Raw genomic sequence first — 1153433 nt, forward strand, 5'->3', positions numbered from 1 at the left:
TTCTCTCAATTGAGCTGACTAAAATGATGACCCATTATTCCTTCCTCTGCACATCAGGTATCCCTTACCCTGGCTTGTCTCTTATAACACTCATTGCCATTATAATATGTATATCTTATATATATTATAATATATTCGGTGGGCCAAAAGGTTTGTTCGTTTTTTTTCGCATAAGATGGCTCTAGTAACACTTAGCTGTCTTTAAGTTCATTCAAAACAATTTTGTTAGATTGTATGTTACAGCTGTCAGATCAGCATGCATTAAAAAAAAAGACATCAAAATTGGTGCATTTTTGTGTAGCCATTTTAATATTGAAGATGGAAGAAAAAAGCAACATTTTTGGCATATTATGCTTTATTACTTCAAGAAAGGTAAAAACGCAACTGAAATGCACAAAATGATTTGTGCAGTGTATGGAGAAGGTGCTGTGACTGATCGAACGTGTCAAAAGTGGTTTGCAAAGTTTTGTTCTGGAGATTTCTCGCTGGACGATGCTCCACGGTTGGGTAGACAAGTTAAAGTTAATAGTGATCACATCTAAACTGTCATTGGGAACAATCAATGTTATACCATGAGGGAGATAGCCAACATACTCAAACTATCCAAGTCAAGCACTGAAAATCATTTGCACCATCTTGGTTATATGAATTGCTTTGATGTTTGTGTTCCACATAGGTTAAGCGAAAAAGACCTTCTTGACCATATTTCCATATGCGATTCTCTACTGAAATGTAATGAAAACATTCTGTTTTTAAAACAAATAGTGACAGGCGATGAAAAGTGGATACTGTACAGCAGTGTAGAATGGAGGGACGAGATCATGGGGCAAGTGAAATGAACCACCACCAACCACACCAGAGACCAAGGCCGGTCTTCATCCAAAGAAGGTGATGTTGTGTATATAATGACATTGGAAGGGAGTCCTTTATTATGAGCTCCTTCCAGAAAACCAAACAATTAATTCCAACAAGTACTGCTCCCAATTAAACCAACTGAAAGTGTAACTTGATGAAAAGTGTCCAGAATTAGTCAACAGAAAATGCATAATCTTCCATCAGGATAAGGCAAGACCGCATATTTCCTTGATGACCAGGCAAAAACTGTTACAGCTTGGCTGGGAAGTTCTGATTCATCTGCCATATTCACCAGACATTGCACCTTCCGATTTCCACTTATTTCAGTCTTTACAAAATTCTCTTAATAGAAAAAAATTTAATTCCCTGGAAGACTCTAAAAGGCACCTGGAACAGTTCTTTGCTCAAAAAGATAAAAAGTTTTGGGAAGATGGAATTATGAAGTTGCCTGAAAAATGGCAGAGGTAGTGGAACAAAAGGCTGAATACAGTGTTCAATAAAGTTCTTGGAGAAAGTGATAAATGTGTCTTTTATTTTTGCTTAAAAAACCAAAGGCACTTTTTGGCCCACCCAATATATGTATTTCTTCTGTTGATTTTTTGTCTGTCTCCCATACTAGATTATAAGCTCTAAAATGATAGGGATTTTTATCTGTGGGTTCCTGCCCCTTAGAACACTGTCTAGAACATAGATTATATTATATAGTCAGTTAGTGAGGGCCTGGGTCTTGAGCACAGCTCTAACTTTAAGGCATTTGCTCTTCACTGTATAACTTCCCCATGACTTATATCATTCAACTATATGATTTTGGTGAAATTCTGATCTCTTATATGTAAAGCCACTGAATATTTACTACTAAAGATAATAGTATTAACATTTAAGAACCTTCCAAACTGCTATGAATAAAATAACTCTTAGAAATTAAAGTCAGTGTTATCTTAACACTAAAGTAAATTAAGGAATACATTAGGTTATAGTGACTTTTCCCTCTATTCTACACTTGGCAATTATACCTGGTAAACTATATCGATTCTAGAATCACATATATCAAATGTCACCAACCCCATGACCATTCCTGATTTTGTGAAAGCTAGTTAATATCACTTTTGTTTTCCCTCAAAAATTGTTTTTCCCAATTGAAATGATTTTAGTTCATCATTTTATATGTGTCTCCCCTGATAGATATGTATTCATGTTGAACACAGATTCTAGTGTAGTTTCTCAATAAATGTCCAATGACTGGATGACTGGAAGAGTGAAGCTGGAGTTGGAGACTGTTGAAAACATGCTTCGAACTAGCTTTCCAGCATTATCACTATGTGTTTTTGACCTGGATTCCTTTGGTTGCATATGACAGAAGACAAATTCAAAGTGGTTTTATCCAAAAGATAATTGTAGATCATATAGATGAAAAGTTCCAGAGATTTTTAAAAAATCCAAAGTACAGGCACTTAATAGATCCAAATGGTAAAATATTCTCTGCTATGCAACTGGAGACACATGATTCAAGAAAGCTCTGGCACAAATATGGTATTTAAAGGCACTGATCAAAATAAAGCTATTTGGGTAGAGCCCTGGGGCTCGGATATGTATTGAGAGATAGAGTGAAGGAGGAAGATTCAGCCAAAGGAGACTGAGAAGGAGTGGTCCATAAAGTAGCAGGAGACCACACAATTGTTGAAGCAGAAGCAGAAATGGTCATCAACTTGAATCCAGCCCCTGCTTTAGAGCTTTTGACCCTTCACTCTCACAGGTGGCACATGCTCTGACAGGAACCTAATACACAGCCCCACAGAGTAAACCAATCAGTAGCACTGAGACCTTAACTAAGAAGAGTATGGGGAATGTATACTGCATGGCAGTACAGTTACAGTTCATGCCTGAACCTGAAGTAGGGTCAGTCTCAGACAACGCACATGAACTAAGAATGAAGAAAGAAGATCTCACGTGGTTTCTTTTTTCATATCCTCTATTTCATCTCTCAATATTTAAACCTCACCCACATGTCAAAACTCACATCAACTGTTCTATCATAAAAACATACTCAGTTCCTTTAGCTGAAGTATTCTCCCCTTCCACTTAAGTCTCAGAACAATATACCAGTATTTCTCATGGAATGTAACACTTTCAAACCACAAATTATAGTAAATATGTTTTCTTTTCTGCCCTCCAGTAAGTATATAGAGGATAAAGACTTCTGTGGCTCTCCCACATAACCTAATTGAATGAATACCTCATAAATTATTGAATTAAAGATAAATTGATCATCAATCTCTATCTGAAGTGCTTTGTCTCATTTTTCCCATTAATGTTGATAGTTTGGAAAATGAAAAATGTTAGTAACTCTGACATAAGCACAATAAAATACCTAACCCATAAATGTGCTTTCTTCCTGAAAAATGGAACTTTTTGTGCCATCAGCAAAATAAATGCAATGATATCAAAGAAGTATTGTATAGGAGATAAGAAATCTTCACTAGCTTATATTATTTATTTGACATCTGGGCATCCTAATGCCAGTGTGGTGATGCACGTGGTGATATCAATCAGTATTCACTTTTATAAATGATAATGTACATTAATGTAACTGTATTTCCCTCTCAATCTTTTCAAGTTATGGTCAGCATGGATAGTTGATATATTTGGCACCTTTAACAACTAGGATTATGTACTTTCAGACTTGATAAGTTTTGATAAGGATAAGTATTACATTAAAATATTTTAATCAAATACTATTTTATTTTAAAATAATGATAGACAAATATTTGTAATCACACATGCAATCGCTGATTTTAGAAAAGAGCTCATTAAAAACAAATCTCAGTGGTTTAATGATTAGCAATAGATGTGATTTTATAAAACTGTAATAAATCCAGGCATGTATATTGATTTAATATCTGAGAGTTATCCCTTCTATTTTCTCATGATTACGTGCTTTTTTCTTCAGAATCTGAATCAAAGATAATTAGAGAGCAGATGATAATTTATTAATAACATACAAATGGGGATCAGGGCAGAGCAGTGCCAGAAAGACTAGGGGCATAGCAACAACTAATTGCCCACTGTGGGAAATAAATCGTCCTAGGAAACTGAACCCAAGAGGGTTACTGGCTCAATTGCTCAACATTATTGAACATCCCACCTGCGACTTCTCACAGATCAAACATGTAAACATCACTGCAACTCTCAGGAAGTTATATTGAGGCAAACATTTGGAAGGAAAAACTCTATTTATGGTACTAGAAGCAAGTTAATGTCATTGTTTTGCAAAGAAGAAAATTATTTTAGCAAAGAATCTGGAGACTTTCAGATTTTAAGTACTGTGAAACACAGGACAGGTCAAAAGCCTAAGCACAAGAGCTGAATACACTTTTTATTTGAAGCTCCATTTGCCTGAAGCTCCATTTCTTTTAGAATGTGATCCCCACCTGAAAGAGAGAGCATGTTGGCATGCCAGTAGATGCTGGGCTCTGGCGGGAAACTCTGCTAGTTTCTGGGAACCTTACCATGTCTCTCAGAGCCCACAATAGCACAGGCTTTCATAGGAGCCTGATAGCCAGCTCTACAGAGAAAATCAGTAGCACTGCCCTATGCCAAAACGTGGACCATCTATTCAACAAAAAATCAGTCAATTTCCTGAGGCATGTCTAGGAATGTAATTATTGCTGAGAAATGAAGCAAATGAACAATAAAATGTTCCAAATGATTTTAAACACCAGGTAAAAGCCACATTTTTCAAGACCTGTGCTCTTTTTTTTAAACTTGCGTGAACGTGGAAAGAAATAAATGTCTCTAATGGATTAGCAACTCGGACTCAAACAGCTGAACTCTTTATTATACCATGTGGAAGTATTGACTTGAGATCTGTCTGATGGCTGTGATAGCTATAGTGCTACAAAACATACTATATCCCAATTATCTTGCTTACCAAATTCTTTTACTATCTCTCACCCATTGCTTCTTTCTTCTTTCTTACTCCCCTGACTTTCTAATCTCACAGAAAAATGACATATTTTCTGTATCAGATCTTTGGCACACATTTGCCGTCAATAGTCTACAGGCATTGTCCACTCTCTTGAGCCATCAGTATTGCGGGTAATGATGTTAGTGAGTTTTAATTATTATTTTATGTTTAATTATATGTTTTTAATTGTTATCTATAAAGACTTATCATCCTGTTCTTGTGGTCTGGCACTGGTTTGCTTATCTCCTTGACGGTCATGAGTTCTCTTGATTCAGGGTCAATTGAAAGGCAAGACAGAAGCTTGGGAGCTTATCGTAGGTGCTTTTGTTTTTGTTTTTGCTTCCTCTCCACACTACCACTTTCATCCTGAGTAGCAAAATATCATCAAGTTGGCAAGTTGAGACCTCTGTGTGGTGATTAGTGGAGGAAACCTTCTTTGTTTCTTAGGTTTTCTTAGGCCCTTCTTAGACCAACTGCATAACTCCTCTTCAGGGTCCCTCCAGACTAAATATTCCATAGGATTCAAATATTCTCATGTATCTCACAAACACTGCTTCTCCACCTCCAAGAGCCCTCCATGCTTCTGATATTGAGAAATCCTAGTGCTGCTTTCACATTCCTATGCCTATTTCATTTGATTTTCCTGAAGCAAATTTCATAGACATTGGTTTGAACTGATTCTATTCATTGATGATGTACACATTTGCCAACATTTAAAAAAAACTCTACCGGGCTTCCCTGGTGGCACAGTGGTTGAGAGTCCGCCTGCCGATGCATGGGACACGGGTTCGTGCCCCGGTCATGGAAGATCCCACATGCCGCGGAGCAGCTGGGCCCGTGAGCCATGGCCGCTGAGCCTGCGCGTCCGGAGCCTGTGCTCTGCAACGGGAAAGGCCACAACAGTGAGAGGCCCGCGTACCAAAAAAAAAAAAAAAAAAAAATGTAAGAATATAAGATTAAGTGAAATATTTTCTATGTTATTATTAATTTTTCCTAGATATACTGGAATTTACCACCAATCCTCACTGATGAAGTTGTTTGTGAGATCTCCATATGTGCCAGCAACACAGTGCTACATTTTAAGGATACTAAGTTCAGCATAAGTATTTAATCAGTAGATACTAAATTTGTAGAATTATTCTGATTTTCTTTATTTGTTACAAGTAAAATTATCAGGAAAATGTCAATCTATAGGTCCAATCCTCCTCAAAAAACTTTAAGATGAAATTTAGCTACCCAAATGACTAACTTCTATCTCATCATGCCAAAGGTGATGTAAAATCTGTTATCATCAAATCAGCATGAATTCAATATTTACATGATAAGTGATATTGAGCATTGTTTATATACACAGTTTCATGAGACAAATATATGATGAATCAGAATTCTATATTAGCATGACTTTGTATGTTTTCTAATACATAAGGACCTCTTGATTTATTTTGATGTTGATATCTGACTCTCTCTGACCTCCTGTTATTCTAGCTGTTTCAAATGTACAAATGTACTCTTCTAGATTCACCTCTTCTCTAGTCATTTGGAATGTAAAGGGACAGGACAAACTGGGCCTTTCCTGGAGTCCTAAAGATTTGTAATTAATCATTCCAAACCTGTGCTAGTGTGTACTGTCACTCACCAGCCCCAAAAGGGAAATAGCTATTTTGAATTCCAAGTTGATGTCTATTTTACCACCCAGTATCTTTCTACCCAAGCCCTGAGTCTTCTAAATCTTCATGCAGGAAATGGAAATAGGACGTCCTTCTGTACATCTCAAATATCTGGTTGGAGCCGATGCAGTTTGGCCTATTGGTTCTTATCATTTCCCCAAAGCCAGGGTGACTGAATCCTGCTCTTGCATCTCCAACTCTTTGAAACCCCCCTCACTCTAAGAGGACTCTTAAATAACCTAGCTTGGAAGTCTACTGGGGGTCATCTCAGTACAATATGTCCTAAAGTGAAACTCACTCTCAATCCTGCTTCTATCTTTCCACACACTGCATTTTGTCTCCTTAGACCTCAAATATTCAACTTGCTGAACTATTTCAGCTATATCCTAAAATATCTCCAGAGATTACATTAATGGCCATTTCCTTAGATGAACATCCTGATTTTTTGACTTTATCAAGACCTCTTGCTGTCTGCCTTTCCTATACATTTCAGTTGATTTTTTACATTGAATATTACATAGTTGGCACGGTTACAGTTATTGTCCTAATTTCTTACTAGCTGCTATTTCATTTATGTATGCATATTTAAATTTTATGATAAAAATTATATAGAACATTCAAGACAAAATGTAGAAAAAAAATTAGTCATAAATATCTACCAGAGGTAATCAATATTAATATTTTGCCATATATATTTAAAATATTTTATATATATATTTGAGTTCAACTAATATAGTTTTGTTTTCTGTTTTTCTTTGATTAACATTATAATACAAAAATTTCCTCCGTAATTGGAAATATTTTAAAAGCAAAAATTTATTGCTTCTTTGATATCTAACCTTTCCCGTATGCTTTTCCTTTTGTTTTGTTCATTTGTTTTCTTTTATTGTGTTGGTTTAGGGGAAGGGGGTTGTTATTTTTTATCTCTAATGTTCTTAGAACACATTTGTATAATTCAAAGTAAGGGTCAATGAATATGAATATTTTAAAGGCTGTTGATACATATTGACAAATGGCCCTCCTAAATCATAGTACCAATTACTATACCCCCCAACAGTGAATGAAATTGCCTGGTGGTTCACAAACTAGTCAATCTCTGCTAATTTAATAGGAAAAAAATAGTTCTGTGTTTTTAATTGAATTTCTTTATATTTTTGAGATTTAATAGGATCATTAATATATTTGCAATGAGTATATAGTCATTAGCTATTTTATTACCTATTTTGTAAATTAGGTGTACATACTCTTTACCCATTTATGCTAGTGGGATCTTAGCTTTTCATATAGTGAAAATATATCATTAGAAGTAGCAAGATTTTTTTGCTTTTCAATAATATTTATTTTACATGGGATACAAAAAATGTTAATTTTATGGGGTTGGGGTTCTAAATTGATATTTTCTATAGATTTATGTAAGTACCAGCACTGTTTATCACCCTCTCCTGATACTGTTATAGGTCTCTACATGTAGCATATACTAAATAAGTGTCTATGTAGGAATTCTTTTATCTATACTGCCTGTGGGCTATCAAAGCTATTCTTCTAGCTGATGCCAGGATCATATTAGTTTAAGTATTATAATTTAACCATATTTTTCAATGTTTGTTCAGGCAAATTCATATTGGGAAATCACATATGGTCACAATTATAAATATTTGACATAAGTACTTTTGCGTGTATATATACACACACACATATACATGTATACACCATTGCATGCATATAAAGCAATTTTAATCATAATTAACCACTGTTATGTTACATATTGAATATGTGCATAATGTATTAAAATAGTTAACATTTATCACCCTTGTATTTAATTTTAAACACAACTACCATAATATATGATTTTGGTACTCCTGACCAATACTAATAGAAAACAAAATATATTTACATGGAATTTGAATAGTTCGATATGAAAATGAACCTTTAGCTTTCTTTTAAATCATTCTCATAATTAATTCAATTCTCATAATTTGCTTATCACAAAATATACACATTCCTTCTGTTTTAATAATTTCAGTGTACTTCCCCAGTTACTTTAATTTTTTGTGAGTTATGTAATTAAATTAAAACATTAGTCCTGGTTTCTCTACCTTATAAGTTTAATGCTGATAGATGTGATTCAACTTTGGAAAAATATTTAACAGCCACAATGGAGGGAGCTAAATAAATCAGAACTTAAATATTTGGCTTATTTCTTTGAATAATCTCTTCCCTTTTTTTGACCCACTCATATTTTTAATTAATATTACACTTTCATTAAGACAAAGGAATGTGTGAAACAAATGTTACTATCAGAACTGTGTGTAAATATTCTATTTTTTTTTAAGCTGGCAAAATTAGCATCACTTTTTTTGCAACTTTATTTTCTCCTGCTTTTTCCTTTTTACTCCTCTCAAAATAAATTAAAACCTAAAATAGATAAGGATAGATAAGCACAATCAAGTTAGTCGTATGCTCCTCTAGAAGAAGCATTGCAGATAGACTGATTCAGCTGTGAAATGACTGGGAAGGAGAAGTTCAGAGGAAGGAGCTTGTAGTCACTTTCGGCTTCTAGAAATGGAGGAAATTGATGTTTGCTCAGTGGAGGTGTCATTACTGCAGGAGAAACACATAATTCAGTACTTTGTATATTAACACTATTATTGTGCCAGAACAGAACAAAGATAGTGGTTGACTGCAAAAATGAATCTATGTAATTTCCCTTTATTGAACTAGTAAAGGTGATCTCTTCTGTGGAAATAAACAAAAAGACACCCAAATTAAAACAAGCAAAGGATATTTATTAAGAGCTTGCTATAGCAAGGGAATCAGCCACCATCACCTGAATTTGGCAGAGACCCAAAGGCAGGCAGAGGAGTGTAAAAACTTTATAATGAAAAAAAGGAAGGCTTCAGGTATGCCCTGATTGGAGGTTATTGGCCTGGGGTAGTTGGAGGTGAGCTAACCAGAAGTGGGGCATCCTATGTGATTGATTAGGCTTCCTCTAGTTGGTCCTAAGTTGGAAGTATAGACAAAAATTAGGGAAACTGGCATTTATTGATAAAGTTCTGACCATTTGAGACATACTACAGAGGTTGTAGTTTGCCTTCCTGGACTGGTTGCTGCAGACTTGGAGTCAGAGTTCTATTTTTCTACTTGGTCTGATCATTGCCCATTTGTATATTCATACTCTCACTTCATACATTTCAGTAAATAGTAGTGCAAGGCTTTTTTTTTAAAATAGATCTTTATTGGAGTATAATTGCTTCACAATATTGTGTTAGTTTCTGGTGCACAGCAAAGCGAATCAGCCATATGCATACATGTGTCCCCATATCCCCTCCCTCTTGAACATCCCTCCCATCCTCTCTATCCCACCACTCCAGGTCACCGCAAAGCACCGAGCTGATCTCCCTGTGCTATGCTGCTGCTTCCCACCAGCCAACTATTTTACATTTGGTAGTGTATATATGTCGATGCTACTCTCACTTCGGCCCAGCTTCACCCTCCCACCCCATGTCCTCAAGTCCATTTCCTATGTCTACCTCTTTATTCCTGCCCTGCAACTAGGATCATCAGTACCAATTTTTTTTTCTTTTTAAGATTCCATATATATGCATTAGCATGTGATATTTGTTTTTCTCTTTCTGACTTACTTCACTCTGTATGACAAAATCTAGGTCCATCCACCTCACTACAAATAACTCAATTTCATTTCTTTTTATGGCTAATATTCCATTGTATATATGTGCCACATCTTCTTTATCCGTTCATCTGTCGATGGACATTTAGGTGGGTTCCATGTCCTGACTATTGTAAATAGTGCTGCAATGAATATTATGGTACATGTCTCTTTTTGAATTCTGGTTTTCTCAGGGTATATGCCCAGTAGTGGGATGGCTGGGTCATATGGTAGCTCTATTTTTAGTTTTTTAAGGAACCTTCATTCTGTTTTCCGGAGTGGTTGTATCAATTTACATTCCCACCAACAGGGCAGGAGGGTTCCCTTTTCACCACACCCTCTCCAGCATTTATTGTTTGTAGATTTTTTGATAATGACCATTCTGACCAGCATGAGCTGATACCTCATTTTAGTTTTGATTTGCATTTTTCTAATAATTAGTGATGTTGAACATCTTTTCATGTGCCTCTTGGCCATCTGTATGTCTTCCTTGGTGAAATGTCTATTTAGGTCTTCCACCCATTTTTTAACTGGATTGTTTGGTTTTTTTTGATATTGAGCTCCATGAGGCAGAAAAGCCTCGAGAAAACTGAGCTTTGCTTTCACATAACTTTAAGTCTGTGGTCCAGTAGCTCAGAAGGGCAAAATGAGGACACTGAATAAAGAATAGTTTTACAGTTTTGTTATTTTATTTGAGATATTATGACTCCTAAAGAATCCAGGTAGCTAGTATTAAAATATAGAAGTACAAAAATCTGTCATTAATCATAGAACTTGCAACTGAAAGAAACCTGTAAAGTTAAATGTTATATGGGGGAAAAAATTGTGATTTAAAAAGATAGAGGATAGGATGAAATTTACAGTTACTTAACAAACCAATCTTCCTTTGTAGATAATGTAAATTAACACTGTAAACAAATTGCAGGAGAATTATTTAAAGTACTTACCAGAGAACAAATTGTTTTAAAGCACCTTCTGGCACTTTAGAAGTTTTTATTAACATGCAGACCATTAATATGCTAACTACAAACCTTTTCCTTTGTATTCATTAAGTAAACTCCCCTAAGACTATTATAAGACACATCATTCAATACAAGTGTTTATTGAGTACCTATAGGATCAGTTGTTGTCAACATGGACAAAATCAACTAACAGCTTTTGAAAAATAATAATGCTTGTGTCCCACAGGCAAGGTGTTCTAATTTTATTGTTCTGGGCTGAGGCCTGGGCATTGTGGGTTTTTTTGTTCTTTTTCCAAAACTCCCCAGTTGACTCTAGTCTGTAGCCAGGTTTAGAATCATTATATAATGTGAGTAGAAAGCATTTTTTATATATAATTTCTTATTCTTAAAACATAGCACATCAATTCTTAGTAAATGTTTGCAGATAATGAGAATGATTGTGTTTACTGTAGCAAAAAAGCTTATAAAAGGTGGTTAGTATTTGGTGAAATTAATTTTGCGTTCCCAAATATATACTGGCATAAGTAAACTGAATCTAACATGTTCAATAACGTTTGCTAGTTGTATCAGTCCTTTTACCTGTGGCATTCATGAAAGAAGAGCTTGTTTTTTAATGATCTCTCTGGCCCATTAGAATGATTAAAAGAAGTACAGTGAATCATCGTTAAAGTATAGCTTGGGGAATAAACCAACTGAAGAGTAGTCTAAGATAACTTGCCACAAGTTTTCTTTCTGCTTTTGAAGCCGAATCTGGCCTCTGTACCCCAACACAGAATTAAAACTCAGAGAAAGAGTTTTGGGTGAAGTAGAAAAGAATAGCTTTATTGCTTTGCCAGGCAAAGGGGGCCACAGCAGGCTAATGCCCTCAAAACTGTGTGTCCTGACCTGGAGTGGGTAGTGAGGAGTTTTACATTAATGGTTCCAAGAGGGTGTGGTCAGCTGGTGGACATTCTTTGGATTGGTTGGTGGTGAGGTAAGTGGGAGCTGTGGGAGCTAGCATCATCATCCTTCAGGTTCCAACTGGTCTGGGAGCTACATGCTTGTGGGCAGCGTACAGTTAACTTCTCCCACCTGGCGGGGGCTTCAGTATCTGCAAAACAGCTCGAAGATATTGTTATATATATCCCTTGAGGGGGAACCAGGACTTTGCTCCAAGCTTGCACTACTGTTTCTTGACTGTTCCTCACTTGTCGCCGCATACCCTCCCCTTCCCTAATTAGCATCTATCAATATCTGAACCTGCCCATTGGAACTCAGGGAAGGCCATGGAGGCTGAATAAAGCCTATTTCATATAATGAAGAAATGGGGAACACAGAAAGGCTTTTGTGCCCAGGACCCCCACAGGGTCCTGGTCAGTATCACTTTCATGTAGTTTGATATTCTTAGATCTTAATAGTTTTCTTCAGAGTAAGTTGAAGTGAATTTGTTTGTTTGTGTATTTTTGTGACTTTGTCCTTAAGAAAAAGGGATGACTGCACATAGAACACTTAGATTTGTAGAATCTGGGGGTTAGTTTTTATTTTAGAAATCTGTGAATATGTATGATTTATTTAGTTTACCTCAGTCACTTATATGATCTAATCTCTATTTTATACATGCATTTGAATAATGTAGTAGAATTTGGATCATTGAGTATTTTTACAGCACACACGTTTTAATACTTTAAAACAAAATGAGGTATATTTTGCTACAATAAGAGCTAGACTCAGATAAAGGCGATTTAGTTGTATGTAATTTATTGTGAATAAATTTATCAGACTTTTTAAAGCTGGTAACTAGCTATTAGTGAAGGAAGAAAGAAGTGTTCATAACAAGGTTCCCCATGCAAATGTATTTAAATTTTCAACAGAGGGAAGGGGGAGCTGAGCATGGGGGAGAGGTAGAAATGAAAGGAGCTGGAAGACATGGAAGAAGAAGTTGTGCTTCCAGTACACTACAGTGCAGTAACTGGTGCCCACATCTTACCTCCACAACTTGTTATGAGTGCCACCTTGCGAAAGCAGTTCCCTGTCTCCGAGTCCCAGGATTCTTACTTTTAGGATGAATATCACAATAGGACTATTCAGGCTTGAAACAGGTAATAGAAGGAGAAAGCAAGTGTGTTAGAAAGGCAAAGTCCTGTTGTGTGTTTCTCCTTTACTTTCACACTGCTACCACAATCACGAGACTTCTGATACTAGATGTCTGGGGTTATATTTTCCACACAAAGCAATTCCCTGTGAAATCACGTGGGTGTCCTGTAATTCGGTCTGACACTAAATAGAGTTAGCACAGACCCTACAGGTTAAGGGTTCAGCCCCAGACTGTCCCTTACTTCAGGTGCAAGTCACAACTAATAGGTCCCCAGGTTACCACAGCTTCTCTCTGACTTGGCTACAGATCAAAGGTTCCCATGATCCCCCTCCTTGGATTTGATTATTTGCTAAAACAGCTCACAGAACTCTGGGAAACACCTACTTACAACTACCAGTTGATTATATAATAAAATATTTGATAAAGGTTACAGATAGACAGACAGATGGAGGACCAGGTCTATATGGGTCCCAAGTACAGGAGCTTCTATCCTGTGGAGTTGAGGTGTGCCACCCTTCCAGTACATGGATGTATTTTAGGGATTTTTATGGAGGCTTCATCATGTAGGCATAACGAATCATTAACTCCATTTCCAGCCCTTCTCCCCTCTCTGGAGAATGAGAGGTAAGGCTGAAAATTCCAAGTTTCTAATCATGACTTGGACTTTCTGGCAACCAACCCACCAAGGATCACCTAATTAGAACAAAAGACACTCCTATCACACAGGAAATTGCAAGAGATTTTGGAGATTTGTGTCAGGATCCAGAGTCAAAGACCAAATATTAGAACAAGAGATGCTCCTAGTTCTTCTGGAACTTAGGAAATTACAAGCATTTTAGGAGCTCCGCGTCAGGAACTGTAAGTTAGAACAAAAGATTCTCATGGTACCCCTATTTAACAAGAGTTTTAGGAGTTCTGTGTCAGGAGCTGGGAGCAGAGACCAATATATATATTTCTTATTATTTCACATCAAGATATGAGTATGCCAGGATTGGAACTTGATTAGGTAAGACTAAGATCCATTGATATTTCAAAACTCACCTACCAGGGACTAGTGCTCAGATAGGACAGTTTTTGATAAGTGGCCCTAGAGGGTAATAGGGAGACAGCTATAATCATTGGTGAGGGTAAGAAGCTCTTTATAGGAAGGAAGCAGACAACTGGAAAAGATTTTAAAATTACTGTGTATAACTATATCCTATTCCAATTTGCCTAGACTACGACTTGGGAATACTGATTGGATTGCACAGATAAATTTATGCATGTCTTGTAGATGGGGATTCCCCTCAGAGTTACTCAAAAACACACGAAAACAAAAACAAAAATGAAAACAAACCTCTTTCCAGCCATTTTACATTACCTCCTCTTGGAGGGTGGAATAATTTTGTGCCTTTTTGTCAGAAGTATGGGGACTGAGGCGTATCTCCTTCCTAGTTTTTGCAAAAGATATTTTCAGTTTTAGCCTAGCTTCATCAGGAAATCAGTAATAAATCTAAGAAGAATAAGAATAAAGACACAGATGCAAAAGGTATCGCATTATGAGATATTTTAACAAATGTATAAAACAACACTGTCAATGCTAATTACCACTGAACAATAACCTAAGCTTCTTTTGTTGTAAATATTTGTTACATGTTTAAATTATTTTTAGCATGTTAAAACTGATACAGTGTAAATGATAGTATATTGTGATCAGCAACATAATTGGAATTATTTGAATTCTTTGTTTTTCTTAAAATTACAAAGTGGAATAACCACAAAAAATTTTGAAATCAGGGAAATTAAAATTGTCTCATAAAAATGCAAATTCATGAAACACTCCAACACAGTAGCTCTTAAAGATTTTATATACTTTTTGCATTCATTTTGTTTCTCTGCACAGTAATTTTTGCCTAAAGTTTAAAAAATTTAATATTATACCATATTAATTTCGTTGCATCATAGACTCCACAAATAGATTTTATTAACTGCTGGTCATTGGTTCTTTTAAAATCTGTAGCCAGACTCGTGCATATTATCTACACCTCACTTTTTGCCATAAGTCCATGTTATTATAATAATACCAGTTACAAAAAACTTTTTAGGGGGCTTCCCTGGTGGCACAGTGGTTGAGAGTCTGCCTGCTAATGCAGGGGACACGGGTTCGAACCCTGGTCTGGGAAGATCCCACATGCCGTGGAGCAACTAGGCCCGTGAGCCACAACTACTGAGCCTGCGTGTCTGGAGCCTGTGCTCCACAACAAGAGAGGCCGCGATAGTGAGAGACCCACACACCGCGATGAAGAGTGGCCCCCGCTCGCTGCAACTAGAGAAAGCCCTCACACAGAAATGAAGACCCAACACAGCAAAAATTAATTAATTAATTAATTAATAAACTCTTACCCCCAACATCTTCAGAGAAAAAAAAAAAAAAAACTTTTTAAGTGCAGACTGTGAGCCCAGGACAGTGCAGAAAGCTTTACATTTATAATCAAACTCATTCTTCAAAGCAATCCTATGTAATATAGTTTCTACTATTTATCTCATTTACATAATAACAAGTTTACCAAAAGCTATGCATTTAGTAGTAGATACATCCAGGACTGCTCTTAATTTGACTACCATGATCTTAACTGTTTTGCTACCCAGTGGTGTCAAAAGGTAAGGACATTTTTATCACTCTTAATAAGTTTTGGAGGATTGTTTTCTAAAGTACCAGTGGTACTTCTCACTGTGACCTTTGAGGGCACAAACTACAGTCTTTTCTCCAGCACTAAGTACCACCAATTTTGTTGTTGTCATTGTTTTATTTAAAATGGGTAAATTATGCAACCTTTTCATTTTCTTCTTTTTTTTAACCAGTAAACTGAAAATACTTTCTATTTAATTAAAATACTTCTTTTTCAGAATTACTCTTTCTGCCCCTCTCATTTATCTTTTGGGATCTTAGTGTTTTTCTTATCCACTTGTATGATCTCTGTTTAAGAATTTAAGTCATCATTTATCCACAGCCTGTAGTCTTACTTCTCTGATCTATTATCTTTGAGAATTTCTTCCCTAGAGTTATAATCACCTTTCTTGGGTAGAAGGGAGGTTATCTTACTTACATTGACACACTTGGTACATATATTGATCAATTCTGTGTAAGGCCTGGCTAAAGTAATTTCATTTGAATCTTCTTTGGATCTGGAAAGATTCCGTTATCATATTTTAATCTTCAGAAGGACAAATCAAAATATCTCTTAAAACAAAGGTCTACAGTTTTGATATTAAGTCCAGAAGGGCTAACCTAATTTAAACTTTGATAATAACGATCTTGTTATAGCTGCATGCAGTCACTTACAGGCTTCCAGGTGCTAAAATCTTATGGGAATGCAGATGGACTTTGTTGAACTATAGCTCACATAAATTAGATTGGCTGCTATTTCTAGCACATTTTGGTTTCTATTTCTAAATTATCTCTGAGACTTGTAAGCATTTTCAACCTGTACTTTGAGTATTTATTGATTAAGGAAAGAACATGTTCTTTATACCATCTGGTGTCTAAGTGTTATTGTGACAGCATCCTTGGAGTTAATTTAAAAGGAGTAATTTGGGGGATTACTATTCCACTTCAGACATTCACAGAAAAGGAGCTTCAGTTTTAATTTTCTCAATGACATATTAATGAACAGTATGCTCTGATCACTAAACTTCAAGAAAATGTATTTTGTGGAAATGATTTTTTTAACTTACATTGGCCATCTGTATTTATATGAATTGGTCTGAAGGTAATTAGATATTTAGTTGTGTTATAAATGGAAATACTTAGTATGGTAATATTATATGGATCATGAAAAAATAAATTTCTCTGAAATAATGAGAATCTATTCTATCACTTTGATTATGGTATTACTAAGAATAATAGCTACCGCTTTTCTCCCAGGCACATCAGTGCCAGACACTGATCTAAGTGAATACATATATTCTCTCACTTTATTTTCACAAAACCTATGAGATAGAATCCATTATTATCCCTATTTTATGGCTGTCAACTGAAACACAAGGAAGTTAACTAAGTTACCCAGGGTATTTATTTATGCCATCTTAAAACAAGTCAAAGAAAGCATCAGTACCAAATCTAAAGCAATGACTCAGAAAAAGTAGGAGTGTTTGATTTTATAAGATTTCAGATTTTTTGACTAAACTTTTTAAAAACTATAAATTTGAAATCTAATGATAGGTAAGGTGAGTTAAATTCTTCAGGACTAAAATTTGTAGATTTGGTGTTATAGTGAATTGTATGTGTGTGTGTATGTGCGTGTATATGTACTAATTTGTAAGACAAAAGCCTTATTATATTTTTTCAAATAAAAAGGACTGAATAAAATGTTATTATTTTTGGAATCATTAGTGTATTTTTTGAGTCTTAGAACACTGATCAAGCATTAAACAAATCCTTATAGGTAATGGCCAATCACAGTGCAGTTCTTGCTTTCCTATGCACAATTCTACATGCGTTTATAAGCTGTGCACACTCAACTAGAAGGATGTTTGCACTTTATTAGGAGATGACATCATCTTTTTTTAACTGCTGAAAAACAGTTGTATACATTTGTCAACAATCTATTATCATTTATTTATTATTTATTGAGTTGGAACTGTGCTATTCAAAATTAACACATCTATGCAAACTTTCCATATTAATAGCTATCAGTAAATTGAGATAATTGTGCCATTAGGTAATACCAATTACAGTGAAACTACTTATGTGTCATTAATTATGTTTAAGCTGTGATGGAAAAAAAGGTCAAGGAATCATCCTCATCTCACAAAACTAATAGTCTAAAAAAAGAGGAGGGCAAACTTTCTTTAAAGTGCCAGATAGTAAATGTTTTAGGCTTTTCGGGCTACACATTCTCTGTTACAACTACCTAAGTCTGCCACAACAGCACAAAAGACTCCATAAGTGATAAATAACGAGTGTGGCCATGTTCCAATAGCACTGTACTTACAAAAATAAGTGGTATGCTAGATTTGGCCAATGGGCCATAGTTTACCAACCCCAAATCTGAGTGCTGATACAAACAGAAGCGGTAGAAAAGTTAACATATCTAAGATATTAGTAATTAAGGCATTAATGAAATAAATGTAATTATAAGGAAATATATCAAGATTTGCCAAAGGTTTTTACAGATGCTTTATCTACTCTTATAAGTATTTTAACAATTTGATATACTGTAACTTTGACTTTCAATATCTCTACAGTGAAAATAATTATTTGGCATAGTCTTTAAAATACAAATAGTCTATCTGGAAATAAATGTCACAGTTGCCATTTTAGTGACAGCCAAATTCTCAGATACTTAGTAGTGGAAAAATTAAAGCATTGTCAATACTCCAAAGAAAATATATGGAACATTGCCTATCTTTCCTTGAAAAAGATCCATTGGAATTTAATTTGGAAATACTTGTCTACCTTCATTAGCATTCCCAAATATATTGGATGTTTATATTGTATTTTCTTCTCCTTATTTGATATAAAATAGACTAGGTACATTTTTTAGTAATTAAAGTTCAAAATAGACAGAGTTTAGATAAAAGTCTTGGCCTGCTGGTGTGTGGTACTGTTACTGAGCTCATCCCACAGTTCTCCTGAAATCACTCTAAGTGCAATTTATAAACTATACTGGAAAGTGAATGCATTGAAGCACTAAATAATTTCTATGTTATATTCTGCCATTAGTTTACTTGGTTTCTAGCAATAAAGTACATTATATTAAACAATTTACTTGGTATTTTCTGGATTTTTTACTATGAATATGTGGAAAATTTAAAAGAATATTGAATCTTGCAGTATCCAGAAAAGTGCATGTATTATATATAGGTTGTTTTTTAAAAAATATAACAATAGCTCTGCAAATATATTATGGAGATGCATTTTTAAAATCAGAAAATTTAAAGTTAAATTGGCAGCTTTCCACAAATGATTGGAGAAGTCATGTAAGCATAACATTTTCAATAGTCTGTGATAAATGATGCCACTGCTATAAGAAATCAGTGGGTCAAATGAGTAAGGCATTATTCTCCATCCTAAATTTTTAAGTTCTATGCAAAACATTTATTTACAGTGCTATTTAGAACGTCTTCTGAGTGAAATTTTGCAGGACTTTCTGAGGAAATATTCAAATGCTTACATTTTTATTTGTATGTCTGTTTTAATTGGATAATCAAATACATTGGCTCATTATATTTCCTACCAAATAAGCTTTTTAAGTAAAATAAAAATAACTATTTAATACAGCTCTGTATTTCTTAAACCCATAAAATACTTCTTAATTTGAAAAGCATTGTGGGAAAATTAATTGTGTGCATTTAGGAGTTTTTGCTTTTGAAAAGCAAAGCAGACACCTGTCTAAATTCGTAGTGTCTTTATAGCTATATCGAGGGAGTGGGATCTCTTCCTTATCTTGGGCTCTCTTGTTTGCTTTTCAGTTGCTGCGATTGTGGCTGTGGAAGGGCTTCTTCCCTGTGCGCTGTTGCCCATCCAAGCCTAATATGGTTAGTGTTCCCCTCCTGCTTTCACTCCTATGTGCTGTCCCACCTATATGTATTATCGTCAGCATTCCTTTTTTTTTTCATTTGTGTACATTTTAATAGTTAGTATTCAAGTTACGCTTTAACAGAAGAGTAGACTGAAACTGAGTCCCAAAAAAGAATCTTAAGTGATTTCACAATGGATACTTTCAAATAAAATATGCATATAGCATATCACCCCTAAGTCATGCATTCATACTTCTCTTCCAAGGCTTTTACTGTGGTCCTGATTTAAAGCAGGAAGTTGTAAGATCGTAACATCTGTTTTACATTTAACATGTCACTGTTTTTGTTGTTCCATCAAGAGTGAAACCATATCATACGTGGAAGTAGAATGCCACTTCTGTCAAAGTGAAGTCACCTTTTCTGTCTCCCAGACCCATGGAATGACCATAACCTAAGTAGGATCTTCTGTTTTCATAATCATTGTGGATATATGTGGCATTGGAGAACAGAACCACAGTTAATTTTAAATGGTTTACTTAATAGTTTTAAGCTTGAGTTACTTCAGATATTAGAAGTGATATTCCTAAGTTGATACCAATTAAGTAAAAAATATGCACATTTTTGGGATCAGTGTCCAAATGGGATAGTCTTAATTATTTACAAATGCAAATCCTAAATATATCTGGGTTATAGCTATGAAACTATAGACTAGAACATAAGACCAAAGAACACTCTTCACAGATTTAGAGGAACTCTCCTACACAGTAGTGAGCTACCTTGTAAAAAAATGAAATATTCCAGATAATTTCTGTCTAGATTAAGGAGTCTAAATCCCTCTACTACTATATTGAGCTGTTATTCGTAGTCAAAATTTGCCAAGAAAAGAGATGAAATGCATTTTAGAGAATTATAGGGCTGCCTTGGGTCATTTAAAATTGTTACTTATGTTCTCTAGGTGTAAATTAATTTTTGTTGATTCAAAAAACTGTGGTGTGAATGAGAGTGCATGCATGCATAGATGTGAGAAGTGATGGAATTGATACCAATGATCTTCTGAGAACAAGAGAGCGTAAACAAACACAGATTAATAAGATTTGTTGATCTTCTTACTCAATCTTTTGAAATTTTTATATTTGAAAATTTTTTTAAGTTAATATGAAAGTACAGATTTGTTCCGAATTATTTACCTTAGGAAATTCTTGTATGAGCCTAGGGCTTCAGTGACAGACTAAAAACAAAAACAAAACAGCCCTGAGACCTGGCAAAGGCTGAAGTATAATATAAATGGCTTGAAACTGTGACTTTATTTTTTTACTGCTCCATAGAAAAACTTAAAAATGGTCACTGAATTGCTCATTCTACTTGACTCTCAAATTTGGTTATTATAAGAGATAAATCACTGAAGCAGAATAAGCAGAATTTACATCTTGAAAGAAAAGAAAAATGACATCCAGACATACCTTGAACTAAACCTCAAAGATATGGGTGTATGAACATTTATAAAGCCGTGACTTAGAAAGTATTGATGAAAACTAACTTTAGCTGGATCTAAATTGCTTGATTTTTTTTAAAAAATGGTATCTCTTTCTACTGTGTAGTTGACTTCAGGGAGTTTATGAAGTGAAGAAATAAAAGAAAAGGGGAAAAGAGGGAAGGTGGAACATTTTCTTCACAAATCATACACCAGGAAACCTAAGAAAACAATTTTTTTTCTAACACCTTTCTTCAAATAATGTCAGCAATTATTCAATGAGTGTGTTTGTGTGTGTGCATGTGTATTTGTGTGTGTGTGTGTGTGTATACACAATAAACAAATTATTGAGCCACAAATGTGCTTAGGTACCCAATAAAATGTTAACAATTTGTGTGCAAAGATTTATGGAAAAGCCAGAATTTTTTAATGCATTCTTAGTAAAACAAAACAAAATAAAGCAAAAGAAACAAACTTTAATTGAGCTTACATAAATTAGACAGCAAGAAAGTTGTTCAAAATTATTAGTTGGGAAGAATGGAAGCTAAATATGTTTTTATTGCTCTGCTTTCTCAACTTCCATTTTACAATTTCTAGTCAATATGAGGTTTCAGTTAAAGATACTATTTGCTTATATTAAAGCATTGGGGAGAAAAAAAAAAAACTTAGGTAGTGGAAATTAAGGGCTGAGAATTTTCCTACTATAATCAGTAAAATACTAAGAAATCTTGACCTAAAATCTTGTCACCTAATTTTGTATGTATAATCATATCAGCATTTGTCAATTACCACATAAATAATTTCTAAGGAACATTCTCTGATCATTTGTGAACAGACATATTTAAAATTACAGAGCAGAGGTTAGATAGACATTTTGAGATTTTGGAATATCATAGTTTTTCATTTCTTGAAAGACCACTCATGAATATGTGTGATTGGTTTTGACCTTAATATAATGCAACACATATACATTAAAATTGCCCATTGTAAATATACTGGCTTTTAGAAGTACCTTAATATACCTTGTGGAAATCTCAGGGTCCGAAAAATATAATTTCAAAACCATTGATTTAGATCCTTTGTTCTGCAATTCAACTACATTAAATCTTCTGCAGGGCTATGGAATTCTGAGTTTTACTCTCAAAGTTCCTGCCAGAAAACCATACTCCATTATTTTTCAAATGCCTGGTGTGCTATTTATAAGATGAAATTGGTAATTACATGTTGTTATCTTTGATCTCAAATTATTTTTCATCACTCTAGTTGACTACTTTGTTGCGAAATCTTTACACATATGCATAATGTTAATTTTAAAAATATTCTTCCTGCTTTGATGGAAGTCTACCCAGTGATGGAAGATATTTCTGTAATATGTCTTAATGAAACCCAGATGCCTAGATTTTAGGCACCCTATCCCCAAGACGGCCTACATTTTTAGCAGGGGTATTTTTTTATCTGTGATCTTTGACTTCATACCATCACAGCTGGCTTGAGACTCTAGTCATTTTTTCATTCCTCCCACCCTCACCCCATCCATTTTTACAAGCATCCAGTGTTGAATTGATTGTCTTCAATGTAAATAAGATATAAATACGTGCAATTTCTAAAATGACATTACTATTTACCCCTTGATATTCATTTTTGTTTGTGCTTACAGGAACCAATATATATTTATAACATAATGTTTATTATAAGTTCTTCTGAAATTTCCCATAGTCCCAAAGTAGCTTTTCCTTGCATTTCTTAAATTCAAACATATGTTAGATTATTCCTTCATTCATCAGTTGTCAAGCTTTCCAGTGTTTTTATATCCCTCACTACTTCTTCTGAGGGATTCATGTGGCAAGTAAAGTGGAGTTCACTATTCTGAAAACAGAGATGTTAAATTCTTATTTTGTTCATTTACCTACTCTGTGATTTTTAGAAAATCAACCTCGTTTTTTTAGAAATTATTATTATTTATTTTAAATACTATTTAAAATCGGAAGCACAAGGGAAAAACCCTAACTTCTCTCATAATTCAGAGAATAAAACAAAAACAAAACATATTTCTCTGAACAAAATGATTGTGGATTACATTGAAACATTAATTATTACCTTAATTTTTCACGAACTAACTGAAAGTTAATTCATTAACTGAAAGTTTCTTGAAATTTGAAGTAAGCAAAGTTTTATTTTTACATACTTAACAGATTATTTCACTCAGTTTCAACAGATTTCTGTCGGGGAGGTATGTGGAAGTGCTATTCCATTTTATATAGAGTTAGGAAAAAGACATAGAGAATAAAATCATCCTTATAATTCTAGACCGCCATTTAAAGTGCTGTTGGCAGGCAGATATGAGGCTTGCCCACAATATAGAGAGATAATATATTAAATTCCAACTGAGGGCTTGCTATAAACTGCTCCCAAATCCTTTTTTGTAATACCTGTGGAACCTCAGACCATAGGAGATATTAAGTGGGACTACTCTAATTGAGAAATCCAATGGTCACATCCATGAACTATTTTAAAAATTAGTAGGAAATTACCTACTCTCACATTAGAACAAAATTTGTTGAAAACAGGGAGACACAATACTTACATGTCATACTTTATGAAATGTGTTTTTATATCAAAATTCTAAGGTAATTAAATTTTAACTCAATAATGAAGAGTCTATAATTCATCTTTGAGTTTTCTGAAGTATTCCAAATTATTCAAGTCTTTCTCTTATTGCTAATTCTAAAAGGATTTGAAGAGGTTATTAATGAAAAACTTTACAAATTCATATGTACTACATTATTTTGGAAGTATTATTTCTAAGGGGTTTTTTTCTTTGTCTTTTATAATATAGAAATTAAAAATGATATATAAGGCATAAAATAAGAAATAAGCTAGCTTCTCACATTGCCATTAATCATAGGGTGGTTAGTGTCCTTGGAAGAATGTGAGATGGGAACACAGCGAGCTGTGCCCTCATTTTGTGTGGTATAATCATCACTCCATTCCCCTATCCAAGGAAGGCATGTTTTCAAAAACATGTACATTTTCTTTGAGAAGTATGTCTGAGAATTTTCAGTAAATAATAATAAATCAGTTGCATTTTTTGTGTAACTTACACCTCTCTGTAAGGAACTCAAAATCCAGTACCCTAGTATACAAATGCTAGCAAGACAGCCTATATATACAATGTCCCATTTTTCTGCATTTGCACTCACATTCTTATTGAAGAATGTGGTCCTGTAAAATAAAACAATCTATTTTCAGTATTTATTAGATATTTTAATAAGCTAATCTTCATATGCTTCTTTATTTTATGGGGGCTGAGTTAACTGAGGTTTTATTCAAACTATTTACAGTTGTAGAGACTCTTGAAGTGAAAAGGTCAAACTATTTCCCAAAAAAACTGTAACTTATTTTTTTCAAGATTCCAGCATAAAATTCTTAAACACAACATTATGCAGTGGTTGAGGTCGTTATGTCAGAACAAGAGAGTGTGCATATATGGAGAAATGTGTTTTTAAAAGAGGCTACAATACAAGGAACTTTTCTTTTCCATAAGCAACACATATTGACTCTAATGTTTGCTCCAGCATTGCCTTTTGAATATTTTTGCTTTAAAGTATGGTAAAGCATCTCTTAATCCATCTGGATAATAGAGGAACAGTTATAGGCTTGTCCATTTCTGAGCCAGGCACTGCATATGCTCACTCTTTCAAAGACATCAAAATGCAAAAACATGCCTTCTTTCACCATTCCCCCTTCCCCACCTTATTTAGAATTAAGGGGAAAGAAGTGTTTATTCAGTGTTTATTTCCATAGGCTAAAGCAATGGAAAAATCAGATTTTGTGGAGGTTATTGTGGAGTAAGGATCTACAATCTCCTTTTGCTCTTTCATTCACTCTTCTTTTCTCATTGTCCATAATGGTGTCATTTAGTAAAGTTCTGATTCTGTGCTTCACTTGGTACTCTGGAGGGCTTGACATTCATACCACTAATTTATTATCAAATCTTTAATTTACATCCAAGAACTACATTACTCATTGGCACATCCATCCATTCATAAAGATTATTGTTTACTATTTCATGTCTTACAGAAATTTCAAATATTCAAATTTAGATGTTGTGGCTTGGGCCAAGTTTTTAAGATCTGCATTAATATTATCAAGGCTGTGTTATTTAAATCCTTAGGATAGAAATGGGGGGAAATAGATTGATTTCTAAATTACCCATGGAGTCACTTATATAGGAAGCATCACTCTCATACCTTTTAATAAACATTCATTTATGAAGATGAATTATGCTTACACTTAATATGATTTCTCATGCCCACCTCTACTACTAAAAAATAAAATAACATTGTTTTCTAGAAGAAAATAAGTATAAATGGCTAGAAGATGATTCCTCTACTTGCACTACAGTTGTTTTTAGTAAAATGATATCAAAGTTCATTAAAATTGTGACTGAAGCAAAATGAAGAAACTGTTTCTTTTCCGTTTGAAAAAAAAATCGGTTCTAGAAGATAGGAGTTGTAATTGATGTACAGAATGGCATATTTATTGACTCTAGTGTATGCTGAGTTAAAATGTTGCATCTGGACAAGGTACAGAAGATGATACTGAATGAACAGGCTCCCTGCCATGCTTTGTTAGAAAGGCTGAACCACTGCTTGAGTGCCAGTCTCTGCCAGCTGCACTTCTACTTGCTGTATCTTGTTGAGGTTTGTTTTAATGTTGCTTTGGGGTGTTCCAGAACTTAATTTTTTATGTTAATGTGACATGCAGCTGTATTATGTTATAGAAGTCTTGAGATGCCTGTAGTCAAAAATAACTCCTTCTTATTGCCCTCTTGACTCTCACCCTAGGTATTAAAATGTTAACAACTCCTCACCATGGTATTCCCAAATCATTTTTTAGATGAGATCCAAAGTTTTATTTCCATTTTCATATGAGGCATTTGCATGCAATTTAAATATCCATGAAGCTTATTTAATGATAAAGACTATTTGAGGATATAAGTTTCAAAGCTTGATTTTTTTTTTGAAGGTAGGAGAGTTAAAGTTGGAATGGATGTTTGTTTTCTAATGTAAACTGCAAGAACTTGTATACTTTTGAGGTATCTTTAGAATTCCTCTAACAAAGTTTTTTGTCAGTATTATTTAAATAACATAAATCTCAGGATGATTTCACACAATTGTATTTAGAACATTGGTTAAAAAAAAATAAACAGTATCAATAACTTCTCTCTAGAGGCACATACATTCAAGATTGAAAGAATAATGTAATATCTAAAAAATATGAACAATGTATTAAAATATCTTAAATGTCAGCTTGAATAGACCAACTATTATTTCAGGATGATATCATGTGATCATTTTTTTCTCTCCATTTCACTGTGGTGAGGTGATTCAAGATGTCTTAAGGGCTCTTAAGTGACAAATGCATCTACATGTTATGAATAAAATTTGAAAAGCCACCAGTTCCTCATTGTGTAATTTTCCTCACCCAAGAACACTATATGTATTAAGTATATTACTTCAAGTTTACTTAAATTTTCCTAGCTGTACTTTACTAATAAACTGCCAGTTCTTTAACACGATAAAATTAAGATAATTGCATTTTTTTCAAAAATGGCACAAGGAAAGGTTTTGTTATCTATGTTGTATAATATATGTAATTATACACTAAGAAAGATAGAGAATAAAATAGGTTTCATTTTATATCAAAATATACACATATTTAAGAAACATTTTAGAATATAAAACCAAGGAACAGTCCTTAGTGCATGTCAATTGGCCACTTCATTTATATCATATAGTAGTTTTCAGTCAACTTTGTAATGAAAATATTTTGTCAATCTGACACTTTGGCTGTATTTTCTTTATGCAGAAGTAAATGAAATTTTGTTTTTAATAAACTCAATTTTGTTATAAGAGCTTGTGAATAATAAATTCACTTCCTTAGAGTTTCACTAAAAGTAATTTAAATATTTTTATTTTGGTCAGCTGTTTTAATGTTATATGGTTATTCACATACCTTAGTATTCATCAGCGTATTCTCTCTCCAAACACTTGTCCTTATGTAGACTCAACCAGAATATCATCCACTCATTCATTTATTCATTCATCAATGTGACGAATATTTTGGGGGCCAACTCTGAGCCAGGTGCCAGGTCACTTCAGAAATTTATAGATGAATGGGAGTTGCTGCCATTTAAGAAACTAACAACAATAGCAAGAGAGCCAAAAAACATTCTCAAATGACTATGTTGCATTGTAGAATGGCAGTCACACCATGAGAGGGATACAGAAAGCTACTGAGTTCAGAGGGGGCAAGATTGCATTAATCCAGGGTATTAGGGGGAAAAAATGTGAAGAAGGCAACACTTGAACTGGACTTTGATAATTGGAAATTGTTAAGAAGAGCATCCTAAGTGCAGGAACCAGTATATAGGAACATACGGAAGCACGGAGAAATATCTCAGAGATGATGTGGGAAATGTGCATTGGGGCTACGTTTAGGAATCTTTACCTTATTATTTTATTGAAGACTTTGCAGAAGAGAGCTAACACAATAGAAAAGTACCTTACTTATGGCAATTTGGCTACAGCCATGTCTAGTATAGTTTAGGAAAGCAGTTATAGAATGCAGGGGCATCAGTTCAGAGGCACTGATAGTAACCCAAATGAAAAACAGCAAGACCTTAATTGAAGAAGAGGTAGAGCTAGTGAAATGGAAGAGGTGGATCATAAGACTTTTATGTTATATAATGCTTGGGATTTGGCAACTAATTTGTTGTGAGGTACACGAGAACAGGGCTTTGACCTTAAGGTACCAAAGCCATGAAAATGTTATTAAGAGGAAAAGAAGGCAGCAGATCAAGATTGAAAGTCAAGAAAAAGATACTCTTTTCTTTTTCAGATCTATTGAGTTTGAATGCCAGTGGAATATTCCTAGAAAATTAATCCACAGGGAATAACAGTATAACTCTCAAAAGAATAAAACCAGAGGGATAGATGTATTCATTAAATTGATGGAAATGGATAGATTGACAGGAGACCAGTGGAGACACTAAAGACTCCAAAACAAGAGAAATAAATAAAACAGAATAATGAAGTAAGGCGCTGAAAGGAGGAGACTTTTGAATCAGAGACATATTTGGGAGAGTTCATCCTGAGAAAAAGCAGGGGCCTCTGAGGTGGCAAAAAAAAACAGTAAAAGAAAAAGGGAACAGAGAAATGTCTGGTGTATGGTATATGGTGAAGTCATGTTTAAAAATAGGTTTGGAGAGCTTCAGACTTCTCAGTGAAATCTGGGCAAGAGTGAGGGATACTAGCTGGGGAAATACGATTCATACAAAAGAGTATTGGTGTTATTTCATATTGCTGGTGTGAAAATCACTTAAGGTTGCAATCATTTCAACTGTGTTGCTTGCTTCTGGGCTGGATGTGATTCACCACTTGGAGATGTGACTAATCATAGCTTACTCTGTTCCAGGCGGTGTGGTTACAGCAAAGCAAAACAAGATCCAGAAGAGGAAAAGATGCATTTTCATAATGGGCACAGTAAGCAAACTGTAAAAAAAAATCAAGATAAAACAAAGTAGGGGACACTTTATTGTTATTTTGGCTTCTTTTCAGGCTAGAGATTTGTAATAACTGACCAAAAATATTGGGATAAAAAGTGTAAAGTGTAAGTGTTTTGTTACATTCCTCTAAAGTGTATGGGCTTGTGGTGTTGCCTGCTGACCCTAGGCAACAGCTGGATGGCTTTTTCAATTCTTTAAAGCATACTTTCATTACAATCATTAAAATAAAAACTTTTTGCTTAATATAAAAAGCTATTATATTTCAAACCAAATTTCCAGGCCAGTTCTAATTCCTAGCAACAGTCAGTAGAAATATGTCATTAAATAACACCACCAGATTAAATGAATAAATTTCTTCTTCTTTTTCTAACATTTTGGTAGGAATTTCCCTGAGGACATCCTGTAGCAGCAACCTTGGTTCAAATGACTTGAAAAAGACTACACTTTTAAGAAATGCAGAAAATCAAGTTTTAATAATGAGCTTTAAAAATCTGCCTAAATGGGAAGAATAAAGAATATAAAGTAAAAATTTCTCTTTATCCCTTAATCTTACTCCGTTCCCTAAAAGTAATCTTATGAAGTATATCCTCCCAGACCTCTTTTTATACATTTATAAAATACACACACTCAGTTATCTTTCTTAACATAAATAGGATCATACTACAATGTTCTATAATATATTGTTCCAGTTCTCTCTATTAAAAACAATAGTTCAATAAATGTTTGTATACTCATGTGTATATTTATATATAACAGATACCTAGAAACAAAATTGCTGAGTTAAAAAGCAATGCAGGGGCTTCCCTGGTGGCTCAGTGGTTGAGAATCCGCCTGCCAATGCAGGGGACGCAGGTTCGGGCCCTGGTCCGGGAGGATCCCACATGCCGCGGAGCAACTGGGCCTGTGTGCCACAACTACTGAACCTGCGCTCTGGAGCCAACGAGCCACAACTACCGAGCCCACGTGCCACAATTACTGAGGCCCGTGCGCCTGGAGCCCGTGCTCCGCAGCAGGAGAGGCCGCCGTAGTGAGAAGCCTGCGCACAGCAACGAAGAGTAGCCCTCACTCGCCGCAACTAGAGAAAGCCTGCTCAGCAACGAAGACCCAACACAGCCAAAAATAAATAAAATTAATTTTTTTAAAAAAAGAGCAATGCATTTAAAATTTGATAGATATTATCAAAACTACCTCAGAAGAGGCTTTATGAACAGTATAGGAGAATGCCCATTTGCTTAAACTTTCACCAATAGATATTATGTATATTTTTATGTTTGTCAATTTGATGAGCAAAAACAGTGGTACAAGTGAGGTTGAGTATACACTTCCTGGCCAGTTATATTTCTTAGTGAGTGAATTACCTATCCATTTCCCTTGCCTATTTTTCTGCTTGCAGCTTCCTCATTTTGATCATAAGAGTAGCCACAATATATTGAGCACTTGGATAAGTGCCAGCCACTGCCCTTGGTGCTTTAAAATAATTTTTTTCTTGAAACAACCCATTTTACAGGTGAGAAATATAAAAACCATGGAGAGGAAATTCAAACACTGGTCTTTTTTACTGGTCTCTTCTACTCTAAAGGCTGTATTTTCTCCACTATATCACTATACCAAAAAGCCTCATTTTACTGAAACAGAAACCCCAAAGGGAAGAAACCTACCCAAACATTCACAGTCTCGTAGCTAGGAAGCCCACCTCAATCCAGATCACTGGTGGGCTTTTTTCTGGTCTTCCCAGAAAACTAAGTTGAAAACTGCCAAAAGGCTGTTCAAGCAAACATATTAGACTCCGTGGCCTGTTATCTGTGTCCTTCAAGATAAAGAACCCACAGAACAAGGGTGGAAGATAAATAAAATAGAAACACCAAGAAACATGGAGACTTTAGCCCCATTCCAACCATATCACAGTCAAAGCAGAGAGCTGATGACCCTACAAGTCAGTCCTGGTATGGGTTTCAGTCACTTCCCATGACAAAATGTTTTTTAAAACTCTGAAGCTAGACGAACTATTAATCACAAGCATGAGTAGCAGGTAGTTTGAGGTTCTGCTCTTTATAAAATCAAGATGTTTATTTTATAATCCTTTTATCAAATACCCCAGAATGAAAAGTGTTCCTAAGACTTTTGCCTTTTTTTTCTCAGATGTGATTAACGTAATGAGAACTACTATAGGAAATATGATTTTCTGATATTATTGTTCATACTGATTATAAACTTCTAAAGAAAAAGACGATGGGACAAATTAAGTCTAAGAAATTTACAAAATCCCTTCCTTCAAAATCATTAACTAAATGTCTATCTAAGGAATTGATAACAGTTTTAAACTGGGTACATGGAGATGCATTAAACCATTCTTTGTACCTTTGTGTAACTAAAATTTTCCAATAATAAAAAATTTAAAAACAAATCTGCCTAAATGGGTTCTAATTTTATTATTATTTTAATATGTTCATTTTTTAATAAATAGTACAGTGTGAGTTGATTTGCCAAGTAAATGACAAAAAGAAGATTTTTTTGTTTTTGTCAGTCTGCCATGACCATGAAAGTCAAAATCATGAAAGCCATAATTCATGCTGCAAAGCATTTTTGAGTCCATTTTCACAGTACTATCTTATTTAATGTTATTTATCATCAAAAAATACTGTGAGGGTAATATCGGTAGCCTTTAAAATGTGATGAAACTGAGGCTCATAGAGCATAAGAGACTTTCATAATGTCCTGCAGCAACAGTAGAGTGAATTTCTCTTTTCTTCTTGACTTCTTTGTCAGTCTTATAGGACTAAAGCACCAGAAAAGTTATTTTAAATTATTTTTGTAAAACCTAAACTAATCATCCGTGATGAGATTTTAAGGAAAGCATAAGAAAACAAACCAACAACTAAACCAGTAGTATTTCATTGTCCAGTTTAGTAAACAAAAGTGTCTTAGTTTGCCTCAGAGCCTGACTCCTGAACATTAGTGTTGAAAGATGTCCTTATTCAAATACGTCATCACATATGCACTTCTTCTTGTGCCTGCCAACAATCCAGATTTCTAAAATTATAAAAATGAGAGCTGTACAAATGACTCCTATAATTCAGGAGAGGGTCTGTCCTTGCAGCTCTGTCACTTCTAGGAATTGGGGATTTAAGCCATAGTTGTACATTAATAACGTTTATAATTTCACTCATCCATCACAAGCACTTCGATTGTAATGCCTATTTATTTTTACAGTTAAACTGCCAGGAGTAAGAACTTATATTGATCCACACACCTATGAGGATCCCAATCAAGCTGTCCATGAATTCGCCAAGGAGATAGAAGCTTCATGCATCACCATTGAAAGAGTTATTGGAGCGGGTAAGACGGTGTGTTTAACTCGGACTTTTAACTTGTGTTTATATTATAACATGTAATATATCAATGTCCTGATCTAACTCAGAATGTTTTTAATCTTTTGTAATTGACTTGCTTTCAAGGCTGTATATAATTGACCATATTTTAATATTACCTTCTGCCTAGCTCATACTTAAACCAACAAATGTTTGGTTTATGAAAAAAAACAAACCAGCAAAAATGTATATTCAAACATAGTGTTTTTCACCATCTACTGTTTATTATATTTCATATATAATATATATAATTTTTAATACCCAAAAGTATTTACAAAATTCAAGCACCCAATTATTCTACTTATGAATCATCTCTTCCTTAAGACTGTTTCCTTTTTGTCCTGCTATGGCCCTTTTCTTTTTTCTTTTCTCATTAGTGTCACTGCTAGAGTAGAAAGCAAGGAAGAAGGAAGTGATTTTCAGTCAGTTGCTTTTAATTTCTTTCTAATGTTTCCATTAAGGTTTCTGTAGGTGAGAGAGATGAAACTAATAGCCCCCAATGTGTCTTACGATCACCTGTAAATGATTTTTCCCAATGCACCATTAATTTAACATAGATAAGGAAGTTGGACTCCCTTTCAACTCTGTTTTATCTAAAGCTTACTATTCTAAGAGAACGTTAGACTACTGTTAGAGTAGGGATTTGTAATGAGTTTCTGTGTTTTCTATATCTTTATCACAAGGTGAATTTGGTGAAGTTTGTAGCGGACGTTTGAAACTTCCAGGAAAAAGAGAATTACCTGTGGCAATTAAAACCCTTAAAGTAGGCTATACTGAAAAGCAACGCAGAGATTTCCTGGGTGAAGCAAGTATCATGGGGCAGTTTGACCATCCTAACATCATTCACTTAGAAGGTGTTGTGACCAAAAGTAAGTACAATGGCAAATTATGCATGTGTGTGTGATCATAAATATCTGAATTTCTTCTATTAGATTATTATTAATTTCAGGCTAGAGAGAAAACTGGCCATAATGTGCTTAACAATTGCCCTAATATTAATAGTATTTGTCCTATATTTTAGTAGATTCTTGTCAAAGCTGATCTTCAGTGAACCCGAATTTCTATTTATTATTTGAAATATTTGTGTTAACTCACTTACTATGAATTCAGCACCAGAGAAAATGTATCCAGATAAAAGGAGCAGTAAAAGTATCAATTTTTTTTTCCTCTTGGCTCTTTCACTTTTTATCCTAATGAAATATTAACTTCAAAGTTTTGATTGAGGCATTGAAGTTTAGCATTTAATAGGATTACTGTAACCATAGATGCCCACCACCTTTTAAGTGGTTTTTTTTTATAGCCAGATGTATTTCTTTTATTGATTTTTTTCATTGAGATATTTTAATAGTTCTAAGGAAAGCAATTGCCTCAGAAGACTGGGAAAGTTCCTTGAGACTAATTATTTTGTTAAAGCAAATCCTGTTTTTACTCAGATATGTCTGGAATTTCACATCTCTCAGATTCTTGTTAGTGTCTTGTAAATGTGGTTATGTGTTGAGCTTCCCAATATAAGGATTTCAAATAATTCTTCAGTCACTCAATAAAGTATTTATGTGACACATAACTGAGGCCTTTATTTTCTTTTAATCCATTTTTTCTTTGCCATTCCTATGTATCTTTTTCCTTCCTTTATACCTCATACACTTCATACCACTTTGTAAAATCGTCTGAAACATTTGGCAAGGAACATGCTTTAGACTTTTTTCAAGCACTGGTTCAACTTCCATTTGCTGTTAGTCAAGTTTTAAGTTATATATTGCCAAATATGCATAGCAGCAATGTATGTTCAATAAATGTTCTCAACTGATGAAGTAATTTAAATTTATTGGATATCCATTTATGCCATTTAGCTTTTAAATATGGAAAACAAAACAAAAACAACAACAATAAAAACTTTTTCCCAATAAAGAGGAACAAAAGAAACAACAACCAAAAAAATTACTGGTTTATAACCAGTTAATTCCCAAATCATGATTCATTCACAGTACGTCACAGATGAGAACACAGAAGAAAAATACCTTAGCTAAAATTATCATGTTGATGATTGGCAAAACTTTTGAATCAGCCTGTATTGCTGGGAGATTGTTTTTCTCCATGTCTCAAAGAGATACACATCTCCAGTAAGAATGCCCATAGGGGAATGTAGCATAGGAATAAAATTACCTGCAGCCCTGTGGGTTTCTTCAAACTTGGATGTGTTACTTTTCATGTACCTCTTAGCCATCTGTATGTCTTCTTTGGTGAAATGTCTTTTTAGGTCCTCTGCCCATATGTATGTATATGGCTGATTCACTTTGTTGTACAACAGAAACCAACACAGTACTGTGAAGCAATTATACTCCAATAAAGATCTATTAAGGAAAAAAAAAACAAAAACAAAAAAATTGATGTGTTTCTTTCCCCCAGTTGAGTACATGCCTAAAAATAGGTAAGAGGCAGGGACACAACGCAGGTGAGAGACAAAGAAAATATATATTTTTTTGAAGGAATAAAATAAATTAAAATATTTTACAAAATCATGCCCTATGATGAATGGGGAGGAATATTTTAAGTGAGAATATGATGTGAGGGAGATGGTCACAGGTACAATAAAATGAAATCAGAATTTGAACGGGACTATACTCTATCTGAGGGGAAGGACTTTGAAAGGACATTAGTGATAGCATGTGCTGGGCTAGATACTATGGGAACAAGAATTATAACAGTGATTGAGTAAAATTATTTCCTATGCCAGAAAGGTATTATCTAATATAAAACATACTTCTTAATGATAGTCATAGTAATAATAGGATGCAAAATATTTGATATATTTCATGTCTTCTTTTCATCCATAATATGACTGCTAAGTTTCACTTCCTCAAATAAACTAGGACCATGAGTTCCTCTTACCCAGGGTATATGTAAAACTAATGCCTATATGTAGACAGCCAATCCATCCTGTAATGAGTTAAGCTGTAATGTGTAGAAGAGTGCCAGATCACTATTATGATCATGGAAAACAGTACTGCATAATGGTCAAGAACATGGGCTATGGCTCTAGCCACCAATTTTCATTTTGCTTCTGCCATAAACTACTATGTGACTTTGCACAAGTTGGTTATACATTCAGAACCTTAGTTTCCTCGCTAATGACATGGGGTAAGAATGCCTCAGTGATGTGAAGGTGACATGAATTAATACAGGTAAAGTTTAAATGGGCATGACACAGAGTAGGTAATTAATAAACACATGGTTATTACTTTCCCATTTATTTCTCTTCCTGTGCTCTGAACTCCTCTATATCCATTTCATTCCTAATCCATTTTAATTGATATGTTGCCCTGCCTACATTGCCTCTTCCTCTGAAACTTAACTACCTTTTCAATCCCTTCAAAATCTTATTCAAATTCTATCACCTCCATGAAATAATTCCTCATCACTTAGCCCTGAAATAATTGCTCCTTCTTTCGAACACTGTACCTGTATAAGGATTTTTGCAACTGTCAGTAATGTTCCCTCCTTTGTCCAAAACTCTTATTCAAATTTTCATTTAATTTTGACTCCTCTGCATATATTTTTAGCTCCCTAGCTAAAAAAGTCTGCTCCATGAAGAAAAAAAAAGTCTGCTCCTTGAAGAAACAGATTATGTCCTAAATATTTATGTAAACCCATTACACTTAAACCTAAAACCAATCTATGGTCACTTTAGTTAAGCACTCTGAGCCTCAATGTCACAAAAAAGAAAAAAATCATACCTGCCTTATAAAAATTTTATGCAGATTAAATTAAGATATATTTGTGTGTGTGTGAACAAAATTGCAGGTAGTTATAGTAGTATTTAGTTTAATCTGTTTAGGTGAATTCATCAAATATCATCAGATATTAGGAGACAAGATCCCAAAATTATTAGAGCCAGTAGTCACCTACTTTTATAGATCTCTAATTTATTACGGAATTTGTTTTATGTGAATGGGTCCTGACTGAGCAATATAAGACAACTAAACTTCTCATAGTAAAACAACTAAATTTGTCATAGACCATTTTATATGCACTTGAGACCTTTATTTTAAGAAGCAAATGCCATCATCAGCAAATGATCATATTTAAATTCTGTAAAGTCTAGTCTAAAAAACAGGGCTGTGCTTGAAAATACAGACTTTAAATTTCCAATCTTCTAATCAAATATTCTGTTTGATGTTGCTGCGGTGAAGTTACACATACAGGTAAAGCAAAATGTAAATATTTAAAATACTTCTTTGTCTTATTCTTTTTTCTGTTTGAATTGAAACTGTATTTCCCCTTAATAAATGTAGCTCTTGATGTTCAACTTAGGAAGTCTTCAACTTGTTTTTAATTTACCATGTTGCAATTCACTTTATTTGTGTCCTTAATTTCATGTTATCTGATCTGATGCTAATTTATTCAGCAGTTATTCTCAACCTGCAGCACACAGATAATGAGACATAAGTGCAAATCTTGTGATTGTTTTGATTGAAGCTGAGGTGGGGAGTCTGAAGTAGCACTCCTCTGGGTGGTGCCATCACGAACCTTCTTCCTTCCTCTATCACTGCCTTTCCTGACAGAAATATGGGGCCTCATTCAAATTCCTTCTGTGATTTGTGGTTAAACAGGAGACATCATAAATAAATATATATTCTAGAGAGACTTATGACAAATGACGTAAGAAACCCACAGGTCCTGGCTTAATTGATTCATTCACAATGCATGATGCTTTAATGTAACATACATAGAGCCAGTTTTACAATTCAAATAGATTCAGGAATAAAATTTAGAAGTGGAAAATTATAATTTTTCCACTGCAGCAGCCTTAGTTCTTTAAGATTTATTTTTTCCACCCATGGAAATATTATAAAAATTGACCAAAGGAATATTTCTATTGAAATATTTATAGTTATATAAATATTTATATAATATAATTATGTAATATATTTTATACAATGTAGTTATATAAATATAAATATTTCTATTGAAATATTTATAGTTATATAATATTTCTATTGAAATATGTATATTTCTATTTAAATATTCATACTTATATTTCTTAATCTAGGATAATATTCAAATAAACTTAGTTCTCCTGTAAAATTAATAAATTTAAACAAAATATTAGAGAAAAATTAAAGAAATGTCTCCCTGTTTTTCTTTCCATGTTTGAGGAAATAACACATTCAATGGCAATTGATTATTTAAATTGTCAGATAATTCTGACTTATATAAATTTGTACTTATTTTTCAAATATAGTATTTCATTCTATCCTGTAAAAGTCCATTTTATTTTACAGGCCCTTATTATATATGACCCAGGGCTATTCCAACAATCTTCAGACTAGTCTTTCCATTGTGGTATTTTCCAATGGATATTAGTCCATTCCATACATTTTACTAAATCAATTTCCTCTCTTGCTTTATCACCAGGAGCAAACAAATCAAGCAAAATACATATACTTTGATACTGAACTTGATATAATTTGGCCATATCTCCATATTACACTATTTCCTTTCCAGAAAACTCTACCTAGTTCTTGTTCTGCCCTTGGAGATACTTCATTCTGCCCTAGCATGTCCTCTCCACTTTCCTCAGTTCTACTTGACCTTCAAGTTTAATTCAAATGTGACCTTCTCCATAAGATCAGTGTCATTTCTCTTCATTTTTCCTTCCATCCTCAGTGTCTGCCTGGCATAGAGTAGGCCACTCAATAATGTTGAATAGCTGAATAAAGGAAAGCATCCCAGTTTTACATTTGTTTTATTTTGCTCACCTGTGTGTTCCTAGATCTGTGCTCAGCATGTGTAGCATTTCATGTATTTGTTGAATGAATGAATTCTCAGCCAGAGACAATCTTACAAACTCTAGCTGCATTTCTCTGCACTTTGTCATATTGTCCATTGTATCATAGTTATCTCTCAACATGTTCTGTCCTTACTACACCATGAACTTCTTGAAATTGATATATGTTTACAGCACCCCTAGTATCTGTCACAGGGCCAGACACATTAGGGAATTTCAAAACTTTTTTAAAAGACATGAATGATAGTAAATGAATCAATGACTAAATTACAGTTATCTAAACAGTTAAAATGAGTTAGAGTGATATACAATTTATATTTTAATTTAAGCAACTTTGTTCTGTAAAACTATGGGTGTTTTAGGAAAAATAATTAAAATGCATATGAAGAAAATTGCATGAGGATCTTTTCACAGGATCTTACATATAAATATAAGTTATAACTACTACTAATAATTAATATTACTTTAAGTATGTGCTAAGTTAATGTTCTTTATATATTATCTTCTTTAATCTGCACAATAATGCTATCCTGTAGACACTAGTATTTGTTCTCATTTTACAGATAGGAAAAATTAACCTTAAGGAGGTTAAATACCTTATCCAATATCATAAAACTAGCATAGGATAATACCAGATTTAAAAGCAGTTCTGCATGACTCCAAAACCCAAGCTCTTACAGTGTACATTACTAACCTCATTTTTATTATTTGGTATACACTTGACAAGAAACATTTATTTATTCAAAAGGTATTAATTGATCACCTAATACATGTCTATTCCTATTAATCAGTGGGATACAGCAGAGATTAAACAGACTGATTTCCTGCCTTTATGGAGCTTACCTTTGGGTAGGGGAGAAAAACTAATTGAGCAAATACATTTATAATATATTAAATGAAAAAAGTAAAGCTAAGTTAGGAGATTATGGATTGTTTCTATTGAGGGTTGGTGGTTTCTGTTTTATTTAGAGAAAGGCCTCTCTGATAAGGCTTGAATAAGTGAAGGTGTGAGCCTTACAGATATCTGGGGGCAGGCAGTGTGTTGTAGAAAGAAGAACCTGCAAGACTCGAATGGAACTTGCATAGAATGTTCAAGAAATGAATGAGAGGAGTCTGGTAAGAGCTTAACTTGAAGATTTAATAGGAGAATAGACAGTATGTGAACACTTTGGTCCCTGCAAAGACTGCCTCTTATTCTGAGCCTTGGAGCCAAGATGTGATAGAATCTTATTTCTACATTAACAGGATCAGTCAGGATGCTGTGTTGAATAAAGATGGTAGAAGCCAGTGTTGAAATGGGGAGACAGGGAGGAGACTACTGTCATTATGTCATTATGGGTTAGATCAGGGTAGTAATCTAACAAGATGGTGAGTAGTAGTTGAATTCTATAGATATTTTGAAGGCAATCACAGTAAGTCTTCTTGTGGATTAGATGTGGAATATGAGAAAAAGAGAAGTCAATGATAATTATAAATTATTTGTCCTGAGTACCTTGAAGAAAGGAATTGTCAGTTATGGGGAAAATTCCAGGAGGAGCAAGATTGTGGTTGGTAATCAGTAGTTCCGTTTTGGACACATTACTTTTGAGAGGCTTATAAGCACCCAATTGCAGATGTTGTGTATAAGATTGGCTTCTGAGAAGTATAAATGAAAATGTTTGCAGTATGAATATGCTTGAATTTTATATCTTCCCTTTCACAAAAGGAAACAATTCTATGAGCCATTATCAGTGATAAACCATGATGGAAATAAACAAATTTAACACGGCAGTAGAAATGGAAGCCAATTCATTAATTTGATACTAGTTTTTCATTATTAGGGCATAGAGAAAGGTATAATAAATAAACATAAGATATTTATTAGATATTTACAAGGGCTTTTTCTGATAAAATCTAACTTCTACTCACCTGAAAGATATATATCTATAGAAACAGAGATTTACTGGCTCAAAGATTGATTATTAGTAAATTAAACCTTGTGTTTTTAAAGTCATTTTCATTACTAATAAAACAAAGCTGTCACATTGTTAATTCTTAGATTGCTTAGCTCCTCTGCAAAGTCGATCACTGCTGACTCCACAAGTAATTATCCACCTTTGCTAATGTCAGAGCAATTCTAATTTATTTTTAATTTGAGAAATGAGCAGCTAATGAGAAAGTTTATATCAATATAAACAATCTGAAATAAAAGAGGATATTATGGAAAATTTGGAATTTCTATTTAATAGAAACATTTGGTGTTTCCATTTCAGGTAAGGTATAGAGGCTTTTGATTTTATAGTCTTTCCTAAAATTAAAATTACATAATTTTAAAAGTAGTTTTCCCTAAAGTGTTAACCAATAAATAAGGGTCATAATGGAATTAAAATATCTGAGTACCTTTCTAAGTTCTGATTGCCCCATACTTCATCCTCCCTTCACATTCCCCTGCTTGATAAGCATTATCTATTCCTACTACAAGCACAGGGTCTCATTTTCTGGGTGACCATTAACCATTAATAATTGAATCATGATATTTCTTATTCCAAGCTTCCCTTGGAGTAAAAATAAAAGTAATTTCAAACAGCTACAAGTGTTAATGTACTAAATGGAATACAACCCAAATAGAATGGCGTAGTGAAGTAAAACTATAGATATATAAGTATAAGCACAGGCTTACTTTTAATTATTTACAAATCTTGTAAAATGTTTGTAAGAGAAACCAGTGACAGTTGTTTTCCAGTGAATTGTGATGTTTCTAAATCAAATGCTCCCTTATACCCTTAAGTGGTACCACATGTTTTTTGATGCACTCATGGTTTCAGAAAAGCAGGTAGTACCAATGCAAATAAAATAATAAGCCCAGATTTAGTTGCAACTCTTGTGATGTAGCCTAGTTCAGTGTTTCTCAAAATACAACGTGCCTCTGAGGATATTGCTAAAATGCAGAATCTGTTTTAATAGATTGGATTGGGCACTGAGATTTTGCATTTCCAGCAAGCTCTCAGGTGATAGCTATGCCACTTGTCAAGGGCCATGCTCTGAAAAGCAAGGACTAAATCAACACTCCCCAAAGTTTGTCTCACCTAACTTTGAGACAGCTTGTGAAAAAAAGACTGCTTTACCAGAAGTGGCGTGTTCTCTTCTCTCTTGGATTTTGTTGGACATTAGCACCAAAAAAATCACTTACTAAGGAAGCAAATGCAGTTTTGTTTTACTGTGGTAAGAAAAACCCACATATCATGATATCTACCCTATTAAATTTTTAGGTGTAGATACAGTTTTTTTTAATTGTAAGCACAATGTTGCATGGCTGATCTCTAGAAACTTTTTGTCTTGCATAACTAAAACTTTATACCTATTGAACAGTAATTCCTTCTTTCCCCCTCCCCCTGCCACTGGCAGCCACCATTCTACTTTCTGTTTCTATGGGTTTGACTACTTTAGATACTTCATATAAGTGGAATCCAAGACCTATCCACTTCACTATCGAACACTTCAAAACGCTTGGAGCATATATAAGTAATGATCATACATAAAAACATATTATTTATTGAAAGCAACTGAAACCCTACCAGATCTGCCATTAATGCATGAATAGTTTGGTATGGCATAGTCATGATTATCAAACTTATATTATCACAAAAGACTAAATATTTGTGAGATTTTAAAGTTAAATTTAAAATTTAAAATAAATATTTGGAAATTATAGGCATCATAGTATGGAGGGAAGGAAAACAACTTTTATAGTCAGGTGGACATGAATTTGATTCCCAACTTTGTTTCTTATACGATTTGCACTAATCAACTCAGGTAATATATTGAATCATTTTAAGCCTCACTTTTCTTTCTCTGAAAAGAGTCTTTTGTAATATCACTGTTATAGAATTTTGATTACAATTAAAAATAACATCATGCCTTGTAAGTGGGCACTCAGTATATCAATAAACTGTAGTTCTTTTATGATTATCAATACCAAATGATGAAATATAAGGTTGGTGAATTCCACAAATAATGTGTTTCTATTACTACTTAGACTCTGCCTGAACTGGGTCCTCAGTAAATATTATGAAGTAATGTAAAAAGTCTACTCTGTGATTAAAATCATGTTTTGACATGCTTTATGAGCTCTTTTTATATTGATTTTTGATAATATGCTTTCAAAATTATTGGCAGATTTACTCTTTGTCTGTACTTCAAGCTGGATAATGGAAAATGATTTATACCATTTTATTGAATTTACAATGGTTAGAGTAAAGCCACATTAATTAATGCTATGTCATTTTTGCAGGCTAGCAGGAACTGAGACAAAACATATGCCAAACTAAATATAATTATCATTAAAATGGCTTAAGCATGAGAAATAATCAAATGAGTCCTGAATTGTCTTATTCTTGTCAACAAAAGAAGATCATGCTTGTTTGCAAACATGCATTTTAATTGCTTTTCCCCCATTTTCTGAAATAAAAGAGGTGTTTTAGGTCCCTATCATATTTTTCAAAACCTACACTATCATAAATAATGAATCTGACTTTTAAAGCTAAGTGATGAATACTAAAAAAAATATCTTATAGGAGGAATACCAGGTGCAGATCTCCCTAAAAAGCAATTACTTTTTCTTTCCAAATATATATTATTCAATATCAATAAAGTTTCTGATCAGTCATTCTCTTTAGAGTATGAATTCTTTCGTCTAAGCTCAGTGAATCTGGGTTGAATTTAAGGAACAAATTTACCCAAGAAAGAGGTATTTTTACATAGAGATTTTATCCAACTCCTGCTCAGGAGACCTTGGGTGAGGAGTAGTAAATATTTAACACTAACCCATAGCTGTAAGAAGAGGGTCTAAAAAATTAGAGGATAGACAGAGAGAAGAGAAAGAAACTGAGAAAAAGTTTTCTGTTCTCTAGAAAAAGAGAATAGAAGGAAACTGAAGGTTTTGAAGTAGTAATATAGGAGAAGTGCTGTAATAATAAAAGGCTTGGGGTAGAGTAGATAATTGTAGACATTGATTAGGCCTTCACTTTGATGGACAAGGCATCTGCTCATGTGGTAGGAGCTGAGAGGTACCAATGAGGGAAAGCTAAGACTATATTCTCTGGATATCTGCTGGAATTCAGTTCTTCCAATTCCAATTAAACTATGACAACTCCCTCAACGGATTTCTGTAAGTGAGAGTCAGATCTACACAGGACATATTCCTAGAAACACAGGCTGATTCTAGAAAATGTAGCCCTTTTCCTAATTTGATCAGGGCTGGTGTTCAGCAAATACATATTTTTTGGCTCTATTAGCTGTAAATTTATTGAAATAGTCCCATGCTATTTGATAAAAAGCTGAAGCCAGGGTTACCCTTTTATATGCCTACTCAGCTTCATCTCTGGGTACTTCTGAATTCCTGAAATCAGGCAGATGAAGAGGTGATGTCTGGTACACCAGGACGTTCTGATATTCCAGCATTACGGTTGGTTGAACTTCAGACATGTAGGTCCCTGTGCCAAAGCACAAAATATCAAATATTTTGGCTGTCACCCTTGGGGAAGCATATTAATTCTGGACTTTTGAAGGAAAAGGGGCTTCAACATTAATAAAAGCCGGAAATAGGCTCTAGGATGTAAGAATGGGACCAAAAGGGCCTAAAGCAAAATTTTGTCTATTTAGAGTTTGTCTGAGGACCATTAAAATGGGTGTGGCATCATTAAAATGAAGTTAAATTGGAAGCATATCTCAATTCATGAACTTAGATTACAGCCATAGTAAGGAGAAAATGCAGTTATAATCCTTTTTTCTGTTATGTTGTCTTGGCCATTTACAAATACAACGAGTCATTCGTTTTTTTCTAACTAAGGTATTGTATTTCCAGTCAGTTTTAAAAATCAACATTCCCCAACTCATCTCCTGTCACTTCCTGAATTACAAAGCAAAATTCAGCCCTCTAGCCATGTTTGAACTTGATGAACTCTTTCATGACAAGATACCTTGGCCCATGCTTCCTCTTCTTCCTGAAATATGTCACCATTTATTACACCAGTGACCCTTTCAATCTTCCAAATTCAAATCAAATGACATCTCCAATGTATATTCTCTACACATGGGATGTTTTACCTAACGTAGGCATAGTACAAATATATGACAAATGAATTTTTTAGACAACCTTTTTAAATAACTTTTACAAACTTTAAAGAGGAGGAGAAATGCATTTGCCTTTGTAGCATTACTTGTCACATTTCATTCAAAGAATAATGCTTCTAAACTATTTTAAAAGAAGATAATTGTCTGAGTGAGAAATTAGACTGACCTACCTTATTATACTGAATAGTGAGTTTTAAGTGATTTTGGAATGAAAACTCCTTTTTCTTTCTAGTTATTTCTTTTTCATGCAATTGTCTAACTTTCTATATCTCTGTTTACGTTTCAGACTAATGTTGTATGAATAAATATAAAAGTTCTAACTCTATGACCTGAATGAATCACTTCTCAAGTAAAATACAGATACCCTTCTGGAGAATGCCATTAAGTTAATTACAGTGCATTTCATAATTGAATAGGCCCTGTTTCCCTTTATAATATAAAAAGTTAATTAATAGATATACAAGATAGAATTTTACTATCATAAGGTATTTTTTTACTTACCTAAAAATAGTTTAAATTAACACTAAAATTGTATGTAGTATACTTTTATCAAAGAGTAAAGGGGCATGTTTTAAAATAGTGAGGTTAGCGTGGAGTGATAAAACTAACAACCATGTTTTAGATATTTTTTCATATAGCAAAGGTTTTTTTTTTTTTTTTTTTTTTTTTTTTTTTTTTGCGGTACGCGGGCCCTTCACTGTTGTGGCCTCTCCCGTTGCGGAGCACAGGCTCCGGACGTGCAGGCTCAGCGGCCATGGCTCAAGGGCCCAGCCACTCCGCGGCATGTGGGATCTTCCCGGACCGGGGGACGAACCCGTGTCCCCTGCATCGGCAGGTGGACTCTCAACCACTGCGCCACCAGGGAAGCCCTATAGCAAAGATTTTTGATCTTATATTTTTCATCTTATATCACAGACATATTACACACTAACTGCCATAATTTTATGAGGGATAAAATATGATCTATTCTCTTAGTCGAATTATATCTAGCAATGAAACCCCACAGATACAAAGTTGATAAAGTTTATAAAATAATAATACATAGCAAATTCTAAGTGACAGGCACTATTTTAAGTGACCTGGGTAACAATATGACTTGGTGGATACTCACAGTAACTCTATGAGGCAGGTGCCATTAATATCTCCGTTTTACAGATGAGAAAAATGAGATACAGAGATAAGAATTGATTTGCCCAAGATCACTTGATAATAAGTGATTGATCTGGGATACAAAGCCAAGCAGTGTAGCTCCAGAGTCTGTCTAGCTACAGTTTTATATCAGACATGAAAAGAGGAGGACCTCATCCATCAGAATGATGATTGCAAGAGAAGTTTCCAGACAGCAAGAGGAATCAGAACAGGGTTTTGAAGAATGAAAAAATTGGGGTTGGTAAAGATCATAAGTATGTGGCAGAGAGGGAAAAGAGAGGTAGCCATAAGTAAATGAATTATAAGAACATAGAAATAAAGTTTGGAAAATACAACATATATTCCAGGGATCATAAACAGGGTAGTTAGACTGGATAGGAGTTTTTATTTAGAACTGTGAGGAAGATGAATATGTTTTCAGTGCTTTGCTGGATATTATTATTTGGCACTTTATATCATTACCTCTATTAAAATAAAATTCATCCTTAAACTCATTTTCTACATAAATTGATTTTGGTATTGAAAATTATGGGTTTTTGAATCTTAAATGTCAATCTTTATCATTCTTGTGAAACTTTCTTCTCACTGACCCAATTTAGTATATACTAAGATATCATCATGTCATAAATTTACTTGCTACTCAAAAAGGACTATTTTTTTTTTTTTTTTTTTGCGGTACGCAGGCCTCTCACTGCTGTGGCCTCTCCCGTTGCGGAGCACAGGCTCTGGACGCAGAGGCCCAGCGGCCGTGGCTCACGGGCCCAGCCGCTCCGCGGCGTGTGGGATCCTCCCGGACCAGGGCACGAACCCATGTCCCCTGCATCGGCAGGCGGACTCTCAACCACTGCGCCACCAGGGAAGCCCAAAAAGGACTATTTTTTTAACAGATGTATATAATTTGGACAACAATAAAAACTTCCAAGTAAACTTTTCCTAGATAAGAGTACAAAATCTAAAAGCAACAGTTTATACCACTGTGTTCTTTTCAGGTAAACCAGTGATGATAGTGACAGAGTATATGGAAAATGGCTCTTTAGATACATTTTTAAAGGTAAGATATGAGACAAAATGTAACTATTCAAAGTGTTATTCATATATTGACCATGATGTTGAAGTTGAAATCCAGCTACTTTAAAGCTAAATTTTAAACAGAAATATCTGGAGTCAGGATAATTATACTACAAAAATTAACTTTGGTTTGAAAATTATCCACTTCAGAAAATATATACAAATCCAAATTATGTGTCTCTACAGTTTTATTTAAGTGTATGTTAATGTGCCCCCCCCAAAAAAAATAAAAGAAGGAAGGAAGGAAGGAGGAAAGGGAGGAAGGAAAGGAGAAAAAGAAGCTTTTATAGGTACTTAACTCTGAAGTAAGTCATACAGAGAAAGACAAATATATGATATCGCTTATACGTGGAATCTAAAAAAATGGTACAATTGAACTTATTCACAAAACAGAAATAGAGTCACAGATGTAGAAAACAAACTTACGGTTACCAGGGGAGGAAATGGGGGGAGGGGACATAAGTTGGGAGATTGTGATTGACATATACACACTACACTACTATGTATAAAATAGATAACTAATAAGGACCTACTGTATAGCACAGGGAACTTTACTCAATACTCTGTAATGGTCTATATGGGAAAAGAATCTAAAAAAAAGTCAATATATGTATATGTGTAACTGATTCACTTTGCCATACAGCAAAAACTAAAACAACATTGTAAATCAACTATACTTCAACAAAAATTTTAAAAAGAACAAAAAAAAAGTACTTAACTCTCTCAAAGTATATCAGGCAGAATAAGGAAAATGTCTAAAAAGTCCATGAAAATCATCTATATTAATGAAAGAGTCAAATAGACTCATAACTCATCTGAGGGCCAGTCACTACTTGTACCAGCAGAGTCATTATGTGATAACAGACAGTAGCCAATGTTGTCAGATCTTCTGGATTTTAGGAAAAGATTGTATTTTTAAATATGCAAGTCTTCAAATTTTAAACATTGGCAATTCATTTTATTGATAAATAGCATGTGCTAGACAATGTAACATGTTTGCAGGCCTGATTAAACCTGTAGTCTGGCAGCTTTTCACTTTCAATATAGCAACTATTGCTATTGATTAAAAGTAATGGGACAGTGGCATTAATGACGATTATAAGAAGGGCCTGTGCATTGAATATGACAGGGGTCCACTGACAAGGCAAACTTCCCTTTCAATCTCCAGCCTCTACCAGATTCTGCTGCCAAATTTCTAATACATATATTTAAGTTCTTCAGTCTCTTAAGGTCACATCATTCCTTTATTTCAAAATAAGCATCAGTTGAGCCTTATTCTGTGTGTCTGCACCAAGTCCAGTGCCCTTGACAAAGACAGCAAGCTTCCAAGAAATGCTAACATTCTCCTGGTCATTGTTCAGTCCCTCCCTCCCCCATCTGCTATTGCAGATTCTCCCTTACTTCCTCTGGCCACTTCTTCCTTACCCCAATATGCCTAACCAGCCAGCTTCTTTTAAGTCACTTCAGAAATGTGCAGTGTTAACCCAAGGCAGGCACTAGGTTGAAGTGATGAAAACACTCCTCTGATGACTGAGAATAAAGGATTACAATGCAGAAAAGAGCAACTATAAGTGAGATTTTGGTCAAGGGCTTTCAAAGCCTTTATCTGCTTTGACCAAGCAGAGGACTGTTACGCATTATCAAGTTAACTATCTATTGCTTAACTTTTCCCATTCTCCTTCAGATAGAAATTGCATATGAATTTGGTAGTAGTATATATTAATTTGGGGATTGAAGGAAGATCCTTTCATATTTTCCCTTAGTGATTGGGGTTGTAGGACTAATATTTCTGTATAATCTTTATAGAAAAATGACGGGCAGTTCACTGTGATCCAGCTGGTTGGTATGCTGAGAGGCATCGCTGCAGGAATGAAGTACCTTTCTGACATGGGCTACGTGCATAGAGACCTTGCTGCCAGAAACATCTTAATAAATAGTAACCTTGTGTGCAAAGTGTCTGACTTTGGGCTTTCCAGGGTACTGGAAGATGATCCTGAGGCAGCCTACACCACTAGGGTAAGAGCTAACAGAATGAATTTCTGAAATACTAGACTAGAGACTTTTAATATTTAAAGATTTGAAAGGAAATAGAAAAAAAAAGAAAAAAGAAATTCCTCCAATATAGGAAAAAAGAGAGAGAAAAAGGGGAAGGTGGATTAAAAAAATCCAGATAACTCTCCTTGTTAGATATCAGAAAATTCAAATATTAAATTCAGATAAGCCAAGTATTCACTTTATGAGTCTTAGTAGTTCATTTTTTCCTTGCAGATACTGAAAATAAAAAGTTTGAGTTCATAGTGGATACAACTCATAAAATCATATAGAGTATTAAACGTAAAAGAAAAAAAGAGAGAATCTCCTGCATTAAAAGCAATAAATATATTATATATACATATATTAACATTACTGGTGGTATTTTAATGCCTAATTTCTTTTATACTATGTAAATTGTTAAGCTCACATATATGGAAAATTGGTCACTAATTCACATTGTCATAATTAGCATAAATCAACACCCTTTTCTAGCAAAGTAATTGCTTCCTGAATTGCTGTTGTATAATTGACAGTTTTTTCTGTGGAAAACTGTGGGAATTGATGCAACAGAATTTTCTGGACAGTCTATGTATTGCACTTCTTGAATTTTAATCCCTTTTAATAAACTACATTTGTTTAATTCTAAATCTTCTGAAGGGCATCAAGATATCCTCAATGTTTAAACTTCTTATGAAGACAGGAATTTATCATTATATCTTTTTCACTATACAATGTGGCTAACTTTTGTTTCAATACAGAATACTTTTGTCATCTCTTATTCTTATGATAGATGTTACACATTTTCTTATTTAATTCAACGTTTTAAAATTACTTCTACTCATAATCTAACAATAAACTATAGATTATAAGGCTGTTTTTTTTTCATTGTTGCATTGTGACTTATGGATAGCTAAGGATTATACTATGCTGAAGATCATGAGTGACTTATCTAAGCAAACAAAGCCTTCAAATTATCAGCTTAATAAATCAATAAATTAATTGGTGGAATACGCCTTTCCTTCTAGACCTAATTATTATTGTCATTATTTGAGTTAAATGAAACCTCAATTAGGAATTCTCCTGGGATTAGAGTTACATTTAATAAACTTGGCCTAAACAAGATTGAGGTTATAGAAAAACCCATTCCCAGCATGACTGGTTGGTGTCTCAGTTAAATGCATAAAGTAAATTTGTCAAGGTCTGTGTGAATGTGTCATGCTGGTGGAGAGGGAGGGGGAGAGGAGCCAGAGATCCTGAGACCCTCAAGACTTACTCCTGGGAAATGGGGTGTGGCAGCACTTTGTGGAAAATCCATATATTGAGAGAGGAGCCAATAAGGGAACTTCAGATAATATTGATGTCCAATATGATGGTCAGAGGACCAGGAGAAAATTTCTAGGCTGAAGTTTAAAGTAATCGACAAATTACAATTTCAAGAGGAATTGTAATAATTATAGATGATCCCAGTGCCACATAGTCAGGCCTAATAATGTGATCTTGCCTATGAATAATTAATTAACAAAAGTTATGTTTCAGGAAAGTCTTCTCAATGTGCTGCTACCATATTTCTAAGGAGCAAATAATTCAAACTTAGTTTCAATAATTAAAATTAATATCAACTCAGAACAATTTTAAGCATTACATGAAATTGTTATTTCTTCATATATCCTGAAACTTTGGTTCATAAAGAAAGTTTGTCCCATTTTTTCTAGTATGTGAATTAATTTTCTTTTCTTCCTACAAAACAGGAGGGCATATATTAGTCTTTTTACAGGAAAATATTCAAGACACTCACTTCTCTCTTTTAAAATATATTTGCTTATAGATGAAATGTTTGGTTGCATTGATTTTTCTTCTTTTAAAAATGAGGAGAAAAAAGTTTACCCTGAAAGGGGTGGGATATAAAAATGTTATCTTGTAAACTAGAAGAAAACTTACCAAATCATTGTTTTTATCATGTAAAAACCCCAAACTTGATAATGTTGTAAGTCTTCCCCCGTAATCTAATTTTAATAATTTTTAATTTGGTTGAATCTCATTTAGATACTTACCTTTTTGGTTAAAAAAAACCCAAAAAACAGTTTGACCAAACACACACAAAAATATGACAATGGGAAATAAGAGAAATCAAGGTCTAAAAGAAATTGCACGGTGTCAGGAGAAAGTCTAACTAAGTTTTTAACATATCTGATTTTCATGCTTGTCTTATTAACATTTAAACTTCTCATGGTTACATTCAGCAATCAAGACTTTCTATTTACAGTCCTATATTAAAGGAAAAAAGAACCTTGGGAATTTGAGTTCTTTACTTTCTGTTAGAAAGTCATGAAAGTTACCTTATTGATTTGCCTGACTGCCTGCTTTCCCCACTTAAAGCTGCCATCCTGATACTGTAATTGAGATGTGGGTCCTGTATGTGTTCCAGTAGTCAAACAGAATTTAAACTAGAAAGCTTCCAGCCAGCCAATTAGTAGTCAGCCTACAAGTGCTTATGGGCTGAGATATGTGAAAAGAGACTGTATGCTGTCAAACAGATTCACTTAAAAATGCTACATCTCTTTCTAAATCTTTTCAGTGAGGAAGCAGTATCCCTAGATACATTTGAAGTATGTGGGAATTTTTTTCTTCTTTTTCAATTGTAGGGAGGCAAAATTCCAATCAGATGGACTGCCCCAGAAGCTATAGCTTTCCGAAAGTTTACCTCTGCCAGTGATGTCTGGAGCTATGGGATTGTGATGTGGGAGGTTGTGTCTTATGGAGAGAGACCCTACTGGGAGATGACCAACCAAGATGTAAGTATGGAACTACTCCCCCTAAAGTTTGAATTGAAACAGTTCTCTGAGTCGGGAGACTATGTGTGTGTGTGTGTGTGTGTGTGTGTGTGTGTGTGTGTGTGTGTGTGTGTGTGTATGTATATAATACATATTTCTGAAAATGACAGTTGCTTAAAAAAGTGAAATACTCTTTGCTTAACCTCTGATCTGTTTTGTTGTTATTAAAATCCTTTATGCAGAAGCTCAAAATAAGTTAGTACAAAGGAAAGCAAGTTACTGTTAAATAAAATCTTGCCAGACAGTCCTAGCAGTACTGTAGTGCTGTGTCACTCATTTTATGTCAGTATCATTTTCAAAAATGAAGAAAGAGCCATCAAAGAATGAATACTGACAGACAAGTTTTTATGACATGCACTTGATAAAGGGAGCTAAAACTCCAAACCAAAAGGATGAATGACATTGCTTTAATAGTGGATGCTCTTAGAGGATAAAAAGAAATAATCTGTTTCTTTACATTAAAAAAAAGTAGGAAGAGTAATATTGTCTATTTAATTTGGGATAAAAACAGATTTTTTTCCCACATGGAGAAATAATTCAGGCTTAGAATAATAGAATCCTGGAATTAAAGAAACCATGCAAGAATCTTCTATTCAAGTTCAGAATGATGCCTGACTACATGGCCTTTGGTGTTTGACTTTTTAATTTTCCATTGTTACTATTCGATATAGCCCTTTCTATTTTGGATTGCATTGAAATTTGATATTTTTTCTTCAAATAATTATAAAAGCTATCTTTTATTGAGCCCTTATTATATGCCATACTTTGTTTTAAATGATTTACCAACTAATAGCTCATTACTTCCTTATATAAACACCAGTATAATGAACAGTCTTAACTAAATACCATGCTGATTTAAAAGATTTATTTTTTTCTCCAATTATTTATTTCATCCATGCTCTGTAAAATCTCCTGCTCCTATGCCTTCAGGGATTATTAGACAGGTGCTTTAGCTCTCCAGCTGCATTTTGGTGAATCAACAGTACCATGCCAGTAATTGACTCACTTTCAGATATAAAAATCCAAGTCCAATCTAAATCAGAGTCAATCTTATATCCATTTCAAAGTGTTTTCCACAACTGCAGGGCCAACCTGACCCTAAGTAGCAAGATTGGTAAGGAAGAATTGTCAGATTCTTGCTTTCCTCTCTGCAAGGTCCTTAAAGAGGAGGATGTACTCCAACTGAGATGTCCCAGAGTTCCTTGCGCTTGCCGCGTGCTCCCCACTTCACAGTCTCTAATGGTACCTTACACATGTCTGCTTCACCTGAGGAAAGCACAACCTTGTTTGATGTTCTACCAGTTTTCCCTCTTTTAGATATTATTGCAGGCTGCCCCAGCCACCCTGTCTTCTTCAGATTTCCCCAGATGAGAAGCCAGGGTCACCCTGTGGCTTTCCCAAGAAATATTTCACAGCATTCTTTTCGGATAGCAATAGTAAATTAGACTGATGGATTCCCGTCTCTCAACAAGCATACTGCAAGGCAGTGAGTCTCCCTTTCTTTTAGTCATATAAATTGCTACAACTAGTTTTCTTTTGCCCTGTTCGCTTGACCTAGTAAAGGGATACTGACCTCTGTTTCTCTCAATTTGAGAGAACGTAGTATCTATTGTCTTCAACCTTATGACTTTAGGGGCAGGACTATGGCCAAAGTATTGAACTCTTGTCACACATTTAACAACCCATCAGAGAGACATTATTTCTGTCTGGCTGTTAATAACCTGAAACTTAAGAGATTAAATGATTTTCTTAATGCCACAAAAACAATAAAAGTTATACCAGAAATTTCAATCTGGTTCTCCAAAATTTTAATACCTAACCACTACACTGTTTCCAATTGAATCAATGTTTACATCCTCCCTTTCATTTCCAACCAGTGAGCCTAGATCAACCTTCTAATTGAATGTAAAATATTCAATTCAATATATAATGATTATTATGAATTAATCTAGCCTAGACAAAGATGAGACCTATTTGCTACTTGCTACTCTCCAGATAAATGCCGAATGCTAACTTGAGATGTATGGTTTGGCTTCTAACTTCTCTCAAGGCTCATTTCAATGCCATTTTTCCCTTTAGTTTTTGTGAAAGTATTTTATTCTGTAATGCCAGCAAGCCTGCTCCCTTCACTCAAGGAAAACATTTACCCCTTATTTGCCTAGTGTTATAGCTCCTTCTCACTTGAGATATTTTGAATTCTAATTCCATCAGTAGGAATTATTAGTCTTTCCCAACTATGTATATAATATGTGTAGGATTATTACTCACATTATAGGAAATTATGCCTGATATAGCTGTATCTGTCACAAATAAAATGATAGATCAAAGTAGAACGTAATGCTAGATGAATGCTCGTAAGTGTTTCTACTGATCTGGACTGTGCTTACTCATGCTCCTGGGGATTGACTGATCTATACTGGTAAACCTTGGCTCTGCTCCACACAGCCCTCATCTTCTTTCAGAGACCAGCAGGCTAGCCTAGATATGAGCTCATTTTCCCCATGGCTGAAGGGTGAGAATAAGCCCAGCCTGCAACATTCCATTGTCCAATCCCATAATCAGAGGATCAGTCCACTCACACTGCTCATTGTGAATGGACAATATAAAGTTATATGGAAAAGGACATAGAAACAAAGAGGTGTGAAGGATTCGGAACAGATATTTTTCCTGATTTCAGCCATTTGAGAGCCTTGATACTTTTTTCAGATAACTTTATTTCAAACTATTTAGAAAAATACAAGGAAGTGCTAATATTTTTAGGACATAATAAAAATAAAAACTAATATTTTGGCATTGGCTGGGTTTTCCAAGAATCTAAATGAGGTTTACAGAAAAATGTTTTACAGTTAAAGATCTTTCTAAAATGTCTGCCTTTAATAGAAGGTCCAATACATGCTTTGCATTTTCTCAGCAAGTTTACTAGCATTAGTGGCATTTAGTTTCTAGATATGGCATTAAGTTTGGTATGCCTCAATTTCCATCAAAATTTGTATCTAAGAAACATGACAGATCTACTGTATTTGAAAATCATGATCACTGAATATTTCTTTTGAAAAAAGATTCTCAGAAATCAAAATAGAAGTACTGATTTGGCAGTTTTGAATAATGTATCCCATCATCTCTACATTCCAGATACTGATTCTAAAAAGGCTTTGCCACCATGAAAATGTTACATTACCAAGACATGCAGAATAATCTAAATCTCTCAGAGGAGACCTTCCACTGTGTCAGGGGGATAGAATGCTGCGGTAGGTTTTTTTTTGGTTTAGGATTGCCTCTGTTATCACAGAGAAAAGCCATAACAACACATAATAAAAATAAACTAAAATGATTAAGATGATTTTAGGTACATATCAGACCATGAACTCTGATTCAAGCTTGGGAAGCTAAGATAACATCCTGTAGTCAGTAGAAGCTTCTTTATTTACAGCAAACATTTTAAATCTCAACATTTTTCAGAACTTAAAATAAAAAACAAAATAAGAAGAGATGTCATTGTATTGCATTTTTATATTTAGTGACAATGTCTTTCTCTTGTATTTATTCAGAAATGTATGAATACATAGTGTATACTAAGCACATAAATTACAAAATGTTTTAAAAACTCAAAATGTTTTAAGTAATCTGTTTTTAAAATTTTTTTTAGGCATTCAGGTTTCTAGTACCATTTCTGTCAGCCTAAATCTTACTTTTAAGGCAGCAAAAACTTTGACTCCAGAAGGATGTGAACTCACTTTGTGCTGAGTTTGCCTTTCTCTTGGTCTTCTAAGGATAATGCTGTCCTTGGATGCAAGTAATTAGTTTAGGGACTGGTAGGTAACCTCATGGAAATTCTTACCCCTTTGGAAAAAATGAGACATAAAGAAATATCAATACTGCAGTCTAAAATTCCTATACCTTGTTGTTTAAAAACAACTAAAACACAAATCTGAAATTGAAAGAATAGAATCATCTTTGATTCTATAACTCTCAGTCAGTTTCAATGATTATAAAGGGAATGGACTTGAACAGATTTCCAAGATCTCTTTAATCTCTGGAATTCTATTGATCTAAGATTGATATACAAAGAAAAAGACATACTCAGTACATTTTAAATAGCTATTGGAGACAGAAAAAAAAAATCCTAGGAAGAAAATTGGTCTATCTGGAACTATTTCTATGGCATTTGAGATAATTTCCAGGAATATATTATTAAACTCTAGTCACTTTGGGGGAAGCTTCATATCTCATAGTAACTAAAGGACTCATCTGTGAAATTTTGAGTAAACACCAAGCAACACAGGCACTCACACTCTATATAGAACCTAATTCATCAAAACACACAGCTAATGCTCAAAGGTTCCCTATAAATTTCCTGGCACTCACTTCTTCAGCCTACACTTTCACACCTCCTGTTATAAAGAATGCACTATCTTCCAAAATAGCTCATTTTAATTCTGGGTATTAATTTTTTTCTTATGGTGCAAGAAATCTGATTCCATACCTGTCCCAAATTATTTTCTTGGGAGGCAATTATTTCTCATTTCAATAGTGTAACTCAGCACCAGGATAGAAAGACCGCATATCTGCATGCCAGAGAGACTTAAATGTGAATCTTTCCATTGCCACTTGTTACTTATGTGAACGTGGGCAATAGTTAACCTTCTGGAATGTCACCTATTTCAACTGTAAAATGTGTATATGATTTCTATTTTGCAAATATGTGTTAAATATGAATGTAGATAATATACATACAATTTGCATCTTAGTACCTATGATACCAGTAAGCCTGGGCTAGTCTAGATCCTTCAAGAAGCCTATGCCATGAGGAAATTACATACACATTAGTATTATTAAAGGGAATTGCTTGTGAGGACAAACATGAAGGGATGAGAGGAAGCTGGGAGAGATGTCAGACTGTGATACAAATCTGACCCCAGGTAGAGTAGAGGTCAAAGGAAAGATGATTGGAGGCAAGCATCTGATCAGGCTGAAGTGCACTTCTAAGAGAGGTTGCCAAGGCCGCCAAGGAGTCCTCAAGCCAGCATTGCCTGTTATAGGAGTCTCATAGGAATGTGCCTATCTTATCACTACCATATTCTGTAATTGACTGGGAGTAACCTATGTAAAACATGGCCTTGGTGTAAATGTGATGATGGATTTTAGAGGTTTTAGGGTTAAGGACTGTAGATCAATTTCCATCCCTGTAGGTGAAGATATGAGAGACAGATTCTCGAGGTTGCTATGCTCCACCCCTTTTGCAACACAGAGCAACTTTTCCACACAGGTTCAGGAAGCATCTGTTCCATGGTTCTGTGGGGTTTTCTTTCTGAAGGGAAATTCAGCAGAGGCAGGTTATGGACTGAAATGCAGCCTCTGTAGCTTCAGCTGATCTCAGGACCTCATCTAGTCCTTAGCCTCTCCCTCCTCCACTATCCATTCTGACTTCCCATCACCAATAACTTGGCAGATCATCGTGGCTTAACTGGTAGACGGAATCAATCCTTTACTCTTGGGGGTCGGCATTTTCTGGCCATAGCTGTTATAAAGGGGTAACAAGAGAGCCCCTTAGAGTATTACCTGGAGTCCACACAAATTTCTCCCCACCCCAACTATGTGAAAACAGCTCAAATGCCTCCTGCTGTTCAGTATCAATAACCTTGGCCATCACGGTGACTCACATTCTCTTGTGCTTGTACCTGGGCACAAGTAGTCCAAAGTGCCTGGTTACAGCTATAACCATTTGTCGCCTGGCAAGAGTTACTGGGAATGAAGCACAATATAAAAGTTTCTGAGTTAATTGATTTAATACATAAATTGCATCCTGAATAATGACACCTACTCCTATCAAAATGTTGCCTCCATGTTGGTGCTTCAGCTGTGCCTTTAAAATGCCTTCCAGCATTCTGTGAGGCTAGTCACTTCTGGATGATGAACTATGTGTAGTGGTTGCTGGAACCAGCACATATCAGCTGGTGAATTTTCAGAACATTTCTCCCTGAATGAGATTATGTTGGTAGCTTGCAGTTGACATGGAACAAGTATTTATATCAAATAAATGAGAAAATGTTATAAATCTGTTTTCCCTGCAAGAAGAGCCAGTTGTTAAATATTTAGGAGCACATCACTAAGTATGTGATTAGCTCACACATCCTTCACTATGAGGTGGATATTCTAGTTAGGGTATATGCTCGGCGGGAGTCCATGTTTGTGAATCAAACATTCCAACCTTATAATGCTAGCTGAGGCTCTGTGGGTAAAAGCAAACCAGAATGGGTATATGTATCTGAAAGATGAGCCCATGACCCTTGCATGATGGAAAGGGCCCAATAGAGTCACCACCCACTGAAGAGTGCCTTATTAGGTGCTCAGTGTTGGGTTTTATGTATTGGAAGGAAAGGCAGCATTCTTTAAATTGTGTTCAGACTATTGATTTACATGTCAATGCCAAGAAAATGCATAGCTTATGATAATATTTCAGATATAGAAATCTGAAATGATGCCAGATTGTCTGTAAAAATTCTGGTTGTCTTTTAATTTTTTTTCTCTTTTCTTTCGTTCATCTCATCCACCTCAATTAACTAAGGTAATCGTAATAACAAAGTCAATTGAGATTATGACTCATTGGCCATACATTATAAATTGTATGGTAAAATGAACAGCCTAAATAGCACTTTGGCAGATTTTCAGCATTTCACAAACCACCAGAGTACTAATGCCATTCATTTCTCCCCCAAGCTATGAAAGGAACAATAGGTAAAAATGAAAAAAAAAAAAAAATCACTTCAAAATGTCTAAATATAAAATCTAAAATTATAGCTCTAAATCTATTTTAAATATAAATTCTAAACATTAATTTAGAATTAAATTCAATGACCTAATTACTGGGCCAAGTTCTAAGTTAACTTAGAGACAGATTATTATTATATTTATATATAAAAATTTAGCTGAAAATAAAGTTAATGTATTCTGGAAATAATTTCTCAGATCAAATAACTTACTAATTCCTTTAAAACTAAGGAATTGGTTTAATTCATTCATTTCATAATCACATATAAGACTAGCTGCTCAATGAAGGAAAGACAATATTTTTTTTAAATAGGTGCTAAAGAAAAAAAATAGACATAATTGGTATCAACTTTGGGGAAAAGCACATTATAAAATATATCATGTTTTAAGTAAATAAGAAGGACTGTTTTCACTGCATAGTTAAATATTTCATGATATAAAATATACTAAAACATTTAATTTTGGTACATATATGTTATTAAGGTAATACCACCGTCCTTATCCACAATGGGAAGTCTTATAATAAGCAAATTAATAAATAAATGAGCTTCCATTAATATATGAGTGTAAATGGTACTTTTAATTTTTACTATTCATTTATTTGATCACTAGTGATAATTTCTCAAAATCGATTTAGCATTTTTTTCTTTTGTAAATTTTTTTTTTTTTTTTGCGGTATGCGGGCCTCTCACTGTTGTGGCCTCTCCCTCTGTGGAGCACAGGCTTCGGAAGCGCAGGCTCAGCAGCCATGGGTCATGGGTCCAGCTGCTCCGCGGCATGTGGGATCTTCCCGAACCGGGGCATGAACCCGTGTCCCCTGCATCGGCAGGCGGACTCTCAACCACCAGGGAAGCGCCACCAGGGAAGCCCTTTTGTAAATTTTTGATTAGTACCTATTTCTTATTTATTTGTTGTTTTATTTTATTGTTTTATTATTTTATTTCTCAATATGCATGAGATTTTAATGCATTAGATATGTTAACCATGTGTTATAGTTTTTGTAATATTTTCTACGGACACTATCACATAGTTATTGCCTTTTTTTTAAACATCTTTATTGGAGTATAATTGCATAACAATGGTGTGTTAGTTTCTGCTTTATAGCAAAGTGAATCAGTTATACATATACATATGTTCCCATATCTCTTCCCTCTTGCATCTCCCTCCCTCCCACCCTCCCTATCCCACCCCTCTAGGTGGTCACAAAGCACCAAGCTGACCTCCCTGTGCTATGCAGCTGCTTCCCACTAGCTATCTATTTTACGTTTGGTAGTGTATATACGTCCATGCCACTCTCTCACTTTGTCACAGCTTACCCTACCCCCCTCCCGATATCCCTTCCCCCCTCTCAATATCCTCAAGTCCATTCTCTAGTAGGTCTGTGTCTTTATTCCCGTCTTGCCCCTAGGTTGCTCATGACCTTTTTTTTTTTTTTTCTTAGATTCCATATATATGTGTTAGCATATGGTATTTGTTTCTCTCTTTCTGACTTACTTCACTCTGTATGACAGACTCTAGGTCCATCCACCTCACTACAAATAACTCAATTTGATTTCTTTTTATGGCTGAGTAATATTCCATTGTATATATGTGCCACATCTTCTTTATCCATTCATCTTTTGATTGACACTTAGGTTGCTTCCATGTCCTGGCTATTGTAAATAGAGCTGCAATGAACATTTTGGTACATGACTCTTACTGAATTATGGTTTTTTCAGAGTATATGCCCAGTAGTGGGATTGCTGGGTCGTATGGTAGTTCTATTTTTAGTTTTTTAAGGAACCTCCATACTGTTCTCCATAGTGGCTGAACCAATTCACATTCCCACCAGCAGTGCAAGAGTGTTCCCTTTTCTCCACACCCTCTCCAGCATTTATTGTTTCTAGATTTTTTGATGATGGCCATTCTGACTGGTGTGAGATGATACCTCATTGTAGTTTTGATTTGCATTTCTCTAATGATTAATGATGTTGAGCATTCTTTCATGTGGTTGTTGGCAATCTGTATGTCTCCTTTGGAGAATTGTCTATATAGGTCTTCTACCCATTTTTGGATTGGGTTGTTTGCTTTTTTTGATATTGAGCTGCATGAGCTGCTTGTAAATTTTAGAGATTAATCCCTTGTCAGTTGCTTCATTTGCAAATATTTTCTGCCATTCTGAGGTTTGTCTTTTGGTCTTCTTTATGGTTTCTTTTGCTGTGCAAAAGCTTTTAAGTTTAATTAGGTCCCATTTGTTTATTTTTGTTTTTATTTCCATTTCTCTAGGAGGTGGGTCAAAAAGGATCTTGCTGTGATTGATGTCATAGAGTGTTCTGCTATGTTTTCCTCTAAGACTTTGATAGTGTTGGGCCTTAGATTTAGGTCTTTAATCCATTTTGAGTTTATTTTTGTGTATGGTGTTAGGGAATGTTCTAATTTCACTCTTTTACATGTAGCTGTCCAGTTTTCCCAGCACCACTTATTGAAGAGGCTATCTTTTCTCTACTGTATATTCTTGCCTCCTTTATCAAAGATAAGGTGACCATATGTGCGTGGGTTATCTCTGGGCTTTCTATCCTGTTCCATTGATCTATATTTCTGTTTGTGTGCCAGTACCATACTGTCTTGATTACTGTAGCTTTGCAGTATAATCTGAAGTCTGGGAGCCTGATTCGTCCAGCTCTGTTTTTTATTTTTTTCTCATGATTGCTTTGGCTATTCACGGTCTTTTGTGTTTCCATACAAATTGTAAAATGTTTTGTTCTAGTTCTGTGAAAAATGCCAGTGGTAGTTTCATAGGGATTGCATTGAATCTCTAGATTGCTTTGGGTAGTAGAGTCATTTTCACAATGTTGATTCTTCCAATCCAAGAATGTGGTACATCTCTCCATCTATTTGTATCACCTTTAATTTCCTTCATCAGTGTCTTATAATTTTCTGCATACAGACCTTTTGTCTCCTTAGATAGGTTTATTCCTAGATATTTTATTCTTTTTGTTGCAGTGGTAAATGGGAGTGTTTTCTTAATTTCAATTTCAGATTTTTCATCATTAGTGTATAGGAATGCCAGAGATTTCTGTGCATTAATTTTGTATCCTGCTACTTTACCAAATTCATTGATTAGCTCTAGTAGTTTTCTGGTGGCATCTTTAGGATTCTCTATATATAGTATCATGTCATCTACAAACAGTGACAGCTTTACTTCTTCTTTTCCAATTTGAATTCCAGTTATTTATTTTTCTTCTCTGATTGCTGTGGCTAAAACTTCCAAAACTATGTTGAATAATAGTGGTGAGAGTGGGCAACCTTGTCTTGTTCCTGATCTTAGTGGAAACAGGTTCAGCTTTTCACCATTGAGAACGATGTTTGCTGTGGGTTTGTCATGTATGACCTTTATTATGTTGAGGAAAGTTCCCTCTATGCCTTTTAACTTTTGAGGGGCATGGACATATATATACACTACCAAATGTAAAATAGAGAGCTAGTGGGAAGCAGCCACATAGCACAGGGAGATCAGCTCAGTGCTTTGTGACCACCTAGAGGGGTGGGATAGGGAGGGTGGGAGGGAGATGCAAGACGGAGGAGATATGGGGATATATGTATATGTATAGCTGATTCACTTTGTTATAAAGCAGAAACTAACACACCATTGTAAAGCAATTATATCCCAAGAAAGATGTTCAGAAAATAAAATTAAATAATAATAATAAAGATGTATTGTTTTTGAGTCAACTAAAGTGGTAGATGACTCCCAGGTATTTTGCTCATAGTTATTCAGTTATTTATCTGACCATTTATTTTTAGAGACTTTGAGTACTTTTTATTTCTCTGCCCAAATTTAACTATTGGTGCTTCTCAGGAACCTTTATTTCATGCCTTCCCGGGGAGATATAAACTACACCCTACTTCAAGCTGTGACCAAGCGTTGATGACCCTCACATTTATTATCAGCTCAAATATCTCCTGTACTGCAGACAGATTCCTGTAGATTGCCATCTGTGGTTCCCTACTCACCTCAAATAAAACAAGCCCCAAATTATACCTGTCAGCATTTCCCACCCCCATGAATGTGCTAACCGAAAATTAATCACAACAACCATCCGATGTGAAAGACTTGAACTTGTTTTCTCTCAAATACTTTCTCTACTCTCACCTCTACCCTTATGTTATAAATGTCTCTGAAATCTCTCCATCTGCCACTACTTTTGTTCAGATATCATTTCCTTTATCATTGAGAGACTGGTTTCTCTACAATCTTTCAAAATTATCTTGGTAACAATTCTATTCTAATCATCATATTTTTTCCATTTGTCACATCAAATCTAAAGTGCTTGTTGAAAAATATAATTAAGTTTAATCATTAAGAAATTATTCAAATAGGATTTTGAGAAATATGCTCATTATTATTGGTTTGGGTTATTTAAATGTTAAAATTTTAATAATTGAATAAAAGTTGTATTATTATGTTCAGTAGCATAGACAGAACTCTTCTGGAATTAGACATTTTGATGGCAGCAGCAACATTAAGAATGTTTTTGATAAAACAATCTCACAATTAGACTGATACTCATATGTGTGGCTGCATTTAAAATCAATGATCTTTGTAATGCCTGCACTACTAAACAGTCATTCCAAATTCCTGACAGAAATCAGTAGATGATAATAAACAGCCAGACCTTGACATTATTAAATGATACATAAGACATTTATGCTAATTTAGCCTTTGACTTATCCATCATTTGCCATCCAAAAGTCTCTTTAGAAGTAAAATTGCAGTTCTATTACTTTAAAAAATGTTGTTCTACACATAATTTTTCATTAAAAAGACATTAACTTTTCAGAGAGGCCACTAGAAAAGTTAATCTCCATTTGATTCCAGAATGTGAGGATAAATAAAAGATGAACTGTTTATTTTTATGTCAATTAATTTTACAAATCACCCTACACCAAAATTTTAGGTAAAGATGATTACCATTTATTTTCTTTACCATATGTGAGGAAAGCCTATCTTTTTTTATATTGTGCAATAGCATATTTTTTCTTTGTTGTATTTTGCAGCAAATGGAATAATCAAGGTTGTTAGAGACAGTTATGCTGCTTGTTACTGCAAGAGTAAGAGTAAGAAAGGATGCAAACTGAACAGTAGGAAATTTCTCAAGCTATTCTGTACTAAATTTGTGGCTTTGGGGGACTGGTTCTGTTTCACTTTACACAGGTGATTAAAGCTGTAGAGGAAGGCTACCGTCTGCCAAGCCCCATGGACTGTCCTGCTGCTCTCTACCAATTAATGCTGGATTGCTGGCAGAAAGACCGAAATAGCAGGCCCAAGTTTGATGAAATCGTCAACATGTTGGACAAGCTGATCCGTAACCCAAGTAGCTTGAAGACGCTGGTCAATGCATCAAGCAGGTACAAGGCCAGTCTGGAGAGGTTTTTCTGAATATTGCTAATTCAGATTGATGCCACAAATATCAAGTTAATGAAATTATTTGTGTACACATGCTAGCCTATGAACCTATATTACACTAATTTATTTGAATATGGTTTTTGCATAATGTTATTCTTTTATAATGAGTGAAATATAAATGATTAAATTATACTTTAAAACACCTGTACCTAATCTAATAGTCTAACCTACCAGTTTCAGATAAATGTTAACTATAGCCAGATTCAGGTAGCATTTTAAAAAATCCCCAAATATGTATATTTTCAGGTGCTTTGGACCCCACATAGGTTTGGATGGGGGAAAATAAGACTATAAGATGATGGGTAAAAGCCAATTAAGCACTGGTATGATTTTAAACAGGAGATATATAACAACAATTACTCTTTGATTTCCTTAGAATAGATTTCACCACCTGTCATATTTTATGAATATCAACAACTCCTTTTCCTTATCCAGTTGAGTACAGATATTTGGATAATCATTTACTGTGCAGTATGAACAGGACTTAAAAATAATAAATGAGTAATCTTGTGGAAAAAATTTGTGTGAACAAATGAGCATTTTTTAAACTTTTCTGAATGCATGTGAATGCATTTAAACAATGTTACATTATATAAAGCATTCTTACCTCTTTTGCCTGAAAAATTACAAAATTATCCTCTCAAAAATTAAATCAGTTTGATTCTGTACTAGAAAATTTACCCAATTGTTATTTTCACTATATATAAGACAGTTGTCTATCTCCACAAGAAAAGGTATCCTGCTGGTAACTGAATTGGCTGCCCATAGTATGAACTAAATGAGAAACAATTTGTTGATAAAGTTACATAAGTTCTATGATTCTGGTATAACATTTGTTTACTAGACAAAAAGTCATTTTTTAATATAAATGAGGAATGAATCTTCAAACTCTGTTCAGGCATCATTAACTTTCTATGGTAGCAACTGGAGAATGCATCTTAGAGATCATTCCTTATGTTGTTCCCAAAATAAGTGCATTTAAATTGTTTATTGTCATCTAAAATATTGTGTTTCTCTCATCTACTTGTCTGAGTTATGTTAAGTTGTCACAAATGGATATAAGGAAAGGAAATCATAAAAATATATTTTTATGTTCTAAATTGTATTAATTTATATCAGCATCATCATTATAGCTTGAGAGCAGCTTTAAAATCTCCAAAGAACTTTCATACTTCCTTGTATGTATTATGTAGAATTCAGCTTGCTAGGTTTCATTTAAATAGATTTAGCTTAAGACTATACAGTTGGTCCTCTGTATGTGCAGATGTGGAGAGCCGACTGTACTACACCATTTTATATAAGGGACTTGAGCATCCATAGTTTTGGGTATCCATGGGGTGGAGGGCGGGGTCCTGGAACCAATCCCCTGCAGATACTGGGGGAGGACTGTATCTCTCACTACCCCATCTTTATTCAGTCATCTACAAATCCTGGTTCTAGAAGGTGTTAGTTCCTGATTCACTGTCTCTTTCTCTCTATCCCAACCCATGTCACAAAACTAGGTGATTTGAGTAACCATGTAGATGATATTCAAATATCTCTCAATACTTGAAATTTTCCCCTTCAATGATTTTGGTCTCTAGCCCACCTTGAACTCTTTTTCATAGTCATATTCTAGACTTTGCTATTACCAAAAATTGCAAATCTTCTATAATCTCAACTTCGAGATTCTATACTCCATTCTATCTTCAACAAATCTTTGACTGTACTGTTTAATGGCTACAAATTACTACCAAATGTCCACTTATTCATCCAATAAATATTCATGTGTCTACTCTGTGTCATGCTGTGGGCTAGGTGCTGATTATACAACATTGAGCAACACACAGTTGAGGGAGAGAGAGATAAACAAAATAAAAACATTGTGAAAGTGAGAGTAGAATTTAGCAGAATAACTATGAGCTAGAGTGCTTGTGCAGGTAAGACATGATGATGTCTTGAACTAAGGTGGTGACAAATTAAATAGAAATGGTCAGATTTGCAATATATTGGAAGTCGAATGGATAGTACACACAATTATAGATTGTGAGGGGACTGAAAACGAGGAAGGTGCAGACTATTGTATCATAGAGTATAAAGACGAGAACTTCAGGAAGAATTGGATGTGGAGAAGATGAGTAGTGTGGCTTTGGACATGTTGTGATCAGAACCCCAGGAACTAATGGAGACATGAAGTAAGCATATGAATATATGAGAGATTTAGGCAGGAGATGAAAATCGGAGAAAAATAGATGCTATGAAAGTGGGTAAAACTGCCTAAAGTAGAATAAAGTTATAGCCTGAGTAGACAAGATATAGAGCCATGTCCTGGCTACCTCCAAATTTTAAAGTCAGACAAAGAAGCAAGCAAAGGAGATTGAAGAGACACATACAGTGTTATGGTAGCCACAAAAGAGAGAACAATGATTCAAAAAAGGTTGAGGTAAGGTAATATTTCAAGAGGGAGGTGGTAGTGGTGATTGTTGAATGTTTCTGAAAGGTCAGTCCTCTTACATATTGGAAAATCTTCACAGATTTTGATAAAATCGAGGTCATTGCTCACCTTAACCAGAGCAATTTTTATAGAATTGGTGTGGAAGAAACTACACTGAAGTAGGTTGAAGTGTAAATGGGATGTGAGAAAGTACAGAGAACATGAGTAGTAAGAAAGGTATTTGTCCTATATCTTATGGTTGAAATGTACTTAAGTAAACTCCCACTGATGGACATTTAAATTGCTTTTGATGTTTACTTTCATTAGCAAAAATGTGCACATGTACTTTTTGCCATTTTTCCTGATTATTTCCTTAGGATACCTTTCTAGAAATCATCATCTTCCTCATCATCATTATCATATCATATATTATTGGCCAAAGTGTATAAATTTAGTATAGTTAAGAGCATCACATGGTTTGATTAATTCTATTCAGTTTTCTTATGTATTGGGGGTTACATTTTGCTTTCCAGTTCCACTACTGGAATTAACCAGTAATTAGGTGAATTAACAAGCACCCCTGTATATGTAAGAGCATAATATAAAGGATAACTAACTTCTGGTCTCCTGGGAAAGTAGCTTAAATGAGCATGAGTTTCTCTAGTGAAGTCTAGAAGCAATTGGCTTTACACAAATTATCCTGCATATCTCTATTCGGTAGCATTTTCTATATTATTTTTACAAACAAAACAGCTTTAGGAAGTAAATACATCTAAATTACTACACGGAATTTTTAGCTAATGTACATATCAAGCCATTATAAGTCATCATTAACTATCAATAGAAAAAATCTGAGCAGATTGTTTTGTGTTCTGTATTTTGAATTACTTTCTTCCTTGTTAGCATTTGTATATTTTTCTATTATAAATATACTTATAGACTCAAAGATCCATTGATTATGAGCTAATATTACAATATAATTTGTTACAAAAGAGTTTAAATGTTACTTTTAATATTTGTGTTTTATGTGTTTTAGAGTACCTAATTTGTTAGCAGAACATGGCTCACTGGGGTCTGGGGCCTACAGATCAGTAGGTGAATGGCTAGAAGCAATCAAAATGGGCCGATATACAGAGATTTTCATGGAAAATGGATACAGTTCAATGGACGCTGTGGCTCAGGTGACCTTGGAGTGAGTAATTTTTCTGATAATTTTTACATAATTGCTGGGGCGAGAAAAATTGTTCAGAAACCAATCTGGATGAGGTCAAGGGAAATCAGTTAACCTTTGTCCATGTATGGCAGCTTTCAAAGAAGCCTCTTCATTTTTAGCCTGTATTGTTAACAACTGCATGGTTAATGCTACTTGTGGCCAGTATCTTTGCTTCTTTACTTCAAACAAATAACATTTGCATATTTGAATAATTGGAATAACATCTCCTTGGCAAAATACTGGTACTTTGTGTTGTGGAAAAGATGTTTTCTTGACAGTTTTTATACTGATACCTATGTTATATGAATGTAAATACAAAACAAAACAAACTGTAAGCACAATTGGTGTGGCTAGCCCTAAATAACAACAAAACATACTCTTAAATTTTGGCTCTGATGAATACCCAGGTAACATCACCTTAAGCAAAGCTTCCCAGGCAGGAATCTTGTTTACTCTCTAAGTGGTGCATATTATATTCTTGCAATCCAAGGATATATTAGATCCTGCCTCTGATTTGTTATTTGGTACAATCTCAGTGGAACCAATTGTGCCCTTTTCTGTTTGCACGTTTAAGATAAAGTTTATCAAATCTTATTAAATAAAAATCACTAGAGTTAAATATTGAATTCTTGTAAGTTGTTTGTATCTTATTATATACTCTGTATGTGTAATTACTTTAACCTAATATTTGTTATTTGTGAAAATTAACTGTTGTTATGGTGGTTACATCTAGATTACATTAACACGAATGATGTTTTAACCTGTGAATAAAATGATAACTTAGTTCAAATTACCTACAAATTCAAAGGTTAAAATATTGTTGTAAGGTTTAAAACATGGTAGAACCTTCTAAAGCACTAAACCACAGACCTCCTTCCATTACTTCACATAATATGAACACTGAATGCTTGGCTCTCACCATTTCTATTCTGGCATTCTCTGGTTCATTGAATTCACTGCCCATCCACAAAAAGGTAACAGGGTACCATCATTTATCACCAATTAATGTCATATTCTCTCAGCATTTCTCTTCTCCATAACTATAGCTAAAAGGACCTAAAATCACCACTCAGCTGGCTATCTTAATTTATTGAATCTCATTTTCACCATCACCACTAAATCATATATATTTGATGACACATATACTTTGCCCATTATTTCTTTGGACACTCAAAAAACTCATCTGTGCTATACTTAAAATAATAAATGGAAAATTTTACTGATAATTTAAAACTATTTTTACATGACTGCTCTTTAATTTTTCTGTAAAAATGGTCATTTTAATTTATTAAAGTCATTTGTCATTTTATATTAAAATGATACTGTAGGTATTTCTTCTACCCGATGTCAGATTACTTGTAAATATATAATAAAACTATTTGCATTAAATGATGTCTCTTTTTTTATTAAAATAGCACATATACATGTATATATTTATATCCACTACTTTTTTTGTTTCTCCCTTCAGAGAATAGTTATAATCACCAGTAATGGCTTTTGCATTAACTACCTCTGTTTTACTTTCTTTGGGGCCCCCAAATACTGTAAATATGTTGAGTGTTTTAGAATTATGGTTTCACTTTTTCTTATTTCTTTTAATTCCTTTCTCTTTACTTTCCTATTTTTCCTTCTATCTCTAAACTCTCTCATTTTGTATGTTTTCTTTCAAGCCCTAATAGCTTCTTCTATCATCTTATGATGGTCTGCAACTCATTTCTCTTTTGCAGTATTTTTGTCTGGTCAGTTCTTCTCTACTTGGTTCAATTTCTTCTCTCTTTGTTACTTTGGTAGCTTGTTGCCTCCTGTTATATTGCCTCCTGTCAGATATTTTATGTTTTAATTTATTTACTCTGACCAGAAGAGTAAGGTGAAATTAAGAGACTTACCAACATCTTCCTGTTCAGAGAATGTTGGTCACCATGTGTCAATTGCTTGGGACCATAATAACACATTCCTTACTAGGAACTGAGCCAGCCAACCTTAACCTCAGTGAAGCTGATTTATTGGAGAGTCCAACACCTTTTAAATACATGTCATCTTGTTTACTGTGGGGTTTTTTGTTTGTTTTTTTAAAATATTTGAATTGGAGGACTGATTTTTTTTTAATAAATTTATTTATTTTTTATTTAGTTATTTTTGGCCAAGTTGGGTCTTCATTGCTGCGCGTGGGCTTCCTCTAGTTGCGGCGAGCAGGGGCTACTCTTCATTGTGGTGTGCGGGCTTCTCATTGCGGTGGCTTCTCTTGTTGCGGAGCATGGGCTCTAGGCACAAGGGCTTCAGTAGTTGTGGCACACGGGCTCAGTAGTTGTGGCTTGAGGGCTCTAGAGTGCAGGCTTAGTAGTTGTGGCACATGGGCTTAGTTGCTCCGTGGCATGTGGGATCTTCCAAGACCAGGGATTGAACCCATGTCTCCTGCATTGGCAGGTGGATTCTTAACCACTGCACCACCAGGGAAGTCCTGTTTATTGTGTTTTTGAGCATATTTTTTTCCTATTAGTAAGAACATATTTATCAAAATATTATGTTAAATAACTCACAAAAGAGTGGGTAATCAGTTACTTGTTTGGTCAGAAATATAAGAAACAAAATTATCTATGCATTTTGCTAGCCTTTCACCAAAAAAAGTCAGTCATTATTAAAGACTATGGCAAAGGAACTGGGATATCAGTAAAGACAAACTCTTAACTACTTAATGATTTATATATACATAGTCTTTGCCTATATCTAAACAATAATTTTATGTAGCCTGTATAATACTATAATAAAATAAAATATTGGGCTTCCCTGGTGGCGCAGTGGTTGAGAGTCCTCCTGCCGATGCAGGGGACACAGGTTCGTGCCCTGGTCCGGGAAGATCCCACATGCCGCGGAGCAGCTGGGCCTGTGAGCCATGGCCGCTGAGCCTGCGCGTCCAGAGCCTGTGCTCTGCAGCGGGAGAGGCCACAACAGTGAGAGGCCCGCGTACAGCAAAAAAAATAAAATAAAATAAAATAAAAATAAAATATTAGTGTCAGTATTATTGCCAGAGTATAATAGAAACTGAGAAATGGAAGAAATATTCATACCTGTAATAAATGCTTAGAAAAAAAATAAAATTAATTAATATAAAGCAAAAGATCAAACTGCCATATACCTACATAAGAAAAATGTGCTATAATTTGTGCCATTAAATTTGTTCTCATGGTGGGTTTAGAATAAGGAAGAGTAAACAATTACAGTTTTTCAGAACCACATACTTTGGTGAAAATTTCCTTCATAAAGGTTTAATTTTATTTATGTTTTTTGTTTTTTGTTTTTGCCAGCACATACACATATGGCTTGATGTGGAATAGAAATGAAATATTTCAAGATCTTAGAGTTAAAATGTGTTCAATGAAAGTGGCTTTCAACCTTAGATGTTTCTGTCTGCTGATCACTGTGCCTAAACTTTGCTGTTCTGTGAACAGTACTCATATTAGAACAATTGTTGTAGCAGTAATGATGCAATCTGTACTATGGTGTTTAAGTGCAGTGAGTTATGGTCGATAGGGGGAATTGTGAGCTTGAGGTGAGTTGCAAAATGAATCCAAAGATTTGAATTAAGGACAGTATTACAGCTGTTTTTTAAACTTGTCAGACCAGTACTGTCAACTTTTGATTATTCAGAAAATGAGCAAAGTCCAATGAACTTAAATACTATATCAATTGTGTGTAAGCTGAAGAGATTCCTATTAGTATCATTTATTAAAATAGGGTCTTAAAATATTAAAATATTTTAAAGGAAAGTGTCACAAATCTAGAGCCAAAATTTGTGCACACTAATTCAAATAAATTTAACTTATCATTATGCATAATTTATTATATGCCTAAAATACACATAGGAGTGCTTACTATCCTCTGTGCTCTACATAAGTAAGCTAAAATGTCTAGTGTAACCCTCACAAGGTCTCAACCGTTGAAAAACATAACCAGGTCATGGTTAAGTTCTCTCTTGCCAAATATATATGTATATTTATCTTGTACAGTACATATATAATGATTATCAGGATTCTTTTAAGCGAACCAAAGAAGTCCAAACATACAACTGCATAATAAAACTATGACAAAAAGAATAAGCACTGAAATTTAGTGAATATTCATTAAACTCTCTTCTCCCTTCTCCTATCCAGCCAGTGTTGGTGGGGCTAAGTACCAATGATATGGCTAAAAGGTGTGTAAAGCAGAAGGGAGAAGAATGTAAGGGAATGTTTCCTCTACAAGTGGATGAACTACATCCTGAATAATCAAGAGCTGGCTCCAATATCAACTAAACACCTCTCGTTATTCTCCATTTTTCATTCTGCCATTTTAGCACCATAATATCAGTGTTTTCCATTATTTAATATTATGGAATAACATTTGAAAAAAAGATTGGAATGTCATCACAACAATGGCAATTCATTATATTTGCAGCGTTTCTAAAACTAACCATGCTTTGTTGACAAAATCCAAATCATTTTTTATGTAACAACACTATTCTCATCATGTTTAGATTCATAGGCCTATGCTGAAATATAGTTTATCATCATTAGAATTGGCTTTGGGTATTACTTAAGATTACACGTGGTCATGATAAAAATTAGTATAATATTTGTAAAGGGGACACACCTAAAACTTTGCCTTGCTACAAAAATTCCTATATAGAAAAATGAAGTAGTAAAATACATCTTAAACCATTTTCAAGTTAGTTTTTCAAAAATCATTGCAAATAGAGCAGCACCTTCATCATGAAATGTAAAATACTTCAGTTTTTATCAAATTTCTCTCACATTATTACTGTTAAATTGACCACTTAATATGTACTTTAAGGAGTAAAATGGAAATTGTTGGAAATCACAAAAGTGTGAGACAAAACTACATAAAAGAAAATAATGTACTTATCAATATTGGAATAAAGTTACTTAGCCTTTATTAGAAACGTTTTTCTAATACCTTTTTAATTCTCATTTGTAGTATTATTAGAAAAATAATAAATGGAATTTTTAAAGAAACTACTTTCCTGCTGAGAACAAGTTTAACTGCATTAATAATCTTATTTCTGCCCACTTTTTAACTGTAAATCACATTGTATAAAGGTAAATGTATATTGCATGCATTATAAATGCTACTTTCTAAATCTCTGCACATTAATTTGACAGCTTTTGAAATGACAGATCAGATTTTAAAAACAACAGCATTCCATTAAAGACATAATTTATGGCAGTATGTAAAACTCAATGCTGTGTTCTCATAATTCCGTTTATCCCATGGAAGGAGGGGTAGAGGTGGGAGGTGAGATGGAGGGAGAGAGAGGAAGGAGAGAGAGAATTTCAGTGGTCTGACCTTCCGTATGAATCTTAGGGGATAATCAGATCATAAGATGATCCTAAATAAAATTTTATGCTTGGGAAAATTCAAACAAATTTAATTTAAAATCTAGATATATGAAACATTCTGAAGAAGGACAGGTTTTATTTGCCTGTAAACACAAACTCTATAACTGTATTAATCCAATACAATTCCTTAAAACATTCATTCTTTAGCATGATATAGATGCCACAAAAAATTTAAATTCCCAAAGCACTGAACCAGAGTCTTTCTTGTGGTTATTTGCAGAGAATGAGGTTATACTTACATATAATATAATAACAGGTTAAGACAGTGGAAACAAAAATAAGTCAAACTAGTGATTTCATGAGTTAGACAAAACAACCAAGAGTTGGAATATGGAATACATACACGCATACACCCTTGCCCCCCGCCATAGATACACACTTCAAATTAAGGTTTTGGTATTGTATATGCAAAGTCCACCCTGTTTGAGCAGGAAAACCTGTAAAATTTTTTCAGGTCTTTCAGAATTAACTGTAATAGCTATTTTCAAAGCCTCATTCCTATTAATTGTGTTGGCCATATGAATTGTGCAGTTTAAGTATGTATATATTAAATCAGTACTTTCAAATCTGAATTTGTCAGAATCACCTGTAGGTTTATAAAGCATGTGATAAAACATATGTTTTAAACTTTATTTCAAGTACTAATTATTTACATTCTCTATAGAGGTCGATTGCTTTCAGTTTAAGAAATTTTAGACTCTTTTCTCCTGACTTAGGTCCAAAGTTTGGTAGTGAGCACCCATGAATTCTCCTGTCTTCACAATTCATGATGCATAAATTACATGTGGAAACATGAGTATTAGTTATACAGCCCATAACTGTAGTTGCCATGAAGTATACTTCTATAGATTGTTTCCATAGCTTCAGTCAAAGAAGTAAGTGTTTGGTTTCCTTTATTAGATATCTTCTTTCTTTTAGAATTTTGGATATTTGATGTTATATATACAGAGTTCTCATTTTACAGGTGAATAAATAATTACATGTAATTTAAAGTTCTTTGCTCAAAATTATATCTCAGAGAAATGAGAAATTAAGAGTATGGACTTTGGTGTCAGATTCCTGGTTTTAGTCCCGGTTCTGCTAAGACTGGCTGTGTTATCTAGCCAAGTGATTGCTTTTTTCTTTTTTTTTTAGCTATTTGTCATTTGCTAAAACTCTCATAAGAAATCAAGAAAACATAAATAGAAAAAGACACCTAAGATATTATTTAGATAAATAATTATTTCCAATAGTAATACACATGGAGGTTAAGTACCCTTTTATTCAATTTGTATCCTCTGATAATTAAGAGATTTCTTTGATCTTCCAAAACTATTCAATTTTACATATAATAATTCTAGTGTCATTGTGTCCAATTCTAAAGAATTCTAAGACAATCTGAAATTGATGCACTTACTGAATGCAAAAATATTCTACTTTTAGCATAATGTGTTAAATAGAGTAATTATCTAAAAAAATCTAACATACCAAACATCCCTTGTCATTTAAAAATCTTGAATTGTTAATGCTCATTTTTTATAATTAATGTTATTATTTACCAAATGTACCTGAATTATTATATTTGCCAAATGCATATTTTGGGAAAATAGAATTCCTGAATATCCTATGAAATAACATTTAAAAACCATGAGCACTGGCCTTGAGCTCCAAAATATGCTAGTAGTTTAGGAATCTAAACATTTGTAGTTTTCTTTTGAATAATAAGCTTGTTTAAAAGAAACAGTATGAAAGCATCTTGGTTAAAAAGACTGCTTGATAGCATGTAATCTTCAGAATGCTCTAAATGCCAATAGAGCCTAGATGTATTTGATAAAGGAAGAAAGCTCCTCTACTTTGGGTTCCAAGTAAAAAATAAAATATTTGTGTTATAAGAGCAATGTAGTGCTGATTATCCCCTAAAGATATCTGTTATAGAAGATGATTGTGCTGACTGAGTCATTTGAAAAGTTTGGTCTTCAACTGCTTAGCTATGAAATTTTTTAAAGTATATTTTATGCTCACTTCTTTTAGCAAAAAAAAAAGTGCTTGTTCATATTATAGGTCCATATTTTCAAAACCGTTCAATGAAATTGTACCCATTAATTTAAATATTTATTGGTAAGCATGTGCAAATTTGTTTTTTCACTGTTCTGTGCCACCAAAATAATCATGTCCAAAAAGGGTGGCAAATGTATAATATATCACTCCTTGTTGTAAATATATCTTTGGCTGCAAACAGATTTTCAGGTACAATTTTAGAGCCTGCTTTTGAAAACTGGACCCTGTATGTCTAAATTGGGACTGTAATCTAATTAGTTTCTGCAAAATGTTTGCCTCTTTGCCAGCGTGAAATATTGAGGTGTGCTACAAATTGAATCAATACATACATCCAATGTGTGCTTTCTTCATGCAGGGATTTGAGACGGCTTGGAGTGACTCTTGTTGGTCACCAGAAGAAGATTATGAACAGCCTTCAAGAAATGAAGGTGCAGCTGGTCAACAGGATGGTGCCATTGTAACTTCAGTTAATTGTCACTTCGTCAAGTGAATGATTCTGCACTTTGTAAACAAGCCCTGAGATTTATTTTAACAAAAAAGGGGGTAAAAGGGAAAACTCAGTGATTTCTAAACCTTAAGAAAGCGTTTGTTTCAGCCACAGAATTTGTGATCAGTGTTTTACTAAAATCTCTTTATCTTCCTCTCAATATCTTCATTTTTCATGAAGCAAATATAACCTGCATGGAATTAGAACATGAGGTTAAACATTATCTTATATTACAACAAAATCCTTCTCACTACTTCTACAAAATTTTATACATGAAATATATAGCTATATATAGCACCTTTTTTTTTTTTTTTTTTTTTTTTTTTTGCGTTATGCGGGCCTCTCTCACTGTTGTGGCCTCTCCCGTTGCGGAGCAAAGGCTCCGGACGCGCAGGCTCAGCGGCCATGGCTCAGGGGCCCAGCCGCTCCGCGGCATGTGGGATCTTCCCGGACCAGGGCACGAACCCGTGTCCCCCGCATCGGCAAGCGGACTCTCAACCACTGTGCCACCAGGGAAGCCCCTATAGCACCTTTATAGAAAGAAGGCAGCCCTTTTCAAAATTTCCAAGAATCTGTTTGAAAGGAAAAGTTTTATAGCCATTTGTGGGCTAACAAAAGCTGCAGTTTACTGAAGTTTACTTCAAACTTCAAGTCTTAATTGTCTACATAAGTGTATTGAAGAGCAATATGGTTAGATAATTTCTAAATAGATATCTTCTTTTGTAATTTTAAATGCTGTTACACAGCGTTAAGTTATAGAAACTAGTGTATAAACATGTTGCTTGATCAAGGACAAGTACAATACAGGGTGTATATTTATTTTTCTGTGTTATAAAATTTACTTATAGTTGTTCTTCTAGAAACTACTAGGTAATAAATGTGAATATACTGTATAATTTGCTATATACCCAGGAATCAATTTAAGTTGGAGCTCTGTGTGTGTGTGGCTTGCACATGTGTGTATTACCATTCTGCTTGCATTGTTAATAGTGTTTTAATTTTAGCAACATTCAGGAACAAGTGTTCCAGAGTGTATTAGGAATCGGAGAAATAGGGAAGCTTAAAACAAAATTTAACCCAAGCTTGTGTCTTTTTTCCTCTCATGTGTCTAAAATCTACTAAATCTCTTTATTCACCAACAGGAAATGTCTAAAAGACTAAATCCCCTTTGGCGTTTTAAAAATACTTTGTGATATCTGTGATAATGCAGTTCTTCTAGCCATTAATCTTGCACCCCTGTAAGAAATTTCACCTTTCTGAGTCCCAGAAAATATCTTGTCAAGCAAAGTTGACACCGAAGGGCACGTTTTCAGCAGGATGTAGAAGGATTTAACTGTGCAGACTTCTGTTAATGTTGTTAAATCCAGCACATAGCACCAAGCATTACCCCTAAGTGTTAATCCTTGGTAACCATTTCCCTTGTGGCTCAGCTCTAAGAAATTTTGATACTAAAGCAGCAATGGAATGATGACAAATACATATGTATATATTTTTCCCTTTAGAATTTTCTCTATGGCAAGACTTGACAGTTTTATTTGTTGATGGCAGTTTATTCATTTGGTAATTTCATCTTGTATTCAATTACACTGAACTGAATTTATTTTGATGAGCCAATCTGAAGTGTTATTTAACTGGCCTTATTAAGAAATATATGTCCTATGTACATTCTATATACCACACTTGGTGAAGACTGACATTTGAACCGTTATTAGAACTTGAACAAAACTGAGCTCCTTGGTGAAATAACCAAGTTTTTTTGTATTATTACACTTTATAAATCATGAATGACATGTGATTATTCAAAGAGCACAGCATTTAAGCAAAATACAGCCTACTTCTGGTTATCAGTGGCAATAGTTATACTGGAGTAGCTTGGATTAGTGACATCCATAGAGAATATACCAGCATTATATTGTTGGTACCCCCTCTCTCTTTCCCAAGTGCCTGTTTCAGTCAAATGTTAGCATATACAAGAATAAACTTTGACGACATACCTTCTTTCTACCCTGTCCACCTTTTACTTAAGTATCTCTTTGCTAAAGAATATAGGGAAAAAGGGAAGTTTTAAGCAATTTCAAATGATATATTGAGTCCTGTCCAATTAGGGCTATAATTCTTTACTGGGTCTGTACTGTACCATGGGTCCACACAAACTATGCTTAAGTATACTCTATAGTAGTGAAATTTCCAGAGAAAATAGAGAGAGATGGACTTAACTTTATCTTGATAAAATCACAAGTAAGGAGGCATCACCATTATGAAAGATGCATTTGTTTGTTTCAGAAAACAAAAAAGTAACTAAACTAATTCCTTTTGTACAAAATAATTGGAGATTGTGTTGCATTTATTGAATTTAGTAAAACCAACCAAATATAAGTGATAAAGTAACAACTGAGAAACTTCAAAGTAAGAATAAATTTATTGATTTAAAAGAGAAATGACCATAAATTTTAGAGTTGATGGACTAGCCACAATTACTTATACATAACAAATATACTTAAATTGTTTTCCAGCTTTATGTGTTCAAAGATGATTCGGAGGTCAGGACGGAATATATCTAAGTGATTGGAATTTGAAGTTACAATGCAGATTTTCTCTTTTTCACAAAAGAACATTATAAATTAATTTCGATCAAATTTATTTCCTTCCTTTGCAACCTTAATGTATATTTTGTAAAGTAAATTGAGATGAAAGTTAAAAAAACACATAGCTTTCATCCATATCTCACTTTGGTTGAGACTTTCTAAGGAATGTCAATATGATTTTAGAAGATGCACTCCCGCCCCCCCAAAAAAAAAGAAGAAAGAATTCCTTTCAAAAATATTTGTTCACTACTCGATATATCACCAATTGGGAAGTGCCAATCTCATCTATAAATGTGAGAAGTGGAACAAGGAGAGAGGCAGCTTTTGTGAAATGCAACAAGGCAGTAACCCAGGGCAAGGTTTGACAAATCTTGATTGTGTGATTTCTTATCCTTTTGGTTCATATCGTCACCTACCAGACAACAAAAAAAAAATATAGATTCAATAATTTTAGTACATAAGATAGATTTGTCAAATTAAACATAATGTTATTTTAACTATCAGTAACAATACCTTTAAAGCATAAGTCTTTCTCAGTGTTTAACTTTGAAAAAGAGGTAAAAGCAGGGAGTAATTCTCAACTTACTGATATCTGTCGAAGTCACTCAATTCTACTTTTATCAATCATAATTTGTTTTCTAATCTTGCCATTTGCTCACATGTAAAAATGACATAATCAGTTCTTCTTGGCTGTTGAAATGTATGAATTGTATGTAAAAATGTAAAAATTTTGATTTTCCCATTTAAAAAAAATGAATGTGCATGGTCTTTTATTTCTTGTATTATAATCACCAAGTCAGTGTTCTAAAATTGTAGGATTACTATAAAAATTATATTCCAATATTCTACCTAAACTTAAATGTGGTCAGCATTATTAGTTTCAGAGTTGCCAAAACAATGCAAAACATCCTTAATTCAGTTTGTAAGAGTTTTAACCAGTGTGCAATGGTGAAGAAATAGTTTCCTATCTCAAGTTTAAAATGGAAAATTAATATCAGTTGAGCACTTAATGTGTTTGCATGTCTGCTATTTAATCTCCATGTGAAAGTTAAAGATTTTTTTAACACCATTCTTTCTCCCATTTAAAGTGGGTTCTCAAAAGCACAAGCAGAGATATTTACCTGTGGAAGACATTTGTTGGCTGTAATTGTACATTAGATGGCAAATGCCATTTGAGTCAGATGTTAGAAATTTACTAGATGTATGATGTTGCATAGTAGAATAAGATCCTTTTCTCATTTTGTCCTTTCTAAAAATAAAGAAAAAAGAAAGATAAGTATGATAGTAAACTGTCTTTGCTTATGTCCTGACAGATGTTTAACCTCAAAATAAAAAGTAGGTACAATAAAATGATGATGATGATAATGAATAAACAATCAAAGTGCTAGTTTTATTTGAAATTAATAACTAGAATAAGTCAGCATTTTTTCAACTCTGTAGCACAGCTGGTTACATTGAATATTTTTCTCTATTATGCTGTTAATTATATAGTAACGTATCAAAGAAGAAATAGATAAGAACTTTCTTTTCATTTCTTGTTGATTTATGAAGAAGTCTTTTTACACATAAATGATTGAATGTTCTTATTCAGAATGACCACATAATTATTGCTTAGGAAAAGACACCAGTTCTTAAAGAGTCTATTTATAATAATCAGAATCAAACGTTATTTGTTTCTTCTAAATGTAAATGAAAAAAAAATTGAAGGTGGCAAAAAATGTGATATTTATTCAAGCTGGGCTATCTTAACAGTAGAAGTTTCAGTGGTCAACATGTTTGTGCATCTTTAGATGCTAATAGTTTTACAATTTATTATTTAAAAGTGTAAAAATTTACATTTATAATAGTCTGAGAATAAAACTTAGACTCAGTCATTTGTTAATATGTTTATTAGAATGTTTTAGTTTCAGGCAAGTCAGAAGCAGCTGTATAGCATTATCCTATGTTAGGCATTGGGATAGCTCAAGTCCCTGCCTCAACATTAATTCAAGGAAGAATTAGCATTTCTGTATTTTTTCTCCGTTTGAAGCTCTATGTGCATTTGGTTTGTGTACATGTTTTTGTAGTGTAAGATATGAAATTTTATATTTTTTCAGAAAATAAAAAAACACTTGAATACAGTTAATTCCGATTGTCATGCTTAACCCTCCCCCAAAAGACTTTAAACTTACAGTCTTTGTATAATTTCAGTTCCTTCTGCTAAACATGTTGGAATTTCTTATGCTAAATATTTAAAGTGCAATCAGCATCTCTTTTCCTCAAAGACATATTCACGAATCTTTGCATTCAAATGTTTTTTGCAACTAGAGTTTGACACTGAGATTGTTGGACATGAGCATAACTATGTGAAACCTAATTAGAAGTTTAATCGTGACAGTGTTATACAACATTACTTGAAAGAAAAAAAACCAAACAAACAGAAAACTGTGTGTTCCGTCTGCAAAAAGAGACTTTCTGATGACGTTCTTATCAACAAGCATCTGCTTGTGGCAGAGTGTGGAGGAGTGCATTCTTACAGGAAGGGATGTCATTAAGTACAAACACTCCCTCTTCTTCTCTGTGTATTGTATCATATTGGTCTCCTTTTGTAAAAAGCATAACAAACAATCTGCTGTATTTGAGGAAATGAATCATATTTGTATTTTGTTTGCACTTAATTCATAAAAGTGACATCACCATGCCTCTGGAAATTATCCATAACCCCTTTGTCTATGCAGAAAATCACTATTACAAGGGAAATCATATGCTATTTGCTTTACTCTCATGTAAAGACTATGAGTTCTTTCTCAGCAAGTAGACAATTCTTACTCTTGCTTTGCTACAGAGGTAAAGATCCTGTGATAAAAGGAATTTTCCCCCAATCCCATAGGCACTTTTGACCAGGTAGGAGTGATGGGGTGGTGGTGAAAAAGTTAATTAACATTTAATAAGAACGCACTATTTTGTATTAGAATTTTTACACTTACCTTTGAGATATATTTTATTGTCTCTGCTTTACTCATAAGGAAACAATGACTCAAAGCTGTCAAGAAATTGCCCAAAGTCTGACTTATTTTCAAAAGTAGGATGAAACCCACATTTATTTGAGACCAAACCCATGTATTTTCTACCACACTATTCTGATTCCACCCCGTGCTATCTAGGTAATGGATTAATTTAAGCCAACCTGTTAATTTAATTGATGCAGGAACTAATGGTTAGTGAAAAAAAATGATGTGCACACTTTTCCAAAGCAAAGTGTAAACCTTGGGTGGGAACCAGGATCTGACTGATTACATTTCTAACATATTCAGTTTTCAGAATAAGCAGACTTTGGGAATCAAAAAAAGTTTTTCTTATTTGTGATTCTTCCACTGAGTAGCAGCACAATCTAATTCAGAGTATTTTTCTAGCATATGTCATAGTTTTCTCACTTACAAGCTTAGGAAATTGTAATAAATATATATTACTTAATTCCATCCATGATAGCTGAAATTCCTCTATGAAACTTTGAAGTCTACAGGTGATTTACTACCAAATTATTATTACCAAAAGTAAAATAAGTTGATGTTTCTGAAAATCCACAGTAGCCATTCAAATTAAGCAGAGTTCTATATAAAATTTCAAATGTATTTTACTTGAATTCAGCAGCTAAAAACTAGCAAATTGGAATGAAGTTGGCAAAAATGCTGAAATATAGATGAATTTTTTCACAGCAAGAGTTATTCTTAAATCATCCATTTAATTTTTTAATAGTTGGTTATGAAAAATACAAATCTGTTGGGATTATTAATTTCAGTTTGAAGTTTCTTAATGATCCTAAATTTCCAGAAAGTAAAAATCTTCATTCAATCCTCACAACAGTTGAGACATTTATTCTGTTTTTCTTTTGAACAAAGATAGAAATGGAGCCTATGCAAGGTTAAGTGATTTTCATCCAGATCACATAGCTCATTCATATATCCCTTCTCTCTTTTAAAGTTAACCCTACTGCCCCTGAGTTCCAGATTACACTCTCCTACATGCTTTGGAATCTGTTCCATCCATTGCTCTTGAATATCCTCAGCTGTCAGTCTCCCTGGCCCCATTACTCCTCCTCTACACCGTGTGACGGAGTACAGAGCACTATGGTTGTCTGGAGCCAACATTTCATATCCTGATCTGTCACTTAACAATTGCATGAACTCAGACAAGCCATTTAACCTCCCTGCCTTCAGGTACCTCATCTATTAAGTGAGGAAATAACATGACTGTTATAATAACCTAAGGATATCGACATAGAGTGAAAGTAGTGTCCACCACATAATAATTCTTCAGTAAATATTATGTATCTTTATATATCCTACTTTGCCATCTCTTCACTATCAAAACATGTAAGAGAATTACCTCGATTTTCTTATCTCTTCCTCTCTTTAATTTCACTGCAATCATTCCTTTCATTCTGTATTTGTTTTAACATAATATTATCAAAACTTTCAAATAAAAATTGATAAAATTTTAATAAATTCACTTGTACATGTAAGCCAGCTTCAGCAATTATCTACTCAATACCAATCTTGTTTTGTACATAACTCCACTATCTCGTCTCCTAGATTGAAGAAAAGGCCCAGATATTCTATCATTTCATAAATAAATATTTCAGAGTGCATCTCCAAAATGGAGGGATTATTTTAAAAATATAATCATAATACCATTACCCTACCTAAAATTTAATAAACTTTAAAAATATTTTTAAATATCCAATCAGTATTCCCCTGTTTTATCATACCTTTTTTTACAGTTCCCTTAAATCAATATCCAAATATTCCCTTTATTTCCTGTAAATTGGCAGTCAGATTCAGGTTTGATTTTTTAAAGAATACATCATAGGTAGTTTTGTGTACTTCCATCAGTACACAAAGTCAAACTATCTTTCTGCTATGTTAACGGCAATTGACCATTGCCAAGTAATTATTTGTTAATAATTTCAAGATGGTGATTTTCATCATTCTTTGTTCATGCTATACTACTTTTATAAAGACTAATTTCCCTTCATTAACTCTAGTTTTTCTGAGATAGAGTTTATATAGATAAAGCAGAACAGTGTATTGGTGTTATTTTGTTTTGTTTTATTTAAAAGTGATCAAATGTTCAAATGACCCCCCTGTGGCCCTTGGGCCTGATGGCATATTTTACTTATCTTTTTTCTTCAGTCTCTCTATTCTCATCTTGACTAATGTCTTAACAACATTAAGAAGGCCCTTTTGATGTTATGTCCACCTTAAATATCCCCCCTTTCTTGGCATCCAAGAGCTCAATTTTTCTTGCTTTGCCTACATTTCTAGCCATTTATTTTCAATCCTTTCCACTATACTTTATTATTCTGCCTTCCTTTCAAATACTGAAATTGTGGGTACTCTTCCCATCCCATGCTATATGCTTTCCCTTGGAAGTTGTATCAACTCACAAGTCTTCAATATTAACGTATATTGGAATAGCATTCCATACTGAATCTCAAGCACCAATCTTTCTCCCAAAATATAACTCCATGTGTATAAATTTTTACTAAAGCTCTCCAACTGGCTGTAATGTATGCATTTTAAAATCAGCATATCCCAAACTGACTTCCTTACCTTCAACACAACTTATATCTTATTCCATACTCCCAGTAGAAGATACTACTTTATATATAGTTAAAAAAGGAGAGATCTAAAATTTATATTTTAAATTTTCTCTACCCTCAGCTCCATCTAAAACTTATAAAATTTTATTAGTTTCATATTGAAAATGTTTCTCAGATGTATCACCAGCAAATGTAGAAAAAATAAGAAAAAGTCAAAGATAACTCTAAGTAGGAAACATAGCCTAGAAAATTAAATATATCACCCGGAACCAAAGAGACCCTCTTCCTTGATACTTTAACTTATGCATTTTTATGATGGGGATTTAATAGGAATCTTACACGATTGAGCAAACAGTTATAAACATTATACAGCACATTTTATCCAAAATTTTATAAAATAGTGTAACTTTGGATCATGAAAGAAAAAATTAGAAACATCAGATTGGCCCTTTGTACAAATAAATAGACATACCCCTTAGAGAAGGTATTCTGAACCATGTCAGCAAACAAATTGACTTGGATTATGCTAAAAAATATATTTTAAAGAAAATAAAAATTTATACCTTCAAATGAAACGATAAGCCTTGAAGGGTTTCCACTCTGATTTAAGGATAAAGTAAAATGATTTACTGTATCTTCCTTGGAGTAGTAACAGCTCTAACCATATCAGGTATGGAGGTCAGACCAAACAACAAAGTTTTTCAATCATCCTTTTTTTTCCTACAAATATGTGAAATACAATTATAATGAGTATTAATTTCAAACCAAGTATTTCAGAAATGTGCAGCCTAAATGTGTTTTCAGGGCAGGTATATTGCAGACTTCTGAGTCCTTCGCTTTGTTAATTCTGAAGAAGGGGCAAGAAATTATGATCTAACTTTTGTGGTGAAGCACAGGTCGTTCTCAAGATTTGTGGAATGTTCCCCATGTTTATTCATGAACCGTGCCTTCATGTTCTGTCAAAGCACATGGTCCTGATTGTCCATAATATAGAAAAATAGTTTCCAACAAATAAATGGTCCTTGTCCTTCATGAAAAAAAAAAAAGTGGTCCAAAGGTCAAAGTCAAATAGGTTTTGAAAACTTTGCTTGTATTATCCTCTATTAGAGCTTCACAAAACATTCTAGAAATACAAAGCCTCAACTAAATTTAGTTCAATGATTCCCCAAATGTGTGACCATGGAACACTTTTAGCTGGTAGGGATTATTACTACTACCACATGGTAATTCTACTGCATGACCACTTATCAAGTTAACCGTAAGAATGCTATTATTTTCTCAACCTATGTTACTGTGGGGATTCAATGACAAGACAATATCCACTCTGGGATGTATCTGTATCAGTGCATTGTATCTGAATAATGATCCATCCATACTTTTCCTGGAGACCAATGCAATAGCACAATTATGATGCAGCTGCATGGAGTCGGGTGGGTCCTAAGACATAAAAATGAATTACCCAAATTCACTCTCTTTGAAATATGTATTATATTTCATTATTTTCTGTTACTTAAGATATGGCCCTAAATTAAGAGGTTACAGAATAAAACGTTAAAACAAAAATTATTACCCTGGTGAATATGTCATTTGATATTAAAAGTTATAGAACTCTTCAAATATTCTTAGCCAAGGAAGGCAGCAGACTGGGGGAACAGATATTTTCTGAGAAAAAAGAAATGTGTAACAAGCAGCTGTTGACGGTGTGGGCATCTTATTAGAAACGAGTGCATCAGCACAATGCATCAACCCTGAGGGACTGAGGAAAAAAGGCTGGGACCTGGAAATAAGACTGAAAATCAAGAAAACATTCCACACACGTGTGTGCACGTGCACACACGCACACACGCATTTTGCTAAACTTTAAATTAAGAATGTTATGTGTCATGTGAAAAAAAGAGAGAAGTATAAAACTAGAAGTACATATATATAGTACTCAGAAAAGTAGAGAATAAATGAAATAAAGGAAATACATATGGTAATTTTACGTAGATATTTCTGAAGAAATGACCTAGAACCAAAGGTCTTAAAATAAGTGTTATTAACCTTTTTAACATTACTTAATGCCTATGGACGATAGCCTTGGGGAACTGGGGAAAATTGCAAACTTGGAATTTTGGAAGGAAAGGACTCACGATCTTCATTAAATTCTTGAAGGGCTACCTACCATAAAATATTTAAAATCATGACTTAAAGTAATGATTGAATGTCTCTAGTCGATGACATCTTATATTTGCAAGCAAACAATTTGTAATAGGACATTCCTACTATTTTCACTTATTTTTCCAGAGGTTAAGTCTTAGGGAGTATTTCTGAGATATTACTTTTAGGAGATTAACTTCTCATATCTCATAGCCAGAGGATAAAATATATTGATGATAATAGCTTCATAACATAGTGGAATCTAGAGATAATACCATATGATTTCTATTTTTTATGAACTAAATAGAAAACTATTCTAACCACCTCACAAATTCTACTATGTAAGTAAAACAATGGTATTATCATAGAGAAGAGCTTTAAAAAAATAGTAAGGAGTCATCTAACTATGAAAGAAATTATATAGAGGTGAAATCTAATAGGTTTGCTTTCACAATAGGATTTTTAGCACAATTTATTGTCTTAAACCTAAACTCAAATCTTATCCTCAGCTGCTGGCATCATATGCCTGTATTACTGTAGTGGCTATCATTCACATGGTTTTTACCTTAAATAACATTCCTATTATTGGACTAGTATTGATATTTTGGCTGATCAGATGAGCTTTAATGGTCTATATAGATCCCTTTTCTAAAGCTCATTTATTCATCTTCTCATTCATTTAAGCACTTTTATGTTAATTGATCAAGATCCAGACCGTGGGCTCTGGGATCCTATAGAATAGTGCAAAATCTGGCTTTGTCACTTACTAGCTGTGTGACCTTGGGAAAGTTAGTGTATATATCTATGCCTCAGCCTCTTCATCTGCAATAAATATGGACAATACTTACCTCATACTATCGATGTTCTTTTCACAGAGATCTGCAAATAACGGTCTACCTCGAGATCATTGTATGTGCTGTTTCCTATACCAGGAACACTCCTTCCCCAGAACTTTGTATGCCTCATTATTCTTATTCTTAAGGTCTCTGACTAAATGTCTGTTGGGTTACTCAGCTTGTCTAAAAGTATCACACCATGCCCGACTTTTCTCAAAGAACCTTGCAAATATATATTGATTTTTGAAACATATTGCTTATTTCATTGCTTGTTTATTATTTTTCTTTTCCTCTGGAATATAAGCTCGATAAAAGTAGAAATCAAGTCTTTTTTGCTGACTGCTGTATCCCTATCACCCAGCATAGTTCTTGGAACAACATAGGCACAGCATCTGAGTCATTAACCCTTCCTCTAGAAGGTTGCCCCAAAGCATGGTCAAGATGTATTTCTTTCTTACCAACTTTTGAGGCAAAGTGATCCCTTATATTAGTATACATGATGTGGTCCACTGAATGTTAGGTTTTCTGCAATAGCTTCCATAATCTTTCCCTATAATGAAGAGCAAAAAATAAAAGAAAAGGGCTTTCTTTCAATGACCTTTCCAAGAAAATGGAATTATTTGTGGAATCTTTTGGGAGACTAAAACAGAAAAATAGGGAGAGGAGGTAAGTGGTAATTGTCTCAAATTATTGCTATTGAGGTTATTGTTATTTTTACTGTGATTTCCAGGATAAGATCCATGACCTCACGAAGCTACAAATTATCAGGTGAGACATACCAGTAAAGAAATTAAGTAACAGTAAAGCATCATGTGCATATGGGGTTTTAGGAACAAGAAAGAAGGAATATTCAATCTCTGATGGCTAAGGAAAGGCCTCTTCATGGAGTTTACATGCTAGAGGTGTATTTTCCAACAGGGTGTCCCCAGCCAAACGTGGCTATTTAATTTTAAATTTGAATTAATTAAAATTAAATAATTTTTCAATCTCACTAGCCATATTTCCAGTGCTCACATGTGACTAGTAATCATCCTAAGAGACATTGCAGATATGGAACATGCCCATCATCGCAGAAAGTTCTATTCAACAACACTGATCTGACAGTCTCACGTGTTATTCTGTAGTGGGGGCAGGGGGATGCCTTAGAGAAGGCAAGTATAGAAAGTCAAGAAAACCAAATACGATAGAGATATAGTAAGTGAAGTAGATGAGAAATGCTTAAACCATGGACATAGTGGTGGTGGGGGGTGCTAATAAAAAGGAAGGAATTCATTTTTTAAGAAAAGTAAAGAGGTACAATCAGTAGGACACATAGATGGATTGATGTCATTTATTTAGGAAAAGAGAAGAATGAGTCCAAAATTTCTGTCAGGGGTGGCTGAGTGGCTGCTTCCCAGGATTAGAACGAATATAGAATGCTTATCCTGTGGATGAGGGTGAGCTTCAACAAATCTAGCCAAGTTCTTTTCCTGGATATTTCCCTGACCAAAAACAGAGATCAAGTTTTCACTTCTTGTCTGTAGGCCCCTGGATCTCAGTTCTGGTCTCAGTAACTATTCAAATATAAAAATACTCATGTCCACGCAAATAAGCGTTGGCATGCCATGCAGTGCAGTTACAATCTATATCTGGAAAAGAACCATTTCCCTGAAAAAGAGCAACACAATTTTTATTGACAAAGAGCTGACTCAAAAAGACATGGACATCAATCTACATTATCAAATGAAAACTGGGCTTAGAAGTTTAAAACTCCATGCTTACCTCAAAGATTTCAACCCACATTTGGTTTGTTTTCTGTGTACCTCTAGAATTAAAGGGATAATTCTTGAGACTTTCCCAGAACACCAGAATAAAGGAGAGGAAAAAAAATATGTTCAAAAAAGGGTGGGGGGATGGAGGGGTTATGATCTCCACTTTTTTTTTTTTTTTTTTTTTTCGGTACGGGGACCTCTCACTGTTGTGGTCTCTCCCATCGTGGAGCACGGGCTCCGGATGCGCAGGCTCAGCGGCCATGGCTCATGGGCCCAGCCGCTCCGCGGCATGTGGGATCTTCCCGGACCGGGGCACGAACCCGTGTCCCCTGCATCGGCAGGCGGACTCTCAACCACTGCGCCACCAGGGAAGCCCCTCCACTTTTTAAAAGACAGGAAATCACAGCTTTGAAATTACACTTTCATTTCCCCAGCTTCTAGAAGTCCCATCAATGTCTTGGGAGTTTCATTTAAGACCCTACAATCCACATAATCAAATTACTAGGAGTTATTGCTAAAGCACTGGAGAATGATTGAAGGGTATAGTAATGGTACTAGTGGCTCATCCCCCCCCCCCCATCTTAATATACATTCCCTGAAAGGAGTGCCTGAGGCAATGTCTTGGGTAAATGAGATTCATTTGGGAGATGGCTCTGGAAAACAAGAGTAAGGAAAGGGAAAGGAGGAAAAGCCAAAATGATAACGCTGTAGAAACCAAGGACTCCATTTCCACCAGGATCTCTGGAAGCTTCAACAATGCTTCTTAAAAATAAGCCTCTAGAAGAAAGGCTGTCCATTTGTCCACAATGATTGAAAGCCACCTTCAGGTAATTCATCATCCACTAGCTTTCACGCTGCACTTGTGTTCAGGCTTTGTGAGTTCCTGCAGCAGAAAAGTAGAGCTATTCAACACGCAATCCAGGTAGGTGTTTTTACCACAAATCAGTACTCTTTACTTCAGCTGTAGATAAAATCAGAGTCAGACCAAGGAATGTGACCCAGGACACCATGAGTGTTTGTTGCAGCCCAACTTTTACACTACTTAGATCTACTCAAGCTTCATATTAATTCTACTCCTCAAGACAGAGCCAGCCTCACTGGCCTGTGACCAGTGCAGTCCCTTAAAGTCCATGCTCAGCCTTGGCACTTGAAGTTTAATGCTTTGCAGTTGCCGTCTTAAAATTCTTTAAAATGCTATCTTTAATCTTTTGTAAGTGAAATCTGATGGAAAAACAAAGCGTGTGTGTGTGGGCAGGTGGGTTAATGGAGGAGGAGGGTATTGGATCCTCAGCTCCTGCACTCCCCCAACTCTCAGTATTTCCCTGGGGAGGATGCCAGGCTCCCTGCTCCCCTTCCACTAGCACCACAGCTGCCTAGCTTCCCAGACCCACTCTGGCCATAGACCACTCCTGCCAGCCCTTCCTTTCCCATAGCAACCAGGTCACATCATTGGGGGGTGGGGTGGGGGGAGGCCTACATTCTACATCTCCATTTGACCCCCCATAGAAGCCTGGGCACAGATGCAGGGAGGGTTGGTATTGGGATGCCTGACCCACAGAGTCTTGGAGTTGATCATGACAATTGCAGTCCTGGTCCCAGCCTGCAGCATCATGGCAGGCGACTAGTCAGGAACAAGCCTCTAGCCCACTTGGAACCTAGATACCTAGTGCTTCCCAAAGTGGAGGCTGCAATCTCTTGAGGGTCACCCATTCATCATGGGCTGGGGCTGTGAGCACTTGGAAAAGGGAAGTTGACGCCCCACCCACTTTCTCCACCTGCCCTGCATAGTGTGTTGGTCCTGCCGCTGACAGAAGGGCCAGCTTGACAACCTAAAGGCCACTCTTGTGCACATGATGAGTTGAAGGGACACCATGGGCACCTATGAAGATCTACACACTCCCTGGGGGGGATCTCCTTCCTGGAGGGAATATGACATTTAATAACAAATTGAAAACACTCTGACTGGTCAAGAAAGAGACTAGAAGGAAGAAAGGAAACAGTTTTTTAAACAATATTTTAGTATCTTTAACAGCATTTTTTTTTTCTGCTTTTTGAACAAGGAGTTTTACATTTTCATTTTGCATTGGGCCCCACAAGTCATGTAGCCAGCCCTGTTACTGGGAAGCAACAAACCATAATCTCTTAAAAAGGATAAAATACATATAATACAGAAGAAACAAGCTGCTGCAACTACACCTGAAGCCATAAAGGATACCCGTTATCACCCTCCTCCACCACCCACTCTCCAACAACATCGCAGCCAGTGAAGTCCGCTTACCTGACTAGGGAACCCACTGTCAACCCTGAGTGGTCTGAGCCCTTGATTGCCTTGGTCTTTTCACACTCTAGTCACTGCAATTGCCTATTCAAAAGACAGAAGCCTGGGGAAAATCCCTAGTGACTTCTTCAAGTTTGACATATTTTTCTTTGTCCCTATTATGTAAGGACAATCCTAGCTCCGCATGATAATGAGGGTCAGTTATGTCTGTCAGTGTAACAATTCATTTGTCTGTGGGTTCAGTTATCAAAGCTCAGATTCAGTAGAGTACGCATTTCCTTCCAGTCACAAACCAGCAGGTTCCATACAGCAGAGCCGAAGAAGAAACAAACAGAAAATGTAAATTCTCTAAGTTGGTCACTGTATTAGTTTGCTAGGGCTGCCTTACAAAGTGCCATAGACTGGGTGACTTAAGCAATAGAAATTTATGTTTTCATGATTCTGGAGGCTAGAGGTCCAAGATCAAGGTGTCTGCAGGGGTGGTTTCTTCTCCTCCGTTTGTCTTCACATAGTCATCCTCCAGTGTGTGTCCTAATCTCCTCTTCTCATAAGGACATCAGTTCATATTGGATTTGGCCCACCCTAATGACCTCATTTTAACTTAATTACCTCTTTAAAGACCTTATCTCAGAATACAGTCACATTCTAAGATACTCAGGGTTAGGACTTTGACATATGAATCTGGGGGTGGAAGAAATGGTAACAACTCAGCCCATAACAGTCACTGAGTCTGATGATAAACCTTACTTTCAACCTTTGGTCTCTGGACCCTGATATTCTAGCTGTTATTGATAAAGCAGCATGAATTAGTTCTTGAATTATCATAAATATTGCATCCTAGAACATAGCACCATAACTTTGTAGTGTTTTGTTTCCCACCTGATGCCTTAGGTGAGGGCATTCCAGGGCTCTATGGGGCTGACTACTTCAGAGTGATGGGTATATGGTGGGATCAGTGGGTCCATGACCATACACTCACAGTCACAAATTCTTCACTATAAAATGCATCCTTGGTTTCAGGTTCTGTGATGTGGCATTCAGTGTGAGGAAGTCTGGCCTACACCCCTAATGGTTCTGGCAGAGACACTATAATCAGGGTAGATGAAGCCATATCCGGTATAGTTGTGAAAGGGGAAAATGTGTCTGAAGGAATTAGTTTGTTAGCAAGTGGTTGGTCTGATATCAAGCACTGACTGCCAGGAAAGCAGTAGCTCAGTTGGCCTTGTAAAGGGGCCAGTGTTGTTGGACCCTGTCACCATGACTACTCCACTCATGAAGCCATTATATGAGCATGGGAGAAGCCACAGATAGGGCTAGCCAAACTCTAACAGGTTCATCCTCATATGCACCAGGATTTTGAGTGTCTCTTCTGCACTGAATGCTCTGTGGTGGGTATTAGTGTAAAAGAGAAAATTCTCTCAGCACGTGTTCATCCTCATATACCCCAAAATCAGCATGTCACTTCTTTAGATATCCTTGCCTCTGACTTTCCAATTTGCCCTTCCAGACCCCTAAGCTGACCTACCAAGGTATTCGCCACTACCTATACTCTATGTATATTGTTATACAGGCCAATTCTCCCTCTTTCCAAGTATACAGGCAAGTTTACTTCTCAAAATATAGTAGTGGTACAGCTATAGTCAATAGAGTTGTAGTCCAATTTTAGCTAACACCAACACAACAAGCTAAACAATTTGTGAAACAGACCCCCAGTTCTCCTCAGTCACCAACTAGTTATGGGGATCAAACTCCTTGAGTCTTAAGCATGAGCTGAAATAAACACATTAGTGTACCCCAAGTGGGCTAACATGGGGGACGGTGCCACCACTTCAAGAAACTGACAGGTCTTCTGGATATGCTGGTACTTGATCCAAGATGTACTTTTTCTATTGTATGATGGATTGCTGCTACACCCGCTGGACCTAATGAATTAGCAGAACCGATAACACCAGGAAGCTCTATTAAGTCATGAAGTCACTTATCATCAGTCTCTACTACTGCCCAAGAGTATACCACACCAATCAAATGCTAGAATGACTGTATAACTCAGTGTTTCCACTTTGCCTGTACCTTACCCCAAATCAGCTCAGATGAGTATCTAATTAACTGTGGTGCTGCAACAGGCCATTTACCACAAGCAATGGGATCTGTGTTACATTCCAGTGATGAGAGACTGTAATGGTTACATTGGTCAGATAATTGAAAGGACTGACTAAACTCCACAGAGCATACTCATGTAAGGCTTTAATGAAGCTGAAAGATTTTGTATTGAACAGTAGAAATAAAATGCAGGTAAGCATATGGGACCCAAGAAACTTCTAGGCACAGCTCTCCAAAATCCTTTTCAGTCACACAATTTGTGACTTTAACTCTGGACTGTAATCTTTAACTCTGGACTGTGAACTACCAAGACATATATAAGGAGTCTTGGTTTCAGGAGACCTAGGGCAAACCTTTCCAGGAGGGTCTTTTATGTCCCACTGGACATGTATACAAGCCAGCTGATAACTGGTTTCACCAGGTGTAAGCCATTAATCCACACATCCCTAAATAACATAAAAAAGGTGGCTGCTGGGGGAGTTTCTAACATTAAATAGGTAATTATAAACTAGGTAGCCTCTCTCCTCCTTATCTTAGCCTAGAGTCAGTATCAGACTTCCAGACATCCCCATAGATAAGTCAGAAAAGCAGTTCAGCTTTAAGATAACTTTATCTTACAGTGACCTAGTTCCAGAGTCTCATTCTGAAAGGTTGCTGACTAGGAGTGATCTGGTTTTAGCTTCTTAGGTTGTGGGGTTTTCTCTGAAGCACAGTCTGGGTCAAAGTCATGGTTGCAGGTCATTTATTTATGAGACTCTTAGAAATCAGGGGCCGGTGAGCAGGGAAAGTAAGACAGGAAAAGGGGACTAAACATCAGGGTGGGTGCATTATTCAGGTTTAACCTGCAGTCACGGAGAAGTGTCAAAAATTGTCTGTTTGAGGCATGAGATGTTGGGGCACCTGTTTAGTAACTCACATCCATTCTTGTTGAGGGTTTCCTCTGGGGATGTTAACTTCTTTATTCTCTCAGGCTGCACCAGTGTGCAAATAGAGCAGTCCATTATGGCTCTGAAGAAGGCCATGGCCTTAGTGATGGTCCTGTGTAGAAATCTTCCAGGAATTTTGAGAGCTTGTTGTAGAACACAGCCATCATTAAAAAATAAATTCCATAAATTTATAATTAATTTATAAGAAAAATGAAATAATTAATACTCAAAATCCATCTTGTACTAATTATTTTCTATTATCTACCCTCTTGTGATTATTTGTCTATTATCTGTATGGTGGAATACTAATATAATGGAGGACTACTGCATATCTCTTCCCAGAAATGCATTCAGTACCTCATGCTGAATCCTGAAATTGTCCATGGTGAGAATATTTACACCAGGGAAATCAGCAAATGCTACAAATCAGGGCATGATTCCTGCCCTCTCCTCTGTCCCATCTAGCACCAGCTGCTTATTAAACAATTACTAGCCCCCCTCCATTGCAGAAGAATGAAGAGAAACTGCTAGAGACCATCAGAATAAGATGGAATTGTCCAACCCATGTGGTTGAAATAAGAGATCAGTCCAGGATATGTGACATTCGTCGTCAAAATAATCTGCAATTCTCGCCAGTCTCCCAGACTTTATTCCCAAGTGGTAGCGAAGTAGAGAAGTTAGCCTCGTCTCTAATCTTCAATATGTACCCCAAGTCACCCTACATAAATATTATCAGAAGTGGACATATTTAATTTCGTGATTTTGAAAGTGGAGAATTACGGGGATGAAAGGCAAGGAATGAAGAGGCCATGTTTTAGTTAAGCCAACATTCGACACCATTCAAGTCAGGACAATAAAAAAAACTTGAGTAAGAAGAAAATGAGACAGGGTAAAAATCTTCCAAGTTTGTTCAAAAGTTAAAGAGTAGTGGCTGAAAAAATTGTTGAATAATGAATATTATATTTGAATCATGCATTCATAAAACAGGAGGGATTTAACACTCAAAGGGTAGAATAATGATCAGTAATACACCCTCGAAGGAACCTTCCCAGCTTAGAGTTCTCATGGTAAGACTGTCACTATCCATGCCCTACCTGACATCATACCCAACCTCATCTGCTCTCTCTCTCTCTCTCTCATGTACACATACCAACAACAACACTCTCAAAACTATTTAATAAAGAATAATAACAATTCATATTTAAGTGTTTGCTCTGTGTTAGGAAAACTTTTATGTGTTTTGTGTATATTATCTTTCTAAACCCTCACAGTAATCTGACAATTTATATCATTCTTATATTACAGGTGAAAAACTGAAGCACAAAGAATTTAAGTAACTAGGAAACAACACACATTAACTGGTAAAACCACAAAACTGTTCTCTGAAACTTTTTTCTTCATCTTCTTAATCTAATTGAAATATGCTGTTACTTCAAGGCATGGCTTACCTTGCAGCCCTATAAAATGGTAGATAATTTTACCCCCACAGGACCTGTAAACAGAGAGACATCTTCTTTGCTTCTCATAGCTCTTCCAGACCATTGCTTTCCCCCATCTTTAAACTAAAATCTCAATCTGTTTGAAGCTGATGCCAACAGAGCATACTGTCTACTCCCTTTCTTAGTTGCGGTCCTGTGCAAGCCTTCCTGTCAGTCCTTCTCATTCCTTGACAATGGTAATATAATACCCTTACTCCTTACTACACGTTTGGTGATTTCAAACCAGGAATCGGTAGCACAGAGTATTTTTGTTCAAATTATTTTAAAAAAATCTCTTCTCTGTGTATGAATTTCAATAGAGGCACTCCCTTCAGGCAGATCACTTTAAAAAGGAGTTTCTTCCTTCAGCCTGAGACCAGCCTCTGTCCAGAGCCCAGGGTTGGAAATAGAGCCTGGACTAGAGTTAAGCCTGCCAACCCCTTGGTACAAGATTGTCCCAAGCAAATAATTTCCCAATTCCGTTTTCCTTTAAATTTTTTATTTTCATAATTGTCAATAACTTTCCCTCCACCTTACCTCTACCACCAGCTCCCAGACTCATACCATTACTCCTATTATGTATAATAGTATAGCCTCCAGAATGTTACTAAAATCAGCCCCTTCTCTGACCACCATCTCTAATATTTCCAGCTCACTTACTCTACCCATTGTCACAACTTTTCAACTTCCAATTCTTTAATGGTCCCATTTTCACTTCCAATCACCATCTCAAAATTTCCTTTTCCAACTTAGATGCCATAATCCATCACTATAATCATGTAATCACATTTATAGACATCCTTAAATAGTGTGCCCCAACTCCCTCTGTCTTCCTCAATGGACAAAACTGCAACCCACTTAATTTTACTACGTGTCTCCTAATTAATTGCCTGTAGAACATGAGTAGGGAAAAGTAAGCCACTGTTGATGGAATCACTTTACATTTAGTATCACAAAGTTCAATTCTATGGGTGCATAGCATTGCTTAGCAATCTTATTGCATTTGTCCAGTTGATTCACTCTATTTCCCTTAACTATTTAAGAACTTTTTTTCCCCAGAAATAGCTCCTGTCTCTACATCATCAATGCCATCACTCTATTATGTCATTTTCATAAGGCTACAAACATGCAGTAATATTCTCCATAAATGACCACTTATCCCTCAACTCTCTCCAGTTACTGCTCCATTTCTCTATATCTTTATGTAGCAAAAAAATTTTAAAGTGGTTTTCTACAATAACTGATCCATTTCCCCAACTCACACGCTCTCTTTCACCCACTCTAATTATGCTGATTCTGCCAAGTTCATTAATAGTATTTAGTGACCTCCATATTGAAAAATGCAATGGTCGATTTTAGTCCTATTATTCAACCTCAGAGATATCAAAATTTTCTTCCTGAAACACTATTCCCTTAGCCTCTAGAGCAGACTCATAGTCCTTGAAGTACCCAGGGTTTCTTTTGTACTCTTCTTTATCCACACCCAATCTACCCTTAATCCATACCCTCGTTCATAACTGTAAATAATTTCTATATCACCAATGTCACTATCTCCAAAACCCTTGCCTTCAGAACTACACTCTTAGTTACAGACATATGTGCTCAACTGTCTTCCTGATATCTCCATTCAGATGTCTAAAGGGCATCATAATTTTGGAAGGTTTAACACAAAACTTTTCATCCATGTGCTCCAAAGCCTGCTTCTCTTCTCTCTTCTTGCTCCACATTCAAAATGCATTCCAAATTTGACCATTTCTCGTCACCTCCATTTCTCTTGCATAAGATACAGATACCACCTAACTGATATTCTTGCTTCTGTTCTTATTTCCCTAAGTAAAATCTTAAAATGATCATAATTGTCTTTTAAAAAATTAAATTGTATCATGGTAGCCTGCTGCTCAAACTCTACGATAGTTCCTTGTTCCAAAATCCAACTTTTAAACAAGTGTGACAGAACTCTAATTAGAGTGTACTTTAAATGATTCTCTGAGTGTATTTAAATGATTCTCTGATTCTGTCTCCTAAATTTGTGTGTGTGTTTTGCTTTTTATCTCCTTCACTTAATCCTAATCACAATGATCTGGTCTTACTGCAGTGTCTCAAGTATCCCTAGTTCATTTCATGGCTTTCTGTTCTCTCTGTTTGGACTACTCTCCCCCATAGATATTTCCAGGATTCTCCTTCTTCCTCAGGTTTCTGCTCAAATATTCCCTCCCCACACTCCACATGACTATTTATTTTTACCCTACTTTATTTACCATCACAGAATTCATTACTACTTGAATTCATGTATGTATGTATTTTTGTGCCTACTGTCTGTTTCAACTACTAGAATGTAAACTCTCTCAGGAATAAGATTGTATCTGCTTTGCTTATTGTTATTATCTCGATATTTAGATAAATACCTGGCACACAAGTGTTCAACGAGAGAAAAATTGATTAATAAGACATCATTTGGGAAGGAGAAGGATGGTTTAGGTAGTCTTGAACTATACACAAAGAGGAAACATTGAATTTTTATTAAAGAATAAGGGGGGCAATTTGGTAAGAGGAATGATAGTATTTACCAAATTTGCCAAACTGTACTGTAATCATGTACTTATATATCTACCTATCTGGCTGAATTGTAATGTCCAGAGGGCACCAAATGATATTTGTGCTTAACATTGCATCTCAATTACAGAACACCGTGCTTAAAGGAAAAACCAGCTGCTCTGTAAAAACTTGTTGAATGAATGGTTTAATATAAGGCCCTGGACTCAACCAGTTTAGGTGGTAAGTATAGTCATTAGGATAAATCCAGGGAAAGAAGTCATTATAGTTTACACAGTAGTCTCCTTTAGAGCATTTATTTTGTCTGAGAAAAATAAATGCTTCTGGAGAAATGAACTTCTTGTTTGGGGAAAATTATGTCATTTCCCATAAACTATCACTATAATGATGATAAAATTATTTACAAGTCCATCATAGAACTAAGAAAAAACAGAATGAGGTGGTGGGTGTAAGGAACTTTGCCTTAATCTGATAAATGTTATCAACATACTTTTTAAATGCTCTTAGAGTAACAGAAGGGATAATGGACAAAAGGCTAAAGTCTGTTTCAGAAACATCCACTGATGAATTGAGATAAATACTCTCTCCTTTACTCAATACTTCAAGTACATGATTAGCACAGCAATAAAAATTGATCTGTGTTGTTTTGGATGTTTATGTCTGTGAGCAAATGAAACAGACTTTTCCTATTAGAAATAAGGGTTTCCAGAAATTCAGTAGGAAGTTTGAAATTAAGAGTGCATTCACATGTCCACTATTAGGAAGAAAGAGAATGGGGAGAAGAAAAAAGAGACAAGATATTTACAGGATACAAAGACCTGAAACAGCTCTATTTTTCTGGCCTCCATCTACTGGAATAATTGTGTCTCCAACTCTCTAATGCTCCTCTAGACCTGACTAAAATCCAGAGAAATCTGTCATTTTGGCAGTCAGTGAATAGTCAAATGAAGCAACACCTTGTAATAATTCATTCTGTAGATCCCTGGGTTTGCAACAGAATACTTAACACTCACATAGCTTTTTCATTTTCTTTTCCTCTAGGTGTTAACTATTTGTAGCCTCTCTTCTATTTCTCTTTCCCTTCACCTCTCTGCTCTGCATCTTGTCTCTTTTTCTCTCCCTCTTTCCCTCTTTTGTCTTCTTTTTCTCTTGTACAAGAATGCTGTTCCATGCCACGTAATTATTAACAGGTAATATTGACTGGAAAAGGGTTTATTTAACCCTTTTCCATGATGTTTGTGGTTTCTTCTTCGTGTTGTTAAAAACAAATAACCATAAAATTACATTGGGTTAAATAATAGTGGTTATTTTCATCCATGTGCTCCAAAGCCTGCTTCTCTTCTCTCTTCTTGCTCCACATTCAAAATGCATGGGTTAAATAATAGTATTTGTAAAAATCGGAAAAAAACTAAAAGCATTATTCAAATTGCAATTGCTTAAATATTGAAGCTAGCATACTTGAAGCACAGACAATTGTCTGATAAAGTCTGTGTACTATACTATATTTTTCTTGGTTTTCTATCTGGTCACTTTTTATAGTAGTTCAGAACTGTTAATAGTTTGAATGTGTTCAGTATTACATGGTTAATATTTTATCAGAAAGTTATTGCCTTTGCCTTGAAATTGTTTTATTATTTGAAAGTTGTTGTCTTTTTATATTACTTTGGAAAATTTGCTATGCTGAAAGCGTACTTCATCTAGGAAACACTTTTTAATAATAAACTAGCCTCTGGCTTTTAGAGTAACAGCCAGTGGAAAATAATTGCTTATATGAAGTTTGTTAAACCTGACTTTGCTAGGCTAGAACTATTCCTTTATTGATAGATGACTTGACCTTAATAATACAAACCCAAGAACATAGTGTTTTTCATCATTCTGTAGTTTTATAAAGAAAGAAATATTTTTGGAAAAAAATGCTATTTGTAGTAAAAGGTAATAACAATTTAAGTGATGCCTTTATATTTTGGCTTTTTTTTTTTTTTTTTTTTTTTTTGCGGTACGCGGGCCTCTCACTGTTGTGGCCTCTACCGTTGCGGAGCAACAGGCTCCGGTCGCGCAGGCTCAGCGGCCATGGCTCACGGGCCCAGCCGCTCCGTGGCATGTGGGATCTTCCCGGACCGGGATACCTTTATATTTTAAGAAATAAAAGTAGTCTTAAGTTTTACATTTTTTTACAGAATATAATTCTAGTCAATTTTATATTGCCATAACATACCAAGGGCCCAAAATGAAAAGAAAAATTTGTGAACTCCTTACATCTACCTCTTCCCACACACAGAGTTTATTTTATAACATTTATAAAATAAATGTTATAATATGAATCTGGAATGGAAATGTTGCTATAATGAAGAACTTCCTTATAATTATGTTTTCAGAATAGACAGTTCTTGTTTCTGCCTGTGATACATGGAAGAAACCAAGATGTTGGGTGATAATAACATGAAAGGCAAGTCAGAGAAATTAAGCTAGGATGCAATATAAAGAGCAGAGAAAAGGCAAAGGATTTAGCACTAGGAAACTTCTCTGCATGGCTCAATGACAAATAGTTATCTCTTCCTTGTAGCATATGAAGTTCAACTTTTGTGTGTAAAATTGAATAAACTTTATAGGACTTTGGACATTTAAACTATAATCCAGTGACTATTTCCTTTCCCATGTTAGGGAACATTTCCACTAAGATCAGAGCAGAAATAAATGAAATAGAAATGAAGAAAGCAAAAGCAAAGATCAATAAAACTAAAAGCTGGTTCTCTGAGAGATAAACAAAATTGATAAACCCTTAGACAGACTCATCAAGAAAAAAAGGGAGAGGATGCAAATCAATAAAATAAATGAAAAAGGAAAAATCACAACTGACACCACAGAAATACAAAGGACTATAATAGACGACTACAAACAACTATATGCTAATAAAATGGACAAACACGAAGAAATGGACAAATTCTTAGAAAGGTATAATTTTCCAAGACTGAACCAGGAAGAATTAGAAAATATAAACAGACATATCACAAGCAATGAAATTGAAACTATAATTAAAAATCTTCCAACAAACAAAAGTCCAGGACCAGATGGCTTCACAGGTGAATTCTATCAAACATTTAGATAAGAGCTAACACCAATCCTTCTCAAACTCTTCCAAAAAATTGCAGAGGGAGGAACACTCCCAAATTAATTCTACAAAGCCACCATCACCCTGATAACAAAACCAGGAAAAGATATCACAAAAAAAGAAAACTACAGGCCAATATCACTGATGAACATAGATGCAAAAATCCTCAACAAAATATTTGTAAACAGAATCTAACAATGTATTAAAGTGATCATACACCATGATCAAGTGGGATTTATCCCAGAGATGCAAGGATTCTTCAATATATGCAAATCAATCAATGTGATACACCATATAACAAATTAAGGAAAAAACCCATATGATCATCTCCATAGATGCAGAAAAATCTTTTGACAAAATGCAACACCCATTTATGATAAAAACTCTCCATAAAATGGATATAGAGGGAACCTATCTCAACATAATAAAGAACATATATGACAAACCCACAGCAAACATCATACTCAATGGTGAAAAACTGAAAGCATTTCCATTAAGATCAGGAAAAAGATAAGGATGTCCACTCTCACCACTGTTATTCAACATAGTTTTGGAAGTCCTAGCCATGGCAATCAGAGAAGAAAAAGAAATAAAAGAAATCCAAATTGGAAAAGAAGAAGTAAAACTGTCACTGTTTGCAGATGACATGATACTATACATAGAGAATCCTAAAGATGCCACCAGAAAACTACTAGAACTAATCAATGAATCTGGTAAGGTTGCAGGATAGAAAATTAATGCACAGAAATCTCTGGCATGCCTATACACTAACAACGAATCATCAGAAAGAGAAATTAATAAAACGATCCCATTTACCATTGCAACAAAAAGAATAAAATACCTAGGAATAAACCTACCTAAGGAGGAAACGGAGCTGGAAGAATCAGGCTCCCTGACTTCAAACTATACTACAAAGCTACAGTAATCAAGACAGTATGGTGCTGACACAAAAACAGAAATATAGATAAATCTTACAGGATAGAAAGCCCATAGATAAACCCATGCACATATACTCACCTAATATATGACAAAGGAGGCAAGAACATAAAATGGAGAAAAGACAGCCTCTTCAATAAGTGGTGTTGGGAAAACTGGACAGCTACATGTAAAAGAATGAAATTAGAATACTACCTAACACCATACACCAAAAAAACCCTCCAAATTAATTAAAGACCTAAATGTAAGACCAGACACTATAAATCTCTTAGTGGAAAACATGGAAAAAACACTCTTTGACATAAACCACAGCAAGATCTTTTTTGACCCACCTCCTAGAGTAATGAAAATAAAAACAAAAATAAACAAATGGGACCTAATTAAACTTAAAAGCTTTTGCACAGTGAAGGAAACCATGGGATAAATGGGAGAAAATATTTGCAAATGAATCAATGGATAAAGAATTAATCTCTAAAATATACAAACAGCTCATGGGGCTCAATTTTGAAAAACCAAACAATCCAGTTAAAAAATGGGTGGAAGACCTAAATAGACATTTCACCAAAGAAGACATAAAGATGGCCAAGAGGCACATGAAAAGCTGCTCAACATCACTAATTATTACAGAAATGCAAATCAAAACTACAATGAGGTATCTCCCCACACCAGTCAGAATGGTCATTATCAAAAAGTCTAGAAACAATAAATGCTGGAAAGGGTGTGGTGTAAAGGGAACCCTCTTGCACTGCTGGTGGGAAAGTAAATTGATACAACTACTATGAAAAACAGTATGGATATTCCTTAAAAAACTAAAAATAGAATTACCATATGACCCAGCAATCCCACTACTAGGCATATACCCTGAGAAAACCATAATTCAGAAAGAGACATGTACACAATGTTCATTGCAGCACTATTTACAATAGCCAGGACATGGAAGCAACCTAAGTGTCCATCAACAGATGAATGGATAAAGAAGATGTGGCACATATATACAATGGAGTATTATTCAGCCATAAAAAGAAACGAAATTGAGTTATTTGTAGTTAGGTGGATGGACCTACAGTCTGTCATACAGAGTGAAGTAAGTCAGAAAGAGAAAAACAAATACCATATGCTAACACATGTATATGGAATCTAAAAAAAAAAGGGTACTGATGAACCTAGTGACAGGGCAGGAATAAAGATATAGACATAGAGAATGGACCTGAGGACACGGGGTGGGGAGGGAGAAGCTGGGGTGAAGTGAGAGTAGCATGGACATATATACACTACCAAATGTAAAATAGATAGCTAGTGGGAAGCAGCAGCATAGCACAGGGAGATCAGCTTGGTGCTTTGCAATGACCTAGAGGGGTGGGATAGGGAGGGTGGGAGTGAGGCTCAAGAAGGAGGGGATATGGGCATATATGTATGAATATGGCTGATTCACTTTGTTGTACAACAAAAACTAACACAGTATTGTGAAGCAATTATACTCCAATAAAGATGTATTTAAAAAAATTAAAAATAAATAAACTATAATCAATTACTATTGCTTGTAGTTACATCTATTTATAATTTTTTTGTTTCAGCTGGAAACAGAAATGAGTTTCATGTAGGGGTATTTGGAGAGGTTTCTTCCAGACAGCCAAATATTTATATTATTCTAATTCTAATTATAAAAACTTTGTAAGGAAGTGACATTATTATTGTAAGTTTTAGACTTACTGATATAAACTAAGATATGCTTAAGATGGTTATACTATAGACAGTCCTTTTTTATTAATTCTGCCCTTTAAATCACTAAAGAGTAATAATAGTAAAAATAAAATGTATTATGGTGACTATTATGTGCTTATATGAAGCACTTATATTAAATTTCATAACAGCTGTTTGAATCAGTTACTTTTGTATGTGTGAAGAAAAGCACAGAGAAGTTAAACAATTTGCCCAAGATCACATAGTGTTGGGGCCTGTATTTGAATCTCATTGGTCTGTTTCCCAAACCTATCCTTTTACCCACTGCTTATAAGGTCCAATTCTGCTTGCTCTTAGTTTACTTTTCATCCCCAAATTAGTTTATTTTCTTAAATAGAGACTTGTTTTTTCTTCCTATAACATCTCCCTCTACTTGGTTCAGTTTCCCAAAAAAACCAAATGACTATACAAATGAACTGGAGCAGGAGTGAGACACTCTCACAGCTGCTGTCTCTTGTATCTTCCCATTTATTTTCCTTGTGATTTTTTTCTATTTTTAGAAACCATTTTGTGCATTTTAATTATATCACATGGAATTAAATAGTTCTTCAAAACCTTCATAGATGTTATGAAGATATGAAATAATTACTCAGTTCTATATACTGTCTTAATGGTGGAAAAAAAAAAACTTCCCCAATAGCAAAGTTTAGATTATTAGTCATAGACCATAATTATACTCATCCCTAAGAAGTTAACATTATTCATATTTTTAAGATCTTTAAGGTGGTTAAATTCAAAGAAGGAAAACATTAAAAATTTGAAGAAGTAAAATTTAGTCTTGTCCCCTATCTTCAATGATTCAGGAACAAATATATATATTTTAATTGATCAAATAGCAAACAGTTCCAGTAGACCCCAGGCATAGATTGTAAGAATTTAACAATTCTTGGTACACACAGCTGTCTGTCCAAGCAACCAAATAGAGAAAAAAATATATATATAAAACTAAAAATATGCATAATATTTGGGGAGAGGTGGTCTTTCACTTCAGTGCCACACCTTTCCGGTGGACTTGCATGTTTGTCTGGCCCTTCAATCTCTTAAACTCATGGGAAACTTCCAAGCAGAAAAGAAATAAAACCACATTATAGGATGTTTTTCCAGATATGACTTCCAGTGCATTAGAGGGATAAAGTTTTGGTTGTGATTTAGGGAATTGTGTCACTTTGCAATAATGTTGAAAGAGGGAAAAATTGTTAAACATTTCAGTAAAATTATGACAATTTTATTTTTCAATAAAGACTGCCATCTTTTTCATATTTTATAAATAAAATGTATTCACAAAGGAAAGTTGACCATTTATTCTTATAATGGGATGTTCAATTTATTTCACATGGCTAAATTATCAAAGAAACCAAGATCTAAAAAGGGAAACCTACCTTTTCTCTTGGATAGCTGAAAAAAAAATTTTTTTTTCTTTCAAGCACACCACTAGGGAAAGAACAGCAACTGAATAAAGTATTTTCTCGGGAGTAATTCATTTATGAGGATCTCAGAAGCACACCAGTTTTAGTTAAGTTTTAAATATGGCTCTGTTTTAAATTTTTATTATTTTGTTTTTTGTTTGTTTATTTTTTTCAAAGATAATTAAAATACCATACGCTACTGGTAGAAAACACCAAAAGTTTAGGTCAGATTTAACATAAGTTATGTTTATTTTGGCCCAATATTATAAAGCTCTCACTACTTATAATAGTAACTCTAACATCTGTCAAATAAGTTGTTTCACCTCTTACAATATGATATACTTACTTTGTCATGTAATGGAATAACATATATCCAACTCAAATATAGCACAGTTACCTAATGACATAATTATAATTTAGCATGCATCATTTATTAATTTCAACTTTCTTACATTCAACTGCCAGTAGTAAGATGTAGAGATGTTGTATTCGCATGATATACCAGGAATACACCAGAATAGACCTCACTAACAGGGACCAGCAGAGACTTCCTTTCCTTAAATCCAAAGGCTATTATATTTTTAGTCATCAGTTTATTGATTGTTTAGCACTATTACCACATTGGAATACTTCCTCTCTCTTGAAAGAGTATCTTTCATGTGATGTTGGTTTTCTCCTACTTTTTTCAGTTATTTTCCTGACTCTTTACAGGTTCATTGTCTTCTATCTAGCTAAGAATTTTTGAAATTTCTTAAATCTATTCTAGATCCCAGTAATCTCAATGTATGGTGTGCAAACAGCAGCAGCAGCAGCAACTTAGAACTCATTAGATAAATAAATTCTGGGGTCCCATCCCAGACATGCTGAATGACAAGCTCAGAGTGGAGGCCAGAAATCTGTATTTTAACAAGTGATCCAAATTATTCTAACACGCACTAAAGTTGAGAACTACTCTTCTGCATTGTCGTCTCTCCTCCGTATTCTCATCTCAAATCTTCTCACATAAAGCCATGTTCTTTCATTTAAAGTAGGAGTCAACAAATTTTTTCTGTAAAAGATGAGATATTATCTTTTATGCTTTGTGGATCACACCATCTCAGTATCAACTGGTCAACTCTGTGTCCACAATATGTAAATGAATGCATATAGCTGTGTTGCAATATAACTTTAGCTACACTGAAATTTGAATTTCATATTATTTCATGTGGCATGAAATACGATTCTTCTTTGGTTTTTTCAACCATTTTAAAAAAAGTAGAACCGTACTTAGTTTGTCGGATACACGAAGGAGACAAGAGGTTTTCCAAATTTCGCACAGAGGCCACAGTTTGTCCATTTCTGCTGTAGAGCCTTCATATGTATGACGGTTAATTTCATGTGTCCACTTGGCCATGTGGTACCCATTTGTTTGGTCAAGCACAAATGTAGATGCTGCCGTGAAGATATTTTTTAGATGCGATTAACATTTAAATCAATAGACTTTAAGTAAAGCCTCCATGTGTGAGTGTGAGTGGGTCTCATTCAATCAGCTGAAGGCCATAAGAGAAAAGATTCTCTAAAGAGGAAGAAATTCTGCCTCTAGACTGCCTTTGGACTCTAGACTGCAACACTGACTCCTTCTGGAATTTTCAGTCTACCCTATTAATTTCAGACTTGATAGCCCCCACAAGTGCATGAACCAATTCCATAAATTCTAATCTACCTATTATCTATCATCTATCTATCTATCCTCTTAGTTTTGTTTCTCCAGAGAACGTTGACTAAAATGCTACTCAGATGTGATTTGTGGACTAGCAGCAACAGCATCATCAAAAAGCTTGATAAAAATGAAGAATCTTGGGCTCTACTTAGGTCCCACTGACACTGAATTTACATGTTAATGAATTTCATGGTGATTTGTGTGTACATTGCAATTTCAAAAAAGCTGCATTTGAGTACTCTTCTGAGTTTAAAAGTATACATTTATTAGTGTGATCTTTTTTTTTTTTTTTTTCACGGTACGCGGGCCTCTCACTGTTGTGGCCTCTCCCGTTGCGGAGCAAAGGCTCAGGACGCGCAGGCTCAGCAGCCATGGCCCAGGGGCCCAGCCGCTCCGCGGCATGTGGGATCTTCCCGGACCGGGTCACGAACCCGTCCCCCGCATCGGCAGGCGGACTCTCAACCACTGCGCCACCAGGGAAGCCCCTGTTCGTGTGATCTTATTAGGTTAATAGCTAGCTTTCCTACTAGGTTCTTATTCCATGAGCATAGAATCCAAATTACATGACTATCCTAGTTGTACCTTAGTAACAACACGGTATTATATCTTAGGCTTGTACTCTGTTGTATCCTACATCAGGGGTCCCCAGCCTGGTCTGAGGCCTGGTAGGAACGGGGCTGCACAGCAGGAGGTGAGCAGCAGGCTAGCAAGCGAAGCTTCATCTGCTGCTCCCATCGCTCGCGTTCCCGCCTGAACAATCTCCCCACCATCACCCGCCCCCATAGAAAAATTTTCTGCCACGAAACCGGTCCCTGGTGCCAGAAAGTTTGGGGACTGCTATCTTAGATGACAAGCCTAGTTTGGGGCCCAAATTTATTGAACTCCCCAGCCCTGAAAACTAAATGCAAACATGAAGAAAATCACAATTAATATTAGGTAGTACAGCATGTAGGATCAATTTAAATCCCTATAATTTTTATTTTACCATAACTAATATTTCACATTCCATAAGTATGCTTCCTATAAGAAGTTTTTACTTACATAGGAATGAGTAGATTATTAAAATGACCAAAAATAGGATGTTAACAAAACTATCATTCAGAGGAAGCATACATATTTTGCAATTCATATTTACAAATAACACACAGGTTGTAGTACCATTTTTGTTTGATTGTTAATCTAAGGTCAAAAGATATTAACCACAGGAAATTTCTTTGTTTGTCTCCGTATACCAATCTCTCCAAAATATTCTGTAGAAGTAGATATTAGTCCTGTAGTTTTGGTTCATCACAGCTCGTTGCTATAACTCTTATTTTTGTTTGTTTTTAATAACAAAGAGCAGATTTGTCAGATTTTCTTTGATGTATTAACCATGATGATCTTATGATCTGTTCTTATTTAATGGAGAAGTTACTTTGGGCTTTCAGGGGCCCCAGTAAAACAATGCATGCATTTGGGTCAATAGTTAATGTTCTTTCTATAGTCTTCCCTGTACCCTCAGATTTCTTTTCAGAATTGATAGAGCAAGACAAAAATATGTTATTTCTTCTTAACATTGTACAACCTCATATAACAATTTAATAAGATATCCAGAAACATACGATTTCCGGGCAGTTTCTGGATAATATGGCCTAATGTCATCATGTATGTTTTAAAAATTGGGCTTTTCAATCAAACTCATAGTTACAACTCAGGAATGATACAGTAAAAATGCTCTGGTACTTTGGCTATTATGTTAAGATTTTCAATCATAGATAAAACATAAAGAAGTGATATAATTTTAAAAATATATATATTTTTAGTTAGATTAGCCCACATTCCTGTAATTGCTATCATCCTTTTGTCTCACAATACCAAAAAGAGAAAACTCAATCAAAAGGAATATTCTCTGGAGGGTAATCCATAATAAAACCTATTTTTCTGTTTCTATATTAAAGGAAAATAAAAAACAACATAGCCACAGAAGATGAGATATTCAAGTCTACTTACCAGAATACAGTAATAGAATAAACACGGAAACAAGATTAAAAAAGCTTTTAAAACTATACTCATTTTTCTTCATTATTTTTTAATGTAATCCCAAGGAATATACTTAGTTTTCACAATGGTGAATTTCTGAAACTAAGGAAATTAGAATTCTCTTCTTGATAACGGGTAGATGTATGCTCTTTTCAGCAAAATGAGTCAGACTGTGTTGCAATTTCTCCAGCTACCACACCAACTTTGAAGGACAGGTGGGTGGCTCAATGATTTCCTCTATTCGTTTTTCATCCTGTGTGTGTCTTGTCTGTTTTCCTTTTTGTTTTTCTTTGGTTTTTGTCTCTATGGCATTGTCATTTTTATTAAGTGGTGCTATGTAAAAAGATATACTTTTAAAAACCTACTCTAAGATGTAATACTCATTTGAAGCAAGTATAGAAAAGGATTTTCAAATAAATGTAAAAGATATAAAGGACTAAGGATTAAGTATTTGGGGAAGTAGAAATCTGACAATGCATACACTTGAAGGAAAAGAAACTTGTTGCTCCATTCACATTGCTAAGTTTATACAAAAGAAGAAGGAAATATATATTCCAAAGGCCTTGCTCTTACTTAACAAACTAGGGAAAAATGTGTAATAGTAAAAAGAAGAGTTAATTCCCCCAGGGACACCCCTCAAGGAATGGAGGGAGGGATCTAGTGAATAGGTGCCCCAGCCTCCATGCAGCATCTACCCACTGAACCTCACCCTTCTGTTCCCTTGGACTCTTCCAGCAATAAGCTAAGACATTGCTAGCATCATCTCTTAAACTTTGTTCTTGGTATTACTCTTGTTGATGGATAAAATTAATTAATTTAATTAATTAATTAATTAATGGATAAAATAAATTAATTTTTGTTTTTGTTGACTATACATATCTTCTCTACAATATTTTTTACTTCAAATCCTTACAAAAATACAGACTTCAATTCTTATTTTTATCTATCTCTAACATGACTTCTTTTTCTGACACATCCTGAGAGATCAAAAAAAGCCCTAGAAACAAACTCTTACAATAAACGAACAATGTGAATACTACATACCTTACTGAAGCCTAAATCTTAAATGTTTAAGCTAGTTATAAACATGATTTTCAAATAAACCTGATTAGTTAATGATCCATTTGTAGATTCTATTTTGAATGTCTTCAAATTTCTGCCTGGCAAGTAAGGGGCAGTCACATATATGCATCCCACATCCTCTCACAACTGTGGGCTCTTACAGGACTGTCACAAGGCCAGTAAAAGATGACCTCAGCAATGTAACAGCAAGGACACTTCAAAATCTTACCAAAGAATTGGTCTTAGAACACTTGAATTGGGGTATATAAGAAGGCATATCACAAGTGCTTTGATAAAATAACTCCAGTGAAGTATCTATACATTTACAGAGAAACACTTTTTGTTTGTTTGTTTTTGTTTGTTTGTTATACCTCAGTACAGCAAATCAGTCCTTGAGTGCAAACCACGAATCCTGCCTCAAGTGATTTTTTTTTTAAACTGTGAATCTCAGAAGCCTCCAAGTGATAAATACTTTGTAAAACAAAAACAAAGACAACTTTATCATTCACTGTTAATAGCCTTGCCAAGTTGTTTTTGTTTATTTAGTTGAGCTTTTAATATCTTTTTTTCATTTCCCCTATGTATAAAATAAGAGATGTTGGTTACTAAGGTTCTTACCAGCTAGAAAATATAAAGTTCTGTAATTTGTGTAGAATACAGAGCAGTAGATTTTACATCTGTATTATGCATGTTTAATTTATCACATATTTAGGGTAAACTCATTCTTACTCAAAGTGTAATATCTATTTTTTTTCTAAAAATCTCTTCATTCTTTAAGCATATGTTTATGGAACATATTGGAAACTACATGATAAGATGATGGAGGTAAGATAGCATTAGTGAAATTCTATACTACCCATAGACCTTTAGTAAGAAAGAGTAGAAACTTCTTTCATTTATTATACTGTGAATTATAATTTACCGGGCAGTATATTTTTCTTTGAATAAACTACCATACAGAGGTTTTATCTTTCTTTAGAGGATCGTAAAAAGCCTCCCTCAATTTTCTGTGAATTTTTTTTTTTTTTTCCTGACAGTACTTGAATTCAGCTCTCATGGCCTGGAACATGCACTATTATAAAAGCTTCTTAACCAAAATATTTGCCTTTAATCTCTTCTATTTCCAATGCCTTTCATTCAGCCACTGAATAAATCCTTAAACATTGTTCTCATGGTGTCAAAAATTTAACAATCCTTCATTACCTACAAATAAATTCCTAATCAAGAAATATCATTCAAGACCCTTGCCATTTGACTCTAGGTTACCATTCTTTCCTCCTTCTTCACACTTCTAATACATGTTTTTAGCTATTTAGTCATGCTCGACAGCCTTTCCATTTTGCATGTATTTCCACCTGTCTGTAGTGTTTCCTTTGCTTGTGAGTATCACCTTCTCATTTCTAAAACTGAAGTAATAAGGCCTCAATCTCATTGGATGACCTTACCTCATACTGCAGAGAGAAAATAGATGTAATTGTTTAAGGACTAACCCCTATCATATTTACCAATCTATACTTTCTTTATTACATTTGGGTCATTAAATATGGTATTCAGGTTCCTATACAAATCCAACCCCTTTCCATACACTGGAGCCCATTCTTTTTTATTTTCTCAAGGTCTTTGCATCAAAGTTATTCCCCTTGTCTGAATCATAATTTTCTCCCTCCCTACTGCATCATTATATCAGCGTGAAAAATGTGACCCATTTCTGGCACACAGGTTGCAAAGCTCTGCATCTAGTCTGGTTTATGATGCTAAGCTTCCTCAATCATATATTAAATTTTCTCAACACAGTAGTTTATATCAATGAAGCACATGATGATTCCTGCTCATTGAAAACAAAACTAAAGACACACATAGCATATTTTAAAATTGGAGAGGTTTATTATCACACAGAATAAGTGAAAAATTATGTGGCATAGTAAACTACAAAATGCTGGCATATAATTAAAAGGTAAATGTTGATATAGAATTTTCTGATCATAAGAAGAGTAGATGTAGTGTTTGATGGGTAGTGTGGAAAAATGAGATCCTTGCAATTTGCCAAGTTGACTTTCCTATGTACCTTGTTTAAGAACTATTTTACTTAATAATTTAATGATTTTCTTAGTAAAATAATTTTCTTCACTTGAGTGAAATTCTCATGTGAACTTGAAAATTTACAAGGAGGAAATAATGTATAGTGAATTTTCATCCAGGCCTCCATGTTCTAAATACCTGGACAACAAACCATGTCTAAGGATAAGAGGTCAATCTTTATGTCAACAAATGATAAAGGTAAAAGCATGACTCACATATAAATACAAAACAACCACCTGTCAAAGATCTTATTTTACTCAATAATTCATAAGGAAACAGTAAGATACTAAAACTGGTTCATTAGATTTCTAAGAATAGACATGTATATAGGCAATCGGGAATACTAAAATAAATTTGCTAATCTATGCAAAACTGCTCAATATCAAAAGGAAATTAAAAGGTGATATTTGGGATTATCTCTACCACCCTGGTGGGTTGAGCTGGACATCAATTGCATCTCCACCAGACACAATTAATTATCAACTTTGTGAACAGGAATGACTTGCATCACCATGAGCCTTCCAAGTTAACTTCCATCTGTACAGAGTTGTATAACAGACCAGTAAAGACAGTGAAAAGCGTACATCCCCATAGAACCAGATTGCCCCCAAATGTCCACTAGCAACACCTTGCATTCCACAGAGAAGACACCCAGTAATCATTTACTCATTTCAAAGTCTTTCACATTTTTTTCTGTTACAAATATGTTCCACAAAGGGGGCAGCCTATAGAGACTTAACTACGGAAGATGACAAAAACAAGTCTGATGTTTCCTGGTCTTTAATGCCCAAGTAGACATACAGTTATCAAAATAAGACATCTGATCTACACTAAATTTGCTATAAACAGAAGCAGACTTCTGGACTGGAACTTTCTTTGATGATCCTTCCTTCTACTTCTGTTTATATACGTGCTAACAGAAATATATATTACTAATTGAAGTTATAATTCAAATATAACTAAAAAAATCTCAATTTTAGTGGTCAGTGTTACTAATTTTTAATGTAAAATAAACATCAATACTACATTTCTTAGGGAAACATTATTTAAGAATATATAGAAAAATCCATGATCACTTGTCATCATATTTATTTTGATATCCTCAAGTTTTGAAAACACTAATTCGCACAAACTGTCAGTACAGACAATAAGATCTAACTTTACTTAGAAATCAGAGTTTTATTTAGTTATTTTATTTCTTTTCTGATCAGAATCCAATGAGATAAATCTGAAAAAGTCATATAATAAAAAAAGCGAAAGATTTATTTCAGTTTTTCAAAAATTATATCATTCATTGGTAACATTCAAGTAGTTCCCAACTGAGAATTCTATATTATTTTCCATGGATTTTCCTTTCAAGTCAAAGAGAAATCTCTCATTCTACTTCCCTTTTTGCCTTTTCCAGTAATGTGAACCCTTTCATTGGGCATTAACCTCCCTGAAACCATTAAGCCCTTTGCATTAATTCACAGTGAAAAAGTCTAGATGGTTCACTGTTGAAAAGGTCCATATCTGTCTTGTATTGTTTTTCCATCAGGATTATTAATACTATAAGAAAATTGCTCACAAAGGCATTCTCCTCCTTACTGCATTTTAATAAGCTGCTTATGCAAAGCAGGTGTCTGCAATTGTTGTGTTGCTAAGAGGGATACACACATGAATCCAAGGGATAACAGATGAATCTGCTTCAGCTGAGTCATTTACATGTCTCTATAAAATATGTATGACCAAATTTACATATTAATGTAAATAGCAATAGTTAGATGTTCCTTTTGGCTCATCTTGAGAGATAATAGGAAGAAAGATACTAGGGATTTAGAAAGATTATCCTGAAATTCTCATTAAAGCTATACAATACAGGTGCGAAAGTAAAATGCATGCAGATTAAAAAAAATATTCTAAGCACTTTGAACTCTAAAACCACTCAGAATTTCTCTCAGGAGCATACATTTAATGTGTTTGAATTTTAGGTCATCACTTTGCAAAAAGTTCAGGCACAAATTACTTGAAAATTCTGAGATTTACATAAAATTGGTAGCACTGTTAGATGTTATTCTATGGGATTCAGGCTATGGGTTTTTTCTTTATATTGTACAGGATATTTACTATGCTCTTAGCCTGAGAGATACCAAAAATTCTCTCCAGAATTGGAGAAAAGTGAGTATAAACAGGAATTGGACCTTTTAACTTGGGTGTACAGAGAGCAATATACTCTTACTCAGTACTTTCTGCTAAAGCTTGTGAGAAATGCAGAATCTCTGACTCTTCCCCAGACCTAAAGAATCATGATTTGCATTTAACAAGATGCCCAGGTGATCCACATGCATATTAAAGTTTGAGAATCACTGCTTTAAATAGATTCACGCCTTCCGCCTTGCGTGACTTCAACCCGTCCTTCACGAAATGAGTTCTCAATGCTGAGAAACTGCAACATTATCACAGTCTAATATGAAAAAATTCTCAAACAAAAAATAATTGAAAACTATAGCTCAATACTGTGACCATATTGATTTGACTAAAAGATACACTAGATGATCTTTCTGTTTGACTATGTATAATTGTTTCCACTATGTCTTTAAAATAAAATCCAACCCCTGGTATACAAGACCTATAATGACCTGGGCACAGCCCAAACATGTCACAATCACATATAAATTTTGTTCTGTAGACATAGTAAATGCTTGCAATTTTTTGAACTCCTACTGTCTTTCTTGCCTCGGCATTGTTCACATACACGTTCTTCTGGCTGGAATGCAATATCCACCTCTGCCCCTCTTTCTCCATCTGATGAACCTTCTATCAAGTGTATGCACTGTGAATCCCTAACTTCAAACTCTCTTTACTATACATTTCATTTATATTTCTATGTGATTCCCCTTTGAAACTCCAATATACATATTAATATACATGTGTATGTTCAAATCTGATTCACACTGTAGACATAAAGACAGGAGAGTTATTCCATTTATCTTTATATCCCTATGCCGTTGACACAGTAGACTTTAATATGTGAAAGAATGCATGAAAGAATAAAAGAGTATTCCAAATGACTTCCAGTTTTTTATATTCATGTTTAGTCTTAGCATGGCATGACAATTAGAAGTTCATGTATAGTATATACCCCATTGATACAGGATCTGAATAGTACCTTGAAAGAATAAACTATCTCTGCTTTCCCACTCTTAGAGCCTTAAAAAACATAAGAAAGAGAAAAAAAGATGCATCTGGTTTATATCACACATCTCGTATCTGTACAAGAATTTGGAAGTCTATCATGATAGAATATCTAGTACTACCCGAATGCTGGTTTCTCTGTTATTCACAAAATACCTATTACCTTCATAAGCAATACAGTTATCAAAAGGAAAACCCAAGTCTACTTCCTGAAAAATGTAAAAGAATGCATGGTTAAAATCCTTTGAAGGAGTCTTTCAACCTTGGTATTATATCATTCTATAATGAAATTTAAATAAGCAAGTTGCTTTGCATAAACATAAAATAAATACAGAGAGAATAAAAAAGACTAATGCTAACAGCACAAACTCATTTATTTCTATAATATCCTAGAGATATTTTGGAACATCTGAATAGATATAATTTTCAGTAGTTCATGACAAATTACCTTATTGCAATTGTCTATATCTAGTTATATTATTATTGGTTCAATGTAGAACCCGTATGTATAATTTAGAATGCGAGATGAACCAATGGGATTTCTACTGTTTCTTGGAACACTTAAGTCTTCTCTTCAGCACATATATTCATTTTATATCTACAATGCCTTCTATTTCCTTTAACAGGCTCACCAAGTTTTTTATTTACTCCTTGTCTGGTGTATTTGTTATCTATTGATTGCATACAAGCAATTATGAGAACTCTATGAACAATAAATTGTTTTAGCACAAGGATAATAATGGGATAAGCAAAGGAAAGTGGGTTGGATCTGGAGTATACATTTTACATACTATAGATTTTACATACACATAGTAAAAGTGAGAACAGAACCTGGAGAAGGAGACTGATAGCAGATGACAATATAGAGAATTAATATTCCATGCAGGTCTGACTTTCACACGCATCCCTCCCCAACTAAGGGGATGAAGCTTGATGGAATCTGGCTTATCTGTCTCTATAGATCTAATACTAAGCATGGTTCTAAGTCGTGAATCTGAGGATTACTTTTCTTCTGCAGTTCTGACAAAGTAACAGCTGTTATTTTCAACCATTGCTTTTCCTATTTACTCTATTTCTTCTAAGTTTGGTATTCAATGAATCCCAGAACTTCTCAAGCTGTTTTTCATCTCTCAGTTTTTTTTCTTAAAAATTTTCAAGTGGGATAATTTAATTGTGGTAACATTTATTCTTAAATAGGATAATTCTTCAGATTGATCTTCCAGTGGCCTCATTTGTTCTTTGTGTGCAGTATTTTTCTTTTCCTAGGTCTAAAAATAGCAACATGTATTTGTTGTAGTCTCTTCTTGCTTCCCCCACCCCTTGAATGCAAGTCCCTTCATTATCTCTGAGACTCCCACACATTCTTATTTTGAAGCTATTACCTGATTTCTCTATTAATCATTTCCTTGAGTTACATTTTTCTCTTTGTTAATTTTTTTGTGTTCATTTTTTGAGGTCTGTTTTTTCCCAGTTGTGGATCACGCCCTGCATCACAATTATCCCATCTTCTCCTTGGACTGTGTTTGTAAGCCTTCCAGGTCTGGTTACATTGGCTCCTGAGCTGCAACAACAGTAGCAACTTATCTAGTTTGGGGCAGTTTGGGGGTAATTGCTGAGATTTTCAGCGGTAGTAAGCATTGCAGTTTCTTGTCTGCTTCTTTTTCGAAACCTGATTTTGATTCACAGACAGTCCCCTTTCTTGTCTTGAGTTCTGTTTTGAATTAAATTACATGTTAGTAAAACCCCTCGATGTTTTCCATGGGCTTTCTTGGGAATGCTCGGTGCTGTATCTTTAAACTACAAGTACAGTTTCAAGCACACAGTTTTTTAGACTTTATCGTAAAACTAGAAGTATGTAGCATTTTAGTTTGGCCTTGAAAAATAGACGTGTGTTTCCTATTCTAGGATGGAGTGGGGAGGGGCAAAATTCAGTCAGAGGATCTTCCTTTAGCAATGCATGGAAGTTCGAAGCACAAAATATGTTCAGATAATGATGTTAAAATATCTTATATATATACGTATTATATATATGTATATATGATTTATATATACATATATATATATGTGTGTATATGTATATACACATATATAAAATGATTTAAATGTTAATCTCAGCCAAAAAACACCTTTCACAGAAACATCCAGACTAATATTTGACCAAATAAAAATATCTGGGCATTGTGGCCAGCCAAATTGACACATAAAATTAACTGTAACAAATCTACCCTTGATCAGTTTTGTTTATTTATACTTTGTCCTAGAAAGAAGCTGTAGTTCTGCAGCTGTCCACTTTCAGATGGTACTGGCGTACAATGCAGAGCCATTTGTAAACCTGATATGAGTCTTTTTTTCCTTTATCAACCGAGCATAACGAACTCCTCGCAAGGCCATAGGTGTGGGCTGGGAGAGAGAAGGTTGTGTTGCAGGAGTGGAGACCATGGGTTATTAGACCTCTTCTTCATGTAATTTTCTTGTACCCTCAAGTCCTCTTAGGCTGGATATCATATATACCACTTGTATTTGATGATAGAGTGCTGCTCTACATAGCACTTCATAGTTCACCAACTTCATAGTTTGGTGAGGCAGATAATACCCAGTTCATGATGGACAGCTCAGATCACATGGTAACTTGGTGGCCTATGATTAAGTGTTCAGTCTCTACTAAGGCCCAGTAGCTGGCCAAAGTTGCTTCTCAACAGGACAGTAGCTATCCAGGATGGCAGGGCTTTGCTCCAAAATCCTAAGGGCCTGCACTGTGCTTCACCTAGAGAGCATCAGTGAACAGCATCCCTATCACTAACATTTCAAGAACCATTAGATCTATTTCATTATAATGGCCCAAATGGCAGAGCAGCTTGCACAGCAGCCTGGAAACTCAGGAAAGAGTTGAAGTTCAAGTCCAAATGCACCAGCTGGCAAGAATTTCTTTGCTGACCTGTCTTTGTTCCATTAAGTCCTTCAAATAATAGGATGAGACCTACCTACATTATGGAGGATAATCTGCTTTATTCAAAGTCCAGTGATATAAATGGATTACTTAATTACTTAAATTCTGAAGTAATCAGAATTGTTCTTTAATAGGATAATTACAGTGATGATCAGTAGAATAGATAAGAACATGGAGATTTTGAAGGCAAGGGCATTCTTGAAATACTTAAAGAATAAGTTAATAGGTTCTAGAGTAGTATTAAAAATCAGGATACAGAACAGAAAGGCTTTATCCAAAAGTAATTACAATAAATTTGGTAAGGTCATTATGTATCAAAATATTTAATAAACATTTGGAATTAAGAAACTCTAACAGCAAGGTGGACCAAGAATCAAAATGCAAGCTGATTAATCATTCATACAGAAGTCAGAATTGAATCTATATTTATTTATTATTTATTTTTTTTGTGATACGCAGGCCTCTCACTGTTGTAGCCTCTCCCGTTGTGGAGCACAGGCTCCGGACGCGCAGGCTCAGCGGCCCTGGCTCACGGGCCTAGCCGCTCTGCGGCAATGTGGGATCTTCCCGGACCGGGGCACGAACCCTTGTCCCCTGCATCAGCAGGCGGACTCTCAACCACCGTGCCACCAGGGAAGCCCTATATTTATTTTTAAAATCCTTGAATAGCATAGATGTTCTTTTAACAAAATATTTAATTTTCATTAGCTTAACATAACAAAGGGATGCTTGAAGTTACAATTATTTTAAAATTGTTAAACTTGAGACTCACATTGGGAGAAATTTGTACTTTGATGTCTATAAAGAAAGTAATCCAAAACAGTCCTGAAGACAATTAGAAAGTTGGTATTGGGTGTGATTAATAATTAGATTTAATGATTAGATTAATGATTAGATTTAGGTTAATATTGCCAACTTCTAAGTAGATTTAGAGGACTCCATTTTCTACAGTGAATATTGCATAATTTAGTTTAATCTAAAGCTGTTGTACTTCTATGCTTTGATGCATCAATAAATCTTATTTATATAGGAAAAATATTAAGTTCAATAATCATAAAAGCCAGTGGCTCATTATATGCAGCTGTTGCATCATCTCAACAGTCTGTTCAACTATCTTGTAACCTTAAGATTGTAAAGGGCTTCAAGAGGTCATATTGTCCATCACCCTACCTCAGCTGTGCTGTACATACTGTAACAGTATTAGAAATTTAAGATGACCTCCTTTATACCTGACCGACCAACCTCTTAATGTTTTTTTAACACACTGACTCCTATTTTCAATTGATGTTTAATTTATATTATATTCACTACTTTTCAATTTTTCTCTCTTATTGGTTTAGGAAACTTTTAAAAAATCTTCACAAACACAGCTATTTTATTATGTTAAAAGTTTTAATGTTTTGATTTCCAACTGTCATCAGCAAAGTTTTAATATATTTCACAGACAAAAAAAAAATCACTCTGGTGTCTTTTGTTTGCTTCTTTTTACAAAGGATGTCACCAATTTCTTCTGTTTTGTCAATTTTTGCAAAATGTGATTTAATGTTACCTTGTAAGGTAAAACTGCTGTTTCTTATATTAATGTACTTAAAGTACAAATAAAAAAGAAAATAAGATGACTTACTTTTAGTTTTTCAACAGTAGAGGTGATGGATCTAAAGTCCAATTACATTGTTTTCCCTTTCTAAACACAACTCCTTGACTGATGTGCTTCCCTGGATTGTAAAAAATTGTTATTCTTCTTTTTTTTTTTTTGACTAGAATTTATTTATTTATTTAATTAATTTTTTTTAAGTTTTCTTAAATGTCTTATCATAAGGCTTAATAGAGCAAGTGAGAGTACCTTGACATTGATAAATGCAGTTTAAAAGGAAAAAAAAAAAAAGAAGAGTCAAAATAAAAAAAAAGATAAAAGTAGCTGCTGGTGCCAGAGAAAACAAAGCTGGTTTGGTGATGTGCGTGCTGTGCAAAATCTTTTTGAAGCCATGCCATCTTTTCCATAACTAGTTTTTCTGGAGAATTAAAATCCCGTTATCTTCTAAACGGCCTTAAGGTTAAAATAATGGGGGAGGGAAAATGAATTAAAAAACTGCCAGTATGAGAACTGGAGTTTAAAGGCTGAGAGAAAAAAATTAAGAACATATTAATTTTCTACATAAAAATAATACATGTGTTAACGAATTTTTCATGTCAGAGGAATGTTTTCTTACAAATACTTGCATTGACCCTTAAAATAGTTCTAAAGTAATCTTTTCCTGAGAAGAGGTACTGCCACTTAATGAGAGGGATAAACTTCAAGGGTTTGAGCAACAGCAAACTTGTGATATTTCATGTATTGAGATAATGTTTGAAATTTCTTCTTTAACAAAACTATTTTAATTATTTTTGTCAATGTACATAGATTTTTAAAAATTATATACTAGGGCTTCCCTGGTGGCACAGTGGTTGAGAGTCCGCCTGCCGATACAGGGGACACGGGTTCGTGCCCCGGTCCAGGAAGACCCCGCGTGCCATGGAGTGGCTGGGCCCGTAAGCCATGGCCGCTGAGCCTGCGCGTCCGGAGCCTGTGCTCCGCAATGGGAGAGGCCACAGCAGTGAGAGGCCCGCGTACGGCAAAAAAAAAAAAAAAATTATATACTAAAGAAAGCTTCATAAGAGCAAGAGTCATGCTGTGACCCATTTCTCTGCACATTCTGCTCCTCATAGGCAAATATTTAAATCTTTCTGATGTTTCTTTTGCTATTTCAGTTCCTAATTATTGCACTCCACTGTTATTTTTGTCTTGCCAATTGTAGAGTTTTCTATTTAACAGTTACAATGGATGAGAATGTACCTCTTATATAGCCCACCCCTATACTCTTTTACCCTTTCTCATCCTTCTGATATAATTATAACACAATTTAATTTAAACCAGCAATTAGGGTTTTCTTATTATCTGTAAAAAATTTTCACTGAAGAACTAAGTACTGTACTATATATAATTAAATTTATTTTCTTATATATCTGTATTTTCTAGAAATTAGTGGTTGTTTTATTTTCTTCAAATGTTCAATCATCCATATTTTTGCATTCCTGTAATTTTTTCCACATGCTCCCTCAGATACATATGTTTTTCAAAAGGTAAACTCTATCAGCTAATCTGTCCATTTCCATTTTGTGCCCCTTGCAATCCCCGTCCCTCCTGCTCCATTCAGCCTGGCTGCTCTCTGTGTTTGCTGCACTTCCATCATCTTAGGACCTCCCTTTGCCATTTTCCCCTGTTGGTTCTTCTGTTTCATACTCTGTTTTTCTCTTAACTGGTTTACTCCTTTATTCCCAGAAGTACTTTTGCTACAAGGTTAAGGAAGAATATGTGTGAAATAATTGTTTTGAGTCTTGGACAGTCTAAAAAAGGTTTTATTCTATGTTCACATTTGATTGCCAATCCATATGTATGTATCAGACTTTATCGTGCCTAATTCAAAAGAGTTTTTCTCATTTGTATAATGAAGAAATCAGAAATATAAGTATTATGTGATTCCAATTAAATTACATGAATATTATTGAACAGAACTATATGGTTTTCTTATTTCATACGTTCTTCAGCATTATTCATATAAAATCAGTAATTTCTCTTTCTGGGAAAATGTTCCTGCTTCTTTTTTTTAAAATTAATTAATTAATTATTTTATTTATTTATTTTTGGCTGCATTGGGTCTTCATTGCTGCGCTCTGGCTTTCTCTAGTTGTGGTGAGTGGGGGCTACTCTTTGTTGCAGTGTGTGGCCTTCTCACTGCGGTGGCTTCTCTTGTTGTGGAGCATGGGCTCTAGGCGCATGGACTTCAGTTGTTGCGACATGTGGGCTCATTAGCTGTGGCTTGTGGGCTCTAGAGCGCAGGCTCAGTAGTTGTGGTGCACGAGCTTAGCTGCTCCATGGCATGTGGGATCTTCCCGGACCAGGGCTCAAACCTGTGTCCCCTGCATTGGCAGGCGGATTCTTAACCACTACGCCGCCAGGGAAGCCCCAATCTCCCTGCTTCTTGATACAGTTCCTTTTAAAATTTACATTTAGTAAGAAATTTTTTCAAAAAAAATTTATTATTCAATTTAAAATAATACTTATTATTTAAAAATCTGTTGTCCTTAGACCACAGCATTTACCTCTCTTATATAAGAGGAAATGTCTTATCTGTTTTTTCTGTGTAAATCATTAAAACCTTGATATAGATACAATAAAATATTATGGATGGTTCCTTCAATTATCTTTTATTTAATGAAGAAAATTTTGATGACTGTCATAAATATTCTTAGAAACAAAAACTCAATAACTTCTCAGTAGATACTGGAACAATATTTCTCAAGAAAATGTTCTGTCACAACAAATACAGAATATATTTGTGAAAATATATGGGTTGGAGCTACCTATGCCCAATCAGTACACATATACAAATCTTGGGAATGGAAGATGAGAAAAAGGACGATTGGAGTGGTAAAAGAGATTCCTTGCACTGGGGAGCAAATAGTGGAGAAGCTAAAGTACATAAATTTACTGCAGTTGATTTACAGACAGATTAGCATATTCCCCTTGGCTTTAGAGAGTAGTGTCTGAAAATACAAGGCTACATTGTTTTGACAAGAAAGACCTCTTGAATTTTGAGTATAAGCTAAAGTAATAAATACAAGAAAAAATTCACTCTGTGGAAGTAATGGTCCACACATTCATTTGTACTTCAAAACTTAGTTAATTTAACTAGTATTTCATAAAAATTAAAATTTCACTCAAACAATAATACCTATCACTATAAAAAATACTGAGAAGGAAATAACTGGGGAAAATTTGCCATACATATGACAAATAAACATTATTTTTTTAAAGTCCTGTAAAGCTACATCGTACATATGTAAAGATACTTGCAATAATCAGTAATAATAAAAAACAACAACAGGCCAGTTAAATAAAGAGATACCATTTCTCCTGATTGACACTTTAACCCACTTTAATTGGTGAGGGTATGTGGAAATAATCACTATCATATCCTATTGACCTTTTTAGAAGGCAATACACATAAAAATTAAAAATGTGCATACACTTTGACCTAGCAATTTCACCTCTGGTGATTTATGCAAAGAAAAATAATTGGAAATGTACAAATATATATAAAAATATTTTTCACAGTATTATTTATGATGTCAAAATAGCAATATCAACTAAAATGTCAATTGGAAAGGGTTTGGTTAAATAAATTATGATACCTCAACATAATATAAAGCTGGTTAACCACTATAAGGGCAATGACAATTCTTTATTAACCTATGAAATATTCACCACATAATGTTAACTTAAAACAACAAAATTATAAAATATTTTGGAAAGTCGAGCACATTTTGGGGGGCAGGGGAAAGGGTAGCCCATACTCATACCTATATAAGAAGTAATTCTGGGAAATTATGTAACAAATTATTAAAAGTAATTATTTTGGGGTGGTTAGTATGTAGGCAACTTTAACTTAAAAAATGTTTTCTGTTTTTTTAATGTGAAAATGTTACATTTTCATCAGAAAAAAGTAATTTTTAAAACACACACATAAACACACGAATGTCCAAATGTAAGAGTGCTTGGAATGAACTGAATCTGTGCATATTTGTTCTGCTTCTTTGACTAGTTGAAAGAAAAAGAAAACTTTAAATGTTTAAAGCATCTATTTAAAAAACTCATACTGGTTATTAATATTACATTATCAATTTTAAAGGTAGTTCACTCTACCAAGCCATCAGTAATAAGATGTCCTAAGGCATTTTTTTTTCTCAGTAACACAAGGCATGGTCTGTAAATAGTAACGAAATTCCAATGTGTTAATATTTAATCCATTCAAATACAAAATTAAATAGATTAATAATATAATTTTTCTATGAGTGACTCAAAATTAATATAAATTAGATTTTTAAATGTTGTTTTAAAGCAGAAAGTGATTTAAAATTAATTGGAATTAGAAAGTTCTAAAGAATGACTTTATGAGCTCTATTTTGTAAATTAACTTCTATTGATGTAATTGACAAATATGAAATTTAAGCCTTGCACAATAACAAAAATGTCTATGCTCTCCTACACATAAACTTAGCAGCAAAATGTCAAATTTCAAATTTATATTAGATTTATTGAGCTTTCAGAATTTTTCAGCTCCACTGAGTAATATTTCATTAAACTATTTGCCAAGCATCTTTGGTGCTGTTTCTTAAAATATTATTTTTAAAAGTGAATAGAGTTTAATTGAACAAAGAATAACATTTTAAAATTTAAGCAATAGCAAGAAGTGGGAAAACTTAACCATCACAAATGCTGTTCTTTACTGTTCCCACAAAGCCTCTGAGTCGTTCTAATTAGTAAATACATGTGCTTCCAAGTATGCATTTTTAATAACACATGAGTGCCAGAGGTCAGCCATTATTTACATAAAAATGGGAACTGAGATGGCAATGCAAAATCAGATGTTAATACAAAGGCAAAATGTTAATGAGAGGCTCCTAGAACAAGAGACATTATCCTAGTACATTGAGTTCTTTTGATTATTCATTCTGTACATTTGTAAGTAGACTTAAATCACAATTAAAATAAAAAGTTATCAAGTACTTGAAACATCTGGGAGCAGTGATGCTCAAGCCTTGCCAATCTTTACCAATGGAAAGATGAAGTTAGAGGACCCACTGAGCACGAAGCCTGTGATCTAGAAGTCACTGAAAATGGATGGGTCATAGACATGTGATGCCAAGTCACATTACTGAGTTAAAGGATCTAAATATGTCAGGAATAAGTTGGTAGCATACAATAAAGAGTTCAGTAAATATACAAACTGAAAATTTCACGTGATTTTTTATTAAGTAGCAGTTTTAATAAAATTAACATTCTCTTAGAACTTCAATTTTAACAATGTCCTGGCAATTTTACTGTTACAGAATATTGTTTTATTTTTTTCTGGCTAAGGCTCTAGATATGGGAAATATACATATATACATAAAAATATGCATATATAAAATTTTAGTAAGTGGAGCTTAGCCACTTTTTAAATGAAAAATCTTTTTCTTCTCTAAGTCACTGTGATGATATCTTCTTTGACAATTATTTTATAACTCCAACCCCTCCAAAAAAGATCATGATCTAATTCAGTTATATTTCATAACTTAAAGTGATTATACAGAAGTTTCATTAACATAGACCTCAATTATTCAGGTAATTATATGCTTCAAATTTATTAAAATCTTGTTTTTCTTGAATAGCAATTCTATGATCAAAGTGGTAGGTCTAACAAATAGTTATTAATGTGTGAGTATATTTATGGTATTATTATTATTAAAAAAAACAACAACAAGCCCCAAATGGATTCACCTGTGCTAAGCCCCACATCAGTAATCCAAGACTTATACCAAACCTAATTTCAGTTCCAGCCTCTCACAGCAATGTGACCTTTAACCAGTCAATCTGGAATTACCTGGTCAGCACTAGTGAGGTTATCTGCCTGACTGACCACTGCCTTTCCCCAAAGGAAAGTGACCTTGCCTGAAACAATGCACTCTTTGCTAGAATAACTTTCTTGCCCTGCCTCCTTCTGCCTATGAAAGTATTCCATTTTGTATAGCTCCTCAGACTACTATTTGCTAGATGGGAATCTGCCCAACTCATGAATTGTTGAATAAAGCCAAATATATGTTTACATTTTACTCATTGAAGTTTGTTCTTTAACATTATTATTAGGATTTCCCTTCAGTCCTTGAAGATATGAACTCCTGACTTGTCATTTTCTCAGCATGTTTTGAGCAGTAACTGTGGGTCAGACCATCTCTTAAGAGAATCACATATCTCATTTATGCCTCCATAGCAATACCAATTGTTTGACAATATTAGTTTTTCCATTTCACAGATGAGAGTTCAGAAACTTAGAGAGCTTGTCTAAGGCTTTAGCAACAGAGTTTGGACTTAAATGCAGAGAATCCACTTAGAGCTATTAATGTTTCAGATTACTAATGTTTTAATTTTAAAATGCAGTTTTTGAAATTACATTTTAAAATAATTTTCAATTCAGAATTTTTCCCTTACTAGTATTGGCCCTCTCATATTTGAGAATTAATGTGATCGTATTATATTTTCTTATATATCTGTTAGGCTTGTTATAGTGAATATAAGGTAGATTTGGATTCTGGCTCTATCATTAACTGCCTGTGTAAGCATGGCAGGTTACATAATTTCTTTTTGCATCAGTTTCTTCAGTTAGAAAAGGAGAATGATAGCATTACACACTTCATAGGGCTTTATATCAGATATCAACAAATTAATTCATATGATGTACATGGAACACAGCCCAGCTCACAAAAAAATGCTGGGTCCAAATTTTCTTTTTATTATTAAGTTGTTCTTTGTTAAGTATTAAATGCAATTTTGCATTTGTAATTTATCAAAAATTTTATGAAGCTAAATATGTGTAAAGTATTATCTAAAGCATAACAAATTGAAGAGTGGGCAAGAGACCTCCATATGCTTCTTCAAGAGTTTTCTATCTCTGTTCTCCCTCAACTCCAATATTCACAGCTACCCCATCACAGTTTACCAAGGAGACCATTATGACTAATTTAATCTTATGCTTTACCTTCTTCATGAAGGCCACACAAAGTCTCAGGACTCCTGGGTCATCCCTCACAACCTGGACTCTCATCCAGTTAGAGGTCTGTGCTTCCCGTAACCTGACCCCACCTCCCATCTCTTCAGATTCACTCTCCAGATTTCTCCACTCAGTTCTGTACCCCGGAGTGCTGACCAGCATGGGCTACAATCAACATTTTTCTTGTACTTTGGCTTCTGATTGGATCCAGCCAATGGCAATCACAGAATATCAGAGAGAAATGGAAGAATGAGTCATATATATTTCCCTCAGGCTCCCTCCCTGTGGGGTCTCTATGGGTTGGCATTTTCTAGACCAAAGGTCTTAGCTTCTGTCAAGTGGTCTCTTCATGAAATTCTCTCTCATTCTCTGGGTCCCTCGTCTTGTCCCTTCAGGGTTGGGGGAAGAAAGAGTATCCGCTGTCATTCTCCCTTATAGTCCCTTATGTCACTTTCTTCTGCTTTCTCCTACAGCCTGATCTCAGTAAAATCCCTATACCCTCATCTTCTGAAATATTCCTTCTGAATTATCTTACATCAACTAAAAGTAGGTTCTCCTTTGAGGATGCTGCTACCTCATAAAGTAGTGGCTAGTTTACTCTCTCAGACATATATTATAGCAGGCTTGGTATTTACTGTCACTCCATCCTAAAAATTTCAGTTTTAATGTTATGCTGTAGAAATAAACCACTTTATACTCCACGTTGTTGCTGTGTTATCTACAATGTTCCCCCTCCATCATGTTTTCTTAGTTTATTATCTCTCTTACTCATAGATTTTTCCTCCGCAATCTGCAATACATCTTCCCCCATTCTCACATTTAATAAACAGAATTAACTCCACTCACACCTCCACCTTAGCCAGCCAACCTGCATTTTTACTCATTTCCTATGCCTTTTTTCTTGTTATTATAAATCAGTGATGCTCATCATCAACATACAGTCTCCTAAAGATTTATGGGTTTATTTTCATTTATGAAATGCTTGCGGGTGAGGGTAATACTACCTTCTAGATGGCAGAGACAAGTAATCCTACAAAAACTGCAACAAATGTGATAGTAATACCCTCAAAAAAGTGTTTCTAATATGTCTTACAACTTTTAAATGTCTTGCCATGCATTCGTGTAGGTAAATATCTGTTTATAATTACCTGTGTCTAAAACATAATTCTACTTGGAAAGTAAGCATAATGAAAAATTTACCTGTCTTTAATGCACACTGAATTTATAGTGAATTTCATTAAGCGTATATTCTTGAGGGAAGATTTTATTTTAATTTGCTCAGAAATTTACCAATAGCTGCTCGCCATTTTTGAAAATAAGTCAGCCAAATAACATAGCTCCTTATATTTGAGATAATTGGATCTAAACATAATACACGTGTCAGTCCATATCTGTACTTGTTATATTAACATAGATTCTCCTTGATGGTGCAGTCACTTAACTATTTCATCAGGTTTCCCAGTGTAATTATGTTTTAGAAATTAAGCTAAGGAATTATTATTTTGTCATAAATTATTTTATTTCTCATTTTGATTGCAATTAGGACATAATGTTGATATTTTTGAAATTAAATGCAAAGACATTACCTTTTTTAGAAATATAATTTCTGCATAATAAAGGGCAAGTTACCAAATATTTGATACAGACAGTGGTAGTGGGCCTGATGGCATTGAGAACCATCATATACACAGGTCATGCTCCTTTCAAAGCCCAAACTTGCAAAATGAATTTCATGCCCCTTTTCCTTTTCAAAAAAAGTACTTCAACAATTGGCTTTGGCTCTCTCTCTTGAACCTTTTATTTCAAAATTGGCTGGATCATTCTCCAAAGCATAAAAATGTGTTACAGAATCTCCCATAAAAAATGAAAGTTTTCCTTGAGCATGTCTGGCTGTTACTGTTGTTGAACCCAAGTTCATGCGCCCAATGCACAGTGAGGCCACACAAACAAAAACATCAGTTTGGAGCAAAGAAAGGTTTATTGCAAGGACCAAGCAAGAAGTGGCTTGTGCTCAAGCCAAGCCAGAACTCCTCAATGGCTTTCAGGGAAGAGTTTTAAAAGGCAAATTTGGGGTGTGGCGGGTGGGGGGGTGGGCGCTGCAGGGTGTGTGACTTCCTTCTAACTGGTTGGTGGTGAGGTAACAGGGTGGTGTTTCAGGAATCTCAATGAGCAGACCTCTGGTTCTGAGAAGTCTGGGGTCCAGGGCTTGTGCTCAGCCTAAATTTATCATCCTCCACCTGCGTAGGGACCTTCATGACCTTAGAAGAACTCAGAGATGTGTATCAGATTGTTATGCATATGCCTTAAAGAGGAACCAAGATGCTGGTTCAACTCTGTAATACTGTTTCTTGACTGTTCCTCCTTTCTTTCTGCATTGCCTCACTCCCCTAATTAGTAACTCTCTGAATCTGCCCTTTGGAACTCAGAAAAGGTCTAGGAGGCTGAAGTCTTTTTCCTACGAACAAGAAACAGGGGACACAGAAAGGCTTTTGTACTGGGAGGGCCCCACAGGGTCCTGCTCTATTTTAACACCCTCATTTCTTTGCTACTTCTCAATCTTGAGGGGAACAGGTAATGGACAAGAAAGGGAATAACGTTAAGCATAAACTCGTCAGAGGAACTTAATTTTAGGGGGACTTGGTTTCGTTATCACTTTTCTCTGTTCTACTTTACAATGAAACCTCAAGATAGTTTTACATTCACTTAATTCACTATTTCTTAATTATTTTGTCTTTTTCCCTCTTGAACCCAGTTCATATGGGCATTTCTGCCCCTCCCATGCCAAAATATCTCTTGTTAAGAACAGCCCCTCCTCACTGCTAAATCCAGGGTTTCTGTTTTTAGTTTTCTTTTTACTGGCCTATCAGAAATTTTAACTCAATTATTTAATTGTGTGGGTTTTGCTTTTTGTTTTGTTATTTGAAGCTCTCCCTGTTGTAGTGCCCTAGGGATCATTCCTCAGACTTCTTGCCTTCCCCTAGGAATTTCATCCAATCTCATAATCTTAATTGTGATCTATATGCAGATGATTCTGAATTTATTCCTTCAGCCTGGACCTTTGCCTTTACCTGAAGACTTGTTCTCCAACCAATTATTAGATATCTACACTTGAAGTCTAATAGGCGCCTTAAATATAAATAGTTCAAGTCAGAATTTTTAATTCATCCCCTAAATCTGTTCCTCATACACTCTTCTTCATCTCAGTTAATTGCAAGTCACTCTTCCCATTCAGGACAAGCACTTGGGGTCATCAGTTACCCCTTTCTCTCACTCCCCATATTCACTCCATTGGTATTTTCTATTGATAGAACTAATAGAAATCTTTGAAATCTATGTTCAAAATATACCCAGACTCCAACCACTTTTTACTACCTATGGCATTCTTCCTTAGAGTTAGCTTCACTTAATTAAAAGATTCCTAACTGGTCTTTCTCTTCCCAGCCTTGTCCCCTTTTGTTTATTTTTCACCTAACATACAGATTGGTCTTTTCAGAATGTTGTTCAGATCATGTAATTCCCTATCCTTCCAATCTCAGTGAGAGTAAATTTCGAGGTTATTACAAGAACTTGCATGAATTGGCCCTCTGCTCACTTCCGACAACCATCTATATCCACTGCCTTCTCACTCATCCTTGCTCTAGCCCTGCTGTCTCCTCATTGAACCCCCCTGATCTCCTCAAGCATGATCTTGCCTCAGGGCATTTGTACTTCGTCTTCTCTCTGCTTAGTAGGTCACCTCCCTTGTATTCACAGGAAATGTTCTCTAGGGTTTGGAGTATGTCACTTTTTATTAAAATTAATTTTGATTGGAGTATAGTTGCTTTACAATGTTGTGCTAGTTTCTACTGTACAGCAAAGTGAATCAGCTATACATATATCCCCTCTTTTTTTGGATTTCCTTCCCGTTTAGGTCACCACAGATAAATGAATCATTCCTCAACCACTCTAGATAGAATAGCCACCTTCCCTTTCCCAGCCACCCCTCTAGTCCTCTAATTTGGCTTTTTGTTTGTCCTTGTAGTCATTTGACCATTTCTGTATTTACTTCTTTATTTGTTCATTAGCCCTTTCATCCTTTAGAATGAAATCTCCATTTGGGTGAGGGGATACTGTATAGTCAGGCCACTCAAAATGGTTGTTCTCTTGCTCTCTGTACATCCCCTGCTCTACCAGGGCCTGCTTCACCTACACCCTATTCACGTGACTGACCTTCCTATGTACTTGCCCCAGGCCCCAGCTAATGATTGTTCTAGCTTTAGATCAGAACTCTCTACTATGCTTATTAAAGGGGCTGTGGAGGTTATGCCCCTCTGCTGGTTTCCCTGGTAAATGATGAGCCAACCCGATGTCAACTCCCCCTATAACTGCTAATCTCCCTCTTCCTTCCCCCCGCCCCCCCGGAGCAAAGACTGCCGCCTTGTCCTGCCCACTGTCTGCTGCACACAGTGGGGTGTCACCGCAGGACCTTGCTTCAGACATGTAAGATCTCCCCCCATCCATTAAACTATTTATGTCTCTGTTGCTGACTCCAGGCTCTTTCTTCAGGCTTGAGGCTGTGCAAGTACACGTCTTGCAGGTCTGTGGGATGCAGCTCAGCAGGGTACCCTGACATGATAGTTTCAACAAATACTTGTCAAATGAAAAGAATAACTGACCTAACCTAATAATTAAAAAAAATTTTTTTAATCTTCATGTGTTTAAAGTTCATCTTTATTTAAACCTGTTAATTAGCCACCATATCTTCTTTGCTTTCTAATTCTTACACTGATAACAAATGGATTTTTTTTTTGAGAAAGACCTGTGAAATCAAAGTCTGAATTAAGAACATTTTAGCAAAAATTTCTTTAAGATTTTCTCAGGCTTCCAATTTTCTGATATATGGTAATATCAGGCTTGCCTACACAGAAAATCAGTACTCACCTAGATTCTGAAGTTCATTCCAGACAAGCAGAGGATGAGGGAAATGCCAAGGGCTACTAGAATAGATCCCTTATGGCCTCAGGCTGTAGGATGAAGGGTTTGGTGTTCAACAGTAGAGTGTCTGCTAAAATTGATTATTTTTTGACATGTTCCCTGCTTACAGAAGTAACTGAAATAACTCCATAAATTGCTAATAAGTGGATTCAAGGAGCTTTGGAAATACAATGAACACATGGAAGAATGATCATGATAATTATATACAATGTCTATTATACTACCTTGGAGGCATTTTAAAGCCTGAAAACTTGAAATGAATTTCTAACACCTACTTACCTATGACTGTGGGCAAGTTATTTATAATTCCTGAGCTTTTATTTCCTGATTTGCATAATAGAAATAGTAACAAACCTACCTCACTTGGTTGTTATGAGGAATAAATGATTTAATATATATAAAGTGCTTAGAACAATGCCTATGTAGGGGAGGAAAAAGTTTCTTTCAACTCTCTTAAGGGTCCCTGGCAGGGTCTGAAAATTAAACTGACAAAGACAATAACAGGAGAAAAGAATACAAATTTTATTGAGTTTTTACATGTACAAATTTTATTGAGTTTTTACATGTACATTCTCACAAGAGAATGAAGACCCTAGGAAGTGACTAGAGTAGGCTTTTATACCTTCGAGACAAAGAAACAATAAATTTGTGAAGAACTGACAAGTCAATGGGGTTTGGGCTAAGGGTAGTGGGATTAGGGCTAGGTAGTCCTTATCTGCCTCAAGTAGGAAGATAAGGGTTAATTTAACAAGATTTGTTTGCAGATTCCTCTGGTGCCATCTCTGGATGACAAGAGATGTCTCCAGTAAAAGGAAAATTTATTTCGTGATTTTAGGCAGAAAGTGGGGAGCTTTCTGTGTATTTACTCCTTGATTGCCTTCAGCTCAAAATGATTTTTACAGCAAAAAGTCATAGTTTGGTGGGACATATTCTGGTTTCCTTCCCCTGGTATATAATAAGTGAGCAATATGAATTAACTTTGTTTCTTTTCATTATTCTAACCTGGAATTCTTCAAGTTATCTTAAATTCATCTTTAGTATTTTGAAAGATTAAAAATGAATTTTTTAAAAGTTTTTGTCTAAAGATTTTCCTTTTAAATTTAAGGGAAATAAAATCTTCAAGATTTAAATATATTTGAATCTAGTATTTTATTTCTGGAACTACTTTATATGCTGGAGTTCTCTAAATATTTAGATTTTGTGAAAGACCTTTTTTTTCCCCTAGAAATTAAAAAAAAAATGTGTCATTCAGAGAATTAACACCCCCTTAAAAAATGTGGTTCTCAATGAAATAATCAAAGATCAAGCTTCCAGGCAGGCTATTGCTTTCATTCCTGTGCTGGTACCCACTGTAGTTCGCTTTCAAAATTATAAGTACATCACTAGACAGATTGCTTCACTGTTATTATTTGAGTAATCCCATCCCAAGAGATGGGTCTAACATTCACACTGTCTGATGAATGAAAGCTCTAAGACGTGAAAGGGGCAGGCTTAGATGGAACCTGACAGTAAATGCTGTTCCTGTCAGTCAGACCCAAGCAGCCAGTGAGGCTTTGGCGATTTTGATATAATTAAGCTTCATACTTAGCATAAGAGATGGATTTAATCAGCTATATGATTCACATTATATGTCAAATGATCAAGAGTTGACACATGGCACGTGAATGTCTCTTCTCATTCTGAAGGTTATCGTTTCTATGGCATAAAATAACAAAAAAAGATAATTTGTAAAGAATGTCCTCCCTTTATCTTCTCCTATCTTTTTTAAAGTCTCCTTGTTTTCAAGCTAAATATCACTACATGTTCTCACACAAGTGACTTCTAGCTGTGAAAATTTCCCATAAGAGTTAAATAACAAATTGACACTAGTTTGGGTAAAGGTTTCCTAATTAGCTGATCAAGGCTGTCAGGCCATGAGAGGAAGCAAACCACCATGATATTCTTAACACTTAACACATTCCTCCCTCATCATCTTCCACTCCTCCCCGCTAATTCTATCTGATTAGTTCAGAGGGCTTGAAATCAGTTTAGCTTTTGTAAGGACGCTTTTGTAAGTTGCAGTCTTTCTTTCCTAAATATGTTTGTTGTCAGCAAGCCAAAAGTACACTTAGAATCTTCTGTAAGCTTCATCTGAGGAGGATCGAGGTTTATAATAAGAAGGCTATTTGCATATAAATTATGCCTAGAATGTATGGAGAAGTGGAGTCTGATAAATGCTACTATTTGGAAAGAAAATAGAGGACAATCTCTGATATAAAACCGTTTTTAAAAGTTCTGTGGAATTGGATGGTTTGTATGCCTTGTGGCACAACCAGCTACAAGTTCAGGGGGAAATTTTTGGCAATCTGCAATGCTCCCAGCCAAGAGCTTTTATGACATTTAATTGGAGAGCAACATTCTGTGGGGATGTATACAAAGGAATCTGTGTGATATCAGAAAGTAAAGTTCTCTGCCTATTCTAATACTAGAAAAAGTTAAAACATTGTGGTGCTAGTTATGTATATCTGAAACCTTACATACAATTAAAAATAGCAAAACTAGTAGAGCACGAACATAGCAAATATTCTATTCTCTTACTACAACTATTCCTTCACAAATATTCGATTCATTACTGTACCGACTCGGCAAAACAGTGATATTCACAGGCACAGAAGTTTTCTGACTATAAATTTGGCTTTAAATGATCAGCAGTAATTTACTTCCAAGGTCATATTTGAAATGAACTATACATTTAATATCTTTAAATTATTTCAATGAAAAATTTTAATTGAAAAGAGAAAAACTTCCACCATGCACTGAGAGATGAACACACCTAGATATACCATCACTAATCTGTATGTCCCAGATGTATGGGACACTATCCATGATGAATTTGAGCCATCCTTCCAACACTCCTGTCCTCAGGCTACAAACTGTGAGAAACCTATGATTGACTACCGCATGATGCAGCTGTATAACAAGAGGGCCAGTTGAGTAATTTGTTTCTAAGAAAAAAAAAAAAAAGAATAACAACCTTCAGGGCATAAAGACACCTTGCTAATGAGATAACACCTTGGCTAAATTAAAGACCTTACCTAGCCTGAAGTCATTTAGATTTGTTCTTTGCTCATTTCTCTTTGTTCCCTCCTCCCTCTTCTCTCCAATCTGTTGGTGACATTCATGTATTTAAACTCCACTGTGATGGTTATATTATATATGATAGCATAATGGTGAGACTTCATGTGAGATGTATGGGATGCAAAGCACTGAAAGTTATTAAGCTACAGAGATTTAGGTTTTGTCTTAATATAAAAGAAAACTTTTGCAAACAGATATCTGCTTAGAAGGCTATTTTCTGAGGGACCAATTCTTCTAGGGAATATCTTTCATTACACCCCTGCAACCTCACTGACTCCAAAACAGACACCATGTATGTTTCTCACTCCTCACTTTAGTGCATGAGAACTGGATATGGTAGTCTGCCAGTGTGACCCAAAAACTGAGTGCAATTTTAGGACTATAAATTTAATCAGGTTCGGTCAACAGGAGAGAATACCATTCGGATAGTTTTAGGATTCACTTCTAAAAGAGGATCTGTTTTTTCAATTGCATTAGGGAATGTGGACTTCATGGATTTCACACCATTTCTTCTTTCCCTTGAGGAGTTATTATTCTAAGAACACGAGAGTCTGAGAGGATAAAAATAGTTCACAAATTAGTGAGTTATAACAAATAGCACATGCTGTTTTTAACTTTACTAAACCCTCAAATTTCCTTAGTATAATTTAAGTCTCTTAAAGGCACCTGTCCTCTGTTCAAGTCTTTTCTCAATTGTACCTCACTTAAATGCAATACAGCAACTGTTTATTAAGTACATATTGTGCCCAAAACTCTGAGCTAGATACTCAAGATGATAAAAGGTAAGAAAAATGTTAAGAAATTTCCTTTAGGCGAATCTATTTGTGATGGCATATAAGGCCTTTAATTATCTCATTCTTGATTAATTTCGGAATTACTTTTCACCTACCAAACTCTATCCTGAATTTACTTAAAACAAAACAAGAAAACAGAGCTAAATTCCTTTAAATAACCAACCTGCACTTCACCTTTTTTCTGGATTAACTAAGGTTCTTCATTCCCTCTGTAAATCATACTGATAGATCTCCACTATTATTTCAACTCTTCCTAGTACAAACCAACACGTCTCCTATCTAGTGAGTTTGATCCTTGCCAGAAGTATATTTGTTTCCAAATCTTTTTATGTAGTTATGGATGTTATTGCTTTTATGGTTTGATTAACTATTGAGTAAACCAATGAAACATGCAGAGGAAAAACCCATTATTTCCATGAAAACTAAATTGAATGTTTTAGAAAAGATGTAATGAAACTGAGTTAATAAATTAAGTGAAATGGATAACTATAAAATACAGGGGAAAATCTGAGCCTATATTGCTTTACAAATGTCCTTACATTCCACCTCCATTTTTTTTTTTTTTTTTTGCTGTATGCAGGCCTCTCACTGTTGTGGCCTCTCCCGTTGTGGAGCACAGGCACCGGACGTGCAGGCTCAGAGGCCATGGCTCACAGGCCCAGCCGCTCCGCGGCATGTGGGATCTTCCCGGACTGGGGCACGAACCCGTGTCCCCTGCATCGGCAGGCAGACTCTCAACCACTATGCCACCAGGGAAGCCCCATTCCACTTCCATTTTAAAGAAAAAGAAAATTGGAGAGTGCAGATCATGAATTTTGGGTATGATTTTATATAAAAAAAATTACATGGAATTCTAGTTCATGGTCCCCATACTCTAGGAAAGTCTAGAATAAATCTATTTGCATATATTTGAAGTTCGAAAGCCAAATCCAGCCTCTGTAATCTGACACTGAATTAAATCTCGGAGACAGAGTTTTGGGTGAAGTATAAAAGAATAGCTTTATTGCTTTGCCAGGCAAAGGGGGCCACAGTAGGCTAATGCCCTCAAAACTGTGTTTCCCAACTTGGAGAGGGTAGTGAGAAGTTTTATAGTAATGGTCCAAAGAGGGTGTGATCAGCTTGTGGACATTCTTCTGATTGGTTGGTGGTGAGGTAATTAGGAGTCAGCATCATCAACCTTCAGGTTCCAACTGGTCAGGGGGCTACATGGTTGTGGGCAGCAGAGCTTCATTAACAGTTAACTTCTCCCACCTGGTGGGGGTTTCATTATCTGCAAAACAGCTCAAAGATATTGTTGTGTGTATCCCTTGATGGGGAACAAGGAACCTGCCCCAAGGCTGCACTACTGTTTCTCTTGACAGTTTGTTTCTCCCTGGTCTTGCATCCCCTCCCTTCCCTAATTAACAACCGCTTGAATCTGCCCGTTGGAACTCCGGGAAGGTCATGGAGGCTGAATGAAGCCTATTTCTTATAACCAAGAAACGGGAGACACAGAAAGGATTTGTGCCCAGGAGCCCCACAGAGCTCTGCTAGGTATCAGTTCCACACATGTTTAATGTGTTATTAATGTATAATTAAGTTTAATTAATGCACGTTTACAATTTCTCACTATAATGGATTGTTTGAAGTAACTAACCAACAAGAATCTCAATAGCTTAGGGTAAAGAATGCCCCATGCTCTCATATCTTGATGTCTTTATTCATCAAGACTGTTGTCTGTTCTGTTGGCAGTCAAACTTCCTCTTTTCCTGCCACTTAAATTACTACTTGCCCATTCTTCTTCCTCTTTCCTATTTATGATTGGCTAATTCATACATGTTTTTTGCTACCCATCTAAGACATATGATATATATGTTAACTTGTTAACAGTGTATGTATGTGTTTGTATATCCCATGCACAGAAAATACTACTCAGGCATTTTTCTTTTTATTTAAAATTAAATTTTATTCTATTAATTCAAATTATTAAGCTCAAAACTCTATTTTTCTTAAATGTTTATAAATATTACTCTTCTGTTTATAAAACTAGCACACTTTAACCATTACTTTAAGTGGCTTTTTGATTAATACCCATTCTAACATGCAAACTTAGACACATTTGCTAAAATTTTACACTGCATTTATATATTTAATACGTTTGTTTTTCTTATTAAGTACTCCAATAGATCTTCTCAAGTACTTAAATAATACTTGTGAATCTGATAAATTAAACTTATAAATATCTTTACTACTAAGTTCATTTAAGTGTTCCGGTAAAGTTTATAACCTGAGCAAAATTTTAACTTATAATAATTATACATATTATAGTATCATAAAGTACTTTAGGAAGAACTGTTACTCAGTGAAGCCAAGTTCTCTGAAACATTATACATGTGAATAATACTAAATATGCACAGAATATTCCTTAACATAAAAGCAGTTTTTATGTATTCAATTTATTTTATTATTTCTACACCAAATTCTAAATCTTCCTGTGGGTAAAATATACTAACCCACCAAGGAAAAACTATGTCACCCTGTGTCAGGCAGTGTAACACCCCTCCCCCAGATGTCCACACCCCAGTCTCTGGAAACTATAAATATTTATCTTATGTGGCAAAAGTGATTTTGTAGATTGATTAAGATATGGACCTGGAGATGAAGAGGACTTACTGGATTTTCTGCTTTAGACCAGTCTAATCACACACATCCTTAAAAGAAAGAAACTTTCCTGGTCTGGCTAGAGGGAGATGTGACAATGGAAGAAAGGCAGAAAGTTGCGACATAAGAAGGATTCAATTCACTCTTGCTGACTCTGAGGATAGTGGATGGGAGACAGGAGCCAAAGAATGTGGGTGGTCTCTAGGAGATGGCAATGTACCTCAGCTGACAACCACTCTGGAAATCGCAAGAAACAGAATTCTGCCAACAAGCTAAATGAGCAAGGAAGCTGATTCTCCTTCAAAGTCTCCAGAAAGAAACAAAGCCCTCTTAATACTTTGACTTGAGCTTGGTGAGACCTGTGTGAGGGTTCTAACCTACAGAGTTATAAGATAATAAATGTGTACTGGTTAAGCCATTAAGTTTGTGATAATATGTTTCACAAGCAACATAAAACTAAGACAAGTGCCAAGAAAATTCTGAAGATGGTATCTCAGAGTATTTGCATATTTGTCAGAAATTTAAACCAGTTTGTGAAAACTGAAGCAACAATTACCTGGTACAGTTTTCCCACATCCAAACTGCTGTGTTGAACCCTCGTCTACCATGTTTACAACAAGAGGAGACTTCCAGTCCAAAAAGACTAGTTTTGTAGTAAATACCCCCATAATTCAAGTTGCAGTCTACCTAACACTCAAACTTCCTATAGCTATACTTCCTGATTGGATTCAACTAATGTATTTTTTATTTACTTAATAAATAATGTATGTATTATTCTAGTTTATGATGAATTATTTTTAATATTCTTCTCATAATTTTTATATACTTTTAAATGACAGCTGATGTGATTCTATATCTCTCCAGAAGTTCTGGTGTCACAATTTTCAAAATGATTGTAATGACGGTCAGGAAGCCTTCCCTGATTTACACCTTCCCTCTACTCCCCCCACCCCACATGTGTATATACATCCGTGCTAGTGTTCCTCGTATGTAATTCTAGAGCAAGAACCCTATTCTATACTTCTGCCATAATAGTTGTCACCCTATATGGAATTTAACAAAATGTATCTGTATCCTGTACAATAAAGTAAACTTATTGAAAATGAAATAATATACATACATAATATAGGACTAAACTTAATTAGATTAAAATTAATCAAAATGAAATAACAGATGTAATTTGTATTTTATGAAAAAAGGAAACATGTTTATCTTAAAAAAACAAAGCAAAACAAAAAAGATTGAAAACGGATTATAATCACTGTTCTGTTAATTATTTTTTAATGAGGTATAATACCTATACAATTAAATTCATCTTTTTTTGGTTGTCGTACAGTAGCAAGAACAATGAAGTGTTTGAAGTCTGAAGTTTTATTCTGCTTGCAAACTGACAAGTTAGGCTGCCACAGTTACATGTGTGCTGGCAGAAGAGACTCTGGGATCAGAAGCAATAGACTTTATTACTCATAACAGTAGCATTTGCTCCAGTTTTCTGAGCTACAGACCCCAGGCCACAATATAAACAGGGCTTGATGATACCCACACATGCAGGGAGATACATTACAGGGTAGAACCGCATGATCTAGGAAACCCGAATATTTTATAGTGGGAGCAAGCCTTCTCCAAAGGGAGACTATTTCTTTATTATCCTGGATGGTAAATAAACCGGCCCTGTATTCTGGAGAGAAATAAGGCTTCTAAGACTATTTGTTCTATAAATACTCTTGAAAAGATTGTCAGGAAAAAGACAGTGCCTCTGCTTGTGAGATGTTCAGAGACATGAGAAACCCACAGAGAATTGTCTCCCACCAATATCTACTTCTTGTTTCTACGTCATCTTGGCTTCTAGTGAATTTTCCCATGTGTACAACATTTTCTGGCCACTCTGATGAATCTGAGAAACTGAGACTGGCACCAAATTTGTTCAATTTCTCCTGTCAGTATTTAGTTAAGACTATTATCAACAAGATTCCAAGCAGTGTAATTAGGCCAGCTAGCAATATGGACCTTAACCTCGTGCTCAAGAGTCCTGGCTCCAATCTGGAGAATGAACCCATAAGCCAAACCATCAGTGTCTATCTTAGAAAGAAAAGTGGTTTTCTCCTTAGGTTTATGAATTGAACTTTCCTCTTAGCAGAAAGCATTACTCTAGGTGCAGCAGACTGTATTAGCAAGTGTATATACACTGCTTTGGTTCCTAGGGAGGAACTTAGAACAAGTCTATCATTCATAACAACCCTGGCCAGTGACTTGGGGATGACCTGACTGCCTCCAAAGGCCAGAGCTGTGTCATCGATCACATTGACCAAAGTCAGGTACAAATTTCATATGATCTTTTCTAATTAAATGACTCCCTTCCTTGGGATAACTGTCTAAAAAACACAAAATTAATGAGCCATTTATCCCCCTGGGAAGCTTTCTTGAATGAATTAGTTTTCCATGGCTCCTGTAACAAATTACCACAAATTTGGCTACTGGAAATACCAGAAATTTATTCTTTAACACTTCTGGAGGCCAGAAGTCCAAAATCAATGTGTTGGCAAGGCAGCACTCCCTCTACAGGCTCTAGGGAAAATCTGTTCCTTGCCTCTTCCAGGTTTTACTTTGCTTGTGGCTAAATCATTATAATCTCTGCCTCTGTGGTCACGTTGCTTTCAACTCTTCTGTCTGTCAAGTGTCCATCTGCCTTTCTCTTATAAGGACACTTGTCACTGGATTTAAGGCCCACCTTGTAATCCAGGGTAAACTCATCGTCCAAAGATTCTTAACTAAATTGCATCTACAAAGACCATTTTTTCCCCAAATAAAGTAACATTCACAGGTTCTGAGGATTAAGATGTGAATATACATCTTGAAGTCCACCAATCTGCTAAATACAAGTAACCAGGCATAGTTTCATTTTTGAGATTTCTTTACAGTCATTTGAGAACCGCACGATTGACTGTGGTATTGCCTTAAACAATTGAAAGTCTCCCCTAACCACCACCAAGATACAATCACCATGTTTCTCAGAGGCAAGTTAACTCCTGGCTTTCCTCAAGAAGTGCAGTTCCAGGAATGTATGTGATACCCCTAGAGGGAAATTGTTGACAACTGCTGGTGATCTGCAGATCTGACCTACATCACTCAGGGAGTGCAAGTTGATGGCACCTTCAACATGGCCTCTAGCTGGCTGGTAAGCCTTAGGGTTCCCAATTCAGTTAGGATAATTACATTCAGTGCATGCTTATGGAAAAACTGCCTAAGGCTGTCAATACACCCCGTCTTGTTGTCCAGTCACTGACTGGATGGTATTTGTTCATCCATGGAATGACTAACAGCTATAGGAATGGGAGCAGGGCAGACACCCAGAGGTCCTGGCAGATATTTTTCATGGAAGATACAGGAAATGGCACCATTCTCTGCTGAGTCTAACAGATGTCTAGGCCCTACGAAATACTCCAAGGTGGAGGATGCTTCCATTACCTAGTTTCTTTCGGCAAATAATCAACACTAACCATTTTTACTCACAGTCCTTCTGCCCACAAATGTATGAAGTTTTCATTCAGACTGACAATCTATTTTCCAGGTCTCTGGACACCAACTAGGTGTCTTACAATTTGATTCATTTCTGACACTAACTTCCTGGAGTAAGCATCAGATCCCACAGATTCAGGGTTCAGTCCCACAAGACTGCCCCAACTGCATACACCAGATGCAAGTTCCCAACTTCTAGGACTTCTGACTGACCAGCTACAAATTTAAGGGATTTCCATACCCTGCCCCCAAGGTTTGATAATATGCTAAAATGGCTCACAGAATTTAGGAAAAGCACGTCACTTAAATCTACTGGTTTATTATAAAGAATATTATAAAGGATACAGATGAACAGCCAGATGAAGAGGTACATAGGGTGAAGTCCAGAGGGTCCTGAGCACAGGAGCTTCTGTCCTGTGGAGTTAGGGCATGCCACTCTCCTGGCATGTGGACGCATTCATCAATCCAAAAGCTCTTCCAACCTTACCATTTAGGTGCTTTTATGAATATTTCAACACATAGGCATGATTGATTATTAATTTAATCTCCCTTTTTCCTTCTCAAAGGTTGGGGAGAGTGGAACTAAAACTTTCAGGCTTCTAATCAAAGCTTAGTCTTTCTGGTGACCAGTCCCTATCCTGAATTTATCTAGGTTCCCACCAAGAGTCACCTCATTAGAACAAAAGAGGCTCCTATCACCCTGGAAATTCCAAGGGATTTAGGAGCTCTGTGTCAGAAACAAAAGATGCTGCTATCACCCCTATCACTCAGGAAATTACAAGGGTTTTAGGAGCTCGTTGTCAGGACCCAGAGACAAAGATCAAATATATATTTCTTATTAGGCCATCATCAGTCACAAGGATTTGTAGTTCAGAACGTTCTTTAGTGTTGTGGGACCAACACTACTAAGAGCTACTACAAAGGTAGTAGCTCTTCTCTACATGTAGCGATCCCCCAGTTGGGAGAACATCCACTGGAATGTGCAAGATGGGGAAATCTATGCATATAACTACTCAGCAATTCCTAATATACATTCAGATATAAAGAAAGTAATAGTAGTACATTAAACTGGTCCAAAAGGCTGTCCTCACAAGGTCGCCTATCTTTCTTGTCCCATTGTGATTTCTGTGTGTGGTAGGTAGAATAATAGCTTCCCAAAGAGGTTCATGTCCTAGACCTTGAAATCTGTGAATATGTTATGTTACATGGCAGAGTAGGAATTAAGGTAGCAGATGGAATTAGCTGCCATCTAATGGAATGGTATGCATCAGCTGACCTTAAAATAGGGAGAACATCATGGATTATCTGGGTAGGCCCAAGGTAACCACAAGGATTGATAAATGTGGACGAGGGAGGCGTAAGAGTCAGTGTCAAAGTGATGTGGTATGAGAAATATTCTACTAACTGCTGCTGGCTTTGGAGATGGAAGAGGACTACAAGCCAAGAAATGCAGGCAGCATCTAAAATCTGGAAAATGTAAGAAAGTAAATTCTTGCCTAAAGCCTCCAGAAATTAATTTCATCTTGCCAACACCTTGCTTTTCACCCATTTGAAACCCAATTCAGACTCCTGACCTCCAGAACTGTAAGATAATAAATATGTTTTTAAGGCACTAACTTTGTTGTGATTTGTTACAGCAGCAATAGGAAATTAATACATTGCCTAAATCCCATTGGTTTAACTCAAGAGCACTTTATCCTAAATGACAAGATAGCAATGTGACTTGGAGATCTCTATTCAAAAAGCCATAAAAGATTAACAATAGAAATTTTCATTTTAGAAAACTTTCTATCAAAAGTTTAATTATTAATATTTTATAATATCAATTTTATAATTAATTAATTATAAAATTAATTAATCAATTAAAAGAATATTATTAATTTTATAATTAATTGTATTAATTATTTTGTCAAATGTTATTTTCACCATTTATGAGCCAGGAACTGTGGTAAGCAATGGGAATTAAAAAAATATATATTCTGGAGAATCTTTGCCTTCAAGGAACTTAGAGTTTACCATGATCAATTTTGATCAAATACTCCATTTTTTTTAACATCTTTATTGGGGTATAATTGCTTTACATTGTTGTGTTAGTTTCTGCTATATAACAAAGTGAATCAGCTATACGTATACATATATCCCCGTATCCCCTCCCTCTTACATCTCCCTCCCACCCTCCCTATTCCACCCCTCTAGGTGGTCACAAAGCACTGAGCTAATCTCCCTGTGCTATGTGGCTGCTTCCCACTAGCCATCTATTTTACAGTTGGTAGTGTATATATGTCAATGCCACTCTCACTTCGTCCCAGCTTACCCTTCCCCCACCCTGTGTCCTCAAGTCCATTCTCTACGTCTATATCTTTCTTCCTGTCCTGCCCCTAGGTTCTTCAGAACCTTTTTTTTTTTTAGATTCCATATATATGTGTTAGCATATGTTATCTGTTTTTCTCTTTCTGACTTACTTCACTCTGTATAGCAAATTCTAGGTCCATCCACCTCACTACAAATAACTCAATTTCATTTCTTTTTATGGTTGCAAATACTCCATTTTTATATCAATCTGCTCTTTCTGACTTCTACACTCGTCCACTTTCATTTGTAGAACAGTTTTAGAATTATTAATTAATGGACTGATTAAGAATCCTTTTTTAAAGATTTTCTCAATATTTACTTCATCTTGATTAATTTGTCTCCAAATCAGATGTGTTATTATTAATATTTAAAGCAAAATTCCAAGTTTAAATGAAAGCAATAGAGTCTATGTAAAGATAATTAGAATGTATCCTTTATAGTTTATTTCAACTTTTCTAAGCCATTTTCCTTATGATCCCCTTTGATCATCCTAACAAAAATAAATAGAAGAGCCATTACATAATTCTCATATAATCTCTAAAAATTAGATCACAGTAACTGAACAGAATCAGATACAAATATAAGAATTGTGCCTATCTACCAAATGTTTTCATCATCACATGAACACATTCCTTATATTAGCACTTCTTATGCAATAATGTTCATGCAATTCACCAGAGGATCTTGAGAAAATGAAGATTCTGATTTAGTAGGCCTGGAGTCGGGCCTGAGGTACTGTCTCCAACAGCCTGGTGATGTTGATACTGCCCATCCCTGGACCACACTTTGAGAAGCAAGGTTCCATATCAAATTCCATTTCCTGTACATGGCTTTCAGCTGAAGTCACATTTTGTCCCTATTTTTCATCATTTTGGAATTCATAGGGAAACCAATATTACAATTTGTTTTACCTTTTCTCCACGGTACATATATTATGTCAGAAATGAAGCAGCAGTTCCTAATGCAGCTATTCTGTATCAGAACCTATTCAGCTGGTGGCAAATCTTACCTCTAAAAATTTATAATCAGGTATAATTATTGATAAGTGAAATATATTGGAAAAGATGAGACTAGAAAATGCTTCATCTTCTCAGTCCTTCCTCTGCCTTCTTGAATACCCACTCTCATGTTTATACTTTAAAACCTAGTTCATGAACTGTTTACATTTTAAAATAGAGTCTAGTCATTGCCTATTCAAAAAGGCTATAGACCTCTTTTCAGCCTAGAAAGGTCACCATAGTGTTTTGCTTGTTTGTTTGTTTTTTCAATTTCTGTATTAATGGAGACAGAATAAGATAAGATCTTATAATAATAAGATATTTTTAATCTGGTTGGAAATAAAATAAGTCAAACCAATGTAAAGTAGTGTTTAGATTTCTAGAGCCATTTTTGGATAGTACTGAATATTAAGTTTGTATACTTTGTGTCATGGACTAAACTGTGTCCCTCCAAAATTTGTATGTTGAATCCCTAAGCACCAACGTGATGGTATTTGGAGATAAGACATTTATGGAGGTAATTAGGATTAAAAAAGTTATAAGGGTGGGTCCTTAATCTGATAGAACTGATGTCCTTATAAGAAGAGGAAGAGATTTGAGAGATCTCTCTCTACGTGCCCAGAGAGGATGCAAGAGACATGGTGTCGTCTGCCACCTGAGGAGAGAAGTTCACCAGAAACCGACCAGATCATGCTGACTCCCTGAGCTTAGATTTCCAGCCTCTAGAACTATGAGAAAATAAATTTCTGTTGTTTAAACCATTGAGTTTGTGATATTTTGTGTGGCAGCCTGAAAAGACTAATACGTTTTTCAATTAATGTATACTTATTTTCATAATTAGAAGCAGGTTTGTCACTGCAGCCAGAATTCCTAAGATCAAGTCTTGCTTTTATACTTAGATGTTGTATCTTGAGCAAGTGACTTAGCTTTTCTGTGCCTCCATTTCCTCATCTATAAAATGAGAATAATTATAGCACCTACTTCAAAGAGTTATGGTAAAGATTAAAGAATACACGATGGCTAAAGACCTTGGAAAAAGTCCAAGGAAATAGAATAATTAGTCATGATGACAATGGTGGTGGTAGTTAAATAGACTTGCTGGAGAATGACAAGCTCTAAAAAATTAATATAAGGCAGTTTAATAATGTTCCTAATAAAATGTTATGGCCATATCTCAGAATATAAAATAATTAAAATGGTAAATGTTTGTGTTTGGGGCAGAGTCGCTAGCAGTCTGCTTCATTTCCAAAATCTCAGTAGCCCTCAACATTCTCCAGCAAGAACGACTGTTGACAATCTTTAATGTATAGTTAATACGCAGAATACATCTGCCGTTTAAACAGCTGCTCCATATTTTGAGAGGATCTCAGGAGCTATAGAAGTGTAGCATCAAATGAACATGATTTAGGTTAGTAGAATAATTTCACATAATTATTGTCATTAAAAATTTGGCACACAAACTTTCTGATATCTTTTTCTCTGAACTTATGTGTTTTGAGAACCACCATCCTGTTTCTGGCATATGTTAAGGTACCAGTGACCTTATGATCATGCCAGCATTGCTCTTGGCTCTTAAACCTCTGCAGCATTCCAAGCTTACAAACTGCAGAAGACAAATAACGAAAATGACATTTCACCAATCTGACCCATTTCTTCGAAATAGACCGTGAAAGTCATCTGTGGGTTTATCAGAAGAAACAGTTCCCTGAACTCTTTCTCTCTTGAGCCACAGGCTGACATTTCTTTGCTTTTGGAAAAGACTGAAGTCAAACAACAGTGTTGTTTAACTGAAAAGAAAAAAAGAAACCTTCCTGGGTGCCACCCCCCAGCCCACATACTATACAAACAAAGAAAGGAACAATGTCATGTTTTTCCAAATGATAAAATAATTAGAAAATAAACTTTCATAAATGTAGGTGATATATCATTTTGGTTCAGAATATCAGATTTTGTGTGATGTAAGTAAAATAAATAAATAAATAAAAACAAATGAATAAATAGAAAATGGACTGATACTCTAACCATTAAAAAAAACAGACTGGAATGGTTTGATTTTTCAAGAATCTGGAAGCACACATACACAAATGAAAAACAATGACACCGACCAACAGAAAGTGTTCTTTTTATACTACTCTACGTAAATTAGAGGAAATAGTATGTTAGTGACCACAAGAGATTAGCTCTTCTGACAGTTTCTTACTTTTCTTCCAATGAAAGATATATTTACCAAAAGGAAATTAAAACCTTATTGATTTTTTTGAAATGCAATACGTTTCAAGGTTGACATTTAAACAAAGACCCAAGGTTTAATAATGTTCTTAAACCAAAATGTCGTTCTTTTGCAGAGACAAAATGCTTTAATATTGGAATAAAAAGGCCTTCTATAACTGAATGTACTTACTGAAAAATATTTCTACTAGTGGATTAGAAAGAAAGATACTTTAGGGTTTCAAATTATCATTATCTTAATTAATTTATTTTATTTTTATCTTTCTAGCAGTGAATATCACATGTCATTGACTTCATTTGGAACACCAAGAAGAAGTTATCTCAAGTATTGTAATATCAATAAAGTCTCACATTAAATATTTACATACTTAAGTACTAAGTTTTGACCAAAGTAAATGACATTCTTTTCAGGTTTGGTCTTCTCAGTGACCTGTGGCCAAGACTGATATCAGAGGAGGAATTCAAGTCCTGAATTGATCATGAACTTTACAAAATACATCATTTTGTTTAAAATAACAATTACTTTTGTTTGCTTGCTTAGCCAATTTATCAGTGAAAAATATGAATGAGACAGATTAGAAAACCAAAAGATACAGAGAATATTCTATTTATTAGCTTGAATAGTGTTTCTTATATATGTTCATATATATGTGTGTGTGTGTACATATAGACATATGTACACACACAATGAAAAATATTTGTGAGCCATTTCAAATTGGACTGAATATATATCCTCCTAACAGATATTTATTGAGTGCCTGTTACGTGTCAAGTACTATCCTAGGTGCTGGAAATGTGGCAGCGAGCAAAACATATAACACGGTTTGCCCCATGGCACTTACACTCCAGCAGGGAGAAGCAGAGAGTGGTTGAGTGATAAGTGTGCTGCAGTCAGAAGGCCTGGGATTTGGAATCAGACTTCTTCAGAAATAAAATGTTCTCAGTATGGTCCTTGGGACGCTGGGTGACTTTGGACAAGTTATTTAATCCCTTAAAGTCACAAATTTTATCTTTAGAATTAGGATAAGCTGATTGTTTTAAGAGACTTTTGGCCAATATTAGGGAAGTCGTCTTTTAATTTGTCAAGGTTTCTACTAAAAAATTCAGTTTTTTTTTGCCAACTGTAACTCTGAGACATCAGAAAGCTAAGAGGCAGATCCGTCAGAGGCAACAATTTTTACCAAGATGTTTTCTTTTCCCCCTACCAAAGCTAACATGGGATAATAAATACAACAACTGACCCTTGTTTGCTTGTCTTCTAATGATGAAGTCTTTTTCCTTGACAGTTTTGATTACTGACCCTAGATTCCAGACCCTATGTTTGAGGAGGGGTAGACAAAGAGGTTGTGTTTCCATGGACACAATCTGGACACACTGTTTCTCCCCCTTGAGATAACCTCCCTCCCTCCTTTATGTCTAGGATGATTGACTGCGATGACATCTAATTACAACTTTTCCATTCTCATTTGCATCACTAAGGGACTGGCTTCTCTATTCACCATCAGAGATATCACAATGTGGCAGGCATGAAAGAATTTCTCATGACATAATGTGGGAAACAAAGACAAAGGAACGTTGTGTGCTTTCATTCCATTTCCTTGCTATAACTAACTTAAATTGCCTCATGGGAATGGAATGGCTTAAGCCTGGTTCTATCAAGCTTTCTTTGTGACAATTTACCAATTCCAATTTGTAGATGACAAAGCATTGTCACATGGAAAAGGCCTGAAATCCCCCAAACTGCTAGAGGCAGGGTTGTTCAAAGAATCCTGGCTATATCTATATCAATATCTCTATCTCTAGTCACACACACACACACATAAACACACACACATATATATATATGTTCATATATATGCAAATATACATAGATGATAGATAGATAGATGGACTCCAGGTTTGGAATGTGTATTCATGAGAAGGTAGGTGTATTAGGTTTGTCCAGAGAAATGGAACTAATAAGATGTGTGTATATTTAGAAATATATTTATTATAAGGAATTGACTCATGTGATTATGGAGGCGACTAGTCCAAACTCTGCAGGCTGAAGACTCAGGAGAGCTGATGTTCCAGCTCCAGGTCAAAGGGCAGAAGCTTGGAGACCTAGAAGACCTGTAGTGCAGATGAAGTCTGAAAGCAATCTGCCGGAGAATTCCATCTTGCTCATGAAATGTGACTTTTAGATACCCAGGGCAAAGGAGAGCCTATGACTCAAAGAGCCATATTAAGTTTAGCATAATTTTCCCATCACCATGATCACCTTTGCACCATCAGAATTTATGAATACATGTGTAGATTGTTCTATTTTGTTCTTTTAAAATTTTCAGTGAAAAAGTTGCCCTCCCTTGAATATTGCATATGAAATAACAAATACTAAAAGAGATGGAGGAAGCTTAAATGCATATTACTAAGTGAAAGAAGCCAACATGCAAAGGCTACATACTGTATGATTCCAATTATATGACATTCTAGAAAAGGCAAAAATATGGCAACAGTAAAAAGATCAGTGGTTGCCAGGGTTGGGGTGAGGGGGTGGGAGGGACAAATAGATGAAACACAGAGGAGTTGAGGGCAGTAAAAATAGTCAGTATGATACTATAATGATAAATATGTGTCATTATATATTTGTACAGACCCATAGACTGTATGACACTGAGTGAACCCTAATGTAAACTATGACTCTGAGTGCTAATGATGTGTCAGCATAGGTTCATCAGTTGTAACCTATGTACCTCTCTGTTGGGAGATGTTTATAATGGGGGAAGCTATGCATATGTCAGGCCATGGGGGTCTATGGAAAATCTCTGTACCTTCCTCTTAATTTTGCTGTGAACATAAAACTGCTCCAAAAAATTGAAATTAAAAAAATCTTTTTAAAGCCACAATCATTCTCATAAACTTTCAGACTAATGGACCCCTTCCGGTTTTTCATGTCATATATCTGGTATTATTTCTGAGTACACTCAGGTATCCTTTATCCAAAATTTCCAAGTCAGAACAAAATTCTGAATCCACCAATTTAAATGGTATTCAGTAAATGGAATAAGAAATAGAAGTTATATTCTAATGATATTTAATATTTAAAATTAAATTATTTCAGAAATATTATAATTCACTCCATGATAACAGGCATTGTATTTTTGCCAAAGTCATTGTGCAGTTCTCTGACTTAACACGAGATATGGAGTATAGTCCTTTTTAGTAGTTAACACTATTGGTAACATACCAGGAAAGATGTCAAGTCTGAAGAGGCAACATTATTTACTACCTTTGGAAACTATGTAAGTAAACATTCACTGTACTTTTCCATTTTAAAATTTAGGAGTTTTTTGGGCACATAATAAGCACTCAATTACCATTTGCCAAATTATTTACCTCTAGCTCTTCCTGGACTTGCTAGTTGGCAGGGTTTAGGATGAGGAGGGTAAGAACAAAGCACTGAAATTTATTTCATTCTTTTATATGAAAATGGGTTGAAGTACTTTTGCTTTGTCACATCTTTCTTACAAAAGTGTATAATATCTTGGATACTGTGATAGAATCACTTCACTGTCAATACTAATAGAAAAGAAGAAACAAGAGCATGAGGGAACAAAGATTATGTTCAAGTTATATAGTGGCTGGTGGGCAACACATAACGTTTTAAAGTGAAATAAAGTTCCTGTGTTAGAAAATTCAGTAATTCATATACTATGTTTATTATTGATTTATAATTAGTTTAAAAGCTAAATATAAATTCAAACATTTTAAAATGTGTTCTGTCAGGGGAATTTTTTTTTTTTTTTTTTTTGCGGTACGCGGGCCTCTCACTGTTGTGGCCTCTCCCATTGTGGAGCACAGGCTCCAGATGCGCGGGCTCAGCGACCACGGCTCACGGGCCCAGCCGCTCCGCGGCATGTGGGATCTTCCCGGACCGGGGCACGAACCTGTGTCCCCTGCATCGGCAGGAGGACTCTCAACCACTGCGCCACCAGGGAAGCCCAAGGGAATTTTTTAGAACTGTTTTTCTTTTATATTCCCAGATATCGAAGTGTTTACAAATACGTAGTTTCTAATTAACTAACCAAAATGACATTTATGGGTGAAACTAAAGAAAATCGTTGCTAAAAGAAAAAAGTCTTAGTAAACATTTAGTTCAAAGCCTTCCTTGTCTTACCTAATTATTCACAGATTTCAATGCACTGAAGATCTTTCTTAATTTCATTATTACTTCCTAAAGTTCATGTAATGCAGACATTACAAATATTCTACATGTAAAAACATAGATTAATCAAAAACTGTTTAAAAGGCTTCTTCACAATTATTTGAAATTATTAATATAAAGAATTTTTCTTGAGAAACCCTTCATTCCTTTACCTATATAATTTCAACTAGTTGTAAAGATATCAAAAAAGATAGCTTCATATCCTTTTGATTGCAATCGATGGAGAAAATAAGATTTAGGATTTAAAACCCTCTTTTATGAGCTACATAAAGCATTCCTTCTGGGCATATGTCACAAAATAAGTTGTCAGCCAACTTACAAAGTCACCATAAATTCACACTATCCATTTCCTATGAATTATATTTTTATAAGTGGTATTCATGCCATATGCACGTTGAATTTTCTGTATACAAACCAAATTATTTTATTCACAAGCCAACGAGTGAAGATCATTCCAAACCATAATTTCATACATAAACAGGTTTGCTACAATCCAGAAGTTAATCACACTCTAATGAATTCATTAGGTAACCAACATATTTGTGATAAAACTCCAATCTGTTAGGCACATAAAATTGTCTGGAATTGGATTTTGTTGTTGTTAGAACCATATGGTAATTTTTTTTTTTTTCCCAAAAGCACATTTGGAAGACCACTTACTGTGAATTTTCATTTGATAATTTGATTTAAAAAAATTATTTCCAAATATTTGACTGTCCATTCCAAACAATTACAATTAAAGAATACCTGAACAAAATTAATTAAGTTGTTGTCAAATGTTGTTAGTAGTAAATACATTAGAAACATATAAGAACAGTTTGCAAATAATATTTACTAGGAACAATTTATACATAGAGTATTTTACTAATCACTGAGAGGATATGTAAATGTAAAAAATAATTACCTCCAAAAATTCCATTTAGGTGCTTTCACCAAGGTAGAGAGATGAGAAACTGAAGATAAAGTTAAGTGGAAAAATGACAAAGCCACATGTAATTAAGTAATCAAATGCATAATAAAGAAAATAAATCCTATAGGATCATTACGGTGACTGATGGATTTTGATAAAGGATGTTACAGAAAGTGATAATTTAGATTGTCTTTGAGAAAATGTATTGCTTTATTATAGATAATGGAGGAAGAAAGAGTCCCCAAACCTGGAGAACATATTCTTTTTTGTTAGGAGTAAGGACTAAGAGATGAGAAGAAAGGTTAGGCTACAGAAGTAGGTTTGGCTTGGGAAAAGCAGTTATTGTTGTCTTCTTAGAGTCAGGTCTGATTTTGGAAAACTTTAGAAGTGGGCTGAAAGTGTCAGGTATTAAATAATAGATAAAATTGAAATATCAAAAGTTTAAAAATAGAAAGCAAACTTTTTGTTTTTAATTTTAAGAATCTTGTAGCAGTGTATATATGCATTAGGCAACCATGGGAAGACTCTAATTTAAGACAGTAAAAGTTCTAAAACAGAAGAAAACTGGTATTTTAAAAAGAAATATTTAAGGCTAGATATAGGTTACATATAGTTCATTGTTAAATTAAAATAAATATGAACAAATAGATATAAAAATAGAAATACACAAGGGTGATGTATTGGATACAATATTTGAAGAAACAGGTGGGTAACAGTAATCCAACTGAGTGATTAAAATTGTTTGAAAATACTGGAGTTATATTGTTTAGTAGAAAAAACCCATTATGGATGGTATAAGATAGGGGTGACTTAGGGAAGAGGAGGGTAATGAGTTCAGTTACAGAGCTATTCCAGTTTCAGGAGCTGGAGAGAGTTTATTTACCTGACCACTAAAAGGCCACAAGAGCTGTAATTTTAATGAGGCATAATGAGTATTCGCACTAGTGATAAGCATAACAACCCTGTGCATGACCTCCACCTTCTTTTGATATGAATGGACTCACTTCATTAATTCTTTTGAGATACTGAGGATGCTATTCATGTATATATTTATATATTAAATTATCACCCCCAAAAGATTTAATGAGTTGCATTATTAAATGTACAAATGTATAAATCAAAGTAGATACAGATAGAAAAATGAAGGGTAGTAAAACAAATTATACTGGTAAAGGGGCTAACATAAACTATGTACACTTTTAAAGTGTACATACCACTTTAAAATTTTAAAAAATATTTTAGGGCTTCCCTGGTGGCGCAGTGGTTGAGAGTCCGCCTGCCGATGCAGGGGACACGGGTTCGTGCCCCGGTCCGGGAAGATCCCACATGCCGCGGAGCGGCTGGGCCCGTGAGCCATGGCCGCTGAGCCTGCGCGTCCGGAGCCTGTTGCTCCGCAACGGGAGAGGCCACAACAGTGAGAGGCCTGTGTACCACCAAAAAAAAAAAAAAAAAAAAATTAAAATTCAAGTATAGTTGATTTTCAATGTTTCAGGTGTACAGCTAAGTGATTCAGTTGTCTTGTGATAACCTATAATGGAAAATAACCTGAAAAAGAATATATATATTGAATATAGTTCCCTGTGCCATACAGTAAGTCCTTGTTGTTTATATATTTTCTATACAGTAGTGTGTATCAGTTAATCCCAAATTCCTAATTTATCCTATTTGTTTCAGTATTTCTATTGATTCAGATCCAACAGGAAAACAGAAACCACACCAGGTATTTCAACAAAAGATATTTAATATAGAGAATTTGTTATAAAGCAGTTGGAAGGTTGTCTGAGCAAAAAAGAGCACAGAAATAACCCAGAGATAATAACTGCAAAAAAGCAGGACTGGGAGAACAAAAGGAAGAGGTTAGATTGTCAGATCAAGAATCTCTGAGCAAGGGCACCGATGATCTAGAACTTACACAAAATGTAATTTGTGTGTGAATGGTCCTACTAAGAAAGAATGATGAGACTCTTTCCAAAAGTGTCAAAAGAAGCTGAGGAGAAACACCTGCAGCTGTTGGAAGAAACAGCTACCGCTGGGCAATACTATCAGGGATAGCAAGCAAAGAGTTGGAAGTACATCCTTCTCCTCATTCCAACTTCTATTACCTTCTATTTGGAGTTGAGAGAAAATTGTCAAATAACCAGTAAATTCTTTCGGCTACTCATCTTTGGAGTACATCGTCCTATAAATATGTTCTGACAAATACAAACAATATGCTTCCACCTAACAAAATGTAATTCTCCTTGGTACAAATTGTCTCTCTCACCCTCTCCCCAGAAAGGGTAGATGTAAATTCCCAAGGATCATGATTTTCATCTCTTGGTCCCAGTCACAGTATCCGTATTCTTCCTCTTCTTGTTTAGTCACAATCCCACCTGAATATTATACAACCTAAAGGCTCAATGTAAAATTAACTAACAATCCTTATATAAATTTGTAAGGGAAAATGCAGGAAGGAAAGAAAAAGTATTGGAGTTGAGAAACTAGATAAAATAATTGGTACAACATTATTTTTGGATAAATGCTGATTTGAAATAGAGTCTTAAAAGATCATGACTGAAACACTGAATGACTGACTGAAGGTGAGTAAGAAAGTTATATACCAAAAGTAAGGACTTGTGTTCTATTTTTGATAATAATTTCTAATTTAATTTTCAATTTGATGAAAAGTTTTCACTGCTGTAAAATAAAGACAAAATTTACTATCTGAATTCCCATGCTGGTAATATGTTTCTTACCAATTCATATTTTCCATTGCAGAAACTTGCAGGAGATATGTGTAATCTTCCACCATGACATGATATGTTTTTGATGAATAGTACTTTGTTTTTGTATATTAGAATAAAGTTTTTAGAAGTTCCCTAAAAGATATACTTTTTTTCCACTCACCATTTAATTTACTATGAAGATGTTTCCAAATTCCCTGTTATTTTTATTTAACATTCTACATAAATGAGCCATTTGTCATAGTCTCTAATAATATATTTAGGAAGTATTCATATACACTCAAGAGCATGAATATAATAATGATAAAACAGAAAACTAAAGATCAAAATATATAGACTAAAATCATGATAATTTCTCTGTTTTAATTTTATGGACTTCTGACTAACATAATGATATAAGAAATTATTAATAACCACTGTTATTTGCTTACTTAATCTATTACTAGTGAGTTATGCTGCACAGTAATATAAATATCCCACTTTTATGTTCCTTTTAGCTTTTATTCTCTCTGGGAGATAAATAGCAAAAAAAAAATTCTTTCACACTTTTGAACTCAGTTTAATTTCAAACCATACATACAACCATGAAGTCTTCAATCCTAAGAAGTGATGATCACAGAGGGAGCTCATCCTTTCATCCCAGAGTTGAAGAATATTTTGCTTTGTGCAATTCTCCTGGATACATTGTGACAGATCTTCAATTTCCATTTATTTTCTAATCAAAAAGAGTCATCTCCTTGGCACTGGTACTGGTCTGAGTAGCTCAGGAGGAAGAAACATAATCAGCAGAAGCAAAGTGTATGATATTTAAAATATCATCCTCTCTACCTTGTTTTGAAAAATTAAAATGAAGTTAATGTATTTATCTATTAGCAGATTCAAGGCCATGTATATAAAAAAAAGTTCAGGGTTTCCCTGGTGGCGCAGTGGTTGGGAGTCCGCCTGCCGATGCAGGGGACACTGGTTCGCGCCCCGGTCGGGGAAGATCCCACATGCCGCGGAGCGGGTGGGCCCGTGGGCCATGGCTACTGAGCCAGCGCGTTGGAGCCTGTGCTCCACAATGGGAGAGGCCACAACAGTCAGAGGCCCGCGTACCACACACACACAAAAAAGTTCAGTGGCTAGCCACGTGGATGTTTGGGTGTTTTGACACTTTTCAGTTGCTGCTAGCAACATTCGTGAGCAAGACTGGTAGGCCACTGTCGTAGACTGGATGTAAAGGGAAAAGGAGAAGAAACAGAAAGTGAGAAGAAGAAATAAATTGTGGATAGAAGGTAAAAAGAAGAAATAGAGAAGTAAAGAAAAATGTTCATCTAGTGTAAAGTAACTTATTCTAAATTCAAGATGTCAGATATAGTTCATGTTTGTGATTGTCCCATATCTCAGAATATTTTATCTTTTTTTTTCTTTTTCATATTGTAAGACTTCAATGTGGAAGGATATTGGTGTTGGAAACCACTTTTATCCATGTTTATCTTCCCATTTTCATCTTTTCTAGCGATGACAATACCATTTATTGTTCTGTTCCTAGCTACAAAGCAAATTATAGGAATTTTTTCATATAATCTTCATGACACTATGTAATATAATAGTTACCATTATAACCTACATTTTAGGTAATGGAGGGCTAATGAAGTTAAGTCACTAAACCAACATCGGATCTGTCTTTAGCCCCTAGTGTCCCTGTGAATTAGAAAATGTGTCCTCTCTAAGCAGTCACTGGTCTTTCCATGGCCTATGGGTTAGTAACTAGAGCTTTGGTTGGTTTTCATCATGACTTGTTCCCTCAACCAGAGACCATGGTATAATGGACACCTTGCACAACTCTGTGTGGTTTCCCTGCCAAGTTTACATAACCTATTGTTGGTAGAACTGAGATTCAATTACTCCAAAGCATGTGTTTGTTGATAGTACACTCTTCAGACTCTCAGCTACACTCTTTAGACTCTCAACTAACTCTTGTCAGTACTTCAGACCTCAGGTGAGTTGTCTCTCCTTCCTCCAGATTCCTTCTCTAAGTGCCCCCCTCTGAATTGGGAACCACTCCCATGAGCTTCCATCACATCTTATAGATATTTCTGACATGAAGTTATTACAGTGACTGTGACTGTGAACTTGTATATATTCCTCAGTGATCTATAAGCATTTCTATAGTAGGGACTATCTCAGAACCCAGCACCCAGAGACTGTCAGTTACTAACATTTCAATAAATATATGTTGCATGAATAAAGGGAGTTCCATTACTCATGGAAATCTGGTAAATGTATGTCAGGAGCTCTCAGAGCCAGAATCTGAATCTGAAACCTGAATCTGAACGTGTTGAATAATATGAAAAAATAAAGGACATACCAAAGGACAATGGCTTCTACCAGTCTATCCAGTTGAATGTACATTGGGGAACTGACATAGGAGCTTGAGTGGCCTAGGAACCAGTATTGGAAGCATTAAGCTCTCTCATCTTTTTCACTGTCAGCATCTTTAGATCGTTCTCTCATGCTCTGTTTCAACTTGTTTGCATTCTAAGTTTCTTTGAAATAAGGTGATATGTTATCACATAAATGAGGCCAAAATACATACTGACTTCGGTATATAAAAACCTTAGTCTGAAAACAACTCAAAATACCCTCTGGCCCACATCTATTTAGCTCTTTGGTATGACATTTAAAAGAAAGATAAGAAAATGGAGTGTCAATTTTTTTAAGTTACTGCTCAGTTGACATTTCTAAATAGCACAGGATTATAACAATATTAGCTATAACCTGACTAATCATCTTACATTTGACCTCAGTTTGTGAGCATATTAGTAATAACATATGATCAAATCCTATTACTTTATCAGAGTTTTAAAATACCACTCAATAATATCTCCATGAGAAATTAAATGTTCCATACCAATGTTTACATATGCTATGAAAAAAGTATAAATGATTTGGCCTGTCGTTTCAAAAGTCAACCAATTACATGTTAAGTGGCTAAAATGCGTGGAAATATGAGCCATGAGTTATTTTGTTTGGAATATTTAAATATCTTTGATTCTTTGTCTATGTGTGCATTAGCCAAAAAGTTTATAAAGTCCATCAAAATTTCCAATATCTCCTTGGTATTTTACTCTCAGAAATATTTATAATTTAGTGGTGTGCTTCCCATATAATTAGAAAGACATCTAAAGTCTGGGTGGAATTACACAGAATTAGAGCTATCACCAACCCAGAAAAAATTGTGTTATATTCCAGTTTTTAAGTCTTTACCTTTTTTTTTTTTTCCGGAAACCAACTGAACTTGTATTGACACCAACTACACGACTCTTCTTAGTAGCCTTATGGGAATGGATAAAGTGGCTTGACCCAAGATAACACTGATTAGGCTTAGCAATGTTACTTTTAAATAAAACCAACCCAATTTTCCCCAAGGTGGCTTAGATTTCATAATGGGTCACAAACTAATACTAAAAATAAAACATTTAAAAATTTGATCTAAGCCCCTTCTATCCTCCCACACTTGAAAGGGACCTTATGAACAGCAATTTCCCAATCCTAGCATCACTAGCTTACAAACCTTAGGGTTAAAAACTCCCTCCTCATTTACCCAATGTTCAATTTCCATCACTTTCAATATACACTAGTGTAAATACCATGACTATTTTGCATGAAGTTAAGTATTCTACAGATCAGGGTCACGGGATTGAACCAGGAGCTCCCACCTTTTATGGGAACTTCAGTGGTACCATCGAGGTCAAGGCAATTTAATTTAGGTTAACCAGGATTTGTTTCAATTTGTAAGAGAAACATCTTGCAACAGGTTTATTTAATTCTCTTAAAAAATGGTGGCATTCCTTTACTTTCTGCCTTTTGGCAGCAGCAGTTACATATATGGAGTAGCAAATTAAGTCTAAAAATGTGGGCCCTAGTCAACTTTATTTTTTGGCATTATGATCATGATAAAGGATCACGACATCCTTCACATTTCCAAGGAAAACCCAATTTAAAGTTTGTCCTTGCCAAACTCCATAAAACAGCCACTTTAGAGTAAACCAGCAGAGCATTGCATCACCCCAATAAAGCTGTAGGTTTCATCACATGCACCAACAAATCTACATGGCTAGTTTCTGAGCTCCTCTTTTACAGAATTTTACACCTATTGTTACCAGATAGCATTTTAAACACGGACATATCAACTGCCTAATAAAGCAAAAAACAAAGGCATTTTTCCCTTATTAGAAACAAGACACACCATCACTTAAAATCTTCAAACATTATTGGACTTTAACTTTCAGAATTTGACAATGCATTCAATGAAGCAATCTGCAGACAACTAGTTTTAACAGATTAAAAAACACTTTTAAGCAGACGTGGATGTCCTAAACTGTTTATTAGGTAAGAATTTTACAAACATTACTTATATTAGCGGTAGCGGTGGACCTGGAGAGTATTGCACCTTCTCCAGGCTGCGCGGCGAGAACCACCGATCGTGTGGTGGAACTTGTGGCCCTTGCCAAGGCCGCGGCTCTTCCTGCCTGCAGACGTCAGCCCCCGCATCTCCCTGTGCTTGTGGACTGGCTTGGTGATCCACTGGGTGTCAGGGTTTCTTCTGATAGCTTTATGGAAGGGATCAATGAGGATAACCTCAAAAAATTTGTACGTAGAATCTTCACCCACCCAGTAAGAATTCAGGATCCTCAGGGTCCCACAGTGGCGCCCCGCTCGCTCCTCGGCAACAGACTTAAGGCTCCGGCCAATCTTGAGCTGGTTGACGCCATGGTGGACGGGCTTGCCGTAGGTGGCGCCCTTCGGGACCGGGCGTTTGCGGCCACCGCGGCGCACGCGAACCCGATATATCACATAACCTTTCTTGGTCTTGTAGCCCAGCCTGCGCGCCTTGTCGGGCCGGGTGGGGCGCTGAGCCCGGTGCAGCGCCGAGAGCTGGCGGTACTGCCAGCAGCGCACCCTGAGCAGAAAGCGCATCACGTCCGACTGCTTCTTCCTCCACAGCTCCTGGATGTACTTGTAAGCGCCCATCCCGGCTCACCTGATGGCTGCCGCCAAACGGAAAGGCAAGTCTTTACCTTTTAACCGGCTTCTTCTCAACAATGTATGAGTAAACGGGTTTAATAGGTAGTCTGTTGTTGTTTTATTATACTTATGAGACTTAGGGAATAAACTGTGCACCTCTAGAATTACAAAAAAGTATGAATAATAATTGTTCAATAATTAGCAAAGATCAAACTAACAGCATAAAAAACGGTAGCAGACTATACAAATTTCATACAGCGCATACACTGTCCTAATGCTTACCACGTGCTAGGGACTGTTTGAGTGTTTTACACACTTTAAAATAATTTAATTAACATATTAACCCTAAAAAGTAACTTCTATTATTATTCATATTTTACATATGGGAAAACTGAGCCACAAAAAGGGTAAGTAAATTGCCTAAGGTCACACAAAAAGTGGTAGTCTGAATTCACACTCAGATAGCCTGGCTGCAAAATCCATGTTCTTAAATTCTATGCTACCTGCCTAGCATTGAACAAAAACAAGATAATACAATTAGAAGAGGAATGTTCAGAAATAAAAGGAAAAAGACGATAATATGCATCTGAGCAATCACCTACGCTTTGAAACAAAAAGATAAGCATTGATGAATATATGTGGTCAATTTCATATGACTGAAGTCAATTCAAGGGCATGATGTCTCTGTAGGGGGCTGCAGTTTCAGACTAACCTGGAATGTAGATCAGGTTTACCGGGTGTATATTTACATGAGATACTGAGTTGCTTTCTGTGAAGAGAGAGGCAGCCTGCCTTAATATGGAGCAGTTAAGAGCACAGAGCTGGAGCCAGCATGCCTGGGTTTGAAGCTTGAATCTTTCTTTTATTAGTTGTGTTACCTTGAACAAGTTAACCTTTCTCTGCTGCGGTTTTCTCATCTGTGAAATGTGGCTAATAAGAGTACCTGATTCTTAGATTTGGAATAAGAATTAAATAGGTTAATGTTATAAAGTATTTAGGATAGTGTTTGGCACAAATTGTTTTATTAATGTTTTAAGTAAAGATGAATTTGGTGGGCTTAAACTTGACTCCATAAGAGTGTTAGGCTTGGAGAGAAGAAATGCTATGTGGTTTTTAGTGCTATGTGGTTTGTCACTCGAATCCTTCACCAGCCCACCTCATGAACTTATGTGTAGTTACTAGGAAGAAGAAAGTAATCTGTAATTTAAATCTACAGCAGTGGTTTTACCAAAAATTTGGTAGAATTGGGGTGAGGGGTAAAAGTACCTTTACCAAAGTATTAAAGAAAAGATAAATAATCATTAGCTTCTGGCTTCAATGTACCAGATATGTGCCTAGTACACTGAGGTGTGGAACACCGTGGAAGGGCATACATGAACTTAGCTGAAGTGTTGGTGGTACTGAGAGAGAGATGGCAACACACCATTAGTAGCAGCAGCAGCAGTGGTGCCCAGAGGTGGACAGTGCAGCATGAAACAACAATGGCTCTTCCCTGCAACAGTGAGGGTGGTCAGAGGGTCAGGGCAAGTATTAAGGCTGTAGTGTAAGTACCACTTGGAAAAAGTTGGACTTCGCCGGCCTCTTGTAAGAAATTTAGTAGAGAAATCCCAAAACACTCGGGCACTAACTCTACTGTATATACTTAGGAAGATAATGAGTAAACACAAATTAAAAACAGGGTTCGTCCTTTTATGTAGCTTTCAGCTGCACAGGTATGTGGATATCTGGCTTTGTGATATTTTCACCTAAGATCATCATCACAGTACTCATTCCCATCAGGTTTGTGTAAACATTAACCATATCCCTTTTTAAGTTTAGTATTAAAAATCATTTTCTTATTTTAGATACTGACATATTAAAGGCTTCATTTTGTAGTTCAGTTTATCTGATTTTGTAGAATCTATTTCAATGTATTCCTTAGCATTTAAGTAGGAAAACATTTGAAGAGAGTAGTGTTGCAAAAAAAAGTAAATGTCTTAAGAATATGAACTAGTCTTTTTAAACACAAAGGGAAGAAATAAGGAAGTGAAAAAGGGCAAAATGGACGAAATGTGAGCCTCTTTCCAAAGACTTTAGAAGGCGAAAACAAATGGTTAACAAAAAGTTCACAAAATAATCATTAAGTGTTATTTGAAAAGCTACTCTTTGATCCTTGGATCCTGTTCGTAAAAGCTACTACACTGTGATAAATATTCTTTATGTGTCTTTACGTGTAAACATTCTTTGTGTGTCTGCTTGCTTAACACCTTTTCTCATATATTAAGATTGATAGTTTGATGACACTCATAGTCTCAACTAAAATGATAGTGGATCTTTTCTAGGTTGGAGAGAATTCCTTGTTTTATGATTTCTGGGAATTTTAAATGACCTGTTTGGCTGATATATTAGTATTCATTCATCATTTAAAATATGTTTCACTTTATATTTTTTTTTCCTGATGACCAGTGAATTTGAAAAGTAAAGAAAATTTAACAAAATAATGAAACAAAACAGAAACATTATCCAGGATTCCACAGGCAAAAATATTTTCTACTTTGACATTTCCCTCCAGCTTATAAGTTTTAAGATGACAAATAATAGTACAGGTCTCTCATTTAAAAACAAATAAAATATGATGAAGACAGTTGGTATTCAGGTGCTATAATTCGAGACCCAGAGGCCAGCCGTGATAGCTGCATGTTTGAATCCTGGGTCATAAATGTAACAGAGATATGTATTAAGCAAACTGAAATTATTCAGCAACCAGAAGGCTGGCAGGTCGGGATGGTTGGGGGCTGGTGGTTCGAGAGCTATTCCTCCTGCTGGTTTATCATCTACACTTCAGTGATCTTTATGGAAATGACCAATAAGCCAGATTCGTACAAATAAGTCCACTGAGGTAGTTCTTAATACCCATTCTTATCAAATTGAATCACCATGGAACTAATCTTCTGCAAATTATTTCAGAGAGATGACATTTTATGTGCACATTAAAGCTTCCTGGAAAGGGTCCATCAATCTGGAGAGGGGCACAGATGATTCCTGTCAGGTTTTAACTTGGTATTTATTAAGCTAAGTCTGTGTATATCCTTTAATGCTGAGTGAAACATGGCCATCCTTAACTGACTCAAGGTAGAGGTAGTAGGAGAAAACAAAGCAGCTAGGAGAGATGAGAAAATACAATTGTACTTTAAAAAAAGTTAGAATACATAAGTGTATTTAATAACAGTTTGTCAGCATTTTGACTTCAGATAAATGTGGAGATGACACTGATTCAACAGGGTTTTAAAAATGCAGCTGTCAGTACTGACTTTTGCTTTGTAACTATTTACTTCAATTAATTACACTTTCTAAATGCCAGTGGAAAAAAATAATTATTGCGTGAACACAATAAGACATGACAGTAGAGAAGTAGAACCTCTCTAGGTATGTCTGAACATACAACAAACAATAAATTTATCTAACATAATTTTTTGAGATTTAAATAACACATCTTTGTGGCTATACTATGTGAAAAGTATTACCTTGGGCAGTGTAGGGAGACACATAGATATATAAGACATAGATATTTTATTCAGCACCAGAAGTTCAGAGGGGAGTATATAGTGGGGGTAATACTGGGTAGCAAGACCAGAGGTAGAGACACCATTTAGGATGTTATTACACACAATCAGATCAATGTAATTTATTCAGTACAACTTTATAGATTATATCCTATATATGTTCTATCTCTTTTCCTTTCTGAATCTCCAAAACAATCCTGAGATGTGTTCATTATTACCATTAAACCTGCTATTCAGGAAGATACTGAGGTTCACAAAAGATGCATACTTCTAGCTATATGAAGTTTCACTTGGACTCAAATGTGTTATAACTTCAGGGCCAAGGTTCTTATTAACATCCTACACTGTTTCCCGTGTAAAACTATGTGCCTAGAATACTTAAGAATTGTCCATTTTAAATAGTAAACATATTCAAAGGATCCCTTTTTGGGTGATGAGATGGAAAAATTTCCCACTTTATGTTATACTTCATATTATATAGTAAATGCATTAATTCTCTGAACTTAATGTTTATATTAACATACCCAGACTATCACTTTCGTGTATCTAATTTTCATCTCCACTTCTCTACTATTTCAGAATCACTAAGTTAACTAGGATCTCTGTATCATTAAATTCTAAGGATATTTCTCATGCCTTATTATATTCTAACTCTGAACCACACTGACTACATTCACCAACTTACCTTCTTTCTGCAATATTCGCTTTAAAAAAAAATGTATGTATTTTTCGCTGTGTTGGGTCTTAGTTGCAGCACATGGGATCTTCCATTGGGGCACAAGGGCTTAATTGCCCTGCAGCATGTGGGATTGTAGTTCCCCAACCAGGGATCGAACCCACGTCCCCTGCATTGGAAGGTGGATTCTTAACCACTGAACCACCAGGGAAGTCCATGCAATACTCTCTTATCCTGGTTTTCTTCCACCTCTTAGATCATGTCCATTCATCTCTTTTTTCCAGTTTGTCTCTTCTCAATGTCTGAGTTCCTCAAGTGAGTCCTACACCGTGTTCCCCTATACTTCCTCTCTTGGGAATCTAATCATTATTCACAGCTTTAATTATCAACTATATACAGATAACATCCAAATTTATTTATTTACTTTAATTTTTATTGGAGTATGGTTGTTTTACAATGTTGTGTTAGTCTCCACTGCACAAGAAAATGAATCTGCCATATACATATAGCTATCCCCTCCCTTTTGGACTTCCCTCCCATTTAGGTTACCACAGTGCATTAGGCAGAGTCCCCTGTGCTATACAGTATGTTCCCATCAGTTGTCCATTTTATATATAGTATCAATAATATATATGTGTCAATCCCAGTCTCCCAATTCCTCCCACCCCACCCCTTTCCCCCTTGGTATCCATAGATTTGTTCTCTACATCCGTGTCTCTATTTCTGCTTTGCAAATAAGATCATCTATACCATTTTTCCAGATTCCACATACATGCTTTTCTTTTTCTGACTTACTTAACTCTGTATGACAGTCTCTAGGTCCATCCACATCTCTACAAATGACCGAATTTCATTCCTTTTTATGGCTGCGTAATATTCCATTGTGTATATATATATATATATATATATATATATATATATATATATGTACCCACATCTTCTTTATCCATTCTTCTGTTGATGGACATTTAGCTTGCTTCCATGTCCTGGCTATTGTACATAATGCTTCTGTGAACATTGGGATGCATGTGTTTTTTTGAATTATGGTTTTCTCTGGGTATATGCCCAGTAGTGGGACTGTTGGGTCATATGGTAGTTCTATTTTTAGTTTTTTAAAGAACCTCCATACTGTTCTCCATAGTGGCTGTATCAATTTACATTCCCACCAACAGTGTATGAAGGTTCCCTTTTCTCCACACCCTCTCCAGTATTTATAACTTCCAAATTTAAATCTCCATCAAGACCTCACCTCTTGACACCATACCTGTATATCTGCCTAACTCTCTGATAGTTCCACTTGGATATTTGAAAGATACCTCAAGTTAACTTCTTCCAAGATTAAACTCATCATCTTCCCCCATTACCTCCCAATCATTCTAGCTCAGAGTTTTCTATTTCAGAGATTAGCACCACCATCCAGTTAATCGTAAAAACTAGAAACCTAGAAGTCATCTCTCACCCCATCCCATGTTTCTCTTATTCATTCCATCTCCAAATCTTCTCTTTTTACCCACTAAATATGTTTTAAATCTTTTTCTATTTCTCCATATCCATCATAACCACATAGCTCATACCTGGATGGCTGCAGGAGTTTTCTTACTTGTTCATAACTTTGACTTGCTCAACCACCTCCCTCCAATATGGCCTCTGGAATGTATCTTTCTCAGAAGAAAATATGATTGATTTGTTTATGTCACACCTTGAGTTCCTGATTAACGCGTTTGATGACTTTCTACTTGCTCTTATGACAGAAAACCAAAATCCTTAACACAGCGTGCAGGCCACTTCATGGTGAGCCCCTCACCCACCTTTCTCTCCACTGTCTCCAACTTCCATTTTGGTCACAATGGACTGCTTCACTTTCTCATATGCACCATGATGCTTCCTACTACAGAGCAGGGACACTTTCTTCCCTCATGGATTACTCTTCCTTTTCTTTGTCTTGTTCCTCCTAGTCATCCTTAAGATCTCAACTTATTTGTCAGTTCTTCAAGGAAGACATCACCAAGTTTTTTAGCCTTATGGTTTAACGAAACCAGCTACTTTTCTATGGTTGTGCAATTTATGGTTGAATTTTTATGTTTGTTTAATATTAATGTCTCTATTTTCCTACTAGTATATCCATAAAAACAGATACCCTATTTGTTTAGTGTTTTGCTCACCATTATATCACTAAGGCCTAACATAGTTCCTATCCAATTATACGTATCCAACAGATTTTTTTTTCCCAATGAATGAATAAATGAATGGAGAATACATACAATCACATGTGAGAAATTTCAGGGTACTAACTTATGTACTGTATAGTCTCCATTTTACAAAAATTAACATATATGTTTGTACCAACTTGATTTAGGTTCTGATTTGGTAGTTTATGCCTAGAGTTAATTTCTGTACTCTATTTACTTACACCAGGTAGACCCTTGTTCTAGATTCTCATATTTTTTCCTTTGACTAGTAATAGTTAATATCAACTGATGGTGAAAAACATGGATACTTTTCTTGTGTAAGAGTATTCAACTGCATTTGGTTTTTCACTTCAACCAGGTTATTTAGAAAATGGCGATGATTAAGGAAGTAGTTTCATAATAAAGAGGCTGACTTGTTTTATGAATTTGGATATGGTACACAAACATGTCTAGATTAATATTTCCATATTAATTTTTTTATAACTGTACAGGGACAAAATTAAGCTTCTCATGATATTTAACATAAATAATTATTTCAGAGCCCTTTATTAACTCAGTTTCTAAGAAAAGGAAGTTGAAATAAAGGATAAATGACAGCAGTTGAGCATATATTGTACTCATAAACACAAAGAGATAGGTAATAAATAGATACATAGTCTAAAAGATATTTAAGAAAAGAGATAGAAACCATATTACATTTCAGAAATTCTTAGTCTCCAGTTATCTAACTACCTCACTACCTTCTCTCTAGAGACAAAAGCCATGTGCTTGCTAAAAAATTAATTGCTTTTTAAGAGTAATAGATCTATTATCCATACTTAGTAAAAAACTTTTTCTTGTAATAGCCAAATACACACATCATTAGAACTGCAATCATTTTTTCAGATTTTTCTCACTCTTTTATGTTTGAAAATAATTTAATTATTCTTGTTTTGGTTATGACATTACTTCAAAGTACACAAAAAGTGCTCCACACATGATACTTCTGACAGAAAATTGTATGTTTGTTTTTCTTTATTAAAAAAATATTCAAGACCCTGTAGAGAATTAACAGACATTGCATCTACCTAAACTAATGCTATGTATCAGGCAAATAAGTCTTGTGTGAGAAATTGCTTTCCTGTATTCACAGATACTCTCCTTTTTAAGCCATTTTACCTAGTCAAATATTTTATTAATATCTTCAAACATAGTTCAAACTTTTTATGGAATTCTCACATTGCTACCCTCAACATGGGTTTAATGATTCTGGCAAAGTAATTCCCAAACAAATAGATGGCCTAGCATTTGTTTCATGGACAGCTGAAAAATGATAGCCTGCAGAAGGCCATCTGGAAAAAGTACAGGTAAGAATATTTGACTTTACAGAAAACACCTTAGTTTAATATCTCATCTGGAGAATCTTTATACCGAGTTCATTAACAAAGGCAACATTGCCAAAGTATTTTTGAGCTTTCGTAGTTTAAACAGTTCACAACTTCCATACAAATTTTTTTACATGAATTTTTTTTAAAGCAGCATTAAAAAATATATTTAACTCTGGCTAATTTATTAGAATAAGTAAATTGAGACAACAGTAAAAATTGAAAAACAAAAGCTCTTCTCTTTGTATTAATTAACTACTATACAAAAATAGAAACTTACAGTAAAATGATTGCATACAACACAAGTAAATGAGCACATGAAATATGAATTTTATTCTTGGATGCCCTTATTCTGATCCCATTAAAGTCAATTTTAATCTAAGCCCCATGCATCTTAAAAGGAATTTGGCTGAAACATTTTGTTCTGTTTGTTTAGATTTTAATAAAGGGAAACTAGTTTTCCTAATTATAAATTATTATTTCAACACATTTTTAAACAACTGATGTTTAGCATGATTGTGGCTCCTATGAGTTACAATATTAATTCTTACTAAATAAAAAGAATATAAACTTGACTGTTGGCATTATTTTCATACACTTTTTTTTTTTTTTTTTTTGCGATACGCGCGCGGGCCTCTCATCGTTGTGGCCTCTCCTGTTGTGGAGCACAGGCTCCGGCCGCGCAGGCTCAGCGGCCATGGCTCACGGGCCCAGCCGCTCCGCGGCACGTGGGATATTCCCGGACCGGGGCACGAACCCGTGTCCCTTGCATCGGCAGGTGGACTCTCAACCACTGCGCCACCAAGGGAGCCCTATACACTCTTGAGAATATAAGTTAACAGGGAAAAAGGACCAGTGCTTTGTGCTTATGATGCAACTATTTAGAACTGGAAGGAAATGTCATCAATCTCATTCTGTAGAGGTTGTCCTTACATCTTTCAAGAGGAATATTAATAACCCTGTTTTTGCTTCCAGACTATAAGTAATGATTGACCAGTTAACAACTTTGCTTTCTGATCACAACTATATAGATAATTTAAAAATAAATGTGAAATATTTAAAACTAAATGATTTTTTTGGTCCTTATTTTTGATGTTTTTATCTTGTATTTGACATTTGTTGGAAATTAAAATTTGCTTGGTCTTTGGTATTTGTCACTTTCCAATGATGTTGTTTTATGCGTGTATGTGCATGTGCCTCAGTTTTCACTTGACCCTTATTTTACACTTCTATATTAATGTAATTTTAGATTTATTTTATAATTATTTACAATTTTAATATTTTATAAAACAATACAGTACATAGCATTATAGAATATATTTTAATATAATAATACAAAATCTATCTATGAGGAACATTAAGTTATTTACATGTATCATTTCATTTAATCAAAGAAAGGAATTCACCAGGTAAGTTTTTGCAGATAAAACCTGAAGTTCTAAGAATTTTTTCCTTTTTTTCCCCCCTACATGTAAACAGTAAACGTTGGAGCTAGGATTCAAGCATAGGCCATTATACTTATGTAAATATTTTAATTAAACTTCACAAAAGAGTTCCATTTCCTGTCATACTTTAAAATAGTTAAGAATGCAATGGTAAGTGAATGTCAAGTTGATTGTAAATCTTAACCAGCATATGAGATGGAAAAAGATTTATTTCAATTTTTTCTTGATTTCTACATCTAATTAAGAGAGGCTTTACACACACAGAGATACACAATGTGCATATTCAAATTGGATTTGGGAAGTCCTAGTGTATCCATAAGATCCACAATGCGAATAAGCATTTTAAAGGGTTCTTAGGAGGCAGTTCTCCATGGGATATTGCTTGTCTGAATGTTCTGAAGGAGGAGGCACAGGATGTCTTTTAATCTGGATTATCTTTTCAAGTATATTTGTATAGTGAACAGCCTTGGAAGATAGGAGCAAAAAAGAATGCTGGGGCTTCCCTGCTGGCGCAGTGGTTGAGAGTCCGCCTGCTGATGCAGGGGACACGGGTTCGTCCCGGCTGGGCCCGTGAGCCATGGCCGCTGAGCCTGCGCGTCCGGAGCCTGTGCTCTGCAACGGGAGAGGCCACAACAGTGAGAGGCCCGTGTACCACAAAAAAAAAAAAAAAAAAAAAAGAGAAGAATGCTCACGGCCCAGTATAATAAATTTGAGTTTCCTAAACTCACGGTTCCTCTGTTGTAACGCAACCCACTGCATGTGCTGGCTTTCTCTGGACCCATTCGCATTGCCTGTATGGGACATGTTCATGCTGCCTGCCGCGCCATAAGTAATAAAGTCATTTGCCTCTGACCCAGGGATCTTATGACTTCTGCTAGCATCCATGAAAGTGTAGCAAGCTAACTTGTTACCTTGCAAGTAAGGTAAAAGCTCAAACCTTCACAGTTCTTGAAAATGTTCTGAGAAGTTCTTCAGTCAGTAATGATTAAATTATTTAAACAAGCATTTCCAGATATCTTCATCCATGAAACATTTGTAACCTGCAACATTTAACCTGTAATATCCCACAAACTCATTTTACAATGAACATTGAGATATCCCCATCTAACACAGTTAAATAGCATGGTTTTTGTCTGAGTGATCGTCCAAAATGCAATTTGGTTTGATAAAGTACTCAGATAAAATGTATTATGATTTCTGTGGTTTTTACTAAATTCAGGTTTTCCATTATCATATGGTATAAGGTATCTTTCAGTATATGTCTCATCCACAGTTGATGATTTCAGTTTAGCTAACCATTTATCATATATTCTCATTTTCCCCATTTCTGATTATTGGCAGTGTTGTTATGCAAATATAGACTCTGATATATATATATATACACATATATACATATATGTGACTATATATATACACATATATACATATATATGTGTATATATATACATGGGGAGAGAGAGGAAAGGAAGGTGAAATAACAGGTAACAAAAAGTTTCCTGAAGTTAACTTGAAGAAAGCAGGGAAATGACTTAAAAGAAAATGTTACTACTTGATATTTAAAGTACTGAACTCAGGATTGGGATTTTCACAATTAAGGAATGTTTTTCATTGAAAAATACAATGAATTTTGTTTATGATATATTACTAAGCATTGTGATTTTTATTAGAGATCCTATTCAATTCATGAATGCCAATAATATTCTAAGCTTATAAGCTGAATATATAATGAAAAGACATGACAAGAATCAGTAATAAAGTGTTTTGCCACCAACCTCTGTTCATTACATTTCCTTAATTACTACTGTGAAACTGTTCCTAACACTTCAGGTAAATACTAGTTTTGTTAGGTGAAATAAAGCAAAAAGCAGGAAGTTGGCAGGAACTCTAAAAATTAGGTGCTTCTCTGAAAATGTGACAGTGGTGAAGCTATGAGAACTATGTGAAAAAATGTAATCATTTTGGTTTTGAAATTGCCTGTCACTCACTACTCTTGTGCCTTATTAGCAAAACTTTGGTGCATGTCTTACTTTTAATGTCCCAAGATACTATAGTCCTCTTTTATAACATTTTAAAACCACAAATTAAAAAGAAATACATTGACAATTTTTTTTGTAAAGAAAAGTTTTTTCAATTTTTTATTTTATTTAAAAAGGTTTTTGTTCTCAGATGGTTTATAAACATAAGCATTGCCCTTGTTCCCCAAGTCCAATCTTCATTTCACAAATTCTCGTTTCCAGAGATCCTCCCCAGGCCACTTAATCTCCACCACCAGTGTCCAGTGGGAACTGGACACTCCAAATTTGGAACACAAGTCAACTAACAGCACTCAAGTTTGACTGTGTTCTTCATTTCATGGGCTTTTGTGAGCAGACTTTTCTTAAAATGTTTTCTTAAATATATTTGCATGGTTGAAAACTTTCAAACTAAAGAAAGTAGCAAAGACTCAAAAATTGCATATCAGCCTACCACTCATAGATAATGACTTAATATTTGGTATGAATACACAAGCAAATAAATAGGAAAATAATGAAATGGTTTTATTTTGTTTATTTTTGTTTTAATGCCTATATTTTAACTTCATGTATTGTCAGCATTTTGCCAATTCATTAGATATCCCTCAAATTTTTAATATTTGATTATATGAGCCCTTCATGAGTTGGACATCTCTTTACCTGTAAGCTTTTTTTGCAGAGGCTTTGTACTCCATATAAGCCTTTTTTTTTTTTTTTTTTTGTAGGACACAGCTCCCGGAAACTTCCTCAGTTAGCATGTGAACAGACATGAGGAATAACTGGAGACTGCTCATTTTAGAAATCTTGACTCTTCACTTTTAAAATGTTTATTCAACAAACCTCTTTGTTTACTTACAGAGAGATGAGGACTCTTTTATTTCCTTTTTTTCTGGTTTCCATTTGATGAAATTTCATGTCACATCTCTTGATCTCCTTCATTTTTGCTCATCATAGGATCTTTTAGATATTTATGCTTGATATTAGCCATTCCACAGCTTGCATATGGTTTATTAGTTAATTTCTGTTTCACTATCATCTAGCAAGCACTGAGTATCATAGAAATTTTATATCTTTTTATTGCTGAGTGCAAAATACCATACTGCTTTTTAATTTGCACGGCTTTGAATGATATTGGATATTGTTAATCTGTTTATTGGCATTTATATTTATTGTATGTGGATAGGCTATTAATGTCTTACATGCATTTGAGAGAAACTGTACTTATTTACTAGATATGTAAAAACTTACATATGTAAAAACTTAGATATCAATGCAGTTAAATCTACATCTGCTATATTTATTGCAAAGATTGTTTTCAGTTTGTCATTTTTTTCTGACAGTTTATAAATCTTTATGCCATCACATATATCAAATATATGCAAATATATCAAAAATATCAGATATTCTTTAGAAATTCTCTCATTAATTTATATTTAGAAAATGTTCTAAACTATACTTAGTTAGATAAAGAGAGAGAAAATTTCAGGTACAGAGAATTAAGTTTAATACTCGGAGTTCTTGACAATATAGCAGCATTATACAATATGGCTTTATGAATATATTCCCAGTTTTTTCCATTTTTCAGTTCCACTTAGGGAATCATTCTAATTTTTTAAATGTATATTCTTTTTTATTTCTATGTGTTTTTGTGAAATATATATATAATTATATATAGTTTATATAACTTACATTCTTTAGCTTGCATCTAACATATTTACTTATCTATTTCCCCAAGAGGGTCACCCAGATTGCCTTCAAAACCCCACTAACTCAAACAGTGTGTGTGAACATCATTAAATTTGTCTCTACGGATTTGTGCAGGAATTTCCTTGGCATATATAACCAGGACAAGGACATCTGAAACAAAGAGTACGTGTTTATCTAATTTGACTAAATATTGCTGGATTACTCCCTAGAATGAGAATATATCAATCATCACTTACACCTTTAGTGTATGAAGATTCCTGAATGCCCACTTATCTGCCTATACTTATGTTATTAGATGTTTTATTTTTGCCAAATTTCTGGGAGGAAAGTTATATCCCATTGCTGCTTCTGTTTGCATTTCTCTAATTTTAATGAGTTTGACCATCTTATTTGCCTTTTGGTTGTCCCTCTCTGTGGATTTCTGTTCATATTTTTGCCCATTAGTTCTTTGAGGTTCTTCTTGTCCAGCTCCATGTTGTGTGAATTTTCAGAAGTTCCTTTAACTGCTCTGTTAGTTACAAACATTGAGAATATCTTATCTAATTTGTCTTCTTTTTGTTTGTATTTTGTAATCTTTATTAAACATTAAGATTCTTAATTTTGTTGTGGTTTTATTCACCAATTTTCTGCTTTATAATTTTTGATTTGGAGTTTATCCATATATTTCATTGCCTAGTTCACTAGGAGTATATTTCTTAAATAGGAAATGAACTTTACCAGAAGTTTTTATATATATATTTATTGATGTAATAATCTGTTTTTTCTGTTTGGTCTATTGACTTAGACCATGTATGTACAACATGTTGAGTGATCTTTGTGTTTCTGAGATAAGGTATTTGATCATGAAATATTACTTTTAAATACACCGTTGTGATTTTTAAGCTAATATTTATCTCCAAGTGATACAAATTTATAATTTTCTTGAGTTTTCTTTATCTAGCTTTCAAATACAACAGTAATTTTATGAAATGAGTGGAGAAATTTATTTTATTTCTAGTAAGGATTTTAATTTTCTTAATTACTTAAATTTCTTTATTGAATTAAATTATGGTAATCTTGCAAATAAATATTTAATCCTCCTGAAATTTATTTTGCAATATAGTAAGATGGTTTTTTGTTCAGATAGCCAAACATTACATCAGTATTTTTGAAGGAATGTGTGATTTTCCATTCATTACTGACTCCTTTTTTATGATATGTTGAAATCTTAAATATACTAGAAACTATTTCAGGTCTATGTAAATTGTTCCATTGATCTTTCTGTTGATTTTTGTGCCAGTATTGCAGTGATTTTCAAAAACATTGTATGGATATTATATTTTAAATTTCTTTGCATATCTAAAATATTTTCAATTGTTTTTGAAATTATAGAATAAAACAGCTATAATAAACATGTTTTTCTGCACAATTGTTATTATCAAAATTACTTAGAAATTATTTCACTGGCTTCAGGCATATAGTGATAAGAATTTTGAGTCTTGTTTTTACTAAACTTAAGAATGATTATATAATGTTCCATAAAAAATAATCCTTTCAGTTATCCTAGTTAAATTTCCAGAAGCATTTTATTTTTTTCAGTTGACAATACTGTCCTTTGAAAATTCTCTTTACTTGGCCTGTGTGACACCACAATCTCCTGGTTTTTCTCTTGCTTCATAGATGACTTTCCAACTTCTTCTAGGTCTGTTTTTAGATCTTTCTTTCTGTCTGCATTCATTCAAAATTTCATTATTCCTCTAAAGGGCTCAATCCTTGGCCTTTCTTTCTTTCTTTTTTTTTTTTTGCCATACGTGGGCCTCTCACTGTTGTGGCCTCTTCCGTTGTAGAGCACAGGCTCGGACGCGCAGGCTCAGCGGCCATGGCTCACGGGCCCAGCCACTCCGCGTCATGTGGGATCTTCCCGGACTGGGGCACGAACCCGTGTCCCCTACGTCGGCAGGCGGACTCTCAACCACTGCGCCACCAGGGAAGCCCCTTGGCCTTTCTTATTCTTACATTACACTGTCTCTTTGAGTGATCCTATCTAGTCCCATAACATCAATATGACTATTATTTAGAAATGTATAGCACCAGTTTAGAACTCTCTTTTGATTTCCAAGAATCTGACTTAACATACCTTGATGTCTCACAGGAAACTCAAAATTTTGTCTAAAACTGATTTCATAATTTCTCCCTAACCTCAGAACAACAGGACACAAGAGTGCTCCTCCTTTTCCAGGGATATCTGTCTCAGTCCAGTATCAAAACCACCTAATAGTTCATCCCAGAATGTCATTAATGTCTTCAATGATATTTCCCTTTCCTTTAAGTACCATCACTCAATAGCCCTTCAAATACCAAATATTTTAACTCTCTCTTGAAACATTTAATATGCCCTTATTCTTCAATGTTTAATTTTAATACTTCAGAATTGTTGCCATCTTTTTTTGCCTGAGCTACTGTAGTAACTCTCCTAGGAGGTTTTTCCACACTGCTTGTCTCACTACTGTTCACACTTCTAGGGGAATATACTGAGAATATAGATATAGTTGTTTTACTCCAATGCTCAAAACTCTGTTCTGTAGTTTTTTGTGTGTTCATATGAGTGTTTTTTTAAATGTCCATTTGAAGATGTTTATCATGACATTCTTTGCCAATAGACAGATTATATAAACTTCCCTTGACTGTTCTTATAGAATGTTCATTAAATATTCTAATTTTTCAGACTTGTAGATGGAGAACAGGGTGCAGTATACACTAAGATCCCTAGATTATAGTAATTATACCTCCTGTGCAGTTCAGCTGGAGTGAAAAGTTTATCTACACTTTTCCCTGCCTAATCCTCTTAGCTTCAGGAACCTTGAGTACTGTGGGCAATTTAGAAAAATAAGATGTAGTTTGAAGATTTTGAATTTGCAAAGTACTGTAAGAATAATTTATAGTAATGAGTTTAAAAGTTGAAGGCAACTTTTTATTGCCTTCTCAGCACCTGCAAAGTGTTTTGTACCAGTGAATTTTTGCGAAAATGCAGTGTGGTACATTTTAAACTTTGACTAAAGAATACTTGAACTTCTTAAAAAAAAGAAAAAGCAAACAAAAAACCCGAACTGACAAACAAACAAAATCCAAGCTCTTACTGATAGAGTTCATGAACAAAAAAAAAATAAGTAAAACTACCAGCATATACTAATACTCCTACAAGCATTCTGTTTATTTATGCCCTTGAAAGTAGTTTACTTCTAAGGTTTGAATCTCAAACCACTACCCTCCTTAGTTTCTGCCTCAAAGGAAGCTGGTAGAGTTGTGCATGTGTGTGTTTTTGTTGATGATTTTATTTTTTGTCTTGTCAGCAGATAGCACTCATATAGAGAAGGTAGGCTGAGCAGGTTCTAGTTTTTTAGCTGTTACAGAAAAATTAGTAACCAATAGAAAAATAATTATAAATGCTCAATAAACATGAAAAAAATTCTCACTCATCCTTAGATAAACATTTAAAACATATAGCATTATTTTTCTACCTAATATCTTGGAAAATATTTCAGAAGTTTGTCTTTTGGCAAAGGTATATGAAAAAATAACTTTCGGATATTCTGTGAACTTGTAAGTCCTTGTCAACTGTCTAGGAGGGAAATATGTAATCATTTATCAAAATGTTAAATGTACTTTTTAATATATACAAGAAATTTCACTTCTATTATTTATACTTAAGATATATTAATACAAGTGTGCAAACACACATGTGTATGATGTCTTCATAAAGTCTTTTGTTATTAAACTATGAAATAATTATATTTTGGAAGCTACATTGAGTAAAATGCAACTATTGCTTTATAGAACTATCAACATTTAAAATCCAACACACTGAGTGTATATAAATTACATCTGAACTGTTCATTCGAAATTTTCATATAGGACTGTGCACAGCTGTTATGCCTGAAGGTCAATGGAGAGAATTTATACATCCTTTTCCACAGTCCGGTCTTTCTCATCATAGCAGCTGTCAGAAATCAGCCTAGCTACTAGACAGCTACTGCTGTTAAAATTTTAAGGACTGTCAGAGACACTGGTTATCATGTGACCTTCTTCTATCAACTCTTTAACAAGGTGTCATGATGCCTTCAGCGCTTCCATTGCAAATACTATTAAGAGGCAATAAATATTATCTAGATTTCATAAAATTCATGAAAATGGCATTATTATCTGATAAAAAAATCAGTCATAAGAAATTTCAATGCAACATCTAGCAGTAATGCTGATAAAGGTATGAAAATCACTAAGGTGAACTTGAATAGAAAATAACCTCAGAAGTTCCCAAAAAAGATTTTTGAGAATGTCAGGAGGCAGGGGCATGGACTTTGGGAATTTAATGAATCTCTCGTGTTGCTTTAAATCTGCCCTGTCAATGGGAGTCTGGTCTGGATTTATATTCTGCAGAGAGAAGCAGTAATCACAAATTTTGCTCACTTTCTAAGAGGCAGGATAATGCTTGGCTACACTATACTTTTAATCATCACAAGGACCCGGATACGATTCATTTCAACATTGGTTGAGATGGAATTTTTTTTTTTTAATCCATTTTGCTTTTTTTGAAGTTGTCAAATTGTTAGTTTATTGTCATTTACCCTAAGGACAGAACTGATGTTTATGCTTCCTATAAATATATACTTCTTGAAGAGACATTTTCGTGCAAGAAAGTAGGAGTGTGTGTGCATGTGTGTGTGTGTGTTTCTTTTGAAATCTATAAAACTTGATTTGGAATATAGTAAGGGCAAAAATATTCATCTTATACAACTTGGTATGCACTAACCCTGTCTATATACATGACATACATGATACAGACTTTCAGGTTTATTTATATATATATATATATATATATATATATATATATATATATATATATATATATTTTTTTTTTTTTTTTTTTGCGTTACACGGGCCTCTCACTGTTGTGGCCTTTCCCATTGCGGAGCACAGGCTCCGGACGTGCAGGCTCAGTGGCCATGGCTCACGGGCCTAGCCGCTCCACGGCATGTGGGATCTTCCTGGCTGGGGCACGAACCCGTGTCCCCTGCATCAGCAGGCGGACTCTCAACCACTGCGCCATCAGGGAAGCCCTATTTTTTAATATTTTTGAATAAATGGATAAATCTTAATTGTTTTTCATGTTGATTTTTTTGATGGTGTCCTCTTCAATGATGTGAGGTTCTTTCTCTCTCTCACTATGCTATGCAGTCACCCCTCAGTTTCTGAGGGGGATTGGTTCCTGGACCCACCACAGATACCAAAATCTGTAGATGCTGAAGTCCCATGGTCAGCCCTCCATATCCTGGGATTCCATATCTGCAAGTTCAGCCAACTTGGGGCATAAACATAGTACAGGATCTGAAGTTTGTTCAGTCTGTGGAATCAGAACCCTCAGATACAGATGGCAGACTGTATATTTATTGAAAAAAATCCCCTTGTAAGTGGACCTGCACAGTTCAAACCCATATTCTTGATGTATTGCATTTATTTCATCATTTACTCAATAAGCATTTATTACTGAACTAGGTTATAAGGGTAATACAAAAAGAAGTAAATCTCTGACTTAAGATACTCATTGTTCATAAACTGATTTATTTGACCTGTTCATTGGCTATTCATGCCCTCTTACTACCCCTGAGAACCAGTTCTTTTAAATTCCAGTATTTTACCATTTCAAGCTATGGCTTCAAATGAGAACAATAGTTGTTTCAAATGTGTTTGGATACCAACCAATATCTGAAGATGAGATTTTGCCCCACTTTCAGAGAACACCATAATTTTTGAAAGATCTTTTAAACATAATCCATCCATATATATGCACATTTGTAATACTTTTTACTACATAACTATTGAAACATTCTACATATCTATGAAACTACTTGGAAAACATCTTAGCCAGCTTGGAAGGAAATAAATCTACACAATCACCGAGAAAGTGAGAGAGGCTGTAAAATGAAACATATGTTCCGTTTTAGAAAGACTTCTGTTCTCAGAAGGACTTTGTAGAAATATGTCAGAAGAACTTGGTTGAAATAAAATTGTACTTCCTGAAAGGCATGTGTATTACTGAATCAACCATTCATTGCAGAAGTGTCAGTTAAAGGTGGAAGTGACTGTGTGCTTTTTACTCTGAATATAAAAGATGTTCAGTTTAGAATTCTAGAGAAAATACTGATTTATGTAAATCTTTAGTTGGAGGAAAAAAATCCAAGGAACATCGAATTATCAATATTTTTCATTGTTGTTGTGGTTCATCAGAATATATTCATTTAAAATCGCACAAAACAGAGAAGATATAAATATCCACAAATTTGGTAAGATGTCACATATCATGGGAGAAAATGGTTCCTTATGGTTGCAGGATGACTTAAGAAGTTAAATCAAAGGATAAATTTTAAATAGCTTTACTAACTCAATGAAACAAATTAATCACAATTCTACTTACAATATTGATAAGAAAAATACCTTAATCTAGAAGTAGTCAAATGTGTAAAACAATGCACAATATTTCTATGAATTGGGCCTCAACCATTATGCAACAAACATTCGTTTGGATTAGAAAGATGGAAAATGGGAGGTGCAGTTAAAATCAAGTTTTGGAACAATAGAATAAAACTGTGGCTCTTGAAATCACCAATATAACTTTCACCAAAATAATTGTTATTGTAGTTTAAATATAAGATTAAAAATTAGATATTTGTTATTAATGCATGAAACAAGCGAGTCATATGGTATAAGCTACAGCAAACTAAAAAGCCCAGGGGGAAAGAGATCACTCATCATTAAAAGACAAGAAAAGGGTAGTCTTCTGTTTATAGTGGATGCTGACTCAGAAATCAGGAAAGAGGTTATTTTCATTTTGTCTCTTGATATATTTCAGGCTGCTCCCTGATATACATGCAAGCCTTTATATACACAAAAAAGAACTCAATTTCTTTATTCAGTCAACTGAATGACAAACAGCTGAATGGAAAACCTCTCTGGACTCTGGGAATTACTAATAGCAACTTGTTGACATACAAGAGAAAGCCAGCAGAAAGATAATTTATACTTTAAAGCAATGTTCCCCAAACCCTATTCCATGAAACAGTTCCAGAAACAAAGTTCTGTGAGATTAATGGATGTCACATGAGAAAGAAGTATTCCATTTGGGAAAAAAACACATTTCATATTTCTCCTGTTGGAGATTTCAGCAGTGTATTGGCATATTAGAAACTGAACTATCTTGCTATAGAGTAATCTATTTAACTTTAACTTAGCATATTTTTCACAAGTTCTTTTGTAAAATATCCAATGAAAAGTCATTTTAGAAAGACTACCCAAGACTTGGAAAAGAATCTGCTACATTTTCTGGCTTCCAAAAAGGATTCATAGAAGATACTGCTACATTTGTTTACATAGTATGTTAGCTGTCTTCACTTTTGAAACATTTTGATTATTTTTTGGCTGTTATTATTTTTGTTACCCTTTTAAGGGTGTCTCCTTTGATAGTTCTCCATTGTTTCCCTTACTGAGCTCAGATGGATTTCCCTAGTATTCTGCATCATCCTTGAAACTTTCTCTCATGTGCCCTGTACCAGCTTTTGCTTCCTATATTCAGAGAGCAGGGACAGAAAGATGCCATGATGCCAAAGGAAAAAATCACATAAGACTAAGACCAGTAGCTGCTTTCAAATAAGACAAACCTACAAAAGATGTGGCTGAATTTACACTGATATACCATGTAAAACAGAAAAACAACAACAGGAAAGAACAGTTTAAAAAGAAGGCAAAGTTAGGATTCCTCGGAAATTGGTACAATCTATGACTATTAAATAGATTGGGATTAGAAACACCTGATTTGAGAGCACATTAGTTATAAAGGTATACCATGCTCGTCACCATTTTGTCATAAGTAGAGCTACCAAATGTTTTATATTAAAAGCCTATCTTGGGCTTCCCTGGTGGCGTAGTGGTTGAGAGTCTGCCTGCTGATGCAAGGGACACGGGTTCGTGCCCCGGTCTAGGAAGATCCCACATGCCACGGAGAGGCTGGGCCCGTGAGCCATGGCTGCTGAGCCTGCGCGTCCGGAGCCTGTTGCTCCGCAACGGGAGAGGCCACAACAGTGAGAGGTCCGTGTACCACAAAAATAATAAACAAATAAAATAAAATAAAATAAAAGCCTATCATATCATGCACCCAAATAAATTCCTGATGTTTCCTGATTTAAATTTAGAAAGAAACAAGCCATTAACAATAAATATAAACAAAACTAACTTAAAATCAATAACTGGGGATTTTGCTTAGATTCTTAACTTTTCACAAAAGAATGTCTATTTTATTATACATTTACATAACATTTATATAGCTTTGTTTGCAACTTCAACCTCCACCTAAAAATGTTAGCAATTGAGGTCTTTTTTAAAGAGAATGAAGTATTTTCTCTCAAGTTCCTATCAAAAGCCCAGCTGAGAAAGAAATTTAGGAAAATTTTCTGAAAGATGTGCAATCTTTACACTCTTTGCACTATTCTTGAATAAAGCCTGATAATTAGAAAGCCAAATGTTATCAGGTATGATATTTTAGCTTTACAAAAAATACCTTTGGCATGTTGCATTTTTATATTATGTTCTTGGCTGTCATCAAAAATATTATAAGATGAATCATATAAAATATTTCATCTTTTTTGCTAAAAAAGTTTGAATGATTGATTTGGTTATGCATTGTAGTATTACTCAAGAAATGGAAGAATTAAAGAATTTCTTTTAGACTTTGGTGCTTGAAAAGTTTTGCCTTTCCCAAAAAACTGCAGTTTTCCTCCTTTCTGAAAATGTAACCATGGAATACACACATATACGTGTGTGTGTGTGTATTTTTTAATGATAAAAGTTTTGATTTATTGTGAATACATCATGAGTGTAAACTTGTCTGCACCTAATAGCACAGATTCAAAATATGAAGGCAAAAATTATCCAGAAAGGTAAGTTCCTTATAAGGAGGAAATTAAGAACACCTGTTCATTAAAAAAACACAATAATGATAATGAAAAACAAAGCAACCAACTAGGGGAAGAAAATTTGCAGTACATCTAACTGACAAAGGATAATTAACAGGTACATATCAAAAAATTCACACAGAACTCTTAAAAATCCTTAAGAAAAAGACAAATCACCAATAGAAAACTGAACAAAAATCGGGGACAGGCATTTCACAGAAGAGAAATCAAGAATGTCCAAAACACATGAAAAGATGCTCCATTTAACAGTTTGACAAAAATTAAAAAGGGAACAGACTATATTTTAATCTTTTTTCCCCACTTTGGCTTCAAAATTGGGAAGCAACAATTTTAACTATTCGTATTTTTAGTCTACTTGTCTACTTAGTTGAGTTCTCCTTCCCAGTTTTCATTACTCCTTATATCATCTTTTGTCTTGATTATTTTTGTTTCTTTTCCTTGCAGCAATTATCCTGATCTCTTTCAAAACAAGAAATGCAGAATAGCAATGCAGATTTCTCATAAAGTGAAAAGTTTCAAAATCCCAAAGGATAATATTTTATTTACTGTTTGATGGAAAATAACCTCCAACCTGAATTAGATCTGCAAAGATAAAGGTTATTATTATCTAGGCTTAACTCTTTTTGAACCCCTAGGAATCTCTCAAATTTTATTATAATTGCTTGACTCTTGAAAATGTATATTTCACATCTATTTTAGCCTTTCCCTGGCTCTAATTCCCAGCTCCTATTTTCTTTTCCTTTTTTTTTTCAACTTTCCGAGGTATTATAAATTTTGTTAAACTTAGTTCTGTATTTACGCTATTTTGGGGCTTGGTGATTTAATTCCTGCTATAGCTCCTCAGGGTATACTTTACCTTTTTCCCCTTAGAAACCGTAGACTCTTCTAGGTCTAAAGCCTGTGTCATAAAAAATACGTGCCAAGGGCTTCCCTGGTGGCGCAGTGGTTGAGAGTCCGCCTGCCGATGCAGGGGACACGGGTTCGTGCCCCGGTCCGGGAAGATCCCACATGCCGCGGAGCGGCTGTGCCCGTGAGCCATGGCCGCTGAGCCTGCGCGTCCGCAACGGGAGAGGCCACAACAGTGAGAGGCCCGCATACCGCAAACAACAACAACAGCAACAACAACAACAACAAAATATGTGCCAGATATTTAGTGATATTTCTTTATTAGTAAAATAGATAAATGTCTTCAGCTTGTGGTTTCAGTGTTCACTTCAATTAGGCTACAGTCATTGCTTAAGAATCCTGACTTGAGTTGTGTAAAGTTATACTAATTAAGTAGTTTTACTTTTCCCCTTCTCTTTGTTTGAAGAACACTTTTCATAGATCTTTTCTTTCTTCCTTCCCATCACTGAGGTGTGAATTCAAATATAATTCTCTTTGACAGGTCTTCTGCCCTCAGCCTAGCTCATATCAGTTCTCTGAATGACCAGCTCCCCAGTAACCCTCTACCATGTCTTATTTAATCTTCTTGATAGTAATTTTAAATAATATTTCTTATATATTTATTTGCTTGCATATTTGCTTTCTGTTTCTGCCATTTGAATATAAGCCCTATGAGAACAGGGATTCTATTGTACTTCTCTAATCCCTAGTACCTAAAATAGTGCCTGGTACATAATTGGGGTTTAAAGAACTAACCTATATCCTCATTTTCGATATAATAAAAATTTGAATTTTTTATAATGTATGAATTTGGTACAATAGTTGTGTTCCCTTAAATAAGAAAAGCTCACTGGTGTCATTGATTTAAAACTCATAGACATAAGCTGAATTCTTTCTGAGAATTGTCACTTAATAGGAGATTATTATCCAAACAGTTTCCTTCACACCATCCATATTTCTCTATACAAATTTAGGTTAGCAGTACATATTCTTAGGAAAGAAAAAATATTGCATTCTTTCCTTATCAAGATACACTAAAAACACTGAGACAAGCAAAATTACATTATCATGCCAATAAATATAATACAGATTAACTTTCCACATTATTTTTTTTAAATTAAATAGACAAATTCCAAAAGCTGAATCACAACTCTCTTTGTGGTTAACCTAGACCATTGTGGATTAGATAATAGTGGCAGATATGATTTTAGTTCCATCTAAATTTGATCGTTGTTTAAAATGCCTATTCTGTTGTTAGCTTAATGCCTAGGGAGAAGGACGAGAAAATGCTGGCTAGAACTGATGACAGGGATAAAGGAAGAAAATAACACAGAAAGACTCAAGGGGAAAAAAATCTGGCCACCATTCAGTAATATGGCCTTAAAATGTGTACAGCCTGCTTATCACATGGTCTCTTCAGTAATGGAAAGAATCAAATCTTCAGTACAAAAAATATATGAAAGTATTAAAAACCATTATCTTTATATACAAATTATATACTATTGTAGGAATAAAACAATTTCATAATTTCCTGAGCCACTAATACACCTATAAATAGCAGCTTTAAGGGAAGCTTAGTGTTCCCAACAAAAGTTGTATGTGGTAATGGAATTTAGGATTTTTCCTTCCAGATAATCAGTTTTTCCACAACTTGCCCTGTGTTTGATGAGTGACAATGCTAACTATGACAAATTTCTCCCTTTGGTAGTGTATGGGTTGCACGTTTGTAAATGCCTAGGCTTGCCAAAAATGTTTTCTTACTAATCTATTTATTTTCCTTTTGAAAGTCATCAAGGCAATAGATCAGGTTTTTGAAGGGTACTATGGAAGCAAGAAGAGGTAGAATTCTGTCCGAAGTTGGCTAAAGGGAAATCACCTGAAATTGCAAGGCAGTGGTTATTAACTAAATTTCTAAGAATTTCTGTTTTGTTAGCATTTCTAACTCAGACCTTCAAGTCTGGAGCAGCAAAAATAGGAGATGAAAAGCAATTACTTTGTGGCACTCAGGACTAATTAATATAGTCTTTGCTTTTTTTAAGGATTTTTAGTACTTTAATGAAGATTTCTTTTTCCTGTTGAGGCTCTTGACCTGCTGATCTGGGTGACTGGGAGATATGGGCTAGAGGAAAAGCACACAGCAGCCTGGTCAGTGCTTGCTCTCTTCTCAAATTGCAGTAACAAGGGAGCTGCTGTAGTTGTGGTTCCGAAGGTTTTGCCTGCCTGGTCCCATTCCTGGTACCTGGTACCCACTCCTCTGCAGTGTCTTTGGTGCATGGAATCCAGCACAGAGAGACAAATTTACTGAGATTTCCTTTGTGGCCTAATATGTAGAAGATCTTTATAAATGTACTCTAAGGATTTGAAAAGAGAGTCTGGTTTCTGATTTCAGTATAAAGGTTTTGATTACATTATCTACCTAGCTATCTATCATCTATCTATATATATGGGTATGTATGTATATACACAATTTATTTATTAATTATACCTAGCTATTCATTATGCTATTTTTATCTTATATTTTACTTTTATTGTACACTTGCTCTGTCTTGTACAAAGAGTCTTCTACTACTAATCTGTTTCTCTTTCTGCTACTTCTACTTTCTTATATTTCCATGGTGGGAAGGAGAAGGACAGTAATAATTTTAGGAAAGTTCTGGCCAGGAAAGGTCTCACTGAGAAGATGCCCTTTGAGTAAAGGCCTGAAGGAAGGGAGGGAGGGAGCCGCATGGGACCTGGAGTGAGAACATCCTAGGCAGAGAATGCTCAAAAGGCAAAAAGCCTGAGGCAATTAGGGATATGAAACAGAATGAGTGAGGGAAGGAGAGGCAGAAGATGGAGTCAGAGCTGGGAACTGGGGCAGGGTGGTGGAGAGGGGTAGTGACATCCAGCAGAGCCTTATTTTTAGAATGAGTTGTAAATAGGGAAATGTAGCAAAAGTCCACAAGTTGCTGAGAGCCTGATAACCTGCCCTGTAACTCCTCTCTGCACTGCAGTGTTTATCCAAGTTGAATGCATATAATGGTCATTCAACAAACACTTGTTTGAGAATTAATTGAATGAATGTGCTTGAACTAAAGGGCATAGAGACCACGTGAGTCCCATCTTCTGTTACCATAACTATAGTTACCACCTATGGACTATAATCTGTTTCCAGTTCCTCTTCTCCCAAACATTCTTACATGCACTCTGTATTAGCTTCCTGGGGCTGCCATAACGAAGTACCATAAATTGGGTGGCCCACCCCTGGAAATTTGTTATCTCACGGTTCTAGCGGCTAGCAGTCCAAAATCAAGGTGTAGCAGAACTGGTTCTTTCTGAGGGCAGTGAGGGAGCATTTGTTCCATGCTTCCTCCTAGCTTCTGGTATCCTCACGTGTTCCTTGACCTGTAGACGGCATTCTCCCCTTGACTTCACATCATCTTCCCTCTATGCGTGTCTATCTCTGTGTCCACATTTCCCCTTTTCATAAGAACATAGTCATATTGTATAAGGGTCCAGCCTAGTGACCTCATCTTAATTTGATCATCTGCAAAGACTCTATTTCCAAACAAAATCACATTCATAGACCCTGAGGGTTAGAATATCAACATCTTTTAGGAGGACACATTTCAACCCATTCCAATCAAGATATTGTCTGCATCTCTGCATTAAAACTGTTACGGACAAGGTTACTGATGGCCCTATGTAGCTAATTCTAGTGTGGTTCTCAGTTCTCTTCTAAATTGACCTGTTAGCAGCATTTGATGAAGTTGATCCCATTCTATTCTGTGAAACACTTTCTTCACTTTGCCTCCATGATGGCATACTCTCCTGGTTTTCCTACTATATCTTTGCTCACTCATTTTAGAACTTTAGCTAGTTTCTCCTCTTTCTCCTGATGTTTTAATGTAGGAAGAATCTAAAGCTCAATTCTTGGTCCTTGTTTCTCTCTGCACACACTGCCTTAGCGAAATCATCCACGCCTCTGGCTTTAAATACCATCAATAAACAAACAGCGTGCACATTCTTAATCTAACTCATCCTTCCCTTTCATATACCCACTTGTATTTGCAAATGCCTACTTACCATCTTTGCAGTCATGTCTAATTAAAATTTTAAACTCAACGTATCAAAAATTTAATTTCTGCACTTCCTCTGAGCCATTGCCCATCTCACTGCCTTTTTCATCTCAGCTAATGACAACTCTATTCTTCTATTTTTTTAGTTAAAAAAAAAGGAGACTCTTTGACACCTTCTTTCTTCCATACTCCAAATCCAGTCTCACACCGTATCTTGCTGTCTACCTTCAAAACATTACTAGAATCTGACTACTCTCTCCATCCCCACTTCTAGAGCCCTGTACCAAGTTACCATTATCTTTCTGGGATTACTGTTATCATCCTCTCACTGGCCACATGGATGAAATCCTTGTATCCTATAGTCTATTCTGAACACAACAGTCATAGTGAATTTTTTAAAGTGACATGCTAAGTTAGATCACGTCATTTCACAGCTCAATACCCCGTGATTGACCTTCATTTCATTCAAATAAAGTGCCAAAGTACATAAAGTGCCTCCAAGGCCCAGTGTGATCTTCACCTTCCTTTCTCAACAATTTTATTTTCTAATTCTCTCGTCTGGCTTATTCTTTGTTGCCACACTGTCCTCCTCGATACACTTAATATGTGCTGAGAATACTCCTCCTTTGGGACACTTATATTGGCTTTTTATTCTGCCTAGAATGTTTTTTTCCCCCACATATCTATAAGAAATCACTTCCTCACTGATTTAAGTCATTACTCAAATATTACTTTCCCAATAAATCTAATTCCTATCTTCCTATTTAAAATTGCACTTTTGCTTTTTATTCTGCTTTACTTTTTTTTGTTGTTGTTTGTCCATTGTATTTCTTAACTAGTACCATTTATGTTATTTTCTCATTTGTGTTTTTTTTTTAATCACATCTCCTCTCTCATGTAAGCTCCATGAAGAGGAGTATCTTTTCTGTTTTACTGATATATCCCAACTGATTAGAACAATCCAGCAACAGTCACATAGAAGTGGCTTAATAGATTGAGTTAATAACCTATTAATTGATCTATAAAGAAGTGGCTGCATAAAGGTAATAACACATTCTGAGGTCAAGAGAATTCAAATTAAAAAAAAAAATTAAGAATATGTTTATATGTCATAACAGTATTTTTGACACCCAGATCAATTGGATAGATCAATCAGTTAATGACAATTCTCTAACTTAAAGATGTGTTAAAAATATACACAAGATAGACAAGCATTTTTCAATGAGTGGTCATATTTTTTTTCTTTTCACTTTAATTACCCATTAAATAACAATTGAATTCCTACTATGCACATAAACAAAAGATTATTTTTTTGTCTGAAGCCTAAGTGTATATAGTAGAAAAAAAGGGAAGATTTCTGACACTAATTTCCTTTCTCTAAAAGAAATAATCTATCAGCAATCTATGTTTATCGGAAAAAAAAAAGTCTAGCATTTTATTTTACTTGTTACTCCTGATCATCTCAGCATATGGACAAAATAGGAAAAATAACCCTTTATCTCAGGGCATCAGTAATATTTCAGAAAAGATTAAGTGCCAAAAAAGTCAGGAATAAAAGCTAAGGCAAATGAAGCAATAAGACTCAGACTTTAGCAGAAATATGTTAGAAGAAGGGAAAATTGGGACAATAAGGTTTTCAAATTATGAAGTCCCAGAAAAAGTAAAGCACTCCAAGGCAAGAGAATAAACTACTGCAGGCCAGCTCATTCTCTCAACTCTAGGGAAATGCAGTGTAAGTAGGTCTGATGAGTAGGTATTCCCCTGAACTTACAAGGGATAAGAATGTGGCCCTATGTCTTTAATTCACACAAAATATATTTTTTATAAGGGAAAGAGCTTTAAGAGGTGCTGTGCCTGAGAGAGCTGGAAATGTGTACTGTATTAAGATAGATTAGAGAAATTGCTCTATTCCAGTGTCCTGGCATAGAGCCAGGGGGAGGAGTCTAGGCTGAGGTTAACATTTAGAGATTCTTCTGAGGTTTGCTTGATTTCTCCTCAGTTCCTAGAAAGCCAAGTTATATAATATGAGGGCCAGGGTTACTGAAAAATTCTTTGAAAAATCCTTTGAGGCCAGAAGGCATAATTTTACACACAGCAGCCCTGGCTATCATAATAAAAACAAAACCTGACCTATGAGTACACAATCATTTCACCAACAAATTTTCTGAATTATCTAAGAAGTTGCTGGTTCTTCTCTCCCTGCATTCCTAACCCATGAATTACATGAGTAAATTCTTATTTCAGTGGAAACATCACTATCATCTTCTTTGTCATTTTAATCAATAACATCTACATTTATTAATTTCATACTGTAAAATATATTGCTCTATTCCAATGATCAAGAAGTATGCTTTTTATTAAAATGACACTGAAAATTAAACCAATAAATGTTATCTTAATCAAATTTTAGCTTCAGCCATTAACTATTTTGTATACTATGTTATTTCAGGAATTTAAGTAAAGGTATTTATATACAAACAAATATGATTAAATATATTCTACAAGTAACTGACTTTAGCTAAAATTTTAAAACGTTTACAAGAATGTGTATTTTTCTTCATTAATCAACCAACCTAATAAGCAACAGCAAAATAATTGATTTAAAAAATTTTTCCAACTTGTTTTGGCATTTTTGAAAGATATGATTAAAATTATTTCTTAGATATGTGCTTAATATAAAGTTAGGTATTAAAAATGATACATTTAAGAAGCCATACTCAAAATCCATTGCTAAATTTAACTGTGGAATTATCATTCATTGATTCTATGATGCATTTTTTTTTTTTTTTCGGTACGCGGGCCTCTCACTGTTGTGGCTTCTCCCGTTGAGGAGCACAGGCTCCGGACGCGCAGGCTCAGCGGCCATGGCTCACTGGCCCAGCACGAACCCGTGTCCCCTGCATCGGCAGGCGGACTCCCAACCACTGCGCCACCAGGGAAGCCCTTTTGAGATATTTTAAATCAATATTTTAACCAATTTTTCTACAATGCAATATTTCTATTACATGAAGCTTAATTAAAACTGAGCTTTAATATAATTGACCAATTGCTTATCTATACAACCTAAATAACCATAAAATTAAACAAATGCTGCTCAAGTTTATAAAATGACTGTTGGGATATCAAGTTTGATATAATTTGGAATCAGATCAAAATTTGCAAAAAAAAAAATTGCTTCCAATTTTTGAATAGGATTTTGGAATCCTATTAGGATAGGAATTCTTCCAATACCTAATGATTAGGTATTCAAAATCCAATGTATACAGGGCAGAGTTGTTAACTACATGAGTCATATCACTTGTTTATTAAGGTTTATATTCTGAAACACTAAATCTTACATTAAAATTAAGTATTAAAGTTCAAATAGCTTTAGATTTAAAAAAAAGCTTCTCCACCTAATAGAGGAGCTACTAATTTCTGAGTATTTTGTACCTTGTTATCTTACCTGAAGTGTGTAAATAAAAATGTGCCTACCTCTTAGTGTTTGGGGAAATAATGTTTGGAAAGTGCTTAGCACACTGTGTCTGGCATAGCAATCACTATGGCAGAGAACAAGTTATGTGAGCACCATCTCTTGATTTTTCTCTTCCTGAGCCACAGGAAAAGCATATTTCTCAAGCTCTTTTGCACTTAGGTGAAAGGAACTAAATTTATCCAAGGAAAAGAAGTGTTACTTCCAGGCTGAGGAATTAAAGAGCTAATGTTCTTGCTCTACCGTCAGCCTCTCTTCTGCTGTGGTGACCATAAAGGCTCTTTGGTGAGACAGCAGAGTCACAGGAAGGAAGAAGCCAGGATCCCCAAGTCACTGCTTGAAGGGAGCTGACTTGAAGAGGGGCCAGACCAGCACAATTGTGTGAGAAACAAAATAACAGTTACTTGTTGAGTTACTGAGAATCTGACTAATGCACTCAATAAATGATAGCCAGAAATGGTAAGCAATCACAATGTTAGTAAAACTGCTTGCGTGTGCATGTGAGTGTGTGTAATTAAATTATGTTAATATTTAATAGAAAAATTCTGTTTTGTGGTCAGATGTAAGTAATAAGGGTAGAGTTTGTTAAGAATTTACACACTGCCCTTTCTCAGGTGGAGTAAATAGATTCAGCTACTGAGATAATGATTTAAAGTACATTTTCCTCACAAAACTGTCCAAATTGGAGTTACCACTGATTTTTCTTAATTGACTTTACTTCTAAAATGAAAAAATTTGAATAAAATTCATAGTATGTACTGGTTGAATTTATGAAAATAGTTGAATTTATGAAAATAAATCACTGACAGCCAAGCCTATATAGACAATATTATTGCCTTTGTGAGAAAAAAATGTTAATCAAAGTAGTCAAATGACTTTATTTATTTATTTATTTTAAAAGCTCTTCCAGCTCTGATATATATATTTTAAATTTATTTACTTTTATTTTATTTTTGGCTGCATTGGGTCTTCGTTGCTGCACGCGGGCTTTTCTCTGGTTGCGGCGAGCGGGGGCTACTTTTCCTTGCGGTGCGCAGTCTTCTCATTGTAGTGGCTTCTCCTGTTGGGAGCACGGGCTCTAAGTGCGCAGGCTTTAGTAGTTATGGCACAGGGGCTCAGTAGTTGTGGCTCGCGGGCTCTAGAGCACAGGCTCAGTAGTTGTGGCACACGGGCTTAGCTGCTCCGTTGCATGTGGGCCCTTCTCGGATCAGGGCTCGAACCCATGTCTCCTGCATTGGCAGGTGGATTCTTAACCACTGTACCACTGGGGAAGCCCAAAGTAGTCAAATGACTTTAAACCTATACACATGGCCAATATCCATGACAATGTTGGTGGTTAAATTTTCATATAGATAAGCACAGCAGTCCTCCATACTGAAGGCTTTGTATAACTAAGTCAATTAAAAAATATTTTCTTAAATTACAAAGGTATTGTACTGCTTGTACCCCTCCCCCAATCTACTATCATTCACAATCTTTGAGAGACCCAGATTCATGGTCCCTCAAGCCCTCTGGGAGTCCATGATTGGTGGCACTATCCTTTATGGAACTACTACACTTACTCCTATTGCTATTCAATCTGTTCTGTCAAGTCAGTTGGTGAATGCAATTTTGGACACATGAAACTTATTATCTGTACCTATATCTGCCTTTTCATCTCCTCTATGTTTTGAAAAGTCATAAAAAGTCTTTCCACTTCATTACATGAGCTTCTTCAACCAAGTTAAGGATAAAATTTGTATACACGTAAATTGCTTACCTACTGTTAATGACTATAATACTAGATTTTACATATTGGGTGAACTATTTGAAAAATCTCAGACCAGTAACCTATTTCTACAGATAATTTCAGTTTTAGAAGATCTACTGGCTTCCTTTACTAGAATTAAATTCATCTTTTAATGGAGTAAATTAAGATTTTCCTTTAAAAGTAAGAGGAGTAATTATCTGTTCCTTGGTTTAATGCAACCCTTTTAGCAGGATTGTGCTGAGTGCTCTGTATTATTAAAGAGTGAGATAGCAAATCAAGAAAGAGATTTTTTTATTACATTGTCAAAACACGTGAGTGATGGATGGCAATGTCTCTTTTCCAAATTGAATTACTCTTTTGTTTAGCACCAAATAATTAAAATTTACATAAGAAGACACACATAAAGCAACTATTATGAAATCAAGTAAATGAGAAAGGGTGAAGAGTAATTCATTTACTACTATTATGGCATGCAAAGTAGAAGGCTGAATGGAACATATTTAAGAAAAAGTAAAAACTGAAGCCTGAATTCTCCAACTGTATATCTCCAGCTTTAATCCCTCCCCTGAAAGCAAGCCTCTTAGAATGAACTGCCTGCCCACTCTCCACAAATGGTATCGGCATTCACTCAGACCAAAAATTTGGGAAATCTTCTCCTACTGTTTTTTTTGCTTTCTGCTTCTCATCCAATGCATCCATAAATCCTGTTAGGCCGACTGTCAAATTCTATTCTGAGTCTGACCACCTCTTACCATTGGTAACGTTGCTATCAGTGACAGGCAGAACAACGGACTACCAAAGATGCCCATGTCCTAACCCTGGAATCTGTGAATACGTTAGGTTACGTGGCAAAGAATAATTAAAGTTGTGGATAGAATTAAGATTGCTAATCAGTAGATCTTGATAGGGGAGTTTATTCTGGATTATCTAGGTGGGCTCACTGTAATCACAAGGGTCCTTATACATGAAAGAGGGAGGCAGGGGAGGGAGAACCAAGAAAGATGGCAATATGAGAAAGACATTGCTGGCTTTGAAGATGGAGGCAAGGGCCATGAGCCCAGAAATGTGGGTGGCCTATAGAAACTGGAAAAGGTATGGAACAGATTTTTCTTCAGAACCTGCAGGAAGAATGTATTCTATTAACACCTTGATTTTAGCCCAGTGATACCTATTTCAGAATTCTGCCCTCAAAAACTGTGTGATAATAAATTTCTACTGCTTCAAGCTGCTCAATTTGCAGTAATTTTTTTATAGCAGCAATAAGATGCTAATATATCATCTGACTTAAACAATTATCTTCACTATTGCAGTACTCTACTAACTAGTCTCCATGATCCTATTCTCATCTCTCTAAGATTCTGTTCTCTACAAACAAAATTGGTGATTGTTTTAAAATGGAAATTCTCTTCTTTACTCACTTACACAAACCCTTCAATGACTTTATATAACAATCAGAAAATAAACTCGAGAATCTCATCCTGACCCACAAGACCTTACACTACCTGGTTCTAATCAGCCTCTCTGACTCATTGCCTATCTCTCTTCATTTCATCCATTCCAATCTTCTGCCAGAATCTAAAGCATTTCAAACTCACTTCTGAATCATAATTTTTGCTTTTGTGGAACCCCCTGCCTGAAACCCTCAGGCCCCAAAACTCTGCACAGCTGGATCCTTCTTATTTTCTTGTTTCTGTTTCTGATCAAATATCACCTTCTCAGTAAAACCTCTGGCTACCCAATCTAAGTTAATCCTCTTTTCTTCAGTCATCATGTTTCATTTTTTCATAGGCCTTATCTCATAATCACCTAGTTCATTTTGTGCTTTTATATTAACTTGTTTATTCCCACAACTCACACACTAAAATAATGTAAACACCACGAGGGGAAAAAAATCTGTACTTCATTATTATAACAATGGTACTTAGAATAGCATCTGACACATTATAAAAGCTGCATATATATCTGTTGAATGAATGAATAAAAATAGTGAAGTCAATTAAGACTTTTAAGTATTAAGGTCACACACAATTAAACATTAATACTTATTTCTTCTCAGTTGATTAACTTCATTAATTCTCCTACTCTGAAGATGCATATTGTCACGTTCCACATCAGGGTAGAAAGCTGAAAGCATTTCCTCTAAGATCAGAAACCAGACAAGGACCCAGTCTTGCCACTTTTATCCAACACAGTATTGGAATTCCTAAGCACAGATTTCAGACAAGAAAAGGAAATAAAAGCCATCTAAATTGGAAAGGAAAAAGTAAAACTGTCACTGTTTGCAGAGGACATATATGACATATAGAAATTCTTAAAGATGCCACCAAAAACTATTAGAATTAAAACATGGATTCAGTAAAATTGCAGGGTACAAAATTAATATACAGAAATATGATACATTTCTACACTAACAACAAGCTATAACAAAGAAAAGTACAAAAAACAATCCCATTCACAATGGCATCAAAAAGAATAAAATATCTAGAAATAAATCTTAACTAAGAAGATAAAATACCTATACTTGGGAAACTATGAGAAACTGTTGAAAGAATCTGAAGGCAATACAAACAAATGGAAAGATATTGTGCTCATGGATTGGAAGAATTGATATTGTTAAAAGGACCATACTATCCAAGGCAATCTACAGATTCAATGCAATCCCTACCAAAATACCAATGACATTTCTCACAGAACTAGAAAAATAATTCTAAAATTTGTATGGAAATTCAAAAGACCCTGAATAGCCAAAACAATCTTGAGAAAGAAGAACAAAACTAGAGGTATCATGCTCTCTGATTTCAAACTATACTGCAAAATCACAGTCATCAAAATAGTACGGTATTAGCACAAAAATAGACACATAGATCCTTGAAACAGAGTAGAGAGCTCAGAAATGAACACATACTTATACGGTCAATTAATCTATGACAAAGGAGGCAAAAATAAACAATGAGGAAAAGAGAGCCTCTTCAATAAATGGTGGTGAGAAAACTGAACAGCTACATGCAAAAGAATGAACTGGACTACTTTCTCACATGATACAAAAATAAAAAACAAAAACAAAAAGCAAAAAAAACCCTTCAAAATGGATTAAAGACTTAAATGGAAGACGTGAAACTCCCAGAAGGAAATGTAGGCAGTAATCTCTTTGACACTGGTCTTAGCAGTATTTTTTTGGATCTGTCTCCTAAACCAAGGACAACAAAAGCAAAAATAAACAAATGGGACTACATCAAACTAAAAAGATTTTGCACAACAAAATAAATTATCGACAAAATAAAAAGGCTGTCTACTGAATGGGAGAGGATATTTCTGAATGGTATATCTGGTAAGGGGTTAGTATCAAAAATACAGAAAGAACTTATAAAACTCAATATAAAAAAATAAACAACCCAATTAAAAAATAAGCAGAGAACCTAAATAGATATTTTTCCAAAGAACACATATAGATGGCCAACAAATGCCTAAAAACATGCTCAACATCACTAATCATCAGGGAAAATACTAATCAAAACCCCAATGAGGGGCTTCCCTGGTGGTGCAGTGGTTGAGAGTCTGCCTGCTGATGCAGGGGACACGGGTTTGTGCCCTGGTCCGGGAAGATCCCGCATGCTGCGGAGCGGCTGGGCTGGTGAGCCATGGCCGCTGAGCCTGCGCGTCCGGAGCCTGTGCTCCGCAACCGGAGAGGCCACAACGGTGAGAGGCCCACGTACCGCAAAAAAAAAAAGACAAAACCCCAATGAGATATCATCTTACACCTGTCAAAATGTCTATTACCAAAAAGACAACAAATAACAAGTATTGGAGAGGATGTGGAGAAAATGGAACCCTTGTTCCCTGTTGGTGGGCATGTAAATTGGTGTAGTCACTATGGAAAATAGTATGGAATTTCCTCAAAAAATTAAAAATAGAACTATCATACCACCTCAATTCCACCTCTGAGTATTTTTCCAAGGAAAACAAAAACACTAATATTATAAGATATATGCACTCCTATGTTCATTTTGGCATTATTCACAATTTTCAAGATACGGAAGCAACCTAAGTGCCCATTGCCGGATGAATGGATAAAGAAACTGTGGTGTGTATATACAATATATAATGTAATATTAGTCATAAAAAAGAATGAAATCTTGCCATTTGTGACAACATGGATGGATCAAGAGGGTGTTATGCTAAGTGAAATAAGTCATACAAAGAAAGACAGATACCGTATGGTTTCACTTATATGTGGAATCTATAAAACAAAACAAATGAACAAACATAACAAAACAGAAACAGAGACATAGACACAGAGAACAAGGAGGTGGCTGCCGGTGGTGGCGGTGGGGGCAGGGATAGGTACAAACCTTCAGTTACAAAATAACTGTCACAGGGATGAAATATACTGCCTGGGAAATGCAGTAAATAAGAACAAAATATCACTGTATGGTGACAAATGATAACTAGACTTATCATGGTGATCATTTTGTAATATTTAGAAATATCAAATCACTATGTTGTGCACCAGGGACTAATATAATGTTGTAGATCAATTATACTTCAAAAAACAGACAAACACAGAAACTTATAGAAAAAAAGATCAGATTTGTGGCTATAGGACATGGGTGTGTGGGATGGGGAAACGAACGAAGGCAGTCAAAAGGTATAAACTTCCAGTTATAAGATAAATGAGCACTTGGGATGTAATGTAAACCATGATTAATATAATTAGCACTTCTGTATGTTATGTAAAAAAAAGGGTTGAGAGTAAATCCTGAACTCTCATCACAAGAAAAAATTATTGTTTTCCTTTTATTTTGTATCTATATGAGTTGATGAATGTTCACTAAATTTAAATGGCAATCATTTCATGATGTATGTAAGTGAAATCATTAGGCTGTACACCTTAAACTAATTCAGTGTTGTATGTCAATCATCTCTCATTTAAACTGGAGGAAAATAAATCTGTACCTATAAAATAAGATAAAAGAATAAAAGGACAAAAATATAAAAATGAGAAATGATGGAAATGCAAACTATGAATATAAAAACCTTCAGACCTATGAAATGCTTCTCTAGGAATTAGGGAAATGAAATTCAAAGACTCAATGCAAAATTTCACTTAAATTGATAAAATTATAAAAGATGAATCATATCTATTGCTGTTGAAGTTGTGGTACACTAGTCCAAGTTTGAAATGCTACAATTTGTAAAATAAAATAATTAAAATTTCATTCAAAAGCCACTTTTGACATTATATCCCCCCCTAAAAAACGTGCAGTGTGTGTGTGTGTGTGTTTGTGTGTGTGTGTGTATGTGTGATAGTTTGTTGTGGGAAAACAACTGAGAAAAACAATCCCTGGAAAACTATAAATAAGAGAATGACGGAGTAAATCCTAGCCCTTACACAGAGCACATACATAGGAGGAAGTACTTTGTAGCTGTTTAAAAATTATTTAGACGTATTTGCATTGGTTTGGAAGAAAATTCATGATATAATGTTAAGAAAAAAGATACATAGATTGCCACATAATAAATATGAATAAATAGTTAGAAAAACAGATAGATTACTAGATAAACATGGTCTCATTTTTCTTCAAAATACAGAAAAAACGTGTCTTTTTATTGTTTTTAAACATCTTTAATGGTATGAAGAAAAGTATGTAAAGATTTCACACATCATTTTTCTGGGGTAGAGACTGAAGGAGAAAGGAAATATTTTAAAAATGAGATATATCTCTAGAGTTATAGATATATCTCTATGGTTTTGGCTTGAATAAAAGGAATTCTAGTGTTTCCTTCCCTTTTATTCCTCCTTTTAAATAAGGAACGTTAATCATCACTCTTCCACCATTTTGCATGGTGTGTGTGTGTGTGTGTGTGTGTGTGTGTGTGTGTGTGAAGTGTGTGGGCAAATAACTTATCTTTTGTGTTTATAGGTCAGTGGATCAAAAGGAGCCACACGCAAACATGGCACAAAATTCATTACCCAGAGAACTTGGCTCTGAGCTGGAGAGACAGGACAGGAAGGTAGGTTATTTCTCTTGAGCAATTTCAGAGTATTTTCTATGTGTGAAAAGAAAGAAGCAAAGGGATATCTAATGCCTAGAATTGTGAAAAGTAGCAGAGAATATTAACAAATATCCATTTTCCAGATTGTTCTTCATTAGGTTTTATTGAGGAATTCTATAAGAAAAAAATTAAGATATAGTATTTGTAAAAATGTTGGTAAGAAATTTGAGTGAAGTTTTCATCTTTTTATGGGGCCCGCAAAAGACTTTTTCTTGTGCTATCAAATTTCTACATCAGATATGAACTAACAAGCCTTTATTCTACACAATCTATGATACTTGATAATGATGTAGTCAAATTTTGAATGAGGTTTATACTTGTGCAGAGTTTTCTCTTTTCAGGTCTTAAAATCTGTTTCATTTTAATATTTAATCTTGTTTTTACTTAACACTGTTTTTAAATTTTATATGTTACCAATGGTATTACATGATTAGAACAAGTGAACCCAAGTTCTTTTTGTAATAATGGGAAGTAGGCAAAAATAGACATACATAAAAGCCAATATTTTTGTGACCTGTGATTACATAAATGCATAAAATGTTGGGACATTGTCCAAAGGATACAATGCCATTTATTAAAAGAAACACTAGGAAAGCACTGGTCTGAGAGAAAAAAAATATTCTCTGTATGAAATTATTAGAATTTAACAGTAAAATCTTTGTTTACTTTTACAATCACTTACTATTCTTTTTGAAAGGAGAATGGGCATTTAAAAATCCTCAAGGAGGAAAAAGATGTTTAGCATATTTTACATCTTGTTACTATATGTAACAAGTCTTAATTCCATGAAAACCTTGAAGAATTGATGTTTATTTTCTAATAAGATCAATGAATTATATACAATGGATCTGATATTCAAAAGACAAAAAAGTAAATAGTATATATTGAAAAAATTGTATGATTTTTGGTAATATTATATTTTAAAAGTGATTTTGCTGTATTTCTTAGTTCCACTGAGATACTGTGTATATGTGTAAGTAATTACTGTAGGAGGAAAAGACTGAAAAGCATTTAAGATAGTTTACAACCTTTAAAATATCTATTCTCGGGCTTCCCTGGTGGCGCAGTGGTTGAGAGTCCGCCTGCCGATGCAGGGGACACGGGTTTGTGCCCTGGTCCGGGAAGATCCCACATGCCGCGGAGCAGCTGGGCCCGTGAGCCATGGCCGCTGAGCCTGCGCGTCCGGAGCCTGTGCTCCACAATGGGAAAGGCCACAACAGTGAGAGTCCCCGCATACCGCAAAAAAAAAACAAAAACAAAACGGTAAAATATCTATTCTCTTGTAAATTTAAATTTCATTAGATATATAGATTTATTAAATTTAAGTTCTAAAATCATACAATTGTTCATTGATATATTTGTATGTAGTATTTCAAAGCATGTTTTCATACCTTTTATGTAACAGGTAGTTTATTTGTTGAGTGACAAATGGCATTGGGTCTGGCATAAGGTGTCATTTTGAAAATTTATGTTTCCAAACAATTGGCAATATTCTTATTAAGCTGAATCGACTGTTCAGAAGAACCTACCTTATTAGTAATATATCACAATGGTGCCTTTGCACCAAAGATCTATTACATGAGTACCACAGCAGTGTGACAGTTCTAATGATGGATGGGAAAATTCATCATGAACGTTAAGTTTTGTTGTATTCCTCAGAGTTGTTCACTTGCTGAAAAAGAATGAGACTTAGAAAACAAAGTGGCTTCAGCTCCATAGGAAGAATCTGTTAGTCATTAAGAAGTCTATAGTACATTTATTTCTCTGAAGAGGAAGCTAAAGCAGAAGTTATGAAAACTGTTCAATGAAGCAGTGTCACTTCCCCAAAGGACTGTACAACTGACTTGAGGATTGAAGTATATCTATTAAGTATAAGAAATTTTGGTCAATATGCAACATCTTTAACACATACTTATTTATGCAGAACACTCTAAATGGTAGTATTTGAAGAAAAAAGATACAAAAAACCTGAAAAGCATTCAGTCTAATTAAGGTTGTGTTTATTTAAATTATAAAAATTAACCATGTGTGAAAAATCCTGTTTTAAGAGCTTATCCAAATACTACCCCTTCTAATTTTCTGGAATCAAAATTAGTACTAATACTTAGAAGAGACCAGGAAGACAATAATTCTGATCCATGTGTGGCTTTATGGGAAAATGTTCAGTACACTGACTTTGTTCCAGGGACGTGAATGGCCTCATGTGAGTAATCTATTAGCTTCTAAGAAAATCTAATGTCCTGTAAAATCCCTAGTGAAAAAACAAGCACGTCCTATGTTTCTGTAGGTTTCCTACTTTTGCATAGGACAGTACACATTTCGATTATACTTTTGTATCAAATATCTATGATTGAAGTTTGGCTTGGGAAGTGCATGAAGATGGTGGTGAGGGAAGATGCCAAGTTAGCATCTCCCCACAACTAGGTCGCCTGCTGGCCGCTGGTTGGGGACCCTGACGCCCAAGGAGATGGGAGGAACCACCAAGTGAACCTGTAGGACGTGGGGGGACTGAGGGGGGAGGAGAAGTGGAGTCCAGACAAGATCGGCGTCCCTAAGGCTGGGGAGATCAGGAGAGGCAGGCGGGAGGGACCCTCTGGGAAGAGCGGGAGAGGAGCAGAGGGCAATTGCCCACCTCTTGGGTCTGGGGAGCCTGCTGAGATGCCAGGCCTATCCCCTGCCCTCCAAAGCAACTCCCCAAGCCGTATGGGTCCTTGGGGGCATAAGAGGCAGGCCAGGGAGAGCAGGTGAGGCAGGTAGGAGGAGACATCTGGGAGGAGCAGAGGGCATTTGCCCCACCCACTCAGGCCTGGTGAGCCTGCTGAGCTCCCAGGCCAGTCCCAGCCCTAAGGAGGAGGGCCAAGGGGAGAACAGGAGAGGCAGGTGGGAGGGGACCTCCAGGAGTAGCAGGAGAGGAAAGGAGGGTGCTTACCCCCACTCGAGCCCAGGAAGCCTTCTGAGCTCCCAGGTGAGGTTCCCCCACCTTCTGAGACCAGAGTGGGGCATGCCTGGGTCCCTTCTGTTCCTTGAGCCTAAGCCCCACCCACCCACAGCCCCCAGGGCCTTTTCCAGCCCTGTGGGTCCTGAGCATTGGCCCCATCCACTGCCAAAACCTCACCTTGCTTAGGCCCCACCTTCCACAGCCAAGGCTTTCCCCCCAATTTTTTTTCTTCTTTCTCTCTTTTTTTTCTTTTCCCTTCTCCTCTTTTTTACTATTGTGGTACTGATGTACCTTCCCAGTTGTTAATTCATCTATATTTTTATTTTTATATTCTTTCTAACATATCTGTTAGTTTCCAAGTCTAATTTTATTTTTTAATTTGTTGTTGTTCTCCGTTTTTTTTGTGGTTTTTTTTTGCCGCCCCATGTGGCTTGTGGGATCTTGGTTCATGAGATGGGGGTCAGGCCAAAGCTCCTGAGGTGGGAGCTCTGAGGCCAAACCACTGGACGAAGAGAGAACCTCAGACCCCAGGGAATATTCATTGGAGCGAGGTCTCATGGAAGTCCTCATCTCAGCACCAAGACCCAGCTCTACCCAACAGCCTACAAACTCCAGTGTTGGAAGCCTTGAGCCAAACAACAAGCAAGACAGGAACACAATCCCACTCATTAAAAAAAAAAAAAAAAAAAAAGAGACGGCAAAAAAATGTGTCACAGATGAAGGAGCAAGGTAAAAACTTACAAGACCAAATACATGAAGAGGAAATAGGCAATCTACCTGAAAAAGAATTCAGAGTAATGATAGTAAAGATGATCCAGAATCTCGAAAATAGAATTGAGGCATGGATTGAGAAAATACAAGAAATGTTTAACAAATACCTAGAAGAACTAAAGAAGAAATAAACAGAGAGATAAACAGAACAATAACTGAAATGAAAAATACACTAGAAGGAATCACAACAGAATAACTGAGGCAGAAGAACGAATAAGTGAGCTGGAATGCAAAATGGTGGAAATAACTGCTGAGGAGCAGAATAAAGGAAAAAGAATAAAAGAACTGAAGACAATCTCAGAGACCACTAGGACAACACTAAATGCACCAACATTCAAACTATAGGGGTCCCAGAAGAAGAGGAGAGAAAGAAAGGGTCAGAGAAAATATTTGAAGAGTTTATAGTCAAAAAATTCCCTAACATGGGAAAGGAAATAGTCACCCAAATCCAGGAAGCACAGAGAGTCCCATACAGGATAAAGCCTAGGAAAAACACAAGACACATATTAATCAAACCAACAAAAATTAAATTCAAAGAAAGAATATTAAGAGCAGCAAGAGAAAAACAACAAATAACATACAAAGGAGTCCCCATAAGGTTATCAGCTGATTTTTCAGCAGAAACTCTGCAGGCCAGAAGGGAGTGGCAGGATATACTTAAAGTGATGAAAGAGAAAAACCTACAACCAAGATTACTCTACCCAGCAAGGATCTCAGATTCGACAGAGAAATCAAAAGCTTTTCAAACAAACAAAAGCTAAGAGAATTGAACACCACCAAACCAGCTTTACAACAAATGCTAAAGAAACTTCTCTAGGCAGGAAACACAAGAGAAGAAAAAGACCCACAAAAACAAACACAAAACAATTTTTAAAATGGCAATAGGAACATACATATCAATAACCTTGAATGTAAATGGTTTAAATACCCCAACCAAAAGACACAGACTGGCTGAATGGATACAAACACAAGGGCCATATATATGCTGTCTACAAGAGAACCACATCAGAGCTAGGGACACATACAAACTGAAAGTAAAGGGATGGAAAAAGATATTCCATGCACATGGAAATAAAAAAAAAAAAGCTGGAGTAGCAATACTCGTATAAGATAAAATATATTACAATAAAGACTGTTACAAGAGATAAGGAGGGACATTACATAATGATCAAAGGATCAATCCAAGAAGATATAACAATTATAAATGTTTATGCACCCAACATAGGAGTACCTCAATACATAAGGCAAATGTTAATAGCCATAAAAGGGGAAATCGACAGTAACACAGTAATAGTAGGGGACTTTAACACCCCACTTTCACCAATGGACAGATCATCCAACATGAAAATAAATAAGGAAACACAAGCTTTAAATGATACATTAAACAAGATGGACTTAATTGATATTTATAGGACATTCCACCCAAAAGTGGCAGAATAGAAAGCCCAGAAATAAACCCATGCACATATGGTAACCTTATCTTTGATAAAGGAGGCAAGAGTATACGATGGAGAAGGGACAGCCTCTTCAATAAGTGGAGCTGAGAAAACTGGACAGCTACATGTAAAAGAATGAAATTAGAACACTCCCTAAGACCATAAACAAAAATAAACTCAAAATGGATTAACCTAAATGTAAGGACAGACACTATAAAACTCTTAGAGGAAAACTTAGGCAGAACACTCTATGACATAAATCACAGCAAGATCCTTTTTGGCCCATGTCCTAGAGAAATAGAAATAAAAACAAAAATAAACAAATGGGACCTAATGAAACTTAAAAGCTTTTGCACAGCAAAGGAAACCATAACTAAGATGAAAAGACAACCCACAGAATGGGAGAAAATATTTGCAAATGAAGCCACTGACAAAGGATTAATCTCCAAAATATACAAGAAACTCATGCAGCTCAATATCAAAAAAAAAAAAAAACCAATCCAAAAATGGGAAGATCTAAATAGACATTTCTCCAAAGAAGGTATACAGATTGCCAACAAACACATGAAAGAATGCTTAACATCACTAATCATTAGAGAAATGCAAATCAAAACTACAATGAGGTATCACCTCACACCAGTCAGAATGGCCATCATCAAAAAAATCTACAAACAATAAATGCTGGAGAGGGTGTGGAGAAAAGGGAACCCTCTTGCACTGTTGGTGGGAATGTAAATTGATACAGCCACTATGGAGAACAGTATGAAGCTTCCTATGAAGCAATCCCACTACTGGCCATATACCCTGAGAAAACCATAATTCAAAAAGAGTCATGTACCCCAATGTTCATTGCAGCTCTATTTACAATAGCCAGGACATGGAAGCAACCTAAGTGTCCATCGACAGATGAATGGATAAAGAAGGCGTGACACATATACACAATAGAATATTATTCAGCCATAAAAAGAAATGAAATTGAGTTATTGTAGTGAGGTGGATGGACCTAGAGTCCGTCATACAGAGTGAAGTAAGTCAGAAAGAGAAAAACAAATAACGTGTGCTAACACATATACATGGAAACTAAAAAAAAAAAGGTTCTGAAGAACTTAGGGGCAGGAAAGGAATAAAGACACAGACATAGAGAATGGACTTGAGGACAGGGGAGGGGGAAGGGTAAGTTGTGAAGAAGTGAGACAGTGTCATGGACATATACACACTACCAGATGTAAAATAGATAGCTAGTGGGAAGCATCCACATAGCACAGGGAGATTAGTTCAGTGCTTCGTGTCCACCTAGCGGGGTGGGTTAGGCAGGGTGGGAGGGAGATGCAGAGGGAGGAGATATTGGGATATAGGTATATGTATAGCTGATTCACTTTGTTATACAGCAGAAACTAACACAGCACTGTAAAGCAATTATACTCCAATAAAGATTTAATTTTAAAAAAAGTAAAAGAAAATAATAAATTCTGAAAAAAAAAAAAAGTGGCAGAATACACTTTCTTCTCAAGTGCACACAGAACAGTCTCCAGGATAGATCACATCTCACATCTTGGGTCACAAATCAAGCCTCAGAAAATTTAAGAAAATTGAAATCATATCAAGCATCTATTCTGACCACAGCGCTTTGAGATTGGAAATCAATTACAGGAAAAAAAACTGTAAAAAACAGAAATACATGGAAGCTAAACAGTGTGCTACTAAATAACCAAGAGATCACTAAAGAAATCAAAGAAGATATAAAAAAAAATACATAGAAACAAATGGCAATGAAAACATGATGACCTAAAACGTATTGGATGCAGCAAAAGTGGTTCTATGAGGCAGGTATATAGCAATTCAATCTCACCTGAAGAAACAAGAAAAATCTCAAATGAACAATCTAACCCTACACTTAAAACCACTAGAGAAAGAAGAACAAAGGAAACCCAAAGTCAGTAGAAGGAAAGAAATTGTAAAGATCAGAACAGAAATAAATGAAATAGAAACAAAGAAAACAATAGTAAAGATCAATAAAATTAAAATCTGGTTCTTTAAGAAGATAAACAAAATTGATAAACCCTTAGCCAGACTCATCAAGAAAAAAAGGGAGAGAATACAAATCAATAAAATTAGAAACGAAAAAGGAGAAATCACAACTGATACTGCAGAAATAGAAATGATTATAAAATATTACAAACAACTATATGCCAATAAAATGGACAACCACAAAGAAATGGACAAATTCTTGGAAAGGTACAATTTTCCAAGACCGAACCAGGAAGTATTAGAAAATATAAACAGACCTATCACAAATAATGAAATTGAAACTGTAATTAAAAATCTTCCAGCAAACAAAAGTCCAGGACCAGATGTCTTCACAGGCGAATTCTTTGAAACATCTAGAGAACAGCTCACAGTAGCTGACAGCGATCCTTCTCAAACTCTTCCAAAAAATTGCAGAGGGAAAATACTCCCAAATTCATTCTACAAAGCCACCATCACCCTGATAGCAAACCAGAAAAAGATATCACAACAAAAGAAAATTATAGACCAATATCACTGATGAACATAGATACAAAAATCCTCAACAAAACACTAGCAAACAGAATCCAACAGCACATTAAAAGGGTCATACTCCATGATCAAGTGGGATTTATCTCAGGGATGCAAGGATTCTTCAATATACGCAAATCAATCAATGTGATACACCACATTAACAAATTAAGGAATAAAAACCATATGATCATCTCAATAGCTGAAGAAAAAGCTTTTGAAAAAATTGAACACCCATTTAGGATAAAAACTCTCCAGAAAATGGGCATAGAGGGAACCTACCTCAACATAACAAAGGCCATATATGACAAACCCACAGCAAGCATCATACACAATGGTGAAAAACTGAGAGCATTTCCACTAAGATTGGGAACAAAGCAAGGATATCCACTCTTGCCAATCTTATTCAACATAGTTTTGGAAGTCCTAGCCATGGCAATCAGAGAAGAAAAAGAAAAGGAATTCAAATTGGAAAAGAAGAAGTAAAACTGTCACTGTTTGCAGATGACATAATACTATACATAGAGAATCCTAAAGATGCCACCAGAAAACTACTAGAAATAATCAATGAATTTGGTAAGGTGGCAGGATACAAAATTAATGCACAGAAATCTCTGGCATTCCTATACACCAACAATGAAAAATCAGAAAGAGAAATTAAAGAAACACTCCCATTTACCATTGCAACAAAAAGAATAAAATACCTAGGAATAAACCTACATAAGGAGGCAAAAGACTTGTACTCAGAAAACTATAAAACACTGATGAAAGAAATTAAAGATGACATAAACAGATGGAGAAATATACCATGTTCTTGAATTGGAAGAATCAACATTGCGAAAATGACTATACTACCCAGAGCAATCTACAGATTCAATGCAACCCCTATCAATCTACCAATGGCATTCTTCACAGAATTAGAACAAGAAATTTCACAATTTGTATGGAAACACAAAAGACCCTGAATAGCCAAAGCAATCTTGAGAAAGAAAAATGGAGCTGGAGGAATCAGCCTCCCTGACTTCAAACTATACTACAAAGCTACAGTAATCAAGACAGTATCGTACTGGCACAAAAACAGAAATATAGATCAATGGAACAGGATAGAAAGACCAGAGATAAACCAACGCACCTATGGGCACCTAATTTATGACAAAGGAGGCAAGAACATACAATGGAGAAAAGACAGCATCTTCAATAAGTGGTGCTGGGACTTCCGGGAAGATGGAGGAAGAGTAAGACGCGGAGATCACCTTCCTCTCCACAGATACACCAGAAGTACATCTACGCGTGGAACAACCCCTACGGAGCACCTACTGAACGCTGGCAGAAGACCTCAGACCTCCCAAAAGGCAAGGAACCCCCCACGTACCTGGTTAGGGCAAAAGAAAAAACTAAACAGAGACAAAAGGATAGGGACGGGTCCTGCACCAGCGGGAGAGAGCTGTGAAGGAGGAAAAGTGTCCACACACTAGGAAGCCCCTTCGCGGGTGGAGACTTCGGGAGGCGGAGTGGGGGAGCTTGGGAGCCGCGGAGGAGAACACAGCAACAGGGGTGCGGAGGGCAAAGCGGACAGATTCCAGCGCAGAGGATCGGGCCGACCGGCACTCACCAGCCGAGAGGCTTGTCTGCTCGCCCGCCGGGGCGGGCGGGACTGGGAGCTGAGGCTCCGGCTTTTGTCGGAGCGCCGGGAGAGGACTGAGGTTGGCGGCGTGAACACAGCCTGCAGGGCGTTGGTGCGCCGCGGCTGGCCGGGAGAGAGTCCGGGGAGGGGTCTGGACCTGCCGAAGAGGCAAGAGACTTTTACGTCCCTCTTTGTTTCCTGGTGCACGAGGAGAGGGGATTAAGAGCGCTGCTTGAGAGGGCTCCAGGGACGGGCGCAAGCCGCGGCTAAGATTGCGGAGCCCAGAGACGGACATGGGACGCTGAGGCTGCTGCTGCCACCGCCAGGAGGCCTGTGTGCGAGCACAGGTCACTAGCCACACGCCCTTCCGGGGAGCCTGTGCAGCCCGCCACTGCCAGGGTCCCGGGATCCAGGGACGGCTCCCCCGGGAGAGCGCACGGCGCCCTCAGGCTGCAGCGTCACGCCGGCCTCTGCCGCTGCAGGCCCGCCCCGCACTCCGTGACCCTCCCTACCCCCCGGCCTGGGTGAGCCAGAGCCTCCGAATCAGCGGCTCCTTTAACCCCGTCCTGTCTGAGCAAAGAACAGACGCCCTCCGGCGACCTACACTCACAGGCGGGGCCAAATCCAAAGCTGAGCCCCTGGGAACTGTCAGAACAAAGAAGAGAAAGGGAAATCTCTCCCAGCAGCCTCAGAAGCATCGGATTAAAGCTCCACAATCAACTTGATATACCCTGCATCTGTGGAATACCTGAATAGACAACGAATCATCCCAAATTAAGGAGCCCTGTGGATGAAAGGCTCTTGGTGCTGCAGCCAGGAGTCAGTGCTGTGCCTCTGAGGTGGGAGAGCCAACTTCAGGACACTGGTCCACAAGAGGCCTCCCAGCTGCACATAATATCAAACAGCAAAAATCTCCGAGAGATCTCCATCTCAACGCCAGCACCCAGCTTCACTCAACGACCAGCAAGCTACAGTGCTGGACATCCTATGCCAAACAACTAGCAAGACAGGAACACAACCCCACCCATTAGCAGAGAGGCTGCCCAAAATCATAGTAAGTCTACAGACACCCCAAAACACACCACCAGACGTGGACCTGCCCACCAGAAAGACAAGATCCAGCCTCATCCACCAGAACACAGGCACTAGTACCCTCCACCAGGAAGCCTACACAACCCACTGAACCAACCTTAGCCACTGGGGACAGACACAAAAAACAACAGGAACTACGAACCTTCAGCCTGCAAAAAAGGAGACCCCAAACACAGTAAGATAAGCAAAATGAAAAGACAGAAAAACACACAGCAGATGAAGGAGCAAGATAAAAACCCACCAGACCTAACAAATGAAGAGGAAATAGGCAGTCTACCTGAAAAAGAATTCAGAATAATGATAGTAAGGTTGATCCGAAATCTTGGAGATAGAATGGACAATAGAATGGACAAATTGCAAGAATCAGTTAACAAGGACCTAGAAGAACTAAAGATGAAACAAGCAACGATGAACAACACAATAAATGAAATTAAAAGTACTCTAGATGGGATCAATAGCAGAATAACTGAGGCAGAAGAACGGATAAGTGACCTGGAAGATAAAATAGTGGAAATAACTACTGCAGAGCAGAAAAAAGAAAAAAGAATGAAAAGAACTGAGGACAGTCTCAGAGACCTCTGGGACAACATTAAACGCACCAACATTCGAATTATAGGGGTTCCAGAAGAAGAAGAGAAAAAGAAAGGGACTGAGAAAATATTTGAAGAGATTATAGTTGAAAACTTCCCTAATATAGGAAAAGAAATAGTTAATCAAGTCCAGGAAGCACAGAGAGTCCCATACAGGATAAATCCAAGGAGAAATACGCCAAGACACATATTAATCAAACTGTCAAACATTAAATACAAAGAAAACATATTAAAAGCAGCAAGGGAAAAACAACAAATAACACACAAGGGAATCCCCATAAGGTTAACAGCTGATCTTTCAGCAGAAACTCTGCAAGCCAGAAGGGAGTGGCAGGACATATTGAAAGTGTTGAAGGAGAAAAACCTGCAACCAAGATTACTTTACCCAGCAAGGATCTCATTCAGATTTGATGGAGAAATTAAAACCTTTACAGACAAGCAAAAGCTGAGAGAGTTCAGCACCACCAAACCAGCTCTACAACAACTGCTAAAGGAACTTCTCTAGGCAAGAAACACAAAAGAAGGAAAGGACCTACAATAATGAACCCAAAACAATTAAGAAAATGGGAATAGGAACACACATATCGATAATTACCTTAAATATAAATGGACTAAATGCTCCCACCAAAAGACACAGATTGGCTGAATGGATACAAAAACAAGACCCATATATTTGCTGTCTACAAGAGACCCACTTCAGACCTAGAGACACATACAGACTGAAAGTAAGGGGATGGAAAAAGGTATTTCATGCAAATGGAAACCAAAAGAAAGCTGGAGTAGCAATTCTCATATCAGACAAAATAGACTTTAAAACAAAGACTATTAGAAGAGACAAAGAAGGACACTACATAATGATCAAGGGATCGATCCAAGAGGAAGATATAACAATTGTAAATATTTATGCACCCAACTTAGGTGCACCTCAATACATAAGGCAAATACTGACAACCATAAAAGGGGAAATCGACAGTAACACATTCATAGTAGGGGACTTTAACACCCCACTTTCACCAATGGACAGATCATCCAAAATGAAAATAAATAAGGAAACACAAGCTTTAAATGATACATTAAACAAGATGGACTTAATTGACATTTATAGGACATTCCATCCAAAAACAACAGAATACACATTTTTCTCAAGTGCTCATGGAACATTCTCCAGGATAGATCATATCTTGGGTCACAAGTCAAGCCTTGGGAAATTTACGAAAATTGAAATTGTTTCAAGTATCTTTTCCGACAACAACACTATGAGACTAGCTAACAATTATGGGAAAAGATCTGTAAAGAATACAAACACATGGAGACTAAACAATACACTACTTAATAACAAAGTGATCACTGAAGAAATCAAAGAGGAAATCAAAAAATACCTAGAAACAAATGACAATGGAGACACGATGACCCAAAATCTATGGGATGCAGCAAAAGCAGTTCTAAGAGGTAAGTTTATAGCAATACAATCCTACCTTAAGAAACAGGAAACATCTCGAACAACCTAACCTTGCACTTAAAGCAATTAGAGAAAGAAGAACAAAAAAACCCCAAAGCTAGCAGAAGGAAAGAAATCATAAAAATCAGATCAGAAATAAATGAAAAAGAAATGAAGGAAACAATAGCAAAGATCAATAAAACTAAAAGCTGGTTCTTTGAGAAGATAAACAAAATAGATAAACCACTAGCCAGACTCATCAAGAAAAAAAGGGAGAAGACTCAAATCAATAGAATTAGAAATGAAAAAGGAGAGGTAACAACTGACACTGCAGAAATAAAAGAGATCATGAGAGATTACTACAAGCAACTCTATGCCAATAAAATGGACAATCTGGAAGAAATGGACAAATTCTTGGAAATGCACAACCTGCCAAGACTGAATCAGGAAGAAATAGAAAATATGAACAGACCAATCACAAGCACTGAAATTGAAACTGTGATTAAAAATCTTCCAACAAAGAAAAGCCCAGGACCAGATGGCTTCACAGGCGAATTCTATCAAACATTTAGAGAAGAGCTAACACCTATCCTTCTCAAACTCTTCCAAAATATAGCAGAGGGAGGAACACTCCCAAACTCCTTCTACGAGGCCACCATCACCTTGATACCAAAACCAGACAAGGATGTCACAAAGAAAGAAAACTACAGGCCAATATCACTGATGAACATAGATGCAAAAATCCTCAACAAAATACTAGCAAACAGAATCCAACAGCACATTAAAAGGATCATACACCATGATCAAGTGGGGTTTATTCCAGGAATGCAAGGATTCTTCAATATACGCAAATCTATCAATGTGATAAACCATATTAACAAACTGAAGGAGAAAAACCATATGATCATCTCAATAGATGCAGAGAAAGCTTTTGACAAAATTCAACACCCATTTATGATAAAAACCCTGCAGAAAGTAGGCATAGAGGGAACTTTCCTCAACATAATAAAGGCCATATATGACAAGCCCACAGCAAACATCATCCTCAATGGTGAAAAACTGAAAGCATTTCCACTAAGATCAGGAACAAGACAAGGTTGCCCACTCTCACCACTCTTATTCAACATAGTTTTGGAAGTTTTAGCCACAGCAATCAGAGAAGAAAAGGAAATAAAAGGAATCCAAATCGGAAAAGAAGAAGTAAAGCTGTCACTGTTTGTAGATGACATGATACTATACATAGAGAACCCTAAAGATGCTACCAGAAAACTACTAGAGCTAATCAATGAATTTGGTAAAGTGGCAGGATACAAAATTAATGCACAGAAATCTCTGGCATTCCTATATACTAATGATGAAAAATCTGAAAGTGAAATCAAGAAAACACTCCCATTTACCATTGCAACAAAAAGAATAAAATATCTAGGAATAAACCTACCTAAGGAGACAAAAGATCTGTATGCAGAAAATTATAAGACACTGATGAAAGAAATTAAAGACGATACAAATAGATGGAGAGATATACCATGTTCTTGGATTGGAAGAATCAACATTGTGAAAATGACTCTACTACCGAAAGCAATCTATAGATTCAATGCAATCCCTATCAAACTACCACTGGCATTTTTCACAGAACTAGAACAAAAAATTTTGCAATTTGTATGGAAACACAAAAGACCCCGAATAGCCAAAGCAATTTTGAGAACGAAAGAAGGAACTGGAGGAATCAGGCTCCCAGACTTCAGACTATACTACAAAGCTACAGTTATCAAGACGGTATGGTACTGGCACAAAAACAGAAAGATAGATCAATGGAACAGGATAGAAAGCCCAGAGATAAACCCACGCACATATGGTCACCTTATCTTTGACAAAGGAGGCAGAAATGTACAGTGGAGAAAGGACAGCCTATTCAATAAGTGGTGCTGGGAAAACTGGACAGCTACATGTAAAGGTATGAAATTAGATCACTCCCTAACACCATACACAAAAATAAGCTCAAAATGGATTAAAGACCTAAATGTAAGGCCAGAAACTATCAAACTCTTAGAGGAAAACATAGGCAGAACACTCTATGACATAAATCACAGCAAGGTCCTTTTTGACCCACCTCCTAGAGAAATGGAAATAAAAACAAGAGTAAACAAATGGGACCTAATGAAACTTAAAAGCTTTTGCGCAGCAAAGGAAACCATAAAGAAGACCAAAAGACAACCCTCAGAATGGGAGAAAATATTTGTAAATGAAGCAACTGACAAAGGATTGATCTCCAAAATTTATAAGCAGCTCATGCAGCTTAATAACAAAAAAACAAACAACCCAATCCAAAAATGGGCAGAAGACCTAAATAGACATTTCTCCAAAGAAGATATACAGAGTGCCAACAAACACATGAAAGAATGCTCAACATCACTAATCATGAGAGAAATGCAAATCAAAACTACAATGAGATATCATCTCACACCAGTCAGAATGGCCATCATCAAAAAATCTAGAAACAATAAATGCTGGAGAGGGTGTGGAGAAAAGGGAACCCTCTTACACTGTTGGTGGGAATGTAAATTGATACAGCCACTGTGGAGAACAGTATGGAGGTTCCTTAAAAAGCTACAAATAGAACTACCATATGACCCAGCAATCCCACTACTGGGCATATACCCTGAGAAAACCATAATTCAAAAAGAGTCATGTACCAAAATGTTCATTGCAGCTCTATTTACAATAGCCCGGAGATGGAAACAACCTAAGTGTCCATCATCGGATGAATGGATAAAGAAGATGTGGCACATATATACAATGGAATATTACTCAGCCATAAAAAGAGACGAAATTGAGCTATTTGTAATGAGGTGGATAGACCTAGAGTCTGTCATACAGAGTGAAGTAAGTCAGAAAGCGAGAGACAAATACCGTATGCTAACACATATATATGGAATTAAAAAAAAAATGTCATAAAAAACCTAGGGGTGAAACAGGAATAAAGACACAGACTTACTAGAGAATGGACTTGAGGTTATGGGGAGGGGGAAGGGTAAACGGTGACAAAGCGATAAAGAGGCATGGACATATATACACTACCAAACGTAAGGTAAATAGCTAGTGGGAAGCAGCCGCATAGCACAGGGAGATCAGCTCGGTGCTTTGTGACCGCCTGGAGGGGTGGGATAGGGAGGGTGGGAGGGAGGGAGACGCAAGCGGGAAGAGATATGGGAATATATGTATGTATATAACTGATTCATTTTGTTGTGAAGCTGAAGCTAACATACCATTGTAAAGCAATTATACTCCAATAAAGATGTTAAAAAAAAAAAATAAGTGGTGCTGGGAAAACCAGACAGCTACAAGTAAAGGAATGAAATTAGAACACTCCCGAAGACCATACACAAAATAAACTCAAAATGGATTAAAACCTAAATGTAAGGCCAGACATTATAAAACTCTTAGAGGAAGACATAGGCAGAACACTCTATGACATAAATCACAGCAAGATCCTTTTTGACCCACGTCCTAGAAAAATAGAAATAAAAACAAAAATAAACAAACGGGACCAAATGGAACTTAAAACCTTTTGCACAGCAAAGGAAACCATAAACAAGACGAAAAGACAACCCTCAGAATGGGAGAAAATATTTGCAAATGAAGCAATGGACAAAGAATTAATACCCAAAATATACAAGCAGCTCATGCAGCTCAATATCAAAAAAACAAACAACCCAGTTAAAAAGTGGGCAGAAGACCTAAACAGACGTTTCACCAAGGAAGGCATACAGATGGCCAAGAGGCACATTAAAAGATGCTCAACATGACTAATTATTAGAGAAATGCAAATCAAAACTACCATGAGGTATCACCTCATGCAGGTCAGAATGGCCATTATCAAAACATCTTGAAACAATAAATGCTGGAAAGGGTGTGGTGAAAAGGGAACCCTCCTGTACTGTTGGTGGGAATGTAAATTGATACAGCCACTATGGAGAACAGCAATGGAGGGTCCTTAAAAAACTAAAAATAGAACTACCACATGACCTAGCAATCCCACTACTGGGCATATACCCTGAGAAAACCATAATTCAAAAAGAGTCATGTACCACAATGTTCATTGCAGCACTATTTACAACAGCCAGGATGTGGAACCAACCTAAATGTCCATCGACAGATGAATGGATAAAGAAGATGTGGTACATATACACAATGGAATATTACTCAGGTATAAAAAGAAATGAAATTGAGTTATTTGTAGTGAGGTGGATGGATGCAGAGTCTGTCATACAGAGTGAAGTAAGTCAGAAAGAGCAAAACAAATACTGTATGCTAACACACATATATGGAATCTAAAAAAAAAAAAAGGTACTGATGAACCTAGTGGCAGGGCAGGAATAAAGATGTAGACATAGAGAATGGACTTGAGGACACTGGGTGGGAGGGGCAAGCTGGGGTGAAATGAGATTAGTATCGACATACATACACTACCAAATGTAAAATAGATAGCTATTTGGAAGCAGCAGCATAGCACAGGGAGATCAGCTTGGTGCTTTGCGACGACCTAGAAGGGTGGGATAGGGAGGGTGGGAGGGACGCTAAAGAGAGGGAGGATATGGGGAGACATATGTATGCATATCGCTGATTCACTTTGTTGTACAACAGAAACTGACACAGTATTGTGAAGCAATTATATTCCAATAAAGATCTATTTAAAAGTCTATGATTAAATTTAGATTATATCCATAAAATCAGGCAGAAGGAAAATAGTATTAAACAATAAAATTGTGACTATATTATTTTACAAGAAAAATTTGATCACATCACTTTTCTACTTAAATTCTTTCAGAATTTCCCCATAACTTTGACAACAAAGCTCTCTTAGCTCATCTAGCAAGACTGTCTGCATGATCTTCCCATCTGCTTAACTTGTATGGTCTCATCTCAAACACTCTAGCCCTGATGGGCTCCACCTGAGCACACTGGCTTTCTTTTAGTTTCATGTCTCTTCCTTCTACTGGGCCTATGTGTACACCAATTTTTCTGTCTGGAAAGTCCTTACTTACTGTTAGACATACAAAAAAGAAACAACAATAGAGAATATAACCAATAATCATGTTTACATCACTCAACATAAGAAATAACACATTGCCAATAGAGTAGAATCCCTGCACTCCAATCATATTTACTTCATCTACTTCCTCTCCCATTCTCAACCCCTGATAACCAGTGTTGTGATTTGAAGGTTTATCAATTCCACACATTTAACAAATAGTTTGTATTACATATATATGTATTCTTAAGCAATAAATCACTGTTTTACATGCTTTAAAACTCTATGTAGGGCTTCCCTGGTGGCACAGTGGTTGAGAGTCCTCCTGCCGATGCAGGGGACACGGGTTCGTGCCCCAGTCCGGGAGGATCCCACATGCCGCGGAGCGGCTGGGCCCGTGAGCCATGGCCGCTGAGCCTGTGCGTCCGGAAAACTCTATGTAAATGGGATCATGGTAGATACCATTGAATATCATGGTATATATTCACATGCAGTTTACTCTTTTACATCCAATATTACTTGAGACACGCAGGCTCAGCGGCCATGGCTCACGGGCCCAGCCGGCCCGCGGCATGTGGGATCTTCCCGGACCGGGGCACGAACCCGTGTCCCCTGCATCGGCAGGAGGACTCTCAACCACTGCGCCATCAGGGGAGCCCTAGTTTATCCCTTTTTATTTTTGTTTGATATCTAACGTAGGAATACAATGTCATTTGCTTATCCATTCTTCTAAAGATTACATTTAGGGTTTTAAATTTCCTTCTTTCTTTCCATCCTTCCTCCCTCCCTCCTCCTCTCCCTTCTTTCCACTACCCTTTCTTTTCTTGAGTGATAAAACAAATGTTGATATGAACAAGTTAGTTATTTCTCTTGTGTACATATATGTGGTTGGGTAGCATTCATTGTATGCGCATCTTCAGTTTTTCTAGGAATTATCATATTGCTGACTAAAATGATTGTACTAGTTCATATTTCTCTAGCAGAATAAGAGATGTCATTTCTCTGCATCTTTGTCATCACTTACTGGGAAATTCTATCTTACTAAGTTTTTAGTTGCATTTTGATAGTAGAAAATTTGAGCTCATTTTATGTTTATTACTCTCTTCTATGAATTGTCCAATTTAATATTTTGTTTGTTAGTCTATTGGGTTTACCTTTTCTCCTTAATTTTTGAAAATATATTATGGGAAATATCGCCTAACCTAAGATTATATTTTAGCTTTCTGATGTCTTTTTATGAATATAAACTGTTATAAATTATAATGTAATCAGATTTATCAATTTTTTCTTTAAAGTCTGTGTTTTTTACTCCTTATTTAAGAAATCTCCAGTTTTATGAAGAGAGTATATTTTCTTCCTAAATTTAAAATTAAAACTAAAGTTTTTAAAAATATATGATGTCACGTATGGATTCATTTTTTTCCCCATAAAGATGATTGTGCAGGAAGCATTTAATATCTAGTCTACCTTTTCACACTGATCTGTAATGCTCCCTGTATCATACTTTATTTCCTTATAAGTATAGGCTTTTTTCTGTGTTCTTTATTTAGTTCTGTTCTAATTACCTCTTCATTGGTTAATACCATATCTTTAATTATTATACTTTGATATCTGATGGGGCAAGCTTCTTCAACTTATTCCTATTTTTTTCAAAATTAACATGGCTCCTCTTCTACTTTGTTTTCCAAGTAAAATATAGAAGCAGCTTGTCAAACCCCATGAATAATACTGACAGAGTTTTTATTGGAATTGCAAATACTTAACCTAATTAACACCTAATCATCTTTCAGATGTCATTTATATAGATTCTTCCACTTGAAAATGATCCACTATTTTTCTACCAGTATTATATCCCCTTATGTTATCTCACTAAAATATACCTCTGCTTTGTTGTACTTACTATGGTTACATTTTTATATTTGTCTCTGAAGTTATTTGTCCATGTCTTCTCCCCATTAATGATAATAGTAGTAGTAGTAATAATAATAATCATAGTAAAATAACTACAAGAATAACATAACTACTCATACTTAGTCAACAAACATAAACACACAAACTGAGGTAAATCCTGAAGTGAAACAGTATCCTGTAATGATTTAAGTTATTAACCTACAGACAGATTATTTAGGGCAGACCTATACCTCCCAAAGAAAATCTTAGAAGCACAAGTTAATAAATAGTGTAACTGCCTAGTCACCTGCCATTTTTATTTTGGTAAATATAAATCTACCAATCAAAATAAGTCAAATTAAAAAGCAATAATGTTCCATTATATCTTTATGCTGTTTTAATTATTAAGAGAACATCTATTATATATCTATTTATCCATCTATCTGTCTAGTGTCTATATTTTAAATATGAAAGTACACATTAATTTGGTAAAGTATGTGAGCATGTTCCAAAGGAAGTTTTTGCCCAAGCAATTGAAACTAAGGGTTGAATAATCTTTTACTCTATAGAGCAGCTGTTACTTTGTTTACTGCTATAAAACCTAAATAATAGTGAAAAGAGGATGGGAGTCTCCACAGTTTAATTTCCAAGATAGGGCTTTTCACTTTTACTCTTTTTTTTTTTTTTTTTTTTTTGGTACGCGGGCCTGTCACTGTTGCGGCCTCTCCCGTTGCGGAGCACAGGCTCCGGACGCGCAGGCTCAGCGGCCATGGCTCACGGGCCCAGCCACTCCGTGGCATATGGGATCTTCCCAGACCGGGGCATGAAACCGTGTCCCCTGCATCGGCAGGCGGACTCTCAACCACTGCGCCACCAGGGAAGCCCCACTTTTACTCATTTTACACAGTTTTGTTTGCCTTAAACTCTGTGTCCTTGTCTTTTGATCTAATCAGATCTTTATCTTTATGAAAAGCAGAACAAAGGCCTATAGCTAGAAATGACCATTAATATTTTCCCACACACTCTTCCCTAAGGGAAACATACTTTTCCCATTTGCTAGTTTTTCATATTTGTCACCAAAAAGGATCTTTAAAAAGTGGCATCAGGGCTTCCCTGGTGGTGCAGTGGTTGAGAGTCTGCCTGCCGATGCAGGGGACACGGGTTCGTGCCCCGGTCCGGGAAGATCCCACATGCCGCGGAGCGGCTAGGCCCGTGAGCCATGGCCGTTGAGCCTGCACGTCTGGAGCCTGTGCTCCGCAACGGGAGAGGCCACAACAGTGAGAGGCCCGCATACCGCAAAAAAAAAAAAAAGTGGCATCAGCTTGAATGGCTGAAAACATTGTGCTCACTAGTCACTTCTTTTTGGACAACTTTGCCTTAAACGGCAAAATGAATATTAAAACAATTTAAAGAACACATTAATATATAATAAAATGCAATAGAGATGGAGATTTTTTAAGATGCAAAAACTCACATAGAGCTGCCAAACCTAGTTACACTAAAAACAAGTGAGAAAAATGTAGACTGCCTCCTGAGCTTTCAAAAGCCATCAGACACTCAATATGTAGTAATGACTGAACATATTCATTGTACTTAAAGCCTATATTAAAAGAAGTGTCTAGAGAAATTTGAATTAAAGAAGATTATGTGAAATTTGCCTAAGTACAGAATGCACATCTATTTTGAATTTTCTTGCTTTTATTTAAGACAAGTGGCAGATAATTTCACAGCTGTCAGTTAATGCACATAATGAATGTCTTATAAAAGGATGAAAGCATGAAGTTGTATTCATGTTCCCCAAGTATGTAAAATAAATTCAAAAGGATGTCAAGATCTGGTATGAAATGGAAAACGCAAGAACACTTTTGTTTAGCAGTGTGTGGAGACAGGGTTGGGGAATACTAACCCTTTGCCTCCCTACAAATTAAATCAATAGGAGAGTAGGTCTAAAACTAACTGCTTTAACTCTTAGATTTTTACATCAGTTTCTAAGGACTTTATTATGTGGCACTTTTATCTGACATGGGGCCAACATTAATTAATTGCTTTGACACTTCGTCTTTTAAATTTAATACTGAATCCTGGCATTCTTCAGCTTTTAGAATCTGTGGGCATTTTTTCTCTAGACAAGATGGATAAGGACATCCTTTAACTATAGAAAAAGAAGTACAATGAAATTAATAAAAAAGAACTGCATAGTGTTGATGTCAGATAGCTTTAACAAATCTAAATCTCATTCATCTAATCTTTTATAATTCCATAAAATTGTACCAGAGTTACTTCTTGATTTCTGAAAATGAAATGCTTAGATATTATTCTTTAATACTTTTATGATAATAATTGCATTGATTTTAAAAAAAGAATCAGTGAATAAAACTTATGAAATTTGTGATATTAGACTTACTTTAACTTACTTAAAATGCCACCATAAAATTTGTATATTTTGGACATAGCACATAATCACCTACTCAAAACATAGGTTAATATTGTGTTTGCAGACAGAATGATATCTCACTTGCTTATTCATTTTGGTGCTTCTTTATGGCTTGCTTCTATGCACTTCTCTGAAAATCAGTATGTTTTTGCAGTCTTAAACTTCGCCTTTTGTCTCGTGTTATGATCCAGTCTACTGAAGGAATGAAACTATCAGTTTAGGCCAGCATCACTTATATAACAAAATCACACAAGCATCTATCCTTGAGTCAGAACAGAAACAGCATATTTGTGTCAGTTCCCTAAACCCTAATTCCTACAAGATGATGCAAAGAGGTCCAGATGACACCAGCATATACAGAATATTGCATTATAGGAGATGAATCCTAAACTTACAGAACCTGAATCTTTTAAACAGTTAGCATTCTTTCTCTTTGCTCCAGAGGTAGACACTATCTCTACCTTCTGAGACTATAAGCTAAGTTTCCCTTTGCTCTGCAAAAAGATACTATCTTTCATCTTCCAAGACAGTTCACTTTACTAACACCCTTGAAAAGTTAAACCAGAACAATGATAGTCAGGTCCTATGCTTGCAAAACATGCAGGAATCTGAGAGACACCTGGAGAATTGTCTTCCAACAGTATCGAGTTATTATAAAGTAACACTGAATAAGATAGTCTGTTATTGGCAGAAGAATAGCTAAATAAACCAAGAGAGAATCAAGAAACAAACCTATACATATAGTTACTTTACAGATATGCCACTGCAATGGCTGTGTACTCAGGAGAGAGAGCCTTTTCAATAAACTGCTTTGTGTTAATTAGATATCCATATGGGAAAATATGTATTCTTTTACACACACATACATCCACACATATTGACTTCCATTTTACACTGTACACATAAAAGCAATGCAAGATGGATTGTAGATTTAGATATGAAAGCTGTAAATAAAAACACTTCTAGGAGATAACAGAGAAGAATACTTTCATGAGTAGATTTTTAAATATCACTGAAGAAAGACAGATTTGGAAGGTGATGGTAGCTCATTTCCTTCCCCCTTTGGTTGTTTGACAGATACTTGGCTCAGTAGATCCAAGTTAACTCAAAGGCAGAAGAGTTTGATATTAGTCAATGGGTTTCATATTATCACCCTTTATAACAAAGTCACTTCCCAAACCAAGAAGGTTCTACTCTTATATAGTCCCATGTATTTTACCTTCTCCCCTGTTCCTATAAGTAGAGCATTACTGAGGCAGTCTTCCTCTCTCCTCAAATGTTGGCCAGTGTGCATGTAGTCCATTTATGCCCAGTGGAGTCTGTGAGATAGGATAACAAGAGATTCTGGACACTCTATTCCTTCTCTGCGTCTAAGATTTTCCCAGTAAGGTCCCTCTCATCTGTACCTTTATGATACTATGGTTTTATGTCTACGCTCTTTTTTTAGGACAGCTGTTAGTCCTTAAGGGACATACTCCACTCTGCCTATGAAATTTTGGAAAAAACTTAACTGGCTTAGTCTTGGTGGATACTATTTCTTTCTAATTGTGAGGACAGGTCGCCCTCTGCTAGCCCTGAGTGAGTGGGCTGGCTGTTAGGTCAGCTTAGCCCTCCCTCCTTTAAATGACTGCTGAGAGGTCTGTTCCAAACCCCAAAAGAGTCATCTTGCCAGGGTAGGTATCAAGTAGCCACCTAGTCTGTTAGCCCAGTACCCTGCAAGCCTCACATATGTTTAATTCATTTGTTGAGGTCTTTTAAAAACGCAAGTTTAGGCAGCAGAATGGTCTCCCAATGACAAAAACAAACAAACAAAAACCCTGGAAGCCTTCATGCCTCATTCACATGTCGTGTGCTGTATGCCAAGAGCTGGAGCTGAGCTGGGGGCTGAAGTCTTCACAAGAAATAAAGTGGCCACAGCGTTCAATAGTTTGGATAAGATGATTCAACTCCAAAGAAACACTGCGAACATCAGACATATCTGTGTTTTGGCTCCTGTTGCCCTGACTGACTGTCTCATATCTAGTAATGGCAGTTGCCTGGCAAGCAGGAACTTGATATGCTGATTCTAAAATTCATATAGAAGAACAAAGGGCCAATAACAGTCAAGACATATCTGAGGAAGGGTAAAGGTATGTGGACTGCAGAGAAAATGAGCAGATGTGAGGTATCACTATGAAATCCACTTCCATCTCACTACGTTATGCAAGAGTCAGGCTGTCCAGGCTTAGATGCAGGTGGAGATCGCTGACCAGCTTGAGGTCAGTCCACACCTGCCCCTCATCTACCCAAGTAATGAGGACCACCTGGTTAATCTGATACACTCTCCAGGACATACCGATTTTGCCTCTGAAGTATAAACTGGTTGCATTTGTGATGGGTACATAACTGTGGTAAATGTGATGGAAGCAGTCTGTCTGCAGATATAAGAAGTTCTGTGACAAGTCTGGATCAAAAATATTCATCTAGGTTTAGTGATTAGTGAATGAGATTACTTGATAGTGGAACTGAAATTCACTCCACAAGAGGCTTATTCTCATCTTACGCATCTTTTAGAAGAGATTAACGCACTCACAGGAGCTCTTTTACTTCTAATGTCCCAGAAGGAGAGCAGAGAGAGAGATTAAATTGCAAGTGAATCCAAATTCTGAACAAGGAAGGCAAGAATATTACTGAAGCACTGGCTTAGAGGATATGGATACTTTTTAATGTTACTTTTCCCAGATTAAAGAAATATGGTTACCAGTGCATTGGATGGGTGAGACTTTGGAATTGAGCTCCTTGACAAAATCTAGTCAAAAGATTAGCATCAAAAAGGAAGTTTTTTTTGAAAACCTGTGAGAAGATTATTAGATGACTATAAAGAATAAGAAAATTAGGAGGATAGATCAGGCAAAAGGAATGAAATTTTTTATTTATAAAGTTGATCCTGGAAAATATATGTAGTTTATATGATGCTGTCTTGAAAAAGAACAAAGAAAAAATTAATAAAATAGTAAGTTCTTTAGGATAAAATATTGGAGCCCAGAAGGCAACTCATTTAGATACTAATGTTCAGAACAATGCCATTTACTGTCAGTGGCCACCATATCCCAAACTGTTCTTGCTATAGTGTGTCAGAAACATTATAGCTTGCTTAATATTATAGCCAAGAGAGTGGAGAAATTAATGGGCACAAGAGGACAAATGTTTGATTCTCTTCCACAAGAAACCCAGGCACTGAAATCAGCTTTTATGAGATGTAGAAGGGAAGACAATACTCCAGTTATAATCTTTGTTTCCAACATATTTCCAGTTGGCACTGGGGTTTTCCCTCACAAGCCATGATCTCTCACTCAAGAAGAAATCTGACATGAGGATGTGAGACAAAGGCACATGGAGAAGCTGGCAGCAGTTCAGGGGCAGGTGTCTTTCTAGCCCACCCCAAATGGGAGTGCCCATGAAACAAATCCAAAGAGAGAAGAGTCAAGAGGTGATGGGCAAAAGATGGAGATTATGACGTCTAAACCTGTGTTTTAGGAGGGAAACAATCAAGTATGTTGTATTTCATACGGCTTGAAGAGGAAATAAAAGAAAGATGGCCCAAGGACTGTCAGCTTGAACTTTTGCAACAGGTACCATTAGGTTTCTCAGTTCCAGCAGATGTCCTTCCCCAAGTCCTCACATGCCATTTTGTATTCTTAAGAACACAGATCTTCTGATTAGAATGGAACTAGGAACTGGAAAATCTAGAGGGGCTATCTCTAAGAATAGGAGGCCTACAAGACTTTGTGGTGATTTCTGCAATACTGTGTAGCTTGCCATCCTGCCTACCATTTATTCCACTCAACTTTGTAGCCACCCTTATTGTCAGGGTTGCCATTGAATAAAGACCCCCCAAGTGAAATGCCCCACCTCATCAAAGAAATGAAGCTGTTAAACCAAATGACCCCTTGGAATTTAATTCAGGAAATTGAGCTGAGGGCACATTTTAGTTACAACCAGAGAAATCCACATTCAACAATGCCTGATGACTTAAAAGAAAAAATTGTAAAGATTCAAAATCAGTGTACCTGAACCCATTATTCTATTCAGAAAAACAATCATAAAACCTTCAAAAGTTGATATGGTAAATGAATAAATAGTCAATCAACAAAAAATTACAGTCATACACAGAACAAAAGAAAGCAAAATCCATGAAGGAATCCAGGTTGACTCATGTGCTAATCACCAAAACAACTTTCAATAAATTTGTCATGCTCAGTGTGAAGAAGTCAGTCAGATTCTGGAAGAAAATAGTGATCTGGTTTGTTCTGTGGAGGAACTGACATCCTCAGTGAATCAGGGCAGAAATATTAATGATCCACCAGAAGATCTAAGAGGGAATTGTGAATTCAAGGGAAAACTAGAGCAACATCTAACAGGGAGAAAATGGAGGAACACTGTTGGCCAAATCTGGTTGTTTGTCCCAAGAAAATTTGGGTCCAACCTATTAGTCCATAATAATGAAGCTTTTCAGAACTTGATAATGACCAGGCCCAACTGATCAAGTTTCCAAATAAGGCAGTAAATACTGAGATTTGGACAACAGCATTGTGAGTATCTTCCAATCGCAGCCCCCTCTGGGCCCATCCTCTCATGGATGCCCTCTCATGGGCATCTGTTTTGTCTTAGAATACGAGCCTTAAGTAACTTCGAGCAACAAGGAGCAAGTGATAAGCAGAATCAAGAGCCAAGTGGTCTATTAAAGGAGAAACAGGGGGAAGATGAAACCTAATCTGGTCAAGATGAAAACCGAGATGGCTGCTCTGAGCCTTTTGAGAAGGGGACTGCTCAGAAAGGAGAAGTGTTACTGCCTGATTGCTGTGGACTCTTCTCAGGACAGCTAACTGCCACCATGAGAGAAGTGTGTGGAGATGTGCTACAAGTGAAACCTCAGTGCCTGCTGGCAGTTATGCACATATGTGGCATCATGCCCAGAGGTAATGCTCTTGGCTTAGTAAGTCTATACTGTCCTGTCAAAGAGAAAAGTTTAAGTGTTTCAAGAAAAAGAAAAGATTAGGCAGACATATTTATCGTTAAGCCTCTGCTGCCCACGGCCAAAAGCTTTCTTCATGGATGAAATCAGGAAGAAGCCAACTCACAACTGGTATTCAGCCATTGGGAAATCATTCCAGCAACCTGTCCTGGGTGCCAACCACTGAGGAAAAGTACTTGCACTTTGGGGAAAAGGCTGATTCAGAGAACCAAACATGGAAGTACATGAACATAGTGATAAAGTAGAAAGGTTTTTGTCTGGAAAAGATTGTGGAGCACATGGAAAAAGCAAAGAACCCTCAGCCAAAATAAGTAACTGATATCTGCAATACTGACTCATGGGCCAAACCTAGTCTCCACTGGTAGATATTCTACTTGGACTCTTATTGTAGACCATCAGGGGTTAACCAAAAGATGCTACAGTTGTTCCCACAATGCTTGACATCACAACAGTGACTGAACAGAGTGCTTCTATTTCCGACTTTTTTCTACATATCACCCTGGATATGGATAATGCTTTCCTGGACATGGCTGACACTCCAGGAAGAACAAAAGAATCTACTTGGCTTTACTTGGAAGATAAAGAACACCATTTCAGGTGAGTAATACATCTATAACAAAAATAGGGTAACACTATGCATTCAAAAGAAAAGATGAAAGTCAAAAAGACTGATAATACTACTTATTGACCAGCATATTGAATGACTAGAACTCTGTATAGAGTACAACCTTGCCAGATGTACAGAAAGGAAAGGACAAAGATATCCAGCTGTAGGTAGCTAACTGTGGTAGGCAGAATTCTAAGGAAGCTGTATGACTCCCCTCCCTCTGTATAATTCCCTTGCATTGAATGTAACCAGGACCTGTGAATATGATTCAGACCTGTGATAAAATTATGTCATAAGGTAAAGGGATTTTGCAGCTGTAAGTAAGGTGCCAAATCATTTGCATTTGAGGTAATCAAAAGGGAGACTGTCCTGTGTGGGCCTGACTTCATTAGTGAAAAGATATGAAAGAGATACTAGGACCTTTCTGAAGAGAGAGTCTCCCATTGGCTTTGAAGAAATAGGCTTCTATGTGTTCTATAGCTGCAAGGAGATGAAACCTGCCAACAACTATATCAGCTTGGAAGAGAACCCCCAGCCTCAGAAGGAAACCCAGCTCCAGCCTACATCTTGATTGCAACCTTGTGAGACTCTGAACAGTGGACCAAGATGAGCCATCCCCAGACGTCTGGGAGATGATAAATATTTGTCTTAAGGAGCTAAATTTGTAATTTATTGTACAGCATACAAATCTAGTACAATAACTAAAGTTTGATGTGCTCACAACAATAGCACGCTCTATAAGTTAAGTAATATTATTATTTCCATTTTATTAACAAAGAAACTTGAATCATAAAGAGGTCAGGTCCTATGCTAGTATGTGGTGGAGCTGAGATTGTTAACGTGTTATATTGCCACTCCTCTACTATACAACAAGTTTTCATATTCTAAATAGTTAAAATTTGTTATTTGATGCTATAAAGAAGGAAGAAAAGAAACATTATCTTCTTTTCTATGCTGAGAAATAGAAAATCTGGAATTAAAGCCAAATGATGTGCAGCACTATTAGGATAGGGAAATCTGCAAGAATGAAAGAGGACAATTTTCATCTTATTTTTCTGCTCTTTCTCTACCTCATCTAAAAAATAGTGAATCAATTCATTAATGTTATTAGCATATACTGGATCTGCATTTCCATACGTCTGCAGTTCTTTTACCAGTATAAATTCTAAGCAACTTGTGAAGATGAGGTCCGAAAAAAAGAGTTTACCAAGCTAAAGACTAAAATTTGGTAAATATAAATAAATAAGGAACAATATATCCAATTTAATCAATAATGCTGTTATGTATTATTTATTTTATAAGAGCTAACAATTCATTAGCTAAAATATTTATCATCTTTATAAAAGCAATGCTCTGTGAAAATATTGTGCCAATATTAGATACTCATATGATACTCATATATGATACTCATATATGATACTCATATATGATACTCATATATGATACTCATACATACTCATATGATCAAATGAAATGTCATTTATTGACAAGTAATAATGGCTTCATTAAACTATATTTGTTTCATGGAAACAAGATGAGTTCAGAAGAAAATCAATTTGTAAACATTATCCAACTTAATGAGTTCAATATGCACCTGTATCACACGCATAATTTAGAAAATAAATCCATTTCAAAACCAATTATAGATATACCTTGCTCATTGAAGGTAATCAAGAATGAGAAAATCACAATTTAAAATGGGAGGGGATTCCTAAAGAGTTAGAAGTAAATTATTATAATAATAGAGATTTCCCTCCAAATTATGTCAAATTATAAGATTTCTGATAATTATACATGAAAAATTCTATGGGTTGAGAATACCTTGGGAAAGTTACATGGAAAAAATCCACCATATGATATATTCTCAAGGCTAATAGTAGTCAATACCTTTAAATTTAGTCACACATATTGGGGGGGTCAGAGTAACCCCAATTATTTTTCCCGGACAAATGGGTATAAGATGTTCTCCAAATGCAAAAGCCTTTGAAAATGCTGTGAGCTTGAGTTATAATTTGAAACACTCACTTTGCTCTTTGAAGGAATATCTGGATTAAATAGACATTTTAAAAATAGATGAAGAAGACAAAAACATTGTGAAGAGTGTTTAGTTTTCATAAGCAATATCTATAGGAAAGTTGGATGATGTTCAAAGAATGGACCAATTTAATATTACTTATTGTTCTCCTGAAAATTTATATTAAATTCAAATATGTTTTAAAATACTGAAGGAAGAGGTTTTGAGTTATATAAGTACTTCCAAATAAGTACTTCTTTTTATTTTGAGCTTTATTCTAGCATGAATTTCAGCCTATTCACCTTGCATTTTAAGAGATGATACCTTTGATATCAAATCAACAATCAAAGGTTGAAATTTATTTGCTAATCATGAATTGGCCTATACACATTTGTTCGTTTAGTTATTCTTTTGATTCAGCTGAGAAGCCTGGGGTTTTCTTTGTTTGTTGAAGATACATAAATCTTAAGCACTGTCTACATGCTATCTGAATAGAGATGCTCTCCTATCCCTCACCCCAGCTACTAACTTTGCGTTCCAGTCTCTTCACTATTTCAACTTCCGAGGTCTTGAGGAATAATGTAGAACTTATTGCCATAATACCTCTCTGAAAGTCACCTGGAGTATTCAATTTTGCATCACTCGGAAATTTCTGAAATATTTTCTTTAGTTCTGTTTCCCTCTCAATGCTTTCAACCTTGGCTTACACTATACCCTCAATCCTTTCTTCTGTTACTGATATGTGTTTTTACATACACTGAATCTCTGTGTCTGTAGTCCAATCCTGATTCCATGCTACTCCCCATCCTTTTGTAATTCTAGCAAAAATAGTCTCTAATGAGTAACTTACATGTAGTCAAATATTGGAATTTTTAATGAAATATTTATATTTTACCAAAGGAATATTAAACAGTTGAATATAACCCCAATTTTTATTTGAATAGATCATGACAGGTAGAACTTTTTTTATGTAACTCTACCCTTAATGGTCTTTTACATCAAAATCTAAACTCTAAGCTCTCAGCTTTATAGAGCTTGGTATTAGTTTTTTTCATTCATCTATTTAATCCTATTTCTTGGTTTTCCCCATTGTAATCTCTTTGTCTCTTTTTGGAACTTGCTTTTGCTACATTCAGCATGGATGACAGACACTGTGCTTCATACGTGACCCCTAGTTAGGAAGGAATTCCTTTTATTCTATGAAGTATACAGATTCTACCTGCTATGCTAAGTTCAGCTCAGCTTTTACATAGCCTACAAATTCAAAATGTATTGTTCCAGTCAAGAATAATCTTCAAATATCTTGAGCTAGTAACTGTTGCTACACTACTAACAAAATCAATTATTTTCTAATATTTTGGCATCATTAGTTTCACATATCTTAACCAAAATAATAGAACTTCTAAGTTCTAGAAACATGTTTTGCCTCTTTTTTTCTTCCTCAATAACATAGTACTGTGATAACTCATGGTAAAATACACACAATAATAATCCTATTAGGTAAGATTACATATATTTTAAAACAAAATACTAAGCAAAATTCCTAGCATGTAAGTGCCAACTAAATATTAGCTAAAAATAGTTCATTCATTCTTGTTCTTGGCTTGATATTGCTAAAACTACTCAGAAAGATACTCATAATTTGGTCACTTTGAAGGTTTAATTTCATACATAAAACTACTTAGGAGTGGATTTTTGCAAGGATGAATATAATATATTCCTGCTATATAGACAATGTAAAGTAATTTTGTCTGAGTTAAAGTTACACAATGCAAGGTGAGAAAGAAGACTTCATTAACAGCTGTACATTTATTTCTATAACAGTGCTTGGGTCACTTGACCAGCGCTAACAATCATATTATTTTAACTGTGAATATATAATACACACAGTCTTTAAAATATTTTAAGATCTGATACAGAAAAACATTATAAATCCTAACTATGGCTCTTGAAAATGCTAACCAAATTGTCTCCCTTATGATTATATTTTTATTCTGTTTTTAACCCTGAAGAGTCCAACATGATTTCTAAGCCATGGTGGTAGTGGTGGTAATGGGTGTGTCTGTGTGTGCCTGTGAATGTTGTATACACTGAGACTATCTCTTCTTACTCATCTGACATGAATAAAAGCAAACAATCCCATAGTCATGGATATCTCCCTACACTGGTTTGTTGCCAGTTGACCCATTATGGGTCATAGTATCTGGCTAAAGAGTTAAAACATCATGAATTTTATCAAGAAAAATATTCTATACTTCTATAAGGGTAAAGTGTCTCACCTTTCTCAAGCCACCAACAGCAATCTATTGGTCTGTAATGAATCATACTGTCAAGTCCGACAAGATGAAGAGAATCTTGTTACTTCTAGGTAGCCCTGGTCTGTTTCCGTGATTTGGACCTGATTTGAATATTTAACTTCCTTTTGGAAAAATCATTATGAAATTACCAGAAGCCTTTTCAATTGTACTAAGGCTAACAAAATAATGATATTTATTCAAGGAAAGAACTAGATAAATGAATGTGATATAAATAGTCTGGTCAAAATAACATTGTGGTCCAGTACCAGTACCTTTAAAGCATCTGGCGTTATTTGATGTGTAAGAAACAGTTCACCAGACAAGCTGGGCCTGCTTTATTTATGAGACTGTTCTTGTGGAACACTTTTTATGTAAAATGGCATCATTGATTTAATAATAAAAACACTGTTGGAAGAGATGTAACAATATACCATTTCCTCTCTAACAGAATAACAAACATTAGGATTTCCAAGACAAAATTATTAGATCAATGCTTTCCATCTGGTGGAAGGTCAAGGAAAATGGCAATGATGTAATGTTACCAAATAGCTAAATTTTGTTAAGATTTATTCAGCTTTAGATGAGATAAGGTTTCTTTAAGTATCTTGCTAAAGGAGGTAAGGAAAGGCCTAGATTTTGCAATTATTTCAAACCTCCCCTTAAAGTCCTTTCAAGGAAATTCTAAGGAGCATTTAGAGAAATACTCTCTTTATCACCAAAGTCTTTTAAAAAAATGAGATTTTTCTTATTATATTATATGGGACCAAATTTGCAGAAATATTCAATAGCATTATCATTTAAATTTACTGTAGCTATTTTGTCCTTTACAATTTGACATGTGCATGTTTTGATTATTCCACTAAAATAATTAAAGAATATGTTAAAAATGAAGATTCTATAACCACGCTGACTGAGGTCTGAATAGACATTTTTCCAAAGAAGACATACAGATGGCCAACAGACACATGAAAAGATGCTCTTCATCGTTAATCATCAGGAAAATGCAAATCAAAACCACAATGAGATATCACCTCACACCTGTTAGGATGGCTTTAAAGGCAAGAAATACCAAGTGTTGTGAGTATGTGGAGAAAAGAAAACACTTATGTACTGTTGGTGGGAATGTAAATTGGTGCAGCCACTATGGGAGACAATAAGGAGCTTTCTCAAGAATTTAAGAATAGAACTATGATATGATCCAGGAATTCCCCCTGTAAATACCCAGGGTATTTACCTGAAGAAAATGAATGCAGTAATTTGAAAAGATATCTGTACCACCGTGTTAACTGCAGCATTATTTACAATAGGCAAGATGTGGAAACAACCTATGTGTCTATTGCTGCATAAATGAATAAACAAGTTGTGATACACCCACCCCCCACACACACATATACATACAATGGAATATTATTCAGCCATAAGAAAGAATGAAATCTTGCCATATGTGACAATATGAATGGACCTCGAGGGCCTTATGCTAAGTGAAATAAGCTAGAAAGAGAAAGACAAATGCCATATGATCCCTCTCATAAATAAATAAATAAATAAATAAATAAATAAACGAGCACATAGATACAGCGAACAGATTGGTGGTTGTCAGAGGTGGGGGAGTGAGGTGGTAAGATAAATGGGTGAACTGTTTTTGTTTTCATTTCTTAGTTCAATTTATTTAATTGAATAAAATTCAATTTATTTAACTGAATAAAATTCAAGTTATTTAATTGAATTTTTAAAAAAGTAAATGTAATAAATAAATAAAGTGGTTTCTCCTTTTCCCAGGATTCTCCCTCATATATAGCAGAAGTGGCTTTACCAACAAGGAAAGGAGGAAGGCTAGAAAGAACCTTGAGGTACTGGATTGAAATTAGAAATACTGGTATAAACTCATGCCATATATATACATGTGTGTGTCAGTATGTGTGTATACAGTTATAGAAATTGTTACAGATGTATGTATGCATGAATGTCTGTTTATACATGCATAATTATGTATATGTGTATGTATATCTATGTGCACACACACTGTATGTGTGTGTGTGTGTATGCACAGATATACATACACATTTTTCTGACCACTGGGGTGTCATTTCTGGAAACATCTAGAGCCATTTTAGATTAAAATAACGATAACTACAACAAAAACAAGAGCATCACTTTGTGAGAAGACAAATAAATAGCAAGTGATATGAAAGTACTTTTTAATGGGTAAAATATGTATTTCTTCCACTTGGCATCTAACATAAAACATATCTTAGCGGGCTTCCCTGGTGGTGCAGTGATTGAGAGTCCGCCTGCCAATGCAGGGGACATGGTTTCGAGCCCCAGTCCGGGAAGATCCCACATGCCGTGGAGTGGCTGGGCCCGTGAGCCATGGCCGCTGAGCCTGTGCGTCCGGAGCCTGTGCTCCGCAACGGGAGAGGCCGCAACAGGGAGAGGCCCGCGTACCGCAAAAAACCAAAACAAAACGTATGTTAGCTTTGGGTAACATTTATCCTACGAATCAACTGCTATTATTTTAAATTATGTGTTATTTCAAACATTTAATTATTTAAGCCCTGTTTTCCAAATTTTTTGTTTTTTGTTGTCACATCTAGGAAACAATTCTTTTGTCAATGAAAAATAGCAGTAGCAGCTTGCAAGTCATAATGCAAAAGAATAGAATTTCTGAAACACTCAATTGCCAGAAAAAAATCCTTTGACATATTTGTATTTTCTTTGCCATCTATCAACAACACTTCAATGAATAAAGACACAAAACTTTATTATCTACTTAGAAAAATTACTTGTTTACAGAAAGCCTGTAATTGGATCCTAAATATATTAGTGCCTGAGAGTCTTTTGAAGCAATTTTCATGATGCAGGAAGATAGTCTCGTAATTTGAAACTTCAATTTTGTTTGAGGATTTCAAATGTGCCAAATGTCATATAAAACCATAGACATTGTTGAATTATGGCCAATTTGTTGCCTTACCTTGGGATTTCAAATGCCATTTTTCTTTTAAGTAGGAATAATAAGAGGGAGATCCGTTTGACCTGAACCAACGCACCATTTTAAACAGCACATGCTGTCATCTTGCATGCAAAGTCTTCCTTAGGTGGAAAACTGAAATCACACATTGTATGGAATTTATTGAAGGGAGATCTAAAACACAGTTGTTTATCAGGGTTTCTAGTTATGAGGTTCTTTGAAGTCTTGAGGACAGCAGTTTGTTTCCAGTGAATTCGAGGGTGAAAATGGTGGGTCATATCTCACTGGTATTTCTTTTCTTTCAGAGGAACCATTATATAAAGATTAGAAACAGATTTCTCTGCAAGAGTCAAAGTTGAAACTGAAATAATACAGATGCTTCTTATGGATAGGATGAATCTTTGAGTATTTCAGGAAGACAGTAGTTTGTTCTACAATTCTGGATATACTAAAATATATCTATATGAAGACTTTGGATAAAAGGTGATATTTTTATTAAAAATTATGTTTTAATAATATGGAAGATACTATGTGTTGGTACACCCAAGAGCCATGCTCTCATGCTCCGTCTTTGATGGAAGACTTTCTTCCAAAACTCTAGGATCTACTGATTTTTTGCCTCTGTTGCTATGAGCAACATGGAACTACTTATAATCCACAGTAGGTTCTAGGTAATAAGACTAGTACTTTGACATGGGAATGCATTGATTAATAAAATGAGTGCAGCAAGTGCTGTGCCACAAATGAGGTGACTAATAATAATTTAATTCTTACCCAATGATCAGTTGCTTTTCTCAAGACCATAAATAGTTGGCAGAATTTTAATTGAAGCTATATTATGTTGAATTACATTCATACACTTAATTTTTGTTACATATCCAGAATATATGAAGTTCCACCTCTGTCAAAAGCTGTAGTAATCATAATTTCTATCTCATTCTTCACATTTTCCCTTACAAGAATCTAGAGAATTGCTTTGAAGTTTTCTTAATATTTGATAAAGAAATTAATTGATGAAGATAAACTATTTTTCTTCCTTTTGTTCTACGTTTTATTTCTACATTTGATCAAAATGCATTAAGGACTTCCCTGGTGGCACAGTGCTTAAGAATCTCCCTGCCAATTCAGGGCACAAGCGTTTGATCCCTGGTCTGGGAAGATCCCACATGCCACAGAGCAATTAAGCCCATGTGCCACAACTACTGAGCCTGCACTCTAGAGCCCGAAAGCCACAACTACTGAGGCCATGTGCCACAACTACTGAAGCCCGCACACCTAGAGCCCGTTCTCCGCAACCACAAAGAGAAGCCTGCACTCTGCAACATAGAGTAGTCCCTGCTCGCTGCAACTAGAGAAAGCCCGGGCACAGTAACAAAGACCCAACGCAGCCCAAAATAAATTAATTAATTAAAAAAAAAGAAAAATTTAAAAAATGCCTTAGATTTTTGCATTTGTTGAGTCACAGGAATATTATACCTAGTTCTTACTATTTTCATTTTTATATCTCAAGTGAATATGCATTTAATTAATAATATTGATGTTTTATAAGTCAATTACTTTATAGTAGTGAGAAGGGGAAAATAAAAGGAATGTAATGCATAGGGCCAATTCAAGTGGGCCAATCCAATATATGAAAATTATATTAGGTTGTCCAATATCTTCATTCAAAATTATTTTACTGAGATGAAATCAAGGCAGATAAGTGCCATGGTAATAAGAGTTCATACATTCCTATGTTTGAAAAGTACTTTACAACATCCTTAATTCTTGCAACTATGTATGGTAGTATCCTCCTTTTACAGATGAAAAAGTTGAAGCTCAGAGTTTTATTAAATTTAACTGGAGTAAAACAGTTAATTAGTGCCTGGGCCTGTTACCCCTCCCTGTCTGACTCCAAAGCAGGTGTTCTTTTAATGGCAACATGGTTCTTCTTTCAAATACAAGCATTGACTAGGAGAAGCAGAAAAACTAGGGAGTGTGGAAGTTTCTAGTGCTGAAAACATCTGGAGGAGAGAGAAAGCACTTGCTTTTGATTTTGTTTTTATGATGTCAAAAAGGGCCTCTGAGACAATTTTAGGAAAGTAAGTTACAGGGTTTTGCTTGTTTGCATTTCTTGTAAAACACCATCATATAAAACACACATATTAATATGTGCATGTAGATACACATGCACACACGTTATTCTCCTAATTTGGAATAATCACCTTTCATACTTTTTATAACTTCATAAATTTGGCAAAACTCTTCAGAATTCCAGGTGTGAGGTTTACAATGTGGTATGGAAAACTCTATTGTAAGGATGAAAATAAAAATATTAATCACTATTTTATATATATATATATATATATATATATATATATATATATATTTTTTTTTTTTGGCCGTGCCGTGTGGCATGTGGGATCTTAGTTCCCAGACCAGGTATTGAACCCGCATCCCCTGCATTGGAAGTGTGGAGTCTTAACCACTTGACTACCAGGGAAGTCCTGACTATTATTATATTTTTCTAACTACAAACCATACCTGGGCCTTTTTATATGCTGTTTCCTCTAATGAACTTTCATTTCTCTTCAATCACAGACCTTCAGCTAACAAACAAAAAAGTACCCCACACTTTACCATATATCAGAGTGATTTAAAATACATTTCATCTTATCTGTCATCCCTACTGTATTTAAAGTTTCTTAAGAGTAGGGATTATTTCTCCAGTACCTAATATGATCCCTAACCATAGTGTTTAAAGCATATTAGCTGAGTATTGAATAACTCATATTAATTAATTAAACTTTTGACTGAAAACTAGCATCTATGTATTTATTGCCGCTGATTTTTAAGTAGTCATAAATATATTGTTTGGAAGCAACACAAACAAAATGAAATGAGAAAACATAATTTTGTGAGCAGGAATAATGTTGGTTCACAAAGGTGCTTCTGGGTGAAATCTGAAACTGGCTTCTGTACATGGTAGGCAATGAGAGACCAAAGAAAGAGACAGACCACTCCAGATTGGGAGGTGGCAGGTTTAATAAGCAAGAGAATTTACACATAAGGCTTGTCTTGGGCATCCACAAGACAAGTAGATCTCTACATTTGCATGCCAGAATATTAAAAGTTTATATAGAGGCCTTAACTGGGTCCAGTCGTATATACCGTCATGACAGTCTCAGTAGCACATCACTAACTCAAGGCTGTGTCCTTGAGGCAAGTATTAGTGTGGGGAAGACAAGTGGAATACACATTCCAAGGACAGAGGAGGGGATGAAGAGCCTATGTATGATTGCTGGGGTCTAGCTCATGGGTCAACAAGCAGTCGTACCCTCTCCATGACCTCCTCCAATAAATAACAACAAAAAATAATTCGGTGATTATCAGAAAAGTAAAATGCTCATTTTAACCTAACCCACAAAAGTGTCATCAAAGTCAAGATTGAACCTACCCTATGAGATTGAGAAATATCTTCAAAACAACTCACTCAAAAATAATTAAATACAATGAAATTGACTACTGGATGCATAACATCAAAAATAACCTCTTTCAAATATCTTATTTAAAAATAGTCAGGCCAGTTGATAGTATAATAAAAACCTGTTAGTATCAATAAATATCCTTATTTATTCAGAGAAACAATATCTATGAAAGTTATATTTTAATTCATATTTTGGGTTAGTGTTTTATTAGTTCCTCCAGCTTGAACTACTGCATAGACTGTTCTTAGCATTTTTACTCTAAATTGACCTGACTCTTGTCTCCATCTCTACCACTCACAAAATTATAAAAATATAATTATTCAAGAGCTTAATCTAAGCAGGAATTTTTCTGGAAAATATTTCTGATATCAGAGAGCATCTCAGTAATTCTCAGTAATGTGTGTTAATAATTCAATAGTTTGAAAAAACAGACTAAGCTCTTGCTTTCCCCCATTCTCTTTTGTACTTTAAACTTGCTTGATCTTTTTTTTTTTAACATTTATATGTTCCTATGACTCAGTTGACTTCATCCTCTTCTTCCAATAGTTTCTACTAATGCAACATGAAACTGTCTACAGCTAATGGATAAATGATAAAGATTAGGATGCAAGGAAGGGAACGGTAGCTAATATTATGAGGGAAAGCAAGAGTAGAAGTCAGATTCTCATTTCTATGGAAATAAAGTGTTGGAAGAGGTTTTCCTCCCTGCTGTTTCAGGATGAATGTTGGATCCGTGGTAGTAATGCAGCAAAGGTCTGTTAAGAGACTCCGGGATTTTGACTGGTGCCTTCTTTATGCTTAGCCGCACAGCTGGTGCAGTGCATTTTCAACCGTAATAACTAATAACATTCCCGGTGGAAACATTCAACTGCAGTAAAACAGACAGAAATCTATTATAAATGTGAGTGCAATGTCAATGTTTACAGAAGGAGGTCAAATAACAGAATTCTATTTGGTAAATGTCAGTACTGTGTGAGTAGAAAGCATTCACAATATTTGCATTCTTATTAGAATGATACATGCAAAATCCATAAATATTTCATGGACTTATTTTTTTTAACTTCCATTTTTCCTCTCTAACCAGAAATTACTTTTCTTGCCATTTCTCTGAGTCTCAAAGTTTCCTATGTTGCTTATGTGGTTTACAGCATTTGAGGTCATATGGTGAGCCACTGGCCTTGTATAACATTCAGATCAACTAACTTATTGTGACATACTGGATACTTACATTCAAATGTGAATCCCAGAATTGAAATCTTTTTCTGCCCAAAGGCATATGCCCAAAGGCATATGCAGATCTCAACTTGTTCACCTTAAATTAACCTTTTATGTCTTCTACTGACTCATTCATTTTCTATAGATGTCAGCATAGTGACATGAATCAGATCGACCACACATGATCTCAACTGTTGTTTTTTTTTTTTGTAACACAGGCAAAACCCACAAAAAACATTTGATTTATAATGAGGGATACATAAACACTTAGAACTATATTTTTTAAAATGTATACAAGTGATTTTTTTTGGTACCAATATTAAGAACCTGAAAGAGCCAGTGGAATATTACACTATTACTAATTTGGTAATCAACTTAGTCATTGCGTTCTGTGAAAAGAATCAAATATTGTCCTTTTACAGATCATAGAAATGGAATTAACCCTTCACTGGAGTATTCATGCTATTACTACTCCTTATATAAGTAGCTTATAGTATTTAGTCGGAGGGGGGAGTGTAGGGATCATAGAGTCTTTTGTTCTCTAGATGTTAGTTTATAAAGGAAAAAAAAGGTATGATCGTAGAAATAAGTTGTCTGAAATTTTAGAAAATTAAATTTAAGGAAACAAATGCTTATTCCAGATGTGCTACACTATTTTCATTTGATTCCATGTGAGGAATATGTTGCAGCTTTCACTAAAGAACACTTTTAGACATATATTTTGTAACTCTCGTTTCCCAGTCTGGGACTTTAAGGAGACTTCACCAGTCAACATGATTTTAGAGATTTTTCTAATGAATCTTGTTGAAAATTATTAACCCTGCTACCTCTATTTCAAGATGTCCTTCTCAATTAAAGAAATGACCTGTCAGAACAGCGATGTACTAGCCTGGGGAATTCATTTTGGTAATTAGAGTGAAGCAAAAATGATAGAAAATATTCATTGAGAAGAAAAAGGGAGATACAGAAGGCTACAGAAAGACTTGTGGATGGTAATAATCTACATGACGTATACTCAAACATAAATAGTGATGCCAGGTTAGCCTGATAGGATTTGAATCAACATGACTAAAGGCCAATTCCCCAGGATTTGCTGAAAGACCACAAAGCAAAACTCAAGCAAAAGATCTCTCCATGGATACATAGGTAGAAAGTTAGTTACATACTTGATCTGCTTTGAAGGCATCAGAAAGGGACTCTGAGGTATCCCTATGGGTGTGAGGCATTATCTAGAATTTTACCATTTGACACATACTCCTTTTTTTTTTTTTTGCGGTACGCGGGCCTCTCACTGTTGTGGCCTCTCCCGTTGCGGAGCACAGGCTCCGGACGCGCAGGCTCAGCGGCCATGGCTCACGGGCCCAGCCGCTCCGCGGCATGTGGGATCTTCCCGGACCGGGGCACAAACCCGCGTCCCCTGCATCGGCAGGAGGACTCTCAACCACTGTGCCACCAGGGAAGCCCACTCTTTTTTTTTTTTTTAACATCTTTATTGGAGTATAATTGCTTTATAATGGTGTGTTACTTTCTGCTTTATAACAAAGTGAATCAGTTATACATATACACATGTCCCCATAGCTCTTCCTTCTTGTGTCTCCCTCCCTCCTACCCTCCCTAACCCACCCCTAAAGGTGGTCACAAAGCAGCGAGCTGATCTCCCTGTGCTATGCGGCTGCTTCCCACTAGCTCCCTATTCTACATTTGGTAGTGTATATATGTCCATGCCATTCTCTCATTTTGTCCCAGCCTACCCTTCCCCCTCCCCTTATCCTCAAGTCCACCCTCTAGTAGGTCTGTGTCTTTATTCCCGTCGTGCCCCTAGGTTCTTCATGACCATTTTTTTGTTGTTGTTTTTAGATTCCATATATATGTGTTAGTATACGGTATTTGTTTTTCTCTTTCTGACTTACTTCACTCTGTATGACAGACTCTAGGTCCATCAACCTCACTACAAATAACTCAATTTCGGTTCTTGTTATGGCTGAGTAATATTCCATTGTATACATGTGCCACATCTTCTTTATCCATTCATCTGTCGATGGACACTTAGGTTGCTTCAATGTTCTGGCTATTGTAAATAGAGCTGCAATGAACATTTTGGTACATGACTCTTTTTGAATTATGGTTTTCTCAGGGTATATGCCCAGTAGTGGGATTGCTGGGTCGTATGGTAGTTCTATTTTTAGTTTTTGAAGGAACCTCCATACTGTTCTCCATAGTGGCTGTATCAATTTACATTCCCACCAACAGTGCAGGAGGATTCCCTTTTCTCCACACCCTCTACAGCATTTATTGTTTGTAGATTTTTTTTTTCTTTTTTTGCGGTACGCGGGCCTCCCACTGCTGCGGCCTCTCCCGCCGCAGAGCACAGGCTCCGGACGCGCAGGCCCAGCGGCCGTGGCTCACGGTCCCAGCCGCTCCACGGCACGTGGGATCCTCCCGGACTGGGGCATGAACCCACATCCCCCACATCGGCAGGCGGACTCTCAAACACTGAGCCACCAGGGAAGCCCTGTTTGTAGATTTTTTGAGGATGGCCATTCTGACCGGTGTGAGATGATATCTCATTGTAGTTTTGATTTGCATTTCTCTAATGATTAATGATGTTTAGCATTCTTTCACGTGTTTGTTGGCAATCTGTATATCTTCTTTGGAGAAATGTCTGTATAGGTCTTCTGCCCATTTTTGCATTGGGTTGTTTGCTCTTTTCGATATTGAGCTGCATGGGCTGCTTGTAAATTTTGGAGATTACTCCTTTATCAGTTGCTTCATTTGCAAATATTTTCTCCCATTCTGAGGGTTGTCTTTTGGTCTTGTTTATGGTTTCCTTTGCTGTGCAAAAGCTTTTAAGTTCCATTAGGTCCCATTTGTTTATTCTTGTTTTTATTTCCATTACTCTAGGAGGTGGGTCAAAACGGATGTTGCTATGATTTATGTCATAGAGTGTTTTGACTATGTTTCCCTCTAAGACTTTGATAGTGTTGGGCCTTAGATTTAGGTCTTTAATCCACTTTGAGTTTATTTTTGTGTATGGTGTTAGGAAGTGTTCTAATTTCATTCATTTACTTGTAGCTGTCCAGTTTTCCCAGCACCACTTATTGAAGAGGCTGTCTTTTCTCCATTGTATATCCTTGCCTCCTTTATCAAAGATAAGGTGACCATATGTGCGTGGGTTTAACTCTGGGCTTTTTATGCTCTTCCATTGATCTATATTTCTGTTTTTGTGCCAGTACCATACTGTCTTGATTACTGTTGCTTTGTAGTATAGTCTGAAGTCAGGGAGCCTGATTCCTCCAGCTCCACTTTTTGTTCTCAAGATTGCTTTGGCTCTTCGGGGTCTTTTGTTTTTCCATACAAATTGTGAAATTTTTTGTTCTACTTCTGAGAAAAATGCAATTGGTAGTTTGATAGGGATTGCATTGAGTCTGTAGACTGTTTTGGGTAGTATACTCATTTTCACAATGTTGATTCTTCCAATCCAAGAACATGGTATATGTCTCCATCTATTTGTATCATCTTTAATTTCTTTCATCATTGTCATATAATTTTCTGAGTACAGGTCTTTTGTCTCCTTAGGTAGGTTTATTCTTAGGTATTTTATTCTATTTGTTGCAATGGTAAATGGGAGTGTTTTCTTAATTTCACTTTCAGATATTTCATCATTAGTGTATAGGAATGCAAGAGATTTCTGTGCATTAATTTTGTATCCTGCTACTTTACCAAATTCACTGATTAGCTCTAGTAGTTTTCTGGTACCATCTTTAGGATTCTCTATGTATAGTATGTCATCTGGAAACAGTGACGGTTTTACTTCTTCTTTTCCCATTTGCATTCCTTTTATTTCCTTTTCTTCTCTGATTGCTCTGGCTAAAACTTCCAAAACTATGTTGAATAATAGTGGTGAGACTGGGTTACCTTGTCTTGTTCCTGATCTTAGTAGAAATGGTTTCAGTTTTTCACCATTGAGGACAATGTTGGCTGTGGGTTTGTCATATATGGACTTTATTATGTTGAGAAAAGTTCCCTCTATGCCTACTTTCTGCAGGATTTTTATCATAAATCGGTGTTGAATTTTGTCAAAAGCTTTCTCTGCATCTATTGAGATGATCATATGGTTTTTCTCCTTCAATTTGTTAATATGGTTTATCACATTGATTGATTTGCATATATTGAAGAATCCTTGCATTCCTGGAATAAACCCCACTTGATCATGGTGTATGATCCTTTTAATGTGCTGTTGGATTCTGTTTGCTAGTATTTTGTTGAGGAGTTTTCCATCCGTGTTCATCAGTGATATTGGCCTGTAGTTTTCTTTCTTTGTGACATCCTTGTCTGGTTTTGGTATCAAGGTGATGGTGGCCTCATAGAATGAGTTTGGGAGTGTTCCTCCCTCTGCTATATTTTGGAAGAGTTTGAGAAGGATAGGTGTTAGCTCTTCTCTAAATGTTTGATAGAATTTGCCCGTGAAGCCATCTGGTCCTGGGCTTTTGTTTGTTGGAAGATTTTAAATCACAGTTTCAATTTCAGTGCTTGTGATTGGTCTGTTCATATTTTCTATTTCTTCCTGATTCAGTCTTGGCAGGCTGTGCATTTCTAAGAATTTGTCCATTTCTTCCAGGTTGTCCATTTTATTGGTATATAGGTGCTTGTAGTAATTTCTCATGATCCTTTGTATTTCTGCAGTGTCAGTTGTTACTTCTCCTTTTTGATTTCTAATTCTGTTGATTTGAGTCTTCTCCCTTTTTTTCTTGATGATTCCACAGAAATGGTTTATCAATTTTGTTTATCATCTCAAAGAACCAGCTTTTAGTTATATTGATCTTTGCTATCGTTTCCTTCATTTCTTTTTCATTTATTTCTGATCTGATCTTTATGATTTCTTTCCTTCTGCTAACTTTGCGGGTTTTTTGTTCTTCTTCTCCACTTGCTTTAGGTGTAAGGTTAGCTTGTTTATTTGAGATGTTTCTTGTTTCTTAAGGTAGGATTGTACTGCTATAAACTTCCCTCTTAGAACTGCTTTTGCTGCATCCCACAGGTTTTGGGTTGTCGTATTTTCATTGTCATTTGTTTCTAGGTATTTTTTGATTTCCTCAGTGATCTCTTGGTTATTAAGTAGTGTATTGTTTAGCCTCCATGTGTTTGTATTTTTTACATATTTTTTCCTGTAATTGATATCTAGTCTCAAAGTGTTGTGGTCAGAAAAGATACTTAATATGATTTCAATTTTCTTAAATTTACCAAGGCTTGATTTGTGACCCAAGATATGATCTAACTGGAGAATGTTCCATAAGCCCTTGAGAAGAATGTGTATTCTGTTGTTTTTGGATGGAATGTCCTATAAATATCAATTAAGTCCATCTTGTTTAATGTATCATTTAAAGCTTGTGTTTCCTTATTTATTTTCATTTTGGATGATCTGTCCATTGGTGAAAGTGGGGTGTTAAAGTCCCCTACTATGATTGTGTTACTGTCAATGTCTCCTTTTATGGCTGTTAGTATTTGCCTTATGTATTGAAGTGCTCCTATGTTGGGTGCATAAATATTTACAGTTGTTATGTCTTCTTGGATTGATCCCTTGATCATTATGTAGTGTCCTTCTTTGTCTCTCGTAATAATCTTTATTTTAAAGTCTATGTTGTCTGATATGAGAATTGCTACTCCAGCTTTCTTTTGACTTCTGTTTGCATGGAATATCTTTTTCCATCCCTCACTTTCAGTCTGTATGTAACCCTAGTTCTGAGGTGGGTCTCTTGTAGATAGCATATATATGGGTCTTGTTTTTGTATCAATTCAGCCAGTCTATGTCTTTTGTTTGGAGCATTTAATCCATTTACCTTTAAGGTAATTATCGATAGGTATGTTCCTATTAACATTTCGTTGCTCCCAAAGAGCACCTCCTCAATTTGGGATGATTCATTGTCTAGTCAGGTATTCCACAGATGCAGGGTACATCAAGTTGATTGTGGAGATTTAATCTACTGCTCCCGAGGCTGCTGGGAGAAATTTCCATTTCTCTTCTTTGTTCGCGCAGCTCCCGGGTTCAGCTTTGGATTTGGACCCACCTCTGCGTGTAGTTGGCCTGAGGGTGTCTGTTGTTCGCTCAGACAGGAGGGGGCTAAAGTAGCAGCTGATTCGGGGGCTCTGGCTCACTCAGGCCTGGGTGAGGGAGGGGGTACGCATGTAGGGCGAGCCTGCGGAGGCAGAGGCCAGCATCACGTTGCCCCAGCCTGAGGCGCTCTGTGCGTTCTCCCAGGGAAGTTGTCCCTGGATCATGGGACTCTGGCAGTGGCGGGCTGCACAAGCTCCTGGGAGGGGCGGTGTGGATAGTGACCTGTGCTCACACACAGGCTTCTTGGTGGTGGCAGCAGCAGCCTTAGCATCTCTTGCCCGTCTCTGGGGTCCACGCTGATAGCCGCAGCTCGTGCCCGTCTCTGGAGCTCCTTTAGGTGGTGCTCTGAATCCCCTCTCCTCGTGCACCAGGAAACAAAGAGGGCAAAAAAAGTCTCTAGTCTCTTCGGCAGCTCCAGACTTTTTCCCGGACTCCCTCCCAGCTAGCTGTAGTGCACTAGCTCCCTTCAGGCTGTGTTCACGCCGCCAACCCCAGTCCTCTCCCTGGGATCCGACCTCCGAAGCCCGAGCCTCAGCTCCCAGCCCCTACCTGTCCCGGCGGGTGAGCAGACAAGCCTCTCGGGCTGGTGGCTGCTGGTCGGCACCGATCCTCCATGCGTGAATCTCTCCGCTTTGCCCTCCGCACCCGTTGCTGCGCTCTCCTCCGCGGGCCCGAATCTCCCCCCTCCACCACCCACAGTCTCCACACGTGAAGGGGCTTCCTAGTGTGTGGAAACCTTTCTTCCTTCACAGCTCCCTCCCACTGGTGCATGTCCCGTCCCTATTCTTTTGTCTCTGTTTTTTCTTTTTTCTTTTGCCCTACCCAGGTACGTGGGGAGTTTCTTGCCTTTTGGGAGGTCTGAGGTCTTCTGCCAGCGTTCAGTAGGTATTCTGTAGGAGCAGTTCCACGTGTAGATGTATTTCTGATGTATCTGTGGGGTGGAAGGTGATCTCCATGTCTTACTCTTCCGCCATCTTGAAGCTCCTCTGACACATACTCTATATTATCCACTTTGTAGTGGAATTTCTTGGAAAGTGTAACACTGGTTTCAGACTAAAGGTACACATTGATTATAAGATATACCCTAATTTCAGAAACATTAAAATATTTAAAAATCACAATATTGAAAATATACAATATTTATTGAATGTTAACGAAAATTAAATTTCAAATGTTTGTTGGAAATTCATATATTAGATAAAAACCATTCACAATTGTAGTGGTTGCTGAAGTGAAGTACTTCAATTTCCTCTTCAGGATTAAGACACTCATATTTCTAGCCATTAAGAGAATCATAACTCTCAGCTTAGTCCCTGAAAGCCATCCCCAGCTTCAGAGATCTCTGTGGGCTTGGCTGAGATCTTTGTTGCAACTGCATTAGAGTTCATCTTCTTCTGCCCAATCCTGCTTCACTCAAAGGTATTCTTGATACACTCCCCGCCAAATGTCCAGTATGTAAATCTCCAAGAATCTCAGAATCTATTGCTTGATGTCAACACACCATTATAAATAATAATTAGTAACAATTTGATACTATAGGTTAAACATGTCTCACATTAATGAAAGAGCTGAACACCTGAAAAGAAATGAAAATGAAAAACTCCAAGAATGGTGGATGACTGCAATAGCTAGAGACTCAAGTTGTGATGGTCATGTACTTTTAACTAGTTACTTTGTTAATCAGTGGGAAAATAGTGTCTCAGTATTTCACTACAAGTGTTCTTTTAAAGGAGAGAAGTCTTAACAGAGGGCTCTGATATGTTTTTGGATTATTAGACTGTGAGAAACTCTCCCAGTGTATCTAGAACTTTGAAATTTGTTCTAACTTAAGTAATAATGAGAAAGAAATAAAACTGGATTAGCTATATGAGCCCAGAGACAACTCACCTTTCTCCATAACAATGAGGAAACTATCCCTGGCACTTAAATCCTAGAGAATTGAGCTTAAGCACTCTTAAGCACTTAAAATATCTAATATTAAAGATATTCATGTTTCTGTCTTATCTCCCTAATAGTCTTGTAAGTAAAAATAGAATAGGAACCAGAAGTTAAATATTTTTAAAAATTTCCACAACCTCAAAATTATGTTGCAATCAGAAGATACTTAGGACATATTTGGACAAAGTGATCCTCACTTTCTAATAAAATTGATCTGTTTCATTTAATTAATTAATGCATATTATATTGTTATATTCAACATATTAAGATTAAATGAGCTTAAATTCTAAAATTATATATCAATTCAATTCCTCACACTGATATTTACTAGTGATGTGACCTTCAGATTCAATTCTGTATCTCTCAAACATAGTCACATAAGTGTTAAATTAAGTAACATATTTAAAGTGTCTGGAATACTGCCTGACACAATAGTTACTCACAAAATATTAAATTACTTTCCTCTGCATTCTTCAAGGTTACTATAAATACTCTATTTAATAATATAAAGTACCTGCTACAAATATAATAGATCTTTAGTAAATGACAATCTCTTCTTATTGTTATAATTATTAAAAAGTAAGCTTCTATTTTAGTTAAATCTTATATCATTATAAAAGAGTGACCTCAGAGGATCGATTGATATTTCATGAAAGGATGTTATATTGTTGTTAATTTGGTCATTTTCAGCAAGTTGGCTAGAACTAAAGGGGAAAGCTTACCAAATGATTTTACCTAACCAACCAATCAAAAATATTTCTTGGTGGTGTACTAGATATGGAGTTATTGAGATAAGCAATTTTTTCTACTCACATTATTTGTCTTTTGTGAAAGTCAGTGTGATAGAGAATTGTAGGTGTCAAAGTTTAGACATCTTAATATGATTGTTAAAAGTACACTCTTGCAATGCTATAGAATTAAGTATCCTCATCTCAAGATCTTTGAAGAGAATTTCAGAATATTTTTATTCAATACTAAGAGTAGATATGACACGGGGAAGTTCTTTAGGAGTTAGATATTATTGTTATCCAACTCAAAATATTTTAAGTGATATTTTTAAATTTTTCTAGAAAACCATTATTTTTTTACCCAAAAAGCTTTTTCTAAGTCATTTCAGATTTGACTTAGGATGAAGATTCAGGAATTGCTTGTTGAGTGTGATTTTTAAGAAACTAATATTGGCTACTTTATATTATTTTGCTTTAGGAATTCTTGGTCTGTATCAACAATTTTCTCTTAAAAGGACTTACTTCTTAGAGGTTTATGAAAAAATATATCTTTTTCTGAGAGAGTTTGTTTATTTTTGGAAAGTACATTTTTATTTTGAGATAGCCTCAAATCTAGATAAAAGAAAAATTTTAAGAACTATACAAAAAACTCCGTTTCCTTTACTCACATATATGTAACTTGAATATATATCTACATATATACTTTGCATATATCCATATGGTTAAATGTTTATGCATATATCAATATATACATATACACATGACTGACCAACATGTAAGTATATATTTATTTTTCCCTGTTTCAAAAAATACACTAATATTATTGAAAAGAATTTTTCAAAATTTTTATTGCATGCTATTTTTACTTTATATAATCATACATATAAAGTTCAATACTTATAAAGTTCAATTCCAATACATTTTCCCTGTCAGTATTTCTTTCCTGTCCATTATTATTATTCATTTTATGTCATGGTTATTACTGAAAATAATTTTGCCATATAGAGAAGTAAGGTGTTAAAAAAATAATCTGCTCCAGGTGTCAAATATGCTAAGAACACTACTTATGGTAATTCCAGTAGGGCCAAAGAGGAGATTCAGGTTTCCAATCAAAGACAAAAGTGGTTCATGCTCATGAAAGTAAAATCAGTGACCTCATTTTCATTTCAGGAATTATAAGAATGAAAAGAAAATAATGTTGATTGTATTTATATTTCCTAGAGTCCACTTGGAAGAAAAGAAAATTAATTCTAAGTCATCAAAGGCCCTTTCAAACTAACTAAAATTGTATAGACAAGGACATGCATTTTATTAGATTAAGACATCTGATGTGTTATAAGAGAAAATTAAGTAGAACAAAGAATATGAACAAGTATGGTTAGAGGTAAATAGCAATAATATATCTCTATACATATTTTTCAAAATTTCAGTGTTATTTTCACTACACAACTTTATTTAACCATTTCAATTACCCTATACAAAAATAGGTCAGGGCAAATATTTGGGGCAGAGACCACATTTAATGGGTTGAGGAATAAACAGACTTTGATGAAGAGAAAAGAAAGAAAGACAGTAACTCAAACGCTGATCATACTAACATGTGATTAATCCTAATTAAAAAGCATAGTGGCATTGAGAGTTTGAACTACAGATTTGCATTTGGATGTGGTGTGCAAGTCTCCCTCAGGACTCAGAGACCTTATTACCCTCACTGCTGGAAATGTTGCTGAAAGATAGCATCGGTTGTTAACTCTCTTCACAACTATCTTGGCTGACAAAAGCCACGTCACCTAATGTCATCTCCTTTCCAAGGAGGCCTGCATCAAATGAATGGTCAACTAAGGATATAAAGACCTCACTGCAACTGAGGACAAATCTGAAGGATAATCCTAGAGTCAGAGCTCCCTGCAGGATCAGCTGAAGTCTTTGTTGAGACAGTATCACAGCTCAGCTTCTCCCTCTTTTCAATTATATTCCTTTCTTTCTTTTACATAGCTTGTGATTCCTCTTTGCTAATTTCTATATCAGAGTTTGTTTATAGTGGATTCTAATCTACAACAGGTGATTCTGGAAGCGACCCAAGTGAGTACAAACTTAGATGGAATTTTGAAGCTGGATCATCTGCCACCCAGATGGCTGTAAAATATTAATAAACAGAAACCTCAATTAAATAGAGTTGGGAGACCAGAAGGGAGAGCTCTCACACCCTGTGAGGATAGCAGAGCCCAACAAGAAGAAAGACTCCTCTTCTTTCCTGGCAATGAAAAGCCAGGGCCTCTTTGTTTATTACAGCCCTCCCAACTTCCTCTTCCCTTTCCTTTTCCTTGGGGGACTTGGACTTGCATGTGGCTCACCATGGTTGCACACCCCAAACTGCAATTCTCTGTTGATACCAAATAGACCCATCTTTGCTGGAGAAATATATGACAGTCTATTTGTTTTAGGTCAACAAGGCAATAAAAACTCCAGTGCTGTTTATAAGTGGACTATAACTGACAACTAGCACAAATCTTCAGCTCAACTGTTAGATCTTTTATTAGTGGCAAATTGAGATGAGCTACCAGTAAAAAGGTATACACTATCTGGCATGATGCATCAAGAGTTTGGAGAATATGGAGGAAAGAGTAAATATAAAGATAGTGGAATTGGACTGCTGTTGCTAACTCAATTGATATTTTGGAGTAGAATAACTAAAGGTTGGGGGTCATGAATTGGTAAGTAAATGCTAAGTAAGAAGTTCAGAAGGCTTCCTTAGTAGTATAGAAAGAGGTCTTCATTTTATAATGCAGAACGTCATGTACAACTGTAGACAAGGTCCAGGACTTAAGCATAAAGGTATCAAAGCCCCAAAGAATTTGGCAGATCCATTATACTAAGATAAGGGCCCAGGTGGAAAAGAATGTGGTCCTGCCAAATTGGATAGGGACATCTGGGTTGATGCACCCCAAAATTTTGAATCCTCAAGTCCCCTTGAATCCTTTGAGTATACAGAAATGGCCCAACCTTCCCTCTTTAGCACTCTTGCCTTCCCCAAATTGTTGAAGATGACCCAGAGGCCTCTCCTCTCTAACACAACATCAAGTCCTCTGAAAATTCACTTTTGGCCACAAAGACAATACCTAGAATTAAGTAGCAGTATAATGTGACTGTGGATGTGCTGAGTTTGAAAAGAAAAGAGGTAACTATAGTCCAAAGGACAGCATATAGTTTGCCTATACTGGCCGAAACTGAGAAAACATACATGGGGCTGTATGGAGCAAGGGTGATGATAGAACATAGGTTGGATAGGAGAAAGTCTATCAAATTGGGATATATATATATATATATATATATACATATAAAATTCTGGTAAGGATCTGAAAGTTGGTGCAAACATACTGCTAAGATGGCCACTAGAAGCATGCAAAAAGATATGGTTCATTCTAATTGAGATAGTAGTGCCCAAATCACCAAAGCAGATAGTAGAAAAAGGCATTAAAAGGATCAGAGAACCAGAGTAGATATACTAAATAAGTCTGGAAAACCCACCAGAGCTTACATGATACAACACTTGCCAGGACATTTAGTAATGTACCATCATCATTACTAAATTAAATGGTGACTCTTTCCATTTGGACATAGCTGACAGTAGGAGCTGTCATTATAGAGCTAGACTGCATAAGACTTGGTGATACTGTCTAGTTATCAGACGCCAGGATACAATTACCGTAAATGAGTGGCAAAGACATGGTGGCTGGCAGTCTAGGTGGGGGGTACTGACCCACAGAGAGTTATAGAGATGGCTAATAAAATATGGTATAAATAAAATATGGTATATCTAGGGGCAAAATGGATGGGAAGCCAACAAGGCTATTGCTATATCTGTACATTTAAAAGAAAAAAAGAATGGCTGATCAAGAGGCTAAGAGCAGTCCACCAATTTTAAAAAGTATGATCCCTGTTATTGTGAATGGCAAAATTTCATTCTTTTTTATGGCTGAGCAGTATTCCATTGTATACATATACCACATCTTCTTTATCCATTCATTTGTCAATAGACACTTAGGTTGCTTCCATACCTTGGCTATTGTAAACAATGCTGCTATGAACACTGGGGTGCACACAGAGGGTATTATTCTTAGTGAAATAATTCAGACAGAGAAAGACAAATATTGTATGATATCACTTATACGTGGAATCTAACAAATTAAACAAACTAGTGAATATAACCAAAAGAAACAGACTCAGAGATAAAGAGAAAAAACTAGTAGTTACTAGTGGGGATAGGATGGAGTAGGGGATTAAGAGGTACAAACTATTATGTATAAAATAAATAAGCTGCAACTATATATTATACAACACAGGGAATATAGCCAATAATAACTATAAATGGAGTATAACCTCTAAAAATTGTGAACCACTATGTTGCACACCTGAAACTTATAAAATATTATATATCAACTACACTTTAACATAAAAAGTAATATAATTAATTAATTAAACATTTTTTGAAAATGTGATCCAGTTTCTGGACCTATGCTAATGGACTTCAAACACATTAACTGAAGGAGAATCTAGGTCTCCTAATGGAAGGTGCAACATCTAATGGAAGGTGATAATGTATTCACTAGTCCTTCCTGAAATGGTCCCATAGCCATTTATTTGGGTAACCATACACTAGGAAAGGGAATACCCTCATATTTTAGGGATTTTGGACACAAGATTTCAATTAACATTGATATCTGAGGACTGGGTCCCCTCTTAGAGTGGAGGTTCATAGGGATAAGATAATTAAACAGAGTCCTGACCCAGGTCTAGTTCACAGTGGGACAATGGACTCACTCTGTTCTTTCTTGTTCCTCAAGTACAAAATTGGAACAGATCTATTTGGGAGTCAGTATAACCTTTACATTGGTTTCCTGGCTTATGAAGGAAAGTCAACTGTACTCAGAAAAGGCTCCTGGAAGCCTCTGAAATAGCCTCTACCCAGGCCAAGATAGTAAATCACAATATTGCATTCCAAGGGGAATGGTAGCATTTACTGCCACCTTTGAAAACCTAAAGAATGGGGACTTCCCTGGTGGTGCAGTGGTTAAGAATCCGCCTGCCAGTGCAGGGGACATGGGTTCGATCCCTGGTCCAGGAAGATCCCACATGCCGCGGAACAACTAAGCCCATGTGCCACAACTACTGAGCTCACGCACCACAACTACTGAAGCCTGCGTGCCTAGAGCCCATCATGCTCTGCAACAAGAGAAGCCACCACAATGAGAAGCCCGCATACTGCAATGAAGAGTAGCCCCCACTTGCCGCAACTAGGGAAAGCCCGCATGCAGCAACAAAGACCCAACACAGCCAAAAGAAAGAAAGAAAGAAAGAAAAAATGAAGAAAAAAAAAAAAAACCTAAAGAACGCAGAAGTGGTGGTTCTCACTATTTGATTCAGCAGTCTGGCACCTATAAAAACAAGATGGATTTTGGAAGATGACATTGACCTTCAACAACCTCATCCAATTGTATCTGTTGTAACAGATATTGGCTCTTTGCCAGGGTAGATTCACTCTTTGATACATGGGATGAGGCCATTGTGTGTATGTGTGTGTATATGTGTGTGTTTTCCTACCAGAAAAAAAGGATCAGAGACTGTTTGTTCTCACTTGGGTGTATCACGATTGTTATCTTTCCCATCCTCTGTAATAATAGAGTCCAATGAGACTTGCACAGTCTAGACATCCTACAGAACATCACACTGATCCACTCTATCAATGGCCTCATGCTAATTGGACAATATGAGAAATTAGTGTGTAGTTCATTAGAGGTCTTAATAAGACACATGTGGTCCAGAGGGCGGGTGATAGACTGCAGGAGTATTCAGGGGCCTGATATATCTGAAAAATTCTTAGGGGTTCAGTGATCTGGAACACTTTGGGATATCCCTGACAAAGTACCCTAACTACACACACACACACAAACACACACACACACACACACACACACACAAAGGAAGCTCACCACAGAATACATCTCTTCAGACTCTGAGAGTACCATATTTCATGCCTGGAAATACTGCCTGAACCACAAACTGGGTGACACAAAAGGCTTCCAGTTTTGAGGGGGCCCATAACAAGAAAGTGCTTAGCAGCAGGTCTGGGCTGTTATGTAAGTAACTCTTGTGGTACTATGAGTACCAATGATGGGAAAAACACCATGTGGAGTTTAAGGCCAGTCCTGATGGGTGAATCACAAGGACAAACCCTAGGGTTCTGGAGGAAGACTATGCCCCTTTCATTGAAGAATTTTATTCCTTTGGAAAAAACAGCACTTGATGTACTATTGGGCTCTTATGGATGTGCAGAGACCGGCTGTGAGGTAACACATGCCCATGAGACTTGAGGCTATAACTGACCACCTAATGCTGATTTATTTTAGATCCAACAGGTCATAAAGTCAAGAGGCTCTACAGTCATCTGTCTTAAAATGAAAGGATTGAGCATGGGCAGGGCTAGAGGGCACAGCAAGTTTCATGAGCAGGTAGCTCAGATTCCCATATTATTTACTACTTTTGCACCAGCACTTCTCCCTCAGTAAGCACCTATGGCTAGATAACAGAAAAAGGAGAAGCCCAAGCTTAGTTTACAAATGGATCAGTTCAGTATGTGAATGCAAACTATAAATGAATGGTTGGCTGCACCACAGCCCCAGTCATGCCTGACCCTCAAAGACGGTGGCAGGATACAAGTCTCCCTAAACTGTAGAGTTCTGGACAGTTATTTGGTCATCCATTTTGTGAGGAAAGAGAAGTGGACAAAATTAGAATATAAATGGACTCATGAAAAGTGAAAAAATGGTCTGACTACCTGGTCATGGGGCCTGTGTGAAAATGACTGGTACATCAGCAGTCTGGAGAAGAAGCATGTAGATACACATATGGAAGTGGGAACCGTATGTGAACATCTTTGTATTGCACCACCACCAAAGAGCATCTGCCATGGGAAATAGATTAAACAACCAGGTAGTCAGAATTACTCAGACATTTGATTCCACCCAGCTTCTGTCACGGGGCGTTATACCATCACTAAAAGTAAAATACCTGTATCCAAGAATCCAGGGGTGGCAACAAAAGTGAACCCTGATCATTTGAGTCTTAAAACAGTAGATGTGATGGCATGGATGGAGATTATGCATAGGCCAAACAGCATGGGCTCCACTTATCAAGGCTAATATGGCTACTGCTGTTGCCAACATCCAACCTGCCAGAAATAGAGACCAATGCCAAGTCCCTGATATAGCAACATCCCTTGAGAACACAAACAGCTACTTGATGGCAAGTTGGATCCCTTGCTTCTCAACAGTAGTAGCAAGGTTCTGACAGGGATATACATATATTCTAGGTATAGTTTTGCTGTTTCTGCTCACAAAACGCAACCAACACCATAATCCAAGGAGTTATAGAGTTTTTGACCCACTTGCACAGGAGCCCACATAACATCGTGTTAGACCAAGTGACTAACAAAGCAAAGGGTGAACAGGAATGGGTATAAGATCATGGGATCCACTGGGCAGATTGTACATACATATTGTATGACTCAGAAGTTGCTGTCCTGATAGAATGATGGAGAAGCCTGTTGAAGGCACAGATGCATGGCCCACTCACAGGCAGGACCTCGTGAGCCTGCAGCACCAATCTCTGAGACTCAGTGTGTATGATAAGCAGGGAAAAAAAGTATTTCTAACAGGTAAAATAACTGGATCTAAGAATACAGGGCCAAAATCAGGAATTAACCATGAAAATCTGTGCTGTGTGGCTCTAGAGGCACTGGTTCCCAAAAGAGGACACAGGGAAAGTTTCACTAACTATAGGCTTCAGATTCCTCATGTCAAGGAGCCAGCAGACAAGAAAAGAAGTCGCCCACTAAGCTGGGGTAATTGACTCTAATCAACAGAAGCAGATAGCACTGCCATTACATAATGGGTTCTATTTTGGTTGCTCTCTTGAACAAGTTTGACACTAAATGTTAATAAAAATGCAGCAGCAACAGCCTAAAAAGAGCGTAATGACCAGAGGCTCAGACCTCTCACTGATGGAAGACTTGTCTTCTGCCACCAGGCAAACCTCTAAAATCATAAGAAGTGCTGAGAGTGAGGGGAGCCTTGAATGTAAAGAAAAGGAGGAAACAATGAATATCAGTGGTCCCAAGACCAGTGGCAGCAGCAGAGCTATAGTTCATCCCATTAACTTTCTCTTATCAGTTTCCTCAAGGGAAAGAGGCCACCCGGAATCCTCCTGGAGGAGCTGCTCCCAGAACCTTTGTAAAAATGTGTATCCCAGGGGTCAAGAGCTGGGCTTCAGTGAATGCTAGGATTTGCCTCCCACCCCGATTCCCAATTCTTGATGAAGGCATATTCCCAGCTGCTGTGAATGGTGCCAGCAGACAGTCCCCCTTCACATTGCCTTGGCAGAGGAGAGCCACATTGCTAAAAATCATTCCCCCTTTTCAGAAAAGCCCATGTTCAATGACTATTTGGCTCAGGATAAAAAGGTCCCACCTCTTAGTTTAATTAGGAAAAGCTCTGAAGGACCATACCAGCTTCAGACCCTCTGGATTATTTGAAACCTTCTTTGAAATTGCATTGCAGCTCAACTTCAACCCTTGCCTTGTCCTGCTTCTTTCTTTTTTCTTCTTCCTCGGCTGTTGATCCTAAGAGCACTCCCCAATAAATCTTTTGTACACTAATCTTTGTCTGACTTGATTTCTGGGGAACAAACCTATGACAAATAGTAAAATGTTCAAATTCTTTTCAAAATCTTATGTAGTGAATGTAAACTATCATTATTACGGAATGAACTAGTTTATTATATTAAATAAAATTAAGAAGTTTTATGACCCTTGATTTGCATAATTTTAAAATACCATTATAAAACTATTTTTGCTATGTGTTATTCTTATAAGTTCCAGCTCAAATGAGTATTTAAATCACTATCATCTTGTAATTATCATTATCATTATTAAACTTTCAATTATAAGGGGGAAAAAGGCATCTGATTTTTTTCTCTTTAGCCTAAAGACTCAATTTCTTGTCTGTTCTATTAATACACTCTAAGAATTTACAGCAGCGATTCTCTGTAAAAATTGCAGTTTAAGCCCTCATAATAATGTCAAGATTTCAACTGGGAACATTTTGGAAGCTGACCTTGCAGGTGGCTCTGTGAAGAAAACAGCAGCAATAAACACAAATCCAGAAAGACCTGGGGTTTTCAATTTTATAAACATTTGGAATTTAACAAAGGTTTGATATTTTTGCTGTCATTGTTTGTTTATTTTAGTTTTTTTAACAAAAAAGTTTTTCCACATTTGAAAGGTATACTTTCAACTTGAAAGAAAAATGTGGGAGTAAATTAAAAGAAAGAAAGAAAAAGACAAATAATCATCTGAGATTGTCAAATTTAATTTGGATAAATCATGTACTTGCTTATGATATGATGTTTATTTTGATAATCATATTGACATATTTGATTGATTATACAATACGCTTTGTTTGATCATAATGTGAATTGTAATTTTACAGCTTCTGGTGTTAATTATCAAAAAGCCTTGGGCTGTTGACTTTACTCTATGATGTATTGAATTGATTTGATTCACTCAATTGTACCCTGGATGTCTTTGATCCTTTGTGGCTATTTCTCTTGGTAGCGATAAAACAGAACTACTCTAAAAATCTCTGAAGTCCTATAATTAATACTTATCAGTTTTGCTCATAGGATCTGTGACAAAGTGTAAAGGGCATCCTGGGAAATAGAGAAAATTAATCTCAATGCTGCCATCAGAGAGAAAAGAGTAATTTCATAAGGAGAAGGTGTAACAAGGTTCACGATAAGGAAAACACAGAGAGATGAATACAGCTCCTTTTAGATGAACTTTATCTTAAAATTACATCTTAACTAACACCCTCAATACTATATTGGGACATCTTTCTCTTAACCTGACCGTCTCGTGCTTTAGGAGCTGATTATTATTCACTTTGAAGTTTTCTGTCATCTCAACTTAAATTTTCCAAAACAACTAAGTTATCTCAGACTCCTACCCAGATCAAAAAATACTTTCACCCGCATCTTGCTTACTTTCTCAGTTACTCCTGTACCAAATTATCATCGTATAATATTAAGTTTCCTCAGTTCTTATATACAAAACAGTATTGAAGTATTATATACTTTTATTCTTTCCATATTTCATAAATTCATTGTACCTAATAACACAACAGCTATTTATCATCTAACACAAGTATTATTGCAAGGACTGTTTAACTGGTCTTTTTATTCAAATATTTTACTTCACTCAATCCTTCCAGTATATCCACTTAGATTAATTATTCTTAAACAACAACAAAATTAGTTTAGTCAAATTTTCATTAAAAACTAACTTCCATTGGCACAACATTGTAAAGCGACTATAACAAAAAAGTAACTTCCTGAATATTCATAATCTAAACTGATTAAATGTGGTCTAAATTTATCTTTTCATTTTTATGTCATAATTCTATATATTTACTTTTAGGAGGAATTTAGTTTTTGCTAATATTAAAATTGTTTTGAGTTTCACAGTTCACAATCTTTTTTACATAGTATTTACTCACTTTTCAAGTTAGCTGTATAAACTAGGGATCATCAACCACTACTTGCCAACTTCATATACTGAGCACAGACGTCAAACCACTTGCTCAAGTTGATCCAATTTGCCGAACAAGGATAAGAACATAGTTTTCTGACACCATTGTTCTCTCCCTCTTTTAAAAAAAAACACTGCCTTTCCATTCCATCTACTTAACTTCTTAATAAACTTTATTCTTTCTTATATGCCTTCTTTGGTTCACACTTTCCCCCTTACTGATAATTCATTTTCAATTAATATAAATGCTATACTTTACGATGTAGATCAAATTGAATGTCTAACATAAGGCTTTCCTGAAAGTCAAAAGGATGATCTCTCCCTTCTTGGACTGCCTTCAGTATTTATAATTTTAAAATCCACTGAGTTGTATTTTTAGTTCATTCATTAATTTAAAAGTTAAATAATAAATTTTGTCAGGCATTGTGTTTAGCATCAAAGAATAAAATGTGTTTTTTCCTATAAATGCTTAAAGCTACATTCCAACTGGTATTCATTATTTTTACCCTGAATTTTTATTCTATTACTATAACTATATCTTACAACTCAGTTAGATTTTAGATTCCTTGAGGTCAGGGGCTACCATGTCCTTAACATCTGGTATTCAATAAAGTTTTGGGTTTTGTTTTTTTTTTTTTTTGCGGTACGCGGGCCTCTCACTATTGTGGCCTCTCCCATTGAGGAGCACAGGCTCCGGACGCGCAGGCTCAGCGGCCATGGCTCACGGGCCCAGCCGCTCCGCGGCATGTGGGATCTTCCCAGACCGGGGCACGAACCTGCGTCCCCTACATCGGCAGGCGGACTCTCAACCACTGCGCCACCAGGGAAGCCCTCAATAAAGTTTTACACACTTAATATTACGTTTGATAAAAGTGATTAATGTTACTGAAAATAGTATATCTGGATTCAAGGAGTCATTTTTATTCTTACATAAGTAAGAAAATACATATTCATGAAAGTAGAATTGTTGACTGGTTTAACGGCAAGGTGTAGTTGTAGGAATTCAAAGTCTTCTCACAAACTTGTTGCTCATAACCACTTTGGTAGATAAGCAGAGAGGGCAACACTACCTTCACTTTTGAATGTGGAAAATGAGACTCACAGAATTTAAGAAATCAGCCTGGAGCCACTTAGATATAAAACAACTCAATCTGCATTATAATCAAAGTTTGACACATGAATGTGACTCCTCCCATCAGCAAAATTGCTGGTGGATACAGACCCACACTTAATGCCTACCTAACTGCTAGACATTGATCTAAGTTGTTTATGTTTTAACTCACTTATTTCAGTAACCCTATGAGCTTGATATTTTATTTTCCTCACTTTTCAAATAAATAAATTGAAAAACAGAGTAAAAGTATCCTGTTCAAGGTATCACACTGCTAAGTAGCAGAGATCAAGGAGTCAAACTCAGGAAGTCTCACCTCAGCATACATGTTCTTTACCACTATGCAAATCTGCCTCTTTTAATTATCACACTAAATGCAAAAAGAAATGAGAGATGATAAATAGTGCAGCTTGCTAAAGCCACAGATTTAAAGTATGTTAGAGAAAATGCATTGTTAGATGACAGATTTTTAAAAATTTAAGCAAGTTAAGTCTAAACTTCATCCTTTTTTTCCTTGGATATAGAGTCTCATAAAGAACAAACATGATAGACAGAGCCCTGTTGGTATTTGTGGAAGGCATCAGGGAATTTCAGGGCAAGCAAATGAAAGGTCCTGTGGAGGGAGAAGTTAAGTGGTCTTAAAGGGAAGCAGAAGTCAGTGTAGCTGGAACAGGGTGAGTGAGGGGAGAATACAGGGTATAAGATGAGAGGGTGAACAGGACTCAGATCTCTTAAGGTCTTTTACACCATTATGAGGATCTTGGTTTTTATTTTTAATGTGTGAAAAAGTCATAGAAGGCTTTTAAAAGAAATAAATAATAAAAATATGACTTACTTTTTAGCAGGAAAAATATGACTTCACTTTTAGATACTTTGTTAAAAATAGACTGAAGGACAAGGGCAGAAGTGGTAAGATCAGTTAAGAGGATACAATATTCAGTAATCCAGATAAGAGAAGATTGTAACCTAGATTGGGATACTAGCAATAGAGGTGATAGGGTATATACAACAGAATTTAGTGAAGTGCTTTATGTGATATAAGAGACAAAGAAAAGAATCAAGAGTGGCTCCACATTCTTTTGGTTTGGGCAGTTTTGAAGAAAAATTTGCCATTAACTAAAATGTGAAAGACTAAAGCAGGAGAAGGATTGAGGGACAGAGATCAAAAGCTCAAGTCTGTCTGTGTGTATTAAATGTGAAATGTCTATTACACATTTATATGGGACTCTCTCTGAGTTTAGGAGAAAGGTCTACCATAGACATGTCAATATTGGAGTTGATGGCCTATAGATAGTATATGATAGAGCAAATAAGGATAAAAATTTCAGTGCTTCAAGGTTGGGAAAAAGAGGAAGAATCATCAAAAGACAAAATAGAAAGAGGAGTCATTGAGGTATTATGGTGTCAATACTGTACTGTGTTTTAAAAGTCAAATGAATCCAAGAACATGGTATATCTCCATCTGTTTGTGTCATCTTTGATTTCTTTCATCAGTATTTTATAGTTTTCTGAGTACAGGTCTTTTGCCTCCTTAGGTAGGTTTATTCCTCAGTATATTATTATTTTTGTTGCAATGGTGAATGGGATTGTTTCCTTAATTTCTCTTTCTGATTTTTCATTGTAGTGTATAGGAATACAAGAGATTTCTGTGTATTAATTTTGTATCCTGCAACTTTACCAAATTCACTGATTAGTTCTAGTAGTTTTCTGTTGGCAACTTTAGGATTTTCTATGTATAGTATCATGTCATCTGCAAACAGTGACAGTTTTAATTTTCTTTTCCAATTTGGATTCCTTTAATTACTTTTTCTTCTCTGATTGCCATGGTTTGGACTTCCAAAACTATGTTGAATAATAGTGGCGAGAGTGAACATCCTTGTCCTCTTCCTGGTTTTAGAAGAAATGCTTTCAGTTTTTCATCATTGAGAATGATCTTTGCTGTGGGTTTGTCATGTATGGCCTTTATAACGTATGTTGAGGTAGGTTCCCTCTATGCCCACTTTCTGGGGAGTTTTTATCATAAATAGGTGTTGAATTTTGTCAAAAGTGTTTCCTTCATCTATTGAGATGATCATATGGTTTTTATTCTTCAGTTTGCTAATATGGTGTATCACATTGGTTGATTTGCATGTATTGAAGAATCCTTGAGATAAACCTATGGTCACGTAATCTATGACAAAGGAGGCAAGAATACACATGGAGAAAAGACAGTCTCTTCAATAAGTGGTGCTGAGAAAACTAAACAGCTACATGTAAAAGAATGAAATTAGAACACTCCCTAACACCATACACAAAAATAAACTCAAAATAGATTAAAGACCGAAATGTAAAGCCAGATACTATAAAACTCTTACAGGAAAACATAGGCAGAACACTCTTTGACATGAATCTCAGCAAGATTTTTTTGACCAACCTCCTATAGTAATGAAAATAAAAGCAAATGGGACCTAATTAAACTTAAAAGCTTTTGCACAGCCAAGGAAACCATAAACAAGACAAAAAGACAAGCCCAGAATGGGAGAAAATATTTGCAAACGAAGTAACTGACAAGGGATTAATCTCCAAAATATACAAACAGCTCATGTAGCTCAATATCAAGAAAACAAACAACCCAATCAAAAAATGAGCAGATGGGCTTCCCTGGTGGCGCAGTGGTTGAGAGTCCGCCTGCCGATGCAGGGGACACGGGTTCGTGCCCCCGTCCGGGAAGATCCCACATGCCGCGGAGCGGCTGGGCCCGTGAGCCATGGCCGCGGAGCCTACGCGTCCGGAGCCTGTGCTCCGCAACGGGAGAGGCCACAACAGTGAGAGGCCCGCGTACCACAAAAAAAAAAAAAAAAAAAAAAAAAATGAGCAGAAGACCTAAATAGACATTTCTCCAAAAAAGACATGCAGATGTCCAAGAGGCACATGAAAAGATGGTGAACATCACTCAGTATTAGAAAACTGTAAATCAAAACTAGAGTGAGGTATCACCTCACACAAAAAAATCTACAAACAATAAATGCTGGAGAGGGTGTAGAGAGACGGGAACCCTCCTACACTGTTGGTGGGAATTTAAACTGATATAGCCACTTTGGAGACCAGTATGGAGGTTCCTTAAAAATCTAAAAATAGAACTACCATATGACCCAGCAATCCCACTCCTAGGCATATACCCAGAGAAAACCATAATTCCAAAAGATACATGCACCCCAGTGTTCATTGCAGCACTATTTATAATAGCCAGGACATGGAAGCAACCTAAATGTCCATCAACAGAAGAATGGATAGAGAAGTTGTGATACATACATACAATGGAATATAACTCAGCCATAAGAAGGAACGAAATCGTGTCATTTGCAGAGACATGGATGGATCTAGACACTGTCATACAGAGTGAAGTAAGTCAGAAAGAGAAAAACAAATATCGTATATTAATGTATATATGTGGAATCTAGAAAAATGGTACAGATGAAACTATTTGCAAAGTAGGAATAGAGACACAGACGTAAAGAACAAATGTATGGACACCAAGGGGGGAAGGGGGTGGGATGAATTGGGAGATTGGGATTGACATATGCACACTACTATATATAAAGTAGATAACTAAGGAGAACCTACTGTATAGCTCAGGGAACTCTACTCAGTGCTCTGTGGTGACCCAAATGAGAAAGAAATCCAAAAAGGGGGTGTATATATATATATATATATATATATATGTATAGCTGATACACTTTGCTGTACAGTATAAACTAACACAACATTGTAAAGCAACTATGCTTCAATAAAAATTTAAAAACATAAAAAAAGTCAAATGAAGAAAAATTTGTGAAAGATGAAGTAGTGACCGACTATATCAAATGCTGCTAATAGGTGAAATAAAGTGAGATCTGAAAATTGGCCATTAGACCTAGGAAGGTGACTACAAAAAGAGTTATGGTTAAATTTCTGAGGAATGATGGGTTTGAAGCTCCAGTGGAAGTGTGTTCAATACAGAATGGGAAGGGAAACATTGGATACAGTAGAAAATGAAAATTTGTTTCAGGAGCTTTGATATAAAGGAAAGAAAATAAATATAACAGTAGCTCAAGTGGAAATGGGGTCTGTAGGTGTCTAGCTATGGGCTTCAATCTCTATCACAAAGTTTCTTGCACAGATTTTATTAACCTTAGGACTGAAAAAGTCAAGAATAAATCTAACATGTAACACTGAAGGTTAATGTCATGTGTCAATTTGACTGGGCTAAGGGTTGCCCAGCCAGATGGTAAAATATTTCTGGGTGTGTCTATGAGAATATCTCCAGAAGATAGTAACATTTGAATTAGTAGACTGAGTAAAAAAAATTGCCCTCATCAATAGGGGTGGGCATTATCCAATCCATTGAGGGTCTGAATAGAACAAAAATGTGGTATATCCATCTTCTGCCCTCAGACATCTTTGCTCCTGGTTCTTGGGTTGTCAGACTCAGACCAGGACTTATACCTTGTGCTCCCCAATTCTTGGGCCTTTGGACTTAGCCTTACACTATCAGCCTTAATGGTTCTCAGGTGTTCCGAATTGGCCCGAATAGCTGATTCTCCAACTGGCCGATGGCAGATTCTAGGACTTCTCATCCTCCATAATCTTGTGAATCAATTTGTAAAATCAATCAACCAATCCATCAATCAGTCTCCTATGGGTTCTATTTTTCTGGAGAACCCTGGCTAATACAATAACTAAACTTGGGAGAGGATGCTACAGGGAGAAAAGTCAGGAAGTGTGGAGCTAGAATTCTTTGTTTCCATTAACAAATATTCTACCTTCTGCAGTAATGTTAGATGTGTTATGCGAATACTTGGTACAAAGGAGACCTGTTAATATGAAAAGACACATTCTGTACCAAAAGTAAACAAACATACTGTATTAAGAATAGTTCCTGTCAGAACCATGGCTTTACCAGCAGAAATGGCTGATATTCAGAAATGAAAACAATCTCATTAGGCTAAGGCAGACAATCAAGAGAGTCAGTAAAAAAAAATACACAGAAATCTTAGTGGTTAAATATCTGAACTGAGAGGCCAAACTGTAGACAACACTCTAGAGGGTAATATTTCTGTGGACAAGCTATGAATGATGGGGTGAATAACTATGAAGACTAGAACTTAAGGGTTGAAGTCTTATTTCAAAACTCAAAAAAACAAGGCAGGACCTGAATCCCAATACTTAAGGAAGATCCTGGCTAACAGAACCAGACAAGAAAGGAAAGAAACAAGGGAAAGATGAACCAGATGGTAGAGTCTGAACTATTCTTGTAGGAGTTCTACTGTTTCTCTTCCTGTGCGACACATGGGAAGGTTAACGGCAGAAAGCACTGTCATATATTTCACTCTTCTAAGAACAGTATTACCTTTGTAGAGCAACAGCTCTCCTCATTTGCTCCATTGGGACTCTCTGTCTCTGTCTCTCTCTCCTCCCTCTGGAGGTCAGAGCAGTGGCTGTGTGCTATCATCTTGGCATCCTTTGAAATCGTTAGCAAGCTTTAAACAAAGTAAGCTCTAAATGAACAGTTTTTAAAACATTTTTTAACATAATCCTCACACATACATAATATATACATCTAATGAATTCAGTGTCATTATAACTTCTAATTTCATAAAGCTCTCAACGATTATGTTGAGCATGACAACTATGACGAAAGAGTCTATACTTATTATGGAAGTTCCCACTGAAGTCAGAAACTTTTATTTCCCCCCACCCCACAGCTTTGTTCCCTCGATGCATTATCTAGTTCATTTACTAATTATCACCAGCAGTGTCCATGTTCCCTCCATACAGCACTTTCTTCATTTTATACTCATCACCAACAGCAATGCCACATACTCAGCATAGCACAAAGATTCAGAAGTGTCTCAAGAAGTGAAATCTTTACCCTCAAAACTCTCCCCAGTCCCAAGGTTCAGAGATGAAATTCCAAATATTTTTACACTAAATTTTTACAGATTAGATCAAGAAAATTTTATGCTAAAGTAATAGTTTAGGCAGAGAGATGGTAAAGTGTGGTAGTCAGGATAATACCCTCCACAAAAATGTCTATGTCCTAATCCCCAGAACCTGTGAATGTGTTAAGTTAGATGGCAAGGGGAAAAAGTGTTGCAGAGAGAATTAAGGTTGCTAATCCACTGAATTTAAGGAAATTATCCTGGATTACCTTGGTGGGCCCAATGTTACATCAGGTCCTTAAAAATGAAAGAGGGAGTCAGAAGAGAAGGTCAGAGTGATATGATGTCAGAAGGACTTGACCTGCTGTTGCCAACCTTGGAGCTAAAGAAAGAGGACCACAGCCAAGGAATGCGTGTGGCTTCTAGAATCTGAAAACTGTGATCAGTCAATTATCCCATGGAGCTTCCAGAAAAGAATTTATATACACCCAGGCTTAAACTTTGATTTTAGTCCAGTGAGACCCGTTTTGAACTTCTGAACCATAAAATTGTAAAATAATGTTATTTTAAATAATCAAAGGAATTATTTAATAATTTTAAATAATATTTAATCATTTTAAATGGCTATATTTACAGTAATTTGTGTCAGCAGCAATAGTAAACTAACACAAAAGGGAAAAAAGAGAACTAAAACTCAACTGAATACACAATACATGCTAAAATATTGTACAAAAATGTTTTCTAAACACTGAGCAAGCCATGGTACATGTACTACATGGATTACGGAGTTTATCATTACCTGAGTTTAGGAGGTATAAAGATTGGAGACAAATTATGCCTCCAATATGTGAAATCCTATGATAAGGGCAAGAGAGAGTCAAGAACAGAATAACATAGCAAGGAAGATGGAGCCAGAATTTTGAAAATGCCAGTCTCGAGTGTGAGGGGAAGAAAGGAGCTAGGAAAATAGACTACGACTGGAAAATGTAAGAACAAGCTGTTTCAAGTGTCATAGGCACAAATAGGAAAAATGTCTGCAAAAAGACGGCGTGGCCAACCATGCCAAGTGCTTCTGAATCAGAAGAGTACTGGGAAGTGGGAGGTCATTTTTGACCCTTAGTCCAGAAGTTGTAGTAAATTACTTACAATGGCAATGGTGGCTGGTGCAGAAGGGGTGAGGAAAGGGGTTGTGGATTGAAAAGACAAGAGGACAAGATAGCACTGAAGTGAAAATGTTTATATAAAATATTTATTTATGTTTTCTTTGTTAAATGCTTCTTAGTAAGATTTCATAAAATGGCTAAGGGGCAAAAGTCTCATCCTCAAGAATTTCCACCTGCAATTATGTTGTGTAATTTGTAAATAGTGCAATGAGATACTGCTTACAACAATTAATGTAACAGCTAAGGGAAGGCACTTAAATGTTGGCAAATTGAGTAACCAAGGGAATTTTTAGGATGAATAGACTTTCCAAAAGTTCCATGATATAAACCTGCTCTTGTAATGTATCCAATTTATAAGTCATATCTAAAACAAAGGGCTTCATAGAAATACAGGTAAGGACACTTTTCTTTGAGAACCATATCTTGACCAGTGGTCTGTGAACACTGACAAAACAAATCTGTGAGCCATCACGTTGATGTGCATACAAGGGCCAAGTTTGTCCAGATGTCTAAAATGGCACAGATGGGCAGGCGAGGCATTTGGCTGTGGTTTTCTTCTAAACATAAGAGAAAGTAGTATTCAAAGCGAACTTTTGAAGACAGTAGCCTTCCAATTGGGGAAAAGTACCAAGCTGGCTGACTGTCACAGCTCTAAATGCCATCAGCACCCTGCTGCTCTGCTACTTGGCATCTGGAGAGAGGTGCAGCCCCTATGCACACAGCAGAGCTACAGCCAGGAACAGCTGTCAAAACCTACAGCAGCTCACTGACTAGGTTCCATGACCTAGTTAAGGACTTGGACAATATTTGACAATATTTTCCTCTTACACTTTGTAAAAGTTGGTGTGCTTTTTATACGTAAGATGTCAGATATGGAAGGTTAACTTCCATGGCACACAGCACCACAGGAGAAACAGAAAGAAAGAGAGAGAGAGAGAGAGGTATTTGCATTGAGTATTCTGCATGAATTTCTATCTCATTCAGCTAGGAAGACAGAACAAATCACTGGAAGATAAAGAGATGTAAACATTTCCAAACTTTGAAGTCATGGTCAGAGTGAGTGTGTGTGTGTGTGTGTGTGTGTGTGTGTGTGTGTGTCTGTTTGTGGTGTGTTACCTTTTTACTCCTAAAATCATTTTTGTGCTAATGGAAATACACAATATTTTAGCACTCTTTAACAATCTTAAGTCATTTAATTTAAGGAAGCAAAATATACTAAGTGTATAAATGTATTTTCTCTTGCTATTTGCCAAGATGTTTGCCTTAAGTAAAAGAAGCTTTATTTAGAAAACGCAGTACATTTGTAAATTAGACTTTTAAATTTTCTCTTCTTTTTTTTTTTGTATTTATAGCTCCTAAAGAACTCTCACTCAGTTTTCTTTTTTTTTTCCAGCTTATTAGAAGATGGAAAATAAAAACTGGATATGAAGAAATATCAGCATACTAGTAAAATAAACATAGTTACAATGTTCTCAAATTTTAGTGTCCTTCATCACAAGTAGATATTAAAGCACTTATTTCCTGAAATGTACCTTGAAGAGAAAGGAAAAGGATTGTTAAGGACAACTTCTGTCAGATCTTTGTCTAATCAGGTCCATGTTTTGTTTTGTTTTGTTTTTCTGTACTTTGAGAATTACCAGGTTCTGCTTCTTCAAGCATTTCATGTTTATCACAGTCACTTATTATTGAAAACCAAATCTTACCCCAGAAAATGACACACACTTCCTTGCTTTCATATTAGATAATTAGAAAAATTTTAAATTATGCAATTTTGATTTGGTGTATTTCCAACTGTGTGCCCCTATCAGATGCTACAGAGAATAAGGAATGTGGAACAGGCAGGAAACACAGAGAGGAAGGAGCTTCATACGGCAAAGAATGTGTTATTATGTTCCCAGAGAATTGGGGCCTTTGAGAAATTGTACTGTTGAATGGAATAAACCCCTGCAGATGTCCTGTTTTCTTCAATATCTGAGTTTTTCTTTCCGTTAAATATAGGTGTCTTTCTTATTTTGTGGTTAGGAAATGTTGTCCTTTGTCAATAACACTTTTCAATATTGTTGAAAGAGGATTTGCATATGTGTGAATTTAAGAGTATGCAGGAATTTTTGTTTTTTTACATTGTGGACAACTGTATATTAAACATCACTCTGAGAAATTATTTGGGGAAGTAAAAGCCAGGTAACAATGGAATTTTAGCTTTATCTAAATTATTTTATCTGTGTATTTAATTATGCTATTTAGTTACTTATTCAAACCCACTTTAGTACAGCAAGATTTCAAAGTTCTATTTTAATTAGTCTAGAATATAAAATGTATACTTATGATGACCTCTTATACACTTAAAATAAACCAACAGCCAAATAAAATTAGAGGAAGCAAAACTAAAACATCTTTATAGCGCCAATATTTTCTCCAGTTTTTCACTATTTTAGGAAGGTCATATATACCACAGAATGGGATTTATATAAATTACCCATATTAGATGATTATCGTGTTTTATAAGGTAGTAACATACTAATTAAAGCTATTATTTTGCACTAATTCTTTAAAACTTACTCTGTCATCTAGTAGAACTACTGTATGATCTCAATTTCTCACTTCTGGATATTCATCTAAAATAATTGAAACCAAGATCTCAAAGAGATATTAGCTCCAATGTTCATTGCAGAGCTGTTCACAATAACCAAGACGTGGAAGCAACCTAAATGACCATCAACAGATAAATGCTTAAAGAAAATGCCGCATATACATACAATGGAGTATTATTCAATCTTATAAAAAGAGGACGTTCTGCCGAATGTGACAATGTGGATGAACCTTGAGGATACTATGCTAAGTGAAATAAGCCAGTCACAAAAAAATACATACTGCATGATTCTACTTATATGAGGTATCTAAAATAGTCAAATTCATACAATCAAATCTGACAGGAGAGGGAAATGTCAAGCTTCTAAAAAACAGGAATAAAGTTTTAGTTAAGCAAGATGAATAGTCTCTAAAGATCCGCTGTACAACATTGTACCTATATTCAACAATAATGTATTGCATATTTAAATATTTTTTAAGAGGGTAGATCTAATATTGTGTTCTTACAACAATAAACTCAAATTTAAATAAATAAATAGGGACTCTTGTAGGGTAACAAAAATTGTGGTGTTCAAACAGTTATATGAGAAGGAGGTTTTTGGTTTTTTTTTTGATTTTTGCTTTGCTTTATGAAAACTTTGCATGGTGTTTTCCAACTTATTACCGTGTAACAATTGATTTTGTTCATTTACATAATCCAGTCCCCAACTTTTACATAAAGTTGTCAACCCAAATATTCAAACTTTAATTTCTGGAACATGTATAATCAATTCGGAATTCTGGATAATACATGTAATCATGAAATGTATTAATTAATTAGGAAAATTTTTTTACATATCTCTAAATTGTTTATTTACAGTTCCATTGAATCTGAAAGCAATTGGATTAGAATTCCAAGCTCTTTCAAGTCACTGAAATTCAAAGAAATCCACAACTAATCCAAAGTACCATAAACATTTTATGCTAAGTAAAGGCAACTGTCTTCTTGCACAAGCTCGCTTTTTTTTTTTTTTGCGGTACACGGGCCTCTCAGTGCCGTGGCCTCTCCGGTTGCGGCGCACGGGCTCCGGACACGCAAGCTCAGCGGCCATGGCTCACGGGCACAGCCGCTCCGCGTCATACGGGATCCTCCCGGACCGGGGCACAAGCCCGCGTCCCCCGCATCGGCAGGCGGACTCCCAACCACTGCGCCACCAGGGAAGCTCGCACAAGTTCTTATTTTTCCCAATTTTACACAGCAGTTCACAGAGAAACAAAGAGCTGACCTAATGAAGAAACAGATGGAGCACTTACTGCCTCTTTACCTTATGTGATACACCAAGGAAATAACAGCTGAGATCAGTACTAAAGGGGCATTAAAACATCAATAAAAATAAAAATATGCAATAGGTATAATTCTCTATTTACTGGTCTGGACCTTACTTACTTGAATAACACAGGTGATGGCGACAATATCTTGGTTTTCCATCCAATAAGAGAGTACACAAAAAGAAAGAGAGGTTGTAGTAGAAAACAGTTGTAGTATTGTTTAATGCTGTACTGAGCCAGACCCAGGAAGCTATACGGAAAACAGACAAACAAGCAACTGATCTAACACAATAAATCAATTTAAGGCTTTGCTTGGTAGTGCAAAATAAACAAGTCCCTATCAGGGATTACTAACCTCCTACCTTACAGGAAGCATTCAAAAACAATTACAGACAGACTAACATAACCCATTTTAAGGTTTAGTTAACATTTCTACTTTGGTTTCACACTATTTTTCTTCCCTTATATTTAGATATAAGCTAGGAAAAAAATAGTAAGATTTTTTCAAGTTTGCTATTAATTTATGACATGAGAATATTTTCCCAATTTTACTCTTGCTTACTTGATGAACTTATTAGTATCCTCATTGTGTGGGAGTTTTACCCTTTTGGAAGGGGTATTTGGCTTTTCAAATCTCTAAAGGCACTAATTCTGAATGTTTATTGAAGGATTTTTCATCTTTAAAGACATATTCAAAAGAATTTTACATTAAAAATAATTTTTATAAAGCCCTTCAGTCATCTGGGGCCTCTCTGACTCTGAGATTTGCATAACACCTGACCAAAAATTTATTGTCTTTTTAAAAAATGTTCTATAGAAGAAAATAAAGAACCTAATAAGAAGATTGGACATTAAAGGATTCTTATCTGGAGAAATTTTATCCTCTTGGAGAAAGAACTACGAAAAATACATTTGAGTGTCCTCAGCTGGCCATCCCATCACGCTACACACCCAACCACACCCATGGGACTTTTAATCTCTCAAGATTAAGAATTCATGGAAAACAAAAGGTGACACACATATGAGGAATCCTCCTTCATGAAAGTAAGCAAAACAACAAACAAAGAACTAAGAGGAAAACAGACAAAGTAAGGCGTGATAAAGTTAATTCATATATCCAGACCCACAAAATGGAGGCTGCCCAAGTGGCCCATCCCATGTCACAAATCAAACCTAAATCAGCCTCCACTTATGAGAAACACCTGAAAAGGATGCCTAACATACACCAATCACAGGCCTCCAACTCAGCTTTAGCCATCTTACCTTACCCTAGAAAATAGAACCCCACTAGCCCTGTCAGGAAAACCCCAACCTCCTGGCCAATCATGCCCTGTTTCCAGATGCCTCTCCTAACATTCCATAAAACTCACTCTTGCCCAAAATCCCTCGGGAAGAGTGTACCACTGCTTGTGAGGCACTGTACTCCCCCCATCCATGGATTGTTTTCCCTTGAATAAAGGAGATCACACTAGTTACTAAATTGTTTTAATTTTGTCATTTGACAGTTTGGGCAGGCCAGATAGGACCTGAAGACAGCTGCTGAAGATTCCTGGGATGGCTTTGAGAGGTTGCTTCTGGAGACATTGGGTCCTTTTATAAGGAGTTATAGACTGAGACAGGGAGTGTCCATAGAAAGCACTGTCTCCAAATTTCTGTCCCCCATAAATAAGATGTACCTTAATTGAGTAAATTTTAGATTGTAGGCAAATACCATATTGTGAGTGGTATAGTTTTAAAAATAAAGTTTAAAATTTTAAGAGGAGTAGAAATGACCTGAAATATATATCGGCCTTTATAATTTATGATATATCAGAAGAAGATCTTAGTAATTTCAACCTTTTTTTCACTTCTAAAATGCTTATGTTAACCTTTTATTTTCTGTCACATCTAATGGAATATTTCAATCTGTGTACAATGTTTTACTTGTCAGCAAGTCTGTGAAAATGAAACAACACAGAGAGTGACCTCTAGCTTCTATAAGCTGAGTTACACGTTATAGTCACAAAACCCAAAAATATCGGACTAGTCTAGAATAAGAGAGGATCAGTAATAAATCCGAACTTTACAATATTTACAGACATTTTACAAGTGCATTTTTAATCTGAAGTTTTGATTTACTTGATATCATAAGACATTCTTTTTACTCCCCCTTGAGGATAATTTTCAAAAACTCTGTGCCCTTGCAGCATATTTTGGACTATTGCTTTAAAAAATAATGTCTTTGAAGACTGTAACTGTGTCTTTGGTTTGCTTCCCACGCAATGGTTTGATTATATTGAATTGTTTGTTGAGAACTTTCATGATTGATATTCATGAGGAAATTTATCCTTTGATCTTCAAAAGCTACCCAATATAGCTCATTCTATGCGAAACTGAATCTTTTCATGGTATTATGGCTCCTTTGTTGCTACCTGACATTATGCAACATTTACTAATTTGATATTAACAAAGATTACTAAAGTAATACTACATATGTAGCAAGCTGACACAAAAAAACTCACTGGGAGATTAAAATGTGTGCAAATGGATTATATACATATATATATAATTAGCACTATATTAAACTACATTTAATTACAATTTTTTTAGTAATAGTCATTAGAGTGCAGTTTTAGTCATTATTATTCATCTTTCATTAAAAAGTTCCTGAGTTCCTAACATAGTACAAGTTGTAGGCTAGGTATTCAATAAATACTATTTGGAAATATAGAAAAGGAAATAGTGATTTATGGTTCAAAACACCATGCCTCAGTAACTTATATACTTAACAAATATTTAAGGAACTCCTTTTACCTTTTATTTTGATGTAATTTTAGACTTGCAAAAAAGTTGCAAAACTAGTACAAAGTTCTTGTATACCCTTCAACCAGCTTTCTATACTGTAATCATCTTACATTATCATAGCACATAACTGAGAAATTAACACTGGTATAATATTGTTAACTAAGCTATTGACTTTATTCAGATTTTATGAGTTTTCCCACTATTATACATAGTTTTTCTTGTTCCAGGATCCAAGCCATGATCCCACATTGCATGTAGTTCTTATGTCTCCTTAGTCTCCTCTAATCTGTGAAAACTCCTTAGTCATTCCTTGTTTTTCATGACCTTGACATTTTGAAAATCAGTTATTTTACAGAATGCCTCTCAGTTTGGGTTTGTTTATGGTTTTTCGTGATTAGATTAGGTAATGCATTTTTGCAAGGGTACCACGAAAGTGATGTGCCGTTCTCAGTTTATCCTATCATGGTGTGCATGACATCTATACACCATATTACTTGTCATGTTACTCCTGATCACTTGGTTAAGGTAATAGTTCAGGTTTCTCCATTGTATGAGGAGTTTTTATACCATTGTTCTAGTCCTCAACTAGCTCATTGTATGATAGAAGAGGAAGAAAACATAAATATAATACATTATGAATTTGCTAGAGATATGGTTATTGTTAAAGCACATAACTGGAAAACCTAACAATATATTAGAATTAGTGAACATTTCCTGGAGGGTGTGATGTATAATCTGAGATTTGAAGACAGAGTAGGAATTAGCCAAGTGAAGGAGGGACAGAGAAAGAAAGGAAAATATGTCCCAGTCATAGGAAGTATAAAGCCACAGATACACTGGAGAACTATAGTCAGTTAAAAATGCCTAAAATATAAATTACTTATTGGTAAATCTAGGCCATTAGGTTGAAGAGGGTGTCAGGAGTCAAATCCTGAGTGTATTATATGCTCTTCTGAGAATCTGGACAATATCCTATTGTCTTCTCATTTTCAGCAAAACAAAATCTAAATTTTTTAAGCAGTCTATTCAATTCCTTGAACAATATTATCTCAAGGTTCTTTTCCAGCCTTGTCCTCTGTTAAACACCACCATGCATGTTGTGGGTTCCAGTGTTTATGGCACTCAAATCTACCACATCCTTTAGAACTCTGTGTTGTTACTCTGTCCTGTGATATTACTCTTTTCTGCCTGGTAAAACTACTTATTTAATAAAGTCCAGAACAAATATCAACTTCTCTATGATAACACTCCTTCTTTGGAATACATTATTATGTTTCTATCACACTGGTATTAGAACACTCATCACGGTATGAGTTTTGCATATATTTATGTTGACCCAACAGAATATGAGCAATCTGAGTGTAGGAATAACACACATATATTTTTCTATTCCCATTTTCTATTTCCATGTGTGGCTTGTGGTCAGAGTCCAATAAGTAACTGGTGAGTGAATTAATAAAAATTAAACAAAAACAAGTACTCAGTTTAATGGAAAGCTCCAACTGAGCCAGTTATTTTTAGTCATTATTGTAAGAGTTAATAAAATAATTCGGTTCAAGAGCATTATTCATTACTGTGGATAGAAACAGCATAGAGAGAGAAATTAATGTGACTTCTAATTTCCTGTCATAAATATTCAGTGACATTTGGTGAGATTGCAAATGCTTTCTAGTTTCCTTCATAGTTTAAACATTAAAATCAATGTTTATAATTATAATAAAATAAATATGCAGTAAGTTATTACTGAGGTTGTTACATAGTTAAAGCCAAGGAAGTGGAAAACCATTTTTATAGACTTCCTTAATTTTTTCTGTACTTTAACACAATAATCATCGTTAAAATTTAGGATTTAAACTCTTTTCAATTGATGAATGAGGTAATTTATCTCATATCAAACCCAAGAAGGAACAAATCTTACTTGGAGAATATAATATAAATCTGTACAATTGATCTAATTAGAGGTTTCAGTGAAGTGTTTATTTTGGGCAGTTTCTGGAAATTTCCCCTCAAATTAAAGAAACACGTTAGCTCAATTTGTCTCTGAAGTCTCCCAAATTTTTTACAGAACTGAATTTGAATTAATGTCAATGAGTTTCTTATGCAGCCTTATCTTATCCCATATGGACAGATATGAAATCAGAGACAGAAAAAAACTGAATGATTTGTTCAGAGTTACTACAAAGTCAATGTTGCTTCTTTCATAAAATATGATTCCTGTGCTGTACATAGAAGTGGCAAGATGAGAAATCTGTAATATATTGAGAAAATTATTAGAACTATAACCTTGCTTTTACTAAATTGATTTAATAGCATGTCTTAAAATTTTTTCTTTGTTTTGGTTATTCTTACAGGGAAAGTTAGAGTAGTGATAATGATACTGAAAGACTCAGGGCCAAGGAAAAAATGTTGTAGTGTTATCATTGCTTATATTAGGATAACTAGTGTGTAAGGAAAGTAAATGATGATGGAAAGCATATGACAGACAAGATAGACATAAAAGATTCATTACACCATCAAATAATTATGTCATCATTTCCAGTGGTACAAACAAAACATTCTCAGACTGGCAGAATCAAAAAAAGGTTAATGGAATATGACAATTATCACAGAGCAAATATACCAGAAAATGAAAGTAAAGTAATGTCAAGTAAAACATGAAATCCTGGACAGAAACTATGTAAAAAAACAGCAGAAGTTACTGAGTTTTCATCATCTTGGAGTTCTTAAACGGTAGATGAATGTTGTGTGTACTTACCTTCTAGAACAAGCAAAATTCCATCCTTATGTCACTGGTCCAACAACAAAGCCATGGTAACCAAGTTCTAAATAATGAAAAAGAAAACAAAATAGAAAAGATAAGTTATGGTATATCTTTAGGGAAAAAAATAAAACCTGATTTGAAGACACAATGTGAAACGAAAAAGGAGCAGACTTGCCAAGGTTATGAATCCTTCTAGATTGTATATTTTGATAGGCATAAACAAAGTGCTTTATGATAGGTTTGACTGCTCTTACAGAGAAAGTGTTCAAGAAGCACAACTAAAGAAAAGAAAGAGGAAATAATTCAAACTTTTGAAAAGAGAATTTAGCTGCAGAAGAGAACAGTTTTACAGTGCCTTCCCACAGAAAGTATAACTGCATGAGAATTTTCTATGAGGCATACTTGAATGGCAACCAGCCAGGAAGGGAAAACATAATGATGGTGATGGATATAGATGATTCTAGATATTAAATTGCAGGTAAAGGAGAGTATAAAGTTTCCCCCATGCTTGATTCCTTTAAAATATGATAATTTCTATCAAAGAATTTATTTTAGACTACCTTGATAACCATTTTCATACAGCATGCAACTTTGATGAAAGAGGCCACATAGTGACTATTTCTTAGACAGATTATTCCAAACTGTGTCAAAGAACCACAGAACATTAACAAAATTCAAACTATCTTTGTGCTTAAGACTATTTTATTTCTATTTTAATTTTATCTAATTCTATTTTAATTTTAAAGCGCTCCACCATAAGGCCTGAAATTAGACTAAAGATGTCAAAATATAAACCGAATATTGCATTATTTCTTTTTCATATAGTAGAAATAGGGCATGTGTATGGAAAAAGAAGTACATTAATATAAGATTTTCAGATTAACACATGAATAATGAGGTATTTTAAAGCATAATTATGTCAGTTTGATGTGACAGGTTTCTAAGAGCTAGTTTCCTGCCATCACTGACTATTTCCATCTTTTAGTGGAAAAGTTATAATATGGATAATTTCAAATATGCCTAATTTTCAATTAAAATGACTTTTTTGGCAAGTTATGTATTTTAATCTGTTGCCACATTTTTTCCTGTTGGTATTTTCCTCAGTTGGCCTCTACCTTTTGTTTATATATTTTTCTTTTTTCCCTGTACTCAGATTCACAGCCATGATACTTGTGAAAGTATCCTTATAGCAAATTGTGAAAATAGAAAACAAAAGCAGAATAGGAAGTATTGTTGACAACGAGAGTTAACATTTATTGAATGCTTCATATATGCCAAGAGTTTGACAATTCTATCTGTTTCAAACTTCACTACAGTAATTTGAGATACCAGTTTTCTTTCTATATTTACAGGTTAAAAAAACAGGCTTAGAAAGGTTAAGTGGCTTTCCCAAGCAAAATCCACTAACAAGTGATGAGGCTAGGATTCAGCTGTGGTCCATCTGACTCCAGGGACTGAGTTCTTAACCACAGCACAGCAGAGAGAAAATAGATCTGAGGAGGTTTTGGTCATTTTCAAGGCTTATATTTTGGAATGTGAAACTGGATAAAAACTTCACATATACTCAGTATGTTTGGCCTCCCACAAAAAGAAACTCAAATGCAGATTTTCTGCATTTGCAAAATATTATTTAAGTTGAAGATTATCTTCAAAATACTCCTTACGAGTGCCAAGCTAATTCATCAAATATTTCTTAGGAGTTAAGTAAGTTTAAATAAACTGCTTCAACCTGCAGACTAAAGTTCTGCCTAATTTCAGGATAGTTCTAAATCTTCAGTGGCCTCTATAAACAATGGTAATTTAACTACCACCCTGCCTCCCCTTTCTCAGCAGATGTTCTAATAACCTTTGGAAGTGAAAATGAATACTAATGTACCTGGAAATAATTGTATTATTTTGAAGTATGTCAAAACAGCTTCTTTGACTATCCTTTGGCAAACTCCCTCAAGCCAAATCTGCATTCTGGTATCAATCTTTGCATAAAATCACATGCTTAAGTCCTATGTGCACACCTCCAGAGATATTTGTATTGAGCCTATCTCTGCTTAAAAAATTTAAAAAAATTGTTTTATGCTAAATTAACTTTAGGGATCTATCAACTGGTCTGGGAAGGCCTTCCCTGTAATTTGGAAATCATGCCTATAAAGCCAGTCTAGGCACCCGGAATTCTCCAGATTTCCCAAAGAGAGAGACTAAGTGTGATGAGCATTTTTGCATGTGTGTGGGGAGTTGGACTGGTGGGAACTAACGGAGGAGTAATAAATGAGGAGAGAGAGAGACAGATCACAATATATGATTTTCATTCTCATTTCTATTTTAAAGGGGAACCTTTCTAGATGTAGATCTCCAAGAAGGCATTAAATCGCAGATTTCCTGGGTCCCAGAAATACACCCTAACATATTTGGGAGAGTTGCTACAGATTCATCTCACACATTGTTATAAGGCCAAATACACTGTAGCTAAAAACTTAATTGATGTTTATAAAGGAAAAAAATCTTCAAATAATTTAAGAAAATATCAATTGTATTAAAATTATATATAAAAAATTAGATTAAAAATATCACTTTTAGAAATTGTGATGATATCAATGTTACTCAGCGTTCCATCTTGGATCTGTTTTCGGTTTTGTTTTCCCCTACAGATACTCTACCTGTTGAGTGACTCACACATGTAGTTCAAACTATCAATATTCTCCAAAATATCTGATACTATGCAGTTAGCCCAAACCAGTATCAAAATATTCAGATCCATATATTCTCATGCATACTAAAGATCTCCACTTAAGTAATCTGCTCTTACCTTAATATCATATGTAGAATCTGAACTCCTCATCTTCCTTTAGTTTTTTCCAAATTTTTATAAATTCAATATCAGTCCTACACCCTAAGTATGTAGACCAAGAAACTTTTCATAGATGTCTACAAATTATTCTATGTCTTGCAGCTGCCATGAATATGTGTGATCATTCTTCTTGGGTGATGCCTACAAAGCTATCTGGAGAGTCACAGTTGCCCCTGCCCACCATGAAATTGGCAGTATAATTATTACAATGCTTTCTCCAGTGCTACCAAATATTTCAGTCCTCCTGACATAAATGGTACTGGTGAGGTGTGGTGAGATAGGGCTTCTTCTCCCAACCCTGTGTCTCACTGGGCTACCAGAGTCTGTAAAATATCTCTTCTTGTGCTTAAGGCTTATAGATTCTCCTGGGTTCTTTACCTATACTCTTTCTCCAGGAGGCTCAAAACTATTCCAAGTGGCAATGTTCTGGGCAAAAGTCATTTTATTCTCCTCTAAACTCTGAATCCTTATCACTTAGCGCCTTCCTCTGTAAAGCTCCTCCCAGTTTTCCCACTCACTTAATCTTTGTGTATATGAATGGAAACAAACACCCAGTGGAGGTTGCAGAGGGGGAAAAGAACAAATTAAGAAGTGTTTCTCTTTATGCTTATCATATTACCAATCTTCATAAATGTCACCACCATCATCCCAGATATTTAGAGGGTAAATTGGTAATCATCCTAGATTCCTCTTTTCAAAATGTTGGCATTTCAGTCACTCATTAAATCTACAAAATCAACCTATTAAAAGTCCATCCCTTCTTTCTCAGGACTTAATTTCTTACTTAGATTACCCTTATTAGCTTTTAAGAGATTCCATATGTTTAACCTTTTTGTGTCCACCTGGAATCCATCATGCCACACTCTGAAAAATGATCTTTATTAATATACACGTTGGATCATGTTTTTACGCTCTACCAAATTTCCCTCAATTGCTTCCTATTGTTTTCAGGGGTATCAACTCCTCCTATTTTAACAAGATACTGTTTAACAGTTATGCAAGTCAGGGTCTGGCAAAGTAAAGGTGACAAGGTAATATAATCACAAGCTCCAGTGAACACTGAACGGCATGCCTTGAAGTTTCTAAAGACAAAGGTCTTTAAAAATATGGTGCATTATGGGAAAAGGTCACAGGTTTTCTTGGTGTAGTCAGCATGCTCTCCTGGCTGACACTAGAGGTCACTTGGTTAATTTCCAGAAGTTTGTGACTTGCAAGACATGCATTATTTCTACAGTCATTGCCACCACTCCAGCTTATAATGCATCAACATCAGTTTACCACCGTATGAGAACTAATTACAACAGAAACTCAGCTACGACCTTTGCATTTTTCCTGCAGCATCAGCATTAGTTGGAAGGACTTCTTAGTGTAGTGCAGGTTTGCTTTGTTAGTTACTAAAGTTTTACCTCATTTGACTCTATAATTGAAGAATACTTGACATTCACTTTTACACCTTTCATGTAAATGATTTTGTCAGGATCCCCTTGGGATTCCCTTTCTTTTTGAAGCGTGTACCTCTCACCACCTCCTCTGTATATCTTCCATGGTTTGGAACATACTCATTGTTCTCACTGTTTATATAAGCTCACTATCAGATTTACTCATGTATATATACTTATATCTTTAACTTAAAAATAAGGATAGGAGAAACCTTCAAGATGGTGGAGGAGTAAGACGTGGAGATCACCTTCTTCTCCCAAAATACATCAGAAATACATCTACATGTGGAACAACTCCTACAGAACACCTACTGAACGCGAGCAGAAGACCTCAGACTTCCCCAAAGGCAAGAAACTCCCCACATACCTGGGTAGGGCAAAAGAAAAAAGAGAAAACAGAGACAAAAGGATAGGGACGAGACCTGCACCAGTGGGAGGGAGCTGTGAAGGAGGAAAAGTTTCCAGACAATAGGAAGCCCCTTCACTGGTGGAGATGGGGGGTGGCGGCGGGGGGGGAAGTTTCAGAGCCATGGAGGAGAGCACAGCAATGGGGGTGCAGAGGGCAAAGTGGAGAGATTCCAGCACAGTGGATCTGTGCCGACCAGCACTCAACAGCCCGTGAGGCTTGTTTGCTCACCTGCCAGGGTGGGTGGGGGCTGGAAGCTGAGGCTCGGGCTTCGGAGGTCAGATCCCAGGGAGAGGACTGGTGTTGGCTGCATGAACACAGCCTGAAGGGGGTTAGTGTGCCACAGCTAGCGGGAGGGAGTCCGGGAAAAAGCCTGAACCTGCCTAAGAGGCAAGAGACTATTGTTTTAGGGTGCATGAGGAGAGGGGATTCAGAGCACTGCCTAAAGGAGCTCCAGAAATGGGCACGAGCCTCAGCTATCAGCACAGAACCCAGAGACGGGCATGAAACGCTAAGGTTGCATACAAGCACAGGTCACTAACCACACCTCCGCTCCCGGAAGCCTGTGCAGGCTGCCACTACCAGGGTCCCGTGATCCAGGGACAACTTCCCCGGGAGAACACATGGTGCGCCTCAGGCTGGTGCAACATCATGTTGGCCTCTGCTGCCACAGCCTTGCCCCGCATTCCGTACCCCTCCCTCCCCCAAGCCTGAGTGAGCCAGAGCCCCCTAATCAGCTGCTATTTTAACCCTGTCCCATTGTGGCAGGGAACAGATGCCCTCAGGAGACCTACACTCAGAGGTGGGACCAAATCCAAAAGCTCAACCCCAGGAGCTGTGCGAACAAAAAAGAGAAAGGAAAATTTCTCCCAGCAGCCTCAGGAGCAGCGGATTAAATCTCCACAATCAACTTGATGTACCCTGCATCTGTGGAATACCTGAATAGATAACAAAGCATCCCCAAAATGGTGGTGGACTTTGGGAGAAACTGTAGACTTGGGATTTGCTTTCTGTATCTAATTTGTTTCTGGTTTTATGCTTATCTTAGTTTAGTATTTAGAGTTTATTATCATTGGTAAATTTGTTTATTGATTTGGTTGCTCTCTTCCTTATTATATATATATATATATATTTGTTTTTTCCTTTTCCTCTTTTTGAGAGTGTGTATGTGTATGCTTCTTTGTGTGATTATGTCAGTATAGCTTTGCATTTACCATTTGTCCTAGGTATCTGTCTGTCCATTTTTTTTTTTTTTTTAGTATAGTTTTTAGCAGTTGTTATCATTGGTGGATTTGTTTTTCGGTTTGGTTGCTCTCTTCTTTCTTTTGTTCTTTCTTTCTTTTTTTATTACTTTTTAAATTTTTATTTTTAATAATATTTATTTTTTATTTTAATAACTTTATTTTATCTTATTTCATGTATTTTCTCTCTTTCTTTCTTTCCTTTTTTTTTCTCCATTTTCTTCTGAGCCTTGTGGCTGACAGGGTCTTGGTGCTCTGGCCAGGTGTCAGCCCTGAGCCTCTGAGGTGGGAGAGCTGAATTCAGCACACTGGTCCACCAGAAACCTCACGGCTCGATGTAATATCAAACGGTGAAAGCTCTCCCAAAGATCTCCATCTCAACGCTAAGACCCAGCTCCACTCAATGACCAGCAAGCTACAGTGCTGGACACCCTATGCCAATCAACTAGCAAGACAGGAACACAACCCTACCCATTAGCAGAGAGGCTGCCTAAAATCATAATAAGGTCAAGACACCCCGAAGCACACAACCGGATATGGTCCTGCCCAACAAAAAGACAAGATCCAGCCTCATCCACCAGAACACAGGTACCAGTCCCCTCCACCAGGAAGCCTACACAGCCCACTGAACCAACCTTAGCCACTGGGGGCAGACACCAAAAACAACGGGAAATACGAACCTGCAGACTGTGTGAAAAGGAGACCCCAAACACAGTAAGTTAAGCAAAATGAGAAGACAGAGGAACACACAGCAGATGAAGGAGCAAGGTAAAAACTCACCAGACCAAAAATTGAAGAGGAAATAGGCAGTCTACCTGAAAAAGAATTCAGAGTAATGATAGTAAAGATGATCCAAAATCTTGGAAATAGAATGGAGAAAATAAAGAAATGTTTAACAAGGACCTAGAACTAAAGAGCAAACAAAAAATGATGAACAACACAAAAAATGAAATTAAAAATTCTCTAGAAGGAATCAATAGCAGAATAACTGAGGCCGAAGAATGGATAAGTGACTTGGAAGATAAAATAGTCGAAATAACTACCACAGAGCAGAATAAAGAAAAAAGAATGAAAAGAATTGGGGAGAGTCTCAGAGACCTCTGGGACAACATTAAATGCACCAACATTCGAATTATAGGGGTCCCAGAAGAAGAAGAGAGAAAGAAAGGAACTGAGAAAATATTTGAAGAGATTATAGTTGAAAACTTCCCTAATATGGGAAAGGAAATAGTCAATCAAGTCCAGGAAGCACAGAGAGTCCCATACAGGATAAATCCAAGGAGAAACACGCCAAGACACATATTAATCAAACTATCAAAAATTAAACACAAAGAAAAAATATTAAAAGCAGCAAGGGAAAAGCAACAAATAATGTACAAAGGAATCCTCATAAGGTTAACAGCTGATCTTTCAGCAGAAACACTGTAAGCCAGAAGGGAGTCACGGGACATATTTAAAGTGATGAAAGGAAAAACTTACAACCAACATTACCCAGCAAGGATCTCTTACCCAGCAAGGATCTCATTCAGATTTGAGGGAGAAATGGGAATCTTAACAGACAAGCAAAAGCTAAGAGAATTCAGCACCACTAAACCCACTTTACAATAGATGCTAAAGGAACTTATCTAGGCAAGAAACACAAGAGAAGGAAAAGACCTACAATAACAAACCCAAAACAATTAAGAAAATGGTAATAGGAACATACATATCGATAACTACCTTAAATGTAAATGGATTAAAGGCTTCAACCAAAAGGCATAGACTGGCTGAATGGATACAGAAACAACACTCATAAATATGCTGTCTATGAGAGACCCACTTCAGACCTAGGGACACATACAGACTGAAAGTGAGGGGATGAAAAAAGATATTCCATGCAAATGGAAATCAAAAGAAAGCTGGAGTAGCAATTCTCATATCAGACAAAATAGACTTTCAAATAAAGACTATTATAAGAGACAAAGAAGGACACTACATAATGATCAAGGGACCAATCCAAGAAGAAGATATAACAATTGTAAATATTTATGCACCCAACATAGGAGCACCTCAATACATAAGGCAAATGTTAACAGCTATAAAAGGGGAAATTGACAGTAACACAATCATAGTAGGGGACTTTCACACCCCACTTTCACCAATAGGCTGACCATCCAAAAAGGAAAATTAATAAGGAAACACAAGCTTTAAATAATACATTAAACAATATGGACTTAATTGATATTTATAGGACATTCCATCCAAAAACCACAGAATACACTTCTTCTCAAGTTCTCATGGAACATTCTCCAGGATAGATCATATCTTGGGTCACAAATCAAGCTTTGGTAAATTTAAGAAAATTGAAATCATACCAAGAATCTTTTCCGACCACAACGCTATGAGACTAGATATAATTACAGGAAAAATCTGAAAAAAATACAAACACATGGAGGCTAAACAGTACACTACTTAATAATCAAGAGATCACTGAAGAAATCAAAGCGGAAATCAAAAAATACCTAGAAACAAATGACAATGAATACACAACAACTCAAAAGCTATGGGATGCAGCAAAGGCAGTTCTATAAGAGGGAAGTTTATAGCAATACAATCCTACCTCAAGAAATAAAAAACATCTCAAATAAACAACCTAAACGGACTTGAGGATATGGGGAGGGGGAAGGGTGAGCTGTGACAGGGCGAGAGAGAGTCATGGACATATGCACACTAACAAATGTAGTAAGGTAGATAGCTAGTGGGAAGCAGCCGCATGGCACAGGGATATTGTCTCGGTGCTTTGTGACAGCCTGGAGGGGTGGGATAGGGAGGGTGGGAGGGAGGGAGACACAAGAGAGAAGACATATGGGAACATATGTATATGTATAACTGATTCACTTTGTTATAAAGCAGAAACTAACACACCATTGTAAAGCAATTATACCCCAACAAAGATGTTAAAAAAAAAAAAAAACCTAACCTTACACATAAAGCAATTAGAGAAAGAAGGACAAAAATCTCCCAAAGTTAGCAGAAGGAAAGAAATCATAAAAATCAGACCAGAAATAAATGAAAAAGAAATGAAGGAAATGATAGCAAAGATCAATACAAGCTGGTCCTTTGAGAAGATAAACAAAATTGATAAACTATTAGCCAAACTCATCAAGAAAAAAAAGAATCAAATCAGTAGAATTAGAAATGAAAAAGGAGAAGTAACAACTGACACTACAGAAATACAAAAGATCATGAGAGATTACTACAAGCAACTCTATGCCAATAAAATGGACAACCTGGAAGAAATGGACAAATCCTTAGAAAAGCACAACATTCCACGACTGAAACAGGAAGAAAGAGAAAATATGAAGAGACCAATCACAAGCACTGAAACTGAAACTGTGATTTAAAATCTTCCAACAAACAAAAGCCCAGGACCAGATGGCTTCACAGGCAAATTCTATCAAACATTTAGAGAAGAGCTAACACCTATCTTTCTCAAACTCTTCCAAAATATAGCAGAGGGAGGAACACTCCTAAACTCATTCTACGAGGCCACCATCAGCCTGACACCAAAACCAGACAAAGATGTCACAAAAAAAAGAAAACTGTAGGCCAATATCACTGATGAACATAAATGTAAAAATCCTGAACAAAATACTAGCAAACAGAATCCAACAGCACATTAAAACGATCATACACAACGATCAAGTGGTGTTTATCCCAGGAATTCAAGGATTCTTCAATATATGCAAGTCAATCAATGTGATAAACCATATTAACAAACTGAAGGAGAAAACCCATATGATCATCTCAGTAGATGCAGAAAAAGCTTTCGACAAAATTCAACACCAATTTATGAAAAAAACCCTCCAGAAAGTAGGCATAGAGGGAACTTACCTCAACATAATAAAGGCCATGTATGACAAACCCACAGCCAACCTCATTCTCAATGGTGAAAAACTGAAACCATTGATAAGGAAAAAGACAAGGTAACCCAGTCTCACCACTATTATTCAACATAGTTTTGGAAGTTTTAGCCAGAGCAATCAGAGAAGAAAAGGAAATAAAAGGAATGCAAATGGGAAAAGAAGAAATAAAACCATCACTGTTTGCAGATGACATGATACTATACATAGAGAATCCTAAAGATGCTACCAGAAAACTACTAGAGCTAATCAATGAATTTGGTAAAGTAGCAGGATACAAAATTAATGCACAGAAATCTCTGGCATTCCTATACATTAATGACGAAAACACTGAAAGAGAAATCAAGGAAACACTCCCATTTACCATTGCAACACAAAGAATAGGGCTTCCCTGGTGGCGCAGTGCTTGAGAGTCCACCTGCCGATGCAGGGGACACGGGTTCGTGCCCTGGTTCGGGAAGATCCCACATGCCGTGGAGCAGCTAGGCCCGTGAGCCATGGCCGCTGAGCCTGCGCGTCCAGAGCCTGTGCTCTGCTATGGGAGAGGCCACAACAGTGAGAGGCCTGCATAACGCAAGAAAAAAAAAAGAATAAAATAACTGGGAATAAACCTACCTAGGGAGATAAAAGACCTGTATGCAGAAAACTATAAGACACTGATGAAAGAAATTAAAGATGATACAAACAGATGGAGAGATATACCATGTTCTTGGATTGGAAGAATCAATATTGTGAAAATGACTCTACTACACAAATCAATCTACAGATTCAATGCAATCCCTATTGAACTACCAGTGGCATTTTTCACAGAACTAGAACAAAAAATTTCATAATTTGTATGGAAACACAAAAGACCCCAAAAAGTCAAAGCAATCTTGAGAAAGATAAACAGAGCTGTAGGAATCAGGCTCCTGGACTTCAGACTATACTACAAAGCTACAGTAATCAAGACAGTATAGTACTGGCACAAAAACAGAAATATAGATCAATGGAACAGGATAGAAAGCCCAGAGATAAACCCATTTATATATGGTTACCTTATTTTTGATAAAGGAGGTAAGAATATACAATGGAGAAAAGACAGCCTCTTCAATAAGTGGTGCTGGGAGAACTGGACAGCTATATGTAAAAGAATTAAATTAGAATACTCCCTAAGACCATACACCAAAATAAACTCAAATGGATTAAAGACCTACATGTAAGTCCAGACGCTATAAAACTCTTAGAGGGAAACATAGGCAGAACATTCTATGACATAAATCACAGCAAGATCCTTTTTGACTCACCTCGTAGAGTAATGGAAGTAAAAGTAAAAATAAACAACTGGGACCTAATGAAACTTCAAAGCTTTTGCACAGCAAAGGAAACCATACAAAAGACGAAAAGACAACCCCAGAATCTGAGAAAATAGTTGCAAATGAAGCAACTGACAAAGGATTAATCTCCAAAATATACAAGCAGCTCATGCAGCTCAATATTAAAAAAACAAAAAACCCAATCCAAAAATGGGCAAAAGACCTAAATAGACATTTTTCCAAAGAAGATATACAGATTGCCAACAAGCATATGAACGGATGCTCAACATCACTAATCATTGGAGAAATGCAACTCAAAACTACAATGAGGTATTACCTCACACCAGTCAGAATGGCCATCATCAAAAAATCTACAAAGAATAAATGCTGGGAGTGTATGGAGAAAAGGGAATCCTCTTGCACTGTTGGTGGGAATGTAACTTGGTAAAATCACTATGGAAAACTGTTGGTGGGAATGTAAATTGATACAACCACTATGGAAAACAGTATGAAGTTTCCTAAAAACTAAAACTAGAACTACCATATGACCCAGCAATCCCACTACTGGGCATATACCCTGAGAAAACCATAATTCCAAAAGAGTCATGTAGGGGCTTCCCTGGTGGCGCAGTGGTTGAGAGTCTGCCTGCCAATGCAGGGGACACGGGTTCGTGCCCCTGTCCAGGAAGATCCCACATGCCGCAGAGTGGCTAGGCCCATGAGCCATGGCTGCTGAGCCTGCGCGTTGGGAGCCTGTGCTCCACAACGGGAGAGGCCACAACAGTGAGAGGCCTGCATACTGCAAAAAACAAAAGAAAACAAAACAAAAAAAAACCTTATAACTGATGCAAGATCTGGACATTTAAGCCATATACATATGTTAGGAGTAAGAGTAGGTCTGGAATTGTGTGTCGATGGTACTTTATCCAAATTCTTTTTATTTATCACCTTTACCTCTCTTTGGTATCCCTCTCCCACTTAGCTCTTAAGGGAGCTATGTATGATTAATATGAGGCAACTAACTCATCACTAAGCTAGACCCTGATAAACCCAAATGCATAAAATGCGTAAAGATTCACAGGAGCACCTGGTTTAGGTGACTGATAGAACAATATCCCTCTGCTTATCTTCCAATCCAAGTCTTTTTATCATGCTTTATATGGCTCCATGGTATAAAAAATATCTATCAATAGTCATCACACATACACACACATATAAAGAGCTGGAAAAATTACCATTGTCAAGTATTTGAGTTTGTTTATTTCTCCAAAGGCTAAAAATATGGAATTAGAAGAGAGAAAACCACATATAGATAAATGAACCTTTTAAAGAAGGTCCGCCCTACCCATTAGCAATCATGGTCTAATCAATGACCTCTGAACATAAACAATTCTATTAGTCATTTCTCTTCCCTGGAGAATGGTTGAGAAAGATAAAGAGGTATCTAAAACTTTCTTCCACTATAATATGAAACAGTTATATAACACAATATAGAGTCTTTAATAAAATATACACATTTTTAAAAGCTGCCACAAATTAGGGAGGGTAGTTTCAGTGGCAGAAGGTATAGAACATGAATATGAGGTCACTTTAATTCTTGCTTTAATTTAGCTTTTGAACAATATCCAAAGTAAGTTTTAACTAGGGACAATTTTTATCCACTGTTTATCTCTAAGTATTGTATCTGACTTTCCTCTTAAACACTCTGAGATTTAGATCTTTTCTCCATTTTATAGATAAAGATATTGAGCTAGGGCAAGATTAGGTGACTTATCTAGAGATCAGAGTTGCTCTCTGACTTAGAAAAAAGAGAGTAGATAAGTGTAATCAGTACTTAATATACTGATTGGCTCCACAGTATTGAAAATTAAGTGAGTAAAATCTGTATACTCCCAGGAGTTATGGTCTTGGACTGCTAAAAGATTGGGAGTGTCAGAAGGATTTAGTAAGACAGAAGACTGTTAATGGATATTGTTATTTAGATGAGAATCCAAAGCTCTCTTTAATCATTTTAAGGTTATATAAATCATTGCAACATGTAATTTTCTTAATTGATTTATGTAAACTTCTATATGCAGCTTCTTTATATAATTTATGTACATTTATATTTGCTTCATTCATACAAACAACCAGAGTCTTAGAAAACCAGGAAGAAAAAAATTCACATTTTCTTTGCATAGTGTTGGGAAGGATTGATTTGAGAGTGAAATTAATTTGAAGCATTTTATACTTTTCTGACCCAGTGGTGAATTTGAGGATGATGGTGTTCAAAATTTCTGCTTCTCCCTCCTACTTATTTTTGTTATCAAATCTGGTCTCAGAAAAGAAGTAATGAATTTTTTGAGAACAGAAGAATATTGGGCTGGCAAATGAGTCTATGTATTTACAATGAAGAAGGAAACATTAAAAGGGAAAATGGAACTCAGATCAGGACAAGAGAAAAAGCATGAGAAATGTATGTTTGTCTCTGTCATTATATATTTGCAAAACATTATATATAAGTTTAGACAGCAATGTCTGTAAGATTTCTCTGGGATCTTTAATTGGTCATGGCTACTTCACTAATGAAGCTAGGGAAATTAGTAATGCAGTATTTTTGTGACCTCAAAAAGAAATTTTTTCTTTTCATTTCTTCATTTCCTATACTGGATAAGCTTATGGCAGCTTATCAACCAAATATTATATTGTACATTTAAATCAGGGCCTCTTTCTTAACAATATATCAAATAATGCCTGTGCCCTTGGTGGCCTAGAGTGTGAGAATGTCACCGCTTTCTATTTATAAGGGATCATTTGAAATCTTTTTCACACTGCTAATTACAAGTATGGTGAACTTGTAGCCATGGTTTTTCCTCAGATGCATAACAAGTAGTTGATGAGCCACCTCTGTTTTCTTTGAGGTCATGGATCACTGAGAAATGAATTTAGTAGGAAAATTACCATTTAGTCAACAAACTTACTTGGTAAAAGTTATTTCGAGTTTCATGGTCTGATGTAGGAGTAAACACAAAAAACTGTTCTCTATGAAGTGGGTCAGCCACTGACCACAGTTTTTTGACAGGTCATAATTTTATATGAATAATATTGGAAATAAAAACTGTTATTACATATTCAATATATAATGATTGGTATTTTGAAACCACAAAATGACTAATGTTTCCCATGTCCAATATCTTGTAGTCCACTCTTATGAAGCAAAGTAGGATATTTAAATACATGGTACTAGTATTTCAGTTACCCACTAACCATTTGTAGAGAGACAATTTAATAGAGGATATTTGTCAATAATATGAAGCCAAAGAATTTGACAGACTAAATTGTTTTAATTAATTGATTAATTAACTTTACCCTTTTCAGCCAGGCTGATTTAATTATGTAGACATAACCATAAGTCATTATGGAAACCAGAAAAATTCACAATGTTTGGGGTGAGGGGAGAGATAGCACATATAATAATTAAATGATTTTCCAAAGACACAAATTTTGTAATAAAAAAATATTTTGTAACAAAAAAATATCTAATGCCAACAGCAAATAGTTGCTGTTGGCATTAGATCCTAAGAGCTTACAGCTGACTCCTTCTCTGAAGACTGGCTCTTGCCTGAATGTTGACTGGGAGTCAGGTTGTCAGGTAAGTTGCATAACCTCAGACACATTCTGCCAGCAATGACTGACTCGCAGGGCTAAAGCAAGCAAGACCCCATTGCCTCAAGGGACCAACTCTGTGGTGCAATTCATGCTCTAGATCTCCCTGACGGATTGGGCCACAGCTACAGTCTCTGAGACACATCTTTATCTTGTTCCCTTTCTCTTGAGAATATACCCTCAATAAGCCATGTGCAACAAATTTACATTCCAGGGTTTGCCTCTAGGGAACCCAATTTGAAACAATGGGTTTAATCAGTTATTACTGCAAATAAGAATACAATTTGTTTAAAGTGTCTGGTTCTGAATGCATATAATGTTTCTTTCTCAAGAAGAGTAGTGAATCTTAAAATAGTGAGTTTGGGTCTACATACAAAACTGGCTTGTCTGTTTTCTCTGGACTGGTTGTTACTAACTCAGCAGTATGATACACTTATTTTGTGTTTTGACATTGTTTTAATTTTTCCATTGAGCAAAAACTACTGAGCATGGGGGGGGCTATTTAATGTTTGTTTCTAATGACATCATTATGGAAGCCAAAAACCAAGGGGTAAACCATTTTAGAAGTATCTGGCACACATTCTGTATTCCTAGTAAGTATTGAAATAACATCCTTTATAAAATTATGATAATATTATCAAAAATAGATTTTTCTCTGTGTCTTATTAGTCACAAATATTTCTCTTGAAAGCCAGAAGTCTGTGAACCATAATATATAGAGTATCTTATGGTTATAAAGAAATTACATCTACAATATCCTTGACAGTTCTTCATACATCTTCTGTTTGAAATTTCCAGTAATATGTAAAGGATCTTCCTACTACTCTATTATGAGTTTTACGGTTAAGAATATAGGTTTGGCTGATTTGATACCCTTTAACATATGAGACCTTAACCAAGTTAATTATGTGTGCCTCATTTTTTAAATCTTCAGAAGGGGGAAAATAATAATACCTATGTTAGGCTGAAAAATGTGCTCCCAAAATATCTAAATCTTAATCCTCAGAAGCTATAAATGTTACCCTATATGGCAAAAGGGACTTTGCAGATATGATTAAATTGATAATAAGATAAAATAAGTAAGGATCTTGGGATGGGGAGATTATTCTCCCTGTGAGCCCTAAATATAAATATGGTTGTCCACATAAAAGGGAGACAGAGGGAATTTTGGCTACAGAAGATGAGATGGTAATTTATGGCCGACGCAGAGATTACATTAACGCACGTTGAAGAAGGAAGGGGCCACATGCCAAAGACTAACGGCAGCCATAGAAACCAAATGTGAAAAAGTGGGCTAACCTCTCACAGCCTCCACTAGCAAATAGCCCTGCCAACAATCTGATTTTAACCCAGTGAAACTGATTTTGCCTGGATTTCTGACTTCCAGACTGTAAGAGAATAAAGTTGTGGTAATTTGTTACAATGGCAACAGGATACTAATATAGTACCACTTACTTTTAAGTTAGACTTAAATAATACAGAGCACATATAGGCTGAAAGCTACGGCTATGATAATAAGTACTCACTAAGTGTTACAACGAAACATTTACACTTCATCCTGTATGACAGAATTTTGGATATGTGGTGTCCTGTGTGCTCCCTCTGAGCACCTAGCCCATCAAGACAGGACCCTCTGCCACCACTGATGCAACAGAGCACCTGCACAATAAAATAATAACTCAAATGAAATTGAAATGCTGAGCTACCAGTATTTCAAGAAAATTATAGAGATGTATTTATTATTTATATCTATAAACATAGGCATAACATCAGAAAAAAGAAAAGCACAATACAAGATTACATTAAAAACTGCACAGTGGCTAGCACCATTATCTAGAACTCATGTAAACCCTTTATTCTGATCATTTAAGTCTCAGGTAAAGCATGCTTTTACTCAGCCAGGGTCAATAGAGTTGCATTTATCAAATAAATAAATAAGCAAATAAATTTGTATATTTATAAATAAATCAATAAAAATGTATACTAACTTTCAAAGAAGTGAATGCTATTGATGTTGATTGTCAAACTGGATAAAAATCATGTATTTTTAATCTTTATTAATACCTTTTCCCTGTTGAACAAAAGAAACAAATTAACAAAAGACAATTATATAAAAATAGTGGAGGACTTCCGGGAAGATGGCGGAAGAGTAAGACGCGGAGATCACCTTCCTCTCCACAGATACACCAGAAGTACATCTATGCGTGGAACAACTCCTACGGAGCACCTACTGAACGCTGGCAGAAGACCTCAGACCTCCCAAAAGGCAAGGAACCCCCCACGTACCTGGTTAGGGCAAAAGAAAAAACTAAACAGAGACAAAAGGATAGGGACGGGTCCTGCACCAGCGGGAGAGAGCTGTGAAGGAGGAAAAGTGTCCACACACTAGGAAGCCCCTTCGCGGGTGGAGACTTCGGGAGGCGGAGTGGGGGAGCTTGGGAGCCGCGGAGGAGAACACAGCAACAGGGGTGCGGAGGGCAAAGCGGACAGATTCCAGCGCAGAGGATCGGGCCGACCGGCACTCACCAGCCGAGAGGCTTGTCTGCTCGCCCGCCGGGGCGGGCGGGACTGGGAGCTGAGGCTCCGGCTTTTGTCGGAGCGCCGGGAGAGGACTGAGGTTGGCGGCGTGAACACAGCCTGCAGGGCGTTGGTGCGCCGCGGCTGGCCGGGAGAGAGTCCGGGGAGGGGTCTGGACCTGCCGAAGAGGCAAGAGACTTTTACGTCCCTCTTTGTTTCCTGGTGCACGAGGAGAGGGGATTAAGAGCGCTGCTTGAGAGGGCTCCAGGGACGGGCGCGAGCCGCGGCTAAGATTGCGGAGCCCAGAGACGGACATGGGACGCTGAGGCCGCTGCTGCCACCGCCAGGAGGCCTGTGTGCGAGCACAGGTCACTAGCCACACGCCCTTCCGGGGAGCCTGTGCAGCCCGCCACTGCCAGGGTCCCGGGATCCAGGGACGGCTCCCCCGGGAGAGCGCACGGCGCCCTCAGGCTGCAGCGTCACGCCGGCCTCTGCCGCTGCAGGCCCGCCCCGCACTCCGTGACCCTCCCTACCCCCCCGGCCTGGGTGAGCCAGAGCCTCCGAATCAGCGGCTCCTTTAACCCCGTCCTGTCTGAGCAAAGAACAGACGCCCTCCGGCGACCTACACGCACAGGCGGGGCCAAATCCAAAGCTGAGCCCCTGGGAACTGTCAGAACAAAGAAGAGAAAGGGAAATCTCTCCCAGCAGCCTCAGAAGCATCGGATTAAAGCTCCACAATCAACTTGATATACCCTGCATCTGTGGAATACCTGAATAGACAACGAATCATCCCAAATTAAGGAGCCCTGTGGATGAAAGGCTCTTGGTGCTGCAGCCAGGAGTCAGTGCTGTGCCTCTGAGGTGGGAGAGCCAACTTCAGGACACTGGTCCACAAGAGGCCTCCCAGCTGCACATAATATCAAACAGCAAAAATCTCCGAGAGATCTCCATCTCAACGCCAGCACCCAGCTTCACTCAACGACCAGCAAGCTACAGTGCTGGACATCCTATGCCAAACAACTAGCAAGACAGGAACACAACCCCACCCATTAGCAGAGAGGCTGCCCAAAATCATAGTAAGTCTACAGACACCCCAAAACACACCACCAGACGTGGACCTGCCCACCAGAAAGACAAGATCCAGCCTCATCCACCAGAACACAGGCACTAGTACCCTCCACCAGGAAGCCTACACAACCCACTGAACCAACCTTAGCCACTGGGGACAGACACAAAAAACAACAGGAACTACGAACCTTCAGCCTGCAAAAAAGGAGACCCCAAACACAGTAAGATAAGCAAAATGAAAAGACAGAAAAACACACAGCAGATGAAGGAGCAAGATAAAAACCCACCAGACCTAACAAATGAAGAGGAAATAGGCAGTCTACCTGAAAAAGAATTCAGAATAATGATAGTAAGGTTGATCCGAAATCTTGGAGATAGAATGGACAATAGAATGGACAAATTGCAAGAATCAGTTAACAAGGACCTAGAAGAACTAAAGATGAAACAAGCAACGATGAACAACACAATAAATGAAATTAAAAGTACTCTAGATGGGATCAATAGCAGAATAACTGAGGCAGAAGAACGGATAAGTGACCTGGAAGATAAAATAGTGGAAATAACTACTGCAGAGCAGAAAAAAGAAAAAAGAATGAAAAGAACTGAGGACAGTCTCAGAGACCTCTGGGACAACATTAAACGCACCAACATTCGAATTATAGGGGTTCCAGAAGAAGAAGAGAAAAAGAAAGGGACTGAGAAAATATTTGAAGAGATTATAGTTGAAAACTTCCCTAATATGGGAAAAGAAATAGTTAATCAAGTCCAGGAAGCACAGAGAGTCCCATACAGGATAAATCCAAGGAGAAATACGCCAAGACACATATTAATCAAACTGTCAAACATTAAATACAAAGAAAACATATTAAAAGCAGCAAGGGAAAAACAACAAATAACACACAAGGGAATCCCCATAAGGTTAACAGCTGATCTTTCAGCAGAAACTCTGCAAGCCAGAAGGGAGTGGCAGGACATATTGAAAGTGTTGAAGGAGAAAAACCTGCAACCAAGATTACTTTACCCAGCAAGGATCTCATTCAGATTTGATGGAGAAATTAAAACCTTTACAGACAAGCAAAAGCTGAGAGAGTTCAGCACCACCAAACCAGCTCTACAACAACTGCTAAAGGAACTTCTCTAGGCAAGAAACACAAAAGAAGGAAAGGACCTACAATAATGAACCCAAAACAATTAAGAAAATGGGAATAGGAACACACATATCGATAATTACCTTAAATGTAAATGGACTAAATGCTCCCACCAAAAGACACAGATTGGCTGAATGGATACAAAAACAAGACCCATATATTTGCTGTCTACAAGAGACCCACTTCAGACCTAGAGACACATACAGACTGAAAGTAAGGGGATGGAAAAAGGTATTTCATGCAAATGGAAACCAAAAGAAAGCTGGAGTAGCAATTCTCATATCAGACAAAATAGACTTTAAAACAAAGACTATTAGAAGAGACAAAGAAGGACACTACATAATGATCAAGGGATCGATCCAAGAGGAAGATATAACAATTGTAAATATTTATGCACCCAACTTAGGTGCACCTCAATACATAAGGCAAATACTGACAACCATAAAAGGGAAAATCGACAGTAACACATTCATAGTAGGGGACTTTAACACCCCACTTTCACCAATGGACAGATCATCCAAAATGAAAATAAATAAGGAAACACAAGCTTTAAATGATACATTAAACGAGATGGAGTTAATTGATATTTATAGGACATTCCATCCAAAAACAACAGAATACACATTTTTCTCAAGTGCTCATGGAACATTCTCCAGGATAGATCATATCTTGGGTCACAAATCAAGCCTTGGTAAATTTAAGAAAATTGAAATTGTATCAAGTATCTTTTCTGACCACAACGCCATGAGACTAGATATCAATTACAGGAAAAGATCTGTAAAAAATACAAACACATGGAGGCTAAACAATACACTACTTAATAATGAAGTGACCACTGAAGAAATCAAAGAGGAAATCAAAAAATACCTAGAAACAAACGACAATGGAGACACAACGACCCAAAACCTGTGGGATGCAGCAAAAGCAGTTCTAAGGGGGAAGTTTATAGCAATACAAGCCCACCTTAAGAAGCAGGAAACATCTCGAATAAACAACCTAACCTTGCACCTCAAGCAATTAGAGAAAGAAGAACAAAAAAACCCCAAAGCTAGCAGAAGGAAAGAAATCATAAAAATCAGATCAGAAATAAATGAAAAAGAAATGAAGGAAACAATAGCAAAGATCAATAAAACTAAAAGCTGGTTCTTTGAGAAGATAAACAAAATAGATAAACCACTAGCCAGACTCATCAAGAAAAAAAGGGAGAAGACTCAAATCAATAGAATTAGAAATGAAAAAGGAGAGGTAACAACTGACACTGCAGAGATAAAAGAGATCATGAGAGATTACTACAAGCAACTCTATGCCAATAAAATGGACAATCTGGAAGAAATGGACAAATTCTTGGAAATGCACAACCTGCCAAGACTGAATCAGGAAGAAATAGAAAATATGAACAGACTAATCACAAGCACTGAAATTGAAACTGTGATTAAAAATCTTCCAACAAAGAAAAGCCCAGGACCAGATGGCTTCACAGGCGAATTCTATCAAACATTTAGAGAAGAGCTAACACCTATCCTTCTCAAACTCTTCCAAAATATAGCAGAGGGAGGAACACTCCCAAACTCCTTCTACGAGGCCACCATCACCTTGATACCAAAACCAGACAAGGATGTCACAAAGAAAGAAAACTACAGGCCAATATCACTGATGAACATAGATGCAAAAATCCTCAACAAAATACTAGCAAACAGAATCCAACAGCACATTAAAAGGATCATACACCATGATCAAGTGGGGTTTATTCCAGGAATGCAAGGATTCTTCAATATACGCAAATCTATCAATGTGATAAACCATATTAACAAACTGAAGGAGAAAAACCATATGATCATCTCAATAGATGCAGAGAAAGCTTTTGACAAAATTCAACACCCATTTATGATAAAAACCCTGCAGAAAGTAGGCATAGAGGGAACTTTCCTCAACATAATAAAGGCCATATATGACAAGCCCACAGCAAACATCATCCTCAATGGTGAAAAACTGAAAGCATTTCCACTAAGATCAGGAACAAGACAAGGTTGCCCACTCTCACCACTCTTATTCAACATAGTTTTGGAAGTTTTAGCCACAGCAATCAGAGAAGAAAAGGAAATAAAAGGAATCCAAATCGGAAAAGAAGAAGTAAAGCTGTCACTGTTTGCAGATGACATGATCCTATACATAGAGAACCCTAAAGATGCTACCAGAAAACTACTAGAGCTAATCAATGAATTTGGTAAAGTGGCAGGATACAAAATTAATGCACAGAAATCTCTGGCATTCCTATATACTAATGATGAAAAATCTGAAAGTGAAATCAAGAAAACACTCCCATTTACCATTGCAACAAAAAGAATAAAATATCTAGGAATAAACCTACCTAAGGAGACAAAAGATCTGTATGCAGAAAATTATAAGACACTGATGAAAGAAATTAAAGACGATACAAATAGATGGAGAGATATACCATGTTCTTGGATTGGAAGAATCAACATTGTGAAAATGACTCTACTACCGAAAGCAATCTATAGATTCAATGCAATCCCTATCAAACTACCACTGGCATTTTTCACAGAACTAGAACAAAAAATTTTGCAATTTGTATGGAAACACAAAAGACCCCGAATAGCCAAAGCAATTTTGAGAACGAAAGAAGGAACTGGAGGAATCAGGCTCCCAGACTTCAGACTATACTACAAAGCTACAGTTATCAAGACGGTATGGTACTGGCACAAAAACAGAAAGATAGATCAATGGAACAGGATAGAAAGCCCAGAGATAAACCCACGCACATATGGTCACCTTATCTTTGACAAAGGAGGCAGAAATGTACAGTGGAGAAAGGACAGCCTATTCAATAAGTGGTGCTGGGAAAACTGGACAGCTACATGTAAAGGTATGAAATTAGATCACTCCCTAACACCATACACAAAAATAAGCTCAAAATGGATTAAAGACCTAAATGTAAGGCCAGAAACTATCAAACTCTTAGAGGAAAACATAGGCAGAACACTCTATGACATAAATCACAGCAAGGTCCTTTTTGACCCACCTCCTAGAGAAATGGAAATAAAAACAAGAGTAAACAAATGGGACCTAATGAAACTTAAAAGCTTTTGCGCAGCAAAGGAAACCATAAAGAAGACCAAAAGACAACCCTCAGAATGGGAGAAAATATTTGTAAATGAAGCAACTGACAAAGGATTGATCTCCAAAATTTATAAGCAGCTCATGCAGCTTAATAACAAAAAAACAAACAACCCAATCCAAAAATGGGCAGAAGACCTAAATAGACATTTCTCCAAAGAAGATATACAGAGTGCCAACAAACACATGAAAGAATGCTCAACATCACTAATCATGAGAGAAATGCAAATCAAAACTACAATGAGATATCATCTCACACCAGTCAGAATGGCCATCATCAAAAAATCTAGAAACAATAAATGCTGGAGAGGGTGTGGAGAAAAGGGAACCCTCTTACACTGTTGGTGGGAATGTAAATTGATACAGCCACTGTGGAGAACAGTATGGAGGTTCCTTAAAAAGCTACAAATAGAACTACCATATGACCCAGCAATCCCACTACTGGGCATATACCCTGAGAAAACCATAATTCAAAAAGAGTCATGTACCAAAATGTTCATTGCAGCTCTATTTACAATAGCCCGGAGATGGAAACAACCTAAGTGTCCATCATCGGATGAATGGATAAAGAAGATGTGGCACATATATACAATGGAATATTACTCAGCCATAAAAAGAGACGAAATTGAGCTATTTGTAATGAGGTGGATAGACCTAGAGTCTGTCATACAGAGTGAAGTAAGTCAGAAAGCGAGAGACAAATACCGTATGCTAACACATATATATGGAATTTAAAAAAAAATGTCATGAAAAACCTAGGGGTGAAACAGGAATAAAGACACAGACTTACTAGAGAATGGACTTGAGGTTATGGGGACGGGGAAGGGTAAACGGTGACAAAGCGATAAAGAGGCATGGACATATATACACTACCAAACGTAAGGTAAATAGCTAGTGGGAAGCAGCCGCATAGCACAGGGAGATCAGCTCGGTGCTTTGTGACCGCCTGGAGGGGTGGGATAGGGAGGGTGGGAGGGAGGGAGATGCAAGCGGGAAGAGATATGGGAATATATGTATGTATATAACTGATTCATTTTGTTGTGAAGCTGAAGCTAACATACCATTGTAAAGCAATTATACTCCAATAAAGATGTTAAAAAAAAATAGTGTTTTTTGATATAGGTAAAATAAGCCAAGTGTCAAATCTGCCCCCTTTGTTTTGTCTAAGATACACTATGTCATTTCCCTGAAGAATGAGCCAAACTGAATTAACCCACTTCTATAGTTCTTCTTCTATTTGGCAATATCACACCTACAGATTCAGTGGATAGCAAGATATGATGACATGCATAAGAGTTTAAAATCTTATAATTTGTAGTAACAAAATGGTTTTGTAACCTACACTTTCGCAATGGAAGTTTAAGTTCACAAATTACAAAATATTCTAAGTATCTAGAGAGAGAAAATATATGTGAGGGACAAAGGGAAGAAGCAGAAATCGACATTTGCTACCTAAAATTAATTCTGTGATTTTGTGAGCTTTTAACCCCTCCAAAAATGAAAAATCATACACTAAAACTGGGAAATATTATTGCTTTCAATTTTAAATATACATCAGTATACATACTCTCCAGGGAAATGGAATTAGGAAATGTCGTCACAAGCAAGCTACATATGAACACTCCATTTCTACTCAACAAATAAATGAAGATAATTTGCATTTTCTGTCAATCTATCTCAGTGTGTAGCTGGGCCTGTCTCAGCAGTGGCAATCATGTGAGGAGGACCATTTAGATGCAACATTTACTTTGGCACAGGTTTGGATCCACTCTCAGGTTTTCCTCCAGATGGACTATCTCCATGTGCACGTAGGTCTGCCTCTTATTTCAACTACTGAAATTAGGGACGACCTTTGCAACAGCACTTGGGCAATGAGAGCCAGCAGGAGTAGAAGTGGGTATCAGCAAGCCCTGTTCCCTCTACTTGCTTCCTAGCGCCTGGATACTTTGCAAAGAACCTGCTTTACTTTGCAACCAAGTCTGATAAACGCAGCTTCAGAATAAACTATGTCTGTTTGCCCTTAGCTGTTTTATCAGCACAGGTCCTCTTTTGTTAAGAATTCCTGGTGAACTGTCGGAGGATATGTGCAGATTGTTAAGAGGCATCAAATAACCAGATGAGTTTCCTGAAGTGCAATATCTCAAGAGATTAAAGTGAATGTTTTCATTTTAGACTTTTCAAAGAAATCCTTAGGAGGAAAATGAAAGTATCCTTGGATTTGGGGTACTAGACTGGCCCCTCAGTGCATCAATCCCTGAAAAGAAGATACAAAATCTAACATACTAAGACTGTTGTCCAGAAGTGTAAGATAAACAAGTAACAATGAAAATAATACTATAAAACAATTCATGGTTAGATAATAAGCAATTGCTACAGAAAATGTTGCTCTACGTTTGAGAATATGAGCAATTAGTTTGGAGTAGCATCTATGGTAGGCAGAATGATGGCCACCCAAAAATGTCCAAGTCTTAATCCTAAACCTGTAAATATGTTATGTTGTCTGGCAAAGGAGAATTAAGGTTACTAAACAGATAACTGTAAAATAAGGAGATTACCCTGGATTATCCAAGTGGATGTAATATATTCATAAGGATCATTTAAAGTGAGATTTTAGAATTAGAGGGAGATAAGAAGACTGCTGGTTTTGAAGAAGGAGAGAGGGGCCACAACAAGGACGTAGGCAGCTCAAGGAACTAGAAAGGGCAAGACAATGAATTCTCCCCTAGACCTTCCAGAGGGAACACAACCCGATGGACACCTTTTTTTTTCAGTCCATTGAGACGCATTTCAGACTTCTGACCTTCAAAACAGTAAGATATTAAATTTGTGTTGTTTAAGCCACTAAGTTTATAGTAATTTGTTACAGCAGGAGTGAAAAACTAACACATGCTCCTAGAGTAAACACACAGTAAAGGAGTATAAGTGTCCAGTGTATATTTGGTTGCAATCAGAATTTTAGCTGATTGTAGGTTTTGTGTAGGGGTGTCCTGAGAAGAAAGGTGTGAACGTTTAGGATGGATTCCTTTGAAAGTGAAGCTGAGAAATTTAGATGTCTCTCAAGTGGTAAGGGGAAGTAGAATGAGCTATCAAGATATTCTACTTATACTATACTCTGTGGACATGTTTTATTGCAGGCCTACTCGCATTCATACGCTTTCTTTTTCTCTTAGTGCAATCCATCCAATTTTGCCTGGTCCCTTGTGCTCCAACATTCTGAGTCAATTTTTATTTCTTTCCCTGGTCTTCCATGGAAAATACTTCATTTTGCCCATCTAGAGGATGTTGGGAAAGAAGATTTTTAAAAAACAAGTCTATATGCACTAACTATTACATGTATGTGACCATAACCCAACATTTTGTAATCATATACAGGTAATAATTATTAAAGCATGTGGATTTTTTTTTAAAGCCTAGTTCTTTCTCTACATCCTCTAGATTTTATATGGGAAAAAAAGGGACTATGTAGATTATAATAGAGGATCTTTGAGTATATTTCAGGCCAAAAACAAGTGTTTCACTAAGCTTTGCCTAAATTACCCAAAATGTGTATAGAGAACACAAAATTTTCATGTTTACAATTAATATCTATTGTAGCAATTTATAAGATACAAAATGTTTCTATATTTACTATCTCATTTAATCCTCAAGGCAACCTGAGAAATTATATATTGCTATGACCATGTCCATAGACAGGGCAAGTTTCATAGTGCCACAAGGGACCTGAACAGGATTCAAATCCTGTTCCTTAATCCTTCACTCTCATAAGCTGTTTTACAGTAATATCCCAGGAACTATTTATTTCTTAGAGACTGGAAGTGGAGATATAAAATAGGTCCTGAGTATACTATCTATGGGATAAAGTTTGTAGCTAAGAATCATGGATGAACAAGTGGTAGAGAGGTAGACTATTTTGGCCCTGGAGATTTATCTGCCCCTTCTTGTTTTCTACTTCCCTTTCCAAGTGGCAGTCTGCCACTTTGGAACTCTCCCAGAACTGGTGTGTGTGTGTGTGTGTGTGTGTGTGTGTGTGTTTGTGTTGGTATGGACATGCTCACACATGTGAGCCCAGCTGGAGCAAGGAAGAGATGAATATTCCAAATGGGATAAAGGCTATTCCTATGGACTCCAGATTGGTCACACTTCAGAATACATTCATCTCCTACTGGGGTACTTGATGAAGTGCCAGGAGTTTGTAAAGGATTGGAATAAAAACAGTATATTTTCTTGGAGAGATATTTTTATTCAAATACTTGATGTAAAATAGTTAACTTACCTGGCAACTTATACATTTTTCCATATTGAAATACCTTGTAGACTATAATCCAAACATTCCTGTGATTTACTTAAATGACAACATTTTTTTTTTCCTATCACAGTATGGACTGTAATTTCCATGAAGGCAGGGTCATGTTTGTCTGTTCATGGTTGTAGCTTCCTTAGCACAGCATTTGGCACTCAAGAAATACCTTTGGGTGAAAGATGAAAGGTCTATTCCAAAAGTCACAATGGGATTCCAGTCCAGTGTCTCTCCTACCCCTGCTGCTTCTGCTCTCTGCTCTCTTCCTCCAGAGAGTGGCTCACTGCACTGGAGGCTGGGAAAGTGCTGAATCTGCTCTCTCAGGTAGTTTCTGACACCATGGGCAGGACTTGCAAAAGGGCTGATGGTGACAGTCAAGTTACGGGGTGTCAGATGGAGGCTGGGAGCAGAGTGGCAACCCCCAAGTGCCCACTCTGGTGTCCCGAGGGAACTATTTCCCCAGTCTGGTCTCCCCTCTGCTGGACCGTGCAAGGATGCTGAAGACTGGGTACCACCTAGCTGTGAGATAGCTAGGAGCGGGTGAGATCTATTAACAGCATTTTAGAGCCAGGGAGCCGCAGTGCTACTTTGAAAGAGGCATTTGTGCTCTCCCTCAGGGCTGCAGAACATCGTTACAATCAAATCTTGGGTATGTCGCTGCGCAAGGTCTGACTTCCCCACCCCCCCTGCTGCTCCATGGCAGAGCGTGGGCTCTCCCACCCCACACAAGCCCCTGGCATCCTGGGCATTTGCTCAGCCTTTTCCAGCCTTGACCAGACAGTAGTTTCTTGTGACTTCCATAGATCCTGGCAAGAAGCCCCAGGGCTCTGGGCAAGAATGGATCTGTAGGTTCCAGGAAAGTAGTTTCTGTGTCTTCTTAGCAGAGCTAAGGTGGCATTTCTGTACCTCAGGGATCAGCCTGCAGAGAAGTAAGCCCTCTGGGAGCTAAAAACATGAACATTTTTAAAACTTGCCACTCACAATGGGTTATTTCACTTAATATCTTCAAACCATCCAGGGATCAAGTTTACTATTCCACAGATCATAGGTTTTTTCTATGTAAAAATTCACAAATTTACTTGTATTTTATACTTCATGATGTATTTTAATTACAGTATTATTATTTTATTACAGTATTGTATTTATATTCAGTACTCAAAATTAAATGAGGCAATACGTGTGAAGAACTTAGTATAATGGTTGGTACCGATGCTCAAAAACTAATATCTATTATTACTACTATTGTTGAGATATTTTATGAGACAGACAATAATACCCTCATGCTACATGTTACAGTTATATAGAAAAGAGGTGATGATTGCATTAAATCAATGATTTACCTTTTTTTTTCATAATTGTACATACATTGTAAAAAACAATGCCCATAGTAGTTGTTCAGTAAATGAACAACTTTTGAAAAATAATTTTTGGGTGAATCATGATTTTACATAATATGCATATAATACAGTAAGTTGCAAGTCAGAGAACATTTCTAGCTAAAATAAATTTTGAGCCTATTTCTCTGTCTCCTATGGAATACAGTAAGGTAATTTTTGCCTTGAGAAGTTAAGTTCACTTTAAATTATCTCAAATAATAGACTCACAGTCAGCTTTTTTTAAAGACAAGGTTCAAGAATCAGTCACTGTGGTGTCTATGTTTGGGCTTGGGTGAGCAATCTTATAATTCTATAAAACTGTAAAACAATTTTATGTTCATATGCTTTTTTCTGTGAAGAGTCTACACAGTTTTCATCAGACCATCAGCGAGAACCTGACCAAAAATATATATTTAGGAGGTAGTATTGCACTTGATTGGGGCAATGAAGCCCATAACCACCTTACAGGGAATTGAAATCTCTGGATATTAGATTTGGAGAGAAAAGAGGAAGAAAGGAAGGAAGAAAGGAAGGAAGGGAGGGAGGGAGGGAGGAAGGGAGGGAGGAAGGGAGGGAGGGAGGAAGAATTTAGATTAACATTGTGATAGAATGAGAAAAATAATTTTCCAAATAATAATTACTTACTCTATTATGAAATCATTTATTGATCTAGCATTTTGTAAGACTTCTTGTTTTAAAATCCCTTCAGTGAAAAGTATGTGAAACTCTAGCTCCAACAGTATCTCTAATATGCTTTAAGCCTGAAAATGTTGCAACTTAGAGTTAACCACTTTTTAATTTATGTGCTTAATATAGTTATAGCTTAGCATGCAGTATTATGATGACATAACCTGATCTAACTTAGGTGAGATATATGAGAGAACATTTTCTTCTGATTCAAGTACCAAAGACTAATTTCATGGAGTAGGAAGCACAGAGGAGTTTAAATAATCAGGACTTGGAAATGAATACATAATAGGAAAAATCACATCATCAGTACATAAATATTGTTCACACACAAGAAGTTAAAATTATACTCCACACAAAAGGAAAACTGAACTAGTGGATTTTTTATGTACTAGAATAAAGAAGCATTATTATTCAAATACTACTGTAAAAAGTAGTTTGTGTACAACTTCTGCTTTTAGTCTAATGAGTCTTTTTTCCCCTTTTCTTCATACTAATTTTTTGCCTTTTTACTGTGAAAATCATATTCTGAAAGTCTTGAATTTCACACTTCTGACTTGTTTGGGGAGTAAAGTAGGCTATAAATCACTGCTATGCAAAACAATTTTTCTTAATTTAATTTTTTCCTTCTTAGAACCCATTTGTAATTAGATTAGTGGACTGTTGTGGTCTGGAATAAGTACATGACTATACTGCTTAGCCTAAATTGTCTTGACAACAAATTTGTAGAACTAAGACACAGTTAAATTGGGTTTATTCGAACACCAGATGCTTGAATCTTGGAATATCAACTACACTCCAGTCATTTCCTAAGCCATTTGAGTATGATCACAAAAATTTCATCATCATTTCCCCAAAAAGAGGTGGCTTAAGCTGTGTGGTAGACCTGTGCCTTATACATTTTCCCACTTGAGTCTCTGAGATATGGATGCTCTCTTCTGGCTGCTCTTGGAAATAACATTCCGATTCTGCAACATGACACTTAGTAGTCAGAGCCTCAGAACAGCATGTAACCATTGACCTCTAAGGCTCTCACTGAAATCACAGAACTGAAAGAGAATTCTATGTCTGCTTAAACATATGAACTTGAAAACAGTTATTGAATAGCGTTTCTATTTATGGTTCTTTTGGGAGTGCCATCAACTTAATTATGTATGATCTCAACAGACGTCTGCACTAAAATGTTGCCGTCTCTAATACTTTTTTAGAAAGTTCATGTAAAGGAAACTTACATGAATATGTTCCTGAATCCATGAATATGTTGATTTTCTAACTCAGGGAAGGTGGAAATTTAAAACCTTACCACTTTATTTTGAGATTTTCTGATATGGTACATATAATAAAATCTTATTAATATCAACTTAAGTATTTCCTATACTGTGACAATTAAATCACATAGTAGCCTAATATTAAACGCAGCACCATGAATGAAATAAATTTTTAAAGATATGATATGTAACAAAGTAGTGGTATAAAAATCTGACCAAGAAAATATTTAATCCCTTTAAAGGGATTAAATATTTTTAATATTTAATTTAATCCGTTTAAAGAAAGGTACTAATATCAAGTTCTCTAAAACCACCCGTTTTCATAAAGTTTACCTAAATGATTTATATTTTATACTAATTATAGATTATGCCTATCTTTTCAATAAAATGAGTCTCATGGAGTCCAACATAAAAACATTCTGTAGTTACTTTAGTCACTTAAACTATTGTTTTCAAACAATTGCACAGTTAAGGCTGGCAATTTCCTTAAAAGTTTTATTTAATGAATAGTAAACTAAATCCATCCTTAAATAAAATACTTAAATATTTACAAAATTTAAGGTTATGTTTAAGTCACCATTTATGATTGTTGGGTCTACTGGATTTAAGTGTTAATGTTAATAATATCTGCATGGGAGTTTTAACTAGATAATAGTTTTAAAACAACATAATTGTTTAGAAAAATATATAGAGAAAAGAATTAACTACATATACTTTCTTACATAATTATTCTATTTAATATATGTCTTATTAAAATATATTATTAAAATGAGTTCAGAGAATATACATTTATACCTGTTATATCCTTATCATTACCACTATCAATATTTAATTAGGAGATTATTTAATTTCTTAATTGGAAGTCATCGGGGGAATGGTCCGGGTTTAGTTTTTCTGACATCCTATAATACATCATATTTCATAGTGAAATATATTAACAAATGTTGTTCCTTTCTGGTATCTAGGCTGTGATACAGATTTCGATCTCTCTAAAAATTACTAAAAATAAAATTATCTTTAATATGTTTTTCCTTAGCTAATCATACTTAATTCTGATTCTAATGGTTATTACACAATCTGTGTAAAAAATAAAAATACTACTAAAGTTATATTTTCTTCAAAAGGATGTGTTGAAAGTTTCTGCAAGTGAATGTCTTCTATAAAACGCTTTCTGAGGTAACTTGAGAAAGACTTTATGTTTCCTCTCTCTGGCTGTGACTGGGAAAAAGACACTTGTGCTGACTGTTGCCTAAATATTAATCTTTTCTATTGTCTCCACCCCTATCCTCCTATTACTCAAAAATATTTCTATGCTGCTTTTGTTTTCTGCTACAACCTATAACCCCATTGTTAAACATGCATTTGGTAATAGCAACCCTTGTTAAAGGTTTTTCTTTTCTTTTAGCGTTGTGACCTGAATATGATGCTGTAGGTCTTCTTGAAAATAACTTCACTAATTTCTATTTTTTTTCCTGAAAGTAAAAATTGATACTATATTATGATTCTAGAAAAATGATGCTATATGCTTTTAGGCAAATAAGCACATTGGCAAAATAAAACATAACAAAAACTGGAATTCTTTTTTTAACTTTTTCAGATTAAATATTTCAGAGTATATGCTTTCAAATCAGGAAATATCATCATTGTTCATACTCACTAAAAGGAATATAAAGAATGGGAAACATGATAATGGCTTGGATTGAAAGTAAAAAAGAAACAGTAATACAGAATTGAGGTTTTCTGAATAATTACAATTGAAATTCATTATGTAGGATGTGTATCAGGAAGAAATCAACTAGGTTTTCTGACTCACTAAGTTTGTTTAATGAAAATAGGGAGAATAAATTTGGGGGAAAAGATCAAGAATTGTTTTTCCCTCATTACATATGCCCATCAACATGGCCTAAAAATATTTATCTTCCACACAGGTAGCAAAACTAATCTCCCATAGTTTGATGGAATTTTTATCTCATTGCTTTTTCTTAATTGGCAGTGAAGCACTGAAAATGTAGAATTGAACACTAGTACAATGCTGTCCTTTAATGAAGTTTTTGTCCTTTTTCTCTGATATTGTTTTTCTGAACCAAAGTTTCTCATGAAAAATTAATAACTATAGCACTGGCATTGATTTTATTTCTTATCAATAGCATAAACTTTCTAATTCAATATATACAAGTACTTTCATTGCTCTCCATATCCAAAATGGTCATTTAATTACTTTTCCCACGTTCTTTAAGATAATGATGTTGCTTTAAACTAACTTTACACACTACTATCAAAAATGTAGCTGTAGGTCTTCCTAGGTGGCGCAGTGGTTGAGAGTCCGCCTGCTGATGCAGGGGACACGGGTTCGTGCCCCGGTCGGGAAGGTCCCACATGCTGCGGAGCGGCTGGGCCCGTGAGCCATGGCCGCTGAGCCTGCGCGTCTGGAGGCTGTGCTCCGCAACGGGAGAGGCCACAACAGTGAGAGGCCCACATACCACAAAAAAAATATATATATATAGATGTAAAAAACAACATATGGTTTTCTTGTTCCATAAAGTTATCAAGAACTAAATTTTTTTTTCTTCTCCTTTTGTATTTTTTTTAACATCTTTATTGGAGTATAATTGCTTTACAATGGTGTGTTAGTTTCTGCTTTATAACAAAGTGAATCAGCTGTACATACACACATATCCCCATATCTACTCCTTCTTGCGTCTCCCTCCCACCCTCCCTATCCCACCCCTCTAGGTGGTCACAAAGCACCCAGCTGATCTCCCTGTGCAATGCAGCTGCTTCCCACTACCTATTTATTTTAAATTTCGTAGTGTATATAAGTCCATGTCGCTCTCTCACTTCGTCCCAACTTACCCTTCCCCCTTCCCGTGTCCTCAAGTCCATTCTCTACGTCTCCGTCTTTATGGTCACCTTATTTTTGATAAAGGAGGCAAAATATACAATGGAGAAAAGACAGCCTCTTCCATAAGTGGTGCTGGGAAAACTGGACAGCTACATGTAAAACAATGAAATTAGAACACTCCCTACACCATACACAAAAATAAACTCAAAATGGATTAAAGACCTAAATGTAAGGCCAGAAACTATCAAACTCTTAGAGGAAAACACAGGCAGAACATGCTATGACATAAATCACAGCAAGATCCTTTTTGACCCACCTCCTAGAAAAATGGAAATAAAAACAAAAATAAACAAATGGGACCTAATGAAACTTCAAAGCTTTTGCGCAGCAAAGGAAACCATAAACAAGACCAAAAGACAACCCTCAGAATGGGAGAAAATATTTGCAAATTAAGCAACTGACAAAGGATTAATCTCCAAAATTTACAAGCAGCTCATGCAGCTCAATATCAAAAAGCAAACAAACCAATCCAAAAATGGGCAGAAGACCTAAACAGACATTTCTCCAAAGAAGGTATACAGATAGCCAACAAACACATGAAAGAATGCTTAACATCACTAATCATTAGAGAAATTCAAATCAAAACTACAATGAGGTATCACCTCACACCAGTCAGAATGGCTATCATCAAAAAATCTACAAACAATAAATGCTGGAGAGGGTGTGGAGAAAAGGGAACACTCTTGCACTGTTGGTGGGAATGTAAATTGATACAGACACTATGGAGAACAGTATGGAGGTTCCTTAAAAAACTAAAAATAGAACTACCATATGACCCAGCAACCCCACTACTGGGCATATACCCTGAGTAAACCATAATTCAAAAGGGTCATGTACCACAATGTTCATTGCAGCTCTATTTACAGTAGCCAGGACATGGAAGCAACCTAAGTGTCCATCAACAGATGAATGGATAAAGAAGATGTGGCACATATATACAATGGGATATTACTCAGCCATAAAAAGAAACGAAACTGAGTTATTTGTAGTGAGGTGGATGGACCTAGATTCTGTCATACAGAGTGAAGTAAGTCAGAAAGAGAAAAACAAATACCATATGCTAACACATATATATGGAATCTAAGAAAAAAAAACTGGTTACAGAGAACCTAGGGGCAGGACAGGAATAAAGACACAGACGTAGAGAATGGACTCTTTTTTTTTTTAACTAGTGACACTTAATCTTCATTTATAATCAAGGAGTTACACTTTGACTCTTAAAAATATGTCAGAACAAGCAAAACAAAACATGCAACAGATTTAAAGCAAAACTGAAGAGTGATAAACCAAAACGTGCCTTGCCAAAGAAGATGCCATCCATAACAATTAAGTTACAATATCCAAATATCCTTAGTAAACTCCCATACATCCATAATGTCTTTATCTCTACTTGTTCCTACCTTTCCTTTCTAACCATTCTTATGTTCCAGAGTAGGATATTTATGTATTTTGTTATGATCCATGGTCATTGAGTTGATTATTCTCCTCAACTCCAAGTAAAAACAGAATCTATTTCCTTGATGTTTCTATAATGATCGTCCACCCTAGGCTTCTGATTTTTATTTTACAAGTCTACAACATTGAACATATTTCTTATTTGTGACCTCTTCCCCTCCTCACTTACTTATTTTTCCGCTGCATATTTATGTTGGGGGAAAAGTACAGGGTGTGGGCGAGGTGGATGAGGTGTTGAAAATTGAATTAAGAAGAACACAACCCTTTATTATGTTAAAGTTGTATCTAAACTATAACTCAACATATTTATTTCATATTTATTTATTTTTAATATACTTTTCTTTGAATTGTAATTCTCCTTCTAAATCTGATATTTATAATGGCCTAAAATATGATCACTATATATTTTAGACTATGTTCTACTTTTTGTGTTTTTTCTACAATATTTCTCTAGATGGTCAAGATAAGTATTTTTTTAAAAATGTCATCTGCAAATGTTTAAAAGATATTATATGTTAATAAAGAAGTATCTTGAAAAATAGCTGTTCCAGTCAGAATTCTTTTGGTTGTAAGTAAAAGAAATCCAAATAAACTAACTGCGGCAGAAAATGGCATTTATTGGAAAGATCCTGTGGTGATTCACAGAATTAACAGAAGATAGGCAGGAATTATCGACTACTGTCAAGTTTCTCCACCCCTCTGCAACCTTTCTCTTCTGTTCTCTGCTTGGCTAAATCCTTTCATATTGCAGTTGAAATTTCTCTGTCTCTCTCTCCAAACTCTAATATACCGCATTCCAGGGAAGGTCTGTGATTGGCCTGGATTGAGCCATGAGTCTATCTATAAATTATTTTTTCTGACCATAGGCATGGATAATATATTTGACCAGGTCTGGGATATTGGTTCAACCCTATAACTAGATTGTCTGAGCATCATGACTGGAAGTCCTTCAGAAAAATATTATTTGAGTGGAGGAGAAACAATTTTTTCAAAGAAAGGAGGAGTATCAGTTACCATTAAAAAGAGAAAATAATTATGGAAGGATAAAACCAAATTAGGGCAATCTTAATATCTTATTTGTTCACACTTTATGAACTTTTTTTTTCAGTAGGCAATAACTGATTAGGGCAGGAAATGAGATTTAGAAAAAGAAGAAAGCAAATAAGAAAATGACTGACAAAATTGTTCTTATTTTCTTATGCATTCATTAGGTTGGAGATTACTCTGTGAAGATACACAATAAAGTTGCTTCTCTATAGACATCTTATTGCCTACAGCACATATGACTTCAAACATATTCTGCTTCCACTTACTCTTGCCTATCCCCATTTCCACTTAATGATGAATCTTTTGAATATCATGAACTCTCGAGCATGACTGCAGTCACTTTGTGAAAACTATTACAAATCACAAGTGTTGGTGAGATACACTTTAGATATTTCTGTAGATTGGCTGCCCATATTGAATTCTATTTGAGACTTATATTGGTTGAATCCTATACATCAAAATTATGCTTGGAAAATAAAACAAACAAAGCAAACAAAAACCCTTCCATTTACTGATTTTTTTTATGACTCTAGTGATCCTTATTTAAAAGACTATAGTTCAAAAAAGAAGTATCTATTGGTGACATCAATTTATAAATGTCTTCATTATAAGTGATTTTTCCTGTTTATAACAAGCAAAAGTACATGGACAACTCCGAAATTAAAATTTAAAATCAGACCACTAGCTTGATTTGGCTCAGTATAGATTCTGATAAATCATCACTTTCAACATAGTGTGCTTTTGTAAGACCATAAGAAACAGAATCCATTAAGTTCCCTGATCATATATACATGACATTTCTTATTTTAGTAAAGTTAGATTTCTCTTCAAGATATTGACATGATATTTAATAAATCTTGGATTGTCTGCATCATTCAAGCATCAAATCAAGCTCATTTTGTCCTCTTTGTACAATTTATGAAGTTTAATATTCACTAAGAATTTGTTTAGCCTCAATATATCTAGCATGGGAAAAAAAGCAAAATAATTTGCCAATGTGTATGAAAACAATTTCTCATTTATTTATTAATTTTTCACAAATATGCATGAGGGGTAGTATTTGTAGTAATGCTACACTGCCACCTTGTGGAGTGACTGGATGAAAACCAGTTAATTAAACATCCCTGGCCAGATGCCAACCCTAGGGATCAAACAATTCTCTCAAAGATTTAGCTAAGAGATGTTACATAGGTAATTTATAACTACATAAATGGGTACATTGTGGCAACAGATTATATCATGTATAAATAAATTATTTCAAAGAATTAGTCAAATACAACCTATTTCATTACAGAGAGATTTCATTAAAATTATTATATTCTGTGAACTACGTTTTACTTGGAGAACAGAATATATCAGAATTCAAGTCCCACATCCACTATTAGTAGCTGTTTATATTAATCTCCTTCAACCTCAGTTTTCCAACCACTAAAACAAAGTTATGCTTTGTTTTCTAAAAACCATCAACACTATCATTCATTGTGTGTATAATCCCACATTTATAACTTTTGTCATATATATATATACATTCTGTGAAGCATCCTTTGAAATTTTTTTGAGTACAAACTACTTTCCAGGCAATGTGCTTTATGCTTAGAAATTAGTGATGTTAAAAATATCCAACATATTATCTCTGTTTATAATGTCTACTGTTTAGTAAAAAGTTAATCAACTTTAATCACAGAAAAAAAAATTAATCACAGTAAAAGATCCGTAATTGGGAAAATAATTCCCTAAGTTAAAAGTATGAATTATATATGTTTCAAAATCCAATTGTATTACTTTCTACTAAAAACCATAAAAGACAGTTATGTAAAGTATTAGTAGATAATTTATTTTAATAAATTTTATAAGTATTTTTGTTTTCATAAAAACTTTCAAAAACATTTGAAATTATATAACCATTCTGAATAAAAGAAAACATAATTAGCTTTATAAAATTCAAATTTCAACAATCAAATTTTTATTACAATAAAAATATGCCTCTAGGTTTGTTTAGGAAAGGCAAATAATGAACTAAATTTAGACCCTAAATTCTGAATTATTCAAGTATAATTAATATAATATTTATATAGAATTAATAAAATATTTTTTATGCTTTTGGAAGTGGAACATATTCTAAAATATATGATTATATTTTTAGCCTATTTATAAAATCAAATTTGGAAGAATCACTAAAGTTTTTCTAATTAAATCTTAATAGAGTTGCCTCAATAATATTATAATATCATAAATTAATGATTGCCTTTTATGTGTGTGTGCGTGTGTGAATTTGTGAGTCTATGTGTGTATACAATGTGTGTTTGCTATACACAGGGTATTTCAAAATACTATTAGCTCAAATTTCTACCCCTTTTATGCTAGCTACTGAGGTCCTTTGGCGTTCATTTTTATTTATCTACTGAATAATTGCACAATATCATGATGGCACATATGTGGCAGACATGCCATCACTCCTCTTTCCTACCCTCCTGGTTGACATCAATAATTAATCATGATATTTCTCCTTGCTAATTATCACATGCCTTTTCACTTCTCCTCCTCCCAACTGAGTATAAGACAGCCTCTAGCAATTGATCAGAAAGGGCATACAAATTAAAACCCATTGGCTAACTCTAGTAATTGTGTTCAATATTGACAGGTCAATTTCATTAGTTTATCCCACTTATATTTATTGCATGGATACTATATATTAAAGAATTATTCTTGTCTACATGTGTTATTTACCTTGTCTCGATGTGTTATTGTCTCTATGGATTATTTATCTGCATGTAAAGAATGTCATCATTTTACCAAATGAAACCTAATTGAGGAAAAGAAAATGTGAAAAAAATACGAAAGGGGGAATATTAAACCAAAAAAGCATAGAGATGATTCCAAATTCTAGATTTATGGAGTGCTTGGGGAAAAATCTCATTTACTTAATAATTTATGGAAATATTTGAATAAAGTGAAACATAAATATATACATATATCCAACTGTTTTGATCATTCATGATTTTTTAACAGACAAATGTTTCACTGTTGCCTAACTAGCCAGGAGCATATGCGTCAGTGTATTCCTTCAGTTAACCATGCATTTGCACGATTGAAAAAATAGTTACTGGTCTTCCCTGATGGCGCAGTGGTTGAGAGTCTGCCTGACGATGCAGGGGACGCGGGTTCCTGCTCCGGTCCGGGAAGATCCCACCTGCTGCGGAGTGGCTGGGCCCCTGAGCCATGGCCGCTGAGCCTGTGCGTCTGGAGCCTGTGCTCCGCAACAGAAGAGGCCGCGGCAGTGAGTAGCCCGCGTACCGCAAAAAAAAAAAAAAAAAGTTACTAAGTATCATCTATGGACTATGCAAAGTGTTAGATCATAGATGTATAATGGTGCGCAAGATAAATATAGCCCCTGCTCTTATGGAGATTAAAGTTCAGAGTCCGCCTGCCGATGCAGGGGATGCGGGTTCATGCCTCGGTCTGGGAAGATCCCACATGCCGCAGAGCGGCTGGGCCTGTGAGCCATGGCTGCTGAGCCTGTGTGTCCGGAGCCTGTCCTCCGCAACGGGAGAGGCCACAACAGTGACAGGCCCGTGTACCGCAAAAAAAAAAAAAAAAAAAAAAAAAAAAAAAAACCATATAAGGGCAGTGATAGGGTAAATACAGGATAGATAACATGGTAAACACAGTAGGACTTACTCTAGCCTGGAAGGACAAAGAAATCATCCTAGAAGAAATGGTCAATAATTTGTGCCTGAAGGATGCCTAAGAGTTATCTTGGCTAAGAAGAGAAATGGGAAAATATTGTAAGTAAAGCTATCAGCATATACAAAGTCCTTAAGGCCAAGAAGAATTAGATAGAATCAAAAATTAAAAGGTAAATATTGCTGGAGATTAAAGTGGAGAGGTGAAGTGACAAGAGATGAGTCTGGAGACATGGGCAAGAAACAATCAAAAAGAGTCTTGCCCTCATGCATTGTTGGTGGGAATGTAAATTGATACAGCCACTATGGAGAACAGTATGGAGGTTCCTTCAAAAACTAAAAATAGAACAACCATAGGACCCAACAATCCCACTACTGGGCATATACCCAGAGAAAACCATAATTCAAAAAGACACATGCACGCCAATGTTCATTGCAGCACTATTTACAGCAGCCAGGACATGGAAGCAACCTAAATGTCCATCAACAGAAGAATGGATAAAGAAGATGTGGGTACATATATACAATGGAATATTACTCAGCCATAAAAAGGAATGAAATTGGGTCATTTGTAGAGACATGGATGGACCTAGAGACTGTCATACAGAGTGAAGTTAAGTCAGAAAGAGAAAAACAAATATCATATATTAATGCATATATGTGGAATCTGAAAAAAACTGGTATAGACAATCATATTTATAAAGCAGAAATAGAGACACAGACGTAGAGAACAAACATATGGATACTGGAGGAGGGTTGAATTGGGAGATTGGGATTGACATATATACACTATTGATACTAAGTATAAAATAGATAACTAATGAGAACCTACTGTATAGCACAGGGAACTCTACTCAGTGCTCTGTGGTGACCTAAATTAGAAGGAAATCCAGAAAAGGGGATATATGTATACATATAGCTGATTCACTTTGCTGTACAGTATAAACTACCACAATATTGTAAAGCAAATTTACTCCAATAAAAAAAAATGAGTCTTGCAAGTTACAGTAAAGAGTTTGAACATTATTCCCAAGGGCTTGAAGGCATTGAAAGGTAAACAATAAGTGATGTGATTCATTCTTCATTTTGGAGGAGTCACTCTCTCTAATTAGTAATTATACTGAATAGATGGAACCTGGAAGGAGGCAAAACAAGTAGAGAGATGGCAGAAAATTCAGGCAGGAGATGATGGTGGCCTAGACTCAGATAATCACGGTGGATATAGAGAATAGTAGCTGGTTCTTTGTACAGGTAGTAGTGCAGTTAGCAGAATTAGATATTGTGAGAGGAGCAGGTTTGTGCAGTTAGTTGGGAAAAGGAAAAGAGCATGAATTAGTTCAACTTTAGATGTGCTGAGTGTGTGATATATCCAATAAGTATAACAGGTTGGCAATTGGAAATACAAAATACATCTATGCTCTGTCTCTCTGTCTCTGTTTCTGTCTCTGTCTCTTTCTGTATCTATGTCTCTGCCTCTGTCCCTCTGTCTCTGTTTCCCTCTTTCTCTCTCTATATATATATTTGTGTGTGCTTTGTTTTTGTAATATATGTATATGCTTAAGAATCATCATATAGATAATAAATTAAGTTATATGAGTGGCTACAATTGCCAAAGTGTGGGTATGAAAAAGGCCTAATAAAGAGTGTTAAAATATAGTGCCAAAGAGACAAGAGAAAAACAAAAAAGTAAAGTATAATAGAAGACTCTATCCCCAAAAAATCTGAGAGAGAGGAAGAAAAAGAGACATTTAAATGTATGTTAAATGGAAGTTGAGATAAACAGCTAGAACAGCTAGAAATATTCATATGTATATATCCATACTTAGTAGCCCACAAACAAAAAGTAAAATTATCATTCAACAATATTGCTTTTTAAAGTAACAAGTATAAAATAAGTCCAGGCAATTGAGTATTTGGTGAAATTAAAATATGCATATATTCAATACTCATGTGTAACACTAATTCATTCAAATTCTTGTCCTTGCAGAGACTGGATCATGATAACTGAGCATTGAATTCACTATATATTGGAGAAAATCTGAAATGCTATAGTTTTTCTCTTTTAACAATATCACTGAATATCTTCTGATTAGGATGAGGATATATTAATGTTAAGAATCTATCATCAAGCATTTGCCTAAAATAAATATGTAATATTAGGTTTTGAAAATAAGTTGACTTAAAAGTATAGAAAAAAAGATCTATGAATGTTTCTGAACAACAATAGCATGTAAGATTGCTTCAGTTTAACTAGAAAATGCAATAGAACAAAAATATATGGAAATATAAGGGTACCTAAACTTTTTTTCTTTATGATTCATATCTTGATTTGAGCATAGAGATAAGATTTAACCCTATCATGAACAATATTATATCAACCAAGAAAGTAATCTCATAGCATCTCATAGTTGCTTCCCTTACATTTTTTGTCAATCAAAACCCTAATTAATGTACCTCAGTGTTCTCATTCCCAAAGCAGATCTTATGTCTACCTGAGAGCTTTAGTATCATGAGAAAAATCCTATACTCCGGTTTTGTCACCACACTGAGATCTATACTCATTATCACTTCATCCACTGCCATCCAACTCTGTCAGTGCTGTGAAATCTACTGATTTTTTATTCTTGAAACTTTTGGTGAATTCCAGATTTTCTGGTCTGATGCCAAGGAAATATGCCAGATGGAAGAAGGCTGGGAAGAAAACATGATCATTGATGTAGAAGTTGCTGTGTAATATCCCAAATACACTTTTAATCTCTAGACCAAATGGGCATTTTTGAAATCAGTGTAGAGACTGACTCACCCACAGCTTTGCTACTACTGTCAGTATTTACACCACCAACCAACAGTGTCAAAGGCAATATATACATTCAACCACATCCAACAGCAATAATAAAATTAGCTGGAAGCAGGTTAACATAAAATCCCACATTTTTGTTAATATTGACTTATCCTGAAAGTGAAAGATTTCATTTTTTAAAGTGTCATAAGTGTAAATTGGGATATTTTTGAGAGTAAAAAGCATAACAGTTTTTCCAAAGAAAAACATATTTTTTTCTCCCAGAGGCATATTTAAAAATGGTAGAGATAATGAACAGATGTATAAAGTGTCATCATTTCATGATGTGCATTCACTCATTTAAATTAGTGACTTACAGATGTATATTTAAGCATCTATTCAATAAATATGTTAAGCAATGGGTGGGGGAACTATCATTTTCCTCATTCTAGGTATTGCCTCAACATTCGCATTGAGAGTTAATTCACTGTGAAAGTTAAATATAAGAGAATAAAAGAAAACCTATGTTCATTAAATTACATCAAAAGCCAGCTTTCTGATTCCAACTCTTTTCGAATTTCACTGGTTATGAAGATTACTTTTCTCTAAATTTCTTCTTAAAGAAATAAAACATTTAAAATACAGTTGGAGCCCCCTGCATTTCTGCCAATACTATTCTACAGTATTTTACACCAAGGAAACCATTATCTAAAATTCTTTGCTTCTTACTTTCATACAAGATTTTATTTTATTATAAATATATAAATCCATAAACTATATAAAGGTTTTATTTTCATCTTTTAATATTTATCTACAGTAATTTGTAGTTTTATATAAATCCATCTGTATTTTATATACACATATATATATCCATCTATAAATTCTTATTCTTGTATGACAGCATAAGTTTTATTTATTTTTAACACATTCATATTAACGTATGTAATTCTGGTTCACTTTAAAAAGTTATAAAACTTCATGATGTGCTTCTCTTTTGGGTGGACATTTGGGAAGTTTCCACTATGCTGCTATCACAAGAACTGCTTCATTCAACAGTCATTTACATGACTCCCTTGCACATATGGATGAGATTTTTCCAAGGTTTATACCCACTATGCGTGAAATTGCTAGAGTATTGAACATATGCATGTTAAACTTTACTATGTTTTGACACGTTTCTCTCAAAAGCACCAATCTGCATTCCAACCTGCAGTCTGTAAGAGTTTTCAGTGGGTGGAAAATTAATGAGTCAACTTACACATGAGTTTAAATTCCTCAGAATTTTTTTTTGAGTCAGTTATAGTAATTTATAATTTTCAAAGTTATTTTATTTATTACAGAAAAACTTATTCACTTGATTTCAATAACTGTCATATATGTACTTATGTCCTGACTTTTTTTGTTCACTATTTTCAGTTTAATATAGCAAACATGTTTTTCTATGGTTGTTCTTATAGCTCACTTAATAATGCATGATGCTAAAATGGTTTAAGTCTTTGTTTTAATTGTGCAACGTTTCAAACCTAAAGGGAAGTACAGAAAATGAAAAAAAATCCTCTATAATTTAAATTGATAAATATTACGCTTAAATAAAAAGAACACATTTTATAAAGAAGAAATTATTTTCATATTTCCTTCATGTCATTTTTAAGGGAATAAAAGGTTACTCATGGAGTTGATACCCTGTTATACTCTTCCTTAATTGTGCATATCTTTTTCACTCAACATTACTCTTTTGAGATCAATCTGTATTGAAAGTACAAATCCTGCTTATTAATTTTAACTGTCCAATATTATTCCCTTGTGTGACTATATTAGCATTTTCTTATCCATTTCTTTACTGATGGGCTATGTGCAGCTCCTCAGGGTGCATAGCCCTGAATGTGCCCATATTCACCCTGCAATGACAGTGGTTTTAGCAGGGCTCTGTAATAGTCTCTTTCCCTGACCACATCCAGCTATTAAGCTTCACTAATTGTTGGCTGATTGCATTATTGTTTTTAATAATATCCTGGGGCATAAATTGTTCCACCGACTAACCCAATCAAATTCAAGTTCTTTAAAAAGGATAGTTTCCTTGGATAATGTTTGAGATTTGTTCTGCTCCCAGAAGGCATCCTTCCACCTGTCCCTGTTTTTCTGGCCAACTGTTCTGTCTATATTTCTCTAATGAATCTGCCAATCTCATCCCAGTTGCCTTTCACCACCATCTCCACTGTTTCTGAGAGTACTCTTAGTGTTGAACTTCACACTCAGCTGCAAATGAAGTCATTTCTTAAAAGGGAGATTTGGAGCTCTCTGTTGTATGCCTGCTTCTCACCAGGGCAAAATCTCTGAGCAATGGCTCTGATGTTGGGGGCAGGGACAATGGTGAACTTCTTTCTAAATGACACCCTTGATTTAGTAGTTGAGAACTTGGTAGAGAGGGGCAGCAGCTCAACGTCTACTTGGCTTGCCTTTCTTTTTGTAAAACATTCTACCCCATGAGCTGGGGAAAGATGATCTGGGCCTCAGTATTCAGAAGCATTGCACCCCATGAGTGGTGTTTGGGTGAAAGGGAGCCCTCACTTCTTGTTCATTCTCACTTGGAACTTAGTTTCAGAAACAGGGAGCAGGGGGCAGGAAAAAATATGCTCACATCCTGTTCCTCCCAGGATGATAATCCTCCAAATCAGAGTAGGGGGAAAAGGAGTCTTGTGTTCTTGACTTCTACAACCCGAGTGGAGTTTCCATATCACTGAGTTGGAGTGGGGAGGAACAGAGTAGGTCTTGGTTCAAAGACCATAGACTCTTGATTTTATTAAATGATCTTATTAGGTTTTATTAAACAAATATTTCTTCATTTGCTGTATTCTCTTAGGACTATTTTCAGAGACTTTAAATGTGTATGTTTAAAAATAAATTTCACCAGTTTTGCTGGAGGGGCACAGGTCTGCAGAGTTCCTCATGCTGTCATCCTGGAAGTGAAACTTCTGCCTTATTAGCTTTTAGGTAGAATCCCACAGGTCTGATATATAGTGTTTTAGTTGTTGTTTACTTATACATATATTTATAATTGCCACATTATTCATTCCTTTCCCCAAAAACCATTTAAAAGTCTATGTTTTGTTTTAATGTATTATTTAATGGGTACGAGTTTTATAGAGTTATTTGTCATCCTCTACCATAGCAGTTTCCTAATTAGCTCCTCACTTATTTGGGGACCATTTATGTTATTTTATTTTCCCCTTTCATCTCAGATTCAAGAGCATATTTCTTCCTTACCATAAGCACTCATGTTAATAAATTTGATATATGTCTTTTACTATGAACTCATCCTTATAAAACCTATATGTGACATTGAATGCATGAGTTTTTAATTTTTTAAATTGTATCATGTTATAAAATTCACTTTGTTTCCTGACTTTTTCACTTAACCTATGTTTTAATATCTGCCTATTGTGCTCTATGCAAACTAGCTTTTTTCTTTCTAAGCTAATATTCCCAAGTACACATGTAACAAATGTTACTAGCTATTCTCTTAGAGATGAACTTCCAATTTCCCTCCAACTCTCTTTTACTAGAAATATCACCATAATGAACACCATGCAAGTTCAGACTGCAGCACATATGTGGGGAATAATGAAGCCCTTGATTTCTTCAAAATTACTTTTCATCTGAAATCCTAGGGATGAGATAAAAAGTTATATTTTATGGCAAGACAAGAAAACTTTAAACATGAAAAAAAAATTTCTCTGCCCTTGGCCCCCTTTCTCCCCTCTACTGTGCATTGTGTATCTGCATTGTGCATCAACCAAACCTTCCCCATTGGCAGAAATACCTGCTCAACCATAAAGAGTACCATTCTCCTAGCACATACAAAACAAATTCTTAAAAGATAACATTCCTTCTTGGTCTTGTAAGGGGTCACAATGACTCACCACTTTGTACTTACAGATCTGCATTATGCAAACTATCTACAGCATTTAATGTACAGCCCTCTGTCTCAAAAACCTATATAACTGTGCTTTGATTTCTAATGGACGGAACGTTCTCAGAGCTTTGTGAGGGGTTGTTCCCATATAATAATCTTCATTTGGCTCGAATAAAATTCTCCGTTTCTTTCTTAGATCCACTGATTAATTTTTCATTGACACTGGTCACACGGCAAACTTCTTTATACTTGGTCCAGGCTGATGGGAAGAAGTGTTCTTTGTTCTGGATCCTGAGTTAGGGGAGCACTAGATTGTTTGGTTTTTATGGTGCACCTTACATTGGCTTAATAACAAGTTTCATGCCTTACAGTGAGCATTGGAAATCCAGATTCCTACTCCTAGATCCTGTTTTGACCTGAATCCTTCATAGGTGACCACAAAGTCACCTTGTCTTAAAGCTCTCGCTTTATTTGGTCTCTTAATTTGGTACTTGAGGCTATTCATTTCTTTTGAATTAGGCTTCTTCTTTAACTGTTATGATTTATCTAGCATTTCTATTTGTCTTAATGGGATAAGAGCACTTGTCCATCACCTGTATTTGCCATGTTGCTAAAAATTCTCCAAGCATTGCTTTCCGAAGTTTAATACATTTATATAGTTGGTAGTTGAGAATTTTGACTAATGAGAACATATGGTACTGCCAGTATAATGATGGTATGCTATTTAGAATAAAGTCAATTATCAATCAAAATAATCATTATTCTGCACTTAGAAGTGCAGTGCAGTTCTATGCACTGCACGGCCCAGAACACAATGCATAATGTGCCTCCTGGAGGTGTAAAATGTGGCAACATGGTAGACAATGAAAAGAAATATTGGTAAAGCAGAAATACTCATAAAAAGTAAACATTTTATAAAATCAAATTTTCCGTGATCAGGTGGATAAGAATAAGTCAGAGCAACTATTGTATTGTAGCTTGGAGGAAAAATGAGACATTTATTTTAAATCAGTATTACCTTTATTCTTGATTTCTATTTCTTATTTTCTTCCCTTCAACCAAAATTAGGATGTCAACCATCATTTCAGAAAGAAAAAAAGTTCACAATGTATGCAATGTATCCTAATAGGTTCATTGTTGGTCTTATGATGTGTTTATTAAAGTACAATTGTTGGCAGACCATTTGGGGAATGAGACTGTGGAGGAAGTGGGTAAATTTGAAAGATTGCTGCATTGTTCTATAGCAATTTTCTGAAACTGTTTTGACAGGAATATCATTTTAATAGTTTTATTATTATTTTTTGGCCGTAATTGCTATTAGCAAGCAGAGGTATAGCAGAAATAGAGGAAAACTAAAACTAAATATAGGAGTAACATAATCTTTTAGGGCTCTCTCTGGATTTGCTGAGGGTGGGGAAAGAAAACTAAGGATGATTTTTATGTCTATGAGAGTGTTTAGATATTCATTGTAATATTTCATTTGATTGAAGAATAAAACTCTTAAGTGTTCATTTTGATTTGTAGAATTTTTAAAAATGAAATTAAGAACATGTACCTTTAAAGTTTTTAAAGTATAGTTGGGTACTATGGATAATGAAATTAGGTTTTATTACTTCATATAGTAATCTTTGGAGGCAACTGAAAATGAAATCCTGGATATGATTATCTGCAACGTGACTATCATAAAGAACAGTTTTACTTCCTATGGAAAATGGCAAAAATTCACTTTCTAACTTAAATATATATAAATACTATGGCACTAGAATTTGTATTCCCTCAAAAGAAAGAAATACCACAAATGCAAGAGTTATGTGTGTAGTCAGGCATTTCTTTATGCCAAAATATCATGAAAGAATATATTATATTATAGGAACATTTATTCTTTTCTCTCTTCCTAAATCTTAATTTAAAAAAATTTACACAAGTGTCCCTACTAAAGATGATCATAAATCTATCTCTAAGTAGATTTAGGCTACACATTTATTTTATAAAAAAATAAATATCTATAATAAAAAGAATCCAAAAATCAGTTAATATATAATCCTGAGAAATTGATAATATCACAGAATGAGGTCTAATATTATTGGGTTGGTTTCAATTTCCACCAAAAGACATAAGAAAATTCACTTTTTAAATTTTGACCACATTTTTCCTAAATTAGTCTCCCTCAATTTCTCTTTCTCTCTCTCTCTCTCTCTCTCTCTCTCTCTCTCTCTCTGTTACCCTAGAGTCATAAACTCTCTGCCAGCAATTAATTGCCCTTAATGTGAAAGTGAGTGGGTAATTGGTGATCACCTGTAACTAAAGCTAAGCTACAAACATGGTATTTTATTTAGAGAAAAGAAAAAGAAATAGAAGCACTGTAGATGTCATCACAGTTGTCCTTCCCTTTGCTTATGAGTGATTTTTGATGGAGTATGGGGTCACAACATAATTAGTTGGCTTTTCTACCATGTGAGCCTCTGTAATATGTGATTTGGAGGCAGGACTGTGGGGAGAAAGCGTAAAATATTTTGATATGAAAGCCAGTTTCATCCATCTGTGAGAGAAACAGATGATTTATGAGGCTTGTCTCCCTATAATTAAAAACAATATACAGACCTTCTGCTGTTTCAGAAGACACGATGATGGGCTAACTCATAGGACTGTGGGGATGTATTGAGTTAAGGTAAGTAAAGCAACTAGTGAGGTGCCTAGCACATATTAAGTAGGTAATGTAAGTTTATAAGAACAATTATAGATGTTGTATTGCTGTTGTTTTGTTTTCACTGTTTCAATGATTTTTTTCTTTTGACTTTTGCTTCAGTCCACCACTACTTCTTGGTTATTAACTCTAAGACTTGAGCTGGCCTAGTCTTCAGCCAAGGACTTAACCATCCAACCAAGCCACTGACCACATCCCGTGAGTTGCTATACAATCAAACCTCAGGCTATTTCTTGTTCCAGGTAAAATAAACAACAAGATGCATTGCTCAAAGTTCTGTCCACTGGAAGGATTCCTCTCCACCACTGTCCTTCCTGTAAGGAGTGAGGTCCATGGGCATTTGGGCCATTTCCTCATAGTTTACTCCTGCTACTTTCCCTTCTTCTCCTTGCCTGCATCTATGGCTTTATTGGGGAATTTTCTATAATCAGTTGACTAAGAGAGAGAAAACAGGCCTAGTTTACAGATGGTTCTGCACAGTATACAGGCACCACCTAAAAGTGGACAGCCACAGCACTACTACTCCTCTATGAGATATCCATGATGGTCAGAAATCTTCCCAGTAAACTGATTTGTTTCTTCAGGGTCTGCTGGAGGCTAACCATGCATATACCCCTTCCACTTGATGATGGAGTGCTACTGTGCATAATCTTATAGCTTGGTGGGTCAGAAGACATCCAGTTCATAGTGGACAGCTCAGGTTGCATGGTAACTTGGTGGCCCACAGCTCTGGAAAAGAGAGTAGCTATCTGCAGAGGATGCAGGGCTTTCCTCCAAAATCCTAAGGGTCCATGCTGTGATTCACATATAAGAGCCTGCCAAAGGCTAAAAACTACATCTCTCTGCCACTGACACCTCAGATACCATTGGATCTGATGAATAGTATGGCCAAAGTGGTGGAGCCCCTTGTACAGCACACTGGGTCTGTTGCTGAGCCTTCTCTTGTTCTAGGCCACACCGAAAACTAGCAGCTTTTTGAGTCCCTTGATACCAAGAGTAGCACTACCAAATGAGGAACATATTGCCTCCAAATCCCAAAAGAGACCCTTAAGTGCTGTGCCTCTCTTTTGGCTGTAAGAAGGACCAGATGCAACAATTTATACTTCACCTTCGAAGGGATATCTCAACACGCCCCCCACCACTGAAACCCTGGAGATTTCACTGAGGTGGAAAGGCCCCTGGATTTTTGTCAGATTTATTTTCCATCCTCTGATACACTAATGCCTTACAAATAAGTCTAGGGTAGTTGTTACTGCTTGCTCACTAGGTTCAATCAGCATAATGTCATCAATGTGGTGTAATGGATCAGTGTGATGTACTGTGGAAGGGAAAGGCAGTTAAGATTCCTGCAGACTAGATTATGACATAGGGCTGGAGATTTGATATATCCCTAAAGTACGTCTGTGAAATTGTGTTTCTACTCTTGCCATCTGAAAGCAAATTGCTTCCGGTGGTTTTACTGACAAAATCAAGATAAAAGCATTTGCCAGATAAACTGCTGCATATCAGGTACCAGGGTATGTGTTAATTTTCTCAAACAGTGAAACTTCATCTGGTATAGCACCTGCAATTAGAGTCACAACATAGTTACCTTACAATAACCCACTGTCACTTCCAAGCTCTATTTGCTGCACAGGCCAAATAGGTGAGTTGAATGGGGATGAGGTGGGAAACAGTGCTCTACATCCTTTAAGCACTTTATTTCTGTAATCCCTCCAGGAATGCAGCATTGTTTTTGGTTTACTATTTTCCTAGGTATAGACAGTTCTAGTGGCTTCTATTTGAACTTTTCTACCATAATAGCCCTCACTCCACAGGTCAGGAAATCAATGTGGGGATTCTGCCAGTTGCTGAGTATGTCTATACCCCCAAGCTATAACACTGACTCCAGAATCTTTGTTTAATGGGCCAATATCAATGGTTTCAACTGGATCCAACTTCATTCCTTCCATCATTATCCCATACTCCTATTTTCCATTCCCATACAAATCCTCCAGATTTCTGTCTATGTAAATTGGATAACCCATGCAGTTCTATTGGCATGTAGAGTACTTCTTCATGTTTCACAGATTTATCTCACTTCTCAGGGCTTGCTGGGACTTAAGTCTAGTTATAGGTCTAGAAGCAAAGAGAAGTGTTGGAGATGGGTTCTGAGGAGAATCATCAGGGTCTTGTAAGGAAATTACTTCAGGGGTAGCCATCACAATTTCCTCAAGCAAAGTGGGGTTAACTTTCTCGGATGAGGGTGGGAGGACAACTACTGTTAAAAAGATTCATCAGAATTTAGGGTTCAGTATCTCCAGCTTCATCAGAATCTTCCCATATGTCCAATTTACAGAATCCAATTCTTTTCCAATCAGGTCCTCACTTTAACAGTAGACATCCTGCAAGGTTGGTAATTCAATTTGTACCGCAATTCAGGCATTTGATGTTTGAGACTCTAGATTGGGGTTTTAGCAATCTCAACTCTGCAACTACAGGAGATAAAGACTTTTTTCAGAGAAGACATAGAAAATTTTAGGTCATTTATGTGATGCTTGAGTAGGGCCTTGAGCTCATCTTTTGCTATATTCATTTTGTTAAGCGCAATTAGGAGCAAGTAGCCAACTTCATTATATTTGTTGGTTTCACAAAAATGTTCTAAGTGAAAAAATATATGGTCACCCATAACCTTGATTCTTATAAGTACTTGATTAGCAATATCCAAAGGTGATATTTTGCCTATCTCTATTCCACATCACACCATGAACCATCCATGCTCTCTTTACTACTGGAAATTGTCATCAGTGCCTTTAAAACTGATTAGCAAACCAATTAAACAAAACCCAGAACCAACTTAGAAAACACATTCTTAAGATTCTGTTTCTCTAGAACCACTTTAAGTAGCAAAATCTGTTCCCCGAAAAAATGCACACATGTGTATGTGTGTGTGTGCGTGTGTGTGTATAAAATTAATGTACCCTTTCAGTACTGCCCATTTCTGTGTCCCCAGGCGTATTTTGCCCTCATGTTCTCCTCCTCCCTGTTATGAAACTCAGTATGAGGTCCTTTTCAAACATATATGGTTTAAAGGGTTGCTATATACCTATTTAGGGTGAGTTTATCTAAAGCAATGCATCTCTACGATTCAGAATTCTATCATGTGAGAACAGACTTGAGGACACAGAGGGGAAGGAGGGGCTGGGATATAGTGAAAGAGTAGCATTGACATACATACACCACCAAATGTAAAATGGGTGGCTGGTGGGAATCTGCTGCACAGCATGGGGAGATCAGCTCGGTGCTCTGTGACTACCTAGAGGGGTGGGATAGGGAGGGTGTGAGGGAGGCTCAAGAGGGAGGGAAAACGGCGATATATGCGTGCATATAGCAGATTCACTTCGTTGTACGACAGAAACTAACACAACATTGTGAAGCAATTATGCTCCTATAAAGATGTATTAAAAACAAAAGAATTCTATCATGGTTTCTGAAGATTAGGCATATGGACATTCCCAGAGCAACACTCTAATGCCAAGAGAGTGGCTGTCCATTCTGCTTAAAGGGAAAATGAATACTATGCATTTTAGAACTGGAAATAAAATTAGAACTAAGTAAGTTCCAAGTAAACTTTGTAAATGAGAATTTACCACGTATTTACATTGTTGTTCTGGATCAAATGTAAACCTCTAATAAAAAACGTTTCGTGGAAGATGTGTGGCCGGGGGCTGAATTGTAAGTGGATGAACATAATTTTCTTTACTCATGCTGAACTGGGCCTATATATCAACTGATGTGACATTGTAAAATATCAGCTTAATTTGGGATAAAAGAGCAAATTCAACCTTATTGTTGATGCCTGGGGGATTAATGATTCTACATTTTCATCTTGATTCACTTATTCTGAACTTAAATTGTGAGACTCAATTACTAGAGATAAATCCCATCTAGTCTCATTGCATAATTGGTTTTTGTAGAGTCCATTATCCTAATAATTATACCCTAATTGGCATAAAAATGAAATATTCTGATAAGGAACATCAGGAAATAATAACAGTAATTAATAGTAATTAAATTCCACATAGCCATCATAGAGCACAGAGGTTGGAGGTGATTTTAAAAATAAATTTATCCAGGACTTAAGCGAAAATTACAAACACTTAATATGCATTTTGTTTGTTAATTTAGCTATACAAACAAAAATACATTAAAATTCACAACAGAGTATTTTCCCCATACTTGAAATAATTCTGAGTGAATTCAATGACTATAGTTAAGCTAGAAAGTTTGCGTTTTTGCTCATTCATTTAATCCTACACGTTTACCCTATGTCAGGCATTGAGTTGAATCCTGAGGAAGAAACAATGTATAAAGACACATCGTGAACCTTACAGATTATAAAATTTCATCAGAAACTCAGGTTATAAGATGAGGTCTCCTGATAGGGTATCTGTATATACACTCTGTTGTGGCCTCAGCTGGTGGTAATTGTGGGGATGGGGATTGATCTTTTACATGTGCTATTGTTTCCAAGTGGAGAGACAACAATAAAGATGGCATTCATGTCTCCTTTTCCTCCCTTACTGTTTACTGAATCCCTTGGGAAAAAGGCGTGTTATCTGATTAATTTACAGAGAAAAAAATTGAGTTTGCATGGCCAAATCTCTTTTCTTTTCCTTTAAGAATGTTCCTGCCTGCACAGGGCATATTCAGTTCTGTTCCTTCATGCTGCAAATTTTACATGAGAGAAATTCAACACCTATGGGGAGGGACTTTTAGTTGCCAGGCATTTTCCATGAGTGGGTGGGCATAAGACTATATAATTCTGTGGTTCACTTTTAGGAGGCCAATTAAGCTATATACCTAAGCCATGTTCACCAACAGCCCTGGTGTTTGATCTACATCAGTGTTTTATTTACTTATTTCTATATAACAAACAAATTTAGTGGCTTAAAACAAATTTATTTTTTCTCGTAATTCTGTGGATTCACTGGGCTTAGTTTGATACTTCTGCTGCTGCATATGATTTAGATGAGGTCATTCATGTAAGCTGCATTCAAGGCAAGTCACGTTACCAAGTCTGAGGTCAATGTGGGAGGGGATCGTACTTGGATGTGAATACTCAGATGTGTTCACTGGGGACTAACATGTAACAGTCTACCACAATCTACTTGACCCTTTTGTGTACCTCTCAATAGGTTCTGAACTTGGGTGAGGAAGAGGGTTACCATTTATTAGAGTCCTGAAACACCTTTATTCTTTCCATACTTCTTTCTTTCATTGATGCTATTTTTCCCATAAATGTTCTCTATTTTCAGAAATTTTTTCTTGCAATTCTGTTATTTGAACTTCATTTACTGTGTCCCTGCTATGCCTGTTCCTAATTTCAATGCATTTCACATATTTCAGTAGTTAGCCAAGTCCCTCTGGCATAAGCAAATTATATCCAAATCATATATAATTGCTTATTTTTTATTTCCATGGTGGCTATTCTTTTCACAATAAACAAAAGTTATATCTCATTAAAAGGTCATTTTTTTTCACCAAGTATTTATGATCATTTCTTCTTTATGATTTCTATAGTTTTCATACTTTAATCCTGCTAATACCATCTTGTGATTATCTGTGAGAGATTTAACAAAATGCTTCATACTTTTGTTCAAGTGTAATCTATCAGGTTCCACTTTAATGACATCTATCTGTCATCCTGCTTTTCCTCAGAGTCACTTATAAGCACATATCCAATATCATATATTAACGCATATATGTGGAACCTAGAAAAATGGTACAGATGAACCGGTTTGCAGGGCAGAAATAGAGACACAGATGTAGAGAACAAACGTTTGGACACCAAGGGGGGAAAGCAGGGGGTGGGTGGTGGTGGTGTGATGAATTGGGAGATTGGAATTGACATATATACACTAATATGTATAAAATAGGTAACTAATAAGGACCTGCTGTATTTAAAAAAATAAAATAAAATCCTAAAAAATATTTGGGTGTCACACAATTTATTGTTCAAACTGCGGTACTTTTGAGAATGAAAGAGGCACTCTTAATAATCACACTAGGAACACAGGATTAAATCAGACCATCCCAGGCAAACTAGGGTGTATGGGAATCCTGATTATAAGGTGATTTACTAGCTATTTTCTATCTCAAATAACTTGCTCAGGTCAGCAGTTAAGGCTTGTGAAATGATTCTAAGTATTGCTTTTATATGACACAGTTTAAATGAGGTGTTAATTAAAGAAAAACTGAAAAGAAAGAGAGATGAGCCTGTGGTATTTTAAACTAAGGATGAGGGAGCGGGTAGTCCTCTCTCACCAGTGACAAAGGTACTATTCTAGGTGTCAAGCCTGGACTTTAGACTTGACCTTGTTTCACATTCACCTCGACAACTTATCACAGTGTCCTGAAACAATTGGATTTGAAGCTAATATAAGTTTATTCTTCCTGACTAGCTCACTAATAGCATATTTCATTCCACTAACTTTCAGATTGGTATAAAATTAGACAAATCATACCTGACAATGCAGTTAGGATCTATATGAATTAGCGTATCTGTATCTGTCAATTCTCTCTACGCTGGTATTTCTGTTGCCTTCTGAAATATTACTTTATGCAACTTGACAGAATTTTCTGGTCAGTTTATTATCTTTACATTATATTTACACATTATGTGCAAAATAATTACATTTACATATTTTCTGTACAAAACTTTGCTATGTGTCCATGAGTTGAGAATTTTATATTCCATACTTTTGTGAGATAATGGTATGGATTCCGTATCCAAGAGTCAACAAAAAACCCATCCTTGCCATGTTTTCTCCTCAGTGGGGCTCCTTGATTTTAACACATGCAGTAATCTTTTGATTCTATTTCCAGAAATTTTATTTCAAAAGTTATTGGATGGAATCCAAAAACTAGATATTTTAACAATGTCTCGGATAGTGATAGTCTTGATGTAGATGGTCTATGTTTTTTGAAATGGCTCTGCAACAGAAATTAAGAGAGAAGAGGGCATACAGGTAAGCCTCCTATGAGTTCTTCCATTATCAGTTCCTAAATAGAATTTCTTCATATCCCAAGCAAGGAAGCTTAACATTCAAGCCCTCAATAAATGTTTACCAAAAACTCTTCTGGATGGTAAGGATGAAACAGTTCAAAAGGAGACAGATTATTTTCCTCCAAGCAATTTAGTGGGATGGACAGCTTAGGCAAGATGATGGATTACAACAGGGCATACATAATGGTATGGAAGCACATAGAAATATTCGCAACCCAGAAAGAAATTCAGGGACATCTTCTCAGAGCAAGTGTCTAAACTGAGAACCAGAGATTAGTAAGATTTAATTAGATGAAAGGAAAAGAAAGAGAGGAAAATGGTCCTGCAGTCTAAATAGTTTAGGGAACAGGATAATTATGCATCCTGCAGCGCTATCTGTGGGGGCCGGAGGAAAAAGGAGGTATGATGGTGAGAGATACTACTGGTTTGGGCTTAGATTCAGTCATACTTCTTCAATAACTTGTATTGTTAACTTTTATTTACTCTAATAAAAATCAATATTAAATATCTCCTTTTATTTCATGTTTACTTTGTTTCCAAATGATTTCTGGTGCATTTCTAATACTTAGATTACTAAAATACTTAACATATGTCTTTTTTGTAACTTTTTCGTTTTAAGTACCTCTATTTTTAAAATAGTGGTACTTTTAATTTATCAAGCAAAGTGTCTAAGTTCAAAGAAAATATCCTATGCCTGTTTTTGCCAATAGCTGGTTTTATTACAAGCATGCTGCTTCTAATTGCATGGATTCCTCTTTGCTGTTTTTTTCTTTCTTTTTTTTTTTTTTGTTATAGTTTCAGGTCTTACATTTAAGTCTTTAATCCATTTTGACTGTATTTTTGTATATGGTGTGGGAAAGTAGTCCAGTTTGATTCTTTTTTTTTTAACATCTTTATTGGAGTATAATTGCTTTACAGTGGTGTGTTAAGTTTCTGCTTTATAACAAAGTGAATCAGTTATACATATGTTCCCATATCTCTTCCCTCTTGCGTCTCCCTCCCTCGCACCCTCCCTATCCCACTCCTCTAGGTGGTCATAAACCACCAAGCTGATCTCCCTGTGCTATGAGGCTGCTTCCCACTAGCTGTTTTTCTTATTAAGGATAAACTCACCTGATGAGTTCAATACCTCAGCAGCTTTAAAGTAATCATTAATTTAATGTCACTCACTCTTCATTTATTAGTGGTCCTAATTTCTCATCAACCCTGAACTATTTGGAGAAGCTGACCTATATACAGTTTGATTCCAGTTGCAAGTATTAATTAATCAAGCTCCCTGACTGCCCTTATGTTTCCCTGAGAGTTTTAATATTGAAACAATCTTTACTGGGATTTTTTTATTCCTTCACCTACAGGACTATCTTCTTAGGTCAGTAAAATTTGGGAAGAGACCTTTAGAAAAGTGATGTACAAATCATATCAAAATATAAGCATAAGCATTTCAAGCTGCTTAATATTTATTTAAATCAAATTTTATTTTAATTTCTGACTAAAGATTTCAAGCCATTTGGAGATGTATACTAGAAGCAGTTCCTAACTGGTGTATATATAAAATGTGATCCTCATCACATTTTTTTTGTAGGTTTTTAAAATCGAAGTATAGTTCATATACAATATTATATAATATCACATTTTTTAAAAATTAAATATTACTACCTCTTAGAAAAGTGTTTTTAAATGTGTGGTCTGTAGACCACCTACATTACTTAGGGTACTGGCTTAACTGATACCTACTGAATTTGAATCTTAGAGGTAAGCCATCAATATTTTTAAAAAATTGCTAGATGATTTTTCTCCATATCAAAGCTTAAGAACAGCTATCCTACAAGGATTTAGCTGGTAGGATATTTGAAAAGTTTCTTTTTCTTTTTTTTTTCACAATTCAACATTACAGCTATACTCTCTCAGACAGCTATGAATATGGTTAATATATACTACATATTGAACCAGTTTTTTTTATAGGAACATGCAAATATAGTTGTGGATTCTTATTACTCTAAAGTGTTGTTACATTGCGACTTTTCTACTATAGGACATAAATTGAGCATCTACAGTCACACATATGGATGTCAAATAGATACAAATTAATTAGGTGGGGCTGGTATTAGGTATAAAGTTTTGAGACATATTGGTTTGGAAATTGATTTCTGATATTATTATCCAGTTAACTGAACTAAAGAAAACCTACTGTACTCTTGTGTTGAAAATTACCCCTTTTTAAATTTAATGTTAGGGCATCACACTGTGATGTACTAGGAATGTTTTAACAACTGGCTCTGTAAAAAAAGCCCTAATTTTTAGTTTGCTCATATTTTGTAAATAATCCTACAATGACAGATTTCAAGCTACGAATGTGACACCACTTTACAAAGAATTCAGAAGAGATACACAGTTGCATACATTTTATAGTACCAAAATCATACAAATATAATAGATGTAATTAACTTAAAGAACATAGATAATAGTAAAATGTAGTAATATAATTAAGAAATTATGACTTTTGATACTTCATTAACTTTGTTTTCACTATAATTTATTTTCTTGGCAGTTTACATAATTTAACACTGAAAAATGACTGAATTTAACAGCTAGATGGCAAAATTCCTGAAAATTTAAAATTGGCTCTCACAAGTTGATGGTAGATCCAGAGCACAGATGGCACAATAGATTTGTATTCTTTTTGATATAGAAAAAGTAAACAGCACAGTGTGTGTGTATAAAGGTTTGTGCTTGTCTATGTTTGTGTGTTCCATACATGGTTCTCTTTTCCACTTGTAAATATTTTATGTAATCCAGGTCTCAACTGGACTCACTTTCCCTTTGGTGCACACTCATGGCATATGGTAGAAAACTCAGCACCCTGCCAACAGCCAGAGAACCCTAGTTACATCTACCTCTGACTCTGCATTCCTGCTTCTGCCAATGTCACTGTCTTTATGTTTTTTAATAGGTTGTCCCTTTTCTCTAAGACATTTCTACTAGGCTATGCCTAAAACTTTTAATCTTTAAAGTGCCACTGGATCTTGGATCAAGACAAGTCTGTGTGTGTGTGTGTGTGTGTGTGTGTGTGTGTGTGTGTGTGTGTGTGTGTGTGTGTGTGTGTGTGTGTTAGGTCAGGAAGAAAAATCATAACTCCAGTTTGAGGGAGCAGAGAGAGTACATAGGTTTGAAGCAATATTAAGCACAAATACCTTACATTCTGATCCCTCTCTTGAGTTAGTGACGCTCTGATATGTTTATACCACTCAATGCAAAAATCTTTTCACCCTGACAGATTAGTTTGGTGAAAACTTGAGTGTCTAAGTACTATTTGCCAATTTAGTCAAGTTTCTATGCTTAAAGTAAAAGTAACTGTAAATGAAACCTGGAGTAATGTATTATCATATAAGACTGTATATCTTTTACCAAGTGAAATGTCTTCTGCTGTACATTTGTATAAAATAAAAGCTTATTTGACTTAAATGTTCTATATCTATTATCCAGGTGAATTCTTGCTGGGTTTTGAATACTAGATATAGATTTAAACACGATTAATACATTTCCTATTTTCATAGCCTATAAGACAGTAGGTGTTCAGGCAATACCACCTTTGGTCAAAACAAAATTTTAATTTCTAAAGATCCTTTGGAAGTTTTACACTCTACTAAGCAAGTCATGTTATGAACTAGTATTTTACTGATTGGGTTTTACAAAATTTTACTATCTATCTTGGCAGTGGCACATGTCTATTATTTTTGATAACTCTTACCTTTCCTAAGAGCTTTCAACCCAGAACTGGAGTACATACCATTCATTTTTCACCCTAGTTTAACACACTGAATATTTTGAACCTTGCTTGAGGCTGTCAGGAAAACTAAGGGCACATTGGGAATCTCTGCTGAGATTCAGCTAACAGTGTTCTTCTTTCTTTCTCTTTTTTTTCTTATAAAGTATTTAAATAAAACTCAAGATAAGTGTTTGAAGTTAAGTACTATCTTCTCAGCAAAGAAGCAGTCCAGTAGCTTTGATAGTGTAACATTTAAGAACCTTTGAGTGTTTATATGACAATGTTGAGATTTAGACTTGAAATCTACTTGCAGAAACACCGCTTAATATACATTTCATAGGTTTGTTAAGACAAAAGGAAGGATGTTTGTTATTTATGTGAATCTGAAGAATTGCCTTGAGATGAACAAATTATCTTAACCATATTTTACACAGGAGATTTTCAAGGTCATTATGGAAACTGGTATTGGATCACTCAGAATTTTAGTTTTATAACAAAACTTAAAAGACAAGATAAAGACCTTCATTTAATAAGGAATTCAACCACAGATGACCTAGGTAACAAATTTAGAACAATTGGAATTAGAGAACAGTTCATAGATGAAAAAGCACCTATTCTACAATCCAAGTATGCATATTGATGTGATTATTGAAGTTGAAAGATAGTAATGATTATTACTATCAGTGTCTCTATTATGGAAATTAAGGGATGAAATTAGAAGAGTTAAAAGAAACTATTTTCTCATAACATTTCTTTGGTGCCTAGAATTTTTTTTTCAGGAATAAATATTGTAACTGGAAAAATAATTGTATTTTCTTGACTACATGTGAAAAAATAAAAATATATAAAGAACATCTGAGGAATAGTCAGGTGAAGAAGAAGGTACTTGGTAAACGAGAAAAAGGAAAAATTAAACAGAGAAGCAGATAGTTTTAGGTCTTTTTCCATTGAGTCATATACAAAAGATGAAGTTACTGAGCACAGACCTTCAGATTTTCTTATTTATATTTGGCTACTTCCATTGATTCTAAGTTTTCTCCTTCAGATATTTGTTGACTTAAAGCCCACAATGCAAGTTGTGTTTGACAGTCTGACATAAAAAGATTTTACAAACACATACATGATTTTTTTTAAAAAAAATGTAAATTGTGAATGAAGTGTCTACTTTAATTCACCATCATAGTCTAAGCCTTAAATCTCATGGTTGATTACAATTAAACCTTTATTACTTAAGCATGACTATCTATATTCAAGCACTAGGGAATCAAGCCTCCTGCCAAAGTCTGTCTAAATGCTGCCTTCTAACCAAATTAGAGGACAGGACCATGCCAACTTTCCCAGCCATCATCCTATCATTACCCTCCCCAAGCCTTTGTTGCTATCCAGTCTCCTTCTCATTCTGGTAATTTGATGTCTTATGGTTTTGATTATTAGATAATAATACTTGGCTTCTAAATTTCTTCAGCTTCCTCAGAGTTGTCAGGTAAGACTGATACTTTTAAAAATTGTTTCAAGAATGTGTGTATGAAATATGTCTACTCAGGAAAGCTTAAAGAACATTTTAAACATTCTCACTGCAAACCAACATATTTGCTCATGTTCTCTTAATAAACACAGCTTTCAACAATTTTAACAATTTGACATCATTATTTCATGTAGTAATCAGAATTTTTCCAAAGTACAATTCATAAAATTTTGCTCTAGGTGTTCACTGACAAAGCTTCCAATGAATGAGAATATTTTAAACACTTGCAAAACCCTAAAGGGCTTTATTATTACATTAAATCTGTTTAAATCATTTTAAGTCACAATTTAATTAGGAAATAAATATTAAAATTGCTGCTAGAAGTAAAATAGCCAGGGATCAACAAATCCATTAAAAATATGGAAGTATAATATTTACAGAACAGATGGTTTCCACCTAACCTTTTCAAGCATTAGAAACTTTGCCATAATGGTTCTGTGAGAAATTAAAATAGAGTTGAACACTTCAGAGATGTCCTATGTGAAAAAAATATAATAACAATAGCTTCTTGGCTCAGATTTATTGGATATTTAACTACTTAATCTGTTATTACTTTTTTTTAGAGCAATTGCATGGCTGGAGGAATAGAAATCTTATGTGGATTTGCACTCTATTTTCTTGTTTTCTTTAAAGTTCTTCATACAAAGTAGTTGTCACAGCATGAATCACTTCTAATAATATTTGGCAATTTGAGAAAATTGCTGACCATTCAGTAGCTGTTTCTGTATCAGCAGGAATTTTTGTGGCCTTTCAATTAAAAAGAATCATTCTAATAGTTATATTTTGATACTTTTCTTACTCATTTTAAAATGGGATTATAGTGTTCTTACAGTTAATAGTAATGGTTTCTGTTAAAATACCTGTTATCTATAAAAGGTGAGTGGTTAAAATACCTATCTGCTAATTGCTTTTTCTGCAATATTATTGGCAGGAATTTAAATAAGGGATATAACAAAATTTGAACTCATTTGGGACAAATGTTTAGAAAATTCTAGAGCAGGATTAATACAAGTAGTAACAAAAATATATTTGCACTTTCTTACAAATATGATTTGGGGAGTGGCAGTCCAAACTCTGCACATTCACTTTTTATAATAATACTTTTTCTGTTTATTAAAAAAAACTCTCATTTTTTTATTCTACAATCTCTTCAGATTGAAGGTAAATTCAACCATTGAAAAATACACTTTAAGAAAGTGTTTAAATGACTATCGCTCCCATTCAATTACCATGATAGCACCAGAAATACAATGGGAATTTTTGCAAAGGAAAAAAAAAAGTTAGAGCCTTGTTCCTAAATTCAGCCATTTGTTTTATATCTATGATGTTTATGTATCTGCACATATCCTGTAATGTATTTATTTATTTTTTAATTGTATTATATTAGGTCTTGTCAAGAGCTGAGACAGAGAGAGAGAAGTGGAGATTGAGAGAGAGGGAGAGGGGGAGAGAGAGAGACAGAGGGAGGAAATGCAGGAGCAAGCTTAGCTGGCAGATGGTCAATTAGAGCAACAAGCCAACTAAAAGCAAGAGTCAAGCCTTTATTCATTTGCTGCAATCCTGTAACCAAGATACCAGAAGGAAGGTGCCAAGATCCCCAATGTTCGAATGGCAGATAATAGGGCTGGAGTGTTAGCTCACTGCGGAGGAGACCAGAATAAAAGAATCCTGATGTTTTAAGGACCCAGGGACCAGGAACAGGGAGTGGAAGAAAAATCACTTTAAAATACTCAGTAGTGGAGAATGTTGCCTTTGTAGACTTTACATAAGGATGTCTTCCCAGAGGCCTTGACTGAGGGACCCCAAGAAGTGGGCCTTAAATGGAGGCATCTAGGTTAGGAATGCCAATGGCATTAAGAGTATGGCTGGCGGTGGGGGGGGGGGGGAGGGGGTGTAACTGAGTCTTTGGCTGCAATTCTCTTCAGAGACTGCATTACTGGCTGTATACCACATTTGGTGTAGGGAGGGCAGCTTTCTCCTGAGAGGCCTGCCAGGTAGAGCCTTTGTAATTGACCATGGTAATTTCATGGACGATAGCACATAGGATTTTGGCTTGCAGCCTGATTCCTCTGATTTTATTTAAACAAAGGGAAATTTTGTAACTACCATAAATGAAAAACCATGTCACTTGCCATAATTAATTAGGACAAATACATAACTAATAAATTTTTTTGTTCAGGTTTTTGTGTACTATTTAAGAAACATTTGTTAAACATAAGGTCATAAATATTTTTTTCTTATATTTTCCTTTAGGCTTTTAAAAAAAGTTTCAGCTATTATATTCAGGTCTATGATCTATTTTGGGTAATATTTTGTATGGTGTGAAGAATCCATTCTTTCAAATGGATTTCCAATTGTTCCAGGAGAAAACTGTTGAGAAAACTATGTCTTCCCCATTGAATTACTTTGGTACTTTTCTTAAAAACCAATTGATCATATATGAGTGGATCTATTTCTGGACCTCCTATTTGGTTCTATATGTCTGCATGATCTAATTGTATATCCTTATTGGCTTGTCTACTGTGGTATTATTGTGAGCCTTGTAATCTGTCATTCAAATTGTTCTACTACTCAAAATATCTTTTGCTATTAGATATCACTTTAGAATGAGCTTGTTCATCTCTACAACTTAAGGTTGGTGGGATTTTTATTGAGTTTGCTTTGAATCTATAGATCAGTTTGAGAAGAACTGCCATCTTAATAATATTGAATTTCTCTGATCCATGAACATAGTATACTTCTCCATTTGTTTGTCTTCTTTAGACTTTGGTTAGCTAGTTTGAAGACTGATGACCATTAATAACATTGCTTCTTTGAGAAAATATGTTACAGACCAAAAAATTGAACAAGTGAAAACCTTACATATATTTGGATAGAATTAGCTTCTAGGGGTCTAATAGCTCTAATTTTATTTAGCCAAATATCGCAAATGGCATTATGAGTTATTGTGAGAATATTCATTATAATCAATAACTGATCTTAAGTTTTTCATTCAGAAAATAAGAATTTGGCTTTATAAATAAAAAGTTTAAAACATTTTAATATTTAAGGGGAAAGATGAGAATTATCAATTTTAAAAAATGACACGAGAACTGCAAAGAGCACGTTGAAAGCTCATTTTACTGATCATGAAGCCTTAAAGTGCCTGCCTGTTATTTTCAAGGAGGAAAAGTTTGAAATCACAAGGAAGCAGAATGTGATGATTGTCCCATGCCAAACCTATTTCAATTTTATTTTTTTGCCATAGAACATCATAATTACAAATTTTATGTTTTGACCATGGATTATTTTATGGCCAAAATGGCATTTCTCTAAAAGTATCCATGATAAACTTATTTGGGAAAAAGTGAGTATTATGAGAAAACAGATTTGGAATGTACTCCTTTGAGTAAAGGAAGTAGATAAAGCATTTTAATTTCATTAACAGATGCTTCCTTATTTTATTTTTTAAAATTTCACGTGTGTGTGTGACCAAACTTGTTTCACTCAGTAAGATAAGGACGTTGAATCAATAACAATTGTCATCCTAAGAACAGTTAATGATGTTCCATGTTTGTAGTGCCAAGTCGCTACACATCAAGGAGCCCTGTATGTGGTACCAACTGAAAAGGAGAGATTATCTGTTATGCCTATGCACTATCATAGTAACATTACCCAGAAAAGTGGGCAACTATGCCGCTTGGGGTGAATTTGGACCAGTAACAAGTAAGGGGGTGGGAGGGAGCCAACTGATTATTTCCTCTTCCTTCTGCCAGCAATAAACTTTATGGTTTCTTAGAAGACAATGATCGAACAAGCAATTGCATTTGATAAGAATCCATGGCCAGCTCATTAACATACTTCCTTCTATTTTTTTCTCCTCTTTCCTTGCCTCACATCCCTTTTACCCTTTTTCCTACTTCTCTGGTATTGCGCTGCAAAGAAATATCCACAGGTAAGCCTTTGAATCGGGCTCTCATTTATAGGGAACTGAGGCTAAGACAAATGGCAAAAGTTAAAATACATTTAAAATTTCAACTTACACTTTTCACTGGATTTTACTTTCTGGTATTTGATATTTGGAAATTGCTTTTCTTGAAAGTTTCCATAATATAGACTACGACTAGCTCAAACTTGGGTTTAGATTTCTTCAAATTTTTGTCTGTCCCACATGGACCTGAAAACAATATTCACAGTCCCTCTTCCTAATTCTTAATAGGAAAAAAATATGTGTATATATATATATATATATATATATAGACACACAATATGCAGGAAGGAAAATCTTTAAAGTCACTTGGATCAGTTTATCCACAGTTAAAACAAAATGATGGTTTTATAAGCTCCAACGCCATTCACAAGATCTTTTTCCTTAGGGTTCTCTTAGCCAGAGCTAGTCTTTTTTTTTTTTTTCCTTCGGTACGCGGGCCTCTCACTGCTGTGGCCTCTCCCGTTGCGGAGCACAGGCTCCGGATGCGCAGGCTCAGTGGCCATGGCTCACTGGCCCAGCCGCTTTGCGGCATGTGGGATCTTCCCAGACCAGGGCACGAACCCATGTCCCCTGCATCAGTAGGCGGACTCTCAGCAACTGCGCCACCAGGGAAGCCCCAGAGCTAGTCTTTAACTTTTTGGTTTCTTAATGCTTATGTTGTCCTTACATATTTTCCTCATAAAACTTTTTTCTGTATATCTAAGGTAAATTTTTTTCAGCAAAAAGCAATTTATTTCTTTTGTTTTGCTATGTTTCTGTAATACGATTTACATTTGTTTGGCCTGATCAAAATAAATTTCTCTTCTTTTTGTCTTTCAGTCTTTTTCTTTCTTCTCTCTGTTTCTTCCTCTCTCTCCTCCTTTTATACTTAATAACATCTTTTCTTTGTTAAGAACATTAAAGTAATAGTAAAAGGACATTTTGACATATAACAGTATCAGGAAATTTTTAATATTTTCCGTTATTTTCTTTTAATGAGTTTTTCTATGTAACAAAACAGAAAAATTAGAACACACTCAAAAATCTAATGAAAAGTGTATTCTGCTTGTCTACTTCAAAGAAACTAGAAGACAAAAACATTTTAATTCAAATTACAAACCATGTTATCCTTTATTATACTCATTTCCAATTGAAAAAATGTTTTTCTACTTTCACAGAATATGTTTTTTAAAATTTGAACTTTTAAATGTAGAAATAATATAAATGCTAATACTAGTATAAAAATTTCCTATCCTTTTTATATTCCTAGTCAGATCTGGTCCAATTTATATGTGAAATCTTGCAAATAATTCTATTCAGTAACACTTTATACCATGTTTAAAAGCTGAATTTCTAAATCGTTTGGTTGAAACTTTGAGCTGAATATAATAAAACTTCTGTATATACCAGTGATATAACCATATATCTCTGAAAATATAACACTATTATCCAATCCTGCAAATTTTATTACTTTGTGCCTATTTATTTTATTTTACCAGTTTAAAATAGATATCTGTGTATTCGATATTTTGTACCCTGTGCTTGTTTAAACTAATAAACTTCACAAACTTCATAACCAAATGAAATGGGCTTTCTAGCATTAGATCATTAACCAGATTGCAACAAAAATTAAACAAAACACTAAATGAGGTCCATAAATTGGACTACATTACCATTAAGCACTTATGAGGTTCCCTGGGTGAGTTTTAATCTCCTCAAATTCACCACCTACAACAAAGTGTATTTCAGTTATTTAGTGCTGTATAACAAACCTCCCTAGGACTTAGTGGCTTAAGACAAATATATATATATATTTTTTTTTTTCTCCAATTTGCAATTTATTAAGGGATTGGCAGTAAAAATTCATTTCTGCTCTACTCAGTATCAGCTCGGCAGCTCAAACACTGGGAGATGGAATCATCTGAAAGATTTTTCACTTCACTGTCATATTTAGCAGTTGATGTTGGCTATCAGCTGAGACTTCAACCGGTGGGGTGCGAGGGGAGGGGTCAGTCCTAATGCCTGAAAGTGCCCTCTCATGTGGGATTTCCCAGAACATGCTGGCTATCTTCCAAGAACAAACAATGGAGAGAAAGAGAGACAGAGACACAGGGAGATAGAGACAGATATTGAGAGAAAGAGAAACCGTGAGCAAAGTAGAACTCATATTGCCTTTTATGATTTTGACTCTTGAAATCACACAGAATCATTTAGATAATGTGTTATTAATGAAGGCAGTCATGTCTCAGTGAAGGTCAAGAGAGGAAAGGGAATATAACAGACTCCAGCTTTTTATGGTAAGCGGGCCTCTCACTGTTGTGGCCTCTCCCGTTGCGGAGCACAGGCTCCGGATGCGCAGGCTCAGCGGCCATGGCTCACGGGCCCAGCCGCTCCGCGGCATGTGGGATCTTTCCGGACCGGGGCACGAACCTGTGTCCCCTGCGTCGGCAGGCGGACTCTCAACCACTGCGCCACCAGGGAAGCCCCAGACTCCAGCTTTTGACGGTAAATGACAACTTTCTGGAAGTCCATATGAGATGGTAGATATTGTTGTAACCATTTTTGAAAAAAATCAATCTATCACACATAGCAAGCAGGATAGAAAAAAGAAAATGACCAAAAACACACCTCTATAGCAAAACTAAATGATAAAGTGTCCTGACTATGAACAGGGATATTTACTAACACCGGGGGAAAAATCCCTGTCGTTTTGCTAAGTGTGTGAGAGGAAGCAGAGGGTAGGCAGAGTTCTGATGAGCCTGAGAGCTGGAGAACCAAAAAATCAAGTTTCCCAAGGTACTAAGTCACAAACTGAAGCATTCTCCAATTGCCCACACCCCCCAAAAAAAATTCCATAAAATCTGAAAATGGGTTGCAGTTTTTCAGGCTGCGATTGCATGAGTGCAAGAAAACTGCAGAAATGGCATATGCAAGAAAACTATTGAAATGGTCCTCTGAACATTCAAAAATTAAATAACTGAAGCTTTCTTCTAAGACAAAGTCCTGCTCTGAGGAAGATCGCTGAATAGAATTTATATTTAACTACATAGAAACACGAGACAAAGGAAGGAAAATGTCCAGAAAATAGTGGGAAAGGGAAGCAGTAAAAGAGAGTATAGAATGTAAAAGGGCATATTTTTGGACACGGATTACATTAACAACAGCAATGGGAGTCCAAGAGTCACTAAACAAGGAAAGCTAGCCTAACTTACTCATATTGCTTGAGAATATATTTTTAAAGAAAATCTTGAATAATAGAGTTGGCTAAAAAAATGTATATTTTAAACTTTGTAAGAGGAGGGCTGGCATCAAAAACAGTTTAAAGTTGTAAGCATTTTAGAGGCCTATTTACAAAGGAAATAGTAATCATCACAACTTTTCTTATCTACTGATTAAAACTTTTATTATATAATAATTAGGAGCTTAGATTACTAATTACCTGAAAGATACATTTTTACATTTCTTTAATTAAGACTCATAATCAGTTCAAATCACTAACCTCACCAATTAGATAAATGCTTTTCATTTTCCTATTCAGAGAACCTAATTTTAACAGACTTATTTTTACATAACCTTGTATATATATTAAACCTTGTCACCTGAAATTTATCTTTACAAGATTAATACCTGACATAGCTATGGTTGTCCAATATATGGAATAAATATTACTAAGGATTTTGACCATTTTTGTTTAGTTTCATGTAGCTTAAAATACCTTAGTTTTAGATTAAAAATGTTTTTATGATTCTCTCTCCAACTGCTCCTTCCATTAATAGGAAAGACAAGATGTTTATTGAAATGTCATAATTTCCCAAGTAAAACAACTGACAATTGTTTACATTTACTCACTCCAATGTTTAGGGAAATTAATTTTAACCTTTGATAACCACTTTATCCAGCAAGAAGATGTCAATTCTTATTTAAAAGAGCTTAAACTTTTCTATCTTTACTGGCAAGTGGAAAGTTTAATTGATTTAGAATAATTCATAGAGATGTGTTTGTTTACTATGGGTAAAAAAAGCAAAAGACATTTTTACATTCTCAAATCTGTAACTTCATTATCAATAAGATCCTATGGATAGAAGGTCAATTGGAAGAGAGGTTAGCAATTAGAGGTCAATTAGAAGTTAGCAATGTCAGAAGGCTTCTAGGTTGTACCCGAGTTGGGGACATTTTTTGAAAGAGACAGGAAGAAATGAGCCATAATTGAAATATGGTCATGTAGATAGTGCTCTTCCAATATTTTCCTTTGGGTTTTCTTGCCACATGTTCATATTTCAAATGAAAGAAGTAGTTGCATCTAATAAATATACTAAAGTGATCAATATTTGATTTATATGTAAGGTACTCTCCTCTGTTATTTTGCGGACATAATCTTTCAAGCTATATTAAGTGAAAAAGAAGTTTCATGGCCAGATGGATTATGGGAAATGCTGAGTTAACAGATATTTGCTCTGGCCTTTATAGGCATGAGTGTTAATAGACTTGAAAATCAATTGGTTACTGTCACTCTTACTTTAATTATATATAGACATGCATTTCTCTTTTCTCTCCTCCCTTTCCCAGTTCCTTTAAAGATAACACTGAAGTCCTACTCTTCACTTTCCAAAGAATTACACTGTGACTCTTTTGTATCTCTCTCATCTCTTTTTAGGGAAATACTGTGGAAAATATGTGGTTCTACAAGGCGTGAATGTAAGGACTGAAAGTCTTTTCTTTTGGGATGAGAGGATTGTTCCCACAGGGGCAAAAAAAAAAAAAAAAAAAAAAGTTTTCTTTGTTTGTTTTCTTTTTAATGCACAGGGTAGGTCATTCCTGGAAGAAATTTCTGATATTTCATTTAGGCACAACACTTTAGGCTTAATTTTTCACTTTGGATAAATTATGTCAGTTTTATACCATAAAAACAAAATGATGTGGCTCCTCTGGTACCGATCGTATGATGACTTGGTTTCCAGTTTATACAGGTCATTAATTTCCCACTTGGTATAGTGTACATATGAGCTCCAATGCATTTTCATTTTAGCATAAAGAAAACATATTGCCCCTGAAATAATCTATCCTGTCATATGCTTACATCTACCAAGTTATGCCCTTAGCACATTGAGTTAGTGCAGTAAGGACATATTTTAAAAATGTAAGACTAGGTTCTATTTTCAAAGTTATCTAGTTTGACAGAACAGGTCAAAACATGCAAAACAACAGGGAATCCAATAAGAAATATAAATATTGTGCTTGGGCAAGAGCGAAAAAGAAGCCTGAGTGCTCCAGGATGCTGGAAAGCTTCACATTGGTTCCCTCTCTCCAACCCTCACCGCCTCGACATCAAGGTTTTCCCCAGAGACCCTCAGGATGACTTTCACATGCCCTACAGTCTTCTTTCCATTAATCCTCACAAGAATACTGGACCATCTGCTTGGTCATTCCTCACCAGCTAGGCTCTCAGCTCCACCAGACTCTAATATGTTCAATCTAACCCCATCTCCCACTCATACCTAAGTCCAAAAAACCTTCCACTCTGTCTTATGGAACTCATGATTTGACATAAATAAAATTTCCCATACATATGACTTCCTTCGAAACATTCCCTTCCACTTCTACTTTTTTATCTAATTGAAATCTGCTTCTTTCTTAGAGACATTAATTTCTCTTTGATCCTTTCAAATATGGCTGCTGTTCCACATCCTTCATATCTCTGAGCCTGGAGATGATGTGATAGCCTACAATATGCATCATTGGTGCTTCTAGAAAGTTTTCCCTCTCTTGTCCATAAAAATGCCAGCCTTAAAGTACACGCCATGAGATTATATTTTCCATGATTGCTCTTTATAGCAACACCCAGAGGCTCCCAAAGGCACTTTGTCTCTGTCTTTGACTATTTCAAAACCTAGTGTACTCTCACTGCCTCCAAAGATATTCTTGTCGTAATTATTAATAATTTCAATTTTCATAGACTATTGCCTTGTCATTAAAAATAACTGCACTTTCTTTGTAATCTCATTTGCAAGCATTTCATTCTTCAAACACCCCAGCTATTTTCCTACCTCTCTCCTTGGATTTCAACTCCAACTTTTCTTTGACTCTACTGGGACCTTCTTTCTATTGACCTAACATTTTAATGTCCTTCATTCCCTCGGGTTCACATTTGTGCTTACTTGGCTTAAATTCCATGACCCATTAGTATAATTGCTTCCCTGCACATAACTTTATCTTTATTTCCTCTCTCCACTCATACTTACCAGACAAAACTCAAACTGGCCAAAACCATTTGTATGGTTTTCTCTTGAACTCTAAAATGAAATGTTACCAGAGAAAAACTCACAATGATGGCAACTCTTCTCACTTTAATCATAATTGGTATTAAGTAGAATGTTAGTACTGCCTAACCATTTGGCCCCATTTCCCTAGTTGTTAAATTTCCTTCTTTTTGCATGACTCTTTCACATTTTCCTCTTACCACGTTTTCAACAGAGCATCTATCATTTACTCCGCTGATGATGTTGATTCTTATTTCTTCTAGAAAATAGAAACTGCTAAAATAAAAAAAGAAAGCATCCATAAACTCATACTAAAACTACCATGCTGCCTGTCTCCGAATCCACATACTTCAGTTTTACTATAATGGATAGACAGTCCTTGTTCCTGTATAAAATCAGTCTTTTACTCCTGCCCTGCATTCTATCTCATTTCCCCTCCACAAGGATATTGTACCATCAACTGTCTCTTTTGTCCCTGACTTGTATTTTTCCCCTTTACTGGATCATTCCCCAGGAGCATATAAATAGTCTTCAATATCTCCTATTTTAAAAAGGAAAAGAATAAACTTCCTAACTCTATTGCTCCATTTATTATCTTTATAGAAAATTCCTTAAATTCTTGTCTCTACTCACAATGCCCCACAGGAAATGACTCTAATCTTATTGCCTTCAATTTCTAAGTCAATACTATCTTAGCTCAAGAAAGAGCCATATCCCAACAAAATTGCTGCAATAACCTCCTGATTGATTCCTGGGATCCAGCCCTCTCTATATAGGCTGCTGCACAAAACTGCTAAGGTGATCCTCCCAAAATATACGTGTAAGCATATCATTCCTCTGCTAAATCCACTTTACTCAGAGCAAAATCCAAATCCTTATGTGGCCCTACAATGATGTAAACTCCATCACCTTTCCCTAGTCCTTCTCTGTTCTTGTTCTTATTATTTTTCCTTGCTTTCTCTTCTCAAGCTATTTTGGCCTCCAGTTTTAGGGCTTCTTTGCCTGAAACACTTCCTCTAGATTTCCAGATTTCCACATGATTATTCCCACACTTCTTTCAGGTCTCTGCTCAGATGTTATCTACCTGTTGGGTAATAGACATGATGTTGCAAACTTATTACAAGTTCTACTCCAGAGTGAGTTGTACTTAAGTAAGGGTTTCAGTTTATTACACTTTTCAATCTATAGTCTCTGATTAAAATAAAAGTTTGCATGAATATATTTTTCTGGACTGATTATTCAATTAGTGTGTAAATTATACTATATTGATAATTCTCACAAAATACAGTTTTAAGTGATTAAAATGATGGAACATATTAATGTTTAATCAAATGTAAAGCAAAACCAGGATATATATTAAAATACTATAAATAATTATGAAAATAGGGAACATTTTTAATGTGAAAGAATCTAAAACACCTTTTTTTTTTTGGTCCAAATCCCTGGAAAGATAATTCAAGAACAACAGCTATGTTGAATAATTTTTCTATTACAGTCTATCTTATAAGGACCTATAGAAGGCAGTGCCCTTCACCAAACTAACCTCTCTTGTTTTATTATTCTCGTGAAATGGCCTGTCCTTAACCTCAAATATTCAGGCTGTGAAGTTTAGTTATCTTTAAATGCTAACATCCTGGGAATAATTTTACATAAAATCTGCCATAACAAGAGATTCAATAAATTAACTTACAGCCATATACTTTGCCCTTTGAAGGTCCTATTGAATATATAAAGTCAACCTTCTCAAAATGTTTGTTCCAGTTTTAACATGAGTTGGGATTTGATTTGGTTTGTATTTTGAGAGAAAGCTCATAACTTTGGGGATTGATTTTTAAAATTCCCCTGAAGGTTGGCTTGCTTATTTTTCTTAAGATGAGTTGTTTTTAAAAATTTTTATTATTAATGAACTCACTTTATCGTCTTATAACAACAGTTTTTTATGTCAGAGAATATATAATTTCTTTCTTTATTCCCAAGGCTAGCGATAGGGTAAGTGCTAATTAAACCTTAAATGAATAGAAATTATCTATTTCTAAGAAAATGGATTTTCTGCATGCTTTTCAATTTTGCATTTGTTTGATTTGCTATGGGAGATCTATGTAATTTGTTTATGTAATTTATGTATATGCAGATTTATGTAATATTTTCATGTGCAACAATTATATAACATTCAACTACAATATATATTCACTTTTTAGCTGGGAAGCTAAGTGATATAATTAAATAACTTGGAAATGTATATATTTCAAATCCTTACTGTACCTGGCCTTGATTTTCTCATTGAAAAAATAGAATGGAAAAGATTGTTTTAAAGTTCTTTTCCAATTTCAATATTTCATTACCTCAAAGCACTGAATATCTGAAAAATTATCCAGTTAAATAGGGTTCCATTCTGGTGCATTAAAAGATACCCTATTTCTCTCTCTCTGTCTGTCTCTCTCTCTGTTTCTCTCTGTCTGTCTCTCTCTCTGTTTCTCTCTGTCTGTCTCTTCCTCTCTTTCTCTTTCCTTACAGTAATAGAATAGGCCAATTCAATCCCCGTTCTAATATTTACTTGTAGTGTGTTCTTGGGTAAGTAATTAAATCTCTCTGTAGCCCATTCTTTTTATCTTTAGAGTGAAGATGCTTATAGTATCCATTTTACGGCACTATTGTAAAAATTAAATTATGCAACACTTTAAAGTACATAGTACAGTACTTGTCACAATGTAAGCAACCCATAAATTTTAGCTGTATTATTAAATGCATCATAATCCTTCACCTTCTACTCTATCATTACTTTTCATTCTTTTGTTTATTCAAAAAATTTTATTGAATTGCTCTTAATTCATTTATTCATGTAACAGAAACATTGAATTGCTCTTAATTCATTTATTCATTCAAAAAAGTAATCCCTATTATGCTCTAGGAACCTGGGAGAAGGTGAAATAAGACAAAATGCTCAGCATTATGGAGATTACATTTTGTTGAGGAGGATCAACAATAAACATAAAACATGAATAAATTATGTAGTACATAGATAGAAATTATAGGTGAATGGGAAAAGGAGAATGAAGAGCAGGATAAAAGGAATCTAAATTCAGGGAGGATGGAATGCAATTTTAAAAGAGTGGTCAGAACAAGACTGAGTGACAAGGTGATATGTGAGCAAAGCTTAAAGGAGATAAGAAGTAGGAATCCACATAGGCCTATCATATATTTACCCATAATTTTGGAATGGATATTTTATTTTGGTAAAAGTCACTTTCAAAGTACAATTACACTAACAATGTGTTCAGTGTGAGGATCACTTCCTCCAAGAAGAATTCTATGACCTCCTTGAGCATGTTGGAATCCTTCCTATGTGCTTCATAGGGCATACTGGATTTATTTTGATTCTCATTGTAATTATTTTAATTAAAAAACTTATGATTGATTAGAAAATATTATTTACTAATTAGTAATTAACTGACTTAGTTGATACCTGGGCTTAAACTGCTGACCCCAAATAGTGATAGATAAACATTCAATCAAAACAAGTTGATTTGTGGTTAGTGTTTGGACTCCTTTGTATATCATCTACTGTGCGATATTTATATAATATTGTAGGTAAACTATTTTAAATGAAGAGAAAATTCCATTAAACCTCATGATTCACTCAATAATTTATTTGTTAATCTGCTCATTCTTCCTTTTAAATTATTTTCCATTATATATTTGAGTATCCCCTGTGTTCTCTAAGGGTTGTGGATACAATGGGGAGCTGGTTTCTGAGCAAATCCTATATTCCTCCCACATTCAAAGAGGAAGGCTTTCATCCACTTTCCAAAGGCTAATCCTGCAAACCTTTTCAAACTTAGTTATTGAAGGAACATAATTATCAGTGTAGGAGTTCAGGGTAACATATTTGATACTCTATTATCTATAGAATGTAGTATGAGGCAGATGAAAGAAAACAGCTTGACAAGTAATGTAAACAATATGAAGTCAGGAGAGAGGTCTTATTGACTTGTTCACATCTCTATGCAGTTCTGCAACTTGTATGTCCACGACTGCCCAAAGTGAACAAATGTCAAGTTCGTCTTGCCTGTGACATGAACATAATGAATTACATTTGTCTTAAAGGACCATAAAACACCAGACCTCGAGTTAGGAATATAAATGTAAATAACCTCATGCTATTTTTCCTGCAGACATCTAAATAGCATGAAAACATCTTTGTAAATTCAGTCTCTCTGATAAAGGGTTAAAGATTGAGCCCTTAACAAATTAGCCATTTGCAATGGACTAATTGCCTTCTTTTTATCTTATTTTGATATTTGTATTATAGAGTTACATATTTTCCTGTAGCTTAAAATGGCACATAACTTATTTCTTAATCTTTTTAAACCAATAAAAACGATTAAATATTCATTATAGATAAATTTTCTAATTGACTTTAATTGGTAAATCAAAGTTAAATTTTCCTGACTAAATGCAATAAAATAATGTCTTCCACAGTGAAAAAGATTAATAAATTAATAATGTTTTTGAAGTGTATTATTAAATGAGTTCCATATCAATCAAAAAGTATGTAACCCAATACATTTCTAACTGCATAGATATTTTTATGACTAAAATGAATCATAAAAGTATTTATAATAATTGAAAGGAAAATATATTTTCACAGAATGAAAAGATAATGATTATTGTGATAATTTCGTGATTTTTCTTTTCTCATTTTCCCAAATTTTTCATAATGCTATGAAAGCAGAGTGGAGAAAGCATACATTTTGCACATCAGAGAGACCTGTGTTTAAAAATCAACTCTGAAGGTTATTAAATGGATAACAGTTGGCAAGTTATTTAACCTCTTAGAGACTCAATTTTTTAATCTGTAAAATGGGAGTTAAGAACACCCACCTCATAAGGCTGTTATGAAGATGAATGACATTGAAAATTACCTCTGCTTAATTTAGTACATACAACAGAATGGTGACTTAGTTAACAATATGTTAAGAATTTATAAATAAAATTTAAATCACTTTTAGTTCAAACTTACTTTAAAGAACATCTCTAAGACTAATAGTCAAGTACCATAGCTGTCTTGAAAAATTTACTCTTTACAATAACTGTGAGCTATGTATTATTATTTAACCTCGTTTTATAGATAAGAAAAGTAAGTCTTTTAAGGGTCAAGCAACATGCCAATGGTAATCAACTAATAAGTGTCCAAAACTGACCTTTGAATCCCAGTCTCTCAGACATATTTACTCATGCTCTTTTAACAACATTTTACTAAACTACACAGTAACAACATTATTAGAAAAGGATTTAACAGTAGCAGAGCTCATGGTAGCAGAACAAGAGGTCCTCAAATCTGTATAAATCTGCTGACTCCTTTGCCTCCATGATAACATTTCTTATCTACGTGATTAATACTGGTTGTACTGGTATTCGTAGATAAATTTTCCAGCTTGTATATTTCCAGGTGTGGTCTTTAGGCTTGGTTAGTGTCAAGATGGTCAGTGGTCCCTAAGACACTGGTAGCTACCAGGTTGATTCACCATACTTCCATAGTTTCAGTTAGTAAAGAAACAATGAACTCAAATGCATTTAGACAGTTCATTACTCAAAGCACAGCAAGCACATAAGCTTCATATTTGTAACTGTTCCTCTCCTCCACTAAGTCTCAGGGGGGCAATTCAGAGGTGGTCCAGTTGTGTCTGTGCATATGGTCTGTTTCATGGCTGAAGATTTCTAAGATTAGAAAATCTCCAATCTTATAAAAGGATTGCCAGCAAACCTGTCTTCCTCGCTTCCCAAGACAGACATTTTTTATAACCCAGGAATATAAGCAAGGAAGGTAGGGAGACATTCCCTACCTTCAAGATACTGGTTAGAAAACGTATATACCCTCTACCTCAGAAAAAGACTCTATCTCTAGCCTCCAAGGCTATTTGCTGTGCAAGCATCCTTGTCCATGACAAAAGCCATCACAAGACATGAAAAAATGCCATGGAGAATTGCCCTTACAACAGTTAGGCATAGTAGGTATTCTTGTCCAATTTGCTTCAGCTTGGTTCTTGACAGTGATTTAGGCCATTTGAGAATCTGCTATACTCTGCACTGAACCCCTGGTCTAGATAATTTTCCAAGACTCTGTCAAAGATTTACTTCATTCCTTGCTACATGGACCCCATGGCAAGCCCATTAACTCAACTCAAAGACCCTTCTTGGGGCCTGAGAAAGTGAAATTCTAGCTCTCTCCCTGCCCCAATCATGCTGTATTTCTTTGCTGAATTTGGCATGGACATTGCCCCAGGTTGGGGTAGGAGCAGCTTGTGAGGAAATATCCTTGTAGAATCTACATGGATATAACAGCAAAAATACCGTATTTCCAGGTTACCCTTAACCTACCTAACACATCTTCCTCTCATAAAGCTGAAGGTCAGAACCTAAGTGAACCCCATGCCTCTGTCCCCAGTTACTATCTCTGAAATGTACTAGGAACAGAAGGGTCAAGCTTTGTGTTTCAACTTTCAGTCAACTCCACATGCCAAAAGCATAGGATGTATCTGTCTATCCATCTATTTACCTATCTATCTATCTATCATATGTCTGTCTGTCCATTCGTTTGTCCATCCATCCATCCATTCATGCATCTACCTGCTCATCTATCTATCTATCTATTACAAATGCTATTATTTGAGTTCTCCTGCCCTGACTTTTGTTGTTTAAAAGAACTCAGAAAACCTCTGCTCTCTCTTGGTTGCTACAAAACCTATCTTTCAACCATGTTGCTTCATAGCAAAATATTTTATAGAATGTCAGAAAGTGATATTAATATTTTTTTCACTTTTATACTTCTATGGTGATGATCTAAATGCCTCATCATCTCAACCTCAGCCCCAAATCTTGCTTTGACTAGGAAAAATGATACATTCAGGAAAATGAAAATGAGAAATTATGTCAATGTAGCTCTAAATATTATCCTGCTTGCAAATAATTATTTATTACATCTTAGTTTTCCAGGATTAAATTCAGGACCACCATAGTTGGTTAACCGTTCCAGCTAAAACTGATTAGTTTTCTCCATTTTAACAGTCACAGGTCTGTAGCTGTCCCAGCTGTTGTTTTCCAGAGAATAATTTTATTATTCCTCAGAACTAAGGGTGGTGCTATACATGTTGGCACTGTTGTTTTCACAGGGAAAAATTAGATGCAGTTCTGGAAGGAATAACTTCTAGACAGAAGGCTAACAGGAAGACAATCCTTTTGAGAACATTATGGTTCCCTTCTATGACTTCTACCTATTCCCAGTTCCTAGAGCTATAAACATGAAAAACAATGGTAAAATTCTAAAAGCTACATTCTAAATGTTTCCCACATTTAACCATTTAACTCTTTTGTTATATATTGATATGACCATGCTGTTTAATTGTTAACATTATATATTTTAGTACACATTTTGAAAATGAATCAGTTTGGCCACTGAATCACTCATTTATTTTCAGCTGCCTAACATTCATTATTCTCCTCCCAGATGCTCAATTTTATATCCATTTTTATCTTCTGTATTCATTTTCAATATAATGAATACAGGCAATAGTAATTTCAGACAATTAGCATCTCTTAGCAGCTTCAAACAAATCACCCCCACTGCAGTTTACATGCTGCCATTGATTTTTATTTTCAAATATTCAGAAGAGATTCTTGAATATCCATACATCTTTGTTTTAACTTTGGCCAAAAAAATTTGGCAAAATATAGGCAAGAACTCTCGTCTAGAAATTAGGAGGTTTGATTTTTCCTCTGGTCTGACAATGACTAAATATGAAGCCTTGAGAAAGAAACAAGTTCCATGAAACTCTGTTTTTTCATCCCTAAAGTGAAGAGGTTGAAATATACACTCCTAAGATCCTTTTCCATTCTATAATTCCATGATTCTACTTATTATAATTACTTGTCCAAATAAAATTATAATTTAAGTAAAAGTATAATTGTGAATGAAGGCTTAAATGAACCTAAGTGTAATTCATTGGTCCATTAATTTGTTCAATATTTAATATGTCACATGTTAAATGCAGATATTCTTCCTGAGTATAGAGTAGAATGAGTGACACATAGTACTCGTCATGACAGGAGGAAGAGGATGAGAGAAAGAGAAAAGCCAATGATGACTCAGAATTTTTTGCCTGAGCAAATTGGTGATGATAATGCCAATTCCTGAAATGTTGAAGACTGGAGGATGTGCAGAGTTGCAGGGAGGAAACCGAGTCTCCTCTTTTATGTTTTATGTTTGAGAAGCCAGTTATGTATGAAGGTGAACATGTAGAATTAGCAGTTGGATTTAAAAGTTTGAAGGTCTGAGAACCCATCGGGACCAGTAATATAAATTTGGGATTATTCAGCATGTCAATGATATATAAAGTCATGAGACTTTAATTAAACCACCTGGAGAATTAAAATTGACAGAGAAAAGAAAAAAAATTTCATTATCCTGTAAGACAGCACTGAATGTGTTATAAAATTGTAAAAATAATGTATTTTAGGGGAAAATTGATTTGTTTGTACACTAGAGTCTGAATTGAAAACTAATTTTATTTCATTTATCTCTCTTATTGCTAGGTCTTATGACATAGAATGAGAACTATTTCAAGGAGCTGGAAACAAAATTAGAAAAAGGAAAATAAGCATTACTGCAGAACAGATGATAAGGAATGCAAAGGAAGATATATATAGGACAAGTCTCATCTTTTATTTACCTACTCATTTACATTTAAGTATATTTATATTTCAAGTACTTTGTTTCTTTCATATCATTGTTTCTTTTATTATTTTCTTTTTGCCAATAACTCATGAAATATTTCTATATGACAATAAGCAGTGTTTAGGATATTTTTTCTCTTTTTCTCAATTAAGAGGGATGAAAAGAGTTATGGGGAAATGAATTATGTTTCACAGTAGAAGTTAGAAATATCATCTAACTTGTTGAGTCGGATGGAATACATGCTTCTATATCTGCACTACTAAACTGTAGAGTAGGAAGAAAAGTAACAGAAGTTAAGTTGCAGGTAACGTCTAGATATGCATACATCTTCACTGAAAAAAGCCACATTTTCCTACTGGTAACTGGGACCTGTGACTATGGGGGCTTAGTGTGAGTACGTCTAGAGCATGATAGACTTGCAGAATTTTTACAACTAATAATACATTTATACACCTAAGGTATTAGTAAATGTTTGGTGCTGAAGTTCAAGTCATCAATTATGCTGGAGCATTGTCCTTTTCCTAATAGATATTTTTATATCCTAAAATATTTTATTATACCTTAAAAATGACACAGAAGCATATGTAGAGATTCTCAATCTTTAACAACCAGAAAATGTAAATTAAGACTAAAAATCACTTTATAACTATTAGACTAGCAAAAGTTGAAAGCTGGGTATTGCCAGGCACTGCCTGCAACATGCGTTGGTCTTGGGAATGTAAATTGATAGAGTCATTTTCGAGGAGGAGCAATGCCTCAGCAATTCTCCTCCTAAATATTTTAAATAAATTATTTCAGAGATCCACACAGAGATATAGGCATGCGTGCTCACTTCAGCTTTGCTCAGGGGATCAGTGAGTTGGATGTAATGTGGGTGTTCATCGCTGAGAGAGGAAATAGGTAAAAATATGGTGGCTGCAATTGGTAGATAAAACAGTTAGAAGCAACAAACTAGATGTTCACAAAGCAATAAGCATAGCTCTTAAAGTATATTATTTAGTAGAAAAAAAGGAAAAAAGTAAGACACAATAAGTAAATCACAGTACAATTTACTTAGAAATACATTTACATAAACATCTTGTAAACCACACAAAATGCATATTAAACACAATTGTGTGGTTGCTTATTGTTGGGGAGGGGGATGGAGGGAGAAGAGAGAGGATACTTGAATAGAGACAAGATAATAATCTCACATAAACTATATTAAAGACACTTTTTTTGTCATAAATACATACAAGCTTTTTAAACTCATGGGACTTAATGAAGTTCTCTAGGGAAGAGTGTGAGATAAAAGAGAGGAAGAGTCCACCCATGTAACTCTGTAACATTACAAATATTTAGATGGAGGACAGAGAATATGCATGACATGGAACAATCAGTAATACCTAATACTTAAATAGTCCTTACTGATTAGAACAGTTGGGGTTCTTAAACAGCAGACTAAACCACAATGCTGAGCAGTGGCAGAAAGGACTACAGATCTCAATGAATCCCAAGGAGAAATCACTTTTAAAGGAGCTCAAGTGCCCTGAGGCTTTGAATGAAATGAAAAGCTGAGCCCAAAGTCACTCAATATCCTCTGCGGACTATCACAGCCTAACAGAGCCTCAACGATACTACTATCGTTGACTCCTAGTTATCAAAGAAAGATAAAATTATGTTCAGTAAACTTTCTAATTTATGTTTTAAAGTGTTCTATCAAAAACAAAGGAGGTTGACCTTCAAAATAGACTGGGGTCTTAAAGTATCCAGAATACAACACTCTCTACTGAAATCATGTTGGATAATGAAGGTGTCATAATGAATAATTATAGATTGCAATGATATGCTATGGCTAGAACATGACTTCTATACGCATGGTGTAGGTTTCTTCAATGTTCATAAATCATCATTCAAGGTAATCTTCATAGAAGCCAGAAAAAAATGAAAAGATATTAGAAAAGTTATTCAACATGAAATAGGATAGAATGAACCCATACATTTATAAAAAAATGCACAGCGACGCAGGGGAAATAGTTAACTAATCTTAACCTGAATAAGGATGCATGAAGAGGTGAGTTTCTAATTTGTTTAGCAAATGGTTTTGTTACGTTTAATTTTAGGTTGTATTGATAAAAGGAGTGTGATGCTTTTAAAAGAAAGGTCATGACATAAATGCAAACTTAGCAGTATTAAAAAAAAGAAGGTAGAGCTGATTAATTGTAGGCTTCGGCTAGAGAAAGATACAAATTAAAAAATTAATGAGTGAATGAATAATCTGATTGAGGAGAAGGATGGGTTATCTATAGAAAATGTGTGGAACCAGAATCCATGGCAATGAGTACTAATTTTGATTCTTATTAACAGAAAACACGTTACGAAAAGTCATAGTTGCTTTTGGGTCAGAATTTATATAAGATAAGAATTAAAAGATGCACTGACTCTGAAGTTAAATTGCTTGGCTTTGAATCACAGCTCTGCAACACATTGGAAATGTAACATTGTTGATTTACTTAACCTTTCATGCTTCCATTTCCTTTTCTGTGAATTCAGAATATTAGCACTTATTTTTTCCGGTTGTTGTGAATACTGAAATATCTATTGTGTGTGAAGCACATAGAGCAATACCTGGTATGTAACTATTACTATAAAAGCAAAAACGTAAAAGTAAGTCAGATGATGAACAATTACTGCTGTTCTCAACTTTTTTTTTTTCTTAACATCTTTTTTGGAGTAAAATTGATTTACAATGGTGTGTTAGTTTCTGCTTTATAACAAAGTGAATCAGCTGTACATATGCATATATCCCCATATCTCCTAACTCTTCTGTCTTCCTCCCACCCTCATTACCCCACCCCTCTAGATGGTCACAAAGCACTTAGCTGATCTCCCTGTGCTATGCGGCTGCTTCACACTTTCTATTTTACATTTGGTAGTGTGTATGTGTCCATGCCACTCTCACTTTGCCCCAGCTTACCCTTCCCCCTCCCCTGTCCTCAAGTCCATTCTCTATGTCTGCATCTTTATTCCTATCCTGCCCCTAAGTTCTTCAGAAAATTTTTCTTTTTTTTTTTTTAGATTCCATATATATGTGTGAGCAAACAGTATTTGTTTTTCTCTTTCTGACTTACTTCACTCTGTAAGACAGACTCTAGGTCCATCCACCTCACTACAAATAACTCAATTTTGTTTCTTTTTATGGCTGAGTAATATTCCATTGTAGATATGTGCCACATCTTTAACCATTCATCTGTCGATGGACACTTAGGTGGCTTCCATGTACTGGCTATGGTAAACAGAGCTGCAATGAACATAGTGGAACATGACAATTTTTGAATTCTGGTTTTCTCAGGGTATATGCCCAGTACTGGAGTTGCTGGGTCATATGGTAGTTCTATTTGTAGTTTTTTAAGGAACCTGCATAGTATTCTCCATAATGGTTGTATTAATTTACATTCATACCAACAGTGCAAGAGGATTCCCTTTTACCCTCTCCAGCATTTATTGTTTGCAGATTTTTTGATGATAGCCATTCTGACTGGTGTGAGGTGATACCTCATTGTAGCTTTGATTTGATTTTTCTAATGATTAGTGATGTTGAGCATCCTTTCATGAGCTTGTTGGCAATCTGTATATCTTTTTGGAGAAACGTCTATTTAGATCTTCAGGCCATTTTTGGATTGGGTTGTTTGTTTTTTGACATTGAGCTGATGAGCTGCTTGTATATTTTGGAGATTAATCCTTTGTCAGTTGCTTCATTTGCAAATATTTTCTCCCATTCTGAGAGTTGTCTTTTCATCTTGTTTAGGGTTTCCTTGGCTGTGCAAAAGCTTATAAGTTTCATTAGGTCCCATTTGTTTATTTTTGTTTTTATTTCCATTTCTCTAGGAGATGAGTCAAAAAGGATCTGGTTATGATTTATGTCATAGAGTGTTCTGCCTATGTTTTCATCTAAGAGTTTTACAGTGTCTAGGTTTACATTTAGGTCTTTAATCCATTTGAGTTTATTTTTGTGTATGGTGTTAGGGAGTTCTAATTTCATTCTTTTACATAGAGCTGTCCAGTTTTCCCAGCACCACTTACGGAAGAGGCTGTCTTTTCTCCATTGTATATTCTTGCCTCCTTTATCAAAAATAAGGTGACCATATGTTCGTGGGTTTATCTCTGGGCTATCTATCCTTTATCAAAAATACGGTAATCATATCTGCGTGGGTTTATCTCTGGGCTATCTATCCTGTTCCATTGATCTATATTTCTGTTTTTGTGCCAGTACAATACTATCTTGATTACTGTAGCTTTGTAGTATAGTCTAAAGTCCAGGAGCCTGATTCCTCCAGCTGCGTTTTTCTTTCACAAAATTGCTTTGGCTACTGGGGGTCTCTTGTTTTTCCATACAAGTTGTGCAATTTTTTGTTCTAGTTCTGTGAAAAATGCCATTGGTAGTTTGATAGGGATTGCAGTGAATCTTTAGAATGCTTTGGGTAGTACAGTCATTTTCACAATGTTGATTCTTCCAATCCAAGAACATGGTCTATATCTCCATCTGTGTGTATCATATTTAATTTCTTCATCAGTGTCTTATAGTTTTCTGCATATAGGTCTTTTGTCTCCTAAGGTAGGTTTATTCCTAGGTATTTTATTCTTTGTGTTGCAAAGGTAAATGGGAGTGTTTTCTTAATTTCTCTTTCAGATTTTTCATCATTAGTGTATAGGAATGCAAAAGATTTCTGTGCATTAATTTTGTATACTGTTACTTTTCCAAATTCATTGAATAGCTCTGGTAGTTTTCTGGTAGCATCTTTAGGATTCTCTATGTATAGTATGTCATCTGAAAACAGAGACAGCTTTACGTCTTCTTTTCCGATTAGGATTCCTTTTATTTCTTTTTCTTCTCTGATTGCTATGGCTAAAACTTCCAAAACTATGTTGAATAATAGTGGTGAGAGTGGGTAACCTTGTCGTGTTCCTGATCTTAGTGGAAATGGTTTCAGCTTTTACCATTGAGAAGGATGTTAGCTGTGAGCTTGTCATATATGGCCTTTATTATGTTTAGGTAAGTTCCCTCTATGCCTACTTTCTGGAAAGTTTTTATCATAAATTGGTGTTGAATTTTGTCAAAAGCTTTTTCTGCATATATTGAGATGATCATATGTCTTTTTCCTTCAATTTGTTCATATGGTTTATCACATTGATTGATTTGTATACATTGGAGAATCCTTGCATTCCTGGGATAAACCCCACTTGGTCATCGTGTATGATCCTTTTAATGTGCTGTTGGGTCTGTTTGCTAGTATTTTGTTGATGATTTTTACATCTATGTTCAACAGTGATATTGGCCTGTAGTTTTCTTTTTTGTGACATCTTTATGTGGTTTTGATATCAGGGTGATGGTGGCCTCATAGAATGAGTTTGGGAGTGTTCCTCCCTCTGCTATATTTTGGAAGAGTTTGAGGTATTAGCTCTTCTCTAAAGGTTTGATAGAATTCACCTGTGAAGCCATCACCTGTGAATATATATATATATATATATATATATATATATATATAAACTTAATTATAACCCTACGGCAGCATAATTTGAAAAATCAAGAGGATTCTGAAAAATTAGGCAGGTTATAAAGGGGAAAAATCAACAGCCAAAAGAAGTAGCTCCAGAACAGACAGATGAAATAAAAACTGCATAATCAGAAGTAAATTGCACAATTCAAGGCAAACTATAAGCAGGGGTATATAATGCCAGAAATAATATTTTGAAATCAGGTCCCAGATATTGGGCATTGCCAAATCCCTTCTGCCAATGATCAAACTGGTCTTGGAGACCATGACTAGGCTGACCCTGCTGGTGTAGCTTGAGTTTCTCTAAAGATGGAAAGAGAATAAATGATAGAAAATTCGAAAACAATAGTTGGTTTTCATAACAATGGTTGTGCCATTCCTTATTTTTACATAGAATGGTAATGTCATCAAATAAATCATATTATAAATGCCAGACTTGAAAATACTTCTTATGTTCATCCCAACAAAACAGAATTCTCAAGAGATTTCATTGTTGTGTTTTAAGTAGCTGTAAATATACTAATAAAAGAAGACACCTAGCATGACTCTCAAGAGACCAGAAAAAGAGTCTTAATTTCAGTTGTTACCCATCTGTGTTTTAATGGGAAATTACTGCTTCTATGATGAAACCATCAGTCACAAGTTCAAAAACTGTAACTTAGGTGTTAGAAATTTTTAAAACTTCCTCTATTTAACTGTTATGAAACAATGAGAAATTACATGTTTTAAAGACATAACTAATGAGTTTGGAGAAAGACCTAAGCTAAAATCTAGCTCAAAACTAAACCTGACCAAGTCATTTAAATTCATCGCAATTTTCATTTTTGCAAATGAAGATGAATCAAACATGTTCTGCCTTCTACAGAGTTGTGAGAGTCAAACCAAGGAGTGCAAAGATAAAATGTATAAACTATAGAATGCCCTTTAGATGCAAGTTATTATCAAATACCATGGTACCTGATCTCAGTCTTATACTAGGGTAATCTATCATTATTTATATGCCTGAATAATCAATGTTTTCTATTGGCCAGTGGACTTTATGGCTCTCCTAGAATAGGGTGATTTCAAAAGAATACAACATTTTAAAATTGTGATATCCAATAATTAGACTATATATGAACACGTTTGTAAACACATATGTAAAAGAACTATCACATTTATTTATATAATTTTAAAAAGATTCATTGTGTACTCCTTATGTCACATTGCATAATCAACCCTGCAGTCTAATTCATCCCAGAGTGCCAGGAATATATCACTATTATTGGGTAAAATATACACAGTATAATTTATCACCCACCAGGATATTTCTGACAGTGAAAGATGGTATTAAAAATAATTACAATAACATTTTAAAAATATTTATTTTAATTATCAATGATTACTTATTATTCTAGTGTACTTATATAAGTTCTATCCAAAGTATTTTCAAAATATATATTCTTTTAAAAATTGTAATGTCATAATCTGTATATTTATTAAAAAGCAAAATTTATAGTATTTCTTCGTATATATTTTCTGATCATCCAAAAAGATATGCAAAATAATTATTCTTGGCAAAAAGTAATGTATTTTAATCATTTTCTTAGCCATAGATGTCTCTAATAGTATGTCACAGTTATTTTTCTGAAAAATATTTTTGTTCAAATATGGTCTATTATTCTTAGTCTCTATATTACAGTAGTCTATTACATGGTCTGCTTATTCCTTTATAAAATTGGCAGCCATATTCCTCAAACTTTCATTTTATGGCTAATTGATTCTTCTCTGTAGATCATAATATTTTCATCAATAAATATTATCTATATAGAAACTGACATACTTGGTAAACTCTGGGAAGATTCTACTAAGTGGAGGTTATCTAAAGTCTCATATTTTCCATGTTAAAAATATCTAAATATCTCAGCTTTAACATTTTTATGTATAGTATAGTTTTGCCTCTGAACATAGTCTGCTGCATGACAATGATTTCATGTGCATTATATGTACATTCTCTGCCATATTTTATTACTTATTCAAATTGGATTCCAGAAAGTTTGTATATTTCCAGAAGCAATGAACATGAAGGAATCTTTTTCTCATATCCAAAATTTACCTCTAAATGAGGGAAATTTTCTTATTTTTGTTTCATCAATTAGACATGTGCAAAAAATAGAACCTTATTTTAAAATGTTTGTGTTTTCTTTTTTTAAATCACCTGGTGAGAATCAAACTGCCTATTTGTATTTTTATGAGTTATAAAATTAAGAGTTTCACCACCAGATGTGGACCTGTCCACGAGAAAGACAAGATCCAGCCTCATCCACCAGAACACAGGCACTAGTCCCCTCCACCAGGAAGCCTACACAACCCACTGAACCAACCTTAGCCACTGGGGACAGACACCAAAAACAACGGGAACTATGAGCCTGCAGCCTGCAAAAAGGAGACCCCAAACACAGTAAGATAAGCAAAATGAAAAGACAGAAAAACACACAGCAAATGAAGAAGCAAGATAAAAACACACCAGACCTAACAAATGAAGAGGAAATAGGCAGTCTACCTGAAAAAGAATTCAGAATAATGATAGTAAAGATGATCCAAAATCTTGGAAATAGAATAGACAAAATGCAAGAAACATTTAACAAGGAACTAGAAGAACTACAGATGAAACAAACAACGATGAACAGAATAAATTAAATTAAAAATACTCTAGATGGAATCAATAGCAGAATAACTGAGGCAGAAGAACGGATAAGTGACCTGGAAGATAAAATAGTGGAAATAACTACTGCAGAGCAGAATAAAGAAAAAGAATGAAAAGAACTGAGGACAGTCTCAGAGACCTCTGGGACAACATTAAATGCACCAACATTCGAATTATAGGGGTTCCAGAAGAAGAAGAGAAAAAGAAAGGCACTGAGAAGATATCTGAAGGATTATAGTTGAAAACTTCCCTAATATGGGAAAGGAAATAGTTAATCAAGTCCAGGAAGCACAGAGAGTCCCATACAGGATAAATCCAAGGAGAAATATGCCAAGTCACATATTAATCAAACTGTCAAAAATGAAATACAAAGAAAACATATTAAAAGCAGCAAGGGAAAAATAACACACAAGGGAATCCCCATAAGGATAACAGCTGATCTTTCAGCAGAAACTCTGCAAGCCAGAAGGGACTGGCAGGACATATTTAAAGTGATGAAGGAGAAAAACCTGCAACCAAGATTTACTCTACCCAGCAAGGATCTCATTCAGATTTGATGGAGAAATTAAAACCATTACAGACAAGCAAAAGCTGAGAGAGTTCAGCACCACCAAACAAGCTTTACAACAACTGCTAAAGGAACTTCTCTAGGCAAGAAGCACAAGAGAAGGAAAAGACCTACAATAACGAATCCAAAACAATTAAGAAAATGGGAATAGGAACATACATATCGATAATCACCTTAAATGTAAATGGACTAAATGCTCCCACCAAAAGATCCAGATGGGCTGAGTGGATACAAAATCAAGACCCATATATTAGCTGCCTACAAGAGACCCACGTCAGACCTAGAGACACATATAGACTGAAAGTAAGAGGGATGGAAAAAGATATTTCATGCAAATGGAAACCAAAAGAAAGCTGGAGTATCAATTCTCATATGAGACAAAATAGACTTTAAAATAAAGACTATTAGAGGAGACAAAGAAGGACACTACATAATGATCAAGGGATCGATCCAAGAAGAAGATATAACAATTGTAAATATTTATGCACCCAACACAGGAGCACCTCAATACATAAGGCAAATACTAACAGCCATTTGGGGAAAATGGGAAATCGACAGTAACACATTCATAGTAGGGGACTTTAACACCCCACTTTCACCAATGGACATATCATCCAAAATGAAAATAAATAAGGAAACACAAGCTTTAAATGATACATTAAACAAGATGGACTTAATTGACATTTATAGGACATTCCATCCAAAAACAACAGAATACACATTTTTCTCAAGTGCTCAAAGAACATTCTCCAGGATAGATCATATCTTGGGTCACAAGTCAAGCCTTGGGAAATTTACGAAAATTGAAATTGTTTCAAGTATCTTTTCCGACAACAACGCTATGAGACTAGCTAATAATTATGGGAAAAGATCTGTAAAGAATACAAACACATGGAGACTAAACAATACACTACTTAATAACAAAGTGATCACTGAAGAAATCAAAGAGGAAATCAAAAAATACCTAGAAACAAATGACAATGGAGACACGATGACCCAAAATCTATGGGATGCAGCAAAAGCAGTTCTAAGAGGTAAGTTTATAGCAATACAATCCTACCTTAAGAAACAGGAAACATCTTGAACAACCTAACCTTGCACTTAAAGCAATTAGAGAAAGAAGAACAAAAAAACCCCAAAGTTAGCAGAAGGAAAGAAATCATAAAAATCAGATCAGAAATAAATGAAAAAGAAATGAAAGAAACGATAGCAAAGATCAATAAAACTAAAAGCTGGTTCTTTGAAAAGATAAACAAAATTGATAAACCACTGGCCAGACTCATCAAGAAAAAAAGGGAGAAGACTCAAATCAATAGAATTAGAAATGAAAAAGGAGAAGTAACAACTGACACTGCAGAAATACAAAAGATCATGAGAGATTACTACAAGCAACTCTACGCCAATAAAATGGACAACCTGGAAGAAATGGACACATTCTTAGAAATGCACAACCTGCCAAGACTGAATCAGGAAGAAATAGAAAATATGAACAGACCAATCACAAGCACTGAAATTGAAACTGTGATTAAAAATCTTCCAACAAACTAAAGCCCAGGACCAGATGGCTTCACAGGCGAATTCTATCAAACATTTAGAGAAGAGCTAACACCTATCCTTCTCAAACTCTTCCAAAATATAGCAGAGGGAGGAACACTCCTAAACTCATTCTATGAGGCCACCATCACCTTGATACCAAAACCAGACAATGATGTCACAATATAAGAAAACTACAGGCCAATATCACTGATGAACATAGATGCAAAAATCCTCAACAAAATACTAGCAAACAGAATCCAACAGCACATTAAAAGGATCATACACCATGATCAAGTGGGGTTTATTCCAGGAATGCAAGGATTCTTCAATATATGCAAATCAATCAATGTGATAAACCATATTAACAAATTGAAGGAGAAAAACCGTATGATCATCTCAATAGATGCAGAGAAAGCTTTTGACAAAATTCAACACCCATTTATGATAAAAACCCTGCAGAAAGTAGGCATAGAGGGAACTTTCCTCAACATAATAAAGGCCATATATGACAAACCCACAGCCAACATTGTCCTCAATGGTGAAAAACTGAAAGCATTTCCACTAAGATCAGGAACAAGACAAGGTTGCCCACTCTCACCACTCTTATTCAACATAGTTTTAGAAGTTTTAGCCACATCAATCAGGGAAGCAAAAGAAATAAAAGGAATCCAAATCGGAAAAGAAGTAAAGTTGTCACTGTTTGCAGATGACATGATACTATACATAGAGAATCCTAAAGATGCTACCAGAAAACTACTAGAGCTAATCAATTAATTTGGTAAAGTAGCAGGATACAAAATTAATGCACAGAAATCTCTGGCATTCCTATACACTAATGATGAAAAATCTGAAAGTGAAATCAAGAAAACACTCCCATTTACCATTGCAACAAAAAGAATAAAATATCTAGGAATAAACCTACCTAAGGAGACAGAAGACCTGTATGCAGAAAATTATAAGACACTGATGAAAGAAATTAAAGATGATACAAATAGATGGAGAGATATACCATGTTCTTGGATTGGAAGAATCAACATTGTGAAAATGAGTATACTACCCAAAACAGTCTACAGATTCAATGCAATCCCTATCAAACTACCACTGGCATTTTTCACAGAACTAGAACAAAAAATTTCACAATTTGTATGGAAACACAAAAGACCCCGAAGAGCCAAAGCAATCTTGAGAAAAATGGAGCTGGAGGAATCAGGCTCCCTGACTTCAGACTATACTACAAAGTTACAGTAATCAAGACTGTATGGTACTGGCACAAAAACAGAAAGACAGATCAATGAAACAGGATAGAAAGCCCAGAGATAAACCCACGCACATATGGTCACCTTATTTTTGATAAAGGAGGCAGGAATGTAAAGTGGAGAAAGGACAGCCTCTTCAATAAGTGGTGCTGGGAAAACTGGACAGGTACATGTAAAGGTATAAGAGTAGATCACTCCCTAACACCATACACAAAAATAAGCTCAAAATGGATTAAATACCGAAATGTAAGTCCAGAAACTATCAAACTCTTAGAGGAAAACATAGCCAGAACACTCTATGACATAAATCACAGCAAGATCCTTTTTGATCCACCTCCTAGAGAAATGGAAATAAAAACAAAAATAAACAAATGAGACCTAATGAAACTTCAAAGCTTTTGCACAGCAAAAGAAACCATAAACAAGATGAAAAGACAACCCTCAGAATGGGGGAAAATATTTGCAAATAAAGCAACTGACAAAGGATTAATGTCCAAACTTTACAAGCAGCTCATGCCACTCAATAACAAAAAAACAAACAACCCAATCCAAAAATGGGCAGATGACCTAAATAGACATTTCTCCAAAGAAGATATACAGACTGCCAACAAACACATGAAAGAATGCTCAACTTCATTAATCATTAGAGAAATGCAAATAAAAACTACAATGACATATCATCTCACTCCAGTCAGAATGGCATCATCAAAAAATCTAGAAACAACAAATGCTGGATAGGGTGTGGAGAAAAGGGAACACTGTTGCACTGTTGGTGGGAATGTAAATTGATACAGCCACTGTGGAGAACAGTATGGAGGTTCCTTAAAAAACTAAAAATAGAACTACCATATGACCCAGCAATCCCACTAGTTGGCATATACCCTGAGAAAACCATAATTCAAAAAGAGTCATGTACCAAATAGTTCACTGCAGCTCTATATACAATAGCCCAGAGATGGAAACAACCTAAGTGTCCATCATCAGATGAATGGATTAAGAAGATGTGGCACATATATACAATAGAATATTACTCAGCCATAAAAAGAAATGAAATTGAGCTATTTATAATGAGGTGGACAGACCTAGAGTCTGTCATACAGAGTGAAGTAAGTCAGAAAGAGAAAGACAAATACCGTATGCTAACACATGTATATAGAATTTAAGAAAAAAGAAATGTCATGAAGAACCTAGGGGTAAGACAGGAATAAAGACACAGACCTACTAGAGAATGGACTTGAGGATATGGGGAGGGGGAAGGGTAAGCTGTGACAAAGTGCAAGAGAGGCATGGACATATATACATTGCCAAACATGAGGCAGATAGCTAGTGGGAAGCAGCTGCATAGCACAGGGAGATCAGCTCGGTGCTTTGTGACCACCTAGAGGGGTGGGATAGGGAGGGTGGGAGGGAGGGAGACGCAAGAGGGAAGAGATATGGGAACATATGTATATGTGTAACTGATTCACTTTGTTATAAAGCAGAAACTAACATACCATTGTTAAGCAATTATACTCCAATAAAGATGTAAAAAAAAACCAAAAAAACCCACAAGCAAATATGTCAACACTGGCTAATTCTGGGTTGCAGGAATATGGGTGATCATTAGTTTTTTTTTTAATAGATTCAAAAAATATATTTGATAACTTTTGATCATTACTTTTTCATTTGTATTTTCTGAAAATTCAAATTTAAAATAGTAGAGGGGTGGGATAGGGAGGGTGGGAGGGGGATGCAAGAGGGAGGAGATACGGTGATGTATGTATATGTATACCTGATTCACTTTGTTATAAAGCAGAAACTAACACACCATTGTAAAGCAATTATACTCCAATAAAGATGTTAAAAAAAAAGTCAAAAAAAATTAAGAGTTTAATACCAATAATGATGTTTCACATACTATTACTAGCAGTAATAATAGATTATTTGAGAATTACATGAGACAATTCAGATTATTAGCACAGTTCCTGTCCCATTGCAAGAGCACAACACTTAAGCTGCAAATTCTCAATAAGTTTTCTGCTTTGTTTCTTTTTCCCGTTTTCATTCAGTATGTTTATTCTTTTTCATTACCTTATGAATTCTTTATATATGTTAAAGTCACCAATCCTTGTTACGTATTTCACATATTTTCCAGTTTATCATTTCCTTTTAACTTCATACATTGTATTACTTGGGTATTTAGGAGCTGGTATGACCTAATTCATACTTTATTTAGCTACTAGGTAAATCCACATTTTTCCAGACATAATACTGAGTGGAGAGTTTAAACATTAGACATTGAAAGTAGGAAAAGATAAAATAAATCCAATAGTCACACAAGAAATTTCACAGCTAATTCTATGTTGTAGTAGGTAATACACAAGCAAACAAATCTAAAAATAAAAGCTCCTTTTCAACTTTGATTCAAGTAAAAACTTAAAAATTGACTGCTCTAAGATTTGGCATGGTTTTAATAAGAGACTTGCCTTGAATTCAGGTTCACGTGTGGAAAAGCAGAATTATTCACAGAAACTAATCTCATGTTTCTTTTATCTAAAGGCAAATCCCAAATCAATTCTGCTCTAAAAAAAACTGATTTGGGATCAGAACTACATAAAAATGCTGAATCAACATTCAAGATAACAAACTGTATTGAAGACATTCTTAATGCCTACTGACAGATACTAGATGAAGATAACATGATTGATCCTAGTTCTTGTTCTAATAATTATTCATTGATTCATTCATGTCCAAATGATTTCCAAGGAAAAAACCCTTCCCTTCCTTCCTTCTGTATTTAAATTATCTCCACTGTCCTAAAGTTCAAATTTTCTAAAATTTCCAGTTTTATTTATTTATTTGAAATAAATTTATTTTAAATAAATAAAATTATTTATTTATTTATTTTTGGTTGTGTTGGGTCTTCATTGCTGCACATGGGCTTTCTCTAGTTGCGGCGAGCGGGGCTACTGTTTGTTGTGGTGTGCAGGCTTCTCACTGCAGTGGCTTCTCTTGTTGTGGAGCATGGGCTCTAGGTGCACGGGCTTCATAGTTGTGGCATGCAGGCTCAGTAGTTGTGGCTTGTGGGCTCTAGATTGCAGGCTCAGTGGTTGTGGTTCATGGGCTTCATTGCTCCTCGGCATGTGAGATCTTCCCGGACCAGAGATCAAACCCATGTCCCCTGCCTTGGCAGGTGGATTCTTAACCACTGTACCACCAGGGAAGTCCCAGCATTTTAAAATACGTCTACAAACTATTTGACACTCCTCCCTGCCAAAGATGGAAACTAATGTCCCATGCCTTTTGAATGTAGGCCAGATTTAGTGACTCTCTTCTAATGAACAGAATGTGACAGGAAGTGACAGTATGCAACTTCAGAGGCTATATCATTAAAGGCAATGCCACAGCACACAATGTATAAAGATGCATTTTGTGACATCAATAACTGAAACAGGTGGTAACGAAGAAGTAAAGGAGCAGAGTTTTTGAAGTTGTTATAGAGTATTATAAGCTGTTATAGAGTATTATAACTTTAGGATGTTAAATGTAATTCCCATGGTAACCACAGCGAAAATAGTTATAGAACATACACAAAAGGAAATGAAAAAGTAATGAAAATGTTTCACTACAAAATATAAACTAAAAACAATGACAGTCATGAGGGAAATGAGGGTCAAAAAAACTATAAGGCATATAACCCCAATGTTCATTGCAGCACTATTTACAATAGCCAGGTCATGGAAGCAACCTAAATGCCCATCGAATGGATAAAGAAGATGTGGTACATATATATAATGGAATATTACTCAGCCATAAAAAGAACAAAATTGGGTCATTTGTAGAGACGTGGATAGATCTAGAGATTGTCATACAGAGTGAAGTAAGTCAGAAAGAGAAAAAACAATATCATATATTAACGCATATATGTGGAACACAGAAAAATGGTACAGATGAACCAGTTTGCAGGGCAGAAATAGGGACACAGATGTAGAGAACAAACATATGGACACCAAGGCGGGAAAGTGACAGGGGGTGGGTGGTGGTGGTGGGATGAATTGGGAAATTGGGATTGACATATATACACTAATATGTATAAAATGGATAACTAATAAGAACTGCTGTATAAGAAAATAAGATAAAATTCAAAAAACTATAAGGCATATAGAATACAAACGGTAAAATGAGGAAGTAAGTCCTCCTTTCTCAGTAATTACATACAAATGGATTAAACTCTACAATCAAAAGACAGATTGGCAGAATGGATTTAAAACATGATCTATTTGGGAATTCCCTGGTGGTCCAGTGGTTAGGACTCCATGCTTTTACTGCCAACAGCCTAGGTTCAATCCCTAGTCAGGGAACTAAGATACCACGAGCTGCACGGTGTGGCTGAAGTTTTCACTGTTTGAAGTCACTTCTTTGGGTTAAGGCACTGTCTCCAGAAGGCCATGTTAAATGCATGTTACCAGGACTTGGGGCGGCAGCGACTCTTCAGTCTCTCGACTAAGATCTAAAATTTCCAGTTTTAATACATTAAGAACAATTCCTAAAAAGCTAAAAGTACTGAGAAATTTGGTGGTTTACTTATCTGAATAACTCCCTGGGAAATAAGCAAATTAAAAATTATTAATATTCGGGAATGTTATTTTGAAGATATTCCCTGGAGGATTTTGTATGTGAATATGAAAATTTTTGTTTCAAATTTGAAAGATTAATATAGTTTTATGTCTGTTTTTAAATTTCTTCTTTCTCTCCCTTAAAGCTACCCTTTCATTTCTGGTTTCACTGTTACCACAACTTCATAACTTCAAATATATATTTAATCACCTTGCAAAAATGTTCTTGTTTTCACCATATCACTCATAGTGCCATATAGAACCTTTATTTCAACAGGACTACGATCTTTGACCTTACCAGTAAGAGTTAAAAATGTGCTGAAAACCTTGACCTGCATCCTCATCCTATGAGTTTATTAAGAAAACTTTCCTCCCTTCACCAGCGCTATTGTAGTTGAACAGTAACTTTCTGCATAACCCTTCTACCCATGATTCATACACCCTCTTGACAATCAAGTTCGCTGGCCATAACCAATCTAAACATGGCCTTATCTGACTTTATCTTCTTTAGTGTAAAAGAAGCCATTTTGTTTTTTTGTAAGTTTAGTCTTGTCTGGCTCAACACTTGTACTGGAAAGAATATATCCCATGATTCCTTCCACTGACTTACTCCACTCCAAAGAATGAATTGTCTGATTAAGATTCAGAAAAATCTCTGTCTCTCTCTTCTTTCTCTCCCATCTTGCTCTTTCTCTGCCTTGTTCTCTTTCCATATGAAAAATTGGTGGTTCTACTTTGTTACTTCTAGAAGATATTGACCTTGCATTCTGGCCCCTTCTAGAGGTAAATATGGAAGCCCATTTTTCTCTCTGTTTCCAGTAAGGGACTTTAAGGATGGAAGATAATGATTCTAAATTGAGTGTATCATCCCTGCAGATGCAAAATCTCCTTTGGTTGGATTGCCCAGAGTTCAATAATTTAATCATTTATGGAGATTATAAGAATACTTGACTATGGCCTATATCTAACCCACAATTTCCAATCTAGTCTTATTGGTATTAATTTATTAGTATTAATACCAATACTTGGATATCCTTCTCTTTGACGCCACTGTTTGATTTCTCAGTTGAGTCTGAACTTAGATGAGACATTAGGGGTGTGGGAAATTATTACTAGTAAACCCGAACACAGGAATATAAACCCAATAAAATAGGTTTGTAGCCCTGACAGCCATGTTAGCATATTTTCTTCACCTTACCCACAGCTGAATGACCAGAGTTAAATATTTTGACTCATAAATGGATTTATCAGATTCTATTTCTTCAGCATTAAATTTTATACTGAGATATTCACTATCTCCATGTATCTTAGAAACTATGAAGTGACCAATATTTGGCCTGCTCTGTAAGAGGAAGGATATAAAATGTATTAAGAGAATAAAAATAAACCAAATCAGAGCAGAGATAACATATTGAAAGAACTACCATGGCTTGGTTTCAAGGTTTAGTTTGAGCTGAATGTATAACTTTGGATTCCTTGCATCTATATAATACTTAAGTTATGTTTAGGTGTCTTAAAACAAATAATTTATTATAGAAATAATTCTGCCTGTAGCAGATACTAATACCTAGTTAACCCAATACAATTTGCCAAGCTCTTTATTCCTTGTTTGCCTCCACTATGGGAAAAGTTAAATATTTACCTCCCCAGATTTTCTGGGAGTTAAGCATTGTAGAAATCTAAGTCTACTTAGTGCTCCTATGAAAGTTTTGTTTTCTTCATAATAATGACTGAGTAAACTGGTACCAAACACTCCCTACAACTGGGCTGAATATCTCCTAGAACTTATTTTCCCAAGGGAAATTACTCATTAATAACTAGCTACCCCAGGACAAAGGGGAATATTGGGTCAGATAATATGGATCCTTATATAATATGCTATACTTAGAAACTTTGATTTCAAGGTCACTTTTATAAGGTAGAGTTTGTCTCACAGGGCTCAATTATACTGATTCAAAAGATGAAATTGTAATTTGACACTACCATTATGAAAACAGTGGTTCTAGGGAGTATAAAGGTTTCAGGAGTAGAGCTGAAATTACTGTCACTGGGAACAGTGTTTAATTAGTTTTAGATATCTTCTCTACTTAAGACTGATATATTAACTTGCTGGAGCTTTATTTTTCATTACCAAAGTCCCAGGCTGATTAACTTGTTCTGTGATCTGTGTAATCAATTGTTTATCGTGCATTGAACCAACAGCTGCAGAACACAGTTGGAAATAACCCAGGAGTAAAGGAAGACATGATTTCAGGAATAGAAAAACAAAATGTAAGGAATCAAGCCAACTGAAATATAACTTATGCAGAGATGAGTTTAAAGGTGTCTCTTGTGTGCTACTTCTTATGTGTTAACAAGAATTAGTCACAGCACTTAGGTCTTAAAGTAAAAATACTGACATAATGTAGGAAGTAAATTATCTGTCAGCATAACTGAAAAGTTTGGGCTCCTATTTTTACACTGAAAAGTTTAATTATGTTGCCAGAAAAACTTACGGTGTTCTTCAGAGGTTTTTTTATTATTGGTGTTCTAGTTATATACAACTATTGGACTGAAGTCCTTTTATTATTTTCATATATAAAATATAATAAACCACTTTATTTACTTTTTGATACATTATTAAGATACATTATTATTTTGATACATTATTATTATTATTAAGATACATTATTTAAAATAGATTTCTAATTTATTTACACTCTCAATTAAATTGTTATTTATTTTAATGACAAATTATGTTAGTAAATGGTTAGTGTGAGCTGTAAACAGTGCATTCCATAGCAATGAATATTCATTTGTTATTTATTTTAATTTAATTAGTTAATATTTAACACTGAGGTAAATTAGGTTTTTACAAAAATATTTTACTATTTAATTTCAAAACTATCAACTTTCAAAAAGAAAACAGCAGGAAATGATAAGATAGAGCAATATAATTTTTAATTCAAATTTTAAATGATTTTCATTTTGCTTTCATTTTGTTTATTTTTTCAGTAATTTGCCTTGTTTCCTTTCACAGGATTTGAATCTTATAAAAAATTTTTGCACATCACACTCCACCTCAGCATCTGCTTCTGGAGAACCCAATTTGTGACAGTATCCTACATGTAAATCAGATAAAATTCATTTTATAGCATTTTCTTCTAAACAGTATTTATCTTATTAATTTAGGAGATTTCATTTTTCTTTCTTGATATAATTTTAATGACTTAGAGAAAATATAGTTTCTCTATAGAAAATGATTGATCTTATTAGTTTTAGCAGCTTCATTTAAGAAAATTAATAACACATCTTCCTAAACACCTCATTGACTGTCTCCACTATATCAATTCATTTTCTCAGAAAAAGTTAAGGAATGAGATCAGAATGTGGATATGTTGCAATAGGCGGAGCTATGGAACAAAAGTGAGAAAAAATGTGCTTTCAAATTTTTCTGAATTTGCTTTACTATTATTTTTATATCTATCTATCATCTATCTATCTATCTATCTATCTATCTATCTATCTATCTATCATCTATCTTTGTTGGGGAAGGAAGATAGTATTAGAATCTTTTTAAAAGAAAAATATTAGAGAAACATTTATATTTTCTCTTTAACAATTTCAAGGTCAGTTTTATTTAGGAATTTTTTGTTTTGGCCGTGTCACAGGGCTTGGGGAATCTTAGTTACCTGACCAGGGACTGAACCTGGGCCCTCGGCAGTGAAAGTGTGGAGTCTTAACCACTGGACCACCAGGGAATTCCTTATTCAGGATTTTTAAATTGCCCAAGTTATTGTTACTTTAAAGCATGTACAAATTATCCACACTATTGAGAAGTGAGTATCAATTACATATATTTCATTGTAGATAATATGTTAAGCTTCAGAATGTAATTCTATTTTTTCTTTGAAAAATGTTAGAGGTAAAAATGACCAGAAAATATTGATATATTCATTAATTCACACACTCTTTAGATATTTATCCAGGTCCACTGCATGAAAGATAATCTGCTACACAAGGCAAATGCAAAGATAATTAACAAATTATGCCCTTTAAAGGCCTTACAACTTACTGAGGGAGATAAACATACAATTATGTAACTACAGTATGGTGTAATAATCCCTGATAAAGGAACTGTGATGAAGAAAATCATATGTACTTGAAGGAACAACTAAATCTAACTTGGATGAGTTGAGGAGGGGGTGGAAAGACAACACAACACACACACATGCACACACAGACAAACACTCCTTCCAACTTCCAATACTACAATTCTGTATTACATTCCATTTTTGGTTTAGTCATATTTATATGCAAAATGAACATTTAATAAATCTTATGAATATGTAAAAACTAATTCAAACAACAGGTACATAGCATATTCTGTTTTTACCTTTTACAATGTTTTCTTTTTTATGAAGTTATTTGATGCTTTTCTTTTTGCTTTCTTATTTTTCCACCTACTTATCACTATTTCTCACCCAAATGCTCTTCATAGGATCATTTCATGTGGCTCTTTGCCACAGCCCACCCCACTTCCAACCCCCTGAAATTTTTAATCATCTTACTTCAATCTGCATTGGAGTTTCTAGGCTTACTATCCATTTTCATCCTCAGACTTCCTTCATCATCATCGTTGAAATTCCTATCTGTATTCTTTGGGGAGGTTTTAAGATATATTCATTAATCCTACTATTCTAAACATTTAAGGAATCCTGACTATGAATTCTTTTCACTCATTTTCTTGACTGAGTGATTTATATTTTTATTTTGGGGAAAAATTCTTGTGATATTTATTTAATTATGATCCTCCATCTTTTTCTTATGTTCTTAATTTCTGGGTATCTTATTGAATTGAATCAGTAGATTTTATGTGCTATTTTACAATATTTTTCCTTTTTGTTCTGCCTTTTGAACAATTTCATAAACTTTATCTTCTGATTCTTCTACTGATTTTTAAATTACAGTAATAATGTTTTTATTTTTAAAATATATTTATTTTCTGAATATTTCTTGTATCATTGCATCCAAGTATTTTTTCTCAGCTGATATATCTCCACCTATCTCTGAGTAGTTTTCAAAGACTTTTTTTTCTGATTCCTTTGATTCCCTCTGTTTATATTCAGTTCAGTTTTTCTTTTTTATTGTTTTGGTTTTGGTGCCTTGTGTGAAACTTTCCCCTAATGTCTGATGATCTGGAAACATTCATTCAGATTTAAGATAAACATCTTTTTTTTTTTCAGATTTTTCTTTAATTTATTGAGCACTCTTTTAAAATTTTTTCCATTTTAAGCTTCAATACTTTTTCAATCATCTTGTATAAAATACATGGGTGCCAAAATATGAAATACATTAATATCTTTGTAAAATACTTAAATGTTTAAAAAAACACATAGTAATAATGCTGATTTTTAAAAGTATAATGTGCAAACCAGAGATTTTCATATTTTTTAAAAAATTAAAATTATTGCTACCAAAGGGAAGCATACATATCTCAGCTCAATCAAGAAAATGACTGATTTCCCAGTGTGTCCTATGCTTTAGACTCTAATTAACTGAGTCCACAGAACATTCATACATAAGATTAACTTAAGTAAAACTTAACAGGTATGTTAAGTGGCCAGGATATCTATCTGCCTAGAGTCATGTACCAAAATGTTAATTGCAGCTCTATTTACAATAGCCAGGATATGGAAGCAACCTAAGTGTCCATCATCGGATGAATGGATAAAGAAGATGTGGCACATATATACAATGGAATATTACTCAGCCATAAAAAGAAACAAAATTGAGTTATTTGTATTGAGGTGGATGGACCTAGAGTCTGTCATACAGAGTGAAGTAAGTCAGAAAGAGAAAGACAAATACCATATGCTAACACATATATATGGAATCTAAGGAAAAAAATGTAATGAAGAACCTAGGGGAAAGACAGGAATAAAGACACAGACCTACTGGAGAATGGACTTGAGGATATCGGGAGGGGGAAGGGTGAGCTGTGACAAAGCGAGAGAGTGGCATGGACATATATACACTACCAAATGTAAAATAGACAGCTAGTGGGAAGCAGCCGCATAGCACAGGGAGATCAGCTCGGTGCTTTGTGACCACCTAGAGGGGTGGGATAGGGAGGGTGGGAGGGAGGGAGACGTAAGAGGGAAGAGATATGGGAACATATGTATAGGTATAACTGATTCACTTTGTTATAAAGCAGAAACTAAAAAAAAAAAAAAAAAAAAAAACTGGATTAATAAAGGGTAATATATATGACAATCTTCTGCACTGATTTTTTCTGTACATATTTGATCTCAGGAAAATGAGCATGTCCCAAAGTCACAGAAATAGTGCATGAGTAATTCTTAAAAAGCTGCTGTAGGCATTCCAGTCATTTTTTTCTTCAGAACAATAAGTCTTCAGTATACTACTTTAAGAAAAAGTATACTTTTGCATGCATTCTCATTTGACCCTTCAGCCTCTAAATGATGTTGACTAGCTTTGCTATAGATCTTTGCATTTGAAATAAAATTTAAAGAAGAGACTACCAAAGTCAGCTAGCTGGGACTAGAAGAACCCAGGGAATATGACCACCACCTATATTGCTTTCAGGTCTCACACTGCCTTCATCCTTCCTCTACTTCTCTTTTTGTCTTTAATGTCCTTATTCAGAATCTAGAATCTAGGCAGTAAGATAAACTTCTTTGAAACTGGTCAGAAGCCCATGGGGATAGGTTGGGCTTCTGAACTTTGTGATTTCCTGACGGAGGATGTGACTTGCCAAGTCACTGAGAAAATCCTATAAAAGGAAGAGGCCTGCAATCTATTGACTTTCTGTACTAAAGGGATGTCTGTGGAGGAAAGAAAAGAAGGCAAGTGACCCAGTCTAATCTCTTTGTCAATCTTAATTCTGAGTAAACAAACTAATGATATTTGTGAGGAGCAAGAGAACTTCACTATGAAATGTCCTTAGCAAGATGTCCCTAGCTAGAGATTATCTATAGTAAATAACAGAGAGTCTATGAATCATTGGTCTCTGGAGGATGCCACATGCATTACATATTTAAGGCAAAATATAGAGATTTGTGATCATTTAAATATTCCCTCTGTATGGGTGAACCTGTGAATCTCACAGAGCAATCTTATCTATTCTGGACCTGAGTGTCATGGACTAAATGGGAAGAACTTGGGATGTTACTCTTGATATCCCAGACAACTCACTGCCTTGTCTGAGCTTTTTTATTGGTTGTATCATTCAAATTATTCAGTAAAATCTTTGATTTGTATGAGTCTAATTTGACAATCTGAGCTTCTGTATTAGCTCACCTGACTTCTAACATTTTGAGAGCTAAGCATGTAAGAAAGCTGGAATTATTTCTTTTTAGTCTGTAGTCTTCTGCTTAATCCAACTTCTTTTTTCATTATGACACCTGTTCTCCTGTTCCTTATGTATGTTGTGTTTGATACCCTGTGTTTGGAGATACTTTGGTTCAATTTTTCCCCCAGAAATTAATTTCTTTTTTCTTTCTTGAAGAGAAGTGCCCTGTCATCTGAATGGGTAAGGGAGAGGACAGAGAACTGTCCAACTTAACTTTATAAATAGTTTCTGTAACCTCCCCATTTCAGCTCCACCATTGTCTTGACTCTTATGGAGTTACCTGGGGTCTGCAATGTCTGAAAGTTTTTAGCTACTTCAGTTCATTTTTTTTTTTTTTTGGTTAACATCCCAATATGTAGGCATCTTTTTTTTCAGTTACTTTTAAACCATCACTTTTCTATTTTTCAAAATTGTGCTGCAAACTGTTTTCTGCTTTTTCCCTTTCTCTTTGTGCATGATTATGCAGTTTAATCATGTACTCTCATTTTTGTAGGGTTTATCTCCATATTCATTACAAATACCTAACTTCAGGAATGGCCTCAGACTGGCACCTGGGAAATGAGTTCTGATCCATTAGAATATTATATCTGAGAAGAACATTTTTGTATGTTTGACATTTTGGGCCAAGTGGCACAACTCTGATTAAATAGTTTATTCTTAGAATGTGATATATGAGGTATGCATATCTTTGCTCTGGGGGTCTGAAATCTGAATAGCTGAAATTTTAACGCAGGTATTTCAGCCTTCCTGTCAGATATGCAATAAAATTCCTGGACACGAAGGCTTGGGTGGGCTAATCTGACTGGCCAGACTTCATATGTGTTGTCACATGTCACTGCTGGGACAATTAGCCATATCCATGTAACTCCACTGGAAGAGGACACGTGGAAGTGTGTGCCTTGCTTCTCCTGGACTTTGTCCCATATACCTTCAGGCTTTGCTAATTTTAGAGAATGTTCTGGGTTAATGGTAATGTTCTATACCTCGATAGTGTTGGTTGCATAGACATATTTATTTGTCAAAACTTATCAAATGGTATGCTTAATATTTATGAATTTCATTATATGTAAACTTTACCTAGAAATAATTTTAAAGAAATAGTAAAACCTAGTTAATGACATGTATACTGAAGTTTTCAGGGTAGCCTGTGTGGATGTCTGTACTTATTTTAAAATGTCGCAAAAAGAAACATAGAATGGATGGACATTGGGATAGAAAAGTGGATAGATACTCATATAAAGCAAGTCTAGTAAAATGTTAATGCTTGACTCTAGATGACGAGTATATGAGTGTTCAGTGTAAAATCTCTTCAAATTTTATGTTTAAAATTTTCGTAATAAAATATTTGAAAAATCACAACTGGAACATTACAACAAAATCTCCATTTTTACTGTGATTTTGAAGGTGAAATATTGATCTCAATAAAGTTTCCTCAAGAAAGCTTTCTGAAAATTTTGTTTTCCCTATTGGCCTCTTACTTATCTTAAAAATGTCATGAGAAAAGTCATCTTCTACTGTTCCCACTACTTTGGTTTTAGAACTGTCACTACAAATTGCTACATATTTGCTAGTCTTAAAGCAACAGTCTATTTTAGAATCTTGGGGTAGATTATAATAGCATAAAATGTCAACAGGATCCATTAGTTAATAATAAAAAGAACTTGTTGCCTGTACAATTGTGAACTCAATAAAGAAAATGAACTAGAAAGAATGAAATAAAAAGTTCTATTAGGCTTATAATCTATAATGTTCTCATTGTTCAGAAATAATCTACTGGAATCTGGTTATAGTTCATGATTATGCCCTTATATTGTCTCTATTCATTCTTTTAAGTTTTTTAAAAAACTTCTTTAAATATATTAATTTTCATCACATTTTAATCTTTCTCTGCTTCATCCAAGCAACAAGATGAATGGCTAAATGAGCTGGAACATTTTAGGCATATTCTCATACACTCTCTTATAGATCATCCTAACATGCACATTGCCCTGCCTGCTCCCCGTGTCCTCAAGTACATTCTCTACATCTGAATCTTTATTCCTGTCCTGCCCCTAGGTTCTTCAGAACCATTTTTTTTTTAGATTCCATATATATGTGTAAGCATATGGTATTTCTTTTTCTCTTTCAGACTTACTTCACCCTGTATGACATACACTAGGTCCATCCACCTCAATACAAATAACTCAATTTCGTTTCTCTTTATGGCTGAGTAATATTCCATTGTATATATGTGCCACATCTTCTTTATCCATTCATCTGTCGATGGACATTTAATTAGCCTCCATGTCCTGACTATTGTAAATAGTGCTGCAATGAACATTGTGGTACATGACTCTTTTTGAATTATGCTTTTCTCAGGGTATATGCCCAGGAGTGGGATTGCTGGGTCGTACAGTAGTTCTATTTTTAGTTTTTTAAGGAACCTCCATACTGTTCTCCACAGTGGCTGTATCAACTTACATTCCCACCAACAGTGAAAGAGGAGTCCCTTTTCTCCACACCTTCTCCAGCATTTATTGTTTGTAGATTTTTTGATGATGGCCATTCTGACTGGTGTGAGGTGATACCTCATGTGGTTTTGATTTGCATTTCTCTAATGATTAGTGATGTTGAGCATCCTTTCATATGTTTATTAGCGATCTGTATATCTTCTTTGGAGAAATGTCTACTTAGGTCTTTGGGCAATTTTTGGATTGGGTTGTTTGTTTTTTTGATATTGAGCTGATGAGCTGCTTATATATTTTGGAGATTAATCCTTTGTCAGTTGCTTCATTTGCAAGTATTTTCTCCCATTCTGAGGGTTGTCTTTTCGTCGTTTATGGTTTCCTTTGCTGTGTAAAAGGTTCTAAGTTTCATTAGGCCCCACTTGTTAATTTTTCTTTTTATTTCCATTACTGTAGGAGGTTGGTCAAAAACGATCTTCCTGTGATTTATGTCATAGAGTGTTCTGCCTATGTTTTCCTCTAAGAGTTTGATAGTTTCTGGCCTTACATTTAGATCTTTAATCCATTTTGAGTTTATTTCTGTGCATGGTGTCAGGGAGTGTTCTAATTTCATTCTTTTACATGTAGCTGTCCAGTTTTCCCAGCACCACTTATTGAAGAGGCTGTCTTTTCTCCATTGTATATTCTTGCCTCCTTTATCAAAAATAAGGTGACCATATGTGCATGGGTTTATCTCTGGGCTACGTGTCCTGTTCCATTGATTTATATTTCTGTCTTTGTGCCAGTATAATACTGTCATGATTACTGTAGCTCTGTAGTATAGTCTGAAGCCTGGGAGAATGATTCCTCCACCTGTGTTTTTCGTTCTCAAGATTGCTTTGGCTACTGGGGGTCTTTTGTGTTTCCATACAAATTGTGAAATTTTTTGTTCTACTTCTGTGAAAAATTACATTGGTAGTTTGATAAGGATTGCATTGAATGTGTAGACTGATTTGGGTAGTACAGTCATTTTCAAAATGCTGATTCTCCCAATCCAAGAACTTGGTATGTCTCTCCATCTATTTGTATCTTCTTTAATTTCTTTCATCAGTATCTTATAATTTTCTGCATACAGCTCTTTTGTCTCCTTAGGTAGGTTTATTCCTAGGTATTTTATTCTTTTTGCTGCAATGGTAAATGGGAGTGTTTCCTTACTTTCTCTTTCAGATTCTTCATCATTAGTGTACAGGAATGCAAGAGATTTCTGTACATTAATTTTGTATCCTGTGACTTTCCCAAATTCATTGATTAACTCTAGTAATTTTCTGGTAGCATCTTTAGGATTCCCTATGTATAGTATCATCTCATCTGCAAACAGTGACATCTTTACTTCTTCTTTTCCGATTTGGATACCTTTTATTTCTTTTGCTTCCCTGATTGCTGTGGCTAAAACTTCCAAAACTATGTTGATTAACAGTGGTGAGAATGGCAACCTTGTCTTGTTCCTGATCTTAGTGGAAATGGTTTCAATTTTTCACCATTGAGAACGATGTGGGCTGTAGGTTTGTCATATATGGCCTTTATTATGTTGAGGTGAGTTCCCTCTATGCCTACTTTCTGCAGGGTTTTTATCATAAATGGGTGTTGAATTTTGTCAAAAGCTTTTTCTGCATCTATTGAGCTGATCATATGGTTTTTATCCTTCAATTTTTAATATGGCATATCACGTTGATTGATTTGCATATAATGAAGAATCCTTGCATTCCTGGTATAAACCCCAATTGATCATGGTGTATGATCCTTTTAATGTGCTGCTGGATTCTGTTTGCTAGTATTTTCTTGAGGATTTTTGTATCTATCTTCATCAGTGATATTGGCCTAAAGTTTTCTTTTTTTGTGACATCTTTGTGTGGTTTTGGTATCAGGGAGATGTTAGCCTTGTAGAATGAGTTGGGGAGTGTGCCTCCCTCTGCTCTATTTTGGAAGACTTTGCAAAGGATAGGTGTTAGCTCTTCTCTAAATGTTTGATAGATTTCACCTGTGAATCTATCTTTTTTGGGCTTTTGTTTGTTGGAAGATTTTTAATCACAGTTTCAATTTCAGTGCTTGTGATTGGTCTGTTTATATTTTCTATTTCTTCCTGTTTCAGTCTTGGAAGTTTGTGCTTTTCTAAGAATTTGTCCATTTCTTCCAGGGTGTCTATTTTATTGGCATATAGTTGCTTGTAGTAATCTCTCATGATCCTTTTTATTTCTGCAGTGTCAGCTGTTCCTTCTCCTTTCTCATTTCTAATTCTTTTTATTTGAGTCTTCTCCCTTTTTTTCTTGATGAGTCTGGCTAATGATTTATCAATTTTGTTTATCTTCTCAAAGAACCAGCTTTTAGTTTTATTGATCTTTGTTATCGTTTCCTTCATTTCTTGTTCATTTATTTCTGATCTGATCTTTATGATTTCTTCCCGTCTGCTATCTTTGGGGTTTTTTTGTTGTTCTTCTTCTTCTTTCTCTAATTGCTTTAGGTGTAATGTTAGGTTTTTTATTTGAGATGTTTCTTGTTTCTTGAGGTAGGACTGTATTGCTGTAAACTTCCCTCTTAGAACTGCTTTTGCTGCCATAGTGTTTTCAATCTCATTTGTTTCTAGGTATTTTTTGATGTCTACAGTGATCTCTTGGTTATTTAGTAGCATATTGTTTGCCTCCATGTGTTTGTATTTTTTACAGTTTTTTCCCTGTAATTGATATCTAGTCTAGTAACGTTGTGATTGGAAAAGATACTTGATACAATTTCAATTTTCTTAAATTTACCAAGGCTTGATTTATGGCCCAAGATATGATCTATCCTGGAGAATGTTCCATGAGCACTTGAGAAGAAAGTGTATTCTGTTGTTTTTGGATGGAATGTCCTATAAATATCAATTAAGTCCATCTTGTTTCATGTGTCATTTAAAGCTTGTGTTTCCTTATTTTTTTTCATTTTGGTTGATCTGTCCATTTGTGAAAGTGGGGTGTTAAAGTCCTCTACAATGATTGTTTTACTCTCGACTTCCCCTTTTATGGTTGTTAGCATTTGCCTTTTGTATTGAGGTGCTCCTATGTTGGGTGCATAAATATTTACAATTGTTATACCTTCTTCTTGTATTGTCCCTTTGATCATGATGTGGTATCCTTTTTTGTGTCTTGTAATGCATTTATTTTAAAGTCTATTTTGTCTGATATGAGAATTGCTAGCCCAGCTTTCTTTTGATTTCCATTTGCATAGAATATCTTTTTCCATACCTTTACTTTCAGTCTGTATGTGTCCCTAGGTCTGAAGTGGGTCTCCTGTAGACAGCATATATACCAGTCTTGTTTTTGTATCCATTAAGTCAGTCTATGTCTTTTGGTTGGAGCATTTAATCCATTTACATTTAAGGTAGTTATTGATATGTATGTTCCTATTACCATTTTCTTTTTGTTTTGTGTTTGTTATTGTAGGTCTTTTCCTTCTCTTGTGTTTCCTGCCTAGAGAAGTTCATTTAGCATTTGCTGTAAAGCTGGTTTGGTGGTGCTGAATTCTCTTAGCTCTTGCTTGTGTGTAACGGTTTTAAATTCTTAACAAGATCCTTGCTGGGTATAGTAATCTTGGTTTTAGGTTTTTCCCTTTCATCACTTTAAATTTGTTCTGCCACTCCCTTCTGGCTTGCAGAGTTTCTGCTCTAAGGTCAGCCATTAACCTTATGGTGATTCCCATGTATGTTATTTGTTGCTTTTCCCCTGTTGCTTTTAATATTTTTCTTTGTATTTAATTTTTGATATTTTGATTAATATTCATCTTGGTTTGTTTCTCCTTGGGTTTATCCTGTGTGGAACTGTCTGTGCTTCCTGGACTTGACTATTTCTTTTCCCATTTTAGGGAAGTTTTCAACTATAATCTTTTCAAATATTTTCTCAGTCCCTTCCTTTTTCTCTTCTTCTTCTGGGACCCGTATAATTTAAATGTTGGTGCATTTACTGTTGTCCCAGAGGTCTCTGACAGTGTCCTCAATTCTTTTCAGTCTTTTTTCTTTATTTTTCTCTGTGGTAGTTATTTCCACTATTTTATCTTCCAGGTCAGTTATCCATTCTTCTGCCTCAGTTATTCTGCTATTGATTTCTTCTAGAGATTTTAAAATTTCATTTATTGTGTTGTTCACCATTGTTTGTTTGCTCTTTAATTCTTCTTCTAGGTCCCTGTTAAACGTTTCTTGTATTTTCTGCATTCTATTTCCAAGATTTTGGATCATCTTTACTCTCATTAATCTGAATTCTTTTTTAGTAGACTGCCTATTTCCTCTTAATTTGTTTGCTTTGGTGGGGTTGTACCTTGCTCCTTCATCTGCTGTGTGTTTCTCTGTCTTCTCATTTTGCTTAACTTACTGTGTTTGGGGTCTGCTTTTCGCAGGCTGCAGGTTTGTATTTTCCATTGTTTTGGGCGTCTGTCCCCAGTGGCTAAGGTTGGTTCAGTGGGTTGTGTAGGCTTCCTGATGAAGGGGACTAGTGCCTGTGTTCTGGTGGATGAGGCTGGATCTTGTCTTTCTGGTGGGCAGGACTGAGTCCGGTGGTGTGTTTTGGGGTGCCTGTGAACTTGGTATGATTTTAGGCAGCCTCTCTGCTAATGTGTGGGTTTGTATTCCTTTCTTGCTCGTTGTTTGTCATGCGGTGTCCAGCACTGGATCTTGCTGGTCGTTGAGTGGAGCTGGGTCTTAGCGTGAGGCGGAGATCTCTGGGAGAGCTCTCACCAGTTGATATTACGTGAGGCTGTGGTGTCTAGTGATCCAATGTCCTGAACTCTGATCTAGTCTCTCTCACCTGTGAGGCTCAGGCCTGACACCTGTCCAGAGCACCAAGACCCTGTCAGCAACACAGCTCAGAAGAAAAAGAAGAAAAAGAAGAAAGAAAAATAAAATTAAATAAAATTATTAAAATAAAAAAATTTAAAAAGTAAAAAGAAGAGAGTAACCAATCCAATAAATAAATCCACCAATGATAACAAGCACTAAAAGCTAAACTAAGATAAACATATAGGGCTTCCCTGGTGGTGCAGTGGTTCAGAATTCACCTGCCAATGCAGGGGACACAGGTTCGAGCCCTGGTCTGGGAAGATCCCATATGCCGTGGAGCAGCGAAGCCTGTGAACCACAACTACTGAGCCTGTGCTCTAGAGCCCACAAGCCACAATTGCTGAGCCCGGGTGCCACAATAACTGAGCCCATGGGCCACAACTACTGAGCCTGCGCTCTAGAGCCCGCGATCCACAACTACTGAGCCTGTGTGCCGCAACTACTGAAGCCTGCATGCCTAGAGCCCGTGCTCCACAACAAGAGAATCCACCGCAATGAGAAGCCTGTGCACCGCGATGAAGAGCAGCCCCCGCTCACCTCAACTAGAGAAAGCCCGTGCATAGCAACGAAGACCCAACATAGCCAAAAATAAATAAATAAATTTATTAAAAAACGATAACAAGAAAAAAAACCCATACATATCTGAAACTACTCTGCTGCATACAGCAATCCCCAATCTACAGTTGTTCCCAAAGTCCACCGCTGAAATTTTGGGGTGATTCTTTTTCTATTCAGGTATTCCACAGATGCAGGGTACATGAAGTTGACTGTGGAGATTTAATCCACTGCTCCTGAGGCTCCACTGAGAAATTTCCCTTTCTCTTCTTTGTTCACACAGCTCCTGGGGTTCAGCTTTGGATATGGCCCTGCCTCTGCATGTAGATTGCCCTGTAGTGTCTGTTCTTCACCCAGATAGGAGGGGATTAAAGGAGCCACTGATTAGGGGGCTGTGGCTCACTCAGGCAGGGTAGATGGAGTGGTACAGAATGCGGGGTGAGCCTGCAGAGGCAGAGGTCAGCATGATGTTGCAACAGCCTGAGGCGTGCCATGTGTTCTCCTGGAGAAATTGTCCCTGGTTCATGGGACCCTAGCAGTGGTGGGCTGCACAGGCTCCCAGGGAAGTGTGGATATTGACCCGTGGTTGCACACAGGATTCTCAGTGGCTGCAGCAGCAACCTTAGCATTTCATGACCATCTCTGGTGTCAGCGCTGAATGCTGTGGCTCTGAAGCTCATTTAGGCGGTGCTCTGAATCTTCTCTCCTCACACATGCTTTTGGGAAGTCTGAGGTCTTCTGCCAGTGTTCAGTAGGTGCTCTGTAGTAGTTGTTCCAGATGTAGATGTATTTTTGATGTATTTGTGGGGAGGAAGGTGATCTCCACATCTTACTCCTCCACCATCTTGAAGGTCCTCCTGTGGGTTGTTTTTTTTATATTCATTTCTCCCATATTAAATCATGAGCGGCCAGAAACCAGAAGCCATAACTTCTTCATCTCTATCTCTCTAAAACCCAACACACAGCCTGATTTACATAACATACTTGTTTAAAAAAAATAAGTGTATCACTGTGATGTTAATGGCCAAATGGATTTTTAAAAATTAAACACCCATTTTTTTCAAATCAGATGCTTATACAGTCAAGCCTCATTTCTCACAGATTTATTTGTAACCATAAAATTAATGCTCAAGGTGTTTTTGCAGTAATTCTCAAAGACTTGAGAAAATTTTGAGTCACTAGATGTGCATGTTCCCAGCTGAGGTCAAACAAGGCCACTCTTTGTCTTCTTGTTTCAGCTGTCACACAGGAATGACGAGAGGATGGAGATGGTAGGGGACAGGACAGAGTAGTTCAAGTTGCTCAATCTCTAGGGCAAGTTGGAACTCTGGTATGTGTTAGTCGGTGACCTCAGGCAAGTCACTGAACACTTTGAACCTCATTTTCTCCTTTGTAAAATAAATTTTAAAAAAGAGCCTAGGCATCCAAACTGGAAAGGAAAGAATAAAGTTATATCTGCTTGCAGACGACATGATCTTATATGTAGAAAACACTGAAGATTGCACTGTTAGAAGTAATAAACTAATTCAGCAAAGTTACAGAAAACAAATACAAAAGTCAGTTGCATTTCTTTACACCAACAACAAACATCACAAAAAGGAAATTAAGAAAAATAATCCAATTTATAATACCATCCAAAGGTTGTTTAGGAATAAACAACCAACGAGGCAAAAGACATGCACATGAAAAACTACAAAACGTTGCTGAGAGAAATTAAAGAAAATGAAAATAAATATTTAGTGTTTATGGATTGGAAGACTTACTATCATTAATAAGATGTCAATACTACCCAAAGCAATTTAGAGACTCAATGCAATCCTTATCAAAATACCAACATTTTTGTAGAAATAGAAAAACCCACCCTATAATTCACATGGAATCCCAGGGAACCCCTGAAAGCCAAAACAGTCTGTAAAAAGAACAAAGTTGGACCTCTCACACATCCTGATTTCAAACTTATTGCAAAGCTATAGTAATCAAACGGTGTGGTACTGGCATAAAGACAGACATATAGACTGGTGGAAAAGAATAGAGAGCCAGAAATAGACCTTCACATATATGGCCAAATGATTTTTAACAAGGGTGCCAAGACCATTTAATGGAAAAGGACAGTCTTTTCAATAAATGGTGTTGGGAGAACTCGATATCCAAATGCAAACGAATGACATTGGATCTTTATGTTACATCATATAGAAAAATTAACTCATTTGGATCAAAGTCCTAAATGTAGGAGTTAAAATTATAAAACTCTTAGAGGAAAACAAAGGCGAAAATTTTATGACATTGGATTTGGCGATGATTTCTTGGCTATGACACCAAAAAGCACAGGCAACAAAAGAAAACACAGATAAACTGACTTCACCAAAATTAAATTTGTTTTGTGCCCCAGAGGACACTATCAACAAAGTGAAAGAGTAACCCACCAAATGGAAGAAAAAATTTTCAAATCATATATATGATAAGGGATTAATATCTAGAATATATAAAGAACTCCTACAACTGAATAATAAGAGCAGCATAAAACCAAGCAACCTGATTTAAAAATGAGCAAAGGACTTAAAGAGACATTTCTCCAAAGAAGATATACAGAGGGCCAATAAGGACATGAAAGGATACTCTCAGTGTGACTAATCATCAGGGACATGAGGAAAATGCAAATCAAAACCATAATGGGATATCAATTCACACCCATTAGGATACCTATTGTTAAAAAAAAGAAATCAGTGTTGGTAAGAATGTGGAGAAATTGGAACCCCTGTGTACTGCTGCTGGGGACATAAAATGGTGCAGCCATTATGGATAATGGTATGGCAGCTTCTCAAAGAAATAAATGTAGAATTAGCAACTATTTCACTTCTGGGTATATACCCAAAAGAATCAAAAGTAGTGGCTGAAACATGTATTGTGCACCCATAGCACAGCATTATTCACCACAGCCCTATAGCAGCATTATTCACAATAGCCAAAAGGTGGAAGTGATCTAGTTGTTCATTCACAGATGTAGGGATAAGCAATATGTGGTATATACATAAAATGGAACAGTACTCAGCCTTCAAAAGGAAAAAAATTCTGACACATGCTACAGTATAGATGAAATTTGAAGATATTTTACTAAGTGAAATAAGCTAGTTACAACAGGACAAATATTGTATGACTCCATTTATATATGAATACCTAGAATAGTCAGATTCACAGAGAAAGTGGAGTGGTGGTTTTCAGAGACTGGAGAAAGAGAATTCAGAGTTAGTTTAATGGATATGGAGGTTCAGGTTGCGAAGATGTAAAAAGTTCTGGAGGTGAATGGTGGTGATGGTTGTAGGGAAATGTGAATGTACTTGATGCCACTGAACCGTATGCTTAAAAATGGTTAAAATGGTAAAATTTATGTTATGTACATTTTACCACAATAAAACAAAATAAATGGGAAGAACATAGACAAATCTCCAGTGGAGAATAATTCTACATAATTAATATAGAAACCTGCTATCATTAGAGTCTACCCAATAAGTGCGAGCTATACATGACTTTCTTCCAAAAGGTACAGTATGTAAGAGAGGGAAAAATAATAACTTTACAATGGAGAAACCTGACAAATACCACCTCGGCCAGGTGATCAAGGTCAATGTCAACAGTGATGTAATATTGATAGCATGTACTCTGGATGTGATGTAACAAGAATGGCAAATTTCCTTTGTGGTCTTTCTTCTAAAAATCCATAACAAGGTAAACTATGAGAAAATCATTAGACATAGCCCAAGTGAGATATGTTCTACAAAATCCTTGACCAGTACTCTTCAAAACTTTGAATATCATCAAAAACAAGTCTGACTAACTGTCACAGTCAAGAGGAACCTTAGCTATGTGACATGGCAACTAAGTGCACAGTGGTACCCTCGATGGGATCCTTAAACAGACAAAAGATAGTAGGTAAAAAATTAAAGAAACATGAATAAAGTATGGACTCTAGTTAATAATAATGTATTAGTATTGGTTCATTAATTGTAACAAATACACCTACTAATATAATAATGTGTTAAAAGGGGAAACTTGGTGTGGGGTACATTTGAACTCTTTATTCCAACTTTGCAATTTTTCTATAAATCTAAAACTGGTCTAAGATAAAATATTTATTTAAAAAAAGAGTGAGAAAATGAGTAGAAAACCACAGACTATGAAAAAATACAATATTTATCTAATAGGAATTTTATTTATCATATATAAAATTCTTATAATTCAACAATAAAATGCAAACACTTTAAACTGAGGAAAAGTTATATTCTTAGGTTATTTTCAGGGGAACTGTTTCAATTGACTTTTTTTCCTGGATGAATATTTTACTGGGGAGATCAAAGTAAATAGTTACTCTCTGTCCTCTAACAAACATCCTAACATATTAAGCAGAATTCACATTTAACCAGGGATACTGAGAGTGGTATCATACTGGAACATACAGTGAAATTCTTCTCTATGAAACGATGTTGCTTTGCATTGTAGGTTATATTTGAGTGGATGAATAGAGGGAGAAATAAAGGGTGAAGCCATAACTCATGAGGCTTAGCTAAGAATTTAAATTTCATAGTCTGCCTGACTTGGGCAAGTCAACTGCATAATCTGTAAATAGCCAGTATTAAGGCATTTGTCAGTATTTTTTATCAATTAAACTTTTTCTTAAATCAAATTAAAGAGCATGGTTCTTAACTACTCAAACTCAGAGACTATATTATTTATACAAATGTGTTATATTTTCTTTCTTACTCCACTTTGGGAAGACATTTATGAGTTTCACTAATCAGTATTCTCTTTTGTTCTGTTTACGGTTTGTATGATGAGTGGGAATAGGTAGTAAAGCTCTGGGTTGACACAGGACACAAATATGGTCTAGAATTTCCCCTAAATGAACATGTCAGGATAAAAAAAAGATATGATTTGAAGGTTGTGGACATAATGCTTTGTTTCATATAATAAATTTTTATATTTTAAGTTCTCAGTAGGAGCCTCTTCATTTAAAAGTTAAATTGAGGGCTTCCCTGGTGGCGCAGTGGTTGAGAGTCCGTCTGCCGATGCAGGGGATACGGGGTCGTGCCCTGGTCCGGGAAGATCCCACATGCCGCGGAGCGGCTGGGCCCGTGAGCCATGGCCGCTGAGCCTGTGCGTCTGGAGCCTGTGCTCCGCAATGGGAGAGGCCACAACAGTGAGAGGCCCGCGTACCATAAAAAAAAAAAAAAAGTTAAATTGAATGAACCAGATACTGTATTTGTTGCTTACTCAAAAATTAGCCATTCAATTAATAAGAAATGTTGGCAAGGGTTAAGGATCAAGGACACTGCATTATTCATTCATGTATTTCCTGCCACAGTACGTTACCCCGTATCTATCTATGTCTTACAAATAAGAATTGGGAAACTTGCAACACACTGAATACCAATTTGTCTTAGCTGTGTGGAAAGGTATTACATGCACATGCATTAAAATCACAGCACATTAGACTTGGGACTTTATAGGTCATTTAGTCCAATTTTATCATTTTTTAAATGGTTTGGTGTGGGCATGGGAGTTGCTGTGCAGAACTGAGAAAGGCTAGGTTAAACATCTTCTCAAAATTCACAGGCATACTTGGTTTCAGAACTAGAGCTAGAATCCAGGCATCTTTAATTTCAATATAACACACTCTACACTTCATTAGGCTGATAATTTGAAAAATGTGATAATTAATGTTATATCAACTTTATATGAAAATGTATGAACTCTGGTAAAAAATAAAATTTAAATAACCTGTACATATATTTTAAACATTTAAAAACTATTATAGATTATGTTAAATATAATTTGCCATTTTATATGTTAGTGCAATAGGAAACCCTAGTCTAATATCATAAGGCCTAAACTCTTTAACATTCTGCATTTCAGGAGATTTACGTTCTTTTCCTTTCCATTATTCTTATATCCCTAATATAAGTATTTTTTTCCTAAAAATAATTAATTTGGAAAATATGTGATTCAATTTTGCATATTGAATGTGTATAGTCTTAGTCTTCCTAAAGGTGAAAGATACATACATTCTGACAGTTTTTTATGTGAACTATTTTTTAATGAATTCTAAATATTTGGCAAAATAAAAAAGGATAGAATATAGGGCAATAATTTATTTGGGACTGGCTAAAATATCATCCCAAAGTTTTTCTGTCCCTCTACTTCTAAATCTTCTCTTATCAATAGGCATAAATAATCTAAAAGGTAATTTTAAATAAAATAAATAAAAGCTAACTTTAAATAAAGCTGAATATTAGAATAAGCTTAACATGGTAAAGAGAAGGCTATATACACTATATAGCATTGCCACTGGCCTGGGTTACTGAACAATTCACTGGTCCTCATTTTCTTTAATCTTGTGGAACAACAGGGACAAATAACATATCTTTGCAACAGTTGTGCCTGCTTCATAAATTCCATGTTTATGATTCGTTTTTATTATGAAAAATGTCAGGTCTTGTAGTTTACTTCACTGATTTTATATCATACAATCTGAAATTTAAAAAAATGACAGCAATAATAATTAAAATAAGATACAGAGTTCACTGAAAAACTGGCATAAAATAAAGAACTAGCTATTACTTAAATGACTGTAGACTAAAAATCAAGTATTTAGGACACTACAATTTAATTAAAGACTATTGAAAGAATCATTCACTAATTGCTCTTCAAGGTAAGTAATAGCTTTTCTTTGTTTATCTTTAGAACCAGTTCTTCAAAACTCTAGCTGAAATGTTGTTTAAGGGTACAAATTTACAACCAGTAGACATATAATTCCTGGAGATCTAATACACAGTGTAGTGAATATAAACAACAATATTGAATTATAATTATCAAACTTGTTAAGAAAATAGATTCCACTACAAAAAAGAAGTGAAAATTATGTGAAGTGATAGTTACTAATTATGCCCACAATGGCAGTCATATTAAAATATATATTAAATCAACATGTTGTATACAAATTTACAAAATGTTACATGTCAAAAAAATAAAATATGTATTGATGGAAAAAAGAGGTAGCAGAGGTTCTGAAATAAAATTTGACTTTCAGGAAAAAATAAGAAATAAATTTTATCAGATGTCCTATATTAGGGTCAAATAATGAACATCTGAGCAAAGTTTAAGAGTCTGGTTGATTAGTGATTATTGATCAGTGAACCAAGTGGGTTAGAGAATTTTTTTTTAACCATAACCCACATACTTGTTTTTGTACACCATTGAAGTGTAGAGGGTCAATACACAGGCTTCTGTTTCTAGCAATGTGGCTGACTCAATGTCCTGAATCACCTTTGAAATATATAGCTGAGCTGACAGGAAAATAAGTAAAATTCCTATTGGTAAAATGAGAGAGAGTTGAGAATCAGAGCAATGAGAGATGAGCTGACATTACAGTAGTTCTGGGTGGTTCTGTTGTCTTCCAGTCTCAGTAATCATAATCTTTTAGTTTTATTGTCCAGACATGGAAATGAAGAATGAGACATAGGGCCACATGAAGTGAGGGAGTTAGATTATGTCCTCCACATAATACCAGGGACTATGATAGGCTGTGATCTCAGTGAAAAGGTGGCACATACACAAAAATCAATCTTACAAACAGAAAGCTTATGTCTACTTTTTTTTCAAAATGTTGTAATTTACATTTCTACTTCATTTTATTGTCACTTTTCTTGAAAGCACTTACTGAAAATATATTCATTTATTTGCAGATTTCTGCCAAAATATACTAGCTCACTCAGTTCCAATATACTTTGATAAGAGAATTGTAAGAGTGCATACAAAACAGAGTTCGTTTGAGAAACGTAAGACTAAATATAAGTTTGCAAGCCATTTTTGTATATTTATGACATTTTTCATATAATAATTATACATGGAGAATAGCAATTCAGAATGTCTTTGTAGTCAGTGGTGGGAACGATCTTGTTTTACATATGACGAAAATAAACCATACTTTTGATTGAAAGAATTGCTATTGTACATAATGCATCTGGAGCTTTTCACTTAGAAGTCAGATGTTTCATTCATGAGTATCACAGTCAGTGAATGTTAAAAGAAGGCAATGATTTTAGATTGGTAAGGCTGTACTAGCATCCTATTTTGTAAGGCATCTGTAATAGCTCTATAATTACAAGTGAATTACATGTTCCTACAAATTACTTGATAATTATACTTGATATTACCAAGTAATTCAAAGATTAGTTACTATGTAACTAACAATTTTGAGATCTCATTGCAACATTTCTCTTTCCTTATTTTAAGGGTTTGCTGATACCCTAAATAGTGGACACTCAGAGTATATTTCTAATTATGTTTAGGTTATTTGCTACATAAATTTGTTAGAAAAAAGCAAATATTTCTCAGAAAGAACAAATAAATTTGAAGGGATAGATGGTCATTTGTCTTCATACTTAATTTGTATTAATGATATATTTCAGCATTACATTTCCTTTAATCTAAATGGTTCTGTGGGACAAGCCAGAGTTTCTGATAAAAATGACTTTAAACCAAATTAATTTATTAGGTAAATTAATGTATAGTAAGTTGATATAATCAAATATTACACTGTGTCCAAGAACTTACATCTTTATGTAGATTGACAGCAAATCTTAAGGCTCAAATGGTTTGTCAATTAGGTTACACCAAAGACTCAATAACATTTATTGGCATAAAGAAATTATGATTTTGGAAACAATATAGCTAATATAAATGTAACTATAGAGCAACTAAAATGTATTTGAATATTTGTGAGTTTTACCAGCAACCAAGGAAGAAAAAGAATATTTGTTTGATATCCTATGTCTAATTGTCAATTAATATTTTATATTGGGATTATGAGATGCATAGATGTTTGCTTGCAAGGAGACAACGCAATGAGAAAAGAGCAGAGTTCTGGCACTACACCTTCTTTCATAGATGGAACAAGAATCACTTATTTCAGTTAATAACTAGAGGGATTCATCCAGATAGGCGTAGCTCTGATGAAACTGAGGTATTAAGCCCCTCAAATAAAAAATCAGGGCCTCTTGTTCAAAATTAAGATTCTCAAGACAGTAACAGCTGAACACTAAACCAAACATGAGGTCTTTCCGAGCAGAAGCTGCATACCCATGTAGTTGACCCTGGTATCAAGGTCCAGAATATTTGCTTTCTTGGCTATCATTGGGCAGGGCACAACAAAACAGAATCCAGAATGGGTGGCACTTAGAAGTCCAAGCTAGTAAGTGAAATTACAAAATCTTTTATAATCTTTAGAATGAAGAAGATAAAATTTGAAATGATTAACTAGGTAGAAAATAATAAAACAATTTCACCCTAAAATGATTGGGACAATTTAAAAATTTCATTTTTGAAAGCAATTTAACCATATATGCTTTATTATTAAAAAAACAAAAACACTGAACACAAATGATATAGATATTAATCTCAAGAAATCAAAGACTAAACTATACACTGAAATATTATGATGTATTATAGCTTAATTGAATAACTATTTCAACTAATAAAGCATTATAAGAATCAATACGTATTGATTCTTACAGAATTGAGCTCAAAAAAATGAAGATTAGGAAATTCAGGGACTTTGTTTTGGTTTTGACTTCACAGATAAATAGTGATGCAGAGGGGAAATTGACATTGGACTGTATTATTTTGGATTACAAAGTAAGTGTACTAAAAATAAGTAAAGCTTGGTGCACAATAGGGATGGGGATAGAGACCAATTGTCTTGTGTTCTGCACAATTGTATATTTGGTCAGACTAACGTGAAGAAAATGGAGAGAGGCAAGAAGAGAAAATACAAGGTTATCTGACAGAAGATGTTTGAGGAACCAGAATTATTCTGTTAACTGTGTGGGCATCAGCCTTTCCATATGAAGACAAACAGTTCATTGGTGGAAAGATAAAGAACACAGACACAAGGTAATAAGTTCAATTTTGCCATGATCCTACCTGGGATTTTAATGTATAATTATCTCAATTTATTTAGCATTAAATATTGAAGAACTCTACTTTGAGTAAATATGCTATAGTGGCTACAAAAATACAATAAACAGAGCTCTAGTGCAAATATTTAACTTAAGGAATATGAGAATGAGATTCAGTATAAAAGATGCTTATGAATAACAAATTAAGAACTGATGTGGCAAACTATAAAACAGTATACAACTCTGTATGTGTTTAAAGGAAGCAAAGGAAGAAGAAAAGAATACATTCATTTTTGAGTGAGTCAAAGAAAGTCATTTTGGGAAAATACTCAGTTTTCCTACAAAATAAGAGGAGATTCACAGATCTAGATATGCTATTTCATGAAAGAGTGATTCAAATACATAGAAAGCCATATCTTCTTCTTGGAGAGGAAGTCCTCACAATTTAATAATGTTTTTTGATCTATAATTCAATTTAATCTGTGCATTCAATGAAACTGTAATCAAAATACCAACAGGGTTTTGGAAGTAAGCAATGGGAAGAGAGGACATTTAGTAAAAGTTAAAAATTTTCACTTGAAAAATTAAATTTAACAGCATAAACAGAAAATGTCAAAAACAAAGAAAAATATGGGAAATATTAGAATGTATTTAAGCAATAATAATTAATCCAGTAATGTAGTAAGTTTAGAGAGGGTGATCAAAAAAAGGTAGAATACATCCACAGAGAAATTTAGCTCATAATGAAGTTTTGAAGTTAGTGCAGTAATAGATTACTCAATAAATTGTGCTGGTGTATCCACCTATCAATATTTTCAAAAGAACATATTTTTCATCTCACTACTTATATTAAAATATATTTCAATTTAATCAAGATTTAAACATTAGAAATAATATAATAGCTCTGAGCAAAAGCCAAAGAAAGTTATAGACAAGTACTTTATATTATCATGAGATGGAGTAGTTACGGAAGGAAAAATAGGTAAAAGACCATAAACAAAGTTAAAGTAATTCAATACTCTCTCATTACCCATAACGAAGAGCTCTTAGAGTTAGGACTAATTTCATTAATATACAGTGAACTTTATACATAAATAAGAAATAGCCTAAAATGTAACGGAAAAATTTGAAATAAGGACATGAACATATGGTTCACAGCAAAAGAAATATTCAAGGATAACAACCATAAAGAAAGATTCCCAACTTCCTCCATAAGGAAATGCAAATTAAATCAAAGCTTCATTTTCTTACCCTATTAGATTATCAAGCGGTAAAGATTTCGATGACTGCCAGTATTGGGAGGTTGTGTACACACAGGTACTCTTATGCACTGTTTTGACAATGTATAGTGACTCTACCTGTTCAGAAGACAATTTGCTGAGCTTCCCTGGTGGCGCAGTGGTTAGGAATCTGCCTGCCAATGAAGGGGACACAGGTTCGAGCCCTGGTCCAAGAAGATCCCACAGGCTGCGAAGCAACTGGGCCGGTGCACCACAATTACTGAGCCCGTGTGCCACAACTACTGAAGCTGGCGCGCCTAGAGCCCTTGCTCCGCAACGAGAAGCCACTGCAATGAGAAGCCAGCACACCACAACAAAAAGTAGCCCCTGCTCGCCACAACTAGAGAAAAGCCCATGCACAGCAACAAAGACCTAATGTAGCCAAAAATAAAATACATTAAATAAAATAAATTAATTTTTAAAAATTAAGAAAAAAAGACAATTTGTTGCTACCCATTCAGTTTAAAATGTATATACCAACAGTTTTCTGCCTAGGATTTTAATATAGGGAATTACGTATGTTCACAAAAATGTCTCTACAAAGATCTTGGCTGATCATAGTTTATAATAAACACTAGAAATATTGAGATGTTCATCAATTAGGGAGTAAATTATTTCATACAAATTTTTAAAAATGCATCAGAAATAAATTATGAAAACCATATATTAAATAAAAATATCAAATTGTATAATGTTACTAAAGTACTTTCCTACTTTTATAAATACATCTATATATACATATAATATAAAAATATGAGTATATATTCCTATATATATATGGAAATATTATGAAAGGATATGCCAGCAAGTCATCAATGATTATTACTATATAGTACTCTTGAATGAGTTGAGACTTACATCTTTCTGTGCATTGTTTTCCTCTGCTCCATATATTTTTATCATGAGCCTATATTGACTTCATAATAATAATAGTAATGGTATTGTAATAATTATTTATTATTGAATGAAAACTAATTAATGCTACTTGAAGGATTTGGCAAGGCTTAAATTGTTGTGGAGTCAATATTAGAAGGAGTTAGACTTTGAATTCAAAGAGGATTCCAAGTTTTTAAACCTGAATGTGTTTAAACCTGAATGATTGTAATAATAGAGCCACTTTGCAGAGACTAGAAAATGAAAGCTATCTATCATATACTGAGAAAAGATTTTCATTCCCCTTTTACGTATGGGATTTGACATAGCATTAAAAATACAGGTCTACCATCACCCTGATACCAAAACCAGACAAAAATATTACAAAAAAAAGAAAAGTACAGACCAATATCACTGGTGAATATAAACGCAAAAATCCTCAACAAACTACTAGCAAACAGAATCCAAAAACACATTAAAAGGATCATACACCATGATCAAGTGGGATTTATCCCAGGGATGCAAGGATTCTTCAATATACACAAATCAATCAATGTGATACACCATATTAACAAATTGAAGAATAAAAACCATATGATCATCTCAACAGATGCAGAAAAAGCATCTGACAAAATTCAACACCCATTTATGATAAAAACTCTCCAGAAAGTGGGCATACAGGGAACCTACCTCAACATAATAAAGGCCATATATGACAAACCTGCAGCAAACCTCATTCTAAATGGTGAAAAACTGAAACCATTTCCACTAAGATCAGGAACAAGACAAGGATGCCCACTCTCGCCACTATTACTCAACATAGTTTTGGAAGTCCTAGCCACGGCAATCAGAGAAGAAAAAAGAAATACAAATTGGAAAAGGAGAATTAAAACTGTCACTGTTTGCAGATGACATGATACTATACATAGAGAATCCTAAAGATGCCACCAGAAAACTACTAGAGCTGATCAATGAATTTGGTAAAGTTGCAGGACACAAAATTAATGCACAGAAATCTTTTGCATCCTATACACTAACAATGAAAGATCAGAAAGAGAAATTAGGGAAACAATCACATTCACCATTGAAATAAAGAATAAAATACTTAGGAATAAACCTACCTAAGGAGGTAAGAGACCTGTACACAGGAAACTATAAGACACTGATGAAAGAAATCAAAGATGACACAAACAGATGGAGAGATATACCATGTTCTTGGATTGGAAGAATCAATATTGTGAAAATGATTATACTACCCAAAGCAAGCTACAGATTCAGTGCAATCCCTTTCAAACTACCAATGGCATTTTTTTTACAAAACTAGAAAAAAAATCTTAAAATTTGTATGGAGACACAAAAGACCCCGAATATCCAAAGCAGTCTTGAGGGAAAAAAACGGAGCTGGAGGAATCAGAGTCCCTGACTTCAGACTATACTACAAAGCTACAGTAATCAAGACAATATGGTACTGGCACAAAAACAGAAATATAGATCAATGGAACAGGATAGAAAGCCCAGAGATAAACCCATGCACCTATGGTCAACTCATCCATGACAAAGGAGGCAAGGATATACAAGGAGAAAAGACAGTCTCTTCAATAAGTGATGCTGGGAACACTGGACAGCTACATGTAAAATAATGAAATTAGAACACTCCCTAACACCATACACAAAAATAAACTCAAAATGGATTAGAGACCTAAATGTAAGACCGGACACTATAAAACTCTTAAAGGAAAACATAGGAAGAACACTCTTTGACATAAATCACAGCAAGATCTTTTTTGATCCACCTCCTAGAGCAATGGAAACAAAAATAAACAAATGAAACCTAATGAAACTTCAAAGCTTTTTCAAAGGAAAGGAAACTATAAACAAGACAAAAGATAACCCTCAGAATGGAAGAAAATATTTGCAAATGAATCAACAGACAAAAGATTAATCTCCAAAATATAAAAACAGCTCATGCAGCTCAATATTAAAAAAACAAACAACCCAATAAAAAAATGGGCAGAAGACCTAAACAGTAATTTCTCCAAAGATACAGATGGCCAAGAAGCACATGAAAAGCTGCTCAACATCACTAATTATTAGAGAAATGCAAATCAGAACTACAATGAGGTATCACCTCACACCAGTTAAAATGGGCATCATAAGAAAATCTACGAACAACAAATGCTGGAGAGTGTGTAGAGAAAAGGGAACCCTCTTGCACTGTTGGTGGGAATATAACTTGATACAGCCACTATGGAGAACAGTATGGAGGTTCCTTAAAAAACTAAAAATAGAATTACCATATGACCCACCAATCCCACTACTGGGCATATACCCAGAGAACATCCTGTTTCAAAAAGACACATGCACCCCAATGTTCACTGCAGCACTATTTGCAATAGCCAGGTCATGGAAGCAACCTAAATGCCCATCGACAGACAAATGGATAAAGAAGATGTGGTACATATATACAATGGAATATTACTCAGCCATAAAGAGGAACATAATTGGATCATTTGTAGAGACGTGGATGGATCTAGAGATTGCCATACAGAGTGAAGTAAGTCAGAAAGAGAAAAATCAATATCGTATATGAACGCATATATGTGGAACCTAGAAAAATGGTACAGATGAACCAGTTTGCAGGGCAGAAATAGAGACACAGATGTAGAGAAAAAACATATGGACACCAAGGCAGGAAAGTGGCAGGGGGTGGGTGGTGGTGGTGGGATGAATTGGGAGATTGGGATTGACATATATACAGTAATATGTATAAAATGGATAATAAGAACCTGCTGTATAAAAAAATAATTAAATAAAATTCATAAAAAATAAGTAAAAATTAAAAAAAATACACATCTATGGGGGTGGCGCATGTGGAAAAATAAATGCAGGTCAGTTGCTAGCAGCTGGAAATACTGGTGTATGTCTCAACTTGATTTTGGATTAAAGCCTATTCAGTTAAGTGAAATTTTGGAAAAATTGGAAAAATGTAAGGGAAGAAATAACATTAAGACGTATCTCATTCATTGTGGTATATTATATATTTTGCAAGTCTTAAAAACAAATAAATTATGTTATAATTTGGGGTTTCTTCAAATTCCATCACAAATATGGAAAGAAAAGAGGAAGATGAGAGGATTGGAGGAATAAAGTTTGAAATAATCAGTTCTGATATCTAGTCACAATAAGGAAGAAATTAATGCATGGTGGTGTTATTAGGCTAGAATAAAATGTTTCACGAATTACTGGTATCACAGAATAGTTTCAGGAACTGGAGGAAGAGTGGAATCTGTAGTTCAACATGGATCCTTAGGGTTTAATGTTTTAACGAGGAAACTCTCAAGAAATGGTCAGGTCAATTTTATGCCTTATCTAGCGTTTGTATAGAACACACTCAACATATAAAAGAATCCTGGTTTGAATAAGCAATGAAACATGACATTTACAAATAACAATAATCTAAACTATAGTCAAATAGAATAGGCATATCTATAGATATATGGAAATTGATACCCTGTTTTTAAATATTCATATCTAAAATTATTTTTCTTGTGTTTATACTTATTTTCTTTTACCCTCACCGGAAATCCATGTTTTGGGAAAGGGTTTGAAGAAGAAAATTAAGATTGCCTCTGAAAGTAATAGAAAGCATTCACAAGTCAGTACTAGCCAGAGGCTGGAGAGTCTCTAGCTAAAATTAAATTACTTGTTAGAAAAATGTAAGGCAAAAGGCAGTGTTTCAACAAAAATGTATACTTATGCTACAGGCTATTTGCACATGAAGTCACATGTGAATGAACCCCATCGGATGAAGTGGTGTTTCAGTTATCTATTGCTACATTTTAAAAACTACTACCAAACCTAAAATATTTGGTATTTATTTTAGACTGGAAGGTAGAAAGGGCCCAAGCGTAGCAAAGACATTGTCATTGGAAGCTTCAAAGACAGTTAGGAAAGTATTGAAACCTGAGAAAAAGTGACACATTATAAAGTGGCAGGATATTTGGCAATACTGATGCCTCTGGGCAATTCAAAAATATACCTAATGAACTTGTGGATGTGGCTAAGAAGATTTCCAGGGAGAATGTAAAAAGTGCCAAATGCCTCTTTTAACTGTGTATGATAAAACTGGGGAGGAGAGAAATGTATTGAAGAGGAAACTGTCCAATTTCAAGGAAAATTTAAGAAATGTATTGAAGAGAAAAATTTAGAGCAAATATTTCTACCTAGGACTTGCTTGACTGCAAAAGAAGTTCTCTAGCCTGCAAAATGTTCTTAAAGTTAAAAAGTCCCTGCTTCAGGGCAGGGCTTCCCTGGTGGCGCAGTGGTTGAGAGTCTGCCTGCCGATGCAGGGGACACGGGTTCGTGCCCCAGTCCGGGAAGATCCCACATGCCGCAGAGCGGCTGGGCCCGTGAGCCATGGCCGCTGGGCCTGCGAGTCCGGAACCTGTGCTCCACAACAGGAGAGGCCACAACAGTGAGAGGCCCGCGTACAGCAAAAAAAAAAAAAAAAAAAAAAAAAGTGCTTCAGGGCAACACTGGGGCTAAGAAAAAGCTCAGAAAGTAGAGCAGACAGTGAAAGAGTACCAACCCTTGGGAGAGAAACTGGGTCTTTTCTACATCCAATTCATGCTCTTTATTAAGCAGAGAGATTTGGTGACATATGCCTGGCTCTCTCTCAGACATACTTTGAAGCAGTGACTGCTACATGTTTTTCATATTCCTCTTTTTGAACTACTACTATTATCACAGTGTTACCACCATGACTACTATTTCTATTACTATATAACAATTCCCTTCCTTGTGAATCTTTGTCTTTTTAGATTCAGCAACCCAATTCTCTTAAACTAAACACACATATAAACCAGTTCGTTGCCCAGGTATTTTAGACAACTGATCATCACAATTTTTTTGGAAATGTGGTTCACTTGGTAGGTCTTTGTGACTCTCAGACAGCATTTGGTCATTAAGAAAAATGATTAGTGAATTGATTTTGAGAAAATGCAGTTATATTGTTTGGATAGAATGGATTAACGTGTGGTGTAAATACAATACTGTACTCAAAATATCTGAATGTTGTCTCTTGAATAGTGAATACCCACTTCTTTATATTCATTTATGACAAAATTAAATTGACATCATGCACACTTCAAAGTAACAATACAATCTCTGGTGGAGAGCTTAAATGGTGAAATTTTCTTTCCTGGACACTTCTAGATGGTTGAGTTTTTCCTAGAAACATCATGTTGACATACCGTTTATACTTAAGGAGAATTTTGATATAGTTACAAAGCTATAAATTAAGCAGACTTTCCATAGTTCAAAAGGAAGACGGTGAACAAAATAAGGACCCTGAGAAAAAACTAATTACATTATAAATCCTTAGTCTTGGGGCATGTTATAATGGAAATAAAAGTTTCTAGAGGCTTGGAAGAGAGCCTTCAAAATTGATAATTTTACTGCAGTAATACTGTCATTTAAAAGTACATAAATTGGTGAGTTATCTTTTAAGCTTAATTTGTTCTCTTTGATTTCCAATCTATATAAATTGTACAACTACTTATGTAAATACAGTATGCCAAATAAAATTCATTGCCAAAATCCAAAAACATTGTTCAGACACGTCAGGCTACCACATTATAATGCAGTGGTTCTTTCAAGGAAAAATACATCAAAAAATTTTTTTCTATCCTGAAAACAATACAGCTTTATAATTGTGTGTGCTGTCCAATCATTTTCATCTACATTTTTGCAATAGGAATTTCAGAGGATTTTAGGGAATTTGTGTTCATTTTTGAAACTAGATTTTTTTCTTACAGCAAATTTTAGAGCAACTTTACAGGGAGAAGACTGTTGTCAAAATAAATTTTTCTTGAAGTATACCAAATATAGCAATTTCAAAATAGCAAATTGCTATATCTTCAATAGTAATACTTACGATGATTTGCAAAGACTTCTAGTGTTATATTAAGCATCTTTATTGTGAAACTCTAGTCTTCAAATAGTTTCACCTGTTTCTCCTCTGTGCTTATGTAAAAATTATTGAAACACTTTCTAAAACATTAAAAATGACTCATAGACATTCAGCTACTGTCAAGAGGAGGAATATATACAGCCAGGAACCATCATCTAACATCCTTCTAAAGACTTGTCAAATCTGTATGTAACGGAGAGATCATTTCTGCATTATAGGCATGAAAATGGTTATAATTAACTTCTCAAGCCCAACTGCATGGTGAGAAAGATAATTATAAAAGAATTCAAACCAATCTAAGCTTAATTATTCTGCACAGGGATGGGGTGGGGGCATTTCCAATAACCTCCTGTTGTGCTACTGGAACCAAAGCAAGCTTGATTAGTACAGATTACGTCATGTCCTTCTTTGTCCAAATAGTCATATTTACTTCAAAGTAAAATTCAAGTGGTAACCTCTGTCAACTTATTGAAGTATTTTAGAGAATTTAGTTTAAAGGTATTTGAAAGAGGAGGGCGGGTTACAGATTAGGTTGAGGTTGTACACCTTGGAGAAAATACTCTTAGACAAGGATTCAAATCTGATTTGACAACAATGGTAACAAATTAAAACGTGCCACTGTTTTTGACAAGTTTGATACTAAAAGGCCCCTTTTACTTGATTTGTGCCACTGTAGTCTTTAGTGTGAAGAGGAGTACTGCAATTTCTATTAAGAGAGCAACTATACAAATGCTATTATTATTGTTATTAACCTGAGCATCAGTGTATTTCTGATCTTTATGATTTTAATTTACATATTTTTAAAACTTAGTAAAAAATTATTTTCTTACTCATTTTATATCAAGAGAGAAGGATAGAATACCACTGCTATTGTACTTAAGTATACAAATAATTACAACGATAGATGAAGCACACAGTATGAAATGATAGGTGCTGAAGAGAAAGTTATTAAAGGACTAATTCATATTTTATGAGTGATTCCTATGAAATGCCCTGTACGGACCATCTCAGAGGCATTGCTATATGCTTTTTATAAACATATTTTTTCTTTCTGTTCTGTCATCTAAAAATGATTTACAAACTTATAATAAAATACACCCAAACACATAAAAATAAAGGTTAAAAAAATACACCATGTAGAGGAGACTGCTGGCATTATATCTACAGATAAGCTAAACCTATTTACTACAAAAGAATCTCAAGCTCTGAGCTCCTGAAGTCTGGGAAAATACAAAATAAATAACATAAACCTCATTGACTAATAGATATGAGTTGCAAAACATTTGTTATACATAATTTTGAGAAGAAATTTGTTTATGTAATATTAAGTAACCTGCCTTATACCAACTTTTGTTTAAAGAGTAAGAGCATGAAAATTAATCATTATTTTATTTAACAATTGTTCTATATGCAATAGAATATCTATGAGAATATGATGTTATGTAAGCTAATATATAGCCTTAATACATTTTTTTCTATTTTATACATGCACTCAGTTGTTTTAAAATTTCCAATTCCATTTATATATGTATATATTTTATATATATATACATATATATATTTAGTTCAGTTGCTGTTTTTTCTTTTAGTACTGGTGATAGAAAGTTACATTGAAAGTAAACTATGTGATAGGCTGAAAATATTTTGAGGAAAATGAGAGAATCAGTTATCTCATGATTGTATAGAATATGAACTATGTGGAGTTTAAATGATAACGCTTAATTGATTTGAATTAAGCCATTCTGACTTATTTTTCAAGTGTACATTTATGAAAGGTTAGTTTCTATAAATAGTAGGTACACGTGGCAAAATTATGGGATTAGCTGTTTAGAATTATTTTAAGGGCTACTAAATAAGTGATTATTCTTGGTTATTTTTTCTCCTTCTTAAATTTTTTTCTCTCACTTCAATGGGTACTTCAAAATTATGTGGTCCTAAAATATCTTAATAAATGTTCTAGAAAAATAAACCCTAGAAGCAGAATTTCTAGTGTTAGCTCTGAAAAGGCTAATGGCAGCAGTGACCATTTCTTTGTAACAAATATCTCATGATGGCTTATCATCTCATGATAATAATATTTTGGCTGAAGAACAAAACAAAACAGGATCTCCAAATTGGGTAGACTCAAGATACAGGAAGAAATAAAACATATGTTTCAAACACCATTTCAGTAGCAAAAGGAGAATCCAATACTTTAGTTTTACCTCAAAATTTCTACAAATTATCAACTAGTGATGATATACCTTCCTAAATTCACACACTGCCAATCACCTCACAGGCACTTCTTTGGAATCTCTAAATAACTCTGATGTTCAGGAACAGAACTATTATCAATTTTGTAGATACTCTCACGTAAAGAATCCTGGAGTTATAAGGCAGTTTATAAATATTTAGTCCAAACTACCTCCTATTATTAGATTCCTTCTGCCAACTCTGCTAAATTGCATGCTTCCACAAAAGAATTAGCTGTACTTTTTTAGGGAAATGCAAAATGTCTTCAACATAGCAAATCCAAACAATATTTTATAAATATAATTGTGGTTCCTAATAGTCTTACAAAGCAGCAGCACAGTGACAAAATTGAGAAGTGTGACTGTGTGTATATGTGTATGTTAGAGTGCATGTGTGCACATGTATCTGTGTTTTATTAATATTGATCAAGTTGATGGCAAGGCCCATTTTAAGTCTCTCTTCTGATAGAATCACTCCTGTTTTTACACTGTAGTAAGATATTTTTGCTTTATAATTAGAATTCAATTAAATGGTATACTTATTGCCTGATTTGGTTTAGGTAGTTTTCTGTAAGTGTGAATTCTTCCTGCTGGCTATTAAATTAATCTGCCACAATAAACAACAAGGATATGTTATATAGCACAGAGAATTACAGCTATTATCTTGTAATAACTTTTAATGGACTATAATCTGTAAAACTACTGAATCACTCTGCTGTACACCTGAAGCTAATATAATATGGTAAATCAACTATACTGCAATAAAAAAATTCTGCCATGTAGTTAATAAATAGTTCCAGAGTTTGATTATTGTGCTAGGCATTTTTCTGTTTGCCTGCCTCATTGGGTACTGACTCATGCAAACTAGGTTTTCCCATCCTCCTGTCAATGAACCAAGCTTCCGTCATTGAGAGGCACTGGCAAGAGATTGGGGTGCACAGGGGTCAGGAAGAAAGCAGATCAGTTCTGCCCCTTTCTCTCTCTGCATTAGTAGCATCTTGAGCAGTGGCCCTTTCTCATCCATAGTCCCAGCTCCCCCTAGCAGATTCCCTGTGCTTCTGCTGAGTGGCCACAGATCCTGGGCTCAGGTCACTTTGTCTCCTCCCTTTGTCCTTCCATCCCTCAGAGTGGTTGCTGCTTCCTGTGTTTGCTAATCTCTGGATTGCCTCACTAGCCACTGTTTGCACTTCTAGCATTTCTAGGCATATTGGCACTTAAATCCCCTGCTTACATGCCTTTCATTGAATTACTTAGTATTTTTTCAGTTTCCTTGCTAGACAATGACTTAAACCAGTACTATATTTTTTGATGATGGACCAAGTTAGTTACAATCTAGGGGAACAAATGCATTACATTAATATTATTTATTCCAACAAGTTATACAAAACAAAGAAAAAGGGATTAATGAGAATAATAAAAAACTGACAATAATACCTCTAGACATAACGTTAGGGTTACTGTTGCGGAACAGAAAAACCTGAACTGATAAAGCCACAGTTTCCCTCAATCACAACTTGAAGACTGAGTAAAAAATTCTACAACAAAAATTTAGTTAGTAACTACTTTTTAACATGTAAACACATATTTTACATATAAATAGTAAAATGCAATCCAAAATACCAAATTCGGTTCTGCTAGAATTTCCTGGAATTCCTCAGAGAAAAATGTCCAATAATACCTATTCATTTGTAAATATTCATAAACTTAAGTTACGCAGGTAATATTACATTGAATAAGGAAATGTGATGTTCCTCCAGCTTTTTCTACCGCTGACACAGAATGTCATATTTCTTTCTGCTGTAAATCTCTAGAACATTTTTCTTTATTATTAAGCACAACTTCCTGCAAATAACAGATTCTGGCATTTTCATTTTATGCTCTATTAAACAGCAATTTTTAAAAAATGAAACAAGTAATATTTCTTTTTAAGGCATTTTATCCTTGACTCTATTTTCTTTTGGAGTATTTTTTTTTACCTTTGTGGCAAGAGAAAGTAAGACAAAATATTTTCTTTTCCTATACTTGTGTTGCCTAGAAGTGTTTCATATTTAAACTTTATTTTTTCACCTTGGACAATCTGACAAGGACAAATGGTTCATGTATCAGGAAATTCCCCAAACTGCTAGGTGAGGCTCTCACGCTTTGTGTACATAGTGTCTTACAGAGGTGACTATAATAACTGTAATACATCATTTGGAAATGGGGCTGCAGAAACAGGGTGAAACAACGTCCCAGGAACAAAGTTTATTTATTTCTGCTGTTGTGATAGAAGCTGCTAGAAGCATTTTTCTAATGGTCCTAATGAGTCTCTGAAGACCTTGCTTCCTGTCTTATTTCTTACAGTACCTAATAATAGAATTCAGTATTTGTGTAGCAATAGAGCTAGATAAATAGCTTCAAAAGCATTCAACAAACCACGTCGATTCTTTTCCCCTGAATGGACTGCAGGAGGGTTTAAGCTTGTATTCTATGGTTATCTTTAATATCCTCAGGAAGCACTCAGAGTTGATATAAAATATACGTAACATATGCTAAAATTGCGATTCATATTCTTTGGGTCCTAAAGGTACAGTACTTCCTAGCCATGTCCAGAATCATTCAACTATATTTTAATCCTATACTCTGCTGTTTATTTAGTACACTGACTACAATGACCTCTGAATACCAAATACAAAAACTGCTTGAGAGAAGAATTTTGTCTATTACAAGAGTATTAACAATATTCCTGGCAATTTTATAATTTTGCAATTGTGTACAGTACTTTATCTGCACAGTAATTTTCATAATTTTGTCTTTAGCTGGAAATTTTATTTGATGATTTCTTAAAGTTAGGAATAGAAGAACCTTGGATTTAAATATGATTGGGACAATACAAGCAGTGAATCTGGGAAAGATTTTAAGCTGGACCCTATCAACATGGCAACTGGATGTGTGATCAGGAATCCTAGCCAGTCATTTATCACCACAGGTCTGAAACTAGGACATTCCATCTGAGGAGGGATCAGATCCTTAGAAAAATCTGCTTAAATCTTAAAATTTATATAAACTTAATTTGGACCAGAGAGAAAAACTCAATGAAGCTTTATTGGGATAATAAACAACTAAAATGGTTATATATTTACATTGAATAATTAGTTTATTTCTTTGTATATAGAAAAAATATATATATTTATATAAACCTAATGGCTCAGTGAGTTTCTCAAGCCTCTTGGCATTTCATACTATGTCTTTTTTTTTTTACTTTTGAAAGCACACATCACTAGTCATACCTCCTCCTTCCTTTGCTTCTTTGCTCATCCAATTGTTAGCGTCTTCCCATCCTTTTCTTGTCTTTCTCTTATAAATAATCTTCTATATGGTTCATTTTCTATTAAAGGGAGCATAAAAATTACTATTCAAACTTATCAGTGATATTATAAAGACAAATTTTCCAGTGTCCACTGAATTCCTCAATACATCAAATAAAGCATTTGAGTCCCTACACCATAAAAAAGAAACACTGCATACAAGAGGGAGTGTTTTTATTTTTCCCTCTTATCGACAATAGTGGATATATATTTTACCTTTTAATTAGATGAAATAAATTCACTCATTTCTATGCATATACTACAGGTTTTAGTTTCTATTTGACGTTATATATTAAGTGAGATAGTTATTTTCAAAGTAACAAAAGCAAAATTGAAATTCTGCTAAAACCAAGAATGAAAAATGAAGATTTCCCTCACAAAAATTTGAAACTAGGAGAGTATCGACTCTTAACTACATATGTAATAGCTTATTTTAAAACCTGTTCTAGCAATGAACTAAAGATGTCTAATTTGACCCCTAACTAAAGTCAATAAAATTTATAAAAATACATATGAAACAGAAGACTCTGTGTTGAACAAGAAAACACAGTATGGATAGACATTAAAAAGAAACAAAGATGGTCTTATCTCTGAGTTAATTACATGACTGGATCAAGTCTTTTTTTTTTGAATTTTATTTATTTTTTTATACAGCAGATTCTTATTAGTTATCCATTTTATACATATTAGTGTATATATGTCAGTCCTAATATCCCAATTCATCACACCACCATCCCCAGCCCCCCACCACTTTCTCCCCTTGGTGTCCATACATTTGTTCTCTACATCTGTCTCTATTTCTGCCCTGCAAACTGGTTCATTGGCACCATTTTTCTAGGTTCCACATATATCCGTTAATATATGATATTGGTTTTTCTCTTTCTGATTTACTTCACTCTGTATGACAGTCTCTAGATCCATATATATCTCAACAAATGACCCAATTTCATTCCTTTTTATGGCTAATATTCCATTGTATATATATACCACCTCTTCTTTATCCATTCATCTGTCGATGGGTATTTAGGTTGCTTCCACGACCTGGCTATTGTAAATAGTGCTGCAATGAATATTGGGGTGCATGTGTCTTTTTGAAACAGGGTGTTCTCTGGGTATACGCCCAGTAGTGGGATTGCTGGGTCATATGGTAATTCTATTTTTAGTTTTTAGGAACCTCCATGCTGTTCTCCATAGTGGCTGTATCAATTTACATTCTCACCAACAGTCCAAGAGGGTTCCCTTTTCTCCACACTTTCTCCAGCATTTGTTGTTTGTAGATTTTCTGATGAAGCCCATTCTAACTGATGTGAGGTGATACCTCATTGTAGTTTTGATTTCCGTTTGTCTAATAATTAGTGATGTTGAGTAGCTTTTCATGTGCTTCTTGGCCATTGGTATGTCTTCTTTGGAAAAATGACTATGTAGGTCTTCTGACCATTTTTTTATTGGGTTGTTTTTTTTTTAATATTGAGCTGCATGAGCTGTTTATATATTTTGGAGTTTAATCTTTTGTCCATTGATTCATTTGCAAATATTTTCTCCCATTCTGAGGGTTGTCTTATCGTCTTCTTTGTAGTTTCCTTTGCTTTGAAAAAGCTTTTAAGTTTCATTAGGTCCCATTTGTTTATTTTTGTTTTTATTTCCATTACTCTAGGAGGTTGGTCAAAAAGGAGCTTGCTTTGATTTATGTCAAAGAGCGCTCTTCCTATGTTTTCCTCTAAGAGTTTTATAGTGTCTGGTTTTACATTTAGGTCTCTAATCCATTTTGAGTCTATTTTTGTGTATGGTGTTAGGGAGTGTTCTAATTTCATTCTTTTAAATGTAGCTGTCCAGTTTTCCCAGTACCACTTATTGAAGAGACTGTCTTTTCTCCACTGTATATCCTTCTCCTTTGTCATAGATTAGTTGACCATAGGTGTGTTGGTTTATCTCTGGGCTTTCTATCCTGTTCCATTGATCTATATTTCTGTTTTTGTGCCAGTACCATATTGTCTTGATTACTGTAGCTTTGTAGTATACTCTGAAGTCAGGGAGTCTGAATCCTACAGCTCCGTTTTTTCCCCTCAAGTCTGCTTTGGTTATTTGGGGTCTTTTGTGTCTCCATGCAAATTTTAAGATTTTTCATTCTAGTTCTGTAAAAAAATGCCATTGGTATTTTGATAGGGATTGCATTGAATCTGTAGATTGCTTTGGATAGAATAGCATTTTCACAATATTGATTCTTCCAATCCAAGAACATGGTATATCTCTCCATCTGTTTGTACCATCTTTAATTTCTCTCATCAGTGTCTTATAGTTTTCTACATACAGGTCTTTTGTCCCCCTAGGTAGGTTTATTCCTAGGTATTTTTTGTTGTTGTTGCAATGGTAAATGGGAGTGTTTCCTTAATTTCTCTTTCAGAGTTTTCATCATTAGTGTATAGGAATGCAAGAAATTTCTGTGCATTAATTTTGTATCCTGCAACTTTACCAAATTAATTGATCAGCTCTAGTAGTTTTTTGGTGGCATCTTTAGGATTCTCTATGCATAGTATTATGTCATCTGCAAACAGTGACAGTTTTACTTCTTTTCCAATTTGTATTTCTTTTATTTCTTTCTCTTGTCTGATCACCGTGGCTAGGACTTCCGAAACCATGTTGAATAATAGAGGTGAGAGTGGACATCCTTGTCTCATTCCTGATCTTAGAGGAAATGCTATCAGTTTTTCACCATTGAGAATGATTTTTGCTGAGGGTTTGTTGCATATGGTCCTTACGATGTTGAGGTAGGTTCCCTCTATGCCCACTCTCTGGAGAGTTTTTATCATAAATGGTTGTTGAGTTTTGTCAAAAGTTTTTCTGCATCTATTGAGATGATCATATGGTTTTTCTTCTACAATTTGTTAATATCGTGTATCACATTGATTAATTTGTGTATACTGAAGAATCATTGCATCCCTAGGATAAATCCCACTTGATCATAGTGTAGGATCCTTTTAATGTGTTGTTAGATTCTGTTTGCTAGTGATTTGTTGAGGATTTTTGCACTTATATTCATCAGTGATATTGGTCTGTAATTTTCTTTTTTTGTAGTTTCTTTGTCTGGTTTTGGTATCAGGGAGATGGTGGCCTCATAGAATGAGTCTGGAAGTGTTCCTTCCTCTGCAATTTTTTGGAAGAGTTTGAGAAGGATGGGTGTTAGCTCTTCTCTAAAGATTTGATAGAATTCACCTGTGAAGCCGTCTGGTCCTCGATTTTTGTTTGTGGGAAGATATTTAATCACAGTTTCCACTTCATTACTTGTGATTGGTCTGTTCATATTTTCTATTTCTTCAGACTTGGAAGGTTATACCTTTGTAAGAAGTTGTCCATTTCTTCCAGGTTGTCCATTTTATTGGCATAGAGTTGCTTATAGTAGTCTCTTATAATGCTTTGTATTTCTGTGGTATCTCTTGTAACTTCTCCTTTGTCATTTCTAATTTTATTGATTTGAGTCCTCTCCCTCTTTTCCTTGATGAGTCTGGCTAATGGTTTATCAATTTCATTTATCTTCTCAAAGAACCAGCTTTTAGTTTTATTGATCTTTGCTATTGTTTCCTTTGTTTCTAATTCATTTTTTTCTGCTCTGATCTTTATGATTTCTTTCTTTCTACTAACTTTGGGTTTTGTTTGTTCTTCTCTAGTTCCTTTAGGTGTAAGGTTAGATTGTTTGAGATTTTTCTTGTTTCTTGATGTAGGCTTGTATTGCTATAAACTTCCCTCTTAGAATTGCTTTTGCTGCATCTCATAGGTTTTGGACTGTCATGTTTTCATTGTCATTTGCCTCTATGAATTTTTTGATTTCGTCTTTGAATTCTTCAGTGATCTCTTGGTTATTTAGTAGTGTATTGTTTAGCCTCCACGTGCTTGTTTTTTTTATGTTTTTTTCCCTGTAATTGATTTCTAATCTCATAGCATTGTGATCAGAAAAGATGCTTGATATGATTTCAATTTTCTTAAATTTTTCGAGGCTTGATTTGTGACCCAAGATGTGATCTATGCTGGAGAATGTTCCGTATGCACTTGAGAGGAAAGTGTAATCTGCTGTTTTTGGATGGAATGTCCTATAAATATCAATTAAATCTATCTGGTCTACTGTGTCATTTAAAGCTTTTGTTTCCTTATTCATTTTCTGTTTGGATGATCTGTCTATTGGTGTAAGTGATGTGTTAAAGTCCCCCACTATTATTGTGCTACTTTCGATTTCCTCTTTTATAGCTGTTAGCAGTTGCCTTATATATTTAGGTGTTCCTTTGTTGGGTACATATATATTTATAATTGTTATATCTTCTTCTTGGATTGATCTCTTGATCATTATGTAGTGTCCTTCCTTGTCTCTTGTAACATTCTTATTCTAAAGTCTATTTTATCTGATATGTGTATTGCTACTCCAGATTTCTTTTGATATCCATTTGCATGGAATATCTTTTTCCATCCATCACTTTCAGTCTGTATGTGTTCCTACATCCGAAGTGGGTGTCTGGTAGACAGCATATATATGGGTCTTTTTTTTGTATCCCTCAGTTAGCCTGTGTCTTTTGGTTGGAGGATTTCATCCATTCATGTTTAAGGTAATTATTGATATGTATGTTAATACTACCATTTCTTGATTGTTATGGGTTTGTTTTTGTAGGTCCTTTTCTTCTCTTGTGTTGTCCACTTAGAGAAGTTTCTTTAGCATTTGTTGTAGAGGTGGTTTGGTGGTGCTAAATCCTCTTAGCTTTTGCTTGTCTGTAAAGCTTTTGATTTCTATGTCAAATCTGACTGAGATCCTTGCTGGGTAGAGTAATCTTTGTTGTAGTTTCTTATCTTTCATCACTTTAAATATATTATGACACTCCCTTCTGGCTTGTAGAGTTTCTGCTGAGAAATCAGCTGTTAACCTTATAGGAGTTCCCTTGTATGTTATTTGTCGTTTTTCCCTTGTTGCTTTCAATATGTTTTCTTTGTCTTTAATTTGTGTCAATTTGATTACTATGTGCCTCTGTGTGTTTCTTCTTAGGTTTCCTGCCTGGGACTCTCTGTGCTTTCTGGCCTTGGGTGGCTATTTCCTTTCCCATGTTAGGGAAGTTTTCAACTATAATCTCTTCAAATATTTTCTTGGGTCCTTTCTCTCTCTTCTCCTTCTGGGACCCCTATAATGTGAATGTTGTTGCGTTTAATGTTGTCCCAGAGAGCTCTTAGGCTCTCTTCATTTCTTTTCATTCTGTTTTCTTTATTCTGCAGCAGTGAATTCCACCATTCTGTCTTCCAGTTCACTTATCTGTTCTTCTGCCTCAGTTATTCTGCTATTGATTCCTTCTAATGTATTTTTCATTTCAGTTATTGTATTGTTCATCTCTGTTTGTTTGTTCTTTAATTCTTCTAGGTGTTTGTTCTTTAATTCTTCTAGGTCTTTGTTAAACATGTCTTGCATCTTCTCTATCTTTGCCTCCGTTCTTTTTCTGAGGTCCTGAATCATCTTCACTATCATTATTCTGAATTCTTTTTCTGGAAGGTTGCCTATCTCCACTTCATTTAGTTGTTTTTCTGTGGTTTTATCTTGTTCCTTCATCTGGTACATAGTCCTCTGCCTTTTCATTTTGTCTATCTTCTGTTCATGTGGTTTTTGTTCCACAGGCTTCAGGATTATAGTACTTCTTGCTTCTGCTGTCTGCCCTCTGGTGGATGAGGCTATCTAAGAGGCTTGTGTCCATTTTCTGATGGGAGGGACTGGTGGTGGGTAGAGCTGGGTGTTGCTCTGGTGGGCATAGCTCAGTAAAACTTTAATCTGCTTGTCTGCTGATGGGTGTGGCTGAGTTCCCTCCCTGTTGGTTGTTTGGCCTGAGGCAAACCAACATTGGAGCCTACCTGGCTCTTTGGTGGGGCTAATGGCGGACTCTGGGAGGGCTCACACCAAGGAATACTTCCCAGAACTTCTGCTGCCAGTGTCCTTGTCCCTGCAGTGAGCCACAGCTGCCCCCTGCCTCTGCAGGAGACCCTCCAGCACTAGCAGGTAGGTCTGCTTCAGTCTCCTATGGGGTCACTGCTCCTTCTCCTGGGTCCTGATGCGCACATTACTATGTGTGTGCACTCTGAGAGTGGAGTCTCTGTTTCCCCCAGTCCTGTCGAAGTCCTGCAATTACATCTCACTAGCCTTCAAAGTCTGATTCTCTAAGAATTCCTCCTCCCATTGCCAGACCCCAGGGTTGGGAAGCCGGACGTGGGGCTCAGAACCTTCACTCCAGTGGATGGACTTCTGTGGTAAAACTGTTCTCCAGTTTGTGAGTCAGCCACCCAGCAGTTATGGGATTTAATTTTATTGTGATTGTGCCCCTCCTACCATCTCACTGTGGTTTCTCCTTTGTCTTTCTCCTTTGTCTTTGGAGTATCTTTTTTGATGAGTTCCAGTGTCTTCCTGTCGATGACTGTTCAGCAGTTAGTTGTGATTCCGGTGCTATCGCAAGAGGGAGTGAGTGCACGTTCTTCTACTCTGCCATCTTGAACCAATCTCCTTGGATCTAGTCTTTTTTTTTTAATTAATTTATTTATTTTTGGCTGCGCGAGTTCCTCACTGCTATGCGAGGTCGCGGCGAGTGGGGGCTAGTCTTCGTTGTGGTGCGCAGGCTTCTCTTGTCGTGCAGCACAGGCTCTAGGTGCGCTGGCCTCAGTAGTTGTGGCACACGGGCTCAATAGTTGTGGCACTAGGGCTTAGTTGCTCCTTGGCATGTGGGATCTTCCTGGACCAGGGCTTGAACCCATGTCCCCTGCATTGGCAGGTGGACTCTCAACCACTGCACCACCACGGAGGTCCCTGGATCTAGTCTTAAAGAGTCAAAATGACATCTCACTGAATTTGAAAATAAAAAGATATAAGAAAAGTGTTTACCTGCAGAAGATTTAGAAAGTTAAGTTATTGATAATTACCCTTGAATTTTCTCCTTGTATACATAATTTGAGAATATAAATTACATATGAAGTTTTTCAAATTTCTTCAAAATTTTACCTATCATTGGAATATATTGAAACTCTCTAAGCTGAATTCCCATGAGCAGTCTGATTATAATAGTGCACTTCTGTTGCTTTATTTTGGTGAGCAGGACCATTTATTTTACTTAACATGGGTGAGTAATTTACTCTCATGCTCTATATTATTATAAATAAGTTCATGTTGCAAAAATAATGATGATTATTATTTTTATTGCCTATGACGATGTGAGTAGTGTATAACTTGCTCATAACTCTTTCATTTAGAATCAGTGCCATATAAAATATACATAAGGATAATTCATTATTAAAGTTTAAAATATTCTATTTTCCAAACCCCAGAAATTTATCAGATCTGCTAATAAAGCCGCAATAATAGCAACAATGTTTTCCTTCTACTGTAATTCTTTTATAATAATAATGCTTTATTTTTATTATCATCATTTATAAATAGAGACCAAGTATTTTCCCCTCAATCACAAACCTAAATGATATGGTACATGACTGACTACTTCATCAGTTTATAATTCAAAATCAGATGTGCTCCATTTAAATAACACAATGAGAAATAAAATACTTATAAAAAATCATGTTCTAATATATTTTAAATGAATAAATTAAAATAGCAGGTTCACACTTACAGAACAAGTGAACATTATGATGGAGGTGAAAAATTGAGTCCAAAAACAGATTTCACTATCAGGATTTCAAGAAGTTGATAATCTGAATGGAAGTGATATATTTATAGGTCATGGAAAATATTTTGACAGAATTTTACTTTTAATATACTTTTAAAGCTGACTAATAAAATACACATATAATGCAAGCAGTCACATTTTTGAGGATTTTTTAAAAAGTCTTTACTTGCCTCTTTTAGGACAAGAATTATTCATGAATTAATGAATAGCTGCATTTTGCTTCACTATTAGCTAAGACCACATCCTTCTCTATAAATGAGAATAAAACCATCCACGGAGTTCTTTGTAGGATGGTAGCCAAGAAATTTGTTGTATTGAATGCAGAAGGAAAAGGAATTGTTTAGGGTGACCCAAGGGTGTATAACTAGGCGTAATGGCATGAAATGAAATAAAAAGAAAATTTAGGCTGATCTTCAGATCGATGTCTAAGTTTATTAGGATACACGACTCTCTCCCAAGGGAAATGGTTAAAGCCTCATTATTTCAGTCTCTTAAAGTTAACCAGGCAGAATACTCCAGGACATAATGTAAAAAATAATCCTGTATTGTCAGAATCTGATGGAAGAGATGATCTAACAAGTCTTTTCCATCATTAATTTCCATGGTCATGAACTAGTTATTATGGCTGCAATTAGCACTGTTTAAAGGAAAGTGCAATTTCAATACTGCAACTAGCTTCCCTGGAGCTAAAAATCCTGGACCTAATTCAAAGTAAAAACAAGAGGAGGAGGACTGGAGCCAAACCAAACTACAATAAATATACTTAGAAGTGACAAAAGAAGGAAATTCTGATATTGTCAGTGCTACTATACATGGCTGTTTAGCTCTTTGTTTTTCTTTCTTTCTTTTTTTTTATAAAGGAAACTTTGGTGGCAGTGCCAGTATTATTCTTTTTCATTCATGAATCATCTTGATTCACTGATTTATTTTCAAGTTTGGGGATGATAAGTGGAGAATATAAGGCTTGACTCTCTAGTTAGCCACTTGAAATTTGTCCAGGTCTTCATTCTCTTCATTTGTATGTTATTTTATCAAACGATTCCTAAAAGACTCAAAATGCACAAATGAATTCTCAGTGAGTCTGAAAAATTAAACTGCCCAGAGTAATGGAGCACAGGATTTCTAAATCAGCCCACACCCTTAGTAGCTATCCATGTGATAATTTTTTTTAATTATTTAATTTTTCTTCAGCTATTTGTGAATTATTTTTATTCTCTTTTTTATCATGCAAAAATGGGAGAAGTGAAAAGAAGCAGCTCCAGATTATTGACTCTAATTCTGAAAAATAATTTTCAAAAGAAGAATAATATTTGACTATCATATGTTCTAAAAGTAAATATTTCAGAAAGGCAAAATGAACACTGAATTGCAAAGGAGTTTCTCAAGGAAAAGAGAACCATTTTCATAACTATGATCATAGAATTCTATCGAATGCTTGTGGAAAGGCAGAAAAAGCACTTAGCTGCTTATATTTTTAGTAAAAAAGAACAAACTGCCTTCATTTTCCCCCTAATTCTTCAAACAAAATGATTCTTATGTTTTTGAACTCCACAGTTATTACCAAGCCACAGTCTCTGCCCTCAAAAAGTACATAGTTTAACGGGCAGGAGGAGATAAAAACATGCACTGAATATAGCACCAATTATAAGCAACTAGTTTAATAAATACAACTATATGTGACAGAAAGATTAATTTGCCTGACTGGTTCAAGGATAGAGCCACGGTTTGCTAATCTGTGACTGTGTGTGTGTGTGTGTGTGTGTGTGTGTGTGTGTGTGTGTGTGTGTGTGTGTGTGTGTGTGTGTGTGTGTGTGTGTATTGTGAATATATGAAAAGGCATTTCTACAAGTTGGGGCAGAATGAACGATTACATGGAAAAAAATGAAGTATATAATGTGTTTGGGGAATAACAGTTGTATGTTGCCAAAGAGAGGAGTTTAGAAATGAGTGGTAAGAAAAAGGTAGAAACAACAGAACAAGGATTCTGAATATTATGGATTTCATTCACTGGCAATAGAGAACCATTAAAACGTGTGTTTTTCATTTGTTTATTTAGCTGGAGACTACCATTGTCAAATATACATACTGCAAAGATTACTTTGATGAAGAGAATGGTAAGAAAAGGTTGCTGAAATCATGGAGATCAGTTAAAAGGCTAATGCAACACTGCAAAGACAAGGGTGGGTGTTTTTCTTTTCTCCAAATTTCTTCAAATTGAATTTGGCCTCTGCAGACCCATCAACAAAACTAAAAAATATTGCCAGATCTTAGATAATTATGAGTCTTTCTGTTATAATTCAGGGGAGATCAAATGTAATTAAGCTGAAAGAGATAAAAGAAAGTTTATCCATGTCACTTATGGGGAGACCAACAGCACAATAACCTTGGCAGAATTACATACAACATCAACAATGTGTAGTATTTCGAAAGGCTATCAAATGGAAGCAGAAATCACCCTGTAATCTAAGGTACTAAGTACAAAAATTTGCCTAAGGAATTTCAGCTGCCTTTGTGAACTTAACAGGGCAAGAATGGGATCTAGTGCATTTGCTCAACTAATATTAAACTAGAAAACTTGAGAGGCAAAGCTTGGAAGACCACAGGGGGGCACTTTTACTGAAAGCAACATCATTCATTATGAAAAAGGAGCACCTCAAAAATACTTCTGAAGGAAGAAAAATGTATTTTTCTATGATCACTTTGAGAGACTTCTTTTTTCAGTCATATTTTGTCTGATGGCAGGCATATGAGCTTAGCAACATGAACATTCATGTGGCTATGGGCATCTTTAATGGAACATTCTTTTAATCATTTTTGAAACCACCTCTATCACTGAGTACTACCTCGGTATGAACTTTTTGTTTTTAGCAGTTGCTATATACATTGATGATTTATTTTAAACTTTTCAACTCACCTTTATCACAAACACTGGGACTTTCCCAAAGCCTATTACTACAGAGTGAACCTTACTACAGGGGTTGCTTAAACATCATCAGTGAAGGTATTTTCACCCATCAGATGTTTCTACAGCAATTGCTTCTGCAATTATTATCAAGCAAGCTCCAGGATGCTTAATGCCACAAATTGTTTATGTAGCCTCTTTGTGTATCCCAAAGAGAATATATACACTTTCCTAAAAGCTTTCTAGAATCTACTGGCACCTCATCCACCTCAGATGACCTTAAATCCCAAGGTCATCAGAGAACACTGAAGAGAATAAATACAAAAACTGTTACAAATTTCTCAACACCTACATACATATGAACTTCCCTTCACTTACATTCATTTTTCTCTCCTTTGTTCCACTTTCATTAGAAGAGATGTTCTATGTGCATGTGGAAGCTGTTAAATTTCACAAGGTACCCAGAGCTAAAAATGAGTAGAAAGCAGGGCACCTTCAAGGACAAGCACTTCCAAATCATGGGGCAAAACTGGCACACTCTTTGTGTCTCACCTAATACTGTTCCCCAGTCATCTCTCTTGACTTGTGAAACTTAATGACATGAGAGACAACTGAATTTAGGACAAGATTATTAAATATTGCACTGGATAAAGATATTTCTTTAAAAATTATATATATATACATATATATAATGTTTCTATTTGAAATGGACTTGTTGAACTCGAAAAACGCATTATGATGTCTTTTTTTTCCTTGTAATCCTAGGCTTTTAGAGAAAAATAAGATCTTCCAAGAAATGCAAGTCATAATCATCTCTGTTTTCATTAACTTACATTCACATGTCTAGGGAACCTGATTACTAAAGGATTGTGCTGATACCAGCCTTACTCTGCAAAGCAGGAATTGGGTTTTTTTGCTCATTTTATAGATGAGTAAAATGATCACTAGGTATTAACTAACTATTCAAAGGTGACAAATTTGTCTGTCTGAATTCATGAAAATTTGTAGCAAACATTTTCAAAAACTATCTTTTTGTTGTTGTTGTTGTTGTTGTTGTTGTTTTGCGGTACACGGGCCTCTCACTGTTGTGGCCTCTCCTGCTGCGGAGCACAGGCTCCGGACGCGCAGGCTCAGTGGCAATGGCTCACGGGCCCAGCCGCTCCACGACATGTGGGATCCTCCCGGACCGGGGCACGAACCTGTGTCCCCTGCATCGGCAGGTGGACTCTCAACCACTGTGCCACCAGGGAAGCCCTATCTTTTTTTAAGATGTATTTTGTATGTTTGTTTTATGTTATGTGCTTTTCAAGTGTTTACTTCTCTTGTGAAGTAGGTATGATTATTCTGTTTTTGCAGATAAGAAAACTAAGGTTGAGTCTGATTAATCCTGGTAATGAAGTGTAAGTCCAAGAAAGCCCTTAGCAGACCACCATCACTGGCCTGGCTAACGTCACCATAAAGCAGTGCTGCAGGCATGACAGCAGGTCTTAGACATCATCTCAGTGACTGAGCAGGGAGGAAGGGACCCAGCTGTCACTCACCACTGAATCTCCCTCAATTCTGGAAAATCGAGCCTGGAACCAGTGGCAGAGGTGAAGTGCAGAGGAATCAGCAGTTCAGTGACCTCATTCATGACATTTTCCAGTAGTATCTACTGTAAAAAGTACTTCATGTATAATCAAATAAATGACACTGTGAAAGTTATTTTTGTGCAGAAGACTGCCATAAAGAAGGTAAATCAGGAAGCAACTTGGTGGTATAGAAGTGGAGAAACTAAGTAGTTTGATGTTATTGAAGGGAATTAGGTACAACAGCAGCTGTTACAGTAAGTCCCCTACATAAGAACAAGCTCCATTGCGAGAGCGAATTCTTAAGTCTAATTTGTTTGTAAGTCCAACAAAGTTAGCCTAGGTACCCAACTAACACAATCGGCTATATAGTACTGTACTGTAATAGGTTTATAATACTTTTCACACAAATAATACATAAAAAACAAACACAAAAAATAAACATTTTTAATCTTACAGTACAGTACCTTGAAAAGTACAGCTGTACAGTACAACAGCTGGCATACAGGGGCTGGCATAGAGTGAACAGGCAAGAAGAGTTACTGACAGGAGGAGGGAGAGGAGGTGGGAGATGGTAGAGCTGAAGAAGCCTTAGCAATAGGAAACGGACGGCAAGCTGCCCGCGATAATGTATGCCAGACATGTGAACTGACTGCGTGATTGGACATACGAACACATGTTCACATCTTTGAAAGTTCGCAACTTGAATGTTCATATGTAGGGGACTTACCGTATAGATGGTGTTCCAGTTCAAGGCATTAACTATGTAGCAGATCATGACCATCATAGGTGTTAACCACACCAAATTACCAACACCACCACCAACATAATGAGAATGGGAAAAAGGTGAATTCAAAGACTGGCCCCTGGAAAGCAACCCAATAACGCCATCCTTACTGCAAACAGTGGTGATTGTCACCTTGCTAGATGTGAAGACACTATGACCCTCAATTATGATATACTAAGCCTCCCTGGGCAGTGATGGAGGGTGCTGACAACCATGTCATGGTTAAGGTAAAGGAAGTAGACCAGTTAGACACTAGGGTCGCAGATTAATGCTCTGCAGAGGGCCTCTTTACCAATGACAGCCTAAAGAGGGCATCAATAAAGAGAATGAGTAAAATGGAGAAAATGAAACCCAGGAAAAACAGCCACCTCAATTTTGGTACTGCTACATCGTCAATTACCTGCCCAGACATCCAGAAAACTATAAATTACAAGATGACGCAAAGAAGAAATGTAGCACATTAATCATCTGAAAAAATTCTTAGCCCAGAAAACCCTAAACTTAGCCAAGAAAACCTTAAATTCTTGCTACTCAAACTGTGATCCAGGGACAAGTGTCATCAACAACTCCTAGGATTTTGTTAGTGATGCAGAAAACTCAGGCCCCACTTCAGACCTACTAAATCAGAATCTGCAATTTAACAAGATCCCTAGGTGAGCATGTATACACGTCAGGCTTAAGAAGCACTGCCTTAATTCACAAGAGGGCAAAAAGTTATTAGCATCAGATCCACCAGATGAGCAAAATACTTCTGCTCTGAGGCTGTGCAAGGGATTATTGATTAGACGCTGCCTTAGCAACTTTAACCTCATCCAGTTTTATCATTCAACTGGAAGTAACTGACATAAAATTACAGCAATAAGATTTGAGCTAAAGGAGATGGAAAGAGCTCAGATGTTAGAAAAATATTTAGAAGTATAAATTTCTAAAGACTACTATCTTTGAAACCTTTCAGTTGATTCAATAAATCTCAAAATAAAAAGTAAAATAATGATAATATATATGGCAAAAATAAGAAAATTAATATCACTTGCCTTCTAAAGAAAAAAGTATATGAAAATAAGTAATCCTTTTGTTATTCTTGGCAACCAAATTTTCCACGTAGGAGACAGACTCTACAGATATAAGATTTAAGATACTAGGTTAAAAAAAAACAGAACCTCAAAACCCCATGAACTTCTAAATTTGAATTGGAACTATTGTTATGAACTCATGATGCATATCTTTAAAATGTAATATTCCTTAAATATAACAAATAAATGCAATGTATGATTCTAATATGGATCCTAGATTGGAAAGTAATTGCTATGCAGGATTGCTAATTAGTTCAAATTAGAATAATTGAGCTAGCAAATGTCAAATATAGGATATATTTTAGAGAATACTATTTTATCATTATTTTAAATTTGATATTTCTAATATGGTTATCTATGATAATGTTCTTATTCCTAAGAGACATATGGTGAATCTAGGAAATGTACAGGATAAGTTGCTGTATGTGAAAGCAAAGATGCTATCAAACACAGCTGGAGTTGCATCATAAACTCCCTTGAAAAGGTTCCCACAAGGTCAAAGGTGGAAAAATACGAGTATTGATAAGAATAACCACTGCAATATATTAAAACATAATATAGCTAATTCTATGAGTTTGTAAAGATACAAAAATATATATTTTTAAATTCCCAGTCTTCGCTTTAGGAAGATATCTAGAATTAACTTGTTGTTTAAAAACTGGTAAATGAAAGGAAATAACCAGACATTTATCCTGACAACGACATCAGAGACAGCCAACAAATTATTGAGGACATGTTTCTCTCTATGGAAATATTGCAGCTAAAAAACACAGAAAAAAACATAGAAAAATACCATTTTTCAAACTCCTAATGAAATCCTGAATTTAGGCAATGGTAATGAATGGCCACTGGCATCATATAAACGAAGACAACTAGCTAATTTCTACCTCCTGATGGAAGTACACAATCCACCTATGAAGCATTCTTGCCAAAAATATCTAACCTGAATCTAGTTCCAGTTCCAAGAAAGAAAGGAAGGAAGGGAGGAAGGGAGGGACGAAGGGAGGGAGGGAAGGAGGGAGAGAGGAAGGAAGGAAGGAAGGAATGGAAAATAAAGAAAAGGCAGGGAAAGGAAAGAGACAGAAAGGGAAGGAGGGAGAAGATGAACAAAAGAATGGAAATGAAAAATTTTTAAGTACTTGCTGTGTGCTCGTTGACTAGATAACTAGAACTGTCTGCATTACCTACATAGCAGAAGTTCTGTTATTGTATTTATATAATAATGTCTCTTTCTGATAATATTTTTTCTTATGTCTAGATTTTTTTAAGGCACCTTTAGATTTCACTTTCTCATATACAGTCAAGTTGAACAAGTTGCAATTTTTGAGAACTACATTTTAAAGTTGCAATTTAATTTTTAAAATGATTTTCAAGTGTCAAAAAGTAAGCACCTGTAAATTAAGGACTTAAATAGCAACAACAGCAATACCAACGCTAAAATCAATAGTGGGACTATAAGAAGGATAACGTTTGAGAATTTAGTCATTGAACTGAATGAGGAAACATGAGCTAGGCCTTCAGAAATAACAGATGTTATAAAGAAGTTGAGAGGGAATTTTAGAATTAATATCAAAAACAGGTCAAGCTTGGATGTTCAATAGAGACAAAATATAGCCCATATAAAATATTTGATCAGAATTTTATATAGAGAAAAGTGACAAATGATAATTCTCTACTTTCATGAATTTTCACAAATGTAACCAGCACCCAGCTTAAGAAAATAAGCAGCACCCTAGAAGCCCTTTTCCTGGGACTGATGAAAGTAAGAACCAAAAATGGAAAATCAGCATGATGCTGTTACCTTTAGTACAGGATAAAAAGAAGAGAGAAGGAAAGGAGGTAAAGACGGAAGGAAGGAAGGAAGGAAGGAAGGGAGGGAGGGAGGGAGGGAGGCATGGAACACCTGGGGGAAAACACCACCTTCCTATCCACCCTAAGGTCTTGAAAAATTTCATTTCTCAGGGAGTGGAGGGAGGATTTGGACTGGATGTTTCCACCTCTACCCAAGGTTCTCTGCAGATTAAGTACCAGCAGAGATGCAGTTGGACAAACACACAAAGCAGATCCATTCAGACTTGCCTCATCCAGATGGAGCTGGAAAAGATGCAGATGGAGCCGAGTCACAAGAGGGCTTGAGTGGAACTGGAGCGAGCGTCCAGCACTAGTGCCAGGTGTCGGCATCTCGAGCCTGACCACAAGGAGCTCTTGACACGCATTCAGCAGCTTCAGGAACAGGAGGCCGAGGTGGACGAGAAGATGAAAGAGCAGCTGGAGCGCAACAGATTGCGTAAGCAGAGCCTGGACGCAGCCAGCGAGAACCCGCGGGAGAAGGAGGGCCTGGCAGAAGCCAGTGAAACCATCAGTCCTTTAAAGGGGAAGATCTCGGAATGGCAGTCGAGTGCAGAGCTAGGAGGTGCAGCTGAAGTTCCTAGAGTCTGAGAAGCAGAAGCTGAAGGTGCGTGCAGCTGGCCTTGCAGCACACACGGGCAAAAAAAAAAAAAAAAGGGCCGGAAGCTATTCAGAAAATTTAGGAATTCCAGGCCGGCCAAGAAGTGAGAGCAGACCAGGAGCATAAGATTAAGGATTTGGAGGGGCTTCCCTGGTGGCGCAGTGGTTGAGCGTCCGCCTGCCGATGCGGAGGTTCGTGCGGGTGCGTGCCTCGGTCCGGGAAGATCCCACATGCCGCGGAGCAGCTGGGCCTGTGAGCCATGGCCGCTGAGCCTGCGCGTCCAGAGCCTGTGCTCCGCAACGGGAGAGGCCACAACAGTGAGAGGCCCGCGTACAGCAAAAAAAAAAAAAAAAAAAAAAAGATTAAGGATTTGGAGCATCAATTATTCCTGCTGCGATGCTGAAGAACAGGAAGTCTGAGCGGTGCCGCTGCGCAAGATGGCGGGAGCTAAACGAACTGAGGGAAGAGAAGCCTCCCCGCCGGAGAAGTGAGAGAACAACAAACAGGCTGCTCAGAGAAAAACCGGATGGGCTGCAGCGAAGGCTGGGACGTCAGGAGATGCAGGAAAATCTGCTGAATCTGGAGCGAGAGAAGGCGAGGCTGCTGGCGAAGCTGCAGAGCTGGGCGAGACTGGACCAGGCCCTGGACTTGAACATTAGGACCCGGGAGACAGTTCCATGTTCTTTGTTGGGTCTCAGCAGAGAGAGCTTGCCCTGAAAGACAGGAGCAGCTCCATCACCAGCAGCGTCCCGAGCTGGAGAAGGTCAGGCAGCTGTTCGAGGAGGAGGTCCGCCAAGTCAGCAGTCAGCTGCTGGAGGAGAGGAAGAAGCGGGAGACTCCGGAGGCGTGGCCCAGAGACCGGAACTCGTCATGCTGCTGAAGAAGGTGAGGAAGACGAGGCCCAGAGAGCGACTTGGCCGGAGCCCTTAGCAAGTAAGGGGCAGCCTCCCGCCTTCGTTCCTTACCCAGACCCTGTTCAGCCTCCCTCCCGGGTGCACTTCTGTCCCTCAGAATCCCTGCCTTTGCCTTTGAGCATCTCCCTTCCACCTTCCCACCTGTACTTGGGCGGTACCTTGAAAGGAGCAGCTCCGTTGCTACCCGCTTCCGGCCGCCATCGAGTGGATGCTTCGGAACATCAAAAGTGCTTCCTGCGAGACAGTGGATACAGGTCTGTCCATTTATGATGCTATGACTTAAAATTAGGAACTTGGAAAATGGTGTTAATTGCCTTTCTCCCCCGAACAATTAAAAGAATTGCGGCTTTCAGGGGCTTTAGGGCGGGAAGGTGAGCAGTGGTGGGAGCAGGTGCCCAGGCTTGGAACAGGGCTCTGCCCTAGCATTAGACGGGGCTTGGAGACACCTCTCTTCCTTCTTCAGGTCTTTGTCACCTGTGCTTGCTGCTGGGTGGGTTTAGGTGACTCAGGCAGCTCCTGATTTTCTTTGTCCCTCAGATGCCCTCTAAGCTAGGTTCCTTCTCCTCCACTTGTTCAGAAGGCTCGCATACCCTGTCTTCCGGAGCACACCTCAATCCTTTCCTCAATCCTCGTCCTGTCACTCCTCCACCACAGGCACAAGGCTAGGCTGCACCGGCCACACTGAGCTGTTGTAGGCTCGTTACAGCCGTTTTCTCCAGACTTGCTTGATTGTGCACCCCTTCGTAAAAAAAATGTGCAGTATGCACACCAATATGTGCATGTTCATTTTTAAAGCATGCGTTTGATCCACGGTCCATAATTAAATATTAAATAATTAAATATTGAATACATTTATTTTGAAAATTTTTTACAAATAAAATTACACAAAGTTTTTAAAATGCTTTTCTTTTTTTAATTGAAGTGTAATTGACATATAGCATATTAGGTTCAGCCGTAAATGTAAATGATTCTATATTTGTATATGTTTTGAAATGATACCAGAGTAAGTCTAGTTAACGTCAGTCACCATACATAGCTACAGTTTTTTTCCTCATGATGAGAACTTTTAAGATTTCTTCTCTTAGCAACATTCAAATATACAATACAGTAGTATTAACTGTAATCATCATGCTGTACCTACATTCCCAGTGGCTTATTTATTTTTTAACTGGACGCTCATACCTTTTGACTACCTTCACCCACTTTGCCAGCCCCCAGCCCCTGCCCCTGGCAACCACCAGTCTGTTTTCTGTATCCATGAGTTTGTTTTTCTGGATTGTTTTTCAGATTCCAAATATAAGACAGACTATACAGTATTTGTCTTTCTCTGTGTAACTTATTTCACTTGGCATAATGCCCTTGAGGTCCATCCATGTTGTCACAAATAGCAAGATTTCCTACTTTTTTATTGCTGAATAATATTTTGTATATAATATTTAATTATATATGTTATATATATCACATATTCTTTATCCATTCATTGTTGGACACAGGTTGTTTCCATGTCTTGGCTATTGTAAATAATGTTGCATTGAACATGGGGGTGTATGTATCTTTGAGTTAGTGTTTTTATTTTCTTTGGACAAATACCCAGAAGTGGAATTGCTGGATCGTATGGTAGTTCTTTTTTTTAAGTTTTTGAGGAACCTCCATACTGTTTTCCATAGTGGTAGCACTAATTTACATTCCCACCAACAGTGTACAACTGTTCCTTTTTCTGCACATCCTTGCCAAAACTTTTTATTTCTTGTCTTTTTAATAATAGCCATTCTGACATGTGTGAGGTTAAATCTCACTGTGGTTTTGATTTGCATATACCTGATGATTAGTGATATTGAACATCGTTTCATGTACCTGTTGGCCATCTGTGTGTCTTTTTTGGGAAAATGTCTATTCGGAATCTCTGCCCATTTTTAAAATCAGATTTGTGTGTATGTGTGTGTGTGTGTGTGTGTGTGTGTGTGTGTTGCTATTGAGCTATGATGCCTTCTTTATATATTTTGGATATTAGTACCTTATCAGATCTGTGATTTGCAAATATTTCCTACCATTCTGTAGGGTGCCTTTTCGTTTTGTTGGAGGCTTCCTTTACTGTGTAACAGCTTTTTAAATTGATGTAGTCCCACTTTTTTACTTTTACTTTTGTTGCCATTGCTTTTGGTGTCAAATTCAAAAAAATATATATCTCCAAGGCTAATATCAAGGAGCTTACTGCCACCTATATTTTCTGCTAGGAGTTTTATAGTTTCAGGTCCTACATTCAAGTCTTTAATCCATTTTGAGTTAATTCTTATGTGTGGCGAAAGATAGTAGTACAGTTTCACTGTCATCTGCAAATAGTGACAGTTTCAATTCTTCCTTTCAAAATTTGTATGTCTTTTGTTTCTTTTCCTTGTTTAATTGCACTGGCTAGGACTGCCAGTACTATATTGGACAGAGTGGTACAAGTGAGCATCCTTGTCTTGTTCCTGATCGTAGAGGGAAAGCTTTCAGGTTTTCACCATTGAGGATGGCATTAACAGTGGGTTTGTCATATATGGCCTTTATTACACTACGGTACATTTCCTCTACACCCACTTTGTTATGAGTTTTTATCATAAATGGATGTTGAATTTCATCGAGTACCTTTTCTGCTATTATTGAGATGATTGTATTATTTTTTATCATTCATTTTGTTAATGTAGCATATTACATTGATCAATTTGCTGTTGTTGAACCATACTTGCATCCTTGGAATAAATTCCAATTGATCACAGTGTATGATTCTTTTAATGCATTGTTGAATTCAGTTTGTTAATATTTTCCTGAGGATTTTTGCATCTATATTTATCAGTGACATTGGCCTCTAATTTTCTTTTCTTGTAGTATCCTTGTCTGGTTTTGGTATTAGGGTAATGCTGGCTTTGTGAAGTGAGTTTGGAAGTATTCTCTCCTCGTCTGTTTTTTGGAAGAGTTTGAGATGGATTGGTATTAATTCTTTGAATGTTTGGTAGAATTCACCTGGCCCTGGACTTTTGTTTGCTGGGAGATTTTTGGATTACTGATTCAATTTCCTTACTAGTAATCAGTCTGTTCAGATTTTCTTTCTTCATAATCCTGTCTTGATAGGTTATATGTTCTAGGAATTTATCTATTACTTCTAGGTTGTTAGTGTGCCAAAGATTTAAAACTGCTAGAAGAAAGCACATCCCTCAGGAAAAAAAAAATCACATTAAATCACGTTCTGAGCAAATATACACCTTATTCTGGCTCAAGGAGAATGAAACACATAGTAGAGTCTTTTTTTCAGAGTTAGCTCCAAAAGTTAACTCCTCCTCCTTAGCTAAGGAGTGTCAACAAAGAACAACAAATTTGGTGCCAGTTATATAAGACATACTGGGAGACTAAAATCTAAAGTGTAATAGCATATTCCTATTCAGTCTTAAATAGGATTGTGCTTCTACAGGAGACTCCATAAACAAATAATGCTATAATTTACCTGATACTTATGTTGATTCAGCTTCAGATATGAACTGCTAAAAATCCAAAACAAGTATCAAAATGTTTCAGCATGTCAGACTCAGCAGTCAACACAACTTTGATGTTTCTACATTTTATCTTATCTGCTTTGTAAATACATCAGTCAACTTATGAGTTCTAAATCCTAGTATTAAGAGTCTACTGCTACTTGACAGCCAGCTATATTTCTAAAACAACCTTTTCCCTAGTATTTCTAAACTTCCATTGATCAAAACACCCAAGCATATTCCTCAGTAAAAGCAGACATCTGTTAATTCAAGTATACTTCACAAATGCTGAATTGTTAAAAGCTCCTTTACAATTCAGGAAGGCAACTGTGATTTAATAAGTAATAAACCACACAGAATTTTTTTTTTCAGGGAAAGCATGTAAAAAATAGGCGGGTGAATAAACTGGCAAGATTTTTTCATTTACTTAAGTGATAACCTTGATATAAGCTAAAAATATACCCTGCGAAATTGATCTAAACTGAGGAAATGTCATTGTATAACTGTGGTTATGAATCACCTTCGCATGACGTAATATGACAAAGATTGTGTGTACCTGAAAATCTGCTTAACACAATGAGAAGGGAGATTAAGCTTCTCTATCTATTTGAAAGCTATTTTCTCAGAAGTCTATATATTGGAAAATTTTTTTCTTTTATAAAATGCATTTATAATTTTCAGTAAGAAGAAACCATTCAAAACTCTTATTACAATGGGGAATTTTTAACTCCCCAATTTTATGCTACCTTTTATTAGGCTAAAAATTAACTTTATATATCTTTTAAGTAGCCCTTTTAAAGCTGAAAATATCTTTCAAAAATCTACACAATACAGCTTAAGCCTGTATAATAGTCCACTATGCCTAAAAATTACATAATAAAGTTCCTTGATAATAGATTCCATCATAATTAATGGTGCCAGAGTACTCTCAAGAAAATAAAACTAGATTTTACCAGTTTGATTTCTCTTTATTAACAAATTGATAAACAAATATTTATATTTTTTTAGATAAATTCATGGCTATTTTCTTTTTAATATATATTTTTAAAATGACACACTGGAAACAATATGCATCTTATTACTTTACAACGTACAATAACTTCTACTTCTGGCTATATAACGGCATAACTGCAATCTTTTATACTATATTTTACAAAGTTAAAATTGGCCTTCATTACAGATCATTTAAGAAGCACATTTCTATTCTACTGGAGTCCAGATTAGAAGCAAGTTCAAATAGATTCTGCCCTGTTCCCTTCTTCAGGGGCTAAGCTTCCGCTTTATGTACTATTATACAAAAGCATGTCAAAGTCCTCTCAACCCCTATTCTATTGGCTTTGAGGATTAATTAAATTATTAATACACTAAAATAAAATCTCTAGACACAACAAGGCATTCATTGCTCCAAACTGAACAATCAGTTGGTAGTTCGCTGGGTGCTAGTAACAAAATATGCGTATTGGCCCTGAGTTTGTTTCCACACGGATTCATGGTATTTTGACCTGTCCAGCCACACCTAATCTCTCACCCATCTTGTTTGCCACAGTTAAAGGGCTCAGTTTTCTCCCTCCAGTTCCATAGAACCTGAATTTCCAAGGCACTGTTGTCCCTTCTCCTTTTATGTAACTTCCTCAAACAATTATCAAATTTCTGCTTCTGAAAAACTCTTCTTAAAAAAACATGCATTTGACGGGCTTTCATGGTGGCCCAGTGGTTGGGAGTCCGCCTGCTGATGCAGGGGACATGGGTTCGTGCCCCGGTCTGGGAAGATCCCACATGCCGCGGAGCGGCTGGGCCCGTGAGCCATGGCTGCAGAGCCTGCGCGTCCGGAGCCTGTGCTCCGCAATGGGAGAGGCCACAGCAGTGAGAGGCCTGCGTACCGCAAAAAAAAAAACAAAAAAAAAAACCAACCCAAAACTCTATTCTTATTTTATATATTTTGAACTGAAATTAAGAAAGAAGCAAGGGCAGAACACAGGTGGTGATACAGCCAGTAATCAAACTCAGTTCTGTCCAATTTTAAACTTCTTTACAGTAGACTCAATTTTTTTGATCAGTCCATTTCACTTAACACCACAATAATGGAATACATGAGTAATTAACATTTTCATACCTTTCATTTATTCTTTTCTGGTTAGCAGCTAACCGGGATAATTGGAAGTTGTAGGTGACATGAAAGAATCTACTCCATAGAAAGCAATCTGCGTTAGTTACAAGACTAAGACTAAGGTTGAAGAAACACCCTAAATAAATGAAATATATAAATAAATAAAAATATTATCTAACCTACTCAGACAGAAAAGCCTGTAGGGCTTCAAGTTTAAAAATAAGATTAGTCTGCAAATGATATTCACATAAATTGCAAAATAAGATAGGGGTTAGGATATGAGACAACATTACAAACATTTGTTTTTCTAGTATATTAGAATAAAATGAACTTTAAAACAATATAAATCAGTTAGCATCTTAAGATGTCAATTTTTTTCCTATTTTCCAACATTTTACTATTATTTTTTCTTTGCAGAGAGAACTGTATTGGATGGAAAGAATAAAATTTCATTCCACGTACTTTACCTTGGCCAAATACAAATGACTTAGAATGGTGTTTATCTTATTAATCTAAATAGCATTAGGGAGGGGAGAGAAATGAACAGAAGTACAATTCTGATTTCTGAGTCTGCAAATGGAAATACTTATCAAAGACTATAGTCTAACCGTATGATCCACTGAATAGAAATAAGGGAACAATGTGCGTGATTTGTTAACTAGGTGTTTCCTATGAAATGTAATTGTCTGCTACATCAAACAAATAGAAGTATGCTGATTTATTCACTTAGTTTCATCTGAGAAATGCCCTAATTCTTTTTATAATTTATTTTATGTTTATGATGCTAGTATATATTCTGAAGAAAGAAAAAAGAAAAAGAAACATGAGCTATTTTCTACAAATGATTTTAAAATTCTATTTTGGACTTAAAAAATTTATTTATAATAAAGCTAATTCCAGTAAGGAACTGTTAAAGTGTTTCTAGTGGTATATTCATTCTCAACCACATGACAAACACTTTTTAATACAACATGATATTTTAGGGTCAGGTATAAATAAAAGTTAAGCAATGCTATTTACTTTGTGTTATGCTTCCAAATTGCTCTCTGTCGGGGACAACATGTTATAACGAGCCCTCTGTAGTTCTTTTTTTTTTTTTTTTTCTGGTACGTGGGCCTCTCACCGCTGTGGCCTCTCCCGCCGCGGAGCACAGGCTCCGGACGCGCAGGCTCAGCGGCCATGGCCCACGGGCCCAGCCGCCCCGCGGCACGTGGGATCCTTCCGGACCGGGGCACGAAGCTGCGTCCCCTGCATCGGCAGGGGGACTCCCAACCGCTGCGCCACCAGGGAAGCCCCCCTCTATAGTTCTTGACTACGGTAAACTCTGCAGGCAGGAAGCACACTGATCCGGTCACTACTGTATCAAGGGAATAGATTCATCATTAAATTTACATGTTTATGTATAAAGAAATTATTCTACTAGTTAAATAGATGATTCTAAAAGACAACAAACCAAATGCCAACTTACAAAAAAATAAAACAAGCTCTGAGCTAAAATCAGGACATTTGATCTCTTATTTTGTCTTACAAGTTTTGTTTATCTAAATACTTGCTTAGGCTTTTTTACGTTTGCTTCTTCTCCAAGTGCTAAGCAAGACTCTTTTTTACAAGTCTCCATTCACTGGTCATCACTTTGCAAAATTACTTTACACTGTGACATAGTTATGAGTTAATTGGTTTGTAAACTCTGCTTTAATTCTTTGATCACTTGCTTACTGCTCTGCTTTTGTCTTCACTGTCGATCAGAGATCAACCTTAACTTTTCCCAGGTTATAATTCAAAGCTGTCTTGTTGGATGTCAAGTCAACCATATATCAGATTTCAAAATTAATACTGTACACTCTATCATATGATTCTGTGTCTTCCTCTTTTGTCTGAAATGTATTCCCTATTTCCATTTATTACATGGCACCTTATTTATTAAAAGTGCCAGATAGTATGTTATCTTAATGAATTAAATTCATTTATTTTAAAAAGGCAGTTGTAGACAGCAGTATTCAAATAATTTTATAGGAGTTTCTTTAGGGGACTATTGTGTGTAGAACATTCATAGAAGGAGATGGGGAGAAGACTAGGGGCATCAGAGTAGGGGCAATGAAATCTTGATAAGGGAAGCAGATTTGAACCAATCTAACTAACTTCAGTTCCTTCACAGCTGGTCTATGACTAGATCTGGATATGCAATTAAGGTGTTGGGTGTGTGTATGTATGTATGTGTGTGTGTGTGTGTGTGTGTGTGTGTGTGTATGTATGTATGTGTGTGTTTGCAGGGGATAGTGAGTACATAAATCAATCTTTCTTCTCACCTATCAGAAAAAAACTTAACAGGTAGCCAAAAAGAAGAAAATGATAAGTATATTGCATTTTAGTTTTATGTCTCTTGTAATTAAAATTGACAAACAAAAATATATACCTTCTCTTATTTATGGGTTAAGATTTAATTCTCTGAGGCCAGGAATGGCAGAGATAAACATCTATACTTATGTGTAGTTTGTAAGACTTTTATTTGAAGCAGGCTAAAAATAAAAACAATATTTAAAAAGGAATTTCTATGGAAAAATCTCTGATGTACAAGAATTCCAAATAATTTATGTAGATATCTCACTCTGAAGGGACATCCTTCCGAAGACTACAGTATGGAAAGAGGTGGGGGAATTAACATTACAGTAGAAAAATCAGACAAACACTACCTCAGCCAGGCAATCAAGGTCAACTTCAACATCAAAAAGTCACATTGATAGTATGTATTCTTGATATGATGTAATAAGAATGGCAGTTTTCCTATTGGTCTTCCTCATTAAAATCCATAACCAGTTTAATTGTGAGAAAACCACCAGACAAATCCCAATAATGGGATATTCTGGAAAATACTTGACCCAGTACTCTGAAAAACTCTTAAGGTCATCAAAAACAAGAAAAGTTTGTGAAATTGTCACAGTCAAGTGAGTCGTAGCTTTGAGACATGATAACTAAATGCAGTGTGGTATCCTGGATGGGATCTTGTGGCATAAAAATGATATTAGGTAAATCTTAGAAAATCTGAATAAATCATGGACTTTAGTTAATAATAACGTATCAATATTGGTCCTTTAATTATAAGAAATGTACCATACTACCGTGTTAATTATAGGGAAAAATGGATGTGGATAATTATTTCTATAAATCTAAAGCTATTCTAAATTAAATAGTTTATTTCTAAAAAGCAATATCATAGTCAAATGATAAATTACATATACATATTTATTAATTTCATTCATTAAAACCAATAAATAGATATCACTCTGAGTTATATACATGAAAATATTTTTCAGTGATTGTCCTTATTGATATCATTCAAATATTTATCAAATCTCTATATATGTATATTTATATCATATTTTCTCAAATATTTCACCATAAGTTTGATGTCAATGTATACAAACCAAAAAAGGTCAGGTGAGATTGTGTATAGGAGGTTACCAAAGTATAGTTTTGTTCCCACCCTGCCCACCTCCATTTTCTTATTTTGAGGGGAAAGACACACAGACATCAAATCAATTGAGTGTGATGCAGTGAATATTAATTGACATCTACTAAATATCAAGTGTTTATGAATACTGCAATGAAAATAATGCAGTCTTCCCTCAAGGTGCTTACAGTTTAAAAATGACAAGAAACAATCACACCACATGGTGTGATTCTACCATGATGGGAGTAAATAAAGGGTAATTATGGGAAGACACACCAGGCCAGCTAACCAGTTCTGGGGTTGGGGGGCGTGGTTGTCTAGAATAATACTGACATCCAAAAATTATGTTGGAATTAGCCAGACAAACTGGTTGAAAATTATTTAGGCAAAGAAAACAACACATGTAAATTCCAGGAATAAAAGCAGGGCTTATTCAGGAACTGTAAATAGTTCACTGTCTCCAACATAGAGAATGCATAAGAGATATGGTGATGTTGGGGAAAGAGATCATACAGAAGGGATCTTTTAACATTTGTTGAAGAACCTATTTTACCTTCATGGCAATGAAGAACAAGTGGAGAATTGTACCTTCCTTTTGCCTTTCTTCCTTCCTTCTTTATTCAATCATCAAAGACTTTTCATCAAGAGAGTAACATGAGAGAATTTCCTTAAAAATGAATAAACCACACACCTATTACAGTGGCCAAAATCCAAAACACTGACAACACCAAATTCTGGTGAGGATGTAGAGCAACAGGAACCCACAGTAGTTAATGGTAGGAATGCAAAATGGTATAACCACTTTGGAGACAGTTTAGCAGTTTCTTATAAAACTAAACATACTACTACTATAATGATCCAGCAATTGTGTTCCTTGGTATTTACCCAAAGAAGCTGAAAACCTAGGTCTACACAAAAAACCTGCACATGAATGTTTATAGAAGCATTATTCATAATTGCTAAAACTTGGAAGCAACAAAGGTGTCCTTCAGTAGGTGAATGCATAAAGAAACTGTAGTACATCAGTGCAATGGAATATTATTCAGTGCTAAAAAGAAATGAACTTTCAAGGCATGAAAAGACATGGAAGAAACAAATGCATATTTCTAAGTAAAAGAAGTCATTCTGAAAAGGCTATATACTTACTGTATGATTCCAACTAGATGACCTTCTGGAAAAGGCAAAACTATGGAAACGACAAAATGATCAATGGTTGCCAGGATGTTAGAAGGTAGAGAAGAAGAGAGGAATGACTAGGAGGATAACAGGGGATTTTTAGAGCAGAGAAAATACTCTGTATGGTACTCTAATGATGGATCCATGTTATTTTACGTTTGTCCAAACCCATAGAATATACAATCCCAAGAGTGAACTGCAATGTAAACTATGGACTCTGGGTGATAATGAGGTGTCAATGTAGATTCACTGATGGTAACAAATATACCGCTATGATGGGGCATGTCAATAAGGAAGGAAACTATGCCTGTGTGGGGGCAGGCAGTATATGGGAAATAAAGTCTACTAAAACAAAACAAAGCAAACAAGAAAACAGCACCAAGCCTGACCCCCAGTTATATATCTCCTGGAATATAAGGGAAATCTCTATACCTTCCTCTCAACTTTTCTGTGAACCTAAAACTTCTCTAAAAAATAAAGTCTTAAATAAGTAAATCTGGCTTTATTGTGGAGAGTAGACTTAGAGGGTAGAAAGACTGAAGAGAGTATGGATAAAGAACAATTAATGGATTAATTCAATTAATGTTTTAATTAATCATGGCCTGAATGGAGGGAACAGCTAGCCATGAGTTGAAGTCAGGGGAAAATAGGGTCAAAAGATCTGAAAAGATTTGCATAGATTTAGTGAGTCACTGGCTCCCTCAATGTTTTATCCTCACACCAGGAATCAAAGTCTTGACATAATTTACAAAATCTTTAGTTCACCTTGTCCTTGCTAATATATCAGGTTCATCTAATATGTTCTCTATCACTATGGTCATCCATCAATACTAATTGCCTTTCTGTTCTGTGAACGTGCCCAGAAATGTATATATGTACATTGGTTCTTTCTTCTTTCTGGAATAGACCCTGTTCCTTTATCTTTGCATGGCTGACTTCACCTGACAATGATCTTTTCATCTTAGATTATCATTTCCTCAGAGAGACCTTTCCTCAGTGATTCCTCACCCACCCTCCATTCACACCTGTCACAGTACTCTTACTTTCTTCTTTGGAATTATGACAGTCTGAAATTATTTTGCTCATCGATTTACATGTCTATGAGTTCTTTACTTTACTAGAATGTAAGTTTCATGAGGACAGAAATATTTTATGTATCATATAGTGTCTGGGAGGTACTCAATAAGTGTTTGGTGATGGATGTATGAATCAATGCAGAAGATTTAGCCAGAGAAAGAGGAGGCAAGAATGACTCTTAGATTTGGCTTTAGCAACTATTTGAATAGTTAAGCAATTCAGTTAAACTATAGAGGTGGATGAGTGAGTTTGTGGGAGAGAAAGATGAATTCAATTTGAGATGTTTTCAGCTTAAGGTATTTATAGGACAACAGAGAATAGATGTCCATTTGACATTGTAGATTTTCCTGGTTCACAGCAAAAGATTTAGGTTGGGGATACATTTGAATAAGAACAGAAAAATCATAATTGTCCATCAAAATTCAAGTTTGATTGCACTGAAATATTATATTAAATAAAGTTTCTATCTGCTAAGAATGGGATTTGAGTTTGCATCCCAGAAACTAATAGTCAAAACAAGAAAAATATTAGTGATCTAAGGGCCACATTAAATTTTTATTTGATATTATCAAAACAAGTTTTTAAAAAAATTTTCATCTAATTCCTAATTCCTTTATCTTCCCCCTTTTACTGTTATAAAAACTGAGTGAAATAGTAAGCCCATAGCCCCTCAAGGTCCTGCCTATGATATGACATTATACATATATATATGTGGAAAGAGGTGGGGGCGGGGAGAGAAGGCATGCTATCCATTTTTGAGAGGGAAATCTAGTAATTGTGCCTTGGAATATTTACCCTTTGGCAGTTGAGCTCATATGGTGATAAATATTTTCCCTGATGTGTGGAAGGCCCACGACATGAAAAGAAGAGTGAAGACTAGTAGGGTAAGAAAAAGTAGAGTGCTATGAGCATTTTTAGTAATTGTACTTGTATTTTAATCATGTGACCCAACTCTTTAAATGTAATATAATATGGGTAGAATACAACACCACTAAATAAGGCGTAGCAGAAGACTGATATTTACAGATATCACCAAGACACCAGGAAACCTATGACCTCACAACAGCTCTGCAAGGTATTGTTAGCCTATATTAGAGATAACGAGATTGAATTTCATCAAGATTAACTTCACAAAGCTAGCAAATGGCTGATTTGTGATTTGAAAGAAGATATATCTGATTTCATAGACTATGTTCTTAGCACCATACCATGCTGCCTCCCTTGTCAAACTTACTTCCCCTGCGTTAACTTTTCTTTTTTTCTTTTTTTTGCGGTACGCGGGCCTCTCACTGTTGTGGCCTCTCCTGTTGCGGAGCACAGGCTCCGGACGCGCAGGCTCAGTGGCCATGGCTCACGGGCCCAGCCCCTCCACGGCATGCGGGATCTTCCCGGACCGGGGCACGAACCCGTGTCCCCTGCATCGGCAGGTGGGCTCTCTACCACTGCACCACCAGGGAAGCCCCCTGCGTTAACTTTTAAGTCCATCCAACATATTTATTGACTGCTTACTATGTGCTAGGCACTGTGTTAGAGCTTGGGAGACATAAATTAACTAAATAGACAAATATTTTTCATCTCGTGGTTCTTATACGTTAATGATGAGCAAAGTCAATGAGAATAATTAATACATAAATTAGGTAGATTATTATAAGGTGATGATTGCTATAAAGCAACAGATTTAGGTAAGGGGAATATGGATGCTGGGATAGGGGCAGGAGTTGTAATTTTAAATAAAAATGTCAGAATAGACCTCACTGAGAAAAGTGACATTTGAGCAGCAACTTGATGGGAATAAACGAATAGCAATGAGGATATCTGGGAGAAAGGTGTTCCTGGCAGAAAGAATACTTAAGTGCATATGCCCTGTAAAAATCAAAGTCCTAGCAGAGAATACATAGTTCATTCAAAATGGGTAACTGGAGAAGAGCTTAATAAAGGGACTATTTACAAGTGTGTGGACATTGTGTAGGGAAGCCACAAGGAAAAGCATAATATCCTAGGGCTAGTGACACAATGAGGGGATGAGAGAGCAGTTAAGGTAAGACAAAAAAAGCAATGTAGAAAGATCACAGCCTCACAGGAGCTCCAATAGCCTTTGCTTGAGGAACTCAGTCCACTTGCACTGAGCCCACTGGGAAGGAGCCAGGGTTAAAACATGTGGACCTCTACCCTCTTTCCCCCTGATCCTGTCTTGATGATCCCCATTGGCTGAACAGAGAAAGGTGGAGAAACATGAAGAGAGGATCTAGATAGGCAAACCAAGTTCTCCAGCCCAGGTCTTAAGGTCAAACACATGCCTGTCTTTTCCAGCAGGCGTAAGCAATTTGAGCAAACTGAGTGAGAGGGAGAGTGGTAGGAAAAGAGTGTGAAATGTAGTAGATGGGAGGCACAACAATCAAGGAAAGAGTGAGTTTTAATTTCGATTGAAATTTCAGTTTGAAATTACATGGGTACATATAGCTATTGATGATGAAATTCCCAAACATCTTTACTAATTTTATACTTTACATGAAAAGTGTATTTCTCATTTGAAGAATTTGCAGAATTTAGTAGCTCTTTGAATGGAAAGAAAGCCAGAAATTCTCTAAAAAGAAAAATAACTAATTTAACATTAAAAATCAGTATTGCACTGTGTTTAAGACTCTGGGCCCCTGTCACAAGCCAGCTTATACTGAAATCTGTAGTTTCTATTTTCAGAGTATGTGATTTACAGTGTTGACCTAAAACAGACTACCAGTTTTTTCTCCAGTAAAAATAGGTTTATTTGTGATCAGCAGATCATTACAATTTGGGGTCTGCAACCAAGACAAGCCACATGCAAGTCCCCAGCAAAAATGGTGAGAAGAACTCTTTTTATAGAGGGAACAGGAAGTTGGGAGGGCTCTAGTAAAGAGTCCGTGGCTTTTCATAGGCTAAGTCCTTGCCAGGAAAGAAGAGTCTTTCTTCTTCCTGTTGGGCTCTGCTGTAGCCACAGTGCATGAGAACTCCCCATTCTGGCCTCCTGACTGTATTTAATTGAAGTTTCTGTTTATTCATTTTTTTACATTATTTGCTGTAACCTTTCTAAGCTGTAATTTTATCATCTAAAATTTAAGAATAATAATAAAACAGTTTTACAATGTTGCTATAATGATTGAATGAGTTAATATAAATATAAAGCAGTTATTATAATCCCTAGCACATTCCTAGAAGTCTAAAGACAATATTAGTTTGTAAGCTAAAATATATTTCTTAATCTTCCTCCAGAGCTTCACATAGTACCTTTCAGAAATTTAAGAATAACTCAAGGAAAGGAGATATCCACCCATGCTATACCTAGTAGTGTATGATGAGCTCCAATATAGAGTAGATAGCCACTTTTATCTACCAGACATTTTTCTAAATATTTTACAACACTGCTGAAGTGCAAGAACAGCTAGAATGAAGGAAAAAACATTGTGAGTAGATAGTAGTTTCATCCAATCTACAGGGCAATTAAAACAATTCAAATGTAAGCAAGTTCACATTAGCATGTGCCTTTAGGAACTTCTGAGTTTTGTCCCAAATCCTGGCCTGTAATGTGGGATTTCCTCTATTCAAGTAAAAAGTTACAAAGTGTGTCACATGAAGTGTTGGAAACTCCATATACATGGGGCTGCTCCTTTAACTGGGGATTGTCTCTCTGTGTTATTGTTTTGTCAATTGAGAACCTAAGTGCCTTTGAAGTATTCCCTTCTGACCACTCATTTTGACATAGAGCTGCCAGGCATCATCCATCGCAATAAGTGACAGTCCTAAGATTAAACTATCATTTCCTTATGAAGACTGTGAAGGTACTTTTACTTATAATTAGTATGCATGCTTTGACGAACCAGACATTTGCAGCACTCTTTCAAATAAAAAGACTAATTAACTATAAATGAATATTTATAAGGCAATCTAGTGCCTGAATTTGACTATACATATAGAAAGATGATTCCAAAAAGAAAAACAATAAACTAGGGTTAGCTGTCTTTCTGGGGTTAAAAAAAAAAAAAAGTTTAAATAAGATCTGATCTGTTTTTTCTTTCCTGGTTTGAAGTATTTTATTTTGGGCTTTTAAATCTTTATTTAGGAAATGCTCTTTTGACTAACACAGATTTTTCTATGTAGACAGGTGGTTGCACTGGCTGACTATTTGTCTCAATTAAAAAGCATTGTCCTGAGTGGTATGCTGAATATATTCCATATGTAAAAGGAAGATGTATTTGAATTTTATCCAGCCCTAAGGTAGATAGATAGGTAGGTAGACAGATAGACAGATGGACAGATAAAACCTAGTATCATTTAGAAGGTACCTCCAAAACCAGATGGAACCTTGAACATGGTATAGTAGAACCTAAGGAAATGCATAATAGCTCCATTAATGTTGGACTACAGAACAACTTTACATAGTCTACCTTTTCTTTGTTATTTTATACAGATATACAGTATCAATATTACAAAATCTAATAACACCTTTTCAGTCTCAATATGTAATACCATAATCACCCTATTTACTGCAGCAATTGGCTCCCTACTACAAGTCCCCCTAGAACCTTCTTGCTCCTTATACTACTTCTTAGTTTTTCCCAAACACTGTTGAGTTCTAATATAATATTTAATTTGCCATTTATATATATATAGCATAAACCATACAAGTCAACATAGGTAAGCTAGCTTGGACATTGAGTAAAAATCCATCATAGAAATCTGCATACCCTTTAGGATTCTTCTAGACTATGAGTTATTTTTAGTATTTTCCCAGCATTTTCCTCCCTCTGTCCAGGAACCACTGATCTCCTCCCTTCAACCCCAACCTCTGGGCTTCATTGTACAGTGTTGGTAATCAAATGTAATAATAGTAATACAGCACGGCACTAATAGTTACTAAGAATACATTCCAAAACCTTTATCATCCTCTTCTTGGAACTTTTTTCATTTCCATCATGACCACCACCAAGAAGTTTTCTTTTGTAAAGCATGTTTTACATAATGGTAGTGCACAACAATGATGGCAGAGATACAATGAGGATGGTTTCCTCTAGGCATTGAAGTCTTGAAAGCAGAAAAGACACCAGTTTTTGCTTACCATTTTACTTCTTTCATATCACATACTGCTTGCGTATGGTATGTAGAGTGAAGGTATTCTGGGAAATTTATTTGGCTCTGTACATTAGCTAGGTGACTGGTTCAAGTAGTCACCTCTGCAGTATTGTTACAGCAGGCAGATAGCTAGATATGAGCAGAGAGGAGGGGGTGGGACATGGGCCAGGTGGCAGGAAATCACACATCTTGTAAACAGGGGGGTCCATGGGCAAAGAAAAGCAGCAACCTTCAGACTGACAGGAAACCACACATTTTGGGGTGATGAGGGTCCTGGAGACAGGCAAAGAAAAGTGGGGAAAAACATGAATCTCCTGCATCTGAATGTAACCTGTTGCTCATTATGCTTTCGTTACAATAAAATTAGCCTTGCAGATAAGAAGTACCCACCGTGCACTAATGCCATGACACTTCAGATAAAAGCTAAATAAGGACAAAAATCCCTCCTCCCCTCAGAAAGGTGGAGCTGGGATGAAAATCAGGAAATACGACCCCCAAACTCCTCCTTCCCCAATGAATATTCTGCCCCTTCATTTGTATGCCCCTCATAACCGGCTTGCCAGAGAAACCCTGGATAGCTACTCACCTGTCTGCCCTCTGCTTAAATAAATGCTCACTTTACTTTCTTGATCTCCCTGTCTCATCTCTGAGTTCTTTCTGCAAGAGATAAGAAACTTGCCACCCCGGGAACAGTATTACCAGTGTAAAAAATCACTCCATGCTCTTTCAGGACTTCAGTGGATAATCCAGGTCATAAATAGCAAATCCTCAAAACCACAGACCTACTTCAATTGACATATGCAATATATTTATATATGTTAATGTGTAAATTTTAATTGCCAGCTTTATCTAGAGACATGCCCAAGTCCTAGAATGGACTGAAAGAAGCTATCAAGAAAAAAGAAAAAGGAAAAGAAACAAACAGCAATAAACACTCCAGATTTCTCTTTCCAAACCCAGCTATACTGAAAAGAGGAATTCAACTCCAACTAAACATGAACATGATGAGTTCAAGCAACTGCCTCCAACAGGATATTCAATCCTTTTACAGACACACCTTGGGGGGAATCCAACGCATCTTTAATTAATTTAATTAGACACAATTTTGTCAATTAACGTGATAAAATGGAGCTACCTATGGGCTGCCTGCTTATGTGCTCAAGAGCCCTGCTGCCTGGCTCCTGCCTTTTCAAAAACCAGCTGCTAATTATTTGCCAGATTTATAGGCAGTGCTTTTGCTAAGGGTGGTGTATTTGTTGAAACTATAACATGTTTTCAGCTGACTTTCAGCAATCTAGAATTTCCTGTCCAGTTGTATCTGTTGTATGTTGTAACCTCTGTATGCCTTCATTTTCGCATGCTCATGAGAACTGTTGGACTTGGTATATCATGTAGGTAACAGAAGAACTAATAAATACCAGTCCTACCATGTTAGAAATGGTTTCACTGCCAACATAAACACAGACACACACACAGTTCCTGCTGCACCTGCCACGTCATTTGATATCACTGTGAGTAAAAACTTTGCTGTGAGTTTACTATTTTGTTTCATATACCTGATGTGTTATATTTGAAGCTCAAATATTTAACCAGTGACAGAAACAACAACACCTAGTTTTTTTTGTACAAATTACTGACCAGGCAGGATGAAGAGGATCAATAGAAAGGAATCAAATATTTTTGGTAATAAAGGCACACATTTAGCCATCATATTTTTGCCATTAACAACTACCTAAATTTCCATTTAATGGCTTTAGGCAAGAGATGGCAAAGATCAATAAGACTGACCTAATGATAAAAACCAAAATATAAACGTTTCAAAACAAAGCATTTTTCTCTCAGAGACGCTATATTTATTAGTTGGATTTCTATGAATGTTAGAACACTATGAGAAGAGGAGAGTAATACCAATCCAACTCAAGCTATATGTGTAGAAAATTAAGGTATAATTATATATAAACATATATATCTAATTTTAGTGTTTCTAATATTTGTATATATTTATAATCATCCTCAAATAGTACTCAAAATCCTTGGAATAGATGGAGTACATATTATATCCAATTCACAATAACTCTCATAATATGTTAATGTTAAATTACAAAATGGGGAGTTGAGGGACTTCTCTCGTTGCTCAGTGGTTAAGAACCCACCTGCCAATGAAGGGGACACGGGTTCAATCCCTGGTTCGGGAAGATCCCACATGCTGCAGAACAGCTAAGCCCGTGTGCCACAGCTACTGAGCCTGTGCTCTAGAGCCCATGAGCCACAACTATTGAGCCCACATGCCACAACTGCTGAAGCCCGTGCACCTAGAGCTGGCACTCCACAACAAAAGAAGCCACCACAATGAGAAGCCGGCACATTCGCAACGAAGAGTAGCCCCTGCTCGCTGCAACTAGAGAAAGCCTGCGCACAGCAATGAAGACCCAACGCAACCAAAAATAAATAAATAAAATTGATTTTTTACAAAAAAAATTGGGGAGTTGAGAATGATAAAGAATATGATATTTCAAAATTCCTAGAAACACAATCAAAATTCCATGACACCTTTCTAAAATACCAGGTGACATCAATTGATTAACCTGCCTTTGATGTTATAATTTTATTAGATATATTTATATAGTTTATTATATGTATTTTATATAAATAAATATATTATATCATTACATTTACACACATACACATGCACATGTAATCCTTTCAAGTGGTAGGAGAACATAACTCTTTTTAACACTGGTGATTGAATCATGATAACTTCATGAAGAAAAGAACACCCGATTCAAGTAGAAATAGTACTTAAGAGTGTTTTAGAAGAGTAATTTTATGATAAAGATAAAGATATTGAGGCATGATGAACAGGGGATATGATGGAAACGCAGGAGGCAAGGAGGAAAACAAAGGAGGCAAGGAAAAGACCGACTTCGACAGCTGTTACACCAGATGCTTTAAACAAAAGTGATTGAGATTGGGAGAACTAGAGAACAGCTTTTCAATAAAATTATGCAAAATGGGTAAATTGGACCAAAAGCTTTTACGTTGGCAAAAATAAATTCCTTCAATTACTTTTAAGACTAAAAGGCTAATATATAGGAGATCCCAAAGCTGGATAACACATGAAAACTAACAAAAAAGAATGCAGAAAACGTGACTCCGAAATGTGATTATATGAAAAAGAACTATGAATTCATCACTTTTATCAATTATTGTTGATTCTTAGACATGATTTATAAACTTATAAGTGTATAAAAAATCACAGAGAATCATTTAAGTAAATAAAAGAAACAATGAATGATAAAAATTACTGAACCTAATGTAAAAGATCATTTAAATGCATACTTAAAGATCTTGCCAACCAATAATGAAGAGATCATGACATCCATACTAAATATATTTATACATAGTGCTGTCCATCATAAAGTTAAAGAATTCTATGACTATAAACAACAAATCCAAAACCTCAATTATACCACAACCAAGAAAATTATAGTGAACTGATAAGAAGTCCCACTAAAGTTAGTGTATTTTACAAAGACTATTGCTTCCTATTTTATTTTAATTGTTTCATTTGAAATAAAAGTGTTAAAGCAAGTCATTGCTTTAACTAAAAGAAACCACTAGCCTTTTTCTTAATTTTACTTACCAAATGGCTAGAGGCAGTAAAGAAATAGTACTATTTTTCCCAGTTATTATTTTTTAGAACTGTGAAATATAAAGACCTATCTGAGCCTTTTCCATTTCTTCCCTTATCTTAATCCTCAGATCTACAAAGTTTAGAACACAAGTTTTCAAACTTTATTCTGTAGTGTGGTGCTATTAAAAGTGTAATTTCTTTAATCCTATCTATTATTCATCAGGTCTGGGGTAGGTCCCAGGAACCTGAGTTTTTAAAAATCTCTCAGGAAATTGTATGCATGTTTTCTACAGACATTTTCATTGTTGTTGTTAAACAATGGTTTGGACCACACTGCATCCATCTGAAGGCTCAGTTTTCCTTAGGATCTAGGCCTTTGAAGAAGGCATCTACTCTTCCATGCTATTCTTTAAAAATTAAAGAATATTACTTCACTATCAAGATGATTTCTATATTATACTGCCAAGCATACTGTTCTAAAATATGACACCTACTCAAGTGCCTTGATGCATGAGGAAGCTTTTCATCTAGATGTTGCTAAATGAATACCTAATGTTATACTTAACACTAATGGGACCATTACTTTACAAAATTTTATAATTATACAAGTAATGAATGTTATGGTAACTATTTTTTTAAAAAAGAAAACTATGTATTGAAAAAAGACTCCAAGCTATATTCCCCCTACTAGGCCTTTTGTCTTATAATAACCACTATATGAATGTGATTAGGATTTCTGTACTGAAAATTACTTTTTCACTTAAAAACGTATTTTGGATATATAGCTATACCATTGTAATTAATTATACCTCATTCTCTTTAATACTTTATGCCACTCAATTTTATGGTTATAATATTAATTCTTTCATCTTCCCCATTTTGAGGTTATTTATGCTATCTCTTATGATTTTTCTCTGTAAATACACAATGTTGCAAACCATGTAACTTCCATATATCTTTGTTAATTCATAAATATGTTTCTAGGATGTATTCTAAAAATTGAAATTGCACCAAACATATTCTTTTGATAGAAATGACCAAATCATTCTATCAAAAAAAATCCTATAATTTGTGAGCATTTTTCCCCCCATATATTCTGAACTGAATATTATGGCCATTTCTGTCTTTGCTTTTGCCCACTTCATAGGTGAAAAACTTTTATTCATATGGTATCTTTTATTACTTACATTTGTATTTCTCCAGTTATGAAACTTGTACTGTATGCTATAAGACTATGGTTATAGTTATGTTAATAGTTTAAATTATGGTTTAGTTAAATTATTTTTAGATCTGTTCATATACACTTTTCAAAATTTTGATATTATTTTCTTGTGAGTTTTAAGTATTCTTTACATCAGGGCATTCAGTTTTTAGTGTATTTTGTAAAGAGTTATCAGAAGGTTAAGTACTAAGGCGCTATGAGCATGAAATTCTTAGTTTCTTCAAACATGGAGGAGAAAAGGGCTAAATTTGGGGAGGGAGGTTTATAAAAAGGAAAGTGAAGAGTTAAATGACCATGTCACAAATTTGTCTTGAACTAATGTATCCAGAAGGGAAACATTTCCCCAAATTCTCCTTTAATAAAAAGGAGCAGCATTCTGATTTCAGTCTTTCCAGTGAAAGGCAAGTCAACACACCTAAGGTCTTTGGGAGTCGAGGCTGGCTCTGTGTGCTCCTAAATATCCAGTTGGAATTGTGTGGGAAATTTCAATCCCAGATAGCTCAGACTACTACCTAGGAGTAGGTATTATTTTTTCTGGGTTTTGCGGGGGGGTTTTTGCCAGTGATTTTTGATTTTTGTAATCATGCCACTATTACTTTGTTATTCTCTGCTAGCATTATTAGTTGACATTTAATATCATTGCATTTGAAATCTGTTACTTTATGGTTAATTAGAATTAATAATAGTAGTAGTAACTCTTACAAGTATGTGTTAGGTGTTCTAGGTACTTTATGTTTCAATTTCTTTCAGTTTCACAGTAAACCTTTGTGGTGGTGCAGGAGCTGGTGATTTATGCACAATCTTTTGTTACATACTTCTGATGAAGTAGTCTGATCCATTCCTGGGCCAAGAATTTAGAATTATTCTCAGACTTTCACAATTAAATGCTATCCTTGATTAACTTGCACGTAGTTTTTAAATATTATAGATCTCACTGTGAAATAGTCTGGAGATACCGGACATTTAGACTCTATGAGATATCCGTCTCGCCAACTCTAACTTAAGGCGTCTTTACATAAGAAAGGTAGTCTAATATACAAGTAAACCACAGGGAATTCATACCTTAGCAGAGACTAACATACATGATAGTGGAAGTGCGTTCCACTGTTTTTTTCTGGCAATATTTCCTCTAGTCAATCTTAGTCATGTGCAGGAGTCTTTGTAAGCCACTGAAACGTTTCTACGTTTATAGACCCCAACTTTTAATCCTTAGATGATTTGAATGTCTTAGGTTGTCTACTCAAAGTATGACACCTAAAAAGCAAATGACCAGACAACAAGCTGGCTGGCTGCTGTTGGATGTTGATCCTTAATGGAGAAAGACAGTAGGTGGGTGAGGACTCTGATTTCATGGAATTCTCAGGTGCTGGCAAAAGACTGTGTTTGCTCATGAAGAATCTTGTGTTCTCTTGAACATACTGGTCCTGTTTGGTCTTTTCTTTATCTCCCTCCTAAAGTCAATGGGACCAGAGTGGAAAACTGCTGCTGATGAAGTGTGCATACAAATCTTTAGTCCAATGCTTAGGTGCATATCTTTTAAATTTTAATGATCAAGATCTTCTTTCCCTTTTTCTTGCTTCATGTTTGTCTTTTTTCCCACAGAGCAGTGAATAATTAATGTCTGGCTATTTAGACTGGGATATTGGGTTGAGAAATCTTTAGTACCCAAGTGAAGGTATTTAATGAATACAAGGACAGAGGATATTATTGTGGTTACTATTTTGAAATATATTTCCATCACAAACATAATGCAAAAGATAAAGTTTTTAATGAAGTTACAGCCAAATGTTCATAGGAAGGAGTAAGAAGACAAGGAAAGGTTTGCATATAGGGTGACAGTCAAACATAAACGGTATAGGGCAAAAGGTCCTCGTATATTTATAGTAGAAGTGAAAATTAGTACAACATTTTTGGCGTGATACTTAGCAAGATCAGAGGTAAAGTATTTTTCATTTCAGGTGCATTTATATTGTACTTAGCTGAGATTCTTCCCAGAATTGTTTTTTTGTTTATTGTTGTCTTCATAGCTATCACAAAATTATTTTTCTCACCCAGTCTTCATGAGACTGATACTATAATAGATAGGAGATTTTTTTGTTAGTTTTTTAAAAGCTTGTTAGTAATGAGTTTCTAAATCTACTCAACTGTGATCAGAGACTAAATCCTGTGTTATTTTCATCTATTATAGTATAAATATAAAACATGTGTAATGTTTTATAGGCATTAAAAAAGATACATTAATTTTAGGATGTAAACTTCTATCTAACCTTTAGGTATCTATAACTAAATATTGATTTATATACATACAAACACAATTTGATTATATTATTTACATTATCCAAATATTCTGTAGTTGAATTTTCATCTAGTTACCTGTCATTGACTTATAGTGATATGACAACAGCTCTAAGTAAAATCAAGTTTTGATATGATCTACATTGATTGACTTGAATATATTGACATGTAATTTTACATGTAAGGATTTATATAAATTTGTTTTTGTTAAATTACTTTGTTATATAATCAACTAATTTTTATTTTGAAATCTATCATGCTTGAGATTAGTAATGACTCCATTTTTATTTGTATTTGCATAGTATATTTTGCTCATCCTCTATGAAATACAGATGTAGATGTGTTATTATGAGCCTCATATCATTAGGTTTTATTTATTACATTAAACGAAAGTATTTTCTTTTTATTAGGAGAAGGTCAAATCATTTATATTTGTCAGAAAATGTGGTTTATGTCTTCATTGACTTATTTAAAAAAAATGTTTTCATATCTTAATGTTTCATTGATATTTTTCTTCTTTTTTCCTGAATTAAATTCTTAAAAGACTGAACCTAAACTTTGTTTTGGGGCCAGTGCTTTAAGAAAATTTTTCTGTGACACTCTAACCTATGTCTTAGAAATTGTATTATCTGGTTCAAAATGGGGAAGTTCTCAGTATCATGCTCAGTATCATGCTCATGTTCTCAAGGTAGAAAATATAAAATCTGATAAATCTATTTAATTTTAGAAAAATATAGACGCAGATGCCAAAAGTTCATGTCTTATTCCTTCTTAATAACTTGTTAGTTTAAGAAATGACCTTTCCTCTGCTTAGAATTTCTCTCTTGACCCAGTAATTCTCAACCAGGGAAATTTTTACTTCCCCGAGAGTGTTTGTCAGTATCTGGAGACATTTTTACTTGTCAGGACTGGTGAAAGGGTGCTCCTGGCATTTAGTGGATGGAGGCCAGGGATGCTGGTAAACATTCTACATTGCACAGAACAACAAGGAATTATTTGGTCAAAATATCAATCATGCTGAAATTGAGAATCCTTGCATTAACTTAAAATTTAATCTCTAAGCTTGGAAATATTCTGTTATTAAAGAGGTATTTTCACATCAGAAACTTATGATCCTCATAAGCAGTTGTCTGCTATACATATACGTCTTCCTAGAAAAATTAGTGAGATAAGAGGTAAACTGAAAAATTAAAAATTGCCACAGTTCTTTCCCTCTGTTATGGGCTGAATTGTATACCCCCAAAATTCATATATTTCAGTCCTAAGTCCCAGTACCTCACAATGTGACTATATTGGGAGAAAAGCCCTTTAAACAGGTAATTAAGATAAAATGAGGTCATATGGGCAGACCCTAATCTAATATAATGGGTGTCCTTATAAGAGGAAATTAGGACACAGACAGACACAGAGGTAAAACCATGTGAAGACAGTGGAAGAAGATGGCCATCTATTAACCAAGGAAAGAGGGCATTAGAAGAAACCAGCCCTGCTGACACCTTGATCTTAGATTTCTAGACTCCAGAAGGCTGAGGAAATAAATTTCTGTTGTTTCAGGCACCCAGTCTGTTATGACAGCTCTAGCAAACTCATACACCCTCCCTGTAACCAGATCCCCTTGCCATGTAACTTTGAGTGCCATCCCATGACTTGCTTTGGCTAATGCCATATTAATAAGCATGATATAAGCAGAGACTTGAGAAGGACTGGTGCATGAGGCTGGTGCTTGCTTGCTTCTCTTGGAAACCCTGTGACCATCTTCATGTGAATAACCCTGGGCGCATGACTCAGCAACACTCCCCTACCATCCACCAGTCCATTTCCCCAGCCGACAATCATCCCACAACCAGAAATGGAGCCATTTTGATGAGCAGAGTATTGCTCAGTGGAGCACAGTTCAAATTACTAACCCACAGAATCTTGACTTAAATCTTGATTTGGGTGGTTTGCAGCCAAAGCTAATTGCCAGGTAATCAATAAAAATGTACAAGGTAAGAGTCAGTTTTCTTAGATTTTAGGGGTTTTTCCTGCAACAAAAGTTAGATACCTTTTTTAGTACTCTAATCAGGAAAAGTCTACCAGTTACTATTGCCATTAGTGGGACTGGACATTTTTCTTAATCCTTTATTGTAAATCAGATAATTTTCTTGAGACTACAGGATTCAGCAAATGTAGGCCAGTAGCCAAAAGCCATTAGACTGTGGATACTATCAAGAGAAAAAAATAGGATGCCTTCAGTACTTAGATAAGTGCTAAGCTAAACTCAAAAGACTGATTATAACAAAAGTTTTGGGAGTATATTTTTGATATCATTTATTACATTGCACTGTTTGACACAGGGTAGTATATTGCACCTATAAATCAGTTGTAGCAAATTATTTAATGATGCATTAACTGTAGAATTTCACATATATTACTGTTCTTTAGCCAATGTTGACTGCTTTTTCAATAGCTAATCCATCCCTGAAGTACTGGGGCACACATAGTCATCCATCATTGCAGGATGCATAGTTTGAACTGCAGTTTTCTTATATTCTTTTATTTTATATAAAAGTAGCCCTATCAATAGTAGGTCAGATACTAAATGAGAATTGCTACTAAAGATACACTTACATGTGTAGGCAAAATGTGTGTCCTTAATCCTTTTTAAAACTCATATCTTGTTTATTTTCTATTGACTTTTTCTTTCTTCTTCCACTGCTCTCTCTCCAGTGTACCTTATAGGTAAAAAATTAGGCAAAATAAAACTGGGAAATAAGTTTTTAAAAAATGACTTGAAAAAATTACTTTAAACATCATTGTAAGAGATATTTACATAGGAATAATTAAAATAACTTGGAAAAAAACAATATTAATGTGTTTCATAGAAAATTTTGCATCATTAGTTCTGTTGTTTGCATTAATTTAATAAACCAAATAAATCCCGTATAGGTCCCAGGTAAACAGGGAGGACTGAACACATTTATCCCTACTCCCTCCTGAAATTGAACTAAAATGATAGTAATTAAATATGAAAGTTACTAATCCACAAGGAACCTTCAAAATTAAATCTGGGATTAGAGTTTTAATTTTGAAAGACTCAGTATATGGATAGCTTTCCTTCGAATGTTCACCCCCAAACCCTGGAGTTATCTTTAACTTCTCTTTCCCTCAATGTCCACATAAAATTCATCAGCAAATCTTTTTAGCTCAAGTTTAAATTATATCTGACTTCTCACCGTACCCATCATGATCCAAAGCACTATTATTTTTCACCTAGCTTTTTACAGTAGCTTTCTTGCTGGCTTCCATTCTCCCACCCTTATTCCTTCCCATAAATCACCAGTGAATCAAAAATGAAAGTCAGTGAGGTATCACACCAGTCAGAATGGGCATCATCAAAAACTCTACAAACAAGAAATGCTGGAGAGGGTGTGGAGAAAACGGAACCCTCCTACACTGTTGCTGGGAATGTAAACTGGTATAGCCACTATGGAGATCAGTATGGAGGTTCTTTAAAAAGCTAAAAATAGAGCTAGCATATGATCCAGCAATCCCACTCCTGGGCATGTATCTGGAGAAGATCATAATTCGAAAAGATACATACACCCCAGTGTTTATTGCAGCACTATTTACAATAGCCAAGACATTGGAGCAACCTGAATGTCCATTGACAGAGGAATGGATAAAGAAGATGTGGTACAATGGAATATTACTCAGCCATAAAAAAGAATGAAATAATGCCATTTACAGCAACATGGATGGACCTAGAGATTGTCATACTGAGTGAAGTAAGTCAGACAGAGAAAGACAAATATCATATATCACTTATATGTGGAATCTAAAAAAAGGGTACAAATGAATTTATCTACAAAAAAGGAATAGTTACAGATGTAGAAAACAAACTTATGGTTACCAGGGAGTATGGGGAGGAGGGATGAATTGGAAGATTGGGATCGACATATACACACTACTATATATAAAATAGATAACTAATAAGGACCTACTGTATAGCACAGGGAACTCTATTCAGTACTCTGTAATGGTCTATATGGGAAAAGAATGTAAAAGAGTGAATATATGTATAACTGATTCACTTTGCTGTATACCTGAAACTAACACAACATTGTAAATCATCTATACTCCAATAAAATTTTGTTTTAAAGTCAGATTATTAAAACCATCTACTTAAAACTCTCCAATGTGAAGAAATTCTACTGGACAAAGAAATACTCATGTTGAGGCCCCTTATGATCTAGCCCTCTGCTCTCTGAATTTCTACCTCTTTCCTCTAGCTTACTCTACTCCAGTTCCTAGAACACACTAAGTAAGTCCAGTTCCTAGAACACACGAAGGCCCTGCTGCTGTAGATCTTTGAATGTACTCTTCTCTCCCCCTGAAACATTCCTCTATCAGAACGGTTCACTCTTCATTTTTTTTCAGGTTTCTCCTAATTATTCCCATATCATCAATACCTTCCGTTCACCCAACATGAAATAGCAACCCCTTAACCACTCTGATTCCTTAACTCTTAGTCTGCAGTATTTTTCTCCATAGCATTTATCAACATCTGACCTCTATGCCTAATTATTTATTTTTGTCTATCTTTCCATATTAGAATTTAACCTCCATGAATACAGGGACTTTTTCTGTTTCTGTAGCTACATTTCTCTATACCCAGCATATAGAATAATGCCTAGTATTTAAAAGTAAGGGTGCATATAAGTTTGTGGAATGATAAAATAAATGATTACTTTGGAATACCTCATACCTGAGAGGTTCTCTACCACCAAGATCTTTTCATTTTGGAAATCTTTACTTTGACCTATTTCCTATTTCTGTCTGTTCTATTTTCTGAATTACTCCCTTCAAGCTTAAAACTTCTGCCTGCTCTTATATCTCAACATTCTCAATACATCAGTGGACAAACCCTATTTTTCTATCATTTTTTCTCATCTCTTTGATATAGATACCAAGAAAAGACCCCACAGTTAGCCTTCTTAAAGGTGTTGTCATCAATAAATTAGTACTACATTTCCACATTAACTTCTATCAGGGCCTCTCAATAATGATCAGACATGAGAAATCACTACTATGTGTTTTCTCTGCAGTTTGACAATAGTACAAAATTTCACAAAACTGTACTCTTTGGATGTACTATGCATTTTCCTTTCTATATATCCATGTTCAAAATGATATTAGCTCTTTCAGGCCACGTGAATAATAATGTTTGGTAAAGAAAGCACATGCTATTTTTTAAAACACTGAACAATTCACTACCAAAAAATAACAAACTATGTTTCTTTCACCTGCTTATTTTAAAAATAGGTTCAGTTTAACAGATCTTGCTGTCTACTTGGTACCCAGTAATGGATCAAAAGTCTTTTTAAGGAATGGCAATATAGTATAATGTGCTTCAATTAATATATTAATTCCCAAAGACATTCCTATTGTACTAAAGACGTTAATTTATGGAGAAGTACCTGATGTTGGTGCCTAAGTTTCACCTAAGTAAATAATGATACGTAAGTTCATGATCTTGAAGACAAGTTTAAAAAACAAACAAGAAGGTATATAATACAGATCACTGAAAGTAAAGCAGTGGGTGTTTTCAAACACTTCAGTGAAGAACTTGAGAGGGGAGGGAAAAAAACAGCTATACTCTATGGATTAGAACCAATCAAATCTTCACTGTTGCTTGACATAATATACCATTGGTTCTCTTCTAATCTCAACTATTTCTGCATATTGAATGATCATCACAAATTGTAGCTTTAATCCTATCACTGACATGATGGAAAATCTAATTGTCACACTATAGAAATAAGAAACATCTCAAACATGAGAAGTCTTAAAAACAAGTGAACATTGATGCTTCTTATATTATAAATTGTGGTTTCCAGTCAGTAAATTCTAGCCTGTTCTGGTCACTTTTTTACTAGTTTTAGAAATGGACTTCATCATGTTCACTAATGTATCTGGAACTGCCAGTTTCTCTGGGATCAAGGTCCTGTCTACCTTCTTTCAGTGTGCCATGAACTTTACTTCCTATTATTAGGCCTTTGTCACATCTTGCCAAACCTACTCAGAGCCAAATATATGCTTACATTGTCTTCTCATCATTACTTGATTCAATACCTTCCTAACCATTGATTGGCTCCCTGGCTTCCTGGTGTTGTCATATCTTCAGGGCCCTTCCATTCCTGGACATACCAGTCTGTAGCCAATCCTGTCTCATGTCTTCTTGACTTTCTTTTGTAATACTTTATCTGAGTGTCGTCTTTAAACTTATTTCTCATTCTCCTATTTTTGTCTTCTTTTTCTCTCAGATGTGACCTCTTACCTCTTACATATACCCTTTCACCTAATATCAGGTTTTTATGATTTCTTTTCTTTAGAAAATTACTTTCTTTTCTCTCTCTCCCTGTCCTTTACTTCCTCTGTCCCCATAAACACAACCACACCCACTACTTCCCTAAACTAAAATGAAAATAATCTCTCTGAATTTAACTACTTACTGAATTATCTTGTGTTTATGTAATTTCCAAACTTCTTGAAAGGACAGTCTACAGACCTGATTTCTTTCTTCTCAAATATTAATCCAGTCAGTCCTTAATACCTCATAAAAGGCGATTTTCATCATCCCATTCCATATTTCAACAAATGCTCCTCTCAAAGTAATCCTTATTGTTTCCAGATTATTGATAACCATTCTTTAGTTCTTATCTTTTTCTGTAGTATTTAAATTACCTAATCATTACTGACCCACCATAAAAATAAACACTCCCAAATAATTACTTAATCATTCTCTCTGTTTATAGTATTAAACTTTGTCTTTTTATAACCTCTAAACTCTCAAAAATAAGATATTAATTGGACTTTTCAACAAGTATTATGAGTATTTTCCTGTACTCACTTATATACCATCAAATTTACCTGAGTATCTCTGTACTTTCTTACATTTGCTTGTTCCACTTGTTTTTACTGAAAGGCTTTCCCAATAGCTCATGTTTAATCTCAATCTCTCAAACCTGTACATTCTTCAAAACCTAGCTCTTATATCACTTCCTCTATAAAACTATTCCTAGTTTATTCCTTATTGATATAATCATTTTCCACAAGTTCTCATCACATCTCATCTTTTGGAGGTATTTATTAAACTGTCTGTTCTTAAGGTTTCAAACATTTTTTTGAAAAACAGTTGTTGAGGATCTCATGTCCTTCTTAATGAGGCCAATCCTACCCACCCATTTAAACATTGCAACTTTTCCATACTGACAATCCCCATTATTTTCTATTTTCATAGCACTCATCAACTTCTAATATACCATGCATTTATGTATTTATTATGCTTATTGTATACACTTTCTTTTGTGCACTATGATGGAAGCTTTATGAATACAGGAGTTTTTGTTTAATTTGTTCACTAATATATTCCCAGTATCTAAAATTATGCCTAGTACCAAGTAGACATTCAACAAAAATTTGTTGAATAAGTGAACATCAACACTAGTCCATGTACAGTGGGTACTGCAGTAAACAATACAGACACAACTCATGGGATTACTATTTAGGGAGGGCAATAGATATTAAACACAAAATTAACCTAGGATTAGAGCTCTTGAAAAGGAAAATAATAACCTAGTTACATAAGTGACATTTAATCTAAGATCTGGAAGATTTATATATGTTTTTCTGCAATGAACTGTCCAGATGAAAACATAGCCTGTCTAAAATAGTTGCTCTAAAATAGTTCGTGCAGCTTAAGTGGTATAAGATGTACACCAAGTGGTTGGAAAGGGAAGCGCAAGTTATATTATACAAGATTTTAACCTAAAAGCATTGAGCAGTCATTACAAAGAACTACAATGATCATACTTACATTGTTTAAAATATAACCTTGGCTGTTTCTATTAGAAATGGATTGGAGGGAAATAAGAGTTGATCAGAAAAAAAAAAACTGCGAAGTAGCTTATTATTACAGTTTATGTGGGTGTGGCAGGGAATGGTGACTTGGATTTAGATGGTAGCATTAGAACATGGAGACAAATGAAAGACAGTAACTTTTCACATATATGATTTTCACAAAGGACATTACAAATGGCTTAAGGGCAAGAACAAAAGTTCATACACTTTGTTGCTGGCACCTTCATACTGAGGAAATGACATTAGGTTTGGATTCAGATAAACCAGAATTTGTAGTTCACTTTCATCCTTTTTAAATGATGTCATTTTATGAGGTAGTCAATTTCCTAAGCCTCAGTTTCTCCTCCTATATATTGGAAACAATCTCATTACTTATGGAGCTTTGGTAAAGGCTAAATATGATTGTGCATGCAAATCCCATAACAGAAATCCCTCAATAAATATGCTCCCTTAAGGGACTGTACAGTTATTTGAGTGCTTTTTTTACACTTATATTTACTCAAAAAATTATAAATATTGGTCCCAGATAATTTGGGGGGAATTCTGATTTCCTTTTCAAAAATACAAGTGAAAAAACCTTTTAAATTATGTTAGAAATAATTTAGATAATCGCAAATGGTTACAGCCATTCAAAACCACCAATTGTAATAATAAGATATATAAAATAAATGAGTTCTCTGATATTTATGTATGCTTTAAATATGATACTTTTTAATTTGGAGATCACCACTCTTCCCACGGTTTACTGAGATTTGTCTTCTAATTTTCATTTTGATATATCGTTTTGGTTCCAAACAGAACAGGTAATCACTTAAGGACGTACATATAAAATTTATAAAATGGGATTCATAACATGGCTTTACTAGCAATTTACTAGCAGTTTTAAAATAAATATTATTTTCTGCTGGCATCTCCTTCATATATCTTCCAGGTGTATACATGCTTTACATATCCAATAATTTAATAATCCTTTTTTAAATTTTATAAATGAGAAAACTGCACCCCAAGGTAATTAATTGGTGTGCTCAATATTACATAGTTACTTTGATGTCAAAATTTATTTAGTCTTTTATTTCTAAGTTAGTACGTCTTTTGGGTATACCAACAACTTCTAATAAGTTATTTCTTTTCTCACATATAACCTCTTCTACTAACATTACACTCCTGACAATCCAAAAAGATTCAGTGAAAACAAAAAGCGAGAGAAAGCAAGAAAGAAATGGAAGGAAATAGGAAGTGAAAGTGGGGCAGGGATTAGGGAAAATTCTTTCCTAGAGTCTTGGGAGAGAGCATGACCCTGCGGACACTTTGATTTTGAACTTCCAGCTTCTAGAACAATAAGACAATACATTTCTTTTATTTTAAGGCATACAGTCGGTGGTAGTTTGTTACAACAGCCCTAAGAAACTAATATGGCTGTAATCATCATCTTCTGAACAGTTTTATTTTTGAGGATGACTGCTAAGGGTCCCCCTCATAGAGTGATGTTTTTTGAACTGCTTCCTAAAGCTCCCATAGGGAATACTACTTGCATGTCAGATTTCAGGAATCTCAGTTGTTCCAAAGATCAGTTGATCTTTTTCACCAGAATATAACGAAAAGATAATTTGTTCAAGGACATGTAGATTAGGAGGTTTCAAAACTCATTATTACAGCTGATGTGAGCTGTGGATCTTTGCTGGGTCTGCAGATTTACAGTGAAACATCTGGCTTTGGAAAAGAAGAAAGAAGTGCCTCAACTAATTACCAGGATCAAGAAATACTGTCTCAGTGATCAAGTAGGCCATAGTAAGATGAAAAAAACACTTGTTAAAATATTAAATTATTAAGTCATTGACTGTTGTTCTTTAATACAGGCACAATCAATCATTTATAATGATTATCTTTACTATAAAATGTAGACTTAAATATGTTGAGCCATCACAGAAACTTTAAGCAGCACATGTGAATGAGTAATACAAAACCAAAGTACTGAAAAATGTCTTCTTTGGTTATCCGCATGGAAACATTCAAGTTTTGATTTAACCTCATTTGATTGTAGTATGGCCCATAAAAATATGGGCCAAGCTTTTAAATGGCACCTATTTAAAATGAAATACCAATGAAACACCGGAAAATGAATCTCAGGGGAAGACAACTTAATAAGACTATAAATTTCTCAATATAAATTTAAATGAAATGCCTTACGAGATTGTGAAGGATTGCTGGTTAGCCCCCGGCTATCAGGGAAATTGTGGAAAGGTCCCATGAGACACAAGAGCTTCTGAGAAAGAAAGGTTTTCTGTAAAGGGGGGATGTTAGGTTGGGAAATTAATCTCAACTGGAAAACCTAAAAGGGTCGAATTTAATGGGTTTTTGATAACCCTTATGTATATGTGTGGTATAACCTAGCTTTGAGGAACATTCTCTTTGTGTAATAGTCTTTGATATAATTTACAGCTGCCACTCATTGTTTGAGTTGTAAGTGGTATATTTTCTTAGCCACCCCAGAACTGATGTGCTGTGTGTCAAATCAGAAAATGTTTCATTTCATATAAAAAGAAAATGCTTTCATCAAAAACTGTTTCTTTCCAGAGAAATACTTGCAACACACATTTTTGACATACATTTTGGGGAAAAATTTCTTTTTTATTATCACAGAAAGTCACTTCAGGCTGTGCTGAGGTACTGATTAATGCTTGTCTGGGTGATACTGAAGGTACTCATGTTACACTGTGCTCTCTAGACAGGCATTAATCACTTCCAACACACCATGTTATTCTGCTCCCAGGTTGGAAGCACTTTTAAAAAAATGCTTCAAACATGGGGCAGGAAACATGGTAAGGAAAAAAAAATATGAATGGGAAGTTGAAAGGACTATTATCCTCATTACCCAGTTTCTATTACCTAATTATTTAAATTACTGCTGAATTAGAAGACTGCTAAGCCAACAGAAAAGGAAGAAAATCTTTTTCAATCTTTTGTCTTCAAGTGTTAATAAAGGTAAAAATAAAATTGAAGTCAAGATTAATATAACTTTGCTACAACTTTGTAGGAAAAGTAAGGCTTATTGTTACAGTTGTCCTTGATCAATAATTTGTAGGGAGGATTTTATAAGCCTTTGGTCTCCATCTATTTGATCTGAATAAATTGCTTGATGATGAACTTAGACATTGATTAAAGTATGGCAGTCTTTGACCATACTCCCTGTTTAGTGCTGGCTGGCTGAAAAACCAGAGGGACTCAGGCATAATTTTCAGGCATTTCTCCTTTGCACTCCCTTGAATCAGCTGTTAAACTTCCTTCTTTGCACACTGTCAAAATGACTAATTATGATATCAGTAAAGAGTACATGGCAAATAATAACCAGCACTGACAGAATGTCTCGTCTGTTCCAGACATGAAAATAAGCATCTTACAAGTATCAACTTACTAAATTTTTCAGAATAATCCTGAAGTGTATTCTAATATTATCTTTATTTTGCAGAATTTTTATAAATTAAGGTATATAGAAATTAGATAAATTTTGCAGAAACACTAGGTAACAAGTGAAAGAGCCAGAATTTATACCCAGTTATATTTGATTACTTTCACTACAATCTTAGCCACTACTCTAAGATACTTTACTGATAGCACCTTGAGTGTTTTAGGTTCTTCATAGAAAGAACAAAGAACCATAGCTATGAGCTTTATAAATCTATAAATAACAAAATTAAATGACTGATTAAAGATGCTGGGATGACAGGAAAGTTTTTCATATGCATACTATTTCAGTTATTAGGGCCATAAATTCTTTTTAAGAGAAAAATAATTCTTAATAGGAAACAAGAAGCATTGGCATGTAAAAGGTGATTTCAACTAGGTTGCCTACAAATATGTCCCTTAATCAAATCTATGTTTCAAATATTATTCCTTAAATATCCTACAATAAAATGTAGTAAAGATTGCATGTTATTACCAAATAAATAGATAAGTAAACAAAAGGTTGTGTACAGAAGGTAACAGGATGAACTTGTTGATTATAGTTATCATTCATCTTTATTGTTTTCATAACTCAATATTACAAAGGATATTTTTCTTAAGTGGTAGAACATCATGTGGTTTGGTCATGTCCAGGCTTACACTAAAGAACATTTGTAAAGTATGAGAGAGAAAGAGGAAAATAGAGAGCAAGAGAGGTACATGCTTACCTTTATCCAAAAGAATAGTAAAAATATTGTAATAACACAATCACTACTTTCATAACTTATTCTATATTAAATATATTTCAGTTATTTCTAGTTTACCTTGAAGTTGATCTGTCATGAAGAAAGTTTTAGTTTACAGTAATTATATTGCCACAAATATATATTATATGTAATGATGACACATTATATATGTAATAATTATATATATATATATATGTATGTGTATATGATGGTAGGTACTTTTCAGTGGAACATAGCAAGGGGTTATGGGCAGTGGATATGATTCTCTCCTTTTTGAGGAGATAAGACCTGCCTGCAGAGAATTTAAATGCAATAATAACAGTGAATAAAGGTTACTCTGTTTTTCATTATTACCATATGTCAATTCTAAATAATGCTAATGACAAATTTTTCTTGATATGCTACTTTTTTCCTTGCTATTCCACTATAAAAATTTATGAACAACAAATAAGTTAATACTAGCCTATTTAGGACATTGTCTAATTGAGAAAATGTCATAATTCACATGGTGATTTTATGTTTGCTCATTCTTATATTTTCAAAAATTGTTTACTATATACCTGTAAATACAGGCCCTAGGAATTCACAGATGAACATGGTATCACTTCCTTCCCAAAGGAGCCCAGCATCAGGAATGCTGGAGAGAGACCTTTAAATATACAAATGAAATAAAACTAATATCATTAATTCTGTATATTAAACTTCCATGTGTTCACATCATAAAAACTCATCAAGTACACTATAATGTGTACTCTTTATATGTATTTTAAACTTCAATAAAAAGTTGGTTGAAAAGCTAAGAAGTTTAATTGAATATGTATGGAATATGTATCATGTTAACTTCATTAGCTGTAAAATTTTTATTCATAAGTTTTCAATTATTACATTTTTAAATTAAAAACTTTATTTTTAGGGCAGTTTAGGTCCATAACAAAACTGAGCAGAAATTACAGAGTTCCCTTATGCTCCCTGTCTCTATACAAGCACAACCTCCTCCACTATGGGTGCCCTGCATTAGAGTGGTACATTTGTTAAAACTGATAAACCTACTGTGACTCATCGTTATCACTCAAAGTTCCTAATTTGCATTAGGGTTCACTTTGGTATAGAATATTCTATGGGTTTGGACAAATGTATAATGACATGTATCCATCATTATTATGTCATACAGCATATTTTCACTGCCCTAAAAATCCAGTGTGTTCTGCCCATTTACTCCTCCCTCCCCCTTTAGCCCTGGCAACCACTGATCTATATATTTACTATCTACATAGTTTTGTCTTTTCCAGAATGTCATCTAGTTGGAACCATATATATGTCTTTTCACCCTGGATTCTTCCACTTAGTAATATGAATTTAAGTTTCCTCCATGTCTTTTCATGGCTTGATAGTTCAACTCTTTTTAGCACTGAATAATATTCCATTGTATAGATATACCACCATTTATTTATGCATTCACCTACTGAAGGACATCTCAGTTGCTTCCAAGGTATGGCAATTATGAATTAAGCTGCTATAAACATCCATGTGTGGATTTTGTTTGGATGTAAGATTTCAACTCCTTTGGGTAAATACCAAGGAGTACAAGAGCTTATATGATATGATAAGAGTATGTCTTGTTTTATAAGGAAGATTATATATATAATTTTTAAATTTGAAAGTCAGGTTTCTTGATTCAAAGGAATTCCTAGAATACATGATAATTGTCATAACAAGCCATAGCCATTAGATGAGTTACTTTGGGCTAAATTTAAAATCCAAAGTAAGAATAACTATTTCATAATATTCTAAAAGAAAAATTGCAAACCAAAATACAGATACATTTTCATATAGATGACATCAAGTAGATTGAGGCCTTCAAAATAATGGTACCCATTTCATTTTTTTCTCCTTCTCTAAATTTTAGAAAGAAATAAATTCCAGAAAATTAGGGCTGGTTAATCATACAATGGTTAATATCTTTAATATCTAACATAATCTAACATGACATATATATATATATATATGTGTATCTCAGAAATGCTGTTTTGATAGTGCATTGTGCATGAAGTTTCAGTAAGTCACTTTGGAAATTTACCACTTCTTAAAGTTTTGGCTTAATTGCATAGAAAAACATTACCTACTCTAAGTAAAGTAATGTAAAGTAAAAGTAAAGTAATGTAAATTAAAAGCAAAGAAATACTGAACTTGGTAGAACGTTATAGAAACAAGGACGTTTATTGAGCAATAATTAAATATCTAATAAATTATAAATATAATATTGGTGTGCAGTAGAATTTCATAAAACTGATGTTCTTTATAAGGGGGATTTATACTAGAAAAAGAGGAAAACTGAATCTATGCTAAAACTAATTTTTTTATCAATTTATCACTCTACATTTTTCTGCTTTTGAATTTCATTTTAAATTGAGTTCACCCCTGTTGGTTTAAAAGAGAAAAACTGTGACTATCCTAAAACTTCTCAAGAGTTTTAAGCGAAGTACCAAGTATATTATATATATATATGTGTGTGTATATATATACATATATATATATATATATATATATAAAATACTGTTCTTGTTTAAGGCCAATTTGCATTCAAAAAATAAAAGGAAAAGAAAAGAAATAAAACTTTGGAAGAATGAGTAGCATTTTACAGTGGTAACTGGGGTTCCTGGGCCCAGAGATTAATATATAGCAACTGTTGGCATAGCCCAGGAATGTCTTTCTAACAACCTGCCAGGTGCTGCTGGTTTTGCTGGTCTGGAAACCCTGCCCCTACTTGCTACTCACCCACTGTCTAGTCTGTACAGCAGCAACCTCAACTTCCCCAGAGAGACTGTTAGAAATGCAGAAGCCCAGACCTACTGAATCTGATTTTAACAAGACTCCCAGATGATGTATATGTACATTATGGTTTGAGAAGCAATACCCAGAGCATAAGAATATGGAAATTTTCTTCAGGAAGGTGGCAAATATGAACACTGTATAACAAAATTAACTCTAGAGACCTACCATACTCTTATACGCTCTAAAATTTTGTGTACATTAACATGAAACAGGAGGTAAAAGGAAATTGGAATGATTCACTTTATGTGACACTTCATGAAATACAAACATATAGATAAAAAGATCATGGGAATTATTAAAAGTACTGAATACAGATAGGATTACTATACAGCAGCTGAATAGTATTGATTATTGGATTATATGAACTATTGAGATCATGATTTATTTATATGCTATCTTCATTTCTAATTTGAAAAATTGTAATCTTAGTTTGAATGCTACTAAGAATCAATATTATGTACACTTAGCAATAGAAAAATAATCTCTTAGAGAAATAACCCTATAGGGCCCAAATGCAGCTGAAGGATGAGCCTCGTGTTTACTAAATGTCAGGAAAATCTAGGATAACCTCTCGCACTGTCATTCAGTGTAAAGCATGCCTTTTTCTGTTTCTTTCTTTCCCCATGATTCTTACTCTTCTAATGGGGTCATTTCTAACTTGACAATTCAGGTGCTTCATCTCTGCAGAGCATATTTTCTAATGTGTCACCAAAGTGGTAATTTATCTCTCCTTGTCCCTTATCACTGGGTATGAAACATTTAATAATTGACACTTTACACAGTCTGTATTAAATCTCTTTGTCAGCAGTCTTTCATTTACTGGGCTCCACACAATCATAGCTCTCAGTCCCTATGGTTTGAAAAGAAGCAAATATTTATTGTCTTGAGAAACATCACCTTCTTCAATAGTGGAAGTGTCAAATAGTCATCATGTTTGTTCTCTAGTGAGTTTCAAATAACTTGAGAAAAGGACAATAGCTGCAAAAATTCAGATCCTGCATTTCTGGAAATTACAATCAGTATGGAAAAGGAAAGTACTGTGACTAGTGTGAAAACATTTCTTTAGGAAGAGTTAGAAAAGTCAAAGCACTCTCTTTTTTATGGTCTTGAGCAAGGCTTTATCTTTGAACCTATTTCTCATCTATAAAAATGAACAGATTGTACCAGATGAGCATTAACTCACATTCTAGCTTTAACATTACCTAATTCTATGTGAATGACTCATGTTGCCTCTTGGAGAATAAAAACGTTATGAAAACTGTTTTATAAATTATATATCAGCATTTAAAACTAAATGTGAATATTGAATGCCTCTTACTTTATTTACCCTGAAGGAATGAGTACAGTGATGGGATTTGAAACATTATGTGCCGTAATGGCATAGGAATATCTGAGCCAGTGGAATTTTCAATGTCCTTTTAATTCCACCACAGTAGTAACCACACACACACACACACACACACACACACACACACACACACACACAGTTTCTGCCATAATTTCTTGATGGGCAGATCATATTAACGCAAAAAATGATTGGCTAAAATCTAGAAATATGACTAATTAGTCATGTGGAGGAAAAAAAGAGATGAAGGATACTTCAGGATACAAAAAAGAAATTGGATGGAGGTTCATGCCTCCCACCTAGACAGTTGTGTTCACGTGCGGAAGCGAGAGAGTAAAACCCGTCATTATAAACACTATTAAAAAAAATCCCAAAGCATGTCAGTGTTAAGTTAAACTTGTTTTAATCCACAGTTTTTAATATTATATTGAACCTGCCATAGATCATGGTCCCTGAAACATATTATTCATTAAAAACTGATATATTCCAGTTGCTGCATAAGAAAACACCATTAAATAATTTACCTAAGTAAAATTAGAAATAAAAAGTAAGCATTGCTAAAGATTAGGAAACACTCCTTTTATAAGTATACTTGTAATAAACCTTTGGTTATATTTATATTTGATCTGTCAAAACTATGTTTCTTCTTATAAGTAAAAGATGACTATATAGTTAGATGTTAAAAAAACAAAAACAAAAAACTGCATTTCCTCTCAGTACATAGTACATTCTGGCACAATTGCCACTGAATCAACTTAGAATATCACCTGAGTTTTCTCTGATATTTCTTTAAGGTGCAAAAATTTATTTTTTCTATATATTCTTTCTGATAAATTTGCCTTTTAAGAAGCAAATTAAAATTGTATTTGTGACCTTAAGTTAGTGTGAAAACTGTCATCTGAAATAGGCCTAAGATACGATTATCTCATTTAATCTGAGTTCACCAGTTTGATAACAATTCTGGCCTAAAGCGGAGAAACTGAGAGACTTTATGCAAAACAATAGGTTATTATTACTATTAATGTAAAAACAATTTTATATTATTTTCTGACTGAGAATTTTCCTATTCAGCTTTATAACTGTGCCATTGTAGTGGAAACTGATACATAATGTGGTGAATATTTCCTAAAGGCTTATTTGTGATGATATAAAATCTGTGATTCATTGGCTGAAAGCAACATAAAATTAGGTATTAGTGGTCTACTGGGAATTTTTCTGCTGCTGAGTACTATTATGCTATGTTTTTCATATCCTGGCCCCTGAAAAAATTTAAAAGATACACAAGTCATATTTTTTGGTTATTTTTTGTTCTTGTTTGTTACATTTTTGTAATATGTAAGATTTGGTTTATATTTTACAGTGGATCAGAGATCATTTTAAACTGGTCAGCCATGATTCAACAGAGAGTTATATTAATTTTTAGAACTACAAAAACTCCTTTTGCATTTATTTTCTAGTAAGATAAATGAGACAATGAAGAAGAAAAAACATTCTTTTCTATTGAAATTAATGTTTATTTTTCATTATATAATAGTGAATATTCATTGTAGAAATGTAAAAAAATAAAAGAAAGCAGGAAAAATAAAATTAAAATAGCCCACAACTCTGAGACCCACAAATAATGGGTAAGTCCTAATTTTTTTGGTAATTGTTTTCATTTTAAGTATTTTTAATCAAGCAAGTAATATATAAGTAAATGTTCCATAAAAGAAATTCAAATATTATTACAGAAAGTATTTAAATCCCCACAAAATAAAAGAAAGAACACATTCTGAAAACCAGTTCTGTTAAAAGCTTACTTTTCTTCTCAAATATATTCCTGTATTTTAATATGTGAACCATAGAAATAAATGTATGACTCATTAAAGAGATATCTTTGATTGTGATATAAGCAAATTCATCAAATTTCCCTCTGTGATTTTGTTCGTTGTGTCTTCTTTAATAAATTCTTTCTTAGTCCAACATGAAAAGTTATTCTTCTTCATTTTTTTTCCCAGTTCACAATTCTTCATGGTTAGGTCTTTAACACATCTGGAGTTTATATTTTTGTATGAACTAAGTTAGGGTTTCAATTTATATTTTTATCCATATATTGGGCTGGCAAAAGTGTTCATTTAGGTTTTTTGTAAGATTATCAGAAAAACACGAACGAACTTTTTGGCCAATGCAATACTACTAATACTATGCCAGTTTTTACAAAACTATTTTAAAAATCCTTAATTTCCAACTGATCTTTTAACATTTCTTTCAAATAACAGTTACTGCATATGTATAAATCTTTCTGTTACACCAGTTTAGTTTATTCCACTTTCACTAGTAGCACACCATTTTTATTATCATGAATTAAAGTGTTTTCTTAATATATCTGTACAGGAGCATTCCTTGAAATGTGAATATCATTTCATAAAATTTCCAAGATATTTGTGAATCATTTTTCTCTCAATATATACATTTTAGAATCAGTTTGTACAATTTCAAAAATAAAATCTAGCTTGGGTTTTGATTTGAATTGCAGAAGTGATATAGATTAATTTGAGGAATGTTGACATGTTTATAATATGTAGTTGTTTCTTCTGCAAACATGGAATCCCTATTTATTTGGAACTTCTTTTATATATAAACATGTTTGAAAACTATCTGTGGTAGGCTAAATAGTGACCTCCAAGATGTTCACATTCTAACCTCTGGAATCTGTGAATGCTATGTGGATGGGAAAATTATTCTAGATTATCTGGGTGGGCCCTAAAAGTATTCACAAATGTTCTTAAGAAAGAAAAGCAGAGGAATATTTGACACAGAAGAGAAGGCAGTGTGACTGTGGAGGCAGAAATTAGGAATAAAGCTTCACAAGTCAAGGAATGCCAGCAGTCACCTGAAGCTGGAATAGTCAAGGAATGTATCATCCTCTAAAACGTCCTTTTTTTTTTTTCTTTTTCTTTTTGGCTGTGTTGCGTCTTCATTGCTGTGCGCGGACTTTCTCTAGTAGCTCCGAGGCATATGGGATCTTCCCGGACCAGGGCTCAAACCTGTGTCCCCTGCATTGGGGAAGGAGCAGCATCTTGCTGACGCCTTGATTTCCACTCAGTGAAACTGACTTTGGACTTCTGACCTCTCCAAAAGTAGGAGAATAAATGTGTGTTCTTTTAAGTCACCAAGTTTTTAGTAATTTGTTATAATAGCCAGTGTTATATGGCTTTTGGTTAGGTTCATGCCTAGGTCCATTATAGCTTTTTTTTTTTTTTTGGCAGTTGCAGATGATATAGATTTTCTGTTATATTTTCAATTAGCTTTTTTATGCTGATAAAAGCATCCTTGATTCATATATCTTGATCTCGTATCCATCAGAAATATTAATGATCTTATTGATCTCCAAGGCTTTCTATGTAAATGATCATTTTATGGGGTTTTCTGATCTCATCCATTTCTTACATATCTCTTTGCTTTTTCATTTGTTTGCATTGGTCAGGCTTTTTATGTTTAATAATCGTAGTGATTCTGATCTTCCTTGCCTTCTCAATATCAAAGGGAATACTTGTATCTCTTAAATATTCTATTTGACCTGGATTTATTTATTTATTTTTTTAACATCTTTATTGGAGTATAATTGCTTTACAATGGTGTGTTAGTTTCTGCTTTATAACAAAGTGAATCAGTTATACATATACATATGTTCCCATATCTCTTCCCTCTTGTGTCTCCCTTCCTCCCACCCTCCCTATCCCACCCCCTAGGTGGTCACAAAGCACCAAGCTGATCTCCCTGTGCTATGCGGCTGCTTCCCACTAGCTATCTATTTTACATTTGGTAGTGTATATATGTTGGCCTGGATTTATTTTTATATGAATTTTTTGACGTTAAGGAACTTGCTTTCTGTGGTGGTTTGTACATGTTAACTTTATTAGGCTGGAACTATGTTTCCCAGAATGCATTTTTTTCTGTATAGCTCCAAGTTAAAATTCTCTGAAGGAGAAATTTGCTCAGAAGTTGGAAGTAATAAGTGAAGCAGTAGCTATTACTCTGTGAAAATCAGTGCCGTTAGGTATAGAGACAGGGATGCAGAAGTGATGGTAGTTTTCAGACTGTTCTCACTTTATCTGCTTCACTTTCAACTCTCCTTTCTGATTGCTGACCACATAAACCAATTGCAGTCCAAGGTTTACTACCTGATTCTTGGTGGTGTATCTACATGTCAGCTTCCCATGGGCCAAGCTATGAATCTTCTATTCCTTTATGTGGGTGTACTTTACAGAGATTCTGGATTTACTGTGTTAGCTCAACTGGCTGGAAAAGGTTCTAACAGGTTGACTGTTTGTTGACTGAAACCAGGACATGAAGATGACCTACGTTAAGTTCTATTGACATGACAGAAATTCTTGGTTCCTGTAGTGGAAGATATACAAAGGCAAAGAAAGATTGAAAGCTGCTGTGGATTTATTATGTAAGATTTGCTTATCCTCTTGTTAATTATATCCTGTAGGAAGTTTCATAGAACGATCTCTTAACAAAGGCTTTGAGAAATATATTGGAAATGAAAGAATGACATCCTTTAAAGCCCTGTAATGACTGTTCTCTGCAGATTAAGAATAACAGTGAGAAATGCTGCTATTGAATGGCAAGGGCCAAGCGGTGCCATTTACACACTAGTGACAAGGTACATGTGATTACCATATAGAGGTCACAGAGATCGTTTGCTTTTGGTAGTTGATCTCGATGTCCCTGGACTGCAGTAGGTGGGCAACCTACTAAAATTTCATTGATTTGTACAAGTAGAAGAGCTCAGGGCAGTTGCACAGAAGTCTGATTTGAATCACAACAGAATCACTACTTAAACAATCCTCAGAATTGAGCCAGTTTATAGATGCATTGCCTCTTAAATTAAGAAGAGGACATGTCCTTCTGAGGAAGAATCTTGATACACTGGCAAATTTTAAATCTTTCTTCTAGCTTTCCCTAAAACGACTTGACTTATACACTTTCTATGCTGTGAGAAAAACACCCCAAAACTGAGTGGCTCATAACAAAAACCTTTTATCACTTCTTAGGTATCTGAAATAAGTCAGTTGGCCAGTTCTCCTGGTCTCAGTTTTGATCAACTGACCTGTGTTACTGAAAATTGTGGGTCTGGGAGCTGGCCAGTCTAAAAGGCCACAGCCAGGACAACTCACTTCTACTCATGTGTTCTTTCATCTCTAGCATGCTAGATTGAGCTTTTTCTTATGGTAATGGTAGGTTCTCAAGAGAAAACTAGCCCAGGCATATTCTCTTATTAAAGGCAGAGGATCAAGACAGAAGTAGAAAAGCTCAGCACTCTTCAAAGCCTTTCTATGCATCAAATCTGCTAACATTCTACTCATGGAAGATAGTCACAGATACCCATAACCAAAGTCAGAGGGGAGTGAGATCACGTATTTTCAGGGAAAGCATAGATAAAGGGAGATCATTAACTGAGGCCATTAATGATATCAATTTACCACGTATATCTAGTTTTGTGATATATGTTCTTATTCACAAAGAGGTGATGAAATGTATCAGATGCATTAAAGGTCAAAGTTAAAAGGTAGTATAATGAACAGCAATATTTGCAACATACAAAATCAACAAAGGATTGCTATTGCAAATGTATAAGAAGTGTTTAATAAATGTAGAGAATACCCAATGCAAAAATGAGCAAGTAAAAAATAATAAATTAATACAGCATAAACCAAAATATCAAATAAGCATAGGAAGATGTGTTAAGCTTCACTGTTAATGAATATGAAAAAAACTAAAACAATGAGATACAATTCTATACATATATTAGCAAAAGCAAAAAGCTAAGTCTGATAATAATTATTGGTAAGGCTGTGGAGCGGCAGCAAGCTTCAAGCTCTATTGGTGGAAGTACATGTTAGTACAGACATTCTGGACAGAATGTAAAAGATATGTAGGAAAATGCTTTTGTACACACATGACTAGAACCCAGAAATTCCACAGTCCCACTTCTATGTATATACACCAGGGAAGATCTCTTACAGGCACATGGAGATTTGTATATGGATGTTTATCATTGTATTTTTATTATGGCAAATATTTGTAGACAAAACAAATTCCCATAAATGAAGGATAAGAAATAACATATGGCATATTTAGAATTTAGGAGGAATGAGATACATTCACATATAAAACAAATATATATATATAATGTATATAAAACAAAAATGAACACATCTTAAATCTGTATCTTTCAGCATTTGCATGAGGAAAATGAGTAAACAGAGTAGTGTATGTGTGTGTGTGTGTGTGTGTAAATAAACTACATAAAAGTGGATGCCTTTTGGAGGGAAAATGAATGGGATATGGACTTAGCATTAATATTAAAATGTAGTTAGACAAATATGTAGATGCATATGTGCATGTGCACACACACACACATGAGTGGCCAAGAATGGTTGAAGTAAGATAGTGTGCCAAAAATTCCAGGTTATCATCCATCCTAGGTTGTGTATCCAGTTTCAAAGAAACAGTGCTTGTGGTAGACAGCCTCCAGGATGGTCTCCAATGAGCCTTACCCCTTGTTATTCATGCACTTGTATGTTCTCCCTTTTTACTGAATTAACCTGACATACGTTACCAATAGGATACTGTGGTATTCACAGATATTATGTGGCATCTGAGACTAAGTAATTTGTTACACATTAATTTTTGTTATGACCACATCCTATGTCCAGGTACAGAAAACTGTACTAGCTATTGCTGTGTAATAAATTATCTCAAAACTTAGTAGCTTAAAACAACCATAAACATTTACTATCTTACAGTTTCTGTGGACCATAAATTTGGGAGTAGCATAGGTGGATGATTCTCACTTGGGGTGTGCCATGAAATTACAGTCAAGATGTAAGCTAAGGCTGCAGTCACGTGAAGGCTTGACTAGGACTGGAGGATCATTTTCCATGATGACTCATTCAATTTGTGTCAAGTTAGTGCTGGCTGCTAGCACAAAGCCTCAGTTCATTATCAAGAGAGAACAAGTCACAAGTCTTAGTGTCTTTTATGACTTAACCTCAGAAAGTCACACACCATTTCCTCAGTTTCCTATAGGCTACAAAGGTCACCACTATTTAATTTGGTAGGGAAGTACAGAAAGGCATCACTAACAGGACATGAAGCACATTGGGGACCTTGTATGCATGGATCTATTTCTGGATTCTTTATTCTATTCTATTGGTCCACTACTCTACTTGCACTAATGCATTACTATTTTAATGAACGTGAACTAAAAATATGCATTTCTATCTGGTAGGACAAATATTCTCTCATTTCTTTTGTAATGTGCATTTATTTTTCCTTATGGGTTTTAAAACCTAAAATAATTTTCCATAAAAAACTCACATTGGGGTTTTGATCAGGATTTCATTGACAAATAGATTAATTTATGGAAAATAAACATCTTTGCAGTATTGACCTTTCCCATTCGTGAACATTTATGTTTCTTTTTTTTCTTATTAGTTATCTGTTTTATACACATCAGTGTATACATGTCAATCCTAATCAATCCCCCAGTTCAATCCACTGCCACCCCCCCCAACCCCCACGCTTTCCCTCTTGGTGTCCATACGTTTGTCCCCTGCATCTGTGTCTCTATTTCTGCCTTGCAAACCAGTTCAACTGTACCATTTTTCTAGATTCCACATATATACGTTAAGATACGATATTGGTTTTTCTCTTTCTGACTTACTTCACTCTGTATGACAGTCTCTAGGTACATCCACATCTCTACAAAGGACCCAATTTAATTCCTTTTTATGGCTGAGTAATATTCCATTGTATATATATACCACATCTTCTTTATCCATTCGTCTGTCAATGGGCATTTAGGTTGCTTCTGTGACATGTCTATTGTAAATAGTGCTGCAATGAACATTGGGGTACATGTGTCTTTTTGAATTATGGTTTTCTATGGATATATGCCCAGTAGTGGGATTGGTGGGTCATATGGAAATTCTATTTTTAGTTTTTTAAGGAACCTCCATACTGTTTTTCATAGTGGCTGTATCAATTTACATTCCTACCAACAGTGCAAGAGGGTTTCCTTTTCTCCACACCCTCTCCAGTATTTGTTGTTTGTAGATTTTCAGATGATACCCAGTCTAGCTGGTGTGAGGTGATACCTCATTGTAGTTTTGATTTGCATTTCTCTAATAAGTAGTGATATTGAGCAGCTTTTCAAGTGCCTCTTGGCCATCTGCATATATTCTTTGGAGAAATGTCTATTTGTGTTTCCTACCCATTTTTTGATTGGATTGTTTGTTTTTTTTACTATTGAGCTGCATGAGCTGTTTATATATTTTGGAGATTAATGCTTTGTCCATTGATTCATTTGCAAATATTTTCTCCCATTCTGAGGACTGTCTTTTAATCTTATTTATAGTTTCCTTTGTTGTGCAAAAGCTTTTAAGTTTCACTAGGTCCCATTCATTTATTTTTGTTTTTATTTCCATTACTCTAGGAGGTGGGTCAAAAAAGATCTTGCTGTGATTTATGTCAAAGAGTGTTCTTCCTATGTTTTCCTCTAAGAGGTTTATAGTGTCCAGTCTTACATTTAGGTCTCTAATCCATTTTGAGTTTATATTTGTGTATGGTGTTTGGGAGTGTTCGAATTTCATTCTTTTACATAAAGATGTCCAGTTTTCCCAGACCACTTATTGAAGAGACTCTCTTTTCTCCATTGTATATCCTTGCCTCCTTTGTCATAGATTAGTTGACCATAGGTGTGTCGGTTTATCTCTGGGCTTTCTATCCTGTTCCATTGATCTATATTTCTGTGTTTGTGCCAGTACCATATTGTCTGGATTACTGTAGCTGTGTAGTGTAGTCTGAAGTGAAGGAGTCTGATTCCTCCAGCTTTGTTTTTTTCCCCCAAGATTGCTTTTTCTATTCGGGGTCTTTTGTGTCTCCATACAAATTTTCAGATTTTTTGATCTAGTTCTATAAAAAATGCCATTGGTAATTTGATAGGGATTGCATTGAATCTGTAGATTACTTTGGGTAGTATAGTCATTTTTGCAATATTGATTCTTCCAATACACAAACATGGTATATCTCTCCATATGTGTGTGTCATCTTTGATTTCTTTCATCAGTGTCTTATAGTTTTCTGAGTACAGGTCTTTTACCTCCTTAGGTAGGTTTATTCCTTGGTATTTTATTCTTTTTGTTGCAATGGTTAATCTTTTATTTTTAGTGTATAGGAATGCAAGAGATTTCTGTGCATTAATTCTGTATCCTGCAACTTTACAAAATTCATTGATTAGCTCTAGTAGTTTTCTGGTGGCATCTTTAGGATTATCTATGTGTAGGATCATGTAATCTGCAAACAGTGACAGTTTTACTTCTTTTCCAATCTGTATTACTTTTATTTCTTTTTCTTCTCTGATTGCCATGGCTAGGACTTCAAACTATGTTGAATAGTAGTGTCAAGAGTGGATATCCCTGTCTTGTTCCTGATCTTAGAGGAACTGCTTTCAGTTTTTCACCATTGAGAATGATGTTTGCTGTGGGTTTGTCATATATGGTCTTCATTATGTTGAAGTAGGTTCCCTCTGTACCCACTTTCTGGAGAGTTTTTTATTGTAAATGGGTATTGAATTTTGTCAAAAGCTTTTTCTGCATCTATTGAGATGATCATATGTTTTTTTTCTTCAATTTGTTAATATGGTGTATCACATTGATTGCTTTGCATATATTGAAGAATCCTTGCATCCCTCGGATAAATCCCACTTGATCATGGTGTACGATCCTTTTAATGTGTTGTTGGATTCTGTTTACTAGTATTTTGTTGAGGATTTTTGCATCTATATTCATCAGTGATATTGGTCTGTAATTTTTTTTTTTGTAGTATCTTTGTCTGGTTTTGGCATCAGGGTGATGGTACCCTCAAAGAATGAGTTTAGGAGTGTCCCTTCCTCTGCAAATTTTTGGAAGAGTTTGAGAAGGATGGGTGTTAGCTCTTCTCTAAATGTTTGATAGAATTCACCTGTGAAGCCATCTGGTCCTGGACTTTTGTTTGTTGGAAGATATTTAATCACAGTTTCCATTTAATTACTTGTGATTGGTCTGTTCATATTTTCTACTTCTTCCTGGTTCAGGCTTGGAAATTTATACCTTTCCAAGAATTTTTTCCATTTCTTCCATGTTGTCCATTTTATTGGCATAGAGCTGCTTATAGTAGTCTCTTATAATGCTTTGTATTTCTGCGATGTCTGTTGTAACTTCTCTTTTTTCATTTCTAATTTTATTTGAGTCCTCTCCGTCTTTTTCGTGACGAGTCTGGCTAATGGTTTATCAATTTTTTTAGTCTTCTCAAGGAACCAGCTTTTAGTTTTATTGATCTTTGCTATTGTTTTCTTTGTTTCTGTGTCATTTGTTTCTGCTCTGATCTTTATGATTTCTTTCCTTCCACTAACTTTGGATTTTGTTTGTTCTTTCTCTTGTTCCTTTAGGTGTAAGGTCAGATGGTTTATTTGAAATTTTTCATATTTCTTGAGGTAGGATTCTATTGCTATAAACTTCCCTTTTAGAACTAATTTTGCTGCATCCCATAGGTTTTTGTTGTCACGTGTCTCCAGGTATTTTTGATTTCTTCAGTGATCTCTTGGTTATTTATTAATGTATTGTTTAGGCCCCATGCGTTTGTGTTTTTTCCTTTATTTTTCCTGTAATTGATTTCTAATCTCATAGTGTGTGGTCAGAAAAGATGCTTGATATCATTTCAATTTTCTTAAATTTACCAAGGCTTGATATTTGACCCAAGATGTGATCTCTCCTAGAGAATGTTCCACGTGCACTTGAGAAGAAAGTGTAATCTTCTGTCTTCTGATGGAATGTCCTATAAATATCAATGAAATCTATCTGGTGTATTATGTCATTTTAAGCTTGTGTTTCCTTATTAATTTTATGTCTGGATGATCTGTCCATTGGTGTGAGATGTTAAAGTCCCCCACTATTATTGTGTTACTGTGAATTTCCTCTTTTATAGCTGTTAGCATTTGCCTTATGTATTGAGGTGCTCCTATGTTGGGTGCATATATATTTATAATTGTTATATCTTCTTCTTGGATTGATCCCTTGATCATTATGTAGTGCCCTTCCTTGTCTCTTGTAACATTCTTTATTTTAAAGTCATTTTATCTGATATGAGTGTTGCTATTCCAGCTTTCTTTTGATTTCCATTTGCATGAAATATCTTTTTCCATCCCCTCAGTTTTAATCTGTATGTGCCCCTAGGTCTGAAGTGTGTCTCTTGTAGACAGCATATACATGGTTCTTGTTTTTGTATCCGTTCCGCCAGTCTGTGTCTTTTGGTTGGGGCATTTAATCCATTTATGTTCAAGGTTATTATCGATATGTATGTCCCTCTTACCATTTTCTTAATTGTTTTGGGTTTGTTTTTGTGGGTCTTTTTCTTCTCTTGTGTTTCCCGCCTAGAGAAGTTTTTTAAGCATTTCTTGTAAAGCTGGTTTGGTGGTGCTGAATTCTCTTAGCTTTTGCTTGTCTGAAAAACTTTTGATTTCTCCATCAAATCTGCATAAGATCCTTGCTGGGTAGAGTAATCTTGGTTGTAGGTTCTTCCCTTTCATCACTTTAAGTATATCATAACACTCCCTCCTGGCTTGTAGAATTTCTGCTGAGAAATCAGCTGTTAACCTTATGGGAGTTCCCTTTTATATTATTTGTCATTTTTCCCTTGTTGCTTTCAATATTTTTTCTTTGTCTTTAATTATTGTTAATTTGATTACTATATGTCTCAGCATGTTTCTCCTTGGATTTATCCTGTATGTGACTCTCTGTGCTTCCTGGACTTGGGTGCTATTTCCATTCCCATGGTAGGGGAGTTTTTGACTATAATCTGTTCAAATATTTTCTCAGGTCCTTTTTCTCTTCTCCTTCTGGGAACCCTGTAATGTGAATGTTGGTGTGTTTAATGTTGTCCCAGAGGTCTCTTAGTCTTTCTTCATTTCTTTTCATTCTGTTTTCTTTATTCTGTTCCATGGCAGTGAATTCCACCATACTGTCTTCCAGCTCAATTATCTGTTCTTCTTCCTCAGTTATTCTGCTATTGATTCCTACTAGTGTAGTTTTCATTTCAGTTATTGTATTGGTCATCCTGTTTATTTGTTCTTTAATTCTTCTAGGTGTTTGTTCTTTAATTCTGCTAGGTCTTTGTTAAACATATCTTGCATCTTCTCGATCTTTGCCTCCATTCTTTTTCCAAGGTCATGGATCATCTTCACTATCATTATTCTGAATTCTTTTTCTGGAAGGTGGCCTATCTCCACTTCATTTAGTTGTTTTTCTGGGGTTTTATCTTGTTCCTTCATCTGGTACATAGTTCTCTGCCTTTTCATTTTGTCTATCTTCTGCAAAAGTGGTTATCGTTCCACAGGCTGCAGGATTATAGTTCTTCTTGCTTTTGCTGTCTGTCCTCTGGTGGATGAGGCTATCTGAGAGGCTTCTGCAAGCTTCCTGATGGGAGGGACTGGTGGTGGGTAGAGCTGGGTGTTGCTCTGGTGGGCATAGCTCAGTAAAACTTTAATCTGCTTGTCTGCTGATGGGTGTGGATTAGATCCCTCCCTGTTGATTGTTTGGCCTGAGGAGATCCAGCACTGGAACCTTTGAGCTCTTTTGTGGGGCTAATGGTGGACTCTGGGAGGGCTCTCGCCAAGAAGTACTTTCCAGACTTCTGCTGCCAGTGTCCTTGTCCCTGTGGTGAGCCACAGCCACCCCCCACCCCTACAGAAGACCCTCCAACACTAGCAGGTCTGGTTCAGTCTCCTATGGGGTCACTGCTCCTTTTCCCTGGGTCCTGATGTGCACACTACTTTGCGTGTGCCCTCCAAGAGTGGAGTCTCTGTTTCCCCCAGTCCTGTTGAAGTCCTGCCATCAAATCCCACTAGCCTTCAAAGTCAGATTCTCAGAATTCCTCCTCCCATTGTTAGATCCCCAGGTTGGGAAGCCTGACATGGGGCTCAGAACCTTCACTCCAGTGGGTGGACTTCTGTGGTATAATTGTTCTCCTGTTTGTGAGTCACCCACCTAGTGGTTATGGGATTTAATTTTATTGTTATTGCACCCCTCCTACCATCTCATTGCAGCTTCTCCTCTGTCTTTTGGTGAGTTCCAGTGTCTTCCTGTCGGTGATTGTTCAGCAGTTAGTTGTGATTCTGGTGCTCTCGCAAGAGGGAGTAAGTGCATGTTCTTCTACTCTGCCATCTTGAACCAATGTTCCCTGTATGTTTCTTTCATTTCAACTCCTTTCTTTTTAAAATTTTTTTCCACCGTTTATTGAGATATAACACTATATTAGTTTCAGTTGCACAACATAATGATTCTATATATGTATATATTACAAAATGAGCCCCACAATAAGTCTAATTGACATCCATAACCACAGATAGTTTCAAAACTTTTTTCTTGTAATGAGAACTTTTAAGATTTACTATCTTAGCAGCTTTCAAATATGCAATACAGTGTTATTAACATCATCATCATGCTGTACATTGCATCCTCAATACTTATTTTATAACTGGAAGTTTGTACCTGTTTCAATTATTTTAATATTTTTGACTAAAATTTATTTTTTTCTTACCAAAATCTCACATATTTCTTGTTATGGTTATTTTTACATACCTTATCAATTTGTTGCAATTGTGAGGAGGACAATTTTATGAAAATTTTAATAAATTTTTATCATTGCAAAAGAAAAGTTCTTTTTTCAATATTGTATCTCATATACATCCATATTTTGGAACTCTCTAATTTTTTCTAATAGTAAATTGATGCCATTTCTCTTATTTCCTTTTGATCTATACATCTAAAAATAAGCCAGTTTCTTACCTTTCATAAAGACTTCTAAATTTACTTGTAGTATGCAATGGCCTGTGGAGATAGAGCTAGAAATAGTCTATGTGAATAAACTGCCACAGAGAATTGTCAAACATAAAAGACATAATCAGAGAGACAATTATTTACCATAAGTTTCTTTATCCCCTGTTTCTCTTTCTTTTTTAAGATCTTATTTTAACAGGGGAGTGGCCAAGTATTTGATTTAGGATACATGTTTTCAGTGTTTTATCTTTGGAAAGCTGATGTATTGGTCAATAAACCTTTAAAATAAAGTATTTATTATATATTTTTCCAAATTAGGAATGTATATAATTTATAGGAAAAACAAATAATCAAAGTTGTCTATTACTTTGACTAAATCTTCAATACAAATTTCTATGTCAACCCATTTGGGAAAAATTGATAATAAATTCAGAAATTATAATTTATAAACTGAAAATTTCTATAAACAGATCCCCCTAGAGAGCTGTGCCTTAAGAACTGATGTTTGTATGCTTTCAAACTTTTGGATATAAGCTGAAAAAAAAAATCCGTTGAATTAGACCAACATAAGATCATGACAAATTAATTCTTTGATTCCATTCAGTGTTGATCCAGCTTCTTGAATGGGTTTTTCATTCAAACCAGGTGATTTTCACTGGTTAAGATGGCTTTTCACTGGTTTAGCCAGATTTTGCCTCCCTTTTTCTCTCATGACATACAGTTGGCATATTTTAGATAGACATATGGTGCACAGCTGTGCAGTTCATTTTCAGAAGCTGGCATACCTCTTCTTTTCATTTCCTTTGACTCACTCCTAGAACTCTTAATGTGAATGCTGTTTCTTCCTTAAAAATGATGAAAGGAGAAAAGGCATTTTCTCATAAATTTAATATGTAGCTAATAAGTATACAATAAAATTTCCTGCAAATAAAGTTTTCAGATCAGAAATACTGATTTTTCTCAATACAAGGAAACCTGAGAAATTTCTTGACATAAAGATGAAAGTAAAAGACCAAGAACTTGGTAGTCAGGGAAGTTTGGAAACAAAACAATCAGTATAGCTGAGAGAAGCAGCACTCCAAGTTGTGGATGAATGAATAGCTTGAGAAACCGATAAAATCTTTCCTTGTGCCAACTTGGCTTGTTTCCACAGTGTTAATGTATGTGAAACATTATGTCATTTCTGCTTAGTGGCTTTCTCTAGGGCAGCATTAGTTCTAGCTTGCCAATTGGAATAGGCCACAGATGTGAGATTTCAGATGTTCCAGAATAAAATAAATTATTCCAGAAGAAAATTAATTGAATTTAGATTTGTAAACCATAGGGAAAAAATTGTATATTTTCAAAGTCCCAGTGCTCAAAGAATCTTTAAGTCTTCTTTTAATACCTGTTATTCAAAGAAATTAATAATTTGTTTGCATTAGGAGGGTCTTGCTGGGTAACATGTAGAGTTTGAGAGGGAGAGAAAGAGAGAGAGAAATTTCTTCGTATCACTTTGCTTACTTGGGTAACTAGACATTGTATTTTCATGCCTCAAAGTAGGGATGCCTCAGAATAAATGCAGAAATGCAGAACAGAGCTAAATATTGGCCTTGTATTTCAAATTCTTGAAGCTGAAAGCAGAAAACACACATTACATGTTTTGAGTATCTATAATTACCACATTTGAGGCTTTTAAAATAATTTCCCCAGAGGATATAGAGAATATGCAATCAGTGGCTAAATAGTGCTCCATTCAAAGACTAGTAAAAATTCCCTGGACTTGTGGAAGGAGGGAGCAAAGGGAAAGCAATAATTGTTTCAACTGTGTCTTCTGCAGTAGAATACCAGAGAGATTTCAGGATTTGAGAATAGGGAAAGACTTATCCAGTATATGTGTATAGTTCTCCTAATACTTAGAGGGGAGAGCAGAAGAAACATCTACAGGGCTGTAAAGGGAGAGGTCACATTGACCATCACAGTTCATGTATAGCCTAACAGTGGGAAACCACAGTAGACATATCCATTGAGCAGACTAAAGGGGAGTGGTCAATGTTTATCTCTGTGCCTAAGTGAGACTTAGTAATTCTCAAATAGAGCCAAACCTGGAAAAGAGGAGAAAGAAAAATGCAGCTGTGACTACATACACTGACAGTTAAAATACAGATAGGTGAGTGGGCAGGACCAGATAGGATGGTATAAGACTCAGAGGATACCAGCATAGACAGGTGACCAGATAACCCCCAAACACAAGAACACTATATAAACATCTTGGCATTCACTCTAACTTTAGAAAAAAGAAGAAACTTGAATTTACTGAGATTTTCATAGTGCAGAATTGGATTCCAAAGTTGAATCTATGTTCAGCCACAAGATAAAAATCACAGTTCTTACACAGCTACTTTGTGGGTGAAATATATGCCTTTTCCCATAGAGTTTTGGTGTTTGATTGAGTGCTTTCTCTACCAATGTATTAATTTATCCTCATTACAACTTAAGATAATATTTAGATCACTGAGTTAAACTGTAGGCAATCATGTTTTCAGAAAATTGAATGATTTGGTTGTCAAAAGATAGATGTGTGTTCTTTGCTTGCTTTATCTATAAATGATCAGTCTTTTCAAATGCTGTTAACTAATATTTTTAAAGGTACTTATTTCTTTTCTTACCTTCTTGTAAAGATCCAGAAGGATAAGAGGGTGAGGGGCATTTGTTAAAAACTCAAAGTCTTACATACAAAATCCTACATATATTTATTTATCTTTTCATTCATTAATTCATTTAGCAAAATTTATAGATTTCTATATTTTAGGCAATGCAGGAAGAGTAATGGATAAGGCAGACATCGTCCTTGCCATCTCAGAACTTGTAATTTAAGGCGCAAACCCAGAAATCATAAATGTTAGTAATTAAATCAGACAATTATAGAATATGTTTAGTTATATGAAGACCTGAGAGAAGGGGGTATGAGAAGAACATACGAAATGGAGGATTACCTCTTGCCAAAAGATAAACACTGAGTTGAGACTAAAGGATGAGAAGCCTGACTAGAGAAGGTCTGGTAGGTCTCAAAGCTTGTACAATTCTGGGAACTCTGTTTTTGAAAAAGGATACTAAATTACAATAAAATTAGGTTCAGGTGGCCAGTGCAATTGCAAGGTCTATGTCTCATTAATTTCAAGCAATTTGATGTATGGTAGGCAGGGGTTATATCATGCAGTTTTTTGGTTAGGTGCACAATCTAGATTTCTCTTTTCTATCCTTTTTCTTTTCTCTCTCTTTTTTTTTTTTTTTGTTAACTCTATGCTATAAAGTCCCTGGAGATCCCTCAAAGACCAGGCAAAATGAGAAAGCCCTAGAATGAAGTTCAGAAAAACTGTAATTTTTGTTCTATTCCTCCCTCTAATTGTATAACCTTAGGCAGTTTATTTCACCTCTTTGTTTTGATTTTTTTCTCATGCTGAGGAGTTAAGAACAATTATTTAAACCTTAAGCATATGATAAATCTGTTTTTTTAAGTAGAAAATGGAAAAAACTGACATTTATTGCTCAGCAAGAAAACTTCCTATCAAAAAGAACAGTAAACATCAAAAATATGGAAGATGAACTTGTCACTCCATGATCTTCATCTGTGTATTTGTTGCCTTCAAAAATGTTTAATCTTTATACTTCTCTGCATTTATTTTTAAATAAATGGTAACAATGTCAATTTTTACTATACTACAGAAAAAGAGGTATATAATTAGCTCTCTTAGTTTTACAGTTTAGAAAAGTCATTGTCATTCAATCTTTCATTGAAAGGATGGACAGGTTCTGAGTTCTATACAGGTTTCTAAGGCACTAGGAATGGACCAGTTAAGAGTCTAGTGACAAGAAGGTGCACAAACATTATCACAATACTGACTACCAATGATGTGCATTTCTGCCATTCTGAGTCACTTTAATTTTTATTTTAATTTTTTTCTGATTAAAAAAAGGAATGCCTATGCCTGATTTTAAAATTCAAATATGGAAATGATTAACTTAGAATCTCTCCACAGAGATAATCACTGTTACCAGTTTATTATACATGCTTTCAAACACATACATATACTTTTGTGTGTGTCCAAAAATTGGATTATAACTTCTATAACTGGATACTTTCCACTTAAAATTATATTTGGGTAACTTACACAATGTTATATGTCAATTATATCTCTGAGAAAAAATATATCTGGGAGAATGATAAAACACATATCGTAAAATGATGACATTTAGAGAAGCTGGTGAAAGGTATATTGGAAATATTTGTACTAACTTTTAAACTTATCTGTTGAGTTAAACTATTTCAAAATAAAGAAAAATATATATGGGTCTTCTTTCCTCAAATATATATTTATATCAAAAATTCAGTGGGAAATCACCAAAGAGATCAGTTGCATAGCTGGCTACAAAATAGGATAAAAATATATGAGAATTTAAGTTTAGTATGAGGTCATGGGAGTTAAACTAGTGAGAGATGATGGTGGCCTGGTCTGCAATGGCAACGGTGAAGTGCAAAAGAGGATGGCCCCATGACATGTGGAGATAGCAGCGACAGGAGTTGCTAGCAGGTCAAATGCGAGAAATAGAAGCAAGTGAAGAATCAAGAAAGACTTCTAGGAGTGGTGGCTTTTACCAAAGTGGAAAGATAAAGGGAGGAATAGTTTTGAGAGTTTATTTTGGAATCTATTGAACATCCAAGTTGGCAGCTACATCAAAAAGTTAGGAGCGTGATGTTTGGGGAGGAAAAGGATTGTGTTGTTATCCATGGGAGGAGGCCAGTGTTATCCAGAAAGGTTAGCATATTTCAAAAGGTACACAGAAAGGGGTTTATATTTTGTCTACCCAGTACCTTTTAAAGATTAATCACTTTGCTAAGACTATAGCAGTTGGTTTGTGGAGACATAACTTTCTTTTCTTGTTATGTGGGGCAATGTCTTCATCAGTGTCATCAGTAAGAGATGGTGCCATATGCACTCAACTGGCAAGAGCTACATATGTGATTTTAACATTGATCAACATGTACTTTATGAACTCCCAAAGAGAAGGGAAGAAGCTATTTCTTACTGACACATCATTGACTCATTGTAGGTCCTCAACAATTATTTGATGTGCTCTTAGAGATCACAGTGTAGGAATCCTTTCAGTGAATGTTTCTTCATATTTACTACCATGTCAGATACTAGTATTGAAAAACCGTTGCCTAGTGGGGGAAGCATACAAGTAAACAGACAATATAATAAATGTAATAAAGGGCATAAAATGTTATTATGATTAAACACTTAGGAGAAGATCCAAGCAGAGTAGGAGGTTAGGCAAGACTGATCTGGAGAAGAGAATGCCTCTGTTGAGTCTAGAGAATAGGTGGTAATTAGGAAAACAGAAAAAAAAAAAAAGTGGTTCTGCTTGGTCACTTACAGTGGCAGCACTCCCCTACTCTATCTCTGGAAATTTCGGATTGAGGCAAGAACTTACATTATGCTGAGGCTAAAAAAAAAAAAAAAAAATTCCATTTGATATTTATCCATAATTGCATTTCTGCTTTGTGCAGCTCTATTGTGTCTACTTCCTTTCATGTGACAGGACTTCAGGTTCTCTCTTTCAAAGGCTATTGCCCCAGTTTCTTTAACTATTTTTCAATAATATACTTTCAGAACATTCACCATCCTAATCACCATCAGCTGGTAACACTAACTTTCTAAAATGTTCTTAAAATATTATATGTAGAATTGAACACACCATTCAAGCTGTATTTAAAACACCAGGGAGAATTATGGCAGAACTATTTTGTTTTTAGAGTATTGAAAACAACCATTTTAGAAGCTTTAAAGTGGTAGTTTTCACATAATCCATAATTTGGGCAATCAGACACATTTGTGTTTTATCAAAGGTTTCCATAGTTAAGCAGTATGTGAAACACACTTAGAAGGCAGATTTATTACTCAATAGATTTTATGGTTCCTTTGTAACCATTAGTGTGTATTGTGTGAATGTGTGTTTTAGCAAACTGCATGACTACGGTGAAAACGACATAGACCGTTATCAAGGTCTTCATGAGATTTCTTGAGAACCTAATTATATGTACCTAAAAACTAGGGACCGCAACGCAGCAAAAGGAGATCTGGACACACATATGTCCTTTAAATAACTTAATATTATGACCCCCAATCTAATTGGCCTTCAAAATATATTTTACATTCAAAACAATGATTCTTAAAAGAAGGTGGAGAGGACAGGTGTAACAGAATCCACTTTGAGCAGAGGAGAGAGATAAAACAATCATTTGTGAGACTTTTTCAAGCACCTCACTTACCTAAATCCTGAGATTTTGGCCATGGTTGAAATTTGAAAATTTGATGGGGAATAGCATGTGTAACATTTAAAAGACTTTTTCTGACAAGTTGCTGATTATTTTTTAATGAAAAAATGAGAAACAAACCTCAATTAAACACATCAATTTTGTGCCTCTCCCACCAAATTTTTCTGGCAAAGGTGTTTTTGTTCTTTTATTGGGTTTTGTTTTGTTTTAATTTACATGTGTACTCTGCATAGAAGAGGCTGTAGCAATCATTAAATACAGGAGAAATGTAGAAGGCTCTTGAATGAGTATAAAATCAGAACTCTTTCATGTGCCTGTTAAGAATGGCTGCCCAATATTTTTCATGTATACTGAGACTTTTCTGTCTACTGAACAACCCAAAGGGGTATCCTTGGAAAATTAGCATTTGAAGGTGATGTGAGGAACTTTGTAGTGATGTAAAGGAGAACTTACCTTACAAACAACTCTACTTATTCTCACCTGACCCTGTTTCAGTTAGAGACCATGTCAGTTAGAAGGGCTTTTTAGATAAGGACATGCATATGCATAGTCTTGTAGCAGCCTCCTGCCAATGAGGAAGAAAGGAAAGGAATCTTGTTTCCACGCCTCCCCCACACATAAAACAACAACAACAACAAAAATTGAGGATGTGAGCTATTACCTAATGTGATGGGTTTTATATTTGGTGATATATATTACTATTTCAGTTTTGTTTCTAAATGAATGGGAAAGGGCTATAATTACTTAGTAAACGGCCATATTTGAAACCTCATACAATAAATGAATAATATCAGCATATTTTATCTTTTCCAGATACTTAAAATAATTTTTCTCAAAAAATTTTACAACACCCACAGGCAAATCACAGCTAGATAAATTCCTATTAAGTTGTTCTAAAAACCCCTCCTTTATACACATTTAGCATCATTGAGGAACTTAATTCCAGGCTAGAAAGTATGTACTTTCTCCAAAGGAACACTCACTTTGGATAGGAAAACTCTCTAGGAATGAAGCACATTTAGATATTAAATTTTATTCTTGTAATAGTGAGTCCCATTTAAACATTTTTAATTTTTTTAAAAGATCTTTTTTTTTTTCCTTCCCTTGAGTCTGCTCCATAAAACTTTTGGAGGAAAATAATGTAATTTTTTTGTTAGAAAAAAATGATTACTTTTTCTTAGTATTTCTTAAAAATACTCAGCATTTTTAGGAAACATTGTGAAACACTTTGAAATGGGCAAATGAGATTACTGGTTACAATCTAGCAACCAGACAGCAACCAGTAATCTAGGATTATCTGATTCTATAGATATATATATGTTTGATTGTATTCTACTGGGATATTTTGGAACTCTGTAAGCTACTGAATCTCCTTATCATGATTTCAATTTTTTGGAAAATTTTACTTTATCAGCATGCAAATAAAAATGTTTAGCAATGTAAAATCTCTGTTGTACCCAATAAGGGTACACATTTTCTACTAAAATTATTGATAAGTAACGTGAGTAAAATTCAGGTTTCTGGCTGTGAGGGTAAATGTGCATTTTCTATACCATGATGAATATATTACCACTCATCCCTATGAATAGTTCAGGGGATAATGGAGTCATTATAATCACTATCAATTATATTTCAAAAAAAAAAGTAATAAAGGTGACTATATAAACAGAGAATATCTTGTATGATTTGCATTTTACTGGTGTGATTTAATTCTTTTCATACATATGATGAATTATTTACATAATAATTGGAATTGTCTTTGGCATAAAATTGATGACTAAAGAGCTGAAAGAGACTTGAAAGAAAGCATGAAAGAAAGGCAAAGTGTCATGGGGAATCAAAGTGAAGTTGTAAATTGAGTACTTGTAAAAGCTTCTTTTCTGAATAATGATTCTTTAAATGTTATAAATGCTCTTCCATACAATTTGGATAGGTATTCAGAGGGTTACAATTCTGTCTAGGCGCCCGTCTAGGTTTTTTTTTTTTTTGCCGTACGCGGGCCTCTCACTGTTGTGGCCTCTCCCGTTGCGGAGCACAGGCTCTGGGCCTGCCGCTCCGCGGCATGTGGGATCTTCCCGGACCGGGGCACGAACCCGTGTCCCCTGCATCGGCAGGCGGACTCTCAACCGCTGCGCCACCAGGGAAGTCCCCGTTCTAGGTATTTTTGTAATTACCACACATTTATATCTTCATCTGCTAAAGATAAAACTCTACCATATGGAATGACAATTTTTCTTTTTTTTTCAAAATAATGTGGCTCTTTAGATCACTCTTTTACATCAAATTTTTCATACCGTAAAACTAAAATCTTCCTCCATCAAAGCTAAGGTCTTCTCTTTTATAGACCTATATCTCATGCTCCCACAATCTTTTCCTCAAAGAACCCTTCAGGGCTCTTTCACTGAGATTTTCCCCATTGTTCTACCACATCAGGGCGATGCAGGTTATAGAGAAGATGTTTTTCTCCCCTCATTAGCATGAAGGCCTGAAAACGTTTCTGTGTAATTTAAAATTACTTCTTTGATCTTTTTTTTTCATATTAAGTAAATACCCACTGCAACCCTAAAGATTATGGAACAGGGTAAAGAAATCTCTATTTCTTTTATTTTTATGACACATTTTTACCAATAAAATGGCATTACTGTGACATTCTAAACAGTGAAGGAAAACAACCAAAATGAGTCTTTCATTCATAACTTTTCTTAAAGAAGTGTGACTCACAGTGTGTTCAATAGACCCAGCATATCAGTATCACCTGGGGGTGTTAGATATACAAACTCTTGTGCCAACCCTAGACCTATTGAGTCAGAATGTCTGGAAGCGGGCTCAGGAATCTGGATTTTTATCAGGCCCTCCAGTTATGCATTACAGCATCACATTAAAATTTGAGAAGCACTGCTTTAAAGCATCTGAGGATCTTGTTAAAATGCAAATTGCAATTTAGTAAATCTGAGGCTAAGCCAGAGATTCTGTGTCTCTTAAGTAGTTCCTGGGTGATTGGTCTGTGGACCACAATTCGAATAGCAGGTCTTATAGAACCCCAGTGAACATCTGAAATTAATCTGATCTTGGACACTGCCTTTAATTTGCTTATTTGTTTGCTATGTGTTTATTTTGATGTTAAAATCAAGAAAAATCTAGAAAACACAGTGTTTATTTTGATATGAAGACCCAGAAAACTGTGAGAAACATGGAAAATTATTGAAAACCTGCAGTTGTAAGAATTTTCTTAAAATATAAAACCTATATTGAGGAGAAATGTAATATGTAACTTTATCAATAAAAACATGAGGAGTGTTGTCAAAAAATAACTAAAATGTGTATTTTACGAAGTATAGTAAATTACAACCCTATATCAAAAGCAAAATCCCCGTTTTGATGTATATGCATTGGCTACTGTTGCCACCTGACATATCAAATTGCCTACAATGATGCTAGCATGCAACTGTTGATTTATCACCACTGTCAGCAGCATATAACACTCAATCTCCAATGAGCTGGCACTACTCTAACCTTTCCTGTTGGTAATTTAGGCTTTCTTCCTTCCTTTCTATTTTGTTAATTCAAACCATGCCTAGATGGGTTGTCATAGCATGTATTTGCCCTCCACTGTCACATAATAGTTCTAGCTCATCCAAACAGCTTACATCTCTTTCAGGATTCTCAGCTCCCACTTGTATGATATACTGATGACCTTAGTTTCATTGGTATTCTGTAAATGTCAGAGATATGCTTGCCTCAGCTGCCTGGGCCCTGGTGAGCAGGTGGAAAAATGACCAGTTGAAAATGAGTTGTTAAGACCACTACAGTGAAAAGATTGATGCAATTAATTTTTCATTACACACAGTGTCTGCAGATTCTAATCAGTGTGGATTGTTCCTCCTTTGAGGCACAAATAAAATGCAAATGGCTTTGGAATGAAAGGGAGCATTCTTTATGGTATAGACTTTCCAAAGCTGTAAAATGGCTCAGAACTAATCTGTGGCGTTAAAAATATTTTATGAATTAGGCCCTGGCAGGCTAATATAAGTCCGTTCTGGGAAATCCAAGTTGTAGCAACAGCAGGAAGCAGCTTGAGAGGTAGATTTCAAGGGCACAAACAACAAATGGGATTAAGCCTTGAGGTAAACTTGACTGAAAAGGGAGAAGGTTGCGGCAGGGAATTTTTATTTACAAAACTAATTATGTCAATTAATATGGTACCAATAATCTAAAATCAATCATTATATGTATAGACTTATTTTCATAATCCATGCAAATAACTTGCAAAAACAGGATTATGTATTTAGAGTTTTCTTTAGTCTCATGACGATTTTTTTTTTCCTTTGTTATGTCATCTACTACAATTTAGTGAAGTGGATATTGGCAGCCATACATCTTGAATTATCACGGACAATCCAAATTTAAAATTGTGAATATGCTTATAATACCATATATTCCATTTTCTCTTAAGGTCACTTTAATTATGAAACCAATGGCTGATAATCTTTTATTGTTCATTGTTAGTTGTTATTGGTTATTGTTATCATTTACTGTTAGTGACTATTCAACTGTTTTCACTTGTTTCAGTAAACGATACTACCTTTAAGTTATATATTGATGCTATCTAGACAAGATATTTTCTTTTATTTGGTTTAAAATTGCTAAGAAAAATGTAGAGATATAATTTAAAAGTTAATCTTGAAAATATATCATTAGCATGGATAACAGAGGAGGATGCTCTGTCGTCCTTCGGTGCTGTGTCACACATGTTCTGGAATTGAAGACATGTTCCTTTTTACGGATATTGTTCAGTGCATACAAGTAAACTATTTGCATGCTTTTTTCTAAGATATGTAAGGAGGAATTAAAATATGCGTATAGTGAAGCTATCTTTCAAAGTGTGGTCTAAATTGGAGATCATATTTTTATATGAGTTCTAAAAAGCTTTTTACAACATTATTTCGTGACATGATTTAGGAACAAAGAGTTGGAATTGCCACTTTTCACATCAAAATACTTCCCAACATAAGAAACAGAAAATCTTCCTTATACATTTCTTTAACAGAAAAGATACTATTTATGATCATGCTTCACAATGTTTTCTTACAAAATTGACTTACCTTAGGAGATAGCAAATGTACTGATAATTTTAAAGGTTCAACTCCAGAAGGAATATATATTTTTAAAAATTATTACTGGATATGTACATTTTAAACCTGTCTCAATTCTCTCTTTAACGTTGATTTAACCAAAGACAAATCTTTATAAGTGCATTCAATGTGTGTGATACAAAGAGCAGAAATCTGTCATCTCTATGGTTCTCACCAGAACTTTATTCTAGGCCTTACCAGTTTTGCCTAAACACTCCCCTAAAATTTCCAAATAGATAATGCTTTCTTTTCTTTTCCATTTTTATTCAATTCTCACTTCCTTTATTTGCTCAAGTGAGCAAAGCAAAACAAACTGAGGATCAGATTACAATAATTAAAAATCAGTTGCAAACCTCTCTTCTCTATTTAATATTAAAAATATCTGTGGTAGACACGAGGACAGGTAGAATTTGTGAGGACCTCCTGTCTACATCACGTTACCTTTCCTAACCACCTCCTTATCCTTCAAACACTAAAAGAATGTGCATCAGTAAAATTTCATCCAGTTTCTGAAATTTTATGTTGCCATTGTAAAATCTGAAAATTTATTCATTACATTTATGACCACTCTACTATATTCCAAACACCATGCCAGGACTCTGTAAGTAAGGAAACATAATATTCCTGTGAGTGAATTCACATTCTCTCTAGAAAGATGGGTATCTATCCAAATAATTATAGGATATATGTTATAAAAATAGAAATATACAAAGTGTTATGGACACTTAAAGGAGGAAATTTCATCTCCCTGTAGTAGATTCTATTCAAGCAGAAGCTGAGAAAATGAGTAGGTTGAAAAAAGAATTCAGGTTAAAAAATGAGATTTTGGATAGAGACTATTGATTGAGCCAAGGCTCATGTGACCTTAAAATGCTATCATCTAGGAAATAAACTCCAGTAGTACTAATGGGTTTGGATGTAAAAAGTAGGTAAGAAATGGCAGGCAATGAGATTAGAAAGGCCAAATTGTAAAGTATCTATATTGTCCTGCTAATAATGCCTTTATGACTTTTTGGTAGGCAAGATGTAAAATCTCTATTACCTCCAAAAACATTCGGGTAATCTGCAAGCACAAAGTGGACTCAGTGAAGACTGACAAACTGGAGACTGTATACCACAACTTGCAGTCATTCAAATTTGGAAGTTTATTAAAATAAGGTTTTGAATGTGATGCTGACAGATCTCTACTTCTCAGGGTAGATGGAAAATGGGTTTCCAACGATTTCCAACTCAGGATGGATAAAAATGTCTTGATTTAAATTTGATAATTATGAGTGCCTTAAGAAATGTACCTAACTTTGGTAGGTAATGATGACCTATGAAAAGTTGTAAACAGGGAAATAGTGTGACCTCATTTGTGCTTAAAGTGAAACAAATGAAGAATGAATGAATGAATGAAAGAAGCTGTATCATCTCGTTTGTGATCTGAAGAATTGTTTGGAGAAAGAATAAAACAGAGATAGGAATTCTAAATAATATTTAGAAATAAAATTGCAACAAAAAATGAAACTATATAGGGCTATTAGTGAGGTTGAAATGAATATTTTTAGGAATCATATTTTTCCTACTATTGGTAAGACTTGATTAAAGACTGATTGAAGGGTGAGGTACTCAGCTTTGGCATGCTAATAAAACTAAATTTTAATTCCCATCCTTTAGTTTAGGAAACTGAGAAAAAGAGAGGTTAAATACTTTTTTCAAGGTAACACATCTGATAAGAAGTAAAGCCAAGAATGGACCCAGGAAATCTGGCTTCAGGGTCTTAGATTGTAAAAACTGTATTTAGTGAATCTCAAGCAGTAACATAGGTCAGTTCCCAAGGAATAAATAATTGTTTAAGTTATGCTAAGCGTGAGGTAACAGTGAAACTTCTGGGGGAAGATGTCCAGTTAGCACTTAAAAGAACTCTTAAGAACAGTTAAGACTTTTCAATCTAGATGTCAAATGTATGGAAATAAATGTTGTGTGTGTGTGTGTGTGTGTGTGTGTGTGAGAGAGAGAGAGAGAGAGAGAGAGAGAGAGAGAGAGAGAGAGAGAAAGAGAGAGAGAGAGACAGAGGATGGCTGAACATATTAAGAAAAACCAATCTTCATGAAATAGGTAGAGAATAAAGATCAAGTGAAAGAGAATGACTAAGACTAAAATGAAAATTAGAAGAATCAAAAAGAAAGAAAATCCATTGCACAAGTTGACAGGAAAGAGATTCAACAAAGATGATATCAAACTTGTTAAGCTAAAGTGTTCTTAAGAAAGAGAACTTTGAATCTGGAAATATAAAGGTCTTTGATAGTAATAGAGATTCAGCAAATTCATGAATGTATGTGGTAGGCTGGATTCTAAGATGTCCTCCCAAATTAATGACTCTCATGGTTAGGTTATGTTATATGGTAGAGATAATTTTTAAAAATAGATAATTTTAAAAAATAGATATTATCTCTGTTAGGTTAATAGATATTAACCTAATCATCTGAGCCCTTTAAAAAGCAGAGATTTTTCTCCAGCTGGTTGCAGAAGGAAAGTCAAAGTGTTTCAAAGCACAAAAAGGATTCAGTTCTCTGTTATGTTATTATTGGATTTGAAGATGGAGCGTATGCTAGCCACTTCTAAGAGATGAGAGTGGTCCCCAGCTTCAGGGGACTTCAGTCATGTAGCCACAAAGAACTGTATCCTTCCAACAATATGAATAAGTTGGAATTGGACTCTTCCTTAGTCAAGACTGGAGATGAGAACACAACTGGCTAACACCTTGATTTCAGCTGTGTAAGATACTGAGCAGAGAACCCAGTCATGTCATGCTAGACTTCTGACCCACAGAAATGTGACCTAATAAGTGGATGTTAGTTTAAGCCACTAAATTTGTAGTAATTTGTTGTAAAACAATAGAAAACTAATACAATATGGAAACCAGACTACTTTGGAAAAGAAGTGATGCAAAACTAAATGAAATGTCACATATAGATAGCCATGCTTTCATTCTTATTATACCTCATTCAAAAATCCTTTAGTTTCCTAAGGTAAGCTTGAATCTCTATAAACTTCCCTCTTAGAACTGCTTTTGCTGTGTGCCATAGAAAAGTCGCAAATAAATGGCCTAACATTACACTTAAAGCACTAGAGAAAGAAAAACAAAACCCAAAGTTAGTAGAAGGAAAGAAATCATAAAGATCAGAGCAGAAATAAATGAAATAGAGACTAAAACAAAAAATGGAAAAGATCAATGAAACTAAAAGCTGGTTCTAGGAAAAGATAAACAAAATTGATAAGCCTTTAACCAGACTCATCAAGAAAAAAACAGAGGGGCCCAAGTCAATAAAATCAGAAATAAAGAAGAGGTTACAACTGACACCACAAAAATACAAAGGCCATAAGAGAATACTACTATGAAAAACTGTATGCCAATAAAATGGACAACCTAAAAAAGTGGACAGATTTTTAGAGGTACAATCGCCTATGACTGAACCAGGAAGAAATAGAAAATGTGGACAGACCAACTACCAATAATGAAATGGAATCAGTAATAAAAATCTCCCAACAAACAGACGTCTAGGACCAGGTGAATTCTACCAAACATTTAGAGAAGAGTTAACACCTATCCTTCTTAAACTCTTCCAAAAAATTGCAGAGGAAGGAACACTTTTGAACTCATTCTATGAGGCCAGCATCACCCTGGTATGAAAACCAGAAAAAGATATCACACAAAAAAGAAAATTACAAGTTAGTATCACTGATGAACATAGATGCAAAAATCCTCAACAAAATATTAGCAAACCAAATCCAACAATATATTTAAAGGATCATATACCATGATCGAGTGGAATTTTTCCCAGGGGTGCAAGGATTTTTCAATATCCAAAAATCAATCAATGTGATACACCACATTAACAAATTGAATAATGAAATCATGTGATCATTTCAATAGATGTAGAAAAAGCTTTTGACCAAAGTCAACATCCATTTATGTACAATATTATATGTTACAAGTGTACAATATAGTGATTCACAGTTTTTGAAGTTACACGCCATTTATAGTTATTATAAAATTTTGGCTGTATTCCTCGTGTTGTAAAGTATTAGCTCAAGGAGAAAAGTAAACACTATAAGTGTAATCTATTAACAAAGACCTTGTTCATATATTTTAGAATAAATAATGGTAGTATTGAATCATCATATTTATATGCCTTTGGGTACATTTAAAAGAGATATGCCAAATTTCTATCGAGTGTCAATATATACAATATGCTAAACAGGATAACCTTTGCAATTAGAGGCACAGTTTACTGTGGAGCTAATGAAGCTTAAGTTCAGGACCCTTCATTTGCACAGGCTTTATCTAAGCCTGAGAAAGGCTCTAACAATGTGTTTATAAGGCCACATGTTCCTATTAAATTTTCAAAACCAAGTTATTTTAACTGTAATCAGTTAAGATCTCTGTTGCATTCCAATTCGACTTACCCTCCATCATATTCCTTCTGTATATGTTTTTAAAGTGGCCTTGGGAATTTTGTGATCCAAAGGGGAAATTGAGTTTGCAATACATTTAGTTTGGTGAGAAAAATTTATACAGTTCAAACTCACTTGGTGTAGGGCTATTATTGCTAGCTGTTCTAGTGTAAAAATGGCTTCTGTACCATTCTATATTCTTCCCACTCACTGTGACAGCCTATCATTATCATCACAAGGCCAGAGGTCATGTTGTGATATCAGCATGTCCACCGGCATCCAGCACTTGAAATATGTGAATAATGGAGGAGAAACAAGATTTGAGAAGAGCCAGAGCTGGTTTGAGGACAATTTTCCCAGTAATTATATGTATACAATTGCTAGTAGAAGATTCTTATTAATACGTACTTTAAACAGAAATTCCCTCCTCTCAGAAATACACTTGATAATGCATTTTTTGACAATTAGAAAATACACTATACCATCTCTAGTTTTTTGCCTGGGTATGGCACAAAACAGAAATTTTAGAATTTTAAGGTGCATGGATAAAACCTGTACATGGGATAAAACCTGTGCATTACTACAAATAGTAAGTATATATCTTTGTAAAGTCACATGCATTATATATCCCAACCAAAATAATGGGAAATAAATTCCAACCAACTATATTAAAAGAGAGACGGTTGTCTTTCTTTTCTTTGTAGAAAGTATGACAAAATCATTATCATATGAAGACATGATCAAAAACTATGTTGCCAACAACACTGGAATCAAAAAGTATTATAGATGACTATCAGGCAATAAATTAATAAAAATATGTTGTTTTTCTGGATATTTTGGTGTTTATGTTACTTGTCAGTTTTTAAATGTGTAATTTGTTGTGATTTCTTTCTCATTCTATGTAAATATTTTTCACATCTAGTTTTGCATTCATGATTTTGTATTGTTTTCCTTAAAGAGAGTTCACAAAATTGTATAAATTTCGTGCCGCGCAAAATGGAATCCACTTCAATTTGCGAGTATTTAAACTTAAAGAAAAATATAAATATATATATGTGTGTGTGTGTATATACTACATATCTACTTGCACAGTAGTTTTGGAAAATAATTTTGAAGCATATGGAAGTAAAACTAATTTTAGGCTATTGCTATGAGATAAACATGTATGTCAGTGAGTGGTAACAGCTTCCCAATGCCTCTTTAATTCCTCTAGCAAGCAAGCCTACAGTTTCATTATTGACGTAGCCAGGGTGGAGGGAAGACTGTACCAGTCCACAAAGACCCACAGCCTTAGGTAATGTGCTTGGCATGTCATTGGTTTGGCAGGAGTGACATCAGCACACGATGGTCTGTGTTCTACCCTACCATCTCTATGAAGACTACTGTACCACAGTTAGATAGCTCCCCAGTCCACTTCATCTGCAACAGTGTCCCTACATAATAGCCGATGCTTTATAAAAAAATCTGAAACTGAAGATTGACTATTCTAATCTGATTTTTCACTACTATTATTTTAAAGATAATTAATTGATATTACCCATGACTATTTTACTCTTTGGTCATCTATAAAAGTTTATAATATGAAAAACTAAATCATATTTTATTCAGATTATACTTTGAAAGAACATTTACACTAATTAAAGTATACACCAGTTAAAAAATTCAGATGAATATGGAAATTATGCAGTTTTAAAAAATCAGTAAAATTACAGTAGTTATATTAAGATGAAACAGACTCTTGAAATTAACATGAAATTATCTCATCTTAAACTGCAAGTAATATATGACATATAGTAGAAGGGGAATTTTTAAGAGGAGAAAAGCTGAGAGGTTCATAAGTAAATCATAGTAGTAGTCAGGAACCATATCATTCTTAATGGTGTGAAAATGGGGAAGTGAGATAGCCACACATCCTGGGGACTATGGAGTCACACAGTGTAAGGGTGTCTTAGCTGAGCCAATGAAATTTTCTGTCCCGCATCACTACATGATACTCTAATTTGAGACCAATTCAGAAAACTTTTGAGAGCATTAGACCTTTGATCTCAAAATTTCCACCCTTCTTCTTTGCTTTGAACTAGTTTGGCCTTTAGTGACTGTTTTACCCACAGATTTTCAATTTTATATTTTTCATTTTTGTGTTTTTAAAATTGATATTTATTGTTAATGACTCTTTCCAAAGCTTTGGTAGAATGATGCCTGCAGTGTCTGAAATGTGGCTTTAGACAAATGAATAAACAAACAAATGCTGTATTCTAACAAACCCTCACATATTCTAATCAATTCCCTTTCAAAAGTGGGAATTTTTAGCCACTAATAAATGCCTTTAGAACTACTGATTTCTTTATTAGCATTCATACAAAAACATTTTCAAATGATCTCTGACCATGATAACAATGAAAGTTCTGCTGCAATGAATATTAATGGCATTTATTTTGAGCATCAGGCATTAATAGCTCAGAAGAAATACTTTTCTATTTGACACTTTTTGTAACTATTTTTGATAAAGAACTAGAAAGCAGATTTCAATGGCAATCCTACACCAACCCTTAGGGTTTGACAAAATGACCTAATAAGTGTTATGAAACCTCTATTCCTATTACTGATTGATTTTCTTCATGTAAAGTTATTACTATCCTATTTTCCTTGCTTTATTTGCTTTATCTCTTTTGAGAACTAACAGGTATGTTAGAAAGAAATGAAAGCAATCAGACATCAAAATTATATTCTTTGTTATTCATCATGACTAAAGAATTCACAGTGTTCTAAATCCACCACCAATACTCTAACACTTGAAGAGATTTAATTATAAGGTTTTGCATATCAAATGTATGTATGCATATGAATATATATCAGATTTGAGTCAACTGAATGCATTGTAGTGCTCATGCTGGCATATGATACCTAAGCTAACAGTTAATCAGGAAAGAAAAATGACATGTAGATAAAATATATTTTGGGTCTTTATGCTTTCCAAATTTTCTAACAGGGAAACTATGAGATACTCATTATGAGACTGTAATTGGGGTTCTGAGCAAATACTCTAACTCTTCTCCTTGTTAGCTAGGTGACATTAAACATATGTTTAACATATAGTTAAGCATTTTAAGCTCAGTTTCCTCATTTGTATAATATGAAAAAAATAATGTAAAAATTCCTGGTGTATTAGAGTCAATTACATTATATATATTCACAATTATATATGTATACAATTATATATATACACATACACAATGTTATGTACACATATGTATATATTATACCTATAAATAAAATAAAACAAAGTTATACACACATATATATACACAGTTACATACCGGCACATACTTTTACAACAGACCCTTACCACCCACTGCTAAATAATATATATGCTTTCTTTATAAATTCTGCCCATATATTATACTTTGGAATAATAAGAAGAATAACTACTGTGGAAATTCTTATTTAAAATCTCAAGAAAAATATCTATAACAACATTGGATTGTAACTGTCAGAGTTTGATCCATTGGAGGAGTCTATTGAAAATCCTAAGCCTGTTCGTTCTTCTGTTGCTTGGAGGAGGTGCTAGAGAATCTTAGTGTTTGACCTACATGGTTGATGCTTCCTCCTCATGAATTTCCCTAAAGCAAAAGTAATAGCCTTAACCACCCACTACTTAAATTAGAATACACTAAAAGGATACATATTCAATCTAAAACATGATCCTACAATCCTGTAAGGTGGGCTAGGGCCCCAGCTGTAGGAACAGAAGATTGCATCCGGGTCCGCCACAGCAACTCCTTCTTCCTGCCATCATTGCACACTCCTGTTTCCAAAGTGCACTTGTGGGCTTCCCTGGTGGCGCAGTGGTTGAGAGTCCGCCTGCCGATGTAGGGGACACAGGTTCGTGCCCCGGTCCAGGAGGATCCCACATACCGCGGAACGGCTGGGCCCGTGAGCCATGGCCGCTGAGCCTGCGCGTCCGGAGCCTGTGCTCCGCAACCGGAGAGGCCACAACGGTGAGAGACCTGCGTAACGCAAAAAAAAAAAAAAAGTGCACCTGTGGGAAGGAATTCTGGGAAGGCCACCTATCTACCTTTTGTCTCTTACTTTACAGCTCTTTCATACAATCTTTTTTTTTTTTTTTTTTTTTTTGCGGTACGCGGGCCTCTCACCGTTGTCGCCTCTCCTGCTGCGGAGCACAGGCTCTGGACGCGCAGGCTCAGCGTCCATGGCTCACGGGCCCAGCCGCTCCGCGGCATGTGGGATCTTCCCGGACCGGGGCATGAACCTGCGTCCCCTACATCGGCAGGTGGACTCTCAACCACTGCGTCACCAGGGAAGCCTTACAATCTTTTTTTATTTATGCAAGCCAGATATCCTTTTTGGAGGCCTGCTGTAAACTTGGCAATGTGCTCAGGTACAGGAATTAAAAGTTCTTACTCTCATGGATTACATTGGATCATGAGAGAGAACAAATCAATCATGAACAGGTAGATGAATAAAACTCTGTGACAGAAACTAATTAAAGCCTGAGACAGAAAAAAATGGAGGGAAGAGAGCTGCTGAGACAGATGTGGGTGGGGGCAATCAGATATTTTGGATCTTTCATTTTTTTCTGAAGAACTGAAAGCTTTCAACTCAAAGAGGCTTAGTCACTCACTCATTGTTCTGTTCAAGCATGAGACAGAATTGTTTTACCATGTGGTAATAGGTGGGGAGAGGGGTATCTCCCCAGCTATTGATTGGGCTTTAGGGAAAGCCTGAGATGGTCTCCAGCTACAGCCTCTTGAACTGATGAGAACAAATGACACGGTGGGTAAGAGGGAGTCTAGTCAAAAATACAAAGCTTAGGCAGTTGTCCTCAGTGTTGGTTGCATATTAGAATCACCTGAAGTTTTTTTTTTTAATCCCAGAACATAGTACAGGAACATTATACAAGGACCTCTTGGGATGGAACCTAGGATTTTTTAAAAGCTCCTCAGATATTGAATGGAGACAAAACTGAGAACCATTGGATGAGGGAACAATTCTCTTAAATATTACTATTTTTTTGTTAAGGAATCTGCCTAATATTGGTGGCTTTCCCACCACCCATTACAAAAAGTCTCCCCTTAACCAGATAGAAGGTAGGTTGGACCTCAGGCCTTAATAATGTTAAATGACAAATCATGTAAGACCGTGTGTGTATGTGTGTTTGTACATCCCTAAAACTTTAGTGACACTTTGTAATTTAATTAATATATTTGAAATAGACCAAAGCTCTTTTTTTCCACCAAACTGTTTCAAGAGGTGGCTGTAGTGTGGTGATGGTTGTTTATTGGTAAATATAAAGGAGGCTTATTACTTCCAAAACTTTTGGGCAAAAATTATCTCCTTTGGAGAAGTACTGAAGATGCTTTAATGTTTAATTCCTCCTGAACTATATTCAGAATTGAACACAATGTTTCCTAAGTCTGTTATATCGACAACGTATTTGGTTTTTATTAAAAGTACTAAAATATTTTTAAGAAAATGTATTTACTGCATTTTCTTAGACTGTAAATGGCATATTTTGCAAGTGTCCAAGCAAAATGTGAAGAACAGTCATTGAAGAGGAATGCCCCTCTGATGCCCTAGGCAAAGGGAAGAGGTCAGGGCTGATTGCTGTTCGTTCTTATTTCCTCTGACACATGCTAGTTTAGTCATTACATTACAGCTTATGAATGGCTTCAATTTTATTTGTCGGTTACAATTACCCTTTATTGCTTTGGGAAGAGGACAATATCAAATGAATTTGGCAAATGTCAGATTTTTGCTATTATGACCAGAACTCCCTTTAAAGTTTATGCTTTTTTTTCAATTTTTTGATTCAGGTATATGTTCTAAATCAGAGAATTCTAATCACTGATGATTTGAAGTATGATATTATATATTTACAAATATTGCGCTAAGGGCCTACAGTTATTCTGAATACTAATTCAATGGATTAGGCATGTTTTGAATTGCAGTTCCACGGTTTCAGTTATTTTTAGAAGACTGTAAGTCCTTATTTTCATACAATATTGCCTTATAGGTGAGTGATAGTGGTATCAGAACATCTCTCTTTCTGAATATTCATGAAGCATTTTTTACTTTCCCTGGCAAGAAGAAAAAAGGGAAATATATTATTGAGGAAGAGACCTCATTGAAACTGAGGTGTCCTGATTCAGAAACAGTCTTCAATGACAAAGAACTTGCTGTTCTCTTCAGTAACAAAAGCAAAACTCCACTGAAGACCTCTAGACAAAGAAACAGGGTATAGAAAAGACGAGACTAGGTCAGTGAGGGTTGTTTGCTACTTCATTTTTTTTTTTAAGATTTTTTGATGTGGACCATTTTTAAAGTCTTTTTATTGAATTTGTTACAATATTGCTTCTGTTTTATGTTTTGTTTTTTTTCGGCCCGGAGACATGTGGGATCTTAGCTCCCCAACCAGGGATTGAACCCACGCATCCTGCATTAGAAAGTGAAGTCTTAACCACTGGATCGCCAGGGAAGTCCCTTGGTACTTCATGTTTAAGAAGCAACTTAGAGTTCTTGAAAAACTATTTTAGATATTTGGTCTTTGAATAACACAGACTTGGGTCTAAATTCATGCTCCAGCACTAATGAGATATGTAAACTTTGACAAATTATTCAAGTTCTCAGTCTTTGTTCCCTCATTTGAACAATGGAGATAATAGCATCAAATTTTCAGGGTTGTTTTGAGGTTCCGACAGAGACCTGACGTATAGTTAAGACAAGGCAAATGTATGTTCCCTTACCTGCATGCTTTTTAGTCCTTTGACTGTTGGTAAGAATAATAGCTGAGAGACATTGCAGTAGTTTCCTTGCCCTGCATCTCAGCTGTCAGTGAGGCAAAGCTATATAAATCTATGGTCATTAGCATTTATTTCTGGTTCTGTGAATCCATAGAGTATCTTAGAATTGCTTTAACTACCTGCCTGATGAACCGTATCCCTATATCCCTTCTGTTCACTTTATTTTCTCTGCCTCCTTAGCCTTAAGCAGTAAGAGAAATGGGGAGAACAGAAAAGCAAAATTTCTATTTTATGAAGAGGGGTCCATCCTACCCACTTTATGCTCAGATTCACCATTCTCTAGCCTCACAGGGACTGAGGGATTGAGACTCTGTTCAGTTTTGACTTTGGGAAAATTTAGAGGACAGAACTTATGAGTAAAGCAAAGCCATATACTAAAAAGATAGCAAAGCATTCTTCTCCATAAGGTAGTTAACATTTTGAAAACGATTTATTTGACGGCACTATTGTATATAATCATAAACCAAGTCAAACAAGATGAGCATATGCACATTGTTGAACTGAGTGGGGAAATGGCTTTTCCAGCAGCAACACACCTGTGTAACAACATCATTTCTGGGTAAATAGCTCTTTTATTGCTAATTAGAATTGAGTTTGAGATACTGTTTTGAAGCTCCAGTTAAGAAGCCCAGCTATTTGCACATCCCTGACTGAAGAATCACGTTCCTAGAGCTGGAAAGGTCATTCTCTCATCGTGTTTTGTTAATATCACACCTGCTGAAGAAAAGGAGAGCCCCTGAAACTATGGCCTTAATCCTCAGCAAATATGGGTGTTGGATATCACAGTGAGGGAGTCCCAGCACGCAGTCCCTTTACTCAACTTTTTCATAAAGAGAAATTCATTTCTTAGCGTGCTAACTGTAGACTTTGAGAAAGCCTGGGGGCTCGTATTATAGATTATAACATAATTTGCTCCACTCTGCTTACTACGTACAATTCTTGGGATGTGTTTTTGCATCAAGAAGAAAGCTGTTATTAAGCTCTCATTTTACCTTTGATCTAAAGTCCTGAGTCCTATGTCCTTTAAGGATTTGAGTAAGAAGTTTAAGAAGCAGTGTAAAAAATAATAATAATAAGATAAACCAACGGACTTTTAAATGCTATTGATTTGAAATCAGTTGGCATTTAAATCTACTCCACAGAGAAACACTATCCTTATCAAAGCAATGCTAGAATAGAGCTGAATCAGGTGCAGCATGAATTAACTCCTGCACTTTATGATCTTTTTCACAGTGTGAAAAGGACATATCAACATTAAAGGAAAGAATGGGGAAAAAAAGTAAAGGAAACATCTCCAAGTATAGATATTCAAGCTTTTCGTTTTACACATAAAACAACCAAGGTAATCAGTGAATACATTGGTTTCCATAGATTATACTGCTTGGTTAATAAGTAATAGACCTGGGATGAGATTCACATCTCCTATTTTATTTGCAATAGAGTTTCATACACTGGGCTATCCAAATTTAAAAACAACAGAGGAATAAACATTTTCTCTTGGTATAGATCTTGGTAAATATTTTCAGCCAAGCACTTGAGCAGAATAAAGAGCAAAACCAATCATGTAGTAAATTAGTGGAAAAAGAAAATGTGTGGGTTTCTCCTAAAGAGAGAAGAGGATAATTTACCCGAACTAATAGAATCCATGTATAATTTGAGATTCTCTGCTTTTTCTTCACAAAATTCCACAAGTATAGTATTCTTTGAAAAATAGTTGTACTTGGAAAAGCATTATTTAGTTAATCAAGACACCGTTACTGCTAAAATTGGATGTTATGATTACTAATGTATCATGGTTGATCCCCATTTATTTCCTTTTATCTACATTATTCTGCAGCAAAACAGCTTTAAATAGTTGTGGTTATAAAAATGGTAGGTCATAAATTGTAACTTCAACACAATCTCTAAAATTTGAATTTTAATAGTGTCATGTTGATATAAGGAAAACAAAAATATTAAAATTTTCCTATGGGAAGGCTACCCTCCTGTGGCTTGAGTTGGTACTACAACTGTTTACCTTTTTTCAGGTCTGGATCCTTACAATGGGAATTGGAATAGGTAGACTTGAGAGCTAAAAATTACCTTAACAATATTCTTATAAATTCTACTAATCTAGTAAAGTAGTATTATTTTTAAGGTATCGAACCAGAGTCCTGGATATTCAGTAACATTTGATTACTAATATTGACTACTTTGAGATTTTTAGCCTTAAGAAATGAAACACTAGCTAATTAATATTTAAAGTTGTCCATCATGTTCACTACCATATTATTAATTAATTATTAATTTTAAAGCTATAAACTTATTTCACAATAAACTAAAATTCATGCCTCACACTAGCAGCCTCACAACCACCAAAAATACTCAATGTTAATAATTAGTTATTCCAGCTATTAAGTGTTCAAAATGTCACAAGTTAAATTATAGATTTATGCTGTGTGAAAATATTACATAAAGTCAGTCGTTTATCTGTTCAAGTCCAGTGATACTTAAGAATATTTTTCAAACAAGGATTAGTTTCTTCCCGCTAAGTGGAGGATAAGTAGTTAGGGAATTTCTCAGTACCAACTTAAAGCTTGTTACAAATTTGAAATTTTGAGATTGCTTAGAAGCGCTCATTTGTCTGAAGTCAATTCTCACATTGATGGAAGAAAAAATACAGTGATCTTGCAGTCTGTTCGTACCCAAACTCTAGCCACAGTGGTGCCATGGCTTCCTGAGGTTTCCCTGCTTCTCATGAGGACAATACCTTCATGCCTTTACACTGTGTAGTAAATTAACAGTAAAATAGTAAAGTCAGGATGAAAGGTACATAGGAATGCCTTTGAATGCTAAAGGATGCTCTAAAATTTTATCTTTATTCTTACTTATGTGGTAGCTTAGATTATTGTTTGGAAATAGTCGCACCATTCCCTCATGTCCATAGGAGGAGTATACTTACTCGATCGTGGACATTGATCTTAAAACTGTGAGTGACTTGGAACCACTGGATGTCACCACACATAATGGGGCATGAGCCTGAATTGTGCTTGTGAGCGTTTGTTTACTCACTTGCTCCTCAGTCGTGATCATCATAAGAACATGCTTAGTTAGCCTCACCTGCTGGTCCCAGGAGGGCGAGAGGCGTGTGGAGCACAGCCTACCTATCCTAACTAAGCCCAGCCTAGATCCTTTGACTCCCAACTGTCACAGATTTCTGATTTAGGTAAAAGCTTATTATTGTATGCTGCTGAGATTTTGTGGCTTTTTTGTTGCACTGCATACTGTGGTCAAATTTAATAGAGACAACTTTATTTCTCCATATGGAAAATATCTGATTTATAGTCATATAGAGACAGTACCTACATAATTGTTTCATCCATTTTCTTCATCTGCATGAAACTCACTCTTTTGATCCTTGGAATCAAATAAATGTCACCTTCTCAGAGGACAGTTTCTAACTACTCTGTCTAGACTCTCTCTCACCAAATAACTATTGTTTAATCAACTTGTTTATTTTCTTCATAACAATATTATTTTAAATTTCAATGTTCTTATTAATTAATTTATTTTCAAGCCCCAAGCAAATATAAATTTTATGAAGGTAAAATCCTATCTTTTTGTTCCCTGCTATGTCTCCAGTTTCTACCTCATGTAATTCTCTCATTAAATACTTTTGGATGAACAAATGAATGATTCATTCAGTCCATTAATACATCAATCAGTTTCATTACCTGATCTGGTAGACTCCCACTTCAAACATCACTTAAAAAATAAGTCATCATTAGTTTTAATTATCTCCATAACTGTTCTTTCATTTCACCTGTGTGTCAACTGTAAAGGAGCCGGTAGTTGAGGTGATAACGAATTATTCTCATGCTCTGACTTGGGTATATATATATATATATATATATATATATATATATATATATACACACACACACACACACATGTGTATATATATACATATATACTCATATATATTCATATAACTATAATATTATAAAATATTATACATATTCATATATATCTGGTTTCTTCTTCTCGTTATATTAAACAAATAAGATGAGAACTCTCCTTAACATTGATGTCAAGCCTACATCCTTAAAATCAGAAATCCAAAACTATTCCCTTGCCATTTTCTGTGTGTAAGTTGGGTCACATGTAGTAATTATATTATTTAAAAAAAATTTTTAGGCAAACAATTTTCAAATTGATACGTAAGTTTTATGAATCCAGGAACAGAAAATATTTAGTGAAGTAAAATGAGTACAGCACCCCTCCCTGGATGTACTCCAGCCCCTCGGGCATACCTGGCCACCACCCACGTGAAATTAGAAATGAAAAAGGAAGGAAGGGAGAAAGGAGTAAAGCGTAGAGATAAAAACAGAGGAAGAGAAAAAGGAGAGAAATAAGGGAAGAGAAGGGAGGCAGGAAGCAATGTGCCATGGATTTTGGTAAATTCTTTCTGTTACATTTTAGGTCCTAACCCAAATCTTGCTAAGAAGAGGATATATAACATGAGTCAGGCCTTGAAAGATGGGTAGAATATTGATAAGCTGATAGGAATGGGAAGGTGTATATGTAAGTAAACAGAAGATGTATTTGGGAGATGATTAATGAGCCACCTTGAATGGAAAGGCAGGATCACATCTCTCCTTATCAGAATACCCAAATGTGATCCACAGGAAGCCTTGAAAATATGTATTGATGCTAGTTACAGGCTGAACAGAGTCCTCCCCAGAATTCATATGTTGAAGTCCTAACCCCCAGGACCTAAGAATGTGACTATATTTTGAGATAAGGCCTTTAAAGACGTAATTGAATAAAACCATTTGGGTGATCTCTAGTCCAGTATGACTTATAAGAAGAAACAGAGGGGAGACCATGTGGAGACAGCAGGGAAAGATGACCAACTACCAGCCAAGGAGAGAGGCCTCAGAAGAAACTAACCTGCTGATACCCTAATATTAGACTCCAGAATTGTGTGGAAATACATTTTTGTTGTTTAAGCCACTCACTCCTATTTTCCTACTCCCCACACGACTCTCCATTTATTACTCAGCACCAAGTGTTTTGCTTATTGTTTTTGTTGTTATTGTTTCTAAATCAAAGAACAGATCATGTCACCCCCCTGCCTATGTCCATCTGGTGACTCTCTTGACAAACAGAATAAAATCCAAACATCTTACCTTGAGTGCTAAGACCCTGCTGAACTGGCCCTTAGTATTTTTCCTCACCTCATCCACTTTATATTCCATCCAACACATTCTGGACATATTGAATTTTTCCCCCTTGTTTTTCACAATACTAAATGTCTTTTATTTATCCTTAAGGGCAGTGTACTAAATTTGTATTTGTTGCTTTTCCTCCCAGGTTTTTATAGGCACTTTTTCATCATTAAATTCTCAGTGTTAAGTGCCAGCCATATTGTCAGAGAATTCTTGTTTAAGTTAAAAAGAAATCTGTCTCTATTCTTCTGGTTGCTATCCACCATGCTATGCTATTTTAGTTTCTTCACGTTTACTTATTTTTGGGGATATCCTCTTTGAAGACAGGGATTGTAACTGTTTCATTTTGTGATTTGTTATCAGTGGCTAGAGCTGTGCTACCCAAATTTGTAACCAAATGAAGCTACTGAGCACTTAAAAATGTGTTTACTACCCATTAGAATGTGCTGTTAGTGTAAAATACACACCAAATTTTGAATGTTTTATATAAAAGCATCTCAAATTTGTTAATAATTTTATATTGAATCAGATGTTAAAATGAAAACATTATGGACATATTTATTTAAATAAAATATATTAATACACTTATTTTTACCTGCTTCATTTTACTTGACCATGGCTAGCAAAAAGTTAAAATTATATATGTGGCTTGTAATTGTGGCTCACAAATCTATTTTTTTAAATTACTTTATTGAAATATTATTGACATACAAAATGCTATATAAAATTAATGTATAGAACTTAATGAGCTTGGAGATAAGTGTGCATCCATGAAACCATCACCAGAATCTATGCTGTAAATGTATCCATTATCTTCAAAAGTTTCCTTCCACTCCCTTTTTGTATTATTATTATTGTGTGTGTGATAAGAATACAACATAATACCTACCCTCTTAGCAAATGTTTAAGTATTCAATACAGTATTATTAACTATAGGCACTATACAGTAGATCTCCAGGATTTATTCATCTTGTAAAACTAAAACGTTGTATCCTTTGACTAATACCTCCCCATTTTCCTTCCCTCTAGGCCCTGGCAACATCATTCTACTCTCTGCTTCCGTAAGCCTGACTATTTTAGATTCTTCATATAAGTGGTAGCATGTAATATTTGTCCTTCTGTGTCTCTCTTATTTCACTTGGCATAATATCTTCCAGGTTCACCCATGTTGTCACAAGACTGAATAATATTCAATTGAATATATATACCACATTTTCATTATCCATTCATCTGAAGACAGACATTTCAGTTGCTTCCATCTCTTGGCTATTGTAAATAATGCTGCAATGAACATGAGATTGCAGGTATCTCTTTGAGATCTTGATTTAATTTCCTATGAACATATACCCAGAAGTAAGATTGCTGGATCACACGGAAGCTGTATTTTTAATTTTCAGAGGAATCTCTGTAATGTTTTCCACTGTGGCTGCACCAAGTTACAGTCCCACTCATAGTGTCCAATGTTTTTCTTTTTTTCTCCATATCCTCACCAACACTGATCTTTTGGTTTTTTGATAATAGCCACCCTAAATGGTTTGAGGTGATATCTCATTGTAGTTTTAATGTGCATTTCCCTGATGATTAGTGACGTTGAGCATCTTTTTATATACCTGTTGGCCATTTGTGTGTCTTCTTTGGACAAATGTCTGTTAAGTTCCTTGTCCATTTTTTAATGGGTTTGTTATTATTATTTTTTTTTGCTATTGTATGGTAGCAGTTCCTTATGTATATATTGCATACTAACCCTTCCTCAGATATGGTTTGCAAATATTTTCTCCAGTTCCATAGGTTGCCTTTTTATTTTGTTGACAGTTTCCACTGCTGTGAAAAAAGCTTTTGAGTTTGATGTAGTCCCACTTACCTATTTTTGCTTGTGTTGCCTGTGCTTTTGGTATCATATCTAAGAAGTCATTAGAAAGATCAATGTTAAGAAGCTATTTCTCTATGTTTTCCTCTAGGAGTTTTATGCTTTCAGGAATTATGTTAAATTTTTTTTTTCAACTGGGTTTATTTTTTCCAATAAAGGTCCAGTTTCATTGTTTTGCATGTGCCTATCCAGTTTTCTCAAAAACATTTACAGAACAGAGTATCCTTTCCTCATTGTGTACTTTTGGGGAATATTCAAAGATTAGTTGAGCATATATGCATGGGTTTATATCTGGTCTGTCTGTTTTGTTCCATTGTTCTATACATCTATTTTCATTCTAGTACCATACTGCTTTGATTGCTGTAGCTTTATAATACAGTAAGTCCCCCTGCATATGAACCTTCAAGTTGCAAACGTTCAAAGATGCAAGCATGCCCCTGTATGCCAGCTGTTGTGCTGTACTACTGCGCTTTTCAAGGTACTGTACTGTAAGATTAAAAATGTTTTCTTTATTTTTTGTGTTTGTTTGTTTTTAATGTATTATTTGTGTGAAAATTACTATAAACCTATTACAGTTCAGTACTATATAGCTGACTGTGTTAGTTGGGTACCTAGGCTAACTTTGTTGGACTTATGAACAAATTGGACTTATGAACGTGCTCTTGCAATGCAACTCATTTGTATGTAGGGGACTTACTGTATATTATGAAGTTAGGAAATGTGATGCCACCAGCATTGTTCTTCTTTCTCAAGAGTGCTTTGGCTATGTGGGGTCTTTGGGGTTTCATGTGAATTTTAGGATTTTTTTTTTATTCTGTAAAAAAAATTCCAGTGAAATTTTGATTGGCATTACATTGAATCTGTAGATCATTTTTGGTAGTATGGGTATTTTATCAATACTAATTCTTTCAATCCATGAACATGGAATCTCTTCCCATTTATTTGTTTATAATTTAATTTCTTTTATCAGTGTTTTATAGTTTTCAGTGTAGAAGTCTTTCACCTCTTTAGATAAATTTATTCATAAATATGTTATTCTTTTTGATGCAATTATAAATGGGATAGTTTTCCTAAATTCTTTTCAAATAATTTATTGTTGGTATATAGAAATGCAACTGATTTTTGTATGTTGATTTTGTATCCTGCAACTTTACTTAATTAGTTTTTTAGTACTAACAGTTTTTTCATTTGTTTGTTTTTTTGTTTTTTGTCAAACCTTTAGGGTTTTCTATGTATAAGATTATCTCATCTGTAAACAGAGACAATTTTACTTCTTTTCCAATTGGTATACCTTTTATCCATTTCTCTTGCCTAAGTTCTCTGGCTAGGACTTCCAGTACTTTGCTGAATAGAAGTGGCAAGAAAGAATGGGCATCTTTGACTTACAGATATTAGATTAAAAGTTTTCATTTTTGTTTTCAATGAGTATCATGTGAGGTATGGGCTTTTTATATACGGCCTTTACTGAGTTGAAATAACCTTTTTTTTTTTTTTAGTAATATGCAGGGTTTTACTTTTTTTTTGAATTTTATTATACAGCATGTTCTTATTAGTTATCCATTTTATACATATTAGTGTATATATGTAAGTCCCAATCTCCCAATTCATCACACCACCACCCACCCGCCCCCACCACTTTCCCCGCTTGGTGTCCATACGTTTGTTCTCTACATCTGTGTCTCTATTTCTGCCTTGCAAACCGGTTCATCTGTACCATTTTTCTAGGTTCCACATATATGCATTAATATATGATATTTGTAGAGACCTGGGTGGATCTAGAGACTGTCATACAGAGTGAAGTAAGCCAGAAAGAGTAACCTCCTTTTATACCTAATTTGTTGAGTTTGTATTATGAAGGGTGTTGAATATTGTCAAACATTTATTTCTTCTGCATTTTTTGAGATGATCATGTTATTTTTATCCTTCATTATGACAAAATGGTGTGTCACATTCATTGATTTGCATATGTTTAACCACTTTTGCATTCCAGAGGTAACTTCCACTTGGTCATGGTGTATGATCCTTTTAATGCACTGGTTTTTTTTTATAAATTTATTTTATTTATTTATTTTTGTCTGTGCTGAGTCTTCGTTGCTGCACGTGGGCTTTCTCTAGTTACAGCGAGTGGGGGCTACTCTTCATTGCAGTGCGCAGGCTTCTAACTGTGGTGGCTTCTCACTGTGGTGGCTTCTCTTGTTGCAGAGCATGGGCTTTAGGCACACGGGCTTCAGCAGTTGTGGCTCATGGACTCTAAAGCACAGGCTCAGTAGTTGTGGCGCACGGGCTTAGTTGCTCCGCGGCATGTGGGATCTTCCCGGACCAGGGCTCTAACCCATGTCCCCTGCATTGACAGGTGGATTCTTAACCACTGCGCTACCAGGGAAGCCCTTAATGCACTGTTGAATTTAGTTTGCTAATATTTCATTAAGGATTTGCATCTATATTTATCAGAAATAGTGGCCTGTAGTTTTCTTTCCTGGAGGTGTCTATATTAGGCTTTGTTATTAGGATGATGCCAGCCTCATAAAATGAGTGTGGAAGTGTTCCTTCTTCTACTATTTTTGGAAGAGTTTAAGAAGTATTGATAGTAATTCTTTAAATGTTTGGTAGAATTCATTTGTGGATTCGTTTGGTCCTGGACTTTTCTGGGTTGGGAGGTTTTTGATTGCAGATTCAATCTCCTTACTCATTATTGGTCTATTCAGCACTTCTATTTCTGTTTGATTCAGTTCTGGTAAGTTGTATTTTCTAGGAATGTCTCAATTTCTTCTAGGTTGTCTAATTTGTTGTCATACAATTGTTCATAATATAGTAAGTCCCCTACATGCGAAAGAGTTCCATTCCAAGAGCGCGTTCATAATTCCAACAAAATTAGCCTAGGTACCCAACTAACACAATTGGCTATATAGTACTGTAGTGTAATAGGTTTATAATACTTTTCACACAAATAATACATAGAAAACAAACACAAAAAATAAACATTTTTAATCTTACAGTACACCACTTTAAAAAGTACAGTGGTACACTACAACAGCTGGCATACAGGGGCTAGCATCAAGTGAAGAGGCAAGAAGAGTTACTGACTGGAGGAAAGAGAGGAGGTGGGAGATGGTAGAGCCAAGGATTGTCAGCAATAGGAGACGGAGGGCAAGCTGCAATTTCACTTACGCCTGATGTTGATGGCACAGGTTCTGGTTCCTTGCTGAATTCAATTCTGTCTACCCTCTGGAAAAAATGACAGTGATGTCTGGCTATGTTTTTAAGGGCTATTGGTTTCTCTTATAAACTAAGAGAGGCTTCAGCTTCATATTGCCGGAAGCATTGCCACCAAACAATAGAGTTAGCCTATCCTTTGCTGCTTTATAGCCTGGCATCAACTTTTCCTCCTTACTGATGTAACTTTGGTCTGGCATCCTCTTCTAGTACAGTCCTGTCTCATCCACATTAAAAACCTGCTCAGGTAAATATGCGCCTTTATCAATAATTTCTCAAAGCGTTTCAGGAAGTTCCCGGGCAGCTACCATATCTGCACGTGCGCAGATGCGCCCTCTGATTCTTCACCGTGTTTCTTCTTCAAGTCTTCATAAAGGCTTTTAGCTTTCTCTTGAATCAGCATTAAGCTGAGCGGGACTTGACGCTGACGTTGATCCTGCATCCACACACTGAGAAGTTTCTCCATCTCCTCCATCATTTTTCCACGCTTCTTCAATATTAATGTCGGCACAGCAGACTTCATGTGTTCCATGATCTTGTTCTTGTTCTATAGAATCATGTCAGTGGTTGAATGATTCATGTTATAAAACAAGTGACGTCTACCATCTTTTTGCCTCGCCTCACTCTTAATTATTTTCACTTTTTTTTCCATCGTTGTCGCTTGGTACTTCTTAGTAGTACCAGCTATATCACCACTGCTTTTAGGCTTGCTTCCAGACACCCTGGGCTTGAAATAAAGATACTGTACTCTATACAGTACTATACAGTAAAGTAGATAGAAGCATAACCACTTGTAGAGTACGCACGCACGTGACAATGTATACCAGACACATGAACTAATTTACGTGATTGGACATGCAAATGCATGTTCACATCTTTGAAAGTCTGAAACTTGAATCTTCGTATGTAGGGGGCCTACTGTAGTCTCTTAAGGTTTTTTTTTTTTTAATTTCTGTGGCATCATTTGCAATGTTTTCTCTTTGTTTCTGATTTTGTCTTCTTTCTTTTTCCATTGATTAGTCTACCTAAAGATTTGTCACCTTTCCTTATCTTTTCAAAAAAATCTTTTTTTTTTTTTTTTGCCACACCGCGTGGCACATGGGATCTTAGTTCCCCGATCAGGGATTGAACCCCTACTCCCTGCAGTTAAGAAACCACTGGACTGCCAGAGAAGTCACCCTGCTGTAATCTTTATTATTACCTTCCATCTGGTAGTTTTGAGCTTAGTTTGTTCTTTTCATAGTTTCTTGAGGTGTAAATTTAGGTTGTTTATTTGAGATCTTTCTTCTTTTTTGGGTGTAGGTGCTTTCACATTATGTTTCTACCACATAGCTGTGATCTCATACAGTAGCTGGGATATAAACAGTTTTAAAGAAACAGTCATTGTTTGATAAGAGCATTCTAGTTAAGGCCAATAATTGCTCTAAAAGTTTTACATTTTATTTTCACAAGTTTTTCATGAAGGTACTTTTTATAACTCTACAAATGAGGAAACAGAGGAGAGCAGATTACTTAGTATGTGGAGTTCGAATAATTGCTTGAGGAAAAAATGAAAATAATAGCTGGAGATATATGCAACACATTTTAATAGTGATAATCTCTAGCTAGGTAATTAGTGATTTTTTTAATGTGTACTTTTTGGCATTTTCCCATGTTTTCTGCAAAGAGCATATACTTTTTAATGTTATATATGTGTACATGTATATATGAAACAAAGCAATAACTAAGTAAACTAAGTAATATTAGGAGCATGAAGACAATGGCTTAAGAAAAAAAAACAATATTATGCCCATAAAATTGAAGGATATTCTACAAACTAATCTCCTTTATTCTAGTCTCCATATTTTTAATCAATGCTAATAATAATAATTAGTATTTATCCTACCCTTATTATATACATGTTAAAATTTTAACTCTTCCCTGAAGGCACGCTTCTTCCTTCTTGCTTTTTAATCCTGTTATATTTCTCAAATACTTAACTTATATTAGTTCCTTAGAGTTAATACTGATTAGGTTTTTCTTCCCTCACTTTAAATGAGAAGGCTAAGACCTTCTTTAAAAAAATAAATGAAAACATCCCTGGAGTTTGCAATTACACGGAGCAGCTTTAATTGCTTTTCTTTTCTCTCTTTTTTAGAGTAAGTATGTGTGGTTTGTTCCCTAAGACACTCTATAGCTTGATAGAATTATTCCTGCTTTGAAAGAAAAAGAATCCTCTTAGCAATAAATGCAAAGATTATCATCAGATAAGGGCCATCAGGTGGCATGACAGAGAAGGCATTTAACAACTCTTTTGCCATATGATGAAATTATCCTTTAAGAGTTTCTTCTTGTATTGGACTTTCATCAAAGCTGAGAGTATATCAATCTCAATTTTTAAAAAAATTCTTTGTTTGTATTACCTTGGTGTTTCACCTTTTCAAAGTCAGTTCAGACAGAGTTCTCTCTGCTGCCTTCCATAAATGTACACATGTTTATGCATGTGTAAATTAGACCTTCTTTTGCATTTTCATGCACTTGTGAAGTAAAATATATATTAAATAAGAAATAGCATTAGTGAGATTATTAATGACTGGCTTTGAGGTCCCATTCTTTCCTCCTTTGCTTTCTTCTTTCCTATTAATAAATACACACACATTCATTGCCATATATATACATTAATATATACAAACATATTCGTATTTTTATATATACATATATGTGTAGAAAACTTTTCTTGAAGTAAAAACTTTCATAAATGGCGTTATTTAAAAAGTAAATATAATCTTAGCAAAAGCAATTTGTTTCTACCTAAGTCCTCCCAGTATCAATCATCCTTTTTTTCTTTACTGAGTAAAAGAATGACCTGCTGCAGCTTGCAACACATCAGTTTCCTGAGATGAAACTTATTAGAATAATAATATGATGAATTTTACCATTTCCGTATGTCCAATCAGTCTGTTCATTGTCTGAGAGCTCACCCGATGACTAAAGATGTCAGTTGTTTCTCCCCAGGTTTTTCCAGTAGCCTGTGCTTTAATCCAGCTGCTGCTTTGCATTTGAAAACTAAATCAGCCTCAATATTTCATAGTCTTTTTGATCTTGGGTTTTATGATAATGAGACTTTGGTTAAAGAAACCTCTATTCATAGAATTTGAACAGATTTTAGCACCTGTTAGCAGGTGTAAAAAAAAGTGCATCATTTAAATTCTCCTATTCTTTTGAATTTGCTTATCTATAACTAAAACCATTTTGTCCATGAAAAGTGCTCTAGAAAAAGAAGGCAATTCTTATGCATTTTTATTTCTATTTTATTATTGTATATTCCTTGAATTGTTAGATTCTTTTCTATAAATCTCAATCTTTCCATCTCTAAAATGGGGAAGGAGGATAGGAGAATTAGTTTTGTTGAGTCATCTAATGGACATTTCTATAGTAGCATAAAGACTTACAAATCTGTTTATAATACCAGTGTCACTATTGCAGTGAAAATAACAAAATTTGGAGTCCAAGGAGCAATGTGCAAGCCGAGTTCAGGACTTAGTTACCAGGGGACACAGGGCATTGTATTTTTGAGGTTCTTGTTTTATAGCTAGCGTTCTATATGTCAATGTAAGTAACTTGTTTTTAAAAGTTGTTCAGCTAGAAAAATCCATGGTATGTTATTATTAATTATGAAAGAGTCCCCAAATAAAACTTTAATGAAATTATTATAGGAAAATCAAGGACCTTATTTTGATTTTCTTCTTTAACATTAAGTGAAGAGTTCTTCACTAGAATTGCAATTGCAAAAGCATAATCATTTAAATATATTCAATACATATTCCATTAATGAAGTAGTAAAAATTTTTTTGATCAAGGCATATTTATAGCATTTCATAATTCTTTGTTTTCTGACAAATCATTGGAATGATCATGGTATGTGAATCATTAGTAGAGAAATCTGAGTATTGTTTTCTATTAAAAAAGGAAAATAGAAAGATCTCTATTTGTTAGAATACTTAAAAAATGGAAGTAGGAGAATAAGATTTGGTCAGGGAGCAAAAAGCTGACAGTAAAATGTAAATAGATATTGTCTGGGGCTGGGGTGGATGGAGAAATAAGGTGTGCCAGGAATAGAAAGTGATGGATACATATTTTCTTTCCTTCCTTTTTTTCTTTTTTTTTTTTTAATGTTTAACTTACTGGCAACTTTGCAACAAATGCCCACTTCACAAGTACGTCTAAAGATGCATAGCTATGTTTTTGAAAAATGTACTGATTTAAGAAATAATGTTCAAACTGGAAGTCTATCTGCATCTGTATCACAACATTTAACTTGGCTGAACCCACCCTCCTATTTGACATGTAATATCTCACTTTATTTGCACAATATGCTCCCACTTCATGCTTTCTTTCAGAGTTCTCTCTCAGGCTTCTTTACCAGTTCTTTAGGGCCCAGTTCCCAGCTTTTTTTTTCTCATTTTACACATTCTCTGAAAGATAATGCAGTCATTCACAGAGCTTAGTTGTTATTACTTAGGAACAGCCCCAATTTTGCATACTACTTGGGCTTTAATTGTTTATATTTAAGTCTTTGTGGCTGGTTTCAGAACAAATTTGAAAACAATCTGTCACAAAATAGGGGGAAAAACATATTTCTGAATAGATTTAAATCTTAGGACAAGAATTATACTTAAGACATTTGAGAATGGTTGAAGCAACAGTGGATGTTATGGAGAAGAATAGATTTCCAGAGAAATGACAGGAACCTTCAAACATTTTAAGGCAGTAATTCTAAGAGAGAAAGAAGAAGCATATATTTCCCTTAGGTGCTTTTAAAATCTGAAAATGAGAGAAGTATTTTCAAACTGATAATTTTTTAAATCATATTACTTATTGTGAAATTTAAGATATTAACAAAATGACTCAGAAGATTTTTGTTGTTGTTGCTGTTCATTGAAATTGGCCATAAATTTAGTTTGAGATACCTGCCATATATTATTGGAAGAAGAACTTGAATTTTCTACATGTCGTAAAAGTCTCTACCTAAAACCTTTGTTTGGAATCTACAGTGAGACAAAAATTTTATAAGCAAAAGGATAAATTGTCTAACAGTCTATGTAAAGAGTGAAATTTTTTATTAGATACGTATATATACTCCACCATTGAAGGTATTCCACCATATACCAACCATAAATTATGTAATTTTTTCTATCCAAGTGGTTAAGAGAGAAGAAATTAACCTACATTGATGTCGTATAGGAAGAAGGCAGTCTACGACACAGGCGCTAGTGGACTGATTTTGTCCTCACTGTTCATAATTCAATCTTCCAAGACAAATAATAGGAAGGTATATTTTAGAAGAGATATTAGTGTTATAAATGTAGAGTCTTTGTAACATAGAGAAAACATGATTACAGGACTAAGGATTTGATCTGTCATTATTAAAACCCCCATAGAGGATACTTCTTATGCTTTTTCCATTAAATTTTAAGTGCCTCTTTAAAGCTAGATTTTGTGTTTGGCATGTAAACAATGACAGAAAAGCAAAATATAGACCCTGCCCTCCAAGAGTTTACCAAGAAATTGGGTAGGGGGTAAGATGAATTAAAAACTTACAATGCAAAGAAACAGTCTTACTTCCTTAAATGTATTTAAATGCAGCATAAATGATGAAAGGTGTTTTTCATATGTACTCTTTAACGGAAACACACACACGCAAATTCTAACTGTAGTTGTATATGTGTGTATAGGGATGTGTGTGTGTGTGTGTGTGTGTGTGTGTGTGTGTGTAGGGAGGATCATAATGTATATACAGTTAGAATCTTAATATAAAATTGTGTTGGGTTAAGAGTTTTACAGTAGCTATAGTTTTACTTCACCTTAAATTGGAAAAATTCCCTGTCCCTAATGAAAATTCGGATGACAGTTAAACTCTAGTAACCCTGTTTGTCCTGAGAGTTTTATTTTGCTGCAAACTTACAATTAGGGTACATATTGCGAAACTGCAAGAAGATGCAAAAATATTTATGTATATGAATAGAAGAATATATTAAAAACAGGATTAAAAAATATGCATAATGAATTAGTTCCATGGCATCGAGTTTCAGAATACGTTTAAGTCAAAGGCTAGTGATAAATTTTGGAGTACTTATTATTGCAGGTTTCCCTATTCTTTGAGTATATGAAGAATTCAAAATATTAATTCACATTAGATGTTACATTTACATTTTAAGGTAATTTATTTTTAATAATGTTTACAAGTTTCAAAATTAATTTTCAAAATCTAGTGTAATAAATTAAGAAATTGGTACAAATAGTTGTAGGTGTTTTTTATATAGAAATCTTCTTGTAAACTGCATTAGGTTCATCTGAGAGTAACCAACAACCAAGATAACTGTGAATTAATATACATGTTTAATTTTTCTATTATATAAAAGTCCAAGAGCCTTTATTAAGGACCAATTACAAAATCAAAAGGAAGGAAACACTTTTACAAATTTACCTAGGCAAAAACTGTGGTAAATCTAGAGGAGAGATTCTAACAGTGCCAGACCAGAAAATGATGAACATAATTTTGTGATAACTCAGGTTAAATTACAGGTCTGTGTGACATTCTAGATATTCTAGATGCAATGAGCTAGCTGAAGCAGCTGACTAAAGCTTAAATCCTACCATAAATGAGACAAAATTAAATTGTGATGCCAGAAAGCCCTTGAGAAAATGCAGAGCAAGGAATTCAAAACCATAAAAAGAAGACAATGTTGAGTGGATTTATCATATCACCATCTTAATCATCATCTAAATATTTTCCCAGGGGCCTGAAGTCACTCCTTTCATCAAGATATTAAGAGAAACGTTAACAAAATGAGAGCAAGAATTTTTTAAAAGTAACTATAATGACTTTTCTCTGTAGAGCAGGGATGAAGGTAGAAGATGCTGAATGAACTGATGGTGGGGCAGATAGTAGCAGCACTAACTATTCAGGGGAAATGTCATGCTTTTCTATAATAAGAAGAAATTTGGAGGAGTAATTAATAATATTAAATGGATCCATGAGCTAATTGATTACAGGGTCGCCAGGACCAATAAAAAAGGAAAGCCAATTAATTCTATTTGAGCTGAATAAACAACTACAATTATAATTTAAAATATAAGTCTGGGAAGTATGACATTAGCAAGATGGCAGACTAAGAAGCTCTAAGCCCCCCTTCCTCCATGGAAACAACTAGAGTCTGACTTTAATAGTTTTATAAGAGTTCTAGAAGTTAGTCAAAGATCTACAGAAACCAAAGAAATGCCCCATGAAGAAAAAGCCTCCTTCATAATGGTAATAAATTTTGTGGTGTTTATACTTGCCCTTTTTCCTCCCTCTCCCCAGCATGGCATGGTTTGGGGGAATCAGTGACCCAGTTCTCAGTACCCTTCCTAAGACCAGAGAGATCAGCATGGATGGAATTTGCAATGTTGTAACCTGTTTGGTTGTTGCCTGTGTGATTTGTTTCTATGTCGCCTAACTCAAGAATTCAGATATTCAAAAGTGGCATAGTTAGATCTCAGGCTAAGAGAAACTGTGGTAAGCAGCTGGCATTGCAAGGGGAATATAGACCCGTAGATGTTTAGGCCAAGAGATTACTAACTGAAGAATACAACAGCTGGATCCCTAAGCAAAAGTGCCATTAAGGCTCTTAAGGAAATTAAGGCATTTAACAGCAACTGTGTATATGGAGGAATCAGGTTAAAAAAAAGCACATGGGGCTTCCCTGGTGGCACAGTGGTTGAGAGTCCGCCTGCCGATGCAGGGGACACGGGTTCGTGCCCCGGTCCGGGAAGATCCCACATGCCGCGGAGGGCTGGGCCCGTGAGCCATGGCTGCTGAGCCTGTGCGTCCGGAGCCTGTGCTCCGCAACGGGAGAGGTGACAACAGTGAGAGGCCCGCGTACCACACACACACAAAAAAAGCACATGTAGAAGCCCAGGGAAGAGTCATGCCCAGAAATGCCTGAGAAAACCTTAAGCCTTCACTTATATGAGGTACTAGGGTAGTCAAATTCATAGAGACAGAAAGTAGAATTGTGGCTAATAGAGACTTGGGGAAGGAAGTGATGTCGAGTTACTGTTTAATGAGTATGGATTTCAGTTTGGGAAGATGAAAAAAGTTCTGGAGGAGGATGGTGGTAATGGTGGTACAACAGTGTGAATGTACTTAATGCCATTGAACTGTACACTTAACAATGGATAAATAAAATGGTAAATCTTATGTTATGTATATTTTACCACAATGAAAAGTCTACCTCTGTTGAAAATAGCCCTCCCTTGAGCCTTTGTAGTCATTGCAGTCATACCATTCCAAAATCTGGATTACTTGCAGACTCAGAGTTTCTGCAATAAAGGTTAGTACATATAGCTTGAAAAATAACTATATAATAAAATCATAAATGTGGGCCACAGATATTTCATCTAGTCACCTCTAAAGGGTCATCTGTCAGGTAGCTCATAGGTTATTGCACACTACCTGTAATCTAAAACTAATGCTGGTGCTTTGAATCCAGACCACCACTGTAGTCCACTTACTGGTCAAAATGGATACTCACTAAGTTTAGGTGATGAGTGGGTTTTTACCCAAGCCTGTAGTACAATAGAACTACAGATCCACAGACCTATGTTGTTTTTATTTCCCCAGTTTCTTCATATATAGTTAGAATAATTATACTCAGCAAATGGGGGAATTTCTACTTTGTGCCCTGTTATTTGGAGTGAGGGTTGTATAGTAAGAATATTAGAAAGCTTCGGATCTCACTCATTTATAAAAATAGTAAGCCAAATGCAAAACTACATCCCTTGTGATTTTGCAGAGATTATTGCCATACTCAAAAATTTTAAAATACAGGGATGGGGATTCCCATTACACTCTCATTTAACTTACCTTTTCAGTAAGACAGGTGGGTCTTGGAAGAAGATAGTGGGTTAGTGTACATTACACCAGGTGGTGTCTTCCACTGCGGCTGTTGTTCCAGATGTGATCTCTTTACCAGAGTAAATCAATACAGCCCCTGGTACTTGTTATTCAGCCCTTGTAACTTTTGGTAACATTTGTGTGATAGATCATTACAATAATGGCTCCTAAGAAATCACCCCTCTCATATCCATTACTTTTTTAAATCCCTTCATTTGTTAACTCTGGTCTTTACCATTGTGCCTTGCTTAGGCTAATGGGATAGTAGCAAAAATGACTCAAGAGGCTTGACAAATGCTTGTGCATTAGGGTTTGCCCTCTCTTGCTTGTTGCTTTTGAAAACTAGTTATAATGCAAAGAAGCTTTAGCTAGTTTACTGGAGACATGTGGCCCAGAGAAAGGCCAGCATCAATTTCCATACATGGCCATAAAACTGAACAAAATTATATGAGATAATGATTTTCAGAAATTGGAAAAAAAGGTAGAGCAGGGCTGTGATCCCAGAAAGGATGGAATTAAACAAGGTGAGCCCTCTATGATCTCACGACTTTCTAATTTCATGTATGGAGCAAAGGTACCTCCTCAGACTGCAAAGCAGGGACAAAGTTTCCAAAGCAAGGTTGGTCTTGTGTTTCTCTAAGGAGAGAAGACAGAGATTCAAGTTCATCTAGAACAAAGCAGTTAGAATGGTAGGGCAGAGTACCAGGGAGAACATGACTATCAGGAAAAGAGTTCAAGACATTTTCATAGGAGTTTCTTTGATTTGATTTTTTAATGAATTTTAATCTAAGCAAGTGTAGGGTACAATTTCGTGAAACCAGATACAGAATTTTCAAGGAAAGAACAGGAAGCCTTGACTTCACTCAAGGCTCAGGAAGTAGCAAGTAGAACAATTATTGAAGCTCATACTGGGCTGGTGATAGTTTATGTTTATACAAGTGAGAGTGGAAAGACCAAATAATACATGAGCAGAAGCTTCTGAATTATATCAACTTAGTAGTAAGATTTACTTACCTCTTGACTAAAATCTACTCTGGCCCTGTTCTAACAAATTAGAAAAATAATCTTAGAAATGATTAAACTAAATTCAGGAAATTTATCTGAACATAAGAACAAAATCAAACATGATTTAAAGGACTCTATCAAAATTGAACAACTGACAGTTTAAAATCGGCAAAGTGCAACCTAAAATAAGGGAAAAAAAAGAGACAACAACCAAGCAAATAACAGGGAAATCCATAACCAAAAAAAAAACACAAAACATTATTTAATTTAAATCAACACAGTGATGAAAAGAGATGATGAAAAGACAGGGATATTATATGCTTAAACTTTTCAAGAAGTCAGAGGAATCACATGACTGATGAAGATAAAAAAATGGAAGATATATAAAAGACAAAAATAGAATTTATAGAGATTAAAAATAAAACATTTTAAATTACAAGTACACTGGAATTAATACAGAGCACAGACCACAGAAGAAAACATCATAGAAATTAAAGACATAGAAACTATGTAAAGTCAAATATAGAGAGACAAATAAATGAAAAAAAAAAAAACAGAACAACTGTGAAACAATGTTATTCAGACTAGCATACATGCAACCAAAATCCCAGAAGAGGAAAGTATGAGAGATAAAAAATATATTTGAAGAAATTATAGCCAAATATTTTTAAAAACCTTATAAAAAATTTAAACCCACAGATCCAAGAAGCTCAATAAAACAAAGCAGAATAAATATAAAAAAAAACACACCAAAGTATATAATAATCAAATCCTAAATACAAGGTAAGGAGAAAATTTCAAACACAGCAAAATTTCACTAAGCATTAAGAACTCAAGACAAGATCAAAGATAAGAATGACTGTGAAATTTATATCAGAAATTATATAAGCCAGAGGACAAAAGAAAGATATATCTTTCATTTATTGAAATAAAATAATCTAGAATTCCTTAACCAGAAAAAAACATTTTTCAATATTGAATGTGAAATAAGGACATTTTCAGACAAATGGCAGCTGAAAGAATCAATCATCAGCAAAATGATACTATAAGAAATGTGAAAGAAAGTACTTCAGGCAGAAGAAAAATGACACCATATGTTAAATTAAATCTACATGAATGAATGAAGAGTACTGATAATGGAAAATATGTTGATATATTTTTCCTAGTTTTTTACACTTAAAATAATAAATGACCAAATGTAAAAGCAATGTATCATGAGGTCTATAATGTATATGGATGTGACATATATGACAACAATAGCACAAAGGATAGAAGGGGATATAAAAGTGTTCCAGTGTAAGAGTCTTTCACTGTACATGAAGTAATATAATATTATTTGAAAATAGATTTTAGTAAGTTAAATATATTATAAAACCTAGAAATACCTTTAAAAAAACTTTAAATATGTAAATAATAAACCAATAGTGAAGATAAAATCATTCAAAAAATTCAATAAAAGACCAGAAGAGGAAAAAAAACCCACAAAGAACAGGTGGGAATGATAGAAACCAAACAGAAGGATAGTAGATTAAAACTGTAAACTTATGGATTATTACATTAAATATTAATTTTCTAAACTTTACAATTAAAGGCACAGATTTTGAGATTGTAAGATACAAATCAAGACACAACTATAGACTGTCTACAAGAAAGCAGCTTAGAAATATATGAATACAGATAGATTAAAAGTAAATGTTAGTTTCAACTTCTAGTTAAGATGGCGTTACAGGAAATGGATCTCCCTTTCCTCATAAAACATGTAAAATGCAATATGGAACAAATGAAATAATGAAACTCAAAAAATTGGACAGCAGGAGAATGTCCCTAAATGATGAGAAACAATAAAGGTAGGCTATATGATTGCCAGCTTACTTCCTGGAGAATGTTTCTAAGTCATGATCCAGAGAGGAGACACCCAGGCAAAGACCATTAGTCTTTCTGACTTGAGGAGGTGGGGCTGGAATTCTGGGGAAGACAAAATGTCAAGAGTTCACAGAACAGAGTATCAGAAAGGACAGAGCTACAAAAGCAAGAACTCCAGAGGTCTGTGGATGGTTCCCTTTGGACATTTAGTTGACTATTGATAACCACACGTATGTGAGGAAGTGATCCAATGCTGAGAAAAGAACTATCTGACAGGATTATAGGGAATATTGCTTGGAGCTCCTATAGGGTCAAGAGTAGTGTCTCTTTTCAACAGCCCAGAGTAGAAAAACTCATAATTCAGGGAGTATCATTTAGGTTACTAAGTAGGATCTTGCCTTAGTTAATGGGAAAAAATTAACCCTAGACTAAATGTATCTCTGGATCTACCTACTAAAGATTAAATAATACACTAAGATATCAAACTGTTAATAAGTAACTTTCTATGTCCCACAACACTGGTATATTTTTCAGTTCAAAATTTTCCATTTGATTCTTCTGTGTATCTTTCATTTACTTGCTGAGATTTTCAACTTTTTCATTTGTTTCAAGAGTGTTTTAATTGTTTGTTGAAGCATTTTTATCTTGGCTGCTTTAAATTTTTTGTCGAGTAATTCTATCATCTTTATTATCTTGGTGTTGTCATTTATTGATTGTCTTTTTTCATTCAGTTTGAGGTATTCCTGGTTCTTGGTATGCTGAATGATTTTATATTGAAACCTGGATTTTTGTATTATGAGATTCTGGATCTTTTAAAATTTTCATATTTTAGCTGGGTTTTATTTTTTTATTTTTTTGGTTACTGCTCTGTCAGGGGAAAGGTGATGCCACCTCACTACTACCAGGTATAGATAAGTCTCAATTCACCACTAGGTAGGTCACCACCTACACCTGAAGGGGTAGCGGAGCTTTTCCTTATTCCTAAGCAGGGGTGGGAATACTGGCTTCCCATGCTGTCTTCACTGACAATGCAGTGGGGATGATCATTTTACTGCTGGGCTGTGGTTAAAGTCCTGCCTTTTTCCACTAAGCCTCCTCTGACACCTCCTCAGTATAGGAAAGAGCACTTGTTACTGCTGGGTGGAGGTGGTGGAATTGCATGCAAGCTATATATTCTTCACTGACACTGGGGGAGGGGAATGCCTTGTCACTAGCCAGAGTGACAAGGGATAAATGTTTCATCTCTTTAGAACTAGTTTTGTCTGAAATAGAGTGGGTGCAGTCTAAAAGATTTATATCTATTAGGCTGGTTCTGGTCCATTACTAGAGAGTATCACCTTTTTTCATCTCTGTTTTTGTCTGTGCCTATTACATTTCTAGGTATCCAGCTTCTTCAACTCTAAATCTAGGAATGAGAAGCAAAACAGAATCCCAAGTAACTCACACCCATGTAATTTCTCTGGTCTTCCTTCTTCATTCCAGCTTTCATAGTCTTTTGTTTATTTTATATATTATGTTCATAGTTTTTATTTGTGCTTCGTGGAAGCAATAAGGAAACGTACATCTACTCTGTCTTCCCAGAAGCGGCAGTTTATGTGTTTTCTTTTAATATTGTTTGTGATTGATAAAATAATATTAGTATACATAAACATTTGATCACATGTCCTCAGAGCCTGTTTCTTAATCCACAATAAATTTTAGAGTAGCTGTTTTGTAATATTTTAAACTCAGATCTGGTGAATCATACCTATAGGGTGATTTAAAGCTGTGAGTATAACAAGGGGTAGATATGGAATTCTCCCTAAGAATTCAGTGATATTTGCAATGAAACTGTGATTTGTGGCATTAAATCTGCTTGATCTATATATTTTTAACAGCTTTAGATTTAATCTATCAAGTAGAATTAATTAAAAGAGATAATTTAGAAATAGTTTTGAAACTGAAAGTATTGTGGGAGAAAGGAGTAGATTAAGTAAACCTTGTTTGAGGTGAAATACTGCCTCCACTTTTCCTAGCTCTGTGAAGTGAAAATAATTATTAAAACTTTCAATTCCATTTCTTCATCTCTAAAAGAACAAAGATGTTTTCCATGATTACCTCACTGTGTTGTTTTATCCCTAAATTTTAAGGTTTATAAAAATCATTACTCATCAATACAAATCATTGTAATATTCCCTATTCAAACCACGTATTTCTGAGACCACATTGGTCTAAGTTGAGTCACTGATATTTTTCAGAAAGAAAAAAAATAAAATCAATATAATTGAAATTTAAGAATACCAAATATACCTAATAATAATAATAAAATAAATTTAGAGATTCATAAAGCTCAATAAAGAGTAATCAGGATAAAAACAAAGAAATCCAAGACTACACACTTAATTAAGAAATAACTGCAACACGATTTGAGGAGTGAAGCATGCAGATATATATATATAGATATATACACTCTGAGTGGGCTGAGTCTCCTGCAGAAATCAATTTAAAACTCTGTAGAAAATACCCAGACAACTAAACAACAACATAAAGAATCTACTCAAATGCTCTGGAGCATAAACAAAGCCAGGTAGATTTTGAGGGTCAGCTGCCAAGTAGAAGAGAAGACTATTGACATGGGTGAACTTTCTGTTGTTATGACTTTTAGCCAGAGGAAGGCCACACATAGCTCTGTATAGTATATTTACAACTTGAGTAGAAAGAAAACTCATATTTATGGTGTGAAGACCTAGAGGACAGAGTTTAGTACAATCATAGCCACAGTAAAATGCAGAGTGAATTTCTGTGGGAAGCAAGCAAAAGAGGAGGTGTCCATATTCTATGTATAAATTGTCCAAAATCTGGTTGATACTTGAAGCACCGCATGCCTGGTGTAGACTACAAGCAACCAAACTATAGATGAAGACACTGAAATCATCTTTCAACTTCTGTCCAAGTCACAGAGTTTGAATTTTGAGTCTATCCAAGTCAATATCTTGTTAAACACACTAATGTCCTTAAAAAGAATATAACAGAATCATTATTATCCACAGTATTATTTTCACAATGTCCAAATATAAACCAAAATTACACTACATCTGAGGAACCAGGGAAATGTGATTTATTCTCAAAAATAAAAGACAGTCAACAGAGATGATCTCCGATATGACCAGATAGTGATATCACCAGAGAAGGGCTTTAAAGTCAACATAATAATATACTCATTAATATGAAGCAAAATATATCTGTAATAAGTGAAAAGATATCAGCAGAGAGTTAGAAAAAATAAAAAGCAGCCATATAGCACAGGGAGATCAGCTCGGTGCTTTGTGACCACCTAGAAGGGTGGGAGAGGGAGGGTGGGAGGGAGAGGCAAGAGGGAGGAGATATGGGACTATATATATATATATATATATATAGCTGATTCACTTTGCTATAAAGCAGAAACTAACACACCATTGTAAAGCAATTATACTCTAATAAAGATGTTAAAAAAATAAAATAATAAAACATTTTAAAATGGAAAAAAAATAAATGCTTTGTTCTTTAAAAAAAAAAGACAAATGAAAACTATCCCAATGAAAAATATATAATATCCAGAATAAAATTTTACTGATTGGTCTTAACAACAAAATGGTGATTACAGAGGAAAGAATCAGCATAATTGAAAATGATCAACATGAATTATCCAATATAAAAAACAGAGATAAAAAAACTGAAAAATACCAATACTGGTTCAGGGACCTCCAAGACAATACCAAAATGTATAAGATATTTCTTATTTCAGTCCCTGAAGGGGAACAGGAAATATTTGAAAAAATATTGGATAAAAGTTTTCCTAATATAGTAAAAAATATAAATGTAGAGTTCCAAAAAAACTCAGCAAATATAAGACATAAGAAAACCATACTTACAAATACTGTAGACAAATTATTGCACACCAAAAATAAGAAAAATCCTGAAAGAAACCGGACTAACATGACATGTTATACAGGGAAGCATGCGACTTTTCAACAAAATCTATGGATGACAGAAGGCAGTGGAATGACGTCTTCAGAATGCTGAGAGAAAAATAATTCTGTCAACTCAGAAATACTATATTCTTCAAAAAAATCCTCTAAGAATAAAAACCGAAGTGAACAGGTATTTTTCCAAAGGGGAAATGCAGATGACCAGTGGGTACATGAAAAGATGCTCAACATCACTAATTGTTAGGGAAATGCAAATCAAAACCACAATGAGATAGCACCTCACACATGTCAGAATGGCTATTATCAAAAATAACATAAATGACGAATGTTGGTGAGGATCTGAGGAAAAGGGAACCCTTGTACACTGTTGGTGGGAATTTAAATTGGTACTGTCACTGTGAAAAACCATATGGAGGTTTCTTAAAAAACTAAAAATAGAACTACCGTATGACCCAGCAATTCCACTCCTGGATATATATCCACCCCAAAAAAAAACAAACAAAAATACTAATTTGAAAAGATACATGCACCTCAGTATTCATAGCAGCATTATTTACAATTGCCAAGATATGGAAGCAACCTAAGTACACATCAACAGATGAATGGATAAAGAAGAAGTGGTATACAACTCAGCCATAAAAAAGAATGAAATTTTGCCATTTGTAGCAACATGGATGGACTTGGATTGCATTATTCTAAGTGAAATAAATCAGACAGAGAAAGACAAATACTGTATGATATCACTTATATGTGGAATCTTACAAATACAACAAACATGAATATAACCAAAAAGAAGCAGACTCACAGATATAGAGAACAAACTATTGGTTACCAGTGGGGAGGGGGAAGGGGCATTATAGCGTTGGGTGAGTGGGAGGTACAAACTATTGGGTGTAAGGTACGCCACAAGGGTGTATTGTACAACACAGGGAACATAGCCAATATTTTGTAATAACGGTAAATGGAGTATAATCTTTTAAAATTGTATAAAAAATAAAAGTGCAATAAAGACATTATCAGACAAAATTTATTGCTATCAGTATGTAATATAAGAAATGCTAAAAAATGTTGTCTAAAAGGAAATGACACAAGGATTTTCAGGAAGGAATGAAAAGGGGTCTTTTTCATTAATGTAAAAGACTGTGTTTCCTTATTGTCTTTAAAGTACACATGGTTTAAAGTAACATTATAACATTATCTTGCAAAGATTATTATACATATTAGGATTATATCATCAAGGCTGGGATAATTTCCCACATGGTTCAATGTTTCTACATTTTACATAAAGCAGTACAATATTAAACATAAGTATAATATTGTGAGAATATGTGCAAAATAATTATAGTAATAATTTCTATTTGTTTTGAGTTAGATAATTATATATATATAAGTAATCAAAGAGAATGAGATTAGAACAAATTAATGATACACCTTCACGTGTTGGTGGTAGAAATGGCAAACTGTTTGAGAAAGGTTTTCAAGAGGAATACCCACAAAATGAAATACTTTTATGGACAAAACTGCCAAGATGACAGACCACATAAGATTGTGCAGAAAAACTGTAAAATTCCTGGATCCCGGTGTACCAACTGTAAAGATATCAGGACATTTCATCAAAGAAAACAAACCAATGAGGAAAGCCTACTTCAAGGATATCATACAAAGTAACAATATATAGAAACCTAGTTCATGCACATTCTCTTCTCAACCCTAAAGATCCATGTAAATTGAATTCCTTGAAACATTTTATGATCTGCCCACTTTCTCTAGCTTTGCTCAGCTAGGATCATATCAATTATAACTTTGTGATGAATATATGAATAATATAATTAGTATAAATCTTTGTGGTAAATAAAACTATAGAAAAAAAGATATAAGGATGCTTCCAATAATCACAGAATAGATACATATAAATATATGTGGGATATATATATGTGTGTGTATACATATAATTGCACATAGTTACATGTATATTATTATATGTTACATTATGTAAAATAGTTACACAGTTATATGTACTATTATATATACTATAGTAAATGTAAGCTGTGTGTAACATATAATATTTATACTTAGTAGTTGAGTCTGGTGAGGCAAAGAACATTACAACCACATCACATTCACATTTAAATAAGGCCAATGTTGCAGATGCTAAGGTTAGGAGGGCACACCAATCAACCAGCTGCTGTGTTTTACTCTAATTTCCATTGCTGTTGCTCTTTTATAAGGAGTCCACATGCTGTAAGAAAGAAATAGATGATTTCAAATCTACTAATTATTATCATGATGTTATTAATTTAGACCAAGATAATAATAAGATCGTGTCTGTGAAGAAAGACTTCATTATGGAATTAATTGCTTTGATTAGGGTCAACACAGGAGAAAAGATTTACATACCATTTAAGAAACAATTACTTTGATGGCTATTCAGGAGCCAAAGACATGCAAATTTAAAGAAAGCATTTTACAATTTCCCTTTTACATTCAGATGCTAAGTTCTCTGATAAACCCCACTTGTTCTACAGAAAATTAAAATCACTGAATTGAAGAAGATCTGGGTAATGATGTATTATTGATGTATTCTGTAAATGTTCAGATTATTCTTGGCTTCAATTTTGAATTTATTTCATAGAAACAAAAAAAATAGCATTACAAAGTCAATTTTAATCTTAGTGTTGATGTTGTGGTTGTTTTCCCCTAATAGATATCCATAGAAGTAAATTATAGTTATCTTTATGAATTTACTGTTACTCTTTTTATTCTCATAGTTCTTGACTCTAAGACACATATGGAATGAGGAACTTTGTGTTTAACACCTGCTTCCAATTTATTGACTAAAAATGCAACTTAATTCTTTTGTTTTGCTGTTACTCAGTATTTTTTATTGCATTTTCCCCTATGATGAGTGTTTAAACTCAATTTGAGAGGAAGCATGTCTCAGATATATATCTCTTATATAAAAATATATTCTTCATGAGAAATAAAAAAATTACCAATAGATTTGGTATGTATAAGTAATCTAATTTTGTTTTCCCTTTTTTCATTCTCATGTATTCTCTTGGTTGCTTTTCACTGTAATGTCCCTTTCAATTAAATGACCAGAACTATACTCAGGGTCAGATTTGACCATTAAAATTTAGAGTCATGAGGCTATAAATATCAAGATGTGTGACTCTTATTGAATATTAAGAAAACTAAAAATAGGTTTCTGATTCTAAAACACCTGCTTTATATTGGAAAATGACTATTAACCAAATAATCAAATGTTCCTTTAAAGGCATACATATACAAGCAATATTTCCCTTTTACATTCTTTATTTATTAGGCTCTTACATCAGCAAAACACCTTACTTTGGGAATAAAAGGAAAAGGGTAAAAAAACAACAATAATAACAATGGAAGTCAGATCCATCTTTGACGTTTTAATTGACAACAACAAAAGAACATCTAGAAGATAGTGTTCCTGATTTTTCTTTCCTATAATCTTTTCATGGCCACATGAGACTCTGTAATTATAAGGTTATGGGTAAATTCTCATCAAAATTTCCTTATTCAGTATCCATAAAACCTTAAGTAAAAGTATCATTAAACCAAAAGTACATGTATAAGGGATTTATCTTTCATTCTAAAGATTTTTAGAGCAGTTTTAGGTACATAGAAAAATAGAAAGGAATTACAGAAATTTGCTATATACCTTCTTGCTCCCCAGCATGCATAATCTCTCCCATTATCAATATCCTCCACCAGCAATGGTATATTTGTTGCAATTGATGGACCTGCATGGACACATCATAATCATCCAAAGTCTATAGTTTACATTAGGGTGCACTCTTGATGTTATACATTGTATGGGTTTGGATAAATACATAAATGACATGCATGCATCATTATATTATCTTACAGAGTATTTTCACTGCTCTAAAAATACTCTGTGCCTTTGTGTTCATTTCTCACCTATCTCCCCAACCTCTAGTTACCATTGAACATTTTACTGTCTCCATAATTTTGCTTTTTCTTGAATGTCATAGAGTTGGAATCATACAACATGTAGCTTTTTCATATTGTCATCTTTCTTTTAGTAATATGCAATTAAATTTCCTCCATTTATTTTCATGGCTTGATAGCACATTCTCTTTAGTGCTGTATAGTATTCCACTGTCTGGATGCACTACATTTTACCTATCTATTCGGAGGAATATTTTAAACTAAGATTTAAAAAAAAAAAAAAAAACAACGAATAGTGACATAGTAAGATGAAATCTGAGCTGCACTCAGAAAGGTTTCCCTCAGTCACATTTCAATACCAGAACTGATGAATTGGAATCTAAGCTAAGGGTAATCTTTTGGGCACACAAAGTGACTCAGTCTGCACTCCCTAGGAATCTAGGAGCTTCAAAATGAGCTTCAAACATGATAGAAGAGAAGGCTAGAAAATCCAGGGGTTATAATGCTTAATGACTCCCATCTAAGCAAATTATACCTGGAGAAATACACATCTTGTTCAATACATAAGCATTGCTACACATTGATTAGTTAAATATAAGAAATATAAACTTAAATATGAAATTTCCAATCCTACCTGAACAAAAAAGGCAACTGTGTGTACAAGTGAGCCAAAGCAACCAACAGTAGATATCGACTCCAGAGACTGTATGTATTATCCATCTGATTCAGAATATAATATTATAGAGATTATACACTGAATAATAAAGAAATTATTTAAAAATTACAAAAGTGAGCAGGCAGATTTTAAAATCAATTAAATAGTACTTTTAGAAATAAAAATAATTTTTGACATTAATTCAGTGCTGTTAGTATTAAAAAAATTTTAATTGTGTTAAAGAGAATATTAGAAATCATTGATGGGAAGATAGCAAATTAGAAAAAAAAATACCTAAAGATGTTATACACTAAGCATCAAGGGGTTGGAAAATAGGAAAGTGATATAAAGGAATATGGAAAATAAAATTTTAAAAACCCCTAGGTCTTTCACATATTTCTAATTAAATTCCCTGAAGAGAGAGAGGTAGTTCTGTGAATTGTGCCAAAATTATGAAAGATAAAACTGTATAAACATGGAGAGCACAAAGAATGCTGAATAAAATATAATCTAACATGTCAACAACAAATCACATAGTAGTAGTATTTTAGAGCACCAAAGTCAAAGAGATTATCTTAATAGTAATAGAATAGAAAGTGCACATAATTTAAGGAAACCCAACAATTAGTTGAAAACTGGAAGACATTGGAATAATATCCTTAAAATACTAAGAGAAAATAAATGCTAACCTTGAATTGTGTATCCTGGAAAATTATCTTTCAAGAGTGATGAAATATAGAAATATATTAAGATTAAAACAGAGAAATAAGCAAACAAAGTCTGAAAAATTTGTCTAAAGAGGCACTATTGCAGGAACTTATGAAGATGTATTTCAGCCATAGGTGTTGAGGTGCCAGTAAGGGTATTAGTTATGAAAATTATAAATGTATAAGCAAATCAAAACATTAATTGGCTGAATAAAGTAACAACGACAACCACAGCAACAGACACAACTATAATAATGCCAATTTTGGGGTAAAATTTCAAAACGACAATAGTGAATTTCAGAAGCAAGTAATTTTGGGAGAAAGAGAAATGGAGTTAAAATATTATAAGTTCTTAATGGTATTTACAAGGAATGTATGATCACAGTTACAAGGAAACTCTCCCCCCCTCCAATGAATAATGCCTCCTTCTATCCACAGTTATGTATAATTTCCTCCTATATTGACTTGGGGCATGACCATTTGCCTTACTTTGCCTAATGTTTAAACAGAATATTGAAAAGCACTTATGCATTAGGGTTGTCTTCTTCTATTGCTTGGGACTCTTCTGCCATCAGGAAAGAAGCTTGGGCTAGCCTACTGGAAGAGGAGACTTCTCTAGTAAAAACAAACCACCTTAGCTGGGGTAACCCAGGAACCGGTCCCTGGACAATTGGCCAGATGACCGAATTTCCATGTAAGACCCCAGAGCAGAGCAGCTCAAATTGCTAAACTATATGATACTGAGAAATTAAAATCAGTATTGTTTTAAGCTACTAAATTTGGAGATAGTTTTTTGGTTTTGGTTTTGTTTTTTTGCGGTACACGGGTCTCTCACTGCTGTGGCCTCTCCCATTGCGGAGCACAGGCTCCGGACGTGCAGGCTCAGCGGCCATGGCTCACGGGCCCAGCCGCTCCGCGGCATGCGGGATCCTCCCGGACCGGGGCACGAACCCGCGTCCCCTGCATCGGCAGGTGGACTCTCAACCACTGCGCCACCAGGGAAGCCCTGGAGATAGTTTTTATGCAACAAATAGAAATGAATTTAGGCTTTGTAAAGTTATATGCATGGTAAGTTATTTTTTAAAAAATCCCTGAAAGAATATACAATTTCCAAAACAGTAGAGAGGGAGAAAATGGGGGAGGCTTAGTTATTTTGCAGAAGTGTGACAAAGATAAAGTCAGTGAAAACAAAAAAAAAATTATGTTGAGAGAATTAAGTCCAACATTTCTGTTCCTACAAGAAATATAAAGACCAAACTGCCCTATTACAAGATGGGTTTTCAGATGGATTAAAATAAAGACTTACCTAAATCAAGAAGACTTTCATAGTGTGAAAGTACAAGTTTGAGGAAAAAAACAATCAAAAGAAAGTAAGCATAGCTCAACTTCCTCTTCCACAATGATTCTTTTTCTTTTCAAGTACAAAAACTCCAGTTTCTCAAAGTTATGACATTATCAAAGGAAATATAGTGTGGCTTATAGTGCTGACACTGTGCATGACCTTGTGCTTGTAATTTGTGCCAAGTTTAATAGATAATTTTAAAAAGTCTAGTTTGCTTATCTTGGATATTTAAATTTTAACACAGTTACTGACACATATTAAGCCTGTAAATATATGCTAGTAAATAAACTTAGCCCATATCTGGTTCTAACTACAGTTTTTATTTTATATGTTCAAATGGACAGCATTTATACTTGTATTTTATCTACACACCACCACTGCCAACAACAGAAATATAAAAACAAACTTAAGAATATTTATAAAGTTTCCTTTTCTATTAATTCCTACAGAGTTACCTAGCATCTTTATGTCTTAATAATTACTACCAACATCAATTCACCTGGATTAGAACAGACTGAGGTCTCTGTCTCTTTTGTTGCTCTCCTCCCATTGGATAGTATATTTCCAAAATGTTAACCAAATCATATTATTACCTGACTAAAACTCCCAAGATATCTTCCCATAGAATTTGAGTGGAATCTAAATTCCTTAGCAGGATGGTTAGGATGATAATGTTGGCACCATTGCAATGGACAGCAACGGGGATCTGTTACTTAATTCTGCTGTTGCTACTTTGCTCAACAGCACCATTTCTGGGAGTCACTAATTGACAATTTGCCACCATGACTTATCATGACTTAATTAGTTCTGTGTTCTTTTTGCATTACTTGCTTTATATTTTAAGTTCTAGGTGGAAATTTTAATTTGCTATATATAGATAATGTAGCCATGCCCTAGATGTCTGGGTGTGGAGAGAGCAATTATCTGCTCCCTTGAGGTTCATAGTGAGAGGAAGGGACATGTCTCTCTTCATTGAAACGACATAAAAGCTACAGGTTCTACTTAAATTATCTCCTTTCATTGACAAGCTTTCTTATATACCCTTCTTCTTATGCTTATACTTAAAAAATAGTTTTGCCAAACAAAATGCAGTTATCACTCATAAAACCAAATATAAACTGAATTCCTCCCCTAAATCATATATATTACAAGATCCAACTTGCTACACAAGATTTCTTGATTAAAATCTTTCTTTTCTAGGATTACTTTTTAATCTTTTGGACTAAATTTCACAGGTCATTGGCAACGATACATTGAGTGTGTGTGTGTGTGTGTGTGTGTGTGTGTGAAAAGGGAATGAGCATAAAGAGAATTAAGATAATATATACAGAGATATATATGACACAGAAATATTTAGAATATTGGTAGATGTTAGGGTCCTCATTTCTGGAACTGGCTTCTGGCCATGGCTAGTAGTTATGATTTTCCTTTTCCACTGACCATTCTTTGCATCCTTGCTTTAGATTTAAATGTTCTGGGTGGAGCTTCTAAATACCTTTTAGTCAATGTTTCAGCTATTCTGAATTCTGTGTTTGTTACAGTAATTCTATTCTTACCTCACAGTAATTCTATTCTTACCTCACAGTAATTCTATTCTTACCTCCTAAGGAATCTTGAACTCTTACTGGTACTTCCTATTTATGGTGGAAGTAGTACTCCATTAATTTCATTGCTAGACATGGGTTGTCCTTGCTTTAATTCACACACCTCTTGTTCCTATTTTCATAGAAGCAACAATATTTCCACTAATTATTTAGGATAAATCACCTCACACTATAAATTCTCTTTTTACTGGTTTGGTTAATGGAATGCCAAGCCAAAAATGACAGGGTAATACTTTTACCCACATATTTACCCACATATTACCCCATACTAATGTTTCAAAATTCTGTTTCCAATTGAATGGAACCTTGAAGGAAGTACTGTTTTCTTAAGAAATAAAATGTCTAAATCAGTGGAGTCTAGGCTTATGGAGAAAGGAAGAAATAATAAAAGTGAATCATTAAATGGAATTTTAAGATATTCCATTTCAATGTTAATTCCTTAGATCACAGTTGCTTTGATGAAGTGTACAGAAAGCTTCATTTTACACTCTAGTATTATTATTGTATGCAAGGTCTTCCTCTTGTGTCTGTGGGAGCATCATAGCCTTGTCTAATGTAGACTCAAATCTAGCTTCTATTTGTCTTAACATGCCTTGATGTTGTTGTTATTATACAGTTTATGTGAAGATTCTCAAGTAGGCTGTCAATCTTTTTCAGCTCAAGGGATCCCATGGTATCTGAAGTTCAAATCATTGTTACTCTCAAACTAGCCAGACAGCCTTTGATGTTAGCCATGCCCAGTTTGTATCAAATTGCAATTGACCCTTGAACAACAAAGGTTTGAACATTGTGGATCCACTTATACCTGGATTTTTTCAAGAGCAAATACAGTAGTACACGACCTGCAGTTGATGGAACCTGCAGATGCAGAACCATGGGTTATGAAGGGCCTAGTATGAGACTTAAGTATCCATGGATTTGGGTATATGTGGGGCTTCTGGAACCAGTCCTCTGTGGAGACTGAGGGATGACTAAGTTTCGCTACTTAGTCTCTGACACTCTGGGATGAGATGTAATGTTGTGTGACAAATGCAGATTCTTGATTCAGACAACATGGATTTAAATTCTACCTTCACTCTTTAATTGCTCTGACCTTGAGCAAGTTCCTTAATCTCTCTTTGATTTATTTTCCTTATCTATTAAATGGGAACTGTTTGGAGGGAATGCTGATGTAATAAGTAAACCTAAAATTTATTTTTTTATATGTGTACTGTGAAACTTGAAAGTTATAGCCTCCACAAAGAAATCAATGTAACATAATGGCTGACAAAGGTTTGATATATGCAAATCATATAGGAATATGGGAGAGTTATAGGAATGGAGGGTCAGATATGGAAATAAAATATAGGTATATGAAGTGCAAGTTAAAATATGTAAGCTATGTTATAAGTTTTATATTTAGAGGGAAAAGATACAATGTGTCAAAAGTTAATGGAGTTCAACTGTGCGGTTTTTAGAATGTTGAGTACAGCAGTGCAATGTTGTGTGATAATATAAAGTATATACATGAAGGTTTGGGCAAACACATATTCAATGGATAAGTAATAGCAAGAGAAGTAGTAATTATATGAAGCTGGATAAGAAGTAAAATAGGTACATGGGTCACCAGAGAATGTTCTTGGAAGATTTAGAGAATCTTCACATGCTGAAAATTCCTTGGGAAGTCAAAGCAACGATCTCACCCACAGGAATGTGAGTCTTATGGACTGGCCACATTTAGCCACAAGTCTAAAGTCATAAGTGGGCTGGATACAGAGATTCATATCAAATACATTGGACTGGTTGAAAGAAGTATGGAAAACACTTATTCGTTTGTCAGGCTGCCAAAATAATGGTTACACTAGGAAAATTAGCAATGAGGTATTAGGCATGAATACTAGCTTTAGAAGGTTTCAATATATCACTACTAATATGGTCTTTGACCTCTGTTGTATTGTATGACTATATTTTATTGCCTGATTGTCTGTTGTTTCATGATGTATTGTCTTTAGTGTATTGTGTAATTGTATTCTCCAGAGCCCCAAGTCAATCATTGTGAAGACCTTAGTAGGATGAAATGTTGAATATAAAGAACATTTAACAGTAAATTAAAAATCTATGAAAATGAGCATTTAAACTAAAAAGACATTCCTAAAAAGAACATAAATGGTTAATGAACTCATAATAGCACAATCATTCCAAATAAATACAAATTAAATAATAATGAGATGCTTGTGTTAATCTATCAAATAACAAATGCCATTTTTACTACTTAGGAAGAGTAGAAATGGTGGGATTTTGAGGCAGAAGCAGGCTAATCATTTTGAATTCAATTATATCCAGTAGAAATGGAGTACCCATTAAACTAATTGGCAGAGAAAAATCAATACTTTTTTTCCTCTTAAACTTTAGCTTTAAACAAATACTAAAAAGAGGATAAATTTCTTTAAAACACCACAGACAAAAATTATTGGCTTTACAAAGGGGTTTTCAAAATCCTAGGCAGCTCCATGTGAGATTCATGAGATTTTAGATGCTTTTACCCCCTCCCCATCCCCCAACATACATGCCTTTTAACTCTCAGAATTTAACATAGTGTCTGCCACACACTAGGCACCAAATAAGTATTTACTGAATAAATAAATTAGTGATTTAAGTCAGTTACCTCCCTTTTGATTAGAATTTGAAAAAAATTAATGCAAAGTGTTTGCCTTAAAAGTTTCCCTCAGGAATCAGATGCAAATGTTTATTTGTATATAATATTTAAGATAAAAATTAATGTTTTATATATAAGGGTAAATTAGAAATTAATATTTTATATATAGGAATAAGATTTAATATTCATATTTCGTATTTCATATTATAAATAATATAAAATACTATAACATAAAATAAAATAATGTAAACTAAAATTTTAATATTATACATAGAGGATACAAATAGAAACATATCTTCCTAAAAACAACAAAGTACAAACCTTAAATGTAATCTAGACTATGACATATACTGTGAAAATATTTGTTACTAGTTTATTTCTTGGATTGCAAAAGGTAACATTTTAATTCATTAAATAAATATCTGTTGAGAATATGCCCAGTGCCAAATACTCTACTAGACATTGGGTCTATATTGTGCACCAAACAACTCTTCCCACTTACCCCTTCCCATTCAAAGGTTAAGAGAGTGCTGGCAGATAGGTGTTGATATTTCTCTTGGGTACATACCTAGGATTGGAATTTCCTATGTCTAATGGTAACTCAGTAGTTTGTGGAACTGATAGACAGTTTTCCAAAGTGGCTGCATCATTTTACATTCCCACAGCATTGTATGAGGATTCCAATTTCTCCATATCCTCCTCTCTAATACTTATTATCAGACTTTTTGATTCTAGCCGTCCCAGTGGTTGTGAAGTGTTACCTCCTTGTGGTTTTGATTTACATTTCCTTGATGGCTAATGACATGGATTCTCTTTCTATGTGCTTATTAGCCATTTATATATCATTCTTGGATGAGAAAGAATATTTAGATGCTTTCCCCATCTTAAAAATTAGGCTATTTTTCCTTTGATGATTGAGTTTTATATATTCTAGATACAAGCCTCTTATCAGATACATGATTTGTAAATATTTTCTCCCATTCTGGGGTTGTCTTTGCACTTTATAAAAATAGTCTTTGCACTTTTTGCTGGGGTTCTTTGAAGCATAAAAAATTTTACTTTACACGAAATTTAACTTAGCTATTTGTTTCTTTTTTCTTTTCTTTTTCATGCTTTTGTGTCACATTTAAGAATCTTTTGCCAACTCTGAGGTCATGAGGATTTACACCTATGTCTTTTTCTAAGAGTTTTATAATTTTAGTTCTCACAGTTAAGTCTTTGATTCATTATGAGTTAATTTTTGTATGTGACATAACGGTCCAACTTCATTCTTTTGCATGTGGCTATTTATTTAGTTATCCTAGCACCTTCTGTTGGAAAGACTATTCTTTCACTCATTGAATGGTCTTGGAACCCCTGTCAAAACTCGGTTGACTATAGGTATATGGTTTTATTTCTGGACTTTCAATTCTGTGCCATTGATTAATAAGTATATCCTTGTGCCAGGGCCACAAACTCTTGATTACTATTGCTTTGTAGTAAGTTTTGAAATTAGGAAGTGTGTGTCCTACTGTATCATTCTTTTTCAGGATTGCTTTGGCTATTCAATATCCCCTGCAATTTCATATGAATTTTATTTATTTTTAAATATCTTTATTGGTGTATAATTGCTCTACAATGTTGTGTTAGTTTATGCTGTATAGCAAACTGAATCAGCTATACGTATACATATATTCCCATATCCCCTCCCTCTTGCATCTCCCTCCCACCCACCCTATCCCACCCCTCTAGGCAGCCACAAAGCACTGAGCTGATCTCCCTGTGCTCTGCGGCTGCTTCCCACTAGCTATCTAATTTACATTTGGTAGTTTATATATGTCCATGCCACTTTCTCACTTCATCCCAGTTTACCCTTCCCCCTCCCCATGTCCTCAAGTCCATTCTCTGTGTCTGCATCTTTATTCCTGTCCTGTCCATAGGTTCATCAGAACCATTTTTTTTTTTGCACAGAACCATTTTTTTTAGATTGATATATATGTGTTAGCATGTGGTATTTGTTTTTCTCTTTATGACTTACTTCACTGTGCATGACAGCCTCTAGGTCCATCCACCTCACTACAAATAACTCAGTTTCATTTCTTTTTATGGCTGAGTAATATTCCATTGTATATATGTGCCACATCTTCTTTAGCCTTTCATCTGTTGATGGACACTTAGGTTGCTTCCATGTCCTAGCTATTGTAAATAGAGCTGCAATGAACATTGTGGTACATGACTCTTTTTGAATTATGGTTTTCTCAGGGTATATGCCCAGTAGTGGGATTGATGGGTCATATGGTAGTTACATTTTTAGTTTCTTAAGGAACCTCCATACTGTTCTCCATAGTGGCTGCATCAATTTACATTCTCACCAACAGTGCAAGAGAATTCCCTTTTCTCCACAGCTTCTCCAGCATTTATTGTTTGCTGATTTTTTGATGATGGCCATTCTGACCGGTGTGAGGTGATATCTCATTGTAGTTTTGATTTGCATTTCTCTGACGATTAGTGATGTTGACCAGGCTTTCATGTGTTTGTTGGCAATCTGTATATCTTCTTTGGAGAAATGTCTACTTAGGTCTTTCACCCATTTTTGGATTGGATTGTTTGTTTTTTTTGATATTGAGCTGCATGAGCTGCTTGTATATTTTGGAGATTAATCCTTTGTCAGGATTTGCAAATATTTTCTCCCATTCTGAGGGTTGTCTTTTCATTTTGTATATGGTTTCCTTTGCTGTGCAAAAGCTTTTAAGTTTCATTAGGTCCCATTTGTTTATTTTGTTTTTACTTCCATTTCTCTAGGAGGTGAGTCAAAATAAGGAAACACTCCCATTTACCATTGCAACAAAATGAATAAAATACCTAGGAATAAACCTACCTAAGGAGACAAAAGACCTATATGCAGAAAACCATAAGACACTGATGAAATAAATTAAAGATGATACAAACAGATGGAGAGATATACCATGTCCTTGGATTGGAAGAATCAACATTGTGAAAATGACTATTCTACCCAAAGCAATCTTCAGATTCAGTGCAATCCCTATCAAACTACCAATGGCATTTTTCAAAGAACTAGAAAATTTTACAATTTGTATGGAAACACAAAAGACCCTGAGTAGCCTAAGCAATCTTGAGAAAGAAAAATGGAGCTGGAGGAATCAGGCTCCCTGACTTCAGACTATACTACAAAGCTACAATAATCAAGACAGTATGGCACTGGCACAAAAAACAGAAATATAGATCAGTGGAACAGGAGAGAAAGCCCAGAGATAAACCCACGCACATATGGTCACCTTATCTTTGATAAAGGAGGCAAGAGTATACAATGGAGAAAAGACAGCCCTTCAACAAGTTGTGCTGGGAAAACTGGACAGCTACATGTAAAACAATGAAATTAGAACACTTCTTAACACCATACACAAAAATAATCTCAAAATGGATTAAATACTTAACTGTAAGGCTAGACACTATAAAACTCTTAGAGGAAAACATAGGCAGAACACTCTATGTCATAAGAATTTTAGAATCAGCTTGTCCATTTCAGTGGAGAAGTTAACTGGGATTCTGATGATATTGCTTTCAATCTAGAGTTCAGTTTGGGGATTATGGCCATCTTCACAATGTTAAATCTTCTCATTCATGAACATGACGTGGTTTTCTATTTATTTAGAACTTATTTATTTTTTTTCAAAAATGTTTTATAGTTTTCACATTAAAAGTTTTGCACTTTTTTGTTAAATTTATCCCTAAGTATTTAATTCTTTTTGATGCTATTGTGAATATGTTTTCTTAATTTCATTTTTAGATTATTAATTTCAAGTGTATAAAAATACAATTGCTTTTTGTGTAGAGATCTTGTAAGCTGCAATCTTGCTGAACTTATTAGTTCTTATAGTTTTTTAGTTGATTTCTTAGGATTTTTTTAATGTATATAAAATCATGTCATCTGCTAATATTGCTAATTTTACTTCATCCTTCCCAATCTGGATATCCTTTCTTTCTTCCTCTCTTTCTCCCTCCTTTCTTTCCTTCATTCCTTCCTTCCTCTCTTCCTTCTTTTTTTTTTTTTTCTCTCTCTCTCTCTCTTTAATTCCCCTGCTTAGAACCACTAGTACAATGTTGATAGAAGTGGTGAGAGTAGACATCCTTGTCTGGTTCCTGATCTTTGGAGAAAGTGTTCAGTTTTTCACTATTGAGTACGATGATAGCTGTGGGGCGTACATAGATGTTCTTTATCAGGTTCATGATGTTCATTTCTATTCCTAGTTTTTTGAGGGTTTTCATTATGAAAGTATGTTCCAAGCATTTACTTTTAGGATCCTCCAAGGGACCTCTTATACTGGTCTTTCTGCTGCTCCTGTGGCTGTCATTCTGGCTTCTTTCTAGACAAATGTCAAGAGTCTAGTGAGGCTATTCCATGGTATTGGTGGCTTGGCATCCATTTTCTTTGGCCAAATGGCCTACAGGGGCCTTAAACTAACACTAAGCCCCTCACGCAAGTGCATGCCCTAGGTAACAGTGCACAGAGTCACAAGCAAATGTAAGTTCCTGTTATGACTTTCAAACAGACTTTGTGATCAACAGTCTTTCCTGCTTCCTAATGCCTTTTCCTTGTGTGCCTTTTAGATAAGACCCCTGTGGACCTTAACAAAATCATGCTTTTATGGTTTGAATTGCCCAATCCAGTGTTTGCCACAAAACCCCAAAGCACTCTGCCTGCAGACTCTAATAAAGGTGTGTGCCCCAAGTCTTGTCTCTCTCTCTGTCTGCACTCTGCCTTGACCTCCCCATGTGGCCCCTAGGCCTGCAGTGTACTTCCTCCAGGACCTGTGAATGATACATTTCTCAATTTCAGTTTCCTTTGTGGTCTACTGTTGAACCTCGGCTCAGTATCTGGTATCCTGTACTCCACTTAACAAGTGTTAATTTAACAGTTACAACACCAAGGCTCTTCTGCTCTCTCAGGTACTTATAGACACATTGAAACAGCTTGCAATATCTCTACTGAGTTGAGGATCTCTAATTACACAAGCCTCAATCTTCACAGTACCAAGACAGCTTGCATTCTGTTGTGAAGTGAGAAGAGAGATGTCTACTCATTTTGGGGTTATATTGTTATAGGGAGCCTACAGAACTTAGTGAGACAGCTCCTTTAGTTAACTCAAATCTTTTCTCTTTCCTCTAAGATATATCCTGCTACTGGGTCAAGTATCAGATACTTTGCTATCGGAAACTATTACTTTCCTTTGATTATCAGGCTTTTTAGCCACCCACACTAAAACATCACTTCATCAGATCATATTAAGATAAATTTTCTCTAAATAAGCTGCATCCCAAAACCTCATTTCATTTTGACTTGATAATCCAATGCCACACTTTTGCTCTCAGCCTTATCATCATGCCATATATTATTGTCTTGATATAAATAATATTTATGGTTCTAGGGTTTTGTTTTTCTTTATTTGTGCTCCCCAATCTAAATCACTGAATATAATTGGATAGTTGTGATGATATAAACCTCTCTGCTTCTTGCAGTCAACAGACTGCATTAATATTGCAAAGCTTACATTATTTTCCTGTTTAAAAGCATTTATACCTAATACCTATAAGATATTATTCAAACTAAGGATATACACTACTAAAATCAGATAGAGTACTTCAAAGCAGGCGACTGACAAAGATGGCATCTACTGGTAGTCAAAAGTCCAGCCTACGGTTTAGTAAACAAAGTAAGATGGGAGGGCTGTACATGAATGCAATCTCATCCACTCTCCTTGTTATGTGCCTACTTCCCTATAAGAATGCTATATGTTATGTATCCAGCAGAAGGACCAATTCTAGATCAAGCCCCTTGTCTATAAGGTGCCCAGGGCTTCTAGTGTGTGTAGTGAGAGAAGGGTAACAGAGAGGGGTGTGGGTCGATTGGGAATAGAGGATCAGGAGAAAGAGAAAAAATGGGGTTCAAAACAGACTTTCTTCCAAAGGGATTAGCTAATTGGAAAAGACAGAATGTTGAACTTGTAGATGAAGGACACTTAGCTGAGCTACCATGGGGAAGACTGAAATATCAGACTGTCTCAGGCAAGTAGGAAGGACCCCCGAGTCTGATGACCTAATTTAATTAATCTCGTAGAAGAGGAGAGAGTGTGTGGTATCAGGGAAAAAACACACATAATACATTTCTCCACTCCTTTCTACTTTGGTAACAAAGTATCTAAAGATGAAGTGTTTTACTAGAATCTGTATTTTTGATTAATAGACATTATAATTTTATGTTCTCTAATAGAGAACAGTTATTATCTAGGAATTGGGTCTTTATTTTATTCTACCCATATGAATATCACAATAAATTTTAAAAAGATTATATTAATGAAGAAGTTAACATCTTTCAATTTTATTAGGTTATTCAAGGGCTTATACATATAAAACTATGTTTTATCTAGAATCCTATTGAATTTTAGAGTTCTTAATCATTGTCCCTGTTATAAATACTTTAAAATAAGATCCAACTATTATGTCTGTTTCTCCTTCCTGGCTGTTAATTCTACATGGAAGGATTATTTTAAAACACACTAAAATTCCATAGGCTAGAAGCATGCTACTTGTTTCATGGGGTTGATATATAACTTTCTTTTAAGATGAGAAAAAAGGAGGTGAACAAGCAAGACAGTTCTCTGCTTGAATGCTACTATACAACAGCAGAGATTTTTTTTTTAATCATTCAATTTAGATTTGTCTTCTGTAGCTTGAAGAAGAAAAATGACCAGCAGTTCCCATAAAAACATTTCCAGGTGGTTATTGGTTATCAGGTACAATTACACCTTCACAGTTAGGTATGTCTCAACTTGCTGAGGAATTGGAAAGTGACGCAAAGAACAAATCAGGAGGCATTTATCATAAATGATAATTAGAATAGAAAATTATTGTTATATAGAAGATTATTATATAGATGTTATAGATTAAACTTATTCATGTCCACTTAAGACACAACAAGGAAACCGTATCTTAAAGCCAACTGGATAAATGAAAAAGCATACTTGGAAAATTCCATATGGTGCTCAATTAAAATGATACATTCTGGGGCTTCCCTGGTGGCACAGTGGTTGTCCCCATGCAGGGGACACGGGTTCGTGCCCTGGTCCGGGGGGATCCCACATGCCGCAGAGCGGTTGGGCCCATGGGCTATGGCCGCTGAGCCTGCGCGTCCGGAGCCTGTGCTCTGCAATGGGAGAGGCCACAGCAGTGAGAGGCTCACGTACCACAAAAAAAAAAAAGATACATTCAAAAATAAAGATTTTAAAATAGTTATTCTCATATCCTGATAGGTGGCACAGAGGACATTGAACTAAAGTTTATTTGCCACAAATTCTGAGAGGCAGATTAATATGTACAAGCCAATCTAGCAATTTTTCATTATAATAAAAGAGCTTGGTAGTGTCACTTACCAGATAAGCTTAGAAAAGAAGGTCATTTGCCATGTAACACGAGGCATTTCCTATATTCTAAGTTACTTCATAGTTGCATTCAAATATGATAACAGGATTTTAAAAAGTAAGTTTATCCTCCACTGTTAAAATCAAATTAAGACAGAGAGAAAATATTTTAAAAATTAAGTGAAGCAAAAATTTCTAAGAACTAAGGAAAAAACATGTTTATCATTAATATTTCTCTTACTAGGTTCAGTGTATTTTTTTTTATATGTTACATTAATACTAGAGAAACTGGTTTCCAGTACATTTTATTTCCTTGGACAGATGTATGAAAATATACTTTTTAGCACTGTGCATTCAGATCACTATATACCACAGAATCCTACATGGAGCTATAAATTGGCTTTCTCTGATAATCACTAACACTCTGCTTTGTGAAATCATGCTTGTAAGGAAAAAGATAAGCAGCAGTAAGTCTCTTCAGTTCTTGATTGTGCAATTTCCAGTGCTGCATATAGCTGTAGTTTGAATCTAAAAAACTCAAGAGATGAATGGATACTATACTTATGTTGTCCACTTTGTGTGTCAGATGATTTAATTGAACATAAGGTTGAGTTGGCATAAGTGTAAAATCTTGAGAAAATTATTTTAAGACTATAAAGAAAGGTGCATAACAATGATGAAAATAGTTTTCAAATTGTATTAAATAAATGGATGGCTTCTTAATGGCTGAAGAGAAGTGATAATGAGAAATTAGGTAAAATAAGCATATTTATTTTCATTAAACTGTTGTCACAAGTTTTCATTTAGTAATATAGGGGAAATATGAACAAAGATATGATCAAAGATTCATGTACTTGGATAGACTGTGTAGTTTTTTGTGTTATATCAAAAATTTAGAACCAACCAGAAGTTTAATGATAGAGCAATTGTAAATGATAAATATAAATTGACATAATATGCCATTAGTAGTCATTACATCACTTGTTTGATGAATCTTTACCAACATGAGGAAATGGTACTGATAATTATAGAGAACTGATAAAAATCAAGATTAAACATGTACATACTAACAAGAATTTTATGTTATATACATATATGAAAATAAAATACTACAGAAAAAGAGATCATCATAATAATATTTTTCTTTAAATAGTGGGATTTTTTGCATTTTGTTGTACTTTCCAAATTATCTACAGTGGGACATAGCATGTTTTATAATTGGACAAGAAAAATGATCAAAACTTTTCCAAAATTTTGATACAGTGACATCTATGAGAAATAGCTAATTTTATGTGATTAAAATTAGAAAGTAAGCAGAATAAATCCCATTCCACCTTTTCCATAGCAACGTGTTATTATATGTGGATAAAATTAATTTGAACAGAAATGTATTTTTTCTTTTTTTTTTTTTTGCGGTACACGGGCCTCCCCCTGCTGCGGCCTCTCCCGTTGCAGAGCACAGGCTCCGGACGCACAGGCTCAGCAGCCATGGCTCACGGGCCCAGCCGCTCCGCGGCACGTGGGATCTTCCCGGACCGGGGCACGAACCCGCGTCCCCTGCATCGGCAGGCGGACTCCCAACCACTGCGCCACCAGGGAAGCCCGTGAACAGAAATGTATTTATCTTTCATTCAAAGTAAAGGCCATAAGAAAATTCCTAAATAGTGTAAAATTATTAATGAAATTATTTTATCCTACCATTGCATAAAATTAATTCTCATGTTATATTTATTTTTAAGAATTCGTTTATTTGTGTTTATTTATTTTTAAGAATTGACATGTCCCTAAATTCCTAAGATCATCTTTGCCGTTTTAAATTTTGAAAATGTGGTCTCTGGGTAAAGGGTAACTTCCCATTATTTCTCTATTTGTCTTTTAAGAGTTCAGTTGCTAAATTCCTAGGATTTATACTCAATTCAGATAGAAATTAGGTTTAAAGACAAGAAGCCAATGTTATCTTAAGTGAAAAGATTTAGCAAAGATGGAGTTATGTATTTATACCAGCATGGGTTGGCTTTTTCTGGGCACACTAACTTTTTCTTAATTAAAACCTACCTAGAGGGCTTCCCTGGTGGCGCAGTGGTTGAGAGTCCGCCTGCCGATGCAGGGGACACAGGTTCGTGCCCCGGTCCGGGAAGATCCCACATGCCGCGGAGCGGCTGGTCCCGTGAGCCATGGCCGCTGAGCCTGCGCGTCCGGAGCCTGTGCTCCGCAACGGGAGAGGCCACAACAGTGAGAGGCCCGCATACCGCAAAAAAAAAAAAAAAAAAAAAACCTACCTAGATATACATTTCAGAAGAAAAGAAACACAGCTAATAATTGCAGTTGCTTCACTGAGACATAATGCCACAGATACTTAGTACTAAAAATATTTCTGTACAGTATTCAATAGTAGAACTAGACAAGGCTAATCAATTACTTTGATTATAACAATACATAGAAACAGCAGTCTAATACCAAGGAAATAAAAACCAATAAACTGATTAATAGAGAAATCTTCTATCAGGATTTTGAAGCACTTCTGTCAGGCTTTCTGCTCTAATCGTCTCTTGATGAACCTAACATGTTTAATGACTGTGAAATTGTATTTCTATTGAGACAATGCACATCTGGAATAACAGCATGCAATTCAGCTGCTTCCTGAGTACCACACCATTGAGCACAAGACTTCAAATAGAGTCCTCACAGTGAAAATGAAGTTTATTCTTTGACATGCTAATGCCTGTCTTGGCTGGGTCTCATTTTAGACTTGCCAGTGCAGCAGACAACTTCAAAGTGTCAAGGGGTTACTTTAAAGTTACTGTAGCATTTGCTTATTTTGAGGAACACACACTCTTACACGGTTTGGACCTTCTCTGTCTCACTTTCACCTTATCATCTTTAATTAGTGCAAAACCCATGAGTACCAGCCTGTGATATCAAATGGAAATGCCTGTTTGATGATCCAAATGCCTTAAGAGGCAAACGGAGGAGCAGCTGTTTTGTTTAAAATCAAGGAAAACAGAAGTTAGCATGGAAGAAAAGTGTGTGAAAACTTAATCATCCCCAAATGTTAAATGGCCTTGTAATAGTTATAAGATATGAAAGGTAGTAACTGGAAATGTTTTGTACTGAGGGTTCTTGCTCTACAAAGATCCCTCCCTTCTTAGCTCTGGTACTGGGGGCTTAGTTCAGATATGCAAATTACCCCTTGAGCTAGTATTTGGCACTGTCAGACTAAGGAATGTTCTGTGAGTGCAATTTCCCAGTTTGAGCTTGAGTTCCCCCCCATGGAGGAAAAACTCTGAAGCCTGGAAGAGTGAAACTATGATAGTTTGAAAGTTTGAAGTTCTATGCCATTAAATGAGAGTTGATTCTCATAAAATTTGTCATGTCTTACACCCATGCTAATTACATTAAAAATATAATAAGGTATTGGTGTTCATTAGCCTTTAAAAAATTGCTAGAAATATATAGAATACAAAGTTGAGTTTTGGACTGGATTATATTCCCAGACATAAGGAAAAATAATTTTAATACTTGTTTTGTTTAGCCATAGGATCTGTAAAATAAGATTTTTTATCAAAACCACCATAGTATGAATAGAAATATGTATATTGACCAAAGTATTATCAACTGGTACAGACAGACAACAAGGTTTTTATTTGTATCATGCACCTTGTCTGGAGAACCATATCAAAGTAAGGTAAAACTGATGGAAGTGAGAAATTTAACAAAGTTGTTCCAGTTTTTAGATGGCTAGAGCTCTGGACTTATGACTGTTATTTATACCATGCTATATTAATTTGACTAATCATAGTTTTCATGCTTAGTTTATAGGATTAGATAACATAATACTTCATGCTATTTATATGTTAAATTGAATTGACTCAACAGCTGAGAGAAATGGTACTACAGTTGAAAATTTCTCTTCTGGCAGGAGCCTTACCTCCAATATAGCCCTCAATGTTGTTGTAGCTGTTTCTCCCCTCCTTGGGCCCCAGAGAGTAGACATTTCTAATATTATCTCATACCCTCTTAGAAACAGAATGTCAAGTAGTGCACTGATTCTGAATAGACTCTATAGATTTTTGTGTGCTTAAAGCAAGGGCTATTAGTTTTAGTGCACTTGAGTAAAACGTTTAAACATAATTATCGGCATGATTTTGTGACGAAGCACATAACAAGCAGTGCAGTAATCTTGATAAGGCACCAGATACATCAGTGTCGATGTTTTCCTCTGAGCTTGATACAAGGGCAATGCAAGAGCTTCTACAGAGAATGCAGTCCATTAAACAGTGATGACCTAATTCATATTCAGGTCAGTAATTGGCTCAAGATGCAATGACTTTTCATAGACTCATACAATTTTCGATCTAAAAGAGCTAAGAAGACATTATGTACATGCTTCTTATTTTACTGAAGCTTGGGCTAAAATGAGTTAAAAACAAAAAGGAAAATGTGCATGATGTGGTAATGAGAATCTTAGAAATTTAGAACTGAAGGGAATTTTTTATGTCTCTTATCCAAGTCCCCCATTTTACAGTTGTGGTAAAACAAAGCTCAGAAGGATAAATGGTATGCTTATGCTCACATTTTAAGTTATAGAACTGAAATTACACCTTATGTGTTCCTACAGAAGTCTTTAAGCCATTAATGTCACAGACTCAGAAATTAGATTGTCATGACTCAATTTCTGGATCTCCTAATAATTATATCTGTGATTTTCAAAATGTTAATTAAGGTGTGTGTGCCTTCATTTTCTTACTTATGAAATGGGAATAAAAATGGAGCATATATTTTATTATATATATCTATATCCTCATTTGTCCTGAGGATTAAATGAGCCGATACATGTTAAGTACCTAATTCAGTGATTAGCACATGCTCAGTGTCCTTTTGTGTGTGTGTGTGTGTATGTCTGTGTGTGTGTGTGTGTGTGTATATATGTGTACGTATGGAGAAGATCGTTGGGAAATATCTTACAGATGTGCTACTTGCTTCCTAAATAATTCAGCTTTGGCAAACTGTGGTCCATAGGCCAAATCTGGCCCATCAGCTGTATTCGTAAATAGTTTTATTGGAATGAAGCCGTTTTTATACATTTATGTATTGTTCGTGCCTGCTTTCATGTTAGAGCAGCAGACTTGAATAGTTGTACATAGACCTGCAAAACTACAAATATTTACTATCAGGCCATTTGCAGAAAAGATTGAAGACCCATTCCTTAGAACAGGGGTATTCTCTTACACAACAACCCTACCCTCATCATAGCAAAGGAATTTAACATTCATATAATATTGACTAATATGTAGTCCACTTTCAAATTACTCCAATTGTTTGCAGTGTATTCTTCCACCTATTTTCCCACGCTCTTTCAAACCCCTTTCTTTCAAATGCTAGTAGTCAGTGCTCTGATTCAAAAGGTTCACACCAGTATTTAGTCACTTAGAATGGGCCTTCCTTTGATATGGAGTGATTTTGTCACATCTAGGGATCTGCTACTTTATTTTCTTTCCACACAATCCCCAACTGACACTCCACTCTTGAGGGGCTTTACTTTTATGAAGCTGAAGTTTGTAGTTTCTTCCATTTATGTTATTAGCAAGGGTTCTGCTAATCTGTGATAGGAGATATGGATTAAAGATGTTGACATTAACTTATGGAAAATTCAAAGACTTCCCTTCTCTTTATTTACCTTATTTTCTTTCCTGTTTTTCCCTGTAATGTGGTTGCCTTATATTCCTGGAGAGTGGCCATTTTCCTTAATGTATTTTGCTTATTGTCTTGAATTCAGCTATCATGTTCTTCTTACTTTAAAACATTTTAGTATATCTTATTATAAGTAGAAGTTGCATTTGTATATGTGCTTGTGTGTATTATTTGTATATCTATTAATATTTCCCAGGTTTTTACAGAGAGGAAAATCATTGATTAATGTAGATTCAGAAGGAACCTTAGAGTTTAACTTTAAGTTTCATATATAATGGCTCCCTAAAAGGGAAAATGTTCTCAGCTCCAATAACAGCTCTCCATTTTTTTAATATACAATTTGATAATAAATTCTAATGTTCTCATCCAGGTTCCAGAAAGGTTTCATTAAGGAAAATTACCAACAGAAGAATGGTTCTTCCATGCAATCTCATTTCAGGTTTTCCCTATGCTACACACAAACACAAAACTGAGAATATTAATAGGGCCAGAGTATTAAAAGGAAAATATCTCAGTCCATCTACTTGTGAGAAATTAACTCCTTTATCCAATGCTGATTTATCCCAAGCAGCCTGGAAATCCCAAGTGACTGTCTCACAATTACTCTATAAACATGTCTTCCTAGCTGGCCACTGCCTCATACTATGTTTTTAATTTTCTCCACCGGTTACCTTGGTGATGTCTCCAGTTGCTTTATACCTAAAAAATGGCATCTATGTTGCTGATGCTAGGCAAAGATACTGCTATGTCCTAAAATATCAATTTTGCTATCAGTACCTCCTAATATCAAGATTTAGAGCTCTTGCAGCCTTTAAAATAAATATTATCCAGAAGGTTATGATGGTTTGACTTTTGATTTTTCAACTTTACAATGGTGCAAAAGTGATACTCATTCAGTAGAAGCCATACTTGGAATTTGAATTATGGTCTTTTCCCAGGCTAGAGATGTACAGTGATACTCTCTCGTGATGCTGGGCAGTGGCAGTGAGCTGCAGGTACCAGTTAGCCATGTGGTGTGAATGATGGATATGCTTGCAACTATTCTGTACCAAACAACCTTTCTGGTTTTCACTTACAGTACAGTATTTGATAAAGTATATGAGATATTCAATACTTTATTATAAAATAGGCTTTGTGTTAGATAATTTTGCCTAACTATAAACTAATGTAAGTGTTCTGAGCACATTTATGGAAGGCTAAGCTAGGCTATGATTTTTGGTAGCTCAGGTGTGTTAAATGCATTTTTGACTTAATGATATTTTCAATTTAGGATGGGTTTATGGTCATAATCCCATCATAAGTCAAAGAGGATCTGTAATCATTCTTGTCAGTTTGCTGATATCAGTTCTATAGTCCTTTCAATAGAAATAGTCATATAAGAGGTCTTTTAATTTTATTTTGTTTTTCTTTTACACTCTCTATGCCCTTGATCTTGGATACAAGTTCATGGATATGTGATTGTTCATTTAAAGGTATTATTTAGTTAAACATAATATTCTTTCACTAACTACTGAATAGTGTCGTTTTAACATAACGCATTCTTCTATGAGATATGAGAGAGAAAAAAGGGAAAAGTTTCTATATTCACAAAGGTGTCTGTTATCCAGGATATTCAATATTAAATATGTAATTTAATTAAAATATGAGTAAAGTTGCAATAGTGAAACCACAGGATAATACTATAATACAGGCATACCTCAGAGATATTGCAAGCATATTTCTAGACCTCTGTGCAGTAAAGTGAATCACAAAAATTTTTTGGCTTCCCAGTGCATATAAAAGTTATGTTTATACCATACTGTGGTTCATTAAGTGTGCAATAGTCTTATGTCTAAAAAAGCAGTCTACATACATTAATTAAAAAAATACTTTATTGCTAAAAAATGTTAACTATTATCTGAGCCTTCATTGGCCATAATTTTTTGCAATAGTAACTTCAAAGATTACTGATCTCAGATAACTGTAACAAATATAATAATAATGAAAGTTTGAAATATTGCAAGAATTACCAAAACATGACACAGACACACTAAGTGAGCAAATGCTATTGGAAAAATTGTGTGAATAGACTTGCTTGATGCAGTGTTACCACAAACCTTCAATTTGCAAAAAGCAGTATCTTCAAAGCACAATAAAACAAGATATGCCTATATATAGGTAGGAGGCTAAACCCTTGTAGAGGTCATCAAGGTCTTTTGGGGAAGTGATATTTAAGAATTTGAGATGTGGAAGAAGGATGAGATTTAGGCAGGTCAAAAGAGTACAGTGCGAAAAGTGTGTTTCAGAAAGAAGAAACAGCTCTGGTGAGAGCAGTTTGAGAAAATGGAAGATATACAGGATTACTCAAGGCTGTCCAATTTAGAATGGTGTAGAGAAATGGTGTAGAGGCAGAAATGATTGCAGGGTCAAATTCTGAAAGATCCAGTAAGCTGCATTAAGGAATTTATATTTTCCCTTAAATGAAATAAACTGCTAAATGGTTTGGGTTTGTCAATGACATGATCTGATTTATGTTTAACAGTAAATTGCTCTGGCAGAGAGAGAGAGAAAGAGAAAGCTGCCATTTGCAACAACAGGGATGAACCCTAAGGGCATTATATTAAATGAGATAAGTCAGACAGAGGAAGACAAATACTGTATGATATCACTTATATATATATAATTTTAAAAAACAACGTGTAAAAGCAGAGAGTGGAATGGTAATTACCAAGGGCTAGGGGGTGGGGGAATTGGAAAGATGTTAAGGATACAAATTTGCAATGAATAGATAAATAAGTTCTGGAGATCTAATACATAACATAGTGATTATACTCAACAGTACTGTATTACAAACTTCAAACTTCTCAACACACAAAAATGATAATTATGTGACATGATAAAGATGTTAGCTAACGCTAACATGGTAATTATATTGCAATATATAAATGTGTCAAACCAACACATACCACACCTGAAACTTACACAATATCATATGTCAATTATATCCAATAAAAGTTAGAATAAAACATTAAAAAATTAAAAATAGATAAATATATAAATAGCTCTGGGTTTACGGTAAAGAACAGACTGTAGAGGAAAACGTGTGGCAGCAGGAATGCTAATCAGCAGTTGTTTCTGCTTCTGTGTGAGAGGTGAGCATGGCTTGGAACAGAGGTATTGTGAGGGTCACAGAACTGGATTAAAAAGACATTAAGGAGGTAGAACCAGTAATGTTAAATGATTAAATATTTTCAAACAGGAAGATAAAGCAATAATGTATGACTTTTTAGCATTTTGGTTGGGAAAGTAGGTTGGATTTTGTTTCCATGTAATGTGATGGTCCTGGAGGGATAAGTCACAGGTTTTGGAGTGGACTAAAGATACAGCATGAGTGAGAGTGATACCACAGAAGTAGGATGTCTAGAATGAGAAGAAAAGATTACCTAAGTTAGAGCTCTTAAATTGACTGAAAAAACGATGTACAGAACAGAGAAGTTTTCAAAACAAAAAGAGAATGAGGACCCAGAGAGGTGGAATAAAAATGAGGGGATTACTTGGTCATGAAAACCATGTGCACATAATGAGGGAAAAGGGGGAAAATATGATGCTTCACATAGGTAAAGCAATTTAAAATGGAAGAGAATTAAGGAAACAGAAGTGGGTTTCCAAGCATAGTTCGTTCACGGCATAGCTGAGATAAATGGGGATTCTAAATGTAATGTGGACTCAATCTATATTTGTTTCTCTAAAAACATTTTGGTAAAGTAGAAAGCCTAGTGGACTGGTGTAAGCCATGAGGTTGAAAAACAGGCATATAGCAAATAGAAGGGCTTTAAGTATTATAGGCCTGGGTTCAAATCTGAGAATTGCTGTTCATTAGATTGTTTCCTTGGGCAAATTACCTGACTCTCTAAACCTCATTTTCTTATGACTACTACATCACATTCAATTCCATGAGCATTACATTACATCCTGATTCAGAATGATGAGCACTTGGTAACTGTTTTCTGCTTTTATATTTTCTAAATATAAATATTTAAAATATAAGCCTGGGGTCCATGTTATTTAAACCTTGCATGGTCTCACATTTCAAGAATACTATTCAGCAAAATGAATTTTAAAAGAATTTTAATACTTTCACCCACCTTGTAAATTATCCTATAAAACCCACAGTAATACATTTAAAAAGTATTTTTAATACTTTATTTTCTCATCAATATTCTTTCACCCTCCATCTGCTTTGGAACATCTCATATTTTATGCTGAAACATCCAAATTATTCCTGACAGCCCTGATTAGCAAGGCAGTTTCTCCACAGAAATGCATTACCTGCCTCACTTACTATAATAATGGTTTATTTCTTGCTTACTCTATAGCTTTGCCCCATGTGTGTTTCCATTCTAGGGCTCAGGCTAAGGTGCAGTCTTAAATTGGAGCACGTTGTTCTTTTGGCAAAATTAAAGAGCAACAGCATTGCTGGAAACGTGTAAGTGTGGTTAAACCCTGCTTAGAACTTATACTCACATGTTATTGGCCAAAAACAAGGCACATGGCTAAATCTGACAGTGGGGTGAGAAGAATGCTCCTCCCTTTGAAAACATTATAAATCACAAGGAAATGGGTAGACATGCATAATCATCTTACAGAGAAGTAAATAGTTGAGAACCATTACATAATCAACCATAATAGGCAACAAAAGTTTAAAAATAAAGTTTGATAAGTGTTTTAGTCATCATTCTCTTCAATCTTCAGATAATGACCCAACTCAGGCAAACAGAAGTAAAATTATCTTATGGAGGAGAGATGTAAAATGGGAAGGGAAGAACTCACATGTTAATAAATCTTGATCCTGATACATTATTATTACCAATATAAGAGCAACAAGTGAGCAATCTAGGAATTTTTTTAAAAAAGAAAGTCTACATTTGAAATTTTAGAAGGTGTAAAATTTCCAGGTAGTAAGAATGTCTGAGATAAAAACATGCAAATAGGTGGCTAAAATGGGATGTAGAAGATTACTAGGGTTGAGGAGGTGAAGAAATCCCGAGGCTAAATTTTTGAATGAATGTGTAAAATGCTGGCAGGGTACAGAGTAGAGAGGAAGACTATGACCCAGATGCCAAAGCTTTAATTGACTGAAGGGACTGATACATGGCAGTGACAAGGAGAAATGGAGGCTGGTACATAAGGATCACAGATTTAACTGATAATGGAGAAAGAAATATTTGGAAATATTATCGGCCAGCGATATATCATCCCTGAATGTTTAATGTCTTCCAAATTTGGATGAGGTGGTTAAAATTAGCAGAAAGTGTGGCTTAAGATTTTGGTGAGCAGGCTGCTATAAGTTCCTACTATACTCTGGTCTAGGTATACTCTAAAAAGATTCAGAACTAACGGTCTTTTTTAATACTCGTTGTTCCCCCAGATGGAATTAAAATGCTGATTTGTAATTCATCTCAAAGTGGCAGAATGGAGTCATTACCCCAAATGGGAGTGGCTTTCAAATTGGAAGATCTGAATTTGAGCATCCCTTCTCCATGTCATGTAATCTAAGAACTAAATGATTTCTTATTCTTTCCAGGTCTAAAATTCTTATGCCCTTAGCATCAAGCCCATACTTAATTTTTAGTGCTTTGCATCTTTGATTAACTTCCTTTGCAAAGTTCTTGCATTTTCTAAGTACTTTTGGCTATGGATTTTCAATTGATTGAGACCCTGTTGTGGTTTCTTATCTACTCATGATGGATGAGTATTTTCAGTTCCATTTAAGTCACTTTTTATCTTCCAAAGTAAGGGAAAAAAAGGCCATTAAGTTTCTGCTGTTCTAAATTTGAAACACCTTATGATTAGTTTACTGTAAGCTTTATGCAGTTATAGTCAGCCTTTAGCAATCAAACTTCATTGTTTCACAAAATAATAATGATAGAGTTTGAATCTGAACCACATTGAAATAGAATTCATTAAGACATCTATCATTAAAACACAACAAATTTTTGAATTTTAATTTATTAACATTTAATATCTTCTAGGAATCACTGAACTTTTACGTCGTGAAAACTTCATACCATAAATTTGTAGTAATAAAATCTTTCTTCTCAAGAGGAAAAAGTATTGCCATATGTCAGTGAAAAAAAAGAAGAAAGATCTTTTGAGAAGAAAAAGTTAAAATACAGTATTAATTAAAGTAAAAATAATTTAAAGAAATTTGAATGACATTGAATTTGATTTCTCTATTCTGCAGTGCAATGTAGAATAATATAAGGTTTTGGAAAAAAATCTGCCAGATCCAAGTAGAATGAAAAAAACTAACAGAAATGTATTTATTATTTAAAATTTATCAACATTTACATGTATATTATGCCATATTGATTTTAGGGAAAAAATTGAAGGAGTGTTTGTCTCTATTGCATGATAAAGGATATTAATACCAATGGGAAAATAAGCACACTTCCATATGGAAGGAATACAGTAGAGAAAATTTTCTCTTAGGACTTTGTGTAATAATTATATGAATGTATAACCTTGAATTCACATGTACAAATGAGGATATAGGAACACAGTTACTTTGCAAAATATAACATTAAGCAATGTGCCAAGCCTAATGGGAAACCTGTTTAAGGTAATCATCAGACTTATGTGACTAAAAGGTTTTTTTCCTGACCCAATGTCAGTTCTATGTTTCATGACCTATCACCATGCTGTACGGATTAGAGCACTAATCAAAATTAAAGCTGAAGATAGATTTTTTTTTTAAATCAAGGTTTCATATTTGTAGAGTTACCTTTAGAGTTTTTAAATTCATTGCTCTTATTTGAAAAATATTTTGACAGGCTTTGTTTTTTATTTCTTATCATTAAAAAACTAAGGCTCTCTTCACTGGCATTAAAAAACCATTAAAATAATTTTTGAGGTGATGATCTGGATTACTGTATCTTACATAGCTCTATATTAGCTGAAATAACTTCAACTCATGTATTTTTAAAAAGTTGAAACATGATTTTCATGGTATTTTTTGATAGATGTTTTATACAAATCCATTTTTTTTTATTCTTTATTTCCAGTTTTTCAGGCTTTCTTTTACACCAGTAAACAATGGGAAACTGTCCCACTGATTGGCAAAGAATGCACACTGATGAATACCACTATGCCATACATTATGCAAAAGCCAAGCTGCCTGAAATATCCCTGTAATATGTTATTGTTCTCTTTGACAAAGAAGTAAAACTAATGGTGAATGCTGGTTGATTTTCACAATATTTAGCAAGGTCTGGACTTTTTTTTTTTTAACTGTTTCTGATTTTAGATTTTCTTTATTACCACATAAATTGTATTTTAAATTTCACCCTATTTTATAGAATAACCAAGTAAATAGTTTTAATTTGTCTTAAGATTATATTTTACCTACTACTGTCAGTATGGTGGCCAATAGTATGTAATCTTTGGGACTTTGTGGTCCTTAAAATCTGTACATTTGCCCTCTGTGTCCTATGTATGATACAGTTCTTTAAAATATATGGGCTTAATTCTAAAGTTTCATGCATGTGCTTATTTGATAATTATATAACATTGAAGTAGGTAATTCCTATTTATGCTAAAACAATTTTTTAAATGTCTGCATTTCTTAAATACCCCATGAAAAGAAATTCTATGAAATGACCCATGTCACCCCCAAATACTTTTGGAAAAATCTGGCTAAATAAAGTTAAATATTTTATTTGTTGAAGGACTTCACATTTGCTTTTATTTTTCACAGAATGCTGCTTGGGACCCTGCAGGATTGTTGTTTTATAAAACACATTCAGAGAAGTGTTCCTTTATCCTCTTCTTGTTATTGATAATGCTTGTACTTCTGGATTCCTTTTATAAATGAATATTATTACTGTAATTCAGGTTTCAATAGAGATCTCTCAGTGTCTAGTAATGGCAAAAGGAAAAAATTACACTATAAAACTAACACTAATCAAAACTTTCTTCCTTTAATTTTTATCTCTGAAGCATAATATGCTGATTTGTTAGTCCATTCCTTACAATAGCCACATATAGCTAAGCCTATGTTTTCTTCCAGATAAAAAGCTGATTTCAGTGCTTGTGATGTCAAGGAAGTCCTAAATATTATTAACAATATTTGAAAGTCATTATGTTTAAAAAGAGCATTCTTTAGTATTTTAAATGCCAGGACCTAACTATAGAATGATACAAATTTAAATTTAGGATTTAACATGAATGTCATGATCCTAAAAATGAATGGAAGCAAAAGGTCAAAATTAAGAAAAAAGGACATCAGTTAAACTTTTCACAACCTAGATCGTCATTTGTTTTAGCTGGAAGAAATGTAGTGGTAATTTGGTTAAAATAACACCAACAACAGATGCGTCAAGGCAAATTTTCTAAATACTTTTCAAGTTAAAGGAAAGGATAAATATTTATGTTGACTTCACTAAGAGAAAAAAAAAATCTAGGTAAAGGGAGTGAATACAGTTTTAGAATCAAATTCTTTATGAACCCAGAGACAAACCACACTTCTATTTATGCTTTGTTCTCTTGGCAGGTTGTTCTTAAATAAGACAATAATAGAAAGATATTTGTCTTTGAGTAAATTGAAAATAAAACAGATGTTAAGAATTAATCTGTAGATCTTCCTCGTTTTGATACTTCACATATTTACAATTAATGTACTGATTACTTTGCCCTGGATTTGAGGTAGTTGTATTTTTCTATAAACAATCATAAACTAAAGCTAAAAGTAGCTCCTGATAAAATTTAGTAAGTGATTTTTACTTTTCTTTTACTTTTTAAAGATTTCCTACACATTAAGAGAAAAACTTATAATTCTATAAAATAGTTGTCAGATTTGCTTCTGGAATGTGATAGTAATAGAAGTCATGTCAAGTGAAGCAAACTTACTAGTAGATTTATCCTAATGATTGCATATTAAAATTTAAATTTTCACATACAATGAAACATAGGGCTGTCATCCATTTGTTTCTAGTAGGGTGCATTATTTTTTGTATCAGATATATAATTTGTTTTTGTGGTAAACTTAGAGTAGGCTTGTCTCAAAATATCTGGGAACTTACTCAACATTTTTCTCTTATTTCAATGCTTTGAATAACTTACTGAACGACTCTGGCTAATTGGAACTTCATACATGGTTTGTCTTAGAAAATTCAGCAGCTCTCATAATCATTTACTTTTTTTATATACAGAAGTGATAGAGAGGCATAGCTAGATGCTTAATGAAGAATATCTCAGAAACCAAACTATGCCTGATGCACTAAAGAATAGGATTCTTTAGGAAGGTCAACGTGAAGGAAACTGATGTTTCTTAAGCACTGCCAAGATCATCATGTAAGAACTATGTGCTGCATACCTTCATATATGTTGTGTCATACACTAACTCATTAGGCTCAATTACTGAACTTCACGTTTTGAAGGTAAAAAAGTGATTTAGCTCAGAGAAATCAGGTAATTTTCCAAGGCTGGTTATTAATGATAAGAATTCCAATCTAGGCCTTCCCGACTCCAATCTTCTGCTCATTCTAATACGACAAATGTATTCACTTACTTCCCTGTCACTTTGTTACTCACTGTTATTACAGAATACTTCTGTAGTCCCTGAGGCTTGTTCTGACAGTGCTATCATTTTTAAACTGCCTAGCTTGGGTGTGTTTTAAATCTCAAACTTTTTATTAGCTTCAGAAGATTTCTGGCATTTATTTTATATCAAATTCCTAGCAGAACAGGGTTCCGTCTCTGCATAATGCAGAATTACAGAAATACTCTGACCAGACAGGCTACATGAAAACAAAGAACAAGATTATAGGTGCCTTGAAAATGGCAACATTCAGAAACTCCACACCTGAGTTTAAGACACTAAGCTAGCTGTTCTTCAGAGAACAATGGTACTAACTTTTGAGAGACCATTTGCATGCCAACATCTAGAGAAAACACTAGATGCATTTCAAGTATCAATTTCAAACTTTGGAATTGTATAGTATTTTCAAAAAGAAAAAATCAATTCCCCATAACTTAAAATAAAAGGCTAAGCCTATGTAGAAGAGGAAAAAATTGTTTTCCTCTAACCCTCCTTGGTTCTCCATCTGGGGACCTACAAATTATACTGACAAAAGACAGATTAACAATAGAAAAACAGAGTTTATTAACATATGCTTATTAATATATGCAGGGGAAACTCAATGATGAGTAACTCAGAAAGGTGCTTGGAATTTAGATTTACATGGCATTTTAACAAAGAACAATGCAACCTGTAATGAAGTGAAAAGGCAAAGAAAAAGCAGATTAAGCTTTTAAGGCTGGAAACAGGGAAGGTAAATACATGGGGAAAACTAATGGAAGATAAGAGTTGCTTTAGTAAGGTTTGTTATGTACATTCCTCTCAGTGCCATCTCTAAGCTGATAAGAGTCTCCTCCTTTTAGGCAAATGGGGGAAAGGCAGAGAGTGGTTTTTTTTTTGTTGTTGTTGTTGTTGTGTATGTGTGTCTGCCGTTTCTTTATAGTTTTTAGTTCAAAATAATCCTTATGTCAAAGTGGCTTATTTTGGGGAGGTGTATTCTCATGCCCTATACACTTGTGTAATTTGTTCACAAAACAAAACAAAAATTATTAATGAGTCAGTAACTTAACTCTTTGATTGAGTTTGTTAATTGCTTTTAGGAAGAAATCCTATGGCATATATGATAAAAATGGCAAATCGTTCATATTTGCAAATATCTTTCTTCACAGTTTAGGTTATATATATACATTTTATTATCATTTACTTCAGTATATGGTCGGTCATGGTAAAATAAATAAATAAAATATTAATATTTTAACAATAAAGGCATATCATCACCACGTAACAATGACAACAACATGAAAAATGAATCATCGTGGCTATTTTTATTTAACTACATAACAGCAGACTACCAGCACAAACATGGATCAATGAATTTTGTTGTTGCTAGGAATATATTAATGCCTGTGGAGTGCATAGCGTAGCACCTGACATACAGACAGTGCTCAATAAAAATGAGCTATCATTATTAGGAAAGTACAAGAGTTTAATTAATATAAAACTTTCCTCAGACCTTCCAATGTGCAATGTGTGTGTGCAAGCAACACATGCAAATGTTGTGAGCTCTATTAACAATGAGGCAGTGTCTGGCTCATTTAGGAATTCACTCCAAGCACTAACCAACTGAAACCTGTAGCTCACAGCTAATGAATTCCATATGTTTTAGTGCAAAGTTGTTCACAGCCTCTGTCTTTAATCAACTCTACTATGTTGCTCTGAATGACTTGATAATGGTACTCCTTGATGTCTCTGAACCTGCTCTCCACTTTGTCCTCTGTTCTAGCCATACTGTCCATGCTCTCCATGGGAAATATTTTTCAGACATTTATTTGTAAAGTTTAAATGCTTGCTAAAAATATATTAAAGCAAGATCTCAAAAAAGGAGGTTACTTAACATTTACAGTCTACATTGATGACTAACCTCCCCTGAGAACAGAGAATTTAACAGGAGTGATACCAATATTGTTATTTATATAAATCTACTTAACAATACTTAATGAATCTATTATTACTTTATTATTAGTTTTATAACTGTTAGTTTATCCTCAGCAAATTCCTATGAGAAATATATGATATACATTACTCATACCTTATTTTATAAGGGACAGAAACACAGGTAAATTAAACTACTTAGAATTATGGGATTTTAGAAGTAAAAGAGAACTGATTAATCATCTAGGATAGGTTAAAAATTCTGGATACTCTTTAGAATCAGGAAGAGTTTTTAAAATCACTGATGATGATGACTGGGTCCTGGACCAGGAGTTCTGATTTACTTTATTTTATGTATGTTCATGGCTCTGTTTTTAATTTTAAGAATCCTGAGAAATTCTAACTATATACAGGAATGAGAATCACTAATCTATCTCAAAACTTTCACTCTAAAGACAAGGGAATCAAAATACAAACTGTGCTTTTATATGGCTTCATAACTGTCTTATTTAGAGACAGAACTAGGCCTGGAAACTAGGGCCCTGATTCCTACTCCAGGGTTCTTTCCACTAATCAACAAGTGGCCATGATCCTCACAGCAAACACTTAGCATAGTGGTTAATCTATTTCAGGCAATTTTCTAAGTGCTTTAGATATATTAACTCATTTAATTCTCACACTAACCCTTTGAAGTAGGTATATATAAATTACTTCTCATTTTATAGATGAGGATGATGAGAACAAGTAATTAAAGAGTAATTAGAGTATTTAAACTTCCCAAGGTTACTTGGCTAGCACTTTGTAGAGCTGTGATTTAAATCTAAACCATCTGGCTCCAGAGTATTTTAACTGTTATTCTTCATCATTTTTTATAGCATGTTCTAATCTGATTTATGTTTTATTGTCATACAAAATGTCACATAATAAGTCATTCAAAATACCACTTAGTACATCATAAATAGATAATTTAACCAGAAATTGTGACCATTATTTAGTATAGTTCATGAAACACTGTTTACTAGACTCTTTTAAACAGGTGGCTTACTATTATTCAAATCCATAGCTATAATACAGGTGTTAATCCGCAAAATGCTGATTTAAAATATTTTAGTATTCATATTCACTGATTTAAAATAGTATTCATACATTTACCATATATTTTAATTATATTCTATCTGATATTCTATTTTATCTATTCTATTCTATATGATTCTATTCTGTCTGATAGCTGTCTAGCCAATCGACTACACATCTTCTGGTCAGGGGAATTATGAGCTCAGAGTCGGCTACATTAAAAATTACTCTTAAGAATGTGATTTTATACAGTAAATGATCAAAAATTCTTCCTATATATACTGAATTATCAGTAAAATTGCTTAGATCAGCAAAAACTTTGTTTAATCAATGGGGTATAATCCATTGTCAATCAAAGGTGATTAGTTTAGGAGCCCTGCCTACGGCTACCCAGCCAGACAGCAGAGAAAGCTTAACTAGCCACACTTGCTGCACAGCACCTAACAAGACACACCTTTGCAGCTGGGTGCTTTCTAGCACACTGAGTGGCCTTTAAAAACACTGACCAAACTACCAGAGGGTTTCTGTAGGCATGCGCTCCGTTTGCGATGTTTGTGTTTGGCTGAAGGCTTCCCTAAAATAATTTGGTCTGGAGAGATTTGAGAAGATGGCGGAAGAGTAAGACGCAGAGATCACCTTCCTCCCCAGAGATACATCAGAAATACATCTACACGTGGAACTGCTCCTATACAACTCCCACTGAATGCTGGCAGAAGACCTCAGACCTCCCAAAAGGACAGGCTCTTGGTGCTCCAGCCAGGTGTCAGGGCTGTGCCACTGAGGTGGGAGGGCCAAGTTCAGGACACTGGTCCACAAGAGAACTCCCAGCTCCACATAATATCAAACGGTGAAAATCTCCCAGAGATCTCCATCTCAACACCAAGACCCAGCTTCACTCAACGACCAGCAAGCTACAGTGCTGGACACCCCATGCCAAACAACTAGCAAGACAGGAACACAGCCCCATCCATTAGCAGAGAGGCTGCCTAAAATCATAATAAGGCCACAGACACCCCAAAACACACCACCAGATGTGGACCTGCCCACCAGAAAGACAAGATCCAGCCTCATCCACCAGAACACAGGCACTAGCCCCCTCCACCAGGAAACCTACACAACCCACTGAACCAACCTTAGCCACTGGGGACAGATACCAAAAACAATGGGAACTATGAACCTGCAGCCTGCTAAAAGGAGACCCTAAACACAGTAAAATAAGCAAAATGAAAAGACAGAAAAACACACAGCAGAAGAAGGAGCAAGGTAAAAACCCACCAGACCTAACAAATGAAGAGGAAATCGGCAGTCTACCTGAAAAAGAATTCAGAATAATGATATTACAGATGATCCAAAATCTTGGAAATAGAATAGACAAAATGCAAGAAACATTTAACAAGGACCTAGAAGAACAAAAGAGGAAACAAGCAATGATGAACAACACAATAAATGAAATTAAAAATACTCTAGAAGGGATCAATAGCAGAATAACTGAGGCAGAAGAATGGATGAGTGACCTGGTAGACAAAATAGTGGAAATAACTACTGCAGAGCAGAATAAAGAAAAAAGAATGAAAAGAACTGAGGACAGTCTCAGAGACGTCTGAGACAACATTAAACGCACCAACATTCGAATTATAGGGGTTCTAGAAGAAGAAGAGAAAAAGAAAGGGACTGAGAAAATATTTGAAGAGATTATAGTTGAAACCTTCCCTAATGTGGGAGAGGAAATAGTTAATCAAGTCCAGGAAGCACAGAGAGTTCCATACAGGATAAATCCAAGGAGAAACACGCCAAGACACATATTAATCAAACTATCAAAAATTAAATACAAAGCACAAATATTAAAAGCAGCAAGGGAAAAACAACAAATAACACACAAGAGAATTCCCATAAGGTTAACAGCTGATCTTTCAGCAGAAACTCTGCAAGCCAGAAGGGACTGGCAGGATATATTTAAAGTGATGACGGAGAAAAACCTACAACCAAGATTACTGTACCCAGCAAGGATCTCATTGAGATTTGATGGAGAAATTAAAACCTTTACAAACAAACAAAAGCTGAGAGAGTTTAGCACCACCAAACCAGCTTTAGAACAGATGCTAAAGGAACTTCTCTAGGCAAGAAACACAAGAGAAGGAAAAGACCTACAATAACAAACCCAAAACAATTAAGAAAATGGGAATAGGAATATACATATCGTTAATTACCTTAAATGTAAATGGATTAAATGCTCCCACCAAAAGACACGGATGGGCTGAATGGATAGAAAAACAAGACCCATATATATGCTGTCTACAAGAGACCCACTTCAGACCTAGGGACACATACAGACTGAAAGTTGGGGAATGGAAAAAGATATTCCATGCAAATGGAAATCAGAAGAAAGCTGGAGTAGCAATTCTCATATCAGACAAAATGGACTTTAAAATAAAGACTATTACAAGAGACAAAGAAGGACACTACATAATGATCAGGGGATCAATCCAAGAAGAAGACATAACAATTGTAAATATTCATGCACCCAACAGAGGAGCACCTCAATACATAAGGCAAAAACTAACAGCCATAAAAGGGGAAATTGAAGTAACACAATCATAGTAGGGGACTTTAACACCCCACTTTCACCAATGGACAGATCATCCAAAATGAAAATAAATAAGGAAACAAAAGCTTTAAATGATACATTAAACAAGATGGACTTAATGGATATTTATAGGACATTCCATCCAAAAACAACAGAATACACATTTTTCTCAAGTGCTCAAAGAACATTCTCCAGGATAGATCATATCTTGGGTCACAAATCAAGCCTTGGTAAATTTAAGAAAATTGAAATCGTATCAAGTATCCTTTCCGACCACAACGCTATGAGACTAGATATCAATTACAGGAAAAGATCTGTAAAAAATACAAACACATGGAGGCTAAACAATACACTACTTAATAACGAAGTGATAACTGAAGAAATCATAGAGGAAATTAAAAAATACCTAGGAACAAATGACAATGGAGACATGATGACCCAAAACCTATGGGATGCAGCAAAAGCAGTTCTAAGAGGGAATTTTATAGCAATACAATCCTACCTTAAGAAACAGGAAACATTTCAAACAAACAACCTAACCTTGTACCTAAAGCAATTAGAGAAAGAAGAACAAAAAAAAAAAAACCCAAAGTTAGTAGAAGGAGAGAAATCATAAAGCTCAGAGCAGAAATAAATGAAAAAGAAATGAAGGAAACATTAGCTAAGATCAGTAAAACTAAAAGCAGGTTCTTTGAGAAGATAAACAAAATTGATAAACCATTAGCCAGACTCAACAAGAAAAAAGGGAGAAGACTCAAATCAATAGAATTAGAAATGAAAAGGAGAAGTAACAACTGACACTGCAGAAATACAAAGGATCATGAGAGATTACTTCTAGTGACACTATGCCAATAAAATGGACAACCTGGAAGAAACAGATAAATTCGTAGAAATGCACAACCTGCTGAGACTGAACCGGGAAGAAATAGAAAATATGAACAGACCAATCACAAGCACTGAAATTGAAACTGTGATAAAACTCTTCCAACAAACAAAAGCCCAGGACTAGATGGCTTCACAGGCAAATTCTATCAAACATTTAGAGAAGAGCTAACACCTATCCTTCTCAAACTCTTCCAAAATATAGCAGAGGGAGGAATAATCCCAAACTCATTCTACGAGGCCACCATCACCTTGATACCAAAACCAGACAATGATGTCACAATATAAGAAAACTACAGGCCAATATCACTGATGAACATAGATGCAAAAATCCTCAACAAAATACTAGCAAACAGAATCCAACAGCACGTTAAAAGGATCATACACCATGATCAAGTGGGGTTTATTCCAGGAATGCAAGGATTCTTCAATATATGCAAATTAATCAACGTGATAAACCATATTAACAAATTGAAGGAGAAAAACCGTATGATCATCTCAATAGATTCAGAGAAAGCTTTCGACAAAATTCAACACCCATTTATGATAAAAACCCTGCAGAAAATAGGCATAGAGGGAACTTTCCTCAACACATTAAGGCCATATATGACAGACCCACAGCCAACATCGTTCTCAATCGTAAAAACTTGAAACCATTTCCACTAAGATCAGGAACAAGGCAAGGTTGCCCACTCTCACCACTCTTATTCAACATAGTTTTGGAAGTTTTAGCCACAGCAATCAGAGAAGAAAAAGAAATAAAAGGAATCCAAATCGGAAAAGAAGAAGTAAAGCTGTCACTGTTTGCAGATTACATGATACTATACATAGAGAATCCTAAAGACTCTACCAGAAAACTACTAGAGCTAATCAATGAATTTGGTAAATTCACAGGATACAAAATTAATGCACACAGTTCTCTGGCATTCTTATACACTAATGATGAAAAATGTGAAAGTGAAATTAAGAAAACACTCCCATTTACCATTGCAACAAAAAGAATAAAATATCTAGGAATAAACCTACCTAAGGAGACAAAAGACCTGTATGCAGAAAATTATAAGACACTGATGAAAGAAATTAAAGATGATACAAATAGATGGAGAGATATACCATGTTCTTGGATTGGAATAATCAACATTGTGAAAATGACTCTACTACCCAAAGCAATCTACAGATTCAGTGCAATCCCTATGAAACTACCACTGGCATTTTTCACAGAACTAGAACAAAAAATTTCACAATTCGTATGGAAACACAAAAGACCCTGAATAGCCACAGCAATCTTTAGAACGAAAAATGGAGCTGGAGGAATCAGGCTCCCTGACTTCAGACTATACTACAAAGCTACAGTTATCAAGACGGTATGGTACTGGCACAAAAACAGAAAGATAGATCAATGGAACAGTAGAGAAAGCCCAGAGATAAACCCATGCACATATGAGCACCTTATCTTTGATAAAGGAGGCAAGAATATACAGTGGAGAAAAGACAGCCTCTTATAAGTGGTGCTGGGAAAACTGGACAGGTACATGTAAAAGTATGAAATTAGAACACTCCCTAACATCATGCGCAAAAATAAATTCAAAATGGATTAAGCACCTAAATGTAAGGCCAGACACTATAAAACTCTTAGAGGAAAACATAGGCAGAACACTCTATGACATAAATCACAGCAATATCCTTTTTGACCTACCTCCTAGAGAAATGGAAATAAAAACAAAAATAAACAAATGAGACCTAATGAAACTTCAAAGCTTTTGCACAGCAAAGGAAACCATAAACAAGACCAAAAGACAACCCTCAGAATGGGAGAAAATATTTTCAAATGAAGCAACTGACAAAGGATTAATCTCCAAAATTTACAAGCAGCTCAATAACAAAAAAAACAAACAACCCAATCCAAAAATGGGCAGAAGACTTAAATATACATGTCTCCAAAGAAGGTATACAGATTGCCAACAAACACATGAAAGAATGCTCAACATCATTAATCATTAGAGAAATGCAAATCAAAACTACAATGAGATATCATCTCATACCAGTCAGAATGACCATCCTCAAAATATCTACAAACAATAAATGCTGGAGGGGGTGTGGAGAAAAGGGAACACTCTTGCACTGTTGGTGGGAATGTAAATTGATACAGCCACTATGTAGAACAGTATGGAGGTTCCTTAAAAAACTACAAATAGAACTACCATAAAACCCAGCAATCCCACTACTGGTCATATACCTTGATAAAACCGTAATTCAAAGAGTCATGTACCAAAATGTTCATTGCAGCTCTATTTACAATAGCCTGGAGATGGAAGCAACCTAAGTGTCCATCAACAGATTCATGGATAAAGATTTGGCACATATATACAATGGAATATTACTCAGCTATAAAAAGAAACGAAACTGAGTTATTTGTAGTGAGGTGGATGGACCTAGAGTCTGTCATACAGAGTGAAGTAAGTCAGAAAGAGAAAAACAAATACCGTATGCTAACACATATATATGGAATCTAAAAAAAAAAAAAAGGTCATGAAGAACTACAGGTAAGACGGGAATAAAGACACAGACCTACTAGAGAATGGACTTGAGGATATGGGGAGGGGGAAGGGTAAGCTGTGACAAAGTGAGAGAGTGGCATGGACATATATACACTACCAAACGTAAAATAGATAGCTACTGCGAAGTAGCCACATAGCACAGGGAGATCAGCTAGGTGGTTTGTGACCACCTAGAGTGTTGGGATAGGGAGGGTGGGAGGGAGGGAGACGCAAGAGGGAAGAGATATGGGAACATATGTATATGTATAACTGATTCACTTTGTTATAAAGCAGAAACCAACACACCATTGTAAAGCAATTATACGCCAATAAAGATGTTAAAAAAAAAGTGATTAGTTTAATGATAGAGCTAGTGAAGAAATGGGATATCAAGAGCAGAAAGTTACTCTAGGAAGATGATTTTATAAAATATCCTGCCTAAAGAAATTATGTAATATTGATATTTATGAAGGATTTCAAATTTTATATGTGACAAAGGAGGAAGTGAATATGAGATTGTCTCATTTACCTGATAAGAAATTTCTTAGTATATGTTCCTTTGCTATGTTAAAATGGACTGATTTCAGATTATCTTTAGTAGTACATATTTGTCCTATCAGCAGGTAACAGGAAACTAGAAAAGTCAGAGTTTTGACATGTAATTAAAAATTGAGAAAATGGATATTTTATAATGGATAATTTAAATATGCAGTTAATATTTTAATTCATAATCTGGAGGTATCATTAATTGGTACTGATATATTTTTAAGTTGAAACTATTAAAGACAATGACTATTTTAAAAATTCTTTCTCTTATATCCTAGAATGCCATAACCACATAGATTATAGATAGATAAATAGATAGATAATTTCCTGGAAATAGAGCATTAAACTATCTTTGAATAAAAGCTATTTATTATATTTACAGAAAAGTTAATAATATAATTTTGCAATTTTAGTTCTATTTGTTAGTGATGTTTAACTGTAAGTTTTTTAAGATTTTAATGACTTTTTTGGGGACTTAACCTACGTTCCCTTATCCTGGGCCATGGTAATTATCCTCTGGGAAAACAAAGTGAAAAAAATGCTGATCAAATGCCAGTTCTAATTGTTGGGGTGTGCATTTACCATGTAATTTTTCTAATTTATCATGAAGATGCAAATGGACTTCAGAATTGATTTTATTTTTGATTAAGTCCTTTATGCAAATTATTATGCAAATTGGTGCCCCTGAGTTCAAGGCAATTTTCCAATACAGTACCACTGAAACAGGCAAGAGAAGCATAGCATATTGAAGCCAGTCTACAGAAGCATTATGTATATGGTCATTGGCAGTTATCTGGTAGGTTTGTCTTATGCATAGAGCCAATCAGAAATTTAAAGACCAAAAACAACAGTAAAATAGAGACTAAGATTATTAACCAGGTAATCTAAGTTGAGTAAAAACACAGTTATTTTTGGAAATGTATTTTTAGTCTTTATTTTCCAAATTTGACTTGGTTGATGATTTGATTGATTAAGCATGCTAGATAACTTGTCCATCTATATTAATTTGAAGAATATATATTACATATATGAAGAATACATATCAGAATAATTTTATAGGAATCAGTTTACTATTTTTAATTTTAGCAGCTGAAAATAATTTGAAATTGTGAACAGACAGGTTCTTAGTAGTTTCTCTAAATCATCTTAATTCTTTAAGTGAGATAATCTGGTGAGATAAGGGTACAATTGAAAATAAGGAAAATAGAAAGAGTTGTGACAATCACCTGAAATAATTTATGTTAAAGTGCTTTGTAAACTTAAAGCAATAAACCTCTTAGTTTTGACAGAGATCATCTTATTTTCAAGCTTTACTGAGCCGCCGCCTCATTCTGGTGTAACAATAAAAAAGAAGGCAATTTAGAAATACAAATTTTCCTTTTTAGATATTTCTTTAACTTGTATATTTGTTAATCTGAATTGATATTCTCTGTTATCTCTTCTGAATTGTTAGAAGATCCCATATCAAGTCAATCATTCAATATTTTTAATAATACCCTCTGTACTAGTTACATCATGGGAGTATTCTAAAATCCTACACAACACAGTTAATTTGCACTCACTAATCTTTCATAGTAACTATTCAAGAAATGTTTAGTGTCACAAATTCAGGTAAAGTAGAAAGGTTTTGCAGTTTCAAAATATTTGAGACACAATGGTCTTTATTTTGATCCTATATTTAAAATACTGTTTAAAAATTTTTTATATGTATACTCCAAACTTAGGCTATGAATAAGGTCTAACAAAATTGCTGTTATTAAAAATATAACAGCACAGGGACTTCCCTGGCTGTTCAGTGGTTAAGACTTTGCCCCTCAATGCAGGGGTGGAGGTTTGATCCCTGGTTGGGGAGCTAAGATTCCCACATGACTTGCGGCCAAAAAACCAAAACATAAAACAGAAGCAATATTGTAGCAAATTCAATAAAGACTTAAAAAATGGCCCACATCAAAAAAAATCTTTAAAAAAATATATAACAACACATAACCCAAGTTTAAAATCATATTTCTCCTCCTCAAGGTTTTTGTCTATTAAAAATACATTTTATTTAAAAATACTCTCAAAATATATATTTAGCAGAATTCAAACATTCCATATAGACACTTAAGATATCATTTTTTGTCTTTATGCTATCCAGCTCATTCCCAAACAGCTTTTACTCCTAGATCATGTAATATAATCAAGTTCATATAATAAAGTCTATTGATGCTCAGTAAACTTTTAATGAATCTATAAACAGTTTGTGAACAAAATCTGATATGAATTATTTGATCTAATGTATTGATTGGATTCCCAAGTAAGAAAGGTTAAAAAAAAAATCTATCTAAATGAAATATACACAGGCTGTTGTAACCCTACACTTCTCTCCAACTATGCTTAAAATATAAATTTAACATTAAAAAGTGATGGAAAAGCTGGTTAAAATTTAGTTTCAGGTAGCCACAGAATTCTCTCTATTGGATTTTTGAGACTCTAAGTGTTCTAACTTCGTTTTAAAAACCACACTCTGCCCGAACTTGGGCAAGAACATAGGCAATGATTTCCTGTCTTTAGTACATAGTAATTTAAGTAAGTAAGTTAAGCAAGTTGAAAATGTATTTATTATGTTCCTTCTGTAAATATTGTGACTTTGTCACTTTTTGTCAAACCTAGAAATGTATATTTAGGTTATTTCCATCACTATGAACATGCTTATGTTATTTTGTGGGCTTGATTTCTTGGTTGCTCTGAGCATTTCTGGTTTCAGTAAAATAGTTGGATTAGAAATCAGACTGTGCTCTGCTAAAAAAAAAAAGTGCAAATTGAAAAAGTGGAATCAAATTTGAGGGTTATTTTCAATCCTTAGTTTGCCATTTGAGATTTTGCAAATTCACTATGTCCATCACCAAGGTTATCATCTTTCTCGTAAAAGTCACACCTCTTTTGTTTTCTCTGTCTTATATTCACCTAAACCAAAAAACTGGAGTTCATTCTACACTGCACTCTGTTCCTGTCTTCTCACATCTGGTCAATTAAAAAAATATTTTAACTTCTTAAATACATCTGAACTTCAAAATGTGTTCTCCATTTCCACTAAAAGATACTCCAGTTTTCTGAAGTGAGACTTGGGTAGTCTCTCTCCCAAGGTTACCTTATTTTCCCACAAATCTCCCCCAACTTTAGTCATCCCGACCTACCCCAGTGTTAGTGACCCCCTCACTCCTTTCCCAGTCCACTGGTCTTACACACTAACACACACACAGTGACACACTATGTACATATACTGTTCAATCCCTCGAATGTTCCAGGTTTTCTCACGCCTCTGTGCTTAAGTGATTTTTCCTAACTCCTTTGGCAAATTCTGGAAGATTTGAAGTTTTCATCAAGTACTATGTTCCTATGGAAGCTTTTATAATCACTTTAGGCTAGATTATGAGCATCTCTCTTCTTTGGAGGCAGCAGAGAACAATGCTAATCTAGATGACACACTTAAGAGGAGGAGAAGAGGGACATTTAGAGGAATCCTGCCTGGTGAATTTTTTGTTGTTTCCTTCCTTGTTTTTAACTACATGACAACATCAGTCTGAAAATGTGAAAAGGTGAGAGTGAAATACAGGCTTTAGGTGAAAGGGGCTATTTTAGAATGGGTACTATGGAAATTATATAAGAGAGTTGAGTTGGCGTTAAGTAAAATGATTTGTGAGTGACACTGAGTGCTTAATAGTGGTTGGAAATGATAATGATGAGTTTGTTTTCAGAAGTCAGAGTTAAACACCTTTACCTGAAGCCACCTGTCAGTCTGGGAGTGGTAAAAGGGGAAACTGATTAAGAATTAACGAGGTAAGAATTAGAAGGTCAAAAATCAGTGAGAATTTGAGGATGATTAAAATAGTATCATAAAAATGAATTATAAGGAATCTAGGCTGATTTAGGTGGCAAAGACAACATGTAAAAATAGACCCCAGAAAGCTCAAGGCTTGGCAATTTCAAGAAGTAGCACAAGCAATTCAATAAAAATACCAATGGCAAAGTAACTTTCTGAATTTCTAACAAGTGTGTCACATATATATTTAGTAGTATAATAACCCTGATTAATGTTTTGGGACAAACATAATAGATGCATTCTTAAACGTATCTATACTTTTTCCCTCTGCAACCAGCAAAATACCTATCAATTTACATTGCTCTTCCAAAGTTACAGAGATTAAGATAATAAATAATTGAAAGGATTTATTAAGCCTTCACCTGGTACTATAAAAGCCTTCATCTGCTCCTATAAAGTTTGTTAAATAAAGTATTTATTTTAAATACAGAATTCTATGCATTTTAAAAACATGTATTTGATGCCTAAATTAGCATTACACTGTGGCTCCATAGTCATGCAAAGTCTCATAAAATGAGACTTTATATAATATTTCATTAATAATAATAGATACTTTCAAAACAAGGTGAATAAAATTATTTAATATAGAGTAGTAAAATTCATGTCTTTTGCTAGTATAATTTAACAAAAGAACTTGGGAGAATGCCTCCTTGCATTTTTAATTAATACGATTTAAGAAAATTAAAGGAAAGATTTTGAAATTCTAGGATCATCCCTGTAGGCAAAAAATAAGCCATTTAAAAATTATCAGATGCAAAATTAATTGATTTAAATTCAATGGATTGAGATATTTCTAATCTAGCTTTTTAAAATGCAAGTGAACTTAAACTAGCAATGGACTTTCAAAAATACATTAAATACCTTGTAAATTTAAGACAAATTTTTTTCTGCTAATGGTGTGCTTTTCCCTTGAGACTGCATTATCTTTGTTACTTACAAGAGTTCTTTCTGTACTACATCAACAATAAAAATTCAAAGCAGCAAACATTTATACAAATCATAATGAGCATATTTTAACTACATGAAAGTACCTCTGATTTCACTGATAAATTTATAGTGGCAGTATGAGCTAAATTTCTAAAATAAAAATGACTGAATTGTTTGTTTAGAAAACAGGATCCAGTTGCTTAAATTTTACCATTTTGTTCAACATGAGTGAAATAAATTGTTTGAAGATTAATTTATAAAATAGATGCTCTGGGTTACTTAAGAAGCCTTAACTCTTTTAGCAGATTGTTGTCTAGATAACTGCGGAAATAAATGAATATTTTCATTTATATCCTGTCTTTGTTTTAGTGATTTTAGAATTTATATATCTGAGTAACTACATTTCCTCATTTATTTTTGTTCATGAGTATATTATTTTTCCAAATTAATCTTCAATATACACTACAATAAAGATCATAAATTATATTTTGTCTAACAATGTATTTTTTTAAAGACTTTATTTTTCAGGAGCAGTTTCAGATTCATAGCCAAATTGAGAGGACGTTACAAAGATTTCCCATTTACTCTCTGCCCTCACACATGCCTCGCCTCCCCCATTATCAACATCACTTACCAGAGTTTTTTTTTTTTACCAAGGATGAGCCTACATTGACACATCATAGTCATCCAAAGTCCATAGTTTACCTTAGGGTTCACTCTTGGTGTTGTACATTCTTTGGATTTGGACAAATGTATAATGACATATCGTAATTAAAATATCATACAGAGTATCTTTACTGCCTTAAAATCTTCCATGGTCTGCCTATCCACCTCTCTCTTCACCTGCACCCTTATCAGTGACTGATCTTTTCATTGTCACCATTTCCAGAATGTCATAGATTTGGAATCATTCAGTTTGTAGCCTTTCAAATTGGCTTCTTTCACTTAGTAATATGCATTTGATTTCTCCATATCTTTCCATGCATTGATAGCTCATTTCTTTTTAGTTCTGTATAATATTGTCTTGATACACCACAGTTTATCAGTTCATGTACTAGAAGACATTTTGGTTGCTTCCAAGTTTCAGCAATTATGAATAAAGCTACTGTAAACATCCATGTGCAGGCTTTTGAGTGGACCTAAGTTTTCAGCTCCTTTGGGTGAATGCCAAGTAGCACGATTGCTGAATCATATGGTAATACTTTGTTTAGTTTTGTAAGAAATCACCAAACTGTCTTTCAAAGTATCTGTACCATTTGAATTCCCACCAGCAATGGATGAGAAATCCTGTTGGTCCATATCCTTACTAACATTTGGAGTTGGTGGTTTCAAATAGGCAGAACCAAAGCAACATTTTATAAGAATGTATATTTAGGTGGCTGAAGGAAATGATTACCAAAAAGGCAGCAATGATTATTTCTGTCAGGTAAAGTGGGTTTTGATATCTGTCAGGGACAGTGGAAAAAATCTGGAGTTCTGATAATATTTTATATTGTAACCCAAGAAGTTGTTACATAAGTGTAACAACTTTACACTCATGTAAAGTGTAATATAAGTTAACCTGCATATTTGTTTTATTTCCTTTTTTGTATGCCTATTCATTGACACAATTAAAAGTGTTAAAAAACAAAAGAAATAGAGTGACTTAGAAATTGGGAAAGTACAATTCCCATAAAAGTAACATAGACATGTGGTGGAATCAAAATAACTTTCACTGATCATAACCAGTGCAGTAATTCTGTTAGGGTGTCAACTCTGGATATAAAATTATTAGGTAAAACAATATTGCATTTAGTTCTTTTATAACCTATTTTTCTTGATCAAAGACTTTTGAATGTCAAAGAATTTATGGTGGGTAATTTAATTTAATTAGATTTTAATCATAAAAGTACAGTCAGCATTTAAGTGATATATCATATTAAAATTTATTAAATAAACTTCTAAAAATGGAAATTTAAAATATGCAAATTAAATAGTTCAAATTAATTTTAACCACTGTTTTTCTGTTTGCCAAAAAAAAGAAAGGAAAAAGGAAGTAATAAATGGTGACAGATTACCAAGAGAAAATAATTATAAAATATTTATTAACTTTATTTTTCATTTGGTTAAAGAATAAGCCGCTAAACTTAATTTGACCTAGAAACTAAATATATAAACATATAATAGTCCCAGCAGCCCTAATTAGTTGGAGAAACTGAACTTTTACCATATAACCTTCAAATCATCCCTTTGAATTTACTCTTTGCTTCTAAATCTCACTGTTTTCCCAAGTGTTTCATGTGTCTCATTTCATATTGTTAATGAAACAACTCAATCAACAAGCCAGGTTTGTGCGTGAGCAGATTTAGGCTGAGGTGTAATTAAAAGCCAAGCACTGCCCTATACATTTTTATTTTCATTTTTAAAAGTGAAACATTTCATCACCTTCTAATGATCCATTCAAAACTTGCCTTTTAACTTGATCATATTTTCTCTACACTTAATTCTCCTCTGAAAAGATAGATCTGCAGGAAAACAGTGTTAATCTGATATATTCACCTTTCTTGTTTTATAATATAACAAGTATTATAATAATGTGTAGCTATAATAATAGCCTTTTGTAATTATGTCATTACGTTTTTTTTCTCTTATTGTGTTTCTACACATTTCTCTGTTTAGATTTACTCAAAATATTAAGATGCACGTATACATACATACAGGTACACACACACAAAAGTTTACAAATGCATGAAGACATGGAGGGGTACAGCATATTCAGAATTAGAAAGAAGTTAGGGTTAATCAGAAAACCTTAAGCAGCTCTAAATATTGGAAACATACACCAGTCCTCAGCCACACAATTCAAAAATAAAATATATAATACTAAACTGAAATAATGTATAAGGAAGTCAAGTGTTATTGTTTTTCTCTAGAACACAAGAATGTTTTCTAGAGGTACCCAATATGAAAAATTTTTCAACAGAAATTCTGCTTCCCCTGCTTTGATAGAGAGAAAGAGAGAGAGAGAACTAAAATAATTATCTCAATAAACTCAACACTTCAATACCCAAACAATCTTGCTATTGAAACACTACCTCAATCACCTTCACAACTGCCAGTGAGGTTAACTCTGAAAGAAGTGTTTGCATTTCATAGTACATGGGAAGCCTCAAATATCATGACTTTTAATAGTATGACTGTACTAAATCATTTGAAATTTACGCCTCAAATTATTCATATACCATTTCAGGGTAGGACCCACCAGCTGCTGTGTCACTCAACAAAGACCATCAAGAGTAGTAGTGCTAAGAGACAGATCAGGGGACTAGAATCTCATCCAAAGGTACAGAGTGCAGCAATAGTGGAACTGTTTGAAAGGAAACAATTAATGGCAGAGCAGATGGGTTTAGAGGTGCAACTTAAGACCCCTCTGGGGTTTGCAACAAATACTCTTTTTATGGTGAAATATGTACAGATAAATATATATGTTTTGGAGGACAAGATTTGATCCTTTGAAAAAATGGGAAAACAAAATTAGGATAGTGATATTAATGAAATCTTGTTTGCCCTAAGTGCTTATAAGGTCTTTTGATGCCCAGGTTATACTAAGATGGTTAAAAAAGTGAATCAAGATAACATATATCTAACAATAAATTATTTCTTAAGTGAGTAAACACTGTTTGGGTCCTGGAAATCATAGCTATATATAATAGTTTTGAAATTTAATAGTGCAAAGAGTTGCTACCCTATTCACACATATATACACACACATAGGTACATAAAGCAAAATAGTTCTTTTTAGCCCTGTCTCTGAAGTTGTGGAATACATTTTATAACATGAGCCAATGTAGGACTGTAAATATAAGTAATACTTTTTTTTTTTTTTTTTTTTTTTTTGCGGTACGCGGGCCTCTCACTGTTGTGGCCTCTCTCGTTGCAAAGCACAGCCTCCGGACGCACAGGCCCAGCGGCCATGGCTCACAGGCCCAGACGCTCCGCGGCATGTGGGATCTTCCCGGACCGGGACACGAACCTGCGACCCCTGCATTGGCAGGCAGATTCTTAACCACTGCGCCACCAGGGAAACCCCTATAAGTAATACTTTTAAGTAAATTCAGAATGTATTTTATTGTTGCAATTTATATTATTGACAAGAGCTGAAACATGATCTATTAATTGCTATATATGCAAAAATTTTAAATATTTCTAACCTTAAATGAGAATCAAAGGGAAAGTGTGGTTTGTTACTTGTTAAGCAATAAGAGCCAGATGGTTGGGACTAAACATTTACTTTTGGGTGTTCAATGTGATATCAAGGAATAGGAAAGCAAAAGGCCATGTCTCACAAAGAAAAAGCAAGGTTGAGTATATCCACAGAAGAGTAAGATTGGCCTAATTAAAGACCTCTTATTACACATTTGTACTGAGTAGTACATTAAAATATTCAGGATTAAATCAGCCCCCGAGTTGGGGAAACACACACACACACACACACACACACACACACACACACACACACACCAAACTTGAAAACAGAAATGGGCAGAAACAGTGCAGGTAACCAAGAATAAATTTCTCTCAAGAAGTGGTTTAGCTCAGCCCTTTGGAATCTTCTCTAACTCACCACTAAAGACATTATTTATTTCAAAGTATGATGTTAGTAGGATACTTATGTAGACAAGACACTGCCTAAATTTGTGTTTTGATATCTTTGGACCCATCTTTATCTGGTATTTTGTGAAAGGCAATCATCTGTGACACCCTTTAGTTTACTGCTTTCATGTAGAAATGCTAAATATGTATATTGTCTGAACAAGCTTGGTACTGGGAGTCATTATCTAGTTCAATATATAATTTTCCTGTACAATTTCAATTTGCTAAAAACTAATTTAGGACTAAATAAATATTTAGGCATTCAGGAAAATAATTTTCACACAAATGAGCTTCTGTTATTCATTATTTTGGCTTTGTCACTCATACAAAAGTCATTGACTCCTACCTTCCTGAGTCTCATTGCCATCCAGAGACCATCTTCAAATACCCAGTCTCCTTTCCCTCAATGAAATGCAAAAAAAAGAGTACAAATTTAAGATTCATTCTTTATCTTTCTAAGTTAGTTTGTTATGTATATCCAAAGGAATAAATTGTGCTTAGTAGAGTTTTCAAATGAATGAAATTTTAGTTTGTGAAGAATTTTCTATATTTAAAGAGAAAATATAATTTATTAGTTATAATCTGCATCACACCCAAGGTTGTTATTAGACAAAAGATGTTTTATAAAGTGTTATCATCTTCATAAAAGCCATTCCCAACTTGAACGGCATGGTGAGAACTGGTGTGATGAAACACAAAAAGAGGATGTATTTTTTTCCCCCTGTGGAATTGATGGAGAGGCAGGTAAACCCAGATTTCAAAAATCTGGAAGGTGTGAAGGCTGGAGACAGGAAGCAGATTTATGTGTGTGGGGAGGAACCCATGTAATAGATACTGTGGTGTGCCTCAGTTCGCTGCCTTAGGCACTGTTTTCCTCAGCTGCCAAGAGGTTTGGCTGCTGAGTTTTTTGTGGGTTACTGCTTCCCACTGAAAAGAGCTCCTTCACTTAAGGCTGTGCCTTTCTTTGCGATAACCTAACCAGGAGTATAAAATCTCTTTCTCCTTGCTTCAGTTCAGGAAAGTCTACAGCGACATCCCAGTTCAAGTAGGATGTTGGATCAGCTGAGCCCTTTGTTGGAGCTGAATTGCAGTTCAAAATTTCTCTTTTTGCCCAGTTTTTTTCTTTTTTAGAAAACACTCCCTAGTATATTTCCTGAAAAATAGTCTGTGTCTCAGAGTCAGTTTCCCAGGATTCTAACCTAGGATAGCCCAGAAGAACATAAGAGAACAATTCATCCCAGAGTAGCCTAGGGAAAAGTTAGGTTTGAAATGACTTATCGGTTTGGGTCTTAACATAAATTATTTTGGCTACAAACCTATCCCCACTTACCTAGCAAAACCATTAATAAAATAACACTTTTTGAGTAAACTTCTTTACATTGCAAAATGTTGATAATTGCTGATTCCAGTATTATCTGGGAAGAGAAACTTGATTTCCAAAAGATGATAGTCATATAGGGTTTCATACTTTTCACAAAACAGCCTATTGCCAATACCAGCGTTAGAATTAGCCAATGGTTTGGATGAAGCATATGGTTAAATCATCTCTTAAATATATTTGAAAAAGATATTTAATCATCCATTTATTAACATGATTCAGTGACAATTAGGAGAAAGGAAATGAAGAAGTATTGGGCTTCTGACAGTTTACAATCTAGGAAGAGAGAGAAGATTTTTGCACAAATCTAACAAGACAGAAAATTGGCAAATGTTACGAAACATACAAATACACAACAATGGAGTCAGAGAAAACAATGATCACTTCCTGCTTGGAGGATCAAAGGGGATCTTATGGTTTCATAAAAGTAGTAGTAGAGAAGGTTGGAGGGAGAGAGATGTCTAATTGAATGCTTTGATCAAACTTTCCATATTAATTTGAAATTAACTAGCAAAAATATGATAGGAGAAAGAGCTGCTATGGAAGGAAAAATGATTGTTATTAAATTTGTCATAGGAGCTGACATTGAAAATGACATTTAGAGTTGAGACAGCAAAGAATGCACTACTATCCTGGTATGGGGAGACCCACTAAGGCAGCTGCTAGAAACCCAAACAAAATAGTATCTTCTTAATTTCTGAAGTTGTCATCCTCTCCCCCCCTTTTTTTGACTGTGTTATTAGAAACTTGTGTCCCAGGCACCCACTAAAGAGTGTGTAGTCATTGGTGGTAAGGGAAGCAATTGCTGATGCTCCTCTCTGGTATGGCTAGGAGCTGTGGAGAAGGAGGCAGAGTATCAATTTGTCATCAAGACTTCCAAAATTTAGGCACTCCCTGTTCCTATGTTCCTATACACTAGATCCTAAAAGGGTGGAGAAGACCATTTGTCTACATCAGCATGAGTTAAGGGGTCTTAAGCATGATCTTAGAACTGATTTTTTTTTCATTGTTCAATTTTTCTCTTCTATACATGCCTCCCCAAATATACTTTGTTTCTAAATTTATTTAAAAGTGAAATTATCATCATTTACATGAAATGTATCCTATTTATGCTTAATTACCATTGCCATGTAATAAATATAACCTGTGTCAGATTATAATTGCTATACATTCTGCTTAATTTCAATATTATAATCTATTAATGAACTTTCATTTTTATGTAATTCCTTGTTTATTTATTAAAGTAATTTGTGCATACACATATATACCATATACTTGCATTCTAAATTAAGAGAAAATACAGAAATTTAATTTACAGTACATTAGTACAAAAACTATGATAATTGATAAAACATTTCAAAAAATTGTACACATCATAATTCACACATTAAAAATTTTAGGACTGAATTAGAACTTACATATTCTGTTCTCTTTAATGGCTTCTAAGACCCTGACACAGGAATCCATTCAAAATAAGAATGGAAGCAACCATTATGAAACTAAGAACAGTAGTAGTTTAATAGCTCACAATAATGTCTCTTTGGAACAAGGCAATTAACTGCTGCATCCAATGAAAACAGCCATGGGAATTTAGGTAGGTAAAGTGTAATTAACTAAATTAGAAGTAATGAAAATTCTACACTTAAACTGTAGCAAGATTGTATAGAGACTTGATATGCTATAGTGGTTTGTGGTCCATTTGAACTCCTCCATACAATTAAAAGACATTTCCTCTAAAAAGATCAAGGGATTTTGATCAGGGAAAATTGCTGCTGCTTGCCAGCTCTTTCCTAATGAACTTTAAAATGCCTATATTGTACATTTGCCAATTGGCCCCATTTTGTCTGCAGGCAGGTGGTTAATGCCATGCTTTTGTCACTGCTATCTGGATGACAACAATGATGCAGTGGAAAATCTCAGTGTCCTTCTGATCAAGTCTCAGATCCAAACTCTTTATATCTTAGTAAATATCAAACATGTCCAATGAAATGACATTCAAGATCTAGTTAGACAGTGATAGACATGATATTAAATTAATTAAATTCATAAGATTTAGTAAAATAAACTTTTATTATCTAGCTAATAATTGAAGTTAACAATTGCAAAATAATTACCTTTAAATTATGGCCATTATATTTATTTTTAAATGAAAACTATAATAAAAATGCATCTATTTATGCAAATGTTATTTTATAAAAGGTGGACTCAAAAATTACCCTATATTTATTGGGTTTTTATTGAGAATAATTTCACTTAATTTTTTAGTCCATCACCTTGTCAAAAATATAGGTCATGAAATCATTATAGGCAGAGGTATTTCAGCCATCCCATCATCCTCAACGTTAAGTAACCCACAACGCTATTAAAAACATGTATTAGAAACTAAATTTGAATGAAATTAATATCGCCTGGATTTTGAGCTGTCTTCTCAAATTTCTTCTGTACATTGCAATCATACTAACACATCCAACCAGAGTGTATTCTTATGGAGGCTGTTTGTAGATAAACGGCACAAAAGGCCATGAGATTATAATTTAAGGAATTACATTAGTTCTGTTTCTTTCTTAACTAAAATAATTAATAGATTTTTTTTGCTCAAAATATGTGAAACATAAAAGGAAATAAAAGAAAAAAAAACTAATATATTATTGTTTTATCTATAAAATATATTTTTATTTTCATTTAAAGGATATTTTATTTATTGCCCATGCAGCAAATCTCCATTATACTTCAACTGTGTCAGAAATTATAACTTCAAAATATCACCTGTGCTTATGTACAGGTGATAAAAATCCTCTTCAAGAAAAACATTGACTGCTCCCAATTGTTTATTTATCTGAAAATATATTTTTGCTGGTGGTGTTGTTGTTAAAGTGGTCATTGTTTATCTCTTCCCAACTGGATGTTAAATTCTGAGATAAGAAACGTTGTTTTATGTTTTGTTGTATTGTCTTAGAGTTTTAACAGTGTTTGGAAAGTAACATTTGGCATTCAATAAACATTAATTAAAGAAAAAAGAGTGCTCACCTTATCATTCAAAATTGTATTCTAACTTCTTAAAGATTACATGATCAATTCATATTTCACTTCATAATTATATTTTAGTGTTGTATTTCTCTTGAATATATTAATATTGTAATCATTATTCTAAAATCTTAATTTTGTTACATTAATAGAAACATTAATGGGAGCAATCATACAATTAGTCAAGTTGTATATTTTTGCTAAAAGATTACTAACAGAAAGGACAAAATATTAATCAAAATTTTAAATTTGGAATAAATTCAGTTTCAAAGATAGCTTTCACAGAATTATTTTAAAGCCCTTATTTTTTAACAAAAATAATATTTAAAATCACATATCTGTTAGTAAGAATTTGTTAGATTAAGTTAGATACAAACTTTCAGAGAAAGAGAACTTATTTTTACCTAAAAGGACTGAGTAATAGATGTTAATAGACACCTCATTTTCAATATTGAAAGGTAAGAAAGAATACACAAATATTTATAAAATCTGAGGAAAACCAAATGTGACCCTAGATTTTTGTATCTGGTTAAATTCATGAGAGAAAACAACATTTTTCAACAAGAAAAGTTTTCACAAAATGTTGCCCATAACGTTTTCTCAAAAGGATAAATGTATTTACCCATTGAAGTACCAAACTCCAATAAAAAAAAAAATTGTTTTAGTTCTAAATAAATGTTAATTTATGTGTACACCTAAAACTATGTATGTGTGTGTATTTTCTGAATGCAAAAGCACTGTATCAATGTAATACCAAAATGAGTGAGAAGTAGAAAGTTGTCAGCCTCTTTGGGCCTACTAAATGCTGAGAAATTCATAAGCGACAGAAACCCAAGCACTACAGGATCGACATTTATTATTTCCCTCCACAACTTATTCTCTGGCACATAAATTCCAGCTGCTATCGCACTGCGTAAAGTGTTGAAAAGCACATTGGTGCTTCCCAAAGTACATTTCCCTTCATTGTGCTTTTAGAACCTTGAAACTTTCACCTGGAAAATTAAAGACAAGAGAAAGATCTTTCAAATTTACTTGGGTTTATCCCCACAAACTCAAATATATTCCACACATTCTGCAATTCAATAGAAAGCCCTAATTTTGATCTGGTCCATTCTACTTTCCACCCCTTGTTATTCTGTAAATTCAAGATTTGTTCCATAAAATATCCTGCATGTGTTGCAGTTTTATTTCTTCACTATTCTAGACCTGTTTTGCAATTTTCTGCCTCCTTTTTATGTAGTGAAAAAAAAGCAAGAAAATAGTAAGTTTCTGTCAAAATGAGTTTATGCTGCAATTATAATTAACTACTCATGATGCTCAAAATATGAGCTACTGCCATAGTTAATGTTTTGTTTTTGAAATGGTTGAGTAAAGACTAGAATATTTAAGTCTTTTATGAGTCAAAGCTTTGAAAATTTAATATAATTAAATAGGCAAGTACCTAACAAACGTTTCTTTTTGGTTTCAAATATAATCAAGTAAACATAACTTAAATCCTAAAATAATGACAATCATTTACATTGACAATAGACAAACTGTGTAAGACATAAATATGAAATGCACATAAAACTTCTATAAAATTAAGGAAAGAGTTGCTGGTTAAAAGAAATATTTTGGAAAATATTCATCTTTGTAAAAATCACTGGAATAATTCTGTTTTCAATATTTATAGAAAAATTTAGAGGTGCAGAGATGGGTATAAAGGTTTCAATTTTAAGTAATTTTTGTAAGGATATTATACTCTTGTGTCAGATCTTTAAAACACATTGCCAACCTCTAATGTTTTCTAGCATATTATTCTGCACATAGTAGATTCTCAATAAATATTTGTTAACATGTACTTTTAAAATATGAAACTATTAATTTAAAATTTGAAAATAGATAAAGAATGCTAGGGTTTTCTATACTATCACTTTGTTGGGGTGACATATTGAGAAATTAGTATGGTCATTTTTACAAATAAAAATTATTGGCATAAAAAAACATGTAACTCTTTATAATGTGTATAATGTAGGTACATATATTTATATCTAAAATCCCCATCACTTAAATTATTCATACCTGTGAACATTCAGAAATTGGAGCCCTGGTGCATCATTTAGAAAACGAATGACTCTTCTTTGATATTTTTAACATAACTTTAAGATTAATTTTTTTTACATGTGTTGAAATAAATTGTTCTTATTCAGCACACGTTATTAATATGAGTTTTAAGGTTAAAACATCGCTCTAGTTCTTTTGGAATAAAATAATCATTTATATTAGTTGGCCTTTTATTCTAAAAGCAGTAGACTTAACTGTAGAAAGTGGATTTTATAAAGTTTGTAGATTATTAAAAACCTGCTGAGTTGATCACTCTGAAAGTGATCATGAAGCAATCATCTTAAATGTAAATCCAGCAGGGGTTATGGTAATTTCCAAGGATGACACATTAATAAAAACGATGCAATTTGCATCATAAACTAATGTAAAATGTTGCATACTTGTGTATTTACTATTTTACTGCTGTGCATATTTTAAATATCTACTGTATATTAAAAATTAAAGGAAAACTTTTTTGAGTGTTTTATTCAAGATTACACAATATCTAAAAAATGAAAGGTGAGGAAGGAACAATGAAAATGTCAGATTTGGGATTTTATAAAAAAAATTAAAACTACAGAAGTGATATTTAGCTGGGCAATCCACAGAGTGGATTGGAAGATGGATGGAGATGGGATTGATTCAACATAATACAGTATTTGAAGCATGAGCAGATATGGGAGTTGTCAGAAAGAACTGGCATGGAAAGAATACCTATTGGTATGGAATGAAGAATCAACAGGACTTTGGGTAACTTAAAAATGAGAAATAAACTTGAGATGATTTCTGAGGTTTAATATGACAGAGTCTGTGATAATGGTGATGTAAATTATGGACAGGGTCATTAACAGCAGGATTTCTGTTAAATGGTGAAATGGTGGTTTTGTTTTAGACATTAATAGGCTATTCAAGTGTGAGCTTAAATATTTTACAAAGGCATAAACAATGTTTGGTTGCTTTTGTTATTGTAGTATAGGGAGTAAAAAATTCATTTTGGAGCTCTAAAAACCAGATATGGAAAAATAATCCTATAGAAATGTAGAATACTAAATCATAATGGCTTAGATTTTTAAGTGGCTGTAGAAAGGATTTACTTGAGGTCTTTCATTTAACAGAAAGATGAAGGATCAGAGAGTTTAAGTGATGCTTCTCAAATCTACACACAGAGACATTTAGAGAACTGGTACTGCAATCGAAATCGAGTGTACTTTAAGTTCAGAGCTGTTGCCTCACTACCATGCTGCCTTCCAATTAATGTCAGTGCAGCGCCTCTGGTTGTATTTGATTCAGTCTTATGTGAATTAGATTTTAGAAAGAATATGACAATAGTTATGGATAACATTTTATCTTACAGGTGCTTTGTGATTTATCATAAAGCATTGAATTAGACATTTGGTAGAGCTTAAAAAATAGACATTTTAAACTGAGTTATCAAGTTTGAGAGCAATAGATAAATGAATCTCTAGCTATATAAACGTATCTATTTTAATAATTTGAGAATAAAAACAATTTGATTTAGTAAATATGCTTTGGTTACAAATTTTTCTATCTAATAGCCCACTTTTCACTATTCTACCAGTTATTTTTGTAACTTGAGGGCAAGGCTGAAACTATCAGTTTTTAGTATAATTATGAACTAGAGTAGTTATAGCATCATGTTTTTCAAAAATTGGTATGGCATAAATACATACCTTGGTGGGAAAACAAAAATATAGTTCAAGTAGAAAATATTTTCTTATTTATCAAGATGGTCAGTGTATATCTATTAGTATCAATTCCTAATTAAGCTATCATTTCTGGAAACTGTAGGCATATGGTAAAAATAAACAGAAATGTTTTTATTCCAAGGTAGATAAGACTTAGCCAAAACATGTTCAATGCTCCATCCAGTATGGTAAAAAAAAGTAATAGTACAGTAACTGCCAGTTTCCAATATGCCATGTTATCATTTGGTTATTCAGTTATAGAAGATAAACATCTTCCAGAAATCTATATGGCATAGTGCTTATAGGTAACAAAACTGTGTTGTATACTTAAAGTTTGCTAAGAAGGTAGAAGTGCTTACCACACACACATAATAAATATATTTGTGACGACCTAGAGGGGTGGGATAGGGAGGGTGGGAGGGAGGCTCATGAGAGAGGGGATATAGGGATATATGCATACATATAGCTGATTCACTTTGTTGTACAACAGAAACTAACACAGTATTGTGAAGTAATTATTCTCCAATAAAGATCTATTAAAAATAATAATAATAAAGAGGGTGGGAGACAACTATAGGAAGTGAAGGATATGTTTATGGCCTTGATAGTGGTGATGTTCTTACGGTATATATTTATCCCCAAACTCATCAAGTTGTATACATAGATAAGTACAGATTTTTACATTAATTTGAAATTCTAGCACAGGCAAATAGATACCTCTTGTGGGAGATGTAGGACTGGGAATTACTGGGAAGGGGTATGAGGGAACTTTCTGGAGTGACTGTGCTCTTCTATATATTTATAGGATTTCAACTTACACAGTTCTTACATTGGTCAAAACTCAAGTATTGATAAATTTAAGATTTGTGGATTTTATTTACTTTTATTTTCTCTCCCCCCAAAAATAAACATAACAAACTCTAGTTTCTAGATAGGCATGCCAAAGTATTTAGGGGTTGTATGTTAAGGTCTGTAACCTATCTTGAATCACAATAAAAATTTAAGATTGGCTGATAGATGGCTATAGGGACTGATTGGTGGATAAATATGTTTTGAAGCCAATACTGTAAAATACTAATTGTAGAATCTGTATGGTGACTATGTGGGAGTTAACTGCGTAGTTTTTCCCAATTTTCTAAATGTTTGAAACATTTTATTTAAAAAATGTTCTAATAAACCTCATACTAAGATGAGACTATATAGTCACTGGGATGTCCAAAATTAAAAATATGGACAATCTGTGGGGCAATTTGAATTCTCACAGACTGCTTATGAGAACGTAAGTTGATATTACAACTTTGGAAGACTTACAATTCCTAACAAAGTTGAACATATGCAATATGCTGTGGATATAGGAATTTCACCTCTAGGTGAACACACACTAATTCTCAAAAGTAATTAAAAACTTGTTCATAGCAGCATTATTCATAATAGCTCCAAACTTGAAACAACCTAAATTTCCAGAGTGGGTACATATCTTTTAGTTTCTTCATTTAACACACTGATTTACACCAATGGAATGGAATGGACTATAGCTATACAAAAGTCAAGATAAATCACACATGTTAACATAATGTTAACTAGAAAGAGCCAAATATAAAAACTTAATCAAATGTATGATTCCATTCATATGAAATTTCAAAACAGGCAAAACAAATCTATGGCTTTAGAAATCAATAGTGATTACTTTTAGGGAGGAGTGGAGGAGTGAAGGTATAATTGGATAAAGCATGAAACATGCTTGTGAGGTATATTTTTATTTCTTGACATTAGCAGTGGTTACACAGGTGTGTTTATTTTATGATAATTCCTCGAGATGAATTATTTTTTATGTGTGATTTTGCATATGTTATCAATATATTTCAGTTAGTGATACTAAACCATATTTAGGATTTTATCCAACAACCAAATGGAAAACTATACTTCTAAGCCCAGAATTACACAATACGTTATCTATTTTACATGAATATGTCTAGCAGAACAAGAGTACACAAAGTTCTTCCCTTAATATTTAGCAGCAATCTGGACATATATGTGAATTAGGACAATTTGGTAATAAAACAGACAACAAAATAGAGGCTTAATTTTTTTTTTTTTCTCAAAAACTCTAAGATTGACTGGATGTAATGGAAAAAGAGAAAGGAACTCAAAAGTGTTGCTTGGAGTAAAAAACGGTCAACAGTAATGGAAAGATAAGTGCAGATAAATAGTAAAGAACTGATTAAAAGACAATCTGAGAAGGCTCTATAATAACAACACACTGGAATCTACAAGACTAGACAAATAATTAAGATAGAATAAAGGAATAAATTGAAGGAATGGTAATCACACCAGCAGTGGGATCGTCCCAGGGAAACAATGCAGTAAATTTTGCCACAAAGGGACATGGAAATACAATCATCTTTGCTGAAAATTCTTGAAGCTGATAGAAAATGCATCATTTGAGTATATTCTGGAAGTTTACATCAAGAGTTACGGCTATGTTATGACAATAATAATAGCTATGTGTCATTTGTTAAGGTTGTCCTGAAAGGTAGGTCCTATTACTTCCATATTATGGCTGTGGAAACTAAGGCTTAGAGAATTTAAGTAACACACCAAAAGTGAGGAAGCCACTATTTCTACATGCGTCTATCTGTCACCAGCAACTGTGCTGTGTGCTTTCACTTGTTCTTACATTCTATCAAAATTTGAAAGCAAAGTATGTTTTTATGTTTTTGTTCCATATAGCATTTTACTGTGGTTGCTGGAATTGTAAAACTAAATTGTGAAAAATAGATCCAGGAAATCACTCTCTTCTACCAGCTTACATTGGAGAGGAAAGGATAAGGAGCAGCCTTCTTTTGTATCACCTCCTTATGAAAAAACAAATCAGCAAAAAATAAATTGGGGCAAGGAAGAATCATTGCATTTAAGCTGCCTGCCTGCGGCTTAATATATTTATGTCAAATTCATCTACTTTTCTGATTATTTTCTATATTTAGACCTGACTCCCATGGTTAGTGTTTTAAGGTATTTTCTCTATTTGGAGACTCAAGGTTTTGTTTGTTTTCTTTTATGAATAATAGACATTATTAACATTAATGTTACACTACTGCCATCTTGTGAGTGCTCACGATTTCTACTATTTCTTGGAAAGGGCTTTTGCCAAATTACATAAGCAGGTAGTTTTATTGTAGAGATTGACAAATTACTTTTGATGATATATTACAAGTTGCAGTTGAATAGTACTTTACAACCAAAAGTCATGCTTAACTAGAAAGGGCTTTAAATAATTTCAGTATGAATTTCACAGGGAATCACTCTTAGCTACTTACCTTAGCTACAAAATTTTACTCATTTGTATATATAAATATATAAAATATAAATTAGCCTAAATTAATATACATTAGATAAGACTTCTATGTGGTTAGTCAAAATTTTGAAGGGTAAACCTTAAAAAAGGGAATCAAATAATAATTGTCTATTTTTTCTTAGCAACCTTGTAAGTAGCTAGTTGGCTACAATGAAGAGCTTTTGATCAATGGTAATATAAAACTATTTATTGATGGATACTGTGAGCGTTTTAGGTACTCTGAAGTGTGAGTCTTTGTTAATCAGTCGTGAAATTTCATTTTATTTGCAGATAATTTTTTTTAAAGTTTGAAGTCATAGTTATTAAGGAAAAATAATCGAGCAATCTACACTTGCCGCCAAAGCTATACTTTCTCTTGAAATATTTGAACTGAATTGAATTAACAACATCTATCCTTTCAGATCTCTGAATTACCCAGTGATATATATCAATATTTTAATATATTCCCAATTTAAATGGATGACATATTTTCTAATCTTCTGTTATGTTTCACAAAGAACAACATGCTTTAAGAAAAGTATGTTAACATAGGTAGAATAAACTTTCCTAGAACAGATAACATTAAATGAATAAAAGGTGTGGAATTATATGCTGGCATTATTTGACAAGACAATCGAGATAATTCAGAAATCTAAATTTTTATTTTATCAATATTTGGTAAAAGTCCCAAATGATTGATTGGAATCAATGGATGTTTGCCTGTCATTAAGCTCATGATCTCAAACTTACACTAACAAATCCTCAGTTATTTATCAATAACTCTACAAATTATTTCCCAATTTTGAAAATCAATTTTATTTGCACATCAGTTTTTACCGAATAATTTTGTTTGTCTCAAATACTTGTCTCCTTTTAAGGGATCTTCGTACATAAATAAATAAAACTAAGGTCTTTAGAATAAGTTGAGTACACTTTGTGGTTAACCTATATAAAAATGTTGCTCTTTAGAGAAATAACGAAATCAATTTCATCTATTTAGTCAAGATGGTGAGAGATCGTTTAGGCTTGCAGGAAGGAAGAAAGAATAAAGAAAAAATAAGCAAGAAGAAATGAGAACAGAAGGAGGAAGGGAGGAGAGAGAAAGAAAGAAAAGATAAGAAAACTTGTTTTAAAACCTTTAACACAGAGAAACCCATTTGCTATTTTGCAGCTTACATTTAGATTGCACTTATTTATAATTCTCTCATTAATTTTCAAAAATTGAGAAATAAACTAGAGCTAAAACACATTTTTGTCTCATAAAGAAAATGATTTTTTTTTCAGAAGAACATCTACAGGAATAGAATCAGAGTGAAAAATGTGTTTCCAGGGTAAATTAGTATTGAATCAAATAACTTTAGAGTTAAAAGCAAAGCCAAATCGATGGTTGGCTATTTTAAATAAGTGATTTAGAGCAAGAGTGAACATAAGACTTAAGCTGCTACTACCACTGTAGAAATTAAGAAAATTAAATGCCATATAGTTTCTTCTATCAAAGAGTGCACCAATTTATATTGATATCAAAGAGTGATTATCAATGTTACGCTTAAGTACAGATTTACTAGAATGCATCTTTTCTCTATGTAGGTTGTTTTCTTGTGTTCAATTAGCTAAAATTTCCTTCAGTTTTCTTTCATTTTTCATTAGGTTATGAATAATAATGAGTGTAGATTTCTGACTCTCTTGTTGAACTATCTTATAATGCAGAGCTCCTAGAAAGAGGTTAATACATAAATTTAAATACAGTTTCAAATGCTTTTTTTTTTACATCACACAGAAATGTACAAGATTGGTTAACTTGTAATTGTTAATAAAAAAATAGCATGAAAACACTGGAGTTTCACCTTGAAACACCCAATAAACAAACAACACTTGAAAAAAAAAACACATCACCACATATGACTAGTGCTTAATAAAATTTATTTGCTAATTAAGGTAGAAAAACTTCACTTTTCCGTTTATAGATAGCAGATGGATGTGTTTGAATCTGTGTATCTCATCAATTATTTCCATTATATTTCAAATAAATCCCTTTTCAGTTAACATTAGCTAAAATTGAGTTTTGTCGTTTTCAACTGTAGGTTAGGTACCTGATCATTAAATATTTTTACTTATAGAGCAAATATTCTTGACTTTTACATATTTTTCTAATATACTATTAACATTAATAGATTATTTGTAAGACAGCCATATAATCAAATAGCTTTTTGATAGAGTCAACCTAACCTAATCACTGCTCCCCAATTTCCTACTGGTTTATTTTTACTAATTTAAACAATTTCCAAGGAATCCCATTTACCTGTGGAAATAACTCCATGTAAATAGCCACTTTCTCTAGCCATTGGATCTGTTTCTCACTATATGGAAACCTCCCAAGTTGGTGATTTGACCTCTAAAATTACACTGAGGGATCAAGAAAATATATGGAAAGGGATAATCTTATATAAGATGGAGTTTCACTTTCATTAGAGCCTTTGAAACTATCTGAAAACATTTGAATTAGGCAAAAGTTCTTCTTATAGTAAATTACAGAAACTGTTACTTTCCTATGATTGAGCAGGCCAATGAGTTTTAACTATGCTCTGCTGCTTGATAACTTCTTCAAATGAAGTTTTATCTTATTTTTGCAAAGGGCTTGAAATTACTTCTAGTGATATATGAGGCTCATCAGTTTCTGTTTAAAACTCTCTAATATTTAAGCCTGTGATAGGCATCAGTGCACTGAACATACTACAGAGATTCACAATCTCATTTACATGCTGATTGAACCTGGACTGGCATTTGTGATAATGATCCAAAGACCTTTAAACTCTTTACAAAACTCCCTAATAAAAGACTGGCACTTGTTTGTTTGGAAGGCTGTACTTTATGTTCTTTTAATTATTGCTGTACATTATTGTTTTCTAAATCACTTGAGGGCATATATATTGGACATGTCATGGTTCTTTATCAAAAGCTGAAAGAAAAAATGGCTATTATCATTGTTACTTAAACATTGTAGATACGGATCTGTAATATAATTTACTACCGCCATTACTGTAATATTTTTTTCACTTTTTCCTTTTAATTGACATCATTATTACCAATGTTGAAGAAGATATTAAAGTAAGTCACCTCTAATACTAGTACTCAATCATAGCTTTTCATCTTTTTGCAAGTTGCTTTCTAAGCTTTGTATTTAACATTTGTATTTATAGTTATGACACATTTTCTAATTCAGTATTTTTATACATAAAATCATATCATAAACATTTTCATTATTTCTACATAGCATTTTAAATTCCCTTTTAAATGGTTGCATAATGTACTATTAGAGTGCTTGCTATAATTTACTAAAGCAATCTTTTGGTTTTTTCTTTATTTTGATTACAAAAATTTAAGAGGGTGTGGAGAAAAGGGAACCCTCATGCATTGTTAGTGAAAATATAAATTGATACAGCCACTATGGAGACCAGTATGGAGAGTCCTTAAAAAACTAAAAATAGAACTACTATACGACTCAGCAATTCCACTACTGGGCATATACCCAGAGAAAACCATAATTCAAAAAGACGCATGCACCCCAATGTTCATTACAGCACTATTTACAATAGCCAGGACATGGAAGCAAACTAAATGTCCATCAGCAAAGGAATGGATAAAGAAGATGTGGTACATATATACAATGGAATATTACTCAGCCATAAAAAGGAATGAAATTGGTTCATTTGTAGAGACATGGATGGACCTAGAGACTGTCATACAGAGTGAAGTAAGTCAGAAAGAGGAAAACAAATATTGTATATTAATGCATATATGTGGAATCTGAAAAAACTTGGTATAGACAATCTTATTTATAAAGCAGAAATAGAGACACAGACACAGAGAACAAACATATGGATACCAAGGGGGAAGGGTGGGTGGGATGAACTGGGAGATTGGGATTGACATATATACACTATTGATAGTATGTATAAAATAGATAACTAATGAGAACCTACTATATAGAACAAGGAACTCTACTCAGTGCTCTGTGGTGACCTAAATGAGAAGGAAATCCAAAAAAGGGTGTATATGTATACATATAGCTGATTCACTTTGCTGTACAATATAAACTAACACAATATTTTAAAGCAACTATACTCCAATAAAAAAAATAGAGGGCATTTAAGTGGGGGGGAGAACTTTTTACACACTCTGTACCATTTGAATTTTTAATATTTCTTGAAAATTATATACAGACCCTGTAACTATTTAAATCTCTTCCAAAACAGGTTATAAATTCTTTGTGTCACCTTTATATTTGGTATACTGTGGGGAAATATCACAGTGGTCATGAAGCTAATTGCTTAAAATAGCAATACATAAAAATAGTTCTTTATGCCTAATGCACCCTGACTTCTGAAAGATTTTCTATAATATGATCTAAGTACTAATTACCTAGATCAATAAAGATGTTAGGCTTGCTTTTTTGGGTACAATTAGTGCAGCGGTGATAAAAAGCTAGAGAAAATAGCAAAATTATGTTTCCAATATAGGCAAATTAAGTGATTAAATATAAGCCTTAATTAGAGCATCAATATAGTGTTACTGCTCAGGTCTCACCACATAAATAGAAAACCGAGACAGAATTGTCAGACCATCTGGATCATATTACTAACACTTTTTTACCTATAGCACTTCATTTGAATTTATATCTTTAGGGAGTAAGTAAGATCCTCATTAAAAGATAAAATATGCATCTAGCAGAAAGAGTACTATAATGCATAATAGAAAATTAAGACACTCTCTGTTTAACCCAAAGTTAATAATTCACTGCTAAGGATTTTGGAGACATCATATGCTGCTATAAGAACACTCTACTAGGCACTTGAAGGTCAACCCCAACTAGTAAAAGCGTTGCCACAAATGCTGCAACCAGAACATGTGTTATCAAATACTTTAAATTCTGTTTCTGTCTGAACACTGAATGTTCCTAGTTAAATCCTGCAACTTTTTTTTTTAATTTTTTATTTTTTAACATCTTTATTGGAGTATAATTGCTTTACAGTGGTGTGTTAGTTTCTGCTTTATAACAAAGTGAGTCAGCTATACATATACCTATATCCCCATATCTCCTCCCTCTTGCATCTCCCTCCCACCTTCCTTATCCCACCCCTCCCTGTGCTATGCAGCTGCTTCTCACTAGCTATCTATTTTACATTCGGTAGCATGTAAGTCCATGCCACTGTCTCACTTCGTCCCAGCTTACCTCTCCCCCTCCCCATGTCCTCAAGTCCATTCTTTACATCTGCATCTTTATTCCTGCAACTCTTGAATGCACCACATTCTTGGGAATTGACACTGTTATTAGGAGCCTACGCATTATGGTTCTAATGAATTTTTGACGAACTGAAACATCCTACATTATTATATCCTCCCTTCTCATCTTGATGTCTATTTTTGTTTATTGTTAACACAGCTACTCAAGGTTTCTCTTAATTAGTGTTTGCATGGAACAGTTTTTCACCCTTTTACTTTTAACGTAGCTGGGTCTTTTTTTTAAATTTATTTGTCTAATTTATTTATTTTTGGCTGCATTGGGTCTTCGTTGCTTCGTGTGGGCTTTCTCTAGTTGCAACGAGCAGGAGTTGCAGTGCATGGGCTTCTCATTGTGGTGGCTTCTGTTGTTGTGGAGCATGGGCTCTAGGGGCTCAGGCTTCAGTAGTTGTGACTCACAGGCTCTAGAGTGCAGGCTCAGTAGTTGTGGCGCTCGGGCCTAGTTGCTCTGCGACATGTGGGATCTTCCCAGACCAGGGCTCGAACCCATGTCCCCTGCACTGGCATGCAGATTCTTAACCACTGCGCCACCAGGGAAGCCCCCTATCTGGGTCTTTATATTGAAACTAATGTCACACAGGACACCAGCTTATCAAAACAGACATTGGTCTTAGTCCTGGAGTAGGGTCCTACTGTTGAAACAAGCCCAATGCAAGACAAGTAAAATAGGGAAGCAGGAACCTTTGGAATTTTTTACTGATATTATCAGGAAGGAGAGGGTAGGAGAGGAAAAATTCTTCTATTCCTCTTCTTAAAAAAAAGATTTGAGTTTCTAGTATCTTAATATGGGGTTCTGTATGTGCATTATCACAGAAAAAATATTAGTTTTTCTTTAAACTGCTTTTTTTACATAAAATTTTATAAATCCATCTTTTTATAAAAAATCCAATTCATCAATCTCTGAGTTTAATTGGAGTTTTTTTGTTTCATTTACCCTTAGTATAATACATGGTTGTGTTTGTCTGTCGTTTTGCTATATGTTTTTTTATTTATCTAGTCTGTTTTTGTTCCTTTTTCTTTTTCCTATTGAATCAGTCAGGCATTATCTGTTATTCCATTTTTCTTCTTTTACATTAAATGCACTTAATTTTTTTAGTTATTTATATTTTTTGTACATTTTTGTTTTTTGATCATTTTATGGATTAGAATTTGCATACTTAATTTGTCACAGTCTACTTTGACTTAATATCATACTTCTTCCTCTATAACATGAGAATTTAAAACAATATTTTTCCATTTATGCTATCCTTCTCCTTTATTCCTGATTGTCATCCACTTTACTTCTTCATATTTTATAATATGACAATTCATTGTTATCATTTTCCTTTAGTCAATTTTCTTATAAATAAATATTTAAAATAAAAGAAAATTTATATTTACTCACATATTTCCCACTTATGGTGTTTTTTTTATTCCTTTGTGTAGTTCCAAGTGTCTGTTTATATTCTTCACTTCTCTTCAGCTTGAAAATTTTTCATTAGCATTTTTGATAGTGTAAATCTTCCACTGATGAATTTTATTAGCTTTTTATTTAGTTAAAATGTATTTTACCATTATTTTTCAAAGAGACTTACTGGATTCAAATTGCAGATTGAAAGTTAATTTTTTCTTTTCTTCAGCATTTCTGAGTTGTGAATAAGTTCAATATCCTCTACTCTGTCATATCTAAATCTTTGATACAGATTTCAAGAATTATTTCCTAAGTGATCTCCCTGAATGTTCTCTGTGACGTTTTCAGTACATACAAACCCCTCTAAGAAGTGGAATATTTCAAAATGCAGATCCAGGGCTTCCCTGGTGGCGCAGTGGTTGAGAGTCCGCCTGCCGATGCAGGGGACACGGGTTCGTGCCCTGGTCCGGGAAGATCCCACATGCCGCGGAGCGGCTGGGCCGGTGAACCATGGCCGCTGAGCCTGCGCGTCCAGAGCCTGTGCTCCACAGCGGGAGAGGCCACAGCAGTGAGAGGCCCGCGTACCACAAAAAAAAAAAAAAAAAAAAAAATGCAGATCCAAACATTTCATTCTCATATTTAGGCTCATTTAGTAGCGTACTATGACCTTCAATATAAAATTCAAATGCTTTAGTTTATAACTCCACCTTTTGAAGAAAGTTGGAAGTAGAGAAAGGGAGAATGATCATGTGCTACTTAGGGAAGGACTCACAATTGAGTAATTGCTATAGACTGAATGTGTTCTCTGAAAACTCACATGTTAAATCCGAATGCCCAATGTGTTTGGAGGTAGGGTCTTTGGGAGGTGATTAGGTCGTGAGAGTGGAGTCCTCAGGAATGGGATTAATGCCCTTATAAGAGAGACTACAGAGAGCTCTTTTGCCCCTTCCACCATGTGAGGACACATTGAGAAACAGCTGTAATGAATCAGGAAGCAGACTTTGACTAGATGCCAAATCAGCCAGTGCCTTTGATCTTGGACTTCCCAGCCTCAAGAACCATGAGAAGTAAATGTTTGTTGTATACAAGCCACCCAGTCTATTCTGTTATAGCAACCCAAATGACTAAAGCAATAATAGAACTAATGTTATAGCTGTAGTGCAGGATGACACAAAAAAGGTGGGAAAAAAACTGAGAATAGGGATATAATTACTGAATGAAGCTTCTGTGAAGAAAGAAGCATGGCTCAAAATATTAGTTGTAAGCAGGTCAAAGGGAATGGCTGAGAATTTGGAGGAAGACTCAAATCCCATAGCTTCTTAACTCCATACTCCTTTTACTCACTGTTCAGGCCCTTCGTTTTGTCCCCATTTGAAAACTTGGCTTCCCTGACTCAGCTCTTTTCCCCAGTCCTATTCATTGAAACATTCCCTAGGCAAAATTAGGAAGTTCACTCTGACTTGGACTTTAGGAAATGCCTGTTCCTACAATGTCAAGAAGGAAAGATCGGAGGAGGAGAAATTTCTTTTTCTTTATCAATAGAAGGACAAGAGTTTCTCACATCTCAATGTGGGATTCTGTATCATAGTAGAAGTAATGTTAGATTTCTAACCTGCTCCTTCATATAGGAAACAGCAGTAAAATTTTCAAACAAAATTCAGCATAATATATAGTAGAGCTTATCATTTGTACACACTTAAAGATTATAAGATATTTTCACTGTAATAATATCTTAAGTTTTAAGGACATTTTATGTGTGTATAGTAAGTAATATATAAATATATATTTCTGATTCATTTACATATACAAAATATATATAAAATACATATATTACTATTATATATAACTATATACACACTGGCAAATGTCTTTATATACATGTATAAAAATATAAATTTTTGTATATATTCACACACACACACATATATTCTGCATATCAGATTCTGTATTAGTTTCTTATTTCCTGTTACAATAAATTACCACAAACATGGTATCCTAAAACAACACAAATTTATTACCTTACAGATGTGGAGGTCAGTATTCTAAAATGGGTCAGCAGTGCTGTACCCTTTCTACACTCTCTGTAGAGAATCTATTTACTTCCTTTTCTAGCTTCTGAAGGCTACCTGTATTCCTTTGCTTGTGGCCTCACATCACTCTGACTTCGAGTTCCCTTGTCGCATCTTATACTCTGATCCTCCTGTTTTCTTCCCTTAATGACACTTGTGAATACATTAGGCCCAGCCAGATAATTCAGAATAATCTCCGCATCTCAAGACCATCAATGTATTGGGTTGGCCAAAAAGTTCATTAAATTTTAAGTAAAAATAAAAGCCACATGTTTCATTTTCATAAAGAACTTTATTGAAGAACGTGTTCACTAACCAAATGGCCAACCCAATAATAACATTTTCAAAGTCTCTTTTGCTACATAAGGTATCCTTAGGGTTCAAGAATTAGGATGTGGACTTTTTGAGGGAAGTGCACTTTTTGCCTACCACAGATTCAAGAAGATAGAAAGATAATATTATAAGTTTTATACTTGCAGGTATGTTTGAAATGCTTTGTAGTTGCTTTTCTGTAATCCACTTGAGTTATTAATCATTAAGCCAAACGCTTATATAGATCGATGTTTTTAGGAATTTAAATATAAGAGCAATCTTCAAATATATATTACTCTGTTAATAAAGTCTATTTTGCTTTTTCTAGATGACTACCTAATTGAATGTTTATTTTCAAAATTCATTATGTTAATATTGATAAGACCCATCGAATATACTATTTCATTACCTGAAATGACTCACTTTCTTTTAGGTCGTTGGTAAAGCCTCATTGCACAGTAATAGGAATTTAATGGCAGAACTCCTCAATTAAACCTCCAGGATCCCAGGAATATTCTTATCTTAATTTTCAAATGTTATTATCTGCATGTGTGCTGATTGGCTCAAAATTATTTTAAAGGTGAAAAGATGCTCATTATGAAGCCACAGGTTAAGAGGATAGCCATCAACCTGTTACTAAAATAATTTGAAGTAAGTGATTTTTCATCCATGTGAATTACCTTTAATGATGTCATATACCAAAGTAGTTTGGTCTTCAGGTCTCTATCAGAAAATTGCTTTCTTCCTGAAATGATTTTTTTTTTACTTTCTATGACTTTGTCCTTTATATTTTGCAAAGGTTAGGCCACTCTTTGGCTCATTAATGCTATTTCACATATTTAGCCCCAGAGCACCTTCTTCCCTGTATTTGTATTTGACTGACTCAGTCTCAGATATGAACATAATTCCCCAATAAGCTGAAAATCAAATTCTGGGCATCTTAGTTGAACACTTCAAATCTGGAAATATGGACAAAAACACAATAAAAGACAAGGATTGAACATCTCTTAAAAAGAAGAAATAAAATGTCAGAGATGATATAATGTCTTATCAGAAACACATTTTCAGGATCAAAATTCTTCCAAATGCAATGTTTTTCTTTCACCAGAAGTGTACAAGCATAAATTTCATGTTCAAATATTATATAGGTGTTTGGAAAGAAGACAATGATATTCTAAGGTTTTATGGATCTGACTTATTATGATTCATAAAGAAAACATGTAGTAAGCATGCCCAAATGATATGTCATTAGAACTTAGAATATTTGACTGTGACTAAACAGCCTCTATTATGCTACAGACTAATATTTGGTTATATAAATGGCATTGAATGATCCTTTTACCAGATTGTGAATTCCTTGAAGGCAGGAAGAATTTCTTTAACTTTTGTATCTCCAGTGTACAAGTGCCTAGTATATATTCAATAATTTAAAATATTAAATGAATAAATAAATAAAATTTATGAAATCTTAATGTTATAACAGGAAAAGAGAAATGTATATAATACAATTTAGAAAATAATACAATGAGTAATTATATTTTCTGATTCTTAAAGAAATTTTGTCTTCTAAAGCATATATTTATTTTTCTATTTCTGGAAGGGCTAACTCAGGCCATGGTTTCTCTCCATTTTAGTTATAAACATTTCTCTGGAACATGTGTTTCCAACCCTGGGTTTGCACCAGGGGATGCTCATTGCAGGGACTCAAATTCAGCAGGTATGTGACTGACCCCACACATATCAGTTATTATAATGTTTCATGGGTGATTCTGGTGAGGAGATTTAAAACAGCTGTTCTAGACTTAAGTAGCAGTAGTTTCCAAAACCTCTGTCCTACAAACTGAAAATGAATCATTTTTACTAGATCCAAGTTATTTGCGAGAGGTCTTTACCTATATTAAGGAGCCACATCCATAAATGAGTAGGCGCTACAGCAATGTATTTTTTTATGAATCGTTGGCTGAACTCTATTTCTTGCTCAGACCTTTTTCAATCAAATTACCTTTGAAATTCAAATTATTGAAAAGCTGCTGTTTTCTATTAACCATGATACCAATAGAAGATTGTGCTGGAGAAAAGAATAATGCACGAGGTCTGCCAGAATCCATAATTTCTCATCACTTGCACAAACATTATTAATTTGAATATTTAATTTGAACCAAGTGTTATATTCATCCCTAGTATCACACCAAAGAAAATTATTCATACACAGAATTTCATATACAAAATCTGTAGTGACAATGTTTCTTTATTCTACATCCTCTTAGACTATATTAAATGTTAGTGAATTCCTATAAAGCACACTAGTGAACAGATTTATGAGAATGCTGGGAGCTATAGGAAGGTTCATGTCTATGTAAGAGATCAAGGAGAACAAGGAGTGAGAAAGAAGTTGTCATTGATTCAAAACAACACATGGAAAAGTTGGTTTTCAGTGAGTGTTAACATATTAGGAGGGATTACTCTCGGAAGTAATTAAAAGCAGAACATTCTCTCACTTCCTTCTCATCCTAGTCACTGTTTATCACTCTCTTAACATAATTGATCTGGAAATCCCCCTATTTTAGCATGAATTTCCTTGTTTGATTAGAAGCATTATGTCTGCTTCCCCTTTCTTCTTCCCACAACTGTTCAATCTCGTGTACCACCAGGTAGCAACCAGAAAATAGTAAAATCCTCAGGAAGCACAAACCTAGATGCTACTTAATAGCTAAACATTTATGATGGCTCTTTTTCTTTTTATTTGTACTTTTGATTTTTTCAAGAACTGGATTTACTTTCATTAAATCTTTATTCTGGTCAAGGTGGCAGAGTAGGAGGATTCTGGGCTCACCTCCCCTCATGAATACACTGAAAACTACAACTACATATAAAATGACTCTTGCTGAAATACACCTGGGGACTAGGAGAACACCTCTACTACAAAGGAGGCTGTGAAAAAAGAGCCACATGAAGTCAGGTAAGAAGGGAGGAGAAAAAATCTAGTCAGGACCTGCATCATTGACAAGGGACATAGAAGAAGAGGGGGATATCACAGCCCTGGGGATCCTCCCTGGGGAACAAGGGGTTCCAGCCACATATTAGGCACCTAAGCCCTGAGGTCCCAACAGTGGGGAAATAAGCCCCCTTAGCTGGTTGAAAAACCAGGGGTGCTTACCAGAGAACTGTAAGAAACTAAGACTCTGCTCTTAAAGAACATTCACAGATTTGCTTACTTCCAGTCATAGCACTGAGGCAGTAGATTGAAAATTACCTAGGGCTCTGGCCAGCTTGCCAGGACCATAGCAGCACACCCCAAGTCCACACTGGTCACCTGTGCCAGCAGTGGTCTTAAATGACAAAATAGACCAGTTGGACTTAATAGATATCTATAGGATATTTCATCCAAAACCAGCAGAACACACATTGTTTTCAAGTGCACAAGGAATGTTCTCTGGGATAGATCACATGCTAGGCCACAAAACAAGTCTGAACAGGGCTTCCCTGGTGGCACAGTGGTTGAGAGTCCGCCTGCTGATGCAGGGGACATGGGGTCATGCCCCGGTCCAGGAAGATCCCACATGCCGCAGAGCAGCTAGGCCCACGAACCATGGCCGCTGAGCCTGTGCATCCGGAGCCTGTGCTCTGCAATTGGAGAGGCCACAACAGTGAGAGGCCCACGTACCGCAAAAAAAAAAAAAAAAGTCTGAACAAATTTAAGAAGATAGAAATTATATCAAACATTTTTTCTGATCACAGCAGCATGAAACTAGAAATCAATTACAGGAAGAAAAATGGAAAAACACTAAAATGTGGAGACTAAACAGCATGCTACTAAAAAGCCAATGAATCAATAAGGAAATCAAAGAGGAAATCAGAAAATACCTCAGGACAAATGAAAATAAAATTAAAACTTTCCAAAATTTATGGGACACAGCAAAAGTAGTTCTAAGAGGGAAGTTTAGAGCGATAAAGACCTATATCAAAAGAAACAAAAATCTCAAATAAACCACCTAACCTACCATCTAAAGGAATTAGAAAAAGAAGAACAAAGCTCAAAGTCAATAGAAGGAATAAAACAATAAAGACCAGAGAGGAACTAAAATAGAGACCCAAACAACAGTAGAAAAGATCAATAAAACCAAGAGCTGGTTCTTTGAAGAGATAAACAAAATCGATAAGCCTTTAGCCACTCCTTAAGGAAAAAGAGAGAACACAAATAAAATAAGAAATGAAAGAAGAGAAATTGCAACTGATATCACAGAATTACAAATAACCATAAGAGAATACTATGAACAGTTATATGTCAAAAAATTAGACAGCTTAAAAGAAATGGATAAATTCCTAGAAACATACAATCTTCCAAGACTGAATCAGAAAGAAATAGACAATCTGAAAAGACTGATTCAGTACTAGTTACTGAAATTCAATCAGTAATCAAAAACTCCCGACAGAGAAGAGTCCAGGACCAGATGGCTTCTTAGGGGAATTCTACCAAACTCTTCTTTATATAGAAGAGTTAATACCTATCCTTCTCAAACTATTCCAAAAAAATGAAAAGAAGGGAACACTCCTAAATGCACTCTATGACATCACATTACTATGACATCACATTACCCTGATAACAAAACCAAATGTACTAAACAAACAAACAAACAAACCATAAAATTACAGGCCAGTATCAATGATGAATATAGATGTAAAATCATCCCAAAATATTATCAAACCAAATTCAACAACATATAAAAAGGATTGTACAGCATGATCAAGTGGGATTCATTCCAGGGATGCAAGGATGGCTCAGTGTCAGCAAATTAATCAATGTGATATACCACATTGACCAAACTAAGGATAAAAATCGCATGATTATCTCAATAGACGCAGAAAAAGCATTTGATAAAATTGAACACAATTGTAATTCCACCACAGCCTTTGTTTGTGAAAGCCCTCTCTGGAACACTCTCATGTTACATATGAATGAAAGTCATGATCATTTCTTAAATCCCTAAAATGAAACAGGGTTTTAAAAAGCTGACACTTTATATTTCTTGTCTCTACCTATCATTGCAGTACTAAACCAAACCATTTTTTTTCTTTGACATGATTCTTTTCTTTACTTTTTTTTTCATTGCTTACAGCCACCCTGTATTTCAACGTTTATTACTTTACAATTGTATTATTCTAACAAATTTCTAAATAAGTTCTCTGTTCCTGGGTTAGTCCTCTCTACATCATACTCTATACTTGTATTTGTCTCTTAGTTCTTCTTTAAACATTGTGATATCTACTCCTATTCTTCATTGATTAAAAGTTGAACATTTATATATTGTGTGCCTAGGACTATGCTGGATCCTAATAATTGTGCAGATAACTTGACATGCCCAGTGCCTTCATTCAAGGAGCCTATATTTTCAAATAGAAGCCAGATAATTAAACAAATAATCACAATAAAACATAATGCCTATTTTGAAAGAGAAAGAGTCTTCAAAATATTCTCACCATATACCATCTAAATGACTACTCCACTGAAATTCAGAAGCATTTCTTATATGGTTATATCATAAATATATGGATCCAGCATTCAGTTAGTTTGATTCTCTCATGGTACTGCAAATAATGTGTTTGATCCTGTCTTTTTGCCTTCTCATTTGTTACTGCACTCACTTGGAATGTACTCTTGACTGTGGTCCACTTTTCTGAAGACAAATCCTTCCCATTCTTTACCATTCCTTTCATTATTATTCTATTTCTCCAAATTCTTATTGCACTTATAGCCAGTACTATGCAACTTAAAACTCAAAATAATAGTGCTTTATATATTTTAAAAATTATTAGATAAATTAATTTCTATGATGCCATTGTCTTCATTCACATCAACAAATATATGCATATTGCATATTTTCTATATTTTAAAATACAAATAAAAACATTCTACAATATTTGGTTTCTCAGTTGCTTCTTGGTCTTCTAACTCTGTAACATAGTACCTATTTATTATAATATATAAATATTTCATGAAATCTCTCTCTTAACACCTGCTCTTTAATGAGTTTACTCGACCACATGTCAACCTAGGGTGTCCTGACATATCTATTTCTTAATAACTTTTCAGTACATGTCCCAAAGACTGTTTACTAACTAACTAAATATATATATATATATATATATATATATATATATATATATATATACACACTAACAGTAATTATTCCTACTAAAAGTAATTATTTCTGGGATGTTTATGCTGTTTTGTATTTCTAATAACATTATTGATTTCTGTAAAAAACTAAAAACAAAATGTTAAGTCAAATTTCCTAAGGTTAAAATGGAAACTTCAAGTTATCACAGGAAGCATTCAGCTGAAAGAACTATTACCACTTGTTGAAGCTGATGTGCATTAAGCACTGACTCACTATTGAACCAGATAAACTATAAATCAAACTATAAATTATAAATCAAATCCCTCACAATAACAGAAATTTCCTAGGTATTTGATCCAGTCCATATCAGCAAGCCTAATAATTGTGCCTAGATATTACACAAAAGTCTTTTCTCAGATGACTCCCCACATTTTCCAGACTATATGGCCACTGTAGTTACGTCTTAACATTTATTAGCTGTCACTTCATGAATAGTAGTACCTAAAAAGAACATATTTTCCATTTGGGAAAGATCTTCATTCTGTAAAACTTACCTAACATAAAAATCTGCCATTTGGACATTCATTAAAAATTAAATTCATAATCTGCACACATCCTGAAATATCCTTTTTAAAATAAAGAGTGTAATTTATAGTTATTTATCTATTAAGCTACCACTTTTTTCTATTGGTTACTGATCTTCTCCTATTTATCTAAGAATAATTTTCCAAAATTTTGCTTTTTGATATTTTGTCCAGTCATATTTAGCTGTGTCTTAGACTTTGAGTGGTAACTACCTTGTAATGAATTATTTCTTTACACGCTCATCCAAAAATACCCTTAGTACTATAATAATGTAAAATTACAATTGATGCTTTCTACCATTTTCTGTAGCACTCTGCTTCCATAGCTTGCCTTACCTCTCTATTTTAATTTTTTTTCTTTTTCTTCTCAGAATTACTTTGAACTCAGTCATACCTAATAGAGTTGCCTGAGCACCCATCTATTTGTAATAGGTTTAATATACTTTCTCACTTCAGGGTAGTATCTTTCTCTATTTAACATTTCAATTCATATAGAAGAAAATAATTTTCTAAAAATATATAATACCTCATGTTGTTTAAAAAATTAATTCACTAAAATTCATCAGCTATCTTTATAAGCAGTGAGTAGTAAAGTGCGTTCTGTAGTTAAAAATATTTCCAGTCACTCTGTCAGCATGACAGTTGTCTACTGCTGAGCTTGCCACCTGCTATGCTATAGCACACAGTGGCTGATGAGTTACGAGGATGCCTTGTCTCAGCAAGAGGGCAGACTGCAGTGTGCTGATTATTGCCTTCCAAAATTCAGGTCTACTTTGAACGTCAGAATGTTATTTTATTTGAAATAAGGCCTTTGTATTATTATATTATATTCATTAATATAAGGATCAAGATAATATTCTGATTTAGTATGGGTCCTAAATGCAATGAAAATGTCATTATAGGAGACAGAAAAGGACTGACAGAGACACAGAGAAACACTGCAAAAAAGGCACCGTGAAATTGGAGGCAGAGATTGTAGTGATGCATCTGCAAGCTGAAGAACCCCAAGGATTGCCAGAAGCTAGAAGAAAAGCATGGGCCAGTTTCTCTCTTAGATCTGTCAGAAGGTGCCAACCCTGAGGACACTTTGATTTCAGACTTCTGGCCTCCTGAATTGTGATAGAATTAATTTTTCATGTTTTAAGACATTCTGTTTGTGGTAATTCATTATAGAAGCTCTAAGAAACTAACACAGATGCCTAGTGAAGTTTATGGACACAACTTCAACATAAAAGAAAACAGTATCATTGTGGATTCTCTTTAGTAACATCAAGTAGTGTTAAGTATAGAGAAAAAGCAACGGATGTAATATCAATAATAGTAACAAATATTTGTTAGTACCCTAGTGAAGGAATTTATTTTTCCTCTAAATCCTCACATGTTCAGAGCCTAGAGGTAGGTAGATATTGCTCCCCATTGCTTTTCCAAAGTGTTTTTCCCTCCATCTTTGTATCATCACACTTTATCATCTGCAATGTCTCATTATTACTGTCTTCTACACATATTTTAGTCTTATACCATATTTCCAGATAATTCTAGCAATTTTTCCCTTTTTTCTTTCTACATTCACATCCTTCAACACTTTTGGTGGCTTTAGCGTCTACATTGGGTGGTCAAGCACTCCTTTCTAATTATATTTTCTTAACCTTATCACAGTCATCCTCTTCTATGGTCATATTCTTGATGGTCATGTCATTGCCAATACAATAACACTATAAAATTCTCACTTTCAGATACCTTAATCTCCTGTGTAGCTCATATATAATAGTACTATTATTCTAGTATTTCTTTGATTTTATTAAGACCTTGACCACACTGATTCATCACTTTATTCTTTCATGAAGCATGCACTCCTATGCCTTTACATTACTACTTCATTGGACTTAGCTACAAGTAATTTTTTTTAACATCTTTATTGGAGTATAATTGCTTTACATTGTTGTGTTAGTTTCTGCTGTATAACAAAGTGAATCACCTATACGTATACATATATCGCCATATCCCCTCCCTCTACGTCTCCCTCTCACCCTCCCTATCCCACCCCTCTAGGTGGTCAGAAAGCACTGAGCTGATCTCCCTGTGCTATGTGGCTGCTTCCCACTAGCTATCTATTTTATATCTGGAAGTGTATATATGTCAATGTCACTCACCGTATGCTACAGCTAATTTAATGGCAAATCATTATTTTCACTCTCTTTATTCTTTATGTGCACAGCTTTGTTGTACGTGATTTCTTCTCTTAAGTATGCATTTTTTAACTTATCCAACTAACCTCCAATATATCATACAATAACTTGAGGAATAGGCTTAAGTTATTATCTCATGATAATCCCTACATCATGTCCACAGGTTGACTTTTCATGTTCCAAACAGCTATTAGTTAGAAAAACATGCTATCCCTTTTCTATATACCAATTATATGATGGTAGAAGAGGATAAAGGTAACAACAATAAATATTGTCATTCATAAGATAAAAATAGGTGGAAAAGAGCAGTCAGTAATCCACAGCATATATGAAATTATGCTATTCCTTGGCTCTGCTACCTGGAGACTAAGGGGGGGGTGGGTGTCCTTTCTTTTTACTTGGTGACTTCTAAATGGGGAATGGAAAATAGAGCCCTTCCCTATTTTTTTGCAGCCTAGTAGCTTTTTTTTTTTTTTTTTTTTTTTGCGGTACGCGGGCTTCCCACTGCCGCGGCCTCTCCCGCTGCTGAGCACAGGCTCCGGACGCGCAGGCTCAGCGGCCCCGGCTCAGAGGCCCAGCCGATCCGCGGCACGTAGGATCCCCCCGGACCGGGGCACGAACCCGTGTCCCCTGCATCGGCAGTCGGACTCTCAACCACTGCGCCACCAGGGAAGCCCCCTAGTAGCTTTTTATATAGTTTCCTGTCTATAGAAATTTGGAGATCAAAATATTTTTATATTTCCATCTTAGTTTCTTATGTTCCAAGCTAGAGGTGATTTGCCAATACCAGTGTCTCAAACAAATTGTGGACATTCTGTTTATTTGTAGTCGATTATATGAATAAACAGTTTCATCCACAATTCATAAGAAACAGGGCTCTTTCTCTGTACCTAACTATAGTACCTTGAGTGAACCCGGCCTCTATGGGATCATGACCTTAGCTTTCAGGAGCCCTTAATTTGCAGTTAAAGGATTTAATAGACATCATTTTGATCTTTTAAGAATTCTTCTAAAAGGGTTAGCTCAGTCTTTACTGTAAAGCCTTTTGCTGCAGAACCTTGCATTTGGCCTTTTTTCTAAGTCTGTGTTGTAATGGCCACACCTTTGATTGGGTGAAGAACATCTTCTTTTCAACAATGCGATTTCTGAACTCTATATTCTCTCTAAATTCTGCTGACACAGTGGCATCATATCTTCTAGTATTTTATCAGATATAGTCAGCAACCAAGTCAACTTTCAAATGATCTGTGATATATTTCTCCCTCCAGCACTAAAAGTTTTTAGATATATTTTCTTTTCTTCCAAGTTAAGGTAGGTTACAGTCTTACCAAATCTTTTGCCACCACTTAACACAGGACCACATTTTCCAAATTTCTATAACCTGCTACTGGTTCTTAATGTCAATATCACATAGTTTTTTTTTAAATAAATTTATTTATTTTATTTATTTATTTTTGGCTGTGTTGGGTCTTCCTTGCTGCACTTGGGCTTTCTCTAGTTGCAGCGAGTGGGGGCTACTCTTCATTGTGGTGCGTGGGCTTCTCATTGCAGGGGCTTCTCATGTGCGGAGCATGGGCTCTAGGTGGGCAGGCTTCAGTAGTTGTGGCACGTGGGCTCAGGAGTTGTGGCACAGGGCTTAGGAGTTGTGGCTTGCAGGCTTTAGAGCACAGGCTTAGTAGTTGTGGCACATGGGCTTAGTTGCTCCGTGGCATGTGGGATTTTGCCAGACCAGGGATGGAACCCATGTCCCCTGAATTGGCAGGTGGATTCTTAACCACTGCACCACTAGGGAAGTCCCAATATCACATAGTTTTTGTTTGTTTGTTTTTGTTTTGTTTTTTTGCAGTACACGGGCCTCTCACTGTTGTGGCCTCTCCCGTTGCGTAGCACAGGCCCCGGACGCGCAGGCTCAGCGGCCATGGCTCACGGGCCCAGCCGCTCCGCGGCATGTGGGATCTTCCCGGACCGGGGCACGAACCCGTGTCCCCTGCATCGGCAGGCGGACTCTCAACCACTGCGCCACCAGGGAAGCCCCACATAGTTTTGGTACTTAGTACATTTATAACAACTTCTGCATAACCAGATATATTGGCAATATTGCTGGGTAATGAACCACTCAGAAACCTAGACGTATTCAATGACAAGCACACATTTCTTTTTAATGTCTTTCTCATTTAGCTGCTTAAAACAGCAATGATTTGTTATTTCTTATGATTCTGTGGATTTCCTGAGGTGTTTCTCATCTACTTTTGTTAGAACTCAAATATGTTATTGTATAGAGTAGATGCTGGGCTCCGTAGGAACAGCTAGGATACTGGGCCTCTCATTTATCCTGGAGTTCTTCACAATGTGACAAATTTAAGGTAGCATTCCATGAGGGCAAAAGAGGAAGCTTCAAGATTCCTTAGAGCTTAGTTTTATCACTTCTACCTTGGTTTATTGCTCAAAGAAAGTAAAAATGACAGCCCAAATTTAAGAGAAAGAAAAACCTGCATATTAAGCAAGAAAGGGGCAAAGCAACATATCAAAGGAAGATGGAAGGACCTGATCTCCCTATTTTTCAAAACGATTTATTAAAATTATCCTTGTCCCGTTGCATTTCCATTATCTTAGCAATTTCAAAACACACACATATACCATATGTGTGTGTGTGTATACATATATATATATATATATATATATACACATATATATATGCATGCATGGTGGTGCTGTTAGGTTTGTTGGCATTACATTGAAACAATCAATTGGTGGATAATTAACTCATTTAAATATTAATTGTTTAATTCATGGACATTATATATCTTCTCATATATTTAGGTCATTTTATTTTATTTATTTATTTATTTTTAACATCTTCATTGGAGTATAATTGCTTTACAATGGTATGTTAGTTTCTGCTTTATAACAAAGTGAATTAGCTATACATACACATATATCCCATGTCTCCTCCCTCTAGTGTCTCCCTCCCACGCTCCCTATCCCACCCCTCTAGGTGGTCACAAAGCACCGAGCTGTTCTCCCTGTGCTATGCGGCTGCTTCCCACTAGCTATCTATTTTACACTTGGTAATATATATAAGTCCATGCCACTCTCTCACTTCATCCCAGCTTACACCTTCCCCTCCCCGTGTCCTCATGAACATTCTCTATGTCTGCGACTTTATTCCTGTCCTGCCTCTAGGTTCATCAGAAACTTTTTTTTTTTTTTAGATTCCATATATATGTGTTAGCATATGGTATCTGTTTTTCTCTTTCTGACTTACTTCACTCTGTATGATAGACTCTAAGTTCATCCACCTCACTACAAATAACTCAATTTCCTTTCTTTTTATAGCTTGCATATATGTGCCATTGTATATATGTGCCACATCTTCTTTACCCATTCATCTGTCGATGGACACTTAGGTTGCTTCCATGTCCTGGCTATTGTAAGTAGAGCTGCAATGAACATTGTGGTACATGACTCTTTTTGAATTATGGTTTTCTCTGGGTGTATGCCTAGTAGTTGGATTGCTGCATCATATGGTAGTTCTATTTTTAGTTTTTTAAGGAACCTCCATACTGTTCTCCATAGTGGCTGTATGAATTTATATTCCCACCAAAAGTGCAAGGGGGTTCCCTTTTCTCCACATCCTCTCCATCATTTATTGTCTGTAGATTTTTTTGATGATGGCCATTCTGACTGGTGTGAGGTGATAACTCGTTGTGGTTTCTATTTGCATTTCTCTAATGATTAGTGATGTTGAGCATCCTTTCATGTGTTTGTTGGCAATTTGTATATCTTCTTTGGAGAAATGTCTCTTTAGGTCTTCTGCCCATTTTTGGATTGGGTGGTTTGTTGTTTTTATATTGAGAAGCATGAGCTGCTTGTAAATTTTGGAGATTAATCCTTTGTCAGTTGCTTCATTTGCAAATATTTTCTCCCATTCTGAGGGTTGTCTTTTCGTCTTGTTTATGGTTTCCTTTGCTGTGCAAAAGCTTTTAAGTTTCATTAGGTCCCATTTGTTTATTTTTTGTTTTTATTTCCATTTCTCTAGGAGGTGGGTCAAAAAGGAACTTGCTATGATTTATGTCATAGAGTGTTCTGCCTATGTTTTCCTGTAAGAATTTTATAGTGTCTGGCCTTACGTTTAGGTCTTTAATCCAATTTGAGTTTATTTTTGTGTATGGTGTTAGGGAGTGTTCTAATTTCATTCTTTTACATGTACCTGTCCAGTTTTCCCAGCACCACTTATTGAAGAGGTGTCTTTTCTCCATTGTATATTCTTGCCTCCTTTATCAAAGATAAGGTGACCCATCTGCTGCACGGATTTATCTCGGGGCACTCTATCCTGTTCCATTGATCTTTATTTCTGTTTTTGTGTCAGTATCATACTGTCTTGATTACTGTAGCTTTGTAGTATAGTCTGAAGTCCAGGAGCCTGATTCCTCCAGGTCCGTTTTTCTTTCTCAATATTGCTTTGGCTATTTGGAGTCTAGTTTCTATACAAATTGTGAAACTTTTTGTTCTAGCTCTGTGAAAAATGGCATTGGTAGTTTGATAGGGATTGCATTGAATCTGTAGATTGCTTTGGATAGTATAGTCATTTTCACAATGTTGATTCTTCCAATCCAAGAAGATGGTATATCTCTCCATACGTTTGTATCATCTTTGATATCTTTCATCAGTGTCCTATAGTTTTCTGCATACAGGTCTTTTGTCTGCTTAGGTAGGTTTATTTCTAGGTATTTTATTCTTTTTGTTGCAATGGTAAATGCGACTGTTTCCTTAATTTCTCTTTCAGATTTTTCATCATTAGTGTATAGCAATGCAAGAGACGTCTGTGCATTAATTTTGTATCCTGGTACTTTACCAAATTCATTGATTAGCTCGAGTAGTTTTCTGGTAGAATCTTTAGGATTCTCTATGTATAGTACCATGTCATCTGAAAGCAATGACAGTTTTACTTCTTCTTTTCTGGTTTGGATTACTTTTATTTCTTTTTCTTCTCTGATTGCTCTGGCTAAAACTTCTAAAACTATGTTGAATAAAGTGGTGAGAGTGGGCAACCTTGCCTTGTTCCTGATATTAGTGGAAATGGTTTCAGTTTTTCACCATTGAGAACGATGTTGGCTGTGGGTTTGTCATATATGACCTTTATTATGTTGAGGTCAGTTCCCTCTATGCCTACTTTCTGCAGGGTTTTTATCATAAATTGGTGTTGAATTTTGTTGAAATCTTTTTCTGCATCTCTTGAGATGATCATATGGTTTTTCTCCTTCAGTTTGTTAATGTGGTTTATCACATTGATTGATTTGCGTATATTGAAGAATCGTTGCATTCTTGGGATAAATCCCACCTGATCATGGTGTATGATCCTTTTAATGTGCTGTTGGATTCTGTTTGCCAATATTTTGTTGAGGGTATTTCCATGTATGTTCATCAGTAATATTAGCCTGTAGTTCTCTTTCTTTGTGACATCTTTGTCTGGTTTTGGTATCAGGGTGATGGTGGTCTCGTAGAATGAGTTTGACAGTGTTCCTCCCTGTGCTGTATTTTGGAAAAGTTTGAGAAGGTCTTGTAGAATGAGTTTGACAGTGTTCCTCCCTGTGCTATATTTTGGAAAAGTTTGATGGCCTGTGAAGCCATCTGGTCCTGGGCTTCTGTTTGTTCTAGATTTTTAATCACAGTTTCAACTTCAGTGCTTGTGATTGTTCTGTTTATATTTTCTATTTCTTCCTGATTCAGTCTCGGAATGGTGTGCTTTTCTAAGAATTTGTCCATTTCTTCCAGGTTGTCCATTTTATTGGCATATAGTTGCTTGTAGTAATCTCTCCTGATCCTTTGTATTTCTGTAGTGTCAGTCGTTACTTCTCCTTTTCATTTCTAATTCTATTGATTTGAGTCTTCTCCCTTTTTTTCTTGATGAGTCTGGCTAATAGTTTATCAATTTGTTTATTAGGTCATTTTAAAATAGTGGCCAGACATATATACAATGGAATATTACTCAGCCATAAAAAGAAACGAAATTGAGCTATTTGTAATGAGGTGGATAGACCTAGAGTCTGTCATACAGAGTGAAGTAAGTCAGAAAGAAAAAGACAAATACCATATGCTAACACATATATATGGAATTTAAGAAAAAAAATGTCATGAAGAACCTAGGGGTAAGACAGGAATAAAGACGCAGACCTACTGGGGAACAGACTTGAGGATATGGGGAGAGGGAAGGGTGAGCTGTGACAGGGCGAGAGAGAGTCATGGACATATATACACTAACAAACGTAGTAAGGTAGATAGCTAGTGGGAAGCAGCCGCATGGCACAGGGATATTGTCTTGGTGCTGTGTGACAGCCTGGAGGGGTGGGATAGGGAGGGTGGGAGGGAGGGAGACACAAGAGGGAAGACATATGGGAACATATGTATATGTATAACTGATTCACTTTGTTATAAAGCAGAAACTAACACACCATTGTAAAGCAATTATACCCCAATAAAGATGTTAAAAAAAATAAAAAATTAAAATAAAATAAAATAAAATAGTGGCCAGGAAGCAGCAAATTTAATTTTTGTTTTTTGAAACTTTCTTTTTTCAGAATATTTTCTGTCCACAGTTGGTTGCATCTGTGGTTTCAGAACCTGAGGGTATGGAGGGCTGGCTCTACTTTTAAACAGCAACAGATATGTGGCACTATCTATCTCATAGCAGAAATCTGAGAGTCAAGGGGTGAAAGGAAGAGTCGATCTTCTCATCATTATACCTAATAACTACCCACAGAATTTTTGCTTTCTGTCCTCAAAGCTTTGAGTTTTTCCTCATTGTTGCAGCTTGGATCCCAAGGGAAGAATGCTTCCATCAGGGACCACAAATAAAATTCCACTGAACTGGTAGGCGAACCTGCCAGAATGTCATTTTGTACTTCTGTTACAGTGAATCAACAAGCAAAGAATGAGGTTACTATATTCACTGGAATATTTGATTCTAATTAGCAAGGGGAAGTCTGTTTGCTACTATTAATAGGGTCAGGAAGGATGATGTTTTAATTTCAAGGGATTTTTCTGGGTTCCCATTCATTAATCCATTTCTAATAGTGTAAGTTAAGAGAAAGTTATAGCAGGCAAGAATAGACAGGGCTATGGAGAACTCAGAGACTTCGATAACAAAATTTTGGGTCTCCCCCCTGACGGAGAAAGGGTACAAATTTAGTTCTTGCCTGAAAACAAAGGAAACAGAATGGGCTATGAAAGAAGGGAGTTATAAATGACAATTACAGTCTTATTAATTTACAACAATAAATTCTATAACGGTAATCTGTACTTTTGTAGCAGACTGCTTTTTGGAATACACAGTTATATCAGTAGCCTCTAATGACCCACACAAACTAGTATTCACACCTTTTGATTAGTTTCCTTCACATTGACTCTGGGTTTGGCTCTGTGATATCTTTTGGTCAAATGAGACTTATCCAGCGGGTGCAAGCAAAACCTCAATTAATGCTTTGAATTGGGCAGCATTCTTCTCTTGAAAAGCTTTCTTTTTTTCTTGGTATCTGCAAATTCCCTGAAAAATCTTATTTAATTTTGTGTTTTCATTTTTATCTATATGCAGAGTACATTTACATCCAAGATCCAACATCTAACCAAGATCTCTTTCTTGAGTGCTAGATATATATTTAGCTTCCTGTTAGAAACAGTTTTGACTCATTAAAACTAAACTCTTTTGTTTTTTTGATCATAGTCATCCTAACAGGTGTGAGGTGATATATCACTGTGGTTTTGATTTGAATTTTCCTAACTTTTTGTAATGTTGAGCACGTTTTCATATAATCTGTTGGCTATTTGTATGTTTTCTTTGGAAAAACGTCTATTCATGTCCTTTACCCAGTTTTTAATTGGGTTGTTTACTTTTTTGCTATTGAGTTGTATGAGTTTCTTAAATATTTTGGATAAAGCTTCTTATCAGATGTTTTGTTTACAAATACTTTCTCCCAGTCTACATGTAGGTTGGTTTTTCATTTAGTTGCTTGATTCCTTTGTTGTGCAGAATCTTTTTTGTATGATGTAGTCTTTCTTGTTTGTTTTTGATTTTGTTGCCTAAACTTTTGGTATTGTATTCAAAAAAATCATTGCCAAGGTCATTATGCTAAGTGAAATAAACCAGACACAAAAAGGGAAAAACAGCCTGTATGATCTCACTTATATGTGAAATCTAAAAAGCTGAATACATAGAAGCAGAGAATAGAATCTATAACCAGGGTTGGGGAGGTAGGGAAAATGGGGAGATGTTTGTCAGAGGGTACAAAGTTGCAGTTTTATGGGATGAATAAGTCTAGAGATCTAATTACAGCATGGTGAGTATAGTTAATAATATTGTACAGAATACTGCAAATTTTTTAAGTGAGTAGATTTCAGGTGCTCTCATCACATACAAAAGAAATGGTAACCATATGAGGAGATGGTATGTTAATTAGCTTGACTATGTGTATGTCAAATAACCATTTCACTATTATATGTATTAATATACATATCTTAATCATCTTAACATATAATATATAATATTTATTAAAAATTTAAATTAAAAAAACCCTTTTTATCTACTTCTAAAACCTATTCTTCTATGTTTCTATCTTAAAATATCCATCTGATCAAGACAGAAATATAGTAATTTTTCTTACTTTTACCATTTATCTCAACAAATTACCTTCAAATATTTTCAATTTTTTTCTTCTGGGAAAAGAGTGATCACAACAGAATTATTTCAACAGTCTCATAGCTGATATTTTCTCTTGATTTTTAATTTTGGTCCCTATCCGACATATTCTCTAATATAGTCAAATCAAATCTCCTATTGTGCAAATCTGTTATCCTAGAAAAAAACAGGAAACAAATAGCACTGCCAGAATTTTCGAGGAAAGTGTGGACAGGAAAAAAAATGACTAAAGAAAAGACCAGGAAATATTTGAGATTTCTAGTAACACTAAGCAAGATATAATCTGAAGTATCTATTTTTCTTGTTTTGTTTTCTTGTGCATATAAGCTAAGCAGTTCATGAAAATATCAGTTTCTCATATAGAGGATATTTTAAACAATTGTTACACTCTAAATTTAGATAACATTGCTTTAAGATTATTTACTTTTTCTCAAATCAATGCCTCCCTAATTTTTAATAAAAGTGGCTATAATAGTTATTTTCCACAGGTTGTTTTTAAATTTCTTTTTAACAAATGAAACTATGTCTATATAGCCTATATATAAAGGTCAATTTTTAAGTGTTATTTATAGTGTTTGAATGATGTGTATAGAATATCCTCTCATGTAATAAACTAAATTGTGTAATTTCTTAAGGTTTTAGTTTTGACTTGAAAGATTTTAAAATAGAACTTAGCTGTACTCTACCAGCCAAAGATGTAGTAATAGAATTATTTAATTAAGCAAAATATTATGGAGTCCACAAATCTCAGTAAGGGTTAGATTTTCAGTAAAGAGGCATTTTTATCCCAAGGAGAATGTGGTTGCATGTTTTACAACATTCACAAATGGATCTAAAATAGAATGAACAATATCATAGTAATTAAACCAGATGTAATTCCTTATCTTATTAAAAATCATAATATTAAGAAAAATATGTATGAATAAACTTGTTAGTGAAATCTGATTATGCATAAAACAGTAAGAAATATATATCATTGAAATATGTTTTATACATTTGAAATAAGTTTATTTCAGTGTTGTTGAGGATCTTAACAAAATGGGATATTCTTATTGTTTAAAGAAATAATTTGTGTTGTTGAATCATATACATTGTAGGCGTGTTTTGTTACTATTTGTTTGCCTAACTTAATTGTTCTGATGAAAATCGTCTATATTGTAAAATATCTCATGCATTCATTCTGTTTCATTTAAAAACTTAATGCAAGAGTAATGATGATAGAGAGTTGATAAACTAGCTTTACAAGTGGGCCATAATTCAAGTCTGATGTAGATGCTCTATAGTTAGACCTTTTTGGCTCTATCACTTAATATCATTTAATATCTATTTGGCTTATTACTTAAACCTTCTGTGCTGTAGTTTCCTCATCTGAAAAATAAGATTGATGCTGTCTATTTCAAAGATCTGTAATGAGGATGAATACACTCATATACAATGCACTTCTTAGAACACTGCCTTGAGCAGTATTTATTAAGTGTCAATTCTCATTATTGGGTTTGGTCAATATATGATGTGGGTTGATTGTTGATTTACAGATATTTCCACAGGAAAAGATAAATCCTGTGCAGTTTTTTCATTTTAAACTGAGCTTGGAAATAGGTTTAATCTTTTTAGATACAGCCCTAAGAAATATATCTTATTCCAGCTCTGGTTATCCTGACATATTGCAAATTGTTACAGACTAATGAACACTAGTTCAAAAGCTTTGAGTTATTTGTAGTTAAACTGTTTTTTAAACAAGTGTTATTATTATTTTAGAGAAAAATTTTCCCTGAAAAGTTTTCAGCATTTGAAAAGCTATTATATTATATTATTATACTATTATATTAATTGTCCTTATATTTCTATGGGGAAAATAGGGGAAAGTCACTATTTTGATTTAGAAAATAATGTTTTTAAAAAGGTCTGGAATTTTAGTTACTTTGTCCACAGTCATTCTATTTAGGACAATTATTAAAATAATTTCTCAGATTTTATTAAATATAATAACAAAATAAACAATAAGAATTCTAGTCTATACAACTTTAAATATACTAAGAAATTCAACATACACTATTAATAGATATCTAAATATATATAGGACTTTTTTTTTTCAAATTCTGGTATTTTAGTTGTGGTCTGAATATTTGTGTCCCCGCAAAGTGTGTATGTTGAAATCCTAACCTTTAAAAATTATGATATAAGGAGGTGGGGTTTGGGGGAGGTACTTAAGTCATAAAGGTAGAGCCCTCATGAATGGAATTAGTGCCTTATAAAAGAGACTATACAAAGATCCCTAGCAGCTCACACTATCTGAGGACACAGCAGAAATAAACCCATCTATGAATCAGGAAGCCATCCCCTGAATCTGCTGGTGCCATAATCTTGGATTTCCTAGTCTCCAGAACTATGAGAAAGAAATGTCCACTGTTTACAAGGTACTGTGTCTGCTGTGGTATTTTGTTATAGCAGCCCAAATGGACTAAGACATTTCTGAACATCATGACACATTTGAATCTGCAAGAGTAGGCTCTTTAAGAGTGACCCTTTAAGAAAAGAGTAGACTCTTTTAGGAGTGACTCATTTTTCAGGCTTATGAGTTATAACTCAAGGTTTTTGTGTGGCCAAATAGAGGAACCAAATATCCTTTATTTAGGGAGTAATCTCAACTTTGTACAAGGAGAAGAAGGGAATTTTACCAGACCCTGAACTAGATGGTTTGCATGTATTATGTAATTTAATCTTCATAACAACTCTTCAAGATTAATATTATCAACATTATGATAAATTAAAAAAAACAGAAGTTCAGTAGTCAAGTAACTTTTCTCAGGACATTCAGTTAGAAAGTACAAAAATATGTCCACTGCTCCGTGAATTTCTATATGTTTCATAATTTATTTCCTTTAAATACAGTTCACTTCACACACATGTATTTAATTTACATATTTGTCATAGTGTACTCTATTTAAATTTTCAGTGAGGCTTGTTTTTTTTTAACTCACTTGAGGAATAATTATTAAAATGGAAATGTCTCCCTTGTGAAGCAGCACACATTAAATCCACTAAATATGGTTTAATTATTACCCTCATATCAAATAGTAGCGCTCTGAAAATATGAGATGCAGGTAAATCAACGCTGCTTCATGGGGAGAGTTACTATAAAGTTGTCTATTGACAGTATGTTTCTAATAAGCAGAAATGATTCATAGCATGAGGTTTTGGGCAGTTAGAATATCAAATACGTGGAATAAGAGTAGTACTGAGGGAGCAGGTACAACAGAAATGTATGGAAATAAGTTATCTCAGATGGTAATTTATTACATTTACATAAATTAACTTATCCAGTGAATTAAATATTTATATATATATGTACCATTTTAAATATAAATTTAAATAAAAGGTAGAAATATTTTGTATTGAATAGAGTTCAAATAGATTCAACAGCAAAAACAGACCTTAACTAACTTCAGTAAAGAATTACTTTTCCGACTGGGTAGAAAGAAAGAAAACCCTACCTTTGTCCACCAGAGGGTGATATTGTAACACTATAACATTTCAAATGAGCCTGGCATCAGAAAAAATCCTCAACAGATTAAATGTCTCAAATAATTTTATTTTCTTTCTGAAAATTAGAGAAGGGAATAATTTTAACTCCATGTAATTTATACACTTTCCCTAAATCATAACTTTTGTAAATGTCCCCCCATAATATTATTGATTAAATTAAAAAAATTAGAAATCAGCAAACATGTACAGATGTACACACGCACACACAAAAAGACTTACTGTATTGTGGGGACTGTTTCTAGATGTACTAAATCACCCTCTCAGGAAAAATAGTTGAAATGCCAGATAAAATATAAAAATCTTAAATATATTGCAGTGTTAATATCGTAGCGAGTATTTTACTTTGCCCAAAAATTAAAAGGAAGAAATTCAAAGATAAGACAATATAAAATTTCCCTTAACTCTGATATTCAAGCTCTGGAGGTCCTAATTTTCACATTGCTAATTTGTTGAGAGTTTTTATCATAAATAGGTGATAAATTTTGTCAAAATTTTCCTATGTGTCAGTGTGTCTATTGAATGATTAAATAGTTTTGTTCTATTAACATGGTGTTTTGTATTAATTCATTTTCAAATACCAAACCAATACTGCATTACTAGAAACAAATCCTTCTTGGTCATGGTGTATGATACTTTTTTATATACTTCTCAATTCAGTTTGCTATTATTTTGTGAATATCTTTTTGTCTATGTCCATGAGGTTATATTTTGTAGTTTCCTTTCTATATGATATCTACCCACATATTATGGTAGTACAAAAGACCACTGAGTCAGTGACAAAGAATATATTACCATGGCATAACAGACATCATGTGGTCTATGTGTGCATCAGTCCTCATTGCCCCTTAAGGCTTTTTTTAAAATTAATTTTATTGGGGGTATAGTTGATTTACAATGTGGTATTAGTTTCTACTGTATAGCAAAGTGAATCAGCTATATGTATATCTATATCCCCTCTTTTTTGGATTTCCTTCCCATTTAGGTCACCATGGAGCATTGAGCAGAGTTCCCTGAGCTATAGAGTAGGTTCTCATTAGTTATCTATTTATTTTATACATAGTATCAATAGTGTATATCTGCCAATCCCAATCTCCCAGTTCATCCCACCCCACATCCCATATGAACAAATGTGTCCATACATTTGTTCTCTACGTTTGTGTCTCTGTTTCTGCTTTGCAAATAAGATCATCTATACCATTTTTCTAGATTCCACATATATGCATTAATATACCATATTTGTTTTTATCTTTCTGACTTCACTCTGTATAACAGTCTCTATGTCCATCCAAGTCTCTACAAGTGACTCAATTTCATTCCTTTTTATGGCTGAGTAATATTCCATCAAATATATGTACCACATCTTCTTTATCCATACCTCTGTTGATGGACATTTATGTTGCTTCCGTGTCCTGACTATTGTAAACAGTGCTGCAGTGAACACTGAGGTGCATGTGACTTTTTGAATTATGGTTTCCTCTGGGTATATGCCCAGGAGTGGAATTGCTGGGTCATATGGTAGATCTATTTTTAGTTTTTTTAAGGAACCTCCATACTGTTCTCCATAGTGGCTGTATCAATTTACATCCCTACCAACAGTGCAAGAGGTTCTCTTTTCTCCACACCCTCTCCAGCATTTATTGTTTGCAGATTTTTTTGATGATGGCCATTCTGACTAGTGTGAGGTGATGTCATTGTAGTTTCCATTTGCATTTCTCTAATAATTAATGATGTTGAGCATTGTCTCATGTGCTTGTTGGCCAACTGTATGTCTTCTTTGGAGAAATGTCTGTTTAAGTCTTCCACTCATTTTTTGATTGGGTTGTTTCTTTTTTTGATATTGAACTGCATGAGCTGTTTGTATATTTTGGAGATTAATCCTTTGTCTGTTGTTTCATTTACAAATATTTTCTCTCATTCTGAGGGCTGTCTTTTCATCCTGGTTATGGATTCCTTTGCTGTGCAAAAGCCTTTAAGTTTCATTAGGTCCCATTTGTTTATTTTTGGTTTTATTTTCATTACTTTAAGAGGTGGGTCAAAAAAGATCTTGCTGTTATTTATGTCAAAGAGTGTTCTGCCTATGTTTTCCTCTAAGAGTTTTATACTGTCTGGCCTTACATTCAGGTCTTTAATCCATTTTGAGCCACAGCAGTCCAAGAATAAAAGAAATAAAAGAAATCCAAATTGGAAAAGAAGTAAAACTGTCACTGTTTGCACATGACATGATACTATACATAGAAAATCCTAAAGACTCTACCAGAAAACTACTACAGCTAATCAATGAATTTGCAGGATACAAAATTAATACGCAGAAATATCTTGCATTCCTATACACTAACAACAAAAGACCAGAAAGAGAAATCAAGGAAATAATCCCATTTACCATTGCAACAAAAAGAATAAAATACCTAGGAATAAACCTACCTAAGGAGGCAAAAGCCCTGTATGCAAAAAACTATAAGATACTGATGAAAGAAATCAAAGATTATACAAACAGATGGAGAGATATACCATGTTCTTGGATTGGAAGAATCAGTATTGTCAAAATGACTATATTACCCAAAGCAATCTACAGATTCAATGCAATCCCTATCAAATTACCAATGGCATTTTTCACAGAACTAGAACAAAAAATTTCACAATTTGTATGGAAACACAAAAGACCCCGAATAGCCAAAGCAATCTTGAGAAAGAAAAAACGGAGCTGGAGGAATCAGGCTCTGGGACTTCAAACGATACTACAAAGCTACAGTATTCAAGACAGTATGGTACTAACACAAAAACAGAAATATAGATCAATGGAACAGGATAGAGTGCCCCAAGACCCACACACCTATGATCATGTAATATATGACAAAGGAGGCAAGAATATACAATGGAGAAAAGTCAGCTTCTCCAATCATTGGTGCTGGGAAAACTGCACAGCTACATGTAAAAGAATGAAATTAGAACACTCCCTAACACCATACACAAAAATAAGCCCCTTAAGTCTTGTGGAGACAAGGAAGAGCCAGATTCAGATGGATGGATGCCATGTGCATGATGGGCTTATGTTACACCTGAGGTACCCCAAGCTTAGGAAATATCCCATCTTATAAGAGGTTTCTAGCAAAGCTGCCCAATCTCTTCTCAGAGGCAGATATTGTCTGTATTATCCAGAACAGCACAAAATTTGCCCTCTGTGCCAGAAGCTGAAAGTATCTCTATCTCCCAAGGATATTTGCCATGCAAACTTTCTTGGAACGATTGTGTAGGACAAAAGCTCATATAAGACATGCAGAAAATCCATAAAGAATTGTCTCCACTTAGCAAAAATAAATGAGTGGGACTACATAAAATGAAAAATCTTCTGCACTAAGGTTGTCTCATTCCCCATGTCTCCTTATTAAACTTCTGGCTTATTTTTTGGTCTATGGCTTGCCCCAGGCTTTATCAAGACATCAGACAAGCAGTGATGTTGGCCTTCTCTCATTATTTCCCACTGAATTTTCTATTGTTTTTTGCAATGACTCTGCCCATAGAACTTTCAGCATAATCTTCCAAATTAAAATAGCTCCCTTCCACTGTGTTTAAACTTAGGTATTTAGACTATTCACATTTAATTGTACTTTTGATAGTGTTAGTGTGCTAGGAAGAATTCTAAGATGGCCCCAAAATTCCTTTACCTGTTGTACAGGACATGTAGTTGTTAATGTGAGAGTATTTGTTAATATAATGGCATTTCACTATTAATATTAGATTATGTTTTATGGTACCTTTTACTTTAGAAGAGGGATATTTTCCTGTATGATCCTGATCTAATCACTTGTGCCCAAGAAATGAACTGGGTTATTTCTGAAGAGAAGAAATGAACATGAGGGAGATTCTCCATTGCTGGCTTTGAGGGTGGAGGGAGCCACATGGCAAAGATCTCTAGGAGCTGGCACTGACACCAAGTCAACAACTGTCAAGAAACTGAATTCTACCAACTATAAGCTACCATAGGAATCCAAATATAATGATAACACAGCCTTGGTCAATGACATGATTTCAGCAATGTGAGACCCTGAGTAGATAACACAATCAAACCTTGACTAGAATTTTGACCTAAAGAGACTATAAGAAATTAAGTCATTATTGGCTTAAACTGCTAAATTTATGGTAATTTATTATCCTGGATTAGAAAACATGCACATTTAATTTAAATCTATCATCTTGTTCTTTATTTTCTATTTTCTCATATACTGTTTCCTTTTTTCCCATTTTTCTGTCTTCTTTTGAATTAGTTTATAATTATATTTCATCTCACATTTTGGCCTTTTCTATAAATGTTTATTTTGTTATTTTATTATTAGTTTAGGGAATATAGCACATATCTATGACATCATATTTTTCCTTCAAGTTATACCACTTCCTTATTAAATGACACCTAGAGTAATATGCTTCCTTTTATCACCTCTTTGTACTATTTGTCATATATTTAATTTTTACTACCTTAGTTGAAGCTTCCATCATTTATCAGATAGACTATCATGAGAGTGCCTTAGCTTTTTTTTTTTTTACTTTAAGCCTCAAGCCATTGTTGTTTATTCTCTGCAAAGTCATCATAGTCAACTTTCTAAGATCATTCATCCTTGCTATGTCTCTAATATTTTTAAATGCTTCAGTTGAATAGCATGCAAGCTACTTATCAAGTTAGACAAAAGTCTTTATGGTCTAAACAACACCTTTTCTCCAGTTTCATCTTCCATCACTAACAAGGTTTATTTTGTATGTAGTTCCTTTTTCCATGCTATTCTCTCATTCTAGAACTGCTCTCCCTCAATGCATATCTTCCTGGCCTGCAATTCTTTAAGCTTGGATTTTTGATTGCAGAGAGCAAACAACATATGATTCTCACCAAACAAAAGGGGAAAAACCACATAATAATAACCTTAGAAAATCCATTCTTCCTTTGAAGTTAATCTCTCAGTACATTAGCTATAGCCTTAATATAATTGATCAAAATTAGACATTCTACTACATCATCAACAAGAAAATCTAACTAAAGAGCAGAATAGGAGTAACATAAAAAGCCAACTCTCAAGACCTACAACTTACTGCACCTGAAAAAAACACCATAAGTCAGGAGAATTCAAGTGAGAATAAAATTGGATAAGAATGGAAAACAAGAGTATGAAATGAATAGGAAATGCTTGGGAAAAACATATTTGAAAATAAGTGAAATGGGGTGAAATAGCATTCCTAAAAGGAAACCAAAGACCTAGAGGTTAAAAGTCAGGTACATTTTGAAATTATACATTGTTGTAAAGAAAAGATAATAGCTCTAAAATTAGAGTCCTTAATTTGGTTGTTTCCATAGAATGCAGAATAATTTTTCTGAACTCTTCTAGTGCATCTCTTTGTTTCACTAACCAGCCAGTTTCACTTCTTTGACATGAAACTGCTGTTTACAAAAGTCTAGAAGTTATTGACTTAATTTATAACAATCCAGAACTATTATTGTAGTTAGGTTTGTTTTTCTACATTTAAGATCTGTGTATTAAGAGTTGAGGGATAAATAAAAGAAGTTCTTTATTTTCAGGAACCTTATAACCTGTCCTAGATCAATGATTTTCTTCCCCTTAACAGAAAGCTTGTGAAATGTGTGCAGGCTATACTCCACATATATCTTGTGGGATGTTATCAAAACAGAATTGTTTCTGTCTTCCAGTTTCCCTTACTTACCAAAGGATTCTTTACATATGTCACTGTTGTTTTTGCTTATATTTAAGTAGTAGTTGTAAGTTCACTTGAATTAAAACCACAATGTCAGATCTGTAATCACCGGGCTCAGTTCTATGGAATAATCAATACCCTAAACATTATTTATTTAGAGCAAAATCTTCTTCCTTTCCCAGCTCCATTGGGGCTGTTTGACACTTGGCTTAGCCTACCTCATCTTGCAATGAATGGCCCTTCAAGCCACCAAAGGAAAGATAAAAGGAACATGGGTACATAAATTTATTTGATATGCTTTAATCTAAGGTAGTTTCATATTCTCTGTCTGGCTTGCTAGTTGTTTTATAAAAAGCTATCATGGGGAGGGGGAAGGGTAAGCTGTGACAAAGTAAGAGAGCGGCATGGACATATATACACTACCAAACGTAAAATAGATAGCTAGTGGGAAGCAGCCGCATAGCACAGGGAGATCAGCTAGGTTTTGTGACCACCTAGAGGGGTGGGGTAGGGAGGGTGGGAGCGAGGGAGACACAAGAGGAAAGAGATATGGGAACATATGTATGTGTATAACTGATTCACTTTGTTATAAAGCAGAAACTAACACCCCATTGTAAAGCAATTATACTCCAATAAAGAAGTTAAAAAAAAAAAGAAAGAAAGTTGTACAATGAGCAGAAAAAAAAAAAAGCTATCATTAGTCTCTTGTGGATGAGTGTATTCTGTTCTTCCTTGCTGGGCCTACCTGATGATGAATCTTGTCACAAGGAAAGTACCTCTCCTTCAGCTGGCTACCCCAATTTCCAACTAGTCATTTGATTTTCCAGCAGTTCACCCCACACAGTCTTTGTATTGGGGTTTCTACCCACTTCGGCAAGAGTCTTCTTGGGTGGAAGCTTTTAAGATGAATTCAGGTTGACTTTTCTAACCCAGGCTCTACCTCTGACCTTAAAATTTTCACTACTCTGATCTGTTGCCATGAGTCAATATTAAAGCCTCTCATCAATAGATTGCTCAGGCTTACATACACCCCTCAGTACAGCAAATGCGTGTAAATGCTCTCCAAGCAACTCACAATAAGTTTCCTTCATAAAAAATTACAACTCTCTTAAATGATTCCTCAACACCACTCTCAAAGTAAGTACCACTTGTTTACTTATTTACTTTTCACTTTATACTTTCTTCCATAATAATCTTACAAACATGATAAATATGTTAAGGTTACAAGAGGAAATGGAAGGTAATAAGATATGTACATACCTAGAGTCATCTTTACCTTTAGACTTGTTTTAAGATATTCTTAAAATGAATCGAAGCCTTATTTATCTTTGGGTTCCCAATGGCGCCTAACAATGTGACTTTCATGTTTCTTTCAACAAAATTATTGAGGAATAAATGAAATTCTTTAGCTATATCTTAAATAATTTATTTTGTGAGACAATCATGTCTATGTCATCACTTAATTTCTATGACATAGTAAAGAAATTATCTTATTTATTTGCTACTTAAAATATCCCACTATTAACTGATGGGGGTTTCAAAATTGACAAAGCAAAATTAAAGGTTTCGAATATTTCTGATATCCAAACAGATATGTAATAATGATTAAGGACAATATATTTATGCCAAATATTTATAAATGCAGCTATTTACTCACTATGGACTTGTCAAGTTACTTAAATTTCTAAGCAATTCTCAGCATTAATTCTCCACTGTAATGTGTAAATAATGTTAATGCCTCCATCATAGTATTTTTTGCCATAATTTAGTGAAATGAACACATAAAATAGTTATTACAATATTCGTTGCATTGTAAGTGCTCAGAACATATTAGCTAGTATTATTAATACTAATCCATTTATTCACAAGATGTTTGCAAATGTGAAGATGATTGGTACAGCAATCTTACTCTATTTCCTTATTATCAGTATAATATTGATTGGGTTACTTTCTGTTTCTGGAATGAAAACTGCAACTCAAATTTGTTTACGTCAAGAAAAAAGAATCTATTGTCTCACACAACAGCATAGGGATCTGTTTAGCTTCAAGTGCATTCTAGATCTCAAATCATATCACCAGGACTAAAATGATCTATTGTCATTTCTTTGCTCCACTTCTTCAGTGTTTGGTCAATTCTTGATCCAAATATTGGCATTGGTAACTTTGAGTCAAATCCCCACATTCTCTTTCACTAAGGTCTAGAGGGAAGAGAGCAAGGGCATTTTTTCCAGCTTTCACAGGAAAAAAAAAATGCATTGCAAAATGTCTTGGCTCCCACTGGGTCAAGGGACTATTATTTTTACCAATTTATAAGGTCAGGGGAGATTTCATAAACCAATTGACTCACAGCAGGGCCATAATTTTTTTCCCCCTAAAGTCGAAATTCAGGGTCTTACTTAAACTTTCAGTTACAAGAACATGTTAAATAAATGTCAAAATAAATTTTAACAGAAATATTCAGAATGCATTCTGAGTACCTTCATCACCTAAAGCTTACACACTAAGTATTTAAATATTTCAAATTGCTGAGCGTATCTAATATGTAAAATGAAGAAAAGGTATGGTTCTAATACAATTACTATTTTACTTTTTAAAAATTATAACGTTAACAAAAAATCAAGCTATGCTTAAATTGTATTATTTTATGCCTGTTTTTATTATCTCACTTTTTCTTTCTAAATTGAAACATAAAACCCAAATGACAATTTTTGGATTCTTTTGGATTCAGTCAGAATAAAATCATTGACTTGGAAGAAAAGTGTAAGTGGAAGCAATATTATTGATATAATATAATATTATTGATGAAAAATACCTAAATTTCAGTACAAATAAATACTCCTTGGTACTAGGGACTTGTTAGAAACAAAGCAGACAAGTTTTCTACTCCAAATTATCTGAACTGCAAGAGATTAGGAGTGTGAGATAAAATGATAATGTACAAAAAAAAGAAGGTAATTTTTTTCAAAAATTAATGTAATAACTAATGATAAGAGGTTAATTATACAAGAAAGTTCATGAACAATTTTAGAACTTGAATGACCCAATAGAGATACAGATAAAAATCTGGAGATTGGTGTTGGGTAGTTTTGTTGTCCCAAACAGAGGGAACTGTGCATACAAAGACTTTATGATACCATGTTTGAGAGAAAGAAAGCAAGATATATATTATCTAAAGATTCCATGTATGGTGAAGAGTGGAACATGGTTATTCAATGAGGTGGTGAAAAACCTAATTATGAAAGCACACATTATAATCAAAGTAAAAAAATTGGATTTTATTCCGGCAATGGGAAACATTCAAACAGAAATTTATCATGAGACTGCTTTGATGTATACATGACATATATTTTTTCTTATTCGACTGAGAGAAGCAAGTCATGAGGATGGATATTCTGCAGACTGTTCTAATTCTTGGGCATATAAACTCACATTAGATATAATCAAGCTTGAAACTGCCAATGCTCATTGATTAAAATATATGGAAAGAATATTTTCAAGCATTTTCAAATTACTGAAAAAAATAAGTTAAAAGATTTGCTTAGGTAGTCAAGATCAATGAATGAAGATAGCTTTATTGACATTCTTAGAAGAAAAATCAAAAAATTAATTGGGGTCCATAAAGAAAATTTGATTATAGAAAAATTAGAGTAACTGAAATGGATGCTACTTTGTGAATGATATAACAGCTTTTTAAGTGTAGTTTTTACCCTAATGAATTTTCACTCTTTGTGCTGACTTAAGAACCTAATATCCTGTAAAAATGCAACTCCAAGGTAATAATTTTATAACACAATATTAGAATTGAACTCTTTATATATTAATTACGGCTGATTCCACTATGGACCACATAAAACAATACATTTAAGCACCATCATATTCAAAAGTATGAATTACTAAATAGAATCTGTCAACAGTGTCTGAAGTTCATCTTTAAGCATCAAAATAATGTAGTTTAAAGAAGTGAAGAAAGAAGATTTCTTTGGAGATGATTTATAAGATTTTGTGGCTTCCTTAACACCTCTCATATCCATGATGGGGATATATCTCCTTCAAACTGAACCAAGTGAGAGAATATTAATCTAAGGTACCTCTTGGAAAGGTTTATATCTACCCCCAAAATTTATGGTGGCTTACAGACTACTATTAAGAAAGGGCCTAAAATGATTAAAAGTGAGAATGTGTCTTAGCTGCCTAGCCTGACACTTGGAGAACTATATTTCCATTGAAAATTGTGTTCATTTCTCTTAAGTTCATTTTCTTTTTAGAAAAGCAACCTGTCCAGAAGGACTTCCCATCAGGAGGTGACTGGCAATCAACTATCAGATGCAAAAGCTAAGGGGGATGTTTAAATAAGTCAGCTCAAAGGCAGAATTACCTATGTCAAAAAAGCTACCTCTAGAAGAGCCAGAGGGGGTCACTCAGAAAAGCCCATGAAATTACTCTAAAGGGAAAAGAATTAATGTTGAGAGTCTATCTCACCCAGAAAGCAACCATGCCGTGCTACATACAAAATGCTAGACTGTATAGCAATTAAGTTCTTTCCTACCTTTTACCTTCTCTTTTCCCCACCCCAGAGGAGCCAGAAATAGACTGAAGTTACAGTAAAGGAGAAGCATGTACCTGCTAGGAAAATAAAGAAGCTGTTTCACATTGACATCTACCACTGCTGGTTTTCTAGCCTAAAGAATGTCATACCAGGGAGACAAATAAAGCTGTATACTAGATTGGTATGTGGTACTAAGTATGTTACAAAAATGATGCACCGAACATTTTAACTATTGAAATGAGACAGTTCTTAGCAATCAAAATGATCATAGGACTTTTATTATCTGAGAGGCCAAAAAAATTGTAGGTCCTCTAAGTGGTAGGGGGAAAAAATGGCCTTCAGAGTGGATTTGAAGTGGTAATAAATCAAGATTTTAGTTGATTTTTCTAATTTCCCATTTGTGTCTCATTTATTACAATAAATATACATGTACATTTATATATAATACATATAGATATTTGTTTTCTCATTCACTAGTTTGTTATATTTTCATAGCCCATGCCAAAACTTGCCTCTGTGCTGTGCTTAATGAAGTAAATTTAAGTAAGTAAATTGTCATGAATTAGACAACTGCACAGAGATATTGAATGCTTGAGGTAGGCAGAATGATTCAGACTTGATCTTGCCAGTACTAGGTTGTCATTATCAGTGATGCCAAGGTTAAAGTGGTCTTCTAGGGCAATATGCAGGATAAATTAACTGCTGAGAACAAGGTGAAAGAATACTGTTTAAGAGGTTCTTATAGCTATCTATGTATTATGTAATACATATGTAATAGATACTTTATGTATTTATATTTATATATATTTACATACATTATATAATACATACCTTCAAATTAGAATGTAGAGAAATATTTTTGAAATAATAACATTTCATGAGATGGAATGTAGAATGTACAAGAAATAGAAATTGAAAGATGGCTCAAATCTTTAAGCCTAAGAAACTTGAGAAAATTTTGGTTCTAATAACAGAAGAACTGATAAAAGGAGTTGAGATGATGAGATAAATATTAAATAAAAATTACAGTTTAAAATTAAAATCCTTCTTGTGTATTCATTTTAAGCATTTCCTATTTTTCATTCTGCCCAATGACTATATTAAGTATACAGATAAATATGTGTCTTGAAAGTGATAGAGAAAGAACAGTAGGCTCTTTGTTAATTTTTTATGTAATTTTCCTGCCTTTATTGTACTCTGCTGAGTATTTGCTTTGATGCGTGTAGCCAATGAACATTCTGCATATAATATCTGAATTCAAGTTGCATTGTCAAATTTTTAACTTATCAATGGGCATCAGAGCAGATATTTTAAAATACGTTTTATTTAGTGAAAATTTTTTATAATAAACTTTATGCATTTGAAAATTTAGAATCTGATGAGTTTTCACCTAATATGTCAAAAATCACAAAATCACAACTACAATCAATGTACAGAATGTTTCCATCACTTCCCACAGTGCCCTCATGTCTCTTTATAGTCCTGTCCCCCACTTCCCTGTTGGCTCTAGACAATTACTTATCTGATTTTTACTATTATACATTAGTTTGCATTTTCTTAAACCCTATAAAAATGGAATCATGTGTTTTATAGATTTTGTTTCTGGCATCTTTTACTCTGTATGATATTTAATCCTTGTTGTTGCATGGATCAACAGTTGTTGTGTTATTGCTTTGTTCTTTTTAAATTACTATATAGTGTCTCGTTGTACGGATATATTGCATGCTTTTAATCTTTTCATCATTCATGGATAATTAAATTGTCTTCAGAACTTGCTCTCCTAAAAAAAAGATATGTTGTGTATTCATGTTCAAACTTTTTGTGTGGATGTATGTTTTCACTTATTTTGGCTAAATACACTGGAATGGAATAATCGTATTTTAGGTAAATTTTTACTTTTATAAGAATGTGCCAAAACTTTTTCCAAAATAGCTGTATTGTTTTACATACTCAGCAGCAGTGTATGGGAGTTGGTCTTCCTACATTTTTGCTATTTTAATAGTTGTTTTCTGGTATTTAATTGTCACTTTAATTTTCATTTGTTTGATAGGTAATGATGTTGAGCATTTTTTGATGCGGTTATTCGCCTTTTATTTATTTTCTTGTAAAAGTATCTGTTCAAAGTTATGTCAATTATTAAATTTTATTTGTATTATTATTGTTTTAAGAGTCCCTTTTGTACTGTATACAATTCCTTATCAGATATATGATTTGCAAATAACTTTTCACATTCTGTGGCTTATAGTTTATTTTCTCAACAATATTTTCTTTATTGCCTTTTGAAGAGAAAATGTTTCTAAATTTTATGAATGCAACTTTTCATGCTTTTCTTTCATTTTCAAAATAATGTTTGCTTCCTATAAAACAAAGTTTTACTTATGGTGATGTGATATCAAGAGGCTGTATAATATGCTATCTTCTATGAGTTTTACAGTTTTAGCTTTTACATGTATATCTATGATTCATTTGGTTTAATTTTGTAATTGTTGTAAACTACTGGTAAACATTTTTATTTTTAATATGGGCATCAACTTTCCAGCATCATTTATTGAAAAACATTTGCTGAAAAGCTCAGTTTGAGATACACCCAGACTTTTGGGGATCTTATTCTCAATTCTTCCTTCACTGCAAAGTAAATAACATACAAGTCAGCCCACTGAGCTGACTTTTCTTACCTTCTTCGATAAGAGTTTTTCGACCAGTTGGTCATAGTGTGGTCATAGTGTGGTGGCCTTCCAAACAGCATGCTGTCTGTCCTCCTTGGAACTTCTGTAAGCCAAGAAAAATTTTTTGGTCAATAGAGAGCAGTTCATAGGGTATTGCCTACTTGGCAATAGAATCCATGATCTCCTCAGGTGGATCCAAAGTCAGTCCTAGAGGAAAACAGTTGACTGCACTTGAATGCAGTTAGTACCTCCTTGCATTCCTCGGGCAGCTGGTTTCTGCATGAACCATTTCCATTTCATTATAGAGCTCTTCTCACTGCCTTCTTTATTAGAGTGTTTTTTCATCATTACTCATGCTGTTATAGCTATTTCAGGTTTCAAGATTATTTTATGTTCTTTCTCATAGGGAGAGTTTCAAATAATACCCAATAGTAAGCCCCAACAATTGTTTCTCAAACTGTGTGTACTAGAATGGCACATCTGGAATTTTCTGGTCAGATATTCCAGAGGTCACATTAGGCTTTTGTCGTAAGCTCCAGTCTGCATAAGTGTGAGTTGTATATACTTCCAAAATTATATTTGAGAGAGGATCATACAGACCAAAAGATATTGATTTAGTCACTGTCTTTTCCAGCTTAGATGTAGTCTGCTGTAGTTCAGCTGCATTCAAATATATCTTTTTGGGGGAGGTTGTCGTATGAATAGGAGGTAGCAGTATGCTCAGATGTGGAATGTAAATCCTCTAAAATGCTAACAACATGACCAGGCTCTATTCTTCTTGCTTAGTTCCAGGGGTTGGCAATGATAGCACTTTGAGTTGCCTGTGAAAATCATGATTAGCTTCTGCCTAGGTTAGTTTAAAGAATTCCACCATTTGGACAAAATCCTGGACTTTAGCTGGATTTATTAACTAGCCTCTGTTAGTCACGTGTGTCACTACTGTGTTTAAGTCAGTCCTAGCTTGCTTTTCAGTTTCTGATATTATTATGATAACATTATTGTAGGGTGTTATTACAATCAAGACTTGCTTCAAGATCAAGTCCAAATCCCTCCTAACTAAATTGTAACCATAAGCTGGTGAAATCAAATAAACCTCTGGCAATACAATAAATGTGAATTGGATTCTTCCCATGTGAAAGCAAACCAGTTAACTCTTTTCCTAGATCGGTTTTGAGATAAAAGCATTTACAAGATCCCTGATTACCAGTCTTTTTTAGCCTGTTGTAATTTTTGCACGATTGAAACTGTATCAAGCATTGTTGGTATTGTAGGTGGAAAGCAGACACAATAAATCTGATATGACTTTTCATGGCTTAATTTTCCAGTAGTAAGTTTACATGGTGTTATAGGTTAGATTGTGTCTCCCCCAAAACTCATATGTTTAAGTCCTAAATGCTTGTACCTTAGAATGTGATCTCACTTGGTGATAGGGTCTTTACAGAGATAATCAAGCTAAAATGGGGTTATTAGGATGAGTATTAATCCAATATGACTGATAACCTTATAAAAAGGGAAAATTTGTAAACAGAGATATAGGTAGAGGGGATACAATGTGAAGACCGATAGGTAGAAGACAGCCATCTATAAGCCAAGGAGAAAGGCTTGGAACAGACCCTTCCCTTACAGCACTCAGAAGGAACCAACCCTACCAATACCTTGATATTGGACTCCTAGCCTCCAGAACTGTGAGATTAAATATTTATATTGTTTAAGCAGTCTGTGGTACTTTGTAATGACATCCCTCCCAAACTAATGCACATGCAAAGAGGTTCCTCTTAATCAGAGAATTTACAACATAATTGTAAGTGAACATCTTGATCATCATAAAGTCAATCCAGCATGGCTTGCATATACAATATATCAGCTACCTCATCTGGGATTTCCACTTGGTTTTTAAAGGAGAAAAAAGCAAATTTATCTTATAAAGGTAAAAAATTTCATAAAAGCTTTTATCCAGTCTACCAGGCTATTCTTCCCTGGGGAGCAAACTGCTTTGTGTTTGGAACATATATAGACATTGTGACTGTTCAGTAGTAATCTGTGCTTTTTGCATCAACCCAAACATGCATCTCCATTCTGTAGCATCAAACCCAAGGAGACTGCTTCTAAGTTAGTCACTCTCAAAATCCATTTCAGTGAAGCTCTTTAGGAAGCTGATAACATTGATTCACTAAAAAGACAACTCCTGGGCTTCCCTGGTGGCGCAGTGGTTGAGAGTCCGCCTGACGATGCAGAGGACACGGGTTCGTGCCCCGGTCCGGGAAGATCCCACATGACGCGGAGCAGCTGGGCCCGTGAGCCATGGCCGCTGAGCCTGCGCGTCAGGAGCCTGTGCTCCGCAATGGGAGAGGCCACAACAGTGAGAGGCCCGCGTACCGCAAAAAAAAAAAAAAAAAAAAAGACAACTCCTTTACACTATATCTCCTGGTTTCAGGGGTTTCTTGGATTCTCCTAGCCCCACCACTTGGACTACTGTCTTGATAACCAGAGGTCATAGAGATACTTTGTGTTGTTCCAGTTTAATTCTCCCTCTGGTGCAAGCCCTGAGGCTAATAGCCATTGCTTGGACTCAGAAATTTGAGCTCAGCACAAGGCCAAGATTTGCCCCAACACAGCCTTTAATTCCATTTTAAAATTATTAGAGATAACAATAACCAACTGATTGTATGTTTAGCTTGTGCCTTGTCATTTTACATTTCCTTAGGTATCAATTGAACCACAATTCTTCAGAAGTTGGATGTGTCATTCCCAAATTCCATTGGTTACCTTAATCTCCAGTAACTGAAATCAGTGCAGCTGTTGTCTCATGCCTGGCAGTGGTGACTTGGTAGCCATCCAGTTATCAAAATTTCATCATTTCTTACTCTCTTATCCTTCTTTTTACTAAAAAATGCTTTTATCTTGTTTCAGTGAGTCAGTGACGTTCTTTACTTTTTCTTCAGTCTTTTTTCTTTGTTTTGTGTTTAATAATTTATAATACTATGTCTTCATCATCACTAATCTTTTTCTAAAAGGTGTAATCTGCAATTAATCTCATTCAGTGTATTTTTCTTCTCAAACATTAGAGATTTTTATCTCTAGAATTTCAATTTAGGTCTTTTTATAACTTCTCTTTACTAAACACATTCAAAGTTTCATTCAACTTGAACTTTTTGAACAGAGTTTTACTAAGTGATTTAGAGTTCTTTTCTAATAATTCTAACATGTCAGTCATTTTGAGGGTCTGCTTCATTTTGTTGATTTTTCTACATATTTTTTTTGTAAATTTATTTATTTTATTTTATTTATTTATTTTTTGGCTGCGTTGGGTCTTCGTTGCTGCTAGTGGGCTTTCTCTAGTTGCAGTGAGCGGGGCTACACTTTGTTGCGGTGTGTGGGCTTCTCATTGTGGTGGCTTCTCTTTTTGGAGCATGGGCTCTAGGGTGCATAGGCTTCAGTAGTTGTGGCACATGTTGCTCTGTGGCATGTGGGATCTTCCCGGACCAGGGCCTGAACCCCTGTTCCCTGCATTGGCGGGCGGATTCTTAACCACTGTGCCACCAGAGAAGTCCTGAGTTTTCTACATATTATGGGTCATATTTCTCAGCTTTATTTTGCTTAATAATTTGTTACTGGATGCAAGCCATTGTGATTTTTTTCTTTGTTGATTTGATTACTAAATATTTTTGTATTCATATAAATATTCTCGAATTCTGTACTGGTGTGCACTTAAGTTACTTGGACTTGTGAAGAGAGAATAATGGCTTTCCTACCAAATGTCTATGTCCTAATCTCCATAACCCGTTAATATGTTACCTTATATGGATGGCAGAAGGGACTTTGCAGATGTGATTAAGGACCTTGAGATAGTGCGATTATCCTGGTTTATCTTGGTTGCCCAATACAATCATCAGTCTTTAAAAGAGGAAGATCAAAGTAGAAGGAGCCATAACTAAGGATGCAGAACCACATGTACCTTGGCAAAATTTTAAAACACTTTACATAAAGAGACAAATTTTAAAATTGCCCTAAACCTAAGCCCTGCTATGCCTCAATGATAGCAAAACTCCAATGTTCCAGCAATTAAAGTCAGGATGTAGCCTCCCTAGGCAGCTCTCACTGGAAAGGTGGTTGCCACTGAGATTCAAGGCTCCTCTGCTTTGTAGAGTCCATGAAACCTGGCAAAATCCTTTTTTTCTCCCTTGTCAGTTCAGCTGAGCAAACTCTGCTCATACCTTTCAGTCTTTCCCAGCTCTGTACCTTCCTGCCAGTCTAGCAGGGTACAGATTTCCCAACTCCTGACATAGCACCACACCTGGTGACTCTAACCATCCTCCTTCAACTCATGAAACTAAATTCCCATCTCACTCCTAACACTGACCATCTGCCCTGTCTACATTAGCTGCCAGAAATTTGATTGGGGTTTTCTAATGTTTCTGGAACTCAATTACTGTGAATAACTACATTTGACTAATTTCTTCTGCTTCTTTCTTTCCCATAATCTGATTCTTTATTTTCAGATATTTTGCCACCTATACTAGAGCTTGATTCAAAATAACAGCTGATTCTGTATTTGAGATGTGAAACCAACAGAATCATAATGTTATTTTGAGTAGACTTTCTTTCTAGTGTCACTTTTACCTATTTGTTTTATCTTCTTGTGGCAGCCATGAACTTGCACTGCTCAGATTGCTTGCTGTGGAGCACAGATGACTGGCAGCTCTAGCTGCTGCCCTTATCAATCCACAATGGCATTCACCCTAAGCCTGCCTATTCCCTGGGATATTCCCGAACAGTAATTTAACACAGCCACTTTAGTAGTGTCAACTTATTCTGATGGGCCATGAGATTTGAATAATGGGTAACTTTGGTTCTGGTCTTTCATTAGCCTAGCTGAAATTTTCAGACTTGTGCTGAAGTCTGAGAGTCTTTCTATCCAAGTCTCATTCTTTCGTCCTCTCCTATTAGAAGTGTCAGACCTGCATTAGAGTCTGAAGGCTACTCCTCACTACTCTTTATTCTTCACAGGAATTTCCTGCAATAAATGTCTTGCAATCCAATTCCTTGTCAGCATCTGTTTCTTAGAGGACCCAAATCAAACCTCTGCCATTGAAGGAAAGTGTGTGTGTAATGAGAGAGAGAGAGAGAGTTAGAGGTAGTGCTATTAAAATTCATATTGTATGTGAAAAAATACTCTTCCTTTGACAGGCTGTGTAAAATGGCTGCTAAATAAAAATGAAGCTTAAGCTAATACATTTCAATAATTTACAACATTCCAAATCTTTTTAAAAGTAAAAACAAGGAAACAGAGAACTTAATGGGAGAGATAAAAATAAATTCCACAAGAAAACGAAGCCAAGACAAGAATTTAACCTTTTATTTCTTTCCGTTTTACCATGTCCTAAACAACTGAAGAAAATGTTATAAAATTACCATTAATTGGATGACTCTTGAAATTGTTATCTGCGTGCTTTTGAAAACCATAACGATGGTCAACAATAAGATCAAAATATCTCTTACATATATTGATTATCTGGGTAATTCGTGCAGCTACAAATAACACCATATATTCTAGAAACATATGCCCTTTCTACATGAACTTAAGAAGGCCAATATCACTTCTTCTTCCTTTCTGAGATCAATTACTTCCTCAGACTTTGAAATGTTCCTCTTTGTTAACCATTTTGTCTCCTATTCTACAGTAAATCCTCGTCAGAATCAGATAACTTATAGTTCTTCACTAAATAGAGTTGTTTTATTATCTCTAATTTTTCCTTTGAGGTTTCCATAAAAATGACATTTCCCCTGAATAAAATTATATTGTAAAATAAAATAAATTTCATTAAGTATAATTTACTGCTTAAGGAGATAAAAATTCATGTTATGATACTTGCTCATTTTCTTTTATGCTTACATTTGTTATATAAAACATTATTAGAAAAAGTACTGTGATTATGTACAAAGAATAATTGAAATCATTGGAAATACTTCTTGATAAATCCAGTTTCCAAACTCTTCTATGCCATGTCTTTGTCCGATCTGTTTGTTTGAAATTCCTTACCTATCTTCTCATCTGAAAAAAAAAGCTAATCCTCTGTGGCAGGTCGTACTCCCCAGGATTACCACAAACGAATTCTCTCATTACACAGGCTATGCTTTCAATGAGATGTTATGTTCCTTTTATAGGGAGGTGGGGCTATTGCTTCCACTGGCATTTGGGCAGGCCTGTACCTGCAGTTGAAGTATATTTTGTAACTTCCAAGGCCAGGTTATAAAGGGCAACACTACACCACTTGGCTGTCTTGGGATGCTCACTCTTGTATTCCCGCCACCACACTGCAGGTAGGCAAGAACGCTTGCAAATCATGGGAGGAAAGCATCTCGAAGGTGACTCTTCCAGTTCCTGGTCAAGCCACTTCAACTCAGGTCACATGCAGCAGAGATGAGCCTTCCCTACTGAGTACTTCCCAAATTGCAAGTTCAAGATCTCAACGGTTGATTATTTTTTGTTGTTGTTGATAATTGTTCATTGTTGTTTTAAGGCAATAAGTTTTGAAGATCCTTGTTATGTAACAATATTACATGAAACATCACTGTTTTAGACTGTTCAGGCTGTTATAACAGAATACTACAAACTAGATGACTTATAAACAATAGAAATTTATTTCTCACAGTTCTGGGGGCTGGAAGTCTGAGATCAGGGTGCCACTATGGTTATGTTCTGGTGAAGGCCCTCTTTCAGGTTGTAGACTGCTGGCTTCTTGCTGTGCCCTCACAGGGTAGAAGGGCCAGGGATCTCTCCGGGACCTCTCTTATAAGGGCACTAATTCCATTCATAAGAGCTCTGTCCTCATGACTCAATCACAACCCAAAGGCCCAACTCCTAATATTATCACAACATGCATTAGGTTGTTAACATATGAATTTGGGGGGCACAAATAGAATATAGAAATAATCCTTCAATATCCAACTCAAATTCCTCCTCCTCTGTGAACATTTTTGTCAAATCCTCCAGGTTCCAGTAAGTCATTGCTACTTTTTGTAGTGAAACATTATTTTCACATCTCTATTCTAATACTCACTTATATGCCTAGCTCACTTACTAGACTAGCATGTCTTCCAAAGCATGTATGAATGACTCATATAGTTTCACCATTCTGGTCCATAACTCAGTGCATGGCACATGGGGATTTGTAAGAATGCATGTTAAATGAAAAATCTAAGAGTATATTAATGAAAGCATAAATGATAGAAACAATAAATGACTGAATAAATAGTTGTCTGACTGAATATCTTAACATATCTGAATGTTAAAATAATAAAAACATTTTCATTTGTTTTGCTGACATATTGTTATATTTGCCTCTGCTTTACTGTGTGACCTTGACCAATTTTATGCCTTCAATTCCTGACTAACATTAGAGTCTTAGAATTTAGAAATAAATTCTAAATGGCCTTAATCTTTATCAAATTTTTTTCTAGTTGAGAAAAAACATACAGAGATAGTAAGAATTTACCCAAGACTATACAGCTAATAAGCATAAAAACTGGATCCTTACTCTAGGCCAATGTACTTTATTTTGACCAACAAACTTTAAACTTTGGATTGTCAGTTTGCTGCTGTATCCTTTTCACAACAAGAGAAAATTAATATTAATATATTATGGTCTATGCTAATGTTTAAAAAGCTCAAGCAAAACCGAACATTTGCCCAGCTATCTTAATATAAGTAAGCATGGCTGGGAAAAATAAAAAGATAAGACATTGCTCAGTTGTCTTGCTAACAAAAATATATAGATGTCAAACGGCATTTTGAAAATAAACATCAAGGGGCAGCATTTTTAGCTCAGGTGTTACCAAGGTGTTCTTCTTCAACTAGTCTGCCCTTTTCTTTATTAACACACTGAATGGTGAGTAAGTATAGATATTTGAGTTGCCAAGGTCCACCACAGATAGAATTTTGTTGTCTCTAATGTCCTCAGCAGTGAGTCTATGTATTTTTCATCTCATTAGATGTGGGAATCAACGATTTCTATAGTTCCATAAACAGATTTGCCAAGTCTATTGTTTTGAAAGTATTTTTGAAATTCTTGATTGGTTTCTTCTTTTTATATCAAAGAGCTAGGATAATTGTTTCCAGACTAATGTTAATCCAGATCATTCGCTGCAGAAATCAAATCGGTGTTTGTGATTTTGAACTGCTTTGAAAATCATACAATCACATGAACTCTAATGATAATGTGGTTTTCTGAGAATTACCAAAGACAATGAACAGTGTGATACAATCTTGTGAAGTTTCATTCAGTTGACCAGTGAAATAGTATAGATTGAATTATCCATCCTTGACTTGCTGTTTTAATTGCAGTTACTTTTTGAGAGTTGACTAAATTTTAATACATATAATGTAGGACAGTTATCATTCCTTTTATTGCTGATAAGAATATTGGTGATTACATGTATAACTTATATCCATTAGAAGTAGAAACTGATAAAACAATGTGGTGAAAAATAAAATAAAATTTCCATGACCTGTTTTTGCCAGCCAGTGTTAAAGGGAGAATATCTGTTTTGCCATAGAGCAAGGCTAGAGGATTTAGTTGCTGCTTCAGGCCATTAGTAGTAACAATGACTGATACTGGGCCATAGTCTTGGCAAATGCATTTTCACTTTTCTCTGTCTACTTACTTCTTGCCTTCTTTTTCTTTTTTCCTTTCATTCTGATGATGACTTTAGTCCTGTAGGTGACATCTCTAGATATGGTGGCACTCAGAACTACAGAAAGTTCTGATCCTATCAAGATCAGGGGACTAGCTGATTAACTATTTCTAGGACTCAAAACTTTGGTCCAGGCTGGAAATTATCAGAATAGCATGTTGTTTCAAGGAAGCAGTTAGTTGCTTATAAATTCTTATGTATTTTTGGTGTGAATTTACTTTTAATCTTTATATTATAAATATATACCTTCTGCCCTCCTTAAGAAGAATGAGTATCATACTACATATCCCTTTGAGAAATATCTTCTAAAATAAAGTGAATTTATTTCAAATAAAAAAATTCTGACAATGCGTTTTATGTGAAAGAGCATTTTGCACCATTTCTCTGTTTTTCTTCTTTGATACTGTTAAACGTGCGCTCATTCTTAGAACAAACTTTGATGGATTTTATACTTATACAGTGCCCTTATTTTAACCCTAGTTCTTCCTAGGTTGTCTTCCATTCCTTGACATATTTCTGTGAGAGATGAGTCTTATGTTGTTATCTATTCTCCGATACTTTAACTCCAGTTCCAGGTCAACTGCCTTTAGGATAATTCTGTTTTATTATCAAAACATCACATAAAACTCAACATATTCCAAATCACAGTTTATTTTAAAATTTTCAAAATCATTTTAGTCCGAAGCTTCAAAACCACCTTGAATGTGAGGGCAACCTGGCTGCATTCTCTCTTATCCCATGTGGATCAAGCCTTGACTCATGAGCCTCCCATGTTATCCAGTCACATTCTATAGCAGTCCCTATACAGGAATATTTCCTTCCAAATTCTCCCTCAATATTGTCACAGCCACCACCCTGGCCCTACTTCCATCATTCAATGTGCAATATCACAGTAATTGCCTTCTGGATGGTCTGTATGACCCCAGGTCCTCTCTTTTTTCTCAAACTTTATAGTTGTTTGACTCAACTTCCTATTGCACTGACTTCCATATGAATCTCACTTACTTACACTACTTTACCCTGGAGTTCTTATTTTGTGAAATGAGTGCACCATGCCTACTGGCCCTATGGTAATAAAGACTCAAGTGTAAAAGGTAAAAATGTGTGTATTATCTTGATTTATTCAGAGTAAAAGACAGGAAATTAAAAATGAAACTTTTTGTCAGCACGTAGTATGTGTAAGGTAATGTGCCAAAATTTCCTTTCTTCAAAATTATAGTGGCTAGGGAAAATATCTGCTTTTGTGGGTAACTTATTGGATAGTGCCTTCAAGTGATAAATTAAAATACAGAGTTCATTTGGAGATATTGGAGATGATTTTATATCATCCAATTTTATGTATGCTACCTTGTTTAAGCGGTTGGCCCTAGTATAATTTGTGGTGAGATGTTAAAGAAGGAATAATCTGGGTCTCCTTGCATTCATATGGCTGTATGTTCTGTGGTATCCATAGGATATGTCATGAGTAATCTGGGATCTGAAAAGCAATGATTACCTATCCTTGTAGTAGGTATAAAGGAGATAAGAATTTTAGCTGTATTGATTGTAATGTTGACACTCATTGAGCAATAATTATTTATTCTACTTCTCCACTTAAGCTCTTGAAGAAATATTCAAAATAAATATGATTTAAGAACTAGAGGGATGGACCTTCAAGATGGTGGAGGAGTAAGACATGGAGATCACCTTCCTCCCCACAAATACATCAAAAATACATCTACAAGTGGAACAACTCCTCCAGAACACCTACTGAATGCTGGCAGAAGACCTCAGACCTCCCAAAAGGCAAGAAACTCCCCACGTACCTGGGTAGAGCAAAAGAAAACAGAAAAAACAGAGACGAAAGAATAGGATAGGACCTGCACGTCTGAGAGTGGGTTGAGAAGGAGGAAAGGTTTCCACACACTAGGAAGCCCCTTCACTGACAAAGATGGGGTTTTGGTGGGGGGGGAAGCTTCAGAGCCACGGAGGAGAGCGCAGCAACAGGGGTGCAGAGAGCAAAGCAGAAAGATCCCCACACAGATTGGTGCCGACCAGCACTCACCAGCCTGAAACTATTGTCTGCTCACCTGCTGGGGCAGGTGGGGGCTGGGAGCTGAGGCTCAGGATTCAGAGGTCAGATCCCAGGGAGAGGACTGGGGTTGGCTGCGTGAACACAGCCTGAGGGGGGCTGGTGTGCCATAGCTAGCTGGGAGGGAGTCCGGGAAAAGGTCAGGACCTGCTGAAGAGGCAAGAGACCACTGTTTTGGGGTGCGTGAAGAGAGGGGATTCCTTCCCTCTCTCCACAGAAGGCAGAGCACTGCCTAAATAGCTCCAGAGTTGGACGCAAGCCACGGCTATCAGCTGCGACCCCAGAGACGGGCATGAAATGCTAAGGCTGCTGGGGCTGCCACCAAGAATCCTGTGTGCAAGCACAGGTAACTATCCCCACCCACACCCCCAGGAGCCTGTGAAACCCACCACTGCCAGGGTCCCATGATCCAGGAACAAGTTCCCCAGGAGAACACACAGTGTGCCTCAGGATGCTGCAATGTCACACCAGCCTCAGCCACCACAGGCTTGCCCCGCATTCAAATTATGACTACTGTACCCCTCTCTCCCCCAGGCCTGAGTGACTCAGAGCTCCTTAAACAGCTGCTGCTTTAACCCCCTCCTTCCTGGGCAGGGAACAGATGCCTGAGGGCGACCTAGATGCAGAGGTGAGGCCAAAACTAAAGCTGAACCCAGGTGCTGTGCAAACAAAGAAGAGAAAGGGAAATTTTTGTGCAGCCTCAAGAGCAGCGGATTAAATGCCCACAATCAACTTGATGTACCCTGCATCTGTGGAAACCTGAATAGACAAGAAATCATCCCAAAATTGAGGCAGTGGACTTTGGAGGAACTGTAGACTTGGGGTTTGCTGTCTAAGACTGATTTGTTTATGATATTTATGTTTACCTTAGTTTAGTTTTTAGCACTTGTTATCATTGGTGGATTTGTTTATTGGTTTGGTTGTTCTCTTCCTTTTTTTTCTGTTTTTGAATTATTATTATTTTATGTTAATAATTATTTTTCTTTCTTTTTTTCTCCCTTTTCTTCTGAGCCATGTGGCTGACAGGGTCTTAGTGCTCCAGCCTGGTGTCAGGCCTGAGGCTCTGAGGTGAGACAGCTGAGTTCTAGACATTGGACCACCAGAGACCTCCTGGCCCCACAACATCAATAAGCGAGAGCTATCCCAGAGATCTCTGTCTCAGTGCTAAGACCCAGCTTGCCCAACAGCAAGCAAGCTCCAGTGCTGGACGCCCCATGCCAAAAAACTAGTAAGATAGGAACACAACCCTGCCCATTAGCAGAGAGGCTGCCTAAGATCAAATCAAATTCACAGACACCCCAAAACACACCACCAGACGCAGCCCTGCCCATCAGAAAGACAAGATCCAGTCCCACCAACCAGAACACAGGCACCAGTCTCCTCCACTAGGAAACCTACACAACCCACTGAACCAACCTCACTCACTGGGGGCAGACACTGAAAACAACGGGAACTACAAACATGCAGCCTGTGAAAAGGAAGCACAAAACACAGTAAGTTAAACAAAATGTGAAGACAGAGAAATATGCAGTAGATGAAGGAGCAAGGTAAAAACCCACCAGACCAAACAAATAAAGAGGAAATAGGCACTCTACCTGAAAAAGAATTCAGAGTAATGATAGTAAAGATGATCCAAAATCTTGGAAATAGAATGGAGAAAATACAAGAAATGTTTAAGAAGGACTTAGAAGAACTAAACAGCAAACAAACAATGATGACCAACACAATGAATAAAACTTAAAATTCTCTAGAAGGGATCAATAGCAGAATAACTGAGACAGAACAACAGATAAATGACCTGGAAGATAAAATAGTGTAAATAACTACCACAGAGCAGAATAAAGAAAAAAGAATGAAAAGAATTGAGAACAGTCTCAGAGACATCTGGGACAACAAAAAATGCACCAACATTAGAATTACAGAGGTCCCAGAAGAAGAAGAGAAAAAGACAGGATCTGAGAAAATATTGCAAGAGATTATAGCTGAAAACTTTCCTAACGTGGGAAAGGAAATAGTCAATCAAGTCCAGGAAGCGCAGAGAGTCCCATTAAGGATAAATCTAAGGAGAAACAGGCCAAGACACATATTAATCGAACTATTAAAGTTCAAATACAAGAAAATAATGTTAAAAGCAGCAAGGGAAAAGCAACAAATAACATACAAGGGAATCCCCATAAGGTTAACAGCAGAAATTTTGCAAGCCAGAAGGGAGTGGCAGGACATATTTAAAGTGATGAAAGGGAAAAACTTACCACCAAGATTACTCTACCCAGCAAGGATCTCATTCAGATTCGACAGAGAAATTAAAAACTTACAGACAAGCAAAACTTAAGAGAATTCAGCACCACCAAACTAGCTTTACAACAAATGCTAGAGGAACTTCTCTAGGCAGGAAACAGAAGAGAAGGAAAAGACCTGCAAAAACAAACCCAAAATAATTAAGAAAATAGTAATAGGAATATACATATCGATAATTACCTTCTAAGTAAATGGATTAAATGCCCCAACCCAAAGACATAGACTGGCTGAATGGATACAAAAACAAGACCTGTATATATGGTGTCTACTAGAGACCAACTTCAGACCTGAGGACACATACAGACTGAAAGTGAGGGGATGGAAAAAGATATTCCATGCAAATGGAAATCTAAAGAAAGCTGGAGTAGCAATACTTACATCAGACAAAATAAACTTTAAAATAAAGACTATTACAAGAGACAAAGAAGGACACTACATAATGATCAAGGGATCAATCCAGGAAGAAGATATAACAATTGTTAATATTTATGAACCAAACATAGGAGCCCCTAAATACATAAGGCAAATGCTAACAGCCATAAAAGGGGAAATCAACAGTAACAAAATAATAGTAGGGGATTTTAACACCCCACTTTCACCAATGGACAGATGAACCAAAATGAAAATAAATAAGGAAACACAAGCTTTAAATGACACATTAGATAAGATGGACTTAATTGACATTTATAGGACATTCCACTCAAAAACAACAGAATACACTTTCTTCTCAAGTGCTATAGAACACTCTCCAGGATAGATCATATCTTGGGTCACAAATCAAGCCTTGGTAAATTTAAGAAAATGGAAATTATGTCAAGTATCTTTTCCAACCAAAATGCTATGAGAAATGCTATATCAATTACAGTAAAAAAAAAAAACCTGTAAAAATATAAACACATGGAGGCTAAACAATACACTACTAAATAACCAAGAGATCACTGAAGAAGTCAAAGAAGAGATCAACAAATATCTAGAAAAAAATGACAATGAAAACATGACAGTCCTAAACCAATGGGATGCAGCAAAAGCAGTTCTAGGAGAGAAGTTTATAACAATACAATCTTACCTCAAAAAACAAGAAAAATTTCAAATAAACAACCTAACCTTACACCTAAAGCAATTAGAGAAAGAACAAAAAAGCCCCAAAGTTAGCAGAAGAAAAGTAATCATAAAGATCAGGTCAGAAATAAATGAAAAAGAAATGAAGGGAATGATAGCAAAGATCAATAAAACTAAAAGCTGGTTCTTTGAGAAGATAAACAAAATTGATAAACCATTAGCCAGACTCATTAAGAAAAAAAGGGAGAAGACTCAAATCAACAGAATTATTAATGAAAAAGAAGTAACAACTGACCCTGCAGAAATACAAAGGATCATGAGAGATTACTACAGCAACTCTATGCCAATAAAATGGACAACCTAGAAAAAATGGACAAATTCTTCGAAAAGCACTACCTTCTGAGACTCAACCAGGAAGAAATAGAAAATATAAACAGAGCAATCAGAAGCACTGAAAATGAAATTGTGAATAAAAATCTTCCAACAAACAAAAGCCCAGGACCAGATGGCTTCACAGGTGAATTCTATCAAGCATTTAGAGACGAGCTATCACCTATCCTCTCAAATGCTTCCAAAATATAGCAGAGCAAGGAACACTCCCAAACTCATTCTACAAGGCCACCATTACCCTGATAACAAAACCAAAGATGTCACCAAAGAAAGAAAACTACAGGTCAATATCACTGATGAACATAGATGCAAAAATCCTCAACAAAATACTCGCAAACAGAATCCAACAGCCCATTAAAAGGATCATTCACCATTATCAAGTGGGGTTTACCCCAGGAATGCAAGGATTCTTCAATATATGCAATTCAATCAATGTGATACACCATATTGACCAACTGAAGGATAAAATCTGTATGATCATCTCAATAGATGCAGAAAAAGCTTTCACCAAAATACAACACACATTTATGATAAAAACTCTCCAGAGAGTAGGCATAGAGGGAACCTACTTCAACATAATAAAGGCCATATATGACAAACCCACAGTCAACATCATTCTCAATGGTGAAAAACTGAAAGCATTTCCTCTAAGTTCAGGAAGAAGACAAGGTTGCCCACTCTCACTATTATTATTCAACATAGTTTTGGAAGTTTTAGCCACAGTGATCAAAGAAGAAAAAGAAATAAAAGGAATACAAATTGGAAAAGAAGACATAAATCTGTCACTGTTTGCAGATGACATGATACTATACATAGAGAATCCTAAAGATGCTACCAGAAAACCACTAGAGCTAATCAATGAATTTGGTTGTAGCATGATACAAAATTAATGAACAGAAATCTCTTGCATTCCTATACATTAAATATGAAAAATCTGAAAGAGAAATTAAGGAAACACTTTAATTCACCATAGCAACAAAAAGAATAAAATGCCTAGGAATAAACCTACCTAAGAAGCAAAAGACCTGTATGGAGAGCTATAAGACACTGATGAAAAAACTTAAATATGATACAAACAGATGGAGAGATATACCATGTTCTTCGATTGGAAGAATCAACATTGTGAAAATGACTCTACTACCCCAAGCATTCTACAGATTCAGTGCAATCCCTGTCAAACTACCAATGGCATTTTTCACAGAACTAGAACAAAAAATTTCACAGTTTGTATGGAAACACAAAAGACCCCGAATAGCCAAAGTAATCTTGAGAAAGAAAAATGGAGCTGGAGGAAACAGACTCCCTGACTTCAGACTATATTACCAAGATACAGTAAACAAGACAGTATGGTACTGGCACAAAAACAGAAATAGAGATCAATGGAACAGGATAGAAAGCCCAGAGATAAACCCACGAACCAGATGGGTCACCTTATCTTTGATAAAGGAGGCAAGAATATACAATGGAGAAAAGACATCCTCTTCAATAAGTGGTGCTGGGAAAACTGAACAGCTACATGTAAAAGAATGAAATTAGAACACTCCCTAACACCATACACAAAAATAAACTCAAAATGGATTAAAGACCTAAATGTAAGGCCAGACACTATAAAACTCTTAGACGAAAACATAGGCAGAACATTCTATGACATAAATCACAACAAGATCCTTTTTGACCCACCTCCTAGAGAAATGGAAATAAAAACAAAAATAAACAAATGTGACCTACAGAAACTCAAAAGCTTTTGCACAGCAAAGGAAACCATAAACAAGACAAAAAGACAACCCTCAGAAGGGGAGAAAATATTTGCAAATGAAGCAGGTGACAAATGATTTATCTCCAAAATATACAAGCAGCTCATGCAGCTCAATATCAAAAAAAACAAACAACCCAATCCAAAATTGGCAAAAGACCTAAATAGACATTTCTCCAAAGAATATATACAGATTGCCAACAAACACATGAAAGGATGCTCAACATCACTAATCATTAGAGAAAAGCAAATCAAAACTACAGTAAGGTATCCCCTCAAACCAGTCAGAATGGCTGTCATCAAAAAATCTACAAACAATAAATGCTGGAGAGGGTCGGAGAAAAGGGAAACTTCTTGCACTGTTGGTGGGAATGTAAATTGATACAGCCACTATGGAGAAGAGTATGGAGGCTCCTTAAAGAACTAAAAATAGAACTACCATATGACCCAGCAATCCCACTACTGGGCATATAGCCTGAGAAAACCATAATTCAAAAGGGTCATGTACCACAATGTTCATTGCAGCACTACTTACAATAGCACGTACATGGAAGCAACCCAAGTATTCATCAACAGATATGGATAAAGAAGATGTGGCATGTATATACAATGGAATAATACTCAGCTATAAAAAGAAACGAAATTGAGTTATTTGTAGTGAGGTGGATGGACCTAGAGTCTGTCATACAGAGTGAAGTAAGTCAGAAAGAGAAAAACAGATACCGTATGCTAACACATATATATGGAATCTAAACAAATAAAAATGGTTCTGATGAACCTAGGGGCAGGACAGGAATAAAGATGCAGACATAGAGAATGTACTTGAGGACACAAGGAGAGGGAGGGGTAAGCTGGGCCGAAGTAAGAGAGTAGCCTTGACATATATCCTCTACCAAATGTAAAATAGATAGCTAGTGGGCAGCAGCTGCATAGCACAGGGAGATCAACTCAGTACTTTGTGACCAGCTAGAGGGGTGGGATAGGGAGGGTGGGAGGGAGACACAAGGGTGAGGGGATATGGGGATATAGGTATACATATAGCTGATTCACTTTGTTGCACAGCAGAAACTAGCACAACATTGTAAAGCAATTATACTCCAATAAAGATGTTATAGAAAAAATAGAACTAGAGGTATAACTTAAATATAGCCCAGTAAGTCATACCTGGGGCACTAACACCTTTTGTTGTTCTTGTTGCATTTAAGGTCAAGATAGCAAATGTGAATAATGAAACAATAATGAGAACAAATTTTTTTCTGTGTTGTTTTCTGTTTATTGATTCAAACTATGTATTCATTTTAGAAGTAAATATTCATTGACTAGTTTTAAATATAAAGTATTTTTTGGGAAATTTTTACTAAATTACACCCTGCTATGGATTGAATGTCTGTTGTCCATTTAACATTCATATACTGAAGCTCTAAACCCAATATAATGGTCTTGGAGGCAGGGACTTCGGGAAGTAATTAGATCATAAGAGTGAAGTCTTCATGAATGGGATAACAAGAAGAGACACTTATAAGAAAAGACACTAGAGAGACAATCTCTTTCTTGCTCATATGAGAACAGAGCAAGAAGGCCACCATCTGCAAACTAGGCAAAGGGCTCTCATCAGTCACCAAATGTGCTGACAGTCTGATCGTGGACCCCCCAGCCTCCAGAACTGTGAGAAATCAATGCTTGTTGTTTAAGTCATGAGTTTATGATATCTTTTTACAGCAGCCCTTGCACACTATAACACATCCCTTTGCATTGTGGAAGATGTAATTTTCAGATACCATCATTAATATTTGAATATATGGTTTAATAATACTTCTAAATACAGCCAAACTAGTATGAATTCATCTAGAAAAAGATAAGTTTAGTCCACATTGGAAATCACATGAATTATAAAATAATTTTTGCCAATGAGTATTGCTTAAAAGTCCATCATTCCTATCTCTCTTTTGAGATCTTGCTGATTACGACAGAGAGAACAACCATCCTATAGGAATGGAAAGATAAGAAATAGCTAAAGTCCTTTGGGCCTAAATATTAGATATACCATCCTTAGCTTGCTTGTTTTAAGTAAAGATCCCTTTAGTACTTTATTTGAAATTGATAATTTCTTCGATGCTTAAAAGAGCTAATAATTAAAGTTGTACTTCAGCACAGGGTTCATTAGCTTAAACAAGAAGAGATAAAGGCAAATATGCTTCCTGTAGTTGGTTCATTTTTATCCCTAAAATACTTCAATCTGATTCCTGATTTTTGGAGTTAATGTTTAATGCTGTACATTATTTCTGATAAAAGTCCATTGACTTTTATGATGAAATCACAGCAATTAAACAGATAGAGGATGAGGATCTGTAACGACTGGATAAGAGGATGGCAAATTAAGAAAAAGACACAGAGAGAAAAGGAACAATTTGATAAAGGACCAAACAAATTTAAAACACTATAGAAAATTACAAAATGGGAACAAAGAAAAGTAAATGTGAACAAGAAAAAAGGGGAAATTGAATAGAAACAAAGACAAAAGAGACAAGGAAATTAGCTTGTGGATTTTTTTCCTCTCAACTTTCAAGATTCAGGTTTCTAAAAAGCAAGCTCTAATTACTTGTCTTTTTTAATGTCTCAGAGCCTCCACTATTCATTTTACTTAGAACTAAACACACACAGAGCAGACTGCTATATGGTTTAGAGGTTTTTGTTATAATTTCTTTCTCATGGAATGGGGAGAAACACAAAAGATACATCAGTTAAGCATTAAAAAATAATTTTTAGACAAAATAGTGAAAGACATCTGATTATATTCACTTACAACCTTGAATACTCCATTAATGTGAGATTTATACATCAGACAAAGATTTCAAATTCCTTCCCTTGCTTCCAGTTTTATCTAGAGAATTTCTTCTTAAGTATTAAATGATTGTATGGGAAATTATAATTATTTACCCTTATCATCAACCTTTAAATATATAAATTTTCTATACCTAAACCAAGAATTGCTTTCACTGTAAGAAAAGGGTGAAGAGTAGCATGCATAAGTAAAACTGTAAAACCTGCACAATGCAGTGATTACTTAGCATAAATATGCATTCATTTTTGAAAGCAGCATATTTGACATTTCCAAAGGAGTAGAGAGAACAATATCTACAGCTCAACAGGCCAAGAATAGTTCCTTTTGCCATAAGTTAGAGTGAAAAACCTCACAATTTATAATTCATGAGACATCAGGTAGAGTTCCCAGAAGTAATTTTCCTCTGTACTGGGGGAATTTTAGTCCCAGATTAAGCACTGCTCTGTACTCTATTAAAAAACTTACAGAAAGATTCAAAAGGATCTTAAATGGGTCTAAAATTAAAGCTTAATAATATTTTGGGGACTAAAAAATATCTAGTGCCCATCAAAGTATAATTTAAAAATATCTGACATCCCATTAAAAATTACCAGTTATACAAAAAAGCAGGAAAATTTGATCCACTATCAAACAATTATAACCAATCAGAGATAATAGGAATTATAGAAGTAGTAGACAAAGACATTAAAACAATAATTATGACTGTATTCCACATGCTTAAGAAGCTAAGTATCAATAAATGTTAAATAGAGGTAAGGAAGATATAAAAAAGGCGCAAATAGAACTACTACAGATGAAAACTACAATATCTGAGAATATACTGGACAGAGTTCACAGCAGATTAGAAACTGCTAAAGAGTAGATTAGTAAATTTTTGATTTCATGAATTTGAACACATACATAGCAAAAGAAACTGTACAAAATAAAACAGAGAAAAAGTCTGTCCCCTGACAAAACTGAATTGAATTAGAAATTAATACAAGATACTTTGAAAATGTCCAAATATTTGGAAACTACTAGACACAATACAAAATATCCAATGGGTTAGAAACATAATTAAAAAGGAAATTAGAAAATGAAAACAAGACCAATATTAGTGAGATGCAGTTTGAAAAATAAAGATATAACACAAAATACCCATTTCAGAAGGAGAAAAGCCCCAAATCAAAGACCGCTGATTCCATCTAATAAATTGGAAAAGAAAGAGCAAGTGAAGCCCATAGTAAACAGGAGAAAGGAAAGAATAAAGATCAGAATGGAAATCAACAAAATAGAAAACAAAAAAATAGAAAAAACAAAGAAACCAAAATAGTTTCTTTAAGTTCAATAATATTGATAAACCTCTAGACAAATTGATCAGGAAGAAATAGAAAAGAAACAAATTACAAAATCAGAAATGAAACAGATGTCATCAAAAGAGATATTAAAAGTATAGTAAGAGAACATTATAATCAAATCTATGCTAATAAATTCAAAAACAAATTAAATAGACCAATTCCAAGAAAGATGCACACGACTAAACCCCATTTAAGAAGAAAGAGATAATATATCTTTACTTCTATTTAAAATAAAATGAGTTTGTAGTAAAAAAAATATTCCCATGAAGGAGATTTCAAGTCCAGGTGGCTTCATTGGAAAATTTTACCAGGTATTTAAAGAAAAATTAAGACAAACTTGGCATCAAAAACAAAATCAAAGACTTTTGCAAGACAAGAAAAGTACTGGCCAATATCCCTTATGAACATAGATAAAATTCTTTTAAAAGAATAAATCCAGCAACTTTTAAAAATGATAATATATCATTACTAAGTGAAATGTACCTGAGGTCTGCTAGGTCCGTTTAATATTTGTAAATCAATGTGATGTACCATACTGATATACTAAAGTGAACACACACAAATGTGATCACTTCAATAGAGCATGCCCATCAAGTGAATTAACATACAAATTGTGTTATACCAACACTAAAATACTACACAGCAATAAAAGAGAATGAACTAGATACATGTAACAACATGAGTGGGTGAATGCTAAAATAATTATGCTGAATTAAAATCAGACAAAATATGCATATACATTATAGTTCCATTCACATGACATTCTAGAAAGTGCAAAGAAATCTTTAGTGACAGAAAGCAGATCAGGTGTTTCCTGGGGATGTATGTGTGTGGAAGAGAGGTATAAAGCAGGAGGGAGAGGAAGTAGTTATTACAAAGGAGCATGAGGAATCTGGGGATTATAATAGGTTCAGTATCTTGATTGTGGTCATGGTTCATGAGTATATTCATATGTCAAAACTTACCAAATTTTTTACTTTGAATATTTAACTGTATTATATATCAATTACATAACAATAGTCTGTTTAATAAAGGACATGTTATCTTGTGAACAGTCCTTGGTGAAAAAAGCCACTGAGAAAGCACAGATGAAGTGGCTCTTAATTTAGGGTTGTGATACTTGAAAGAATGAGTTTCTCATATAACTCCCAAGTAATTATTCTTTTTCAGCTAACAGTAACAATTTTAAGTTCAAATATTAAAATATTTATAAAAATATAAGTGAATTAGACATGCAAGCTATTTTAATTCCTTTTATTCACTCCATCAATTATTACTACTTGCCAATTACATGTCTTTTGCTCCTGTGAATATAGCTGTGAAGAACAACAAAAAATGTTCTGTTGTCATAAGGATTGTATTACAATAAATGAGACAGAGAACAGAAAGAAAATAGATGATGATGATGATAGATAGATACATAGAGAGCAATAGATGTATATGTGTGTGTGTGTCTGAGAGAGAGAGAGAGAGAGAGAGAGAGAGAGAGAGAGAGTGTGGACAGGGAGAATGGGTGATGATTTAGACATAGTGGTCAAGTGAAGACCTCCTCAAGAAAGTGAATTATCAGAAAGTCACAGAGCAGTTCTCCTGGAAATTCCCTCCTCTTATTTAGAATATCCATACTATAGGATGGATCCTTACCTAAATTTTGTGACTAGCTGTCTTAAATTAAATTTTTTTTTTGATTTTGGAAATAGCAGACTCAGTGCTGTTCTAAGTAATACTCTAATCAAATATATATATATAGTTAAACAGTAAAAAATATAACTATCTGACTCTAAGTGAGATAAGTAAAATCTGTAGATAGCGTTATGTCAGCTCAGGTCAGATTTTGATACCATGTGAATTTAGTTTAGGTCAAGTTTTTCACCAAATAAGTTACGGAAAAACTTGTATCTGTACAGTCTTACTTGAGCACAGCTTGGAAACACTAGACTAACTTTCTGTCTTTCTCAATTAGCTGTTTCTGAGGGTATAACACAGAATAGACACAAAAGGACCATAAAGGAAAGGATATGTGTAAGGGATACAGGGAAATAAAATGTACAGGCAATTAATTCTATCTAGCACATTAAATAAGTGTGATAGGTAAGAGTTAAGGTTCTAGAGCAGGAAAACCTAGGTTTTAAACTTGACCTCAACATTAGTAAGGTATAAGACCTTAAACAATTAAACTATCCAGAATTCAGTTTCACCACTTAAAATATGGCTGAATAATACTGTTAAGAAAGGCTATTAAAACTTGGAAATAAAGCTAAAAGATGAGTGGTTATACAGGAGAACAGGCCCACCTGAGGAGTACTTAACTATTTAGGAAACATGCTTTGTTCATTTCCTCTTACTGTTTATTAAAGGTCTCAGAATTGGTGAGCTTACATGTTGCTTGTATACTTTTGCCTGGTACAGATGTAAGTTATTTCTGTCCAGTGAAAAATATAGCCTCAAAGTTAATGGTTTATTATCTTATAGGGTATTAACCACATTAATCACTTTTGTAGCTAGCCTATCAATCTTATTCTAATATTATTTTATTAAAATGTACGTAAATGCTCAGATCTTCAAATGTATTTTGAACCAGGTTTACCACATTATTGATCCCAGTATGAATGAGTTGACTAAAATATTTTATATATATAAAATTTATATTTGTATAAGGGTCACATTTTGAAAATTATACTTTAACTATACTAAATTGTAAGGCTGGTTCGAGAATTAAATGAGATGATCTAGGAAGAAGGTAGGCACTCAGTAACTTGGTATATGTTAGCTTGTTTTATTATCATCATTATTATTTTGTGTTCTTTAGAAATTGCCTTGTACATCTGGTATATAGCAATATAATTGTTGCTTAGATGCATCTGTGAAGCATGTTATTAAAGTAAGATATAACTATTTGTAAATCTTCTCAGATCTCAGCAGAAATGCTAAAAGTGTTATATTGGCTCTATGACATAGGTAATATTGGCTCTATGACCTTGGGCAAACTACTTAGCCTTCAGAGAGTCTCATCTCATAAAATGGGGATAATAAAACTAGTCACTTTGTAAGTTAGGTTTTCTAAGAATAAACGAGTTAATATATGGAAATTTTATATAACAGTGCCTAAAGGAATAAGTATTTAATCAATGTTATTCATCAAAAGAAGTCACACATTAAAAAAATTAAAATATAATGTAAGAACCCAATAACTTGGGCTACTAGAATATAGGTAATTTCGGTCCTAGTCTTGACCTGTGAGCTTGTATGAGATATGCAAGTTTTTTCAACCTCTCTTTACTGATTGATTTTAAATGCATATTAATATGTATCCTGCTTATCTCATGAGTTGGTTAAGATAGAATTAAATAATAAATATGAAATCAGTTAACGAGTTTGAAATTATTCTATCTTCCGTAATACTAAATGAGTGAAATAATATAAATAATCTTCAATGGTAATTTTTAAAAATATATTTTAACATATTTTCTAATATAAAAATTAAGATCAAACATAAAGAAATTTAACTAATAACCCTATCAAACTTTAGTTGTGTGTACACTATATTTCAGACACTGTATGATACACTTTACATGTATGCTTTCTCATTTAATCTGCAACATCAAGATACAATGTTGATGTTATAACATCAACAATGAAGAATTTTTTTCATTTAATCCATAATATCATCAATATACAGTCTGTTAGTATTTACATTTTACCAGTGAGGAAACTGAGGCCTACAGAAGTTAAGTAATTTGCCCAAAGCAGGTAATTAACAACATTTGCAATTCAAATTCGGTTGCATTGAGTTTTATGCGAGAACTGAAGTTCTTACCACAATGATGTGCTATTTCTCCACTCTATATTTACCCACCCTGTAGGGGTCTTAACTAGACAATAGAAATATTAACAAAACCAACAATAAATCAGTTGTTTTTCATACCAGTCCCTGAAATACCAACAGCTGCTGCAAAGAGTACTTGAACATGGATCAGGATGAAAATTTTTAGCCTCCAGAGAAACAAATATGCTAAAAGTTTATTGGAATGAGAAAAACTACTGTGGTAAATATATGATCTGGATTCTCAATGGGGAGTTAAATGACAGGAAGCAGAAAGCAGATGTGAATAAACACCTGATTGAAAGTTATGGGAACACAATCATAAAAAGAAATACTAATCCAAGACTTTGAAAGTGAAAGGTGTCTGACTTAAAACAGAACAATAGGAAATGAGTGAATATAGTGAGACGTGAGACGATTGCTCTGTATAAACAAGAGGGTGTCTGTTATTCAACATTAAAAATTGGAAGCTTCGTGCAGCATGAGTGCATTGGACTGGTTTCAAAATTCAAGTAGACTAATTTTGTGCTTTACCTATTTTAAGCTTTGTGAGAGGCAAAGTAAAGCCCTTAGTCCTTTTATGATTGTAATCCACTATTAACATTTTCTTTTATTATTATTCTAATTCATTTTTTGTAAGATTTAATTACCAATTTTAATACTCAAAAAATGCGTTTTTAAGTAACTTTTACCATGTGGAGGCACTGTGTCTGTAACAGAGTAGGGAAGAGGACGGTTAATCTTTTTAAGCACATAATCTGTACTAACCACGGGGAATATGACAGTGAATTGAACTTTCAATGCCATTCCCCAAAGAAGCTTATATTTTAAGGGTAGGGATGTAAAGATATTTTTTATATGCATAAAAATGAAACAGATTCAGGGGTTGGTAATATTATGTAGAGGCAACGATTTGTCATTTCCATTTGAACAGAGAAGTGAGGGGGAAAACTTTGTGAATATCTGTGGAAAAATGTTTCAGTCAGAAGGAATAACATATTCAAAGATCAAGTTGGGAATGAGATTGACAGACAGCTATGGAGTGAATGTTGTGTTCCCCCAAATTCATGTGTTAAATCCTGACCACCAATGTGATGATACTGGGAGGTAGGGCCTTTGGAAGGTGATTAAATCATGAGGGTAGATGCCTCAGAAACAGGACAAATGCTCTTATACAAGAGATCCCAGAGAGCTCCCTTGCCCTTTCTGCCATGTGAGGGCACAGCAAGAAGTGGGCTCTCACCAGCGACAGAATATACCTACACCTTGATCTTGGATTTCCCAGCCTCCAGACCGTGAGAAACAAATGCTTGTTGTTTAAGCCACCCAGTCTATGGTATTCTGGTATAGTAACCTGAACGGAACACATATCCAAAGGACATTAAGGACATTGCTTGGGCTGGATTGTGGTAAATGAGGGAGTTTGGCAGGATACAAGTTCAGAAAGGGAAGCAGGACAGACCATATTGAACTTGCCTCCTTGAATAAGAAATCTGTATGTCATTCTAGTGAATGGCCAAAATATTGATAAGTTTTATCATTTATGACTTAGCATATTATGAGGACTGGGTGGGTTGTTTGGACTAGAGGAAAACCTGTAGGTAAGGAAGAGTTAGGTGGTTGGTACAGGATTCTGGTCAAGTTAATGAGAACTTAGACTAAGCTTATGAAGATGAGCTTAGAGATAGAGATGATACGACAGAAAGAATTTGGTGATGGACTAGTTGTGAAGCCTAAGAAACAGAGTGAGCAATTAACTTATTTATTAGATAAAGTTTACATTGAGCATATTTAGAAGGGGAAATGTGAATAATTGTGTTTTGGAAATTTAAGTATGATATATCTATGAGATATTACAGAAATGGTGAATAGGTTGTGGAGGATACAATTCTAGAGCTCATATCTAGCCTGGAGATAAGTTTGAGAATCAGGGGTCATGATATAATGTGATAAATATGACAATAGATGTGTTGCCAGATTAACATGTCTGGCCAATGCAAGGATATTTTACAGAAAAATTTACTTTGAAAATAAGATTTTCAAGAGACAACATTTGATATTTATTGAGCATTTATTTCCTATCAAGCCCTTAACATGTATTATTTGTGGTTCAATAACCTAAACATTATGAGGAAATTGAGATACGGTGATAATATGGTATTAAAGCCATGCAATCATAAGAACCATGGTTGGAACCCACTTTCTTTTCGAGTTGACACAAGTATCTCTTTCTTTCTACCACACAAACCCTGGATTTTGTCCCGCAGAGGAGAGAACAATGCCAAGCAGAGAGAGAAATAGGGCAAATGTAGGAGATGGAACAGTGTTTGACTGAAGAACGGAGCTCTCTGTGAGCTGAATTGTGTATGTGTCAGGTTGGACCTCGTAGGCTGCGGGTTAGGCAGAGGCTAGGTGATGAAAGCCCTAGCTTCATTTGTCTAGGATTTTGACCTTGATCCTATAGAAAAAGAAGGGGCCATTGAAGACTACAAGAGGGGGAATGGAACTATGAAGCTAGGGTTTCAGGAAGATCGGATGTGTAGGTAGCATGGAGATGGAGCAACCTATGTTTCTTTTCAGTTACCATTTAATTAAAATAACTATTTTATAATAACCATGTACATACTAACATGCATACCAATAATTTGCACTGGGATATGGATGAATAAATCATTTCTTACACCTGAGGAGTTGGTATCACAATTAAATACTTATTTTCAGACTCTGGAAAAGACACTTCATTCTTTAATAAAACTGCCTTTAGGAGGCAGATGAGGAAGTTTAATGATTCAGACAAAGAGAGGGTTCTTCAATATTCTTCTATATTGGACTTAATTGTTTTCAAGGGTCTTAAAATGATTTCACTCCCTCACAAAGATAGCAAATACCAAGACAAAAGTAAATACATTATTTTCTTACTGATTTATTACTTGACAAGTTACTTATTACCTAACAAATTAATTAGAATCTCTATGGTCTCAATGAATAATCATGATTCTCATATCCCCACTTGCTTTGCTTACAAATACACACAAACACACATCCACACGTCTCAAAGAAGACAGGTTATACAATATGTCATTGTACATCAGTGATAATACTTTTTAACTATTATAATTATTTTCTCATAGATTATAGCAGTTGAGGATCTGTGGAAACGATTGTATAGCTATTATCCCTAACTAGATGATCTTTTATTTCACTAGTGTTGCTGTTTTTCCACTAGGTGTCAGCCTTACATTAGTAACTTTAGGATATTGACAACAAAGCAAAATGCCATTCACATCTGTTCTACTTAATGTGTTTTCCAATAGAAATTTACCTTGTTAATTGATAATAATAATAAAAAGGTATGGTCCTCTAATGACAATAGAAAAACCATAAACTGGAGTGTGAAGGATATTCAAAATGAAAACTGCAAATTGATTTACAAATTCGGTGTCTCCAAACAGTATTCCAACGCTCAGTCTTTTCTCTTTTATTACAGTTAATGTATTGTATAGAATTTCACATACTTTCTGCATTTGATAAAACAGGGCTTGAAAAATATCATTGATTTTATAACAATGAAACTCCATGAGGTGAGAGAACAGCTAGGTGTTCTCCATTTTCATGGTCACCAAAATAATAAGGAAGGTTAAGTAGTACCATCCTAGATATCCTCCAATTATAGCCCTGCCAGTCATTGATCTGAAAGTATTCAGAATGGTTATAAGCTTCTCTCAAACAAAAGTCATTTGAAGCCGTGGAGACACACCACAAAGGCTTAGAAACTTCAAGAATGCATTTACCTTTTGGCTTTAATTACTTTTCTGGTTTTGTGAAAGGACTGAAATGTCTCAAGTGACATTTCAATAAGACAATTTTTCTGTCAGGTTAGGGGGAAGACTGATAGGTAGCTGAAAGAAGTCTGCAGTGTTCCAGGAAATGCTGCAAGATTTTCAGGTTTGTTTTGCAATTGAAAAGGAAATACTATTCAAAGGGATAAAAGGAAGAGGCAACGGTGGGAGCAGTAGAGGAGGACAGTATGACAAGGATGTGGCATGGGCTGTAGACCAATTTTGGCCTAGAGATTAATTTGTCCACTTAGGTTTTCCCTGCTTCTAAAGTAATTTGGTTCAAGTGGTATAGATGTGAAAAACCCTGTATAGCTAAAGGGTCAAAAACATTATAGAGAAAAGCGCATTTCTTTAACAATACTAAAAGTACATAAAATGTTGTCTTTTATATATTGCCTTTTATTGTTTCCTTCATTTCTATCTTGATCAATTTTACTCTTTTCCTAACTTCTGTTTCCTTTTCATTTTAGCTTTTGCCTCTTTTCTTCTCTAATTCCCCCAAGTTTTAAAAAAAATTTGTTTTCTCCACACATGAGAAATAAATTTCCTCTAATTTATTCAGATAAATATATTTACTAGATTTTTTGTCATTTTTGTGTTCATAATTTTCAGTTTTAAAATAAAGAACCATTTGAGAAGAAACAGCATATATATACACGTATATACATGTGTATACATGTATATATATTAGATCAAAGGTGGAGCATTCATGAGCTCATTTATTTGTTTCGTGTGTGTGTGTGTGTGTGTGTGTGTGTGTGTGTGTGTGTGTGAATAAATAACTTCCTGAGTGAAAGCCATGCCCTTTGGGAAGCTACCACAGCTTTCAGCCTATTCGGCCAAATTCAGTGGCAGTGATTCAGTTCAAAATACACAAAACTATCATTGCTTATAGATAAAACTTAAATGTTTGCTTCAAGTACAAATCATTAACGTGTTATGCTGACAAAAGAAATAATTCTTATCTAGCAACACCTACATTTCTGTTCTGATGTTATTCTTTTATTATTTTCTGCTTGGTCAGGATTCCTGCAGCAGAGATATTTATATAATGATGCAAAAATCTAAATTCATGCTTTACAATACAGATTGAAATGCCATAAAGCTCAGGATATATAGACAAGTGCATCTTAATTTCTTTATTATATTATTATTATGAGCATGGCTAGTGATGTGTTCTGTAGCAGTGATGTGCTATATTTTATTTCCTTCAGGTGTCAACTGTTTGCAATCCATTGGCTTCATATAATTTTATTGTAGTTCTTATTGGATTATTGAAAAGGCATTTCATTTCTCTAGGCTTGGAGATTTCTGAGGTGTCCAAATTTTCCCGTAGCTACAAGATTTGGACTTGTTACAGATGTCAGATTTAGATGTTTTCAAATAGCTTAAATAGCATTTGTTGTGAAGCACTCCTAACAAGGCAGAATGACAAAGAACAGTACACAGGCTTACTAATTCAACTTGAGCTCTGATATATTTCTTTCTCTCTCTAGGCATATGGATACAGAAGATAAATATTCTTGTTATGAATTTGAGAGTATTAAAGGAGGTACAGTGGAGTAGTCAGTTATAGGACAATAACAGCATGTGATAGACTGCAACAACAACAGAATCTTACCCTAGAGTTCCAGAAAAACTAACAGGTTTGTGAATGTTAGTGGTCAGAAGATAGGTGAATCATTTTGAAGAAAAAAGTATATGCAGACAAGAAATCCAGGAGGAAAACCACTAACAAAATTAGACTGACCAATATCAAGTATAGTCATGGAAACAGGATAATATTCGTAACAGCATGATATGAGAAAGCCAAAGGTCCTGATCCTATGAAATTCTACTTAATTACTTGTATGAATGATAGACCATAAGTAATGCTGTCAAGGGATGAATGGATACATAGACCTTGAAGAAAGTGCCATATGCATGCTGTAGACACACAGTAGGTACTGAAACTCTCCTATTCACAAACTCAGAAACTTCAACATCTAACAGAGACCCCAGTCTTATACAACAACTCTATAGCCTAAACAAACACTCCAGCAGACATTGAGTGTAATCTTGTCCATTCTTCTTAATGGACTCTGCTTTTCTTCTTCTATAAAACAAATACTTCATCCTAACTAGGAAATGAATGGCAATTTTACCAATACCTGATTCTGTATTCACAAACATCAAGTTTGAATGATATTCATTCATTCATTTATCTATTCATTCCATAGATATTAAGAACACTAACTATGTTGAGAAGAGTTCCAGACACTTGGAACATAGCCTGAAACAGAGAGAACTGGTTCTTGTTCTCTGCATTAAAATATATATATATATATTTTTATTATATGTCACAGGTGTACAATATAGTGATTCACAATTTTTAAAGGTTATACTCCATTTATAGTTATTATAAAATATTGGTTATATTCCCATATTGTATAATACATCTTTGTAGCTTATTTTATACTTAACAGTTTGAACCTCTTAATTCCCTACTCCTATTTTGTCCCTCCTCCCTTTTCCTCTCCCCACTGGTAACCACTAATTTCTTCTGTATATCTGTGAATTTGTTTCTTCTTTGTTATATTAACTAGTTTTTTTTATTTTTTAGATTCCACATATAAGTGATTTCATACAGTATTTGTCATTCTCTGTCTGACTTATTTCACATAGCGTAATGCCCTTGTCTTTGCATTTTAGTGAGAGGAGGCAGATAATATGTAAGTTAATAAATTGGTTAACAAGGCAAACATCAAATATGTAAGACAGAAACTTTGATAAATTTTCTGTAGAAAGTAAATCATGAGTAACTTTGTTATACTGTAAATCCCATATAAGCAGAAACTTTGCCTTCCTCATCCCCAGACTTTAACTAAGTGGTTTTATTTTTGGAAGGGTGTGAATATATAAAAAGCTAAAGAGACAGTTGAAAAGTAGATGCAAGTAGTTTGTTGTACATGTGAGTTAATGCATGGAAATAAATATTAAATGGAAAATATCATATTTCTATGTAAATTTTCAAAATAAAAAATCAAATATCATATTTGGCTAGATTAGAAGATTTGGTGTGGTAACTTCCAGAAGGAAATGAAAAACAAACAGAATATATTTTTTCCTCTCCTTGTTTAATGACACCCTCCCTTTTACCAAGCATGACTATGTAATATTTTGGTCTCAGAAAGGGTATCATTTCCTCAGGGGTGTCTTCTGTAACTCCTCAATGAGCTTTACATTCTTACTCTGTAGGTGAAATCTACATTCCTAAAGTACATAAAGACTTATTTTGCCATAATGCTCCTATTATCTTACTTTAAGTTGTTCCTTGATTATTTTTCTTGCCCACAGTTTACTAGCTCTTCAAGAGCAGAGCCTTTAACATCTTGTTTCTGACAGTATGCCCACTGTTTAGAAGAATTACCAGCATATGATAGGTATTTAATGAGTATTTCTTGAATGAATCACAGAATGACAGTTGCAAATAGACAATCCTGATCAAATTCAATTCTGTAACTACTCCACAGTGACTTCCATGAAGCCTAAGTTAGTTGAAGAAAAACAGAAACCTGAAGATTTTTCTCATCTTAAATTCATTAAAGCTGACACACTATATTTCTTTGGTCCTTTCACACTTCCACAGTTCTAGAAGAACAGTTTTTTTATTGTCCTCTCTCTTCAAATCTCCAACAACCCCTCTTCAGTCTCCACTCCCTATTATTTGTCTTGCTTCCTATTTCACAGAGAAAATTGACTAAATCAGAAGAGAATTTCTAGAAACTATCACTAGTCTGCATCTTTGCCCACTTTCTCGGCCATTTTTCCTATTACTACTGTTCATGCCCCCATGAAGGTGGCTCCTCTCCTTGACAGCCCTATTCCAGCTCCCCTGTTCTACTCAAGGATGAAGTTTCAACAGTTCTCACCTCCTTCTACCAAATCAGAGGGTTCTGTTCTGAGTTTGACCTTTCTCAAATTTGATCTTTCTCATCTATGCTGCTAATATTCTCTTTAGAAAAAAAGAGAAAGAAGTCTTGCTTGGAGGATTCATCTTCCAGATATCACTCAATTTCCTTTTACAGCAGGGATTCTCAATACAGCATTCATGCAAGAGGAGTGTGGACAGAATTTAGGAGGTCAATCTTCAAGGAAAAAAAAAGAAGAAAAAAAAACCTTGATCTTTAAGTGACTGAAGCATAATGTTCCTCAGTTATGCATCTTGACAATCCACCCCAAACAATAGTAGCTCTAACTAAACACTTTTAATCATGTTGTACTACTGTAATATCACAAAATATCTTCATACTCACTGTCACTTTGAAATTGGGATATTAGACTTTTCTATATATTACTATTTAAAGGTAAAGAACTCTTGCTTTAGAATAAGATTCTTTGAAATGTTTCTTGATGTTCACTGTTTTAAATTGCTTTTTTCCTCAACACTGTGAACATTTCTCAGCCAGGCTTTTGTCCATACTGCTCTACAAAGTAGCTTTCTTATAATCACTGATAACATGCATTTGCTAAATCTAATAATCAAGGCTCTCCTTCTCACTTGAGAAAGCATTTGTCACACTTTACTATCTTATCTTGGAAACACTGCCTTCACTTCCAAGGCCACACTCTCCTGTTTTCCTCCTACCTTCTTGGCTCCTTATTCTGAGTTTCCTTTGCAGGTCCATCTTTATAAACAAGACTTTTTTATGTTGGTGTACTATAGTTCTTAGTACTTAGACCTGTTTTTTACTTAATTTAATTGATCCTCTCTTGTGTGATCTCTTGCAGTTCCATGACTTTAAGTAGACTAAATGATGGTGATTCCAAATGTATAACTCTCTAGACCTCTCACCTGAACAACAGATTGGTATTTCAAACTGCCTCCACAACATCTATCTTGAAAGTCTAACAGATATCTCAAAACCAACCTGTTCAAAAGTGAATCTGGATCTCTCTCCCTACCCCAACACCGTACCTCCTCCTACAGTCATATTCATTTCAGTTATAGCAACTCTAACTTTTCTGTCTCTTGGCCCAAAATCTCAGAGTCATCCTTCACTCCTCACGACTAATTGTCAGCAAATCTTGGCAGGTCTACATTGAAAATATATTCTACACCTAACCACTTCTCATTTCCTAAACAGTTACCATGCTGGTCCAAGCCACAACTTTTTGCAGCTTACATTATTGTAAGAGCCCACTAACCATCTCTCTGTTTTCATCCATGCTTCCCTCCAATATATTCCTAAGGCAGAAGTCTAAATAATCTTGTAAAATAGAAAGTCAAACCACGTCACTTCTCCGCTCTGAACTCTCCAATAGTTTTGTATTGTACTTGGGAGAAAGGCAGAGACCAGTACATATTTTGGTTACTCATTTACATCTTTCACATCTTCTATCACATTCCTCCTGGCTCACTCTGCACAAGCCACAGTACCCTTCTTGTTCTCCTCTGAACATACAGCTGTATCCCTTTCTCAGGGTATTTACACTTTCTTCCCCTTATTTCTAGAAAACTATGACTCTAACTGTGTGATTGGCTTGCTCACCGTCAGGCTTTATTAAATGTCCACTTCTCAGTAAGGCCTTTCCTTGCCAATTTAATTATACTTCGACAATTGTCACCATCCCCACTTCTATTTTCCTTTATCTATTTATTTATCTCTGTGAAAATTATTACCACCTAACATATATTTTACTTATTGTGTTTGTTGTCTGTTCCCACCCCTGCCTCTAGAATATAAGTTCTATGACTGAAACAACTTTGTATATATCCCCTGGGGCCTAGAATATTATCTTATTAACTGATTGAAATAGTCACTTGATTTTTTTAATGAATTAATAAATAAGTGAATAAATGAACAAATAAATTTTTGCCATACATCTCTTCCTTTATCTGTTTTAATCGTCTGCTTTCAGAGGATATAGTGGCAAATTGTAATAACCCAATAAATAAATGATGAGTGAATGAAGCACTGCTACATATTATTTGTCTCAAAAATTATTATTGTTTTACTTCTTAAAAGACTACCATGTACATTTTGAATGTTTCAGTCCCTACTCAGTGTAGGTATGGTTATGTCATACCAGTCTTTATTTAAAATTTCAAAACAAAACCATAACTTTTAATCACAAAGAGCATAAAAGTATAACAAAATATTGATATTTTCTAAATATCATATCAGTTACACCATCATTTCACATATTAAATCTTATTTTGAAGCCATCTTCTCATAGCTCTCTGAGTTATCCCTCATTCATATTATTTTATTAGTTGAGGGAACAATTTAAAATATTCATTACTTTAATTTTTATTTTATTAAAGATAGATATATTATTTAATTCTACTTGGATAAATTTGTTAGAGTTTATAGAAACTATATCTACTTCTAAACAAAGATACCTGTACAACTAACTGCAAAATGCTATTGAAATTGCAGACGGTAATGAGTGAATTAGTCTAAGTAATATTATACACTATTGGTCTATTGAAAAATTTCATACATAAACTAGTAACTTTGTCCAAACTGGCATTTATCAAAGTAGGTTTGAAAAATATAATTTCACTTTAGATTATTTTAAACTACTTTCAGGGCCTTTCCAAATATTTTTTGTAATTTATTGACTATTTTTCTTCCTAAATAACCTCTTTTTGAAAACAAATAGTATTTCCTGTATCTCATTTCAACACTAATGAAAAGGACATATTAACCACAGACTGATATTGACCTTTTATATCATTTTATAATACAATTCTTTAGAAAAAATATTGAATGGCATCTAGCAGATTGTTCCATCTATTTAATTGGACAGATAGAAAATGTCATCACTTGTTTTCAGCATACAACAAGAAAACAATAATTCTACTTCGGATTTCTCTCATTACAAAATTTGAGCAGAGTTAGATATCTTAATTATGTTAAACACTTAAATATTGGAAAAAATATTAAAAGCTTTACTTTTAAAAAGTTTATTATAGGGCTTCCCTGGTGGCGCAGTTGTTGAGAGTCCGCCTGCCAATGCAGGGGACACGGGTTCGTGCCCCGGTCCGGGAAGATCCCACATGCCACGGAGTGGCTAGGCCCGTAAGCCATGGCTGCTGGGCCTGCGCGTCCGGAGCCTGTGCTCCGCAATGGGCGAGGCCACAACAGTGAGAGGCCCGCGTACCGCAAAAAAAAAAAAAAAAAAAGGTTTATTATAAAACATGGCCCTATCTAGTTGCGCTGATTAGGAAACATCTCAAGGATGTAATCCCATATAGCCCAAAACAGCTTCACATATAGGCAAATTAGATCTGTATAGAGAAATATGGATTGCGGCATAAAACTTCAGTTTTAAAATTCTCTAACTTCATTAAATCGGGTCTTTAATAATGCCTGTTCTCACATTAAGCTTTCTTTAAATACAAATGTTCCTGAAATACTAATACATTTGGTTACAGACACTTCATTATATAACATGTGTTAATGATTTCTTTATATCAGAGAAAGGTCAAGAAATGCACTAATTACATTAGCGTAAGGAGGAGATGGAAAGGGAGATGATAAAGAGACTATAAAAGGCAGCCACTGACCTACAGAATGTTGCTCACATTTGCCTCTGTCTAGGAAAAACTTGAAAGTAAACCTCGTTCCCAGATATTAGTGGTGACAACAGAAAAATATTTTTTCCAAAAAATTGAAAAGGAGGGAATACTCCCAAACTCATTCTACAAGGCCAGCATCATCCTGATAGTAAAGGCTGAGAAGCACTGTACAAGAAAAGAAAACTCCAGGCCAGTATCCCTGATGAATATACCTCAAAGAATCTCAACAACATACTAGCAAATTGGATTTAGCGACACATTAAAAGGATCAAACACCATGATCCAGTGAGATTTATCCCTGTGATGCAAAGATGGTTCAACATAGGAAAATTAATAAATTGTGATACACCACATTAATAGAGTGAAGGATAAAAATCCTATGATTGTCTCGATAGATACAGAAAAAGCATTTGCCAAAATTCAATGTCATTTTATGATAAAATCTTCCATAATTCTTTAACTAAGAACATTGTAACCATCTGGTAGAGTGTTAGAATTCTATATTTTTTTCTTATGGAAATAGAATATCAGAGAATGTTTCTTTGAGGAAACCTCTGGATGAGATATTCCAATTGTGGTGGAACCCACCATAGTCTCACTAATGTAGTCAGTCTGCAACCAGCTCTATCCTTAGTTATATGAGCTTAACCATGATTAAAAACCTGCATCTCCATCCTCCAAGGCTTAAAACCTCCTATGGGAGGATTACATTTATATAAATAAGACAAAAATTAATTAAAATTCAATAAAGTACCCTTTTGATTGATTTATTGATAAAAGACAGGCATAAAAAGATGGAAAATATGTAAAATATGTGCTTATAACACAAAGAGATGAAGAAACCAACTTAAGGATCACATGTTCTCAATAGACTTTGTTAATGAGATAGCATGTGAAGTTGGCCTTGAATGTATACCATGGAGTTAAAAGCAGCAATAGGTGGGTTACAGTTAACCAATACGGAGATGGTAAGGGGATCTGTTTACTTGTAGACATTAGTATACAGAAGACCCAAAGAAAAGCTTTGAGTGTGAAAGACTATATTGAAGGCGGATTATGGAGAACCTTTAAATCCAGGGGCCAATGTTTAAATTTGATTCGTAAAATAATAGAAACCCAAAATACTTTCTTTAGCTAAGTTATGGACTACAATTTTTTCAAAGTATTAACTAAGTAAAAGTAATTTAAAAAATTACTATGGATCAGATACTACAATAATGCCTTTCATTTATTATTTCACCTAATCTGTGCAACAAATGTATGAACTAGGTATGATTAATACCATCATCTCTCTGGAAATGAGAAATATAGGTAAAAAAATTTAATATTTTAAAATATAACACTATAGCTGGTAAGCAATGAGGCTGAGATCTAAACCCAGAGCCCATTTTTTTCTCTAGAACCCATACTAAGATTCACTTTTTAAAGTTAAACATTTAAGAAAATAAGAGCTAGTACATTGCAACAAGACTTCTAGAACATTATTAGTATTACTACCCTACTCTGTACATATACCTAAACTTTTTTAGGAATTCTCCATATGCCTAAACTTTCCATGTGCCAGAAACTCTTGTAATCTCTTTCTTGGACACTGTTATTATCCTCATAATAAAGAAGATATGCAGATAAATTGAAGAGCATTAAATGGAAGCAATTTCATCAGGGAGGGGATGATTATAGAATTCAAATTCATGCTACTGAAGTCTAAGCCGAAACAATTCTGTGCTAGAACTTCTGTTGTGACAAAATATATCTTCTGGAGTCCATTTGTCTTCCTTTGAGATTGAGATGAAAAAAAAGATGCTTATGAGTCTATATTTTTTAATAAAAAAGGGATATTGGATATTATTCAACATCTATATTATAATAGATTATGTGTGTAACTATGCAATATTTTAGGAGATTTATTGAGATGGTACTGTATATTTTATTCTGGATATGAGCAAATCTAATTAAAAGCAGTCGTGATAACTAAAATTAGGAGGGATGAATGCTTACCATGTGTAAATGCATTATGGCAGCTACTTATGTATATTTTCTTACTCAATTTTCATAAAAATTATATATTATTTGTCATGACATATGAGAAAACTTTGGCTCAGAAATGTTCACTAATTTGCTCAAGATGACATAGCTAGAAATTGGCAGATTATAAATTTGAACACAGGGCTTCCCTGGTGGTGCAGTGGTTGAGAGTCCACCTGCCGATACAGGGGACATGGGTTCGTGCCCTGGTCCGGGAAGATCCCACATGGCGCGGAGTGGCTAGGCCCGTGAGCCATGGTTGCTAAGCCTGCGTGTCCGGAGACTGTGCTCCGCAACAGAAGAGGCCACAACAGTGAGAGGTCCATGTACCGCAAAAAAAAAAAAAAATTTGAACACAGGTGTTTTTGTTTTAATTTCAAAATCAATACGTTTTACAACTCAATGACAAAAACAGTGCTTATGTTAAATCAAAATCAAATTATATTTTAACTCTCTAATTATGCTTTCATATATAATTGATACCATTGTACATATAGTCAAAGATGCTAAAATGCAAAGTCATGTTTAGGATTTATAACCAGCATGTGTTTATGGGCATTTTCATAAATATACATTTTACCAATTATTGGTAACATCTTAGTTGAAATGATCAGAAAATGAGGAATAATAATGGAGTGCACATTGAACTTCTTTTCTCTCTTTCTAAATAAAAATAATTTATTTAAACTTTTGGAGTTAAGAATCAATCCCAAATCAATGATTTGAAAATCTTATTTATATTTCCAATGCAACTGTCTATAACTATTTTCTCTAGAGTTTTCCGTTCCTGTGACTGCATTCTACTATATACCACAGTTTCAAGGTGGAGTTGTAAAGTCAGTCCTATCACTGCCACATTGACACATACATTTCTTGCCCTTGTACAACGTTGATCTGATTTACAAGTCTGCTCTTGCAGTTGTAATTTTATAGAGAGTTCATTTGAAGTTACTTTTATGTGACTACCTTTAATGCACTTTTTCTGTGCCTAGAATTTTTCCTTTCAAGGAGGTTTTTTTTTTTTAAGAAGGAAGTTTTACTTTATGGGTGAAATCAATTTCAGGACATTCATACATTTTCTAAGTGCAGATTTTCTTTCATTTATTGCCTGAACTTTGTTTCTCTTAATGACATAAATTTACTCCAAATACAACAGAGAAGTTTCTAATACTTGATTCAGACTTTTGTAAAACATCTCGAATATGAGCTTTTAAAAATAAATTCAGAAGGCAGTTGGTCTCAGATCCAATCTGATTCCAGGTAATTAAATGGCAAGAAATAGAGGGCATGGATCACTAGCTTTTCTCCTTAACGAGTGGCAGTTTGCTGGATGGTTAAAGAAACAGATGAGTGTCCATCCTCACCAGCAAAGCTTGCTTCTACACATGAAAGACTATTTTTTTTTGTTTTTTACAAAGTCACTTTAGCCCTCTGCTTCTGAGTCATCCATCTGTAAAAGAGAAATACGGTTATCTCCCACTTTCCAAAAAAGCTATGGAGAGTGTAATTAATTAGTATATTCAAACAGATTTAAAAACTTCAAATTAAATGTAGGTATGACAAAACATTGTGGCTTTCCCATAATTTCTTTAGGTATCTCAAACACAGCAAAAGCAATTTTTCCAGGCAAATTAAATTGTGTCATATTTTAAGAAGTATATGAAACGTTGGTGGTATTTACTATTTAATAACACAAATGATTAATGCTTGTGAGAAAGAGTTCCAGTTTAGGGCATTTTTTTTCCACCCTTCCTCTCTCCCTTCCTCCCTCCCTTCCTTCCTTCCGTTCAGCCTTCAGTCTTTCAAGGTTTGCCCTATATATTCTTGAAGTGCTTAACTTCTATGAGTCCATCGGCATATTTTCTTCATTGTTTGCAGGCAGCTGTTTGTGTGCTGGACATTTATTATTCTAATTTCCAGCTACTTGTGCTCCAATAACAGCACACCAGCTCCAGTAACAACAACCCATGTTCTGGAAACTCCAGTTTCTCTTCTTTGCAGAAACTATCTTTCTCTTGTTCTTTTATTATGTTTGTCAGAGGGGAGCTGATATCTTCCCACACGATTTCATTTCCTCTTCATCCTGTGATGGGATGTAATTTATAAGAGCTTGCCCCAAACAAAGCCAGTCTTGATATTTTTCATTCATTTCGCCTCCAGAATGCCAAGTGCTGCAAACAAGTGGGGTGAATTAAAGTCCTACCTCAGAATTATTTTTAAATGGAGCTTTTCAAAATAATCATTTCATTTTTTTAATTTTACATTTTTATTGAGATATAATTGACATACAATATTATATTAATTTCAGGTGTACAACATCATGATTCGATATTTGTATATATTGTGAAATGATCACCACAATGTCTAATAACATCCATCACCATGCATAGTTACATAATTTTTTTCTTGTGATGAGAGCTTTTAAATTTCACTCTCTTAGCAACTTTCAAGTATACACTACAGTATTGTCAACTATAGTCACCATGCTGTGCATTACATCCCCATGATTTATTTTAAAGCTGGAAGTTTGTGCATTTTAACTCCCTTCACCCAATTTGCCCACCTTCCACCCCTCCCCCACTATTTCAGTTTTAATAGTAAAATAGTAGGATTGTAATAGTTCAGTTTCCACTAGGCATGTATTTCCTCTCGCCACCAATACATCTGCATTGTGTTATTTCCCTATCAATATAGATAAAACTACAACAGAAGCAAGTGGAACCAATATATAGAAAGAAACAAGATCGAGAGATAGAATCCCGATGGTATTCAAGTCTCTGAATCTAGGCACCGCTGCCTTTCCTGCAGCTTAGTTATCTGAGTTACTAAGTCCCAACCACACACAGACAGGTATGTATGTATATATGTATAGGGCTTCTGTGACTTACAAGAAAAAAGTACAGTACTGGCAAATACACTATGCCTCTGAGCAACAAATCATAAAATAGAGTGAACATAAAGATATTTATGACAGAAAAGCAAACTATCCTATTTTCCCTTTTTTTTAAATACTTGAATATCTATATCTGAACATATGGACTGAAATGTGCTAAGCTTAATCCAAGTCAACTCATAAATAAGGCCTGGATTGTCTGTAGTATTCATAATGGATGAAAGTAACTGAGGAAGAATAAAGAATTACCATGGAAATAGGCAAATTGTACACTGGCAATTTAGGTAAATTCAGTCATGTAATCAATCCACGTGCCTAAGGTAAGATTAAAACACAATGACAGAATACTTTGAACTAGTTTTCATACACTTTTTCCCCTTTTATTCTGAATACTCTGTAATCTATTAATGATTCAGCTATTATAGGATTAGATCTAAATCTCATATTTGATTAACTTTCTCCCTTTCAGACTATGCAGGTTTGTTCTACTACTCATGGGTTTGATAGAAAAGAAACTTAACATTCCTGAGGAGACTAATTAATTTTAATAGAAGGTTACTTTTTGAAATGAGCACACTTTCCACACATCAGCAAATGCATACTTCAGTTTATGGCAGTTTTAGCAGATTCTCAGTACAAATGTTGTACAATACACTTCCTGTCGTTAAATGATGTTTTAAGCATTTGTCACCAGGAATGTATCCAAGAAAAATTGTTCAGTGGCTGGTGTGATGGTAAAAGAACCAAGGTTCCAGAGCTCTTATTCTGGTGATGCCAACAATTATTGTTGAATATTTCTGACACTTTGGCATGATAAAATTTCTCTTCTAATCACTAGCAAGTAAAGACAAAGATGACAATAAAGTAAATATAGCTATTCCTGATGTTAGCTACTCTCTGATACCTGGGAGAATCTGAACTTGTTTGCTGATATTTGTTATATTAGCTGGTGTCACAGTTGGGCATTAAAGACAAGAGCTTAAGATTACCAAAAAAATTAAAGGTTAGGAAATCAATACAGCCTTGCCCTTAATCTTTCACCATGCTATTTCTCCAATAGCACTTTGGATATAAAACCAGTTCAAGATGCTTTTACATCTAGTAATTACAGAAATAGAGTTTACATATATCAACCTGGCTGCTGCCTTACTCAAGTATTATTTATGTAAACATTTACACAGGTCTTGCTGAATATCACATACTCTAAGGTAAAAGCATCTTTACTTTCTTGGGTGAGTTATGGTTAAATGGATGAAAAAAAGAATAATAAAATCAAAATTCGTGGAAAAAGATTCCAGCCTAGAATATGTTTGCCCAGGGCAAGTATCAGTAGGCTTCCATTTGAGATTCCTATTGGGCTTTTGACTGGAAGATTGTTTCAGAGAAGAAAATCACCTTCCTTACTAGTTATCAACATTAATTATCTCCTTTTCTCTGATTAAGTAAATGACACAAGTAGTCATTCATCCAGGTAAAAGATATGATATTATTTCAAAAGGTAAACGTTATAGGTCATATAAATTGGAATCAACTAGAGTTCTCCAATTTTCTTCACCCACACATGCCATCCCCTCATCAGCCAGCAACCACATTAGCTCTATTTCAAAAATAGCTTCCAAATGTATCCACACTGTTACATCATTACCATCACCGCCAGAGTTCAAGGCAACAATTTTCTTTGACTATTGTATAACCTCCCGCATGACCTCTATGCACCTACTTTTGTCTCCTCCTAACCGTTTATCAAATAGGTGATCTTTCCCCAAGGGAAATTAGATCTTGCATGCCCCCATTTAAACTCTCTTGTTAGTTCCTCACGCCATTTAGAAGAACCATAGTACACAAGGTACTATGTGATCAACAGCTGCCTATTTTAATTTCTCTATTCCCCACTAAATTCCATTCACAAGGGCCTTCTTATTTTTCTTCCTAAATTCACCAGTAGTTTTGTTGCCATGGTGCCTTTTTTTTTTGCTGCTGCCACTGCCTAAAATTGTCTCCATTGGCTCTTTAAAAAAGTTGATATCTTAAGGTCTCAGGTCTGTGCCATCTTGTCCGCGAGGCTTTTCCTTCTCACTCAGATGCCCCCCTCTCAGGATATATTTTTTGTTTGTTTGTTTCTAGGTGCTTATCAGTAACAGAATGGATACTGTTAATTTATTTTCTTATTTGTCCAAAATGTAAGGCCTGTACGGCAAATTGCCACAGCTCACTGCCTGTATCAATGTCTTGAAAATAGAAGATACTCCATAAATATTCCTTGAACATTTATTTGCCAGAATATGTACAGTTAGTTTTTCCTTATACGTGATTTTTTATTTCAAGTTCTACTGTTACTACCAAATTTGCCCCTCCCAACATCAATTAAAATTGTGATTGAAAAGGATACTACACATCAACAATGAAAAAACAGTTAACTCAATTTAAAAATGGGCAAGTTGTTAGACAGAAATTTTCTCTGAGGAAGATATACAAATGAACAATAAGCACATGAAAACATATTCAACATCATTACTCATTAGAGGAATGCAAATCAAAACCACAGTGAGATACTATTTCACACACACTAGGATGGCTATAATCAAAAAGATATATAATAACAAATGTTGGCAAGGATGTTGAGAAATTGGAACACTCCTATATTGGTATTGGCAAAGTAACATGCCATAGCCACAATGGAAAACAACTTTTCCTCACAATGTTAAACAGAATTACCATACGATTCAGCAATTCCACTCTCACATATACACTAAAAACAAATGAAAACATATTTCTACACAAAATGTTGTATATTTGTATTCAAAGCAGCATTATTCATAGTAGCCAAAAACTGGAAACAAAACATGAAATGATGAATGGATAAACAAAAATAATATATATATATATACAATAGAATATTGTTTAGCATTACAAAGGAATGAGGTCCTGATACATAATAATATGAAATTTGAAACCATTATTTAATGAAAGAAGCCAGTTATTGCATGAGTCTGCTTATTTAAAATGTGCAGAATAGACAAATTTAAAAAAAAAAGGAAAATAGATTAGTGGTTTCCAGGGGCTAGGGGGAAGGGGAAATGGGTAGTGACTGCTAATGGGTATGAAATTTCTTTTTGTGGTGATAAAAATCTTCAAATATCAATAGAAGTGATGTTTGTACAACGTTGTGAATATACTAAAAACTACTGAATTGTGCTTTAAAAGGATGAATTGTGTAGTATGTCAATTATATATCATAATGCTATAAGTACTAAACTTGTTTTTAAAAAGTAAAAATACAAATGAAAAATGTAATGTCCATTTTGTTTCTTTTCAGTGTAGCTAAATCAATCTGATAATTTAAATAAAACCCAAAATTAAACCAATACACAAAATAAGCTAAGATCCTTACTAAATTATATAGTGAACAAAAGATTCAAAGGAAAATTTAAAAAACTTTGCAAACATTCCATTTACAAAAGATTTCAGAGCTATCATAGCTAACCAGATTCCAAGGTTTCTATGCTATTCCCTTTATTATCTCATAAATTAGCTAACTATATGGCAACTCCAAAAGCCTGCAACTCTATTTGAATTCCTTCGTTTATTGGATCCGGATGAACTTTTTCTCAATCTTCAGAAACAGTTAAGTTCTTGACATACTGGCCCTTCTAGGTCAGTCAAACAAACAAACAAACAAACAAAAATAAAAAAAAACTGTTCTACTTCTACCAAGGATCCTCCTACAAATCACTCCTTCCTGTCTAAGACAATTAAGGGAATTTTCATGATTTATAAAAGACTAGTACTGTCTGAGCAAATGAAGACCTCACCATTGGGGCAATATCCTCTGTAATCATAATGATAAGTGATTAAAAATTATATAATAGTATTTGCTGCATGCTTATTTTGAGTTTTGGAATATTCTACATAGTCTACTTGCATTTTTTTTTCACTTAATTTTTGAAAGAACTCAATGAGTTAGGCACTGTTATAATTTCTATTTTAAAAATTTAGTAAGAGGCACAAATTTTAAAAATTCCCCAAGGTCACACAATTAGTAAATGACAGAACAAGTGTGTGAACTCACAGCATCTAACTCATAGCATGATGCTGTTATACTTCCCATGTGTGTATAACCAATAATTTTTTTTGTGATAAATATAATATCCATTCAATGAGGATTGTATACATTGGTTAGACATGAGATAAGGCCTTCATTTTACCCACTAGGTCTGGATGCGTCCATTTTGTTGACCAAAATGTGTCTTTTGCTTTACCAATGTCTCAACAAAACAAGAGATGCAGGGCTTCCCTGGCGGCGCAGTGGTTGAGAGTCCACCTGCCGATGCAGGGGACAAGGGTTCGTGCCCCGGTCTGGGAAGATCCCACATGCCGTGGAGCGGCTGGGCCCGTGAGCCATGGCCGCTGAGCCTGCGCGTCCAGAGCCTGTGCTCCGCAACGGCAAAGGCCACAGCAGTGAGAGGCCCGCGTACCGCAGGAAAAAAAAAAAAAAAAAAACAAGAGATGCTAAGATCAGGTATTAGATTTGGAGAAATTATTTAAAACGAGCATGATTCTTAGCAAGTCATTTTCCATATAGAATCACCTAGACTCTTGCTACAAGTTAACAAAAATTAGGACAGCATGAATAAAAAGGGACATGGAGTAGTCCATGTTTAAAGATAAAGACAAAAGTGTTTCCCCATGTACAATCCATTGTATGACTACTATAAATGATATTGGTAATACATTTAAAAACCTGGGTGTATCCCTTATACATACTTGAGAAACTGTTTGTAATTAGGAAAGTGGATTACTTTTGCTTGATTAAAATTTTTTGAATATATTTTTCAGGTCCCATTTCTTAAAGGACACTAAATTTTACACTTATTTGAATCCCATTTGTTTGTTTAAAGTATTATTGTCTTATGGACTCTGATAACTGTACCATCTCCATTCTGACAGACTTCCCTTTATGGTATGTGGTAGAATAAAAGATATCTCTTTTGCCCTTTGTATAAAAATGCACCTTTCCAGTTCAAAAATATTTAAAAATTAAATTATGTGTATAAGTATTCCAGTTTATAAAATTTGATGTAGGGAATACAACAGCCTTTGTAAAGACCATAGGATTAAGTGTTGGTCTGTTTCTTAGAAGAGATCAATGTCTGGAATTAAGAATGTAAGTAAATTAAACTATAAATCATACTCTGGAATTGGAAAGAACTTAGAAATCATAGTGTCAGTATAATTTCATAACCTAAAGCACGCATTTAATTTCTAATAAACTCTTTTTGAGTGTTTTATAACAAGTTGTATTGATCACATTAAATCACAAAAAAATATAGTTCCTCATAGATCAGGTAAAGTACTAAACTTATTACTTATGATAAAATTAAAATGAGCTAAAGTTTACTGCAATAAGAAGAAAAATTTTCTAGGAAGTTGGTGACATGTATGTAAGATTTACCTACGAATATGCAGAATACAAACAAAGTTAGTAGTTTTTTAAAAGTGAATATCTTAAGTCTGAGATATTTAATTTTAATGGTTAAGTTTTCTAGTTATATTTGATATAAAACTAAATTTGTTTTATAATGGATTGGAATAGAAAAAATTCAACCTTATGCTTTTAAGCAGTAAATTAGACATCATTATAGATTTCTCATTTTATGTTTACCTGAAAGATAATTATAATTTAAGATGGTTTATTATAGAAACCAGATTCAAAGTAAAAAAATTAGTTGATATAATGTAGAGATATTGGGGCATTTAACAGAATTCTATTTGGTATATTAAATCATTTTAAAATAATATTTTTGTCCTTCTTTATCAGAGGAATCTATTCCATAAACAAATTCAGATTCACTGCATTTCACTTTCCTACTATCATAGAAAATGTCTAATTGTTTCAAGCATGTAATAACTTCTCAAAAATAAAAAGAAATCATTTTTATGGAACACTAATACATTGATCTAAGAGTACTTTCACTTCTTTAGAGTTTCTTGTGTACTCCTCTTTTACTAACTCTGTGACAGGTTCCTATCTGCTAAATCAACTCCCGGATGGGCAGAGAAAACATAAGGAATCTGTTGAGAGACACCTTGTCTCAATGTCAGTGTGGTGCACACCATTAATTTGATAGGGAAGGTGTCTTGCCCTTTTTACTCTGATAAGTTTCAGAGTGTCAGTGACATACATCATAGTTTTCCATTAGAGAGACCAAAAGAAAGAAAGGCTATGGATTAGAAATTTAGATTTTATCCCATAGATTGTCGACAGTGCTTGAGTGTCCTTAAGATATATAAATTATTTGGCTTGCCTTTAAACTAGACATTCTTAAGTCTTCATTAATGAAATTAATAGTCAGGGTATTAAAAAAAAACAATAATATTTTTGGAAAAATCTCTTTACCCTTACTTCCTATTGCAGGAAATAGAAAAAAAAAAAAAAGAAAGCAAAAACAATAAAGAACTACCCAAAAGCATTTAATAAACAATCAGATAACTCCAGTAGGACTCTACTGAATAGTTACATTTTGTTATACATTTCATTGTTATTAATTTAGAAGACACTTCCAAAAGGAAGAAAAAAATCAAACCTAAGTATAATTTCATTCCTCAGTGAGAACGACTGTAAATCATATTCTGGTTTGTAATCTTTGAATGTTAATACAATAATAATGTTTTTTAATGTGGTATTTATCATGCTGTATTCTAATTTTTAAGCAATTTTTATTGTAACAATAGAGATGAGATTCTCCATGTTGGGGATCCCTTTTCGTGCATTTTTAAATCTCCTATATCTATTACTGTATCTGGAACACTATGCTAAGTATATATTTGATAAAAAATATGAAAAGATAAAAAGTAGATTTTGTCCATTTATCAGGCTTTAACTAATATTTATATGCATATGACTCACAAATTTAAGTTTTCAGGTTTGTTTTATCACCATAACTTTAAGATCGTATTCCCACTGTCAGTTCATTATGAATATAATTAGTAGCAAATTCAAATTCAACAGGTCAAAATCCAAGTCTACCTATTTAAAAAATAAGATATATTTTATATATTGTCATGGCCAACTATTTACCTTGTCTAAGTGAAAAATCTGAAAATGTATCTCTGATTCCATCATTTTCCATTCAGTCTTCTAAGACAATAAATATTCTTCAGTGATAACTGCAGTCTGTATTACTCTCCATGACCAATATTATGTCAGTAGTTTCAATTCTACTTCTCTTTTGTCTAGATCATTATAATGATACAGATACATTTCCTCATTTCTGTTCTCTCCCATCTTAAGTCCCTCCTCTGCAATTCTCATTCCTTTCATAATATAGGCATATTATGGGCATAGCTAAATACTATATTTCCCCTCACCTCACACTTGCTGCATGACTTGTTCTATGTGAGCAGTTGTGCTCATAGAATATGGAAGGAAATGGTGTACTTCAATCTTTGAACTAGACTCTTAAAAGGTCACACATGATCTTCTATTTCTTCTTTCTCTGTCTTATTCACAATACTGTAAAGGATGAAACGCAAGATTTTAGAGAGATCATATTGGTCCCCAGATCCTTGTGTCATCAATTTCAGAGGGATGTCTGGGGTGGGGGTGGAGAGCATCTGATTCCTGTTTGGACAGTGTCATAAGTGAGTAATAATTTTTATTGAGTAAAGCCATTGAGAACTGTAACTTCACTTGTTATGGCAACATAATTTAGAGTATCCTGACAGAAACTGGTATTAGAATAAGGGTGCTATTTTGACCAAAAACTGAAATGCTTAGCATTAGCTTAGCATTTAGGAAGTGGGTCCCTAGGAAATGAACACCAGAGGCTAGAAATTTTGTGATCCATGTTATACAGTGGCAAAACATTCATTACAATTGTCATCTACAATAATTTTAGAAGCAGAAAAATGTGCTTGCTTGCCTGACAGCTCTAAGAGAAGAGTTAGAAAATAGAACTTCTAAGTAGTGTGTGCTGGCTATTAATGATTGTTTTGGCAAGAGGTTGCTAAAGATGGATAGGCTCAAAATGGTTTGACTGGTTAGAAAGAGTTCACAAGTTTAATACTTGGCAGGACTAGAAAAGTTTCTCTTCTCTACAGTGGGAAATAGAATTGAAGAGAGTTTTTTTTAGTAACAAAGATCCAGTAAAAGTTAACAGTTGAATAAGTGACCTGGAGTAAGATTTTAATTCAATTTGACTTTCCAGGGTACACTATCACCCAAAACTACAGACACAGTGAAATATTTGCTCTTCTGAAATCTATTTTATGATTTCATGCCTTCATGTATTTTTTTTTTTCTGTAAAACCTCTTTTGTCCTCTTTTTCCAAGTGGATAAAATTTGAGTCATCCTCCATAAACAAACTTGTGTTATGTCAAATATAATGCCTTCTATTCTTTGTTTGAGTATCAAACACTTGATGTAGGAACCATATGTTTCCTTTCTCTATTGTGTCCAACTTTCCCTCCTGATGGAGAATTAGACACTTCACAGCTATTTTCCAGAGTGATTTTCTCCTTGAGGATTACATACCACAGCAGTCAGCTCTTTGTGACTAAGCGTCTACTACAAATTGGGCTTACTGTAACATCTCCTCAACAAAGGTGGAAACCTTACTAACAGAAATTAAATTTTGGCCTAATTTTCTTTGTATCATTTTCCTCCTTTCTTTTCTTCATTCTACTCTTTCTACCTTTTTTACTCTTTCCCGTGTTTTTTCATTAAATGTGAATGAGTATATACAATATTTCAGGTACTAAGCTAGGTAATGTCGACTTGAGTTTGAATATAATGAGATACTCCTAGATAAGAATAGTCTATGGACAGAGACTGAAGTTTCTGAAATTCTTTTGGTGGGATTTGGACAGGCCTATTTAAATATATTTTTATTTTTATTATTATCTCTAAATAGGAACTTTGACACATCTACCTGTAAAATTAGATCCCTCTTCCATTGTGGCATTACTAGTTAATGCATTTGCAAATTAATTATTTTCTAGTAAGGTAACATGTATAGCTCTCTAAATCTCATTGTGCTAGGAAAATGACTGATTCCTATTCTGGCTTTTTTTAAAAAAATATATTGTATGTTTTATATTTCTAAAGGTTAAGTGATTTTTTTGTGTGTGTTGGTAAACATATTGTAATGTTATATTACAAAAAATTTTTAAAGTGTATAAAGTTGATGATTTTCAAATAGATTTTAAATTAGACTTCTTGAAATAATATTAGTTTCTAAATACCACTGTCCAATAAACAGAATCAGGCTCTTAAAGAAATTGATAATTCCAGGGAGAGGGCAGAAAAAGTTCACAGATAAGTTTGGAGTATCTTTTTGTGGAAAAAAATAAAAACTAAATAGAGAAATCCTCAGAAAATGATGGAGATGTATCAAAAATTCAAAGGAGCTACAGTGAATGGGCTTACGTTGACTAAACTGGGATAATATGGGAATGAACATAAATAGTTATAGCAATGGATTTTAATCCAATAAGATTCGTTGTCTATCATATAAATTTTTTTTAATAGGACAGAAGGAAATATTTCCTTTACAGCAGAATATTAACTAATAACCATAAAAGGACAATCATTACCTTGCAACAATTATGGTAATGACAGATTATGGAAAAATGGATATTAAAACTAACAACCGAAATTTTGGTGGTTTACAGGGTATCTACATTGTCTCAAATTATAACCCCATTCCTATTTCTTAGTTATTCCTCAACTAAGCAGTTTCTATAGAGAGAGAAATCTGGAGGATGCTATTTAAACAAGTGATCAAAATTTACTTCACCAATATGGGACAGACCCATATTATATGCCTCTCGCCATGTTGCACTAAAGAAGGAGCACTTCTATAGCATTACTGTCCAAAATGTATATCCTGAATGAAATGATAAGGAACAAACAGACATACCAAAATTGAGGGATGTTATACATATAAATGGTCCACAGTCTTAAAAATATGAAAGTTTTGAAAGACAAAACATAACCGATAAATCAATTAAGATTAAAGCAGATAAAAGAAAAGTGAGGGCTTCCCGGGTGGGGCAGTGGTTGAGAGTCCGCCTGCCGATGCAGGGGGCATGTGTTCGTGCACCCGGTCCGGGAAGATTCCACATGCCACGGAGCGGCTGGGCCCGTGAGCCATGGCCGCTGAGCCTGCGCGTCCGGAGCCTGTGCTCCACCACCAGAGAAGCCACAACAGTGAGAGGCCCGCGTTCCGGAAAAAAAAAAAAAAAAAAAGAAAAGTGAAAAGTAAATTCGGTGTGTGATCTTGGATGAGAAACATTCTAAGAGGGAAATTTTGGGCAAAATTGGCAAAATGTAAGTAAAGTTATATTTTGGATTATAGTATTACATCAATATAAAATTTTCTGCTCTGATAGTTTTATTATAATTATATAAATAATGTTTTTATCTTAAATATATACTGAGGTATTTAGGAGAAAGGTGTCATGATGCTCTCAAGTTATTCTCAAGTGGTTCTAAAAATGGTAAAATGGTAAAAATATACATATATGTGGTTCTATGTTTACATATCTATGTTTACATGCACACATATGTATAAAAGAGAGAGAAAGATAGATTGAGAATAACTCACATGTAGCAAAATATTAGAATAGGCGAATCTCAATGAAGATTATCAGGAGTTTTTTTGTTTTTTTGGTTTTAACATCTTTATTGGAGTATAATTGCTTTACAATGGTGTGTTAGTTTCTGCTTTATAACAAAGCAAATCAGTTATACATAAACATATGTTCCCATATCTCTTCCCCCTTGCGTCTCCCTCCCTCCCAGCCTCCCTATCCCACCCCTCTAGGTGGTCACAAAGCACTGAGCTGATCTCCCTGTGCTATGTGGCTGCTTCCCACTAGCTATCTATTTTACGTTTGGTAGTGTATATATGTCCATACCACTCTCTCAGTTTGTCACAGCTTACCCTTCCCGCTCCCCATATCCTCAAGTCCATTCTCTAGTATCAGGAGTTTTTTGTACTATGCTTGCAACTTTTCTCTAAGTTTAAACTTGTTTCAAAATTTTAAAAAAATTTTAAAACTTTAATTATTTCTCTGTTTAGTTTCAAGGTGTTATCGTTTTGAGACTCAACTAATGCACTTTGAGGATGACCGAAGAAAAGCAAGGGGTTTATGAATTCAATAACAACAACAAAAACATCAACAACTACAAAGAGGAATAACACTTTAAACAATTGGTAGTATTTAAGATAAATACTCTCGGTTGTCTGGTCACTTTTATTACTTAAATACCCTACTCATTTTTGATGCACATAGAGACCATTTAAGTTAGTGAAAAGGGATTAATAATAGTAGTAATAATAAAAATAAGGTTTTGTGTAGCAGCAGGAGTGGAATTCAGTGAGATAGAAGGATGTGTCTCTCAGGATTTCCAGAACACCCTTCCAACGTACAACTTGCCTAGAGGAAATAATATCATACTAAAATTTGCTAGAATGTCATTAATGAGAGCCGTACACATTTCAGTCCAAACTAATTTTAATATTTCATCTACACACCCCAAAACTGGCTCTCTGGCATTATTATCAGAAGGGAGCTCGTCTTCATGCACATGAAAATGAGACAAGCTAATTACAAATGTTGAGACTGTAGGAAAAGAAGAACTAGAAAGACTTTTACAACTAAATAACAATTTCCAACGTTATTTCAAACTATCCCAGATTCATAGTGCAAAAACAGATTTGATTAATTTCTTTAACAGACTCTCAAAGTAACTCTAAATCAAACATTAATACCCATGTTTCTAATATGCACTAGTAATTGCTAAGAACTGGAAATTAATGTTATCTTTTTTTACTAATTACAACATTAATTTCTCTATCATAGTTATATATATTTTTAATTAATCATCTAATCAACAAATGTGAGTGGATACTCTCTTCATAATTATAAACAATAATATTTATAATTAAGTAAATTATAGATGTATTGATTACAATTACTTCTATATGATGACTAAGATATAGAATTAATGTCAGATAGTTGCATTAAATATTGATTAAAATATGAATAATGTTCAGCTACAAAATGAATGTTTTATTCTTCAATGAAGTACTATATATGTTTTTTCCATGTATGATTAAAATTATATCTCCATATCTGTCATAAAATAGATTTTATTTGTTCCAAATTTTGACGGTGTATGACAATATATGACAGCTTGCTTAACTGTCTATTCATTTGAAAACTCAAGTTAGAAAAAAACCCATTGTTTCTTCCTTTGTTTATTGTTGAAAACTATAAAAAGGGTAACCTAAAGAAGAAAATAACTGATAATAAACCATGTTTATTGTTTTAAATATGCTTTATAAACAATATTTGTATCCTTTATATAAACAATAGCTTTATTCTAGTCCCGGTAAAAGTATCAAACAGCCCTTAAAATATTTTTTAGCTAAAATATTCTCTACATTCTGGCCTATGTTTGAAAAAACAAAAATAAGTAAATTAAAAAAAATCAATGAATATATATACTAAAATTCTCAAGCAAAATGTAAAGGATAAAAATGATTGTCAATTTCAGTAAAAAAATTTTATTACATGCCAATCTCTCTTTTAATGTATGTGTTTTCATCTTCATGATTCAGAAATTAGTGTTCACTAAACTATAATTGCCCACATAAAGTAATAAACTGAGGTGGAAAATTGACAATAATCAGGCTAATTAAATTAATTAAATTGGATACCTCAATATTCTCTCCTCATTCATATTAAGTAGTATCTGAATTATTCAATTGATTGTCAGCATTAGTCAAGTCATTGAGGGAAACTTGATTCTGACAACCTAACGCAAAACATCCCATATGTGATGTGGACATACTCAATTTCACTCCATGAAAACACCCTGTTCTATTTTCTGATACAATGTTAGGTACACAACCTGATCAGCAAGTGCTAGAGCATTGCAAAGTTAAGCTCACAATACTTTTTTTTCATATGAATGATGGGTAATGCCTAACACCAGCTGTCTTTTCAGCTGTGACCTGCCATCTAGTCTGTCAAATGGCTCAATCAAAAAATCAGTATGATGTGCTGTTTCCTTCACTGAGAGAAAAATGCCTCAAGTCACGAAATTTTGTAATCTCCTCTGGTGGTTCACATAAAGCTGTTTTCATACAGTATTTTCTTCTTCTCTTATTCATTTTAACTAATGGCAGATTTATATAAGACTCATTTTGATAGTCATCAGACACTTTTTGCAGTTTTCTTTACGTATTTATTAGCAGACTCATTATATTATTTTCCAGATGGCACTGAATTATCAAAGGGTCCTGTTTCTTACTGAGCCTAAATTGTTTGGTTGGTCTATTTAGTTCTAGTATTCAGGTCTAGGAGATATGTAAAACAAAACAAAACACTTTGGTTTCTTGTTAATTTCAACTCCTGAGATAACTGTAAAAATAAATGTAAAATCGGGAGAATAAGATCCTCAACTTACTGGGGTAGCTAAGATGACCATGCCACAGATACTATGCTGTGTAAATAACTTATTTTTTAAGGAACCTCATAAACAGATATGTATTTCCTCTGCCACTTACTTTCTTACTAAAACATTTTAGGCAGTTCATCAGCAGAATGAAAAGTGAATGAATGTTATATTTTTCTGCTGTTACATGCTAATGTTATAAACCAGGAAAACTTCTGTATTGATAGGGACATCGAAAGTTAGGAGACCATTACATTTATGTGACAAACTGAAACAGAACTGAATATTTAGAATTGAACGACTGAATTATATGAGTAAAGGGATCCAATTCAAGTCAAATTTCTCTAACACCTTTACAGTAGAAGCTGATTCAGATCAGTGGTAATCAAATTTCCTGTGCTTATGGAACTGTTAAAATTTTTTTCAAGAAAGAATTTTTGGCCCCCTTACCCAGAGATGTGGATTCTATAGGTGTGGTTTCACCAATGTTTCTCTATTCCAGAGACAGGAGATTTATGCTTTTTACCCCCTTAAAGTTATGTGATATGATGACTGGTTCTAACCAACCAGATGTGACAATGGTGGCACTCAGGGCTAAAATATTTACTTAAAAGTGCTTAGTTCTCCTCTCACATTAAGCTGGGTCAGAGGTCCCCCCTCATATGATGACCATATGAAACATGTTAGATGAGTAAAATAATCTTTCTTTTTTCAAGCAACTGTGATTTGGGCATTGTGTGTTAATACAGAATAACTTTGTCTCTAACAGCAGACTAGAAGTAGAATTGGACTACAAGTCAGAATTTTTTAAAAGTCTCCCCAGTTACACATTATGCGTGTAATTTATGGATCTCATTTTAAGAAATATTATTGGTTTAGACCACCCCTTTGCAACTTTAACATTTTTTCCACTATGATATATGATCATAGTGGAAATCTGATAACTTAAAATGTAATTGCCACTGTTCTTAATTAGGTTTTGCTGTAAACATCTTAGAGAAATCTCACTTGAAATATCAGGCCAGATCTCTTTATTCATTTAATTCAAGAAATTTATTCAAGATGTTCAGTTGTGTTTTAGTTTTTCACATGAATAAAATGGTCTCAACTTTTTAAAAAGACCTTATTTTATTTTATTCTTTTAAAGACTATTTTTCAGAGAAATTTTAGATTTCCTACAAAATTGAGAAGGAAGTTCAGAGATTTATCATTTACTACAAAATTGAGAGGGGAGTACAGATATTCATCATAAACTACCTGCTCCAACACATGTGTGGCCTCCCCCATAATTAACATTACTCGCCAGAATGGTAAATTTTTACCAAGGATGAATCTACATCAACGCATCCTAATAGCCCAAAGTCCATAGTGCACCTTAGGGTTCATTCTTGCATTGTATATTCTGTAGCTTTGAACAAATGTATAATAACACATATCTACCCTTAGAATATACAAAGTATTTTCACTGCCCTAAAACTCCTCTCTGCTCTGCCTATTCACCTCTATCTCTCACTCCATCACCAGCAAATACTAATCTTTTTATTATCTCCATGGTTTTGCCTTTTCCAGAATGTCTTATCATTGGAATCACACAGTATGTAGCCTTTTCAGATTGACTTCTTTCACTTAGTATTATGGATTTAAGCTTCCTCTATGTCTTTTTGTGGCTTGGTAGCTCATTTCTTTTCAGTGCTGAATAATATTCTATTGTCTGGATGACCCACCATTTATTTATCTATTCACTTACTGAAGGACATCTTGGTTGCTTTCAAGTTTTGGCAATTATGAATAATACTTCTATGTGCATAGTTTTATGTAGACATAACTTTTCAACTCTTCTAGGTAAATACTAAGCAGTGTGATTGCTGGATCTTATGTTAAGAGTATATTTAGTTTTGTAAGAAACTGACAAACTGTGGCATTATATTATTATTTTGCATTTCCACCAGCAATGAATAAGAGTTCCTGTTTCTCCATATCCTGGCCAGCATTTAATATTGTCAGTGATCTGGCCATTCTAATAGATGTGCAGTGTTATCTCACTGTTGTTGTAATTTACATTTCCCCGATGATATATGATGTGGAGAATCTTTTCATATGTTTAACATTTTCTCCCAGTAAGTGGCTTTTCTTCTCATTCTCTTGATAATGTTATTCTCAAAGCAAAGTCTTTAATTTTATTGAAGTCCAAATTATCAATTACGTCTTTCATTGATCATATTTGTTGTTGTATCTAAAAAGGCATCGCCAGTCTCTTAGCCTTTCAATGTTCTTGGCAATCTAGAACAGAAGTTAAAATATATTCCTTTCCCAGTAGGCACACTCATTAATTTATACATAGACTTTGCTCGTTCCACATGCATCGGCAGGCAGACTCTTAACCCCTGCACCACCAGGGAAGCCCACATGCTTTTTGAAGCACTAAATATGTGATAAACCCTGATATAATCTATGTGGAAATAATAGTAAACAGAGAAATTCACATGTCAAAGATTTGCTTGTTTTAGGGTTCAGATTCAGAGGTAAATTAAAGCCCTTTCTCAGATTTGTTCTAAAGTACATTACCAGTTAAAACTTAATGGTCCTGGACAATTAGATAATTTTTCATTTTATTTGATATATGGGACTAATGATTTAGTGGCATGGCCCAGAACAAAGTGTCTCTTCTGTTTTTAGTTGTTCTCATTTCATTCTCATTGAATGACACATTACTGGCCTGAAGGAGAAATTTAATTCCCAAGAATCTTCTGTATTTTTAGTAGCAAACTGACCCTTTTACAGATGGGAGAATATTAAGACTAGATTTGTTATTGCTATTCTAGAAAAAAAAAAACACACTTTTTAAAAGCCTTAAAGAAAAGTAGCAAAGGTAGCCTGGAATTTAATATTTGTCTTGGTTAATCTGCAGATTATGTTTATAACAGACTGGGATAAACCAGATATGATTGCTCTTTGAACATATGTAGAGGAAATTACACACTTTCTAGTATTTTCACCCTCAAATCATTTGCTTTTCAACTCCTGATAAATGTCCACCAGGGAACAAGAATACTTTTGGTAAGCAGTTTTTCTGTTTTTTCTGGCCATCTGGTTCTCTTAAGTTCTCTTAGTTTCTATCTTTCTATTAAATCAACATAAAGCCATATTACCTGAACCATATTATATAATTTCCAAAGTATGGGATCTAACCAAACTCCTTTATAATATATAGCCATAATTTTAATAAGTAATAAGTACATGAAATTCCTCAATTTCTTTTTTCTGTACATCACTAGCACAAGGATATAAATAACCCTATGAGATGCTTTTCTGCTCTCCCAGAGTAACTGACTACTTTATTAATTACCATGGAAGCAGCTATGAGCTGATGCCACCCTGCATTTATCTTAGGGGTCTACTAATACTTCATTCTATCTCCCGAGGGACGTACAATTTCATAAGAAAAAATGAAAGTTGACTTTATACTAAAACTTCTGCAGGGAGGTAAGGAGATACATTCATTCACTCATTCATTCAGTAAATATTTACTAAATCTCCTTCACGTGCTAGGATACAAGAATAAACAGAATAGGCTAGATGCTTTTATGAAGAAGATGTTTTTATGAGAGAAGATAGACAATAACAATAAAAATCAATCAATCAACATTATACCACAGTGTGATAATGTGAAAAAGTAAAGTGAAATGAGAAAAGTCACAATGGGTGGTGAAATTTGATATAGGACTGTCAAGGAAGTCTGCCTTGATATTGAGCAGAGAGCTGAAGGTAGTGATAAGCAAGCCTTGTAGATATCTGGGATAGAGGAACAGATGCTACAATGGGCTTCAATTGTGAGTGTACTTGGAACATTTAGAAAATTGTAATGGCTGTAGTGTGACTAGAACAGAATAAACTATTGTGGAGAATGGTAAGATGTGAGATCAGAAAGGTAGTCAGAGGTAAAATTATTTATTAACTTTTAAGGCATATTAAGTATCTTGAATTTTACTCATTTTAAGAGGCAAAGCCATTTGAACTTTTAGTTTGAAGAGTGAATACCGATGCAATTTAGAACAATAGTAAAATTCCCTATAACAATGACTTTTTCATGAGGTTTTGTTTGTTTTGGGGTGTGTTTTTGTTTTAATTCCCAATGTGCTCCATTTCTCCTCCGGATTTTATTCCACAGAGGTTCTACAATTCCTTTCTACTGACCCCCAGAATTCCATGCTGTTTTAGCTCATATTTCCCACCAGTACAATAACAGCCTAGAATTATGGTCATAAAAAATATTTTATTCTTCAAGATTAACTTTTGGTTGTTTCACTGAACCTCCTCCCTCCTTCTAAGCATTTTATCACATTATTTACTTTCCAAAAACAAACCAAAACAAATGGATCAGTTAAAAATGGTGTTTTTCTATTGGAGGGAGTTGTGGTTTAGAGAATAAGATTCCTTCTATATTTTTATGCTCCTCTCTGCCCCATTTTCTTAGGAAAATTTCCTTAACTTTCCAATAGCTTAATGCTCCTAAGGGGCTTATGTATTTTTATCCTTAGCCTTTTAATAACTTTGGGGAAGTGAGATGAAATGAATTGAAATGATTACTGAACTGCTAGCACTTAATACAAAAATATTAAATGGTCAAAGTTTTAATTAAGCTGTATTAATTCTATTGATCTTAATCTACATCAGACAGGTAGAATTGACCTGTGAATACATTCCATCACTTCTACACTTTATTTTCTAGTATTAAATTACATAGTGGAAGTGGTTGGCTGTATATTTCTGTTTATCTTCTAGAATATCATCACCTGTCAAAATACTTGTTCAATAATAAAATGCTAGAATAACATTCTCTGAAATTTTGAGAGATAGGGTTTCATGAATAAATAGCAGCTAGCGTATTTACCTTGTCTGTAAGAGAAGTAACAGAAGGGCTTTGTGTCAATCAATATGAAAATGTAATTTAATCCAATGAGATAAAAATCAATTTTCCTTTTTTGAAGTTTCAAAGTAGTTAAATATCACCTGTTCTGCTTAATTAGTTTTTGATATTTGTACAAACTCACCTTTAAACTTCAAAACAATACAGCCTTTTGTTTGAGCTTCAGATTTCTTTTCTCTGTTCTAATTACATTCTGTGTTAGCTGGCTACAGAGAGGAAAGGAAAGCTTTTTCTGCAGAGAAACCCTGTAGTTTTAATGGTGATACATAGGATTTTCAGGCTCCAATGATCAGAACAGTCTTCTGCTACATTCTCAACTGTGGTAGTCAATAAATGAAGCTTTGTCTGCAAACCACAAATTTACCACAAACCCACCACGCATTTGGAAAAAGGTTAAGAGTATAGTTGAAAGTTATATTGTTGTTGGTGTTTATGAAAGCAGAAAGAGGAACTTTTGCAATTGGCTACTGGCATGTTTGAATAATTTAAGAATTCAAAACCTGATACATAAATGAATTAGGTAAATTTTAGAAAGGATATAGGTGGAATGGACACATACAAATGTGCAGACACATCATATAATCTGGTACTTTTAGGACAAAAGTACTCAAGTTTAAGAAGAAAGAAATCCTCTTCATTATTGCCAGTATTAGTTTGCTTATCTTAGTAGAGCAATATATCTGTGATGGAAATAGGGAGGTACAACCCAGGTTTCCCTTCAAGGAATAATATATTGCCCTGGCTTCTAGAATACTGTCTGCTGACAACCTTAAGCTATCAGAACTTTTAGGATGGTCTCTGCTGCAGAGAGTGCCCTGCTCAAGGTCATGCCCTTCCTGGGGTGACATATAACTAATGATTGATGGGGGGACATAAAGAGGAGGGCATAAGGGGTTCATCATTCTTGCTCAACACCAGACAGCTTAGATGGAACATTTCAACTCCAGAGCTTGTAAGGGGTGGGCTGAGGCTCTTGGGCCCATCCTATTTTTCCTTGCTCCCTTTCCATTGTCCCTTTGGTATTGATAGCAATGGTTTAGTCCTAATAAACATCCTGACACTAAACTCTTACTCACACTTGGTTTCCCTCAGAATATGACCTAGGACAGCACTACTGTTCAGTCTCCAGAAAGTCACTGGTTCTTGAAATGTATGTGCATCTATTATAGTGATTTTTTTGTGTTGTCAGCCAAATATTTTATATTTGGCAACAGATTATAGTAAAAAAAAAAAAAAAGTGACAATAATATATTCCAGGAAGTTTTACTAGCGAGTACTGTCATCTCTCTGGGACTATAAGTTTTTTCACCTTTAAATGAATAAAACCTACCTTACATAACTGTGGTTAAGATTAGAAAATTAAGTAAAACTCTCTGGATACCAATTAGATAAACAGATACTTTTAAGAGAGAAAAAGAATGTATAATTGTTAAGAAAGTAACCTTTTGTGTTAGTCTGATATTGTTCAGGAAATAGCTTTGCCCCTGATGATAATGAGCACTTGGCCAACTGTTAGCCGAAGTTTCCTCTTCCATAAAATGGGGATAAGGGAAAACCAGAAATACCATTTATATATGATTAAATTAAATAATATATATAAAGTTTCATATAATATGTGGCTCATAGTAAGCCCTCCATACATATTAGTTATTTTTTAATTAAAAAGGAGGAAAGTGAAATATAAACCTCATTAGTATAAATTCTACATGCTTAAAAAATGTGGAGTTTATAACATAAAAACCATGACAATCAATTATTAGATAGTAATGTTAGCTCTTTCCAAAGAAAGAAAAAAAAAAAGGACATTGATAAATCTTCCATTCAACTTAGGTTTAAGGAATTATGAATAAGGACTTTTATTTCATGACTAAAAATGTGTGTTGGCGGGGCAGAGAATTCTTCTCATTCTACAAGCTCATTTAAGATACTGTTTGTTACTACTATCCCATCTAAGTTACCATCAAAGTGACTAAATACAAAATTTTGGGGAGAAATCTATAGATTCACCAGAAATCAGCAAAGTACTCTGCTGGTTATTCTCCATTTGCCCCATACTCCCATCCTCTGACTTTCTTTCCCTTAATCTACACCCAAAAGTTTATATCCCAGGGATAACATGACAAGAATTTCCGACCAGCTGGCTTCTAGAAGTTCAAGCAGTGGAATATACCTGCAAGTTATGGGAGGTACAGAGAAGAGAGAGATTTTTTAAAAAATTTCGTTTGTATATGGGTTTTTGGTTTTTGCTCCCTTCCTATTTGCACACAGCATCTCAAGCAATTACTGCTCCTCCTAGACTGCAACTCCTCCTCCGCAGTTCCGGATCTCACTCATCTCCAGTAACCCTAGTCCTTCCTTGTGTCCATTCAGCCCTGGGATAGTTTTGGATTTTGCTATTGCTAATTATTTATTACCTCACAATCCCTTACTTATTTCTTTGTCTGCCCATGCAAGTGAAAGGGATGCCTGTATTAGAATCTTTTTGTTTGAATCACTTGAAGTGAATTCTGGTTTCTCCTGGGATTCAGAACAGTAACATATCACCCCTTGTTTATGTATATGAATATTTGTTGATTTTTATGGTTATACTGTAAGCACTTTTTTTTTTCTTTGTGGTACGCGGGCCTCTCACTGTTGTGGCCTCTCCCGTTGCGGAGCACAGGCTCCAGACACGCAGGCTCAGTGGCCATGGCTCACGGGCCCAGCCACTCCGTGGCATGTGGGATCCTCCCAGACCGGGGCACGAACCCATGTCCCTGCATCGGCAGGCGAATCCTCAACCACTGCGCCACCCGGGAAGCCCTGTAAGCACTTTTTTTCCTTCCATTCTTTGAACTTACAATGACGCATACATTACACTCAATAAATAACTCTATGTTAACAGATATACTTTCTCTTATTACATTTTAGTGTAATATTTTTTATATTGGAATAATATAAAAGGAGATATATTTTGGGTATTTATTTCTCTGCTACATACATACAATGACTACATACATTTTTGTCTATGGTTCTTTTGGTTCTCTCAAACTGATGCTCATCTTGAAGAAACTAATTTTTAAGCTTCACTTAAGTTAAAAAAAGTTTATACATAACAAATCTATTTCTAAAAATAATAACCAAATATGCCACTAATTCAAAAGCCAAAAAATAACAGAATTTACACCTACTTTCAAAGTGTTCTTTTATTTGCCTGAGAAATCTTGAGTCAAAGTAGTTTTAATTTCCTAGATAGGAACAGAGTTGGCTAGTGATTATAAGCCATATTTTTTTCTTAAAGAATTCTAATTGGCTTTATATGTTCAAATCTAGACAAATTCTAAAATTGACTGTCTACAATTGTAAGATGGTAATAGAGTGATTTATTACGCATTTACCATTGCTTCTGAAAATTTTTGTAACTTTATTACTTGGTAATGATTCATAAGAAAAATCACCATGGTGACTCAGGCTAGGGAAACAAAGACACTAGATGCTAAAATTCATACAATTTCTTACAACATTTAAAATTAAAAACACACCAAAGAAAACCACTTGCAGATTCTTAGGTTCTTATTGGATTCAATATTTTTATCCAACTTAAATTCCTTATTGGTTAGGTCTTAAAATCCAACTCAGTGAAAGGTATCCACCAAATTTGATATTCACTGAGTGGAAATCATAGAGCACCTCATTGATAGTAAACGGGAACCCAAGAATAGTTATTTCTTTATTATCGTTTCTGTTTAAATAATAATATTTTAAATGATGGAAAAATTAAAAGATGCAAAGGAGTACAACCACTAGATAGTTCAAAACAGGAAAATGGTAAAATGAAGTTTTGGGGAAGACAATAATGGATAATTTTTAAAAGAGGTGAGAATCTTATTCAAGAGTATGAAGTGTGGAAGAGAGTAGTATGATGTATTGATCTGCCTCCCAGTAAATATCAGAATCCAATTCAGATGACTTCAAAAAGTTTAATAAAGGAATCCTTTGATGAGGTATATGATTTTTCTTCCCAGGGGATATTTGTCAATGAGTACATATATTTTTGTCTGTCATGATGGAGTACAGGGGTGCTACTGACATCTAGTGAGAGGTCAGGCATGTGGCTACACATCTTAAAAGGCATAAAACAGCTCCCCACAAAAATTAACCACCTAGCATAAAAAACTAATAGTGCTGATATTGATATACCCTGGATTAAGGGAACAAACTACAGGATACTGAGAATCCAGAGAAAGGCAATGGTGAAACATCCTTACCACTCTCAGACCTCAGAGGGCAATGGGAAGAATAAGTGTTACCAGAGCCCAGGAGCTGCAGCCCAGAAGGAAATAACCAAGGCCAGGAAATGTTCCCCTAATCAGGGAGGCAACCACTCTTTCATTCTGCCCTCCAGTCTTCTATCATTATATCTCACTGCCAAACCCAGACAGAAGCCAGCTGGCAAAGAAGAATGTGGTCCTGGAGAGTCAGGGTCCTAGGGCACAGAGGAGGACAAAAAGTGGAAACTGGATTATGGGTGAGGTGGGGAGAAAAATCATTTCATAAAATAGGTAATGTTACTCTCTGTAGCTCGATTTTAAGGAAACAGGAGTTGATGGATAAAAGTGGAAACAAACAATAGAAGGCTATTCCCAACCAAAGACCCATTAATAAACACAGCCCAGCTTGGTTATATATTGTGCCCTATTATCCCCTCTTATTGCACATCCATTCATTTTATCTTTTATCTTACTGCACATCCATTCATTTTATAAGTTTGAGCCCCTTTTTTATTAGAAGAGTTCCTAGCATACTGAATTTACCATACCAATAGTAATTATTATATCATTATTATTATCATGATTGTGGTATATTATTGTTTAGCTGAATTAGGACCTATTCCATCTAGTTTTATGAATTGGGGGCTAGTTTTTATTTCAGAGGGCACATATGTCAATAAAAAAATAGTGTCACAAATTCATACTTATGTATTTATTTACTATAAAAACAATACCAAATTATTCTGTATATAATCAATATTCATATAAGTAATCAATTATATTTTAATTGGTCCTCTATGAGAAATATTTACTGATTTATTTAGAATGCATAACTCATTAAATAATTTCACTGAAATATAAAAGCAGTTTCATTGAAATATAATTAGGAAAATTTGACCAGATTTCAAATCTGATGAATATACAACCACAAATTTCATGTTGTGTAAATTTCTGCTAAGTGGAATAACTAAATTGAAATTATGGAATTTCTAATATGATTGATTCCTTACTAACATTTCCTTTAATAACAAAAAATATGTTTTTAAAAATCTCTGTTACAAGTATTTGCCAGATAATATAGCTATATAAATTCATAAGTTCTATGAAAAGCTTTATGGGAATCTCTGTAACTGATTATAACTCATAAGACATTGCCTGTCTCTTCATTTTCAGAAGATCAGATAGAGGTAACAGTCTGAGTTTGTCTTTAGTTGAGGTCAGCAGTGGACATCTTTACCTTGACGGAGCCAGAGATCAGAGCAGTGAGTTGAGGGTGAGTGCTGACAGGAAATCTTGGGATAGCAGAGGCCAGGAAGAGGTGAAATGGAAAAAAATAGAAGCAACTGAGGCCAGCAATTACCCAGACAGAAGCCAAGTTCGTTAAGATCATATTAGACTCTCTTTAAGGATTCCCAGTTATGTATTGAAGAATTCTTAGTGGGGATTAACACTGGAGCTCAGATGTCATTTGATTTTAGTTTTATCCACACACTGATGAGAAATTTGGGTATTTTCAATATTGAAATGTTTAATTATCATTCTTATCTGGTTGCCTAAGGTATAAGAATTAAAATATAGGTGTTTGTATCAAAAATTTTCTCCAAGTATTAGAATTTATAAACGTCAACCTTGATGGAATTTTTTAAATGGTGTAGAGACACAAAAACTGGGCTCTATAAGCTCCTATTTCACCAGCAACTTTCTATGGTGTGTTTCAAATATTTTACATAGATGTATATCAAATATTTTATTATCAGTTAATAACAGATATTCCTTTCATAAAAGAGAAGCACTCCTTTTACTTTTAAACTGAGTAACCGCTGATATTTTCATCATCTGAAAATGAAAATTCTTACCAAAAAACAGTAACTATATTCTGTGTTTTGAAAAAATGATAGGTGATTAACTATGGTTTATATGACTCAGAGAAAATTATGAATTTAAGAAGTAGCACAATTTTAAAATTTATTTTACAGATCATTTAAGATATGCATAATAAAGTTTCTGCTATATTATGCTTAGCCTCTCAGATTCTTTTTTTATTTATATTTTGTCCTTTGAACAAAAATGATATTTTTCTTTACCTCTCCCTCTAATCAATGAAAGCTGTGTACCTCTCTTATCATGTTTATCTAAACATTATATAAATCATCTTTACCTAATAAATATTAGCAAAATTCTATTTGATGATAATTTCAGTGTTTAAAAAAAATGATCATCTTTACATAACATAGGGAAGTATCTCCATATGTGTTACTCCATACATTTCTCATTGGAATCAAAATAGAAATTTATTGACACTAATAAAAGAGATGACTTGGGGATTGAAATTCAGGACCTAGAAGTAGAATCAGAGATTTTATTGGCTGTGGTGGCTTTTTAATGTGTCAATTTGGCTATGCAAACCTACATTTCCCAGCTTTCCTCTCTCTGATTGATTCCTTTTTAGATGGGCCACATAAGAGGTTCTTGTGCAAGTTTTGGAGGGCTGAAATGAAGCAGCAGCTACGTGGTAGTTCACACATGCTGTCACTTATCTGCTGGCTCATCTCCCTAGCATGAGGCTACAGCCAGGACTGCAAATGCTTCACTGTCCCCTGAATAGTCCTTCAGTTTTTTCATTTTCTGGGCCAGGCATTTAGCTCCCTGGGGAATGGTATCAGCTTCTCCTGCAGGACAAACCATACCATCAATATCAGAAGCAACAAAAGCTGACACGGGCTTCAGACCATTCTCACGGGGTCCTGCTTGTCTTTGTTCTCCACACTCCCACAATTGTGTAAGGTTAAACCCCTGAGATAAATTCCATATTACACCTATAAATACCTCCAAGTGATTTAGCTCCTCTGATTGAACTCTAATGCACTGGTTCTTAAAGTAAGCCCTCAGAATGTTTACGTATTTTAAAGATTCAGTGATAAAACATTTATTATTTGTGAATAATTTCAAATTAAATTATTTGAAATAATTTAATTTCAAGTAAATATATTGGAATATATTACTTGACAATGTATTGAAATGTATGTGTGAATGAACTGTAAAAGCCACTATAAGTCAGATGTGGCATGTAAAACTGCATGAAAATAAGTTTCCCTTCAGCTGACCTTACTTCCAGGTCTATTCCTGATACATTTAGCTAAGAATCCAGTTTTAATTTTAAATGTGTAATTTGCTTTTTTCTATGTAATGATAAGCTCTAGAATTATATTTTCTTGATTTTAAAGGTCTTTAAAGTTACTTGAATTATAGGTACGCTTTCTCTGTTGAGAGCTTTGAGTGCATAATTAGTGGACTAAGCCAAAGCAGAAAAGTGACATAGCTTTGTTTTAAGGGAATACATGTTGGATAAATTAGGCCAAAAGGTACAGTTATTCACAAAATGACCTTGATAAAGTTTTATTTTGATTTATTCATAAAATATTAAATATACAGAAATTTTAAGCTGTTGTCAAAGATATATGTGAGAAACCTAAAGAGAATCAGATATCCCTTTTTCACCCATTTTAAAGACTATGGATTATAATCAGTAGGTGGAGCTACATGTGTGGATTTGGAAATCCATCAACCTAGTAGGGGAATTTTAGAGAACAAAATAGTTCAAGAAACAAGTTTCATGAACTAAAAAGAATCATTTAGCTTTTTATTCTTTCTGAACTTCCAAGTTTCAAATGATAATTAGAAAATGTGGGAGGAAAATGTTCCTGCCTGGTTGTGATAGCGGTAATTTCTTAGAGAAGAAAAGTTTTTTTCTGTATTCAAAGTTTGTATTAGAATCATGGACAAGCAATGTAACTGTACTCTTAAATCAAAAGAAAAATTGGGACTAAGTTCAGCAATATCAATATAAACACAGCATCTATTTCCCAAGTGTCTCTCTTTGGTATGTATGGGCAGACCCAACTCCAAAGATCCAGGTCCAAAGACCCAGCTCATTTCCTTCAGTGTGGTCAAGTTCGCATTTTACCCATTTCCCTGGCCCTCAGACAACTTGTTATATCATTCATCCCTTATGAAAAAATATAAAGAATATCCTTACTAGTCACATTCATTCATTAATTATTTCACCTCTCTTGTTTCCCTTGCTAGGACAGAGTAACAGAGATAAGATGTCTGTGATGAATTAATGAAGATCAAAGTTCTGTATAAACATACATTACTAACCATGCTTTTGTTAACAAACTTTTGTCCTTAGATGATTGTCTATGAGTTAAAGACTCTTCATCTTGTCAAAAGCTTTCAGATACTGCAGGTGTCCTGCTTACACCCTCTGAAGTCCTTATATGTAGAGGAACTCTAATCACAGAGACATCAGAGCATACTGGAATTTGATGGCAAGAATATGCACATGAGTAATAGCTTTGAAAAATAAATTAAATAAAGAGAGACATAGGGAAGGAATGTGATTATTCACAGAGAATATTTTGACACAAAATACAAATTTAAATACACTTAAAAAATTGCAATATGCAATGAGAAGAGCCATATTTATTTTAATAGATCTTTATTGGAGTATAATTGCTTCACATACTGTGTTAGTTTCTGTTGTACACCAAATTGAATCAGCCATATGCATACATATGTCCCCATATCCCCTCCCTCTTGAGCCTCCCTCCAATCCTCCCTATCCCATCCCTCTAGGTCATCGCAAAGCACTGAGCTGATCTCCCTGTGCTATGCTGCTGCTTCCCAACAGCCAATTATTTTACATTTGGTAGTGTATATGTATCGATGCTACTCTCACTTTGCCTCAGCTTCCCCCTCCCACCCCGTGTCCTCAAGTCCATTCTCTATGTCTACATCTTTATTCCTGCCCTGCAACTAGATTCATCAGTACCATTTTGGGTTTTTTTAGATTCCATATATATGAATTAGCATACGGTATTTGTTTTTCTTTTTCTGACTTACTTCACTCTTTATAACAGACTCTAGGTCCATCCACCTCACTATAAATAACTCAATTTTGTTTCTTTTCATGGCTGAGTAACATTCCATTGTGTATATGTGCCACATCTTCTTTATCAATTCATCTGTCGATGGACATTTAGGTTGGTTCCATGACCTGGCTATTGTAAATAGTGCTGCAGTGAACATTGTGGTACATGTCTCTTTCTGAATTATGGTTTTTTCAGGGTATATGCCCAGTAGTGGGATTGCTGGGTTATATGGTAGTTTTATTTTTAGTTTTTTAAGGAACTCCATACTGTTTTCCATAGTGGTTGTATCAATTTACACTCACACCAACAGTGCAGGAAGGGTCCCTTTCACCACACCCTTTCCAGGATTTATTGTTTCTAGATTTTTTGATAATGGCCATTCTGATCGGCGAGAGGTGATACCTCTTTTTAGTTTTGATTTGCATTTCTCTAATAATTAGTGATGTTGAGCATCTTTTCATGTGCCTCTTGGCCATCTGTATGTCTTCCTTGGTGAAATGTCTGTTTAGGTCTTCTGCCCATTTTCTACTTGGCTTATTTGTTTTTTTGATATTGAGCTCCATTGGTTGTTGGTATATTTTGGAGATTAATCCCTTATCTGTTGCTTCATTTGCAAATATTTTCTCCCATTCTGAGTATTTATGGTCTTATTTATGGCTTCCTTTGCTGTGCAAAGGCTTTTTAAGTTCAGTTAAGTCTTATTTATGGCTTCCTTTGCTGTGCAAAAGCTTTTTAAGTTCAGTTAAGTCCCATTTCTTTATTTTTGTTTTCATTTCCATTACTCTAGGAGGTGGGTCAAAAAAGATCTTGCTGTCGTTTATGTCAAAGGGTTTTTCTTATGTTTTCCTCTAAGAGTTTTATAGTCTCTGGCTTTACATTTAGGTCTTTTTTCCACTTGGAGTTTATTTATGTGTATGTTGTTAGGTAGTGTTCTAATTTCATTCTTTTACACGTAGCTGTCCAGTTTTCCCAGCACCATTTATTGAAAAGACTGTCTTTTCTCCATTGTATATGCTTGCCTCCTTTGTTGTACATTAGGTGACCATATGTGTGTGGTTTTATCGCTGAGCATTCTATCCTGTTCCATTGATCTATATTTCTGTTTTTGTGCTAGTACCATAGTGTCCTCCTTACTGTAGCTTTGTGGTATAGTTTGAGGTCAGGAAGCCTGATTCCTCCAGCTCCCTTTTTCTTTCTCAAGATTGCTTTGCTATTTGGAGTCTTTTGTGTTTCCATAAAAATTGTAAAGTTTTTTGTTCTAATTCTGTAAAGAATGTAATTGGTAGTTTGATAGGGATGGCATTGAATCTGTAGATTGCTTTGGGTAGTATAGTCATTTTCACAATGTTGATTCTTCCAATCCAAGAACATGTTATATTTCTTCATCTGTTTATGTCATACTTGATTTCTTTCATCAGTGTTTTATAGTTTTCTGAGTATAAGTCTTTCACCTCCTTAGGCAGGTTTATTCCTAGGTATTTTACTCTTTTTGTTGTGATGGTAAATGGGATTGTTTCCTTAATTTCTCTTGCTGATTTTTCATTGTTGGTGTATAGGAATGCCAGAGATTTCTGTGCATTAATTTTGTATCCTGCAACATTACTAAATTCATTGATTAGTTCTATTAGTTTTCTGGTGGCATTTTTAGGATTTTCTACGTATGGTATCATGTCATCTGCAAACAGTAACAGTTTTACTTCTTCTTTTCCAATTTGTATTCCTTTTATTTCTTTTTCTTCTTTGATTGCTGTGGCTAGGACTTCCAAAACCATGTTGAATAAGAGTGGCGAGAGTTCACATCGTTTTCTTGTTCCTGATCTTGGTGGAAATGCTTTTAGTTTTCACCATTGGGTATGATGCTTGCTGTGGGTTTGTTATATATGGCCTTTATTATGTTGAGATAGGTTGCCTCTATGTACATTTTCTAGACAGTTTTTATCATAAATCGGTGTTGAATTTTGTCAAAAGGTTTTTCTGCATCTATTGAGATGATCATTTGGGTTTTATTCCTTAATTTGTTAATGTGGTGTATCACCTTGATTGATTTGCATATATTGAAGAATCCTTGCAACCCTGGGATAAATCCCACTTGATCACGGTGTATGATCCTTTTAATGTGTTGTTGGATTCTGTTTGCTGGTATTTTATTCAGGACTTTTGTGTCTATGTTCATCAGTGATATTGGTCTGTAATTTTCTTTTTTTTGTGATATCTTTTCCTGGTTTTGGATCAGGGTGATGGTGACTTCATAGAATGGATTTGGGAGTGTTTCTCCCTCTGCAATTTTTTGGAAGAGTTTGAGAAGGGTCAGTGTTAGCTCTTCTCTAAATGTTTGATAGAATTCGCCTGTGCAACCATCTGGTCTTGGACTTTTGTGTGTTGGAAGGTTTTTAATTATGGTTTCAATTTCATTACTTGTGATAAGTCTGTTTATAGTTTCTAATTCTTCCAAGTTCAGTTTTGGAAAATTGTACCATTCCAAGAATTTGTCCATTTCTTCGTGGTTGTCCATTTTATTGGCATATAGTTGTTTTTGTAGTCTCTCATATTCCTTTGTATTTCTGCTGTGTCAGTTGTGATTTCTCCTTTGTAATTTCTAATTTTGTTGATTTGCATCCTCTCCCCTTTTTTCTTGATGAGTCTGGCTAAGGGTTTTTCAATTTTGTTTATCTTCTTAAAGAACCAGATTTTAGTTTTATTGATCTTTGCTATTGTTTGCTTCATTTCTATTTCATTTATTTCTGCTCTGATCTTTATGATTTCTTTCCTTCTACTGACTTTGGGTTTTCTTTGTTCTTCTTTCTCTAGTTGTTTTAAGTGTAGGGTTAGATTATTTATCTGAGATTTTTTCTTTTTTCTTGAGGTGAGATTGAATTGCTATAAACTTCCCTCTTAGAACTGCTCTGGTCTATTGTGTCATTTTTTGGATGATCTGTCCATTGGTGTAAGTGGGGTTTTAATGTCCCCTACTATTATTGTGTAACTGTCGATTTCTCCTTTCATGCCTGTTAACATTGGCCTTATGTATTGAGGTGCTCCTATGTTGGGTGCATAAACATTTATAAGTGTTATATCTTCTTCCTGGATTGATCCTTTGATCATTATGTATATCTCTCCTTATCTCTTGTAACAGTCTTTAAGGTCTATTTTATCTGATATGAGTATTGCTACTCCAGCTTTATTTTGATTTCCATTTGCAAAGAATACCTTTATCCATCCCTTCACTTTCAGTCTGTATGTGTCCCTAGGTCTGAAGTGAGTCTCTTGTAGACAGCATATATATGGGTCTTCTTTTTGTATCCATTCAGCCAGTCTTTGTCTTTTGGCTGGGGCATTTAATCCATTTACATTCAAGGTAATTATCGATATGTATGTTCCTAATACCATTTTCTTAATTGTTTTGGGTTTGTTTTTGTGGGCCTTTTTCTTCTCTTGTGTTTCCCACCTAGAGAAGTTTCTTTGACATTTGTTGTAAAGCTCATTTGGTGATGCTGAATTCTCTTAGCTTTTGCTTGTCTGAAAAGCTTTTGATTTCTCTGTCAAATCTGAATGAGATCCTTGCTGGGTAGAGTAATCTTGGTTGTCGGTTTTTCTCTTTCATCACTTTAAGTATATCCTGCCACTCTCTTCTGGCCTGCAGTGTTTCTGCTGAAAAATCAGCTGATGACCTTATGGGGATTCCTTTGTATACCTTTTTTTTCCCTTGATGCTTTTATTATTTTTTCTTTGAATTTAATTTTTGTTAGTTTGATTACTATGTGTCTTGGTGTATTTTTCCTAGGGTTTATCCTCTATGGGACTCTTGTGCTTTCCTGGACCTTGGTGACTATTTCTTTTCCCATGTTAGGGAAGTTTTTGACTCTAATCTCTTCAAATATTTTCTCAGACCCTTTCTTTTTCTCTTCTTCTTCTGGGAACCCTATAATTTGAATGCTGGTGCATTTAGTATTGTCCCAGAGGTCTCTGATATTGTCTTCAATTCTTTTCATTCTTTTTTCTTTATTCTGTTCCTCAGCAGTTATTTCCACCACTTTGTCTTCCAGATCACTTATTTGCTCTTCTGCCTCTGTTATTGATTCCTCCTAGTATATTTTTCATTTTAGTTATTGTCTTGTTCATCTCTGTTTTTTCATTCTTAGTTCTTCTAGATTTTTGTTAAACATTTCTTGTGTTTTCTCACTCCATGCCTCCATTCTCTTTCTGAGATTCAGGATCACCTTTACTATCATTACTCTGAATTCTTTTTCATGTAGATTGCCTATTTCCTCTTTATTTATTTGGTCTTGTAGGTTTTTACCTTGCCTCTTTCCTATGCCCCCAGGAACAATGCAGCCAGGCAGAGTGGGGTGTCTTGGAGGTCAGGGGACCAGCCTGGGAGCTCAGCAGTCTCCCTGGTTGAGTGTGTGGGGTAAATGCCATCTGCTCTTCTCCTGCTCCTCCTGGATGGCTCCTCCTACCTGTCTCTCCTTATCTCCCTGGCCTCCCTCCTATGCCCTCAAGGACCCACGCAGCCTGGAGGGGGCTTTGGAGGGAAAGTACCAGCCTGGGAGCTCAGCAGCCTCCCTGGGCAGGAGTGAGCAGGGTGATGGTACTCCGCTCCTCTCCCTCTCCTCCTGGAGGACCCCTCCCACCTGCCTTTTCTGATCTTCCTGGCTTCAGGGGCGCCAATCCTGTCTGACCTCCACTTCTCCTCTCCTCTCTGTCCCCCCACATCCTACCATTTCACTTGGCGTTTCCTCCCATTTCCTTGGGCCTCAGGGACTCCCACCAGCAGCTGGCAGGCTCCCTAGCTGTGGGGAGACACTAACTCAGCATCTTCCCACACTGCCATTTTGACTCCACCCCTCACCTGTTATTTTAGCATTTAATACTTCACTAATGAAAATAACTGCTTGAAGGTGGCATTTCTTGTTGGAAAGTTATAGATATGCTAAGTGGATTGTGACAAATGAATTCTATAATTTGAAAACTGACTAGCTATCAGGTGGTAAGCAATGACTCTTGCCAGTTTTATTGACTATTAAGGAGACACTTTATAACACATGCTGCAACAAATACTCTATTTCCTAGTTAAAGCTTGATGCGCTAAATTCTATGTTGTGTCCTTTAATATTATTGTTCTAGAGCCAGGTCTTACATAAGTGGATGAAATAAAAGGTTTTCTCCTGGAAAGAACACACTTCCTACTGTTAAATTATATACATCAGTACCAGATCAAGGTATTGCAGAGATACCAATCTTGTTAGAATTTTTAAATTAAAGAATGTAAACATAAATATGTGTTACAATTTATTTTCCTAACTTGGTAAACATATTTATTTTTCAATCTGTAAGCAGTGAGGTACTTTCTCTCCAAGTTTGCTGATGAATATCTCTTTAAAGCAGTTCCCATACTGCAATCCAGTTCTTTACATAGAGTTATGTGAAGCCTAATAACAAGTCTCAAAAAAATTGATAATTTGAGGATACATTATACAAAGGCCTTGGAGTTGGCAATTTAAAAGACTTTGTTATTTGCTAATTTTGTGTTCTCCATCTCAAACTCTCAAATTTCTCACAGGTAATTTGTATCGTTGTGGTGAAAGTCACATTACATAAAGTACATCGTGTATTTTGAATGGTGTCTGACATATAATGATCCTTTCATAAAAATAAATCACTTTCTACAAGTCCTCATATATCCAGATTTCTCAACCACACTTCAAAATGTGCCATCAAGGAACTAAGTACCTATTTTTAATTCAAATCCCTTTCTCTTACAATCTTTCCAAGAGATGTGCTTACTCATATTTTTTTCAAATTGTAACATGGCTGATTTAAATGCAAAAAGCTCTAAAATTATTTTTAAAGAATTATTGGTAAATGTTTAATTTATTAATAGAAGGTGATACTAGCATTAGTGTGAAATTTAGTTATGTCTTTCCCCCTCAAAATTATAAGTATATACTATATGTTTTTCTCTTTTTCAGTTAAAGAATGAGACTTATTTTCAAGTTATTATCTTTTTATTGCATTTAATGTAAATTATACCTCTAATTACAGGACTTTTTTTGAATAAATAGCCAATATTTAAAAAATCATGCTTGTACTTTTGAGGGAAAATTATAGTCACTATAATAATGTCAAGTGGACTCATCTAGTTATATTTAAAATGAAAATGAGCCAACAGCATTCATTAATGCAGATTAATTTTATAATGTTTTCCAATAATTGTTGATTAGTACTAGTCATCTCATTAGAGACTCTTGTCATGTAACACTTACTAAGAAAAGAGACTGTGTAAAAGTTTATTGTCACCAAATAAAATTTCCCCTTAAACCCATGATATTCCTATAAGCATGATCAATATATAGTACAGGACCGGAAAATATGGTAGAGTGTGGCAGTGAAAGAGGGAGTGTGATGTTTATATATAACCAAAAAGATTATTCCTGTCTCTACTGATAACTTTGAGTTGTTGAAAAAAGAAATAACATTTAAAATGAAAGTATTTCCTTTAGTAAAAGTTTTTACAGCATTGGAAGTTCTATGTAGAATTACATTATTTCAAAGAAATCTTACATAATCTACCTTATTTTTTAAAAAACTAGCAAATGCCAATAAAATGGACAACCTGGAAGAAATGGAAAAATTCTTAGAAATGCACAACCCGCCAAGACTGAATCAGTAAACAATAGAAAATATGAACAGACCAATCACAAGCACTGAAATTGAAACTCTGATTAAAAATCTTCCAACAAACAAAAGACCGGGACCAGATGGCTTCACAGGTGAATTCTATCAAACATTTAGAGAAGAGCTAACACCTATCCTTCTCAAACTCTTCCAAAATATAGCAGAGGGAGGAACACTCCCAAACTCATTCTACGAGGCCACCATCACCTTGATACCAAAACAAGACAAGGATGTCACAAAGAAAGAAAACTACAGGCCAATATCACTGATGAACATAGATGCAAAAATCCTCAACAAAATACTAGCAAACAGCATCCAACAGCACATTAAAAGGATCATACACCATGATCAAGTGGGTTTATTCCAGGAATGCAAGGATTTTTCAATATATGCCAAACAATCAATGTGATAAACCATATTAACAAATTGAAGGAGAAAAAACATATGATCATCTCAATAGATACCGAGAAAGCTTTTGACAAAATTCAACACCTATTTATGATAAAAACCCTGCAGAAAGTAGGCATAGAGGGAACCTTCCTCAACATAATAAAGGCCATATATGACAAACCCACAGCCAACATCATCCTCAATGGTGAAAAATTGAAAGCATTTCCACTAAGATCAGCAATAAGACAAAGTTGCCCACTGTCATCGCTATTATTCAACATAGTTTTGGAAGTTATAGCCACAGCAATCAGAGAAGAAAAGGAAATAAAAGGAATCCACATCAGAAAAGAAGAAGTAAAGCTGTCACTGTTTGCAGATGACATGATACTATACATAGAGAATCCTAAAGATGCTACCAGAAAACTACTAGAGCTAATCAATGAATTTGGTAAAGTAGCAGGATACAAAATTAATGCACAGAAATCTCTGGCATTCCTATACACTAATGATGAAAAATCTGAAAGTGAAATCAAGAAAATACTCCCGGGCTTCCCTGGTGGTGCAGTGGTTGAGGGTCTGCCTGCTGGTGCAGGGGACACGGGTTCGTGCCCCAGTCCGGGGGGATCCCACGTGCCGTGGAGCGGCTGGGCCCGTGGGCCACGGCCCCTGGGTCTGCACGTCCGGAGCCTGTGCTCCGCGACGAGAGAGGCCACGGCAGTGGGAGGCCCGCGTACTGCAAAAAAAAAAAAAAAAAAAAAAAGAAAGAAAAAACTCCCATTTACCATTGCAACAAAAAGAATAAAATATCTAGGAATAAACCTACCTAAGGAGACAAAAGACCTGTATGCAGAAAATTATAAGACACTGATGAAAGAAATTAAAGATGATACAAATAAATGGAGAGATATACCATGTTCTTGGATTGGAAGAATCAACATTGTGAAAATGACTCTACTACCCAAAGCAATCTACAGATTCAATGCAATCCCTATCAAACTACCACTAGTATTTTTCACAGAACTAGAACAAAATTTTCACAATTTGTATGAAAACACAAAAGACCCCAAATAGCCAAAGCAATTCTGAGAATGAAAAACGGAGCTGGAGGAATCAGGCTCCCTGACTTTAGACTATACTACCTAGCTACAGTAATCAAGACAGTATGGTACTGGCACAAAAACAGAAAGATCAATGGAACAGGATAGAAAGCCCAGAGATAAACCCACGCACATATGGTCACCTTATCTTTGATAAAGGAGGAAGGAGTGTACAGTGGAGAAAGGACAGCCTCTTCAATAAGTGGTGCTGGGAAAACTGGACAGGTACATGTAAAAGTATGAGATTAGATACTCCTTAACACCATACACAAAAATAAGCTCAAAATGGATTAAAGACCTAAATGTAAGTCCAGAAACTATCAAACTCTTAGAGGAAAACACAGGCAGAACACTCTACGACATAAATCACAGCAAGATCCTTTTTGACCCACCTCCTAGAAAAATGGAAATAAAAACAAAAATAAACAAATGGGACCTAATGAAACTTCAAAGCTTTTGCACAGCAAAGGAAACCATAAGCAAGAACAAAAGACAACCCTCAGAATGGGAGAAAATATTTGCAAATGAAGCAACTGACAAAGGATTAATCTCCAAAATTTACAAGCAGCTCAATAACAAAGAAACAAACAACCCAATCCAAAAATGGGCAGAAGACCTAAATAGACATTTCTCCAAAGAAGATATACAGGTTGCCAGCAAACACATGAAAGAATGCTCAACTTCATTAACCATTAGAGCAATGCAAATCAAAACTACAATGAGATATCATCTCACACCAGTCAGAATGGCCATCATCAAAAAATCTAGAAACAATAAATGCTGGAGAGGGTGTGGAGAAAAGGGAACCCTCTTGCACTGTTGGTGGGAATGTAAATTGATACAGCCACTGTGGAGAACAGTATGAAGGTTCCTTAAAAAACTAAAAATAGAACTACCATATGACCCAGCAATCCCACTACTGGGCATATACCTTGAGAAAACTGTAATTCAAAAAGAGTCATGTAACAAAATGTTCATTGCAGCTCTATTTACAATAGCCCAGAGATGGAAACAACCTAAGTGTCCATCATCAGATAAATTGATTAATAAGATGTGGCACATATATACAATGGAATATTACTCAGCCATAAAAAGAAACGAAATTGAGCTATTTGTAATGAGCTGGCTAGACCTAGAGTCTGTCATACAGAGTGAAGTAAGTCAGAAAGAGAAAGACAAATACCATATGGTAAAACATATATATGGAATTTAAGAAAAAAAAATGTCATGAAGAACCTAGGGGTAAGACAGGAATAAAGACAGAGAACTACTAGAGAATGGACTTGAGGATATGGGGAGGGGGAAGGGTAAACTGTAACAAAGTGAGAGAGAGGCATGGACATACATACACTACCAAATGTAAGGTAGATAGGTAGTGGGAAGCAGCCGCATAGCACAGGGAGATCGGTGCTTTTGACCGCCTGGAGGGTGATATAGGGAGGGTGGGAGGGAGGGAGACGCAAGAGGGAGAGATATGGGAACATATGTATATGTATAACTGATTCACTTTGTTATAAAGCAGAAACTAACACACCATTGTAAAGCAATTATACTCCAATAAAGATGTTAAAAATAAATAAAAAACAAAAACACAAAAAATTATATTCTATTTCCTATTTCTCAACATTCCTACCAGCAGTTAAGATTATAAATATTAATTTTTGGCAATTTTCTTGGCCTTAAACAGTATATAATTGTTTCTATAATTTGTATATCCTTGATAAGTAGTGATATTGAACATCTTTTCCTATATGTGTAGATCATACATGCCTCCTCTTTGAATTTCATTTCTTATTTTTTATTTCATTATTTTTTATTGATTACATATAGTTTTTCTTATATATAAGTAGCATTATTTTTCACATTTTGTCTTGTATTTGATAAAGTTTTATGTGATATATCCATCTTATATTTATGTTATATAATTTTTTGTCTCATTGTCATGGATTGTGAATATTATATTATCTGTTATGTTATAACAACTTTTTTCACAATAACACACATGTAGTACATGTTTGCAATATTTATTTGAAAATTTTTTCTATCTGAAATAACAAAGATAGTTTTTTATATAACCTATAAACTTAAGTAAGAATGCTTTTCACATCTAGGTTTTAACTAATATGAAATAATTTTTGTGTATATTGTTCAGTAGCTATCAACATTTTTCCTCAGACAGTAACCAGTTATCTTAGCATTATTTATACATAGCTATGCTCTACTCACTTCTCTGCAGTGCCTTTGCATCATGTACTATTACTATGTGTGGGTCTGCTTCTCGACTCCATGCACTCTTTAACTAATCTGTTTAGGTGATCTGGTGCTAATGGCATAGAGTTAATTACTACTGTTAATATACTGTAGTATATGGTAGGGCAGTTTTCCAGGCTTTTCATTTATCAGGAAATTCTTTCCTGCACTTAGACTTTTGCTTTTCTATATAGATTTTAAATCAGCATTTTAGCTTGCATATAAAATTTCTGTTGGGGTTTTTAACTGAAGTTGCATGGTTTTTATAGATGGGTTTTGGAAAAATCTACATATTTATTGCATGGAATCTTCCTATGTATTAATATGTTTTAGCTGTTCATGTCTGTTTTCTTGAATGTCAGTCATTATTTTTTAGTAATTTTCTTCATGAGATAAAGTAGATTTTAAAAAGTAAACATTTTTACCCATTGCTCTCAATATTATTTATGTTGTAGTCAGAAAACATCATGAGATGGTACTTATTCTTTGAAAAGTTTGAAAACATGATTTGTATCCATAGCTTTTTTTTTCTTTAAATAAATCAACACTTTTTCCAAATGTTCCATGTGTTCTTGAGAGGGATACATGCTCTCTAATTGTTCTTAGTAAATTCTATATGTATATAACTAGATTTGTGTGTACCTGATCTTACTATCAAGTTCAAATTTACACTATCCTTGTTAATATTTTAACTAACATTCAAATGTCAACAAATATCAAATCTCCCACTGTGACAGTGAATTTGTCAATCTATCTTCATAATCCTGATCTTGATGCTGTATTATTAGGTGCATGCATAGTTTAATCATTATTTATAATAGTTGAATTAAGCATTTCATATTATTTAGGTACCCATTTTTTCTTAATAATGATTTTCATTATATTTTTCATGTTAACATAACTTCACATATTTTCTTAATTTTTAGTATTTCCCTTCCATATTGTTTTATCAGCCTTATATTATTTTCAACCTATCTATATCCTTATTTTTCAGGTGATTTTTTTCTCAAATAGTACTTACTTAGGTTTAATTATCTAATTTCACTTCTACATTTTATATTTCTTGTGATTATTGACTGATTTAAATCTATACTTTAATTCTTAATTTTCTTAAATCTACTCTGTTGTTTTAGACATTCATCAAATTACTAATTGTGAAATATGTAAGTATAATGCCTAGAAATTCTACTTTGCTCTTTACAAAGTAATCTATTAACTTTTAAGGTCTCTTGTTTCATTGCTCATATTTTAAGATGATCCTTTATCTATTTTTATAGTTATCTCTTTTCAACTTGTTTTATGTGTTAATTGTGGTATTTGAATATGTGGTAATTGAATATCTATGTCTTCTTTTATCTATTTCTGATCTTTGCTGTTTCTGCTGACTCTTATTCATGGTGCTTATTAGCCCATGCATTATCTTTTTTAATCTGAACACTTTGAGTTCATATTTATTTGCTGTTAATCTATATAAATCAGGATAGTCAAGTATGGAGACTTTATTCTATTAGAAAGAAGTTATTTTTCTTCTACTGTGGTGTTATTATGGGATGTTACAGCAAGTAGTGTTACCTTAAGTAATAAGATGTTACATTTATACCTTTTGCCTTTATTATTACCTAATGTTCTTAATTGCCCTATAAAATTCCAGCAATCTTATATTATAACTTAGTGGCCTAGGGAGTTAATTAGGAGTAACTGGGTAAGGCATAAGATTGTGATTGTATGTTATATTAACATTTTTAAAGATAACACATGTGTAGTATAAGTTCTTAATACTTATTTGAAGAAAAAATAAACAGTAACATTTCCTTTCACCTGGCATTGTATAAAGGCAACTTGAATTTAGTAAATCTGGGTATCATACTTTTTTCATTCACAATTGGTGACATTTGTCCATTTACTTTTATAAATATTTTCAGGAAAAAATAGAAGGCTAGCATGAACCTATCTAAATAATTTCCTTATTGATGGCCTCCCTTTAATCACCATTTATTAGTTTTTTATAATATAAAAATTACATAAAATTGCCAATATATACACTTTTATTCTCTTATTGCCAAAATGTCTATGATAATCCATTAACGGAAACTTTAATCATAGCTATCATAGTTCAAATCAAAGCAGGAATTTTAAAATATCATTAAAATAGTGAAAGCTGTGGTTTGATTGATGATGATGTTAAAGCTGATATTTAGAAAGCAATATATTATAAATTAAAATTAATATCAAATCATTGAAAAAATATAAAAGAAATTGAGGGTATATTAGGGTTTGTTAAGTTGTATACGATCCCAGAATGGATGACATAAACAGATAATTTAAATAAATAAGAAACATTGGACTCTTGTGGCACTTACTCTCCATTACTTTAGACAATTTTGTCTGTCCTCTAAATATTTTCCAAATTCTTTAAATGATATAGTCTGATCTTTGATTATCACATGATTGTTTTAAGTAACATCTGGGCAGCTGTAACATCCATTACATTTATCTCCTCTTTTAATGTCCTTTGAGAGACATATGTTGAGTTTCTTTCATGCTTTCTCAATTTTTGCTGTAGCCTGATACTGATACTTCTTTCCTGAAAGACATTCATTTTGACTGCATTTCTAATAGTAATCAAATTTTTTTCCGCTTTTTTTCTTTTAATTCCTTATGATATAGACACATCTCCATCCTTAGAAGCATTTTCTTCCTCTAAAATAACAAATAATAGTGGTCATTGTGGTCGTCATTTATTAACAACCACAATTTAAACTGATTGCACTGCTTATTTCAAAATCAATTCCGAAAGGTTTAAAGCTTTACTACTGATCTTTTGAGTGTGCACACCTCACACTTGAAAATAAACCCATATAGCAGGGTTTTTTCTTAATTTAAATATTTTACTAAAACCATAATCTCATTTTTTGTAATTAGCAGGTAGGTGGAGCCAAATGTCAATCCCCCTGATGGGATGCATTAACTTGCTTATCACCCCAGCAGAAGTATATGTGTTTCTGTGTGTGTGTTTGTGTGAAGGTTAGATCACATATCTAAATGTCTCAAGAGCCGTACATGGTCACCAGAGTGACTTCTGAAGCCACATTTTGAAGATGGTACCTTTGAAAAAAGGGAAAGAAGACAGCCTGGCTGGCACATAGGTATCAATATCAGTACAACACACAATCAAGCTACGGAGAGAGCAAGGAACAGATTAGGGTCTTTTAGGTCATTTAAGGGTTTTTGCCACTAATTTTAGAAAAAGTTTTTAAGAATGAAAATTATCTAGTGTAATATAGCTACATATTAACACAGACAATTTTTATTGGCTGTAATTTAAAACAAAGTATTTTTTTTCTTTTCTTGTCCCATTAAATGTGTTCATTGAACAAGGTTCCTTCCTGATTCTGTATGAAAACTCTCACAGTCTTACAAAATTTCTGACTCCTGTTAGTTTAAAAAAAGAAGGCTACTGTCAATTAATATCACTAAATATACCCTGAATTCAAATATTCTGCTTAGGGGCTTCCCTGGTGGCACAGTGGTTGAGAGTCCGCCTGCCGATGCAGGGGACACGGGTTCGTGCCCCGGTCTGGGAAGATCCCACATGCCGCGGAGCAGCTGGGCCCGTGAGCCATGGCTGCTGAGCCTGCGCGTCCTGAGCCTATGCTCCACATGGGAGAGGCCAAAACAGTGAGAGGCCCGCGTACCACAAAAAGAACAAAAAAAAAAATATTCTGCTTGTTAAATAACAATACTTAAATCTTCATGCACAGGTGAATTTCTCCACTTTTCTTAATCAAGGATGCTAAGCAGATAAATGCAGGGCTGCTCTGACTAAAGCATTTGGCTGGCTGTCTAGAGTTCTGCTCAGTTGACCCTGGCCTTTCTCCCAGAGGTGACACAGAGTCACCATAGAGGCAGTCATATGAGATAGGGTTTGGAAACTACTAATATGGAGGCAGGTATAAAGGGAAATACTAAGATGAATACAGATTGTCTCATAATGTTCTTACTTTATAAGTAATGAAATACAGGATGAAAAATATTTGTTACTGTAGCTAATCTTGGAAAATAAACTGGGAAGGAATATTCAGAAGAGTAGATTTGACCCCAACATCCTACACGGTCCATTATGTCTTTAAAATTCTGGATGAAGTTCTTTTTGACATATTTTTTAAATGATTCCTCTTCTTCTTGCTGAAGGTTAATGGTATGTTTCTTATGATCTATTTCTTATACCCACTAGTTTTTTTCTGATTTATGTTCTACTTTTCCTTAACAATAGAGCCTTGCCCTGAACCCCAGCCTTCTTTATTTGATCCTGGAAGCCTGCTTGGCTCTCCCTGTCTTTCTCCCCATGCCCATAGTCTCAAACTACTTTAATTTTAAGTTGGATCCTTATCTCAGTTATGTTTTTTATCACCACAATGAATTGTACTGCCATCTGTCTTACTTCTCATATTGACTGCTAGCCATAATGTCCGTTATTCTCTACTGTATTAAACCTATTGGATATAAATCAAGCACAAAAAAATCAATCAAAAGTACAAAATCAAAAGGTGACAAAATGGAATTAAGACTTATACAGCATAAGGGTCAGTCCAAGAGTTGGTCCAGTTCCTAAAACCTCAATTCTTTCTATATTTGAATGTTTCTTCTTCTTTGCTTGTCTAAATGAAAAGTCCCAGGATGCTTTTTAGTCAAGTACTGTTCAGATCTCTTTTTTGTTATATTTATGTTTGAGAATATTAATGCCAGAGCCCTTATCCACAGTCCTAATAGTCCCTCAGTGACTTTCCAATACATGACACAAAATTTTCTTATTATTTCCTTTTATATTTTGTATAGCCCACCTGTAATACAAGAAAATTCTTATGGTAAATCTGCTGCATATATCAACTTCAACATGTTAACTTGAGTGTTTTTTTTTAACAAATAATAGAAGTGGTTTATGGATAAAATCTGTTTTTCAACATTTACAAATGTATCCTATACATATTTTATTAGCTCCCACAACTATTAACAGGAAAAAATAGCAGGTATAAAATAATATGATTTTGGAATTTTATTATACATTAATATATGAGAAAATAAATCTGCAAGCTTTCATCCATTCACTTTTGAAACATATTTATTTAGGGTCTGTTATTTGGTAGTGTGGCTCAGGCATAAAATAAATCCAGACCCCCATTGTTCCAATTTTTAATCTAGATCTCTAACCTCAGAACATCTACTACTGTATTTATAGCCATAATTTGTTTTAATTTTTTGGCTAGTCTTGTGATTCAGTTTTGTTACAAATAAGTATTCATCCTTTGGCATCTTCATCCTTTTAAATATGGCCCCAAGTTTTTTATAATTTCTACACATATTAATGCATATAGGTGTAGGTCATGCAACCTGGAAAATATTAAAAATAAAAAAGTAGGTTTGATTCATTCTCAAGAACATCAAGCATCATCAGATTTTGGTTTTGTTTGTTGGGTACATTTCATTAATAGAAATATTTATTATAAATATATATTTACTGTTAATATTTCAAAAAGACAATATTTTTTAAAGTTTCCACTTAAAGATTCATCTTAATCTTGACAAATGATTTTCAACTGTGTCTAGCCAAGTAACCCTAGAATACTGGTAATTATAACATAGAATATGTATACTAACTATAGATCTGTAGTACATATATTTTTTTTCTTCCGGTTTTATTAAGATATAATTGACATACAGAACTGTATAAGTTTAAGGAGTACAGCATAGTGATGTGATTTACATATATCATGAAATGAGTACCTCAGTAAGTTTAGTGAACATCCATCATCTCATATAGATACAAAATGAAAGAAAAAGAAAGAAAATTATTTTTTCCTTGTAATGAGAACTCAGGATTTACTCTCTTAACAACTTTCATATATAACATACAGCAGTAATTATATTTATTATATTGTACATTACATCCCTAGTACTTATTTGTCTTATAACTGGAAACTTGACCTTTTGACCACCTTCATCCAATTCCCCCTCCTCTTCCCCCACGCTTCTGATAACCACAAATATGATCTCTTTTCCCATGAGTTTGTGTGTTTGATTTTGAAGTATAATTGACCTACAATACTATGTTATATCTTGTGTGTATATTTAATATGAGAAACTGACAAAGTATAATAAATGAGTATAATAAAACACATTTATACACAGGCCCCAGGTATATCTTTTAATGGAAAATGATTAAATACAATAAATTATTATTAGCTAGTTGATTTTCTATGGAGCCTCCTCATCAAATATTTTTATAAAGTGTCCTTTATAAATTAAATCAGCAAATACTTACCATATATTGTAACAGCAATTTTCTATCAACACTTCATCAACAAAGTTTTCAAGAAAATATTTTAGATTAAAATGCTCTATATAATTCTATTAAATGAAAGAAAATAGTCAGAATATTTCTATATTATAATATTTCTAAATGAATGTAACATGTCAATTTTATTGATCTGCTCTTAGATCTTTGTATTAAAATGGGGAATATATAATATCACCTTTATTTTCTCTAAGTTATAAAAATTACAGTGTTTCTAATGCACACCAGATATGTGCAAAATCCCTTTCTTTTCTGTTATAAAATCTGTTTTGTAGCACTAGGGAGGCTACTTTCATTTACATGTTAATTGAAAAGAAAATAGTGGGGAAATGTTAGCAAGATGATAAAAAGAAGTCTATTTATCCCACCTAAACTTCGGTGTCACTTACTCATTCCTGTTAGATAGAAAAATAACAAGACTATCCAATTAATTACTCATATAGATTGCAATTTTGCAGCTATCTCCTGGCAAAAATGAGAAATCTATTAATCAATGAAAATGGAATGAATCATAATCTTCCCTTCCCCCTACACACAACTTTAATTTTTGTCTGATATGGGCTGGGGTTTTTGTGTAGATTTGAAGATGAAGAAGCTCATTTATTTAGACAGATTTCATTCCTAAAATGTTCCATTAGTCTCTGCTGTTATGAAATCAAACTACTCTGTATAAAATCCTGTTTAGTTTTCAAGGTGACAGCCTTGCTATCCCTAAAGAATGGCTAGAATGGTGTGATATGTTTATAACTCCCTTGTTTTCAGTATAATTGAGAAAATACTATTTATAAAGCAGAGGGAGCTGTATTACTTCATATATTTAATCATACTGAAAAATATCTGGTGAAAATTATAGTAATATTTCCTATTCAATCAACTACATGTATGTGAGTAAAATAGCTAACTGTTTAGCTAAACAAAAAAACCCTACCTATCCATCTTATTTTTGTGGAAAAATATAATATTTGTAAGGACATATGTATTTCAGGTTGATTGTCTTCTAAACTCCTGCAAATTTTTTTCTTTATCTTTGGGATAGCTTGATCTAATGTCTCTCATTCAAACCTGCAGAGGATTCTGTGCTTGATAATAATTATAATTTCAATTCTTTATCAAAATAATTAAATGACATATATATGACTAATTCTAAGTTTATTACAAAAAAAATAATCACTGGGTTTAGAAAGGGGACAAACAAGGAAATACCAAATCATTCCTTAGTATAAAGGGTAATATTTTTAACTTAAGCAAACTCTATCAAAAAGCAAATTGAGCAACAGATATATACTAGTTGTCATGAGATAAAATATAAATAGTAGTTTTAAATGGATATCTTTATACTTTCATAAAATCTATTAACACTACATCTATAAACAGATTTTTGAGGCTTCCATTAAGCCAATTCGAAACATCCCCACAAACCATGCCTCTGAACTCTGAAGAGTTTTGAAATTTAACAGTAAGAAAAGGAAGAAAATGTAAAGTCAGTCACCACTCATTTCATCCTATATCTTGGAAAAATTGTTTTATTGTGCCAAAACTGGAAGAAAAAGTGTCTCAGCTCTTCTTAATACTATTAACTCCTGAAGAGATTCTCTGAGAAATCCATCACCTCTTGTGCCCAACTCCTTCACCTCCATCATCTATCCATGAAGATCTCAATGGAATTTCCCTTGCTGCAAGCCCTCTGCCCACTTCAGTCCCACTAACTCTGTTTGCTATTTCTATGCTACCTCAAAGCTTAAAATAATTTGTCTCCTGGCCCAGCACTGGTAAGCCTGTGAGGCTAAGATCTGTATGCATAAAGCCATAGTAAACCAGCTTTTGTCTGGAATCTTGCTTTATCCTTGAGCTTTATCCTGTAATTGGGATAATATCCTCCGTTTCAAATGCACAAGTGTTTTTAGAAGAAATTACTCCTTCATGTTTGGTCTGTGGAACAGTATAAAGGTTCTAATCTCTGATACCACAATATAATTATCATTTGTCCATTAATTTATCCATCTGTCCATTATTTTGACAATATTTATTGAACATCTACTGAGTGTTAGGTAATATTCTTGGTGCAAGGACTAAGTCATTCCACAAAACAGATAAAGTTCTTGACATCCTGGGTCTCACATTCAGGTGGAGTAAGAAATAAACAAATAAATCATGTGTACTCTATAGTTATGTGATGCCTGGTAAGAGGGACAGGGCATCTTGGGTAAGTCTGACTATTTTATAGAGAGTGATCAGGCAGAGCCTCTGTGACAAAGTCACAATAGTTCAGATAACAGAAAGAAGTGTCAGAGTGAGCATCTCCCACATGGAGGCATGGGGAGGTTTCAGGGAGAGGAAAAAGCAAGTGCAGAGGACTTGAAATAGGAACATCCTTGGTGTGTTTGGTGCCCATAAAGGAAGTAAATAGTACTGGAAGAGAATAAACTACAGAGATGAAGGTTGAAAATGAAGTTAGAGAACCATATATGTGGTGGGGAGATTACATGTAGCTCTATAGACCACTGGAGATGTTACAGGGTTGGCGTGCGTTGTATCAAATAGCTCCGATCCAGGAGGTCAACAGAAGACGCAGACCAGCAATCTCGGTCCTTGTGATAGCAAGCAAAGAATTGCAGACTACCACTTCGGGCTTAAGCGCAAAGCAAAGTTTATTAAAGCATGGTTACACTCTCAGAGGGAGAGCGGGCTGTTTCTGTTAAGTGAAACTAGCCCTCCTGTACAGGCTTAAGGGCATTTATAAGAAATGTTCATCGAGGAGGTGGGGTGCGATCATGGGTGAGCGACAGGGGATCCATTATTCGATTGACAGTCCAGAGTTACGTAACAAGTTCATTATTGTGCATGCCCTTACCCTTGATTCACTAAGAAAAGGCCACGGGCGGGGGAAGGGGCAAAACCACATGCAGATTTTATTATAGTGATGGTATAATGAGTTTGGGTTTACTATAGGTTATACGCCTGTGTAGTCTGGGCATGCGCAGCCTGGGGACGTTTCCTCATGTCACTCTACTCCCTCTTTATCAGAATAAGTTGCTTAGCACCCGACCATAGTTTCGCCTGTATGGAGACAGCATGTTGGAAGCAGGGAGAACACTTAAGAGAATACTGAAATAGTCCAAGTGACATAGATTAGATTGTGCTACAGTGCAGGGCATGATTTGATTGTATATGTGTTTATGTGTGTGTGTGTGTGTGTGTGTGTGTGTGTGTGTCTGTGTGTGTGTGTGTGTGTAAATTTTAAGGAAAAAACGTATTGGCTATTAACATGACTTGGATGTGGGGTGAAAGAAAAAGAGAGAGTCAAAGATTGTTCTACTTGTGACCTTGATAAAAGGTTTCTTTGAACTGGTAGGTATGAAAGTCTGATTAGAGTGAATTTAGGAAATAATTAGAGGTAAAGAAATGGAGTCAGTGAGTAAGGCTATGTTTATTTAGGAGTTTGGTTTCAAGAAAGAAGGAAAAATGAGATAGTTACTGAAGGGGAATGTGAGGTCAAGACAATATATATATATATATATTTTTGTAAATAAGAGATGTTATAGAATCTTTTGCTATTATATCTATAGAATTTGTTCTAAGAATGATACACTTGAGAAACAAAATGATGGATGAGGAAGGGTAAACTACCTGGAGCACTACCTTTGTTATGCAAGAAGGGATGAGATCTAGTTTACAAAGGAGGTTGGTTTTAGAAAGGAGTATAAGAGTTTACCCCATCCTAACAGTAGTTAAAACAATTTAGATGAAAGCAAAATTTACTTATTCATGGGTAGAAGGAATGTGTGGAATATCTCTTTTGATTGATTCTATTTTCACTAAGAAATGTCAGCATGTTTATCTATTGATAACTTGCAGATGGAAGTAGTTCCTGAGTCTGAAAAGACGAAGAATTTGAAGAAACAAAACTAGGAAACTAGGAGAGTAGAGTAAAAAATGTAAAATGGTTAAATTGGTTCTCATGACTTTTAATTGACTGTTTTTTAGGTTCATCAGAATGGAATTTAGATTGAATATGAGACTATTTTTCCTGAAGAAGATAAGAGTTTATTTTTCCCTAATTTGTATCAGTAATAGCCGAGAGAGAGAGAAAGAAAGAGGGAGTTTTCTTCACTTTGCTACCATTCTTACATTGTATTATCTTAAGACTTGATTTAAGCAAAATAATTATTTCCCCCAACAGATTTTGCATATAGAGCTAATTTTTCTAATCTCATTGATGAATGGTTAATCCCATGACTTTTCTTTTTACTTTTATATAGTAAAATTATCTAATTATACTTAGTTCAAAATACATTTATTTTAATGATTAAAATATCTGCCTATATGTAATGATTAATTTTATGTGTCAACTTGGCTAGGCCATGATACATAGATATTTGGTCAAATGCCAGTCTAGATTTTTCTTTGAATGTATTATTTTTAGATAAGATTAACATTTAAGCCAGTAGACTTTGAGTAGAGCAGACTACCCTTCATCATGTGTGTGGGTCTTGTAAAACAAAGAATGTTGCTTGCCATCAAGTCATTAGCCATTGTAGTTCCTATCATACAGTATACCCTGAAAGGAATTCAAGATGAAGTGTTCTGTGTTTTGCATATAGGGACCCCTAAATAGTTCAGATAGTTCAGATTCAAATTCCAAAAAAGAATTTCAATGACCTCAGATTCTTGTATCTTCCAATACTTAAAAAAGCACTAAAATGATTGACTTGAGGTATCTGTTCATTGTGATTAGAAGTAATATTTTTATGCTTGACTACATGTATGACCCAGCCAAAAAATTCATATGTATATACTAGCCCCTCCCTATCTCTTCAGAGCAGTTCCTCAGAGCTATCTGAGAGGCTTCTCCCAGGCTATAGTCCTCAGTAAGGTTCCCAAATAAAACTGAAGCTCACAGTTCATGTGGTACATTGTTTTCAGTTGACAGCCTAATCCAATCAGTTGAAGGCTTTAATGCAAAAGAGACTGAGCTCCCTAAAGGAAAAGGGAATTCTACCAGCTGACTGCCTTTGGACTCATACTGCAAGTCTTCCCTGGATCTCTAGTCTGCTAGCTTGGCCTGAAGATTTTGGATTTGGCAGCCTCTACAATCACATGAGCCAATTTCTTAAAATCTCTCTCTATATATCTATCTCTGTATCTATCAACCTATCTGTATCTATCTATCCATCTATCTACATATACACACATATACACACACATGCACATCCTACTGTTCTGTTTCTCTGGAGAAACCTAATAATATACTACATAATAGGCAAACTCTGAATCATATTTCTGAATCATATTTCAAGTTCAACTTATATTCTCCTTCTGACCTAACCTGCTCTAACAGGACACCTGAAGTGAGTACAATTGATTTTCTTTCTAATTTTCCCTAGTCTTGTGCTTCTTTTCCTCACAATCTCTCCAACTTGCTAAACATGGTTTATGAGTATTCCAGTGTTGTAGCAGTAGCCAGGTCAGGTCTAGTTGACTAGTACTATCATGGTCTATCACTGGCATCCTCTAAGTTTAGTGGGTAATCAAACTATCTCTTGTGGAAAGCTTTGTGGACTTTTCAGAGACTGTTCTCTACTGGGGATCCCTCATCTGTATTTCACTTAAGAGAAGTCATACTTGCACCATATGGCCACTTAAAATCCCTCCTGTAACTCTTCTGAGAGGGTCCACGCCTCCTCAAGGCAGTCAGTTGAGAAAGATTTTAAAATATCTGGTCTCCATCCCCATTTTTAGTCCCTGAGAGAAAGATCTCATAATTTTGTGCCCCAACAAACTCTGGGAGGATTCCTCATGAAGATACCTCTCCTGGTTCTGTCCTTCACAAAGTCTTCATGAAACTACCCATCCTGGCTCTGTAAGCAGACTGCAGGGGACAAATATCAAAATTTGTTTGGTCTTTCATAAAGCCACTTGACTGAACCTGACTTGAGAGAGAAAATAATTCAATACCTTTCTTCATTGTGAGACAAGAGAATATATTACAGAGCTGTGATATTTACCAAAGAAATTCTAATCTCCAATTTCTTGAGATCTTAATTTAAATCACTTTATATCCACAATCTGAATCAGCCACTAGTGCTACAAAATATAATTGTTAAACCTAAGTGAAGCAAAATGTTTTTGTTCGATAGTTTGTTTTCCTCTGTATCTCAGAACCATAAATTCTAATTCTAAGGATATAATATGTAATTCTAAACATAAATATTTACATGATCTTTTCTATTCCAAAAAGGATACTAATTATAAGGCATTGTTGTTGGGATTGTTTTGTTTTTGTGTTGATTTCTTTTTTAAAGTTTGCTCATTTCTGGTATAGAATTAATCTCCTTTATTCCCTTAAGATTTAATCATATATTTCCATCAAACACTTGGAACAAAAGTACATGAACACATAATGAATAAACTTACATAATTTAACAATTGTGTGAGGAACCTGGCAGTTTATGTTAATAACCTGAAGTTTGGCTGAACCCAAATGAGTGAGTTCCTGGCCACTCAAATAAGAGAATAAAATGTGAAGAAGTTCACAGGCAAATTATATCAAACATTTAGAGAAGAGCTAACACCTGTCCTTCTCAAACTCTTCCAAAATACAGCAGAGGGAGGAAAACTCCCAAACTCATTCTACGAGGCCACCATCACCCTGATACCAAAACCAGACAAAGATGTCACAAAGAAAGAAAACTACAGGCCAGTATCACTGATGAACATGGATGCAAAAATCCTCAACAAAATACTAGCAAACAGTATCCAACAGCACATTAAAAGGATCATACACTATGATCAAGTGGGGTTTATTCCAGGAATGCAAGGATTCTTCAATATATGCAAGTCCATCAATGTGATATATGCTATTAACAAATTGAAGGAGAAAAACCATATGCTCATCTCTAGAGATGCAGAGAAAGCTTTTGACAAAATTCAACACCCATTTATGATAAAAATCCTGCAGAAAGTAGGCATAGAAGGAACTTTCCTCAACATAATAAAGGTCATATATGACAAACCCACAGCCAACATCGTCCTCAATGGTGAAAAACTGAAACCATTTCCACTAAGATCAGGGACAATACAAGGTTGCCCACTGTCACCGCTATTATTCAACACAGTTTTGGAAGTTTTAGCCACAACAATCAGAGAAGAAAAAGAAATAAAAGGGATCCAAATTGGAAAAGAAAAAGTAAAGCTGTCACTGTTTGCAGATGACATGATACTATACGTAGAGAATCCTAAAGATGCTACCAGAAAACTACTAGAGCTAATCAATGAATTTGGTAATGTAGCAGGATACAAAATTAATGCACAGAAATCTCTTGCATTCCTATACACTAATGATGAAAAATCTGAAAGTGAAATTAAGAAAACACTCAAATTTACCATTGCAACAGAAGGAATAAAATATCTAGGAATAAACCTACCTAAGGAGACTAAATACCTGTATGCAGAAAATTATAAGACACTGATGAAAGAAATTAAAGGTGATATAAATAGATGGAGAGATATACCATGTTCTTGGGTTGGAAGAATCAACATTGTGAAAATGACTCTCCTACCCAAAGCAATCTACAGATTCAATGCAATCCCTATCAAACTACCACTGACATTTTTCACAGAACTAGCACAAAAATTTTCACAATTTGTATGGTACACAAAGGACCCCAAATAGCCAAAGCAATCTTGAGAACGAAAAACAGTGCTGGAGGAATCAGGTTGCCAGACTTTAGACTATACTACAAAGCTACAGTAATCAAGACATTGGAACAGAAACAGAAATATATATCAATGGAACAGGATAGAAAGCCAAGAGATAACCCCACGCACACATGGTCACCTCATCTTTGATAAAGGAGGCAAGAATATACAATGGAGAAAAGACAGCTTCTTCAATAAGTGGTGCTGGGAAAACTGGACAGCTACATGTAAAAGAATGAAATTAGAACACTCCCTAATACCATACACAAAAATAAACTCAAAATGGATTAAAGACCTAAATGTAAGGCCAGACACCATCAAACTCTTAGAGGAAAACATAGGCAGAACATTCTATGACATAAATCACAGCAAGATCCTTTTTCAGCCACCTCTTCGAGAAATGGAAATAAAAACAAAAATAAACAAATGGGACCTAATGAAACTCAAAAGCTTTTGCACAGCAAAGCAAACCATAAACAAGACAAAAAGACAACCCTCAGAATGGGAGAAAATATTTGCAAACAAAGCAACTGACAAAGGATTAATCTCCAAAATTTACAAGCAGCTCATGCAGCTCAATATCAAAAAAACAAACAACCTAATCCAAAAATGGGCAGAAGACCTAAATAGACATTTCTCCAAAGAAGATATACAGATTGCCAGCAAACACATGAAAGAATGCTCAACATCATTAATCATTAGAGAAATGCAAATTAAAACTACAATGAGGTATTATCTCACACTGGTCAGAATGGCCATCATCAAAAAATGTACAAACAATAAATGCTGCAGAGGGTGTGGAGAAAAGGGATCCCTCTTGCACTATTGTTGGGAATGTAAATTGATACAGCCACTATGCATAACAGTATGGAGGTTCATTAAAATACTAAAAATAGAACTACCATACGACCTAGCAATCCCACTACTGGGCACATACCCTGAGAAAACCATAATTCAAAAAGAGTCATGTACTACCATGTTCATTGCAGCTCTATTTACAGTAGCCAGGACATGGAAACAACCTAAATGTCCATCAACAGATGAATGGATAAAGAAGATGTGGCACATATATACAATGGAATATTACTCAGCCATAAAAAGGAACGAAACTGAGTTATTTGTAGTGAGGTGGATGGACCTAGAGACTGTCATTCAGAGTGAAGTAAGTCAGAAAGAGAAAAACAAATACCGTATGCTAACATATATATGTGGAATCTAAAAAAATGAAAAAATGGTCATGAAGAACCTAGGGGCAATACGGGAATAAAGACGCAGACCTACTAGAGAATGGACTTGAGGATACGGGGAAGGGGAAGTGTAAGCTGGGACAAAGTGAGAGAGTGGCATGGACATATATACACTACCAAACGTAAAATAGATAGCTACTGGGAAGCAGCCGCATAGCACAGGGAGATCAGCTAGGTGCTTTGTGACCACGTAGAGGTGTGGGATAGGGAGGGTGGACGGAGACGCTAGAGGGAGGAGATATGGGGATATATGTATATGTATAGCTGATTCACTTTGTTATAAAGCAGAAACTAACATACCATTTTAAAGCAATTATACTCCAATAAAGATGTTAAAAAAATGTGAAGAAGTTTACATATGCAAATGGTTTTACTCATTAACTAAAAAATACGGATGACTTTCTGTTGAAATGTAAAATGAGTATTTCTTTTGTTGAATATTAGAATATATTTTTCCTTTCTATGTTCAATTAATCTACAACAAAGGAGGCAAGAATACACAATGGAGAAAAGAGAGTATCTTCAGTAAGCGGTGCTGGGAAAACTGGACAGCTACATGTAAAAAATTAAAATTAGAACACTAACACCATGCACAAAAATATACTTGAAATGGACCAAAGACCTAAATATAAGGCCAGACATTATAAACTCTTAGAGAAAAACTCAGGCAGAACACTCTTTGACATAAATCACAGCATTATCTTTTTTGATCCACCTCCTAGAGTAATGAAAATAAAAACAAAAATGAACAAATGGGACCTAAATAAATTTAAAAGCTTCTGCATAGCAAAGGAAATCATAAACAAAATGAAAAGACAACACACAGAATGGGAGAAAATATTTGCAAACAAAGTGACCAACAAGGGATAAATTTCCAAAATATATAAACAGCTCATGCAGCTGTATGTCAAAAAAACCAAGCAACCCAACCTATAAACGGACAGAAGATCTAAATGGACATTTCTCCAAAGAAGACATACAGATAACTAAAAAGCACATGAAAAATGCTCAGCATCACTAATTATCTGAGAAATGCAAATCAAAACTACAATGAGGTATTCACACTGGTCAGAACGGCCATCATCAAAAAGTCTACAAAGAATAAATGCTGGAGAGGGTGTTGAGCAAAGGGAGCCCTCCTACATTGTTGGTGGGAATGAAAATTGGTACAACCATCAGGGAGAACAGTATGGAGGTTCCTTAAAACAGTAAAAATTGAACTGCCATATGATCCAGCAATCCCACTCCTGGGAATATATCCAGAGAAAACCATAATTTGAAAAGATATATGAACCTCAGTATTCATAGCAGCACTATTTAAAATAGCCAAGACACTGTCCTCAGGCCGACCATGGTGGATGATTTGAGCACAGTTGATCCGTAGCCTGTGCGCTCTGCACCACCTCCTGTGGAAACTTGAGCAGGCTGTGTAGCTTTCTCCCTTTGTCTCCTAACGATGTCAACCAATGAGAATGGTAATTCACCATCTGCCCGCCTTAAAAGATCCAAGAACAAGGGGAAAGACAGTCCAGAAATGAGGCGGCGCCGAATAGAAGTTAATGTGGAGCTCAGGAAAGCTAAGAAGGGTGACCAGATGCTGAAAAGGAGAAATGTCAGCTCTTTTCCAGATGATGCTGCTTTCCACTGCAGGAAAACCGCAACAACTAGGGCACTGTAAATTGGTCTGTTGATGACATTGTCAAAGGCATAAATAGCAACAATTTGGAAAGCCAGCTCCAAGCTACTCAAGCTGCTAGGAAAATGCTTTCCAGGGAAAAACAGCCCCCTATAGTCAGCATAATCTGGGCTGGTTTGATTCCAAAATTTGTGTCCTTCTTGGGCAGAGCTGATCGTAGTCCCATTCAGTTTGAATCTGCTTGGGCCCTCACTAACATTGCTTCTGCGACATCAGAACAGACCAAGGCTGTGGTAGATGGAGGTGCTATCCCAGCATTCATTTCCCTGTTGGCATCTCCCCACGTTCACATCAGTGAACAAGCTGTATGGGCTCTAGGAAACATTGCAGGTGATGGCTCGGTCTTCCAAGACTTGGTTATCAAGCACGGTGCAGTTGACCCACTGTTGGCACTTTTGGCGGTTCCTGACTTGTCATTTTTAGCCTGTGGTTACTTACATAATCTTACCTGGACACTTTCAAATCTTTGTCGCAACAAGAATCCTGCACCCCGCCTTAGATGTTGTTGAGCAAATTCTTCCTACTTTAGTTCGTCTCCTGCATCACGATGATCCAGAAATTTTAGCTGGTGCCTGCTGGGCTATTTCCTACCTTACCGATGGTCCAAATGAATGGATTGAAATGGTTGTGAAAACTGGGGTTGTACCCCAACTTGTGAAGCTTTCAGGTGCTACTGAATTGCCAATTGTGACTCTTGTGCTAAGAGCCATAGGGAATATTGTCACTGGGACAGATGAACAGACTCAGGATGTAATAGATGCAGGAGTACTTGCCATCTTTCCCAGCCTGCTAACAAACTCCAAAACTAATATTCAGAAGGAAGCTACGTGGACAATGTCAAACATCACAGCTGGCCACCAGGACCAGATACATCAAGTTGTAAATCATGGATTAGTCCCATTCCTTGTTGGCGTTCTCTCTAAGGCCGACTTTAGGACACAAAAGGAAGCTGTATGGGCTGTGACCAACTACACAAGGGGTGGAACAGTTGAGCAGATCGTATACCTTGTTCATTGTGGCATAATAGAACCGTTGATAAACCTCCTAACTACAAAAGACACTAAAATTATTCTGGTTATTCTGGATGCCATCTCAAATATCTCTCAGACTGCTGAGAAACTAGGTGAAACTGAGAAACTTAGTATAAGGATTGAAGAATGTGGAGGTTTGGACAAAATTGAAGCTCTACAAAACCATGAAAATGAGTCTGTGTACAAAGCTTCATTAAACTTGATTGAGAAGTATTTCTCTGTGGAGGAAGAGGAAGATCAAAATGTTGTGCCAGAAACTACCTCTGAAGGGTATACATTCCAAGTTCAGGATGGCACTGCTGGGACCTTCAACTTTTAGGTTGTACATCTGAGGCATAAAGTTGTTTGTTGTGTACTATGTCTGGTAGAAGTTTGTTTCTTAAACTGTCTAAATCTCTGAATATCACCAGCCAAAGTTTAGCTCAATTTTCTTCACATATAGGAAGCCAATGTATAGAAATAAAGTAAAATTAAACAGATCTGCAGCAAGGAGTAGAGATCACAGGTCAATGGAAAAACCCAAACAAAGGCTCTCTAGCCCTAATTCTGGCTATCAAATTCCCTGTTGCAGGTTTGCTGGACCAGAGGTTTTTTGCTTAACTCTCCTTTATTCATGAAATATTCTAGTATCCCAACCATAAATCTCCCTTTCCTCCCTTTTCCTTTTGTTTTTCACAGTTAAAGTTGGTTTCAGTCACTTGCAATTGAAGCAGTACTTATTAATACAAAATTTGATATTTTTATACTGAGAGGAAATATTTTTTTGAAAACAGAATGCTATACTCTGATCCATAGGGATTATACCACCCAATTCCAATTTTTAACCAAACTTTTATCCATATGCCATATATCTCTCAAAATAAGAATTCAAAATGAGTAAATTATAATTGAAAAGATAGTGGAACGCACACAAGGAATCTAAACAAAATAACCTACCAAAAGAAAAGACTTAATTCTGATATGCTTCAGTTATTGTTATGGTAACAAAGAGTATAAGTGACTAAAACAAAAATCTTGAAAAGTCGTACTTAAATATAATACATTATGGGTTCATAATTTATTTTAGGATTACTTGTGTATTTATTAATAATATGCTTATAAGTCTACCTCTGAATAATCATCTTGAGTCATTATATAATCACATTGCTATGATAGGTACCAACTCCTACTTGCCCTGTATTTCCAATTTTGATAGTAACATTAATATTTAATTTTTCTTTTGTTTTGTTTTTAATAAGAAAAAATTAAATTGTTCAGCTCCATAGCCTTATGCCATCTCACTGAAAGCAATCTCTCCCTCTGTCTCATATTTTCTTTCTTAGGAGTAACATAATTTTTGTTTTATCTTATGTTAATCATTTAGTGAGGGTCTCAGTCTCAGTTCCAAGTGGCTTAACAAAAATATTGCATAACGGTTCATGCAATGCTCTCACCAAGAGGATTTCTAATGAATACAAATAGCTTTGCCCCATTAAAGTACCAAACAACAGCAATATGCAAGAACCATTTTGAGCCTAATGGGATACTGTAGTCAGTTCCCGTCAGGGTTCTAGCTTACAAGCAACAGAATTCAGCTCTGGCAGAATTAAGAAAAAAAGTGGAATTATTTTAAAGGTACGGAGGATGAGAAAGGGTCACTAAAGCCTGGAGAAATAGATTTTATATAGGACCAAATCTAGCATGTCTGTGGAAATTAATAATTAAGAACGGTCAGTCAAGGCACTTCCCCACTCCTGTGCATCACCACTACCAATGGATGTCGTTGCCCTTGCTAGACACCTTTGAATATTACAGTTTCCTGTCTCTTTTCAATGGAGTCATTCAATCAAGAAACTAAGTTGTTGGCAAGAAAGACTACTTACATAAGCCTAGGCTACCAATATCTTGTCTGGCAAAAAATGAAAATAAGAAGAACATTCCCCTTTCAGATTGCCATGTCCAAGGGGCATAATGGGAATTCCCAAAACTTGTAAGAGTATTCAAATGTCCTAAGGGCAAGAAATTACAAATGTCAGTACCACTATTTATGAAACAGACTAAAAATATGGACAGCGAATAATATAAAAGAATAAAAGAGGAAGTAGGAAGAAGTCAAATCTTGTGGTATTTTGACTAAAGTGTTTTAAATTAAGTTTGTTCTAATTAAAGAGCACATTAAATCAATATTTACAGCAATTAAAAATAGCAATATTAGTATTTTAGAGTGTGAAGGGAAATAGTTGCATGCACTGCTCAAATGCATAAATTAGTAAAAACCACACTGGAAAATTATTTGACAGTAGATAGAAAAATATTTAAAATGTACATATATTTTTATATACATTTCATGTTCAGGGACTTATAAATAAAAGAGTAGAAATATTCACAATATTTACCTATAAATATGACCTCCTGATAGTCTCTGCCCCTCTCCTAACATATCTCCTTCTGCAGTCTTAGTTGTTTATAATAAACCCACCAGTAACTCCCGTTTGTGTCTTGCTCCAGAATTTGATCTGGGGACCAAATTATCCCCACTACTGCCTCTCCAGTATAAGTCCATCATCTTTGGCCTAGAACATTAAAGCAACCTCCTAACTGGTCTCACTGTTGTCCACTCTTTAGTCTATCCTCAACAAAGTAGTCAAAATGATACTATTAATTCAGATCATACCACTTCTCTCCTCAGAATCCCCAAAGACTTCTCATTTCTTTCCCAGTAAAAGGTAAATCCTCACTACGACCCCTAAAATCCAGCATGACCTGACCCTCTGGTACCATCTGATGTCATCCCATGCTCTCCAATGCCTCCTTCAATCCAGCATTCTGGCTTCCTACTCATGGCATGTTGCCACTTTGAGACTCTGTACTTGCTGTTTTCTCTTCCTAGCATGATCTTCCAGGTATCTGTATGACTGGTTTCTTATTCATATGTTAATCAAAACACTTTCTCAGAGAAACCTTTCCTGGACATGCTAATATTTCACACAGCAAGCCCTAATAATCTGTATTCACATTTCCCACTTCATATGTTTTTTTCCTCAACATTCATCACATTAAAAAAAATACTATATACTTACTACTATGTTATTTAGTGCTTGTTTTCACCAAGTAGATTGCAAGGTTTCTGCAGACAAAAATTTTTCCACATTTATTTCACTATCATATCCTAAAAACTGAGCATAAGAATGGAGAGATGGGAACAACTTAAATATTTGAAAGCTAGATGATTGGTTAAATTGGTTTATATATATAATACCATAGAGTCACCAAATTTATGTTGTAGAAGAATATTAATTATCTTGAGAAATAGTCTATGAAACTCATTTATATTAACTTTTCTATGTATACTTTTTATATCTTAGTAAAGCAAAAACAAAATAGTTGCTTATACTAAGATGTTATCATTTCTTGGAGTTGTGTTTAAAAGTGTTTTTCTGAATTTTTCATATACCACAAATTTGCTAAAATGAACCTGAACTATAATTGTAAATAAAAATTCACACTATTTTCAAAAAAGCTAATCCTAAAGTTCAAAAAGTGAATTTTTGAAGACAAAATGACCAAGACATACATAATTGAATGACACCAATTCTCACACTCTGTTAACCTAGTGACTCCAAAGGATGATAAGTAAAAAGAAATTCCCAGCCAGATATATTTTAGTGAAATCAGAACCAAAGATAAAGAGGGTATCTTTAGAGCATCCTAAAAGGGAAAAAGAGGAGTTGGATGGGATAGATAGACTACTTAGAAAAAAATGAAAATAGAGGGCCAGTTGATATCTTAGTAGTAACAATGGTTGCATAAACAACAAAATAATAGCTTCAAACAACTGATATCAATTGCACACCTAATGAAACTCTCTCTTGAGAAGAAAAGGGGGAAATATTTCCAGATATACAGTATCATACTGGGTTAGTTCCAACAGAGCATCTCTGTAGAAAACTGAAGGATGAGATTCAAGGAAAAAGAAAAATCATCTAAGAAATCTGAGGGAAAAAAATGGTAATCAAAGGAAATAGTAAATGTTTGGAAAATCGAGACAATCATTTTTTACAGCAATACTGCATAATAATACCAAATGTGTGGGATAAATAAATCAATATAAAATAAACATGCTGAATAACAACAGCATGTGTTAATCACACAAAATAATCTAAAGTTCATTATATCACTTCAGAACTGAGAAAATCTATCAAATAGGATTCACATTATTAAGTTGAATGTGAGTACCAAAATTTTAAGATAAACCATTAACGAATATAAATATGTGTAAAATTCCCCCAAAAAAAGGAATAGGAAAAAATAGTGTAACACAAAGGAAAACAAAGAATGCATTAGAAAACAATCTAAGAAAGTGGTTAAAGACAGAATGGGTAAGAAACATATAAAAAAATAGAAATGAATCTGTATTCATCGTATTGACATATGAGAGATATGTGATAAATGTAAATGGTCTTAACACTCCAGTTAAAGAAAACTATTATCAGAGTTGATTTTGAAAATCAGATTTCAGTTTCCTTGTTCAAAATAGGATACGACAGTCTGTGGCAGGCTAATCCTTACACTGAGAACAATCAGTAAAACAACTTAAAATATAAAAGTGATTTGTTCAGTCCAGGCAGAGGACTACTGCTGGTGGAAAAAGAAAACAACAGAGCTTCTGGTGGTTGCATGGGGCTGCAGTGACAAATCTGGACACTTGAGAGTCCTGAACAAACAATGGGTCAAAGAAGACATCAAAAGAGAAATCAAAGAGACAAACAAAAATAGAAATGCAACAGCCCAAAACTTATAGAATGCAGCAACAGCAGTTCTATGAGTGAAGCTTATGGCAATAAATGTCTATATTAAGAAAAAAGAAAGATTTCCAATAAGCAAGCCAACTAGGAATTAGAAAAAGGAACAAACTAAGCAACTAGAAAAAGAACAAACTAAGCCCAAAGTTAGTAGAATGAAGAAATAACAAAGATGAGCAAAAATAGAAAGTAGAAAGGCAATAGAAAAAAATCAACAAACTGAGTTTGGTTTTTTGAAAAGATAAACAAAATTGTCAAGATTTTAGCTAGACTAAGAAAACCAATGAGCAAACACTGAAATAAATAAAATCAGAAATGAAAGAGGAGACATTATAACTGATACAACAGATATATGAAGAATCATAAGAGATTACTATGAATAATTATATACCAACTAACCTAGAAGAAATTTCTGGAAATATACAACCCTCCAATAATGAGTCATGATAAAATAGAAAATCTGAACAGACAAGTAAAAAGATCGAAGTAGCACTAGAAAATTTTCCAAAAAAGAAAAGTCCAGAAACAAATAGCTTCACTGGAGAATGCTACCAAACTTTTAAAGAAAAATTAATGTCAATCCTTCTCAAATTCTTCCAAAGAATTGAATAGAGAAGAATATTTCTCAACTTATTTTACAAGGCCAGCATTTCCTTGATATCAAAGTCAGATGAGGACACTACAAGAAAAGAAAACTATAGGCCAATATTTCTGATGAATATAGATGGAAAAGTCCTCAATCTGGTCTGAGATTCTGGCACCTCTAAAGTCTTTGTGTTTTTCCAAATCCCTACCTCTGTTCTTAGTGGCCCCCAGGAGATTAGAATATGTCAAGTCCAGTCAGTGACCCAAAGGTGGGGAAATTTCCACATTCCCATTCCCATTTCCAGAGGACTTCTAATAGCCTGCCCTGTCAGCTCCCAGATAGGGGCTGATTGGAAGCCTTTCAGGCAGCAGCTGTGAAAGCTGGGATGTTCTATAGGCAGTCTAGCTCTTCTCAGGCAGAAACTGGGAACTGGTTATTTTGCCTACTAGCTCTTTGCTGAGCCAGAGGGAATAACCACTGGGGTGGTTGTGCATCCATATAAAACTGCCCTTTGTCTTTGTGTTCTTGAGGACATGAAATTGCAGAACTCCATCAGCTCCTAGAACTAGGTGATTTAGGAGCCAGTCTCTTGAGTGGCAGCCTTAGAAATTGGGGCACAAGATGGTGGACACTTTCTTCTAGGGAGAAACTGGAGACTGTTTTATTGTTGGAGCAAGCTGGGAGGAGAAGACAGGGCAAGTAAAGCCCTTTCAAGCTCCCAGAGTATCCCAGTCAGCTCCCAGATGCAAGCTGATTAGAAGTTTGACCCTCAGCTGGGAAAGTATGCAGTGAAACCCCATTCAGGGAAAAAATGGGAGCCTTGAGTTTTCACCTGCTCCTTCTGAGCTGGTCAGGGTTGGGTTGGGGGTGAAACAAAGCTGCCTCTTTGTTTCACGTGGTCCGGGAGACTTGCAAATGCTGAGACTCATCAGCTCTCAGAGGTGGGTAATTTGGGAGCCAGTTTCTCAAATAGCAGCCTTAAAAGTTGGGGTGCTAAATGTGCATCTCTGGGAGAAGCTGAGAGTTGAGGGTTCCATCCTGAATAGAAAACTCTGTACCAGGGGCTGTGTTGTATGGTGTGGGTGTTTCTCAGATTTTCCTACTCTTTTCAGTGTGGGTATTTTCTCAGTCACTGAATGTATAGGAGTCACTCAATTAATTTTCGTATTTCGGTCAGAGGGAATTGACCCCTGTGTAGTAGTTTATTCAGTGTGTCTGTAAGAGGAGAGAAAATCAGAAGTCTCTTATTTCATCATTCTTGCTGACATCTTGTCATCATTTCTTTTTAAAAATGAGTTACAAGTCCTCACCAGCAGAATAAGAAAAAAAGACAATGTAAAGATTCAAAATATAAATCATACAAAGTTATTAAAGGTAATAAAATATTAGTTTCTCCAAATTGTAATCACAGTCAAAATCTACACAATTTTCCAAGGAATGTGATAACATATATCTAAAATTAATATAAAAGAGAAAGAATCCAAACATATACAAGATATACCTGCTGAACAACCAAATGGGAGGATTTGTCCTAGTTCATATTATGGCTCCTTATAGTAATAAAAATACTATAATAATGGTACAGGAATGGGCAATTTCACCAGTTGCACCAAATAGAGACCCTGGAATGAGATTTATACGGAAACTTCATATAGAGAGAGATCTGGTGTTGCAAATTAGCAAGGCAATAGTGGCCCATTAAATCAATGGTGCTGTGTCCATTTGTTATTCATGTGGGAAAAAATATGAACCCTTCATTATAACATAAATTTTCAATTCTAATGAATTATGTAGTTATATTTGGAAGGAAAATTTTGAAAACCTTTAGAAGAAAATATAGAGGAAAATCTTTACCATTTTAGTAAATAGAAAGTTTTCTTAAAGATCCAAAAGCGGTTAGGCAAAGAAAAAACCAACAAATTATACTACCTTGAAATTAAGAATTTGTGTTTATTAAATATACTACAGAGAGGGAGAAATGACAATTCAAAAATTTGTATATTAACAATATACATAAGCAATAAAATTTAAATACAGAACTGTAAAAAGCCTATACAAATTATTTGAATGAGCAAACAATTCAATATATAAATAAATATATAAACAAAAATCTTGAGTTGACTGTATTGAACAAGGAAAAGCATATCATCCAAAAATCTATGATGACATGCTTGACCATATGAGTAATCTAGAAAATGGAAATTAAAATTGCAGTCAAAAAACATTTTACACATATTGTGTTGGAAAAATGAGGCTGGTGATAATATCAAGTGCAGAAAAGCTTGTAGGGCAATGGAAATTTTATGCACTCTACTGAAAGTGTATGCAACAACTTTGGAAAACAATTTTTATTTCCCAATACAATTGAACATGTATGTACATGTACTTCTGGGTGTACAGCACAGCTAATGTGTGTACCAAAGTCATGTTCTTACATTTTTGTTGCAGAATTGTTTGCAAAATAAAAAATTGCAAACAAAAACCCTGACAAACATATAATAAAAAATTATGTACAATCACAATTAAATAAATTTTACTATATGCCAAAACATGGAACGATATGATCTGACCATGTCATGTCTAATGATTGGTGACTATATTCTTCTATTGGAATCCCCTCTCACTGCATGCATGAATATATCTAAGTTTCAAAGAAAGTATATTTGGGAGAAAATGCAAATCACAGAAGAATGAGCACTGCTTATATAGATATCAAAAATTGGTTCTCAAAACCCCAAACAATACTATTTTTTTTAGGAATAAATAAGCCAAAATTAAGGAAAGGGTTAACTGAAAGAGAAAGCAAGATGATTTTGTGGAGGAGCATAAAAAGAACTTTAAATATTAGTTTTTAATTTTATGCCATGATACTTCAGTTTTGTTTTTTTAATAGACTTTAAAACTATATTATGTGGAGCATTTTGTACTCACAATACATTTCAGAAATAAAATGATTGAAACTCAAATGTACAATCACATGTTTATGTATATTTTCTTTTATATAGACACAGTACCCACTACACCTATATAAACATGCACAAACACAAAGATTGGAGCCTATTAGGGTTAAGGTTTTAATATATGTCTCCATCATACAAGGAAACCTCCCTTTTGCTTATAAATATTTTCGTTTATCTTCATATTTTCTCCTGAACAAACTTTTGGGTTGAAATACTTTGTATCAGACAGTCATTTAAATTTTCCTCAGAAGACTTGGAGTCAAGCCCAGATGTGCCCTTTTTATAACTTTGTCAAATTGCTTAACCACCAGTTAAGGTTTTGCTGTACCCAGTTCTATTTAATGAAAATTTAAAAACCTTTAAAAGCACACACACACAAAAACCCTATCACACATGATTGTTTTGAGGAGCAGCTCAGATTATTAGAAAGTGTATGAGTGGCATTACACAAAATGTGATAATTTATTTGCTGTTTGTTTTCCAAAATCAACCTGTATGCTTTTCTGAAGTACAAATTGAAGTAGTATTAATGTAATTTGAATCAGGAATATAGTTGGTACTTCTCTGTTCTTCTATAATAAAAGCAAACATTATCTCATAGCAAATGACTTATTTGCTAAACTAATGATGACACAATTCAAATAACTCAGTGTGCCAGGAGCTATTCCACACAATGGAGTTTTCAACATCCAACATGACCTGCCACAAACAGTATAAGATTATGACTAATGATAGTGCCAGAGAACTATTAAAAATGTCAATTTATTTGTTTCATTTTGGCATTGGATCTTCAATTAAAGTATGTAATTATTAAGTAGAAAATCAAACAAAATTATTTTTCAATTTTTCAAAAATATGCATTCAGTGAAATGAATGTACAATCAAATATGATGATTCAACTGTATTTTAAAATGAGCTTAGTTTTTTTCTTAATCAGATTTGAACTAGAAGAGTAAGATCCTATAACTTTGAAGTGTCTTTCCGGAAACCTCTTCAGACATAGAATTTACAAATTTATTACAAACAGTATAAATGGATATTAATTGCTTTAGTAATCTAAAGAGCATATCTTAAAAATTAGCCAGACTTTATAACAAGTTGAAATGAAAAGTGGTATAGAGTGAATATGTGAGTCTGAGCAGCATGCATGTGTGATAAATATGTTGTTTTACTGATGTAAAACTTTAACACTTTATGTAATGTCACACTAGTATGAACCATAAATCCATTACAGGCTGAGCACATAAGGGAAAGTAACATTTAAGAGAAAATCCCAAATCTGAATCTACTGAAGCAGCCATCAGTACACATTAGTTTTTACCCTAAAAATATATTGTCGCTCTGCAAAAGGTAAGCAGTCTTTTTTTTAGTGCTGTGGGAAAAGTTTCATATACCCATGTGTTCCTTATTATGCCAGGTAGTGTATTTATTTTCCATTCTCTATTGATTCTAAATTTCTATGTCAATATTCTATTCAAGATTATTCTTTATCAGAATAACTGGATTAATAGATCATTTAGTTTTGCCAAACTAGTAAGCATTGATGTGGAGAATATGAAATACTGAATGACACAGGTTGATTTTTATGAGAAAAATGTATATTTAGAAATTTGACAAAAAATACTTTGTATAATTATGATGTGGATTAGGGGGAAATGAGAGGCTGTGAGATAGCGCATTAAATAAAATATGCATAACTTTGTTTAAAGAACAATTTCATGATTACTGAAAACATTTTTTAAAGAATTGTGACGTATAAGCACTTTTAAAACATTTAAACTGTTGCTGAACACATTAGCTAGCCAGTGTTTGTGTCTGTTCTCAAAACTGGGATGGTCTACCTCCACTCTTTTTCTCACTTACTACATGGAAAATTCAAGATATCTATTTAGATTGGCAACTAAGAAATATTACTTATTCTATAGTATACTTGCATAATGTAGTCTACCTGAAGAAACAAGAAAAGAAATCCTAGAAATTCTTTTAAGAAAAGCTTCTGGTCTAAACATTTTTCTAAATGCAGAGGCAAATACATGTATATTTACATATACATACATTATTGTGTATCTTGTACATTTTGGTTTTGATAGCTACAAAACTACTAAATCTTAAGACTACTTTCAGCTACAATGATCTGCAGTACATTTAGACTGTCTGCTTTGTTTCATGTTTAACTTATTCAAGATACATTTAATAAATATTTTTCTTATACCTACTATATGCCTGACAATTATTCTTGGTGTTGAATATACAATGGTAAACAAACAGATTACTTCTTACTCTGTGGAGCTTATATTCTAGTGGAAGTAGGAGGAGAATATTTAAGATACATTATTAATGTGTCAAATGATGATATGTGCTCAGAAGAAATGATGGAGGATAAGGACCCAGACTTGTGGCCAATAGAGACAGAATAGTTAAGAACATCCTCTTTAAAATGATGATATTTAAGCAGAGACCTGGAAAAAAAATTTTAAGTGGTCTTGCAAATTATCTGAGTAATTGGACTCCAAGGAGAGTGAAGATAAGTTGCAAATCTCAGGGGAGAGATGCTTGATGTTTTCCAGAAACAGCTGAACCAGAGTGATGGAGCAGAGTGAGCAAAGAGAACAGTGGGAAAAGACAAGAGATTGGGGCTCCAGCAGTACAAGACTCTGCAGTGTACATTATCTTTGCATTTACTTTTTAGGGAGATGATAAGATAGATTTGGTTTACTCAGGGCTTGGCTTTTGAGAAACAAGATTAGAAGAAGGAATAGGAGTTTGGAGCCTATTGCCATATTCAAAATGAGAGATGATGATGTCTTGAGCGATATGATGTCTTCACAGCATTTTCTGTGAAGGTTGTGAAAATGCTCAGATTCCAGCTATTTTTAAACAATAAACTCAGCAGCATTTGCTGTTGGACTGGCTATGGGTTGTGAGAAAGGAGAGAGAGAAGGTTGATACATGAATGCTGGTCAGAAAAACTAGAATTGCCATTTACTGAAATGTAAATGACTGCAGGGAGAATGTTTGTTGGAGAAAATCAGGATTTTCAAATTTTGTTTTGTTTTTAGACATGCCATACTTGAGATGTCTCTTAGATTATTTATCCACATGAGATATAAGTAAGTAATTGGACATGGGAGTGTGGTGTTTATGGTACAGACCAGAGCTGGAGCTGTGATTTTTTTCCCCATGCATAGGCTGCATTTAAAAGTATATGACTTCCTGAGAATCCATTGCTCACTATTCCACTTTCTTCATGCCTTTGCTCAAATACCACCTACCCAACTTTTCTTAGCACTGATTTATTTTTCTCCTTAATATTTACCACCTTCTACTACACTATATAATTTGCTGTATATTACAGGTCTCTCTACCCAACAGAATGTGCACTCCAGGAGGCAGGCTGCTTGTTTATTTTGTTCATTGATATATCTCTACCTGTTGAAGAAGGCCATCAAAACGATGTGACCACCAATTGACCCGTGAGCTGGACCTGGGCAATTGGAGGCTCCCCACCCCCTCCTTGTCCTTTGAATATGCTTTCAGCTTGCCTTCCCTGCTCCCAGAAGCTGCTCCAAGCATGCAGCCTTGAAATAGAAATGTGAAGCTATCCGTACTGGTATGTGACTGTGACTGAACCCAGTTAGGCTCTAAATAAACTTTTAAGGTTCTGGTGGGCAGGTGAAGAAATCTACTTGTCTTTTGGCTGCCCAAGACAAACCTCATAAGTAAATTCCCTTGCTTTTTAAAAGTTACCCCTGCCAATCTGGAGTGGCTACCTTTTTCTTAGGTTTCTCCCTACCCTCTGTGTAAGGGGGCCAGTTTCAGACAATACCCAGAAAGATCCGAGGAGTTTTTGAAGTAACACTATCACACAGCATAGTGTCTGGAACGTAGCAGGTGCTAAGTGAATATTTGTTGATTAAAGAAAAAACCATAAAACAGAATAGTATTATTTAGAGAGTAATTGTTATGTGGAGAAAGCAAGAGTTTTGGGACTAACATAAGGGAAGAGCAGCAGCGTTTAGGGGTTCAGGAGGAATTCTAGAAAGAAATCCTTGGGAGACTATGCAAGTGATAAAGAAAGAATGAGGGGAGATGGAGTCTCAGAGGTCAAAGGCTGAAAATGTTTTAGAGATTGTGACTTAGTCGGTTAAACACTGCAGACTGGTTTGAAAACTGAAGACAGAATTGAAAATTTGATTTGTAAGAAGAGGAAAGGAAATGGGACAAGGATTTCAGATAAAATTTGTAAGGGTTTCTATATAGAGAGGAACATAGAAATAAAGGGGAACTAGATGGAAGAAGACATGGGGTAAAGAGAAGTTGTTTATTTTTTAATATCAGTGATATTATGACATTTATAAGCTAATATTAATGATACTGTAAGAAGAATTAAAACTGGTGATACAGAAAACAAAGGACTAATTGCTGGAACAATGTTCTTAACCAGCAAAAGGAAATGGGAATTTGTGTACAATTGGAGGCTCTGTCCTTAGGTGGGAGAAGGTCAGTCTTGCAAAATGAGTGCAAAGAAGTAGGAATATATGGGCACAGAGGCAGGTTTATTGACAGATGTGGAACTTGTCTTACCACTGCTTATATTTTCTTATTGGTATGTGAAGAAAATTCAACAGCTGAGAGAGAGAAGGGTGGGGTAAAAGTGCTAGAAGAATAAGAAAAATGAGAAAGTTCCAGACACTCAGATATGTCCAGTTAAATACAGATGGGTCAGGAGTGGGTGGCAAAATGTACGGATTAGCCCTTTCCAAACAAAGTCTCTTACTATACATATTGGGCAGAAGAGAAATGATTTTATAACACATAATCTTCTGTTAACTTTTATTATTAAGAACTCATTTTATACATAGTTTTATATATATGAATATTATCACATTTACATATATACACATATGCACTTTCCTTTTTCATTAGCATTTAACCTTCAAAAATTTTAGTTTAATTTTCAGTAATGTATTCAGTTTAACTGCTTTTAAGGTCGACAGGCATAATAATAAGATTTATTAACAAGTAAGTTAATAGACATAATACTGGTTTGTTACATAAACTTGAATAGATGTAAAATAATGTTAACAGACACATACTTGTTTATAGAAAGATTTTAAATTGTGTTATATCAATCAGAAGTGAAATAATAAGCACATTAATATTCATCACTTAGCTGATGACCTATGTGATATTTAGAACCAACTTTAGAGTGTTTATAAAATCATCCTGCAGATTTACTATTTACAGACAGAAGAAAAGAGTCAAGAGAAATAACTAAATTAGAAGAAAAACAATTTATGGCATTTTTCACAGTTCCTGGTATAAGGTATTGGTGCAATGTAAATTTCATAGTAATTTTATGGTAATCACTCATTTCTATACTTTATTCTAAAGTGCCCATTATGTGTAGACTCCACTAAAATATAAATGATGTAATGTCATAACAGTGAAACTCATTGCTCTGAAGACAAGCCAGGAAACAAAGCTACTAATACACTTACTAGGAGGTTAAAAATTGCAAGATGCCATGGATACCTGGAGGAAAACTCCAGATCCCTACTATTTTTTTCCATTTAATCTCATTGCCAATGAGAAATACATTTTAAATTAAAAGCTTGTAGCCTTATATATTTATTCTTCATCTCTTTTGAGTCATATAGTTTGAGCCTTTTTCATTTATACCAGAAGTACTTCTTATTTTTAAGTAGTTACAAGGTTAAAGAGTAACAATAATAATATAAAGAACATCCTTAACGAAGATTTACCATTTTTTGACTTGTATAAATACATTTTATTTTCCTAAAACTATTTGAGATTTAGTTCCAAACATCAAGGCGCTTTCTTCCTAAATAATTCAGCATTTATTTCCCAAGTACACTTTCTTAAATAATTATGTTAAAAATTATTCAACTTAGAACATTAACTATTTTTACAAAGATATTATTTAATATACAGTTCAATGTGTCTTCATTTATCTCAGATTCATCCTTTATAGCATTACACTAATTTCTACCTTATCCTGCATCCAATTGAGAAGTAAATACTAATTATTTTTCATGTTTCTTTAGTTTTTCTTCATCTGAAACAGCTATTTAGTAATTATTTTACATTGTAATTTTGAGGAATTTAGTTCAGATGTCTTATTTATTTTTATCTGATATTTCTTTATGATTAAAGTGAACAATTATTTATGGAAAGAGTACTACAGAATTAATATAGCCTTCTCAGTATATCATATCAGGAGATACAAGATATCAGTTTATGGTATTTTGTTGATGTTAATATAGATCACTTATGGTGATGGCTCCCAGATTTCTTCAATGAAACATTACCACTTTCCCTCTTTAATCTGTGATTATTTGATAGACACGTTGAAACTATGTAAATATCATGTTTTATTGTCCATTGAAGATTCTTGCCAGAAAAATTTTAATATGATGATAGCAAAATGGTGTTTTTGTGGTTCTCTTATTACTTGCTATTCTACTGTAAAGAATTGTCATTCTTCACTATTTATGTAATTGCATAGACCAATAAGAAAGGAGATACAATAAAAATCCTGAATTTTATATCTTTCTGATATATGATATTTCTTAATTCATCTATTGTCAGTACATTCTACCAGGAGACAGAAATGACAGAGTTTGAGTATGACTCTTCTGTTTTCTTTTCTTTTCTTTTTTTTTTTTTTTACTGAGGTACAGTTGCTTTACAATATTGTGTTAGTTTCACTGTACAGCAAAGAATCAGCTATACATATACATATATCCCCTCTTTTATGGTTTTCCTTCCTATTTAGGTCACCACAGAGCATTGAGTAGAGTTCCCTGTGCTATACAGTTAGTTCTCATTAGTTATCTATTTTATACATAGTAGTGTATATATGTCAATCCCAATCTCCCAATCCATCCCACCTCCTCCTTCCCCCCCTTGATATCCATACATTGTTCTCTACAGAGTATGACTATTCTTGACTGGATGTTTCTTTGCTAATATAATCAAAGGAATATTCTGGTCCCACACACAATCTCACCAAATATTGATATTCACTGTACTTATTAACATAAAACTATATCTTACCCATTATTTTATACCATCTTAAGCATAATTTTTATATTGCCATTCATTTGTACATTCATTAAATTTTTTTGAGCACCTTCTATACTACACACTAGGTATTGTGCTGTATCCTTTCAAAAACAGGTTAAGATAAATACTGATATTTAAAGAAAATACAATTCCTTTAGAGAAACTGCATAATATACCAAATCAAAAGACAAAATAACATGGCTCTGAGTATGGTGCAGTTTAATTTCATTATATAGTAAACAGAAGGATCCTGTGATGGCCTATTTTAGTCCTTAAGAAAATTGTGTAACTCTAGGTATCACTATGGCCCAAGTAAATTCCAGAATGGCTAGGATGTAGGAATGGCAGGAAAACTGACTCATGCGTCAAATTTAGAGTGAATTGAAGTCAGAGAAGCATAAGCCTATATATATGTCAAGGGGCATTATGTTTGTTATTTTGTTAAGAGCAAGCTCCCCAAAGAGCAGCACCAATTGTTCTAAGATATCACACACAAACACACACACACACACACACACACATGCATTTGTAAGCACAGATATACTCACACATAGATGATATTGTGTGTTTGCCATTGCAAAATGTGTGTTGATCATTTTGCAGCCACATTTATATTTTGATAGTGTATACATGTAGCTTACTGAATGACTTTAACTATGCAATGACAAATAATAGATCCCTACATACGTATTTAGCTCAGTATGTGTATGTATGTGGTCATAAAATGTGATGCTGGAAAGTGATTAAGAACTTGGACTGGTTTGTGACTATGCCACTTTTTTTTTCTTTTCCTTTGCAGTACGTGGGCCTCTCACTGTTGTGGCCTCTCCCGTTGCCAACAGGGCACAGGCTCAGTGGCCATGGCTCACGGGCCCAGCCGCTCTGCGGCATGTAGCATCCTCCCGGACCGGGGCATGAACCTGTGTCCCCTGCATCGGCAGGCGGACTCTCAACCACTGCGCCACCAGGGAAGCCCTATGCCACTTTTTGACTATTCACTTTGGTGAAGTTACTTAAATTCTCCGTGCCTCTTTCTGCATCTATAATAAAAACTATATTACACAGTTGCTATGTGGATAAGCACTGAGTATATTGCCTGAACCATAATATGCCTCACATGGTCACTGACTATTATTCTGTGAATACCAAATACTTCACTACAAGCATAACTTCTGCTGTTTTCTAAATAGATTATGCAAATCTTGTGGCACAAAATGTATAAAAATGAAAACAACATTACAACTCCAGAGAATCACCAGACAAGATAATGTTTCAAATAGTGCTAGTCAACCTCTCTCCTTCAACTTGAAAATGCACCTCAAACATCTCAGGTCATGCTACTTAAATTATTTGAAATGTGCATGAAAAACCGAAATAAAAATAATATTACTGACTTTTAAATTATGAGGATGAAGAGTTAATACCCTCACTCTGTTTGTACTGTCTCATTCTTATCTTTCTGATGTTTTTAAGTTTTCTTGAATATCTATGAAACCAAAAAATGTGCTGGCCTCAATGCCCCAAGCCCAATGAAGAAAGAAGCTGTACATAATACAGCTGAGTTCTTATTTCTCAAACGGAAAACTTTTTGTTTGACCATGATTTCCTCACAACTTACCAAAGTAGAGATAAAACTGCCTAGAAAGTGTATGCGTTTGTTTCTAAATATATATAGACCCCGAGTATTTGGATTTTTTTTTCAAGTTTTTCTTTCAACATTCAGAAAGAAACTCTACAGTCCATTCAGTTCATGGCAACAAATCCCTTACAGAGGAGGAATAGGCATGGCCTCAGCTCCCAAAATAAAGGACAGCACTTGCCAACACACATCAGAGAACAACTGCAATCACATGGCAGACTCTGGGAAGGGCAAGCCTGAATGTCTGGAAACTCTCCAGGGATGAGTCAGAGAACACAGGAGAGGGCATAGCCAACTGCCTTAATGAAAACATTGTGTGCAATCAAGGATAAATGAAGAAGGCAGAGCTGAGTTAAAGACTGAGATTAAATGGTTTGTGGTGAGTTTGTAATTTATGTAAATGGCCCAAAGAAAACATTTTGGTAAATACTGAACTCAAAATTAAAAAAAAAAAATAGAGACAAGTTAAATAGAAATACATGGTCTGCTTGAAACTGAATATGAAGTAAGTTCCTCCTCCTTTTTACTTTTACTTTTCTACAGATATTTTAATTTTATAAGAAACTTGAACCTTGTACACACAAGATGAGACTATGCTTTCCTCAATTTAAAACAATGATTAAATCTCCATTCAATTGATTCACTTTTCAGGAAACCATTTAGTTTCACCATAGTCTTAGTGAAATACAGAGACTTCCATTCCAGTCTAATTTATTAATTACTAATAATGTATAGGATTTCACGGTTCATTTTCACAAACATTATTTTAACGATAAAATAACTTTGTGAGGGCAAGACTACTATGCAGATCTTATTTCTATTTGTATTTTTTATTACAGCTGATTTTAAACAGGAAACAAACTTTTAAATATTACTTGGATATTATAGTTCGAAGGATCATTAGATATCATTCTGACCGTGCGTTCATTTTATGAATGATACAACCAGTATTAAGAGAGGTTTCCCAGTTTATCCAGTATCACACAGCAGACATTGGCAGAGTTAGACCAAGAATCTACAGCTCTGAATTTAACTCCAGAGTTCTTTCCCCTACGTTTCAGTCTTTTTAAATAGAACAACTATTATTTATCTATAAAATTAATTTATTCATCATTATTTCTTATTGATGACTTTTAGATCAACTATCCTAATCTGTTGGTCAAAAATGTAAAACTGAAACTTTGTCATGGTAAGAACACCTGTTTCTCTCTTAATCCTTTCCTTTATTACAAGTAATTTATTTCATATAACCTAAATAAATACTCAATTATTATATAAAATGTTTCAATCATTATCTATTAGTTCAAATGTTAACATCAGTGGTTTTAACCACTTAGTAGTTTCAGGACTTTAAGAAGCTTGTGTAATAAATCAGGATATAAAATATTCTTTTGGGAAAACTCATATCCTCTGGAGACTCAGAAAATAATTTATTTTCATATTAGTGAAATCCTTTCTATCTGCCTTTAGCCTGCCTATTCAGAGCCCATTTCATAGTTCATTGGTGTCATTAAAATTGAGAAAATTAGAGAAAAAAATAAGACTATATAAACTTTATAGAGGAAGAGGTTGATAAATATACTTGCAGATATTTTAAGGAGTCAATTGAACTAGGTTAGAAATCTGTCCACCCATCAGTGTGGTAATTATGAGTAAATTTCACTTTCCAGTGACTGTAACCATTTAGATTTAGAAAAGTAGAGAAGAGGAATAATCTGAATGCTTGAGTAGGGTGATGGGAAAGAAAAGCATAGATCTGATTTTGGGAGGTATAAATCTGATTTTGCAAACCAACACTGAAAATGTATGTTGTATGTGTATATTGAACACCCTCCATTTTTCAGAAACTTCTCTATTTACTTTATATGCATTGTCTGACTATATATCATGAGTCTTGCAAAATGCATAATGTTATCAAAATGTGACTGCTAATGGAAAGCTTGACATCACATAGCTATTTAAATATTACAAGGAACTTCTTGAACCCATACTATTTCTACTAAATATGTTATTTGCTAGACACATATTACTTGCTTATATATTTGCCTAGGTCCAAGTACAGTATGATTTGATGTTTATTTTAATATTCTGCTCCCACCTTAACTTCCTAAAATCGAATTCTTTGTACCTTATATATAAAATTTTCTTATGAACATTGACCAAAAAATATCCATGACAAGTGGTTGGTCTTTGGCTTCCTATTTCTTTCTTTTTCACCCAACTAACTCCAGGTTTAGTGTCTTTGAGGATTTACTCAGGAGACAGTACAGATTAAAGACATAGGTCTTATCATGAAGTTCTTTCTATTATCAAAGGAGTCCAGTGACTACCTTATTGTGATGTCATTGATTAGTATCTCAACTTAAAGAGGAAAATTTATTCACATGATGATTTATTCATTCAACAAACAATGTTGAGGACTTAGTATATGCCAGGAATTATACTATGCCTTGAAGGTAGAGTGATGGACAAAATTAGATCTGATCTTTGCCTCATGAATTTTATGCTGTGGTGGTTAAATATCACAAATATGTTTAGATAATTACAATCTCCATTACTTGACTAAAGTATCAACAAAAAATGTAAATACAGAGAAATGAACTACTCTCTAGAAAAATGGCTGAGAACAATTTATCCAATGATGGGCATAATGTCCTTTCTTTTTACATCTTTGTCATTGATTCATAGCAAAAGTGTATCAATTCTGTAAATTCCCAATATTACAATTTTATAAGAATATTCATTGTTAACATGGAGATGTTCAAATTTAAGAGACTATGAATTAGAAAATCCACAATGTAATTTTGGAAATACATGGCATATCTATCATAAAAACTGAACTAAGAAACAGAAGACCATCAATATTGAAGAAGAACAAAGTCGGAGGGCCAACATTACCAGACATTAAGACTTATTATGAAGTTACCATAATAAGGATGATGTGGTGTTGGCAAAAGAGTAGACAGATAGATCAGTGGAACAGAATAGACAGCCTAGAAATAGACCCACACAAGTATAATCAAGCAATTATAGTCAGGTCAATGGAGAAAGGATAGTCTTTCCAACAAATGGTACTGGGACAGCTCGAAACCCACATGCAAAAAGAAAATGAATCTATTCACAGACCTTTTATCTTTCACATACATTAACTCAAAATGGATCATAGACATAAATGTAAAATGCAAAACAATACAATTTATAGAAAACAACACACCAAAAGCCCAGTCCATGAATGAGAAAAAGTGGTAAGTTGGATTCATTAAAATTTAAAACCCTTGCTCTGCAAAAGATACTCTTAAGAGAATTAGAAAACAAGACAAACAGGTAGAAGGGATGTGGAAAACACATATATGATAAAGGACTTATATCCAAAATACAAAAGAACTCTCAAAAATCAACAGCAGGGGAAAAAAAAGCAATTACAATATGGACAAGAGATCTGGACAGACACCTCACCAAAGATGTACAGATGGCAAATAAGCATAAGAAAAGATGCTCTACATCATTTTTCATTAGAGAATTGCATATTTAAACAATGAGATACCACAACACACTTACTAGAATGGCCAAATTCCAGCAACAGTGATAATACCAAACACTGTGGAGGATGTGGCGCAACAGGAACTCTCATTCACTTCTGGTAGGAATGCAAAATGGTAAAACCATTTTGGAAGGCGGTCTGACAGTTTCATACAAAGCTAAACATAGGCCTACCGTTCAATTAAGCAATCACACTCTTAGTTCTTTACCCAAATAAATTGAAATTATACTCATACATAAACCTGAACACAAATGTTCATGGCAACAACGAAGATGTCCTTCAATAGATGAATGAATAAGTAAACTGTGGTACATTCATATAATGGGGTATTATTCAGTGATTTTTAAAAAAGCTCTAATTTTAAATGCATATTGTTAAGTGAAAGAAGCCAGTCTGAAAACATTATGTACTGTATGATTCCAACTAATGATATTCTGGAAAAGGCAAAACTACAAAGACAGTAAAAATATCAGTGTTTGCCATGAATTCAGAAGGAGTGCAGAGAGGGATGAAAAGGTAGAGCACAGGACATTCTCAGGTCAGTGAAACTATTCTGTATGATGCTATCATGGTGGATACATGAATTTATCCATTTGTCAAAAGTCATAGAACTTTAGTTTAGTCCTAAAACACCAAGACTAAACTCTAAAATGAAGTATGGACTTTAATTCATAAATATCTATCAATATTGTTTCATCAATTGTAACAAATGTTTCACATTAATGCAAGATATTAATAATAGGATGTATAGTATATTGGGAAGGAAGAGAATAAATATATGGAAACTCCGCACTTTTAATTGCCCAATTTTTGTTTGAACTAAAACTGCTCTAAAAATGTCTATTAATTATTTTAAATGATCTCATAAGAAGTAGCACTTCAAATGGAAAATAAATTGAAATGATATGCTTTCTGTCAAAAAAATGAAAAATATGAGGATAATGAAAAATGATATTGTAAGCCCCCCTCTTCACATTTTACTGTAAGTAAATGCAATTGGAATAAAGATTCCTGTTTTATGCTGCATTGTTTTATAATAGTTTTCTATTATAAATATATTTAAACTGCAATCTAGTTTAAAGTGGTATGCCAGGTCTAGTATTAAACAAATAGTAATTCATGGCATTAATTTCATTATGATGTATTTAGCAATAATCTTAAAAGAACACCTTAGCATATATAAAACATTTTATTTTTAAAGCTACTTCAAAATACAAAATGAAACAATAAATAGCATAATATCTGAAATGTTTTTTATTCTCTTCCAAAATTTTTAACTTAGGTGACCAGCAGACAAAAATCTACAATTTTCTCCTTTTAAATAATGCCATTTTTTTTGCATGTGTCAGTATATGTTTACTTCATACTTTTTACTTTAGAATAATTTTACAAAAACATTGAAAAGAAAGTTTTTTGTGTAGTTTTTACTCAGTTTCCCCATCTTAACATCTTGCATAACCTTGGTCAAAACTCAGAAATTAATATTGGTGTAATACTATTAATTAAACTTCAGATGTTATTCTTATTTTACTGGATTTTTCTATTCATTTATTTTCTCTTCCAGAAAACAATCAGGATACCACATTGCATTTTTATTCATGTCTTTACATAGTCTCTTTTGATCTGCCACAGTATCTCAATTTTTCCTCATTTTTTATATTCTTGACAGTTTGAGAGACTATTAGGTATTTTTGTAGAACATCCCTCAATTTGTGTTTGTCTGATATTTTCTCATGGTTAGACTGAGGTAATAAACTTTTGGAAGAATACCCCAGAGGTGAAGTGCCCTCACCTCATGATATCAGTTGGTACATGATATCAGCATGACTCTTCGTGGTGATATTAGACTTGGCCTCTAGGTTAAAATGCTGTTTGCCTGCCAGGTTTTTCCACCATAAAGCTTCTATTTTCCACTTCCATTCATTGTGTTACTTAAATGAAACCCACATTCAAGGGGAGATTTTTATATATAATTTGCAATTCTTGTATATGAAAATTTCACCCCTTGTCCCAATTTATCTATTATTTATTCAATCACTTATTTATAACAGTATGGACTCACAGATATTTACACTGTTCTTTGAGTTAGAATATATTATCATCAGTATTTATGTTCTTACTTGAATTATTCCAGTGTTGACAATGGGAGCTCTTGCAGTTTGGCACCTGTGTCCTTCAACTATTCTCTTCTTTTTTTTTTAAATAGAAACTATCTCTGAAGATTATATTATATGGGTTGCACAGTTATGTTACCTTGCTATAATGTGCTAGTAGTTTACCTCAGCATGCAATTAATTTACATCATTCTGCCTACACCGTTAAGATACATTTATTGATCGATTATTTATTAGTTGATTGTTTAATACATATGTATTAGGCACCTGCTGTGTGCCAGACACTGTTCTGAGCACTGTAGATAGATTAGAGGATGAGATCAGAGATATTAAAAAACGCTGATGGGGCTTCCCTGGTGGCGCAGTGGTGAGAGTCCGCCTGCCGAGGCAGGGGACACGGGTTCGTGCTCCGGTCCGGGAAGATCCCACATGCTGCGGAGCGCTGGGCCCGTCAGCCATGGCCACTGAGCCTGCGCGTCCGGAGCCTGTGCTCCGCAACGGGAGAGGCCACAACAGTGAGAGGTCTGCGTACCGCAAAAAAAAAAAAAAAAAAAAAAAAAAAAATGCTGATGATGCAGAGCCTTGTAGACGTTTACAGAGAAATTTGGCTTTTTCATTACATAAAATAGGAATCCCCAAACAGTGCGTTAAGCAGATAATTGCATTACCTGTTTAAATATAAGGATTGATCACTAGCTGCTGCCTTATAAAGAGACTATAAATTGAACAATATTGACAAAGGGAGATCAGTTTGGAAAAGCAATACAGGTGAGATTGATGCTTTGAAGTTAGCTATGGAGATGGTGACAAGATTGTGTTCTGGATTTCTGATGGATTAGATCTTAGGTGTGGGAGAAAGGGAAATGTTAAGGGTAATCCCAAGTTTAAAGTCCCGAACAACTGGGGTGATAAAATTGACTGTGTGTGTGTGTGTGTGTGTGTGTGTGTGTGTGTGCGCGCACACATGCAAATATATATACACATACATCCCTGTCTTCTATTTTTAATAATAAATATTGAGTGTGCTGGTGGTCTAGAGTAGGAAAATGATAACTGAACAATGTGTAAGTGAATCTCCAGCACATAATGTGTAGTCCAAATTTTTAAAACTACATTATTTTATTTAATTATAAAAGTAAAGATTAGTTTAATGTAGATATTTACATTTCCCCATCTACTGTTGTAGCCATTTCCCTTTTATGTTTTCATTGAAAATAACATCCAAGAATATTTTCCTGTAACATTCCTTTGAATCAGTGACACTGCAGTTTGGATTTTTGTCAGTTGTTCCTTCATCAGATTTACAGGTCTCAGAGTACCAGGAATCTTTCACAAACCCTTCTTTCTAATTTGTTTATCACTTTTCAGTGTTCATTCTGAGATTATTTGAATTTGCCATAACCTAGTTTTGTGATAAATGTGATGTTTAGTACTGATTTTGTATATAAACTTAATGATCTCCTTATGATGTAATGTGCATAAAAATGTTAAAATAAGGTTTAATTCCTTTTCCTTAAATTATAAAGTTCCTCTCTATATATTCCAATCTCATAGATGATTTGCCATTTTTCTACTCCCTGTATGGAATGAAGAACTTGTCTGCTTTCTATCAGATGTATATGTGTGCATTCAAAACATGGCACAAATCTTTATCCTAGGCAGCATTTACCAAAAAATGTCGTTATGTAATAATGTACTCGGTATTTTAAAATCTAACTATAAGATAGCAATAAGCTAATTTTAAATACATCTACATGTGAATGTGTGAATAATAATATATGTGTTTAAAGATTAGTGTATCCAGAATTCAGAGATAAAACTCTTGTCTATCCTTATCTTACTTTGGAATTTCAGATACTACTGGCCATATTAAGAAGCAGAGATAAAAGGAGAAAGCTAGAAATAATTCCAATGCTGGTCAAGTAATCTACATTGCAGCAATTCACAATAGTGTGTTATATATAGAAAGAGATCAGTCATTGTTTTCAAGCCTGCTAAATAAAACTGAACTCTTGGAATTGCATGCCACTTGACCTTTCCAGGTTTCACCAGCAGTATTTAACTTGTTTGAAGGGAACACACTTGCAAGTGTCTCCTGTTGACAAGACAGATTCTCCTGGTAGTTCACACAATGTTCAAAAGGCACAAGTTCCTTGCTTCAGAACGCAAGAGAGAATTAACTTCCCCAGGAGCTACACGGTCCATACTGAAGAATGACCTGAGAAATTTTCACTCTTTGTCGCAATTTATACTCTCAGCAGGCCCTCTAAGATCAACTCCAGCAGTTAAACATTCAAAAACTACTCACTTTGAGATTGAAATACTTGATGCTCAAACCAGAAAGCAGATATGTATTGTGGACAAGGTGAGTTTCATTTATTTATTTAAAATTCTCTTTTTTGCCCCAAAGATTACTGATCACTTGCTTAATGCTGATAAGGCAATACCAAAATGTATCTCTGGATTTTAATATTAATTTTAAGATGAGTGGGATGGATACTTTATAATATACTTTAAAGTATACTTTATATACTTTGTTTCAGTAGAAAATATTCACTGAATTTTCATACTCAATTTAAATGGTAGCTAATAATTATTAGGTTTTGGTTTTCCTCCTAATATTGGCCATTGGCAGCAGGTAAAATTTTAGTGCTCACCTTCTCAGCCTACATGACAAAATGTATTTCTATTCATGCACTTCCTTGCATATTCAAATTTTCAGTCTTAATAGTGTTTGTAGAAAACAGCAAGCAAAAGGCCCCAAAGTCATTAAAAGTAATATTTAGCATATGTGATAAAATCTAGTCATTTGAAAATTATTAATAATTGATTTAACTGTCTTGAAATATAACCATTTCACTTTTTATGAAAAGTTAACTCATTTCAAAACTACAATGTTTAAGTTCCTAAAAAAAAGTCTTGCTTAATATGCTATTCCTCTATATTCATATCACATATCAATGTTTCACTAAGGAAAGATAAGATATATACTTCCTAGGTTACAAAATTAAAAAAAAATATATATGTGTGTATTGTAGATATACATGTGTATGTACAATATTCCAGTCATTTTCAGTTTTCCTAAAGTTTGAAAAAACATTAGTATTTCAATTTATTGTGAGAAAGATTGACATTTTCAATAAGACATATCTTTATTTTGCTTTACAGACAGGTTGAATAAGTTTTTTTCTGTTGTTCTAAAATTAAAGTTCAATCACTGATTCCATTTATCTATGCTCTAGCTGTGTTTCTAGATAAGAGGAAAAGAGAAGAAATTGTTCACTTGCTTTTAATTGCCAAGAAGATAATAATACTTTCTTATTTAGTAATTATAACACTATGACCAGCCTATTACTCATGTAATATTAACTTTTATTTACATATGGAAATGAAAAATACAGACCTTTTACAAGTTCATGTAGGTCATATGTGGAAAATATGAAATTCAAAACCATTTCTTTGCAACTCTAAATCATATTCTTTTCTATAGTACCACTGGGGCCATGTATAAATGATAAATATGAATTATGTATAATAGACCTTTAAATTACAAACTTCAGGCATGTTACCATTTAAGTATCTCAGTAAAATGTATTTTTATATCATACAGGAATAAGACTTTTTTTTAATTGAAGTATAGCTGATTTACAATGTTTTGTTAGTTTCAGGTGTACAGCGATGTGAATCAGTTATACATATACATATATCCACTCTTTTTTATTTAGATTATTTTCCCATATAGGCCATTACAGAGTATTGAATAGAGTTCCCTGTGCTACAAAGCAGGTTCTTATTAGTTATCTATTTTATAAATAGTAGTGTGTATATGTCAATCCCAATCTCCCAATTTATCCCCCCCCCTTATCCCCTGGTAACCATAAGTTTTTTTCTACATCCATAGAATTTTAAAAATAAAATTATCATCCAGAGGTTGTTGATGTTTGCAGTTTCTCACTACTGAAAATTTAAAACTTAGAAGGAAAATACAATGAAATGAAGGGGAATAAAACAATAAGTGGAATAGATATTATACTGGTCAAGGATTTCCAAAGACCAAAATTCTAAAATGAGGCTGGTTGTGTCTTTTCTGATATGTGTCTAAATGTTGACACAAAATCTCTTTAAAGTAATGAGAAAATGTTGGGCTACTAATTATTTTCCTAGTACATTTAACATTTCTGTTTTTGAGATTTTATTTGAAGCTAAGACATGGAGCTTTACATTTTTAGGTATTAATTAAACTGCACAAAATTTAAGCATGCAGAAAGCCATCATTCTTTCGAGGTAAGGATTTGGTTACACTTGAACTGTAAGAGTCCTGGTAATTGCATCTCCAGTGGCAAACCTTTAGGGAAACTCAGTAGACTAGCTAGAGATTAATTTTGGATTCCTCACAGACTTTATTGCACAATCAACACCATCTGATGTGCAACTTACTGCATCCAAATCTCTGACTTGTCAGCAGCACAAATTTTGTTTTGTCTTGTTTTAGCTTTGTAATTTAAAACTGTCTCATAAATAATGTCTCATAATAGTGTCTCATAATAATGGCAAGACATTTAAAAGAAAAAATAATCTGGATTAGTTTACTTTTTTTTTTGCTTAATGATTGTAAACATGAGAAACATTTTGTTTGTTGTCCAATATATTGTTTTTTTCTTGGACAAATTAACAGCTATATTAAGAGTAAGGTCATGTTAATTGCCTCTCATTAGACTTGGTTCTACCCAGTATACAAAAGAAGTGTTGCTTATAAATTAGTCCCTGTCTTTCAGTAACTATAATGTTATAAAGTAGTCAAGGTTGAAGGTCATATATTTTGGAACTAAGTATACCTGGACTGAATCCCTGATACATCAGTCATATTTATCAAAGCCTTGGGAAAGTCACTGAATTGCTGATCCCCAGGACTCTTATTTAGAACATAGGTTAATAAAATCTATTTTGTAAGCCTATAGTGAAGAGTAAGATATGTAACACATTTAGCATAGTATCTTGAACGTAATAGGGAAACTAATTTTTTTAATTTAATAATCACTTGGAAAGAGAAATTTAATCTGCATACAAATCCAAGAAAAAATAAGTGATGAAACTCATGATACTGGCACAGTCTGTAAATTTGACTTCTTGACAATTGCCTATTGACATGATCTGGTATAATGCTTATGTTAGTTATGAATTTTCAAATATGAGTAGGATGTATGTATTTTAGTAATATATGCTGATCTCAGAAATTTTGTTTGCATCTAGATATTATAACTTTAACTTCAGAATGGACAAAGTATTTACTCAAGATATTCATAAGACAAAAACATTAAATGAATTCCTTGGATTAAAGAAAACATGTTGAATCATGTTCTTTTACTTACACACACACACAAACACACACCCCAAAGAACCACAAATCCTTCTACTGCCTTCATTATCTTCTCCAGCTTCTATCCCATTTCTCTCCTTACTTTCATTGTGTTCATGTTGTCTGTACACATTTTCCTCTTCTCATTCTATACTGAACCCACTGTATTCAGGCATTTGCCTCTATCACTTCTCAGAATATGAACTTGCTGAGGTCACCAGTGAGGCAGTAATAAATACCTTGCTAAATCCAAAGGTCGGTTCTCATGCTTCACTTACTTAGTATATGGGCAACATCTGCCACTGCTAAGCACATCCTTCTCCTGAAAACATGTTTGCTCTTTGAGTTCCAGAATAACACACACATTTTTTAAAAACCCACATCATTGGCTTCTCCCTTTTCTCCTGCTGCTTCTTCATTATCTGACTTATTAGGTGTGGACTGTCACCAACTCAGTCATCAGGACTTTTCCACATCTTTAGTCATTTACTTTATGGAGTCCTATAGCTTTAAATATCATCTGCATATTGATGACTTATAAACATAAAACTACAGCTTATTCTTTTCCCCTGAAATACAAATCCATTTATCTATATATGTATCTATCTGTGTATTTATCTATGTATCTGTGTATTCATCCATCTATCTATCCATCTACTTGGATGTTTACTAGGCATTTCAAACCTGGTGTATCTAAAACTGAGCACTTGGTCTTCCCAAAAAAATTTTCCACAGAGTTTTCCAAATCAACAAGTAGCAACTACATCTTTCAAATAGCTCAAACCAAACACTTAGAGGCATCATGACTCATCTCTTAATCTCACAGCCCACATACAATCCATCTTCTTTGATACTTTCAAATATATCCAGACTGACAAATTTTCACCACCTCTAATGCCCGCACTTCTAAATCTTTCCTCTGCTCTGTCCTTAGCACATTCAATATATTCTCTACATAGCAACCAGAACTAGCCTGTTAAAATCATGTCAGATAATATCATTCCCTACTCAGAACTAGTCAGTGTCTTCCTTTAGGTCTTTACTTACCTGTCACTTTTTCCTTGGGGCCCTTTACCTGTGTAAAATTGCAAAATCTGCCAGTATCCTCTATTACTCTTCCCTGTTCTACTTCTTTGCTAACACTTATCACTATTTAACATACTGCTTATTTTCCTTTTTTTTCATTTTGGTTATTATTTGGCCTACCCCTATTATTCCAGTTTCACAAAATCAGGGCTTTGGGTATTTTCACTCCTGTATCTCCAACATTTAGAACAGTGCTTGGCCCAAAGAAAGTGTTTAACCAATATTTACTGAATAAATTGATGCCTGTTCAAGGGATATATGGATTTGATAATGCATTCATGTTTAGCAGCAACAGTTTTTGGATGGAGGAGTATGATATTTGAAAGTACTTTTTACTATTTTCTAAATCTAATTATCAATCAAATAAATGTAAATATATTCACAGAAAAGGACATTTAATTAAATCATTCCACTGAATGCCCAAATTCCTCTCGGCTTGCTCCCAACAAAAATGTATAGAATTCAACTTTGTACTGTGTATAATTTACTAACAAATAGTCATGTTCTGATTACAAAGGCTAACAAGCCCTTCATAAAGAAGGAAATGCAGATGGGAATATTTAACGGATGTAGTTATTTCCCATGAATAATTAAAATAATATAACTATAAAGAATGATGAAAATGGAGAGCATATTTTTTAAAAATATTGTTAAATATCACCTTAATTATTTTTTGGAACATCAAAAATGTATATGAAAAATACATTTTAAAAATTTAACAGTGTAAAATGGAATAATTTCCAGTTGTTAACTATTCCTGTCTCACTTCTATTTTTTAAAATGTCAGAAGCTTATCTAGTGACAAGTGGATGATTCAAGAGCAAGGAAAGAACTCTAAAATGTTAGGGTTGATAAACATTTCCAATATCATCACATTCTTTTTTCTTTAATCTTTTCTTCAAGGAACTTGACCTCAAGAGCCCTCTATCACCTATATACGCTAAGTAAAAATTCTCAAAAGTTTTTTAAAGGCTTCTTATGAATAAAATAAAGTACTCAAAAATTCTCCTATCCTTTTAATGATAAAAATACCAATGTTCACCAGAAAATTGTAGAGAGAATAATAGGGTAGTAAGATTTCATAAAAACTGTACTTTTAATACTTCGGTTAGAAAATTTGAGAATTCTTAATGTCTGAGTTTGCCACTTTTAATACTTCACCTTGTACATGCGATTTAGCATATTTATGCCTTAATTTGCTCATCTGTAAAATGAGAATAGCACCTGCCTTAAAATGGCCTAATGGCAGTTTTCAGAATTTCATGTGTAAGCAAGTAACAATATATTCTTTCTCTTCCATTACTCCTTTCTCCTTCTCTTCTGTTTTTTATTCCTCTTTTCCTCCTCTGTTTTGTTGCTCTCTTCTTCCCATGCCTGTCCCCTTTTTTCTCCTCTCCACCCCCATCCCCTTCATCCTATTTCTTATAATGCAGAATGATATAATTGAAAATTTATGACCTTTGGATTTACATAGACTACAATTTTAATATAACTCTGGCCTGTTTTTTCTTTTTCCTTGGATATGGTCTAATACCTCTGCCCTTTATTATCTTTTTCTACAAAAGGATTTAGATATTATTATTCTTCCCCTGTGTAGATGAAGAAAAGGTGGCACAGAGACTCGAAAAGAAGAACTTAGTGTGTGTTAGAACCAAGCTTTGAACCTGGCTAATACACATTCTGTGCCTTGCTCTTAACTATTATACAGTATAATGTGAAAGATTAATGACCTCCATTAGCCAAGATTCTCATGTTCTATTTAATTTCATGATTAGGGCATCTGACTTCCAATACAATGTGTTTCAGGACAGAGGTAGGAAGGATCTTACGCATTCTATTTTATATATATAAATATAAAATAGCATTATTTAATATTCAAACCTAGAAATTAAAAATATTTTAAATTCCTTTTAATAATAAAGACAAAATATGCTCAAATTTTTTCATCATTAATAATTAAGAAATTAAAATAAATAGTTCCTCCCAAAAGAGGTAAGTAATGTAATCATTTTATATGAACCCAGAGGATCCCCAATGTCAACCTCTCTTTTATATATACTTGAGAATTCCGTAATACAGCATGTGGTTCTAACTTCAAAAAAATCAGTGTTTAATATTATCTGCTCTGACTTATATTTCTCTCAGAAAACGTAGACCTATTATATATATTTGGTCACAATATATAGTCCAAATATATAATGTGATGAGCGACAATGTAGTAAAAATGTGTATGCTCTGAAGTCAGACATATTTGTGTCTGCACTTGAGCTTTGCAAATCATTAATGTCTTATCACCTTAACATATTACTTAACTACTCTGAGTCTTGGTTTTCCAAGTAGGGTAAATTACAAATCAAAGTAGGGTAAATATCTATCTTCCAGGAGTATCTAAGGATTTTATATTTGTATGCAAAATGTAACACCTTGTCTGCCACATGGTTATTTTTCTGCTAATGAACATTGTATTTTAGGTAGTGGCAATATATTTTAAAATATTATTATTCCATTAAAGTGGGAAAATAACTGAATTGATACTTTTCTATTATGACTATAAAAATTTAGGCATTTAAAAATGATAGCTATTATTATCCCTTTCTGAAATGATTAGGAAGCATTAGAATTAGAAAACATAGTCACAGGGACCCATCTTTGTAGTATCAGTTTCTAGAATTCTGTATCCTACTCTCATACTCCAAATAATATGCATTGGTTACTTATACTATGTTATACCATGAAAGATACCAATGGATATACAAACATTGCATGTCAATTTAATAGTAGAGAAAAAAATAAATATACTCTAGAAAACTATTCATGAGGGGAATTTACAAAACTAATATATAGTATTACATATAATCAACTAAATTATGTCTATATTTTTCCACTTTCCAATTGTATCACCATCTAAGAAAACTGTTTTTATTTACAGTTAAGCTAAGAAGATGTACTTGCATTTTACTTTCTGCTGTAAAAGCTATGTAAAGCTATGTTATTTGCATGGCTACATGATATGAGCTCAAAGGTTTTGAGGCAATCATTGTTTGAAGTAATATTACCCTTAAAATGATTTCAATTGACTATTATCAAGTACCTACAAGAACGTCTTGCAGGGGCATAATCTTGGAACAGCACCTGCCTTCCATTTCTCTCCTCCCCTCCTTCCTACTTTCGTTTTTCCCTGTTTTTCTTCATATACGTTGAAGAATACCAGCCTTCTAGTTGGTAGGCCCTTTAATAGACACTAGGAACATCAGCATAGAAACCAATCCAAACCACACAAAATCTGTTCCCTCCTCTTCCAATGTTCACCATATTGTAATGGATAATTACATGTAAATAGTCCAACACAAGATGATATAACCTAAGCTAAAGTAGAGGTAAGAACAAAGTGCTGAGCACAGATGGATGATTTTTTTTCTTCTATTGAAGAAAGCGGCTTTAGAAATCTCTTCCTGTTATAAGGAGTCCCAGCACACTGAACGATCATCCTGGGGATGGCTCTAACAGTAAAGGGCAATCTCCTAAAGTAGAAATTATCTCTTCTAAATGCCTTACATCCTCGGCCTTTCAGGCTTTAACTGAAAGCATATTGCTATAAGCACACCTCTGGAGAATTTAGGAAGGAAGGCAAAGATGAACTCCCTACCTACTTAAGAACTTCAAATGTGTACACTTTTCAGGCTCTATACCATTAGTATACTATATTTTATTAGTGAATTTTTAAACTGACAGTCATTAAATAATTTTCAATCCCTGTTGATCCACTGGGATTCAACTAAGTAAACTGAGCCCACCAGTCTGTCACCACATAAAGCCTATGAAGCCTATGAATGTCACACACATTTATTTTCCTATGAGAGGTTAGTTCTCTTTTAGACAGATTTATTTTGAACTGCCTACTACATCTAGCTAACATATATTTCAGAATTGATCTTACTCTTAAACCAAGGAATGCTGTACTTCTGCCTTCTTATAAACTCATCATTCTAACATCATATTGTAAAAAGACTGAATTATTACCTCTCCTTTTTTTCTTATTGTAGTTTGTTTTCTCATTACACATTTTTACTGCCTCCCAAATAACCATGTAATATTACTTCATGTTGGGTGTCTCTGAATTGTAATTATTGGTTATTTGATTTTTTTAAAAAAAATCAAAATGTGAGGTAGTTAGTAATATCCTTTTAGAAGACATTTGATGAATTACTGCCTAACTGAGCCCTTTACTTGTCAATACTGATCTGTGTGCCATTAAATATATATTTATTATCTGCTTCTCATAAACTTCATTTAATAAAATCCTGTAATAGTCTGAATTTAATTTAATCGCAACTTTAACATAGAATCCTGAGGCAATCATTCAGATATAGGCTACTACTTTTTTATAGATAGAAAAGTTTCAAAAAGCTCTCACTCTAAAATCCCTGAGAAACTACTTCTATCTAAAGAGCTATTTTATGTAGAATTCTTTTAACTCTTGACATGATAAGAACACAAACAGCAAGAATAGCCACAAACCCTGAGGTGTTGATTGCTAAAATAAAACTGGCTTTATTTCAAACTGGGAAGAAAGAAATCAAATAGGTTTTTTGTAATTATAAATGAATAGATCCATAAATTTACTTGTTTGCTTTTACTTTTCACTTGGCATTTCTGGCATCGTATAGACATAATGTCTTCCTAGGTCTTTGTTGATAATAGAATTCAATAACTTAATGCTCCATGTCAGTTTAAGTACGTAAGTACAATTTGGCTAAAATACCTAATTTTCTAGTTAACTGATATTGAGGCTGTTCTGTATTATAATAGAAAAAAAATCTGGACTCAAAGGTTAGCTTTACTTCTGTATAGAAACACACCCATTTCCTCTTTGCCTGATTATGGCTCTTCTATTTACACATACTACTTATCACTAAAATGATGCATAATGTGTATGTGATGGGATGTGCAATTTTTCCATATCTGCTTATTGCCTCAAAGTTATTCATTTGGGAGGTTGAAGAGGCCAACAATCAGCAAGTGTTTGCAACATGATCAAAGTGTCCTCATCAATAGAGAATTCACCTATGAATATAATTCTTTTTTTTTTTTGAATATAATTCTTTAATGAACTGATGGAGAAAGTCTCACCTGAGCCAGTTTATCAAGCTGCTGACTTTCTAGAATCTCTCCCTGTTTTTACTACATGCAATCAATCAGTAAATCACTTCATTCTATACACAATATATCTCCTTACTGAACTGTACCCATCCAAGTTTAAATTACCATCATCTCTAACATATGGACTGATCTACACTCTACATGATTCTTCACTGAACACCCACAGTATATGTAGCAAAACAGAGTAACTATACTATATATACTAAAAATATACTATTTCTATCAGATGTAGTTATAGCCCACAGAGTTTCCACAATATTGCCAGGTGAAATAGAATTTGGCATTTGTTATTGCAGGTAAAATAGTTTTGTTATTGCATTATCACTTTGTCACCTAGAGTCTGTTCAATTTACAGAAGCCAGAAAACATATGTCCAGAGGTAGAATTCCTTACCTGTAACATACTTTTTATTCTTATGTTGTGGTGTATTTAATGAAAACATTTTACATTTAAAACTGTCAATTGGAACTACGAATTCTGTGCTTGCCTTTTCGACATTTAAGTCTGTGAGATGAGTGTACTCTAGAAGCCTATGCCCTGCATAACTACTGAAGACTAATTTTTCTAGTTTCAAAAGAAACTTATAAAAGTGTCAAAAAAATGTTAACTGTACAACAATGAGGAGAACGATAATGTTATCGTGCCTAATAGCTACCACTTCTGGACCATGAGGAACAGAGACTAAACTGCCTGACATATGCAGTGGGGAAGGAATTTTGATTATTATTTGCTATCATGATTTTATGGACACTATATATAAGATCACACTGGTGATAGAGGTAACTTTGTAATTCATGTAACAAAATAGTTGATCTTATATTTATTTAATAGCTGATGAGCTGACTATATTTTATTTCTGTCATGTGCCTAGGAAACTAATGTCTTTCTTGGTCAATGATGGAAAGCCTATGTCTTATGTAAAGCAGGGAAAATGAATTATATTTCATATTCTGTCTCCCCAACCTGAAAAAACTAAATTTTCTGGCCTCCCTCTCTTCTCTCCTCCCTCCCTCTCTTCTCTCTCTCTCTCTCTCTCTCTAGCATGTATAAAATAATGTTTGAAATATATATGTAACATTATATCTATATACCTATATCTATCTATCATGAGAGTGAAATAACATGCATTGTGTATTCTTGCTTAAGACACACAGAGAAACAATGGAAATAGTGCCTGGTTTTATGGCCTTCTAGAATATTCTAGATAATAAAATTTTAATCATTTTGGACACTGACTTTAGAAGCATTAAAAGCATTTTTGGTTTCTCAACATCCATGGGTAGGAAGTGGGCTCTTGGAGAGCAGATACCTTGTCTTTTAGTTCATAGGTCTCTGAGTTGCATAAGTACATGATACCTCACATCATTCAGACATCTTGGACATTGAGATTGATACCATAATTGAAAAGAATTTTTCATTGCTTCTGTGAGGACATGGTGTTGTATTTTGAGTAAATGATAGGGGTGAGTAAAGGATACTCATGAGTGAAGGATAGGGGACCAACTATTTGATCAGAATGTAAATATTAAACTCTGGTAAATATTGGTGCTGTTTATTAAGATTTTTTCTTGTTTTCACACAGAAACATGGTAGAATTAAACTTGCCTACCTCTTCAAAGTAACGGATTTTGTTCTATGAAATGAGAGTGAAAGACATGTATTTATTTCCTGAGGGAAGCTTTAAAAACCTAATCTAATTTCACTACCATTTTTCCCCCTAACTTTTGCCTTGGAAACAAGCAATTTCCATATGTTGTCTGCTATGTCAATATAGATCCTAGACTAAGGAAAATGCAGAGTAGTTGCATCAGTCAACCTGTGATATACATGTAATGCATGTGAAAACATAGCATATGTTGTTTCAAACCAATGAGTTTTGCAACACAACCTAAACTATTCTGACAGGTGCATTCAGTGAAACTTGAATTAAAGATGAGAGTCATGATTCTGTCATTTCAATATTAGTGATCCTTTCATCATTAGAAATATATAACAAAGAGAAAGAGAGAGAAGAAAAACAGTTATACATATATATATGTATATATATATATGTGTAATGTTTCCTTTTCTATTTAAAACTGTAGGATTACAGTAAGGCAGGATTACTCAAACTAAAAAGCTTCTTCATGGTAAAGAAAACCATCAATAAAATGTAAAGACAACCTATGAAATGGGAGAAAATTTGCAAACCATATATCCAACAAGGGGTTATTATCCAAAATATATAAGGAACTCATATACCTCAATAGCAAAAGAATAAATAACCCAACTTTAAAATAAACAAAGGATCTAAATAGACTTTTTTCCCAAAGACATACAGGTGGCCAACAGGTACATGAAAAGATTTTCAAAATCACTAGTCATCAGGAAAATGAAAATCAAAACCACAATATCACCTCAAACCTGTTACAATGGTTATCATCAAAACAACAAGAGATAATATGTGTTGGCCAGGATGTGAAGAAAAGGGAACCTTTGTGCATTAGTTGGTGGGAATGCAAATTGGCACAGACACTATGGAAAACAGTATGGATATTCCTCAAGAAATGGAAAATAGAACTACCATATAATCCAATAATCGAACTTTTGTGTATATATCCAATGGAAGTGAAATCATTATCTCTGAGATATCTGTACTTCCATGATTATAGCAGTATTATTTACAGAAGCCAAGTATTAGTTACAAAGCAGTATTATTTACAAAGTATTATTTCCAGTATTATGGAAACAACCTAAGTGTCCATCTACAGATGAATGGATAAAGAAAATATGTAAATATATTGTGTGTATATATATATATATATTCATTGTATATATATTCAATGAAATATTATTCAGCCTTTAAAAAGAAGGAGATTCTGTTATTTGCAACAGTATGAATGAAACTAAAGGGCATTATGCTAAAAGAAATGTCAGACAGAGAAAAATAAATACTGCATGGTATCACTTATATGTGAATTTTGTTTTTAAGTTAAACTCATAGAATCAGAGAGTAGAAAAGTGACTGCTGTTGGCTGGGGGTTGGAGGAAATAAAGAGAGTTTGTTAAAAGGGTATGAAATTTCAATTATAAGATGAATAAGGCCAGAGGATCTATTGTATAACATGATGACTATAGCTGACACCACTGTATTGTATAATTGAAATTTGCTGAGAGTACAACTTAAATGTTCTCATCAAAACCAAAAAAGTAAATATGTATGGTGATGGATGTGTTAATTAACTCACTGGGGTAATGTATACGTATATCAAGTCATCGTGTTGTACATTTTAAGTATCTTATCATTTAATTTTTAATTTTACCTCAATAAACCGGAAACAAATTTTAAATAAAATATTTTAATAAACACATACAGAAAACTGTAAAACAGGTTAATAAAATATCTTATTATACAAAGAAGATAATTCAATAAATTGACTATATTAGATACTCCACCTATTCACTGGATATTAATTTCTTCAGTGAATGTTTAATGAGTACTTAGTGTATTTAGATCAGCTTTACAGATAAAGCATGTCTTATTTTTACCCAGGATGTAATGTAAAATGATGTAATGAAGGTATTGAAGCTTCATGGCTCACTTAATCATCAAACATTTTTTAGATTTTCAGGCATATTAAATAATAAATGTTTCATTGTTCTAAGATGAAATATAGTCAGAATTTGTTTAATTGTTGATGAATTTGTCCATGAACATGCAATACACAGTGAAATTTGAAAAGTAATGCAATCACTTTCAGTGGCTGGCACTCTGTAGTAGCATTTAGGAAGGCAGTGAGCCAGTGATGCAGAAATAATTGTAGCATCTATCTCTGTGGTTTGATGTCAAACAATTAATTAATAATATAAACTTTCTAAAGTTGGTTTTCCTCCCTAATTATTTTTTTCTTGAAACTCATTTCACATTCTCCACATTTTAAAAACTGTAACATAAATCTTGAAGTAGCTAAAAAGAAGTTTATGACCATCACTTCAAAATTTGAAGTGATCTCTGATGTTTTGGAAGTCATTTAAAATCTATCAAGGTTATAAGATATGGAGTCCTTCCACACAATAGGTTTAATCTAGTTATCTAAAAAAAGTCCCACAAATTTTTGAACAAGTAAAATTTATTTTATAAAACAAGTAAGAGTGACTTTCAGTCTAGATTAAGCAATGACTCCAAATAATCAATGATGGACAATAACAAAGGTTTAATTCTCACTCGTGGCATGCCAGTGTGGATGAGCTGTGGCTGTGCTCTGAGCTCTCTGTTCTGTAACCAGGTTGATGAAGTAGCTCTTGTCATTGTCATTATCATGTCAGTTTCCAAGTAGAGTGAACAGAGAGGAGGCATCTTAGTTTCGACTACTATAAAAAGTGACATAGACAGGGTGGCTTTTAAACAACAGAAGTTTACTTCTCAGTTCTGGAGGCTCGAAGTCCAAGAACAGGGTGCCAGCATGGTCAGGTTCTGGTTAGGATCCCCTTTTGGGTTGCAGACTGCCATTCTCTTATTTTATTTAGAAGACTAAACGCTCTCTGGAGTTTCTTTCATAAGGGCACTAACTCCATCATGAAAGCTCCACCCTCATGACATAATTACCTCCCAAGGACCCCCAGCTCCTAATAACATAACATTGTGGGTTAGGATTTCAGCATTTGGATTTGGGGACACACAAACATTCAGTCCATGGCAGTTGGTGAGCTACACTCTGGCTTGTAAAGCTTCTGCTTGGACATTAAACATTTGTTTTTCTCTCATATTTCACTGGTCAATCTGTGTCAGGGCTGAGTTCAACATGGTAGAGATACCAATTATTCCCTCTAGAAGGCCTGGCCTCGGAAGGACAACAAGTATTTTGAGCAATTATAAATCTACCAGAGTATGCAGACTCTTTGCAATGAAGTTATTTATTCCAAAATTCATATTCCAAACTTCATTCACTTTAATCATATATGGAGCCCCAATTTCTCATTCAAATTCTACTCACAGATTTACTTAGTTGAAACAATACTGGATGCCTGGTTTATAAGCAAAAAAGAGAAGTGACACTGTAGCAAGAGAATGAAGGGAAAAGTTAAGAAATGAGAGCCAGCTTCCAGAACATGTACTTGTCATGGTAGAATTCAGTAGCTCCCAGATGGTCACGTGAAAGCTCATAATGCCTTTTAGGACCTAAGGCTTGAAATTGACATTGCCTCATCTGTCCACATTCCATTGTACAAAGCAAGCCAAAGAGCCAAGTCCAACACAACCAGCATCACTTTCTAGAGAAGTGGAAATGATGAATAGAACAAATATTTGCTAAAATAACTAATATGCCACAGATATTCAGTTTCTAAGAACCATTAAAATTATCCTTCTTTTGGTAGGGCAATAAATATATTTTAGGAAGAAAATTATTCAAAGTGGATGGATTTAAATATTTGATGCATAAAGAGGTAGGTAAAATCCTACATTTCTAGAAAACTGGCCACCCATAATAACTCTTTTCCCAAGAGATACTATGAATCTTAAACTGTGGATTTCCTTGAATCACCAGGGGGAAAAAAACCTCACGTTTTAAGATCTTATGCAGTATAAGATTTTGGTTATATTTTTTGTTACTGTTTTTTGTTTTGTGTTGTTTTGGTTTTTGCTGAAATTCAGTTTAACTGCATTGTGCATCTTTCAAAAGCAAATACTAGGTATCTTGAATATTAAGGTTAAATATTTATGGAGTCATGAATAGTTTCAGATTTATTATAAAACTAAACATATGACATATTTCACAGTGGTACCATGTTAGTTTCATTTTTGCATATAGAATTTGACATTTGAGTGTATTTTTTAAAGTTAATTGACATATCTCTTTAACATCGTCAGTAGAAAAAAGCCAAAAATTAATTACACAACAGAGTTAACATCGCAGGTGATTTACAAACCTGTACAATTTTAAAAAGTAAACATCACCCTTCTGAATTTGTTTGTAATCTGTACAATGAAATGGTTGAGCGATAAATTTCTTTTCCTTGTCCTCCTTACATGATTAATGTTTTTAATAGTTCTTTACCACTTGAGAGAAAATACTCAAGAACTTAGCAACTTAAAATAAAGGCCATTTATTTATCTCATTATTCTGTTATTTGGTTTAGCTTATAGTTGTTCAGCAGATCTGCTGATGTCTGCTGGGCTCAAGCCCGCTGCCAGGTAGCTGGGTGATTGATCTGGGAGTGAGCTCTAGGAAAGGGTGCAACAGGGCCATGTGTCTGTCATCACTGGAGAAGCTAACTCGGGCTTCTTTATGTGAGGATGTTGGCAGAAAGAATAGAAATACATGACCTGTCGAGTCTTAGATTCATGACTTGCACAGCCTCACTTTCAACACATGCTTTTGGTTAAATCAAATAATAAGGCTAGCTTAAATATAATGTCCAGGGAAATAAACTCTAGTTCTTGATGGGAGGATCTGCAAAATATTGTGGCCAATTTTACAATCACCACAATAGTATAGAATAACATATACTTTTATTACTAATAAATATTATATACATATGTACATATATACAAAACAGATTATAGATACTACTAATACTGAGCCCATTATTATTATCACTTTCATTGCTATTTTCACTATATTTGAGCCTTTATTCAAAATATATTTCATGCCACTTATAATTGAAGTATTCATAAATATCACCTTTTCCATTTACAACTAAAAGCAAAGCAACTTTGGTAAATGTTCTTGTCATTGTCACTGCAAATCAATAAATAGAAACCAATTATGTTTTAAGCAATAATTTTTCAATGGACTATAAATGCTTACTTCTTCCAAGACTTTTTATTCTGATTATCATTAGGCAATTATATCACTTAAATATGGCCCTGAAACATTTTACAAACTGCAATTAAGAAAATTCAAACTGGACACTGAGTCCACCATCTCCCCAGATTGCCAGAATTCTGATTAAAAACAACTTTCCTTTCTACCAAAAAAAAAAAAAAAAAAGAAAATTCAAACTAGATTTAAAATATATCACATGGACTTTTTATTTCCCCTTTAACTGCATTTATATTTTGATGAACAGTATTATTGATGTAGAATTTTTTTACTTATGGAAAAATCATCTTTTTCAAAGAAATGAATATAAATTAATTTGGATTATGCATAGATACATTAAGTCTTTTCCCTATGATTATGAAGGTGAATGATTAATTAATAGGTAGTAGAATATCATTCATTTGTTAACTATTTTCTTCATATAGTTAATTTTCATGTAATAATATGTGTGACTATTTGGAAAGGAATATGATTGTCATTTGATCACTACAGGGTTTTTTTGTTTTGTTTTTTTCTTTTTAACATAACAAAAGACACCTTTATTACGCTCATCACTTAGGAAGTTCCAAGGGTTTTAGGAGCCAGAAACAAAAGGAAAACAAAATATATATTTCTTAATATAAATCACAATTTCACACAAACCAAAAGAGTTTATAAGAACACATGAAATAACCCCCACTGCTACACACATACATTTTATACCTTCTTAGTGGCAATTTGACTGACACAAAGATCTACCTACTTCATGACATATAAAAATAAGAAGCAAAGCTAGATATAGACTACACCTCATGACCAATGTTTGAGCCTCCTATATTACTTAGAAATTACCCAGATATCCAAAATTATACTTACCATTCATACTAGATTTGAAAGTTAACTAAGGGCCTTGGGAATTATATTTAAGCTGACATATTACAGAACTTAATTATTGTTGCTATCAAAAAGTTTGTCAGAATTGTACTTCGGTTTAAATAAACATATAATTTTTTCTTACTAGTTATTTATTTTGTACATAGTACTGTATCTATGTCAATCCCAATCTCCCAATTCATCACACCACCTCCACCACCCCCACCGCTTTCCGACCTTGGTGTCCATACGTTTGTTCTCTACATCTGTGTTCTATTTCTGCCCTGAAAATTGGTTCATCTGTACCATTTTTCTAGGTTCCACATATATGTGTTAATATACAATATTTGTTTTTCTCTTTCTGACATACGTCACTCTGTATGAGTCTCTAGATCCATCCACGTCTCTACAAATGACCCAATTTCATTCCTTTTTATGGCTGAGTAATATTCCATTGTATATATGTACCACTTCTTCTTTACCCATTTGTCTGTCGATGGGCATTTAAGTTGTTTCCATGTCCTGGCTAATGTAAATGATGCTTCAATGACCATTGTGGTACATGACTGTTTATGAATTATGGTTTTCGCAGGGTATATGCCCAGTAGTGGGATTGCTGGGTCATATGGTAATTCTATTTATAGTTTTTTAAGGAACCTCCATGCTGTTCTGCATAGTAGCTGTATCAATTTACATTCCCACCAACAGTACAAGAGGGTTCCCTTTTCTCCACACCCTCTCTAGCATTTGTTTATTGTAGATTTTCTGATGATGCTCATTCTAACTGGTTTGAGATGATACCTAATTGTAGTTTTGAATTGCATTTCTCTAATAATTAGTGATGTTGAGCAGATTTTCATGAGCTTCTTGGCCATCTGTATGTCTTTTTTGGAGAAATGTCTATTTACATCTTCTGCCTATTTTTTGATTGGGTTGTTTGTTTTTTTTAATATTGAGCTGCATGAGCTATTTATATATTTTAGAGATTAATCCTTTGTTTATTGATTTGTTTGCAAATATTTTCTCCCATTCTGAGGGTTGTCTTTTCGTCTTGTTTGTAGTTTCCTTTGTTCATAAGAGCTTTTAAGTTTTATTAGATCCCATTTGTTTATTTTTGTTTTTATTTCCATTACTCTAGGAGGTGGATCAAAAAAGCTCTTGCTGTGATTTATGTCAGAGTGTTCTTCCTATGTTTTCCTCTAAGAGTTGTATAGTGTCCAGTCTTACATTTAGGTCTTTAATCCATTTTGAGTTTATTTTTGCGTACGGTGTTAGGGAGTGTTCTAGTTTCATTCTTTTACATGTAGCTGTCCAGTTTTCCCAGCACTATTTATTGAAGAGACTGTCTTTTCTCCATTGTATATCCGTGCCTCCTTTGTCATAGATTAGTTGACCATAGGTGCATAGGTTTATCTCTGAGCTTTCTATCCTGTTCCATTGATCTATATTTCTGTTTCTGTGCCAGTACCATATTGTCTTGATTACTGTAGCACTGTAGTATAGTTTGAAGTCAGGGAGTCTGATTCCTCCAGCTCCGTTTTTTTTCCCTCAAGAATGCTTTGGCTATTGGAGGTCTTTTGTGTCTCCATACAAATTTTAAGATATTTGTTCTAGGTATGTAAAGAATGCCACTGGTAATTTGACAGGGATTGCATTGAATCTGTAGATTGCTTTGGGTAGTATAGTCATTTTCAAAATATTGATTCTTCCAATCCAAGAAAATGGTGTATCTCTCCATCTGTGTGTGTCATCTTTGATTTCTTTCATCAGTGTCTTATACTTTTCTGAGTACAAGTCTTTTCCCTCCTTAGGTAGGTTTATTCCTGGGTATTTTATTCTTTTTGTTGCAATGGTTAATGAGAGTGTTTCCTTAATTTCTCTTTCAGATTTTTCATCATTAGTGTATAGGAATGCAAGAGATTTCTGTGCATTAATTTTGTATCCTGCAACTTTACCAAATTCATTGATTAGCTCTAGTAGTTTTCTGGTGACATTTAGAATTTTCTATGTATAGTATCATGTCATCCAGAAACAAGAAAGGACACTACATAATGATCAAGGGATCAATCCAAGAAGAAGATATAACAATTATAAATATATATGCACCCATCATAGGAACACCTCAATACATAAGGCAACTACCAACAGCTATAAAAGAGGAAATCAACAGTAACACAGTAATAGTGATGGACTTTAACACCTCACTTACACTAATGGACAGATCATCCAGACAGAAAATTAATAAGGAAACACAAGCTTTAAATGACTAAATAGACCAGATAGATTTAATTGATATTTATAGGACATTTCATCCAAAAACAGCAGATTACACTTTCTTGTCAAGTGCACACGAAACATTCTCCAGGATAGATTACATCCTGGGTCACAAATCAAACCTTGGTAAATGTAAGAAAACTGAAATCATATCAAGCATCTTTTCTGACCACAACGCTATGAAATTAGAAACCAATTACAGGGGAAAAAATGTAAAAAACACAAAAACGCGGAGACTAAGTACATTGCTAAATAACCAAGAGATCACTGAAGAAATCAAAGAGGAAATCAAAAAATACCTAGAGACAAATTACAATGAAAACACAATGATCCAAAATCTATGGGATGCAGCAAAAGCAGTTCTAAGAGGGAAGTTTATAGCTATATATGCCTACATCAAGAAACAAGAAAAATCTCACATAAACAATCTAACCTTACACCTAAAGGAACTAGAGAAAGAAGAACAAACAAAACCCAAAGTTATAGAAGGAAAGAATTCATAAAGATCACAGCTGAAATAAATGAAATAAAAACAAAGAAAACAGTAGGCAAGATCAATAAAACTAAAAGCTGGTTCTTTGAGAAGATAAACAAAATCGGTAATCCTTTAGCCAGACTCATCAAGAAAAAGAGGGAGAGGACTCCAATCAATAAAATTAGAAATGAAAAAGGAGACATTACAACAGACACCACAGAAATACAAAGCATCATAAGAGACTACTACAAACAACTCTATGCCAATAAAATGGACAACCTGGAAGAAATGGACAAATTCTTAGAAAGGTATAACCTTCCAAGACTGAACCAGGAAGAAACAGAAAATATGAACAGACCAATCACAAGTAACGAAATTGAAGCTGTGATTAAAAATCTTCCAACAAACAAAAGTCCAGGACCAGATGACTTCACAGGCAAATTCTATCAAACCTTTTGAGAAGGGCTAACACCCATCCCTCTCAAACTCTTCCAAAAAATTGCAGAGGGAGGAACCCTCCCGAATTCATTCTATGAGGCCACATCACCCTGATACCAAAATCAGACAAAGATACTACAAAAAAAGAAAATTACAGACCAATATCACTGATGAATATAGATGCAAAAATCCTCAACAAAATACTAGCAAACAGAATCCAACAACCATGAAAAGGATCATACACGATCACCATGATCAAGTGGGATTTATCCGAGGGATGCAAGGATTCTTCAGTGTACACAACTCAATCAATGTGATACACCATATTAAGAAATTGAAGAATAAAAACCATATGATCATCTCAATAGATGCAGAAAAAGTTTTTGGCAAAATTCAACACCAATTTATGATAAAAACTCTCCAGAAAGTGAGCATAGAGGGAACCTACGTCAACATAATAAAGGCTATATATGACAAACCCACAGCAAACATCATTCTCAGTGGTGAAAAATTGAAAGCATTTCCTGTAAGATCAGGAAAAATACAAGGATGTCCACTCTTGCCACTCTAATTTAACATAATTTTGGAAGTCCTAGTCATGGCAAGCAGAGAAGAAAAAGAAATAAAAGGAATACAATTGGAAAAGAAAAAGTAAAACTTATCATAGTGTTTTTAACAGATTGTTTTCTTAATGATTACTTATTAGTTTGCCCATAGGTAACACTATTTTATTTGAAATAGTCCTTCAGTATTTATACAGAAACCACTTCATTTAAATAGGATTTGAGCTTCCTTATTTCAGTAATATCATGTTTTAATATCATGTATTAAGTCTAAACTTCCCTGAATGCAAGGATTATTTTCTTGACATCACAAACCTGCAATAGGAAAGCATAATCAAAGTCATCTAAGAAGTAATCATACATTTCACCAGGCTTTATTTTATTCTTAAATATATGCTTTTAATTCTGTGGTCTTCATGATCCTCTCTAGTCCTAAAATATCCTCGCCTAGTTTATAAATCATACATCCTAAAAAATATTCCAGAAAGACCATTCACCATGGAAAACTGTGTGTTCTATAAAACCAGAATTATTTTCTACTTTAATAAAACATATTTCTTTTTTTTCTTTATTTTGATAGGGTATCAAACTCTAGTTGCAATGTTAAATTTTCTTTCATATTTTCCATATGTTAGAATTTCAAGTTATAAGACAGAAAACAAGTGTATAGAAATAACCATTTATTTAATACATATTATATAAAGACTACCATTTTCATATTGAATAGAAATGAAATGGCTTTGCAATAAATACTATAAATAAATATTCTAGTCACTAAAGGACATTTAATTTTATTGAAGGATTATAAAAATTAAATATTAGTTTTAGAGTGGCTACTGAGATTTTATTTATGTCTGCAATGTTGAAATAATATAACTATACAAAAATTACATATAATAAAATCAGATATTGTCATATTTTTCACCATATTTTCCCTCTACTCATATTTATAATATTTATATGATATATATGTATATGTAATAAGAAAATAAATAATATCTAGGCTATACTCCTAAATAAAATTTATATTTACACATAATTTACTGGGGAGTAAAGTATTTATTTAAAAGCTTATTATTCAAGGTAGTGGGAAGCAGCTGCATAGCACAGGGAGATCAGATCTGTGCTTTGTGACAACCTAGAGGGGTGGGATAGGAAGGGTGGGAGGCAGATGCAAGAGGGAGGGGATATGGGGATATATGTATACATATAGCTGATTCACTTTGTTATACAGAAGAAACTAACACAACATTGTAAAGCAACTATACTCCAATAAAGATGTTTTAAAAATTAAATAAATAAAATAAAATCAATATCATCAGGGTAATGTTATATTAAAACAATGTGCAAATAGATTTTTTCCAGTTATGAAACTTTAGGATAATAATAAAGTATCTTTTGTTTTTTATTTTAAAAAAAGCATATTATTTCAGAAGAATATATTTTTGAAATTTTCTATGGTAAAAATTATAAAGAATTTATTAATGTTTATTTTCTTTTTGAATTAAAAATGAATTGACTAAATGTGTTATTGCAACATATAAAGAACCATTTGTTATGATACTAAAAATTGAAAAATATGTGTATATATGTACATATATTATTTTGACATAACAAAAACTCATTTTAAATAATCCAGTGTAGTATATAAAGAAATAAAATTGATAGGCTAAAAAACAATTATCTAATTTCTTAAATAGTAAAAGAAATCCAGTTAAATTTAAAATGTTTAAACCTTATTAAAACTGATATTTCTGCATATCTATAGTATCATGTCAATTTCATTCATAGCAAAAATTCTTGATATTCTATAAAATATCAAACATGTTCTGAATTTATAAGATGTTTTCATATAGATTGCTTATTTGTATCTTAGTTACAATCTGAAGGTTATTCACTAGTAAAATAATATATTTTTACTCAGAAAACTTCCTGTCCATTCTGAGTAATGTATATGCAACTATATATTCTATGTGTCTTTTTGTTTTATGTATACTATATAGTCTCTCTGTGTCTTTAGTAAACACATTTTTTTACAAAGTTCATTAACAATTTTTGGTTTGCACCTTGCAATTACTCTGTCAAACAAATTTCAAGTTGTTATTTTTCCTTACTATTTAGTGTTCATTTCTCTAAGCAGGATAAACAGTATTCTGGAGATATCTGTTCATTTTAAGGAGTTCCTGAGAAAGTGGCTAAAATATAGTTTTAAAAATTAGTAATAGTGCAAAAAAAAAAGTTTTTTGTGAAATACTGCAGTATCTTCACAGGGGGCAAATTCAAGCAAATCCTAAATTTCACTTGAATGTGAAAAGCTTTATCTATGTCCATCAACTTAAGTGTTGAATAAAGTAATGATGACCCAAAATTCAACTACGATCAGTTGAAATTCAGAGGTAAATTTCTGTTTCAAACATCATTTACCTTGTGTACTTAACATTTTAAGATTAATTTCCTCTAATTAGAAGGAAACATTAATGAAGAGAATTTCAGGATTTCAGATGACGGAATACTTATTTCTTCCATCTGCACAATTAATGGTGATATATAAAAGTGAATACATTATTGTAATGATAGTTTGTCCTTTTTAAGAGGTAAAACTGGCTAAAAAGTAGAAGTTATTACGAATAAACTTCTTGATGAAGCTACAGAGTCATCAATTTAGTAATCAGAAAGTCCTGTATGCTCTGTTAATTATCATCTTTTCCTCTATTTGTGTTCTGAGTACAGCTAAAGTACTGAAAGAGTTGATCAAGCATAGTCTTGTGGCTAATTGAGCAATGCTGTCTGAATCATTTAATGGTTAATTATATTCTTTTCTGCTGTATTTGACTAAAATTGCTCCAGAAAGGTCAGTTCTCAAAGATTTATGCAAAATCAACATTTTAACAAGTGAAAGTCCAATGTAATTTAAAAAAATAAAAAAAAATAAATTTAAAACTTTGTGAGAAAGCTTTTAATAACAACCCACTTCCCACATGTAGGTATTTTCAGGAGAACATAATCTTAGTCTTGAAAGTTTGTAAATTCAGGAAAAAATATGCATATATAAATTAGAATATTGTCATTTAATGTATGCTGATTTGGGAAAAAACATACAGCTTTTCCATAGTAATCTACTTGTGAAACACTTCATATCAGATCAAGGAGCTTCTGTTTTCATGTGACTTTGCATTCACAGCTTTACTTTTGACTTCAACAAAAGTGACTTAACACTTCCTTATATGCTATGTGGTGTGCTACATGTTGAGACACAAACTGCAATACACAAGATCATTGTTTTTAAGAACCTGATAGATTGTTGGAACTGCCAGCGCGTAAGCACAAGATTATGTGCCCTCATAAAGCAGAAGCTAAGCATATAGCAAATCCTAACAGAGGGGTTGTTAATTATGAAAATTATTATTTTTTAAAAATTAGATGGCCCTTGAAAAGACTGATGGACCGGTATTTGTTACTGTAGAGATAGCACATGGATTTTAGGCATCCCTGTCAGAGGACACAACATATAATAGTGCTTCGTGATTAAGTAACAGTGAGATAAAGCAATGAACATTGTTAAAAAAAATCATCTCTTTTTAAAAATATAATTCAAATATTAAATGCAATAATCAAAATTAAAATGAAATATGACATGTTCACACAAATAAATATATATTACCCTCTCTAAAAACTTTTTCAAATATTTCCTAACATATTCCAGAAAAGGACAATGCTATGAACAATTTAAAATTTCATAGTAACAGAATCATTTAGGGTTCTTTTGTTATTTAAAGCATAACATAACTGGAAATTAATATCATTTTTCATTGCCCAAATCTTAGAACTTTCTTGTTAGTAAACTATATAAATAGAAAAAATAAGAAAAAAATTCTGAATGGTATATCACACACTTGGTTATGGGAGGGAGTGGAATATAGTAAAAGAAATGTATTCGTCATCATGCTTTTGATATATAATACAATATTAAATATAATATAATAATGTTAATAAGAACTGCCTGGAGTATTATTATGTGGCATCCCTTTATGCACTTTTTTTTCATTTTGTCCTCCAAAATAGCCATAAGAAGATTTTTAGTGTAGCAAAAAATAAAATAATGTATGCAATATTCTATACATGTTTAGAGAAAGGAAATAAATTTGACTTGCATGATCATGAAAATGTCTTTGATGTAGACTTTGAAGGATTGTTGGGTTTTTCATAAACCAGTGAAGAATCAGAGGCAGAGGGGAATTTCAGTTGGCAAGTTTGATATGAACAAAATCAGAAAGTCAAAAAGTACTGTGATGGCTTGAGGTGTTTGGATAAAACTCTTATCATGAATTTTCCTATTTAGATGAAGAAATATTTTTCCCTTATGCACTTTTCTAACATTAGAAAGAGGTAATTTTAGTAGATTAGGATCAAATAACAATAATATACTTAAAGATTCCAAAAAAAAAGGTATCTAACATAGATTCTTGATGGACCTATTATATTTTTGGATGGAAGTTTTAAAAACATAACTAACTACAGGGTTTAGATAGGATATATTTCTTTTTCTTATAATATTTTGAAGTAAACATTTCCCTCTTTTGTCCATGTAAATCAATTTTATATCCCTGGCCTCCTCTGATAAACTCTTTTACTATATATTTTTTCTCTTTTTGCATTTACTCATACTTTTAATTGATAGTCTCATCAATTTGGAAACCAGAAATTTAATAATATGGGCAGAGAAAATTCAAAAGTATATTTTGAGATAAAAATTTGGATGAACTCACATGATTATACTATTATTATTATATACAAATATAAAACTTTGGAAAAAGCTATACTGATGAAAATTTTCAAGGTTGTCAAAGCAGTAGTGCCTAAAGAGCTAAACAAAACAAGCTGGCTATTTTGTACTTATTTTACATTTTGAATATATTAAATTATGTTTTCTTCTTAAACAAATATGTAGCAAACAAATGAACACTTTTTCCTTATAATTCTATTTTATTTTTCAGGTGACACAAAAATCTACTATTCATGACGTGAAACAAAAATTTCACAAAGCATGTAAGTTTTATACACAATTTTGAATTTATATTACAGTCTTTTTTTTCTCAAATTGCTTAAGATTTACCTGTAAGAATAAGTTCAATATTACGATGGAAAGAGTGTGTGGAAATCATATTTTTACATGGAACTCAGAAATATTCTATTCTATTCTAAACACTTCTTCATTGTGAACATTTTCATATCTAACTTTCTAATTCACATTTTAATCTTCAACACTCTTTCAGTTTTTTATTTGAACTTTTTTCATACTAACAAGAAACTTCCTATATGTGAAAGGCATTAATCAATATAAGATATTTCTTTACATTTAAGCAAATATAGAGCAAATTTTTACTTCAGTATTTATACTGGTCAAATATCTTCCACATAGAAATTCTTTAAACAATGCATTTAAATTGTTATTTAATTTTATTAATAGCTAGATTTAAGAGATCTCATTAAGAGATCTCCTGTTACTATTTATCGGGAAATAATTATATGAGATTTCTTTTATTTTTACAACTTTTCAATTAGTTTAGCTATAATTGTTAACATAGTGATAATGTCTACAATTATCAGGTAACAATTTTTAAGTAACTAAATTTTTAGAGCAGTTTTAGATTCACAGAAAAATTATGCAGAAAATACAGAGTTCCCATATACACCTGCCCCACAGGGGTACAGCATTCTCCACCACAAGCATACAAAGTCATACATTTGTACACCCCCCAAACTTACATTGACACATCATAATTACCCAAAGTCCACAGTTTACATTAGGATTCATTTTTGGTGTTGTACATTCTGTGGATTTTGCTAAGGAGCATTTTTAATACTTTTGGATTTAGTTGAACAACACTTCTTTTCTGAAAATAGTTAAAGCTCACAATTTAATACATCAAATTGTTTAACAATACTTGAGAGTAAAATTGGTAGAACTGTTTTATTATTTTCATTATTTTCTTTCAGGAAAAATGTAGACTATTTGCTGAATACTTTTTGTGTATATGACATTATGCTAGGCATAATGAATAATCAAATGAAGATAGAAGACATCTTATTAGCCTTCAAAAAATTGCTCATGAAGAAGATTTTATATATATATATATATATATAAAGAATATAAAAATAAAACCCAAGTAGTCAATGTATATAAAATTTATAAATATTTGGGGAAAGCTCTATTTAGAATTTTTAATAGGAACATAAAGCAGATACAGGATGAAATAGAATTATTTGAAATATGCTTAGCCAGTTTAAAATTCTTGAGGCAGGTGAGTTTTGATATTTTGCCGTAAGGACATGTAGGATTTGGATATGCAGAAGAGAACCAGAAATGCATTATAGTAGAGAAAAAAGAATAAAACAAGTGAAGTGCAGAGATCTGTTGTGGATTAATTCTCTAACTTTTAGCTTGGTAATTAAATTCTCTGTATATTTATGCCAATATTTTCTAAATTATTGAAAACTCAAAATTTCTACCTTAGTACATATGTGAAAGATGTTACCCTGGTTATTTCAAGTATTTCCAGTTTATTTACATTCTAAATGCATTTGTTTTGTTAAGCTAGCAATTGAATTTCCATCCTTTGAAAGACTTAGTAATTTTATCTAGTAAAGTTTCAGAAAGTTTAGATTGTAGTAATAAGTGTGAAGACATTTAAAAAAGACTTTTTTGCTATAAAGCAGAAAGATACAACAAAATTATTTCATTTAAGTTAATAATGACAATGTAAGAATATATTATTTCTATCACTGTCTGGAAACAAGGAAGTTAGTCAAAAGCTAATGTATGTTTAGAAAGAATGTGCAGTCACCTTGATGTGTGATATTATGACTATTTTTACGTTAGTTTGTATCTACATATAGACATAATTATACAGTGACTTAAAATTTTAGAACCAGTTCTACATTTATGTGGTCTAGAGCCTTTTCTAGTAATTAGGAAAGTGAGGTGTAATAGCTTGTGAAAAATCCTAGTAACATCCAGTTTCAGAACTGGACAGTTGAAAATATGATGATAATATGGTTAGTTTTAATACCTGTATCAAGACTTAAGGATTTCTTGACCCCTATTATTTTATTCACTTTTTGAAGCACAGTTCTAAACTTTATCAGCTTTAAATAAATTGTAACTTTTTCTACTTTTTCAAAATACCTTTACTTTAAAAGTATACCCATCACTTAAAGAAAAATAATATTCAGAAGATCTTGTATTTATTATAGTGTATTTCAAAGACGTATTGGTCTTCAGGTTTTACAAAGTACAGAAACAGAAAAACATTTTTTTCTGTATCACATTACAGAGAAATATCTAGAAGTGAATTAAATTGGACATTATGCTTAATGCATTTGCCAAACGGTGAAAGGAAATAAAAAAATATTGCTAAATCTAACAATATGTGACTGTATATATAATGGTAAAAAAAATTATGTGTTGATTGCCTTAATATTTCATGTTTTTAGCATATTTTAAGATTGACCAATATTGAATACTTTATTCAAATTCATAAATTATTTTAACATAAAAATATATATTATATATGTAGTTTTATATCTAAAGTTGTTTTATAACTACAGTTTTGTAACAGTAAGGTTTTTACAGTTACTTCTTTACTTTTTGACACCAAATCATTTTTTATTAAGATGTTTTGGATGATGTTTATTTTTAGGCCCTGGAGTTATAATAGGAATTGTTAATCTTGTAAAGAAAAGAAAATAATATATATATATATATATATATAACTCTTATCAGAAGACTAGGTTTCCTGAGGGGAAAATTCTCTCTACATGTCGTTTATCTCTATCCTTTCTTCTCTTAGGTGTTCTGACTAAACTTGATTTCTTGTCTTCCTCCTATTTCTCTGACTTGTGTTAGTGTAACATTTTTCTTAGCTCTATTTTAGAACTTTCTTTACTGTGATTTTTCTTGTCCTATAAAATGACTATCTTATGCTCTTCTAAGGCTCATAATTTTTCAGTTCTGCTTTGTTATGAGTCATATTTTAGATTACCTCGGTGACCCCATAACAATCAGACTGGTGAAGAGGTAGAAAGGGGAGGAAACTACAGTCATAATATTAGCTGTTAAGGCAAAAGGGAAAGAGCAATGGTTTTCATGAAAAAGAGATAAAATTATAAATTATATATATGCATACACATACAAATATATACTTTGACCTATTTCTCCTCTTCTTATTTCATTTACCAAAATGGTAAAAAGCCCTCAGCTGCAAATCCTCCACTAGTCTTTCTTTATCTCCATTTATTTATTCATTAACACTTGTAATTATCATTCTTGTTTGTATCTTGAAGTCTCTCCTGGAGAGCTTCAGTGATTTTCATACTCATGTCTCTATACACCACACTCTAGTCATTCTCATCTTCTCACAAAGGCCTCACAGAAGAATTAAACCTTGCTTTGAAAACTGAGATGAAAAATAAAGAATTATACAAGTCCAGGTGACATTCTGCCTCAAACTATGTGGATCTTTTTTTAAGATTTCAGGAAACTTAAAAAAAACTTCCCGTGGGCTTCCCTGGTGGCGCAGTGGTTGAGAGTCCGCCTGCCAATGCAGGGGACACGGGTTCGTGCCCCGGTCCGGGAAGATCCCACATGCCACGGAGCAGCTGGGCTCGTGAGCCACGGCTGCTGAGCCTGCGCGTCTGGAGCCTGTGCTCCACAACGCGAGAGGCCACAACAGTGAGAGGCCCGCGTACTGCAAAAATATATATATATATATTACTGGAGATATACATTTGCTTGAATGAGCAATACACATTCTCTGGATACATACCTAACTGTTTCCATAATAAAGCAATATTATGTTTGTTTATTCAGCAATATTTGTTGAATGTTGAAAAATATTTATTGAACATTTACCATGTACTATGCATTGATGTATTCATTATTGATGTAATACATTATTGCAAAATTTACCCTCCTAATTTACAGATTCAAAACAATACTTCAGAATGTCTTTTTTCCCTTTTCTCAATAACCCTGGATATTCACAGATATCAATTTTTAGTAATTAAGGATTGGAAAAACAATTTCATTTAGTATTAGATTCCATGTATTGGATCACTAGAGAAGTTTTTCATGCTCTTGTTTGTGATTTATATGTATTTTTTCTGGATATTGCCCATTCAAGGTCTTTACCCACATTTTTGTTTATTCAGATGTTTTTATTGCCTTAATAATATATGTCTTTATTAATTGGTGTACAGGCCACAGTCACTGTTTTTTATTTTCTTCTGGAAAAAATAAATCTTATAAATCTAAATTTGCCAATTATATATTTCATATTTTCTGTTTTGTGTAGCTTAGAATTATTTTTTCATCCTCCAAACTTTAAAAATGTTACTGATGTTTTATTTTTACACTTGTAAGTTATGGTTTTGTTTTTTACATAAAATATTTTTGGTATCTGGAATATATCCTGGTATAAGGAATGGATATAGGATTCTCACCATTTCAATTGTCTTTGTTATTTTTAAAATTTTAGCTTCTACTCACATATTATTAATAAATTTATAGAGCTGTTTTCTCTCATATAGATATTTTATATATTTTCTTTTTTAAATATCTAAATCTTAGAAATTTAAATCTTAGAGAATTACTTCTACTTTAAAAATGTTCCCATGGTCATTTATTTTGTATCATGATTTCTCTCTTCTTTCATTCATAATTCTCAGAAGATAACTTCTTGACATCCCTTTCATTTATTTTTAGGGTTCATAAATTTGAATTCTAAACATTTTCAGGGGCATAATGCTTTACAAAATTATAATCCCAATATTTATATAAATCAGTAATATTTAATTTTTAATAGTTACCAAATATCACCCTGAATAGCAGTCTTATCTTTTCACCATATAGTTTATTTTTTAAAATAAATTTATTTATTTAATTTATTTTTGGCTGCATTGGGTCTTCATTGCTGCACACAGGCTTTCTCTAGTTGTGGCGAGCAGGGGCCACTCTTTGCTGTGGTGCAGGGGCCTCTCATTGTGGTGGCCTCTCCTGTTGCGAAGCACAGGCTCTAGGAGCACAGGCTTCAGTAGCTGCAGCAAGCAGGCTCTAGCTTGTGGGCTCCAGAGCACTGGCTCAGCAGTTGTGGTGCATGGGCTCAGTTGCTCTGCGGCATGTGGGATCTTCCTGGACCAGGGCTCGAACCAATGTCCCCTGCATTGGCAGGCGGATTCCCAACAACTGCGCCGCCAGGGAAGCCCTCACCATATATTTTAATGAGTACTAGTTCTCTCTTGAAATGAGTTAGAATAAACTGTCAAATAAAGCCACACTGAAACAGCTTTTATTCATAGTACCATCTAAATGATTATAGGGTAGCATTATGCGGTATTATATAAGTATTCTGTGCATTTTAATATACAGAACTTAGGGGGTGTGTGTGTGTGTGTGTGTGTGTGTGTGTGTGTGTGTGTGTATGATTAGATGTTAGGGCAAGGTGTATCATCAATTGAACATATTGTTAAAATATTTACCTTTTCCACCATAGAGCTGGGAAAGTATAGAGATGTTCTAAAGTCTTTTCAGAAAATTATGAAATGCATTTGTATGAATTAAGCAATCTTTCCTGGCTAACTTATTTAGTATAGACAAAAGATTTTCAGAAACCCCAAATAATGTATATATAATACAAATATATTATGATTAACACGTTACTACTTGTTATATCTATATGTTCTTAACAAGAGAATATCTTAATTCCCTATTACAGTATCACTTGAGTCTAAAAGCCTATCTTGGTCATTTCTGGGCTGTACCTAAGTAATGTAGGAGAGTCAAAAGTAAAATGATTTAATCTAAAAAGAATATTTTAGATAGACATATCTATAGTATAATTTGAGGTTGACTGTATGTTCATCAAGTAAAATTCCTATATTTTGTCATAATCCACAGTACATCATTCATCTAGTTAACTTTTAAAATTTAAGTCATTAAATTTTCTTTCACATAAAACTTCACCTTCTGTAAGATTCATGTTATTCTAGTTTACTACCTTTCATTCCTCTTTATTTTGTACTTACCTACATAACCTTTCTCTATTTTCTTTGATGGCTCTAGAATCTGACTAAAATTTCACCTTCATTCGAAGTTCTGGCATTTCATTGAAAATTACACCTAAAATAATAACCATCCAGTATGCTAGTCTCAGAACTCCTTGATTTTCTGCTATTTTCACTTCCACTCTGCTTTAGCTACTTACCCCCTTATCAATACCATGAGATTTGTCATTAGTTAGAAGTTAATTTCAATATTTGAAACTCTGAACAAATCTCTTGACCATCTATTATTCTAAACATCTCTCTCTTTTGCTTCAGGACTTCCAGTTTCTGGAACTCAGGGAGATACACAGTCTCTAGAACACCACCTGTCTTTGGATTTATCATCTAGCTTAACATTGATCTTTTTTTTGTACTTTACCTAAATTGCTCTCTTTCTGGTTGATCCATATCAAATTCTTAGCTCCACTGTGCAATCCTCTCTCCATATCCTTTAAATAAATGAGATTTATTCCTTTACTCTCATTCTCCTTATATCTTCAGATGCTTCCTCTTTATTCTTTTATCAAGAGTATCTGATGAATCAACTGACAAAGGATTAATCTCCAAAATTTACAAGCAGCTCATGCAGCTCAATATCAAAAAAACAAACAACCCAATCCAAAAATGGGCAGAAGACCTAAATAGACATTTCTCCAAAGAAGATATACAGATTGCCAACAAACACATGAAAGAATGCTCAACATCACTAATCATTAGAGAAATGCAAATCAAAACTACAATGAGATATCATCTCACACCGGTCAGAATGGCCATCATCAAAAAATCTAGAAACAATAAATGCTGGAGAGGGTATGGAGAAAAGGGAACACTCTTGCACTGCTGGTGGGATGTAAATTGATACAGCCACTATGGAGAACAGAATGGCGGTTCCTTAAAAAACTAAAAATAGAACTACCATATGACCCAGCAATTCCACTACTGGGCATATACCCTGAGAAAACCATAATTCAAAAAGAGTCATGTACCAAAATGTTCATTGCAGCTCTATTTACAATAGCCAGGACATGGAAGCAACCTAAGTGTCCATCAACATGAATGGATAAAGAAGATGTGGCACATATATACAATGGAATATTACTCAGCCATAAAAAGAAACAAAATTGAGTTATTTGTAGTGAGGTGGATGGACCTAGAGTCTGTCATACAGAGTGAAGTAAGTCAGAAAGAGAAAAACAAATACCATATGCTAACACGTATATATTGAATCTAAGAGAAAAAACAAAAAAGGTCATGAAGAACCTGGGGCAAGATGGGAATAAAGACACAGACCTACTAGAGAATGGACTTGAGGATATGGGGAGGGGGAAGGGTAAGTTGTGACAAAGTGAGAGAGTGGCATGGACATATATACATTACCAAACGTAAAATAGATAGCTAGTGGGAAGCAGCTGCATAGCACAGGGAGATCAGCTTGGTGCTTTGTCCCACCCTAGAGGGGTAGGATAGGGAGGGTGGGAAGGAGGGAGATGCAAGAGGGAAGAGATATGGGAACATATGTATATGTATAACTGATTCACTTTGTTATAAAGCAGAAACTAACACACCATTGTAAAGCAATTATATTCCAATAAAGGTGTTTAAAAAAAAGAATATCTGTATAAAATAGATAACTAATAAGAACCTGCTATATAAAATAAATAAATAAATAAAAATTTTAAAATAATAAATAAAAAAGAATATCTCAACTTACAAACCACTTCTAGCAATACCATCACTCCTTCTTCTGTCCATCACTTAGCAGTCACTTCAAAATAGTTTTCTTTGTCAGCATGCCAAAGACCTGTCTAAGGTCACTGGCAGTTTCTGTTTTGCTGAAGCGATGGATCATTTTTGGTCATGTGTAACTTGAACTCTCAGTTGCATTTGACCTAATACACCATTCTTCTCTTTGATTGTCTTCATTTGTTTGTTGATTTTAACTCTCTGCCCATTTGATTTTAAGACATTATATATGACTTTTGTCATCTCTAACTTCTTGTTCTCAGACTCCTTTGAGGACCGCTCATCATTTTTTGGCCTCTTAAATATTCATTACTTCTCAGATTCTATTTTCAACAATTTCCCCTTTTAATTCTACATTTCTTTCTCTTATGTTATGTTCTCAACAATTCCCATGGCTTAGAAAATATCACTAATGAATAAAAGAAATCAAAACTGTCTCCTTCTTAGAACTTTCAACTGTATATTAAACAGCCAATCTGGCATCTCAATATCTTGTACATATTGCAGACACCTAAGAGCAATTCATTAGAATTTTGACACACACACCTGGGGGAATAGACTCAATCTGGAAACATTCAAGGTTTTTTCCAAGTCCTAACAATTGGTGAAAACTGAAAAGAAGTAATCTTTGGGACAATATATAATAAAATGTACTTCATATTAAATCATCTTGTGATATAAAAATGTCATTTAAAAAGTTCTAGGGTTTATTGACATGGAAGATTTTCACCTTATGAACTGTTTATCTGCCTTAGCTGAAAACTGTGTTTGGATTTCTCAGTAATTGTAGTAGTTTGATAATGAGAAGTCATATATATCCTAAGCATTTTGTTTATATTTGAAGCTATTGGGTTTGGGGAATGACAAATTAATGTAAACTTTCCTAATCCCAAAAAAGGTGAAATATCTCAATTATAAGAGCAACTATTTGTGTTTGTTTGTATATAGGTCTGGCTGTGCAGGCATGTGTACATAAAGCCATATTAAAATTCTTTGATTGTGTTCAGAAATTACAATGCGATTTTCTGAAAGGGGCCTCTGATTAATAAATAAGTGACTACTACTGAAAAAATTACCGATTTGATACCATTGGTATATTTGAAATCTGCAAATCACCGTAATTCTCATAACCACAGTTTAAGTCTTTGTAATTTTTAATCTGTAATTTTTAATCTAGATACCTGCATAGACTCCTGTTGGATACATTTTCTCATATATTGATCTACTCTAGTATCTTGTCCTTACTACCTAACTACCTCCAGCATCAGGTTCAAGCTTCTTATGGCACAGAAGATTCTCATAATGTCCTCATACTCTGCGTGTATGTGTGTATGTTCATCTTGGTGGCGGCAAAGAAAAATCTACTTAATGTATAATTTGAGGTGTGGGGTGAGGAATGTTTCCTTGGTTTTGTCCCTGTTGAAGAGCAACTGTGTTTTGACTGTGACATTATTCATACTCTATTATTTATTTGCTCTATTAGTTTCTGTAACTCTAGTGAGTTCATATATGATTGATAAATAGGAGAATTATATTAGCATAGTGTGAAATTTACAATCGTTCATACACATTTTTTATGAGCATGATCACTTTGCACCACTGAGAAACAGTAACTTACTGCAAAGTAAATAACATGAACACATGAAGAAGATGTAGGCAAATAGACACTGTATCACAGTATTTATTTCTTACCTGGCCCATGCACTCTGTCTTGGAAATGATTACAATCTATTTCCCCCTTATCTTTGTTAATTTCAGCAGTCACAAATCTTTCTTACACACATCACATCTTTCAATTAGTTGTTAAGAGTTTTTGATTATTTGCATGCATTATCTCGTTTAAGTCTCAAAACATCCCTAAGAGTTAGATAACTTTGTTATCCCTCCTCTATTTGTTTTCAAAAAATTTTGCTTAACATACAAGAAAAATAGGATTCAGAAAGGTAACTTGCTCAAGATAAATAAGACAACTAGTAGATTATAGTCTCAGGATTTAAACCCAGTCAATGTCCACAGACTTTGCAATTAACTAGTAACAAGACACTGATTCATTATACAGAGAAAAGAATTTATTATAAATAACTGATATTACATTTTATTAAAACTATGGTGCATATCTTCTGCCAATTATTCTTCAATAAGAGGCCATGTGTTTATTCAAATCTTATAAATTCACACATTCCTCTGTGCCAGGTAATCTTCTAATCTCCCTATATAGTGGTAATACAAATGACTATAGCTACCTATCCTCATGATGTTGCACAACAGTAAGGAGGAATGTATACTAAGCATCTTAATAGCTACATAAAATCATTTCAGATAGAAAGATCAAAAAGCAAGGTAATGGGAAAAAGTAACTGGGAAGTAGTACTGGGGTCTGCTCATTCTTATAGTATAAGGGAAACCAGGGAAGTGATAGCATCAGAGGAAAACCATTCAAAAACTCAGATTCAGACACAGAGAATGGAATAGTTGAATACAACAAGGTTTAGCATTTTCTAAGTAGCGAAGTAGTTAAGATCATTGATTAGGTGTGATTACAATTATGGATACTAGAATTGAGCCTAGAGAAAAATTAAATGTGGGAGAAATAAAAAAACTTATCATAGTGAAAATAGTAAGATAATTTTTGGGAAGTCCTTGGAGAATCAAAAATTATCTGAGCTAGAAATACTAACTTAATTAAATAGGAAGGAACGGTAGTGATGATGAGGAAGTAGGATGTTGGAAATATGTGTTTTGGAGGCAATGCATTTATTAGTGAGCATGAGACTCTGGGAAAGAGTGAGAGAGTAGACAGAGAATATTTGGATGAGTAGATCAAGGCACTAAAGGACAGGGAATTTAAGTGATATTAAAATCACCTACAATGGTACAATGGTAAATGAATAGTGGTAGAGAGGTTACTCTGAGTTAAGTCCTCAGTGACTTAGATGGAAATACCTGTGGATCATAGATGTCAACAAGAAGAAATAATACTAAGTAGTAAAGTGTGTTGATAGGCATTACCTGAGGAGAATTGGGAAAAATGTTTTGGATTTAACAGCAAGGAGGATTCCTAATATACTTTTAGGCACACAATTGGGTTTGGCATAAAGAATAAATAACAGTTGAAGAAGATGCAGAAAAGTTTTATATTAAAGTAAGAAGATTGAGGGATTTTTTGAGTGGAAGTTGTTGATTTAAAAGTTGTTGCTGATGACAGACTATAAATGCCCTGAAGTACATTGGAGGAGTCTGAGAAAACATGGAGAGGTGGACAGTTAGGTCTGATTAGTTGTTGTACAAATCCAAATTGGGAGAAGTATCACTCTGATATTGGATGCTCTGAGACACTTGAACAACTAAATGATATCTAAAGTAAATGGGAGTATAGGCATGATGATCAATCCTGGTGGTTCCTTAGAAGTATGGTGGGTAATTACGTGAACAAACTGGTTATAAACTTAAACCAGGGAAGACAAAGAAATAGTTCAGTTGTGCTCTGTATGCTCTTCTTCCTGTCCCACATTTTCTTGTTTTGTGCCCTGTATTTTACTGTGAAATTGGCTTGTTACTTTATGTCTCTTGCTTTCATACTCTTTATTTTATAATTCTGAATATTTGTTTATGCAGCTTTTAAATATTTTTAGAACCATGTCTGTTTTCCTACAGAAGCCTTGCTTTGTGGTTGCTGATTATACAGCATTATAACACTTTGTCTTTCTTACTTGAGAACTTTGTAATAGCAAACTCTCTAGCAGATGCATTTTCTTTTCAAGGTCAGCAAAATTTATACACATTGGTTGATGCTGGTTTGAGTGTTAAAACTTGTTGTTATTGGGTATAAGATAGGAAATTGTCCTCTTATTTTTCAGATACATAAACACTATCACACATATTTTTACTGGTTTCCTTGATTCCATTTTAGCATTTTCACTTAATTGCGTAGGCGGCATTTATGGTGTACAGGGAATAAAATGGTTCATTTATTTCTAGTGAAGTACTATAAGGAAGGAATCATTTCTCACAAATAAAACAACTGATTCAACAATATTAAATCACCAGAAAGTATTTTAGTACATCAAGGAAGGGTTTTGTATGATACTTGGTGTTTATTTCCAATGAGAAAAGAAACAGAAATCACATGTTTGCCCATTTGTTCAGGCTTTTAGGCTTTTACTGTTTGGAAAGAGTATAAAAGTACTACTAAAGCAATGTAGCTAAAGTGATAATTCAATGTACACAGGACATTCTGTAATGCTACCGTGTTTCCTATTTAGCATTCCATGGCCTGGTCAATATTTCCTGTCCCTTAATTTTGTTTTGTACACATGAGAACTTCCCATTGGAGCAGGGCTTTTGCTGGACAGGAAAGGAGAAAGTTGTGTACATCTCTGGATGCCAGAATAAGGAAAATAGTTTGCCATTATTAAGAAAAAGTTTGGATTCCCAGATGTATAAAATTTTACTAATAAAACTGCTCAAAAAATTTTAAAAACCTTTTATCAAAATCTGAGATTAACTACTACTTTTTACATCCTTCTTAAATTTTATAAGGTATTCAGAATGCTTAAATCCAAAAAATACTTTCCACTTTGTACATTATTGCTGTCCAGTATTTTGTTTTTGTATATGAATGTAAATTATTACTTATTTATCATTATTAATTTATATATTCAAATTATATAGATATTCTGCTATCTTATATAAAACATCTACTTATGTGCTAGTTTCTTTGCTCAATATTGTTTAGTTTATCTCATCTCAGTCCTAGAATCAATTTCTTTTTCTCAAAGTTGATCCTTTGGATGTTCGTCTACTAACAGACAACAAGGGTCTATTAATGGTAAGATTTGTCAGTCTAACTAATAATGTTACTATTTTATATTTCCTTTAAAAAATACTCCATTTGGAAGCTATTTGGACAATATCTCTTGTTGCCATCATTTTGAAATCTGTTCTCAGTCTAATTGCCCTTCATGAAATTTGAAAATATCAAAAAATGTGAGGTAATTAAAGACTGGATAAAATTGTATGTCTCCAGAGATTTACTTTTGCTTCTTCAGGCAGTAGGGCTGGACTTTGGAACTTACAGATCCCTTGAATCCAAACAAGTATTAAGATGATTCAAAATTCAGCTTCATTCTTTGTGAGAACTTGTGTTTCTGATTTGTCCTTATTTTGTGATACCGGTTGAAAAAGTGGGCTTTTACTAGGACTTTTCCTTCTTGATTGAGAATAAAATCTGCTTTTCTGTTTTCTCAGGCTTGTGAGTCTGTGGAAAGCCTTGCTCAGCTGTCTCTTTCAATATAAGCAGATATCCTGAGAGGAATGTGGCTTCAGTTGCTGGGCTCAGCTTTCTGGGATTCCCTTTCTCCCAGATATTAGCTTCATAATACTTCATTTTTGTTATTAACTCTATGGAGATTTTGATAAAATATTTTGCCATACTTTCTTAGTTGTCCTCAATAGGAAGAATTGGGTAGAACATATAGTTTACTATTGCAGTTAATGGAATTCTTTGCATATGCTTAAGGATGTCTAATGTATGGATTATCATTCAATTTTCTATTTCTTTTAATGATTTTTATATTCTCTTATTCCTTTTAATTTTCTACTTTTTGAGTAATTTCTTCTGGTTCATCTTCCAATTGACAAATTCTCTCTTCTGCCTTGTAGTATTGACTATACCATCATTCCATTACATTTTTATTACTTTTTTTTTTTTTTTTTTTTTTTTTTCTCTAGTAAGTCTGTGTCTTTATTCCTGTTTCACCCCTAGGTTTTTCATGACATTTTTTTTTTTAATTCCATATATATGTGTTAGCATACGGTATTTGTCTCTCTCTTTCTGACTTACTTCACTCTGTATGACAGACTCTAGGTCTATCCACCTCATTACAAATAGCTCAATTTCGTCTCTTTTTATGGCTGAGTAATATTCCATTGTATATATGTGCCACATCTTCTTTATCCATTCATCCGATGATGGGCATTTAGGTTACTATAAAATTAACTGTTTGTTTTCTATAAATTTTATTTGGTATTTTATCAAATAAAACTCTAAAAGTTTATAGTGCCATATTCTTTTCTCATGTTTTTGATTCCTTATTTTACATCTTTACTCATTTTTTAATAAATTTATGTGATTAAGTTTATGAGACACTTTACATAGCTGATGCTCTCTGGACTTAATCTTGGTCTTTGATCATTTATTGTATTACATGCTGCATTTCAAATGTTTATTTTAAAAAGTACTGATGATTGAGTATATTAATTTGACTATTCATATCATAAACATACCTTGGAAGATTTATTTATTATCAGTGTGAATACACTGAATCATGATCATGGAAATATAGTTTCCAACCAAATGCAATCATTGACTATGGAAAGTCACAAAACTAATTATCCCTAAATGGAATCCATCAGCTTTGTTATCTGCTATTTTAATTTGTTATTTTTAGGGAAATAACATATTTTCTACAAAGTTACATTTACTTCAGTGCATGTATTGAAGATACACACACATATTGGAAGGTAAATGATTCAATGTATCTTTTTAATTTTCCACATATATTTCTCACCTTACCTTTCCTATTTTCTTCTAATTAGTTATATATTATGTGTTAATAAAGTCCTTGCCCATGAAATACTCCCATGCTTTTCCAGTATTCAGTCACTTCAGCCTTCTCTGAATTCCAATGTCTCTTAAAAATGACATTGTAAAATATGTTATGTGCATCATTCTGAGTCATCAGTTGTTCTTTTTAATTTATAAAATACTGAAGAATGGTAATCATGCCATATAGATTCTTATCGTGTATAAGTGGGCACTTAGTATGTATTAAATATAATTTATAACATTGCAGTGCATTTCAATTCCTGCATAAACAAGAAGACACAGATAGGGCTTCCCTGGTGGCACAGTGGTTGAGAGTCCACCTGCCGATGCAGGGGATGTGAGTTCGTGCCCTGGTCCGGGAAGATCCCACATGCCACGGAGCGGCTGGGCCCGTGAGCCATGGCTGCTGAGCCTGCACATTCAGAGCCTGTGCTCCGCATTGGGAGAGGCCACAACAGTGAGAGGCCCGCGTACCGCAAAAAAAAAAAAAAAAAGACACAGATAAATGATCATATATTTGGCAAACTTGCGATAAGTTTCCATCCAGAGAGACTCCACAGATTATGCAATACAAACAGTGATATGCCATTTAAACCATTTACAACTGACACGATTTTTTGTCATTTAAATTTGCTACTGAAATGTTTCAATTTCAAAGACATTAATATGCATAACAGAAAAAAGATAAGAGGAAACAAGAATTTACTTCAAAATTTATAGCAGCATTATTTACAGTTGCCAAGATACGCAAGCAACCTAAGTGTCCATCAACAAATGAATGGATAAAGAAGATGTGATATAGATATATGCAATGGACTAATACTCATCCATAGAAACGAATGAAAATTTGCCATATGCAGCAACATGGATGGAATTGGAGGGTATTATGCTAAGTGAAATAAGCCAAACAGAGAAAGAAAAGTACTGTATGATATCACTTATCTGTGGAATCTAAAAACATACAACAAACTAGTGAATATAACTAAAAGGAAGTAGACTCACAGATATGGAGAACAAACTAGTGGTTACCAGTGGGGAGACAGAAAGGGAGAGGATCAACATAGCGGTAGAGGATTAAGAGGTACAAACTATTATATATAAAATAAGCTACAAGAATTTATTGTACAACACAGGGAATATAGCCAATATTTTATAATAACTATCAATAGAGTACAACCTTTAAAAATTGCAAATCGCTATATTGTACATTTGTATATAATATTGTACATCAACTATATGTCAATAAGAAATAAATAAATAAAATAAAAGTCCCAGTTAAGGCTTAGAACAATCAAGGGATTGAGGAATAAGAGTGGCTACATATATTCATTTTCCTGTCCTTCACTTATTGTTTTCCTTTTACTACTCTTTGACATGCTATTTACTGATTTAAAAGAATCAGAAAAAAAATAAAACATGGTATATTAGAAAGTTTAGTAAATTGAGAATTGAGAGTCTTGGGTGCTAGACCAGACTTAACCATTAAATCATTGATTTAATTTAGGCAAATAATTTCATCATACTTGGCCTTATCTTTTTCATTGTTATGATTGATAGTAGATATATTTTGAAGAATTTTACAGTATGAATATTCTATGATGAAAAATTTTATGTCTGCTTATTATACATACAAGCATTATGCATGTTATGTAGTTTATGCTTATTATGCCAATTATTTTTCTTAATTTAATTTACCTTAAGCAAGGATTAAAAATATATATTATTAGGATGATTGACAAAACCTGATACAAAGTTTCAGGTATTCATTTTTTAATAATACAGAATTATTGATAAATGCTTTTTTGAGAAGTGATATGTATCTTAAAAGTTTTTCAGTCCACCTCCCCACAAAATAGAGGAATTTATGCTACATTATCTTTTAAATATTCACATTACACATATCTATGAGAGGAAGCCAGTGGTTAACCACTTTCAGTGAAATTCTTACCTTGCACAAATACTCTTTCTTCCAGTTAACCCTAAAGGTGTTTTTAATAGTCCTTGTCTTTATTCTGCTTAATAATTTTTCAGTATTTAAAAATTACTTTCAATTTCCCCTAAATCTTTTTCTTTAGATAAAATATATACAATGTTTCAGAATCACCTCATGAAAAGCAGCATTTCAAGACCAATCATCATGCTTGATGTTTTCAACAAATGGCCTCTTGCCTGTTATCTTTTCTTCAAAGTGCTGTGTATAGATGTATGTTCAAAACTCAGATCTGGTGTCATAGAATTTAAGCACAGGAGACTACTACCATCCCTCTTCTGGAAAATTAATTTCTTTATTTTACCTCGTGCTTATAGTTCCTTTAATTTATTTCTCATTACACTCTGGTTTTATTTGCTTGCCTTACAAGGTTATCTTGAAATGGGATGCCATTTGAAATGCACTTAGCAGCTACTGGTTCACAATTGTTTTTCAATTACACTTGCAGTTATTTTAGTTCATTTCAGGAAATCATTTTAGATTAAATCAAGTTGATTTCATAAGTTTTAGAGATTTTTTTAAAAAATGTTTCTTTCCTATAGGATTTTAATGGCCTTCTAATTATGTTTATTTTAGCATTTATAGTATTACTGTCATTTTCTGGGGTAAGAAAAAAGTCTACTGAAGGTGAAATGCAGTGTTCTATGCTCAGAAATTTACCATCAAAACCTCTTCATCAACTATTGATGATATCCTTCCTTTATTAATTTTCATATAGGAAATGTCATTAAGAGATTTTGCATTATATTAACTTTTAGTACATATTCACATTATGCCAGACTTTATTATTCCAGATAGAATTCTAAATGGTTTTGTATTAATGTCTTGTTATTCATCTATTCATATAACTATTTTTTTCCATTTTTTATATTTTTAACCTTAAAATGAATCTGCATTGTTTTATATATATATATACATAGTCCTTTTATATGTACTTGTATTTGAAAAAAGTTAATATATAACATATTTATATTACATATAAACACATTAATTATATATAGTTCACTTTTCAAGTGGGTTATTGAAAATAACAATTAATACACTTTAAATTTATGATGCTACATTTTTGAGGCTTTATTACCTAAAGGTTTTGTTGACATGTCACATATTTATTTTTCTGAACATTTCAAATATATTTCCTAATATCCTGTATATATCAATTATTTAGAAAATATCGGCCTTCTTTGCTTCTTCCTCTCTGGAACTGCCATCTCCCAGATTAATTCTGACTGCAACACTTGTATCTAGTGGTAGGTCACAGTGAACAACCCAGACAAATTCACTTGTTTTCTCCTACATGCAGTTATGGAATTTTGAGGCACTGAGCTGAGCCGCATAGAAACTTGTGCAACATTGTTTTATCTTACTTCTGCTAAACTCTTGAACACAGCCAGCTCTGCATAGCATATTCTTAAGAACTGCATTCTATTTCTCTTTACTCTTCATCCCATCTCACCGCACCAGCCACAAAGAACCCAAGATGTAAACAACAAAAATAAATCACTGCTTTCTTTCCCCAAACGTCTCTGTGGTCCGCTATGAATATTCCACCATGTTAATTAAGTGGTTTCTTTAATTAATCCTTAACTGTTCTCAGAATTTCTCCCTCCTAGTAGGACTGGTGATCAAGAAAATGGTAGAGGTTAGGGGGCAAGTTTTACCTAGAGTCTTATGTAAGGGAGTCAAGTTCTAGGTCATGAAGGATACTAATTATTTCTGAAAAGTTCCTATAGTACTTTTTCTTCTAAATTTCTCCTCTTTCAGTATTAATATGACACATATGTTTCATTTAAGTATTCAATACCATGTGTAATCAAGAACTATCAAGAATAATTTTAATACCTTATAAACTATACCACACTAAATAATTTAATCTATGCATGCTTTAGTCTGTATGTTGTAACTACTAATTGGCTCTATATTTTCATATACACAAAGATAGAACACATGCAATCAGTGAGTCAAGAATAAAATATTTCTCTATTGCTGACTTTTGTCATTTCTAAAATTGAATACCTGGAAATATGAATGGTGCATTTCAGTTAAAATTTATACTGTTGATCAATATTCTATAAGAGGAATTCCAATCATAATAAATGATGGCAGTCAACATGTTCTTAGGTTAAAAGAAAGTAAGGACAGGCATCTGGCATATGTACTTGAGTGTATGTAGCTTATAACATATTTTAGATGATTTATATCCAATATAATTATATTATTGCCCTCTTCCTTTATGTTTCAAAATTTTAAAACAAATCTTTTTGAAGAAAGAAAATGTTTAAACCTTTAAATCTGTTTTATTTATCTTACAGGATTTAATTCAATCACTGATGCCAATTTTTATTAAAAAACTCTATAATACAGAGCTTTAGGAAATGTATTTTATTTTATAATAAAATACAATATATATATATTAGACCCATATTATTCAGAATAAAGAATGAACATTAATCTTATAAAAACACAAATGTATCTCTACAATTTAAGTTATTGAAACAAAAGTTCAAGAAACAATACTGAACCTGTCTATCCAGAGTTTATCCTAATATATGACATCCAGTACCATGACAATCCATTTCTGCTTTATTCTATTCTACTCCTTTATATAATGCTGAGAATAACATTAATTCTATTTTTCAACTTACTAATGGGTCACAAGCAGTTTAGAAAACCCTATCTTATTAAAATAAATATATTTGAATTACATGCAGACATTACTTATTTAGGATGTTACTACACAGTGATATGAACACTTCCATTCATCAAGGATAGAACGCGAAGTCATGCCTAGAATATGACAGGAGTTACACAAGTCAAGTTCAATACCTTAAGTAATTTAAGATACTGGCAGATGCATTAGATCTACTACATAGTCATAATTCAGCTGTGAGCCAGTTGTCCAAGTTCAAATGTACTCAGCATTATAAATAATATTCTAGACCATTCATATATGCTAAAAAACCTTGTACAACATGGGTCCTTTATCCTTTATAAACTGTCTTTTTCTCTGCTGTTCTTCCAGCCTATTCCATCTCACCCCAACAATCACAGAGCATTTCAGAAAATGTATGTTTTGCTCTTTGAAAAGATGACTGAAACTAATCTATAGATTTAATAGGCAGTTATGAATTCTCTTTCACTAGGACACAGTATTCAAAGATCACAACCATTAAGTGCCGGGTTTATTTCATAAGTAGATTTATAGTTTATCCTTGTTGAGAGAGTTGGAAGGACATGGTTTTCCCTGAAGGTGTTTAGAGCTTCTGACTCCTCTGACTGATCATTGTGGATTCAGCCAGTATTGATTCATCTAGTTCATAGACATATCTATTTGCCTAAAATGATAGAGTAAGTTTTGCATTGGCATTTCCACCATTAAAGGCATCATAAAGTGCTATTAAAAATGATGTTTTACATGAATATTGTTAAAATGGACAGAACTTGACAGCTTATGCACACTAATCATAAGTGCTCAATGACTATTTGTCAAATATAAATGGAATGTTATAAGTTTTGTCTTTTCTTCAATATCCATAATTGGAAACAATTAAAACTGTAGACATTTCTTTGCATTTTATTCCATCATGCTTCTTTGGCAGCAGATTTTCAGTATGAATAATAAAGGTAGCTATTTATAAATGCTTTTCAACAGATGATGTTAACATGCATTTCAGAACAACAAATGGCTATATAAATAATAACAATTATTAGTAAATACAAAACAAAAATAAAGTCTCTTTACCTGCATATTTTCTAATCAAAAAGAATCAAATGTCAGAGTTAAATGTCTGTGTCTTCCTCATTTGCCTTGCTACTACTAAATTTTGTTTAGATATAATCCTAAATAGCTTTTAACTTGTGATTACAAGTTTTAACTGATGAGTTTTTTGTCCATGAGAACTTGCATATATAGTTGTCTTTTTGCAGTAAATTTAGAAAGAATTGATCCCAATAGTCTAGTTATGCCATGTTATCATTAATTACTCTGACACTTTAGAAAGTAATGTTTTGAGAATGAAATAACAACTGTGGAATATTCTTTTGATGATTTCTTTTATTTTTTATTAACTGAATGTGCTTAAAATTGTACTTCAAAGTTAAGAATTAAATTTTCAATAGAGACTTTAAAATAGTAACATAGAATTCATTTTAAGAGAAAATAATTATATTCTGGTAATTGTGAACCAACATTTTTTTATGGCAGTGTGTAATAAAGGTATTTTGATTTTCCTAACCAGATAGAATTTTTAGTAATCTATGTATTACTAATAGTAGTATAAGTAGAAGATACTAAAGTGACGATTCTGCTATAATTAATATGCCCATAGTACTAAAAGTCAATGGTATATATTATTCTGATAGAGTGTCTTACTCCTGATAGAGAAAATAACTCACTTTCACATGCTAATGTTAAATAAATCTTAAATGAAGTCAGAGTTCTCCAGTTTTAAATGAAGATGTTTAAGATTATTTTTTGAAGAATAATTTTCAAAAAGCACACAAGTCATAGGTCATTTATTTTAGAACATGTCCACAAATTGAATGCAACTACTTAAAAGTCCTCAGATCAAAAAGCAGGAAAACACCACTCCTAAAGCTCCCATCATGCTTTCTTCCAGAACTATCCACAGTGCTTCTCAGCACCCTGCAAAGGATAACCACTATCTCTATTTCTGGCACTGAATGATAATTTTTATTCACTTCCTGAGATCTAATCTGTCTTCCAATGGAAACTATTGCTTTTAAAATGTGTTTAGGGCTTCCTGGTGGCACAGTGGTTAAGAATCCGCCTGCCAATGCAGGGGGGCACAGTTCAAGCCCTGGTGTGGGAAGATCCCACATGCCGCAGAGCCCATGCGCTAAAACTACTGAGCCTGCTCTCTAGAGCCCGCAAGCCACAACTACTGAGCCCACGTACCACAACTACTGAAGCCTGCACGCCTAGAGCCTGTGCTCTGCAAGAGAAGCCAACGCAATTAGAAGCCCGCACACCTCAACGAAGAGTAGCCCGCTCTCACCACAGCTAGAGAAAGCCCCTAAGAAGTAATGAAGACCCAATGAAGCCATAAATAAATAAATAAATAAATGTATTTATTTAAAAAATAAATAAATAAAATGTGTTTACACCTGTGCTTACAATTAAATGTTATTTTTCATTGAATAGGTCCAAAGTGGTACCCTTCTCGAGTGGGCCTGCAGCTAGAACGTGGTAAGAACCAATTTCACGAATCTATTTATTTAATTTAGAGTCCCTTTGCTGTCACAATAGATAATATTTATTTATCACTTACTAAATGGCAGGTATTATAATAAATACTTTAAATATATTATCTCATTTGATCCTCCCAAAAAGGTAATGTTCCCCTTTTATGGGCAAGGAATTTTAGTCTTACAGAAATAAATTTCACACATTCACTGTCAGTGTGTATTAGAGACAGGATCTGAACTAACATCTGTATCAAAAGCTTTTACTGCTATATTCCTGCAATCTACTGCTTCCTGATATATACTCAGGGATACAGCTTAGCTCTGTTTCCTTTTTTTTTCTATTTAAAAACAGAATAAGGGAGGTAAGGAGGAACAGAATGAATGAATTATAGGGAAAAGTATTGTATCCATTAATAACCCTCAAGTATTTCAAAATTTCAAACCCTATTCTCCATTCAGAAAATTTATAAATATACACACTAAAGTGAATCCTGTTTAGAATCATTGTTTTTGACATTGCATCAACTTGACCTTAAATTTGGACTTGTTAAATAAAAACTGTGGGTAGAATGTAAATTTGGGGGGGCTACTCAGTTCAGGTCCATGATAGTAAGTCTATAAGAGGCATCTATTAAGGAATTTCAATATCTAAATTTTTCCATTCAATTGTGAACTGAATTTTATTTTTCTGCAGTTTTTGCTTTTCCTAATATTCAGGGTATCATTTCTTAGATATCACATTCACTTAAGGACAAATGATGATTTTCTTGGATTTCTCTAAGATATTCTGTTTTCATTGTTATCTTAAATATTCCATCTTTCTATGAGACGTCTATGTTGAAAACATAGGAATCCACATCATTCTTAAAAGTCACATTTTCTTAAGGTCTCACATTTTTCCAAACTCAATTGTTCAAGACAAATTCCCATCTGGCTAGAGTTTAAAAGAGAATCATTGTCTTGTTTATTTTTGCCTCTGCAGGGCATAATATGTGCCAGGCACATAAATACCTTTCAACACACGGATACTGAAATAACATAAAATGAAATAGTGGTTTTGTTTTCTGAACTTGACTCATATAAAGAAAACTGAGAATGCCACAGGCATCAATGTCAAGTGTAACTTCAATTTGAAGGACACTATATGGGACTGGGGGATTTCTGTTACTTCACCCTTTCTGGTGAATGTGACTCTTTACTTTCCCCTCACTTATATACCCGGTTGAGTGTTCCAGGGTGTGATCTGAATAAAGTATAACCCTCCAAGTGTTCTTTGATAGGAATATGATGGCATATTTTTAAAAACGAATCAATGCATTTAGTAATACAAGCAGGACATGGTGCCAAGAAGAGGTTATTTTCAGTAATGCAGAATTTTAAACCTGACTCTTCTACTTATCTTTAGAGTCTTCTTTTATAAAGTAGAGCTAATAAAGAAACTAACATGTTTTTTTGTGTGTGTGGGGGGGGGTGGGAAGGTTTGTAAGTATTAAATAGGATTATGTTTATAAAATGCTATAATGATTTGTACATGGTACATGCTTCATTGAACATAGTTGTAACTATTAATATTAAGGAAAAAGACTTAACACCAAAACAAAGCAAGGCATGAATATTTACATTATAGTTGCTGCCAGAATACATTTGCCAGAATGACTGCACTATAAGTAATGATGCCATGTGAATTTAGAGTCCTTTACAGTTTCCTGACACAAAAGACTGCTAAAACACAAATAAAAGAGTAAGCAATTGATTTTTACGTGAAAAATAGCAAAGGTTTATTTAGCTCAGTGTTTCTGCTGAGCTGGGCTGGACTTGGCTTTGCTTGGCTAATCTCACTCAAATAGCTACAGTCAACTGGCGGATTGTTGAAGACTGACCTTTTTAAGATGGCCACGACTACAGTCACTCCTCTCTGCTCTATGCTTCATCAGAATATTCTGGGCTTGTTATCATGGTGGCGTCAGAGGTGCAAATAAATGAGCACAAGCACTCAAGAATTCATGAGATTCAGGCTTAGAACTGGGATATGATCCCTTGTCCCACATTCTATTTGTCAAAGCAAGACACTAGGCTAGCCTATATTCAAGGGGTGGGAAAATAGACACCAACTCTTAATAGAAGGAACTAAAAGTTATATTGCAAATGGTGTTGTTATGGTAATGGTGAATAATTGCAGTCATTATTGCAATAAATCTGTCATACAAACTGGTAACTAAAATGTGCTCTCTCTTATTACTGCGATTAATATACTTCATAATGTCCTGGAAGTACAGTGTTGAATTTCTAATTCTTAGAACCATTAGATTTGTTCAACAGAAAGTTGAAGCATGGGTAGAGTTGGTCCTTCTCTTCCCATCCCTGACTCCAACCATCCATACCCATTATAAAACAGCCTTGACAAACCCGTAAGGTTAGAAGTATGCACCTTAGTGTCTGGCCCATTCTTGGGAGAAAATGCCCCCCAAAAATGTATTACTTGAGTTAATTCAGGCAGAAAATTCAGTGGTCTTAAATGGTCAAAGTATCATATAGATGGATGGGCTTCCATTAGGCATGGTCTCCTGGGCCCACATATTCCGGGGGGGTCGGGAGCAAGAGTAGGGTGCTGCGCATGCCCCCTGCACACAACACCACCTAAGAGGTGGGCAAAACACCTAAGCCACCCCTCTGGCCCTATCTCTGGACACACCCCTACCCTCACCCCATATAAGGAACAAGCACTCCCTCGCCTCAGGGAGCGGGCATGCAAGGAAATCTTTTGTTTGTTCTCTCTTCCCCCTGCTGTAGCAGGAGTCCCAATAAAACCTCACCTGAATTTCTTGTCTGGCCTCTGATAAATTTCTACTGATTAAGGAGGCCAGAACCCTAGTCTGTAAAACTAGTATCAATATATTGAAGCTCTGCATCCCTCTTTCTGACTCCTTCATGCAGATTTAAAGAATTTGTTATTAACTCAGGCCCACCTAGATGATCTCTTTTGAAGCCATATATCAAAACCTAATCAAGGAAGTGATAGCCTATTATATTCATGTTGTATTTATCAAAATTAATATATAACAATTTTATATTTTTATGTTATGTTAAAATACCTATAATTGTAAATCTATGTCTTGGATTTTGAAAATCATCTAATGATAGTCATAAATTAACATCTTACTCTTTCTTTCAATAATAGAGAATAAAATGAAACCTGTACATGACTGGAGATAATATAAATCACAAATAGATTAACATAAACTACAATATAAATAAAAACAACAACAGCAACACTAACAGCATTATACTTGTGAGATACATCCGTGTTGGTACATATGGCTCTAATCTACTCATTTTTCTTTCTGTACAGTATACTGTACAGAATAAATTTTAAAAATTTATTAAAAAAATAAAACAAAATATAGTTATCCATATCTCATTTATGAACACAAGATTTTTTACAATGTTTTGCTATTACAAACAGTGCTAAAAAGGACATCTTTGTACATATTCTTCAGGACACACTTGCCAGACTTACCTAGTGTTTATTTTTAAGAACAGAACATTTCCCTTACACATCTTTTGACATGTTCTGTTTATTTTCCTCCTATTTAATGAGAAATTCCTTCTCAGTAATCTTTGCGGTATATATGTCTTCTTACTTCAAAAGCCTGGAGTGCTAGAAATCTCAGTCTTAGTTTCTATCTTTCCTTTTCAAACTGAATGCATAAATAATCTCTTCATGCCCCATGGCTTTAACTGTTAATGACTTTTAAATCATCTACAGAGCTACCCAACTGCTTACTTGACAGCTCCCACTTGCAGGTCTAATAGATATCACACACTAAATACACCCTAACCGAAATTTTCATTTTCACCCCAAATCCCATTCTTTCCTCAATCTTCTTCATGACAGTTAATGAGAGTACAATGCACGTAAGTGCTCAGGTCAAAAATATAAGCACTGCCTGTATCTCACTGAATCCTTTTCTCTCAAATTGAACCTGCTCTAAGTTCAAAATATGTCTGGGATTGATGAAATTTTAACATTTCCACCAGTGCCATGTTAATCCAAACAAACCTCATACCCTGATTGACGAATTTTGACTTCCTCCTAAGTAATCTTGCTCCCTTTCTTCCCAGTTACCACACAGCACCCATAACCGTCTTTTAAAAAGGTGAATCATGCCTATCCCCAGGTGCTTTGCAATGACTTTTAAAATCATTCTACTCCAAATAATTTATCTTATAATAAAATCATTTATAGAACGGATATGTGTATCTACTGACACACAAAATTATACTTTAAAAATACCTTGTATCATAGTTGATTATGATATCACCTAATATTACATTTTCTCAGAACACAATATGATAGTAGCTAGTGGTAGTCTGTACTTTGTTTAAATAGCATTGGGAAACCACTGTGTATTTGAAAATTTGCCAGATATATTTTATAAAATGGGTTTATTCACGTTATCTTACTTTAAAGATTTACTGTAAATTGCAATTTCTATGTAAAATTCATCCTTAGCTTTCACTGGTTTCGCATTAAAATTATTTACCATTATGCCTTGAAATTGTATTAAAATGATATTTCCTTGTCGTTTAAGGTGGGCCCTTTTTGAAGGACTACATAACCATTCAAAGTGTTGCATCTTCCTCCATTGTCACACTTTATTTTACAGACCTAGGTCAACAAGTCAGTTGGACTACAGTAAGTATCAATTTGAAATGCAATAAACATGTCCCACATTTTGACGTAATTTGTTGACATAGAGGACATTTTCTGTCAAATAAATTCATAGCGAAACAAAATATTGCACTAAAGGTATTTTAAATTTTCCATTCTTACTATGATCAGTGGCCAAATTTCCATTCAAGAATTGGAGAAATGAAAATACATGGTTGAAAGGAGGATAAATCCCTTTTTAAATGTCAATCTATCTTATGACCGATGGCTTTCTGCTTTCCCTATGCTTTGTCAGTTACATAGTGTTTCTTCAACTTTTCCTTCTAAGAGCCTCGGGATAATGAAGACCCATTTGTTTGGAAAGAGTGGAGAGAGAATATTCAATAAAAAATGTTCCAAGGCAGTGGGGAGGACATTTTAAAGACTGAGAGTGAAGTAGTAAGACTTCTTTGTGTTGTGAGGGGTGGGGCATTCTTTTGACTTTCTTGAAGGAGGTGTTTTCAAAGTGGTGGCAACTGAATCCAATAACATTAGAAGAATGAAGACCATATTAAAAAACAGGAGGACTAAGAAACATAAAATACTTGACACTACTTCACAAGTATTGACATATTCATGAGTAATGGAATAGATGGAATATCTTCAGTAGAAAGAAGCTATGAAGCTATGTGATATTTAGTGACAGGCAGTTAAGGAGTTAATCTGATAAATAATTTTGACTAGTGCAATCATTCTATTATTCAATTAAATTAAACCTATTTTTATATTGTTCAGATTTTAAAAGTTTTTTTCTGATTACCTTCTATTTAATATTTGTGATATGGTTACTTTTAATATTTTCTATTCAAAATGGCTTTCTTTTGCCAGCATAGTGCTTTGAGTTTTCCCTTTATAGTTAAACAATCAATTTTTAAAATTATTACAGACACATGATAATTTATACATTGTTATTTAATTCTCAAAAGGAGAAATTCCAGTTTACATTCATTAATCAAAATGTTGTCACATGCTTTACTTTTCCAGCAATTTCTCCTTTAACATACATTATCTTCCTGTATTTAGATAATTCTTTTAGTGTGTTTGGTTAAATGGTTCCTTTAGTTTCCAAGATTTTCTGAGCCTCTGAGTACTAATTTGTTGCACTAAAAACTGAGTTTATAGTATTCTGAATCCTTGTGAAGTATATCATAATGTTTACAAAACAACCTACTAATACATGCATCAAATAAGCAAAGGGCTTAGTGTTTAAATGTGATATCTACAGACCTTTGCTAAAAGAGATTTTAGTCTAGCAGATTTTGATTTTCGAAGGTTAAAATATTCACAGTCTTTTGTCCACATTTATAATGAAAAGGGAATTCTGTCTACAGAAATAATATCAGAGTGAGTGACAATAACTGTGAGTTCATAAGAAATTCCAGCTGCAGCATTTGGATAAGCACTGAGGAGAAAAAGTGCTAAGGTAGAATTCTATGATAATTGTACTAGAAAATTATAGCTTATTTGGGAAGAAAGTCATTTAGGTGACAAAGAGAACTCTGAAAATAGGCTGGATATTTTAAAATCAACCCTATGGTTCACACACTCTTTTGCTCCAAATGAGTCAGTCCTATTAAATGCTAAAAATACACACATTATATTGCAGTCACACCCACTTTGTATCAACCAAATTATACAATAAAAGCAATATTTTTACCACACATAACGTTCTTGCACATTCATAAAATATTAAAATGTACTCCTATAATAAAAGCATTATCATAAGTACTCTTTTTTTTTTTTTTTTTTTTTTTTTTTTTTGCGGTACGCGGGCCTTTCACTGCTGTGGCCTCTCCCGTTGCGGAGAACAGGCTCCGGACGCGCAGGCTCAGCGGCCGTGGCTCACGGGCCTAGCCGCTCTGCGGCATGTGGGATCTTCCCGGACCGGGGCACGAACTCGTGTCCCTTGCATCGGCAGGCGGACTCTCAACCACTGCGCCACCAGGGAAGCCCTATCATAAGTATTCTCTTTGTAAGAAATAATCTCTTCAATTTAGCAAAGTCAAAATTAAGATTTTAATAATTTTCATGAAATAAGAGTTTGTTACAGAATATTGAGAAAACTCTTGCCTCATGGAACTTATTGGAAGACTTAGGAGAAAGGTTTATTATAATAATATAATAATCCCCATCACACAAATCCTATTAACTAAAGATCTTATTCAGTTTTCACTATTTTTATATTCATTCATGTGTGTATATAGTCCTATGCAACTTATCTCTTGCATAGATTCATGTATTCACCACCAAAATCAGATACAGAATTATTCATTCCCACAAAGGAACTCCCTCATATTACCCCTCTGTATTCACACACTCTTTTTCCTATCCTGGGGCAACCACCAATCTGTTTTTCAACTCTATATTTCTGTCATGTGGCAATTGCTATATAAACAGAATCAAATATTTTTTGATTGACGTTTATTTTTCTCTAAGCATAGTGCCCTTGGGATCCATACTGGCTGTTGCATGTATATCAATACTTAGCTTCTTTTTATTGGTGAGTGGTACTCAGTTGTATGTATGTAACAGGGTTTGTTTAATTATTCACCCATTGACAGACATTTGATTAGTTGTCAGTATTTTGCTGTTACAAATAAAGCTACTACCTATCTGAGTGTAGGTGTTGGTATGAACATAGTTTTTTATTTCTCTGGGACCACTGTTGAGTTTTAAGAGTAACATTTATATTCCACATACAAGTTCTTTGTCTGATACGTGGTTTGCAAATATTTTCTCTCAGTTTTAACTAGTCTTTTCACCCTCTTAACAGGACTTTTGTTGCTGTACAGAAAGTTTTCAATTTTAATGCAACCTAATTTAGTAATGTTTTCTTTTAAGGATCTTGCCTTCACTATCATATGTAAGAAACTTTTGCCAGGAGTTTTTCTTTTATGAGTTCTTCTAATGGTTTAATAGTTTAATATTTTAAGTTTTAATCATAGTTTTTTATTATAAAGAATTATCTATTTTTTAATTGTCAAACTTAATGTTTATTTTTAATTTGCCTCATGTGTCCTATAATCTATTGTTGGCTATTTTTTTTTTCTTACTCCATATGGATTAATTGTCATACTATCTTTTCTATTAGCCTCTCTGGTATTTTGGTAGTTATATCTTATTTTTCACTAACTCTAGTGATTACCCAAGAGATTATAATGTGCATCTTTAAAATATTAAATACTAGTAAAAATTGTTTGTTTATTAATGTGAAAATACTTCACAGAGAGTTGAATACCTTTAAGGTATTTAGGCTCCTCCTGAATTTTCTATTACTGTGATATATTTTAATTATATACTTTAAAGTTAAAATCCACTACTATAATATCACGTGGCCAATCTTTATTTAAATTTATCCTTTTCACTGCAATTTCGTTTTTCCTTCTAATACTGAGCTTACATCTGGTATCATTTTCCTTCTTCCTTAAAAACACTTTTAATGCTTTATTCTGGTTCTGTCTTTGATGAGTTCTCTCAATTATTGTTCATCTTAAAATGAACTTATTTAACTTCTATTCTTTGAGAATATTTTTGCAGAAAAAAATACATGTTGGCAGTTATTTTTGTCCTTACTTCACAAAACTGCATTATTTTGACTTCTGACTCCCATTGTTTTTGTTGAAAAGTCTACTGTACTCCTTAAGTCTTTTCCCTGGCTTATTTAAAATTCTACTTTTGTTTGATTATCAGAAGTACATAGCTATGATTGTGGTTTTATTTATCCTGCTTTGGGTTTATGTGTTATCTGAGTCTATGGTTTGATATATATTTAATTTGAAAAATTAGCATAATCTTGTCATCTTTTGATTCTCTGTTATTCTCTTTGTATTCTCCTTCTGGGATTTATATTACGTTTTCATACTTTCAGAGTTTTCAAATATCTGCCTCAATTCTTAATCTTTTATTTTTCTTTGAACATTAAAAGATTGTTTTCTAAATCTAACTGATAATTCTGTTATGTGAATCTTTAGTTCTCCTGTTTTCAATGTCCTTCGTTATGGTCATAATATCTTCACTCCTTGTATACCTTCATATTTCTGACTTAGTGTGGGAAAATTTATGTGAATAAATTTAAAGATAACTTGAGGCCTAGGATGATGTTATTGTCTTTCAAAGATAATCTATCATTCTGCAGATGGACTAATGGCACTATTGTGTACAGGTCATCTCATTCCAATCCATGATTAAAATGATTTCAGACTGAGCTTCAGTATCTATGAAGACAGATCTATTTCTGCCTCATCTTCACTCCTAAGTTTTAACTCTTCTAGATCCCAGCCCAAATCCTGGAGATTTTATAGAGCCACCTCTGTCTTTGAAAGATACCAAGCAATAATTTTTGTACTTCCATTCTCAAGCACCCTCAAAAGTTTTGGTCTTTTTATCAGGCTGTTACCAAGCTTCATATCCCAGGTCAATCACTTCTCTGGAGCTCCATTTAAAACATCTTGACCTTCTAATTCTTCAGTGACTCAGTAGCTCTTTGGAGGCTGAAAAACATTTCGATCAATTTTTCTTGCTGATCTCATTAGGATGGTTTGTTTGAATAACATGGGAATAGAATTCTCCATTATATGTTATACATATAATAGTTTTTTTTTTCTTTTAAGAAAACCCTTCTAGTATCATATTACCTTCAATAGTATTCACTGAGTAAAAAGTGATATTACTACTGGGAAATGTTTTTGTAATTTTACTTAGTAGCTCTCCTATCTTTGGAAAATTAAGGTTGGCACTACTTTATTTTTGTCAGCAATTTCCAACAACTGTGAAATGTGCAATTTATTTTGCTTTTGACTGTCAATTGCTATTTTAGAAAATAAGTAAAGCCAACACCACCCTAATAATGACAGGACTAAAAAAAAAATTAAGGGAGAATGAAATACATTAAGTGCAGTCTAAGTACAAGGGTCTTAATCAGTTCACAACAATTGCAGCTGAATGTTTCAATTTATATTCTCTAAACAGCTTATTGCCTTCTTCCTTTTCAATTTAGATATATACCAATTTGAATATTCCACAGAAGCTCCAAAAATCCCAATTACATAGCTTGCCTAGTAGAAATAATGGATTTTACATTTAAAGCAACACCTAAGTTTAAAACAGAGAACTTTCTATAAGGAGATGCATGAAAATAACTTGATGTCAGAAATAAATTGGAATTTAAAAGTAGTATATATCTTCAAAGTAAAAAGAAAGTGCATCTGCTTATTTTGAATATAGAATCTCTATTAAACTTTTAGATTATGGAATTCCCAGTCTTTGTAAATTCACCTGCTTTGCTTAGGCTGTATACCTGTAAATACATATGTTTGTATGTTTACTTTGGCTTTAGTCTTGTTTTTACTCTTTTTTGGTAGAAGAAGAGCAATTCCTGTTTCAGAAGTCTGTTTTATTAATATTTCTCTGCATGGCTCTTGTTTTTCTTTACTCTAAATCTATTTTCTGATTACTTCCTAAATATAATCAAACATCTCTATTCCTTCTATCTGCACCCAAATAGACATTTTGCTTGAAAGATGCATTGTCTAAAAGTTATTTGTTATTATCCTCCAGTTCTTTCAGGTCCGGATGTATCCTTCATACTTCGGTACTCTTTTAACCCCCATGTTTCAGCATGAACAATATTTGTGATAAAATGCTGGGTCTTCTAGAACATATTATTGTAAGCTAGCAGGCTCCCCTGATTTTTTTTAGGAGATGATGGAGACAAGATTGTAGTTTAATTTTCTCTGATCCAAAAAAGTTTCATATTTGTGATAACATTTTAACTAACTTAATAAAGAGTGACATTTGGTCAGGTTAACTATTGTTTACAACATTTTTCATTTCTGACATATTACAATAGAACTTGCTCAAAATTGACTTGACTAGGTCAGAGGCATTGAAATAGATATTTTAAACTTTTTGTTGTAATAAAACAATCACTATCCTAATTGTTCTAGAGTATTATTAACTAAATTATATTATCAGATATTCAAAAGTGGTAAACAGGGCTTCCCTGGTGGTGCAGTGGTTAAGAGTCCGCCTGCCGATGCAGGGGGTTCGTGCCCCGGTCCGGGGAGATCCCACATGCCGCGGAGCGGCTAGGCCTGTGAGCCATGGCCGCTGAGCCTGCGTGTCCGGAGCCTGTGCTCCGCAATGGGAGAAGCCGCAACAGTGAGAGGCCCGCGTACCGAAAAAAAAAAAAAAAAAGTAATAAACATTTTTATTCCATATCTGAATAATCAGGAATGTTGTATGCCATAAATTAATATAGTCTCTTCTCTCAGTAAAAATGTTGCTTTAATACTGAATTTATTGGACGTTGCACTGTTGTTATCCTCACATAGACGTCTTTCTTGCCTCATGAGATAATAAATATCATTTAGAAAAAGTATAACTGAAGAAACCTGCATGTATAAATAGCTATTTACACGTATGTATATATACATATATATGTAATTATATATGTATGTTCATATATCATATATTTTAACCATGTAGCTATACAAAATTCTCACCAGAGATAAGAGCATAATTAATAATCAGTGTGAACACCTGTATTTTTGAGCAAAATATGTACAACTTCAAGTTTCCTACCTTAGAAAAATGATAAAAATTGGCAAAGACAAAGCAAAGTAGTAACGGCCGTCGAATTAATCATTGTCATGTTTGTATTCTTTCTCTTCTCTTTGAACACCCATAGAGGAAATTATTTTTGCTTTTTTGCCTGAAATTTTCAGAATGTGACTTTAACCTGGTTTTAGCATCAAAACAAAACCAAATAATTGACAGTCACCAGATTCAGAAAACTATTAGAAAACAAGTCAATTATCTTTCTGCAATCACAAGGTCTCATTTTCAATTATCTTTCCAATTTTTATGATTGTGTCTCTGTAGATTGGATATCTCTCTCCACATACATGGTTGCCACTTAGCTCCAGAATTCAGAAGTCAATCTTATAAAACTACTCACTCAGACTCATTAGAATTAATCTAAAATTTCCAAAAATGAGAAGTAAATTATTTCAATCTGAATAAGTGTCAAATCAATTGAGTTCAAAATGACATGGCCATAAAAAGATTAAAAGAAAGAAAGAGAAACTATTTCCCATTCCATTCAATGACAAAGACAGTTAACACAGAAGATTCATTTGTATGGGGCTGGAGAGACATGAGAAATGCATTTATGATTGTTTGATTAAATAAAAATTCCAGTGTACTATTTATGAAGAAATCATTATGTTCAATATTTTTAGTTAAATTAACCATTTATGATTGTCCTTTTCCTTAACACTTGGCTAATTCTTCCAAGGAAGACTTCTTGCTATTTGTGATAGCACTTAATTTAGTTCTTTTTCAAGAATAGATGCTCACCTGTCCATTTCACCAATTTACGTAGCAGGCTAAGTCTGTGGACATGCTTATTATGGTCCTAAGTAAATCTTAATCTTATCTATAAAATGTACTGTTTAATCTAAATCACCTTCTTTTTTTAGGTATTTTTGGCTGAATACACAGGACCTCTGCTAATATATCTCCTCTTTTATTTGAGGATCCCATATATATATGACATGAAAGAGAGCTCTAGAAGATTACGTCACCCAGTAGTACAGTAAGTAATACATATACATGGAACATATAAAGGAGGAGACAAACTAGTACAGACATTATGCTAATAAATATTTTTTGTAAACACAATTATAGTGGATTGAATTTTAGGGTAATATATTTTAGATAACAAGAAGTAATGTATGCATGCCAACTTTTAAGTTTATAAACAGGAACTATTACTTAATATACTTAATACTTTAAGTATACCTTAAAGCAGAGGTAATTTCAGTTAATAATGATCACAATCAACAAGAGAAAAGCTTAATATTACAAAGTTGAGAGGCCATATATAGGACTCAAAATATTAATACTTCCCTAAAAACATGGGCAACATTGCGTAGAAAAGAAATAATGACTGAACTAATAAACTGGAAGAAAAAGGTTTTAAAAATTACAAAATTAAATTTTACTTTTAACCAGTTATCAAAGCAGTTATCAAAGCAGAATATATAACTACAGTTCTTCATGTATTGTGGAAATAGTCTCCCTCTCTCTTTCTCTCTTCATATCAAATAACAAATTAAAGAGAAAGAATAATCATTCAAGATGCTACATTGACATGTAGAGTTAGAAATTTGTTTAAAAAAAAAAAAAGGAACCTGGGCAAATGACTAAACTCTAAGTGAATTAAAAAGCAAAATTCAGGTCATAAGGATGCTAGAAGACAGAGAATAATTTGACTCCTGTATTTCTCATCTCAGATTTGTCTTTCCTTCATTCTTAATTCTGTACTCCAGCCACAATTACCACCCTTGTCCTGACACCTACCATGCCCTTACACACCATCCCTCTTCCTCCATTGCCTCCCTCTTCTTTATTTTTTTCAAACTTCAAATAGAGCTCAATATTACTTAGTATTAGCCATTCCTATTCCGTCAATGAGAAATACGTTACTAAAATGTTTTTCCTTTATACAGTTTATTACTTTAAAATTATATATTTACATAGTCATTTGTGTCTTTCCCTCTATAGAGTTTAATTTCTATAACGGGTGTCTTTTGGTGCTCAGTCAATTTTGCTGCTTAACACATTACCTGATTTATAAAAAATACTCAATAGTAATGTTCTGTATGAATAAATACATGAACCAGTTACATGAAAATTTATTTTATATTAGGCACTTTTAGAGTATAAAAACAGAGGAACCTGATCTGGATGTGAGTTCTGAAATGGGCTTTTCTATGAAAGTTATGTTTGAACATTTTTCTTTGTTTTCTGAAGGGACGTGTCAGATTTTAACTAGTAAATCTGAGGAATCTTCATATGGAAATTATCTGTGGTACATATCAGTTTGATGCTTTGTAGGAGCAGACAGAAAGCTAGGAGAGTAGAGGCACAGAGAAGCAAGGGGAGATTGGATCTCAGGGATCATAGTCAGGTCAGTATCTGGCAAGTTGCTCAGGGCCTTTTGGAATGTTAAAGTCTACCTTTCTTTTTCTTAAGTTAAGAGAATGCCCAATTCATTTAGAAAGTCTGGGATGGAGTGTTCATAGGTGAATGTAATTGCCCTCATTTTTTAGATCAAACATATAATGTGTACCAGATATATATCACAGCATGAAAAAAGAACACGTTTTTTTTTCCCCAGCAGCATTCTCAAAGGAATTGACCGACAGTTGGTTATTATTCTTAAACACAAACACAGCATGTTTTATAACTTTTCAGTGATAAATGTATCTGTTCCACATTCTTCCTAAGGAGCAAATATGTGAAGTTTATATTAAATCATTCAGAGGAGATACACACAAACACACAAACTACTTTTGAAATTTGAGTGTCTAGTAGAGGTCAGGTCATCCCTCATATACCACACTCCATCTAAAAAAAACTCTAAAATCTTCTTTTTGTTGCCTTTCCTGAGCCCTTCTCAACTCCTGGAATCCTTCCACTGTGCCCTCTGCAATTCAAAGTCCACTGTTAGCAAATTTCTTATATTGTCAACCTTTTATCTGAGCATTGCCTTCATATTCTTCCTCAACAGAAACCTGGTACACTGCCTCCCTTGCAGCTCTATAAAGTGTCTTTTTTCACAGTCCTCATACCTTGAAACTTACTTGATGAAACATAAGATATTTTCAAATATTACATTTGGGAAAAAGAGACCCAAGCCTATTTATGGATGTTCAATTAGTTTAGCACTGGAAAGAGAAAGACTTGATGTTTGAAGGGAGGTCAACCATAATTAAATAGAATATTTTGGAATGAAATCAAACTTGGTAAGTGCAAAGTCCAATAATGTGCAAAGTGGTATATATCCAGATATTAAGTCATAGCTAGCTGCTATGCTAATATCTATGCCCTAATGGTGAAATATAAATTAAATATGTGAACTAATTTAATCATAGTTTAAATTAAAATTTCTCATTCAGTGCTCTGCTACATTGCTGGGCATAAGATAATTTTTCTGCTTTCTTACAAAATGGAAAATTCTACTACTCAAGTATTTATATAAATATTCTTCAAAAGAACCAAGAAGTTAAGAGAGATGCTGATTCTCTTACCAGTCCTTTGAACCCACATGCAACCTCCTATATCAGGATGTTTGTTTTTGCTTCTCTTACTGTCTAGAAAGCTCTGTCCCCAAATATCTACACTTTGTTTTCTCACTTCTTTCAGAATTTGTCTATTGTTCTTAGATATACACATCACACAGAACATGTCTCTCCCATAATAGGTGCACAATTATATTTTTATGAATTAATGAATAATGATCTATTCCCTAATGATTTAGCCAGGTTGGTTTGTTTTTGTTTGATTAATTATTTGTTTTCCCTAAAGTCATTCTTATTAATACCAGAAATCATTAATTCATTGTGTTTAATATAAACTTACAGTGTAGACTCAATGTTTGATTTTACATATTGTAAATGAAATGCTTATTTTTATGCTTAACCTTTATACATTTAAGTATATGATCTTTGATCCTTATTGATTTTCTTGAAAAACAATTATAGTTTTTGAAGTTTTACAGGTTTATTTATAATAAAATAGATGCATATTTTAATAGAAAATATTTTAAATATAAACAAGAAAACATGCTTCTATAAATCATATTTGACATTTACTTTTTAAATATTAGTTATATAAATGACAAGAAGAGGTGATATGTTAGAATAGCAACAAAAACAAAGCAACACAAAATACTGCAATATGTTAGGCAGTCAAAGACCAAACATAAAACAAACTAAACAAAACAAAAGCTGCATTGACTCCATAGGAAAGGAAATTCCAACTTTTTCAGTCTATGGTACTTGCTAAAGGACAATCAGACAATGAAAAAAGTATTTTGGATATTATAAAATGTCAAATGCATTGTAAGTATGTTTTGAATACTTTTAAAGTTGTAAATTTTCTGCTTCAGTCTTAAGGCATTTTGAAATGAGCATATTTACAATTATTATATTTATATATATATTCCTTGGGCAGATGTAAACATACAGTTAATGACTGTTGTTATGAAATATTTTGAGAGTCATCAGAAGTAAATTTATAGAAACTGTTGTTACAGTACTTTTATTATTAAATAAATTTAGAAATTTTCTAGAAAATAAAAATATCAAAAAAACTTGTGTTTTGGTTACCAGAAACAATATTTCCTGATAAATAGAAAGTTGTAGCATACAAATGAACCTATTTACAAAACAGAAATAAAGTCACAGATGAGAAAACAAACTTACGATTACCAAGGGGGAAAAGTGGGGGAAGGATAAATTGAAAGATTGGCATTGACATATACACACTACTATGTATAAAATAGATAACTAATAAGAACCTACTGTATAGCACAGGGAACTCTATTCAATACTCTGTAATGATCTATATGGGAAAGGAATCTAAAAAACAGTGAATATATGTATATGTATAACTGATTCACTTTGCTATACAGCAGAAACTAACACAACATTGTAAATCAACTATACTCCAGTAAAAATTAATTTTAAAAAAGATGTAACTTCAAAAATAAGAAAAAGGGACTTCCCTGGTGGTCCAATGGTTAAGACTTTGCCTTCCAATGTAAGGGATGTGGGTTCAATCCCTGGCCAGGGAGCTGAGATTCCCACATGCCTCAAGGCCAAAAAACCAAACCATAAAGCAGAAACAATATTGTAACAAAGTCAATAAAGACTTTAAAAATGGTCCACATAAAAAAATAATAAAAGAAAAAAAGAAAAAGAAAGTTGTAGTAAACTAAAAAAAAAAAAAAAAATTAAAACATCTTATATATAAGGTGACCCAGATTTTTTGGAAGGGAATTTAATGTGTTTGTGTTTTATTTTCTTTCTAGCTTGGCCTGCTTCTGTCATTGTATACACTATATCCGATACCTTTTGGAAACCTTATTTGTTCACAAGGTTTCCGCAGGACATACACCTTTGAAAAATTTGATAAAGGTGGGAACTGATATGTTTTGTAATTTTAATTGTTATTGAGAAATTTTATGTATTGGATCATCTACATCATCATTAAATCATGTTTATTTCTCTCAAGCTTAGATTTTTCTATTCAGCTTTATCAGCATATCTTAAACATTCCGCTCCTGAAATGCCATTTCCTGAGCGATCTAGTTCATTGGAGCTGCCCTCAACCAATAACATTACATAAAATATTTGGCATGACCTTACGTTACAAGTTACATACTTTTAGGCACCTTTAATTTTGGAAATACTTAGCACTGAATTCAGATTAAGTGCCACTTGAAGAGGAAGAATCTCATATATAAACCCTCTTATAAATATACATTTGTGTGATTAAAATGATGATGCTACACCCTATAATTGTGATTGGTGTCAGTGTAATGACAATATCTTTGCTCTTCCCCAAAATGGTAAATACAAATGTTATTAACCATCAATTAACTATCAAGAAAATGGGAAATGTTCTGGAACATTGAAATGGAAATGTACATTAGATAACATGGTGTAATTCAGTTTTCCAATTCAAAGTAAAATTTATTTTAATATTTTTTCCAATTTAAAATTTAGTTTCAGAATGAATTATTTCTTTACTAAAATATTCCTGAGTTTTAGCAAATATCTGTTTTCTTAGAATTTCAACAAGCAGACATTCTATTGTTGTCATTGTTGAAACTCTAGAACTTTTACAAACCTCAAAAAATCATTTAGACTAGCTTCTCTTTTGAGAGAAGTTATTGAAATTCGTCATGTAAGATCAGCAACATAGCCTAGTACACCTAAAATGAGGCCATTTCCCTCTATAATCAATCAAGAAACATTATTACTAATGATTAAATAATTCATGCTTTTACTCATTTACTGTTGGAAAATAGCTGTTTATTATTTTTATTACTTCACTCCTATATACTACTTGATAGACAAAAGCTATTCTTGAAAAATCTTCATAAAATATATTGTTACATTTCTCTAAATCCTCATTTATATTAACAAGTGTTGAGCAAAGAAATGCATTTTCTTAGTGATATCAAATAGGTACTTTTAAAATGCTACTTTACTGAATGAAGAAGCATTCCATTTAACTAGCTTAGAAAATTTATAACATTTTTTATACCAAAATGCTGCAGTGTGGCATATAAATGTATGGGGTGACTTCAAATGATGTGATATATATATTATATATATATATATATATATATATTCCCTAACTTTTATTGTGTTTTATTTGTAGAGTTGTGCCTTTTATTGGGGATTCACTTCTTGGATTGCCTACTACATTAATCACCCACGGTATACACCACCATGTATGTAGAATTTATTCTTCTATACCCATACTAAATTGCCAACATCAAAACTCTGTTCTAAACTACATAGAGATAATGAACGACATGGCACATATAGAGGAATAAGAAAATAATGTCAATTTTAAATTGCTTTCATAATACTCCATTAAATTTTTATGTAGGCTTAAAAGACCAAATTTGACTGACATATTTTGATTTATTTTCTTTCCATAGAAACTCTAGCAAAAAATGTAAGTTGATTATAAACCTTTAAAATGACAGACAGTAAAATGAAAGAGTAAAGATGAAAAAGAAACATGCCATATAATCACATAATCATGTACAACCATCAGGATTTTTAAAATAAATAATTAAATTATTATTTTAAATATAACTTCAAAAGAAAAAAATAGAGGCTTTTTTTTCCTGTGACATATTGTTCTCTATTTATAACTTTATTAAATGTCTTGTCCCTTGACTCAGATGAAGCAATTTAGTGAACTGCACACTGGAACGAAATCTAAATCCTCAGCTCCTTATCTTGGGGGAAACATACCTGTCCTGATCAAAGAATTACATTTCTTTTATCTTCTGTGGACCTTTCTCTTCTCAGCTTTTACTGTAGCTCACAAGGCACACACAGCAGAGCCCTATTGTTATGTGTTGACATTTCATATTTAACTGAGAGTTTTTTGTTTTTTGTTTTTTTGCGGTACGCGGGCCTCTCACTGTTGTGGCCTCTCCCGTTGCAGAGCACAGGCTCCGGACACGCAGGTCCAGAGGCCATGGCCCAAGGGCCTAGCCGCTCCGCAACATGTGGGATCTTCCCGGACTGGGGCACGAACCCGTGTCCCCTGCATTGGCAGGCGGACTCTCAACCACTGCGCCACCAGGGAAGCCCCTGAGAGTTATTTTTTGTGGTCTATTTCTAGTTTATAAAGTTTGAAAATAAATGGATATAAATGATGTATTCAAGCTTTATTTTAGATTTTATAAAATAAATCTTAAAGACATTAAAATAAATTAATATCTTTTCTTGAAGCACTGACACAGAGAATTACATTATTCAGGGTTTTTGCCAAAATCAGCAAATCTAGTTCAGCAATCACAGTAAATGATTGCAATGTTCAGAACTTTAACTCTTCTAAATACTAACAAATTAACTATGAATATTGAAGGAGAAAATTCCCTGATCTCACAAAACTCTAGCTGATTTTTAAAAATATTTTAACAGAAGATGTACCTTCTAAGTTTAGAACATGAACAGAAAAATTTTTTAAAAGATATTTTTTATCCATAGTATGTTTAAAAAGAGGAGCCTCTGAAAAATGCTACATTCATATATCTGATACAAAATAATAGAGGTTAACTGTGTCATATATGCAAAATATTTATGGAACACTTATTGTTTGTCAAGAACTGTAAAATTGCTATTTCTTTTGTAATTAGAAACAATATTATTATGTAGGTGTTAATATTCCCCATTATATATTAGGAAAATAAGGCTCTGAAAGTTTAATTTTACTGTGCTTAAGACTCTTAAATGAATATGATGTAAGTAGGACTCAAATAATGTGAAAATATATAGAGCATTACAATACCTATTCCAAGTGGAGGGTGAATATCATATACATGCACTGCATGCTTTGCATGGCTCTGATATGCATGGATTTCAGTTTTTATGGTTTATTTAAATAATACCAGCCCCTAAAACCATGCTTCAAATTCAGTTACCACATACGCTAATTGTAATTTCACAATTGCAGCTAGCTCTTTAGTCCACATATCACTCTATAAATAATGGATGCACATCATGGTCAGTGACATCTGATGGTGGTTGATAACTGCACATCTCTTATTCAGTTCACTCACAACCAGCAAATAACTGGAACAATTGTGGAGTCTGGGAAGTCCAAGATCAAGGTGCTGGCAGATTGGGTTCCCTGGTGGGGACTCTCTTCCTGACTTGCAGATTGCTCCCTTCTCACTGTGTGCTCACGTGGTGGAGAGAGAGAAAGCAAGCTCTCTGGCATCTCTTCTATTAAGGACACTAGTTCCCATCAAAAGGGCCCTAACCTCATGACCTCATCTAAACTTAATTACTTCCCAAAGGTCCATCTCTAAACACCATTATATTGAAGATTGTGGTTTCAACATCTAAATGTTGAGAGGCACCATTCAGTCTATAGCAATAGTGGTGAGGGGCCTAGGATAATTAGCCCACATTGCAGGCAAATAATGGGATCTAAGTTGTCATGTGATTATGACATTTGTTAGGTTTTATTTTTTCCTTAGAATTTCACTTTTCTGCATAAATGCTACAAAAAGTTCGATCCTTGCATTCATTATCTCTGCCTAAGATTTTTAAAGATTGTTCTTCCCCTTTTATAACTCTTTGATTAGAACTTATAGAGTAAAATTTTTGATTATATATTAGATTGTAAAAATCCAATGCTGTTCCTTCAAAGTAGAACTAGTACAAACTACACTATCTTTATTTTTTAATTAATTCTATTGAAGTATAGTTGATTTACAATGTTGTGTTAGTTTCTGCTGTGCAGCAAAGTGAATCAGTTATACATATACCTGTATCCACACTTTTTTAGACTCTATTCCCTTATAGGTCATTAGAGTATTGAGTAGAATTCTCTGTGCTATACAGTATGTTCTTATTAGTTATGTATTTTATATATAGTAGTGTATATATGTCAATCCCAATTTTCCAATTTATCCCTCCCCACATTCCCCCTAGGTAACCATAAGTATGTTTTCTACATCTGTGACTCTATTTCTGTTTTGTAAATAGGCTTATATGTGGAATCCAAAAAAAAAGAAAAAAACGGTACAAACTACATTATCTTTAGATGAGATGAACTAAACCTGAAAACATAGATAAGTATAAAAAATTTTTAAATAAAAATTTTAAAACTAGATACTTAAAAACCTATTCCTAAATAACTATTGAATTTAAAAGTAAAAATACATTACAGAAAAGACAATGACAAAGTGACAAAAGAGTAACCAGTACATATCAGAGCTTTTTTAGCCAAGTAGTTATAATCTTATTAAATAATCATATTTAAGGAAAATGAAACAAACATACTAATTAAACAAGTTAAAAATTCCTTTATATTAAAACACTGTACTCAAATTATATGCTGCATTAAGTTCAGGTACTTAAGAGTTGTAGAATAGTTGAGCCAATTTTTAAATTATTTCCCTTGAAAATTTTCTTTAAAACCTGAATGCTTACAATGTAATCTTCCTTCATTTCATCCTCACAATTAGAAGAAACAGTGGTTGTATTTTTTATGCGTGTTTAATTTTTTCATCATATTTTTCTGTGCTTTCACTTTGTATATGTTCTTTTGACTTACATACTCAAGTGTTTAATTCAGGATATTTTGTCCTTACTACAGATATGATAATTAATTTTCCGTTATTTTTATGTTGTCATAATTTACATTGTGCTTTGCCCCTTACATCAATTGGGTTTTTTTTTCACCTCTTTCTGTATTCTCTACACTAACAGTTTCACATTTTTTATAGCCCTATTCTCAACAGATCTGACTGCACAAAATAAATAGCATTTGCACATTTACACACACAAAGTACTTAAATGAAAAACAACATATTGGTATGTATTTCCAACGCATATACCATTAGGGAGGTCACTTTACATACTTGAACAATATTTAAAATAAATAAGAAAAATATATTATCATAATTGGATTGCCCAATGGCAGGAATATTCCATTAACCATAAACTGGAATGAATATGTTCAGGAAGTTTAATACAAAAATATTTAGTATCAAAAACAGTCAAGGAAAAATGACCTATATTTTTGCCTATCTAAATGTGAAATATTATACAAATTATAAAAACATTATATAAGGTTTTAATGGTATCTAACATTTTTTCTAGAAAGTTTATTTCAAATTATATTATCTGTAACTTTTTTTGGAAATAAATATAAAAATACTTTAAAATTACACTCTTTGGCCCAGTACCTTTATACCACATCATTATTTTTTCTCATGAAAAAATTGAAACAAGGCATATCTTCACAGTCTTGATGAAATGTTCTGAACCCTCTCATCCCTGTGTTAATATCTATTCATTTTTTTAGATAAAAGTTCAGTCATGTACTCAAAGTTCTCCCTGATCTCCCTGATTACAACAAATCTTTCTTTTTAGCTCTTATATTAAATATTGCATAGATCCTTCTCAGTAACACATTAAAGTTGCATGCTTTCATTTGTTAGCATGTGATGAGTATTTGTTTCCTTGTCAGAAAATAATTTCTATTAAGATAAGGGCTGCATTTGTGTTTATTTATAATTAATTTATCCACAGTCACACAGCCTGCCATATAAATTACTAAAAACTAGTGTTGAATTAGTGAAGTTTAGTCTAGTAGTAGATACAAATTTTTAAAAATTATGCTCTATAGGGATGAATACCAACTAATTATTATGATTTAGCTAGAGAAAAATATTTAATTATATGGCAAAATGTGTATAACATAATATTAAGGGACTAAGTGATTATAAAATAATTCTATCAAATATGGTAAAAGTATATAACAAATATGTATATTTCCAAAGGGAAAAATCTGAATATTAACTGGTTTTCCATGGATGAATTTTATTTTCCCTTTACACTTTTATGTCTTTCAAAAATGTCTCCATTAATATATTTTATTTTATAATAATATATATGTACTTTATTAAAAAAAAATTCCAATACATGTACATGTTTTACATATATCCATGCATAAATACTTATATAAAATTTAACTATATTACCCTCTTAAGTTTCTAGCCCATGGAAATAGAACTTAAATAAAAGATTTATATGGAAAGATGTTTGAAACAGTACTATTATTTATAAAATTAAAGTAATTCTAATTATGCAGCAATTGGATAATATTTAATGTTTTAAGACTAGCCATATTATACATTGTGATGTAGTTTCTATCATACCTTTGACCACGAATATTTAATAATATCGTAAAAGTCTTTAAATATATTCTTATGTAAAAAACCCGATTCAAAATGAGTATTTACATTAATTTTTATTTGTAGATGTGTTTATATAAATAAATGCAATTTACATAAAACTAGAAGAAATGCAACTGTTAATACAGATAATGAGCTTATTAGATAATTTTATTTTTCATTATTTTTGTATATTCCAAATTCTCCTCTATAAACAAGGTGAATTTAGAACTCTGTTTCAAATTCCATTTTGTTCATTACTCTTTATATGATTTGGCAAGTTATATAAAGTATAATTTTTTACTGTAAGGTGAGAACAATAATATTTGCTTCATGTGTTTGTTTTTATGGTGAAAATATATAAAACACTTAAAATATTGCCTGTTGCAAAACATCAATGCAAAAATAAAAATTACTATTATTAGCATTTTTCTTTTTATTGTTGAACATTTAAAAAGAAGAGATATTATTGAGTGCAATTACACACTAGGTCATATTAATATGCTTTTAAAATGACAAACAAGGTATATTAAATCTGTTTTCAAATAGTTTAATAATAAAAATTATAAATAGACTCCATTTATATTCTAAATATCATTAGGTCACTAGAAGATAAGAATACATAGAAAGCAAAATATTGTCATCTCTTTAGATTGCAAAAGTATCATTCCAAAAGGTCAGATAGTACATATCACATATCACATAGTACTGTTTATTAGAGGGTAGTGATATCCAATAAACCTTTCCTGAATTATATCTATAGTTTGCCAATCCAAAAAATGAGTGTTTACATAACATCTTCTTCTGCTTTCTAGCATTTGGAAACAGGCAAGTCACAGTATCTGCTATCAATTTTCTGGTATGTATTATTTATATAATTTGCTATTCATGCTCTAGTTGTGACATTATTAAGCATTCAAATAGATTGCATTTAAGGATTTGTCATGTAGAAAATATGATTTATTTTTATATTATATGCATAATGGCATTAAATTAAATAAATCAAATAACTTCCCATAATCAAGTCATTAGCTCTCTAAATCTTTTCATCAAAATGTTCTATTCATCTATAAAGGATGATTAGAATTATTTGAAATATAGTAAAATTTGGGGGAAAAATTAAACTCAGTAATTCTTCCAATTGTCTGCACATTTACCAACTTACAAACTGCTAAAAGCAGAAAGTTTTACAAGTCTACCTGATGATTATGCAGAAAACTCTGGCGTAATTATTAAGTAATTCTGAATGAAAACAAAGTCTACTTTTGTGAATGAAACAGGGCTCTATACTAATTGTCCTCAGTCCAGTTCTTTAGATCATTCTATTTAACTTCACATATGCATTGTCTGAATCTGATACAAATCAATCTGACTACAAAATATTCTTTATTATTTCTGAAATGCATTATTTTATTAGATATATATTTAGCTCCACATGCCATATAACTCCATGATTTCATTCTTTAGTCGTGTTTTCCCTCATTCTTGCCCTTGATAGATTAACTTTCATTATTCCTGTCCCTGATACATTAATAAACACCCATGACTCACGTACATGACAAGATCCTTTGTGAAGTTTGTATTGAACAACTTATACCCCACCATTTCATACAAGGAACAGATTATACACTACACTTTGTAAAAAGCTCTCATATGAACCTCTATGTGTATGTGTGTGTAAATACACATAGATATATATGTATATAGAATTAATAATTTAGTTAATAACATCCACTACTGTGTTGGCTCTGAGAGGGGCAGGTTATGCTTTTATCTTTTTAACACCTAGTATTGTACAAGTGTACTCACCACTTGCTTGAATAAATTACAAATTATTTTATTTAGAATTTTAAAGCAAATAGTTTGTAAATATATCACTGCCTTTTACTTTTCCATGTGTGCATATTGTTTATAGTCAGCAATCTTGCAATTCATTTATTTTGATGCCTTCATTGTTAACCTATGTTGAACCAAGTCTAATGTTCTCTGTGTATTAACTACTCAGTAAATGTGAGCAAATGGAAGAATAAATTGATGAGTGAACAAAATAATAACCACACACTTGCTATTTATTCAGATATGTATTTAGATTAATATCTGATTGTTTTATTTTTCCTCCTTAAGATATCTCCTACTTTTTTTTGCAACTCATTTACTGTCATTTATTTCATTGTAAATATTTACACAGCTCCCATTTTATATAATATTTTTGATTTCTTCCCTTTTCTCAAATGTGATATGGTTATAAATCCATGGCTCTGGTGTGAAAGAAAAATTTTAACTTTTTAAAACACTATATGTCATAATAGTTATAATATTTTTCTTAAAAAGTGAAAAGATACATAATTGGAAATAATCAAAATTCTAATAGTTTGCTATGTACATTTTCCCCTAAAGATTTTTTAAAAATATGCCCTTTTTATTAATATACTAGTTCTTCCTTCTCATACATGCCTTTATTAGTCAGTGCTATTTTATACATTATCCACTGGAAAACATTTATTAAATAATAACAAGAAGAATTAGGCAAATAGGAAAACTTTATCACAGTTGCTGTCTTATAGGAGCCAAGGCACCAAACTACACAAATACCAATTAATAGTAGCATAGACTATGTCCAATACAGACGTACTAGGTAAATGTAAGAACTTTAATTCCACATTTCAAAGCAACATAAGTTCCACTGTGACTCTGTTAAAATTGTAAATTGTGATGACAAATTTAAAAGGCCTTCTAGCATAACCCTCCCAGACTTCAGACAAGACTACAAAGCTACAGTAATCAAAACAGCATGGTACTGGCACAAAAACAGACATATAGATCAATGGAACAGAACAGAGAACCCAGAAATAAGCTCCCACACCTACAGTCAATTAATCTTCGACAAAGGAGGCAAGAATGTATAATAGAGAAAAGAAAGTCTCTTTGGCAACTGGTGTTGAGAAAGCTAGACAGCGTCATGTAAATCATTGTAGTTAGAACACTCCCTCACACCACACACAAAAAATAAACTCAAAATGGCTTTAAGACTTAAATATAAAACATGACACCATAAGACTCCTAGAAGAGAACATAGGCAAAAGATTCTCTGACATAATTCGTAGCAAAGTTTTCTTAGGTCAGTCTCCAAAGGCAGTATAAATAAAAGCAAGAATGAACAAATAGGACCTAATCAAACTTATAGGTTTTTGCACAGTGAAGGAAACTATAAACAAATGAAAAGACAACATATGTACTGGGAGAAAATATTTGCAAACAATGCAACAGACAAGGGCTTAATTTCCAAGATATACAAACAGCTCATACAACTCAATAACAACAACGACAACAAAATCAAAAAACAACCCAATCAAAAAATGGGCAGAAGACCTAAATAGACATTTCTCCAAAGAAGACATACGGATGGCCAAAAAACACATGAAAAGATGCTCAACATTGCTAATTATTAAAGAAACACAAATGAAAACTACAATTATGTATCACTTCACACCATTCAGAATGACAATCATTCAAAAGTCTACAAATAACAAATGTTGGAGAGGGTGTGGAGAAAAGGGAACCCTCCTACACTGTTGGTAGGAATGTAAATTAGTGCAGCCACTAGGGAAAACAGTATGGAGGTTCCTTAAAAAACTAAAAATAGAGGTACCATATGATCCAACAATGCCACTCCTGGGCATGTATCTGGAGAAAACTCTAATTCGAAAAGATACATGCACCCAATGTTCACAGTGGCACTATTTACAATAGCTAAGACATGGAAGCAACCTAAGTGTCTATTGACAGATGAATGGATAACAAAAATGTGGTATATAAAATGGAATATCACTCAGTCATTAAAAATAAAATAGTGCCATTTGCAGCAACATGGATGGACCTAGAGATTATCATACTAAGTGAAGTAAGTTAAACAGAGAAAGACAAATATCATATGATATCACTTTTATGTGGAATCTAAAATATGATACAAAACGGAAACAGACTCACAGACCTAGAAAACAAACTTATGGTTACAAAAGGGGAGAGTGGGGTGGGGGAAGGGATAAATTAGGAGCTTGGGATTGGCAGATGCAAGCTACTGTGTACAAAATAGATAAACTACAAGGTCCTAATGTATAGCATGGGGAAATATGTTCAATATCTTGTAATAAACTATAATGGAAAAGAATAAAAATAAGTAAATATAATTAAAAGGCCTGCTAATCCTGGAACTTCTTAATGTAGGCAAGACACATTGAACTTTTACTAATAAAATATGATAGTAAGATATACATTTTAGGAAATTGATTCTAATACAGAATATAACAACTAGTGAGTTTATTGAGCTTGTATATAATCACCTAAATTGAAGATTCCTACCATATTCTTATGAGCATAACACCCTATAGTTCAAGGTTAAATTTTTCATTCATAATAACTGAAAACATATGTGTGAGTTTCAGGTTTATCACAAATACATATGTGCAAACAGTTTAGAAAAAATAAGCAAACTGTTTTTAAGTCTAATCTATTTTAAATTATTTTATATTAAAATTACCAGTATATAGTAGAATCAATTATATAGAAGAAACAAAGGGGAAATTCGTGGGTCAATCTTGTATAATATAAAATTCAACCAGAAAATGTGTATCCTATTTGCAAGTGCTAATGTTTTTGCTAATAAAATGTTATGTTTGCAAAACTTCATGTTCTTCATTTATTGATCTATACACTCTTTCAACACAGAAGAAGAAAAGTATTATTCATTAAAGTTGGTTTACCTTCTGTAGTTATGTAGAGCCAGATTACCACTTGGTAAGAAGATAATATGTTAGAACTGTGTTGAATATGATTACAGTTAATTCTTAATTATTAATGGATGAATCATCCCTTTTGCAGACTAACCATTAACAATTATAACTTTTTCTTCTACTCCCTCCATTTTCTTTCTACTAATATTCTGAGTTCCCTAATACACTAAACAAAATACGTCAAGCAAAACAAGACACTTCACAATGTGTACATAATATATTCCAAAATTAGGTAATGATTCTTTGTGGAAAATCTGATTTTGCTGAGTTTTGACATGTTTAAACTATGTCATGTTTAAACATGTTTAAACTATGTTCTAAGAAGTATTTTATCACCCCTCTTTTTGTATAAATTCTTTTTGACTTGCAACACAATTTACTTCCCTTGAATATATTCTGGTATCACAAAATCTACAAGGAAAAAATCAAATATGGAAAATCAATTATATGCAACTCTGTAAGCACTTTAGAATATCTCTCTACAAAACTTTTAGATGTAATTTTGATTTTTCTGCTGCAAATATTGTTGAGACACACTATAATCCAGGCTCTTCATATTTCTATGATTCCCCTAATTATCCTCTGAACCCAACTTCACCCACAAAACACCAAAATTACCATTGCAAAACAATATATATTTTACATAAATAATAATCTTGTTTCCTTTATCCATTCTTTCTTTCAACTTTATTTTTGCTCTCCAGAAGCAACTGATTGTCAATTCTTTGTACATTGAGCATTACATCAGAAAAGAATTTTTTTTCTTGCTTTTCTTACTCTCTTCAATAATGTACAAAATGGGAGGAATAGATAATAATGCATAAGACATGGTTTGAAAAGTGGTGACATTAATTTTTCTCCGTGGTTTTACCTCTGTGTCCTCATTCTCACAATTAGTTATTCACTCATTTAGGTTGAGTTTGTTTTCTCATTATTAAAATGCAAATACTCTTAGAGAAATAATAAATTAGGCTCTTATCAAGAAGTCACACCTGCTCTTGTAGCATTTAGCTGAAAAGGACATTGTACATAGTACAATGATTTTTGATTAGGGGAGAGGATTCTGGGAATGATATATCATAGCTTTTAATAAGGGTGGAGGAGAGTGGGTTCCTGCTGTGGAAACCACAGAAAGGCTAGTGAAGTGCTTGTGAGTATTTAGTATTTGTGGATGAGATGAATGAGGGGAAAAAAAGATGTACCACAGTTACATATTTTCAGCAATTTGCTCAGATTTGGTCATGACAATTTTTTTCTGATCCTCTGCCAACTCTTGAGAGATACGAATAAAATGATTTACATTTACTCCTTACTGCAGACTTAAAATCTAGGACTCTGTTTTCTCATCATTTTCACTTCTTCTCAAAGCCCCTGAAATATCTGACATAAATAATAACATAAATAGGAATCAACATTTATACCTAAATTTGAGCTCACTTCTTCTTAAATAACTTATTTAGAAAACTAGTTTTAAGAAATTAATGATATAAAATTAATACATATTATATTTTGCTATTTCATTATAATTTGTTATAATTGTTGTTGTTTTTCAGCTAAAACTGACTTACTTCTAATAACAGTAGTGATTTAAAATAAAATCAGCAGTTACTATAACCATAAAAATTATCATCTTGATATATAATTATCAAAATATATAATTATAAATTATATATAAATATATAATATCAAAGCTAATGTAAAAGAATCCCCAAAATAATGACAAGTGTTTTAACAATAATTAACTACATAGTATATATTTATTTAAAAAAATAATATTTATTTTAAAAATTCTACTCTATTGTGCTATTCTTATACTATATTGTTATGCTATATGTGCACACTCTTTTGTTATACAATATTTCATGAAAGCTCTATGGATTAAAACAATTCAGATATCCCCAAAATTGTGGTAATGAGATGGATCAGAGAAATAAAATATTTTTAAACATTAAACCAATTCCAAAATCAGACTTCGGGTTACAATTTATGAGTGAAAATATCCTCTCCTATAGCAAAGTTTAGGCAATAAACTATTAGTCTCATGCAAAAAATAAATTACTAAAAGAACTAGTAAAATTTATCATTCATATCATACAATAATATAAATATGATGTCTGAAATTTTTAAAAAAATCTTTCAGTTTTTCATTTTCAAAAGTATATTGGTTAAAGCAAAGAAAATACGATGGAGCAAAGACAGTCATAAGTGGTGCTGAAATGACTAGACATTCACATGCCAAAAAAAAAAAAAATCTAGGCCTAGAACTTATACTCAACACAAAAATTGACTCAAAATGAATCACAGACCTAAATGTGAAACACAAAACTATAACATCCTTAGAAGATAACATAGGAGAAAACCTAGATGACTTTAGGTATAGCAATGACTTTTTAGATACAACACCAAAACACAATCCATGAAAGCAATAAGTGGTAAGCTAATTTATTAAAATGTAACACTGCTATGCAAAGACAATGTCAAGAGAATGAGAAGACAAGCATAGACTGCGAAAATAATTTGCAAATGACACATCTGATGAAATACTGTTATCCAAAATATAAAAAAAAAACTCTTAAAACTCAACAGTAAGACAAACAACTTGATTAAAAGATTGACCAAGACCTTAACCAATATTTCACAAAAGAAGATATACAGATGGCAAATAAGCATATGAAAAGATGCTCCACATCATCTGTCATCAGGGAAATGCAAATTAAGACAACATGATACCACTATACACCTATAGAATAGCCAAAATCCAAAACACTGATAACACCAAATGCTGGTAAGGATGTGGAACAATGAGAACTATCATTCACCGCTGATGAAAATGGCACTGCCATTTTAAAAAGACTGACATTTCTTACAAAACTAAACTTACTCTTACCATGTGATCCAGCAATCATGCTCCTTAGTATTACCCAGAGGAGTTGAAAACACATGTCTATACAAAGCCTTGCACAGGGATGTTTACAGCAGCTTTATTCATAATTGGAAAAATTTGGAAGCAGTAAAGATATCCTTCAGTAGGTGAATGGATAAATTGTGGTATATCCAGACAATGGGATAGTATTCAGTGTTTAAAAAAAAAAAAGAGCTATCAATCCATGAAAAAAATATGGAGGAACCTTAAATGTATATTTAAACCAATCTAAAAAGCTTATATACTGTATGATTCCAACTCTATGATATTCTGGAATAGCCAAAGCTCTGGTGACAGTAAAAAAAAAAGTCAGTGGTTTCCAGAAGTTGGGGGAGAAGGATGAACAGGAGGAGTACAGAGGATTTTTAGGGCAGTGACAATACTCTGTATGATACCATAATGATAGATAAATGTCACACATTTGTCCAAACATAGAATGTATAACACCAAGCAAACTGTAATGTAAACTGTGCACATAGGTTGATAATGATGTGTCAATGTAGGTTCATCAAATGTAACAAATGTACCAGTCTGATGGTGGGTGTTGATAATGAAGGAGGTTATGCATGTATTGGCAGGGAGTCTGTAAATCTCTGTAACTTCTCCTCAATTTTGCTGTGTACTTCACACTGCTCTAAAAAAATTGTCTTAATGAAAAAAAATCATAGGTTGGTATTCATATACTTTCTGTTAAACCAATAATTAATATATTGAATATATTTCTTCTGAAACACATGTATATTATCCTTTTTAAAAAATGGAATAAACAAATGGAATCACATATAAGTGGGTTTCATAATTAAAGAGTAGAGATTAGGAATTAGAATAAAGTTCTATAATTTTATGATCATAGTAATATAAATTATCATAAGTTATGACTTAATGAATGCTGAGACAGTATATTGGCTTATAGTATCAAACAGTATTTCAGTGTATGTGATATACCTTATCCCTTAAAGTAGAAACTAACTCTCCAAAAAGAAAAAAAAAGAGAAACTAACTTCCCAAGATCAGAGGAGTTGATATATTTTACAGGTGAAACTTTTTGTAATTATATATTTAGCCTAGATTTTCCTTATTTTTGAAATGTTTATTAAGGTAAAATAAATATAACAAAATTATAATTATTGTTATTATCATTATTATAGAGAAAAAATAGCCAAACTTCAAGCTTAAGAGTGTTAGAAATATTTTAGCAGATTCTGTTTCATATAAATTAGTAAAATGATTATCACATTGCTTAAATGATAAAGTTATAAGATATTAGAACTGCCAATAATTAATAATAATGCATATAAAAATGTAGGGATAACATATGCAGAAAAAAGATAGATTATGGTCATCCTCTAAAAATATTATGAGATCACAGAATAAAGGTTACTTGTTTTTGCTGTGGAAACTAAAAGTATTTTAGTTTGATAATATGACAGCCTGACTACTTGATTGATGGCTAAAAATTCTATATTAGGGCATTTGTCTGCTGTTGTTTGTTTTTCTAAGACACATCACTTTCACTATTTAAAGCAGAGAATGCTTAACATGATGAAACTTGTTAGGAAGAGCAAGATATACATCTCCCTTCAAGTTGGTCTCCCTGGAACTTTTGTTTTGGTCATTGGCCACTGGCATCTTTGCTACAATGCCAACATGCTATGACTGAGTCACAATACAACCATCTCCCCTTATCTGTGGGGGATACATTCCAAGGCTCTCACTGAATGTCTGAAACCTCATATAGTACTGAACCCTATATATATCATGTATTTTTTCTTAACATACATAACTATGGCTAAGTTTAATTTATAAATTAAGCACAGCAAGAGAATGTCAGAACAGATTAGAATGGCCTGAGATTTCATCATGCTGCTCAGGATGGAGGGCAATTTAAAACATACAAATTAATATCTGTAATTTTCCATTTAATATTTTTGGACCTCAATTGACTGTGGGTAACTGAAACCACAGAAAGTGAAACTGCAGATAAGGGGGAGGGGCTACTGTGCCTAGTATTAAACAATAAGAATCTTACTGCTGAAATTTTATATATTCTGATACAATCATGTCTTTCAACCTGAAAACAGTAGAACTTAATCAGGAATATTTTCAGAAAAATCTGTGGAGTACAATGTGATGTATGACATGTCACTTCTAATATATTAACCAAAGTGCTTTGTGGTTTATTAAAATTTAACATTCCCCACATTGTACATTGTTAAATGTTTAGGCGTACTGATTAAAAATAAAATTGTAATCTCAACGAACTGAGAGTACAAAGGGTGCTGAAAGAAGTAAAAATGCTTTCATTACATTCTGAATCAAAACATTTTTTAAATGATGATTTTTTCCATGTAAAAACTGTGATTTTTTTCAATTCTGTTAGCTGGAAATTTCATATTTCTTATTTATTCACCTAATGATAACTCTGAAGAAGAGAGTGGACTATTGAATCATTTTTCAAATGAATGCTACTGTGAAGCAACAAGTAGTCAATAAAGTTTTTATAAAATCAAGCACAAATGAATATTTTAAAATTTACTTTAAGCCACCCATATGCATCCAGGTACAAGTCTATTTGAATTTTTATCATTTACCATTCTAATGTTCTTTCTCACTTAAAACATTTTACCTAGTGGCTTCTTTTACTTTTAATTGTGGTAAAAATAAAAATATCATAACATTTACTATCTTAACCATTTTTAGTGTACAGTTCAGTAGTGTTATGTATATTCATACTGTTGTGCGATAGCAATTTTAAAATCTAGCCCATCTTGTTCTTCACAACTAAAGCAATTTTGGTAATATCTGTGGGTTGCTTATATTTTGGATAGCATAACCTGCTATTAATAACGTAGTATTTATATATTGAATACATACTTTGCATTGAATCAGGTAAGGTGTATATGACAGACAAAGGAAACAGTCCTATCTTCAGAGGCTACATGTTGCAAATTCAAACAGTATTAGCCCAGGAGATATTGTTAACCCTGAAGCTTCTTAGAGGGTCATAGTTGTCTACTAAACAGGGACAACTAGTGGAGTGTACATGATTAAGGGGTCAGGTGACAGACAAGCAACAAGTGACTTTGTGGGGCAGTACTGCTTACAATACATTTTCTAAACTGAGCTGAAACCAACCAGGAACCATACTACTACCCTTGCAGTGGAAGGGTTGCTACTGTGTTAGTAAACCTGGAATATATAAACCTATGCCAAATATATCTTTCAGTGATACGGCTTGTCTCTTCATGCTGTGAAAATTTACCTATTGTATCAAATACAAAGCAGATAATCAACAGGACCAGATTAACAAGGCAATTTGAACATAACTATCAAAAGGGATCAAGAATACCTTCAAAATCTCTACCTCAATGTAACTCATTCCTTTGATTCTACATATGTCCACAGCAGCTTCTTTCATTGTTAAAATACAAAATTTCTTCTTCTTACAGTTAGAGTAATAGTATATTTTTGGATCTTTAGAATCAATATGTTACATGGATATTTGTATATCTAAAAATGTATTTTTAAAAAAGACAAGTATATCACACTGAAAAGGTTGAAATGTTTTGCAGATTTGTGAAGCTGGAAATCATTTCATCAATGTAGTGTTGGCTCATCCCAATCACACAGGTTAGTCACTTTTTTTAATCTCCTCTAGAGTGAATTATGCTAATTGTTATTTTTTAAAGCAATAGTTGGAAACATTTAAGATTAGTATTCCCCAATTATTGCTCTTTTATGCCTAAGTTTTCAAAATATTTGAACTATATTATATTCCCTAATTATGGTTTCTCTAAAGTGAAGTGTGCATGTACAAACACAAACACACACACACACACACACACACACACACACAATCTCTCTGTCTCTCTCATTTAAATATATGAAGAAACAAACATGATTAAGAAGTAAAGAAGTATGAAATCCTTTGATGAATATCCACATTTCTTAGGTTAACTTTCAATTCTTAATCTAATTTGCACAGTATGTTACAATCCCACTGTATTTCAAATGACTTCTTAAACTTTTTCTAATAAAAGTGAATTTTCTCTAACAAATTCAACGGCAGTGAAATAGCAATGTTTGGGAGAACATTTTGAATTTACTGGTTTGCCAAAAGATTTGAAAAAATTTACACTGTCTATATAATTTAAAGGTATTTTTGGTAAATCAATACTCTCATTCAGGTTAAATTATAGGTAGGGATTCGCAATGGCTTACTGTACATTGTACATAATTTAACTGTAATTTCCAATAGCAGTGGTCAACATTTGGATTTCATGTTTTTATCAATCTAGTTGCAAATATAAAGTTGTGTCTGTCTCTTCAAGTTTGTTTTAACTTGAATCTACCTGAATTTCTTAACATTTTCTTGTCTGGCAGGCTGGGGAAATATATGAAACACTTTCCAGAATATTTTTTTCTATAATACATAAAATTACAAAAGAAATTTATTATATTAGAATATTTGTGAACACATAAAAGCTGTAATATTATATATAACATAAATGTTTTGATTCCTACATTACATAACACTTTGATCAGTACCATATTGATAACCATAAATTATATATATGGAAATCTAAAACAACTGTAATATTATTTGAAAATATCTCTGCCTGAAAAAAATTAACAGAATAACGCAAATAGTATTGTGTTTTGTTGTCTGCATTTGTATTGAAGTAAATCTTGCATTTTATTTAGAGGTTAAATGCCATTTTTATCTAATCCAAATTCATAGATCTACTGATTTCTCTTTGGAAGTATGTGAAGCCCAGATGAAAAACTTCTGATAGTCTGATTTTTTTAAGTATAGAAGCAGAACACAACACAATTTTACAAAAATGCTAACATTGCCAAAGTTATGAATATCACAACTTTTAGTCTTGACTCTGACTCTCTAACTGTGACTTTGCTCAAGTTTCTTCATCTATCTGGTATATGCAGTCATTACTTGAAAATGAAAATTTTAAATCATCACGTTTTCAAAGTCAAACTTTGGAAATGTTTATGTGAGAAAGACTTTTCTATGTGTGTGTGTATGCTTTTACTCCACCCTTTACCTTGCTTTGTATGTTGCTCTTGCCAAGTCAGAAGCCAATCTAATCTTCCCTCCTTGATTAATTGGCTTGGTCTTTTGCCTCTAGACTCAAGATACTTTTTCTTTATCACTGAAGTCTATTAATTTTGTACAGAGTTTTGCAGGATGTGTCTTAGATTTGATAATTCCAGATCAATTTTCCCAGAGACATGATGCAATCTTCTAGTAGGTTGACTCATGTCTTTGTTTTAATTCTAGAAAGTTTTCTTGTATTATAGTTGAAAATTTGGTTTGTTACATTGTGGACTGTGTGGAGAGGGTGGGGTTACATTACACGCATGTTACATCTGCCTCTATTTTATATATCTATCACTTTCTGTTTTTAACTTTTTAGATTTTTTTTCACTGTTTTTGTTCATCTACTTAATATCCCCTATTCTACTGAACATTCTACCCTTAGGCAAACTGAAAATATGTACCATATTAGTAATGTGATTTTTTCCTACAATTTAATTCTTGAGAAGAATCAACTATTTTTTTGTTCCTGTTTTGTCCATACCTATTTTGAGTTCTGGGATTTCTTAACAGTTATATTCTTTGTTATCTGCAAATGCTTCTATGCATTAAATTTTTTCTCTGTTTTAATTTTTGGGGGAGTTATTTTTATCAGTTGGAAAAAGTTCTGGCTTTTGTTTTTATTCATATAAAAGCCTTATGTGAATACTGATCAACTTATGTTCATTTTAAGAGTGTAGATTGTCCCTGAAGAGAAATAACAAGTGTTTTTACAGATGGGGTGATTGAAGTGAAGTCTATAAAGAATAAAGTGTGCTCTGGAGGGGATGGGGTGTTTCATTGTGTCTTTTGATCCTCTATACACTCCTTTGTTTTCTAAATTCCTTAATTCCCAGAAATACTACCTTCTTTCCCTTCCCCTCTAAGCCTTCAAAGTATTTTCTCCTTTCTTAGAAGCAGTGCCTTCTAATATGAAAACCTCTGGACTCACTACTCTCAAATCATTTCATTTCAGTTCTCTGTATCCAGTGTCCTGATAACCTCAGGTCTCAGACGTTTTCTCAGAGTAAACCCTCTTCTTCTGATCATGAATTCTTGATATCTGCATACACAGTGCACTCTTTTTCCTTACATAAAATCCTTATCCAACTCTCAGTTCCTGTGTCACCTCTAAATGAGTCTCTGTTGCTCTTGGATTTTTATTTCCCCACTTACATATTAATTCAAGTTTGTAGTAATATCTGTACCTTAGATATGCTTTAGGCATGAATTATGGATTGGGGGACCATTTTATATTGACTGTTTAAGCAAGATGTCACAAAATGTGTTCCCCAGAAAACACAATTTGATATAGAACACATTTTTAAAATGCTTATTACAAAGTACTGAAAAAAAGGGAAGAATTGTGCCTAGTAGGAAACTGAGTTGTGATGTCTGAAGGATGGCCTCAGTCATTTCTCTAGGGTTATCTGAAACTAGGAGAACACTTCTGAGTTACCCTAAGTTGGAATGACTAGAGAAAAGGTAGGTTGGATTTGGGGCTCCCTGGAAATGGGGAAATTATCTAGGATAAGGCAGTTCTCTTTTGTCAAGGCCATCCTTTCAGAGGGTGTAATAGGTGAAAGCTTTCTGCTACCAGAAGAAATTTGAAAGAGACATATTTGTGGGAAATTACACAGCCTTCACTGCTGCACATGGCCTTGGTCTAACAACTGATTTGTACCATCTTCCTCCTCCACAAACTTCTAGATTCCCTTCACCCTCAACTGACACATTTAACAACTCAGGGATTATCTGTGGTATGACATGGACCCTCACTTGAGGGTCCTTATCAGGACATGGACATGGCCCCTGTCCATGGGTCAAGGGAATACCAGAGATGTCCAAATACTAGAGGCAAAATATACTCTTCTTACCCCACTGTATAACAGCAGGTTTACCTCCTTTTCATGATAGGATCAATTACTCTGCCAAGAGTAGTGATTCATTCCCCACAACACTGGGGTCTTCAGGTTTTAAGATCCTTGTTTCCAAGTGGAGAATTTTCTGTCATGGGACATGGGTTGATTCCTATTCAATTATAAACCTTATCTTATAGATTTAAAGGTGTACTTTGACCCTAAGTCAGCATTTCAACTGTGCCTTCAACAGATTAGCAAATTAATCCATCAGGTTGGCAACTTTTTTTTTTTTTGGCGGTACGCGGGCCTCTCGCTGTTGTGGCCTCTCCCATTGCGGAGCACAGGCTCCGGACGCGCAGGCTCAGCGGCCATGGCTCACGGGCCCAGCCACCCCGTGGCATGTGGGATCTTCCCGGACCGGGGCACGAACCCGTGTCCCCTGCATCGGCAGGCAGACTCCCAACCACTGCGCCACCAGGGAAGAGGTTGGCAACTTTTTGATGATGCTGTATTTGATATGAGAAATTGTTCCTTTGGTTATGGGCCCACTTCTGTACTTCCTTTTTGAAAAATGGATTTCTTAAAGTAACAGTGTATTGTGGATTGACCTAGAGTCTGTCATACAGAGTGAAGTAAGTCAGAAAGAGAAAAACAAATACCATATGCTAACACATATATATGGAATCTTAAAAAAAAATGGTTATGAAGAACCTAGGGACAGGACAGGAATAAAAACTCAGACATAATGAATGGGCTTGAGGACACAGGGAGGGGGAAGTGTAAGCTGGGACGAAGTGAGAAAGTGGCATGGACATATATATACTACCAAATGTAAAATAGATAGCTAGTGGGAAGCAGCGCATAGCACAGGGAGATCAGCTTGGTGCTTTGTGACCACCTAGAGGGGTGGGATAGGGAGGGTGGGAGGGAGATGCAAGAGGGAGGGAATATGGGGATATATGTATATGTATAGCTGATTCACTTTGTTATAAAGCAGAAACTAACACACCATTGTAAAGCAATTATACTCCAATAAAGATGTTAAAACAAACAAACAAACAAACAAATAGTGTATTGTGGAAGAGATGTGTTAATTGATCAAATACTGTGTAAATCCTCAGATAATAGGACTGACTCAGGACCTAAAGGAAGGAAAGGGAAATCCATTCACAGAGTATGTGTCATTTCCTGCAAATATGAATTGCTGCCTCTTTAAAAATAGAAGGTGTTCAACAAATCACCTTGCCATCAGGTTACTAGATCATATCTGTGCAGAATGGTGCCTTGTTACAGTCTAACTGGTGTTCTTTATTGGTGACAGTTTAGACACTTGGTAGTGGCAGTAGTTATATCTGCCCTGGTAAGTGGGAGCTCATGCTATTGAGGCCAAGTATAGCTTCCATCCCTGCCACCATACTCCATTCATGCACCCATACTAGCAATAAGTAATCCATTACAGAAGCAGGCTGACAGTGACTGGCTAAGTCAAATTTTCTACCTGTTTGTCTCTTCCATCATTGATGCTCCCTTTGGGGCATTAACATGTGGTACACATATCTTCATATTTCATGGCCACTCATATTCGTGGGCAGTCTTGCAATCCTTACTAGTTTGTCCATTTGACACTGCCTGTTATTTTATGTATAATGTAGATTGGATATATTTTGTTCAACTACAGAGACTCTGCCCACTGGGAGAATTTACCCCTCACTACTGTCTTTTAGGGTGTGACCCCTAAATGTGACTCTATTGTAGCCACTGTGCATTTTGGCTTCCTCCCACATGCCAGCCAACTCATCCCTGAACTAAGCTCAAGGTCTTCCTCCTTTTCAGCTGGCCTGAAGGGATACCTAAGGTTTTCATGCATGTGAGTTAGGAGACATTTTGGCTCAACAGTGGTGTGTGACATGTCTGGATGCCTGGTAATGCAGCTTGTTTGTATCCTATTGCCTATTTTCAGTTTCATTCTGAATATATCACTTCTATCTTAAAATGAATTATTACTAGTCTTACCTAACCTTATGACTTGGTACATCTAACAGAACTCAGCTTATAGTGCTCAGTTAGGACCACATGGTCACTTGGTGTCCCTAGAGTAGAGTCTTAATTATACCAGGATTCAATAGCTTTCCAGGACTATCTTGTCAAAGAGATATAATTCTGTGCTACAAAGCCATGGCCTGCTCTAGAATACCAAGGTTCAGGATTGTGATTATTCCATTGGGGCTAACCATAAGTTCCACATATTAAGTTTTTCCACCACTGATAAATTTAATATGTAGAGTCTACCTGATTATAAGTCCAAGTGCAGGAGTGCTTGCAGTAAAACTTGAACCTGCTGCAATTTTCTGCCTTGTGCCCTACTAAACTTTCACAGCTTTTTGTACTCCATGGTGTGCAGTTCAGAGGAGCTTTCCCTGGTGTATAATATACCTGCCAAACTAGAAGAGGCCTACAAGGCATTTTGCTTCCTTCTTAATGATATGGGTTTCAATTTGCCACACATTTTCTCTGTTTTGGAAAGGTTGCCCCACAATCATTTGGCCCCTAAATCTTTGTAGTGTTTATTAGCAACCCCCCTTCTGTGGACCACACATGTCTTAGTAAGGCCACCAGCATACTAAACACTTCTTACTCATTCAGTATGAATAGCATAATGTTATTGATCTAGTGATTTTCAGTGAGATACCCAACCAACCTGGGTCTTCTTGAGCTATTTTTTAGCAAAGGGTGTGAGTATTAAACAGTTAAAGAAAAAAAAAACAAAACAAGAAAAAACAACTGAAACTCTATGCTATTGCCCATTTTAAAGAAAAGTAAACAATTCTGGCCTTCCTTTCTACTAGAGATGGAAAATACATTTGTCAATTCAGTGGCTATATCCATAGACCCAAGTTTGGGTTAATCTGCTTTAGTAAAGATATCATATCTGGTAATAAATTGCAATGGTGGATAATGTGTGATCAAGTTTGCAGTACTCCACTGTCACCCTTGTAAATACATCTGGCTTCTGCAGGACCTAAAGAAGTGAATTAAATGGAGATATAATGGAGAATATCATACAAACATACTTTAGATCTTAAATGTAGCATTAATCTCTCATTGGGATGCAGACTGTTTATATTTACAAAAGAATGAGTGCAATTTCAGAGGCTTCCACTTGGATTTCCCCCACTAGCTCTTGCCCCAAAGGCCAGTAAATCAATGCACAATGGGATTATGCAAACTACAAAGTATGTATATTCCAATTATTCATTCAGTGTCTGGGGAAATAACCCCTATGAAGCAGTGGACTAACTGTGTTTAGCAGTCCTTAAAATGTAGGGATAGTCTACTCTCACTAGTATACAGTTCCCCAGACAGATGACCGTAGATAGTTTAGTGAAGTTATTTTAATGAATGATTGTGAGAATCCTTATATGTATACAGTTGTTTCCACATTGCAGTCTTTCTCCCTGGGGTCCCAGACTGTTCTTCCATCAATGAGTTTAACTAGTTTAAGTCCAAAAACTGGGAAAGAAAACTAGGTTTTTCTGTGTCACAAGACACATTGGTTATTTAATCTGCAAACCACATCTGGAAGAAATGTGTGTTTGTGGATCCTGATCATTCCACTACCTCCAGGAATTGAACAGTCATAAACTGGCTTTAACCCAAATTACCTTGTGTGCACATTCTGCACCTGAAAGTCACTTACTATAACGTGGGTAGGTTCCTCAATTATCTTTCTTTTGATGAATATATGGAGGCTATACAAAGATGTTTACATAAATGTTACCAAGAGAATCTGTACTATTAAATGGCGTACATATTTATCCTTATCTTGAAATGAGCAATGCATGAAATCTGCACATTGCCTAATATATTTTTCACTGTGATAGTTCAACAATAGTTACAATTTTGAAAACAACATACTGACATTTCATTATGACTTTAGAATTACAACTAAAAGAGATTAGTTGATGTGTTATCTGATTAAATCTTGCTATGGAGAATAAACAGTAATTTTATAATTCATATTTACTTTTACAAAATGTCATAGCTCAAAGTTCAACTTGAAATCATTATAAATTTGTTATCCAAAATATTTCTCAAAAAAATTTGAAAGGCAAAAAGTAGCTAACAAAAATCAAGTGACAATATGCTAAGTATAATGAGAGTTGTAAATAACAATCCTGATTACTGAGCAGAAATAATTTATATGGTATTTCTGAATATTAACTATACTGATATTCACTGTAATCCTCCTATGAGCAATTTTCATACTTTTCTGATATAAATGACATAATTATGAACTTCTCTTTGGATTTTCAGTAATTTAATAGAAAGAGGTTTGAGGTATTTAATATTCTCAACCAAAAATATATTCTTTGACACTAAAAGGAGAATAGGAAGAGGCATGCAATTGTGAAAACACATTTATGAATCTCAGTATGCAATACTGCTGCTCTACTTTGATAAAGTAATATCTATATATTGTTTGATTTTAAAACTTAAACAATTGATTATTATGGTGGTATTCTGTAATTTTACAGCAACATAGCTGTAGACATGGTCAGAAAATGATAGGGATTCTATTTCAGTCAGAAGGTTATAACATTTGAAACTGGGTCTCTTCTGAGTAATTTGTGAAATAGGTTTCTGTAAATATATGATGACATTTCATGTGGTATATAGTTGTTCTAGGGAATTTAGAATTATACAATAAATATGTGATCAAATTTGCAATATGTAACATCATTGACATTTTACTCTACTTTTTAAAAGGAAATAATGCCTGTTTTCCAAGTCCAAATTATAACCCCTTTACGTGGATGTTTTTCCTGGTTTCATGTCCTAACTACACCTATGAGGTATGCTAGCTATGTATGCAAGTAACTGAACTTTATCTGATAATATACTAAATACATGTGTTTATGTACTTACATGTATTATAGATTAATATATATATATGATAATATGTGTATATGTTTTGTCTGTAGATATAGGTATAGCCAAAGATATAGATGATTATATAGATTTCAATTTAAGTTATAGGCATAGGAAACTGGAATAGTTCAACCACAATTTTCCCTGCAGAATATAGAATATATGTGCATATATTTATCTAGATTTAAAGAAAATTTTATAATCATCATATAAAATGTCTTGAGAAGCTTCAGGATTTTATTTTTTATCAAAAATTTTGGCATAATGTCTCATTTTCTTATGAATATGATACTGTTTTATGGGATTGTTTAATAACTTTATTATATTTAACAACAAAATTATTGTCTTTAGGAAATTTATTTCTACTTAGAATTTTCCTACTGTTTAGTTTTTAAATTACCTATTTAATTTCACAAGTGAACAAATTTCTAGACTGACTATCAATATTTGTTCATTTATGTTTTAATCTAACAGATTGGATCATGGATTAGTTTCACAGTCATGACGCAAACATTGCCAGGTGAGATCTGTGTTTACTGACATTTAATTGAAGTAGATACACCTTGGAGAAGTGATTTCTGAGAACAGATTGTATGGTACTAAAATTAGGCATGTTTGTAAAGGGATTTTTTGCCTTTATTTTTAGTTTGGATTTTTTTAGCAGTATTAAAATATATTGGAACATTATTTACTATGCATCTCTATATAATTGTGGCTTAATCCAAGCTAGAAAATGTAGTCCAAATATATTTATTAAGCAACAAGTTTTTGTTAAAAAGGAGTGGTAATAATAATACACTTCATTTTAAACCCTCTCTTGTGCATGTGCACAGACTTGCATGTACTGTGTCTTCAAGTGTTCATATGCATCTGTGAAGGGAAAGCTGGGAGCATGAATGTGTAATCTTGAACGCTGGTCATTTTAACACACAAGGAAGTTAAATTGTAATGAACTCCATGTATTAAAGGGATATGTGTCATATCCTTTTCATCAATTCTTTGTTCCACTGTACAAAAATGTGGATTAAAATTAATGCTGCTTGTCGTATGTGTGTATGTGTGTGTAGAAGTATTTTATACACATATGAAAAACTATTATTGAAAAATTCAAGGATATTTTTAAATTCCTTATTTGGGAGTATTTTGTGGCAGTGGGATGTAAAAAACATAGATTTATTTTGATCTCTATATACTTTTTATGTTTATTCAGCTATGCAATAAATATTGATTGAATGTATATGATGCTAGGCAATATACATGAGTAAAGAAAATTGATAGAGAACTATGCAACACGAGAAATATTTTAAGAAGTATATATGATTTTTTTTCTAATATAGCTTGCTATATCCATAATAAAAATAAGAAATAAAGAACAATTATTTCTTTTTTCTTCTAGTTGGGATTTTTACACTTCTGATGAGTATCCAGATGTCTTTGTGGGCACAAAAGAAACATAAGATGTATCTGAAGAAATTCAGTTCTTATATGCATAGGAAATCAGCAATGATTCCATTTATACTGTAAGAAAAAATAAGTGATCTTATCTCATATACAGAAAGCAGTATATAAACTCACTAAATCAAACTTGATAAAGGATAGTTGCCTATTATGCTCCAGAAACTCACAAACAACAGTATTTTTGCTTGAGTAAAAATACAAATTGGTAGACTCTAGCTGAATTTAGAGTAATAAACTTGAGGTAAATGAAAAGTAGAAATTATCGATATAACTAATGGTAAATAGCATCCAGTATGTTTGCAAGAGACTGATCCTTGAATGAAATGTTCTTACTGCATTAAATATTTCATAACTATTTGCTTAAGACCATTTAGAATATCTGAATTTTAAAAAGTAAATATTTTAAAAAGTTGTAACATTTAAATCACTTGAATCTTACATATTATTTTGATAGTAATTTAATTTTTTTCTTTATTGTTCAATATGTTATTGAGAAATATCAAATGTCTTATGTCAGTAGTTCAATTTCCTATATTAAAAGTTAAATATTTTTAATTAGCCATGAATCTTATTCATAACATATACATTGTATATCATTCTGAAATTATAACAATCAAAATATTTTCTAGACATTACTTATTAAATCATTTGAATATACTATATTGAAATATATATTTATACATACATCATATTTATATATGCATATATATAGAAATATATATATATATTTCAAATGGATTATATGTGATGATGAAGAGAGAGTGCATTGGAACTTTGAGATTTAGAGTGGAAAGATTTTTTGCTTTATTTTCATATTTTTAAATTCTTATGTCTTCTCAAAGTCAGTGTGGTATGTGTATGAGTGTGTATGTAAATATGCATATATATTTTGACAAGGAGAGGGATGATATTACAAAAATTAAATACATATTAGGTAAATATTTTTTAAAATCTTAGTTTATTCATATTTAAATTGGGATTATTTACATTGGTTAATTTCTAGAGCCTTTCCAATTATTAGATATAAATGTATCTAGATAAACAGATGGATAGATAGATGATAGATGGATATACATATATCAATATATCCTCATTAAAGCGTTTAGATATATACATATATGACAAAATATCCTTGGTAAAGGTAGGTCTATATGCATTCTGTGGGTGTTTACTGTTAATATACGTGACCAACTTTCAAGATATAAAAGAAGCACCCATTTAAAAGCTTTATCATTCCCAAATGCACAGTATTAATATATCTCACGGGAAGACAACAACAAAGTTTAATTCACTAATATTCATTCAGCAAAATAGTATGGAATCATAGTTATTTGTTGATGTAATAGGCTATCCCAAATATGTTTCATTATACTATATTCCCGAAAAATGTGACTACTCTCATCTTATAAATAAGATGCAATTACATTATCAAATTCTAAAGTTCTTTTGTGTGTATTTTCAACAATTGTGATTTTTATGTCAATGTAAAGGTTATGATGATATTAGCAACTCATAAATTCCCTGCTTTCAATAGAGAAAGACAAATAGGTCTTATTTCTAATTTAAATGAGGTATGTCTATGCATGATATCATCATCAAAGTAATATGGGATTGGTCAAAAGAAGTCTTGTAGTATGGGAAAGGAACAAGTTAAATGCTATGATTGGCCATATCAACTGGGAAACAGTACTAAAATACTGCCATTTAACATTCAAATTTTCATACTCTATTTATTGATAGATTTGTTAAAGGAACTAAATGTCAACTGTAGACAAACAGTAGATGAGAGCAGAAAAGGGAATAAATAATGCAGGCCTTGTTTTTTAGATAGTTTACTTAGTTAAAAGACAACATAATTCTTAAAGATAAAATGAATTGTTAGTAGCATTAATTGAAATTAATTAAAACATGTATGAAGACAATATTAAAGTTAGTCTTTGTTCTTTTATTCCTTGGGCTACATGGGATATAAAGGAATGGATATTACCTCAACCTGTATATGCCTGTTAAAAATTATCTGCCCTGGTTGTATTAAATGTCCTGGTTCACATGATCAGTCTTCTCTCAGGCCATTTCTCCATGATAATATATTAGAATGCATTTGCTCTCCATTTCTATCACTTTTGCAGAACATACCATTAATAATCAAAAGAAACAAAACCCTCAAAAGTTAAAAAACTGAAAATATACCATTACTGGTTGGTATATAAAAATATACTATGAATATTTCTTCTGGAAAATGCATAGATATATGAATTAATGTCCAATGATATCTTCATAGATTGAGTTATCCATTCATTTACTTTGTGTTTAGTAACTCTCTTCTACGTATTTATATGTGAATCAGTTTAAGGGGTCTTCAGGAGGAAACTACTCAAAGTAGACTGGACCAAGTAGGGAGTGAGTTTTTCACATAAATCTGCCCCTCATCCAAGTAGAACTTACTATATCTTTACTAATAAAGGTCCCATTCCAAACAAATGCTGGAAATAATCTTAAGCAGGAGTGGAAAAATAAAATCACAGGACACAGATATTAGCTTCTGCCTCCAAATCATTTAATGTAACAATTAGGATGCCTGGCAAGCTACAGTTTTGCATCTTCAATTTAAATTAAATATTAGTTTAAATATTAGGATGGTAGCTAATAATGTATTTAAATTTTTTGAAAATAAGTATTCAAGATTTAATAAATTAACATTAGAATTTTCTGACAGATATTAGATTTGTGATTACATATAGTATTACAAAGAAGCATCATAGTTAAATTAATTTAGGCATTGATAGTTAATTTTTAAATAATTGTCTAGAATGATTTTTTTCTATCCAAAAATGAAAACTGAAAACAGTGCTTTTAAAATACCACATCTTCATCTTTTATACATTTCTTATAAAAAGTGCTAGAGAGGGAGAGAAATCAAAAGAAAAACAAAAGTACAAAAGTTGAATCAGCTGCTATACCACCCCGTATTATCACAGCCTCTTGCCTCACTTCCCCACCCCTTCATCATTTCTCCCTAAAGCTACTACTTTAAAGGTGTTTTTGGGTTTTTTTGCATGTGTGTTTTTTTTTTTAATTTCTGGCTAAATTTAAATAAAAATAGACTCAACACATTTTGTCTTTTAGCAAGAGTTTTGTGGAAAATTATTCTCTAACTCATACGCAGACACAGACACAGAAATTTTAAGCAATACCATTTCTTAAAAGAGACAATACAAATATGGTAGCATTAAATTTTTTTAAAATAAATGAAATATATTCTTATTTTTTAAATGTGCATGTTCAATTATATTTCTCTATGAAAAGATATTATGCCTAATACTGAGGGGTAATCAAATCATAAAATTCAACATTATAGCTGAATATCTTGTATATTGACCTTTAATCATCTTCCAGTAATTAAACATATTTTCAAGATATTTTAAGCTCAATTTTGAGTAACTATCATTCAATGCGTGTTAAATTTTAGCAGTTGCTGTACTTCATTTATAACATTTGTGCTCATAAAATAAAATGACCTGTGAATCAATAATGAGGGTTACTTATATTTTTATTTTAATAAAAAAGAAAACTGTTGTAGTTGCTCCTGAATATTAGAGGTGATTACAGCAAATGTTACTTTATAAGTACAATTAAAGGCATTTATGCAGCTTTTGCATAATGATAATAATTAAAAACCATTTTAAAGGCTGCTTAAAAGTTAATTTTCACCCAGGTGCATATTGAAGCCTATAATTAGCTTTCCCTCAGAGGAGGTTTGATCATGGAAATGTACAAAAGCATTTTTGGAGGCAGAAGTTCCCTGCTAAAATGGGATTTTGGCTTTTAGCTGTAGTTCTATAATGGTGCTTAAAAAATGTAAGAAAAATATGCTCAGAAATATTTTTTAAAATGAATATAATCATAACAGATTTGTTTCCTTGAGAATATAGAAGACGTATTTTCATGTTATTTGACTGAGTAATATGAGGGGCAGGATGAGTCAGATGGTGAGATTGTGAATTTTCTCTCTAATTGGGTGACCTTTCAACTGACACTTTTAGGGTATTTAGCCAGGTGAATGATTACTGGAAGAATGTTTTAGACAAATAAAACTGATTTATATAAGGCACTGGGACAGGAAAACCTTGGTGTGCTTGAGGACCAGCAAGTCACCCAGTGTAGTTGGAACATACTGAGTAAGAGAAAGAGTCATTTATCCTGGATTTGGAGAGGTATTGAAAGGACATGTCATGCATGGCTCTTAGACCAGTCTAGATCTATGTTACTTTGATATATTATTTTAGAATATTCAATTTTGTCATAGAATACAAGAAAACGAGGAGTTGGAGGAGACACATATGAAATTGCATCAAGATAATTTCCAAGAGGATAGTAGAGAATTTATATTTTATTCTAACTGAAAGAAAAATTTTATTCAGGGCAAATAAATATTATAATGTAATCTGATATGCTTTTTAAAATGTATTATTCCATCTCATCTGGACAAATTGTTATGGGTAAAGAGATGACATAGGAATGCATTTAGAAGAATCCAGTAATATCCAAGGGGAGAAACATTTAGTTGTCATGAATGCTCTGGGTTTTGTTTTTGCTATAGAGAGAAGAAAATTTATGGGATCCCCACCACCATCTATGGGACATTCTAGTTTACAGGGAAGGATTGGAGTGAGGGCAAGATGGGCCTAGATTTCAAGTATTATTTAAGAAGCCCCTTTATTGCCCTGAGTAAGCAGACCAAAAACCACTTCAGTGTCAATAACCCCTCCTTCAAAGGGTTATTTAGTAAGAGCTTCCCATGCCCATTCACATACATACATTTGCCAAAAATGCCCCAGAACAACATTCCTAGTTAGAATATGTAGGATTTTATCAAAGCCTATGAGCCTGCACAAATGCATCTTTCTGAAAAGGCTGAAAGGACCCCAAACCTGATTTTTCCAGATACACAAACTGGTCTTGAGGAAGATACCACTTCATACAATTCTGATGAGTCCCCCACACAAACAATTTTGTATGTACTGACCAGTCTGAACAGTGTAACCATCAAGATAAACTGTCCTGATCTTATTAGCCATATGAGACTGCTACATAAAAAGCTGGACACACTGAGTACAGAAAGTGCTACAGCAGGTTCAGAGGTAGAATAAATTCATCAACCTTCATTAAATTTTAAATTCTGATTTTAGATCCAAAGAAATCTCCAATAATTTTCCCACCAAAATCAATCAGACTTATTACACCCTAAAATTATGATACACAGTTGACCTTTGAAAAAGGTAGATGTTACTCTGCATATAACTTATGGTCAGCTCTCCTTATCTGCAGTTCTTTCACATCCCTGGATTCAACCAAGTACAGACTGTGTAGTACTCTAGTATTTACTATTGAAAATATCCCTGTATAAGTGGACCCCATGCAGCCCAAACCCATGTTGTTCAAGGGTCAGCTGTATATTCAAATTTAGCACTGTGCATCAAACACTATTTTAGTATCAAGAATTTTATCTAGAAACAATTGAGACAGGCATGATAATGTATATATGTATGCATGATAATGTTCAGGCAGACATCAGGTGTGGACTGAATGGATAAAGGATCCCACAAATCAATTTATGTTATAGCTAAATAATGGAGTTATTTGTAGCCTTTAAAATACATATTCTAGGAATTTTAATTGGCATAATTAAATCCTCATATGAAAGATTAAATAAAATGTAAAAATAGGTAAACAATTATCTGTAGGTATTTTACAAAACTAAAATAATAAAAAAATAAACCTACCAAAGAAGACAAAAGAAATTTATTTACATATTAAATCATAATATAAAAGCAAGAATACCACAAATGATATCAAAATATTCACAATGATTTTAGGCTAGGAGGATTAAAAAAACTTTTTTCCTGTCTGTTTTATGCTTTCCAGATAGTTTTCCATGAACAAGTATAATCGATTATAAATTTTTAAACAACTTTATTAAACACAACAGATTCCTTAAGAACTGGTTCCTGCATTTTTTTTCTAGTGTAATCTCCACACATATTTTCTCATATTCCCTACGTTTAAATAATAACTGATCAACATAAAATATGTATTGAATTTTTCAAGTGATTTTATATGGCCAAATTTCTGTATATGTTCTTCATTTTATAATATGAACTCTCTTAAAGATCTTTTTTATTTTACTTTATATTAAAATTCACCTTTGTACATAAAATATATAGCAAAAAGTATACATTATTCTAAGTATAATCTGCATATAGTCAGATTATTTCAGAAACAGAATGTTCCAGCATCCCAGAAGCCCCCCTTCTTGCTACCTTGTAGTTACTAACCTCCCCAAAAGTAAAACTAGTATGACTTCTAATATAGATTAATTTTACAATTGCTGTAATTTATTCTTGTTTTTTTTTCTTTTTTACTCAAAACATGCAAGATTAATATTGTTCATGTAGTTTTGCACACAGTTTTCTAATTTTGTGACATCCTCATCCCTTTCAATATCTTCATCAGAACCCTATGACACTGGTACCCTGATCCCAGCCTTTAGAACTGGCAGAAATATTTTCCCCCCTAAGGTACTCAGTCTATTATGGTATTTTGTTATAGCAGCCCAAAGTAAAGAAGACACTGAAATTCTTATTTCCCAGCCATAACAGGTAAAAACAGAGTTTCTTTTAGTTTTGAGGCTCCATTTCTTTGACGGTAGGTCATAATCACCTGCAGTCTAGATAAGATGCAAAAACAAACAAACAAAAAACAATGTGGAGTATTGTTTATATTAAGTAGAGAACTGTAACAACCTTTTTCTTCTTGGCATCTCTTTTCCAGCTCCAACATCTATATTCTTATTTCCCTAATTATTTATTCAATACACACCTATATTTACTACTGTTTCCATCATCTAATTAGCATATCTTTATTTAACAGAATTATTCAGAGTTTTCCAGTTTCACAAGAATAATTATTGTTTCCTCTTGGGGCTTTGCCATCTCCATCATCTCAAAACACAGAGTTGAACCCACCCACTTGCGTAAATCATCTTCTCATTCTTCCATTTCCCACAAAAATCTAACATAATCACAACTTTCTTTATTCGTAATTTATTTTTCAAACAGGTAAAAAATCATATATGCATAATTTATATATAATAAAGTAATCCTTTGTGAAATATATACCTCTATAATTTATATATATTTCACAAAGAAAAAAACACATCTATATATTAACATGTATTATGATAAAATCAAAACAACGCGATAAGCTAACATTTATTGACAATCGGGAACTACATATTTTCATTTAATGTGCTCCAAATCTTCACAGTATTACTGAAGACATTGAATTTTGAGAGGGTATACATCAGTGGCTTACCAACAGGGTGTTTTTCTCCCACAGGAAATATTTTACAATATTTGGGACATTTTTGATTGCCATGACTGGGAGGTTACTACTGGCACCTAGAGAGTAGAAGCCAGAGGTCCTGCTAAGCATTCTACAATACACAAGATACACCTCCTCCAACACCCCCAACATATGTACAATAAAGTATTACCCAGTTAAAAATGGTAATAGTATTGACATTGAGAATCTCAGATATATAGGATAGGTAACTTGTCCACAATTATACTGTCTGTAATTAGTAGAGCTAAAATCAACTGTTTTATAGACTCTGTGTACATATATATATATTATAAGTCAACTAGAGAAAGAAGAACAAACAAAACCTAAAGTTAGTAGAAGAAAAGAAATAAAGATCAGAGCAGAAATAAATGAAATAGAGATAAATAAAACAATCACAAAGATCAATGAAACTAAAAGCTGATTCTTTGAAAAAACAAAATTGATAAACCTTTAACCAGATTCATCAAGAAAAAAATGGAGAGGACTCAAATTAATAAAATTAGAGATGAAAAAGGAGAAGTTACAGTGACATTACAGAAATACAAAGGATCATAAGAGACTACTACCAACAACTCTATGCCAATAAAATGGACAACCACAAAGAAATGGACAAATTCTTAGAAAGGTATAATCTCCCAAGACTGAACCAGAAAGAAATAGAAAATATGAGCAGACCAATCATAAGTACTGAAGTTGAAACTGTGATTAAAACACTCCCAAGAAACAAAAGTCCAGGACCAGATGGCTTCACAGGCAAATTCTATTAAACCTTTAGAGAAGAGCTAACACCTATCCTTCTGAAACTGTTCCAACAAATTGCAGAGGAAGGAAAACTCCCAAACTCATTCCATGAGGCCACCATCACCCTGATACCAAAGCGAGACAAACATACCACAAAAAGAAAATTACAGGCCAATATCACTGATGAATAAAACTGCAAAATTCCTCAGCAAGGTACTAGCAATCCAAATCCAACAGTACATTAAGAGGATCATACACCATGATCAAGTGGGATTTAACCCAGGGATGCAAGGATTTTTCAATATCTGAGAATCAATCAGTGTGATACACCAGATCAACAAATTGAAGACTAAAAAACACATGATCATCTCAATAGCTACAGAAAAAACTTTTGACAAAATTCAACACCCATTTATGATAAAAACTCTCCAGAAAGTGGGCATAAAGGGACTTACCTCAACATAATAAAGGCCATATACAACAAACCTGCAGCTAACATACTCAACGGTAAAAAGCATTTCCTCTAAGATCAGGAACAAGACAAGGACGTCCACTCTTGCCACTTATATTCAACATAGTTTTGGAAGTCCTAGCTATGGCAATCAGAGAAGAAAAAGAAATAAAAGGAATCCAATTGGGAAAAGAAGAAGTTAAACTGTCACTGTTTGGGGATGACATGATACTACACATTGAAAATTCTAAAGAAGCTACCAGAAAACTACTAGAGCTCATCAATGAATTTGGTAAAGTTGCAGGTTGAAAAATTAATACACAGAAATCAGTTGCATTTCTATACACTAACAACGAAAGATCAGAAACAGAAATTCAAGACAATATATTAGTTCAAAATGTATCTCAAAACTTATTTCCTAAAAGTATGTCATAAATTGTTCTTCTCCTTATATTCTTTTGTGTTTATTAACTTTCACACTCTGTGGCATTTTTGAAACTACTCCTAGTTGATATACATTTTTTCAACAAAACGGATAGAGTGAGTTACATCAAATGGTAATTGGACATATCTCTCTTATTTAAAGCCATTAAGTGGTTCTCCATTAATACTAAAATTAAGACCAAGCTGGTTGCTTTGTGGGTTTTTTGTTTCTTTCTTTTACTTTTTCCTGTTTTACTGAGCTATAATTGGCATGTAACATTGTGTAAGGTTAAGATATACAACATGGTGATTGGATACACATATATATTGCAAAATGATTACCACAGAAAGGTTAGTTAATACATATATCACCTCACATAAGCTTTTTTAAATTGGTTTTCTGTTTGTTTTTTGTGGTGAGGACATTTAAGATCTACTCTCTTAGCAATTTTTAAGTATAGAAGCAAGCTGGTTACATTGGTACACAGGTCTCTCCATAATCAGGCCATAACTATCTCAATTCTACTCAGCCAGAACAATCATTTATAGTTCCTCAATCATAATATTTTATTTTCAATATGTCTGCTTTCATTCGTGCATTGTCCCTGCTTGTAATACACTTGATCTCATCCCAAGTTTTTCTAATACCCAAGATCCAGCTCAAGGTTTATGGTCTCTAGAAATTCTTTTCCAATCTTTTCTTCTCCAGTAAGTTTTATATTTTCCTTCTCTCTTCCCCTAATATCATGTGCATATCTATTTATTTGCTTTGTATTTAAAGTCATGGAGCTAAAGATAGGCAGACAAGGCTTCAGATTGTGTCCTCATATATATTAAATATGTGATATTTTATAAGGCAGATTTTTAAGTCTCAGTTAAAATGAGGACAAATAACAAACTAAATAACTTTGGCAAAGACATTGTAAATATAGTCCAAATAAGAACTAATAGAGAACATTAAGTCAGTTATATAAACAATTTTCTGGAAGCAAAATAGGATACTTTTTCTCATTCAATATCTGTCTAAATGTAGATAATCTGCCTCTGTATAACTTAGTTTCTTCCACAAGACACAGATATACTAATTTACTCAAATAAATTTATCTTATAACTATCTTGTAGGCCTTATCAGGGTATGGTTTTGATATAAAACTACTGTAAAATATTATATACTATAGGAATTATGATTTGAAAATTTAAATATAAATTCTAATTCACACCAAATTAGTGTTTAAATTAGTATTAAATACTAAAAATATATTTAGCATTTACTAAAGTTAGTCTTTAAATACTATAAAGATGATAATTTGGAAATTATAAACTAGTAAACTGGTCCTAACTGTTCTGAAATTAATTACAGGTTATATGAGAAAAAGAATGTAATTGTTATAGATTTTAAAATAGTCTTCTATTACTACTTAATAGTCATGAAAAACCACGTGTGTTTAGATTGTGTTTAGAATTCAAGGGGGAAAAAGATATCTGTATCCACAAATTTTTCATTTGGAAAATCTCTCCAAACTACTTAATTCATAAGCATCAGCAATAGGCACATCACGTGCATTTGGTGACTTTCTATGTTGGTACCACTGTGCAGTTTCACTTTGACTTTTCACTTCATGAGCGAAAAGTTATTTTACATACCTATAACCTATGCTATTCTCAGAGTACTTTCCAGTTTTTATAAATTATCCTGCTAAGCTAATTCTTAACCCAGTACCTGAAGTCATCCCACAACAGCAGCAGATCTTGATTACAGTCTACCTTCTCATTTCTGCACACTCCAAGCCCTTGTATCAACTGGAACATTTCCACATTATTCACCAGTGTATCCTCTGTTGGTCCAGAAAATCTGTTTATTGATTCATTTGTGCACCTTCAGCATTTGAATACATATAATCTCCCTAAATAAACTAACCTCATTACTACCCAACAAAGTTTCATCAAGAGAAAAAATGAAAGCAAATGACTCTTTTAGCTATTTTGCTATTTAACATATTTTATTTTAAATAGCTGTTTCTCCAACTGATTCTCCACACCTGTGATTAATTGGAGGAGAATAGGAACATGTATACTTTTAAATGTTAAGGCCCTGATTATTATTACTTGTCACTATTTATTAAGCACTTACAACTTAATTAACATGTGGATTTAAGTTAAATTTAAATGTAAGTGAAAATAACATTCTGCCTTCGGGTAGTACTGGCTTCTGAGCCAACCGAACAGTATTGGGCCAAATTTTAATATTCAAAATGTCCCTTGGGGCTTCCCTGGTGGCGCAGTGGTTGAGAGTCCGCCTGCCGATGCAGGGGACACGGGTTCGTGCCCCAGTCCGGGAGGATCCCACGTGCCGTGGAGCGGCTGGGCGCATGGGCCATGGCCGCTGGGCCTGCGCGTCCGGAGCCTGTGCTCCACAACAGGAGAGGCCACAGCAGTGAGAGGCCCGCGTACGCAAAAAAAAAAAAAAAAGTCCCTTGAAGGTGTTTGTCTAATCTAGCTTTTAACAGCCTTCATCTCCATTACAATTAACTCTGTGTGTGTGTGTGTGTGTGTGTGTGAGAGACAGAGAGAGAGAGAGAGAGAAAGAGAAAGAGAGAGAGCGTGTGTGTGTGTGTGTGTGCACACACATGTGTGTTTATCCAGAAAGGGGAAAAATTTTATTTCATAAAGCTATGAAATCATCTTTAAAGATGAACTGAATTGACAGCTTCTCTATAAAACTTTCCATAACCTGACCCTTTCTTTTTCTCTTCTCTTCTGGCAGGTTCAGGTTGTTGTTTCTTTTGGGCACCCAAATATGCTTACTATACCCTGTTATACTCAAATATACTCTATTAGAGCAGGTTATCTATCATATCATATTACATGTACTTATTATCTTCCTGCATTGGTAGATAGTATACGCTCTGCTTTTCTTAAAGTCAAGAATCAAGCTTTAATCATCCGTGCATCTGCAGTGATGAGTAATTATTCAAGAATACTATAGAGGTTTCAATCTAGAGATGACACACTTATAAAAGCTCAATTTTAGGGTTCTTTCTTTCCCTTTCTTTTTCTCTCTCAGTTGGAAATGTTGAATCTAGAGTTCTTAATGTGAAATCAGTTTTTGTTCTACGACAGTATGATTCAGATGACATCTTTTCTGGCAACTGCTACATGGGGAAAAGCTCAGTTTTAAAAGACTGACAATTGGACTATCATTCAGTAAGTATTTAGAGAAAATGGTCACTTTTGTCTACTTGAACTCAGTTCATGTAAGAACACCACGTCTGTACACGTGCGACAGGCTACTGGGAAATGCAAAGCAAAGCAAGCAGCTTTATGTTCTAAGGACTATAAAACATATAGCGTGTGAGAAAAAAAATTGTTTTAATTTTCTCATTCATAGAGTAGGTATAGTGAATGATCACACTGCTTCTACACTATTATTTATGAATAGTGCATTATAAAACATGATGACAAGACATTTACCCCTGAGAAGCACTGGGAATGTTATTTTTCAGAAATATTTTGAAAATGTAATTACAATTTTATTTCTCTTGTTGACATATACAATCTACAGACAATAACACATGCTATAATTTTATAGCATCAAAATAAATGAAAGTAGACAAAGGAGAACAGTCATTTAGGATTTTTTTTGATAGATTAAATAAACTAATGGGCTGGGGATATACTAGACAGATTACTAAAATTTGCCAAAATACTATTAAATGTTTGTGGTATTGAATAGAAAGTCTAGGCAGCATTAAATAAAAATTAAACTTCAATTAAACATTTACCTTCAAAAATCAGTGATGTGGAATGGTAAGGTTAAATAAATCTATGGATAGATGTTTCTAGTCTACCAGAGATTAAAATAACATATTTCATTTTGGGAGCTTTATTTGAATTGTGTATTTTTCTGAGTCTTTTTAAGTCTTCCATTTCATGGAAGTGTAGCTGATTATTTTTTTTCCTCCCAAAGGATGATGGTGTAAATGTAAAGGTAGATTTCACACATGTCTTTATTGGCAAAATATGTTCATTAGAAACTATATAGTCTCAGATTGATTAGTTCTCTTTTTAGTCCACTGAATAACATGGTTTCTCTGAAGTACAGAAGACTATTTTAAAAATCAAGAGAACATTTTTAAGAGACAAATGGAAATGTCTTTGGTCATATGAATTATGAAATATATTTGAAAAGGCAGTACCATTTCACATAAATTTAATTCAAAAGTACGGTGAAAAACCTGAATATAAACATCCAAAAAGTTCAAGGAACTCCATGCAGGATGACCTCAAAGAGGCTCAAACCAAGACATGTTATAATCAAATTGTGGAAAGAAAAAGACAAAGAGAGAATCTTGAAAGCAACAAGAGAGAAGTGATTCGTCACATACAAAGGATCCTCAGTAGTTTTCTTACCAGAAACATTGAAAGCCAGAAGACAGTGGGTGATATAGTTAAGTGCTACAAGAAAAAACTTCCAAGCAAGAATCTCATATCTGGTAAAAATATCCTTCAAAAATGAGGAAGAAGTTAAGACATTCCCAGATAAACAAAGCTGAGGAAGTTTGTTATCGCTAGGCTTATTCTGAAACAAGTTCTAAAGGGATTCCTGCAGGTTGTAATAAAAGGATACCAGACAGTTACTAGAAAGCCATATGAAGAAATAAAAATTTCAGTAAAGGAAAATACATGGGCGATTATAAAAGCTAGCATTGTTGTAACAATTGTTTATGGCTCCATTTTTTGTTTTGTACATGATATGAGACTAATACCTTGCAAAGTTATTGGTCTAAAAGCTAGTATTATTGTAACTTTGGTTTATAACTCCTTGTTTTGTTTTCTAAATAATTTAAGAGACTAATGCATTAAAAATTATTACTTTATGATTTTGGACACACAATGTGCAAAGATGTAATTTTGTGACGTCAATAAGTGAAAAGAGTAGGGACAGAGCTGTAAATGAGCAGAGTTTTTGTGTGTTATTGAAATTAAGCTGGTATAAATTCAAATTAGAGTGTTATAATGTTAGGATGATAAATGTAATCCCCATGGTAACTAAAAATATAGTTATAGAATATATACAAAAGGAAATTAGAAGGGAATTATAACGTTTCACTAGAAAAAAATCAGCTGAACATAAAAGAGACAGTAATGCAGGAAATGAGGGACAAAAAAGTTGGAAGGCATATAGAAAACAAATAGCGAAATGACAAAATTAAGTCCTTCCTTATCAGTAAGTAATTTAAATATATATTGATTAAACTTTCCAACAAAAGAATGATATTGGTAGGATGAATTTTAAAAAAATTACATGAGCCAACTATATGCTATCTACAAGAGTCTCACTTTAGACCCAAAGACATAAATAGGTAGAAAGGGAAATGCTGGAAAAAGATATTCATTGCTGGCATGGCTATACTAACATAAGACAAAATATACTTTAAATCAAAAATTTTACTAGAGACAAAAAAGACATCATCTATTAATAAAAGTTTCAATATATTGAGAAGACATAGAAATTATAAACACCTATGTCCCTAATAATAAACCATCAAATTATATGAAGCAAAAAGTTACAGAATTAAAGGGAGATATTGACATTTCTACAATAATAAATATTTCAATATCACATTTTAAATAATGAGTAGAGCAACCAGCAAGCAAATAGAATGCTTGAACAACGCAACCAACTAGATCTAACAGACATATACAGGGTACTCTACATGTTGAGCAGGAAGTTCCAAACTACCAATCACAAGGGAGGATTCCCACAGTGTGGAAGATGGCAAAAGTCATAATGCCAACCTCCAGAAGTAGGTGCTTGCAGACATAGGTCCATGGTGTATTTTACAGGTTTGGAATCTCCAAGAAAGACTCAACTCACAAGTCACTGGTGGAGCAATGTTTTACTTACAGAAAGGAAAAGAAATAAAACAATTCAGTGTTTGTAGTGTGTGCAGGTCTCCCCCTAGCCAGCAGGCCCTCCCCATAGCTGATTCAGGGTGATGGACAGCATGTACCCCTCTTGTGATGCAGGTGAAGATACCATTCCCTTCCTGGAGGGACAGATATATTGGTGGTGAGACTGGCCATAAGCCATATAGTGTACACTCTTAAGCAATACAAAGAAGTTCACTGTGTACCTAGAAAATGGGAAAGGTTTCCCCTAAGATGTAAGAAGAATCTGTTGCCAAGCAGCAAATAAGCACTCAGCTTTCATATAGTGGAATGTTCCAAATTTGGTGGGTTTTTTGTTTGTTTTGTTTTGTTTTGTTTTACATATAGGTAGGGATTACAATATGTACAACTAACCTTTACAATCTATTTAGAGTTGTTTTATTATTTCAAATAAAATATATAACACTTACAAGTCATGTAAGTCCCTTTATTCCCCCCCTTTATGTTATTGGTGTCATATATATTTCACCTACATAAGTGAAAACCCCACCTATGTTCTAATTTTGTGTTAAACAGTAATATATATTTTAAATTATTTAAAAGAAGAACATTAGTCCTTTATATGTATCCAGTTATTCACCATTTCTCTTGTTTTCTTTTCAGTTTGGTGTGTAGAATGTCATAATTTTTTGAAAATATTTTTGTTTTTAAGTTGTTCTTTTTTTCTACCTCCCATGTTTCTGGTGATAAATCTACTGTAATTCATATTATTGTTACCATATGTAATATTTTATTTTTCTCTGCCTGATTTCAGGATTTTTAAATTTTTTCAGTAGCTTGTTTATAATGTCTTTGTATTCTTATATTTGTTCATTTCTTGTTTATTGAGCATTTGCCTTTTACCAGATTTGGGAATTGGTTGATGTCATACATTTTTCTTCTCTGGGAAGTCTCTGCTGAAGGCTACTATGACATGAATGTTAGATCATTTGACATTGTCTCATATGTCCTTGAGTCTTGATTCATTTTTTAAAAAATATCTTTATTCTCCATTCTTCAGATTGAGCAATGCTCATTGATCTATCTTTCCAACTACTCTCTTTCATCAGTTCTCTATTTTGCCATTTGACTAGTAAATTATTTGTTAAATTTGAAGTATTTGTTTTTCAAATCTAGTAAATTAGATTTTTTACTAGATTTTTTACTAGATTTTTTACTAGATTTACTAGATTTTTTCAAATCTAGTAAATAAGATTTTTCAAATCTTAAAATTCCATTTAGTTATTTTTTATAGTTTCTATTTCTCTGCTGAAAATTTAATGTCTTTTCATCATTTCAAGGCTGTATATGTTTTATTACTATCGCATCCAAAATCTTATTGAAATTAAAATAGTCAGAAAGGACAATGGTTATTATAATATGTATATTTTTATTTTGCCATCCATCAATTTTGCTAATTTATCCAAGATCCCCATGGATACCAAAATCTTCTGATGTTCAAGTCCCTTACAGTCAACCCTCCATATCCACGAGTTACACATCTGCAGATACAGAGGGCCCACTGTATAAAATTTGGGTCCCGTCAGTCTTCTAAATAGAGCTACATAGAAAATCCATGGTTTTGTAATTAATAATTTCACACACACATAAATATTTGTATTTGAGATTCTGTATGTTCAAATCTTACATTTATGAGTACTTTCTAATCCTATTTAATTTTGAGATAATTTTAACAGAAGAATATTTTTTTCATATTTCCAGTTTGGGGGTAAATTTCTAAAATCTCTAAAGATAACATACTAGATTTTCAAGTTTTTTCAACATTGCATGGAAAGTGAATGTTTAATTTACACAGAATTTGTGCTTCAGATTTGATTTTTATTTGGAGAAGAAAGGATGGGCCTGCCAAGAAGAAAGGTATTTGAGAATTTAAATAAAACTCACTTAAAACTCTTCTTAAATTGGAATGTAGCAGTCATTTTTGTCTTCCCCAAACATGCTTAGTTGCAGAAGAACGTTAATTGACACCTTCCAAGTTGACCTCTAGATGGGATTTTAAGTGTCCTCATTGTTATCAGTACATGGAATCTTTAAAGTAAACATATCTTTGATTTCTTATTTATAAAAATGGGAATTAAGATACTAAATTATTAGATTAAGTGAAACACTATATGCATTATGCACCTGCCACATAATAGGAACTCAATAATACTAGTTACTTCTCCATTCATCCCCACTTAAGTCTGATAATTGATAAATTTCCAGAGCCTTAGCCAAGTAAGTTTTAATCTCTTACCTTAATCTCCACATTCTGTTTCTAAATCAGGTAATAAGCATCATCTTTATTCATGATTTATATTCATTTTATTTTGGTCTTAAGTCCTGCCAGAATGTACAGCCCACTTGTTGTTACAGAAAGTATTTATTGAACTCAGAGTACTTGGGACCTTCAGTTCACATATCCAAAGATTGATTATGTATTAAGTTAACCAAATGGAGTGTCTGGAAGCTACGCTACAATGCAGCACATAATAAATATCTCTATAGCCTCAAAATTTTAATGTTCATGTTCTTGCATTCCTCTGCCAAGAGAACTTAGTAAGCCACACAACTAAGTCCACTGGGTTGAATGAAAAGGTTTGCGTCTGCACAGGAAAGTTTTGAAAATAAATATTTTCATGTCAAAAATATTTGTACTTCAAGCTGGTTTTTTCTTATATGAAAAGAATCAAGGCAATTTAGCCAGGATTTGAAGGGTGTTGTGCTTTAGATTATAATACTTTCTACTTCTTATCTAATCATTAGATTCTCAATCACAGGTAACCCTTGAAACTAGAGAAAATCACTGAAATGGAAGGCAGAATTTTTATTTCAGTTAAGTAATATTGTCCTTTAATAAGACAATTGTTACATCTCTATTTTCTCATAAATAGAGACGTTTGAACTAAATCAGTTATTTTAAAAGATCAAGTATTTTTTCCTAACAAGATCTTATGATACTCTTGGTAATTTGAACAAAATTATGTAATTATAAAGAAAATTTTCATGGTTTTCTACTTAAAAACTTTTAAATCAGATATCTAAATACTATTGTAAATTAATTAACATATTTTCCGGGTTCCCTGAAAATGCACAAAGTAGAGGATTGCATCTCATAATAGAAAGCAAAAGCACCTAAAAATCTAACTCATTCATTTATTTTTTCAAAGGCTTCTTTATAATGGTAGCTCATCTCACAAAAATATCAATTTAATCTTCTCTGTTTCTCACGTTCTAGATCTGCCATTTTTCTTCAATAAATAAATCTGATTTTAAATGTAAATTTGTTTAGATGTTCAATTTATATACTCATTTATATGATTAATGTGTATACCTTCCACCTCACAAAATTAAACCATATTTCACAAAGTTCCTAAAAAGACTAATATTAAGACAAAAAATCTTATAATTTTTCCAGTAAAGGTAATCTAAAAGCACATTCTAACTGACCATAAATGACTACACAGAGAAATATGTTGTAGTTATTTTTATCTCTTACATTTATAATTATTTTCCCTGGGTGTTTTGTATTGTTTGTATTTCTTAATTGCTCGTTCTGTTTGTTTGTTTGTTTGTTTTTGCGGTACGTGGGCCTCTCACTGTTGTGGCCTCTCCCGTTTCGGAGCACAAGCTCCGGACGCGCAGGCCCAGCGGCCTAGCTGCTCCGCGCCATGTGGGATCTTCCCGGACCGGGGCACGAACCCATGTCCCCTGCATCAGCAGGCGGACTCTCAACCACTGCACCACCAGGGAAGCCCGCTCATGTTTATTTTTAAATGATGTGATGAAGGCAACTTTCTCATTACCATCCTTGAACTTACTTTTAAAATATTGACAGTTGTAGCTGAATATCATGTTTCTAAATATAAGCAATTATTTGTATCATTTCACTGAAATAGGAGGGGTCAATTCTTCTGGTATGATCATACAAGCAAAAAGATAAAGCTTCCAGAACTAAAATATCTGTACATTTTTATACTGGATAAATAGTCAAGTGTTAAATATAGTTAAAAAATAAGAGAAGTTGTGTTATTCTTTTTCAGCAGACTCTCAGTTTAGAAGCATTCACATATTTATTTCAATTCAGAATATTCACGTCTCTGAATAGACCTCCACCGGGGTCTATTTCTCCTTTTGCTCTATGGTAGTGAAGAGTGGATCATCCCACCAATTATAATATTTAGCAAGTATTGTTCTTAGGTCAATCCAATAAGCCTGGAGGAACAGATGGGTTACCTGCCTCATTAGCATTAGACACTATGCCATAGTGTTTTCACTGTACATTACTGAGACAAGTACACAAGCCCAAATTCTGCTCAATTAAATTTACCTAGTAGCTGAAGTGAAAATATCTGAGTAGCTGATGGCTGAAATTGACCTTAGGTGTTTAATAGCTTGATTCCACTGAGAAGGTATCACCAATACTCATTATATCCTTTTTAATCCATTATCCTGATCAATGCAGTATTGTTTTCATGGTTCATTTGCTAGAATTTTATTGAAACTGAAATCACAGCAGTTTCAAGCTAAAAGAGATTTTACAAATGATAAAACTAAAGAATCAGGAAGATTAAGTGTCTTCGTTTTAAGTCATTCTTCTGAAACTGGTTTCTATTTTATTTTTAACTTGAATGTTATGTAAGGATAATTAGAAATATGCCCTATTTGCTAGTTCTCTTCTAGCCTAACCCAGACCGATTTTTTAGATGAACATGCTCCAAATACATGATTTTGTGGTTTAAAAATTCATTGAAGGAGAAAGCCTAAACAACAAAATCAAGCAACCAATAAAAACTTGTCTGGGACTTTACAAATGGTATATAGTAGAAAACAGTTGGTGCCCTGGCACAGACCCAAGCGTGATTACATCAAAACCTTGAAAGAAGTTCTTATAGCTCTCCTATATCATAGGGCCACATGTCATTATTAGAAGCACAGTGAAAAATTCTGGTTTACAATATATTTGTCACATAATATTAGTTATTGATTGATTTCAGCAAAAGGCATTGATTCTGCTGTTATTTCTTTTAAGTCTTAGGCAATGCCTTTTTGTGTGTGATATGAAAATTGTCTTTAAGTGTTAATTTAAAGCCTTTAAATCCAGAAACAGAATTATTTTTAGAGTCTAAGTTTTCACAATAAAGTTAAAACATATGTTGTTATTATATGAAAAAAGTGGGGAAAAGTTATTTTTTTATCCTAATGTCATAGCAATCATCTTCCTGTTAATGATCATTTTGGTTCATAGTTCCATTTTTTAATCTACTAATATCTACAGACTTTTTTTCACCAGAAAAAAATCACATGCACAAGCATGCATACAATTTAAGGGAATTTAAGGACACCAAAATATGTCCATGTATCTCAGTTAAAAATACCTGCCTGAATTAAAATCAAAGATGAAAATATCATCAGTTACTTGAGAAAAAGGATGACATTCACTTTAAATGCCTAAAATTTAAGCTCAGTGTAAACTGAACAATCAACAGCTATAGTTGACTGACAGTTCTTTAACATTTCTAATAATGCCATTTCACATAGGGGAAAAAACAAATCTTCTTAACCAGTCACGGTTCAAAGTCAAAACATAGTGACATAAATATTCAATAGTATTTGAACTTTTGTGTACAATTAAGAATAGATTTTTTTAACTTGAAATGTAATTTTTCTCTCAGAGAAGCATGTCATATTACTCAAAATTCACATTAGTAATATTTACAGATGAATATTTTTATCATTTGAGTGACAAAAATGTGTGTGGATTTAATACAACTAATGATTTACTTTAAGAAGTTCAGTTATGGAGATTGGGATTGAGACCTATACACTAATATGTATAAAATAGATAACTAATAAGAAAAAATATATATATATATATAAGAGGGAAAAAAAGTTCAGTTATGGCATAAGAAAGAAACAGCTGGCTGTCAGAAATGTTTACTGTGACTTTAACAGACTACAGCAGCTACAGAATGTAGAGTCTTAATGAAGGAGAGGCTCTAAGCTGCCTGTGGATAGAATTACAAACGTTTCTGGAATGTCACAGTAATTTGTTTTCTTCTGAGGGTAACCAAATAAATCTGAGATTTCATTGCCTAAAAGAGGTAAAGTCCACAAGATGTGAATGTTAACAAGTTCTTCAGGCTCTTTGAACTAGTGTTTCATTTATTCTTTCTATTTTTCACTCTTTAGGTGTTATATTATTAGCAAGGAGCAAAGGGAATAAATCCTCACATTTGCTTTACAACCTGAAGTTCAGTATTGTGGGGCTTCATCAATTTAAATTTCATGTACCACTATTTCCCTTGACATTTTACCATGGGGGATCCCACATATTTACCAGGTTTCCATAACAAATATGAGAGGATATTTGGAGCATAAAATGAGCTGATACACAAGAGATTGTGAGAGTTCAAGTCTATGTAATTTGTCAATTGATATGTGGAATTAGACTTTAATTGGAAATGAGCTGTACATTTCAAAAGTCAAAGTGTCATATCTAAGATATTTAGAGTCAGAAGAAAAATGCATGTGTGATAGAAATTAGGGAGTAATGAATGGTTAAGCCAGGAACATGTAATAAAATATGGTTTGCACATAGCAGTGTTGTAAGTTAATTAAGTAGAATCCAAAGTAGAATAGATTCTCAGATTCTTCTCTTTTTAGTTGTTTCAACCTGATTCCATAGACCATGTTCAGCAAACTATGGTCTGTGGACCAAGTCTGGCCTGTTAACAGTTGTTTTGTAAATAAAGTTTTAATGGAACATAGGACAATCATTTTTTATGTACTGTCTATGGCTGACTTAACACTGCACCTGCAGAGTTGAGTAGTTGTAACAGAGAGTATAAGGCCTACAAACTCTAAAATATTATCTCATCCTTTGCAAAAACAGGTTGCCAACCCCACTCTAGATGTATGAAAATCCTTGTAGGTTAAATATACGTTGTTTGCTTTGCAAATTTTTTTATGTTCAAGATCTCTTATCCAATGATGTAGCCTCTAATATAAGCTAGAGAATTAAAAAAAGTTTATATTTCCCAAAGACATTTTTTTATATAATAGGTGATAAATTCATGATTGTATTAATCAGTGTTTAATTAGGACATAACTATTTGAAATGTTATAGGGCTAAAGAGTTTACTGTAGAAATTAGGACTTACACAAATGTGAGTGAAATTGTCTAAATGAAATAAGAAAGATGGGAATTGGTAATAAGGTACAATCACTGTCAATAAAAGCCTGAGTCACAGAAACAGTTGGGCAGATTTGAGCTTTAAGGGAAATCCTGGAAGTCACGCATGTCTTGCTGTCAAAGTGAAACCACGAAGGGAAATCTGGTGGAGATACCTGTGGAATTTGCTATTTTTCAACTTCAGTGAAGGGTTTGAGAGCTGTCTTGGGTCCACAATTGGCTGCTGGGGCCAGTAGTCTGAAAGATCACCTGGATTCTGGAGTCCTCTAGGCACCTCTATGTCTAGCTCTGACCTGCTCCTAAGGTCTTTGTAAAGTAATGCTTCTTTATTTCCAACTTTTAATTCTTATTCATTTTCCTGTTTTGGTCAACTCTAACTTAGAAATATATATGAAAGAGGAATATGGAAAATATAGTTTCCAGTTTTAGCTAAGTTGTCAACTATTTATTATGCTCACAGATTCTGTGAGCCAGAAATTTGGACAGGACACAGTGGGGAAGACTTGTCTCTGCTCTACTTGGCATCTCTTATTGCAGTTTGAAGGCCAGGACATGGAATCATCTCAGAACATATTCATTTACAAGTCTGGTGGTTGGTGCTGGGAAAACTCAAAGAGCTAAGGGCCAGTAAGGCTGAAGCTCCTTGGGCATATTTATTTTATGTGGTGTCTACATGTGACCTCTTTAGCATAGAGGCTTCACAGTATTTGGACTTTTTTGCATGTCCACTCATGTCTCCCATGGCACCTATCATTAGAGAGTGAGAAGTCATGTGGAAGGTCTATGCTTTTTATGACCAAGCCTTAGACTTGAGAGCATCATTCTAATATCCTCTACTTAAATGAATAGTCCCAAGTTTCTGTTGAGATTCAAGGGAAGCAAATGAAGACCACACCTCCCTTTGTTGGAAGAAGAGTCAGTCATGCTGTTGGAAGAGCACATATTTCTTCAACCAGCTTTAGAAAATAAAATCTGCCACACTAAAATTTTGTCATTCTTTTTGTAACTTCCTACAAGCACATTTAAAAATACATTTTTAGTGTTTCCAAATTTTTTGATATTAGCACTCAAGAATATACATTTTCCTCATGGAAGAGCTCAAATTATTTTAAAATTTGATTATTGTTTCTTCTTTGAATCATGAGATATTTACAAATAGTATTCAGAACTGTAAATTTTTTATAGCATAGCTTACAGTATTTTACAATTTAATTGCTATACTTTAACTCATGCGTTATTTACAATGACGTTTACAAGTTTCCAAATGTATAATTATGTTCTAAATATATCTTTCTTCATTATTAATGTCTATCCAAATTCTGCTATTATCAGAGCATGTTATTTAATGATATCAATGATTTAAGTTTACAAACTTTCTTAAATGGTCCAGTTTGCTCTTAAATTATATAAATATCCTTTGTATGTTAAAAAGAATGCATATTCTTCAGTTGTTCATTTTATTTTTTTAATACACATACGTACTAAATTATGCTGTTTAAACTTGGTCATGAAAGAAGTACTTATTGGTACCTTTTATATCCTGAGCCTTGGGCTTTATACTTAGAAAATGTGAATGAAGAAAATTGACAAAACTTTTAATGAGTTGAATTCTGTAATGACAGGTAAGGAATGATCAACATACTAACTAAATAATTAAGAGATGATAAATTGCATGAGGGAAACATGAGGTAATGTGTACCATTAACGTTACCTAACATTTGCAACGCTATATAACCTGATTAACGTTGACCTCATTGAAAGGCAACTTCTGTACACAGATGTCTTAGATGTGAGGGAGGGAGCCAAACAGATACTCTTTCCAGTCAGAGGAGACAGTACAAATCCCCTTAGTTGGGAATATCCCTGGAAGTTTTGAGAAATAGCAAACATGACCTTGTGTCATGAATGAGGTAATGAAACCTGAGTGAGAGTAATAGCAGATGAAGTCAGAGAAGAGACATGGAACTAAACCATGTAGTAAGAGTTGGGCTTTAACTCATGTGAAATAGTGAGTTATGACATGCTCTGCTTTCTGTTTTAATGGGATTATCTGCTCTTTGAGAATATACTCAGTGGAAAGAGGCAATCATGAGGCAAGTGGAGAAATCCAGGTAGAAATGATGGTGACTAGAACTAGGGTCCTAGAAATGGAGAATGAGACAAGTAGCCAGGTTCTGAATATATTTTGAAGACAGATTTAATAGAACAGTCTAGTAGGTAGGAATGGGTATGAGAGAAAAAGAAAGAGGAGGACTCGACAGTGATTTTTTTTTTTTTTTAGTTTGGCCAACTGGAAGGATGATACTGTAATTAACTAAGTAAGGAGGACTGCATATATAGAATGTTTTGGAAAATACCAGTGGCTCAGTATTTGGATATTATAAGCTTTGGATGAAATTAGACTTCCAAATGGAGATATTGAGTAGGAAAACTCTGGAATTTAGAAGAGTTTATGGCCAAAAGATATACAACTGTGAGCTGAAAATATATACACAGTATTTTATAGCAAGAGACCAAATGAGTGCACCCAAATAATATTTGTAAATAGAAGAGAGAAGAAAATATCTTGGTTCTGGCACACTCCAACGATTGTTTGTCAAAAACGTAAGGTGATTCAGCAAAGAAAATTATGAAGGGCTTGCTAAATTTTTTTAGAAAAGGAAGAGCACATGTGTTTCTTAAAAGCCAAGTTAAAAATATTGATATATCAATGAGGTGTGTTTGCCAATGTTAAATGCTGCTTATAGGTAAAGTAAGATTAATGAGATTTAAAGAAATATTCTGTTTTCTCTGCTTGGCAATCCTTATGTGACACATGGGTATAGAAATATCTACTTCTTATAGTAAATTTCTTTCTTTTTCTACCAATTTATAAGATTTTTATTTTGAAAATATTTGAACATTTGTTAAAGTTGAAAGAATTTTACATTGAACACATGTATACTCATCCCCTAGATTTACTATATTTAGCTATACCCATTTATTACATATATGGCCATTTGTTAAACTTCATATAAATGGAAACAGGCAGTATTTACTCTATGTAAAAGGTTGATCTCAGTCAGCATAAGGTTTTGAGAGTCATTCAGTTTGCTGTGTGTTTTCCATGTCAGCACACTCTCCACCTCACACAGATGGATGACAAAGTTTACAGTTTTTGGCTATTAAAAATAAACCTTCTATGAACATTGTAGTATGAAGCTATTGTGAAACGCATGTTGCATTTTCTTGGGTAACTACCTGAAAGTGGAATTTCTGGGTCATAGGGTGAGTTTTATAAGAAATATTTGAAATATTTAGTTTTATAAGAAATGGTTAAAATGTTTCTTAAAGATGTGGGAATTTTTACACACCCACAAACAAGCTATAACATTTCCAGAAGCAAATGGAAATTTACCAACATTTAGTAATGTTGCTGAGTGTAAAGTAGTATTCCATTGTGGTCTTACTTCACATTGCCTGATGTCTAATCATGTTGAGTAATTTTGCATGTGCTTGTAGGGCATTTGAATCATTGATAAAATATCTGTTAAAATACTGCTTATTATTTAACTAGATTCTTTCTTTTGATAACATTGACTTTAAGTATTCTAAGTATATGTTGTATATCAGTATTATATATATGCATAGTATAGTAGTATATGTATATCATAGTACATATAACTATGTACTGTAAATATTTATCATATATATTATCTATAAATAATTTTATTCCAGTATGTGGCTTGTATTTAAAACTTCTTAAATAGTGTAGGTTGATGAGCCAAAAGGTTTTAATTTTGATGAGGTCTAATTTATCATTTAAAACAAAAGAAACATTTCCTTCTGTAATTTTTCTAGATAAATTTTACGGATTCCCAAATCACTAGGACCTTATGTTTTCTTTAAAAGCTTTACAGTTAATTTATAGTTAAATTACCCTCAATTTTTTTGTTTGTTTGTATATGGTATAAGGTAGAGTCAATGTTTTGTTTTATTTTGTTTTGTTTTATTCTTTGTGGGTATCCAATTATGCCAGCACAATTGCTGAAAAGGCATTTCTTTCTCTATAGGATTGATTTGGTGCCTTTTCTAAAAATCAGATGATCATAAAACTGAGGGGCTCTCTATTCCAGCCTGCTGATCTATTTATCAATATTTATGCTAATACTACGCTGTCTTGATTAATATCATTTTATAATAGGACTTGAAGTGAGGTAGTTTAAGTTTTCTAAGTTTGTCTTAGTACTGTTCCTTGTATCATTACAAACAATGTTCCTCTTTATCTCAGGAAATACTTTTTGTGTTAAAGTTTATCTGATATTAATATTGCCATCTCATTCTTCTTATTCTTTTGGTTTGTATAATATTTTCCTTCCTATTTGTTTTGAAAACAACTATTTTTTATATTTAAAGGGCATTTAACATACGCAGCATTTAGTTGGAACTTGATTTTATGTCCTTTTCAACAGTTTTAAGAGTAAATGTAATTATTGATAAGAAGAGATTTACAACTACCATTTTAAAATTTCCTTTCTTTATTCCCTCTATTTTTTGTTTCTGTTCTTCCTTTTCTGCCTCTTTTGTGATTATTACTAATATTTTTTTTAGAATTTCTTTTTAGTTTGTTTTTAACTATACCTATTTGCTGCTTCTCTCTTCCTCTTTTTCCTTGGTCTTCCTTCCTCTTTCTCTCCTTCCTCTCCTTCTTCTCCTTCTTAATTGCCCTAGGGATTATAATATGCATCCTTAAATTTTCATAATGTATTTATAGTTAAATTTTTCTGCTTTATGTGAAATATGGGTACCTTACCACTCTACAGATACATTTTCCAGTCTCACCGCCCTTTATGCCACCTATGTTATATGTATTACATCCATATGTATATTATGTTATTAAATTTGCTTTGAAAGGATATATGAATGTTATTGGAACTAAGAGGGAAAAAACAAATATTTTCTATTTACCACAATACATGCTATTTCTGATGCTCTTCATTTATTCCAGAAGATTCGATTTTCCCTCAAGTATGATTTCCCTTCATCTGAAGAATGTCTTCAGCTTTTTTTATAATGTACATCTGCTGGTGATGGATTCTCTTGATTTCCTTTCATTTGAAGATGTCTTTATTTCTCCTTAATTCTTGGTTGATATTTGGCTCAAAGCTTAGTTCTTTTTTTTTTTTTTTCTTTTTTCCCCTTCAGTAGGCTCATTGTTGTGTGCTTCATGCTTGTATCTTTCAGGGATCTACTAGAAATGTGGGCAGTGACTTCTTATTCTCTACTAATTCTCTACTAAATCTAGGCCAGAAGACTGTAAAATACCACAGTTTTATCTGCCCCATACAGTGCTGTGGCTGAGGCCTAACTTCAGGCTAGAAATCAAAGCAAAACAAATTCATCCTATGACAATCCTGTCTTCAAATATTTCTTTGTATATGTATAACAGTATTACTGAGTTATACTGCAATTCATAATCCATAATGTTCACCCTTTTAAAGTATATAATTCAGTGGTTTCTGGTGTATTGACACAGCTGTACAATCATAACCACCATCAAAGTTTAGAATATTTTCATTATTCCAAAAAGAACCCCAGTACCTATTAACTCTCATTCTTCATCCACCCTTCTTTAAAGTTTTGACAGCCTTCCAGAAATTGGCAGCTTTGGTTCACTCTCCAAAATCTTAAGGTTGTTCTAATTGTTTTTGTATTTAATCTAGACTTTCAGTTATTGTATGAGGGACAGCCAATCAGTTAGGCATTTATTCACCCATATCAGCAGCTGAATCAATTTTTGCTTTATAAATATTTAAGACAATCATGTAAAGAGCATACAAGTATACACCGTTCTTTCTTCCTGTTGAATTAATTTTCCCTTATCTGGTACTCTGTCCATTATTAATAATATTTTGTGTATAGAAGTAAATGTTAATGACATTAATAAAGCCATGTAAGACTTTTTGCATTTATATCTGCCTAGAATATCCATTTAAATGGATATTTAAGGACTCTTATTTTTAGGTGTATGTACTGGTGATAACCAGCACACGGCTGGATTTTATTTTCCAGTAAACAATTATTTTTACTTTTCTGCATTCTGTACTTAGTCCATTTGCAATTGTAGTGCTTATTAATATATTTGGGCTTCTTTCCATCATATTAATTATTTTGTTTTCAATTCTGTGCACTTTCTATTTGCCTATATTTTTCTCTTTATGAGTTATATTTTGAATTTGAAGTTTATCTTAATTTCTCTTTATTCAAATTTTTCATTTTCTTTGACATTTATACTCATCTGGTTTGAAATTTATGCTCTGCACTCTTCCTTTTGTAAGATTTAAACTTGAAATTTGCCAAGAATTTTAAACAAATGTTAAACTTCCAAATTAGATAAATTTATTGTTATTTTATACATTGAGTCATTTAAATAAATATAGATGCATGCTATTTCATTCTTTCTTCATTCCTTCTTGCCTTTTAAATTATCTTTCAGGAGTTATCTTCCTTTACTCTGAAATGCATCCTTAAAAGCTGCTTCTGGAAATGTCTATTTGTGCTGTGTGCTCTCAGTTGGCATTAATTTTTCATTCAATCTTTTTTTTCAGCATCATAAGTGATATCTCATTCTCACATTTTTCTGATTACTAATTAGTTTCATCATGGTTTCACACTATTTTTAGCTTGTTGTAGACTTTAAGTCCATAATGTATTTGATTTCATTCTGTGGTCTTTATGTCACTTGATTATTTTCATACATTTTGGACACTGCTCCCTTGTCATTTTCACACATTACAGTTATCTTCCAATATGTCATATGTTCATTAACTCTATTCACTGTGTCCTTCAGTAAACAGAAATACTTGTTTGTGGTAACTAAATTCATTTTTTTTGCCATGACAGTTATAAAGAATTATTTATGAAGCCCTTTTGCATATCTGTATCATAGAAATATTCTCCTACATTTTCTTTTATTGATTTTCAGATTTAGGATCTATCATTAATTCATATGCATTTCACTTATATATGTGGTATTCTGAAAGGATTTAGTGGTTTTATTTGTTTGGGTTTCCTCCTTATTTTCAGCCATTCTTCCCAGCAACACATACTAATAAATCTTTCTTTTTCTTCTATTGAATGATAGTAAAAATTATACCACACAGTTATAGCCATTTTTTCTTGTTAGGTTATGCCAAGGATATTTCTACATTACTAATCTTTTCAAATAATTTGGTTTTATTAAACTTCTTATTCTCTATTGCACTTATTTCGGCCTTTTTCTTTAATATTTCTTTCTCCTTTTTTTAGATTTCCTGAGATGTTCTTTTTACAATTTTCTGAGTTGACTCTTCAGCTCATTACTTTATAACTTCATTTGATTCCTGTTAAGTTTATATAAAGTTATTTTATCTAAGTCCTAATTTAGTTTTATCTCATGAATTTATTTTTAAATAAACTGTTGAAGCAATAACGTATCTAAAGAAAAATCCATGACGCATTAGTATATATTCAATGAAGTTTTAGAGTGAAAATAACCATCCAACATATCAAGATGTAATATATTACTTGCATATCAGAAACCATGATCATGTCATTTCCTGCCTCCAAACTGTTCTTCAAGTTTCTATCACCATGTATTATATTTGCTTGTTTCTGAACTTTTTATAAAGAATGAATCATACAGAAATAGATTTTGTGTCTGACATCATTTGCTCATTTTTCTGAGAGATGTAACATACTATTTATTGTTGCAATAATTAGTCATTTTTCTTGGTATAAAATTTCAGTGTAAAAATGTATAAAATTTATCTGTTCTGTTAATGGCCACTTGAGGTATTTCTGTACTGTGGGTCACAAAGTCTGTCCTGCTTTCCTAACTAGGGTCAATCATTATCCAAAGTAATTATAGCAACTTATACTCCCATTTCACTGTATATAAGCACAATTACTCTGCATCCTTTCTAAATCCTGATTTTTTGTTTAATTTTCTGTGTTATATATCATTTAATTTGTATGTGTCATACTGCATTTAATTTGTATTTCTCTTATACCTATCAATTTTTAGTATACTTATATAAATATGTATATATTTATTGGCCATTTTATATCTTATTTTGTAAAATGCATTTTTAAAATTTTCTTTCCATGATGGACTAGGGATGAGGGCATTCAGTTGTTTTCACTTTCATTTGTGCAAGTTCATTAAATATTCTGGTTTCAATATTTTTGTGAATGCATGATTTACAAATATAATTCCCTAATCAATGGCTTTTTTCATACTCTCATATTATATATGATGAACAAAAGTTAAAAATGTTGAGAAATCAAATTTATCAATCTTATATGGTTAGTGTTTTTTATAGTGGAAAGTAGCGTTTCTTCACTCAAATCATTAAGATATATTTCTATCTTATATTTTAAATATTGTATTGTTGTATCTGTTTCACTTAGAGCTGCAATCATCTGTAATTTTTTATACTGATATATGTAGAGATTAGGTTCCCTGATTTAGTCCATAAGGATATTCAATGGGCCTAGCACAATTTAATAAAAGCATCATTTTCCTACCATTCCCAAGCAGAAACTTTCTAGTAACGCAAATGATCAAATATATGTGTGTGCATGCACATGCATGCATGTGTGTCTATATGTTCCTGCTTCTGGACTCACTATTCTGTAACACTGGTCTATTAGTCAGTCTCTCCTTTTGCCAATAACGGACTGTCACTTAAGGGAATGGCTGGGAATGGATGGAAGAAATGGGTGTTAAGGATGTTATAGAAATAATTGAGAAGGAATGACACCTGTCTGAGTATCTTTCTTTGTTTCTTTCTTACTTTTGGAATTTTGTTGATGTTTTACATCTACAGCCCTTCCTTCCAACAAAAACAAAGTCAACCAGGATGGAGGCCTAAAATGGAAATCAACAGAAAATAAAACAAATAGTATTTCAAATGAATAAGAAAACTACTCTAAAGAAGGAAGAAAACAAAGATTGACTCAAAGTAACTTCTGAACACAGTACTGAGCAACTCAAAAAGCAATATCAAAAGTATTCTATAATTTATATAACCAAAGCTGAACTTTGAAAAGACCAATAAAACCAATAAGCCTCTACCAGTCTAGATGAGAAAAAAAGAGTGAGGACATAAATTACTAACATCAGAAATGAAGGGAACATCTCTACATGTCACATTAAAAGGATACATGGCCATTAAAAGGATAATAAAAGAATACTGTGAAGAACTCATTGCTCACAGATTTGTTAACCTGGATGAAATGGACCTATTCTTTGAAAGACACAATTTGCCAAAACTCACACAAGAAGAAATAAGTCATATTAATAGGGCTATATCTATTAAATAAATGGAATTAATAAGTAATAATCTTCTGAAACAGAAAACACAAGGCCCAGGTGGGTTTTGGAGATTTCTACCAAACATTTAAGCAAGAATTTATAACAATTCTCTACAATCTCCTTCAGAGGATAGAAGCAGACTCTGTTTACATTTATCATAATCACTGTTGCATTTTGATATAAATTCCTGATTGATTTTTATAAGCCATCTCAGTGTTAGGAGGAAGTTCTTAACTTGAAGTTCCAGTGTATTAGTGAAATCAATACTTAAAATTTTAATACCTAAGATTATAGACAGTTGTTAATCTATGTATAAATATTAGAAATTTATTCACATAAATTTACATAAGTGACATTATTTGTAAATATATGATTTTTTCTACAAATTTTAGTATGGAACACTGTCATCTGAGAAGTTTGCTAAACAATCATGTAATAGTAGCCTGATTCAATCCACCTTATCACAATATAATTGGGTGAGGATTCAATGTTCGTATTCTTAAGAACTTCAGCTGATGGTTCTAAATAATGCCAGAAATTGAGTTCCATTACACAAGTAGATTGCTTTGTTTTTGCTTTATTAGGAACTTCTTGGATATAAACTGTCAAAAATATATTCAGGATTCCCAAACCTTTAATTTGTATTGTATATGTTTAGTTTCAAAGCCTATTTTGCCTCACCAAGTGAGTTATTTCCCAATGTAGTCATAATATTTATCTGGTTTATCAAGATGACTTTTAGCATTATTTTTAATATTAGCAATCAATATTTGTTGAGATCATAAATGCATTAGACATATACTGAAACCATTTCATGGTGATATTATATAAATTTTATGATTTCAAAAACATGCCTGTCTGCTATCTGTTTATCATTTATCATCTGTTTATTTATCTTGCCCTTTAAGCTTATGAGTTTGGGGGAAAATGGGTTCTAATAAGTGTCCCAAGCATACAGTACAGATATAGGTAGGAATTATCCTAATCACCTCCAAGATTAAACTGATAATAAAAAAGAATTACTGTAAGGTATGAATTTGTGTGTGTTTATAAAGGCTATCTTAGATTCCCAAGAATTGCTGGAAGTATTGTTTGATAACCTGTGATTTAAACATACACACACAATCTAATATGAATTGTCTTCTTATACCGCAGATTATCTGAATAAGTTTTTTGGGAATGTTTTAATTTATTTTGGTTGTATTTCCGCATACGTGTTTAATGATTAAAATGTTTTCATTTAAATAAAGAATATATTAAATCTGTAATTCAGATTGGTTTTAACTCACAACGCAACTGTGTTACATTTCAATGGAATGCTGTAGTTAATATATTTTTATGAATTAAGACACTTTTTATTAGTCAATTATTAACAGTAATTTTATAACTGAAATACATATTATGAATCACGATAATACTAATATGCTCATAGACTAATAGATTAAAAAATAATTTATATTATTAAGCACAGTTATTATATGAAAAGAATATAAGTGAGTGAGTTTTTTTAAAGAAAATGTCTGGTTTATTTGTCTCAGCATGGTTTGTGAGTTTCGTCCATATCCTTACCTGCCATTGTAGTGCATTCTTTTGTTTTTTAAACATCTTTATTGGAGGATAATTGCTTTACAATGTCATGTTAGTTTCTGCTGTATAACAAAGTGAATCAGCTATATGCATACGTCTCTCCCCAAATCCCCTCCCTCTGGCGTCTCCCTCCCACCCTCTTTATACCACCCCTTTAGGTGGTCACAAAGCACCAAGCAGATATCCCTGTGCCAGGCAGCTGCTTCCCACTAGCTATCTATTTTACATTTGGTAGTGTATATATGTCAGTGTTAACTCTCTCACTTCATCCCAGCTTAGCCTTCCCCCTTCCCGTGTCCTCAAGTCCATTCTCTACGTCTCACTACAAATAACTCAATTTTGTTTCTGTTTATGGCTGAGTAATATTCCATTGTATATATGTGCCACATATTCTTTATCCATCCATCTGTCGATGGACACTTAGGTTGCTTCCATGTCTTGGCTATTGTAAATAGTGCTGTAATGAACATTGTGGTACAGACTCTTTTTGCATTATGGCTTTCTCAGGGTATATGCCCAGTAGTGGAATTTCTGGGTCATACGGTAGTTCTATTTTTAGTTTTTAAGGAACCGTCATACTGTACTCCCTAGTGGCTTTATCAATTTACATCCCCACCAACAGTGAAAGAGGGTTCCCTTTTCTCCACACCCTCTCCAGCATTTCTTGTTTGTAGACTTTTTGATGATGGCCATTCTGACTGGTGTGATGTGATACCTCACTGTAGTTTTGAGTAAGTCTTAATTAAGATATACCAATGATTTCTTTTTCAATGATTACCTTTAAAAATTGAAAGGCTACATATTTGTAAAATTATTCTTTATTTGTATAAATTGGATTATTGTTCATTATTCCTTCATTGTTACTATAGAAATTTAACCTTATTATTTTTAATTATTCACACTGAATATAAATTTCTTTAAGTTATATTTCAGTTATTTGCATCTAACATATCTTAATTAAACTATGTTTCCTGGAGTTTGGGAGAAATTTTTATCTCAGCTTTGTGATATACAAATCACCTGGTAATTTAGTGAGAACATAGTAAATAGAATATGCATTTTCCTTTGATTATCAGTTAGTTTATTCAGGAGCTACATGCCCTGAGCATAGTTTATTCAGGAGCTATATGCCCTGAACACAGTTTATTCAGGAGCTATATGTCCTGAACATAGTTTATTCAGGGCATATAGCTCCTGAATAAACTAAGTAATAATCAAAGGAAAATGTATATTCTATTAGACTTAATTGACTTACCTAGAAATCCTGGATAGTAAAAGATATCATTTTATAATTCAAACATTTAAATGTTTTATGAAATAGTATAACTCAGGGTGATGTAGAAAAATATTAACTGTTACATATGTCTTGATCAAATTATAGACCTAAAGAAAATAGCAAATAGTGGGACATGAGTTTCTGTATTAGTTTCAAAGGGCCACCTTGTTATGGTATCAATACTTCAGGCTGCATGGCTTAAATGACAGAAATGTATTGTCTTAGTTCTGGAAACCACAAGCTTAAAATCAAGGTGTTATCTAGGTTGAGACTTTCTGAAAATTATGAGGGAAGGATCTGTTCCAAGCCTCTTTCCTTGTATATGGCTCTCTTCTCCTTTCGCTTCTTCACATCACATTCCCTCTATGAATGTCTCTATACACAACTTTCCACCTTTTAAAAGGACATCAGTCATATTGGATTAGGGCCTTCCCTAATGACTTCACTTTAACTTGATTACCTCTGTAAAGACCCTATGTCCAAATTAGATCACATTCTGTGGTTCTGGGGGTTAGGACCTTAACATATCAGTTTTGGGGTGACAATTCAACCCATAATTGTCTCCTATTTTATATTTGCATTTGATAATGAACTTCCATAATCTTGGCCATCAGTGTGTTCTATGTGGTGGATAGTCTTCCTCATCCATTCCATCCTTTTTCCTGTGTGCCCTTCACTGCAGAGCCTGGAAATCTTTAAGCACCTTTTGCAGGTTGGATTATAAATGCATATTAAATTCTTGCAAGCAGGTGCACTCGAGTTTGTGAAGTAGAAGTGAGTTTTAAATGACTTCATTGTTGCTTATTTAGTTTTTCTTGCTTGCTGATTGCTTGCTATTCTTTTTACTCACTAGCTTCACAGGTACAAGGGACACTTGCAACAGCCATCAGATGGCTATAAATTGATATTCAATTTTTAAATTTTTTATTTTCTTGTTATTAGTAAATTTGAGTTGTTTTCAAACAAGTTAAATAAGAATATGCAGTTTCTATCTTGGAAATTAGTTATTTGAGTTATGGGCTTACTATAATTCTCTTACCTGAGTTTCCAATTAAGTTTACTTAGCTGTTCTTTATCATTTTAAAGCATCCTAAAATACACTAAATTATTATCCTCCCCCCAAATATGTGTTTATAAAATTAATTCCATGAGGTCCTCTGGGGAAAATGTTTTTATGTTCATTAAATTTTAGAAACATGAAAGTCACAATGCACATTAAATACTGCTGCTGAATCAAGCAGAAATAAGTAAATGCATTTGTTTGTTTCATACAGTTCTTTCTAACTTTACCAAGAACAAGAACAATATGTGATGCCATACATGAAACTTTCAATACAACTAATGAACCATGAGACATATTTTGGGAAGTGTACTAGGTTATCTTTCCCTTGTTAATTTTACTATATCATCTATTTCTTGCAGTTGTTCAAACTATAAAGAAAGACCCCATGTTCTAAGTGGATATTACATGATGTCATTAAGAAAGCAGTCTATATTCCATCACCATTCAAGATACTAACATTTTCATTTTGGAGAAAACAATGTATTTACTTTTATTATGTAAGTGTAAGATTCTCCAAGTTGCCTTTTTTGCCTCCTGATAATTAGTTTAGATGATGTAAATAGAAAATTGAAAGGTAGGTTGTGGACACGTTATTTAGCTTATCAATAAGTAAATATTAATTTTATAGATTTTTCTCTTACAAATATACTTCACAGCTATATTTGTTATTTATATTAAATTGAGTAAATATATTTAAAATATAAAAAAATAATGGACAGATTCAGTTTGTATACACAAAAATATAATGAAGATAAAGTATATTTAAAACTCCAATTAAATTTTATCCAAACCAAAATCTTACCTAGTGAGTAATTTTTATAAGCATTAATGCCTTTCTTAGAAAAGCACACTTTAAAAAATCAAAATGTTGGTGGGAATGTTAACAAAAATGATTTCATTTTAGTATTGTAAGCCAGAAAAAATTGCATTTTATTTTTAGAGTTTGGAACATGCTGATCTGTTTAAGTCTGTTAGAGGGGAGGGGTGTAGTAAGCGGGGGAAAAAGGAAGGTCAGGATGAACAGCAAATGAGGCTGTCATTGCTAAGTTGCATCAATGGAGGAAATGCCACGAGACATTATTCAGCTAATCAGGGATAACATGAACGTCCTCATTCTGTCAGAAAATATGTACAAAAATGACCTCTCCTTTTATCAGGAACAGTAGGATACAACAGCTTGGTCAGTATTTCTGTATAGATAAGGAGTTTTTTTTTATCGTGTTCTTTCTTTCTCAGTGATGCATCTTTACAGCTTTTTCTTATCATCTAGTATTCTTCAGGCTTGAAACATTTTGAATAAAATATTAATAGAAATTATAAAAATCATTGCTTTTATTGTAGTATTTTTTCACTAATCAATTTTAATATTAGGTTTAAGGCAATAGAATGGCATAAAACTTACTCTTTCAGTGAGTTTTTAAAGCAAACATAAGTATATACTATTGCAAAGCCTTAATGGCAAAAGTATCCTAACTTAGCATCAATTTAAAAGCATGTCATGGAAGAACATGTGAATCCAACAATGTTCCACCTTATGGTAAAATTGTCATTGCTTTATACAGTTGATATATAATATTAATAATGTCCCCATTGTTTACATCAAATTATGAAATATTCTCTTCTTTATAGCATAGGTTAAAAAATTTTGTCCTATCATTATATAAGATTTTTTTTAAACTTAAAAATCTAAGTAAGTATTTTTTTTAGAAGGGATTTCTTAAACTTTTCTCTGTTACTCTTTAATTTTGAAAGATAGGAAAAATGTAAAGTAGGCATCACCCTCTGAATACAAATTCCATTGCTGAATATTTTTATATTTATTTTTGCATATGTTAAAAATACTTTATTTAAAGTTCATAATAAGATAATGTTAATTGGTCATCAGGATCTAGTAAAGAAATATTTCATGTTTATTGGTACTAAATTTTCTTTCAAGTAACACAAAGATAATAAATGTTTTCCTATTTTCCCCTGGGTCTTAGGAAGGTAAAAAGCACATGAGAGATAAATTATTCATTTAATTGTAACAGCCTTAGCCCAAGGCCCTTGGAGAAAACTGATGTTCAAAAGTAGGATTCTTTCTTCCTAAAGAACAAGAAAAGCAAAACCTCAGTCAAGGGTGGGTCTGCTATGTTGCAAACTCTGCTCTTTTGTGAACAATCTCTGCCTCCTCTGATGTTTTGTGACTAAATTTTATATCACCAACTAATAAAAGAAGTATTCAAAAATGGAAGCCTAGCACAGCTAAGTATTGTTTTAAGGGAAGATATTAATTCTTTATTATATTTACCTTTATGCATAATCTTCTTGAGGAAGTTTGCAAAGATTATGGCAGTAATTTGTATTAATGCCTTGATGGTGAAGAAGCACTGGAGACTGACACCACTACTAACCTTTCTTTGTTCTCACTTAGCTATTACTGGCCATGTCTTACAGGCTCATTTTGTAGTTGGATAAAGGAAATAGATGTCACCTAACCTTAGCACACATACAGCATTATAGCTGAGGCTATGTATGGTCTTCCTTGGTGTTCAGAGTATGGTTGCTAGAATACACAGAGAATCTGTTTTTCAGTTTTTTCCCATTTAGCATCAAAAATTATTAACAGACAAATGAAACACAATGAAATAGGAGGACCATTTTTCTTATTTTTTAATGAAGAATTAGGATAAAATTTTACTTCTGTAATATAAATAAAGATATAAGAGTCACAATGCTACTAGTATTAGAATGGAAGGGTACTGTTACCAGAAATCACTTTTTTATTTTGTTAACTATTATATCCTCAGTATTTATATCAAGAATAGTGTCTGAAAGAGAATATCAACAAAAATATGTTGATTGAAATTGTTACTGAATGAAAGAATTCTCACATGCATTGCATGAAACAAACATAAAATTGGTTGGAAAAATGTAAATAAGAAAAATAATCATGCATGTGCCCAATATGACCATCAATTTTTCTCTTAATTTCTACTACTCTTTTCTTATTTTAATGTTGTCCATTAAGTTGTAACATTAGCTGTATTATATATTATTTAATAACTCTGTAAATTTTTAAATGGTTATATATATATATATATATATTTTTTTGTTTTGTTTTTTTTCCCGGTACAAGGGCCTCTCACTGTTGTGGCCTCTCCCATTGCGGAGCACAGGCTCCGGATGCGCAGGTTCAGCAACCATGGCCCACGGGCCCAGCCGCTCCGCGGCACGCGGGATCCTCCCGGACTGAGGCACAAACCCGCATCCCCTGCATCAGCAGGCAGACTCTCAACCACTGTGCCACCAGGGAAGCCCTAAATGGTTATATTTTAATATGCTAATCTCTGTCTTGTGTATATTTCACACAATATTAATTTAAAACTTTTTGTGTTTGTTGAATAATATTTTTGACTTGAGGTAAAACCTGTTCATTTTATGTTTTTAATTCAAAATCTTGACAGTATTTCAAAGACCAAATTATACAATGGACTCTTATTTAACAATCTGTTTACTTTTTATTCAAATATAGGATTAGGATTTTATTTTATTTACTTTTTTGCAATTATAAACCCAGCAAACTCAGAAATATGTTTCAAGTTAGGAATGATTTAAAATTAAAATGAGAAAGCCACAATTCAAAATAAGTGTGATTTATTTGACATTAATTGTATAATATAAGCCTATCAACTCCATATAAAAAGCTTCACTTATTAGTATTTATCAACAATAAAATGGTAATTATATATTCTTCCTGTAATTTGTACCCTTAAATTCATTATCTGAATGTCAATAATTTAAAAAAAAATTAAAATCACTTGAAAACTTGTTAAATTATGTTTATAATTCCATAATACTGGTGTCTTCAATTTTTTTCTTGCATAATTTTATAATGCTATCTGTTTACCTTCTATTTGATATCTGTTTGCAACAGTAGTACTAAAATACATTATTATATGTATTTAACACTTTATCTTACAGAAAGCTACTTTTAACATTTTAATCAACATCTCATTGAAAATTTATAATTCAGGTTATTAGCACTTGATCTCTTAAATATTATCCCTTTCTAGACAGTTTCCAAACTTCCAGTTCCTTTATCTTCCAAAGTATGAAACACATAAGATACACATAAGAACCACAGTGAAGTATTTAGTATTCTACTTTGGAAAAGGCAGACCAGAGTTTAAGCTCTGGCTTCTAGCCTTTTGACTGAGTAAATTACATAAACTCTCTAAACCTAAGATTTCTAGTCTGAAACATGAACTAGTTACCCCTGTTTCATAGGAGTTTATTAAATATTAAATGAGACGATACATGTAAAATACTTAATAAAATGTTTGACATGTTAATAATTCATTTAGTGGTATTATTGGTGCCAGAAGGACTGCAGTTTCTTTGGCTCTCAAATATTAAACTAAAATCAAATTCTAATGGCTTCCATTATTTTAATGAAACTTATATTTTTGAATTTTAAATAATAACCATTTTGTTCAAGCACCTATACTCCAGAACAATAATACCATATGTCATTTTTTGAGATCTCAAGCATTGGTGCTTGAGTGCATCCATTATCTAACATGATTGAAATCTTAGCTTACTTTCAGAAAATTGAAAATAAAACATTTTGCTTTAAACTTCAGTGCCTATGCCAATCAGAATTAATCACTTTTTCTTCTGTTTTGCAGTATTTTATTTATACCTCTCATATTTATTTGGAAGGTTTATATTAAGTAACAAGTCACTAGACAGAAAATTTTTCTTTCACTCGCATGTTCATATTAATGAATGAGATTTTCTGGTTCAGGAGAGATATTCAGAGAATAGTAATCAGCCACATGGTTTAAACCTACTCAGCTCAATTAAATTAATTGTTCAATGGAGCAATACTGGCCTAAATTCATCACATTCAAAGTCAAAGCATTTTATATATTTGTCACCTACTATATTAAATTTCATTAGAAATCCTACTGCCTGAATATGGTTTTATTTCATACAGTATTACAAGCTGTTTAAGAGCAGGGACACTTTCTTATTTATTTTTCACATTATATATTGCCTCCCAGACTGAGGTCTTTAAAAATATTTGTTCATTAATGAGTAAATAAGAAAAATACATTTAAAATTGTTTGAATTAAAAACAATGAGAGAAAAGTCTTAATTTAACATAACAATAGGATAAACTCTCTGGACATTAAATGTAACATTTTTTTTTTTGCAACATAAATGAGAAAACCTCCAAAGACACACAAAGTAGACCTGAAAAAATTTTATTTTCTACTAGACTTTTTGATAGAAGGACATGTCAGAAAAACATGTCAGTTCTCCCCAAAATCAATGTATATAATTATAAATTATTTTCTACTCTCTCTGGAAAAAGATACTACATCCCACACATTGCCATGTGGCTTGAAATGCTTCACTGAGGGAGGAGTATACTTCTGTACTCTATTAAAGGTAGGCATGACCATCTTTGGTTACATGCTTTAGCCTAAATAAATAAATAAATAAATACAGTTAAAAAAAACTGAGCTGTGCTATTTTGCAGCAGAAACTGTAGGAGCCTTCCCTTGGTTTTACCATGCACTTTTCTTCTGCTTCACAAATGAGATAGAAATTGTATTCTCTTAGTGTATTTATTCCCATAATAAATAACACATGGAACATAGTCAAAGTATAAATTGACATGTGAGTGAGATTTGGGGATTGTTAGACACCCTCAAATTCATGTGTTAAAATCTAATCCCAATGTGATGATATATGGAAGTGGGCATTTGGGATGTAATTAGGTTATGAGTAGAGCCCTTATGAATGAAATTAGTACCCATTAGTTCGGTGCTTTGTGACTGCCTGGAGGGGTGGGATAGGGAGGGTGGGAGGGAGGGAGACACAAGAGGGAAGAGATATGGGAACATATGTATATGTATAACTGATTCACTTTGTTATAAAGCAGAAACTAACACACCATTGTAAAGCAATTATACCCCAATAAAGATGTTTAAAAAAAAGAGAAGAGGTCAGAGAGCTACTTCTTCTGTGAGGATACAAAGAGAAGCAGCAGTCTGCAAGTAGGAAGTGGGCTGTCCTCAAACACCAGATCTGCCTTCACCTTGATCTTGGACTTGCCAATCTCCAGAACTGTGAGAAATAAATGTTTGCTCTTTAAACCAGTTTATGGTAATTTATTAGAGCAGCCTGAACTAAGACAGAAATTGGTACCAAGAAGTAGGGTGCTACTGTAACAAATATCCCCAAATCTGGAAGCAGCTGTGGAACTGGGTAATGGGTACAAACTGGAAAAGTACTGACATGTATGCTAGAAAAAGTTGATATTGTTGTGAAGGGAATTTGGAAGGCAATTCTGGTAAGGACTCAAAGAATAGAAGAGAGCTCTAAAGCAGCAGTCCCCACCGACTTTGGCACCAGGGACTGGTTCCATGGAAGACAATTTTTCCATGGCGGGGGGTGGGGAGGGTGGGGAATGGTTCAGGCAGTAATGGGAGCAATGGGGAGCTGCAGATGAAGATTCGCTTGCTTGCCTGTTGCTCACCTCCTTCTGTACAGCTTCTTTCCTAACAGGCCACAGACCAGTACCAGTCCATGGCCCGGGGGTTGGGGACCCCTGCTCTAGAGAATCCATCTTCCTAGAGAAAACATAAATAACCACACCCAGAATGGTGGTAGAAATATGGATATTAAGGGAGATCTGCTGAAGTCTCAGATGGAAATGAGGTGCATGTTACTGAAAATTGGAGGAAAGGCAATGCTTGCTATAAAATGGCAAAAAGAAATTCACTGAATTGTGTCCCTGTTCTAGTGATTTGTGGAAGGTAGAATTTGTGAGAAATGAAATTAAATACTTAACTGAAGACATTTCTAAGTGAAGTGTTGAAGGAACATTGTGGTTCCTCTTCTCTGCTTATAGTAAAATGTGAGAAGAGAGAAGTAACCTGAAGACAGAATTGTTAAGCAAAAAGGAACTAGAACATAAATTCAGAAATTCTTACCCTATCCATATTGCAGAAAAAGAGAAAGCACATTCAGAAGAGAACGTTAGGAATAAGGCCAAGCAACTATTTGATAAAGAAATTAAGATGGGTGTGAACAAGGGGCTTAATCAGCAACCCAGTAGAAAACTTCCAGTTTGAACTGAATGAAAAGGAGATCAGAAAGAATGAAGGAAGTTTGTCAGACATTTTGGATTTTACAAGATAGGACTATAGAGTTACTTGGCTGTAAAAATCATTCTTCTAGACAAGGGAAGAATACCCCCTAAAGGCAATTCAAAGATGGTCAGGACTGCCTCATTTGCTTCAAAAGATGGAGCTATAGGCTTACTTCCCACAGGCCAGATGACCTCTGCCTAAAGCCACTAGGGGCTCTACCATTGCCCTACAGAATTCTGGGGATAGGATACCCAACCAACAGAGTTGCTGGGTCCAAACCACAGCCCTGGAGGGTCTAAAGAGCAAATATGGAGCCAAAGAGGATTTTTAAGTACTAAATATTCTGTAAGAGGGAAAACTTCAAGATGGCAGAGGAGTAAGATGTGAAGCTCACCTTCCTCCCCACAAATACATCAGAAATACATCTACATGTGGAACAACTCCTACAGAACACCTACTGAACACTGGCAGAGGACCTCAGACCTCCCAAAAGGCAAGAAACTCCCCACATACCTGGGTAGGGCAAAAGAAAAAAGAATAAACAGAGACAAAAGAATAGGGATGGGACCTGCACCACTGGGAGGGAGCAGTGAAGTAGGAAAAGTTTCCACACACTATGAAGCCCCTTCGCGGGTGGAGATGGGGGGTGGTGGGGGGGAAGCTTCAGAGCCACGGAGAAGAATGAAGCAATATGGGTGCAGAGAGCAAAGCAGAGAGATTCCCACACAGAGGATCAGTGCTGACCAGCACTCACCAGCCTGAGAGGGTTGTCTGCTCATGAGCTGGGGCAGGTGTGGGCTGGGAGCTGAGGCTCTGGCTTAAGAGGTCAGATCCCAGGCAGAGGACTGGGGTTGGCTGCATGAACACAACCTGAAGGGGGCTAGTGCACCACAGTGAGCCGGAAGGGAGTCCGGGAAAAAGTCTGGAGCTGCCTACGAGGCAAGAGACTATGGTTTCACAGTGCGCGAAGACAGGGGATTCAGAGCTCCGCCTAAACAAGCTCCAGAGAAGGGTGCGAGCTGCAGCTATCAGTGCAGATACCAGAGACAGGGATGAAACGCTAAGGCTGCTGCTGGAGCCATCAAGAAGTCTGTGTGCAAGCACAGGTTACTATCCACACCTCCCATCCTGGGAGTCTGTGCAACCTGCCACTGCCATGGTCCCATGATCCAGGGACAACATCCCCAGGAAAATACATGGTGCGCCTCAGGCTGTTGCAACACCACGCCAGCCTCTGCCACTGCAGGCTCGCCTCACATTTCATACCACTCCCTTCCCCAGGCCTGAGTGAGCCAGACCTCCCTAATCAGCTGCTCCTTTAACCCTGTCCTGTCTGAGTGAAGAGCAGATGCCTTCAGGTGACCTACACAGAGAGGCAGGGCCAAATTCAAACCTGAACCCCAGGAGCTGTGGGAACAAAGAAGAGAAAGGGAAATCTCACCCAGCAGCCTCAGGAGCAGTGGATTAAACCTCCACAATCAACTTGATGCACGCTGCATCTCTGGAATACCTGAATAGACAATGAATCATTCCACAATTGATGTGGTGGACTTTGGGAGCAACTGTAGACTTGGGGACTACTCTCTGCATCTAATTTGTTTCTGGTTTTATGTTTATCTTAGTTTAGTATTTACAGTTTAATATCATTGGTAGATTTGTTTATTAATTTGGTTGCACTCTTCCTGTTTTCTTTTTATATGTATATAAATATATATATTTTTCCTTTTTCTCTTTTGTGAGTGTGTATGTGTATGCTTCTTTGTGTAATTTTGTCTGTGTAGCTTTGCATTTACCATTTCTCCTAGGGTTCTGCCTGTCCATTTATTTTTCTTTGTATAGTTTTTAGTGCTTGTTATCATTTGTGGATTTGTTTTTTGGTTTGGTAGCTCTCTTCTTTCTTTCTTTCTTTTACTTTCTTTTTTTAATTACTTTTTAATTTTTTTGTTTTTAATAATTTTTTTATTTTAATAACTTTATTTTATTTTTTATTTCTTTCTTTTTTTTCTCCCTTTTCTTCTGAGCCGTGGAGCTGACAGGGTCTTAGTGCTCAGGCCAGGTGTCAGGGCTGTGCCTCTGAGGTCGGAGAGCTGAGTTCAGGACACTGGTCTACCAGAGACCTCCCGGCTCCACATAATATCAAACAGTGAAAACTCTCCCACTGATCTCCATCTCAATGCTAAGACACAGTTCCACTAAATGACCAGCAAGTTACAGTTCTGGACACCCTATGCAAAACAACTAGCAAGACATGAACACAACCCCACCCATTAGCACAGAGGCTGCCTAAAATCATAATAAGGTCAAAGACACCCCAAAACACACCACTGGACGAGGTCCTGCCCACCAGAAAGACAAGATCCAGCCTCATTCAACAGAACACAGGCATCAGTCCCTTCCACCAGGAAGCCTACACAACCTGCTGAACCAAACTTAGATGCTGGGTGCAGATACAAAAAACAACGGGAACTACAAACCCACAGCCTGTGAAAAGAGGACACCAAACACTGTAAGTTATGCAAAATGAGAAGACAGAGAAACACACAGCAGATGAAGGAGCAAGGTAAAAATTCACCAGACCAAACAAATGAAGAGGAAATAGGCAGTATACCTGAAAAATGATTCAGAGTAATGATAGTAAAGATGATCCAAAATCTTGGAAATAGAATGGAGAAAATACAAGAAACGTTTAACAGGACCTAGAAGAACTAAAGGGCAAACAAACAATGATGAACAACACAATAAATGAAATTAAAAATTCTCTAGAAGGAATCAATAGCAGAAAAACTGAGGGAGAAGAGCAGATAAGAGACCTGGAAGATAAAATAGTGGAAATAACTACCTCAGAGCAGAAAAAAGAGAAAAGAATGAAAAGAATTGAGGACAATTTCAGAGACCTCTGGGACAACATTAAGTGCACCAACATTCGAATTACATGGGTCCCAGAAGAAAAAGAGAACAAGAAAGGGACTGAGAAAATATTTGAAGAGATTATAGTTGAAAACTTCCCTAATATGGGAAAGGAAATACTCAATCAAGTCCAGGAAGAACAGAGAGTCCCATACAGGATAAATCCAAAGAGAAACACACCAAGACACATATTAATAAAACTATAAAAAATTAAATACAAAGAAAACATATTAAAAGCAGCAAGGGAAGAGCAATAACATACAAGGGAACTCTCATAAGGTTAACAGCTGATCTTTCAGCAGAAACTCTGCAAGCCAGAAGGGAGTGACAGGACATATTTAAAGTTATGAAAGGGAAAAACCTACAACCAAGATTACTCTACCCAGCAAGGATCTCATTCAGATTCAACAGAGAAATTAAAAACTTTACAAACAAGCAAAAGCGAAGAGAATTCAGCACCACCAAACCAGCTTTATAACCAACGCTAAAGGAACTCCTCTACGCAGGAGACACAAAGGAAGGAAAAGACCTACACTAACAAATCCAAAACAATTAAGAAAATGGTAATAGGAACATACCTATTGATAACTACCTTGAATATAAATGGAATAAATACTCCAACCAAAAGACACAGACTGGCTGCATGGATACAAAAACAAGACCTTTATATATGCTATCTACAAGAGACCCACTTCAGACCTGGGGACACATACAGACTGAAAGTGAGGGGATGGAAAAAGATCTTCCATGTAAATGGAAATCAAAAGAAAGCTGGAGTAGCAATTCTCATATCAGAAAATATAAACTTTAAAATAAGGACTATTACAACAGCCAAAGAAAGACACTACATAATGATCAAGGGAGCAATCCAAGAACAAGATATAACAACTGTAAATATATGTGCATCCAATATAGGAGCACCTCAATACATAAGGCAAACACTAACAGCCATAAAAGGGGAAATCGACAGTAACACAGTAATAGTAGGGGACTTTAACACTCCACTTTCACCAAGGCACAGATCATCCAAAATGAAAATAAATAAGGAAACACAAGCTTTAAATGATACATTACACAAGATGGACTTAATTAATATTTATAGGACATTCCAACCCAAAACAGAATACACTTTCTTCTCAAGTGTTCATGGAACATACTCCATGATAGATCATATCCTGGGTCACAAATCAAGCCTTGGTAAATTTAAGAAAATTGAAATCATATCAAGTATCTTTTTTGGTCACATGCTATGAGATGAGATAACAATAACAGGAAAAAATATGTAAAAAATGCAAACACCTGGAGGCTAAACAATACACTACTAAATAACCAAGAGATCACTGAAGAAATCAAACAGGAAATCAAAAACTACCTAGAAACAAATGAAAATGAAAACACAATGACCCAAATCCTGAAGCAGCAAAAGCAGTTCTAACAGGGAAGTTCATAGCAATACAATCCTACTGCAAGAAATAAGAAACATCTCAAAAAAAACAACCTAACCTTACACCTAAAGCAAATAGAGAAAGAAGTACAAAAATATCCCAAAGTTTGCAGAAGGAAAGAAATCATAAAGATAAGATCAGAAATAAATGAAAAAGAAATGAAGGAACAATAGCACAAATCAATAAAACTAAAAGCTGGTTCTTTGAGAAGATAAACAAAATTGATAAACCATTAGCCAGACTCATCAAGAAAAAAAGGAAGAAGACTGAAATCAATAAAATTAGATATGAAAAAGGAGAAGTAACAACTGACAATGCAGAATTATAAAGGATCATGAGAGATTACTACAAGCAACTCTATGCCAATAAAACGGACAACCTGGAAGAAATGGACAAATAATTAGAAAAGCAAACCCTCCCAAGACTGAATCAGGAAGAATTAGAAAATATAAACAGACCAATCACAAGCACTGAAATTGAGATTGTGATTAAAAATCTTCCAACAAACAAAAGCCCAGGACCAGACAGCTTCACAGGTGAATTCTATCAAACATTTAGAGAAGAGCTAACACCTCTCCTTCCCAAACTCTTCCAAAATATAGCAGAGGGAGGAACACTCTCGAACTCATTATCTGAGGCCACCATCCCCCTAATACCAAAACCAGAAAAGGATGTCACATAGTAAGAAAACTACAGGCCAATATATCTGATGGACATAGATGCAAAAATCCTCAACAAAATACTAGCAGACAGAATCCAACAGCACATTAAAAGCATCATACAACATGATAAAATGGATTTATCCCAGGAATGCAATGATTCTTCAATATATGCAAATCAATCAATGTGATAAACCGTATTAACAAACTGAAGGATAAAAACCATATGATATTTCAATAGATGCAGAAAAAGCTTTTAACAAAATTCAACACTATAATGATAAAAACCCTCCAGAAAGTAGGCATAGAGGGAACTTACCACAAAATAATAAAAGCCATATATGACAAACCCCAAAGCCAACATCATTCTCAATGGTGAAAAACTGAAACCACTTCCTCTAAGATCAGGAACAAGTCAAGGTTGTCCACTATCACCACTATTATTCAACATAGTTTTGGAAGTTTTAGCCGCAGCAATCAGAGAAGAAATAGAAATAAAAGGAATCCAAATCAGAAAAGAAGAAGTAAAGTTGTCACTGTTTGCAGAAGACATGGTACTATACATAGAGAATCCTAAAGATGATACCAGAAAACTACTAGAGCTAATTGATGAATCTGGTAAAGTAGCAGGATACAGAATTAATGAACAGAAATTTCTTGCATTTCTATATGCTAATCATGAAAAATCTGAAAGAGAAATTAAGGAAACACTCCCATTTACCATTACAGCAAAAATAATAAAATACCTAGGAATAAACCTACCTAAGGAGACAAAAGACCTACATGCAAAAAACTATAAGACACTGATGAAAGAAATTAAAGATTATACAAACAGCTGAAGAGATATACCATGTTCTTGGATTGGAAGAATTAACATTGCGAAAATGACTATATTACCCAAAGCCATCTACAGATTCAATGCAATTCCTATAAAACTGCCAATGACATTTTTTACAGAACTAGAACAAAAAATTTCACAATTTGTATGGAAACACAAAAGACCCCAAACAGCAAAAGCAATCTTCAGAAAGAAAAATGGAGCAGGAGGAATCAGGCTCCCTGGCTTCAGACTATACTACAAAGCAACATTAATCAAGACAGTATGGTATTGGCACAAAAACAGAAATATAGATCGATGGAACAGGATAGAAAACTCAGAGATAAACCCATGCACATATGGTCACCTTATCTTTGATAAAGGAGCCAAGAATATACAATGGAGAAAAGACAGCCTCTTCAATAAGTGGTGCTGGGAAAACTGGACAGCTACATGTAAAAAAATGAAATTAGAACACTCCCTAACAACATACAAAAATAAACTCAAAATAGATTAAAGACCTAAATGTAAGGCCAGACACTACAAGACTCTTAGAAGAAAACATAGGCAGAACACTGTGTAACATAAATCACAGCAAGATCCTTTTTGACCTACTTCTTAGAGAAATGGAAATTTAAAAAAAGGTAAACAAATGGGAACTAATGAAACTTAAAAGCTTTTGCACAGCAAAGGAAATCATAAACAAGAAGAAAAGACAACCCTCAGAATGGGAGAAAGTATTTGCAAACAAAGCAACTGACAAAGGATTAATCTCCAAAATTTACAAGCTGCACATGCAGCTCAATATCAAAAAAACAAACAACCCAATACAAAAATGGGCAGAAGACCTAAATAGATATTGTTCCAAAAAAGGTACACAGATTGCCAACAGACACATGAAAGGACGCTCAACACCACTAATCATTAGCGAAATGCAAATCAAAACTACAATGACGTATCACCTCACACTGGTCAGAATGGCCATCATCAAAAAATCTAGAAACAATAAATGCTGGAGAGGGTGTGGAGAAAATGGAACCCTCTTGCACTGTTGGTGGGAATGTAAATTGATACAGCCACTATGGAGAACAGTATGGAGGTTCCTTAAAAAACTAAAAGTAGAACTACCATATGACCCAGCAATCCCACTACTGGGCATATACCCTGAGAAAACCATAATTCAAAAAGAGTCATGTACCACAATGTTCATTGCAGCTCTATTTACAATAGTCAGGACATGGAAGTGTCCTAAGTGTCCATCGACAGATGAATGGATAAAGAAGATGTGGCAGATATATACAATGGAATATTACTCAGCCATAAAAGGAAACGAAATTGAGTTATTTGTAGTGAGGTGGATGGACCTAGGGTCTGTCATACAGAGTGAAGTAAGTCAGAAAGAGAAAAACAAATACTGTATACCAACACGTATATATGGAATGTAACAAAAAGGTTCTGAATAACCTAAAGGCAGGACAGGAATAAAGAGACAGAGGTAGAGAATGGATTTGAGGACATGCGGAGGGGAAAGGGTAAGCTGGGACAAAGTGAGAGAGTGGCATGGACATATATAAACTACCAAGTATAAATTAGATAGCTAGTGGGAAGCAGCCACATAGCACAGGGAGATCAGCTCAGTGCTTTTTGACCACCTAGAGGGGTGGGATAGGGAGGGTGGGAGGGAGACGCTAGAGGGAGGAGATGTGGGGATATATGTATATGTATAGCTGATTCACTTTGTTATAAAGCAGAAACTAACACACCACTGTGAAGCAATTATACACCAATAAACATGCTAAAAATAAATAAATAAATATGCTCTAAGCCACAAATAAGATGTCTCATTTAATCCTTATATATTTTTCTGTTTTCTAAGGACTCTGATTCCTGTACCCACTAGGGCTATGTTTAAGAATAGTTATACTTGCCTATTTTTATTTGGATTGAAATGCTAACTATTATTGAGGAACTGCATTATTGCAGTTATTGCAGTAATGCAAGTTGCCTTATTGCATTTTTAAAAAAAAATTTTCTATCCATTTTTAACGTGGTATACAACTAAATCAAATTTCTTTAGAAAGTCATCACCTTATTTTAAAACTAAAAATGAGAATTAAATTAAAATGAGAATAAGTAACACCTATAAAATTTCTTTTTTAAATAAAATCATGAAATATTGTGCCAAGATCACGTTTCAAAATGGAAAACAAAGCTTTACAGACACATGCATATTTCAGAGTCAATATTTTCCATAATTGGTTTTATGTATTATGTTTCATACAAATGCATTTTACTGGAATAGTTGCTATATAGATTAAATTTACTCTCTTGCAAACTAGAACTTAAACAAAAGCAGGTGTTGCATCTTAATGGAACACTGTGAGCCTATTTCTGTAATGAGCTTTACTGACACGTAAATCTTGTTTGCTTTTTCAATTCACATTCTGCATTCTATCACATTTGCCTGCTACTAAAACATTAAAGAGAACTACAAGTATTAAATTGGTTCTTAATTTGAGGGGTTTTGAATATATAGATTATAAAAAGACAATTTTTAAATTGCATGGCATTTCTGTTGAAGCATCACGGTCATTCAAACATTTTAATTATGAATGCAAAAAAACTTTACTATATTACATAATGATTAATTTCAATAATAATTCTTGAAGGCATTGAAGGATCCAGATAGAGTACATGGACATTTCTCATTCAGCAGACTTTGTAGACAGGCATAAACTTTGCAAAAACTTTCATAGACAGTCTCTTAAAACTTTCTTTTTATGTTTAAGACTTATTGTTAAGGACAAATTAGTATTTGATAATATCTGACTTATTCCACTACTAGTTTTGTATAATACTAATTAACAGAGACACAGTTATTAATTTCTACATTGTTAACTTTCTAAAATTAGACAACTTAACTGTAAACTTAGTTCTTATCTTTTCACCTCTCATGAGTGATGTGAAAGTAGCAAGGAATAAAGGGGCCCATACCCCACCTCTAGAACCTATGCTAGGTATCGAGTCAGAGGAAAATAGACAATATTTAGTAATGCCAAAGGGGAAGCAGTATTCTCACAGGAGAGACAAAAAGCAAAATAGGTAGAAGGAACATGTAGAGAAGAGATTTAGTCTATGAGGGGACGCTTGGATGAATCTGAATGACAAAGTAGTCATGTTTAGCAGGGATAGGGATTGGTCAGATATTTCTGAGAGAAGGTGTTGGGTGAAGACACAGTGGAAGAAAATTGGGGGCTTTATAATCTAAGAATCTGTAGGCCAACATTATGCATTACCTATGGAAGTGTCGCTTACATGGGAGATGTAAGTAGTGTTATCTAGAGATCTCAGAATCGGGTGGTCCTCACTTAAATCCTGGAGCAAATTATCCCATTTATAAAACATAATGTTTTATTTTGAAATAGGTCTCCTTAATGAGTGTGTGTAACATAGTAAATTCTTGTCTTGCTAGTACATGCATTACTCCATGCCCTTGAATATCCTGCTTTTTTTTCATGGCAAAACTAATTACAGAGGACTACTGCTTTGTATCTCAGCATCGTGATACACAGAGCGCTGGTTAAAAGTAACGTCAGACAAAACAGTAAAGGTTAAAAAAAAAGCTGGTGTATATTGCACATGAGTAGAGCAAGTATTGTAAGCTATGCTGGGTAATGGATGAGAGTGGATACCTATTAAATCTCCATTTGGTGGTGAATTCTATAAAATATAAAACAAGGCAGGAATTTTCAAGAGAGTGGGCATAACAGGTATAAGATAGGCTGGGTGTAGAAGAGTAGGAGGTAGGCAGTGTCTATGCAGTGAACAGTTAGGATAAGAATGGAATGCTTGCAGGATAGGGAATTGTTACAGGGAAGAAGTAGAGAAAAACTGAAACTATATGTACAAAGAAAGTTTATATTTTCTTTGTCTTTATAGTTGAAAGAGAGAAATCAGGAAGAAATAAATAGTAGAGTCATAATATTAAGAACTTCAAATAAATTAAGAAGTTTGAGGGTTTTTTAATTGGAAGTTTTGAAGCAGAAGAGTAAGATATTAAAACTATTAGTGTGAAGATCAGTATGCCTGTGGTATTTACTGCATTAAAGAAATGAAAAATTAGGAGGCATAGAGACCAGGTAGGAGGCAGGTAAAACTCCAAGAGAATGGGAGCAGTACCATTGAAAATGTGAAACAGTACATGACAGTGGATGAGCTTTTACTAGTATTAGTGAACAACATTTAGCAATAGTATTTAGTGACCAAATAGGGGAAATAAATGAGGGTTTGTTATTTTGGTCTGAGTACAAAGAAAAAGTCAACAAATTATAAAAAATAAAATAGGAACATGCACAAGAAAGCTTATTCCAGAAGTAAAATGTTATTCATATCCATATGCTTATTCTGGAGATGTCAGAATTTGACAGGGATACTACTAAGGGAAAGTTAGCTGCAAAAAGTTATACAAATAAGTAATCAAACATAAGAATACAAATTTGCCAACCTTCTCAGATTGATAATAATTGAGATGGGGAAAATGCAAAACTATAAAATGATTAGATATTAAAGTTCTTGTAGGAAATAGGTAAAATAGTAATTTGTAAAAAAAATTGATAATTTTTTGGTGTTCTAACAAAAATTCTGAAAATTCAGGTGTTAGGTATTTTGAAAAAAATATTTCTTTATCATTTAAAAATACATCAAAAACTATCTGCTCTATGTTCAAACTATACATAATCTGTTTGGAGCCATGAATTTGTACAACAGATGTGACAGCAGATGGTAGTAAACAATGCATTTTGTTATAACTGATTAACAACTTTTGCCAAATGCCAGTAGTAATAAAGAAATCCATTTTATCTTAGAATACAAGGAATTAAATATTCAGTGATAATAAAGGCAACTATTTTAGTTTACCTTAATATCACTTACCTCTGAGTGGTGATGAATTGTACCAACTTGATCTAAACTTAGCTCTGCTTTTACATTGCCATTTTTTAACTAAGTAAGGCAGTTATTGTCTTTCATGAAGACAAGATAAATCTTTAATCAATTTTGTCATGTCTTGATTATTTGCAAAACAGGATGACAGATAGAGAGAAAAGAAGTAAAATCTGTCCAGCATAAGGTAAAATTTATTGCTGTAATTTTATAGAAGAGCCCCTTTGATGTCATAAACTGTAAGAAAAAACATGAACAGTTTATTAAAAAAACATAAGAATAGTGAGATGAGATTGCAGCCTTTATAGTGTTCCACACTTTTATATTGATAATTCATTCTTGTCCCACTGTATAAAATAGTAAATTGATTTTGATTTCATATGTAGCTGTCCCATTAATTTTCAAGGCATAACCTTATGAAAATCAAAGTTGTAGAGTTTGCTGACATCAGCTTTACAACTGAGAACTTATCACTCCCTAAAGCAAAAAAGGTATTATCAAGAAACATCTGCAAGACCAGCTATTGTCAAAGAATTGTAATATACAAAGTATCCATGTGGTGTTGTTGATGTATCTATTTCACTAAAAAGTGTTAACAAAATAGTTTAAAACTCAGGGAATGAGAGCCATGCCTTTAATGATATTATCAGCTTTATAGTCTTTTTTAATTGAAGGGAGGTTTTATTTTTTCCATCATAACATTAGTATATTTTCACTAGTTCTGTGCCAGAGATGTCTAATGACAAAAGCTACTTTGGAGGAATTAGTTGAGATTCAAATGATTAATTAAGTGAATCATTTATTTTACAATACAGTCATTTTCTATTTGGTTTGGATGTTTTAATTTGGGTCCAAAAATGTACCTTATGTCTATGAAATAGGATAATATTAAAGACATTTTGCTCTTAAATATAGATCAATATATAGAAAATTTTTTAAAAATAGCATTCACTTAACGTATTAAATCTCTAGCAAGGGGCACGAGTCCTTATAGAGTGGAGATAAGTGTTAGTTTTATCTAAACTTACACTTCAGGGAAAGTAGAATGCACTTTACATTTCAATCATTTATTATATCATCTCATATAAAATTCAGAAAGAATACTCAGAGTCTCCAGGACTCATTTAAATATTTTTGTATTCCATTTGAATTTTTATCTCTTTTTTATCTAAGAGTTATAAATAGTGAAACCATGTATGAACATTTAAATGGGAAAACAATTTTAAAATGCGCTAACTTGGGCTTCCCTGGTGGCACAGTGGTTGGGAGTCCGCCTGCCGATGCAGGGGACGCGGGTTCGTGCCCCGGTCCGGGAAGATCCCGCGTGCCGCAGAGCAGCTAGGCCCGTGAGCCATGGCCGCTGGGCCTGCGCGTCCGGAGCCTGTGCTCCGCGGCGGGAGAGGCCACAACAGTGAGAGGCCCGCGTACCGCAAAAAAATAAATAAATAAATAAATAAATAAATAAAATAAAATGCGCTAACCATGTCAATGAGGGAAAGCAGTTTTGAAAAAATTGCTTATCATTTGCCTATGTGTTCATAACAGGTAAATCAGTGTAAACCCACTACAAGAACCAGTGTTTGACCATGGCCAAACACTCATCTGCTGTTTGGTTTAACTTGCTTAACATTAAGGCAATTGTTTGGATGCATTTCTTTTTAAATCACTGATCAAGATTCATAAAACCCCAATTAAAATATGAATGCTACTAATATTCACTCAGTCACCAAAACCTGTGTGCAGTCCTTGACTCCTTGACACCGTATCCTATACCCCAGTCAATAACTCATTACTTTTACCCTAATTCCTAAATATTTCAGGAAGATGTTTACAATTTTCCATCCTTATTGGTATTTTCCTAGGACAGTCCACTATAGCCTGATACATGGATTATTATAGCAGCCTCCTAACTTTTGTTTCCTCTCCATCTGTGTTCCAATTGATTCTCCAAATGATTAAAATAAGTTTTTAACATGTAAATTTCAGAACATTTTTACATTTATAGAAAAATTTTGAAAATAGTACTGAGTTCCCATATATCCCTCTAGCATGAAGGTCCTACATTATTATTCAATTTATTAACACTTATTCATCCATTATTTTTAACTAAAGTCTATAATTTATTCTGATTTTCTTATTTGTTGCTTATTGTCCTTTTTCTGTTCCAGGATCCTATCCAGGACATCAAAATATATTTACTTATCATGTCTCATTAGGCAACTCTTGGTTGTGACAATTTTTTGAACTTTCCTTGTTTTTTTTTTTTTTTTGCGTTACGCAGGCCTCTCACTGTTGTGGCCTCTCCCGCTGCGGAGCACAGGCTCCAGACGCGCAGGCTCAGCGGCCATGGCTCATGGGCCCAGCCGCTCCGCGGCAGGTGGGATCCTCCCGAACCGGGGGCACGAACCCGCATCCCCTGCATTGGCAGGTGGACTCTCAACCACTGCGCCACCAGGGAAGCCCATGAACTTTCCTTGTTTTTGATGGCCTTGATAGTTTTGAGGAGAACTAGTCAGGTATTTTGTAGAAAACCTCTGAATTGGGATATGTCTAAGGCTTTTCTCATAATTAGACTGGTCTTTCTCCAAAACACACACACACACACACAAAGAGATAAACTGCTGTTTTCATCACAACATATCAAGGGTGCTTACTACCAACTTGCTCCTTTCATTGAGAATATATTAGAAAACGATATCAGTTTGATAGGTGTGCTCCTTACTAATGGATGTCAGTGCTTCTAGGCCCTCTACGCTAAGAGAGGAAGGAAATATATATCTGTTACCAACCCGTGTATATATATATATCTATAAATATTTCTATATGTAACCACTTGTATCTGTATTAAGCTAAACATGAGTTCATACTGATATGTCCAAATCTAATCCATTACCACATGGATAATCCTAGCTTTCTCTCCTTGCTTATTTATAAACTCTCACTCCAGGAGTAAGAAATCTGGCTTCCACCATGTGCCATCTTTTACTTAATTGTTTAATTGTAGCACGCATGGATAGCAGCATCAGAATTGTTAACCTAGGGAGCAAAAATTTATTAACCATAGTACAATGCTTCTGTTCAATTCCTTTTGCATTTAGTTTTTCAGACTCCACTCATTTCCAAAGTTTCTTAGCTCAGCACCTTTCCCCATCCCCATCAGGGAGGTTGTTTTACATATTTGTAATACAGTTAATTTTTCTTGACACATGCTGACTCCCATCTGGCTTTCCCTGAATCTCTTAATGATTTTTTTAAAGACTTTACAGCAGTTTTAGGTTCACAGAAAAATTGAGAATTACAAAGAGTTCCTAACATCCCTTGACCTCACACATGCACAGCCGTCATCACTGTCAACATTCAGCACCAGAATTATACATTTGTTTCAATGGATGAACCTACATTCACATGTGATTATCACTTAAAGCTCATAGTTTACATTAGGGTTCTTAGACATAGAATATTTGACAAATGCAGAAGGTTATATATCCATCATTTCTTTAGCATTGAATAATATTCAATTGTTTGTACATAACACAGTTGTTTGTCTTTTCACTTACAGAAGGACACCTTGGTTTCCTCCAAATCTGAATATGAATAAAGCTGCTATGAACAACTGTGTTCAGGTTTTTGTAAGGACATAATTTTAACTCATTTGAGCAAATATCAAGAAGTGCATTCTCAAGATTGCTTTGGCTAGAGTCTCTCATACAGAGTGAAATAAGTCAGAAAGAGAAAGACAAATACTGTATGCTAACACATATATATGGAATTTAAGAAAAAAAATGTCATGAAGAACCTAGGGGTAAGACAGGAATAAAGACACAGACCTACTAGAGAATGGACTTGAGGGTATGGGGAGGGGGAAGGGTAAGCTGTTTCAAAGTGAGAGAGTGGCATGGACTTATATACACTACCAAACGTAAAATTGAAGTAGCTGCATAGCACAGGGAGATCAGCTCAGTGCTTTGTGACCACCTAGAGGGGTGGGATAGGGAGGGAGATGCAAGAGGGAAGAGATATGGGAACATATGTATATGTATAACTGATTCACTTTGTTATAAAGCAGAAACTAACACACCATTGTAAAGCAATTATACTCCAATAAAGACGTAAAAAAAAAAAAAGAAGTGTAACTTCTAGATCTTATGGTAAGAGTATCATTAGTTTTGTAAGAAACTGACAAACTATCTTGCAAAGTGGCTGTACCATTTTGCATTCTTCAATGACTTTTTTCAAAGTTATATTTTTTAGGGTTCGCTCTTTTTGTTTTAAAGTTCTATGGGCTTTACCATAGCATAGTGTCATATATCCACATTAAAAGATTATGCATAATAATAACAGAACACGTTCAATGTTTTAAAGATTTCCAGTGCTTCATGTACTCAAATACCCCATCCCCAAACCCTAGCAAGCAATGATTGTTTTATACTTCCTGTAGTTTTGGCTTTATGTTGCCTTATCAGACCAACATCTTTTACCTAGCAATATGCATTAAAGACTCATTGATGTTTTTGGTTGCTTGATAGATGTTTCCTTTTAATTGTTGAATGGGTATCCCATTTTATGAATGTGCTACCATTTCTTCACCCATTCATATATTGAAGGGGATTTTGACTGCTTCAAGTTTTTGGTGATTGTGATTAAAGCTGTTATAAATCTATGCATATATATTTATATGTGGTTCTTTTTGTGGACATAATGAAAAATGTAAATGGTAAAATACACCAACAAAGGACAAATATTGGCAGAGTAGAATTTTTTTAAATGATATGGAACTGTTTATAAGAAAAGCTTACCTCAAGTTCAATAACATAGGTAAGTTCAAAGTAAAAGAATGGAAAAAGGATTATTTACCTTGCAAACATTATCTTACATTAACACGACCACATAAATTACTTTTTTCTTTACTCTTTACAGAGTGAAGAAAGTGACTAGAGACAAAGAGGAACATTTCATAGTGATAAGACGTCATTCCACAAGAAAAATATAATGATCCTAAAGTGTATGTTCCAAACAACAGAATTTCAAAATTCATGAAGCAAAACATATAGAGTTGAAAGGAAAAATAAAAATATTCTCAATTAGTGTTGGGGACTTCATCACCTTCCTCTGAGAAGCTGATAAAACTATTAGACATAAAGAATCAACAAGAATATATAAAATCTGAATCTAACCAAACAACAGGATCTAAATCATACTCATAAAATAAACCAACCTCAACATATTTTAAATAATGGAATTCACATAGAGTATGTTATCTTATGAGATTTAAACATGAAATTAATATCAGAAAGACAAAAGGAAAATCTCAAAACACTTGGAACTTATATAATACTTTTCTAAATAACATAAATAACATAGATAAAAGGGAGAGCTTCAAAGGGAAAAGAATATAGAACTAAAAGAAAACACAAATACAATATCTAAAATATATAGGATGTTTCTGACGTACTGAGAAGAAATTTCTAGCACAAAACAATTAAATAGGAAAGAGAAAAGGTCTCACATAAATAGCCAAATTTCCTACCTCAAGAAATGAAGAAAGCAAAAGCAAAATGAAACCAAAGCATCCAAGGAAGAAAGTAGATAAGAACAGAAATGAATGAAATTTAAAATAGTTAAACAACAGAGAACGTCAATGAAACAAAAGACTGGTTCTTCAAAAAATAATTCAATAAAGTTTATAAAATTCTAGTAAGAGTTGAAAATCAAAAGGGAGAAGAAACAAATCACCAATATAATAAATGAAAGACAGTATATCACTAAAGATGCTGCAGCCATTAAAGAATAATATAACATTACAAAAAAATTTGCACTCAAATTCAATAACTTAGAAGATAGAGACCAATTCCTCAAATGCTACATTAAACAAAACACACTAAGATAAAATAGATAATCTCAAGTCCAATTACTATTAATAACTTGAATTCATAATTTAAAATCTCCAATCACTGGATAATTCTAATAAACATTCAAAGATTTAACACAAATTTTATACTATATCTTTCAGAAAATAGGACACAAGGAAATATTTCCCAACTCTTTATATGAGGTCAGTGTTAACCTAATACTGAAACCAAAGATTTTTTTAAAACTAGAAATTAATAGTCCCCATAAACATAAACTCAAAAATCCTCAACAAAAACATTGGCACATTGTAACTAGAAATGTATTAAATTATGCACCATCACCAAGTAGAATTTATTCCAGGTATGCACACATAGTTTAACATTTGGAAATATACCCATATTATACATCATATCAGCAGGCTAAAGGAGAAAAGTCATGTGAACATATCAATTGATATAGAAAAATACTGACAAAGTTTGACACACTTTTATGATAAAAATGTTCAGAAACTTAGAGCTAGAGGTAAACATCCTCAGCTTGTTAAGAAACTTCTACAAACACCAGAACAGCTAATAATATCATACTAACAAACTGGAGGAAAGAAATATTTTAAGTATTCGTTTAAAAAATTTATATTGAATTATATTGTATGTCTAATATGTATTATAGTATGTATAATGCATATGTTATGTATTTATATAAGATTTTATTTATTTAATAATTAAATAAATAATATTATCCCTAATTACAAATGACATGATTGTCTACACTGACAAAACACAATGAATCTACATAAAAGTTCTTAGGAGTAATAAGGGAGTTCAGAAAGACTGCAGGATACAAGATACGCAGAGTACAGAAGTCAACTGTATTTTTAGATACTACAAGTAGACATTGAAATTAGAAATGTATTACCATTCAAAAACTTACGAGTAAATACAACATGTATCTGACTTGTATACTACAAACTACAAAACACCGATTAGATAAATCAAAGATCTAATGAAATAAAGAGACACTTTGTGTTCATGGATTGGAATACTCAATATAATAAACACTTGAATTATCTCCAAAAGAATGCATAGGCAAACTTATAGCTCAATTCCCTAGATCAAATTGCTATCAAACCCCAGTTATATGTTTTATAAATATAGACAAGATTATTCTAAAATTAATAGGGAAATGTAAGATTATTACAATAGCTAAAATAATTTTGAAAAAGACAACTAAAGTGGGAAGAACCAACAATCAAGACTGTTGTTGACACAGGGATAGACACGTATATCAATGGCACAGTATGAAAAACCCCAAAAAGGAGTCACACATATATGCCCAACTGAAATTTGACCCAGGTGGAAAATAATTTAATGGTGGAAGGAAGCCTTTTCAACAAATGATTCTGTGGCATTTAATAACTCTAGGACAGAAAATAAACATCAGCTAAACTCGTACCTTATACAAAAATTAACTCAATATAGCTCAATGCAAAATGCAAAATAATAAAACTTTTACAATACAGGGGATAATCTTTTTGTTCTAAAGCTAGGCAAACAGTTCACAGATGTGACATCAAAAGCACAATCTATAAAAGACTGATAAATTTGACCTTATCAAAACTGGAAACTTTTGCTCTGCAAAGGAACATGTGAAAAAATGAAAGATAAAGTACACACTGGGAGAAAATATTTGCCAACCACATCTAACAAAATGTAATATCTAGAATATATAAAGAACTCAATAGTAAAAACAATCACTCCAATTTAAAAATGGGAAAAAAGTATAAACATATTATACTGAGACATAGAGTTTGCAAACAGTCACATGAAAATATTTACAACATAATTTGTCATTATGGAAACACAAATTAAAAACACACTGAGATACCATTACACTCCTATCAGATAGTTAAAATAAAGAATAAAGACACTACAAATTTTTGGTGAGGATGCAAAGAGACTAAATCATTCAAGCATCGCTAATGGGAATATCAAATATTACTACTAATCTGGAAAACTGGCAGACTTTTTTTTACACCTAAACATGAAACTACCATAAGACCCAGAAACTGCACTCTTGACAATACCCCATAGAAATCGAAACTTATGTTCACATAAAAACCTGTACAAAAATGTCCATAACCTCAAACTGGAACCAACATAGATGCCATTCAATGGCAAATAATTAAAGGTAGTGTAGCCTTATATACCATGGAATATTACCCAGGAATTAAAAGAATAAACTATCAGTATAAATAAAAAGTTGAACCTCTAGGGACTTAACTGAGTTTAAAATATGCCAATCCCAAAATGTTACATACTAGATGATATCATTTATTTAATATTTTTAAAAGATTATATTTTTGAAGAAGAGAGTATATAAGGGTGGTCAGGGGTAGGGAAGTACTAGGGGAAGGGAGGTGGATGGGATTCTAATAGAGCAAGAGGTGGGATCCTTTTGCTGATGACACTATCTTATCTGTGATGGTGAATACATGAAACTGTACATGTGATAAAATTGTGGAGAACACACACACACATACACACACACACACACACACTAGTGAGTATAAGTAAAGCTGAAGAAATCTGATTTGTTTTAAAGTTTAAAAAATGAACAGTAATGATTCTTATAATGAGGAAAATTTTTTGAAACCTCTCTTTACCCATCTCAGGTAATCTACATTCTAAGCCTCTTAAATATGTGATCTTAGTAGTCTTCTTTTAGTAATAAGAATGAGAATAAGTGAACTTTATAGTTCATGATTTCCATTATATTTAACTTGAGGTACAGAAGTTTGTGTACCCCATGGTACTTGTTTTAAATATAGTGTATGAAGATACATCAATTACTTAGTGAATATATGAATAAATTTCTGATGGCTTAAATGATACCAAATAAAATTCTAATGTATGCATGTATTTCTTCATTTACTATAATAGCTATTAGAATTTTCAGTATTACAAATATTTATCTTTAATATTTCCTCCTTACTTTTTTGCACATTAAACATATATGTTCTGAAATACATTCCTTCCATCAAACAATCTTTACCCCAGATTTTTTATATTTTGAAATAACTTAATTCTCATGTCATTAACATTTGGCACAATATGAATCATGCCTTTCCTTTCTTTATAAACAAAGATTGAATGCAGTAGAAAATAAACTAATGGTGTGAAATAAGTGGTATTTCTCTCAAGTATTCTAAATACCAGCAAATAATTTATCTTCATAATACAAAAACAGGAGAGATAAATAAATTATAGACATTAGAGTGATTATTTATGCTATAATAATGTTCATTGTTAGAATAAAGGAAAATAGGAAAATTAATTTAACATGTTTGAGATGATTTATTTGTATTAAGAAGGAGGATCTTAACATATTGCTTGATAAAACTAATCATGAACAATAATACATAAGTTAATGGATGCTTTATGTTAATTAACTAGTATGCACCACCTGTCTGCTTCTGCAAATTGTAACTCAACCAAGAATTAACTGTAACTCAAATCGCAGAACTTGACAATTAGGTAAATTTTAATTTACTTATTTAGAAATTCCCAACAAGAAAAATGCAAGGCTGTATCTGAAAACAACTGTGAGGAGAGCCCATTTGCCACTGTCCTGAATTATTAACTACTTGCCTGGAGAAACTTTTGTGTATTATAGTTATTGAGATTTTTCTAAAATGAATGTTATGGATGAAAAAAAATCAATGTGTTAAACAAATGGATATTTGCACATTAAATTCAGGCAATAGTGATAAACATACAATCAATCACTATCAACTTCTCACATTTCTGTTATTATTTTTAAAAATCACTCTTTGGAAGAGTTTGTTTCATTTGGATTAGGAAAAAGTTTTGCAAAATATGTAGTAAAATCCTTCTGGGGGAAAAATGATATCTGACAAAGGTAAGACTTTTTCTTTTTTCCTTTTTTTATTTTTTATTTTTGGTTTGCTCTTGCTCACCTCTTTCTTGAAAAACAAAAAAAACCCTGAACTGAACAAGGAATTTAGCGTATTCTATGTGCAAAGACGGAATTCAATCTGACATACTGTGACTAAATTTACAACCATATAAATATTAAACTGAAAGAAAATGTGATATAAGTGACAAAAGGTCAACTTATTAACAGATTTGTAACATGTCATCAGCAAAAATCAATGTGTAAAAATGTAGCCATGAAAAAAAACAAAAACGTAGCCATGGAGGCATACACAACTACATTCTGTGTATGTAAAGCAAAATTTCCATACAATATTTCTTTCCTTTTCAATATGAAATTGCTACAGAACTTAATGACTTGGAGCTATTATTTTTAATTAATTTTACTACATAATTACTTAGGCATAGAGGATATATGATTAAATTATTTTTAACATATAAATGAAACAAACCCACAGCTATGAATACAAAGTACAATTTGAATATACTTTTTCACAAATGTCATTTTATGGAACTTCAAAAATACATTAAGGTATCAAAAGCAGCTAGAGAAATATGGTGTTACTATATAATTTGCCCATTATTCATATTCTGTAGTTCAGATCACCCAAAGTGTATGGTATGAATTAGGTAATTCTAAACTACTTCTATTTTATCTATTTATTTAATAACATATAAATAAACTTAATTTTATAAAAAGAATTACAACAACAGAATTTGGAAATATATACATAAAATGTCTAATTGTGAATTCAGGTAATTTTACTTTATGGCTGATGGGAGGAATTTTTAAAATTAAAGCATAATATAGCATGTAATATTTCTTATCTAAAAATTATAAAGCATTGAATTCTAATAGGGTAAATAAAAAATGGCATCTTGAGGTTTAAATTAGCTTCTAAACAATAGCAAGTCACACAGGGATGCTTAACCCATTGTTGTAGGCATTTGGGCAATTTTTAAAGTCAGTGTACAAAATTCATCATTTATTATTATTGTTATTACTTGTGGATTTGGTGAGTAAATATATTTACTCCATCTTCAACTTTTTCTTGGATGTACAAACGTAAAACCTTAAAGTATAAAATATTTAAACTTTAAGGCTGCCACAAGTCCACAGCATAAAATAAACTACAAAATACTTTTCTGTCACTGAACATCTAGTTTTTAATGTCCATAAAAATTTACTATTTATGTATCTTATCCATATTTATTTATAAGCTCTTGACTTAGGCAAAAGAGATATTAAAAAGAGTGATAAAAAGGAACTCATATTAGAAATATTTAAAATATAAACCCATTTTATATTTATATTTTAAGACAGAACAAAAAAAACCAGAACAGTATATAGCTTTACTGTTATACAGGTAAATCTATATAACAAATTGAACAGTGGGGCAGCATTCAATATGGTTAACTCATACAGTAGTCCTGCTATGAAATTATACTTTTGGATAACTTTAATACCTCCCAGCATAAAATATGAGGAGACTATTTCTTGACAAATACATCCATCTCTGCATTTTGAAATGACAACTTGATGAAACACATAAAGCATATTCGTATTTATTTATGAATGGATATATATGTATATCCATTTCTCAACTTTATTGTCTCATTAAATTTTCAAATTTAGTGATTATGTCTGGCTGTCTTTCCAATTATACTTGTGTACTACAACTGAGCAAATGCTACTGCTGCCCTATGTTCTATTCCCTTCCGCCATTCCCATCTCCAGTTCTTTAAGCAGACAACTTGAGGAGAAATTATGCAAGCTTCTCAAGAAGTCCTGTTTGTATCAAGCTTACATGGACTACAACCATCTTAAATGAAACCTTGTATTAGCTTTTCCTTCTTAACTGTTTCCTATCCCCATTTTCTCAACCTGGCTTCCTGATATTGCTTTCCAAATAAAAAACACTTGGAACCAAGTCCTTGGCTTAATGATCAATTATGTGGGAAACAGAAAACACTTCTCTTGTCTCCTTATAGAAACTAACAAATCAACAGATTTAAGGACTAGTTGGATATAACACAATCACTTGTTTTTACAACAAATGGGTTCTGTCTTCATTTCCTGGCTTTCTTTGTATCCTTAGCCAATTTTGGCTTCTACTTTTTCAATTTTGATGGCTTATTTGTTTGCTTCCTTTTACTATCCTTGACTTCTTTTATCTCTTTCACCTGTTACTTACTGAAGTACCTGTTCCTTATTGTGTCCCTCAGCTCTTTCTCCTAAAATTGTTTTAAGGATATAATTTTATTCTATAAATAATTATCAAAAAAAGAGGAAGAAAAAAGAGATAATCTTCCTAATTTGTCTCATTGTTTTCACCTTGTCCCACTCTAATGATTAGTCTTCACAACCAAGGTAATCTATTTAAACTAAACATATACTTGTGTTGATCTTCTGCTCAAAATATTCATATTTTTGCCACTATGCTGACTTATTTAGCTGTACACTCAGAATATTATGCTCCTTTTAGGTAGCATTTAGAATTAGTTTAAATCATGGCCATTTGGCCAACTATGTGTTTAATGGTTCTCTTTCCTACTGAGAATTACATAAAAATAGTCTAAGCATGTTAACAATGAGACAATCAATTCCAAAAGGGGTAAAAATATACATATAATTGTAGTTCCTTACATAGCACAAATCATAAAAAATGCTACATAAATAAATAAAGCATTTCAGGCAATTTGCTGAATATATTAAATCTTATTTAAATATCACAGTATTTTGAAGTATTCACTTTACTAGGGTCTCCACCAGGCTAGAATTTATAATTTTATACATTATAGCATCAGCAGTCACAAGTTGAGAATAGGGACTCAATAAACATTAGTTGAAAAAAGTGAATAACTAGACGATATACTACTGTTGCTGCTGCCCCAAGAAAGCAAGGAACAAGCCTCAAAACTTAATTTGGATTGGATGTTGAGACTAATGATGCCAAATTCACCAAGAGGCTATAAATGGACATATGATTCACATAATAAAGCTTTCTGAAGAGAACAGGTTGAAATGGCTTGAAGGAGGCAGAGAGATTAGGCTGGGCCTTTATAGTGGCTGCAGAGTGAAAAAAGAGAACATTTCCTGTGCCACGCTGGGTGTTTGTGAGATCTGAATTTACCACCAGTGCCAAAGAAGGGAGTTCACTAGCTTTGCTAGCTTACCAGATTGCAGAAGAAAGGGGAAAAGTGGACTGAAATCTGTCAGAATATGTATCAAGTCACACTCTTTACTAAATAACTTTTCCAATACTTTATCACTGAAATGTAGGCAAATATTTTCCTTATATTAAAAAAAAAAGAGCTCAGTGTGTTGCTGTCAAAGAACTTCCTTATAGTTACACCGTAAATAGGTAGGTTTTCAGGCATGAATTCAGGCCTTATAACTCTAAAGCCCATGGTTGTTAACCACAGTACTATGCTGATAGCAATTGGGATGGCATTCTATTGTTCTTTACATTAAGTTAAATATGTCTATCTCACTTTTCAGAACTTTTAAAGGGTGGAAGCAAGTGAAATTGGTGAGAACACTAGGATAAATGGAGAAGATATCAATTAAAGTTGCAAATTAATCTCAAGTGGAAAAGTATCAGAGAAATGATGCCAAATACATTGAAGATAGTGTATTCTGTTTAAGTAAGCAATTTTTGTTTAAAAAATAGTTCATAGGGCTTCTCTTTATTTCAGTGTATTAAACACATGCACTTACTGCTTCTTCCTATTTGAATCCCATCAAAATAACACACAAACACGAGTATTAAAATGCATATATCCACAAGGTCAAAGATTACAAAACAGTGTATAAAACAACAAAACTTTGGAATCTGGAAAGGATATTATCTAACAGCATATCACAGAAAACTGAAAAAATATTCTGCAGAGAGAGAAGTCATGAAGCCAACAAATTCTCTCTGCAGAGCCTCCAAAAGCTCAGGAATTTGAGACATTGAGCTTCTCTCAGTTGGCTTTCTTGGTTGGGCTGACAAAACAGAAGGACTAGCATTAAAAGTGACTAAGGATTTGTTTGCCTCATCTCCTTCCCCTCTCCAAACTTATTTGCCCAGAGGGTTCTCCAAGTCATCTCCCCAAACTATACTGCCTGACATTACATGACTTTATCACAGCTTTCTGGAATTATTTAATCAGAGGGTCTCTGGATTCCAGGCAAATTGCAGATGGAGATGCTACTTAAAAAGAGATTATAAGAAATTATATACCAAACAGTACATATCAAAGCAGTAGCCAGGCTTTTACAATCTAGAAAAGAATTTGAAAGATTTCCCTCTGCTCTCAGAGGAAGCAACAAGCACAAGAGAAAAGACACCCAGATTCCAATAACTAGCAATCTACATCAACCTTATACTGAGGCCCACAACTTGGCAACCATACTCTATGCACATACAGTTTCCAATCACATTTTCGTGCTCTTAACGCTAAGAAATTAAGACCTTAGACAAAGATAACCACATATTTGAAGAATTCTCTTGATTAAAAATTGAAAAATAAAAAGCTTTAAAAGCTAAGATATAAACAAGTTAGGGAGCATAAAAAAATCATATTTCAAAAACATGTTATTCATACATAAAAAGATCAGAGAAAACTTTATATTCATGAAATACCAGAACAAAAATGAGACACAGAACAAAAGTAATTTCATAACACACCACAAGAATTTAAAACATAATAGGAGAAATTTTAAAAATAGTTGGAAGGTTCAATTAAAGATAACAGAGAGTAAAATCAAAATATAAAGGGCTTCTGGTTCCACGTGTAAGAAAGTTGGAAATGCTTCATAACAAGTAAAAAGCTGAACCAAATGAAAATCAGTAACTCTCCTTAAATTCATAAGAATAAGGGAGGATGCAGGGTATACTGCTACCTCCCAAGACCAGAGAAAGACAAGTGAATACAGAGAGTCAGCTTACCTGAGCAGAGACTCAAAAGCAGAAAACTCCACGGGAATCATTGCTGGGGTAAGAAAACTTGAACTGTAGCTGATGAATTGCTGGAGGCTCAGTGCAGACAACTCTCAGAGTTAAAGACTCCAGGGAGCCCCAGTCATAAGTGGGCCACCACAATATTATGAGCTTTATCTCCAGGAGTTTCCCACAGTAAATGTCTTTTAAAAATCCCACCAGCATCCTGCAGGAGGAAGGGAAAAGAAACCATTTGGAATTACACCAGAGCACTCTGTTCTTCTTAACAAGGCCTGACAGCCCTCAGGGGAGACTAGTTAACCAGAGCCTCACCTGGGGGCTATTAACAGAGCTTAATTGACCTGACCTTAATTGAAAGGTAATAAGCACCTCCAGCTGTCTCTAGCCATCTTGTCCTACCTAACAGGGGATTAAAAATGAAAAACTCTTGTGAAATGCACCCTCTAGAGTCACAGACTATTAAAAGACTGGGACCTAATCATAAGACTACAGAACTCTTCCCCTCCCCACACACTTCACCACTACATTAGTAAAGGCCTATTTACAGCAGTTTTGTTTTTGTTTTGCTGCGGTTTTGTTTTTTTGTCTTTGCTTTTACCTAATATATCATGTTGGCTATCAAGAAAAGAATTATAAGGCATGCTAAAAGGCAACAAAATACAATTTAAAGACACAGAGCATGTATTAGAACCAGACACGGCAGAGATGTGGGAAATATCAGACCAGAAATTTTAAACAATTTCCTCACACTGGTCAGAATGGTCATCATCAAAAAATCTACAAACAGTAAATGCTGGAGAGGGTGTGGAGAAAAGAGTGCCCTCTTGCACTTCTGGTAGGAATGTAAGTTGATATAGCCACTACGGAAAACAGTATGAAGATTCCTTAAAAAACTAAAAATAGAACTACCATATGACCCAGCAATCCCACTACTGGGCATATACCATAAGAAAACCATAATTCAAAAAAAAGCATGCACCCCAATGTTCACTGTAGCACTATTTACAATAGCCAGGGAATGGAAGCAACCTAAATGTCTATCAACAGATGAATGGATAAAGAAGATGTGGTACATATATACAATGGAATATTACTCAGCCATAAAAAGGAATGAAATTGGATCATTTGTAGAGATGTGGATGGACCTAGAGACTGTCATACAGTGTGAAGTAAGTCAGAAAAACAAATATATATTAACACATATATGTGGAATCTAGACAAATGGTATGGATGAACCTATTTGCAAAGCAGAAATAGACACAGAGGTAGAGAACAAACATATGGACACCAAGGGGGGAGGGGGGCTGGGATGAATTGGAAGATTGGGATTGACGTGTATACATTGCTTATGTACATTGCTATGTATGGAATAGATATCTAGTGAGAGCCTGCTGTATAGCATGAGGAAATCTACTCGATGCTCTGTGGTGACCTAGATGGGAGGGAAATCCAGGACAGAGGGGATATGTGTATACATATGGCTGATTCACTTCACTGTACAGCAGAAACTAACACAACATTGTGCAGCAACTATGCCCCAATAAATTAAAAAAAAATAAATTTTAAACAACAATGACTATTACACTAAGGATCTAATGGATAAAGTAGACAGCATGCAAGAATAGATGGGCAATATAAGCCAAGAAACAAAATTCTAAGAAAGAAACAAAAAAAAATGCTAAAGATAAAAAATTCAACTGAAAAAACAAAGAATGTTTTTGATGGGCTTACTAGTAAACTGGACACACCTGAGAAAAGAATCTCTGTGCTAGAGCATATATCAAAATAGCCCTCCAAAACTGAAAAACAAAGAGAAAAAAGAATTTAAAGAAGTCAGAATAGAATATCCAAGGACTATGGAAAGCTACAAAAGGTGTAACACACATGTAATTGGAATACCAGAAAGAGAAGAAAGAAAGGCAAAGAAGAAATATTTGAAACAATAATGATTGAGACTTTCTCTAAATTAAGGTCAGACACCAAACCACAAATATAGGAAACTCAGAGAACTACAAGCAGGATAAATGTCAAAACAAACAAACAAACAAAAACACCTAGACAAATCATTTTCAAAATATGAAAAATCAAAGATAAAGAACAAATTCTGAAAGAAGCCAGAGAAAAAAACACCTGACTTATAAAGGAACATCAATGTGAAGTATATCCAACTTCTCCTCAGAAACCATGTAAGCAGGAAGAAAGTTGAGTGAAATGTTGAAAATATTGAGGGGGAAAAAAGAGCCAAGCTAGAACTCTGTACCCAGCAAAATTATACTGCAAAAGTTAAAGAGAAATAAAAACTCTCAAAATAAATAAAAACTGAGAAAATTTATAGACCTGCCTTGGAAGAAATATTAAAAGAAGTTATTTAGAGAAAAGAGAAACAATACGGGTCAAAATTTCAGGTCTACATAAAGAAAAGTATCAAAGAAGGAAAATGCAAAGGTAAGATAAGAGCTTCTATTTTTCTTATTTTTAATTGATCTAACAGATAACATTTTTTCAAAATAACAATACCAAATATATATTTGATTTTGTGCATATATATTAGAATATATATACATATGCTTATTTATGCTTATATATAATTGAAATAAATGACAACAATGATACAAGAGACAGAGAAGGAGAGGAGGAATAGGATTATTTGGGCTTTATAAGATACTCACACTACTTTAAAGTGGTACAGTGTTATTTAAAAGTAGACATGGATTAGTTGTAAATGTATATTACAAACTCTAGAACAACCACCAAAAAAATAAAAAAAAAAAACAAAGTAAAAAAGGAATTATGAGATTTTCTAGGAGAGGGAAGAAAATAAAATCACATAAAATACCCAATTAAAACTATAGAAGAAGGACCTTCAAGATGGCAGAGGAGTAAGATGTGGAGATCACCTTCCCACAAATACATCAAAAATACATCTACATATGGAACAACTCCTACAGAACACCTACTGAACGCTGGCAGAAGACCTCAGACTTCCCAAAAGGCAAGGAACTCCCCACGTACCTGGGTAGGGCAAAAGAAAAAACAGAGACAGAAGAATAGAGACGGGACCTGCACCAGTGGGACAGAGCTGTGAAGGAGGGAAAGTTTCCACACACTAGGAAGCCCCTTCACTGGTGGAGATGGGGGGTGGTGGGGGGGAAGCTTCAGAGTCACGGAGGAGAACGCAGCAATACGGGTGCAGAGGGCAAAGCAGAGAGGTTTCTGCTCAGAGGATCAGTGCTGACCAGCACTCACCAGCCTGAGAGGGTTGTTTGCTCATGCGCTGGGGTGGGGTGGGGCTGGGAGCTGAGGCTCAGGCTTCGTAAGTCAGAGCTCAGGTAGAGGACTGGGGTTGGCTGCATGAACACAGACTGAAGGGGGCTAGTGCGCCACAGCTAGCTGGGAGAGAGTCCGGGAAAAAGTCTGGAACTGCTTAAGAGGCAAGAGACCATTGTTTCCAGGTACACACAGAGAGGGGGTTCATAGCACTGCCTAAACAAGCTTCAGAGACAGGTGTGAGTCATGGCTATTGGCGCACACACCAGAGACAGGCATGAAACGCTAATGCTGATTCTGCAGTCACCAAGAAGCCTGTGTGCAAGCACAGGTCACTGTCCACACCTCTCCTCCCATAAGCCTGTGCAGCCCACCACTGCCTGGGTCCCGTGATCCAGGGACAGCTTCACCAAAAGAACACACGGCATGCCTCAGGTTGTTGCAATGTCATGCTGGCCTCTGCCGCCACAGGCTCATCCCACATTCTGTACCCCTCCCTCCCCCTGGCATGAATGTGCCAGAGCCATCGAATCAGCTGCTCCTTTAACCCTCTCCTGTCTGGGCAAAGAACAGATACCACAGGGCAACCTACATGCAGAGGTGGGGCCAAATCCAAAGCTGAACACCAGGAGCTATGTGAACAAAGAAGAGAAAGGGAAATTTTTCTGTGCAGCCTCAGGAGCAGTGGAATAAATCTCCACAATCAACATGAGGTACCTAGCATCTGTGGAATACTGAATAGATAACAAATCGTTCCAAAATTGAGGCAGTGGACTTTGGGAGCATTTATAGGCTTGGAGTTTGCTGTATCTGAGTGACTAATTTCTGATTTATATGTTTATTTTATGTTTTTAATGCTTGTTATAATTGTTGGGTTTGTTATTGGTTTGGTTGCTCTCTTCTTTTTTTATTACTTTTTATTTTAATAATATTTTTAAAATTTTTATAGCATATTAATTTTATTTTATTTTACTTTTTCTTTCTTTTTTTCATCCTTTTCTACTGAGCCATGTGCCTGACAGGGTCTTGGTGCTCTGTCCGGGTGTCAGGCCTGAACCTTGGAGGTGTAAGAGCCAAGTACAGGACATTGAACCACCAGAGACACCCTGGCCCCACATAATATCAATCAGCAAGAGCTCTCCCAGAGATCTCCGTCTCAACATTAATACCCAGCTCCACCCAAGAGCCAGCAAGCTCAAGTACTGGACGCCCCATGCCAAACAACTAGCATGACAGGAACACAACCCCACACATTAGTAGAGAGGTTGTCTAAAATCATACTAAGTCCACAGACACCCCAAAAAATACAACCGGATGTGACCCTGCCCACCAGAAAAATAAGGTCCAGACCCACCAACAGGCACCAGTACCCCCCACCTGGAAGCCTACAAAAGACACTGAACCAACCTAACTCACTGGGGGCAGACACCAAAAACTACAGGAACTATGAACCTGCAGCCCGCAAAAAGAAGACCCCAAACACAGTAAGTTAAACAAAATTAGAAGACAGAGAAATATGCAGCAGATGAAGGAGCAAGGTTAAAACGCACCAGACAAACAAATGAAGAGGAAATAGACAGTCTACCTGAAAAAGAATTCAGAGTAATGAAAGTAAAGATGATCCAAAGTCTTGGAAACAGAATGGAGAAAATAGAAGAAACGTTTAACAAGGACCTAGAAGAACTAAAGAGCAAACAAACAATAATGAACAACACGATAAATGAATTAACTTCTATACAAGGGACCAATAGCAGAACAAAGGATAAGTGACCTGGAAGATAAAATAGTGGAAATAACTAAGGCAGAGCAGAGTAAAGAAAAAAAGAATGAAAAGAATTGAGGACAGTCTCAGAGACTTCTGGGACAATGTTAAACACACCAACATTTGAGTTATAGGGGTCCCAGAAGAAGAAGAGAAAAAGAAAGGGAATGAGGAAATATTTGAAGAGATTATAGTTGAAAACTTCCCTAATATGGGAAAGGAAATAATCAAGTCCAGGAAGCGCAGCGGGTCCCATACAGGATAAATCCAAGGAGAAACACAATAAGACACATAATAATCAAACTATCAAAAATTAAATGTAAAGAAAAAATATTAAAAGGAGCAAGGGAAAAGCAACAAATAACATACAATGGAATCCCCATTAAGGTTAACAGCTGATCTTTAAGCAGAAACTCTGGAAGCCAGAAGGCAGTGGCAGGAAATATTTAAAGTGATGAAAGGGAAAAACCTACAACCAAGATTACTCTACCCAGCAAGGATCTCATTCAGATTTGACAGACAAATTAAAAACGTTACAAACAAGCAAAAGCGAAGAGACTTCAGCACCACCAAACCAGCTTTACAACAAATGCTAAAGGAACTTCTCTAGACAGGAAACACAAGTGAAGGAAAAGACCTACAAAAACAAACCCAAAACAATTAAGAAAATGGTAATAGGAACATACATATAGAAAATCACCTTAAATGTAAATGGACTAAATGCTCTAACCAGAAGACATACACTGGTTGAATGGATACAAAAACAAGACCCATATATATGCTGTCTACAAGAGACCCAATTCAGACCTAGGGACACATACAGACTGAAGGTGAGGGGACGTTAAAAGATATTCCATGCAAATGGAAACCAAAAGAAAGCTGGACTAGCAATTCTCATATCAGAGAAAACAGATTTTAAAATAAAGACTATTACAAGTAAGAGACCAAGCAGGACACTACATAATGATCAAGGGATAAATCCAAGAAGAATATATAACAGTTATAAATATATATGCACCCCAAATAGGAGCACCTCAATAAATAAGGCAAATGCTAACAGCAGTAAAAGGGGAAATCAACAGTAACACAATCATAATAGGAGATTTAACACCTCACTTTCACCAATGGACAGATCATCCAAAATGAAAATAAATAAGGAAACACAAGCTTCAAATGACACATTAAACAAGATGGATTTAATTGATATTTATAAGATATTCCATCCAAAAACAACAGAATACACTTTCTTCTCAAGTACTCATGGAATATTCTCCAGAATAGATCATATCTTGGGTCACAAATCAAGCCTTGGTAAAATTAAGAATATTGAAATCATATCAAGTATCTTTTCTGACCACAATGTTATGAGACTAGATATCAACTACAGGAAAAAAACTAAAAAATACAAACAACTGGAGGCTAAACAATACGATAAAATAATCAAGATATCACTGAAGAAATCAAAAAGGAAATCAAAAACTATCTAGAAACAAATGAAAATGAAAACACTATGGTCCAAAACCTATGGGATGCAGCAAAAGCATTTCTAACTGGGAAGTTTATAGCAACACAATCCCACCTCAAGCAACAAGAAAAATCTCAAATAAACAACCCAACCTTACACCTAAAACAATTAGAGAAAGAAGAACAAAAAACCCCAAAGTTAGCAGAAGGAAAGTAATCATAAAGATCAGATCAGAAATAAATGAAAAAGAAATTAAGGAAACAATAGCAAAAATCAATAAAACTAAAAGCTGTTTCTTTGAGAAGATAAACAAAATAGATAAACCAAGAGCCAGATGCATCAAGAAAAAAAGTTAGAATATTTAAATCAACAGAATTAGAAATGAAAAAGGGAAATAATAACTGACACTGCAGAAATAAAAAGGATCATGAGAGATTACTACAAGCAACTATATGCCAATAAACTTGGACAACCTGGAAGAAATGGACAAATGCTTAGAAAAGCACAACCTTCTGAGACTGAACCAGGAAGAAATAGAAAATATAAACAGACCAATCACAAGCACTGAAATTGAAACTGAGATTAAAAATCTTCCAACAGGGCTTCCCTGGTGGTGCAGTGGTTGAGAGTCTGCCTGCCGATTCAGGGGACACGGGTTCATGCCCCGGTCTGGGAAGATCCCACCTGCCATGGAGTGGTTAGGCCCGTGAGCCATGGCCACTGAGCCTGCGCGTCCGGAGCCTGTGCTCCACAAAGGGATAGGCCACAACAGTGAGAGGCCCGCATACAGCAAAAAAAAAAAAAAAAAATCTTCCAACAAAAGCCCAGGACCAGATGGCTTCACAGGCGAAATCTATCAAACACTTAGAGAAGAGCTAACACCTATCCTTCTCAAACTCTTCCAAAATACAGCAGAGGAAGGAACACTCCTACACTCATACTACCAAGCTAACATCACCCTGATATCAAAACCAGACAAAGATGTCACAAAAAAAGAAAACTACAGGCCAATATCATTGATGAACATAGTGGTGAAAATCCTCAACAAAATACTAGCAAACAGAATTCAACAGCACATTAAAATGATCATACACCATAATCAAGTGAGGTTTATCCCAGGAATGCAAGGATTCTTCAATATACACAAATAAATGTGATACACCATATTAACAGACTGAAGGATAAAAACCATATGATAATCTCAATAGATGCAGAAAAAGTTTTTGACAAAATAAAATACGCATTTATGATAAAAACTCTCCAGAAAGTAGGCATAGGGGCAACTTACCTCAACATAATAAAGGCCATATATGCCAAAAGCATAGCCAACATCATTCTCAATGGTGAAAAACTGAAAGCGTTTCCTCTAAGATCAGGAAAAAGACAAGGTTCCCCACTCTCACCACTATTATTCAACATAGATTTGGATGTTTTAGCTGCAGCAGTCAGAGAAGAAAAACAAATAAAAGGAATCCAAATCGGAAAAGAAGTAAAAATGTCACTGTTTGCAGATGACATGATGCTACACATAGAGAATCCTAAAGATCCTACCAGAAAACTACAAGAGCTAATCAATGAATTTGTTAAAGTAGCAGGATACACAGTTAATGCACAGAAAGTTCTTGCATTCCTATACAATAATGATGAAAAATCTGAAAGAGAAGTTAAGGAAACACTCCCATTTACCATTGCAACAAAAAGAACAAAATACCTAGGAATAAACCTACTTAAGGAGGCAAAAGACCTGTATGCAGAAAACTATAAGACACTGATGAAAGAAATTACAGATACTACAAACAGACGGAGAGGTATACCATGTTCTTAGATTGGAAGAATCAACATTGTGAAAATGACTATACTACCCAAAGCAATCTACAGAGTCAATGCAATCACTGTCAAATTACCAATGACATATTTCACAGAACTAGAACAAAAAATTTCATAATTTGTATGGAAACACACACAAAAAAACCCAAATAGCCAAAGCAATCTTGAGAAAGAAAAATGGAGCTGCAGGAATCAGGCTCCCGGACTTCAGACTATACTACAAAGCTACAGTAATCAAGACAGTATTGTACTGGTACAAAAACAGAAATATATATCAATGGAACAGGATAGAAAGCCCAGGGATAAACCCATGCACATATGGTCACTTTATCTTGAAAAAGAGGCAAGAATATAAAATGGAGAAAAGACAGCCTCTTCAGTAAGTGGTGCTGGGAAAACTGGACAGCTACATGTAAAAGAATGAAATTAGAATACTCTCTAACACCATACACAAAAATAAACTCAAAATGGATTAAGAACCTAAATAAGTCCAGACAGTGTAAAACTCTTAAAGGAAAACATAGGCAGAACACTCTATGACATAATTCACAGCAAGATCCTTTTTGACCGACCTCCTAGAGAAATGGAAATAAAAACAAAAATAAACAAATGGGACCTAATGAAACTTAAAATCTTTTACACAACAAAGGAAACCACAAACAAGACAAAAAGACAACCCTCAAAATGGGAGAAAATATTTGCAAATGAAGCAACTGTCAAAGGATTAATCACCAAAATATAGAAGCACCTCATCCAGCTCAATATCAAAAAGAACAAACAACCCAATATAAACCTGGGTAGAAGACCTATATGGACATTTCTCCAAAGAAGATATACAGATGGGCAACAAACACATGAAAAGATGCTCAACATCACTAATCATTAGAGAAATGCAAATCATAACTACGAGGTATCACCTCACAGCAGTCAGAATGGCCATCGTCAAAAAATCTACAAACAATAAATGCTGGAGAGGGTGTGGAGAAAAGGGAACCCTCTTGCACTGTTGGTGGGAATGTAAATTGATACAGTCTCTATGGAGAATAGCATGGAGGTTCCTTAAAAAACTAAATATAGAACTACCATATGACCCATCAGTCCCACTACTGGGCATATAACCTGAAAAAAAACATAATTGAAAAAGAGTCATGTACCACAATATTCATTACAGCACTATTTACAATAGCCAGGAAGCAACCTAAGTATCCACTGACAGATGAATGGATAAAGAAAATATGACACATATATACAATGGAATATTACTCAGCCTTATAAAGAAATGAAATAGAGTTTTTTGTAGTGAGGTGGATAGACCTAGAATCAGTCATACAGAGTGAAGTTAAGTCAGAAAGAGAAAAAAAATACTGTATGCTAACACATATATATGGAATCTAAAAAGATATATATGGTTCTGAAGAACCTAGGGACAGGACAGGAATAAAGATGCAGACATAGGGAATGGAATTCAAGATATAGGGGTGGGGAATGGTAAGCTGGGATGAAGTGAGAGAGTGGCACTGACATATATACACTACCAAATGTAAAATAGATAGCTAGTGGGAAGCAGCTGCGTAGCACAGGGAGATCAGCTTGGTGCTTTGTGACCACCTAGAGGGGTGGTATAAAGAGGGTGGGAGGGAGACGCAAGAGGGAGGGGATATGGGGATGTATATATACGTATAGCTGATTCACTTTATTATACAGCAGAAACTAACACAGCAATGTAAAGCATGTATCTTCCAATAAAGATGTTAAAAAAAAAACTACAGAAGGCAGAAAAATAATGGAAGACAGAAATACGAACAAACAACAAAAGCAACAAATTGAAAACAGTAGCAGATATGATAGATATTAAAACCAAATATATCAATAATCACTTTGAATGACAATAATCTAAATGCACCAATTAAAAGACAGAGATTGTCAGAGTGGATCAAAAAAAACAACTATATGTTGTCTAAAGGAAACTCACTATAAATATATAGACGTATATAGATTAAAAGTAAATGGATGGAATATATGATTTTTTAACCACTGTTTTATGAGTTCCCTATATAGCAAAAAGCAAATAATTTGATGAGTAAAAACTGGTCAGGGGACTTTAGTAGATATTTCTCCAAAGAAGACATACAATGACCAACACAAATACAAAAAGATGCTCAACATTATTAATCTGGGAAGTGGAAATGGACACTACAATGAGATATTACCTCATACCTTTCAGAAAGACTATTATCAAAAAGAAAAAAAAGCTAACGAGTGTTGGTGAGAATGTGGAGGAAAGAGAGCCCTTGTGGAGTGCTAATGAGAATGTGCATTGGTATAGCAACTATGGAAAACTATAGAAAGCATGGAGTTTCCTGAAGATTCAGCATTCCCACTTCAGGCTATTTCTCCCAAGGAGTTGATTCACAATTTCAAAGTCGTATCAATATTCTCATGTTAATTTCAGCATTATTCAAAATAGCCAAGATATGCAAATAACCTGTGTCCACTGAAAGATGAATGGACGGACTTTCCTTGTGGTCCAGTGGCTAAGACCCCACCCTCCCAAAGTAGGGGGCCTGGGTTAAATCCCTGGTTGGGGAACTAGATCCCACACATCGCAACTAAGAGTTGTCACGCCACAACTAAAGATCTTGCATGCCGCAACTAAGACTCAGCACAGACAAATAAATTAATTAATTAATTAAAAAGAAAGATGAATGGACAAAGAAAAATATATATTATACATGAAATATCATTCAGCCATAAAAAGAATGATATCCTTCCATTTGTGACAAGATGAATGGACCATGAGAGCATTATGCTAAGCCAGACAAAGATAAATACTGTCCAATCTCATTCATATGTGGAATCCTAAAAAGCCTAATTTATAGAAACAGAGAGTAGAATGGTGGTTGCCAGGGGTCGGGATATTGGGGAAATGGGAAGATGTAGGCCAAAGGGTTAAACTTTCAATTAAAAAAGTAATAAGTTCTGGGGATTGAAATTTGCAAAGAAACTAGATATTAAATATTCTCACTCCAAAAAAAAGGAATTACATGAGGTGATGGACATTTAACCAACCTTATTGTGGTAATCATTTTGTAATTTATACATTTATAAAATCATCACATTTTACACCTTAAACTTACACATATAATATGTCAATTATATCTCAATAGATGGGAGAAAATATAAAACTGATGGAGATAATTATAACATGCTAACATTAACTTTAAAAAGCCAAAGTAGCTATATTAATTTAGACAAAGCACACTTCAAAGTAAGGAAAATTATCAGGGATAAAAATGGCATTACACTTGCCTCTTTAACAAAATGGGTTTGAACTGTGTGAGTTCACATACAGAGATTTATTTTCAATAAATATGTAATATAGCACTATACGATCCATGGTTTGTTGAATCCATAGATGCAGAACTGAAGATATGGAGGGCCAACTCTAAAGGTACACACGGATTTTTTACTGCAAGGGGGTTGGTGTCCCAGCTATATGTTGCTCAAGGGCTAAATATGCATAATATTAAAGGGGTCAATTCTCCAAGAAGACAAGACAATTCTTAAAGTGTGTACAACTAACAGCAGAACATCAAACAATGTCAGGCAAATACTGAGAGAACTGAAAGGAGAAATAGATAAATCCACCATCACTTCTGGAAGCTTCAACTGCCTTCTCTCAGAAATGGACAGACCCAGCAGGCAGAAAATCAGAAAGAATATAGTCAAACTAAACAACCAACACCATTAATCAACTGGATATAACTGACATCTGTAAACAACTTCATCCAACGACAGCAGAATACACATTTTTCTCAAACTCCTATGGAACATTTACCAAGACAGACCACATTCTGGGTCATAAAACACATCTTAATACATTTAAAAGAGTATAAATCATATAATGTCTGTTCTCAGACCACAACTGTATTAAGCTTGAAACCCATAACAAAGATAACTGAAAAATTCCAAAATAAGTGGAAACTAAACAACATACTTTTAAATAACACATAAATCAAAGAAGAAATCTCAACAGAAATTTAAAAATATTTTGAACTAAATAAAATGCAAAAAAGCAGGCCTTAATGGGAAATTTATAGCATTGAATATACATATTAGAAAAGAAGAAATATTTAAATCAATAATCTGAGTTTCCACTTTAGGAAAGAAGAGAATAGCTAGAAGAGAAAAAAAAATTATTTGAAGGTAAGCAGAAAAAAGAGAATTCAGTTATAATAGAAAACAGAACATCAACAGAGAAATTCAACAAAACCAAAAGCCTATTTTTGAAAGGACCAATAAATCAATAAGCCTCTAGCCAGGCTAGTTAAGACAAAAACAAGAGAGGACTCAAATCACTAATATCAGAAATGAAGATGAGTTATCATTACAGATCCCATGGCAATTAAAAGAATAATAAAGGAAAAATATAAACAACTCTATGCCCACAAATTTGATAACCTAGATAAAATGAGCCATAAAAGACACAGTCTACAAAAACTCACACAAGAAGAAACAGATAATCTGAATAGGCCTATATCTTTTAAAGAAATTAAATCCATAGTTAATAACCTTCCAAAACAAAAATCACCAGGAGCAGATGATTTTGCCAGTGAATTCTATCAAACATTTAATAAAGGATTTATGCCAATCCTCTACAATCTCTTTCAGAGGATAGAAGCAGAGGAGATACTTCCTAACTCATTCAATGAAGCCAACATTATCCTAGTAAAAAAGTCAGACAAAGACATTATAAGAAAAGCTTTCCTACTAATATCAGGTACAATGCAAGGATGTCCCCTATGACAACTCTGTTTCAATGTCATAGTGGAAGCCTTTGTCAATGCAATAAGGCAAGTAAAGGAAATAAAAGGTATACAGATTAGGAAGAAAGTAAAAAACTTGTCTTTGCAGATGACAGGATCATCTATGTAGAAAATCTGAAGTGTCCACAAAAAAACTCCTGGAACTAATGAGTGATTATAGCAATGTTGCAGTATACAAGATTAATATACAAAGTTAATTGCTTTCCTCTATACCAGAAAAAAGTAATTGGAATTTGGAATTAAAAATTAAATATCATTTCCATTAGCTCCCCCAAAATGAAATACTCAGGTACAAATATAACAAGATATATATAAGCTGATATGAGGAAAACTACAAATCTCTGATGAAAGAAATAAAAGAACTAAATAAATGGAGAGATATTCCATGTTAATGGATAAGAAAACACAATATTGTCAAGATATCAGTTCTTCTAAAATTGATCTATAGATTCAATGCAATCCCAATCAAAATCCCAGCAAATTCCTTATGAATATTGACAAACTGATTCTAAAGTTTATATGGAGAGACAAAAGACCCAGAATAGCCAACACAATCTTGAAGAAGAACATAGTTGGATGACTGATGTCACCCCAATTCAAGGCTGATTATAAACTTACAGTTATCAAAAAAAGTGTGGTAATGACAAAAGAATAGACAAAAAAATTGATGGAACAGAATAGAGAGCCCAGAAATAGACCCCATAAATATAGTCAACTGATCTTGACAAAGAAACAAAGACAAAACAGTGGATATAAATAATCCTTCTAACAAAAGGAGTGGCAACAACTTGACATCCACATGCAAAGTATTGAACCTAGATATATACCATAATCCTTCACAAAAAATTAATTCAAAATAGATCATAAACCTAAATGTAAGATGCAAAACTGTAAAAATTTTAGAATATGAGAGAAATCCTGGATGACCTTGGGTATTGTGATATCTTTTTTGATACAACACCAAAGACACCTTGATCCATGGAAGAACTCGTTGATAAGCTGGAATTTATTAATATTAAAAACTTTTACTCTACTAGAGACAACACCAAGAAAATGAGAAGAGAAGCCACAAACTGGGAGGAAATATTTTCAAAGGACACACCTGACAAAGGATTGTTATCCATCATATACAAAGAACTCTTAAAACTCACCTATAAGAAAACAATAGCATGATTTTAAAAGGCCAAAGACCTTAACATTCACCTCAACAAATAAGATATACAGATGTCAACTCAATAAATAAGATACACAGATGCCATTAAGCATTTTAAAAGATGCTCAACAACATGTGTCATCAGGAAAATGTAAATTAAAACAATAGGATACTACTATACACCTATTAAAATGGCCAAAATCTGGAACACTGCCAACTCCAAATGCTGGCAAGGACATGAAACAACAGGAAGTCATATTCATAGCTGTTGGGAAGGCAAAATGGTACATCCACTCTGAAGACAGTTTGGTGGCTTCTTACAAACTTAAAGATACTCTTACTACAAAATCTAGCAACGAAGCTCCTTGGTATTTACCCCAAGGAGCTGAAAATGTATGTCCATGCAAAACCCTGCACACAGATGTTTATAGCAGCTTTATTCATAATTGCCCAATGTTGGAAGCAACCAAGATGTCCTTCAGCAGGTTCATCATCTGTTCTCTGATGAGTCCAAGAAGTCATTGATTTCAGTTTGTTTATTTTTCTCTGTATGTGTTTTAAGAATGAGATATTGACTTCTGTTAAAAGATAAACTGAGGAACCTTCAAATTTTCAAGAGTTTATTTGAGCATACATGGATTTGATCTGGCAGCTCCAAACCTAAAGTGGATAGAAGTACTCCACCAACAGAAGCTAGGGGAGAGGTTTTTATAGAGAAGATGTGGGAGCAAAGCAAGGAAATTATTTGATTGGTTGTTCTTAAGTCTCATTTTCTCATTCAAATGCATTGACTCCAGCTCAGGTTTTAGTTTGCTTATGTAGGTTACCAGGGCATTTGAGCCACTCAATCTAACAGCCTCCTTTTTTATTTTAATACTCTAAGCTCTTTAAATGTCAAAGATAAAACCCAAATCCCCTATATTGCTATTTTTAAAATTAATTGAATATTATTAAATAATATTTATGTTTTACTTAGCAAAATGATAAAATGTTTATTAAATTATCAATTATATTTATTTAAATGAATTTAGTTTAAAATATCATGTTTGGGACTTCCCTGATGGTGCAGTGGTTAAGAATTCACCTGCCAATGCAGGGGACATGGGATTGAGCCCTGGTCCAGGAAGAACCCACATGCCATGGAACAAATAAGCCTGCACACCACAACTATTGAACCTGCGCTCTAGAGCCCACAAGCCACAACTACTAAGACCACTTGCCACAACTACTGGAGTCCGCGAGCCTAGAGCCTGTGCTCAGCAACAAGAGAAGCCACCACAATGAGAAGCCTTCGTACCACAACTAAGAGTAGCCCCCGCTTGCTGCAACTGGAGAAAGCCCGCACGCAGCAATGAAGACCCAACGCAGGCCAAAAATAAGTAAATAAATAAAAATTTTAAAAATCGTGTTTAATTTTAATAATTGTCCTCATAATCTTCTTAGTGTGTTCTTTAAAATATTGATAAGTGGCTCAAGCTGAAATATTTCTGGTTTAAATAAGTTATCAATTTACAAATTATTTTATTCCATATATTTATAACAACATTTTGAGAATTAACTTAGGCTCCTGAGAAAATTCCACTTTCAAGAGCTTCCTTGATGATTCAGGAGTCAAGTCCAAATAAAAGCATTGACTGAAAGCTTGAAGCCAAGGTTTTAAAGGCAAGCTTGGTTTAACATTAGACAATCTGTGACAGCACCTCTAGAAACTTTCCCTCATGAGATTATTAACTACAAGGAAATCACTAGGGATAAAAAAGGTGACACACCTACTGTGGTTAAAATCATAGTCTTTAAATTATAATTACTGTAATGCCTTGCCTAGACTAATATTTGACTCTTTGAGTTTTTTAAATATTGTCTAAGTTACAATAGGTGATAATAACTAAACCAAGTATATGTGGTTGTATACTTAGAAATTATTTTAATATTGTAAAATTTTTATTTTCTAGAGTTTTGCAGGGAACTCAATTTTTACATTTGTGTGCATGGTGGGAAGTACAATGATATTAAAAATAAAATTAAAACCATATGGACCTGATGTCAGTAAAACTTAGAATGAAATATTGTCTTTGGCACTGTTACTGTAATAGTGAAGCAATTTGCCTATCCTATATGTATCTCTCTCTCCTCATTGAAAGTTGTGATAATAATATAAACATTTTTATGGGGAACTTTGGAGATAATTCTTTTGGATAGCATGTGAAAAATTTTATATGTGGTACCTTGGGACAAGGTAGTATTTTTTTTTTAGAAATGAGTCCTATATTTTACCTTTGATTTGAAAATAAAAATTGAAGATTATAGAAAGGCATCAGAATATGCCGTAACTCAAAAAAGAGATCCAAGATGAATCTCCTTCTTTATTCTGTTTAAAAATTCACAAAATATCTCTGTATCCTAAAATATGTCCCTTATTCTGCTCTTTTAATACAACCTGGTCTGAACAATCATTACCAGCCGAAGAGCTTCATTTTCACCCACTCTAGTACCAAAAGTCACACAGGGCAAGTCAATCTAATTATAAAGCAATAGGCTTTCCAAGTCAGTTCCAAATAATTGCTGGAATAATGCCCCTAGAATTTCCCTGTTGTTCTTTATTGCCAGACTGATAATGCAAAACAGTCCTTTACTTATTTTTTTTTATTTTGAAGACTTTTAGGAAGGAGAGTGGAAACATAATATTAAAACTACTGGTATCTTTCTATTATTGTAGGGATGCTTCATGTGCTAACATTTCCCAATGTGGCTATAACAGAATATCATTCTTAAAGAGACCAGAGAGAGCTTCCTTTCCTAGCGGGGAAGTAATGGGTTGCTGTTGATATAATTTTTCAGTATAAGGATAATTATGGTCCTACTATGGTTCCCACCTTTGTGTAAGTGTGTACATAAATCTTCCATTAACAATTCAGTCTTGAGAAGAACTCCTGAGGCATTCAAAATATTTCCTCTAATTGTTGGTATATTTAAATGCTCTGAAAAGTTAACTCTATAACTAAAAATTTGGGGAAGAAGTTCCTCAAGATCTTATCACATTTTTGAAGCAACAAGCTACTGCACCTGCCAAAGCCAAATAAGTGAAAATTGACGTGATTTAACACTGAGAAGCCTAGCTTAAATAATGTTGCCATTGGCAATGATTTCAAGCTACCTCAATAACTCCCCCTTTAAAATTTCATCTTCACAATGTGATGTCATTTATCTTCATATGCAAGTATACACCTCCTTACATAGAGTGTACAAACATACCACCAGCCGGCTATAACATGCTGACTCTTTCCCCTCAAGAGTAGGAGGGTTTGCAGATACAAACATCATCATTACAAATTAGTCATTTCAAACTCTTAGCAATCTTACCTAATCAGGCATGGATAGATATCTGATATTCTCTCAAATATAACATCATATATTTTCAATATCTAAGAGCCTTGCAATAATAGAAAGTAGAGAAGTTAATCTCTCTATAAATCTTTAAAAGTCACAAATTGTACTTTATTCTTATTTGAATACTTAGAACCCAGCACAGTGTTTGGCAGTTGTGGCTACATATTAGTATTTATTTTTTAATGTTCTTTAATTTGAAATGAAAAGACCTTGTATTTCAGCTTGCTCCTCCTTTAACCATATCATGTTTGATTTTATAAATTATACATCTTTATTGTATAATATTTGATATATAGTTGTCTGTTTAATATTTGTGGTTATATTTTTATCATAATGAAAGCATTCATGTTTCATCATTTTCAGTTATTGGCCCTCAATTTGATGATGTCTTGTCATAACGCTTTTATTCCTGTTTTTTCTTTAATTTTGTTTAATATGTCATTATGCCTCATTGTACTCTCAAATTTCTCGTGATACTTTTTCAATGTAGTAAATTTATAACACATAGTAAGTAAATAGTACTACACAATGGTTAAGAACTTGAGATTTAAATTAACGTTCAAGCCAGATTGGTTTTGACACTTACATGTAACATTGGCTAACATATTCAAACTAGTTATTTTTCAGTTTCCTTATATGTAAAGTGAGAATGAAAATGTTCCCTAACTCACTGGCTTGATGTAAGGATTAAATGAGCTCATAAATATTAACTAGAACAGCTACTATAGGGTTTCTCTTTTTTAACATCTCTTTTTATTAGTGAGTTTGTACCATTTACATGTATTATTTGCATTGTCATTCAACATATAGTTATTAAGTATTTATTTTATGCCAGTGAATTTTCTGGGCATTGAGGAAACTGATAAATTACCAGACATGTTGCCTCATAAATGCTCATGCTTTCATAAATATTACGATCTTTTGGATAGATACATGCAATAAGCATTTAATCAAAAAATGAACAAGATAATTTCAAATCATTACAAGTGCTATGAATAACATGTAATGCCATAAGATGATCAGGAGGTAAAGTTCAAGGAAGATGTCACTGAGAAGGTGAAATTTGAGCCAAAATCTGAAAATTTGAAAGTATCCAAACACTAATGATACCAGGGTAAATAATTTCAGTCACTGCAGCCTGTAGCCTAGAGAAAAGTTAGTGCTTACATTGTTCCTTTGTTCCCTTCTCTCAGGGATCATTACTTTGTGTGTTGTGTAATAAGGGAAACACGTTTGTAGTTTTATTTGTTGCTTAAGGTGGGAGGGTGTACCTTGTCAACTGCACTTCTTTGGGCAAATTTCATCTTTTCTCTAAAGACTTCTCTGGCTAATTTATTTAATGTGGCAATCCTCATTCCTCTTCCTTGTTTTATTTACCTCTGCATTCTTTATCATATTATGATATATTATGTAACTGACCTTATTTTGCTTATTATATGTCTCATTTTCTGTCTGTTTTAAATACAAGCCAACAAGAACAGAGATTTTATTATGATTTGTTTATTGCTATATCACCAGTGCCTAAAAAAGCATCTGACATATAATTAGTGCTCAATACATGTTTGAAAAATGAAAGGAATATTTCCAACCAATTGTAAAAAAAAAAGACCATATTTAAAGTGTATATTTGTCATCATTGAAAATTTCTCAAATTTTGTAATGTCCATAGCAAAACAAAGCTTTTTTTCTGTGTTTAGTATCGATGTTCATTTCAGTAGTTCAACGTTCTACATGTCTTGGATAATAACTAAAGTCAACTACTTATTAAAATCTGCTTCAGTCTCTAAATTCCTAAAATATAGAACTGATCATCTTCAATTGAATTACATATTGGTCTTTCATTAATATGAACTCATTTTAACCATTCTTTTTATTTTAATATACAAATTTTCAAGTAGCAATTGCAGAGCTTATTTAGTGATCAAACTGCACAAGTGCAAATTATTTTAATTTTCCCTAGGAATAAGATAATTGAAGTAGTTCCACTTCAAACTTGATTTGTTCTTTGCTTGGCTGATTTTCATTGGAGTTCATAGCTACAGATAAGAGCATACTATTCTTTTTTTAACACTTCATAAGAAAAATTGTTTCATTAGTATTTTAATATTTATCTTCTAATAATACTTCAACACCTGATGATAAAACTGAATTATAAAAGTGAGCTAGAGATACAATTCAACATTTATTGTTCAATTTAAACCTATATCTTGTTCACATAGAGAACCATATGATATACTATTTTGCAATTAACAATGATAATATATTTAAGTTGCTTAAACAACTAACATTTGTATATTAACCTGAAATTTTATAAATGAATCAAAGGAAAAATAATTGGTTTAAAAAATATGGATTTATTTTTTCTTTGTCTTAAATAAATCCAAGGGTAGGTAACCTGGAACTGATGTGCAATGCCCTAAGCAATATATTGCCCATTCTTAGCTTGTGGTTCCAACCTGAAAGAATTGTCTTGATCTTGAATGCAAGATGGCCCCCACAACTCCAGACATTATATCTATATTCATATCTGATAAAGGAAGAAAATAGAATGACCTAAAAAAAACACCTACTGGTTGGTTCAGGCCACTTTTAAGAGCTTTTCCAGAAAAGCTTCCAGAAGAATCACCCATTTTCTGTCTATAAAGAAAATGATTAAAGCCAATCCGCTTACTTCCAGGTTCCCAGGCATGCAGTGCCAGATCATCAGTGTTATGGACTGAATTGTGTCTCTTCGAAATTCATATATTGAAGTCCTAACCCCCAGTGCCTCAGAATATGTCTGTGTTTAGAGATAGGGCTTTCAAAGAGGTAATTAGGTTAAATTAGGTAATAAGGGAGAAGCCCTAATTCAATATGACTGGTGTCTTTATAAGAAAAGAGACACCATAGGAAGGGTGGGAGGGAGACTCAAGAGGGAGGGGATATGGGGATATATGTATACGTACAGCTGATTCACTTTGTTATACAGCAGAAACTAACATTACATTGTAAAGCAATTATACTTCAATAAAGATGTTAAAAAGTAAAAGAAAATAAAAATTAAAAAAAAAAGAAAAGAGATGCCAGTGATGCACAAGCACAGCACAGAGAACACAGCAAGGAGGCAAGCAACAAGCATCTGTGAGGCAAGGAGAGCGGCCTCAAGAGAAACTAAACCTGCTAACACCTTGGTATTTGACTTCTAGCCTACAGAACTGTGAGGGGATACATTTTTGTTGTTTAAGCCATCCAGTTTGTGGTATTTTGTTATGGCAGTCCCAGCAAACTAATACAATTTATGATATTACACGGAGACAATTTTCATTTAACATTAAACTTACATTAAAGGAAATGTTGAAAAGAGCTCCAAACTCTTTTATTCTCTCAATTTAGAAATCTGAAACTTTGAGCATAGTAGGATGCCAGACACTGAAGTGAAATATATATGCAGGGTATACACACACACACACACACACACACACACACACACACACACACAGTCTCAATATTTTATTTATCTCAAGTTTTATACAAATTACTCAGTGCTATGCTGTCATGTGCCATGTCTCTAGAGCTGACATTTAGTAAAGGCTGTTAACTGTGTTGTGACAAGGAGGTCAACCCTCTGTTTCCTTTCCTGAACATAGAAATTTTAGGTTATTTTTATTTAACTTGCCACAGTAAATGGAAGCAACTATGTGTAACTCTTTTTTGTGAAAGTATACAATTGTATAAGTATTAATCATTTACTGTGTGGATGGAAGTCAGAGTGAGCATTTGCCTCTCATTACTATTCAAAGTTTTCTGAACAAACTCTGATACTTATACACATCGGTATGAGATTTTATTTCAGAAGGAAGCAATGTGAATATGGAATAGGATAACTGCATGAGTGACATTAGCAAAAGCAGAGTTCTTGATTAGAGTAGGTAGCAACAGCCCCCTAAGCATGTTTAGGACAGAAAAATTCTGTTATAAATCCCTCAAACATTAACTAACGTTAATAACAATGGAGTTCTGAACATTGCTACTGGAAACTCATCCAGGACCTGCTCTTAGCCCTTCCAAAAATCCTACGTGTTTTGTTTGCTTGTTTATTATTTGTTTTAGTTTCTTTTAAGAATAATTTATTCCTCTTTAAAATAGCTAGACTGAACTTTAGTATCTAAGACTGATGTTGATAAACGTTAGCCAAGGACTGGTTTCAAACAACAAATCTTTGAGAAAAGTAGGAATATGGTTAGTTTTGGAAGCGCTTATATTCAAGTAACATTAGGGGAAGAAATTCTCAGAATCCTTACCACACAGAAGCTAAGGCATTTCTTAAATTTTCAACTGTTTTAAGTTTTCACAGATAAAGGATCAACTACACGACTGTGCTTATAGAAGGCAAGGCAATTCACTTAGTAGAATGAACATTTTCTGTTATAGATTATGATTAGGAAATTTATGGGAATGGATGAGCTGGTTGATTACTTATAACTGCTATGGAAATTTTTTCTGTCTGCGCCATGAGGCATGAATGACCTCAGTTCTCCAACAAGGGATCAAATCTGCGCCCCCTGCAGTGGAAGCATGGAGTCTTAGCCAGTAGACGGCCAGGGAAGTCCCATGCTATGGAAATCTTAAAGAAAATTTCAACCTTACAATTTTTGATTCTTGTATCAAAGGAGGTTTAAAAAAAAATCTCTAGGACTGCCTGAAAAAAATCACATTTCTTCTGTAGCTATAAACAGATGGAGGAGAAAATAGATTCTGGTTCTATGAGGTGCTGAATTAAAATAGATGTGTGATGGAAAACTTATGCTAGATGTATGCATTTATCCAGAGAATCTGAATTAAACATACTACCTGGAACAGATGGGAATGGTAGGCCTGGTTTGTTAAATTGGTAGACTGAAACTGGCACTCATTGTTAACTTATTCTAAAATAACTTGAACTGCTATAAATTATGTTGAATTACATAACAAAATAATCCAAATGCTGATGTATGTGTAGGTTAAAAAAATAGCATGTGTGGACCATTCACTGTTCTTTAATTATATCTCTGGTGAGGTACCAGAGAACATTCCCTTCACCAAGTCAAGAAAACTGCATTGGTGAGGAAAGCAACAATAACCCAGAAAAGATCTGTACTGAATGTCTTCAGTAAACTGGGCATGAAAATGGGAAATTCTGCCATTGAAATGGGCACCCACATAGCAACCAGATACAAAATGTTATGCTTGTTAGGTTGGGCAGTGGGTCAAAAGTGGTAAGCAGAGTGGATTTACCCTCAAGGCTCTCTGGTGATAGTTGGTTGGTTATTGCATCCCTAAAACCTGTCTATAAAGATCTGAGCAGATGTGTGCAATGAGAAAATAAATTAAAAAACATAATTGGAAAATATATCAGATTTATCCTAGCTTTTCCTAGCTTTCCTGATGGCTCACAAAAAATGTTAACTTAATGCCAGATGCAAAGTTTACGTGAGGGCTTGATTACCTAACCTTTCTTTCACCACAGTTGATCTGACTTTTAGTTTTGCAGAGGGAAAAACTTGTCAAAAAGTATAATGTGGTCTAATTTCCTAATAGAGTACCTGACACCTATCATCACTGAGGAGAGAGCAACTTGTCCTCATTGGAATAGATGCTTATTCTGAAAGTGTATTTATCGTCTTTGCTCACCATGACTGAAATGTAAGTTGAGTTCAGAGAAGCATGGGATGGGTAGATGAGAAAAGATATTATACAGCCAAGTGTTTTCTTAGGACCAAATCCAGAGACAAAAACTATAATAGCTGTACACTTTTACTTTTGCTTTTCCATGATTATATTTACATTTGAACTTATTCTCTTGTTAATTTTGTCCCTTTCTTCTACAATATAGACTGTATTACTTGTGGTAAGTTCTGAAATTTCATAGGTAATAGAATATTGTGGCAAGGCTCATTTTTACACCCGAGAATGTATTCATCCTTACATTTTCTGCCCTAGGCACTTCTCTTAGATGTCACCATAGCCCCAGATCCAATTTGTATTCATTTTAGAAAGAGTATGATATTTTTGTCTTGTTGTATAGAAACATTTAACAATGGAACATGTGTTGAAATATATGGTTACTTTTTCTAGCTAAGGGGCTACAAAATTAAGAGTATGCCTCTTATTTGTAGTAGTCTAAAATATTTTGAACACAGTAATTTCCAAATGTTAATGGTTTCTTGTATTGTAACTCCAATCATGTACATTCAAAACAAAACCAAAACAAGGTAATATGTTTCTCAGCTTTCCTTTCTACCAGAGCACTGACATATAGGACATATAGTTTAGGAACTGTCTATTAAATGCAAACATGTTAGATTTGGATTCAGATGAAAAGTCAGTGAGACACATTATGGCTTAGATAATCTATTTTGTTGACCTAGGTGAAAGTACAGATAGTACTTTCACTCTAGACACTACAGTGGATGCAGTAGTTTTCTTATTGCTACATAGACAGCATGGAATAGAATTGGTGGAAAAAGCAATATCTCTCCTAGTTCAGTGTTTGATTCTGGGAGTTGTTCCTAACACTCAAGTGTGAACTTGTTCCTCTTGCTCATTAAAAGATTTTGTAAGCTTTCTAGTACTGCCCAATAACTTCCTTGCTGCTTAAATTACTGGGGGGTGGATTTGTTGTCTGTTCAATCCAGAAGTTAATCTTTGAAGAAGAGCTGTTGATAAAAGTTAAAAATACTTAAACGATTTTATTCTGTAAGCATTGTCAATTCCATTGCCATTTTTACTTCAGAGAGGAAAATAAATCAGTGTGTTTACTTAGACAGATTTATGACTATCAAATGCTGAAGCACTAGTAAGAAAATTTGAGATTTTTAAGATCAGATAAGATAAAAGCTGTGACAATGAAAGTTAACAAAAGTATCTTACAGACTTTTACATTTGCTCCTAACAAGTATGAGGTCTAGTCCAAACAAGAATACAGCATTCAGATTTTATTTTTTTAAAAAAGCCTGAGCTCATAAAGTTCCTGGTTTCTATGCCTATGACATTTAGATATAAAGAAAATTAGTATTATTTTTACTAATGATACCTGATAAGTTGTCTAGTTGTATCACTTTTAAAGATCAAGGCCTCCTTCTCAAAATACCCCTTAAACAACAACCTGAACCCTCTAACTGCTTTCTAAACAATGCAATTTAAATGAAAACTTTCTGGATATGAGCACATCAGATATGTTTTTCCAGACTTCCTGGAATATAATTTCCTGGAGATACAATTGACACATAACCTTGTGAAAGTTTAAGATGTTAAATATGGTAAATCCTAGAGACACCTAAAAAATCCTCAAATTGTAGTGCAAATCATTAAAGAAACTAACATGTTTCATTAGAAAATATTCATTTAATGCCAAAGAAAGCAGCAAAGGCAGAATGTAGAGGAACAAATAAAGACTTGAGAAAAAGTAAAATGGCAGACATAGATCTAACTGTATCAATAAAACATTAAATGTGAATGGACTAAATAACCTGATCAGTACACTGAGATTATCATACTGGATAAAAACCATAATCCCACTATATGTAAGCTACAGGTAACATACTTTAGATTCAAATATACAAATCGTTTGATTGTAAAAGGATGCAAAAAGATATATCATGCAAACAGTAACCACAAGAATGCTGGAATATCTATACTGATATCAAACAAAATAGACTTTAAAGCAAAAAAGTTATTGGAGATAAATATGAACAATTTATAATTATAAATGGGTCCTATTAATAATTGACAGAATGAAGGGAGAAATAGACTATTCAATGATAATAGTTGGGAAACTTCTTTACCCACTTTCAATAACAGAACAACTAGGCAGAAGATCAACAAGAAATAGAAGACTTGACCAATAATATAAACCAACTAGATCTAACAGACATCTATAGAACACTCTACCCAATAGCAGCAGAATATACATTTTTCTCAATTGCACATGAAATATTCTCTAGGATAGGGAATATGCTAGATCATAAAACAAGCATCAATAAATTTAAAATAGAAACAATGAAAAATATTTTATTCAACCACAAGGGATACAAAGTATGTTCTCTGAACAAAATAGAAATTTGAAATTAATAAGATTAAAATGTGGGGAAAAAATATGTGGCAATTAACAACACATTTCTAAACAATCAATGTTTTAAAGAAGACATAAAAAGGAAAATTAAAAAATATTTTGAGATAAATTTATTATTTATTGAATACAGTTAAAGCAGTGCTTAAATGGTAATTTATAGCACTAAATGCCTGTATTAAGAAAGAAGAGAGATCTCAAATCAATAACCTGACCTTCCTCCTTAAGATACTGGAAAAAAAGATCAAAGTAAATTTAATGCAAGTAGAAGGAAGGAAATAGAGATTAGAGAAGACATGAATAAAACAGAGTATACAAATATAAATAGTAGTGGGGCAGATGTTCTGGATGAGAATGTGGCAGTGAAGGCAAGAAAAGATGGAACAATTTGAAATATGTGTTGGACTAGTATTTATAAAATAGGTAACTAATAATGACCTACTGTATAGCACAGGGAACTCTACTCAATACTCTGTAATGATCTATATTGGAAAAGAATCTTTAGAGGAGTGGATATATGTATATGTATAACTGATTCACTTTGCTGTATAGCAGAAACTAACACAATATTGTAAATCAACTATACTCCAATAAAAATTAATTTTAAAAAATGAAATATATGTTGGAGTGAATCAAAGTGGTTTTGTGCTGGAATGGATTCTGAAATCAAATATTAAGGAATTTCAAAAATAATGCCTAGCTTTCTTGCCTGAACAACAGCAAGCTGAATGGTACATATATTTCACTGATACCAATGATGATAATGTGGTGGGGAGGAAAAAAATAGTATGGAAAAATCAGAGGTTGAGAAACAAAGTTTTCTCAATAACTGAAAGAAGATCAAAATGATGGATACATAGTGGGAAAGGGAAATACTAGGGAAAATAAATGGGAAACAGAGCAGACAGAGACTCACGCTCAAGGAAGGATATCAAAAGGGAAAGCCAATGTTAGATTTTAAATAGTGGAATGTTATGACTGAAAGACCAATGTTGCCATCTTATGCAGAATGGATGAGAAAGCAAGAGTGGCAAAAGGAAGAACTTCTACGAGACTAAAGTCTTCAGACTCTACTAATCTTGGAAAATAAATTTAAACTGGACTAAGATTTGGCAATGAGGACAAAGAAAATAGAGATTAAGATACTTGTTTTCATGGATTGAGTGACTGCCCAATGATTTTGAGGCATGAAGGTTGAGGGAATGGGAGCAATCCGGGATAACACACAGAGATCTGAATTTAATAACATAGTGAGTTGGGAAGCCATTTGCAAAGATGAGATATGGTGGGTTGTGTGGATTGCTTAAACTTCAATTTAAGACATGGTAAATTTGAGAAAATGGCTGACACCTAGGAAAAATGACATATATTCCATGTATTTGTGAATCTAAATAATAAAAAAGAAGCTCTGGGATAAAGATGCTAATGGCACTTAAAGCCATTAGTATAAAAATCATCTTCAAAACCGAGGAATTTAAAATCACCTAGGGACAGAGTATTAAAAAATTGAAAAGAAGGTCCAATATTGGGCATGTAAACCATTATCATCTATTGTTTGGGAAGAGGAATGGAAAGGAAAAATAGGATGAAAAGAATATCCAGTGAGATAGGAAAGAAATCAGGAATAAGTTGCAGCTGGAAAATTAATGGAGAAGATAAAGAGCTTTAGTGCAAGAGTGCTAAAATTCATATTCTAATAGAGAAAGGAATTGATGAAACTGAGTAAGTCAAGACAGTTTGAGCTTGAAATTTTGGCTGTGAATCTTGGCTTTGAATTGGGCAGAATAATGAGTGGTTTGGGAAACAGATGTGTAGTAAAGAAAGGACATATTTTATTATGGATGTTAATAAAATATCTTTATATGCCACTTGTAATGATCCAGGAAAATGGGCAATATAGGAACTGAAGAGTTGGTGACCAAATGGTGATGTCTTTGTAAAATCACAGGGTTGAGAACAGGGATACAAATGAAGAGATTGGCCTTGAGAGTAAAACAGACATTTCTTTCATTGCAATAAGAAGAAAGGAAAAAGTTACTTCAAGTACAGTTACTATATTTTACTTAATTTATGTGATAAATCATCTTTATTTTTTGAATTTTATTTATTTTTTTATATAGCAGGTTCTTATTAGTCATAAATTTTATCCACATCAGTGTATACATGTCAATCCCAATCAACCAATTCATCACACCACCACAACCATCACCCGGCCGCTTTCCACCCTTGGTGTCCCTACATTTGTTCTCTACATCTGTGTCTCAATTTCTGCCCTGCAAACTGGTGCATCTGTACCATTTTTCTAGGTTCCACATATATGCGTTAATATACGATATTTGTCTTTCTCTTTCTGACTTACTTCACTCTGTATGACAGTTTCTAGATCCATCCACATCTCAACAAATGACCCAAGTTTGTTCCTTTTAATGGCTGAGTAATAATCCATTGTACATATGTACCACTTCTTCTTTATCCATTCCTCTATCGATGGGCATTTAGGTTGCTTCCATGACCTGGCTATTGTAAATAGCACTGCAATGAACATAGGGGTACATGTGTCTTTTTGGATTATGATTTTCTCTGGGTATATGCCCAGTAGTGAGATTGCTGGATCATACGGTAATTCTATTTTTACTTTTCTAAGGAACCTCCATACTGGTCTCCATAGTGGCTGTATCAATTTACATTCCCACCAACAGTGCAAGAGGGTTCCCTTTTCTCCACACCCTCTCCAACATTTGTTGTTTCTAGATTTTCTGATGATGCCCATTCTAACTGGTGTGAGGTGATATGTCATGGTAGTTTTGATTATCATTTCTCTAATAATTAGTGATGTTGAGCAGCTTTTCATGTGCTTCCTGATCATCTGTATGTCTTCTTTAGAGAAATGTCTATTTAGGTCTTCTGCCCACTTTTGGATTGGGTTTTTTGTTTTTTTTAATATTGAGCTGCAGGAGCTGTTTATATATTTTGGAGATTAATCTTTTGTCCGTTGATTCATTTGCAAATATTTTCTCCCATTCTAAGGGTTGTCTTTTCATCTTGTTTATGGTTTCCTTTGCTGTGCAAAAGCTTTGACGTTTCATTAGGTCACAATTGTTTATTTTTGTTTTTATTTCCATTACTCTAGGAGGTGGGTCAAAAAAGATCTTGCTGTGATTTATGTCAAAGAGTGTTCTTCCTATGTTTTCCTCTAAGAGTTTTATAGTGTCCGGTCTTACATTTAGATCTCTAATCCATTTTGAGTTTATTTTTGTGTGTGGTGTTAGGCAGTGTTCTAATTTCATTCTTTTACATGGAGCTGTCCAGTTTTCTGAGCACCACTTATTGAAGAGATGGCCTTTTCTCCATTGTGTATCCTTGCCTCCTTTGTCATAGATTAGTTGACCATAGGGTTGTGGGTTTAACTCTGGGCTTTCTATCTTGTTCCACTGATCTATGTTTCTGTTTTTGTGCCAGTACCATATTGTCTTGATTACTGTAGGTTTGTAGTATAGTCTGAAGTAAGGGAGTCTAATTCCAGCTCCATTTTTTTCCTCAAGATTGCTTTGGCTACCCAGGGTCTTTTGTGTTTCCATACAAATTTTCAGATTTTTTGTTCTAGTTCTGTAAAAAATGCCATTGGTAATTTGCTAGGTATTGAATTGAATCTGTAGATTGCTTTGGGTAGTATAGTCATTTTCACAATATTGATTCTTCCAATCCAAGAACATGGTATATCTCTCCATCTGTTGGTATCATCTTTAATTTCTTTCATCAGTGTCTTATAGTTTTTTGCATATAGGTCTTTTGTCTCCCTAGGTAGGTTTATTCCTAGGTATTTTATTCTTTTTATTGCAATGGTAAATGGGAGTGTTTCCATAATTTCTCTTTCAGATTTTTCATCATTAGTGTATAGGAATGCAAGAGATTTCTGTCCATTAGTTTTGTATCCTGCAACTTTAACAAATTCATTGATTAGCTCTAGTAGTTTTCTGGTGGAATCTTTAGGATTCTCTATGTATAGTATCATGTCATCTACTAAACAGTGACAGCTTTACTTCTTCTTTTCCGATTTGGATTCCTTTTATTTCTTTTTCTTCTCTGATTGTTGTGGCTAAAACTTCCAAAACTATGTTGAATAATAGTGGTGAGAGTGGACATCATTGTCTTGTTCCTGATCTTAGAGGAAATGCTTTCTGTTTTTCACCATTGAGAATGATGCTTGCTGTGGGTTTGTCATATATAGCCTTTATTATGTTGAGGTAGGTTCCCTCTATGCTCACTTTCTGGAGATTTTTTATCATAAATCGGTGTTGAATTTTGTCAAAAACTTTTTCTGCATCTATTTACATGATCATATAGTTTTTATTCTTCAATCTGTTAATATGGTATATCACATTGATTGATCTGCATATATTGAAGAATCCTTGCATCCCTGGGATAAATCTCACTTGATCATAGTGTATGATCCTTTTAATGTGTTGTTGGATTCTGTTTGCTAGTATTTTGTTGAGGATTTTTGGATCTATATTCATCAGTGATATTGGTCTGTAAATTTTTTTGTAGTTCTTTTTACGGTTTTGGTATCAGGGTGATTGTGGCCTCATAGAATGAGTTTGGGAGTGTTCCTTCCTCTGCAATTTTTTGGAAGAGCTTGAGAAGGATGGGTGTTAGCTCTTCTATAAATATTTGATAGAATTCACCTGTGAAGTCATCTGGTCCTGGACTTTTGTTTGTTGGAAGATTTTTAATCACAGTTTCTATTTCATTACTTGTGATTGGTCTGTTCATATTTTCTATTTCTTCCTGGTTCAGTCTTGGAAGGTTATACCTTTTTAAGAATTTGTCCATTTCTTCCAGGTTGTCCATTTTATTGGCATAGAGTTGCTTGTAGTAGTCTCTTAGGATGCTTTGTATTTCTGCAGTGTCTGTTGTAACTTCTCCTTTTTCATTTCTAATTTTATTGATTTGAGTCCTCTCACTCTTTTCCTTGATGAATCTGGCTAATGTTTTATCAATTTTGTTTATCTTCTCAAAGAACCAGCTTTTAATTTTGTTGATCTTTGCTATTGTTTTCTTTGTTTCTAATTCATTGATTTCTGCTCTGATCTTTATGATTTCTTTCCTTCTGCTAACTTTGGGTTTTGTTTGTTATACTTTCTCTAGTTCCTTTAGGTGTAAGGTTAGAATTTTTTATTTGAGATTTTTCTTGTGTCTTGAGGTAGGCTTGTATAGCTATAAACTTCCCTCTTAGAACTGCTTTTCCTGCATCTCATAGGTTTTGGATCATTGTGTTTTCATTGTCATTTGTCTCTAGGTATCTTTTGATTTTCTCTTTGATTTCTTCAGTGATCTCTTGGCTATTTAGTAATGTATTGTTTAGCCTCCATGTGTTTGTGTTTTTTCTGTTTTTTTCCCTGTATTCCATTTGTAATCTCATAGCATTGTGGTCAGAAAAGATGCTTGATACATTTTCAATTTTCTTAAATTTACTGAGGATGATTTGTAACCCAAGATGTGATCTCTCCTGGAGAATATTCCGTGTGCACTTGAGAAGAAAGTGTAATCTGCTCTTTTTGGATGGAATGTCCTATAAATATCAAGTAAATCTATCTGGCCTATTGTGTCATTTAAAGCTTCTGTTTTCTTATTTATTTTCATTTTGTATGATGTGTCCATTGGTGTAAGTGAGGTGTTAAAGTCCCCCACTATTACTGTGTTACTGTCAATATCCTATTTTATAGCTGTTAGCAGTTGCCTTATGTATTTTGGTGTTCCTATGTTGGGTGCATATATATTTATAATTGTTATATCTTCTTCTTGGATTGATCACTTGATCATTATGTAGTGTCCTTCCTTGTCTCTTGTAACATTCTTTATTTTAAAGTCTATTTTATCTGATATAAGTATTGCTACTCCAGCTTTCTTTTGATTTCCATTTGCATGGAATATCTTTTTCCATCTCCTCACTTTCAGTCTGTATGTGTCCCTAGGTCTGAAGTTGTTCTCTTGTAGACAGCATATATATGGGTTTTGTTTTTGTATCCATTCAACAACCTTGTTTCTTTTGGTTGGAGCATTTAATCCATTCATGTTTAAGGTAATTATCGATATGTATGTTCCTATTACCATTTTCTTAATTGTTTTGGGTTTGTTTTTGTAGGTCCTTTTCTTCTCTTGTGCTTCCTGCCTAGAGAAGTTCCTTTAGCATTTGTTGTAGAGCTGGTTTTGTGGTGCTGAATTCTCTTCGCTTTTCTTTGTCTGTAAAGCTTTTGATTTCTCCATTGAATCTGAATGAGATCTTTGCCCGGTAGAGTAATCTTGGTTGTAGATTCTTCCCTTTCATCACTTTAAGTATATCATGCCACTCCCTTCTGGCTTGTAGAGTTTCTGCTGAGAAAAATTGAAGTTAACCTATGGGAGCTCCCTTGTATGTTATTTGTGGTTTTTCCCTTGTTGCTTTCAATAATTCTTCCTTGTCTTTAACTTTTGCCAATTTGATTACTATGTGTCTTGGCATGTTTCTCCTTGGGTGTATCCTGTATGGGACTCTCTGTGCTTCCTGGACTCAAGTGGCTATTTCCTTTCCCATGTTAGGGAAGTTTTCAACTATAATCTCTTCAAATATTTTCTCATGTCCTTTCTATCTCTCTTCTCCTTCTGGGACCCCTATAATGCGAATGTTATTGCATTTAAGGTTGTTCCAAGGTCTCTTAAACTGTCTTCATTTCTTTTCATTATTTTTTCTTTATCCTGTTCCGCAGCAGTGAATTCCACCATTCTGTCTTCCAGGTCACTTATCTGGTTTTCTGCCTCAGTTATTCTGCTATTGATTCCTTCTAGTGTATTTTTCATTTCAGTTATTGTATTGTTCATCTCTGTTTGTTTGCTCTTTAATTCTTCTAGATCTTTGTTAAACATTTCTTGCATCCTCTCGATCTTTGCCTCCATTCTTTTTCCGCAGTTCTGGATCCTCTTCACTATCATTATTCTGAATTCTTTTTCTGTAAGGTTGCCTATCTCCACTTCATTTGATTGTTTTTCTGGGGTTTTATCTTGTTCCTTCATCTGCTACATAGTCATCTGCCTTTTCATCTTGTCTATCTTTCTGTGAATATGTTTTTTGTTCCACAGGCTGCAGGATTGTAGTTCTTCTTGCTTCTGCTGTCTGCCCTCTGGTGTATGAGGCTATCTAAGAGGCTTGTGCAAGTTTCCTGATGGGAGGGACTGGTGGTGGGTAGAGCTGGCTGTTGCTCTGGTGAGCACAGCTCAGTAAAACTTTAATCCACTTGACTACTGATGGGTGGGGCTGGGTTCCCTCCCTGTTGGCTGTTTGGCCTGAGGCAACCCAACACTGGAACCTACCTAGGCTCTTTGATGGCGCTAATGACAGACTCTGGGAGGGCTCACACCATGGAGTACTTCCCAGAACCTCTGCTGCCAGTTTCCTTGTCCTCATGGTGAGCCACAGCCACCCCCTGCCTCTGCAGGAGACCCTCCAACACCAGCAGGTAGGTCTGGTTCAGTCTCCCCTGGGGTCACTCCTCCTTCCCCTGGGTCCTGATGCGCACACTACTTTCTGTGTTCCCTCCAAGAGTGGAGTTTCTGTTTCCTCCAGTCCTGTCAAAGTCCTGCAATCAAATCCCGCTAGCCTTCAAAGTCTGATTCTCTAGGAATTCCTCCTCCTGTTGCCGGACTCCCAGGTTCTGAAACCTGATGTGGGGCTCAGAACCTTCACTCCAGTGGGTGGACTTCTGTGGTATAAATGTTCTCCAATCTGTGAGTCACCCACCTAACAGTTATGGGATTTGATTTTAATGTGATTGTGCCCCTCCTACCATCTCATTGTGGCTTCTCCTTTGTCTTTGGATGTGGGGTATCTTTTTTGGTGAGTTCCAGTGTCTTCCTGTTGATGATTGTCCAGCAGCTAGCTGTGATTCTGGTGTTCTCGCAAAAGAGGGTGACAGCACATCCTTCTACTCCCCCATCTTGGTTCCTGGCAGGTTGGTGATTTCGATAAATCATCTTTTGTTAACTATTCTCAGATACTTGCACAATACTTTAGGAAAAAGGCATAATATTTGTTCAGAGCTGACCTTGTGCCAAGGTTCTTCTTACTTACTACCCATATTGATACATAAACGATCCTGTGAGGTAATAATAACTCGTCCCATTTTTATATACTGATGAGAAAGATCAGATACCTTTCCCAAGGGCACAGAGTGAGGACACAGCAGGGATGAATCCCATACCTGTCTTTCTACTTCCAACCTGAGGTTAAGATATTTGTTATACTGGTTTTCTTATGATAATCTTATTCAGTCTGAGCAAAAACCTAAGTGAGATATATTATATAAAATTCAATTGACTTAATTATGTGAAAAGCAAAAGGACTAGCTTTTAAACTTGCAAGGAACTTACTGGGAAGTAGTCGGTATGAACAGTTTTGTGTGTATGTGTGTGTGTAAAATGATCCTAAATTTAACCATTTTATACCATTTTATGTAGAAAAATGCATTGAAAAACATGAATTAAGCAGATTTGGAAAAACACATAATTGGAAGTAAATGTAGAGTTCTAGATCACGACAGAATTAAACGTTAAGATTATAGTTATCAATGACCTATCAAGTAGGTATTCAGAACAGTCATGTACAAGTAGATCCAGAGAAATTTGTAAACAAGTGTTGCAGTGCTAAGACACAATCAACCAAGGATAGCTGTCAAGATGATATTAGTATTCACTTATTTTGTTGTTAACTAAATGTTTCAAAGAAACCCAACACATATAAATCACATTTTAGAGCAATGTAAAAATATTTTTACTTCCAAAAATAGTAGATTCAAGCATTTAAGTGTTGTATAATACTACAACTGATCTTCAGGTTGTGTACAAAATATCTGACATGGAGATACCCTATTTCTTAACTATTCCTCTACACGTGTAGCATTATAGTATTGTCAGAGATTTAGGATTAATTTTACTTGTTAACATTATTCTTTCATTGTATTTGGCTTGTTTTTCATTTTAATAACTAAAAGCCATTTGATCTGAGACAAACAGCATAGACTTTAACTCCTACCGACACATTATATGAAAAGACATCATGAGAGAGGATCTCAACTGACTTTGAATGCTTTAATTGGCTTATTTGTATTGACTTGGAATGTTCTTATTAAAGGCTCCTAAAAGATTTTTCAGAAAAGGAAGCAGTATTATTAGTTTGGTTTTTGACTGAATTAACTGGTAATTAAAAAAGAATAAGAACAGCAGAATAGGAAGAAAAACTCATATTAACCCAGTAGATAATAAATTCTTATTTTGTTTATTTTCCCTAGAAATTTACAAATTGTAAACTTATTGCTCCAGGCATAGCAATTCTACAAAGACATTCCCTTTCTATTAGAATAATGAGTGCCACTGGAAGCTTAACTGCCCACTGAGCAATTACCATAGTAAATGAATCATTAATGCATTATGCACACATGTTTATTTTATCTTGCAGGCACTATAAATTTCAATGAAGTGTTTTATAATTTATTCAATATATATTTCTCATTTCCTACTGTTTGGTTTTGGCTTAAATCATTGGATTTCATATCAGTCATAGACCTTATATTTACACTACAATCATTACAGTTCAACCTAATCAGAATTCACCAAGTTGCATTTGGAGTTGCTGGTTTAGAGACTTCAAATATTTTCAACCACTTATCTCTGAATAAAAAAGTAATAAAACTTTACATGGTAATTTAATGAGATATGTTAAATATGTTTCTTAAATTTGATCCCCTTTAAAATTTAAGTCATCTTTGCCATAAATATGCGGATTTTTACAATGAATCTGCTATGGTCCGAATGTTTGTATCTCCCCAAAATTAATATGTTGAAACCCAAACCCCCATAGATGATAGTATTAGGAAAGGGGCCTTTGGAAGGTGGTGCTTAGGTCATGGGGACAGAGCCCTCATGAATGGGATCTTATAAAAGAGGTCATGTGCAGACACAGTGAAAAGATGCCAGCTATGAACAAGGAAAAGGGCCCCCACCCACCATACTGACACCCTGATCTTAAACTCCCTGCCTCCAGAAATTTGAGAAATAAATTTCTATTGTTGCCAATAAATAAATAAATTTTGTCATCTGAATAATTTTTTAAATGTCATTAATATTTACTTCCTCTTCCTATGCATTGAATCCTAATCAATCCTGACTTTAGCCAGCTGCAAAAATGAAACATTGAAAATATTGGATTTTATTATCACCATATGTTATTTAGCATATAACATCTCAATTAAAAAAACAGGTTAACTTATGAATTTCAAAATATTAACGGAAATATGTTACATATGCTAATTCATGTTATCCATCAAAATATTAAGTATTCAGTGAAAATGTGGAACAATACATCCGTTTTCAGATTGAGATAATATTCCATCAGTGCAATGCAACTCAGAAGATGCAGGTTTTGAGTAGTTAAGAAAAAAATTTGACCACCTCTCACAACCAAGAATTTCATTTAGAAAAAGCAAAGCATATATACATAAAAGAACTGTGTGTTTCTGAACACTATTGTATAAGGTTAAAATTATATTTCTTCATTTTGCATCTAGATTACTACTCTGTTATTAAAATCTCTGCAACTTTCAGAAAAGGAAAATAAATGCAGAAATGGAAGGCAGGTGAACTTGGTGGTACTACACTATATTTTAAAATATCATTGACAAAATTCATGAGAGCTACAGAAATTAAGGGGACAAAAATTGAAAGAAGAGTATAGAGACATGAAGGACCTTTTAAGGAGTGAGCACTGAGGATCATACAACTCCATATTTCTCCAGTTTCACAGCCCTGGTAGTAGGAGATTAAAACTTAGTCCAGCAGAACTCTACCAGATGTTACTCTTCCAGTTCAGTAATAGTTCTCTTCTCTAGCTGTACATTAGAATCATCTGTAGGATTTTAAAACTATGGAAATTGAACCCTGATTTTGAATAGTCTGTATTTATTAATTAAAATACTAGTATTTCATCTATTAAACTGTCAGTATTTTAAAGATAAGTGCTTATGCTAGCAATGTTCAATGATAAAGGTTTTTTTTTTTTTTTTTTTTTGCGGTACGCGGGCCACTCACTGTTGTGGCCTCTCCCGTTGCGGAGCAACAGGCTCCAGAGGCGCAGGCTCAGCGGCCATGGCTCACGCACCAGCGCATGAACCCGTGTCCCCTGCATCGGCAGGCGGACTCTCAACCACTGCGCCACCAGGGAAGCCCGGCATTTTGTTTCTGGAGATATAAGTAATACAATCCTATCTAGCAAACCAATGTGTAATAATTATGAAACACTTAAATAGTTTCTTATAGTTGAATAGGTTTAATGATTTGCAACAAATTCGCAGACACAGGTGAAAGTTTCAACACTGATTTGTGTCTTAGAAAATATTCATGAGATGATGCTATTAGACAAACATAGAACAGTAGTTTTTGTTTTAGGAGGAGAATATTTGGAATAATTTAATAATTTAAATAGTTAATTTAATTTAGTTAAGCAGTAATATAAAATATAACTGGAGTGCTTCAGAATATTCACAATAATGTTTAAGCAGAAGTACCTCTAAATTTCCCATGGAGAGGAAAACCTCTGACATGTATGCTAGTTGTTGAAAGACCAAGTCATTTTGCCCAAAATGATGAATTTGACTTCCATATGAAACATCCTCTAACAAAAAGCACAAATATTATGATGGGGAGGGTGTGGTTTGTTTATATCTACTTTATTCTTTCTATGTCTTTAAAATGTAAGTCAAAACAGTGACTCCAAAAGTGTATACATATATATATATATATATATATATATACACACACATAAAGTTTATATATATGTAACTGAATCACTTTGCTGTACACCAGAAACTAACACAACATTGTAAATCAACTATATTTCAATTTAAGAAAACCAACCAACCAAACAACAACAACAAAAAACAGCAACTCCAAGAAAGTCCTTGAGATAATATTGAGCAGTGGTTAAACTAAGTGAAAGAGTCTTGGAATCAGAGTGACTGGATTAATATTCCAGCCTTGACATTCCCAAGCAATATGACCTTGGGCAGACTGCTTAACTCAGCAGAAGGTAATTGATTGAAAAGTTGTGTGTAGTTCTTAAAAATTTACCAGGGTCACTGTAGATACTATATGATTAATGCAATGTTGGGCACAGTTCTAATATAGTACCATTTTATTTGGATCAACTTGAGATGAGAAAAAAACAATATTTGTCCCCACATAGAAAATAAATATTCTTTCTTAACCAAATATTCATGTCGGTTAAGTGACTGAAAAGTGGGCTCAGTGACAATGGGTCTGACTAATGACCTCAGGAAACTATAGCAGAACAAAATATTAGACCTCAGATTTGTGAGTCTCAGCCTCCTGATTTCCGATTTTAGAAGTATCACCTCTAAGTTAAGAGCATTTTCACTGAAGTGAGTGTATTTTCCTGTAGAACTACCACATCTGAAGCAGTCACACTAGATTTGGATTATTAAGTAAAAAATAATTAACATTACTAAAGTAATTCTGTTTGGAAGTGAAGTTTTGAATCTGATTTTGGCTCAATAAAACATTATTTGGTTATAATCACACCACATTACAATTCAGAAATATGTATGTAAACATCTGCTTTTGACTGGAATATAAATAACATTTTTGTGCTGGAAAGTGCCATGTCAATGAGCTCTCAGCTAGAAAAGTTTAAAGCTTGTTCAAATATTACATTAGTTGAAATTAAGCTTAAGTCATAGAAGTGCAGTCTGGAGATTGGAAAGAAATGCTATGCTTTTGTTTTTAAATAAAAAATAATGGTAGAAAAATACGTAAAATTGAAAAATGTAAATAATTAGCAGCTCTTTCTCACATTTAACAACTTGTTTTAGCATCAACATACTCTAAATACATATAAATATTTGGGTTCTCATCTAAATACCAGAAGTCTTTTCCAAGTTTTGGCTGAGCTACATATTTGATTAAATATTTAAATATTTTGATGAAAATGCCAATTTTAGTAACATATTGTTTTCATTGCTTTTTTATATACAAATATAGTATCATATGATGGTAATATTTTCCCCAATTCAGCTTCTTATTGGAAACTCTTGATATAGAAGATATTCTCTAGCAAATCCTATAATACACATTCGTCTAAATAACTCCTCAATTTACTAACTTTGTCAGTAAACCACAAAAAAAAACAATGAATACATCTGCTAAACATTTACTTTAGTCAATTGATGAATTGGTAAATGAAGATATTAAAATAACTTAATCCCAAATTTTCATAAGTTATTAGCACATTCAATACCATCTTAATTGCTGAAGGTTACTATACAATAGCCCAATACATGTTCAATGGAGCAATTTAACTAATTCATTTTTAAAAATATTTTTATTTAGTCAACCAGTGATTATGCTTTGCTGCCAAGTAATTGAAAGACATATTAATTGCTATTTGGGGAGTTTATTTTAAAAAAAGATCTCTTTCTTCTTCTAAAACAACTCAGAAATACATATATAAATACATGTCATACAATTCTTTGTATTTTTATTGTAATAAATATATATTTTAAATAATTTGTTTTATGAAAAAAGTATGTAAAGTTAACTATAAAAAATATAAAAAGTATTAGAAAATATGTTATAATTACCAAATTTTCTTTGTTGGAAATTGCGTGCAAAGAGTAATTGAGAAGGGAATAAAAAGTTTAAATAAAAAATATTGGACAGTGAAGAGGAAAAGAATAATAGAGATCAGAGAAACTAATCTAGTGATTTTAACTCAAACAGATTTATTCAAATATGAAATATTCAATGCCAACAAAAAGAAGCTCCAAGGCACTGGACAATTTTTGTATTTAACAGTCACATAGAGAAACAGGAAGATAGAGGGAAGAAAGACTGAAAAATTGGAATAAGTTGCATTGTCTGCCAGTCTAGAGAGAGATTGGGTATTTTCTGAATGTTGGTTATGAGTAATCCAATAACCTCAGTTCACAAGGGAAACTTTTATGTTTAAATTAATATTTAAATAGAAATCCAAAGCACTTGCACTTGTTACCTTCAATGGATATTGGAAAAATTTGAAACTCTATTTTAATCTGAAAACATCTCGTTGTTTAAAACTAGCATTGCATTAAAATCTTTTTTGGCTAAAATCCTTGAAATTCAACTTACTTTCCTTATATTCTTTTAATCCCCACCAAGCTTCCTGAAGTAACTTCAGACAACTAAATTCATCTGAATAGTGCAAGATAAGATAAAGTTAGCCGACTGCAGAGCAAATGACAAGAGCAAGATGGAACCTTCATTTAACCAAGTGAATTTGGGAATACCCAGTCTTTGGTATCACAGAGCATGAATCCCAGTGGTGTAGTAGCATTAATAGAATATTGAGTCTCCATGAGCAAAGGGAGAATAGTATGAATCAATCATTCACATCAGCTGATATGTGCAAGCTGCTCTTTTAGGTGTTGCTGATAAAGTAAAAAAAAAAAAAAAAAAAAAGACCCAGTCCCAACTTATATTGTAGGGGAATGATAGAAACAGAACCAACAAATACATAGATAATGTGGTTTCAAGAAGGGATAAGTGATCACAGGGATAATTTTAAAAGGCAAGGTAAGTGTTTCACAAGAAACTGAGGCTCCTATTTTAAACAGAGTAGTCTAGCATATACTCTTGAGAAAAGTGAGACTTGAGCAAGGAAATAAAAGATGGGAGAAGGTATGCTATGGGGACACATCTAGGGGAAGAGTGTTCCAGTCAGAAGGCAAAACAAGTATGCATTCCTGACATACAGACTCCTAAGCATCTTCAAAAAAGCAAGAGGTGAGTGAGACCAGACAAGAGTTTGGCTTTTCTTCAAAAGCAAATATATTAGGCAGGCCTGGCATGAGATTCCTCCTCTACTGAAGCATCTAGCAGGAGCAGAATTGTTTGAAGCCACCTAAACATTCATTGTGCCTGAAACTTTGCCACTGCCTTGAAATATATTTGAGCTGAAAAATCAGTACAAATAGTGAGTAGCTCTAGGGATCATTACGAAAAATATGGATTTTCCAGAAGACAGACTAAATCATTAGTGAATTCTATTTTGGAAGTGTGGTCTTCTGAAACAAAGATAATTATGTGTCAAATTTGACTCACCGCAAACTAAATTTAGGCAAATGGCATTTGGGTTCTAATTATGTGGATTGTCTTTATAATTCTGATAGTTGTCTTTTCTAAAGGACTGGCCTGATTTGGAGCTATATGATTTGAAATATCAGATGTTTGTTAATGTTTAAATTATAATGAAATAGACCCATTTTATCTAGATGATTATTATCAACTAAATACAGTATAATGTATGATACTTGCTGACTTGATTTTGCAACTCTCATAACATTGAACTTCCAGTAATTTAGTGGCAAGAACACTGGACGGAGAGTTAAGTGACATGGATTCAAGGTCAGGTCTGCTATTAAGTTGCTGTAGCCATGCTACAAATATTCTTTAAGCCTCTATTTCTTCATTTATATTCAAAAAAGAATACCAGTTATCTGCCTCCTTATAGAGTTATTTTGAAGAACAGAGGAATAATATATGAAAGTGTTCTTTGAAAACTGTAAAGCACTATTCAAATGAAAGCTATCATCATACTAACAAATAGATGATTTAACACTGGCATTTCAGTGTGAAGATAGGAAACCACTCTGTTTAAGAAATATACCAATATTTCTAGTCATTATATTAGTATAGAATTATTAAATTATCATTATTTTTCAGAGAAATAAAATAATTGCTTTTTACAATAACATCATATTGGCGATTTAAATTCTGTATGCTGCTAGTTTTAGTGGATAGATTACCCACATTATTATGCCCAATACCCCATGGCTTTGTGAAAAAAGAAATGTAATTACATAATCATGAAGTTATATGTTTATGTTTAACAGGCACTCTGTGCCTAAAAGGAAAACACTGAAAAGCCAGATTTTTCTTTGCCACTTTGGGAACCTACTGTGCTAAAAGCAATATGGAGTAAATTCATGAAAAGATCTAAACATATAAATTTGCTAGTTTCTACAGGTCAGGCAAATTCAGGAGTTAAGAGGCATCAATCATCATAGTGGTTACTACCCAGAGAAGTTGTAATAATTAGTTACTAAAATCTAATTAAACTGACTAAAATACTTGTATATATAATGTAATATTATTCAGCCTTAAAAAGGAAGGAAATCCTGAAATCCTGCTACATTCAACAACATGGATAAATCTGAAGGACATTATGCTAAGTGAAATGAGCTAATCACAGAAGGACAAATACTGCATGATTCCACTTTATGAAATATCTAAAATAGTCAAATTCATAGAAGCAGAGAGTAGAATGATGGTTGTTTGGGGGATGGGGAAATGGGGATTTGTTCAAAGGATATAAAGTTTCAGTTATGCAAGATAAGTTCTAGAGACCTATTGTACAAAATAGTGCCTACAGTCAAAAGTACTGTATTGTACACTTAAATATTCATTAAGAGGATAAATCTCATGTTAACTTTTCTTACCACGACCAAAAATATACATAAACTCCTATCAATATGAATTTCTTATTAAAGATAATTATGTAGACTTATTCTTAAGGGTATATTTATTTTTCTATTATCACCATGTTTTGTCAAAGATTCACCAAGCTAGCACTTATAATAAATATATATGGCTCAGGTTTCCAAGTACAGAATTTTGTCAATAAATGAAACTTCTAAAGATAACTTGTTCTGATTATAGTAACAAAAAGGGGAATGGAAGAATTTTGTTTTTTCTTAAAAATTTATTTATTTATTTATTTTTGGTTGCGTTGCGTACTCGCTGCTATGCGTGGGCTTTTTCTAGTTGCGGTGAGCGGGGGCTACTCTTTGTGTGGTGCATGGGCTTCTCATTGCGGTTGCTTCACTTGTTGCACAGCACAGGCTCTAAGCTCACAGGCCTAGATTTTTAAAGTAATTCGTGTAAGATTAAAGAAGGTAATTAATATATTTTTTTGAACACACTGTGTGTCAATCAATCAACAGACACGTTTTAAAAATATGTATCCTTAAAACACAGTGAGAAAGGTATTTCCTGTCTCCCACTTCACTTTTGCATACAGGAGAAATGTGAGACTCAAGAAGGTTACGCAGAATGACTGAGCCTCTCAAATGTATCTCTGAGAAATTACAGTTTTAGCAGGAATATGGGTTTCTAAATTTACTTGTAAGGCATTTGTAATATTCAACAACTCATTTGTACTTCCAACCTCCTGAAGGGTTCAGAAGTCTCTTTATCCATGATAGGTATTGAATCAATGTCACTGGTGTGCACCCTGATGACTTGAATGCTTATCTTGTATCTTTGACCTCTGCCTTCTCTGTACTTTTGTTCATAAGGGCCAGTCTGCTTGCTTTTATGCATTATTTCAAGTTTAAGATTTTAAAATTTTCTCAGGCTCTTTTTTTTTTTTTTTTTTTGCGGTACGTGGGCCTCTCACTGTTGTGGCCTCTCCCGTTGTGGAGCACAGGCTCCAGATGTGCAGGCTCCAGATGTGCAGGCTCAGCGGCCATGGCTCACGGGCCTAGCCGCTCCGCGGCATGTGAGATCTTCCCGGACCGGGGCACGAACCCACATCCCCTGCATCGGCAGGCAGACTCTCAACCACTGCGCCACCAGGGAAGCCCTCTTCAGGCTCTTCTAATCTTACTTATCTCTTGCCATATGACTTAGTATCATAGACTATCATCACATCTGCTATACATACAAGTAATTAAATAAGAATACATTAAGAAATATAACAAGCCTATGCAATTTATATGCCCAAATTATTCTAGATATTTGTGTAGTTAATTCTTACACTATCCTGAATTCCTCCCTTTCAGACTCTGCCTTACACGGACACATTCACAATATGTGAAGATAGCGTGAAATGGTACAAAATTTCAGTTTGCATGAAAGAGTTGAAAAACTATTCCAACAATAAAACTGCAAATATATGACATTCTACAGAAAGAGATGTGAATACTACATATTATTGATGTCTAAACATTAATTTTATGACTAGACGTACATCCTCAAATACAGGGAGATATAAATATGAGATATATTTATAAGTAAACTTTCAATTAGCAAAAAAATGTATGCACAATCACTAAAATTTCCATATTTGAATAGAGACAATTACATTTATAAATAATAAGATGAATTTAATGGAAAAACTGAGTTAAAACTTTTGTGCTATAGTAGTCATCCTGAATAAAATATGCTGGAGTTGGAGACATTATTTAATGTTACCCTGTTAAGAATAAGAAAACATCCTTTATACACACACACACACACAAACACACATACACACCATTTATTTATATTTTCAATTGATAACTTAATGTACTAAGTTAAAAGTAGTATAAAATCAAAGGGAAAGGTGTACATAGTAAAAGCAAAAGAGCCAGATGGCAGGAATTTCCAGCAACTATAATTCTCACCGTTTCTTCCCTGCAGAGTTAAAAAATATCACATATATGGCAAATAGCACAGCCAGAAAGAAAAACAAGACAAACTTGGATAGAATTCTCTAATATCCAATATTACACACAGAGTACATGTTTATTTTTCTCCAACTTAATGTACTAGGAACTTGACTGCTATTATCATGGTGATCCTCCTAGTTCAATTATAATAATACCTGGAGTAGACTTTCATTCAGGAAAAGACAAGATTAAATGATAAATTGATAATAACTGAAGACATTCTAACATTTAAATTAAAAGATGCACAATTTAATCTCATAATTATATGTACATTCAACAAAGTGGAATTTGTATGTGGGATAAAAATAATATTAGGTAACATTTACTGAGAAACACTATGGATAAATATTACCTTAAAGAAAAATAAAGCGCTTTCCTTAGTATTTGGAATACAGTGAGTACTCAAAAATATGTAGGTAATATTACACCCCTGTTTTCCAGCTGAAATAGTCAATGTTTCACCCACGTGGCCTCAGTTCCATTTTATGTTCCTGTCTCCCACCTTCTGAGTGCTTTGCTTCTAGTGGCTTATATCTGAGACCTTATTCAGAGGACTGTCCTTGGGCTACTGGAGCTCTGGCCAAGTGCTGGGAGTTTACTTTTCTCTGGTGATATGGCCAATGACTAACTGACAAGAGTCAGAAAGCTCAGTTCCCTTTCCTTCAAGTGAGACTAACTCTGAGGTTCAGTGTATACTCCACAACTCCCTAAGTGATCACTCTAGAGGTTGGGTCTTTGCCTCAAATACATCCTTACTTGGCTTCTTCCCCTCCCCTGTTTTGGTTCCCCAATTTCCTTATGATAGTCTCCTGGGTACACTTCCTTAATAAATTACCTGCATTCTAATTCTTATCTGGTTCTCTTGGAGAACCAGATCTAAGGAAACTAAGCACAGAAAGTTTAAGTGATTGACTAAGGTCACATATTATTGAATGAAGACAAGTCAAGGCACTTCATCGCAGAGCCTGTACTCTCCATTTCATTAATAATTAATGATATGTAATTTTAATGATATATTGTGAAGTTCCCATAGGTGAAGTAATAAATTGAGACTAAAAAGTGAAAAATAGGCCAGTTAATTTCTAAAGAAGCAAAATAATATATTGATTGCAACATGAATGAAAATGATCTATGTTAATATAAATAATGATTACCTTATGTGACAGCAGATCAAATATTACTCATCACTGTTTCCTGGGAAACATCTTATGATTTGAAATAGAAATTGTGCATCCAAAGTCAGCCCTTTTTTATTTGCTTGTTCTATTTTTACCCACAGAAATCCAAGATTGTTAGGCTTTATTTCAAGATTTTATTCTCATATTATTTTACTTGATTTTGCAAAACTTCCTAACTTTATTGTCTTTCTGTCCTCATGATTTTTACTTACATCGATATTTTAATATATTTGGTTTTCATTCTCTTATAGTTGTATAAATAAAAAAATTGAAAATACATTTTAATCAAGGAAACATCAATGATCTGTTTACTATTTTGTGTTAAAGCATGTTGTATTTATATTGTAGTAGAAGGGTCAGCAAACTACGGTCCGTAGACCAAAACAAGTTGGCTACCTACTGTGTATGGCAAATGAACTAAATTAAAAATATATATATTTAAATGGCTGAAAAGAATAATAAAGGAAGAATGACATATCATGGAAATGAACATTATAGGAAATTAAAATTCCAATTTCCAGAATGTTTTACTGCAACACAATCATATTCACTCATTTATATATTTTATATGACTGATTCCCACAATGGTAGAGCTGAGTACTTGTGATAGAAACAAATGGCAATGATGCAGCTATAACTCAACAGAATTGCTATTTTATTTTTATTACCAGGGCATACCCATCATGTCAAAACAAGAAAAGAAGATAAAAGTGGACTTTGAATGTCACACTTTTAAGAACAGGGAATTGCAGATTATTTTGTTATAAAATTGGATGGCAAAGTATTGTGTTTATCATATAATGAAACTGGACACTATACCTCTCCTCATATTATCCCCAGATCATTGGAAAACAACAGTCAGAAAAATTTTTTAATTTTCAATGGACTAGTTCATCATATCTGAATTTCTTCACAAACATTTTTAAAATGAAAATGAAGCCTAGAACAAAGCAAATTTCCAATCAGGTTCTTTTTTTGCTAAACAAGGGAAGATGTTTGTTGATGCTGAGTTCTTTATATGGAATTTGATTGCAAAAGCCAGAGAAATGTGTCCAAAACATATATACTTGTTTAAGACTATTAGTCTTTTGGTGAGAACAGTTGCTTGAAGCATTGAAAACATTAGGAGCAAAATTATTATTCACTTACAAAACAAAGCAAGTAACTTCAAGCAGTGTTGTCTCTTATCAAGTGGGCATATGGTACCTATACTGCTAGATTGTTCTTTATTTGAAGGTCACTTCAACTCCAAGTTTGAAGTGACCGAAGAATTAGCCTCTACAAAATGTTCTGCATGGAAGCACTACAGGTGAGAATATTTTCAAAGATACTGAGAAAAGAGTGATGCAATACAATTTCAAGTGGAATCTGCTACAATATGTTACAGCTAATTGTGGGAGAAATATATGTGGAAAAGAAAAAGTTATAATTGAACAAATTCTCAAAGTTTTTGAAAATGTAAGGTGTTCATAGCCTATGGTTATTTCTTCATTATTCTTGAGTAGGTACTTTGTGAAAAATATTTGAATCTATAATGTGTTATTGAGTGTCAGTGATGAACTTCATTTGCTCTCATGGACTTAAACTTCATTAATTCCATGATTTTTTTTTTTTTTTCAGAAATAGAAGCTAGAAAACCTTAAGAGTAAAGTGTTTCAATTTCACTTTTATTTTCCTCCTCCCTTGAGGGGTTGTTTGCAGGACTGAATGTGCATATGCTTTGTACTTACTCTTAAGAACTCTCTGCTCCTTTATACTTTACTTCTGTCTCCTGCCTAGGCCTTGTGTTTCCCCAGCACACACTCCCACATTCTGAAATAACCATTATTATACTTAAGAACTTTTGTCACCCTGAATGTCTTCAAATTAAAATTTCACATAGTGCTCACTCCTTATTCTGACCATTTAAGCAATTATTGATTGTAATTGCCAATTATAAAGGAGTGAAATACTATAGTGTACCACCTATTCTTTATTTTGGCATTTGTTTTTGGCACTTATATTTCTATTTTTATTTACTTTGAACACCTAGACTCTAGAATCCTTGTAGCTTACATTTCTTTAGATTGTCCACAGGACCAAGCATATTAACCATACAAATACTTTCTGGATTTGAATTAGCAGAAATAAATGAGGGACAGAGATTGTATGCTCTTTCTTGGTTATATTCTTTCTGAGTAAAATTAAAACTGATAGAATTTATAATACATTGAAGCAAGTAGAAAGAATAGCAGACTATGTTTATCTCATGTTAAACCAACCACAGTTAAAAGTAAACTTGAATTTTAGTTTTTAGTTTATTTATGTTAACTGATAATTGGTTACCTATAAAATCATTCCTCTAAATGTAAATTTTTTTAAGATTATTAATGTCAATTCTTGCTCTCAATTGTCATCTGCCTGCTCTATGCAGAAATAGTTTACAAAATAAAAATCATAAAAATTTTAGGTTTTAGTCACACTGCTAGGCAAATACAAATTTCACTTTGCATTATATTTTTAAACGTTTATTTTGTTTACTTTCTCATAGCAATATTGTAATATTTACAAAATTAGAAAATAAATGCAACAATGATAAATTGAAAAATAGTATGGTTCCATGAACTATCCTATTTCCTTAAGACTGAGCAGAAACATGAGTTGAATCAACAAAAGCAAAGCAATGTCACTTATTGTTGCTTGGGCCAATTTAAACTAAAAAAAAAAAAACAAAAAACAGTATATATCATATCTCTGTACTGAATGGATTGTTCTATTAAGATTGGAACTAATCTTTAGCCTCATAATTGAATGATACTGGAGAAAACAAGTGTTTAAAATTATTAACAAGAATAGAGAGAAAAACACATTTTGTTATCATATTTATCCTATATCATAGTCTTAAAATATATCTTGAAATATTGTCACTGACTGAGCTACTTTTCACAGTAATAAAATTTTTTATAAGATAGAACATGACAAACAAGGACATTTTCTCACATACTCATTCCTGCACTTTGTTGCGAATAATAAATTTTACTTATTTGCAAATCTCCTTTCATTATAAATAATAAAACCTAAATTTATGTAGATGATTCATAGAGGGTTCATAATTATGCCATCCTTAAATCATCTCAGCCAGATTAAACGATATTTACACTCTGCTTCCTGCTCCATGTTTAGAGCCCTGGTGTCACTTTTCATAAACTGTATATTGAGCAATCACACAATCGGTGAGCTATTTGTTCCTATACTAAGAGGCACATACTTATTCCTTGAACTCAGGCATTACTATTTGTGCACTACTGAGCCAAGAGACTGCCTAAAGAAATATGCAAAGCACTCCATAGTAATCCATCAAATTTTACAAAATTTGCATTAAGTTACAAGGAAAAATCTGTACACATATACAGAAAACGGTTAGTTTACCAGGTATTTTAAGCCTGCTAAAATAAACAACCAAATAAACAATATTTTAGGCTGGAATTATACAAATATTATACAAATTATACAAATATATATAAAATATTATATAGTGTATTAGAAAATACACTAATCCGAGAATTGCATAGCTTCATGAACAAATGAATAAAATTTTTTATCCCAACGCCTAATTTCCTGCCTAATTTCAAAACTTCAACCTAGATCACTAAAAGCAATGCCAAGAAATTTCCTTGTCATTATTGCAATGTTTTCATATGCAAAATAATATACATAAAACTAATGTTGAAGTTTATTTTTAAATATCCTGAATTAATATAGGCATTGGCATTTATTGTTATTTAAAAATATTTAAATGGTTTATAATTTATAGAAGAAAATGCATAAAGAGCCTATAATTTTTCAACAGTATTAAAAAAAAAGATCTGTGCTAGAAAACTTTAACAGTGTTATTTTGCCAAGTAGATAGAACATATCAATAGAGGTAAAGTATTTTTTCCTCTCTGCTAATTTTATCACCTTTCTCCTTTAGATTATTACCTGCCCTTTGTCAATAAGTTTCATACAATAAAGTTTTTTTTTCCTAACACAGGCAGTATTTATTAAATGTCTCTTGTAAAGGTTGTCTGCTGTTATGTTGGGAATAGATAGCTATTTGTAATCCCAAAGCTCAGCAATAACATTAATTCTAAACTAAAGGTTGAAACCATAAATTTTTCCAATATCCCCTCCAGGAAGAGGAATTTTGCAGTAAACAAAATGAAAACAATAATGCTACTTCATAATTTTAATTTTATTATTGAAACAATCTAAGGTACTATATGGCTCATACAGTAAAATATGCTGTTGGCTTGTCATATTTCTTTATAACCCAACATATAATTGTTATTATATGGGTACGACCCATGATTTTCATACACACTCCAAAAATTGATATTTCTAAATTAAGTAAACTATTTCAGCTTTCTCTGTTTGACATTTAAAAAAATTATCTCAAATATAAGCATGCTTTTAATGTAAATTAGATTTAGAGAAATTTACATAATATAGAAATAGAAATCAGTTTATAGTCATTACTATAGTCCAACCTAATAAGATTGTCTTAGTTTTGATCCTCCCCAGAATGTTATTAATGTGTTCAGCTACTGAGAATAACTTACCTGAATTGGGAAGAAACTCATTCTTGCTTAAATTGGGAGGAAATGTTTTTCATAAGCTCCTTGACTATAACTACTTCATGATCTTTGCCTTCTTTGCCAATATTAAAAAAAAAATAGGCAAGGTTGTTGAACATGACATATAGTATTAGTTAACTACAATATAAAGTCTTATGATTTTCCTTCACGTTTAGGGTCATGTGGCATTGCAGTTTTCCAAGGCTGAAGTGCAGAATTTTGTGGAATTTGCACTCTAAAATATGCTGTTCCGTTAGCATGCTTTTGCTTACATATGTGTTTAGATAACACTTTAAATATGTGACCATAATGTTATTTTAAATACACAGCAAAAAATCCTTTGACATACTATGTATCGAGAAGTTGGGTCTGTGTCCCTTCTCCTTACTTATAACTGTTTTCCTGAGTGTGTACCAGTAATAGTTTGTGACTTCTAAGATTGAGTCATAAGAGGCCTTGAATCTCTGTCCTGTTCTGCCTTATTCTCCTTAATCCTTGAGTTACCATGCTACTCTGAAGCTTCCATGGTATGAGGAAGCCCAAGAAACATGGATACATGAAGAGGCCATATGTAGCCACTCTGGTTAACAGTTCCAGCTGAGCTCAGCTTTTGATTCATCACAACTCAGGCACATGAGTGAAAAAATGGCCAGATGGTTCCAGCCTCAAACATTCTAGTTATGTTCACTGGCACCAGGGTAGAGGAGGACAAGTCATTTGCACCCAAATTCTTGACCCATAAGAATCGTGGGCACTTTGTAAAAAATAGTTTGTCAGATTTGCCCACTAAATATCTAATAACTCAAATATTTTACCAAATTTAATATCATTTGGATCTGGGGTAAACAATATTAACAATATGAGAGAAAAAATTCTATGAACTTTTTTTTTTTTTTGTAGTTCAAATAGTAATTGGATAGGACTATGTGGGTCTCATTTTACCCTCTATTTTTTATTTTTTTTTAACAACTCTATTGGAGTATAATTGTTTACAATGTTGTGTTAGTTTCTGCTATATAACAAAGTGAATCAGCTATATGTATACATATATAACCATATACACTCCCTCTTATGTATACCTCCCACCCTCCCTATCCCAACCCCCAACCCACCGCTCTAGGTGGTCACAAAACACAGAGCTGATCTCCCTGTGTGATGTAGCTGCTTCCCACTAGCTGTCAATTTTACATTTGGTAGTGTATGCATGTAAATGCTACTCTCTCACTTCACCCCAGCTTATACTTCCCCCTCCCTGTGTCCTCAAGTCCCTACTCTACATCTTAATCTTTATTCCTGTCCTGCCTCTAGGTTCAACAGAATCATTTATTTATTTTAGATTCCATATATATGTGTTAGCATATGGTATTTGTTTTTCTTTCTGACTTCACTCTGTATGACAGACTCTAGGCCCATCCACCTCACTATAAATAATTCAATTTCATTAATTTTTATGGCTGAGTAATATTCCATTGTATATATGTGCCACATCTTCTTTATCCATTCATCTGTCAATGGACACTTAGGTTGCTTCCATGTCCTGGCTATTGTAAATAGTGCTGCAATGAACATTGTGGTACATGACTCTTTTTCAATTATGGTTTTCTCAGGGTATATCCCTGGTAGTGGGATTCCTGGGTCATATGGTAGTTCTGATTTTAGTTTTTTAAGGAACCTCCATACTGTTCTCCATAGTGGCTGTATCAATTTACATTCCCATCAACAGTGCAAGACGGTTCCCTTTTCTCCACACCCTCTCCAGCATTCATTGTTTTTAGATTTTTTGACGATGGCCATTCTGACTGGTGTGAGGTGATACCTCATTGTAGTTTTGACTCGCATTTCTCTAATGATTAGTGATATTGAGCATCCTTTCTTGTGTTTGTTGGCAATCTCTATATCTTCTTTGGAGAAATGTCTATTTAGGTCTTCTGTCCATTTTTGATTTGGGTTGTTTTTTTTTTTGATATTGAGCTACATGAGCTGCTTGTATATTTTGGAGATTAATCCTTTGTCAGTTGTTTTGTTTGCAAATATTTTCTCCCATTCTGAGGGTTATCTTTTTGTCTTGCTTATGGTTTCCTTTGCTGTGCAAAAGATTTTAAGTTTCATTAGGTCCCATTTGTTTATTTATCTTTTTATTTCTATTTCTCCAGGAGGCAGGTCAAAAAGGATCTTGCTGTGATTTATGTCATAGAGTATTCTGCTTATGTTTTCCTCTAAGAGTTTTATAGTGTCTGGCCTTACATTTAGGTCTTTAATCCATTTTGAGTTTTTTATCTATATATATGGTGCTAGGGAGAGTTCTAATTTCATTCTTTTAAATGTAGCTGTACAGTTTTCCCAGCACCACTTATTGAAGAGGCTGTATTTTCTCCATCGTATATTCTTGCCTCCTTTATCAAAGATAAGGCAACCATATGTGTGTGGGTTTATCTCTGGGCTTTCTATCCTGTTCCATTGATCTATATTTCTGTTTTTGTGTCAGTACCATACTGTCTTCATTACTGTAGCCTTGTAATATAGTCTGAAGTCAAGGAGACTGATTCTTCCAGCTCCATTTTTCTTTCTCAAGATTGCTTTGGCTATTTGGAGTCTTTTGTGTTTCCATACAAATTGTGAAATTTCTTGTTCTAGTTCAGTGAAAAAATGCCATTGGTAGTTTGATAGGGATTGCATCAAATCTGTAGATTTCTTTGGGTAGTATAGTCATTTTTACAATGTTGATTCTTCCAATCCAAGAAAGAACATTGTATGTCTGTCCATCTGTTTGTATAATCTTTAATTTCTTTCATCTGTGTCTTATAGTTTTATGCATACAGGTCTTTTGTCTCCTTAACAGGTTTATTCCTAGATATTTTATTCTTTTTATTGCAATAGTAAATGGGAGTGTTTCCTTAATTTCTCTTTCATATTTTTCATCATTAGTGTACAGGGTGGAAGAGATTTCTGTGCAATTAATTTTGTGTCCTGCTTAATTTGATCTGAGGTAAACAATATTAACAATATGAGATTAATTAATTTGAATGAAATTCATTGATTAGCTCTAGTAGTTTTCTGGTAGCATTTTCAGGATTCTCTATGTATAGTATCATGTCATCTGCAAACAGTGACAGTTTCACTTCTCCTTTTCCAATTTGGATTCCTTTTATTTCTATTTCTTCTCTGATTGCTGTGGCTAAAGCTCACAAAACTATGTTGAATAATAGTGGTGAGAGTGGGCAACCTTGTTCCTGATCTTAGAGGAAATGGTTTCAAGTTTTCACGACTGAGAACGATGTTGGCTGTGGGTCTGTCATATATGGCTTTTATTATGTTGAGGTAGGTTCCCTCTATGCCTACTGTCTGGAGGGTTTTTATCATAAATGGTGTTGAATTTTGCTCAAAGATTTTTCTGCATCTATAGAGATTATTATATGGGTTTTATCCTTCAATTTGTTAATATGGTTAATCACATTGCTTAAATTGTGTATATTGAAGAATCCTTGCATTCCTGGGATAAACTCCACTTGATCATGGTGTATGATCCTTTTAATGTGCTGTTGGATTCTGTTTGATATTATTTTGTTGAGGATTTTGCCTCTATGTTCATCAGTGATATTGGCCTGTAGTTTTCTTATATTGTGACATCTTTGTCTGGTTTTGGTATCAGGGTGATGGTACCCTCCTCAAATGAGTTTGGGAGTGTTCTTCCCTCTGTTATATTTTGGAAGAGTTTGAGAAGGATAGGTGTTAGCTCTTCTCTGAATGTTTGATAGAATTCGCCTGTGAAGCCATCTGGTCCTGGGCTTTTGTTTGTTGGAAGACTTTTAATCACAGTTTCAATTTCAGTGCTTGTGATTGGTCTGTTCATATTTTCTATTTTTTCCTGATTCAGTCTTGGCAGGTTGTGCATTTCTAAGAATTTGTCCATTTCTTCCAGGTTGTCCATTTTATTGGCATATAGTTGTTTGTAGTAATCTCTCATGATCCTTTGTATTTCTGCAGTGTCAGTTGTTACTTCTCCTTTTCATTTCTAATTCTGTTGATTTTAGTCTTCTCCCTTTTTATCTTGATGATTCTGCTAATGGTTTATCAATTTTGTTTATCTTCACAAAGAACCAGCTTTTAGTTTCATTGATTTTTGCTATTGTTTCCTTTGTTTCTTTGTCCTTTATTTCTGATCTGATCTTTATGGTTTCTTTCCTTCTGCTTACTTTGGGGTTTTTTGTTCTTCTTTCTCTAATTGTTTTTGGTGTAAGGTTAGGTTGTTCACTTGAGATTTTTCTTGTTTCTTGAGGTAGGACTGTATTGCTATAAAGTTCCCTTTTAGAACTGCTTTTGCTGAATCCCATAGGTTTTGGACAATCATATTTTTTTAATAAATTAATTTATTAATTTTTAAAATTTTGGCTGCATTGGGTCTTCATTGCTGTGTGCAGGCTTTCTCTAGTTGCGGTGAGTGGGGACTACTCTTTATTGTGGTGCACAGGCTTCTCATTGTTGTGGCTTCTCTTTTTGTGGAGCACAGGCTCTAGGTGTGCAGCCTTCAGTAGTTGTGGCACTTGAGCTCAGTAGTTGTGGCTTGTGGGCTCTAGAGGTCGGGCTCAGTAGTTGTGGTGCATGGGCTTAGTTGCTCTGTGGCATGTGGGATCTTCCCGGGCCAGGGCTCGAACCCACGTCCCTTGCATTGACAGGCAGATTTTTAACCACTGAGTCACCATCGAAGCCCCTGTCATATTTTCATTGTCATTTGTTTCTAGGTATTTTTTGATTTCCTCTTTGATTTCTTCAGTGATCTCTTGGTTATTTAATAGTGTATTGTTTAGCCTCCATGTGTTTGTATTTTTTACAGTTTTTTTCCTGTAATTGATATCTAGTCTCATAGCATTGTGGTTGGAAAAGTTACTTGATACAAATTCAATTTTCTTAAATTTACCAAGACTTTATTTGTGACCCAATATGTGATCTATCCTGGAGAATGTTCCATGAGCACTTGAGAAGAAAGTGTATTCTGTTGTTTTTGGATGAAATATCCTATAAATATCAATTAAGTCCAATTTGTCATATAAGGCTTGTGTTTCCTTATTTATTTTCATTTTGGATTATCTGTCCACTGGTGAAAGTGGGGTGTTAATGTACCCTAGTATGACCATGTTACTGTTGATTTCCCCTCTTATGGCTGTTAGCATCTGCCTTATGTATTGAAGTGCTCCTGTGTTGGGTGCATAAATATTTACAATTGTTATATCTTCTTTTTGGATTGATCCCTTGATCATTATGTAGTGTCCTTCTTTGTCTCTTGTAATAGTCTTTGTTTGAAAGTCTATTTTGTCTGATATGAGAATTGCTACTCCAGCTTTTTTTCATTTACATTTACATGGAATATCTTTTTCCAGCCCCTCACTTTCAGTCTGTATGTGTCCCTGGGACTCAAGTGGGTCTCTTGTAGACAGCATATATATGGGTTGTGTTTTTGTATCCATTCAGCCAGTCTATGTGTTTTGTTTGGAGCATTTAATCCATTTACATTTAAGATAATTAACTATATGTATGTTCCTATTACCATTTTAATTGTTTTGGGTTTGTTATTGTAGGTCTTTTCCTTCTCTTGTGTTTCCTGCCTCGAGAAATTTCTTTAGCATTTGTTGCAAAGCTGGTTTGGTGGTGCTGTATTCTCTTCGCTTTGCTTGTCTGTAAAGATTTTAATTTCTCCATTGAATCTGAATGAGATCTTTGCTGGGTAGAGTAATCTTGGTTGAACATTTTTCCTTTTCATTATTTTAATTATGTCCTGCCATTCCCTTCTGCAGTTTCTTGCACAGTTTCTGCTGAAAGATCAGCTTTTAAACTTATGGCGATTCCCTTGTATGTTATTTGTTGCTTTTCCCTTGCTTGTTTTAATATTTTTTTCTTTGTATTCAATTTTTGATAGTTTGATTAATACGTGCCTTTGTGGGTTTCTCCTTGGATTTACCCTGTATGAGACTCTCTGTGCTTCCTGGACTTGATTGACTATTTCCTTCCCCATGTTAGAGAAGTTTCAACAATAATCTCCTCAAATATTTTCTCAGACCTTTTCTTTTTTGCTTCTTCTTATGGGACCCCTACAATTCGTATGTTGCTGCATTTTTTGTTCTCCCAGAGGTCTCTAAGACTATCCTTGTTTCTTTTCATTTTTTTTTTCTTTACTCTGCTCTGCATTCTATCCTCCAGCTCACTTATTTGTTCTCCTGTCTCAGTTATTCTGCTACTGATTACTTCTGGAGAATTTTTAATTTCATTTATTGTGTTGTTCATCATTGTTTGTTTGCTCTTTAAGTGTTCTAGGTCCTTGTTAAACGTTTCTTGTATTTTCTCCATTCTGTTTCCAAGATTTTGGATCATCTTTACTATCATTACTCTGAATTTATTTTCAGGTAGACTGCCTATTTTTCTTCTTCATTTGTTTGGTCTGGTGGGGTTTTACCGTGCTCCTTCATCTGCTGCATATTTCTCTGTCTTCTATTTTTTTTTTAACTTACTGTGTTTGGGGTCTCCTTTTTGTAGGCTGCAGGTTCACAGTTCCTGTCTTTTTTTGGTGTCTGCCTCTAGTGAGTTAGTTTGGTTCAGTTGCTTGTGTAGGCTTCCTGGTTGGGGCGACTGGTGCCTGTGTTCTGGTAGGTTAGGCTGGATCTTTTCTTTACAGGCTAACCTACCTGCACAGGCTGCACACGGTTGTATGTTTTGGGGGGTCTGTGAACTTAGTATAGCAGAAAAAAATTTTAAGAAAATTATGCTTAAAGGCATGGGAGAGTATGGTTTAAGCAGGCTGATGTCAATAAATATGTTTGATATGACCAGTTAAGCAATAGTTCTGAATATGGTCATTCATTAAAATCACTCAGGGATCTTTTAACAAATGTTCATATCCAAGGTCCATTCCAGACCAATTGAATCAGACTGTCTGCAAGTAGAGACCAGTCATTAGTGTTTTATTATATTTATTTATTATTTAAAAGCTCCCCCAAGTTGTTCTAGTGTTAAATAAGAAGTGTCCCTAAGATTAATCCATGAAAATCAATGAGAGGAGAAATAATATGTTAGAGAAAAGTAACTTTTCCCTTGGTGATGATATATGTGAATATTTTTTCAAATCTTATTTTCCTCCTCCTCCTCCCCCTCCTCCTCCTCTTCCTCTTCCTTTTCCTTCTCCCTCTTCCTCCTCTGCCTTCTTCATGTGAAGTGTAGATTAAAGAGATAATGAGTTTCATCAGTGTAGCTTCTCAGATGTTAAAAAAGAAGGGTAAAAAATAGAAGGAATAGGCCAAAAGATACTCAACTGAGATAAGATGAAATATTTTTGTTTGGTTTTCTTTTTTGTAGCATGTTTGTTTTACAGCTGACTCCCATCATTAGAGCTGAAGCAGAATCCCGGGAAAAAGACAATTCAATTTACTGAGTAAATACAAGAAGGATGAACAAGATGAACAGGATGAATAAGAATGCTGGAAGATTTCCAAGTAGGTAAACGAGAATTGTTCATTAAATCACCTAGGAATTCACAGGCTATAGTCAGTACGGCTCATTGTAACTGATATAAAAGTGCAATTGAATTTTCTGGCAATCAAACTTCTTAACATATCCTTATGCTACTAGTTATTTTATATTTTAAATAATTTTAAGAGAGCTCAAAAAGGGATATGTGACATCATGAAATATCCCATAAAATAAATACCCAGAGAAATCATGAAAACCTGTAAGAATTATACTATTTTATAATGTATATAAATGTATATAATGTATATAATGTATTTTTATAATGTATACTATTTTATAATGTGTTTTAAGAAATTTCTGTTTAAGAAATGTAACAGTTGCAATTTCATAGCATGTTTTAGAATATAGTTTATATACACTATTTTTTATTCATAATTTATTAGTTTATCAATATTACTAGAACTTTAGGGTGTTATTGGTCACTGTCTGGTTAGACAGGCAACTGAACATAATGATGGCTAAGCCATTTTCTTTTTATATTGGAGTATAGTTGATTAACAATCTTGTGTTAGTTTCAGGTGTACAGCAAAGTGATTCAGTTATACATATACATGTATCTATCCTTTTTCAAATTCTTTTCCCATTTAGGTTGTTATGTAACACTGAGCAGAGTTCCCTGTGCTATAAAGAAGGTCCTTTTTATATATACAGTATTTAAAATTAATGTATAAATTGATGTTTCTGGCATAGCTTTCTTCACTACAGATTTCCAAATGCATTTTAAAAGTCATGAGGCAAAATCTACTTGTAAACTAAATACACTTTTCAACTCAGAAACAAATCTACATGAGATAATACAAAAGAGTAATATATGTATATAAAATTAATTTTTCTGAATAATGATATTCAGATACTTTGCAGTCTTAAGTACTATGTCATATATCATTAAAATTATGTTAATGGTTTCTAGACAAATATAATCCATCCATAGGATTAGTTCATATATTTCCAGTTGTTTATGTTCTTTCTTTAGAATTTGGTTTCAATATTTTCATTATGTTAAAAGTAGAGTTTAAATCAAATTCCACACAATCAAATTCTACATATTTAATCACCTAAACACTAGGAAACCAGCACCAAGATATGCTGCACTGTTGAAATATTCTACCTCGTGTTATATCCAAAATTAATATTCCTACGATCCTCACAAATTGGTTTCTATGGACTATAAAGCACCGTTCTGGGGCTCACTGTAAAACACAGAGATTTTGCACATGTAATGCAATAGCTTATTTTAACGGGGTCCACAGACGTTTACTTCTAATTGGCCACACTGAATATAAGAAAATCAAACTGAAAGGTTAGGTATCCCTAAAGGAAGATCAAAATATTTTCATTATATTGACCATAACTTGTCTCGTTAAGATCATCAACAAGTCATGGCATTTTATGCTTGTACAGTATTTCCTAATCTGGGACTTCAGAGCCAAATAATATAAAACTCGTGGCATATCTAATGATCACATTTAATAAACATATGATTTAGCTTCCTAATTATAATCGTATTCCTCAAATTATGCTGCTTACATTATGACATCTAAAACCTTAAAATTGTCAAAGTATAATTCCTTATTTAATATCATTGTTTGAAAATTACTTATGAAGTATTCTTTCTGAAATATTTTAATGTGTAGTTTCCAATCAATAAAATACAATCAATATCATTAAAATATTCCTTCTTTAGATTTAGTTCTAAATATTTTTAGATCTAAATATCAAAATTGTACTAAATATCAGAAGCTATAATAATTTATTCTACAGTTAGTGGGGAAAATAGATTTCAAATATTTGAAAACATTTATTTTTGACACTTGTTTGGAGTCAAACATAATACTGTTTTTCTAACTAAATGCCATTATATGATATATGCACAGAAAACATATTATTTTAGGCACATATTTTCATATATATGTGTAAGACACACATAAACACATATAAATATGCATGTACATATATTCATGTACACAAATATTTATAGACATACAATCATATGTATATTTATTTTTGAGTGAAATTTGGGTGTAAATATTTAAATTCTCCCTTACTATAAATTTTTGATTTTGCAGATTATTTTTTTGGGTTATCTTTCATGGCTTTTCTCTCATTTTAAACTTCAGTTATTATTTCCAGGAGTGTTACTATACTCTTCAAATTTTAATCAATAGGAATGCTTAGGTAACTGAGCTAGCACTAACAGTTATTCCCCATTAAACACATATTATCTAAGCACAAATCCTTCTTCATGTTCTCTCTTTGGAAAAATTTCTTTTTATGACAGGTGGAGAGATTAGAAAATTCATTTTAATTCATTAAATAATTGTTGAGTTGTTTGCATTGTTTTCTTTGTCTAGCCCAGTGTTGGCTGAATGAAATAAGTGAAGAAATGAATTCATTTTCCAAGATGGCAGAGGAGTGGGAAGATGTGGTGTTCATCTCTCCCCACAAACGTATCAAGACTACATCTACAAATGGAACAATTCTCACAGATCCCCTGATGAACACTAGCAGAGAACCTTGGACACCTAAAAGGACAAGAAAGATCCCCACATAACTGGGTGGGAGGAAAGAAAGAAGAAGGGAAAAGGAAGGGGAGAGGAAGCAGGACAGGATCGGCACTTCTGTCAGGGAGCTTAAGGTGAGGAGAGGTTCCTGCATCTGGGGAAGTTCCCTCACCAATGGGGAGATCAGCTGAGACAGAGAGGGAGCTTTGGGGGCTTGGAGCAGAGCCCAGCAATTGGTCTGTGGCATGCAGGAGAGAGTGAGACCTACACAGATGGTCTGTGCCACAGTCCGGCACATCCCAGCGAGCATGAGGGCTGGGTACTGGAACGGAGGTTTGGAGAGCAGACTCGAGATGCTGTTGGCTGAGAGGATACAGCCTGAGGGGATACAGGAGTTAGGAGCACTACAACTGGGAATGCTCCTGGAGGAAGCCCAGAGTGCTGCAGAGGCAAAGGGCCATTGTTGAGTGACACACAAAGGGCAGGGCCACCATTGCAGCCTCTCTCCTCATGTGCAGTCCTCTGCCTCCACAGGCACTAAGGAGGGCTCCCACACCTCTGCCATCACCTTCTCCACCCCCCCCACCCACCCTGCCTGGGTGAGCTGCTCACCCCCTGACAGGCTCAAGGATTACAATCGTTACCCCAGCACCCTCCAACCTGGGAGACCTGCTCACCCTGATCACCACCTCAGGTCCTTCCTGCCTGACAGACTCCTGTGCTCTAGGACCACACGCAGATGTGGGGCTAAAACCACACCTGAGCCCCAGGGCCCATGTGAGTAAGGAAGAAGAGCTAAAGTATCTCCTTGCAGCTGTGTGACTGGTGGAGTTACACCTCTGCTGACGGCTTCCTAAATTCAGCACCTGTGAAACATCCAAAAGGACAAGTACTCCTGCAACTGGGAAAGGACTGGCTTTAGCAGCTGTGGGCTTTGTGGGCACGTACACATGGTGGTTGGGCCTGGCCAGAGTCTGAACTGCTTCCACAGTTCCCACAGAGGTTCCAGGTGCATGACTACTGCAGTCCTGGGATCTGACCTCAGTACATCTACACTGGTGGCCTGGTGCAAACAACAACTGAGAGTCAACAGGGCCAATTGCCAGCATACACACGGTTAAGGTCGGACTGAAAGCAGTGCCAGCAACAGTGTACTTTGTGAGCCCACACAACGAGACAAATGGGACACAACAGAGCACATTCACAGGTGAACAGCTTCTCTCCCAAGGCGAGTGCTCCAATCCCACCTACCTTCCACTGCAGATCAGAAACACAGCTAAGAAACAGATGTGGGGGACTCTACTCCAACAACTAGGGGGCAGACCCTGCCCCTGACAGGGCAGTGAAAGCCACAGAGGAAAGGGGAGGTGCCGTTAAATATCCAGGGCAAGCTCTGGTCACCACAGCACCAGTCAAACCCCCTATGAAGGAGATAATAGCACAAGCCTCTGGACCAACCTCATCCACCAGGGGGCAGACACCAGAAGCTAGTAGAACTGCAGCCTGCAGAAAGGAGACCACAAACCAGCAAGTTAGACAAAATGAGAAAACAGAGAAATAGGTTGCAGATGAAGAAGCAGGATAAAAACCTACAAGAACAGCCAAATGAAGAGGAGATAAGCAGTCTTCCTGAAAAGGAATTCAGCGTATTGATAGTAAATATGATCCAAGATCTCAGAAAAAGAATGGAGCCACGGATTGAGAAGATACAAGAAATGTAAAACAAAAACCTAGAAGAACTAAAGACCAAACAGACATGAACAATACAATAACTGAAATGAAAAATACACTAGAAGGAATCAATAGCAGAATAACTGAGGCAGAAGAATGGATAAGTGAGCTGGAAGATAGAATGGTGGAAATCACTGCCATGGAATAGAATAAAGAAAAAATAATTAAAAGAAATGAGGACAGTCTCAGAGATCTTTGGGACAACATTAAATGCTCCAACACTTGAATAATAAGGGTCCAAGAAGAAGAAAAAGAAAAAGGGCCTGGGAAAATATTTGAAGAGATTATAGGTTGAAAACTTCCCTAACATGGGAAAGGAAATAGTCGCCCAAGTCCAGGAAGCGCAGAGAGTCCCATACAGGATAAACCTAGGGAGGAACATGCTGAGACACATATTAATCAAACTAACAAAAATTAAATAAAAATAAAAAATATTAAAAGCAAAAAGGGAAAAGCAACAAATAATATACAAGGGAATCCCCAAGAGGTTATCCACTGATTTTTCAGCAGCAACTCTGCAGGCCAGAAGGGAGTGACATGATATATTTAAAGTGACAAAAGGGAAAAACCTACAACCAAAACAGCATTACACAAAATGCTAAAGGAACTTCTCTAGGCAGGGGAAAAAAAAAAAGAGAGAGTGGCCACAACTAGAAACAAGATAATCACATAATGGGAAAGCTCACTGGTAAAAGCAAATACACACAGTGAAATCCAGAAATCATCCATAGACAAATATGATATCAAAACCAGCAACCATGAGAAAAGGAGAGTACAAATGCAGGAAATGGGAATTGCATTTGAAATTAAGGGACCAGCAACTTAAAACAGCCCTGTGTGTGTGTGTGTGTGTGTGTGTGTGTGTGTGTGTGTGTGTATATATATATATATAAATCTCATTGGAAATGTAAACCAAAAAACTACAAAAGATACGAACAAAAAAGAAAAACACAGCACTGAAGATGGTCATCTAACCACAAGAGAAGAGAACAAAAGAGGAAGGGAAGAAAAAAGACCTACAAAAACAAACCCAAAACAATTAAGAAAATGGCACTAGGAACATACATATCGATAATAACCTTAAAAGTAAATGGATTAAGTGCTCCAACCAAGAGACATAAACTGGCTGAATGGATACACAAACAAGACCCATATATAGGCTGTCTACAAGAGACCCACTTCAGACCTAGGGACACATACAGACTGAAAGTGAGGGGATGGAAAAAGATATTCCATGCAAATGGAAATGAAAAGAAAGCCAGAGTAGCAATACTCATATCAAATAAAACCGACTTTAAAATAAAGACTCTTACAAGAGACAAGGAAGGACACTACATAATGATCAAGGCTTGGATTGATATCCAAGAAGATGATATAACAATTGTAAATATTTATGCATCCAATATAGGAGCACCTCAATATATAAGGCAAATGCTAACAGCCATAAAAGGGGAAATTGACAGCAACACAATAATAGTAGGGGACTTTAAACCCCACTTACACCAATGGACAGATCATCCAGACAGAAAGTTAATGAGACATAAGCCTTAAATGACACATTAGACCAGATAGGCTTAATTGATATTTATAGAACATTCCATCCAAAAGCAGCAGAATCCATTTTCTTCTCAAGTGCACACAGAACATTCTCCAGGATAGATCACATCTTGGGCCACAAATCAGGCCTCGGTAAATTTAAGAAAAATGAAATCATATCAAGCATCCTTTCCAACCAAAACTCCATGAGATTAGAAGTCAATTACAGGAAATAAAATGTAAAAACCACAAACACATGGAAGCTAAACAATATGTTACTAAGTTGTCAATGAATCACTGAAGAAATCAAAGAGGAAATCAAAGTTTACCTAGGAAAAAATGATAATGAATACACAACGAACCAAAACCTATGGCATGCAGCAAAAGCAGTTATAAGAAGGAAGTTTATAGAAATACAATCTTACCTCAAGAAACAAGAAAAATCTCAAATAAACAACTTAACCTTACACCTAAAGCAAACAGAGGAAGAACAAACAAAAACGAAAGTTAGTAGATGGAAAGAAATCATAAAGATCAGAGCAGAAATAAATGAAATAGAGAGCGAAAACAATAACAAAGACCAATGAAACTAAAAGTTGGTTCTTTGAGAAGATAATCAAAACTGATAACCCTTTAGCCAGACTCATCAAAAAACAAAACAAAACAAAATGGACAGAACTCAAATCAATGAAATAGAAATGAAAAAAGAGAAGTTACAATGGACATCACAGAAATAGAAAGGATCATAGGAGACTACTACAAGGAGCTATACACCAATAAAACGGACAACCTAGCAGACATGGACAAATTCTTAGAAAGGTAAAACCTTCCAAGACTGAACCAGGAAGAAATAGAAAACATGAACAGACCAATCCTAAGTACTGAAATTGAAACTGTGATTAAAAATCTTCCAACAAACCAAAGTCTAGGACCAGATAGCTTCACAGACAAATTCTATCAAACATTTAGAGAAGAGTTAACACTTACCCTTCTGAAACTCTTCCAAAACATTGCAGAGTAAGTACACTCCCAAGCTCATTTTATGAGGCCACCATCACCCTGATACTAAAACCAGACAAAGATATTAGAAAAAAAGAAAATTACAGGCCAATAACACTGATGAACATTAAAAAAAAAATTCCACAAGAAAATACCAGCAAACTGTATCCAACAACATATTAAAAGCATCATACACCATGATCAACTGGGATTTATCCCAGGGGTGCAAGGATTTTTCAGTATCTGCAAATCAATCAGTGTGAAATATACAACATCATCAACAAATTTGAAGAATAAAAACCATATGCTCTTCTCAATAGCTACAGAACAAGCTTTTGACAGAATTCAACACCCATTTAAGATAAAAACTCTTCAGAAAGTGGGCATAGAAGGAACCTACCTCAACATAATAATGGCCATATATGACAAACCCACAGCAAACATCATTCTCAATGGTGAAAAACTAAAAGCATTTCTTCTAAGACCAGGAACAAGACAAGGATGTCCACTCCCGCCACTATTATTCAACATAGTTTTGGAAGTCCTAGCCATGGCAATAAGTGAAAAAAAAGTAATAAAAGGAATCCAAATTGGAAAAGAATAAGTAAAACTGTCACTGTTTGCAGATGACATGATACTATACATAGAAAATCCTAAAGATACTACCAGAAAACTACTAGTGCTCATCAATGAATTTGGTAAAGTTGCAGAATATAAAATTAATACACAGAAATCTCTTGCATTCCTATATATTAACAACAAAAGATCAGAAAGAGAAATCAAAAATGATCACATTTACCATTGCATCAAAAAGAAAATACCTAGGAATAAACCCACCTAAGGAGGCAAAATACCTGTACTCAGAAAATTATAAGATACTGATGAAAGAAATTAAAGATGACACAAACAGATGGACAGCTATACTATTTTCTTGGATTGAAAGAATCAATATTGTGAAAATGACTATATTACCCAAAGCAATCTACAGATTCGATGCAATCCCTATTGAATTACCAATGGCATTTTTTCCAGAATTAGAACAAAACATTTTACAATTTGTATGGAAACACAAAAGACTCTGAATAGCCAAACCAATCTTGAGAAAGAAAAACGGAGCTGGAGGGATCAGGCTCCCTGACTTCAGACTATGCTACAAAACTACAGTCATCAAAACAGTACGGTACTGGCACAAAAACAGACATAGAGATCAATGGAACTGGATAGAAAATCCAGAGATAAATCCACACACCTATGATTACCTAATTTATGACAAAGGAGGCAAGAATATACAATGGAGAAAAGACAGTCTCTTCAATAAGTGGTGTTAGGAAAACTGGACAGCTACACATAAATGAATGAAATTAGAACATCCCTAACACCATACAAGAAAATAAACTCGAACTGGATTAAAGACCTAAATGTAAGGCTGCTGTATACTATAAAACTCCTAGAGGAAAACATAGGCAGAACACTCTTTGACATAAATCACAGCAAGATGTTTTTCGATCCACCTCCTAATGAAAATAAAAACAAAAATAAACAAATTGGACCTAATTAAACTTAAAAGATTTTGCACAGCAAAGGAAATCATAAACAGAACAAAAAGACAACCCTCAGAATGGGAGAAAATATTTGCAAATGAAGCAACCAACAAGGGGTTAATCACCCAACAAGGGGTTAATCTCCAAAATATATAAACAGCTTATGCAGCTCAATATCAAATAAAAACCAAAAAGCCCAATCAAAAAATAGGTGGAAGATCTAAATAAACGTTTCTCCAAAGAAGAAACACAGATGGCTAAAAGCACATGAAAAGATGCTCAACATCACAAATTATCAGAGAAATGCAAATCAAAACTACAATTAGTTATTGTCTCACACTGGTCAGCAAGGTCACCATCAAAAAAATCTACAAACAACAGATGCTGGAGAGGGTGTGGAAAAAACGGAACCTTCTTACACTATTGGTGGGAATGTAAATTGATACAGCCAGTATGGAGAACCGTACAGAGGTTCCTTAAAAAACTAAAAATAGAGCTATCAAAACAGAGCATTTCTAAAGGACTAACATTATGCTGACTTTGTACTTTTTACATTTCTTAATGAAATTAAGTGAAAATTTAATTAGGCCTTCAAGGAGGCTTATTATATTGATTAGCATAAGTACTTGATTAGTATAGTACTTGTTTTTCTTTTGTGTGTGTTTTTACAATGAAAGTAAAAATATTAAAAATAGTAAATATCTTGTGAGAACTTTAAAAAATATATATTTAATAACTTACAGAGAAAAAGTATAGAAACTTTTTAATGTACAGAATTGCAGGTACCTGTTAAATATTCATTCAATGTGTGAAAAGATAAAACAATAAGGAATAATGTATTAGTATTACATAATAATAATAATAATAACTAATAATGTATTATTAGTCATAATAATGTACTATTTTAAACCAAATTGTAAACCACAAGATGGAGCTGGAATTTCATTTTCTATAAAAAAATGAATGAAAATTGACTCAAGTCATATTTTCAAAATATATGCAATCTAGACAATACATATGATTTTAAAAAATTATATGACTATGTGTATTTCATAAGTATTCACAAGCTTTCAGTAATGAAATTATCATTGTTTAAAATATGACTCTACATTATCCCTGTAAAATCTATGAAATTATATACATAACACTTATGTTTAAATTTTCATAAAAATATATCTACTTTATAATATAAAAAAGAAAATATAATAAGCCAGGCTAAAAAGAATTTGTGGAAGTGACTGCTGAGTTGTTTCCAGATAATAAATTCATATTCATTTTGGAAAGAGAATTTCATTTATTTTTACATAATTATTTTTTAAAAATTTATTGGAGTATAGTTGATTTACAATGTTGTGTTAGTTTCAGGTGTACAGCAAACTGAATTAGTTACACATATACACATCGACTTTTAGATTATTTTCTCATATAGGTCATTACAGAGTATTGAGCAGAGTTCCCTGTGCTATACAATAGGTTCTTATTAGTTATCAATTTTATATACAGTAGTGTGTATATGTCAGTCCCAATCTCCCAATTTATCCCTCTGCCTCTCTTACCACCTAGTAACCATAAGTTTGTTTTCTACTTCTGTAACTTTATTTCTGTTTCATAGATAAGTTCATTTGTACCCTTTTTTCAGATTCCACATGCAAGTGATATCATATGATATTTGTCTTTCTCTGTCTGACTTATTTCACTCAGTATGATAATCTCTAGGTCCATCCATGTTGCTGCGAATGGCATTATTTCATTCTTTTCCTTTATGGCTGATTAATATTCCATTGTATATATACACCACATTTTCTTTATCTATTCCTATGTTGATGGACGTTTAGGTTGCTTCCATTTCCTGGCTATTGTAAATACTGCTGCAATGAACACTGGGGTGCATGTATCTTTTTCAACTATGGTTTTCTCCACATATATGTCCAGGATTGGGACTGCTGGATCACATGGTATTTCTATCTTTAGCTTTTTACAGAGCCTCCATACTGTTTTCCATAATGGCTGTATCAATTTACATTCCCACCAACAGTGTGGGAGGATTCCTTTTTCTCCATACCTTCTCTGGTATTTATTGTTTGTAGACTTTTTGATGATGGCCATTCTGACCAGTGTGAGGTGACACCCCCTTGTAGTTTTGATTTGCATTTTTCTGATAATTAGTGACGCTGGGCATCTTTTCATGTGCTCTTTAGCCATCTGTATGTCTCCCTTGGAGAAATGTCTGTTTAGATCTTTTGCCCATTTTTTGATTGGGTTGTGTTTTTGATATTGAGCTGCATGAGCTGTTTGTATATTTTGGAGATTAATCCCTTGTCAGTTGCTTCATTTGCAAATATTTTCTCCCATTCTGAGGGTTGTCTTTTTGTTTTGTTTGATTTCCTTTGTTGTGCAAAATCTTTTAAGTTTAATTAGGTCCCATTTGTTTTTGTTTTTATTTTCATTACTCTAGGAGGTAGATTGAAAAAGATCTTGCTGTGATTTATGTCAAAGAGTGTTCTGCCTATGAGAATTTTAATCATGGTACTAGAGATGATCATTTAGACACCCTTGTGCATACATATATATAACCATTTATGGAAAAAGCAATATTTTGTAATATTCAGTCACATCTCTTTCACTCTATTATCTGTTTTCCTGTCTTTGATATTTGTACCCACTGAGACAAAATTCACTTTCAGCAACTTCCACCTGGGAAATACTGCCTAGATTTTTGGTTTGACTTCCATCCCTTGTAAGACTCTGTAGTAGAGTCATCTTAACCACAGCAGACCCTCAAAAACACTGCTAAAATAACAATAGATTTTTGAGCAGTGGCAATTTATTAGCTATGAAATTGTTGGTCAATATTTTATTTATGGGTTTTTAATAAAACACTGAATAGAGATGCCAGGCAAAGAACCAAAACTGTTTTCATTTTAAATTATTAAATTGAGCTGAGATCATGTCTTCCGTTTAAATTAATATCATTTATTACTCAACAGGAATACACATTGCCAGAAAGATTATACTTCATTGCTTAACAGAATTTAACACTTCTAATATATGCCAGTAAATCTTCTATGATACGGATATTTAAAAGTTACCTCCAGATCAGTTTAAAAGTGAGTCAACGTTTCTCTCTTACATATAATCTGTATATAATATATTGGAAAAAAGCTTAAAACCATTGAAAGAAGCTATGTATTTAGAAAATTTTATAAATATTCCTAAAGCAGTGTAATCTTTCTCATCAGTTTTTAGCACCATTCTAGAGTGCTGAGAAAATTCTAAGAAATTCCATGGTTCATATTTTTGTTCCAGTCTCTCCTGTGTTATCTCAGTTGCATTCTTTTTACTAGTTATAATAACTCATTTTAGTCTGATCCTCTTTGAGAAAATTACTTCAGCATAAAAAAGAGCTGCTTTTATTTTGGTAATTTTAAATATATTTACACAGTGAAATTGTTAGCCACTTAGGAAGAATCTCTGATAGAAACATTTCCTGAAAGGTAAGAGATGGGAATTCCCTGGAGGTCCAGTGGTTAGAACTCAGCACTTTCACTGTGGTGGCCTGGGTTCAATCCCTGGTTGGGGAACTAGGATTCTGCAAGTCATGAGGTGGGGACAAATAAAAAAAAAAAAAAGGTGAGCAGTGAGTTTGGTGTACTCTTATTGTACTGAATGATCTCTTTGGATAATCCAATCACCTGAGTATAACTCTGATGAGACTGGTCACACTGAAGAGGAGAAAATGTATATATATATACACACTGCAAATAATCATCTAGTTTCTTTTGAACTAGAAGATAGTTTTGCTCCAGTACTTAAAAATGCATGCATTTTGCCAAGAAAAGAGATCTAATAAGGAAGGTTATAACAGCGATAGTTTCTACATGACATTTCAACCTAAAATATGTAAATCCATGCCAAAGGTTAATGATTCACTCTTCAAAGCTGGAATCTATATAAGAAGGTATCAAAAGAGATTAAGGAAGCCTAGAATATTACAGATGTAGAGATTTTAGAGATAATGTCCTCCTAAATTATAAGGAGGTTCATTGTCCAAGATGTTTCTAATTAGTTGATGGTGACTGAATGGAGCACTGTGCAGCTTAAGAAAAAAAAGTTTTAACTATAAGGAGTGTTTCAAGGTATAAATAAATCCATTCTTTAAAGAAGATCCTGCATACCTGCAGTACAATTAACACTATCTAAAACTATAACCACATTTAAAGATTTACCAAATATTAAATAAAATTGGTATCTCTTAGAGGCAAAACTACAAAAGTACCAATTCTGTTATTACTCTTTCTATTTTGTTTTTCTAGAAGTATAAGAAAAATCTGATATACATTTTGGTAATGTTAAAAGTAAACTGAGGCATATTGCAATTGTGAAGACTTCATTTGAGCAAATATTGATTTGAACTGGGCAGCACCAAACCAAAAGTGGTTAGGAGTGCTCCACTGACAAGAGGTAAGGTCAAGGTTTTTATGAAAAAGACATGGAAGCAAAGCAAAGAAATTATTTAATTGATTGTAGTATAAGCAATTGCTTTATTTTGGAAAATCTAGTTGGCTATTTGTGATTGGTTGCTCTTAAGTTTCACTTTCTCAGACATGGGTACAACTGTAGCTAGATTTTGGTTTGCTTACATAGTCTACCAAGGCATTAGAGGCACCTCAGTTTAATGGCTTCCTTGTTTAAATGATTTAATTCCCCCCTTTTGTCATCCTATCATACATGAGACTGACCAATAATTTGATATTAGCACCATTCTCTTACCATCAGGGTTAGGTTGTTCTTGCCTTGTCTTGCAATTCATAGGTTATGGTGTCAGGTCTGTGGAAGAATTCTTTTTGCTTTTCATCTCATTGTTCTGTTTGCTTCTCCAAGTGTAATGAGACCATATGATGTATTGCTGATAGCTGCAAATCAGACCCTTGAGAGAACACAATGCATCTGGGAGACTACAATGATGACTATCAGGAGGATAACACGAAGAGACTGAAATATGTTCTTTAGCCAGGGTTCCCATGAACCAAATGAGTTGGTACCAAACAAGTTAAAGAATGTATCTGAAGAAGCATTAATTTGTTTTAACCAAGAGGCTAGTTTGTTAATTTCTAATGTTTGAGTTTCTATAATAGCAGAGGTATTGATCCAGGTACAGCAAGAGGTAATTGCTACACCATAGATTCTTCTTTGTTCAGACAATAAGTAATCTAAAGCAAATCTGTTGTTAAAAATCATCTTATTAGCTCAAAATAATCCTATGCCAAAGAGGCATATATGGAGTGGTGTATTTTGTTATTCCTCTCCTTTTAGATTTCCCAAAGAAGTTTCATAGTCTACAAGTTGAGTTGTTACATTGCTCCATCTCATTGAACCAGTCCCTTATTCCTGAGACGAGGTCAGTTCAGTTAAACAGTTGGGTCTCATTTCAGGAGGTGGTGTTAAAGGTGAGCTCCTAAAGTTAGGCCAATATGGTATAAGAAATTAGATTTTAATGAGAGGCATTTCTATGGAAACAAACAAACAAAGAAAAATGTTAGTGGTTGAAGCAGACTACAAATCAGTCTCTGAAGCAACATAACAGCCAGTTGAGAAGACTTCTACTTCGGACTCCTTATATCGGGCTTGAACATTTTTTGTAGTTTAAATGTCTCTGGTTATGTCATTAGGCATTCTGAGAACTTTCTGAATAACCCACAAAGCAACAAACACAAAGATTGTCCACACATGTGCCATTCTAGTGATTTCTCTGAAGTTTATACCAAGTTTTCTAGTTTGGGGCTTTGGGAAAAGGGCAGTTTTTCTTTTTAGTGATTCTCAGTCAGAAGGTTGGAAGAAAATTGGAAACATTACTTTGGAGAGCTGTAGTCAGATATCGGAGGGAATGAGAAGAATTTAGAATCCAGTCCAGTTTGTAGGTAGATAACAAAACCTCAAACACAATAAATAGAAGAATCTCCACAAGGGTGTATTATAGTTTTCCACTGAAAAATAATTTTTCTCTGTATAATTACCCCAATTTCTAGCAAAGATAATCACAGTAAGACTAATTTGTTTGCCAAATAAATCTAGTCTCATTAAACTTGGCTTGATTATTTACATAAGTGCAGCAAGAATAGTGATTTTATGTATATTCTCAGATATGTTGTTCTAGTTAAAACTTTGATGATATCTAAGGGGTTTTATTAGCTCCATAAAATTTCAGCTTAATTTCTTAAACTGTCTGGTAATAAGGAATCTCAGTTTAGATTTTTAAAAGCCTCTATAGGCTAAGAAGCCAAGTCAAGGACTTGCCCAGTTGCACCCTGTTATAAAGATAATAAATTCTTATTGAACTTATGCAAATACCTTTATTGTCATGAAAATAAAAATACTCAATAAGAGTTCCTGAATTATGGAGGGGTCAGGTAGAGAGAAACAAATCAATATTCTATTTTTGTTTACAAAATTATATTTTACCAAATTGCTATAAGCTATAGATAAAAGGAGAAAAGAGGTTCTTTAAATCTGAAAAATAAAATATAGAAGACTCAGCAATGTTTCAAATAATGTCATGAAAATTATAATCATCCTCATTAGTTCATTCAGTTTCATGTAATTAATTATTAATACTTGTTCTTGGGTTAGCAGTTCTATGAATCCAACAGTTTCACCATTATAGTTCAGAAAATTATTACCTAGTTCAGTGGTATGATCTTAAAGTTATCAGAAACCTGTATTTGTCAGTTGTTTTCATGAACCTCTTTGAAGAGGAAGCACTTTTGGAAAAAAGTCAGATAAAACAGTAACTCTCTATAAACATCAAAAGACCTAAAAGTAGCCATGACTTAAGGTCTAATGAGAGTTCACTACAACACAATTGACAAGTAAATTGCATTATTTCTGTGACACAGATTTTAATAGCTAGAATTATGAGGGGTAATATTATGCCAGGACATATCAGATTTCTAGAATTCTATATAATTTCTGGAATATTTACATCAATAATATATATCCACACAACTAGAACCTAAAGAAAGTTTAGGCTCCTTTCTTGTTTTATAATGTTTTCCATTAATTTAATATATATCGAATAAGCCTAATTAGTTTAACCTCTCTGTTTTATAAGGAGAGAGAAAAAATCTTTTGAGATGCCCCAGGAGCCCTCTTGAAAGTTCCAAAATTAGTTTGAGGTCAAAAGTCCTCATTTAGAATATGATTACAGAAAATTTGTAAAATATGTATATCAAAAAGTTTAAACACTTGATTACATATGATCTTGGTTATTCAACCAAATGAAAAAGATATCTAATGCAAACACAAAATTTCATAGTTGTAAAACACCTTAGCCCCTTCAAAAACTCTTAGCTCTTTTAATAGTGAAGACTCAGTTCTTCCAAGTAATCAAAGACATGATAAAGAGAAAACAAAGCACAGGAAATTATTTTGGTAAGTCACAAAATCTTTGCTTTCTAGGTAGATTGCCCAATGGGTAAAGAAGAAAAACCTTTATAATCTGTTATTAAGTGAAGACCAATAGTACAAAATACTTTATTCTTTTAACAAATGAAAGAGAATTACACTTTAATTTTTCATAGTCATACTATTGCTATTAAAGCTTCATTATAAATCCCTTATAATACATTCATTCAACATAGTACTGAGGTCTTAGAGTAATCAGGGAAGAAAAAGAAATCAAAGACATCCAAATTGGAAAGGAAGAAGTAAAATTGTCTCTGTTTGTAGACAATATGATTTTACACAGAGAAAATCCTAAAGACTCCATGAAAAAACTGTTAGACTAATCAATGAATTAGGACAATTGCAGGATACAAAATCAATATACAAAAGTTTGCTGCCTTTCTACATACTAATAAACTATTGGAAAGAGAAATTAAGAAAATAATCCCATTTCTAATAGGATCAAAAAGAATATAATATACTTAGAAATACATTTAACCAAAGAGGTGAAAGATCTGCACACTGAAAATTATAAAACATTGATAAAAGAAACTGAAGAAGACAAAAATGAAGGAAAGATAGACTTTTCATGGATTGGAAGAATCAATATTGTTAAAATATCCATACTAGCCAAAGTGATCTACTGATTTAATGCAATCCCTATCAAAATTCCAATGGCGTTTTTCACGGAAAGAGAAAAAAACAATTCGAAATTTTGTGTGGAACATGAAAGACTCAGTAGGCAAAAAATTATGAGAAAGAAAGACAAAGCCAGAGGCACCTCAATTCCTGATTTCAAACTATATTACAAAGCTATAGTAATCCAAACAGTATGGTATTGGCATAAAAACAGACACATAGATCAATGAAACAGAAGAGAAAGCCCAGAAACAAACCCACCTGTATATGGTCAATTAATTTATGACAAATGGGAAAAGGATAGTCTCTTCAATAAATGGTGTTGGAAAAATTGGACAGCCACAGGTCAAAGAATGAAACTGGACCCCTAACTTACACCATAACCAAAAATCAACTCAAAAGTGGATTAAATTCTTAAATGTAAGACCTAAAACCATAAAACTCATAGAGGAAAACACAGGGGTAATCTCATTGACATCAGTCTTGGCAATAATTTTTTGGATTTAACATTAAAAGCAAAGGCAACAAAAGCAAACATTTAAAAGTGGGACTACATCAAACTAGAAATCTTCTGCATAGCAAAGGAAGCCATCACCAAATTGAAAGGCAACCTATGGAATAGGAGAAAATATTGGCAAAGTATCTATTTGAAAAGGCATTAGTATAAAAATATACTAGGTATACATACAATTCAAAAGCAAAAAAAAAAAAACAAAAAACAAAAAACAAAAAAAAACACCAATTGAAAAATTGGCAAAGGACCTGAGTAGACATTTTTTCTAAAGAAGACATACAGATGTCCAACAGCTAACATGAAAAGGTTCTCAACGTTACTAATTAACCGGGAGATGCAAATGAAAACCACAATGAGCTATCCCCTCATACCTGTTAGGAAGTCTATTATCAAAAAGACAAGAGATAACAAATGCTGGCAAGGATGTGATGAAAAGGGAGTGCCTGTCACTTAACCAGGACATAAACTGGTATGGCGACTAAGGAAAATGATGGTGATGGCAACTTATACACCAGGACTACATAGGCAGCGAATATTGCTTCAATATTTTGCAGGGCATTTTGTTATTCATTGTCAGCTAGCATTTTTTGTAGATGCAACCACGTAAGTAAATCTTACCATACCGTGGAAATAACTAACTTGTTACATGGATTATAAAAGTCAGAAAGTGTGACAGGCAGTTGGTCTTTGCATTAGGCTGGACCTCTGTTATCTCTTTTGGTAGTTAATTAATTAATCTCATTTTAAAAATAGGTGTGCTAACAATACTGAAGAGGATTGCAAAGATAGGAAAACGAGAGATTTTTGAGTGAGATTTACATATTCTGCTTGAAGTATTACATGTTTCTAAATTTCAGAGACATGTATATCCAGATCAAAGGGTGTATGTATCTTTAAATAGTCATATATATTTAAGCTATCCACACTTTCTCCTGATTCTGTGAATGTATGCAAGTTGACCATACCTGTGTAGCATTTTGTTAATCTCAGTTCCCCACTCAGTCATGTATTTTCTCTTCCCTAAAGGAGCAGCCAAAAGAGTTTCAGTATTAAATCTACTATTTACGAACTAGTTTAATGGTATCATAAGAACATTCACAAAATAGCATTAAAGGTCAGCAATTAACTGGCTAAATCTTCTTGCCTTTTAAATATATGGGTGACCAGCATATCCCTAAAAGCTTTGAGTTTGAAAATTAGCTGCTGAGCATGCACTGCAGTTAATTTTCATAGCTATTTAAATATGATGCATCAACAATATAATAAACCATACCACTGCATAATAAACCCTACTTTGATGCAAATCAATAGGCAGTAAGGCTGTATAAAAAGAAGCTAAATACATGGAAACTATAAAATACCTATGAATAGCCAGAGGATACAAACATCACAAAGCTAACTAAACCATTTCTGATATGAATGTTGGGGCAAACAAGAAATAGCCAATTTTATTACAAATACTGTAAAATATAAGACAATCAAGTAGGACTTAGATAATAGAAATCCAACTTTGTCATATGGTTGTTTCCTAGGTAATAAGACAGTGGAATAAGAACATCTCAAATATTCTAAACTTCAAGCACCATAACTTTAAAAATGCTTTTGTAGTTAAATCTTTACTGATCCACGATAACAAAATTCAATTTAAATAAAATCCAGGGATAATTTTAAAACATGATAAGAAAAAACAATGATTCTATACTAGTTTCATCACATTATTCCAGAAGTAATTATCACTGCTGTTAGTGTTTATAGGTTAATCTGATGAATTTGTCTTAACTCACACTCATCTTCTGGTTTGATGGAATTGAATTGAAAAGAAAATGCCATAAAAGTAATGTTATCACTAACTCTCACTCCATCCTTCTTATACAATTCATTCTTCTGAGAAACTTTAATACTAAATTAAATAATCATTGGAATGGTGGATTTAGCACAGAAATAGCTGCTGCTTTTGATATACGTGTGTTCTTAGTATATTTGAATGACTTTAGTATTAGCTGAAAGATTGGTTAATTTTAAGAACCTCAAATAAAAACTGTGCTGGATAAAGCACCAAAATACAAAGGGCCAGTCTATTTAAAAATAACCAATTGTGTTTTACAATGGCCAAGCATTTTATTTTCCAGTGCTTCCACCCCCTCAGTGGTAGAATATATAACAATAATCATATCTGCCAAATGCTCCAGCCTATACAAAGGAAAAACAAATTAAAGGGAATGCTGTTGTCTGCAGTGCTTATTCATTCTTTAATTTATTCTAAACTTTTAATTCTGTTTCATCTCATGCTGTGGTGTGTTCAAGACACTCCCAGCAGCCTGGGATACACAGAATTACCAGAGGTCATCTGATTTTATGTCTTGGTAATGAGTGATCCAGATACTTTCTTTTACTGAGACTCCCCTTTTTTTAAATATTATTTTGTAAATGTACTCTTATATAGGCTATTAAGCTGAATTCTTTCAATATATATGGGTGGTAATATGTTATTTCTCCAGTAAAACATAACTGAATCACGTATTCATTCATTTGCCAGACTTCAGTTGAGTACCTAGTCTGTGGAAGGTACTATGCCAGATGATGGTATGTGAGTTTGTGTGGATGACTATGACAAAGTAAATCCAATTAAGTAGCCCTGTCTTGTGGAAATTTGTACTATTTAGCAGAAACTACACATAGATTATTTCTATTTTCCTCATACTAACACTTTAGCATAAATGTTATCTTTATATTGCAACTGAGAAGGTAGAGAATTAAATAACTTATCCACTGTAAATTTGCAGAGCAAACAAAATCAACCAGATATTTCTCTCATGGCTTTATACCTAAGGGCATAACAAAACAAAACAAAACATACAATCAAACAAAACAAAACAAAACCCCAGATATACCATGTAAGTAGAACCTTGGAGGAAATATCTGATTCAGTAAGTAGTTGTAGACTTAATCGCCAGTCCTGTGAGAGATCAAGTATACTGAATAAGAATAAAAACATTCTTTTCCTTATCTTGGCATTTTAGATAAAGCCACAAAATTAGGGAAAAATAGGCAGTTGGCTCCTCCTTATCCCAAAGAGAGTGCTAAGGAACTGCAATTCAGAGCTCCTGTGCTTATCATAACGTGACCAAACTGAAACCTTTAACTCACCTCACTACCAGAGTCAGCTCACATAAAGAAAAATCTGGGAATTCAAAAGAAAGTTCTGTATTTTCTAAGCTTCCCTGAGTTTCCTTTTCTCTTTACATTGGTTCAAGTGAGAATAGCTCAGTGGATATGCTCTTAGATAATTTTTTTGTGTAGAAGAACAGGATTTTGCCATGGCTTTTCCGTCTTGGATTACTAGAGACCGAGAGAAACATAAAGGCACATCCAAGTGCAGTGGAGTAGTAGCTGAAATGAAAGTTTTTAGAAGAACTTGGTATGTGTCCCTTAGAGTGAGGAGATAGAGAAACAGGTTCATAATTTTCACATGAAGAATCCAGAACTTAAAAACATGGCTGGTTTAGCCCATGAAGGCGGGGAGAAAAGAAAGTGGCAGAACTACTAATGCTGCCATCATCTGGTACAACAAGAAGTATCTTGTGGGCCTTCCTATGTTGACATATGATCCCTGAAGCTCCTGTTCTCCCCATCCCAGTATGCTCACCACTTTTTCCTGGACTTTTTACACCTATTTCAGAAATTAAAGGGGCAATAAATCATTGTTCCTTCCAGCACAAGCATTATGAAACATAAAACAGAAATTTTCTTTATTTCACTGCTTGACACAACCCAGTCATGTACTGAGGAAGAGCCGATGTAAATTGGGGGTCATGTATTACTAACTACTCTGTTAAACAGTTATTTCCCTCCAGGTAAGAGGAATTTTTTCAGGTATATACTAAAAAGGTAGCTCGCAACTCTTGACTCTTTTTCCCAGTATCAATCCAGGCTGTGCAGATACTGTTTTCTTCTCTTGCACTGTATAAGGCTTTTGACAATTCCTTAAGTCAATGTACTCATTCATTATAGCTATAATTAGACTTCATTTCAATTTTTTTCTTTCTGCATGTGTAACATTAAAGAACCTGTAACTAGTAAATGGCTAGAGATATATAGTCTTAATGAATGGTTGCTGACAATTTCTCAACAAATGTCAATATATATATAAAAAAAAATAGAAGTTTTTCTCTATTTTTCCCTAGGGATGTTATAGCTATTATGGGGTTGGGGTGGTGAGAAATTTTTAATTAAAACAAAAAAACTAAGATGAAGGGAAGTATTTGCTAGAAAAATAAATATTAGGGAATTTATTTAAATTATAGGTAGGTTTTTAGGTCAATTAACAATAGACGCTATAACAAAATGACCAGATATCTTAGTAGCTTAATAGAATAAAGGTTGTTTAGTTATTTCTTTTTTTTAACACCTTAATTAGAGTATAATTGTTTTTACAATGGTCAGTTTCTGCTTTACAAAAAAGTGAATCAGCTATACATATACATATATCCCTATATCTCCTCCCTCTTGAATCTCGCTCCCACCCTCCCTATCCCACCCCTTTAGGTGGTCACAAAGCACTGAGTTGATCTCCCTGTGCTACATGGCTGCTTCCCACTAGCTATCATATTTGGTAGCGTATATATGTCCATGCCACTCTGTCACTTTGTCCCAGCTTACCCTTCCCCCTCCCTGTGTCCTCAAGTCCATTGTCTACGTCTGCATCTTTATTCCTGTCCTGCCCCTGGGTTCTTCAGAAACATTTTTTTTTTTTTTTTAGATTCCATACATATGTGTTAGCATATGGTATTTGTTCTCTTTCTGACTACTTCACTCTGTATGACAGACTCTAGGTCCATCCACCTTACTACAAATAACTCAATTTTGTTTCTTTTTATGGCTGAGTAATATTCCAATGTATATATGTGCAACACCTTCTTTATCCATTCATCTGTCAATGGACACTTAGGCTGCTTTCATGTCCTGGCTATTGTAAACAGAGATGCAATGAACATTGTGGTACATGACTCTTTGAATTATGGTTTTCTTGGGGTATATATGGTTTTCTCAGTAGTGGGATAGCTGGGTCATATGGTAGTTCTATTTTTAGTTTCTTAAGGAACCTCCATACTGTTCTCCATAGTGGCTGTATCAATTTACATTCCCACCAACAGTGCAAGAGGGTTCCCTTTTCTCCACACCCTCTCCAGCATTAACTGTTTGTAGATTTTTTTATGATGGCCATTCTGACTGATGTGAGGTGATACATCATTGTAGTTTTGATTTGCATTTCTCTAATGATTAGTGATGTTGAGCATCCTTTCATGTGTTTGTTGGCAATCTGTATATCTTCTTTGGAGAAATGCCTATTTAGGTCTTCTGCCCATTATTGGATTGGGTTGTTTGTTTTTTGGATATTAAGCTGCATGTGCAGCTTGTAAATTTTGGAGATTAATCCTTTGTCAGTTGCTTCATTTGCAAATATTTTCTTCCATTCTGAGGGTTGTCTTTTTTTTTTTTTTTTTTTTTTGTGGTATGCGGGCCTCTCACTGTTGTGACCTCTCCCATTGCGGAGCACAGGCTCCGGACACGCAGGCTCAGCGGCCATGGCTCACGAACCCAGCCGCTCTGTGGCATATGTGATCTTCCCAGACCAGGGCACGAACCCGTGTCCCCTGAATCAGCAGGCAGACTCTGAACCACTGCGCCACCAGGGAAGCCCCTGAGGGTTGTCTTTTTGTCTTGTTTATGGTTTCCTTTGCTGTGCAAAAGCTTTTAAGTTTCATTAGGTTCCATTTGTTTACCTTTGTTTTTATTTCCATTTCTCTAAGAGGTGGGTCGAAAAGGATCTTGCTGTGATTTGTCATACAGTGTACTGCCTAGGTTTTCCTCTAAGAGTTTTGTAGTGTCTGGCCTTAGGTCTTTAGTCCATTTTGAGTTTATTTTTGTGTATGGTGCTAGGGAGTGGTCTAATTTCATTCTTTTACATGTAGCTGTCCAGTTTTCCCAGCACCAATTATTGAAGAGGCTGTCTTTCCTCCATTGTATATTCTTGCCTTCTTTATAAAACATAAGGTGACCATATGTGCATGGGTTTCTCTCTGGGCTTTCTATCCTGTTCCATTGATCTATATTTCTGTTTTTGTGCCAGTACCATACTGTCTTGATTACTGTACCTTTGTAGTATAGTCTGAAGTCCAGGAGCCTGATTCATCCAGCTCCGTTTTTCTTTCTCAAGATTGCTTTGGCTATTTGGGGTCTTTTGTGTTTCCATACAAATTGTGAACATTTTTGTTCTAGTTCTGTGAAAAATGCCATTGGTAGTTTGATAGGGATTGCATTAAATCTGTAGATTGCTTTGGGTAATTTGGTCATTTTCACAATGTTGATTCTTCCAATCCAGGAACATGGGATATCTCTCCATCTGTATTTATCATCTTTAATTTCTTTAATCAGTGTCTTATAGTTTTCTGCATACAGGTCTTTTGTCTCCTTAAGTAGGTTTATTCCTAGGTATTTTCTTCTTTTTGTTGCAATAGCAGATGGGAGTGTTTCCTTAATTTCCCTTTCAGATTTTTCATCATTAATGTATAGGAATGCAAGAGATTTCTGTGCATTAGCTTTGTATCCTGCTACTTTACCAAATTCACTGATTAGCTGTAGTAGTTTTCTGGTAGCATCCTTAGGATTCTCTATGTATAGTATCATGTCATCTACAAACAGTGACAGATTTATGTCTTCTTTTCTGATTTGGATTACTTTTATTTCTTTTTCTTCTCTGATTGCTGTGACTAAAACTTCCAAAACTCTGTTGAATAACAGTGGCTCGAGTGGACAACCTTGTCCTAAAAGGCAACAATAATTCAATAGAAGGAAAGAATGATGGATAAGAGCATGTTCTTTGGACCACATTTATTGGATTCAAAAATACATTGTAGGGGCTTCCCTGGTGGCGCAGTGGTTGAGGGTCCGCCTGCCAATGCAGGGGACGCGGGTTCGTGCCCTGGTCTGGGAGGGTCCCGTGTGCCGCAGAGCGGCTGGGCACGTGAGCCATGGCCGGTGGGCCTGCGCGTCCAGAGCCTGTGCTCCACGACGGGAGAGGCCACAGCAGGGAGAGGCCCGCATACCGCAAAAAAAAAAAAAAAAAAAAAAAAAATCAAAAATACATTGTAAACATGCTAGCTGTATGACTCTGGACAAGTGACTTAAACATGTCATTCTTTAGCTTCATTTCTGATAAAATGTGGAACAGTATATGCTTCATAGATATAAGAGGGAGATTAAATCAGTTAATTTATACTAAATGTTTACAAGAGAGTTTTATATATAATATTATTTAGTATTAGAACTTATTGTTAATTATTATATTATTATTATTGCTATTATTGCTAAAAGCTTTATAAGTGTGATAGGAAGAAGAATGGTCACACAAAGATGTCCACAACCTTGGGACCTTGAATATGTTAGGTTCCATGGACAAAAGGAATTAAGGTTATAGATACAATTAAAGTTCCCAATCAGGTTACCTTAAAATAGGGCAAAATAGGGAGATTTCCTGGATTATTTGAGTAGGCCCAATATAATTACAAGGGTTCTCTAAAGTGGAAGAGGGAGGAAGAAGAGGAGAGTAGAGAAAGAGATGTGACCATAGAATCAGGGTCAGGGAGATAACTTTCTGGCTTTGAAAATGGCTGAAGGGGGTAATATCTAGAAGCTGGAAAAGGTGAGAAAACAAATTTTCTCCTAAAGTGTCTAGAAAAGAACCCAGCCCTCAACTCACCGATTTCAGCCCAATAAAACCCATCAGACTTCTACCTATAGAACTGTAGGTATGTAGGTATGTATGTTGTTTTAAAACACTAACTTTGTAGCAATTTGTTACAGTAGCAACAGGAAACTAATGCAGAATGATACAAAGAAACCTCAATAGAGAGAAAATTAAATTGCATACAAGATATGTTTGATCTCATATTCCACATTCCCAATTCTTTCCATTGAAATCCAACATAATATCTATACAATTTTTTTTTTTAATTTTCTTTACTGTGATAGAAATTCACCTTGTTTTCAGACACAAAGCAAATTCTGAAGTTTAGGAGTCCCATCCCTTGCTTACACTTATATTCCATGTCCTCATTCCCAGGATGTTTGAGAGGAGACGTGCCATCTTTCCTTCATGGAGAAATCCCAGTCTTACCCAGGGAATGACCTTTGACCTAGGGCCCCCAAATAAATCTATTATAATTAAATCATACAGAAAGAAGTTAGCATAGCAGCTGAGGCTATTACCTTTAAAAGGACCTTCTGCAAGGTTGGCACATGAACCATTCCCTAACTGATAAGGCTTTTCACTGGGCCTAGACTGCGAGTACAAATAAAGTAAATTATGCTTAGCACTGCATTTCTTTACAGTGGAAGTCTGAAATTTGTATGTGCTAAGTGGAGTGTTGTCCACATAACCAGTCTTCTCATAAAAAAAACTTTGGGTGCTGAGTCACTAATAAGTCTCCTTGAGTAGAAACATTGTATACATGTTATGTCTTTTTCACTGCTGGAGAAATGAGCACAGTGTGTCCACTCACTAGAGGGAGGGAGCATAAGAAGCCCCATGCATGTTTCATGGATTTATCCAGACTCTGCCTGTGTCTTTTTTCCTTTCTAATCTTGTCAAGTATCTTTGCAATGTATGGATAATTGCAATCTTAGCCATGAATACAACTGTATGCTGAGTTCTGTGAGGTGTTCCAACATACCATTGGTTATGTGGGTGGTCTTAAGGACCACCAACACAGAAATATTAATAACTTTTTATTAATACATAATGATTCAGTCTGGCCAAACACCATATTTGAGAACTTGAATAGTAGATTCCATACTGAAGTCTGGAAATCAAAGACAAGGTTTTTTTGTTTTTTTAATTTTTTTTTCCTCTACCAACTTGAGGTAAAGATATATATATATATATCCACTTCTGTCCTCCAGTCCTTCAGTTAACTGTTCTTAATCTACTTCAGGAAAATTTTCAAACCTAAACAGTCCCACACACAGGTCTGTGCAACTGTGTTTATGCATAAATGCATACATATAACACACACACACAAACACACACACACGTCATTCAAGAATTAGCAATAATGTTCAGGTGCAATAACTTCTAAATCCATAATGACATTTGCTTTCTTTTCCCTAGAAGCCTGATTTATTGACGGATAGACATAGATCATCTCTCAAAGTCAGAGACTAAAAATGTAAACAAAGTCTCCACAAAATGTAAGAAAAAATGCAGGTATAAGTAGATTTGATTTATGTAGAAAGAGAAATATCTATTCATGTGATGAGGAGAGGCGAGTGGATAACTGTGTTTTCTAGGACAGAGTTAGGTAGAGTGTTGATGCAGGAAAAGGAAGTTTTCCCAGATATACATTTATCTAAACATTCTGGGAAATTTATAAGCAACGCTATATATAGCAGTTAATAGAAATTATGGGGGTGAATATGGTGTTTTACAAGGGCGAACATTTTCTGAAGATTTTTTAGAGGGGAGTGGACCCAGGGCCAAAATAAATAAATAACAGTTTTATTGACTGTCTTACATACTCATTGGTCCAGTCTGCTCAACAGCACTAGGAGTGCTATTAAAATACAATTATAAGTAGGGATGATTTAGGTTTGGAGAGTGACAGAATGGTTTTAATAGAGAGTTATAGACACAAGATTCTACATGTATATAATTTTTTCACTATCAACTTGAAGCTCCATGAACTTGTATACCACAGCTATGTAGTTCATTGTTGAATCTTTAGGTTTAGCAGGATACCTTGCACAGAGCGAAACTTTCCGTATTTAATGGATGAATACATGCATTAATGAATGAATACAGTTTGATTAGAATTAACTGAAGCAATTTACCATAGATTCCAGAGTGGTGAGTTTCATATAAACTGAAAATTTATAAATGAAGTCTTTATGAATATTTAGCCTGGAATTAATAACTGAAAGGCATTGGAACATCTTTATAAAATAAGCATGATAAATATATCACTTGATATAAAAACATCTGAAATACAATACTCTAATTTACCTCAGTTTTAGCATCATACATATGCCTCAAATACATACTTATTCAATAATATATTAATATAGAAAATCCCTAGTTTTAAATTTATTAAATACACATAAATGGACATTTTAAAGTGTAAACTATTCACATTATAAAATGTGCTAAAGAAATTTTTTACTATTCATAAATTTCACATTATATTTTAAATTTATATATATATTACAAGTACAGAGAGCTTATCACAAATCTTTTAATGAATAAGGTAATTACCCCAAATAGTACAAACAGATTGAGGTTGTAAGAAATCAAAGTATATCAAGTGTTTTGATCAATAAATCAGTTCTGCCAGATAAGACAACACATAATAATGTAGGTAACCACATTAGGCTTATTTCTAAGCCTAGAGAAAACTGAGGATTACTCTTCAAAATTTGAGTTTCTGAAAAAGTGTGATCATGTGATATAGAACGTTGCTAAAACCCATGTAATGAATAAGTCTGTGGAAGCATTAAAAAATAATGTGGGGCTTCCCTGGTGGCACAGTGGTTGAGAGTCTGCCTGCAGATGCAGGGGATGCGGGTTCATGCCGCGGAGCCGCTGGGCCCGTGAGCCAAGGCCGCTGAGCCTGCGCATCCGGAGCCTGTGCTCCGCAGCGGGAGAGGCCGCAGCGGTGAGAGGCCCGCGTACCGCAAAAAAAAAAAAAAAAAAAAAATGTGAAATAGCTTTAAAATATTATTTTGTTATAGCCATACAGTCACTCTGTAGGCATACTTAGAGGTATGCCACCTTTACTATTGTACCTGATGAGGAAATAGTGGAAATCTATAATTAATAACTTGGTTAACACAGTTGAGTGTCAATGTGTTACTCTACATGAATGCAATTGAACTAGGATGTAGATGTGGAAACTATGCCAAAAGCCTCCTGAGAGCAATCAGGCCTATCTGTTATTAAGAACTAACTAATTACCTGATGTTCAGACTTTGATGTCCTACAGTAAATATGGCATTGAGCAAAAATCCTTAGCGTTTCAGAAATTATGTCCTGGGCAAATTAGCATGTCATCAGTTCAGAAGTGGAAATCCACTCCATGACACCAAATTAGAGTACTAATGGGAAGCATAGAGTAATAAAATTTTTAAAAATGTAGTCCAAAAATTTCTGGACGGGACAGTGGTTAACAGCTGTGGAAACAGGTGCAAAGCATGCATAACTAACAAAGTTGAAAGAAATCTATTAAGAGATTAAAATGCCTAACTTTGACCAAAGAATAGAATTCAGAAATAGAAGAGCACAACGTATTAAAGCTATTAACCCTTTTCAAAATTGTAAAGCATGTGAACTTAATCCTCTAGGGACATTATAATTGACTTCCATAATTCTATATTCACAGGCACTAATGCTTTTAATGGTTGTTGACATTTTAGGGAGTCAATGATTAGTATTTCTGTCTCTGCCACCCAAAGGCAGAATCAGAGAGAACCACAGGTCTCCCAAACAAGAACCTCCATAGGCTGGGAATCAGAGCAGGGTGATGTCCTACCTACTGGTAAATTCAGAAAGAAGTGCCCAGAAGAAATGGGTGGAACATACACACTGCTTATACAAAACTCATTTACCTGGCAACTTACTCCTCCTATGTCAAGGAAAGAATAACAGGGGCAAAGAGAGAAGACAAATTTTCCAAGTTCATTTCACTTGATTTCTACTTTGCAAGATTAACTGTGAAATAGGAGAGAATAACAAATTATAGTATACTACAAATTACTTCTTAAAACTTAAATGTAAACACATGAATTTTTAATTTATTTTTAAAACAATCTCCTAATCATGATAGATTTTAATACAGCATTACAAAATATGAATCAGCCTAACGATTTTTGTTTCTTTCTCTCCTTCCTTCCTCCTTCCCTCCCTACTTTCCTTCCTCACTTCATCCCTCCATTACTTCTTGTCTTTCTCAGAGAAACTCACCAGCACAGTTCAATTATGCCTATTAAAATGAGTGAGCACTCTCATTCCATTTGCACTCTACGGTTCACTTTAAAAACAATATCTTCTGATGTTTTATGGACGATATTTTTAAAACTAGGTAATTACTTGGAGGGAAGAAGTTAAATGAGGATCATTGTAGGCAGAATTTTAAACTGATATCCAATGACCTATATCTCTATAGCTCTCCCTTCTATAAAACACTCCATGCAGGTGTGGGCAAGACCTAGGAATATGACAGGTTACCACTTCCATGAGTTGTTATTAGCCAGCTGTCTTGAATGAATCAGGAGGGAGATTATCCTGGGAGTGCCCAACCTACTCAGGTGAGGACTTAAAGAAGGTGACGCATATCAGCTGGATTCTCCTGACTTACTGGCTTTGAGGAAATAAGTTACAACATTGTAAGAAATTTTTGAGGAATTCCCAAGATGTTTTACAAGGTTGATTTGTCATTTTACGATTCCATCAAGAGTACGACAGCTCTAGTTCTTCCAAGGAACTAGACTTGCCAACATTAGTTATATTCAATCTTTGGAAATTTTAACCATTATAATAGATGTGTAGTTATATCTCATTGTGATTTAAATTTGCATTCCCCTAATGACTAATGATATTAGGCATATGTTTTGTGCTTATCTGACAGCCATATGTCTTCTTGGGTAAAGTGTCGTGCTCAAATCCTTTGCCAATTTTCAATGTGGAGTTTTGTTTTCTCATTACTAAGTTTTGAGAACTCTTCATATATTCTGAATGCAAATCCTTTATTTGATATATTCTTTACAAATATTTATTCCCAGTTTGTGATTTGCCTTTTTTTAAAAAAAACTCTTTATTGGAGTATAATTGCCTTATAATGTTGTGTTACTTTCTGCTGTATAACAAAGTGAATCAGCTATACATATACATATATACCTGTATCTCCTCCCTCTTGCGTCTCCCTCCCACCCTCCCTATCTCACCCCTCTAGGTGGTCACAAAGCATGGAGCTGATCTCCCTGTGCTATGTGGCTGCTTCCCACTAGCTATCTACTTTACATTTGGTAGTGTATATATGTCAATACCACTCTGTCACTTCGTCCCAGCTTACCCTTCCCCCTCCCTGTGTCCTCAAGTCCATTCTCTACATCTGCGTCTTTATTCCTGTCCTGTCCCTAGGTTCGTCAGAACCATTTGTTTTTTCTTAGATTCCATATACATATGTGTCAGTATATGGTACTCTGTATGACAGACTCTAGTTGATCCACCTCACTTAAAATAACTCAATTTCGTTTCTGTTTATGGCCGAGTAATATTCCATTGTATATATGTGTCACATCTTCTTTATCCATTTATCTGTTGATGGACACTTAGTTTGCTTCCTTGTCCTGGCCATTGTAAATAGTGCTGCAATGAACATTGTGGTACATGACTCTTTTTGAATTATGGTATTCTCAGGGTATATGCCCGGTAGTGGGATTGCTGGGACATATGGTAGTTCTATTTTTAGTTTTTTAATGAACCTCTGTACTGTTCTCCATAGTGGCTGTACCAATTTACATTCCCACCAACAGTGCAAGAGGATTCTCTTTTCTCCACACCCCCTCCAGCATTTATTGTCTTTAGATTTTTTGATGATGGCCATTCTTATTGGTGTGAGGTGATAACTCATTGTACTTTTGATTTAATGATTAGTGATGTTGAGCATCCTTTCATGTGTTTGTTGGCAATCTGTATATCTTCTTTGGAGAAATGTCTATTTAGGTCTTTTGCCCAGTTTTGGATTGGGTTGTTTGTTTTTTTGATATTGAGCTGCATGGGCTGCTTGTATATTTTGGAGATTAATCCTTTGTCAGTTGCTTCATTTGAAAATATTTTCTCCCATTCTGAGGGTTGTCTTTTGGTCTTGTTTATGGTTTCCTTTGCTGTGCAAAAGATTTTAAGTTTCATTAGGTCCCATTTGTTTATTTTTGTTTTTATTTCCATTTCTCTAGGTGGTGGGTCAAAAAGGATCTTGCTGTGATTTATGTCATAGAGTGTTCTGCCTATGTTTTCCTCTAAGAGTTTTATAGTGTCTGGCCATACATTTAAGTCTTTAGTCCATTTTGAGTTTATTTTTGTGTATGGTGTTAGGGAGTGTTCTAATTTCATTCTTTTGCATGTAGCTGTTCTGTTTTCCCAGCACCAATTTATTGGAGAGCCTGTCTTTTCTCCATTGCATATTCTTTGCCTCTTTTATCAAAGAAAAAGTGATCATATGTGCATGGGTTTATCTCTGGGCTTTCTATTCTGTTCCATTGATCTATATTTCTGTTTTTGTGCCAGTACCATACTGTCTTGATTACTGTAGCTTGTAGTATAGTCTGAAGTCAGGGAGCCTGATTTCTCCAGCTCTATTTTTCTTTCTCAAGATTGCTTTGGCTATTTGGAGTCTTTTGTGTTTCCACACAAATTGTGAAATTTTTTGTTCTAGTCCTGTGAAAAATGCCATTGGTAGTTGGACAGGGATTGAATTGAATCTGTAGATTGTTTTGGGTAGTATAGTCATTTTCACAGTGTTGATTCTTCCAATCAAAGAACATGGTATATCTCTCCATCTATTTTTATTGTCTCTAATTTCTTTCATCAGTGCCTTATAGTTTTCTGCATACAGATCTTTTGTCTCCTTAAATAGGTTTATCCCTAGGTATATTATTCTTTTTGTTGCAATGGTAAATGGGAGTGTTTCCTTAATTTCTCTTTCAGATTTTTCATCATTAATGTATAAGAATGCAAGAGATTTCTGTGCATTAATTTTATATCCTGCTACTTTACCAAATTCATTGATTAGCTCTAGTAGTTTTCTGGTAGCATCTTCAGGATTCTCTATGTATAGTATCTTGTCACCTGCAACCAGTGACAGTTTTACTTTTCTTTTCCGATTTGGATTCCTCTTATTTGTTTTTCTTCTCTGATTGTTGTGGCTAAAACTTCAAAACTATGTAGATTAATAGTGGTGAGAGTGGGCAACCTTGCATTGTTCCTGATCTTAGTGGACATGGTTTCAGGTTTTCACCATTGAGAACGATGTTGGCTGTGGGTTTGCCATATATGGCCTTTATTATGTTGAGGTGATTTCCCTCTATGCCTACTTTTTGGAGGGTTTTTATCATAAATGGGTGCTGTATTTTGCCGAAAGCTTTTTTGGAATCTATTCAGATTATCATATGGCTTTTATGCTTCAGGTTGTTAATATGGTGTATCACATTGATTGACATATGTATATTGAAGAATCTTTGCATTCCTGGGATAAACCCCACTGGATCATCGTGTTTTATCCTTTTAATGTGCTATTGAATTCTGTTTGCTAGTATTTTGTTGAGGATTTTTGCACGTATGTTCATCAGTGATATTGGCCTGTAGTTTTCTTTCTTTGTGACATCTTTGTCTGGTTTTAGTGTCAGGGTGATGGTGGCCTCGCAGAATGAGTTTGGGAGTGTTCCTCCCTCTGCTATATTTTGGAAGAATTTGAGAAGGATAGGTGTCAGCTCTTCTCTAAATGTTTAATAGAATTTCCCTGTGAAGCCATCTGGTCCTGGACCTTTGTTTGTTTGAAGATTTTTAATTTCAATTTCAGTGCTTGTGATTGGTTTGTTTATATTTTCTATTTCTTCCTGGTTCGGTCTCGGAAAGTTGTGGTTTTCTAAGAATTTGTCCATTTCTTCCAGGTTGTCCATTTTATTGGCATATAGTTGCTTGCAGTAATCTCTCATGATTCTTTGTATTTCTGCAGTGTCAGTTGTTAATTCTGCTTTTTCATTTCTAATTCTGTTGATTTGAGTCCTTTCCCTTTTTCCCTTTTGATGAGTCTGGGTAATTGTTTATCAATTTTTTTTATCTTCTCAAAGAACAAGCTTTTAGTTTTATTAATTTTTGCTATTGTTTCCTTCATTTCTTTTTCATGTGAATTGCCTATTTAATCTTTAACAGTGTCTTCTGAAAACCTGAGGTTTTAATTTTAATGAAGTCCAACTTATCAATTTGCTCTTTTATGAATCACGGTTTTTGGTATCAAATGAAGAATCTTTGCCTAACCCAAGGTAATATAAATTTATCTTATATATTTTCTTCCAGAAACTTGACAGTTTTAGATTTACCATTCTATCTTTGATCCATTTTGAGTTAGCTTTTTAAATATATTGTGAAGTATGGATTAAAGTTGCTTTATTTGCATGTGTATATCCAATTGTTTTGGCATTATTTTTTGAAACAAACTGTTTTTCTCCACTGAATTGCCTTTGTATTTTTATGAAATATCAGGTGTCCCTCTATGTGTAGGTCTATTTCTGGACTCACTCTTCCATTCATCAATTGATGTCAATATTATACTCTCTTTAATTCTGTCACTTTACAGTAAATCTCACAATATGGTATGGTCTGCCTTCCAATATTGTTCACCATTTTCAAATTTGCTTTGGCTATATAAGTCATTTGCGTTTACATATGATTGAAATTTAGCTTAAAATTGCAATTTTAACAGTCCTGAGATTTTGTGTAGGACTGTGTTACATCTATAGATCAATTTTGGGATAACTGACATGTTAATAATATTTAGTTCTCCAACACATTAACAAGGTATTGTTTCCCATTTAATTAGGTAGTTTTAAATTTTTTTCAGAGATATTTTATAGCTTTTTTGTACATGTCCTTCACATCTTTTCACAGATTTCACTCTATTTCATAATATTTTTATGAAATTAATTGTTTCTAATTGTGATTCTGTTTGTTAATTGCTAGTATATGGATATAAAATTGATTCTGTGAGTTGATTTTGGATTTTTACTCTCTATAATGACAATTATTAATTCTAGTAACTTTTGTGTATATTTCTAGATATTCTACACATATGATCATATTGTATAAGAAAAAACACAGTTTTAGTTTTGTTCCAATTTGAATGTCATTTTATTGGTTTCTTTACTAATTGTACTAGCTAGAACCTTTAGTATAATGGCTAATATAATTGAGTGGAGCAAACATCCTTGTCTTTTTCCTCATGTTAGGGGAAAACATTGTCTTTCATTATTAAACATGATATCATCGTTTGGATTTTCATAGAAGCCCTTGATTAGGTTTAAGTTCCTTTCTATTATGTTTGCTGAGATTATTTTTTAAATTAGAAGCTGATATTAGATTTTATCAAATGTTTTTCTGTCTCTACTTAGATTCTATGATTTCTCTTTTAAGTTGTTTAATATGGTGAATTACATTTTAAAGTTGAAAGCAGATGGATACTATTTAAATGAATATATGATATTTTTTATTGTTTACTATGTTTCAGATATTAGCCTAAACATTTTATATCAATCCTCACAACACTATTATGAAGTAAGTATTATGATTATGTTCATTTCAAAAGAAGCAAAATTGAGGCATAGAGACCAGTTTGGTTAGTGGCGTAACCAGGATCCAATCTGAAGCAGTGTGCATTTACATGCTGTAATAACAACTAGTGGGTTAGAAAGAGATCATATCTAACTGGGGACGTCAAGTTTTCATAGGAGGTAGAATAGCATATTTCATTTTAGAAACATCTTTCAGGATAAATAGTAAAAAAATTTCAATATATATTTTTCATACAATACAATTCAGCAAATCAGAATTACAATATAAAAAGATAACATTATAAATTATAAATGATTTGGTATAAAATGAGAATATGAGGTTCCTTAGTTTTTATCTTTTGGGAAGACTGATTGGGTCCAAACTTTTAAATATGACTGAAAATACAAGGAAATGAATTATACATGTTAGAAATTGAATTTATTCCATTTCTAGAAATAGAAAATATGAACAGACCAATTACTGGTATTGAAACTAAATGAGTAATAAAAAAAGACTCCCAACAAACACAAGTCCAGGACCAGATGTCTTCAAAGATGAATTTTACCAACATTTAGGGAAGAGTTAACACCTATGCTTCTCAAACTATTCCACAACATTGCAAAGAAAGGAATACTTCCAAACTCATTTTTAAGGCCAGGATCACACTGATAACAAAACCAGACAAAGATATCACACACCCCCAAAAAATTACAGGCTAAAATCACTGATAAACAGATGAAACAAATTCTCAACAAAATATTAGCAAATTGAATCCAACAATACATTAAAAGGATCATATACCTCGATCAAGTGGGATTTATTCCAGGGATGCAAGAATTTTTCAGTACCCACAAATCAATCAACATGATACACCACATTAACAAATTGAAGAATAAAAACCATATTATCATCTCAATATATGCAGAAAACCTTTTGCCAAAATTCAACATCCATTTATGACAAAAACTCCCGACAGTGGGTACAGAAGGAACCTACCTCAACATAATAAAGGCCATATATATTAAGCCCATAAATAACATAATACTTAATGGTGAAAGGGTGAAAACATTTCCTCTAAAATCAGGGACAAGAAAAGGATGGCCACTCTTGCCACTTTATTTGGAGGCTTAGCCACAGCAATCAGATAAGAAAAAGAAATAAAAGGAGTTCAAACTGGAAAGGAAAAAGTAAAACTGTCACTGTTTGCAGAGGGCATGACACTATACATAGAAAATCCTAAAGACACCACCAAAAAACTACTAGAACTCATCAATGAATTTGGTAAAGTTTCAGGATACAAAAATACACAGAAATATGTTGCATATCTATACACTAAAAATGACCTATCAGAAAGATAAATTAAGGAAACAATCCCATTTACAACTGCATCAAAAATAATAAAATAACTAAGAATAAACCTGCATAAGGAAGTAAAAGATTTGTACTCAGAAAACCATAAGACACTGATGAAAGAAACTGAAAATGACACAGTGTTCCTGAATTGGAAGAATTAATATTGTTAAAATGACCACACTACCCAAGGCAATCTACTGATTCAGTGCAATCCCTATCAAAATGGCATTTTTTACAGAACTAGAAAAAATAATTTTAAAATTTGTATGGAAACACAAAAGACCCTGAATAGCCAAAACAATCTTGAGAAAGAAGAATAGAGCTGGAGGAATCACACTCTCTGCCTTCAAACTATATCACAAAGCCACAGTAATCAAATCAGTACAAAAACAGACACATTGATCAATGGAGTAGAATAGGAGCCCAGAAGTAAACCCACACATTTATGGTAAATTAATCTAGAATATACAATGGAGAAAAGACAGTCTCTTCAATAGTAGAGGTGGGAAAACTGTACAGCTACATGTAAAAGAATAAAATTAGAAGATTTTCTCACACATATACAAAAATAAACTCTAAATGGATTTTAAAGACCTAAATGTAAAACCAGGAACTGTAATACTCCTAGAAGAAAACACAAGCAGAATACTCTATGACATAATCATAGCAATTTTTTTTGGATCCATTTTGTAAGGCAAGGGAAACAAAAGCAAAGATAAACCAATGGGACCTAACTGAGCTTAAAAGCTTTTGGCCAGCAAAGGAAACCATGGACAAAACGAAAAGACACCTATTGAATGGGAGAATATATTTGCAAATGATATGACCACTATGGGGTTAATATCCAAATTATATAAACAGCCCCTACAAATCAACATCAGAAAAACAAACAACCTGATTAAAAATGGGCAGAAGACCTAAATATACAATTTTCCGAAGAAGACATTTAGATGGCCAATAGACATGTGAAAAGATGCTCAATGTGGTTAATCATCAGACAAATGTAAATCAAAACCACAATGAGGTATCACCTCACACCTGTCAGAATGGTTATCATCAAAAAGACCACAAATAATAAATGTTGGCAAGAATGTGGATAAAAGGGAACCACTGTACATTGTTGGTGGAAATGTAAGTTAGTGCAACCACTGTGGAAAGCAGTATGGAGGTTCCTCAAAAAAGTAAAAATAGAACTACCTTATGATTCAGCATTCTACTCTTGGGTATATATCTGAAGAAAACAAAAAACATTAATTCAAAAAGATACATGCACCCCAATATTTATTGCAGCACTATTTGCAATAGCCAAGATATGAAAGCAACCTAGGTGTCTATCAATAGATGAAGGTTAAAGAAGATGTGGTAAATACATACAATGGAATACTACTCAGTTATAAAAAAAAAGAATGAAATTTTACCATCTGCAACAAGGACAGACTTGGACACTATTTTGCTTAGTGAAGTAACTCAGAAAGTGAAAGACAAATACTTTATGATACCATTTTTATGTGGAATGTAAAAAACAAAACAAACTAGTGAATACAATGAAAAAGAAACAGACTCACAAACATAGACAACAAACTATTGGTTACCACTAGTGAGAAGAAAGGGGGCAGGGACAGAATAGGGTTGGGGGCTTAAGAGGTACAAATTACTACAAAATAAATAAGCTACAAGGATATATGGTACAGCACATGGAATATAGCCAATATTTTATAATTATAAATGGAGTTTAACCTTTAAAAATTGTGAATTATTCTCTTATACAACTAAACTTATATAATGTTGTAAATCAACTACAGCTTAATTTTAGAAAAGAAAAACACAGATAGTTGGACCGTTTCCAGATATTCAGAGTCAGTAGATATGGGATGGAATCCAATAATATGCATATTTAACAACTTCTCACTGAAACTTATACTGTTATCCTAGGGACAGTACTTTCAGAACCACCGTTTAAGAGCAATTAAAATATTCCTCTATTACCAGTAAAACCAATGATGTGGATTTAAAAAGTTCTGATTTGTAGCCTTTGCTGACATCTGTTGCTAATTTCAAGCTACGCATGTGATGTCACTGAACATGAAGTTGGGAAAAGAGGCACATGATGGGAGCTGGTATGAGCCAGTCCAGCTTACCACTGGATGGGGCCTTTATGTTACAAAATGCTTGCCTAAGTTATGATTGTGTACAATCACTGTACAACCAACTAGGTGATCATAAGATCTCTTTTTATGTGGTTCTTGTTACTGACTTTCTTATTTAATTTTCAATCAAGTTAAATGAATAATGTCTAGAAAACAAAATCCTTTAAAAATTTTCCCTTCTACTTGACTTTCCTTACTCCTCTATGTCCTGGCTATTGGAATTTGTCAAAATTCTGCTTGTTCTTTATCAAATCCAATTGCAGAATAGGGAGGGAAGAAAAGCTTCTGATCCTGGGAGACTAGGGAGAAAGTAACTTATGGTAGAGTGGTGGAATTGATTTAAAAAATAAGTTATTTCACATTAAGGGTTATGTCACATGTTTTTTAGTAAAAACCCTTATCCTTATTATGATGTTGGCTCCCCAGGGAAGAGGAGAACATCATTAAAATAAATACAGACATAAACACACACAAACACAACTTTGCTCTTTTTTAATAGGTATATTTATAAAATCTGTTTTTCTTCCCCTTAAAAATGAAGGCATAGTGAATATCCTAAAATAGCATTTTCTATCCTGATGCCTAAAGAGTAATGTCTCATTTCTCAAGGAATATTGAGAAGGTAGGTTACCTTTGAGGATAAATAAGGCTGCTGTCACCAAACACATTTTAATACAATATAGTAAACAGTAACTTTTATTTACTGCAGGGTTTATCATATTTTTAATACACTAATTTGAACTGACAAAGTCTGGAAAGGTAAAAATATTTACTACCGAATTTTATTAGGCAATGGAAGCATTCTGAAAAAGAACTATTAACATTTTGATGAATATGAGTATGATTGCAAACACAGTTTGGAAAATTCTTATATTGGAAGTTAAATGGTTTTATAGGTCTTAGAAATAACTGTAGCTATGAAATTGTCACATATCAGAATTGATAACAATTCTATTATTGCTGATAATTGGAAGCAAGTTTTTCTGGTTCAAGTTATCATTTTGGTTGATTAGCAGATTAAAGTATTAATGGCATGTAGCTGTGCAAAATCAACTGCTAAGGAAAATAGCAAGAAATTCAAGGGGTATTTTTGTTGAAATAATGATTCAAAAATTAAATCGTATGCTGTTGTCTACAACATTATTTATAACCCAATACTACATATCTATTCATTTCAAGTTTACTTAATTTTTTCTCTTTCTCTAGTTGCTTTGTTTTTTCAAATGATTGATTTATAACATTATTACATTTATATATAAATATGTAAATATATCTATAATATATCACCCCTATCTATCTATCATCTCTTATATTATGTACTTATATCCTTAGGGAGATTTTTCTGTATGTGAACAATTTTGCAGTCATCCATAGCAAAATATAGTTACACATGTAAAATTAATGATGACTGGAATTGTTGTGGATGATACTGGATACCATAAGTATTGATAAACTTGTCCATGAAACTATGACATGTACTTTAAATATTAAAAACAACTTATATACATCACACTGATAGTGGCAGTAATGTCTATATAATACAGAGTAATTCAGTGTACACAGAATATTTATTTCTTCAAGCATCTAGTGTAATTATCAGAATATCTGGACAACTGGTATATATATTTAAGTAATATGTAGCCAATACATGCTACTCTGACCTAAAAAGAAACAGGCATATTTTCATCTCACCTCCAAATATATGATCTTTCCTGTACCTGCTATCTATTTTCTTAACTATTAGTGTGAATTTTAAATTTCTCTCTAGATCAAGGCCTCATTTTTGCTCTGGATTCTATATTTCTCTTTTTAAGATCTCATTATTGCAATTAGTGCTTTTGTCTGATACATTATCAACTTCTGTATCTATATCTCTACTAAATCATTCTTATAAGCATACAAATAGGATCTCAAATTTCATCTCAAATATATTTGTTTATTTATTCCAAATTTGAATCCATACACTTTTTCAGCTATGAATTCATTACTCATTTCCTCTCCACATCAAAATTTTTCAAAAAGGATATCTATAGTAAGTTAATCTGCATTCTCACCTCCCTATGACTCCCAAACAACTTGAAGCAGGTCTTAGTCCCAATACAACACTGAAACTGTTTTTGGTAGTCACCAAAGACCTCCACATTACTAAGTTCTGCTGAATTAAGCCTATACATAATTTACTTGTACCATACTTTGCCATCCTATATCACGTTTTTTAAAAAGTGTGGTTTTGATGGTGACATTTAAAAATTAAGACATCACCAATACATTTTTGTTATCTCTAAAATCTGAAGAATACTTCAGAGCTGCCCCACTTCACCCTACCACCCTGATGCCCCTACCATTCCAGCAGAGACTTCAAATACAGTCGTATTCAGGGTGGGTACCTCCCATGCCCCAGGTAAAAGATAAAAGCCAAGATTGCCTGCAGATGAGGGCCACTGGAGGTGATCAGAGGCCCCAAGTTGAGCTCTGTATTCACTGGTTCTCCAGAAATAAACAAGAAGTGATGGCTTTGGTTGATACTGGAGCCGAATTTACTCTAGTTCATGGTAACCCTCAGAAGTTTTCTGGCCCCCTCAGTATCCAGGCACTGCCATAAAGTTTTGGGGAGCTGTTTGGTCAAGTAAGATGTGCACTGTCCCAGAAGCTGTGACTGATAAAGTGAAAGCCTATCCAAACCCTAAGAATGTGAAAGAGATACAAGCCGCTGTAGTGATTTAGGGGTTTTGGAAGACTATTATTCCCCACCTGGCACAGTGCCTCCATCCCTTATACTGCCTTGTGAAGTGTGGGACTGGAGATCAGAGCAGCAAGTTGCCTTTAAGAAGTCAAAAATACTACCGAAGCAGATTAAAGCCCTGGGCATCTCCCAAACAGGGCTACCATTTGACACAGATGTATCTGTGACTCTGGAAGCTATGAGTTGGGAACTGTGGCAGAGGCAACACAAGAAAGTACTCCTAGGATTTTGGTCCCAGCTCTGGAAGGGAGCAGAAACCTGATATACCCCTTAGAGAAGCAGCTCCTGGCAATGCACACAGTGCTCCTCCAGGAAGAGCCTCTCACAAAGGAAGACCATGTCATGATAAGAACTTCCCTTCCTGTCAAGGGGCAGCCATGGCTCAAACTCCCACTTTGACTAAGTGGCAGCCTATTTGCAGCAAAGGAGCATGCTGTCCACTGTCTCTAGAATTGCAGGTGCTACTAGGCCCTGTAGAATATGTAGATCTTCCAAATACCCCTGCCCCTATTTTGTGGTGGCCCCTGTGGCCTGCAGAAGGGGCCTGGGGAAAAATCCTTTTGATACCTGGTATACTGCTATATCTAGTTTGGCATTCTATTCACATGGACTGTCATAGCTATTCAGCCTAACACTGACACCATACGGATTGGGAACAGGAACAAGGCTCAGCAGCTGGTGGGCTCAACTCAGAGTGGTTAGGCTGGTGAACACTTATAAACCCTGGCCATAATCACTCCCTTTGCACTGACAGCTGGGCTGCTCTAAAGGGATAACTTCTATGGCTCGGACCAGCGGTCCCCAGCCTTTTTGGCACCAGGGATCGGTTTCGTGGAAGACAATTTTTCCAAGGACGGGGGCAGGGGATGGTTCAGGCAGTAATGTGAGCGATGGGGAGCGGCAGGTGAAGCTTCACTTGCTTGCCCACCGCTCACCTCCTGCTGTGAGGCCCTGTTCCTAACAGGCTGCGGACAGCTATGGGTCCGTGGCCTGGGGGTTGGGGATCCCTGGCTTGGACAATGGGAAGCCAGGGGGTGGATGATTATGAATAAATCCTTGTGAGGTCAGGATATATGGACAGACATTTGGGTCTGCTTGAAAGAGCCTGCAGCAGTCCTTACTGTCTTCCACATATGGGCTCATAAGGAGCTGACATCCGCCAGCAATCAGGAAGCTGATGCCTTAGCTCAGGTAACAAGCCCTAGCAACAGACCCTTCAGTAGATACAGCAGAATGGATCCATAAAAAGAGAGGCCACCATAATGTCCAGGTGGGATGGCATATTGCCAAGGATGCCAGATTGCCCTTGAAAATACAACTTGGTTAATGCAGTAACAGCATGTCCTCTGTATTTTAAACAATGCCCAAGGCAACTTCCAAAGGAATGTGGGGTATTCCAATGAAGTTCCCAACCAGTGAGAGATTGGCAAATTGATTACATTGACCTCTGAGTGAGAGCTCCAAATATGCCCTGGTTTGTATGGATAGTGTATCTGGCCTAACCCAAGCATTCCCAGTTGCCTTGCAAACCAAGCTACCACCATTAGGGGATTAAAGAAGCTGAGTATCATGTATGAATACCCTCATCAAATAGCAGTGATCAGGGGTCATATTTCAAAGGTCATGATGTGCAAGACTGGTCAGAAAACATGACATTGAATGAAGGTTCCATCTCTCCTATATACCTGCAAGCCACAGGGTTAGTGGTCTATGGAATATTAAAGCAGCATATTATATAACTAAACTGGTTAAACCACCTTGGCTGGGTGGACTAATTCACTATACCAAGTTTTAATACATTTAAATGATCAGCATGTAGGGCCTGTTGCCCCATATGCCAGACTGCAACCACTGCTGAGACACACAACACCAAGTCACAGGAAACAACCACTGCCCTCTCACCATGCATCAATGTGTTATGCTGCTGAGAATGCCAAATCCCATTACCCCTGGGAAAGTCTTCAACTACTGGAATTTGCAATGGTACATTCCACTGGGAGGAGTGAGTTATTCCCTACCCCTGGATGAGGGGGAACCACTTATAATCTCCACTGAAAGTGGGGAGAAGGTGGGGGTCCTGGTCTGGCATATCCTGCCACCAGTTCATCTCCTCATGTCCAACAGTACTGCCTCCCCTAGCCAACACATATGGTATGCACAACTAGGTCTAATTCCTAAAGCTGCAGCCACATTAACATTTAAGGATCAGGTCACAAGTGTATTTCTTACAGAAGGAGAAGAACTTATCATACAAGTTCCTACTACATATCTGTCTTTTTGATCTTAGACTTCTACTGCTTCTGTGGTGTCCGGTTAGGAGATGGGCATCCAATGAAAAAACCTTTCTACAGTGGGCCCACTTGTATGCTCAGCAAATAAATCAATGCACCCGCTGGGTATGTGGGCAGCTGCCCCTCCCTAGCTTGTCAGGATTGCCGCAGTGGGTATCACCACTCCAGGGAGGGAATTAGAAGGCCATAAAACAGTACATTAAGGAAGAACAGCTACGACTAGTACTCCTAATTCAGTTACCAACATTGATTCAGAAACCTGGCCTGTGGCACACACTGTGGCCATGGCTATTCTTTATCTGTCAGTCAGACTACACAGGCAGCCCATCAAACTGCTAACCTGAAGAAACCTAAAAATACCACCATCAGAGCCATCTGCGGCTATACTCAGGTTTGGGCTAAGTTCATGTGCCTTATCCTGGGTTACAGACATCTGAGCACTCATGCATCCCTATTGTGGGAACAAAAAAATGACTCTAAACAGAACTCACCAAATTAGATCAAGGATATGAGATGAATATGACCAGAAATGTACAGTCGTTCTGTCATATTAAAGGATAGTGACTGGTTTGGCACTGACTGGTCATGCTGCCCAGGTATTTACTGGGCAGCCCTGAATGGTAACCAGTGATTGTGTGACACAAAACTGTGGCCTTGGCTTCCACCTAGGTGTTGAGGCTTCTGCACCCTGGCTTTTCCTTAAGCACAGAGGAGAATTCCTCCCCCATGGTAACAATTGCCAACCTCCCTCTCCTCAACGGCAGATGGGCACGATCTGTTTTCCCTGAAACAGTCATTTGACCACTATCTTTGTTCCCTTCATTGGCCTGGAGGACTTTATAGAACACATAGAAGCCCTTACTACATTAACCCAGCAAGCCTTAAGTGATAGCCAACAAAGTCTATCCTTACTGAACACTGAAATGTCTCTAATAATAAAAGCTGTCCTCTAAAATAGGATGGCTGTGGACATTATCACTGCTTTGCAAGGAGGCACTTGTGCAGTTATTCAAACACAGTGTGTGTGCTCATACCTGATGAGTCTGCTAATGTATCACCTTTATTAAATCACATGAGGACACAAAAGTGAAGCCCTGAGTGATATGACTCCCAGCCTAGGGTAATTAACAGATCAGGGGTTTGGATCATAGGTCTCCTGGGGGAAAAAATGTTACTTATTTTGTGAATCATTATCTTAATCTGCCTTTTCTCTTGCTCGTGCCTATACTTGGCTGTCTATGTGGTATCTGCCCCCGCTGCAGCCAGACAGCAGCCAAACAAACCACCTTCACGCTAGTGAAACCCTTGCTGAGGACCCAGGGCCTACTGCGCAAGAGGGAGCATATAAGATTGCAAGAGCTGGTCCTGACGAGGGGTGGAGTGCTGAGGGAAGTCATCGACAGGACCTGACCGAAAGTTGACTCATGAGCTAGACCCGGGCAATTGGAGGCTCACCACCCCCTCCCCTGTCCGTGGAATGTGCATGCTGCTTGCCTCTGAACCATATACGTGAGTGAACCCGGTTAAGACCTCTATGCAGACTTTCAAAATTCTGGCGGACTGGTGTGCAGAGCTACTTGTCTTGCCACCATCCAAGAGAAGCCTTGTATTTAAGTTCCTTGCTCATTAAAATTGCCACCTACCAATCTGGAGTGGTCGGCCTCTTTTCTCCGTCGCTCCCTGCCCTCCATGTTCAGGTACCAGTTCCAAATTTCACCTGGTAAGCTCTTGATGGTGTGGACCGCCTTCAGGCCAGGCCATAATTCTGGGCAGATCAGTTTGCAGCGTCCATGGTGAGGTGGTGCCCTTTGCTCGGTTCCACTCCGGAGGGTCTGCCTGACAGAACTGGGAGGTTCGTCAGGGCCTGCTGACACGTCTCTGCCCTTTTGAGAGACTTGTTACCACTGCCCTGTACTGGTCTCAGCTGTCTAGCAGGGCTCTGCATACTGGCCAGGCCAATGGTGGGTCGCCGCACCGCCGTCAAGGGAAGCAGGCCGTCCAGAACACTGTGGGGCTCAGTGATGGGGCGGTGCCTGATGGGGCTTCCGGGCTGGGCGTGGCCAGTAGTCAGAATTGCGCATGGGGAAGCTGTGGGCGGCGCTTTGCGGTCTGGCAGTCGCTAGCAGGCCTTTACAGCTCGGACCCGCTCCTAACAGGCTCCAGGGCTGGGCGGTGGTGAGAAGCTCCGGACAGGACCCCTTCGGGAGCCGTGCGCCTGAGAGAGGTTGGAGTCAGCTCTTCATTTGCGTGTGGCCGGTTCCAATAGCTCTGTGGTGGGGCGAGGCTCAGGATGAGCTCCTCAGTGGGTCTGGGCCGGGAGGCATGTGTGGCTGCTGTGAGGGGTGGAGGGCGAGGAGTCATTGCTGGGATTTGCGTGCACTGGCCGTCGAAGACCGTGTTCCTATTCTTAGCTGTCCGCAAGTGGTCTAACCATGCCTGGTTCCCCCAGTGTTCTGTGTGAGTTGAGGCGGAAGTGGGCGTCTTCGGTGGCGCCCAGCTGACTGAGGACGTTGGACATCCACCTTGGTCTCTCTTTCCCTCACGCGGGAAATCTGACCCCTGCCACATCCCCCTTTTTCTCAGCGCCTAGCTGTGGCAGCTTGGGGGCGGGGTGATGCTGATAAAATGCAGCTGTTTCTTCTTACCCTTTTACTGCATATTTTTTCTGAGATTTTTGTTTGGTTTGATTTAGTCCATGGGTGACCTGTAAACTTTCCCCTGAATTCTGTGTCAGAATTCTCACGAAGGTATTCTTCATGGATAGTTGCTTAATTGGTGTTTCTGTGAGAAGGACTAGAGCAGAGGACCTCTTATCCTGCCATTTTGCTGAAGTTACTTCAGTTGCCATTTATCGTCGTGAATGCATCTTCAATTTTTTAATAGTATATTTAGGGGGAGAAGTTATATGTTGCCGGCCCCAGTTTATTTTATGTTACTGGCATAGTCCTGGTAGACCTGGATTTCTCAGATTCAATGCTGTTGCTATTTGGGGCTAAAATATTCTTTGTTGTGGGCAGGTTCCCTATGCATCATATGGTATTTGGCACCCACTTGATTCCAGTAGCAATCCCCCTCCCCCGTGGTGACAAGAAATATGTCGTCACAATAATCGAAATACTAAATACATAAATAAATAGGAGAGATTCAAAGGCAGTATTTTTTTTTAAGGTTGTGTTTTTATCTGTAGGCTATAAGTTTAATAGTTTACTATGCATTTGTCAGGGACATGGAATACTTGAATAGCAGAATACTAATCTAATTATGCTACTTTAAAGGAGTATATGTAATTATATTTATCTTGAGAGTCACCTTAATTTTTTAAGAAGTTCTGATATTTGTTTTTATAGATAAAATATACAAGGAATAATCACTGGAATTCTAAACTCCAGTGTGTTCTCCCTCAATAGCCAAGTGATAATTTTACAATGTAAATCACATTATGCAACAGCACCATCAACAAACACTCACCTACCCTAAGCCAACTACCTACTTTATGTTCAGGGGTTTTCCATTCAGAATAAGATCAAAGCTCCCTACAGTAGCACACAGAGTTCTGTTTGGTCTGGGGCTGCCAACCAGGCCAGCTAGAGACCACTTGTTCTTTAATAGCCAGTGTCACCCTGGCCTTTTTCTTATTCAAAAAGTATACCAAGCCCTTTCCCGGCTTAGGGCCATTCGACGGGCTATTTATTCCTGATGGAGTGCACTTCTGTGGCCCTAAATAATCCTGAAGGCTTCACTTTAAATATTAAATGAAGTATCCATACACAATAATCAATTAAAATGAGACTGTTAGAAAGATAAATTTAAAAACCTGCTTATAACTTGAACAACTTTGAAGAAACAATAAAAACACCTTAGCTTACTTTTGATTGAAATAGGTGGGAAATGCAGAAAACTGACTGAAGTTTAGGTTTGCTTATCTCTACAAATGGAAATGAGAATTTCCATGCATATAAAACTAAGTAAAATACAAATACATTTTTATTTGGAGTAGAAATACATTTCTATTGACAGCTTTATGCTTGAAACAATATTTCTTTCAGAAGCATTTATTTTCCTTTTATTCTGATTAAATATTGAATACTATTGGAATAAAACAAACAAATATCCACAAAGCAACCTGAGTAAAATTATCTATTCTTTGAAATGTTACTTATTCAGACAGATCATTCCTTGCCTTCTAATATAACTGGTAGTGGGCTCTATGTTTCCTATATTTCATAGCATAACTAAGGTATCATTCCTTAATGTGTGATATTTGCATGGGTTTACCTCATTTTAGCACCAAAATTCTGATTCTTTATGAAATGATATTCTAAAAATCCAGAAGTTTTATGTATAAAATTAACTGGAAGTTCTTTTTGTTTTCTTTTTAAACTGGACATTAAGAAGAAGAAGAGCAAAAGAGTGACTATGTCCATTAAAAACAATGACTTATAAATTGTTTTTATATTTAACTTGAATATGCCCTGAGACTATAAAGAAATTAAAATACATTGATTTTGAACTATGATTCTGATATTAAACTCTCACCTCCTCCTCCCCACAGAATTGAGAAAAAGATTTTGTTAGTCTGGCTAATAAGTTATATTTATTCTGGTCAAGAGTGTTCTTTCTAGTTTTACTTATCATTGTTTTAATTTTTCTGCCTTCTTTGATGTGTTTTAGAGCTCTTTTTAGTCTTTACTTGCACAGTATTTCTGAGTTTACTGGTAGTTGATTTATAAGAACTATTAAAATAATTTAATTATCAACTGATTCTATATTTAGGCATATTGGCCCTATCTTGTTTAATATATTTTAGGTAGAAAGTGAGAGAATTCTAATTTAAAACAACTTAAAAAAATAAGGGACTTCACAGTGGTATTTACGTATGGCTGAATCTAAATGTTCAAGAGGCTTCTGATGCCAGTCCATCTCTTCATTTCTTAGACAGAATCTTGCGAATTGTGGGACATGATGGCCACTAGTAACTTTATAATCACATGATCAGTTTTTCAGGCTTAATCTTAGTCAAAAATTGTGGCACACATTCTAGAGGTGTTGTCTGCTTGACCTAGCTTGAGATGCATGCCTCCTTATGTCCAAGAAAGAGAAATCATTTTATTAAAAAAATGATCAGGATTTCAGAAAGACAAAAACAGTATGTTATTACTGATTTTTTTATTCCATGTTTTTAAATTTTTAAAACATTTACTTAAGAATGCATACACTGATGAAAAAAGAAGTGCTGTTCTTATATTTTTATTTTTTTTTAAGATTTTTTTTTTTTTTGATGTGGACCATTTTTTTTTTAAGTATTGAATTTGTTACAATATTGCTTCCATTTTATGTTTTGGCTCTTTGGCCGGGAGGCATGTGGGATCTCAGCTCCCCTACCAGGGATCAAACCTGCACCCCCTGCATTGGAAGACGAAGTCCTAACCACTGGACCTCCAGGGAAGTCCCAGAAGTGCCATTCTTTTAAAACAATGTAATCTTTGCAAAAGGCTACCTCTGTATCAGGATTCACAGCACTTCAAGTATCCAGTCAGTTTTTTTAAGGGAAAATTTTCACACTTACAAAAATGTAGACTCTGGTATAATGAACCATCAAGGAATCATCACCTTGATTCCACTTACCAATTCAGAATTGATTGTTTCATCTACTAATAACCCCTATCCAATGGATTATTTTGAACCCAATTTTAGATGTTCTACGATTTCATCCACAAATATCTCATTATTGGCTACTTGGAATCTCTTTAATTTGACCCGTGATATTTTTGACATTACTAAAATGATCTATTTATCATTTCATTTACATTGTTGTTTGCACAATATCCCATTCACAGCTTGTGCCTTTTCTACCAGACCTGCCTGGAATCAGTTGTTTCTCCAAGGAATACTGCGGATTCCTTGGGGATTTGTGTACTGTACTTTAAAAATACCATTTTGACTTCTTATAACATTTGTACCTTTAACCATACAAGTTTGGGACACCATTCCTGCCTTTTGAAATTTTTATTTTTGCCTCTTTGTCTAACTTATAAATGACTTCTATTCAAGTTGTTCATTCATTCATTCATTACTTTACTATTTATCAAGTGCTAACCATATGCCAAACAGGGTTCTAGGTACTGGGAATATGATTCTGAACAACAGAGTAAACATTTTTGCTTTTATGGAGCTGTCTTTCTGGAGAAGGATTGATTTGACTTGAGTATACTTTGGAGCTCTCCCTCAAACTGCTGTCTTAGATGTCATATGTGCTCTCCTCTCCACAGGCTCTGCCCCCTGGCTTGGTCTGTTGGTTGATATCACATTTAAGAATTATTACTATCAAAAAAAAAAGAATGATTACTATCTCTTTCATAAGCTCTTCAAAATATTAGGTGACTGTTATACTTGCTATTTTTGGAATGGTTTATTTTCCCAATTTTTTTTTCTGCATCTGTCTTTATTTCCTGTATATTATTTCCATATTCTTAATTCTCTGATATATTTCCTCAAAAGAACAGGTCATTATCAATTCTTTTGCAATAAAAAAAAAAACCTCTTTTTAAGAGTCTAGACTAAATTTTTATTCCTTCAGAGCCAGAAACAACCAACTTGTCTTGGCAGATGTAGGAATGGCATTGAATCATCGCCACTAAAATTTAAAGGTATTGAATTAGACCACTATTGTGTCAGATACATAAATAAATACAAACAGAAAATTTGCACTTATATTTTACAGATAAATAAAAAAGTGAATTTGGATAAAATATTTTAATATTAAAATTTTTAAAAAGCAAAGTTTTTATTACTGTATTTTATTTCATTACTGTATGTTATATATTTTATATATGGTAACATACTATATATCATGCTTTTATGTAATTCCCAATAAAATACCTGGGGTAAATAATTAGTCCATGACTTTTAACGTGAGTTATGTAATTAATTTTGAGTGAAAATCATTGGATTTTCTATTTTATTTCTGAGAATTTCACTTCTTAAGAATTTTAATATAAGAAGACACTTTTGGAGATATTGTAACAAAACATTCCTTGTGGGAATTTAGTTTCCTAATCAACATATAATTTAAATTCAGTTTATTGGCTAATTGACGGTATATGCAAAGTTGTTATGGTTTTTTTTCCTTTCCATATAGGTGAAACAGAAATAGATGATATTGATGTTTTTTCTACATGAAATAGTATATATTAGGTTTAATGATAGATCAATTCCTTGGAGGTCGGGAGAAAGACTGGTTGATTGATATTATACATTATTAGCCTTGGAGTTAGGCTTAGCCTAATTATATTCAGTATGTAGCACTTTTTTAAAATTTTAGCATTTAAATGTAAGTATGCTACATTAATTGCAGAAGTTACTTTTTCTAGTCATTTCAATTTTAGCCTATGTTTTTTAATTTAATAAGGAATAAATTATCCTAGTAAATATTCTTGCCAGTCAGAATCAAGAAATAGTCTGTTCAGAAATGTCAACTTTCTGAATATGTTTAGAACAGAGTTAGAACTAGCAAAAGAAGTTTTAAATATCTGTCATGGGCTGTGACAGCTTAAACTTCCCTACTTTACATTACAAAATAGTGTCTGAAATTTGCTTGCACATTTTGTAGTAGGTTGAATAAGTCACAGACAACAATGTTCTTCCCCAGATAACAAAGGGAAAACTACAAGCACACATAATTAAATTGATTATTTCTGTTTTCTTCCTTGGAGGAAAAAAAAAAAGACGCAAAAAATAAACTTCACAGTAGGTTGTTAGCCACTCATGAATTCTTCAGTACTTACTTTAATGTGAATATTTGGTATTTATTGGATCAGCTACAGTAACACTTTTAAAGTTGCCTGATGTTTTACAGGAACAATGAATATACTTTAAAATCAGGAAAAAAAGTCAGCATAATATTTCCTCTTGTATTTCGTATTTTAATATGTTTAGCTGAGTTCTCACATTTTTGCTAAATATAGGAAATCTATAATTACACATTTTTTCCTAATATCTAATATCCCCAAGAGTGTAATAGAAAATAAAGTAGAAAAAAAACAAGAAATAGACTTTGCCCTTCAGAAATTTTCATCCATTATATGAATTTTTGAATGTAGGTTGGTGTCACAACAACTAGGATAGAGTCTATAGATAACCTGAGGAGGTTATTTTATTTATCTATTTTAAACCTCCAACAACAAACATCTATTATCATACTCAATGACCTATTGAGAAAGCTGTGCTTTAAGCTAAGAGTCTGCTGGTTGGCTGAGTTGGTGCTGCTCTATGTGTTTCTTGTTCTGGGATTAGTAGGCTCCCTGGGCATATTCTTGTCATGGTAATGGCAGAAACATAGTAGGGCTTAATATGCCCTTAAATATGCCCTTAAAATGCCCTACTGTGCTTAATAAGCTTTTGCTTGTGTCATCTATGCTACTGTACCACTGGTCAAAGCTAGTCACTTGTCTGAGCCCAAAGTCAAAATTTGGAGAGATATGCCCCAAAGAGCTAAGCACATTACATTGCCAAGTCCAACATCATTAGAGCAGAAGAATATACTCTCCTATAGCGGGTGAGTGGGGAGGTGTTGAGAAAGTCAATATTTACTGAACACCACTCTAGTTTATATAGCCTCCAGTAGAAATGAAAAACACAACTTTGCAAGTGGACCAGTGGGAATTGGTGAGAAGGTCAGTCCTACTTACACACAGTATATCATCCTTTCTCTCAGTTTGTATACTGCATCTTGCAAAACTGTACTCCAAGCCTATAGGAGTTAGAGCTGAGCCTTTTGTTGGCCATTCCAGTGTTCTGTCAGGTCATGTACTTCTGGGTGATGTGGTATATGAGAAAAACAGTGGATTCTAGGGTCATTTGCCATTCAGGCCACCTCCTTCAGCATAAAATGGATCACTTGGTCAGAGGTTATGTTACGAGAGGGCCCACATCAGTAAAATAGTGATTTTATTTAAAATATGAATTTCCTGAGAAAACTCTTCTGATTCTAAATAAATTAATTTAGAATATAATGTCTCTTTTTATATTAGGCTGAATAAATGGTACATATATATGTATATATATTACTACTATTACTATTCAAGTATCAGTTAATAAAATAAAACATTAAGCTTTCATTTAAAAATAATGACTGCCTTTTATCATTATTTGTCTTCAGTTACACTTTCAACTAATAATTAAAATCCTAAGCAATTATTTAAACTCCTTTGTAGAGTATAACTTACTTCATATTCTTTTCATTTAAGAGGTGAATAGAATTTTAGATAAATAAAAATAGTGGAAAAGTCTCCTTCATTCCAGTCGACTTTATAAACTGGAGAATAAATATTTTCAAATAAAAAAGTGAGCTTTAGTTGAGCCATTATTTTTGGTGGCCATTATTCAGCCCACTACACATAGAAAATTAAAAGTTAAAATCTTGACTCCCTTTACCCTAAAGATCACTAGTGATTTGTCCCCAGAGGTAACTACTTTTCATGTCCATTGTGTATTCTTCTCAAAAACATTTTGTGCACACTCATATATACATACAAAAGCAGTTCATTTTTATTTATCCCCAAATTTTCAAAGATTACGTACTGATATTCACAGTGAGCTTTAGTTGAGCTCCTTACATGTTAGCAGTGCCTACACATTGCATCTAAATCTTATGCAAAAGTCATGGTATTAAAATCAACCAAATACCCATAATCCATTAAACCTTCATTAAATTCGTTAAAGCTTCTATAACTAATTTATTTTATATGTGGTACTTTTAAAGATGTGTATTTCTAGTTCCTTTTTGTTATAGTTATGCTGGAACACATGACATTTTTCCAAAATATAGTCCTCATCTTCAAAGAATAGAGAAGATAATTTTCTCTGGCTAATGACTTGGGATCTGATTTAATTGATGGGTAAATATAAATGCTTTCTGGCACTGTGGAAGGCTAATGCAGTACCATTGGAGGAAAAACAAAAGGATAGCTGTGCATACACAGGCACCTGTGTGTGTGTGTAAATTTGTGTGTGTGTGTGTGTGTGTGTGTGTATTGGGGGTTAGAAGGAAAGTTCAGGAGTTATGTGTTGAGTGCCTTAAGGCTAGTTCATTAGATTGATCAGAGAGTGAGTTTTCAGCCTAAAAGCTATATAGCAGAGCCTAGTGGCTGGGGGAGCCACAGGGCTCTTGAACTCTATGAGAATAATTTTGTTGCCCTATTAGCATAAGTTGCCCAGAGTCAGTTATAAGCCCAAATAGGAACCCTGGATACCAACATGTTTAAACAAAGAGATTATGGTGTTGGTACTTAAAGCAATCTAAAACATTCACTCCAAGCTAAGCATTCAATAGTTATGCATCTATTTCAGATAGAAAAAGCATACTGATTAAAATCCCATATGGCTCAAAATTAGTTGGAAAGCTAATGTGTTTAATGAAAAAATATCTTGAGTGGCTGAATTGAGCACAAATAAGCATAGATAGAAATGTTAAAACCTTTTTGCTCATTTCCACTGTGCCATGACAGTCCTGGTTTGACCATGTAGAGACAAGAAAACTTCCCTGCCTGACATGGAGGAGGAACTGATGATGGAAGCATGACATCTACTCAAGAATGAGGAAGAAGGTGGTCTTTTCCCCCTCCCCACTTTTCCTTTAATTATAAAACTGTAGCCCACTAAGTTCTCGGTGCGTGGCACCCTCTCGCACACCCACTTGTAAGCCTCACAAGCATCCTATCTGTTCTGTCCTATCACTTCTTATCTATCATTGCCTTTCGCTGAATTCTTTCTGTGCTGAGACATGAGGAATGGGAGGTCCTCAGATACCCCCAAATCGCCACCTAGTGGTTTCAGTAATATTTTATATTTTATATAAATATTTTAGTAATAAGGAATATGTTTTATCATAATTTATTCGAAAAAATGATCTGGAGGTTTAAGTTAGATCTAGGTTGATGAGATATTCAAATAAGCTAATGCAGAGTTAAAATTGCTTAATAGTGACTCAGTTCATTTTCATATTTACTGTGTCTTAGAACACTGTTTAACTTCAGGTAATAAGTCACATACAGACTGTATGCTGTTTTTAATCTAGCAGGGGAGAGAGTTATTCAAACATACTATATTTTCATATAGTAGACAAGTAGATCAGAACGTGTAACAGGAGAAAGAGGATAATTAAGAAAACCATATTAGTAGAAATCATCAATATTTTCAGTGTTGCCATTTTTAATGAGAATTTGGAGAGTTTGTGGATTCTGCAGTAGTAGGTCATGGGATGAAAAAAATCATAGTTTTTTGAAGGACTTAGTGTAAGGAAATAGCAGACGTGGAACCAGTGAGAAAATAACCAACTGAAATCCAAATGATTAGCAGAATATTCAGTTGCTTAAAACACGCCAAGACATAGACAGTGTTCCAAATGTGATGTGCTTTCCTAGTTTGCTGATTAAGTTTATCCAGTGGCCAAAAAACATGATATTTGTTTTCATTATATTACTAACAAATATATAATTCTAAAGGTTTTTAAACATAACTTTTGAATACTTTGCTTTTGCCCTTCTTTTGTAAATTTATTTATTTTTGGCTGTGTTGGGTCTTTGTTGCTGCGCGGGCTTTCACTAGTTGTGGCGAGCGGGGGCTATTCTTCGTTGTGGTGCGCGGGCTTCTCATTGCGATGGCTTCTCTTGTTGCGGAGCACGGGCTCTAGGCATGCAGGCTTCAGTAGTTGTGGCACGTGGCCTCAGTAGTTGTGGCTCACAGGCTCTGGAGCGCAGGCTCAGTAGTTGTGGTGCGTGGGCTTAGTTGCCGCACTGCATGTGGGATCTTCCCAGACCAGGGCTCGAACCCGTGTCCCTGCATTGGCAGGTGAATTCTTAACCACTGAACGATCAGGGAAGTCCTCTCTTTTATTAAAATATAAAAAACATTGAAATAGACTCTTGAGATTTAAAAATTCTTAAGCTAATTTGCAGTCAAAAATTTAAATGCAGTTTGTTTTTCTAGCAATTTATCTTTTAGGGAAACAGACTCTTATATCTAAAAGAATTGGTGTATTTGAGTTTTTCACTTCATGAAAGTGAAAAATATCCATATGAATAAATAAGATTTTGCATATACTAAATATTTAAAGCAATCATATGATGACAATGGAAAAGAAACCTGTGGCATTAGAGGTGCATTTTCATTTTGTTAAAGTGATTTTTCTTTTCAAGTCTGCAAAAATGTAATATCTTATTCTGAAGGGATGGAGGACAAATAAAATGACCTTTGTGTTACATGAATTCCTCTTTATTTGTTTCCAAACAGAATATTAAAGGAGGTATACCAGCAAATATGGTTGTTGTAAATCAACATTTTTTTAAGACAACAATTCTTTGGTTTAGTAAGTTCTCTGTTTTTTGCTGTTTTTCTTGATAAAGCATTATTTCTTTGTTTGCTGTACTGTACAAACTCTTATTAGCACAGAAAATATTTAATGAATATGTCACACAGCATGACCTGAATGGATAGAACATCTCCCCTAAAGCAGCAGAGCAGCAGGAGGTAATTAGAGCTCTCTGTGATATTTATTACTAATAATCTTCATTGACATTTGAAGTTGATAGGCAGTATTTAAAGATTTCTACTGTTGGCTTAGGCATACAGTTTTACAAACTATATATCTAATAAAATGGTTTTTGATTTGTGAAGATATATTTTTTCAGGCTTCAGTAAGATATGAAGTCATTGTACCCCAATTCACATTTATTATAGTTGTAAAGAACCAACTGTCTTGTAAATACTGTCTTTCAGTCTGAGTAAATATATAATAAAATTAAGGGACTTAATAGAAATTAAATAAAATCTCATTGCCATGTTGCATAAACATGTTTTTACAGAACCTTCCAAAATTAAATGGTTCTAAAAACTAGTTACTAAAATCAAATCAGTGTACCCGAAAGCATAGAGAAGACATTTATCGGAAAGATATTTCTAAAAATTCAAAAAAGGAAGAAAACTAAATGCAAATGAAAACAAATAGAATGTAGGCTTTGGTCAATCTTGTGTGTGTAAAGAGAATAATGAAATGGATATAAAACTCCTAAAGGAAGGGAGAAGCAAAGGTATATTCTTCTGTAATATTTCCTGCCATATTTCAGATAGAAATATTAAAAATGTATTTTCCTAATACCTTCATCATATCTATTTCTCTTTGCAAATACAAGTCAAGATAGGATCTTTGTTAAACATAGAATTAATATATTTCATTAAAGATATAACTAATGTTTTTCCTCAACTATTATTTTCTAAAAATTAAAGGCTTAATTTTAAGTAAATTTTGATGGGAAAGTAACTTTTTCCATGTTAGAATTTCCAAAATGGATACATTGTTTTCCTTGAGTTTCTACGTTATTACTTTTTTAAAGTTAATGTTCAGCAGTAAATTATCTTTTATCTCTATAGAAACATGATTCTCTGCATAAATGACTCTAATTTATTGGCTTTTCCTTATTATTTTCAAAGAAATATTTTAGAGGCAAAGTTATAATTTTATTAAAATTATTTTATCACAACTTCAGCCTATGTTCTTCCAGCAGGACTTTTTTCTGAAGCACATGGAAGCTAGGATGTAGAGGCTTAGATATCCTTCCCTTCAGGGAATTTCAACATATGCTTAAATGAAAAATCTAACGAGACTTCCTATTTCTAAAAATTTCCTCCATTTTAAAGTAAATGAAACCACTCAATTTAATGAACATGAGTGGATGGAGAATAGATAAATTGCATTAAACTCAGAATTTATTTATTATCTATATTGTTTAAATGTGGTTTCTGAATAGTATTGAGAGAAAATAAAATAGAATTTTAAAAAAGTGAAGATAAATAGACTTATTTGATACACATAAGGAATTTAAGAAGGAATTCTAATATGTATAACAGATTATTTTCATACCAATTTAATCCATATTTCACCTATGACTATTTCATGCTGATAACTAACCAGGGAAGAACATAAGTAAGATTAAGATCAGTTAATTACTTTATAATTTCTGTTTGGTATTCTCCAAGTAAAACATTTGGCTTTCCAAATTAGGAAAAATATACACATGGTGTATAATCTTTGTTGTCACCTGCAGAAAATTTTATACATTTTCTTATACTCCATACACATAACATTTTAAATTGTATTAAATATCATTTTTGTTTTATCTCTTTAAGTGATGCCAAGTTAAAATGAATCATCTCTAATGCATATAAATTTCTGAAGCATTCATTATATATGTTAAAAGCAAGGTAGTTATTTCAGAGCAATCTATTAATTCAAATTGCCATACTAGAGAAATGAAGCAGTTTTTAAAAGAAATAGGTGTCTGCAAAAGCAGTCTCTGTAAACATTTAAGTTGTGTTAACCCTTCAGAGTTATTAATGTAAACATAGTGACTGTTTCAGTGTTCGCTTTGTTTAATGTGTTGTTCCCATATGATTTCAGAGTAAGGTGTAGGAGATAGGATAACATCAAAGCATAAAATATTTTGGAAGTGTTTAAAGACCCTGCTTCACATGTAACAATTTGTGCCTCACATTCTCAGAAAGCCACTGCATCTCTGATTGATTACCCATGTACCTCTATGAAATAGCTGTTCCCTGGTGCTCTGGGGAGAGCTAAGAACAACACTGCCTACTGGAGGTCACAGTTATTCATTATTCTTAGTCTGTCTTGTTTACACAAATAGAAAAATAAAATGACTTAGAAGTCAAGGCCAATAGAGATGCACCTTTTCTCCTTAACTTGAATCTGCTACAAAAATCTTATTAAAAACAGTAAGACAGGGAGAGCAAAGTATATGTGGGTGTGTTTAAAAAGTCCAAAAATACATTGTAATAGAATTTAGAGAACTTTTTAGGTTTGCAGAAAAATTGTGCAGAAAGGACAGAGAACCCATATACTCCCTATCATTCTGCACAGAGTTGCCCCTATTATTAACATCTTGTGTTAACATGATATATTTGTTACAATTAATTAATCAATATTGATATATTATTATTAATTTAAATGCATAGTTTATATTAGTTTGCAGTTTGTGCTGTATGGTTCTAAGGATTTAGGAAAATGCATGAAGTCAGGTATGCACAATCAAAGTATCGTATGGAGTAATTTCACAACCCAAAATTGCTATGTGCTACATTTTACATTGTCTCACACTCCCTCTGAACCCCTGGAAATCACTCATATTTACATAGTTTTGCCTTCTCCAGAATGTTTTATAGTTAGAACCATACAGTATATAGCCTTTTCAGGTTGACTTCTTTCACTTAGCAATACACATTTAAAGTTCCTCCGCGTCTCTTTTGTGGTTTGATAGCTCATTACTTTTTTTTTCTCATTACTTTTTAATTTCTGAATAATATTCAATTGTATGGATGTATCATATTTTACTTACCCATATTCCTATTGTAGGCTATCTTGATTGATTCCAAGTTTTGGCAATTAAGAATAAAGCTTCTATGAACATACATAGGCAGATTTATATGTGGATGTAAGTTTTCAACTCATTTGGGTCAGTTCCTAGATGCATGATTGCTCCATTATGCTGTTTTCCTATAAATACATTGTACAGAAATGTCAAATTGTCTTCCAAAGTGGCTGTACCATTTTGCATTTCAACTAGCAATGAATGAGAATTCTCGTTAATACATGTCTTTACCAGCATTTGGTATTGTCAGAGTTTGCGGTTTCAGCCACTCTAATAGCTGTGTAGTGATATCTCATTGTTGTTGTTTTTTAAAAAAAAATATTTATTTATTTATTTTTGCCTGTGTTGGGTCTTTGTTGCTGTCCACAGGCTTTCTCTAGTTGTGGCGAGTGGGGGCCACTCTTCGTTTTGGTGCGTGGGCTCCTCATTGCGGTGGCTTCTCTTTGTTGTGGGCTCTAGGCACACGGGCTTCAGTCGTTATGACACACAGGCTCAGTAGTTGTGGCTCGGGGGCTCTAGAGTGCAGTCTCAGTAGATGTGGTGTATGGGCTTAGTTGCTCCGTGGCATGTGCGATCTTCCTGGACCAGGGCTTGAACTCGTGTCCCCTGCATTGGCAGGTGGATTCTTAACCACTGCACCACCAGGGAAGTCCTCATTGCTGTTTTAATTCACAATTCCCTAATGACATGATGTTGGGTATCTTTCCATAAGCTTATTTGACACTTGGCTGTTTTCTTTGGTGAGGTGTCTGTTCAGATTTTTACTAATTTTAAAAATTGGATTCTTTATATTCTAATTGTTGAGTTTTAAGCATTTGTATATTTTGGATACGAGTCTTTTGTATAATATGTATTTTGCTAACATTTTCTCCCAGTCTGTGGCTCATCTTTTTTTTTTTTCTCTCTTAACTGTTTTTCTGCAGAGTAGAGTTTCTAATTTTAATTAGGAGTCCAACATCTCTCTCTTTCATGGATTATGCTTTTGGTGTTGTATCTAAAGATGACCAAACAAAAGGTCATCTAGATTTTCTCCTTTATTATTTTCTATAAGTTTTATAGTTTTGTATTTTAAATGTAGGTGCATGATACATTTTGAGTTATTTTTTGTGAAGAGCATAAGGTATTAGTCTATATTAATTTTTATATAAATTTATTTATTTTATTTATTTTTGTCTGCATTGGGTCTTTGTTGCTATGTGCCGGCTTTCTCTAGTTGCAGTGAGTGGGGGCTACTCTTCGTTGCGGTGTGCAGGCTTCTCATTATGGTGGCTTCTCTTGTGGAGCACAGGCTCTAGGCTCGCGGGCTTCAGTAGTTGTGGCACACAGGCTCAGTAGTTGTGGCTCACAGACATAGTTGCTCTGCGGCATGTGGGATCTTCCGGGACCAGAGATCGAACCCGTGTTCCCTGTATTGGCAGGCGCATTCTCAACCACTGCGCCACTAGGGAAGCCCCTAAATTCACTTGTTACTTGTAAATTTTCAGTTATTCCAGCATATTTATTGAAAAGACTATCCTTTTTCCACTGAATTGCCTTTGCTCGTTTTTCAAAGATGAGTTCACTATATGTTTGTGGATTTATATCTGAGCTTTCTATATGTTCCATTGATCTATTTGACTATGCTTTTCACCAGTACACTGTCTTGATCAATGTAGATTTAAGTAAATCTTGAAGTCAGTCAGTGTCCATTCTCCAAATTTGTTTTTCTTCAGTGCTGTGTTGGCTATTCTGGACCTTTTGCTTTTCCATGTAAATTTTAGAATCAGCTCGTTGATATAAAAAAAAAAAAACTTGCTGGGATTTTGATTGGCATCATGCTGAATCTATAGATCAAGTTGGGAAGAACTGATATCTTAACAACATTGATTCCTCCCATCCACAAACATGAATATCTCGCCATTTATTTAGGTCTTTGCTTTCTTGTATCACAATTTTTTTACAAGGTTTCTTTATGTAGACCTTGTACATGTTTCACTAGATTTATACTGAAGCACTTCATTTTTTTGTGCTAACGTAAGCGGTGTTGCATTTTTAATTTAAAAATCCAATTGGCCATTGATGGTATATAGAAAAGCAGTTAACATTTTTATATAATTTCATACCCTGTATCTTGTGAACTTGCTATAATCCTGTAATAGTTCCTGTAGTTTTGTGTTGTTGCTAATTCTTTGGGCAGAAATAAAGCTTTTATATTCAAGATTCATTATTTCCATTTCTACCATTTTACACTTTACAGGATATTTCTGACATAATGGGATGAATGAAGTATATAACTAAAAAATAATTTATCCCCTTATTATCTATTTTCTTAAGCTTCCTGGTATTTTACCACAGCATGCATGGGTAATGTAGTGACACATTAGTCATCTCTTCTCTAATTAAGCATTAAAAATGTGCAATTTTACAAACACATTAAATTTATTCCCAGGAATCCCTCAGAGCTAACCTACTTTTCACTTTAGTCTACTTTTATCCATTTCTCCTCTAATTTGCTCACCAATTCCTGGTCACACAAATACTCCTTTTTAGATCTGATTGAGATACCAATACCCACTTCTTGATTTGGCCACTTGTTTGACAGACGTCACTCTGAAGAAGAACCAAGTCTGAGCTTTGTATAAAACAATTCGTAAATGTTTAATTGGTTTATGAGTCTCAGAAAATATCTATATTTGTTATCAGAAAATATGTTAGTATTGGACCAAGTGTACGTTTGCTATTTTTCATGAGCTTCCTAAAACTATGTTCGTAAAAAATGGGCGAAATGCATTTTTTAAACTCAAGAAGACTCTACATTTGATAGTGTCTGAATTCTCATTTTCTGATCATTCTTCTCTGCTCTACTGTGTACTATATGCTTCGGCTAACTGCACTTTGCAAACAATAGCCACAGAAGAGTAATTCCTAATCATCTTGAGAATCCCAAAGTGACAGATTTAAAGAATTGGTTGTAGCAGTGTCATCAATCTTAGATGTCATATAATGATGGTATTGAAGCAAAGCTGTTCTTACTGCTTAGGACACTTGAATAATTGTACCATGATAACTGAAGCTGCTAAAAAATAATGAGAAAAGTAACAATGAAAGCATTAAAATCTCCACATAAAATATTCACAAGATTAAAATGAACTGAACATGCTTCATAATCAACAATAACCACAAGAAATGTACAAGTTGCACTTATATCTATGTACATGTGAGTATATTTACAGAATGTGTATATATCTACTCAACAAAAAAATGAGTGTGAAACTGATTTCTTAAGGACTTTTTATACCTAAAAAATGTGCACTATTCTTTAATTGAAAAAAATATGACTTGGCATAGTTTTACCAAGACCAGCTTTCTTTTAAATGAGCAGTACAAACCATTTAAAAAAACCATTTAAAAATATTGGCAGAGAAATATTCCATTTGCACAGCTAAATTAACATTTGTTCTACTCACATCAGTGCTACTGTTTTCTTCAGTTTCTTTTAATCATCTAATGCCTTTAATATTATTAAATAAAGAGAACGCTAGATCTTTAATGAAAATATACAGAATTCCTCATAAATATGCATCCCCTTTAATGCCAGGAAGAAGATGAAGAATTTCAAAGCAAACTTAAAAGAACAGAGCTAAAAGATAATCTGACTACTTGAATTCCTTGGAAGTAATCACTCATACATCCTTATTTATATGGACGCCTGAATACTTATCAATTCAAGAAAATATATTACTGACCTCATAATAAAGGTAGTTAAATCAAAACATTAGTTTTATCATCAAGTGTAAAAAAATAAGGATGCTTTAGAGATTATGTCATCTATGAGCTGTAAATAATATATCTAATAAGTACAGTAAATAATCTGTATAGCACCAATTACAACAACATTGATTTTGCACAATAACCTTAAGGTAGTTTCTAAAGGCTGTCTTTTTTTTTTTTTTTCCGATACGCGGCCCTCTCACTGTTGTGGTCTCTCCCGTTGCGGAGCACAGGCTCTGGACGCACAGGCTCGGCGGCCATGGCTCACGGGCCCAGCTGCTCCGCGGCATGTGGGATCTTCCCAGACCGGGGCACGAACCCGTGTCCCCTGCATCGTCAGGTGGACTCTCAACCACTGCGCCACCAGGGAAGCCCAAGGCTGTCTTTTTATTATGAAAGAGAAGCATGAATCTCCAGGGTAAACTCAGTTTTCCAAATTCTCAAAGTGAGTGACAGATGAGGGAATCCACATCATTTGACTCTGAGTTCAAGGTGATTTTTCACAGTGTAATTACAATTAAAAAAAGACTGAATATTCACACTAAAAAACGAATCAGTTGAATAGCTCTTAAAGAGCATGCTGTTGTCTTTATTCTTAAGTTAATTATCTTTCAACTCAGAGGTCATAAGTTAAATATGGCATTGTCAGGTAATCTGAGTTCTGTTAGCTTTTTAAGGTTTTTGAATCAATCAAGAGCTTTTGACTAAATGACCAGTCATTTGTGAAGTTTAAAAAAATTTCTGTGAAGGATGTTAAATTATTTAGTTTTTATTTCCATAATTGCATCGCTGAGTAATTGAAGGGTTGAATGATAGTAGGTCCATGCATTGACTAAAAACTTTTATTTTTTTTAAGAAAATGTTGATTGTATAGCTTATTATAAAATTTTGATTAAAAATAAATTGCTAGGGTCACAATAAGTTAATTAAAATGTGTGCACATACATGTTAGGATTTTGCTGTGCTCATAAACACTATATCTCATATTCTTCAAACTCCTAAGATAGAAATACATTTCTTTATATTTTTGTATTTCCTATCTCCAGAGTTTCTTTGTGAATTAGATTTTTAGGAATGTCTTATTTTAAGTTTTCAGTCCTCAACTTTGAAAAGTTAATACTTGGACCATATATAAAGAATTATCCTAAAAATAAAATAACGACTTGAAGACATTGGGTATGATTTCCAGAGAACCTAGAATTTAGGAAAGTTATTGAATAATATTTCACACTGTAGAGTACTTTTGTTTAAATATGATAAAATATTTTTTCAGTGATAATTTTAAAGATTTTAAGAGAAAATAGGACACTTTAATACAAAAATTCACATTTTTCCCTTATGATATTTACCCATCTATTTAGGAAAAGTTCATTTTTACATTGTTAAAAGAGGTTTAAATAAAAAGACATTATTACATTTACAAAGTAATGAAGAACTACCTGGGTTCTTTGTATTGCAAAATCTTAATTGAACTGGTGAGCTGAAAACTTGTAATTTTATATTAGATTTTAGTTGTAATCCTTTTCTTCGTAATCCTTCGTATTCTTTTAAGTGATTCCCCAATATTGCATTACTCCATACATTTTATGCAGGAAGGAAGAGGTCTCTGTAATTCATTCCGTTAGTCCCATAATTAATGTGGGATCATTAATAGCCATTTATTCCAAAAACTTGATTAAAGATAGAAATTGTTTTACAATGATTTGCAATACCCACATATACTTTAATATTTATTCCAATAATTACGTATAAATGAATTGAAATTATTTTTATTAAAGTTGAAAATATATGCATATAAAATAATCAGAAGAATTGGTATAGTTGTAATATATTCACATTTTCTACTTTAGTCTTCTAGAATTCATTTAGTTTTCCTGAAGTCGGAATTGCATAGCAAAAGTAAGGAACTTATTTTCTATGTAATATGACAATAACAGGCATTAAATGTTGAGGATCAAGAGAAATAAAAGAACAGGGCAAATAGTTGAAAAACTAGTAAAAAAAAATTCATATGTTGAGATTTACAGATGTAAATCATTTTGATTCATCTACTTATAGCCTTTAAGTAAAATCACATTACAATTTATATGACATAAGCAAAATTTAAGAACATGCTTTGAATAACCTTTAAATTAATTGAATAAACATTGCAAAAAACCCTGCCTTACTATAGGTACAATATTATTCTTAACTTTTCTCATCCACTTACGTGCTTGCACATTATTTGTTTAATTTTAAATATATTATACTTTCATAATAACTTACAAAATTGTATATTTGTAACTTGCTTATTTCACACATTTTAATATAAAATATATTTTATTTACTTTTTCAGTGTTTTAGATTTTGAACATTAAATTTCACTCTTTCATCTTACTGAAGCAGTTCCTTTACTGAGAAAATTTATGGAGACACAATTCTAATCCCACAGGTGTTTTTAATAGTGACATAGAGAATACTCAATTATAAGAAAAATGAAAAAAATCCTTAGTAATAAGATGAGCAGGCCAGCAGGAGGGAAGACAGAAGAGCTTATCATATAATTTATAAAAGGAAATTAGGGTTATCTGTCGTAGCAGGTACCTTTATCTTAATTTATACAGTAATTTTCTAAAATTAATATCAAAATGTATAACAGTATATATATTAATATATAAATAATAGTTATTTAATATTACTTAATTTATGCAGTAATAATCTCAGTTTGTAACTGTTGCTTTATTTTTCTTTTACTCAAGTTATAATTTAATAATTTATTTTGTAATTTTATTTTTCAAAATTCTTGAAAATTATTTGTTCACATCACTGTTTCATCTTTCAACTTATTTTTAACTTATCTGCATTTTCATCTAATGAGAATTACAAATTTTTTTCAGGGTTAATTTGCATTTTGTTACATTGAGGTTTACATAACCTCAATTATATAATACTGAGGTTTACATAAACCTCAATATGTTGAGCTTAACCATAATATGATTATGGTAATCCCTGATAGTTGATATTTGCACATTTCAATTTGTCAGAAAAGTCATCCACATTTTGGAAATAATTTTTTTTTTAAAAGATGGCACCACATCCTTTAAAAAACATACAGAAGCAAAGGACACCCACATATTGCCTCTTTGGACTCTATTCAGTTCATGTCATTGTTTTCTATTTTTTAAGGTCTTAGTGGTTAGTGAACTTACTTGTCAATTAGTAGACATTTATCCAGTTGAGATGCAAAGAATTTCTTTTTGATGGATCAAATAACCTCAAATATTTAGGGCCTGTTGGACATAACCACCTTTATATTTTAAACAATAGTCTTATCCTACCATTTCTGTGTTAAATTGCCTGTAAAAATCATAACTTTTCAGATGGTGTTTGAACCAGACACATCATCTTATTGGTTCCCTATTTAATTAATAAGTTAAATATTGACCCATGTTATGTTTATATATTTGCCCAAAATTCATGATTTTACCATTTGAAAATTATTATTTTAAAAGTACTACAATTTATTCTGGTTTTTATTTAAATCAGTATCATTGAATATATCATTCATGCTTTGTTTGTATTGATTTTGACATTTTTAACTGACATAGTGGTTTGTCACTACCACAGATTTTAATTGTATGTCTGCCTATATCCTATTATACTTATATATTTGAAACAAAGTGACATATATATGAAGTTCTGTCTTAGATATTTCAATCAAGATTTAGGATTTATTATATTTTTGAACTATGTCAGTCAACATTAAATATGTATTAAATATTAAACATGTATTACCAAGCAAATATTTGCCAGAATCTATTTGAGTTTCTATGACTTAAAGGATACTCAAGACACAGTCTGATATGAAAGCTCTTATACTTAGTGGAATTTTATATTTTTCATAATTTATTGCAATTATATTTTGATCTCTTTTTGGGGGAGCAGTCTGAACAAATTCATAATATGACATCTTCTACAATAATCTGACTTGAATAAAAATAATGTCAAATCAAGAAGAAAGTTAAAAGTTTGAGAAAAATATCCTAGAATAAAAGATACTAAAGATACATAATGCATTGCAAAATTAATAGTAGTTAATATTAACTGTCTTAAGAGAGATAATGGCACTGTAGTTTATTAGAAGAAAATCTTTATTTTGAGGGAAAAATGAAAAGTATCATTATTCTTAGTGAAGGTAAAATTTTCCAAGCATATAATCTTTTTAATAATCTCACATTGCCTAATATATAATTTTGGAGTGAGATTATCACTGCTACTGTATTATTATATGTTGTAAATAATTGCTAATATTATTAATGATGCTACATTGTTTATAGCTTTATTAAGCCATTTAGACATAATTTTAGGCTAAACTAGTTTTATTCCTATTACCACAATATGTCAAATATAAAATTCTTTTACTTTGATTAATCTTAAGTTACCTGGACTTTTTTTAAAGTAACGTTTTATAGATGCATACTTATTGAACTCTTCTATTCCTGAAAATATACAGCACACACACATACACACAGAGACATGTGTGTGCGTGCACACACACACACACACACTTTCCCCTTGTACATTGGAGGCAATTATTTGTGTGTATATTATTCAGGTCACAGTTGTTTTTCTTTTTATCTCAAAATCTCAAGTTTGTTGAAGTGTCTTCTAAAGTTTAGTATTGTAAATGGTCTAAAATAAATTTTCTATTTGGCATCTTGTATGTTACCTGCTTGTTCTAGCTGGTTTTCCAATGTACTGTTTTAACACATGAATCACCTACAATGCAATATACAATAACAAAAATACAAAATAAACAAGAGGCAATAACAACATATTGTAGCTAAGATGTTATCTTTTTAAGTTTTACCTGATCTATCAATAACCTTTTAATTTATTTATTTTAATTAATTAATTTATTTATTTTTGGCTGCATTGGGTCTTTGTTGTTGCACTCGGGCTTTCTCTAGTTGCGGCGAGCAAGGGCTACTCTACATTGCGGTGCACAGGCTTCTCATTGCGGTGGCTTCTCTTGTGGAGCATGGGCTCTAAGCATGCAGGCTTCAGTAGTTGTGGCACATGGGCTCAGTAGTTGTGGTTCGTGGGCTGTAGTGTGCAGGCTCAGTAGTTGTGGTGCATGGGTTTAGTTGCTCCGTGGTATGTGAGATCTTCCTGGACCAGGGCTCGAACCCATGTCCCCTGCATTGGCAAGTGGATTCTTAACCACTGCGCCACCAGGGAAGTCCCTCAATAGTCTTTTTAAAGCTACAGATTCACATAATCTTTCAACTCATCTTTCAAAAATTATTTCTTTAACCATTTCTTATACTTATTCCTTTTTTTATCTCTTTATGGGGCTAGTTGGATTAAATAACTGGGAAACCGTCTCCATTTCTGTAATCCTTTGTCTCCATATAGCTCAAAACTTTTGTCTCTGTATTTCTAGTTATAATATATGTTATTATTTTCTATGTTACTAAATTTCTGTTATGTAGTCACTTATTTTCCTTAACAACCATAATTTTTAAAATTAGACTTACATTTTGCATGTACATGAATATTTTTATGTCACACTGATCCCTTTTCAGTCTGTTCTAGTTTCATTAATTCAATATGTTTTTCATTTATTTGGCATTTACAATATTTTCAAAATGCTCTCATGCTTCTCAAGGGAAATCCAGTCTTTTTTTCCTTTTGAGCATGACCCGTGAGTCTGGTATGTGTTTTTTTTGTTTTTTTTTGTCATGTGGTATTTTTCATATGTTCAGATGAGAAAACTGAGGCATGGAGAAGTAATGGAACTTTCTCACTACCATATACCTAATAAGAGGTAGAATGAGGACACTATTACTGTTCCTGTATTGGGTTGAATGGTAGCTTCCCAAAATATATGTTCACATTCCAGAGCCTATAAATGTGACTCTGTTGGGAGGGGAAAAGTATTTGAAGGTTAAATTAAGGATTTTGAGATGAGATCACCTTGGATTATTCCAGTGAACCCTAAATAAGTGCCCTTATGAGAGACACACAGAATAGAGATATGCATGAAGAAGAGAAGAAGGCCATATGAAGATGGAGGCAGAAATTGGAGTTATAAAGTCATGCAACAAGAAACTCTTGGAGGCACCAGAAACTGGAAGAAGCAAGTAGGTATTCTCTCTTAGAGTCTCCTGAAGGAGCACAAAACTGGTGACATAGTAGTTTCAGACTTCTGGCCTCCAGAAGTGTGAAGGAATGAGTTTCTGTTATTTTTAAGCTACCAAGTGTGTGGTATTTAAGGAAGTCCTAGGAAACTAAAACAGTCACCACTTTTTGGTGACTGGAAATGGGGTGCTGCTGTGACAAATAACTAAAAATATGGGAAGTGGATTAGAAATTAGATGAGTAGAGGCTGCCATAATTTTGAGGCTCATGGAAGCAAAAGCCTAGATTGTTTTGAACAGAACGTTGGTAGAAATATGAATGTTAAAGGCATTTCTGGAAAGAGCTCTGAAGGAAATAAGGGACATGTAACTGGAAAGTGGAGGAAAAGAGGCACCCTTGTTATAAGTGGCAGAAATCTTGGAAGAAATTTGTTCTGTGGTTGTGTAGAAAGTAGAACTTGTAGGACATGAATTTGTATATTTAGTTGAGATTTCCAAGCAAAGTATTGGAGGTGTGACCTGATTTCTTCTTGCTACTCATTATAAAATGTGAGAGGAAAGAGATAAATTGAATATGAAACTATTAAGCAAAAAGGAAGCAGCACTTGATTATTTGTGAAGTTCTTGGCCTATTCAGACTGCAAGGAATGCTGAAATTAGGAAATACACTGTTGGAAAAGCACGCTCTGGAGAAGAGCCAAAAGTGGCTACAAAAGCTTTTGCTGAAGTGATTGTGTGTGTGACTCATGGATCTACTTAACCACCTCAACAGAAGCCAGGAATAGACGGGTTTAATAGGGAAAACTATGTAGAAGTCTTTCTTACCTAATGGCATGGACACAGGAGAATCAGAAGGTTTTGGAGAATTCTATATTAGAAGAAACACTGCCTCCTTGGACTGAAAGGGACAGTCAGGACGAAACAAGAGAAGGCTGTCGGACTTCTAAAATTCTAAAGGCAGGAAAGGATTAAAAGAGCTGCATGGCTGAAACCATGTTCTACCCTTCAAGAAAGGAAGACCGACTGTGGAGGCAATAGCCTCCTTACACTGTACAGAGTGGGTGGGGCTGCTGTGGGCAGAGTAGAAGGCAGAGCTGCTTTAGGCCCGAAAGTCAGAACATCAAGTTACAGAGGACTTATTCTCAGGCATTGAAATCTAATCTTGTCCTGGTGGATTTCAAATTTTCTTGGGACCAGCAACCACTTTACTTCTTTCAGTTTTTGTCTTTTGGAATGGAAACGTCTAACTGTGCTTGTCCCACCAGTGTATTTTAGAAATAGATAAGGATTTTTCTTCCCTAATTTCAAAAGTCCATAGCTGGAAATTGTTAGTCCCAGAATAGATCATATTCTGAGTCTCACCCATACCTGATTTAGATGATGAAATATGGGACTTTTAAAGCTGATTTTATTTAGATGAGAGTTTGGACTTAGAATTGGTATTGTAATGTGTCGAGACTTTGCGGGTGTTAGATGGGGTAAATTTATTTTGTATGTGGGATATGAATTTGAGGGGGGCAGTGGTTGTATTGTGGTCGGTTAGGTGGCCCCACTAAGGATTTGACCATATTCCCAAACCTATAAATGTAACCTTATATGGAAAAATGGTCTTTGTAGGTGTATTTTGCCAAGTATGCCAAGATGATATATTGCTCTGAATATTGATGGGCCATAAATTGAAGGACAAGTGTTCCTATAAGAGACACATAGAATGCAGACAGAGAAGAGAAGATGTAAAGACAGAGGAACTGAGATTGGAATTGTGCAACCACAGGTCAAGGGACACCTGGAATACTTGCCGTTTTTGTTCCAAAAAACAAATGTAAAATAGACCTAATTGCATTCTAGTATTTTGAAGAGATATGAAATATTTCAGAACATTTAACTGTTTTCTAAGTGATCAAATATACTGTGAAAAGACTTTTCAGATAGCTAAGACTTTTCAGATAGCTCAACCCTCCTCTTCTGTGTGTGTTTGTGTGTGTTAATGTAAAACAAACTTCTCCCAGAAGAAAAGAATAGGCTATTATGTTTGTAAAAGTATCAAAGGTATAAGAAATTTTGAAATTATTCATATTTGACAGATCAATCACTGATTTAGTTTCTTCCATATAGCTGCCAATGTATGTAAATGATTTTATTGACAAGAAAGACTTTTAAGATCTGTCTATCTAATCTGACATTGTTATCAGAAACATTTTAACCATCTTATGTTTTAATTGGCTAGGGCAGATAATAAAAAGTAGAATTGAGTGAAAGCCAAAAGAGAATTAGTCATTTTCTAAAATAAGTAAATTGTCTTCTGTCAGACTGATTAATCTGTCAGCCAGAAAAAAAGATTGACAGTTAAAAGGGTTAGACAATTTTAATTCTTAAATTAATCTTTTTAACTGCAATATAAAAATCAATGTAATTACAGTTTGCAAAATTAATCCAGTGTTGAAACTGTACACATTTATTCTATAATACTTGATATAAATAGGTCAGTACTTTATGCTCTTAATACTTAATGAAGAGACCATTGATTTATTTTCTGCATTGAAAAGTAGAGAATTGATGTTTAAAACTCAAATGCTAGACCAGCTCAACAGAAGCATTGAATGAATCCTAAAAATAAATTAGACCAAAGGGTAAACTTGTTAAACAAATAGGGTACAGTGGTCTAAAACTGTATTTTGATTAAAGAAATAACTTTCTCTTCTTTTTTTTTTTTTTTAACAATTTAGACATATTGGCAAGTTGTTGTTCTGTTGGACTTTGCCTTTTAGGCAGAGCGTCTGCACTAATAGAGTCCTGTTGATAAATTTAAATACAAACCAGTTTAGTGAAGGATTATTTTTTTAAAAAGCCTTAGTGAGACTTCCCTTGTGGTCCACTGGTTAAGACTTCACCTTCCAATGCAGGTGGCACGGGTTCGATCCCTGGTGGGGGACCTAAGTTCCTACATGCCTTGTGGCCAAAAACACAAAACATAATACAGAAGCAATATTGTAACAAATTCAGTAAAGACTTTAAATATGGTCCACATCAAAAAAATCTTTAAAAAAACTTATCAAAGCTGTAAAACAATATGAGTATAACTAATAGAAAGGTTAAAACTTAACTGCTTGAGTGATACTCTCTTGAGTTCAGTAGCTTTTATTATACCACAGACACTATGAAAATCAAGTCAAAATTATGAATCAACCTTCTGAAAAATTCACAGAAACAACTACCTGATAAAATTTCCCCACATAAAATCAAAATTTAACTTTTTCTACCTCCATGTTACATCAGTTGTTTCTTTACATTGAATTATTTATTACCATTTTTCTATGCATTTCACTTTCTTAAAGGATTGATTTCTTTTTTAATTAGGAGAAAATTCTCTCCCAAACAAATATAAATGACAACAAATACTTTAATAAGAACTAAAATTGTCATGTACAATAGGTAGCTGATTATTTTATGACATGAGCTACAAACCAACCCTGAATGAAAGTAATCAACACTAAACAGAATTAAAAATTTGTGACTTATTTTTTTAGACAAAAGCCAATTTGTGTCAAATAAAACAAAAATTGTTGAATATCACATGATTTCTATTTATATCTCAAGTCAGTCACTGCATCTATATAAAGAATTTATATGAGTTTGTAAATAATAGAAGTATACATTATAATTACCCATATGGATTGAGATTTACTTTGAGTTTTAAGGATTGGGGATTTCTTCATTTTTAAAAAATGATTTTTAAATATGACAAACAACTTTTTGTTGTTGTCATATTTAACAAAAACACCAGAAACATGTGTCATATTTAACAAAAACACCAGAAACATGTGTCCAGAGGTTGACAACTTCATGATCTCCACTATTTTTTCAGAATAGCTCTTTGGTCATAAAGCCAGTGATTCTTGGGCTGCATCCATAATGCTGTCTTCATTGCCATGCACTGAATATCTGCATTAACATTTTGTACGAACATTTGTTGATGCATATATTTGCATCAACAAATATACCCCAAAACAATTTCTGTCAAAACATCTGAGAATGGTCCTTACTTTTTTTTAGGAAATCAAACTTCTACCTGAAAATCATGTTGTGTGTCAGAATTTACTCTCTGAATGCCATAAACTCTGGGATATACAAATGCATAGTTTTCTTACTTTCTTTAAAACAAATCATTTTCAAAAGTTGGAGAGTTAAATCTTCGACAGAAGTTTTAGCTTTCTTGGCAGATTTTATCCAGAAATAATGGTTATATTTAACGTCAATGCATGCTGAAATGGATCACAATTATCTTTCTTTTAAAATAAGTAATTAGACCACTTATATTGCCAAATATTACAGGTGCTTTTTGTTCAAAGCGAGTCAAAGTTGTTTTTTGCTATTATTTTTACATGACAAAGAAGCTTCAAAACTTTTAAAGACCTGAATGGTTGTTTTGTTTTGTTTTTCCTAAATGAATCTCACATTAGAGCAATTTTTCTTTGATGTGTCTGCAGGTACACAGCCCAGACAACAGAAATTGGATGCCAGGAAAACCATTATGTTTATTGTTTCATGTTGCCAAATCCTACATGATATGGTTTGCAACTTTCAAAATTTGCCACTAGGTCTGCAGTGGGTCATACCATTTGTAAAAGACATTTCTTCATTTATTTTTTTATTGTTGTTTAAAGCCACAAAGAAGCTCAACCATTTCCAGAGAGCATGATTTTAAGGGAGTGTCTCTGATTTTTGTGTGGCTTCTCTTATTCCACCAGGCTTAAGCCACCGAAAAGTGTATATATATACACACACACATACACACACACACTTAACATACATACACACACACACATATATATATATACACATACATACATATATATGTATGTATATTTTAATGATCTAATATGAGAGTTTTGAATTAAAACAAGTCTACATTTGATCCACTTCCATTTATTTTTCAGAGTGTAATATTGACAACACCACCAATAATGTAACATCAGACCTGGATTTTTGGCCAAAGATAAAGGTACTTCTTTATCTGTTTGTGGTCTTCCTATTGCAACTGACAAATATATTGCCATAATGAAAGCAATTCAGTATTAATATCTCATCACACTCACTGATGTAACAAAAAACAAAGTATTAGTAAACTTGTTTTGGTTGTTTCTTTACATCTTTTACTTAGCTAGATATTAAAAAAAAACCCAAAATACCCCAAATCATATTTATAGAGCTTTGAATGTAATTGTATTATATTTATATAATTATATATATTATATAATTCATATATATATAACACATAAATATTTATAATAAATATAAAGAGATATAATAAATGGCTTTGATTTTGTGTATTAAAACATTTAAAGGGAAACCATTTGATATGCTCTTAAACCACAGCCATGATAATTATCTGTTATTTCACTCTGTAAAGTATCATTCTAAACCTGTTTGAACTGAAGAAGTACGATGGTAACTTAATTTGGTATAGCTTTCAAAAATAATTTTAAAATACCATGAATAAAATAAAAAATGAAATGTATTATAAGTAGCACAGCTAGATTTCATGTTCTATTGTAAATTTGAAAAGTCAGAACTCTGAATATTTATTGAGAGTATGTATCAATTCTTACTTAACTGTTAGATTTTGATTTTTTTGTTACCCATCCATGAAATTATATTAATAAACTTACAGAGAAAGTGGCAATATACACCAAGTGATAACTTCTGAAGAGCTCTATCTCTTGTGGTTGAAGCAGTTTAACTTTCAGCAAGGTAAACACCTTTTTCTGTTTCTTCCAAAGTGAATTTCAAAGTCTTATTTCTTTCCTTAGTCACCACACTCAGGCTCTTTAAAAAAAAAAAAAAAACTGCATTAATTAACACAGACTAGGTAGGGTGTTAGGTTGAAGCCCCTTAAATTTTACAACCCTTCGTCTTAACCTGAGTATAATGGGTGTGTTAAAGGATCTGAAAATGTCTCAGAGGTCAAGCATAAAAATATTTTTCCTTTATAATTGAAGGCTAAAAAAAACTTAGTCTGGAAAACTAATGAATGGTTGGAGGAGGGGTGATCAGACAGTATATTAGCGAGTGTTTTACCCTGAGGTCAGCCTGTTCTCTGGAGGGATTGATTGAGGCTGAAAGTATGTCTAAGTTCAAGGACTTGGAAAGAGAAGACCTTGATGTGGTTTCATCAAGTCAGATTAATGGGCATATTGTTCTGATTGATCAGTGCATACGAATAGTTCAGCTGTTTATGAGGTTAAGAATTGGAATTTGGAGATCTGTGTCTGGCCTTGTCTTCTGTTTTATCTAAGTCACGTGGGGAAGGGCGTTTGTTTGCCGAAAGCAGGTTCTTTGAACACAAACAGGTAGGAAGATTTTCCATTGTCACAGGGTTTATGTAATTTTCAGCACTGTAAATATTAAAGTGTTATAAGTTTGTCCTGTATACCCTCTCTGGCCTCATCTTATAGCATTCTTCTTGTTTAAGGTGCTTTAATTTAAAAATGTTTCCTCTAGTTGCTTAAGTACTCTAAAGTTGTGTGACATCCACTTGTCTCAAATTCTTTTGCTCTCTACATTCTCGAACATCATTTTATCAGAAGATTTTCTCTCACCGTCCTCTCATTTGCTTATCACCCTATTTTATTTTCTTCATAGATCTTAATATTCTCCGAAAAGTGTTTATTTACTTATACATTGTTTGCTTTCCCATTACCATCATTTCTTTGAGATACCTGCTCTTTTTGATTAGCACTCTATCTCTAGACCCTACCATATGCTTAGCTCAGAATAGGTGCTACAAATGTATTTAATAAAGAAAAGCAAAACTGAATGTTAAGCATTGAATTTAATAACGAGGATTTTTTTTAGCTCTTTCAGTCACAGTGAATCAAAACTAATACAACTTAAATCTTGTATATCAGGAAATATAACAGAAAAGGGGCCCCAAATTTTAAGAAGAGCTGGAACTTTGATGTTCTATATTCAAGAGCATTCTAGACACCATGAACACACTTTCCATGTTCAAAACATCTGATTTTCTTTTTAATATTCACCAGTAAATTAAATCTCAATCTCAATCTTTCTCTCTCTCACTCCCTTTCTCCCCTCCCCTTTCTCTCTCTCATGACTTCTTTTTGGAAATTTCTTTGTATCACTAAGAATTTTCTTTTCTTTTTAAGTGATTGTTGTAGTGCAAGCTACACCCATGGGATGTACATATTAGCTTTCATGATACTGGACATAGGTTCTTGTTGTGCTTAATACATTCCAGTGTATTTTCAAGGAAACCAAAGGATTTTTGACAGATTATTCTCACCCATAAAATGACTGTTCATTCATTTTACCTGTGAATGTGTTTGTATCTGTGTGTGTGTGTCTGTGTGTGTGCTGCAAATATCCATTTTAATTTATCGAGGTAAAATGAACATAATCATATATTTAGCCATTTTAAGATATACAATTCAGTGAGGATTAGTGCATTCACAATACTGTGTAAATGCCACCACTCTCTAGTTTTGAAACTTTTTCATGACTCCAGAAGACTATCGCTTACCTACTAAGTAGTCAGTCCCCAACTCACCCCAGCCCCATCCACTGAATTATGAATAATGTTGTTATAAATATTCAATGGCAAGATTCTGTGTGGACATATATTTTCATTTTTCTTGGCTATGTACTTAGGAGTGGAATTGCAGGGTCATATAGTAATTCTATATTCAACAGTTTGAGGAACTGCTGAACTGTTTTCCACAGTGGCTGCATGATTTTACATTCCTGTTAACAATTTACAAATGTTCTATTTATCCATATCCTTGCCGGTACTTACTTTCAAGATATCATAGTGGTTGTGAAGTAGCATCATCTTGTGGTTTGGATTTGCATTTCATGTGCTTGTTGGCCATTTGTATATCTTCTTTGGAGGAAAGTTTATTCAAGCCCTTTGCCCATGTTTTAATCAGTTGTTTGTTCCTTTTTTGTTGAGTTGTAAGGGTTCTTATATATTCTGGATATTAAACTCTGCTGAGATACATGATTTGCAAGCCTTTTCTTCCATTCTGCAGCTTATTTGTTCACTTTCTTGATATCGTTCTTTGATGTGCAATTTTTTTTAATTTTGATGAAGTCCAGTTTATCTATTTTTTATTTTGTTGATCATGCTTTTGGTGTCAAATCAAAGACTCCATTGCCAAACCTGAGGTCATGAGATTTATCCCTATGTTTTATTCTAATAGTTTTAAAATTTTACCTCTTATATTTAGGTTGTTGATACATTTTGAGCTAATTTTTGTGTATGGAGTGAGGTAGGCGTCCAGGTTCATTCTTTTAGTTATCCAGCTGTCCTAGAATCATTTGTTCGAGAGATTATTTTTTCCCCATAGAATGGCACCTTTGTCAAAAATTAATTGGCCATAAAGGTTTGTCTTTTTTCTGGATTCCCAATTCTATTCGACTGCTTTATATGTCTTTCCTTATGTCAGTACAGCATTATTTTGATTACTGTAGCTTTGTAGCAAGATTTAAAATCAGGAAATGTGAGTCCTCCAACTTTGTTCTTTTCATTTTCAATATTGTTTTGGCTATTTGTACCCCTTAGCAATTCCATGTAAATTTAAAGATAGGCTTTTTCATTTCTGAAAAAACAAAAGGCAATTTCAGTTTTTACAATGATTACAATGAATCTGTAGATTGCATGGGAGAGTATTGCCATATTAATATTATATCTTTCAATCACTGCTTATGGGATACCTTTCCATTTAATTATCTTCATTAATAACTTCTGCATATTTTGTAGTTTTCAGTGTACAAGTCTTTAATCTCCTTGGCTAATTTATTCCAGGTATTTTAGTCTTTTGGATGCTATTTTAAATGGAATTGTCTTCTTTATTTCCTTTTCAGATTGTTCATTACTAGCATATAAAATCACAACTGATTTTAATGTATCAATGTTGTACTCTGTAACTTTGAATTTGTTTATTAGCTGTAGTAGGGTGTGTGTGTGTGTGTGTGTGTGTGTATTCTTTGGGATTTTCTACATATGAAATCATGTCATCTACAAATAGATATAGTTTTATTTCTTTTTTTTCAACTTGGATAACAATTTTCCCTTGCCTAATTGCCCTGGCTAGAATTTCCCACATTTGAGCATGATGTTTACTGTGTTTACTGTGGGTCTTTGAAGAATGTCTATATCATGCTCAGGAATTCCGTTGTATACCCAGTTTGATGAACGTTTTTATAATAATGGGTATTGGATTTTGCCAAATGTTTTCTCTACATCCATTGAGATAATTTTGGGCTTTAAAAAATGTGTTCAATAGATGTGATGTATTACACTGATTTTCTTATGTTGAACCACCCTTGAATTCCTGGAGTAAATCTGACTTGGTCATGTTGTAGAAATTTTTAATGTGCTATTAGATTAAGTTTGCTAGTATTCTGTTGAGGATTTTTTGGTCTATATTCATAAGGGATATTGACCTCCAGTTTACTTGTGGTACCTTTGTATAACTTTGGTATTAGAGTAATGCAGGACTATTAGAATGTGTTAGGAAATTTTCTCTCCTCTTCTGATTTTTGAAAGGGTTGGAGTAGGATTGGTGCTAATTCTTCTTTAAATGATTAGTAGAATTCACCAGTGAGTCCATCTGGTCCTGGACTTTTCCTTGTTTAGAGGTGTTTGACTATGGATTCAATCTCTGTTCTTGTTATAGGTTTGTTATTGTATAGGTCTTTACTTGTTATAGGTCTTGTTATTTCATCTTTAGTCGGTTTTGCTATTTGTGTGTTTCTAAGAATTTGTTTACTTCATGTAGATTGTCTAATTTTGTGGTGTACAATTATTCATATTATTCTCTTATAATCCTTTTAATTTCTATGAGGTTGGTATTAATGTCAATACTTTTATTTCTGAGTTTAATTATTTGTGCTTTTTCTTTCTTAGTCATTCTGCAGAGAAATTTTGTTATAGTTTAAAAGAACCAAGTTTTGGTTTTGTCATTTCTCTCTATTGTTTTCTTATCTCAATTACATTTATCTCTTGTAATTTTTTTATTATTCCTTCCTTATGCTACTTTGGCTTTAGTTTGCTCTTCTTCTGATTCATTATGGTTTAAAATTAGGTTGTTGATTTGAGGCCTTTCTTCTTTTTTTAATATAAGCATTTGCCATTTGCCAGTATAAAATTCCCTCTAATGCTGCTTTGGCTGCATCCCATAAGTTTTCAAATGTTGAGTTTTTGTCTTCATTTATCTCAAAGTATTTTCTAATTTTCCTTGTGATTTTTTCTTTGACCAACTGGTTGCTTAAGGATATATTGTTAATTTTCCAGGTATTTGTGGAGTTTCCAGTTTTTCTTCCATTATTCCTTCTGTATTCCATTGTGGCCAGAAAAGATACTTTGTGTGATCAATCTTTTGAAGTTTATTGACAATTGATTTTTTTAGCCTAATATATGGTCCATCCTGGAATGTCTCCTGTGGACTTAAACATATATATTCTATTGGGTAGAGTGCTCTGTATGGTCCTTTTAGGTCTAATTGGTTTATAATGTTACTCAAGTCCTCTATTTTCTTATTGAGCTTAAGCCAAGATGTATATCCACTATTGAAGGTGAAGTATTTTAGACTCCCAATTATTATTAAAAAACGATTTATTTCTCCCTTCAGTCCTGTCAGATTTGTTTCATATATTTTAGGACTCTGTTGTTTTGTGTGTTTATGTTTTTAGTGGTTATATCTTCTTGATTAATTGATACTTTTCCAGTATTAAATGTTCTTTTTTGTCTCTTGTAACATTTTTTGATGTAAAGTCTGTTTTGTCTGATATTAGTATATCCACCCCAGGTCTCTTTTGGTTATTATTTTCATGGAATATCATTTTCATTTTTGCACTTTAAATTTGTTTGTGTCTTTGAGCCTAAAATGAGTGTCTGGTAAGCAGCATAAATTTTGATCATTTTTTTCAATCCCTTCTTCCAGTCTCTGTTTTTTAATAGTAAGTTTAATCTATTTACTTTTAAAGTAATTTCTGATAATGCAGGAATTACTTCTGCTATTTTGCTATTTGTTTTCTCTATATTTATCTTTATGTGGTTTGTTCCTCAGTTTCTCCAATTCTTCTCTGTGCTTCAGTTTTTTTCTGTTGTACTTGATTCCATCTTCATTTCTTTTTCTGTATACTTTTCATTTTACTTCTTGGTGGTTACCATGGGGATTACAGTTAACATCCTAAATTTATGCCAATCTAGTTTGAAATAATAAAATCTTAACTTTAATAGAATGTATTAACTGTGCTTCTGCCCAGCCCTTTTCTCCCCGTTTATGTTGTTGTTGTTACAAATTGCTTTTGTACAATGCATTCCCATTAATGTAAATCAATAATTATTAGTTTATGTATTTTAAAGCATATAGGAAATGCAAAAGGTGTTATAAACCAAAATTACAATAATACTAGTTTTTATATTTACCTGTGTAAGGATTGTTATTTCCTCAAATGGCTTTGAGCTACCACTTACTGTCTTCTTTGTTCATCCTAAAGGACTCAATTTAACATTTCTTGTTAGGCATGTCCAATAGCATCAAACTCTATTAGCTTTTGTATATCTGGGAATGTCTTAATTTTGTTTTTTCATTTTCATAGGATACTTTTGTTGAATATAGAATTCTTTGTTTTTACTTTCAGCACTGTAAATATATCTTCCTGCCTCCTGGCCTTTATGGTTTATAATGAAAACTTAGTTGTTAATATTATTGAGAATTTCTTGCACTTGATGAGTCACTTTTGTCCTTAATGCTTTCAAGATTTTCTTTTTGTCTTTTGCTTTTAACAGGTTGATTACAATGTGTTACAGGGTGGTTGCCTTTAAGCTGATCCTCCTTGAAGTTCCTTGATCTTAAATATGTAAATTAATTATTTTCATCAAGTTTAGGCAGTTTTGGGACATTATTTATTTAAATATTTTTTCTGCTACTTTCTTTGTCTCTTCTCCTTATAAAACTTCCATAATGAGTGTGTTGGTGTGTGTGAAGGTGTTCGACAGGTACCTTAAGCTCTATTCATTTTTCTTCCTTCTTTTACTTTCTGCTCCTCAGATTATGTGATTTTTTTTAAAATTTCCTTTTTTTTAAATTTATTTTTGGCTCTGTTGGGTCTTTGTTGCTGCTTGCAGGCTTTCTCTAGTTGTGGCGAGCGGGGGCTACGCTTCATTGTGATGCGTGGGCTTCTCATTGCAGTGGCTTCTCTTGTTGCGGAGCACAGGCTCTGGGCACGATGGCTTCTCTTGTTGTGGAGCACAGGCTCTGGGCATGTGGGCTTAGTTGTGGCATGCGGCCTCAGTAGTTGTGGCTCGCAGGCTCTGGAACACAGTCTCAGTAGTTGTGGTGCACGGGCTTAGTTTCTTTGTGACATGTGGGCTCTTCCTGGACCAGGGCTCGAACCCATGTCCCCTGTATTGGCAGGCGGATTCTTAACCACTGCACCACCAGGGAAGTCCCAGATTATGTGATTTCAATTGTCATATCTTCTAGGTTACTGATTCTTTCTTCTACCTGCTCAAGTCAGCTGCTGAACCCCTCAAAATGAAAATTTCATTACAGCTATTGTATTTTCAGGTCCAAATTTCTATTTGCTTTATCTATATAATTTCTATTTTCATTATTGATATTCTCTACTTATTTGTACACCATTCTTTTGCCTTCCTTTATTTGTTAATGGTTTCCAACAATCCTCTGAGCATATTTAAAAAGAGAGTTAATTTATAGTTCTTGTCCAGGATGTGCAATATGTGGGCTTCCTCTTGGATATTTTCTATTAATTTATGTTCTACCTGTGAATGGGCTGTAGTTTTCTGTTTTTTTCTGTGATTTGTAATTGTTTTTGTTGTTGAGAACTGGACATTTTGAATAATATAATGTGATAACTCTGGAAATCAGATTCTCCCACTTTCCCAGTGATTGCTTATGTTACCAATAGAGAGTTGCAGTATTCCATTTTTTCAGTGACTTTTTCAAATTACTTTGGCAAGGGCTATTTTCCTTGTTCTGTATGGCCGATGGTCTCTCTTCTTACCTCTATAGTCAGCCAGTGACCTAACATAAGGAAAGGGGTGGTGGGGGGGGGGCAGGAAGTGGTCTATCTCTTTAACTTCCCTCTAACAAGTACCATCAGGAAAGCTACTTAAGACAGAGGGGACAGAAACAATGGCTGTTCCCTGCACTGGCCCCTTGGTGAACCACTAGGCCTTTCAAAACACACAACCCTGATCCTTGGAGTTTAAGGTCCTTATTGTCCAACCCAGAACCAGCAAACTGTACCAGAAATGTAGGCCAAAGCCCCCATGGCTACTTACCTGGGGCCTGGAAGATGGTGGCTGCTACACTAAATGCTGAAATTAATGAAACTTTACCAGATTCTTTTTTTGTTAAGCAGTCCCTTAATGCTACAAGTGTTTGACTGGACTCCACGATTCTAAAATTAATAGTTTATTCTGATGAGTCTTGCTTGCTGAATTATTGTTTCCATGGAGAGCATGATTTGTGGCACTTCTTACTCTACCATCATCCATTTGGTCTTTTCCACTATTTACATAATACTTTCATTAGTATATGGTAACAGAATGGAAATATTAAGTTTGATTTTTTACAAAAAATAACTGATTTTAAAATAAATATGCTTATTTTAAAATCAGCAATATGTAAATATTATAAGAAAATAGAAAATTATCAAACGGTATTAATGCTAAATTCTCCAACATAAAAAGAGCTTGTTCCTGAATAAATGTTTCAAGGTTAAAGTGCTATAAAATATTATGCTTATAGACTTTATAAATATTTTTGCCCCTGTGAAAAATGGATGGTTATCTTCTCCTCTTTTCTCAGATATCCCTTCTCCCATAAATCCAGATTTTCAAATCTGTTACTGTATTAATATTTAAAAGTATTTTACTTTTTATTCTTTTTCTATAATTATAAACCAAGTCATTAATATATTGGAATAGAAACTGATACTCACCCTCAATTATTATTATTATCTTGGTTTGTTTGATTACTTTCTTACCTACGTTTAACACTAGATTTTTCCCCCAGAGAAATTTAATACATATTCAAGTTACCAGGATCTCTAATTTTTTGGCAATAAGTGGCTGTTGACCATAGAAATGGACATATGACTGAAACTATGATGCAAGATTATATAATCTTTCGCTTTCAAGACTGTGGATATTGCTTTAACTTTATTTGGCTTTAAAAGCAGTTGTAAAACATCAAAAGAAAAGTCTGGGTTTTCTCCACTTTAGGTAAGCTACCTTTTTTCCCCCCACTTCTTTGGAAGCCAAAAAAAAGAAGTCTTTATTTTTGACCAACAGAAGTATAATGATATTTTAATATCAACTTTTTCACTATTTTCTTATTGTGAGATATACCCTTTGACTTGAAATTAGTTCTCTCATTGGAGTTTCCAATGGAGGGAAATGTTTTTCCATTTTACTTTAGTATAAACTTTTTGTTCTATTTATTTAGGTTCTCAAGTCCTGAGAGAAATGTATGTGTTGTTGATTTGTCTTTATGGTTCTTCCATAGATTTTGTTTCCTTTCTTATTTAAATTTTAGTTATATTTTCTCTGTATTGTCTGTGACGATCTCAAGTCTGTCCTCCCTGCCTGTAATTTGGTTTTCAACATGGAAATTACTCTCCCTTGTTATTGATATTGTTAAATAAGTAGTGCTGTTTTTTAAAATCCATTTGTTAGCTATAACTTTCTATTTTAATGTACCATATTTAATAAAATGCATCATTATTTAACATTTTAAATATATGCACATTTTATTGTTATTCTACCATAAAAAACAATTAAAGAATATTTTATTCTGTTCTTCAATTGGGTTTTATTTTTCTCTTAACCAAATTTCTCTCCCATGTGTGATGGTTAATTTATTTGTCAAAGACCATCTAAACTGGTCTAAAAGACCATCTGTTTTTAGATGGTCTTTTAGATGATGTTTTAGATGATTAGCATTTAGATCAGCTGACTTTGATTAAAGCAGATTAATCCTTCATAGTATAAGTTGACCTCATGCAGTCAGTTGAAGGCCTTCAAAGAAAAGAATGAGGCTTTCCAAGGAAGAAGAAATTCTGCCTCCAAATTGCCTTTGGATTCTAAATTGCAACATCAACTTTTCCGTACCAAGCGCCCTACAGATTACAGACTTGTCGTTTTCCAAAATCACTTGAGCCAATTCCTTAAAATAATCTCAGAGACATAGATAGATGTAGATATAGATATGTATATACAGATGTGTACACATATAATATATATGTACATAGATGTGTGTATATGTATACATGTATGTGTATATGTATGTACATACACACATAAACACACATCCTGTTGGTTCTGTTTCTCTGGAGAAACCAGACTAATACACCATGTCTCTTTCTCCTCCCCTCCTCTTTCTTCCCTCCTTCCCTTTCTCTATCAGTGACATCAGTGTTCTACTACTAGTACTGTACATTATTATCCTAAATGTAAATTATTTCGGAATATGACAGTGCCTGGTGACTATTCAGTATGTGGTTGAGATGCTGCAGTAATATGTAAGATCTTTTGAACTGGATTATAATTGAGGATTTTTACTTAAACTGTTCAATTATATTTTCAGTTTATTTCCTCCAGATTCTCAGTTTGATTTTCTTGAAATGATCTTTAATCTATGTAAACTTATTTCTCAACATTGCTTTTAGGAATAGGTTTCAGCATTTTCCTGCAGTGTGCCAGAAAATGTATTTCATAGTTTGGCCAAAGTGTTTTGAATATTATATCACCAGGTTGTTCCATTTACATTGATAGTGATAAAATGTACCTGGATTTTACTTTATATTTTTTGCCAAGTATAGGAATAAGAAAGTTAGTAATTCAACTCACTTCTTCATCTTTTAAAAAATATTTCATTATAAAACACATGACAGCTAAGTATATTTAAATAGTACATAATTTATACATTATAAACTACTCAACCTAAAAAATGGAATATTTATTTATTTAGCCTTTGATTGTTTAGAATTATATTAAAAATTTTCAAATATGTGGATTTTTCCTGTATGCTTATTGTTATCTAATTTAATTCCACTGTGGTCAGTTTACTCCACATGATTTTGGTCCTTTCAAATTTATTAAAATTGGTTTTACGGCCCAGCATGTGGAGAACATATTACGTACATCAGAAAAGAATGTTTAGTGTCCTATAAATATCAGTTAATTCAAGGGGATTGGTAATATTGTTCAAATTAAATAGGTGTTTGCACATGTTTGTATAATTGTTCTATTAACTGCTGAGGAGAGGTGATAAAATCTCCAGCTATGATTTTGGAATTGGCTTTTTCTCCCTTTATATATGTCAAGTTTTGCCATATATTTTTGAGCTCTTATATTAATCTACATGTGAAGCTTATATCTTCCCAATTAATTATCTCATCATTATTAAATGTTGCTCTCAATCTCTTTAATACCCCATGTCTTGAAGACTATTTAATCTGATATTTATATAATCATGCCTTTCTTCTCATTCTTATTCTTTATATGATCCACACAGGATTCATTTTATCTTTAAATTTAAAGCACATTTTTTTGCAGATATCATTTAGTTGAGTTTTGCTTTTTTCATCAGTTCTAACAATATCTTCTCAATTGAATTATGAAGTTTAGTTTATGAACATTTTTCATTTGTTTTCAAATGGCATTATTGCACACAGAATATTTACTTCTATTAAGTGATCAGTTCCAATATTTTAGAGAGATATATACAGTTGCATAACCACTACCATAATCATGATACAGAATATTATCATTACTGTCCCCTGGTCTAGCAACTGGAAACCAATCAATTGCTTTCTGTCAATATAGTTTTGCCTTTTATAGAATTTGTTACAAATGGAATGATACAGTATGCAGTCTTCCGTATCAGACATGTTCACTAAGAATAATACTTTCGAGATTTGTCTATGTTGCTGTGATAATAATAATTTTTTTAATTTTGAGCAATATTTATTGTATAGACATACCAAATTAACTCATCAAACAGTATTCCGGTTAATGTATCCTTTTGTTGCTTCTAACTAAGGCTATCGTTAATAAATTTTGTCAGAACAGGAACAGCTGAGTGCAAATCTTTGTATTGAATATTTTTATTATACTTAGTTAATACCTAGGAGTGGGACAGCTGGGTCGTCTGATAAGTGTAGGTTTAACCTTCTAAGAAAGTGCCGAACTATTTCCCAAGGGGGCTGTATATTTATTTATTTTTCATTGTTGTCAGCACTGTGTGAACTTTATATTTGCTCTGCATCCTTGCAAATACTTGATATTTTCAACATTTAAACTTGTATCCATTTTGTGTACTTAGTGACACCACATTATGTTTTCAGTTTTAATTCAGTATTGATTGATGATGTTCAACATTTTTTTTATGTATTTACTTGCCATTGGGATATCTTTATTGGTTAAATGCCTGTAAAGCTTGTGCCCATTTTAATTGGGTTATTTGTCTTATTATTAAGTTTTAGAAGCTCTTTACTTATTCTGGATATAAGTCCTTTATCAGTTATATGATATGCAAATAGCTTCTTCAAACATATAGCTTGATTTTGATTTTCTTAACAGTATCTTCGAAGAGCAAAAGTTTTAATTTTGATGAAGTCCATTTGATGAAAATAAATTTTTATACAGTATTTTTTTGTATGCTGTTTAAGAAATCTTGACCAAAGCCAAGGTCACACAGTTTTGTCCTATTTTTGTTCCTAAAGAAGTAGTATTCTTACATAGGTCTATGAAACATATTGAGACACTTTTTATATGTTTTTAAGTGTTAAGGATTTTTTTTATATGCATGCCCATTGTTTCAGCAACTTTTGTTGAAAGCATCTCTTTCAGTTTGCATCACTTGTTTTTTTGTTGAAAATCAGTCCGTCGCCAATGTTATGTCCATCACCAGAAGTCGTGTTTTTGCACTTTGTTCTGCTCCAATATTTATGTTTCTAGCCTGATATGAGGAAAACAGTCTTTTTTTTTTTTTTTTTTCGCTGTTTGGTCTTCATTGCTGCATGCAGGCTTTCTCTAGTTGTGGCGAGTAAGGGCTACTCTTTATTGTGGTGTGCAGGCTTCTCATTGTGGTGGCTTCTCTTGTTGTGGAGCATGGGCTCTAGGCATGCGGGCTTCAGTAGTTGTGGCACACAGGCTCAGTAGTTGTGGCACACAGGCTTAGCTTGCTCTGCGGCATGTAGGGTCTTCCCGGACCAGGGCTTAAACCTGTGTCCCCTGCATTGGCAGGCGGATTCTTAACCACTGCGCTACAAGGGAAGTCCCAGGAAAAAGTCGTGGTAACTATGATTTCATAGTAAATCTGGAAATCAGATAGGGTAAATCCTCCAAATTGTTTGTTTCTTTTTGGAATTACTTTAGCTATTTTAAGACATTTCCAGGCACATATATATTTTAGGATTAGATTGTGAATTTATACCAAACAAAGCCATCTCACTTTTTTATTGGGATTTAATTCAGTCCATAAATCAATACAGTAAGAATTGACTTCTTTAACAATATTGTGTCTTGTGTTCAATGAACATAATATATTTCTTCATGTATTATTTTCTTTAATTTATTTTAGAATTTCTTGGCAGCATCCTGTGTACAGATGGGCACATATTTTGTAAAGTTTACATCTAAATACATCACTTTTTTTATGCTATTTAAAATGTTTATTTCAATTCCAAATGTTTAATGTAGTATGTAGAAATATCATTGATAATTTAGATTTACCTTGTGTCTTTTGACCTTGCTTATAAACTCATTTATTAGTTCCAGTAATTCTTTTGTAGAGCCCTTAGAATTTTTCCTATAGGTCTTCAGTTGTCTACAAATAAAAACTATTTTACTTATACCTGTCTAATTTATATTTTATTTGTTTATTTTTCTTTCTCTGTAAAAATGGTTATTACATCCAATATAAAGAGGAAGAGAAATGGTGAGAATGGATATCCCTGATCTGTTCTTGATCTTCAGGGAAAAACGTTGCTCTTTACTCTTAACTATTTATCAGTCAGAATTATAGAGATGCCATTTATCTGTTTCCATTTTGTTATGAGTTTACAAAGCTTTTTTTTCAGGTACTAAATTTTATCTCTTGTTTATATATTTATTGAGATGACCATATGGTTTTACTTTGTTTGTCTATTAATATGAGTTGAATTGGTTGATTTTCAAATGTTAAAGCAACCTTATATCTCTGTGAAATGAATTCCATTTTCATTTTGTCATGATTGATTATCTTTTTATATATTCCTAGATTTGATTTGCTAAAAATTTATATTTTCATATATTTGCTACAATTTTATTAAGAATTTTTCCTGTGTGTCTACAAGAGGGATTAATCTGTGGTTTTGTTTTCTTATATTATCTCTTGATTTTGTAATACAGGACTTATAAAGTAAGTTAAGAGAATTCTCTACTGTTTTATTTCTAGAAGAAGTTGTATAGAATTGGTATCATCACTTCCTTAAAAGTGTGGTAGAATTCACTAGTGAAGCCTTCTGGCCTAAGGTTTCCGTTAAGGGCGTGTTTTAACTAAAGATTAAATTTCCTAAATGTATGTAGGAGCAGTTTTGCTGTCTGTTTCTTCTTGACTGTGCTTTCGCATTCTGTATCTTTTGAGCAGTTTGTCCACTTCCTTTTAGTTATCAAATATGTTGGCATAATATTACTAGTAATATTCTTTTATTGTATTTTTAATTCTTAATATCTATAATCATGTCACCTCTTTGTTTCTGGTACTGGAAGCTTGCATCTTTCCTCTTCTTTTGATCCACCTGGATAATCTACCTGGTTCATTGATGTTATTGATCTTTAAAAACTGACTTTTATTCTCTTGTTTTTGTGTTTTAAGTTATGGATTTCCACTCTGATCTTCATTGTTTCATTTCTTCTGCTTACTTTGATTTTAATTTTCGCTTTAAAGTGGAACTTTTTTTTTAATATTTATTTTTGGTTGCATTTGGTCTTCATTGCTGTACGTGGGTTTTTCTCTAGTTGTGGCAAGTGGGAGCTACTCCTTTGTGCAGTACGTGGTCTTCTCACTGCGGTGGCCTCTCCTGTTGTGGAGCACGGGCTCTAGGCACATGGGATTCAGTAGTTGTGGCACACGGGCTCAGTAGTTGGGGCTCGCAGGCTTCAGAGCACAGGCCCAGCACCTGTGGTGCACCGGCTTAGTTGCTCCAAGGCATGCGGGATCCTCCCAGACCAGGGCTCGAACCCATGTCACCTGCATTGGCAGGCGGGTTCCCAACCACTGCACCACCAGGGAAGCCCTAAAGTGGAACTTTTGATCACATAGATTGGAAATATTTCAGTACTTTCATAGTTACCACAATGATATGTGATTGCTCTTGTCTTGTAATGGAAAATTCTTAACCTTACAAACTCCTATACATTGAAGGATACTTTATTAAATAGTAACTAACTATATCTGAATATGTGTTTATCAGATTGGTAGTTTTCTCTAGTATTTAAAGCATAAGGGCAATATAATTTGCTGGAGGAGATACAGGCCAGATAAAATGTCATTTGGGTTGCATGAGGATACTAGACTACATGGAGGAAGAGACAGAAAGAGAAACTAATGACAAATAGCAGGATGGGACCAAAAACAAGGATCCTCTTTCTTAATCTTAAATTATGCTAGTACTATTTCTGATAATTTTCTAAAATATTATAAAATATTGTCTTTATCATTATTATAAGACGTGTGCTATTAATGAATGAAAAGCAAATATCAATTATAAAGAGCCAATAACCTTGATGAAAGATTTAGAACGAAAAATAAATATTTTAATGGTTAACTCCTTTAAACATAATTTTAAAGACTCCCAGCATACTGAACTTGCTCCCATTTGATTAGTTTGGCAAACACCTTTATTTATACAGAAAGTCATATGTCTAATCTAATACCAACTAAATCATTGAAGGAGTCCATGTAACAAGGCACTAAAAAGTACTACATTGATGCTGCCTAGTTCTATGCAAAGAGACAGAAAATGGATCATTTGGAAGAAACTAATCTATACTTATTCCTGGGTTTAATTTTATGAAACCGTAGAGTCATTTGAATTTAAATTGACTGACATTTCCAGTATATCCAACTGTTTATTAGTAGTATAAAGTTGCAGATCACAAAAATAGTGCTTTTTTAATAAAAAATAAGAAAATACATTTTCTGAATCTTCTCAAGGTAAATAAATTTTAAAAAGGCTTCAGTGCCATTCCTACTTTTATCCTCAAATAATGTTTAGGATTAATAGTTATCATCTGCTATCCTTTGCTTTCACCAACCTACCACTTCCTAATAAAGGTAAATATGTGAAGCTTTGTCCCTTTCACTCATTATGGAGCACCATGTGGTGCTTACCACAAATAAAGTTGAATGAATCTTTTATATTTTATATCAAAGATTATTGTAGTTCTAAACCCTTAGATTTATAATTTCTTGAAATTTATCTATCATTCTATTTGTTTTTTATTTTAAAACTACAAACTGGGACAATTCCATAAGTTTTCCTCTCACACAATGCTTTCATTTTTGTGGCTGATAAGTAACATTACTGTCTACATATTACATTATTATCTTTCCTCAGGTAGGTCTATAAAATGTATTTTAATCAGTTTATTTTAACTAGTACAAAGAGTAATAAGAATATTTTATTAATAAAATTTTTGTTAATCTTTCAATATATATTTGATACATAATTATACTACACAAAATTCAGTATACTATACTGTATACTATGCTGAATTTATAACAGTTTAACCATATAGTCATTTCTAAATCAAAGTAATTCACTAACAACTTGATCAAAATTAACCAATATTGATTCCTTTGATATTATGAGCCAGAGTTAGAAAAATCAGTTAATTCATACTGAAGCATTTTTACAACTAATGGAATAATTTAGTAAATGGAAAGTTGTCATTACACTTATTTTCTGGGAACAATGACATTTCATGTTTTCTAATTTAATATGTTTTGGCCCAGAAAAATACTTTGCACACTAATATGACTTGAAATCTCTTTAAAGTTGATATATACTTCCTATTGAAAATACACCATTCTCTTGAAGTGATTCTAAAGAATCTTTTTTGTTGGTTGGTAGGTTTTATGAAAAGGGGGACCTCATAGATCAAAGTAAAAAATAAAACATAATAAAACAAACACAACAACAAAAACAGAAATTCTTAATGTAAGCAGTTCTTTCATTGTAGGCTTATAAAAGGTGAAGAGATAGTGCAAATGTCTAGGTATATTTTTCCTTCCTCATTTTTTACCCTCCATCAAACACTCCTTTCCTATCCCACAGAACATAGGGAAAAAAGAAAACACAACTCATGTTTAATAGTGTTTCATAGAAGAAAGAAAAATATAATTATATTCTTGTAAGCCTTTTTATTTGTATTTCACAGAAAACTGAATGACTGGAATAAAAATGCTGTTTGATATAGATAAAGATGATTTAGTCAGTTGAATATATCATGAAATTTTTTAAAAAATCAAGCATAAAATTTTAGGTAAGGGAAATCAATGAGTAGTAAGTGGCTTAATTAACTTATATTCACAGGCTCAAAGAATGTTAGAATTGGGAGGGACTTTTGAAGTTATTTTTTATCACAGATTAAGGAACTTTTACTATACACTCAATAAATTTTGATAATTAATTTGACATAATTTTATTACCTTTCATAAGAAAACTAATTTGATTCTTTTTTATGATAAAGGACAGAAAGGTTAATAGATAATTACAGTGGCTATTCTTCAAAAAATTGTTCATCTTTAGGTTTATTTTATTTTGTAAAGTTAGTTATGGGAGAAGACCCAGTTAGAAATGATCATTTTCCATTGAAACTATTTTATAAGAAATACTTGTGTGAGTATCTTGTATCTCTGACTGTCATCTTCATCATTTTGAGATCAAAACATATGCAGTTATATGTGAGTAAGAAAATTAGAGTGATATAAGAAATGACATTCAAATATTGAAAATGAAAAATTAAATGTAAACCAGAAAATAAGATCTAACAATTTATTGAGTAAAATGTGAATTATATAACTCAAAAGTATATACTTTAAGCCTGGATTGGAAATGGAATGGAAAAAACTTGTTACTTTCCTCAAATATGAAAAACAAACAATTCCAGGTGATTATTCTCATTCATATAAGTGTAGCTTTGATTACATTTCAAGCTTAAAAAAACACAGAGACAAAACTCTGCTGCAAACACAATTATATATAAATATTGATATGACAATAGATTTATAGGTACAGGATATAGACATAAATCTCAGATTCTCCAAATCTCTAAAATAGAGGACTTTATTGCATCACATAACTTTTCCTGAATATATGACTATACTTATAGAAAACTTTAAGACATCATCTTAGGTATCCTGAAAAAATTTCTAAGCCTTAAGCTGTATTCTCTTATTTTCTATAAAAATTGTATTGTACATGGTACTCTCCTTTCTCTAACCATCTATAATTTTTTAACTGAGAATCCATGAACACTTGGTGTGTCCTGAAGCATGCTGTGTACCTTTTCCCCAAAGCTCTAGTTTATGGTACTGTTATGGAATAGATAATCCTATTCCTTTCGCTGAAAACAACAAACAGAAATCTATGCTCAAATTTTTGAATCGAACTGATTATAGCTACTGTGTCAGAGTTTGCCCTTGTATTAGATTTCAACCAAATTCAATTACACAGTGTGCTTCTTGCTGCCATGGGATGAATGGCAGGACAAAGATGAATGAACACAACTGCTGCAATTGATTGATCCCAACATTCCTGCAGGTTGTCTAAAGTGCCTAGGAGCAAAATGAAGAATAGTATTCATTTGTAACTACTGGTCAATCTTTAAATTAACTGAAAATTTCATGAAAGACCAGACATTTAATTGAATGCATTTTTTTTTATATTTTAAGAATGCTAAACAAATTATATATATATATATATATAATATTTTCTTAAATAGGTACTTAAAAAAGCATATTTGTTCTAGGTACTTAAATTATTAATATTTATAATGTTTATTTGTTACAAAATAATAAAGTGTATATAATGGTAATGAGATAATGGTATAATTCAAAGGAATAAATGGCAATATATATGAGTTAGAAATATTTTTATTTATAAAAGTTGCCAATATATTAATGGATACTGCTGACATTTGAAATGGCATGAAGTGTTGCATTAAAAATGTATATGGGTTTTCATTTAGAGTATTTATTATTAGCATTGTTGTTACCTTGTATAATTTGGACTTCAGTATTACATGATTATAGTAAATATAATTCTTCAATATTCCAGGAATTATAATTTGCATTATTATGGAATCCAGAAGATCTCCATGAAGAATGATATGAAGATTTATTATGTGATAGAGTAATAAGTGAATTTTTAAAGCATATTTTAAGAATATAGTCCACTAAGAAGAACCAAAATCAGATAATGGGTTAATTTGTATTACATGACAAGAAGTTAAGGTGATAAGAGAGTTTGGACCTGGTGTTGCAGCTCAACATTGCTTGCAAGAAACTAGTTCCTTCAGTCATTAGCATTATGGCTTTATTCTCATGTTGTTGGAGCCTTCTGTATCTCTAGGTCTTACATTTACACTTCTGGCCAGAATAGATCTGAAAGACTCAAACTGTCTTTATTCTTAGTCTTTTTTTTTATCCTTTGGGAAGATAAACCCTTCCCAGGCCCCCAGCTCAGCCCCACTGATTTCCACTTATAGGGGGAAGACAACAATGGATATGAGTGTGTTTGTAAGGGAGTAGTTATGCATATGTTGCATCAGCAACCTTATCTGTCAGGGGATTGGGGAGTTTTTTTAGCTTTTAACAATTAATTAACAAATTGATTAGACTTAATTTTTCATGAATTTCATCACACGGTATAATAAACTTGGTATACTAAAAAAAATGCTCAAGTTACGAAATCGCATTTTTATTCCAATACTTGTGTTATAGAAGTGACTACTGTATAACTTATAGATTCTGCAGCAAAGGAGCTTATAATTTATCCATATCTCTATTAGTGGAAGCAGAACCCCCAAAGACCTCTGCTTAAAACTTTTCTGCATTATAATTAGATGGGACTTTGATAAAACTAACGTTCTAGCTTCTTATTCAAAATTTATGTGACACCTGACCATATTCAATTTGTAGATAAGATATTATAATAGAAAAAATGGACTTGACGTCCAACAATTCAGCCTTTGGCTTTACGTATTAGCATAGTATGCATTGAAATCCTAATTTCCTTGGGAAATATTTTCTACACAGGAATCAGATTTCTTGTCTTTTTTGAGACATTTTCATTATCATTATAAGACATGTGTCAAGGCTGTTATGTCTCAGTTCTTAAGAATACCTCCAAGGAGCAGAAAATGCTAATATAAGCTCCTTTATTAACCCACTAATAAGTGAAAACCCACTAATAAATGAAAGTTGATTGTAGGACAAGACTCTCTTCTGCAGTAAAGTATATCTTATGGTAAAGGACTTCAACAAATACAGGCTATTGAGTAGTGAAATTCAAGATTGTAAAGTTACAATACACTGTAAATAATTAAGAAAGTAGCTATATAATTTTTCCATTCTGCTCCTCATTTTTGCTTTTGCTTTTGTCTCCCTTCTTACCTCCCTTCCTCCTTTCCTCCCTCCCTTCCCCTCTCTTTCTTTTCTTTCTTTTCTTTCTTCCTTTCCTTTGTTAAAAAAATTGGTATATTAAAGTTGAAAGAAAATTGTTTTCTGAAGTGTTTTTTCCTGATTATTTTCAGATTATACTTTCTGTGTGACTTAGTTTTAATATACTAGATTGTGCTCTGATTAAAATATGTGTAATTCAGTGTGTTATTTTTAAGTCAAAATTTTATTCATATTTTATGTGAAACTTTGAAATTTCTGTTAAGTATTGTTATTGAACTGGGAATGCATTTATGCTTTTATCAAATAAATAATGAATAGGAAACATTTCAACTTTACAAGTAAATGATGCTATTTCTATTTAAGTTTTTACATTTGCATGGTTATGATCTAATTGGAAAACACAAAGTAGATTAAGAAAATAGATTCATCATGATGTTATTAGTAAATCATCTTTTTTCAGTTCACAGTTTAATTGAATATAATTTCTCATAATTAATGTGCAATAATTCATGTGCAGTTAGATATTTTCTTGAATTAAGGCCATAAGATCTGAGGAATGTTCAAATGTTTGACCAACATTTTTATATCTCTTTACAGAGAGAGAGAGAAAACGAGTCAGAGAGAGAGAAAGAGAGAGCACTGCCTGTTATGTGAGTTCTTTTCTACTATTTTCAAAACTAGTATATATATAAGAGAGAAAGGCTTTCTTAGAAATTAGGCAAACAGAAATAAATAAATGTACACATGAAATTTTCTGGGACTTTCTCTGCTTAAGGTTGTCATTTTGAAGGCATAATTATATCATGCTTTAAAAATTGAATGTTATTGCCTAAATTTTCTGTTTTCAAAGCACCAAGTATTGGGATGCTAAAGTTAATTTTTACTTTACTAAAATAAGCTACCTATACTAAAATAGAATTTTTAAAGTGACAAAATTTAACTTTTAGTATAAAAGAAAGCAAATTACTTTCTAAAACTAATAATGTATTTCTGATAGTCTCCCTTCAAACAAATAGGTTTCCCAGGAGTGCTTAAACATTTTTGCCATGGACTCTTGTCATTCCTGTGAGGTCTATGGACCATCCTCTTAGAATGATGTTTTTAAATACCTAAAGTGAATTAGAATTATAAACATTATATTGAAATAGTCCTGTCTCCATTTTCTATTGATTGATTGATTGATCTATTATCCATCATTTCTCTATTAGTGTAGTAAATAAAAATATTTAGTAATTTACTAATAATTGCCATTATTGCAAAGCAGGGACCTTAAATCGTATTTCAAGATCTCCATAAAAATTTTAATTTGCTTGAAACTATCTTGGATTCTTTTGGTAATAATAGTCATAGATACTGCTCATACTAGTGTTGTTTGTTGCCTAAACTTATAGCTAAAGAAAATACTAAACTTCACTTAGACTTTAGTAAAATAAAGTAATTAATTTTTCCACGCAACATCATGGGCTCTCTGTTCTCTACTTATGGACTTTTTGACTGTTGTCTCTGGATCCTGCATTAAGAATCAGTGATTATATTTAGCACCTGATTTTTCACTGTGATAAATTTGTGTTATTCTGATGGGTAAGATACAATTCTTATTCTAGAGGAATCATAATCTAGGAGAAAAAAGGGACTACAGTTAGATAGCTCAAATCCAATGTGATTAATGCAGTATTAGAGGCATGTGCTAAGTAGTACTTTGGGAACACACATGGAAGAGTTAACTTTCCAGAAGGGAATACTGTAGGAAACACAAAACATGGTGACATTTATGATGATCTCAGAAATGTGCAGAAGTCCACAGTACAAAAATTTGAAAGAGACACATATTCCAGATTTAGGCAGTAACACAAGTATAGAAATTCAGTATAGAGCAATTAATATTCCATTGTATGTTTTATTGTTATTATTGCTCCTGTGTTGGTTTTCCTATATCATGCATATGAATCTACTATTAGACCTTTTTTGATCTGCAAGTGAGAAAAAAATCATCATGCAATGTTTATTTTTTTCATATATTTAAATATACATGTTTGCTATATTAGGAAAGAGTAATATTTTTTCCTTTATCATTATAAAGAAGAATTCCACTTCCAGCTATGGTGGACTAGATTGTATGAAACTAAATGTTATTCAAGGTTACCAAAGAATTGGACTGTTGATCAACATCCCAGAGAGATGCAAACCCAGAGAGATGAGTTCCATTTTTGGCATTGGTTTTCCTCTTGAGGCAATATCCAATCCAAAAAGCTGCAGCTGAAATCATAGGAGTCTGAAACGAAAGCTATTAATGAGAATCTTATAAGTTGTGCTATCCTGAGTTATGTGGGACAGCAGTGAAATTGGAGTTTAGAACCATCAATTAGGAGTAGCCTGTTTAAATATCCCAGCCTCTTTTTTGAGATGCTTCTAAAGCCTGTAACATAGCAGTAAGCATGGACCAGAAGTAGACATGTCCTCACCTACAGAAAAATCAAACTCAAATGAGAGCTCAATCCAAACTGAGTTAAGATGATCTAGTCATAATATAACTACCTTCTAAAGGCAATATTAATTTCTCTCTGGAAGAAGATAACCTCAGAGTCATAAATTGTTCGTAAAGTTTTTCTTAGAAAAGAATATATCCAGCATTCAATAAAAATAATTAGGTTTTCAGAAAGATAAAACATTGATAACAATTCAAGAATATAAAGCAGTAGAATGAGATACAGAGGAGATTATGAATAAGATGTGTGCTTTAAAATAAGTCATTATTGTTTTCAAGAATTTACATAGTAGAAGAGGGGTTTACAAGATAACTTGAATCTATAAAAAAAGAGTCAAAGTGCATTGTGAAAATGAAAAATCAATAAACAAAACTAAAAAGTCAAATTATAAGAAATAATTCATAAAGTAGAAAATAAGCCAGAAGAAAATAATCATACAAAAGTACTGAGGAAGAAAGGCAGTAAAATTTTTTAGAAAGTGTCAGTTTGTTAGCTGAGGCTGCCATAACAAACTACCATAGACTGGTGCCTTAAACAACAGGACTTTATTTCTCTTAGTTCTGGAGTCTGCAAAGTCCAAGATCAAGGTGCTGAATGATTTGGTTGCCCAGTGAGGGTCTCTTCTTGACTTGCACATGGACACTTGCCATCTGGCCCTCAAATGGAGGAGAGAGAGAGAGGAGCAAGCTCTCTGGCATCTATTCTTATAAGGACACTAATTCTTTAATGAAGCCCCCAGCATCATGGACTCATCTAAATTCAATTACCTCCCAATGGCTCAACCTCAAAATATAATCACATGGAAAGTTAGGGCTTCAGCATGTGAATTTTGAGGGGACCCAGTTCAGTTCATAGAAAAAAGTATACAAGACATATATGATTTGTTGAAATGCTTAACAAATGTAACTGGAGTCTGCAAAGGAGACAAGAGAATAGGTAGAAACAGTATTTTTAAAAATAATGGTGAAAATTTTCCAAAATTGACAAAAGATATTATACCCATATTCTTGAAGCTTTACAAAGTGAGTCAAGTTTAAAGGTAATACATCTGGATTTTATATGAAAATTGATGAAATATCAGGGTAAGCAAAATTCTTTAAGTAGCTAGAAAGCAAAAAAGCAATTAAAGGTGGTAGTTGACTTACTGGTAAAAACAATGGAAGCCAGAAATAATAGAAACCTATCAAATTATGCATTAAAATGCTGAAAAAAGAATAATGCCAACATAGAACTCTAAATCCAGCAAAATTTCCCTTCAAATTAAAGGGGGAAATAAACACATTTTCATAAAAACAAAGTAAGAAAATGTGTCACTAGCATAACTTTGCAATGGAAATCATAAAATAAATTGCTTTAGGTTAAATGAAAATTAGTCCATGTTGATACAAGAAGAAATGATTAGAAATACAAAGGTTAAATATGGGATTAATTAATATGGAGTCTAAACCAGTAGTCATAATATCTTGAGAAATTTAAATATACATAGAAATAAAACATTGAGCAGCAATATCAGAGAGCAAAGTAAATACGAGGTAATATTTCAATTTCTTGCATTGGCCAGTAGGTGGTAAATAATAATTTTAATTAGAACATACAAGGATACATATATAAATCTCGAGGTAATCACAAAAATAATGGCAAAGTAATATAGAATTAACAAGTTAATGAGGTATGTGTAAAATAATACAAACATGATTAATTTAGATGACTAAAATGGAGAGTCAAAGAAATGGAAAACAGTGGAACAAATAGAACATAAGTGACAAGATGATTTATAAATCTAAATGAATCAGCAATTGCATTGTATTGTAAAAGAAACCAAATAATTCCATTAAAGATTCAATATTTGAGACTAGAAGGTGAAAAGGAAGACTGTATATTCCTTTAAAAAGACATGAATAAAAATAAGGATGCAAAATTTTACAAGTGAAAGAACAAAATATATGCCATATAAACACTAGCTAAGGAAGCTGCTGTAACTTTTTTTTAAAGATCTTTTGATGTGGACCATTTTAAAGTCTTTATTGAATTTGTTACAATATTGTTTCTGTTTTGTTTTTTTTGGCCCTGAGGCATGTGGGATCTTAGCTCCCCAACCAGGGATCAAACCTGCACCCACTGCATTGGAAGGCAAAGTCTTAACCACTGGACCACCAGGGAAGTCCCTGCTGTAACTTCTTTTTACACCAGAGAAAAGTCGACTCTAAATCAAGAAGTATTATGAAAAATAAAGAAGGATGTTTCATATGATAAGGACCTTTCCATGTGGAAGACTTAAGAATTCTAAATTTATTTTCACCTAATAATAGTCATATATATATAGATAGATAGATATAGATATAAAATACATACACACACACATATTAGTCTGCATGACCAAGTTGTATTTGTCCAGAAATAAAGATTGTTTTAACATTCAAAAATCCAACGCCATCAACACACATCTTATGATTATTAAATAGAGGCAGAAAAAGCATCAAACATTTATTTAATGATTAAAAACTCTTAGAAAACTATAAAATGAAGTTTCTTAATCTAATAAAGAACATCTACAAAACTCTACAACATATATAATGATTAATGGTCGAATATTACTTTCTTTTCCACTGAAATTAGAAACAAGAAAAGCATTTATACTATCACAAACTCAGTGTAACATTGGGATGAAGCACATTGCCAATAAAATAAGATAAAGGAAAATAAAAAGTTTAAATAACAGAAATAAGTAATTTGTGTTTCTGAATGGTGTGATTTTATATGTAGAATATCCAATAATGAAATAATTAAATTCATAACACACAGGATCAATATAAAAATAACAGATATCCAACAACAGTAAGTAATTACAACATAAGATTTTGCAAAAAAGTGCCAATTACAATAGTATCAAAAACATAAAACTACTTATATATAGAACATGTGCAAGATTTCTAGACAGAATATATCAGACTGTTATTTAGCAAACTAAAGAAAACATAGAGGAAAGTATCAAGTGCATTGAGTAGAAGACTCATCATACCTTATTATATATTTATAAAAGTCAATTCTGCCAAATATTGTAAAATATGACAATCTGTATGAATATTATCCCTAGCTTCAATATGGTATGAATTAAAATTTGATGCTTTTGTGGAAATTGAAGTGTTGATTCTAAAATCATTTGGAAACATATGTTTATTTAAGGTAATTTTTCATTCTTTACAATTAAGTTAATTATGTTATAAATTATAGGCAATATGTGCCCAAATTTTATGTGTACAGGTTGTTGAATATTTAACATATGTGTGACCTAAGAGAAATAAAATTTTTAGCAGCACAGATTTCCTCAAGTCCCCTTGTAGCAATTACCTCCATAGTAATCTCTATTTTGACCAGTATCACCGTAAGTTAGGTTTGAGTCTTTTTTGAATTTCATATAAATAGAATCATATAGTAGGTGTCCTTTTACATATTACTTTCACCCAACATTGTGCCTTAGATTCACCTATATTTCGCATGTAAAGGTCACTTACTTTTTCTTTCATTGTGAGTGGTTGGTATCTTTCACCAATTTTGACATAAAAATATATTTTGCAGTTATCTATACGTTGTCCTAACTTGTGGAAGTTGAATTTAATATTGTATTTCACTAACATATATCTTTAATTTTTTACTTTAGAACTTCTCTTTATCAGGCAATCTATTAGTTTTTGTATTTCAATGGGTATGAAATAAGACACTCAGTTTCTTCTTTCCTGGAGTTTAGAGTGAATGATGGGCATTAATTAAAACAAAATTATCTATACACTAATAATGAAGTAACAGAGAGGAAATTAATGAAATAATCCATTTACCATCACATCAAAAAGAAAAAAATACCTAGGAATAAACCTACCTAAGGAGGCAAAAGACCTGTACTCCAAAAACTATGACACTGATGAAAGAAGTTGAAGATGACACAAACAGATGGAAAGATATACTGTGTTCTCGGATTGGAAGAATCGATATTGTTAAAATGACCATACTACCCAAGGCAATCTACAGAGTCAATGCAATCCCTATCAAATTACCAATGGCATTTTTTCATAGAACTAGAATAAAACAATTTTAAATTTATATGGAAACACAAAAGACCCTGAATAACCAAAACAATCTTGGGAAAAAAGAACAGAGCTGGAGGAATCACACTCCCTGACTTTGACTATACTACAAAGCTACAGTAATAAAACAGTATGGTACTGGCACAAACACAGACATATAGATGAATGGAACAGGATAGAAAGCCCAGAAGTAAACCCATGCACTTCTGGTCAATTAATCTATGGCAATGGAGACAAGAATATGCAGTGGAGAAAAGACAGTCTCTTCAATAAGTGATTCTGGGAAAACTGGACAGCTTCATGTAAAAGAATGAAATTAGAACATTCTCTAACACCATATACAAAAATAAACTTGGAATGGATTTTAAAGACCTAAACATGAGGGTCTCCCTTGGTGGCACAGTGGTTAAGAATCTGCCTGCCAATGCAGGGTACACAGGTTTGATCCCTGGTCCAGGAATATCCCACATGCCATGGAGAAACTAAGCCCATGCACCACAACTAATGAGCTTGCCCTCTAGAGCCACAACTACTGAGCCCTCATGCCACAGCTACTGAAACTTTTGTGTCTGGAGCCTGTGCTCTGCAACAAGAGAAGCCACTGCAATGAGAAGCCTGCGCACTGCAACGAAGAGTAGCCCCCGCTCACCACAACTAGAGAAAGCCCACATGCAACAATGAAGACCCAACACAGCCAAAATTTAATTAATTAATTTTTAAAAAAGACCTAAATATAATACTTGTACTATAAAACCCCTAGAGGAAAACATAGAACATTCTTTGACATAAATCATAGCAATGTTTTTTGGATCCATCTCCTAGAATAAAGGAAATAAAAGCAAAAATAAACAAATGGGGCCTAATTAAACTTAAAAGCTTTTGCACAGTAAAGGAAACCATCAACAAAACAAACAGATAACCTACTAAATGGGAGAAAATATTTGTAAATGATACGATCAATAAGAGATTAATATCCAACATACATAAATAGCTCATACGACTCAATATCAAAAAAAGCAACCCAATTAAAAAATAGGCAGAAGAACTGAATAGACATTTTTCCAAAGAGGAAATGCAGATGGCCAATAGGCACATGAAAAGATGCTCAACATTGCTAATCATCAGGGAAATGCAAATCAAAACCACAGTGAGATATCACCTCACACCTGCCAGAATGGCTATCATCCAAAAGAACACAAATGACAAAAGTTGGCAAGGATGTGGAGAAAAGGGAACTCTCGTACACTGTTGGTAGAAATGTAAATTGCTGCAGCCACTGTGTTAAACAGTGTGGAGGTTTCTCAAGAAATTAAAAGTAGAGCTACCATATGACCTAGCAATTCCACTGCTGGGTATATATCTGAAAAAAAATACTAATTTGAAAAGATACATGCATCCTAATGTTCATAGCATCATTAGTTACAATTGCCAACATATGGAAGCAGCCTGTGTCTATCAACAGATGAATAGATAAAAAAGATGTTTTATATATCTGTGAATATATCCTTGTTAATATCTCTTGCTTGGTAAATATATACTTATTTTTCAGTGCTCTAATCATAGGGTAGCACGTCTTTGAAACCTCCATTGATTCAGAGTTGATATACTACTCCCTTGTGTTCCCATTCTAACATGTGCACACTTCTAATTTATGGAGTCATACTATTTGTAAACTTATAGTACCTATTAAAATGACAGTTCATAAATACCGAATTAATGAATAAATTAATCTACAGTTGGCTTTGATTTTCTTTTACAGCATATTAAGCAGGATATTTTAGGAAAAAAAATGTAATGCTGCCATAGCTGAATTTTGAAGCACTATAGAATCAAAAAATGTATCTAGGAAGATATAAAGTCTAGAAATGATTAACATGCTAACACAAAGGAAAACCATAAACCAAATGTCTGGTTTCATTGCCCACTACTTCCTTAAACACCACGCAGTTGATTTATTTAATAATTTGAAATGCACTGTGAACTTTGAGCTTTTTCTGAACAATTCCCACCTGTTCCTTTAAACCTTCCCGATACATCTCCACCAGTGGTTAGACCTCCTGTCATTTAAAGGTTGCATAAAAATCATAATTCATCAATGATAAACTACATGTATACTGTGCTGTGATATTTCTTCCACCATTTCCTAGAGTCATATAGTCCTTTTAATTAAAAATAATATTGGCTTATATCTTGCTTATACAGTTAGATGGAAATGCCCTTGAGGGTATGAATGTTTTATGCCTATTGATTTCTCTAGATCAGAGAAACTATTCAATTTATATCTGTTCCTTATTTTATTAAAGAGTTACAGAAAAAATTTGCACATGTTGTATAAAGCATATGACTAGTATAGCAATTTCCTCTCATGTCAATATAGACTGTTTTAATTACTATAAAATACGACTTACAACTTTATTCTCTTGACTCCTCATGAATTATTGCCAATTTGAAACAAAGTGACACATGGTTTTCCTGATTATCAGTATTTCATTCATTAAGGTACCATAATGTAAACACAGTACAATACTTCGAAATGCCACTGAACTAAGCCAGTTATTACACATTATTTTAAGTAGGAGTGGTATTACTCGGTAGCTCAACTGCTGTAAAAAAAAGAAAACAGCACTACAATTAAATGGAGATGTATATCACTTCCTTTGTATCTACCCAGAAAACTACACACATATTACATACTACTTAGCAAGCATTGTTGATATATGACTTACTGTCTCTTTCTTATAAATACACATATGCTGCCTCTGTAAGACAGGTTGCCCTATAAAGTTAATGAGCTTCATCAAATTTTTATTTTAGCTTTTATAATAATCCTCCTGTCTGTTTTTGTCATCTTTGGGCAATGATTAGTTATTTTATTTTCTACTTCATAGTTTTTTTCTTCTGAGGTATATATATATATATATATATATATATATATATATACACCTCATTTTCTTTATCCATTCATCTGTCAATGGACATCTAGGTTGTTTCCATGTCTTGGCTATTGCAAACAGTGCTGCTGTGAACATAGGGGTGCATGTATCTTTTCGAATTCTAGTTTTGTCCAGATACATGCCCAGGAGTGGGATTGCTGGATCATACAGCACCTCTATTTTTTGTTTTTTGAGCAGCCTCCATACTGTTTCCCATAGTGGCTGCACCAATTTACATTCCCACCAATGGTGCAAGAGGATTCCCTTTTCTTCACACCTTCCCCAGCATTTATTATTTGTAGACCTTTTAATGATAGCCGTTCTCACTGGTGTGAGGTGGTAGCTCATTGTAGTTTTGATTTGCATTTCTCTAATAATTAGTGATACTGAGTGAGCATCTTTTCCTTTGCCTGTTGGCCATCTGTATGTCTTCTCTGGAGAAACGTCTTTTTAGGTGTTCTGCCCATTTTTTATAAGGTTGTTTGGTTTTTTTGTTACTGAGTTTTATGAGCTGTTCATATATATTGGAAATTAATCCCTTGTCAGTCGCATCATTTGCAAATATTTTCTCCCTGTCCTTAATTTGTCTTTTTGTTTTGTTTATGGTTTCCTTTGCTGTGCAAAACCTTATATGTTTGCTTAGATCCCATTTGTTTTTGGTTTTATTTCTATTGCCTTGGTAAACTGACCTAAGAAAACATTACTATAATTTATGTCAGAGAATGTTTTGCCTATATTCTCTTATAGGAATTTTATGGTGTCATCTCATATTTATGTCTTTAAGCCATTATGAGTTTATTTTTGTGTATAGTGTGAGGGTGTGTTCTAACTTCATTGATTTACATGTGGCTGTCCAACTTTCAGGGAAGGAATTTTAAAGGCAACATTAAGCAAAGGGTTATAGGGTATGTGATCAGCTTGTGGACATCCTTCTGACTGGGTGATGGTGAAGTAACAGAGTGATGTTTCAGGAATCTCAGTCATAAGTCTTCTAGTTCCAGGAGATCTGGAGTGCTGATGGTCAGCATGCAGTTAACTTCTTCCACCTGGTGGCAGTTTTAGTATCTGCAAAACAACTCAAGGGTGTGGTTCAGAATATTATCTATAGTCCTTGAGGAGGAAATGAAGGCCCTTGAGTTTGTTTTATGGCTAAACTATTATTATTTTGTCTTGCTTGACTGTTTTCATTTGTTTATGCATTTTCTCATTTCTCTGATTAGATATGTTCTTTGGAACTTGGGGAAGACCCAGGATGCTAAAGCTTTTCTATAAACAAGAGGCAAGGGACTGTGGGGGGTGGGTATTTCTGTCTCTAACTATATCTCTATTTCTCTCTTTCCTCTCTTTCTCTCTCTCTGTTTCTCTCTCTCTCTCTCTCCCTCTCTCCCTCTTGTCATCTTTCTCCTTTAGTGAGAACAGTATAGTGAAGAAGAAAGGGAAATTAGGTGGGGGGAATAAAAGAGAATTCTGGAGAAAAAGAATAGCCTGAGCTGGAAAAGAGGTTATAGAGGCCATGTCCTGCACAACTAACAAATTAACCATACAGCTGCTTTAATTACCTTTTATTCCACTCACATTCCATTATCTTCTTTCCATCTTGCCATTAAAGACTTATTTTTCCTGCCATAAAACACTTCAGCTCTGGATTGAAATATGGCCTTTTATGTTCTTATAAACACTATTCTCAGTATAACTACTAAAAAAGTACACATCAACAATAAACCTATATAACTAAATAAATTCATAAGTAGGTAGACAAGTGGAAAATATTTATATATACAAATACATATGTATATATAATATTTGTGTGTGTGTGAGACACTGCAAATTGCTGTTTTTTAAATTTCTTTTGAGTCCTCAGTATTCAATTAAGATTTTGCAACACTATTTAACTTCTGCTAAAATTCCCCCTCATTTGCTAATCCAAATTTTTAACTTTATCTTAAAATTTCAACCTCATTCTCATCTTATTCTGTTTTTATCATCAGCAGAGAAATTTTCTTGCTAATTTACAGGAAATCAATAGCAGTAAACAAAACTACTTCAACTCCTTTTCTTAACATATACATGCATCTTAATTTTCAATGATGACCACCTTCTACCATCATATAATTTTTTTGTTTTGGTTAAAAAAGTACCTGTTTTTGTTTTCACATGTGTTCCTTAATTGTGTTTAGCTTGTGTTTTCTCTTCTCTCCTCAAGGTTTAGGCTTCCTGAATCACTCCTCTTCTTTTAACTTTCATCTCATCTCTACTTATCTTTCTTTTATTTAGTATAAAAACAGAACGTCTCAGATAGCCCTGCTAAACTTCTTGTCTTCATTAAGCTCTTATATATTTCTTCACAGATCATATTCTTAAATGGAGCCTACATTTCCCTTATTATCTCCTACTTAGTAGTAAAACTCGTATACTGTTATTTATACAATAACATTGGATAACACTCTGGTTAAGAGAGCCAATTATTTTTATATTGCTAATTCCATTGAAAGTGTTCTGTACTTCTCTTAAGTTCTCAGGACCACTGCATATTATACTTACTGATTCTTAAAAATCCTCTACTTTATTGATATAATCACTCTGTTTTTTCACATTTTCCTTTCTTTATTATCCCTTATCAAATATCCTTTGTGGGGCCATCATCTTCCAGTAGTTTATTAAATGTCAGTATGTTCTTTGCCTTCTGCTCTGGGGTGATATATTCAACCTTGTCTTCTCTCTTGCTTATAACATGGATCCCAATCTAAATCTCTTTTAAGTTGGCCAAAAAATACATATTCAGTGTCTAATAAATATTATCAGCCTTTTTTAATATAAGGCAATGAAAACCCAAGGATGGGCAAAACAAATGTCTTCCATGTCTGCATGAAGTACATAGAAATATATGAAAATAGATAGCCATGCAAATAAATTCACACTTCAAACTGTGATAAGTGCAATGAAAAGATACATGGTGACAAGAAGTTTTACAGTAGGATAATTTGACCTAGTCAAGTATGTATGGAAAGACTTTCCAAATGAAATAAAATAATTTGAATCTTAAAGAGGAGTGGGCTCAAACTTGGCAAAAGGAGAAGAGATTTCCACACAGAGCAGAGCAACATGTGCAAGGACTCTATGATAGGACGAGCATGGTGCCTTATAGGAATTATCTTGTTGATATGGTTAGAATGATGAGGAAAAAGAGGTGTGTTTGTTGCAAGGTGAAGATGGATAGAGGTAGGTACCAGAATATAAAGGCATGTTAAGGTTCTTTTTATTCTTTATTAACATAACAATAGTAAATAATTAAACTATTAATTATAGCAGTTATTTGGATATCTAAATTAATGACTTTTGCCTCTGTGTGGACTTTAGGTTGATGGGGACAATAATTAGTATCTGGAAGCTATCAGTGTAGATGTTTGGGGAATACAAATTTCTCTTGAGATAGAGAAATGTTCAGGGATCCAGAGAAATCTGCATTATTTGAGACATATTCAGAAGGTTCTATGGAAAGGACTTGGTGATAAGTTAGATATGGAAAGTTGATGGTAAGATGTCATCAAATTTCTAGTATCATACAACTGGATTGTTAATCTTGGTGTTGCTGAGATAACTGGAGGAAAGTTAAGTTTATTTTAACTTAACTTTAAAGTTAAGGGGAAGAGGACACTTTGATGTTTCATATGCTTTAGAGAGCTCAAAAAAGATAAGACAAATAGGCATTTGAGATATATATGTATATATATATATACACATATATGTACATATATATTTGGAATAGAGGTGAAATATCTGGGAAATATAAATGATTTAGTGAATTATTTGTATGCAGGTGGTAATTAAACATGTGGGCATAAGTATAATTACTTAAGCAAATATATTTCTTAAGCAATGTATTGAGAAGAGAGATGAAGACAGAAGCTTCAGGAATTCAATCAGTGTTGGGGAAGAGACAATAGTTCTGTAAAAAAAAGTATGGAAGTAGCAACCAGAGGAAGAGAAAATGGGTCAGGAAAACTTAAAAGCATGTGTATTAAAAATGATGCAGCAGACATTATGATAAATGCTACCAAGAAGATGAAGATTGATAAATGTGTATCTTGTTAAACACTCTTGTCCTTAGCAGGAACTACATCATCGAAGGTGTTAAAAATGATTAACACAAGCATAATACTTAATGTGGTGTTGTTTTAAGTTCATTAAGTATATTAACTAATTACAAAGTAGGTGGTACATATACTATTATTATAAGACTCATTACAAAGATGAGAATTATGGCATAGATACTCTAAGTATATTATGCAAGATCAAATGGCTAGTAAATAGTTGGAAGCAGGATACAAACAGTCCATTTAGTGAGTCCATAATCGTGTGTGATATCAATAAGCACAAGATAGTTTAGAGTAATATATGATGAAATAGGAGGAAAGTAAATATATCGCAGATAAAGATAATTCTTCAGGAGCAAACTGTGTCACATATCTGCGTAAATGTAAATAAATATTGTAAAGTAACAATAATGACTGGTGAGTTTAACATGTAGAAATAATTAAAACATACATAAAATAGCATGTAAGTCAAAAGGGTGTTGTATGTGGTTGAAGTGTTCCAAGGTCATTGCATTTTCTGGGAAATGAAGATATCAAAATGCAGCAAGTGAGTTTTAGGTCAAATACTAAAATAATTGTAAAGAAATATATAAATACCAAGCAAATGATGGTATTGGATAAAATTCTACAAAAGAGCAGAGTAGAATGATAAATAAATATATAAGAAGGAGGTCAAATGGGGGAAAAAACATAATCGATAGATTTAATCTCAAACATACATTAAATGTAATTGGACTTTATCTCTGGAAAGAGTATAGTAAACAGAAGCAAGACAGTGTTCCTGTTGCCACACAGAAATATCAGGTAAATTACAAAAAACATAATTTTAATTACATTTGAGAGCTAGGGACGGAACTCTCCGTCCCTAGCTCTCACATTCAGGAAGTTCTTCCTGAATGTGATGGTATCAGTGGCTAATTTCTTCCAAGAATATTGTTGGTCTGATGTTACAGCTTTTAAGGGTAGACAGATCTACCAGGGAGAAAGCAGCAAATTATACTAATCCCTTACAAAATAAATCAGTAAAACATATAGTAATAGTCTTCCTTCTTTTACAACAAAATCATCCCTTTTCCCTATACCAAATAGTGGATTGAGGTACAAATCAGGTATCAAGTCTCAGTTAATTCTGGATTCCAAGTTTTTTTTATGCAAAGCTATATGACTTTTTACTGTTTTCACTGTAAACAAGCATAGAAAAACATAAATAGGAAAATACAGAGTGAATTAAATTTATGTAGCTAATTATGGATGATGTGCTTTCAATAGACCACTTCAGTAATTTAATAAATATCTCATAGTTTGCTTTCACTTTTTTTTTTTAATTTAAAACTTTAGTCTGATCCTTGCAGTAACCAATGTAGAGACACAAGGGATAATAAATGAAAAGTAAATCTGACTTAAATTAAAACATCACCTGGTCTAATGTAGAACATTAACATTCATAAATAATTTGTCAGAGAACATTTGGTATAGGGTAATAAGCACATCAAAAGATATATAAATCTATAATCAGCTAACAATAGAGGTAGAAAAAAGGTTAGTTAGGGGATTGAGCATATGAAGGTTATAAAAAAGCAATTTAATTGCTTAAAATTTTCATTGATTATAGGATATACATGTCATTTTTTATTTGCAAGCATATGGATTTGGTTCCTTGCTTTGCTCTGGAATTTTATGAAGAAGTTATGTATGATCATTATTATTTAATTTATGAAAACATGAGAAGTTTTATGAAATATTTATATTATTTTAAAAATATAGTACTGAACTAGTCTGAATTGCAAAATATTTTAGTGTGAAAAAGACATATTTTTGAAGTTATAAAAATAATTTTTGAATAACCATTATACACAGATTTCCTAAATGATGTATATTTACTTAATTTATAATTTGTTCTCTTTCTTTCTCTTTTCTTTCTCACTCCCTCTCTTATTTATATTGACATATGTGTATGTATATGTGTTTATATATATATAAACTATACTGTAAGTACAGCAATGAATATATTTTAAAAACAAAGAGACTTGGTTCACATTTTTCTAAAGTTCTCACTAATTTTCTTTTTTCTAATCAAAGATCCAAAATAAGTTATCACTTTTTTTTGTTAAAAAATCCTTATCCTACAAGACAAGAGTTTTCTATAGAGCTGTATATAGAGGTATCAGTCATCAGGTTGTGTGTGTGTATATATGTGTGTGTGTGCGCATGCGTGCTGCATGCGTATAAAACAAAGGCATTATATCTCTTATATGTGGGCATTTGTGATTCATCATGAGAATTCTCACATAATAAGTAAATAATTTTTAAAAGTAAAATTGAGAAATGTGGTGGAATATAATGGAAACCAAGTATATAATGAAAATGCTTTATATTTTGTGACTCCAAATTTGTGTCACTGGTGGTAGATTTTGCATCCACACCTATCAGAGAATACTTCAAAATCTATATGTATTTTTAATGTGAAAATAAGCACATGCACACACTCACATTGAAAGTGTTACTATGAGTGAATGAATTGGTCATTTGGCTATATAACATAAACAGAGAAAGCTACACTAGGCCTCCAGATAGTTTAAAACACTTAATTTATAAAGTTACTTTTGAAAATCCCCTAAAAAATTTTAACTAAGTCCACTTCTTATTTTTAATATTATTTATTCTAATGTGAATGGAATGAATATATAATAAAAACACTGACAATTTAGATATAAAGTCTATAAAGCAATCAATTAATTTCTAACTTAAGACAGTTTTAGCATCACTTTAACACTATAGCTATTCCATTATTCAAAGCCTCAGGTGATTGTGATTCATCCTTATGAGTACATTTTTATAGCACAGTATAATCAACTATTAAATAAAAGCAAGGTGGGAAGCATAGAAAATGTAGATATTTTAGTCAACCAAATATATAAAGACTGGGAATTATTAGAGTGCTCTTTACATAGATTTAAAAAAATAATTTATAATCAGCAATTTTCTAGTTTTGCTATGGTACCAATGATTTTACTGTCTGTTTTCTATATTACTAAACTGACCAATGATGTTTCTACTGTGAGCTTTTTATTTGTTAAAAGAATTATAAATGCCAATATCATCAAACAGATCCTGAATTCACAAATATGAAAGGAGGATAATATTTTTAAAAATTTTATAATGATTATTATATGTTGATACGTGTTTACAGTCTCCTAATATCTTTATATTATATACTTACTACGTATCACACTTTTATTAAAGCAGTTTAGTTATATTAACACATTTAATTGCATAGCATGCTACTTTGTGCCAATTACGAACCAGGCTGCACTATTAAAGTTTTACATTTATTAACTTCTTTTAATTCAAGGTACACAACTTTTTGAAATAAATATCACTCATTAGAATACTATTAGTCAAATTGTATATTAGAGAAATACTGCATTTATCTTTTCATGATATGCAGCAAATTCATGATGAAAAAAAAGACATTCACATATACTATTTGTAAAACTTTTAGAAGAAAACATAGGAAAAAAATCTTTATGTCCTTAAGGTAAGCAAAGATTTCTAAGATATTATACCCAAAATACAACATATCATTAGAATTTAAAAAATCATGTGCCTCCAAAGACAGTGATAGAAGAATGAAAAGACAAGAAACAGACTGGGAGAAAATATTGGCAAATCACATATCTGATAAAGGACTTGTATCAAGAATATATCAAAATATATCAAAACTCAATAATAAGAAAACGAACAATACAATAAATAATGGGTAAAACATTTGAGCAAACGCTTTACAGAGGAGATGTGTGTATTGCTGGTAAACACATGAAAAGATACTAGACATTAATGTTCATTAGGAAAATTCAAATTGTGAACACAGTGAGATATATAGAGACAGAGAAAGGATTGATAAGACAAAAAGCTGGGGAAATAGAATTTATTGGTGAATATAGTTAAAGGGCATACAGGCAATTCTTATAATCTTATAAGTTTGAATTTATATAAAATAAAAGGTTACAAAATACTTTCTAGAAAATCTGAGAATTATATAACACATAAAATGTCAATTTCTTCCACAATGATTAGACTGTACATGACTAAAGAAAGATGTAATAATACTTCTACTTCTCTACATCTCTACATTCTCTTCCTTTGTTGTAAGATAATTATTCATCTCACTTTTTTGGAGCACACACTTTTAATATTGCCAATTTATTATAATCAACTTAATCTCTTTTAATTTTAAGTGTGACTTGGGAATTATCAAATACATAACATATGACTTCTTTTTCCTTCTCATCACTATGACATTTTTGGTTTTAAATGCTGTTGTATTGGGAGCACTCCTGTAGAGGTTAGTAGTGATATGGGATCTTAATATTTCATCATTAAAATATTAGGAGAAAAAACATAATTTGGAATACATAAAAGTAAAGGCATGTTGTTAAACGTGTAACAGTTTTTTTTTTTTTGGATAAATTATGAAATTTATTTATATTTCACCTTTTAAAAGCCAGAACATAACAAATGTCACTTTCTGGAAAGTCGTCTTATTAGAAATACATGAAGTGCACTTAATACAAGGAACTCAGTTTCCTGGTATCACCAGTGAGACCACCATCATCAGGTTCCGCAAATGAAGGTTTTGTCAAATTTCCCTCTAAACTTAGACTGAGATGAACTTCTTCCAGAAATTAGTGAAGAATCTGACCATAACATCGGGGCCCTCCCAAGCAACAGCACATTAGAAAAAGTTACTTTGCCCCCAAAGGGCCCGTCTTTGCTGGGCCCTGGGCACGTGCAGCTCTCGCTGGCAGGGAGTGCAAGGTCCACAGCTCAGTGCACAGGCCCAGAGCCCCTTGTCATCTGAAACCTCAGCCACTGACCAGAAACAATGTCCATATTCAGACAAGAGATCTAACAAGGAAAAATGAACCTAGACCCAGATGCCTTTTGGTGGATCAGAAGCTCTGCTCCTACAGATTAGACAGCCCTTAGCCTCGTATTTATTAACATTCGTGAAACAGTCGAACTTCAGGCTTCCGAAGGTATTAGCAAAGCAAGTTTCCAGTGGACAGCTTCCATTACCAACTGCTCCCAGGAAGTGTGCTGTGCCTTCTGAACAGCGTGTCTTGTCAGAGACAGCAGCGGCGATACGAGATCTCCCCAACCCCTCCGCTTTAGAAGGCAGGTCTTCACACACCGACTTACGTGTTGAAACCAGTTTTATAAGGAAACCATTCATGACAGAAAAGCAACACAGAGTTTAATCTAAATTACCAAATAAAAGAACTAGTATCCACTGGAGCCCCCAAACTTCTTATTCATTTGAGGACTCCTTTTTGTGCTTCAAGGACAGGAACATAAGCAGGCTCCCCAGTTGAGAAGCAAACATAACCAAGTCACCGGAAAATACTTCATTAGTTTGAAAATCAGAACCAAAAAGCTATGGCCCTCCCACCTCACTTAGCTGACCCTCCTCCCCACTTATGGATAAATGGAGTTTAACTTTCCTAAGCCAGAAACACTTACTTTCACTAAAAATATGTGGTTACACCTTTATCCTAAAAAGGCACCATGCAGGCATTTAAGATTGAACCAGTTAATCCTAAGGGTATGCAGGAATGGTAGGAAAATATCACTAAGCAAAACTTCCAGCACCAGACCATGTTAAGTCCAGAACATTCAGGCCAACAGGACGTGTGAAATGTTTCCCATGAGGTAACTCCAGCTTCTGGCAGCTGCTGCCAAGGACCAACTAACAGGAACTTGCACAGCACAGAAGGAGCTCCATCACTGATCAGATGCGTTATTGCCAGAGCTCACACCCCGGGGACAAGGAGAGGAGACGCTTGTCTCATCTGTGCTATTCATGACCCAGAAAAGGTCCTGGCTGGCTCAGAGGACCTGAGAGGTCAACATCGAACACAAGGCTCAAATGTGAAACAAGAACAGGTGGAGAAGCTGGGTTCCCTTCCAAAAAGGAGGCAGAAGCTGCAGGATGTGGCTGAGGAGCAAGACCAGACATGTGACAAGCAGGGTAAACAGTAGGGGAAGAGACCAAAGGAAAGGAGGGCTCTGATCTGGGAACCTGTTCCCCGTTGGAAGTGACCCTGTCCTAATACCACGGCTCACTTCCAGTTCTGTTGTACATTTAGGTGGAGGAGTCACACATTTCCCGCGGAACATGTAATGGAAGCTCTGGAACACGAGCCCCAGCAGAGCCTGCTCACTGGTCGATGATGGAGCGCTGCAGCACCTGGTTCATCATGTCCTCCTCATCCACGTCGTAATCCACGAAAGTGTCGTAAGAAAACTGGTGCTGGCGCTGGGTGTGCTCTATGAAGTTGGCGCTGCGGTAGTTAGGGTCTCCCCAGGGCATCGAGGCACATATCGGACAAACCACAGATTTGGTGTCCGTGCTATGCAACAACCTGCAGTGTTCTACAAGTCCTTCTTGATCAAAATTCTTCTCCGGACAGTAAGGACAAGGGAAAGTATAACGGTTTGGGACATTTCTTGGCTGAAGGGACACATCCTTGGTGGTGGCCTTCACACCTTCCATGATGTAATTCTGGTATTTGGAACAGGTAGCCACATGTGCACGGATCTTGGATAGGAAGAAATTTTTACGGCAGCCATGGCAAGAAGTCTCTGTGCTCTCAATCTGCCGCTCGAGCTCCACGGCTCGGACGCCAGGTGCCAGAGTGCTGCGACACACCCCACAGACAGGCTTCTTCGGCTTCAGACATTCCTGCAGGCATGCAGAGCAAAAGACGTGTCCACAGGGCACCTGCACCGGCTTCTCGTACACCTCTAGGCACACGGGACATGTGAAGCGGCCCAGGGGGTCGGCCTCCGCCGCCGGCCCTGCCAGCTGCGAACCACCATCACGGTCCTGCAGTTGCGCCGCCATCTTGCCGCCACTCAGCGCAGGGCAACGGCGGCCGAGAAGGAGACGTGTAACAGTTTTGCAGTTAATTTTCATATTGTGCAAGTGGTTCAAGGTTTATCTCAAAATTATTAACAATTATTTTGACAAGAGGTATCCACTTAAATATTAAAAACTAAAACTAAATTTCTACTGGCTTACCATAAGAGTTAAGAATCTAGGGACTTCGCTGGCGGTCCAGTGGTTAAGACTTTGTGCTTCCAATGCAGGTGGCATGGGATTGGTCCCTGGTTGGGAAACTAAGATCCCACATGTTGTGTGTCATGGCCAACAACAACAAAAAAAAAAAATAGAAAAAGAATGTACACCAAGCTGAGAGAAGAAGAAACTTCTCCTAGAGGGTGATATTCCACAATGTTTTTTTTTGTTACTTTTTGACTCGATGGGCTTGATTGGTTCAGTTGAACTATTGAGTTGAAGTAAATTGTAAGATTTACTTAAAAAGCAGGGTCATTTGGACAGATGTTTTCATAGAGATATCATAATGAAAGAGAGAGAAACATGAAGAAATAAGTCAAAATGTAATTAAGGGCTTCCCTGGTGGCGCAGTGGTTGAGAGTCTGCCTGCCGATGCAGGGGACACGGGTTCCCGGTCTGGGAAGATCCCACATGCCGCAGAGCAGCTTGGCCCATGAGCCATGGCCGCTGAGCCTGCGCGTCCGGAGCCTGTGCTCCGCAACGGGAGAGGCCACAACAGTGAGAGGCCCGCGTACCACCAATAAATAAATAAATAATAAAACACTGTGAAGTTAGGGAAAAAAAAAAAAGACTGAAATGAGATCAGTAAATCAAATCATCAGGATTAAAAGTTGGAAATTTACACTGAAGCTATGAGTACTGGAACTTTCTTGTATAAGAACACTGATCATTGTCTCTGGCTTGAAGTTAGAGTCTAAAAGGAATTAGGCCAGAATTAATTCTTGGAGGAAGCAAGTCCAGAAACCATGAACTAAACCATAAAGTGGTGTTTTAATTTGGGTACTCACCTAAATAAACTCAGAGACAGGGAATTGAGTCAGATAGTTTACTTAGTAGGTCAAGTCCTCATAAAGATAATAATCAGAAAGTCAGGAAGTGGAAGCAGCCAAAAACTGTTACATGGAGCTTAGTGTGGGTAACTAGAGTTGGTTTTTATTAGTGCTCTGTTCTCAACTTGACACACTAGTATAATAGTTACTTCAGATGGCATATATTCAGATTTTCAGCTTCATTACAAGGCTGACTTATGGCTAAATTTGCATACTATAAGTCAAATACAAACTATCTCTTAATTAATGCTGATATCAACATCTGAGTGAGTGATGATCCTCTTAAGCATGAGTGCTCCCTTAAAGGTCTACAAAAGGAATAGAGGATTCCTGAATGGAATCCACTTACCTATGACAGAAATTAGCTCATCTAAATAAGGAGTACTAAAAATTTTGAAACTGCGCCCTGACCAATATGGCCATTTGGTATTATATTCTGACATAAACATGAACTTACCTATCACTCTCTAGTACAGTCTGGTCTGATTATATTACTTAACTCTTTGCTGTGGAATCACAGCTGGAGTCAGCTTCCCAGTTCTTCCCAGGAATTATGGTAATAAACTTTTAGATCAACCATGAAACCTATTTTACAACAAAAACACAGTAAATAAAACTACAACAAAGATCAAAAAATATTTTTCTCTATTGGCTTCTCATATTTTTTTTCAAAATTTAATACTAGAAACTTTAGGGATTGTAGAGGACCTCTATTTCCATCTCCCTTGCCTTCAATTTTCACTAGAGATAACTACTGTCCAGAAACAGATCCTGTCATTCTTCTCCATTAGACCCTGACAGCAGTTTTTCTCTATATCATTGCAAAATCTGACACTGTCAGGTGTTTTAGGGTTTTTCCCTTAAAGTAGTGAGTGTGATAAAGCTTAAAATTATTTTGATTTGTACTTTTTCATCATTTATTATACTAATCAATTATTTTATAGACTAGTGCTCATTGAATTTTCCTAGTCTGCTAAGTATTTGCTTACTTATTATACTCAGCTATTTGCTTGGTTATCTTTTTGTTACTGTTAATGTATTTGAGCTTTTTATGCTCTGTCAGCTATTCATGTTTTCTCCCAATTGGGCTACCATTTGTGATCTAGGACATAATCAGTTGAAACTTCTCACGTGTTGCAGATATAAAATCTTGAAAAATTATTGAAAAACTGAAAATTTAAAAAGCATTGGAAAACCACAAGCAGTAGTAGAAGAAAGTTTACCCTTGCAAAGGTACAGCTGCAATATAAGCATGAAATGAGAATTGTTGGGGTTTTGTTGTTGTTGTTTTTCCTTTATTGGCTGATAGTGCTTTTCTACTCCATTAGCAATAGTGCCAAAGCCCACAATTTTACTGGCTCAAATTTGCAGGAAGTTTTCAATGCTGTCAAAAAAGCTGGATAATTAGCAGGAGTTGGGGTGGAGAGTGTGATATTGATAGTAAGAGAACATAGAAAAGGTAAAACCCCAATTCTGAGTATTAACTTTGCCCAAATCTCTGCTGACTACCAAAGTATGAATGTATGGTGGAAACACTTGGGAGTTTTGCAAACAAGCAACCAGAAAGCGAGGAGTCTACATCTGAATGACAAAAGTGCACCAGATGAGTTTTGTGAATTTATTGTTTTTATAATGAATTCAGTTTCCCAACCTGAACTAATCTTAGGTAGCATCAAATTGAGACTTTTGTAGCTTAAGATGTCAAAGCACAGAGCACTGGGCAGGTGGAGATTTAGGGGAGAGGTGACCATCAGAAGCAAGGAAGCACTGAGTTATAAAATATGAAAATAAAATCAGCCCAAATCCTTGGCTGACTACTAAACTAAACAGGCACTGACAAGAACCCTGAGGGAGCCCAGGCCAAAATATCAACCTCCAGAAACTGAAAGAACAAAGAGATACATCAACTAATGCACACTGTATGAAAGAGTTTTCAGTATGAGTCTAAGGAATATTAATTACCTAGTAGATATAAAATTAACAGTAGAGAAAAGGGCATAACAGAATACAGAGTCACTACATTATTTTAGCATTTACTGCATTGTGTAGTTGTGGTGGCCATGAAAATGTACCTTTCAAGTCTACTTCTGTGAAGAAAATAGTCGACCGATAGCCTCTGTTGCCATTCCACAAGATATACTTACGACTACATACACTACACAGCTACCGTTTTCACTCTGGGCTGCTCCCAGCCAGTGTTTGAGCATGGTGGGGATACTGATGGAGGCCCTGATCTGTGAAAGGTGGAACTCTTGCAAGGGGTATCTTTCCTTAAGGACTCCTCATCAACCTAGCCAAAACAAACTGAGGTCTGTACCTCAGTCTGTGACTCAGCATATAATTTTCCTTTCTTCCACATTTACTTTTACTAATGTCAGACCTATAATGTGTTCTGAATGTTCCCAATATATACCTTTGCTCCACCCCACCGTCCATTTCTTTTATAGGAATTTGACAAGTAAATCTTGTGTACAACTAAATCCATCTGGTTGTCTGTTTCTCAGAGGACCTAAAAATATGGTACCATGTTTGATCTGAGAAGTCAGGTGATATCATGGGGCCTTGGGACTGGCTCACTCACTGCCATGAAAATGATATCATGGTGCATGGTATGTTGAGCACAGCCCTGTTGCTGATCTCAGTAGAAAAGATACTGATAAGGAGGAACACCCTTGGAGGAGTGATGATGCAAAAAATATGGGGTTGAGGAAGCAGTTCTTAGAGTAACAGCAAAGTTTGCTGGTTATTGCTAAGTTGATATTGATACACTGCAGAGGGATAATGATGGCCATTTGGGAACGCACAAAGGCTAATTATAAGAATCAGAGGGTATCTTTGGTAGCTTACAGAAAGCTCTGGGTGGAAAAGTTCATTCTAATCCTAATGGGAGACACTGAAAAGACTAAAATGGCTACAGGTCATGAATATTTGATTTTGCTAAGGGGTAAATGTAAATCATACATTTATTCCAAAGGAGCAACAATAAAACTGATATTTTGAACAACAACAAAAAAATGGGATGAGGAGCTATTACTAGTATATCTTTAAATGAAGAAACAGCAACAGTTAACAATTGCCAACCTGGAATGCTATATTCAATGAAATTATCCTTCAAAAATATAAGCTAAATGTAAAAATTTTTACAACAAACTTGAAATAATTGATCCTTGGAAATTCTTGCACTAAAAGGGCTACTAAAAAGAGTATTACAGCACATTCTTCAGAGGGAAAAATGATCCTAGATGAAAGAATAGAAGTACAGGAAGACCTGAAAAGAAAAGGAAAGGGTAAATAGGTTGGTAATTGTATTGGTTTAGGTTTAGTAATTTATATTTTTTCCTAGAAATTTCCCAAGTTCATCACAGTTATGAGATTTATTGGACAGAGTGTCCATGGTTTTCTCTGTGTCTTTTATTTTCTGAATGTAGATTGTAGAATAATGGAATACAGTCAATTTTCTGGTGCGTTGATGATTCCTTTATCTTAGGCAGAAAATTTGGTTTTGAGGAAATTAAAGTCTTTCACTCCTTTAAAGGAGGTTTTGCATTTTATCTGGCAGTCCTTAAAATATCCTGAATTTTTGGTTTCTGCAGTTTCATGATGAAGTATCTAGTAGGGATTTCTTTTTATTTATTTCCCTCAACATTCTTTGGGATTGTAGAATTTTCCGATTGGTATTTTTCATTCTTTTGAAAAAAAAATCTTATCCATTAACTCTTCAAATACTGCTATTCTGTTTTCTCTCTTTCCCTACTGGGTCTCAAATTAAACAAATATTTAGATGTTCTTACTTCATGTATTTTACCCCCTCCTCTGTATTTTCTGTCTTTATTATTACTCCAGGTAAGACTGGAAAATTTTTTTTTTTTTTTGCGGTACGCGGGCCTCTCACTGTCGTGGCCTCTCCCGTTGTGGAGCACAAGCTCCGGACGCGCAGGCTCAGCGGCCATGGCTCACGGGCCCAGCCCCTCCGCGGCATGTGAGGTCTTCCCCTACTGGGGCACGAACCCGTGTCCCCTGCATCAGCAGGCGGACTCTCAACCACTGCGCCACCAGGGAAGCCCTGGAAAATTTATTGTGACCTCAGAGTAGTTCACTTTCTCTACTTAGTTGTGTCTAGTCTTTTATCAAACTCAGGAGTTGAGTACAGTATTTGATGTTTGTTACTGGATTTTTTTAGTACTAGAAGTTATCTGCTTCTTTTTCAAATTCAATATGTGACTTAATAATCTCTTTTTCCCAGAGATATTTTCAAACTTATCTTTTTTAAAAAATACACAATGGATCAGTATCTGATCATTCCACAATCTCACATCTTTTTGAATTTTTTTCTATTATATATTGTTTCTATGCTTCTCAGGCATGACATTTTAAATCCTGTGTGACTGGTTTTCATTGAGAATGTACTAGATATAGAATTTAAAACTTCATTTGTATGAACAATTTTAGACATAGCATGATGTTAATTTCCTGCAAATATACTTTATTTACTTTTGCACCAGACACCCCATTGTCACGGAACACTAAAGACAAGGACAATCTTAGTCCACATTTTAGGCCTGAGGTAGCCTGTATTGCCCAGGTGGCATTGAACCAGGTGGAATGTCCCCAAGAGTATAGTTTTACTTCTGTTTCATCCTCAGTCTGAAGGTGTAGCCATGTGGGATCCCAGATTAAAATGGGAGTACATTAGGCTCTACTCTTCAGGTTAGAAGGCCCTGCACTCTAATGTTGTTCCCTGCATCTCACTACTACACAATCTGAAGCTTGATTTTCTAGAAGGATTTTTTCAGAATTGAAAAATACCCTCAATAAAAAAACTGCTTCATACTAGACATATGTATATGGCATCTCTCCTTTTCCTAGAATTTAGCCCTGCAACCCCTTACTATGTTGTTAACATTTCACGTATATATCCTAATGAATATTTTATTTTATTCATATTTTTGATGTCCTTAGCAGAGAGGTTGGTCTTAAGCACTAGCCCATTATTACAAGAGTTGGAAGTTTAAGTTTCATGATATTTTGATGCTTTTATGAAGTATATCATTAAAGTTACACTAATTAAATAATTAATAATTTAATATAAAACCCTTTTTTAGTCAGATCAGTCAGATCATCTTTTTAATGGGATACATGAAAAAAGAAGGCATTATTTGTACCCTTCTTTTTTTTGAGCCACACATTAATCTTAACTAATTAGCGCTACATTAAATGCATTAAGAGTTAATCATAGTTGGAGGACCTTCAAGGTGGCGGAGGAGTAAGACATGGAGATCACTTTCCTCAACACAAGTACATCAAAAATACATCTACATTTGGAACAGCTCTTACAGAACACCTACAACACCGCTGGCAGAAGGCCTCAGACTTTCCAAAAGGCAAGAAACTCCCCACATACCTGGGTAGGGCAAAAGAAAAGAAAGGAAAAACAGAGATGAAAGAATAGGGATGGAACCTGCACCTCTGGGAGGGAGCTGTGAAGGAGGAAATGTTTCCACACACTAGGGAACCCCTTCACTGGTGGAGATGGGAAGTGGGCAGGGGGGAAGCTTCAGAGCCACGGAGGAGAGTGCAGCAACAAGGCTGCAGAGGGCAAACAGAGAGATTCCCACACAGAGGATCAGTGCCGACCAGCACCCACCAGCCTGAGAGGCTTGTCTGCTCACCTGTCAGGGCAGGTGGAGGCTGGGAGCTGAGGCTCGGGCTTCGGATCTCAGATCCCAGGGAGAGGACTGAGGTTGGCTGTCTGAATACAGCCTGAAGGGGGCTAGTGTGCCGCAGCTAGCTGGGAGGGAGTCTGGAAAAAAGTCTGGAACTGCCTAAGGATCAGGAGACCATTGTTTTAGGGAGCATGAGGAGAGGGGATTCCTTCCCTGTGTGCCCACAGAAGGCAGAGCACAGACTAAGTGAGCTCCAGAGGTGGGCGTGAGCCCCACCTATCAGTGCGGACACCAGAGACGGGCATAAAATGCTAAGGCTGCTGCTGCAGTCACCAAGAAGCCTGTGTGCAAGCACAGGTCACTCTCCTCCCCTCCCCTCCCGGGAGCCTGTGCAGCCCACCACTACCAGGGTCCCGTGATCCATGGACAACTTTCCCAGGAGAACACATGGTGCACCTCAGGCTGTTGCAACATCGTGCTGGCCTCTGCCACCACAGGCTTGCCCCACATTATGTTCCCCTCCCTCCTCATGCCTGAGTAAGCCAGAGGCCCCTAATAAGGCTCTCCTTTAACTCCCTCCTGTCTGGGTGAAGAACAGATGCCAGAGGGTGACCTACATGGAGAGGCGGGGCCAAATCCAAAGCTGAACCCCAGGAACTGTGTGAAAAAAGAAGAGAAAGAGAAATTTCTCCATGCAGCCTCAGGAGCAGTGGATTAAATCTTCACAATCAACTTAATGTACCCTGAATCTGTGGAATACCTGAATAGACAACGAATCATCCCAAAATTGAAGCAGTGGACTTTGGGAGCAACTGTAGACTTGGGCTTTGCTTTCTGCATCTGATTTGTTTCTGGTTTTATGTTTATCTTAGTTTAGTATTTAGAGCTTATTATCATTGGTAGATTTGTTTATTGATTTGGTTGCTCTCTCCTTTTATTTTACATATATATTTTGTTTTTTCTTTTTCTCTTTTTGTGAGTGTGTATATGTATGCTTCTTTCAGTGATGTTGTCTGTATAGATTTGCTTTTACCATTTGTCCTAGGGTTTTGTCTGTCTGCTTTTCTTTAGTATAGATTTTAGCACTTGTTACCGTTGGTGGATCTGTTTATTGGTTTTGTTGCTCTCTTTTTTTAATTACTTTTTAATTTTTTTTATTTTAATAATATATTTTCTCATTTTTTATTTTAAAAACTTTTATTTTATTTCTTTCTCCCTTTTCTTCTGAGCTGTGTGGCTGGCAGGGTCATAGCGCTCTGGCTGGGTGTCACACGTGAGCCTCTGAGGTGGGAGAGCTGAGTTCAGAACATTGGTTCAGAAGAGACCTCCCATCGGATGAAGGAGCAAAGTAAAAAGCCACCAGACCAAACAAATGAAGAGGAAATAGGCAGTCTACCTGAAAAAGAATTCAGAGTAATGATAGTAAAGATGACCCAAAATTTTGGAAATAGAATGGAAAAAAATACAAGAAACATTTAACAAGGACCTAGAAGAACTAAAGAGGAAACAAACAATGATGAACAATACAATAAATGAAATTAAAAATTCTCTAGAAATAATCAATAGCAGAATAACTGAGGCAGATGAACAGATAAGTGACCTGGAAGATAAAATAGTGAAAATAACTACCACAGAGCAAAACAGAGAAAAAAGAATGAAAAGAATTGAGGATATATGTATACATATAGCTGATTCACTTTGTTATACAGCAGAAACTAACCAACCCACCATTGTACAACAATTATACTCCAATAAAGATGTTAAAAAAATAAAAATAATTGAAGGCAAAAAAAAAAAAAGGACTTAATCATACACCAAAAAAAGCATGTCAACAGAGAATTCTCACATATAGCATATTCATGCAACACGCATTACCAAAATACAACTGGAAAATTAAGAGAGCTCTTTGGTAATATATACTAAGCTATTATGATATTGATTTATGTAAATAACCTTATCCGTAGGAACCATTCCTATTACAGAGTGGCATGTTATTCACTGTGTCATAGATGTTAATTTACATGACAAGAAAATTCAGAGGGGAAAAACAAGATGTAAACCCTCCTAAGCAGTAAAGCCAGAGCTTTTCTCAGTTTCTTAAATCACAGACTAGCATCAAAATCTATAAAGCCAACTGTTGAATACATTGTTGAGAGTAACATTTGTTTTTCTGTTCTGAACAACTTAGATCAGAGAAAATGGCATCTTTTCTTTCTCAACTTTTCATCTTCCATTTGGTGCTTCCTAAATTATTCATGAGTGAAGTAACAGTTTTCTGCATTAATAATGTATAACTACATCAAGAGACTATGTAAGATAAAATATGTAAGTGGTAAAAGAATCAAAGTTTTGGTATCTTTTATGATGCCCATTCATCTAGTATTTTCTATCATTAATCATTATGCCATCTTTGGTAGATACATGCTCAGGGATAGACAGTTTCCCATTGACATGCAATACCATTATATTTTAATTTAAAAATACAACTTTTTTCTTTGCTATAAGATACTTGGCAAAGAGCAAGAATTTTTTTTTATATATTTTTATTTGTTTTGGGTGTTGTTATTTAAAAAATACTTGGAAAAATTAGGCAGGTTTTTTTAGTTCTGTTTTTTCACTCATGTATTAATTACCTTGCATGGTACAATGCTGTCAGCTGAGATGAACATGGATAATATTTCAGCAGAAAAATTAATGTCCTCTGCAGAATATTTTTTTTCTTCCTACATACTTCACTCTTATCTTTACTCAGAATGATGCACACAGAGAGATATAAATAATCTCCACAAATTTGTATATAGATTTTTCATCACAATGCAAAATTTCACTTTAAAGCTTATCAAGTTAAATATTTTTAAAGGCATAGAACACATCAGCTTTTCAAGAGGCCAATATTTGATTGCAAAAATACAAAAATAAGTAATAAATTGTGATCTTAAGGGAGTTTGTTTCTTAGTTATCCCTGCTAGAAACCCTATCAATTGGTTCTAATTGTTTTGCTAATACAAAGGTTTGAGTTTGAGAAGCAATTTCAATGCTTTATTTTTCACCATAGAACTTGAATATTGAAATGGGTCTTAAATATCTTCTAGTCAAACTGCTTCACTTGCAGGTATGGAAAATAAACACCAAAGAAATCAATTATATTATTACTATTATAACAGGTATTTATAATAGAATCATATTATCCTGAATTTCCATTATGTAATATTGACTATTCTTGTGTCCTTCATTGTCAATAAGCATTATTCTTTAATCAGCCAGCACTAAGTTAGCATAATAACCAAGAAAACTTCCCTTCTATATTTGTAATATAAGCAGATCATAGAACATGACGATAACCATGATCAACCTATTACATTACCAAAATCAGATGCTGCAAACTGATTTTCTTTCACAAATGAGATTTATTTGTCCTTCACAGTGTTGAAAGTAAGATTAATTTGTTGAAACAAAATTAAAAATTTGAGGAGCTTAAGTAATAATACAGATTTGCTAATTTTCATGAGGTTATACATACACAATGTTAAGTGTAAAGCAGTGATGTAAGCATTCCACTTACCACAATCCTCACCATCTGTATCTTCTTGCAACCATCTGACTTTTCTCACATACATAGCTTGCCTGCTCTCTGAAGGAATTTCAGTTTGTTACCCCTAGAATGTCTAAAAACATAAAGAAAATGAAAACTTGAAATCTGAAGGGAGGGATGCAATACGTAGTGTGTGTCTATTATGAGTCAGACATCCTGCTGAGCTACTTAGGTGGTTATTCTGTCATATACTTTACTCAGAAATTCTGGGTAGGGTTGACATTGTCATAGTTTATACCTACAACATTTTCTTTCATTTTCCTATTTTCTTACTTAAAAATAATGTAAAAATTGGATGCAGTCTTTATATTTTCAAATTATTACCTAAAATATTTCTCTTTTGTTGTAGGCTTCTCCTCCAGATTGCTGACATATACACTGTTAATGAATACATGAAAATATAATACATAAGTCACATGTATTTATTATAACTTAGTCATATGTTTGACTACAATGTAGTAGTATTCAGTCTGTGTACTTGTTTGTATAAACAAATAGTCACTTGTATTTCTTTGAAATTTTTTATTTAATATGTTTTTTTTCCCTATGCCTATTGGTATAAATGTATTTCAAGTTAGAATACAATTACCTAAGGCATATCTTTACCAAATATTTTATTATGGAATATAATGAGGAAAAATATGAAGACATTTTATACCCAATTTTATGTAAGCTCTGTGGTCTGTCCTTTTTAATTGCTACATTGTTATTCATTATTTATTTACCTTTCTTATCACCACTTGCGATATGTGACACCAAGTCGCCTGGAGCCTAGTGACTCATTCAGACACAGGAACAAATGCAGGCTACGCTATTATGTTGTTCTTCTTGAAAAACAGACTACTGTAGTCATTGCTCTTCCCTCACTGCGTACAAATGCAGAACTGAAATATTTACCTTTAGCTGGCACGTCCACATATCTCTAGAAAGAAAGTGATTGGTTTAGTCATTTGTCATGGAACATAAGGAGATCATTTTCCTCAAAATACTCATAGTCTGACTTTTAGGTCAGGTACTCATGCTTCATCCAACAAACTGTGACAAATGTAACAGTACATATGGCAAGCCTCAGTGACCTGTGTATAATAAATTTCACTTAAGAAAACAGAAAACAAACAGAAATATTTGGCAATATATTTGCTGTAATGTATTTCAGTGTTATATTTTTTGTCTCATAAAAATAGATGTTTGATGTGACATGTATACATTACCAGTATAAAATGGCCCTTTAGTCTATTACATCAATCATGCGCTCTCTTTATAAAATACTACTGCTACAGCTGTGCTACAGCTAAACCTGCTTTTTGAGGAGTTTTTCTTATATATTTTTAACATTTTCAAATGTCTTCATTAGCCATAGGTTTATGCCTCTTGAAAGATAAAATAGAATATATACTTAGGATTTTAAAATTTTACTTTGCATTTTACCTTTTTATATAAATCTAGTTCATCCATAGAGGTGATATATATATATGTATATATAATTTATATCCATTACTGGCTTTTTCTTTGTATTTTGGCTTAATATTTAATTTTCACCATTTTCTATATAAATTATACTTTATTCCTATATATTTTTTCTCTCTAGTAATTTAATACTTTTATGATCAATTTCTGATATTACATTATGATGAAATAAAATAAAATTATATTAATAATCAATGTTAAGAAATGATTTATTTTGACTCCCACATATGTAAGATCTATGGTATAGATAAGAGCATATTCCAATGTATTTAAATTTATGTGCACTATTTGCCCCAGTTTACTTTCATGATATAAGATATGGAATATGTCTTAGTTCAGCCTGCATTAACAAAACACCATAGACTGGGTGGCTTAAACAACAGAAATTTGTTTCTAACAATTATGGAGGCTGGGAAGTCCGAGATGAGTGTGCCAACATAGTTGGGTTCCTGGCGAGGGCTCTTACTGGTGTACAGATGGGAGCCTTCTTATTGTATCCTCAGTTGGAAGAGAGAGAGAGAGCCTTGTTTTCCTCATCTCCTTATAAAGGCAACTAATCCAGTCTGGGGCCTTGTAAATATTGGGCATGATATATTTAGGCAAATAGAAGAAGACTGTTTTCTTACTACACTCTCGTATTCTTATTGTGGGTTCAATACAATGCTTTAGATATTTTCTCACATAAATGATTTTTCGAATCTTATTTTGAATTACCTTAATATAAGCCACTATTTTATGTATCATAATTGTATCTTAACCATATTAATTATTTGGGAGACTCAAAGAAAAGCATGGACAAACATTGACAGCATCCTGCAATTTTGTTATTAGAGCATCACTCTTGCTTTAAAGCAAGTTTCCAAAGTAATCTGGTGTTGTTGGGCATAACATACATGGGAATTAATATCTAGTTTAAGTTTGTATCATAGAAATATGAAATACTTTTAAATATTCTTTTGGGTAATTTATGCAATTGCAAATAATTTTATAAAGTTTTATATTCACTTTATAAGTGAATATAAGGTGGATGAAATTTTCGCATTTTTATCTGGTAGAAAAGCATTTAACCTAGTTTGAAATAATTAAGTAATATCAAATGAAGATTTCAGTCACTGTAGAAAAATCATGCTATTGTCTACAAATTTAATGGGAAAAATTAAGTATTTTTTATACTCAGGAAAGAGAGAAGAATATACAAACAATTTGGCATAGCTTTAATAGTTTCATTAAATACATAATAGGCTAATATTATGTAAGCAGAATAAATTTATATTTTGAAATTTTAAAATGGAAAAATCTGCCATTGAAAATTGATACATCAAAATTGCTTTAGAAAAAAGTTCTGTGTACCGAAGAGTATGTCTTGATCTATGTTTATTTATCGTGTTTCATATTCTCTTGGTTTTGTCGTCATCGTCATCATCATGATAGTATATTTACCAAGGATTAAGTAGAACATGCATCTACTAAGATACCAAACTGAAAATTACATTTGGTTCATTTATTTTGTGCTGGTGCTTTGTAAATTAATATATAAGCATTGAAATGAAAATGTTACAGTATGAAAATTAATAGGCTCTCTTAAATTAATCTGCCATTAATTCTTCAGAAATAATATGTGTATGCTTACACAAGATGTATGAACAAAATAAAATTCAAACTAAAATCAATACCAAAAACCTAATTTTACATTCCACAGAAGTCTATCCATAGCTTCTTTTTTTCACTAATCAGTAATATATTTATTTTGAATACAGTGTTATACCTGGAGTAATGTTTTCTGGATAAATCAAACATTTTTGGATATTCAGTTAGCATTCAATTAGCATTTATTGTAAAATTTAGCAAATTTCAAGTATAATTACAAAATCACACTTGGCTTTCAGATATATCAATATGTATCTAAATTTATCTTATCTATTAATATCTATTTATCCATGATTTCCCTCCATTTCTCCCTCCTCTACTCCCTCCCTTTCTCCATCCCTCCTTCCCTCCCTTTTTCCTTACCTATTTAAGGGCTAAGCATTCTGAGAATATTGTTTTCCCCAGTAGTAATTACTGAAATAATCATTTCAAAAGCAGCGACAAACTAATAAAAAAATTCATCAACAATTTGCATTTGATAATGCTGCTTAACAGAGCAGGATATTTGTTGTCCAGATTTTGTCTAAAACTCAAAACAAACATCTAAATTATAACTTTATAATATCTGCTTCCTCTTGGGGGCTATCTGTATGGATTTTGACAGATGTGAGAACTGCAAAGAATGGTTGTAACAAATGAGACAACTAATAGTGCCATCTTAAAAATGCAGCCAGTCTGAGTTTATTGAAATGAACTCCAGACTGAGACTGAGATGACATGCACCTGTTCCTCCAAACTACTGTTCTGGAAAAAGATAATGACTTTATAATTATTATTTTCCATCATATGAAATGTGAAAAAAATCAAAACACCACAGGATATTGTAATATCGCAGTAGCATTTTCATGAAGCAATTTGTGCAAAATCATGGTGAATTTTATTGTCTGGTGAATGTATAGTGCAGGAATGAAAGTGGTGGAAATTGCTTAGGCTTATCTACTTGTGTGTGCAGATGACTGTTTCCAAATGGTAGAAACAATTCTGTAAACTAAGGTTCCATAATTACACACCAGAATACAAGGAGTCAGTCTTGATGCTACTTTAATATCTCAGGAATGGAAGTCTTGTTAAGTATCCTCTAAATAGACAATCAAATATATTGGAGAATTAGAAGAGCACAGTTGTCATGGTGAATTCATGAAGGCTAGGATTGAAATAAGTTTAGGTTTTCATTTTAAATAAAGAAATAGGTTTATAAATTTATAGTTTATATTTTGAAAAGCATAGCCCATTGTGTGTTCTTTGGGTTTAAACATCTGTAAATACTTTGATACTCCACTCATGAAGAGGTAGAGCTGATGTGGCCTTTCTTTGAACCTAGACATACCTTGAGTGAGTGCCTCAGTGATTAGAATGTGGTGAAAGTGGTGCTGCATGATTTCTGAGAATAGGTTAGAAAAGAACATGTAGTTTCTGATGGTTTCTCTTGGAACATACCTCTGGGACTCTCCAGCAGCAATGTAAGAAGTTCAGTTACACTGAGGCTGCCAGACTAAGGAGCCCATGTAGAGTAAGTTGCCCTAGGAGACTCAGCTGTTCCCAGCTGTTTGATTCTTCCTAACCCAGGCACCAGGCATGTGAGGAATTTTCTAGATGACTCCATCACTTTCTAAATGAGGAACTGACCAATGACTGATTAGTTGAGCCTAGTCAATTCTGAAAAGCATAATAGATGATAAAAATAAGGGAATGTTGTTTTTATGTGCCTAAATATGGGGTGGTTTGTTAGACATCAATAAATATACAGAACATTAATTATATTAAAGTTTATTCAGTAGCACATTTATGGTGTTTAAATAAGGAAAAGTGTAAACCATCTTGTTCTTTGTAAAATATTCTTTTTTTTTGAAAAGTTGTAATTTGTTTTATTTAAATGTAAAATGCAAAGTCAAATGCATGCAAACAGCTGGATTTATTCACAAAATCTTCTCTGTTCACTGTTGCAAAGTTAGAGATCTTGAATCTAGTCTTTTTAGTAAGTATGTATCATAAGACTATTTGCCTGACTTTTCTTAGCCTCAGTCTAGGCTATCTGGGTTGAAATGTGCATCAACCCACATCATTGTTGATCATTGTTTTGATATCTGTATTATGGATTTCTCACAGATAAAAAGGAATCTTAATAACTGGTATTGTTCCAAGAACATACATCTATTTGATTCTCCTTATTCCTTCACCTTTGACTTACGCAGGTTGCCTTCTGTGTTGATCTGTTGTTTATGATCAAAGTTTTTCAAGGTAATTGATTATTTTGGGTAAGAAATGTGCAGGTAGTCATATTATAGGTGGACTGAAAAGGTCAGTCCTGTGCAGGTAGAGTCATAAAGTAGGTAGAGACCAGAGGTGCTTCAAGATAGCATGCAATGCACAAGACGTTATCCAGCTTAAAATGTCAGTGTTTCTCTTGAACAATCTAGATCTGTAGTAACAAAAAAAGCAACTCAGTGGTAGTTCGGGGATAAGAGAAAAAGTTTACAAAGAGAGAAATATGGGGAATGATTTATATGTTTATTGTCTTGATGGTGGGGATGGTTATATGGGCCTATTCCTATGTCAGAACTTATCAAATTGTGTACTTTTAATGTGTCAGCTATGTCTTAATTAAGATGTTAAAAAAAGCCAGTATATAACTGGGAATCTGAGTCTAGGAAAAATATGAAATAATAAAAGAGAAGTTAGAAAAGTAGAAATAGAAGATCGAAATAAAATTGAACAAACCAAAAATAGTAAAATGACGCACCTAAACCCAGCCATACTGATAATTATAATAAATAAGAAAAGTCGGAGATCACCAGAATTGATGAGAAAACAAGGCACAACTACAAAGATGCACTTTAAATATTAAATTTTAGGTAAGGTGATAGGACAGAGAACAGAAAAGCACATGCCATAAAAACAACAGATCATACACAAAAATTAAATATGAACATGTGAAAACTAAAATTACAGTTTTTGGAAGAAAACATAAGATATAGTTGCAACTGGGTTGTAGAGAAAAGTTCTAAAGCCGAGACCAGAATATGATGACTATAAAATTTACCAAAAGATATATTAGATTTCATCAAAATTAAATGCTTGTTTATAAAAATAAAAGAAAAATATGTCCCATTTTTTGTCAGTAAGAAAATGAATAAGGACACCACAGACTGCTAAAACAAATTGCAAAACATATATCTGACATAGGACTTGTGTCCTGAATATGTAAAATATGCCAACAACTTCATACAAAGACATTACACAACCCTATAAAAAGGTGGGAGGACATTGGAGACAACAGAAGGATGGTATACAGAAGATCAATAAGCACATAAAAAATTGCTGAGCATCATTATCCATTAAAGATATGCAAATGAAAACCACATTAAGATAAACTACATGTCCACCAAAAAGGTGAGCAGAGAATTGGGACTCTCGTACATTGTTGTGGAAGAAAAAATAGCGCAATCATTATAGGAAAATTCTGGCAGCTTCTCATAAAATTTAAATATATCTACCAGGTGATCCAACAATTCCACAATTACATATTTAATCAAGAGAAATGAAAGCATGTATCCTAAAAGATTGCACAGGAATGTTCACAACAGCTTATTTATAATAAATAAAACTTGGAAATGTCTCAGGTTTCCATTCACAAGAGATTAAGCTTTTCTTTTTAAAAATGGCATATTCATCAATGGAATATTACTCAGAAATAAAAAGGACATACAACTACATAGGCAAATTTCAAAAATATTATGCTGAATAAAAGAGTCTTACACAAAAGAGTGCGTACTCTATGATGATATTTATAAAAAGGTATGTAACAGGCAGAATTAATCTATTGTAAAAAAAAATAATAAGGTTGAAGAATTTGTCTTTGGAGAGTGGAGGTAAAGATGGACTAGGGAAAGACATGAAGGAACTTTGTGGGGTGATGGGAATTCTGTAGCTTATTAAGGATCTGAACTACACAGGTATATGCACTTTAAAGACTCATTAAATGATATATTTAGGAATAATGCTTGCATTTTACCTCAAAAAAATTGTAAACAAATACTGAACTCTACTTAACTACAATTTATCTCCAGTTAATAATAATCCTGAAATGTTTAGGAGTAAAGTGTACTAATACCTACAACTTTGAAATGCATTAGTATTTAAGATACATTATGGGTTGGATAAAAGGATTGATAAGATACATAGATATGTAACAAAGGAACTATGTAGCACAGTTACTGCAAGAATCTAAGTAGTGAGGTTATGGTTTACTGTGTAATTCTTTATATTTTTCTGTTTACAAAATTTTTCCTATTGAAAGGTTTGAGAAAATATCTATGAAGAAGACTGTATATTTACTGATAAAAAAATTTCTCTAATATTTTCTGGATGTCATGATAAAGAAAATTTCTCAATTGTTTTTTTGAAGATATTACAAATTTTATAGTCACTACATACCTTATATTTTGAAATTTTTTCAGATTTTTTTCTTTCTTCATGTCTAATTTCACTGGGTTTTTTTGTCTGTTTGTTTTTGTTTGTTTTTTTTTGTTGTTGTTTCTTTGGCCGTGCTGTGAAGCTTGTGGGATTTCAGTTCCCTGACCAGGGCTCAAACCCATGCCCCCTGCAGTGGAAGTGTGGAGTCCTAACCACTGGACCACCAGGGAATTCCCCTAATTTCATTGCCAGTTACTTATCAGGAATGTGTTTGTCCCATTCATAGGGATTTAACATTTTGAGTATTCAAAATACAATATGAACCATAAGTTTTAAAACCAAATGCTTAAAATAAGTACTTATTTTCCCTATGATAGAGAAATAAAATAATCTCATTTACATTTCCTTTTAACCCACAGAGAAAATGTCTCCCATTATAAACATCAGTCAGTGCTATTCAACTTGTTCCATATATCACTGAATGAGACACAAAGTTCACAGAAATAAAAGTAATACAATGTCCCTCATGTATTGTTTTACATTATATAAGTCAAACTAGTTCTGTAATCCCTTTTTACAGGTTGACATTTATACATAGGTAATATGTGTTCATTCTTGCTCATTGAACTGTTTAAAAAAAAGCGATCATTTCTTTTTTTTTGTTTGTTTTTGCTATGGACTAAAGTTTCTAAATTACTACAAAAGGCAATATGATTAATTTCTGCATTTTTAACTTAGAGAAAAGTTAAAAAGTTAAGTTAAAAAAATTAATTCATATGGAAAAAAATTTCTCCAGGGTGATGTTACCAAGATGGCAAAATACATTGTTCTTGACTTTGCTCCCCCTGACAAGAAGAACAACTAACAACTATTCAAAAACAAGACACCACTGAGAGAATCCTAGAACATAGGAGTGAAATGAAAGCACCTCTGGCCCAACAAAGATCAAGACAGAGTAAATTAGAAGGGTGAGAGAAGGGGCTACTCATTGACTCTGGCCCCTCCAGTGGGAAAAGAGACCCCAAGGAAAAAACGAGTCCCCACCCCCAGAACTGGGGTTATTTTGTGGGAGCCCCTACTTCGATTTTGCACCACTGGGATTGCAGGGGAGTCTGTTAGTCTCAGCCACTGGAATTGGCCTATGAGAGAAAATGGGGGAAGGGCTTGCAACAACCAGTGCATGAATCTTGGCAGACTGAGTTCATACCTGCAGTGGCCAAGTACTAATCCCAGCCAGTGGCTTTGCACATCTGCAGAGCTAAGCTGGGGACACACTTTGACCAGGGAACTCTGCACAGTGCAGATCTGCCTGATTTGGATCCTCAAACAAAGATTTTTGCTGGCTCTAGAGCCCAGTTTGCCCATGCCCAGGCAAGGAGAGGAGTCATATTTCCACCTGCTGTGAAGAGTGTCCTCTGGCCACAGTTGACCAGGAGGGCTAGCAACAACTTCTGGAAATTGTGCAGGCCAGTGGTGCTCCAACTGAGAGATGGGTACACAGAGATGATTGCCCTCAGAAAATAGCTGGTACCGAGCACAGAATGTTCCTATGCTATACACGTGTAAGGAGCATTAATTTATAGCCAAGGCTGAGGGCACCTCCTGGCCCCTCCCAACCAGAACTGTTTGAGAAATTGAGAGTAGTCTGGAGAGGCACCTCTCCCTCCTGCCCATGCACAGGAGCTGAGACATAGTCCCACCTACTGCAGAGTGTCTTCCAGTTCCATCTGAACAAAATGGTTGGTAACAACTCCTGGAAGCTGTGTTCAGCCCAATGGTGCTCAAACCTAGAGAAGGGCAAGCAGAGCCAATACTTTTCAAAGCAAAGATAGTGGCCTTATTTAGCCAGGGTGAAAGTCCACTTGAGTTAAGACAACAAAGAGCTTTAGAGCTTTAGAGCTGCTTCTCCTGATGCACCTGGGCAGGAATCTAATTTGAAATCCCACTCCTTGTTGAATACAGCTTTCAGCCTGTCCAGCCAAAGAACCTAACAAGAGCACAGGGGAAACTGCATAGCTCATACAACAGCCCTATATACAGTGGAACTTGAACAGAGAGCACAGCCCATGCCCCCCATCTGCAGAGCAAAATCAGTGACATCACCTGACCAGGAAATTCAGTGCACACTCTGGTCTGATTTGGATCTCCAAACAATGAGCTGTACAGTCCCTGGATCCCATCCTGCTGCCCTGACAGGATAGGGAAACAAATTCATAGCCTCATCTACAACTGAATATAGTACCCAGTTGCATTAATCCAGTAAACCTGATCAAAGAATGAGGACAACTGCAGAACCCATTCTATAGCCTCTCTTGGGTAGGGAACCAAGCCATCAGTTCTATCCAAATGTTTTCAGCCAGAGGCACAACCCCCCACCCTATCCTCAGAGCTCAAACGTTCCTTGCTCAAAAACAGAGCATAATAGCAGTTGGCACATGCTCAAGGATATTACCAGCAGACATATACAGAAACCCAAACTGTGCAGACTGGTGTAGAACAGTCTGCCAAAACAAACATGTAAAGTCTGGAAAAGGAGCCTGATTACACAACTGCATAGATACTAATGAAAGGAATCAAGGGCCATAAAAAATGGGCAAACATGATACCACCAAAGGAAACTAACAAAGCTGCAATAACTGACCCTAAAATGATGGAGATCTGTGAACTGTCAGACAAAAAAATTCAGAATAATCCTCTTAAGGAAGTTTAGTGGACTGCAAGAAAACAGACAGACAACCAAATGAAATTAGGAAACAATGTGTGACCAAAATGAGAAGTTTGACAAGGAAATACCTGTCATCAAAAACAAAACAAACAAACAAACCCAGAAATCCTGGAGTTGAAAAATACTGAAGTTGATAATTGAACTGAAGAATTCAACAGAGAGTTTCAAAAGTAGACTCAACCATGCAGAAGAAAGAATTAGGGACCTGAAAGATAGGACATTAGATATTATTTAGTCAGAATGGTTGGGATCAATATGATGGAGTAGGAAGATACTGAGCTTATCTCCTCCAACAGGCACACCAGAATTACAACTACTGAAGAGCAACTGTCTCTGAGAATAACCTAAAAAGTAGCAGAAAAGATTTTTCCATAACTAAAGATAAAAAAGGCACCACAATGAGATAGGTAGGAAGGGAAGAGATAGGGTCTCGTTATGACTGACACCCCTGGTGCAGTGACCTACAAGTGGGAACCATGCAACCCTGGAGGTCCTCCTTGAGAAGCAAGGAGTCTGAGCTCCATGTTGGGTTCTCCAACCCAGGGGCCCTGCATTGGGAAGATGAGCCCCCAAAACATCTGGTTTTGAAAACCAACAGGGCTATGTTCTGGAGAGCAGGAGGGCTGTAGGAAACTAGGACTCTACTTTTAAAGGGCACAAGCAAAAACTCACTCTCTCTAAGTCTCAAGACAGAGGCAACAGTTTGAAAGGTGCTTGAGTCAGACCCACTTGTTGATCTTGGAGAGCCTCCTGAAGAAGCAGGAAGCAGCTGGTACTCCTCCCAAGGACTGAGAGACTGACAGCAGCCATTTTTGTGATCTTGTTACATTGTGATGACACTGGTACTGTCAGGCACCATTTTGGAATCCTTCCCCTAACCTGTCAGTGCCATGTGCCTGCCTCACCCAATAGCATACCCACAATAGCTGTGTGCAGCCAGGCCTTGCAGCCAGCCATGCCGGGATTCTGCTTGCCAACCAGCATGCCCACAGCATTTGGCCCTACTACAATAGAAGGAAACAGACATTTAAGTTCATGAATCACACAGAGTCCCAAACAAGATGAACTCAAAGAGGTCCACACCAAGACACATTATAATTAATATGTCAAAAATTAAAGATAAAGAGAGAATTTTAAAAGCAGCAAAAGAAAAGCAACTAGTTACATACAAGGGAAATCCCATAAGACCGTCAGCTGATATTTCAGCAGAAACTTTTCAGAACATAAGGGAGTGGCACAATATATAGCTGACCCTTGAAACAAGTGGGGATTAATCTGTATATAATTAATAGTAGGGCCTCCCTGTCCATGATTCCTCTGTATCCAGGGATTCAATGAAATACAGAACATGTAGTAGTGTAGTATTTACTATTGAAAAATATCTGCATATAAGTGGACCCACACAGTTCACACCCATGCTGTTCAAAGGTTAACTGTATTCAAAGTGCTAAAAGAAAAAAGAAAAAAAAAAAAACGCTCAACCAAGAATACTCTATCTGGCAAAGTTATCACTGATAATTGAAGGAGAGATAAAGAATTTTACAGATAAACTAAAGTTAAAGTAGTTCATCACCACTAAACCAGCCTTACAAGAAATATTAAAGGGGCTTCTCTATGCAGAAAAGAATAGAGCAAAACTAGAGAGAAGAAAATTATGAAAGAAAACATCTCACTGGTAAAGACAAACATAGTAAAGGTAGTGTATCAACCACTTAAAAAGCTAGTAGGAAGGTTAAAAGATGAAAGTAGTAAAATCATCAATATCTACAGTAAATAGTTAAGGTATACACAAAATTTAAAAATGTAAAATATGACATTACAACACATAAAACATTGGGGGAGTAAAAATTTAGGGCTTTTAGAATCGTTTGAAATTTAGAGGTTATTGACTTAAAATAGACAGCTCTCTCTCTCTCTCTCTCTCTCTCTATATATATATATATATATATATATGTGTGTGTGTGTGTATATGTATATACACAGCACACACACACACACACCCCTACCTCATGGTAACCAAAAACCTATAATAGATAAACACACAAAAAAGGTAAAGGAATGCAAACATAAGACTAAAGATAGTCATCAAATTACAAGGGAAGAGAGCAAGAGAAAAAGAAACAGATAACTATAAAACCACCAGAACACAATTAAGAAAATGGCAATTAGTACATAACCTATCAATAAATACTACAATTGTAAATGGACTAAATGTTACAATCAAAAGGCATAGAGTATATGCCTTTTATACATTCAGGCATGGCTGAATATATAAAAAATACCACATATAAATATATGATAAAAGGATAAATCAAACAAAATAATATAATATGTGTAAATATGTATATGCACAACACAAACATACTAACATACTGATATTTACTAAATAAATAAAGCGAATGCTAACATACATAAAGGGAAAAATAGATGGGAACACAATAAGAATAAGGGGGGATTTAACACCCAACTTATATCAATGATAGGCCATCCAGACAGAAAATCAATAAGGAAACATTGGCCTTAAATGACACATTAGGCAGAATTTATTAATAGATCCATATGGGACATTCCATCTCAAAACAGCAGGATACACATTTTTTTCAAATGCACATGGAATGTTCACCAAGAGAGATCATATGGTAGGTCACAAAACAAGTCACAATAATTTTACACAATTGAAATTCATATCAAGCATCTTTGCTGACTATAACAGTATAGAACTAGGAGTCAGTTACCAGAAGAAAACTGGAAAAGGCCCAAAATGTGGAGGCTATACAATATGCTACTAAACAACCAATGGGTCAATGAAGAAATCAAAGAGGAAAAAAAGAATTCCTTGAGACAAATGAAAATGGAAACACAATGTACCAAAATCCATGGAGTAAAGCAAAAGCAGTTCTAATAGAGAAGTTTATATTGATACAAGCATACTTCAGGAAACAAGAAATATCTCAAACAGTCTAACCATGTACCTAAAAGAACTAGAAAAAGAAGAACAAACAAAGCCAAAGTTAGTAGAGGGAAAGAAATAACAATGATCAGAGTGGAAATAAAATAGAGACCTAAAAAATAGAAAGGATCGATGAAACTAACAATTAACTCTTTGAAAAGATAAAATCAATAAACCTTAGCTGGATTTACCAAGAAATAAAGAGGGCTCAAATAAATAAAATCAGATATGAAAGTGGAACAGTTACAGCCTACACCACAGAATACAAAGGATCATAATAGATTACTGAGAACAGTTATACATCAATAAATTAGACAACCTAGAAGGAAGAAATACATTCTTAGAAACATAAAATCTTCCAAGACTGAATCAGGAAGAAATAGAAAATCTGAAGTAAATGATTACTAGTAGTGAAATTTATTCAGTAATCTAAAAGCTTCCAACAAACAAAGTCCAGGACCAGATGGCTTCACAGGTGAATTTTACCAAATATTTAAGGAAGAGTTAATACCAATCACCCTCAAACTATTATAAAAAATTGAAGAGAAAGGCTCATTTTCAAATTTGCTCATGAGGGCAGCATTACTTGATATAGATATAGGTACCAACAAAACACTGAAAGGATCATATATCATAATCAAGTGGGATTTATCCCTGGGATGTGAGGATGGTTCAAATCTGCAAATCAGTCAATGTGATGCACCACATTAACATGACAAAGATAAAAATCATATGATCATCTCAGTAGATGTGGAAAAAGCATTTGATAAAATCCAACATCCACTGTGATAAAACTTTCAAAAAAGTGAGTATAAAGGGAATACACCTCAACATAATAAAGACCATATATGAGAAACCCACAGCTAAAATTATACTAAATGGAGAAAAGCTTTTTCTAAGATTAGGAACAAGACAAGGATGCCACTCTTACCACTGTATTCAGCATAGTATTGGAAGTCTTAACCACAGCAATGAAACAAGAAAAATAAAGAATCCAAATTGGAGAGGAAGAAGTAAACTGTCACTATTTGCATAATTTTAAGAGGCCAGCATTATCCTGATACTGAAACCACAAAGTGACACTACTAGGAAAGAAAACTACTGGCCAATATGCCTGATGAGTATAGATAAAAAAGTTTTCAATAAAATAGTTCCAGACCTAATTCAGCAGCACATTAAAAGGATTATTCATTATGATCCAGTGGGATTTATCCTGGAGATTTCAAGGATATTTCAACATATACAAATCAATCAGTGTGATAAATTGTATGATTTTATATAGAGAAAACCCAAAAGATTCCACAAAAAAAACTATTAGAACTAACAAATGAATTGAGTAAAATTTCAGGGTACAAAAAATTAATATACAGAAATCTGCAGTTCTATACAGTAGTAACTAGCTATCAGAAAGAGAAATTAAGAAAACAATCTCATTTATAATTGAATCAAAAATAATAAAATACATAGGAAAAATTTAACCAAGGAGATGAAAAACTATGTGCTGAAAATTATAAGACATTGATGAAATAAATTGAAGATGATACAAATGGAAAGGTATATGATGCTCATAGATTGGAAGAGTTAATATTGTTCTTTTCTTTAAATTGTTCGTTTTTAAATTTATTATTTATTTATTTTATATTTTGGCTGTGTTGGGTCTTAGTTGAAGCATGTGGGATGTTCATTGAAGCTTGGGTATCTATCGTAGCAGTGCATGGGCTTCTCTCAAGTTGTGGCAGTGGGTTTTCTCTTCTCTAGTTGTGGTGCACAGGTTCCAAGGTGCATGGGTTCTGTAGTTTGCAGCATGCACGCTCTCTAGTTGAGGCTCGCAAGCGCAGTAGTTGTGGCATGTGGGCTTAGTTGCCCCATGGCATGTGGGATCTTAGTGCCCTGACCAGGGCTCAAACTTGCATCCTCTGCATTGGAAGGGCGGATTCTTTACCACTGGACAACCAGGGAAGTCCCTAATATTGTTAAAATATATTGAGTTGGCCAAAAAGTTCCTTCGGTTTTTAAGTAAAAATAAAAGACACAATTTTCATTTTCACCAAGAACTTTATTGAACAATATATTCACTGTTTTGTTCCACTGCCTTCTGCCATTTTTCAAGCAACTTCATAATTCCATCTTCCCAAAAATTGTTTATCTTTTTGAGCAAAGAACTCTTCCAGGTGCCTTTTACAGTCTTCCAGGGAACTGAAATTGTTTCCATTAAGATAATTTTGTAAAGAATGAAATAAATGGAAATCCAAAGGTGCAATGTCTCTTGAATACAGCAGATGAATCAAAACTTCTCAGCCAAGCTGTAACAGTTTTTGCCTGATCATCAAAGAAACATGCAGTCTTGCTTTATCCTGATGGAAGATTATGCATTTTCTGTTGATTAATTCTGGATGTTTTTCACTGAGTGCTGCTTTCAGTTGGTCTAATTGGGAGCAGTACTTGTTGGAATTATTCATTTGGTTTTCTGGAAAGAGCTCATAATAGAGGACTCCCTTCCAATCACACCATATACACAACATCATGTTCTTTGGATGAAGACCAGCCTATGGTATGGTTGGTGGTGGTTCATTTTGCTTGCCCCATGATCTCTTCCATTCCACCTTATTGTACAGTATCCACTTTTCATCATCCATCACAATTTGTTTTAAAAATGGAACATTTTCATTACATTTAAGTAGAGAATTGTATGCAGAAATATGGTCAAGAAAGTTTTTTTTGCATAACTTATGTGGAACCCAAACATCAAAGCAATTCACATTACCAAGCTGGTGCAAACGATTTTCATCACTTGATTTGGATATCTTGAGTATGTCAGCTATTTCCTGAGTGGTATAACGTTGATTGTTCTCAATTAATGTCTTGATTTGATCACTATCAACTTCAACTGGTCTACCCAACCATGGAGCATTGTCCAGTGAGAAATCTCCAGCACAAAACTTTGCAAACCACTTTTGACACATTCAGTCAGTCACTGCACCTTCTCCATATACTGCACAAATCTTTTTTTGTTGTTTTCCAGTTGTATTTTTACCTTTCCTGAAATAATAAAGCATAATATGCCAAAAATGTTGTTTTTTTCTTCCATCTTCAGTATTAAAATGACTACACAAAAATTGATCAATTTTGGTAATTTTTTTAAAAACACCTGCTAATATGATAGCTGTCACAATACAATCTAACAAAATTATTTTGAATGAAGTTAAAGGTAACTAAGTGTTACTAGAGCTATTGTATGGAAAAAAACCAAATGAATATTTTGGCCAACCCAATACATACTACCCAGAGCAATCTACAGATTTCATATATGCATGGAATTTATTCCACAGAACTAGAATAAACAATGCTAAAATTTGTATGGAAAAACAAAAGACCCCAAACATCCAAAGCAGTCCCTCAAAAAAACAAAGCTGGAGGTATCATCCTCCTTGATTTCAAACTACTACAAAACTACGGTAATCAAAACAGTATGGTACTGGCACAAAAACAAATGCATTGATAAATGGACAAGAATAGAATACCCACAAATAAACCCATGCTTATAATGTCAATTAGTCTATTACAGAGGAGGTAAGAGTATACAATGGGGAAAAGATAGCCTCTTCAATAAATGTTGTTGGGAAAACTGGACAGCTATATGCATAAGAATGAAACTGGATTCCTTTCTTACACTATATACAAAATAAAATGAATTAAAGATTTAAATGTGAGACCCGAACCCATAAAACTCCTAGAAGAAAACATAGACAGTTAAGTATCTGACATCAGTCTTAGCAATATTCTTTTGGATCTGTATCCTCAGGCAAGGGCAACAAAAGTAAAACTAAACAAACTAAAAAGGTTTTACACACTGCAGGAAACCATCAACAAAATGAGAGGGCAACCTACTGAATGGGAAAAGATACTTGCAAACAGTATATCCAATTAAGGTTTAGTATCCAAAATGTATAAAGAACTCATACAACTCAATATAAAAAAAATAAACAATCTGATTAAAAAATGGGCCAAGGATCTGTATAGACATTTTTCTGAAAAAGACATAGAGGTGGGCACCAGGCACATGAAAAGATGCTCAACATCACTAATTATTGGGAAATGCAAATCAAAACCACAGTAAAATATCACCTCACACCTGTCAGGATGGCTAATATCAAAAAGACAACAAATAAGTGTTGGCAAGGTTGTGAAGACAAAGAAACGCTTGTATAATGTTGGTGAGTGTGTAAATTGGTGAAGTCATTATGGAAAACAGCATGGAGATTCCTTAAAAAACTAAAAATAGAACTAACATATGATCCAGCAGTTCCACTTCTGAGTATCTATTCAAAGAAAACAAAGACATTAATTCAAAGAAGTATATGCACTTCAATGCTCATCATAGCATTATTTACAATAGCCAAGATATGAAAGCAACATAAGTGTCCATCAATAAATGTATGGATAAAGAAGTTGTGGTATTTATATAAAATGGAATATTACTCAGGCATAAAAAGAATGAAATTCTGCAATTTGCAAAAACGTGGGTGGATCTAGAGTGTAGTATGCTAAGTCAAGTAGGTCAGACAAAGATAAATACTATATGATTTCACTTAGGTGCAGAATCTAAAGCGTGAGACAAATGAATGTTAAAAAAGAAAAAAAAAGCAGAAACAGACTCATAGATACAGAGAACAAGTTGTTGCCAGAGGGGAGAGAGCTTAGGGAATGGACAAAGTAGGTAACAAGAATTAAAAGATACAAACTTCTAGTCATAAAAAAGATGTCTTGCAGATGTACAGAATAGGTAATATAGTCAACCATATTGTAATGTTTGTACAGTGACGGATGGTTACTAGCCATATTGTGGTGATTATTTTGTAATGTATGTAAATGTTGAACTACTATATTGTATACTTGAAGATAATATTGTATGCTACCTATACTTCAACAACGAATTAAAATTTTTTAATTAAAAATAATAAATTACCCAATCAGAGGAACAAAAAGAAAAAGGAGTGAAAAAGAGGGAAGAAAGCCTATGGGAATTATGAGACACAATGAAAAGAAACAACATTTGCATTATGGGAATTCTAGATGGAGAAGAGAAAGAGAAAGGGACAAAAAAGTGTATTTAAAGCAGTAATGGCTATAACATCCCAAACTTGGGGAGAGAAATGGACATCCAGATCCATGAGGTCCAAAGGGCTTCAGATAGGTTGAAACTGAAAAAGGGCTGGATTGTGCCACATTATAATTAAATTGTCAAAAGTCAAAGGCAAAGAATTTTAAAAGCAGCAAGAGAAAAGAGAGAAGTTACATATAAGGTAACCCTCATAAGATTTTAGGTGGATTTCTCAATAGAAACTTTTAATGGCAGGTGAGAATGAGAGGGCATATTGAAAATTTTGAAAGAAAATAACTTTCAGTCAAGAATTTTAATGACAAATCTATCCTGCATAAACAAAAGAGGGATAAAGTCTTTCCTGAACGAACAAAAGCTGAGGGAGATCATTAACACTAGACCTATCTTACAGGAAATGCTAAAAGTAGTTATTTGAGTGGAAGTAAAAAGATGTTAATTAACATCATAAAAATATAAAAAGGTAGCATAAATCTTACTGGTAATGATAAATATAGTAATAGATTCTGCAATATGGAAATCGTGTTACATAATTCACTTACAACTCTAGCTTAAAAGGTAAAAAAAAATGTAGCAAAAATAACCATAGCTACAATAATCTCTTCTAGTTACACAATTTAAAAAAATGAGTAAATTGTAGTAACAATAACCTAAAATGTGAGAAGGAGGGGAAGTAAAAATATAAAGCTTGCAAATTCTATTGAAGTTATGTTGTTATCTGTTTTAAAATGGGTGTTATAAGTTTAAAATATTTTATGTAAGTCTCATGGTAACCACGAAGGAAAATTCTATGGTAATTACATTAAAAAACATGATAAAGAAGTCGAAGCATACTGATATCAAAAGACATCAAAATGCAAAAAAAAGACAGCAGGATAAGAAACAAGGATCAACAGATCTACAAAACAACCAGAAAACAATTAACAAAATGACAGTAGTAAGTTCTTAACTATCAATAATTACTTTAAATATAAACAGATTAAATTGTCCAATTGAAAAATATGGAATGGCTGAATGGGTTAAAAAACAAGATCCAAGAGTATGTTGTCTATAAGAGACTCTCTTTGCCCTTAAAGACACACATTGACTGAGGATAAAAAAAGCATGTTAGGTATACTTATATCAGACAAAATAGACTTTAAACTAAAAATGGTAAAAGAGACAAGGTCATTATATAGTGATAAAGGGGTTAATACATCAAGAAGATACAACAATTATAAATATTTATACAACCAACATTGGAGCACCTAAATATATAAAGCAAAACCTAACAGAGCTGAAAGAAGAATTCAACAGTGATACAATAATAGTTGGGGACCTTTATAACCCACTGTGAACAATGGATAGATCATCCAGACAGAGCATCAAAAAGGAAACAGGAGATTTGAATAACACTTTAGATCAAATCTACTGAACAGACACATCCAGAACATTTCATTCAACAGCAGGATACACATTCTTCACAAGTTCACATGGAATATTTTTTAGGATAAGACATATGTTATGCCACAAAACAAGTCTTAGCAAATTTAAGAAAAGTGGAATCATACCAGGTATCATCTCTGACCACAGTGGCATAAAACTGGAAATCAACAAGAGGAAAACTGGAAAATTCACGAACACATGGAAGTGAAGCAACACTCCCCAAACAACCAATGGATCAAAGAAGAAATTAAAGGAAAAATAAGAAAATTTCTTGAAACAAATGAAAATGGAAACACAATATACCAGAGCTTACAGGATGCCACAAAAGCAGTTCAAGAGGGAAGGTCATAGCAATAAACACCTACATTGAGAGGCAAGATAGATCCCAAACCCTTAAGGAACTAGGAAAAAAGAGAACAAACTGATCCAAAAGTTAGCAGAAGAAAGGAAATAATAAAGATTAGAGCAGAAATAACTGAAATTGAGAATAGAAAAATAATATAAATGGTTAACCAAACTAAGAGTTGGTTCTTTGAAAATATAAACAAAATTGACAAACCCCTAGCTAGACTATGGAAGGAAAAAGGGAAAGGACCCAAATTAACAAAATTATAAGTGAAGAAGGAGATATAATTTGTATTACAGAAGTTCAAAGCATCATAAGAGGCTACTCTGAACAACTATACACCAACATACTTGACAATGTAGAAGAAATGGAAAAATTCTTACATTAAATTTAATAATATTAAACTTACCAAGACTGAATCAGGAAGAAATAGAAAATTTGAATAGACCAATTACTAATAAGGATATTGAATCAATAATCAACAATCCCCCAACTAAGAAAAGCCTATTACCATACAGATGGCTTCCCTGGAGAATTGTACCAAACATTTAAGGAAGAATTAACACCATTTCTTCTCAACTCTTCCAAAAAATTAAAGAGGAAGGGCCTCTTCCAAACTCATTTTTTGAGACCAACATTATCCTGATACTGAAACCACAAAAAGACATTGCTAGGAAAGAAAACTACTGGCCAATAACCCTGATGAGTATAGATACAAACGTTTTCAATAAAATAGTTCCAGATCTAATTCAGCTGCACATTAAAAGGATTATTGGTTATGATCCAGTAGGATTTATCCTGGAGTTTTCAAGCATAGTTCAACACTTGTAAATCAATCAATGTGATATATCACATTAATGGAATAAAAGAAAAGAATAATATGAACATCTCAATATACAGAAAAAAAATTGACAAAATTCAACATGAATTGATAAAAACTCTTAAATTAGACATAGAAGTAAATATCTCAATGAAGATAAAATCATCAACAAAGAGTTTGGAATGTAAACAGTACAAGGGACAAAGGCCAAGGGCAAAACCTCAGTGAAAGCGAAGAAAACTGACGATTACCTGGGGTGGGGAAGAGTTAAATAAGGGTGCCAGTGAACACATAGAAAATAACAGATTTGAATCTTAGGACTCAGATTTCAAGAACTTCTGTTACTGAACTTGGTGAATCTGGTAAATTTTCCATCCCTTGAGACACAACCTTCAGAAACTGATTCAATAAACAGGATTAGGGTACAGGTAGTTGGAATTTTAACGGAAACCCAACTGATTCTACTATCAGGATTTGTGATGCAGATATGGTTGCCTTTGAAAGGAAAAAAAAAAAATCTTTCAGATACCTAATGCCTGGCAGATTACCCCTGACAATCAAGGATGGGTTGTTTGATGGGCAGAATAATGTCCCCTCAAAGATGTCTACTTCCTAATCCCTGGAACTGTGAATGTGTTACCTTATATGGCAAAAGATAATATATAGTTGTGATTAAAATTAAGGACGTTAAGATGAGGGTATTATCCTAGATTATTAGAATGGGCTCAGTCTAATCACATGAGTCTTTAAGAGGAAGAGAAAATGGCAGAAGTATAGGTCAGAGAGATGTGACATGAGAAAAATTTGTTCTTTTGCTGTCTTTGAAGATGGAGTCAAGGAATGATGATAGTTTTTAGAAGCTGGAAAAAGCAAGGTGTGATTTATCCTCTAAAACCTTCAGAAAGAAATGGAACCCTGATGAAATCTTGATTTTAACCCAGTGACATTAATGTAGGACTTTTGATCTAAAGAACTGTTAAGGCAATAAATTTGTGTTGTTTTAATCTACTAAATTTGTGGTAATTAGTTACAGCAGCACTAATAATAATATAATAGTAATAATAATAATACAGATTGTCAGATATAGGGGTTCACTTGGAGATACAAAATCAAAACAAATTGTACATCCAATTTTTAGCACAGTAACCAGCACATTGTATCAAGTACTTAATATTCATCCTTTAAGTAAATAATTAAAGATGCACAGAATACTTGAAAGTGATTGATGAGAAGAGAATAGGATTATGGAAAGCAAACATAGGTAAACAGGAGAAAAATCCTCCGGTTAAGTTATTTACAGCTAAGTAAATTTGAAATAGAATTTGGACTTAAAATGAGAATTATTATTAGCTCTGTAATTTATAGAGTCATTTAGGAAGTATTGTTGGTGTGCTGGTCTCTGCAGTTTGCATAACACTGTGTATTCTAGGAAAACTTCAGTTTCTTTGGTTCTTATAAATTAGAGTATATTTCTATTAATAGAAATAAAAAATAAAATGAGGATAATAGTCTCATTTATTTATTGCTTATTGATTAATTCATTCAACATAAGTTTTGATGTTCACCTAACATTCATAAAATATGTGCTAGGAATAAAATGGTCAGTAAAACAGTGATTATCTTTGCCCTCAAGTTTGAAATCTGTTTTATTATAAAACTTTTATCAAATACCTATGCAAATAGATTTTTAAAAGGACAATTGCAGTGAGGCAAATATAGGGAGTTATGAGTGTGATTAAAGGAGGGGGTAACCTGTTCATGAACTTGGGCCTGACAGTAACCAACAAAAGACTTACTAAAAGAGTACTTACTTGGGCTTCCCTGGTGGCGCAGTAGTTGAGAGTCCGCCTGCCGATGCAGGGGACGCGGGTTCGTGCCCCTGTCCGGTAAGATCCCACATGCCACGGAGCGGCTGGGCCCGTGAGCCATGGCCGCTGAGCCTGCGCGCGTCTGGAGCCTGCGCGCGTCTGGAGCCTGCGCGCGTCTGGAGCCTGCGCGCGTCCGGAGCCTGCGCTCCGCAACGGGAGAGGCCACAACAGTGAGAGGCCCAAAGTACTTACTTAACCTCAGACACTTGGTGCTCTCATTATCGCTAACTGTTACAAATCACAAATATTGCTTTTAACTGTAGTTGCTTTATTAAAGCTCTGGTTTCTGTTAAAAATTATCTCACCATTTCCTCTATTCTAGCATCTCTAGCAGGCTGTATATATCTCAGACATATTACCTGTGTTGAAACAGAAGAGTAGCATTACAACTATGGCTCTGCTTGTCATTAGTAATAATATATTATGTTAGGCAAATACAACTTATTTGTCTGGGAAATGGGTTAACAGATGTGATGTAATTTTCTAATGATATAGATTCGTTCAAGTACTTTGAAAGTTGTGAAGTATTGCACAAATTTGAAGTATAATTGCTATTAATTTCTCAGTGCTCTGCTCCAAGTTAACTTATTCACAGGAAATTGCAAATGGGTGTTGCAAATAAATATATAACAAAATGGTCAGAACTGATCAAAACTTAATGTAATTGATGTATTTGTATAAAAAGAAGGCCTAACATAAATAACTTTTTCTTCAATGAGGGAGCATTAGAAAATGTATCAGGTCTGTTGAAAGATATTTGTGAACATATGGACTGTACTAATTGTCCGATTGATAGAATGAAGTAAACTGTTTAATCTTTTTCCAGTAGGGCTGATGTGGCCTTTCCCCATGACTACCTCATAAGACTTTGAATTGAATCAAATCCTAAAGATATTGGCAGAAACTACCTTGTAATATGTTCACTCTTCGTAGTTAAATGAATATGACGTTTTTCCTTAATGACAAGAGTATTGAGCATCCTGCAAAATAGGGTCAATAAAATAGAAATATTAAGAAATCCCTCTCCCTTATAAGAGTGGCATTATGGGACCACAAATGAGCCTATTTTTCAACTTAAGTAGGAAAAAGAAAAGTTAACAAAGTTTCTCTTGTAGATGTCAGGAATGTCTGCATTTCATTAATTATGAAAAGAGGATTTTAATAATTATCCCAAATCATTAAGCAGTATGAAGTGTGTTTTTCACTAATATGACCACTAAAGTTCAAAATAATATATGTTCGTTGAAATGAGTAGCACATAGCTGTCACAACATATGCTGAGTTTATGAAAGATACATTTATGAAAGAATAACAACCCAAATACATAGAACAATATCTGGCATGACACCTCTGAAACAATCAATAATGAAGAAACAACAACAATAAGTGGAAGAAATAGAACTTTCATTGGCCATCAAATAAAAATACTGAGTTCACACAGCTTTGTATTTTAAAAGATATTCCCTGACCAAAATTGCTAGTTGTTTCTGTTATTACATGGTTTACTGTCTTGGATCATAGTAATTTATAAAAGATTGTACCTGCTGCTTTTGAAAATATAGCTAAAATTGATTTATTTCTCCTCTGTTTAGGCTGCAGTCTTTATTGTTGGCAGATCCTTTTTCTACAAAGAGCTGCAAATTAAATGGAGAACATGGCTACATTTCAGAAGGTAGGATTTACAAAAGAGTCTGTATATAGAACATTAGAGGTAAATACACAAAAGAGGGAAAGTACTAGAGAAATGTGGTGCATTTATCCACATAACTTCAATGTGCAATATTTTTTCTCCTTCCCTAACATGCTATTCTTTGTGCATTTTTCATATTGTTCAGTTCCTGTGAAAACCCATGGATTGTTGAAGTAGGTAACTAGTACAGAAAAGAGAACTAAGGAACATTTTCTTCTTGTAAAATATCTCAAATAAAAAAAAAACGTAATCAATTTTTTTCATTCAACACTGGATGCTTCTGTTTTTATTCAGCTCAAAATTCATTGCTCAATTTTATAGTATAGTTAATCAATATTATATAAACAATTGTTGCTATTGTTGTATAATAGCATATTCCATGTTGCACATATAATCTTCATAATTATATTTTGAATAAAAAGATATTTAAATGTAGTGATGCCTTATGGTAACAAGCATCATTTTCTTGTCCCGCATTTAGATTATTTTCAATATTATTCTAACAGAGAGTGATGAACTGTCTTGCAAATATTTTTTCCTGTGGTAAATTATTTTGCTACCATAAATTCTTACCTCTCTGAGGTTGGGAGAAAATTAGCATTTTTGTGACTTTTGAGTTATTTTGACACACTGGTTTATCAAAGGGATAAAATAGTAATTTACATTGCTTCTAGCAATATATTAACTGCCAACTTCCCGTAATCTTACCAATAGTGAGAGGTTATTATGAAAAAAAGATTTGTTGGTTACAGGGAATTGGCAAGTATATACTCTTTTTGTTTGTCTTTGTAAGAGTAAATATCAGTTGTCATGAATTAGTGTAAAATTTGCATTCCCACCTATGTTAAAATTTTGTCATATTCTTTTGTAGTTTATCTATTACATATGTTTAAACACATTCTTTTAAAATATAATTATATCTGTGTGGGTCGTATTTTAGTCAACTATTTTACAGATAGACTTTTGCTTTCAATTTTTATAGAAAAAATATATTTATTTATACCTATTATCGCCATACAGGTACAATATCCATTTTCTTCTAGGTTTTCTGTAAATTTGTTTAAATGTTTAACTTTTAAATCTTTCTGCACATATATTTTATTGTATTGTCAAGTATAGATTGTTTTCTTTTTTTTTTTCAAAGTACTTTGCAGTTCTCACAAAACCACTGGCTAAATTATGTTCTTTCTCTTACTTGAAGTCACTTCATTGTATATTAAGAACTAACTATAAGAATTGCTAGTTTAAATTAGAAGCCTGATCTCAGAAACTCTCCAAAAACCTAAATTAATATACCAATATCATTATTAATAATAAAAATTAAAACAAAGTGAAACCCATATCACTCTTATTCTCAAAGGTAGAACGCTGTCATTCTGTTCCCAAAAGAGACAACCTAAAGTCATATTCAGTAAGCATTCAAGAATTCTTGGTGATATTCTGTCCTTTCCATTACTCTACATGTGGCTTTTTGTACTTTGACAACCTAAGAACTAAAGCAAGTTATTTGTCTCCACCTTCAGTAATGCTTAATATAAAACAGTGAAGCAGAAAATAATGGGAAAACAAGGATGCATTTCCCCTTTGTGTAAAGGGAAGAAGTGGAGTCTGGTATAGCAATTTTGAAGTTCTACTGGAAAGTGTGATGAAAGCTCTCTCCCATGGGAATAGAAGATTGTATTGATCATCTGTGAACCCCTTCATATAACTTTTCATCCTGCTTTATCATTTTGTGTGGCCTGGGAATCTGATTTGAATCCATGGGCTTCTTTATTATGTAATTTCTGCTTCAGCCAATAGGAAGCAAAGCAGAAGTGTTCATTCCTTACATTTCCTTTCTGGGGAGCCTCAGTGACTTGGCTACCTTCCTCAACCAGAAGTCACAGTTCTCGTCAGGAAATTTTTAACAGAAAACTCTCATTGTCCAGATTCTGATTCTCCCTTATTTTCCCTCTTCTCAAACATAGGAAGAGTAATGGCATCTGCTCTTTCTGGTTTTGGGGTGGCTATGCTATTGACTTTTGTTTGTTTGTCTCCCTATATCTATCTATAATTTTGTGAATGGCCTCATTATTAAAATCACCCAACTTGAATATGCAAAGTCTTTCATTGCAGTACCTTAATTGATTGAGTAATTGATACTAGAAATAGGCTCAGGAAGTAAACTTTCAAGATGAGTTTCTTGGATTTGATTGATCATACACATATTTGAAGAGTGCAGGTGTCTGTGATAAATGCCATTCAGTCCTGAGAACCAGAAAAGTACAAGGATTAAGGCAAGAGATCATTGGCAATATTCAATAAAACTTTGTTGCAGATTGAATAAAAGGGTGCTAAAAATAAATTGAGAAATGATTTCAGGTTTGAAGTACTCTGGATTGTGATTCCGTTCACTGATGGTGGGATTCTGGAGAAAGAGGGGATTTGATGGAGGAAGATGAGGAGTTAAATTTTGAGACATTGAGTTTGTAGATCTTATAGAATATCAGAATAGAAATTGTATTAAAGGATGTTGGATATATGGATCTGAAGATATGAACAAGTTCTAAGTTGAAGAAATATGTAATTCATGTGCATGCAATCATTCCAGTTGAGAACATGAATATAGATTAATTTAACTATGAAAGAGTGAATAAAATTTATGAAAATAGAGATAATAAGACTTGGAAAATTTAGAAGCGTCAGTGAATATAAAATAAAAGACTTAGAATGAACAGTAGTGATATTCTTACAGATTTACAGATAAAGTGTTCTCAAGCAAATGTGTGTCAGAATTGTCAAGATGAGTGCGCATGTTAGCTCCTAACATGATTCCTGGTTTAATGCATATTTTACAATGACCAAACCATAAAACCTTTGGAGGAGCACAAGTACTGGTTTAAAAGATTTTAATATCTTTTTGAGGACGTTCCAGAGCAAAAGTCTATTCTGAATTCAATAGAGGGATAAAACCTAAAAGACCTTTTGTAGAAGTTTTTAGTCACATGCAGTTTTATATTTCTAAGTTTTACTAGTCTAGTTGAAACACCATTTATATTGTCAAATCAAGCCTTTTGTTTCAACATGCAGTACTCTATTTTCTTCACTTGCTCTGTTCATATTTAATAAAGTAATTCTGCCCATCTCTTATTTCAATAAGTATGTGTAGTACTACAAAGAACTAGAATAGAACATAACAATTCTCTACCTTCCTGAAGCTAATGAGACTTGCTTCACTTTCATTGTTCTATTTTAAATATATTGCCAATGAGAGAAATGAGAATGTTAAATCTCTTGAAATTTAGAGGACTTTGAACTATTTTAGTATTTCTTTATAATTCCTTGCGATAAGAAGTACCTGACAGTTGGTAATTTATAAGACAGAAATATCTGAACAATTTACTGCTTTTTAAAGAGCATTAAGTTATAATGATACTTGAAAATCTATTTTTTTCAAAAAAATTTGTAAGAATAACTAACATAAAATTTACTGAGAGGACTTCATTATGCTTCCAAATTATGCTGTCTTATGCAATTGTAATTTAGTTAAATATATTTTGTACTGAAACATGGTATAGTGAGGAAAATAATGTATTAATGTTAGGAAAACCTTTATTAAAATGTAGGGCCTTCAACTTACTAGTTGAATTATTCTGTGAACTTGCTTTAAACTCTACACCTAAATTTCCTTATTTCCATAAGGGACAGAAAACAACTGTTATCAAAATCTGTGTGTGAATAACTTGTCACAAAGTGCTCAATAAATGGAGGAAGTTCTAAAACCTTTTTAAATAAATAAACTTTACTGAGCTAATGGATAAAATATTAAATTTAAAATATCTTGAATTTTACCTATTACTAAAAGTTATTCCAGATGGACACTAAGGTGAATATTAACTACTATTGTCTAGCATTTATGATGGAGACTACCCTTGAACATTTTGCTATTGTTTTAGCAAGTTTTGATCTCAGTGAAAGTTGCATTCTCATTTAAATGGGATTATTTAAAATGTTATAATTTGCTAGAATTGCTTATTGAGCTATCTAGTTATACGGGTAGCAAATGAATGGAATTTGTAAACATTCACTGTCAAGAAAAAATTATTTTTTCCTATTTGGAAGAAATTACATGGCTACACACACACACACACACACACACACACACACACACACACACACACACACACACACACTGAACCTGATTTGGAAGAAATTACATGGCTACACACACACACACACACACACACACACACACACACACACACACACACACACACACACACACACACACACACACTGAACCTGATATATCTCCTTGAAAATTTTCTGGTATTATCTGTTTCCAGGGTCTGTATCTCTGTGGCTGTGGGAGATATATTTCATTTCTCTTTAAGAACAGTTTTCAAAATGGAATTAACAGTTTCAAATGTTTGTAGAAGTTTTATACCTTTTTAGATTCACATAATTGGTACACAATGATTAGACACGTGAGCACCATAAGTTGCAAAATGAATGTTGTTCATCACAGCATTCTTTACATACATTTTAATTAATTAATTAATTTAGTTTTGGCTGCGTTAGGTCTTTGTTGCTACGCGCGGACTTTCTCTAGTGTGGCAAGCGGAGGCTACTCTTCGTTGCGGTGTGCAGGTTTCTCATTGCAGTGGCTTGTCTTGTTGCACAGCATGGGCTGTAGGTGTGTGGGCTTCAGTAGTTGTGGTTTGTGGGCTCTAGAGCGCAGACTCAGTAGTTGTGGTGCACGGGCTTAGTTGCTCCGTGGCATGTGGGATCATCCCAGACCAGGGATCAAACCCATGTCCCCTGCATTTGCAGGCAGATGCTTAACCACTGTGCCACCAGGGAAGTCCCTACATACATTTTTTTCACCAAAAATTTAGTAGAAATGCAAAGCACAATTGTAAAGAGAAATGCCATTGCTCATCTTATTCTCTATTGAATCAATCTTTCTTACTCCATTCAGTTAAACAAACAAAAAAAAACACCAAAATTAATATTATTTAATCCCCTTGTAGAAAAACTAAGTGCTATTTTTGGGGAATAATTATTAGATCTTTCTATACAAACAGGGTATTGTGTTAATATATTTCTTTTGAAATCTCATACAGTACTCTCTCTAAAAGGAATTATGTTAAAACACTGCTTTTCATCTCTACATTTTTATTATTCTTAAAGTGCACTTCACATTGCAGTTGCCTACTTAACCAACATGCCTTATGATCTGTGAAGTCTACAAAGGTAAACCAACACTGCCATTGCCCTTAAGTTAGTTACATTCTAGTGAGAGAATTAAACAACAGTATACATCATTATAATTGAGCATGTTAATTAAAATTCACAATATCCCGTATATTTATAGAGATGTATGATAGGGCCCCTAAATGAAATTTTGGTGTTAAAGGTTAGAATTCTGTAAAACAAATGACATCCTAAGCTGAATACTGAAAATTGATTAGAATTAAGACAAATAAAGAAACAATTTGTGTTTGTGGAAGAGGAGTGTGTGGGTATGGTTGGGAGTAGAAGAGGATTTTAGGTAATGGGAAGATAAAGATAATTAGATAAGTGGAATATTATGCTCAAATCCAAAGAAAAGGAGAAAATATGGTCCATTGGTGGGTATAGAGGTTAAAAGGTGCTCCTCCTTACCTTCTATGGGAAAAAAACATAGTCCTGAATGTAGAAAACTTTAAATGAATTTATATTATCTTGAAATGGAGTTTAATTAGTCAATAATATAAATATGAATGTAAACACCAATAGATCAACTGGTATATCATTTTCTTTTGTATATCAGAGATAGCTACTGTCCATCCATTACAGATTCAAAATGATCTAGTCCTTTCTCAATTTGGTTTGCTGTCAGATAACAGAAACCACCTTTGGTTTGTCACCTTTGCAATAGTTGTGGCATGTGGTTAGATCTCAGTAATAGAATGTTAGTAAAAGTGATCTGTTATTTATTGGAAATTGTAGTTTAAAAAATGGCTGTACTCTTCTCTTCCATGGCAATCCTAGAAGCCAATGTGTCAAATATGGTGGAGCTACAAGATGGAAAGAGTCTTATCCCTGAATCAAATGTGGAAGGATGCCCACCATGCCACACAAGTGAGAGGCATATACTTCTGATTTGTTCTGTCAATAATATTTTTTGTGAGCTTTTTGTGATACAGGAGCTATCACTACTTCAACTAACACCAAAATTGGCGTCAAAATTTGTGTTCTGCCATATAAAGTATCCTAAAATATTTGGCACTTGCTTAGTAGTTATTGCAAGCAAGCAATGAAAGTGATATTGAAAACAAGAAGACTAGAGAATTATGTGATAAGGTGGCAAAAAAATAATTGATACACGCATTGATTCTGGATGTAATTGCTATCTATCACAAACATGCTGTGTCTATACCTCTATGGGAAGAATTCGGGTATGAATTTTCATTGTATTTTTGCTTACTACTAGCTGTTCAACAAGATATTAGAAAAGCATGTGAGATATAAACCTGTGTTATTAAAAACCATTCATATTTTGGGAACCTAAAACATTATGACTTAGCCTAAGCTGACTGACATAAAAATGAGTTCCAGAAATGAGCTACTGATTTTATGAAACACCTAAAATATGTGTTGTCCTAGAGAGTAGTGTTATAGAATTGTATTGGACACTGAAAATCAAATCACATTTTAAGCAGTAGTGCAATATTTTGTAAAACTGTCTCCTGCATTACTTTAAGGTCAGACAATATAACTATTAATCTTATCCTAAGCTGATTGATTAGCCTTTCCTTAAACTCTGATGGCCTCAAGATAGCCAGTGTTAATTTAGAAGAAAACCTTGGGGCTAAGTAAGGAAAGAAATGTGTCAGTCCTGAGAATTACGTCAAAAAATAAATGTTGTTGTTACTGACATACAGAACTGAATGAAAGAAAATGGATCAGAAGGCTATTAAGTTTTTGAAGCAATTACATCGTCATAGATTATGAGTGGTTTATATAAACCTTTAAAAAAAATTGTAGACCTCCATACATGTAGCAACAAGACGAGGTCCATGAGTGTTTTATATACTTCAGCACCTGCCTAAGATGTTGTCAGGGAGAATAATAGATAAGAAAAACCATTTGAACAGTGGAGTCAAGATCCAAGAAAACAATGAAGAAGAGAATTCCTCCCAGAGAGCAGAACCAACTTCAGTTCAGTGACACAGTGTTGATTCTCTACCTGAGATATAAAGTGGGGCAGTGGGTAATTCACTAGCCTAACAAATTACTAGGCAGCAACTATGACAACAAAAAGATGAAAGCAGGCTTTCAAAGGATAAAAATTTGCAAGAACAGTCAAATCGTACTGTACTTGGGTATTTTCTCCTATAGACTGTGGTCAAAAGAGAGCAGAAGACATGTCAAAAGACAGCCCACGTTCAATTTAGGACTTTGTTGACAGGAACAAAATAATTAAAAGGAAATTAAAAATTAAGAGTTTAAAAATTTGTGTAAGAAACACAAAGGCAACTCAATAGGGTTAGAGATAAAGTTATGCCATCACCCCAAATTGTTTTATTTCATCCAATTAACAGAAGTTCTCAAATGCCACTCTTTGAAGGAGGCTAAGAATCCTAAAGTGGGCTTTTATAGGGACATAGGAAACATATCTCATAATATTTTATAATATAAATTTTATATATGTTCTCTTGTTTTGTGTATCTATTTTAATTCTTCCAAACAACACAAAGGCTTGGCAATTGGTGAGAATGCAGGTCTAGATTGCATCATATGCTGGGCTCTGGAAATTACATTTTCAGAAATAATTGTTTATATGCTGAAGATTCTTTCATTTTGAAATGTGTTTGACATGAAGTTGATTTGGGGAAACTTTAATTTGACTTTGAATCTTCAATTAGTGACATTTAAGAGACTTGGTGTTGGGTTAATTCAAATTTAGAAAGTCCTACAGAGGAGACACCATTTCCTGAATACTGCTTCTGCTGAAGGGACCTAGGTCCTCTCCAATTTCCATCTTGTTAAAATTGAATAAAACAGAGGAGACAATATTTTGGACTTTAATGTCTGGTATAATTAATTGGAAGATGTCTGTTATTGAGGCATAAGTATTCCTTTTAGCCTTTACTAGAGATGGAAGTTTGTATTTCAACTTGATCCGTTATTAGCATTTGTTATTTGAGATATTTAATACTTTTATTTACTTTCATAATATAAAAATCTCTAGTTAGCTATATTGGACAGTGTACCTAGAAATGATATGGAGAATATGCTAGGAAGAGAATGTCCGACCAAAGGTATAGTGTGACCTTTGAGTTACCTTAATTACTATGGAAGGTATGGGGAGAGGTAGCTAATAGTTAAGAGGGCAAAAAATAAACTAATTCAAGAGGTACATTTTTGGAAAATGAACATGTAACTATTTGAATATAAAAAGCAAGTTTCAGAGGATATATCTTTATATAAAAGCAGGCACAGTATTTGATATCACTTAGTAGTACAATATATGTAGTAAAGGTATAACAATTAGAGTGTAAATATTTTATACCCAACTCAAGATACTGGTTATCTCTGAAAACAAAACAGTTGGATGAAATCAGGAAGTTGTGTGTATTCAAGGACTTTAATTCTGTCTGTAAAGTTTTCTTTTTCTTTTATTCTTTCCTGGATTTTAGACTTTATAGACAGCCAACATTCTAATATATATTGTAGCAAACTTATTTTTCTGACTTGGGTATTTTAAGAGTCTTAATCTTAAATTTACAATGTATACCTAAATTATTGTTATTTTACATCGATATTGTTAGGACACCATGAGGAATTCATGAAATCTGCAGACTAAGCATTTATAACTCAGATGTGTTCTTCATTTATGTATTAGAAAATTTTTCTGTTTTCTTGTTTTGATCTTTTAATCAGGAATACGTTATTACTATATTGTTTCTGCTTTCTTATTCCTCTAGTTATCTCATTTTCTAATCTCTTTTCTTAATTTTTGGTCTTTTTCTTCTGCATTCTGGATTTCATTTCAAGCATTTCTTCACAGCAGATTCAATATTCTGCAATGTTAATTTTATTATTTTTTTTAACCTTCTGCTTTTCATTTTAATGTCCTAACTACTTTCCATATATCATCTGGCTTTTTCCCCTGTTGCCTCAAAAACACCTTCCTTTAAATAAAAGACTGCTGCTTCATAATTTGTCTCTTGCTTTATAAAGTCTGATTTTTCCTAAATTTATTGTACTGTACTTGTACAATTACCCTGCTGTTGTTTCCATTTGCCCATGCTTGGACAGTGCTATGGGTTCAGTTCTGTCTTCCAAATTTAATATATTTGAGTACTAACCCCAGTTCATCAGAATGTGACCTGGGTAGTGTATTTGTAGATGATCAGGTTAACTTGCGGTCATTAGGGTGGGCCCTAGTCCAATATGACTCTTTATAAATCAAGAAAATTTGGACACAGAGACAAACACATACAAGGAGAATGCCATGTAAAGATTGGAGTTATGCATCCACAAGTCAAGGAACTACCAGAAGCTAGAGAGAGGTCTGGAACAGATCCTTTACTAACACCTTCAGAGGGAGCATTGACCTGCCAACAACTTTATCTCAGACTTCTAGCCTCCAAAACTGTAAGCAGTAAATTTATCTTTTTAAGTTACCTAGATTGTGCTACTTTGTTACGGTAGCCCTAGCAAACTAATATAGGCTGATAGAAGCTATAAGGCTTTTGTTTTTCTTGCTGAGTTATATAGGAGGACTGGATATTTTGTCTTGAAGAAGGTGTGTGTGTGTGTGTGTGTGTGTGTGTGTGTGTGTTTTCTAGGTAAGATAGTGAGCTGCACATCATGAGTGAGATAGTGATGTGCTTTATTAGAAAGGTAGTTAGAACACCCAGACTCTTCTCTTGCTTCTGAGATTTTGGTGACTTTTCAACTCTGGAGGTGTGGCAACTTACCATTTCTGTTGAGGAGTAGCCTCTGAGAATTGGACATTTTTCTTCTAGTTATTATAGATCCTTCCTGCTTTATTGCTGTCCCAAGGAAAGTCAAACTCATTGCTCATTTAATCTGTCTTTCCTAAATTCCATGATAAAGTAGGAACAAAACATGGCATATAAATTTGCTTTCTTTCTCATATTGGAAGAGATTACTGAGAATTTTCAAAATTCCATACCCTTATCAGTTAGATGGTTACAAAATACATATCTGAGCAGGTGATATCTCTGTGCTCTGCTTCAGTATCCTCTGTTTCTTTCTTGTTGTTTTTGATTCGTGGTTTTTTTGTGTTTGTTTCTTTTTTTTTTTTTTTTTAGGGTGGTGATAGTTGGAGGATGCAAGTATTAAGGGGAAAACAATTACATGAAGAAATTTAATTTACTGTCTTAACAGTGTCTCTTATTTAAGCTTCGTCATACCTTAAGCTTGAGGGGGCTATTTAACATAATTTAACATTGTACATTTATTAATTCCGTAGCCCATTATGAAGAGGAAGACAGTCAGAACTATGAGCAGTCCCAGAAGTGGATTTTCTTCTCTCTGAGGCTTGACTGTTTCTTTTGAGATGGGATGCAGTGTTCATTAGAATTTGCATTTAGTCTGGCTTCCAATTACTATTTGTGCCTGATCCTTGCCTATATTTAGAGGATATTTCTAGCTGCATTATGTTATGAACAAGCTGTTTCCTCACCTTTATCCCTGCTCCCCCAACACACACACACACACACACACACACACACACACACACACACACACACACACAAATCATACCTTGACACAGACTGCCATCTGTATAATCTGCAGCTCCAATGTAAATTATGTTACTGATTGACATCATCAACATGTACACTTGCTATTTTCATCATTGCTCATGCTTTTCATGCGTTCTGTCTCTTCAAATTAAAGGTTGTTCATTGAGTTTTCCAAAGTTATTTTCCATGAAAATAATGAAGGGATCCTCTAATATGACAAGTTAACCCTGAAACTAGCTTGTAAATTCTTGTCCTATCTGAACTGTATGAGAGAGAAACCCCTGAAGTTTCTCTAAAATGAGTAGCACCCTTTCTTAGCTGTCAATGTTACTGGAGGTCTTGTGCTATTTTTATATTTTTGACCATTTTCTATAATTATGTGTATGAGAATTCAGTGAGAGTTCTGGGCGGATATCATTTCACCCTGTCATTTTGCTTTACACCCTTAGAAATATAGTGACTTCAGAAGATGCTCTAAATTTTCCTTTTAAGATTGATAAACAAGAACTTTGCTTATTAAATATATTATGCTGATATTATTTAGTAGCACCCAATTTCATTTCAAATACTCTGTTGTTTTACCTTTCCAAATACATGCATTTTAAATCATTATGTTTACTCTGATCACTTCTTTTGTATTCTCCTATATATTTTGGTTTCACCAGTGGACAATCACATTGTCCTCATGGGTGCGTATATATACACATATATAAGCTGCAATGCCAATTTTAAACTGTTGCAATCAGAGAGGGAAGCAAAAGGATTCCTGAGTATCATTTCACATATGACATTAAAGAAAAGTACCATTCAGTTCTGTATTTTGTCCCTTTTATTATTATTATTTTAAAAGTGGATAAATAATGTCTATTACATCTGTAAAGGAAGAACCAAACCTCTGGACTTATAGTAAAAATAGTTTATGATTACTGGCACTTTATGAAACACTGGTGATTTACAAGTTACTTCTAAACTAGTTCTGAGTGATTGCCTCACAAATCCCTGTGAATTAAACCTTTCAGTTCACATTCACATTCCGAATAACCTTATTTGCAGATTAATAAAAGCTCACGCACTGAGAAGTAGAATAATGTGCTTAATGTCACACACCTAGTAAGTGCCTAAGCTGCAGTTTGAAACAGCCCATTGGCCTAAAAAAATCTATGTTCTTAAATAAAGACATTATGCAGACTTTATAAGGGTTGAGGCAATTATGCTAAAAGCTTTTATTATAATTCCATACATTAATATTTTAAAAAGGAGCCCTAACCCAAAGCACAAAATATAGAAACTAAAATATACACTTAAAATTATGATACTTAGGGAAATACCAAGTTACCGTTTCAGTAAATTGATTTAACTATCTTAATCTGTCCTTCTAAAAGATGGATCATACTTACAGCATATTTCTTTCAGAGTTGTTATGAAGACTGTAAAACTTAAGGAGAACATTAAATTTATAAAACTTAACTGAGAAAACTCTTTCAAATTAAATCAGTATTTTGACAATCCTTAGAGATATTTAATCATTAATTTTCAATTGAAAAACATGCCCAAGTTTTGTTTGCTTGCTTGTTTTTCAATCTTCAGATAAATTTGAGCTTTATTCTTGGGATGGAAAAAGTCATATTGCAATATTGTACAAATATCAATATGCTGGCATTTAAAACTAAGGTAGCAAATAATATTTTGAGTAAGAATAGGAGATAAATTATATAAAGCAAGAGTTATATATACATTGATAATAGAGTGGCAGCATAACAAAAAAGGATGAAACAGAGAGTACTAGACTTTATTTATGTTAATCCTTCTAGGCTTCTAAAAATATTTCTTAAGGCAAAAATGCTTAACATTTCAAAGAGCTATTCTAGAAATATGTGTAATTTTTACTCTTCATATTTCTTATCAGATGTCTATTTTATTATTTAGACCAACACCGTCAACTCTTCTTATGGCCCAAAGATAAAATTGACTCTATGAAACTTACAAATATTACCCACAGAGGTAATACAAACCAAAAAAATTCATTGTCTCAAAAACAGTGTTGTGAGAAGTATATGGATTTTTCTCTTTCGATAACTATATAACCTTTACTCACCTATCAGTTTATATTCTGATAAATATAATATTTGTTCTGTAAGATTACACCTATAATGGAGAATACCATGTATAGATTTATATGAGTAATTGTAAAAAATTCAAGGATGAGGTTTAAATTTAAATTTAAACCGATTGAATTTCCCTAAGGAAGGAGCAAGATCCTTTTGTAAAATTTCTTCATATATTACTTGCAATCCATTAATTAATATCATTAGCAAATTGTTATCATTGGGTATATTCAGAGAAACAATACAAAATGTGTGTATTTCTGGGCTTCCCTGGTGGCGCAGTGGTTGAGAGTCCGCCTGCCGATGCAGGGGACACGGGTTCGTGACCCGGTCCGGGAAGATCCCACATGCCGCGAAGCAGCTAGGCCCGTGAGCCATGGCCGGTGAGCCTGCGCGTCCGGAGCCTGTGCTCCGCAACGGGAGAGGCCACAACAGTGAGAGGCCCGCGTACCGCAAAAAAAAAAAAAAAAAAGTGTGTATTTCTGTTTTTGTACATTTGAGTTTACATTTGGAGGGGGGGTCACAAAATTGTAATAAAGCTAAGATATGTTGAATATTTGTAATTTTATTGGAAATTATGAGCAAAAAAATCAAAATTTGTATCTGAAAAAAATAAGCATAGCTTTCCTTTTTCCTTCTTAAATATCTAAAACTGCAGTCTAAATTTCATTAATGTTTCTTCTTATTTTCCTCCTCAATCCAATAGAAATTGACTTCCATCTTTACTTTCTTACTCTAATACCTTTTATTAAGGTCAAATATTAAATAAACTAACAGAAACCAAAAAATAAAATGCATATACAGCATGCCACCCCATACAAATTGGCAAATAATAGATTTTAGCCACACAATAGATACCTTGCCACAGCTGATGCTTGTAGACCACTGCTGCTAACAACTGCAAAGTATACTTTTTAAAATTAAATACATAGGGATATTTATGAAGAGCGACATATTTTATAAAGTAAGTCTCATTAAGTAAAAAGAATATATTCTATGTATCTTAATTCTCAATATTCAGAGTCAGAGTAATAGTAATTATAACATGTCCACAACTAAATGAGAATGATAATCTTAAAAGTATAAACTCATGGTACATAGTAAAAGGAATACCTAAAGGAAAGTTTCTCCTTACATATTTATAGAAGAAACATATATTCTCCCCACATAAGAATGAATTAATTATTTTACATTAAATAGAAAAGGAGATAGTATTTGCATACATTTCATCAAGCTCAGAAGAGACTAGTAATGCTTTATTTATAAATAAATACTACTAATGCATTATTATTTATAAATAAATCATGTCTATGATTACCACATATTTGGGAAAAACAAACCTAGAGCAATATTCTCTTTAACATTATTATCAAATACATTTATCAGTTCTAACATTTCATCGTGTAGTATATCTGATTTGCCGTGTAGTAAAATTCACCATTTTATCAGGCAAAGCAGAACAGACACATACATAGTCTTAGATATGAAAAATGCAAATATATTAAGAAAACAATTGTGATGTTGTTACTATCATTTATAAAGGTAGGAGTTGCTCAAATCCTACTGATATCCATCATCTCAACTGAAATCGTTTGGATTAGTGATATTCTAGGTGGATTTTTATGAAACTTGTAAGTAAGCTAATATCTGCTACTGTTTGTGATGAGACAGAGAAAGAGAGTAGAGGAAAGTGTGAAGACCAAGGAATAGAGGCAGACAAACTGCTATTGAAAATGGATGACAGAATACCTTGATAGTGGTTTGGGAGTGTTTGTGATTAGAATACTCAGTGTTGCTACTGAAAATGAAATATGGTCAAACTCCCTCAAGGCAGCACATTTTGTGAAATATCACTCTGGCATTAGCTCTCTTAGATTTATAAGTACTGAAGAGGTCTCTGCCCTGTGTAAGGATAATAACATACCCCACTGCCAATGCACATGAGAATTAAGATGGTTTCAAATAATGCTTATAAGCAGAAACGATTTGTTTGCTTTTAATCAACAATGCTACTATTATCATGCATTAAATATATGCAACTTTAAATATACTGTAATTTTGAGGGTTTTTTTTCCAACTGTAAAGAATGATATTCTAGCATGTAAACCATTCCTACTAACTATATGAAATAATTATAGACTACAAAAATATGGACTCAGAGGATACAGGGTCCTGCTTTTCAACAGTCATTTTATGTGTTTCAGTGCCAAATTCTTTCTGACTCTGGCCTTTAACACTCCTGATCTGTTGTTTACATGGCTTAAAACTGCGTGGATAAATACATACACTAAATATCACACCCCAAACAAGCCCATGGCTCTTTGGGCAAAAAACAATTTAGAATAAAGAAGAGCACCTTATGGAAGTAGGTAATAAAAACAAATCCAAACTGATTTCATTAATCCAGTTTGAGATATGAAAAATTAGAATATCTATGTTATAAATAATGGTTTAGAGCTTTATTTGGTAATAGGTAATAGCAAACTGATGAAATTAATGACTGTCTCCAAAAGAAAAAAAAAATGCACAGAAGTATTTGTATACAAAGTATAAAGATTTTTTCAGAGTTCCTGAAGCATATGCACAAATCCTAAGAAAACAAATTAAAAAGGATTTCTTCATGGAATCTACAAAGTCTACATAATTACATATATATTTTAGTTGTATATGCATATATATAAACATTTATGAATATTTTACATGGGTATCAATATGTTATATACTGATGATTTAAATATTTCATGACAAGATATGCTTAATATTTCAAAACCAAAAAAGTATTCTTAAGGAAAAATTTCAAGTGATTTTCTTACTTTAAAACATTTTGCTATTTTTAAACTGCTATTGACTTTTGTAAATTCTCCAACATTGATATGGAATCACAGAGAGATATTTAATTTATAAAATAAATTCTAATTTTAGTTTTCTGCTTACATGAATTCCACATCTTTAATATCATTTAAGACTTTTGTATAAAATAGCAATATTATTGTAAATAACACCGAATTTTGCATTGTTTTAATCAAGCTTAAATTACAAAATTTCAAAGAAGGAAAAAAATATTTAAATATTAAGTTTTATGTTATTATAGAAATTTTTGATTACCATATAGAATATCATATAAAATATAACTTCCTTTTGATGTCCTATTCAAAATCTTAAAATACAACATAATGAAAACTTGTTAATTTTCAAATTATCTTTTACTAAAAGGAGCTCTTAGTTGTACAACTTTGTTATTTATTCTTCTCTATAGGTCATAAATTGCACTGATGCCCTTGAATTGGGAAACCTAAATGCAATGGGGATAACTGGATCCCAGGGTTGCAGGAGCCAAGTGGCTGCACTAAATTGCCAAAGACAGGTGTGCACGGTTACCAAAATGCATGACAGAACAAATCAATAATCAGAATATTCTGACTTGCAAAGACTTGTGGTATTGGCTAGTTGGTCATAGTGTCTATTAAATTCTTACTTCATTTCTATAAGCAGAAGAGTTGTAGGTCAAGTGAACACAAGTCTAATTTGAATCATAAAAAGAGTCACACAGCCCATTGCTGAATTCCCAGTATCGAGCCAGTTCACAGACCTACAATGTCTTGAATGAAGGAAAATATGTATCCTTACAGGAAGGACTCCATTACTCTGCCAAAATTTATATTATTAATCTTTCTTCCAGCTTTTCCCAAAAGAATCTACAGACTTTTACAGAATATGCACTGGGGAAAAGAAGATGACAAAACTTTTCAGGAATACTGTACACTTGTTTGACCTGACACTAATTCCAGGAGGCTCAAAATGTCATTGTGAGTTCACCAGTAGAGTAGGAGCTTATGGAGATCAGGTGATCAATAGAATTTTAACTCAGGTCAGATCAGTTCATGGGTCCATAAACATATCCTGTAGTTAATTTTCTCAGTTCTAGAATGCATAATAGGAATAGACAAACTGTATTGGCTGGGAGATGAAGCCTTATTGCCAAGGGAAAATTGGCCTGCTACTAGACAATGTAAGTGCAAGAATATGTCTGTAATACAAGAGATTCCTCAGAGTACCTGTTAATGTTATCATACTCTATGATTAAAATTAATGTAAAACTACAACAACCCAATTTTGGCAGGACTACTAATAGCATAGATCCATTAGAAATAAAAGTTTGGGTCACACCACTAGGTAAATACCATGACCATATAGTAGTCTGATTTTTGTTTTTGAGGAACCTCCATACTATTTTCCATTAGCAGGTGCACTATTTTGCATTCCAACCAACAATGTACAGGATTATGATTTCTCCATATCCTTGGGAACACACATCCTTTTGTTTTCAAATAATAGCCATTCTAACAGGTGTGAGGTGATATCTCATTGTGGTTGTGTTATACATATCCCTGATGATTAGTGATGTTGAGCCCCTTTTCATGCACGTGTTGACTGTTTGTATGTCGTCTTTGAAGAAATGTTTATTCAAGTCCTTTGTTTATTTTCTTAATTGGCTTACATATTTTTTGATACTGAGTTGTAGGAGTTCCTTAAATATTTTGGATATTAACCTCTATCAGATATATAGTTGTAAATATTTTTTTCTGATTCCACAGGTTGATTTTACATTTTGTTGATTGTTTCCTTTGCTGTACAGAATCTTTCTAGTTTGATGTATTTCCAGTGATCTGATTTTGCTTTTGTTGCTTGTGCCTTTTTTATCATATCCAGTAAATCAGTGCCAAGACCAATGTCAAGAAGCTTTTGTCCTAGGTTTTCTTTTAGGAGTTTTGCAGAGTAAGGTCTTACATTTAAGACTTTTGTCCATTTTGTGTTGATTTTTATGTATGGTATCCAATTTTATTTTTTTTTCTGTGAATATGCAATTTTCCCACCATTTGTTGAAGGGACTATCTTTTACCATTATGTATTCTTGGCACCCTTGTTGAAGATCATTTGACTGCATATATGTGGGTTTATTTATGCACTCTCTATTCTGCTCCATTGATCTATGTCTCAGCTCATATCATATGATCCAGCAATTCTACTTCTGGGTATAGGTCCAAAAGTATTGAAATCAGATTCTCAAAGAGATATCTGCACTTCCATGTTCATTGCAGCATTATTTCACAATAACTAAGATATGGAAACAATCAAAATGTCCATTGAAGAATGAATGAATAAAGAAAATGTGGTATATACAGACAAGGGAATATTATTCAGCCTTTGAAAAGAAGGATACCTTCTTTTGTATGAACCTGGAGGACATTTTGCTAGGTGAAATAAGCCAGTGAAAGAAGGACTAATACTGTACGGTCCCACTAATATGAGATATCTAGAATAGTCAAAATCCTAGAAGCAGAGAAGAGAATGGTGGTTGCTAGGGGCTGGGGAGAGAGGGAAATGTGGAATTATTGTTCAACAAGTGTAAGTTTTCAGTTATGCAAGATTAATAAGTTCTAGATATCTGCTATACAACATAATGTCTGTAGTTAACAATACTGTAATGTACACTTAAAAGTTTTAAGAGTGTAGATTTCATGTTGAATACTCTTACCACAGTAAAAATACTACAGAAGCAGAATGCACTAAAAAAAAAAAAAAAAAAAAGACCAACTGAGGTGGTTGCTGAGCACAAAGGGAATATAGAATAGATGAAAGAAGGTGGTTTTAAATACCAGCTACAGGTGGGTGACTAGTTGGAGAAATAAGGACTGTAATTTTTCTTAGTATTTTCTCCTTAATTTTTGTGAGTATGCTTGTGTGTGTATGAAATCATATTTATTTGTTTTTTCCCTTTCTTATCCCTTTATCATACAACATAATAAGTATTAACTTTACATCATAGTATTTAAGCTACAGGGTATATATATATAATCTTATTGGTTCTGTTGGAAAAGTCTGACTAATATAGTTACAATCACTGGCTGAATCAATGAAAATAAGGGCTAAGTTTGAAATTTGGTCAAGACTTTTAACTACAAAGATAAGTTTCATTACATATGGATTGGTCAACATTTTTATACTGTGACTGCCTCTTGAAATTAAGGCTTTAGGAGCTGAAAGAGTTTGCTGAATCTAATGTAGAAGCTTTAAAAAGTAGTATTTAAATCTCACCTCTGTACAAAACATACCAAAAGAAAAGGAGAGGGAATAAAAATAGGTTTTTATTTTTGTTTCTGTTTATTATCTTTCTTCCTTGTGTTGCCACTCTGTGGACATTCTGAAAAGATTCTACAGTAATATTGTCTGCTTTTTGTAGAAAATATGTACACTTAGAATGTCAACAGCAAACATTTAACATCCTGAAAAGTATCTCTAGACTATATCTTTCTAAAAACATCCATTTTCACTCAAGCACATACATATACAGGCACACACACCACAGAATTTGGAAATCTCCACTATTTTTTGTAACCATTTTTCCTTTCCGTACATTGGAGCAAATACAGATATTGGTTTTTCCTCCACAAGTCTATTTGCATCCATTCTTTTATGTGCATTCACAGTGAATTACCCTAAATCAGCTCTCTCTCTCTCTCTCTCCTCTTTCTTTTCTCTGTTTTGACAAATGGAACAAATTTCACCCATATGCACCACACATTCCTATGCTAGCATCTTCCAACTTTAGTTGCAGTAAAGCACATACTAGCTCCAATTGCACCACTGTTTCTCATCCTAATCAAAGTTTAACCAAATGGGAACATTAGTTACAATTCAGTCACACTGGTTATGACAATTTTTAGAGATAAGTCAGAAAATTCAATATTTTTTAGTAGCAAATTGCTTAATAAAGATATCTCAACAGATTGTGATACACTAATGAGTTGAAACTCCCTGGATAATACATCCAAATGTTAACTTCTCATTGAAAAATCCTCCTCACTGAGTTCATAACCTGTTTTACTGGTTATTATTTCAATTGGGCAACTGACATTAGACATTAATCACTGTCTTCCAAATAGTTTTCATCATGCTGTCTCCCCAATTAAATGGCCTTTCCTATTCTCTTCTGCGATTTAAATCATCTTCCAGACTTTGAGAACACTCTTCCCTATGTAAACGTATGCATTGTAAACCAGGAGAATTTTACAAGACTGTTCATAATCCAGGTTGTGTTAGTAGAAACACTGAAACCACACAAAGACCAACCAGCAAAAAATGAATAACAAATCGTTGTGTATTCAAACAGTGGAAGACCATATAGCTGTAAACATGAATTAATTAAATCTACAAGCAACAATTGTGGCAGATTCCAGGGAATATATATTGAGTAAGAGAAAAGTGTCTCAAGAAAACATACAGAATAGTTATAACCATACATTTAAAAACATGCACAGAATAATTATTTATAGATGCCAACATAAAGACAAAAATAATTATTTAAAAAATTAAAGCTAATGGTTGCATGTTAATGATAATTATGCCCAGGAAGTATCTTCAAAGAAAATAACAATATTCTTTCTCAATAAGTTTGTGGTTTGTAAATGTCACTTTTTTGTGATGTTTAATGAAAACAGTATCACTCTGCTCATAGTCCATTAGTCTGCTTTGTCACATGATCTTGCTTGACTATAGCAGGTCTGGTAAATTTAGTCTTCCGTGAGTCCAAGAAGGAAGGCTGACGTGGATATTGTTGTGCATAATACTTTAATTTAGAAGGACGATAAATTTTATACTTAAAGAAACCTATATTTCCAAAATAAGATCATTAACATATTGAACAGGACATATCTATAGGATAATAATGATATGTGGTTTACCCTAACAGTTAACTGTATTTTTTCACTACTCTGACAGAAACTAAATTTTCATTCACTGTTTTTATATTGTCTTCCAAGTTCAAATGAAACCACAGGTATGGCTTCTGATCTGACAATTGAACACATATGCATTATTGCTTTGCGCCATTTATCCAATCAAAAAAGTTTATTGAGTTTCTACTAAGTACAAAGACCTATTTTACTGTCTGAGGTTATAATGCTTAATGAGTCAGACAAAAATACTTGACTTTTAGAGATTACATTCTAATGGAAAGAGATGATAAATAATGAGCAACTAAATAAACTATTACACAGTTAATCATATTGTTATTTATTTATTGCAGACTTATTTGTTTTAGTTAATTTAAGAAAGAATTTAAATATAAGGGGGTTGGCGTTAATATGGTGGTTGCAAGGAAAAAATAGATGTCCATCACCTTTCCTTATGGTCTGTTTCTTCCTTAGTCTTTAATATGTTCACATTCCTCTTGCTGCCTTCTTTAGTTACTTGTATAAATCAGCTGTCAAACATCACCCTATGCTAGTCACCCAGACTCAAAATGATTTCTATCAAGAGCTGTTAAGTATTGTCAGCTTGTCAGGAATGCCATTGCCTTGTGCTTTTCAACTTTGCAATTGCTGCTTGATTGACACTTTTGAAATTCTGTCAGCATTTCTTTCCTTTGTTTGCTTTATACAGAACAGAAAAGAAGATTCAGTTCCTATCCATTAGCTTGGCAAAATCACAGCATCTGTGAGGGAAAGAACAATCTCATAAATCGTGTATTTTATAAATAGAAAAATAAAGATGACTGAATGGATACTACCGACTCAGTTGCCAAAAGGATTACTGGTCTAAAAATTAAACACCTTTAGTTCTCAAACCTCCATATATAGGTTAAAATAACCATAATGAAAAATAAAATATTAAAAGATATTTACTAACAGTCTTCAGTGTACAATAATGATCTTTATTTCTTCAAAGAAACAAGTTTTATTAAGTAGATGAACAAATAATCTATTGTAGGTTCTAAAATCTGTGAGCCTAAATGAACTATAAATCAAGTATATTTGATAATTTTTTTTTTGATTTTGCTCATTGCAATATTGCAGAAAGCACTAATTGTTCTAAAGATTATTATTGTCCCTTTAGAAGTCATAGTTAAGCTAATGTAAGTGTCATTCTTTGGCTTAAGAAGTCTAAGTGTCAAAACTAAGAAAATGGGAATCACCTACTTACTATTATTTGAAATTAAAGTGATGAATACATAAACAATTAATTATATTAAAGTATAGATGTTCCAAATGAAAAGCTATTATGATATTGTAAGTAATAAACAATTAGTAATACTGAAATGTTTTCATAACATATTCTGTTATAGCTTTTTTATTTTTCAATGGTTTCCAGATTGAAAATTTTACTGAATAACTATGGAGATATTTTAAGTGCTTGGAGTAGATGACATAGTTTCAATATATTTTTGCTTCAAATCTAGAAGTAGACTTGTTAATCACTAAGAAATGCAGATAGTATCAAAATGAAGGTTAGACAATAGTTAAACAATGGGCAAGCTGTCAGGTAAATGATGAAAAAGTAAGCCTATTGGAAATGAGAGTATTAATCATGAATGCAAACATTTCATACAATATGATTCTAATTTTATTTTTTATTAGTAAATAAATTATATCATTTAAAATAGCATATATGCTGTATTCTCAAACTTGATCAAGATATATGTCTATTTTGCTTTAGCTAAAACAGTGGAATTCAAATTAATTCTAGGGATGCAATTTTCTTATTAGGAAAGAAATATAGATATCAACACAAAGATGGTAAAATGAATGAAAAATTAAACATAGAAAAATAGGGCAAATATTATAAATGAAAATTATATATATATATATATATGCTGCAATACATTTATTTAAAAATTCTCAGTGGTTTAGACACATTTCTCACTCAAAATTTTGCAGGTTGGCTGCAATGGCTTCATTTCAGGGGACTGATTGGTTTGGATGTGCTCTCCGTGAGCTCTTATTCCTGGTTCCAGGTTGAAAAAGCATCTCTTAACTGGGCAGACACACAAGATGATTGTTGTATTGCCTCTTTACATCTCTGCTTGGAAGTAGCATCCTTTTGACTCCTTCTTTATTCTGTTTGTCAAAGCAAGTCACATGGCCCATCCACATCAGTAAGGCAAGGACTCAATTGAGGGCTACATTTGGGAGAGTGAATTTTGCTAAAGATCATATATTTGGCCATAAGATGCTATCTTAACCACACATACGTAGCTTCCTTTCTTCTATATGGAAAAACCAACCACTGAAACCCAAGGAAGATATTCCAGATGTATCCACCAAACAAAACCTGTAGCTCTAAGTCCTTGATTTTTCAATAATTTCTATATCAGATCTAAGTGAGGTTCTTCCTGGACTGGAAATTTAAGAACCAAAAAGAGAGAGAGAAGGAGGGAGGGAAGGAGAAGGAGAGAGAGAGAGAGTGGGAGGGGAGAGAGAGAGAGAGAGAAGGGGGTTAGAGAGAGAGAGAGAACTAGAGAAGAAGGAAGGAAGGAAAGAAGGAAAGACACTTAATACAATGGTAACGGAACAGGGTCCTATTCCAAAAGGGGAAGAACTGAAATCACACTGCTGACATCTGTAGAAATTCTGAAATTTGTTATTAGGCCCTAGTACTGCTGCCTGGGAGTATCTTACCAGGCCATTATACTTCATGGGTTTTGGCTTCCCACTCTGGGTGTTTCTGACTATTTTATCACATTATTGTACTTAAACACATTTGAAAGGGGTATTAGGGAACATTCCTTCCTTGCTGGCTGAGCAGTTTTCTCTGTCAGATTTCTGTCCATAAAATATTGGATGCTCAAGAGTAAATTTCCATTTTAAAGTTTCAAAGTTTCTCTTCATTCAAGATGGCAATTTTGCCTATGTTACCCTCACAAAATATCATTAGTTTTTCCTTAATTATTATAACTTGTGGTTTTATTTGATTCCAGTCACAGCCACCCACAGTTCTTTCCAGGAAATGCCTATTTCTTTCTTGACTTGAATACAGATTCTTTGGACATTTAAGGCATCAGTGGTGCATGCCCTTAGTCTCTTATACCTAAGCTTTTGTATTTTTTAAATTAATGCATTTTATTGGAGACAACTCTAAATCAATCAGAGGTATCTTAATATAACAGATCTTAATGTTATACATCAAATCTCAGAATTTCTGTATTCTTCTTTTTCTCTTTTATCACTTCTCTACCAAATACTATATTAGCCAGCTTTTGTGGTTTTAATATTATCTTCAAATGTCCAAAAACATCCATGGTTTACAGTAACAAACATTGTTACTGTCTCACTGACCTGCATGCTGACTGATGAAACTCTGCTTCAGGTGTTATACTGAGTTCAGAACTGGTCCACAGGTCTTCTCTTTTCTGAGTGTTAAGTTGAAGAACCAGCTTCTATTATGGCACATGTTCTCATGGTAGAGGGCAGATGGTGGACAGAAACTTGCCAGGCTTCTTAAAGACTCTATTTGGAGCAGATACACTGTTTACTTCCACACAGTACCACTGGCCAAAGTAAATCATATAGCCAAGATGAAAATAAACAGGGTGGGAAAGTATAGCCCTCCCATGGCGGGAGGAGAGATGAATATTTGGTGAATAATAATAAAACTACTACAGGAGGTCAACAGGTCCACACATGCCAATGCTCATGATAAATGTAAAAGGACTAAATTGTCTATTAAAAAGAAATATTCAAACTACATTAAGAAAAAACACTCATATATTCTAAGTGAAAAGCTTAAAGTAAAAAACCCCATGAAGTTCAAATTAAAAAGTGGTATTCAAGCTAATACTAAGAAAATAATATTGGTATAATTAATATCAGATAAAATAGACCTTCTGACAAAATTACTATTCAAGATGGAGACCACCATAACATGATGGGAGAATTTATATTTCCTAAAAAGAAAAAAGTTATGATTTCTTTTGTAATCTGGATGCAACTAATAAAATACCTCAAAATAAAAGGGGACTAATTTGTTAAAACAGCAAAGAGCGAACTAATGAATCCATTGTAACAGAATATAACCCATTACAAATAATAGGATACCTTAAATCTGTAAATGAATAAATTAAAATTTTGATGACAACTATGATATATTACATGATTTCAAAATTACTAATTAATGACAAAGGGGAAAACAGTAATTTTACAATGGAAAGGACTGGCAGACATACCTTAATCAAATAATCAAAGTTAACATTTCTGATAATGTGGCTATTAGAAAATGTGTGCCACCTAATAGGATTCAATGAAAAAAAATTTTCACTTCTGTGATTTTCCTGCCAAATATGCATAACCTGAAAGTAATTATGAGGAAACATTAGACAAATTAAAGAGAAGGACTTTCTAAAAATAACTGGCCTATAATCATCAAAAGTGTCAAGGTCATAAAAGTCAAATAAAGACAGATTCTTTTTTAGGTTGAAGAAGACTAAATAGAAATGATAAACAAAAGCAACACGTGATTCTAGTCTGGCACATTCTCCTTTAAAAGGCATTATTAGAAAAGTTGGCAAAATATGAATTGTGTTTGAGGATTAGATGGTAGTAATATGTTATTTTTTTTTTGACTCTTGCATTTTAGTTATGTAGGAAAATAACCTTATTTCTAGGAAATACATCCTAAAATATTTGGAGATGGTGGTACCTCACATTGACTTATCAGACATATGAGCAATCTATTAAAGTTTTCTATGGACTAAATTTTTTAGTTAAGTACACATTATGCTATCATAGTATTTTATTTTCCAGAAATAGTCATAAACAACTGTTGTGAGATAATCTTTCTAAATAAGATCATGAGAGCACCAACAGATGTGGCCTTCTAAATTTTGCATAAGACTTCTGAATGCATATTTTGCAAATTTATCCCAAGCTTAAGATAGATACAACTTTTACTGAATTGAGACAAAATTCCAATTAATAGTTTGAAAATGCATTTAATAAAAGAAACTTTTTTTTTCTGTTAGTTGAACCATCTCTTCTCTTGACGAGGTATTTTGATGTTCATTCTCAAAAGCACCATCTACGTATTATTAACAAGGACATTTTTTCTTATAATAAAATCCATTTGACTAACTTTTATAAATTAATAATTATTAAATGCTTGGAATACATTTTACTTTTCTTATAAACAGCTTAGTAATAATAAACTGATTTGAATAAGTAAACTTTCAGTTGCACCAATTCTGATTATACAGTTTAAATTTGAATCTTTTCTTGGCCTCATAAAGCTCTTTATTGATTTAAAATCATAATAATTTTGCTGGCTATTAATCAGAAGTATAAAATATAAACCTCAATACATAACAGTTTTAATATTTTCAGACCCATGCTCTAGCTGAAACAGTTCTCTATTCATGATGAGACAGCAGATGTGATACATAGAAAGAAGCATCTGAATATATGCTTAACTTTCATATTTTTATCCATCTAACATTATATTAAATATCTTTTATCTATTAGACTTGTGATATATAATAGTGAACAATTCAGAAAAAATGCCTACCTTTATGTCCTCACAGGGCTGAGATGCTAAAGGAAGGAGACATTGTGTGTGTGTGCTCACGTGTACACATATACTCACAGATGTATGCACATGCACACACACATACATACATAGTATAAATGCGATATTATTTTCTGTGAAGGAACTAAAAGTGGGCTAAGGGGGGTTTACATTAAACAGAGTGATCAGTGAAGTTTTCTCTGAAGGAGTGACTTTTGAGCTCCACTAAACCTGTGTAAAGAATTCTACCAAGAGCTTGAGGGGTTAGAACAGAAGATGCAAAGGCCCTGGGGCAAAAGAAACTGAACTAGTTTGAAAAACTGGAAGTTGTGTGTGGTTGTCACAGAGTGAATGGTAGGGAATATGGAGCAGAAACAAATGGAGAATTAGGCAGAAGCCAGGCAATAAGGCATCTAAGTTCACAGTGAGAAGTTTGGATTTTCTTTTCTACGTGTATTGGAAAACCTTTAATGTCTTCCAAACTAAATTTATCTTGCTTTTTAAAAGACCACTCAGGACCCAATGGAAGACAATCATAGTGAGTTGTGGGAGGTGAGGCTATAGTAAGCTGGTGCCACATTATACCAGGTAGTGCAGGCCATGTTAGGATTTTAGAACTGATTCTTAGAACACTGGGGAGCCACCAAGGTTTTAAAGCAATGGAGTGGGCTTATCAGATTTGTATTATTTCTAACAGAAAATAAAGATACATTGCAATATATTAAGTTTGCCGAAAACAATACTTACAAGTAACTTCTTGTGACTAAGTATAACTTACTTTTACTTAAATATATACTTCAGGAAAGGTGCCTTGAGACTTGATTGATGGAAGGAAGGATAATAATAAAATATGATATAGATGTGATGCTTTCTTTAATAGTATATAAAAAATAACTCCAAGTTCTATCACTGAACTAAAGTTACTTAAGAATTTAAAAATGCAAGTTCCAAATAGTCTATATGAGTAAAGGTAACAATTATATTTTTATAGGAAGGGAAATATATTCTTTTAAAAATATACAGTGTAACAAATGCATACAAATAATTATTTGAACTTCTGCTCTAGTCTGTATGATATTTTCTGGGAGAACCATAATTTTAATTCTGTAATTCTTATTTTTTGTACACATGTGGGAGAGCAAGTACACTAAACTAGAGTTGAGAGAGTAAGAGAACAAAAGAGGACAAGTGAAAGAGAAAGAGAAAGCATAGAACAGGAGGCCACACAGAGATCACGTAGGAGATGAATTTCAATATCAGAGAACTTGGGACAGCTAACAAAATAGAACAATCATAGTATACTCAATATACTGTTGCATAAATATTTTTCTTTTTAACAAGTTGTTTACAATAAAATATTATTTAAATTTATTTGTATTAACACATATTAACAAACAAATCAAACACACATAAACTAAATAATCTTAACACTTTCTGAAACAAAGTTGGATATGATTAAACTAGCAAAAATGATTATCTCCCTACATGCCAATATCTTTCTACCTAAAAGTCAAAGTTAAGCTCTTTCTTCTGACTTAAAAAGGGGCTAGACCAGAGGATGCATAAATACTCTTTAACACAGGCTATTATCTTTCAGAATCAATTAAGCCTTGAAATGAATTTCATATTCAGCTGACAGTGCTTCATTTTATAAAGCACAGTTAGGCATTGTAACAGTCTTCATGAAACAAAAAACAATAATAATTCAATCAATATCATCAGGCTTCTTGTTCAATTCTAAATGTACTAATAAAAATGTTTTTAAAATTTCAGGTCTGTTTTAGTAGATATGCTGCTGATTATTTTTATGTTTTATCTTATTTGATTCTGATAATAATTGTCAGCACCTCCCTCCACAGGATTAAGCTCATCAGCCACTGTGGTAGCTGGTTCAATAACTCATCTGCTTTTAGTTGCCTTCCTTTTTCTGTATCACTTCTCTCCTTTTTTTGCTAATTATTTTTCTGTTCCTCCCAAATAAAAAATCTGGAATTGAATACTTAGAATTTGCTTCTGGGAGTACCCATACTAATTTGTTACCAGAAATGGGACAAAGAAGCAGATACTCATGAGGAGATTATGGAATTGAATTACTTACCATTAAGATGACAACAAAACCATTTTTTGGTCGTAAGCAGTGTGGTTATAAGTGCTGGCATGTAGTAGCATTACAATCATTAAATCTCCTACATGTGTGAAATTAGGATGGGATACAGGTAAAAAGAATTGTGCTGACATATGTACCCTTTCTTGGATTTGAGAAAATGTTGGAGATGGTAGTTGTGAAGATGCTAGTGTAGACTGGTTGGCTTTTAAGTGCTGTTGATGCATTCAAGGAAGAAAATGATAGGTTGTGACAGGCACAAGCCAGCGTACTGTCAAATCAGTAAATTATGTGAAAATGTAAAGTTCTGTGAAAGCCAAAAGTCCTCTATGAGAAGATTTAAAGACATCCATATCCTACTGACTGAAACAGGGCACAGGATCTGATTTCAGAGAATAGATTTTCAGAGGAGGCTTTTTTAAATCTCTGAAAATTCTCCTTCACTGAAGACATAGCTCTGATAGACCCTGTTAGACCCTGACACCTGGGATGGGGGTATCTAGTTGGATGTGTTTAAGAACCTTGATCTCTAAACTCTCTTACATTAGGGTAGAAACCTGCCTATACCTTGGCAATATGCAGAAGCCTCAACTGAGGTGAATTCCTCAAACAATGATATTTGTCCTCTTCAACTTTTGCCCTTATGTTTTGTAAGGTATTATAGGTCCATGGCTAGAATCAAATCTCAGCTAGAATCAAATCTTAGCATGGCCTGACTCAGCAGTCATTACATGTTTCAAGAGTAAGGGTATTAGCCACCAAAAGATATACAAATTCAGGCTAACATATTCATAAATGAGAGTGAAAATGTGGCTGGAAACATATCTTGGGTGACTGAAGTGACGTGGTGAGGTAAATATGTCTAAATATAAGAAATTTACTAACATGGATCACTCTTATAACACAGGATTTAGCATTCCTGAGCTGGTCTTAACATGATACTTGAATGATTTCTTGAATCTTGGGGAAAAAAAAATCAAAAAATGAAACAAAAGCAATGGTCTACAGTAAATAAGGTGGAAATGCAAAATACGTCTTGGCATAGTATTGAGGATGAGGTCAAATCTCAGTTTGGTCGCATGCTAGCAGAGATTTATTTCATAAGACTAGAGGACATGTTGCTTAACTCTGTTCTTTTGGAGGGCCCAGAGGATATGTCTTTCTCTAAAGCAATAACCAGTGTGCTAATGAAAGAGTTCCAGGCATCATTAAAAAACAATAGTATTTTCTGTCCTCTATAGGCCAGGATTGATAACAGGAGAAGTTGTTATACAACTGGGCTCCTAAGTGTCAGTAGTGATAATAAGATTTCAGAAAGCAGAAGGCTAATGGCAGCATTTAACTGTCAGAGACAAGGTGTATACAGTTACTACAACAAACAGAAAAGCTG

General features: G+C 34.4%; 5 protein-coding genes, 1 long non-coding RNA gene and 2 pseudogenes across 12 annotated transcripts in view; 5 read left to right on the forward strand and 3 right to left on the reverse strand.

Annotated features, from left to right (window-relative positions):
- Nucleotides 1–74811, forward strand: part of EPHA5 (EPH receptor A5) — a 325977-nt gene extending 251166 nt beyond the window's left edge. For 2 of the 5 annotated variants that reach the window (XM_060147259.1, XM_060147260.1), the window contains exons 9-18: nt 19643–19708; nt 28641–28708; nt 31942–32067; nt 32783–32968; nt 46137–46198; nt 48022–48231; nt 50892–51041; nt 63043–63236; nt 66744–66899; nt 74706–74811. In XM_060147259.1, the coding sequence (XP_060003242.1) occupies nt 19643–19708; nt 28641–28708; nt 31942–32067; nt 32783–32968; nt 46137–46198; nt 48022–48231; nt 50892–51041; nt 63043–63236; nt 66744–66899; nt 74706–74811 (1324 nt within the window). Of the gene's footprint in view, nt 1–19642; nt 19709–28640; nt 28709–31941; nt 32068–32782; nt 32969–36289; nt 36302–46136; nt 46199–48021; nt 48232–50891; nt 51042–63042; nt 63237–66743; nt 66900–74705 lie in introns of all 5 variants that reach the window. The other 3 variants (XM_060147263.1, XM_060147264.1, XM_060147261.1) reach the window with 2 other exon arrangements.
- A 12513-nt stretch (nt 74812–87324) lies between these two features.
- LOC132519327 (uncharacterized) lies at nt 87325–917254 on the reverse strand. The gene is made up of 5 exons (XR_009540147.1): nt 916977–917254; nt 635889–635982; nt 273872–273938; nt 87740–88612; nt 87325–87625 (listed from the first exon to the last, which is right to left on the reverse strand). It is a non-coding gene; the product is annotated as an uncharacterized LOC132519327 (long non-coding RNA).
- Nucleotides 158681–159384, reverse strand: LOC132519325 (large ribosomal subunit protein eL15-like). The gene has a single exon (XM_060147265.1). The coding sequence runs from the start codon at nt 159333–159335 to the stop codon at nt 158721–158723; it is 615 nt and encodes a 204-aa protein (XP_060003248.1). The 5' UTR covers nt 159336–159384; the 3' UTR covers nt 158681–158720.
- On the forward strand, nt 221092–224591 carry LOC132519561 (elongation factor-like GTPase 1; annotated as a pseudogene).
- On the forward strand, nt 424826–426260 carry LOC132519562 (mitotic spindle assembly checkpoint protein MAD1-like; annotated as a pseudogene).
- On the forward strand, nt 731216–732847 carry LOC132519326 (importin subunit alpha-1-like). Its single transcript, XM_060147266.1, is given in 3 exon segments — nt 731216–731396; nt 731399–731943; nt 731945–732847. Coding segments are annotated over 3 exon segments (1587 nt in total). The 3' UTR covers nt 732806–732847.
- On the forward strand, nt 757245–850833 carry TECRL (trans-2,3-enoyl-CoA reductase like). Of its 3 annotated transcripts, XM_060148087.1 has the most exons (13): nt 757245–757561; nt 783198–783249; nt 804808–804852; nt 809444–809547; nt 817044–817159; nt 821444–821549; nt 822802–822874; nt 825660–825695; nt 828670–828713; nt 839140–839197; nt 847292–847377; nt 847928–847973; nt 848850–850833. In XM_060148087.1, the coding sequence occupies exons 1-13, from the start codon at nt 757328–757330 to the stop codon at nt 848975–848977; spliced, it is 1128 nt and encodes a 375-aa protein (XP_060004070.1). In that variant the 5' UTR covers nt 757245–757327; the 3' UTR covers nt 848978–850833. The 3 variants fall into 3 exon arrangements, with proteins under 3 accessions (XP_060004070.1, XP_060004071.1, XP_060004072.1); XM_060148088.1 differs by lacking the exon at nt 825660–825695; XM_060148089.1 differs by lacking the exon at nt 847292–847377 and having other exon boundaries at nt 848850–848988.
- Nucleotides 917255–1086508: 169254 nt separating the features above from the next.
- LOC132519328 (E3 ubiquitin-protein ligase RNF114-like) lies at nt 1086509–1088971 on the reverse strand. Its single transcript, XM_060147267.1, has one exon. The coding sequence runs from the start codon at nt 1088963–1088965 to the stop codon at nt 1088279–1088281; it is 687 nt and encodes a 228-aa protein (XP_060003250.1). The 5' UTR covers nt 1088966–1088971; the 3' UTR covers nt 1086509–1088278.
- Between the last annotated feature and the right edge of the window lie 64462 nt (nt 1088972–1153433).

Source organism: Lagenorhynchus albirostris, chromosome 4, assembly GCF_949774975.1.
Source record: "Lagenorhynchus albirostris chromosome 4, mLagAlb1.1, whole genome shotgun sequence".
In the NCBI taxonomy this organism is placed as follows: domain Eukaryota; kingdom Metazoa; phylum Chordata; class Mammalia; order Artiodactyla; family Delphinidae; genus Lagenorhynchus; species Lagenorhynchus albirostris.

Excerpts from the sequence above, each read along its gene's own strand:
- LOC132519325 (XM_060147265.1), bottom strand. The coding sequence starts at position 159,335 with ATGGGCGCTTACAAGTACATCCAGGAGCTGTGGAGGAAGAAGCAGTCG.
- TECRL (XM_060148087.1), top strand. The coding sequence starts at position 757,328 with ATGTTCAAAAGGCACAAGTTCCTTGCTTCAGAACGCAAGAGAGAATTA. Across the intron at positions 809,548-817,043 it reads AACAAGTCAGTTGGACTACA|GTATTTTTGGCTGAATACAC; the intron begins GTAAGTATCAAT and ends TTCTTTTTTTAG. Across the intron at positions 821,550-822,801 it reads CTTTGAAAAATTTGATAAAG|AGTTGTGCCTTTTATTGGGG; the intron begins GTGGGAACTGAT and ends TTTTATTTGTAG.
- LOC132519328 (XM_060147267.1), bottom strand. The coding sequence starts at position 1,088,965 with ATGGCGGCGCAACTGCAGGACCGTGATGGTGGTTCGCAGCTGGCAGGG.